General features: G+C 34.6%; 7 protein-coding genes and 1 long non-coding RNA gene across 13 annotated transcripts; 2 read left to right on the forward strand and 6 right to left on the reverse strand.

The window, feature by feature from the left end:
* Nucleotides 1-6,848: 6,848 nt before the first annotated feature.
* Nucleotides 6,849-24,665, reverse strand: LOC124366339 (arrestin domain-containing protein 3-like). The gene is made up of 7 exons (XM_046822822.1): nucleotides 24,429-24,665; nucleotides 22,048-22,197; nucleotides 19,689-19,897; nucleotides 16,501-16,683; nucleotides 12,706-12,894; nucleotides 10,185-10,914; nucleotides 6,849-9,022 (listed from the first exon to the last, which is right to left on the reverse strand). Exons 1-6 carry the CDS (start codon nucleotides 24,541-24,543, stop codon nucleotides 10,198-10,200), a joined length of 1,563 nt encoding a protein of 520 aa, XP_046678778.1. The 5' UTR covers nucleotides 24,544-24,665; the 3' UTR covers nucleotides 6,849-9,022; nucleotides 10,185-10,197.
* Nucleotides 24,666-30,467: 5,802 nt separating this feature from the next.
* LOC124366340 (arrestin domain-containing protein 3-like) lies at nucleotides 30,468-50,938 on the reverse strand. 2 transcript variants are annotated; one of them, XM_046822824.1, is made up of 7 exons: nucleotides 50,697-50,938; nucleotides 46,006-46,161; nucleotides 42,056-42,264; nucleotides 38,136-38,318; nucleotides 37,476-37,664; nucleotides 36,156-36,720; nucleotides 30,468-31,433 (listed from the first exon to the last, which is right to left on the reverse strand). In XM_046822824.1, exons 1-6 carry the CDS (start codon nucleotides 50,809-50,811, stop codon nucleotides 36,169-36,171), a joined length of 1,404 nt encoding a protein of 467 aa, XP_046678780.1. In that variant the 5' UTR covers nucleotides 50,812-50,938; the 3' UTR covers nucleotides 30,468-31,433; nucleotides 36,156-36,168. The 2 variants fall into 2 exon arrangements, with proteins under 2 accessions (XP_046678780.1, XP_046678779.1); XM_046822823.1 differs by lacking the exon at nucleotides 30,468-31,433 and adding an exon at nucleotides 34,988-35,073 and having other exon boundaries at nucleotides 50,697-50,937.
* A 37,665-nt stretch (nucleotides 50,939-88,603) lies between these two features.
* LOC124366341 (arrestin domain-containing protein 2-like) lies at nucleotides 88,604-129,570 on the reverse strand. The gene is made up of 6 exons (XM_046822826.1): nucleotides 129,536-129,570; nucleotides 125,560-125,694; nucleotides 122,854-123,065; nucleotides 119,200-119,373; nucleotides 108,401-108,589; nucleotides 88,604-88,978 (listed from the first exon to the last, which is right to left on the reverse strand). The coding sequence occupies exons 2-6, from the start codon at nucleotides 125,573-125,575 to the stop codon at nucleotides 88,898-88,900; spliced, it is 672 nt and encodes a 223-aa protein (XP_046678782.1). The 5' UTR covers nucleotides 125,576-125,694; nucleotides 129,536-129,570; the 3' UTR covers nucleotides 88,604-88,897.
* Nucleotides 129,571-138,616: 9,046 nt separating this feature from the next.
* LOC124366342 (arrestin domain-containing protein 3-like) lies at nucleotides 138,617-167,423 on the reverse strand. Of its 2 annotated transcripts, XR_006922801.1 has the most exons (8): nucleotides 167,292-167,423; nucleotides 162,455-162,610; nucleotides 159,172-159,380; nucleotides 156,149-156,331; nucleotides 151,667-151,855; nucleotides 148,519-149,281; nucleotides 144,696-144,825; nucleotides 138,617-138,639 (listed from the first exon to the last, which is right to left on the reverse strand). XR_006922801.1 is itself a non-coding variant. In XM_046822827.1 (7 exons), the coding sequence occupies exons 1-6, from the start codon at nucleotides 167,404-167,406 to the stop codon at nucleotides 148,532-148,534; spliced, it is 1,602 nt and encodes a 533-aa protein (XP_046678783.1). In that variant the 5' UTR covers nucleotides 167,407-167,423; the 3' UTR covers nucleotides 143,092-144,825; nucleotides 148,519-148,531. The 2 variants fall into 2 exon arrangements, 1 of the variants encoding a protein (XP_046678783.1); XM_046822827.1 differs by lacking the exon at nucleotides 138,617-138,639 and having other exon boundaries at nucleotides 143,092-144,825.
* Nucleotides 160,375-167,718, forward strand: LOC124366343. The gene is made up of 3 exons (XR_006922802.1): nucleotides 160,375-161,008; nucleotides 165,750-166,101; nucleotides 167,337-167,718. It is a non-coding gene; the product is annotated as an uncharacterized LOC124366343 (long non-coding RNA).
* Nucleotides 167,719-179,318: 11,600 nt separating this feature from the next.
* Nucleotides 179,319-206,476, reverse strand: LOC124366344 (arrestin domain-containing protein 3-like). Its single transcript, XM_046822828.1, has 6 exons — nucleotides 206,233-206,476; nucleotides 200,117-200,275; nucleotides 187,954-188,136; nucleotides 187,440-187,628; nucleotides 186,008-186,491; nucleotides 179,319-183,806 (listed from the first exon to the last, which is right to left on the reverse strand). The coding sequence occupies exons 2-5, from the start codon at nucleotides 200,186-200,188 to the stop codon at nucleotides 186,021-186,023; spliced, it is 915 nt and encodes a 304-aa protein (XP_046678784.1). The 5' UTR covers nucleotides 200,189-200,275; nucleotides 206,233-206,476; the 3' UTR covers nucleotides 179,319-183,806; nucleotides 186,008-186,020.
* Nucleotides 206,477-220,082: 13,606 nt separating this feature from the next.
* Nucleotides 220,083-840,670, reverse strand: LOC124366345 (putative polypeptide N-acetylgalactosaminyltransferase 9). Of its 4 annotated transcripts, none has more exons than XM_046822832.1 (11): nucleotides 840,475-840,670; nucleotides 298,879-299,440; nucleotides 267,559-267,728; nucleotides 253,602-253,766; nucleotides 241,676-241,818; nucleotides 238,264-238,446; nucleotides 234,150-234,335; nucleotides 229,052-229,180; nucleotides 227,405-227,515; nucleotides 220,853-220,981; nucleotides 220,083-220,406 (listed from the first exon to the last, which is right to left on the reverse strand). In XM_046822832.1, exons 2-11 carry the CDS (start codon nucleotides 299,385-299,387, stop codon nucleotides 220,266-220,268), a joined length of 1,866 nt encoding a protein of 621 aa, XP_046678788.1. In that variant the 5' UTR covers nucleotides 299,388-299,440; nucleotides 840,475-840,670; the 3' UTR covers nucleotides 220,083-220,265. The 4 variants fall into 4 exon arrangements, with proteins under 4 accessions (XP_046678788.1, XP_046678787.1, XP_046678785.1 ...); XM_046822831.1 differs by lacking the exons at nucleotides 227,405-227,515; nucleotides 241,676-241,818 and adding exons at nucleotides 226,547-226,651; nucleotides 249,096-249,244; XM_046822829.1 differs by lacking the exon at nucleotides 241,676-241,818 and adding an exon at nucleotides 249,096-249,244.
* On the forward strand, nucleotides 660,901-719,629 carry LOC124366890 (protein SCAF11-like). The gene is made up of 2 exons (XM_046823488.1): nucleotides 660,901-661,113; nucleotides 718,997-719,629. The coding sequence occupies exons 1-2, from the start codon at nucleotides 660,901-660,903 to the stop codon at nucleotides 719,627-719,629; spliced, it is 846 nt and encodes a 281-aa protein (XP_046679444.1).
* Nucleotides 840,671-1,153,433: the final 312,763 nt, after the last annotated feature.

Genomic DNA, 1,153,433 nt, shown 5'->3' on the forward strand with positions numbered 1-1,153,433 from the left:
GTATCTGAGTTTACTTAGACCATTCAGATCATCAATGAAAGGATGACTGAGATTTTTCAACCCTTTGATAAGGAACTTGTGTAAATTTGTTCCAAAGTAGCACAGTTAGCTAAAGAAAATACCAACTTAACAGCAGTGGTGTCTTTGCTCAGGTGCTCATGCAGATGACATTGTGAAGGTTATCGCCAGAGGGAAATGGTCTTTGATGCAATGCAGATGTGTGATAAGATGGGGTCTTGGGGACTTATGCCAAGGATTTTGTATTGGCTTTATGTCGCTATGGTTATACTTGCACTAATGATTGCGGCTGTTGTCTGATGGCCATAAACAGAGGCCAAGATGATGGTAGCTTGTCTGGTTAGCATCCAAAGGATGGCTTGACTTGCTATCACTGGGGCTTTTCCAAGTTCACTGTGTGCAGCTCTAGACTGTTGTCTAAATCTCGCCCCTTGGACATTGTTATTTGGACTATGGCCAGGAGAGCTGACTGTCTTCAGTAGGTGGAGTTTTGGTCGGCCTCAAGCTGCAACAGGAGGTACTGCAGAATTAGCATCCTGATTCAAGGGAATTCTCTGCATATGAGTTCTGACCAGATGCCAAAAATAGTTTTCTTTCAAAACCCCTTTAGGACTGTTATACCTTCTAGGGAAGATTGGTCAAAGGGAAGAAAACCTCTTCCAACAGCGGAGGCAGAATGGTTTACGGATGGGAAGAGACCATGTAGGGGGAGCTGGTGGTCCCTATGGGTCCTTATCCCAGTCTTTCAGGCAGAAGTTACAGCCATTATGGAGTGTGCTCGTGAGAATCATCATCTGTGGTATAAGAGTAAGGTGATTAGCATTTTCAAATAACCCATATTAAGTTAAAAAAAAAAAAAAACACATCACATCAAGTGCATCTACTAAGGTCGGACCCCTCTCCACCACACCGTTACAGCGAACCAGTTCTGATACTTATTGAACAGGCCTTGTATAATAAAAAAAACTTCTTACAGATAAGTTCTTGTATACACATCAGAAACACATGTATTGCTTACATATGTACAGTATATATAGAAAGGAATAAAAAAAGACAAGGAAATAATAAGGCTGGAAAAACAATAATTTATTTTATTGATTTGATTTTGAACACAAAGTATAAAATATAAGTTTTAACTTGAAACAAAAAATAAATTTATTACCATAAATAGAACCATAAATTAGAAAACAAAATATAACTTTTAAGTATCACAAAATATGTAATATCCATATCCTTATCACTGATCTAAATTCCTATGGTACCTACAACCTTTTCAAAATTTCCAAACTCCAATGTATTAAGCATTTTATTGCAATAAATATCTCTATTTCTAAAGAAGTTACATGTAAGTTTAAAGCCATATTTGTTGTAATGCTTCACTACAAATTTAACATTTTCATTATTTATGAAGTTATTAAAATATTTCTTTAAAACAATTAAAAAAGTGTTATTATTTAATTAATCTGTATAGAGTAGCAAAACACAGTTGCTTACCTACTTTAAAAAAAATTACAAACCAAAAACTGGTTTATGGGATACAAGTCAAATTTATTCACGCCATTATTATTTAAAATATATCAAATGAAAACTCCTTAAATCAACAGAAATTACAAAGCAGTAGCAAAAAGGCACTGATCAGTGTTATTAAATTACATAATATATATTAATTTAAACAAACTCTCCAATAATATAGTTTTTATTTTTGTCTCACAAAAATAAAAACTTTATATTATTGGAGAGTTTGTTTAAATTAATATATAATTTCCAATAGAACAAGAGCTTTAAGAATGTTTACATAATATAACCTTAACCTTAAGTTAAAGCAATCAACCTTAGATAAAAATACCTGATTTTTTATAACCATAACCTAATTATTACAATTAATTAAATTACCACCAGAGAGCAGTGGAAAACTGAGCTTGATTAGTAGGTATCTTGTAGAGAATAAAGAATTGTATTTCAACTACGTAAAAAGAGAGAGAGTTTCATATACAGAGATAGGAAGATGTTACATGCATATACCCTGATATATTACATAAGTTCAAAGAGCAAAATGGAAAGAAATCCTTCTGGCAAGAATTGAAATGATCCTATCTGCCTTCCAGTCACATCTACTTCCGTGACCCTGCCGCAGATTGGAAATATGGAGTAAATACGATGGAGAGAGGTAAAATTTATAAACTAATATTAACTATAGGTAAAGACAAAGAATGTGATGAATACAAATGAAGCATAATACAGATAACAGTTCTCATGCTGGTTCTTTTTAAGAACCAAGGGTTGAGCAATTAACCATTCACCAGTTAATTTCATATTGTAACTTTAAAACAATTGTGTAAAGCACAATATTTTAAAAAGTAATACATTTACTCGTGCATTTTTTAGTTCTCAACATTCAACAGTCTTTCAAATACAGCCTTTCATTAAATGTAGCTAAAACTATCCAATTCTCTTCTGAGAAATTCTGACTTAACGATACATTACTAGTACAGCTAATTTTACCGTAAAAATTAACAAATACCATTTCTGCAGGTGGGTTATACACTTTTCCCCCTTTGTATAAGTATACTACTAACTCAACCAGTTTAAGTAATAAAACCTTGAAAACACAAACGCTTATGAGCTAAAACATTAGTCTCCAGAAATCACACAAAGGGGAGACTTAACTCATGGTCATGGAAAGATTTGAATACGTGATGTGTCTGTGTGTTACTAGCTGTTAGTTAAAACGGCAAAGTCTAGAGCTTCTGGACTGAAATGGTGATGGGAAAGGGGCTATAAGTTGTTGAGGGAGAAAGGAGACGCAAACGTACCTAACTCTGTATCTTTCGACATGCAAGCAGACAGTACACGCGGCTTACATTAACGTGATTTATCCACTAAGTATGCTATGTTTTTATCTATGATAATATCTATCAAATTAATAATAAGTAAAGAAAAACAGGTGTATTTCTCTACTACAAAAATATACAGAATAAAATCTATAGTTTTGTTAGTCAAGCATGGTTAATAGAAAACCACAGAGTGTTACACAAAGAAATAAGTGCAGAAATTAGTTTTCAGCCCGCAATTCATACGTCTAAAAACATTTAAACATAAAAATAAACTCTAATTTAGTGACTGATTAAAATAAGAATAAATGAAAAATCTACTTTGTGTTATTATGTCCAGTAACTACAATATTTTATTGACAATGCATAAACATCCAGTATAATATCTATCTTCTTACGAGTAATAAAAAAACAATCTTATTTACAATACACCTTCAAGCACTAATCTATCCACATCAAGATTTTGAATCTTATTACGAGACTTCTTTTCAGAAGTCTGAATATAATCTTCAACAGTGTAAAAGACTGCTGTACTAAGATTATTACAGATTCAAAATATCACAATTTTAACAATAAGATGTAACAAGATTCAATTTAGATTCAAAATACATTAATTGAACACTTTTTAAAAGACACTTCTGTTACAAAGCAATGCTCAGGAATGGTTTCCCTCGCAGACTAGGACACTGCATATCTATCACAGACCTTATAATATTTATATGTACAATTTAATAAGAATATATAAATAAAGTAATTCAGCAGATAGATATTAATCTATTTATTATAACAATCCAAAAACATCATAAATGTGATCCAAAACATTAATATGGCTATAAAAGTTATACATTATTTAACCTTGAATATTTATCAATTATCAATAAATTACCTGAACCATATCAAATAGCCCCCTAAAGGGGAGGAATCCTTAGCAGTGGCAGTGATTTAACTTGTAAAAAGCGGCTTGTTTGTAAAGATCATGCAATGTTTTTCTTATTAGATAATAAAATATATATGTAGTGCTGGTGATGTGTTATACTTATTATTTTTTCAGGATATTATGATGAAAAATGTGCTTGATAGCTAGTTCAGATATATATAATATATAAAAAATGTATAACTTTAATTTAAAAAGTTATAAAAAATGTATAGTACAGTTGAGTGGGGAACCATGGATTAGAAATGTTTTTATTCATAGAATTATGAAAATCCAAAATGGCTAAGACTTCGCAAATTTCATATAGTTTTAGAATATATAGATGGATACTGAAGCTGTAAATGGAAATTTTGAAACATGCACAAAACCTTAAAACGGGTAATCTTCAGTCTAATACTAAAACTTGGATTCATAATAACAACTATTTTACTGCTTACTAATATAACACTACAGATGCCATACAAAACAATAAATACAACAATGAAATAATTGTTTTAGTGCAAAACTGGGAAGCCTACATAACTTTTTCATTATACTTAAGACTTTCAATGTAAAAATATTGGCTACTGTTTTTTGCCATTATTATTGAAAAATTCAAGAGCAAAAAAAAAGTTTGGAAAAACACTGATGTTGTGAACATGTTATACGAGGGTCGTCCGTAAAGTAACCGCCGTTTGGGCGTGGCGCGATAAGTAGTGGGGGTAGCGCCGCCATTCACACATCTGCGTGTGCAGCAGTTCAGTACGCTTCTAGCTGTTGAAGGGAGAGCATCGTGCGATCGCGCGTTCTTTTGTTACGACGTAAAAAAAACATGAGCGCCGTGATAGAAAATCCCGCCAAATGTGAAGTTCGTGGTGTAATAAGATTTCTGTGGTTGAAAAGTTACACAGCAGCTGAAATTCATCGTGAATTGAGTGAGGTGTATGACCCAAACATTATGAGCGAAGGTGTAGTCGTCAATGGGTTCGTTTTTAAAAAATGGAAGAACGAACGTTCACGATGAAGACCAGAGTGGTAGGCCATCTCTCGTCAGTGATGACTTGGTGAAAAGGCATTGGTGCTAAGGGCATCTTGCTCGTTGAATTTATGGTGCGTGGTACGACCATTACAGCTGCAGCTTACTGAGAAACCTTAAAACGGCTACGACGAGCGATTCAAAACAAGCGTCGTCGTGGTCTTCTGACATCTGGTATTGTGTTTGTCCATGACAACGCCCGTCCTCATACAGCTCAAAGAACAACAGAACTTTTGGAAAAGTTCAAATGGGACGTTTTTGACCACCCCCCCCCCCCTACAGCCCGGACTTGGCTCCCAGTGATTTCCATCTTTTCCCGTACATGAAGCGGTGCTTGCATCTCAGAGGTTTGCGAGTGATGAAGAGCTTCAAAACGCTGTGACAGGTTGGCTACGTTCTCAGGCGGCAGATTTTTTTAAAGATGGAATTTCAAAAACTGTTAAAAGATATGATAAGTGCTCGAATTTGTATGGTGAATATGTAAAAAAGTAGAGAAAAGCTGTAGTTTTAACATTTATATAATAAACTTTTTGTATCTCAACTGGTTTACTATTAATTTAAAAACGGAGGTTACTTTGTGGACGACCCTCGTAACAAACTCCATACATGTTGATTGTAATAATTAGATTTAATCTTATTATAGTGTTAAATATATAACATTATATAGTACTATATTAACCCTGCGTTAGTCGCGCCGCCCGGAACATCGTTGCTCGTGCACGGTCTGTGAGACCATGTTTGAATAATCTATAGAAAACACTGGTGGAAGTTGAAAACAGCTTATAAATTATAAAAATCTTTATTTATAATGTATTTTAGAAACCAAATAACTCAATAATTTATGAGTAGTTTAAATGTTCTTATATAAATGTAATTGAAATTGATGTGTACTTCAACTTAAATTACAAAATTAAAATTTCGGGTATCCAGTATAAATAAAAAAGTAAAAAAACATTATAATAGAATTTAATCAATCAAACATAGGTTGAATTAAATGAAGAACCACTTCAGATGGGGAATTGTTAACTTGATATGGCCCTGGAGGCTGTTTGGCCCCATAGATCTCCATATTTAGAGCATAGCAAACTCTAGTGTCAGCCAAGGCAAATATCTTGATACCATATCTGGCTGGCTTCGACTTTATGTATTGTTTGAAGTCACATCTACCTCTAAAATAGCTCTAACATCTCATCAATAGTAGTGTAAGCACCAACCAGTGAGAATTGCACTGTTCGTTGAACTGCTGGAAAACTTCTCTAATGGCAGCTCACTTATGTAGATTGGTACGTACATCTCTTGTCCTGTTATCATCAAATCTCATAGCTGTTAGGAGAAATCTGAACCTCTGAGACATTAAGTTTCTGAAAAATTATACTCCAGTACCGTCCTTAGCATACAAGTCTTCCAGATTTAAATGAGACGATTGCAAGACTCCCTCCATGTACAGGACAGTTTGATTTCTGCAACGTTTGTCGGAAGGAGATCTCCTTCTCTAGAAAATTAACTCTATGATATTCAATACATTGCTTAGTATTAGTCACAATGAGCTCAATCATGGTTTCTGGGAAAACAAATTCCATGATTCCATCAATTTCCATGATGGAGTAGCAGCATTTCGAGCAACTCCTTTCACCCCCTGGTAAGTGTGTACCAATATTTTGACGCGCTGCTCTAACATTTTGCTGCTTGGGATGAGTGTACCAAACTGTAGTATTGTCCTTACCTAGGATTAATGGTCTTCTTGCCTGAGATACAGCAACTGGAGGTAAACCACTTCCTTGGCGTACAGCTGGATCAATAAACTCTCGTTGGTGACGTCGATAAGTTCTATCTTCATTGGATTCATCTCCAGAATGTTCATTATTGGTGTCATGCTCACTTTCTTCTAGCATATCGTCTAAATCCGAGTTAAATTGGTCACAAATAAAGACATTTTCACTTGGAATTTCACGCAGAAGTTGGAGAATTTGTTTTTCTTCTTTCGGATCTATTTTCAAAAATTTAGATACATCAAATATTTTTTTAAATCGCAAACACTTACAGTCACGCACGGTTCATAAGTCCGGGAACACACAAACACGAACAGTCATGCACGGTCTCGAAAACCGGGGTAGCGCGCCGGAATGGCAGACCAGGCTGTAAACAAAACCCCTCCACTGCTTACAAGGTCACACCAAACACTGCTTTTACGCCATGGAGTGGGTTCTAGAACTCTAGACAAAAGCACGTTGCATGTTGCCAACCCCAACAAGAATAGCATAACAAATTCCAGCATAGCGGAATCAAGGACAGTGCATGACCAACACAGGGTTAAACTTAAACTGACAGAAAAAATTATTAGAACAATAATCCAATCACAATAAAATACAAATTCATTTAGTGCTGGATTCTAAATGTTCGTTTTCAAAACATATGAAAGGAAATTATGTTTCATTTTATTGGGGCTGGTCTGAAAAATATGAATATTTTACACTGACAAAATATTAGGTCTAATTAAAAGTAACATAAAAATAGTTCAGAACATTACTAAGTCTACCTGTACATGAGAAAAATAGAAAAAAAATTAATTCTTAAACATAAGTACAATTTAATTATTTTGCACTAACTTGCAGAAATACGAGTATAATGAGTGTTGCTGAATAAAGACTCATACAACATTGTAAAACTGACCAGTAAAATACATTTTAAATACAATATTTTACAAAATTTATCTGTGAAAAAATCACTATCTAAATACAAGCACCACAATAATGTATATATTGTTAATAAAATAGCTTAAGAACATCTTGAACTTTGTGTTGTGAAATAAAAACCCATCCAAATAGTATGGCATTGTAAATGAGGAGATACACTTCCACCTATCATCTTCTCTCGTTAAGTGACTACAGTCTTTTATCACAATTTTCAAGTTATATTGTAAAATTTATTATGACACTGAACAAAAATCAACTTCTATTTAATCCCCAAAACATAGCCAAATCAAATTATTTTTCATTTAGTTTTCTCATAATATACAGATTTTTCAGAAATGTCAATGTTTAATTTCATATAGTATATATTCTATATCAGCACGTAAGAATTAAAGAAATTAAGTGGTGGATACCATATGAAATTCAACATAAAAAATATCTCCATTGTATCATTTGAAATAGGATTCAAGTGACCACATGAATATTTCATAAGTAAATGTCATAAACTAAATATTACATTGTGAGTATTGTCAAATACCAAAGACTAGATTAACTAAGACCCTGTTTATTCGTATACTCTAAAAAAAAAATTCCCGCACCAGTGGTGCATTTAATTTGAAACATATTTTTATATTTCAATTCACGAGTTCTGTTTTAAAGAGTACCAAGAATGGAATAATAATGATAAATGGTTTGGCTAAGAATTTGAGACTTAGAATGTAATCCTCAGAGAAGTACTCTCCAGCTACCAAATGCTGTTTTTATTTCTGATTTATTTTTAATTCTTACAACTACCAAAGGTTTTCTATTGCATTTCTTTGAATCTGTTCAATTTTAAAATCTGAGATCTTTCAGTCAAAGTTAAACTTTGGAGCACAAAAAAATCAAGAGGAGAAATACTGGGTAGGTTTAAGGCCTCTCAGACTTTTGACATTTAGTCAAAACTATTGAACAAGTCACTAACTCTATCTATGTTGTAATATGTTTTGATGCATTGGCGACTTAAAAAAATTAATAACCTTTTTCTATCTCACAGCCAACAAAAGTTTACAGTAATTGATTTTTTTTCCCTTAGAGATAAACTTATGAACATACATAATTCCTTGTGATAGGTTTCATTTTATAAAGATGCTTACCATTGAAAATATAAACACCGGTTTAAACTTTTTGAGAAATATTTCATAGAAGCAGTATGTTAAGTAATCTTACTTCAAGAGTATCTTTCAGAACAGTAATACTTTGGGAGTGTCGATGGCCAAGTGGTCTAAGACGTCAGACTTTCGATCTGAGGTTTTGATAGCGCAGGTTCAAATTCTGTTGGTGACCGTAGCACTTTTTTATCAATTCCATCAACCTGTGTACTGTATCGACTCTCCCCCTTATTCTGTTTGATAAGATCCTCGAAAAAGCCATGAACATGAGGATGGACAGAATAAGGCTTAAAAGGGGATTGTCCTATCCTTGTGTGTGTGTACAGAAATTGACTCATACAAAGACATCTGTGACTTGGAGGCAAAAGTTTGAACATCAAAATCTGGAAAAGAACAAAACATTCAATATCAAACCAAATGAAGCTAGAAGTTAATTTAATTGTTTAAATGGTGTACTTGATTAATATTATGAAATCACAATATACAATTATATGGCAATGTTACTAAGGTTACAAAGCGGTGTTACTAAAAGATGAGTGGTAAAATAACAAAAAGTTCACCTAGGAGTTAATCAAGGTTGTGTGTTGTTACCACTAATTTTCCTTATCCTGCTAGACCAGAGGTTCTCAAAGTCAAGCGAATCACTGACCGCCACCTAAAAATCTAGTCTTCGAGGACCCCTAACCCACATAAAACCCAATTATGCTAATTATTCTTAGTTTTGTCCATACAATTGTATATAAATATATAGTTTTTATTAATTTGATTTAAATTTGAATAACAGATCACTATCGATGGAAGGAAAGCATTTGTTTCTTTAATTTTATAATGTCTGTCTATTTTTTACCACTTACACCAGTCACTGCCGAAAGTGGTTTCAAACATAACATGAGCTCACATGCCATTTTTCACTCGCTTTGTGACAAAGTGGGTAAATCTTTGTCAATGAGTGTAAGTGTTGCTTTTAAAGGCTCATGGAGGAACACGAACCTCTTCAGCATTAAGAAGGTGGAGTTCCATCTTGTCAAAACATCCTGGACTAACTTCTTGAGTACATTACTCGTTTCATTATTCTGTTTTTGGTAGGTCAAGAGCTTTCTGTTGCTCTTGTGTTTCTTTTAAAATATGATATTATTTTCCTGATATTTTCTATTAGTACTGCAATGTTACCATTCTCCTTAAGTCCACTCTTAACAACTAAATTTAGGCTATGTGCAAAACAATCCAAGTGTTTCCAGCTTAAGTTGTCTTTTATAGCCGTTGTCACATTACTGGCATTGTCAGACACTACTAGTATTATTTTTTCTCCGATATTGCAAATATTTGAGACATCTCTCAGTGCATCTGACACATTCACAGAGGTGTGATTTCAAGTTCCTTTGCCCCACCCTGTACAACATTGTTCAGATCAAAATGTTGTATGCTTTCTTTTTGTATGAAATATTGTGTGTTAAGGATGGTCTTTGATGATTAAATGTTTGTGTCTAAGTAATTTTTCAAAACCATAATTTATGAAAACAATATATGCAATATATGAAAACTCACCAGTAATAAATTCTTATTGGGTCCAGCCAGCCTGAGTGGGTGGGGGAGCCGTGGGCATGTCTGGTTTTGGCAAAAGAGGAGTGAGACAATTGGAGGAAGATTCTGCTGAAGGATTTGAGGCGTTTAATGCAGCTTGTGGCAAAGGCATGGAAGGGCTAACGGAAGATTGCAGCAATGGCATTGAAGGATCAGAGGTAGGCTGTGGCATAGGCATTGGGGGATTGAAAGAAGGCATTTGGAGAGGTTCAGATGGGTTCTGTGGTAAGGGCATAGGTTGTGGCATTGGCATAGAAGGATTGAAAGGCGGTTGTGCTGTTGGCATAGAAGGATTGAAAGGCGGTTGTGCTGTTGGCATCGAAGGATTGAAAGGCGGTTGTGCTATTGGCATAGAAGGATTGAAAGGCGGTTGTGCCATCGGCATAGTGGAATTGAATGGTGGTTGTGCTGTTGGCATAGAAGGATTGAAAGGCGGTTGTGCTATTGGCATAGAAGGATTGAAAGGCGGTTGTGCCATCGGCATAGTGGAATTGAATGGTGGTTGTGCTGTCGGCATAGAAGGATTGAAGGGTGGTTGTATCATAGGCATGGTAGGACTGTAGGATTGTTGTAAGGGCACAGAGGAATCTACAGGAGGAAGTGCTCCTCCAGCCTGGTACAGTGGCACGCTACCCAGAAACACAGGCACCTCATCGGTCAGATCGGCATGGCAGCTACCTGTTTCTGCTATCACCTGATAAACCGCACAACACAATTTTTGACTGATAAGAACCAATTCATATTGCACGAACTACATTATTACCAACATTTAAATTTAAATTATTAATATACTGCATCTGCTTTAAAAGTCAATTTTAGGAAGTTGAAAACATCAAGCAGATTACAATCAACTCACTTTACAACTAAATTGTCTGGAACCTGTTTTCCATTGTAGATCCATTCAAAACTTTGTCATAATTTATTATAGTGATGTCTATTATAACAATACGCTAATCTTCAGATCTCTAGAATCTGTAGGCCTATTGAAGCATTCACAATCTATGTATGAGCTTTGGCATCTGGCAGCTCTCTGTCTTTGGAAGATTGTGGTCCCTGAGTGCTTTCAGCCACTAGGAGCTTCTGGTCTTTATAAGGTAAAGGCTTTTGGGAGCTTCTGGCCCCTAGGAGCTTTTGGCTTGCAGAACCTCAAAGCTGCTTGCAACTCCCATCCTCTGAGAGCGTTTGGATTCTTCCATCTTCCTTACCTTTGGAAACTCTCAGCCCTTGAGAAATGTTAGTCTGTACGTGCCTCCAACCTCTGAGAGCCTTTGGAGTCCAAGAACTCCCAGCTCTGACATTTGGAAGTTCCCTGCCCCTGAATGCTCTCAGTTCCCAGACTCTAGTAACTTCTAGTTTATGGCATTTTTGCCCTGGACCTTTGCTTGTTTGGAAGAAAACAATCAAGTGTTAACATTTATTCCATAGAGAACATTCATGCCACTTCTGATTCAAATCCATCAACCCACAAGACATATTAAAATAATTGTTTATAAGACAGTTTTTATTCTAGAGCTCTACCCTCTTGTCTGAGAGGATGTTAAAATAACATCCTGGGTTAATATTTATTAGAAAGAATGTCCATGCTGATTCAGTTAAAATCCATCTAATGTCAAAGTGTCTTTAACTGTTGGGTAAAAATAGCCTTTTAGATCAGGGAACTTCCTACCTAAGATGTTTAGTGTAATTATTTATAGAATGGTCTTAAAACTACTGCTCCATCCATAGACAGCCTTTTCTCACAAAAAGGTGAAAAACTCATTAAAAATTTATCACATAAAACATTTATGCCAATTTTGGTTAAAATACATCTAAACGACACAGATCTGTTGTAGTAGTTTTGTAGAAACTGTTTTTGTCTGGATCTTCCTTGGCTATCCTTTGTTATTCTTTGGTCTCAAAGAATATGGTAACATTGACTAAAATCCATACAACAATGTGTCTAATGTAATAATTGTTTATTCAGTCATTTTCATTGAATAGTATTGTACTTTTTTTTCTATCTGCCTATATTCGTTATGTTCAGGCTTTAACCTTTCCCAATGTGATTTTTTTCACCAGTTTTCCCTCTCAATTTGTATTTATATTAGCATATTTTCAATGAAAACCCAATTTTTAGCAAACTAGTGGTTGTACATTATATTTTTAATTTATTGTATTAAGTTATAACAATATGATACTTATATTCACAAGTTTTGTATTTTAACATGGTATGATATCTTTCAAAATATCCTGCAGGTTGATGCCTAGACATTTTATATTAGGTTTCATAGACCTGCTGCAATACACTAACACCTAGTTTGAGTTGTATTTCCCTCACAATTCGTATATTTGATACAATGTTGGATGACATCATTGAATGGAACAGCAAAAATCACTATGTCAGACGCTGTCGAGGTGTGAGGGTTAAAATATTGACACCCAAGTTGTGTAATTGAGTATCGCTAATTATCTTTCAGCTGAACACTACATACTGAAGAACACTTACCATGAAAACGTAGTCACAAGTGATGATGGAACACCGTTGCAGGTTGAATACAGGCACCACAGGCACTGAGAATTGTTGAGTGAATGTCTTTGAGTCATTGCTGTTGACGCCACCCAGTGAAATTTCAACCAGGTCCTCATAGTCTGTCTTCGTTCTGTACTCAGGCACATTAGCCTTACATTCTATAATCTAAACACATGAAGCAACTGATCAGCACAACAGCCTACAAGGCAATTAATACTTTCAGCTCTAACTGTTAGAAGCAGAGGAGTATTTTAGGGGTGAGTTAGAGTTGTAGATGTATATGAGAAACAACATAGAGCTGAGTCTTGTCCCCTGCAAGACACCATATCAGTTATATATATTTTATATATACAGGGTGATTCGGTTAGTGTTACCCGGCACTTTCTGAGCTGATTGTACTATAAAAAATAAAGAAAAAAGTTCATATAAACATGGGTCCGGAAATGCTTCCTTACTGGGTTATGGCCAATTGAAGATTTCACCAAAAAATTGTGTGCAGAGGTCAAATGATGATTTGCCCGCGTGTTTATGAAGAGATATTTATAGGCGAATGCAACTTTTTCTAACGGATTTTTATATGAGAAATTGAATAAAAGTTCATCTCATAGCTGTATCTCATTTAGTTTTTTTTGTTATAACTACAAAAAAAACAGAAATAAAATAATTTTTGAAAACACTTTTTTAAGGTTTTAACGGACAATTATTTTGTTAAATAGGCATTGAAGACCCACATTTTTACAAAGAAACTTGCAGAAAATTTAATTCTGAATAAAAATTATGTGCCTCACGGCTATTAACAGCGAAGTATTAGTTTCTGGAATTTAATTTTACAACAAACATTCTACCAAGCAAGAAATACGTATTTAGTAAATAAACACCGTAATGTAATGATATAAGGTACACAAATAATTGATTAGCATACAATTTTTAAATACGATTTTAATAGATTTATGCTCAACTAAAAAACAATAATACTATTACTTTTTAGGACTATCCAAATGGTTACATCATGTAACCTACATATCTTTGTCACGTTAGCTTTACAGAAGGTAAATTATGTTTTTTATAAGTTGGTATCACAAATCAGCTGTTCAACAATACACTGCAATTATTTATTGAGGAATCCAAATTATTTGTTACCAATTCTGTACTAGTTTAATGAGAGTGCAATTTAATACAATTAATTTACTACTCGTTTGTTAGTGAAGTGTATTTTAAAGTAACTTACTATCACAATTGCAATGCCTTTGTTATTTACAACGGGAAGAATATGCCGACATGGTATTTGTCTTAGGCGTTTTGTGACGGAAATGCCAACCGCTGCTACTGCAGAATACCGAAGACGATTTCCTAATCGCAGAGTTTCCAAACCCAAAAAAAACGATCAGTGGATCATTTCGTACCCTAAGAGTAACAGGTAAACTTCCTAGTATTAATAATTATCGGGATCGCCCTGCCCAGAATAATGTAGATAATGGAAGAGGCTATAATCATGGCTACTGAACGTAGTCCTGGTGTCAGTACACGGCGTCTTTCTAGGCGATTCGCAGTGTCTCAGTCTGAAGTATGGAGAACTTTGCGCAAAAAAATAGCATGTTCCCTTACCAATAAACAACAAGTTCAAAGTATTCAACCAACAGATCCTCCTCTTCGATTGGAATTTTGCAACTGGTTAATTAGAAACCGTCAACATCATAAAACCATTTTATTCACTGATGAAGCTCAATTTACCCGAGATGGCGTCAACCAACCTTCACAATGAACACATTTGGGCAGAGGGAAATCCACATAAGTACAATCGTGCGCAACTTTCAACACGGATTTAGTGTAAATGTATGGTGTGGACTCATTCATGATTGATTTAATAGGACCATTCATTCTCCGAGGACATCTAAATTCCCGCATGTACCTAGAATTCCTTACAGAACAACTACCACTATTATTAGAAAATGTTCCATTAGCAGCAAGGTGCAATATTATTTTATCAACATGATGGTGCCCCTGCCCCACTTTTCCCATAATGTAACAATGCCACTTAAACGAGCAATTTCCCGGGCGATGGATTGGTCGCGGTGTGGATACCACACACTTGGCCACCAAGATCACCAGATCTAACTCCATTCTAGATTTCTGTATTTATGTGGTTGGATGAAGAACCTGGTGTACCCAGGAAAAAGTAAATACACGTGAAGAGTTAATAAATCGAATTGAAGATGCCCGCCGCACAAATCAAAAACAATCGTGCAGCGTTGCGGAGGATAACTCGATCAATCAGAAAGCGAGCTGCTAAGTGTATTGAAGTACAAGGACTGATTTTTGAACACCTGTTATGAAAGTGGTACGTAGTATTATAAGCTTTAGATGAAAAACAATAATTTATTTAAAAACTTAATTTAAATTGCATCCTAATAAATCTTATGTGTAGGCTACTCTATGTCATTAAAATGCGGTTTTTCCTTTGCTTTGGAATTTCTTGCTTGGTAGAATGATTGTTGTAAAAATTAAATTCCAGAAACTAAATACTTCGCTGTTAATAGCCGTGGGGCACATAATTTTATTCAGAATTAAATTTTCTGCAAGTTTCTTTGTAAAAAATGTGGGTCTTCAATGCCTATGTAAACAAAATAATTGTCCGTTTTTTAAACCTTAAAAAAGTGTTTTCAAAATTATTTTATTTCTGTTTTTGTAGTAATAACAAAAAAACTAAATGAGATACAGCTATGAGAAGAACTTTATTCAATTTCTCATCTAAAAATCCGTTAGAAAAAGTTGCATTCGCCTATAAATATCTCTTCATAAACACGCGGCAAATCATCATTTTGACCTCCTGCACACAATTTTTTGGGTGAAATCTTCAATTGGCCATAACCCAGTAAGGAAGCATTTCCGGACCCGTGTTTATATGAACTTTTTTCTTTATTTTTTATAGTACAATCAGCTCAGAAAGTGCCGGTAACACTAACCGAATTCACCCTGTATATATATATATATATATATATATATATATATATATATATATATATATATCTTCAATCAAAACAGAAAAATGGAACATAAAAATTTTCTATATTTTGTTTAAACAAGACATTTTCAAAAGATATAGGTAAATAGTTAAACATTATAAATAAACGTTATAAATTTAATTTGTAGTTAAATGTGTAATTTTATAAAATAAAACAAATTAAAATTGTAAAGGATAATTTATATCTACAAATATCCATACCTTAAATTTAGACCACCTGGATGTTTAGTTTGTAGTACCCTCTGTTGTGATATTTTTAAATAATTCATTTTAAGTTTATGGGGGTTCTAAACTTTGTTAATACTTTGTAAAGAAAAGCATTCATAGAATTTTTTGTCATGCTCCATTGCATGGGCCGAAATGGGATTGGATTTAATTTTAAGGTTTGTAACGTGTATTTTTGTTCATTCTAATGTGTAATGGAGTTATGGTCCGACCAACGTAGTCTTTCAGACAGTCTTTACATGACAATTGGTAAATGACATTGCTGGATTCAAAAGTCATTTTACCAATTATCGCATAATTTCTTTTTGTTGTGCTACTACAGAAATCTTTTTAATTTATTATTAAATTACACGTTTTTACATTATTAATATATATATATATATATATAATTCATTTGTTTTACTGAACTTTCTGAGCTCTTCAAACTTGAAACACTATAACTTTATACTGTATGTACATTTTTCTAAAAATATCAGTCACACATTGTATGTAAGACTAGATAGCACAAACACTGACTAACCAACCTTCTGTAACTTTATGACAACATTGTCCACATCCACGTCACTCGCGTTGTCCACCTCCAGGATCACAGGGATGTTCTGGCCTGGCACATATCCAGCATGTGGCAAGTTCAGGACCATCGTTAGAGGGCCCGAGCGACACCAAAGGCAGCAGAACGTCTTTTCCACTTCTTGTTTTACTGGCAACTAAAACATATCCAGGGGAGAAATCAATACAATGTACCGACTTTATTAAATTCCAACAATAATGACAGAGGTATTAGGCTCCTTTTTACTGAAAGTAAGAAGTCGAGAGGAACCTAATATTACAATTAGGTTATATTTGAAGACAAGAGATAATTGAATTTAACTCAACAGATCTTGTGAGTTCAGTGCAGGCAGTGGACTTGATGGTGCTACAGGGGTCAAGGATAGAACAGCTTATTCCAATGTCTGCATTGTTGAAACACATATGTTGTCTACCTTTCTTCTGTCTCGTAGTTGTGTCCAACCAATTCCTCTCCTTGTTTCTAAATCCCTCCTTTATTAATTTCCAGTTGATAAATGTTTTTGCTGTGAGGAGTTTTCGTCCTACAACCGTAAGTCTTTAAGATGTCACCTTGCCTTTATTTCTTATTTCATTTCAATCTTTACCTACATGATTTTGTTTTAATAAAGTTGTTAAATTTTAAATTAAAATTAGTAGGCCGTAATGAAATTATCTAGTTAAAAATATATTTATTTAATCCAGATTTAGAGCTTTGTCAGAGTATGTCCAGTAATTTGAGAAGTTTGAAAGCGACAAAACTCATGCCGTGTGTTATCTCCGTGGGTTAGTCTAAGCTGCCATTTTCGATGACATACATCATTATTTGCCCATTTGCTGTCTCTGGATAGCAAAAGGTAAGTTTACTAATAAAGATTAGCCTTTACGTTCTGGGGCAATGCATACGCATTTTCCATGGCAATCAATGTATTAAGAAATATGTTTTTAAAGAAAAAGAATAAAAGTAATTAATATTTTATAAGTTATTATTTTTGGTAAACAAAGCTTGAATGTGGTAAATGAACTGATTTGAGAGAAATAAATTTTAATTTAGGCTTGAAGGACCAGCACCTTTTAGATTGTTGCAGACGTTAAGAATCAACTATATGTTATATAAATTGAATAATTTCACAGCGAGAAAGGATGAATGTTTATTGTAAAATATAGTATCTTGTATCACAATTATCCCAACAAGGATGGGGAAAGGGTCTACAGTAAATTGAGTCTGTCTGGCTCAGCAATCACTTGTAGAAAGTCGGACAGAACAAGAATCTAGAAGCGAAGATGCCGAAATTGTTATTTCTTAAATCCAACAGCCACGGAAGCCGCACCAAAATGATCTTGTTGAGGGGGAACAACATAAGCAGGTACTAATAGTACCACAAGAGAGAGGAAAAACAATTAATTATGGCGATTTAATAGATTAAATTGAATACAATGCATTTTGGCTGAGAGAGGAAGTCGACTGACTGTATTATGTACAGGGCGGAAACAAGTTGGCCAATTCAATGGCACCAACTGCACAGCAAGTAATGCCATTTTCTCTTTATCTTACTTATATACATAAAACTGAGATTTCACTACTTGTACAGTACAGCATTTTATATAAAATTATAACTTAAATACTAAATATTGGGTCTGCATTAGGAAGTAGTCAAGTTAGAAATTTTTGCACTCATGCGAATAGCCGCCATTTTGTAAACTTTTTATTGCGTTAGATTGGCTAAAGATTTCATGCAAGAGCTATGTGCAAATAGAGTCTTTGTACTAAGTTTAGTGTGGATACATCCACTTGCATTTGCGGATGATGTTGCAATTATAGCGAAGAGTAAAGAAGAGCTGAAAGTGCTGGTCGCAAAACTCCTAAACCATACACAAAAAGTTGGTTTAAGGATAAATGAAGAGAAAACCAAAATAATGGAGTGTGGGAGAACAACCCAAATAAACAATGAAAATAATATAGAAATAGAAGGGCACAAATTTGAAAAAGTAAACAACTTCACTTATTTGGGAGTAATGCTGACGAATAATAATGAAGAAGACATGGAAATACAACAAAGGATAAATGCAGCACACAGAAGTTTATCAGCATGCCACAAGCTATTAAGCTCTCGACTACTATCACACAAAACCAAACTCCTTATATATAAAACCATTATAAGACCAGTTCTGTGATATGGCTCAGAAAACTGGGTGTTAAGTAAAAAAACAGAAAAACGTTTGATAGTATTTGAGAACAAATTATTGAGAAAAATCTATGGGCCAACCCTTGAAGATGGAGAGTGGAGGATAAAACATAATGTAGAGTTGAGGCAACTATATATGGACCCAGACATAGTGGCCGAGGTGAGAAGTAAGAGAATGGGATGGGCTGGCCATTTACTAAGGAAGGAGGACAACTCCTTAGTCAAGAACGTCCTTGTAAACAATCCGGAGGGCAGAAGACCACCAGGAAGGCCCAAGTTGAGATGGCGAGACCAGATCAGAAGAGACATAAGAAAACTGGGAAGAAGGGAAGAAGAGGCAATGGATAGAGAGATCTGGAGGCAGTGTGTTGGCGAGGCGAAGTACCACCTTGGGTACCAAGAGCCACGGCAGTAAGTAAGTAAGTACATCCAAAATTATGATTATGTTCACAAGCCTGCTTTACATTATAACCACACGTACATATGTGAACACACACACACACATATATATATTTGGAATATGGTGGTTTTGGATTCTGAGGGCTGTGATCGAAGAAAACGCTCAAAATCTCCAAGAAATTCTATCATGAAGGTGATAGCAATAGGCAGATTTCTATGAAATCTAAAATGATGCATTTGCAATGATTTGTATGAAAATTCACTCATAATGGTATATTGATCCAAATACAAACTTGATTTAGAAGACAGTGAATTTTGCTGACACAAATTGGTATAAGTGGTTAAACAGATGAATATAACAAACCTTAGTTTGTAGTACAGGAATAATTGTCTGTTGAGCATTGAATGTGAGCCATTAATTTTTATTGTACTCATAATTAAAATTAAATACAAACACAATTCCATGTACGCAAATCATTTGAAAAGAGAGAACGACTAATTTTCAAAAGCGTTATTGAAGAGCAAGACTAGGTTATTTCATGACATGCTTGTGAGATTTTAAATAGACTGAATCGCTAGACCTTAGCTTCTGCGATGTTGTTGAGATCAACATTAGTCATTATGCTGAATGTTGTCTCCACCGTGTCATCAATTTCCCAGGGAATATCAACCACACCTTTAACTGAATATTGAATATCGCCATATTCACTCTCAAAAGATGAAGGCAGTACAGGCGGCAAAGTCGTGGTGAACGGATGCTCATACTCTCCTGGCAGAAGCTCCATTTCACCTGGAGAATCAATTTGTTCTAAATTAGATACGTAAATTGAATTTATGGTAGACATGGTATGTAAATAAATACATTGTACCATTTCAGGTGAATTCTTTACCATCATTGTAATGAAATGTTATTTCTAACTAGCTGTTTCCCGTGGCTTCACACGGTTTTTATAAGCTTTGCCCGTATATGAACACTTCTGGTTCAAGTGAATTATATTTCCAACACTAATGTAGAGTTTACCTTGTTGCCACGATCAAGAAAATGTGTCAAAAGTGTATGTTTATAGCCATTGTACACATACATGTACTTTATTATAAAATGGTCTAACGCTCAAGCTTTAAGTTCAAGCAGAAATTTATTTTAAAGACAAATATACATCAAAACTTTGCACCTTCAGTGTTTGGCTGTTTAATACATGTAACTTAATTGTGCACCTGACTACACAATGAGAATACCTCTTCACCTAAATTCATTGTATTTTTTAGTTTTGTTGTCTCTGATGTTGAAATGTGTTTATTTTGAGCTTCAATTGCGGAAGTCTGAAACCACAACTTCTCCTTAATCCGTACACTGCCTGTTTGAAGGCGGGAGTCTTTACTTTATGCTGGAAAATAGCAAGTCTTCTGCTGGTGAACAAAGGGAAGTCCACACATTGGTAGCCGTCATCTTATCTACCTCAAGATGTGGCTGTGTACGCCTGATAAGGTGATGGAAAAGTTGATAAACCCATAGTTAAAAAAATTAGCTACTAGAGATCTCTTTGAAAACTTACTGGTTGTTAACCCTTTTAGTGCTATAGCGTCTACGACGTAGACGCTAGCACTTTTCGACATAAACACAGCGTCTACGACATATTTTTGTATATATTAGTTCAGTTTATGCAAGTTACTGGCTGCAAACGATGACAGTTTATCCAAAAGCCATAGAGTAACGATATTTGTATATTTAATTGCCGACGAACAGCTGTTTTACGTCATTGATGTGAAATAAAAAGGTCAGTTCGGATGTTTATGTTGTGACCGAACTGACGCTGTGCTTTGTTTAATCTGTTTTATCTTATTTTATCCATTAAATTGTGTTATAATCGTGAAATACTACTTCATTAGTATTCCAAATCATTGCATTACTTCATTTTTCATTTGTGTTTTCCGTGTGTATTATATTTTACTAAGTTACATTCTCTAATAAGAACATTGCAAGTTATGATGAGTTACTTCACCTTTTTTTTTATAGTTTTATTACTGAATAAAACAATTATTTAGATAAAAAAAGTGTTAACTGTTTACTGTTTATTTATCTTCAATACAAAAAAACAGTAATAAGATATGACCTCAAATAAGGAAATAGTAAGGAATTTACTAAAACTCTGCATTTATACACTAAAATGCTTAGCACTCTTGGGTATGGCAATGCGCCAGACCCCTTAGCACTAAAAGGGTTAAGACCACTTAACTCTCAGTATCATCACTGATAAGGTTGAAACAATGGCACACATAGGATTAACACATAGGGTCTTTTACATGGCACATCAGCTGGTATTGTTTGTCACGTTAAAACATAAAAATGCGTTCAACTTAGTGAGGCATGTTAACAGTGTTAGAGCAGACTTTTATGGTAACCTGCTATCCTCTCACATTATTCAGAGATAATCAAAAGGCTTGTCAATTGCTGTACGAGACAAACTAGCCTACAAGTACGGACCAGGAGAATAACTTCTAGGGTTGATTTTTGGCTGACCTTTGAAATTGTCTGCTCCACCTGGGTGGTGCTTTTGTTGTGGTGGAGATTGCTGCAAGCACGACTTAAGCTAAACACTGCAAGTGTATCTCCACTCTCCAGGTGGAGATGTTCAGAATGGAAGCCACTGAGTTAGTGTATGCAGTTTCAGTGGCCGTCTGGCAGCCTTGTAGAGAAGGGAATAATGGGCATGTTCATCGCGGTATCTATTAAGAAGTGTTGTACCCACAATGAGATAACTGTTTCTGACCAGTTTTGTATTCCTCGCTGTGTACGCTTTATGTACCAGAATGGGGATCTCAAACTTATATGAAATCAAAACATTCTTTGACCTTTCTTCTTTTGTTTAGTCATTTGACTAAAGTAATCTGTACAGTTTAAATGTTTTGTTTGTTATTGAGTTATTTTACTCTTATACTTACTGTTAGAGCTACCCGTCAGATAGTACTTTGTGGAAAAGTATTCTTCTGTACCACGGAAGGTAACTTGCTTATTTCTTGAATCTGACCCGGAGGCTGATCTAGTCCCTCGGAATGAAACACTGGCTTCTCCAAGAAAATGAATTTTTACACCTGGAATTGAAAAAACCATAATCACTTTAAACAAGTCATTAATAAATAATTAAACCTGCATTAACTGACTTTCAATAAATCAATGGTGGAAAAATTTCAGTGTTATGAATAAAAATACTAAATGACTAGCATAACTATAAACAAAAATCACACACTGTGCACTCCAAATAATCTTTATAATCACTAGGTTAGTTGATTTTAATGGTTGAGTTTTTAATTCCACAAATGCTAGTAACTTTTTCCTCCTCCTAGGGACGATTGGTCGAAGGGAAGGAAACCTCTTCCACCAGTGGAGCTTGAATGGTTTAGAGACAGCTCTAAAGGAAAAAGTGTTACAGGTGCTGGAATTGTGGGGGTGAGACCATGCAGGGAGCTGGTGGTCCCTATGGGTCCTTATCCTACAGTTTTTCAGGCAGAGGTCCCCATTTATGGAATGTGCTCGTGAGAATCTTCATCTGCGTTATAGGAGTAAGACGATCAATATTTTTATGGACAGTCAGGCAGCACTGATGGCGCTGGACTCTTGTGTGTTCAAATCCAAACTTGTCTGGGATTGCTATCAAGTCGTTTCTTCTCTTGCCAGAATCAACAATGTGACTGTTTGTTGGGTTCCTGGTCATAAGGGGATCCCTTGGAATGAGAGCTGATGCCCTGGCCAACCAGGGTTCAGCGTCAATTTTGACAGGCCCTCAACCGTTCTGAGGTATTCCAAGGTGTGAATAATTTGGGGCTGTCTCGAAATGGGTTCGCACTGAACATGAGAGAAGGTGGAGGTTGCATCCGGGCGTGAGAATGATCAGAATGGTACTACAGTTGCCTTCCTACAGAGTGGCATCTGAACTTCTCTCAATAAGTAGATCAATGTCTTCTCGGGTTATAGGTCTGATCACGGGACATGGTCACCTGAGAAAGCATCTTCACAGGAGTTGGTATCCTTCAGGACGATCCACTCTGTAGAATGTGTGATGAGCAGAATAACACTTGCTCTTTGATTGTCATACAATAGCAAGGGAGCTGTATGCCATCTTTGATAGTTTGGACAAGGGTGACGAATTTCCCCAAGAGGACCTAATAGTTTGTTTTTGGCAGTTTGCGGAACTGCTGAAATGACTGGTAGGCCTCATGGTGTGCTTCTGGGGTGCGCAAAAGGCCCTTGAAGGTTAAGTGCAAGGCAGTAGGCCGCCCCATAGAAGAAGAACTGATAGTAATGAAATCCGAGTCACGGTTCACGATCACTGTTAACCAACCAGCTACAGCAATTTCATATCTGATAAATCGTTCAAGTGATGATTGAATCACAGTCACGATCCCTGCTAACCAACCAGTTATGCAGCAATTTCTTACCTGCTTTTTTTTTTTTTTTTTTGTTCAAAACTAATAGCGATGGAATTGCAGACACGATTCACAATCAATGTAAACCAGCCTCTTACTAGATTTCTTTCCTGCTATATCGTTCAATAACTGATAGCAATGAAATCCGAGTCACGGTTCACGATCAGTGTTAACCAACTAGCTACAGCGATGCCTTAACTGTTAAATCATTCAAAACTTATAGCAATTGAATCACAGTTATTATTCACGATCACTGCTAACCAACCAGCTATGCAGAAACTTCTTTCCTGATATATCATTCAGTAACTGATAGCGTTGGAATCCCAATCACAATATATGATCACTGATAACAACCAGCTTACAGCGATTTCTGACCTGTTTCTACAATTTAGTAGCTGTTAGGAATAACTGCAATAAGGTTGCAGATAAGTGAATCGCAACACTAATGTGTAATATAGCCTAATATCGTCATAATGACATTTAATTTTCACAGTGTGAAATAAAATGTTATTTCTGCAATTTAGTCTTTCAGGTCCCCGGTACAAAAATATCTTCTGAAATAGTGGCCTCCAGATAATACCAAAGTACCAAATATTGATACTGAGGTAGTCAAAGTAACCTTTACATTTACATGTATGAATAGTGTCTCGAGTGACATATTTGAATGGCTCCATCATAGGGTCAAGCCTCTGCACCAACTCTAAATATTGAGCCACAACTGTTATGACCTAACCAAATAAGAAATAAAAACAAACATAGGCCTAGGCCTAATGGATGACCTGGATATTACAATTTTGAATTTGATTAATCCTTAACGGGATTAAACGAATGTCACATTAAATCAGATACTTTATAAACATTCTGCCCATGTATTTATCGGCTTATTAAAAAAAACTAACCTCTTATTTTCTTAGGTTTATCCAGATTAAATTTTAATTTTCCAGATACTACAGAACCACCATAGTATATACCACTTGGGTTATCTAATAAAATCTGAAAGTTTTCTATCCCCATTACTTATAGTGTAATGATATTATATATTAGAAAAGTTTTACACTATAATTCTTCGCCGGCAACTGACTTCAATAAAGTTAACAACAACAATGTAGTCTAGTCAACTAGTCAACTGTTGAACAGTGTGCCAGACAGCCAGAGTTAAAGCGAAGGACACAGGGTGGCCAACGTAACTTGGACAAAATTCCCTAGATGAGGAGCTAAAATTTCCCTACATTAAGAACTTACCCTATATAACTGAATTTTAATTAGTAGCCGACAAAAAATTCCTGATTCAGATTATTTTAAAACTACCATTGATTGAAATGGTACTCTGTATAACCTTTCGAAATATGCAATGTTTTGAAATATATCAAGACTACTTTAATTGACAACTTTTATTCAATATTTTTTAAGGTGTCACCGTCTTTGGCAAGTGCAGTTTAAGTGACGGGAATGTTATGATTTGTTGCGATACTTTATATCTTAAAAAATATTATATTCAACTGTTATATAATATAGTAACAATAAAACACATGCACACACAAACTAACATTTATACTGATAATGGTATGATAGGCTCTAGTTATCAAGATACTTATTGTATATATTTATTTTGAATGTCTTGTTGTGGTTAGTTTATACTTTGAAATCATAATAGGTAGTACATTTTAACGCTCTTTTGGATGTAAAAATCCCCTTCTATTAATTGTCTTCAGCTTGTTTCTTACTTTTATTTTCATTACCCATGATGTAGTTTGTTCCATCAACAGCAAACCCAATTAAGTTTCGCTTATATGAAGTAGCATTACTTCGGAAAAAATCTTACTTATATTTATATAGTTCATCCGAGGTTTTACTTTCAACATGAATAAGAGTTAAGAACTCATCTGAAGTTGTGGTTTCAGTTACAGTTATGGCAATTAAACACAGATGTTTTGTACGTCCTATATATGTACTTATATTAGCCAAAAGGGAAAAGTTATAGACTTAATTTCTCTATCAGTGTTCCCCTTATAACTTTTTTTTTACATATAAAGGCCGTTTTAGTCTTGAACCACTTTGCTAGATCGGAATCAAGGCAATCAGCTGTTACAAGTTTGAGTATATATATATATATTCCCATACCTGGCCAAATATTCCCCAGATATTTAAAAAAATTCTATATTTAGGGAGAAATTCCCTAGGTTGGCAAAGCTAGGACATTTTTATGAGAACTTAATAGATTTTAAAATACCAACGTTTTTTAAAAGGTTGATATTTTTAATATGAAACTAGTTTCCTTCTTAATTTTAGTTCGTTTTAAGCCCTTATTGTATATAATAATGAACGTACCGTACGTTTCGAATTGTGATAACAATGCCAGAAAATATGTTTGGTAAAAATAAATTTGACAGGCTGAATTTACGTTTTCCTCAGGTACGCTTATGGCTATCTGTAGAAGTGTTTCATGTGTTTATGGAAAATGCGGTGTTCACGATATTTGCATACATCTACAGGTTATTTGTCTGTAGAAGATCCTTGGCGGAGCCGGATCCCGGCGATACATCTTACCTTCGAAATAGCATTACCTGTTTTGGTAGTATTCCATATATTTGAGTAAAAGAAAAAATAGTTTGTGAGTTTTGGCTAGTTTTTTGATAAAAATTATTGAGAACACACGGTTATCTGTTTAACATTTAAGCTTTCACTACTTTAATTCATCTTTATTAAAACATAATGGCACTATAATGATTTATTATACAGCATTTGTTGTATGTCTCTTAAAAAAAGACATAATAAAATATCGAGTTCTTAGTAGATAATTACAAGCTTAATTGTTTTTTGAAACCCCATTTTGGAACTCGGCTCTGTCAAGAATCTTCTTTAAAAAGATTTGTATTACCCAGGGAATACAAAACGGATATCCCTCCTGGCCTCATTCACTCATACCAGAAATAGAACTTAATTAACTTAACTAACAACAACAATAACAACAACGATTAACAACAACAACAATTAACTTTGTTTTCTAATTAGTGCCTTGAGCGCGGGCGGTTGTCCAACTAACATCACTTTGAGTGAACCTTACGCTTGATCACTACCGTCTAGATAAACACATAGAAATCCACTGAACATGACGTATTATGGTAGTATTCATGACGTCACTGTTGTATGTATTAATAGCATTCTCCAGTTTAAAAGCATGGAGAATTTTGTCTATCTGTGCTGAATACATGTTTGTTTCTTGACAGATTCACAACAGCTGCAGTCTAGTCTGGAGCAATTTCGTCTATCTGCCTCTTTGGTACAAATATGTAGTGTTTTACTAGTATATTCACCAAAGAGAAAGAAAAAAATATATTTTTTTTCTTTGTATTGTCGACAAAGTTTTCCTGTTTCTTCTAGTACTATCGTTACTACCTAAATACATTCTCTTCTTTTTCTAAACCCAAAATGTCTAGTCTAGAAGTATGACTCCTTAAATCTTTTATTTCTTCCTTGGAAAATGTGAGCTCTTCAGCGCCTTAACTACTTCATTCAAGTTCTCTATATCTGAAGCTAGGTAGATCTTTGCTAAAATTTGTAACATCTCGGCCTTCATTGTAACTCGCGTTAACTTTGTTACATTCGTTGCAGAACCATAATGTAATGTGTTTCTCAATTTGATTAAACCCTTTGTTGTAAGTCTCTGCGTACAGATGAACAAATTTGACAACACAATATGAGATTTACCTACTTTTCTAATACATTTTCCACAAGGATATTTAGACATTTTGGCACCATACATTTTAAATCTTGTGGATGTAGGTATATAAATATTAAAAGCATTGTATTATGTATATAACCAAAAGCATTAAGGGGAGTCGGGTGTCCCTATCCTTACAATGTTAAATTGACTGTCTTGATGTACCTTTTTGAAATAAGTACAAATACCATAATTCTAATTTAAAAAAAAAATTAAAGCCTATTCCTTTCTCTATATTTTACATGGATGGTTTACTGTTTAAGTTAATATTGGTATTTTTATGATTTTTTTAAAATTGACTTTTTAATCTTATGTAAATTAGTTTTTTAATTCTCTAGAAAATAAAATAAAATAGTTGAAAAAATATTCTCCATACAAATTAAAAGAGGACAGTGAGCTAAAAAAACATTCAGATATCTCATGTGGTTCCTGAGAAAAGGTACATTAATGTTAACTTCCGAAAACACAAAAAACGCGTAGGGCTAGAAATACTAGGTTCGCAATTAGGTATGCTGCTGGGCCTACGACTAACTCACAAGTAAGAGTTGTTTATACTGTCCTCCACTTCTTCTAGTCTAACTACACATTTCGGTGTACCAATAAACACCCTTTTACGTTTCTTGAATACTTTACCGACTGCTCTAGGCATTTTTGAACTAAAAGAACTGTAAAAATAATTCAATACTTGTTGGTAAGCAAATCACAATATGAAATAAAACAGATACACTTCAGTAAACAAATGTCAAATGAAAACAGCTGGGAATATTACAGGCAAAGGCAACCAAATGATAAATCAAGTAACTATAGCAACTAAGAATACAACTGTACTATAACAAGTGATACTGCTGGGAGTTGAGTGAACATGCGAAACTTGTTGAGCAAGCGCAACTTCAAAAATTTATAACTAAAAATGTAATGGTCATAAATGAATGAAGTTTTCAGTAAAATACACAGTAATAATTCGGGAATATTAAAAAAGAATAATCTGGAAAATGATTTTTTTTATATTTTTAGTCACCTGACACCCCTTAAAAGCCTGCTGGAGTTCTTGTTCAGAAATGAAAAGTATTGCTTCATATTCTTCTCATAATATATTGTATAATCATTTGCCTTGAGAAATAAACAATGCTCAAAATCCTTCCCCACAATTAGCAATCCATGGATTTCAAGTCTCGCGATTGAGCAGGCAAAGGTGCAACACCAATCCTGTCTATCTGTTTTTCAGGAAATTGTTTGTTCAGCATAACACGGACTGCAATAGAATAGTGTGAAGGAGCATCATCTTGTTGTAGCAAAATTCTTTGTTTGACTGGATAGGTGGAACCATTAGCAAAATGGCCACGTGATTGATCAGAAATGTATTGTAGATAAATTATCTATTCAGAGAATATGCATCACTCAAAGCACCAATACCACATACAATGGTTTACTTTACCATTGTTACAAAAATTTGACTCTTAATACCAAAGAACGTATTTGGAAAAAGTAACGATCTTCTCCTCTCATAGGTGTATCCAGGATGTTGGGGGGAGGGGGGTTGTAATCCCCCCATTGATAAACATTCAAGGTATATTTTAACTTGCGTTAAACTGAATTTATACTCGTACTCGAACCATATATCAGTTTTGTCTTGATATAACAGGTGACGTATAGTAAAACACAAGATTCGTGCTTAGTAATTGTTTGAAATGACGAGTCCGTCTGGGACCCCTAGGGGTTAAGAAGAAAAAGAGAATACAGCCCACCCCGTGCTTCGAGGCTAAAGAGACAACGAGTAATGGCAATGAACGCCTATCTATCATCTCTGAATGAATAATTTTTTAATAGTCAACATAGTTCTTATCGCTTCGTTGTTGGGGCTTATTGTGTATTAGTGAATTGTGTTAATAATGAGTACTGATAGTGGTAGTAGTAACAAACAAAAGTACAAAACCTTACATTCACTGATTTAATTATTTAAAAATATTTTATTTCTTAAAATGGATTAAATTTTGTATGCTGTTACTGTTCTATTTCTCCAGTATTGTTTCAACAATAGTTCTTTAAAAAATATACTAAATTAGATGCTTATCAAAACGTGTTTTATAGCTGATCTACATACAAAATAAAATAATGGACTTTCAACTCTTGGAAGGTCAACTTCTGATACAGTATATCGGAAGTTTACAATAACTTATTTCATTTAATTATAATATATTTTAATAAAATGTTCACAAAAACTTTAAACCCACAACCAAAGTGAAAAAATACAGTGCTGTTTAAATAATATCTGGATTGAAGTTCTATTCTCTAAATGTTTTATTTACACATTAGAACATGTTGTTTTACATCAGTCCCACGGATAAAATATAAATAATTCATAATCAAAAATATTATTAGAAAGTAAATGTTAAGCTCATATTAAAATAAACTCGAGAACTTCAGGGAAACAGTAAAAATACTTTTCTAACCATATAACATTTTAACTTTGAAGAATTAAATCATTTAGAACTAAAGTAAAGAATTGAATTCTTATAAATGTGTAAATTCAATGTGTCTAGTCTATTTTTGACTAATTTTAGTTTATATTGCTAAAGTTATGTTCTGAAATTGTTTTTATTCAAAACAAAACCAATGCAATGATAAATTAATAAAGAGGGGGGGAGTGTTAAGATGCTATCTGACGGAAAATATTCTCTGAAACTCTTGGTCGACAACATTAAAAGCCTTAAATAGATCGAAAAAGAGAGTGACATTGTGTTTATTTTACTCAAAGGAAGTCAATGTTTTTCAAACAAATAAAGAAACTGCGGAAATTGTGGAGAGATTAAGATGGAACCCAGATTGAGATGAACATCTTATATTGGTGTCAATAAAATAGTACAGTACAGTAATGAATTTAAGTAATGTCCTGTTGTACAGTATGAACGCTGGTTATTTCGTTATACTGAAATGTATCTTTTTAATTAAATTAGATTACGCCTTGACACAAAAACACATTTGTCATTTTTAAAGAGACATAAAAACATGTTTGTTACTTTTAAAGAGAATTTTGGGACAGATAAGTTTTTAACCCTTGATCTGACAGTAAGCTGTTTTTAATGCGCTAGCCATGTCATAAAATAAATTCTTGCATTGAGAATGGGATATAATAAATACAAGGAAAGAACAAAGCTAGTTTATAAAACATTTTATTGAGATATTTCTGGTCCAAAAATATATAAAGTAACATAAAAATAAAAAATATATGCATTGTATATAATAATATCAATTGTATATAATTATAGTGTATATTATACAAATAAACAAACTTTAAACAAATACAATTATAGCCAAACAATTAAGCTAAAACATTTACTTACTTTATCACAATACCCAACATGTGCAGGCACGAACACACACACTTATATTTGGAAGAGTATATATTTTTAATGTATTACTAAGACTTATAGGAATGCTATAAATTCACAAAAAACACAACTGTTTTATTGGGTTATAATTTATTGATAGTACTTGGAATACAAAAATATTCAATCTAACCATTTATAAAAATAAAATCTTATTATTAATATATTTTCAAAGAATTATTCTAGCCACAACATGGTTTTTATCTTTCTTTTTGGATTTCTTTTCCAAAGATTCAAAATAGGCAGTATTTAGGTGACCCTGACATCAGACGATTTTTCCATGCAGCCTGTCACCAATTCTGTTATCTATTTGGCTGAGATTGCAATTTAACCCATTGTGGGCGAAGGCACATTGTGTCTATCCTACTCAAGTTTGTCTCATTTACATTGGCAATAAAGGTAGATTACGTGGACACAGTATTGACTGAGATTTTTGGTTTTTAAGAAGACAAAAGAGAGAGGAGATAGTGTTGGCTTTGAGCGTGAGATAATATCACGCTCAAGAATGGCACTGATGAAATATAACCACTCTTCAATCATGGAACACATCCACCTGACGATTCTAGACTCCAGCCTCACCATGACGAGGATGAAGCTTGTCCGCTGCAAGCATCAACAGTTGCTGCTGGTTCATGTCCAAATGTAGGAAAATAATTTCAGAAAAGGTCACTGTAATGGACTTGAATATGAGTGGTGCAATCCAAAGATATTGCAGTGATGCAGCTGTCGCCTTTGCACATTACATTTCAGCAGATGTAGACATGAGTACTGGTGCGGCTGTGACGTTCAACAATAGTCTGGAAAACCGAATAAGTCAGAATTTTCTTCAGAATAACAAATTGACCTACAAACGTACCAAAAGTGGAGTATCTGTGTATGGCTTTGTCACAAAAACTAAGACACAATGAGAATCCTTCAACTGACGACTACAACATGTCCTTGAGTGAGATGACCACGGACTTTAATCAAAAGAATTTTAAAGTTAATCTGCTCTCCAATGGGTTGTTTTAGAGATGGAATCTCAACAGAACTATTTGTTAATGATCTGCTAGATTCAAAGATCTACTGAAGCAGCTGTGAATGTGGTGACCTGTGGTGAATTATCAACTGGAACACTTCATTATGAATTGAAGCACTCACAGTTTGTAGATGACTTAAAACATCTGATATCCATGAAGCTACATCAATACAAGAGGTGCTTGGATCAACGGCACACACTCTTTTCCACCTACGTCTAAGACAGTTTTGGAAACATCTGTGGTATCATCGCAATGAGTATATAGAAAACTACAGAATACCAACACCAACAAGACCCCCACTCATCAACACCAGTGTTTTTCACATTTTTCAACACAATCTACAAAGTCAGTAACATTGATAGCTAAATACCCTATCAATATTTTTAAAACCAAAATTTCACAACTGGCATACATGCATTTTTATTCACTGAATTCATTTTTCAATGTAACTAACATAAATTTTTAGCTACTGTAACTATATTTTTTGTAACTATGTTTTAAAATTGTAAACGCATCACCCTTTAGTTATTTCACACTAATATCTAGTATTTATGTGATACACTAAAAGTAGGAATCATATTTTGGAATTAAACAAACTTGATCTAGATTTTCTTTGAGAAAATTAATGACGTCAAGTATGTTTAATGCCATCAGTATGTTAAAGACTATTTTAAACGTTATATCTTAAAATATGTTTATTGTATTTAATAACTCTTGTGTAGTCTCAAGAACGTTCTTAGTCTCCGCTGGCTATATTATCGACTTTGTTAATGACTCTTAAGAGTTCATACGACAAATAAAGATTATTTATTTACTGAACAAAATAAGTGTCAATGAAAAACTACTTTATGTCCAGTAACTACAATATTTTATTGACAATACATACATATACAGTATAATATTTATCTTCTAATGAGAAATAAGTACAATACACTTTTAAGCATTAATCTATTGAAGGCTTTGAAACTCGATACAAGACTTCTTTTCCAGTTTTGAAGGTTGGCATTATTTAGACTCTGACTTTCGGACGATTTTGTTCATGTAGTCTGTCAGTAATTCAATTGATTAGTAATTGAGTGGTATTGTAATTTAAGTCCTATAATGGAGTTTTAGAGTTTAGATAATATAAATTTTTTTACAAAATCTACTACAAGTATAACTCAAAATTGTCTGATGTAAAAGAAGCCTGAATATGAATTTCACACATACACAGTGTAAAAAACTGCTGTACTAAGATTATTACAGGTTGTAAATATCTTAATTTTAAGAATAAGATGTAACAAGATTCCATTAAGATTCAAAATACACTAATTGAACACTTTTTCAAAGACACTTCTGTTACAAAGCAATGCTCAGGAACGGTTTCCCTCGCAGACTAGGACACTGCATATCTATCACAGACCTTATAATATTTATAGGTACAATTGCATAAGAATATATAAATAGTCATTCAGCATATAGATAGTATTCTATTTAATAACAATGTGAAAAATACATCATAAATGCGATATAAAACTTTAATATGGCTATAACATTATTCCTTAGTAGTGGCAGTCATTTGACTCGTAAAAAGTAATTATGAAACTATTACCATCGAAGCAGCTTAGAAAACGACAGTCTTCATTATCAGTTCACTTTGCGTACAGAAAAAATTGTACACTGACAAAATATTAATCAAATTAAAAGTAACATAAATAAATAAAAATGTTACTAGGTTTAGCTCTCTACATGAGAAAAAAGTTAGTGTTATAAACAAGAACTATTTTGCACTAACTTGCAGAAATATAATGAATGTTGTTGAATAAAGAACTTTATACTATAGTAAAATTGACTTCAGTATAATAAATTTAAAATCAATACTATACCAAGTGTATCTGTGAATAAATTACAATCTAAGTACAGGCACCATAACGAAGTACATATTGTTAATATTACATATTATAATATAGCTTAAGAACATTTTGAACTTTGTGTTGTAACGCAACAATCCATCCAAATAATATAGCATTGTATTTACAATGTACCCAGTCATGTTCTCTCACTAAATTTTTAAAGACTGTAATCTCAATTGGCAAGTTGTATTGCAAAATTTACTGTCACTAAAGAAAATCAACTTCTATTTAAACCTCAAAACATAGCCAAATAAAATTATTCTTTTTCTTTTCGGTTTTCTCTGTAATATACAGATTTTTAGAAATGTCCACGATGAATTTCAGGTAGTGCCCAGTATTTCATAACAGCAGGTAAGTATTAAAATAACAAAAGTTCTGGGTACAATACTAAATTCAACATAAAATTCAAAATAAAAAATATCTGCATTGTAACATTTGGAATCGGATTGAAGTCACCACATGAACATTTCATAAGTAAACGTCATAAACTAAATATAATATTGTGAGTATTGTCAAATACCAATGACTAGATTAAATATGGCATTGATTATTCATATAGGATCAAAGATAAATTGCCACACCATTGGTGAGTTCAATTTAAAACAGTGTATTTTTATATTTCAATTCACGACTTATGTTTTGAAATAAACATCAAGACTAGAATAATTATGAGACATTGTTTGGTTTAAAATGTAATCCTCACAGAAGTACCCTTCGGCTATCAAATACTTCACCCAGAGCCATTTTTATATCTCATATTTTTTTACATTTTTACAACTATAAAAGGTTTTCTATTGCATTCACTTGAATCTGTTAAATTTTAAAACCAGAAACCTTATAGTGAAAGTTCAACTTTAGGCAACAAAAAGATAAGAGGAGACATATCGGGTAAGTTAAATGCCTCTCGGACTTTAATTTGATATTTAGTCAAAACTATTGAACAAGTTACTCATACTGTCTATGTTGTAATAAGTTTTGATGCATTTGTTACCTTTTATAACTAATAGTCTTTTTTATATCTCACAGCCAACAAAAATTTACAGTAATTGATTTTTATCCTTAGAAATAAACTTATATGAGAATAATTTGTTCTGACAGGTTTAATTTTATTAAGATGCTTACCTTTGGGAATAAAGCACCAGGCTGTATACTTTTTGAGAAATACATCATGTAAAGTGATCTTATTTCAAGGATGACTTTCATAACAGTAATACTTTGGGAGTGCTCATGGCCGAGTGGTCTAAGGCGTCAGACTTAGGACCTGAGTTCGAGATAACGCAGGTTCAAATGCTGTCAGTGATCGAAGAACAGTGTTTTTCCAGTACCATCGACCTTGTACTGTTCATCGACTCTCCCATTTATACTGTTTTATATGATCCTCGCACAGGCCAGTGGCTCAGGAGGGCAGACAGAAATAAGGCTTAAGAGGAAATCGTCAACTCCTTTTTTATAAAAAAAACATGTTACGGAAATTGAGTCATACAAAGACATCCGTGACTTGGAGACAAAAGTTTGAACATCAAAATCTGAAAAAAGAAAAAACCAATTTAAAGCCAAATAAAACTGGGAGGTAATAAATGGTTTATTACTTACAAAAACATTTTATTCAATAAATACTATGAAATCACACACACACACACACACACACACACACACATATATATATATATATATATATATATATATTAAAATTGGACTAGCTGAATTCCATGGAATGACATGCACCATTATCAAATTCGAAGATGCCTCATAGAAAAGAAGCTTCATGCACAATTTCAATTCAATAGGTTAGTTTATTATCGAGATATTGTGCGAAGAGAGAATGACAGAAATAATTTTTTTCTAGCCCCTTGAGTGAGAAGCTTTGCTAAAGCTCAGCCAACAATATCACATGACATATTTTTAAACACAAATTTTAAATGCAACATTTTTAGGTTGAAATGTTGTATGATTACTTCATGCATAAAGCATTGTAGGTTAACGTTGACTTTTGCTGTTTAACCCTGAAACTGGCAAAGTTGTATTTAAAACACGTTTTTCCTGTCGCGAGTACAGACTATGCGTATTACAATTTGGGTGTTATTGTGGTATAAATGATTTTATAACTCTTAAAAGCTATTATTATGGTCATTATTCAATAATAAATGCCTTATAAAACATGAAATAAACATAAATTAAGTGTTTATATATTTTTAACAGGAAGAACAAAAATGCAACACGTGTTTTGGGTCTGGTACACTTATATAAGAAAATCACTGATCCCGTCAACTTCCACCCAAGCCAACCACCATTAATTTAAGGTGTGCCATCCCACCGGGTTTTACCACAGACCAGTGACTCTTATAAGTGTACATCAGACCGCTAAAATCCGTAACATCAGGCCCGGGAATCGAAGCTGTGACTCTGACGTTAACTCCTGCGTCCGAGATTAGTGCCTTAGACCACACAGCCATCCTGACTTGATGTCTTTCATGTGCAGATAGTTCACGTAGGATACCTGCTGTTGCTGCTTGAATAAACCAGATTCCATACCAGTCCAATGGTTAAAAGCTTGTTTCTAAGTAATTTTTCAAAACCATAATATATGTTGCAATATATGAAAACTCACCAGCCATATGTTGCTATTGGATCCAGCCAGCCTGAGTGGGTGGGGGAGCCGTGGGCATGATTGTTTTTGGCAACAGTGGAGTGAGATAATTGGAGGAAGATTCTGCTGAAGGATTTGAAGCGTCTAATGCAGCTTGTGGCAAAGGCATGGAAGGGTTAAAGGAAGGTTGCAGCAATGGCATTGAAGGATCAGAGGTAGGCTGTTGCATAGGCATTGAGGGATTGAAAGAAGGCATTTGGAAAGTTTCAGATGGGTTCTGTGGTACGGGCATAGGCTGTGGCATCGGCATAGAAGGATTGAAAGGTGGTTGTGCCATCGGCATAGCGGAATTGAATGTGGGTTGTGCTACTGGCATAGCGGAATTGAAAGGCGGTTGTGCTGTTGGCATAGAAGGATTGAAGGGCGGTTGTGTCATAGGCATGGTAGGATTGTAAGATTGTTGTAAGGGCACAGAGGAATCTACAGGAGGAGGTGCTCCTCCAGCCTGGTAGACTGGCACGGTACCCAGAAACACAGGCACCTCATCGGTCAGATCGGAGTGGCAGCTTCCTGTTTCAGCTATCACCTGATAAACCACACAACATTTTTCACTGATAAGAACCACTTCATATTGTACTAATTACTTTATTATCAGTATTTATATTTCAATTATTATTCATAGATAATATACTGTATCTGCTTTAAGTTCCACAAAGTTAAAAACATCAAGTAGATCACAATCACTCACTTAACTAAATTGCCTGGAACCTGTTCAGATCCATGTTATCTTGACTTTAAAACTGCTAATTTTTTTGGTTACTCTGAAAAAATGTATTAATTTTGTTTATATAATTTTTGTAAATTATAACTTTTGGCCATGTTTTATTTTAGTGATTTCCATTATAGCAATACACTGATCTTCATATATCTAGAATCTGTAGGCCAATTGAAGCATTCACCCTTTATGAACTTTGGCTTCTGGCAGTGTCCGGTGCCCGGCAGCTCACTGTCTTTGGGAAATCGCGGTCCCTGAGTGCTCTCAGCCACTAGGAGTTCCTGGACTAACTTAAAGTCCTCCAAAGGTAATGGCTTCTGGGAACTTCTGGTACCTAGGGGCCTTTGGTTTGCAGGAGCACAAAGCGTTTTGCCACTCCCAGCCGGTTGAAAATGAAACACCACTTTTATCATGATTATAATACCAGCCGATATAAGAATAGAACAGCAAAATTGCTACGATGGACATTCTCGAGTTGTGATAGTAAAAATATTGAGAACTAAGACGTGTAACTGAGTACCAGTAATTAAGTTTCAATGAAACGTTACACCTTGAAGAACACTTACCATGAAAACATAGTCACAAGTGATGATGGAACACCGTTGCAGGTTGAATACAGGGACCACAGGAACTGAGAACTGTTGAGTGAATGTCTTTGAGTCTCTGGCATTGACACGACCCAGTGAAAGCTCCACCAGGTTCTCATAGTCTGTCTTCGTTCTGTGCTCAGGCACATTAGCCTTACATTCTAAAATCTAGACATATGAAGCAACTGGTCAGCACAACAACTTACAAGGAAATGAATATTTTCAGCTCTAACTGTTAGAAGCAGAGAAGCCTTTTAGGGGTGAGTTATCATTGTAAATTTAGAATAAATGAGAAATTCTTTATTTATGCAGGCAAAGTTAGGGTCAAATGGCCCTTTCTTTCACTTAACCTGCTTAATATAAACTTAAAATAATTAATTAAATATTACCTTAAGAATAACAATTAAAGAGATAATTACATTCACCCACGTGTACATGAGAAACAACATATAACTGAATCTTGACCCCTGCACGACACCATATCAGTTTCTGATATATATCGAAAATAATTTTTTCTTGCTGAACATTCTGAGCTCTTCAATTTTGAAACACTACAACTCTCATACTAGATGTACATTTTTTAAAGTTCCATCACACAAGGTCTGAAAAACTCTGTAGCACAATTAATGACTAACCAACCTTTTGTAACTTTATGACTATATTTTCCACATCCACGTCACTCGCGTTGTCCACCTCCAGGATCACAGGGATGTTCTGGCCTGGCACATATCCAGCATACGGCAAGTTCAGGACCATCGTCAGAGGGCCCGAGCGACACCAAAGGCAGCAGAACGTCTTTTCCACTTCTTGTTTTACTGGTAACTAAAACATATTCAGGGGAGAAATCAATACAATGTACTGGCTTTATTAAATTCCAACCATAATGGTGGAGGTATTCTGTCTCCTGGTTGTGTCCTTTTAATTTTCTTCCTTCTTCTACACCCTCCCCCCCTTATTAATTTCTAGTAGTGATTTGTTCAGTTGCTAAATTTTTGTTGTAGTGAGGAGTTTCAAATCAAATCAAAATCTTTATTGTCTTTAGGCATATAGCAATCAACATGGTCATCATTTTATGTTACAAATCATAACTTGTCATAGTTAATGTTTATACTACTTAGGTAGGACTAACTAGTGAAAATTGATAAAATAAAACATCATTTTTGTTATACCTAATTCTTGAATTAAAATAATATTGATAAATATCAAATAAAGTCTTAAATTGAATAAATAAACTAAAATAAATAGTCTATAAATAAAATAAATAAATCTTACATATGTAACAAACTTACAAAACATTAATTTCAGAATTTGGCATGTTTAAAAATTCATCCATACTATAGAAGGGATGAGCAGCCTACCATCTATGTAACTTACATTTAAAGAGACTAAAAGATAAATCTTTGGTTGGGAGTGGTAACTTATTATATAGTCTAATACACATTATAGTATGGCTAGATCTAATTTTTTCCAATCTTGTGAAGGGTACATCAAGACATGCCTTGTAGATTTTTCATGGATTTCATTCCTTACATTATATGATAAAATATCTTTATGAATATATAACAATAAATAAAATATATAGAGATTAAAAACAGTTAAAATACCTAAATTAATAAAAAGTGGTTTACAATTAGCCAGGTAGTGAGACTTGGTAATTATTCGAACAGCCTTCTTTTGTATCAAAAAGATATCTTTAAGGTTGCTGGAATTGCCCCAGAAAATCAAACCATAGCTTATTATGGGCTGAAATAGACCATAGTAAACAGTAACAATATAATGTTTAAGGACACAACTCATAAGACGTCTTAATAGATAAATCACACGAGATAGCCTAGTTGATATTTGTTCAATGTGTTTTGCCCATGACAGCTTACAATCAATGTACACACCTAAAAACTTAACACAATTATCAAACTCAATAGCATCTGTAACAGGCCTAAGAATAAACAGAACTGATTTAGTTTTGTCATTATTTAAAAGTAAGTTATTAGCTGAAAACCAATTTGAAGCTAGTTCTAAAGTATTATTGACTTGTAATTATTGTAAATCAATGAAGTTTTTATCAATAGAAAGAAAATTGGTGTCATCAGCATACATTCAAGTTTTAGACTGTTGAATATTAATAGGTAAATCATTTATTGCTATTAAGAACAAAAGAGGGCCCAATATAGACCCCTGTGGAACACCACATCAAAGCTCCCTAGCTGAAAACCACCGGCCATCAAGATAAACAGTTTGAGTCCTCTTAGACAGATAAGATCTAAAAAAATTGTTTTGCAGATCCACTGATGCCATACTGTTCCATCTTTTCAAGCAACAAGCTATGATCAACACAGTCAAAAGCATGGCTTAGGTCAATAAAAGTGGCCCAGGCATATTCTTTGGACTCAAAAGCATTGAGAATCTCCCTTACTACAGTATCAATAGCAGATATTGTTGATCTACCTTGCCTAAAGCCAAACTGTTGATCAGACAAAAATTCATGCAATTCCAAGTACAGGCTTACCTGCTTATAGACAATGTGCTCAATTACTTTACCACAGACTGGAATAAGCGAGATGGAACGGAAACTTGCTGGGCTTGTTGTAGGCCCTTTTTTAAATACCGGTATTACTTTGTAAGTTTTCAGACTATCAGGAAATACACCCTGCTCCAGGCATAAATTAATACTAATGGTAAGTGGTTCTGCAACATGATCCACTATTTCCTTCAAAATATTGCTAGATAGGCCATAGAAATCCTTACTATCTGTTTTTTTCATTTGACTTATAACAGACCTTATTTCAAAAACTGACACTTGATTCCACTTAAAGCTATCTGGGTTTGCAAACATTGGGCACATTTCAGTAGCCAATACTGAGCTAGGCTTTTTTATATTAGACCTTATTTCAGTTATGGAATCAAAATAATTGTTAAAAGTTGTTTTTGTCCCACAACCAAACCTTTGACAACCACCGTAACCATATTTTACCTTTAATTTTTTATTTAATTCAAATCTTTACCTATATGTTTTTTATTTGAGTGACTAGGAAAGTTATGATTTTGATTTTTATAAAAATTCTGTAACCACATAAGGATTTTCTGGAAAAGAAAAATAAGTGTTAAAGATATATTATTAGTTTGTACAACACTAATGGCAAGATGAATAAAGTTAGAATGATACACTCTTAACACTTTCAAATATTTAGGTACTTCATCATCTTGAAACCTTACAAGACAAAAATCTTTATTATCATATGGATTTATTTGTAAAAACAAGGCCTTTATTTAGTTATAATCAACCATGAATATGTCTGTGAACATATTCTCTTACAACGATTCAATGATTGTACACACATACATCTAATAAGGAGTTAATTAATTCAGACAGTCTCTGTGTTGCTTTGAGTAAAAACTGTTTGGCAACTGGGAATATAACAATTCCTTTTCCAAATTTTGAACAGTCACCATCTTGAAACCTCTTTTTAGTGGTTGTGACTAGCTCACACATGTCTAAGCAATTCATAAATACTACTTTAGTACCAAGTTTAGTTTCAATCAGCTAGAAATTATGGCAATTATAGTGTTCACCACTGTTTCTGCAATGCTTCCGTGCCGGAACTCAAAACTTGGTATAGCAAACCTTACAAGATATAAAAAAAACACTCAAGAACAAACATTATTGTACGTACATTACCTAAGATTTATAAAACACACTTTTATTTTCCTCTATGTTTCACAATAACTGAGATATAACTGTCCCTTATCCAAACTTTGATCGGCTGCAATCTTTAAACATTAAGAAATATAAAAAAAGTACAAGAATAAAAGTTATTTAAAAATAATTAATATTCTAGTACTTGGGAAATAGTTGAGAAATTTATGCACAAATATGAATTACCGCCATTTTGAAACTCTCTATTGGAATACAAACTCATCCAAGAAATGTGCAAATACGCCGTCTTTATACTTAGTCTGGATATATACAAAATTATGGCAGGTATAGTGTTCACAAGATTGCATTACATTGTATAAGCCCATACGTACATGCAAACAGATACACACATGTAAATATTTGGTGGTTTTGGGTTCCGGGAGCCATGATCGAAAAATCGCCAAAAATCTCCAGGAAACTCTGTCATGAGGGTAATAGCAATAGGCGGATTTCCATGAAATCTAAAAGCATGCATTTGAAACGATTTGTATGATAATTCACTCACAATGGTATATTCATGCAAATATAAACTTGATTTAGAAGGCAGTGAATTTTGCTGACACAAAGTAGGTTAAGAGGTGAAAAAGATGGATGTAACACAAACCTTAGTTTTTAGTACAGGAATTGTGTATTGAACATTGAACAATGCAAGGTGTGCCATTATTGTACTCACAATAAAACTTAACTTGATGTCACAAAATATTAATTCTTTGCACCCCTTAAAAACAAACAGAAACACTGACATAATTCCATGCAAACAAACAAATCACATTTGGAAAAAATACCAATCCAAACTTTCAAGCGGGATAGGTTATTTAATTTCATGACATGCTTTTGAGAGTTTAAATAGACTGAATCGTTTAACCTTAGCTTCTGCGATGTAGTTGAGATCAACATTGGTCATTATGCTGAACGATTTCTCCACTTTGTCATCAATTTCCCAGGGAATATCAACCTTAGCTTTAATTAAATATCGAATATTGCCGTGTTCACTCTCGAAAGATGAAGGCAGTACAGGCGGCAAAGTTGTGGTGAACGGATGCTCATACTCTCCTGGCAGAATCTCCATTTCACCTGGAGATTACATACGTAAATTGAATTTATGGTAGACATGGTATAATATATACACTGTACCATTTCAGGTGAATTCTTTACCATCATTGTAATGAAATTTTATATCTAATGCTTTACTATTTTGTTATTCGATAGCAAGGAATTTTCATCCTGCAATCAAATATAAAAGGTTGCTTATGCTTTTATAAAAGAGAAACATTTTAAAATGGAGGAAATACCAATACACTATCAGTGCTCAGAATAATGTACTGGAGAGTGGGATTTTACCTATAAGGAACTTTGAAAGCCAACTTAGGCATGACTTTTCTGCATTATGTAAGCCTTCTTCACAAGGTGTATCAGGTTGAGCAACATCAACCCTTATTACCACCAATCTTGTCAAGACAAAATCTTTTTCAGGAAAATTTATTCTGGGAAGATTTGTATGATGACAAATCAGCTATCTACTTTCTGTCCATGACTTTAAATAAAAATAAGCAATCCTTATCCTAGTGTAAGGAGCTATTGATAACATTATATTATGCCTTTTTACATTCAGTGTTGACATATGGACTTAGGCTATGGGGTGGAGCAGGTGTTGCTGAGAGGGTGTTCGTATGGCAAAAGAAGGCTATTAGATTGAATAGTTGGTCCTAAAAATCTAGATTCATGTAGAGCCAGTTTTAAGCAATTAAATACTCTAACATTGCCACCATTGTATATCTATCTATTCTAATCTAGTTTTTCTTAAAGAAAATGAAAGTGCATTTTTGAATAGAGCTGCAATACATATGCATTATACGCCACAAATCTGCCACAAATTAGACTAAGCAAAACAAAATAAAGTAAAAATTTCATGAAATACAGTTTTTTAATAAATTGCCTTTGACCATAAGATCCTTGAGTTTATCCAAATTTAAATTGAATATACTTCAAATATTGGAATAAAACATTTTTTATTCAGTTGAGGAATTGTTAAATCTTTTATTTCCTGCAAACTCATGACTAACTTTAATTTAATTCAGCTTGAACCTGGTAGGAATAATGGACTTGGACTTGGTTTGTATTAAGGGCAATATGATTGAACTAATTGTATACAATTTATTTTTATATTTTATTTATCAATGTTTATATGTCTAAGTGTCTTGATGTGTTTCTATAATTATTGTTGGTTGTAGTTTTTATTCTAAATTAATTAGTTATAAACTTTTTAGCCATTTTTTATCTAAATATTGTATACTTTGGTAGCATTGGTTGTGCCTTAGCAGCTTCTTATGACATGTTATAAATTATGGACGTATTTATGTTACTTATTATGTGTTTTAATTTATTTAGACTTAGTTCATTTTTTAGATAAGTATTTTTGACAATTCCTATTGTATTAAATTGTATTTAATGGCAATAAAAACGGTACTTTGGGATTATACCGACCACACCCAGACATGAATCGTTATTTCACATTTTGCTTCTACTGATTACTACATTAGCGTAGTAGAACAATATTTTCGTCAATATAAAACAGGAATTGTCTTATCGCAAACCCCTCCCCATTCTCAGACAGACGTCAAAGTCGAGCGGTCTAGTAGATAACGTGATTGCAGAGTCTCGCCGCCCGTTCAGCTGGTGCGTCTCTTTGTTGTACTTCCGTGTTTTACCCCTACATTTCTCCAAACACAAAATTCAATAAAAACAAACATTACCAAACAAAAACTAAACTCTTTATTGAAAAAAACACTCAAAAATTGTTTTTATTCTTGATCACACTCCGCCACCCAAAATGCGAGTGCCTCCGGCTTCGAAGCCCGCGCTGATTTCAACGAAAGAAAAACATCCCTCGAGATAATACCTATCAGTAAAATACCAAATTCTAGAGGGGCTGATCAGAAATATAAATTGAATTGTAATGGAAAGGCTTTTATGTACCGTGCAAAAAACTTAAATAACCATGTGATGCCGCGCGGCCTGCTGTAATCGGGATTCTCGAGACAGATAAGATAACAGCGACAACAATAGCTGGAAATGCTTATAATTTTGTAATTAAAAAGTTGTTTTTTCGTTCTATCATGTTTGTTTCTATAAATTTATATTTTTGTGTTCTTCATACTGGTGTGGTCGGTATAATCCAAAAGTACGTATTATTGATAGTTATATTATTATTACTCATATGTGCTATAATAAATTCATTACGTAGTAGAACTGTTTGTTATAGGTTTATATTAGCAAGTCTTTTTAAACTTGCACTAAACTGGACTAATTTGGATTTTTAGCACAATGAATTAAAAGAACTTCAGTGCAGAAAACAATTACTTATGAAGGAAATCCGTCAAAAATCCAGTTTGTGCAAACAGTATTGTGACACGTGTACTTTGTGGCAAAACCCTTCACACAAAAGATCTTGCCATGCAGCGATTTTTATATAATGAAAAAGCAGTGGTGTGAAAAGTAATGTATGACTTCTTCTGAACATATCCACTGAGAATGGACCCACTACCCCAGGAGAGTGGGGAGAACATTCCACTATTCACTCTGGATAAGGCAAAAGTTGTGGTTGGTCATAACAATCAAAATGGTCCTATCAGAAGCAGAGGATGTTGAAGGTCAATTGCTGAAGTCAATTACAACTTCTCCTTAATGCGTACAATGCCTGTTTGAAGGCTGAGTGTACTTCATGCTGGAAAAAACAAGTCTTCTAATGACAAACAAAAGGAAGTCTACACTTTTTTTTGTTCTCTTAGGACAAGCATAGAAAATTGCACCTAGTCCTATAAGGATCTTTGCACTGCTTCAGGAGAGACAGGATATTTTGGAAGGGTAAGGTTGGGAGTAGGGGGCCACCTCCTGTTGAGATTCAAGAGGAAAAGTTCAGGACACTAATCTCAAGTCATGTTCTCTTGGAAAAAGAAGCCCTGCTCTGAACCAGCCTTTCCGGTTAAAGCAGGCAGGGGGTGGCACACCCTTATGTCTAGACTGGCAAGAACCTTTGACTCTTAGGGAACCAACTCCAACAGCCATCTCCCGCAGTAGACCATCCAATTGAATTACCTTTGCGCCACAGAATCTCAACATTTGCAATAGTGATGTGCCGCTCCTGGACATCCATAAGATTGCCCAGATTTAAGTGACACATCAGTTTTTGCTGTACCCGCTGTGGGTTATACTGGAAGGTATAACCCAGCCAGAAGTGAACCCTCCTGGGGAAAAGTCTACACTTTGGTATCAACTAAAACACCTTTAAACGTCCGGCCAGATGATCGAAAAGTAGATAAAGACATGGTTCCAAAAAGTCACAAGCTATGGTGATCTCTCTGAATACCACTTAACTCTCAATGTCATCATTGATAAGATTGAAGCAATAAGCACATATAGGATTTACGCCATATGGTACATCAGCTTGTGTTTGTCACGTTAATGGTACCCTGCTACCTTTTCATATTATTTAGAGATTGGCTTGTCAATTGCTGTACGAGACAAACTAGCCTACAAAGTGCGGACCAAGACAATCACCTCTGGGGTTGAATTTTGGCTAAGATCTTCGAAATAGTCTGCTCCACCTGAGAGGTGGTTTTATTGTCTATTGCTGCAGGTACAATAAAGCTAAAGACTACAAGTGTGTCTACACTCTCCGGGCGGATCCATCCAGAATGGAAACCACTGAATTAGCTCATGCAGTTTCATTGGCTGCTTTGTTTAGTAGAATATGGGCGATGAATTAAAGTAATCTTTATACTTAAAATAGTTTGTTTTTTGATTGACTTTACTTACTGCTAGAACTACCCGTAAGGTAGTACTTTGTAGAAAAATATTCTTCAGAAGCATGGAAGCGAACTTCCTCAGTTTTTGAATCCTCTCCTGGCCTAGAGACCTCTCTAGTGCCCCAGAATGAAACATTGGCTTCACCACGAATTTTAATTTTAACACCTGGAATTCATAAAACCATAATCACTTGTTTGTCGTTAATATGAAAATAAGCCTAAATTAACTAACTTTCAATAACTCAATGATGGATAAAGTTCAGTGTTATGAATAAAAGTTCAAGTAAATAACGATATAACATAACCAAACAGGAATCAGCATAAATTTCAAATAATCTTTATAACCACTAGGTTAGTTGGTTTTTTAAAAAGTACTTTAGTATTATCCGGAGGTCCACTATTTTTTTAAACAGTTTTTCTTGCCGGGGACCTAATAAACTATAGTATTAGAAAAAATAGACTTTGTTGACTTACTGTGAAAATTACATGTCATAACGATCAGTTCTTGTTTATTGCCTCCAGAAAGGAAGCGATATCAACAAGAAAAAGGCCACTCTATACCTACTATTTGTTATTAGACAATACATACGTACACAGACAGATTTAATATAAATATAGAACAGAGTGGCCTAATTCTCGCCGACGTTGATTCCTTTTGTGAGAGAGAAAACAAAAACTGATCATCATAATTACATATGTAATTTTTACAGTGTCAAATAAAGTCTGTTCTTTCTATAATGTAGTTTTTAGGTCCCTGATAATAAAAACTATTCCAAAAACAGTGGCCTCCTAATAATACCAAACTACCGATTGTAATGGTGGCTGCAGTATAATAAGAGGTCAACAGTGAAAAGTAACTAAATGTTAAACTGTTTTGTTTGTTACATTTTCTGGATACACAACATAGATAGTTTTTATATAATGTAATTCGTGTCAACATTTTTGTTTCTTAAGTTTAGATAATCATAAATATGATTGTGGTGATGGCCTTTTATTATACTGCAGCAGTAATAACTGAGTTTTTACTCCACAAATGCTAGTAATGTTTTCCTGAGGCAGCAAGCCAATTTTGGTCTTCTGGTAGAAGTTAAACAATAGCAGATAAAGGTCAAGCTTTAAAGAAAACCACATATGTAATAATTATGACGAATGATCAGTCAGTTTTTTCATCAGCTTTACCTTGATCGGCCACTACTGTTCACCCTAATTTTAATTCTTTGGTAGCTGTAAGATAAAAGGCCGGAGCGGCAAATCACGAATTTGACGTTATCAACGTATTCTGCTCACCCTCCTGAACAAAAAATATATATAGTACTAGGGGGTGCAAATGACAAATAACATGATTTTAGGGGGTATATTCATAAGTGGTTAAGTTTCTAATGTTTTAATGTTCAGTTTGTGTGCTGTGTCTGGATAATCTGTTTACTTGAATATTATCTGCGGCCGGGACTGATAGCAGCCTGATAACGTATCTGTTATCTGAGTTCTCGGGGCAGAGTTAGTGCTTCACAAGATGTCGTGTTCAGTAGGTGAATCAACCATCCACTAGTTCGACCAACCCTAGTGAATTGTGTGTGTCGGAGTGTTTAGTAGGGCACGTAAAGAGTTTACGTTTTAACCGAAACGAAATTATTTCCTTTTTAATTGAACATGGAATTTTTAATAATGAGTGTATTTGTTCGTCGTGCAGTCGTGTGTTGTTTTTAAACCGGGAGACTTTGTTTCGTTGCGATAGGAAAATTAGAAAAATTAGTAAGAAAATAAGTTTTAAATGTTGCAATTTTTAAACATCCACTTTTTTGTTGCTGCTGCTCAGCTATATCCACCAACACACTAATGGTAAGGGTCAATCCATTTCAAATCACCCAGGTCATGTTGCTCAACATTTTTAATTTGCCTAATTTTTTTATTATGAGTTCCCTACGGTAGACAATCACAAAACACTATTTGAAAAAATTTTACAAGCCATTGTTTTTTTCTGGCGGCCATTTTAAAATGGCGGTTTTGCAGATTTTAGTAAAATACGCGGTTAGCGAAAAGTGTTATTTGCCAAGCTATTTTTAAAAGATATCAGAATAATCCGAAAAAACCAGTGTGTTCAGCATAAAATGAACTTCAATTTGACATTATAATAATGTTTCTTTTGTGCAAGAAAGTCAGTCAAACTTGTTCTGCAAAATCTCAGAAGAAAATCATCAATTGTTACTTTTTAAGACCATAAAAGTTTAAGAAGGAAAAGAGACTCACTACTAATATTTTATTTCTTTGTTGAAAACTAATATAACTACCTACTGAAAAAGTTTTAGCCCTGAGAATGCTCTCCTTTTTTCTAGAGCTTTTCAAAAAATGGCCGAAAGCCTAATAATGTCAATTTTCTAGGGTTAATAACTAAAAAGGGACTGAATGAAAATAAATGAAAATTTTACAGAATGTTCTTTATACAAATAGGAATATCTCATAAAAAATTATGACTGAGACTTAACTACATTTAGAGATATACAGCATTGAATTTCAGTTAAACGCGCTAACCCTTTTTCTCGCTTGTGCGGTACCAAGTTAGCAAACAAGGGCTTGTTTAAATCATTATGTTAACCATAAACTTATATTTAATGCTCAAAAAATTATATTCCTTGTTTAAACCTACTTAGGATTTTACAATTAAAAATTATTTAAAACCAGAAAATAATGGTATAAATAAACAATACTCATAACCACAAAATACCACTTGCGCACTTTAGGAAAAATAATTTGCTTAGATCTGTTATACTGTCAAAATGTATATGCATTTCAATTTACGTTCTAAAAATATAATATTATTAAATACATTTTATAAAACACATGATGTAAAAATATATGTTAGTACTGAGGAATATTTTAAAATAGTAATAGTAAAAGGTGAGTGACTTGTCAGCTGAAGAAACAATGTTTGCTAAAATTAAGAATTTCGAAAGAAATTACTAATATTTGCCACTACCACAAAGATAAGTATTTAGACAAATACAAACACATTTATGGGAAAAAAATGTTGTGGGAATAAATGAGAAAACTATGTAATGAATTATCATCTTTATTTAATTCGCTGATGAAAATTGCAGCCAATAAGTAATGAAACCAATGTTTTAAATTCTAAATGCACAGAAGAACAATATTATGTGGATACAGTATGCAAGTGTAGTACAAAAATTGTATCGGTAAGTTAAGTTGAAGAATTATAATTCTTACCTATTGTCCTCACTGTGTAAGATTATGAGTTACTATTTTAAAATATTCCCTCAGGTACTAACATATATTTTTTACATCATGTGTTTTATAAAATGTATTTAATAATATTATATTTTAGAACGTTAAATTGAAATGCATATACATTTTGACAGTATAACAAATCTAAGCAAATTATTTTTCCTAAAGTGCACAAGTGGTATTTTGTTGGTTATGAGTATTGTTTATTTTATACCATTATTTTCTGGTTTTAAATAATTTTTATTGTAAATCCTAAGTAGGTTTAAACAAGGAATATAATTTTTTGAGCATTAAATATAAGTTTATTGTTAACATAATGATTTAAACAAGCCCTTGTTTGCTAACTTGGTACCGCACAAGCGAGAAAAAAAGGGTCTTAGGCGTTCTTTAACTGAAATTCAATGCTGTATATCTCTAAATGTAGTTAAGTCTCAGTCATAATTTTTTTTATGAGATATTCCTATTTGTATAAAGAACAATTCTGTAAAATTTTCATTTATTTTCATTCAGTCCCTTTTTAGTTATTAACCCTAGAAAATTGACATTATTAGGCTTTCGGCCATTTTTGAAAAGCTCTAGAAAAAAAAAAAGGAGAGCATTCTCAGGGCTAAAACTTTTTCAGTAGGTAGTTATATTAGTTTTCAACAAAGAAATAAAATATTAGTAGTGAGTCTCTTTTCCTTCTTAAACTTTTATGGTCTTAAAAAGTAACAATTGATGATTTTCTTCTGAGATTTTGCAGAACAAGTTTGACTGACTTTCTTGCACAAAAGAAACATTATTATAATGTCAAATTGAAGTTCATTTTATGCTGAACACACTGGTTTTTGGATTATTCTGATATCTTTAAAAATAGCTTGGCAATAAAACTTTTCGCAAACCGCGTATTTTACTAACAATCTGCAAAAACCGCCATTTTAAAATGGCCGCCAGGAAAAAACTATGGCTTGTAAAATTTTTTCAAATAGTGTTTTGTGATTGTCTACCCATAGGGAACTGATAATAAAAAAAATTAGGCAAATTAAAAATGTGTTGAGCAACAAATTTTATTTTTATTGGGTGATTTGAAATGGATTGACCCGTAAGTGTTCTCTGTTAATATCCATCTATATATTTATATTTGAGTTTTTCATGATTTATTAAGTTTTTTAACTTTACATAATTGCCTAGTTGCATTACATTTCAATTTATATTTCTGATCAGCCCCTCTAGAATTTTATATTTTACTGATAGGTACTATCTCGAGGGATATTTTTCTTTAATTGACATCAGCGCGGGGCTACTTCCTTCAATAAGAAATTGAAGTTGCTACAATAATTGTAAAGAATTACTGTCACCAATATCTTGTCACAATTAGATATATATATAAAAAAAATGGTAATAGCAGTCGAATGGCCTGAGACTAATGCCTCCAGCCACGAGTATAGACTAGGTCTGTATCGGCTTATTAAAAAAACTAACCTCTTATTTTCTTTGGTTTATCCACATAAAATTTTAATTTTCCAGATATTGTAGAACCAGCACAGTATATACCACTAGGATTATCTAATAAAATCTGAAAATCTTCTATACCCATACTAATACTGTAATAACACGTGTTAGAAAAATGTTACACAGATACAGATCTTCACCAACAGCAGCGACTACCCTTGTAAACAAACAACATACATTACAAGGACGTCACATGGACATTGGACATTCCTTCAATTCAAAACAACTCTTAAATGATACGTTTTTCTTTTAACAGGTTGGTACTTTGATCATGTAGCTACAGTTTCCTTTTATACTTTGGTTGGTGAAATTCCATTATTTTATATAATAATGGACGTACTTTTGGCACTCAGGTAACAATAACAGAAATAACCAAATTCAGTCGCATTTATCTTTCAAGATTAGAAGATCATCCAAACCACCTTGCGGTAAATCTACTTGATAATTCTAAAAAAATTATGGTTGCCTGTAAAGTCGGTTTTACGGGCGAAGATTTTACGTGACAACGTCTTTTTCTCGGTAGAATATTTATTGATATGAATATTATTAAATTGCACAATAGGAACAAGGAATTGAATAAAAATAAGAATTGCACAAATTTTAACTATAGAAATATACCTATTTTGTTTACTAAAACATTGTACATAATTTGAAATTAATTAAAATTTGTTATTGTAAATGGTAAAGTTGAATAAAACATTTACTAAAATTGGAATTTGAAATTCTTGCTAAACACAGTTAAATTCTAACTCCGCGCGTGGTGATTGGTCGGTTTAGTTCGTTTGTTTGGTCGCACTGTTATGACAGGTTAGAGGTTATAATTTGTTATTTTAAATGTTTGACTAGCAATACGCGCTGTTTCTTCTCAATCGACTGAATTACGATTGATTGCAGAGTGATTTAAACTAATAATTTACTTAACACTATCAACATTTGTCAATAGTATGACATAACCTATAAACTCAGTTTCTCAACTTTTGTGTCAATCTAACAATTAATCAATCAATCATAGTTTACGATAATGAAATATCAGTGTACAATTATTTACCTTTATTGTTGTAGTTGTTGTAAATGACGAATCTAAGCACTCCACATTTTCACGAATAAATATAGTTATCTGCTTTATCCCGTGCGGCGGACCCACAGTTATCTGCTTTATCCCGTGCGGATCCCGTGCGGCGGACCCACTGGACGGGCATCGTAACGTTACCGGGCGTTACACTTTTTCATGAGTGACTCCGAGCCGCAACCTAATTTAAGACGTTGTCACGTCAAAATGTGCACAGACTCCACGGAACTGCCGTCCTGGATCTACCTTTTTTTAGATTCTTGAATTAATTATGTAAGTGTTAACAGTGGTTAACATCTAACTCAGTTTTAGTTTTCAATGTTGTTTCTGCATATAATATTTACTTATTGTTCTCCTCAAATTGAACAGATTGTAAATAAATAAAATGCTGTTAAAAAAGATAACAATAACATTAAGGATATAGGATCGGAGTATTTACTAAGTTTAACGTCAAGTGTTTTAGCAAAGATGTGATTGTATCAGCAAATGGTTCCTGTCTTAGCAGTGACCTTCTAGGGAGTAATCTTTACATTTTTAGGGTGATAGTGCCAGAAATTTTATTCACTTTAGCTTGTTCTGTTTATAAATAGCGCACTATTGTCTTGTATTTAGAGTTGTAACCTATTTTAATCTTATACTAATTACTTTAATTTTATAAGTTACATTTAAAGTGTGATCTTGAAGTTAAAATTTACTCAACATAATATTTTTTATTTTTGTGTAATGTATTCAAAAGATTTCGTTCCCTCCTTTCGGTATACCCTATCATAATTCACACTGTACAAGATTCACGAGATGATGAACTGTCAAATAGACATTTATCAGCTTGATTAAATGTTTTTAAATTACAGGTCTGACAGGACAAAATCTTAACAATATCATGTTCTTGACGACTATACATGAAGGTTATACAAACATGTGTATGCCAGTAACATAGGACTTTCTAGTTCAAGGAGAAAAAGTAAAATATAATGACCATAGAAAAAGTTCATACTGCATTATAAACCTTATAATGTGTGCAAAATGGGCCATATTAGTTTGAACAAACTGAGCAGCATTCGTTAATTTACTCACTTCACTATAGCTGTTGTAAAACAGCAGTGTAGTATTGATAAAATTATATAATTTCGTAATTGTTAAAGGAATTGATACTTGCGTAAACGGTTTATCAAGTTTGAGTGTTCAAAAGCCAGATCAAAAGCCAAAAGCCACACATAATTAATTGTTATCACATTCAGATCCGGTTGAAATCACTTGGTTATAATTAAGTGAATTATCTCAGCGACTCAACCCCTCAACTGAATAAAATGCTCAGACACCAAAAGTAGTTTTAAACTAATTGAAATTGGCAATCCAGTTGATTGAGTTTCGAGTCCACCATGGAGCTTATTGATCAGTCTTGCACCCACCTGAGATGATAGATTCTCAGAAGCAGTGAGTATACATAGTTGGACCAAATATATTTCCCTGCTCCTCGTCTCATATATTGATAGATATCACCGCCTTGAACCAAAGCATATTTTGACCTGCAGTGAAATATAAACTCAAAGATATACAGTCAGGGCAGAACTACAAAAACCAAGCTCCGCAAAATAATCTTTGTGCGACTCTCTGAATTTCAGCCTCATTACGATAGCCTTTTTGGACTTTGGAAACTTGTTCCTTAATTTTCTTGGATCAACCATCCCAGTCTTATTCATTGAAGTGCTAATGGAATGTAACTGGCCAAATAGGTTATCTCTTCATTTAGGGTTAAAAAATAATAAATATATCGATACATTTTTACTTAATCTTTAAACAATAAGTGGCTCTTCCTAGAATATCTTGCTGTGTATCAGAAAGTAACTCAAAGGCAAACTACTTTTGTATTACCACTTTATTATTAATATTATTTCTGTAATTCGAGATGTACAAAATTAGTTCAGTTAATTCGTTATTTTTTCGTGGTTGTGCCAACGTGGATAAATTTAACCTTCTACTGCAAAAAGAAAATTATCAAAATGTATGGAAGTGTTGTTCAAAAGATCTAGATTGTGCAAAACAAACTTAACTCGAGTTCACCTTCCTCTTACGTGCAGCATCTGAAATATGATGCGTTATCAGACTTTTGTTGCACTTGATGAGACAATGAGAATACCTTCTTTACCTAGATTGCACTATTTTTTGTGTAGTCTGGGTGTCTCTAATGGCGACGTGGGAGGGGGGATTCATTTTGAACTACAAAACAAAGATCTAGTATTGTGGTGGGTTTTCTTCATCACCGACTATTTTTTGGATCTCTTCAGACGAATATGACTCCAGATTTTAGGAGTCAAGTCTGAAACAGCATCAGATTTCAGATGCATCACGTAAGAGGAAGGTGAACTGGGACAAAACTCAACATTCGCATCGAATCAGCCCTTCTCAATATAGCTGCTTTATGTGTAACCTTTACTCATTTCCCAACGGTCTTCTAAAAACGATAGGAGATGCGGAGTAAATATAAAACAATAGATCCTGGCTTAGAGGGCTATATATTGAACGACTGGTCACTACTAGACTATGAGATAGAGTAGGGTTAGCACCACTAACGAAACGTCATTGACCAAGGTGTCCAATCAAGAGACTGTACAGACTGATAGGAGAAATGACCAAACAAAGTACTCTCTATTGTGGTAGGTGTGGTATTCTTAAACTCAGATTCTTCTGAATTGTGACCACCTGACTTCTATCTCGGAATTAGTTTTTTAATTAATTCAAAGTTGTAGCATGAGTCCCCAAGAAATTTAGGTTCTTAATAAGTTCTGATTATTTGTGTCAAATTCTTTAGCCAAATCAATCAACATCAACAGGGATATCTTGTTTTTGCCCATAGCATCACGCAATTCTTTAGTTAATAAAATAAAACGTCAATTAAGTTTCTATCGTTCCTAAAACAAAATTGGTTTTGATAAATTATATTGTTTGTTATTAAAGATTTGAACAGTTGTTTTTTACCACATTTTATAAAGTTTTTGCAAGTACACTGGATAAAGTAATAGGTTTATACCTCGTGTTTTGGACCCCTTTATTTATAAATTAGAACGATTCGCCTAATTTAAAAACGTTGGAATAAATCTCTTTTAAAATACAACTATCAAAAATTGTAACAACTGTTTTATTACAGTAGGAGATACGAAAGAATTCGTTTGGCTTCAGACAGGCCTGCGCGTCGTTGCCATACAACGTAAACTGCCGCCTGGCATGAAGCGCTGCGCTGTTTGCGGGGAACAAGTTTGGCAACCAAGGTCCAAGGTCACGTACCAAATAGGTTCCCCTTTGTGGTGGTGGGATATGACGGAGCCCGGCCTCTCTCTCTCAAAGTTTAATTTTTATGGAACTGTGTGTCTATGATGCACGAAAACCACTTCAGCAGAGAGACAGTGTTTAAAATTCAAATATCGGAACGTAGTATTATATTGTACCGGAACGAAATCAGACAGAACTGAAATAAGTAGACAAGCCTGTCGGAACGGAACTGGGACTATCTCGCGGAATTAGTTCCGAGCCTGAAACGTTCCGATCGTAACGGTTCCAGTTCCAGAATAGCCTGGCACACCTCTACTATCAAACGTTAATAGGATCAACGTTCTTGAATATATAAGAGTGTATACTATCTGGTCCAATGGTTTTTGCTTGTAATCTTTCTAGAGCTGGTAGCACCTCAGAGTGGCTGTCGTGGTCGGCACACCAGAGAATGGAGTACCTGGCCACACAACTCCTCCCCGTCCAACTTGCATGCCTCTTAAGTATTTTTTTTTCTTTTTTAAGCCTCAGCTTTAAGCTATGCTGGTTTCATTGTACACTGATATTTATTTGCAAAGTACACTATCACTCGTGTCGATGCCGGATTGGACCTCCCCAGGATTTCAACCCATGATCTCTCAGTTAGAGAGCCGAGACTATATCCATTAGTCTACGGAGGACGACTCTTAAGTAATAGGCAAATCTCTCTACACCTCCATCCCATCTACACACATAACAGCTGATCTATTATCAGCAACTCTTAATTTGCTTATAACACCAAAAAAAAATTTGAGAATTTCTTCTCAACTCGTAATTCCACCTTCCAAAAATGGAATATGATTTTTAAATGCAATTTGCATATCTCATTTTATGTTACTATGCATTTTCTTGTATTAACCCTTTTAACCCTGACGTCCTATATATAGGACCGTTGAGTTATTGCCAAAAGTACTGAGGTCCTATATGTAGGACGTCCTTCATCTCTGCTAAAAATACCGACGTCCTTTATATAGGACCTTCACTTTTTATTATTTATTGGTATTTTAATTTTGCTTAAGTCTAACCAATTTTATATCAGCTGTTTGGTAATGAAATTATAAACAAGGAAATATATAATTTGTAAGTCTTTGAAGACTTGTCTTGGTAGCAGACTGCTTTGAAAGTTGCTTTGTCATCTGTCAGCTGGTTACATGACTCACCTTACTGTCCAGCTGGTGAACTAACTTAGATTGCAGTTTAGTTTTGTTTATGATGCGAGTTGGTTATGTAAACTGTAAACATACCAGTAAATATGACTCATGACAATGTTAGTGATACAATTGAACATGTAATCGCTAATTCAGACAACCTAGACCTACCTGCTATTCAAGAAAATGTAAATGATGATAATTTACACCCTGTAAATAATGATGACAATGAATGTGCAAGTGCAAGAATGTGGAAAAACGTCACTTTACCAGAAAGAAAGCGTTTATTACTGTTCTCTTGAACATGGGACTCAGTCCTAAACCCACAATAAAGATGTACTGGTCTACTACAGACTCCCAACATATTTACCGTAAATTATGTAAATAGATATGAACTCTAATTTTTCTAGTTATTTTATGATTTATAAACATACATATTTTATTGCAATAGTCAATTTGTGTTAATTACTATAAAAGTGCATCAAAGACACAGAAACCACTATTGACTTGTAAAATAGACAAATTGTTGATTTTATCACAATTTTGAAAAATTCATCGTTCTTCCAAGTTTTTGAAGGTAGGTGTCTGAATTTTTGTATGTTGACTTAGAAATACATTGTGATGATTATGAATATAATTTTGTCTAATGAAATGTGTTCATGAAAACTAGTTTTTATGCTTCAAAATAAAAAAAATTAAAAAACAAAAAATTGTTTGACATTATTTATTTTTTTAAATATTTTTATTACTTTTAATTTTGCGTTTAAGTATTTTTTTATGTAAAATACTTTTATTTTGTAAGAAAATAAAAAAAGTTATGATCCTATGTTATAAAATAAAGGCGTTATGATTTTTGAAAAAAAATCTACAAAAACGCGAATTTTGACCCAGTATTTTTCGCAGTACCTTACAATATATGTCTAGTATTTTTCGTATGCCCAAAAATTTTTTGCCAGGGTTAAAAGGGTTAAATAATACCACCAAGCATTTTATATTTTTAATATTTACATTGAATAGTATTCATACGCTTGATAGAAGAAATTAGACTGTATCGAAAAACAGGTTGTGTACTTAGACCTAGTAGCCCAGTCAATCTAGGTAAAAAATCATGCAAACCCGGAAATGCGAGGTATAAAGCTGAATTTTGGCACAGATGTTCTTTATGATATCCTTGACCATATACTAAAAGTCCCCTACCGTCCCCTGTGTGCTTCTTCCGGTATAACGAAAATAGGGGGGAGGGGGGGCGAATATTACTTAAACGCTTACTGCTTTAGAACGGTAAGATATACAGAAATATAACAAACTGATTTAGATTCAGTAAAATGTGGCCATTAATAAAGGTCATGTGATAAAATGTGATAACTGTAACCGTTAAGCATTAATAATTAATTTATTTATTGTTTTACTTTCTTTTTAGCTAGAATTGTGTTATAATGCTATATTCTAGTGTTATTTCTTGATGTAACAAAGTTGTAAAAGCTCTATTACATGTTAATAAAGTATACACAACTTATAGACAATCGTGAGTGTTTACTTAATAGCGAAGCCGGACGCCCGCCGCGCCGGCACGGTGCGATGACAGCGGTCGCGGTGCGGCAGAGGCACAGTCATCGCTGACAGGATTCAACGTGAACGGCGTGTCGCGCATGCGTTCTTGAACATGTTTACAACTGCACTGTAGTTGAGGCGGAGTGCCCGTTCTGTTTACACCCAGTGCGTGCGTTTTGTTAATATTTCACGTTTTGTGCGTGCGTGTCTTTTGAAGTGATGTTAGTGTACTATCAATCAAGAGATGATAAAGATTTGGACAAACTACTTTGTTGGCTAAAGTCACATTCGCCTTTCAGTGTTGACATAAATGGAGGTTTAATTTCTTTGTCGACTGGAACAGTTGCTGACGCTAAAATAAACCCGGAGACCGCCACAGAAACAGGTCTTCTTGCAATGACTCAAATGACTGGCCAAACGTTTGGTGATGTAAAACTTAAAAGAAAAAGTAAAGTTACTCCTCTTGCTGCTATTTATGCCACTATCAAAGTAAGAGGTCACGATGTTATAGAAGTGAATCCGAATCAACTGTTTCTTAGAATATCGTGTATTTTAAAATCTCCATCTGACTATGAAGATTACATGGCCTTTGAATTGGCTCCGAGGCCACCTTCTCTCTTTAACGGAGCAGCGATGAGAAAAACAGCTAAGTCAGCACTTTGTGATGTTATAGAAATGAGCACACCTACCCTTCATAGTTGGCCTCAAGACTGTGTTTATGTATTGGACGGAGGACATTTGCTTTATCATGCTGTTTGGCCTAAGCCTGCCACATATGAACAAATTATTTCAGGATATGTTAAATTTATTCGCATCCATTACGGTTCAAGTGTAACCGTAGTTTTTGATGGCTATGAGGGACCAGCGACCACAAAGAACCAAGAGCAAGATAGAAGAGCATGTCGAATTCAATCAAGAACAATACATTTCGACTTAAACATGACAGCATCAGTGACTCAGGCTGAATTTCTTGGTAACGCTGCAAATAAAAGCCGACTTATAAGTGAACTGAAATCACATTTTGATCGAGCTGGCTTTTCAGTTGTACAAGCTGTAGCAGATGCTGACTTTTTTATTGCTTCAACAGCTCTTCAACAGTGTTCTAAAGGTATGAAAACAGCTGTGGTTGGTACAGACACTGATCTTCTAGCACTTCTTGTGCATGGAGTTAAAAGTTCTGATACATTATTCTTCATCAAACCAGAAGGCAGTAAAGGTTCCTACAAAGTTTACCCAGTAGCTGAAATTAGTAGTAACTTAGGCAATATGAAAGACTGTATACTGTTTGCACACGCATTTTCTGGATGCGATACAACATCCGCCACGTTTAGAAAAGGGAAGAAAGTGCCATGGAAAGTGTTGGAAAAAAGTGCGGAACTTCAAAAAATGTCAAACATTTTCAAACATCCAACTGCTGAGCCTGACATGTTAACATCATGTGGAGAACAATACTTTCTTGTTATATACGGAGATACAAAGTGCAAAACATTAAATGAACTAAGGTACTTTATGTTCAATAAACTGATAGCTAGACAGAAGATTACTTCAAGCTTTGATTTGTCTGTTTTACCACCCACTTCAGATGCCGCACGCTTACACACCTTGCGGGTTTACTATCAAGTGCAGAAATGGCTTGGGAAGGATCTGGATCCATGTTCATGGGGTTGGCTTGAAAAAGACGGTGTTCTTGTACCACAATCTATGACTTTGCCACCGGCACCTGATAAACTCTTGAATTTCATTACATGTGATTGCAAGAAAGAGTGTGCCCGATCGTGTGATTGCATAAGGTCAGGATTAGCTTGTTCGGCAATGTGTGCTCATTGTCAAGGCAGAGACTACAACAACACACTGCAGACAATTGATTTAGAGGAAGAGGACGTTGATAGTAACTAAAGGTCAGTTTTAAACAAGATAGTGGATACAACACACTGTTCAATACAATTGCTTTTTGACATACGGTTGTACATTTTAAAATCATTAAAATAAATTAAAACTGGGTATCATATTGAATATAGTTAATATGATTTGTACAAATATTATTTTAAATTAATAATATTTTATGATTGTACTTAAAAATGTAATTGTTAAACCATTAAATTTTACTGTATTCTGTACATTATTTATTTAATACCATGCTAATGTTATACTTTTTAGACCATTGACCACGTTCATTCTACATACTTCAACTGGAGTTTATTCATATACCAGTTTATTTCCCAACTGAAATATACATTTAAGGAAAGAAAATAAAGTGTAGTGTTGACGGAAAACCATTGATAAAATAAAAATATAGGAGAAAAAAACTTCAGTATTAAAACCTTAACAATAAAGAGTAAATCAACATTTTTTTGTTGGTTAACAATTTTTCATGCACTAACTAAAACTGATTAAAAGAAAATCATCATAATATTTTGTAGCTTATATTTTTCTGAATTAAACACAGTTGTTATTTTTCCTCCATCTGCTTTTGTTCTCGAGTAATGTGCGTTTAAGTAAGCCGCGCCCCCCTCCCCCCTTTATTTCGTTAAAACGGGGGACGCACACGGGGGACGGGCGGGGACTTTTAGGATGTGATTTGGTATACCATAACGGACATCTGTGCAAAAAATTAGCTTTATACCTCGCATTTCCGGGTAAAAACCTAGATTGACTGGGCTATAGTTTTAGGAGTCAGCGGAACATATCGATGTATAATATTGTATAACTCACTATAAAAATAAGATATTGCTTCCTCAACGTTACACATATTTCTCAATTGCATCTAATCTAAATCCCTTACATTTGTACATTCTTAGAAAATCCGCTCTTCTGTAATCAGATGATTGAGACTCATTATCTAAGTTATCGCCAATAGAGTTGGAGGGAACTGTCTGTTTTGCAGAACGGTTCCAGACGAGACGGTTATGCAGCGAGAACCGTTCTTCAAGCGGTTCTACAGAACTGTCAGAGAACTATCTGAATTCAACAGGTCTCTTTTCTTCCCAAAGCAGTTCTCTGTTTAGATCTGGTTGTACATTATAGGTTTGGTTGTATGAAACTGTTTTTATGTCTATGAGAACGTTAACTACAACTGTAGGAACCGTCTGCAGCAATAGTTTTTTTTAAGTAATAATACTAAAATAATATGGCAGAGTCTTTTCATCGAGCCATTTCATCTAAAGCTCTAGAGTTTAAATAAAATTAGAATTATGTTTTGAAATAAAAACATATTTAACTCAGTTATATTAATTTTTAACCCTTGATCTGACTTTAAGTGGTTTTTAATGCACTAACCATGTCATAAATAAATTCTTACACAGAGAATGGAATATAATAAATACAAGGAAAGATATAAGGAATATACAAGGAAATGACAACGCTAGCAAATAACATATTTTAAAATAACATTATATTTTAAATATATGTATTGTATATAATAATACGCATATTATAAAGTGAAAGACTTTATAAACATAAAAAATCAACCATACAATAAAGCTAAACAATTATATAATTTTATCATAATCATCCAATATGTATATATGTCAAATATTTATTAATTAATATATAATATAACATAAATTAAATCAAATCATCATCAAATATTTTATCATATTTAAAATATGTATATATATATTTGGTCATCTGTATTTATTATTATTACTTATCCACTGTTTATTTAATTTCGTTTGCACTGTTTTCTTTTATATTTTATACAATTTTTGCACCTGAAGACGGTTTTCACCGAAATATAGTGCCAATGTTTTAAAAACACTTTGTTTTAATTGTAAAGTAATTTACTACAAATAATATATATATATATATATATATATATAATTTCAATAAATATATATATATATATATATATACATATATATATATATATATACATATTTTAAATATTTGATATATACATAAACTGATTTTATACAAAGTAAAGGTGATTATATTTTTATATATCAAATGAAAAACGTTGAAATGACATAATATTACCCTAAGTTAAATGCAATAGAAAGGAATTTTATTTCTTACACAAAGTAATACATCCTTTCCTCTTAGTAACATATCTTTTTCTTTTATTTTACAATCAGATTAAAATAATAACTTAAAAAAATAATAATAATATTATACTAATAACCTAAGTATATGGATTTTTACAACACGCCATTAAGAATTTGGTTATGTCGTGAAATATACTAATATTTTCTCAGTTTTAGTAAAATTACAAACTTTAGGGTACCCTAGTTCTACACAAAACCTTTCTTCAGTATAAATCAAGACAGAAAAACAATTTCAAATATCTAAGAGTAAGAAATTGTTAAACACTGCGGAAAAATATATATTTTTTAAATGTTATAACTTAGATTTACAAGAATACAACAAATTGATAAAAACTTAACTGTCTTGTTGGCCAATGAAAATAGATTTTTACAAATTACCCAAACATTTGTTATAATCGAAGTATAGTAGAGCGTCGATTATCCGAAAGTCGGTCATCCGAAATGTTGGTTAACTGGAACCCACATCCCGCCGAAATTTTATGATTGGTTAGTCACCGGATACTAGATGACACTGTGTGCTATTATGCATGCTTACCACTTGTTCCTTTGCATTGTTGGTATCGGTTATATTGTTTAAAATCATTGAAAAGTTCACATTCATTGATAAATATATTGTATCAATAAAAATTGTGTGATATATTTTTATAGTCACGTTCTATTATAAACGTTATAAACATCGATTACCTGAAAACCCTCCTACACCAATTAATAATCGACGTTCTATATTGTATAAAAAAAAAAATCGCTTGACATATTTTTACAGTCATGTTCTATTATCAAAAAAATTGATTATCCGAAACAATTAAAGCAGGGCCGTTTTTGGATGAACAATACATTTAATTACACAAATTAAAAAACCAATAAATTTACTTACAAAAAACATAAAACATGATAACATTCTACAGAAAAAAAACAAAATAATAATACATATATTAGTATCTAATAGCCGAGAATCTTTTTGATTATAAACATTTGTTGAATACATTTAAACTATTATGCTTAATAAAGTTCACCAACATTAAACAAATTTTATGTGAAGCTGCAGCAGTATAGAGCTTAAGATCCTCATAGTAGTTATTTTGAGCAAAAAGGGAAGATCCTCATAGTAGTTCTTTTGAGCAAAAAGGGTTAACTGTCGGCCCTCAAAATGATGCTACTGATTTAACTCAGCAACTTGTTACTATTATTTCATAATATAACTTTAATCTAATCATTTTGACCACAATAATAATTAGTAAAACAATAAAGCCTTTTAATTTATTTATCAAATGTATGTTTTAGTCATTGGAATTCAAAAGTCTTAAATATATAAATTACTTTATTAAATGTTGGCTAAGACCACCCAATTTTTTTCAGAGAAATCCAGACAGAATAATGCGTTCCTAATGCGGATAGTTTATCATTCTGCCAACGTAAGCAAATACCATTTATACTAGAGAGCCAATATACCCTGACCTTTATAAATATACTATTAACCCCTTTTTTAAGTTATCAGCCTTGTGAACACTAATGTTCATGAAATTAAAACAGTTAAGTCTTAAAATTACCCAATTATACAATCTAACTAATGGCAGATGAGAGATTAGAATAATATATATATATATATAAGTAGATAGTAATATGGGGTTCCTGGCGCACTTTCGGAGCTGACCGAAAAGCAATGTAAAATTACTGTTCAATGTACCATAAGGAAGCTGAGAAATAACACAGCAAATCTCAATGGAAAAATTTAACCGAATCTACAGTCGTTCGTCTCCAAAAGCGATCGGTACATTACTCTGTGGGAATGAAAAATTAACCAAATCTGAGCTTCTACTTTCTTAAGCTGTGCTTTGTAAAATGTTGTCAAATCTGCTACGAATAAAGGATTTATCTTAATAAAATTTAATCAATTTAAAACATTTTTTACTAAAAACATACTTTAATAAAAAAACTTTTCTACTAAATAAACAACATGAACTCACCAAGCTCTCTACAATTTCTAGCATTAAAACAGTGCAACAAAGATGAATTCAGTGAATTGCCGGTTTATTCTCAACAACAGTTGATACCGTCTTTAAATGAAACAGAATTAAAAAGAACTTGTAGAGTCTTTTGCAGAAAGAACGAAAACTGCACACGTGTACACACAAAAAACGAAAAAAAATAAGGGATATATATTTAATATAATTACGAAAGATATTGAAAAGAAAAGTAAAAAATAAACAAACAGAGAGTTTTCATCGTTTTTTTATGAAATTTTTCCCATATTATACGTTCTTTCAAGATAATCAAGACTTAATTGATGAATTTCTTAGGAATTTTTGTAAGTATCATGATTTATCAACACAATTCATTAAAGAGCATTATAGAATTTTTCTTATAGAATATAGCCACATTTTGTGTGAAACAAAAGGTATTACTGTAGATAATATTCCATGTGATTCCTATGAAGAAAGACACCAACTATGGTTATCAAAACAGTACTATGACGTGGGGAGGGACTGCAAGTTTTAGAGTTAAGACTTTATTCTACAAAGTTAATTGTTATAATTTCTTTATCTTTTATAGTCTTCTTTCCAGTAACAATCAAGTGTAATTTTTCATTTTTGTTTAATTCTTTAATCTTTTTCTCATCCAAAACAGTCAAAAATCTGTTCGGTAAGTGTACTTTACAATCTTCCAACTCGGCAATTATTGTAAACCCGAATTTATCTTTCATTTTCTCCAAATTCAAGATTCTATGTTTCTTCCTTTCTTCCAATTCATTTAACTTTCTTTATACTCTTTAAACTTACATTCTCCAATATCATTTAACTCTTTCAAGAACTCCATTTAAATAGAAAAAATTTAAAGACGGAAAAAAATGAAATTCGCTAACCTTCACTCGAGAAGTCGGGGAGAATGTGAGTAAAACCGCATTCTTTTCAAGAGGTTCTTCGTTTAATTTCTCCAAATGTACTATAAAATCATCGAGGATTTCTGGTTTCAAAATCATAAACAAATTCAACATCCAGATAATGAAAAAATACAGGTAATATCTTTTCATAATAAACGTGTGTGTATCGATACCTACAAACCTAATGTATTCTTTGAAAAGGAAAATAATTTTGTCAATGGTTCCAAGAGATAAGTAAAAATTTTTATTCTGTTTTCTAAATTCTTCTGTAACAAATTTTTGTTTGCTTCTTGTCTCCATATTGCAATTTTGTAAGCAGGTTATTCAAATGTGTTAATTTATTTCGAAATTTCTTAGGTTTAGGTCTTTCTAACAAAATTAAATTACAACCTCTACAAACTAAATATCTTTTATCGATAATTTCTCCTCTATTAGAACACTTGTAAACAGTTGGAATTATACTCTTCCATTTTAAACAAAAAGATTTTTTTTATAAATGGAGATTATGGAACTAAGTCTGCCGAGATATAAATTTTTCAGCGCAAATGTTTGTGTTTACATTTCTACAACAGAGATAAATAGAAATAATTTCATTCTATTGTACAACTATTTAGGATATTATGTGTACGATTATAAAGATTATTACGGGAGAAATCGGGATTTTTCAGTGGCGAAAGAGTATATTTTTGAAGTTTTAGAAGGAATGAAAGAGAATAATATGAACATCATCAATTATTGTAAAAGACAAAATGAATGATTGTGTCTTTGGTGTAGTGTTGTTAGTGTGCGTGTTTGCGCTATGGGGGATCACATCACATTCAACTTCTACGGTGTCTATTGTTTAGAGACTTGGCCTGCACTGCTACTGTCCAACCAAGTTAATGGCTAGGCTAGGAGCTGTAATTCGGGTCTTAGACTCTGGAATTTTTTTGTTCCCAAGTCTCATTTTTCTTTGGTAAAACTACTGTGTAGAAGTTGATGGAGAGATACAATTAGGGAATTTGTGTCGGGTGTTTTGTAAGTGTAATGTTTGTATTAATGAATGATGTGAATGATGAATGTAATGAACGAATTAAGGAAGAGAAGGAATGTACGAATTAAGGAAGAGAAGGAATTAAGGAATGAAGTGGAAAGGTGAGGAAGCAAATGGCGCGCCAACCACAGTTGTCATTACTCGGCTTGTTCTATAGTCATTACACTATGGCCACTCGTGTAAAGACTTGTCCCCAAACCACTGAACGACAACCATGTCTTCCTCAATAAAAAAGCGCGCCTGAAGCTCTGGGATTTGAACCCAGAACCTCAGGCTTTGAAGGCAAGCGTCTTACCAACTGAGCTACGGAGAGTCTCGAAAGATATAAGCTATATCTCTGCTATATAAGTTGTTCAATTAGGAGTGCTAGTTTACAAGTTTATTAATAATTTTATATTTCAAAAAACCACCTCAACCGATTTTAATGAAATTTGGTACACATATAGTAAATACTTAACTCTTTCGACTTAACTTATCCATAAGGGTGAAATCATCCCCTATTTCTTAATATTCATAAAAAAAATAAAAAAAATTATCAGAAAAATCTGAAACTTCAAAAACAAGCGAGTTCAACTTAATAAATTTCATGAAAATAACAAAATTTTCAAAAACTACCCCAATCATCCCTTATCTTAAAACTCTTATATCTCGAGAACTATTGGAGCTTTTTTGCTGAAATTTGGTATATAGGATCAGTAAATATTAAAGTATTTTTTAAAATCATAACTTCCGGTTCCAACCCTTAAGATGACCTTGGAATAGTTTTTTTGTTAATATCATCCCCATTTTTTAAGATATTCTTTTGAAATTAAAAATGAATACTTATATCAATGTCTTTAACAATTCTGTAAAGTTTTAAAATTATCCGATGAATAATAGTGAAAATAACGTGATTTTTACTGAATTTCTCTAATATCGTTCTTAATCACATCATAGGCTAAAAATTTCTCAGAGACAACAACAACATAACAAATCGCGTTGTGTAACAGCTTTTTGAAAATCCATATTGATAATTATATCGTTCTTTGAACCAGAAATATTTGTCCAAACTCTTTGTTTGTATCAATGACATAAATAGGTCTATTCGCTAAAAATTCTTTAGGATTGTAATACATTTCCTTATTATTACAGTAAACTTTCTTAAAATCTTGATACATCTGATACATGATTCTGAAAAAGACCTCCGGAAATGTTTAAATTTTGTAATTCATCTGGATAATAAGAAACCGTTCAATTTTACTCTGATATTTTTTACATCCAAACTATCAAACTTTGAAGGATTTCTTTCTTGATTATTCTGTCTATCTGTTTGAAAACCTATAATAACGAACTTGGGATTGAAGATATTTCTATAAATATTTGTGATATCGAACGAATAAGTTGTTCCGGAAATACCTTTTTGTTCAATACATTGCCAATCTAGAAAATTTAAACATAATGTTTTGACTTTTTGTAATTTCATCAATCAACCTTATTTTACTCGTGATTTTATAATCAATCATTGGAACTCTAATAAAAAAATCTGTAATTGTTATTTTTTCCATCAACAGGCATAACATTTCCAGTTGCAGTCTTCAGAATCACATCATCGTCTTCTGCTCTTATAAAACTTAGATAAAATCCTCCTTTATAGATCGGAATAGTAACATTTTCAAAAAATCCTAATCCAAAATGAGATAAATTTCCAGCTGCTTCAAAAAACACCAAATTTAAAATCTGATTCAAAGCCATTAGAAGTTTGAGAAATAACATCACTTTTTGAATACGAAATTAGTTCCTTTAATTGTGCTTAATTGGCCACAGTTTTCGACTTCTTCTATCAATTTATTGTGTTTTCTTACTTCAATCTTAGAAAATAAAAACGGTATAAAATTATCGATTAATCTAACATTATCAGTTCCAAGATATGCTTGACCATCTTGTTTTGTTAAAGTTCCAGAAATATAAAACTGGAAGTTAGACGAGCAAAAGTTATCTCCAAAATCAATATTAAACTCAGTTCTTTTATTCGGTTCATTCAAATGTTGTTTACTAATTGGATAGAAATTTTTAAATTCCGCCCTTTCAATATCACTAGCATATTTTTCTGTAGTCCGCCATTTAATAAGAGAAAATTTAGAAATTTTAAACATCGTGTATCATTTTTTCATCGATCTAATGTACGTTTTTATAAGAAAAGATATAAATTTTAGTAAAATAATTAAAAGATTAGAGTCATTTTTAATGATCTACTTCGTCATATTCAGGATTCTCTTCCTTAAATTTTGCGATCTCGGGTCACATATTTCAATAAAATCTGCACAGGATAGTAACCGCTATCTATAATATTGTTTCCAATCAACTGTATCTTTATTTTCATCCAAAAAACTTTATACTCAAGTGTTGATAGAGACAAAGAACAGACATATGATCTTTTAATTGATATGTATATTTTCTTGAATGAACTCTGATGATAAAGTTTGATATTTAGCAATGTTATACCAATTCAATATTGTTTACGTATATATCTCATCATATCTTCGGATAATTCATATTTTTGAGAAATGTCATCCCAATGTTCTTTTTTCAAATCTCTTTCGTGTTGCTTTATAAAAAGATCGAAAGCACTGTAATGTCCCGCCATCTCTATTTATTAAGAAAAAATTTCAAAATCAAGTTTTTATAAATTGGCTCTTTTTAGCGTTACATTCAGCAACATTTTCCAGATATTCTCTTAACTCCGTTAATGTTTGCATAGTATTTTATATCGTTTGTGGCAGTTTTCTCTTTACATCTCACACAATATATGAGCGCCATTTATATAAGGAAAATTAGTCATCATAGCCGCCTACTCCATTAAATCTGTTATCAATATTTTCAAAGTTTTATTAACATCTTCTTTAAATGTATTAAAGTTTTCTTCTAGTTTATTTACTTTATCGAGATATAAAGAGTATCGATCATCTATACTTTTAAGTAATTCATTATTATGTGTTATTTGCTCATTTAAACGTGTACCAAAATCTTCAAAAAAGGTTTATTTTCTCATTGAAATGTGTATCAAAATCTTCCAGAATTTTGTTAATTACTTCACCAACTAATACATTAACACTATTTTTATATGTATTAAAGTTTTCTTCTAGTTTATTTACTTTATCAAGTAATTCACCAACAATCGTCTACTGATCTTCTATTTCTGGCTTCTAACTTGTCATAGACTTCTGTTGTAAAATCTTTTAACATGCTGTTTATGATTCTCATAATTTTGTTTTAGTTCATTAAACATTTTAATAGGATCTTCTAATTGAATCATTACAACAACATCAAATGGATTAATTCCTTTACTAACACCGCTAATTCTTTTTCCTTTAAAATCTAAGGCATTTTTAACATTCGGATCATGTAAATCAACAATATCGATGTTTTCTGATAATTTTAGAGGTTTTAAAATTTGTTCTTTAACAACAACATCATGTTTGTCAATACCAGGTCGAAAACCGACAATTCTTTTCTTATTAGCCAAACTAACATAATTCTTTTCAACTTTGATCGCTTCAGTAATTTCATCAGCTTTTTCGATATGAGGACATTAAATTGGTAAATAATTTTTTTTACACCATCATCAAATTCTTTTTCCAAAGTTTTTATTTTATCAGCAACTTCATTTGAACTCATGAAAATTTGCAAGTTTGTTATCATATTCTGCTTTAAAATCTTCAATCTCGACAGCAAAACATATCTGAATCTGGAAGGTTTTGTAATACATTTTCTAACTTGTTATCAAAACTCATTTCTCAAACTATCAAAATTCAAACTATTATCTTACATTTTGAATAATTTGTGTTCCAAATACGTCTAAAATATTTTGTGAATCCATATTTATTAAGCAATAATTTGTTAACAAACTTCTTTAAAATCTTTACCAGTACTCAGTTCATTCAAAACAAAAAACACATAAATGACCACAAATTGGGGGATCTTTATAGTCTTGAATCTGAGAATCATTGTAGTAGACGCTTGATTTTTTCAAATATTTAATCAATTCTATAGGTGGTTTGTCCTCAATTCTTCCATACGAATCAAAATAACATGCATTCTTATCATTTTTATAATAACAAATCCAATGCGTTCCACTTCCCATAATCGAGTCTAAATTCACAATTCCACATTCAAATTTCTTAACTTTTTCAGGTAATGTATCTCTCATGAAGATTCCTCTAAAATGTTTAATATTTTTGCAGATTTCTTCCAATTCTCCGAATGTTAAAGGTTTAAATTTTTTTTTCAATGTTTGATTTCACGTAATTCAAAGTTTTTTCATCTAATCCAGATCCTGTAACATCTTCCAACTCTTTATCTAACCAATTTAAAATGTTTCGAACAATAGGAATCACATCCTTTTTAACGATTGGAGCAGCTTTACGAACATAAGGAACAACATTTTTAACAACTGGAATATTTTCTCCAAAATCTAATAAATCTTTCAAAAGTCCACCATTTTTGAGTTCTTTCAACTGATTATAAGAAAATTCTATTCTGGTTCCTTTATTGTTTTCTTATGTTTTTCGAGTTTATTGTATTGTCTATTTGTTAAAAATATCTTATCTTCGCCATTTTTTAGTTGATCTATTTTAAATTGAATACTAACGGGTATTTTCTTCTTAAAAGCGGATTTTATTTTTTCTTTCTGATTTTTGCTGAAGTTTACGTTCACCTCCATTTATATAGTTAAAATTTCAAGTTCTCTTCGATTTCCCATTCCTAGTTTTCTCTTCAAAAACATTGCTCCAGCTGTTGGAAGCGCAACAAATCTTTCACCTAAACTAGCATCTTTTGATAAAAATCTATCCATTGCCTTATCTTGCAAAACTTTATCTGCGATATGTCTGGAATTTGTGTCTCTATGTTTTGCATAAAAAATATCGTGTTCCATAGCAGCTTGATCTAATTTATTTATACCAGGATCTCCTCTTTTTAGTCTTTTTTCGAGTTTTGTGCCAGGCCCCAGATACTGATAAGTTGGTACGTGTAATTCAAAAGGTAAATTGTTGATAAAAATCATTCAAAAGTCCACTACCCTCAATCATAGATGAACTTATTGCCGGCAAAACTCGTTTTAAAATATTTAATTCCATCAGGTTTTTCAATCATTTCATCAAGTTTGTTCGAAATAAAATCTTTAATCGCTTTCTTTTCGTTCAAAAAATTGTTGTTTCCAGCCTTTTCTTGAGCATAAATATAATTAATAATTTTCCATCGAGTTTTGTCCAAATCGTCGATATATCTGTATTCAATCTTATTATCACTGTATTTTCTCACACCTGATCCTTCGATTCTTTTTTCCCAAATTGGTTTAATCAAATTGAGATATTTTTTACCTTTACTTGACTTTGGTTTCTTAGTTGATGGATCATTTATTTTTGTAAATTGAATCAGATTTCCATAAAATTTCAGTATACTTTTTCAAGTCTTCTTCAGAATATAAACCGTCTTTTGGAACATCAGTGCCTGTTAATAATCTCCATAAACCTTGAGTTCCTTCATATGTTTTTTCATTAATAATGATATCATTATGCTCAAAATTCACGGGCAAATTTCCAATCATAAAACTTTTCTTTTTTCTGTCCCAATACAAACCAAATTTATCATCCTTTGCTCTAGGAAGACATTTTTTACCAATTTCACCAATTATTATATCCGTTGTTCCAGGACTTATTGGTTCAACTATGGTAGAGTCTTCAATGATTCGAGGTCTAAATGGTGTTGAAGATGGTAATTTTGGCAATTCAAACTCAGATTCTGGTATCGAAATATCAGCAAATTGTCGTACAACTGGAACCAAATTCATCAAATTTTTGATTATCACTTAAAACATTTTCAATTTTGCCCTCAACATTTTTTATTGCAGATGTTACAGGTTGATTAATTTTTTGAATAAATTCTTGTTCTTTTTCATCAATTCGAATCTGTTCTTTAAATTCTTTGATTAATTTCTTTTCTATTTGATCAAGTTTTTTTGCTTCTTCTGAAGTTACGTTCGCCATTTATTTAGGAAAATTTTGAAACGTAAACGTGGAACGTGGAAACGTGAAACACGAAACGAGAACACGAAACGTGGAACGTAAAACGTGAACACGGAACGTAAAACGTGAACGTGGAACGTGGGAAACGTGAACACGAAACGTGGAAAACGAGGAACACGAAAACGTGAACACGGAACGTAAAAACGTGAACGTGGAACGTGGAAACGTGAAACACGAAACGAGAACACGGAACGTGAAACATGAACGTGAAACATGAACGTGAACGTGGAACGTAAAAACGAGAACACGAAACGTAAACGTGAACGTAAAAACATGAAAACAACTAGATTATCACACGTTTATATTGGAAAATTTATTCAAATATTTACCATTTTTAGGCTTCAAAGTTAGATTAATAGTTAAAAATCCATAGTCTTCTTTCCAAATTTTATCACACAATTCATTAAAGTGGTTAAAACTCATATCAGATCCCACATAATTGTTATAAATCTTTCTCGAATAGTGATTCATCTTGCTTAAAAATACACAACATATTCAGGTTATTTCTTATAACTTGTTTATCAACCTTTGAAAAGCATTGGGAAAGATAGATACAAGATATGTTTTTGTGACGAGACATTACGAAATATTCCTTAATAACGTCTTGATTTTCTAAAATACAATCATCAAAAAACGATTAACGAATTGGGTTTACATTCGCTTAACGGAACTATGTCCTCAGAAGCATTATAAAAATGTGATACCTTTTTGCTTAAGTTTTTCTCAATATTTTCAAATCTTTCTTGTAATTTTTTATAGGCGTCTTGTTCTAAAGATTTACTAAAAACATACAAATTGGAATAAGGAATCAAACCTATTGTAGATAAAATTCAATACATAAAGTTGTTTTTCCACATCCACTTGAACCAACAATTAACAATCTGATTGGTTGATCTTTCTTATTTTTCTTCAAACGTTTGAAGTTTTATCTGATCTTTTTGCTTTAAAAATTTCTCCATTTAAATAGAAGATTTTCATCTTGAAGCAACGCTTGCGAAAATGAAGCTGTTCAAGTTGACTTCAGAAAGCTCTAAATTAGTTTTAAACTTGGGAACATCCTATACACTTAGAGGAAGAATCAATTATTTTTATCGGTTTAAGCGGTTTTATTCTGACAATTTTGTAATAAATATTAGTGAAAGTTCTCCTTATTGTATAGGATTTTAGTGAGAAGAACATAACAAAAATACTATGGTTTAAACAAAGGATATTATTACTTTCGATCAAATAAAAAATTCCCTTAAAAATTATCTGAAAACATTCAAACAATCAGATAAATCTTTAAACTTTGACGAAAACAAGTTTGAAATGCAAAAAAAATTATCTCTCTAATAAAAATTCAAATAAAATCACCAGTAAGAATAATGTTTTCAGCAATTATTGTAGATTTATTAGGGTTTGTTCAAGAAACTATTGAGCCAAATCAGGTATATTTAGGAAATAAAACGCCAAAATTTAGACCGTTCGATGTAATTGAAGTGCACTGCAATCTCGTTGAACCTAGTTTTGAAAATCATACCGAACATTTACACAAGAATCGGAAATTTTGTACACTTTTTTCCCAAATGTTGCTTATGGATCAAAAATCAGTGAAAAAACCAAATGAAATCGATTATATTCCAATTAGAAAAAAATATTAAAAGAATTCAAAAAATCGTTCTAACTATTACAAGACTCTGAGGGAAATTTATTAAAATAATGAGAGTAAAACAACAATATATTTAAGATTGTCGAAAGAATGATGAATCAAGGGGGGAACGAATCGTTCTTACCTTCAAATTTTCAAGAAAACAACTTTTGAATGTATAAATTACAGGAGTCTATCCCATAGACCCCTTAACAATCTTCATCCTGACCCTGTTTTTATCAATGAATCTGGACTTTATACTGAAATAAAAAATTTCTAGTTAAAATTTTATTTTCTATCTAAATGGAGTCAGTTGTAGACCTACTCAATAATCAACTAAAATTCAATAACAAAATATCTTTACGATTGTTGACGAAAACAATGTGATCTGGTTTAAGGCTAAAGACGTAGCAAAAATTCTAGAATATGAAAATACTATGCAAACGATCAGAATAATAAACGTTGACGAAGATGATAAAAACTTCTATTTTAATCTAAATATAAGGGGGGCTATAAAATAGCTTACCTTCAAACTTCCAAAATAACACTGTTTTCGTTAATGAATCTGGACTTTATTCTTTAATTTTGAGATCGCATAAACCAGAAGCGAAATTGTTTTAAAAATTGGGTTACGAAAGAAGTATTACCTTCCATTAGAAAATATTGGTGAAGTACAAACTCAAAAACGAAAAATAAGCAGTTAAAAAGATGAAAATAAAACAGTTACAAATTTTCAGGTCAAATGAAATCCTTGAAAATAGAGAATCAAGAATTGCGAATGGAATTAATGAAGAGAGATATGATATGTAAAAGATTTTTGATAAGAAAAAACACCATGTTTTTGTGTTAATTAAGAAGAATCACATGTGGGAATGGCCTTATTACGTTATCAGAGCTCAGAAAAACGAGAAATACCAAACCGATTAAAACATCTAAAAATAAATTATCCTGAATTAGAGATTTTGTTCATTGATGACGAACCAAATTCTATCAATCTGTATAACCAAATGAAAGAAATCTTTGAATATTTTATACAACGGAAATCATTTTACTACAAATATGGCAGAATCTCGACTGATTTATAGAATATCTAAATTACACGATGAAAATGTTTCTAAATTTTACTAAAAACTCTCGATTTATTATATTTTTGTTTGTAAATGTTTTAGCATAACTAGGTAACCATTGTAAAATCTTTTTTTCATATTCACAAGGCATTTCGTTTTTTATAACTTTCGCTGAAAATTTTTTTAGCACAATCTTTGCAAAAAGCATCTTTTCTATCTTTACTATACTGCCAGTTATTAAATTCAGAAATATTTTTAATTTCTTTACAAAAGTAACACTTTTTTCTCTTCTAAAGTTAATTTGTTCATTTTATCATATAATTCCTTACAATAACAGTCTTTTTTATTCTCTTCTTGACACTTTGTACATTTCTTTTGAGACTCCATTTATATAGAACAAATTATTACACGATGAAAATGTTAAACTCTTGATATTATGATATTTTGTTTGTAAATGTTTTTGATAATTATTTAACCATTTTATAGTTCTTCCACATTCACATTGAGTATCTTCATAATATAATCTATGGTGATTCTTCTTTACACAATCTTTACAATATGAGTCTTTCTTATCTCTACTATAGTGATCACTATTAAACTCTGAAATTTTTTTTAGTTTCTTTACATTTAAGACATTCTTTATCTTCCAAAGTTAATTTTTCTATTTTATCATATAATTCTTTATGATATTCCCTTTCACAATCTTTGCAATTATAATGCATTCCATCTTTCCTATTTTTATCTTTATAAAATTCATTTAAATCTTTAAATTCTTTGCACTTTGTACATTTCTTATTGATGCGCCATTTATATATAGAAAATTTATATTACAGTTTTGGACTTCTTCAATTCATATTCATAAAACTTTCCGGTTATTTCTTCATTATTTAAATCTTTTATACTATAAGTTACAGGATCTGTGTTATTAATTTGATAAATCACAAAGATTTCTCTTGACCAATTGTTCTTATATTTGTTCGAAAATGTTTGTTTTTTACTAACAATTCTTTACATGATCATTGACTTTAAATTTAGTTTTCGTGTGAATTTTCAGGTGGAACATACTTGAAAACGGTCTCTAATAACTCCTTTTCTGCATCCTTATCTACGTCTTTCGGTTTCATTTTGATTGTGCTGTGAACTGTATCGTTATAATTGTTTACGATTTTTTGAAGAATATCGATCCATTTAAAGTTTTTATTAATCTCAAAAATTACTTTCATTCTCTTCATTTTGAGTTCTGTTATATCTCTCTACAATACTTGATTTCTCTTCGTTTTCAGTATGATAAATCTTAATGTTGTATTTTCTCAAAACATCGTTAAATTCTTTATTTTTTAAACTCTAAACCCTTATCTGTATGAAGTAGGTTAGGAGGTTTGTGATTGATCCTTATGGCATCTTTTACTATATCTTCGAAAGCTTTTGAAATATCCTTGCCGTTTTTTCTTTTGATAGCTCTTGACCAAGCATATTTTGAGAAAGTATCAATAACATTTAACATTATACTTAAATCCATCATTTTGATCTGAATAGTTAGACATTATAACTAAATCTGCTGCCCATAAATCGTCAATTCCTAATGTTATAATTTTTCTCTTTTTAAACTTTTTTCGTACTGGTGCATGAATTTCTCGAGCTTCAATCTCTATCTCATCTTTAGTCTTCAATTCTTGCTTAACAGGTTTTGGATTTGGATTCTTTATAAACTTACTCTTGTTTGTCTTACATTTTGAACATTTTGCAGCAATTCTATACAATCCATTTTGAGTTTGAACGATTTTTGAATCTATATTTTTTGTTTTCTTTTTTACACTTGTGACAGTGAATTAAATCATCTTCCATTTACATATCAAAGTTTCCAAGTTTATTTAATTCGTCTAATATATCAGATTTTGCTTCATAGCCATACGGTACTGTATCGATCTTATTTTCTAGGACAATTCTCTTATCATCTTTAGCGTTCAGTGCCAGCTTGTTTTATGGTAACAGTGTACAACTCATGTTTATAACTTTTGATTGACTGTCATCTCCCTAAATTCTTCTTTATCTTCGAACAAACATCTCTTTAAGTTTTCGATATTTATTGTTTTATTTACAACGCTTCTCTTAATTCCTTTACACCTAACTGGGTTTTTTATCTAGATATTTGTACGAGTACATCTTAGACCTTAAAACCACAAAATTCTTCTAAAACTTCGCTATTTAACTCATCTTTGAATTTCCCTATTACCTTCTTATTTTTAGTAGTGAACATTCATGATCTTTTGGATAATCACTTGTATCAAAGTCAATCTATATTTTCTTTAATAATTTTAAAAGGATCTCGTTTCAATTCTAGAAAATAACTGTCTGTATCCATGTAACACAGATTCAAATCTGGATCAAACTTCTTGAATTTGTTGTTGTAATAAAACTCGTACATTAGCAATTTTGAGAGGTCGAGAACTGAAAAATCCTATGTAAATCGGTTTGTTAAATTTAACCTTTTGTTTGTACATGTGACTCGCTATACAGTTGTCGTCAAAGATGTTAAAGCATTTGAAATTTGTTTTCTTAGCTTGTTTCATTGAAAATTCTTCATTTCCAAGCTTAATATCACATCTGTTTCTCACATTTTCCATAGATTTTCCAAACACTGAGTTGTTCATCAGCTTATAAAAGTCCTTTTCAAAGTCGCTTGTAGCTTTGGTTCTCATTGTTTGTGTTAAAATCAATGTATTCTTTCATAAAAAGGCTTCTGATCGAATGCAATAACTCTATTCACATGTTTCAAAATCATACCTTGTTCCAAATAGAACTTCAAATTTTCTCGAATGAACAACGTATTCAGTTTTATCCAGTAGAGTTGTGCAAAGTTTGTTTTTTTAAAATGTTCTGGAGCAAGAGGTAAATCCTTGTGATGTTCGTGTAAATTTGTTGGATATCCAAGATCGACTTCAAGAATATAGCCATAGTTTTCGTCACCAGTGAGTTCCAAAATTGTTTCTTTCCATTCTTCAGTTGTGTAAGTTTTTGGATCCATCCACTTGATATCACTAAACGGCAGTTTTTGCATTAGGCCATACCCATAAAGGTTATTAGCATTCAACGTATAAACAAATAGTTTTCGGGCTTTGTCTTATCGAAATCTTTCAAATATTTGTTATTTGCTTTCACATATCGTTTAATACACTGAGAAATGCCCCCGCGAATGCCTTTTTCAATCATCAAATACATATTATAATCGTTAATTAGCTGAAGCTCAATTTTCGTTAATTTTAACATTGCGTCCATGCTAGACTGGGAGCTGTTAGATAGTGTGCCGGATCGAGTTTATAACAATTAAGGCAAATGTTTCTGAAATTTTCGAATATATCAGCAAGCAATAAAACATCTTGGATATTGTACAAATCAGAGTAATTTCCAAGATTTTTTCTCTTTTAATTTGTTCCAAACGCTCAAGTAGTGTTTGATAATCTTTCTCAGATATGCTCTCATCTGTCAAAAGTGAATAGAAATCTTGAATTCTTAATTCTTCTGTGTAATCAAGTTTTTCAATACTATCGATAAAATTCATAGGGAAATATTCCTTTTCCAGATAGAATTTTTAAAGATTTCTTCTTCGTCATTTGGCTGTCTTTCTATAATTTCATTCAGTCCATCCTGTATATAAAATGATTTGTATGTTTGAAGTCTTCTCTCTTTAGATTTTTAGCTAACTTTTCTATAGACGAGGCCATGAATCTGAACGTGTCTACAAACGAAAACTTGATGAATTTTCTTGGCTTATCACCTTCGAATTCATAGCATATCCAGAATTTACAGAATAATTTTTTCATCGGTGTTTGCAATCAAATCAACATTTCCATAATTGTTTAGCCAATTCTTTTATGTACAAATGAGTATCGTAATTTGACATATTGTGGCAGAAAACGGGAATATTCTGAGGAAATTTCAAATTTAGATTGCAACATGCATGAGCTGCGCCTCGAAAACTTGCCGGTTAAATGACAATGATCTCTCACTTTTATTATAACTCTTATCTTTCCAACTATCAGGAGTAAAAACCATACTGAATTGACCCAACATCATAAGCAGACCATTCACAGATATGACAAACGTTTGAATTTTGATACGAAATTTCTTCTTCTTCTGTCAATTTCATAGGTTTCATGTTCTTAGAATTATATTTTTTCGCTATGTATTTCGATAATTTATTGAGTTCTTCAAACAATTTTGTCGGGACGTTTTTTCAAATCTTCTTCATTTTTGGCACGATAACATATCGGTTTGTACATGCGATTGGTCACATTCGACACTAAATATAGAGTAAAACCATAAGGAATGTGCCTCTGAATCTTGGTTTGTAGTCGATCTTTGTGGATTGTTCTTGCATGTCGGAATTTTTTCTAATATGCTCTCAAAGTCCATATAAATTACGTACGGATGGTTAAATTTCTTTTGATAATTAGTAAATTTAGTTGTTTGACCTGGAAATGGCATAATTGGCTTACAAACTTCATGATTTTTACAAATTTCTAAGTGATCTGTTAAATCTCCAGATTTGTAAAAATGGCCTTAAACATCTTCTACACAAAAATTTTCTTTCTTTATGTTTAGACAACTGCAAAGAAACAAGCTTATTTAAAATCGGTTATCAAAACATAATGAGATTTATCATCTTGTTTAACATACAATAAATCAATGTTTGTTTTCAGCGTCATATTTTTCAGAAATTTTGTAACGGAACAATGTTAATATTTTCATCAAAAACTGTAGACATTGATAGACATTGTTGGATACTTATACTTGGAATTGTAGCTTCGTTTTTCAAATATTTGTATATCTTTCAGAGACATTGGATACTCAAAACCTGAAAATATTTCGTCATTCACAAATTTTTCGTATTTCTTTACACGTTCACAGTCTCTTTCTGGTTTTTCAATAGCACATCTTATTGAGTAAATAAAGCAAAATCATCTCTATTTTTTATATTTATACAAGCTTTTTTATCTTTGATATTCTTTGGTAAATCGATGTATGATCCTGCATTCATCATTTTCGTGTTTTGTTAAGGCTCAAAACTAGTTGTTTACAACTTTTAAATGTCCATCCGGAACCTTTATTTGGATTATTCGTTTGTTCTCGATGTGTTAATTTATTAAATTGCTTAGTAATAAAGTCGTTTACGTCAAGATTTCGTTCTGCTTTGATTAGTAAAATACATTAGACATGTTTTGCGGTTCACCATTCACTAAAGTTCGTTCGTATTCACATTCCAAAGAGAGATAGCCCTTCATATTTTTAACATTTTCTTGAAATTTCTCGATTAAACTTTTAATTTCTGACCGCATAATTGAAAGATATTTGTAAATTGACATGGAACTGTCGTTTCAAGTTTGTTAAAATGTATTGCTTGAAAAGACCGTGTATTGAGGATAAAAACTTCTACATCAATGATATTTTCGGATTTTACTTTAAGAGTTTTATCAATTTCTTCGATCATTTCAGACTTGGTTTTATCGTTAGTACCGATAGCCAACTTTTCAGCTATTGAATGAAGTTTTTCATCATTAAATAGGTCGAGATTTTTCTTTTCAACTTTGAAATTTCTCTTTTTAATTCACGTAATTTCTCAATATTAAACATGTTTTCGTGATCGGCAATTTTATTTTCTCTAGCCCATTGTCTTAAATAATTTAGTTCATTATCGTAAATTTGCTTGTTTTTTTTCGTGACTTTTAGAATTATAATGGCGATCATAGTTTTTTCTTAAAATTTCTATTTTGCAGAACGGACATGATATTTTATCGCGCTCCATTTTAGATAGAAAAATTTATTTAACTAAATGGTGCTTGTAAACCAACGATTGCGCCTCTCACGGCGTGATATCACTACGGATATGACGCAGGCGAAGCGATTATCGTGTGATGGTCGGTCTGTAGTAGCACACCTCGACTGTCATTGAAGATTTTTCCTTTATTCGTAGCAGATTTGACAACATTTTACAAAGCACAGCTTAAGAAAGTAGAAGCAAACAGCTGTAGATTTGGTTAATTTTTCATTCCTCAGAGTAGATAGTAATGTGCCGATCCTGGATCGCTTTTGGAGACGAACGACTGTAGATTCGGTTAATTTTCATTGAGATTTGCTGTGTTATTTCTCAGCTTCCTTTATGGTACATTGAACAGTATTTTACATTGCTTTTCGGTCGGCTCCGAAAGTGCGCCAGGAACCCCATATTACTATCTACTTATATATATATATATATATATATATATATATATATATATATTATAAACTTTATAGATATTTAGGTATTAATTTGATTAATATCACTGCTACAAAGATACTATGCATAAAATATATTATAATTTGGAAGACAAGCAAGGTTAATAATAACAATCAATAGAGTATAAAAGTAAGTACAGAAATTAATGTTTAATCAAAAAAGAAGAATCAATAACAAATTTACTTAATTATACTATGTCTAGTAAACAATTATATATTACATAAATATAATTTATTGATATTACATAAATATATAGTATAACCATTCATAAAAAATTAATCTTATTCTTAACAATTTTCAAACAATTATTCTATCCACAACATGGCTTTTAATCTTTTTTTATAATTTCTTTTGTAAACTTATCAAAATGGCAGTATTTAGGTGACCCTGACATCAGACGATTTTGTGCATGCAGCTGTCAGCAATTCTATTATCTATTTGGCTGAGATTGCAAATTTAACCCACTGTGGGCGAAAGGCACAGCGTGATTGTTATTTATTCTGTGTTCAACAATAACCAAACTTTCTGCTAGAATGCATTGGGATGATCTCAGTTAGGTTTATTGTTTACATAGTACTTCAATAAACATCTGGTTGAATGAGTTTAGATGCACTATCACATTAATTTTATTTGTCTGTCATGTGTTTTGCTCACTTTAAAAGCATCAAATAAACATAGGTCAAATATTTTGGCTTCCTATTTATTAATTTATTTTAGAAATGTGTAAACAACTGATAAAAATACTGAATGTTGAGTTTAGCTCCAGTTCACCTTCCTCTTACGTGCAGCATCTGAAATCTGATGCTGAGTCATGTTCGTCTGAAGGGATCCAAAATTAATCGGTGACAAAGAAGCTCAAACCCCCCCTCCCGCATTTTTTCGACATCAGAGACACCCAGACTATAAAATAAATAATACTGTAGATGCAATCTAGGTGAAGAGGTATTCTAATTGTCTCATCAGGTGCAGAATTGAGTGCACTACGACGACGATCCTAAAGCATGGTGGAGTAACTGATACAATGTGTCGAACTGATACAAGGAGTAACTGATACAATGTGTCGAACTGATACAAATACGTTTTAAAATAGCAAATATTGTAATAAAAAACTGTCACAAGTAAACTGTGTACGTGCTGCGGCTGCAATTAACTGTGGCCGCCTGGTGCCAAGCCCTGACGTTTTTAACTGCCCACATCGATTAAGAGCTACTTATTTGTGATTATACAAAAAAGATATTATAAAAAGTTATTTAAATCTCAAATATCCACAATGTTCTGTTTTATTCCCACCTGTCCTTGCCTCTCCTTTCATGCTTTCATACCGTCAGCAAGTTAAACAATATAAACCGATTAAGTATCTGACAGCATGTTTCCTAACACTTAAACTTCAATAAATCGTGTATCAGAGTACATGGATATAAAAAAATAAAGACAAAACTGATTTCCCCCAAAAGACCAATCTCTTATTCAATATACAACCTACACTCTGACGCCATCGAGATTTACCAACCCTCCAGCAAAGGTATGCAGAGGGCGATAAGTTAAAAATGGTTTCATACAAGTCTTGTGAAACTTAAAAACACTGCTCCTTTTAATATTCTAAGAAATTGTGGGACAGATTTCGGAACCACTGGTTGAAACCTAAATCCTTGAAAGCAATTGTCTGTTTTGATCGCTAACCACACACGTTCAGTATTTTCAGGGGTTCATGTCAATGGCTAACCACATTGTTTATCACTTTCAATCAAATCGCACCCATTTTTAAAAAGGTCGAACCACAACCACAAATTTATCGAAGCTCATTTTTTATCTCATAACAGTAGCTGCTGTAGATAAAAAGTAATTGTCGGATACTTTCTGGACAGTCCTTGTAAATCCAGCCATAATGCTGAAATACTAATATTTAGACTGAAATCAAAACCAACTATAGAATTGTACAATACACTCTATGCTTATTCTGCATAAGAATTCAAAATCGTCTGATGTAACAGAAGCTTAAACATGAACTTCATACACCAACAATAATGTAACAGACTACTGTACTATAAAAATTATTTGTTCTAAAAAATATAAAAAGATTCAATTAGATTCAAAATCGATTTAATTGAACACTTTCTTCAAAGACACTTCCGTTACAAAGCAAGGCTAGGAATAGTTTTCCTTACTGACTAGGAACCGCATGCTATCACAGACCTTCTAATATTTATATATACAATTACAAAAGAGTAAGTAGTTCAGCATAAACATTATCTTATCTATTATAAAAATAGGATATAAAAATACCATGAATGGAAAAAGTTATCTAATCTAATATTGGTTATAACAGATTAACATTATTTAATCTTATAAGGTTAATATATAAAATTATAAAAGCACATAAAATATAATATGTTTAGTGTACACTGACAGGAATCTTAATCAACCCAGTCACAATAAAATTAAATATAAATCTGTTTAGTGAATTTTAAGGGCCAGTTTCTTTATTAAAAGAATAACCTATATATATAGAATATATTAAAACCTTTTACTGCTGACATGCAAATTTGTACATGCTGGTATTTTAGTATTATTTTCTGAACAATGGGTGTTGTTTATACTTTTAGTCAGCTGTGTTCTACTATGTTGTAGTTATGATTGATATTGTGATTCCTGATTTTTTTAATTGTTTTGTTATTTAATTAAAAATAAACACAAAATTTTAAGTTGTATAAACAAGTTTTTTTAACGTATTTCTATCTACAAAGGTAGAAAAATAAATTTGTATACAATTACTTCATTACATAAAAATACAAATTCACCTATTATTCATTACAAATAAAATTCTACAAGACAACTACATTTTACTCAAATTGAGGGTTCATTTTTAGCATGACACCTGGTCTATAACATGGCACTTTACACATCTGGGGCTCAACAGGTTTTTATATGGCAAAAGAAGGCGATTAGATGTATATTGGGAATTGGGGACACTGAATCATGTAGACCGCATTTTATTGATCTGAGTATTCTAACGTTACCCTGTGTGTTCATGTTTCAATCAATTATGTACGTTAAAGACCATTATGCAGAATTTAATTTACGAAGCAGTAAACATGTATATAACACCAGAAATAAAAACCTTATTGATGAAGAATTTGTACGTCTAAGTAAGACGAAAAGTAATTACATACATATTGGCATAAAGCTTTTTAACAAATTACCTCTAAATGTAAAGTCTTTGTCTGTAAATAGTTTTAACCCTTTGGCTGCCATGCTATATTTGTATTTTATGTTTAAAGTCTGTCAGGCAGTTTTAAGTTACCTGTATCTGAAGACTGCCAAGCCAAACTACCATATGGCTACCTGTACTGCCCGGCTTAAAATGAGCATTTCGCATAGGTAAACCAAAAACGATAATAACTTTCTTTTTTAACTAGCTAGGATCATGTTTTTTGTTTTGTTTTGAACGTAATGAAATTTACTATAACTTATATAACTTTTAAAACCACTTCAAATTAATTAAACTATTTAAATAAATAAATTAATTAATTAAATTTAAAAAATGTTCAAAAAAGTTTTTTTTGTATTGCAAAACACCTTATAAATACTATAATGGGAGAAAATAAATGTTTGTTTTATGTTTACAATGTCATTGAGAGTCAATGTTCAAAAAATTACAAAAAAATATTGGAAAATAAAGTTATAATGATTATAACACTGAATCACCGCGGCAACACAAATTTTTTCATAATTTTATCAATGTGGTTCCAAATACTTGCTTGAATTGGTAAACATTACTAGTCTTACACTAAATTCTCTTTTTGATGTTGTTATTGGAAGAAAATTAAACTAATAAATAGGTTTTATAGTTACAAAGAGCCTTTAAAGTTAGAAAATAAATTATAATATTATACTTACAAATGAAGTTGGATACAGAAGATTGAAGAGAAACAATGGCAATAAAAATTGCTTTTTCCGAGTAAAAACACTATGAACTATGAAACTACAAATTATTTTACATGATATTAGGTTATATACAAACACTGCTTGTTCTCTATAAAAGTTTGCATTTATGTGAAGGTAGGCAGTTCATGTGTAAACCTCTCCCGCACCTCACGCATACAGGTCTTGATCTTTTCCTTTTACCATCTGCATTCTTCTTTCCACTGCACTCACAGCACCTTTTCTCTTTTCCTCCCTCAATTCTTTCCACCCCATGTAACTTTTTACTAGGACCACCGCCATCACCATTTTTGTAAGCTGGGGTTTTTTCAGCAAGCCATTCCTCCGCTAAACTTTCAATCACACTAATGTAGTACTTCACTCTAGGCTGAGGTTTGTCTGTGTTAAGTTTGTACAACACATATGAATTTAATATCATCCGTCCAAAAATATTGAAAATCACTTTTTTCCAGTGTTTCTGTGTTCTCCTTTCGTCAAGATAAGTATAAAGCATTTGATCAGTTCCGTCGATCCCTCCCATTCCATGATTATACTCGTATACAATTTTTGGCTTGGTTCGTACAATAATCTTACCACACCTCCTGATCGAATAGGTTACATTTCTTACTTCACTTTTGCTGGATAGTAATACAAACTGTTTTTTGTTTGACGATTTCTCTCTCCAAGCTAATTGGAGAATGGGTCCTTTCCTGACATATACCTTTTTACCAACAGGATATCTGCCAAGTAGTTGTTTTGGATTGCCCTTTCTTTCAAGTCTCACAGTTCTGGTTATCCATGTTAATTTTGAATATAAGAATCTGGCTAACTTTTTTGATGTGAAGAAATTGTCCAGGTATAGATGATAACCCTTATTTAATAAATTAGCCATATCCAAGAGTTTCTTTACTACATAATAGCCTAACCCACAATACTCAAAATCATTTTTGTTCTCATATTTTGAACCCTTGTAGCAGAAGAATTGTGAGCAGTAATTTGTGGATGCATCACATAACACCCACAGTTTTACACCCCATCTGTGGTGTTTTTTTTTAGGAATGTACTGTGTAAGGGCAATTCTTTTTTTCATACCAACTAATGATTCATCCACAGATAATTTTTGAAATGGTATGTAATGCAGACGGAAGACTCTATTGCAGTGGTCAATAAGGGTTTGGAATCTTCCACATGGATTGTAATTTGGTGAGCCAAGGGGTGCTAAAATGTTAGGGTCAACAATGTGGAAAAATTTTAATAAAAGCTGAAACCTATTCCTGGTAAACATTTTTGAAAACCAGGGCTTGTGCTGTGAAGATGACTGATACCAATAGCTTTCAATTGAGGGCTTTTGGTCTATACCCATATTCAGAATTACTGATATGAATCCTTTCATTTCTGCCAGTGTTACATTTGTCCACTTTCTAATTCGTCTTTCTGGTGACAAGTTATTCCCAACAGTGTTTAGAAATGATTGGGCATATATGCAATTGGATCCTTAAGAGCTTTTATATTTTACTGATCCGTACTTTCGAGGGACAATTTTATTTAATTGCCATCAGCTAGGTCTGTGCTGATGGCTCAAGGAAGTCCCTTTCACATGGAAAGCCCAAAATAATTTTTACTTGGAGCGTTTCCTTCATATTGATAACTATCTTAAAGAGAAGAACAAACATATTCTACAATATTTATAGCAAACTTGACCAATTATAACAGCCTCAACATGCTCTGAATGGGTGGTCTGCATTTAATCAGAAAGTACAGAGAATTCACAAAGACATTGACGGACAAAATTCAGTTCTAAAGATAGTGACAAATTTAATAAAATAATGTGTTTACCGTTATGTCATGGTACACTACTAAAGATGGTTTGTCTGAATGCTTTATTAAGATATTAGATTGGTAGTGGCTGAAATAATAGCTTGATGAACAATTTAAGTATCATGGAATAGACTTCCTGGGTAATGAAAATTGCATTTGGCCAGTTATAATTTGTTTTAAGTATACAGCCACACAAGGATCCTTATTATTGTTTGTGCATTTAAAAGGTAAGCCTAGAGTCTTAATGAAAAAACAAACTAATCTAAACTTGACTTTACAAGGTGTTTTACAAGTTATAGCACAGACTGATGAACAACAAAATGATTTCAAGAAGGCCAAGTCGGTCTTTAATAAATTCCTAAGTATATGTAGTTTATTGTGTTTACTGCATTCCTAGTTATCTGGAACTAGAAATGATTCAGATAAATGCGGATTTAATAATCTTTGAAACTGTTGGAACCAAAGAGATGGGTTTGTAGTTTTGAAATTACTTTCCATCACCTTGGTTATGTAAAGGATTAAATTTTTATATTTTTAACTTTGTTAGAAGTACATCTGGGTCAGTGACTTATTGATACTGTTAACACGAGGTTGATTAACATCATTTTTTCAGAACTTTATGAAATTAGACCTTATGGAATATCTATTCCGGCTGACAGAGTGGAAAAATGCCTGTTCTAGACTGCACAATTTTGGTTCCTTTAAAATAATTTTAAGCTTCTTTTTCACTGGAAAGGTTTTTGACTAGACCTTGAAGTCCACTCTTCATGTCTAAGAAAACCAAAGCACAAATATTTTCCACCAACTCCAAGTCGGTGCTAATGTGCGGATGAAAAAAGTGTTACAATTACAAACCATAAAATATAAGTGTAGTTACATGCCATCAAATATTTCTTAAACATTTTTGTAGAAGAGATGTAGTTAGAGGTAGGGTGTGATTTCTTTCTCGTAATATGTTAGCCAAAACACTATCTACCCTACTTTCACAACTTTTATACTATGTAAATTCACTCCATTAATTTCTCCAATTAAGAAACTATATAACATGCTTTTCCAAACAGAGTACAATCTATTAATAAGAATTTCATAATTTGATACTTTCAGATAATTTAATTACAAATAGCTGAGACATCACTGTTAGTAAAATTGCCAGTTTCACTTATGATCTATTTAATATAGTACCACATGATTGAATATTTAAAAGGCAAACTTTAAACACAACATTAAGTAGAAAAAATTGAGTGATTTTTTTAGTTTAAGTTACGGTTGGCCTTTGACATTTTCAATGTGTATTGTTTGTGTCTCAGTAATTTTTGCATACGACAATATATATATATATATATATATATATATATATATATATATATACATTTATTAAATTTGTATAAATGGCAATAGCCTAATTTAATTTAAATTTAAATTAGGCTATTGCCATTTATACAAATTTAATAAATGTAAACAAGTCATTTGACAGGTATTTGGTCTTCCCATCATATGTTAGTTTGGTTATTTAAACGCATATGTGACAGATACGGCCAAATACAATATAATTGAATCGTAAAAAGTGAGGGCTCTGTGGTGTAATGGTAGCACATTCACCCGGCAAGTGAGAGATCCGGGTTCGAGTCCCGGCGGAGCAAGTACTTTTTGCGATTCAATGTTTATTGAAATTAAATTAGGCTATTGCCATTTATACAAATTTAATAAATGTAAACAAGTCATTTGACAGGTATTTGGTCTTCCCATCATATGTTAGTTTGGTTATTTAAACGCATATGTGACAGATACGGCCAAATACAATATAATTGAATCGTAAAAAGTGAGGGCTCTGTGGTGTAATGGTAGCACATTCACCCGGCAAGTGAGAGATCCGGGTTCGAGTCCCGGCGGAGCAAGTACTTTTTGCGATTCAATGTTTATTATATATATATATATATATACATATATATGAAAACTCACCAGTAATAAGTCCTTATTGGGTCCTGCCGCCCTGATTGGGTGGGTGAGTCATGGGCATGATTGGTTTTGGCAACAGAGGAGTGATATAGCTGGAGGAAAATTCTGCTGAAGGATTTGAGGTGGATTGTGCCACATACATTTGAGGATTGAAAGGAGGCATTTGGAAAGGATCAGATGGGTTCTGTGTCATCGCCATCGAGGGATTGAAAGGTTGTTGTGCCATCAGTATAGGATTGAATGATTGTGGTGTTGCCGGCATAACATAATTGTATGGCTGTGGTGCTGTCGGCACAGAAGGATTGAATGGCTGTTGTGTTGTTGGCATGGAAGGATTGAAGGGTGGTTGTGTTATAGGCATAGTGGCTTTTTGAGACTGTTGTAAGGGTTCGGAGGAATCTACAGGAGGTGCTTCTCCATTCTAGAACACTGGCACAGTGCCCAGAAACACAGGCACTTCTTGGGTCACATCTACAAGGCAGCAACCTGTTTCTGCTATCACCTGACACAACCCACATTACAGTTAATAGCTAATATTAAAATTCACAGCTAATAAGAATTGATTGAGATATTTTACTAATTATACACCAGTATAGAAATTTCAATTATTCATATATACTACACAGGGGCTGTTTGAAAAGTAAACTCCATGATTTTGCGAAGTTAAAAAAAAAAACAGTAGATTAACTAAGTGTTCAGAACTTGCTTTCCTCTCCAAAATTTAATAATGGACTTAAACAGTATATCGTACTTGTATACTACTTCGTACTTGTACTCTGAACGAGAGGGGAGTCATCTTGGACTTGATCTTAGCCTCAATGAAGTGTACCTCGGTGAGCCCTGCCGTTGACACAGTATTGCAGCAGGACAGACATCATCCTGCCCTGGAAATTAACTTCGGAATGTTTCTTCCTCTATACAACGGGATCCTAAGCGATTTCAAAAGGACTTAAATAGGTGCAATATGGATAACGTCTTCTCATGGATTCAGGATACTCCCTACCCTGTTCATTGTGATGATGTGGAGACTGCGTTCATGGGCTTTTGCCAACAACTGGGACAAGTCATCGTTGAAAATTCCCCCATAAGATATATTGGAAGTAAAACGTTTCCACGCTGGTTCTCGAAGGAATTGGGTGAGTTTGGTTACCAGGAAGAAGATTGCTCATAAGACTTTTAAATCCACTCTTAGAGATGAGGACTACTGGGCGTTTTTGTGGATTGAGAAGGTCATGCAGTGTTCTCGCTAGGGTGTGTTACGATTCATATATTCAGAGGTTGAATTCGGCAATCCCGGAAAACGTCAAGGCTTTTTGGGCGCATGTGAACTGTCAAAGAAAAAACCTGGGGATACCATCAAGATTGATTTACAATGACGTTAGTACGCAAGATCCTTCAATAATGTGTGACTTTTTTTCCAGATTCTTTGCATCTGTGTACCGGTTGCCAAGAAGTAATCCCTCTACATACCCTCCTCAGTCAAATGCAAGCTTGTCATCGTGCTTTGTTGATTGTACTGATATGGAAAAAAGGCTTGAAGCTCTGGACCCCTACAAGGGTTCTGGCCCTGACTGTATACCACCCAGAGTCATAAAATATTGCTCTAGTGCAATTGCCCCCCACCTCACTATTTTTTTCAATCTTTTGATGAGTAAAGGAGTTTTCCCCCAGAATCTTAAGTCTGGTTATGTTACTCCAATTCACAAATCTGGTGACTTGGGGAATGTTCAAAACTACAGACCTGTAGTTATACAGTCGTGTCTGGCCAAGATATTTGAAAGCATCGTTTTGGATTTCATTTCTTTTTCTTTGAGGAGCTTTATTTGTCCCGAACAGCATGGGTTCTTTGCGGGTCGCTCCACGTCAACTAATTTGGCTGTTTTTTCATAACACTGTAATCCGGTCCTTCTCTAGGGACACTCAGATCGACACAGTCTACCTGGATTTCTCATAAGGCTTTTGATCGCATTAGCCACGTCCACCTGATCAAAAAACTTGAGGCCTTTGGGATCCATGGTGTTTTGCTTGACTGGTTTGAGTCCTACCTTAATAATAGACATCTACAAGTGCGGTTTGGGGGAGCAGTTTCTGAACCGATACCCGTTCTGTCAGAGGCGTACCTCAGGGCTCACTCCTGGGGACCCATTTTGTTCAGCCTGTTTATTAATGATGTGGGCGACAGGCTTTTCAACTAATTTCTTGTTGTTTGCAGATGATGCTAAGGTCTTTGTTGAGATAACTGGTCCTGATGATTGCCGTTTAGATTTGCAAAGTAACTTGGATGGTCTTGGTAGAATGGTGTGTGTTGAATGACATGGACTTGAATCCGGACAAATGTTTTGTGATGACATTTGCACGTTCTCGGTCAGCTCTTGAGTATGGTTATACTATTGGAGAGGTGCCCATCTGAAGCGAGTGGAGAGTGCAAAGGACCTTGGAATAATAATGGTACCTAATCTTGACCCTCGGGGAGCACTTGCAACATATTTCTAAAAAAGCCAACGCTTCCCTTGGATTTTGTCATAAGAGCCTCACGTGATGGTCTTTCTGTTCCCTCATTGAGACATCTCTTCATCTCGCTGGTCAGACCACATCTGGAGTATGCGTCCGTGGTGTGGGCTCCTTTCCAGAAAAACCATTGTGACCTACTGGAAAGAATTCAGATAAGATTTTTGAAGACAGTTGGAGTCCGGCTGGGATTTAACTATAGGGAGGTTCCGGTGACAACGCTAAGGGATGCTCTTGGACTGCCCCTGCAGGAGTCAAGAAGAAGGTATCTGGACCTGATGTTCCTGCACAGACTGCTAAATGGTAGTATCGACTGCCCCGATCTCCTCGGCATGGTAGATCTGCGTGTTCCAGTCGGAGGCACCAGGTCGAGAGACCTCTTTGGAAAGACACATCAGCTAACCAGCTACGGCTACCACAGTATCATCCCTCGTTTACTGAGACATGGGAACTCTGTTTCAGCACGGGCCGACTTCTTTGGCTCTTCACCCACTACCTTCAGGGGAAAACATATTGCACTCGTGATTATTCAGGAAATTTTTATACTTATTCTTTTTCTAGTCTTATCTTCTTTTTGTTCTTAGGCATAGCATTTAAAAATGTATTTAGATCAAATGCTAGTTGGTCCCATTGTAGTTAATAGCATTTATATACCTACATATCAGTATTGTTCTTGGGTTGGTGAAGTCAATTGTTGTTAGAGAGTATTTATTGATTGTTGCTTAGTTTATACTCTTTGGTTGTTACTATTTGTGTATTTAAAATAATTATTTTGTTGGAAATTATTTATATACATCTTGAAGCTATCTAGTAAATATTGTTGTTAACTTATGTTGTTAATTTGTACTTTTGTATGTACTAGTTGCTTGTTTGTACATTTGTGTAAATGGCACTGACCGGTTGATAAATAAATAAATAAATAAATAAATAAATATACTCTGAAGAAGTACAGGGTGTTTATAAATAAATATACCAGTTAATACGTTTTTTAATATGTATTATATAAAACTTAAAATTATAATTAATACATGATATTAAAGAGAAAATCAAATAGTTATACCTACAAGCTAACAAGTGTTCAATGTGAGCTCAATTCGTCACATGGAACATCAAGTCGATAGCCCAGTTCGTCCCAAACTTTGGTCAATGTGTCTAGAGTGATTATTGCAATAGCTGCTTCAATCCTGTTCCTTAAGTCGGGTAGGTCAGCTGGTAGCGGAGGAGGCACATACACACAATCCTTTATGAATCTCCCCAAAGGTAGAAATTACATGATGTCAGGTCGGGCGAACATGGAGGCCATGCGAAACAGGTCTGTCATTGCAGCCAATCCAGCGGTCAGGTACAGGGATGTTCAACTAATCGCGTACTGAATCGTGTGTGGCGGTGCAACAACTTGCTGCCAAATGAAATTCTGTGGTTCATCTTCTTCTATTTGAAGAAATATCCATAGTTCTAGATCAACGTCAACATTATAAATACCAGTTACAGTTCCTTCTCCAAAAAAAGAAAGGCCCATAATCTTTCTGCGTAAATATGGCATACAACAAATTCATTAGGGGAATCTCGCTGCAATTACAGTATCTCGTGAGGGTTTTCTGAGCTCCAGATAAGCACACTGTGAGTGTTCACATGTCCACTGAGGTGAAAAGTTGATTCATCAATAAAAACGACATGATCCTGAATATCTTCATTGTCATGTAACATTTTGTTTGCAAAATTGGCATGTAAACCGTAGGCTTAAGAGCCTGTAACAACTGCAATAAAAAGGACATAGTGGTAAGTGTTTCCACAAAACTTTCCAAACAGCCATTTCTGGAATTGCAAATTCACGACTAGCCTTCTGAACTGATTTTTGTGGGCTACGTGTGAAAGTCTGTCACTCACTCAATACTCTCTTCACTAACCGTTAGTCGTCCTGTACTCTTCTTCTCTTTGCAAAGGCAGCCAGTATCTTTAAACTGTTGATACCATCTATGGATTTTATTATCACTTGGAGGGTAAAAAACCGAACTTTGGATGGAACGGACGTTGCACAGTTACTAACTGTTCAGTTTTTGTAAACTGCAGAACACAAAAAGCCATTTTTGCTACTAGCACTTTCTAATGGCGGAGGAAACATTGCATCCGCATGCGCACAGATGACATCAAATAAAACTGTTGCTCTTTGATTTGATGTATGAATTATAATTTTATAAGTTATATGTAAAAAACCTACAAATTGTTAAAACTGATATTTATTTATAAACATCCGGTACTTTTAATTTTATGTTTCTTATATAACTAGGCCTAACGAACCTTTTAATACACAATTTTGTTTAAAATTTAAATTAATTAATTTTTACAGCAATTTCTATTAAAAAAATCAAATGGAATTTAATGATATGAAGTAATGTTTACAATTTAGTCTTAGTTTGAAAGAACAACTCTGAAACCATTTTTATACACAGTTACCATTTACATTGAAGCACTTATCGTACTGTTAGTATTCTCAACAGCTGTCTTCGTGGTTTAACTCTGCAAGGCACTGAATCACTCTTTTCTGCTATACAAGCACTATTTCCAGATTTGAACTGGTTGTTCCATCCCATATTGCCAAGCCATACCTTAGATGGGATTCAAAAAGTGCAAAATATGTGATTTTGGCTGTTTTTATCCCACTTGTTTGTTTGGTCCGCCTGATAACATATGTTTCTGAGCCGAGTTTTAGTTTTACAAAATTGATCAATATGAGTTCGCCAGATCAGGTTTTCATCTATCACTACACTTGTTGAGCTTTGTTTAGAGTGTTATTAGAGAGGCATTTCATTTCCACTATTTATTGCCTGTTGCTTAAATAGCTGTCAAACCAGGCTAGTGCTGTTCCTGTTACTACGAAAGCATTCAACTTCCCAAGTAAGCTGTCATGATTTAGGCAGTTAAAAGCCTTGCTTAAGTATAAGTATAGGCTAGTCACCATTATAGTCCTCTTCCAGTTAGTCAGTTATATTTTAAATTAGCTGTATTAGTGCTGTAGTAGTTGATCTACACTAAAAAGCCATGTTGGTAATTTGTTAATAAACTGGTTATTTGTTAATAATAGTAACGTTAAGGCAATATTTTCTATTATTTTTGAGAATGTGGGTAGTAGAGATATGGGGTAGTAGCTGCTCGTCTCTGTGGTTAATCTATTTTTAAATTTTGGGTAGACTTTTGACATTTGGGTTTTTAATTATGACAGAAAAATATCTTGTTGAAATGATTTGTTGATTATGGTTGTTAATTGAATGGCTATCTCTCCTTTGCAGGTCTTGGCTAATTTGGCTGAAATTTAATTGATTTCAGCTGATGTTTTTGGTTTGAGGGAATCTTTAGTTTTCCGGACTTCTTCAGATATAGCTGGAATCACAGTGTTTCTAATATTTGTGTTTGTAGGATGTGGAAATTTGAGGCAGAGTTGTTTTGTTGGTTATTTTCATTCAATGTTCTTTCTGTAATTTTTGCAAAAAACCGATTGAAGTTATATGCAATATCTTTTGGTTTTCTCACATATCTACCATTCACCTAAAGTTTCATTTCATTTAGTTTTTCATTTTTTCCTTTATTTCTTGGTTATGACCTGCTTTTGATTTGTTGTCCGTCTGGACAATGATAGTTCCATTCTGATCTTTACGTAGCTTTTTGAGCTTTAGATCATAGTCCTGTTTCTTTCTTGCTGCTTCTGTTCTGTCTTCTTTCAGCCCAAGCGCAAGTACTGTTCATTTGCTCCTACATATATATATTTTCCCTAACAGTTTGCTTTCCTCATCCCAGAATTAGTTTGTCTACGTTTTTTGTTAGAAGTATGGACAAGCAATATCTAGAGAATATTGAAGTATATTGCACAATAAGTCATATGCTGTGTCAACATTATGTGTTGTTTGAATTTCTGTCTAGTCTTCATTGCTTAAGAGTACCTTAAGTTGGCGTGTGGATTGTTCACTACAAACCCTTCTTTTTCTTAGCATGTTGGAATGGAGATGTTTTGGATAATTAAGGGTATCATTTGAGATGTATGATCTGAAAGGCATGTTTGAGCTACATTTAATTTTGCTCCAGATTGGTACACCCAGTCTATTGATGTTTTTCTTGTTGCAGGAAGTTTATGTCTGATAATATAGCAGCATGGTAATAACTCTGTGACATTATTTATATCATTATTTTCTTGCAGGATATCTACAATTATGTCACCCACTATACTATTGGTTTCTCTGTGGTTAGGCCATCATTAATCGTACTTGAAGGACAATTCAATGCAGCATTAGGTTTGCGCTAGGTGGCCGGTAAACTCTTAATACTAGGAGTGGCCGTTTTTCCTTTGTATTTCAAATAGTGGACTCACCAAAATGTTCTGAGTCTGGGCTGCTTGTTATTAATAACCTAATGAAATTTTCCATACCATTTTTAGAAAAATCGGCTAAACCTCCTTTAAATCGTGTTGTCTACCGAAACCACCAACTAAGAAATAATTTGTTTTCCAGTTGTTTCACAGGTTTTCCTGGTTGAGACCATGTTCTGTGACAACGAATACATCAGGGTTTTCATTTAAATAGTGTGTCACTCTTTCCAGTTTGATGGTTAGACAGTTAATTTTTTGGTGCTCAATGGTTATATATTTGCTTTGGGCCCTTTTTTGAGTCACGAAGGAGTTTTTATCCTGCTGTTTATCGTGTTTGTGTGGTTTAAAAAAAGAATCAGGGTGGTGCATGTCGAACTGTATTATGATCTGTTTCCCAGATTCTTGTGGGAATGGTGGAGGTACAAGGTGGTGTAAGTTAAAAAAAAGTTTCCTGCCAGTGGGTTCTCCAGTTGCAGAGTTTTGAAAAGAGATGGGGTCTGCGGTAATGGAAGCTGAGGCAGTGGTATCAGGCGAAAGGGAGGTTACTGGGGTGTTGATGGTTGTGGTAGCTGTGTGGTCTTGGTTCTTGTTATAATTTGGAGGTAAAATTCCATGTATTCTGTAAAAAACTCTTGTAAACTTTGATTTTACGGCTTTGGTTTAGCGTACGTAGGTGGTTCTTTGGTTTGTTCCTTGGATGTGTGGTTTAAGCCTGATTTGGCACACAAAGTGTGTTCAACCAATACTAAAAACAAAGGCATGCTGGAACGCCTAATACAAACAGAACTTAACTTCATAAGGAACTGGTGTCATGGGGAAGGTCTGCGGATCAACCCATCAAAAACAAATATGATTACCTTTACCAGGAAAAGAAAATTCCAGCTAGCACAACCTGTCCTGGAGGGAATCAGCATTAACCAAACAAAGGAAGTGAAGTAACTGGGATTAATCCTGGATGAAAAGCTCACTGGGAACTCCCATATTAGAAACAGGATATCCAAAGTAATAATGGCCCTTGGGGCCTGTAAGAGACTTTTTGGATTTAAATGGGGACTTAAAACCAAAATGATATATTGGATTTACGAAACCATAATAAAACCAATGGTCACATATGCTGCCTTAGTGTGGTGGCCGAAGGTAGAACAAACAACAGCTGCAAAAAGGCTACAGAGTCTTCAAAGGTTAGCTTGCTTAAGCATCACGGGAGCGATGAGCTCCTGCCCAACACTAGCAATCGAAGCGGTCCTGGGTTACACTCCTCTTAGCTAGGAGGTGATGAGAACAGCTGCGATGAGCGCAATGAAGCTTCTAGGAACAAAGGTAGTAAATGCTACCTCCTTAGAAGGCCACATGAAAATATTGGAAAAATTTCCTGAGGCTGAAATGCTAACCAAAGTATCAGATGTTATGGTTAAGAAATACTCCTTTGAAAAACCATATACGGTCTCTATCGGAAGTAGGGAGAAATGGATTAAAAACGAGGCGTACCCTACAAAAGGAGTCTTGAAGTTTTTCACTGATGGTTCACTCCTAGACTCTAGGGCAGGATACGGAATACATGGACCTGGAGTCAACATGGCTGTGGTCCTAGAAAGACATGCCACGGTTTTTCAGGCAGAGGTCATGGCAATAGACTGCGGCGAGTGCCGCTACAGTTTTGAATTTGGCGCGCGTTATCCGTCTGTTGCCGCGAACGCTATAGCCAGCTGCGCCGACCTCTAGCCTTTAGCTCAAACAATAGGAGCCTCCTACCATCCGGAATTCTTCCGGACAGGTTCTGGTAGGATGGTTCCTGCTAGGTTTTCAGGCTGTGACCGGAGGTTGTGCACACAGTGAGTCGTTGTGCAGCTTTCGAGCAGGGTGGACCGGGAGAAGTTAGCGTGGGTGGTCTAGATTTTAGTAGTATTTTGTTAGGGAACCTTTCGGAACTATACCCAAATTATTAGTATTTATTTAGTCATCAAAGCTGGTTAGGTTTTGGAATAGACGGAATCTAGTGGCGGATCCACGGATTATTCCTCTATAAGGTCCCACCTTCCGGTCGCGACGCCACGAGGTCGCAAATATTGGTAGCGCGAGCCGTCCGCCTCGGATTCCCAACACCATTCCTAACCAGCATTAATTTTAATTTCACGCTTTCCGTCCATTTTTTTAAGTTTTCGTATTAACAGTGGTAATTTCTCAAACTATGGCGTAAATCACCCCAGGGCAGCGACCGACGCCACGAGGGAAGCAGCGACCTTCACCAACAGAATCAGATAACTAAATTAGTTCTAGTCATTTAAAATAAGCTTAAAGTGTAAACCGTTATTACTTGAATTAATTTAAATATTTATTTTATTGTTCTCAGTTTAACTTTAATAGAATTTCATAGTTCAACCTTAATAATTTATACCGTACTTTTTTGCCCTTTTTATAAAGTATTTCTTAAATATAAATATGTTCTTAAATATTTCTTAAATAGTATTTTTTTAATAACTAATAACAGTAAAGTCTCATTTAAGCTTTAACTAAGCAGAGTTACGACTTGTTTAACCAAGTTCTATAGTTTTCTTTTATACTAGTAACCTGAAGTACACTTTGTATTAGACTGTAACACCATTTTTTTCACTAATTATAGGTGTTATGCAGTATTTTTCTTTGTTAACGTTTATTGACATAACTGTCCATTTATTTATTACAGCCACAATTCCTTTTTCAAGTTTTTCATAAGGATTAAGTCTTTTAAAATTTATTATCACGGAGTTCGTAATTTCCGTCTGTCTGTCTGTTTCAAACAAGAATTTCTCGTTTCGTTTTAAGACAGTTTTAAAATTTAAATTTGACATTTTTCCTTGTAATTATACTTATAGTTCTAAGCTCGCAATTGTTATAATTATTTTACTTCATATTTTTATCCGAATTAGATCTTCTTATTTTTGGAACTGCAGTAATATTTTTCGACACAAGTTTAGTCAGTTTGCCGTGCAAGCACGTAATTGCGTAAGCAGAGTTCCTCAGATCCGGTTTTTGTATCACTCCGTAGATAACGAAGTCTAATTATTTTAATCTACTTTATAGATTTTACTACTACAGTTAAGTACGAATATCTTATAATTTCCGGTCAATGTTTTAAGGTACTACGTAAGTTATCCTTGTAAGTAAACGGTAATTTGTTTTCGTTTTCACTTAAATAAATTGTAAACCGAATGATTTCTTTAAATTATTTTACGACTTAGCCTTATATACGTTTAGATGTTGGTTATATTAGTTAGTGTTAAACACATAATAATAACTGGTGCTTTTGTTTTGTGTAAATTACAGCTTGCGACGATCATTTGTAACTAACCTTGAGTTACGAATACAGGTAAGGTAGTTGGTGACTTTGTTATTTTTGTTATAGCCAATATTTTACTTTCGGTAGAATCTTAACCTTTGTGTTCTAAATATCACTTCGCTTGGAAATATGTTTAATGTTGGATTCGAGCATTTGTTTCAGGTACTCAAACAGTTGTTACAATAATTATAAGTCTAACAATGCAATTTGAGTATAATAAATTTTTATTTATTTAAAAGAGATAGACAAGCTAATTTACAGTGTAAATATTATAAAAAATTAAACTACTTAAACTTTTTTAACATCAATATAAAACTAATTTATAATTTATTAAAGTAACTACCTGATTTTTTTTTTCCTCCCAGTAGGTGTTGGTTTGCTGTATTTTTCTCAAAGCTAGGTCAGCCCAAGTTGTTTGAAATAATTGTTTTTACTGTTATTGTTTTCAGACTCCTCTAGTCTAATAATTACAAAAGTAAACTTATTGGTACCAGTTTCCCTTGTATAGCTTATTGTGTTCTTATTTTCGCTCTCTTTAAATATGTATAAACCAGACACCATCCCCAAAACTGTAGCGTGGATTAAAGAGTTAAAAGCAACTCAGGCCCGGGATCAATGCTCTCTATTGGGCATCACACCAGCAGGTACACTTGAGGGAATGAGAGTTCAGCTTCGTGCTTATATTAAAGAAAAATATAAATTAGGTGAAATCGACTCAGACGAAAATATTAATGAATCCAAATTAGAAACTACAGCAGCCTCGACTGATGTTACACCAACAGTCACACAACAATCTGAGGTACAGTCCAACATAACATACACACCTTCACAAACAATAATAGATCCGAATATACAAAATTTGATAGTGGCTATGCAACAACTTACACAAACGACAGTTGAACGCACTACAGAAGTAGTGTCTTCACAGATTGCCGAGTTATTCTCAAGCCATAATAGAGATAGTGATGCGACATTTCCTTCTGTTGTTCGCGAAATGATTAGAGCCCTGCCTATGACTTCAGGTTCGTCCCTCCCAGACCTCGTACAATTTGTAATTAAAGCTACAGAAATATTCAACTTGAACCTTGTAAGTGACAAACTATTTATTACAAATACTATTCCGCGGACTGAGGGTAGACTTCGTGGTATATGGTTAAATGCTATCACGTCTAATCTTAGTTGGCTCTCACTGGTCCAGACTATACGTACTTCACTCTTAACTGATAGAACACTGAGGGAAGCTCAGAATCAGTTCTTGTACCGCCAGCAAACTAACTCAGAGTCCTTAGCTGACTATGTACACAGCATTAGTGCCATGTTTACATTTTTAAACCCTACAGTTGATAATGCAGTTGTCTTTACTACTATTATGGCAGGTCTCAATCCCTCCACTAGAGCCTGCTTATCAGGACTTATAACACCACACTGCATTAATGATCTTTTAAAATTGGCCCCCACAGTAGATGACTTACGTCTTACATATTATGACACTCCACAAACCAACGTACCCCCACCTACATCCCTTCATAGTTCCGTACCATATAATCAAAGTTTTCAACAGAACAACAGATTGTTTTACAACCGAAGTATTGGCCACTCCAACCATACTAACGGTCAACACCACTACCAAAATCACCGGTCACATAACTTTAATCAATATAAACCTCAAAATAGTCGTAATGGCGGTCATTCACACTTGGAATCAGGGAATAACCATTCAGGCCAATATAGTACACCAAAAAACAACACAAGTCAGCGTAACTACCAAAACGGTCAGCAGAATAGGCAAGCTAATTATTCTGGTCAGTCCAATTCCAGGCCGAAACATTTAAACTTCCCAGGGAGGCATTTTTAGACAGGGAAATTGTCTCCCCTAAACCGAAGGTGAATCGCCCTGTCCGCTCTTTGGCACCTTCTTTACCCAAAGCAGATCCCCTTACTATCTGGCTATCCATAAAGGAAATCAAACTTGAAGCACTAATTGATACAGGCTCCACATACTCAATAATATCTGGGTCAGTCTTTAAGGATCTACAGAAAGGTAAAGGGTTTTACGTCAACTCACTTAACACCAGAACTCAAGCCATGACAGCGAATGGTACTTACATGAATTTCCAAAAACAGATTAAATTGCATTTTAAAATTTTACACCTTTCCTGGACTTTTCCTTTCTTTGTATCAGATAGCCTACCGGTGGCAGTTGTTTTGGGTTTGGACTTTGTAGATCACAGTAAAATGGTGATCAATGCGGCTCAGCGTAAAATAACTTTTTCCTTTGACACAACCTTAATTATTAATCAATTCCAGGATCAGTCAGCTCAACCCAACATAGAACCTAATCATACAGCACCAACATTAGGAGAAAACTTGAACACAAAACAAAAACACATTTTAAAAAACCTATTGCAGCAGTACCCGGATACCATAACACCATGCCTTGGCAAAACCAACTTAATATCTTATACCATCCGTATAACAACTAATAAGATTGTCCGCTCAAAACCTTTTCATTATGCTCCTCCCAAACTGAAAGAGCTAAACAGCCATATTAAAGACCTGTTGAGTAAGGGTATTATTCGTCCTAGTGACTCTCCATATTCAAGTCCGGCGTTTTTAGTCCCGAAAAAGAATGGTAAAAGTCGCATGGTGGTAGACTACCGTCTCATAAATAAGATGGTTGAGCTGGAGAACACTCCCATGCCAACGGTGGAGTCAGCATTCCAGTATTTAGGGAAGGCTTCTCATTTTTCCCACCTGGACCTTGTAAGTGCTTATAATCAAATACCTCTTGATGAGAATTCAAAAAAATACACGGCTTTTGTCACAAGCACAGGTTGTTACGAGTACAACTATCTGCCCTTCGGCTTAGCATCCGGTGGCATGGTTTTGGCAAATCTACTTGACAAAGTCTTTGGAGATATAAAATTCAAATTCCTTTTTGTTTATTTTGATGACCTAGTTGTCTTCAGTAACAGTTTCAACGAGCATGTACAGCATCTTAAAATAGTTTTAGACAGGCTTAGAGATGCTGGTCTGACTGTTAGTCCTGAAAAAATGGTTGTGGCTTCTCCTAGAATAGAATTCCTGGGTCATATATTTCATAATGGTAAAATCAGTCTTAATCCTGACAGAAGTAAACCTATCGACTCCTACCCAACACCTAAGAATTTAAAACAACTTTCTAGGTTTCTGGGTATGTGCTCATATTACTCGAGATTCATTAAAAGCTTTTCTCAGATTTCGGAACCTTTAAATTCTTTAAAAAGGAAGGGCGTTCCATACTTATGGGGACCTTCTCAGGAGGAGGAATTCAAAACACTTAAAGCAATTTTAGTATCTTCACCTGTTTTGAGGCTACCCGACTTCGAAAAACCCTTCACGTTGCAGACCGATGCCTCTGGCACGGCTGTGGGTGCGGTCTTGTCCCAGGAAACTTTGGATGGCAGCCTAGCACCTGTTGCTTACGCCAGTCGTGCCCTGAACCTCCATGAAAAGAACTACTCAACCTTTGAACTGGAGGCTCTCGCTGTTGTGTTTGCCTTGGAAAAGTTCAGAACTTACTTAGAGCATAGAGAATTTTCTCTTTTTGTGGATAATAGTGCTCTTTCCTGGTTGATGAACCACCCCAGGCAAATTGGAAAAATAGCACGATGGATTGCCTTAATAAACACATTTAAATTTCAAGTCAGTCACATTAAGGGCAAAGAGAACGTTGTTGCAGACTGCCTCTCTCGTTTGTACGAGGAAGACCCCACAACTCCCCAACAACATGACACAAGTTCAACAAACAAACCCAAAAATCCTACCTCAAAATGTTTAGTTCTTTTCTCTCTACCAGAAGCCTTCCAAGACATAAGAGAACATCAAGCCCTAGACCCAGAATTAAAAAATATAATTAAGTCAATTAAGTCTGGACAACACCCTCCAAACTATGAAATAATTGATAATGTCTTAGTCTATAAAACCCCTTCCCAGAGCAGACCGCGTGTTGTTGTTCCCAAAAAAACTACACCACATGCTATTTGCCATGTATCACACGTCCCCAGTTGGAGCACATTTGGGAATCTCCAAAACACTAAATCGGTTTAAAAAGAACATTTTACAGTTCCGATCTTACTACAACAATAACTAACATGGTTAAATCATGCTTGCAGTGCCAGCGCTGTAAGCAAGCCCCAAACACAAAATATGGTTATCTATCGTCTGATCTAGCACAAAGACCTTTTGAAAAGATCATGATTGACTATGTTGGTCCTCTCCCTAGAACAAAACGTGGTCACCAGTGGCTACTAACCATTGTAGACGCGTTTAGCAAATTTTCTGTCATGATCCCAACTAAGAATTCAACAGCTTTAACTACAGTAAATGCCCTTAAACGAGGCCTATTTTCCTACTTTGGGTTTCCCCAGTCTATTGTCTCCGATTCTGGCAGTTGTTTCAAATCTCATCAGTTCAAAAACATGTGCGATGAGCTTGGGATTAAACACATTAGGACTTCTCCTTATTACCCGAAAAGTTCGCACGCTGAACGTGTGAAACAAAAATATCGGAGTTGCCTTGCGAATTTTCCACCACAAAGACAATACTCAGTGGGATGAAAACCTACATTATTTTCAAACCGCCTTTAATTCTTCTAAACACGAGAGCACTGGCACATCACCCTCTGAAATATTTTTGGGATACACTATCCGCACTCCTTTGGAAAATAAATGGAATCTTGACCAACTTCTAGAACCTAATTCTGAACCAAGAAACATGGAACAGAGATGGAGTAAAGCTCTAGACAATCTGATCCGTGCTAAGGATAAAGTATCCAAACAGTATAATAAAGGTCGAGCACAGGTTCCCTTTAGAGTGGGTGATACAGTTATGTATCGACTATTTAACCTGAGTAATGCACCCAAACACATCTCAGCCAAGTTGCAGCCTATGTGGTCTAAACCTTTGGAAATTGAGACCTTTACTTCCCCTGTAACAGTTGCCTTGCGTGACCCAAAAACCAAGAAATTTGTGAGGTCAGCACATGTATCCCATATTAAAAAGTGCATTCTCCCAACTCCACGACAATGATCTGCCACTAGATATTTCCTCTATTCCGAAAAAGCCATTGTGATATTAGGTTTAATTTGAGTTTATTTTCATTCTTCTTTCTTATTACACCTTACAAATAACATTTCCTTTTCTTTTTCTACTCTTCTTTGTGACCCTGCATTGGTGGCTCTGCCTGGCACTGAGGTGGATTTGGCTAAGGAGTTCACCTGCGTGTGCTCTCCTCTTGCTACCTGGTGTTGGGTTTGGCAATTCTGATGTTTGGTCCAAACTGTCTACTATACACTTACACGGGGATGGGTGGTTATGAGATCTGCCGTTTAAATTTTGTTTGTTTGAAGTATTTACAGCTTCCTTGATTTAGCATTTATTTATATATTTTTTCAGTAATCTATAATGGGAGCAGCGACAGTCTCATTGCCTCCTATGCGCAACCCCAAACACACTTCATTAACACATCTTTAACTATCTCTATCCTATTAATTAATTTTTTTTTTTTGTTAAGTTATAACTTAAGGCATTTAGGGATAGAGAATAATTTGTATCGATAAATGCTTTAGAACCGACATTATTTAGCATTTCCCTTATAGTCGACTGTTCAACAAAGTTTTCTCCTATATACAACTAGGCTAAAGCTATAGCGAAGCACTCACGCCAGTTAGTCAAACCTTATTTATTGCTATAAATGTTTATCTCTGTGTAATTTAGTGTTCGTGTATGGTTTTTCGTGATAGATATTACTTTGTATTTTCGAGCATGCGTGTTACAACCTTATAATGGTCAGTTATATGTATATTTATTTGTATGTGTTAGTTATACAGAGTGGTTATCCTATCCACATATTAATGGTTATTACCAATCATTTCCTGGCCTATTAACTCTGAGCCAACAGGAGTTTTTTTTTTCTCTTGAGTTATTGTTTGTTGGCCCATTCCTTCTCGATCTGAACACTCCATTTAGGGAATACTACTCGCCATATGTCACCAAACAATCTTGAAAAACTAATAGGGTAGATAAGTTTAAAGAACTTGTTAGCAGACCAATTCTCCTCTTTCCTTGCCTCTTATGACTGTAGTCACTAGGAGACCTCATCATTTAAATTTGGATTTATTTCTCCAATGGCCATTTCATCTTTTCACCACCTTTCCTGTATTTCAAATATTGAAAGAATATGAACAAAACAATGAATTGTATATGTTCTTCCAGAGAGGTCATGGGGACCTTTCACTCCCTCTCATTCTGCGTCCGGTAGATTGGCTTGTTGGCAGCAGGCTTGTCTCCCGCTGCGGGAGGGGGGGAGGGAAGTAAGGGGAACAGGACTAGGATTATGGCCAGCTACGATGGAAGAAATATTCTATGAGTTACACAAGAATAAAATTTCCTTAACTTCTCCTTTCCTACTTGGCCTATTTTTGGAGGGAAGTCTGAGTCTGATGATGGGGCTGAATGAAGGTCGTGATTCTCAGTCAAACACGGTTTCCAGAATACTGATTCCTTTTACCTAGACTATCTTCTATAATTTAATTAAACTTTTTAAAGAAGCCCAACCTTAACCTTGGAAGAGTTAGAAGTATTTAGCAGGTATGTGACATATTGGTGATAGATAGATCTTAGTTGCTTTCCACTTATGGGTTGAAGTTGTCTGTGGTTGAGGACTGGAGCTGTTCAGCGAGAATGGGCGCGGTTTCTGCACCGCCTTTCTGCATGGTAGTGTTATTTGAATATTTTAGTAAACTCTGCGTTCTAGTTTAAGATTTTTGGCTCAATTTAACTTTAACTGGTTCACTTCCAAATAACTTTCCTCTCACCCTTTCTACCACTCTTAATGGCTAAGCCTTCGAACTCCTCGGAGAAGGAGGGGAGGATGCGGCGAGTGCCGCTACAGTTTTGAATTTGGCGCGCGTTATCCGTCTGTTGCCGCGAACGCTATAGCCAGCTGCGCCGACCTCTAGCCTTTAGCTCAAACAATAGGAGCCTCCTACCATCCGGAATTCTTCCGGACAGGTTCTGGTAGGATGGTTCCTGCTAGGTTTTCAGGCTGTGACCGGAGGTTGTGCACACAGTGAGTCGTTGTGCAGCTTTCGAGCAGGGTGGACCGGGAGAAGTTAGCGTGGGTGGTCTAGATTTTAGTAGTATTTTGTTAGGGAACCTTTCGGAACTATACCCAAATTATTAGTATTTATTTAGTCATCAAAGCTGGTTAGGTTTTGGAATAGACGGAATCTAGTGGCGGATCCACGGATTATTCCTCTATAAGGTCCCACCTTCCGGTCGCGACGCCACGAGGTCGCAAGACTCATGATCCAGAAAGACTCACACAATTGAGGACAAAAGGATTATCATACCTAATACTTTCTGATAGTCAGGCTGCACTGAAGGCACTGGATACCTATTCGTTTGATTCGAAAGCGGTCTGGGAATGCTGGAATGCTCTAGCAGAGCTGGCAACAAATAACAGAGTAACACTCGGTTGGGTACCGGGTCAAGAAGGTATTCATGGGAATGAAAAAGCGGACATCCTCGCCAAAAAGGGAGCAGAATCCACATTGGTGGGGCCTGAGCCAGGTTGTGGGATAGCCTTCTCCAACATTAAAGCTCTGGTCAAAGATTGGGAAAAGGGGACAAGACACAAGAATTAGAGTAGAGCCTCAGGTTTAAGACTATCCAAATTGTTTATCTCTCCTTACGCTAAAGGGTGGACAGCTCTCCTAGACCAGAATAAGGAGGATATAAGACTGATATTAGGAATGTTGACAGACATGGCCCTCTTAGGAAGCACCTTATGAAGGTAGGCCTTAGTCAGAGTAGCAAATGTAGACTCTGTGGAGAAGAGAGGAGGAGTCAGCGGAGCACATTTGGTTGGATTGTCCTACCATCGTAGAGACCCGGAAAAGATACTTGGGAGCATATCTCCTCAGCCCCAAGGACATTAGAGAACAGGAGCCCTTAAATCTGATAGGTTTTTGCAAAAGCCTCGGTCTTTGAGGGCACAAATTAAAGTAAGGGAGGCGCAAAGGTCCTTTTTAGGACTAAGCGCGGGGACAAACTGTCCTCTTCCCTCAGGAAGGAAAAAAAAATACTAATCATACAAAAGAAATGTATTAGGACACTGGCTAGTCTCCAACCTCTTGAAGGCTGTAGAGAGGCATTCAAATCTCTGAAGATTCTCACTGTCATTTCACTTAACACTCAAGAAGTGTAATAATGTATGCTGATGGGGAAAATCTTCCAAGAAACAATCATGTACACCACTACAATACCAGAAATGCTGAATTCTACAACCTTCCAGCACATCCTCTGAAGCTTTATGAGCGGAAACTTTGTACATGGGTGTGAAGCTCTACAACCGCCTACCACCTCACCAGTTGTCCAAAAGAGGAAAGGAATTGAAGACCCGCTCTACATGAATGGCTTATAGAACGCCCATTCTACACGCTAGAAGAGTTTCTGCAAAAATCCTTCACCTAATGTTAATGTATTTATGACGCTATTTACAGTCTCAAAGATTGTAAATAAAGATATTCTCATTCTCATAAATTGGAGTTTGCTGCTATTTTTGAAACTTGGATAGAAACACTGAGAAATTCTTTCTTCTCAATACTTTTGTAAGAGAAATTCATTTTGTTGTAAGATTTTCTGTATTTACTGTTGGTCTGGTCATGGTTCAGTTTTTGTCACAGTTTGGCTGGCTCTCAGGGTCAACTCAAGGCTCAGTTTTTGTGTGGTGGCTCGGAGCTGTATCCCATTCTCTTTGTTTTGAGTTTGGGTACCCATCAGGTAAAACTATATGATATCAGAGTTTCTCAGTCACAACTTCATACAATAGACTTCATAGCTGTGGAAAATGCTTTGATCGTGAACCTACAGTTTTCCCTAACGTTAAGATTGATTTTTTCAACGAGGTCATTGATAACCACAGGTGACCACCACACCACGAGGGTGTGGGGAAGTGGTGTGGTTGATGAGCGGCATTAGTAATTTCAACACAAAATAATTGGCACCATTTATAACTGCAGTATATCTCATAATCTTCTCCATACACAGAACACAATTCAGATGAATTCCCACTGATTGTATTCTCTTTACCAAAAGAAATCTATCCAAACTATGTACTTCACAGTGAGCGGGTGAGTTTGTTGTGGTAGACATTTTGAATGTAGCCTAGAGCACTTAGAATAATGTGACTATCTTCACTATGACACTACCACATGTGTACTGAACAAAGTTACACAGCACCACTAACCCCACACACACCGCTAACCCCACCCATTCGACAATCAGATGCCTCAGCAACTTAACTTTGGAACAACTCTTGTATTAAAATTGAAAAGAAGGAAATTTATTGTGAATTGATTGTCTGATTCAAATTGACCTATATAAAAAGAAAATAAACTAACCACTTTGTTAATAATTCCACAATGTTCTTGGCCTTTCAAAATATTACAAGTTTGTCAATCTTAGCCTGTGAAGTTTTAAACAAACAAACATACAATCAACTTTCCTTTAATATCCTACATCGCAGAATTTTCACGAATGTCAAGATACAAATTTTTCCAATTTTTCCAAGTATTTTGAAACATCTATAACCAAGAAGTGTTAGTTAACATACATTCATGAATTTTCGAATAAAAATAATCATTAAAACATAATAATTTTAAGTTTCGAGAAAACCGTTACACCTTAATGACACTTACCTTGACAATATAATCACAGGTCATAATGGAACACGGGTGCAGGTTGTATACAGGGACCACAGGAACTGAAAGTTGTTGAGTGAATGTCTTTGAGTCTTTGCCGCGGACACCGCCAATTGAGAGTTCCACCAGGTCCACAATGTTTGTCTCCGTTTTACTCTTAGGTACACTAGCCTTCCATTTGATAACCTAAACACACCAAGCACTAAACTGTACAACAGTTAACAAGAAACAGTTCTAATTGTTTAGTAGGAAACTAGTCTTTTAGAGGTGAATATGTATGTGAGAAACAGCACGGAACTGAGTCCTTACCCCTGCAAGATACCACCTCAGTTTGCAATAGACATAAAACAATAATTTGTTTCGTGGAACTTTCTAGGCTTTAAAATCTCGAGACACAACTTTCATAGCATACAGGGTGTTCAGTAAAAGTGTTCCAATAATTTAGGATTTTTTTCTACACATAAAGAAGAGCAAAAGAAAAATTCATATGAAGGTCTATCTGTCTGTATGTGCTTTTTTTATAAAAAAATTATATATTTTGAACCAGTTAAGATAAAGATATAAAACTTGAGAATTATATTAACCCTTTGAAAATGAAATATTAACAAAATGATTTTACCTGTTTCAAAATGACGGATGTTATGGTCAGTATTGAGTTGTTTTAAACCCTTTGGCTGCTAAGAAATTTTTGACATGTTATCCCAAAAGTGCTCAGGTTTTTATCGGATTTTATCGCAAAAGTGCTAAGCCTAAAATGGTGAATTTGTAGAGCTTTACTAAAAAAATCATAAGTTCCTCAAATTTGAACCTATTTCATTCATTTATGTTTTGTTTTGTAGTATAATATATGTAAGAAAATAAAAAATAATACATTTTGAAAAATACAAAACTATGTAAACAAATAAATAAATATTTTTTTCAACTTGGCACAGAAAAACATAATTAAATTTAACTTTTATTTTTTAAAATACATTTTTACCTAAAATCATATGTTATTTTGAGTACATACTGAAATTTTCATGCAAAAAATATAGATTTTTACTTATGTAATGAAAAAAACACAAAAAAACTTACCCTGTGCTATCTAGATCACAGCTGTTCTTGCTGTTAGTGTACTATAAAACAACCAGCAAATACAAGTGTTGTTATTATTTTTAAGGAAAAGTAAACTTATTCAACTGTCATTTACCGCACTCAGTGTGTAAATAACGTAATATTTAGTGCTGAAAAAACAATTCGCAACAACGAAATATCGTTTTATAGCATATTTCGGAACAAAGGCCAACTACGATATATCATTACATAGCATTTTTCGGCACGATTACCAAAAACGACATATCGTTGCATAGCAGCCAAAGGGTTAATGGAATAATTTACACGTCCGCCATTTTAAAACAGGTTAAAAGTATTTTGTTAACATTTTATTTTGAAAGGGTTAATACAATTTTCAAGTTTCATATCGTTATCTTAATTGGTTCAAAATATATAATTTTTGATAAAAAAAAAAACACATACAGACAAAAAGACAGAAGACTAAAGGTTTTGGTACATACCAAATGAGGACTTCCACACAAAAATACTCAAACAAGAACTAAAATCCGCAAAATGTGAAATATTGAACTTAAAAACTACAGTTGAGTTGCTTCAGTCTGATAACAAAAACTTGTTACTTGACGTTGAAAAACAAAGCAAGAACCAATGTTTAACCTGTTTTCCATCTTTGTCAAACAAAAATAAAACCGAAAATGATCTCTCATGGTCAAAAGTAAAAAACCCCAAGCCCATTAAATAAAAATACTACACCTATAAAGCCACCAGCTGTAGTGGTACCCCAAACTGATAAAGGTCAACTTCTAATCTTTGCGTATAGCCATGGAAAAGGGCTCAGTCATCTCATACGGGCAAAGACCTCAGTTAGTGTTTCTGCCTGTGTTCGCCCAGGTGCAAGACTCAATAGAGTTGTTGAGGAGTCAAATTCAATGTGTAAAAACTTTACAAAAAAAGATTGTGTCCTAGTAATTGGTGGAGCAAACAATGTAGAAGTAATGGGTGTAAAGCGTATTTTAGAAGAACTTAAAACTGTCACCAACTTCCTTAGCCACAACAACTTGGTACTGGGTAGTTTGCCCATGAGACATGACAAGCCGAGCTTAGACCTAAAAGTTTCACAAATAAACTTGGAAATAAGAAACCTAGTAAAGAATTCCTCCACTAACGTGCAGCTTTTGCCCCTCGATGATCTTCCACGCCACTATTTCACTGCTCATGGCCTACATTTAAATAAAAAGGGAAAAGTTAGCGTATCTGACATGGTTCACAAATTACTTATAAACATTAAAAATGATTTCTGTTCAACCGCAACCACTTCAAATCCACCTCAAGTAATTGAAAATGAACCAAAATTTAATAATCCACCTCAAGTAATCGAGAATGAACCAAAAATTGATTTAACTCACACAACCACTCCAAACAGTACTCTAAATTCTTTGCTTTCATCAAAACCTTATTTTACCAACAACCAACAAGAAGAAGGTACTATAGTAGTACAAGAAAACCATATGAGTCTTGCCATCGACGAAAACCAAAAAGACAACACAGTAGGCTTTGCCCACTGCATCTCGGCAGATTTTCATTTGGTTGCAGTTGTTTTCAAAAACAAGTTTGGAAAGCCTGAAACATCAAATCTGGTCGACAGTCGGTTCACTCTACAAAAGATTGATGATGGAGCTGTTGTGTACGGACTTGTAACTAAAGCTATATATATATCACAAAAAGCCTACAGCAGCTGACTACATCTCCGCATTTAACCAAATGACCAAAGACTTCAAAGAGAGAGGACTTGAGAGACTTATATGCTCGCCTTTGGGTTGTGTTAGGGACTGCCTGCCTCCTGATCTTTTTATTCACAAGCTTGTTGAATTTCGTTTGACAACCAATGCACAAGTTTTTGTTATCACTCATGGCATAATGAACAACCATATGGGGTGCTGCGAAACGGACTATCACATGAGAAGTTTGTGGGTTGTTTACGCCAGCTAATTTTATCTTCTTTAAGTCAAGAGCTAAAACCTCCACCGTCAACACCTGACCTAAACAGCTGTCTGTCTTTCTCACCAACTTCAACGTCTTTTAATGAGAGGAAAGATGGCCCGACAGATGTTCCTGACATGATGGAGATGAGGTCTTTTCCACCACTGCCTGCATCTGCCGCTGTAAACCTCAGCGGTGACCAGCAAGTTATGGATGTGGAAACTGGTGACAGCTTGAATATGGAGGATGATGCCCTGAATATGCCTCAAGAGTCAAGTGAAAGTGTTGTTGGTTTCAGGAAGTCAGTGCTCAATATTTCAAGTGAGGTTGGTGAATTGAGTGATATTAACCCTTTACTTGGTTCTTCTACACCTGAAGCAGCGATGTCAAGTGTATATCGGAAAAAATTTTTTAAGAAAAGGAATTGAACAAAAACAATGTAGGTTAAAACTTGGTAAATTAGAAAATGTAAAAAATTATTATCTTCCATCAAAATGTACAATACCTACCTACGAGAATTGACCTTTTAGAAATTGCTCTTGTTGAATTGAATCCCGATGTTGTAGCTCTTAGTGAGCACAGTTTGAACGAAAATGAAATTTCTCGGCTAAATGTATGTAATTACTCAGTAAGTTCTTTTTTTTGCCGTTCTAAAACTACACGAGGAGGGGTTATGATGTTAACTAAAAATGGGATCAAAAGTAAAAATATAAGTAAATTTTCAATTGACAAATTAATAACTGAAAAGGAATTTGAATGTTGTGTTTCAGAAAGTACCATTGCAAATGTTGATGTTGTAATTGTTTGCCTATACAGATCTCCAAATAATATAGTCTAATCAATAACTTTTTTGAAAAACTGGACCAACTTCTGAATGTTCTCTGCAATAACTTTAGTAACATTATTATCGCTGGGGACATCAATATAAATACGGTATTTTAAATAATAATCTGACTTTAAAAATTTTTTAGAAATATATTAACTGAACATGGAGTGTATTATGCAGTTAATTTTCCAACTAGATTTAGTAAAGAAACTGCAACATAATTGACAACTTTATAACCAATATTGATAAAAACTATATAAAAGTGGAGGGGATTATCACAGCAGTATCTGATCATGACAGGCAATTGATGGAAGTTGGTAATTTTTATGATACAGATAGCAATAAACATAAGACATATAGAGAATTAACAAGAAAATTTAGCGAAAGTAATATTAAAACTTTCTTAAAACTTTTAGGATCGGAAAGTTGGATAGATGTTTATATGTCTGGTGCCAATGACAAGTTTCGTACTTTCCATTCTATTTTTTTGCATTATTTTAACATTTGTTTCCCTAAAGTATCTAATCTAAGACCTAATTGCATATCCAAAAACAATTGGGTGACAGAAGAGATTAAAAACGAAAGAACAGATTTAATTGAGCAAGAAAAGATATATAGAAAGAACAAACAAAATAATAACTTAAACCAGCTAAAAATTAAAAAAAACGTGATCTTAAACTAAAAATTATTCAAGCTAAAAAAAGATTTTTTGATAACAAAATAAAATGTTTAAGTAACGTTAACAAAACAACCTGGAAGTTAATTAACATGCAAACTGGTAAAAATAAGAATTTAAAAGAAAACATTATGTTGCTTGATAAAGAAAACTGTGGTTGGATCCAGGTAGAGTTTGCAATGTTTTTAATAACTTCTTCATCAATGTTGTGGATCAGCAGATATCCCATGGTGATGAATATAGAAGAAGAAGAAGTAAACTTATTCAACTGTCATTTACCGCACTCTGTGTGTAAATAATGTAATATTTAGCGCTGAAAAAAAAATTCGCAACAACGAAATATTGTTTTATACCATATTTCGGAACAAAGGCCAACTACGATATATCATTACATAGCATTTTTCGGCACAATTACCAAAAACGACATATCGTTGCATAGCAGCCAAAGGGTTAATGGAATAATTTACACGTCCGCCATTTTAAAACAGGTAAAAGTATTTTGTTAATATTTTATTTTGAAAGGGTTAATACAATTTTCAAGTTTCATATCTTTATCTTAACTGGTTCAAAATATATAATTGTTGATAAAAAAAACACATACAGACAAAAAGACAGAAGACTAAAGGTTTTGGTACATACCTTCATAAGAACTTTTTTGCTCATTTTTATGTGTAGAACAAAATTCCAAAGCATTGGAGCACTTTTACTGAACACCCTGTACATACATTTATTTTAAATATCATTCACACTTGGTAGCACAGACAATATGATTCAAGATTCAAGATTCTTTATTTGTCTTTAAACATATATAAATGCAATTGACATCGTCAGAATATTCATATAACTAGCCAATACCAAATCCCTTAATTTCTTGTATACAAAATTGTTCAATAAGCCTATAATAAAATAAATAAATAATTAAAAACTAATGTACAACTACAATAAATAAGTTCATAACATAACAACAATAAATAGAATATATAAGAAGTAATAACAGAGAATAAAACAAATAACAACTTAACAAATTTGTAACGGTGGCGTCAAAATTGAAACAGGACAAATGCTCATCAAAAGGCTTTGTCCAATGAGAAATAATAAATAAACTTTAAAAGAAACAAGAAAGATAGAAAAAGTAGACTAAAATTTTATTTCACTAGTGTCACAGGACAAATACTCGTCAATTGAATAAAAGGCTTTGTCCTTTAACCAACTACTAATAGAAGTTTTAAACTTGACAATACTAACTCTCCATGCGTTATCAGGCAAGTTGTTGAAAAGTTTAATTTCCATGCATAAATGACTTTTCTTAGTTTTTTCCAGCCTAAAATTTACCATATCTAGCTTGCCTTTGTTCCTTGTATTATAATTATGTATATTTTGTCTGAGCTGATATGTTTTCTAAATTTTCTTTACATTTTAATAAACATGAATATATATACATACTTGGCAGAGTCATAATTTGCAATTCTTTGAAAAGGGGCTTGCAAGAAGTTCTGTCAGGTAAACTTTTAATAACTCTTAGCGCCTTTTTTTTGCCATATAAAAGCTTTTTGAGCAGCGCTACTATTTCCCCATAACAAAATTCCATACATTAAAACTGAATTAAAGAAGGCATAATAGGCTGTCATGAGCATATCCATGCTAACACAGAATCTTAATTTTCTAAGTAAGTAGATGACTCTTGCCAATTTTTTACACATCATTTGCACATGTACATCCCAGCTTAGCTTACTATCCAAATATATTCCTAAAAGTTTTACAGGGTTAAAATTTAAATCATCATAATTATTATTATCAAGAGAGAGAAACATATATTCTCTGTTTTATCACGGTTTACAACTAGAGAATTAGATCTGAACCATTTATTTGCATCATCTAGCAGCCTCCTACGATTTATCAATAACTGGTCTATTTTTTAATTGCTACTCACTAGGGTGGTGTCATCACATATAGTACAGAAAAAACATGGTATATTGTGTGCAAAGTCATTCACAGCCACTACAAACAGAAAAGGCCCTAACACTGAACCTTGTGGTACCCCTATTGTAACATTTTTAAGATCCGATTTGTCTCTACCTTGTACTACCATTTGTTTTCTACCATTGAGATATGATGAAAAGAGCTTCAATTCCTCACCTTTTACACCGTAACCTTCCAGTTTTTTTTAAGAGTAATTTATGTGGAATACAATCAAAAGCTTTAGATAAATCTATCAAGGTAGCTGAACAAATCATTTTATTTTCAAAGCCATCTAAAAACATTCGAAACCACTGACTCCACAGCTTGAATTGTATTACGGCTAGGTATAAAACCAAACTGTTCTTTACAAATGTACCCCTTGTTTAACATATAAAAATATAATTGATTCTTAATGCAGTACTCAAATACCTTGCTAAAAATTGGAACCAATGATATAGGACGATAACTAGCAGGATTAGACTTGTCACCCTTCTTATAGATAGGGGTGACTTTAACAACTTTCAAAACTCTTGGAAAAAATACCTTGCTGAAGCATAATATTGTATAAGTATACTAAGGGTTTCAATATAAATAGAATTACTTCCTTTAAGATCTTATTGGAAAATCCATATATGTCTTCACAAGAAGAAGAACTCAACTCTTTTACACATTTTAAGATATCATATTAAAATGTAAGATATCATATTGTAATGTTGCGCCATCTAAAATTACAAGATATGTTATTATGACTAGATATAAGGTACTGATTTAAAAAAATTTTAAAGCTCTGGTCTCATCATTTATGACATTATTATTCAAAAGATAAGCAGCATTGGTAAAATACTCATCAAGTTGTTTTGATTCAATATTATTTGTTTCACCCCCTTTACCATTTTGACAAGTTTCAGCTTTAATAATGTTCCATGCTGCTTTACACTTGTTATTAGACTTTTCAATGTAGTTATTGTTTGCCGCTATTTTTGCCTGCTTTATTTTAAATCTATATGATCTTTTTGCCACCATATAGTCATTCTTAAACCTATTTTTCTCTAAATCACTATTGCATTTCTGAAACCTATCATACAACAACAACAATATCTCTCTTGATTTTTTAAGTTCAGGAGTAAACCATTTGACTTTTTGTTCTCTTTTTAAGGATGTAGACTTAATTTCTCTAACATTACAACAATAATTATAAGTATCTGATACTATTTTTATAAAATAACTAAACGCTTCATCTACATTACTAAAAGAACTTAGCTCTAACCAATCCAATAATTCAAGATGATTTTTAAATACAGCAATTGCACATGGTTTTACATTCCTAATACTACGATACATAACTTCTTTTTCTTTGGTTAACAAGGTTTTATTATTAAATGTAGCAATAACACTAGAATGGTCTGATAGATGAGCTTGAAAGACTTCACAATTAGTTCTATTTGGCAACTCATTAGTTATGATGTTATCTAAGCAGGAATTTTTTTCTTGTGTTTTCTTTATTTAGGCAATACAGATTATATGATCGTAGAAGGTTTAGAAAAGTTTCACTTTTAGTTGTATTCTTTTTTATGTTTATGTTAAAATCCCCTGCTATGATTATTGTCCCAACATATTTATGTACTAAAAATTTAAGAAAAATATCAAAAAGGTAAATGAACATAGCAACATCTGAGTCCGGAGTTCGGTAAATGCTTACAATAACAGTTTGAACACTCTGCAAGTAGATAGCTGATACTTCAAACTCTTTTTCTACACAAAAGTTCTGTACATTAATAATCCTATAATCTAATCCATTTTTCACAAAGATACAACAACCACCTTTGGTGAGTGGTGGTTTTCTACAATAAGTAGCAGCTAAAGTGAACCCAGCCGGAATGTAGAGCAGGCTTTCATCTTGGCATAGCCAATGCTCATTAATACATAAAACATTACAGCTTAACTTATCTAACACTAAGTCTAAAGAAAATAATTTATTCCTATTTGATTGTAAATTAAGGTGAAATATACTTAAGACTTTGTTATTGAAGGCTGCAGCACCAATGGTGAGGGGTCCTCTTGTGTCGACTTGTCGTTTCCTAAATTGATAGTGGAGTCTACTGGTGTTCTGAGGTTAGAAGAAGGCAAGTGCTCGAGTTGAATGGAGCCAATCCCAGCTGCCTCACAAATCTTCTCTGCCAACCATGTCTTTCCCTTTTTTTGGATTCAGATGCATACCATGAAATGTATGTAAATGTCTCTCCGCCTTACTTGCTTCCACCATGGTCACATTATTGTATGCCTCACTTAGTCCTTTGAGCTCTTCGTTTATTTTTTTGGTCGCTAAATTCACACACGACCAGTCAACCAAATCATACCTAGGTAAGTCTACTAAAATTATGCGTTTGTCACTAAACTTGTCAAGTGTGTCTCTTTAATTTTTGCCAGTGCGTCTCCTCCTTCATTTCTAGCAATGTCATTTGTCCCGGACACAATCACTAGTACATCTTCCTTGTTAGTAAGTTCTTCTTTAATATTCCTTTCTTTCAAAACAACTGAAGTTCGACCACCTGGATTTACAAAACCTACTGACATAAATTTCTCATTGTTAACCATTTCCTTCTTGTTATGATTATTTATTTTTGCATTCACATGCCATGACAAGTCTCTTCCATGACTGTCAGCACAAATCAAGATTTTGTTTACTCTTCCATGAGTGTCCAGTCCGTCACAATCCACATGATCACTATCGTCTGATGGCATTATAGCATGATAGTAATTTTTTGAGATACAATTATGTTCCGTATTTGAATTTAAAATAGAAGAACTAATTTTATATTTTCGCTTCCCTTCACGGAGAACTGTTGCATATAGTTCTGTTTCATTTATTGAATCATTATGTCCTCTTTCAATTGAAGGTACCTTTCTAAGAATAGGTTTAGTAGTAGTTAAGGAATTCGGTAGGCTATATCGTTTACTTTTATGGGACTTTCTAGGAAAATTAGAACTAAAACACTCCTCTGGCTGTGTAATAGACTTGCTCCTTAATTCTTTAATTTCCTGTTGAAGTTTAATTATTTCTTCTTCTTTTTGCAAGACAATAAATTCAAGCGAAGTCTTTTGATTTTTTAGATTTTTTATTTCTTCATTTGCCAGAAACAAATCTTTGTTTACAGTTTTCAAGACACAGTTTACATTTTCTAATTGTTCTTTTAATTCAAAATTAACTTCATTAGTTATTATCTCTTCTTGTCCCAAGTCCTCACTTATCGACAAATTTTCATCCAAAGAGTTGGTATTGCTTTCCTCAGAGGACTCATCACAAGAATCTTCATCTAAATTTTTATTCATGCATTTATTACAGGTCCATATTATATTAGTTTTACTCAATTCTTTGAACGCCTTTAGAGTGAGGTTCGTACATTTCAAATGGTACCATTTAAGGCAGTTACTTCTGCACAATACAGCTCTACTATTGTTAGAAACATTTTTACTGCATTTACCACAAGGAGAATTAGTTTTACTTTCTTTTTTACCTTGTTTCGTCATTTTAAAATATATTTCAAAGTTCACTAATTTATGTGGCAGTGAAAATAAAAATATTTACAGATATTCAGGTAGTCCTATATATAAAAATATGTACAGAAATACACCTTGTCCTACAAATAAAAATGTAAAAATTTTACTGTCAAATAAATAGTATTTATTTTGTCAGTTCAATAAAATAAAAATCACTAAGTAATATTAGCTCAATTAAATTTATCAAGCAAAAAGTTTCACTTGAAGTCAGATTTGAACCCAGTACCTCTATGTTGCCAAGCAGAGACTCTTACCACTGAGCTATACTACTTGATGTTTAAGATAGCTTATCAGTGCTAGATAAGGTATTCAATTAACAGGCAAACTTGGTTATACCATGTCACAGCAAACAGGCCATATGACTCAACTTCACTTTCAAAAAATAAAAAAAAACTATTCAAAAAAATAAAAACTATTAGTCTGGAAGGTTGCTTCTTATTATCTCATTTAGAGCCTGTTACTTTAAAAAGATATTAATGTTGTGGAATACATTTAAACTGTCTGCATAATAAACATGTATATAGGTTATAATGTCTATGCAATTTTCTTGATCAAAGCTCAATTTAATACTTTAAAAATCAACTGATACCTATTATTCCAGTACTTTCAGGATAGAGAAGACTCACTTATCCAACATCCAAAAAACGCTTTTGAAAGACTTTACATTAAAAACTTATTTAAATTATAGTTGCAACCAACTTTCCACACAAGCAAACCAGCAGACGACTCCTTCTATGATTAACTAACCTTCTGTAACTTTATGACAACATTGTTCACATCCACGTCACTCGCGTTGTCCACCTCCAGGATCACAGGGATGTTCTGACCTGGCACATATCCAGCTTGTGGCAAGTTCAGGACCATCGTCAGAGGACAACACATGCAGCGGAAAAACTTTTCCACTTGTCGTTTTATTGGCTTCTGAAACATATTCAGGAGAGAAGTCTTATTGAAAAACAACTTAAGAGGCTAGATGTAGATTTTGCAACGAAGATAAGGATCAATGGAATACTATTTCTTATCATTTTTTTAAACAAATTTGTAAAATAATGCAGTTATATTTAGAATATTACTGTTAATAATAAGTAATTAGAGTAGACTATTTATATAATACTCATGAAAATGTTTTTTTTTTTTGGGTAAATTAATAATATATAATTATTACAACAGATACTTGTACACCAGGTTTACTCCGGGAATAATTTGGTCACCCTTAGATAGTACATGTTTAGATAGACAAAATTGGCACACAAACCCTCTGTGTCCAATCTCACAAAACCTTCAAAGGCAACTTTGAGCAGCTTTTTTAGGGATCCAACGTGTTTCATACAAATGATGTAATAGTTCCATTTGGTTGGTTTCTCTTACTCATAAAGAAATAATTTAAACAATCAAGCAGAAAAGCATGCACTTGCAAAGATTAGTATGATAGTTCACTCATCATGTTATAATCATGCAAACAAATACTTAATTTTTTAGTAAGGCAGTGGATTTTGCTAACACATAGCTAATAAATCCACAGGGTTGCTACAGGAGTCCAATAATGAAATTCCCTGACTTTTCCCTGATTTCCAGACCAAATTTTTCATTTTTCCCTGACTTTTTACGATGCAATCCCCAGGGTTTTTGGCAATTAATGGGTGGAAAAAAGCGGTGTTGAGGCTAACAGGGTGGCAAATATAAAAAAGCAAAAAATAAAGTGAACACAGTTTAATACGTACAAAAAGATTGACTTAAATGATCTGATTAAATGATCGCGGCGGCAGTAAGTTTATTTGTGTAAAGGGATTTTATATTTTTCCCTGACCAACGTCGAAATTCCCTGACTTGAGACCGGATTCCCTGACTTTTCCCTGGTTTCCAGTTCTGTTTTTTCCCCTGACTTTTCCCTGACCTGTAGCATCTCTGATCCATTGATTTCCTATAATGCTATGAAATATAATTTTCTTTAACACTTTGAGTGCTGGCCCTAAATAACATGTAACTCTGTAGAATGCTGGGCGTTTTTGGTGGTTTTCAAAAATTTATTTAAAAAAAAAGTATTTGAGGTATAAGAAAAATACTTGCATGCCTAAATTCAGCTTACTTTCGTCTTTCTTTTAACATGAGATTGTTAGTGGTTTTTTCAAAAACTACACATAAAAAATGTTTTTTGAAAAACATATATTTAAAAGGAAAAATTATTTTTTTAGACAGTTTTTTTATCTAACATACTAAACTAAGCATATATACAATTATTTACAATGACCCATTTACAAATATAAACAGTCCTTTGAATAATACAAATCATGTTTTTATGTCTTGTAGTTTTTTGACAAAAAAACTATGCCGACATATTGATGGGTCGGCATCACTTTCGTCGTCAGTACTGTTTTCAGCATCTGTAACATAATAACATACTATGTAAAATATAAATATATTTTCATTTTATTCATATGAATAGAATATTAGTTGAATAAAGTTAATTTATTATAAAACAAATTATAGTTTGATTCACGAAAACAATAACATAACCAAACTTTTAGACTGATGTGTATGTGATAAATAGACTTATTCTTACCTGAAATATGTGTCTCATCTTCTTCCATGAAATCAGGATCAATGTCAGAACCGTCAAAAATACTATCAACACCAATAAAACTATCTTCATCTAATACATCACTGATCGCAACGTTGTTCAAGCTGCGAGAAGCCATGATTGCGACATAGACTGCCGGCCGCAACGAACGTCACGTCTCGGCACGTAATCAAAGCGACTGAAGTTGCTTTGTCACCAAGCTCATTCAATACATCTAACGGTGAATTGTGTTACTAAAAACCCAAAAAAACATTGTAGAGTAGGCAAAACCCGTTTAATACGGACAATGTAATATAATACCAATTGAAATGACAACCACGTAAAACTACGGGATTAGCATTCTTCGGAAGTTTCGCTGTTCCGTAAAATTATGGGATTAGCACTCTAAGTGTTAAAGTTCACAGTTATTATTTATTACAACGAAAAACTCATTATAAGAGGTAAACGTAAAAAGGAAAACAGGAAATTTTAGTTAAAAATTAACATATTTACTGATAAAAATCTAAAAATAATTATTTACCATACTGTTAATCTGATATAAATTCAAATTCATGGAACAATCTAATAAAACTGAAAGATTATAAAAGCTACTATTATAGTATTTTTTTATTTAAGATTTCATAGAGAAGGTCTATTATTTTATCTTATCATCTGGGAAGACAAAGGATATATTTGGTTATGGCTCTATAGGATGCAGAACAGATGAGCAGGTGGATAGGACTAGACAAAGGGCTTATCCCTCCCCCAGCCGTGGAGTAAAGGTCGTCTATACATACTTCCTTGCCAACTGTGATAAGCATGGAGTGTGCACCAGCCATTTTTAAGACCTTTTGTGAGCTAAAAAAACTCTCCAATAGACACAATGTGTAATATTGGATATAATCATGCTAGGAATTTTGGTTAGTCTACAATTCTAATATATTTCATTCTACGGCGAGGGAAGGGTTTAAGGCTCATTTCCCACTGTTGTGTTACCGTACATCGCTTGAATCTAGTGGGTGGCCTATCTCAAAATGTGGGGGGTCAAATCGTTTTGGAAATTTTTACAAATTTTAAAAAAGTATTAGAGGAAAAATCCTCTTTAAAAAGAGATTAAGAAATCATCTAGTTCTGGGATTATTCTACTAGTTGTTTTGTGTTAGTTGCAGGATGGTGAGATGCATTCATTTTTATTTGCTATGACAAGATTATGTTGTGTTTAATGTAATTCTTTCATTTTACGATTTATTGACCATTATAATACATTTATTGTATACAACATGTATTATTGTAACCGGACCTTGGTCATACATGTAATTCATATCAACGACAATAAAAGATGAATGTTTGGGAAATCCTTAAACACTTTCCTTAAAGCTCTGATTCGTCCTCATGTGCCTATTTTTTGTTTGAGTAAATACAAAAAAAAGTAATACAAGGGAGATGATTTCTAGGTAGTCAAGAAGTTAATGAATGAATGCACAATTGGTTGACAACTTTACTAACTCAAAGAAAGATCTTCAAGCTTCCAAAATGATGAAACAAATTGTTCAGCATGCAAGAGGCTATGTTACAATAAGTTATAGATGAGTTGTATGTTGTAAATAAGTACAGTTTACATTTGAATGACTCATATTATACTCACAATGAAACTTGATAGTACAAAGTTTTATGTTGTTACTTTGCACTCTGCCAAAACAAGAAAAATACTCAAGTCCGTGTAAACACCTCACCATTAGAAGAAATAGAAACACTAATTCATATGTTCAGAAAGGTTATTGAAGAGTGATAATAGGTTAATTCATGCCATGCTGCAAGAGTTTAAATAGACTGAATCATTCAACCTTGGCTTCTGCGATGTTGTTGAGATTAACAATAGTCTTAATGCTCAATGTTTTCTCCACTTTTAAATCAACACCCCAGGGGATTTCTACTTTAGCTTTAATGAAATATTGAATTTTGCCATGTTCACTCTTAAAAGACGAAGGCAGTATTGTCGGCAGAGTCGTGGAGAACAGACACACATATTCTCCTGGCAGTAGAGTCTGCATTTCACCTGGAAAACCATCCATTTCAGGCCAATCACTTCATAATACTGGGATGAAATTTTATACTCGTGGTTTACTATTGCTATATTGGATAGTGTGGAATTTTCCATTCTGCAATGGCATAAAAATAGTGGTTTATCAGGGTGCCTAGCAAAGTGGCTTGAAGAAATTCCCTGAATTTTCTATTAAAAAAATTTGTCCATATCCTATTACCGGTAAAAGAATAGTTTTATTTATAAATAATCTGAGTTTCAAAATATGGACACAAATACTGATTAAAATACAAAAATTAGTATAAAAAATGAGTAATAAGCTAATATTTTTTTCAAACAAAGTTACAAAGATTATTTAAAGTTGAAGTAATGATAGGCTTGTATATGCAGTGTATTGTGGTGTTTAGAATTTACAACCCGAGTCCATAAAGTTCCAGGTTAACAAAACTTGTCTCGCACCTTCTGAATACTCAAAAGTAATGAGCAAAATATAAAAATAAGTGACTTTTTTTGACAACCATTACAAACGTAATGTATACAAAGCAACAACTTTACGAAGCAATATTTTACAACATATTTAGCTAATTAAACTGGGAAATATATGTATAGATTGAAGAATATGGCATTTTTATTTATTTAAGAAATTCTCTTTACAACAAAGATCTTACTTTACTGTGTGTGTGTGAGTGAGTTCATACTGCAGCCCAAGCAATGTTTATACTTTAAAAAAAATCGAAAATATTTTGACTGGCAATATCAAGACAAACACAAACTGAAAACAAAATTACTTTTTTCCGATTCAATTATTTTGTATTTGGCTGTATCTGTTACATATGCGTTTAAATAAGCAAACTAACATATGATCGAAAGACCAAATACCTGTCAAACGACTCTTATTTACATTAAATTGTATAAATGGCAATAGCCTTATTTAATTTCAATAAACATTGAGTCACAAAAAGTACTCGCTCCACTGGGAGCTATATATATATATATAGAATTGCAAGCAAAATATTTACAAAACTAGGATAATTTTTTAATTAGGATATTCATCTACGGATATTCATATACTAAGTACAATAAACACATTATAGCGATTGGTAACTTTTATACTGCCGATTAGCTGTCGTTCGGGAATAAACAAAGCAGATACTCGTGACAATCTACTATTGTAAATCTAAAAAATAATAAGTGCAAGCAAGATATTATTTTTTAAAACTCAGACAATTATGTTAATAACACTATTTATTTACAATTTTTCAAGAAAATACAACAACAAAAACGATTTGGTGATCGGTAATTTGTATATTCCCGATAATATTAATGACATGGCGAGTCTCTACAGAATCCTACAATTTACAGTAAAATATGAATGAATTTATAAATATTGATTTTTCTTGAACACTGTGTCCTCATCGACAAGTCATGTTGACTTAGTGAGGTTCTAATGTTGTAATGATACTTACACTTCGTAATGTTCTGTAGATTGATGATGACATCCCTAGTTGTTATCATAATTCCATAAAACTGACATTTTAAACAAAACATTTCAGACATTTCATAACCAGACAATTTTCCCGGTCTATAATGAAATTCCGATTTTCTCCACATTGGTAAAATTCCCTGACTATTCCTGATTTTTCCTGGCGGCCATAGTCACTCTGTATATGTATTTCTCAGGAAACATTTTTAATCAACAGAGAAAATACTAAAACACAAAGAAAGTTCTGAATAGTCCAAAGGTGAGCGGGATTGGTGAAAACTGTTTGCAACTTTATTACAATAATAATAATAATATTTTATTGCCATACAAAATTTTTACATTCATCGACAAAGTCAAAGTACAGCCAGTAGCCAAGTCAAACTTAGTTTACTAATCAAAATGTTAGTGTATATAAACTAATTTACCATAAACTATTATCATAAACTATTACAAAATAAAAAATTACATAAAGTATTTTTGGTTAAAAACCAATACAAGGTACAGGTACATCATGTAATGATTGCCAAAGCTAAACAAATTCTCTTTATTCTTTAAAATCTATTATTTATTACTCTTTAGCTATGTTTCAGTGGATGACTTTTTAAACTTTCACCTATATTAAATATTTGCCAACACTGTGGAGACAAAGAAAAAGGCTAAAGTAACAAATTTCATATGTACAGCTGTATTTTTAATTAACTCTTCCTAAGTTGCTTCTCTAGAGAGGGTGTATTGGCTTGTCTTCTCAATGGACAAAAGAAAGCAAGCTGAACTCAAAAGCTTTTATTGTAACTATTCTTAAATAATTGAAGAATCTTGAAGCATTGCAAAAAGTTAAAATGAACCACTGGTAAATGAATACAAATTTTCCAATATTAATTTTATTATTGCAATAATAAAATGATATTGGAAAATTTGTATTCATTTACCAGTACCTACTTCATTTAATCTGAAATAATTTATATAACGGGAGTTATATGTGTATTTGATACAGATTGTTTTAGACTGTGTTATTATAATACCTACCCAGAAGGTAGTACATTATGGAAAAGTATTCTTCAGAAGCACAGAAGGTAACCACCTCATATTCGTTACTCCTGCATGTTTCATGTCTACCCTTGAACGAAACTTTGGCTTCTCCAAATAAATGAAGTTTTACATCTAAATAAAAAGAAAAAACACACAATCACTTGAGTCAATAATTAATAAGCAATTGATCAATAATTCATAAATAATTATTCCAACCTAATTTATAAAATCAATGGTACAATAAACAAAATCAAATCATCATTCATTCCTAGTTTTTAAATAAATTGTTTTTATCACTAAAAGTAGATTTTGTGTAGAGTTCTTTCTTACAAATGTCACTTTTTTCTGAAGGCCCTTTTTTATTTCCTTCTAGAAGTTTACTAGCTGAAATCTTTTATTTCAAACATAACAGGCCTAAACCTTAAGGCTTAATGTATATATTATAACACTGTTAATTATATATTCTTACTAAAACAAGGTAAAAAAAGGTGGGGGCTTCTAACATTGTATTCGGGGAGCTAATCTAAATAAACCTTTAAAAACTAGATAGATTTTGTAAACAAAATCAGCCAACTGCAATCCCCTTCAAAGTAGCACTAACCAAAATTTTCCAACTTAACCTGACCAAATATAACCCCCCCCCCCCCCAATCCCAAGACCACCCCCTTCCAAAGGTGTGTTAAAAAAGTAACAGGAATTTTGAAGTTTCACGGGTAAGTACAGTCCGATTGTCAAAATTTTTGTTTTAATATGTTGGTACTCATGCTCCTGATGTATAATACAATTTCCAGCTGTATTCATTGTTTACTTTTTCAGTGGCAGCTGCTAGGGTTAGACATGTTTTATGAACTCAGTAATTCTTATCTGTTAAAAAAAATGTATAAAAGAATTAGTATCAAATTTTGTATGAAAAATGAAATAAAGTATATAACAAAAAGTGTTGGAAATGTTAACAAAGGCTTATAGTGAGTTTACTATGAGTGAAACAAAGGTTTACAACTGGTATTCAAAGTTAAAAACATTTCAAAAATGGGCTTGAAGGGGAGCCCTCTGGACACCCCAGCACATCAATAATCAGTGAAAACGTAAAAAATTGAAGGGGCTGGAGCGAGCAAAGGTAGCAAAGTACTGGGGGCCAAGAAATGGAGTTTGAAGAATTTGTTGACTTCAATGATGATGTAGCAGTATGTGGAGGTCTAACGGATGAAGATATCCTAGCTTCTGTTCAACCCTCAAATCTTCAAGAAGATGAAGCAGCTGAAGATGAGGCGGATAAACAAGAGGAGAGTGGTCAACCTGTACTGTCAAGAAAAGACGCAAGAGAAGCTATTGATGTTTTTTCGAGGAGAAAAATTGCTTTGAGTTAGATTCCACTTTGGATATGGCAATCATTCACGTGGGGAAACGATCAAAAATTGATAACTCTTTCAAGACTTGAATGCAATTTTTTATTTTTTGTGAAAATATTGATCTGTTATGTATAATTGTTTTAAATTATATATGTATAAGTGATTTAATACATACATGGATACTGTATTTTGTTAAATTTTTGCCCTCTGTTTTTGACCTAGGTCAACATTGAAAAATATCTTCAGTTATGTAAACACTGATTTGCAATATGGAGGTTGGCCATAATAATCTTCGTTTTGAAGAAGTTATCTCAGAGCGAGGAGAAACCTGTGTATAATACAAATAACGGCAGTATTAAACCTCAATAAAATGCACCTCTTTATTACGGATACCTTGATAAGACGAATGTTTTCTGTAGCCCTGGAAATTAATCTTATCGAGGTTCGACTGTACATAATATAAAGTATATCTGAACAAAAACAATTTATTCTCTCACATTGATTGTACAGATAAATTTCAAATCCGGGTAAATGAATTATCTAGAATTGATAAACAATTGGTGACTGATTTTAAGCAAATGTGCAACATAGTTTCTTCTTTTTTTTAATCTACCTGAGGGCTGCCAATTTGAGGAGATGAAGTGTTTGGATCATAGCGTAATAGTAACTTTGTGATGTGCCTTAAATTGATTGCTAAGTATAATTCTTCTATCAGCTCACGTTTTGTGCTATGGAAATCCAGGTAGTGGGAAGTCTCATATGAATCCATTAATTTGCATCGAACCTATTAAAGTTATAGGAGGAAAGTGGTTTCTAATACTATTGAAAATTTCATGTTGTGTAAATATTATTCAGTAATAGTTGAGTTGGCTCATTGTGCGGTTTGTAAATGAGAAAGGAAAGACATGACAAATTTATAACATTCCTAAAGAATTCTGGGGACACAGGTGAAAACCGTGCAGACACAGTGTAACAGAATCTGGTAAGTTTTAACGGTTCAAATATGCTTAGTAAGTATTCTTGTATGCAAGGCACACTGAAAGTAATCAATCCACTGGGTTTCTACATTTCCTGTATGGCCACTCAGGAAAATTTTGAGTGGTTCTGTAGCAACAGTGTTGTAGTAAATATACAGAATGTTTTATCTTTCACAGAACATGTTTGATTATTTTTCTAGATCAGCACATAAATGAAATTTGTTTACATATTTTTTTTGGGTTAAAAAGTTCAACACTGAAGTGATTAAGTCAGACTCGTTGGAATACTAAAGAGGAAACATTTAGATGTCTAAATTTAACGTAGCTATGGTAGGAAGGGTTGCTTCAATTAGAATGTTGAATTTAGCTACAGCTCATCTTCCTTTTATTGCAGGTCTGGTATCTGATGATGTAGATTTGACTGCTGAAATCTGGGGTCATGTTCGTCTGAGGAGATCAACAGAAAGTTGACGATGAAGAAGCTGAAAACGAACCTTTACATCAATTGTGCACGTGATGAGACTTGACACTTCACCCATTTGTAGGTGTCTCTGATGTCGAAACAATGTAAAGGTTGTAAGGATATTGGGAGAGAAAATCCCTCCTACAGTACCAAAGTCCCTCATATTGCAAACCCCCTCGTACTGCGTGTCCTTAACCCAATATCTTTTGCATTACTTAATGTTGATTGCACTGCAATTTTTGTTATAAATGGCATTACACATTGTCAAGATAATTCTGACTATTTTTTCATCAGGGTTGATATGAAGTGGGTATTGTAAACCAGTACAATAAATATTAGATATCAATTTTTACATAGGTCTACTGCAATTCAACTTTAAAGATAAGATGAAAACCAACTTTTGTTTAACTCTGGATCTGGCAGTTCCAGGCACTATTTTGCTAGTACACCTTCATTCAAACCTATGTAGAATATTTATTATTGAAGTAAACTAAACACTCCGACACACACAATTCACTAGGGTTGGTCAACTAGTGGATAGTTGAATGATTGTAAGCACTCACTCAATCCAATCTACTGAACACGATATCTTACCGACTCTGCCCCCCAGAACTCAGATAACAGATACGTTATCAGGCTGCTATCAGTCCCGACCGCAGATAATATTCAAGTAAACAGATTATCCAGACACAGCACACAAACTGAACATTAAAACATTAGAAACTTAACCACTTATGAATATACCCCCTAAAATCATGTTATTTGTCATTTGCACCCCCTAGTACTTTAGATATTTTTTGTTCAGAAGGGTGTGAGCAGAATACGTTGATAACGTCAAATTCGTGATTTGCCGCTCCAGCCTTTTACTTATAGCTACCATAAATTCAATAGAATGCTGTATTTTTGGCCATTCAAATTACTAGAGCAGAGGGTCCTACAGGCTTCAAAGAACAGATAGGTTAACTATTATGTCCACTGAGATAACCCTAATGTCAGTGATAATTTTATTGCAACATCTGATGAATACCTAAAATTGTCCTTTATATCAGTTATAACTACCTATGTACAGGGTGACCTTGACGTTACCAATTAGAATTCGATTAGCATAATGTATGACTGATTTCAAAGAATATCAAACATAATGTAATAGATAAAACCTGTTACATTTATTTGATGAAACTAACCTCTTATTTTTGTGTGTCTATTCAACCAAAATTGTAAATTTTCCGGATACTACAGAACCGGCATAGAAAACAGCATCTGGGTTATCTAATACAAGCTTAAAAATTTTCTATTCCCATCTCTAATTCTTATAAGAACTTATGTAGCATGAAAACACTCAGAACACAACTAGATAACAGTGACAGTAACACGACAGGAGTGCAACAAACTACACCTACAAGGAAAATACGGCACTTCGATGTACAATGCAACGCAAACTGAATCAAGACGAGAGAGAGATGAATCACGAATCAACTTTTACTACGACACAACCTAAACAGCTGAACACTACAAAAAATATTTTCTTTTATTTATAAGGCATAGTATTGTAATCATAAAACTGTACAGTTTTTGTATTTTCTTATAAAAGTAGTCTTTTATAAAGTGTGGTTACAATAGAGATCTTGTACAGGGTGGAGCGCGGCAATTTGCTTTTTTGCACTGCAGGCTGTGGCGGCACTGTTGGTCGAAGAGAGGGGAGAGTGGGCGTGGCTTATAGTGGCTGACGGGAGATTTGTATTCCTCCGCGTTCCAGTTGCCATCATGCAGTGGACACGAGAGGAGAGGTCGTTTTGTGTTGAAGCGTATTTTTCAAATGCCCACTCGATCACTGCAGTGCAGCGTGCTTTTCGTTTACGATTCGCTGTTCCCCCACGCGGACGTATTCCTGGTCAGCAACCAATTGTAAATTGGGTAACTGCATTCAGAACAGCAGGGAATGTGTCATGTGTACGAAGGGGACCTCAGAGAAGGATTACAACACCGGAAAACATCGATAGAGTTAGAGCAGCAGTACTGCAATCTCCAAAACGCTCTGCTCGGAAGCAATCACTTGCTCTTGGCATTTCAAGACGTTCTCTCCACCGATTCTTAATGATGAACTGAGATTTCACCCGTATAAAGTGTGCGTGGTCCATCAATTGTCAGCACGGGACTATTTGACACGGCATGTACTTCTTGTGAAGACATGCTTGCAACTATACCGCGTGACGCAATTGTGTTCTTTTCTGATGAGGCACATTTTCACCTCAGTGGGTGTGTCAACAAGCAAAACGCTACTAAAGTGAAACAAACCCCACAAGAGTCCTCTGCATTCGGACCGCGTCACTGTGTGGTGCGCCATATCACGAGTAGGCATCATTGGCCCTTTCTTTTTTCAGGATAACCGTCTTGCCATAACTGTGAACTCCGAACGGTACTTGACTATGATACAGGATTTTTTCAGCCGGTTCTTGAGGCAATGCAATTAGAGGATACATGGTTCCATCAGGATGGTGCCACTGCACACACAGCGAGGGTTACCATGAATTTTTTGAGGCAAATGTTTCCTGGACGGCTTATCTCTTTGAGGGGTGATGTGAACTGGCCGGCACGCTCACCAGACTTAGCCCCATGCGATTTTTTCCTTTGGGGTTACCTGAAGTCAAAGGTCTATATCAACCGTCCCAACACCTTGGAAGACCTAAGGAACAATATTGAGGCTGAAATTGGCAGAATACCAGTCGACATGCTTGTTAGAGTTAATGAAAACTTCAGAAAACGTATGCAGCAGTGTGTGGATGCCGAAGGTCGTAATGTATCAACATTTGTCAGATACATTATTTAAAACCATGTAATAATTTAAAAATTCCCTTACTGTTCAATATAATGAAAATAAAAATTAACTTTTTCTAAGGTTCATAATTTTTTTACTTTATTTCCAAATCAGCAAATTACCGCGCTCCACCCTGTACAAGCTACGTAGTATAGCTCTAAAAAATGTCTGCAGCAACGACTTTGTCCAATTAATGTTTAAATTGAACGAATTAAAAGATAATTGATTATTAGTTTTCCTTCTAAATGTAAATGTTAGTTCTCCTTTTTTAATAATGAGAACGTTTATTCTTTCCTTGTTTTGATTAAGACTTGCTAATACATAATACTAGTTGTTATAAACTTGTTAATAATAGTGTGACACTGGGATGAATTTAAAAACTGTATTTTTAAAGCTACACGTAGAGCTTTTCATATATGGTACAGTATGTCCCGGATGTAGGCATCCAAACTTCATGAGGTTGTAAATATAGCCTCGAAAAGTGTGTAATATTACTAACAAGAATTCACCTTTGAACACGGCCTATCTCACGCCGTTTTCCGCATATCTGCCTGTATGTGATTTTTGCAAAAAGCTTAAGTTACTCTCAGAAGTTACTTAAGATGAAGCCATGAAACTTGGTATGAATATTGATGGATCTTGATAGTTTACATATTTCGGAAAAGATTAATTTTTGTATAAAATCCCTTTTTTTTAAGACAATCATTTAAAATTTTTGAAGCTGAATATCTAACAAAAATTATTAAAAAAATGTAAAAGACAAAAATTTAAGGAATTTAATATCTAAAAATTATGACATGAAGAGTTTTTAGATTATACAACTATTAACTGAGAACTTGAAATTTTTATCAAATAAAAATTTGATTGTTATTAATAAGAAATTAAACATTTAAATTAAAAAAAAAAAATTGAAATCCTTCTTTAAAACGCCCTTATAATAGGATAAATAATTGATAAATCACATTTATTAGATGTGTAGGTTTAATGTTGTACAGTACAATCACGAATTATAAGCTGATTGTAATATTGACAGTTTATTGTTGGGAAACAAACGTTTTTATTTTTTACTGGTTAGAGGTCATCACTAAACAAAAACAGAGAGGTTCAGATGTTTTCTAGGCAAAGTTTTGCTGTTTAAGTTGCTATTATTGTATATCTTATTTAATTTCTTAATACACCATAATACCTATTTATACAAATGAAGAGTTATCAGAAGTTCATTTTATTTATGGATTGGCTGATCGAAACTCGCGAGAGGCATTGCGACGACTCTATGCATAAAGATGATTTAACAGAAGAAAACCGTATATAGAAACATTCGCAAGTGTTCATAAGTCTCTGAGGGAGCGTGGAACTTTTACTCAAGTTGAGAAGTTGGCCCGTGCAATTTCAGAGACTACATTAAGAGCTCGACAAATTATATATTAAATGCCGTTGAAGAAGTCCCAAGTAAAAGAGTCAGAAGATTATCACAGGATGAAGGAATATTATGACATTCCTTTTGTTTGGCGTATTGTTAAACTTCAACTGTTATATTCATATCATATTCAAAGAGTCCAAAGTTATCTTAAAACAGACTTCCAGCCTAGAACGAATCTGTGAGAATGGTTTTTGAGAAAATATGTTTTGATTCTACTATATCTGGCAAATGTTTATTGATGATGCAAGATTTTTGAGAGAAGATATTTTTGTTTATTACAATAATCTTTTTTGTGGACTAAACTGAGTGCCATATTTGGACTTACAAAACATGTTACCTGAACTATTAAAAGACATGCCTCCATACAAAAGATTCAGTGTGATTTATTCCGGATGGCGGTCCTGCCAGGTCTCTTGATCTAAACGCACTTGAGTTTTTTGTTTGGGATTACCTACACCTTTGATATACAAAACACCTGTGTAAAATATTTAAATGTTTAGGTGAAGAATAGTGAATGGCTGTAATACGATTATACAGAAATCGGGTATTTGCACGAATAAGAAATTCTATGAGAAATTAACTTGAACAATGTATGGACATGAATGTCAGACACATTGAGCACATGTTGTAGGATCGCCAATATTTTTTAATCTAACTAAATATTACAGCCATTAGTTACACAAGAAAGAGCACTTGGCCACTCTTATCACACATAAACTGTTCCTACTGAACCTTTTTTTTAAATAGATTTTATTTTTTCAAATTTTAAACTGTTTATGAATAACAAAGAAGTTTATATTTGAAAAAAAAATTCTTAGTTAGTAGTTGTCCTATCTTAAAAATCTTTATGCCATAATTAGGATTAAATTCTTCAACATTGTTGTCTCTTTTAATAAAATTTAAGGTTTTTTAAATTTTAGCTATAAACATTTTAAATGACCGCTATTTTAAAAAGAAATTTTCTAAAAAAATGAAACCTTTAAGAAATGTGCAAAATATCAAGACCAACATTCATACCAAGTATTTGATTTTATCTTAAGTAACTTCTGAGATATTACACTTTTTGTAAAAATCACACACAGACAGATGGACGGAAAACGGAGCGAGATAGACCACCCATGTGTTCACATCTGATATTTTTGTTTGTTTTGACCTTTGGAATAACCTCCTGAAGTTTGGTTACATACCCTGTATTCATGAGAAGTGGTGGTGTTTGAGTCTCTACACATTAGCCATCCATCTATTCCATAAGTTATGTAATATAACTTTGGTAACTGGACTAATATATTACTACCCGAGCAGGGATCTATCAGCTATTGCAGAGGTTGAAATATTAAAACGGTCCTTCAATGTTAATATAGCAATAACATATTAGGATCGATTTGGAATATTACTGAGACATACTTTGAGTTGATGCTCGCATTACAAGACACGTATCATTGATGATATCAGAATTTGCTAGAGACAATTCATACCGCGGATTGCAGGCTCATGAATGCCTAAGTTCGAAGATAACTCGTTGGTTTTATCCACGGAATTGAAAATGGGTTTTTGTCAAGATCCTTTCTTATATTGTTTTTATGAAGCTTCATTTTTGACCGTTGCCACTACGGTTGAGTAAAAGACCAAGTCCTTTCCGTATAAACATTGTATTGAATTTAGGGTCGTTGTGAAAACGGCACATCTTTTGAGATGTTCAACTACATTGGCAGAAAGGAACGTTGTTGTTACGATATCTGTTGGACAATCGACTTTTTCATTTAATTAAGTGGGTTATAACAACGACCTTCGAAGAAAAGCTTAAATACAGAGCTGGAATTGTTGTCACAACGATTCATAGAGTAAACCTGTATTATTAGTTATTTTCTCAAAAACTATCGTTGAGCCAACGATTAGTAATGCAAAAGATATGGCACACAGTGCCGTCCTTAGGGTGGAACGAGTGGAGCGGCGGCCACGCAGTGAGGCTTTGCTCTAGTCAAAAAATGAAATAAAATTTTCTAAATAAGTAAAAGTGTTGGTTGTATTAAAATAATATATTAGTAATATACATGCCTAAAATATCTATCTGATTAGTGTCAACTTCACAAAGGCTATCGTGATTGCCTTTACAAGAGAGCGTCAGTTGGAGGGTGTTGGTCCTTTCTTATTGAGAGGCTTTTCCATTGAGTTACAGTCCCAGGTTAAGTACTTGGGCGTAATCCTTGATAGGGTCCTTAACTGGGGACCCCATTTGGAAAGAGTTATTGCCAGAGGGAAATGATCTTTAATGCAATGCTGACATGTGCTAGGTGGGTCTTGGAGACAAGCAGAGGCTTTTTGTATTGGCGGCTTTATGTCTCCGTGATTAGACTTGCACTAATGTTTGGGGCTGTTGTCTGGTGGTCAAAGACGGAGGCCAAGATGATGGTGACTGGTATGGCCAGCATCCAAAGTATGGCTTGCCTTGCTATCACTGGGGCTTTCCCAAGTCTGGGGTGCAGCTCTAGACTGTTGCCTAAACCTTGCCCGCCTGGAAATTCTAATTCGAGCTATGGCCATGAGAAGTGGCTTTTGTCTTCCGCAGGCGGGGCTTTGGTCGGCCTCGGGCTGCAGCAGTGGGCACTGCTGAATTAGCATCTCTGCATGTAATCTTTGATCAGATGCCACAAAGAGTTTCTTTCAACAAAACCCTTCAGGATTGTTATACCTTCTAGGGAAGCTTGGTCGGAGGGAAGGAAACCCCTTCCACCAGCGGAGCTTGATTGGTTTACAGACGGCTCTAAAATGGAAAGTGGCACAGGCACCAGAATTATGGTGGTGAGACCATGTAAGGAGCTGGTGGTCCCTGTAGGTCCTTACCCCACAGCTTTTCAGGCAGAAGTCACAGCCATTATGGAGTGTGCTCGTGAGAATATTCGTTGGTGGTAAATGAGTAAGACGATTTGCATTTTCACATATAGCCAGGCAACATTGAAGACCCTGGACTATTTCGTGTTCAACTCCAAACTTGTCTGGGATTGCTATCAAGTCGGTTCTTCCCATGTCAGGATCAATAATATGACTGTTGGGCTTCTGGTGATGAGGGGATCTCTGGGAACGAAAGAGCTGATGCACTGGGCCAATTTGGACTTGGTGTCCATTATGATGGGACCTCAACCGTTCTGTGGCATTTCTAGGTGTGAATCCTTTGGGGCTGTCTCAAATAGGGGGTGAACCCATAAGAGAAGGTGGAGGTTGCATCCGGTTCTGAGAATGAGCAAAATGGTTCTAAAGACACCTTCCCCTAAGATGACCTCTCAATAAGTAGATTGGTGTTTTCTTGGGTTAGGGGTCTCTTGGGACATGGTCACCCGAGGAAGCATCTTCACAGATTTGGTATCCTTCGGGAGGATCCACTCTATAGAATGTGTGATGAGCAGGAGGAAAACCTACTTTGACTATCCTGCATAGCAAGGGAGCGGTACGCCATCTTTGGTAGTCTAGACAAAGGTAGCGAATTTATCTAGGTCCTAATCGGTTGTTTTTTGGCAGTTTGTAGAACTGCTGAAAACCGTAAACTCATCAGCCTCATGGTGTACTCCTAGGGTGTGCAAAAGGCGCTTATGGCTTAGGTGCATGGTAATAGGCCACCCCATAGAAGAAGAAGCTCTAGTAAACCAGCTTAAGGAAATCAATATTGAAGTACAAATATTAATGTTACTTCACAACATTAACATCAACGTCAACATAAAGTTGACTCTTAAGAGCAAAGAGCATATTTGGAAAAAGTTATGATTTTTTTATCTTCTCTGTACGGATGCTGTTAGATTCTCCATATTTCCATGTGATTAATTCCAGAGTGACCTGCTTTTTCTTCTGGAATAATTTCTTGTGGGTTTTCGTAAAATTCTGGATTAGAGTTCCTAAAAAACTCCTTATTTAAAAATTGCATTATGTTGTGTTTGTTGGTTATTAATTAAAAATCATACTATGTAGTCTATTGAATGAAACTACTGTGTATCTTATTAGTTTTATGTTCGAATTCTACAAAATAAATTATTCATGACTGTATTTTTTTTAGATTTCATTCCCAATACTTCACGAGGCGTAAAAAAAATACCAATTACAAACATTATAACGTTTTGCAGTAAAAATAGGATATGAACACAACAACAAAACATCAATATAAAAATACATAATAAATTTAAAAAATTCAGATCTACATGCAATCAGTCCATACCTATATATGAAATACCAAATAATATGGGCATCTTTTTATATCCATACTGGTAAAACCTCTGGATAGTTTACATGTATACATAATATTTGACTAATTTTTAAAGAGAATTTTTTGACAAATGAGTTTTAAATCTCTATATACGATTTATAACGCAATAAGCATTTAATTAAATAAATTCTTGCACAGAGAAAGAAATAATTGCATAAATCTTATTTACTAAGATAATGCAATGGAATGATATTTTTTCAAATAGTGTCTTTAAACTGAGAAGCTGACATGATACGATCACAGTAGGTAGAAGACAAAGAGTTGAGAGAGAAAGTTACTCCTTGACATGAATATACAAGACAATTACTGCAATAGAAAAAGTGCTATAAGTCCTTGCATACAAAATATATACATGTATCTTGTATAAATGTATATCCTATATATGAAGGGGTAAAGAATAAACGAGAAATAACAAGTAACTAAAGAAATTTTATTAATTTAATTTGGCACCCAAAATGATCAAATACCATTATAATAAAAAATACAAACTTTAAACAAATAACATTATTTATAAGCATACAATAAATTTTTTTTTAAAATGGTATAATTTAACTTATTACAAAATATCCAACATGCATACGAGGGTCACTCTGAAAGTTTGGATATATCAGCAGACAGTGTATACTGTAATAATCTTATCAGCCTTATCTGATTTTCTGAAGGCCTGCCAAATAGTACGTGACAATTTTCATTCATGAGCGAACTTGTGTCGTTTGTTCGGAAATGTCAATTTTGTGGTTATGGAGAGAGCATTTTCGGGCAATGATTTTTACGATTGTAAAATCAGTTTGTTTCAATACGAGTGTGTCGAACATTCAAAAATTGTTTTCTTGGAATGGTTCTAGTTCAATTTTACTGTTTTAGGTAGTATAGTAGGTAATAGGTGTAGTAGGTAATATAGAAAATTGAACAACAGAGAGTCATGTTGAAGTGCCTTCAGGGAGCTCAACTTGCTAACTCTACCCAGCTTGTATATTTTAGAGACTTCATTTTACTGTCGATTTCAGTGTATATTGATGCAGGGCAGTGATATACACAAATACGAGAGAAGACCTCGGGGGCGCTTTCGAGCCCGACAGCATAGAACAGCAGCATTTGAACGCCTCCCTTCTCAAGCTGGGATCAAATTCATTAACAATCTCCCTGAAACACTAAATTAGGAAACAAATCCAAAAATTTAAAACCCAATTAAAACACTACCTGGTGTCTTGTGCTTTTTACTCAGTTGGCGAGTTTATGGAGCACACTTGGGATTGATATTCGCGGCGGTGTTGCAATCCTGGGGGTTGATCCCACGAATTATGAGTTTTGTTTTTTTGTATGTGTATGAATGTGTGCCTGCGTGCAACTGTATGGAAAGTCGAGTGAATGGATTTAGTTTTTAAGATAAATACCGTAAAAAATTGGTATTATTAACTATTGCAATACAATGTAATATATATTGTCAACGCAATAAAATATATTCTATTCTATTCTATAGAAGAGGCTGTAATTCGCTTCAAGGGTATAAATACTCAGGAAGGCTGCATTTCACCATTACTGAAGAGAACATTGATCAGATCTGCAATTCAAAATTGTCCAAAAGGACAGACAATGCATTTAATTAATGATTTAAGCTTCCCTAGGGATTTGATCTGCAGTAATGCAGATCTGCAACATTGCATGACTTTTTAAAAGGTTTCTCCATGGGTACCTCACAATTTTACAAATGAGCAATTTGAGTATAGACTCAAGTACTTATAACAGAATTCAAGGCATACAAAGGCATCCGTGACTTACAGGGCAAAAGTTTGAGCATCAAAATCTGGAAAAGAAAAAAACAATTAAAAGCTAATAAACTTGTTTATATTACTACCTACAAAAATATTAATAATGACTTATTTAATCAATACTATGAAATCACCATACATAACCAAAAATATAACCAAGTTTACAGTAGCAGTGTTGCAAACGAGTAAGATAAGTTAAAAATTAACAAAAAAATTTATTTGGTAGTCAACCAAGGTTCTGTGTTGTTACCACTAATTTTCTAGGTCCTGCTAGACTAAGCCACCTTGCACAAGATTATAAAACTAAAGGGACCAGATGGGTCGCCTGAATGAATGAACCACATGACTCAACTTCATCTGTAATTTTTGATAAATGTACCACAATATTGGTAACCTCACATTTGACAGAATAACCAACTGATCAGAAACCACACAGCCACACAGCTATGGCAGTCATATTGTTCCACATATGGAAATTGGTACGTTCGGATTAAATATTTTAAAGTAAATACAATATTTACAACAAATTCACTTAAGTCTGACAGGACTTGACTCCTGAAGTCTGAAGGGAACCAAAAATAATCGGCAACGGAGAACGAAGAAGCTCAAAATGAAACCCCCTGCATCGTTTCGACATCAGAGACACTCCAACTACAAAAAGTAGTGCAATCTAGGTGAAGAGGTATTCTCATTGTCTCATCAGGTGCACAACTTAGTGCACTACTATGACGATCCCAAAACATGGTGGAGCAACTGATACAATGTGTAGAACTAATAAAAATACATTTTTGAACAGCAATTAATGCAATACAAAATTGCCGCATGGAAACTGTCCGCCGAAAATAACTCTGGCTGCCTAGTGCCAAGCCCCGAGGTTTTTCACTGCCCACATCGGATTAAGAGCTACTTATTTGTGATTATACAAAAAAGATATTCTGAAAAAGTAATTTAAATCTTAAATATCCACAATGTTTTGTTTTATTCCCACTGTCCTTGCCTCTCCTTTCATGCTTTCACACTGTCAGCAACTTAAACAATATAAACAGATTAAGTATTAGACAGCAACCAAATATCTTGTTTCCTGACACTTAAACTTCAATAAATCTTGTATCGGAGTAAATGGATAAAAGAAAATAGAGTCAAAACTGATTTCTTCCACACCCGTTCTGTGTTTTCAGGGGTTTATGTCGATGAAGGCTAACCACATTGTTTATCACTTTCAATCGAATCGCACCCATTTTAAAAAAGGTCGAACCACAACCACAAATTCATGGAAGCTCATTTTTTATCTCATAACAGTAGCTGCTGTAGATAAAAAGTTATCGTTGACTGTCGGATACTTTCTGGACAGTCCTTGTAAATCCAGCCCATACTGATGAGATACAAATATACAGACTGAAATCAAAACTATAGAACTGTACAATACACTCAAACAATGCTTTTTCTGCATTAGAATTCAAAATCATCTGATGTAACAGAAGCTTAAACATGAACTTCATTCATATACCATCAATAACGCAACAGACTACTGTACTAAAATAATTATTCATTCTAAACATTTTTTTAAAACATTCAATTAGATTAAAAATCTATTTATTTGAACACTTTCTTCAAAGACACTTCCGTTACAAAGCAAGCCTAGGCATAGTTTTCCTTACTGACTAGGAACAGCATTGATATCACAGACCTTCTAATATTTATATATACAATTGCAAAAGAGCAAGTAGTTCAGTATAAAACATTATCTTGTCTATTATAAAAGTAGGATATAAAATACCATAAATGCAAAAAGTTATCTAATCTAATATTGGTTATAACAGATTAACATTATTTAATCTTATAAGGTTAATACAGTGGAACCTGGCTAATTCGAACTTCTATAATTCGAAATCTTCTTTAATTCGAATATTTATATTGGTCCCTAGCATTTTCTATATAAGTAATGCAAAAATATCGTGGTTAATTCGAAGTTTATTTTGGATAATTCGAACTTTTTATTCGAACCCGCGAAAAGACGCTGCACTCTTTCTAATAGCAAGGCCATTGGACACAGATCTAGCCACCCTCCCGCCCGGCCGGCCGGCTCGGCCCTATCCTTCCGCGCATATTGTTTTGTAGACGTGACTTTTCCAGCCTATGGACCAGGGGATCATAAAAAATCTAAAACAGTTTTACAGACGTTTATTGGTTGAGTACATACTGACTAAAGATAGCGACGCCGTAAAAATCAAGTTAGACATTCTTCAAGCCTCTCGCTTGGGACAAAGTAATGCCCGAAACGATCAAGCCTCTCGCATGTGCAAGAAAGCTTGGGACAAAGTAACGCCCGAAACGATCAAACATTGCTTTAAAAAAGCTGGTTTTGTAAAAAAGGAGGACGACGGCGTAAAAGCCAACAACATTATAGCGGAAGCGGTACCTTCAGTTGACGGCTGGGAGGACATCATTACTGACCCTGCCATCTGGTTTGAAGATTTTGTCAACGTGGATGAAGATGTTGCAGTATGTGGTGAGATAACAGACGCGGAGATCATCACTTAAGTGCTCAATAATAAAAAAGATGGCGACATGGCATCGGGTGACGAAGACGGCGAGTCATCAGTTGGGGCGGAAATAAACGTTCCGAGTGCGGCCGAAGCAGCGCATCACATCATGGAACTTAGACGTATTTTTGAAAGTAAAAATGACGTGAGTCTATTTTCAATTCATTGAATATGGCAGAATCTTTTGTCACTTCCGAAAGACTTAACTTTATAAAACAAGTGAAGATTTCCGACTTCTTTCGAAAAAATTAAATAATATTATACTTTATAATGTTCCTTATCACCATTCAACTTATTTTCTTTTATTCAAAAACAAATAATGCAATTTTGTATTTTTTTAGGTAATTCATGATTCAATTTTGCACTGTTTTACCATACTTTGCTTGGTAGAAATGCACAGAAAAACATACATTTACAACCATTCATGTTATTTTCAATAAAGGTTTTCAGCAAAGATGTGAAGTGCCATTATTTTAAGCCTTTAATTCTTAACTTTTTTAATTCGAATTTTTGGATAATTCGAATTTTTTTATTGGTCCCTTGAGATTCGAATTATCCAAGTTCCACTGTATATAAAATTATAAAAGCACATAAAATATAATATGTTTAGTGTACACTGACAGGAATCTTAATCAACCCAGTCACAATAAAATTAAATATAAATCTGTTTAGTGAATTTTAAGGGCCAGTTTCTTATATATTAAAACCTTTTACTGCTGACATGCGAATTTGTACATGCTGGTATTTTAGTATTTTTTTCTGAACAATGGGTGTTGTTGTTTATACTTTTAGTCAGCTGTGTTCTACTATGTTGTAGTAATTAATGTTGTGATTCCTGATTTTATTTATGGTTTTGTTATTTAATTAAAAATAAATACAAAATTTTAAGTTGTATTAATAATTTTTTAACGTATTTCTATCTACAAAGGTAGAAAAATAAATTTGTATACAATTACTTCATTACAAAAAAACACAAATTCACCTATTACTCATTACAAATAAAATTATACAAGACAACTACATTTTACTCAAATTGAGGATTTATTTTTAGCATGACACCTGGTCTATAACATGGCACTTTACACATCACAAAAAACGGGTTTGTCAGTAAAAGGGTTTGTACATGGACTCATTTACAGCATTTTAGTTAAATTTACTCCTTGAGTATAATTTAGTAAAAAGCTATTTCAAAACATATGATAGGAAAGCATGCATAATTTATTGGGACTGGTTTGAAGAATATATACAGGGTGAGTTTTTTAAAGTGATCCAATAGCTAACTTTTTAATTACATGACAGCAATTATATGGCGCCTAACTTTAAAATCTTTTATGGAACACCCTGTATTTTATGTTGTTTTTAGATTCTACTCTACAAAATAAGACATTTTTGCTTCTGAAAGTTTTTTTATATCTCTAATGGTTCAGGAGCTACGTGGACTGAAAGTTTTCACCATCAGTTCAAAAAAATCCGAAAACTTCCAGTCCACGTAGCTCCTGAACCATTAGAGATATAGAAAAACTTTCAGAAGCAAAAATGTCTTATTTTGTAGAGTAGAATCTAAAAACAACATAAAATACAGGGTGTTCCATAAAAGATTTTAAAGTTGGGCGCCATATTGGAAAAAATTATGAAAACTTCCAGTCCACGTAGCTCCTGAACCATTAGAGATATGGAAAAACTCTCAAGTACAAAAAGGTTTTATTTTTTAGAGTAGAATCTAAAAACAACATAAAATACAGGGTGTTCCATAAAAGATTTTAAAGTTGGGCGCCATATTGGAAAATGGCGGCCATCTTCAAAAAATTTGAAAGTGTATTCCTGAGTGAAACTTAAAATTGAGCAAGTTCCAAATTTAAAGTGTGGTGCTAAGTCATGTAATTAAAAAGTTAGCTATTGGATCACTTTAAAAAACTCACCCTGTATATATATATATATATATATATATATATATATATATATATATATTACACTGACAAATATTACATGACATTAAAATTAACGTAAAATATTGCTGGGTTTTCTCGTTAAATCACTCATTCAAGTAATCATTCAAGTAAAAAGTAATACTTTGATTAAACACATCAGTTTTATCTATACTGCACTAACTATCAGAAATATCACAAAAACTTTTGATTCAAAATTCACTTACCAAAAATTACTTCAGTATGATAAATTTATTCAACAACATTATTAAAGTAACTGGGGAAATTATAAAAATACAATTTAAATACTGACACCACAATAGTGTGTGTATTGTTGATAAAAATGGCTGAAGAAACATCTTGTACAGTAAATTGAATTGTAAAATACCAATATTTCCAAATAGTATGATTGTTTGTATTCTAATATATTTTCTATCAAATTTCTATCAAAACACTAAACAAAAGGTTGTTGTTTTATATAAAAAGTTAATATTGGTTGCAATTATTTACAAAAGTATATGCTTTCATATAAAAATACAATTTTTACAAAAAGTGACTTTTTTATACTGTTAAATTGAAACAGTACTTACTTATAAAAATACACCTTATATTCCCATTGCAACATTTGGTTTTAAGTTCCTATAAAATTATTCGATTAGTAAAGATGTCATAAACAAAATATGACAATGCGAGTTTTATTGATTACCAAAGACTAGATTAACTATGACACTGATTATAGGCTAATATGTATATGATGAAGAAACAAATTCCCACACCAGTGGTCAGTTCAAATCGAACGGGCATATTTTGATACTGCAATATACGAGTTCTGTTCAAAAAGTATCAGGACTGAAATAATTATGAATGAACGGTTTGACTTAGGTACTCCTGTGATGCCACATAAAATCCAGTGCAGTTTTTATTGCTTAAACCGTGATTTAAATTTGTACAACTGCAGAAAATGTTCTGTTGCATTTAGGTGAATTTCCTCAACACATTGAAACTTGAGAACTTTTAGTGAACGTTCAACTTTTGAGAACAAAAAAGTCGCAAGTAGAAATACTGGGTGAGTTAAATAGTATTTATATTTAAGTTTAGCCAAAAATATTGAACAAGTCATACTATTATTATGACAGCTGGCAGATTCTGCATTAATACATTAATTTTGTTACCTTTTTCAACTAATAGTCTCTCCGTGTCTTATAGTCCACAAAATTGTATAGTATCCATAACTGACTTTTGTTCCACAGAGATAAATTTATAAAGAATAATGTCTTATCAATAAAATAAACTGCCAATATTACATCCGTTTTACTGTGACTTTGCCAAGCCTCTTGTAAGTTTTCATTCATCTAGAGCTCTTGCATACTACTTATAGAATTTTGACTAAAAAATAGTATTAACTTTTCGTAGAGTCCTTACAAGTTTTAGATAATATTAGAACAACATCAAAACAGAAAGAACATGCTGATGTGCACTAAAATAAAACATTTCTGTTAATCGTTAAATCAGAACTAATTAACATAGATTCACAAAATTAGGTAAATAGCTCAGGAAAGAACTAAGTTGAAAGTTGATGCTCACTAGAGATAAAAACACAATCTTTATACTTCTTGAACAAACCTCATAGAATCAGCATTTCAAGTACTCTAACTTATAGGAAATCTTTCATTCCAGTATGCACTTAATTACATATTACAGAAATCAAGGCATCCAAAGGCATCCGTGATTTAAGGAGCAACAGTTTGAGCATCTGAAAAAGAAAAAAATCAATTAAAAGATAATAAATTACCTACAAAAACATTATAAGTATTTTATTTTATCAGTACTGTGAAATCGCTATAAATATAGCAATATACACACTAAGGTAGCAGTGTTGCAAACGATTAAGACAAGTGAGAAAATAAAAAAATAGTTCACTTGTGAGTCAACCAAGGTTCTGTGTTGTCACTACTAATTTTCTAGGTCCTGCTAGACTAAGCCATCATGCACAAGATTATACAAGTTGAGGGACCAGATGGGTCACCTGAATGAATGAACCACACGACTCAACTTCATCTGTAATTTTTGATAAATGTACCACAATATTGGTAAGCTCACATTATTTGACAGAATAACCAACTGATCAGAAACCACACAGCTATGGTGGTTATATTGTTCCACATACAGAAATTGGTACTTTTTGACTAAACAGAGGCTACCTATTCAGAGTATGCTGTGACTGGTAAGGTTAGGCGAATTTACTATGAATATTTTAGAATGTGTTTGTTCTCTCGACTTTAGTTATCAATATTAGGGAAGTTATGGTCGGTGGCATGCGGTGAGGGTCATTTGTATGTGATGATAGCGTGTATACGGTCTGTCAATCATTTATGATTGGGCGTTTGAGAGCTTTTATATTTTACTGATCCGTACTGTTTTGAGGGACAGTTTTATTTAATTGCCATCAGCATTGCTCAAGGAAATCCCTTTCACGTGGAAAGCCCAAAATAATTTTTACTTGGAGCGTTTCCTTCATATTGATCTTAAAGAGAAGAACAAACATATTCTACAATATTTATAGCAAACTTGATCAATTATAACAGCCTCAACGTGCTCTGAATGTGTGGTCTGCATTTAATCAGAAAGTACAGAGAATTCACATAGTTGTCTTAGTGATCATTACTCCTAGTCGAAAAATGAGACACAAACTTTGTGATCTGAGGTGGCCACAATTCATTGAAAGTAACATAATTTAGTTTTGAATGGCAACTGTTTTACATGCAGCAATATCATCTGTAAAATGTATTAAACAAGACATTGACGGAAAAAAATTTAGTCCTAAAAATAGTGACAAATTTAATAAAATAATGTGTTTACCGTTACGTCATGGTACTCTGCTAAAAATGGCTTGTCTGAATGCTTTATTAACCCTTTGCGTGCCATGGCGACGATATATCGTCGCCAAAAACCCTTGTGAAAAGTGCCTTGATAGATCGTAGCCGACTACCTGTGCGAAAAGTGCCAGGCGACGATCCGTCGTCGCCGTCTGTTATCGTAATTTTTAATGCTTTATTTTTCATGAATTCTTTTCACAACCAATATTGTTTTATTTGTTAACTATCATGCAATAGATAAATAATATTTCACATAGTACTTTATATTAGTGAAGATAAAAAAACACAGAATAATAGAAGCAACAACAGCTGGTGGTGATCAGCCGGGGCATCGTTGGCACGTTAACAACTCGCTACATATAGCAGTCTGTTCGGTCACATGGTTGTGTTTACATCGTTTTGAGATTAGGATCTCTAAAATGCTTTGTTAAATTGATATCTTTGTAAGTTTTAGTAGTTATTGTGACTGTTTTTTCATGTGTTATTAATAATAGACATTCAGAAATGGATCGTGATCACTTAACTGTAAGTGAAGTTGACAGACAACTACTGAGTGATTTGTCAGGTAGTGATAACGATTCAAACTTTTCATTGTCCGATATTTTTGATGACACTGATGAAGACCCTACTTACACACCAGTACAAGACACCCAACCGAGATTTGTGAGTCGTAATTCCCTGACCATAGGCTCTCAATGTGACAGTGATACTTTAGTTCAACTTTGTGTGTGTGTGTGTGTGTGTGTGTGTGTGTGTAGTGTACATATTTTTTTGGAAAATATGAAGACTATATATTGGATATTGGACTTTAGAATCAACGGATAAATGTACGTGATGCGCTAATTATTTTTGTTTTAGTGTTGTGTTACCGGTACTGAAAAATTTGTACATAATTTCAAACATTGTTATGTAACTATAGTAATTATATAAAAAAGTCAACCATTATTTTTTTTCACATTAACAATGTTATAAAAAATATTTAAAAAATTGTTCCCATGGTAAAATTGTTTCTTATTAATTTGTAAAAAAAATAAAAACTAAAAAATAAAAATTGCTTCATACATTTTTTTGGTTTTGACATGCCAAAACTAATATTATTTTCTGTTGTTTCGTTTGTTTTGTAACATTTTATTGTAGTACAATTTATTACAAACATTTTGATACCTGTTTCATAAAAATAGTATGAAAAATATATTCTTTTTCCTGAAGCCCGGTAATACTTCTTATTATTCCCTGGCATTTTTCGCATATGACTTGCAATATAGTTGCTAGTGCATTTCCTTTGTACTAAATTTTTTGCCTTGTGGCATTCAAAGGGTTAAGATATTAGATTGGTAGTGGCTGAAATCATAGCTTGATGAACAATTTTGGTATCCTGAATAGCCTACCTGAGTAATGTAAATTGCATATGGGCCGTTCTAATTTGTTTTAATTATACAGCCATACAAGGACCTTTATTATTGACTGTACACTTAAAAGGTATGCCTAGTCTTAAAGAAAAAAAAAACATAAATAATCTAAATTTGACTTTACAAGGTGTTTTATAGGACAGACTGATGAACAACAACGTGATTTTAAGAAGGCCAAGTCAGTCTTTAATAAATTCCTAAGTATATTAAGTTCATTGTGTTTTACTGTATTCCTAGTTTATCTGATTAATTGGAACTAGAAATGATTCATATAAAAGAGGTTTTTTAATAATCTTTGAAACTGTTGGAACCAAAGAGATGGGTTTGTAGTTATGAAATCCCTTTCTATCACCTCGCTTGTGCAAAGAATTACATTTTTATATTTTGTTAGAAGTACACCTGGGTCAGGTGACCCTTTTGACACTATTAATACGAGGCTGACTAACATTAATTTTTTTCAGAACTTTATAAAATTAGACCTTATACCATATATTCTGGGTGACCCAGTGGAAAAATCTAATTCCTAGACTGCACAATTTTCCTTTAAAATAATTTCAAGCCTCTTTTTCAAACTGGAGAGGTTTTTGACTAGACCTTGAGGTCCACTTTTGGACCAAAGCACAAATATTTTCCACCAACTACAAGTCGGTGATAATGTGCAGATGAAAAAAGTGTTACAATTAAACTACATGCCATAAAATATTTCTTTAAATTTGTGTAGAAGAGATGTAGTTATAGGTAGGGTGTGATTTCTTTCTCGTAATATGTTAGCCAAAACACTATGTACCCCACTTTCACAACTTTTATACTATGTAAATTCACTCCATTAATTTCTCCATGTTTCAAACTATATAACATGCTTTTCGTAACAGAATACAATCTATAAATCAGAATTTCATCATTTGATACTTCCAGATAATTTAATTACAAATAGCTGAGACATCAATGTTAATGAAATTGACAGATTCACTTTATGATCTATTTAATATAACACCACATGATTGAACATTTAAAAGACAAACTTTAAACACAAAACTAAACAGAAAAAATGGAATGATTTTTTAAAAATTTAAGTTACGGTTGGCCTTTGATATTTTCAATGTGTATTGTTTGTCTCTCAGTAATTTTTGCAAACCAATATATATATATATGAAAACTCACCAGTAATAAGTCCTTATTGGGTCCTGCCGCCCTGATTGGGTGGGTGAGTCATGGGCATGATTGGTTTTGGCAACAAGGGAGTGAGATAGCTGGAGGAAAATTCTGCTGAAGGATTTGAGGTAGATTGTGCCACATACATTTGAGGATTGAAAGGAGGCATTTGGAAAGGATCAGATGAGTTCTGTGTCATCGGCATCGAGGGATTGAAAGGTTGTTGTGCCATCTGCACAGAAGGGTTGAAAGGTTGTTGTGCCATCGGTGTAGAAGGATTGAATGATTGTGGTGCTGTCGGCATAACATAGTTGTATGGCTGTGGTGCTGTCAGCAAAGAAGGATTGAATGGCTGTTGTGCTGTCGGCATAGAAGGATTGAATGACTGTTGTGCTGTCTGCATAGGATTGAATGGCTGTTGTGCTGTCGGCATAGAAGGATTGAGTGGCTGTTGTGCTGTCGGCATGGAAGGATTGAATGGCTGTTGTGCGTTCGGCATGGAAGGATTGAATGGCTGTGGTGCTGTCGGCACAGAAGGATTGAATGGCTGTTGTGCTGTCGGCATAGAAGGATTGAATGGCTGTTGTGTTGTTGGCATGGAAGGATTGAAGGGTGGTTGTGTCATAGGCATAGTGGCTTTGTGAGACTGTTGTAATGATTCGGAGGAATCTACAGGAGGTGCTTCTCCATTCTTGTACACTGGCACAGTGCCCAGAAACACAGGCACTTCTTGGGTCAGATTAACATGGCAGCTACCTGTTTCTGCTTTCACCTGACACAACCCACATTACAGTTAATAGCTAATATTAAAATTCACAGCTAATAAGAATTGATTGAGATATTTTACTAATTATACACCAGTATATAAATTTCAATTATTCATATATACTATGCAGGGGCTGTTTGAAAAGTAAACTCCATGATTTTGCGAAGTTAAGAAAAAAAAACAGTAAATTAACTAAGTGTTCAGAACTTGTTTTCCTCTCCAAAATTTAATAATGGACTTAAACAGTATATCGTACTTGTATGCTGTGAAGAAGTACAGGGTGTTCATAAATAAATATACCAGTTAGTTAATAAATATACTTTGATCAATGTGTCTGGAGTGATTATTGCAACAGCTGCTTCAATCCTGTTCCTTAAGTCGGGTAAGTCAGCTGGTAGCGGAGTAGGCACATACACAAAATCCTTTATGAATCTCTCCAAAGGTAGAAATCAGAACATGGAGGCCATGCGAAACAGGTCTGTCATTGCAGCCAATCCAGCGGTCAGGTACAGGGATGTTCAACTAATCACCTACTGAATCGTGTATGGCGGTGCAACAACTTGCTGCCAAATGAAATTCTGTGGTTCATCTTCTTCCATTTGAAGAAATATCCATAGTTCTAGATCAACATCAACATTATAAATACCAGTTACAGTTCCTTCTCCAAAAAAGAAAGACCCATAATATTTCTGCGTAAATATGGCACACAACAAATTCATTTAGGGGAATCTCGCTGCAATTATAGTATCTCGTGAGGGTTTTCTGAGCTCCAGATAGGCACAATGTGAGTGTTCACATGTCCACTGAGGTGAAAAGTTGATTCATCAATGAAAGCGACATGATCCTGAAAATCTTCATTGTCATGTAACAACATTTTGTTTGTAAAATTGGCATGTAAACCATAGTCCGTAGGCTTAAGAGCCTGTAACAACTGCAAAAAAAGGACATAGCTGTAAGTTTTTCCACAAAACTTTCCAAACAGCCATTTCTGGAATTGCAAATTCACGACTAGCCTTCTAAACTGATTTCTGTGGGCTACGTGTGAAAGTCTGTCACTCACTCAATACTCTCTTCACTAACCGTTGGTCGTCCTGTACTCTTTGCAAAGCCAGCCAGTATCTTCAAACTGATGATACCATCTATGGATGTTATTATCACTTAGTGGGTCACAACCGAACTTTATACGGAAACGGACTTTGTACAAATCGAAGGAACGTACGTAAGTTACTGAAGGTTCAGTTTTTGCAAACTGCAGAACACAAAAAGTGTTCTGTTTACGAGTCGCCATTTTTGCTACTAGCACTTTCTAACAGATAACGAAGGAAACATTGCATCTGCATGCATACAGATGAGAACAATAATAATAGTTTGCATTACTCTTTGATTTGATGTATGAATTCTAATTTTAAGTTATATATAAGAAGAAACTACAATGTATTAAAACCCTGATATTCATTTATAAGCAACCGGTACTTTGAATTTTGTGTTTCTTATACAACTAACTAACCTTTTAATGCACAATTTCATTTAAATGTAATACATACATTCTACAGCAATTTCTATGAAATAAATCAAATAGAATATAGAGAAATTAATTTATACACACAATTTAGTCTTAGTTTGAAAGAAGATCTCTAAAAACATGTTTCTAAATAGTTACCATTTACATTTAAGCACTTATCGTACCTAGGTATATGCTTTTCTACGCTTATTTACACATAACCGATCGTGGCAATAGGATGTTACCACACTCCATCGATTGTATGTTTTCTTTGCCATTTACATAAGAACTGTCACCTTCTTTATGGCACTGGATAAGAAACTGGATAATATTCTTTAATGTACATTTTCTTATAGAAAAAAACAAAGGTTAAGGAGAAATGTCGTTAAAAATTAACTTCAAGCCAAATTTGTACTGAACAAGTTAAACAGCACCACTTAGATCACACCGCTAACCCCACCCATTCGGCGATCAGATGCCTCAGCAACTCACCTTCGGAACAACCCTTGTATTAAAATTGAGAAGAAGGAAATCTATGGTGAATTGACTGTCTGATACCAATCGGCCTATATCAAAACGAAATTAACTAACCACTTTGTTAATTCCACAATGTTCTTGGCCTTTCAAAATGTTCCAAATTTGTCAACTTTAGGCTGTGAAGTTTGAAATTAAGATACAAACACGCATTCAACTCTCCATTAATTTCCTACATTCTCGCAGAATTTTCACAAATGTCAAATAAAAATGTTTCCAATTTTTTCAAGTATTTTGAAACATCTACAACCAAGAAGTGTTAGTTAACATAAATTCATGAATTTACGAATAAAAATATCATTAAAACATAATAATTTTAAGTTTTGAGAACACAGTTACACCTTAAAGACACTTACCTTGAAAATATAGTCACATGTCATAATGGAACAAGGGTGCAGGCTGTATACAGGGACCACAGGAACTGAAAATTGTTGAGTGAATGTCTTTGAGCCTTTGCCGCGGACACCGCCAATAGAGAGTTCCACCAGGTCCACAATGTCTGTCTTCGTTTTACTCTCAGGTACACTAGCCTTCCATTTGATAACCTAAACACACCAAGCACTAAACTGTACAACAGTTAACAAGAAACAGTTCTATCTGTTTAGTAGGAAACTAGTCTTTTAGGGGTGAATATGTAAATGAGAAACAGCGTGGAGCTGAGTCCTTACCCCTGCAAGACACCATATCAGTTTACAATATACATAAAACTTTTCTAGGCTCTATAATCTCGAGGCACTACCACTTTCATAGCATACAGGGTGTTCAGTAAGGGTAAGAACAGAACAAGTGGGTCGCGGTAGAGGTCACGGGTCGATGTCGACATCCATGTAAAACAAACACGTTGTAGTGAATGGAAGAGAACAGAGCAGGTAAGTCGCGGTGGAGGTTTAGCGCGATGCCATCCAGGAGGTTTACATCGATGCTTTTGAAAATCAAATGAGTTTGTTTTACATGGATGCCTACTGCGCGGTCTTCAAGGATGCTTCGCTGTGATTGGCGCGTTCAAGGCCAAGTTGTCAACCCCCCTCCCCTACACCACACACCCCAACAGCTCGCATGTAGTCTGGCGTCTGTCATCCCGTGCGGTAAGGTACACTTAAATCTTTGTTGCGTTGTTTTGTTCAAATCAAGTATGAAGGAAGAACTCATAGCGATTGTGCATCTCACTCCCGTATTGTGGGACAAGACCCACAGACAACATCATAACTTTCAATTATCAACAAAAAGATTTTCTATAGTAGACTACATTTATAATAGGCTTTTTTATTATTTCATAATTTATATTTATTTAACATTTATTTTTAAAGGATTATTTTGCCGAAATGCGAACATGCCGTGACAATATAGGTGAAATAATTGTAAAAGTGTACAAAACTTTATACTCATTAATAATACCGCGGAACACAGAGTGGGCTTCGCGGCACTCAAAGGGTTAATCTAGAGTTGTTAAATAGCAGTCAACTGTTCTTAAAGAATTAATAATTTTTATTCAATTTACTGTACAGCTGTATTACAAAGGTATTTTTACACACTAAATTGGCCTATCTTTCTAGTGGATTGTTTACGAAATAATTTACAAACTTTCTTCTTATACACTTTGCTTCTTTTGCGGCCGCGTTTCTTGATCTTCCTGCCCTGTTGAGGTTTGATCTTGCTGGAACGGGTGGAAGGTCTTCAACGTCACCACAGAATCCATCCATATCAATAACTAAATTATGTAAAATACAAATTGCTTTAATAATATCATCCGCAGTAGAAGGATTAGTTTCAATACAATCACTCAGGATACGCCACTTAGCAAATAAGATTCCAAAAGCACATTCGACAGTTTTTCTAGCCCTTGATAGTCTTTTGTTAAAAATCTCTTCAGCATCGCCTAGGTTGTTTCTTCCAAAAGGTCTCATGATGTTTTCTTTTAGTGGGTAAGCTTCATCTGCTATGAACACATGTGGAACTTTGATATCGGTAAAGGGAATCTCCGTGTCCTCAGGTATAGGTAATTTATTATTTTCCAATAAACGACCAACATCGGAAGCAGCAAACGTACCCCCATCACTTTGTTTCCCATAACCTCCAACGTCAATACACACGAACTTGTAGTGGTCGTCGGCTACTGCTTGCAAAATAATAGAAAAGAAATGTTTGTAGTTGAAATACATGGAGCCAGAATGAGTGGGACACTTTATTCTGCAATGTTTTCCATCGATTGCACCAATACAGTTTGGAAAGTTCCACACTTCATTGAACCGTTTAGCAATGCGTTGGAAATCTGAAGTAGACGGTGCAGGCATGTGGAGAGGTTGCAGAACCTGCCAGAAACACTTGCAGACATTTTTCACTATAGCAGCTACAGTTGATGCGCCCATTCGAAAGGAAAATGCAAGGGATTTAAAGCTACATCCTGTTGCTAGATACCTGAAACAAAATAAATTCACTTTCAATTTACTATACATACATATAAATAAATTTATGTATAATATAAATGTGTATAAAAAATATATATTTTTTATTCTTTATTTTCAGATAAACAAGTGAGACATGTATGGAAAAACCTTCGCCAGGAATTTGGGAAGCAGCTAAGGAAGACCTTGAAGTCAGGATCAGCTGCTCCAGATGAGCCCTCCTCTCATTGGCCATACTTCGAGTCAATGCTTTTTTTAACTGATCAGTTCATTCCTAGACCATCCAGTGGAAATCTTGCCACTAATTACGATGATAGCAGTGTTATCGTATCAGAAGATGGGGAAGAAGAAGGAAATGGGGATGATATCCAGATTGAACAGTTAGAAACTATAGTTCTAGCTCCAAATCACCCAACAAATGAAGTCTCAGGAAACCTGACTAATGTAGCAGAATCCCGAAATGTATCAAAGACAAAGACTGGATACACCAAACGAGTAACACCTAAAACTGTTATTGGACAACAGCTGTTGGAACTAGAAAAAGAGAAACTGAAAATGAAACAGAATAAAGCAGCCGAAAACCCGAATGATGAGGATATTGGTTTCTTTAATTCTCTGTTACCACACGTAAGAAAACTGTCTCCACGTGACAAATTACGCTTTCGGATGCAAGTTCAAGGGATCCTTTTTGACATGGCCTACCCACATCAACAACCAATGACAGCCTCGAGTACTCCATACATGGCTCTTTCCCCACAACATTCCGCAACGTCAAGTTCAACTTCGTTTTATCCACTTTATGAGAGTGGTCACGAAGACGCCACGACTGGTAACACAGCTGCAGATGGTGGAAGTATTATAAGTTTTAATTAATTTTACTGTATCAAAACTATGTCTCAAACCAATAAACTTGGGTTTATAAATTAGCGTTTCATTATCAACCATAAACTAAAACTCTTTATTGGCCAACCCAAATGTAGCTAAAATATTAATTAAACCTAAAAAACGTGACAATAAAAGCCATAATTACTATATAAACAAATTATATTAAACCTCGTTTGATTTAAAAAATCAATAGATTGAAATAAAAATTCTTTTCTTTTGAAAATTATTGTCAAGAGCTCGTCAAATAAATAAAATCACAAAAGTCTGAATAATAATAATAAATGACTGTATGACTCTGATTTTATAAATTACTGCATTACAATAGTAAATAACTTATAAAATAAGTACCGTAGCCTAGGGGCGTACTTTATATACAAATAATAATTTATTCTCATTTTTACAAACTAGGTATTAATGTTATTGACTCAAATGATCAATGTTAAATTTTGAAATAATATAGTTAACCAAATATTTATAATATCACGTATTAGTTACCTGATTGTTACCACCAACTTTTCTTCTGCTTCAATTGGAGTTCGATGAAAGTTGTGGTGAGAAACAGAGCAAACCAAAAACAGAACGGTTGTTTCCAATAAGTACGAGAATGTCACAGGCGTCATTCTCATATAAGAATGAAATCATTCCGAGTCATTTTTCAGTTCGAGAAAAAGATGATGGTATTCCCCTAGACTGCTTCTTCTCAAATTTATTGGATGCACTGGAAACCGTCTGTTGGGTATATTACCTATCAGCCACCACTTGGTGACAACTGACATTTCATCACTGTCATCACTTGACTCACAAAGCATAACAAAAGCACAATCTAGTCAGTAAAATTTTATCAAACGAATTCACTTGACAGTGGTCGTAGCTTGACTGAGCAGCGTTGGTAACCTCCTTGCTATGTGCTGTCGACATCGACCGCGACTTAACTAGTAGCATCCACCGCGACCTCCACCTCTACCGCGACCCACTTGTTCTGTTCTTACCCTAAAAGTGTTCCAATAATTTAGGAATTTTTTTCTACACATAAAGATGAGCAAAAAAGTTCATATGAAGGTCTATCTGTCTGTATGTGCTTTTTTTTATAAAAAAATTATATATTTTGAACCAGTTAAGATAAAGATATGAAACTTGAGAATTATATTAACCCTTTGAAAATAAAATATTAACAAAATCCTTTTAACTGTTTCAAAATGGTGGATGTTAGTCGGTTTTGAGTTATTTTAATGGAATAATTTACACATCCGCCATTTTAAAATGGGTAAAAGTATTTTGTTAATATTTTATTTTAAAAGGGTTAATACAATTTTCAAGTTTCACATTTTTATCTTAACTGGTTCAAAATATATAATTTTTGATTAAAAAAAACACATACAGACAAAAAGACAGAAGACTAAAGGTTTTGGGACATACCTTCATATTAACTTTTTTTCTCATTTTGATGTGTAGAACAAAATTCCAAAGCATTGGAACACTTTTACTGAACACCCTGTATATACATTTTTAAATCATTCACACTAGGTAGCACAGACAATATGATTAACTAACCTTCTGTAACTTTATGACAACATTGTCTACATCCACGTTACTTGCATTGTCCACCTCCAGGATCACAGGGATGTTCTGGCCTGGCACATATCCAGCTTGTGGCAAGTTCAGGACCATCGTCAGAGGGCCCGAGCGACACCACATGCAGCAGAACGTCTTTTCCACTTGTCGTTTTATTGGCTTCTAAAACATATTCAGGAGAGAAGTCAATAAAACTCAATGTTTTCCACTTCTAAATAAGTTTCTCTTTAATAAATGTTCAGTTTTTTCTTGAACAGTGTATTCATTAAATAAACTATAAGTAAGACATAATAATCACAATTTTTTTTTAACAAAACAATAAAAATTAAGGTAATAAAACGTTTCTATACCTATAGAAAAAGGTAAAATTAATACAACACAAATGGATATGTGCCATACTCAAAGAAATTAGACAACTAGACATAAACCTTGACATGGCCAAGCAACGTGAAGGCTTCATGCCTACATGATAAAGTTGAGGTTGTAATAAGATGTGACCAAATCTGCCAGGCCATGAAGGTTTGAAGATGAGATTAACTTATTGGGCAGAAATTTATTCCCTTTGAGGGTTCACTTCTGGCTGGTTTATACCTTGAAGAAGTGGGAGAGGTCTACCACAACGTGATAGTTGCGTCACAATAACTGATTAAGACAGTCGAGGAAACAGGATTTTTCTTGACATTTGCCATTGTTCAGGGATACAAAAAAATCAGTAACATTACATTTCAAGATCTAGAATCTGATCTCTTCCTCAGGTGAAGAACTAACAAATATAGCTACAATCTAGGTTAAAATAAACAAATCATACAAAAAACAGTCAAAGGTTCATGGATTCTCTGAGTGAACAACAATGCAGTAGTTTGATATTCTCAAAAGAAAAATCAAGACTGCTTGCTGGTGGTATTGTTTATGGACCCAAAATCTCTCTGAAAACAACTTAGGAGACTAGATGTAGATTTTGTAATGAAGTTAAGGATCAGTGGAATACTATTTCTTAACATTTTTTTTTTAAATCTGTAAAATAATGCAGTTATATTTAGAATATTACTGTTAATAATAAGTAATTAGAGTTAGACTATTTATAATACTCATGAAAATGTGTTTGTGGTAAATTAATAATATATAATTATTACAACATATACTTGTACACCAGGTTTACTCCGGGAATAATTTGGTCACCTTAAGATAGTACATGTTTAGATAGACAAAATTGGCACACAAACCCTCTGTGTCCAATCTCACAAAAACTTCAAAGACTGAGCAGCTTTTAAAGGATCTAACGTTTTTTATACAAATGACATAATAACTCCATTTGGTTGGTTTCTCTTACTCACAAAGAAATAATTTAAACAATCAAGCAGAAAAGCATGCACTTGCAAAGATTAGTATGATAGTTCACTCATTATGTTATAATCATGCAAACAAATACTTAATTTTTAGTAAGGCAGTGGATTTTGCTAACACATAGCTAATAAATCCATTGATTTCCTATAATGCTATAAAATATATTTTTCTTTATAAGTACACAGTTATTTTTTATTATAACGAAAAACTCATTATAAGAGGTAAACGCAAAAATACAAAACGGGACATTTTAGTTAAAATTAACATATTTACTGATAAAAATCTAAAAATAATGATTTACCATACTGTTAATCTGATATAAATTCAAATTCATGGAACAATCTAATAAAACAAAAAAATATAAAAGCTACTATTATAGTATTTTCTTATTTAAGATTTCATAGAGAAGGTCTATTATTTTATCTTATCATCTGGGAAGACAAAGGATATATTTGGTTATGGCTCAATAGGATGCAGAACAGATAAGCAGGTGGACAGGACTAGACAAAGGGCTTACCCCTCCCCCAGCCCTGGAGTAAAGGTTGTCTATAAATACTAGGTCGTCTATAAATACTTCCTTGCCAACCATGATAAGCACCTAGGAGCATGCACCAGCCATTTTAAGACCTTTTGTAAACTTAAAAAACTCCAATAGACACAATGTGTAAAATCGGATATAATCATGCTAGGCATTTTGGTTAGTCTACCATTCTAATATATCCGTCTACAGTATGGGAAGGGTTAAGTCTCATTTCCCACTGTTGTGTTACCGTACATTACTTGAATCTAGTGGGTGGCCTGTCTCAAAATTTGGGGGTCAAATTGTTTTTGAATTTTTTACAAATTTTAAAAAGTACTATTAGAGGAAAAATCCTCCTTAAAAAGAGATCAAGAAAGCATGCAGTTCTGAGATTATTCTACTAGTTCGGGATCACTTGGCTTGAGTTTTCCTTTAATTAACATGTTATTTTATGTTAGTTGCAGGATGGTGAGATGCGTTCATTTTCGTTTGTTATGACAAGATTATGTTGTTTTGTGTTTAATGTAATCCTTTCATTTTACGATTTGTTGACCATTATAATACATTTTTTGTATATAACATATTAATGTAATAGGACCTTAGTCATACATGTAATTCATGTCAACGACAATAAAAGATGATTGTTTGGGAAATCCTTAAACACTTTCCTTACAGCCAATTCGTCCTCATGTGCCTTTTTTTTGTTTGAATCCTTAAAAAAAAGTAATACAAGGGAGATGATTTCTAGGTGGTCAAGAAGCTAATGAATGAATGCACAATTGGTTGACAACTTTACTCACTCAAAGAAAGATCTTCAAACTTCCAAAATGATGAAACAAATTGTTCAGCATGCAAGAGGCTATGTTACAATAAGTTATAGATGAGTTGTATGTTGTAAATAAGTACAGTTTACATTTGAGTGACTCATATTATACTCATAATAAAATTTGATAGTACAGAGTTTTACGTTAGTACTTTGCACTCTTCCGAAACAAGAAAAATACTCAAGTCTGTGTAAACACCTCACCATTAGAAGAAATAGAAACACTACTCCATATGTTCAGAAAGGTTATTGAAGAGTGATAATAGGTTAATTCATGCCATGCTGAAAGAGTTTAAATAGACTGAATCGTTCAACCTTAGCTTCTGCGATGTTGTTGAGATCAACATTAGTCTTAATGCTGAATGTTTTCTCCACTTTGAAATCAACACCCCAGGGGATTTCTACTTTAGCTTTAATGAAATATCGAATTTTGCCATGTTCACTCTCAAAAGACGAAGGCAGTATAGTCGGCAGAGTCGTGGTAAATGGATACACATATTCTCCTGGCAGTAGCTGCATTTCACCTGGAAAAGCATCCATTTCAGGCCAATCACTTGGTAATACTGCAATGAAATGTTATACTAGTGGTTTACTATTGCTATATTGAATAGTGTCGAATTTTCCATCCTGCAATGGCATAAAAATAATAATTTATCAGGGTACCTAGCAAAGTAGCTTGAAGAAATTCCCTGAAATTTCTATTAAAAAATTTCTCCATATCCTATTACTGATAAAATCAACAGTAAAAATATAGTTTTATTTCTAAATAATCTGAGTTTAAAAATATGGACACAAATACCATTCAAAATTCAAAAATGAGCATAAAAAATGAGTAATAAACTAATATTTACTTGGACAAACTTACAAGCAGATTATTTAAAGTTATAGTAATGATAGACTTGTATATGCAGTGTGGTGTTTAGAACTTACAACTCAACCCCAGAAAGTTCCAGGTCAATAAAACTTCTGAATATTCAAACGTAATGAGCAAAATATAAAAATAAGTGACTTTTTTTGACAACCATTACAAACGTAAAGTATACAAAGCAACATCTTTACGAAGCAATATTTTACAACATATTTAGCTAATTAAACTGGGAAATACAGTATATATATATATAGATTGAAGAATAATTAATGGCATTTTTATTTATTTAAGAAACCCTCTTTACAACAATAATTTTACCTTACTGTGAGTGTGAGTGAATAGTGTTCATACTGCAGCCCAAGCAATGTTAATTCGTGTAAAAAAAAATCAAGAAAGTTTTGACTGGCAATATCAAGCCAAACACAAATTGAAAACAAAATAATATTGACAAAAATAATAATTTGCTTATTTAGTAATCTATCTACGTTTTTTTATACACAAAGTACGCCAACGTCTTTTTATATATATATATATATATAGAACTGCAAGCAAAATATTTACAAAACTAGAATAATTTTTAATTTAGAGAGTACAATAAACACATTTTAGCGATTGGTAACTCGTATACTGCCGATTAGCTGTCGTCCAGGAATAAACGAAGCAGATACTCGTGACAATCTACAATTGTAAATCTAAAAAATAGTAAGTGCAAGCAAGATATTATTTTTTTAAACTCAGACAATTTGTTAATAACGCTATCTATTTACAATTTTTCAAGAAATACAACAAAAACGTTTCGGTGATCGGTATATTTGTATACTCCCGATAATATTAATCACACAGCGAGTCTCTGCAGAATCCTGCAATTTACAGTAAAATATAAATGAAAATATAAATGTCGATTTTTCTTGAACACTGTGTCCTCATCGAAAAGTCATGTTGACTTGGTGAGGTTCGAATGTTGTAATGATGTAATGTTCTGTAGATTGATGATGACATCACTAGTTGTTATCATAACGCCATAAAACTGACATTTTAAACAAAACATTTCAGAGATAAAGTCATAGTTCGTGACTTTCGTGAGCGGTAGAAACCCTGCAAGAATAACCAGACAATTTTCCCGGTCTATCATAAAATTCCGACTCTCTCCACATTGTTAAAATTCACTGACTATTCCCGAATTTACCAGCTGCCAGAGACACTCTGTTTATGTATTTCTCAGGGAACATTGTTTAATCATCTGAGAAAATACTATACACCAACAAAGTTCTGAATAGTCCAATGGTAAGTACTGTTTGCAACTTTATTACATCATGTAATGATTGTCAAAGCTAAACACACTCTCTTTATTTTTTAGTCTATTATTTATAAATTTTTAGCTTTGTTTCAGCCAAAAACTTTGTTAACTTTCACCTATATTAAATATTTGCCAACGCTGTGGAGACAAAGAAAAAGGCCAAAGTAACAAATTTCAAATATACAGCTGTATTTTTAATTAACTCTTAGAGCATATTTCCTAAGTTGCTTCTCTAGAGAAGGTGTTTTTGCCAACGAATTATAATAATGGAACGTGCTCTGGGCCGGAGAAACCGAGCCGAAATCCTGGGCTGCGTTCCGAGTCTGCAGGCGCTGGAAATGGGCAAGAACTTACTCCGCCCATATGGAAGGTATTATAGTAATGATCTAACATCACTTTAAAACGCCTTCTAGACCTAATACAATTGTTAGATACTACAATTTATTTATTATTACAAATGTTAGTAGCTGCTTTTTAGCGAGGATTTTTATTTTTAGTAAAAAACTGATTTTTGTACAATATCAAATTAACAGAGATTTTTACTGTTATTTTTCTTACAAAGTCGGAAACAAAGATTACAGGCATTAAAATATTTCCCAGATGAAAAAAACAATTTTTTATTGACAGTATTTTATTTCAAAGTAAACTATATAAAATTTACAAACATGACGCACTTAATGTACGTGTTAGTAAATACAATTATTTTGATCAATTTTTGCCTTATTCCTAAAATTGGATTTTTTTATAATGTTAAAAGTTTTCTGTTTTTTCAATGTTATGAGACATTATTAAAAAAAATAGTTTAGTCACAGTTTTAATTAAAAATAACTCATGGTTTCCAGTGAATTGATCATTAGTTAAATGCCCATTGAAAACACTACCAGTAAACTAGTTACAAACTACTCTCAATGTCAATTTAGAAGTGTTGTTGAATTTGTTTGAGATAACTAAAGCAAATAACAATATTTTACAATTTTCAATAAATCATCACTTGATCTACTTAATTTACCCTTAGATTTAAAATAAATAAAAAGTTAATGTGTTCTAAGATCAGGATCATTGGCATAGAGTACAGAACTCGGTGAATTTTTGCCCACTTTAAGCGCCTGCAAATCCATGGATACACCAATAACGCACAGCTGTGTGCGACCGGAAAACACAACATCCATGTGGCTTATGAGCAGTGCGCGTTCCAGTAGTATAGTTCGTTGGTTTTTGCTTGTCTGCTCAATGGACAAAATAAAGCAAGCTGAACTCAAAAGCTTTTATTGTAACTATTCTTAAATAATTGAGGCATTGAAAAAGTTTCCAATTGGAAAATTTGTATTCATTGACCAATGCTTCATTAAATCTTAAATAACTTATATAACAGGAGTAATAAGTATATTTGAAACAGTTTGTTTTAGACTGTGTTATTCTAATATTGTACTCACTGTTAGAGCTACCCAGGAGGTAGTACATTATGGAAAAGTATTCTTCAGAAGCACAAAAGGTAACCACCTCATGTTTCGGATTTTCGCCACTCCTGGATGTTTTATATAAACTCTTGAACGAAACTTTAGCTTCTCCAAGAAAATGAAGTTTTACACCTAAATTAAAAAAATACCATCACTTGAGTCAATAATTAATAAGCAATTTATCAATAATTCATTAATATTTATTCCAACCTAATTTAAGAAATCAATGGTACAATAAATAAAATCTAAGTAAGGCCACGAGTTATGTATATACATTAGGAAACAATAACCAAAATCAAATCCATCATTCATTCCTATTTTGTAAATAAATTGTTTTTATCACTAAAAGCAGATTTTGTGTAGAGTTCTTTGTCTTACAAATATTTTTTTCTGAAGGCCCTTTTTATTTTCTTCTAGAAGTTTACTAGCTGAAATCTTATATTTCACACATAACAGGCCCAAACCTTAAGGCTTAATGTATATATTATAACACTGTTAATTACATATTCTTACTAAAACAAGGTAAAAAAAGGTGGGGGCTTCTAACATTGTACTCGGGGAGCTAATTTAAATAAACCTTTAAAAAACTAGATAGATTTTGTAAACAAAATCAGCCAATTGCAATCCCTTTCAAAGTAGCACTGACAAAAATTTCCAATTAACCTCACCAAATAATACCCCCCCCCCCCCGCAATCCCAAGACCACCCCCCTACAAAGGTGTGTTAAAAAAGTAACAGGAATTTTGAAGTTTCACGGGTTAGTACAGTCCAATTGTCAACATTTTTGTTTTATTATGTTGGTACTCATGCTCCTGATGTATAATACAATTTCCAGCTGTATTCATTGTTTACTTTTTTAGTGGCAGCTGCTAGGGTTAGACATGTTTTATGAACTCAGTAATTCTCATTAGTTAAAAAAATTTATGAAAGAATTTATCAAATGTTGTGTGAAAAATGAAATAAATTATATAACAAAAAGTGTGGAAAATTAAAACAAAGGCCTATAGTGAGTTTGCTACGAGTAAACAAGGGTTTACGACTGGTATTCAAAGTTAAAACATTTCAAAGATGGGTGTGAAAACACTAAATATGACAAACTCTCTGGACACCCAGCACATCAACAACCAGTGAAAATTTTAAAAAATTGAAGATCGAGCTTGATAAATGTTTCGAGGATTGTGAGAAGCGCTGGTACAAGTGCATAATATCTAAAGGGTACAATTAATGTCAACAAGTAAATATTTTTTCAAAAATGAAAATTTCTGTTACCTTAGGAACATACCTCATATATGCTATATAACACAGCTTGTGGAATAATAAATGTCCCAAAAATGGCCAAAACAAGTTGAAACTTGGTATAAAAATAGATTTTGTAAATCTCTTGACTAAGTTTATTGACCAGCTTAGTACATAATTTTGTTCCAATAAGGCGGCTGTTCAAACTTAAGAACTTTTCACAAATCCATTATGTATGGACCCAGGGTGGTCCAAAATGTCAAAGTATAATAAGTAGTAAAAAAAAAAAAAAAAAAAAAAAAAAAACCAGTGACTCAAATGCTTGTCTCTACACAAAATCGCAGCTGATGCAACCCCCATCCCTCTTCAGGGCTGGAGCAAGCAAAGGTAGTAAAGTACTGGGGGCCAAGAAATGGAGTTTGAAGAATTTGTTGACTTCAATGATGATGTAGCAGTATGTGGAGGTCTAATGGATTAAGATATCCTAGCTTCTGTTCAACCCTCAAATCCAGCTGAATCTGTTCAGACGAAGCAGCTGAAGATGAGGCGGATAAACAAGAGGAGAGTGGTCAACCTGAACTATCAACAAAAGACGCAAGAGAAGCTATTGATGTTATTTCGAGGAGAAAAATTGTTTAGATGAAAGTATAGTGAACAATTTTGTTTAATTATATTCCACAAAGTATCGGCGAGTTAGATTCCACTTTGGACCATTCACGTAGGCAAACAATCAAAAATTGATAACTCTTTCAAGTCTTAATTGCAATTTTTAATTTTTTGTGAAATATTGATCTGTTATGTATAATTTTCTAAAACTATATGTATAAGTGATTTAATACATACATGATTTTATTTTGTTAAATTTTTGCCGTCTGTTTTTGACCTAGACCAATATTGAAAAATATCTTCAGTTATGTTAACACTGATTTGTAATATGGAGGTTGGCCATAATAATCTTCGTTTTAAAGAACAAGTTATCTCAGAGCGAGGAGAAACCTGTATAATAAGAATAACGGCAGTATTAAACCTTGATAAAATGCACCTCTTTATTACAGATACCTTGATAAGACGAATGTTTTCTGTAGCCCTGGAAATTAATCTTATCGAGGTTCGACTGTACATAATATAAAGTATATCTGAACAAAAACAATTTATTCTCTCACATTGATTGTACAGATAAATTTCAAATCCGGGTAAATGAATTATCTAGAATTGATAAACAATTGGTGACCGATTTTAAGCAAATGTGCAACATAGTTTCTATTTTTTTTTTTAATCTACCCGAGGGCTGCCAATTTGAGGAGATGAAGTGTTTAGATCATAGCATAATAGTAACTTTGTGATGTGCCTTGAATTGATTGCTAAGTATAATTCTTCTATCAGCTCACGTTTTGTGCTATGGAAGTCCAGGTAGTGGGAAGTCTCATATGAATCCATTAATTTGCATCGAACCTATTAAAGTTATAGAAGGTAAAGTGGTTTCTAATACTATTGAAAATTTCATGTTGTGTAAATATTATTCAGTAATAGTTGAGTTGGCTTATTGTGCAGTTTGTACATGAGAAAGGAAAGACATGACAAATTTATAACATTCCTAAAGAATTCTGGGGACACAGGTGAAAATCGTACAGACACAGTGTAACAGAATCTGGTAAGTTTTAACAGTTCAAATATACTTAGTAAGTATTCTTGTCTGCAAGACACACTGAAAGTAATCAATCCACTGGGTTTCTACATTTCCTGTATGGTCACTCAGGAAATTTGAGTGGTTCTGGAGCAGCAGTATTGAAGTAAATATACAGAATGCTTTATCTTTCACAGAACATGTTTAATTATTTTTCTAGATCACCACATAAATGAATTTTGTTTACATAATTTTTTGGTCAAAAGTTCAACACTGAAGAGATTAAGTCAGACTTGTTGGAATACTAAAGAAGAAACATTTAGATGTATAAATTTAACGTAACTATGGTAGGAAGGGTTGCTTCAGTTAGAATGTTGAATTTAGCTACAGTTCATCTTCCTTTTATTGCAGATCTGGTATCTGATGATGAAGACTTGACTGCTGGAATCTGGGGTCATGTTCGTCTGAAGAGATCAACAGAAAGTTGTCGATGAAGAAGTTGAAAACGAACCTTTACATCAATTGTGCACGTGATGAGACTGGCACTTTACCCATTTATAGGTGTCTCTGACGTCGAAACAATGTAAAGGTTGTAGGGACATTGGGGGAGGAATTCCCTCCTACAGTACCAAAGTCCCTCATATTGCAAACTACCTCGTAATGCGTGTCCTACAATGTCGTACTGCAATTCAACTACAACATAAGGTGAAAACCAACTTTTGTTTAACCCTGGATCTGGCAGTTGAAATTCCTATAATGGCAGGTACTATTTTGCTAGTACACCTTTATTAAAACCTATGTAGAATATTTATTATTGAAGTAAAGTAAAAACTATTAAACTTACATATTTTATTTTTCAGTACAAAACAAGTAATATTTATATGCAGTTGAATTCATTTTTTTAATATAAATTGAGGTTTTTGTTTTCAATTTAAGTGAAAAACTAAAAGTAAAACAAAAAAAAATCCAAAAGTAAAGCTTTATAACCATTCTATGGCAAGATTCTACACCATTTGATGGCAAATTTCACAAGAAAAAGTTTGACAAAGTTTGATACTAACACAACTCTAATAATATTTCGAAAACCAACAAAATACTAATAACTAGTGTTTTGTCTAATATTACAGAAATGTCGCAAAGATGGTTGCGTCGGTCTTACTTCGCAACATACATTAAAAAAAATAGATGTTTATGATGTTTAAAGCAGATGATTTTGTTGAGAAAGAAATTCTGAACGCAGTGATGTAGTCAAACTCATTTCTAAACGAATTTTCTCATGGCAAAAGTATGTAAAAAGTAATAATAAGTAGTAAAAAGTCCTGTTTTTTTCGCATTGTCTCAAAGTGCGCGACCAAACAGGACAAACGAACATTTGTACTGCAACTTTATAATTTTGCTGAATACTTATTACGCATTATTATTCTATAAACTATAAACAAAATTAATCTGTGAAACATCCCAATTAATTTAGTATATTATTTGTCCTACCTAAGTTTTATTTTCTATAGCAAAAGTTTGATTAAATAGATGACTGCAAAATTGACTAGTAACTAGTCGTTCAACATTGGAGAAACATTTTTTAGGGACTAGTCACAAATCCTCTAACAGATAGAGGGTTAACAAAACTTCAAACTAAAACACAATAATAAATTCAATAGAATGCTGTATTTTTGGCCATTTAAATTACTAGTGCAGAGGGTCGTACAGGCTTCAAAGAACAGCTAGGTTAACTATTAATTTCACTGAGATAACCTTAATGTCAGTGATAATTTTATTGCAACATTTGATGAACACCTAAAATTGCCCTTCATACGAGTTATAACTACCTATGTAAAGGGTGACCTCGACGTTACCATTTAGAATTCGATTAGCGTAAAGTATGACATTTCAAAGAATATCAAACTAATGTATTAGGGAAAACCTGTTGCATTAGTCTTATTTGATAAAACTAACCTCTTATTTGTGTTTGTTTATTCAAACGAAATTGTAATTTTCCAGATACTACAGAACCGGCATAGTAAACAGCATTTGGGATATCTAATACAATCTTAAAATTTTCTATTCCCATCTCTAATAAATTCTTATAAGAACTTATGTAGCATGAAAACACTCAGAACACAACTAGATAACAGTGACAGTCGACACGACAGGAGTGCAACAAACTCAACGACAAACTACACCATCTACAAGGAAAATACGGCACTTCGACGTACAATGCAACGCAAAATGAATCAAGACGAGCGAGAGATGAATCACGAATCAACTTTTACTGCGACACAACACTAAACAGCTGAACACTAAAAAAAAAATACTTTGTTTTATTTATAAGGCACAGTATTGTGATCATAAAACTGTAGAGCTTTTGTACTTTCTTACAAAAGTAGTATTTTATAAAGTGTGTTTACAATAGAGATCTTGTACAAGCTACGTGTATAGCTCTAAAAATGTCTGCAGTAATGATTTTGTCTAATTAATGTTTAATTCAGCGAATTAAAAGATAATTGATTATTAGTTTTCCTTCTAAATATAAATGTTAGTTCTCCTTTATTTAATAATGAGAACGTTTATTCTTTCCATGTTTTGATTAACGCTGTGGCTATATGGCCGGCTACCGTCTGTAGATTAGACAGACGGGCAATGGGTGGTGACGTCAACCGTGACGTAACGGAAGGGCGCCAACAACTGTCACCTTTACACCACTGCCTTAGAAATATAAAAAACACAATTTGTAGACTATTTTATTAATTGCATATTATGCGTTGGTAACGTATTGAACGGTAATGTAATAAAAGTGTACGCTTAAATAAATTAAAAAGAAGAAATATATAACTAAAAATTAACCATGTACCAGAATCTACACTTCGTAGTTTATTAAGATATAGTTTTGTTTCTCGCAATTTTACTGGAATGTTTCAATTAATAGTCATTAAGAGAAATCATAATTAATTATAAATAATTTTTGTCATATTAAATATGTATGTCATTTAATAGCATAAAACAACTGGAACATTTGTTTTATGTACTAATAACACTCAAATGGTTATGATTTCATTGTATATTGTATGTAAGTGGTAAGAGGGAAATTAGTCTCTCGTCTTGAGATATTTGAAAATTCTTCCATTTACCGATTAAAAATAGTTTTATTATTAATCACTTATGTATTATCGGACTTTAGCAGGACTGTAAGTTCTTATAGAAGGGATCTTGGTACAGTTTAAAGTATATAGCATACAGTGTACATCACTACATAACTTTTCTATTGTTTTCGGCAAAATACTGTCTGTTATACAAACGTCTGGATGAGTCAAACAGATGTAAAGTAACACTTAAACTGGAACTTGAAATGTTATACATCAATGTATAATTCTCATTCATTGTTATAAAACACAGGGATGTGTCATTACGATAACAGATAGGATTATCTAGAAAAGTTGGCATCTTACACGAAAGAATTTTGAGCTGTTGACTTACCATAAAAAGAAGCCTGAATATGTTCATTAAGATGTGACTGGCCAAAAACGGAAAATTGCGTTAAAGCAATAACAGTCTAGAGAAAGTTATAAGAGTTGTATACGACATCTCAACGAAACAACTGATGGCATCTCACACCCAGCACAACTGTCGTAGATCTAATGCATTTAACGTGGATGATACAGACAGTTCTTTTCATTACCACAATCCCTTCCGCTTTCCCATTACTGTACAATAAATTTCGGGGACTGATGTTTCCTCAAGCTCAAAATTCTTATTTAACCAAAAACGATCATGAAAATTCCTAAAATTGACTCTAAATATGAAACTTGAATTATTAATTATAATTAGGAGAGGCAAACTAAAATAAACCCGTAGAATGCATTATAAGAAAATTATTAAAATGGAATTAACTGAGAACTTACAATATTTATTAACTTTCAAAAAATGAGTAAAAATAAGTAATTCACTTAATAGAGTTGTAAGAGGGATTGGACGTAAGTCACCAATGCGGTATAATGCTGTTACTAAAATGTGACAAATAGGTCTTTGTAAGCATCCAAATTAAATATTTAGTTATAAAGTTTGCATGATAATGTTTACACGGATCAATACTGTGCACTTTATAACCAAAGGATAAGATCACTGTATATTTCTAAAGATTTACAATTTTATACGTAGGCTACTTGTAATTTAATTTTTGTTGGTATTCACACTTATGGAGTTTAATCACAACTATGAAGTTTGGTGCACAATATTGAGTACCTATATTTAGGGTATAGACCTATTTCATGAAATATAGTTCTTCATGAAATGCAAAATTGTTCTCGAATCACTTATTCTTAATTGAATATGGTCCGTATTTTCTTTATTATTGATAAAAGTTTTCAAGTGTTCAAAAGAACTAAACATTCTACAACCCGCCATTTTAATAACAATGCACAGTGCTAGAGCTACTTCAAAACCTTTGGCGTCACAGTCTGTGACGTCATAGTCGTTCCCGTTCTTTGAAACCAAGACCGGTGACCGGGCATATAGCCACTCCGAACAAGAATACACCTTTGAACACGGCCTATCTCACGCCGTTATCCCCATATCTGCCTGTATGTGATTTTTTCAAAAAGCTTAAGTTACTCTCAGAAGTTACTTAAGATGAAGCCATAAAACTTGGTATGAATATTGATGGATCTTGAAAGTTTAAATAATTTCGGAAAAGATTAATTTTTGTATAAAATCCTTTTTTAAAGACAATCATTTAAAAATTTGAAGCTGAATATCTAACAAAAATTATTACAAAACTGTAAAAGAAAATTTTTAAGGAATTTAGTATCTATAATTTATGACATGAAGATTTTTAGATCAGACAACTATTAACTGAGAACTTGAAATTTTTATCGAATACAAATTTGCTTGTTATTAATACGAAATTAAACATTTAAACTAAAAAAGAATTGTAATCCTTCTTTAAAACGCCCTTATAATAGGATAAATAATTGAGAAATCACATTTATTAGTTGTGTAGGTTTAATGTTGTACAATCACTAATTATAAGCTGATTGTAATATTGACGGTTTATTGTTGGGAAACAAACGTTTTTATTTTTTATTGGTTAGAGTTCATTAATAATCAAAAACCGCGAGATTCAGATGTTTTCTAGGCAAAGTTTTGCTGTTTACGTTGCTATTATTGTATATCTTATTTAATTTCTTAATACACCATAATACCTATTTATGCAAATGAAGAGTTAACAGACGTTCATTTTATTTATGGATTGGCTGATGGAAACTCGCGAGAGGCAGTGCGACTCTATGCATAAAGACAATTTAACAGAAGAAACCGTATATAGAAACGTTCGCAAGTGTTCATAGGTCTCTGAGGGACTGGGAAACTTTACGCAAATTGAGAAGTTGACCCGTGCAATTTCAGTGACTATATTAAGAGCTCGACAAAGTATATTAAATGCCGTTGAAGAAGGCCCAAGTAAGTGTCAGAAGGTTGTCACAGGAGGAAGGAATATTGTGAAAATCCTCTTGTTTGGCGTATTGTTAAATTTCAACTGTTATATTGTATCCTTATAATATTCAAAGAGTCCAAAGTTATCTTAAACAGACTTCCAGCCTAGAACGAATCTGTGTGAATGGCTTTTGAGAAAAGATGTTTTGTTTCCATTATGTCTGGCAAATGTTTTGTTTATTGATGATGCAGGATTTTTGAGAGAAGATATTTTTGTTTATTAAAATAATTGCTTTTGAGGACTAAACTGAGTGCCATATTTGGACTTACAAAACGTGCTACCTGAACTATTAAAAGATATGCCTCCATACAAAAGATTCAGTGTGATTTATGCCGGATGGCGGTCCTGCCAGGTCTCTTGATCTAAACGCATTTGAGTTTTTTGTTTGGGGTTACCTTTGGTATAGCAAACACCTGTGGAAAGTATTGAAATGTTTAGGAAAAGACTAGTGAATGGCTGTATTACGATTATACAGAAATCAGGGGTATTTGCACGAATAAGAAATTCTATGAGAAATTAACTTGAACGATGCATAGACATGAATGGTGGACAAATTGAGCACATGCTTTAGGATCGCTGTTATTTTTTTAAATCTAACTAAATGGTATCCTTGTTACAGCTATTAGTTACAAGAAAGAGCACTAGGCCTCCCTTATCACACATAAATTGCTCATACTGTACCTTTTTTTGGAAAAATGATTTTATTTTAAAAATTTTAAATATTTTACTAAGGAAGTTTTATTTGAAACAATTAAATTTTTTAGTTAATAGTTGTCCTACCTTAAAAATCTTTATGCCATAATTTGTACGACTAAATTATTCAACGTTGTTGTCTCTTAGAGGTTTTTACTAAAATGTAAGGTTTTTGAAATATTTAGCTTTAAAAATTTTAAAAGGAATGCTGTACAAAAATGAAACCTTTAAGAATTGTGCAAAATATCAAGAGCAAGATTCATGCCAAGTATCGTGATTTTATCTTAAGTTACTTCTGAGATATTAATCTTTTTTTAGAAATCACATACAGATAGATGGACGAAACACATAGTGAGATAGACAATATGTTCACATCTGACATCTTTTGTTTGTATACCTTTGGAATAACCTCCTGAAGTTTAGCAACATGCATACGGGACACTCTGTATTCATGAGAAGTGGTAGTGTTCGAGTCAAGATCCTTTCCCATATTGTTTACATAAAGCTTTATTTTGGACCGTTGCCACTACGGTTGAGTAAAATACCTAGTTATTTCTGTATAAACTTTTTATTGAATTTAGGGTCGTTGTGAAAACGGCCCATCTTTTGAGATATTCAAAACATTGGCAAAAAGAAAAGTTGTTACGATCTCTGTTGGACAATCGACCCTTTTCATTTAATTATAAGTGGGTGTAACAACGACATTAGAAGAAAAGCTCAAATACAGAACTAGAATTGTTGTCAAGACGATTCATAGAGTAAACCTGTATTATTAGTTATTTTCTCAAAAACTATCGTTGAGCCAACGATTAGTAATATAAAAGACATGGCACACAGTGCCGTCCCTAGGGTGGAACGAGTCGAGCGGCGGCCACGCAGTGAGGCTTTGTTCTAGTCAAAAATGAATACACTTTTCTAAATAAGTAAAAGTGTTGGTTGAATTAAAATAATATATTAGTAATATACACGCCTAAAATATCTATCTGATTAGTGTCAACTCCACAAAGGCTACCGTGATTGCCTTTACAAGAGAGCGTCAGTTGAAGGGTGTTGGTCCATTCTTATTGAGAGGCTTTTCCATTGAGTTAGTCCCAAGTTAAGTACTTGGGCGTAATCCTTGAGAGGGTCCTTAACTGGGGACCACATTTGGAAAGAGTTATCGCCAGAGGGAAATGGTCTTTAGTGCAATGCTGACATGTGCTAGGTGGGTCTTGGAGACAAGCAGAGGTTTTTGTATTGGCGGCTGTATGTCTCCGTGGTTAGACTTGCACTAATGTTTGGGGCTGTTGTCTGGTGGTCAAAGACGTAGGCTTGACTGTTGCCTAAACCTTGCCCGCCTGGAAATTCTAATTCGAGCTATGGCCATGAGGAGTGCCTTTTGTCTTCAGCAGGCGGGACTTTGGTCGGCCTCGGGCTGCAGCAGTGGGCACTGCTAAATTAGCATCTCTGCATGTAATCTTTGATCAGATGCCACAAAGAGTTTCTTTCAACAAACCCTTCAGGATTGTTATACCTTCTAGGGAAGCTTGGTCGGAGGGAAGGAAACCCCTTCCACCAGCGGAGCTTGATTGGTTTCCAGACGGCTCTAAAACGGAAAGTGGCACAGGCACCGGAATTATGGTGGTGTGAGACCATGTAAGGAGCTGGTGGTCCCTGTAGGTCCTTACCCCACAGCTTTTCAGGCAGAAGTCACAGCCATTATGGAGTGTGCTCGTGAGAATATTCGTCGGTGGTAAATGAGTAAGACGATTTGCATTTTCACATATAGCCAGGCAACATTGAAGACCCTGGACTATTTCGTGTTCAACTCCAAACTTGTCTGGGATTGCTATCAAGTCGGTTCTTCCCATGTCAGGCAGGATCAATAATATGACTGTTGGGCTTCTGATGATGAGGGGATCTCTGGGAACGAAAGAGCTGATGCACTGGCCAATTTGGACTTGGTGTCCATTATGATGGGACCTCAACCGTTCTGTGGCATTTCTAGGTGTGAATCCTTTGGGGCTGTCTCAAAAAGGGGGTGAACCCATAAGAGAAGGTGGAGGTTTCATCCGGTTCTGAGAATGAGCAAAATTGTTCTAAAGACGCCTTCCCCTAAGATGACCTTCTCTCAATAAGTAGATTGGTGTTTTCTTGGGTTAGGGGTCTGATCACGGGACATGGTCACCCGAGGAAGCATCTTCACAGATTCCGGAGGATCCACTCTATAGAATGTGTGATGAGCAGGTGGAAAACCTACTCTTGCATAGCAAGGGAGCGGTACACCATCTTTGGTAGTCTAAACAAAGGTACCGGTAGCGAATTAATCTAGGTCCTAATCGGTTGTTTTTTGGCAGTTTGTAGAACTGCTGAAACCGTTAACTGATTAGCCTCATGGTGTACTTCCAGGGTGCGCAAAAGGCACTTATGGGTTAGGTGCATGGCAATAGGCCACCCCATAAAAGAAGCTCTAGTAAACCAGCTAGGAAGTCAATATTGAAGTACAAATATTATACTTTATGTTACTTCACAGTTTTAACATAAAGTTGACTCTTAAGAGCAAAGAGCATATTTGGAAAAAGTCATGATTTTTTAATCTTTTCTGTACGGGTGCTGTTAGATTCTCCATACTTCCATGTGATTAATTCCAGAGTGACTGGCTTTTTCTTCTGAAATAATTTCTAATGGGTTTTCGTAAAATTCTAGATTAGGGTTTCTAAAAACTCCTTATTTAAAAATTGAATTATGTTGTATTTGTTGGTTATTAATTAAAAATCACACTATGTAGTCTATGTAATGAAACTACTGTGTATCTTTTTAGTTTTATCAAAATGATTAAAATAAATAATTACCACATAAGTTATTACGGATACTGTATTAATTATAAGTTTTATGTTCGAATTCTACAAAATAAATTATTCATGACTGTATTTTTTTTAGATTTCATCCCCAATACTTCAAGAGGCATTAAAAAAAAATACCAGTTACAAACATTATAATGTTTTGAAGTAAAAATAGAATATGAACACGACAACAAAACATAAATATAAAAAAATACATAATAAATTAAAAAATTCAGATATACATGCAATCAGTCCATACCTATATATGAAATACCAAATAATGAGCAGTCTTTTTATATCCATACTGGTAAAACCTCTGGATAGTTTACATGTATACATAATATTTTACTCATTTTTAAAGAGAATTTTTTCACAAACAAGTTTTAAATCTCAATTACTACATAATATTTATAAAGCACTAAGCATTTAATTAAATAGATTCTTGTACAAAGAAAGGAATAATTGGATAAATGTAAGTTACTAAGATAATGCAATGGAATGATATTTTTTCAAACAGAGTGTCTTCAAACTGAGAAGCTGACATGATACGATCACAGTAGTTAGAAGACAAAGAGTGGAGAGAGAAAGTTACTCCTTGACATGAATATACAAGACAATTACTGCAATAGAAAAAGTGCTATAAGTCCTTGCATACAAAATATATACATGTATCTTGTATATATGTATATCCTATATATGAAGGGGTAAAGAATAAAGAGAAATAACAAGTAACTAAACAAATTTTATTAATTTAATTTTGTACCCAAAATGATCAAATACCATTATACGTAAATAATAAAAAATACAAACTTTAAACAAATAACATTATAAGCATACAATAAATTTTTAAAAAATGGTATAACTTAACTTATTACAAAATATTCAACATGCATACAGGGTCACTCTGAAAGTTTGGATATATCAGCAGACAGTGTATACTGTAATAATCTTATCAGCCTTAACTGATTTTCCGAGGGCCTGCCAATCAGTGCGTGACAACTTTCATTCATGAGTGAACTTGTGCGGTTTGTTCGGAAATGTCAATTTCGTGGTTATGGAGAGACCATTTACGGGCAATGATTTTTTACGATTGTAAAATCAGTTTGTCTCAGGAGTATGTCGAACATTCAAAAATTGCCTTTGTTTCTGGTTCAATTTTACTGTTATAGGTAGTATAGTAGGTAATATTATAGAAGAGACTGTAATTCGCTTCAAGAGTACAAACACTCAGGAAGGCTGCATTTCACCGTTACTGAAGAAAACATTGATCAGGTCTGCAATATGATCCAAAAGGACAGATAATGCATTTAATTAATGATTTAAGCTTCCCTAGGGATTTTATCTGCAGTAGTGCAGATCTGCAACATTGCATGACTTTTTAAAAAGGTTTCTCAATGGGTACCTCACAATTTTACAAATGAGCAATTTGACATTTGAGCATGTGAGAATCGGCCAGCAGACCTACCAACTGATTAATAATTGTGATCATCAGATTATTTCCAATATTGTTACTGTTGATGATGTGTACACCATTCTATGTCGTTCCAACTGAAGAAGAGTTTTGTATGGGTGTTTGAACACAATGGTCAAGGAACAATGATTGTTTGAAGGTTATTTTTGACGATGGAAGGATTGTGAAGGAAACAGGATTTTTTCGTACATTTGCCATCGTTCAGTGAAACAAGAAATCAGTAACACTATGTTTTGAGATCTGCAATCTGATCTCTTCTTCAGGTAAAGAAGTATTAGGTTAGTTCTTTATCTGAAGAAGAGATCAGATTGCAGATCTCGAAACGTAGTGTTAGTGATTTCTTGTTTCACTGAACAAGGAACAATGATTGTTGAAGAAGGTAATGTACACTGTTTACTTCAGGAGCAATGGACTAGTGAAGGCTATAAGTTGGAGGGACAAAAGACTGACATAGGAAATTGGCACAGTTGCTTGGCAGACTAGAGCATTAGGGTTAATTCTGCACCACAATTCCTATTCTCACACTTCTGGAAAAACTTTGGAGTTTTCGGCCTAAAATGGAACAAAAACGGTTAAGAACCACCCTGATTCAACCAAACTCATTATGTGAGACTACTGATTGTCCTTCAATATGAAAAAAAAAAAAAAAAAAAAAAAAAAAAAAAAAAAAAAAAAAAAAAAACATTTGCGCGGTTCTCACTTGGGAACTGAAATTGATTATGAGATTCGTATATATTTTTACAGAATTCCAAAATGGAGTGGTTAATTGCTTTCAACTTCAAAGAGCATTGATACTGGAGAGGATTACTTTAAACACGCCTAATGATTAGCTAGTCTAGCACAACTCTTCACATATCGCAACACTTTCAGAGTGACCCTCTTACTAATAAAACACTGGTTTATGAATATGTGGTAAAAGTGAATTTATTTTGGTATATCAAATAAAAACCACATAAAAACATTGAAATTACATACCAGTACAGCACCAAAAAGATCTGATCAGTCTTATACAATTACATAATACAACCTTAAATTAAAAGCAACAAATCTTAACTAAAGAGTACCTAAAACATAAAAATAAGTGATTGTTACTGATAAACATAACCTAAATATTACGATTAAATTACCATCAGAGAGCAGCGACAGACTGAGCTTGATTATTAAGTATCTTCTATTTCTGCCAATTTCTTGAAACTGCTTTAAGATATGTTGTTGTTTTTACTCAAAAGTATATATATATATACTTAAAGTAAGTACTAACTAAGTATATAATATATATAGTTTTTACATCATAAAATGAAGAATTTGGGTTTGTTATAAAAACTTTCTGGTAGAAAGAAAGAAATTGCAATATATACTTATTGTCATACAGTTTTGTTACGAAACCGAAACTTTAGTGTTTCTAGCTTCTACAAAGAATGTTTTTCAGTATAAATCAAGATACTCAAAGAATGACAAATATATCTAAGTAAGGAATTAATTATTTCAACATTTCGTAAAAATAATTCTTATCGCTATACTACAATTACCTAAAAATACTACATATTGACAAAATACAACTGATTTATTGACCAATAAAAATAAAGAGTATTACATACTATTCCAACATTTGTTGAAATATAAGTATTACAGAATTATGTTTTAATTGGTGTATTCAATATCCAATTGTACTTTGCACTAAAGAAAATAAACTAGATGATTGATGTGGACGGACGGTGTGTTTCTTCGACACCCCCTGGCTCATGGGATCAATTTGAATTTAAATTTGAGTAAAAATGAAAAGAAAAATGTTTTAAGTTGTTTCCATTTGCCGGTCATTACAAAATGATACATAACTTGACTTTTTGTAACCGAAAAACTTACAGTAGTAATGCTTTAAGAGCTTGCGGCCATCTTGCTTGTAGATCTATAAGAACAATATTAAACCTCAGACATATTTAAAATCTTCTTTTTAGTTATAGAATACCTAGTGGGAAATGTATCATTTTAAGATATAATTAATAACCATCCAAACTTTTTTTAGTTTTTATGATATCCCTAGGGTTATTCAGGAAAATTCTCAATAATTTTTGTACTTCCTTGTTTATATGTTTAAAAGTACATGTTACAAAAAAAAAACTAATAAAATGAGACATCTCCCATAATGTTATAGCCAAAAATTAGGTCGTAACACTGCATGAGGTTCGACACTTGTCTTAAAAGCCGGCTTTTAATAATAGTATTTAATATCAACAAAGTCATTAACATGAAAATTAATATCTTTATTTTCAATAACGAGAAACTGTTCTGAAGCTCTTACTCAAATCTTGAAACTAGGGATTTGGCAATTCAGCGCTTTGACCGTGGCCATGCGCTGAAAAAGCAACTCCTTGAAACCAGGGGATGCTAGTTTATAATATCAAGGGTCTCATGGAATAGGGGCGAATAAGCCCCTTTTTTTCCGATTTGGGGTTTTTTCATATGTTACATTATTATGTAACATACGAAAAATGTTACGAATGTGTTAAATGTTACATCATTACGCATCTTATATTAAGTTTTTATACAAAAATATTTTGCAGTTTATTTTTTATGATCAAAAAACAAAGGGCGTATGAACTACCTTTGCCAAGTGGCGCCATGGAAAAGACGTGTATGTGCATACATACACCTTCTGATTCCCTATAATAGCTTCATGGAAGAAAGACGTATGAACCATTAGGAATTTATACGTCAAAAATAATTTTAAGAAAGTTGCCTGCCTTGTACTTTGAAGCCATAACATAATATAAAAACATTGCAAATTTAGCAATTTCATATTTGTTTTTCCTCTATGAAACAGTTGGCAGTCAGCTGTTGGATTGTCACAGCTGATGCTGAGCAAATCCTGATTACTGTATTATTCTTGTTACAGGTGTTAGTGTTTATAAACTATTTTGTTTAAGCTGGAAAAGTTTCATTTAGTACAATATTAATTAAACAAAATCTGTTAGTACCTAATAAAGAAAATGTTAGGCCTAACGATAATGTATAAGCTCATTCTACTCCAAAGCCCATGAGACAAAAACGGAATAAAAACAAAACTGTTTTTTTTGTTACAGTACAATTTGGAAAAAGGCTTAAACTCCCATATTCCATGAGACCCTCGATATCATTTTGTTGTAAGTAATCATTTTGATTACTACAACTTAGAAAAGCAACAAAGCTTTTCAAATATAAACTTCTGGTGTTCAAGCATATCTAAAAGTATCAAATTTTCTTCAGAGAAATCCTGATAGAATAATGAATCACTAGTGCAGATAGCTTATCACCTAAGGAAGTCCATTCTGTACAGGTGGTCTGTACACCTTGCTCTTTGTAAACATACAACTAACTCCTCTTCTCTAAAGACAAAATACTAATATTTACAAAATTAAAACAATTAAGTTTTGAAATTATCGAGAAGTTTGATCTGACTAATAGTCATGGAGAGAGTTGAATAATATCCATAAACTTAATAAAGAAGGAAAGAAACAACTGTGCTACAAACAAACTCTGCATAAAATCTATACTTTAGTTAGTCAAGCACAGTTTATAAAAATCCATAGAATAAAAAATTATACAAGTACAAAAATTCACTCACAAATTTCTGCTCACAAATTCATACTACTAAGAGAATACAAACGTACAAATTAGCTCTTATTTCTAATAAAATTTTTTTGTAAATTCTCCACTAAAAGAGTCAATGAAAATATTATACTAAGTCTAGTAAACGATAATACATTACATAAACTAAACTTACTCATGGTACATAAATATACAGTAAAACCATTTATATAACAATATAAAAAATCAGTCTTATTCTTGATACTTGTTTAAACATTATTTTGTATACAACAAGGCTTTCAATCTTATTAGGTACATTCTCCTCTAAACTTTTCAAAGTTGGTCGTATTTAGGTGGGTGGCTCTGACATCAGACGATTAAGCTGCCTGTCAATATGTATTCGGTTGGGAATGAAATTTAAGAGCTACTTCTTTGTAACTATACAAAAAAAGTAGTTTTGAAAAAAATAATTTAAACCGAAAATAGCCAGTAGTGTTTTATTCCCACATATCCTTTCCTACCCCTTACATATTTTACACTGCCAACAGCTTAAAGAATATAAACACAATAATTATTTTACAGCAACCGAAAATCTTGTTTCCTAATACTTAAACTTCAATAAATCTTGCATCTGAGTATATGAATGAAAGAAAAGAAAATCAAAAGTGATTTCGTCCAAAAGTCTAATCTATTATGCAGTATACGACTCCCACACCGACTCCATAGAGACTTATTAACCCTCCTGCAAAAGTATGCAGAGGACAATGATTTACTCCAGTCATTGTTCTAGGACCTGCTAGTATAGTCCTCTCTTTTCATCTCCACATGAAAATGGATGGTGGAAAAGGATAAAAATTAAAAGAGAAATGAATGATGGAAAAAAATCGTACCCATTAAAGACCCGTTTTAATTTACTCACTTCCTTCGGTGCCTAGGCTACTTATCATATGGACTACCTGATCCATATAGCTCCAGGCTACTCTAGTGGCCATCTTGTTTCAGCTATTTATATGGCTGTCTCATAGAGCCCTAGTCGTCATTTCTTATTTTTAAAACTGATCATGCAAGAGGAAAAGAATTATCTTGGAAAAAGATAATTTTAATGAAATGAACTCTTAAAAAAGATGCTACTAGCTTCAACATCCTTTTCATGATTACCATAAGAAACTCCTTCCTCTCCTTACCAAAATATCAATAAAACCCACACTTTAATCTTCATGATCTTATCAGAATTTATTGTCAGTTTCAACCAACTACTCCTATGTCACAAATTTCCTAACAAGCATTGCTCAGAGCTGTCATCATCAGATCAAATTTGTATTACATGTGCAACAGTCTCTAATACTAATACATACTATCCTCCTATGCCGACAGCAGCACAAGCTTTCAATGCTTATATGCCGACAGCACAACAGCCCAATACCGTACCACAGACCATGATAAATGAACATATAGACCGGCCTGGAAAGTATCTGATATTTTGATATTACTGAAAGACTAAGATCGCAATTAAACTTTAGTCTCCTTCAGAATTATATTATCTAATGGGCATGATGCACTTGTTCAAACAATCCTTCCCATTTCAAGAAACAAATTTCAGAGTTCACCTTTGGGATAGCCATTACCTTAGTCGCCACATTCACTTTGACCTCTTCAACGGTTTTACATCTGGTTCCTTTGAGCGAGGATTCCAACTTCACAACAGCCAAAAGTTGGGGTCAGTGGTTACAATTTCTTACAAACCTTGTGTTAATTCAAACGCTACTTAATTTTATCATTTGTGAGTAATTTTAGGACGAACTTCGCAACCAGTTGTTTTAACGATTGAACACAATTACAGCAATAATGGTTTTTGGTACCGTATGTTGAAATCTTTCTGCAACTCACGAACTGTTTGGTTTGGTTTTCAGCGATTGTTTGATTTGATCGCTAACGAGACATGTTTAGACTGACAGCAGACTTATTACAGGCATGAGTGACAGCTAATCTCGGTGCAATCAGGATGGCACAGAAATGGTAAATCTCTGAATCTGATAACACTAGTTGCTGCAGATAAAGAGTAATCATTGAATAATTCCCAGAATCCTTGTAAATCCAACCAATGCTGTTGAGATATCAACTTTCGGATTCAATCTGAATTCAAAACTATCCATACAACAGTACAATATGCCAGATGGATGCTTATTCTGCATTAGAATTCAAAATCGTCCGATGTCACAGAAGCCTAAACATGAACTTCATACACCAACAATGTAAAATCTGCTGTAAGATAATTATTTGTTCCTGATAATTAAACATCATAACTGTAAAAATAAAGCGTAACAAGATGCAATTCAGTCTCAAAATCTCTTATTATGAACACTTCTTCAAATACATTTCTGTTACAAAGCAATGCTCAGGAAAAATTTTGCTTACAGAATAGGAACTGTGTTGCTATCACAGATCATGCTATATATTGAGCAAATAAGGTAGAAAGATCAGTATATAAACAATATCTAATCTATTATAAAAAGAGGATATAATATAACGTACCCGTAATGCAAAACCTTATCTAATCTAATATGGCTAACAATCTAACATTATTGAATTGAATAACATCAATATATAAAATTAGTAAGTACATGTTTAGTACAATATTGCGCATAATCAGGTAAGAAGCCTAATCACAACCATAATCCAGTCACAATAACATTAAATATAAACTTGTTTTGTGAACTTTCAGGTACAGTTGTTATACATTTAAAGTGTAAAATGACCCATTTGCAGCATTTTAGTTCTCATATGAGTGAGATTAGGAAAAGGCTATCTCAAAAGTATTAGAAATAATTTTAAATTTATATACACTAAATACCAGATATTATACCAAATTGAAATTGATATAAATAACTCAGAAAGCTGCTAGGGTTTTCTCTTAACAACAAAACACTAAAAAGTAATTATTTTTTGTACACAACAACAATTTTATTTGCATTGCAGTAACTAGTACATATCACAAACGTTTTTTATTACAAATTCACTTACGTTATGGTGAAATTTATTATCAGAAATCTTATTAAATTAACTGAAAGAATTAAGAAATTAAAATTTAAGTAAAACCATCATCACAAACACACATCTTATGTATTGTTAATAAAAATTGCTCAAGAAACATCTTATTCTTATTTTATGCCCTTTTCAGTCTTCATTGCAATACATGGTTATTTAGAAATATGTACTGTAATTTCCAACTACCACATATTTTATATCAACGAATAAGAATTAAAAAAATGAAAGCATTGAGTACAATATAAAATTTAACATAGCTTTAAGAATAAAAAGTACAAGGTGTGTTTTATAAGTAAGTACCATTTTAAAATCTTGCAGCTGCAGTGGTATCCCACGCTTGTACATTGCAAGCCTACATCTGTTGGCAAGTTTGGCAAAAATTTATTATTTTTACTTCTGTTTATGGATATTTAAAATTCCTCTCATTTGAAGGTTAACACTGCAATGACAACAATAGCGTCAAAAGATCATGTTGCAGTCACTATTATATAGGGTAGCAAATTTCTCTGATGATGCTATAAAAAAGGTTATTGTTTGGTATGGTAAGTATGGCAGAAGTAAATGGTTCTGTATGCTGGCTGCAGTTGTGAAGAAGAGAAGACAAGAAGAAGCATGCATATAAAAATAAAGCTGTTACAAAAAGTGACTTGTTTTTGTATATATTAAAATGGTACTAACTTTTAAAACATGCCTCGTATTTCCTTAGCAACTATTGGTTATTTGGATTAAAGTCCCTATAAAATTATTCCACTAGTAAAAGACTTGAATAAGCGTATTTTTACACTGCAATATACGAGTTCTGTTCAAAAAGTATCAGACTGACTATAATTATGAATGAACGGTCTGATTCAAGGCCTTTAAATAGATACCCGTGTTATGCCAAATATTTAACAATGTTTGTGTTGCTCAAACCATGATTTAGCATTTATACAACTACAACATTTTTCTATCGCATTTTGAAACTCAAAACCTTTCAGTCCAAGTTCCACATTGAGGAACAAAATGACACAAGGAGGAATACCTGGTGAGTTAAAGGTGGTTACTGTTTTCTTCAACATAAAAACAGTATGAAGGTTTCGATGTGCATGAAAATAAAATTTTGCTGTTAATTTTGTTAAGGAATAATCAATACAGGTTCATAAAATTAGCCAAGTAATTCGGCTAAATAACTAATTTGAAATATACAGCATTTAATTTTATTATAATGATTACCATTGGAGATTAAAACTATCTGAATACTTTTTGAACAAATCTCGTAGAATCTGCATTTAAAAACTAATCTAACTTAGAGGAGATCTTTCATTGTAGTATAGACTCAAGAACGTATAACAGAATTAAGGCATAAAAAGGCATCCGTGACTTACAGGCAAAAGTTTGAGCACCAAAATCTGGAAAAGAAAAAAAACAATTAAAAGCTAATAAACTTGTTTACATTACTACCTACAAAAATATTAATAATGAATTATTTTATCAATACTATGAAATCACCATACATATTGAAAAATATAACCAAGTTTACACTAGCAGTGTTGCAAACGAGTAAGATAAGTTACAAATTAACAAAAAAAATTCATTTGGGAGTCAACCAAGGTTCTGTGTGTTTACCACTAATTTTCTAGGTCCCGCTAGACTAAGCCACTTTGCACAAGATTATAAAAGTAAAGGGTCCACATGACTCAACTTCATCTGTAACTTTTGATAAATGTACCATAATACTGGTAACCTCACATTTGACAGAATAACCAACTGATCAGAAACCACACAGCCACACAGCTATGGCAGTCATATTGTTCCACATACGGAAATTGGTATGTTCTGATTAACTAAAGTAAACACAATATTTACAATAAATTTGCTTAACCATAACAGCCGCAGTGCTCTGAATGGGTGGCCTCCGTCTAACCAGAAAGTACAGTGAAATTCACCACCGGTATGTGAACCTTATTCCTAATCAATAAATGAGACCCGAAATTATACTTTATTAAGAACTTTGTGATCTGAGATAGCCACAATTCTTTGAAAGTAATAACATTTAGTTCTGACAAGGAAATTTTGTTTTCACGCAGTGATATAATTTATCAAATTCACCACACAAGATACTGGCAGACAAAAGTTCAGCCCTAACAGTAGGTATGGATTTAATACAGCATTTACTAGGTTATATTATGTTACACTGTTAAGAATTATTTGTTCCAATGCTATATTGAGAAATTACTTTTGTAGTGGCTGAAATCCTATCTTAATGGACAATTTTTTGTTTGAAGTTTGTTTTTGACAATGGAAGAGTTGTGAAGAAAACAGGATTTTTCCAGAAATTTGCCATTATTCAATAATGTTTTTGATGCACAATTTCAGTATTCTGGAATAGACTACATGGGGAAATGTAAATTGCATGTGACTCGTTCTAGGATATTTTAAGTATTCAGTCACACAATAACCTTTACTATTTATTGTACACTAAGCCAAGAATTTTATCATAACATAACTGATCTCACATTGGCTGTACAAGGATTTTTTTAGAAAAGTTATAGCACAGACAGAAAAATCATCTTGATTTGACGAAGGCTCTGTCAGGTTCTTAATAAATACCTAACTATTTGTAATCTATTGTGTTTTAATGTACAACCTTTTTTAATTATCTTCCAAACTGTTTGAACCAAGGAAATGGGTCTGTAGTTCTGAAATTTCTTTTCATCACCTTGCAAAGGGTGAATTTTTAATGTTTTAAAGTTTGTTAGAAATACACCCTGAGTTTCGTTATTTAAATTACTTCCAATGTTAGTAATTATAAATGGATAGGTTGGATGTAGTTAGAAGAGAGACTTAGTGAAAACGTTGACAAGAGATAATGTAATTTTGTCACCTATTCTGGGTGACACAGTCGAAAAAATACAAGTTCTAGATTTCAAAATTCTGGTTCCTTTCAAATAATTTCAAGTCACTAGAGAGGTTCTTGACTACACATCAAGTTCCCTCTTCACGTATAAGAAGACCAAAGTTAAATTATTTTGCAGCAACTACAAGTCTGTGACAATGTACGAATTAAAGAAATAAGTGTCACAATTAAACCACATGGCATAAAATGAATGATTTTTCAAAATAATTCTAAACGATATTGTGGAGAAGAGATGTAGTTGGAGGTAGGGTGTGGTTCTTTTCTTGTAATAGTTAACTAATACACTGTAAACCCAACTGTCACAACTTTTATACTATTTAAATTCACTCCATTAATTTCTCCAATTATCAAACTATCTAACATGTGTTTCCAAGCTGATTACAATCTATAAATAAGAATTTCATCATTTGATACTTTCTCATAATTTTACTACAAATAGCTGTGACATCAATGTTAACATAATTGCCATATTCACATAATGATCTATTGAAATCAATTTAATACAATACCACATAACAGAATATTTAAAAGACAAACTTTGAATACGACATTAAGTAGATCAAATTGTTGTGTGATTTCTTTTTGTTTACAAATTGTAGGTTAAGGTTGGCCTTTCATATTTTCAATGTGTATTGTTTGTGTCTAAGCAATTTTTCCAAACCACAATATATAATCTAATATGTGACAACTCACCAGTAACAAGTCCCTAATGGGCCCAGCCACCCTGGTTGCGTGGGCGGGCCTTGATGTCGATTGGTTCTGGCAACAGAGAAGCAGGATAAGTTGAGGTAAATTCTGCTGAAGGATCTGAGGAGTTTAATGGAGCTTGTGGCAAAGGCATGGAAGGATTAGAGGTAGGCTCTGGCGCAGGCATTGGAGGACTGGAAGGATGCCTTTGGAAAGGTTCACATGTGGTCTGTTGTATGGTATTGGGCTGGTTTGCTGTCGGCATATAAGCATTAAAAGCTTGTGCTGCTGTCGGTAAAGGAGGATAGAATGGCTGTTGTGCTGTCGGCATAGAAGAATTGAATGGTGGTTGTGTCATAGGCATCGTAGATATGGGCACAGAGGAATATACAGGAAATGCTTCTCCATCCTTGTACACTGGCACAGTGCCCAGAAACACAGGCACTTCTTCTGTCAGATCAAGATAGCAGACACTCGTTCCTGCTTTCACCTGACAACCCACATTAAAATTCACAGTTAATAAGAACTGACAAGATATTTTACTAATTATATACCAACATACAAATTTCAATTATTCATATAGACTATTCAAGGGCTGCTTGAAAAGTAAACTCTACAAAGTTAAAAAGACCAGTAGATTAACAAAGTGTTTGAAACCTGTTTTATTTCTCCAGTCCATTTAATGAATGACTTAAACTTGCCTCCGACAAAGTACTATTTTGACTTCTGTAAGGCAGAACAAACAGACTTTTTAAAGCACAATTTTGTTTAAATGTAACATAATATGTAAGACCACAATTAAAGAGACATGTATCTGTGCTTACAATTATTTAGTCTTAGTTTTAAATATAGTAATTCAATAAAACATATCTGCATTCAAAGAGTTGCTTTGAAGATCTATCATCATGAACCTTCAGTTTGGACGAGGTCACCACAGGCAACCATCACACCATGTGGTTGTGGGAAGTGGTGTGGTTGGAGATTGGCCACTTAATTTTCCGTCACAAACAGTAGTTTGTTCAACACGAAATAATTGGCACCATTTATAATTGTAGTATAGCTCATATCTTCTCCATTCAAAGAACACAATTCATGATGAATTTCCATTGGTTACATTCTCTTTACCAAAAGAAATCTAATCACACTAATTACTTCAAGGAAGTGGGAGAGTTGCCTGGCGGCCATTTTAAACTCTATTTTAGAGCACTTAGAATGACATGACGATCTTCTCTATGATGCTGCCAAATGGTACTGAATGAATCTATACAGTACCACTTAGATCATCTAATATCCCCACGACCAATCAAAGTATATAAGAATACAGAAAATAAACTAAGTGTTTTTTTTTTTTATATATATATTCTATTAATTTTCAGCAAATAAGAATAATTATTAAAGTTAAGTTTTGAGAACACCGCTACACCTTAAAGACACTTACCTTGAAAACATAGTTACAAGTGATGATAGAACATTGGTGCAGGCTGTATACAGGGACCACAGGAACTGTAAAGGTTTGAGTGAATGTCTTTGAGTCTTTGGCGTTGACATTGGCAAGAGAGAGTTCCACCAGGTCCACTGTGTCTGTCTTTGTTTTACTCTCAGGTACACTAGCCTTCCACGTAATAACCTAAACACACCATACACTAAACTGTACCAAAGTTAACAAGAGGCTGAATATGCTCAGCTGTAACTATTTAGTAGTAGAGTAGTCTTTTAGGGGTGATTTAACATTGTATATTTAAAAGAGAAACAGCACAGAACCGAGTCTTTACCCTTAAGAGACACCACATCAGTTTGCAATATATTATATATAAAGATAATTTGTTTTGTGGATCATTCTGATCGCTTCAATCTGGAGAAACTGCAACGTTCATAATGTATATACATTTTTCTAAGTATCAATCACACAAGGTCTATCAGACTAAGCAACACAAACAATATGACTAACCAACCTGCAGCAACTTAACGACAACATTATCCACATCGACGTTACTCGCGTTGTCCACCTCCAGGATCATAGGTATGTTCTGGCCAGGCACAAACCCAGCATATGGCAAGTTCAGGACCATCGTCAGAGGGCCCGAGCGACACCACATGCAGCAGAACGTCGTTGACACTTCTCGTTTTATTGGTTCCTAAAACACGTTCAGGGAAGAAGTCAATATACAACAATTTCCTTCGTCTGAATCAGCTTCTCTTTTATCAAAATGTTTTAGTTGAATTAATTATTTATTATATATTAAATAACATTGTTACAAAAATGTGATAAAAATAGAGGTAATATAACGTTTCTCCTAAAACATGTTCAGGGAAGAAGTCATTATAACTCAACAATTTCCCACTTCTAAACAGGTTCTCTTTCATAAAAATGTTTTAATTGAATTAACTATCTATGAGATATTAAATAAAATTGTTACAACAATGTGATAAAAATAGAGGTAATATAATGTTTCTATGCCTATAGGAAAAGTTAAGAATAAAGGCTATTGAATGATTAGTAAGTGAGAAATAGGCCCCTTATAAGGTATGTGCCATTCTGAAAGAAATTAAAGATATGACCCAAAGCTAAGCAACTCAAGGCTTCAAGTACGAGATTGAGTTGAGACCTTTAATAAGCTGTGACAAAATCTAAAGGCACTAATGAAATACAATCAGGTGGAGCTGGTATTAATGCCAGGCCATGAAAGGGTCTGGTTCATCTTAGCAGGTCTGACCCTTAGTTTCAGAGAGAGAGAGAGAGAGTTGTGAAAAAGAGGGAGAGGTAACCTACGAATGATTGTTACAGAACGAAGTTTGAAAATCGTCAACATTCGTGATGACATTCCTGGTGAATGTGGACATCGTGGCTTATCGGGAACGACAATGAGCTATTGAATGAAGTTCTTATGAGCCATGTTATTAACAGTCCCTCTATCACCAACAAGAATCACCACTGACTTAGAAAGATCAATAGACATAATTGCAACAAAATTGATGGCAACAGAGATTAACAATGCAGATAAACAAACCACATAGGTAAGATATGCACTATACACCTTGAATTTGACAAAGCTGTAACACCAAGTACAACTTGAAAGTACTCAATACCTGAAATCTAGAAAACTCCAAAATATTGTAGCACGCGAAACTTGGGAACAAACGTACAAAATGCAGACCAGGGTTACACATAATTTAACAAGAAGCACTAAATTCAGTCTGGTAATGGGCAAAAAACATCAAAGGAAACAAACATGCACTCAATAAATCAATTCTGATGGGTACTGAAGCAAATAAAAAAACAAGCCAATGACAAAAAAGAGTTTGATAACTATATTGCAAACGTGAAAAACCAAACCAGAGCAGTCTGGCAAGTAAGAAATAGTAATTATTGCAGCAAAAAAAACTAAACAAAATTACATCAAATCTCTTAATGCAGAAGGCTTGACAATGATAGAAAATAGTTGAACATATTAATATCTTTTTTGCCAATGCTACTGAAAAAGTTACACAATACACAACACACCATGAAAGTAAGTTCAGGTCTCTTGAAGAGAATCTTAAACAACAACTAAAGCAGAGGTAATAAAAACAATATCACCTCTTAAATCAAAACCATCTACTGGAATGGATGAAATATCATCAACAATCCTGCGACACTGCAAAAATGAAGTTATAACCCCCTTGGTTGATGAAATACACAAATCATTCCAACAATGCATTTTTCCTTCCCTACTTACTTAATAACTCATTGGTCTACCTGAAACACAAGAAAAGACCCACTTTCCTAGCCAACAACTACAAACCGATATCACTCATCCACACCCTATCATAGGTTTTTGAAAAAATAGTTGTTACAAGGTTGCGCTCACATCTGCAGAGAGCAATAGTATTCTAACCAGTCGTCAACATGACTTTAGAAAAGGCAAGTCCACCATCACAGCAATAATCGACTTACTGGAAACGATAATTGATTCCTGGACTTTAGTAAAGCTTTTGATAGTCTGAGTCACAATCATTTTCTCAACAAACTAAAAAATATAGGTATACAAGAAACATCTCATCAGTGGTCTCAGAGCTACCTCAGTGGAAGGGCACAGATGACTGAGGTAACTTTAATAAGCAAGACATCTCAAAAAACCACATTCACACAAGTACAAACAACAAAAGGTGTCCCTCAGTGGTCAGTTCTGAACTCCGTTCTGTTTATTGTGTATATAAATAACATTGTCTCTCTGTTAAAGGAAAATTGTGAGGCATTCCTCTATGCCAATGATACAGCCCTCGTTGTTTCCCACAGAAATGTTGAAAAATTAAGAGATAAATGCCTACATTGCTACTAAACAGTACTCAGGAGAATGACCTGGTATTGAATGAAGACAAGACGCAAGAGTTATATTTTAGTCCAAAATGAAGGAATGCTTCTGCACTACCCAACATCTGCATTTCAGGAGATCAAATATCTTGGAATGAGCATAGACATTGATCTCAACTGGAAACCCCATGTAGAGCACTGCCCTTCACATAATCAAACAAATCAGCAACTCAGAAACCTCAAGAACAGCCTCCCAGGTCATAATGCTATGGGTACAAGCCTTACCCTCCTCCTTATGGGGGAAGGGAGAGATAATAATTTCAAGAAGGATGTCCCCGTTTGCTCTGGGAATGACTTGATCACTCTAAGATGGGCACCTGTTAATAGACAAGACTGGCACACATATCCTCACAAAAACTTGAAAGGCAACTTTGAGTAGCTTTCTTAGAACCCAACGCTTATAAATTACTTAATAGCACCATTTGGTTGGTTTGCCTTAATCATAAAGGAATAATTTTTAAAATCATGCAGAAAAGCATGCATTAGCAAAAAAGATTAGAATGGTAGTTCACTCATAACCATCACATGATAGTAGTATATTCATGCACAGACTTTATTTCAAAGGCAGTGGATTTTATGGTCACATAATGGAATAAGTGGTGAAACAGTTAAATATAACAGGCTCTACAGCGTAGGAGCCAAGGGGCAATTTGTTACTCAGAAATCAGAAATCAGGAAATTTATTTTGTCATTTAACACAAGAAACAGTGTAATAGACATCGTCACAGCCTAAGTTATGATTAATACCTTTTCGTATAAAAATACAATGACTAGACTACTTTAAAAACACAACATGTAGCAATAAAACTTTAAGAGACACATAACATATAGACTTAAAAAATAACATCAATGTCAGGCATATTAAAAAATTCTTGTACATGATAAAATGGGTTTTCTTTTAACCAGGCATATAACACTCTTTTAAATCTACTTTATAGGCACAGATCGGGCACTAGAAGGTAATCTATTAAAAAAATTTGATTGCTTATAACTTTATGTGATGCTTGAGTTTTTGCTAACCTAACATATGGTAAATCTAACAGTGCATTAAATCTAGTATGGTAATGATGAAGTTCATTCCTCGTGTAATAGTCCTGCAAGTTATTCTTAAACATTACATAAACAAACAAATATATACAGATTTATCACAGTAAGAATACCTTCTTGAACAAAAAGAGGTTTGCAATGTGCCCTATAAGGAGAGTTTGTTAAAATTCTTAAAGCTTTCTTTGTAGAATTAAGATTCTCTGTACATCACTGCAGTTTCCCCAAAGAATAATACCATAAGAAATTATACTATTAAAAAAAGCATAGTATGCATTAATTACATATTGTTTTGGGACACAAGCTTTCTAATTTGTCTAAGTAAATAAATTACTCTGGAGAGCTTGACAGAAACATTATTTACATGGGCATTCCAAGCTAATTTAGAATCTAAGGTTTATACCTAATTATTTGACACTATCATTAATCTTAAAGCCTAAGTCAGTTTCACGATTACATAAACTAAAAATTATAGATTGAGTCTTAGACTGGTTTAGCATAAGACCGTTAGACTGAAACCAAATGGAACTTTCAGTAATATAATTATCCATTATACCAGATAGCATCTCTAGCTTGTTTCTACAGAAAAAAGTTGAGTCATCGGCAAATACAACAGAATTACAATTAACATTTACAGGCAAATCATTTATATGTACAAGAAACAAAAAAAGGGCCCAAGACCGATCCCTGTGGTACTCCGCAATTTATATCTACTATTTCAGACAGTTTGCTGCCAATACAAAACTCTCTGAGTGCGACTGCTTAAAAAAGACTGAAAAAGATTTAGCTCCACACCACTTATGCCGTAATAATGTAATTTTTTTGAGAAGAGTCTCGTGTGGAACACAGTCAAACGCCTTTGTGAGATCGCACAAGGTTGCTAAAGTGCTACAGTGAGTTTCAAAACCCTCCAATACAGATACCACAAGACCCTCCACTGCATCCACAGTTGACCTACCTTCTCGAAAAACCAAATTGAGGAATTTGAAAAAAAAAAGAGAGTGCAACTCAAAAAAAATCACTCACCTGGTGCTTCATCACTGTTTCTAACATTTTTGAAAAAATTGGCATAACAGAAATCGGTCTGTAGCTACTAGGAGATGACCTTTCACCCTTCTTAAATATAGGGACCACCTTAGAAACTTTTAGAGCTTGAGGAAAAACACCTTTAACCAGACAATCGTTGACACAAGTTGTTAGGGGCTCCACAACACACGGTAACACTTTCTTTAAACAGGCCACCACTGATATCATAGATATCTTTACACTGCTCTTTTTTTATGCTATTAATGAGAGAGATAAGACATTTTTCACTTGACACAAGCTTCCATTTATAGATGACATCAGGCAGAGGGTGGTTTGAGAGAAGATCCAAGGACGCATCAACTGAGGACTCAATCTCATCTTGTATTGCAGCTACAGCATCGATGAAATAGTTGTTGAACTCATCTGGTGATATATCATGCTGAGCAGATGGTGATGAAGTGCCCCTTGCTGCATTCACAACCTTCCAAGCAGCTTTGCATTTATTGGAAGAAGCATTTATATAGCTAGCATTGGCCTCCAGCTTTGCCTTTTTAATCTCCCTTTTATATATATTTTTTGCTTCGGTATATAGTCTCTTTGTTTCATCCCTGAATAGACCATACCTACAAGACCACAAGTAATTCACATGTAAATTGAGTACATCTTCTTTAAGTTTTTGATGAAGCTGTGAAAACCATGTAACATGCTTACGTCTTGATGTTTGTTGAGCCCTCTTCTCTATATAAGTCCTAAAAGGAAAGCATTTATCCATACCTTCCAGGAAATATGAAATAAAAGTATCAAACAGGCAATCATCAGAGGAGTTGGCAAACACAGTATTCCAGTCAATATCAGCAAGAAACTGATTTAAATTCAATAATGTTTCTTTCAGCAAAACAGCGTTTTAAACAGTACGTCGGTTTTTGTACCTTCTGAAAATAGAGGGAGAATTTAGCCTAAAAGTAATGTCCAAGGCACAGTGGTCAGATAATGGAGGTCTTAATACTTTGGTGGAAATGTAGCCCCTACTTATATTTGTTATTGCATTATCTAAGCATGCCAATCCTCGAGTTGGTTCGTTATTTAAATAATGACAGTCAGCTGATCGTAAAACATTCAAAAACTGTAAGGTAAAAATATCAGTGTCATTGACATCAATATTATAATCCCCACAAACAATAATAGGAAGATTGTATTTTAGCAGTGAAAATAGAAGTTTGTCAAAGTTATCTAGGAAAATACTGTGATCTCCATCAGGTGTGCGGTAAACAGAGATTAAAATACATTTTAATGTACTATATAAACACACTACCTGATTTTTCACATCATCTAGAAATCTAACATCAGCCATGTCAGTTATGGTTGAGATAAAAATGGGAGGGTATCAAAATGGTTAACATTATGAAACATTAATTTTTCCTAGCTTGATATACTTAAAACCTACCATCATACACTGATAATTTTTATGTCACCGTCATAAAATTAAAGATAGACTAAAAATAGGTGCATTTAACCCTCCAACTAGCCATATTGTAACTTTTATATTGGCAAGTCCACTTTGGCCAATTTGCAAGGGTTTTTATAAAATGTACATACTATATGCAAAGGTACACTGTCTTATTATATATGTTTTGCCAAGGTATGCAGAATTTCAATATCGGGCTGGAAAAAATATCATCACTCATAACAAAATTACGTTGCTAAAGGTTGCTGAGCAATTTTAGTGAAAAACCACCAATACACAGTTCTTTGGTTGTATACAAAATTATTTTGGAAAAATCTAAAATAACACTAAATGACAAATTATCCGATTTCATAAAAACCGTTGCATGCTTACACAATGGAAAATGGCTCTCAGCTCCTGGCCTACTAGTAATTCGTGTCAATGACAATAAATTGATCGGGAAATTCTAAAATACTCCCATTACAGCTCTGATTCATCCTCATGTGCCTCATATTTTTCGTTTGGGTCTCTAAAAAAAGTAATGGAAGAGAGATGATTTGTAGACAGCTAAGAAGTTAATAAATGCATGCACAATTGGTTCGCAACTAACCTCAAGTTTCTCCAAAGAAAAGATCTTCAAGTTTCCAAAATGAAGAATACAAATTGTTCAGCATGCAAGAGGCTACGTTAAAATAAGATATAGATGAGTTGCATGTTCTTCTACAAGTAATAATTATATTTATATGAATAAGTACTTTTTTACATATGAGTGACTCATATTATACTCACAATGAAACTTGATAGTATAAAGTTTTATCTTAGTACTTTGCACTCTTCCGAAACAAGAAAACTACTAAAGTCCATGTAAACACCTCACCTTTAGAAGAAATAGAAAAACTAATCCATATGTTCAGAAAGTTTATTAAAGAGTAAGAGAATGCTAATTCATGCCATGCTGCAAGACTTTAGACTGAATTGTTAAACCTTAGCTTGTGCGATGCAGTTGAGGTCAAGATTAGCCTTTATGCCGAACTTTTTCTCCACTTTGTCATCAACACCCCAGGGGATTTCTAATTTAGCTTTAATGTAATATCGAATATGGCCGTGTTTACTCTCAAAAGACGAAGGTAGTACAGGAGGCAGAGTCGTGGAGAACGGATATTCATACTCTCCTGGCAGCAGCAGAATTTCACCTGAAGAAGCATCCATTTGCGATTAACCACTTAGTAACACTGTAATAAACTTTAATACCTAGTGATTTACTATTGCTATATTGGAAAGTGTGGAATTTTTCATCCTGCAATGGCATACAAAAAGTTGTTTATGTTTTTATTAGGAAACTTTTATTATCAATGGAGTAAACGGTAATTCACTATCATTGTTTTGAATAGTGAAATAGTGAGTGGGATTTTTATCCTTAAAGTATCCTTTAAAAAATTGAAATTTGTTGTATATAACAGACATTTTGTGTTGAACTGTATTTGAGAAAGAAAAATACATATGTTTACTACATTATTAGATCACGTAATGATTGCCAAAGCCGAACCCATTTTCACTTTATCCTGTAAAATCTATTTTGTATTACTATTTAACTTTGTTTCAACGGAAAACTTTGTAACCTTTCACCTATATTAAACGTTCGACAATGGTGATGATATAAAAATGTACAGTCCCACCAGCAGAAATAAAACAAGTGAACCACATAAAATAAAGTATAATTAAATGATTAGATGAGGTAAATAGTTGGGTTAAATAAATAGAACATTTAATTAATGATCTATAAGCTAAATGTTAACAATCAGGTTTACTTTTATTTACCATTATTAAAATATAACAATTACCTGCTAGCTAAGGAGGTTTATAGAGACAAGTTGTTTTTTTATTTTAACATTTTATATCTAAAGATGTTATTTACAAGCAAATAACATTAATTAACAACTAGTTTGTGCACTAAAGTTGTTTTTAATTTTTGTAATGGAATAAAAAAATATTTGTAGAAAAGGCTTATAGTAGACTCCTTCTGATTCAGCCACCAGATAAGCCAGTTGTCTTCTTTGAAATTATAAACCGCCCGCAGGACAGTTTCCTACTGCAGAAATTACGTTCAACTTGCTTATTACGTTTCGTTTAAAACGTAAACAAATAATCTCAGTTCATTTGCGGATCAATTTTAATTGTTACATGTCTAATATGTTTTGTGTTAAACTGTGTTGTATCTGCAGCAAAAACGTGTTTACAAAAATGAGTAATAAACGTAAACATACAACGGTGAAAATGTAGGATAGACTTTATACTTTACGTCCATACTACTAGAAACAAAACAAATCCTGACTACTAGATCTAATTTAAAAAACCAAAACACAAACTGGTTGATGATGCATTATGGCTGTGGTTTATGCAGGAGCGTAGAAGAGGGACTCCAACAAATAGACCCGTTTTAAAGGAAAAGGCGATTATTCTTTACATAAAACTTGCTGAGAAAGACAAATTTTCAGCTAGTGATAGCTGACATGATGGAAAAAATATTGAGTAGAGTTTTTAGGAATGAATGGGGAGAAGCTCTCAGCAGATAAACAGTCTGCTAGTGAATTTTCAGAAAAACTTAGGCATGTACTTGCTTGTGAAAAACTGAGCCCTGAACAAGTTTACAATATTGACGAGACGAGTTTAAACTACGTACAAACTTTTGTCTTAACAAACCCTTGCTATAGCTCAAGAAACTTTAGCAGTAGGATTTAAGGTAAATAAAGAAAGAATCACTGTCACGTTATGCTGGAATGCAACCGTTTCACACAAGTTGACTCTGTTTCTAACAGGGAAGGCGGGCAAACCCTGAGCATTTAAGAACTTGAATATGTCTTCTCTTCCAGTGTACTACAGAGTTCAAAAGTCTGCCTGGATGGATACATGATTGTTCTAAGAGTGGTTCATGACCGAATTCGTTCCAAGAGTTAAAAAAACACTTGACATTCTTCAAGTTGCTGGTTAAAGCACGTCTGTGCTTGATAATATGTCTACACATCCCATGGAGGACCTTGAATGTGATGGTTACAGTGACATGAAACTTAAGTATATGCTAACCTAATGTCAAAAGTATCTCTCAACCAATGGACCAAGGTATCATTGAACGTTTTGAGAGAAAGTACTGCAGGAAGCTTTTTTCTGAAATCCTGGATAAAATTGATGGTGAAAGCATCTTATTCATACCCTTACGACAATTAACATTAAGGACGTAATTTTTATGGTGGTTGTCTTATTATGAGATACCATTGTCTACATTGTCCTGAAGAAAGGTCTGGCTGAAAGTAGAAGATATTGTAGAGTTGAGCAAAGGATGAAACCAGAGAGCAGGAGAATCAATTCTCCTTGTCTCTGAATCGGACAATAACCAGTCCTCGTTGAATGATCTACTGCTCCCGCCCAATTCTACAGATCTATTTGAGAATGATGATGTGGAATGGGTTTCACACAATGATGATAAACTTGGGAATGAGATACTTAATGATGATGACATAATTGAAGCAGTCACGACTCAAGAAAAAAAATTGGAAGAAGAAGACGAAGTTAGTGAAGAGGGAAACACCGAGGGAATTTTGAGCCAATAAGAAGGAATGGTAGCCCTGGAGTGTGCAACAGCCTATATTGAACAACAGGCCATTGCATCAGCTGGTGACTTAATGTTTATGAAAAAGTGGTGTCATTCCTTTAAAAAAACAGTGGATAAGAAGAAGCAGAAAAAATATGAGATTTCACTGAGCATCACTGAAAACTATCACTCAATAACTTGGGCAAATTTTCTCTTTTGTCTGATGGGGGGACGTAAAAATATCTTTTCTGATTGTATGTCTCTTTGCAGGACACCTCAAGACTGAAATGAACTATAGACTTGAAAATTTGCAAAACCTCAGTGAAGCCTGTTACGCAGCACTGTGGCATACTCCCACCTTATTACTGACAAATCTGATCAACATCCATCATAAATTCATCTGCAACTACTTTATCGATTTTGCTGGCAGTTTGCCTATGTCAGGAACTAACCATTCCTGTTCTGATTCAAAATGTTCAGAGTTTACAAGCTGTTAACATGTTTCACGATCATATTTCACCTCCAATTCTTCACTATCGATACTAAATTTTTCATCAAAATAGAATCATTCATGAAATGATCTATTTCACTACAACAACAGCCAGATGTGTGTTGTATTTAGTGGTATCACCAGCCATGTTTACTGACACTAACAATAAACAACCTGTAACATTATTGAGTAAATCATATTTTATTTGTTATTTGTATCAGTTTAGCCAACTAACAAAACAAAAAACTGTGCAGCTATCTATCTATTAAAGTGAAATATTACGAGGGTAGAAGTGTCCCATCAAAGTATGGCAGGGCTCGTAACAAACATAATTATTTCAGTTGTAGCTGAAGTACATACATTATACTGAAGACAGACCATGGAACTGGTGAGGGATATGCCTGGATCACCAGTTGAAATGTAACTCGTGTTCCCATCTGTTCTCAAATGAAGGTATCACAAGATACTCAGAAAAGTTAGATGCAATATAAAACAAAATCAGGGTACTATTAGGAGTATTGTCATCAATGGAAACTGCAATGCCAGTGGGGTATGACTCAAGCAGCTGGGGGCACCTTTTGTTGGGTGCTGCCAGTCTGGTAAGCCTTGGACTTGTTCTGAATAAATGAGATATGACAACCTACTGGAGGCTAGAATTTGGGTTCCAACTTGATATCGGAAAATTTGGCACAAAGAACCAGAGGCTGGACACGATGGTGGAATGTTAGAATGGCAGTGACTTGTAGCATATTACCTTCCAGTATGATGGAGGTGTATGAATGACAATACAGGACTCTGGTGGTCACAATCCCTGACAGAACGTGGAAAAGCTAAATGAAGAAAATTGGTGAGGTATTTTATTGTGAGTGCCAGCCTTATAATTCCTGTTCCAGAGGGACAAACAAGAGAAGATACAATCAGGATTCAGTTTATAAGATGTTCACATCAAAGATCTCGCCATGAAGAAGCAGTAATGTGGTAAGTAGTGGATATCCTATTCTAAATCCATCCACTTGGGATGGAACAATCGCCCTTGGTGATTGGAAAGAATGTTCCACTGTTCCCTCTGGATGATCTAAAAATTGCAGTTGGATCTCTTAACAATCAAAAGGCACCGGTTCCTTATTGGGTCCCATGACATTCTCCTCAATAGATATAATGCTGTCTGAATACCAGGATTATTTATTTCACACTCAAAGACAGCAAGAGTTGTGCTGCTGAACAAAGAGAAGAACACACCTTGAGAGGAGTAGTATAATGTGCATGCTGGACATAGCTAATAAAGTAATGGAAAAGTTGATAAAGCCTCGAGCTGTTGGAGATGTAACTATTCTGAACTCTATTATGGTTTTCAAAGAGTCCTCTTAACCCAATGCCTTGCCTGATGTTGAAGCAGTGAGATGAACAGAAGGCTCAAGCTACCTGACACGCCCACTTGTGTTATTACAGATATAGAGCTCACTTTTATAAATTCTTTTATCTTCTTAGACTGTTGAAAGAGTATTTGTTGCTTTAGGAGACAAGCCAGTGAAAAAGAACCTCTGGGGCAGCTCAGTGGTCAATTTTGGGCTCAGATCTTTGGAATGCCCAGTAGGATATTATGCTCTTGCAGATGGTGCTTTTTTTATTGGCTATGCGATGATGTTGCACCAGTCATTACTGCAGGCATTGCGAATTTGGCACATTTGAACTGAACATTGTGATAATAGAGCATGGGTCACAGCTGATCATCTTTAAAACTGTGACTTTTAACTTGTCGGAGGATTCAAACTGTACTGATGAGAATGGGGATTAGAGAAGTTGTTTGCTATTAAGAATAGCAAAGTTCTCATGCTGACATTGGACAGTAAGATCACCGAAGCAGAGCAAGAGGAAATTGTTAATGACATCAGCTCAGTCAATTCTCCAGCGTGGAATGAAGATAAGTGTGGTTGAGGCAAAGGTGCATATTTAGAGTTAGCAGTACGGTGTCAATGGGTACTTCAAATTACAGGTTATGAATTTTTTGTTATTTATATGTGTGGAATGAGAATAAGAAATTCACGTTAAATTGAGTCGTTATTCACTCTCTCTTTCTTTTACTGTAACTAACCTTAAGTAATTTATGTAACTAGTGTAATCTATACATTTGAAACAGTTTGTTTTAGACTGTGTTATTGTAATATTGTACTCACTGTTAGAGCTACCCAGGAGGTAGTACATTGCAGAAAAGTATTCTTCAGAAGCACAGAAGGTAACAGCCTCATCTCGTTTCGAAATTTCCTCCGGGCTAGCGGGTTTTAAATTACCCTTGAACGAAACTTTGGCTTCTCCAAGAAAATCAATTTTTACACCTGGAAATCATAAAAACCATGATCAATTAATAGTTAATAAATAGTTCAAGACATCAATGTTAAAAAATCTGGTACAATCAATATACTCAAATCACCATTCATTCCAATATTCCAAATAAATCGTTTTGGTTTACATGTAACTAATATCTTAAAAACAGTTATAGATACAATAAAATTGTGAATAACTAAAAGTTTAGTAAATTTTACAAGTATTCCAGAATACTTTTAAGTAGATTTTGTAAACAAAACAGCCTATTGCAACTATACTCATAAATAAATTTTGTAATGACTTTACAATAGTATTGTTGGTAGCAATGTTACAAACACTTTGAATTTTGAATGTTTTATAATAGTTAATAATATATTATAATAATATTATAAAAGTAATAAAATATAGTTTAGTTTCTTGTAGCAATGGCCTACAGAAGTTTTAATTAATTGTTAATAGATTTGTTGCTTAAACAAAAAAAAATGATGAATTAATTAAAATTAAATTGAAGTTCAATTTGAATGTTGGAATTCATCCACATCATAAAACACATTATTAGTTAAGTGATTTTAATTTAGATTTAAACAATTGAGGATTTTGTTAATTCCAAATGTGTTCCGCAAAACATTAAAAAGACATCTTCCAGAAAAAGAGGGAAGATTTTCATAAAGATTCAGTCTACGTTGATTTGGACTAACAAGTCCATTAAATCTAGTGTTATGTGAATGCACATACCTGCCTGTTGTCTTCGTACATTTATAACAAGAAAACAGAATCATTATTAAAAAAGTACAAAAAAGGAATCTAAACCGAGCCTTCGTAATCAAGTCAGAAGACCAGTTGTAACAGAGTTTTACCCAGAGTTTTTCCAAATCTTCTGGGATCACTGAATGTGACCATGTTGATATGGGGATCAGCAGGTAAACAAAATTCATTGCCATCACACTTAGGCCAGTTCTCAAACTTGATAAATAAATTTGTTATCACAAGCATTTTCAGTATATACTAATTAAAAAAAAAAAAAAAAAAAAAAAAAAAAAAAAAAAAAAAAAAAAAACAGATAAATAATTCAAACCCGACTAAAAACAAATATGCAACCAAATAAAATTATTTGTCCTAAAAGATTTTCAAGATGCTAAAGTTAAAACTAGATGATTTAAGCTAATGAGGTTTTCTTGGGGAGATGATTAAATATTTTTTGATCAAAATAAGGGAAGTTTTTCCAGAAGTTCTGATGAGAAGGCCAATTGCTCTATTTGTCCATCTCATAATATCATCAATATCCACAACTCTTAAGTCATGAATCACAGAATTGTGGCAGAGAACAGTTTCAAAGGTAATAGACAAGTTGCAAAGGTTTGAGGTAACTATGAAATGGTATCACAACACATTTATTGGTGTAGTTTAGTGAACAACAATCTTTAATCTTGTCAAGTTTACATTGAAGTAGATAGTGGTCATCAAATGAATGCCTTGATATAGTCTGAAAAGAGTAAGCAATTTATATTGATACAGTCCACATTTTCACTGGGGAAGACGGAGAAGAGGAATGGTCCAAGGTGAGAACCTTGTGGATGCCATATTTACAAGGAAAGGTCTCAATGTTTCTTCAAGAAATTTGATCTAGCGTTTTGTACTGTCCTTAACACCATAAGCTTTCAACTCCATAAGCGAGAAAATATCAATGACTAATCTTGTTGAAGGCCTTGGATAAATCAATACATAAACAATCCACCTTCTTATCCTTCCAAAGGTGGGGTATATAAATTCTTCAAACAAATATTAATAGACTTTCAAGGCATAAATCCATTCTGTCTGAGTCTTATTCCAACTTGCAATTAAAGCTAATATTGTTGAGTATCAAGGTCTTAAACACCTTTCTTAAGGCAGATATGTAGATATTGCCTTGTAGTTACATTTACACACTTAGGGGATGTTCGATGACATGAATTGGAACCACAAAGCTCGATTTCAACCTATCACGAAAGGTTTCCAGTTCTAGGAGTTGAAAGTACACCATGAAGTAAGAAGCAAGAACTGAGGGAGGTGTCTCAACTGGCCCAGGATTGAGTAAAGCTAGCTTGCATTCAACATTTTTTAAATGACAAATTTATTCAAGTATTAAAATGATATTGGGGAATCTAAGCAGTAGGCAAGGTAAAAGCAGCTGAGAAATGATCGGTAAATATTTTGCAAACATCAACAGCTGAGAACACAGATCCATCATCAAGGTTGAAGGACGTTTCAGATAGAGGATGAGTTGAGTTGTTGGAAGAGGTGACATTGTTCATACTGTTTATAAAATTCCAGAAGGATCTGATGCTTGGAGCTGCATCATAAATGTGAGTTAAGCAGAGTCTACAAAAAGTCTGGGAATGGCTATAATGGTAGAAGCAGAAAATATGGATGTCTTAACTAATAAATATCTATATGAATCTTTGATTGGATATTTAGAGGCAATTATTGGTCATTGGCAGAACATAAATATCAAAAAGTAGCAATGGTGGGATGAGTCAATTCAATACAAATATCTTAGGACAAAAAGCTTATAAATTGCACCCAGTCCTATAACGACCTTTACACTGCTTCCGGAGTTACAGGATATTCTGGACGTGTAAGGTTGGGGGGTAGGGGCCACCTCCCACCAAGTTCCATCAGGAAGAATTTAGGGCACTAATCTTAAGTCATGTCCCCCTGAAAGAAGGGGAGGCCAGCTGTGAACCAGCCTCTCCAATTAAAGCAGGCAGGGGGTGGCATACCCTTAAGTTGAGGCTAGCAAGAACCTCTGACACTTAGGGAACGAACCCCACCAACTCCAACAATCCTCTCCCACAGTAGAGTAGATCTATCGAATTACCCTTGCACCCCAGAATCTCGACATTTGTGGTTAGTGATGTGCCACTCCTGGACATCCAAAAGGTTGCTCCGATTTAAGTGACACATCGGTCTTTGGTGTATCACCCTACGTGGGTCATATTAAATCAATGCAGGGTATAAACGTGACCACCTCAGAATTTGATGGACTTTCTAGATAAAGTTTCAACTACCCATTGAAAGAGTGGGAAAGGAGTTTGGTCTTCATAACTCTCTAGAATGCTGACATTTGTGAGACTGGGTGGTAGTTTGATGCTTCAGACTTAGTGTTTTAAAATTGGGACTAATTTAGAGAGTTTTAGTTGTTGAGGAAATTTAACAGACTGGAAGAACATATAACATATAGAAAAACATAAGAACACTTATAAGAGCAGTTAAAGGGCAGCTTATTTTATGTTTGTAGATATTATAAGCTTGTTGTTTCATCAAGTCTGTTCATTAAAGTCCCAAGCAGGAGTGGTGTTAGGGTAGGGCGTGGTTGGGCGACCACCCAGGGGCACCGGACGAAGAGGGGTGCCATTGCCTTTTTTCGTATGTAATTGAATTGCAGTTAGGGGGCACCGAAGAAATCTCGCCCTGGGGGCTAGTAGTGGTAAAACCGGCACTGGTCCCAAGAACATGATATAGTCTTTTTTTCATGAGCATATGCAAAATTATGCCACTCTGTCTCTACACCAAAATTTTGCTTATGACAGTATTAGTTAAAACTAGTTTTCCTAGTTTTACGTTGTGCAGCACATTCATCTGAGTAATCAAAAATCTTTTTTGGCACTGACTTATAGAATCATTTAGATCCCAGCCTCCTGAAATATTATTCATGAGTATTTTCAAATAAATTGCATTAAAAAATAAATTCTTTATCTACACTTTTGACGACAAAGTATGTTGTGTTGTACATCAAAAGGAAGAACATTTAAAACGGAGTAAAATGACACCACTCTTATCTCTCTAGCTCGATTAGGAGTAAAGTTATAGTGATTTTAAAATATGTTGCTTAGTGTTTTTTTGTGTGGATTTTGAGAAGCTTTACATAGCCATAACTTTGAAAACGTTTGAAATATTTGGGAGGAAATTGGTAATTTTCCTAATCTACATGAGCACTACCTTCATACCAAATTCTGAGGTGGTAAAGTAATTTTATTTGATTTTAATGTGTTGATTTCATTTGCAATGACCCAACACAGCAGATCTTAACCCTTTCTGGGCCAGGCGGCAATATATTGCTGCCATATATCGCATCTGAAAAGTGCCAGGCGGCAAAATATTGCCGTCGGTGATATACGCGTAAAACCCAAGGCGGCAATATATGGTCTCCTTGATATTCGTAGTTTTCTTAAATAAATACGACGTCCAATGATTAAAGTTTTATTGGTACTTTGGGATTATACCGACCACACTAGTATGAAGTACACAAAAATATAAATTTATAGAAACAAACATGATAAAACGAAAAAACAACTGTTTAATTATAAAATTACAAACTTACAAGTGTTTCTAGGTATTGTGATCGGTATTGTTGTCGCTGTTATCTTATCTTTCTCGAGAATCCCGATTACGGCAGGCCGCGCGGCATCACATGATTTGCACGGTACATAATTGCCTTTCCATTACAATTCAATTTATATTTCTGATCAGCCCCTCTAGAATTTGATATTTTACTGATAGGTACTATCTCGAGGGATGTTTTTCTTTCGTCGACATCAGCGTGGGGCTGCCAAAACCCGCGCTGATGGCCGGAGGCACTCGCATTTTGGGTGGCGGAGTGTGATCAAGAATAAAAACAAGTTTTGAGTGTTTGTTCAATAAAGAGTTTAGTAATTTTTGTTTTTGTTGAATTTTTGTGTTTGGAGAAATGTAGGGGTAAAACACGGAAGTAAAACAAAGCGACGAACCAGCTGAACGGGCGGCGAGACTCTGCAATCACGTTATCTACTAGACCGCTCGACTTTGACCTCTGTCTGAGGATGGGGAGGGGTTTGCGATAAGACAATTCCTGTTTTATATTGACGAAATATTGTTCTACGCTAATCTAGTAATCAGTAGAAGCAAAATGTCAAATAACGATTCATGTCTGGGTGTTGTCGGTATAATCCCAAAGTACCGTTTTTTTATTCCCTGGTATATTGGTAGGGTACGATAAGCGGACCTGGTTTTTTATATCGAAATTGGCAAACGATATTAGGTTAATCATAACCATAGATATAATCAATCAATACTGATTAATTATTTTGAACAATTATCTTAAATAATCTACATCAACAGCTGTAAACACTTTCAAATAATACTCGTAATGTAATATTTCAATTATATATAAGTAACAATTGATTATTAAAAACGACAGTCAATTTCAGAAAACTAAACGACATTGCTTTGAAAGATGATATGACACGTTTTTTGTGACTTCAATATGTTCGACTCGTACCGAAAACCCATTAAACTTATGTGAAATTTGTGGGAAAGAAACAATTGTAACTGTGAGAGGAGCAAATATGGTCGTCTTCAGTTTTCCTAATTTTGGTTATAATAATTTGTTTCATCACTGTAAATATTAAATTCATATTTTAATTTAAAACATATGATTGTTATTGAGGACTATAGATACTTTTATATCGATTGATAGTCTAGGATTAGAGATGTGAATATTAGGTATCGATGATTACATTCTTCGATATGAAAAACCGGGCCCGCTTATCGTACCCTACCCAACACAAATTTTAGGGCTTCCTGATGGCAGTGGTTTAGAGAGCCATTAAATATTAGGGTAGAATACGATAAGCGGACCCTGTTTTTTTATATCAAAATTGGCAAACGATATTACTGAATCATAACCATTGATATAACCAATCGTTACTGATTAATTATTTTGAACAATTAACTTAATCTACCCAAATATTATATGGAAGTGGTCAGGTGTCAGTCCAGCATTTTAGAAACTCTCCCTTACCTTATCCTACATAGGATTTAACAAACTACATAAAGAGTGAATTGGATATTATAATATAATTTGATTAGCATAATCTTTGACTGACTTCAAAGAATATCATATAATAAGAAGTACTAAACAATAGCCTTTGTCTTATTCGACTAAACTAACCTCTTATTTTCTTTGCTCGGTTCAAACTAAATTTTAATTTTCCGGATACTACAGAACCGGCATAGTATACACCATTTGGGATATCTAATAAAATCTTAAAATTTTCTAGGTCCATCACTAATTCTGATATAAATTATTATTTACTAGGAAAACACCGCTCCGAAAAGCTCTCGCTAATAACAAACGAATCACGTCTTAACAAGAACAACACAAACGACACGACACGACACGACGACAACTACAAAATGTCGAAGGAGATCAACAATAACACACTAGACAAACAAACGAACGGAAATGACGACACAATGCAACGCAGCACGAATCAGGTTGAGGTGCATAGAGAAAGATATGAACCCTTCTCTGTGCTATGAAGTACATAGAGTATAAACAAAATAAGGTGATGTGTGACTGCTTTTTTATAACAATTCTTATTAACACTCTGTTGTTAACTGCTAGAAACAATAAGTAAATGTGATATATTGTATAACAATGATTATCTATAATCATGTGGTTAAAACTAACATAAAAAGATCATTAAAATGTAAACACTACGAAAAACACATACTATTGAAAGCGGTATCATAAATTTAGAAAGTACGCTCTTTTCAGTATATGTATATGAGTACTGTTGTTCAGCAAGTTCACTGCCAAGTTGTTGTTGTGAGATTGTAGCTTATGAACTGCCTCATTATGAGAGGCTAAGGTGCTGTATCATCAGTACAAGTTGCAGTTGTCGTTTCTATATAGTATATTTACAACAAAAGACCTAATATGCTATCCTGTGATAACTTAACACCTGATGAATTTTCATTTAAATTTGAAATGGCATCATGAAATTTGAGCTGAAAATATTTTTGTAAGAAAGATTTGATAATATTGCAGTAGGTGTGAGGTAAAAATGTTTTGGTTTAAACAACAGTCCCCAATGCCAGACTTGACTCACACCAAGAAATGCAGCAGAAAAAAATATGTTTTGCTATTTTAAGTCGTGTCTTACTGCATTCACCACTCTATCCTCTTGTTCAGTTGTTGAATGCATTATTGTCTAATGATTCGGAATAACATTTGTTCAATTATTATTAACTGTAAACGCCTAAGGAACAGTTTTGAAAAAGCATGGAAAGTACTGGTAAAAGAATAGTAGGTCCAGCTAGATTATAAGGTTTTCATGGTTTCGACATGACTACAATTTGGGCAACCATCCTTTGAGGTGGAAGATATTCAGGTAGTCTTAGAACTGCGTTAAATTGTATTATAAAAGTTACTACTTTTCTTGGTAGCTACATTAGCACTCTTCCTGTTAACAGATCATAACCTGGAGCTTTTTAAGGATTTAATTAATTAATCGTCTTCTCACCTCTGTGGGTTTAAAAGGTCTGGTCGGTATCGCAAGTTCGTTGGGTGAGTTAATAAATTCTTGTATACAAATGGACTAACATCATTATTAGTAGCAACAGGATGATGATTGAAAATATCAGCAAAATAAAAGAAATCTGCTTTTTTGTTTTACTCTTTACCCAAGAACAAAACACATTAATCTGAATATTTATAATCTGATTTATTTTCACAACTCTCTAGAATGCCGACATTTGTGAGACTGGGTGGTAATTTAATGCTTCAGACTGGTCATCATTTTGGTAATTAATTTATAGTTTTAGTTGTTGAGGAAATTTAACAGACTGGAAGAACATATTTATAAGAGCAGTTAAAGGATAGCTTATTTTATGTTTGTAAATATTCGACAACTTTGGTGAGACTTTATTGATTCCTATAGAGACCTTACCTGGATGCATGTCGATCGTTTAGATGATTTCTTGTAGTCACAAGGAGATAAAATATGGGAATGTCAAACTGTTGAAGTGGACACTGTTCTTTATTGAGTTATTGCTTGTAATAACGGAGTCAGTCATGACTATAAAGGCAGTGTTAGAATATTACACTATTTGCTGGGGGTTGTGGCTAATGTTAAGTTTTTTAACCCTTCAAACAGTTTCTTGGTATTATTTCTGTACCTATAATACTTTAAAGGGCTTTAGTTTTGTTTTCTGAATGTACTATCTGGTTGGCCACTGACTAACGTTTGAGTTCTTTCAACTTTGTCGTTATTATTATTTTAAGTAACAGCCTAGTGCTTGTGTTCTGATGGCTCCATTAGAAAATAATGCTCATTAGCATTTAAGATCGCGTGGTCAGAAATTCTAAACTCAAGATCTTGATTAATATTTTATCCTCTTTTTGCTTCGTAGTATCTTTTTAGCTGTGGTATAGTTCTAGTGGGAGGGAGAGGATTCTGGTCAAGAACAAAACAAACCGGGGAGTATGGAATAAACTCAATATAAATAAATTAGATAGGCCCAATTCAAAGTAAAAAAATAAGTGCTGTTTTTCAAAATAGTTGGATTGATGTTATATGTATAATTTTTAAATTTTTGGGCATTAGCGGGGAGAGATTCTATCCCCCTAACCACGATAAGGAGGCCCGTAGTTATGGAACTGCCTCAGTTATATAGACGTATTGGTTGAGAGTTTTCACGGTGCTTTGGAAATATCCGGAGGCCATTCTGTCCCTAACTACTACATGTTATTACGCGGTATAAGTATGTTTAGATTAGGTTATCATAAATATGTTACCAGTAGTACCAAAGTTAAAGTTAAATTTACGAGCGGTGATGTGATCTGAGCTTGAATTTGGATACTGTCTCGAGGGATTTTTTTCGCCATAAGTGCGGGAAGGCGCAACCGAAGCCCGCACTGATGGCCAGGGGCATTTCCGGTCGTTACTTTCCCAACTTTAGATCACGTGCCATATCTGACGTCGGAAAAGTATCTTCAACTATTTATATACTTACGTATATATGAGTATTTACCTACTTATATGAACTAATAACAAATAGTATATGGGAACAGAGTGGCTTCCAGATAATACCCAAGTATCGTTTTCACTTGACTTACCTCGTAACTGTCTTATAGCCTACACAAGTTCTATGCTGAGATTCAGCACTTGTAATGATGTCATTTAACCTGTTGTAGATGCTTTGCAATAAATTGAACTCCTCCCCTTAAGTAAGTTTGCGGATTATATTGTTGTATTGACCAGAAATCTTCAAGTTGAGTTTACAATAAGTGTTGCTTAATTATTTAACCGGATACTCGAACATGAGAAGAAATGCAAAGCAATTCTATCCTGAAATACGAACATGCCTGTAACTGTTGAAAAGCATTAAAGTCTGGATATAAGGACATTCCGAATTTCTTTAAATTTTTTGATTGAATTAATTGTGTTTACTATATATTCCATCTTCACCCATCAAAAACTAAACATAGTATATCCATACTTTAAACTGAAACTGTATATGTATATATATATATATATATATATATATATATATATATATATATATACGTTAAATTGTATAAATGGCAATAGCCTTATTTAATTTCAATAAACATTGAATCACAAAAAGTACTTGCTCCGCCGGGAGTCGAACCCGGATCTCTCACTTGCCGGGTGAATGTGCTACCATTACACCACAGAGCGCTTACTTTTTCTGATTCAATTATTTTGTATTTGGCCGTATCTGTCACATATGCGTTTAAATAAGCAAACTAACATATGATCGGAAGACCAAACACCTGTCAAACGACTTTTATTTACGTTAAATTGTATAAATGGCAATAGCCTTATTTAATTTCAATAAACATTGAATCACAAAAAGTACTTGCTCCGCCGGGAGTCGAACCCGGATCTCTCACTTGCCGGGTGAATGTGCTACCATTACACCACAGAGCGCTTACTTTTTCTGATTCAATTATTTTGTATTTGGCCGTATCTGTCACATATGCGTTTAAATAAGCAAACTAACATATGATCGGAAGACCAAACACCTGTCAAACGACTTTTATTTACTTAAGGCTATTGCCATTTATACAATTTAACGTAAATAAAAGTCGTTTGACAGGTGTTTGGTCTTCCGATCATATGTTAGTTTGCTTATTTAAACGCATATGTGACAGATACGGCCAAATACAAAATAATTGAATCAGAAAAAGTAAGCGCTCTGTGGTGTAATGGTAGCACATTCACACGGCAAGTGAGAGATCCGGGTTCGACTCCCGGCGGAGCAAGTACTTTTTGTGATTCAATGTTTATTGAAATTAAATAAGGCTATTGCCATTTATACAATTTAACGTAAATAAAAGTCGTTTGACAGGTGTTTGGTCTTCCGATCATATGTTAGTTTGCTTATTTAAACGCATATGTGACAGATACGGCCAAATACAAAATAATTGAATCAGAAAAAGTAAGCGCTCTGTGGTGTAATGGTAGCACATTCACCCGGCAAGTGAGAGATCCGGGTTCGACTCCCGGCGGAGCAAGTACTTTTTGTGATTCAATGTTTATTGAAATTAAATAAGGCTATTGCCATTTATACAATTTAACGTAAATAAAAGTCGTTTGACAGGTGTTTGGTCTTCCGATCATATGTTAGTTTGCTTATTTAAACGCATATGTGACAGATACGGCCAAATACAAAATAATTGAATCAGAAAAAGTAAGCGCTCTGTGGTGTAATGGTAGCACATTCACCCGGCAAGTGAGAGATCCGGGTTCGACTCCCGGCGGAGCAAGTACTTTTTGTGATTCAATGTTTATTGAAATTAAATAAGGCTATTGCCATTTATACAATTTAACGTAAATAAAAGTCGTTTGACAGGTGTTTGGTCTTCCGATCATATGTTAGTTTGCTTATTTAAACGCATATGTGACAGATACGGCCAAATACAAAATAATTGAATCAGAAAAAGTAAGCGCTCTGTGGTGTAATGGTAGCACATTCACCCGGCAAGTGAGAGATCCGGGTTCGACTCCCGGCGGAGCAAGTACTTTTTGTGATTCAATGTTTATTGAAATTATATATATATATATAAGGAGCAAACAATCAAACCGTGTTTTCTAAAAAAAAAAAAATATTTTTGGAGATATTGACATATTATTTGAAAACTCTTTGTTGGACTACAATTGGAACTGTAGTTATTTTCAACTAAAACAATATATATAAAGATATAGAAACGTATTTTCTAAGATACTGTTTAATTAATGCAAAGTAAATTGTAATAGTGCTTAAAATATCAATGATCATTTATTAATAGTGCTCTGAATTATTGGTCACTCTAACAGTGAATACTGCAATTTTATAAATTTTTTCTGATATTATATATATATATATATATCAGTTACCTGTGGCTTTGCACATATGCTGAGTTTGCCTTGTTTTCACAATCAAGAATTTTGTATAGAATGAATGGTGTTTTTACTTAAAGAAGAAAAAACTACTTTCGGTATGTTTTTTATAATTATTTTTAATTTCTACATCTGTTTTCTAAAAAATATGCTGTATTACTGTTACAGAATTTATTTATATACAAGTATTTAAAGTCATTAATTTAAAAAAAAAAAATAAAAAATAAGAAAGTTACGAGCAGAAGTGCAGAATATTATATCAGATATCCCGTTCTTCAGTAATCCCTGGGTATGAGAAAACTTTTGGTCTGGTACCCAAAGGGTTCAAGAAGATGGTTTTAATATGTCATTACTAATTCTGTCTACATTCTGATGAAGGACAATTACATGATGTGTACGGTTTTATCAAGTGGTAATCTTCAATGTGTTGGGTTTGATTTTAACTTGTTGTTGTAGCATGAACAATCGTGTGGTTGTTAGATTTTAACCTAACCATGCGTGATCTGATACTATCTTTTTGAATCCAAAGAGGAAGAGGTCAGTTGAACTGAGGAACGTAATGATGGCAGGACAGACATAATATGTTTATGTATATTATAAGTTGTTGGAGTGCCATATCACTCGGAGTAGGGAGTGTAAATTGTTTGGAATTTGCCAATGTTGTATGATATCCTGTTCCATTACACTGTTCAGAAACAACTGAAAAACTATAAAATAAATCCTTAACGTTTTTATATTTTAGGCTTGCAGGACGTTAAATGAATTTGAGATGGAGAGTTTTGAAAAAGGCGACCTGCAGCAAAAATGGTTTATTTTAAATCGTAAAAGCATGAAATTCAAATTTATATTATTTCACTAACAGGTTATTAATGGTTTTTTCTATAATTTACTGCTAGGCATCTCTTAGCTTTAATTCACTCATAAATATGATAATGAGGCTATATAGTTTCCTTAGAAAGCAGTGTTGATGTTTTCTAAGGCACTCTCAATGTATTCTGAAAAAAGTGGCTGAAAACTTGCCTGCATAATTTGGAAATGTTATTTCAATACACTGTTTTGATGAGTTTCTCCTCGGCTAATTACTGTATGAAAATTAAATTTTAAATTCACCGACTTGTGAATGAATACTTTTATAGTCTAAATACAAGTGAATATTTTCTGTTACTGTTTAAGATAAATTTGTTGAAATTATTATGTACCTACTTAATTACTGTTATATATTTCAATAGTGTTTTATATTTATTGATTGTAGTTATTATGCAAATTTTTACGATCTAGGCCAGTAGTTTTATGAAACATATAAAATATTAGTAACTTTTCACTAATAGATTTTAAATTAATCCATTCTGCTCTGTTAGATAATTGATTATAATGAAATAATGCATTTCTGTACATACAGAAAATAAATAAATTGACAGGCAAGACCAGGTAGTCATCAGTAGCCAAGTGACTGTCTTGTGCTCTTTTCTTTCCCTGAGAAAGAGGATTGGTGTATAAATAGTATAAGTTCTCTATGCCTAGTCATGGATTTGAAATTTTTGATGAATCAGTTTACAAGAATATGAAGAACGTAGCCAGGTCAAAATATGTTGGGGGTCAAGATCACTGATATTTTTCTGTAGTGGACAGAAAATAAAGCAAGTGCAGTTAACCGGTCATTCCCCATTTTGTTCCTTAAAAACGTTATTGACCCATTTTTATATTGAGAACGATCTTTCAGCAGTACATTTCAGTAATACTGAATTATTTAAATATTAATCGTTTACTTAAAGTAATTGGAAAAAAATTTAAAAATTGGGGGGGGAGGTTCAGACCCCTTAGACCCCTCATGTCCTTGAAGAATATATGATAATGGAAGACAAAATTCAGATTATAAAAGAACCTGTTTAGATCGTGTCCGCTCGAGACAAAATTATCGTTCTATTTGTATATGTACGGTGGTGGTGGGAATTGTCTTTGATTGTATTACTTACGCAGGAGATAAATCATACAGATGTGGTGTGTTGAGGTACAGAGGATTATTTGATTAGTTCCAAGGTCTGACACTAGGGCTGCGCTAAGTAACTTCCATTGTTACTATTCAAACATTTACTACTTGAGGCTCTCACATCACAGATGGCAGTCCGAGAGCACTCATTGTATCCGAGCTTCGATTTATAGCATTCAATGACATACAGGGTGACCAGACATCCGGCTTTAGGACAAAATGTCCTCTTTTTTAATGTTTTTACTCTTGTCTTCCCGGCTGGATTATGCAAAATGTATTTTGGGGAACGCTTAAATGTCCAAAATAGTAGGATAAGATAAAAAATTCTTCCGATTTTCGAAGTCTCAATGATAGGCCATGAAAGGTTATTGCAGCGCACACATAATGCCATGGCATGTGAACTGCTGTTAGATTCAGTTGTATGTTGAGTGTTGTCTATAGTGTCACTGACTCACTGCTGTTTCTATCCGCTCAGCTGCACCCCTTGATTTTCTGTTTATATATTATTTATATATATATTATATTATGGTTAATTTTGTTATAATACGTTATATACATGTTTCTGTTATAGCGATAATTTCTGATATACATAGTATAGCTTACTAATAATGTAATGAATCAATGCAATGAATTAATTCCAATTATATCAATTTATTGACCACAAAAAATAAAACAGCTCCCTAAGAATTAATATTGTTTTTTATAATCTCTTCACATAGTTTTGGCATTGATTCGATGAGTTTTTTTGCATATATTTTTTATTTCGTCATCATGGAACCATATTTAGATTATAGCAGTAAACGTGGATGTTTTTGCTGTACAATCTTCTTATATATATAAATGCGAATGTTTGTATGTCCGTTTAATAACTCTGGAACCAATGCACCAAACATCAGTGAAATTTTTGTACAGTGATTCTACACGTTCCTGGAAGTAACATAGGCATACATACTAGAGTAAATTTGGTCCAATTTAAATAGTTTATTTAATTAATTTTTTAATTATAAATCGTTGTTGATGTTAGAGTGTTTTATATTGGATCCGACAGACTGCGCTACGACACATAATACAAAGCGAACTGATACTTAACAGCTTGTTAATACTTGCAGCTGAAGTTCATCAAAGAGGCAGAAACATTTGTTTACATTTAAAATTTAGAAAATTGTTATTGTAAAGTGCTTGATCAGTAGTGTAATGCAGGTTGCATAGAAGACGTCATTGCCTAATTGTAAATTCAGATTGCACCAAGTTTGTTGATCAATAATAACAATATATAAAAATACAAATTTTTGTGTGTTTGTCCTTTATAGACTCAGAAGAACTATTGGACCGATCACTATGAAAATTTGCTATATTTATTTGTATTTTTCTATGTAGAAGGTTTATATGCAATGCCCATTGATGTAACTCTCCACCAGGCGGTACTGTAGTATATTACTAATAAAGTTATCAATCAATGCCTGCACATTAAACTGCAATTACGACACAGTTATTTTTTAATTAAATAGCCAAACACTATTTGAAGGCAAAGAAATATACGGGCAAAGCTTAAGAAATGCGTGCGAAGCCGTGGGAAACAGCTAGTACATAAATAATAGGCTCAAATAATACTTTTATCCATAAATATTGTCTTTACTAATATTTCATTTTTCGATTTATACGTCAAAACAAATCCAATTTAATTTTTTTTATTTGCATTATAATGTGCTTAAATGCAGTACTAATTTATAAAGTGTGCTTTTTAATAACGCATAAATAAATTTTTTTTGCAAAGTGTATAAAAATATTAAATTGGTACTGTCCTCTTTGCTTTAATGTCCTCTTTTTAGGAATTTCCATGTGGTCACCCTGTTGACATATCTCTTGTGTAACTAAGACAATCAACTGTCAACAATTATTTTTTAATGATGTATAATCTGTGCTATTATTAAGGATTGGGTAAAGAAAACACTTGCTGTCTGTACATCCCAACACAAACTTGATGTTTTATTTTACATAATATTTGACATCTACATTAAGGCACCGTTTGCTTAGAAGTAACCTCATACAAACAAACACACAACACTGACTCGTCCACAAGAGCTACAAACATGCTGAAGTATCAGGTGGACAGGGTCGTCACATTGTTCACAATTAGTACTAAAATACGAGATAATCCGGGACAATTAGTTCCAAATTATTTTCTTGTTATACCACTGATATATAATAACCACTGGATGGCAAACTCACTGCATTGCTGTTTCTAGGTACCCGTTAAAGTATACAATCGGTTGGAAGAAGAATGGCATGCAGATTAAACGCAACATCGGTGAGAAAACTATCTGCTTTTTCTCGGAAGTGTTAGACTAAACACCTCGGTTGCATTAAACCACATAATAAGTTGAGTATGCCAAATCCCTAGTCTTGGCCATTTAATATAGCAATCCAGTACTCATCATATATCCATGTGTAATTCAGGAGTCGAGTAAACATAACCGACAATAAGAATTAAATACTAACAATTGGAGCACAGGTAACAAATGTGAGTTACTTTTAGTTCCAATAAAAATTTTTAAACAGGTTTTTCTCATTTTTAAAAAAACTATTTACAATCAAATATTAAAATGGAATCTATTAAACGCTATGCGCTAAATTTGGTTGCTGTGTTTGAAATTATAGAAATGTGAAAAATACATATATATTTTCGTAATAAAATAGAAGTACAAACTAATAATAATTAATTGCATATTTTATAGTATAAATGATTGTTTCACATATTTAACAAAGTATATTAAATTTGAATGTCATTTAATTGAACTACCAGTTTTCAAAATGAATCAGGACAATGTGTAAAACACTTTAGAGTACTCATCACGATCCTGAGTGTTCCACCTAATTCACGACGTAAGGAGTTTTATGCTCTTTTGTATTACTTCTATGCCAGTTTTATTTAGTCACACCCCTAACTTTTGGAACTAAGTTTTGTTATAAAAAACACACAATTGATAGTCAATTATAAAATATGCAATTTACTAATTTTTGGAATGCTACTGGGGAAAATGGGAAATTGTTTGCGGGTCTTAGGAAACATAACCTAGACAAATGTCATGACAATTCCTAAAAACTACAAGTTGAGCAACAAAAATAAATAAAACTATGGATACACAATAGAAAAATTATAAATTCAATAAGGATATGTCTTCACAGTCAAGATTAAGTACATGCGCTTAACCCTGCTGTAACCTTACTGTCCATTTATGTGACGCAAAATTTTTGTTTATTAACTCAAAACTCAGGCATACTTTAAATTGTTTATGACACGTATTTACAAAATACAACAGTACATTGAATATGCCAATATGCGACTGAAGGAATAGAATTACTTTTCTTTTCCCAACATGATTGGCAGATATAAGAATTATTTTTTGGGCAAGTACAATTTGTTTGTTTTTTATTATAATTAGTTTTAATAACAAAAAACTGTTTTGAACTTTCTGTGTACGGTTTAACCCTAGATTTGACAGTTGAAAATCCTGTACTGGGAATAAAATATTTTGCTATTATTGTTTAAACATCTGTACAATAGTAATTAAAGGAGTCAAGTATGCATTACAATATATATTATTTTCCGTACATTACAGGGAATGTTTATGTGTGGTTGAAAGTCTTTTTTGAATCGATATTTATTTATTAACACCAAGAGTACTTATTAAAAGTACAAAATCACGATCCTGAGTATTCCAGTTTCACGACGTAAGGAGTTTTATGCTCTTTTGTATTACTTCTATGGGTGTTTTTTTTAGTCACACCCCTAAAACAAAGTAGTAAATTATAAAAAACACACAATTGATAGTCAATTGGAAAATGCAATTTAAATTTTTGGGGCACAAACAATGTTTATTCTATAAGTGATGACAATATTTTCAAAACTAAAAAAGTGAATAATATTAAAACACTAACACTCAGACAAGATGCACTTTTTAATAAAATTCGGAAATAAATATTGGCCCTGTAACAAAAAGAAACATATGTTCGAAACACATGGACTTGTTCAGAAAAGAAATTATAAATTCACAGTGACGTAGGTTTCTCAAACAAATTTCCGCAACAAAATGCGAGTGTATACCCTTACTACAGTATTTACGCATTTTCTTGATTCAGAAGGAAAGTAGTAGAGGCAATTTAGCATTAGTTTCATAGCTGTATTTAATTGTGTCATAGATATTATGCATTAAGTAAACTAATAATGAAATTAAACAGCAAAATACACTGATTGATAATATAAAGTGATAACAATTTAAATGTAGTTTTTTTGCAGCAAAACTGACAAGAAATCAGTCCTAAGTATCACTAGTTACTTGTTGTTTGCTAGTCAAATTAATTTTAAAACAATTTTATTTTATACTAAAACATAATTGTTGAAATAAAAAATATTGTTTTAAAGTTAAAGAATGATTATTTTGAATAACAAAAAAGCTAAACAATAATAAATCAAAATTAACATGACTAAATATAAAATCAAAATAATAGATGATTCTATGAAAACAGCTGATTTCACAGTTGAATGTTTAACAACAACACATGCCAATGATATCTGTTCAAAATATCGGTATTAAAACTGACAGTGAACCGCCCAATTCAGACCAGGTGTGTGAGAAACCAGCCACCAGTTTGCCATTGGGTTAAAAGTATGTTTCCTTATCATATAAATAGAATAGTAATATATTTAATTAAGTTCGTTTAAGTACTTTGACCTAACAAGTCCAGTAAATTTAAAATATAGGCTACGTTATTTCAAAATAACATGAAGGAAAATAAATATATATATTTTCAAAACTAATTCCATACTAGGAAATCTGTAATATGTAGAAAAACACTATAGGGCTAAATTAGACACTCTTTAAATCATCTCGCAGAACCAGTATTGCCTTTGTAGGCCAGTAGCTTATGCTACGACAATTTATGCTTAACCAGTAGTTTTGGTTGAATATTGCTAGAGTATTCGATCAAGTTTATGTCACATCAGAAAACACTTTATCTACATACATACTAAATATTCTCTACGACCATACCATAAGATTTTTCTCAACAAAAATGAGAGTAAAAAGTTAATGCTTGTGGACAGTAAGGTTTGTTCATAGCTGAATATGGTTTAAAAAGAAAACTACACAATGAAAAGGAAATTGATTCATTACTAACATTTATATATTTAAAAATATAAGAAAATGTTTAAAAGTACAACATGCTGATCATGTTCATTGCATTTTTTACTTGTTGTATTGCATGGCCCACTCATTTGTTCTAATAGTTATATTCGATAAAAATAAATAAATAGAAGAAACTAACTAAAATTTTTAAAGGTAGAAAAGATTTTATTACAATAATAAAAAAGAAGGCATTTCTATACGAGTTAATGATATGGTACTTTGTATATAATTCATTAATTTTTAACACTAACTTTTACCAAAACATGGTGATATAATCAGCTGATTGCTTTTACTAATAAATAAGTAACAACTAGCTAACGTTGATAATTTAATTAAAACGTAACTACAACGTTAACACGTTTCAGTTTCACTTGATGGCAAAATGGAAGTAACAAGGATGTACTAATTTCTCTTAACGAAGATTAGCCCACGAGAAGAGCCCGAAGTCAGTATTAATTCTTAATTAACAACATAAATAACAGCGGCTCGTAAAATTAGCAATTTTTAACTGCAAGGTTAACAACACATAATTATTAGAACATGTATTAGTGTATCAAGGACATAAAGAAACATGGGAGCATTTAAAATTTGGAATGTAATTATTTCTTAAGGAATATTTCATTTTTACACAGAAATAAATTCGAACATTGATAAACTAGCAAGGGTATAACAGCTAACAAACCTCTTATTTCTTAGTCAATATCTCTTGACATAACGACAAACTCAGTTTGCTGTTACAGATTCTACTTCACAGTGAACTTCGGGGGATGTGATATGCAGACATTCAAATATTTTGAGAATGAAAGACAGACATCTTAAAGCGGAATTTAACGAATCGAAGCCAATTATAAAAAATCCCATCGTAAAATGTCAACAATAACTAGTTTAAAATACATAACCTAGCTTAAAATTTGTCATTGTGTTATATATATACAGTCTTATTTACTAATAAAACAATAACAATTTACAATTATAAGTCCGTTACGTCAGACTTCACTCAGTCTGCCTGACATGATTCTACACCATTTGAACACGAATGGCACTAATAAATCATTAGTATATGTCAAGGAATGTTCGCTCGTTTCTTGATCCAGACCAATACTAAATACTGAACATAATGTAATTATAATAAATAAATGCATTCCCAAGAGAAATACTGGAAAAAATCAACTAACTTATTAAATAAAATCAGCATAAAACATACAATTACAAACAGTACCTTCTTATATAAAATAATGTCTTTAAACACAAATAAATTTGTGTTTTATTTTGTTCACATGCATTACTGCATAATAATTAATTTCTTAAGAAGGCAATTAAATAAAGTATATATTTGAAACTGATTGCACTTGGTAATTTCAAATTTAATTTACTAATTAACTTACTATAGATTAATACACCTACATTAATTATTGTACAAATAAAAATCCAATAATTTAAACAAATTATATGTTTATTTACCATTACGGCTTTGAAAACAATGGATTTTAAAGAGAATGGGATGACCATTGTCTCATCGCTGATCGGCAAGACGTTTGTTGTCAGGAAACATAGTTCGGTTGGTGGCACTGCGTATAACAGTTAACTGGTGTCGTAGCGAAGTTGGCAACACTGCGTATTACAGTTTGCTGCTGTCATAGTTGTCGAAATGCCAGTGCTGCTGAGGTGACGAGGGGTTGCACTCCTCCATCAGAAGCTTCTGCTTGTTGTCGGCGATCGCCAGACACTTCTTGCTGCTGCCATGCTGAATCAGCTTGGTCTGGAAACATGAGAAACACGGTTCAATAAATGTAGTTTTGGCAGCATTCCCAGTTTCTAGGAAAGTCATGGATAGATAGAGGCATAGAGGTTGTAAATAATCTCCAGCTGATCAAGAGACCTTCTTCCCTGGACATTAAAAAAGTAGTTTTAACGATAATATATATTCTCTACTCTGAACTTTACTATTAGAACTGATGTTGTTTTTTTATACTGAAAACAGGGGCAACAAATATATACAGTACATAATATCCTAAAAAGCATATCATACACAATTAAAGTATAATAAATATTTTAAAATCCACAAGTTTTTAGATTTTAATAAAGAAACATATTTTTTAGACACTGTTCAATTAAAGAAAAGTAAATGTAATAGTGTTTAAAATATTAATGATCATTTATTAATAGTGCCACCAAATACGAAAAAAATTGCAGTAGTTTTCATACCTCTGGTTTGTACTGCCAGAATTGATTGCCCTTCGATCCATGGCAAGGGTACAGAATCACGTCTTGACCTGCATAGTCCAGACACGCTTCATCACGCCGGACCTCGCCCGCCTTGCTCAGCATCCAGTACTGCCAACAATGGAAAAAACTAAATTAAGTGTAACAAAAAAAAATCAATTCACTAATGTAAAACATTGGTCAATCAATCAATCAATCAATTCATTTATTGCCAAAAAACATAACATGCATAGGCATTCGTCAAGAAAATTATAATATCCTAACTTAAAGTATAGACTACTGGACAGATCAAACAACAAGACCAAATCAATATAACAGGAGTGATCTACAATTTATTATCCTCAACGTATTCCCGGGACACTGTAATATTCTCTCGAAATAAGAAATTTTTTTCAGACGATTTTGAAATTCCCTATCGTCCACAACAATTTTCAAGCAGGATGGCAAAGAGTTAAAAAGGCGGATGCAGGAGTAAAGACTTTGTTTTTCAAAAAAAGATGTTTTATGGCAGGGTAGGATTAGGTTGTTTCTTTTTCTTAAGGAGTAATTATGGGCTGGATTAACGTTGACTGAAAAAAGGTGGGGATACTTTTTGTAAAAAGAAAGACACTGAAGGATATAAATGGATGGGGAACGTAAGGATATTATTACTGCGAAAGTAACCTCTACAAGACTGGGGAACGGACTCAACTTGAAAATAATCCGTATAGCTCTTTTCTGGAGACGAAAAACATATTGAGTTTTCTTACCTCTCGTATCCCCATATAGAGACTCCATAGCAAAGGTAAGGATAAAAACAGCCATAGTAAGTAAGCAAAAGAATTTCCTCACTAGCAAAACAGGATAGTCTATACATCAAAAATATGCAGCTGCTTAGTTTTTTCGTGACTTTATCAATGTGACTAAAAAAGTTTAGCTGATCATCCAAAACAATTCCAAGATAATTAACATTCAAAGAAGGACACATTTCTGACTCTCCAATCATAATGTTTTGAGATTCAATCAACGTTTTAGCAGACTTTCTAATTCCAAAATCAAGAAAATTGGTTTTAGATGTATTTACAAACAGAGAGTTTTCACCCAACCACTGCAGCAAATTACTGGCCTGAACAAAGGTTTTGGATTTCAAGCTCGGCTCGATTGCAACCAGAGATGACCAAAGAGGTATCATCAGCAAACAAAAACAACTTGGAAACCTTTCACGCTTCGATGGATGTCATTTTATGAATAGTAAAAATAATAAAGGACCAAGTACGGAGCCTTGGGGAACTCCAGTGCGTACTTCTCGCTCCTCAGAAAATTGTTTTCTTAAAGCACCCTGTATCATCAATAAAAGGAATTTCAACAATCTGTCTACGGTTCAGGAGATAAGAAGCAATCCAATCAAAAGCTTTCCCTCTAATACCCAAAGTTTTCAAGTTTTCTGAGCAACAACCCGTGATCCACAACGTCGAAAGCCTTCGTAAGATCCAAAAATAGGCCAAACACGTGATTCCTGTTATCCAATGAGTTTGATACCTCAGTTAGAAGACTAAAAATTGCATTGACTGTAGACAACCCCTCACGAAAGCCCATATTGATGGTCATGTAAAATTCCATTGACAGACAGGTAGTTGGAAAGTCTGGTCAGCACAAGCCTTTCAAGAACTTTTGAAAACGTAGAAAGGATCGAAATGGGGCGGTAATTGCTAAGTTCATTTGGACTTCCTTTTTTCTTAAAATATAGGTTTTACAATTGAGAGCTTCAAGTGTGATGGGAACTTCCCAGATTCAAATGACGAAGTTCGCAATCTGTGCAAGAGGATCAGCCAATATATCTATACAGCTCAACAAAATCCTGGATGAAACTCCATCAAATCCTGCTGAATTGCTTGTTTTCAAGGACTTTACGACTGAGATGATTTCATTCTTATCAGTTGGGAAGCAAAAAATATAGAGGAACTCATACTTGATGAAGACAATGATCTAGGAGGAACAAAATGAAGAATTACCCTCAGAATCTCTCAAACTCTGGCTTATTTCTGCAAAATGGATGTTGAATTTCTCTGAAATCATCCTAGGATTGTTCATCAGATCGCCATTCTCGTCATTAAGCGTAATATGTGTGAAGGCATTAGCTTTCTTATCAGGAATGAGATCCTTAACCACATTCCAAGCAGCTCGCTGTTTATTCTGAGCCCGCTGATGTAGGTCAATACTTTTTTCGCTTTGGCGGAATGGATGCGATTCCTAAACTCCTTCTTGGTTTGAATAAAAGAAAACTCTCAAAGGATGAGAAGAGTCAAGATGCTTAGACAGCGAGTAGAGAAACAAAAGGCGATTATGAAGTTTTTTTAGATCTTCATCCAAAGGAATCCTCATCTGAGTGCCCCATGTACCGAACTTAGTCTTTTTTGTAGGAAAAACACAATCAATATAAAATGACAAAATTGCAAGAAATGAGTCAAACATTTCATCAACATCAGCGGCTCCATAAAAGCTCATGCCATGATTCACCCTCCAGAAGACTCCTCAAGACCCGAATGCCGTCCGGGGGTGAAGCACCGCTTGAATGTAAATTTTAATAATATTGTGGGTTGAAGGAACAAATGAGGCAATGTCTCCAATTTGCGCATGATGATCGGAAATTCCAGTAATTAGAACCTGAGGTGAAAACATATTCTTTGGAATATTGCTAAATATGTTGTCAATGAGTGAACTGGAACCATTTAAATTCTCGAGGTGAAAGTGTCTATTGTGCTCACCAAGCCGAACGAATTCATCAGATCGATAAAATTTTAGATGACTGACTAATGGTGGAAAAATCTATATTGAAATCACCAGACAAAACAATCCATCTGTCAGATGGATACAGGTTTCCAAGCAATGCTGAATCGATAGAAAAAAATCATTTATTTCAGAAATGCTCTGATTAGGTGGTCTATAGACACATATAAAAATAATACTATTTGCTTCAGACTCAACTCTAACACCACACAACTCACAAACACCCTCAATCGAGAACTCAGACATATCAATTTCATAAAACTTAAAGTAGTTCCTTAACTAAAATACAAACGCCTCCTCTTTTTAAGATAGAACGACAGTACCCCGAAGCAATACAGTAGCCAGGCATGCTGAAAGAGTCTAGGTCCGCTTTATTAAAAAAATGCTCAGAGATACAAAGCAAATCTGGGGAGTTACAGATCAAGTAAAACTTCAATTTTGAGGCATTTTTGCCTTGGCACCCTGCACATTCTGATGGATACATCAGTGAACTTGTGTCATGAGTTCGGAAAGACCAATTTGAGTTATTGAGAAAACAAATCCACTATCGGCATTGCAAATTCATTTTGTTTAGTCCGTATTTGTTTGTCGGCACTGTATCCGACATAAAGTACGGAAAAAAATTGCAGTAGTTTCATACCTCTGGTTTGTACTGCCAGGAATTGAGAGGTTTGGGATCCATGGCAAGGGTACAGAATCACGTCTTGACCTGCATAGTCCAGACACGCTTCATTCCCTCGCAAATGTTAAGCATGGAGTACTGCCAACAATGGAAAAGGCTAAATTACTGAGCTGAGTGTAACAGTTAGTCCACTAATGTCATTGGTCAAATGATTCATTTATATGTGGACAGGTGAAAGTTTATAATACTCGTAAAAGTGTCAATACACTTTGACAGGTATTGTGAAACTACTGATTCAGATTTAAGTTAGTAAAGTATTTCATATGTTTTATATGGTTAAGGATTCATTAACACAATTCCGTTTCTTGACCTGATTATACTTAATATTTAGAAATTTAACAGACTACAACTACATGCTCTAGAGATACAAAAGTACATACACATAGCATAAAAACATTACAACTTTAAGAAAAAAAAAAAAAAAAAAAAACATAAATGATACAGACTAATACATCACATCATGATTCTTGTTGAAGACAAGTTACTTTTTGAGTAAGCAAAATATGACATACATCTAATAGTTATAATTTTTAATTTATATCCAGTAGAACTGACTGGGATACAAATGAAAAACCATAAACTGGCCGACTGGCTACCAAGAGCTATAAACAGTAATGAACACTATCAGCTGTGGTGTAAGGGTGACGGAAGGTTTACAGCTGCACTCGCCAATAAAACACATCTCTAGTCCTAACATCGTAAAGGTCTCCCTTCATGCACAGTAAAAATATCCAGTTCAGAAAGACGCATCCACTTTAGTAGTTGATGGATGCCTGAAACTTTTACGATTTTGTTATCAAAGTACTTCTAAAACATTTTCTTTATCATCAGTTTGGGGTTTTTCTGATAACAGCTAGACAATTATGGTCCCTACTACCCTCTTCGCTACTCCAAATTCAAAGTACAGAAATTACAATTTCTTCAACAAAATCGTAATCAGTTCAAAATCTTCGTTGTAACCCGAATCATAGATATCAAATTGGTTCTAGAAAAAAACAGTTTTGGATTTGGGAGGCATCATGGCACCAAAAGAGCTCCTGTTTTACAGTTTTCAAAGTCTTTTTTGAAGTATGGCTTACTGGGCATTGGTATGTTTTCTGGCCCACTGGACACAGCAATCGAAGTCGTATTACTTCCTTTCAGATTTCCTACATGCCTTTTTTTACCCAGTGATATATTTAGGAAAATCACACTAATTGTACACACTAGGCTAGAATTTCTTATAGTTTCCATAAATAAATATTTAATAAATATTCAATATTTACTATTACTATATAAACATTTAATTGTAGTACTTATTGAACCAAAAATGAAAAACTTGAGAGTGTTCAGTAAAAGTGTTCCAATACTTTGAGATTTTGATCTACACATAAAAATTAGCAAAACAGTTCATATGAAGGTATGTCCTAAAACCTTTAGTTTTTCGTCTATCTGTCTGTCTATGTATATTATAAAAAAATTATATCTTTTGAACCAGTAAAGATAAAGTTATAAAACTTGAGAACTGTATTAAGCTTCGGTAGACCTTTTTAAAAAATACAATATTTACAAACTCCTTTTATCTGTTTTAAAATGGCAGATGTTTATCGGTTTTGAGTTATTTTGATTGAATCATTTAAACGTCTGCCATTTGGAAATGGGTACAACGATTTTGTTAACATTTTATTTTCCAAAAGGTCTACCAAAGGTTAATAAGATTCTCAATTACATAATTTTATCCTTTACTGGTTCAAAAAATATAATCTTTTTGATGATAAACACAAACGTCAGACACATACAGACAGATTGACGGAAAACTAAAGGTTTTAGGACATACCTTCATATGAACTTTTTTGCTAATTTTTATGTGTAGAACAAAATCCCCAAAGTATTGGAACACTTTTACTGTACACCCTGTATAAGAATGATAATAATGTCTACATGAAGATAACAATAATGTTTTGATGAAGCTAACAGGTGTTTGAGATGATTTATTGCGATGCAATACACAAACAAAAATTAAAACACAAAACAGATTGAAAAGCAAAAATATCCTCCACCGTTAATGACAAGTGTTAGCTAGACAACAAAACCAGTCTTTCATTAATTGTAGATCTTGCTAGAGACCACGGTTAGACAAACACTAGATGGCTGTTAGATGGACTGGATGAGTGTTACCTACACCCAAGTAAGCGGTTACTTTGCTGAAGCGATACAGAACAGGATTCGTCCAGTTACAATCCGATTACCTGGTTACCGCCCTGTTTGTGACAAGGCCACAGCCCCACCGGTTTGTGCATGTCCTCCGGTTTACAAGCAGAGTCTATGCACTGACTAGACCAGGGGTTGCCAATCTGAGAAACTCAATAGATCAGAATCTGACAACGAATTTTGTTTCAATTTTAGATCTAGGATCTCGGAGTTTACTTTCAACACCTCCTGCTCCATTCGCTGAAAACAAATAATTACACAGAATTTGTTACATTGGATTTTGGTTGATGCTTTGATCGTTTTCTGTAACAAAATTATTTTACTTCTTTTAGTAGAATAAACAAGATTGGTACTGCTTTTAATTTAAAATAATTCAGGTACTATCCTAACTGAAAAATGTTTTACATGGAACTGAATTTATTGAAATCATAAAAACAGATTTTATTTTGAGAACTGTCCACGGAGGAAACAATGTGCTCGTAAAACTAACAAATTACATTGCATAAACTAGATTTTAAATCTTGGTATTGTGACAAGAGGAAAAAAATATGCAGTAACATCAGTTTATTACGCAACATAAAATATTAATTATAAAATTAATTTGATGGAATTTTCTACAAATATTCCAACTTTATTACTCTTGCTCGCTTTCAATAAAGTATCCGGATTCTCGTGACCACTTCTGGTTAGCGTTGAATCCTTTTTAGGTCCTTAAATACTCAGTTTGTTCTCTAATTCAGTCCATGAAGAAAAAATATATCATTTTACCACGTACAACCAAATGGTAAAATGATTTCTTTTCGTTGCAAACAGTTCTATAAATTAAAAGCAGTCATCTTGAGTAACGTTCAAAATATCAACCAACTCCGAACCAATCAGTTGGTCTGGAGACAAACCTGGTTGCCGCCCATCTTGTGACAAGGGTAGAGTCCAACAGGTTTGTGCAGGTCCGACTTGCGAGCTGGCGAGTCCAAACACGTCTTGCCGCCATAACCTAGGTTTCGCACCTACAACAGTCCTTCAGTTAAGTATAAATTACACTACTTGTGCTGTCGAGCACAGAGACATTGTAACTGGATTATTACAGTTGAATTACAAAATTACAGCGCAGCACTCTTTTGTATATTGGTAACAAAACAACTATCAATTTCAATCTCTGTTAATCTTTTTAACAATTGTCTTCTTCAACTAATTGACTATCTAAAACTAATTTAATATTCTATATAGGTAAAAGATAACATATCGAGTGCAGATTAGTATATTACAAATCTAAAATGGCTTCAATAGTTTTACTAAAATTTTGTGAGAAAAAAATTTAAATTATTTGACTACTGGTTCTGTATAAAGAAAACCATATTTTACTTATTTTTTAATTTTAAGAATATGAATAAATTTCCCAAAAGTGCTGAAATGTGAACGCAAGCCTATCTAAGAAATTGATAAAATGTAAAGTATAAACAAAACTTAAATTAATCCTGAAATAACAATAAACCCTTATTGGGTTTCTAGCCAAATTGAAACAATCAATACAGAATGTAAGTCACATCTAGAACTTTCGCCAGAAGTTCAGCACAGAAGAACGGTTGTGGGATTAAATGAAGAGACGCTTAAAACTGAAATCGTCTTCCGTCGAGTAATTTTTGACAAAGAACTAAAGAGAATCGACATTATCGAGAGGAGAGGACGCAAATGCTGCTAATGGCAGATCTAAGCGGCTTGAGACGTCGACTTTGACATCAGATCTGAGCTCAGACGTCTCAGCTGCTGTTTCTAATTATGTCAGAGATGCTTAACCAAGGCCGACCCTCTTTGTGAGAAGTGATCCGGAAACATCTACAGTGTTGTCTTTCACTTTATATACGGTAACAGAGTAGTAGACCAAACTAAGACAAATTCTATATTCAAGTTTAAATATGAAATTATATAAAATACCGCACCAATATTCTGATATAACAACAAGTATCATTAAATAGTACCAAAGCTTTAGATACAACAGTTATTGTATTTCTCCACTTCTATACAACTAGAACTAGAACATTCTAGATCAGCATTCAGGTTGCCACAGCTTTAATGGTATTTTTATACAAAATTAAATTAAATTTTATTACAGGAAAAGTGTTTTTATACATATATTTATACCACTTTGAATCTTTTATGAAAGAAGAAAACTGTTTTTCAACCAATATATGATTTGCATGATTAAAAGTAATCTGCTAAACTTTGTAATATTCCTATTGGGTTATAAATACAAAAAATTATGTAATGAATAACAATTTACCTGTTTTTTTGTAAATTTTCGATTTCTTTCCAAAATACAACAAATTAAAAATCTTTGGTAAAGTTAAAACTTGTTTCACAAATTTATTAATCTGCATTTCAATTTCAGTCAAAATATTAATTTTTTTTACAAATACGTATGGACAGACATTATCAAATAAACAATATTTTTCAGTAGAGTGATCTAGACATAACATCATGTTGGAATGAATCAGTAAATTACAGTTTACAGTCACAATTGTGCTGTACAACACATCCTCACTCACCTCTCCGGAAGCCACAGCTTCCCCGGGGATAAACAGTTCCGGGTAAATGTTATCCAGATACCATCTGAATGACTTGCACCCCAACTTTCTTCTGAGCTCTTTTCTGGCTGACACATCTCCAAAATCACCCTACACACAATATATTACCATATTATAACTTTAAAAAATATATTCTCTGAGTTTTTTCGATGAAAACAATCGTTTTCATTATACAAAATAATATAAATCAATCCAGTTCTCTCGTTTTATTTTATACGTTAACATCTGATTGATAGTTTTGCGTCATTTTACATCAAACTTACATTGTGTCACGTTGCTGTCTGTGTATTTGTACCCTTTTACACACCATACTCATCGAAATTTATTGTCAGGCTTTGTATTCACTATCATTTACTTTTGACAATAAAGCTTTATCTATAGTACATTAATTAGCATTTTATGTGGTAGTTTCATTGATAAAACATTAATTAAAAAACAAGTTAAAATTGTGAAGCCTGTGGAAAAGTCATACTGATCATCATTGGGCATACTGATTGGTGATTGGTTGACCTGCAACCAATCACGACACAGCTTGCTTGGTATTCAGTACCTTTGTAGGTGGATGTGCATTATTGTTTAACAAGATTGATTGTCACAATGATGCTGAAATGTGGTGTGCAGAAGATGATATCACGACCGCCTGTGTAATTCTAAGAATTAATAATACCTTGATGACATCTACTTGGGTACAGAGTGTCATTGGGTATTTATATACTAATATTTATTTAGATGTAGAAGGCATTTGTTTTAAATGCAGAATCTTCCTTTACTTGTTGTATGACAAAAAATAGCATTTAATTGTTTTTTATAAATGGGTTTTTTATAAATTAAATACTAGGTCCGAAAAATATGTCTACAGTCAAAAAACTGCTTGACCATGGTTAGATTAAGGGTAATTTTTTACTTAACAATGTTCTTAATATTTTATTACACATAAATGCTCTTTGCATACAATTACTGATTAGTGTAAGTTTTTAAGGTGATAAAAATGTATCCCACCTGCTAAATTGAGTGTTAGTATAAGGAGGATGGAGACTTGAAGATTATACCTATATAAAACCAACCAATATTTTGGCACAACTTTAAAAGAGGAGGTGGCATCCCAAATTTAAAATTTTCAATAGCACGTCCCTTTGTGTCCATACATCAATGAAAACAGACAAACAACAAGCATTCTGGTACAACCCAGATTTGTTATTTTAAATATTCATGGTATAAATTGTTGATATAATTCGAGTGAAAAATATTCATTTCTTGAACTGTAAAAATGAAAATACAGGATGAACTTCCATTTAGAATGAATAAAAATCCTATAGACATTATAATTTTTGTTTCAGATTTGTTTAATTTTAATTTTTTGAATGTAGGATTGAGTATACAATTTAGGGTCTCTTTATAAATTGCTGTTTATTATTTCAGTATTTAAACGGTTTAAAAAATATGCGAAATTGCTTTTGTTCACATTGAGCGTACGTATTTTTTGGACAATCTACTAAACAGCTGTTTGAAAACAAACCATCACTATAGATCAAGTTTACAGTGACAAAGCCTCTTGTGTTAGTCGACGTTAAAGTACACATTGAGTGTACATATTTTTGGACAATCTACTAAACAGCTGTTTGGAAAACAAACCGTCACTATAGATCAAGTTTACAGTGACAAAGCCTCTTGTGTTAGTCGACGTTAAAGTACACATTGAACGTTCAAGTCTTAGGAGTGTTAAGCAGTATTATGTTAATGTTAATGCAACAAGACAAGTTCAGCCTGAGGTGCTTGCGGTTCCATTAACATTAACAGCGACTCGAGTCTAAAGTAACCAAGTTTGGCGGCAACTGTTCACTTCAAAGGTTAACTTTGCCCCCCCAGTTTGTTACTTGTGTGTCATTACGTAATATGTTTATAGATCCCTTCTCTAACAAGATTTCCTCCAGTGTTTGTGGTCTGTGTTCTCCAATTAACCTCATACTCTACGAGTTTATGTCAGTAAAGGATGGTGATTCTTTAACATTTATTAGTTGCAACTGTTGTTTATGTTATGCATTTATAATATAAGTTTTTAAAGTCAGTAGATCTCTAGGTCAAAAGTCAATATTTAAAAAAAATGTAAAAGTCAGTACTAAAAACGTAAAATGATAAAATATAATAACTTTACGTTTTAACTTTTTTAATAACAAAAATAAAATTAAAAGCTTAAATGTTTAACTTTTAATTTACATAAAATTAAATTGGACAAATAATATAGCAAACAGATAGCAAGTTCTTGTAAACAAAATTAGATTTCATTTCCTCTATTAATTTATTTCATGAATCAAAAAAGAAGTCACCTTTTTAAAAATACTAAGTTTCCTCCAACCCTTACATTGTTAGAAAAAGAACAATTTTAAATTACTTAAAAATAAACTTAAGTCTAATTAACACTGCACAGGGTAGTATGACTATCACAGTTACATACAGGGTGATTCAAAACTAAACGGCAATCTCTCGAGAGCTTATTCTATAGCTAAAAACAAGTAAAAAAGTTCATATAACCATATGCCCGGAAACGCTTCGTTAGCGAGTTACGCCTAGCGAAAGATTTCGCCCGGATTTCAGAACCCTTGGTGAAGTCAGGCCATATAAAAATGGTAAAGGTAGTTACAAAGATACAAATACGATTGTTTTTTTATGTTTTTATATCTGAAAATTTTATTAAAATTCGTCCCAGAGCTGTAAAATGCAATACTTATCAGAGATATCTTACGTAAAACACAAGAATTGGTGCAAAGAAAATAACACATTTTTGTGTTTAACGTAAGATTACTTCCATAAATGTTAAATAATGGTCATTTATTTCTTAAACAGATTTGTAGAACATTTAATTCTGAAAAGATTCATGTGAATTACTTAGGAAAAAATTAATAATAGGTATTGAAATTTAGCTTTATTTAAAAATAAAACAGACGCACAAAAATGCATATTCTTATCTGCATAAAATATTAACTAATGTTTTAGGTTGTGAGTAACAAACAGCTGATCATTTATTCAACAATTTTTATCGTCATATTTTCTTTGCAAAGGTTTGGCAATATCAGCTGATCAAGTTCATGAAGTAATATTTGAATAACCTTTTATGGAGGTTTTTGTATTGTGGCGTGTGAAGATTGTATTTTGTGAGATCCTGTGATTATTTGGAAATATTTTATACAAGTGTATAAAATATTTTATTAAATATTTATTTTTAAAATATTTTATTAAATATTTTTATAAAAGTGTATGTAATTATCTTAGTAAATAATGGCAGATAATGTAAATGGTATGTATTCGTTTGAGGAGTATACGGACATGATACTGATTTACGGCAAAAGTTAACAAGAATGGTTTAGCTGCAGTTCAGGAATATCGTGATACTTTTCCACATCGAAGAACACCTGATCGCAAAACATTTGAAGCTGTGGAGGGACGACTTAGAGAAACTGGTAGCTTTAAACCGAAGCGAATAGATACTGGACGTCAACGTAGCGCAAGGAACTATAATAATAAACAAGCAATAATAAATGCTGTAGAATTATCACCAACCACAAGCACCAGACGATTATCACGTCAGTTAAATATTTGCCAGTCAAGCGTATGGCGGACACTTCATGAAGCACAGTTGTACCCATTCCATATAACAGACTTATTACCGCAAGATCTTAAATAAACGGAAGATGTTCTGCCGCTGGTTAAGAAGAAGTTGTTTACGACATCAGTATTTTCTTCGGCGTATTCTCGTTACTGATGAATCCTGTTTTACTAGAAATGGAATTGTAAATTTTTCGTAATACCCCATACTTGGGCGTACGACAACCCACATGAAACTGCGACGAGGCATTTTCAACATACATTTTCAGTCAATGTATGGCTTGGTGTTCTGGGTGATAATTTGATTGGTCCATTTTTCCTCCCTAATCGACTTAATGGAGTAGCGTACTTAAATTTTTTAAGAACAAACCTGCCTACCCTCTTGGAAGATATTCCTGTTCAAAACAGAATAAATGCATGGTTTATGCACGACGGAGCACCTCCACATTTTTCTAATGATGTGAAAAACTATTTAAATGATACATACGGTAGACAATGGATTGGTCGAAATGGACCAGTAAAATGGCCACCACGTTCTCCTGACCTCACGCCAGCAGACTTTTTCTTATGGGGTTGGATGAAGTCAATTGTTTATTTCAAAAACGGATTAACACCATAGAGGAGTTACGTAATCGCATTACAGAGGCGGCAGAAACTATCAAGAATGCTCCAAACGTTATGAAACGCGCTAGAAAAGAGTGGATTCGTCGTGCGAAAACGTGCATTGCTAACAACGGAGGACACTTTGAGCAACTATTATAGGTGATTATTACAGTTTTATAAAGGTAAATACATTTTATGTTAATGTTCAGTCTAGAATAAATGATCAGCTGTTACTCACAACCTAAACATTAGTTAATATTTTTATGCAGATAAGAATATGCATTTTTTGTGCGTCTGTTTTATTTTTAAATAAAGCTAAATTTCAATACCTATTATTAATTTTTTTCCTAAGTAATTCACATGAATCTTTTCAGAATTAAATGTTCTACAAATCTGTTTAAGAAAAAAATGACCTTTATTTAACATTTATGGAAGTAATCTTACGTTAAACACAAAAATGTGTTTATTTCTTTGCACCAATTCTTGTGTTTTTACGTAAGATATTTCTGAAAGTATTGCATTTACAGCTCTGGGGACGAATTTTAATAAATTTGTCAGATATAAAAACTTAAAAAAACAATCGTATTTGTATCTTTGTAACTACCTTTACCATTTTATATACGGCCTGACTTCACCAAGGGTTCTGAAATCCGGGCGAAATCTTTCGCTAGGCGTAACTCGCTAACGAAGCGTTTCCGGGCATATGGTTTATATGAACTTTTTTTACTTGTTTTTTTAGCTATAGAATAAGCTCCCGAGAGATTGCCGTTTAGTTTTGAATCACCCTGTATATTGGTAGAAAAAAACATAAAAAAGAATGAATTCAGGATTGATCCTTGTGAAACTCCATACTCACCAGGTCATTGCCAACACGTTGATAGTAATACTTGGCATACTCGTCCATCCACACTTCGGCAAGACGGATAGAGTTGCGTTTGAGCACGTTCACACCAGTACGCCACTTGTACGGTGAGCGCTTGCGGAATATGTGACCAACATGCGAGCATGGGACGATTTCCAGGGTTCCTCCGCACATCCATGTCTGCAAAGTCACCATTTTACTTACAATAAAAAAATGCAAGGTTGACATCGCTTAGAGCTGGTATTCTGCATATCTTGTAGAGTTCTATAAGTGATTCTGAGAGGGAGCCAATTTGTCATTTTATTCATTTTCTGATGGCTAAGTATGACACAAATTATGATAATATACAGTATAAACGATGAATAAATAATATAAAATCACTATAGAATCTATGTTGATGAGGGATATTATTCAAACAATTAAATTCACTGAGATCTCTCTGCTTTCTTTTAGCATAAAACCTCACAAATATAAGTAAAATATATGAAAATCTAAATTATCCTAATTTATACAAGGATTTCAACATTGTCCAAATCAGCAGATACTCTTTGCAGAAATATAAATCTATCCAAGCTGTCTATTAAATACAATTATATGTATTTATTACTTTAAGATGTCAGAGTGAAGAAGTCATGGACAAATTTGAGGTGAATTATGTATAGAATGAGTGAAGTTCCCTCGTATATGTACTATCATATTGTGATACTATAGGTTGATGATCTTTTGAAAGAGTCATTAATTAACTGTTAGATTAAGAAAGGCTTAAAAATTTACATGTTTACTTTGGCTCTGAGCAACTTAGTTAGTAGTCTGATCTAGTTGACTAATTAACTAATAAATAAGTTTAATTAGACTGTTTTTAAATAGTTTTAGAATAATTATTTAATATAATATAAAGCAATAAAACCCTACAAATACCGTTGACGCCTGAAGCGTTAGTCGATTTCTGGTTACCAATACCGTTGACGCCTGAAGCGTTAGTTGGTTTCTGGTTACCAATACCGTTGACGCCTGAAGCGTTAGTTGGTTTCTGGTTACCAATACCGTTGACGCCTGAAGCGTTAGTTGGTTTCTGGTTACCAATACCGTTGACGCCTGAAGCATTAGTCGGTTTCTGGTTACCAATACCATTGACGCCTGAAGCGTTAGTTGGTTTCTGGTTACCAATACCGTTGACACCTGAAGCGTTAGTTGGTTTCTGGTTACCAATACCGTTGACGCCTGAAGCGTTAGTTGGTTTCTGGTTACCAATACCGTTGACGCCTGAAGCGTTAGTTGGTTTCTGGTTACCAATACCGTTGACGCCTGAAGCATTAGTCGGTTTCTGGTTACCAATACCATTGACGCCTTACGCGTTGATGCGCATGCGTTTATGTTTTATGTATTAATTTCACTAGCTGTTGAATAAAACTAGTTTTATATGTTCTATGTAGCTGAAGACACATACTTTGATTTAATACTCTGTGGATTTGAACGTAATTTTCTTGCTGTGTTGTGGACATAAGCGTATTTGTCTTTGTCAATCTCAAGAAATAAACAAAACCAACTAAAAAGTAAGTAATACTTTTTAATAAGCATTGGTAGACTACAGATAAAGCCTTAAAATAAAAAAATGCATTGTGTAGGTGTAAAAAAAGCTATATTTGAACACAGCTAGGGGTACACATTTTAATAATTTTAAGTATACACATTTCCAACAAACAGAATAAAAACGTGTTTCCAATCAAACACTAAATTATATAGAACTATGTATTTTTTTAAGTAGAAAAAATTTGGAATATAAATTAGTAATTGGTTACCATGGAAACACATTTTAGTATTGATTTCAAGGGGCATAACACAACACAATCTTTACTTTTTTTTAGTTTATTTTTGTACTTTTAACAAGTAAAACAGCTCAATATCAGTTATATACTAATTTATTATTATTCAGCATCTGACATTGAAGAAATATATATATATATAACAACATATAGTTATGCAAGTAACATTATTTTTAAACAGATTTATTCCTGACTTTCAAATTCACGCAAATCTAAAACATATTCTGTGAAATTGGGCAGTGTTTGTAAGGTTTAGCAAACAAACTTGAACTCAAATAGATAATAGACAATAAATAGATAGTGAAAATTGTGATAGTGGGTATAGAGTGGACCCCGAAAAACTTTAATAGAGTCCTGCCCCGGGCATCTCATGAAGGGGAAACCTTCCCAAGAAGGTGCGTACTAAGAAAGAAAATATTCATCACAAGTCAACTGGAGCGCAATACTGTTAAGTTCTCAACGAAATTAGAGTTCACTAAATGACTAATTGTAATCAAATTGGCAATCAGCAGAATGAAGCTTCATTTAGCAATTCAATTATCAAACTGGTAATTGATTATTTTGATGGACCACTGAAATTGACAGATGGCCGATCTAGAAATTATTGCGTTTAGTTAAAATCCTAATTCGGCGGCCAGAACATCCTGACAAACTAAACTTCAATTGATGAATAATTATTCCGCACTCATTCGCGCATTTAATGGTTATACCATTATCGCATTGTTTGTAATACTGCATTTGAATAGAGTTACTGTAATTACAATATTTTATAAAGATGATTTATTAACACAATATGATAATGTAAACATTAATTAAACACTTATAAATCGGTAATACATTACAGGACGATATGATAATACAGCCCAAGTGAGTTGGTGAGAAAGTTAATTTAGAATATAGTTATTTATCACTCCAGCTGTGTGGTAAAAACGATGATTAATTTATTAAAAATATTTGTTGCTACAATAGGTGTATAATAATTGGTATACAAATTAGATGTACCGAATGTTTAATAGTAATGTTATTTTCAATCATGTAATTGACAACAAAGTGTGTATAAACCAATCTTAAAAGATTCAAATATAGGTATAGACAGATAAACTTTTGTAATATGGGTAGGGAAAATAGCAACTTATATTATGTGTTATGCTGTTATAATTAGTATACAAAATAATCCATTCACAATTAATTTATAACAAGTATTAGACAAGAGCATATATAGTATTGGTTTTATTGTAGGATGGGGAACTATCTTTATTGTAATAGATGATTAACATTTCAATACAAAAAAATATAACATTTTTAGAAAGAAATTTACTTATACTCTAGTAGCTTACACTAATATTCTTTTTCATAATTACAATACGAGAGTAATTAAGTTTTTTCATAAAATCATTTTTTTATCCAGGAGGGGGCTATGGCCCCCATGGCCACCCCTTTGGATACACCACTGGTATCAGATTCATTCAATGGTACCTCTTACATTTGCAAGCTTTAGCTACAATTGTAGGCACAGCATCAACACTTTTTTTTAGAGATATCTCACTAAAAGTTTTTTTCTATTATTGCTTATTTGGTCTTAATGGTCATGGTCAAATTGTTTAATCAGATTTTGAGGATGGTAAGAGATAACAGTGATTTTTGAAGTAGGATTTCTATATGACGATCTAAACACTCTAAATCACCTTTAGTGAGATTTGTAAATACAGTATAGTAAGGGAGTAATTGTCCCTTAAGAGTCAGCTGTAGTGAAAAGACCTTATGGTTTTCCCCAAAAGAACAATCTTAAATCTCGTTTACTTTTACGTCCTACTTTTTTAAGTACCGGTAGTGTTTTGCAAGATGCCTCATTTAAAATATACAATTACTTATTAACTTTTTTTGTAAAGTGTAAACTTTTTTAATATTTAAACGATGAAATACAAGAAAGTTGAGAAGTTTTTTCTGGATACCCCTTAAAAAAATAGAAAAAAATAAAAACCTTTGGATGCTTAAAATGTGTCATCTTTCATAATTCTACGACTAAAAATAAGATCATAAAATTGCACGAGATGTACTGTTGTCCTTATGGGACTACAACAAAGATGACTGGCTCTTAAAAGAAGGAAAAAAGAATTGTCTTGGTTCGATTTGATTCAAATCTCTACAATCAATCAATATAGAGGGTATTAATATTTTCCCCTCTTAATATCTTGATACCAGTAAAATAAAAAGAGATAAGACACAAAAGGATAATAGTGAGGATAACTTATAAATCCTTAAAGTTGAAGAGGAACACTCCTGACCTTGAACGAGAGCTCGAGGTTCTCCCCACCCCAGATGTCAAAGCCACTATCGTAGGTGCCCAACCTCTCGAAGAACGCCTTGTCGATACTGAAGAGTCCTCCGGCCATGGTTGGACTGAAGACGGGTTCCGCCGGATCCTTGTGTCGCTTCCGTTCTCTCTCCGGAACCGCATGCCAGTTAAACTGTAATAACAGACATGGCGAATGGGTTTTACTCTGCAACACAAAGTTTACAGGCAACTGGAATGCTCTCTACTGGTTGAGTAAGATTGTAATAGAGAATTTCTAAATATGTCTACTTTATGTGTTTCTTTCAAATCAGTGGAACTTAGAAGTAAGTTTTCTATGTAAACCTGGTGATTTTCCTATCTTTGTAATAATCATTGTGTTCAGTCCTATTAATTTTAACCTTACATGTTTGTTTGATTTATCTCAATGATCATATTGTACAGTCCATAAAGCATAACAAGATTAACGAATAAAAATTTGTTTAAAATGATTGTTGATACAATTTTGAATAAGTTTTAATTTTTTACTTAATTTATTTCATACTTTCAAATACATTTTTGTAGTAATAAAGTAGCATTAATTGCATATTTGTGTTGTGACCATCAGTACATCTAGGATCTAACTCAAATTCTAACAACAATGAGTTTTACTGTAAGTTTCTATTGCTGAGGAACAAAATCGCCCAAGGAAGAAGATAAAGAGAACAAAATTAATTAACATGAGAAAAATTAAAACCTAAAAGTGATCTATTCTGACATTAAATATTCAACTAAAATGCCAAAATTCCACTTTTATAAAAAGTTTTACTGGTTAGATAAATTGAAGCATTTAAAATATTTTAAATCATGTACTATTTTGAGACATTTCATAAAGAAAAAACTCACTTCTCAATTCTTTTCTCACAATAAATTTAGTGACTTTCCGCAAAATGTGTTGAAACAGAACTAAAGATCCAGAAAAGCTGGAATGCTGTTTTTGTTCCACTTAGAATCCTATCTGCAAGAAGCACTCAATACAACTCTTGTGCCGGAAAGACACTCTAGCTACATAAACCGAGGCACTCAAGTGCAACATACATCCCTTGTACAGTAAAAGCCCTCTTTGAGTTGACTTAAGTGTTCTATCCCTCAGATGCAGTGTGTTTAACTATTTCTCGAGTGTTTCCATTTACTTTGTATGGGTGGCAGTTGGTGTCTTACCAAAATACGCATTCTGTAGCGGAGACGTGTGTTACACAATAACATTTACATAACCACCAAATTATTGTTAACACAGAGTATACCAGTACTTCAAAAATGAATTGTCTTACTTAATTGACAGCCTACATTAAATTTAAAGTGTAAATAAACACGGATTTGAATCCAAATTTGCCACTAGTTTAAATAAAATCAGTACTGTAAGTACTATATAAAGTCATAGTAAAACAACCATGTTAGTAAGTGTGGTATTATACTTACCTGAGTAGTTGGTTGGTAGGTTGGTGTAGCTGTTTCCAATAAAACTAGGTGACCAGAACAAGTCGTATTTACTTTATTTCCTATTCATAATATAGAAGAAACTTATTCAGTTCATAAACGTTAAAAAGATCTTATTCTTTAAAAATAAAGTATTCATTTTGATCCTTTGGATAGAATAAAACAAGTTTTATGAGCATACCTGTTTTAATGTAAGTAAATCACCTGGTTATTTCTCCATATTTATTTCCATTAGTGAAACTAAAAATTTCTAAAACAAACACTAAGAATTTTGAATAAATTATTAATTATTTGATTGTCCTGCTGTAAAAAAGTTTCTCACAAATTAAGTATTACACTTTGTTCTGGACATTTCGAGGACAGTCATCTATAACATTTTATAACAGTTTGAAACTTAATTAAGTATTTATATTTTTAATCAAGATGATATATGCTTTTAATCCATGACTTATTTTATGATAATTAATTACACTGTGCATATGCATCTTGCAACATTATTGATGTATATTTATAGTAGAGAATATGCTCTCTTCTCTCGCTCTCCTATCAGGCAGAATGGCAATCGGACTTTTATAAGTGTTCAAAATTATACAAGATTCAATTTTAATTTTGAGTTAATTGGAATTGATACCGTTATTCAACTCCAAATAGATGGTCTGATTTTATCGAATAATCCAGTGACTGAAAACCAAGGGCCTGCAATTTATCGTACGCTGGAACGAGTTACGATATCCAATCACAGTGATCGAATGTAGTAATTAATATATATGACAAGTGAACTTTGAATTCGCACTAGTTGACGCCCAACTTATTTCTTTTAATTAACTTAGGTGTGCCAGAGTCTTTTGACCTAGTCGACTTGCTGGCTGTAAGCCAAGTTAGACTGAAATCAGTGGTCAGTTCCGATCAGTCCAAATCGGTCTAAACACTTTGTTTCTACTTGAATGGGTTTCAGGGTTATTCCGCAAGATCCAATTAATTAAAAAGAGGCTTAAAGAAAATTTTAATAGTAGCTCATTCTGTTTTGAAATTTTGACTAATGCAGATTATAATACAGGTAGGTCTTTGAAACAGTACCAAACATTCAAAATAAGTACGGTCATTCAAAAACAGAAGAGCAAAAGTCCGTTATATTAAAGAAAATAAGAGACAAAGAAGGCAAATATCATACTATAAAAAAAATGGTATTCTTTGATAAAGAAGCCAGATTGATTGTTGATTGGTTGAATTTCAGCCAATCCTGATACAGCTCAGCTCCTCCAATCATCAATTAAGCTGATGTATATTACTGGCAGTGCTAGTTTCAATTTGACATCTGTTGACTGAAGGCTGCTTTCTACAATGAGGTCAAAATATTTTAAGATTTTTATCGTGCTAGTGATGTTTCAACACGGTGTGGACTGGAAAACATGTGACATTCATGAGACCAGCTGTGTAAACCTAATAACTGAGTCGTATGTTTTGTTTCCTTTATGTAGAAATGGTTTTAACTTTGAACTGTATTTATTTATTTTTAACAATGAAGGATTTGAAAGGAGAATTAATGCCAGCATTCTCGATTGGTTAGGTATTTACAACAAACCAGGCACAATAAATTTTAAAACTTTAAAACTTTAAATTTTAAATTTTCAAAATAACCTTTAAGAAGTTATTTGAGTTGGTTAGTACCTTTACAATCGTTAATTGCAATTTTATCACAATTATTCTCTTGATGTGATAGAAATTATACATTGTATAATTTTTATTAGTATTCTATTTGTCTCAAGAAAAGATTTGTGAATATTTGTTTACTATAATATATAATATATATTAAAATCTATATTATAATTTTTAACACTCATTAAAGTCAATAGATTAGACTGGTCATATTTTTATTTGACTTTTTAACATCTGGTCACCAAAATTCAGTCGATCTGTCCATGACTCACCTGAAGGTTCCAGGAGAAGCCACCGACCTGTGGGTAACTGCTCCAGGCGATCTCGAACGTGTCGTCGTTGATGTTCTCTATCACCGGACAGACGACATTGGTGGGGTTCTGAGCAATGCGGCCCAGGAGAGGTTCCAGCCAGCCTACGGACACCTCCACTGTCTCAGTATCACTATAACTAACGGAGTTCTGCATGCGCAGCAGCAGGGGTCCAATATGCCTGAGTTCCGTTGCTCAGTTTTCAAAATTTTCAATTTAAGAATTTTTAAATTTGTTCGCTTACTGTGGTGACCCTGTTCTTATTGAAGACGTTCTTAACCGATGCTAATTCACCTTTGAAAAAGTATTTTATTCCTTCTTTACGAAGATTTGTTTTCATAAAAAATACACCTACCATTAGAATTTCTGTTGAGTGAGACTTCTAAACGGTTTCACAAATTGATCTTTATTTTAACAGTAATTAAAATTGAGACTTCCAATTTCGATACATTAAAACATACAGGTAATTTACCAAACATTCAATGTCACACTTAATCGAGTTGCTAAGAACAAGCAAACAAGCTACAATGAGTGGAAGAATTGAGTTAACAGTGAAATAATTATACAAGTTAAAGAAAAACATTGAAAAGGTTGCATTTTTCACTAAGAAAAGAGGACATGTTGAAGGTGTAGTTTTTTAACATTAAGCACTTCAATGCAATACACAGGTTTGTTTAACGTACCAGGTTAAAGCAAAGTACTTATTACGTCAAGAAAAGGCAGTATACAAGAATCAATTTTCAACAATTTCCCCAATATTTGTACAAGAGTTCTAGCTCGATTTCAAGATTCAATATCCGAATTAACCCTCTCCCCCCTCCCCAATAGTTTTTTTTTATAGTTTAGCAAAGAGTTTTCTTTTGATTATAGCTATCACAGAAAAATTACAACTTAAGACAAAAATGTATTTAAATCATCTTTAAAGGAAAGGAGAACACCTACTTTCCTGAAATTTTTGTTATTGTTTTGAACTATGAAATTCTTACTCTGGTGAACACCAATTTCATAAATCTTATAATGTTAGTTACAGTTATCAGATATTATTGCTAAAGTTGTTTAAATTGTGTGTGTTGACTTTGTATAAATGCCAAACAAAAAAGTTAGGACCACTCTACATATATATTTACTTCAAATAAACAGTGTTTAGTATTTTCACAAAATTCACAAAATTACTAACAGTGCATCTAAATTAGATTTTATCATACTAAACAAAATGTATCAGTGCATCTAAATTGGATTTTATCATACTAAACAAAATGTATAAGTTCAGTCCACCCATAAAGATATCCTGTTGATAGAAGACAACTGTTTGTGGTATATTAAATTTTAAAATGTACATACAAATCAATGTGTATGTTGAGAAGTTTAAATACAAAAAAATATGTTATTTTAAATAATATTTATATTTTGAATAAAAAGAAAATATTTTTAACCTTTTCAGTGCCAGACTTTTTGGAACTATTGAGTATTTTTTCAGAGGTGCTATCAAATTAAACTGTGCTATTTTTAGCAATTCATATGAAAAAATATCATAATTTTGCTTTTTTACTGGCTGCATTCGAAAAACTTCTTAAAATAAAAAACCATACAATAAAACGATTTTGTTGATTAAAATTTTTTGGATTATCGTTCGTAAATACCAACAAAATCACACTCAGTAGAAGCAAGCACATTCAAATAATATTATTTCAAATCTACCAATTTTTATCTATTTATTTTCAAAAATAAAAATATTGCATTTTTTAATTAACACCACCCATACTGATTGGTTACTATTGTCACTGCTACTGATTAGTCAGTATGAAACATGTTTAACCAGAGAATGTTAATTTTTTAACGTCCGGTTATCCGAAAGTTGGCACTGAAAGGGTTAAATTAGAGCTAATAACTTGTTGGAATTAATCAGTATTTCAATGATGAAAATTAAATGGTGTATGAAAATTAAGAGATGCTATGACACATCAACACTCAATGATGTATGAAACTATAGGTGTTGAAAATCTCATGTAAACTTCTTTACATTTTACATTAACATGTGTTGAAATTGGTTTTATTTTATTACTGACGTTCTTATTTTGTAACGTTTTAGAATTATTTAACTTTATGAGCGTAAAAAAATAACTGTCTGAGAAATCCATACATCACGACAATCCAATTTTCCTTACGTTCAAAATGACATTGAATAGTCTGAAAAGTTGTAATTTTAATAGCGAAAAGGCAGCATTTCAGCAGTAATGAACTCTCCTGGACTATAGAATAGTGCAAATCAATGGCCACAATCCACAAAGTACCTCTCCCCGTGGAGGTGTGGGGGTGAGAGTGAGAGAGAGAGAGAGAGTGTGAGAGGGGAGGGGGGAATCAGCACAAACGCTGCTGAGATTAATCTGATCAGCGATACACTTTGTCAGGGCTTCTGAAAGCCCTCTGTTTGCTAACACAACAGCCCTTCCCACTGATTTCCCTTCGGTTCCTCCTCCAACGTTTCTGTTGTTTTATATCACACAAGTTCTTTTTCCATTCACTAACCAAACATGATTCCCAAAATCAATCTCCGAGTGCTGAAAATGAAAAGAAGAGGAACCTATACTCGGTAAGTTGTCTAAATTTGTCGGAACAAAATTACATTACTGTAGTTTATTATGTGAACCCAACGTAAAATATTATATGAAAACTGAATCAAGCTACATACGTAGGAAGTTTTTAAAAGCTCCATCAGTCTCTATAGAATTTAGCCCAAACAACCAATTTGAAAACTAAACTTAATAAGTCGCTGGCCAAACAGTGTTATTATAGTTTCGACGATCTACTGCTGTCCTGAAGGGTGGGATCCGTGCTGTCAAACAGTCCTGGGATAGAGTAATAGATTAGTTTCGAAAATTTTAAATAAATACCATATGTGCATTTTTATGAATTCTTAAGTTTTTAAACTCAGAATTTAATATTAAAATCTACAAGTCTTAGTTATTTGCTTAGGTAGTTATCAAGTAAAAAAAAGTTATTTTAAATAAAAACATCAAATCCAACAGTCAACTAGAGTACTTTTTACATTTTTCCAGAGAAGGTTTTCTTTTTAACATACTAAATGATTATTATTGAATTATATATAGTTTCATTCTAGTTTGAATTTCTCAGATAAAATAAGTGATAATGGGACTGTGTAGTAGTTATTGAATTTTAGTTTATCTAAATCCATTTGTTTCGGATCTACTAAGATTATTACTTTGTCTGTTTGAAAGAGAAAAGTTTCATTGTGGTACCATAAAATTGTAATAAGAGTTAAAAATAAACTTTTTGGCATTGATTTGTATTTGTATTTCTTTAATACGTTTATTTTATTGTACACTCAACGTTTTAGTGTTGTAATGTATTGCATAAATGTGTGTTTGTATTATTTTGAATAATACATTATTTTTATACTTGCGTTTATTAAGTTGGAACAGTTAAGATTTTTAAATATAAAGACCCATTAAGTGACACCTCATTTGAAGGTCTTTGATAAAAGAAGGAGAACAATGGAAACTAGAGCTTTCTATCTCAACCCAGTACAAAATGGCAGCTCAATGAAATAAATTAAGCCAAAACAAGAACATCCACATTCACAAGGTAACCTCAACAGACAACCACTTTCCCAACAATAAGGTCACATAGCTGTTCTTATGAATATTGTTATAACTGAAGACTTATTATCGAGTAGTGAAGTTTTACAACTTAAATTATAGTAATGAAACAGCCACACGTGCTTTAAAACACACAGTTGCAAAAAATTTTATTTTTATAATGTACTGTATAATTCTTGGTAAATTGTTTTTACATAAATACAAAAATTCAAACTACAATAATTAAAAATAACACAAAAATTTCCATATTGATCAATATGGAACAAATTGAAAATGCTTTTATTGTTTGGATCGTTGTGTGTTCAGTAATCAATAGACAATATATTTATTTTGTCACAGAGAAAACACAGTGTACTGAACTCTGATGATTGACAGATTAATTCTCAATGAAACAAAACAACCTTTTATTAAAAAAAAACGATTTGCAATTATATTTTATTTATGACTAAAGCGATAAATACTCCACTAAAGGATTATACTACGTCAACTGCAGCACAATTAAAAGCAGTAAAATTATAAAAGCGTTGAAACTGGAACAAGCGCAGTTAACATATTGTTCGTTTACGTAGGATGTACTTAATACATACCGGAACTGGACGAATTGTGAACGCTTCTGGTTCGTGCACTATACTAATTTGACTATATTGTATACTTACGTCGTCGGTAGGTGTTGTTCAGCTTGTAGTAAATTTTCTATGTGCAGAGTTTTGGTGCATGCATAATGAGTTAACATAATTGTGCAATGTGCAGTCAGTGGAAGTCTTTCTATAAGTGGATTTTCTTGAAACTTTACTCAAAGACATTATACTCACTACGAATTCGGAATATTGCAAAGTTTTCAGGTCAATTTCTCCGGTGATACAAAACCGATTTTCTAAGACGATAAAAACTGTCAAAGCCAGTCAGTCATCTGGCGCACAGAAAGCACAAAATGAGTTCAACACTACTGAACGTTGTGCCACAAAAGAAAGGAAACTTTGTAAATTTATGCATTACCTCCTTTGAGAAGCTGCAAACTTGTCACCCGGCAAAAAAGGCCGTACAATGAATTTCAATAGCAGCTTTATGACTGGGGAATTCTGAAGTTCTTCATTGAATTAGGAATTGAACGGCTTAATAAAGGAGCAAAGTTGCAGCATCAGAAATAGATTGGCGAGTCACTCGAAACTTTGCGATACTTCGGAACAAAGTTGGAGCCTCCGAGTGCTTATTTGTGTAGCGTCTTGGCTATCTGTTTCATTAGTCCTCCGGAGAAGAAATGCTAAACAGCTTTGTATTTTGCTTGCGAAAGTGGAATTTATTTGCAACTCTTAGGAACCTTCTGTTGCCGTAAGACAACGTATTTTATTCAAGGTATTTTCAAGCAAGCTTGGGGAATGAATTAGTAAACCTTTCTCGAAATACAAAATCTTTTAGAATAAAATTTGGAGCAAATAATTATCTCTCTTTGATGCAAGAACGTTGTCTAACAATAACAATGTAAAAAATAAAATTTAAATTGTCAATGATTAAGTATTAAAAATATGGCTTTAAAATGATTTATGTCATTTATTACAAGCTAAATACTAAACACTACCTAACAAACCTACTAATAAAATGTAAATAAAATCTCAAATAGTACATTATTATTTTAAAACATGTTATCTGTTTTCCAATCTGTGTACCTATCTGTAAATCAATTAATCCACAATAAATAGCCTAAAACTTTGTATTTTTTCAGATTTCCTACAGATTCACAATTCTTTTCAAGAAATTAAGGTTATGAAAATAAATATATTCCTAACGATGTATGCTAAAAAAAAAAAACACTTTTTTTGTCAAAAGTTTACCTTTCGAAAATGTTAATGCTTTCTCTAAAATAAGTAATTTTAACTTATTTTTTAGGTTACTTATATTAATTGACCTTAATTGATTGTAATTGACCTGACCTAAATTATTGTATATTTGAAAATAAAGAGTAATTAGATTTGATTTGACTATAATAAAACAACAGACAAAATTTGTCTGATTGTTTTCCATTGAGATTTAAGTTCCTTTCCATATAGTATGAATGTAAAAACTCAGCTAATATCGTTTAAGGTTCTTAGACCATTTTCCCCTGACCAAAGAAGGGAAATCTCGGCAAGGTCATCATAGAAATATCAGTTAACCGGATCTGTCCAAGAATATAGTCTGACAGGAAGTAAGCTTGGCCAGCTACTGCCACCTGGTGACCTGAAAGCGAGATACGACTGTCATAAAATTGGAGTCTCATGCAATCCCAACACTTCGTCTCCTCCCCCACATCATGAGGCAAAGTTTTATTTTCTTTTGTCTTTGAAAAAAAAAGAAATATTTTCAACAATTTACTCGAGCGTATTCCTTTTGTTCAACCTATAAAACTATGCAGATATTCACAAAAAAACCAAATTATTTTCAGTAATTTTTTAGCAATCCTTGCTTAGACTTTGAGCTTTCTGATAGACGATAAGATGTTTTAAATAATAATGCATTATTTTAGATTTTATTTACAAATTAGTTAGTACGGTTTCGTTGGGTAGTGTTTAGTATTTAGCTTGTAATAAATTACATAAATGTTGCTAATGATGAGTTTCCATCTCGTTTGTGTAGATATTTGAGAATTTAATTCATTTTTAAAGTACGAGTGCGCCAATGTGAATCAGGATTGGCAGACTAGCTGTACAGCCGTGTGCTCATATTGCATCAAATGTTTGGAAGGCGTTTACCATTGGTACGATCTGGCATCGTTATCACCTGTCAAGTGTTGATAATTTCCTTAATGTTTTAACATGTATTGTAGGTAAGATTCAAAGTCGATTTTGGCTTCACTACAGTAAAAGTGGTGCTAAAATATAGTACGAGATAACTTTTGTAAAAGCAATTATTTTGGTGACATCGACAGTTCTTTATTTACATTTTGTTATTGACGAAGGATCATTTAAAAGGATAACTTACCATCGTTTTATGTTACAAAAATATATAACACAACCTTTTGACGACTAAAATCCACCCTCTTTCTCAGGTGTCCAAATGATTCTAAAACTTGAATTGGAATATACACTAAAAATATCATCATTAACCTTAGAAGTTGTTGACACAAGAGGGAAGAGGGTAGATTATAATAGTCGAAACGTCATGGTTTATATTTTTGTAAGAAATCAAGACAGCAAATCATGATATCAACGTGATATCACAGAACTCGGTAACGAAAAATCTGGGCGTTATTACAGTCCACGCGATACTCTTTCTCGTCAAGTACGAAACCTTCCCAGGAAAACTAAGAAACCCAAATTTGTTATTTTCACCATAGTTGTGGGTGGAAACTAAAACTTTGCTGAACTAAATTATTTTACTAAGTAGTTTCCATTGAACGTTGTTAAGTGACAGAGATTTAAGGTAGAATTTTTAGAAGAAGGAAAACTATTTCACGGCTTCATGGGAAACAGCTAGAACAATGTTGACATTTGTGTGCCCTTCAATATGTGGAGGGATAATATTTTGCTGTTAATGACCCAATCGTAGTTTATTTCATTGACAATTTCTTCTTCCTTACTAATCCGACCGCTATAGACTTTAACTTCAGTATTAAAACTACATTTGCATGAAAAGCGGATTTTGCAGACGTTGCAGGACATAAAGGATACAAAGGTAGTCGTTTTCTAAGTCGGCTTCGGTATGGTCTGCGATAAAAGTGGGCGGTCCACATTCTAAACGACAAGACTTCCAGTGGCCGCGACTTTGATCGGGTGCTTCCAGCAAGATACCTGGAGGTTCCAGTCGAAGCCTCCGACGTTGACGCCCCCGGAGTCTCTCCAGTGGTACTCCAGCGTGGTGTCGTCTATGACGTCGATCACGGGGCAGACGACCGTGGTGGAGTCCTGGGCGATTCGGTCCAACAGAGGTTCTAGCCAGCCTGGGGCACGTTACAGCACACATACAGCAGAGGCGGTGAGTCGGGGAGAGTGGGGGTGAGTGGAGGTGAGTGGGGGTACGGGATTGAGGGTCATGTTGATAATAATACTACAGGACGATACCAAAATCTTTAGTTTTGAACGATTGTAGGAAAGGAATCTTTTAAATATATGGCCAATTTTTGGGGAACCCGATACCACCACCCTCTAAACCATAATTTTGAAATAGTCACTCTTCCCTGTGTGTACTCATTGGAAAGGGTAAACGAGAAACAGTCTTTTGGCAGTTGATAGTTAGTATTGTCTAGTATCTGCGTTTAATGTTTATTTTAGGTCAACAATTCACTGGAAAATAATGAATGAATACAAATCCCATATAAATATTTTGATACAAATAAATATCGCTTTAAGCACTGTTAAAACACAAATATACCACAAAATCCTCATTAATATTGTTATCTCCGTCAGAAATATGAAAATCAAGGTTTCAAGTGTCGAAGGTTCACTTTCTCGATGGTGCTTATGGCGATAAATATTACCCATAGCCTACATAGTTTATTTTTTACAGGTGTTTTTAGGTGTACCTCGTGTTTTAAAATCTTACATAGAAATGTTGACCTCAGATTTTTATGAAATAAATAAGGATAAATACATCTGACCTGTTCAAAAACTTTTACTTTGTGATCCCTTATCTATGAATGATGTCTCACACAGAGGGTTACACATAACTAAAAACCCATTCATTAAAAAATTAACCAAATTTAGTTATTTTGCCTTCTTACAATAACACCCAATCACCTCCCCAAGAAAGTAACCAGAAAAAATTGTGGGAGGGGGTCAAGACAACTCCTATTGACAGAAAGTAACGCCCCAATTTTTTCATTAAAAAGTTCTTGACCCGTTTCTATGTTGAAAACGATCTTTCAGTAGTACATGTCAGTATTATTGTATTATTTAGACAATAATAATAGTTTTACTAAAAAAGTAATTGAAAAGAATTGAAAATTTAGGGGGTCCGGACCTCTTGCACTCCCCGCTGGCTACGTCCTTGCACCTCCCCTGCAGCGTGGTAGGAGCGGTACGGTGGAGGAGGAGGGGAACAGCGAATAGAAGGGATGTGGTTAGTTACAACACAACACAACCAAGGCGGACAGAAAACACAACAAGGTAACTGAACAGGACAAAGCGAACATTGATAAAAGCAACAAATAGAAGGAAAAGAATATATGATACGAGTGGACAAAAGGACAAAACTAAACAATACGTATTGTGGGAAGGACAAAATTACAGAAATGGTAAATACTATATACATGATTACAACAGTACTATGAAAATACGACTAACCAATGAGGGAATAGTACTTAACTAATTTAATCAACTTTATGTAATAACACAACACAAAACACTTTCACTACCATGATCAAATAAAGCAACGAAAAAGAATGATTAAAAATGAACAAAACTACCTTGTTAATAAGAAAATAATAATTTCTGGAGTGCGTAAAATACCCCAACAAGGGACCAATGAGCCACCCTTAGAAGGAAAATGAATAAGAACGTAATTTTTTTGAGAAAAATAAATAGGACTAGTATTTATTAAATATCTCCCACCCCGACCCCATCCCAAGAAACCACTAATAAACGAAATTTTAATTTAATTACGTATCAATATAAAATTTAAAAATGATTTATTACTGTGTATTAAGCGATAAAATATATCGGCCTCGCAAACTTAAAATGAAACAAAACTAATGAATACAATAAATTGTAAAAAATCTTCACATTCACATTTTAAAGTTTTCTATTTTTTTAATACAACGTTTACGGCTGGCTTTTGCATTGAGGTAAAGTCGAGAATGGTTCTCTCAGAATTGTAAAAATGTTCCCGCGAGCACGAGAATCACTCTGGCCGCGCGAGGCGGCCGCGCAGGAGCGCGCGCGAACAGTGAAATGAATTCTTGCACGCGTTCAATTAAGGCGCTCATAAAAATCGGCCAAGGAGAAAATACATCACCGTAATCTAAACCGGCTGAGATTTACGCACCGGCGGGACAGGACGGGCGGCTAGCTGGCAAGCGGGGGTAGAGGTGCCATTCATCATGGCTTCCATCTGGCGGCATCCGCGCAGTTTATAATGTTAATGGCCCGGGTAACCGGAGAATATTGCAATTTTAACACGGGAAATTTTTCATGGCCCGCGTAATCTGGGGTTGGGGTCGCAGCGAGGGAGTCTGGGGTCGAACTGCCACATACTCCCCATAAATTCCCCGCCGCCTCGCCGAGGTCCTGTAATAATAATGCACCTTTTGATCATCTGACACCCCCCACCACCCCTTCGTCTTTATTGTTTCAAGGAGTTGTTGACCGCTTGGGAACGCAATTATTACGAGACTTCCGGAGATACAATTATGCAATCGTGTTCAGCGATTTCTGGATCAATTAAATAGCCCTGTAGGCGCACTGAAATACAATTCAATTAAAAAAAAATCAGAAATCGATTTTTTTTATGTTCAATATGCCAGTTTAGTGGAGCGCTCTAAGCGGGAAGACGCGATCAGGGATAGGCGAATTGCTTTTGTTTCGGTACGCCGAAATCACAAATAGAAATTGCAAACGTTCTGAATCTGCCTAATTTGTTGACCCCTTACAAATATATCGATGCCGTTTAATTAACTAAACGTTTATCTACGCAGGTACTGTTTTGAATTTTTTTATTTCGGTACAAATTAAGCTACAGGTTAGGTGTACAGTTTTCAAGTTAAGGGTATTTTCAACGTTTGATCAAATAAAAACAAGAATTTATATAAAAAAGATAAAATCAATGTGGAAAGCTATATTAGACTACTTTTCTCAGCTACTAGTTAAAAATTAAATACGTTAAAAGCACAAGAAATAAATTGTAAAATTACACTTTGAATGTCTTAAACTTATATGTTATTGTTTGGAACATATTTTAATATATATATTTTTAAAATTTAAAAAAAACATGGAACCAATAGTGTAATATCTTTACTTATAAACTCACTTCAACTGTTTGGATATTATAAATGTTGGATATTATAAATGATCTTTAATATTGACATCTCTTAGATTTTACTTCCACATTATATTAATACATACATGCTGATGTCAAAGTTTGGTTGAAAACCCTTAGTATTCATAAATTCATAATAGTTTTTTGAGATAAAATCTAATAAAATATACAAATAAACACACACACTCACAAATTCATTAGACGTAAGTAGGCTATTTAATATGCTTATTTAGCCAAGAAATGAAGTAACATATGATGTACGAGGAAACAATGTAAAATTTAAAGTTACACAACATTACACTGCACTTTAATTAACTATATAATTTTATTAAAAATGTTATATATTTAAAAAGACCTTATGCCAATTGGCAGTTTCTACGGGGATGCATGACCTTTAGGGTCGGTTTTTATCTTCACTTTAGTCCCATAAGAACAGTATTAAACCTCTAGTACTTTTATACCCTTATTTTAAATCGTAACGTAATGGGAGATGATTCATTTTTTAAATACAATTAATATGAATCCAATCGCTATTTTTTTGTTTTTTTTTTATATTTTACATGCTATTCATATTTTTTAAACTCTAGAATTAAAAAAATTAATAAATTATAAACTTTAGAAGGAAAAAAAAAAAAAAAAAAAAAAAAAAAAAAAAAAACACGTTTGGACACCATTAGTATTTATATATTTTTATTAGTTATTCAGAAAGAAATTTCAAAATGTTGTGTTACTAATTTATAATTCATTTAAATTGTAACGTGACTGCTTTGGCAACTGTATGTTTTAAGATTTTTTAAACTTTAGAACCAAAAAACCAATAAATTGTACACTTTGGAAGAAAAAAGTAAAAAAAAAAAAAAAAAAAAAAAAAAAACACATGTTTGGACACATCAATTTAGCTCATTAATATTCATACATATTTATTGGTTATTCAGAAAGAAATTTCAAAATGTTGTGTTATTAGTGACTGCTTTGGCAACTTTATGTTTTGGGTACCAAAGTTTTCTTATCTGGACTTGTGCTAGTTTTTATATTTTATACACGACTTGTGTCGATGCTTGTGTAAGCTTTCTTATTCTTATTCATCGTTTAAATATTCAAAAACTTTACTTTACAAAACTTCTCTTAACGCTACGATGAAATGTTAGGCCATAACACTGCAAGAGGTTTAACATTGTTCTTATGGAGAAACAATCAAAGTAGTTTGACTACAACCTGCTTCCCTTAAGGACTGCCAATTGAACAAATGATGTAAATCGAGTCGTGGCGGGACATTTAACACTAGGATGAAATGATGCTTGGCTCAGCAGTCAGGTGACACTTACCCTCAGCACACTCGCAGTGGGAGTCCAGGTAGGTAAGTACTGGAGCCGTGGCGTGCTTGGCGCCTATCAGCCGAGCGCGGATCAGCCCTTCTCGCTTGGCAGCGCGCACGATCTTCACCTTGGGGTACATGGCCATGTACTCCTCCAGCTGTCTCTTCAGGTGAGCTGCAACATCGTGTCAGGCTCAGTGACGTAGCCAGGGCAACATCTAGTGGGTTCACATGTGGGGGAGGGGGAGATTGGGAAACATCTTAGAAAAGCCTGGTGGAATTTGAAACATTCTGAGAATATGTTAGGGTCATAAAATTATTGCCTTCGGCTGAATCACCAGTAACAGAGCACAAAAAGAGAATTTTAAAATGGTCATATACTCCTCCAGCTGTCTATTCAGGTAAGCTGCAACATTGTATCAGGCAGCATCTAGTGGGTTCACACGTGGAGGGAGGAGGAGGAATCGGGAACAAAATTAATAATTCTAATTCGTGATGCAAAATGGTGGAATTTGAAGCATTCTGAGTATATGTTAAGGTCATACACTTATTGGTACTGGTCAAAATTGCTATCGCCACAGTCAGGATATGAACGTGCACTATCTCTAACTAAAATCTAAATTCAAATGTGACAATGTGTTTATTCATATGTTCCACGATTCCACTTGCATATGAATATAGAACAAAACCCACTTCATAACAATCTTTGAAATCATCATAACCAACAGAAAAAAATGAAAATCCAATTAGATTTTCCTTGACGGACATTTTAATAACTCTCCCATTTATTAAATGCAATAAGTGCTGCATTTATATCCTAATCTATTCAGCTGACATGCCAATTTGCAAATGTTTTGTAGGTAGGATTTGTTGTCAAATAGATTGCATAAAGAGTACTCTGATGATGGAAAGTTATTTTTTCCAATTTCAGTTATCCATGCGGATTACAAGGGAGGTTCACAATTCCTTCTAACTTTAAACAAAATTTTCAAGGAAGCGAATAGAACACGCAGAAAACAGGATTTTTCCAGACATTTACCATCGTTCAGTGATACAATCAGTAACAATACGTTTCGAGATCTGTAATCTGATCTCTTCTTCAGGTAACAAACTAACCCAACACATAATTACAAACTAGATTAAAATAAACAATTAACATAACGTTCAAATAAACAAACAACAAAATAAACCTTGTTTCTGCCGTGAAGATCGCAATTTGCTATTGGCTTCTGGTCAGTCGTAGGTGGTTGGTCGACGAATGCAGACGTATTGTGACCTGTATTCTGTAGATTAGTTTTAATAATTAGTGTTATGTTTAGTTTTTATTAAGTACGCGTTTTAGAGTTAGTGAAGTTGACACACAACATGACTTTGGCGTGTACAACGCTCTAGTATGATTTGTTTATTTTAATTTAGTTTGTAATTATGTGTCCGGTTCGTTATTTACCCGAATAAGTTATCAGATTGCAGATCTCGAAACGTAGTGTTACTGATTTTTTCGTATCACTGAACGATGGTAAACGTCCCGAAAAATCTTATTTCCTTCACAATCCTACTATCGTCAAAAATCAACCTCAAACAAAGCACGCAGAAAACATGTTCCTGGTAAAACCGTGACCCCGAGACGTCGAGTGCTGTGACACATCCAGTAACACCTTGCCACTCGAGTTAGAGTGACAAAGCGCGACACTCGAGTGGGAGGCGACAATCCCCGCTTACCATACAATGGCGGATTGTTGGTGTCAATTGCTCAATTTGCGGTCAGAGGACAGACAGTTAGTGCGGTCGTGGCGGCAATGACAGGGCCCAGGAGAATTCGGCGGGTATCGACCTCCAGTGGGATCTTCGAGGAAGGAGCGGTGTCTGGGCGGATCTCTATGAGGAGCTCTAGCGTGTACAAGGCGGCCTCGGGAATATGGTTGACGATTTGGCGAAATCCTCTTTGTAAGACACTCCAGAAACGAGTTGATACAAAGACGAATGGTGAATGAATTATTATTATTATTATTATTTTTTTTTGTATTTGTCCTCCCACGAATCATGCGGCCATCACGTAAATGATCCTTAGTCTCCAATTTATATATATATATATATATATATATATATATATATATATATATATATATATATATATATATATATATTGGCTTTGTACATGACCATGGTATAAAATTCCACAGTGCATTCTGACAACATTATAATCTTGTAAATTCCGCTTTGTATTTTGAGAGAAGATAAGCGTATACGCTTTTATTTTGAATTTTGGATTCATAACCATCGTGTAAACTCACACTTTGCATTATGAATATTCATTTCAGTGGCCTTCGGTCGTAACAATTAGGTGAATATAAATAAGCAATACAGCATATTCAGGATTTAGATTTTAAATTACATACGACACGAACGAATATTATGAAGAACATAAATAAAAGAAGGCACTCTATTCATATATTTTATTACTTGTTGTGTGGGTGAGGGGAAGCGGACCCTCGGAAGATGCGACTGTACAGATATGACGCTACAAAACAGGTTGGATAATGTCCTTCGCAATTAGTCTTTGATGTGGCTAACGAAGTAGAGTATAACGATTGAATTGACAGGAACAATTGAGTCTTTAAACGCAGACCCAATAAAAGTCTGCTTCAGTAGCGCCCCAATCGTTAAAAGCGTTACGCAACGAAATTGTTAAATTGACTACTCGCGTTTCCCGCCCGACAATTCCATCTCCAGTTAACAATCGCGTTTGAACCGTGATCATCGAAGTCGACTGTCAATATTATCGAAGTGTCCAGGCGGAGTGCGCTCGCCTGTCAAAGTTCTCGAAGTGTCCAGGCGGAGTGCGCTCGCCTGTCAACGTTCTCGAAGTGTCCAGGCGGAGTGCGCTCGCCTGTCAACGTTCTCAAAGTGTCCAAGCGGAGTGCGCTCGCCTGTCAACGTTCTCGAAGTGTCCAAGCGGAGGGCGACTCGCCTGTCAACGTTCTCGAAGTGTCCAGGCGGAGGGCGACTCGCCTGTCACAGTTCACGAAGTGTCCATGCGGAGTGCGACTCGCCTGTCAACGTTCTCGAAGTGTCCAAGCGGAGGGCGACTCGCCTGTCAACGTTCTCGAAGTGTCCAAGCGGAGGGCGACTCGCCTGTCAACGTTCTCGAAGTGTCCAGGCGGAGCGCGACTCGAATGTCACAGTTCTCGAAGTGTCCAAGCGGAGGGCGACTCGCCTGTCAACGTTCTCGAAGTGTCCAGGCGGAGGGCGACTCGCCTGTCACAGTTCACGAAGTGTCCAGGCGGAGGGCGACTCGCCTGTCAACGTTCTCAAAGTGTCCAAGCGGAGTGCGCTCGCCTGTCAACGTTCTCAAAGTGTCCAAGCGGAGGGCGACTCGCCTGTCAACGTTCTCAAAGTGTCCAAGCGGAGGGCGACTCGCCTGTCAAAGTTCTCGAAGTGTCCAGGCGGAGTGCGCTCGCCTGTCAACGTTCTCGAAGTGTCCAGGCGGAGGGCGACTCGCCTGTCACAGTTCTCGAAGTGTCCAGGCGGAGGGCGACTCGCCTGTCAACGTTCTCGAAGTGTCCAGGCGGAGTGCGCTCGCCTGTCAACGTTCTCGAAGTGTCCAGCGGAGGGCGACTCGCCTGTCAACGTTCTCGAAGTGTCCAGGCGGAGCGCGACTCGCCTGTCAACGTTCTCGAAGTGTCCAAGCGGAGGGCGACTCGCCTGTCAAAGTTCTCGAAGTGTCCAGGCGGAGCGCGACTCGAAGTGTGCGCTCGCCTGTCAACGTTCTCGAAGTGTCCAAGCGGAGCGCGACTCGCCTGTCACAGTTCTCGAAGTGTCCAAGCGGAGTGCGACTCGCCTGTCAACGTTCTCGAAGTGTCCAGGCGGAGTGCGCTCGCCTGTCAACGTTCTCAAAGTGTCCAAGCGGAGGGCGACTCGCCTGTCAACGTTCTCGAAGTGTCCAGGCGGAGGGCGACTTGCCTGTCACAGTTCACGAAGTGTCCAAGCGGAGTGCGCTCGCCTGTCAACGTTCTCGAAGTGTCCAGGCGGAGGGCGACTCGCCTGTCACAGTTCTCGAAGTGTCCAAGCGGAGTGCGACTCGCCTGTCAATGTTCTCGAAGTGTCTAGGCGGAGTGCGCTCGCCTGTCAACGTTCTCGAAGTGTCCAGGCGGAGTGCGCTCGCCTGTCAACGTTCTCAACGTGTCCAAGCGGAGGGCGACTCGCCTGTCAACGTTCTCGAAGTGTCCAGGCGGAGGGCGACTCGCCTGTCACAGTTCACGAAGTGTCCATGCGGAGTGCGACTCGTCTGTCAACGTTCTCGAAGTGTCCATGCGGAGTGCGACTCGCCTGTCAACGTTCTCGAAGTGTCCAGGCGGAGGGCGACTCGCCTGTCACAGTTCACGAAGTGTCCAAGCGGAGTGCGACTCGCCTGTCAACGTTCTCGAAGTGTCCAGGCGGAGGGCGACTCGCCTGTCACAGTTCACGAAGTGTCCAAGCGCAGGGCGACTCGCCTGTCAACGTTCTCGAAGTGTCCAGGCGGAGGGCGACTCGCCTGTCACAGTTCACGAAGTGTCCAAGCGCAGGGCGACTCGCCTGTCAACGTTCTCAAAGTGTCCATGCGGAGTGCGACTCGCCTGTCAACGTTCTCGAAGTGTCCAGGCGGAGGGCGACTCGCCTGTCAACGTTCTCGAAGTGTCCAGGCGGAGGGCGACTCGCCTGTCACAGTTCACGAAGTGTCCAAGCGGAGTGCGACTCGCCTGTCAACGTTCTCGAAGTGTCCAGGCGGAGGGCGACTCGCCTGTCAACGTTCTCAAAGTGTCCAGGCGGAGCGCGACTCGCCGCGAAGGCCGGGCTGCTTTTTCCTTGCTAATTACAACCCTCCATCAAAACGTCATCAGCAACATTTCCACGCCGGAGAAAGAAAGTGTAATTTGGCTTTTTGTGCGCTGCGCCGCTGATAAAAGCAATTTCATCAACACGAGGTGACAAATTTCCTATCAAACTGTCATTGTGTTTCGACCCACCCTCCCGCCGCCGCGCCTGCGGACTTTTGTGCGGTGAAAAATTACCCTCTGTGTTTCCGCTTTTGTTGTCGGAATTGCGGGCTTGAAGGGTTGACTGTTCGCGTAATAAAGTGCGAAGTAGTACGACAGTGTTGGCGTGGGAGTGCGCCCCTGGGCAGACAATGCATTCAGAGGTTTTCACAATAGTCTCTCGGTGTACGACTTCCCATAAAATATACTTGTATCCAACGTTAGTTGCAATAATGAAATTGAAATATACCCTATATATGTATAATATGATCCTTTGGACTACAGAAAAATATTACAAATTCTGAATTGCAGAGAAAAATAATAAATCCGTATAGGGTAACCAAAATTTGAAATTTGAAATGCTACAAACCATTAATCGCCAAAAACCAAAACTAATTAATTATTCATATACAATTCATGTTCCCCTCAATTTCAATAAATTCTTTCATTGAATACAAACATTGTTGTATTCAATGTATCATTCGAGAGATTTGACAAATGTTATTTCACTTATTCTACAAAAATGTATGTTTATTTGCCAGTCTGTCCGCACGATATATTTTGAAAACGAACTTACAGACTTGAAATTTTGCATGCAACGTGTTACGCGACACTAAGTTCCATTAGGAATGGTTGGAGTTTTGATTTTTATTTCTTAAAACTTTATTCCCATTTATTAATTTACTACAAAATTTGTATTGTACGCATTTGTTCTATTAGTTTTTATTTCGTACAATTATTTCAAAGTGGCGGCCGTTTAAGTTTGGAAAGCAATAGTCACACATGAGTTATTAGAAATTGACGATTTTTACACCTCGTAGGCTTTCACGATAGCGGCCGTGCAACAATGCGTAAGTGCACAATAGCAGCGAGGCGATAAATGCCGCTATTTCTGATGGATTCAAACAAAATTAGATGAAGAGATTGTGTTTGCACTCTGCTCGAATGAGTTCGTCAGCCAGTCTCAACCAATAAAACGTTTCCAGGTGGAGACTCTACGCATTTGTGCAAAATGTATTATCTCGACTGCTTGTCAACTTGGGCTCAATGTAAACTTTACACAACTTTCCCTCGTGCTTATTTTCGAACATCTATTAAAAGGTTTCATGATACTGACCGTGTAATGTTTGGGAAATGAATGGTCATATCTCGGTGTTAAGTATCATAGAGCAGAGCTGATAATACTACTAAATGTAAATAATACAATATTTTTCAAAATAATTTATTTTTGGACGAGGCCTTTCAAAACCAAAGATGTTATCATCAGGCGACTCAACAAAAAAATTGAAAGGCCTCGTCCAAAAAATAAATAATTTGGAAAAGTATTGTATTATTTACACTTAGAAGTAGTTTTTTCTAATTGCTCCAAGAATCTTCAGAGTTGAAAAGATTCCGGATTCTGATGACATTTAAAAATTTTACTCTCTTATACTATAATAATGTTACATTCATACTTCTATAATATATATATATACATAAAAAATTTTTTAAATGTCATCAGAATTGTCTTTGAAAGAAACGTCGAAATAAACACTAATAGAACAAATGCGTACAATACAAATTTTGTAGTAAATTAATAAATGGGAATAAAGTTTTAAGAAATTAAAATCAAAACTCCAACCATTCCTAATGGAATTTAGTGTCGCGTAACAAGTTGCATGCAAAATTTAAAGTCTAAAAGTTCGTTTTCAAAATATATCGTGCGGACAGACTGGCAAATAAACATACATTTTATATATATACATACATACATACACATATATATATATATATATATATATATATATATATATATATATATATATATATATATATATATATATCGGACCATAATCAACATAATCAAAGCATTACAATCATATTTATTTGAAATGTTAGTTTTTAGTTGCGTTAGTGGACGCCTGCTTAAAAAAGAAACAAACGATTAGGGCGCCTACATTTTTATAAAACGTGCCATTGCTTACACATGTCGCACGCGATAAATCCCAGTAATGCTAATGCGTCCGGCGAGCTGTTGCTAATGCCGGGTGTCGACGACAGCGCTAAATGAGCGCTCGGGCGTGCGGCAGTCGGAAGAACTAATGGCCACGACATGTAGCGACGTGACTGTTCCTGTCCGTCGCCACGTGCGCCGGGGCCCACTTGTCAGAACTTGTCGGCCAAACATGTGGGCGTCGCGTCGTTTTCGCGCAGTTATTGAGTTTGTCCCAAAGTTTCCGTCGTTCTTCCAAGTTGTTTACTTTGTATTGTATTGTTTGGGAACTGATATATAAATACAATTTCAAATTAAAAATAACCCCACTCTTTGGCTTAGTTTATTATAAAATAAGGACAGTTCATAAAGACAGTTTACGAGTCTACAGCTAATTAAATTGCAATTTTGAAAAACTTACTTTTACTTGAAATCAACACAGAAACTTCGTTTAAGAAAGGCATCGTTATGCGAAGAGTTAAATAATAATTTATTCTTTAGACTTTTTTTAGCTTAAACCACGAATCGTTAGTGCTGACACCTTCTCGCACTTCAACACTATTAAAACTAGCCCTGACAAGTAGTATCTTTTTTAGAAGGAGAAGTTCCTCTATCGATTTAAAAAGAAAAATATATTCTACATTATACAATACCGAAATAACTCTTGGTTCACGGATTGTAATTACGTACCTAACTCAATAGCATTTCAAGTTGAAATGCTACAACGCTTGATGGCGTCACACAATTTGTGTAAATTTGCATTAAAGATACCATCAAGAAAACCACAATATATTTAATGTTTTACTGCTAATTACAATGATAACATAACATCTTATCAGCGCGTGCCATTTCAACGAAATGGACCAACATTTGCCGCAAATTCGTATTTTGTGACAACTCAATTTAAGTTTCATTCATAAAGGAAGGTATATTTGTGAATATCATGTTATGTACAGAGGTTAATTGAAATGGTTTAAAAAAAAACTTAAAATACATTTCTTTCAAGTCACGAAAATATACGATGTGTAGGAAAAACTGACGGTAAAGAACTTTCCCTGGAAACACGTGTTGAAATCCAACTCCACTGAGTCGACATGAATACATGGTAACGATCTGACAAGGCGTTCTCGCTCTCGCCTCGTGAAGACAAATTGGGAGGAGAAGGGCGTTTTGAAAGTCATTAGGCCTAAGTATCTCCGTAAGGGTGGGACGGAACGGGGCAGGGGGGGGTTGTAGGAGGTGTCTTTGGGGATGATTTAAGGGCAATTTGGCCGGCAAAGGAAACAGCTTCCGACAACTCTGGAGCTTTTTACACTGACTAATGTCGAGCTCCATCTGCAATACTTTTACGAGCTTTTGTACAACTAATGTGTTAAAAATGCGAAGCAATTAAACTGCTGCCGATAGACGAATACGGAAAGCTTTGTGTTGGAACAAGTACATTTTGGGATAGGGACAGTTCACAATAAGCCATGCTAAACAATAATAACAAATTGACAATTGATTAAATGAAAATTAAGTTTCATTTTACTTAAATTAGATTTCTCCTCCATTATACTGCTGCACCAACAAAGGATTTTGTGATGCAGGTATTACGATGCGGTTCCAAAAAAGTCTAGATAATATTTAAAGTTGAAAATATAACTAGAAGCTAGAGCCGTATTAACTCTTTTATGTCCAATCAAATATTTAATTACGTAGTTGTAATTACTAGTGGAATAGTTGTTATTTTTGCCATACAATAAAAACCAACAGAGTACAAATATTCGATTTATAATTATTATACGCATAAAATAGCAGTGTACTATAAACTTTAACGTAGACCAAATAAAAGGGTACCGTATGTGTGATTACACTCTCAAATTCAAATAAAACATCTGCCATCTTTTTATGTTACAATGTGTGCTGGTGTGATTCTCGTACTCGCGACCTGAGCTGGAGACTTGCATTCTGTGCAGTGACAATGCTTAGACTGGACTCCTAAACCTAGCAGCATTTGGGTATTTTTGAGTCCTATTCTTTTCACTCTCTTTTTCTGTATGTTATTTATTTTTGTATGTAATATAAACTTCAATACCCCCTCCCCCACCTGACGAAGACAATAGATTCCAATTCTCGAAACGTTGTGTCATACCTTTGGTAACACGTAACGATGGCAATTTTACGGAATCCTGTTATCCTCTCAAACCTTCCATCGCCAATAACAAAATTTAAACAGAGAAATTGTCTACGCCTAACAACGAATTACCAACAAAAAAACAATAGAGTGTTAGAATTAATCAGAATAACGAAGACAGGATTACAGTTTTGGAATGCTAGTACATCGCATGCGACTTGATAATATTTGTGGATTTAACATTGTATTGATTCAGGGAAATGTTAGGCGTTATGTAGACAGTTATTTCAGGAACAGTTAGTGTCGAACTTCGGCTGTATTATAACTATCTCGTGACTGAACTTTTATTGTTTATTGCATTGAATAATATGTCAAGTGTGTTATGTCGCAATTTTCACACACGTTTACAAAACTGACTGATGCACAATTTTTAATATAACCTGACAACATGTTCAGTGGAGTAGTCAGTGGATTCTTAAGGATGTGGCTTTCGGGCGTCCAAATTCATTATATATATTTTTTTTTTGGTTTGACAGGTATTTGGTCTTCCGATCATATGTTTGCTTATTTAAACGCATATGTGATAGATACGGCCAAATACAAAATAATTGAATCGGAAAAAGTAAGCGCTCTGTGGTGTAATGGTAGCACATTCACCCGGCAAGTGAGAGATCCGGGTTCGGGTCCCGGCGTAGCAAGTACATTTTGCGATTCAACATTTATTGAAATTAAGTATGGCCATTGCCATTTATACAAATTTAATGTAAACAAAACTCGTTTGACAGGTATTTGGTATTCCGATAATATGTTAGTTTGGTTATTTAAAAACGCATATGTGACAGATACGGCCAAATACAAAGTAATTGAATCGTAAAAAGTAAGCGCTCTGTGGTGTGATGGTAGCACATTCACCCGGCAAGTGACAGATCCGGGTTTGAGTCCCGGCGGAGCAAGTACTTTTTGTGATTCAATGTTTTTTTAAATTAAATAAGGCTATTGCCAAATGGCAATAAATGGCAATATACAAATGTAAATATCAATATGTATTCTCTTCATGTAGAAATAAAAAACCAAATATTGGTAAACTCTGTTTATGAATTTTCGTATGTCAGCATACTTCTTCAGATAACAAATGTGTATAAATATTTACAAAATTAAATAATGAAACTAACGAAATACAAACAAGAAATGAACTGAAATAGAATAATAAACAGGGGAAAAATACCTCACAGCTGATGTTTCATCACAAATACCAAAGAGTAAAAAATTTTTGAAATTAACGAATGTTCAAACCTAAAGGAAATTTTGACTTTAAAACAAGTTGATGAGCAGTTTCGCTCCTTCTTAAATTAAACCTATTTATATTTTCGTTGGCATTCAATGGAACATTGTTGATGCCTTTTAATTTGTAACAATTTTCAATTTTGTCCTGATTATGTTCTCTGGAATGTACAGCGAGGGGCTTGTCATCTCCATGAACAATACTGTAACGGTGACCTGTCATTCGTATACGAAGAGGGTTAGAGGTTTGGCCAATATATTGTTTATTACAAAAATTACAATTTAGCTGATATATTATATTACTTGAATTACAATCAATTGTTCCTTTAATTGGATACGTTTTATTCGTTATGTTACTACTAAAATTTTGACTAGAGGACATAATTTTGCACGTACCACAACGTGGTTTTTGACAGGGTTTACAACCGTTAAAAATTTTCTCTCGATTTTTGTGTTTAAGATTGGTTTGGACTAGCATATTTTTAAGATTTGGCGGTTTTCTAAAGATGACCCTAGGTGGTTTTGAAAATATATCTTTAGTTTCCGATGATGACTGTAGAATATGGAATGCAGTTTTAATTATAGGGTTTATTTTGTTAAGTCCGGGGTAGAATTTGGTAGTAAATTTAGGTTCATCTAGGGGAAAAGATTTGTTGTAATTGAAATTTTTTGACCTATTAATTTGATTTTTTACAAGTTTGTCGGGATAATTTAAATTTTTGAATGTGTTTGTTAATTTGTTAATATAATTTGTGAAATCAGACTCTTTGCTACATAAATTCTTTGCTCGAATGGCTAAACTTTTTGGAATACTTTTTTTTACATGTGTAGGATGGCAACTAGTATAATTTAAGTAATTCATAGTGTTGGTATCTTTAACGTGAATTTTTGTTTTAAGAAAGCCTTCTTCTAAAAACACATCAACATCTAGGAATGTAATGATTGTGTGGGAATATTTCCAAGTGAAATTTAATGTTGAAAATTTGTTTAGGGAATATAGAAAATCTTTAAGGAGATCTTCACCATGTTACCATATCAAGAAAATATCATCTATGTAACGATACCAGATCAGAGGTAGTTTATTTTGGGTATTTAAGAAATTTTGTTCAAAGAAGCCCATGAAAAGATTTGCATAAGAGGGTGCCATTCGTGTTCCCATGGCTGTACCTTTTATTTGTAAATAGAAATCATCTTTGAATTTAAAACAGTTCATTGTTAGGATAAACTCTATTAGTGTTAAAAGGAAAGAAGTAGAGGGCTTTGAATGTACTGATCTGGTATCAAGGAAATGTTTAGTTGCGTTTATGCCTTCATCATGTGGGATGTTGGTGTATAGTGATGTGACATCAATTGTGGCTAGGATTAAATTATTTGGTAAAGGTTGGGTAATTTTGGAGAGTTTACCAATAAAATCATTAGTATTTTTAACATAAGATGGAAGTAGTTTTACAAAAGGCTGCAGTTGGTCGTCAATGTAACCTGATATTCTTTCAGTCGGGCTTCCATAGCTGACATACGAAAATTCATAAACAGAGTTTACCAATATTTGGTTTTTTATTTCTACATGAAGAAAATACATATTGATATATATATATATATATATATATATATATATATATATATATATATATAGAGGCCTATATATACTCCATCGTTGGTTAAGATGGGGAGTGAAATTGTATCACTTACTTCTTAAATATTACATATTAAAGGTACAGGATGTTAGATAGAATAAGTAGACTAACATTTAGATGAATTTTTAACCTGATTACTTGTTATAAAGGTTTCCACTATTTTATCTCGTACACCGGTTTGTTTAACGAATGGTCCCCTCAATGTGGGAATGTAGTCGTACCAGTAGGCCTACTACACGACAACGCCACACGATACAATGTCATATGGTTGTACTCAGTTTGTTTCAAAATTTATTTATTCTATTCTACAATTTTCTCGTTGCTATCGTGGTTACCCATAAGACCCATGTAGACATTTTCACTAACGCTCAGCCAAATCTGGTGACATGTACACCATTACAAAAATCATTACAAATCCTCAATAGTACTTTATTGTCACAGGAAAATTGTTCTAAATCAGTTATTTATAATTCGATTTAAATAATACTGGAGTCATTAGATTTGTGTTAATATCCACTAAACACTGTTATTCTTGTAGAAAACTGCTGGTTTTTAAAAGTTTAAAGTTTAAAAGATTTTATGGCCACCATATAGAAAATACTTAAGCTAATTTAATGATATTCCATTCAATAACTGGCCTTGTTATCATTAATATTTAAGCCAAATTTCGTATAATGTAGGCTAATGTATTGGTTTTTGAGATATTAATATTTTAATAAAAAACACACACAGACAGACAAATGGGAAACTAAGCATCAGAGACCCATGTTCATATGGTGAAATGTGTTTGTCTTGACCTGAGCAATAACGTGGTATACTTTTGTCTACGAGAGTTACGGGACACCCTGTATAAACGAATTCGGATTGTCAGGAACCAAATGAATTATACAAACAGTAGGTCAAAAATTTGACTACAGACCTTCTTCGAAACTGGTTTTGACTATGGTCTTTGGTTAAAATCAGTATTAACTAGCCAATAATAACTTTGACTGAATTATATTTTTCACTGTAACGCAAGGACGTGGCCAGCGAGGGGGCCAAGGGGTCCGGGTCCCCCCAAATTTTCAATTTTTCATTATTTAAATAATTCAGTATTACTGGTATGTACTGCTGAAAGATCGTTCTAAAAAGGGAGTCAAGAACTTTTTAAGAAACAAAATGCGGTCCACAAAGGTAAAATATCAGTTGTCTGGACCCGCCCCAAAATCTTTTCCTGGCTACGCTCTTGCTCTAACGCATATATTACGTTCAGTGGCGGGTCTAGGGGAGGGGAAATGGGGGTCATGGCTTCCTCCGAGATTTTGCAAAAAATGTGAGTAAATTTATCTCTAAATAGTCTATTTTTTGTTGCATCGAAATGCAAAATGTCTTGTCACACTAAAAATAATGATTGACTAAATCCAATGGTGGCCCCTCTCAAAAATCAGTACCGGGTCCGCCCCTGATTATTTTCACCACAGGATACAGAATATTCTGTAGTGTTATTATCGCACATCAACAAGCAGTACGACGTTCGAGCTGGCATGTCTCGATGATTAGGTTTAATACAATTCAAACCCTCCCGTCTAAGTAACACTGAGCGAGGCTTCAGCGACGATACGGCGGCGTCGACGTCTCGACGCTCGCTCCCGTGACAGGCGTCTCTCGGAATCCCATCTCCGTCGCGTCGCCAATATCTCGCGTGTGTTACATCTGACAACAATCGAGTCTCTTGTGTCGCCGTCACGACAAACACGACTTGCCGTCAACTTAATGAATTTCACTTAACGTTGAAAAATACACTTTTTGTGAAAATTTGTTTTTTTTAATGTGTTAGTAATGTAAATCAATAGTCTTAATAATATACGAGATGATTAAATTATACAAAATGCATGATACGATATGATACGATTTTATAATCAGGTATCGATAAGCTACGACTGCTGGTGACGTGAACAACAATCGATACTTACGCATGTCCGAATAGTCGTCCACGAGTATAACCTCGTGCAGCAGGCGGGGCGGCGAGCGGTCTATGACACTGTGGACGGTGCGCAGTAACACGGACCAAGCCTCGTTGTGGAAGCATATTATCACAGAAGTCGCTGGCAGGTTGTCCGGGTACCGGCCCGGTTTTTTGCACCTGGAATCAAAAATCATAACTCAGCTTGTTGTAAATACATAATACACAAGTCTACATTAAAAGGCTGCGCTTTTCAGAATTCAAGTTTATAAGCCAAGTGTAATGACAATATAAGCGAGTATGTGCAAGTATATTTCTACTGATTTGGAAGTATATCACCAAATGATCTGTCTGGTCCTTTGAATTATTAATAACTGTTATAAGAACAAGTTTACCAGGACTTAAAAGGATTCCAGAGAACATACCTTGTATTAAATAGGTCTCTGTTCAGAACCTTGTAACCACTAACTAATATATACTTGGAAACTTTAAATAGCTTTGTACAATTGTATAGTAGCCTACATTAGACCCTTATATACATATACGTCTTGTAAAAGTGCTAAGCTGGTTAGAATTAGAATTTTTTTTGAGCTCTTCTTCAGGAAAATAACTCACAACACATAAATTCAAATAGGTACAAAGCAAATTGAATTTCAAAAGGGATATAGATAGGTTAGCGGCAAATGCAAAGATTTTTGTTGTTGTTGGGCGAAGATCTTAAAATATCCGGAAATATAACATATTACACAGACAATCTAAGTTCAACATTATATATATCAACATCACAACCGTTTATACATTACAGCTCCTCCACAGCATATGGCCTTAGCTAGAGGTCACGGATTCGAGTTCCGAGGAGGTCATACAGATTTTTGACGCGGGCGTTTGCCCTGCGTCTCTTAAAGGTATGTACAATATAACCACAGGAAAAGGCGGTTATATCCCCATTGTGGTTCTGTCATGGGATGGAATACCCCTCTAAAAATCATCTCAGACAGTGTCACACTCGAAATTTACTACTGTAATAAATAACCACTACAGGGCGTATTTATTATATATATACGTATACAAACTAAAAGAGAGTTTGTTCCGTAGTACGATTTTTTATAAGTAAATCACGCCAAGTAATTCGATCGCAATAAGATATCGCCACTGACGAAATGTAACATAATTATGATAATGTTGTGGTAATAGAATGTAGTTAGTGACGGAGGGGGGGGGGTTCGGAGGATTGTATATATATTGTATTGTATATATGCGAAATGAGGTAATCCAAACAAAACCAACTAGGATTATAGCTAGTCGGTAACTCACATTTAGCTTACAGAACAAGCATTTAAGGATCAACAACGATAAGCAATTTAGATAGGCTATTGATCCTACAAAAAAATCTTTTGAGTCATGAAACATTTAAGATATACAGATTCTGTTAAACATATTTGTTCTGAACTTGGAATTCTGACATTATATATATATATATATATATATATATATATATATGTATGTATATATATATAAAAACAATCTATGTAAAACAATTTTTTGATCCTATACTAAAAACTAATAAACATACATATAATATTCGTTTTACTAAGACATATCGATCAACACAATCTCGAATATTACAAAAAGAAAACATATTAGTTAAAATGTAAAAAGGAAGTAAATGATTATTTAACTAATCTGTCTCTATGTTATTTTGAGAAATATTTCAATACAAAAACCAATTAATTCAGTTTAAAAAGAATTGAAGATAAATTGTTAAAATGTAAGTTTTATGGTTTAAACAAACTAATGTTACTATTTTTTTAATTTATATTTTAAAATTGATATTAGTATTTAGTTTTATTGTAGTGACGCTATTCCTCGTACCTTGTACATAATAAGGTATAAAGTGGTTTGACTATTACTATAGCTATAACTAGGCCTATAACAATTTGGTCAATGTAGCGCGGCTAAATGTTTTTGGGATCCCCATATGGGGGAGAGTTGTAATCCCCAAACCCCCCCCCCCCAATAGCTACGCCACTGGCAGAATATCTTACATAGTTTGAATGCTGTATCAACACGTATGCCAAACCGGGCATGCTGTTACACATTCAACACAGTTTGGCACTTAGCCACAATGTCATGCAGTTGGCATGTGATTATTGAGTCATTGACGGTCTGCTTGTTTACCATTCTCCGCACATGTTATTTACCTGGTTCACAATTGTAAACATTGATCAATTCTTAGAAATGAAATAACATCCACAAACGCACTCCCAAAAGATAGGCTGTAACTTGTTTAAGGTTTAACAATGTTATTATGGAGCTAGGTGGAGATTCGGTCCACAATACTGCCAGTACTACACATCTGCTTGTACAGGTGAACTGAGGGAGGCGGAGTCGAGTCCTGATTGGTTAAAGCTTAACCAACCAACGGCGATCAATACTTCTTTACACTTCTACACGGGTTTTTACAATATGACACTATCTTTTGTAACTAATTGATTTTCCTTCTGAATTATGGTTTCTCTTATTAGTTTTACATAATATTGATTAATTTTACAAGTACTTTTGTTTCGTCAAATTCAATTGGAATTTTCCACTACAATTCAGTTACTGATCTTTTTTACTTCCTAAAATAAGGGTTTAAGTTTACGAAAGTCTTAAACTAAACAAAATTATTCTAATTTCTTAGATTTTTACTCTTGGTTCCAAAATTGTCTGAAATAAACAAATTAGGGGATTTGGCCATTATATAGATTTTAGTGAATAGTGTTTAATTTATCCTTCTCCTACTGAAAATGAACGTTAAAGAACTGAAAAATATGAGTTGCTAAAAGTATCCTTTGTCGAATTTGTAAATTCGCGCAAATACAAATTAAATTATTTAGATCCAAAAAAAAAAAGATTTTCCTGCTGCCACCGCCAATACCACCATGATACCACCACCAATACCACCATGCTATCACCACCAATACCACCATGCTGCCACCGCCAATACCACCATGCTACCACCACCAATACCACCATGCCGCCACCGCCAATACCACCATGCTACCACCACCAATACCACCATGCTACCACCGCCAATACCACCATGCTGCCACCACCAATACCACCATGCTACCACCACCAATACCACCATGCTACCACCACCAATACCACCGGCTATCTAGACGCTACATATACCTGATACATATACTAAGGCCGTTTTGAATTTTCGTTATTACTTCGCCTGCTATAAGCAAACGCCACTTCTCAAGCACATTTGTTTCACCTGTTGTAGACTAATTGAACGTGTCGGCCGTCCTAAGGGCGCCCGAGGGCGACACATGTTGGAGTACGCAATGCACAGTTGAAGTAAACTTAAACACCGCCTTCCTTATGTAATGTCACCAACAAAACACTTGTTGTGTAAATATAAACGCTTGTAGATAGCACTGCTTTCCCGTCCATGCAAGAACATGAAACTTTACGTTAACTGTACACATAGCTGTCGTCGCTCCCCGGGAGTACGCAGAGGCCTAATGTTCAGGTAAATCTATGGAGAATTTACAGAGAAAATATTCCAAAAAATGTCTTGCGAGATTTTTTTGACTACTTATTCTTGCTTCAGTAAAAATCTAGCAAAAAAACTCATCTTTGTACGTTAAGTTTGTGCAATCGTTTTTTGGTTCGAATATTAAAAACGAATTTCTTTCCAACTTGTGTTTTGAATTTGGTTGTTGTAGGTGGTTGGTCGGCGAATGTAGACGTATTGTGACCTGTATTCTGTAGTTCAGTTTTAATGATTAGTGTTGTGTTTTGTTTCTATCAAGTGCATGTTTTAGAGTTATTGAAGTTGACGCACAACATGGTGGTTGTGATTCCTGACTTTCGCGTGTCACAACGCTCTGGTATGATTTATTTATTTGAACCTAGTTTGTAATTATGTGTTAGGTTAGTTATTTACCTAAAGAAGAGATCAGTATGCAGACCTCGAAACGTAGTGTTTCTGATTTTTTTGTATCACTGGAACGATAGCAAATGTCCGGAAAATCTTGTTTCCTTCGCCAAGTCTTAGTTATGCCTTCAAACTTAGGAATGACTCAGGGCATATTTTAATTCATTCCTAAAATTAATATCCCCAAGAAAATTTATTAAAAAGCATAATTGTCTTAAATAATGTGTAATTTAAGAAATGTAAATTCCTTCAATCATCAATGAATATCAAAAACACGTCACACCCAGAAGCTATTGCTCTTGCACGTTCTGCAATGTAAAGTTTTCACAGTTTTAATTTGGGCCTAATTAAAAAATTACCTAATTTTTTTACTTTGAATGGTTGTAATTCCTAATGTAGTGATCAGAATCATGTTTTCTACTTTTTCTGTCTTCAGGAAAGCTATTTTACAAGGCTATAAGTTTAAAACTAAAAAAATCTTCCAACCAGAAATCGGTTGGAAAGATTTTGCCTTTCTCAATAGAGATAGTAAAATAAAAGTAGACAGAAACTTGTAGCGTAAATATGGAATAATAAAAGCGTTGGATATAAGTAGCGCTCCACAGTTTTTAATCCGATCGACAACTTTAGAACCTCCCCCCCCCCCGTTATTGAGCAAGACATTATCCACATCACTTAGCAGCGAAAGGTCGCCACCAAATGTCGAAGCAGGAGAATCGACGATGACGATGTCGTTGTTCAAGGAGGGAATCACTGCGCTTTGTAACCGACCCGAATAGTGAGTGACTTGTTCAATAGAACTTGAACATTCATGAAGATAACTGTAAAATGCCAATTATTGTTTTGTATGACGTTAATTAATGACTTGTTTCTCTAAACGGATTAAATCCTACTAAAATTGTTGGATATAAAATAACAGTTTCTGCGGATTACTGACTATTACCTTATCAATTGAAATGGATTAAGTTTTGGGTTTAAAGAAAAGAAACACTAGGTGTAACGAGTACATAGGTGAAGTAGCTTCCACTAAAAACTTTGGAGAAAATATTTTTTGTAACTTCATTTTTCTGTATTCATGAGATCTCAAATGCGATTCTATCAGCCCGCAGGCGATCAGTCTGGCTGTCAGTATCAAGAATGACAGTGTTACTGACAGCGCACGTCGATCATACTAGGCAATCCGATCACGATCAGTATTTTAATCAATCTAGAAAAAGTTGATGTATTTTTGTATTACACGTGGACCACTATGACACAGCACGCTGCGGTAGATAACTTAGGTTAGGCTATCGTAAATATGGTACTACTGGTACCAATGTAAAAGTTAACTTGTACGAGCGCTCACGTGATCTGAACTCAAATTTGGGTACTGTCTCGAAGGATGTTTTTCATTTTCCGCCAAAAGTGCGGGGTGGCGTCGAAGGCGCCACCGAAGAAGAAGCTGATGGCCCATAAGCATTTCCGTTCGGTACTTTCCCGACCTCAGATCACGTGCCAGATCGCCACAGAAAAAACATCCCTCGAGATAGAACCTGAATTGAAGCTCAGATTATGTGAGTGCTCGTAAATGTTAAATTTAAAATTATAATTATTACAGTTAAAAAAAAAGTAGTAGATATTGATAGACTGTAACAGTGGCCTCCTAAATTAGTACAATAGCAGATTTGAGTGTACGTGTATTACTTACTGTCAATCTGATTGTCAGTCTTTGACCTTCGTCCACCACAGTAAAACCTTAAGGGAGGGGAGGAGGTCTTAGGGAAGGTATTTCATAAAGGTGTATTTCCCTTTTGAAATAAATTAAGTGAAACGACGCGGTTTTTTACTTTTCATAACTTCAGGATATAGTAAAACATTTTTAATTAAATATAATTTGTAATGTTTAGATAAATAATTCAATATTACTAAAAAAGTATGTTCTGATAAATAAAATGTCAACCCCTTTCGTCATATTTCATATAAGTAATTCCAAAGTTTATGTTTGCATACATTTTTGGGCCCGATAGTAACGTGACCGTAATTACTGCTTTACAAGCCCTTACTTGCTAATTGGATCTTTTTTCTATTTTTCGCGTTTACAGGAAAGGTTTACTGCTTTATTTAATTTATACGTATTATTAATAAGATTTATTATATATTCGACTGAAAAATGTGTTCATAAAAGACAAAAAAGAGAATTGCCCAAGGGAACACCTATTTTACCATCCCATTTTAGAGAAATAGATTTACAAAATTATAGGCTAACGTTGTATTTGCTTAAATAAAAAATAAAAAATCAAACACGATTCACCCCTGAATAAAAAAATTAAAGTAATACATTCAAAAAACAAATCTCACTGTTTTTAATGTTTGTGAATTTTCCAAATGTGATTTTCTTTAGTACCTGTCGAACATTGGAAAGCAGAAGGCGGAGAAAGAGGAGCACAAGGAAAGACACGCAAAGCGGACAGGAGTTAATAGTTACTCTCCCACTAACCACACACGTTTATTCGCAAACAGTAGAACGCTGAGTAATTACATCTCCAGAAGCATGCACTAAAGCGTGCAAACGGATTTTTTGTTCTATGGAAACGAGTGACGACAATCCGTTAAGGACGCTCGAGATCAAAAGTGAGCTCTGTCCCGCGACAACCATTTTTGTAAATAATAAACGCTTTTCTCTTTGAACCTTTTGACTCGCGCCGCGCCCGGTTCGCAGCTAGAGGACCGAGCCACTTTCATCCCACTGCGTGACGCAGCTGCTTCTTTCCTACACGGCGCGGCGTTCCTTCCCTTTACTGCGGCCGGAGCGTGATATTAAACCTGCTACAAACGAGTCAGCTCTTTTGATGACGTTCCCGCAGAGTAACGAGGTTTCCACAGTTAAACTGCAACTACTTTGAATTAAGCTAGTGCTAATTTCGGTTAAGTGGCAGCATAAATAAAATAAAATAAAACGACTTAAATCAATAAATATATCAGTTAACCAGGAGTACCTAATTCTTGGAATTAGTTTCATTCTGATTTATTCCACGCCTCCGGTGGAAATCAGTTTCACCCCCCCCCCCCACTTATATTTGAAGAAATTTATATTTGGCGATGGAAGGATTGTGAAGGAAGCAGGATTTTTCCCAGACATTTGCCAAAGTTCAGTGGAACAAAAAATGAGTTACACTACGTTTCGAGATCTGCAATCTGATCTCTTCTTCGGGTAAATTACTGACCTAACACATAATTGCAAACTAGGTTAAAATAAACAAATCGTTGAAAATGAAAACATCAACATGCTGTTATGATTTCAGAATTGATCAGAATTGCAGATCTTGAAACGTAGTGCAACTGATTTTTTTGTTTCACTGAACGATGGCAAATGTCCGGAAAAGTCCTGTTTCCTCCGCCAAGTCTTAGTTACGCCACTGACTTAAAATCATGACATTATCTTTAGTAATTTGAAAATGCCAACCATTCAAACTTTTTAGCTTTGATTATCTTAAGAACCTGCAATTTTGTTCTGAAGAATTACAAGAATAACAGTTTTTAGAGGATTGTATCACAAATATAATAACATAACAAATATTTAAAGCAAATAATAAATAGCTGATTTAGAGCAGATTTACTGTGACAAGACATAGCACATATTGAGGTTCTTAGTGAATAGCCGACAATACAAACACTGAATAAACGTCAGCTTTTTATAAAAATCACATACAGACGGTGGGATGGGAAACTAAGCATCGGAGATCCATGTCCATATTATGGTGAAATATGTTTGTCTTGACCTGAGCAATAACGTGGTATACCTTTGTTCTCAGAGTTACGGAACACTCTGTATATGAGGTTTATAATTTCAGTACAACGCGGTTATCCATTATGATATTAAAGACAATAATAAATTATTCGGCTGCATATTTGATCAAATAATCGAGTTTAACCAATTTTACATGAATCTACAAAATATTTCCAGAGTTATTTAAATTGAAATCCTTTTGTTGAAGTCCAGCCAATTAACACTGTATTGTTTGTGGAGAATCTAATTCACCACTACATCCAAAGACTTCCCTCATATTTTCCTACCTCAAATTCCTCAATTGCTTTTCCTTTGACTCCAACCTCTTAATTTACAAACTAATTACGCATGTGAAAGAAGTTCAATCAAAGTTTTTAAAAGCGAACCTAATGGCCTTTCTTGAAAGCTAATTGTGTTGTTCGCAGAGGAACGTTTTTATACAACCGTAAATGCGAAAATAGAATATCTATAATAACAACAGCATTTTTCCAGTATTATTGGTTGTGGATTGTGTCCACTGTTATAAGTATCCGAACGCGAAGTGTAATGTGTAAAATACCAATGATACAAAGCTATGAAGATGCTTTTTTTGCTATAGCATGAGCAGAACGAATGTATATTACGAGTATTATAAACTTTCCTAGTGAGTCCGACTATTCCTACTGTACTTCTGAGCAGTAAGGTGTCTGATACAGTCAGCGTGTTAAACTACTGTTCATAACTGTTCAGATTTAGTACATGTATTTAATAAACATATCCGAATATGGTTATGCTATATTCGAAACTGTAATTTTTACAACAAAGCAATATTTCTAACCTCAGAGACGCCCGCAATTTATTTTTGCAAGTTTAAAACATTGCATAATACAACAAAATAGCATTAATAAAAAAAATTGACGATACCATACTCGTGGTAATTACTAACTTGTCCGGAGACTTCTAGAAGTCTTTACTTTAGCCTCAAAAAGCTATGTTTAACTTAAAACCATTTCTCCTTTATTTTTGGTCACAGACATATCCGATTTATTTTGTTTATCGTGTAAAGTTTTAGACACTAAATGATTTGAAAGTTAATTAATTTGAACGTTTTAGAGAAAACGTACGTTGGGCTTACAAGAAAAATTAAAAGGCAGTTGGATGCGATTAATCCATCTTAATTTCAAAGGTTTGATTTCTACCTTACTCTGTCCCGGGTGTCTTTTTAAACACATCGGTAAATAAAATAAATAAAAATAATCAAATTGAGGATGACACCTTTTGGCATAGTTTTCTTTTTCATTGTGGAACAAGCACAAACATTGTCACGAAATAAGCCCTTCAGAGGACTCTATATTTCACCTCTTCTGAATACTTACGTGGGGATCATTATTGTCATTGCTCAATCAATGGAGTTAAATCCGAATTCAAATTTTGCGGCGAATTCAAAACATTATGTTACAATTTTTTTTTCAATTTTTAAACACTAAAATATAATTAGTAATAATTGAGGAAAACAATCGATGATTACAATCTGTTGTTATTGAATAAAAAATAATTGATTATGGAGTTAAAAAGCTAAAGGGATGTCTCCAATTTACTCGATTCCTTGCGCTGACACGGCTAACTGAAGTGAATAGTAATTAGTGGTATACTGCTACTGGTGTGTTTATCTTAACACTTCCACAGGAAACAGGATATATTCTATTAGTTCCTCACGTATGCTGCATTCAACCGGATATACCTTCATACCGCATTGGATTGATCGACATAAACAGTTTTCATTGACTCGAGTTTACAATACAAACCTGTAAAGTACTGTACAACGATGAATATACGTAATCAAACCAGATATTACTTTCACCTTAACGTCCAAACGTGTGCGTGTTCAAATTTAAAATTTTGTTTAATGTAGAGCATTTTAAATACTGTTCGAAGAATATTACTGGAGCTTTAATGTGAATTTTGAGTTTAGCCCATGATTATAGATCCTCAGAAGGATCTATAATCAAGGGTTTAGATCCAATTCTCTTCCTAAAGTGCAGTATCTGGAATCTGACGCTGTCACAGACTTGATTACTGGAATCTGGAGTCGTGTTCATCTTAAGAGATAAAAAAGTCGACGACGAAGAAGGTCAGAATGAAGTCTTTACATCATTTCGACATCTTAGACAACCGCAATAGTGTAGTATGTTATGAGTGTAGTATGTTATTAGTGAGTTATGTGTAGACGCGGTTGTTCCACCGTACTTAAGAGATGTGTCAACACATTGCAGTGCACTCAATTATGCACCTGATGAGGAAATGATAATATCTCTTCATCTAGATTACAATATTTTTTGTATTCTGTGTATATCTCATGTCGATCCAAAGAGTCATTTTGAGGTTCCTCGCCGCCGACTTTTTGTTCATCTCTTCAGACGAACATGACTCCAGATTCCAGCAGCCAAGTCTGTGGCAACGTCTGATTCCAGACGGCGCTGCACTAAGAGGAATGTTAACTGGAGCTAAACTCAATGTTCACATTGAACCAACCCTTCCCACCAAAGCTATGTTACGAACATTAAGGAAATACTAATCGGGTTAACTGTGCGTATTTGTTTACTATCCCGCCGTATATTTAACGTTATACAAAACAATTTATCGTGCCTTGTAATAGTGGCAATACTTTGTTCCAATTACATGAAACCCAATTTATATTGTATCAAGTAATGTTTAAGAATGTTACTAATTATTAGGAATAATAATTACGGTAAGTAGAATTCCAGGTCTAAAAAGACACCAGTACTTCAGTTAGTTAGTTTTCAGGCATGATTTACGTTAAAATATCAAAGAATAGTACTTTTTATTCCATTCCCAGCAGCCAGAGGGTTGGATGATGATGCCATTGAGATTGTGTGGAAGGAACGAAGGTCCATTAAAATCACCACTTTTATATGCCAATTGCAATATAAAGAGGCAATTTTAATGGAGATGAGGTTTTAAATAAGTTTTGAAATGCATTATTATCTTAAACGTTATGGAATGTTAGTCGAATCACGTGAAGGTCTTCTTGTGGGTTATCGGCAACGCTTCATTTTCCCGCACAAGGTTTTCCTCTTATATTCCGGCTCGGGTGACTCACGTCATTATGTGTTAAACGTGCCCGATGTTTGATTTAATCGTCATCCATTAGCGTTAGTTAGGCATTGCAACAAAAGGAGCGTTAGTCAGAGTATCTCGTTTGAGGTAGAACCAATCGTCAATTTTACATCATATTTTATCAAATGTACTGAATATGCGTTATTTAATTATTTTACAGTTATTCAACTATCAGCGTAATACATGGATATTTGTGAATGTTGAGTTTAATTCACCTTCCTCTTAGTGCAGCATCTGGAAACTGACGCTGTCACAAATTTGACTCCTGGGATCTGGAGTCATGTTCGTCTGAATCCAAGAAAAGTCGCTAATTAAGAAACTCCTTACATCGTTTCGACATCAGAGGCACCTAGACTACAACACATGTGTAATCTAGATGAATAGGTATTTTCATTACATATGTAGATCTATCTATTGCTTCACTTACATGTGAAACTGTAAACGCCATAAGTTGTGCCAATAAAAGAATATTTCACAGTTATTTCATTATTTCATGGAGTCTATCAGACTTGTAAGGAAGTCTATCTAGACTGGTTTGAGGTAGACGAGTCGAAATAGGTAATAAATACCAAGTCTGAACTGACGGTGTTTATAATTTGTATTTTTAACTAATGTGATAATATATCCATTGTTTCTCTTGCATGTGACTGTCATAAGTTGTACCAATAAAAGAATATTTCACACAGTTATTCAACTATTTCGTAGAGTCTATCAGACTTGTAAGGAAGACAACTAGACTACGGTACTTAATTTATGGTAGACGAGTCGAAATGGTTAATCAATACGTACCGAGTCTGAACTGACGATACCGGGCAGATCCCAACCGATTCAAAAGTTAAACTAAATCGGCTCTTGGTGACCCAGATGTTTTACTTTGTAAACGAGTTTACCCTACGCTGTCTGGCCCTCTAATTAACCGGAATACAACTGAGGACGTTGTCTTTTATAAATAAACGAAACACGGAACCGCTTATCATCCAAGCTTGACGAGATGAAGTTATTCAAACTGACATTGACGATTGTAAATGTATCGTGGATTGTTCTCAAATACATTATTTATAAGAGATGTGTCGGGACTCATGTATCGGTTACTTTCTAACGGTTACGCATTTATCCCAACAGTAACCGTTACTAAAAACTCAAAGTATCAGTTACAGTTACTTAGTCTCTGTTTGACATAACAGTTACAGATACTCCAAGTAATTGAAGCTGTGTAACTTTCACATTTGTAGATGTAACCTATGGTTACTGAGAGAGTACTCTCCAAGTCCCTGCGATAAAAATAACACAAGCTCCCTGCAAGTAAAAAGTAACCTCAAATTAATGGTATTCTGGGACACCAAAATTAATTGTTTTATTTTACTTTTTATTATTACCTATTGCTCTTAATAAACTTGTTTTTATGCGCGAATTCTTTACTTTTATTATTATTTTCGTTCTTTTAAAAACAATGAAATAGTCTGCTTAAATTCATTTTCAAACAATATATTTCTCCATAATATGATAACTGATAAATGATTTGTAACCGTTACTTGAGAGTACCTGTAGCGGATGTAACGGTTACTGCGAAGTATCAATTTAGCATAACTCTAATAATCATTACCGGTAACAGTCTGTCTTAACTTCCAGTATAATCACTTTTTGAATATTTTTGAACTTTTTTATAGTGAATTTTATAGTTTTTGTAACAAATATTAGATAAAAAAATGCTTCTTTTAAATATATTACTTTAGAAAATAACATTTTGTAGTATTGGAGACATGTGCACAGAGCGAGACATAAGCCTTTCTTTGATCGTGTCCAACTCTTTCACATTCACTCATCATTAGCAGCAGCAGCAGCAGCCTTTATAGAGGCTTCTTTACGGTGTCTGAATGGAAATAATATCAATAGAATTAAAAACAACCCGTTCTCCTTCCAGGCGTTGCGTGTAGAAAGTAAACCGGAATGAAATAACTAAACCTTATTCTCTTAAATATTTAAGAAGATTGTAAAATAAATGACGCTATCGTTCACAAACGCGTTATTGATTTTCTAGCCAAATTGTTAATGTTGAATGCGTGTAAATATTTAATTGCCAATTGTTAAGAGCTACGCCTTTGGAATGATCCAAAATTAAGATTGCTTAGTACAATCCAAATTTATTATTAACTAGCAGTTATCCGCGGCTCCGCACGCCATTTCGTAAGTTTTGCACCTGCACGAACACTTCTGATTAGAGTGGATTATATTTCCGATGCCTGTGTTGAGTTTGCCTTCTTCCCAAGAACAATAAAATATCTTGTGTGTAAAAAAGTATACATAATTATTGGAAATTTGACATGTGATACAAAAAAATGTAGTATATCAAATTCAGTGTAAACAATGTCCTAAAGACTACATCGGCTCTACAACAAATAATTTAAGAATAAGAATGACAGGTCACCGTTATGATTTTAAGCATAATGATGAATCAAAACCATTAGTTATTCATAGTAAAATACACAAAGAATCTTTTGAAAATTTATATACAGTAAAACCAATACGATCAATACAAAATTCAAATACATCAAAATTAAGAAATTTAGAACAAGCATGTCAAATTGTCACAAAATCTTAATTCCCCTATGGATTAAATCTTCGATAAATTTGAATCATCTGGACACTCATCACATCTTTACACCCACAGTCTGAACATATGTTTATCATTTCAAGAATATTATGCTTATTAATTTATTTATCTGTTTACATGTATGTTTTTGATTATTTTATGTGTTTCGTTATGTTGTTTTGACCTGAAGAAGCGTAATGCGAAATATAGTTAATCAATATTAATATGTTGGCCTTTTTCTACATATATATATATATATATATATATATATATATATATATATATATAAAGTATAAGTGTATATTTGTATATTTATTGTCATTGTTGTCATTGTAATTTACTCTGATCTAATAATTGTTTGTTCCATAGCTGGTTTTTTAATCTTTTCCGATCAAGAGAATATATATATTACTCAGCTCTGGAAAGCCCACTCTTGTCAAAAGAGAACTAATCTAGGTTTTATAAAAGTCTTTAAGTGTAAAATAAAAGTCAGACTACTTTTGTGTCTGCACTGCTTTGCCCACAATTTAGTAGGCGTTGCACTTGTGTGATCACTGCTGGCACGAGTGAATTATATTGCCGACACCAATGTTGAGTTTCGCCTCGTTGTTACGATCCAGGAAATACGTAAAAAGTGTATATTTGCGGCCATTGTAATTTACTTCACTCTTAGTATTTTTTGTTCCATAGTTGATTTTGCCTTTTAACCCGATCAGGAATATATATATATATATATATATATATATATATATATATATATATATATCACAGATCAGAGAAGCCTACTTCTGTAAATAGAGAACTAAGTCTTATATAACTCTTTAAATTTATAGTAAAATGTTTTTAAATATTTTAGATGGAATTGATACTTTAGTTAAAAAATAGCGAAATTTTATTTAGCATAGTTCTTGTAGAATGCTTTATAGAGTTCCAAATTCTGACCTTCTTATGTTTTAGGACAATCTCTAAGGTAGATGAGTAATTACGTAATTGCGTGAAAAATGTAAGTGTAAAATAAAAGTCAGACTACTTTTGTGTCTGCACTGCTTTGCCCACAATTTAGTAGGCGTTGCACTTGTATGACCACTGTTGGCTCGAGTGAATTATATTGCCGACACCAATGTTGAGTTTCGCCTCGTTGTTACGATCCAGGAAATACGTAAAAAGTGTATATTTGCGGCCATTGTAATTTACTTCACTCTTAGTATTTTTTGTTCCATAGTTGATTTTGCCTTTTACCCGATCAGGAATATATATATCACAGATAAGAGAAGCCTACTTCTGTAAATAGAGAACTAAGCCTTATATAACTCTTTAAATTTATAGTAAAATGTTTTTAAATATTTTAGATGGAATTGATACTTTAGTTTAAAAAATAGCGAAATTTTATTTAGCATAGTTCTTGTAGAATGCTTTGTAGAGTTCCAAATTCTGACCTTCTTATGTTTTAGGACAATCTCTAAGGTAGATGAGTAATTACGTAATTGCGTGAAAAATGTAAGTGTAAAATAAAAGTCAGACTACTTTTGTGTCTGCACTGCTTTGCCCACAATTTAGTAGGCGTTGCACTTGTGTGACCACTGCTGGCTCGAGTGAATTATATTGCCGACACCAATGTTGAGTTTCGCCTCGTTGTTACGATCCAGGAAATACGTAAAAAGTGTATATTTGCGGCCATTGTAATTTACTTCACTCTTAGTATTTTTTGTTCCATAGTTGATTTTGCCTTTTACCCGATCAGGAATATATATATATATATATATATATATATATATATATATATATATATATATATATATATATATATATATATATATATATAAACTCTTATATATAAAATTTTTTAAAATAAATTATTTTAGATGGAATTGATACTTTAGTTAAAAAAAATAGCGAAATTTGATTTAGCATAGTTCTTGTAGAATGCTTTGTAGAGTGCCAAATTTTGACCTTCTTATGTTTTAGGACATTCTCTAAGGTAGATGAGTAATTACGTAATTGCGTGAAAAATGATTGTTATTCCTTAGAGAATGCACTCAATATAAATGTAAAGAAATGGATAGTAAATAATGTTTACACACAACAGTTATATTAACATGCTTTTTTAATTGATATTTCACTATTTTTAATCCACCAGTGGAAACGCAAGAATGCCCATGTAAAATTTCAATAAAATCGGTTGAATCGTTTACCCGTGAAAGCAAAACAAACAAACGCACTTTCGTATTTATAATATTATTAGGATTAACATGTTTCAATTATTGACCAATAAGGAGCTACTCCAGTATCGTGTCTACAATGAGTCCAGGATAAAGACGCTATCAGGATAATGCCCGGACTGTAACAGAGGAGCTAGGCGCCTTATTGCACAAATTAACCTTTGGCGGCGACCTTTCCCGGTGGAGGCCGCGGATCGCACGCCTATGTCTGGCCGATAATGGAACTAATAGACGCCGCCATTACTCGTCCATCAAATGTCCCGGGTGACAAAATGCCGTTACGCAGTCGAAATTGGTGGACCTCAAGGAAAACGAAATTCCCGTAAGGCGTAGCAATGAGTCAGTCATTTTGTACCTCAAGTAGCAAGGATTTTTGACAAGGCGACCTCGACCTCAATTGGAATGTTATTTCGTCTCGGGAAAAGATCGTCAAGATCTGTGAAATTATCTTGAAACATTCGGTACGACTAATTCCTAATATAAATTAAACCACTTTCATGTAAATACAAAACTCATACAGCCTAAACTGATTATTTCGCACACCAAATTGTGATGCCCTCGTCAGAACAAAGACGTTGTAACTCATTTTCGCCAACGTTTATTGTACTCAAATAAAACGTTTCTACGTCAAAGTAACTAATTAAATAATACGCACACAGTTTCCAATATCAATTTATATTCAGTGCGGCGCCAATCGAAGTCAAATATTTCATTCTCAGGCGACTCCACGAAAACATTGACATGTTTTACAAAAAAACGGTAATACTAAAATAACGTGTGATACAAATGAGATGAGAGTGAATCGAATTTTCAATTTTTATTGTCTTTTTTATTGGGAATGTCTTCATTATTTATAAGATTCTCTTGATGTTCGCTTATGTAAAATGTTCTCCCAGCATTTAAGTGCATTGTATTTGAAACTTATTTTGGTAATCGCAAATTTTTATTTACGTCCAGATTCAATGCGGTGCTAGGCAATACGTCTTTCTGCTCTTCCATATTGCATGAATGCAAGATGTCCTTTAAATTGTGTCCCCCCCCAGTATACAATTTATCACAATTTTCCAGTTATTAAGTATCCTGCAACGAGGGTTGACTTGGGATTGTCATGTAGACAGTGCTTATTCTAAGTTATCCTCGGGCATTTATGTTCTGAGGAAACTATCCGAGTATTGCCCGACTCAGGTACTGATGACGGCGTACCGGAGTAATCTACCCACACCTCTCCTATGGATTGACTTTGTGGGGAAGTTGCTCCACTGCAAACTTTTCAAAAGTCTTCATTCCTACCCCCAAAAAGAGCAGTCAGAATCATTGCCAAGCTGTAAAAGAGAGAGTCGAACAGACCAGCGTTTACAAATTTGAGACTGTTGACACTACCCTGCCTCTATATATAGAGACGTGTCTCTTTTTCAAGGCAAACTGCGACAAAAGAAGAGGTAGCGGCATACACTTGTATGTAACAAGCGGTAGGAAGAGCTACCGAACTGGGAAACAGAGCGGTAGCTCATGAACTCACAGTCAACTTGTCAACAATTCGCCAATTTCAGACCAAAGTGCTCTAATGTTCAAAGCATACAATTTGTCTGCAAAAAATGTGTTGATTGCAAAAGCATTCTGCAGCACAGAAGAGTTCTTGGTACATAAATGGGAAACCGCAGAATTGGCAGACTGACCAGATGCTGAAGTGGGACAATTCGAATGAATGAGACTGAGTGAATGTAGAAATTGCACGTTGAATGGGATCTACATGGAAGAATGTATGAAAAATGTTATATACCGCTACCATAAAAAGTTTTTTATAGTTTTTCTGACGATTGCCATAAAATGTTAAATTGTTTTCGCAATAAAATTATTATTATTAATAACCCACCATAAAAAGTTTCTAACTTATAACTATTCACACTTTTTGCTATCATACTTTTTTCTGGTGTTACTACAAAATTATAAGTTTTTAATATAATCTTTAATTATATGTATAGAAATATAATTACACACGAAGAAGTAGAAAGATAAATAATTATGGTGTAGTTTTGTTATTTAGGATAAATTTTGGTTGGTGCGTAGTCAGGCATGAAACTTGGACATCATAGACAGCAGGGCTAATAACTTGTGTTACCATAAGCAAGGGATCAATATAGCAACAACTTCGCTTCCACATTACCGCCCTGTGCAGGGTCAGACCTCTGGTAGACACTGAATATTGATCAGGGCTCATTTGTTACACAGACATTGTGACCTGAGAACGGTGTAACTTATCGAACGTTGAACTGGGATACGGCTAGACACTAAGGGCAACGATTGACAATACGAGACCTTCAAACACGTTCAAGGTAAAATCTAGTTACAATAGACCGCAGATATTGTTATATCCAAACACGTTAAAGGTACAGTCTCGTTACAGTAGACCGCAGATATTGCTATATCCGAACACGTTACAGGTACAGTTTCGTTACAATAGACCGCAGATATTATCATATACAAAAACGTTAAAGATACAATCTCGGTACAATAGACCGCAGATATTGTTATATCCAAACGCGTTAAAAGTTCAATCTCGTTACAATAGACCGCAGATATTATCATATACAAACACGTTAAAGATACAATCTCGGTACAATAGACCGCAGATATTGTTATATCCAAACATGTTCAAGGTACAATCTCGTTATAAAGAACCGCAGATATCGTTAAATCCAAACACGTAAAGGTATAGTCTCGTTCAATATACCGCAGATATTGTTATATCCAAACCCGTTCAAGGTACAATCTCGTTACAATAGACCACAGCTCTAATGATATCCAAAAGAAAAAATACAAGACATCTAAACACGTTCAAAGGTCAAAGCCAAAAGTGGCTGACATGTCCTTACACTGAAGCAAAAACTGATAAACGAGGCTGAATTTTAAAATTACATAGTATTTAACCAACGCCAAAATTATAGAACTGTTTGAGAAAATAAAAAAATTATACCACTTTGTGCCCCATAGACCGTACCCGAAATTCCGTGTAGTCGTAGATGGTCTACATTGGGGAAACTATTCACAAACCCGGGTAGATATTAACTGCCTGGGTTTGTGAATACGCTATGGACAAAAAACTTCAAGTCACAGGACAATCGGTCATTCAGCAAGCACACTGTTATAAAACCAAATATGCAGTAGAATTCAACCAAACTAAAATACTTGCCAAATTCCCGTAGGGTAATTGAAGAATAGTAAGTAAACCAGTATAAATGCTCAAGAAATAAAATAAATTTAACAAAAAAGCGACGTTAGGATGTCAAATAGCCTGTGGTTCAGAGGTACACCAGTGATCGCGATTGGTCACATTTCTGCCGTTTAATGAGCTTCAGCCAATCACGTTACATTCTTCTGCTCTTCCCTCGCCTTTATAAGCGGATATGCATTTGCTCTAAAACTTCATTTTGAGATTATCTCTAATAGTAAAAAAATATCAAAAATTTGTGAGCTTGTCCTGTTGAGGTCATACTGATTGCTGATTGGTTGAAGTCCAGCCAATCATAAAATAGCTCCGCCCCTCCACTCACCCGTATAAGCGGAAGTGCATCTATGGTTTAACCAGTTCTAATATAAAATCTCTTGACTAAAGATATATATTCATTGACAGGCTGAAATATCCCAAGATCACAATTGTAAAGCTAAAAACTTAAAAGATTGTCATGATAATAACGACAGCGTTTAAGACGAATAGTCAGGATAAATGTTATGTGTTTGTATTGAAGTTGTAACTAACAAAAAGTTGAGTTATCTCTTATAAATGATATCATAGAAGGGTACCTGTATGGCCTGAGTGTAACGCGACTTCTTAGTGAGCATTCGATAACATGAATGAAGTTGCATGATTTTACACAATTCGATTGAGAGGTTTCCAAGACCTTGGGTTTTTACGATATTTCTCAATTACTTAGAGAGAATATAAACAAATATACCTCTCATTGTTTCCCTATCTATTTTCCCTATATGTTGATAGGATATTCAGAGAGGTAATGGTAGGGGTAGCTAAATTTATTCCCAGTCAAACCTTTCCCTCACGTTCATGCTTGCAGAATCCTTCCATATTACGGGAGGCGGACTCACTCCAACAGACATCTGCCACAGTTAACCGCAGACCTATCGATCAACCCTCATCTCAAATATCTCGACATCTGCGGTTAATGATGTACCGTTCAGGATCGTCCATTACGTTGTCCGAATGTGTAACACATCAGTCTTTGTTGTGACAAGTGCAAATTCTTCTGACTATTTTTCCAAATTTATTAAGCCTTACTAATAAAATAATTTGTCTTATAAAACTAAGTAAGCAGTCTCAACTTATTCTGTACAATAAACTGTGTATGCAAAAATTTCAGCCACTATAACGGTTTTTATAAAAAAAGTATAAAGTTTTAATTTTAATATTTATTAGTAAGTTTGAAGAAGTTTTGTTAAAATTCTTTTTGTTTTAAGAACCGTCTTTTTATAGTGCAGACTATCTTGATTTTAGTCCCATAATAACAGTGTTAAAACTCACAAAGCTGCGCTTTTACGACCTTTTGGTCGTAGAGAATCATTGGAATGTCTAATTTTATTCAGAAAGAAATCTCAAACTGTTTAGTGGTTTATCCGTTAAATATTAAGAAAGTATAAAAATGACAAGAAAGATTTAAAGAGTTTGAGCGGGTATAATGAGATCTATAAATTAGGCCATCTTCCATGACGTGGCGTAAAAGTGCGTGAGGTTAAATATTGTTTTTAAGGGGAAAACTGAAAGTCGTGTCACTAGAGCCAACTCATATAATTTTGTTACATTTGAAAATACTTAATTTAAATTAACAATATTTTATGTTAAACATTGCAAAATGTACTTCTTATTTAAATTGTACAGTTCAATCCCTTTAAACTCTCGCCTCCGAATATTCTTCCAAATTGACCTCTAAATAGTTATATTATACGACCACGTCACCAGTCCCAGACATTATAAAACTGAACTATGCTGCCAGTCGCAGACATAAAAGACTATGCTACTAGTTCCAGAGATTATAAAATTGAACTACGTTACCAATCTCAGGTATTACAAAACCGAACTATGCTACCAGTTCCAGACATTATAGATCCGAACTATGCTACCAGTACCATACATTATAGAACCGAACTATGCTAACAGTCCCAGACATTATAGAACCGAACTATGCTACCAGTCCCAGACATTATAGAATAAACCTATGCTACCAGTTCCAGACATTATAGAATAAAACTATACTTCCAGTTCCAGATATTATAGCACCAAACCAAATGCTACCAGTCTCATACATTATAGAACCGAACTATGCTACCAGTTCCAGACATTATAGAATAAAACTATACTTCCAGTTCCAGACATTATAGCACCAAACTATGCTACCAGTCCCATATATTATAGAACCGAACTATGCTACCAGTTCCAGACATTATAGAATAAAACTATACTTCCAGTTCCAGATATTATAGCACCAAACTATGCTACCAGTCTCATACATTATAGAACCGAACTATGCTACCAGTTCCAGACATTATAGAACCGAACTATACAACCAGTTCCAGACATTATAGAACCGAACTATACAACCAGTTCCAGACATTATAGAACCGAACTATACAACCAGTTCCAGACATTACAGAACCGAACTATACAACCAGTTCCAGACATTACAGAACCGAACTATACAACCAGTTCCAGACATTATAGAATAAACCTATGCTACCAGTTCCAGACATTATAGAATAAAACTATACTTCCAGTTCCAGATATTATAGCACCAAACTATGCTACCAGTCTCATACATTATAGAACCGAACTATGCTACCAGTCCCAGACATTATAGAATAAACCTATGCTACCAGTTCCAGACATTATAGAATAAAACTATACTTCCAGTTCCAGATATTATAGCACCAAACTATGCTACCAGTCTCATAAATTATAGAACCGAACTATACAACCAGTTCCAGACATTACAGAACCGAACTATACAATCAGTTCCAGACATTATAGAACCGAACTATGCTACCAGTTCCAGGCATTATAGAACCGAACTATACAACCAGTTCCAGATATTACAGAACCGAACTATACAACCAGTTCCAGACATTATAGAACCGAACTATGCTACTAGTTCCAGACATTACAGAACCGAACCATGCTATCAATCCCAGAGATTATATATATATATATATATATATATATATATATATATATATATATCTAATTAATAATATATATATATAAACTAATAAAAAAATAAAAATAAAAGCACATTCACCCGGCAAGTGAGAGATCCGGGTTCGACTCCCGGCGGAGCAAGTACTTTTTGTGATTCAATGTTTATTGAAATTAAATAAGGCTATTGCCATTTATACAATTTAACGTAAATAAAAAGTCGTTTGACAGGTGTTTGGTCTTCCGATCATATGTTAGTTTGCTTATTTAAACGCATGTGTGACAGATACGGCCAAATACAAAATAATTGAATCGGAAAAAGTAAGCGCTCTGTGGTGTAATGGTAGCACATTCACCCGGCAAGTGAGAGATCCGGGTTCGACTCCCGGCGGAGCAAGTACTTTTTGTGATTCAATGTTTATTGAAATTAAATAAGGCTATTGCCATTTATACAATTTAACGTAAATAAAAAGTCGTTTGACAGGTGTTTGGTCTTCCGATCATATGTTAGTTTGCTTATTTAAACGCATGTGTGACAGATACGGCCAAATACAAAATAATTGAATCGGAAAAAGTAAGCGCTCTGTGGTGTAATGGTAGCACATTCACCCGGCAAGTGAGAGATCCGGGTTCGACTCCCGGCGGAGCAAGTACTTTTTGTGATTCAATGTTTATTGAAATTAAATAAGGCTATTGCCATTTATACAATTTAACGTAAATAAAAAGTCGTTTGACAGGTGTTTGGTCTTCCGATCATATGTTAGTTTGCTTATTTAAACGCATGTGTGACAGATACGGCCAAATACAAAATAATTGAATCGGAAAAAGTAAGCGCTCTGTGGTGTAATGGTAGCACATTCACCCGGCAAGTGAGAGATCCGGGTTCGACTCCCGGCGGAGCAAGTACTTTTTGTGATTCAATGTTTATTGAAATTATATATATATATAAGACCCAACATTTCCAACATAATATATCACGTATTTACGTATGTTTACGGCAGTAATAACACCGGACACTCGGTAATTGACAGTCGGTAAAGTATCGCCGCCAGTGAAGGTGCAGCGCGGCGTGGCGCGACCGTTGCTTATTGACGTTGCAATGCGGACCGCGTCAGATTGCAGCTTCCGGTCCAGACACCGGGGCCGAGTGTGTGACGACCGGTCGTTGTGTTGTCGTTGTGTTGTCGTTGGTCACAGTTACAACTGTCATTGTGCGTCATAGATTACTCGTTTATTTGATTTCTTGCTGTTGACAAGGCTAGATCCCGTTACATCTCTGACGTATATCCGTTTCCTTATTACAGCACCTTTGTATCTGCTGTAGAAAGATTACATATAAATGAATTATTAGACTATGAAAACTGGACCAATTGAATATATTTTGCATGCTGAACAGAGAGACCATCATTATGTAGAAGGTCATTGAATTTATAATTTTTTAAGTTTGCTTTTTAAATTAAGTTCATAATTATAATTAACCAACAGGCATAAAAATAAATCAATGAAAAAGAAAGTTTATTTTTTCACTTATAGGATTATTACGCATCTATATTCCTAGGTATCTGTATATTAACCATTGCACGATTCCACAACTGGCTTAATACTTGAATCGGACACCAGATCGATGCTATTTTGCCTCGCCTACACTACAGTATTAGCCAACAGTGACTGTGGCTGGGGCACATGTAGTTTTACACCCACACACACACACACACACACACAACATGAGTGGATAAGGACCGGCCGCATTTCCGCCCTGGTTCCACAATCAAACGCAGTTTTTTGTTATCTGTGGATTTCATCCCGGAGCGGTTATTACATTAAAACGATTACTTATCGCACACACCATAAAAAAGAACAATGATACCAATACACTGATACCGTAATACACTGAAATTGTCACAGGGTATTGACAAGAACGTAGTCAGGAAAATATTTTTTTTTGGAGGGGGGAGGGTTTAGACAACTGATATTTTTCCGTAGTGGACAAAGAGTACGGCCCCATTGTGTTACTTAAACAGTTCTTGACCCGTTTCTTGGTTGAAAATGGTCTTCCACCAGCACATGTCGGTAATACTGAATTATTGAAATAATAATAATCAGTTATTAAAAAAGTAATTGAAATAAAAATCAAAAATTGGCGGGAGAGAGTCCGCTCCCCTTGAATCCCCTCGCTGGCTACGTCCCTGGGATTTGCTTAGTCTTGAGTTTGAGACGTTACCGGTCTCAACCCTCTGTACTCGTGAGTGCGGGGGTGCGTGCCTGGGAGGCGACCGCCTGGCCGCCATCTTTATTTGTTAACAGCCGTTCTGGAACGTGCATTTGGAACTGATAATCCATTGTGCTGTAAAATCGTTCACAGAATATTCAATCCCAACTGTAAAACACCTGGGCAGACGAAAAGTCTGTGACGGGGAGGAAAGCTGAGATCGGAGTAAGTTAAAAGGCTCATGAACTAACAACGAAGGGATAACCAGATTTTGAATATTTACCGTCGTTGTAGTCGCTATCGGAAAGTGTGCAGCTTGTTTTGCAACTAAACACGCGCGCGGCACAATAACGGTAATGAGACGTTATTGATATTGTAACGACAAGAAATGCCAAGCGAGCAGCACTCAACGTGTCAAACCGCTCCAGACTCATACGCGGCGTGAAAGGTTCGACGAGGGAATAATAACAAATTACGGCACACTCGATATTGACCGGCCCGGCGTTCCGTACCTGCCAATTATGTGCCCAATATTTCCAATAAAATGTAATTTCTCCAACAAATTGTGACAGAATGTTTCGCGCGGACCAATTCGGATTCAATTGACTTTATTGCTGTGACCTGTCGCTGCGCACTCACGCCCATTGTAGCGCTCTTGACCGTTCAAGGAGACTGAAGTAAATGGGAACGTCGATAATTACTGGAAACAAATATTGCATATCGACTGAATTGATTCCAACAGGCACCTTTTCAGGTGTACTCCCTCTCTCCCTCCCTCCATCACTCTTTCTCCCTCTCTGGCCGAATAATTAAGTTCTTATGCAAGTGCATATTTCGACTATTCTGATCTAGTTTTGTCCAGGCATTTGGTGATTAATCAATGCAAATTTATAACTTCAAAATGAATATGTTTTAAAACAGAAATCCATTAAACGTATTGTTTTATATTCTCCCTCTCTCACTCTCACTCTCTCTCACTCACTCACTCAATCACTCACTCTCACTCTCTCTCTCTTTCTCTTTCTCTGTTTAAAAAAAACTTAAAAACCCAAAATAGGGCGCTTGCGTTGATTAAAGGATGCATCGCTTTAAGATACCCTTCCTGAAGACAGAAGAGAACAACAAAAATTTTGGGCCAATTCACGAGAAGTCATAGACATTTGAATTAGTCATTTTGAGTCTTTTAATAATCTGGCCCAATGGAGAACGTCCGATGATAAGGATTTCAAATTTTTACAGTAAGTATGTGAAATACGATTAGAGAGATTGGAAATATTTTTATTTTGGAAAACATGGGGTTTTCCCCATTATGTTTAAAATGTTACGGAAAAATATCAATTTTATATAATATGGAATTAAAAATATGTTACTCTCTCTGGGAGAAAGATATATCAAATTTGGAGTTTTTAAATAGTAAAAAACCGCATATATATGGAATCTGTGTTAAATCTAAAAAAAAACAAAGCGCGCCTTTGGATTTTCGGTCTACTTCCTACCGCGCTGCTCGTGGATACCCGGGCAGGAGCGCATTCGCCCATCCCCACCATAGACAGTCCCATACCCGGCCGGCCTTACTCCTCCAGCCAGCCCCTCAACTAGTTCCTCTCTTTCTTCGCTCTGCACTTGATGTCTCCGTTGATGTTGAACTAAAACAATGTTATGCGAATAAGCATTACAAAACGACGGGAAAAGTTATGCAAATAATTCTGTATATCTTATCTAGTATATTTATTATAAATCCTCAAAGACTTTTTGAATACGAGAAGAGACTGCCATCTTGTCAAGCATGGTTTACATAATTGATACATCATGTACAAATAGAACATGGTAAAGACTTTTGAATAAATGATAAACGGAAGAATTGTTAAGTGAAACAGAATTTACAGACCAATTACGTCATTTGACATGTAAAAGAGCTCATTACGTCACTAGGAATGTAATGGAGTCCATTATGGCACTCGGAATGTAATATATTTCATTACGTAACTAGGAATATAATAGAGCTCATTACGTCACTAGAAATGTAATCACGGTCGTTACGCCACTGGTTGAAAAGAATAGAAAGAAAAGTTTAAACCCATCTTCCTGTTAAAACTTTGTACTTGGCCTACCCATTCCTCTAACCAATAATATGGTATATAAAATTAGAACACACAGTTACACCGAATCTGTCTGTAATATGGGTAACTAGTCGGCGTCTTGGGGACATGGTTTATCTCTCATATATGGTTAATAAGAATGAATACATTTCATAAGTAGTTAACTTATTATATTACAACAATTTCAACAAAATCTAATTTCCTTTCATAAACGTAAATCGCCCGTTACGTGATCGGACTGCTGTTGTATCACTGTTACTCGCTAGCAAAGGAAATAAAAAGCGCGGAGCGCAGAGCCTACAGACAATATCCGGCAGGCAATAAATAGTCTGCCCATTGGCCGTTGCAATATTTAATTCAACAAAACACGGGCGGTTCCCCCAGAGGCTAGAATTGCAAAATACATTCGCCCCTCTCAGCCGTCTGTATGCGCGTTCCATATAATACACTGTTTCAGCGGCAAATTACGGATTTAACAATTACAGGAGAATTGTAATTAAAATTACTCTAACGTTCGTATAGGTTGTCCACATTTGTTTTGTTTTTTTTTCAATTTAGTAATTGGCTGAGCTGTAGCTTCTTTCACTCGTGGAGTTGAACATTTTCATCAGTCTGTCCGGAGGACATTTAAAAGACTTTGCATGAAGCTTTATTTATACCAGGCAAAAAGAACCCCCCCCCCCCAACTATTAACGTTCTGAAAAGTTTTTTGACATATGAAAATTGTTTACTCCCCGCCCCAAAATGGGGTAATTATTTTGGAGGGTAAGTCAAAATCTTTAAATGGGAATTCCTAGCAAGTGACACCTCATTTTAAAGGTATTATAAAAAGAAGAAGAATGGCGCAAACTAGAGGCCTCTAATCAACAACCCACGACTAACATTGGATTTATCAGGTTTTGTTTTGTCTGACCGAAGTCCATTGTGAAGTCCTGGGAATACCAACAGTGGTTTTGTCATGTCATCTCTCATCGTTCACCAGTTAGTTTGTGAGACACATTCAGTCCAGTTACTGTGGCAAAGTGGTCTGAATGGGGGGGGGGGAGTAAAACATTCTCATACGTCAAAAAACTCCTCAGTCGGTCATAATAGGCCTAAACATCCCCCAAAGTAAATATTACTCTCTATTCATAAGAATGTTAATAGGGGGGGGGGGACTTTTAAGACACCCGGTGTATGAGGAACACTGAGTTCGATTATGGGGCCTGTCGGTGCATGCGATTTGGCTGAGCGTTAGCGATTATTTTTACACTTGTCTCATGGGTAACCATGATGGAAACGAGAAAATAGCTGAATAAATAAATTCATAAGATAGTCTCGTCTCGACTTATTGATGGGAGAATCGAATACTTAAAAGAATCGAATACGGTGTATTCAAAAACACCCTTATATTCGAATATTTATTGGAATACTTCAATTCGAATATTTTATTTGCGATTATTTCTAACAGATAAGTCTAGTCTTATCTTACTTCCTTACCTCAATCTATTATTTCTTGGTTATATGGAATTGCACATGCCAAAAAGGGGGGGGGGAATTCTTCACCTTTTTGTGCCTCCTACAAACATGTCATAGGCTACCCATGATTTGTTTACCTGCTACTTAAGTCCCGCCTGAAAGATTCTTTCCCATTGCAGGTCTTAACGACAACGATCGTAAAAAGTGATTGAAACCAATAACCTCAATCATATTTTGTTTTTCACAACACAATGAAATAAACATTCATGTTTGTCTTTATTGTTTACAAATATTATTAACTATATTATATCCCCTTAATTCTTCTTTTCAGAGTCCAAATATATATATATATATATATATATATATATATATATATATATATATATATATATATATATAATCATTTAAAACCATCCAATGAATACTTGTATATGAATATAACCTCATAAATATTTTATTTGAATACTATAGGTCCGAATGAACAAATACTGCAGGTTTGAATTCAATTCTTCCAAGAGAAATTGTATTCATTTTAAAAGTATTCGAATTCATGTTGAGGTATTCGAATAATATTCGATTATGTATTCGACTCTCGCATCACTAATTCGACTCGAGTAGAAACGAATAACACTCGAGTAGAGTCTGGCTCGGGTTGACCGAGTAAAACCATTCGAATCCATGTTGAAGTATTCGAATACTGTTCGATTTTGAATTCGGTTCTCGTATCACTCATTCGACTCGAGTAAAAACGAATGTCACTTGAGTCGACTCAAGTTGTCTGGCCCGAGTTGACCGAGTAAAACCATTCGGATCCATGTTGAAGTATTCGAATACTATTCGATTCTGTATTTGATTCTCACATCACTAACTCGACTCGAATAAGTCTGGCCCGAGTAAAAGTATTCGACTCATCATATCACTACTTGGCAATCATACGCAAGGAAATTGAGCACGATATCGGAAGACGAGAATCGAGGTGTATTTAATGGAAAGCAATAGCTCGACAACAGAACACTCGCGTCACCGTTATTGCCGGCCCCAGGAGCTCCGAGTTCGTGTACGTTATTTGAAACAGTCTCCGTCAACTAGAATTGCATGTTTTATTGATGTGTTTCCACGTCACCGCGCCACGCCGTCACCCTCAGTTACTCATTTCCTATGATTTCGACTCTCATTTTTGGATCAAGTCGACAGCTATTGCGATTTACAACTTTCGATAATATGAAATAGTTGTTTCGCTGTAACTGTGTTAGAAACAATACCGAATTGAAAGAAATACATGAAAAAGTCACAATATAAATAACTGTCTTTTCGAGCCCAGATAAAATATGTCTTGCCTAAGCTTGAACTAGCGTCAGATTGAACCAGTGACGTACCTAGAATTTGAGTTTGGGAGAACGGAACCCACCACCTCATATTTCGGAAAAAGATAATATAACATAAAAAAATTAAATTGACTTGAATGCACGAAAAATCTACCAACATTGCGTAATTTATCATGTATGCTATATTTAAAATAGTGACATGAACCACCATATCTCCTCTAATATTATAAGAGAGGCGGTCCTCTCTGCAAAGACGACTAACATTTCAGCTGGAATATGTTCGAAAATGAAAATGGACAATAAACATAACTTTTTTAAACTGAATTGAATTTTATCGATATGATTCTGAAAATTATTTATGTTATATTTATAATATATAGATTCTAACAGAATGACTAAGAGTACTCATGAAAGTGTATCTTTCGACTACTCTGATATTTTTGGTCCAGGCATTTGGTGAAAATAATCACTGCAAATTTATAACATAAATTAATATGTTAAATTTACAACACGAAAAACCATGAAATCCAATAACCTTGTCAGATTTTACTATTTTTCTCAGACAATTGACAGTTCAAACATTCCAGGGTAAATGAAAAGTGGCGACGTTGTAAATGAAGCTGCTATAATCCGAATAATACAAAATTGGGAATTATTCTTTAATCGTTCTGTGTTTCTCCCCCCTCTCCCTAACACCCACCATCCCCCTCCCACCAACCCCCTCTCTCTCTGCTGGCGAATACCTACCCTAATACACGTGCAAACGATTCCTGCACTAATGAAGTGAAATGCAACAATGGGTGACGCAATCAATTTTGGGTTTGGAAAATATTTTCGTTATCATTTTATCACAACCCTATAAGACGACTTCCGTGATACAGAACAGTACACATTTTTTATCACTCTAAGTTGGAGTTATTAGCATTTAAGGTACGAAATTCAGGAATTTTTTTTATTGAGGCCGAAATAAAATCGGCTGCAGATAAGGGTGTGAAATTTGTTCAGTGCGTACAAGAGTTACAGCTTCGTGGATTGACACATCGTTTTCTTCATTTATGAATTAAGGAAATTATGTTTCTTAAATTACACTTAATTTAAGAAAATTTTATGCTTTACAGTATTTTCTTGTCACAATTAAATTTGTTACAAGTAAAAACAAGTCACTACCTGAAGCTATAACTTCTATAAGTACTGTAAAAATTCCAAATTTTTATCAGCCGCTGTTTGTATTTGGGGATGATTTTAGAACTGTTTAAACATTCTTCCTTAAATGCCTGTAACTATACTTAAAGTGATAAAAAAGTCGGGGTTTTTCTACTCTGGGTTATTTTAAAGGGCTATGAATTTAAAATAAAAATAACTCTCCAAATAAAATATCGATTGCACCATCACGTTGCTCAGTCATGTTATGGGAGACGGCTTCTGAATCCGCTTAGGCGTAAGTTTTTCTGTTAAAAAAAAGGAGATTAGGTTTACCTGCGGCCTCAGACGAAGAGAAAGTGTAGAGAATGTTTTCGTCGAGAGGAAATTTTAACTTGGAGCTCCCTTTTTGTCAAATTTATTTTTGTTTTCAATAATATAAGTCTATTTCCTCAATATTCACAAGTATAATACAAGAGAGATTAAAAAACAAAAAAAATATTAAATCTCCTACCTGATACCATAAAGAACTGCCCTGACAGTAATTTTAAATCCATCTTGGGATCTCTTCTTATGAATAGGGAAATTTACAACTTACATGAAGTTTTTAACTGTTGTTCATAGTTTTAACAGTTTGTTGACAGTAGTTTAAGAAATGGTATTTATTTTATGTTATGACTATATTCAAAAAATTTTAATATGTCAATCAGCAATAAACTATTCAGTTCTAATAAATGAGTGGCTTCTTTGTTTGAAGTTTATTTTTGACGATGGAAGGATTGTGAAGGAAACAAGATTTTTTTCGGACATTTGCCGTCGTTCAGTGATACAAAAAAATCAGTAACATTACGTTTCGAGATCTAAATCTGATCTCTTCTTCAGGTAAATAACTAACCTAACACACAATTACAAACTAGGTCATAAGAAACAAATCATATCAGAGCGTTTTGACACGCCTATGTGTCAAGGAATCACGACCAACATGTTCTGTGTCAACTTGACTAACTTTAAAACATGAACTTAATAAAAAAACTAAACACAACACTAATTATTACAACTGAACTACAGAATGTAGCCTAGGTCACAATAGGTCTGCATTCGTCGACCAACCACCTACGACTGTGGCGAAATGAGTGGCGTGTATTTTACAGACATTAAAAGTGAATGATAACTGTTATTTCATGTACGACTACGTGTGTGTGTTTGGACCCCACTAGGATAAATGAAAACGATATTGAACTTAATATTGAAGCATATACAGTGGTAGGGGTACTCACCATTCGTCCCTTGGGTCTGGGAGCTTCCTGTGCAGAGAGATCAAGTCGCTGACGTACTGGTTGAACGCGTTCTTCTGCCAACCCTCGTCCACAAGTTTCTTGACGTCACTGGTCACATTGGCGGGAAGCACGACCGGCTTTCCCATCTCCCCGTAGAGAGGTCCGTCTCCCAAGTGTTCCCTGGGGGGCACCAACACTCCCCCCTCGCCCCCCTCGGGTCCAGCCCCCACACCCACTCCCGACCCGGCCTTCGAGTTCGTCTTGCCCTGGGTGGGCGGGTTACCCACCCTGGCCAGCGCCTGCGGCACTCCCAGCACACCCCGGCGAACCCCGTTCTTCGGGAAGCTCTCCTCGCCCTCCTGGTAGCCGCTGGTCGACCTCTGTTCCGTGAACAGGAGGAAAGCCACTGTCAGCCACGCCGTGCCCAGCAGGAACACCGCCTTCAGCACCAGCGAACGCCGCCTCAGCAGCGACATGTGGAGTCGCGTCAGCATCACTGCGTACCCCATCCGGTCATGTGGAGTCCATTTCCGCTTCCGGGAGGCTACCTCACTGCCGCCATCTGCAACAGGGACACACGACATTAACACTGCACCAATCAACAATCGACTAGCGTTGTATACAACTTAACAATATGGCGTAATAAAAGTCCCCCCCCTTCCCGGCCCGACATGAATATTATCGATTCCGTTACATTCACTTGACGCTCACTAACTTTGCACAAAAGCATTCATGCGGCTGGCCCCGATAAATGGGGCATTTGAACTCTGTGGAGCGGACAAAACATAGAGGTCCGTCATAGTACAGTTGGTAATACTGTGTGCGTGTGTGTACGTGTGTGTTAACGAGCCATTCCACATGTTAGCGTCGATACCCGTCATCAAAAGTGACAGCGACACCAGTGAAGGCTCTATGGACGGACCGAATTACGCCCATTATCCACTATTGAAACAGGGCCTCGGCGAAAAACACATTTCCCGTTATTTACAATAGCCGTTGATGTTTGTTTGTTTGTTTTTGCCAACATTCAATGTTAGCCGATGGCGTGTCAGTGATGTGACGCTGACAGTTTTGATGCGATGACATAATTGAGATTCATTCGTTGTCAGGGATAAATGAAATGACGAGATGTCAATAACTCTCTGACAGCGGCAATGGTCTGTTAATTGTTAACACTCGACTGTAGACAAGACAGGAGTACGCCACACCACGTGTCGCGTAACAGACTACACTGTAGTACAGTGGCAAGCCTTTAGCTCATTTCATCCTCGAGATGTCCTTTGTACAGGAAAAAGTTTTTACATCTCGGCAGACAAAAGAAAATTATGTCTGCGTCAAATCCAAATTCATCAATTCCATGGTTGGACTTGCGTCAAATCCAAATTTCAAATTCATCAATTCCATGGTTGGACTTGCATAATCCAAAGACAACCATCTATACATAAGATACACATAATTGTGTACCTGGTGAGACAATAAGAGACCACTTCACCTATTTATAGGTGTCTCTGATATCGAAACAATGTATAACTTTTTTTTGAGCATTTTCGTCATCGACCTTCTTTGGATCTCTTCAGACGAACATGACTCCAGATTCCAGGAGTCAAGTCTGAAACCAGACGCTGCAAGAAAAGGAAGGTGAACTGGAGCTATACAACTTTCTATCTTATTCTTTTCTACATAGAAAGTAAGTCATGCAAAATTTAAAGTCTACACATGGTGTCTTTCTCTATATATCTTGCCACGATTATATATTCACATATTTCTTAATTGGGTTAGTTATAATAGCGGTGAGCTAGGGAGGGTACTGCAACGCAAGAGAGCGCTGAAATCAAATTTTGTCAACGATTTTTAACATTGGCTTTCACCCATATTATTACTTAACTTTATACACGTGTTATACTAATATGTCACATGTTATAACTAAATCTCACATTATTGTAGTCAGTTAGTTTTATTAATGTACTCACTATGGCATTTTCTCGTTCATCATGGTTACCCATAAGGCCGATGTAAAAATATTCGCTAACGCTTAACCTAATCCCATGGTGTGACATGCGCCATCATCGAATTCAGTGTTGCCTACAGAGAAAGGAAGCTTCATGCAATATTTCAAATCTGTAGATCATTTCGTTTCTGAGATACTGTGTGGACAGACAGACTGGTAGAATGACAAGGACGTTAGCCAACGAGGGGATCCAAGGGGTTCAGACCTCCCAAATTTTATATATTGTTTTCAATTACTTTTTTATTACACGATTATTCAGTATATATAATTCAGTATTACTGACAAGTACTGCTTAACCATCGTTCTCAACAAAGAAACGGGTCAAGAACGTTAAAAGATCAAAATGGGTCCACTGCGGGAAAATATCAGTTGTCTGGACCCCCAAATGTTTTCGTCGCTATGTTCTTGTCGACTGATAGGCTTAGCCAACGCTCAGCCAATAAGTTACCAAATCGAATAACAGGCTGAGAAACGTATATTTTGGCTCTATTGAAGTTACGCAACGCGGATAAAGATGTTTGTCCTCCACACAGAAATGAAGCTTCATGCAAAGTTTCAAATCTACGAGACAGCAGTTCGTTTTTGAAATGTCGTGCGGTTACACAGACAGACAGACAGAGACAGGAGCGAAATGTTTCCAAACCTACGAGTGATAGGCTTCGCTAACGCTCAGCCAATTACTCCTGTTTCTTTCGGCATTACACGCAAAATTCACTACAGCATGAAAGGGATGTCTTAGGCATCCTATCCGCAAGTGGCATAGAGAGTACATCGGAGACATATAATTAGTTGTTATCGGAAGATATATCCAGGCTTTATCTGGATCCTGTTTTGATATATGTAGTCCGGGAGCAAAACGATTTCTATGTGTACCAAATGATGTGGCTCGAATTTCATTCATGAGTTGATATTGCAATGTTTAACACCAGTGAGTTGTGTTCTGAAAAGAGTCTACAGACCTTTCCTAGTGAACATCTATCATCTTCGTGGAACACACACATCCATGTTTCCACATTAATTTAAATATTTGGATAAACGTCATTATACTACTTGAATATCTCTTGGGTGCCTGTGAAACTCTACACTTAGGACACTATACACGGCTCGCCTGAGAGGAAGAGACCCTAGATCGAGTTGTAAGTAACTGAAATGTTTTGATGAGAAACAATAAACCAAAAGAGGTGGAAATGATGTGACAATAAAAAACTAATGGTTTAAAAATGTAGAACAGGGGGTTTTTTTCCTTGGGGCGGCCTACTGCCATGCACTTAAAGAACAGGGTTTAAAATGGCAACAATTAGAAATATGAATAAATATTTTTAGAGGGACCCTAGGGATGGATTTATTTTAATCGACGCCTGCCTGAACACATCAGTGTTTATTTTATCGTAGTATTCATATTTTTACTCCAATATTTTGTGAGACGCACGTAGGAGATAATTGCTTACTTAATATCCATACCAGCTCTCGACAAGTTTAATGGCCGCCATTTTTATCAGAGTGGTCCAAATTAAATTTTTATGCGCCGTTGTTCTCATCTTATCACCTTCATAACGCTAAGCACCTCGACCCCATTGTTCCATTTAAGATTTTCCGTCAGCTTCTCCTGGGACATTTCTCTGACGGTTGTAATAATCTTATGAATTATTGCGCTTTTATTATATTAAAATTTCTTCTGAGGACAACTGTCACGGCAGAATATTAATTTTTCTGTCCTTTTAATTAAAAAAAAAATAATGTTAAATCTTTCCAATTAAATTTCACCTAATTCAATTTGTTTTAGATTTTTAAATAGGTTAGAACGCATTTAATTACCCTTGTTATTTATGCCACAATTATGATTTCATTCAACTTAATACAAATACTTGCAGTAAAGTAAAACAGTTTTAGGGTCTGCGTGTTTAGACATACATTAATACAAGCTATTATTTATAACAAATTAATAAGGTACAATTACCATTATATTATAATACGGTAGTGTTTTCTGTGTGTAAAAAAAAACAAAAACAAAATAATAACACACACACACAATAAAATTACAACAGTGTCGAATGTGATTCTTAGATTCACACGTTTGATTCAATGTGTGTCTTAGATTTTAGCATTTGGCTGTAACCGATTACGAGATGAAGAGGGTTCACGACGATTTAAGAACCCCACGAAAGGTCTAAGGTCTACTACGCACCATGTAACATTGGTAAGAATGGAATGGTTGATGGAAGATCTTAAAAGAAAGGATGAAGCGGGAATGTAACGAGTTCAACACAGACCTGTTTTATTTGTTGTACTGACAAATTCTAAATATCATATTCCACCTGCAAGGAGTTGGAAAGCAAAGTTCACCAACCACTCGAAATTTCCACTTACCCGAATACATTACAAAGCCAAAATGTTGATTAAAAATGCTCACCTACGTACAAGGGGATAAGGGCACGATCACGCCAACCACGTTTTCCTATCTTCGAGAAGGCGGCAGGAAGAGAAAAAGAGAGTTAGGGATACCCATTGGCTAAAAAGGACGGTTTCAGACCAGCAGGCTTTGAACAGTGCCTATGCATACAGAGGACATGTCCATCGGTGTTGCGATCCTGCAGGAAGAGAGCTTTTTAACAAACCTGAACTCATCCAACGATTTCCTTCAGCCTCACTCTGGCTTGTACACTTTTAAAGCTGTTAAACTTTAAAAACAACAGTTTTCGATTTACTGTCATATTCTGTACAGGACCATCCTTATATTATAATATTCTTGGACATCAATTACAGGCCTTGGAACATTTTTAAGTGTGTGTAATAACTAAGCAATATCCATTTCCTTGTCTTATCAGGTATCGCCGCAGATTGGTTTAGAGAACTTCAAAATGGTCACCTTACACTATGCACTATCCCTTACAACACGTAGACTGATATTGGTACATAATAAAAACAAAACATCAGAAAGTGAACCTATAATGTATGAAGAAAATATTCACAAAATAATGACAAGAAGAATAAAAATATTTTTGAATTTTTCGACTACTAGGCTATCCCTTACAACACGTAAAGAGTGATATTGGTACAGAATAAAAACAAAAAATCAGAAAGTGAACCTACAATGTATGAAAATATTTACAAAGAATAACAACAAGAATAAAACTATTGTTTTTGGGGGGAATTTTCGACTACTATTGCGCCCTTACAACACGTAAAAGGTGCTATTGGTGCAGAAGAAAACAAAACATCAGAAAGTGAACGTATTAGAAGAAGGGCTCAGCATTAAAGAGTCGGAACGTTTATAAACAGAGGTTACTTTTCATTAGGGCCGCGTAAAGACGACAAGTGGGAGGTAAATGTCCCTGAAGAGGCCGATGAGCGCCGCCAGAGGTCGCATTAGTGTCAAAGGCTTTCACCGCCTCACCTTTAATTTACCAGTGCAAAGCGGCCTAACAACAAACAACATAAGGGCCCACTCGAGACCCCAGTGACGGTGTCTAATTGATTGGGAAGCTTCCCTCCCTCTTCTAAAGGCTTTGAGGTTAAATAGGTTTGTGAACTAAAGCCATTGGTAAAGTGGCCCAACTCGTAGGCCACAGCCTACTTTATTGTAGGAGGAATTTTCATTGTTCAAAACTGTCTGAATTGCTTGTATTGCAAATAATTTTACAAAGCATCATCACATAAATTATAGGGTACTTTGGTACTATTCCGACGACACTGTGTCTCTATCTACTATTAGGTTATGTAAGTTAGGTAAATACATACGTATGTATTATAAATAGAAAAAGTTAAAGTTTACATTTAAAATCTGAGCTTGAAATTAAGTACTATCTACATAAGGGATTCTCAACTATTTTGAGTCCAAGAATACTTTTTGTGTCTGAAATTTTGACGATCCACTACAGTCAACTTCAATTGCTGGAAGGGCGAGGCGTATTATAAATATAAAAAGTTTAAGTTAACGTTTAAGAGTGCTCATCTCACCTGAGCCTGAAATTAAGTACTGTCTACAGCAGGGGTTCTCAATCTTTTTGAATATATTTCCCCCTTTTTGTGTCTGAAATGTTGACGATCCACGACCTTAAATTTCAATTGGTGGGGGAGAGGCGTTCAACACCACTACATAAATACAGTAGCATGTAAAATACTGTGATTTTATTTTATGGTATAAAATATATTTCAATATTCAATAATATCTAAATTTATTCTTCCCCTAATGAAAAAGTACGATAGTAAACAAAATCAAAATATAACATTAGCGTTAGAAAATATGCGGACGAGCGCGATCTGCGATGACTCGGTCTTCTGTCTGCCTGATCTAACCTGCAGGCTTCTTACTCTTCACGTGTTTATTTTTTTATTTTGAGTTAGTTCAACGTTGTAATAAAAGTTTTTTTGAAGAAGTGTTTCCGTAAGTAACGAGGCAGATCAAACTAAAGAGGAAAGGCAGATCAAACAAAAATTGCAGGAAATACAACGACTCTTATTTGAAGTTTGGGTTCACTTCCCTTGGTGAAGTTACTGGCCGCAGAACAGTGAAATTATCATAAGCTCAAGAATAAACCGTTAATTTTTTTTGACAAAAACTTTTTTCTACGACCCCCAACGACGTCTTTAGCGACCCCCTGGTGTCGCCACCCCTAGGTTTAGACGCCTGATAGAGGGAAGTTTTTCTTTTTCCGCCAGCACTCACAATTTTCAAGGAGTTTTTCTTATCAGGGACCTAGAAAAAGTACATTATCGACAAGAACTGACAATAACCATGATAATTGTGTACATTTAGAATCGGTTCTTGGTTTCTGCCTCCCAAAAGGAAGCGATACCATCGAGAAGGAGACCACTCTGTCTCTATCTACTTTTTGCTATTAGGGTATATAATTAGGTTTAGATTATATTACCATAAATATGTTACTAGTAGTACCATAGTTAAAGATAATCTTCACGAGCGCTGAAATGGTGTGACCTTGAATCTGGGTACTATCTCGAGGGATGTTTTTCTTTTTCTGGCAGAAGTGCGGGACCACTGAAGGTCACACTGGTGACCAAGGGCATTTCACGATCACGTCCCAGATAGTTTTTTCTTGAAACTTCTCTCACATCAGATCACGTTGAATGATCTGAGTTCATGAAAATGCCGATCGGAAATGCCCCTGGCCACCAAGGTGGGGTCCTGCACTTTTGGCAAAAAAGAAAAACAAGAGATATTACCCAAATTCAAGGTCAGATCACGTGAATGATCGTTAAAATGTTGTACTTATAATACTTACGTATGTATTTACATACTTATATAGCCTAGGAAACAAGATTTTTCCGGACATTTGCCATCGTTCAGTGAAACAAGAAAATCAGTAACACTACGTTTCGAGATCTGCTTCTTCAGGTAAATAACTAACCTAACACATAATTACAGACTAGGCTAAAATAAACAAATCATACCAGAGCGTTGTGACACGCCTAAGTCAGGAATCACAACCACCATGTTGTGTGAATTTCACTAACTCTAAAACATGCACTTAATAAAATCCTAAACACAACAGTAATTATTAAAGCGGAACTACAAAATACTGGTCACAATAGGTCTGCATTCGTCGACCAACCACCTACGACTGTAAACGTAGTGTTGCTGAGTCTTTGTTTCACTGAACGATGGCAAATGTGCGGAAAAATCCTGTTTCCTTCACAATCCTTCCATCGTCAAAAATAAACTTGAAACAAAGTGTATAGCCTAATCACAAATAGTAAATAGGGATAGAGTAGTCTACGTGCCGCCGACATTCGTTCCTTTTGGAGGCAGAAAACAATAACCGATCGTCATAGTGAAATGTAGTTTTCACAGTAAGTTAATTAAGTCTTTCTAATAATTTAGTTTTTGGATCTGCGATAGTAAAAACTCTTCCGAAAATATGCCTCTGGATAATACCAAAGTAACAACATCTTAAAACAACTAATTCCCAACTACAAGATCTGGAATTAAAGAACTCACTTGCCAAGTACTCAGTGGATGTCACTTTTAAAACTTTTGATTCGCGTTGATGATGATGTTTCAGCTATAATGTATCATACACTTACACAAACGATACAGTACAGTGTTACAGTCAGAGTGGGTCCCTAGCGGGTACACGATTTACAAAATAGATTTAAAACTGATTGATTAACACGTTTAATAAATTATGAGTAATCTCTACAGTTTGTTATGCAAACACACTCTTGGTTATAAAATACAAACAAAAACAATCGCCTCCGAACACGTGTTAAGTGTTGAATATTGTCTATAAATCGATTGTGTTGAGTGACGAAATGCCCATAGACTTAAATTGTATAACACCTTGTTACTGTTTGGATAGCTTTAAAAAAGTCCCAGTATTTCATAGAGGAATGAATAAGAAAACTTACATCCAGAATGTTTTCCGTAAATAGTAGAATTAATATTTATAAACTGAGATATTTTAATTCGGTCTGCGTCAAACTTGTAGAGCAAATACAATGACGGATTAGTTTTTTTAGACTTTGATTACCGAACAAATATTTGAATATTTAAAATATTTTTAAAAATTATCCAACAAGGCTAATCATATGATTACAAAAGTTTTCAAGCACGAAAATCAGATAAAATGTTGAATATAAGATTATTTATGCCTAGTTGTATGTTGATTTATATCCGCACACGTAAAAGAAACATTGCATACAAAAGTTTTACGTTTTTACACCAACTCCGAAAATCGAATGAAAACGTCTGCACGACTTTAAATGCATGATTGCAATTTTTCAATGCTCGTAAAATTTAATTACATTTTGTATCTAATTAACACGTTTAAATCTAGCGTACGTGTGGAGGTAAGGGTGGATTCAATTCAAATGAAGAGTTTAGCTCCAGTTCACCCTCCACTTAGTGCAGTGTCTGAAGTCTGATGCTTACAAAAACTTGACTCCTGGAATCTGCAGTCATGTCAGTCTGAATAAAAAAAATATTACACTTAATTTTGGAATCTAGGTGTTCCTGATGGCAAAACCATGAATAAGTTTAATTTGAACTCATTTGTCGCCGAAATTCTTTTGGATATCTTCAGCCATGATTTCAGATTCCAGGAGTTAAGTATGTGACAGCGTCAGACTTACGTGAATCACTTGAATATAATGTTTTATTCCCTTTTATTATACCCAAAGAACTTTTCAGTAAAAATTAGATTAATAGATTACAGTAGTTGCATCTCTAATCACGTCATGTTCAATCATCCTGGTAATAGTAAAGTGATACTGGAGTAGGCAACAGTCGTCTTCATCCTAAAATTTTGATAACTCGGCAATCCAAACAAAGCGCAATCACTCCACTGTAAAAGACGGTACACGAGTAGTTCTCCGAAACAGGAAACTTAGCATCGAATATAGTGTCTAGCGAAGTAAATACTGAAATATTAAAACCCTAAAAGACGAAAAATCAAAGTCGACGTCACGCGCAAAATTTGCCCAGTCATTACAGATTTCCCGCCTAACCGTGACGTTGTACGGTGAATGTAATGGCTTGTAACAAGCAATGGTGAGATTCACTGGCCGTGAAAACTGCACCGGTCCTATTAAACGACCTTGTGGTAGTCCATACCCCTACTATCGATGTTACAATCTTAAGAGGCATGCGTGTGAACGGTTAACGTAATGGCTTGTAACAGGCAAGGCTGAGATTCACCGGACATGGAAAATGCACCGGTCCTATTAAACCTTGTGGTAGTCCACACTCCTACTAAAAATGTTACAATCTTGAGAGACATGCGTGTGAACGGAACGACCTTGTGGTAGTCCATACCCCTAATATCGATGTTACAATCTTAAGAGGCATGAGTGTGAACGGTTAACGTAATGGCTTGTAACAGGCAAGGCTGAGATTCACTGGCCATGGAAAATGCACCGGTCCTATTAAACCTTGTGGTAGTCCACACTCCTACTATCAATGTTACAATCTTGAGAGGCATGCGTGTGAACGGAACGACCTTGTGGTAGTCCATACCCCTACTATCGATGTTACAATCTTAAGAGGCATGCGTGTGAACGGTTAACGTAATGGCTTGTGACAGGCAAGGCTGAGATTCACTGGCCATGAAAATTGCACCGGTTATATTAAACGACCTTGTGGTAGTCCACACCCCTACTATCAATGTTACCATCTCATTAGAAAGGCTTGCGAATGATAGGTTAATGCAATTGTGATTGTCAGGTAAATATAGCTTAGTTTCTTTTTGAGATTATCAGTTAACTAACAACCTTCATCTACAATCCATACAATAAATTTTGGTGACCAATCTTACAATTTTGTATGAGGTTCCAACCACGGGGGTTCTGGCAAGATATTATTAACAATTCCAATTCCGACAGCAAATTAAATGTTTTTCCGACGCAAAGATGAAATGAAGCCTTTATAAGAGTTGTTGTGGGTGCCAGATGTTACAAGAAAACCAATTCTAATATGGCCCACAGTATCATCACACAATATTTCCAAAATACCACCTCCTGTATTACATCACTACAGCCTTAATAATACACCGTCAAGTAAACCCCATAGGCCAACCCCTTCAAAAAAAAAGAAAAGAAATTTGGCTTTAATATTGTTTATCTTAATGTACGATAGTTCCTTCAGTTGATATGTAATACTTGTAAAATACATATCTTAAGTACCTTTGTAGCAGAGAAAATTTACGTATTTGGAGAAAATAAAATAAAACAAAACCTTCAACAGAAAAGAAACAAAAAAAAAAAACATTTCATTTTTGTTTGTCACAAATAATATTTTTACTGGTACAACAACTACGTTTGCAACAACAAACACCACATTCCATATACGATTTTATTCAAAATAACGAACAGATTAAAAAAGGGTTTATACTAATTTTACTAATATATTAAGACAAAATAAATGTATGTATGTAAAAAGTGATTTTCCAACAAAACAATTAACTGAAAATTGTACTGTTGGAGTAAAGGATCGCCAGCCTGTAAAAGTTGTAAATTAAAAAACCTACGGTGAATAAATAAACTAATTAATTAACGTGGTGTGCAGTATCAAAGAGAAATGTAAAATGTTCCAACTTCAACTTATCTCCAGCTGTTGTTGCGGGAAAAATATTTAAAAACTGAGTGTACTTATTAAAATGTTTAATCATCTACTCATACGAAAACGCCATCCCTTGATTTTTGAACAGCTGAGAACTAGTAATTTCCTTTGGGTATTTGATAATACCATCTGGAAATATTTTGGATGTTTTCAAAATTAACCCCCTAATTACTTTAAAATTAAAGGAATTGGCGAAACAGCATTAACGATATAGAGAATTGATGAAAAAAATGAACGATATCGAGAAACCATTCATAATCAGACTAAAATAAGTGATGTTTGAATAAAGTTAAAATTATAACTTTACTTCTTGTAACGTGTCTATAGTAGGGTTATCTTCTATAAACCAATTACAACTATTTTTGTTTTAGTATAAGAGCGATCAATTGTGTTCTGAACTAATAACCCTTTATTCTAAGAATGCACAAGTTCCAATGGAATTCAATAATTAAACTCAGTATAAAATTAACTGTAATTCTAATAAAAATATGAAATCAATAATGCAGCAACGCCAAGCTATCTTTCTTTTACTTTGAATTTATTCTCAATTAAATCTTATTTATAACCCATCAAAAGTTCACAAGTCCAGTCTTAAAATTAACAATCAATCAATCATTCAATAATTGTGTCCTTCAAGTTCTCAGTGCTAATTTTTTTTAACACAAACTCAAAATAAAAATCTTCATTAAACTTCAAAATAAAATAATCTTCTTCAAATATAAAATGAAACAAATAATAAAATAATACTTCTTCTCAAAATAAAAATTAAACAAATTAAGATAATATTAATATTTAATATATGAACAAAGACAATGTCCAACCAGTTAAACTCAAAATTGTATCAATTTCAAACTACTTATTTTCTCTAAATTTCCAATTTACAAATTATTGAATTATCCGCTTGGCTTTGAAGGTTAAATTTAGGAACTTGTTAAAATATCTATAGAATCTCAGAACATTAAATGAATTTTCTTTTTTAGTAGGCTATTCCTGATTAAACCAAATTGAACAGGAAAATATCATCAAGTAATTTTCTATTTCAATATTAAATTCTAACTTTCACAGTACCTCACACATCTGCTGAAGACTTCACCAAGTAACCAAAAAGACTATTATAGATTAATTAATTTAAACTTGAGACTTTAAATTTTGAAAAGAAATTTTAATCTTAAACTCAACCTTCTTCCCGAAAAATCAATACGGCAAGAGTAGGCTATCACTTCTACACGTACTTCTCTCTCTGAGCACACAGCAAAGAAATCCCCGAAAAACGTGGTTGAAGCCACCGGAAGGATCTAGAAGTCCCTCCCACCATCTAATCAACCTATCATTGGCCAATCAAAATTGAGCAAACACAATGTCTGAACTGGATGGTACCTATCCAACCCAGACCTGTAACCTATGCTCAATACCTAGATACAAAAGGAAGCTTCTAGCATTCCTCGAACCCGAATTGACAAGAAATTCGGCACTGCTGGAAGGCTCACAATCTTACAATTCACTTATTATATTAATTTACAATTCTCTTAATAAAAATATAAAGATTCCTCTAAATAATTAAATAAATATAGGAAGCATCCTATACTTCTTTAACAGTGTAGACTAAACATGGCCCAGTTGAGAGGTATCAGTTGTTGGGTGCTCCCGGCTTGTGTAAGCGTATCTTTAAAGTGGCCGTCCTCGCTTATGCGTTGACAGATTTCGTTGGAAAAAGTACCGTTGGAATTGGTATAAAAATGACTAAATATTTGGTACCCTATGCATTTTTATAACTATACCGGTTTTTTGTTACTTGACTTTCAAAATTTTAAACATACGCCATTTTGAAACGGATAAAAGGATTTTGTTAATATTTTATTTTCAAAAAAGGTCTACCAAAGGTTGATACAACTCTCAAGTTTCATAACTTTATCTTAACTAGTTCAATATATATATATTTTATAAAAAACACATAAAGACAGATAGACGAAAAAATACAGTTTTTAGGACACGTACCTTCAAATGAACTTTATTGCTCATTTTTATGTGTGGAACTAAATCCCAAAGTATTCGAACACTTTTACTGACCACCCTGTATAGCAACTACTGTCATATTAGAATCTAGTAAAGCGTTTATATCGTCGAATTTCACAAGGGTATACATTAACAAAGTAGTTTGTAGGTGAGCATTTCGTAGAATGTCACCACTTAATTTAGGAATGCCGTATGATGTCCCTGTTGTACTGTGGGAGAATGTGGCAAATCCGTGGATTTTGGGTAATGGTCAAAGTCTTTGGGATTTTGCTGAAATAATGTCATGTTCAAATCACCGGATTTCAAGAAACAGCAGTACGTACAGTTCCGCAACTGCAACACAGGGTACGCAAGTGAGTACGCCACACCACGTGTCGCGTAACAGGTTACGCTAAACTGAATGCAAAATTCCAAATCTACATAGCTCATTTCATTTTCTCGTTGTCCTGGGAACAAGGAGTAAACACACTAACATACAGAAAATAAATGTTTAAATCCTTCCAGTACACCGGAGAGAAGCAGTGGACAAATAAAAGTTCCGTTATGCAAGTGAGGGTACTACAAGGTAAGAATGCGCTGAAGTCATACTGTTGTCACCGACTTTTAAAACAGACTATTGCATCTTCATTTTACTCTATGAAAAAAAGTGCCAGTTGTTAAAATCTCATTTGACTGTACACAGTTTGTTTTAAAATGTCTTTACTCCGCTACTATCTTGTTTGTTTCCATCACGGTTACTCATAAGATCAATGTAAAATTATTAACACTAACGCTCAGACAAATCCCAGGGAGTGACATGCACCATCGTCGAACTAAGTGTTCCTCACATATAAATGAAGCTTCAGGCACAATTTAAAGTCTATGGGTCAGTTAGTTTTCGAAATTTCGTAACGGATAGATAGACAGACAAATGAAATCTTTCCAGCCCCACGAGTGAGAGACTTCGCTAAAGCTCAGCCAATGACTGTTTCCATACATTACCGTACAATTACTGAAAAGATACCCAGCTATGCAGAAGCTAGAATGTGGAATGTCCTGCTCTCAAATCATTTAAGATACACAGCGATTCGAACTGGATTTTGGCCATCCAATCTAATCTTTAGAGGAGTTCTTCGAATTGAGATCTATCTGATTACTGTTAATCTAAACTGTTTCTCTGCTCTATTTTATTAATGTAGAACGTTGTCTTTATTAAAGTGTAATTGTGATTCTTAACTTTTTCACAACTTTTACGTCAAGATCTATGTTTTGCACTTTTTAGATTATTTTACAACGTAATTTTCTGTAACTGCATTGAACTATTGATGATTTTGCAAGTCCAGCTCTAATCAATTACTGTTTCCATACATTACCGTACAATTACTGAAAAGATACCCAGCTATGCAGAAGCTAGAATGTAGAATTGTAGAATGTAGAAGCTAGGATGTAAGAATTACTGCTCTCAAATCAGTTCTTTCCATGTATTAACCGTACAATTACTGAAAAGATACCCAGCTATGCAGAAGCTAGAATGTAGAATTGTAGAATGTAGAAGCTAGGATGTAAGAATTACTGCTCTCAAATCAGTTCTTTCCATGTATTACCGTACAATACTGAAAAGATACCCAGCTATGCAGAAGCTAGAATGTAGAAATTGTAGAATGTAGAAGCTAGGATGTAAGAATTACTGCTCTCAAATCAGTTCTTTCCATGTATTACCGTACAATTACTGAAAAGATACCCAGCTATGCAGAAGCTAGAATGTAGAATTGTAGAATGTAGAAGCTAGGATGTAAGAATTACAGCTCTCAAATCAGTTCTTTCCATGTATTACCGTACAATTACTGAAAAGACACCCAGCTATGCAGAAGCTAGAATGTGGAACGTCCTGCTCTCAAATCATTTAAGATACACAGCGATTCGAACTGGATTTTGGCCATCCAATCTAATCTTTAGAGGAGAGTTCTTCGAATTGAGATCTATCTGATTACTATTAATCTAAACTGTTTCTCTTCTCTATTTTATTACTGTAGAACGTTGTCTTTATTAAAAAATGTAATTGTGATTCTTAACTTTTTCACAACTTTTATGTAAAGATCTATGTTTTATACTTTTTAGATTATTTTACAACGTAATTGTCTGTAACTGCATTGAACTATTGATTGATTTTTGCAAGTCCAGCTCTAATCAATTACTGTTCCATACATTACCGTACAATTACTGAAACGATACCCAGCTATGCAGAAGCTAGAATGTAGAATTGTAGAATGTAGAAGCTAGGATGTAAGAATACTGCTCTCAAATCAGTTCTTTCCATGTATTACCGTACAATTACTGAAAAGACAACCCAGCTATGCAGAAGCTAGAAAGTAGAGAATTGTAGAAATGTAAGAAGCTAGGATGTAAGAATTACTGCTCTCAAATCAGTTCTTTCCATGTATTACCGTACAATTACTGAAAAGATACCCAGCTATGCAGAAGCTAGAATGTAGAGAATTGTAGAATGTAGAAGCTAGGATGTAAGAATTACTGCTCTCAAATCAGTTTCTTTCCATGTATTACCGTACAATTACTGAAAAGATACCCAGCTATGCAGAAGCTAGAATGTAGAATTGTAGAATGTAGAAGCTAGGATGTAAGAATTACAGCTCTCAAATCAGTTCTTTCCATGTATTACCGTACAATTACTGAAAAGACACCCAGCTATGCAGAAGCTAGAATGTGGAACGTCCTGCCTCTCAAATCATTTAAGATACACAGCGATTCGAACTGGATTTTGGCCATCCCAATCTAATCTTTAGAGGAGTTCGAATTGAGATCTATCTGATTACTATTAATCTAAAACTGTTTCTCTTCTCTATTTTATTACTGTAGAACGTTGTCTTTATTTAAAAAATGTAATTGTGAATTCTTAACTTTTTCACAACTTTTATGTAAAGATCTATGTTTTATACTTTTTTTAGATTATTTTACAACGTAATTGTCTGTAACTGCATTGAACTATTGATGATTTTGCAAGTCCAGCTCTAATCAATTACTGTTTCCATACATTACCGTACAATTACTGAAAACGATACCCAGCTATGCAGAAGCTAGAATGTAGAATTGTAGAATGTAGAAGCTAGGATGTAAGAATTACTGCTCTCAAATCAGTTCTTTCCATGTATTACCGTACAATTACTGAAAAGACACCCAGCTATGCAGAAGCTAGAATGTAGAATTGTAGAATGTAGAAGCTAGGATGTAAGAATTACTGCTCTCAAAATAGTTCTTCTCCATGTATTTACCGTACAATTACTGAAAAGATACCCAGCTATGCAGAAGCTATGTAGAATTGTAGAATGTAGAAGCTAGGATGTAAGAATTACAGCTCTCAAATCAGTTCTTTCCATGTATTACCGTACAATTACTGAAAAGATACCCAGCTATGCAGAAGCTAGAATGTAGAATTGTAGAATGTAGAAGCTAGGATGTAAGAATGTACTGCTCTCAAATCAGTTCTTTCCATGATTACCGTACAATTACTGAAAAGACACCCAGCTATGCAGAAGCTAGAATGTGGAATGTCCTGCTTTCAAATCAGTTCAGATTCTAACTGGATTTTGGCCATCCAATCTAATCTTTAGAGGAGTTCTTCGAATTGAGATCTATCTGATTACTGTTAATCTAAACTGTTTCTCTTCTCTATTTTATTAATGTAGAACGTTGTCTTTATTAAAATGTAATTGTGATTCTTGACTCTTTTCACAATTTTTACGCCAAGATCTATATTTGTATTTTTTAGATTGTTTTGAACCGTATCCACCTTTAATTTAATTCATCTATTGATGATAATGCAATTACAGCTCAAAGTTCGCATCCGAACTCTACACTCTGACAGTAGTTTCACAGGCTTAAATCCAGTTCCAATAAGACCAAAGAGCTCGCTGAATCTGCCTCTTGTTTAATTTTGTTTGGTCAAAGAACTCGGAGAGAGATGGGAACAACTTCGCTGTCTAAATGAATAAAGGTTCTGGGGAGGCCCCGCACGGTGAATGGGGCAGATAATACAGCCTGCATTATATTGAAAACTGATCATCTTCAATTTATTCCGAAAGGATTATAACTGGATCAAAAGAAGATGGTGATTCGAGTATCAAAGGAATCGGCTCCATTGATCACTGCGTTCAATTTGGCGTCAGATTGCTGTTTTCAAACAAGCCCAGTATGAAAGAGACATATTCATTATTTGGTAGTGAATGAATGGCGTCATTCATGAGATGTAATATCCGAAGTCGTAATTCGGCCAAGATTAACAAATTTAGGTAAGATAGTAATGACCACGTCCGATACTATACGGAGTGAGTTATTACTATTATTTATGGCATTTATATTTCCAATTCTATAAATCTATATATATATATATATTATAACAAAATCGGGTTAGTTACCCCATTTATAACTAAAAAATGGCTGCACCGATTATAATGATGTATAATTTAGTGAATTCATTCTCGCCTAGAATATCAGAATAACTATTAAAATATCGTAAAAGTTTACGGAAAAAACATTAGGTGAATACAAAAAGAAAAAAAAATTGTATATAATACATTGAAAGAGCATGTTAAATGTTATCAACTGTTGTTCTGTAGAAATATTGTTTTATGACAGCATAACCATATGTTTAATTAATTTGTTTACATTATTGTGTCTTGAAAGCATAGAGTAAGCTTGATAGTACACACTTTCTACAACCACTGACCTCCTCCGTAGACTCATGGTTATAGTCTCGGCTCTAACCGAGAGCTCACGGGTTCAAATCCCGGGGAGGTCCAATCATGTAATTTGACAATGAAAACCAGTGCACTTCGAACCGGTATAGCTCACGCTGTGGCTTAAATGAGATAAAAACAACCATTGTTGAGCACAGAGTAAAAATATCCCGATAAAACAATTAAGTTTTGAGTAAAAGTATTCTTTTAACAGTAAATTTTAGTAAATAATAAGTATGTAATGTTTGGTCAGTACTGTAATGCAGATATCAGAGACAAAGTTACTAACATTTACTATAAATTTAAAGACTGTTATAAAAACCAACTTAGTTGTCTTTTGACAGAAGTAGGCTTCTCAGACCTGTATACATATGTACTATTTCCTTCATCAAAGAACAAGAAAAATCGAATAAGGCACACAAAAAATACTAAAACCATAATAAATTACAATGGTCATAAATATACACGGTTTTATATATTTTCTTGATCATAGCAACAAGGCACAAACAAAATTGGCGTCGGAAATATAAGTAACTAGATGTAGAATTGTTCATACTTACTTACTTGATACTTGATGTCCTCGTCTTTGACTGATAAAACCAGATAGACTGTGTCAATTTTGTTTAAAAACTGTTTGCAATTTGTTCAGAACAATTTTGTCAAGTATTTAAAACTATATACACTATTTACAAAGGTTTATGGTGGCAGGACTAGAACAGTGGGTCATCTTCAAGTTCCTTGAGAGCATAGATAGGCATACACGTGTGACGTCTTAGAAATTGAGTGCGAAACCATTCGTAATCGCTAAAAATAAATGCTTCAGATGCGTGTGTACATTGTGATCAGTTGTTTATAGTCGACAAGGCACCTGAATTATTGAGTTTTCCTTCCAACGTGTTAAAAATTCTTTGTTTGAAGGTTTTTTTTACGATGGAAGGATTGTGAAGGAAACAGGATTTTTCCGGACATTTGCCATCGTTCTGTGAAACAATAAATCAGTAACACTACGTTTCGAGATCTGCAATCTGATCTCTTCTTCAGGCAATAGCTAACCTAATTAGATGAGATTGCAGATTTCGTAACGTAGTGTTACTGATTTATAGTTACTGTGTTAAAAACTGTTTTTATAAAAAAGCTTTTATTGGATTTCTTTTTACCTGTTATACTAATTTCATTACGTACACGCCAAAGGCAATCAAGTTTTAAATGCAATAAATTGGTTAAAATAAAATCACAGTATTCCATCGAGAGTCAGAAAGCCACCTCTGGAACATGTTTAGGTAAAGGTGTCACCGGCGATACGACTATTCAAGTTGTTAATATCCAAAGAGAAGTTGGTCCACAACGTTACGTTCATAGTAATCTCAAAGTGCCTGAGAGATAATTACTGTACTTTGCCTTAATTAAGCCCGTTTAAATATTAACGTTCAGGGTTGTGTAAGTTCATATAACTGTTAACTAAATAACTACAGAGTGTACAGGAAGTTTACGAACTCCCCAGTAATATTTTGGGAATTTGCTCTTCGTATCAAGACAAACAAAAAATGTAATAAAAACACATATCAGGACTTAGTTTACCATCTGTATGTATGAATTTTTTAGCTTTTGCTATTTATTTTAAAAAACGGTAAATATAAAAATGTCAAAAATTGACACAAGTATTTTTCCTGCAGTTTCAAATCAAGAAAAGAAAACAATATTTTATTATCATACCACGTTTCAAGATGGCGGACAGTTGAACTTTTAAAATTTTAATGCTGTACTACCTAATCACATTTAGCAAGTATTTAAAAAGTAATACAACATTATTAATTCAATTACAAACATTTTGACAACTAGACCATAAACACAGCTATGGTGGGAAGGGTTGATTCAATTTGAATGCTGAGTTTAGCTCCAGTTCACCTTCCTCTTAGTGCACTTCAATTGTGCACCTGATGAGACAATACGATTACACTACATTCTGTAGTCTAGGTGTCTCTGACAACAAAACGACGCAGCCACTAACTTTTTTTGAATCCCTTCAGACGAACGTGACTCCAAACTCGAAGAGTCAAATCTGTTAAGAGCGGAAGAAAGGTGAACTGGAACTAAACCCAATATTCACATTGGACCATACACATCGGTCGTTAAATAATGGATGTATAAGCGTTTAACTGTTGTAATGAACAGCCAATGGTGCCACAATCATGTCAACAATGGCAATTAAAATAGTTAAAAGATTACATCTACGTTATCTATTAACAGATTTGTATGTTTTAGGCATCACACTGTTTGTAATTAAATTAGTCGACTTTTATTCTTCCCAGATTCACCATGTTATGAACCTTAAAAATTTCAACCCTGAAATAAAATACTAAATCTCACAGCCACATACAGATAGACGGTAAACTAAGCGTTTCTGATCCATGTCTATGTTACATGTTTTTGCCTCAACCCGAAGAAAGAATGTTTAAAAAACGTCTGTCGGGAATTGCCGGAAGATTCGTAAAAACCCTGTAATATACATGTTTAGAAACATGTAAAAACCCTGTGTTTTACAAATTTAGAAACATGTAAAAACCCTGTATTTTACATGTTTAGAAACATGTGAAAACCCTGTATTTTAAATGTTTAAAATCATGTAAAAACCCTGTATTTTAAATTTTTAGAAACAAACGGAATCGAAGGGAGTAGAAACATAAACATGGAAGAAATGATAAGGCGGTGATGACAGACAGACCCATATTTCATTCCCCCGTCTTCCCCACAAGGGTAGATGTTGACGGATTACCTGACCTTGTCCCTGCGGTTTAGGTGCTAAATTCCATTTACTAAAGTTCGTGAGGGTGAGATGGAAAACCCCAGTCGAGTTACCCTTTAAGGAAAATGAATACCTTGAAGTGTAATCATCGTAATATTAGTGTGCATTCTAGTGTATTTTTAGTTATTTTTAGCGGTGACTAAGTATCCTAGCAACACTTAATTACACGTACTTCCATCTCAGACAATTAACTCTAAAACTCTTAATAAAAACCGTCTATATCTAAAAATACGGTTGAATGGTTGGGTTCCTGATTCATACGTTACTCCACAAACTAAACGGTTCTTACTCATAAAAAATGGACCCCCAAAACAAGCATAGCCTTTGATCTCCTAAATTGTCCCTTACTTTATAAAGGTCTTTTTTGTTTATTAAACAATTAATTTACGTTAAACATAATTCGAGCCCGGCACGAAATTAATAAAAGCGTTGTATTTCGAGGTACAGTAGTTCAGGTTCTTGACAATGTATGTACGTACCTACATTGATTTCTACAAGTTATTTTATTTTATGATTGATTTTAAAGTATTTGAACTCTTGTATACACGAGTATTGTACATTATTGGAAGACAAAATAAATACACTTCTCCTTTTCAGGAACATAGATAGCTAGGAAATATTTTGGGAGGGAGGGGTAAGAAGACTGATATTTCCCCGTAGTGGACAGTAAGCAAGGCAAATACAGTCAACCACTCATTCCCCATTTTGCTCTTTAAAAAGTCCTTGATCCGTTTCAATGATGAAAACGATATTTCAGCAGTACATGCCAGCAGTACTGAATTATTTACATAATAATAATAATAATAATCGTTTGCTAAAAAAGTAATTGAAAAAAACAATTCGAGGGGGGTTCAGACCCCTTGAACCCCCTCGCTAGCTACGTCCTTGTAGGGATACAGAGTCGGAGAGAGCCCCCTCTTTATTATTAAATTAAAGATAACCGACAACTAACGACCCTCGATTACCGGCAGTTGAACAACGATTGTGCTCAACGATAGCCACATCACTTCGAAGCCGCAACGATTATCTCGTTTCGTATCGTGCTGCAGCCAGAAATGGCACGGCCGCCACAATAGAAGTACGCTTGTCGGAATGTAATGGAAGCAAAGCGGTGAGTCAACAGCTGTTAGGAAACCGCCGGTCATCCTGGTGAAAAGAGAAGGTCCTTGAAGAGTCTGACGGTGCGGTGTTGTTAACCTTTACTGGTCGTGTCGCTGGTGATGGGTGGGGACCGATCTTCGGGGACGGTGGGGGGTTTAATGGCTGAAAAGTACCATAGAAAATAAACCTTTAATAAATTAGGAGCGACTTTGTGGACCGAAGAATGTAATCATCGATACCTAATATTCGCATCTCAAATCTTAGACTATCAATCGATAAAAAAGTATCTATAGTCCTCAATAACAATCATGTTTTAAATTAAAACATGAATTTAATATTTACAGTGATGAAACAAATCATTCTAACCAAAATTAGGAAAACTGAAGACGACCATATTTGCTCCTCTCACAGTTACAGTTGTTTCTTTCCCACAAATTTCACATAATGGATTTTTCGGTACGAGTCCAACATGTTGAAGCCACGTAAAACATGTCTTATCATCTTTCAAAGTAATGTCGTGTAGTTTTCTAAAATTGACTGCCAATTTTAATAATCAAATGTTACTTATGTAAAATTGAAATATTACCTTACGTGTATTATTTGAAAGTGTTTACAGCTGTTGATATAGATTATTTAAGTTAATTGTTCAAAATAATTAATCAGTATCGATTGATTATATCGGTGGTTATGATTGAGTAATATCGTTTGCCAATTTCGATATAAAAAACCGGATCCACTTATCGTACCCTAGCCGAACGCCTATCGATACTATTATATTTTTTGCTACTACTTTAATTTTATTTAACCTGTAAACTATACGACTTGTTCACCAAAGAGCGAATTGTAGCTACAGCAGAAGGAAAGGGTAGATACATCAATCAAACTCCAAGAAGCGTGAAATTGTACCTTTAATCCTTCACATGTATCCTTTTCGATAAACCATCTAGCTGTAAGTACGATCGATTGTGTGTATTTGAAGTTCGACGCCATAACGTTATCGTTAATGCTGCTGTAACGTTATCGCTAATATCGTATAAATATACAACTATTCTCGTATTATTGTCTCCTGTGTTTATTGCTAAATAGTGTTGTGTAGCGGTCACAACGGTTATCGCAAGATAACCCGATGAAGCAACGTCGAGCGTGGCTGCTGCTTGGATGGGTGACCGCTGAGCGACCCTGTCCTTGCAAGCAGCCCGCCTGCTCGGCCGTTGGTGGTGGTTCGGAAGTCACCTTTAAGCCGTTGGTCCTCCACCTTGTGTTAGAGCTTAGAGAGGGCTTCTTATCCGTAACGTTGCCTAGTAAAATAAGAGATCTTACTTTACTGTTGTAAGGTTTTATCGACTGGCACACATTTAAATGAATAATACCTTTTTTTATTTCGTAATAATTATCTGGCGACAATCTTTTTTATTTCGACAATTCTAATAACCTTGAATTGCAGTACGTTTTGTGGTATACGGACAAGAAATCTTGAGCGTAACCTATTATATTGATTAAATGTGTGGTTAACTAGGCAATACAAAGTGCATAGCATTATAAAATTACTCGTATAATTCTCCATTGACCCGATTGTCTTTATTGGCTGAGCGCTAGCGAGGCCTATCACTCGTGGGACTGGAAACATTTTATATTTGTACATCTGTCTGTATTCTGTTCTCACAATACCTCGAAAAGGAACTGACCTATATGCTTAAAATTGTGCATGAAGATAATTTTTTTTATCTCTTTTAAGCCTCAGCTTCTGCTATGTAGGCTGCGATGTTCACTGGTTTATTATTATTTTTTTCAAAGTACACAGTTTCGTGTCTATACATGATTGGCCCTCCCCGGGATTTGAACCCGTGATCTCTCAGTTAGAGAGCCGAGACTATAACCATTAGTCTACGGAGGAGGACAAGATACATTTCTACATCGGGAACAATGAGGTCGGTGGTGCATGTCACTCCATAGGATTTGGCTGAGCGACTATATTACTTTGCTCTCATGGGTAACCATGATGGCAACAAAAAATAACAGAATAAACAAATTTGTAAACAAACTCAATACACCCATAAGAGATTCAAACATGAGACATATGAACACATGTAGCCTAACTATCCCAACACATACATCATTTTTAGCGACCTTTATTATACATATAAACACTGATATAAAAACCCAATTTATATATATTCACTAGCAGTTGCCCGCCGTTTCGCACGCAATTTCCTATTGAAAAACAGTACACTATATTCACGTATTCTTTTTCTATCACATTCTAAACATGCCTGAGATAATTGATAGGCGTTCCTTCGTGAGCCTCTTGGGCGCATTATGAATGTATGTACCGTATTTCCTGCCTCTATCTTTCGTGGTTTTTGCTAGGTGTTGATAAGTTATTCAGTACAGTTAATTTAGGTGAACTAATTAGGTTATAAAGCATCAAATTCGCTCTGTTAAAATTAATTTTCTGTCTACGATACTTCCAGTATTATTGTGGAGTTTGCCTTGTACTCAGATGAAGAAAATGTATCAACGAAATCCAATTTCGATCATAAAGCGTCTTCTTTCGGCTCTTTTCATTTACCTTAGATCTAACCAAATTCGATTACCTTATGTGCAAACATTCACGGCTTTGTACAATGTGGTGGATTTTATAACGGCGCGTTTAATATTATTTTAACGTATAACGTCTCCTATGCAATCTGCATTACACTACTGATCAAGCACTTTACAATAAAAATTTTAAATGTAAACAAATGTTTCTGCCTCTTTGATGAACTTCAGCTGAAAGTATTAACAGCTGTTATGTATCAGTTCGCTTTGTATTACGTGTCGTAGCGCAGTCTGTCAGATCCAATATAAAAGACTCCAACATCAACAACAATTTAATTATTTATAATTAAAAATTTAACTAAATAAACTATTTAAATTGGACCAGTCTCGAATCCCCTTCAACACACACACAGAATTTCGTCAAAATCGGTCCGGTCATTTAGAGTTCAGTCACATACAACACAAGAAATTATATATATATATATATATATATATATATAAAGATATGAACAAAACTCTAGATGCATGTATCATGTGGTAAATCTTTGCACAAAATTTACTTCTGCAACAATGAGGTGCGTCATTTTCGTGTCAACTTCCTTTTCGTATGATTGTTGTTCTGCAAACCTGTCCGCAGGGCAACTTGAAAATGAAATGAGCTACAGATTTGAAATTCTGCATTCAACCTGAGCTAAGTCTGTTACGCGACACGTGGTGTAACGTACTCCTAAATTTTTAATTTACGGAGAGGAAAAAATTCTCCCCTTATTTACATTAAATTTGTATGAGGCTTATCTCAGGAATATAATTTAGCAAGTGGGATATGCGCGGTACAGTTTGCGGCAACGAGAATTACGCTGAATCCATTTAATTAATAAACAAAGAGCCTTCCGGCTCAGTCAGCGATAGCAGTAGATTTTGTGACAACATAAATATTATTAATTTATTTCCATGGGTTTTACGAGTACTCAAACAGTGTTCAAGACAACAAGCGTAGAACATTTTTTTATTTTTGTTTAGGTTAATAAATAACCTGTTAAAAATCGGACGGCTATTTTCGTATATTGAAACGAAATGGCGTACCACGCTGATCAAAGAGCTCAGAAGAGTTATTTATAAGATAAATTGTCGTAACAAGGTTAAACTTGTTTGGGTTTTTTTGGTGTAGTTGTTGTTTTCACAAGCCGCTTAATACATATATACTTTTGAACACGGATAGTATTGGACTCTGAGTGTCATTTTCGGTGTAGTTTTGCAGATATTTGCTAGCATAGGACAGTTGCAACAGGCATATTTTGTATACGAAATCTACGTAAGAGAGTTTATTGTAAGTAGAACATTACAAAGAATAATTACGAGGACCGCTTTTCCTAGCTGTTAATTAAAATCGGAAATTTATTAGCGTGGCACTAATTAACAATCCACTAATTCAAACCGGTTACAGCCAAAAAGGTTGTATAGTTTCAAGTGGATTCTGGACCATAATGGTTTCGCTGATTGTTTCATCCCTTCGCCGTTCGAGACTCTCGAGCACCTGTGCAAAATAGGGGTGATTCCTTCATAGCCTACTTGTAGCATCGAACCCACCCCCCCCTGACCACAAGAGACCCGGCTCCACCAGTCCCAGTCCTGGTTATTATTCGCGCGAGTGAACTGTTCTCTCGTACGAATAAACCCATCTCTACAAATGTGCTCTAAATCGATCGACAAAAGCGAAAGTAAAGGGAAAAAGCGAGTTCAGCGTTCCTTTTGACCGTAAAACAACTCTTTGTGCACAAACGGAAACGAAACCCGAGACGCCAATTTGATCCTTCCTTTTACATAATTTGGCATGAATGCCGCTCTGAGTGTAATGCACGGTGAGATATTTTCCAGAGTTCTGGCATTCGCTATTACGTTTCTTCCGTCTAAATAATTCCCAGTGTTACTCATAAAGGGCACAGGAACATTTTAAACGTTAGAAAACTAATGCGTGGGTAGTATCTGGGAATAACAAATTAAAATAAAGACATAAGAGCTTAATTCCTTGTACGGCCTCTCCGCAATAGAAATGTGTGGAACCCACAGTTCGTATATGAGATAAATTATCAACAAACTACAAAACTCCACAATGCTGAAGATATATCTTAATTATCTATTAAAGATTCTCCCGTGGGTTTACCCATATTACAAATTATTAAGAAAATGTTTACCGTAACATTTCCACAACCTTGCATTGGAGAAGATGAGTATGCTTGGAGTCCAGTACTTGACTACTGAATCGGCAACTTCAACTTAATGCCTTTTACGAAGCAGTCAGGAGTACTCCCGTCGTATCTATCAGAGTAATTTTTTTAGTAGAGACCGATCCCCTTTTAAGCCTTATTCTGTCCGTCCTCATGGGCCACTGGCCTGTGCGAGGATCTTATCAAACAGAATAAGGGGGAGAGTCGATACAGTACAAGGTCGATGGTACTGATAAAAAGTGCAACGGTCACAGACAGGGTTCGAACCTGCGCTATCTCTAACTCAGACTCAAAGTCCAACGTCTTAGACCACTCGGCCATCGGCACTCCCATATCATATAGTCATTACTGATTTTTGTGAAACAAGACTTTCCATTCTAAATTGTCACAAGTGTAACTGAAGAAACGTCAAGAAGACCTAAAAACATCAAACCACCCCAAGAACATCAAATGAAATTGAAATCAAAACAGATATATCGACTTTAGCTTATTTCTACCATTTAATATTCTCGAAAACAGAAACATTCTGACTGCTCGAGGAATAGTGTCAATGTCAGTGTTCAGTTGGCTGACAGATATAATATTAAAATTTATCCATGGTAGAAGAACACTGAGAAACATTATGCACTTGTAATTAAACTGGTATAACGGAAAATAACGGACATTGTTGCCTGATATTCTTAAGTAACAAATACGTCTAAGAAGACGTTCCAAATAACGGTGCAGCAACAGGGAAAACATAAAGGAAATAGCATTCAGGAAGTAAATTACAGAGAGATACAACAAACCGTTGAAGTAGAAGTTGCTTTAGCAAGAACACGAGAGACCAAAAGAAATTCCTTTCAAAACGTCTCTTTCGGTAGCTGGAAAACATAATTTTTGAAATTAAGAAATTCCTAGATTTCCACAACATACATAAAGTACATTGCGGGTTACCCTTTAAAAACCATGCGAGGTCATGAAGAATGTATAAACCACTAATAATTCCGCTGACAAGTTAATCAATGTGGGTGGAGCCTGTCATCAATCACCAGCCTAGGCGGCTGACCTCTAAACTTGGCGCGACCTCACGTAACCTAGGCGGCTGACCTCTAAACTTGGCGCGACCTCACGTAACCTAGGCGACTGACCTCTTAACTTGGCGCGACCTCACGTAAACCTAGGCGGCTGACCTCTTAACTTGGCGCGACCTCACGTAACCTAGGCGACTGACCTCTTAAGTGTGCGGTCTCGCGTAAACCTAGGGTCTGATCTCTTAAGTAGGTGCGGGGTTGCGTAAACCTAGGCGGCTGATCTCTTAAGTAGGTGCGGTGTCGCGTAAACCTAGGCGGCTGATCTCTTAAGTAGGTGCGGTGTCGCGTAAATCCTAGGCGGCTGATCTCTTAAGTAGGTGCGGTGTCGCGTAAACCTAGGGTCTGATCTCTTAAGTAGGTGCGGTGTCGCGTAAACCTAGGCGGCTGATCTCTTAAGTAGGTGCGGTGTCGCGTAAACCTAGGCGGCTGATCTCTTAAGTAGGTGCGGTGTCGCGTAAACCTAGGCGGCTGATCTCTTAAGTAGGTGCGGTCTCGCGTAAACCTAGGCGGCTGATCTCTTAAGTAGGTGCGGTGTCGCGTAAACCTAGGCGGGTGACCTCTTAAGTAGGTGCGGTCTCGCGTAAACCTAGGCGGCTGATCTCTTAAGTAGGTGCGGTGTCGCGTAAACCTAGGCGGCTGATCTCTTAAGTAGGTGCGGTGTCGCGTAAACCAAGGCGGCTGATCTCTTAAGTAGGTGCGGTGTCGCGTAAACCTAGGCGGGTGATCTCTTAAGTAGGTGCGGTCTCGCGTAAACCTAGGCGGCTGACGTCTTAAGTAGGTGCGGTCTCGCGTAAACCTAGGCGAGTGATCTCTTAAGTAGGTGCGGTGTCGCGTAAACCTAGGCGGCTGATCTCTTAAGTAGGTGCGCTGTCGCGAAAACCTAGGCGCTGATCTCTTAAGTAAGTGCGGTGTCGCGTAAACCTAGGCGGCTGATCTCTTAAGTAGGTGCGGTCACGCGTAAACCCAGGGTATGATCTCTTAACTCAGCGCGACCTTGGATGAGTTGGGATCAAGTTTAGTAAAACTTTCTGTGATAGCGGATTTTAAAATTGACCAATTAATTCTTTTTGGTGTTACAAATAAGAACTTTTCTTTATATAAAGTTTATTATAGACGATGAATCATGAATTAGAATTACAGAAACGTGCTATCGTTTGATATAACGATTTCATAAACATGACGTTTCGAGTAATGTAATCTAAACCCTTCTTCAGGTGTCATACTTAAAATATAAAGCATTCAAATGTAAACAATTAAACAAAAGACAGAGCATACAGCAAAGTCAATGTAACAACAACAAACTTGTATGAAGACAAACCTACAAATACCTGCATGCTATTGATGTCTTTTTAGTTTACTTTCTTGTATTCTTGTTTCAATGTTTGATACATAACGAAACATTCTAGTTCTCTAAAAAGCCCGTGTATTTTCAGTTTAGTTTATTTTTAGCAGTTGTTTGTAAATCAGTAATTCTTTCTAGCAGTAGTTTTTTGAACCAATGAATTACTAAATGTATACTCATGCAACATTGTGTATTTACTAGAATAACTAATAAAAACACTAAAAAAAACTATACTACTCAGTTACTAAAATAAAGGATACTTGAATACTGAAACTCAATTAGTGATAGTGATTTTGTGTTTAGATTTCTTGTCCTAACATACCAATTTATGTTTTCCCAGTACTCCACCCAAGCACCGATAAGTGGGTATGGTACAACAACTTTGTAGAGCAATTGCGATTGCAATTAGGATAATTGAAACAACGAGATCCTTTGTGATCAATAGATAATTTGATGGGTGTTTGGTTTAGTTTAGGGAACGAGGAAAACAGTGTTTTGGGCAACCACAAGAAGTATTTTTTCCATAAACGCAAACCGACTAAGTGCGTTAAGTGAAGTTGATGGCGTGCAGATACACGTGTCGCGTTAATGCGACAATGATGGGTTGACATGATTTGACAGTCTTTACCTCACACGTCATTTCACGACGCAGTGAACATTTCGGTAACTCCGACTAAGTGCGTTAACTGAAGTTGATGACGTACAGGGACACGTGTCGCGTTAATGGGACAATGACGGGTTAACAAGATTTGACAGTCTACATTTCACACGTCTTTTCACGACGCAGTGAACATTTCGGTAACTCCGACTAAGTGCGTTAAGAGAAGTTGATGGCGTACAGGGACACGTGTCGCGTTAATGGGACAATGACGGGTTGACAAGATTTGACAGTCTACATTTCACACATCATTTCACGACGCAGTGAACATTTCGGCAACTCCGACTAAGTGCGTTAAGAGAAGTTGATGACGTACAGGGACACGTGTCGCGTTAATGCGACAATGACGGGTTGACAAGATTTGACAGTCTACATTTCACACGTCTTTTCACGACGCAGTGAACATTTCGGTAACTCCGACTAAGTGCGTTAAGAGAAGTTGACGGCGTACAGGGACACGTATCGCGTTAATGCGACAATGACGGATTGACATGATTTGACAGCCTACATTTCACACGCCATTTCACGACGCAGTGAACATTTCGGCAACTCCGACTAAGTGCGTTAAGAGAAGTTGATGACGTACAGGGACACGTGTCGCGTTAATGCGACAATGACGGGTTGACAAGATTTGACAGTCTACATTTCACACATCATTTCACGACGCAGTGAACATTTCGGCAACTCCGACTAAGTGCGTTAAGAGAAGTTGATGACGTACAGGGACACGTGTCGCGTTAATGCGACAATGACGGGTTGACAAGATTTGACAGTCTACATTTCACACGTCATTTCACGACGCAGTGAACATTTCGGTAACTCCGACTAAGTGCGTTAAGAGAAGTTGACGGCGTACAGGGACACGTGTCGCGTTAATGCGACAATGACGGGTTGACATGATTTGACAGTCTACATTTCACACGTCATTTCACGACGCAGTGAACATTTCGGTAACTCCGACTAAGTGCGTTAAGAGAAGTTGATGACGTACAGGGACACGTGTCGCGTTAATGCGACAATGACGGGTTGACAAGATTTGACAGTCTACATTTCACACGTCATTTCACGACGCAGTGAACATTTCGGTAACTCCGACTAAGTGCGTTAAGAGAAGTTGATGGCGTACAGGGACACGTGTCGCGTTAATGCGACAATGACGGGTTGACAAGATTTGACAGTCTACATTTCACACATCATTTCACGACGCAGTGAACATTTCGGTAACTCCGACTAAGTGCGTTAAGAGAAGTTGATGACGTACAGGGACACGTGTCGCGTTAATGCGACAATGACGGGTTGACAAGATTTGACAGTCTACATTTCACACGTCATTTCACGACGCAGTGAACATTTCGGTAACTCCGACTAAGTGCGTTAAGAGAAGTTGACGGCGTACAGGGACACGTGTCGCGTTAATGCGACAATGACGGGTTGACAAGATTTGACAGTCTACATTTCACACGTCATTTCACGACGCAGTGAACATTTCGGTAACTCCGACTAAGTGCGTTAAGAGAAGTTGATGACGTACAGGGACACGTGTCGCGTTAATGCGACAATGACGGGTTGACAAGATTTGACAGTCTACATTTCACACATCATTTCACGACGCAGTGAACATTTCGGTAACTCCGACTAAGTGCGTTAAGAGAAGTTGATGACGTACAGGGACACGTGTCGCGTTAATGCGACAATGACGGGTTGACAAGATTTGACAGTCTACATTTCACACGTCATTTCACGACGCAGTGAACATTTCGGTAACTCCGACTAAGTGCGTTAAGAGAAGTTGACGGCGTACAGGGACACGTGTCGCGTTAATGCGACAATGACGGGTTGACAAGATTTGACAGTCTACATTTCACACATCATTTCACGACGCAGTGAACAATTCGGTAACTCCGATTAAGTGCGTTAAGAGAAGTTGACTGCGTACAGGGACACGTGTCGCGTTAATGCGACAATGACGGGTTGACAAGATTTGACAGTCTACATTTCACACATCATTTCACGACGCAGTGAACATTTCGGTAACTCCGACTAAGTGCGGTAAGAGAAGTTGATGACGTACAGGGACACGTGTCGCGTTAATGCGACAATGACGGGTTGACAAGATTTGACAGTCTACATTTCACACGTCATTTCACGACGCAGTGAACATTTCGGTAACTCCGACTAAGTGCGGTAAGAGAAGTTGATGGCGTACAGGGACACGTGTCGCGTTAATGCGACAATGACGGGTTGACAAGATTTGACAGTCTTCCAACAAAGTTTCACCGGCTACGAGTAATCTAATTTCATTCAGTCGCCGCTTGCAAAGTTTCCACAAAGTTTGTTTGGTTGTAGGGCGCCTCTGCTTTCATATTGCTCCACCTCCAGATTTCATACGTAGACGGAAAACTTGCGGAAAAATTGCGTTTCAGAAACTACAGTGTCGCCTTTACTCCGGTAAATTGTACTTTATAGGAACACGATCCAAAACTATAGTCGAGCGAATGTTCCCGAATTATTTACGTGTTTTACCTAAAATATTTGATAATACTGTAGAGATATAGTCTCGGATCAGACAAAATCTTATATTAATTTAAACTTGCAAGCTGGTGTTAGATATCGTGATTCTTAACTCAATACTTGCATACTTACACTATCAACTCACTATATAATATAATGTATAATATTATAATATGCTAAATAAAATATTGCTACGAATCTGTTATTAAGATACAGTTATTAAAGAGAACCCAGCGAACAATGTTCTTGGACAAAACAGAGATAGAGAATAATTTAGCTTTTGTTAAGTACGAACTGGCATTTACTTGATAAGTAGTACTACTCAATATAATTTCCAATTTGGAGGTTTTTCAGCGTTTCTAATCTATGAATTTTAATATATCTACATTGTTACAGTAACAGATAAAAGCACTATTCGACAAGATTCTGACGCTGACGTTGACAGTTACCGGCAAATATTAGACAAAACTTAGCGGAAAATGTGAGTAACAGAAACGAAAGCAATCGAAGAAAGCACTGGGGAAAAGAACAAGACTTGTCGCTTTGCCGGAATGGGCTGACATCAGTTATCAATCATTGTCGTGTGCCTCGCTGCGCTGTATACCGCGCAGTTCCTTGCTCTCTGCACCTGCTCTGCACAAACTCTCCCCGGCGCTGTACCTCGCAGTTCCTTGCTCTCTGCACCTGCTCTGCACAAACTCTCCCCGGCGCTGTACCTCGCAGTTCCTTGATCTCTGCACCTGCTCTGCACAAACTCTCCCCGGCGCTGTACCTCGCAGTTCCTTGATCTCTGCACCTGCTCTGCACAAACTCTCCCCGGCGCTGTACCTCGCAGTTCCTTGATCTCTGCACCTGCTCTGCACAAACTCTCCCCGGCGCTGTACCTCGCAGTTCCTTGATCTCTGCACCTGCTCTGCACAAAATCTCCCCGGCGCTGTACCGCGCAGTTCCTTGCTCTCTGCACCTGCTCTGCACAAACCTTCCGACGCTGTACCACGCAGTTCCTTGCTCTCTGCACAAACTCTCCCCGGCGCTGTACCTCGCAGTTCCTTGATCTCTGCACCTGCTCTGCACAAACTCTCCCTGGCGCTGTACCGCGCAGTTCCTTGCTCTCTGCACCTGCTCTGCACAAACCTTCCGACGCTGTAACGCGTAGTTCCTTGCTCTCTGCACCTGCTCTGCACAAACCTTCCGACGCTGTACCACGCAGTTCCTTGCTCTCTGCACAAACTCTCCCCGGCGCTGTACCTCGCAGTTCCTTGCTCTCTGCACCTGCTCTGCACAAACTCTCCGACGCTATATACCGCGCAGTTCCTTGCTCTCTGTACCTGCTGTGTACAAACCCTTCGAAATTGTTTTCCATGACACAGTTCAACATCATTTAAATAGATTTACGAATTGGCCGGTAACATTAGTGAAATCTCAGAAAAGCCTTGACAATTATGGAATTTCAAGAGAATCCGGCGTGGAGTATGGGTACAGATGAATAGTTTCATAGGTTCCCTGAATTAAAAAAAATTACCATACTAAAAATAATCTGAGAAATGATTAGAAGCAGAACACTAACGCATCACAGTCTCACTAAGCACCGAGTAGTCTTTATTTGACTCTTTACGATCAAGTAGTATATATTTTTTAAACATTGTTACAAGATATACATAAATAGATTAAAAACAACTTTCAAAGCAGGATCATTGATTATCCTAGGGATAGGTAAGGACAGTTGTAATACTCGGTTTTAAAACTGGAGACCAGTTCTGCACTCATGTGAGATACCTTCTTTAAAACTACTTTCAGTGACGGCTCAGTCGTTTAAACACTTTATGTGGATTCCGTAGGCAAATGTCATGTTAGTAAAGGCTGAGTCACCAAGGGCATTTAGACAATCCCGAAATATTGGTAATATTTAAACAAATAATTGCTATGGACAAGTTTTTAAATAGATCATAAATGTTAAAAATTATTGAAATTTGATATATTTGGTTTGTCTCTTTTTCCAAATATTTATAATTATTTTAATATACCTTTTAAAAATTGTCAGATTAAAAACCGCCGGTGATAAAAGAATTCTTCTACTCTGTTGTAAAAGTTTTACTTGTACACGTTGAAATTTAGAAAACACATAATTTTATACACCCAGTTTACTTTGGCTATATTATACCCAATCAGATATTATAATTTATAGCAACAGCCTATAGCAATCTAGTATAAATCAAAATTATGTTAATAAACAAAATAAATAAAATCTTTTGAAATAGAAAATATATTTTTAAACACTATTTATTTAGGTGTACACGCTCTTCGAAGTCGAACAACTCAGTAAGTCGCCACCATTTTTAGCTTTTTTATCTAATTAAATTAATAACAGTCGAAAAAGTCATAAATACATTCAAAATCACCATCTGCTATTAATAATCATACAGTTTTTCTCATAGTTTGTTTTAAAGTTTTGTTCTCAAAGTTTTAAAGTATGTCCCGCAGTTTTATAATATGAAATGTGTAAAAGAATTACATTTTCACTAATACTATGTTTTATTTAATGTTCAATTTAAAAATTATTTATTTCTAGTTCAATGAACACCCAGATACACAATCATATACAGAGTGGATAGGTGAAAAAACTAATTCGTAAATTAAAATAGATCTAATATGTTAAAAAAGGCGCATTTGTGGAGTTTCTTAGACCTTTACATCTCAGTAATCAGAAAAAGGTTCAACTGATTCATAACAGAATTAAAAAGAACTAGCAATGTGGAATCCTTTGTCAGATTTTCTCTAGAGCTAATACATTGGAAGGAAGGTTGGGCCAGTTCAGTTCTAGAACAGCCCGAGAGCTTGTGCTGATGTATGATGTGTACTGACAGGTTATGTGTGTTTGACCAGCACACGCACTGTACTGACCATGTACCTCGGGTCATAGTCTACAGTTCATATACTGTTACTGTCGCAATCTCAACGTGGTGAACTGAATACAATAATATCTGTACATTGGAAGGGAGAGTATTCCAGAGGTTGGGCCAGTTCAGTTGCAGAACAGCCCGAGAGCTTGTGCTGATGTATGATGTGTGTTACTGACAGGTTATGTGTGTTTGACCAGCACACGCACTGTACTGACCACGCACCTCGGGTCATAGTCTACAGTTCCTGTACTGTTACTGTCGCAATCTCAACGTGGTGAACTGAATACAATAATATCTGTACATTGGAAGGGAGAGTATTCCAGAGGTTGGGCCAGTTCAGTTGCAGAACAGCCCGAGAGCTTGTGCTGATGTATGATGTGTGTTACTGACAGGTTATGTGTGTTTGACCAGCACACGCACTGTACTGACCATGTACCTCGGGTCATAGTCTACAGTTCATATACTGTTACTGTCGCAATCTCAACGTGGTGAACTGAATACAATAATATCTGTACATTGGAAGGGAGAGTATTTCAGAGGTTGGGCCAGTTCAGTTGCAGAACAGCCCGAGAGCTTGTGCTGATGTATGATGTGTGTTACTGACAGGTTATGTGTGTTTGACCAGCACACGCACTGTACTGACCATGCACCTTGGGTCATAGTCTACAGTTCCTGTACTGTTACTGTCGCAATCTCAACGTGGTGAACTGAATACAATAATATCTGTACATTGGAAGGGAGAGTATACAGAGATTGGGCCAGTTCAGTTGCAGAACAGCCCGAGAGCTTGTGCTGATGTATGATGTGTGTTACTGACAGGTTATGTGTGTTTGACCAGCACACGCACTGTACTGACCATGTACCTCGGGTCATTAGTCTACAGTTCATATACTGTTACTGTCGCAATCTCAACGTGGTGAACTGAATACAATAATATCTGTACATTGGAAGGGAGAGTATTTCAGAGGTTGGGCCAGTTCAGTTGCAGAACAGCCCGAGAGCTTGTGCTGATGTATGATGTGTGTTACTGACAGGTTATGTGTGTTTGACCAGCACACGCACTGTACTGACCATGCACCTCGGGTCATTGTCTACAGTTCCTGTACTGTTACTGTCGCAATCTCAACGTGGTGAACTGAATACAATAATATCTGTACATTGGAAGGGAGAGTATTTCAGAGGTTGGGCCAGTTCAGTTGCAGAACAGCCCGAGAGCTTGTGCTGATGTATGATGTGTGTTACTGACAGGTTATGTGTGTTTGACCAGCACACGCACTGTACTGACCATGCACCTCGGGTCATAGTCTACAGTTCCTGTACTGTTACTGTCGCAATCTCAACGTGGTGAACTGAATACAATAATATCTGTACATTGGAAGGGAGAGTATACAGAGATTGGGCCAGTTCAGTTGCAGAACAGCCCGAGAGCTTGTGCTGATGTATGATGTGTGTTACTGACAGGTTATGTGTGTTTGACCAGCACACGCACTGTACTGACAATGTACCTCGGGTCATAGTCTACAGTTCCTGTACTGTTACGTCGCAATCTCAACGTGGTGAACTGAATACAATAATATCTGTACATTGGAAGGGAGAGTATATAGAGGTTGGGCCAGATCAGTTGCAGAACAGCCCGAGAGCTTGTGCTGATGTATGATGTGTGTTACTGACAGGTTATATGTGTTTGACCAGCACACGCACTGTACTGACCATGCACCTCGGGTCATTGTCTACAGTTCCTGTACTGTTACTGTCACAATCTCAACGTGGTGAACTGAATACAATAATATCTGTACATTGGAAGGGAGAGTATTTCAGAGGTTGGGCCAGTTCAGTTGCAGAACAGCCCGAGAGCTTGTGCTGATGTATGATGTGTGTTACTGACAGGTTATGTGTGTTTGACCAGCACACGCACTGTACTGACCATGCACCTTGGGTCATGTCTATAGTTCCTGTACCGTTACGTCACAATCTCAACATGGTGAACTGAATACAATAATATCTGTACATTGGAAGAGTATATAGAGGTTGGGCCAGATCAGTTGCAGAACAGCCCGAGAGCTTGTGCTGATTTATGATGTGTGTTACTGACAGGTTATATGTGTTTGACCAGCACACGCACTGTACTGACCATGTACCTTGGGTCATAGTCTATAGTTCCTGTACCGTTACGTCACAATCTCAACATGGTGAACTGAATACAATAATATCTGTACATTGGAAGGGAGAGTATACAGAGGTTGGGCCAGATCAGTTGCAGAACAGCCCGAGAGCTTGTGCTGATGTATGATGTGTGTTACTGACAGGTTATGTGTGTTTGACCAGCACACGCACTGTACTGACCATGCACCTTGGGTCATAGTCTATAGTTCCTGTACCGTTACGTCACAATCTCAACATGGTGAACTGATCTGTACATTGGAAGTCAGAGGTTGGGCATGCTGATGTACGATGTGTGTTACTGACAGGTTATGTGTGTTTGACCAGCACTGTACTGACCATGCACCTTGGGTCATAGTCTATAGTTCCTGTACTGTTACTGTCGCACGTGGTGAACTGAATACAATATCTGTACATTGGAAGAGAGAGTATACAGACAGATCGGTTGCAGAACAGCCCGAGAGCTTGTGCACAGGTTATGTGTGTTTGACCAGCACTGTACTCATGTACCTCGGGTCATAGTCTACAGTTCCTGTACTGTTACTGTCGCAATCTCAACGTGACTAACTTGTATATTATAAGAAACTGAAAAACCTGTTATAATTGGAATATTTTCCTTACAAGTACCTTTTAATAATAATAATAATAAAATATTGACTTTTTACAATTTATTATTGGAAGATTTACAATTTGCACAAGCAAAAAATTGATGGAACCAGTCTCCTACATTACCAACCAACTATATTCTACACCTAGAACAATTAGACACGGTGCCAGAAACTATGACGAATATTTACTATATAACTTTCAATAAACTGTTGATATAGTGAACTCCTTATTATTGTGTTCCAAATGTACGTTAACATTAACAACACTGTAATAATTAATATATGACATATAAATTTTGAAATTATGTATAAATGCTTTATTATGTAATATATATATATATATATATATATATATATATATATATATATATATATATGTATGTGTATATGTATGTATAAAACCCTCTTGTCTTATCTATTAGTTATGTTATAAATATTGCTCGCAAAGTGAGTTTGTCGTACTTTCGCTGACTTAGTCACTCAATCATACTACACATTAGTATATTTGGAAAGCTGTAAATGTTTCTGTAAACATATTTGCCTATCAGTGTATTAATAGCTTTAATCTTTAATTCTTTTCATCATTGCAAATCTAATTTTACTAATTTAGGGTCGATTACAGATGTTTTGAAGTATTCTCTCAGAGATCCACCGCTACCCCTCAACATGAGATTGCCCTTACCACAATACCCAGAGGGTTTCTCTTCCTTTCTACAGGAGGCTTTCTTATCAACTGCTTCCTCTCTCTCTCTTCCAAGAAATAAAAATCTCTAAATCACCAGATCGTGTTTACCACAATGCCAAGAGGACACCTGGACAATCTCTTCCTTTCCACAGCAGGCCTTTTTCATCAACTGCTTCCTCTCTCTCTCTCTCTCTCTCTCTCTCTCTCTCTCTCTCTTCCAAGAAATAAAAATATCTAAATCACCAGATTGTGTTTAGCACAATGCCAAGAGGATAACTGGGCAATTTCTTCCTTTCCACAGGAGAACTCCCTCATCAACCGCTTCCTCCCTCTCTCTTCCAAGACATTAAAATCTCAAAATCACCTGATTCGTTTCACCTCAAGAGAAAAAGTGACTTGGCCTTTTTTGTAGGAAATTTAAGGATATGCTATTTGCACTATGGTGGAATTTAAAAAATGTAATCTTTACTTTAGCTACTTCACATAATTTATTTGTAGTTTTTCCAAAAGGAAAATACTTAGATAAAAAAATCTATAAGTTTCTAAAATCCGAAAATTGGGAACAATTAGCCGAAATGCGTGATTAGACAGCAGAACGATTAGCATGGCACGCTATGGCCGCCGGAGTCAAAGCCACATGATTAACGACCATTGTAAACAAAGCAGTGTTGTTTCTGCTTTATAAGACTCAAACACGTGGCGCTCCACACGTTCTGTATCACGGCTATAATGGATCTGCTGTACTCGCTACAGGGGGCTTATTGTGCTAGGAACGCACTGCGGGGCGTTGGGAGACTCAGAGTATCGCGTCAGGCGCAGCTTCTTTAGCGTCCAGCCTTCTTTCACAGGGAGGGAATATCAACAATAAAATATACCTGGAACAATTATATCTGAGACAAAATTAACTCGTAAACTACCTTTTATTCGTCCAAGATGTTTATGAGATTTGAAAATAAAAGGAGCCCCGCCTGCTGATCAGGTCAGGGTGTATATTTACAAAATATATTATGTCAAGATATGCAATTTAAAACATTTCTCACATAGTAGTTTTTTGGTAATATGCTATTTTTGGCAAGGATATCCTCTAAAAAAACATAATAAATCAAGGTATGTAATTTAACAATGTGCAACAACATTATTTTTTATAACATTTTTACTTTGGACAAGGTTGTTCACTAATAAAAATAATAATACATGGTATGGTTTTTTTTTAATTTTTTCACAGTAGTTTTAAAGTTTTTGTCATATTTATATTTCGAAATGGAGGTCCATTAATAAAAAATAAAAAATAAAGATATGCAACTCAAAACTTTTGTTACCAAAAAGGGGTTTTTTTTTGCTCAATATTTTTAGGATGTCCACTAATAACAATTAATAATACAATATGTCATTTTAAATGTCGTCATATTTTTTGTAAATGAGGGCCACTAACCAAAAAAGTATGTAATGTAAAAATTGTATTACATAATATTTCTACTTATATTTCTAATATTTTTATTTTGGGTAAGGATGTCTACTGATAACAAAATAATAAATCAAGGAATGCAATGAAATCAATTTTTTCACAGCGTAGTTTTTAGGCAAAAATTTGTATTGTGGGCTAGAATTTCCATTAATAAAAATGGTAAATTCAGGTGTTTAAATATAAAATGTTTTCACATAGTAGTGTTTTTTATATTTTACATTCTGGTAATGAAAATGAAATTAATCAAATATAAGTTTTTGAGCCGGTTCAATACCTATATCTCCCCGGCTCATGTGTGTTTTATATAGTGTATGTGTGTGTGGTTTATTGGCTGCAGAGGCCACTGACCATTTGAAGGGTTTGGCCTTTCCGGTAGAGTGGCAAAGACTCCGAGCCGTGGTGTACAAGTTAGGAGTAGCTCCAGTTTAATATATTTTGTTTATTTAGTGTTTGTTAGTTTTGCTGAGCTATTCTCCTTCTGACATGTGCGGCTAAGTTTACGGCCCCTCACTGATGAGTAAGTTTTGCTTTCTTTTAAATTTTAGTGATTATTTTTTATTTTTCAAACTGTGAAGGTTAAGAGCACATGGTTTTCCAAATTGTAGTTTTGCCTTTTATTAAATTTTTAGTACTTCTGGCTGTTAACTAAATTTTTAAATTGGCTTTCCTTGTTTCAAATTATGGCGTTTCTAATTTTTGTATGCAGGTGCACCTGACAAGAATAATTGTTTGAGGTATCTAACTACTGCAGGCACTTTTTATTTTTTTTTAATTTTTTTATTTATAGTATATATACATATATATTTATATTGACTGATAGGCCTATGTGTGTCTTAGTAAATGAACCTGAGTATACTGACCACGGTGTTCTTTTTTTTTACCTAGTTTTGTCTTGATCCGGCATCCCGTTTCGCCACCATGGGGCGCGCGCTTCCCTGTTAGTTTGCTGTGGGTGTGCGAGCGGCGATGTACGGTTTCAATGGTAGCAGAGCGTGGTTAGCTGCTCTCTCAGCTGTCTCTCAGTTCTGGTTTTGTTTGTTGGTGTAGGTTAGTGTTAGGTAGGGGGAGGTTAGAGTACACAAACTTTTTTTCATTAGGAGCTCGCCCTAGCACAGGATACCGGGTGGAATTGGTTTAGTGTCTTGCTTCCTGCAGACTTACCCTTTGCAGGGAGCAAGGGACTCTAAATTGCTTAACCGCTAAATTTATCTAACTGTACTCTACTTCTCCCCTATCAATGTGTTGTTTTGTTATATTTATTGCTTCTGTGTTTGTAGGTTGTGGTTAGTGTATATTTTGCAGGGTATCCTTCTATTAGGTAGCGGGTATTAAGTTCTTCACTTGGACCTCGTCAGTGTAAGCCTTTTGTGAGTTGAGTCCACTTAGGTTACTAAGTAATTGTTGCGTACGCTTTGTTGTTTTATTGTGGTATTTATTTGTCTTAATTGTTTGGTATGGCGTTTTCCCTGGTGCCTGAACATCTACGCAAGCCCGAGTTGGTTTTTTGAGGTCCTGGCGAGAGGACAGAAGCCCGAGGGAGATGTGAGGGCATTAAGAGCTCAATTACGGCTTGTATAGCGTTGAACCGCAGCTGGAATGCAGAGTTCCAAATTAACACAGAATTTGAGTTTTGTAAAACCCGAATGGAGGAATTAGAAGACGATATTAATTTTTGAGTCACTTCCCATGTCCGGGTCAGCAAAGGCTAGATTGGCATCTCAGCTTTTACATTGGCGTGACAGAATAGTTTTTACTTATGTCAGCTCCTAGTTTAAACTCTGATATTAAAAGTTGGGTTTTTTCGGCCAGTAACAAATTAAAAACAAGCCTTAGATGGTTTGAGTGCGCTCGGTGAAAGAGAATGGGGGTACTATTTACCGCTGTCACTCCAACGGAGGTTCCCACTACCATTACTTTTGCTAACCATCCACCGGCTCTTTCTTTCGAGCCTCCCAGAGTTACTATGTCTCCGATGGGTAGTGGCCCTCCTGAAGCGGCTGGTGAGGCATCATCTATAGTTGTGCCTTCCTTTTCTAGCTTTGGCAAACTGTCCCATCCTTTGGGGAGTGTTTTACAACACTTCCCCAGAGTTGATGGGCTTGACACTAATTTACTTATCCATTTCCTTCTGGAAGTTTTTAAGCTAAGAGAATTTCCTGGTATGACAGATGCCATGCTTATGCAGATTTTAGCGCAGTTTTCCTTAAGGCCGCTTTTTGATCGCCTTCTAGACTGCCTTAAGAGAGGTGCCACCTTTGACCAGTTCCACGCCGAGATCTTGGAGTTCTTTGTACCTGCTCGGGTTAGGGAGCGCTTGCGGGTGGAACGCGTTTTACCGTCCTCAGGCACCAGACGAGACGTTGAGCCATTTTGTCGGGGAGATACGGGATGTAGACCGGGTGTTGCGCTTGAGCTTGAGCGAAACGGAGTTGGTGAGCCTTATTTTGGAGGGCATTAAACCTGAAGAACGCTCCCGTTTGATTTTTTGTAGCCGTCCCCGCATCTTTTGCGGATTTGGACCGCCTCTCCATCATCTCTAGAGGGGTTCAGGATGCGGATGATCAAAGGGAGGCCATGTCGAGGCATCTTCCTCACTTGCCTCCGGGGCCGGTCCATGCTCCGGTGCAGTCTGAGCACAGCAGCTGCTCCTTCCCGTAGGCAGCCTCCTACCTGTTATGGCTGCAAGCAAGTGGGACATATTAGACCCGTTTTGTCCACTTAATAAAAAAAACTAGTAAGCTTGCGGACGAGTAAGCCCGACTCGTGCCGTAAAGGTAATTTTGAGGGCAAATATGTACCTGATTTTGATGGTAAAAGGGTAGCTGGTTTAATGCAGAACAGAAAGAAAAAACAGAAAGAAATAGAATTGGGGACAGTTATCATCGTTAGCCGAGAGGGGAGGTTGCTGCTCTGGCTGCGCAGGGAGTAAGGGCTGCCCGCTCAACCTGCCCACAACTGGATGTACTTGTGGGGAATGTGGTGCAGAAGGCCCTGGTTGATTCTGGGTCAGCACGCAGCCTGATTTCTTTGTCGTTTTTTGAAGACCTAAAATCCTCTGGGCTAATACGGCAGGTTGAGCCTAGTTCACTTATCTGCTGACTGCTTCACGCACAACCTTTACCTATTATCTGTAGTGCCCAGATTCACATCAAAATTAATTATTTCTCTTGGGATTGGAGCTTTTTGGTGGCTAAGGACCTGACTTTTCCTTTCATCTTGGGAGCAGATTTTATCGGAAAAACTGGCATGATTTTGGATTTGGCCTCCCAGTCATGTTTTCTTTGCTTTCGCCAGGCGGGTGCTCGTTCCCTTTTCAGATGTCGAGTCTCGTGGGACTGCTGCCTTAGAGATGGAAGATAAGAGCTTGACTCCTCCTGACCAACTAGGACATCTTACGCCGAAAGAGGCTGAGGACATAAGGCAGATTTGTTTCCAGTTTTCCTGAAGTCCTAACTGACAAACTGGGCACGACCAATCTCTTGGAATACGAGATTCGTCTTACAGACACCCGTCCTGTACGTTCCCATCCATATAAGCTTGCTCCGCCCAAGATGGAAATTCTGAGAAATATGATTGATGATTTACTTAAAGAGTGGGGTAATCGAGCCGTCTTGCTCAAATTTTTCCAGTCCAGCGTTTCTAGTGCCGAAACCTAATGGGGAAGTCCAGATTGGTCCTGGATTATCGAAAGCTCAATGCTCAGATAGAAATTGACTCCGTGCCTCTCCCCGATTTGCATTCTGCTTTCGACTGGTTTGGTAAGGCCAAGTATTTCTCCATTTTTGATCTTAATCAGGCATATCATCAGATTCCTCTAAAACACGAGTCTCGACCTCTCACTGCCTTTTGTGTGCCTTGGAATTTGTACCAGTTCACCCGAGTGCCAATGGGCTTGGCTGTGGGGGCCCAGACACTCACCAGACTCCTGGATTCTATCTTTCATGATGTCAAATTTTAAGTTCGTGTTCAACTATCTGGATGACCTGCTTGTGTACAGTGAGAGTTATGAGGAGCACTTGACTCATCTAGAGGAAGTTTCTAACTAGGCTGCGAGAGTCTGGCCTTACCGTCAATCCTGAAAAGGTGAGTTTTGCTCAGCCTGAAATATCGTTTCTGGGTCATCTTGTCTCTTCTCGAGGTGTTTGTATTGATCCAGAGAGAACCCAGGCAATCAGGGAGTTTCCTCCTCCTAAGGATGCCAAGGGGATTGCCCGTTTTGTGGGAATGATAAATTTTTTATCGTCGTTTCATCCCCAATGTTGCTGAAGTGGCGGCCCCTCTGAACTCTCTTAGGAAAAAGGGTGCCAAGTTTGAGTGGGGTGAAGCGCAACAGACTGCTTTTGAGCAGCTGAAAGAGGCAGTGATGCAGCCTCCAGTCTTGGCTATGCCTGATTTCAGTTGTAAGTTCGTCTTGCAAACTGATGCTTCCTCCTTAGCCCGTTGCTGCTGTTTTATCGCAAGAAGTAGATGGTATCCGGCAGCCATAGCTTATGCTTCACGCACGTTAACCCCTTGTGAGAAGAAGAGTTGTTCTGTTTATGAGCTGGAATGTTTGGCTGTCGTGTTTGGAATTAATAAGTTCAGGCGTTTACCTAGAACATAAAGAATTTTTGTTGGAAACCGACAACCAGGCACTTTCTTGGCTCCTTGCCCACCCCCGTCAGCTCGGGAAGATTGGTCGCTGGGTAGTCCAAATTTCTGCCCTTAAGTTCACAGTGCAGCACGTGCGAGGCACCCAAAATATCATAGCGGACACTCTGTCAACGCATGTATCACTTACCCAACGACCACCAGAATTTATCAGAGCCGCCATGTTGTGGCGTGCTCCTAGACTTTCCTCTGGCATTTTCGGACATTGTTCCACACCAACTTAAGGATCCCGAGCTGACTGCTATCATCAATGAGCTTAAAAACGGAGGTGCCCCACCATCCTTATTTTCTGTACCGAGGTGCTCTATGCTGCCGTGACAAGCAGCGGAGAAAACCTAAGTTAGTGCTGCCAAGCTTCCTTGTACCGATGGTCTTTCAGTATTTTCATTCTTCTCCTGTGGGCGGACATCTAGGAATTCATAAGACCATCGCGAAGATTTAGGGATCAGTTCATCTGGAAAGGTATGGACCGGGATATTGCAGCTCGAGTACGTTCTTGTGAAACTGTGCTCACTAAGCAAACCCGCTCAAAATACCAAGTTGGGTCTTTTGTCATCTGAGGTGGCGGAAAAAAAACCTTTGGAGAAGGTTTTTCATTGACTATGTTGGGGCCTCTCCCGCGTAGCAAGTCCGGAAATAAGTTCCTACTTGTTTGTGTGGATGCCTTCTCCAAGTTTGTTTTGGTTGTTCCCATTGCGGAGTGCTACCGCGCAGCTCACGGTGCAAGCACTTCGTAACCATTTTTTTTCAACACTTTGGAATCCCCGCCACCTTAGTTTCCGATAATGGTTCACAGTTTGTCTCCAATATCTTTAAAAGAATGGTGCTTTGGGTACGGAATCCGCCATGTGACTACTTCCCCTTTCTATCCTCAGCCTTCTCACGCCGAACGGTTTAATCGCAATCTTCGATCTGCTCTCATTGCCTTTCATGCGGAAAATCAGACCACCTGGGATCAACAACTACTTGGATCCAATTTGCCTTTAATACGGGCCCAGCATGAAAGTCACAAGGCGGTACCTTTCGAGTTTATTATTTGGCTTTCCGCCAAACAACCCTTTGGCGAACCTTTGGAAAATTAGCGATCTTCTGCCACCTCCTGGTACTCCCAATGTGAAAGCCACTTGGGAGGCAGCCAGGCGGAATCTCATTCGGGCTAGGGAGATAGTAAGGAGGAAGTACAACCGAGGTCGTATTGCCAATCCCTTCCAGGTGGGGGATCTAGTTTACTGCAAGGCTCACCCAGTCAGTTCGGCTGTGGATAAAAGAGCTGCTAAACTTTGCTACAGGTGGACTGGTCCCCACCGCATCTTGAAGTTTCTGACTCCGGTGACTGCCCGACTGGGAGATCCTCAGTCCGGGAAGATTTTCAGGAAGGCGCACATATCCCATCTGAAGCCTTGCCGGAGTCATCCGTGATTTCTCTTTAGTCTGTGCGGGAGGGTTTTAGGTCCAGAGGCCTGATCACCTCTGCTCCTTCTTCCTGATCAAGGTTCCTGTTTTTTCTTCTTTGTACCCACGCAACTCCTGGAGTGATTTCTTGCCTCCAACTGGATTTTCTTGGTTTTCCCTTCTGCAGACTTCAGGGTTTCCGGTTTATAATTCTTCAACCATTGGGGGGAGAGGCATTTCGTTTGGTTCTTCATTTTGAAGAAATTAACAGAGGGGAGTTCCTCCTTTTGGGGGGGGAGTCTGAGCCGGTTCAATACCTATATCTCCCCGGCTCATGTGTGTTTTATATAGTGTATGTGTGTGTGGTTTATTGGCTGCAGAGGCCACTGACCATTTGAAGGCGTTTGGCCTTTCCGGTAGAGTGGCAAAGACTCCGAGCCGTGGTGTACAAGTTAGGAGTAGCTCCAGTTTAATATATTTTGTTTATTTAGTGTTTGTTTGTTAGTTTTTGCTGAGCTATTCTCCTTCTGACATGTGCGGCTAAGTTTACGGCCCCTCACTGATGAGTAAGTTTTGCTTTCTTTTAAATTTTAGTGATTATTTTTTATTTTTCAAACTGTGAAGGTTTAAGAGCACATGGTTTTCCAAATTGTAGTTTTGCCTTTTATTAAATTTTAGTACTTCTGGCTGTTTAACTAAATTTTTAAATTGGCTTTCCTTGTTTCAAATTATGGGCGTTTCTAATTTTTGTATGCAGGTGCACCCTGACAAGAATAATTGTTTGAGGTATCTACTACTGCAGGCACTTTTTATTTTTTTTTAATTTTTTTATTTATAGTATATATACATATATATTTATATTGACTGATAGGCCTATGTGTGTCTTAGTAAATGAACCTGAGTATACTGACCACGGTGTTCTTTTTTTTTACCTAGTTTTGTCTTGATCCGGCATCCCGTTCGCCACCATGGGCGCGCGCTTCCCTGTTGGTTTGCTGTGGGTGTGCGAGCGGCGATGTACGGTTTCAGTTTTATGGACTCAAAATGTGCCTCAAATGTTGACTTTGTATGCAATAGCTATTAGCTGGAAAGACGAAATTAATTTGAATACCGAAAGCTTAAAGAAAATTACGCTAAAGTGCGAACTGTGAGGGGTATAAATATTTAGCAGTTATGAAAAACATTTTTCCAGTCCACATTAAAAGATTTTTATAGTAAAGCTATCCTACTCAGAATGAGATAAATTATTAAATTTGAATTTTTCACAATTAAAAGAAATAATTGACAAATTGAATATTGGAGCAATTGTCTTTCTGTGTGTTAAGAGTCACTGTCACGACTTCGTGATAGATAGGAGGTGTACACAAGTTCATCGAGTGACTGGCGGCCATATTGATTTTAACCTCACCAGAACAACGTTAAATCTCAAACCCTTTTGCGTCCTTATCTTTAATCAAAATATCATGAAATATGTCTCATTAAAAACGTACAACTAATACGCATCTAAACGCTCAATGTTTGAATATCCAATGTTGAAAAGTGTAAAAGTTTAAAGTAAAACTATTTTATGTTTGGGTAAGCGTTAATAACATTTTAAAATGTAGCGGTGTTCTTATATTGTAAAACTCAAGGAAGTTTTAGTCCAGATGGCTCTTAATGGAAAATCCATTAAGTCTCAGGTTTAAGCTGTGTCCCCGACGAAGTTCATGGATTTATTCTTCTGACAACGGCTTTCTGTGTACTCCCCGGGGTTTGTATCCCCCATCTCTCGATCACAGAGCCGATTACTTACACGCTGGGCTGATTAGAAGGACCGTTAAGATTACCACCCAACATGAGCACTACGTTGCTAAAACATTAATGATGTTATAGGTTATGAAACGTTTCGAGAATTGGAACCCATCCTCTTCGTCAGTTTGGGGAGTTTCTAATACATACAAAAATAACGAGCAGAAAGAAGTAAAGAAGGGAAAGAAAATGCTTCAAACATAACCAAAAGCTGCTTGGATACAGTATCCCACTGTAACCTGTGCTGGTGTGATGTGTGATTGTTATCCTCGTACTTGTGATATGTGCTCGGGACTTGTATCCTGTGCAGTGACAACGCCTTTCGGGTATGTTTTAACCCCTTTATTTCCCTTCTTTACTTCTTTCTGTTTGTTATTTTTGTATGTACTAATGCCTCCCTCACCTGACGAAGAGGATAGATTCCGATCCACGAAACGTTGTGTTATGCCTGTAATAACCAATAACGATGGTAAATGTCCGAAATCCTGTTATCCTTTCAATCCTTATATCGTCAATAACAAACTTGAAACAAAGAATAATAGTAATTAATAGTGTTTCCCATCAAACGGACGACGTTACCACACGAGCAGACGGATTTTCGAAGACTACGTAAAAGTAAGTAAAGATCAAGCTAGAAATAGTTAAAGATATGTTAATAGTATAAATACTTAGATAAGTAACACGAAAATAATGCTTTATTCGTATTTCGGGCTTCCATAATTCGGACATCCGTAACCCGAACTTCCATAATTCGGACATCCTTAATCCGAACTTTCGTAATTCGGACATCCGTAATCCGGGCTTCCATAATTCGGACATGCGTAATCCGGACTTCCATAATTCGGACATCCGTAACCCGAACTTCCGTAATTCGAACATCCGTAACCCGGACTTCCGTAATTCGGACATCCGTAATCCGGACTTCCATAATTCGGACATCCGTAATCCGAACTTTAAGTACATTCAGCATGTGACGGCACAAAACACAGAGCGTTTCAGTAAAGGGATGTACCAGATATTGTGTTCCCTTTGTGAAAAATGCTAGCTTTCAGAAAAATACCTCGACTAACAGTGGCCCAAAAAAAACAACAAATGACCAGACGCAACGAATAGCCTTTTACGTCAACCTGTACCTTAGGGTATTATCGTGACTTAAATTGAAATACAATGAAGATTGCTTATAAAGAAACTTTATTAGTTGACCAATAATTGTTACGTGAGTAAACAGACTCTCTGAATTCCAAATTATTCATTACAAACTGTACAATAGCGTCAGCAGATTAAGTATTCACAAAGTACAACAACACGTGAAGATTATGACTCAACTTACAGACAAGTAAATGGCGGTAAAAAGTGCTAAACGCGTTTGATGATTAATTTTGTGTTAACAGTCCAGCGTTATCTGCTAAATGGGAAGTGGTTAAGTAAGTACGACTCCTTACGGTGGACTAAAGGCGCAGTAATGAATTTGGCGAGTGACGTGAATGAGGTGACGAGTTGAGACTTTAGAAAATTAAGTGCGGAGCTTGTCAAGTTGCTCAGCCCCAGTTCTAATTACTCGGGCTGTCAAAGTTGACGAGTGACGCGCCGCCGCCATTGCTTGCGGCGTCGCGGCGCCCTTCTGTGGACAAACTTTTCGGAAGCTCTAACTGCTTCCGCGGTCCATCCCAACATTCGGCAGCAAACTTCGACGCATAAAAACGTGGGGCTGAGTAAACTATGGAGTTCCACAGGGACCAGTCCTTGACCTAGTGTTTTTACCACAAGCAATAAATTACTAAATAATGGGAGTTTTGGCTAGGAATTAAAAAAAATATACGTGTCTAACCTGTTAATATATGATGGTCTGTGACAGTGAAATCTTTTACCCACCTCATGTCCACACCCAAGAGTAATAAAACATGTGTTGCAAGTTAATTATTTTTTTTTTTTATTGAAAACCGATGTTTCATTCCCACTAGCTTATCTGGAAATTTCTAAATAGTCTATTTTTATTTCATATGTTCGGATTCCAGTACTATACAGCCCACTAGCTTTATTAATAATATGACAGAATATTACGTATTTTATTCAGTTTAGACTCACTTTTATGAAAACACTTACAAGACTGTACGATATTTTGCCCAATAAATGTACTTATTAATCACACCAGTTCTTGAGATAAGTCCAGGTTATTAGTGCAATATACATGTCAATGAATACGGGCAATGAATTGTACTTACTGGAATGGTTACACTAAGGATAAAACAGCTGTAATATATTTTTGGTTCATTTATTTTAAAACTGCTATAATTATAGGCATTTATTTATTAACGGTTCTACACCACTTTACATGTAAGCATCCACACAGCCAAGTGATTTGAGAAAACAAAAACCAAAGAAGTGTACAAGATGTTCTCAAGAACATACTCGATTCATATCTACACACAACTTTGTACTCAAGGTATTACGGAACTACCCCATCAAAAAAGAACAAAGTCCTCCTCCGTAGACTAATGGTTATAGTCTCGGCTCTCTAACCGAGAGATCACGGGTTCAAATCCCGGGGAGGTCCAATCATGTATTTCGAAATTTAAAAACCAGTGAACTTCGAAGCCGACATAGCTAAGATGGTAAAGCTTAAAAAAAAAAAAAAAAAAAAAAAAAAAAAACCGTTACCACCAACAACAAATAAATAAGCAAACTGCAACCAATATGATTAATGAAATGTTCAAGATGGCTGCTTACCAACGTATGCTTACATTTTAAAGTTCCTTCTGATTCCTTGAGAACCGTCATTAGATACGTGTTAGATTCGATTTTTTGTCCAGTAAGTCTGTACCAAGTTTTGTAACTGTACATTAAACAGTTTCAAAAATAATTAACTGCCCCGAGACATGTTTTGGACACCTTGTACATTATATAAATTAAAATAAAGTCTCATTTTATTTATGAATGAGATTGAAATAAATAAATAAATGAATTAATAATAGTAATTGTGTTTTATACGCTCTTACATGTGGACGATTTGGCATAGAACATGCCTGTAGTGTAGACTGTAGCGTCACTGTACTTTTCTGAACATTTAATTTGATCTTTTTGGTTGTCACGTGAAGAAGGTATCAGACATCAGACCTTGAAACGTCAAAGTTTAGAAGTTGAATTACAGTTAACAGTGGTAAGTAACATTCTTATCGTCATTTTAAACTATTAAAACGTATTTTAAAAATAGTATAACATTTTTTAAACGTTATAAGTACAAGTTTTCACTGTGTTTAATATTTCTCTACTTTGCCATTAACACCGTAAGCTGCACGGTAGCGGTATTGTGGGGATAAAGATAGTTGTAGCAAGAGGTCCTGCCCCTTTGTGCGCGAGTTGCAGGACAAAGGAGCTAACAATGTGGAGGTGTCCTTTGCCGCCGGAATCTGACCCTTTATGCCCTAACATCAGCCCTGGAATGCCCTCATGCCGCGCTCCAAACGTGCTAACAACGGCTCGCATCTGTGTTAACAATAATTACACTGCCTTAACATCAAAGCTGCGGCAGAACGTCATTACTCTTAATGTACAGGGTGAGGCACAACACAACCGGTATAATTTATTTCAGGAATAGTTTGATGTCATTAAAGTTTAAAAACTGTTCCTACGAGCGGAAGTCCTTCTATGACGTCATTACTACCTTTATTATTTAATTTAATAATAATTTTGCCAATATAAACATAAATGAATACCCGGAAATTGCATTTAAGTTAGGAAATAATGAGAAAATCGAGATAAATTGAAAGGGTTTGAAGTGTGTAATTTACATACAAATGTATTTTTGTGTTTTTACGAAGTAAAAAATTTAAAATTTAAATATATTATTCAACCTTGATTAGGTTAGGTTGGTGAAAAGAGATAAAATGAAAAATTTCTTTATTTATAAAGGCGAAGTTAGGACTAAAAAGTCCTCTCCTCCACTTAACCTCTACACGCAAATAAAGAAAATAAAATCATTCCTAATACAATATCGTAACTGGCATGTAAACTACATTGCGTTTAGTAACTAATTACGATACAACATAAAAATTTACATTTTAAAATTAACAACTGTGAATATTGATTGAACTCTGACAAAACTATGTTTAATACAATAATCTACTAATAGAATTATGAGATCCTTATCAGCTTTCATTCTCCATTCCCTCAGCTTATATACAGTTACCCCAGGTGTGACCACAAGAACCACCAACTGTCACTCCCGCCGAGTCCGCAGCAGAAAGGCGCTTAACTTCAGCCCAAAAGAGATCGCGCTTGTCAATAAATCTGATATTTTCTGGGAGAGCGTTCCCAGAAAGATTTATTATATAAGGCTATCCGATGAATTGGAATTGATAATAAAGATGCACCCTTACGATTTCTCCGTGCACTCATAGCAGACATAAAAACAAAATTTTGGGCCAAAAAACTTGGACAACCATTATGGATTATTGCGTGGAACAGAATAAGTAAATGAAAATCTCTAAGTTAATGGGGGAATAAGGACACTTTGTTCCCAGCGCGTTAACCTAAGGTTATTTTATTTATTGGGCACAACAAATTCCGTTAGTAGGGCCTACCTATCCCTGTAGTACCTTCAACTAGATCCAAGAGAGTCAGCCCAGTGCTGGCGTCGAATTCAGCACCTGGCTGTGAGGTTCCAAACAGAGTTGTTCTCTTAAAATCAAGCCTCCCGCAATCCAAAATAAAGTGTTTAGCAGTTTCCTCCGGCTGATTTATTACATAGACTACACGTAGGATCTTCAGAAATAAGTAGTAGCGAATATGTTTTTTTGTTTTCCTCGTATATCGTATGTGGCAGTTAAAATTTTTAAAATGCTCAACAATATTGCTCAAATATTGTGTCACTCTATGAGTGTAAGTCGGAAATTTATCAACCTGATATAATATTATGTAATAATCCTGTACAAACATTTAAGTTCAAATTTAGACTTAGCCACGTAGAGGGTTCATAATTATACTCTAAAATATATTCCTGTTCATAGAATTACGATGTTTGACAAACTTCTGATTTGAGCATTATATATTTGTCCATGTATGGAGTCTTTCACTCAAGGTTTAGTCTAAAATCACACTTTTAGAATTCATTTATTTGTTATACACATATGACTTTAACATAGTCGAACTTACGCAGATTATTACTTCTGAAGATCTACTGACGCTAGTACAGACCTGAAAAAAAAACAAAATAATTAGTCTTACTTGCCTTTGTTTATACAAAAGTAATATATTTGTTACAACATAATTGTCCCTAAGAGACTTATGCATTTCAGGTGTCCAACGAAAGAAGACAAAATTAGGATGACAATGAGGATAGACACAAAAAACAACAAAATACGCTTTCAAATTATTGCTGTAACTATAATCTGTGTATACTTCAGGCCGTACTGTGATCTTATTTTGATGAGCACAAGTTTCCTAAGCTTTAATTCGGAGATTAGTGCTACGCTCAGACTATAACTGTAACTATAACCTGTGTATACTTATAGCCGTACTGTGCCCTCACTTTGATGAGCGCAAGTTTCATAGTCTTTCCTACGGAGATAGTGCCACGCTTCAGACTATCACTGTAACTATAATCTGTGTATACTTATAGCCGTACTGTGCCCTCACTTTGATGAGCGCAAGTTTCATAGTCTTTCCTACGGAGATAGTGCCACGCTCAGACTATCACTGTAACTATAACCTGTGTATACTTATAGCCGTACTGTGCCCTCACTTTGATGAGCGCAAGTTTCATAGTCTTTCCTACGGAGATAGTGCCACGCTCACACTATCACTGTAACTATAACCTGTGTATACTTATAGCCGTACTGTGCCCTCACTTTGATGAGCGCAAGTTTCATAGTCTTTCCTACGGAGATAGTGCCACGCTCACACTATCACTGTAACTATAACCTGTGTATACTTATAGCCGTACTGTGCCCTCACTTTCATGAGCGCAAGTTTCATAGTCTTTCCTACGGAAATAGTGCCACGCTCACACTATCACTGTAACTATAACCTGTGTATACTTATAGCCGTACTGTGCCCTCACTTTGATGAGCGCAAGTTTCATAGTCTTTCCTACGGAAATAGTGCCACGCTCACACTATCACTGTAACTATAACCTGTGTATACTTATAGCCGTACTGTGCCCCATCATTGATGAGCGCAAGTTTCATAGTCTTTCCTACGGAGATAGTGCCACGCTCAGACTATCACTGTAACTATAATCTGTGTATACTTTAGGCCGTACTGTGCCCTCACTTTGATGAGCACAAGTTTCATAGTCTTTCCTACGGAGATAGTGCCACGCTCAGACTATCACTGTAACTATAATCTGTGTATACTTATAGCCGTATTGTGCCCTTCACTTTGATGAGCGCAAGTTTCATAGTCTTTCCTACGGAGATAGTGCCACGCTCAGACTATCACTGTAACTATAATCTGTGTATACATTCAGGCCGCCGTGTGCCTTCACTTTGATGAGCGCAAGTTTCAGGCTTTCCTACGGAGATAGTGCCACGCTCAGACTATCAGTGTAACTATAACTGTGTATACATTAGGCCGTACACTGTAACTATAATCTGTGTATACTTCAGCCGTACTGTGCCCTCACTTTGATGAGCGCAAGTTTCATCGGAGATAGTGCCACGCTCTGACTATCACTGTAACTATAATCTGTGTATACTTAAGGCCGTACCGTGCCCTCACTTGGATGAGCACAAGTTTCATCGGAGATAGTGCCACGCTCTGACTATCACTGTAACTATAATCTGTGTATACTTAAGGCCGTACCGTGCCCTCACTTGGATGAGCACAAGTTTCATCGGAGATAGTGCCACGCTCACACTATCACTGTAACTATAATCTGTGTATACTTAAGGCCGTACCGTGCCCTCACTTGGATGAGCACAAGTTTCATCGGAGATAGTGCCACGCTCACACTATCACTGTAACTATAATCTGTGTATACTTAAGGCCGTACCGTGCCCTCACTTGGATGAGCACAAGTTTCATCGGAGATAGTGCCACGCTCACACTATCACTGTAACTATAATCTGTGTATACTTAAGGCCGTACCGTGCCCTCACTTGGATGAGCACAAGTTTCATCGGAGATAGTGCCACGCTCACACTATCACTGTAACTATAATCTGTGTATACTTAAGGCCGTACCGTGCCCTCACTTGGATGAGCACAAGTTTCATCGGAGATAGTGCCACGCTCACACTATCACTGTAACTATAATCTGTGTATACTTAAGGCCGTACCGTGCCCTCACTTGGACGAGCACAAGTTTCATCGGAGATAGTGCCACGCTCACACTATCACTGTAACTATAATCTGTGTATACTTAAGGCCGTACCGTGCCCTCACTTGGATGAGCACAAGTTTCATCGGAGATAGTGCCACGCTCTGACTATCACTGTAACTATCACCTGTGTATACTTACTGTCATATTGAGCTCTTCCTTTGGTGAACAGAATTACCAAACGGATGCAAATTAAAACCACGTAAACTTCAAAGAATCCTACACCAGTCCTGTATTCGCTTTATCTCACCCAAAGAGCTCGGGGCTAACAGCTTTGACACGAAAATATAAATAAATGCCGTCGTTTCTGTGGCGATTCCGGCCGGAAAACTGACAAACAATAAATGTTGAGAAGGGTTGGTGAAGTTGATGTGAATTATTTTCACATCGCAGGACACTGCAAAGTGTAAAAGCTTTTATAAAGCTTTCCAGCCTGGTGCCTGTAATATTCCCAGGAGACCAATGGTTGCCAGGCAACTGTTGTAGTGTACTCTAGTTGTTTGTACCGCTCCAGTATTTTAACTGGGTTTCATTTATTTTGAGTGTTTTTATTCTCTACAGCTACGCACCACTGCGCCCCGCCACCGCGGCCTGGGGTTCACTCGTTTGTCAACATGTGTTGTAGGGTAATGTGACAATAAAACGAGGATCGCCAAAAGTCAAATACCAGTGATAAAGATAAGGTTGCAGAGTCTGAGAGGTCTGGTAATTTTATTACTGAACGTTTGTTTCGAACATGTATATCCATCGCTTTGTACATATGTTTCTTTTTATCCAACTATAAGTCTGCACATATTAAATCCACATCTTAACTTGGCGTAAAATATTGATGACATCTATAGAATAGAATAGAATATATTAACTTCCTCAAAATACATAAAACATTTACAAGTGATTCATTTTTACATAGAAAAAAAATTAAAACTAAAACTCAAATGCCTTGTTGCCAGGTTTGTTTTAGGCTACATAAGCCGTACCTACTTAAAATAAATTTAAATTAAATTAAGTGCTAGTTTAATTTGGAGTTTTAAAACAAAATAAAAATATGGTATTAATGTATTTGAGGAAATAATAGGTCCTCTAAGGCTAAGTCTGTTTGGAGGTTCCATCAATGTATTTTGATAAATGGTTTACAAGAATCCAACTTCAGAATTACAAAAACAAAAAATTCAACTTTAGTGCAGTCATTGAAGCGAAAAATACGGTCTTACCTCCGAATTTTTTTACTGTGAACCGATTTGCATGAAATTTTGGAATTAGGCTCATCTTACCCTTAAATTCAAAAGTGAAAATGATCTGAACTCCGCCTATTATTTTTAATGGGTGTAAACAACCCCTTAATGGAAAAATTGACATTGAGCCATTTTATCGCTAGAAAACATGTCTAATGGTAAGTGGTGAAATTGTAAAGTGTTTTCTAACACAATTACTTCATATTAAAATAATTTTCAACCCCTTGAAAATCGTACAACCCTTGCAAACAACCCCTAAATTGAAAAAATCACAAAAAAATACTTTGGTACGACATAAAAAGATGTAAGTATAGTGTAAGTAATATTTTATATTCTCTATAACAATTATCAAATTTTTAACTCCCTTTCAACCCTAAAAAACTACCCCTTGATAAAAAAAATTGTTAAAATTTTTTTTTTATAAAATGAAAAGGATTTAAATATTATTCCACACTCGAAAATTAATATCGTATTCTTAAGCTTTTCTACCCTTAAAACTACCCCTAACTTAAAACCGTAAATATATATGATTATATATTTTAAAATAATTAAATTTAGAGTAAAAAATTGCCATTTATTGAATAAAATATTTACAAATTATATGAAATTCACTCAAATGTGTTTTATATATACATATAAGAACGTTGGTATGTATTCATGCCTACGTTTCCAAAATATATGAGCCATATTATGTATATATATACACATTACAATAGTTTTGGGTCTCTATTATACTGCGTACTTTCACATTGCTCCAAATATTCACACTCCGAAATGTTCAGTTACTAAGTAGTAAAAATATGATAAGTTTTTTAACCATAACTCCTTCAATTTTCATCCTATCAAAATTTCTAAAAAACCATTGTAAAGTTAATTAAGAGAGCTACAACATCCTTTATTGCAATATATATAGTAAAAAACCTTTTTCTCAAACGGTGAAGGGTTAAAGGGCTTAATAGAGGCTGTGATAGCGCTGCCACGCGCTCTTTAAACAATCATATCTCCGTCAATTTTTGTTTAACAGAAAAAACACAAAAAAAACCAAATTGTTTGGCAGAAAAATACCTAAATTTTTCATTTTAACACTTTTATACGTATCTATCGTCATTTTTGAGATATTATGAAAAAAGGTGGTTTTTTTTTTTAATTTGAATTTTTTTTAATCGTGACTTTTTTGAAAAATATGTGTCCTCAAGCAGAAAAACTGATAAAGTTAATTCTAGGCGGAATACGATTAATTTTAATTTTGGTGGAATTGGCACTTATGAAACCCATTGATTTAAAAGAAAAAAAACATTAGATGCTCCTCTTATTTGCAACATAGGTCACTTATTTTACGCGCAAAAGACTTTTAATAGTGCTCATTTTAAAGCTTATTTCAAGCACTACAAAACCATTTTTAATTAGAATGCCTAAAATGCATCTGCTCGCCGCTAGATGGAATTGACCACATCGATTAAATTTCAGACAAAATAAGAAACGGCTTTGATTTTTAATATGTAGCTTAATATTGCACTTAAAATACTTTATAAAAAACCAAATTGTTCATTTTTTTACCTGCTACAATTTTGTTCGATATAAAATTTTCGATAAACGTATATTTTTGGAGATATTTACAAAAAACCGATGAAAAACGTGAAAAAATTGCGAATTTTAAATTGCCAATAACTTGAAAAGTATTGGATTTTTCGAAAAACTTTATAGACGATTTTTTGCTTAAAATTAGGCTTTCTATCGATATCCGAGATTATTTTGAAAAACAAAAAATCACCCCTGAGAAGGGGTGGCAACCACCCCCAGGGTGGTTGCGGAGTACAAATCATTTTCACTTTTGAAGTTAAGGGTAAGATAAACCTAATTCCAAAATTGTATGCAATTCGGTTCACAGTAAAAAAATTCGGAGCAATAATGCTTCAATGACTGCACTACTTCTCGCTCACAAACAATCAAAACAAAACACGCATCTATTTAATATGCTTAAATTGTGCCATATAATGTAAAATAAAAAACTCCTTGTGCAATATACATTCACACTCATATCTATATACATACATACATACACACATACAGTACATACATATATACATATATAACAATAAAATAATGTTAATACAGCTATTGCGAATATTAAAATATAAGAAATAAAACAGTTAATTAACAATACCTTGCTGCAATTTTTGCTACTAAAACTTTAATGTACTCCATCCAGGAATCTCTAGCAGTATTTCAATCTCTGTCATACTAAATAACCAATTTTTAAGCCTTTTTAAGAATATATTTACATTTTTAGAAGTTTTAATATTATCTGGTAATTTAGTATAAATCCTAGGTGCAACAAAATTATAGGATTTTGTAAAAAAGGTTGTACAAGGTTTTGGGACAAAAAATGCATTTCTATTCCTAAGTCTATGCTTGTATGCATTATTATCACGAGGCATGCTACCATTCTTATTATAGTCTCATTACACTGCAAACAAACATATACTGTAATAGAAGCACTTTTAAATGTTCAAAAAGAGGACGTGAAAACTCAGTTTTATTTTTTAAAGGATATTAATCTTATGAAATGTTTTTGCAGAATGTATAATGGCTTAATGTTTGAAACATATATGTCCCTCCCCAAATAAACTATTCCATATTCTAATCTACTTTGGACCAAAGGAAAATATAAAATTCGTAACAATGACTCATTACACATTTCTCGTAAAAAATAAAAGTATTTCAAAATATTGTTTAAATTGTTTTTTCAATATTCAACATCTGTGCAACAAGGCAGTGTTAAGAAAAAATTTCAGCATCGTGTATCCTCATTTCGAAATGGAGACACATAGCTTCGAATTTCGACAAACTTAAAACAAAATGATCAACATTAATTACAAATAATTCTTTGTTGATATAAATTCCTACGTTTAATAATTTTGGATGACAAAAATTGGATTGTAAAGCACATCAGCAATAATTATAGACGATCGATAACGACCTGATAAACAGTGCAGATTTACAACAATGAAGCTCCTATCTGCACTAATTGGCAATTGATATCAATCAAGCCAATATTACTTAATGATAATTCTATCAAGTATCATACAATTTTAAGAGATATCTTTTGTTTATAATAAGTTAACATTTTTTAACCACTCAACAGTATTATTTTTATACCTACAACTATACATTTTTCTGGATTTTTTAGTGTTTTTACAGAGACAGGTTTTTATAGTTAAGTAGGCCTATATACTTTTTATACAAAAAAGGTAAATTTTAGTGCCTTTTGGTATTTTGTATAAATTGTCTAATGAGTCATTTTCACTATACGTGTTCGAGTCATCATCACAAAACGAAACCAATGTACGTCTATTTGTGCGTTAGATCTTTCCATAGTACAATAAACACTAGAAACAACACGTGTTAACTGTATGAAGGGTGCACATGCAAAAACGCGCTAGCTGTCTGCACTGTGCTGCTATCTAGAAGAGAATGTCAGAACTACTTGCGCGACGCGCAGTTGTCATAGTAATGTTTCGTGCGTAATATTACGGCACACAACAAAAAAGGAACAATATATTGGTGCGTAATATTACGTCAGTAGCACACTTTTACGCAATCGATATGAACGTAATATTACGTCAAAAACAGTGTAAGGGTATTGATTGTGAAAATAGCAAATTTTTTTTAGATAAATCGTGTTGAGTTTTATCGTGTTCAGAAAAAAACGCTACATTACAAACACAGGGGCGTTTGAACTAGGTATTACTCAGGATTCCGACGATCACACACACGGTGGTGCATATTTAAACAATATTACCCTTAGAGTCAAATTTGAGAGCCAATGTCTATCAATTAAGGAAAATACATTTTTTAAATTCTACCCCCAATTGGTGTGCCTACTTAAACAGCCGCCATCACGTTGTCGTGCCGTACCTGGCACAACTGGACGTAGGGTATGAATAAATAAATAAGAATGCTTAAATCACACAAAATGTATTTCTCAAGTCATAAATGGCAGTAAGCAACTAAATCATTCAAACCAAAAGCAAGCAAATCGCTAAATGAAACTCAAGATTCTAAAGTTTATAATATACTAATACAGTTTTTCAAACACAAAAACCTTTGAAATGAAAAGAGAAAACATCTTATATTGGGCGCGCTCGACAGTAAGTAGGGTCTGAGAGAAAGACTTGAGCTAATTTAGAAAAAGATTTGAAATGAACTTGGACTTTTAATTTAAAACATAATATGTTTGTGCAACAAGTGAATGACGGCTATTCGTCTACCATCTGGGAGGGTTCACTTACTTGGTCAACGTGTGCTGTTCCATCAGGGACTCGCCAAGGAATGATCTAAAGTTATGTTCTTGGTGGGTTTTGGGGCCCTCCCCACTCATGCTATTTTACTTGATGCTTATTGGTCACTTCGTATCTAAATTGTGCTAAATAGCCATAAATGGTGATCTAAAGAGTTGGATGGCTGGGATTGGTCCGCGGTTTTTAACTGGGTTATTGTTCAACTTTTAGCATTATCTTCTACCCGCTTCCTTGAGGAAAACTACTGAGTTTTTATTTCTCATGGGAACAAAGATTTGCTCTAGTTCACAAATTATTTATAAAGAAATATTACGTTGTTTTAGAAAAGATTTGTCATTATTATTTGGATTTGGAATGAATAATTTTTGATACTGGGCAGCAGCACTACAACATTAAGGGATTTCGTGTAACTGTTTTGGGTAATACACTTGTCTAAGATATATTTATGTATAATTCTACCTCAGGAGCGATTTTCCAAAACTCCTCAATTCAGACTACCTCATGTTAGAATCTATAGCGACAGTAATGCTTAGTAAGTAAGTAGCATAGCATAGATTTTGAACGTAAGGGTGCCATCTGTGACCACCATTACCCTGTTCAATTTTAAATGTGTAAATAAAATAATAGATTAATTTAATTCTTAAATCTGCAATAAAGATTGTCCGGCAGGGATTGAATGAAGTGATGGATCACAGCCAGATTTCTTATTGCAGAGTACATAAAGAAAATATACTTTTTTATATAAATCTTTTATATAATGTATTGGGGGTCTATATACTCCAGCATGTCATATTCCCCAGCTAAAATAGTAAAGTTTACAAGGCCCGATATTTAAGATATCCACGTCACCTAGAGGGTCTTAAAACAGAATTCAATAGGTATGAATTCAATGTACCACTTACAGCGAACCTCAAACCTAGAAATCCAGAAGTCCAAAGACGCATTGAAGTGATAATCCAGACTTGAGACCAAACATGAAGACAATTATGAATATTTGTTATAAAATAACTAACAACGTAACGAGAACAAATCACGAAAAGAGTTTCTGTAACGTACTGTGGAATCAGGATACTTCGAAGAGGATGTACTCCAGAGAGAAAGCCTTGCGCTCAGGCTATGAAAACACTCACCGGGACAACATCATTAGGCAGTGTCCAGAGCAGGACAGCTACCGGAATGTGGTGGAGAGAAAAGTGAAAGAAATTCTGAGAAAGAAGACCACGGGGAATAGGAGGAGGATTAAACCAGTGGGTAGTCCATGGACAAACTAGGACTGAAGAGATACTACTCTACGGTTCAACTAGTGGTTGTGGAATATAGGTGAGAGCTTCTTGGCTGAGCGTTAGCGAAGCGTGTAACTTGAGGGGCTAGAAAGATTTCTTTCCTGTCTGTCTGTGAACCACAATGTACACCTGACGTTTTGCAAGAAAGTTCTACATAGCAAAAGTCGAGTTTGTCGATGGTGCATTTCATGCAATACGATTTGGCTGAGCGTTAATTTTACACTAGTCTCATTCCAAGAAGACAACAGGAAAATCGCACAATAAATAAATTTGTAAATAAACTGAATACATTCATATGGAATTTTAATATGGGACATGCTACTAACGAAATGAGCTATCTATACACCTGAAATTTTGCATGCAACCTCAGCGAAGCTACGAGTAGTTATGCAACATGTGGTGTGACGTACCCCTACCTTGTAGTTAGTGAAATCGTGTTTATGGACATACCATTACTAAAATTGCTTTGAATATAATAAATATGTAAAAATAATAGCAATTGAAAAGTTTAGGTGCTGTTTTGTTAAAATAACGTAACTTAAAATTACTTGTAAGTATTACTATTTTTTCAAGATCATTGTCTTAATAAATTTCTATATTCATATCATGTGAATTTCCTCTTTAATGTTATCATCAGGATGGATACGTGTGGCAGGTGGGACTTCTGTGTCGCCAAACCTTGCACATCTCAAGTGAAATGTAAGGGTACATGCACTATATGCAGTCTTATAGCACGATCTAAATCACAGAGCATGACGCAGGACTCATGTCACTGGAAAAGGTGTTTATATTTTGTGCACTAAGAACATATAGTACAGATCTTATAAAGGTGGAGTATTTTCACAGTAATTTTGAAAAGATGAAATGATTTCGGACATTTCCCACCGTTATGTTACAAAAAAGTACTAAACTACGTTTCAATGAATGAAAAATTCTCCCTTCTTCATGTGTTAAAAGACCTTAAGACATTAAAAAATTGAAATAAGTTGCTATGGACCGCACTTGCTTATTCACCTTCGTTAGTTTGAGGATGTCATGTTTGTGATCTTCCCTCCTGCGCATTGACGTCGGCAGGGTTCATTCGTTCCAGCCTAGGATGCATGCAGTTTGTCAGGTATCACTTGAATATTTTAGCTGTGAGTGACAGTCCATTACCACATTTCTTGGTTTTTAATGTCCTATGGTCTTTTCCACACATGAAGAAGAGGGCAGACTCCAACCCTTGAAACGTAATGATACTATTTTGTATCAAAAAGCGATGGCAATGTCCGAATTCCCATTATCTATTCACACCTTCCCTCGCCAATAACTTTCATTCATTTAATTTAGTTTTCATTTCGTTTTATTTCATTTCCATTTTCATTTAATTTAATTTTTTGCATCATATAGCGATGGCAAATGTCCAAAATCCCATTATCTATTCACACCTTCCCTCGCTAATAACTTTCATTCATTTAATTTCATTTGCAATAACAAACTTTAAGCAAAGAACTAGTATATTTGTAAATAACTCGTCTCCTTCTTCCGAGAACAGATTGAACCAGAGAAAACAGCAAAAGTGACTGGAACATCATATAAATAATTTTGGCGCAGCGAAATGTGTTTCTCTCGGCCAAGATATATCTCGAGTTGGGGTGCGATGACAACAGGAAATGCGCTGAGAGAGTTCTCAGAAAGCACTCAGTGACCGAAAGCTCGATGTCGAGTAATAAATCAGTCCGGTACTTTATCTCACTTCATATCGCTCTCTCGGTGTATTCCTTTTTATGGAATCGGGCTTGTAAATCTTGAACATAAAAATTATATAAAGATAATGTCTTGTTAATGTTAAAAAAACACTCCAATAATATACTTTATTATTTATTTCTGTGAGGCCTTTCGTACTCAATGCCATTATCAGACCCACATGACTGAACAGAAGCGGTTACAATAATAATATAAAGAATAAAAGATATGCCATTAAAATACAAGGAGATAATATTCTATGACAGGACAGTATGTCTATGTATATATATAAAAAATTAAGTTGATATTTAGTTAGATCAAATAACGTAACCGTGAATTTTGAAAAGGTCCAGGTTTTTTATTTACAAGATTATTTTGGTTCTTTATAAAAATTGTTTCATATGCATCGAGGATTTTTTTATTTTGCACTTCTTTACATAATTTTGCATTTGAAAAATAGTGTCCAGTTTGAAGTGCATGTTTTACTATGGCCGACCTTTCTTCTTGTTAGTATTTTAAACATTCTCTGATGTTTATGATGATGTGCTCATTGATTACGAAAGGCCTCACAGAAATAAATAAAAAAGTATATTATTGGAGTGTTTGTTTTAAATTAATAATTAATTCCAATAAGAACAGAGCTTCTAGAATGTATAATGTCTTATATTATAGAAATAAGATCAGAAATTTTAGTCGCCTCACAGATAATTATCGAGTTTAACGTATGCGCATTAATCCTCATTCTTACTTCGGTTTAGATAAAAAAGAATAATTTTGTAATAGCTAGTTTTTTAATTTCAAATATTGTTTTAGGAAACTTAACAAACAGTATTGACTTGCTACAAGTTTTTTTCTCACTGAAATTCACCATATACAGCCTCTCTCGGTGTATTCCTTTTTATATAATCAGGCTTATAAAACTTGAAAATTACAATTATATAAAGATAATGTCTTATATTATAGAAATGAGATCAGAAATTTTGGTCGTCTCATAGATAATTATCATGTTTAACTTAAGCGCATAAATCCTCAAACTTTGGGTTTCTAACTTTGATTTAAAGAAAACACTGGAAGCTGAGTTTTTTAATAATTGAAAATATTGTTTTAGGAAAGTTAACAAACAGTATTGACTTGTAAAAGTTTGTTTCTCATTGAAATTCAGTATATAAACAAAACTACTTTCAGAAACTTGTTCAATATTACTAGATTATTGCACAGTATTTTACGGATACTAAATTGGTATTCTTAAATCGCGTTTTCTGGGATTCTAACAACTAAGTACTTCCGGGGATCACTAGTGAAAATCGTATACATAATTATCACACATATTTCATGAAAAAATGTATATATAAACTATAAAGTAAAATATAAGTAGGTAAGGTTTCAATTCCTACTAAAAGCTAATGTTTTATCCAGTTGTCTGAATTCGTTACTAAAGATGTTTGAAACACGAAGAACCGCAGAAGCTCAGCAGCTGTCCGGCCACATACATGTAAGGGCGAGGGCTGAACTGTGACCCCAATAGTCAGTAGGCCAGAGACGAGCACCGCCACTACCGCCGCACTGCAGGTCTGTAACTGACTTGCCGACCCTTGCCCCTTGCTTCGTCTCTCGTCTCGGTTTTAATGAGTAATTAAAAAAGTACTCCAGTGCATATTTTATCCATCACGTATTATTTTACAGGGATCTTCGTCATAATTATCGATAATGAGTGAAAAGTAGACACAGCACAGAGGACCTTCTCATTTCTCGGAGTGGAACTTTTCTTCCGTATCATACAAGGCCCACGACTAAACCATTATAACACATACGCGGAGTATTCTTTGGCCACATGCCATTGAAGTTGCGTGCAAAATTTCAAATTCAATTGGAGAATTCTGCCAAAATCCTCAGTTACACCGAAGAAAAGTATAAAGTTTGCAGCTCAATTCGTTATCGAAAATAAAAAAAATATTAAAATCTTCCCTGACCTAGGGAGTCAGAACAACACCCATAATAAGACCAAAATTTCCTCTGATATAGTGACATAAAAGAGTAGAAAAAAACCCCAAATAAGAATGAAAGACCTTACCTAATATAAACTGTCCGAAAAAGCTTAAATCAGAATGGAAATATTTCCTAATGTAGAAACATAGAGTCAAAAGAACAGCCAAAATAAAAACTAAAACCATCCCTAAATTAGAAACATAGAGTCAAAACAAAGAGTCTTATAAGAACGAAAATCATCCCTAATAGAAACATAGAGTCAAAACGTGAGCCTACAAAAAAACAAATATTTTCCACAATTTAGAAATATAGAGTCGAAAATGACTCTAATAAGAACTTAAATCTTCCCTAATGTAGAATAATACAGTCAAACATGAGTCTTATAAGAACGAAAATCCTCCTTAATGTAGAGACATACAGTCGAAACAAGAGCCTAATAAGAACGAAAATCTTTCATAATGTAGAGACATACAGTCGAAACAAGAGCCTAATAAGAACGAAAATCTTTCATAATGTAGAGACATACAGTCGAAACAAGAGCCTAATAAGAACGAAAATCTTTCATAATGTAGAAGCATAGAGTCGAAACAAGATTCTAATAAGAACAAAAATCTTCCTTAATGTAGAGACATACAGTCGAAACAAGAGCCTAATAAGAACGAAAATCTTCCTTAATATAGAGACATACAGTCGAAACAAGAGCCTAATAAGAACGAAAATCTTCCTTAATGTAGAGACATACAGTCGAAACAAGAGCCTAATAAGAACGAAAATCTTTCATAATGTAGAGACATACAGTCGAAACAAGAGCCTAATAAGAACGAAAATCTTCCTTAATGTAGAGACATACAGTCGAAACAAGAGCCTAATAAGAACGAAAATCTTTCATAATGTAGAGACATACAGTCGAAACAAGAGCCTAATAAGAACGAAAATCTTCCTTAATGTAGAGACATACAGTCGAAACAAGAGCCTAATAAGAATGAAAATCTTTCATAATGTAGAAGCATAGAGTCGAAACAAGAGCCTAATAAGAACAAAAATCTTCCTTAATGTAGAGACATACAGTCGAAACAAGAGCCTAATAAGAACGAAAATCTTTCATAATGTAGAGACATACAGTCGAAACAAGAGCCTAATAAGAATGAAAATCTTTCATAATGTAGAAACATAGAGTCGAAACAAGAGCCTAATAAGAACGAAAATCTTCCTTAATGTAGAAACATAGAGTCGAAACAAGAGCCTAATAAGAACGAAAATCCTCCTTAATGTAGAGACATACAGTCGAAACAAGAGCCTAATAAGAACGAAAATCTTTCATAATGTAGAAGCATAGAGTCGAAACAAGATTCTAATAAGAACAAAAATCTTCCTTAATGTAGAGACATACAGTCGAAACAAGAGCCTAATAAGAAATGAAAATCTTCCTTAATGTAGAAACATAGAGTCGAAACAAGAGTCTAATAAGAACAAAAATCTTCCGTAATGTAGAAACATAGAGTCGAAACAAGAGCCTAATAAGAATGAAAATCTTTCATAATTTAGAAACATAGAGTCGAAACAAGAGCCTAATAAGAATGAAAATCTTTCATAATTTAGAAACATAGAGTCAAAACAAGAGCCTAATAAGAATGAAAATCTTTCATAATTTAGAAACATAGAGTCACAAACAAGAGCCTAATAAGAATGAAAATCTTTCATAATTTAGAAACATAGAGTCGAAACATGAGTCTAATAAGAACGTGAATCTTCTCTAATGTAGAAACATAGAGTCGAAACAAGAGCCTAATAAGAATGAAAATCTTTCATAATTTAGAAACATAGAGTCGAAACAAGAGCCTAATAAGAATGAAAATCTTTCATAATTTAGAAACATAGAGTCAAAACAAGAGCCTAATAAGAATGAAAATCTTTCATAATTTAGAAACATAGAGTCGAAACATGAGTCTAATAAGAATGAAAATCTTTCATAATTTAGAAACATAGAGTCGAAACAAGAGCCTAATAAGAATGAAAATCTTTCATAATTTAGAAACATAGAGTCGAAACAAGAGCCTAATAAGAATGAAAATCTTTCATAATTTAGAAACATAGAGTCGAAACAAGAGCCTAATAAGAATGAAAATCTTTCATAATTTAGAAACATAGAGTCAAAACAAGAGCCTAATAAGAATGAAAATCTTTCATAATTTAGAAACATAGAGTCGAAACAAGAGCCTAATAAGAATGAAAATCTTTCATAATTTAGAAACATAGAGTCAAAACAAGAGCCTAATAAGAATGAAAATCTTTCATAATTTAGAAACATAGAGTCGAAACATGAGCCTAATAAGAACGTGAAAATCTTCTCTAATTTAGAAACATAGAGTCAAAACAAGAGCCTAATAAGAATGAAAATCATAATTTAGAAACATAGAGTCAGTCGTAACATGAGTCTAATAAGAACGTGAATCTTCTCTAATGTAGAAACGTACAGTCGAAACAAGAGCCTAATAAGAATGAAAATCTTTCATAATTTAGAAACATAGAGTCAAAACAAGAGCCTAATAAGAATGAAAATCTTTCATAATTTAGAAACATAGAGTCAAAACAAGAGCCTAATAAGAATGAAAATCTTTCATAATTTAGAAACATAGAGTCGAAACATGAGTCTAATAAGAACGTGAATCTTCTCTAATGTAGAAACGTACAGTCGTAACATGAGTCTAATAAGAACGAAAATCTTCCCTAATGTAAAAACATATAGCAGGTTCGAAGGTAGGGAACAACAGAGGACATGAGGTGGTGGTGTTCATGGCTGGCGGAGAGAGAATAAGTCTGACATTCCTATTGGTTTTACACAAACCAACATGCATTTATTTAAAGCTGTTACTTGTTAAACAAAACTGATTCTCTTACAGTCTTCATTCAATAAGTATATACACAAGATAGCTATTGCAGATAATTTGTAACAGATTTCGGTTCATTACAAACAAATGTAATGAAACGTATTTTTTACATTGCATGAACTTTTCTTTCAATCGACTCTTCATAACCTTCAAGTAATCTAGGCGAAATGAAAATGTCATAATGCATTATAGTTTCGATGTTGTCCATGACAAACTATAGCACGAAAAAGAAAACCATGTAATAAATAAGATTTTTTAAATGTGTTGTATATTCATCAAGTATAGGGTGTCGCTTATTACACACTTCAATATAATTTTTGTAGAAAATCATAGACGATTCAACAAAGGGAAACGTCGAAATGTATTATGTACAATTACTGCACATTGTATATAAATGTTTTAACAACTTCTTGAAATTGGAACTCTTTATATAATAAAGGGGGTAAATGAAAACTGACCCGGAAACATATTTTTTTTTTAAATTATATCTAGGTATACCAAAACCTACAAAAATATAGATTAGATAAAACCACATACTTCTTAAACATCTGTTATTAAAATACACCCCTAAAATTAAATTAAGGATTTTATAAAACAAAAATCACTGCAGTAATGTATAATATTTTTTGTACATCAGTGGGTCATATTTGTAGATTTCATCACCAATTAACAGTTCTAGATTTAGTTTTTGAAGTGCCCTATTTATTCCACAAATAAAACAAATTTTAATTAACAGTTCAAGTAAAAGCGGTATAGTGTGATTTTTCTTGAGATCAATTTAGTCGTTTATTTCAATTCGTATAAAAAATGGGTCAACTAAATGGTGAATTGATCGGCATAAAAAGATGGAAGTGATCAACTGGAAAATAAGTAGAAGATTAATGCACTGATCATAAATCAAGCGAGGTAACCAGCGCGCCCTGTGACGGAGCAGTGAAGTTTAACTAGTAATTTCCGTAACTCCCGCCATGAGGCGTTTATCACCATCTGATTTATAGAGTGCTCCCGGTCATATGGTTTATTCTCTTAGGAATTTCAACTCGAGACCGTTTCTGGAGTTGTGACGCCGAGGACAAACTATTCTTACTCCGAATTTGGGTATTTGTGAGATTGTGGTTTCCATGTTGGCCTAACCCTATTAGTGACGTTTTTTAACGCTATACCTCGCGTGGCCAGACACCAGTCTTATCAGTAACCTCCTAATTGTGACTATTAGAACCTTTTCCTAATAAATAACATTATTCTTTTCTTTCATACTTCCGCTTTTCAACCCATAACAGAAGGGTTGATCGCTAAAATATATAGACGCAGAGCTCCCTCCCTCCCAACCCCCCCCCTCTCTCTCTCTCCCTCTCTCTCCCCCTCAATGAGTTTCCTTTAGGGGACAATGAGTCATCCACATTGAAACAGTGAGAGGTGTTCACCGTACTACAGGTTTTCGGGTGATGGGTCTGTTGTTACCTGGAGCTGTTATAGGCTACGTAGAGCAACGATTTGGAATGTTTTACAGGTGTTAAGCCATGGTTTAGAAGACAATTTCCCAACGTAGGACCACCTCAGCAGTGTTCACTTCTGGCTGGTTTATACCTTCCAGTTGAACCAACACTGGGTACAGCAAAAACCGATGTGTCACTTAAATCTGGGCAACCTTATGAATGTCCAGGAGCGGTACATCATTAACCGCAAATGTCGAGATTCTGGGGCGCAAGGATAGTTCGATAGGTCTAGTTTACTGCAGGAGATGACTGTTGGAATTGGTGGGGTTCGTTCCCTAAGTGTCAGAGGTTTGTTTTCTAAGAGTCAAAGGTTCTTGCCAGCCTAGACATAAAGGTGTGCCACCCCTGCCTGCTTTGTCTGGAGAGGCTGGTTCAGAACTGGCCTCCCCTTCTTCCTAGGGGACATGACTTTAGATCGTCCTAAACTTTTCCTCATGGACCTAGACAGAAAGCGACGCATATGTCTTTATAGGACTAGGACCATTGCAGTACTGGCACGCTTGCTCACGACGCCACCCCTAATTCAGACAGATAATCGTAAAATTGGGTCCACAAGAAAAGATATTCTTTTAGAACAAAACAGTTTTTATGGAAATACATATTTTGAATTTAAATGTTCAGCAAATAACTGAAGAAAATCTCGTATATTACCAAACAATTCAACAAACATATATGTACGTACGAGTCATTAAATGAATCTAGTAATTTTAAAACAAGTCTACCACTTGATTGTTGATAACAGTTTAATTTCATTAATAACTTTATAGCCAATGTAAACTGAGAGTGTATTTTAGTTTTACACCGGGGTATCAAGTCTTTTATATTTTGTATACTGATTATAATAAGTTATAATATACAACTTTTCGTTATTAAATCGTAACTGAACATCTCAGATTTTCATACGTGTCTGAGCTAAACCCCCTCTAGTGGTGACTTCCGTTATGCAAATCGGCCTGTCTCAACCACGGAGATAAAGTCCCACGAGCTCCCTCTGTACGTGTTAATTTTGCGCATTATAATAGCTTTTATGCCGAAAACTTGTATGCACTTATCAATTGCATACTTATTGTACTTATTGTATCAATTTATACTATAGTAAATTATAATTTTAGTTTTAAATAATTCAAGCTAATAGTGAAGTTGCAAGGTCTTATTAGCCTTTCTGATGAAACAGTTTTTTTATTTTACTAATTAATGTTTTGGCTCTCGTAGTTTGAGCTTGTTTTAGGTGGATTTGTGGTGGTGGTATAGATTCGTGGTGGTGGTATAGATTAGTGGTGGTGGGATAGATTTGTGGCAGCATCCCGTGGTAACCATCTGCAGTTCGTGGAGCCAAGATTTTGATCGTCCAGAAGTTTTAAAAACATTAAAAAATTATTGAAGAAGTTTGCAATGTCAGATAGGAATTGTTCCTGATTGAGATACTAGAATCACACGCTACGGGTTTCTTTATAAACAAGCCATTCGGCGATTCGTCTGAGGCACTGTGTAATTACCATACGTAAGTGCTTTATAACACACGATTATTACCAGCCCTGAAGATTAAGATTATTTATTAGTGTACACCCCCCTTACTGCGATATAGATGGTGGGATGTTGAAACCCAGCACCAATGCAAAATACACCCAAAAACCGCCCACTCGATGAGGCGGAGATTTTTACAATGACTGGTCTTATCTAAGGCGTCAGTCATTTGAACTAAGGGTACAAACACAAGATCGCGACACGGCACGTCACGTCACGGTAAGACACGTCACGGAAACGTCACGGCAAGACACGTCTCGGAAACGTCACTTCACAGAACGTCATGTCACGGAACGTCACGTCACGGAACGTCATGGCGTGTTAATATTCATTACTCAGTAGTAAACATGGCGATGGGCAAGGCGAATCGTACATTTTGTTTAGACAATCCCTTATTTGTTTAAATATAGGTAATTTTTTATCGACGTAGAGAGTGTGGTGTGTGAGAGAAAACTGCAATATGGCGATACTATCCAAATACCGCTACTATATTTTGGATCAGACATATTTAATTCCTTACCTGACTCCCAAAAGAACAATCCCGAAATTTGCTTTTTAACTCCATATCGTGACGCTTTCTTAGAAATGGCGACTTTTGTAATATGTGACAATAATTTTACTATTGTTCACATTCTCAAATATGTTGATAAATGTTTTAAGTGATGTCTATGTCTGAAAGATCGTAATACGGTACTCCAATGAATAAGTCATTTCCGTTCTATCGCCTTTTCCAATTTTGAAACGAAATGAAAACATTTAGAATGCGCTTGTCATTTAGTAAGGCAGAAGGAAAACTGGAGGGGACCTTAAGGACAATTTGGAACCAATACACTCATCAAGCACGGTAAAAACGCGTGTGGACACTCGAACCATGACGTGGCGTGCCACACTATGTGTGTTTGTACCTGTGACACTTGTTAGCTTCAGTTATTTAAAATCCCACCCCTCAGCCAACAGTCGGTTACGAAGCTAAGGGTACAGTCTGTTCGGAGGGTAACAGAGTTCCGGAAGGAAAAGCCCACTTACCATCTTGTTGACTGAAGGAACCGCCCGCAGATATTTCGGAAATAAGGAAAGTTCTGGTGGAACGACGCTAATGTGAGGGGACTCGAGCCTGAGCCGGTACCAGGATATGAGGAGGCACCGCCAGATCGAGGGAGAGAGCTTCCGCACGCGGCACACAATCAATCCGCGACCCTCACGCGACTGTACGGTGCCTGTCCAAGTTGTCACTCCCTGGAGGTGAATCACGAAACTACCTTGGAAGATTTAATTTTTAAGAGGATCTTTTAAAACTTCAAACTGAGACAGTCTCATTCAACTGATGATGCTCTGTCTCACTGTTGTAATACATAAATCTAAGTACACTAAAATAATATGGATCACTGAAAATTATGAGATAGTTTTTATGTTACGTTAAACGCACACAAATAACGCAGGTTCAATGCTATTTTTGAGTGTATTACAACATAGATAATTACCTTAAAAACTACCATTGTAATACGGATTTCACCCCTGACAGCCCAGATTTTAAGGTGAGAGTACCTCATTACTACGGTGTACATACTGTACTCACTAGATTGTCACTATGGCTAAAATTGGGCTGTTACGGGTTACACAATAGTATAATATACTATCTAGTTTAAGCCATTGATATAATAACTAGTTTAAACAATAAATATACAAACTAGTTTAAACAAGTTATATACTAGCTAGTTTAAAAAGTTGATATACTTACTAGCCAGTTTAAACAACTGATAAACTAGCTTGTTTAACACAACTGATAAACTAGCTAGTTTAAACAAATGATATAGAAGGTTTAAACAATAGATATACTAACTGGTTTAAACAATCAATATACCAGCTAGATCGAACAATTGATATATTAACGAGTTTAAACAATTGATAAACGAGCTAGTTTATACAATTGATACATTAGCTAGTTTAATAATAATAAATTAATAAACAAGCTAGTTTAAACAGTTGATATATTTTCTAGCTAGTTTAAACAACTGATACACTAGTTAGATTAAACAATTGATATACCAGCTAGATTGGACAATTCATGTAATAGCTAGTTTTAACCCCTATATTTGTGTAACCATATCTTTTTAGTCTGATTACCACATTAAATACTGAATATACTAATAAGTTATGTGAACGAAATGGCTCTGTAATGTGTTAAAAAGTCATACACTAATTAATTTAAGAATTTTATGAGTTGGGGTAAAACAATTGCTAGACAGTCGTTAGCCTAGACATAAGGGCGTGCCTCCCCTACCTTTGACAGGAGAGGCTGGCACAAAGCTGATATCCCCTTCTTCCAAGATTACATTACTGAAATTAGTGGCTATAATCCTCCCTTAAGTTCCTAGGAACCCGCCCCTACCCCATCCATCCTGAAAATCTTCTTACTCTGGAAGCAGGCGCAATTGTCCTTTTAAGGACCAAGTGCAATGTTTCTCAACATATTGACTTAAAAGGAAATAAAAAACACTCAGAACTTCTCCACTAGATGAGCTTATCGACAAAAATATTTGCACACTGCGAAACCTAACGCTTTACGGCACCAATGTGAGAGATTAACCCGATGAGAGGCTACAGTGACGTCATCGCACCTAAATGTTTATTCTAATCGTGCACATGTGAAATAGTACTTTTGTTACTCGCTATTTCAGAAATAACAAAACACGTTTTACACCACTTTGTACTTGGAGTGGAATGAAAGGATTGTACTCATTGCTGCAGACTCGCGTATCTCGGATACTAATGTTTAAACTATAAAGGAAACTCGTCCGCTTTGGGATGATTTGAGCGCTACATTGTCTTCAGTTTCGTCCTTCTCAATCCGCCAGTGAAGATTATTGTGCTCTGTATGTTTGGCGAGTCGATTCGTTCAGAATAATTACAGCTGAAATATATTAATCCGCTGATATACACAATCTGTGGAGCGCTGGCGGTATTTCAATTAACGAGTTGCGCGAGTGAATAAATACTAAGCTTGATTTACACACTGATGTATCTAAAATTTTGTTAGATTTTCATGAGGGTCCTCGATACTAAAACTGCCCCCCCCCCTTTAGAGCTAGAGCCGCCAATATAGATTTGAATTACGTTTGTATTGTGATTTGGGAGTGCCGATGGCCGAGCGGTCTAAGTCGTTGGACTTTGGGTCTGAGTTAGAGATAACGCAGGTTCAAATCCTGTCTGTGACCATTGCACTTTTTATCAGTACCATCGACCTTGTACTGTATCGACTCTCCCCCTTATTCTGTTTGATAAGATCCTCGCACAGGCCAGTGGCCCATGAGGGCGGACAGAATAAGGCTTAAAAGGAGATCGGCCTCTTCTTTTTATAAAAAAAACGTGGTATTCTTGATAACCATTAAGCTAGCCGTTGGGCAATTAGGAGAACCCAATGATGTACTGTATGTAGTATATAAATTAAATAAATTGAAAAATCGTGAAATTAAAATGTTATTGGTGGTGCGACATGGCGGGGAATGGTGCAAGTAGACCCGTTTGGGTCCAAAAAAATTTTCCTATTTCTCAACGTAAATATTTTTTCCGAACCGCTTCAGTTTTATACGCCATATTATTCACATGCGATAAATGGTAGGAAAATATATTTGACGGCAAGAAATCCACAAGCAGAGAATTCTACTCCGTAGAAAGTTCTACAAATTGGCACATGGGATTCTTCCGGCAAAGAAAAATATTTCACTATTGCAAACATATGTATAAATTTAATTTAATAATTAGGGCTCAAGAATATTAATTGGCATTATAAGATTTCGGACATTTTCCATCGTTATAGGTTACCATCGTTTTGGGTATTTTTGAACCCTTTTATTTCCCTTCTTTACTGTTCGTTATTTTTGTCTGTATTAAATCCTCCCCCACCTGACGAAGAGGATAGATTCCAATCCTCGAAACGTTCTGTGTTACCTTTTATAACCTATAACGATGACAAATGTCCGAAATCCTGTTATCCTTTCAAAATAATTTTGTTTAACATGGCTATGTTTAATGTAGTTTTTCTCTCTACACTATTCTCACTGTAAGAAAATCCTGGGAGGTGTAAAATTCCTAAAATGCAATAATTAAGTACAGTTGACATTTTTGCAACTAACTCATTACTTACATCCCTCGTAAGTGTTACCGAGTTCACCAATGAGTTTCAGCCAAAGAACGAAGGACACAGACGTATCTTGCTCCAGAGGGACGAGGAGCATAGCCATAGTAAAATGAAGGCTAAACATTGTAACATATTACAGCGACAAGCAAACTTTACAAACCAATAAGGTAGACAGAAACAGTAGCGGCGCGGCGTTAATATTGCGGCCCGGGCCGAGCGTGAGTGACGTGTACACTGCGAGCAAACGTTACAGCAAACCTTCAAACGTCATTTGGCTAGAGTCAACGTTTGCATTAAGGTTTACTGCCCTCGGCCCTGTGTGTATTAATTACTGGTCATTTATCTTCGTGATTTAAACGGAATACACGATTCTGGCTGGTGTTTACTCATAAAGTATAGATGTCCGACTTTGAAAGTTAACCACAAAGACACTAGTAGAGCTACAATAATGGGAGTTACATTAACATCATTTTTGTATGTATTAATACCTCCCCACCTGACGAAGAGGATAGATACCAAAACTCGAAACGTTGTGTTATACCTTTTATAACCTATAACGATGGCAAACGTTCGACATCCTATTATCCTTTCAAACCATCTTCAATAATAAACTTTAAATAAAGAATCAAAACTCAGTTTGTTTTTTTTGCGTTTAGACATATAAAGCGCTGTCGTTGTATATAAAAAAAAAACGCTGCTCAATTATTTATCCGCTAAAGATTAAACACTTTAAATAGTGCTTACAAATAAAATGCTCAACATAATGCCTCTAAGAGCTACAACAATGGGAGTTAAATTAAAATGATTTTTGAATGTATTAATACATCCTCCACCTGACGAAGAGGATAGATTCCAATCCACGAAACGTTGTGTTAAACCTTTAATAACCTATAACGGTGCCAAATGTCCAACATCCTGTCAAACCTTCCGATCCTCAATAACAAACTTTAAACAAAGTATAAAATTCAGTTTTGTCTAAAGCGCTGTCGTGGTATATTATCGAAACGCTACTCAATTACATGTCCGTTAAAAATTAAAAATTTTAAATAGTGTTTACAAATCACATACTCAACATAATGTTTTTACGAAGTTAAAAACGTGACCAATGCTGAGTGTAATGAACACGGTTGAGAATAAAAGCTAAGATGGTAATTTAATAACAATTTTTTCAAAATAACTTCTAAAATTATTAACTTAAAACAGTACACTAGTACAATTTTGTACAGAAGTTTTATCTAAATCGGATCACAAGTTTCTAAGTTATGAATATTTAGATACCGTTAGGTTGGAAAGAGCCGAAATTCGGTACTTTTTTTCGTTGTTATCGACATAATAACTTCTGTCAAAACCTAGAAATAAACAAGCTAACTTTTAATTTAACTCCCATTATTGTAGTTCTACTTACTAGATAGTTTGTGGTTAACTTTCAAACTCGGGTATCTATACTTTTTGATCCGCGAGTAGATATAGAACACAATTTTACTTTTTCCAACAGCTTCGTTCGACTCTACCAATCCATTAGTTTGCCTCCAATAGATAAACAACCATCAGGAGCAATGAGGGATAAAAAAAATCAAATTAACTGAAGCGAATCGACAGATATAATGATTTTGTTAAACCGCTTATGGTTTATCAAAACGCATATAAAGCTTTCCACCGTTACAATGCACTCTATGAGCGCGTTTACGCATTCCGTTTTTGGGTGAAGAAGTATTTTGAGAGTGCTACACAAAGAGAAAACACACTTTCAGCCAACTAACTGAATCTGTTACGAGTCTAAGGTTAAAATACAAACTATGAGACACTCGTAGGCTGGGCAGTACACAAATACTAGCGTACATTATATTTTATTAGCCCTTTTTGTTGTATACCATATTCTTATACGGAAACAATGTCAAAAAATATTTTAAAAATCTGTAAGAAAATAATCATTAATTTGGTTTAAATATTTTACATTTAAATTTGCTACTTTCTATAATCTATAATTATCTATACTTCTATACTTGTATGTCGCTATACGTAACTAGATGTATACTAGTCTATTTCTATATTTAACTGGCCCCGTGCCTGTCTAGTTGTATATCTATCTATGTTTGTATACCCGTCTGTTTCTGCACCTATATAGTACTATTTCTGTCTACTTGTATTTCTACCTGTTTATACACTTTTAATACGGTAATGGAAATTGATTAGACTTATGTAATAATGTAATTACAAAAACTATGCTTTTATTGTCTGTACACAGTACATAGTATACAAACCCACATTGAAAAATTATAATATGTAAAAGAGCCATCGTCGATAACGAATGATAAAGTCAGCTCCATTTCACCTTATACGTCTTGCAATGTCTGACACTGTCACAGGCTTGACTTCTGGAATCTAGACTCCCCGTGTATTTAAACAGATCCAGGAATGTCGACTCTTTGAATCGTTACGACATCAAAAGCATGAAGTCCTGTCTACACATAACGTAGCTTTGGTGAGAAGGTTTGATTCAATACGAGTCTTAAGTTTAACTAAAATTCATCTTCCGCTTAGTCAAGGACGTAGGCAGGAAAATATTGAGGGGTGGGCTAAAGAAGAAATGGAGGGCGTCCTCCGGAATCAAAACATTTTTTGAAACTTTTAAATTTAAGAAACCCAGTAGTGAGTTTTACACAAACCTTTTACGTCACTGATTAGGTTGTATTGACGATTGATATTCTTAATTGTTGAGGCTCTGCTTTAATATACTGTGTAGGATTAACAATTGAAAATGATTAAACTTATCTAGTAATGTAATTACGAAAACTATGCTTGTATTGCCCGTAAAACAAAGTACTTAGTATACAAACCCACATTGAAAAATTATAATATGCAAAAAAGCTTTTACAAAAGTAAAATTTTTCTTGACTTCTGACCCATCTTATCTAGTACTTTCTCTGGAGAAACTATATTTTTCCGTAGGGAAGAGAAAGTAAGGCAAGTGCAGTCAACCTGTCATTCCACATTTTGTTCCTTAAAAAGCTCTTGACCTGTTTCAATGTTGAGAATGATCTTTCAGCAGTAACACTAAATTATTTTAATAATAATAATAGTTTGCTAAAAATTGAAGAAAATTCTAAAATTGGGGGGAGGGGTCCGTACCCCTTGGACCCCGTCTCTGGTACGTCCTTGCGCTTAATACAACATCTGACATAATTTTTTATCTTTTCAGATGGATGTTAACTCCAGATTCAAGCAGTCAAGACTGTGGCACCGTCAGATCTCGGTTATGGTGGGGTGGGAAGGTTCAATGCGAATGATCATGCGAGTCGGAAATGGGGCTAAAGTTATCATTAGCATTGTATCAACCCTACCCATCGTACCTATGTTATGTGAAGATAAATATGTTGTATAGAATTAACAGGAAATAAAAATAAAATAAACATAATCCTGATTTAAACGCCTAAAACATCAGTTACTGAATCGAGAACAATGGTGCACTACTCGCTTATTAGGAGTGTAAATAAATGTACAACAATAAAAAACAAACATTTAGCTACATGTCCGGCAACATTCATATTTATCTGGCGTGTCAGCGCCCACTGAACCCTTCCCGACTTTAGCATTCCGCACTTCCCAATGGTCCACTGTCCATACAGAATATAACTACTCATAGAAAACATTACAGCCTTGCGTTAAAGGAAACCTTTAACATGGCGTAACAACTTAAATAAAAATCTGTGAGTAGCCCAATTTTTGCCGCCAATGTCCATCAACTTCTATTTTATTATTCTTCAAACAGATCGACAACGCAACATTCCATAAAAGCACCACAAGTGACTCAGGTAGGTAAATTTTATCAGCCAAACTGTTATAGTTGGCAGACATGATAAAACAGAAATCAGTACGTTTCGTGATCTGCAATCTAACCTCTTCTTCAGGTAAATAACTAACCTAATAGATAACTAAAAACTAGATTTTACCTGAAGAAGATATCAGATTGCAGACCTCGAAACGTAGTGTTACTGATTTCTTGTATCACTGAACGATGGCAAATGTCCGGAAAATCCTGTCTCCTTCACAATTCTTTCAAAATCAAACTTCGATAAAACAGTCTTCATCGGTAATACAGTTCTGTTATTGGATATAATGGGACAATTACCATCTACTTTCACACGAGAGAGGCATGTTTGAACTGTATTAATACATTAAAAATAAATCTTATTTACATTCTTCAATTTGGTTATTTGTATTATTATATAATTTTTGAATAAAAGGACAGTACATGTGTCCCAGCTTTTTTTTACACAGTAGATAAACTACTCGGAACAGACTACTGACAAATGATTAGGAGCAGTGCACAGAAGAGGTGTGACTGACACAACAGCTACTCCCACGCTTCGGAATAAACGTCCCTAAAATGTTGACTGTCCTTTGTAACTACTGTTCTCTGTTCACTCACCCCACCCCCCTCCCACACGTATGTCGTGTATGACAACTACAAACATTTGCTGCTACTCCTTCATTTGCATCACAAATGTCCGTTACCTGAAACATTTTTGTAAGGCTCGATTAATACTTAAAACTGTACGACGAATGTGTTAAATAACTTCACTTCATTATAATACCATGACTTTCGTAATATTTATTAAAAAAAATGACTAGTCGTATGAACGTTGAATTTATGTTCAGTTCAACTTCCTCTTAGGAAACTGATGCTGCCATAGACTTGCTTCGCCGTCCTTAGAGATTGTGTTTAAAACATCTTAGTGCATTCAATTGTGTACCTGATTAGACAATGAGAATAATTCTACACCTTGATTACACTATATCCTTTTGCTTTGTTTTAGATCTCTTCTGACGAACACGGCTCCTGATTCCAGGAGTCAACTCTGTGACAGCGTAAGCATTAAGGTGAACTGGAGCTGAACTCAACATTCATATTGAATTAACCCTTTTCACCACAGCTAAGTCATGTGTACATCATACAGCTTTGATATTTTAACTGATACGGATTTCCAAACTAAAAATACCATTTTGGAGGTTTTTCTGCGGCTCTTACTTAGTTATATTTAATGTAATTCCAAAGAGAACGGCTAAGGAAGTGGCGAGTTTCCAGTGGAAGATGGCTGCTGGAGTGGGTGGACTCCTTTCTCACTCATTTACTAACTGAGACATATGTACACAAATCAAAATCACTCGGGATACCAGGGATAAAGAAGACATGAAAAATGGCATACGATTAAAAAACTATTCGTGAAGGAGTAAAGATCAGTCTGTATATCTCTGCTAAAGGCAATACCAAATATATGCTACTATACTATATGCTAATAGAAACTTGCAAGAAATGTACATTTGCAGACATACACAGCCAGTGGATATGAAGGCATTTGATAAAACTCAAGGTATCACGAAATAGATGATGCAATAACAGGAGATTAGAAGAGGTAATAGGACCGATTTAAAGACAACATAATAAACATGAATTCTGAAGTAATAGAATAAAGCAACAATGTCGAGACCAAGAAAAACAAAAATGTCAAACAATGTAGAAGTTTAGGTAAAACAAAATATTAAGATTGAATGATAATGTTACAACCAAGAAAGAGAACAGTAACACCCCGATATAATTTAAATTGTGAACAGAATTATCACTAAAACGTATGATTTTAATACATTGCACGTATTAAAACAAATATTGTGAGAAAAATAAAACACGATACTCAACTGAGAGCACAAAAGAGATTATTTTATCTTCGTACAAACGTTTGTTGGCGGTGATGGAAAGGCTTTGTCAGTGCAACAAGACTTGCTACTTCACCGGAATAGTCTTGCGACATCTATCAATCATTCTTCATGACCGGCGCGTCATTGTGCTCCTTCTTTGGGGCTTTTACGGCTGTGAAGAGTCGGAAAGAAATTGTTGTAGTTGTAAGACGAAAGATTAAGTGGTTCAATTTAAAAATGTGAATGTCCGTGAGCGCGCGGATGTATCGATGAGATTCGTTAACAAATAACATAAGAAAATTGTTAACGCCAATAAACTGAATTGAATAAAATTTGTGAAAAACAAAATTCTAGATGAACGAGATCATCTTTTGGGAATCCTATCAGCCCGGGCTTCCTTGGTTGACGACGATGTATTTAGTGTTCGATTCCGAGACAGGACGACGCTTTATGGAAGTGTCTAAGCAAATCTTGAGATGCTGCTTAGCTGCAATAGATACTCATTAAGCATATTTTAAATAACCATTGGATACTGATCATACAGAATTACTTTGGTGTGCTTTGATGAAATGCTAGTTGAACTACGATTCAGGATGTCTTCGTCGTTAGACAGCGGCGAGGGATCCTTAGATGCAGGTACATGATAGAAATACGACGATACGTGTCTTATTTTACCAAGCGAAGTTAGGACTAAGAAGCTCTCTCTAACACTTAACCTGAGGACCAACGGCTTAAAGATGATTTCCGAACAACCACAAATGGCTGGGCAGACGGGCTGCTTGCAAGGACAGGATCGCTCAGCGGTCACCCACCCAAGCAGCAGCCACGCTCAACGTTAATTGATCTGGTTATCTTGTGATAAACGCCGGAGCCACTACGCTGCGCCATTGGCAAAGTGTACGTATGCCAGTCTGTTGGACTTAACAGATAAGGAATTTGCAGAGTACCTGCTGGGGACCAGAGCATTTCACAGTTCGAAGAACTGCCTCGAACTTATGGAGACTCCAACAGACCTTTTACCTCAACTTAATGAAAATCTTGTCACCCCGAAATCATTGCATACATCTTTATCGGACCAAATTGTAGGGCTTTAATCCTGGTTATTCAGAGATACATCCACCAAATCTAATTGCCAAAATAAATAAAATGGACAACAGAACGCTGTTTGAAAAAAATTAAATTAAAAGTTGAACTGTAGAATTGGGAGTGCCGGTAAGACATCGGACTTAGGATCTGAGTTAGAGAGGGCAGTTCAAATCCTGTCTTTGACCGTTGAACTTTTTAATCAGTACCATCGACCTCGTTCTTTATCGACTCTCCCCTTATTCTGTTTGATAAGATCTTCACACAGGCCATTTGCTCATGAGGGCGGGCAGAATAGGGCTTAAAGGGCCACTATTTTTATAAATATAAAATAAGGAAATACAACGGTGCAGTAGCCTTCATACTAATACCAATTTCTGGATTTTAATTCGTTATTCCCAATCTCTTTTTCAAATTATTACCCTTCTGTGATTGTGTTAATATTAAAAAATTGTAAAAGTCTAACTAATACATTTGTTATCCGGGTTGGACGTTAAATGCTGATGATTCATTATATTTATTTACTAAGACATACTATTTATTATTTATACTATATATTTATTTTGTACTATTTATTTATGCTAGTTCAGTATTGGTAATGGACCTCACCTGAACTTACCGTTTAGCGCTGTACTCCAGGGTTAAAAATATGTAACATTAATATTAATTACTGTTAAAAACTAAAATGACAAACGGTAAACCTAAAAAATAATACTGTGAGGAAAAATGAGATTAGCAAATGAAATGAATGAGGAGCCACAGAGAGAAACATTAAAAACACAATTAGATGAAATGGCACTGCCAGAACTACATTTCCCTGCCGTATAATTATTCTGTTGGACTCCCAACAAGTAACCGGCAACCGGCCAGAGGTGGAGCTGCAGCTGTATCGTGTAGGTTATGTATGACAGCTGTATCGTGTAGGTTATGTATGACATGCTGTGTGACTGCCCGAGCGACCATCATGAAAGTTGTAGTACATGTCGGACGCAATTAAATTATTCAAACATACACGGGGTGTTGACGTATTCCTCAGGAAAGGGTTGAATATTGATGCTTGGTCACAGTAATGCTTGCAGGTGCTGGTAAGGTACCGGTATAACCTCGTAGAAGAACGAGTAATTGAATATTAGAGATGTAGCCTCGAAAAGGGTTTGATATATAATATACAATAATACACCTTTAAACACTTTTGATAGGTTTTATTTTTGTACAATGTACATTTAGAATTCAATGAATTCAACATCAGGTATTTGTAGGTTAAATTAAACGTACTTAACCTTAAACACTTAACCTACAAGTACCTGATGTTGAATTCACTGAATTCGGAATGTACATTGTACTAAAATAAAATCCATCAAAAGTGTTAAAAGGTGTATTATTGTATAAGTTATTGAAATTGTGTTCGGAAAAATTGCAAAAAAATATTCCGAAGAAACAAACACATCATAAATAGTAATTTTCGTTTCAAAATAGCAGTCGTCTTCCTGGTTTAGTTAATTTTTATGTTTTAAGTGCAATAAATTAAAATGTGCAAGAATTTCTCCCAATAGTGAAAGAAACTGATAACATGCGACAAAAAGCAGATTTATTATGAAACTGAATAAAATTTCAGAACTAATTCTTCCTTATAAGATTATTTTAAAACACTCTCTTTCAAAACCATGTCGTTTAGAGGTTTAACAAACGACATCTTCACAGAGATAACAATTACAGAATTAGACAGGTCAGTTGATCGGTAACAACTGATTTAGAACAAGTTTCCAAGGTTCCTTTTTCGGGTTGAGGATACAAACAGTGAAATAATTCATCCTACAGTTTAGAACCAGTAACAGGAGACTATCCTATGGATAATACGATTTCGGTTATTTGCTATTATTATATGTTGCAAAAAAAGAACACTACGGGTTAGGAGGCGTGTGCATAAACGTCTAAATTTTGCTGGTCTTTGGAACAGAAGAACCTCTTCGAAATCAAACTCAATTGCAAAAAATAGAAAAATAGAACACTACGGTTTTTTTTGTTCTCCAGGAGGCGTGTGCATAAACGCCTAGATTTTGCTGGTCTTTGGAACAGAAGAACCTCTTCGAAATCAAACTCAATTACAAAAAATATAACATTACGGGTTCTTTTGTTCTCCAGGAGGCGTGTGCATAAACGCCTAGATTTTGCTGGTCTTTGGAACAGAAGAACCTCTTCGGAATCAAACTCAATTGCAAAAAATAGAACATTACGGGTTCTTTTGTTCTCCAGGAGGCGTGTGCATAAACGCCTAGATTTTGGTGGTCTTTGGAACAGAAGAACATCTTCGAAATCTAGTTCAATTGATTCTTTGTTACTACAACAGATGGTCACAAACCTACACTTTGGGTCCTAGAAGAGTTCTTTATTCATTTAAAACTCAACCCGATTTTCACAGGAATCGTTCAAACTAAAAAATGTGTTTGTATATTTTTATGTTTGAGGACACCTAAAATATTCTCAAAGACCAAGTCTGAAACTGTAACTTATGAGATAAAATTCTAAAATCAAGTTTTTTTTGTCAAATTTCCCCAATCAGTGACCAATGCGAACCGTATGTATATTTACCACACAAAATGATGAAATGGGCTCACCTTTGAAGAAACATGGTAATTTGTCTAGGTCAATGTCTCCCAAATCCAACCACCCGATTGTGTATTCTTCCGTGGCGCACTGCTAAATAAGGGTCAAACGTATCTATTTATTTATTTGTTTTCTAAATATTATAAATGGAAATCCCAATATTCACACATACAAGAGATTTCAAAACATTAAACCTTTCACATCTTCGACAGAAGTTTAAAGAGTGAATGAAGAAAAGCTTATAAAATGTTAAACCAAAAATTGGGTTCTATTTACGTGTCATAAGTCTCGCTTTTTGTATGATAATGTTGAAAAATTAGCACGAAACGTAACTGTTGATCCTGTATAGAATACATAAAGGTGTGAAAAGCCTGTCACGTGTTATTCAACAACAGGTACGATATTTACGCGGTATGAGGAAGCTATTATTAGCAACACATTTGATCTGGTGAGGTCGCCTCTTATCGCTAACTACCTGTCAGAAAGGAACGATGACAAAGGGCAAAGGGATAAAGGAAGCAAAGACCAGCACTCGAATGGAAGCTCTATCAGCTGGCAGTTACGTTCACTACATTGCTCTCGGGGTCTGCAGCTGCGGCTTTGTACGTCTCTTCATCGCATCATGGCCGCTCTCGGTTTGTGATAACCGACAATTTTTACTTTCTTAAATGTAAATGTGCTCAGCGACCAGAGAAATCGTTATTACCTGAGAAAGTTTCACACACGTCGCTTGAATATGAGAGGAAGCGAAACATAACTGGAAAATAAAAATACTTGCCAGGACTATTCACTAAATAAACGGTTTGAGACCCGGCTGTAAAAAATACCAACAATCTTTCTCCATAAAACAATGTTAAACCTGGATTTAAACGGACATTTACCATCATCGTTCAATTATGCAAAAAAATCTGATTTTACTGATGTGTTACTGACTTTGTGTTGCTGATTTTTTGTATCACTGAACGATGGCAAATGTCCGGAAAAATCCTGTCTCCTTCACAATCCTTCCATCGTCAAAAACAAACTTCAAACATGGAAATATTAAAACTCATAGAGTTTTACAACCTTATTTTTAGTAGCATAACTATGGGAGATGTCTCTTTTTAAAGATATCATAAATAACTACCTAAATGAGTTTTAATTTTTTCTCGGTATTTCAGAAAAATAACTCAAAAGGTTTAGAACTTTACATTTTAAATAACACACAATTAACTGAAAAGCGATTGGACGCGTATTATATTTATTATGTATTCCCTAAACGCTACAAAAAAGGGCGTAAAATTACATGAGGTTTAACAGTGTTCTTATAGTAAAAAAACTCAAAATCATTGTATAACAGTCGACTCAAACATAACATTCACAATTTTTGGGTCCCCTTTTTAGTACTAAAGTGTGGCGTTAATTTTTCAAAACCACATTCCTTAACTGAGGAAGTTTTTTACATAGCGTTAAGATCATCACTATACAGTGTAATGTGAACTAATCGAATGACTAATTGAGGAAGTTGCACACAGCGTTAGGAGCATCACTAATGTATACAGTGTAATGTGAACTAATCGAATGACTAATTGAGGAAGTTGCACACAGCGTTAGGAGCATCACTAATGTATACAGTGTAATGTGAACTAATCGAATGACTAATTGAGGAAGTTGCACACATCGTTAAGAGCGCCACTAATGTATACAGTGTAATGTGAACTAATCGAATGACAAATTGAGGAAGTTGCACAGCGTTAGGAGCATCACTAATGTATACAGTGTAATGTGAACTAATCGAATGACTAATTGAGGAAGTTGCACACATCGTTAAGAGCGCCACTAATGTATACGAACTAATCGAATGACTAATTGAGGAAGTTGCACACATCGTTAAGAGCGCCACTAATGTATACAGTGTAATGTGAACTAATCGAATGACTAATTGAGGAAGTTGCACACATCGTTAAGAGCGCCACTAATGTATACAGTGTAATGTGAACTAATCGAATGACTAATTGAGGAAGTTGCACACATCGTTAAGAGCGCCACTAATGTATACAGTGTAATGTGAACTAATCGAATGACTAATTGAGGAAGTTGCACAGCGTTAGGAGCATCACTAATGTATACAGTGTAATGTGAACTAATCGAATGACTAATTGAGGAAGTTGCACACATCGTTAAGAGCGCCACTAATGTATACAGTGTAATGTGAACTAATCGAATGACTAATTGAGGAAGTTGCACAGCGTTAGGAGCGCCACTAATGTATACAGTGTAATGTGAACTAATCGAATGACTAATTGAGGAAGTTGCACAGCGTTAGGAGCGCCACTAATGTATACAGTGTAATGTGAACTAATCGAATGACTAATTGAGGAAGTTGCACACATCGTTAAGAGCGCCACTAATGTATACAGTGTAATGTGAACTAATCGAATGACTAATTGAGGAAGTTGCACAGCGTTAGGAGCGTCACTAATGTATACAGTGTAATGTGAACTAATCAAATGACTAATTGAGGAAGTTGCACAGCGTTAGGAGCGTCACTAATGTATACAGTGTAATGTGAACTAATCGAATGACTAATTGAGGAAGTTGCACAGCGTTAGGAGCATCACTAATGTATACAGTGTAATGTGAACTAATCGAATGACTAATTGAGGAAGTTGCACACAGCGTTAGGAGCGTCACTAATGTATACAGTGTAATGTGAACTAATCGAATGACTAATATTGAGGAAGTTGCACACAGCATTAAGAGCATCACTAATGTATACAGTGTAATGTGAACTAATCGAATGACTAATTGAGGAAGTTGCACAGCGTTAGGAGCGTCACTAATGTATACAGTGTAATGTGAACTAATCGAATGACTAATATTGAGGAAGTTGCACACAGCATTAAGAGCATCACTAATGTATACAGTGTAATGTGAACTAATCGAATGACTAATTGAGGAAGTTGCACAGCGTTAGGAGCGTCACTAATGTATACAGTGTAATGTGAACTAATCGAATGACTAATATTGAGGAAGTTGCACACAGCATTAAGAGCATCACTAATGTATACAGTGTAATGTGAACTAATCGAATGACTAATATTGAGGAAGTTGCACAGCGTTAGGAGCGTCACTAATGTATACAGTGTAATGTGAACTAATCGAATGACTAATTGAGGAATTTGCACAAAGCGTTAGGAGCATCACTAATGTATACAGTGTAATGTGAACTAATCGATTGACTAATAAAATTGTCCTTGAAAAATCGAACGTTGAGGATTTAGGATTGCGGCCAAAGATATAAGATTATTTATTAACCCCCCACAGATAAGAGTGACTCGTACACGATTTTTGAAGAAAATGAAGTAGGGGAGGGGAGGGCTGTGCAAGGGCCCATTAAAAACTCATCCTATATACTGGAAGTTTGTTTGTAGAAATTCATTACTCAAAATTATTTACTTATTTCTTAAAGATTGTTTTTACTTTTTCTGTTGTCTTTGGTTGGTTATCGTGAAGAGATCTGATCGTGACTTGTATTTTTAATTAAGTTTATACTAATTAGTGAGTGTTAGCTTTACTAAATGCATGTTCCAGAAATAATGTGCAAGTATCTGACACCTACTTTAATTTCCTTTCCAAATATCTGTGCGCTATTCTGTTCCTTTATTGTTTATTGAAAAAAACATTATTAATTTGATAACTATTTTAGGGTTAAAATAATTTCGCTAAATGCTTTATTGCATAATCAAATACACTGATTAATGAATTGAAAAACTAATGAAGACATTATTCTAATACGTTGTACTTAGTAGCTCCCATTCTGAACAATTAACAAATGCATTTTTTTAATTTACAAACTTTACAACAACGGATTATTAAGTTTGATGCTAATTGGTTAAATTGTGCAAAAAAATTTAAGATCGTAATATTAAAAAATAAATGGCATTTCAATGCAACAGTAAAAGGAATATCTAAAGGTTACATTTAAATATTTTGTTACATTATTGAGTGGTCTTTGAAGTCAGAGCAATATTTCGTAACACTCCTTATATACATTGTACGCACAATTGCCGAGAACCACGTGACGTCAGCCCTTCCTCACAGTAAAAGGATGATGGAGGTTTACAGATGTAAAGAACACAAAACACAATCCCTGGACGTTTACGTACAAGGAAGTCGTTTAGATTTATTGCAGGAACGAAAGAACACGAAGGGATGCCGGGTAGGCTGTGGTATTCATGGTTGACATATTCGAGGATAAAGGGCTGACATTCCGGTGACATACCGCCGTCCCTACTTGGGTTTGGGCACACACGAGCTCGCGTGGCTGGACTTCAAACACAAACTGGGAGATCTTCTGTCAGTACAGCCGAAAATATATTAAACTTTACAGTAGAACCGTCATTAACAATTAGTTATTTCTGTTTCTTACAATATTTCTGCAATTAATTTTTCGGATCACTACGATATTTTTCAACATGGTGAGGTCTCCATCAATTAGAGATTTTAATAAATGTAGTTTTTTATATCTTTTTTGAATTTACAAAATTGCGTACAGTGTAATAAATGTCAATGGTACTATAAAATTGTAACTCAATTTTAATTACGATCTGAAAACTAATTTTGTTTATGCCATTATTGTTTCTATGAAAAACGCCTTCCACACTTTTGAGATTGTATCATGAATAGGTCATTGAATTTCTTTATGTTAGATACAGCAATAAATTTGGTGAATTATATGTAATTCATTTGTACATGATATTTGTGCAAGGATGTATATGATTATGATGGAGAGGAAACGTGCTTAGTCCAAGATGAAGGGAAAAAATTGTAATGCATTATATTATTTAATAACTTTAACGAGAGAACTAGGGAGATAATACAATTTCAGTACATTTTGGAGAGAATCAAACTGTATTGTATTGTGGAGAGAATATGGAAAGAATCAAGGTGTATCGTATTTTGGAGAGAATAAGTTTTCAAATAATTTTGGAAGTAATAAAGCTTTAGTTGATTATGGAGAAAATAAAGCTTTATTGCACTGTGGAGAAACTGTCTTTGAATACTTTTGAGAATAAAGCTTAAATTGATTATGGAGAGAACCAAGCATTATTGTATTGTGGTGAGAATAAATCTTTACATGATTTTGGAGGTAGTTAAACTTTAATTCATTATGGAGAGAATCACGCTTTGTTGTATTGTGGAGAGAATAAGTTTTGAAATCATTTTGGAAATAATAAAGTTTTATTGTACTGTGGAGATATGCCTTGGAGTACATTTGGAGATAAAGTTTCAATTAATTATGGAGAGAACCATGCATTATTGTATTGTGGAGAGAATATGGGGAGAATCAAGCTTTATTGTACTGTGCAGAAAATAATAAAGCTTTAGTTGATTGAGTACAGAACCAACATGTAATGTATTATGGTGAGAATAAAACTGTAGTGTATTATGCAAAAATAAAAATAGTTATATACCTCATAGTAGTGTTCGCTACAGATAAATAAAACCTTTACGATTTTAAAACCGTCAAAATAAAATACCACCATTACTTAATTAATAATAAGAAAATCCAAATACATATTGAATTACAACAAAGAAATCAGCGTTCCTCCATATTTAATCACCTAAAATTTATATTGAACTTTACTATCACTTTATGCCACTTTATCTGAGAGGCAATATGGGGTCCACAAATTTTACTCTGACCCAAAAAAAAACCACATTCATAAGCCGTTCGTTTAGAGTAAAGTCGCCCAACATTGGGGACACGTGCAGATGTTTCTTTGTCATAAAACACATCTCTGGCATTTCGCAAAGACAGCAGGAGTTATTACGGCAACTTCTGCTGTGTCATCTGCGGTTCTTTATTGTATTCAAAATCTGTCCAAACTGGAATTCTTTCCCTTTCTTGTACCAGTTCAGTTATTCGGGTACCGATATTGTAGCGGTAAAACTGTGAAAAATCAAAAGGGTATTACCAGTTTGTCTGTAAGTGATTTGATAACGTAAACAAATAAATTTAAAAGAAGGGTCTGAAAAAGGGTTTTCACTCAATGTTATAGACTACAATTTGATTAACACGTATTTATTTGTTTATGTTTTCTTGTCTTCGTTTTGATTGCAGTGTACGCCTTTATTTATGGAAGAAATATACGTAAATCGTTTTATGGAAGACAAACATAAATTATATATTATACAGCGTGTATCAAAATGAATGACCTGATTTTAAAACTCAATATCTATTGCTAAAAATGTACTACAAAAATAATATTTATTGCATAATACTCACAAAATCTTAAAGTTTTAGGTATGTTATTACAAATGTTCTATATGTCCACCAGCAGCAGCACGAACAACATCCAGACGATAGCTAAATTCCTCATAAACCTTACTCAACGTATCTGCGTTCACAGACCTTATTGCGACAGTTATTCTGTTCTTTAGTTCTTCGATGTTATGAGTTAGAGGGGGAACAAACACTTTTTCCTTCACATATCCCTACAAGAAAAAGTCGCATGGGGTCAAGTCTGGTGATCTTGGAGGCCAAGAATGAAGGGTATTGTCTCGAGGTCCCGTTCACCCTATCCAGCGGTTGGGCAGAGTTTTGTTGAGAAGCTGCCGAACATTGTTGTGCCAGTGAGGCGGAGCTGCATCCTGTTGGAAAACGAACCTAAAACTTTTAGATTTTGCAATAAATATTATTTTTGTAGTATATTTTTAGCAATAGATATTGAGTTTTAAAATCAGGTCATTCATTTTGATACATGCTGTATTATACATAGTATATTATAAATTATATATTGCAAGAAAATTCCCGCATTAATTAAGTACTTAAAATTGCAATTATTTTATGTATTTTCCGCTCAATTTTTAAAAATATATATTCACGATACTTTCTTTGTTCCTGAATTTAAATGCGTGAGCGGAAAAATAAGCTCAAGAAATATTCATACTGAAATGACTATGATTTTTCATCGTCACTACTTATCGAATATGATGGAACTCCATTAGAAACATCACGGCTTTGGAGGTTTGGTCATTTCAAGATCAGAATGGGAACCGATGATGCTCAGGGCCGAGCTGCCGAACCTACTAGGCCTTACTGTGTGCCCATAAATAAAGGAGTATACAAGTTAGATTTCTTATGTATTTCATTTATATTGTTTTTTTTCCATCTTAACCTCAACAAATTATTCACTTTATGATATTATTAGAGGAAACTATGCAATTAATTAAATTAATTCTATACTTTTATTACAATAATATCTTAATGAGGGTTTATATGTAATGGTGTAAATGTAATTAAGGGCCATGTGACTTATCTTGTTGCCCTTGTACACGAATGTATAATTTAAAAGTAGCCAATCAATTACTCCATATAAGTACCGAACAGTTGGCATACGATGTAGGATATTACAAAGCTAAGTATGAATTATTAAAGAGCGGTGTAAAGTACCAGTGAGCACGATCGATGGACCACAGAAAGTGGTATACAGAACGAACGAGAAAGTGCGGTGGAGAATACCAGAGTGTACAGTGCAGATTAGCAGAGAGCGCCAGAGAGTACGTTGCAGAGTACCAGAGAGTACGGTGCATCTTAGCAGAGTAACGTGCAGATTAGCATAGAGCACCAGAGAGTACGGCGAAGAGTATCAGAGAGTACGGTGCAGAATATCAGAGAGTACGTTGGAGAGTAACAAAGGGAACAGTGCATAGAACCATAGGGAACAGTGCATAGTACCAGAGAGTACGGTGCATAGTACCAGAGAGTACGGTGCAGCTTAGCAAAGTACGGTGCAGATTAGCATAGAACACCAGAGAATACGGGGAAGAGTATCAGAGAGTACGGTGCAGATTAGCAAAGTACGGTGCAGATTAGCATAGAACACCAGAGAGTACGGGGAAGAGTATCAGAGAGTACGATGCAGATTAGCAGAGAGCGCCAGAGAGTACGGCGAAGAGTATCAGAGAGTACGGTGCAGAATATCAGAGAGTACGTTGGAGAGTAACAAAGGGAACAGTGCATAGAACCAGAGGGAACAGTGCATAGTACCAGAGAATGCGGTGCAGAGTACCAAAGGGAACAGTGCATAGAACCAGAGGGAACAGTGCATAGTACCAGAGGGAACAGTGCATAGTACCAGAGAGTACGGTGCAGAGTACCAAAGGGAACAGTGCATAGAACCAGAGGGAACAGTGCATAGTACCAGAGGGAACAGTGCATAGTACCAGAGAGTACGGTGCAGAGTACCAAAGGGAACAGTGCATAGAACCAGAGGGAACAGTGCATAGTACCAGAGGGAACAGTGCATAGTACCAGAGAGTACGGTGCAGAGTACCAAAGGGAACAGTGCATAGAACCAGAGGGAACAGTGCATAGTACCAGAGAGTACGGTGCAGAGTACCAAAGGGAACAGTGCATAGAACCAGAGGGAACAGTGCATAGAACCAGAGGGAACAGTGCATAGTACCAGAGAGTACGGTGCAGAGTACCAAAGGGAACAGTGCATAGAACCAGAGGGAACAGTGCATAGTACCAGAGGGAACAGTGCATAGTACCAGAGAGTACGGTGCAGCTTAGCAAAGTACGGTGCAGATTAGCATAGAGCACCAGAGAGTACGGCGAAGAGTATCACAGAGTACGGTGCAGAATATTCCAGAGTACGCAGCAGAGTACCAGAAAGAACGGTGCAGAATGCCAGAGAGTACGGCATTTAGTTCCAGAGATTACGGTGCGGATAGAAGGCATATTTATAATGTAAACTTGAAGGCAATCGTAAACATACGTTGCAAAACTGAAAAAATATCTCACTGAATACGGTCCGATTTAAAAATACAAAAATAATTCTAGTCAAGTAACTATTTTATCGTAATTACTACTTGTATATTCGTATTATTTTATAATACATCAAGGATTCTTGCGATTATGTGCGTGTATGGTGATATATGAGAAGACAAATGCAATAAAACAGCAGATTACTCAGCGTTAACCCCTAATCCTGCATACAATGTTTGATAGCAGTTGGTTGTTGCACAACTTTTATCGCCGACTATTATACCAGTTGTTAACATGTTGTTTCCGATTTTAGCTTCAAACATGTTTACACGAAATCCTTATAGGCCTTACATTACTTATACTAGAAAATGTTTCAACTGGAATGCATAATATCTCCATGCCAAGTTTTGATCAAAATCGGGTCATATTATTTTGTCTATATTAAAGCATTTAATAGAATTTATAACGTATACCTAATATATTTTTTGAACCGTAATATGTTTAACGATTTTAGTTTAATTTATTATAAATTTGACCCAAAATGGTAAAAATAATTGAAAATTTTGTCAATATGGTTATATACAAGAATACGATAAACCACAAGTTGTATAAACGCTTCGCCAAGGTTGCGTGCCAAATTTCAACCTACAGGTAATTTCATTCTCGAGATCTCATACGTAATACAGAACAGAAATTTGTACTATCTTCTGGCATACAAAAAATTGCGTCAACCTACAGAGTAATGGGGTTAATGACGCTCAACCAAGTTTCATGGTTGGACATGATAGAACTTAATACTCTCTATGAAGAAATGGAGTTTCATGCAACACTTGAAATCTGCAGATGATTTTATCGAGATATTTTTCCACTTGAATCGTCACAATTTTGTACATTGAGTTAGGTTTCATAGCAGTGTTTGAATAATGGAAGTTCCAGTGAGGTGGGGAGGGTACTGTAACACAAGAGTATGATGGGATCAGATATTGTAACCATCTTTTGGCATTGAGTTGTACTCTATTATTGTTTACTTTTTACTATATGAATAATCTAATGCAGATTGGTTATTACTGTACAACATCGTTTTTTCAAATTCAATGATAATTATCAAGTTTAATGTTTTATTAGGCCCAAAATAATTTTTTATTTTTATACTGCCTAAATACTTACATCAACTTAAAAAAAAAGAAAAATACTGAAATTTTATAAAACAGAAAAACTTGCAAATACAATATGTTATTGGGTGAAGAAAAATGCCACACCTTTGTTCCCTCGTAAGCGATTTTAATAAATGAGGTACCGTTTGTTTAAGAATAAAATTTATGCAATTTTTAGATTCTAGTATACTTTTTATACAGGGAGTAGTTTTTATGCAATTCATCATCTAACATTTTAACAAGCCACCATTTTAAATTTTGCTGACTACAAATTTAATTTTTTTTTTAAATTGACGATCTTGACTACATAAGCATACGATGAAAATTTTAACTTTCTACCTTTAATGGTTGTTTAGAAAAATATTTTAATGTAAAAAACACAAACATACGGACAGACGGAAAACGATGCATTTTAGGACATACAATTTAAAGTTTAAATTTTCATGGATTTTGTCAAATTACAAAGTATGCAACGAGGTTCTATTTTTTTCAATGAATAACTACTAAACCACTTACAAATTTGGTAAGAAAACCAATAACGTGATTGTACTAGCACAAATAATTAAAAAAACAAGCGTGATTAAATAAAGACATACTTTTCCCCGAGAAAGATATTGAAACTTTAAATTCTATGAAACTGAAGTGATGGGGCTTAACACACATGTCACAAATAGCTAAAGTTGCAAATGAAAGAAAAATACTCATGAATGATAACGTAATGAAGCATTTGACGGTCCATTAGGGAATCGTGTGGGTTACATACTTCCAGTGTATACAACTGTATCCGGTGTGAAGTGTACAATTGATGCAGTCTGTTTCAAATAATCAGCATTTTATTACTGCACGTTTAAAAAGCACTCGGTGAAATTCTTAATTGGTTATTATTTACAGTTTAATTTCTATATTTCTGCTGTATATTTTCCTGACAACGTAATTTTACATTGTGCCATGGTTCTAACAAAAGATTGAACATCAAAAGCAGTAAAATAAAATATACTCGTATGGTTGTATTAATGTAGAGTTTAGCTCCAGTCCACATACATCTTAGTCGCTTGTCTCTTGTGTCGTCGCTGGGAGAGCCTACAGTAGGAGTCACGAAAGAGTGCAGTTGGCGGCGACCAATAGAAAGGATAGGCCAGCGCGACGTTGCCACACAACAGGTCCCCTACAGCCAGGCACGGCGCGTTGCGGTTACAGCGAGGAACAAGTTTGGCAACGTCGCCCAGTCCTCATTGGCTGCCCCAAGGTCACGCGCCAAATAGGCTCCTCCCTCAACTGCACTCTCTGGTGATCCCTACTGTAGTGACTCTTCTCCGTCTTCGGGCAGCATCTGAACAACAAACTCAATGGCTTGGATGTCGGCTGGGATCCATCGGTCCCCGAGGCTGTCTAGTAGCTCATGGGTGCACCACAGATAACGACAACCTTGCCGAAGAGCCGGGTGAGGGTGGTCAGGTGCGTAGCGATCTCAGCCAGGATGATTTGGATGCTGCATTGGACGGGGGGGGATTCGTTTACCTTCACCATACCTGATGCTATGCTTTCGGATCGTTTTTAAAACATCGTAGAGCACTCAATTTTGCGTCTGATGAGACAATGAGAATAACTCTTCACCTAGATTATACTATATCCTGTAGGTGTCTCTGTTGTCGAAACGAAGCAAAGAGTTTGTTTTCAACTTCTTCGTCATCGATTTTTGGATCACTTCAGGCGAACATGACTCCCAGGTTCCAGGAGCCAAGTTTGTGACAAGGTAAACTTTTAGATGTTGCATTAAGATGAAGGTGAACTAGAGCTAAACTCTACATTCACATTGGATCAACATTTTCCACCATAAATACTTTATAGTTGTATCAGTTACACAGGGGATACATTATTCATACGGATAAGGTGTGCTGAGGTCCGATGGATTATTTTGGTTAGTTCTGAGGTCCGGCGCTAGGGCAGCGCCACGTACTATATACTACCTCAACTATGTGAGCCTCTCACCCCACAGAGGGCAGTCTGAGTTGTCACTTTTGACGTACCTCAATTTATAGCATTGAGTAAGGTATCTATTATGTAACTAATAGAATCAAAGACTGTACGCGCTATAATTTACACATTTCACACCAAGTGGCCAACATAAAGTAAAGGTGAATAAGGCGAGACTAGAGCTGTTGTAACTTTAATCACTACATTGAAAATTGGAAAAATCCTCAATATTTATAGCTTTTTACTGCGTGAGGCCTTTCAATAGCGAAGCTAACTTCTTCATACACATCTTTTTGTATTGTGTTGATGTGTCTATGGAAAGGCCTCACAAAATAAGTTATAAATATATTGGTTTTTGTGATTTTCAATGTAGTGATAAAATTGATTTAATTTATGAAAACGTAGGCAATTCAAAGGTATTTCTAGGTGATAACCCATATCCTAATAGTCTTTTTTAATGTTGATCATGAAAACATTCAAGAAATTTTAAACATTGAATAAACTAATTCATCGACAGGTATAGGATTTGAAAATACCATCATTCGGTTCGAGTAACAAATCTCACTTTTCTGTAACGTCTTAATCAACATATTTTAGGAGAATAATTGAGGCATTTCGGAAGTTTCATAAACTTATGTATACTTAGAAAAAAACGGGTTTTACATATACAGTCTTAATTAAATCGAACGCACACAACATTACAATAATTTTTACACAAATTAAAGTTTACAATTTAAGTACTAAATACGCAAGTGCATAGACTGTATGGCACATGGAAAAGTCATTATTCTTACATTCCGATCAGGGTTAAATATATATTATTGTCAGGTGTGGTAAAATGAACAACGCATTGAACCTCACATGGACCGACGAGATGTGAATATTAAATAACTTAATTTGCCTTTCTACAGAAAATTCCACGCACACACAATGTCGGAGGTGAGCACAAGATAGATTGCCATTGTGTAGACTTCATAACACAACCGCCTCGCTTCCGTTTCCTTCCCTGCACAGTCATTGTTGTCACCGACTTCTTTGGCACCTCACGCGAGAAATTACTATTAAATCACTCTTGATCAGTATGGCGTGTGAGATCATGACAAATTAAGCATGCGGAAATGCAAAATCGGATATCTACAATTTTTAGGCTAGAGACGAAAAATAAATTATAGTTTTTAAGTTTCGTAGAAAAGATATATTATTTTTATGCATTGTCAGGCTGTAGTCCAGTCTCTAACATCCAAGCTTACGATATAGTCTAGTCTCTATACTCAAGGCTTACGAAGTAGTACAATCTCTACACTCCATGCTTACGATGAAGGAAAACCTCTACACTCCAAGCTTACGATATAGTCTAGTCTATATACTCAAGGCTTACGAAGTAGTCCAATCTCTACACTCCATGCTTACGATATAGTCTAGTCTCTATACTCAAGGCTTACGAAGTAGTCCAATCTCTACACTCCATGCTTACGATGAAGGAAAACCTCTACACTCCAAGCTTACGATATAGTCTAGTCTCTATACTCAAGGCTTACGAAGTAGTCCAATCTCTACACTCCATGCTTACGATACAGTCTAGTCTCTATACTTAAGGCTTACGAAGTAGTCCAATCTCTACACTCATTGCTTACGATGAAGGAAAACCTCTACACTCCAAGCTTACGATATAGTCTAGTCTCTATACTCAAGGCTTACGAAGTAGTCCAATCTCTACACTCCATGCTTACGATGAAGGAAAACCTCTACACTCCAAGCTTACGATATAGTCTAGTCTCTATACTCAAGGCTTACGAAGTAGTCCAATCTCTACACTCCATGCTTACGATGAAGGAAAACCTCTACACTCCAAGCTTACGATATAGTCTAGTCTCTATACTCAAGGCTTACGAAGTAGTCCAATCTCTACACTCCATGCTTACGATACAGTCTAGTCTCTATACTTAAGGCTTACGAAGTAGTCCAATCTCTACACTCATTGCTTACGATGAAGGAAAACCTCTACACTCCAAGCTTACGATATAGTCTAGTCTCTATACTCAAGGCTTACGAAGTAGTCCAATCTCTACACTCCATGCTTACGATGAAGGAAAACCTCTACACTCCAAGCTTACGATATAGTCTAGTCTCTATACTCAAGGCTTACGAAGTAGTCCAATCTCTACACTCCATGCTTACGATACAGTCTAGTCTCTATACTTAAGGCTTACGAAGTAGTCCAATCTCTACACTCATTGCTTACGATGAAGGAAAACCTCTACACTCCAAGCTTACGATATAGTCTAGTCTCTATACTCAAGGCTTACGAAGTAGTCCAATCTCTACACTCCATGCTTACGATGAAGGAAAACCTCTACACTCCAAGCTTACGATATAGTCTAGTCTCTATACTCAAGGCTTACGAAGTAGTCCAATCTCTACACTCCATGCTTACGATGAAGGAAAACCTCTACACTCCAAGCTTACGATATAGTCTAGTCTCTATACTCAAGGCTTACGAAGTAGTCCAATCTCTACACTCCATGCTTACGATACAGTCTAGTCTCTATACTTAAGGCTTACGAAGTAGTCCAATCTCTACACTCATTGCTTACGATGAAGGAAAACCTCTACACTCCAAGCTTACGATATAGTCTAGTCTCTATACTCAAGGCTTACGAAGTAGTCCAATCTCTACACTCCATGCTTACGATGAAGGAAAACCTCTACACTCCAAGCTTACGATATAGTCTAGTCTCTATACTCAAGGCTTACGAAGTAGTCCAATCTCTACACTCCATGCTTACGATGAAGGAAAACCTCTACACTCCTAGCTTACGATATAGTCTAGTCTCTATACTCAAGGCTTACGAAGTAGTCCAATCTCTACACTCCAGACTTACGATGAAGTCAAATCTCTACATTCCAAGCTTATGATGTACTCTAGCCTCAGTACTCAAGGCTTACGATGTAGTCAAGTTTCTGTACTCCACACGTTGAAGTAAATGTTTAAGTAAAGATCAAATCTTATTAAATGTTGCTTATAATAGATTGATAGATTGCACTTCTAACAATTTTGTACTACGCAAAAGTTGCATAAAACATTACATATATTTTAAATCGTTACCTTTACTTAACTATTAATTTAGAATTAGGGCTTTGGAAAAAACGATACAGTGGCCGTGTAAAAATGCAAAAAATGTGACCAAGTTTCAACAAAACCGATATAAAAACAAAATGTTGTGAAGAAGCACCTGATTAGTAAAAATGCTTAGGCCGTCATTTGTTATGATCTATTAAATAACGAAATTATGACTTTTTATTACGTAAATAAACATAAAACTCGCAAGATTTTATGTAAATTTTATGGCAGAAAATAAAAAGGTGCTAAACGTCATGTTTTTTAAGCGGGCAGCTTAGTTTTTATATAAAGCAATGGTGTTCCACAAATTGGTTTTCGTACAATTTGACGGCTGAAATTTTCAAAACAGTTAAAAAAGCATTTGAAACAAAAAGATAGATTATAGTAGAATATACATGCCAAATTGTGATAGTATATAAAACAAACTGACGCTAAACAATGAAGTGTACATTGTTGTTGATCTGGTTGCGACAGCGCTCGCGAGAACTCTAGAGTCCATTTAGACTAGCGATTTTCAAAGTTGGACCTAAAGCTTGCGCAATTTCTTGCCAGTGTAAACGCAACTTATGCCACCGGACTTTGGGTCTTAGTTAGAGAGTATATAGATTCAAATTCTGTTTTGACCTTATCTCTTTTTATCAGTATCATCGATCTTGTACTGTATAGACTCTCCCCCTTATTCTACATGATAAAAATCCTCGCAAAGGCCAGTGCTCTATTAGAACCGGAAGATTAAAGCTTAAAAGAGGATCGGTCTTTCCTTAAGAAAAAGGTTTGAGATGAAAAATATAGAAAAATGTTGCACGCCCAAAAGTTGCAAAAATTAGAAAAGTTGAAAATAACATTTTGGAAATCACAGATGAAACGTAAATTTGAAAGATGATGCACAGTAAGAATAAGATTATATAAGTACTGAGGAATAACAAAGATCAAGCATGAACTTGCCGACAAGGCGACGGTTAAGCATCGATTGAAGCGGTACCTGGCAGGACCGACTTGGTACAGACTATTCTGAGACAACACTGTCTCGGGAAGGCCACCAATATCTTGATTACGATTGAAAACCATTATTGGTTTCACTAAGCAAACTATATAAATTTACATCCATCAAGATAATAATAGGAAAACAAAAGTACCACTATGTTAGTGTGTAGCATACTTACAATTAATTGACAGCCAAAATTACGAACCTGTAACAATAAAGTACCAGTTACAATTTAAGTTATTTCAAATGAAAATTACAAACATCCAATAATTTTAAAATTAAAATTTTAACATAATTTAAAATAATTTGATTTTTAAACTTGTACGCTAAAATTGACTTATAATTCTAAACGATACAGCTTTTTAACAGTTTGTGAGCATATCAAAGTTTACTAGTATAGAATAATTATGTCGTAATCGCATTGAAAAGTTCAAAATGTACACGTGGAATTTTGTTCACGACTATTTTAAATTCTATATGTTGGAGTCTGTTGTACAGTCTGGTGACTTTCTCCAGCAGACAATTTGTTCAAAGATTGAAACCCCACTGCAACAATCACAATTTTTATTGTTAATAATGCTCAAAAAGGTTGTAACTCCAGAAAGTCACGTATAGAGCTGAATAGTATACACGTCCAAAATGATAAAAATTAATGATTTTGTAGGAAACGCAGGTTTTTTTGGGACCAACTCTGCTCGTCACCAAGGAGCACGGCCTCGCGTGTGGGCCTTGTCACACAAAATAAGGAAGACAAGTACTGGATTCTAGCTAAGGCAGAATTTGATACTGTACTATCTAACTCAGATTCGGTCTGACGACTTGGGGTCAGCCCACACAGCAACGTCACCCCACATAGCAACGTCACCCCACGCTCAGTCAGGATGTAACGTTTCCTGTGGCCACGTCTTCCGACCAGGAGCAGGACAGTCCACAGCCTCTACGTTCGAGCGAACTTCCTCACAGCTTGAATTATTTATACACAATTTTTTTTATCTTCCCAACGATTTTTCGATTTAAATTTATAGGTAGGCTGTAGAGAAGAGACTACGATTAGTATCACATCATAATTAAACATTTTGATTTCTCCATTTTACTTTAAAGAATAATTGATATAGGTATCTCGTTTAAAAAATATAATTAATACGTATACATTGTTTTAGTTTTTATTGTAAACTGCGTACTATTACCACCAATTAAAAAAAATTACTGAATTCATCGCTGGAAGTGGGAGTAATTGGTGAATAAATGGATGTAGGTAAGTTTGCAAACTGTATGTTTGAATGAGATTTCTTGTGGTGTGTATAAGAAGAATTTTAGCAAGTAAAAAGTAAAAGTATGAATTTTTCCATGCGTTGTATAATGTTCCAGAAATAAAAATATGATTTGATTTGATTACAATATTTATACGGTTAAGTAAAAGAAAGCTAGAATTTGTTCTGGATAATACGACACATTTAAAAAGCGCTTGGATAATTACTAGGTATATATTGAAATTAAAACATCTACAAAAGTTTAAAGAGGTTGTATTATTATTAGCCACACATTGAAAATAACTTCTACTAAAGTTTAAAGCGGTTGTATTATTATTAGCCACACATTGAAAATAACTTCTACTAAAGTTTAAAGCGGTTGAATTATTATTAGCCACACATTGAAAATAAAACATCCACTAAAGTTTAAAGCGGTTGGATGAATATTAGCTATATCTTGAAAAAACACATCTAGTAAACTTTTTAGCGGTTGGATGGTTATTATCTACATTTTGTAAATAAAACATATACTAAACTTTTATGAATGAAAGTTCTCAGAAGTTTACCACTATTCTAATGACTAAAATCAAGACGGTGGCCATTGCAGCCGGCTCTACTACGTACGATCAATCAATTTTAATCTTACCTATTTATTAGGTTACGTGATAAACATAAGAATTATTATAATTAAAATAATAGCAATTACTAATGTGAATTACAATAAATAAACATAATAACAATAAAAACAATCAAACATCGCCATATTTTATAAAAAAATCTCAATGCACTAAAGGTTTTTTGTTAAAATTTAATGTAGGAGTTTTGAGTAACCGTACTCTTGAATAATCAGTTCCGCAACGGCGATTAAATATTAGTTCAGTGCGTGTCAAAACTCATTCAGTAAAGACATTTTTATCACATAGACGTCGAACTTCGATAAAGGGCGGATTCATTTAGATATATTATCCAGAATCGATAAAATGCTCTAGAATAGGTCTGCACTATTTAAATTCGAGCCCTACATTAGCACGTATAATGTGTAAAGCATCAAAACAGGGCCCTAGAGGAAGTTTAATGTCTCTTTCACTTTTTACGTCAGTCGGTATTCTCGTCCCAACCACTCTGGGGAGTTTCATTTAAATTCTGCTGAAACAAAAATGATGTTCCGTTCTTTTAAATCCAAACCCCAAAGCGTACAAATGCTGGCAAGCTTGGCTGTAAAGTCGTACTTGGAATTGTTAATACAACTCTTTTAATATTAATAATTAATATCAAAACGTTCTGACGTTGACGGCTATTTTGAGGAAAAAAACAAAACAAAAAAAAAAACACACACACACTCAACACTAAACACGTAGCTAAAACGAGTGTTTTTAAGTTTACATTTTTGTTTTTTTTTTCACAGCTCACACACAAGGGGCAATAAAGGCAATAATTTTTTAATTACTGCACGGATTTTTTTCTAAATAATACACAGATTTATGATAAACAAGTTTAGATCAAATTTCACAAAAAAGACAAACAACAATTTTACTAGCACTTCTAGAACTGGCCCGAAATAATTAGTACCTACTGTATGGTTTTTTTTTTTTTGAATACCCATAGTTCGAAAACTAGTTAGTGTATATAAAAAATACACAGCCTATACTGCTTAAATTCGTGTGTTTTCTTCTTTTTCGTGACAAATAAATTAATATTATTTTTTTAAATTATTATAAGTTCACAAAATAATTTGATATCACTTTTTGGGAAAAAATCACTAACAAAGTTTTTTTCTACTAAACCTACAACCCATTTTTTTATAACATTAAAAAATGTTTATTTACACACGAAACAGTATATTGACATAAGTAGCCTACAAGGTTACTGAAGTTGTAAACACTTTAGTGAATCCATGATGTCGTGCTGGTCGGGCATCTGGGCGATCTGGACGGACGAAAATAAACAACGCCAATCGCCAGCTGATGCCTAGCAAACTGATTTTAATACAGCGCGCACGATCTAGTGGAGAATTGCGTAACTAACAACACAACAGACGTCAAATTACGTAGTAGCCATTTAAGACGTAAAAGTAGCATTACGTAATACGACAAAAAGTAAAAACTTCAATTTCGTAAAATTACGTGATCGCCACTCAAAGTTTAAAAAAACCTCCAAAACATGTTAGGTAATCATTATTTTTGGTTATTTGTTGTTTTTAAGACATTGTCAATGTCTGTTTTGACGTTAAAACTATTAAATAATAGTAAATATATGTACTTCATTTTTCATTTTCATTTTAGGCAAAACCTGGAACAAATGGTGCACCAAATTACAATTCCATACCGTAAAATTGTTGTACCTTAAAGTACTTACAAAGACAAATAATTGCGCTTTTTAAACGTGTGTATTTTGGACTTAATAAACAAAGCTCAATCTGTAATTTCAAATAAGAGTTGTGAAAAAACTTCTGGAGTCAAACAAAATTCTTTGTTAAAAGTTTGTTTTTGACGATGGAAGGGTTGTGAAGGAAACATGATTTTTGGCCCCCGGTCAGTCGTAGATGGATGGTTTGCAAATGTAGGCCTGTATTCTGTAGTTTACTTTTAATGAAAAGTGTTGTTTTTTTTCTTTTTTTTAAGTGCATGTTTTAGAGGTAGTGCAGTTGATACACAACATGGCTCTGGTACGATTTGTTTATTTAAACTAAGGTTAGTTATTTACCGGAAGAAGAGGTCAGATTGCAGATCTCGAAACGTAGTGTTACTAATTTATTGTATCACTGAATGTTGGGTAACAAAATTGGTACTACAGAGTAGCACTTATTACTTTTTTCCTCATTCAATTAACAGTTTGCATCTAATCATAGCGAGCGTACAAATACGTTTATTAAATTTAAAGTAAGTTAAGTTTACCACTAATATAGCACCGTTTGTACCACAGTCTAATATTTTGGAATAAAATTAGAATAGATTAGTTTAATATTTCACAGATTAAAAAATAATTGTTTGTCGCACTATTTGAATGTAAAGACCGTTGCGATGTACATCGTGCCCAGGTCTCAACATCTGATGTATCAACAAAGGCAAGGGATTTTCAAAACTGATTGACTGGAAACTGGAAAAAACAGAGTTAATTAACACATTACAGAAGTAGCCGGGCCTATTATACAAAGCCCGATGAGCGATACACATTAGTTGATTGGACGCCTCCGCGTATCGATTTCAAAATATGATCAAAGCCTTTGCGAGCGCAATCAGCAGGCGAGCGGTTAATGCGGTCATAATCCGCGCGGAGCCGCACATTAACCTGTTAACTCCTGCTGCGGGTTACCCGCCTGTCACAGCGACCCGCAGATTGTCACCTGTCAGGTGTCACGTGACTTACACAGGGCTTACGGTTTGCCGTGATTTAATCTGATTTAAGGCTCAGTCATTATTTAATTCGGGTGCACTATTTTTATCATCATGATATGGGCTTATGAAAAGGTTGTTTTATCATTGAAAATGGTTTCCCATCCTCGTTTTCAGTACCGAAAGTAGCCTTTTTAAGGCTACGTTAATCTTCCAGAAAATCAACTGTTGTTTTTTTCTAATTCGTATGCACCAATAAGTATTCATTCACACTAATAAGTATTCATTCAGTCTCAATTTCAAATACTGGTGTAGTCCTCACATTTTCTCAGCTCTTCTTGGGTTTTACAATTAATTATAACACACAAAAGTTGTGGGGAACAAAGTTTTAAACACAACTTGAAGAGGGCTTAAAAATCTGAAATGCATTACCAATGACAGTCAGCAAATGACATTACTAAAAATATAAGTAATTTTCAGCCGATGTCAGTAACAAAGACAGTAAAGGCCACTGCGGCGAAAATGATTTAAATACAAGAGATAAAAAGGACTGTAATAATCACACAAAATTGATTAGTGACAGCGGAAATATGTACGGCACTAACACAATACAATGTCATACCACTCACTGTCAGTGTCTACAGTATGTTACTCGCATTTACGATCTTATTTTTGCAATAAAGCAGTGTCGGGTTCATATGGAGGGCCGCCACTCAGCCACCTAAGGCCCAAGATAAACAGCCTGAAATCTCTGACTGATGCTGACGTCTCGCCAACCTGCGTTATTTGCTGCATTACATATACGAGACTTGCTTCCTGTAACACTCCATCTGTCTCTTGACTCTGTGCTTGTGTGCATACGCATTCATTACTTGTCACTCCTATTATACGTTTCTCGGAAGTAAAGATCCTAATTCTTGTATATGACAATTGGATCTTATTATGTGTTCACAGCTCAATTTCATATATTTGTGTATATTATAAGCGTCATAGGTGGCTTTAAAATGTTTTTCTCATAGGACAAGAACCTTTGAAAATTGCACCTACTCCTAAAAGGACCTTTGCGCTGCTTACGGAGTGACAGGATGTTCTGGATGGGTAAGGTTGGTGGAAGGGGCCTCCTTCTGTCAAGATCCAAGAGGAAATATTTAGGGCATTAGTCTCAGTCATGTCCCTTGGAAGAAGGGGAATGCAGCTCTGAACCAGCCTCTACAGTCAAAGCAGGGAGGAGGTGGCACACCCTTATACCTAGGCTAGCAAGAATCCTCTGACTCTTAAGGAACCCCACCAACTCAAACAGTCATCTCCTGCAGTAGATTAGACCTATCGAACTACTTTTACACCCCAGAACCTCGACATTTGCGGTTAGTGATGGTCATTTTGGATATCCATAAGATTGCCCAGATTTCAGTGACATATCGGTTTTTGCTGTACCCAGTGTGGGTTCAACTGGAAGGTTGTACCAGCCAGACGTGAATCCTCCTGGGGGCTTGGTTTCTTTAAGAACCCGCCATTTATAGTCAGAGAACACCATTAACTTCAAGGTCAATCGCACTCAAGTCAATACGCTTTTGCAAGGCTCAAATCGTTTCTTTTTAACTACGTTGTTCTCGTATTCGTCTATTTCTCATCAAACAAATATGACTTTCACCAGCAGACTCGCCACTGATGGTCTATGTCATGGCATTGGCTTATGAGGACATCACATAGCAAAAGGCTATTTTCAATTTAACTGGAGTGAAGCGCGTAGTAAGTAGTTAGTGGCCACAAAGATCCGGGTTCAAATCACAGTATGAGCAAGGCATTTTCGTATGCTAATAAAAATCACCAATCTTAGTCTGGAATAACATTGTGAACCGTACATGAGTCAGATATTGGTTTAGATCGTCAGAGCCACTAATTACTCTTTTGTTCTACCACCTGCAAGCCTGGCAGTATTTTGGAACATAATTTAAATTTAATTTATCGCAATGTATTAATTAAATTTTTTATAAACTCAGCTGCACTGATGGATCAAAATAGTGCGTTTGTTTATTACTAATAGCCATATTATTTGTAGCAAACGTTGAGTTTATTTTCATTCCGTTTACGTTTGGAGAGATCCAAAAAGAGTCGGCGACGAAGATGTTTGGTACGAACACCTTGTACTGTTTCAATGCCAGAGACACCTAGAATACAAAAGAGCTCTATCTATGTTAATTAGGAGCCATCCAGTGTAATCTAGACGGAGAAGTACTCTCATTGTATGTTCAGGTGCACAATATTTTAGAGTATAAGAGTCTCTCAAGTCGAAACGATGCTACGAGTTCGGGTTGAAAGCCTTTTTTTTATCTCTCCAGACAGACGTGGACTCCAGATTCCAGGAGTCAAGCCTTCAGACAGTGTCAGATTTCAGACATTGCACTAAACGGAAGATAAATTGGAGCTAACTCCAAATTCACATAAAATCCACCGTTCTCACTACGGCTATATTATTTGCTATAGTATTGTACCGTTATTTAGTTGTATTTTATATAATACATATTTTGCAACCCTTGTTACTCGTTACCGTGTAATATAAGTTACGTCAGATGTTCTAAACTATATTCTATTCGGATTAATAATCTAATTAGCACGCCGTGAACTTTGTAGCTGCCGCTCCTGCTGCCGAGCAACACCTCGCGCGCCTTGTCCGTAAGTAAAATTTATATTTTCGTGTTATAAAATAGCCCTTTCATTCGAGACATATAATTTTGAATGTAATATAAAGTAAAGTTTTAAATAGTACAGTAACTTACCTTGGTTGATGTTTTATTAGGAATATTAATATTGATAATGGTGTGGTGATGTCCTTCTGACGAGACCACGTTGTCTTGAATCTTAAGTTAATGGCTAAGATCGTTGTGTTTTTGTTTTAGGTGAGTTCAACCGAGTTTCTGATTTCCACTTCGAGTCTCTTATTTCAACTTCGAGTGCATTTAGACTTCTACTTTACAAATCTTAGCTTTTTCCGAATACAGCTGTCAATGTCGAACATCTAGAAGTGGCGCTTTTATGTTTATTTGCCAAAGTAAACCTCGAACATTGAGTATTCATTGCTACGACCTCAGCGGTATCCAACCCCATGTGTTTCGTCCATTCGTTACAGTAAGGAGGGCTTATAATCAGTCTAATGATTACGGATATAACTAACTAGATGTTTAAAGCCACTGGCTTGTGCGAAGATATTATGGGCAAATTTAAAGGAAGAGTCGGTACAGCAAGTGGACGCCAATGCTGAAGTCAAGGACAGTTTTGATCCTGCGCTACAACTAACCCAGAGTTCTATGTCCTGTATCTTGTAGATCTCCTCCCCTCCCCCTCCCCATATTCTCTCTCTGAATGAGGTCTAGAGGACGCCCTCAAGCCGCCTTCACCAAACAAGATTCCTATCGGAGGACTGATAACGCCGATAACGAAAGGAACGATGGACAACTAACGTGCAGCCCACCGTGTAAGCACGTTTCATTCCTTTTACCGTACCCGATTAGACGACTTATTACAATGTATAATCTGTATAATACGGAAGAGAATTGGAAACCATAAAAGTGTACCAGCGGAACGAGCGCGTAACACACGTTCGATGTTTCTAAGAGAGTAATAAATATTATGTTTACTCTGGGCACTTTACGAGAAGGCTGAATAGTGGGTTATAACTTTTTATTGGATTGCAACATTTCCTCGGGCAGGATCTTCACCTTACACGTTTCGAAGAACGCCTTAAAAATTGTAGGTCAGATTCCGTTATATGCCCCCAACACTTAAACTTTTTTCAATGAACTTAGAACGTTATAAAACGATGTAGTTGAGTGTCAAAACTAACATTATGCCTCCAACGCTAATTTTTCATTTACGGATGATTATAATGAATTACAATTGGTTACTAGCTAAGAAAAAAGGGTACTTACGTATTATATCAACCACATCCCTACATTTCTCCAAAAACAAAAATTCAACAAAAACAAACATAAAAAAAATTAACCCTTTATTGAAAAAACACACAAAACTTGTTTTTATTCTTGATCACACTCCGCCACCCAAAATGGGAGTGCCTCCGGCCGAAGGTGCTGCCGAAGCCCGCGCTGATGTCAACGAAAGAAAAACATCCCTCGAGATAGTACCTATCAGTAAAATATCAAATTCTAGAGGGGCTGATCAGAAATATAAATTGAATTGTAATGGAAAGGCAATTATGTACCGTGTAAAAAACTTAAATAATCATATGATGCCGCGCGGCCTGCCGTAATCGGGATTCTCGAGAAAGATAAGATAACAGCGACAACAATACCGACCGCAATACCTGGAAATGCTTGTTGATTGATGGAATGTTAGTTCTGTTACTCAGCTACATTTTATAACGTTCTAAGTTAATTGAAAAAAGTTTAAGCGTTGGAGGCAAATAACGGAATCTGACCAAATTGTAAATGAGGCAATTAATCACAGTAATATTTTATTAAAATGCGCAAGTTCAGTAGACGGTCATAATGAGATGCAAATCAAAATAGATTCTGGGAGAACTAGAAAAACTTATGGTTGTATAAAAAGGTTTTGAATGAAATATATAAAATGAAACGCAGTTTTGTACGAATGGTTATTATAAATTAATCTAGGATCTTAATTTTGATATAAACAACGAAACAAATTAGACACAGATTATCATACAAAGAAAATGCTTGGAAGGGAAAATGGAAACGAATAAATATGCTGTACTGTTTATGGAACAGAAGTAGAAAAAAAAGTACCGCATGAACAAAATAAGAATACCTTGCACAGTATTTTATGGGCATCCCATTGGCTCCACTTTATTTTATTAACCCCTTTACTACGGGTGTATACTCTGACTAACCTCACGATAAAGCACCTTACACACTCAACTTGTTAACTTCATCCCAAACTTATTCTTCATTACAACTAAACATACGGGAAAACGTTACAGTAATTTATCCGATGGGTGGCAGCATCTATGTAATCAAATTTATTTTTAAGTTTTTCCATGTAACCAACTAGAACGTCGTAATATTTGAGGTATAGAACCAGAAACTATATTATTTGTTTAATAATAAAATTATTGGACAGAATGTCTATTTAAAGTTTGAAATAACAAATGTAAAGGTAGTTATTTTGTGGACCATAACGTAGTATGAATTTAAAAACTTTTACTTTTAAAATCGGTCAAATAGTTTGGTTAGAATAAATTTTTTCTGTCATTTACAGTAATTATTTCGGGCCACCTTTGTGGGAGTTTATTCATTAAACTTAAGATATCGAACTTATCTCCTTCGATTGTTGTTCAATTAAAGTAACCTCTTCACTCTATTTTCTCGAATGTAATGTGCAATTATTCTTTTACTAAGGGTTTAAGTTGGCTCATTACATCACTCACACTTGGTTCCAAGAAATGGTTCAAATCAAATGTTTGCTATATCCAGTGTTGAGTAAACTTATTGTTAACGGGAGTTGTTGATAAAAAAATCTTATTATAAATAAAACATTTGTTACTTTTTTCGTATCTAACATACCAAAACAAAACAGAGGACCATCCATTATCCTCAACAAGCTTAAAAAATATCTGTTTCAGTCACGTTTTGAATAAAAACTACGCCAGTTTTCGTCATATACTGTTTAAATATCTCAAATAATAAAAAGCAAATTTGAAGGTAAAAGTAAATAATTTTCAGTTCCATTGCATACTGTACAATACGGACAATTTAATTTTTTAAATTTAGGATTAATGTTAGAAACCAAATATTATTTAAAATTACTTATTTATTAATAATTTTATAAAATAAAATATAATTCACCCATTGGTTTTTTTCCACTTTTTTGTAATGGTGTATAAACAATTGGTAGTTCCAAACTTCGATATTTTTTTTTTATTTTCAGAAAGATTTAAGTTTGAAAAAAGGTTTTTGCGTACGATACTTTGTTTTTGAATTCGACACAGTTCTGATACATTTACAGGGCAGAATCGTACACTGGCGATGAAGTAGCGGTGCCGATGCAGGCGACGGAGTGGCAATATTTTCCGCACGGTGACCGGCCACACTAGGACGTGACAGCACGTTCACAGCTACCGGGCAGAACGTGACTTGTCGGCGCCAACATTTCAGTAACAGTTACAACAGCGGGAGTGTCAAAAACTGCCGGACTGGACTATCGTGCTGTATCTCAGACACAGTTAGTTGTATGTCCCTGAACCGGGCACATAAAACATCGTAGTGCACTCAATTGTGCAACTAGATTTCACTACATTTTATAGTCAAGGTGTCTCTGATGTCGAAATGATTTCAAAGAGTTCATTTTCAGCTTCTTCGTCACTGAATTTTTTAGGACCTCTACAGACGAACTTGACTCCAGATTCCAGGAGTCAAGTCGAGACATCATTAGATTTCAGACGCTGCACTAAGAGGAAGGTGAACTGGAGCTAAACTAAACATTCGCAGTCAGGATGATGTATCCAATTGGACACATGCTATTTTAAAGGTTATCCAGTAGTGGTATTAGAGAATTTAATTTAAATATAAGATTGATTCAAATATTAGAGTTCAATTCGCGGAGTGCTGAGTATGATTGAAGATGACCGACATTTCTAATATGGACAATCAGACTGAGCTTCTCTTAATATAGACACAGACTGCGCGTGACATAATATAGACAATCAGACTGAGCTTGTCCTTATATAGCCTATTAGGCTGAGCGTATCATAGTATAGAAAATCAGACGGCGTATCTCCTAATATAGACAATCAGACTCCATGTTCCTATACACGTTACTATCAGCTATCACCAACAAATATAAGCAATTACTGTGGAGTATGCAGACCTAATTGTGTACAAGTGCGGGACTGTGTTAATGGGATGTAAGTGGGAGTGGTGGTGGTGGTAGGGGGGAGGGTTGTACACAGCAAAGTGATGCTGAATACTGCATAAGATCACGTCACAGTTCGCGTCACCGGCTCGGCGCGTCGCACATCCCTATACATGTGTACTATCAGCCATCGCCTACGAATATAAGCAATTACTGTGGAGTATGCAGACCTAATTGTGTACAAGTGCGGGACTGTGTTAATGGGATGTAAGTGGGAGTGGTGGTGGAGGTCGGGAGAGGGTTGTACACAGCAAAGTGATGCTGAATACTGCATAAGATCACGTCACAGTTCGCGTCACCAGCTCGGCGAGTCGCACATCCCTATACATGTGTACTATCAGCCATCGCCTACGAATATAAGCAATTACTGTGGAGTATGCAGACCTAATTGTGTACAAGTGCGGGACTATGTTAATGGGATGTAAGTGGGAGTGGTGGTGGTGGTAGGGGGGAGGGTTGTACACAGCAAAGTGATGCTGAATACTGCACAAGATCACGTCACAGTTCGCGTCACCAGCTCGGCGAGTCGCACATCCCTATACATGTGTACTATCAGCCATCGCCTACGAATATAAGCAATTACTGTGGAGTATGCAGACCTAATTGTGTACAAGTGCGGGACTATGTTAATGGGATGTAAGTGGGAGTGGTGGTGGTGGTAGGGGGGAGGGTTGTACACAGCAAAGTGATGCTGAATACTGCACAAGATCACGTCACAGTTCGCGTCACCAGCTCGGCGAGTCGCACATCCCTATACATGTGTACTATCAGCCATCGCCTACGAATATAAGCAATTACTGTGGAGTATGCAGACCTAATTGTGTACAAGTGCGAGACTGTGTTAATGGGGTGTAAGTGGGAGTAGTGGTGGAGGTCGAGGGAGGGTTGTACACAGCAAAGTGATGCTGAATACTGCACAAGATCACGTCACAGTTCGCGTCACCAGCTCGGCGAGTCGCACATCCCTATACATGTGTACTATCAGCCATCACCTACAAATATAAGCAATTACTCTGGAGTATGCAGACCTAATTGTGTACAAGTGCGAGACTGTGTTAATGGGGTGTAAGTGGGAGTAGTGGTGGAGGTCGAGGGAGGGTTGTACACAGCAAAGTGATGCTGAATACTGCACAAGATCACATCACAGTTCGCGTCACCAGCTCGGCGAGTCGCACATCCCTATACATGTGTACTATCAGCCATCACCTACAAATATAAGCAATTACTCTGGAGTATGCAGACCTAATTGTGTACAAGTGCGAGACTGTGTTAATGGGGTGTAAGTGGGAGTAGTGGTGGAGGTCGAGGGAGGGTTGTACACAGCAAAGTGATGCTGAATACTGCACAAGATCACGTCACAGTTCGCGTCACCAGCTCGGCGCGTCGTACATCCCTATACATGTGTACTATCAGCCATCGCCTACGAATATAAGCAATTACTCTGGAGTATGCAGACCTAATTGTGTACAAGTGCGAGACTGTGTTAATGGGGTGTAAGTGGGGGTGGGGGTGGAGGTCGAGGGAGGGTTGTACACAGCAAAGTGATGCTGAATACTGCACAAGATCACGTCACAGTTCGCGTCACCAGCTCGGCGAGTCGCACATCCCTATACATGTGTACTATCAGCCATCACCTACAAATATAAGCAATTACTCTGGAGTATGCAGACCTAATTGTGTACAAGTGCGAGACTGTGTTAATGGGATGTAAGTGGGGGTGGGGGTGGAGGTCGAGGGAGGGTTGTACACAGCAAAGTGATGCTGAATACTGCACAAGATCACGTCACAGTTCGCGTCACCAGCTCGGCGCGTCGTACATCCCTATACATGTGTACTATCAGCCATCGCCTACGAATATAAGCAATTACTCTGGAGTATGCAGACCTAATTGTGTACAAGTGCGAGACTGTGTTAATGGGGTGTAAGTGGGAGTAGTGGTGGAGGTCGAGGGAGGGTTGTACACAGCAAAGTGATGCTGAATACTGCACAAGATCACGTCACAGTTCGCGTCACCAGCTCGGCGCGTCGTACATCCCTATACATGTGTACTATCAGCCATCACCTACAAATATAAGCAATTACTCTGGAGTATGCAGACCTAATTGTGTACAAGTGCGGGACTGTGTTAATGGGATGTAAGTGGGAGTGGTGGTGGAGGTCGGGGGAGGGTTGTACACAGCAAAGTGATGCTGAATACTGCACAAGATCACGTCACAGTTCGCGTCACCAGCTCGGCGCGTCGTACATCCATATACATGTGTACTATCAGCCATCACCTACAAATATAAGCAATTACTCTGGAGTATGAAGACCTAATTGTGTACAAGTGCGGGACTGTGTTAATGGGATGTAAGTGGGAGTGGTGGTGGAGGTCGGGAGAGGGTTGTACACAGCAAAGTGATGCTGAATACTGCACAAGATCACGTCACAGTTCGCGTCACCAGCTCGGCGCGTCGTACATCCCTATACATGTGTACTATCAGCCATCACCTACAAATATAAGCAATTACTCTGGAGTATGCAGACCTAATTGTGTACAAGTGCGGGACTGTGTTAATGGGATGTAAGTGGGAGTGGTGGTGGAGGTCGGGGGAGGGTTGTACACAGCAAAGTGATGCTGAATACTGCACAAGATCACGTCACAGTTCGCGTCACCAGCTCGGCGAGTCGCACATCCCTATACATGTGTACTATCAGCCATCACCTACAAATATAAGCAATTACTCTGGAGTATGCAGACCTAATTGTGTACAAGTGCGGGACTGTGTTAATGGGATGTAAGTGGGAGTGGTGGTGGTGGTAGGGGGAGGGTTGTACACAGCAAAGTGATGCTGAATACTGCACAAGATCACGTCACAGTTCGCGTCACCAGCTCGGCGCGTCGTACATCCCTATACATGTGTACTATCAGCCATCACCTACAAATATAAGCAATTACTCTGGAGTATGCAGACCTAATTGTGTACAAGTGCGGGACTGTGTTAATGGGATGTAAGTGGGAGTGGTGGTGGAGGTCGAGGGAGGGTTGTACACAGCAAAGTGATGCTGAATACTGCACAAGATCACGTCACAGTTCGCGTCACCAGCTCGGCGAGTCGCACATCCCTATACATGTGTACTATCAGCCATCACTTCAAATATAGAACATAAAATATGCTCCATCTCTTCGCTGTTTATTAATATTGATTGCATTGATCAAAAACATTTCACATTGGCATTGTTTACGTTTAGAGAAGGGGAGAAATATATAATACCCTATACCACTGTCAAGGGCGGATCCAATCCTGATTTTCACAGGTGGCTTTCAGGGTTTTGTTGCTTTAGTATTACTAACTATAATAGTTAATTTTGCATTTTGACACAAAAAATAAAATGTATCTAAAGTAAAATTTACTCGTACTCAAAGTAGTTTAAAAAGTTAAGTTGATTGTTAAGGGTAAAAGTAAATGATTGTATATTTTTCACATTAAAACAATGTTGTGTATGTGTAAATCCCCATGATCCCTTCTCCCTGGATTCGCTAATGGTCCCTTTTATGCAGGAGCTTAATCTCAATTGACCTCTTTAACCTTCATTTTATAGATTCATTTTTCCAAAAATATACGGAGAACACTATAAAAATATAAAATACTGTTCTTTATATTTAAATTCAACATTGTGGGTGAACGTGAAATGAATATTTTAGCCTAAGTCGAGCACGTCCGGTCTTAATTTTAATTCTTAACAGTGCCGTTAATTGTTAATTATAATACAATGAAATACAGATATATCTCGTAGTATATAGTTTTTGTTAGGTACTACCATCGGTTTCTATAGAACGCTGTTGAAGCACTGGTGGCATGGAATCAGACTTTCAGAAAGTGAGAGTTAAAAAAAATTAACTTTTCATATCATGGATATATTTTGTGGACAAAAATTTTTTTTATCTCACGACGAAATTATACTTATAACTTACACAATCTTTGCATAGGGGGAATATCTTACAACAAAATTCCCGGAGTTTGTGTTCTAAGCCGAAGTTGCACTGAGTTAATTAAGGCTCGCAGCGCGATGGAGGGGGTGTGAAGAGGGGGAGGGGGTGAAAAGGAAGTGGAATACTGATTGGAATTGATAAACACAATTCTTTGAAACTGTCGGAGTTTTGTGTTTAATCTACTTTTAAACATTGATATATTACATTATGAATACATATTTATAGAAGCTCTGGAACAACTTTTACAAAATGAATGGAAGGGGGATGAATGAATAGAATACAAATAGGATTTGATAAACGGCTCTCTCTATATCAATATGTAGTCTAGAGCTTTGTGTTTAATTTTTATTTATGTAACACATTACTGTACAATCCCGAGTCACAAATAGTATTTTGTACTTAATGTGTACAGTAAAATTGGTGGGATAGTACAGAGAATAGTGTACAGATTGTTGAACCCGTGTCATTGTGAAGTTTCATGTTTAATCTATATTTAGTCCCTTACCTAACAAATCCTTAACCATAAATATTATTTTTTGGGACCAGTTGTACAAGAAGGAGAATATGGAATACAATAGCCATGGAAACCGATGAACGGTTATCTTTATAAAACTTTTTTAATTTAATCTACTTGCAATCCCTGTCTTACTAATCAATTTACAAGTAAGAGTTTCTCACTCAACATTAACAATTCCTCCGCCCAACTGTTCTATAAATAGTTTAAATCTAATATTTTACACTTGTCTTCTAAAGCATACACCAAGAAAAAAACCGACTTTACCCCAATATTATTTACTATATCGCTAGAAGCACACATTTTTTTGAATTTTCCATATTAGAATTTGTATGTTATGTTTTGCATACACATGTTACATTTGATGTCCAGTTTTGCTCCCTGTTAGTGCAGCGTCTGGAATCTGACGCTGTCACAGACTTTGTTCCTACATTTTTGGTTTTTTTATCTCTTTAGACGAACATGACTCCAGATTCCAGGTGTCAAGTTTGTGACAGTGTCAGATTCCAGACGCTGCACGAAGAGAAACATGAACTGGAGTAACTTAAAATTCATATTTAATAAACTTTTCCCACTACAACTACATATTACATCTAACAATAACGATCATAGTGTAAGGTTTGGTGTTAACATCACGATCACCGTGTTAGGTTTGGTGTTCACATCACGATCATCGTGTTAGGTGTGGTGTTCACACGGACTAGAGCCAAATTAATAGCACACCATCAATTAATTTGGACGAACCAATTACTCTTTCCACATTATGTAAAAAGGGATGACGAGGTTAAACACAGCAAACTGCACACGTGACATTCAAAATATAGTAATATGTGAATGCATTTGTATTTATTATATGTAAAATGTATCATACCTTTAATATTTATTGAAGCAGATTAACCTAATCATAAATGACAGACCAAAGGCCCTGTGTCCCACGAAGGCGTTTACACGTTTGAATGCCCATCAGATGAGTAAACATCATCCAAATTATGCGAATGTTTGCGGACACGTTGGAAACATATTTAATAATCTACCTTATAACTTTGATGTCGATATTATTTGCAATAGAAACAAAATTGAGGCTGCCGACAGCAATGCACAAGTCAAACGGCAGTAATAATGACATTTTATTCTGATAGAGATTTGCATAATCATTAATACTGTTCTATAGCGTTCCATCACATAAAGGTTACATGAGCCATTAAGGCCAAATTTTAAAGTGCATTATTGAATATATCTCCAAAATTTATGAAATCATTCATAAATATTGGCTACTCCACATATTATATCACTTTCGAAGTAGCTTTCATTTTAGTAATAGCATCTTCGTTTAAAATCCCTCAATAAGTCTTACAAATTTACCGAATAAATATAACGAAAAATATGCGGAGTCACAGTATAGTTTTAAAAAGTTCATCTAGCATGAACCAATATAAAAAACCCACTCCCGCCTCTTTCTTTTTTGTCGCTTTCTTGTTTCTGCCGTGACGATCGCCAATTACTATTGGCCTCTGGTCAGTTATACTTGGTTGGCCGGTGAGTGCAAACCTATTGTGACCTGTAGTCTGTAGTAAACTTAGTGTTAGTAAGTAATAAGTACAGTTTGGTTTTTATTAAGTACATTTTTTGAATTAGTGTGCAAGGAATAGACACACAACTCGTATATTATTGATCGTGATTTAAGCGTGTCAAACGCTCTGGTATTTTTTGTTTACTTTAACCTAGATTTCAGTCATTCATTAGTGTAGGTATTTACCTGAAGAAGAGATCAAATTGCTGATCTAGAAACGTAGTGTTACTGATTGAATTGTATCACTGAACGATGGCGAATGTCCGGAATAATCCTGTTTCCTTCACAATCCTTCCGTCGTCTTAAACATACTTCAAACAAAGAGTATAACGAAATATTACAATATTTGTTTAATGCAATACTGGTTGCGTTTTAAATGTTCACTTATACTACTGTTTTTACATTTCTTCAGATAAGGAACCATCTCTGATCATTCGTAACTGGGTGATCAACATATTTTTGGTCATTATTTTGAAGACACTTTCGATTTTCAAGTGTAGCAGTGGCTTTCTGGGTAAATTTTTATGTGCAATATTTATAGCATTAAATAATCGACAATCGCATAACAATACCTTGTGTAGATTTATTTAAAAATATTCTACTAAAATTAATATTTATCACAGAACAACGATGCGTATCTAATGAAATATCAGAAGGGGTTGTTTGAATTAGATTCTCTGTATTCCCGTACCAACGTAGGATACGTTCAGATCGTATATAGAATATTTATAAGCTATGGTTCTTAATTCTTATTATTCTCTTGTATCTAGATTATTAATTAAATCGTTTGCAATGAACAGATGTAATGTTTTAGCACACAACAGCGTTAAATAAGTATGAATAAATCGAAGCGGCCTGACCTCTCAATTCAGGAAGATATGTAACGTACGGAATAAATCATTAAAATGGTTTTCATCTGCATCAAAAACAAAGGTAATTAATATGCCTAATCTACCCAAACAGCAAAACATCCTTCAAAATCAAATTTTTATTTTCTAAGGCTGAATAAGTTTCTGAATAATATGTTACTTGAATCATTTATGTATTCCTGCCAATCCTAAGGGCAAACACAAGAAGCACTTCCTGGTACTTTTATTATTTCGATTTCATTCTCAACCTAAACACTCTATAAAACTAATTTCCATTATGAATACAATAAAGGAGATAGATAAAATACCTTGGAGTTATTTTCAATACAAAGTAGATAGGTTAAAACCTTCGAATTTTATACATAAGAAGTAGAAAGGTTATATGCCAAGGAAATTATTTGATATTTGCAACCCTTACCGAAGGCACGATGTATGCCACGTTTAAACTACGATGAAGTGTAGCCATTAGTCTGGCATGTTTGAAGCAAACTGAGGTAAGTTGATACAATGAACAAACACTGACGTACCTCGGCTAAACAACGCTGGCTATCCCATCACCTTTGATGAGTCTATTAAATAGCGCCACGGTCACGAGCATTAGACATTGTGTTGTGTTGTGGTTGGTTTACAACCATTGTTGGACTTTGTAAAGTTGTGAAGTTCTTGTGTAATAAGAGGTTTTCTCTACAGATGAAGTGAAGCCATTAGACTGGCATGTTTGATGCAAACTGAGGTAAGTTCATACAATGAACAAACACTGCCGTACCTCGGCTAAACAACGCTGGCTATCCCATCACCTTTGATGAGTCTATTAAATAGCGCAGTGGTCAGGTCACGAACATTAGACATTGTGTTGTGTTGTCGATACACAACCATGGTTGGTCTTTGGAGTTGTAGGGCTCTTGTTTCAATGGGATTTTGATACACTTTGGAGATAAGTCTATATGTTATAAGTTGCGCACTCTTTCCTTATTTGATCCTTCAGTTTTTTTTTTTTTTTTTTTTTTTTTTTTATAACCTAGGAGGGTTCTCTCCTATTAGTATCTGCAAATCTCAAGTAGGCCTATATTAGTTGATGCACTCAACAAAACCGAATTAAGAGCGCTATGTGGTGACTTGTAAAACATATCAAAGACAATCCAAGTAATAATGGAAAATCGAAGTATACTATCGCATGATAAAGTTAGAAATACTCCCATCAAAGCATCACATAAATTAAGTCTAAATATTCAAATGCACGTTACTTGTTAAAATACATGAATCTCATTGGAATGACTGCTATACACGCCATCTGATGTTTACTTCTAATACTACACATCGGCTATATCTAACGCAGCGCCAGCGATTCTAATACCTGTAAAAGTAGATTCTACTTATACTCTTCGTTTGGGATTTTAAACATGTTCGTTCAGTAGCTGTCAGGAAGGAAACTTGGAGAATATTTATAGTTTAATGAAACCGGCTTAACGGCACGTTAAACAATTTAAGATATGTACCGGAGGAACGATTCCCTGTACGCCAAAATTTAGTATATAACAACTCCTACACACGCCCCCCCCCCCTAGTTTCGAATACACTATTGGAAGGTGAAAGAGATATAAAACAAAGAATTTTTGAACATACAAATGTAGTCGGTTACATAAAATATTAGTACAGTAAATAATTAACGAACAATGGTTAGTATTACAAATACTTTTTACATGTAAAAATAAAGTATAACTTCCATAATCATTACTGTGTTATAGAAGTTTTGGAACATTCTGTTGTATACAAATAATATGCGGGTTTGTCTGTATTATAATTGTTATAATAATTGAGGCGATGAATATTTTTACCTCATTACAGTTTATGTCATGTAAATGTTTAACTGAGATATGTGACTAACAATTTTTTACTTTGAATTGATAAAACACATAAAGAGATAAATATTTCTGCATAATTAAAAAATCATAGGCTTGCATTCTTTCTCAAAACAATGTATCACAAAATTATAATTCAAATACGTTGCCGTAAGGTGCTATGATTAGGTTAACGAAAAATTAAAAACTTCCATAAAAGCACAAAAGATTCATGAATCGACGTTTCTGAAAATGCTCTAATAGGTGGGCCTAATTGAACTAGTGGGCTGGAAAGGTGTCATTTTACAGCTTGTTTGTGATATATAAAACCATCATGGGTCACAATAAAAATCATTTGTTGTATTATACATATAAAGATTTTGATTTAAAATGTTTCCAAGAATTACATCATTTCAAATTTGGAAAAACGTTCCATTAACACTAAGTATTGTTGTAAGTGACATAGTAAATAATTAAAACAGGATGAGGAAGTGTTCTTTGTTTAAAAATTATTTTTTTCAGTCGTTTTTACAAGTATCACGTTTTATGTCAAAAGGTGAATACACAGATTTCAAAATTTGAATTTTTAAATTGACGTATTAAAAAACATTTAATTTATAGTAGAGTATTCAAGATATAAAAATAAATCATTGTGTGTTAAATATACTGGCTAAATGCAAATAAGGGTTAATAATCAGTTCATAGTTAAAAAGTAAAATAAGTTTATATAATACGGTGGGAAGTTTTGATTCAAAATTAATACTCAATTGTAGACTATTTGAGACAATGTGCATACCTTTTCACGTAGATTATACTATATTTTGTAGTGTAAGTGTCTGTGATGTCAAAAAAATGTAAAGAGTTTATTATTAGATTCATCGTCACCAAGTTTTTGGATCTCTTCAAACGAACATGACTCCAGATTCCAGGAGTCAAGTCTGACAGCGTCACATTCCAGACGCTGCACTAAGACGAAGGTGAACTGGAGCTAACCTCAACATTCACAAGTTTACATATGCTCGTTATTTTAATAACAGTTATTTTATATTTAGCACAAAGCAATAACACAATAGGTAGTAAACGATAGCGTACACTTAAGGGGAGGAATTACAAAGGTATATAAGTAACAGATAATGTTGTCCTTGACAGTCTGAAGTGGTAATTATCTATTGCTAATGGCTGTTTACTCACTTTGCACAGTAATAAATGAGCACTACTACATATAATTTCCTTCAACATTTCAACTCCTCTTAAATCACTTCAACTATAAACTTTCCGCACAAAGTGGAAAACTGAAAGTAACTTGTTGCTTTGAGTGTTTGTACAGGAATGTATAAAGAGTAAAGGTTAATTAATTTCTCAACACGAACAAAAATATTATAAAAATTAATCAGCTAAGAGGTATGCACGGAATTTGCATGCGGGCGTGTGGTGTGGGGGGTGGTAGGGGGAGGAGGGAGGGGGTATGTTAATGTTAGCTCCCTCATTACCTAGTGAATAACATTACAAACATTACAATTACAGCGAACAAACACGGGAGAAAGTACAAACGCCACATCAGTGCGTTGGAGTATGTTTGTGTAAAATTATAGCTTTCGGAAAACCTTCTAGTGCCTTCAAAATGCCACAATTGTAATTCATCGCAATTAAAAGTTAAAAATTAGGTCATTTAAATATTTCATGGTCTTACAGTACCAAAGACATTCGTACTTGTAAATCAAAGCAAATACATGAAGAACGGCAGGACTTATATTTAATACTAGAAGTTACCCGGGGCTCCACACGAAATTGTATTTATAAAACAGAGAATCCATGTACCAAATATTCCTTTTAAAGAATACTAGCGGACCCGGAGCGCTTCGCTGCGCATTTCAATAAGTTTCCCGCGGCTTCGCACGCAATTTCCCGTTGAAAACAGTACACTATATTCACTTATTCATTTTCTATCACATTCTAAACATTGCTGAGATAATTGATAGTCGTTCCTTCGTGAGCTTCTTGGGCGCATTATGAAGGTATGTACCACATTCCTGATACTTCTGTCAAAAAAAAACAACTAAGGTTGATTTTATAACATTCTTTATATTTGTAGCCAACGTAAGATAGTAATTATGATATCTGCATTGCTCTTCTGATCAAGCATGAGCATGGTTTATATTAAATAAATATTGCAGTTAAAGGTGAATTTTTACGTCAAATTTGAATTGTATTATCTGGATAGTAAAGTCTATGTTTAACAGTGATTGCAGAAACAGTTTAAACAAAATTTGTCGTTTCTCTTAAGCTTACTCTATGCTTTAAAACTATAAGTGTAGTAATTAAATTATATATAAATATATTTTTTGTCGCATTATATATGTTTACAAAGAACAGCTGATTAAAAATTTGAAAAGACTCTTTCACCTAATAACATATGTTTGCTGCAATGCATTTCTTACGGGTATTTCTGTAACCAGTGGGGCGGAATCCTGAATCGGGAAAGGGATAAAAAGTATCCTATAACCTTCTACAGATCAAGACGAACAAATTAAAAAAAAAATTAGGCGAATCCGTCCAGCCGTTTGTGAGTGATGCTGTTACACACGAACAGTTTCATTTTTATATAATAGATTTCAAGCAATTTTTAGATAAGTGACAATCACTGAAAGATATTCCAATCTCTTGATCCATTTTAGATTAAAGATGGAGCCCTCCAGTCGAGAGTGAAACTGTGTTTTATAAGAACCTCTGAAATTTTTCGAATGTCTCCACAGTATTTTATGATATTTTATTGAATAACACAAACGATTTCAATAACAGTAACACTATTTATGCCAACCTAGAGAAATTCTAAGTCTAAAGAAAGATTAAAGTCAAAGGCCTTAACTTTGAATGTAAGACAATTATAATTAAATGATGGAATTTTACTGTAATTTATTAATATCCCATTGAAAACAAAAACAGATAAAGAAATAATACACACATTCTATCATCTGTTTGAATGTGTGTAAATTATTATACTTACTATTGTTACTTTGACAGGTAATTAAAACACATTTGCCGTATGAGGACGGATGGCAGTCCATTGTTGAGGCACGGGAGAGAAAATATGCCGCATATGATCCCCTCGCCCAGACTCTTCGAGCCGGCGGCTACCATGTCACCGTGGACGCCTTTGTTGTCGGCTCTCTGGGCGCGTGGGACAAAGCCAATTGGGGGACCCTGGCCCGACTAGGTGTCTCCCGGCAATATAGTGTGGCCCTCTCCCGTAAGTGTGTCTCTACTGCCATCCGATGGAGCCGGGACATATACGTGCAGCATGTTACGGGTGTGCGACAATACAGTCCATAAATCGGGGGAGCCGTCCATGGCCCTTAGTTTTAAGTTTAAGTTTAAGTTTTAACTTTAACTTTTAAATCGCATGTTTTTTATTGACACTTGCATGTGACGTAGATTTTAATATTTTAACTGTTTTAACTGTAGATTTAGTATTTTAACTGAGGCCTTTTAAAGTTTATATTGTTATTGTTATTGCTTAATTTATTAATTGTTATCTATTAATTTATTATTATTGTTACTATCGGTAATTTATAACGTTATTTAGTTTGTAAGCAACTTGCATGTTGCATCATATGTCTGTAACTATTTGGAAAATTAAACAATGAATTTGATGGAGATAAAAGAATTGCCGAAAAGATGAAAGGCCCAAAATATCTGCTTATTAAGCTAAAAATTGAGTTTTTAAAAGCAGTGCGGCGTAGTCCGAAGTTATTTTCGAAATAGGAATACGCCTATATGTTAACCAGAGACCATAAGAAAGCCCGAGTAAATTATTAGTACAATTTATACAATCGATCCATTACTTTTCACGTGATTAAGTAACACACATCAACACACAGAGAAACACCATTAGACTTTAAGGTCAACACACGGGGATAGTTGTTGTTATAGATTATCTGTATAGAATTTTAAAGACAATACGTTTACTTATAAGGCGGGAATAATGTCAGTGACTAACCTCAAAGCCCGCCATACTTGACCCCAATTATAAGGAACAACGCACAGGTTAGGGTTGCTGTCAGGGTATCTGTGTGTAACACAAACATTTGTAGAGATGAATAGATGAACACGTTTACTTACAAGGCCGGGATAATGTCAGTGACTAACCTCACAGCCCGCCATACTTGACCCCAATTATAAGGAACACGCACAGGTTAGGGTTGCTGTCAGGGTATCTGTGTGTAACACAAACATTTGTAGAGATGAATAGATGAACACGTTTACTTACAAGGCCGGGATAATGTCAGTGACTAACCTCAAAGCTCGCCATACTTGACCCCAATTATAAGTAACAACACACAGAGGAGGGTTGCTGTCAGGGTATCTGTGTGTAACACAAACATTTGTAGAGATGAATAGATGAACACGTTTACTTACAAGGCCGGGATAATGTCAGTGACTAACCTCAAAGCCCGCCATACTTGACCCCAATTATAAGGAACAACACACAGAGGAGGGTTGCTGTCGGCTTCACTAACTACGATCTGTCGATAAAAGTTCTCAGCTGTGAGGTCAAATTGTATTGGTTATTATTAAATTAAATTCAATAACACAATGAAAATAATTTTTAGGAAATTTGTGTACTTAATACCTTAAATACTATTAAAGAATTGTAGGAAATTTTGCGACTATACAAGAGCTCCGAACGTTTATTAGTTTTGAAAATCCACTTCGCTTTTAAACGATATCGCTGAATATTTGCTCTTGGATATCAAAATCTCCTTTTGGTTAAGAGTTCGCGTTCGTCACTACAGTCTTTTATAATTCTTGTTTATCTGAAAAATAAGTAATTATGCGAACTAGAATGCTTGAATGTGTTTTGAACAATGCTTTAAGAAATGCAAAGCACAAAGTTGATTTATTATAAAGCACTAAATTACATAAAAAAAGTTTAATGATTACTTGAAAATTTGGAAGTGCTGAAAATATGCATAAGAGTATTATTTGTACAATCAAAACGAAGACCGATTTTAACACTGAATAAATCCAATTCTTGTAAACTCTTGACGTCAAAATGTTAATAATTAAAATGGAATAGGTTTTTAAGAGATGCTTAAAATAACTCCGGAGACAAAGTCTGAAATGATAAATACAAATAAGATGAAGTATGCGATTAAAACCGTGTGGAAATCCATAAAATGACGTATTTATAACCGATTACTCAAATTTTACTAAACATAAGAAGAAAACGCATTTAGATGTAATTACTTCAAATTTACTGGTTTTCAAAGCAAGAATGTTTGCTCACACAATTGCATTGGCTTACTATAATAGTAGTTTCACCAGTTTGCCATTGTTGTGACATCACCATCTTGAGTGAAATTCAGTTGACTTTAGATGGAAATAATTTCAATGAGAGAATGCGAGACAGAATGCTGAGAGGTCCAAAATGAAATGGGGATAAAACTATCAGTGAAACGGAATGTTACAGGAATTTGAGACATGTCAGAAGAACACGCATCAGTGAAAAAAGGAAATGTATGAGTGAAGAAAAACCTCTACACATAATGAAAGTGTCACCGTGGTGACGCAGAGTTTGTCGCGATCTGTACAGAAATGTCTCTGACATTGGTTTTTAGAAATTGATAATTTTTAATGGCGAGTATTAAAAGCCAATAAGTTGAAAGCGTTCATTGCAACACTTCGACGTGCGTTTAACTGAACACAATCCAACAGACGTTTTATGAATTATTTCCGTACAAGTGTGTAACAAATACCATGTTTAGTACGTTATTTGTTGGTTCTTAATCAACTATTAAAAAAATAGTGCAATTAACAACATGCGCTTGGAGCAGTGTGTTGTTTGTACATTGATAACCTTGAAGTTTAAGACTACTTAAGTATCATGCATAATTCCTTTACTTTATACGATCCAATATTGTAGTTCAAAATATTCATATTTTAGACACAGTGAGCACTTTTTAACCTTACACTTTTGGGGCTTTACAAATTACGTTCCTGTAAGCATACGTCATACTTCGCTACGTAGAGTACGCCAGTCTGTGTTTTAACCAGAAAGATTAAAGTATCACCATTGAAGTTGCGGTTTAATTTTTATTGTACTAAAACTAATTTATGACAAGACATTTGAAAACTCGGAAAAGCAGCAATTCTAGACGAAAATTACAAAACAAAAGTACTTTCAAACATATCATACAATTATTTGAGGATAATAATAGAAGCCTTAAACATAATAGAGGGAGAAAATAGCTAAAGCGAAGAAGATCACTTTAGACATTAGATTGTCAAGAAGTCAAAAAGTTAGCAACCTCCTTAGCTCTATCACCTCCATCCACCGTGAAAGCAAATGTATATCGTTGGTCTAACCAGGTCCATTTTAAAATCTTTTAATTGAAGAAGGGTTTCCATAGAAACCCAAAATATCTTAAAATTATAATTAATTGTAATTAAAATTAATTAATTACAACCATTTTAATTAATTACTTAATTAAAAATTATAATTAATTGTTAATGTTTTGACGCGTCGTGAAAATTAAAAGACACACAACACAAGTAAACTTAATATGAGTTAATTTTTAACGTTGTCAGCACCATATAGGGCAACAATTATAGCCTACTGTAATTCTCCAGATAGATTTTAGTGACTTGGCAATTTCCTTGGCAACCAAACTACTCCAAAAAATAACCCCACTCTGTCTATCTGAGTATTAAAATACTCGCACTGATACTCGGGCTGTTGAATCTTCAGTAGAACTTAGAAGGTTTACGTTATTTCTATCTAATATCGAGCAACTGTTCTTGCATCGCAGTTAAATCAACATTATAGAGCGTCCTCTGACCTAACCTGACCAAACCTAGTCTAACCTAACCTTCAATCTTCTATTCTAACCTAATCTAACCTAACCTTGTAACTTCTATTCTAAGTAAACTAATATTACGTAACTATAACTCAACCTAACTGAGGAAATTACCGTTTATGTAACATGGGTGCTATCATACATATATCTAATGAAACGGAACGTTTCTCATGTTAAATGTATAATGACCACTATTTAAAGATTTAAAAAAATTAACACCAGCGTTTTTTTTTTTTAATTAAACGAGTTACAATAAAATTGTTGTAATACAAAGTTATGCAATTTTCTAAACAACTATTTTCTCAAAATAATCACATTTTGACAAGTATGTGATTGTTGCTTTTTACACAGTAGACAAAGAGAGATTAACACTGTAAAATCCTGTATTGTAAAATGTTACAAACGTCCGAGTTTCAACTGACTAGTTACAGCACTCAGCTACCTTTCTCAAACAGCTGTATTGTTTGACAATATCAACCGGGCAAGGCGGTGGTTCATTCATATTTCCACCTAGTACAAAAATACTGCACTATATTTTCTAAAAAAAAAAAAAAAACAATAGTACTCCGATATGAAGAAATATAAAGCTGAGCGTTGAGTTTGCGCCATTATTTTTTATACCCTTAAAATTAGGCGTCATTTGCTAGTAGTTCCTATATAAAAATGTTGTCTTACCCTCAAAATACCCCATTTGGGGTGTGGGGGGGGGAGAGTCATACATTTTAATACGTCAAAAATCCTTAGTAGGTCATATAAACAACACCTAAGGTAAATCACTCCTTCTTTTTTTATAAAAATGTTAATGCGGGGGGGGGGAGAATTTTAAGTACCCCTTGCTCTGATTTGAAGTACTATTTTAAGATAGGTCGTGTTGAGGGTTATTGGGAGTGACGGTCGCTGAGCGGTCTAAGGCGCCGGACTTTGGATCTTAGTAAGGGACATCGCAGGTCCAAATCCTGTCTGTGACCTTAGCTTTTTTTATCAGTACCGTCGACCTAACAGCCTCGCAAGGGCCAGTGGCCCATGAGGAATCTGTCTCTACTATAAATAGTAAGAAAAACCTGTGAAGTTATTAAAATAATACCATAAACTGGACGAACATGGAACAAAACCAGGGATAGCGATAAAACCCAAAGCATGATGGGAAAGTTTAGAAAGAACAGATATAAGTTACTGCACAATCCGAATAAAAACAAGGCGAGTAATTTTTGAAACCGCGCTTAACTACATGAAGAGGCATGACCGATACGGTGGTGACGTGTGTTTGCTACAAACACGTAGTCGTCGTCTGACAAACACGAGGCCGATCTGATAACGCGTGAACGCCGCCAAACACGAACACGGCACGTGACCTCTCCAACACGACCGGACAAACACGTCATTCCAGGAGTGATTTAGAGTCCACCTGTTAAACGGGTGGGAGTTAATCTAGTAGTCATTCATGACGTGAACAACGTGCGCCTACATTATGGAGAATGCACACAGAGGGGCAAAGCAGTAAGCAACAAATGAAGAAAGAATTTATTTTCTCGCTCAAGTACGATACAAAGATAAGAGTCTTAATATATTATACATTGAGTATTCTATATTTTTCATAAAATTGAAGAATACAAAATTTAATTAAATTATCACTATTTTTCACATATTCTTACAGATAGAGGAGAAAATTTAGGGCCTCAAAGGCTAAGCCTGACTTGAGGTTCCGTTATATAAACATTAGGTTTAAAAAATATTAGGGCTCACAATGGAAGTTACTGTATACAGTTGATAATTAGTACACTAAAAAGGTGTTATCCATTATATGATAATGCAGTAATGTTTGTCCAATAATACAAATTAACTTAAAATGTGAAGCGCACATCATAAAATTAAAAGAAAAAAATTAATGAAATACTCTGCTTGAACCAAAGATAGTAAATCTTAGTCTAGAACTCAATGACATACTGTTCAAAATCTTCAACTTGTAAAAGCCTATTTTTAAGCATTAAAAAAATTTAGAGGAACATTTTTGATTATTGTAAATTCGAGAGCCTAATAGAATTTTTTTGTAAAGAAAGTATTATTAGGTTTAGGAACAACAGTTTCTTCAACGAATTCTCTAACAACAGTGATAACACTTTTTAGCTTTACGGGATAAAACTTCAAATTGTTGATTAGTTTAAAACAACGACTTTTAATCCTACTAAATCAAGTGCTTTCCCAGAATGTTTTCGAATCTGTAGATTGGAGACGTTTTCAAATTGAACAACAAATTTAAGTAAATTATAAATCATCACCACTGAGATCATTATGACAACGGTTTTGCACTACACTATCTTGTTCTGAATGTGGAATTTAGTGGTAAGGAGTTCAAAAATACAGCAGTAGTCGGACAGGGTTACTTTTACAGGTGTAGAATGGAAGACAAAAGCACCTATAATAACTATATCGCAAGGTTACTGATGATTTTTTTACAAATTCAATTCTTGTGTCTCATTTTACAAAATTCAGGTTATAGCTATTTCTTATAATAGGAAGATCAAAATTCTCACCTGCCATAATTCACACGTAAAAAAAACACATTCTCCCTATCCAAATTGACAACGTGTACAACTTGATACGTTATCACATTAGCCTACTTCACTTGTACCTTCAACAAAATTGTTACAGCAATTCCTTTTTAAAAATGAAGTAAAACTTAAATATTTTAAAAAAAGTTGGTAAGGTTGGCACTGATTTACTTGTACTTAATAAAGCAATGATTGAGAATATGACAACTATAATTGGAGCACAAACCAGGTACAATCATTCGTAGCAATGTTCATCCATTTTTGTCTCATTGAGTCTCGTCAGGTGAACAAAGGCGAAGTCCAATAATGATGGGGTGAATGTGAAAATTGGAGAATCAACTAAATCGATGGCTAAGACAGACAGAATTGAATTATACCGTTGGTCCGACACAATACGTAGCGCACACAATGGCATTGGTTAACTTCTTACTGCCCCCGATCTTCCTATTGAAATACTAGCGGATTGTACCAGCCGCAATGGAATGACCTATACCAAGTCACAATCATTGGAACTCATCGTAAATTGTGAAGGATATTTCATTGATATCATTAGTCCAGTAAATAACGGTAAAAAGGTATAAACTGTGTACTTATCCCATACAGCACCGATTTTCAAAAAAATTTGGATTTAGGTTCTACTTGACCTCTATTTCACTATATATATATATATATATATATATATATATATATATATGAATTGACATTACACTTTTCATAACTCGCTTAGTTATGATGCTAGGAACATTTTTAAAGATAAAGTATTTTAAGGACTTTCTATTGGGTCTGCATATGTTAGAAATACATGTTTTTTAAAAATTTTTATAAGCTATAGTTTTGATCTCTACAGATTTTTTGTAATGCATATTTTTTCTAGTTTTTCCAACGTCTGAAAAAGTGGGGTTTTTTTTTGCCTGAAAACCGACAATTTTACTCGCGAATAACTCGAAAAGTATTGACTTTCATAAAAACTTCATAGAACAAAAGTTCCTTAGAATTAGTCAATTTAACGAGTTCCGTAGGCTACTTACTTTCAATGAAAAATTATTCACCCCGAGAAGGGGGGGGGGCTTTCACCCCAGGGAAAAAGGCAACCACCGGCACACAGTAGCTTTGAAATAAAAGATAAGTGGGACCTAAATCCAAATTTTTATGAAAATCGGTGCTGAATGGGATAAATACACGGAAAATGGTAATTGACTGGACTGTATTTGAAAAGGGGATTTTATTTTTATGCTATAGCATTTTAATCAGCTACAATAAATGCTTTCAGAGGAAACGGTCCAAATCCGATTGCAAAATCTTGTTGACCTTTCCGGAATCGAACTCTAGACCTCTCGATTACAGAGCCATAGCCTTACCCCTATGCTACGGTAAAGGTCAATATACTATATCTCTAAAACAAACGCAAATATCTTCGTTTTTCCAAGAGAAGAAACGTCGCCTGCACCAACAAGTCATTTTGGAGGGAGGGAGTTTGGATGGGGGGGGGGGGTGAGGCGAGGACAGTTAGATGTATCGTTTTAGCGGAGAGTAGAGAGAAACAGCGGACAACTCGAGTTGGAGAACCGATCTGTCAACTGAATGCGGGAAACAACTCTCTCAGGTCCGATCGGTTACTAACAAGTGGTACTTTTATTCCGGGAAACAGACCTTTTTAAGTCCACCTTTTATTCAAACTGATGTTTCCTCTTCTACTCCTCCAAATATTTTTATTCTTTCTAATTGTTTCCATCACTAAACTACATCGTAAAATGAAAATACATATTTTATGCACTCACAGTATACCTTTTCCTAAGAAAATTTTACGAAATAAAACAATTAAACTCCTACTAAATTAGTTAGATCTGCCCAAGTAGAGGGGTTCAGACAGATTAGTATCTATTTATTTAGATCTAACCTATGCAGCTTACATTAGATAGATTAGATCCAACACGCATTAAAAGAATACAGTGTGGGTCGAAGTGTGATTACTACTGGGAAACTATAATAAAATTTCGCTTTTTAACTCTTCCCGACTTATATTGTTAGTGGTGAATGGAATTAGTGGGGGTTTGCTATGGAATTTCAATTTTATTACCATGATACGTTGACACAGCCGAGTAAGTATTTACGCGAATGTAGGACCTGTTTATTGAGTTTAATAATTTAATGAGGGCAACTCATTACCTAAAAGCTTCTGAATCTAACAAAGTGATCTTAAAGAATAGTCCAAAGTCCAATGTGTTTTAATGGATAACAGGTTTTTGGACATTTGCCATCGTTACGTTACAAAATGTTTAACACAACTTTTCGAAGATTGATACCTATCCTATTCGTCAGGCGAGAAGAAAGATTAGTACATAAAAATTAGAACTTGCAGCAATACACTGTCGCTAAAAAAAGAAAGAAGAATACTGACGAAGAGGATAGATATCAATCTTCGGAACGTCGTGTCGTGTTGCTCATTTTGTAAGTACAACGATGGCAAAAGTCCGATATCCTATTGTCCTTTCAAACCTTCCATCGTCAATTATACACTTTAAAGAAAGAAATATAGGGACGGATTTGCACAATTTTACGGAGAGTTCGAACCATAGATTTTTTTGTTTTCACTGCCATACTATACGATGACAGAAGACTTGAACACGTTCACAGCGTTCCATATTAACCGGGTTACAGTACGGATAGCAAGTACGCCCTGGTTTATAACGATGTCCAAGTAGTTTTATTAAAGAACGGCATCATTTCCTGTTATTTAGTTAAGGACACCGCCAGAAAATCCTCAGCCCTTGTGAGTTTTTAAAAGACTGGCCAATTGGGAATTGATTTCGATGTGGTACGAGTAAAAAAAAACATTGATGAAGTTTTGTACACGAGTAAATATTTCCTGGCAATTCAAACGCGACTGATTGATCGATCCACTGTCATAAATTCTACCACGTGACAGTATGGATCGTATAACAGGTTAGAATACAGAAACCACATTGTTCTATTAGCCTGCTGTTCGAATATCACTTCAAACAGCACGATCCTCATTTTCCAAGCCACTAGACTCTGCATAGGATGATTTTTAAAGGTAAGTAAAGAATGAATGAATGAATGAATGAATGAATGTTTATTGTCATATTACATCTTACAAGATCCAGCTATGCTGGTAAGACAGATGACATAGTCAGAAATTTCCCTTTTTTTCGGTCTCCCATCGTTAGTACTAATAGATTTAACAAGATTCTAGCTAAAATGATTTGCTAACAAATAAATAAGCTCTATTCATAAATAACAGTATTAATATTTTCAGCTATGAATAAATTAAACTATAAACTAATTAACAGTATTAAAACCTACGTCAAACATTTATTTTGTAAAGCATTTCTGAGTCAGATAACATTAAAATTGTAGTACACCATAATGTAATAACAATCATTCATTAACCTAATTAACAACAAATAAAACAATAAAATTAGTTAAATAATTAACAAATAAAAACAATAAATTACTAAAACAATTAACAAATAAAACAATAAAATTAGTAAAACAATAAAATTAATAAAACCATGAATAAATCCAAACAATAAAAATTGGTAACAATATAACAATATTCAAATAACAAAATGGAGATCAATTATTGAATTTTGTATTATATTAAATTAAGTTTCTTAGGAGAAAACACTTAATCTTCATAACTAAATTATTATGTTTTTGTCATTTAGAAATTCGGAAATCTTGTAGTAAGCCTTTTTGACAAACATACTTTTTATTCTATCTAAGAATTCAACTTGTGGCATTTGTTTGAAATTGTTAGGCAATTTGTTGTAAAGTTTAATACCCATATAATACAAACTTTTTTCAAATATGGCTGTGGTGTGTACAGGATATATTAACAAATTGGTATTTCTAGTATTGTGTTGATGAATAGTTTTTTCTTTAGAAAACCAGTTCAAATTTTGATGAACTTGACTCAGTACTTCATACATGTACATACAAGGGACAGTAAGAATTTTCAGTTTCTTAAATTTTTCTTTACAAGAACTTTCTTCTGGATGAGAATGTCATTATTCTTATAATCTTTTTTTGGATTTTAACACTTTTTCTGTTATCTCTACTGAGCCCCACAAATGTAATTCCAAACTTCATTATTGAGTAAAAATAGCCATAGTATAGGGTCATCTTTGTTTTTTAAACTTGTGATGTGTGTAACACAGCTCATATTGAAAACAAATAGAATTGAGTTTTTTACATAAGTTTTGTATTTGTTCTGTCCAAGTCATATGCTCATCAAAACAAAACTCCCAACAGTTTTACATTTTTGCAGCTATTTATTTGTTCTTTATCTATTGTGACTGTAAACATTTCTTCTCTTTGCTGTCTGTTTTTGAAGTGAATAAATATTTGTTTTTGTAGTATTCAGAATCATTCCATTAACTTTAAACCACTCTTCTAATTTAACTATAGTTTTGTTCTACTAATAATTTCATTACATGTAAGTTTTTCTCCTTGATTATAGCTGTGGTGTCATCAGCATATAAGACTAATTTCGTGTCTATGTATTGTGGTAGATCATTTGTATACAATGTAAATAGTAATGGTCCTAAAATCGATCCTTGCGGAACTCCTGACACTACATTTTCATATTCTGAATGATACTTTTTATAGTCTGATACTAAAGTTGTTTTTTGTTTTCTTTCTGTAATATATGACTTAAACCAATTTAAAGATGTGCCCTCTACTCCATATAATTCTAATTTCTTCATTAAGATATCATGATCTACACAATCAAATGCCTTTGATAAATCACAGCACACTGCCACTGTAGACTGTGATCCATCCAAAGCACTGTTAAACTTCCTCTGCAAGGTTGGTAAGTGCTGTGTCAGTTGAGTAATTTTTTCTAAAGCCATGTTGACATCCAGTAATCAGACTATTTTTTTCTAGGTATTTGTATAATTGATGGTTTACTACTTTCTCATATAGCTTGGAAAACACTGGTAACAATGAAACTGGACGATAGTTTTTGACTTGAGTTTTCTCACCTTTTTTGTAAATGGGTTTCACTACTGAATATTTAAGCTTGTCTGGAAAAACACCTGTTCCTAACGATTGATTAACCAAATTTGTTATTGGCTTCACAAGATATTCCTTACAGTCTTTAACAATTATTTGAGGGAATTTCGTCCCAGCCAGTAGACCACTTGTTAGGCAACGTTGATATTAATTTATGAATTTCTTTCGCTTGAACAGGTTTAAAACGAAAAGACGTACTGTTAACTTTTTGTAATTTTCCCACTGCTTTTACCGGAGAGCTTTTTATATTCAATTGTTCTACAGTCTTTAAATAAGATTCATTAAAATGATTAACCATCTCACTATGTTCTCTAATTACTTTCCCATATTAACCACTATTTCTCTTACTCCATCATGATTTTTTGTGTTTATACCAATTTCCTGTTTTATAACTTGCCAGGCTGCTTTACCCTTGCAGTTAGATTGTTCTATGTATAAATCATTAGCTCTACGCTTAGCTTCTCTAACAACCTTTTTAAAAATTGTATTATATATTTTATAATGGGTTTTAATTTCTTCATCATTTGAAACTTGTGCTTGTTTGTGGAGTTTTTCTCTTATTTCTACTTGAAATTTGTAACCCTTTTGTTATCCACTTTGCTCTAATCTTCCCTCTAATTTTGACGGATTTAAGTGGAAAAGAACAATTAAACATGAAAAGGAATTCTCTTAAGAAACTATAAAAGTTTTCATTCACTTTTTTGGCATTGCTGAATTCCCATTCAGTATTTTTAAACGTTGATCATAAAGTCATGTCTAGCTTCTTTAGTGTATCTTCTCTGAATAACATATTTATATCCCTACTTCTATTTTTCAAATATGGGCAAAGTTGTTATAATAGCATTGTGGTCAGAGAGGCCAACATTCGTAACTAAAAAATTATCAATCTTAAACCTATTGTTTGTTATTATGTTATCTAGACATGTTCCACTTGCTGGTCTTGTTACCTCAACAATATTTATTTTAAAGCCATTATAATTAAGTATTTCATATAATGTTTGTGGTTCCTTTTTATTTTAATACATTGATGTTGCAATCTGTAGCTATTAAAATATTGACATTTTTTTTATTTCTGAATTTATCCAATAAGCCACCAAGTTTTTCAAGAAAAATATTAAGGGTGCAATTATCCGGAGTACTGTATAAAGATATTATAAATTATTGGGGTTTTTAAATCCAAAAGTTCTATTACGGAGCATTCAAAGTAATAGTTATCATTGTACATTTTTAAATCATTTCGGACCTTAAAGTTTATTCCAGAGTTTTCTCTGACCAAGATTGCCGAACCTCCTCTAGTACAGTTTTCTCTAACATAAAAATCAGCTAATTTGAAAAATTCAATGCTCGACCCATAAAGGTCGAGAGATTCTACGTGGTCCTCAGCCTGACGATACGCAGTAGCCTACTGGTCATGTGGAGTGGAGGGGGAAGTCACGTGATCAGTCTGTGAGCCGGCTCCCCTCCATCGCCGCTTCCCCTCCTTGCCGGCTGCGTTTCCCCTCTCGCGCATCTAGGAGACCACATTGAATCTCTCGGCCTGTACAGCTGATAAACCTTAACTCAATATGCTTAGGTAGTAAAGATATTCCTGACTGAAAATAATAAATACGACAATTAGGTAAATCGCCTTTAAGTCACTGATAACTTAATTAATTTAATAATTTACATAATGTAGGTCATTTCTTTGAATACATTGTCAAACTTTACTAAACTAATTCATACCGTCTCTAAGACAATTATTTCAAATTGTCTGTATTTTAATTGTTTTAAATACGTATAAAATTCATAATTATTACCTGCGAGATACAAAAAGTTTATAATGATTGTAAGGATGTTTCACTTAAGAAATTCTTCAGTTATGTCCTATTTTCTATGAGAACCATGACTAAGAAAATGCAGACCAATTCTATTACACGTCATTATCATTGGAAAAGAATATGAGAATACAAATTTAATAAATTAATTCATACCGTCTTTGAGACAATTATTTAAGATTGTCTGTATTTTAATGTTTTAAATGCGTATAAAATCAATATTAATTTCCTGCGAGGTACAAAGTTTATTATGATTGTAAGAATGGTTCACTCAAGAATTTTTTAGTTATGTCCTATTTTCTATGAGAACCATGACTAAGAAAATGCAAGGACAATTCCATTACACGTCACTATCTTTTGAAAAGAATATGAGAATACAAATTTACTAAATTAATTCATACCGTCTTTGAGACAATTATTAAAAATTGTCTATATTTTAGTGTTTTAAACATGTATAAAATCAATATTAATTTACCTGCGAGGTACAAAGTTTATTATGATTGTAATGGTTCACTCAAGAATTTTTTAGTTATGTCCTATTTTCTATGAGAACCATGACTAAGAAAATGCAAGGCCAATTCCATTACACGTCATTATCATTGTGAAAGAATATGATTTGACCACGTGCCAGTTTACGAATACTGCAGGTATGATGACTGAGTACACTCACGCCAAGTAACTGCTATTTCATATCAGAGCGAAACGAGAAGAGTTGTACAATAAAATTTGACCGACATGACAGACTCGACTCAGTATCCGAGCATTGTTTATGGCGGTAACTGTTCCTAAATGAGATCCCGGTGACAAGTCACGTTCTAGCCGGTAGCAGTGAACGTGTCGTCACGTCTTTAATGGGCCCCGGTCACTGTCCTCGCAAAATATTGGCGGAACGTTCCATGCGCCATTCGCACAACCCTGTCCAGTTGCCCACACCCTTACAGCGTTGACGTGATGGCGATATGATCGAAACGTGAAGTAGTAAAAAAATATTCCAGAATTCAATAATTATAATTAATATTATCCAATTAATTGTATGTATAATATTTATGAATTTAACCAGATAAAGTTGTACCAAACAGAAAACAGGATTTTTCCTAAAATTATTCTGCCACCGTTCAATGATACAAGAAATCAGTAACACTACGTTTCGAGATCTGCAATCTGATCTCTTTCTCAGGTGAATAACTTTCCTACCACACAACTATAATTTAGGTTTAAATACATACAAATCATACCATAGCGCTGTGATACGCTTAGTTTAGGATGAGACACCTGAGGAAGAGATCAGATTGCAGGCCTCGAAACGTAGTGTTACTGATTTTTTATTAGATTGAACGATGGCAAATGTCCGGAAAAATACAGTTTCCTTCACAATCCTTCTAGCGTAAAAAAACTTGAAACACTTTACACACTTCTGCTGTATCTCTTATATTCTTGTTTCCTTTCACGATCACAAGTTATCTTCTTATCACCCATGTATTTAAAATACTTTAAAATAAGAACTGACACATACTCCTATAGGGTTGCATAAGTTTACAATAATAACTGTGTTAATAACTATACAACTTTTAGCTCTGTACCGACATACCGTAAAGAGGTTAGCTTGGCAACAACAGTATAATATAATTTGTAAATAGAATACATAATTAAACATAAACAACGAAACAATACTTAAGAAATAACTGGTAGTAATAAATAAATCTCTAACAGTGTTCAAATGTTTCTTATCAGCAAGATTAAAGATTTGAACAAGCCTTATACGTAGAAATATTTAAAGTTTAAAGCCTAGTTCGAAGTAAATACTTTACACGCTAGCAGTATACAGGGTGTAAATTAAGTCCTGGTATGCCTGGATTTATTCTAAATTAATTGAGATATCGATATAAAATCTTCACCATAACTATTAAAATACTTTTTTGGACTTTTAGGAAGGTAAAAATATTCTCCCCTTTTCACTTACTGTACTTTAAATTTTTAAATTGCAGCTCCTATCTTGTGACATGCCATTTGAAAGGTACAGTAAAAGCCCGCTAATCCGGCATCCAATGGTTCGGCACTTTCATTAATCCGGCACGGTCTTAAAAAAATCGCGCGTAAATGAGATATTTTAACCGCACTGTGAAACGTACAGTTCGCAAGAGCGCTCGGAAAGGTTCGTGCTCAGTCGGAAGGGATCGTATGTGACGCAGCAGCTGTGTGTGAGGGGGTTCAGGGCCACTTGCCGAGTTTCGCCGTTAAGTGGCTTATAGACGGGGAAAGTAGAAACAGCAAGTTACTGGCGGCCAGTACTTGACAATACGTCACTTTTCCACCAATTTCCATTTACACAGGGAAAGTTATTGGCAGCAAGTATATCAGTTGTACTGTCGGCCAGTAGGCCAGTCTATTGTGAAAATGTAGGCCAGTCTTACGTGTTTGTTTTAGCGTCTAGTGTCTGCCTCAGTCTCAGTCACTGTCAGTTCGTACTCGAGTGCAGTCGTGAGTGTTGTGCTCGTTCATATTGTGTTTTTAACTTTCTCAAAGTTGTGCAAAATGTTTTCCAAGCCCAGCTCATCCACCAGCAAAGTTGGAAATAAACGTAAGCATGTCACACTTACCATTGAACAAAAAGCTAGAAATTATAAGACGTGTAGAAAAAGGTGAGAGTTAGAATGAAGCTAATGGAAGAATTCAACATTGGTTCATCAACAATGTATGACATCAAGAAGAATAAAGAAAAGTTACTTAAATTTAAGTCTCAAACTACAAATGTCAAAGACATGCAGTCTCGACAAACTTTAAAAAAAACCTAAACTTGACGACCTTGACGAAATTTTATTCAAATGGTTTAGCGCTAAGCGGTCTGAAGGGAAGCCTGTGACTGGGCCCATGATCATGGAAAAAGCTAAACAGTTCTGTGGAGGAATTAAAAATAGATGAGAAAGAATGTGCCTTTTCTGATGGTTGGCTGCACCGATTTAAAAATCGACACGGAATACGGAAGCTTGATGTAGCTGGAGAGCTCCGATCAGCCGACCAAAATGCGGCTGAAGAATATAAAGCTGAATTTGAAAATCTACTTGAAGACTACGATTTGTCAGCATGCCGGATTTACAACGCTGATGAAACTGGCCTACTTTGGCGTTGTTTGCCTAATTCGACTTTGGCAGCAGGGGATGAGAAATGTGCCAAAGGCTTTAAAAAAAAAACAAAGACCGTTTGACAATTTTGCTCTGTGGCAATGCCTCAGGGGGACCACATGTTGACGCCTTTCGTCATCGGAAAAAGCAAAAAAGCCAAAACCTCTGAAAGGCATTTACCCACCTACCCGTAATATACGATGATCAATCCAATGCGTGGAATGAACTCCGAGTTATTTAGAAATTGGTTTTTTTCCACCACTTCGTCCCATCTGTAAAAGACAATCTGAAAAAACCGTGGCTTACCTGAAGACAGCAAGGTTGTGCTCATCCTAGACAATTGCAGAGCTCACCCTGCAGCGTCCTGAGTTGATATCGGGAAATATTTTTACTGCATACCTCCCGGCAAATCTCTCGTCCTTGATTCAGCCAATGGATCAAGGGGTGATTCAGAACTTTAAATGTTTTTACAGAGCGTCCTTTCTTCAAGGCCTGATAAACTCAGAGTGTATGGTGGTTGATTTTCAGAAAAAATTCAACATAAAAGATGCAATTTTCGGAATCGCCTTGGCATGGAAAAAGGTCAAGCCCACCACTATACAGAAATCTTGGCGAAAACTATGGCCAGCTGCCTACCAAGAAGAGGACATTGCTGTTTCAGTCGACAATGAAGCAATACTGGACTTGGTGGCCTCACAAGTTCCCAAGACGAAATATGGAAAGTGCCACAAGAAGAAATCTTGGAGTGGATACACATTGATTGCGACGAGCCAGTTGAAGAAGAAATTACGGATGAACCGCTCATCAAAAGTGTACTTGGACCTCAGTCAGAGCCTCATCCTGTGGAGTCCGAATCAGATGATGAAGAGGGAGTAGATGATGAGATCCAACACCCGTGCCTATGTGGGAGTGAAGCAAGTGCCACTATCGACACGTTTATACGATTTGCCGAACGCAGCAGCTCCTACAATGCTTCAGAGCTTGTAAAATTTATGTGTTCTGAGAAATGACTTTTTAAAGAAGAAACATGATACAAAAAAAAACAAACAGACATTAGGTCTTTTTTCAAATAAAATACTGTACACAAAAATTATGTTTACCGTAATATTTATTACATAATGTACGCACTAGTTAGCCTACATCTAAGTTAACCTAAGTTTAGAAAATGTTTTTCTAGGCATTAAATGTTCATTTTGTGTTCAAACTAATGTTTTTGTTTAATTTTATTTATCTCCTTAGTAATTCTTTAATTATGTACACGTAAAGAGTGATTTTTTTTTAAAGCTACGCTCTGAAACTTAGACGACGATTTTTTAGCCCGCTATCATCGCTAAAAGTAGAAAAAGTAAAATCAAGCTACTGTACATTATCACTTTGGGACTGAAAACCCAGCCACTATTTTTAAAGAGTGATTGTATTTTGGCTGGGTTTTCAGTTTTTTCTGAGTTAATATCACTTGATTTCACTCCTTTTACTTTAGTGTGATACGATTTTAGCGGCTAAAAACCGAATTTTCCGGCATTTTCATATGACGCTCGGTAAATCCGGAATTTTCAATAATCCGGAAACACTTCGATCCCCGAAAGTGCCGAATTAGCGGGCTTTTACTGTAAATTCAAAAGAAACACAATGACATTATCAAAACGACGATCCTAGCATAATTTATGGGCAAACAAACCCTTACATTTAAGGGTGTAAATTATGTTCTGACATGCTTGGATATATTCCAAACGGATTGATATATCAATGTACAACCTTCACCATAATTATTAGATTACTTTATTTGGATTTTTGGGGGTAAAGATTCCAACCCCCCCCCCTTTGTAAAGGGGGTTAACTTTAAATGTTCAAATTGCAACCTCTATCTTGTGACATGTCATTTGAAAGGCAATTTTAAAAGAAATACAATGACATGAACAAAACATCTCTACGACGATACTAGCACCGGAAGGAAATATTTGTGTTCTTCAAAAAGTCCAAAAAGGTATTTAATAGGTATATTGAAGATTGTACATCGATATCTCAATCCGTTTTAAATATTTACCTGGCATATCAGGACTTAATTTACACCCTGTATACATGTTTAGATAATCTTGCTATGGAGATAAGTATGATCGGTAATATCAATAGAGCATTGAAAACCACCACACATGCTGTATTGTCATGTATTCGATTACCAATACAGTATGTACGCGCTGACAGTACACAGCCGAGGTAAAATGTGTTACCACTCGCCCGCGTGACAGGTGCTCAGCAATACTGATTAATGTGTTAATATGAGAGTAGGTTTACGAGGTAATGTTTCCGCCGGAGCTGTCTACTGAAAGGTAACGCTTTAATAGCCAGCACATCAAAGCATCGTTATCACAAATGACACTTCTATGGGCCGCATTTGATAGAACTAATTACTAAATGACGTTCTAATATCGTTATTAGTTTTTACTCTGAATTGTTTCCGTAGTAGTCGTTTATCCGCGTGTGTTGCATTTATTTCACATACTTTCGATTTGATAACTGCCGTTGTAATACGATTTATACTGCAACAAACATTTTTTGATAATAAAAAAGAGGGTTTTAAATGAATGGTTATATGTGCATGACTAAATAACGATTATGCTTAACCGCTTACAAGTACCAAGATTCTTGTTAGTTCCGTATTTGAACGTACCCGATTGTGGCTAACGGCGTAGTCAAGTGGCTACGGAGGATATCGCTAGATGACCCGTGTCAAGCAACGAAGAGCGTGGCTGCTTCTTGGATGGGTGACCGCTGAGCGATCTTGTCCTTGCAAGAAGACAGCCTACTCCATGGTCCCCTTGGAAGAAGACGACCTACCCCTTTGGTCCCCTTGCAAGAAGACAGCTTACTCCGTGGTCTCCTTTTAAGAAGACGGCCTACCCCGTGGTCCCTTGCCAGAATACGGCTCACCCCCTGGTTCCCTTGCAAGAAGACGTCTTACTCTGTGGTCCCCTTGCAAGAAGACGCCTTATCCCGTAATTCCCCTGCAAGAAGACGGCCTACTCCGTGGTTCCCTTGCAAGAAGACGGCCTACACAGTAATTCCCTTGCAAGAAGACGGCTTACTCCGGGGTTCCCTTGCAAGAAGACAGCTTACACCGTTATTCCCTTGCAAGAAGACGTCTTACCCAGTGATTCCCTTGTAAGAAAACGTCTTACCTCGTGGTTCCCTTGCAAGAAGACGCCTTATCCCGTAATTCCCCTGCAAGAAGACGGCCTACTCCGTGGTTCCCTTGCAAGAAGACGGCCTACACAGTAATTCCCTTTCAAGAAGACGGCTTACTCCGGGGTTCCCTTGCAAGAAGACAGCTTACACCGTTATTTCCCTTGCAAGAAGACGTCTTACCCAGTGATTCCCTTGTAAGAAAACGTCTTACCTCGTGGTTCCCTTGCAAGAAGACGCCTTATCCCGTAATTCCCCTGCAAGAAGACGGCCTACTCCGTGGTTCCCTTGCAAGAAAGACGGCCTACACAGTAATTCCCTTTCAAGAAGACGGCTTACTCCGGGGTTCCCTTGCAAGAAGACAGCTTACACCGTTTTTCCCTTGCAAGAAGACGTCTTACCCAGTGATTCCCTTGTAAGAAAACGTCTTACCTCGTGGTTCCCTTGCACGAAGACGGGTTACTCCGTGGTCCCCTTGCAAGCAGCCTGCATATCCCATGGTAGTACCCATGGAAGCAAAATGTTCACATGTTGTATTACAGAGAGTTCAAAACCCTAACTTCATCAATTAAGACATCCTTGCAGTGTGATATCCGGGAAATCAGGCAAGAGAAATCAAAGTGGTCAAGGCCCCAGACTCATCTATTTATATTGTACAGGGAATGAAGATTATAGAAATTCTAGGAAAATGAAACTAATAAGGCTAGAGCCTTGCATACGTTCAAGGACATCGGGAACACACTATCACAGACTCACAACGATCTCGTCCGTCCAACAGTCTAGGAATCAAGAATATTGGCCCAACCAAAAAGATCTTGAGCCTAGAGGTCTCAGAATTTTATGGAGGATATACAAATTCTAGAGATTCGTATGTCAGGAAATGTAGTAAAATTGTGAGTTAGACGCCGATCCTTCAGAACCTATCAGTACAGAGTTGAATGTTTGTAGAGTACTCAAAACCAATATGCTATGTTGACATACCGTGAGGCAAACAGCAATACGTCACTGGCTAGAATTGGTTAGTTGTTTCTTAAAATCTATCTCCAGGTAATTTTTATGGGAAAAAGAAGTAAACTTATTTTACTTACTCGTTACTACGTGAGATGTCACGGTCACTAACCTGAAAACACAAAGAAATTTTAGTACATAATCTATTATAAATGCTTAAAGCACCCTTTTAATCGATATTTTAAGTCCATGGTCCAGAGCATTTGTATGAATTTTGGCGTAGTATAGGTTTGCACAAACTCTTCGACCCTAGATGCTCGGAAAGTATGTGTAAAACTCAGATCGCTGTTTAATTAAATCTCGATTTTGTTTTTAAAGACGTAGCATTATCTTTAACGAATCTTCAACACTCGGGCATTTGCCAGTGATACAAAACACCAGTAAAACTACCTTTCAAGATCATAAATCAGATATCTCCCTCAGGTGAATAACTAACCAGTGATACAACACACCAGTAACACTACCTTTCAACATCTTAAATCAGATCTCTTCCTCAGGTGAATAACTAACCAGTGATACAACACACCAGTAACACTACCTTTCAACATCTTAAATCAGATCTCTTCCTCAGATGAATAACTAACCAGTGATACAACACACCAGTAACACTACCTTTCAACATCTTAAATCAGATCTCTTCCTCAGATGAATAACTAACCAGTGATACAACACACCAGTAACACTACCTTTCAAGATCTTAAATCAGATCTCTTCCTCAGATGAATAACTAACCAGTGATACAACACACCAGTAACACTACCTTTCAAGTCATAAAAAAATAGTCATAAAAAAATCATCTTAAGGTATCAGATCTCTTTCTCATGTGAATAACTAACCAGTGATACAACACACCAGTAACACTACCTTTCAAGATCTTAAATCAGATCTCTTCCTCAGGTGAATAACTAACCAGTGATACAACACACCAGTAACACTACCTTTCAAGATCTTAAATCAGATCTCTTTCTCAGGTGAATAACTAACCAGTGATACAACACACCAGTAACACTACCTTTCAAGATCTTAATCAGATCTCTTCCTCAGGTGAATAACTAACCAGTGATACAACAAACCAGTAACACTACGTTTCAAGATCTTAAATCAGATCTCTTCCTCAGGTGAATAACTAACCAGTGATACAACACACCAGTAACACTACGTTTCAAGATCTTAAATCAGATATCTCCCTCAGGTGAATAACTAACCAGTGATACAACACACCAGTAACACTACGTTTCAAGATCATAAATCAGATATCTTCCTCAGGTGAATAACTAACCAGTGATACAACACACCAGTAACACTACGTTTCAAGATCTTAAATCAGATCTCTTCCTCAGGTGAATAACTAACCAGTGATACAACACACCAGTAACACAGTAACTACTCATAAGTCAGGAATCACAACAACGATAAGACAATGAGGATACCTCTTCACTTACATTACTAAAACATACACTCAGATCACCATTTATTTAATTACATCTCCATTTTGTTTTTAAAGACACAGCGGTATCTTCGACGAATCTTCAGCACTCTGGAATATCCCTGATACTAAGTCGAATTTTCTCTTCCAAGGCCTTAAACAGCTCACTCTAGTTTTTACACGCTTATAGACAATTACAAATTTAGACGATTCAAAACGGAAATCGTCATTCACAAATCCATAAAAATGCACTAAACCCGCGGTCGCTGACCCTTAACGAATATAATAACACTCTGATAAGGGGTCTCTTATTATAGCAATAAAGCGGGAGGAATATTCTAATGGCGGCTGGAGGTCAGTCAAATGGCATGGCTGTGCTAACGGGGCGTGCAATGGCCGCAAGTCACGAACAGCGACGTGACGTCGGCAACTGCAATTGCTGCAATTTTATATGACACCAATAAAGTTACACGTTCGCAATCGTGGATCTTACCTTGCTGTGAACGTTCTGGTAGAGTTCTTAGAATGTAAGATGGTTTTGGTATTTATATAAAACATTTTTTAAACATACTATTTTTTAGAGTACTATAGAGAATCCCTAAGTCTAGAGGGTGTCGTAGGAATCTAATTAGGCTTATGGGCATGGATTCTTAAACGCTTCCTTTTGATCTAAAGGATCCCACCCAAAAACATCCTACAACTGTGGTGCGCTTTTATTACTGCAACCAAATTAATTATGTAAATAATAAAAGTAACTGGGTATTTGTAAATGGTAAACTAAGTTATTTTTTTCTAATTCTTTGATAGTTTGTTGTTGCCTCTGATTAAATTGGCAGAAGAAAGCGTGAGTCTAAAGGTATTTGTTAATTTCCTCTTTAGAGTAAGGAAAGATAAAATTTTTGATTGCAGTAATTTGTACATGTCTAGGATCTGACCAATTTTTCTCAGTCATTTACTAGAGCTCTTCTGTACGAGAAGGCAACCCCTCTTTTTGTCCTGAGCTATTTCATTTCTAGCAGTAAGGACATCTGTTTACCTCTCTGCCAGTTGAATACTAGAGCATTCAAGTACTTCCTTAGTACCCTTGAGTATAATTCTGGGTATGGCACATGTTTCAATTGTCATGATTTGGAATAACCGTCTTCTTGGGGTCTTCTTAACGACACCGCTCTTATATCCAAACCCAACCATTGAATCCAGGCGTGAACGATCAGAGCAAAACTGTAGCCCCCCTTTTGTAGGAAGGTCTAGAGCTCATAACAATCTATTTGAATTTTAAAGTTTGTTCTTCATCGTAAAAAAAGCAAAATAAATACCTATTAACAAAGAAAAACTATTTTCTCACAAAATATTCCGAATCTGAAAAGGCAGTGTTTAGTGCTAGATTTATAACAAGAGTAAAATATAAGCAAATTTGTTTTTGGTATTTATAGTGAGTTCGTTTTGGAAATTTTACAGTATATTGTTTGTTGTTATACACATCATTGTTAGGCAAAAGTATAGACAGAGGTCCGAATTTGTTTAAAAAATTTTAAATAAAATTTAGTTTTATATTGTTCAGAAATGACATAAATTTCTAAGTTAACAACACCCGAAAACCCGAAAACAGTTTTACAAAAGCAGTTCCTTCCAGAATGGTGATATTTTTATATTTTGCTTGCTGCATACTTACTTTATCTTAAGATGTATCTGGCTATAAGAATTAGTACTAGCACACACTTTTATCTTTATTAAAACAAAACAATTTGTTAACCTCTTTCTCAAATGTTGTCACGCCAGTCATGAACTGTTCATAACCATAAGTGAAGGCTCTTCTACAACCCACATGTAAAGAATCAAAATCATTATTACCATTGCAAGTATAATACAGGATGCTCCAGTGTACAAAGCAAAATATGCATTCAGTTAAAAAAGAAATCTACCTAGTGCTCTTCCCATAATCCTTGTTTGAAAATTCCCACAGGTGATCTGATAGCATTGTATTAACAATTACGTTCCCAAGATACGGCGCGGCGAGACGGGAAGATACAAGACTACATCCTGTACGATATTTTAACAAATCCCAATTTCCTTCTGGTCATCAAAACTAAAATAATATCCCGCTTGAAATTACAGTCAGTTATGCATTAGAGAGACAATACTTCCTGTTTTTTTCCTACACATAGCGCAGCTGTAGTGGGAAAAGTTGATTCATCGTGAATATTTGTTTAGCTTCAGCTCAGCTTCCACTGAGCGTCTGGAATTTCATGCTGTCACAGACTTGACTCCTGGAATCTGGAGTCATGTTTGTCTGAAGAGATAAAAAAGTCGGCGACTAAGAAGCTTATACTTACATCGTTTCAACATAAGAGACACGGAGACTACAACAATTAGTGCAATCCAGGTAAAGAGGTGTTATAGTTGTCTCATAGTTGTTGTGATTCCTGACTTATGCGTAGTTATGCGTTTGGCTAGTTATTCACCTGAGGAAGAGATCTGATTGCAGATCTTGAAACGTTGTTTTACTCATGTTTTGTTTGTATCAGTAAACACTGGAAAATGTCTGGAAACAATCATGTTTCCTTCTTAATTGTTGAAGTTACATTGTTGAATTTAATGCTGAAGGTAAAAGATAACTGGGTAACTCATGGTACAGTTACCATTGAGTAACCTTTTTTCCGAAAGTTTGCTAGTTTAATTAAACATGTATTAATACCGAATTTATACACGGATCTCCTGAAAACAAGGCCCCTTTGTGGAGAGGCAAGTTTATGGAATTGTGAGAAAGGCTTGAATATTGGAGCAGTTGCCAATGGTTCAATACAAATGCGTTCTTTTGTCAATAACTAATCTAACATCATATGTTTTGACACCGGTTTAGTAACATACGTACGCAATGTATAATTAATTATACAATATGTTGCATAATTTAATACAACGTACATAAACACACTGTCAATGACACTATCTGTTAGACACATATGTTATCATTTTACAAAGTTGATTCCGATATTGATATAATTAATTTACAATTGAGATTAGTTACAAATATAAATGTTAAAAACCTCGTCCTAACATAGTTTAAAAAGAGCTCTGAAAAATTGTTCTTTATAGGACATTAATTAAACTCACACACAATACTCCCGTCATTGTAAAAAGCTCCAAAACATTGTGGATTCTCTAATCGCTGTATTTAATTGACGAGGATAAGTTTGGAAGTAAACAAAAATCGAGGCGGAGGAATCCAGGGGCCAAAGAGGTTTCGGGGAATCGATCAGCTGGAGTGTTCCTTTGTTGACCAGCGAGACAGTCAGCATTCTAAATATTATTAATGAAAAGATTCTGCCACGTACCAAAATCATCAATGGCTGTTGGAAGCATACAACTGAATAATGGAAGAGGTACCAGCATAATTCGTTAACCATTAGATAACCAATTCCTGGTGTCACATGATCATAAAAGATTATGTCAAAGAGATTTAGCCGCAGATTCCATGCATAATTATGTTCTTGTTGTTAATGTAAGTTATTGTCAAGTTTTATATCTATTGCTTATGTTGTTATTATTTATATTTAGTTCATTTATAAGTTAAATACGAAGAAAGAAATTTATGAAACAAAGTGATATGGTTTTATGTTTTTGCTGTTATATTGTCGCTACTCTTATTCTTTGTTTTGTTATTTTTTAAAGAACTGAAGTTTTGAAGTTTTTGAAGTTTTGTAATGTAACTAGGGTTATGCCTGTTTTGTAACATTAAAAAAATAAATAAGTGAATTAACACATGTTAAAATATAGAATTAGGCTTCATGCGTAGATAAGTTGTCACAGAAACGATCATATTATAGTTGGTCATATTAAGTACTCAAAAAGAAAAACATCTCTTATATCTAATGTCAATAACAAAAGTAAGTAAACGAAATAATTACTTACTACACTTTATAGAAATTGCTGAAATCTTGCCGCACCAAAATGAACAAAACACAATTCTTAACAAAAATACCGGGTATCTTAAACATCCCCCCCTTCTTATTAACTTTCTTGTGAATAACGATGGAGTAATTTACTTTGGTACTTGGGGAGTTGTTTATATTTAGGAAATTTAGGACCAACTTGGGAATGTTTTGATGTATGAAAATTGTTTACCTCCCTCCCCAAGTGGGGTATTTTGAAAGAAGTCAAAAATTTTAAATACGAACCCCGAGAAAGTGAGACCTCATTTTAAAGGTAATAAAAAAAGAAGATGAATGGCACAAACTAGAGGTCTCTAATGTTACCCTATCACATTTGGTGACCAATAAAGTTTGAATTGGTTTATAAACCCCCATTGCTTGTGAATAATTTTGTAATGTAATTACATGGTAAAAATCTTGAAATATCACCTCAATTTCACTTAGATGAGATGCTCGGAAGGACTTCCATGTACTACTGTACTTTACTAAAATAAAGCCTGGATTCAAAATTGCGTTTTACACCTGAAATTTTAAAAGATGTGAAACGCAGTTTTGAATCCAGGCTTTATTTTTGTCAAGAAGTACATGGTAGTCATTTCTAGCGTCTCATCTAAGTCAAATTGATGTGAGATTTGAAGATTTTTACCATTTATTAATTTCGTTACAAAGTTATTCACAAGCAATAGGGGTTTATAAACCAATTCAAACTTTAATTGGCTACCAAACTTAATACGGTAACATTAGAGCCAGCTTGTGCCAATATTTCTTCTTCTAGAGGTATTAACCTTTAAAGTGTGTTACTTGCCAGGGGTTCTTATTTAAAAATGTTGACTAACCCCCAAAATACCCCACTTGAGGAAGGGAGTCACAAATCTTTGTACATAAAAAAACTCCTCAGTTAGTCATATAAACACCCCCCAAAGTAAATTACTCCATCTTTATTCATAAGAAAGTTAATAGGGGGGGGGGGCTTTTGAGACATCCGGTATGTAATTTTACTAAAGAATTTTTTTTTAAAGGCCTCAAGGAGTGGAAACAAACCTGCCATTGGGGATGCCCAGTTATAACAATGATTAATCGTACTAGAACATAATTCCACCGACCGTGCATCGAAGAAAGTATAAACAATAATTAATTTCACTCTCGTTTTTACAGGCGGCGCTCAATTAACTGGACAAAGATTCATCGGTGACGTAACTGCATAGTTCCGAGTAGCCGGGGGCAATTCGTGACTCGTGACGTGGCCACTATTTCGTGCATAATAAACCCACCGCCCGCTGTAATTAGTTCTGATGCTGTATTTGCTGCCGAATTCCATGCGGGCTGTGGACTAATTGACAGACGTTGTGCAGTCCAACACAAACATGCACAATGGCCTCATTCACCGTGTTTACGATGGACCATTCAGTTAATGAAGCAAATAATTAGTTACATTTTGTCCGGGGCACGAAATTTCCGTTTAAAATATCTGTGTAGTTGCTCTGTGTCAGACGTCGATGTCTTTATAAATGTGACTATACGTGATTCGTAATTATCCGCGATCGTTTAGGGCAGCACTACTCTAACAGGGTGTTCCGATAGAGGCAATTGGGTGAACTGCAAGAAATTATAATTATAATAGAAAGAATAAGTAAGAAAGATCGCGTGCGAATGTTCTATCTCGCTTCATTCAGTGTCCAACACGGTTAATGTGAATAAATCGAAACTGGATAGTTAACTCAAAAGAATATTAACAAATTCAAATATATAAACTTCAGTCTCAAAATGGCAACATTATAAAGTAAAAAAAATCGCAAACTGTTAGTTTGAAAAAGTCATGCAAGAATAGTGTCTTGCTGTAAATTTAAATCCAAACTCAACAGTACTTGTTTAAATTGGTTAAAAACAAAAAAAGTTACGGACATTTTAGTAATTGAGTGTTTATTCTTTATAACGGGTAAAAGGGGTACTCTTATATTATATTATATTATTAGATCCATGTGCTAATTTTTAATTAGTGATTTTTTACGTCATTAACTGTATTTAATCATACAAAATAATTGTATCCACAGAAAAAAAAATTATAATCAACACCGCCTTTTTGACTAGTTCAAGATGTATTCCAAGTTTCAAATTATTCGCATTAACCGTATTTGCGATGTGAGTTAAAAAATAACAACTTACGGATAGACATTACTATACGATGCGAGATAGGGTAAAATTATGCGCATGTGGTATTTCTTGCTTATTTTTATGCCCACTATAATATCTTGAAGTGGTGCCAACCTCTTGCGACACACCCTTTACGTGTAGTCACGGTTTAGGCTTTTAGGCCGGTCTCAAAGTCTTAAAAAATAGAGTAAAGATGCCTTATTTGCCAGGCGAAATTAGGGCTAAAATCCCTCTCTAACACTTAACCTGTGGACCAACGGCTTAAAGATGACTTCAGAACTACCACCAATGGCCGGGCAGGCGGGCTGCTTGCAAGGACAGGATCGCTCAGCGTTCACCCCTCCAAGCAGCAGCCACGCTCGACGTTGCCTTACGATAACCGCTGTACCCACCACACTGCGCCATTGGAAGCAGCAAATAGTTAAATTCAATTAACTGAAAGTTATATTGTCAGTTTGACAATACTGTGAGACAATACAATACTATATATTCTACCCAGTTTCATACGGTGATCGGATCCATGTTGAACAGTAGACCCCTTACTTTCCGAGATCACTGAGCTATAAATTAATGGCTAAGTCTAAAGTTCTAAGGGTCGCTACAATACTTAAGTGCGGAATTTATAATTTTTAAGATGACGAGATTTTACAGTACACGGGAATGAGGACGACAGAAGGATAGGAATAGGGAACAGAATACGTCGGAATAGGATAGGAAGGACAGAATACGTCCTGGTATCCTAATTACAATACGATTGTATTTGGTTTTTCTGCTTAACCCAAGAATGCCTTATTTCATTTCAATTAAAGACTTAGATCATTTCCATTCATTGTAAAAATTATTCATCTCTAATCGCTCGCTTAAACAATGTAAAAACAGAACAAGCTTATCAAAATCCAGGAAAAACTTATTCATTTTTATTTTTGACTAGCTATTACCCACGGCTACGCACGCGATTTTCTACAGAAAAATTGGGACGTAGGAGAGCATATTTCTTTTAAACGTCGTTATTACCCTTCTGAGATAAATGATAGTCACTGACAGATACTCCAAGCTCATGATCTATTTAAGATTTAAATTTTAAAACAGTCTCAATATACACCTGTGAAATAACTGGAATTTTCTCCAATATTCTATGATTTTGTATACAATTGAACTATATTAGACCATCGTGGACAGGAGTCAAAAAGTCGGAATTCATTAGCGCGGAATTCAATGTAATAAATGATGGCGCTCAATGTAATTTTGAAACGAAAATATCTTAGGTACATATTATTACAGTCTAATGATTATGAGCTTCAGATGTTAAGCGAAATTGCGTATGGTTTTTATTTTAAGCTTTGCGCGTGTATCACTTCTGGATTAAATTAGTTATATCTCCGATGCCATGATTGAGCTTGCTTTGTTGTCTCGATCGAGAGAATATGTACACACGGAGTTTTGAGAACCATACTTCTGTCAAAAAAAAAAAACAACTAAGGTTGGTTTTATAACATTCTTTATATTTGTAGCCAACGTAAGATAGTAATTTTGATATCTGCATTGCTCTTCTGATCAAGCATGAGCATGGTTTATATTAGATAAATATTGCAGTTAAAGGTGAATTCTTACGTCAAATTTTAATTATATTATCTGGATAGTAAAGTCTATGTTTAACAGTGATTGCAGAAACAGTTGAAACAAAATTTGCTGTTTCTCTTAAGCTTACTCTATGCTTTCAAACTATAAGTGTAAAGAAATTTAAAATAGTAATTAAATTATATTATAAACATATAAATTTCTTTTGTCGCATTATATATGTTTACAAAGAACAGCTGATTAAATTTGAAAAGGCTCTTTCACTTAATAACATATGTTTGCTGCAATGCATTTCTTACGGGTATTTCTGAACTTTTAGAGACCAGTGGGGCGGAATCCTGAATCGGGAACGGGATAAAATGTATCCTATGTTCTTTTCCCAGTTCTTAGCTACCTTCCTACCAATTTTCAGCCAAATCGGTTCAGCCGTTCTTGACTTATAAATAGTGTAACTAACACGACTTTCTTTTATATATATAGATTGCCTTAATGAGAAGAAAGTTGAACGGGAAATTAATACAGGTTTGTTTTGCGTTACAGATCCAGTACAGCTGACTGAATGCAACAGATGGAAAATTATTACCAAGTAGAACAAAATGTGCGAAACTATGCCAAGGGCTAGGATAAATAAACCTTGTTGACCGGCATTATAGTGCATCTTCTCCTTTCATTAAGGTGGCGCTGGAACACTAATGCCGCATTGATCGCCCCAACAATGAAGGAAGTTCTTTTCTGAAGAGTTTATCACTTAGCCTACTTACGAAGCTCTCTCGGTACCAACGCAACGTTAAAGAAAGTAAGTTACGCTCATTCTTCTCGTAAGCAGCTGAGCGTTATATTGGTTGTATGGCAGTAGTAGGATTTGTTATAGTAGTAATAATTCTGTCCGTAATTTCGTCACACGTCTCGTTTCGAAGATTACGTAATCAAATATTTATTGGTTATACGATATCAATGTCATTCAACAAAAATATAAATGTTTTTAAGATTTAAACACTAAATTATGAAAGACATACACATTTCACCACAATTTCAAAGCAATTTGAATGCGTGTACGACATGTATATAAGGCAAAAAAACTCAGCGACCAAAATTAAAGGAGGAAATAGATAAAAAGTCTAATAGTACAAGTCTACAAAGTCAAACCGTTTCTGTAAAACTTGCCCGATACAAAAAAAATTGAGAATTTCTGATATGTATGTTTTGGAATGAATGAAGGTTGCAATATTAGGTAAGTTTACAGTCAGACTTATTAAATCACTGTAATGAAAAAATAATTGCTTGATATTTTCTTTATTCCCTAGTATATCAATAAATGATGTACAACTTTATATATACCGACGTTTAAATGTCTCTTACAATTCTTTTATATTTCAAAAAATTAAATTATAGGCCATTATTAAAATGATAAAATTTCAACTTAAATACAAACATAACTTATAAGCTGGATACTCGGATTTCGTATTGAGTATCAACCAAGAATTTTTAATTAATTAAATATTGCAACAATATAAACCCAATTAAAATCTAAGCTCACTGAAGAGATCCATTGTAAATAAACAGAAACTGTCCTATAATACATATCCGCTTATAAATAAGGAGTGAAGGGGGAAGTTATATCGTGATTGGCTGAGATTTGACCACTCGCCGACCAATGAGACAAAACAGCGATTGATATGACTTCTTTACCATAGGCTGCCATATTTTTGATAATGCGATGCTTTCTTTTTGTTAAGTTTATTTTCTTATTTGATTATTTCTACGATCTTTCTAATCCTTGAATAAATATAATAAAGAATTCGTAGTATGAGTGGTAAAAACGTTGATTATACTAACGTAAGAACATTAAACAGTTTTTCTGCTACCAATGTAGCATATTAACATCACTAATGGAACTCCTAGTACAGGATGAAGATTGAACAGTACGGGTACTGTAGTAAACAATTCACTCTTAACCATTGTATCGTCTGCAATAATGGAAACACTAAACGTAAATAACCACATTAAAGACAAACTTGCCTGTACAGGAGTACAGGATGAAGAGAAAACAGTACGGGTACTATAGTAAACAATTCACTCTTAACCATTGTAACGTCTGGAACAATGAAAACACTAGAGGTAAATAAATCACATTAAAGACAAACTTGCCTGTACAGGAGTACATGATGAAGAGAAAACAGTACGGGTACTATAGTAAATAATTCACTCTTAACCATTGTAACGTCTGGAACAATGAAAACACTAGAGGTAAATAAATCACATTAAAGACAAACTTGCCTGTACAGGAGTACATGATGAAGAGAAAACAGTACGGGTACTATAGTAAATAATTCACTCTTAACCATTGTAACGTCTGGAACAATGAAAACACTAGAGGTAAATAAATCACATTAAAGACAAACTTGCCTGTACAGGAGTACATGATGAAGAGAAAACAGTACGGGTACTATAGTAAATAATTCACTCTTAACCATTGTAACGTCTGGAACAATGAAAACACTAGAGGTAAATAAATCACATTAAAGACAAACTTGCCTGTACAGGAGTACATGATGAAGAGAAAACAGTACGGGTACTATAGTAAATAATTCACTCTTAACCATTGTAACGTCTGGAACAATGAAAACACTAGAGGTAAATAAATCACATTAAAGACAAACTTGCCTGTACAGGAGTACAGGATGAAGAGAAAACAGTACGGGTACTATAGTAAACAATTCACTCTTAACCATTGTAACGTCTGGAACAATGAAAACACTAGAGGTAAATAAATCACATTAAAGACAAACTTGCCAGTGAGAGCAAATTACAGTGACAAACTTGTCAGCATCAGAATAACATCTCCATCTCCATCTCTTTAAGTGCGAAAGGATCCATTAATCCCTTCAGAATGCGAGCAATTATTGTGAAGGCGGTGGCGCCGCGGCGCGTGTGTTTGCTGCAGAAGATTAGAGACGCTTACTCGCTCGGAAAATCCGACTTCTGTTTGGAGACAGCTGATTAATCCAAGGATAACATTTCACTGTCTCATATTGGGATAGCAATTACTGTACATTTTATTCCTTTTGTCGGATTACGAACTGTGGCTTTTGAGGCCACGCATGACTCATGTGAGTATAATTCCGAATGATGGATGATGAACTATTACTACGAATGAATGAAGGATGAATGATCTTCGCATATATGGTGAATGAAATACATGGATTAGTTAGTGCCAAATGAAGAGAATAAATGAAGGTGACGTATGGCTTACATATGATAGTGACGGATGAAAGATGGATTATTGACTATTAACGGGAATGAATGAATGGTGAATGATAGTGATGTATAAGTTTCAAACTATGGTAATGGCGTGACAAAAATGGATCATTGACTAATAAAGTGATGTAATGAATGGTAATTGCAGTGAACTGCAAACGACGGTGATGGATAAAGAGATGGACTGTTGAATAACTACAATGTATGAATAAACATTGAATGATGGTAAGAGTTATAGACAAACTTGATAGTTGAAAGAGATGGATTATTGTATGAAGATGAATGAATCGTGGCGAATAGAGATACAATTATGGAAAAACGAGAATCAACAATATTGCAGTGTTGTATAGCAAATATGTAAAGTTTAAAATTCTCAAATCTCGTTAGTTTTTCATCAAAAGGCGTAATGAAATTCAAAGAAAGTCTAAATGGTTATTGGTTTCGGAAATTTAATTAATGATATAGAGTAATTGACAACTTTCAACCATTTCATAACGAAAAATATGCAGTGTTGTACTAGCCTTCTGTTCGGCCTTCTATGTGAGCTGTTATATGAAACGTGATAGACAGGACATATTAGAATCGATTATTTCGGATTTAATAACAATTTCACTTCCACGTACAGTCAACAATATAGGACAATAATATGATTTTACAAATTAAATATTTTTGCGTCTTGGTGGCGGTCCGATGATGCTCCACATGTAATCATGAAGAAATAAGAAAAAACATTGTTCTGTAACGGAGATCATACTATCGAAAAATTTGGATAAACCCTTACGAAGTACGACAAATTAGAAGATTTTCTGAAATAATAGGAATATGGGAACCTTGCTAAAAATATAATAAATACCTTTTGTTACAACTGGCAACCATAACTATAAGAGTATGTTTATTATTAAATCTACGATGATATGTTTTTTAATAGTGAATAATAAAATAATACCGCAATAGGAGCTAATAAACACGTCAACTTTTTTATTTATATGGTTACATTGAACGCAAAGCAATAGCAGTAAATGAACACGTGCACACAGAACCGTTAATTTGTTCGCTTATTAGACACTTACATTAAGGAAAAGTAAGACAAAAAAATATAACCTACTCTCCAAAAATACGACAAAAAAAATTTAAAAATTCTCCAAGCTCTTAGTAAAATAGTTGAAAACAATACTACTCTTATAGATTTAAACTCTTAAAGCATTACACATTTTTATGTTTAAAAAACTTTATCTACTTCTCCGCCCGTATATAAGACTTTTAATTTACGAATTCCAAAACCAGATATATAGGGATCGCTTACAATGTGTACGCGTGCCAGCTTTGGTACTCTAGTAGTCTACAATTCGAGATAGGTTGAACATGTTCTTTTCCGCTATTTTCCTATTACACATGCACATCTCATTTATTACATAATTTATATTACGTTTCTAACAATGCGTTATATACGACCTTATTTTACTTTGTTACTGTTTTAGGAATAACTTTCGAGTCGAACAGCACAGAACGGCAGCTTTCGAACACTTACCATCTCAATTATGTCAAAGGCATTTTACTCAACTGATGAGTTCATGATGGGCCGCTGGGATGAAAATTATTGAAATTAACAACCACGAAATCCCCGGTTCTGATACATACAAGAATAGTATTGCATTGTATGTATTTACCTTGACCAACATCATTTATCTGACGTACGTATCTACTTTATATAGTTACGTTGACGCATGCCATGCAATATTGTAATTGTTTCACGCAATAAAGAATATTATTATTATTATTATTTAATACCTATACTGTTTTTGCAAAACAGAACCCTGAGATTTGTCTAAAGTATAAAAAAAATTTATCACATCAGTGAAGTTAGGTTAAGTTCTAATGTGTTATTGATTAAAGACTGCTGTGACTTGCAAACTGTTCAACTTATTTACAAAGTTATTCAGACTGGCAAGCTTGAATATCTCAGGAAAAAGCTTATTTTCAGGTATGAAATAAACACACGCAGTACTCGACAGGACGGCCTACTTCATTTGCCAAGGGTCCGTCTAGAAATCGGTAAGAAAGCTTTTAGATACTTTGGACCGGAAATATACAATACCCCCTTCTGTGAAGAGCCTTAGTTACCGTTCGTTTAAAAAACGTGTCAAAAAGATTTTTATGTAATTTTAATAAGTTTTAAATTTGAATGGTTATTGTTTATCTGTATGATATGACAAGAGTTGTCTTGTAAACCAGAGTCTGTAACTTTTAAGAACGCTTGCTAAATAAAGACGTTATTTTGCTGTTATTTAAAACACCCATCTATTTTTCAAATATCACGTTCACAACTCAGTGGGAAGTGTGAGGTACTCAATAACAGTCAGTCAGTTTACATCACAGGATGCCGTAAAATAATGATAACCGCATGATCACATGTAAGGGTTTAACTCGACGCTCGATGCAGAGTTAATTGTTTACCAGGAGATAGTTAATGTGTTAACATGCTGCTTAGCTGGAGGATTGTTAACGAATCAACTATGCCATTAACCAGATTGTCCCTGGGTGAGCTGTGAGCCGTGATTGTGTCATTCCTCTTCTAAAAGCTAAACACACAATAAAAGTTTGCAATTAGTTTAAAACCCTCGCCGAGACTCTTATTTATAATTAAAATAATAAAGTAACACTTCAGTTAAATAAATTAGACTAGAGGAACTTTGTTTGTAATATAAAAATTTTTTTAAAGTTGCATTAAACTTCACTGTTATATACAGGCCTACATGAAAATGACAAAAACAGAGTGTTAGGTTCCAGGGACGGTTATCTCGAAGAGATTTCCTAACCGATAAACTGTAAGTGTTAACTAAAAAATAAATGTAATGCAGTCAATCCTAAAATACATACATATAATCTATATACATAATTTTTACACAAAAATTAAAATAAAATAGCCCCATAATCAAGAAGTCCTCTCTGAAAACGGTCTAAAGAGTAATCCGGAATTGATTCATGAGACATATACGGTATACGGTATTTCACAATTTACGTATGATCCACCTCAAACGTTATGTACTACCACTTCTCACATTACGTGCTACCAATTCTCACGTTAAGTGCTACCACTTCTCACGTTACTTGCTACCACTTCTCACGTTACGTGCTACCACTTCTCACGTTACGTGCTACCACTTCTCACGTTACGCGCTACCACTTCTCACGTTAAGTGCTACCACTTCTCACGTTACGTGCTACCACTTCTAACGTTACTTGCTACCACTTCTCACGTTACGTGCTAAGTACGACTATATCTCACGTTATCTGCTACCACGTTACGTGCTAAGTGCGACTATATCTCACGTTATCTGCTACCATTTCTCACAATACTAGCTACATTTTTACGTTAAGTGCGACTATATCTCACGTTATCTGCTACCATTTCTCACAATACTAGCTACATTTTTACGTTAAGTGCGACTATATCTCACGTTATCTGCTACCATTTCTCACAATACTAGCTACATTTTTACGTTAAGTGCGACAATATCTCACGTTACCCGCTACCATTTCTCAACTTATGTGCGGCCATTAGTCACGTATTTGCTATCCAAATTTCAATGAGATGCGAACTGATAAATATATATAAATTTAGACCATTTAAATAGTACTCCACAAGAGCATGGAACAACAGTGCCTCTAAAGGCCTGAAGGCAAACATGCAATCTTAATGAAGGGATGGAAAAGGAAAGAGGGGAAAGATTGATCAATGGTACTGATGATAGATCTTTATGAAGAATGGTTTCTCGTTGTAGAGTTGACGTATACTTCAATAACACTTCAAATATAAATTGAATAATATTATATATGACAGCCAAACAATAATGCAGGCAACAAGCGAGGTATTTGGGGGAAATTGAATTAGTTTACTATAATACGTCACTCAGTTATCTCTTACAGTAGTTAAACTTATGTGAAACATACATTTATTAAGGTTTAAAATGGAAATTGGAAAACAGAATGACACGTTACAAGATGTTTTTGGATGAAGTGAATAAAATCAATAATGTTTTTGGCATAGTAGTCGTCAAACGGTTAATAGAATATACGTTACATCTTGTAATATGTTGGGAAGATGTAATTGTTTTGGCATATACTTTCGGTTGGAATATATGTGGAAAGATCAAGTTTTCGTCCTTCGCACATGGCTGCGTCTTAGAAAGCCAAAATATAAATAAATATACCAGCCGTGTTGCACTAAAACTGTATAGTTTATTATAGGAAATTTGTTCTCCTTTGTGAAGGAAACTAACAACCTTCCCAGCCCTAAAACATATACACATAATTTAAAAATTTTGCTTAAAGGAATATATTTACGCGACTATTGAATATGCACTAATTAATTTACTCTAAACTTGTGAAATATAAATTCCAGTTTAAAAGAGAAAATGGCAACCGTTTCGCAAAAAGCCCTCCATAACAGTACCAAGCCAACCTTGGTTTTACAGGATGAAATAAGTGCAAAAATTGAAAGACAGTAAGGGGACTGACTGACATAAGTGACTACTTCTTACAACGGGCTGTGAATAAAACCAAACACAGACTAAATGTATGATAAAATATTTGTTTGAATAATTCTACGAACTACTAATTTATTTATTAATGAATCCAACGTGAAATTGGTCAATTTACTGCATCATTTAATAGCAGTGTATAAAGCTCATGGAGTTCTAATTGAACTTCAGCACGGTTAATATAAATTCCTATTCCAGTTCACAACTAGTTTCGTCCTGACGATGTTTAAAAAAGGATTACAAATAAATTGGTTAGATTTTTCTAGCTAAAAAGCCTGTAATTTAATCCCGGAAGAAAATTAATGTTTCGATTGTAATTATAACCTTTACTCATTTACATTGGGCCTTACCTAATATTCACTTAAAAACAAATTTTAATAGAATTTAGCTGAAGAATCGGCAAAAACATTAAATGACTTCTTAAAATACTTTATTTTAACAATGATAAACGATAAAAATATAAGTACAACCAGATATGGAACAACAAGATTTTTTTCCAGAATTTTTATTCCTTATTTCAGTTAACATAAACCCACAATTTCAATTTTAGAATATAATGGCAATACAAATAGTAATTATTTTTGCCTTTCCATTTTTTTTTTGGTCAATACAATGTACACTACAATCAAATGTTTGTACATTTGTACAAACATAAAGATGTTTTTGAAATGAGAAATAAAAATTAGTCCCGCCCCTAGCGGCTACATAGCGAACAAGCGTGACGTGACGTTACGTGACGCAATACGAAAGTCCCCCCCCGTGCAAAACATACACCCATAACCCGCCAAAAAAAAGTAGTCACTGCATCAAAAAGCACTAAAATGTTCGAAAATTTGTATTTTTATTTCTACTCCGACCCTAAGCATATACCAAAAATCCACAAATACCAAGTTAGAGTATCACTTTTGTCTAGACAACAGGGACAAACAGAGTTTATCAAGGTAACAAGATGGATATGCCGAGGTTAACGGAACATTTTACACACCGACACCTCCGGCCGTGGAAGTTGTTAAGCGAGTGAGATAAGTTTAACAGAGTGCCACAAGATGAATGGTGTAATTCTCGGAAAATTTAAACTGGCTGACCGTAGTTAAGTAAAGCTTTATTTAATACTAGTGAAATATAATCAGGTTCCTTCATTTTATTTTTTTAAATTCCATTTGTAATTATTAGATTCTTCAGTTTCAATACTTAAAATACAGAATTTGCTCTCCTCTAACGCGCTTCGATTAATGACTCCCCTTCACTGGTTACGGTGAAGCACTGACGCATGGGCGATCGCGTGTATGTAAGGGGGACTCAAACCTCCCCCCTCCCCGACATTTTGAAAAATACATTAAAATTGTACCCACAGTTTATTTTACGCTTGAACAAATTTATGAGGTCTTAAAGTTCCAAAATATCCAGTGGGAAGATTCCCGAGCCCCTATTTTTGGACGGTATTTTATACCCCCACCCAGTGAGTCAGCCCCCCTCCCCGAAATAATTTTCTATATACGTCACTGCACTGATCATATGTATAAATAAACTACAAAACCAGTCTGATTGACATGTCTGAGTGGTCGTCTGGTTACAAGCTCAGTCTTTCACTAGTTTTTTTCTCACTTGTGAGTTATTAATTTATAATAGCAGAACATTTAAATTTTACTTTCCCACTCTTGCCTCAATGTCAGTCAGCCAGTATGTGGTCTCCCAAACGTGTCATAACCCGTCTATACTGTAGAATGGTTTTCAATACTTCTGGTTTTAGGAGGAGTTTAAAATTTCTTAGAAAATACAACATTTTTGATGGAACTGAACTCTTGCCTGAGAAAGCAAGCTTTAATAAGCTACCAGTGTATGACCTGTTATAGGATAGCATTTAGCATTCGAAAAAGACTCGTCTCCAAAATGTAGAGGCAAGGTAGAGAGTCAACAGTGTTAGATTTCGAAATGCTCACCGACCCGACTCTCTACGTTAAAATGTTGCAATTATCTTGTTAGCGTTTTTGAAGAATTAAAATTCCGGAAAAAATGTATTTTTGCAAAAACTTCCCACAAAGTTACGTCATGTGGTAGCTGCACGACTCTTTTTTAAAACGGTCGTACCAATGCCGTACCGAAATGCATACTGAACATTCGTGCAGCGTAATGTGATTCACAATGAAACCTAATAACATAAACAACAAATCATGTTTATAGCAGTACATTCAGAACAGAGCAAAACAAATCTTTCAATGGCTACTTCCATCTTCTGATGCATCGAATTAAACCACTTAGAATACGAAAAGGCATCTACACAAACTACAATTTTAGCAATATAATAAAGTAGCGTTTAGACTTCTGCATTTTGATTCTATAAAAAGCTTCTTTTAACATATAAACTTATAAAATGTAAGTGTGTACTTCTGGTATTGAAGGTATGTAAACAAACTTATCAATGGCGCAGTGTAGCGGGTACGACGGTTATAGCAAGGTAACCGGATCAAGCAACGTCGAGCGTAGCTGCTGCTTGGATGGTTGACTGCTGAGCGATACTGTCCTTGCAAGCAGCCCGCCTGTCCGGTCATTGGTGGTGGTTCGGAAGTCACATTTATTAAGCCGTTGGTCCCCAAATTAAGTGAGAGAGGGCTTCTTAGCTCTAACTTCACCTGGTGAAATAAGACATTCATCAACTTTACCTTTAAATCGTCAACTTCCTCAAAAAGGACTTGTTTCTTTAAAGCCCCAAAATATAGAATGAAAAATGACTCACCACAATATGTCGGGGAAGAAGCAAAGAATTCTTGGAAGGAACTTTGGATTTTGCTGATGCTTTTTACCTTTGATTAGTTAGAAGATATGGGTTAAACTATGGGAGTGGAATATTTGCTTGACGTGACAACTACCTTTATGCGTATATTCATTTACCTCAGGTCTATACAACCCTCAAAATGTACGATTCCCTATGATCTGAAAATATCAGTGCAAGACAAGGACATGGAATATTCATCCTCCACTTAGTCTCATATTAGTAAGAGCTTAGAAATACTACAAACTACTACAACTCTTAGAAACAAATCTCTGGATAAAGCTACTCATTATGGATTAACCCGGGTATAGTTATTTCTCAGAAGGAATTTTTCTATCTTTTGAACTCTAACTACTTTGGAATGTACTAAAAGTAATCATCAATAGAAATATTCTACTTCTCAACGACTTGTCATCATATCCTGCGTTAAAAATGTTAAAACGTACAGAAATATAAAATTTACAAGTTTACATATTACGATTGGAATATTAACGACCAACTGCCAACTGATTGGCTCAATGAATACGTTTGATTGACCGAATACAGAGCGATATCAGGTCCAGCATAGAGTTATCGGGCACCCAGACCGGGACACAATGTAAACCCCAATTAAGCTCCGACACAAAGGGCTGCAACTATCAATGTTAGTTACGCGGACACGGTAATATAATCCGATAGTTACACTTTGATCGTATCATTCATCGGAGTATCCGGCCGGTATGACGTCATAGATCCCCCGCCAGTATGACGTCATAGATTCCTACCGGAAAACGCGATCAAATGCTCGCTCACATATTCACACGTAAAAGTCGGCGAGACGGTTTGAGACCATAATTTTGTTTCCTTTTACTTTACAACTTATTATAAGATTGATAATTTCTCATAACTTAGCTATGGTTGATTTAATGTGAATAAGTTCACCTTACTCTTAGTGGAGCATCTGGAATATAACGCTGTCTTTGACAAATGTGCACCTAATTAGACAATGAGAGCACCTCTTCAACTAGACAGTACTATATTTTGTAGTCTAGGTATCTCTGATGTCAAAATTATGTCAACTTTGAGCTTCTTCGTCGTCAACTTTTTTGGATCTCTTCAGATGAACATGGCTCTAGATTCCAGGAACCAAGTTTGTGACAGTATCAGATTCCAGATGCTGCATTAACAGGAGGGTGAACTGGAGCTTAACTCAATATTCACATTGCAAGCTACTTAATCGTTTAGGCATCTATTTAATATAAAAGACATTTGTATTTCTTCCTCAATTTTAATTTATTCTAAAAGCACTTTCGCCGGTTAAGGCATCATCAGTCATTACTTACAGAAAGACATATGTATAAAATAGAAAAAAACTATAACAAATTTTTATAAAATAGTTATAATAAAATTTAAAACTAAGACCACAAAAACGAACAAATTATAAAAGTATTAAGTAGAAAAATATGGTTTGCAGTTCATAATTTTTTAATGGACTTCTTTTACTAATGGTAGAATAATGTCACTGTAATTTACGGAAGGTTGGAAAATAGATTTATCTTTCAAAACCGTCACACGTGAACTTTCAAGTTTGTTTCTTTTACTCTAGGAAGATTCTTTAAAAACTACACTTGATGATTCAAAATTTATACGGTAATTTTCCTTGATAGCATTCTCAACAAATTTAGATTTTCAAATCTAAATTAGTTTGGGCATATTACTAGCTAAACTAATCACGAGGAAACTGAAACAAAATCTGGTATAAAAAAGTCGCAAGTTCGGTATTATAAAACTTTGTACTAAATCGAAACGGAAACAACCTGGTATAAAAAAGTCGCAAGTTCGGTATTATAAAACTTTGTACTAAATCGAAACGGAAACAACTGTTGTCGAGGTGGAGCGTTAATCACATTATATCAGTTACCTCCGGGAAAACAGTGATGACCCCCTCTTCCCATACACTAATGTAAATTAATAGAAAAAGCTTCAGGCAGAAATGCGCGCGCAAGGAAAAATAGTTTAATATGTTTAAAAATGTATAGTTTTAATTAGGTAATACAACTTATTTTTCACCTATTGTGTAATATATTTTTTAGTCACCGGGTTTTATAAGAACATGCGCTAAGGGTAGGGTATACAATGCACATTCTTTTTGGCTGTTTTAATTGTTCGTTTTGTCTCCTTGGCGAACATAGGTGCCTTTAATACATCAGATACGAACGGCCGTATACTGTATTACATAAAAAGACCGACACTCATCGATGTCAACAATCGAATCAGCTCAATCTCCACGCGAATCGATCTTTGAATTCTTGCCTGTAATATAGCAGATACGAATGGCCTTCAATCATATAATAGCAAAATACCGACAATGATTAATGTCAATAACCGAATGGCCTCAATCGCACGTGAATCGATACTTGAATTCGTACCTATAATATAGCAGATATAAATGGGTTTAGACTGTATTGTAGTAAAATACCGACACTTATCGATGTCAACAATCGGATGAGCTTAGTCGCAACTTTAATCGGTACTGGAATTCGTGCCTGCAATATAGCGTACGGATGGTCTTAAACTGTATTGTAAGAAAATAACAATGATTGATATCAACAACCGAATGAGTCACATCGCAACGTCAATCGATACTTCTGAATGCCATCGTAGTACAGAAATATTGTTAAAGTAATATAAAACATCAGTACAATTATTCTGCAGTTCGGGAACAATAACTGTGAATAATGGAACCGAAAACACGCAACATATAATGAATGTCTGTAGCGCAAATGTTTAGTTCGATAATAACGATATACGATTGTTTGGTGAAGTATTTATAATAGGGTTTGTTGGCGAAAGGGTTGAAATATTACCGAACATTTGGCGAACCGACCATAACGGCTTCTGGTAGGTGGTTCTGTCCCCGCAGTGAGTTAATCAAACTCAATCACACACAGATTTAATCATCACAGACCTGTATAACCATCTCACCAGTCCATCACCACAACGTATATACTTACTTGTACATTGAAGTCAGTACATAATGTTGACACACCTTTTGTCAAAGTTCAATACAATATTTCAAATATATTTTGTTTTTCACTGAGTTTATTGGCTGAGCGTTAGCGAAGCCTATCACTTGAGGGGTTGGATAAATTTCATTTCTGTCTATCGGCACGGCATCTCAAAAACACCAAATTTCATTTCCATAGAAGAAACACAGAGTTCGATTATGGTGCACGTCACTCCATGGGATATGGCTGAGCGTTAGTGAGTATTTTTACGTTGATCTTGTGGGTAACCTTGATGGCAACGTAAAAATAGCAAAATAAAAGCTGAATACATCATATGATATTTTATTTCATATTATGATGTGACACTATTACTCATAGAGTAAACAGTGAAAATAACCAAAAGATCGAAAAACAGTTGGTGACGAAGAAGCTCAAATGAACTTTTTGGATCGTTTTGACATCAGAGAAAACCACCGTACAAAATATGTAGTCTAAGATGAAGAGATATTCTCATTGATTAATGAGGTGTTAATTGGGTCCACTACGATGTCATCCCATATCACGGTGAAGCAAATACGTTTGCTACTGAGAACGTGGCTTTGGTGAGAAGGGTTGATTCAGTCCGAACATTGAGCTTAGCTTCGTTCAACTTCCACTTGGTGCAGAGTCTGAAATTATTTTTTGGATCTCTTCTGACGAACATGACTCCAGTTTCCAGGAGTCAAGTCTGTGATAGCGTTAGATTTTCAGACGCTGCACTGAGCATTAGAGCTAAACTCAACATTTTAATTTAATCACTTATGAACTGTTTTCAGTCGGCCTAAAAATCCGCTCATAAACGGTATCGACCCAGCAAAGTGGGCTAAGGTCAAGAATTGCTTATTGGTCACCACAGGGTGGCGCCGGTACGAGGTGTGTTGTCTAGCCCAAGTGTCTACCACACACATTCTTCTGTCATTGTTACGTCAAAAGTCACAGCCTACTTGTGATTGTGCTGGATTGACACGTGAAAATCGGGTGAGTGCGGGTTACCAAGGAGGTGAGAGCGTATGAGCGGTTAACAAGACCTTCTGCTGCACCATCTCCGGCAGCAATTCGGAAGGAATGAGCCATAATAAATATTCATTGGTGAGTAATATTCACTTATGTTACAGTAATATTGACACAGCATAATCTGTAAATAAACGTCTGTTTAGATCACAAAAACTCAACTTATGAAGCAACATGTCAATACCTAGCAATACATAATAACCTCGCTTGACATAAATGTAAATAGCGTAAACTAAAAATAATGAATTTAGTTGTAATTATGTTACTAAGAACCTTTATTCAGGTGTTTATTGACATAATACTTTGAAAGATGCACATTAACGTTTTGTTACCAGTGGCGTAACTAAAGATATAATGAGGGGGTAGAACCCCTCCCTCCCAAAGTAAAGCCCTAGGAAATTTTACAAATAGACATATAAGAATCCAACTTTAATGCCTTTTCAGAGTTAATTCACCTGGTGTGATGTGCGTTTCAATAAGACTCAACCTGCCCCCAAAGCCAAGTACTAGCTACGCCACTGTTACAATGTTGGAGGTAGCGCTGACTGTTTAGCGGTATTACGGCTAGTAGCGTGCCGGCATCGGCAGCCTATACCCCTCAACCCCTCCATCCCTCTAAGTCGCTCACCCCCCCGCCACCACTCTGCACGTACAGATTCTTCACGTTTGAACCCATCTGTGCATATCCATCATATTCATTGCATTATGAGCTCTAAACTGTGAAGTTAAATATTCATATATATATTTATGAATTGATATTTCGAGTATATATATATATATATATATATATATATATATATATATATAAATATATATATAAATATATATATATATAGAGAGAGAGAGAGAGAGAGAGATTTCACATTTTTCTGTTTGTCCTTTATATACTCAGACAGTACTTGAACGATCATTATGAAACTTTGTTTATATATGTATTTTTCCACGTACGAGGTTTATATGCTTTGCCCATTGACGTAACTCACCACCAGGCGGCGCTGGAAAATATAAAACTTATCAAAGCGCCTGCACATTATAAACCGCAATTACGAGAAAGTTACGTACATTAAATAGCCAAACACTATTTGAAGGAGCTAAATTATTTGTATATTTTCTTTAAACATTTTTTTGCTGAACTGAAAGCTTGAGTGCTAGACCACTTTATAATAAAGTACATACAGCCTAAGAGTACAATGGCTATAAGCATACACTTTTCACAGATTTTCTTAATCGTGGCAGCAAGGTGAACTCTACATCGGCGTTGGAAATATAATTCATTTGAACCAGAAGTGCTCATACACGTGCAAGCTTACGAGCAGTGTGTAAAGCCGCGGGAAACAGCTAGTACTTATTAAGAATAACATTAAGCAAACTAATATTTATAAGAGTATATTTATAAAAAATACGTACGATTGTACATTTAACAAGTGTAATACAGGTGCTAGAGAACGATAATTTTATTATTGAGCGATATACATTATTGAGATATGACTTTTTTGTCAGAAGTGAGATCCTTTTCGAGTATATGATCAAGGATTGAAATGTAAAAACCTACCAGTTAATCTTCGGATTCATCCTGACATAATGCGATCAACGAACGAATTGATGAATTAATAGGTACAGTCTAGAAACAAAATTAAATAAATGAACGAATTGGTAGAGTACGAACCCGAACTGTACCATAATGTCAACGTAACTGCAGTGACCCAATATTTAACCTACAGGGTGGAACCCACCGCAAGTATCGGGGTCGCCGTAGCTTACGTGGTAGCCAGCCAGGATTTGTGTGTCTAGTCCTGAACATATTGTAGCCATGACGTCATAGAATGGACTTTAAACTAAACTAGTCGCTTCCATTCAGACGTTCATTGATTCAAGGTGGAAAATAAGCGTTTAAAATGCTGAACCACATTGTTCGTTGTAACACTCAATCTCTACAGATATAAAATAACTGACTGAGCGTTAGCGTAGTTTCGGCTTAACGTCTGTTGACTGAAGTGCCTCACCACAGCGAGTTTGAAATATCTCAAGAATTATGTAACAAATGTTTCGACTTGTGAACCGGGAAACTAGTGTTGCTTACGACACCAGCCGCCTAAGCCTGAGAAGTAAGACATAATTTTGTTCAACATTTTACTGGCGTATGTAATATACAAAATTAGAATATTTGAGATTACACAAATTATACGTATTTTCTAAATCTCCGGGCAAATCGAATTCAAAGTAGAATTAGACTCTGCACGGGTTTGACAAAAGCATATTCTTTTCGTCAGGTGGGGGTGTATTAGTAGTACATACAAAAATAAAGAAAAGAAAAGAAGGAAAAGGGTTCAAACATACCCAAAAGCTGCTTGGAGTCTAGTCTAGGCGTTGTCACTGCAGAGAATGCAAGACACCAAGCAGCTTTTGGGTATGTTTGAACCCTTTTCTTTCCCTTCTTTTCTTCTTTCTGTTCTTTATTTTGTTATGTACTAATACCTCCTCCACCTGACGAAGAGAATAGATTCCAATCCTCGAAACGTTGTTATACCTTTTGTAACCATAACGCTGGCAAATGTCCGAAATCCTGTTATCCTGCCAAACCTTCCATCGTCAATACTTTAAACAAACAAAGGAATATTGCCCGTGATTTGTATTACATTTAGGATGAGAGAGAACTATCCTTGCACTACATTCTACATAAATCACGTTTCTCTTTGACGTCATTACGAAGCTCCAACCACACCATAATGAAAAGAAAAAACTATCTATCAGTGCAATTCAAAAAAGAATTGGAGATTTTTGTAATACACTTGCACACGAGCCACACGTAACGATGGCTCTAATATGAGTAACAGAGGACAGTAACAGCTGCAAACTACTGCTATTACAGGGGACAGATCGTGACAGTTTTCTATAACAGTATCTGTACCGTGTGAAGTAACAGTGACAGAGTCACGTAGCGACGTCGTGTCACTGTTGTTGCGAGCAATGGTGACAACAATACCCGCGACTGCAGCGTACACTATATAGGTGACAGTCAAAACATATTGACGTTAAGGATAAAACGACATTATATGTAATACATGACTACCGTATTTCGGCAGCATATTTATTCTTGGTTTGAAATGTAGGCTATAGTTGAACATGATAACTTTAAAGAACAACTAAATGGTTATGAAACGTTTGCCGTACAAAAATGTCAAAATATTTCTGATGTAAAGATTATGTTGAAACATTCATGGGATGTGTCACATGTAGAAGATATAGGTTAATACTCGCCCAAACGCTTTATAGATATTTTAATGTATATACTTTATGCATATTTAACCGATAAAGTTAAAAAATTCAGATACGGTCATTTGTGAATAACCAATCATCGTATCTAAAAGCGAATGAATGAGTATTAACCCTTTACGTGCCATAAATTCATTTGATACTTCATCCTGACCGAATGTACACTCTCACTAGTATGACTCACCCACTGCCAAGTAAAGAGTTAATTATAATATGTTTAAAATTAACCGAAAATTAACCCCTAAATCTACAACTGATAATGGGGGCGTAATGTTTATTTTCACAGTGCTCTGAAAGGGACTAAAATCAAAATGGCCGCCAATAAAGTGCGCTCCTAGACTATATTATGTTTATTTAAAACTGATTTTGTATACTTTAAAAATAAAACTTTTGGAAGTTGAATATTCAATTTTAGTACGACAGCTAACATAAATATATAATAAAATGAGGCCTTTACTTAGGAAATTCCAATACTCTTTCTGTTCGCCAATGGCGCAGTATAGTGGGTACAGCGGTTATCGCAAGATAACCGAATCAAGCAACGTCGAGCGTGGCTGCTTGGATGGGTGACCGCTAAGCGATCCTGTCCTTGCAAGCAGCCCGCCTGCCCGGCCATTGGTGGTGGTTCGGAAGTCGCCTTTAAGCCGTTGGTCCCCACATTAAGTGTTAGAAAGGGCTTCTTAGCCCTAATTTCGTTTGGTAAAATAAAACACGTTTACTCTACTTTAATTTAAGTTTAGGTTTGTTATATTCAAGTGTTTGTTATATATCAATGCAGAAAAACGAAACCAGTTGTGAACATGTGAATGATAAGAATAAATAAATAAAAAAAAAATATATCGGTTTGGTGTAAGGTTGTTACTATGGGGTAAAGGTATCAAATTTAAATACAAAGTAAAGGGTAATTTTCTAATGTAATTCTTCACGTACTGCAAGTTCACCACGAAGCGAGACGCATGCTGACTGTACAAACTTAAACTCAACCCCGTCTTCCATTTACGTAGACGAGGTGTAATTACCATACGTTGGGTATTTATCCGTCGAAGTTGGTGAATCAAAGATAACAAAGTGTAATATAAGATAATATTATCACAGGATACGTCTAGACGTGAGGGCACCGAGGAGAGAGAGACAGAGAGAGAATGAGTGAGAGAGAGAGAGAGAGAGTAGAGGTCGATATAACCCTCCTTCCCACCCACCCCCTCCCCGTCCACTCTGGAACACAAAACAGCTGTCCGGTAGTTTGTTGCATTGTGTAAAACAGCTGATCCCGAAATATTCCCCGGAGCATGAATATTATTGACTCAGCGCTGCAAAAACATTCGCCCCGGACACAAAATGTCGCTTTACGCTGTTGGGCTCCGACAAAAATACACGGATTATATTATTTCAGTTCTAAATCAGTGTCATCTACTTCGTGGGGGGAAATTTCTTAACTTTGTTATCACCTCAAGTTGGTATCTTAACACAATTACGTTAGATTGGTAAAATGCAGTAAAATTATGAGGGGTATTATTATTACACCCTTTGTTTAACTTAGATTGATTCACTTAAGGCCAAAAATAGATACCTAAACTCATTAAATAAAACTGGTTTTACAAGGTACATTTTTTTTTAATGTCTACATGTTATTACATGTGTAATAAAGAATGCGGTGTTCAAAAATAAAAGAACATATTTCGGAATATAGTTAAATGGGCGAATAAAAACATTACTTTACCACCATGTTATATTTCACTTCCTTTAGCGTCGATCTGTCCGTATTGTTAATTAAAACAATAATAGCAAAGAAATTGCGCCTAATACCTTTCACGTTTATGTGTTAGGAAGCAATTTTCTGCTCAAACAAAAAATTTATAATAAATACGTTCAAAATAGTGATCTTTTTAAATCTTTGAAGCAAAGTGTTATGACCACCGAATAAAAGGAAAAAATAATTGTTGACATAAAACATAGCTTTTTAATACCTTATGTTACAAACGGATGAAAAGTAACGGAATTAACGCTTGATCAATACAAAACAGACTCAGACTTCAGACTTTTCTAAAGCTTTCGATCGTGTACGCCATGAACACATGGTGGCCAAGCTTGAAGCTATTGGACTCAGTGGATGCCTCTTGATGTGGTTGAAGAGCTATCTTCGGGATCGTTCTCTTCGGGTTCGGGTTGCTGGGGATCGCTTTTGGGCCCTGTTCTCTTCTCAATATTTATCAATGACTTGGTCCAGTACACCCAAGGATCAAAAGTTTTACTCTTCGCCGATGATGCTAAATTCTTCAGAACAATAAAAACCCTCAACGATTGCCAAGCTTTACAGAACAGTATTGATCTGTTGATGATGAAGTGGTGTTATGATAATGACATGTCATTAAATATTTCCAAATGCTCTATGATATCTTTCTCCAGGTCTAGCACACCTATCATATTCCCTTACACACTTGAAGATCAATCCCTCTCGCGTTCTCTGATGATAAAAGACCTTGGAGTCATGCTTTCTCCTAATTTAAACCCTCAAGAACATATTAACTATATTTGTAAGAGAGCTAATTCTGCCCTTTACTTCGTCATACGGAACAGCCGCAACATGTTCTCTATTCATGCTCTACGGATCCTTTACATCCATCTGGTGAGACCCTTACTGGAATATTCTTCACCTGTTTGGAGCCCTTACTTGATTGGACAGATTGATGGACTTGAGAACGTTCAAACCCGTTTCGTCCGTTTTGTTGGTGTGCTGCTAGGCTTCGACTACCGCACTGCTGCAATTCATGATCTGCAACTTCAGTTGAACTTGATGCCACTTCACACAAGACGAATAATCAATGGCCTACTGTTCCTGAGGGATTAACTCGATACCCCATTGATGCCCCAGATCTACTTGTCAAGCTGGACTTCCGCGCTTCTCGACACCTGCGCCACACCCATCTTTCGCTAGACGTCAGTATTCAACCCAGTACTTGTTCCACAGCACTTTTCCTCGCCTCCAGCTGCTGGCCAACAGCATGCCGGACGACATTGATCTGTTTTGTACAAGTGAGGAGGCCTTCAAAAAGAAGTTGTTGGACTGGAAGGCACTGCATTGAGTCTGTATTCGGCAATCAAATCTGTATTTATTAGTATACAGTATGTTATATTTATTAGTATATAACATATGGTGCATGTTCATTAGTTTTTTTTCCTAATTCTATTTACTTATCATGATCCTCAATATTTATTATAAATTATTGTTATTTATTTGTTATCATTGTTAAAATTTATTACGAATTCTATAGATTCTATTTTGTTACTCTAATATTGTTAATATTTATTAAAATTATGTAGATTTTATTTACCTTTACTAGTATAGTTATATTTATTGTAAATTATACAGCTTTATTTATTCTTATTGTTGCATAATGTTAGCTGTATTGTTCCCTGCATGCGCTTAAGCACCAATTAGTTTTAAAGTCAAGTTGCATGTTTGGCTTGTCCCTTCTCATACCTTAAATTTTGACGTGACAACGTCTTAAATTAGGTTGCGGCTCGGAGTCACTCATGAAAAAGTGTAACGCCCGGTAACGTTACGATGCCCGTCCAGTGGGTCCGCCGCACGGGATCCGCACGGGATAAAGCAGATAACTATGTTTATTCGTGAAAATGTGGAGTGCTTAGATTCGTCATTTACAACAACTACAACAATAAAGGTAAATAATTGTACACTGATATTTCACTATCGTAAACTATGATTGATTGATTAATTGTTAGATTGACACAAAAGTTTAGAAACTGAGTTTATAGGTTATGTCATACTATTGACAAATGTTGATAGTGTTAAGTAAATTATTAGTTTAAATCACTCTGCAATCAATCGTAATTCAGTCGATTGAGAAGAAACAGCGCGTATTGCTAGTCAAACATTTAAAATAACAAATTATAACCTCTAACCTGTCATAACAGTGCGACCAAACAAACGAACTAAACCGACCAATTACCACGCGCGGAGTTAGAATTTAACTGTGTTTAGCAAGAATTTCAAATTCCAATTTTAGTAAATGTTTTATTCAACTTTACCATTTACAATAACCAATTTTAATTAATTTCAAATTATGTACAATGTTTTAGTAAACAAAATATATTTCTATAGTTAGAATTTGTGCAATTCTTATTTTCATTCAATTCCTTGTCCCTATTGTGCAATTTAATAATATTCATATCAATAAATATTCTACCGAGAAAAAGACGTTATCACGTAAAATCTTCGCTCGTAAAACCGACTTTACAGGCAACCATAATTTTTTGTTTTTTTTTTTTTTTTTTTTAAGTTTTAAGTTCCGTTGCATGTTTGGCTTGGCCCTTTGTGTGTATAAGTATTAGTCATCTTGAGAAACTTTGTAAAACTGTAACACGTTGTAAGGTCTTTTGACCGTTGGAAGTTAAATAAATAAATACAATTCAGTCTAAAGTACAGCACGGTTATTTTTCATTAATTAAGAAGAGACGTGCCTGTTCAGAGAGGAGGCGCATTTGTCCTTGGAGGAGACGCCCAGTTAAAAAAGGATACGCGTTTGTCCATAGAGGAGAGGCATTTGCCCATAGAGGAGACGCCCAGTTAAGAGAGGAGACGCATTTGTCCATAGAGGAGACGCCCAGTTAAGAGAGGAGACGCATTTGTCCATAGAGGAGACGCCCAGTTAAGAGAGGAGACGTACATTTGTCCATAGAGGAGACGCCCAGTTAAGAGAGGAGACGCATTTGTCCATAGGTGAGACGCCCAATTAAGAGAGGAGACGCATTTGTCCATAGAGGAGACGCCCAGTTAAGAGAGGAGACGTACTTGTCCATAGAGGAGACGCCCAATTAAGAGAGAGGAGACGCATTTGTCCATAGAGGAGACGCCCAGTTAAGAGAGGAGACGCATTTGTCCATAGGTGAGACGCCCAATTAAGAGAGGAGACGCATTTGCCCATAGAGGAGACGCCCAGAGTTAAGAGAGGAGACGCATTTGTCCATAGGTGAGACGCCCAGTTAAGAGAGGAGACGCATTTGCCCATAGAGGAGACGCCCAGTTAAGAGAGGAGACGCATTTGTCCATAGGTGAGACGCCCAATTAAGAGAGGAGACGCATTTGCCCATAGAGGAGACGCCCAGTTAAGAGAGGAGACGTACTTGTCCATAGGTGAGACGCCCAATTAAGAGAGGAGACGCATTTGTCCATAGAGGAGACGCCCAGTTAAGAGAGGAGACGTACTTGTCCATAGGTGAGACGCCCAATTAAGAGAGGAGACGTACTTGTCCATAGGTGAGACGCCCAATTAAGAGAGGAGACGCATTTGTCCATAGGTGAGACGCCCAATTAAGAGAGGAGACGTACTTGTCCATAGGTGAGACGCCCAATTAAGAGAGGAGACGTACTTGTCCATAGGTGAGACGCCCAATTAAGAGAGGAGACGCATTTGTCCATAGGCGAGACGCAGCGTAAAAATGCTCTTTGGCATATTCGGCCGTGCTTATAAATATTATAGAATAAATCTTTCTATACAAGTGTTGTATAAATTACGCATTAATGTCGCTACGTAATGTAATTTCCATTGGAACATTATCTCCTCGATTCCGTGAATTGGAATGTTGGTCTGGTATTAGCTTTTATCGCAATATCCCACATGTCACTGATAAAAATACATATGGGAATGTTGAGATTAGATCGCATGGTTCAATCTAAATCCCAACCATATGTTTATTACATCCGCCGTAATTATAAGAAATATATTAATTGCGTTCCTATAATAGCTGAAAAATTAAATTAAAAGAATTATATGGCAATGAATTCCATCACAGGTTAAAAATAAGCATTGTCGGTTATTAGATAGTAAAACAAAGTAATGATAGGAACTTAACCAGTTAAGTGGTGTTGGTATGTAAATGATGTACAAGGACATTTTATGTCAATCTGCAACCATGTGGAATTTTTATTATTTGACACGTTTTGTTCAAAATATGCAAACAACAAATTCTGAACCATCAATTTAGTGACTAACTGAAAACAAGGACGTAGCCAGCGAAAGGGTTCAAGGGGTCCGGATCCCCCCCAAATGTTCATTTTTTTCAATTACTTTTTTAGTAAACGTATATTATTATTTAAATAATTCAGTATTACTGACATGTACTGCTGAAAGAACTTCTCAACAAAGAAACGGGTCCAGAACTTTTTTAGGAACAAAATGGGGCCTTACTTTCCGTCCACTACGGGAAAATATCAGTTGTCTGGACCCCCTCCAACCTTTGTTCTGACTGAAAACAATCAGAACAGACCAAAACATCGTGAATACTTCACGATCATAAAATGAAACACAGTAAAAGTTCATCTAAATTAAAAAGTTTATTATCGTTTCTTCTTAGAAAATCATATAGTTACTTCATAATTATTGTAAAATTTCACTGATTTAAATCAGCACTTTCATAAAAATTGTCATAAAAATGATTAATATCCAGGATAAACACTGGAGGACGTAGAGGCGGTAACACCAAAAGAGAATCGATAAAAACACTCAGTTCCCGATAAGATCAGCGCGTTATGGTTTATAGTTTATACAACGGCTGGCCGTGAACATCGCTGTAATGCCACAATGGCCAGCATCGCTGCGTACTTTTATCTTCTGGCAAAGCGTCAGAGACAGGACCGCAACCAGTTTCGCCCCAGTGACGGATTTATGGGGGGGGGGGGGGTTAGAAGGGTCACAGAGGTGACGATACTTATGAAATACATAATTTTTATGTTTTGTATAGTGTTAAATATTAGAATAAAAAATGAGTACAAATGTGTTTGTAAGATTTAGTTTTCTAATTATCCGCAGTAGGGCCCCTAGTTGTCACCTCTCCCCCCCCCAAATTAATGCTAAATCCACCCCTGTTTTACCTTGGAACTTTCCTGAATCTGCAAATTGTTCCTGTCTTTCAGTACCTTTCAAAATAAAACGAATATAATCGCTCGCAAACAATGCTATATGTTGGACCTACAACAAGGGGTTTGAACAATAATTTAATAAGTTTTATATTAAATGGTTTAACTGTGAATGTACGGTGGTAACTGATCAGTGCATTTTCCTTCTGCAGTAAATATATACAAATCACAAATTGGAGTGGCACGCTTAAATAAATTAGTGACAGAAATATTAGCGAAATAAGATGCATCATTTTACCCTAATAAATAATCACTGGCTACCGAGAGAGCTATATGGCAAGACTGTTTATAGCTAGATTTCCAATACAAAATCCCGCCATAAGCCATTTGTCTGAGCGAAACCCGTCATTTTCATAAATCTCAAGAGCTAATTTAAGTTGTTTTACAATAATCTTTTTTTACATACACAAGTTCTATTTCGATTATAATGCGTGTCCCTCCAAGAGATTTGACTGAGAGTTAATGATTCTTTTTAATCTAGAGAACAAATTGTGCTATGATTTGTTCGATTTTACGTGAAACCATCTTAGCGTAACATCAATAAAAGATAATTAAAAATACTATTTGTTTAATAAAAATACCATGTTTATGTACGAATGATATTAATAATATTTCACAGGTTTAGAGGTTATTGGCCATTCACTAAGCCAACCAATTGTAAACAACGTTGGATTTAGATTTAAGTGTCCTTTCGATCAGTGGATAATGCAGTTTAAACATTTAAAATTGAGTAATCTATTTCTCCCGATTTTTGGAAATATAAATTTACGAAACTTTTCAAACCTTCCCTCAACGATTCTAAACGTATTAATTAATACTACGTTTAAAGAATGAAGCTATTTTGGTTACGGGTTGTAAATATCTGTATTGCATCTATTTGGTTCTGCTAAATATTACCTGGTTAGTTTAAATACAGGGTGTATATTATGTCTGGAAAACACCCAAATATATCCTTTAATAATTTAAATATAAATTTGAAACCTCTTACAATCGTGATAGAGATTGGGCATCTACTTTTTGGAAACAATGTTTTGTTATGTCACACCAAACGGGGGACGTCCTGCCGAGGGTATCGTGAATATTCTTAATGGAAGCCTATACCTTGTGATACATAATTTTAAAGGTAATAGCTTACTGAATTGAATGCCACAAACCGCATCTCAAAAGGAATTATTCTATCAGAAAATAGAGCATTTTTAGTATTGAAAATTTACTGATGTTCAACAATGTAATTTTAACATGGTTCTTGCCACAAAATGTGTTACACTAATTTTTTTGCATTTTTTAAATGTTCAATTAAAATAAAATAAACAATTTATTTTTTAAGCTGGTTTCATTAGTACAAATTTACCAGTTTTTATTACAATGAATAAAACTTATGAGTCACTTTCTCTGATTACTTATGAATCTGTACTGGTGTTTTCCAGTCAGCAGGAAGGTTTTAAAGAGACAAAGGTCACTAGCCTATGAGAAACATTATTGTGTTATTAATCATCTGGTCTACAGGTTTCAGTTTGTTGAGCATGGAGCTTTCACTAGACAGGTCTAAGCTTGGGAATTACAAATGGACAAGGGTCATATCATTCCTGTCGAGTTAATCAGTGTCTCTGAAGCATTGCTGTCAACAAGTTATCTAATTACAGTAGTTCAGTTTTTATTTGGCATTTTAATGGAATTGTCTGAAAGAGAACGAATTACTCTGTTGATGATGCGAGGATATGGCGATCGTCAAAGATCTTATCGGGAAGTTTGTAATTTGTTTAATGACACTTTCCCAGAAAGGAATCCCATAAGTGTTTCAAACAATATCAAAAACTATTGAGCGTTTTGAAATGACAGGGAGTGTACGTAATCGGCCAAAGTCGGGTAGGATACAATCTGCAACAGATGAAGAACACACGCACTAGATGTTTTGCAACATTTATTGAAGACCCCACATACATCGCTCAGAAAAGCTGCACAGCAACATGATATGCACCCTATGTCTGTGAGTAAGATTTTGAAAATTAATAAATACAAACCATTTAAAGTTCATTTAGTCCAACAGTTAAGTGAGGATGATTACGACAGAAGAGTTGAGTTTTTGTGAACTTGTGATGCGCAAATGTGATGACAATAGAGATTTTCTGACCAACATACTATTTTCTGATGAGGCAAATTTTTTCCTAAATGGCAATGTTAACAGGCACAATTGCCGTTACTGGGATAGTGAAAACCCACATTAGATTACTGAGTCCCATTCACAGCAACCACAAAAACTGAACGTATGGTGTGGAATTTTAGGTAACAAAATTGTTGGACCCTTTTTCATCAATGGAAATTTAAATGCCGAACTTTACTACAATATGCTCCAAAATGAAATAATCCCAGCTATTCAAATTGCATCAGGAGAATACTTTGATAATGTATGGTTTCAGCAGGATGGTGCTCCACCCCATTATGGGAGACAGGTAAGAGAGTATTTGGATTTAAGGTTTCCTCATAAATGGATTGGCCGAAGAGGAGAAATCGAATGGCCTCCAAGATCTCCGGATTTGTCACCAATCGATTATTTCCTATGGGGGTCATTTTAAAATCCAATGTTTATAGAAGAAAGCCTCATAATTTGGAAGACCTAAGAAACAGGATTATAGAGGAGATTGCTTTGATAACTGAAGAAATGTTAGGCAACTCTGTCGAATCATTTTACACAAGATTGGCTCATTGTCAAACCGTAGAAGGAACACAGTTCGAACAATTGCTTTGACACCAAATGCAGTTAAAACGTTTGTTGTAAGACTTTTCTAACAGCATACATTATTTTTTATTTGTAATAAGAAATCAATAACATAAGTATTTCCATAATTGTACTGTAATAAAAAACTGGCAAATTTGTGCTAATAGAACCAGCTTAAAATGAAATTTTTGTTTTATTTAATTGAACATTTAAAAAAAAATGCTAAAAAATTAGTGTAACACATTTTGTGGCAAGAAACCATGTTAAAATTACATTGTTGAACATCAGTAAATTTTCAATACTAAAAATGCTCTATTTTCTGATAGAATAATTCCCTTGAGATGCGGTTTGTGGCATTCAATTCAGTAAGCTATTACCTTTAAAATTATGTATCACAAGGTATAGGCTTCCATTAAGAATATTCACGATACCCTCGGCAGGACGTCCCCGTTGGTGTGACATAACAAAACATTGTTCCAAAAAGTAGATGCCCAATCTCTATCACGATTGTAAGAGGTTTCAAATTTATATTTAAATTATTAAAGGATATATTTGGGTGTTTCCAGACATAATATACACCCTGTATATAGTTCAATGAAGTATTTAAAAACGTATCAAACTATTAACAAATGATAAGGGAAACAGAAGAAAAAAAAACTTAAATAATATTACTTACCGATATCTGAGGACACATCGTGAGGAAACTTCCATACCTGAAAAGGTAACCCAAATAAATTAGAATTTTATGTACATCATAGGTAGGACAGGAAGGCGAGTTTCATAGCAGTATAAATATGTTGTAACACGTGAAAAAACAAATAAATAACCTCTAAATCTCTACTACGAATAATAACAAAATTTCACCTTCTGTCACTCATTTCTATATTTAATTATTAATACTATCATACTGGCTATTTTGTGTTTTGTATTTGTAGTAAAGATGGGTATTTTTATTGCATACAATTTTCTGTAAATGGTGGAACCTTTGTTACTTAACTAAGTAAATAAGTGTCAATTTAGTCTGAATATATTATATAAAAAATATTTAGCATACAATGAAAAGTATTTCTACAAAATGTTTTTGTTTTTGCATACAATTCTGTGTAAATGGTATATTGTATAAAACATATTTAGCATACAATGAAAACTATTCCTACAAAATATTTTTGTTTTTTCATGAAATTTTCTGTAAATGGTGTAACCGTTGATACATAAATGAGTGATAAATGTCAATTTATGCCAAAGTACACATATAAAATATATTTACAGTGAAAAAAACAGGGGGTAAAGTGGAAAATATAGGACATTAACCTCACTAAATCAGAGAAAATGTGTGGGGTGGCCTTGTTCGTTTGTTTTTAACACGCAATGTTTGGTTTTTGTTGCGTGTTTATTTACTCGCAAATCACACTCGTAAGGTACGAGAAGAAATTAATTATTATTGTCTGTTTATATGTTTCGTGTGTTATCTGGAAGTAAACTACATTTTAATAATCATAAGTATATTTAAGCTTATAATTATGTTTCTATAGTTTTACTTTTTTCTCACTTACATTTCATTCACAATACAACTAACAACTTGATGGTTACTTACATTTTGTCATACTAGGCAATCTTCTAATTTTTTTATATCTTAATGTCCTGATATTTAAATAAATAATATTTTATGAAAAGTGAGATTTTAAAAATATTTTCTAATAGTTTAAATATAAATTACTCTTGCTTTCCAGGACCTTTACTGCACATACATCGTAACACACAGAAAGACCGATTTCATTCATTGGAAGTATACATCCCTCTCGGCACAATCTACAGGTTGCAGATTATTTTCGAAAACTTACTATTAGTTTTGAGGGTTAACATTGAGGGTAGGTCTTTTTAACTGTTGACATTTTCTTTCAGAAACCTAGAACCTCCAAAGCGTAGTACCTCACATGACTTAATACAAAAACATTGTATGAGTGTAAAATCCCACATATTTAAACCCCTTTAGACGTACGTAAAGTAGGGTTGCAAGATGCAATACAACCCGTTTCTGTAGTTTAGTCATACGACGGTGATCTGTTTACCCAACAACTAATTTACTACAATTCCATCATCTTATCGGTTTAACCTATTATAGACGATCTTAGATGAAAATGTTGTGTGGTCGAAATAAAAAAAGATTCCATTTGTAACAGTAGCGTATGTAGAAAATAGTTTCGGGGGAGGGGAGGGGGAGGGGGAGGGGCTGACACAAGTTTCTGAGTGGTTCAAGAAGTACCCTCCAAAATTAGGGACTTGGAAATCGTCCGCTCGGGAAATTTTTTATCTTTAAGAACTCATGAAGTGTTCTAGCTTAAAAGACACTACCGGGTGCAATTTTCATTTAACAATTTCAAGGGAGGGCTTTTAGCCCCTGAGCCCCCCCCCCATATACGCCCATGACTTGTTCTAAAACAAATTTAGAATATCGAGTTTATGAATACTTTGACATATGTAACAATGTGCTGCAATGCAAATAAAACACCTATAGGGAATTTACATATTTTTTAAACGCTCAATTCCAATATTGAAATGCGTGTTCGTATATGGTTGTGCCTGTACTGACCCTCGCGTGCGGGAACCTAGCTGATGAACGGAACAACGGTTTGCCGGTCGCGCTTTTATCGACATTGGAAACTCCAAAGCTTATGTAAAAGGTATGGCGTATTTTTTCCACCCGAAAAGTAATTAACATTTCATACCTTGCTCTTTTAATGTTTAATAAAGGTCCAATCACTATACGTACTGTACAGTTAAGCACTGAATCTCATAATCTAAGAACAACAGTTTAATTCATTATGTATGTATTTTAAGATTTAATGCAGCGTTGGAGGAGTCCATACATTTTAACAAGACATGAAATCAAGTCAGATTCCAGTCGTAGTCCATAATTTCGGATACTTCGAAACCTTCCTGGAACTGAAATCCTCTGAAAGTCTCAAGTCAGATTCCAGTCGTAGTCTATAATTTTGGATCCTTCGAAACCTTCCTGGAACTGAAATCCTCTGAAAGTCTCAAATCATATTCCAGTCGTAGTCCATAATTTCGGATACTTCGAAACCTTCCTGGAACTGAAATCCTCTGAAAGTCTCAAGTCAGATTCCAGTCGTAGTCTATAATTTTGGATCCTTCGAAACCTTCCTGGAACTGAAATCCTCTGAAAGTCTCAAGTCAGATTCCAGTCGTAGTCTATAATTTTGGATCCTTCGAAACCTTCCTGGAACTGAAATCCTCTGAAAGTCTCAAGTCAGATTCCAGTCGTAGTCCATAATTTTGGTTCCTTCGAAACCTTCCTGGAACTGAAATCCTCTGAAAGTCTCAAGTCAGATTCCAGTCGTAGTCTATAATTTTGGTTCCTTCGAAACCTTCTGGAACTGAAATCCTCTGAAAGTCTCAAGTCAGATTCCAGTCGTAGTCTATAATTTTGGATTCCTTCGAAACCTTCCTGGAACTGAAATCCTCTGAAAGTCTCAAGTCAGATTCCAGTCGTAGTCCTATAATTTTGGTTCCTTCGAAACCTTCTGGAACTGAAATCCTCTGAAAGTCTCAAGTCAGATTCCAGTCGTAGTCTATAATTTTGGTTCCTTCGAAACCTTCCTGGAACTGAAATTCTCTGAAAGTCTCAAGTCAGATTCCAGTCGTAGTCTATAATTTTGGTTCCTTCGAAACCTTCTGGAACTGAAATCCTCTGAAAGTCTCAAGTCAGATTCCAGTCGTAGTCTATAATTTTGGTTCCTTCGAAACCTTCCTGGAACTGAAATCCTCTGAAAGTCTCAAGTCAGATTTCCAGTCGTAGTCCATAATTTTCGGTTACTTCGAAACCTTCCTGGAACTGAAATCCTCTGAAAGTCTCAAGTCAGATTCCAGTCGTAGTCTATAATTTTGGTTCCTTCGAAACCTTCTGGAACTGAAATTCTCTGAAAGTCTCAAGTCAGATTCCAGTCGTAGTCTATAATTTTGGATCCTTCGAAACCTTCCTGGAACTGAAATCCTCTGAAAGTCTCAAATCATATTCCAGTCGTAGTCCATAATTTCGGATACTTCGAAACCTTCCTGGAACTGAAATCCTCTGAAAGTCGTCAGATAGTCTCTGAAAGTCTCAAGTCAGATTCCAGTCGTAGTCTATAATTTTGGTTCCTTCGAAACCTTCCTGGAACTAAAATCATCGGACAGTCTCTTACGACTCTAAGTCACCAAGGTATAATTTTATCAATAATCTGGAAGCCTTTCAACGTCTAGCACTGCCTATGTACAGATCACCCTTCGGTCTATCCTAAAACATGTCTCTGGTGGAAAAAAATCGTCAGGGATATCTATACCTGTTTTAATTAGAACCTTTATGTTATTGGTTTCATTCTATAATGGAGCCACGATATTACTGGAACCATTATATTATTGGCGCCAGTTTTTGGCAACACTTTTCGACCTCTAAAACCTCAAGTCTCTAGTAACTCACCTAGTTGATTTTTCAGACAATTTTATTAAGCCTATAGCCGTGGTTTTAAAATTACCTGCCAACGAAATCAACCGCCTGTGAATGGGGTTTTAAACTTCAGTTTAACAAAAACAAAAAATTAAATTTACTGAAGTTGAATCTATTTGAAAAATGTTATATTCTTCTTCACGCCATAGAAGCTGGTGAAATGAAACAGTACTGTACAGTATGTACTATCCAGTATCGCATTTTAAATTATAATTATTAAATAGGAGACAAAATATGAACAAAGGTCACAATGACCCGGACGTTATAATATGTATGTGTTTATTATTATAAAAGCACCAAAAGGACTGGAATTATATTCTCGAATTGACTCTCTACAGCATCATATCCAGAAATATGACGTATAGGTCAGGATTGCTGAAGTAATCGATCTAAATCAGTTGATTACCAACTTTATTTGAATGTTGAGTTTAGCTCCAGTTCACCTTCCACTTATTGCTAAACTCCTTGAACTGAGCTAAACTCAACATTCACATTAAATCAGCTAATTAAATGGTATGTTATGTGTAGAAATCTCGGTTACTCCATCGTGCTTAGAGATCGTGTCAGAAACATAGTAGTGCACTCAATGTGCACCTGATGAGACAAAAGACTGCCACTGCACCTAGATTGCACTATATTATTGCATTTTGTAGACTAGAGATCTCTGATGTCTAAACGATGTAAAGGTACGTTTTGAGCTTCATTGAGCTTCTTCGTCGCCGACTTTTTTTGGATCTCTTCAGACGAAAACGACTCAGATTCCAGGAGTCAAGTCAAAGACAGCGTCAGATTATCAGACTCTGCACCAAGAGGAAGGGGAACTGGAGTTAAATTTAAAATTCACATTGAATCAACCATTCCTACCTAACCTAGCAGGGATCACTTCCGGTTGGTTTATACCTTCCAGTTGAACTTACCACTGGGCACAGCAAAAACCGATGTGTCACTTAATCTGGAAAACCTTACGGATGTCCAGGAGCGGCACATCACTAACCGCAAATGTCGAGATTCTATTGTTGAAAGGCAATTCGATAGGTCTAGTCTACTGTGGGAGATGACTGATAGAGTTGGTGGGGTTCGTTCCCTAAGTATCATATGTTCTAGCCATCTTCAACAAGGGTGTACCACCCCCTGATTGCTTTGACTGGTGAGGCTGGTCCAGAGTTGGCCTCCCCTTCTTCCAGGGGGACATGACTTTGAGATTAGTGCCTTAATTCTTCATCATGGATCTCGATAGGAGGAGGCCCTTATCCCCTACACTTTCCCATCCTGAATATCCTTTCACTCCGGAAGCAGCGTTAAGGTTCTTATAGGACTAAGTGCAATTTATAAGCTTATTGTCCTAAGAGAAAAAAAAACAGAAATAAATACTTTTTTATGTTAAATAGTAGCTTATTAAATGGACAAGCTTTCGTGAAACATGACAATTGAATCTCACTTAAATTTGCTCAGAATATTGGTTGAAATTTTTTTTTTATTTTAAAAGAAATTTCAATTTTATTACTTTAATTGGTAGTAAGTAATAAGTATTACACAAAATTATGTGAATTGCTTATTATGGTCTTTTTGATTAAAATGTTATGAAGTTTCAGAAAGCACCAATAAAATCATTATTTACAAAGTAAACATTGGGAAAAAATGCTGTTTTTTACATAATTAAATAAATGTTCTGAAAAATGTAAAAAAAAATCCCAACAAACAGGATTTTTTAGATGTAAATTTTTAAATAATAGTTTTTTTCTGCCCCAAGTCTGATATTATTACCAGATTTATTTTTTCACACCAAGAGCCAGTCACCCTGTATTTCCCTCACAGCGTTTTGATTTCGATTAAAATCTTGTAACACCAAATATGATTTACAGCTGTGGATTTCAGCCAATCACGAACTCCCACCCGTCAAATAAACTCCGGTCTGGATCAGTCGTTCCAGACCCTCCCCCTTCATTACACAAGGACTCCACGAGTCAGTAAAGACCTTCCACCGACCAATTAAAATCCATTACCGGCGAAGTGCTTGTCACTCAACTTTTGGAAGTGGCATTACGTGGAAGCGGATTTCACGGTGTAGTCAGAAGGTGGGTGGAGACTTTTCAAGGAAAACTCATTTGAAACATCAGCAGATATTGACAGATCGCGCTCCTACTTTTTCTTTATAGTATTTTAGAGTTCGTTACACTAACTCTGGTAAACTTGAGATCCGTTGATGGCCGAGATTGTTGGAGACTTACTCGACTTTATTGTGCGTTGTGGTCATCCTTCTAGTACAATTCAATATCCTGGAATCAAATCTAGGTCACAGGTTTCTATTGCCCCAGGCATTTTCCAGTAAAGAATATTTTTTTCTTCTCTTAGGAGGTGTCAAATTGCAGTTAGTCCTAAAAGTACCTTTGCGCTGCTTCAGGAGTGACCGGATATTCTGAATGGGTAACATTGGGAGCAAGGGTTTCCTGTCAAGATCCATAAGGAAGGATTTTGGGAATTAATCTCAGTCATGTCCCCTTGGGACCCAGGATGGAAGCCAGCTGGAACCAGATATCCAGCCAGAAAGGGTGAGGCACGTCCTTATGTCATTAAGACTCAGGGAGCCCCACCAACTCCAACAGTTATCTCCCACAGTAGACTAGACTTATGCATCTCTCCTTGTACCTCAATACCTCAAAATTTGCAGTTAGTGATGTGCCACTCCTGAAAATCCATAAAGGTTGCCCATTTTTAAGTACTATATCGATTTTTGCTATGCACAAGAAAGGTTCAATGCAAGGTATCAACCAGCCAGAATGAACCCTCCTGGGGAAGTAAATGACTCGATTACTCATGCCTCGAGATTGTCCGTTCAGTTTATCAAAGTGAATACTGAGTACTTTTATTCTGTGGCTCAGACTGAGCTAGCAAATTCAATTGGGATATCGAGATATAAAAACAGGACCTAGCACCTCCTCATTGACCTGTGAGTTCTTCCTTTTGAGATAGAATGTTAATGAGAATATTGGGTTAGTGAATGCGATTGCTTCAGAATGGTTGCCGTCAGTTGGTTCGACTACCTTTTCTTCAACAATCAGATAGAAGTTTAATAGCGAATTCATGGATAATGGAAGGTTTGAAGGAACATTCCAACTAAATAATAGCGAAACTCTTACTGGCATGGCACGGAAGAAAGTATGCACCCTTAACCAAGTAAGTGCAACTTGTCACTTAAAGTTGGTATCAGCTAACTGACTATCTACTCCCTCAAAAATCCGACGGAGGTGTGTCATCTGTTTAACAATGGAATTGACGTTAATGGGAGCCTTGAAGAGATAGAATTCAACTAAGTGATAGGAAAATACTTACTGGTAAAAAGCACAAACATTAATTGAAAGTCCAGGTGTAGGACGTATGAAGTTCCAATGAAGCCAAAGGTAAAAGTAAGTATTTACAGAAACTACTTAACTGTACGAGGAAATTCCCAGCCACGACAGAGTTCAGTGATCCAGAGCGATCCTTTCCTTGCAAGCAGTCTGCCTGCCGCTCGTTGGTGGTGATTTGGAAGTCACCTTTAAGCCGTTGGTCCCTAGGTTAAGTGTTAGAGAGTTCTTCTTGACCCTAACTTTGCCTAGTAAAATAAAACATCTTTACTTTACTTTATTTTACTTTTAGTTCAAGGAGGCTGAAGACACAGGATTTTTCCATAGAAACCAAACTAACGTATCTACTTGACTGGACTAGTGAAGTCCCAACCGAGGCAGTGTTCGAGGAGGCGAAGTGGGAGGAGTTACAATTGCAGAGAAGTGATGATGAAGCGGCGCGGCGGCGGAAAGAGTCGATAAAAACAATTCAAACCCATCACACTGCGATACGATCTGCTCGTTATGGCCCATACTTCGTGCGATGGCTCGGCCATAAACATATTGCAAGGTTCCCGCTCTTCAACTGGGTACAATGAGAGTTCCACACGTAACGTAGAAGCGTACGTATCTGTGGATCGTTACGCAGCTTTCATTACGTTCCCATTAGATGCACGCCTTTCTCTGTTTTTTTTGTCGATTCCAAACAATTCGGATTGAAGACACATAAACTTATTATTGTGAAAATCTGATGACTGAAATACGATGATTAGCACTGCGGTAAGCGTGCGGCAAGCACCTAGCGCCCTTTGAACCGTGGAGAATTGCATCGTAAAATTTCAATATGTCGTCATTAACGTTGGATACCCAACCTTGGCGCGAGCAAATTGTAATCATTATGTGTAAGTGACTGTTTAGTCGAATTAATGGATCATCTTTGTGTGCGCCGATGGCAAAGAGCTTATTAAAATAGTTGCCGGAGTTGCTATGTTTCAGTTTATAGTTTATACGGATTACTTGCTGCTAATAACGATAAAATATGCCACAATTATTCTTGAATTATGATACTACTGGACACCTAGTACATGGAGAAGGCGTATTCTCTCCTGAAACATTTTCCATGTGTATAATGGTTCAATATTAAACGTGCCCTCTTAAAGACAAATTCACCAAAACTATAAATTGTTTATTTCAATGGATTCTCATAAAGTCAATGCCAGTAATGCAATAATTTAATACAGTATATGAAAAAGGGACTTTACACCATAAAAAAGCTGGTTAACAGTTTTTTAAGCACACTCTCATCGAGACTTAATAATTTTTACAAAAACTGACGTCTATAACCTTAAAAATGGAAAACATAAGAACCGGATGAAATATTTTTTGTAAGTACAATACTTTTATTAAAAACCTATTTAAGTATGAAAATCCGTGAATTAGTTGAGAAATTCAAAAGATAAAAATGTAACACATCAGTTAGAACATGTATTACATAGGTTTAAATATTAAAATAAACAATAAAATTAATATACACTTTTTAGTTTTACAATAAAATGGGAGCGAATTCTAACAAGAATTAATGTAAAAAATATTAACTTGAAAAAAAACCGAAGTGACGTTTATAACAATATACAATTTTTTCTACTACTTTAGACCAAAAATGGTACGATACGTAACAGGAAATGACGGACCAGAGATGGATGTGTGTATCACTAGAGCTTAACAGCTTTTGGTTCATTATTAAACTTGTTGGAAACATAGTAGTGATTACATCCTTTTGCCTTCTGTTTGAAATGCCCGAGACTTTGTATAGTGCTGGGTCAAACTGACAACTCTGATAACATAAACTCAGGTAGTTTACCAGGCACTTCAACATATTGCCTTCCATCTCTTGTTTACCCAAGCTTCAATTATACCACACATATGAAACAGTATTTCATATGTTTTAGCGTGGTAATATTCTAATTTAGGGGATGTTCTGAAGGAGGAGCTATTCTCACTTAAAGCCCTATTCTGCCTTGCCTTCTGGGTCAGGAAGATCTAATCAAAAAGAACAAGAAGGAGAGTCGTTACAATACAAGATCGAAGGTACTGATAAAGATGCTTCAGTTGGCGAATAAGAACAAATTATCAATGTAAGGAACAAGTGTAAAACAGCAAAAACGCAAACTTAGATCATAGTAAAATCGATCTCTCGAAATCAATCGGTTATGGAAGACGACATACACGCCAACATGACAGTACATGACAGTGAATACACACGGATGAGGAATGGGTGAACAGTTTACGGCTCTGATTGCATGTTGCCAATTTGTTTTAACTACTTGGTATGTTCTACCACCTTCTTCTTATTGGAATCAAATGCTTAATTTACGAACAAACACTCCAATAATTAAGAAATTTTATTTTGTGATGCCTTTCGTGTTCAATGAAACTAAAATAAAAGTAAAGTTGTTTTGTTCTTTTTTAAGCCTCAGCTTCAGCTATGTACACTGGTTTATTTTCAAAGAACACACACTGATGCGTGTCTATACATTATTGGCCCTCCCCGGGATTTGAACCCGTGATCTCTCAGTTGGAGAGCCGATACTATAACCATTAGTCTACGGAGGAGGACAAAAAATTAAAGTAATAATACAAACAATTTAGACTTAAATAAAAACACATTCCATTACAAATACAAAGAGATAAAATTTTGAAGACCAGGAAGTATGTCTACTGTATATGTAAAGATTAATATTTAATTAGATTAAAGACAGTAATGGTGAATTTTGGAAAGGTCCAGGCTCATTATTTACTAAGTAATTTTTGTTCTGCGTAAAAATAGTTTCTTAAGCGTCCAGGAATTTTTTGTATTTGATTTCTTTTAATAATTTTACTTTTGAAAAGCAGTGTCCAGTATGAAGTGAAGTAACGGTGAATTTTGGAAAGGTCCAGGCTCATTATTTACTAAATAATTTTTGTTCTGCGTAAAAATTGTTTCGCAAACATCCAGGAATTTTTTTCCAATAATGTTATTGTGAAAAATAGCGTCCTGAAAAACAAGAAAACTTTGAACGTTTCACTTGTTTAGGTCACATAACGTAGGTGTAAAAATATATTAAGCACAAATAATTTTTTACTTATCTACAAAACGGCGAACGTAGAAATGATTTGCAAACCGGGTGAACATTCACTGTCCCACAAACAGCCCAATCGGCCACTTACACTATTTTTAAAATGTTCACAACAACAAGTGGACAGCTCGCGCAGAGTGGCGGAAGTCCAGTTGTTAAGAGAGTGAGATAAGTTTAACAGAGTGCCGCAAGATGGATGGGTGTAATTCCACACACCGTGTTCCGTACAAGTTAAACTGCCTGGCTGTACGTGAGCTACGTGCCACCCTCGCGCGCTTTGCTTCTAGCATTAGCACTACAACAAAACCGTTCCCCTCTTTTTGTACCATTTTGTGATAAACTATTTTACATGTTTTTAGTATAGAACACGATTGGGTTTAATGAATTTGAAATCGTACTTCCTGTATTTAACCTATTTTATTGTTTTCTCAAATTTCAATTTCCTCAACACGAATTTGTAAGTGTGCTCAGCCAAAAAACAGAATTATTACTAGTAGTATTACTTTTACTATATAGACTAAATACAGGGTGACAATTAAGGCTTAGGACGACTTTATAATTTGTAAACGACTGTGTGTCTTTCTGTACATATGTCATAACCATGCATTTTTTATATACGCCAGACCGACTAACTGAAACCTGATACACCGAATTTACCTATTAACCAAATTTATTCTGAACAAAAAAAGAAATTTTTCGTATTTCACTTATATAAATAAATAATGGACGTTACAGTAAAATGTAGTTTAAAACAAATTTGGATGTTGCAAGGCTGTAGATGGAGCTTATATTGGTCACTGTTAAATTACATGAAAAACATAAAACCAATTGGTTTAATGTTTTTCATGTAATTTAAAGTTGGATGTATTTTCAATGTGGTATCATCGACGTACGCCATACTAAACGTTTTCAATAAGAAAAGGACGATTTTGAGTATTATTCCAAATTAGCTAACTTATCGTCTGATCAAATATAGCTTGGTCCCATAACATTCGGCAGAATGAGACACTAATGTGTTTTGAAATTGAAAATGCGTCAATTTGCGTGTTACGGGAAGAACGGGCGTACACCTAATATGTGTTTATCACACTATGACGTGACTGTGTGTCTATGGAAAGAAACAAATTCAATTGGATACACGCCTGAGTGCTCGATTTAGCGAACAGATTACACGGTTCGATACCGCTACAACCGATGGTGGGGGATTCCTGTGAGTAAATCATGTAAGCAGGTTAGACCAACAATCGCGAGTAGTTCTGTAAAGTGGGGGCGGTTCGTCAAATATTTAGCGGAGCTTCAACCCCTCTCCTCCCGCCATCCTCAAACCACCGTAACCACCGCCGCTGTTTCCCTTGTGGAGCACTCTGGAAGCTTACGCAGTATAATACAGCCTACGTTATAATGACGGCAACGAACGTTGAAACAACCAACGACATCGAAACATCGATTTTTATAACCATCGATTATTTTGAAAAATAACTCGAATTAAAAAGTCGATATTTATCTATTAAATACCACCGCTACGAAGAGAAAGAGATGCAAAAGAGAATCTGATGGAGACTTCTTAAATACACAGGGTGTTCAGAAATTAATCTATCAAACGACAAAATTTGTTTTCTTAGGTCAAAACAAGTATTCTCCTATTTTATATAGTTTAACGTCTTTCTTTCTGTTTGCGTTCTTTACGAAAGAAATTGTATATTTAAAGTGAACCAAGTTCAAATTTTGACAAATGTTTAGACAAAAACAGTATTAGAATAATATCACATCAGGTTTATAAATGGTGGTCATACACAATTTAGAAACTATAATAACTCAAAATCGTGAAATTACATGAACAATTTACAATGGTTGTTATGAACAATTTTTATACTAAATTTATTTTGCTGCGACATTAAATTACGAAATAGTGAAGGTTTTACTGAAAATTTAAGTGTGCGTAAAATTTGAAATACCAGGCATATTAAACAATCGCAAAGCATGTGAAACTCCCGATATATTGAACCATGTATAAACTGTGGAACATCCGGTATATTGAACAATTGCATAACATTTGGAACATCCGGTATATTGCACAATCGCATAACATTTGGAACATCCGGTGTATTGAACAATCGCATAATATTTGGAACATCCGGAATATTGAACAATCGCATAAAATTTGGGACATACGGTATATTGAACAATCGCATAAAATTTGGAACATCCGGTATATTGAAAAATATCATAAAATTTGGAACATCCGGTATATTGAACAATCGCATAAAATTTGGAACATCCGCTATATTGAACAATCGCATAAAATTTGGGACATAGCATTCTATAATGCAGGTGAGTTTTTGGCATTCGACTGGGAAAATTTGGAACATCCGGTATATGGGTGCATTGGCGATGGATGAAAATAACTGCAAAATTGTATGTGTGAGTGTGTATTGTTGTATGAATGTTAGAAATTTTGAGCAAAAACCGCCATATTGCCATCACAATGTAAATATTGAACATCGCAATAATAAAAGATTTGATTTGATTTGATTTGAGTGTATTGAACAATCGCATAAAATTTGGAACATCCGGTATATTGAACAATCGCATAAAATTTGGAACATCCAGTGTATTGAACAATCGCATAAATTTTGGATCATCCGCTGTATTGAACAATCACATAACATTTGGAACAACCGACATATTGAACAATCGCATAAAATCTGCAACACTCGATATATTGAACAATGTCTCCACGCTCGTGTCACTCGTTAGTTAAATGAGAATCAAACCAGATGTTTTTTACTACCAAACCTTCCTTAACAATCCACTTGAACAAAAGAACAAAAGCATGGATGGATAAACAAAGAGGGAATACATTTCCCACCCTATCTAAGTCCTAACAGCTGTCCGATAGTTTGTGTGAATAAAACAGCAGATTCTAAAATATGTCCAGGAGCATGATTATTACAGAAATGTGCTGCAAATATACCCTCAATTAGTAAATCACCCCTAGATTATTTAACAAGATGAATACTTTAGAACTGAAAAACAATAAATGTTAGTACACGATATTAGTAGAAAACGAGTTAGCGGAACAGGTATAAAGTAACGTGTATAAGTATTTTACAGACGACGGGATGTACGATGTCCCGCTGTCATGCAGGTGATAAAACACGTGTAGTAATCTTTATCTGATCCAATTACGTTAACTTGCGTGTGCTTTCATTGTGAGTCATCGCCAAAACAATAACTGAACGCAATGAATACTTTAAACTTGGAAAACAATGAGAGTTAATATACTATACTCGTAGAAAACGAGTTAGCGGAACATGTATAAAGTAGCGTGTATAAAGGTTAAGTATATTACAGACGACGGGATGTCCGATGTCCCGCTGTCATGCAGGTGATAAAACACGTGTTATTTTCAGTATCTGATCCAATTACATTACCTTGCGTGTTCTTTGATTATAATTCATCGCCAAAACAATTACGTAACGCAATTTTCTCTCCGGTTCTATTACAAATAACGGGCAATAACGGAATTTTTTCTACTTCCATTATTTTCATTGAAATATTACTATCATTGAATGAGAATGTAATAATAAGGCATACAGTTTATAAATATGTGTCGGCCTCAAACAGATTTTTAGCTTTATGATTGCACCATTTTTTGGGATAAATAAAACTTTGAAAGGAATTCCGAACAAACTTGTAGCTTAATAATTGTACCATTTTTTGGGATAAATAAAACTTTGAAAGGAATTCCGAACAAATTTGTAGCTTTATGATTGCACTATTTTTTGGAAGAAATAAAACGTTGAAAGGCATTCCGAACAAATTTGTAGGTTTATGATTGCACTATTTTTGGGATAAATAAAACTTTGAAAGGCATTCCGAACAAATTTGTACCTTTATGATTGCACTATTTTTTGGGATAAATAAAACTTTGAAAGGAATTCCGAACAAATTTGTAGCTTTATGATTGCACTATTTTTGGGATAAATAAAACTTTGAAAGGCATTCCGAACAAATTTGTAGGTTTATGATTGCACTATTTTTTGGGATAAATAAAAGTTTGAAAGACATTCCGAACAAATTTGTAGCTGATTGCACTATTTTTTGGGATAAATAAAACTTTGAAAGGAATTCCGAACAAATTTGTAGCTTTATGATTGCACCATTTTTTGAGAGAAATAAAACGTTGAAAGGCATTCCGAACAAATTTGTAGGTTTATGATTGCACTATTTTTGGGATAAATAAAACTTTGAAAGACATTCCGAACAAATTTGTAACTTTATGATTGCACCATTTTTTTGGGATAAATAAAAGTTTGAACGGAATTCCGAACAAATTTGTAGCTTTATGATTGTACCATTTTTTGGAAGAAATAAAACTTTGAAAGGCATTCCGAACAAATTTGTACCTTTATGATTGCACTATTTTTTGGGATAAATAAAACTTTGAAAGACATTCCGAACAAATTTGTAACTTTATGATTGCACCATTTTTTTTGGGATAAATAAAAGTTTGAAAGAAATTCCGAACAAATTTGTAGCTTTATGATTGCACCATTTTTTGGGATAAATAAAAGTTTGAGAGGCATTCCGAACAAATTTGTAGCTTTATGATTGCACTATTTTTTGGGATAAATAAAACTTTGAAAGACATTCCGAACAAATTTGTAGCTGATTGCACTATATTTTGGGATAAATAAAACTTTGAAAGGAATTCCGAACAAATTTGTAGCTTTATGATTGCACCATTTTTTGGGATAAATAAAAGTTTGAAAGGAATTCCGAACAAATTTGTAGCTTTATGATTGCACCAATTTTTGGGATAAATAAAAGTTTGAGAGGCATTCCGAACAAATTTGTAGTTTTATGATTGCACTATTTTTGGGATAAATAAAACTTTGAAAGGCATTCCGAACAAATTTGTAGCTTTATGATTGCACTATTTTTTTTTTTTGATAAATAAAACTTTGAAAGGCATTCCGAACAAATTTGTAGTTTTATGATTGCACTATTTTTGGGATAAATAAAAGTTTGAAAGGCATCCCGAACAAATTTGTAGCTTTATGATTGCACCATTTTTTTGGGATAAATAAAAGTTTGAGAGGCATTCCGAACAAATTTGTAGCTTTATGATTGCACTATTTTTTGGATAAATAAAACTTTGAAAGGCATTCCGAACAAATTTGTAGTTTTATGATTGCACTATTTTTGGGATAAATAAAAGTTTGAAAGGCATCCCGAACAAATTTGTAGCTTTATGATTGCACCATTTTTTGGGATAAATAAAAGTTTGAGAGGCATTCCGAACAAATTTGTAGCTTTATGATTGCACTATTTTTGGGATAAATAAAACTTTGAAAGGCATTCCGAACAAATTTGTAGCTTTATGATTGCACTATTTTTTGGGATAAATAAAACTTTGAAAGGCATTCCGAACAAATTTGTAGTTTTATGATTGCACTATTTTTGGGATAAATAAAAGTTTGAAAGGCATTCCGAACAAATTTGTAGCTTTATGATTGCACCATGTTTTGGGATAAATAAAACTTTGAAAGGCATTCCGTCCTTTCAACCTTATCCTTCCATATCCTGCACAGCTTATCCTTCTAGATATGAGCTGAGAACGCAAGAGCCGGCTGTAGTCAAATGAAATTTAGTTTTCCTACATAATATTAAACCTCATGCAGTTTTACGCCTTATTTACAAACATACCGTTATAGGGGACGTCTCATTTTAAAGATATCTTTTATATTCACCAAAACGCTTATTAGTTTTTAAAGTATATACGTTTTGAATACTTAAACTATGAAATACAACAAAGTTTGAGATTTTTTCTGAATAACCTATAAAAATACGAAAGAAAACAAAGTTTTTGGGTTATATATTTAAAACGAGACATACATGTCCCATAATCCTACGACTAAAAATAGGGGCTTAAAATGCATGAGGTTCAACATTTGTTTATATAGGAAACTCAAGGTCATTTTAGTACAGCCGGCTCTTGAGGAGAACTTTGTATGATTTTGAGTGGTGAGGGGTGAGGGTGGGTGAGAGAAACGGAGGAAATGAGTTTACTTTTAGGTGTACAACTTACGTTGCAAAATAAATAAAGGCCAGCTTGGTGCAAGTAGGACGTAAAAACTTTGTTCAATGTCTTAACTACAAGTCTAGTACTCACTGAATGTTGACCTTGGCCTCGTTCACGCGTACACGTACCTGAAAATGAAAATTTAATTTAATATGGAACCAATATAATATGTAATAATAAGGTTAAGACCGTTAAAGACAAACTTACAATGGATCATATACTAAACAAATATATTTTGCTTTGGTAGAGTCAAGTCAAGGTTGCGGTATGGACTTCTTGTTTGGGGCTCGGCACCTCAGTACTTACTAAAAAGAGTTTTCGTTTTACAAAAACGAATTGTCAGTGTTGTGGCTGGCATATCTCGCAGAAGTTTATGCAGAAATGCATTTAAAGAGTACAGCATTTTGACCTTTCCATCTTTGTATATCTACGAGACCATCATCTATGCCAGGTTTCATTGTGCAAGTGTAGTAGATGGAGCCGCTATACATGACCACAACACGCGAGCCCGAGTAGACCTGCGACAAACCCAACATCGCTCGGCTCTGGCGGGTGGACTGCCTCAAATTTCAGACGCTGGATTTTTTTTAAAACTCCCCAGTCACTTAAAAAACATTTAAGAAAAAAAAATGCTTTAAACAACTAAAAGAATACCTTTTAGACGGTTGTTTTTATTCGGTTGATGAGTTTCTATTCTAAACCATAATAGATTAATCTTTTGTATAGGTTTTTTTGTAAACTTCCAAGTCACTTAAAAAACATAAAAAAAACAATTAAAACAACTAAAAACAGTACCTATTAGAGGGTTTTTGTTTATTCGGCTGATGAGTTTCTATTCTAAACTATATTGGATTAATCTTTTATAGTTTTTTTTAAAGTCCCCAGTCACTTAAAAACATAAAATAAATTTTTTTTATAACTAAAAGAATACCTATTAGACGGTTGTTTTTATTCGGTTGATGAGTTTCTATTCTAAACCATAATGGATTTTTGTAAACTTCGCAATCACTTAAAAAACATAAAAAACAATAAACAATTTTTAAAAAAACCCCTAAAAGAGTACCTATTACTAAAGTAGTACAGGGTCGTTTTTATTCGGTTGATGAGTTACTAGCCTAAATTATATGGATTATTCTTTTGTATTGTTTTTATCATTTAATGTAAGTTTAATTTCTTATTATTTTTGACTTTCATATGAATATGGTATTTTTACATTTTAAGTTTCAATAATGTACTATTATTGTTTGTCATACCTGTTTACGACAATAAAAAGATTGAAATTGAAATCATGAATTCGTATATCGTAAACTGAAATTCTTAATAGTTGGAAAATAATTTTTGCTTTGACAAGCTGAAATGGAAGAAAACCATTTTGTTGAAATATAAATATTTTCAGTTGTCCAGTTGAATAGTGGCACGTTCCAGTAAGATCGGTATTTAACAAAATCGGTGACGCACTTCCGGTTAGCGCAAGTTTCCGAGCTCACAATAACACGGAGTGGAGTGGTGTGGAAAGCCGTTCTATAACCTGTAGTGAGGAGAGGCTGAACTTCAACAAACTGCGGTGTTCTTGATTGGCCAAACTTTACTTCTTCAGACTTTCGAGCGCCATTATGTCAGCACTTACGTGGCCTCACAAAAGGCGCTTGCACTTGTTTCTTCCGAGTAATGCAATCTTTTGTAATGCAATAATGACAAGACGCGTTCATTGTGCAATTCAACATAAACGATATTGCAATTTTTAGCAGCGCGCGTTGTATCTATTATGAGAAACAGGGTGGCCAATACAAAAATTACAATTTAACCATTCTGATTATATTTTCAGATTACATTCTATATTCCTAATGGATCTTTAACAACCTTACTAATAATCAGAGTTTAATTATTGACTGAGCGTAAGCGAAGTCTCTCACAATATTCGATCCGAAAAATCTGTGTCCGTTTGTAGTTGAATCCAATAGTTGATGAAAGGAAATGTTGAATTAAGCTCCTACATTTTGCACAATCTCAATTCTTCATTCATGGAAAACATCACTCGATATAGGTGATTGTGGCGTTATATTTATAGCACTTTTTAGTTAAGACGATTTTCCTTCAAAAGTGGGGAATATCCAAATTTGGGGAGAATTATGTCCCTCTTTGGAGGGTTTTAAATAAGAAAATTATTTATCTCTATTTCATAAATAGTATTTTACCCGTATGAAATGAATATTCTTAAGTTAAAACAAAAAACTAATTTTTATTTATTTTTTATAAAACTCTGCCGGCAAGGTTATGTAAGGAACAAAATGTTTCAAACAGTTACCATAAAACTGTTTCCAATAACAATTGAAAATTTGCTATAACTTTAACTATAGAACGTATCAGAGAGAAATTTTATCAATACATTGGAAATTTTAAAACTTTAATATATACAGATATACAGGGTGTAAATGAAGTCCTGATACGCCGGGATGTATTCCAAACGGATTGAATTATCGATGTAAAAATCTTCAACATGCCTATTAAAATACTTTTTTTACTTTCGAAGGATACAAATATTTACCTTCCCACCATTTTTCAATGGAGGGAAAAGGGAGGTCACTTTAAATTTCAAATTGAAATTCCTACCTAGTGACATGTCACTTGAAAGGTAAATTAAAAAGAAATACAATGCCATTAACAAAACATCTCTACGACGTAAGTTTTAGAGACTACAATACGTATGTCTTACATTTCACAGTTTTAGGCAGGAGTATTTAAACAGAAAAATAGTTATGCTTCCATCTACTAAAACCTTATGAAGACATTTAAAATTATTTAATGTTTACAGCTCATCATCTTAAAATTCGAATCCTAGATCTTTGGATGTAGGCACAACATTACGTGAAATAGTTTTAAAACTGTTCCTAAGTGTTATTTAGAGTGCAAACCGTTTAGTCAACTATCCAAAGATAACAGTCCTTTCACAATCGATGTGAGAAACCTAATATGAATTAATATCCATGGTTTTAAATAAACATGAATTACTATTAAAATAGTAATGAAAACAAGTGAACTTATTCGGTATTGGAATGAGAAAACTCACAAAGTGTAAATTTCTATTTGATTATGCTCTATTGATAAACCACTTGAATAGCGAAGAGTGTGACAGTCGTGGCAGTGGTGTTAAATGGGTGTGTCTGTTCCATTACGGCGTCAAAGTGGTTAATGGATGGAAAGGAGATGAAAGGTGTTTGTAGTTGTGAGACAATTCCCACAACAGTCACTCGTGATCTTAACGCTGGAGTTAATTTAGCAGAGAAACGCCAGTAAAAATTACGACTTGACTTTTTCCAGGAAATACGATATTTTTATTAAGTACGCTACACGGTTACAATGGTTATCCTTATACACTAACAGAGAATGATAATTGGCAAATTGTTCAGTTCACAAACGATTACGTATATTTCCTTTCTACCTTCTTTCCTCACTTCAAGTGACACTTTGAGTGTGGGGAATGAACGAAGGAATAGTGAGGGTAGATTCTGTGAAAGGGCAGGTGATCCTTAGAAATTAGGATTAAAATTACAATTATTTAGTTATACTTCGAATACAACATGGCCTTCAAATTGTATTAGAGTTATTGGGGATTAACCACTATAGACCTGTATCATAAAATAATAATTGATCGAAAAACCGTTATATAATAATTCAAATAAAAGCACGTAATCATTTTTATTACAATCAGATGAATATAGTACATGTATTAGAGTAAATCTTTCAAATTTGCTGCTTTTAAAAACTTGTGGCAGGTTTATACCTTCCAGTTGAACCGACAGTGGTTACAGCAAAAACCAATGTGTCACTGAATTGTGAGGCAACCTTATAGATGTCCAGGAGCGGCACATCCCTAACCGCAAATGTCGATATTCTGGGGTGCAAGGGTAATTCGATAAGTCTAGTATACTGCGGGAGATGACTGTTGGAGTTGATAGGGTTCGTTCCCTTAAGAAGCAAAGGTTCTTGCTAGCCTAGACTTAAGGGTGTGCCACCCCCTACTTGATTTGACTGGAGGGGCTGCTTCAGAGCTGGCTTTCCCTTCTTCTGAGAGGACATGACTTAGTTAATGCCCTAAGTTTTCCTCGTGAATCTCGATAGGAAGCGGCTTCTACCTCCAACTTTACCCATACAGAATATCCTGTCATTCTGGAATCAGCACATAGGTCCTTATAGTACTAGGCGCATATTTTTTAGTTTCTTGTCGTAAGAGAAAAAAAATGTTAAAGCCACCTGTGACGTTTATAATATACACAACTATACTCACAACATGAAATTGAGCTGTGAACACATAATAAGATCCAATTGTCATATACAAGAATTAGGATCTTAACTTCCGAGAAACGTATAATAAGCAGTGACAAGTAATGAATGCGTATGTAAACAAGCACAGACTCAAGAGACAGATGGAGTGTTACAGGAAGCAAGTCTCGTATATGTAATGTAGCAAATAACGCAGGTTGAAGAGACGTCAGCATCAGTCAGAGATTTCAGGCTGTTTATCTTGGGCCTTAGCAGCTCTATGGTGGCCCTCACATGAACCCGACGCTACTTTATTGCGAAAATAAGATCGTAAATCAAATCAAAATCATTTATTTCTCATTGAAATTAACATGTATCGAGAATGGTCAATATGTATGCGTCAATATTGATAACGCCGTGTAATGACAGTGCGTGGTATGACATTGTATTGTGTTAGTGCCGTACATATTCCCGAATTCCCTAATCATTAGATAATTGATAACGCCATGTAAGAGCACGCTGATAGATAATGACAGTGCGTGGTATGACATTGTATTGTGTTAGTGCCGTACATATTCCCCAATTCCCTTATCACTAGCTAATTGGTAACGCCATGTAAGAGCACGCTTGTAGATAATGACAATGCGTGGTATGACATTGTATTGTATTAGTGCCGTACATATTCCCGAATTCCCTAATCACTAGCTAATTGGTAACGCCATGTAAGAGCACGCTTGTAAATAATGACAGTGCGTGGTATGACATTGTATTGTATTGGTGCCGTAAATATTCCCGAATTCCCTAATCACTAGCTAATTGGTAACGCCATGTAAGAGCACGCTTGTAGATAATGACAGTGCGTGGTATGACATTGTATTGTATTAGTGCCGTAAATATTCCCGAATTCCCAAATCACTAGCTAATTGATAACGCCATGTAAGAGCACGCTTGTAGATAATGACAGTGCGTGGTATGACATTGTATTGTATTAGTGCCGTAAATATTCCCGAATTCCCTAATCACTAGCTAATTGATAACGCCATGTAAGAGCACGCTTGTAGATAATGACAGTGCGTGGTATAACATTGTATTGTATTAGTGCCGTACATATTCCCGAATTCCCTAATCACTAGCTAATTGGTAACGCCATGTAAGAGCACGCTTGTAGATAATGACAGTGCGTGGTATGACATTGTATTGTATTGGTGCCGTAAATATTCCCGAATTCCCTAATCACTAGCTAATTGATAACGCCATTTAAGAGCGCGCTTGTAGATAATGACAGAGCGTAGTATGACATTGTATTGTATTGGTGCCGTAAATATTCCCGAATTCCCTAATCAGTAGCTAATTGATAACGCCATGTAAGAGCACGCTGGTAGATAATGACAGTGCGTGGTATGACATTGTATTGTATTAGTGCCGTACATATTCCCGAATTCCCTAATCACTAGCTAATTGATAACGCCATGTAAGAGCACGCTGGTAGATAATGACAGTGCGTGGTATGACACTGTATTGTGTTAGTGCCGTACATATTCCCGAATTCCCTAATCACTAGCTAATAATTGGTAACGCCATGTAAGAGCACGCTGCTAGATAATGACAGTGCGTGGTATGACATTGTATTGTATTAGTGCCGTACATGTTCCCGAATTCCCTAATCACTAGCTAATAATTGGTAACGCTATGTAAGAGCACGCTGGTAGATAATGACAGTGCGTGGTATGACATTGTATTGTATTAGCGGCGTACATTGTCCCGCAGTCCCTAATCACTAATTGATGTGCCCGTGTTTGCTTATCACCCCCTCGGGAGGGATCCGAACATGGACCTGGAAGTCTACACCCTTCTGAGACGTTGGGCGGGGATAAGCCTAATTGAATCATTAATCCCATGAGGTTTATCTAACGATTCCTAGTCTTCAGTTGTGAACCAGTGAAGATTTTAAAAACATAATCACCAATGAGTTTAATTAGCCTCTAAGCGCGAAGGTTCTGGGGTGAATAACTTATATATTTTAAATTCCTATTGTTTCCAATTAGAATTTGTTACATGATCAGGGACTTGTACTGTCATGTGGATTATCCTTTACGCATATGTTTTTTATACCTTTTCTATAGTCACTGAATAATACTTTAAAGTTTTCAAACATATTTCGGCCTAAGATACGCGTAAGGTCACAAAGTGCATTTTTAGAGAAAAGAGAACATTTCCCTTAAACCAAACAAATTTTAAAATTATAATTTAGTTGAGTAAATAAATGCTTAAAAATCCTTCACTCAGAAAAAGTTTTCCGGTTTTTGAAGTCAACCAAGGTAACTTTGAACAGGATATTTAAATATGTTAATAAAAGTGACTAAAAATGTGGCTTACGAAGAATTCCGACGTTTATTAAGGTAAACATACACAGAAAAATGCATTCAGGGTAACATTACTTTCTTTTGTAGGTTATGATACATAGGTATTACCAAGGTATTCTTATTCGCAAAAATTGAGCAGGAGGATAATAAATGTGTGATAATGTATTACTATACAGTAAGAAAATGTTAAAGAAGTTTTATTTCACCAGGCAAAGTTACGGCTACGAAGTCATCTCTAACACTTAACCTGGGGACCAACAGCTTAAAGGTGACTTCCGAACCACCACCAATGGCCGGGCAGACGAGCTGCATGCAAGAAAAATATCGCCCAATTCGTAGTACGTAGCCATGAAATTTAACATTGCGTTAACATTTCTGTACATAAGAAATATCCCAACAATAGCAACAAAGTTACAAAAGTATTAAAAACAATAAACAATCTTAAAGCCACGTACAGGGTGGAGATTTTCAACCAATTCAATTCACTAATTTAAAACAATGGAACAATCAGGGTACAATTGGATCACGTGGCACATTTAAGTCACGTGACTCCACTGAACGTCGTGCGCTGTATGTTGTACGTGCCGTGGGTATCGATACCTGTTCCCCTTCGCTGCACTAACTGATCCAATTTTAACGATCAACTAACTCGACATTGTTAATGTGATCGACAAGGAACGAGTGCTGCCGTCTGCCGTTCCAAACTCCCAACACTGAAGTTAGTACCCCGAGGGAGTATTGGAAACCCGCTCCACAGCTTTGGCAGTCGAGTAAAATAATTCGACTTTCTGTCTGTACTAATAAAAAAAATCACTTTCCAAAACGGCTGATTCCAACACTGTGTGCAGTGAGTCAGGTTAACCAACTATACGAGTAGTAGAGTAAAAATTCCCTTCCACACAACCTTACAAAAACAGGTTTTTATTAATTATTTTACGAAAACCACGAGGGAAGTATAATATATATGGTATTTCTTAAATCAGTAACAAATCTACTTCCTTTTGATTAAGGAAACGTGGGTTGTTGCGTTAAAAAGAATTGACTTGAACCCTACACCTACCGCTTGCTGGACTTTAAAAGATTATTCATTGTAATATTTACAAACGTTTAAATATAAGTACTAATAAGAGAACTGTGAAAGTTTACCATTTTTGACAAAAAAAGTTTTTAAGCACAGCGAGCAAACGGCGCAACCAATAATCAACTTGACGACGTTATTTTGTTGGTTCTGTTACTACGCACACCCTTGTTTATTTAATATTGTATCTCTACCAAAACACTATCGAAAACGTGAAGGTTCCAAGAAAAGTTCACATTTCAGCAGTTCGTATGTATCTATGAATATAGCTGCTGTAATTAATTACAATTTATTAGAATCACAATTTCCCACAAACATTTCTTTACTGTTTGTTATTAACCATGTTAATGCTCTTATTACAAATGGATTTTTTTATTAATATGATTGTTGCTTTTATGTTATCTGGTAGAATTTTATCGGTAGCAATATTTTGTCCTTCATTGTCAACACTGGCATTTTCCCTGTTATGGCTATAATTAACTGTTACAATACCAACTGATTATAAAATAAGAATAGCACCTACTAAATAGAGCCATGATACTAAATCTAATTAGTTTCAAGTTTTTAAGTTTTCCAAGAATATAGAAAACACAATGGCAGATTTTAGCACCTATTTCTAGTATAGCTGCTCCCAATTACAAAACATTTCAGCCATACAAGATTTGAAGTGAAAATGTACAAATGGTACATTGTATACAGCTAAAATAATTAAAACATTTCCTTTGACCACAAGACTCAGCTTAAAATTATTCAGCGCATGCCATGCTATTATCATGTATACTATGAAATGTTACTAAAAAGGTTAAAGTTACAAAGCTTTAGTAAAAAATCTGGCACATTAAATTATTAAAAAAACTATATTAAAAAAAAATATTATAATGCTAGATACTTTAAATTTATACACTACATGTAAGTAATATGCGAAAATATTTGGGTACATATAGCCCAAATGTAATTCAGTTAAATAAATAAATAACCTAAAAAACTGTCTATCTTGATATTTCGTAGACATTAAAAAAAGTTATTTATATGAAAGTATGGCGGAAAGAAAAATATTAAAGGTGTCAACGGGAGAAATTAAAAAATATATCCTTAAAAATCGCATATTTGTTTGATAAACGATAATATAAAAATATAAAACGTAATTATGTACATTAAAAACATAATACGTTGATTTACCGTTAATATTTATAACAACAAGCTCCAAGATTTAGTAATAAATAATAGGCTACTAATTTGAGATGTTTTCGATAACTAACTACTCACGAATATTTAATTGACGAAGTTTGATGTAATAAAGAGCAAAGTCCGGCGATGTTATATTTTATAATAAAGCAAGTAAAGTATCAAGCTTGTTAGTTCAGAGACTGATGCGTTTATACTCGTAGTTAATTGAAAGTTTCTACTTTGATCTTCTGAGCATAGACGAGTTGCACTGACGTTTCTACCTGCAGCGATTTACCTACTCATCGTCATTAAAAGAAGTACGTTTGGCTAATTAAATTGTAAATGTTCATCTAGTAAATAGTTTTTTGTATATAATAATAGAAATAATAGGCATTTTTACCTTGCATTGATTGTTATATGTGAGTCGTAAGGGATATTGAATTATTATTACTTTATCATGTTGGGTGAATAAATGGAGCTACCACTGAATTAGAAGTAGGAGTAGGAGTAGAAGTAGAAGTAGAAGTAGAATGTGTTTACTTCCTCAATATTCAATAAATCTGTGGCCTACACGTAATTAATTTTGCATAAAAAAACATTAAAACTAAAACTTGATTGTCTTGTTGCCAGTTGCTATATTAGTTCTACTTAAGAATAAACTTAAATTTAATTGATGAACATTACAGAATGACAGTTTACTTTAATAGTTTTAAAACAAAATAATAAAGATGGTATTGATATTTTTGAGGAAATAATAGGGCCTTTAATGTTGAGCCTGTTTGAAGGTTCCAACATTGTATTATCGCTAAAGATATACAAGAATACAGCTTCAGGTTAACAGTAAAATACAAGTAAAAACATAAACAAAACAAAACACCTTTTTCGTACGCGTAAATTTTGCAATACAATATTAATATAATAACCGCTTGTAATACATGGATACATACATATATAAAATAAATGTATAATGTATAAATGTATATGTATAATATAAATGTAATAATTATTATTAATAAACTAAGGAACAAACAATACTAATAATGAAGTAAATTACAATGGCCATAAATATCTGAGTATGTACACTTCTTGACTATTTTCTTGATCATGAAAACAAGGCAAACTCAACATTGGCGTCGGAAATATAATTCACTCGAACCAGAATTACTCATACACGTGCAAAACCTACAAAAATGCGTGCGAAGCGCCAGGTAACTGCTGGTTCACTAACACAAATATAACATTACACAAAATCAGTCTGCATAAAAACATTACTCGCTCAGAAAACAATGTTAAGAGGTGGCATCTAACTTTATGTTACCATCAAGGAGGGGTCTCTATTTGAAAAACATTCTCGGCTATTTCCCTTAGTAGAAGTGCACTTGACCAAAGACTGAATCTATTCAACTCTTTAAGCCATTTGCGGCCATTTCTACAATCAATGGCATAGAATGATAAGATCCGTCGAAATATACGATTGTACCAAATTAGTAATCTTTATATCAGTATACAAAACACAAATACATTTATGACTCAAGAACGGCTGTACTGATTATAATTATCTCTGATCTCATGAATTCGTTTCCACGCCAAACAGCAGACTAACTGTTAAAATATCTTAGAAGTACACGTAAAAATCATGTAAATAGAAAAGGAAAGAGAATAAATGACAACATCTGTCAAATGTCAGTTGATAGCCAAAGTTACTATCAGATGAATTCGTTTCCACGCCAAACAGCAGACTAACTGTTAAAATATCTTAGAAGTACACGTAAAAATCATGTAAATAGAAAAGGAAAGAGAATAAATGACAACATCTGTCAAATGTCAGTTGATAGCCAAAGTTACTATCAGATGAATTCGTTTCCACGCCAAACAGCAGACTAACTGTTAAAATATCTTAGAAGTACACGTAAAAATCATGTAAATAGAAAAGGAAAGAGAATAAATGACAACATCTGTCAAATGTCAGTTGATAGCCAAAGTTACTATCAGATGAATTCGTTTCCACGCCAAACAGCAGACTAACTGTTAAAATATCTTAGAAGTACACGTAAAAATCATGTAAATAGAAAAGGAAAGAGAATAAATGACAACATCTGTCAAATGTCAGTTGATAGCCAAAGTTACTATCAGATGAATTCGTTTCCACGCCAAACAGCAGACTAACTGTTAAAATATCTTAGAAGTACACGTAAAAATCATGTAAATAGAAAAGGAAAGAGAATAAATGACAACATCTGTCAAATGTCAGTTGATAGCCAAAGTTACTATCAGATGAATTCGTTTCCACGCCAAACAGCAGACTAACTGTTAAAATATCTTAGAAGTACACGTAAAAATCATGTAAATAGAAAAGGAAAGAGAATAAATGACAACATCTGTCAAATGTCAGTTGATAGCCAAAGTTACTATCAGATGAATTCGTTTCCACGCCAAACAGCAGACTAACTGTTAAAATATCTTAGAAGTACACGTAAAAATCATGTAAATAGAAAAGGAAAGAGAATAAATGACAACATCTGTCAAATGTCAGTTGATAGCCAAAGTTACTATCAGATGAATTCGTTTCCACGCCAAACAGCAGACTAACTGTTAAAATATCTTAGAAGTACACGTAAAAATCATGTGCAAGTAGAAAAGGAAAGAGAATAAATGACAACATCTGTCAAATGTCAGTTGATAGCCAAAGTTACTATCAGATGAATTCGTTTCCACGCCAAACAGCAGACTAACTGTTAAAATATCTTAGAAGTACACGTAAAAATCATGTAAATAGAAAAGGAAAGAGAATAAATGACAACATCTGTCAAATGTCAGTTGATAGCCAAAGTTACTATCAGAAGTTTATTAAAGACTTATACAATCCACTTTCGTTGTCTTTTGACAGGAGTATGCTTTTCTCAGATCTGTGTGTTTATATTTTCTTGATCGGGGAAATTAGCGTTGAAAATATTGTTTACTAGCTGTTTCCCGTGGTTTCGCACGCTTTACCCGTGTATAAGCACTTCTGGTTCAAGTGAATTATATTTCCAACGGCGATGTTTACCTAGTTGCCAAGAATATTTGTCAAAAGTGTATGTTTATAGCTATTGAACATGTACATGAACTTCACTATAAAGTGGTCTAACACTCAAGCTTTAAGTTCAACTAGAAATTTATTTTACAGACAAATATACATCAAAACTTAGCGCCTTCAAATAGAGTTTGGCTATGGAATATACGTAAATGTCTCGTAATTGCAGTTTATAATGTGCAGGAGCTTTGATTACTTTTATATGTTGCAGCGTCGTCTGGTGGTGAGTTACCTACATCATATTATAGCATATAAACCTTCTACGTGGAGAAATACATATAAGTAAAAATTTCCATAATGATCGGTCAAATAGTTTCTGAGTCTATACAGGACATACAGACAAACATTTATTTTAGATGTCGTATATATTAGAAACTGAAGTGCTCATAAATGCATAACCTACGTAATTGTGAGCGAAGCCGCGGGTAACTCCTAGTCTTGGGATATAACAAAGTAAAACGATGAAGGTAAGTACAACATAAGCCCTTAAGTGCCCAGGGTTAGAAAGGGCGAACCTGGAGGTGCGCCTGGGGAGCTACGTTAAAGGGAGGCAAAATGTCAAATGCCCACACTCACTGGTTTTCGCACCTTTCATAAATTATTGCTGCGCTTTAAAAGTTTCCATTCAACATCCTTTGAAATTGGCTTGAACAAACAAAGTTAATGAATCTTTCCTATAGTTTTAAATCGTTAAAGATTTAAAAGATCGTTAAATAAGTCAGGACTAAAAATAAACCAGAAGACATTATCATAAAGAAATTTCTAGTGTGGTAACACACCCTGTATGGAATATAATGGTGATCTATGACTTAATAATTCGTATCTGATACTAATACATTCCAATGTATTCCCCACATACGAAAATGACGCGTGAAAGACAATCTCTTTCAAAACAGTAACTGAAGCAAACTTGATAAATAACGACCAGAACTCAGGAAACTTTCTTTAAAGACGCATGAAATAACATAAGCTTGTATACAAAAGATAACTGCATTATTTAGTAGTTCCTGAGGTTTGATTAATTAAGTAGTAAGGGTGGTGCAGGGACCCTCAGTATAACAGAAACCAGTCTCTAGGTAATCTCCGAGAGGGTAACATGCATTTCTGTAGTGTCGTAATAAGTTCCAGCTGTTTCCATGGAAACTGTGAAGGTCAGTGGGGTTGACCCCTGGAGAAGGAGTGCGACACAGATTTTAATGAGCACATGTTAGTTATAATAAGTTGGAAAGAGTCATTAAATAAGTAGTTTCTGAGATATGATTTGCGTAATAAAATAATTAATTTCTACGAAATATGTCACCAACGCTATCTGTAATGATAATAAGAAAATACAGGTGAAATAGCGACATCCAATACCTTAATTCACCAAGTTTAACTAATCTCTTCTAAAAAGTAATTTCTAAGTCGTAACTTTAAAACTTAATAAATTCTTAATTTGAATAATTCCAGTCCTTTATGAATAATTATTATGCTATTATGAGTGTGTAGAGTGATCAATTTAAATCACGTAATATTTTACGATTTTTATATTAAGTATCACCATTTTGAACATTTTTCACTTACTAATAATTAATATATATATTATTTATAGATTTCATTACTTCAGATACTTACATTAGAAGGTAGCAAATTGAAAGGAAAATTCAATAAATCAGAACAAATATTTTGTTACAAATAATTCTTTTTCGATGGAATATTGTAACAGGTATTTGAATGTAAATAAAAGATTAAGGCATCCCGTTGCGTAGAATGTAATTTAATATTAAAAGTAATAACAGGGAGCAGTATTACATTCTGTAAAATATCGAAGCCTTTATTAATGTGATTTTCTTTATTCTTAACATCTATTTATAGAATAAGCGGCTCAAATGTCCTGTAAACGTTAATACCTGACTATAAAAGTTTTTACATATATCAAGCAATGTAAGGTTAACGAAAGGCTAGAAATAAATTACAGGAATAACTAAGGTGTGCACTTAAAAATGGTGTTTAGTAAACAAATTCAGATTTATAACAGTATCTTAAATTTAAAACTATAACACTAAAGCAGGCTAGTACAAGATGTTTTTTGACCCAAAAATGTCAGCTGAAAAGCGATTCCAAAAGGATAATAAATTAGTCATGACATAGTAAATGTTAAAATTTAACTCAACTACGAAAACACAAAGCAGTGGGATTTCTTAAAATATGAATGTGTCAATTCGCAACTAACAGAATTTAATTCAATTGATGAACAAGCCCAGTACAATAACATAAATTTCATTAATTATTAGTATAAAGTAAAATACACTTTTTATTTAACATATCTAAGGTCAAAGAAACAACTATCAAATTTCAAAAATTAATCTTGAATCTCTCTTCTGCTAATACCCTCATACAACACGCAATGATAGATTTATCAGATCGTAATAGATTGCTGATTAAGTAATGTCCTTCCACGCATCCTAACATTTATTGAGGACCTTTCCCAAGTTGAGGCGATACTGAAAAAAAAAAACATTTTGAGTACTCGGGAAGACCGTCTGAGCTATATAGGGTATAAATGACATTAGCTGGGGGAGACGTGTGCATGCAAAACATTTAAATATTCTATTTATATAACGTGGTAACAAAATAAATGGTAAGCAATTATAGTTTAGTTTAATGTCTGAATAAGAAAAATGATGGTAAATTAAAAACTCCTGCAAAGACCTTTTCTTAATAGGTATGTGTTAATTACTATAATATAAACTATGGATGTGACAATAACTATAAACTTTATTAAATGCAAGTGATACTCCTCTTTGTTATATTCTTCATTTCAAATTTTACTTTATGTCAATGGTTATGACAGATTGCAAATATAATTAATTACAAATTAATTCACAGTATTACAAGTTAAAATTTCCTTTCCTAACCAAGAGCTTCATTATTTGCTGTATGCTGGTGCACTGTTAAATTTTTTATTTTTACGTCACCGAATTAAAGAAACCTGTATTAAACACATCTGGGTACTATATTACCCAAGTACGAACCTTAATTATGTCAATTACAGAACTACATATTTAACTGCGCCGTACTTTCGCCACCGTTATTTCGTGATAAAAACCGAGCAAGGGTGACATGTCACCGAAAAATTATTTCGTATCGAGTCTAAAGACGTACATCAAATTTTACAAAAACATAGAAATTTTGCCTGACAGTTTTCTGAAAATATTCTTCATAAACTTTCCATAGTTACAGGCTATTTAAGACGTTGGCAAAAGAACACAGTTCATAAAATGTTATAGCTGGTTTAGCTTTTATCTTGAGTATCGATTCGTTAAACTCTTGTACTCTGAACCACAGCCCTAACCAACCTAGATTACCCAGTGGAAACCTGAAAATACAACTCATGATGCACACTCAGAAATGTTTTGCCTTATTTATTTCGTACCCCATAAATTGCCACATAAAGTGTTAGTCTAGTACTTGGTCCTATAGTAGTACCTATATGGCATACAGTGAACTGTTCTCTAAACGAGTTCAAAAAATCGTATCACCAAAAATACTATTAGTAACATATTTATAGTTTTGGGCCAAAGGTAAAAAAGTTACAGGTCGATAGAAAACTCCATTAGAAAACCTCGACATACCACGTTTACCACATAAATTCTTGGCCTGTCTAATGCCATCTTTTATTAGTGCACGACTTAGCAACACTGCAGAGTTGCCTCCGTCTATTGTACCCAGAAAAATCGGACAATCCACACTGGAGTGACATTCCCTTTTCTGTATTCTAGGTATGTTACTGTACCTACGAAATTAAGATTCCACCTTTCACCCCTCAGGATGAGAGGTAAATTTAGATCAGCACTGGTCTAGTAGTTTTCCCGTACTTGATAGAAAAGACGTAGCCTGGACTTTTACCCGGCATGAGAATACCGTAGAACAGCATCTCCCGACAAAAACCCACCTGGCCTACGAGTACCTGCATTACAGACAATGATTACATAGTATAAAAATAGTTATATACTATGTAATCATTGATTACAGATTATACAGAAGGGTCCGAAGACAAAATTCCTCTATTTCACGCGTCATTCAGGCGCGTTTTTTGTGCACAGAAGCGGCGACATGGTCTAGACCCTGGTTGGGTATTTTGTCGTTCAAGAGGTCTACCACACAAAACACTTAACTCCTGTGCTATCATAAAGGTTTCTTGGAATTTGTTAATATTAAAATATTTCATACTCCTACATGCATATATAGGTTTTTTACTATTACACTTAGGAATGTTTGCAATACTAATAAATTTGACAGTTGTTTGTGCGTTTTATTATCACTTTTTAACATTCTTAAAATTTGTTTCTTATAAGTCTATATCTGCTGTAACAGCTGTAACAAGTATGATTATCCTGCCCCATCATACTACTCATGTGGGTTGTTTAATAACCCTTTTGGAAATACTATACATCTCTTTCAGACAATCTTCACAACTCGAAGAACCAAGTCTAAATACGATAGGTAAATAAAATGCAATATAAATGTGAAATAAAACCCTATTTACAAATTTCTGAGTTTTAAAAGTATATACATACAATACATTTCTGTTGTACTATTTTTAGTATATTATTTGCATACATATACTTCATATATTAAGCATACAAAATACTTCCCATTAATATACTTCTTTATAAGCCGTTTAAGGTAATAATATTTTTCTGCTTCGCACAACTTCTTTTGTGGAGAATAACGCGTTATTTTTACCTCCAAAAATGTGACTATTACAAATTTAAAGAATATTTAAGGCTGTTTTTCATATGTTTTTTTTATTTATTTCATGAAATAACCGTAAAAATGCGGTCCTAGATGGTGATAAACCAAAAAGCTGGCCTAAGTACTAATTTACAAGACATTTTTATCGCGAAGTGCTTTGAAAACGAGACCACGAAGCAATAAACTTAACGTTTGCAATATAAAAGAAGTAACAAAAATTACTTTTCAACGCACAGCTTGATAAATGGCGCGTGCGGGCCAACCACAGTGAGTTATTAAAGTCACGTGACTCACAGAGCGGGAACGTGATTCTCTGTACGGTACGTAGCGCGAGAGCTAATTGGCGGATATAAACGACCTCCTTTGCGACTCCACATCAATTTCGAACTAATTTTTATCTCGGAAACGGAAACGTTCGTGGTTCCAAGGAGACTTCGAGTAACTTTTGCCAAACAATGTTGCGGCCAGACACATCTAAGGTGGGCGTTACATAGTTCGTTATAGTAACTCTAACTATCCACCGAAGTTGCAGTGGTCAGTACTTGTGAATAGTTGCAACTTGTAACAAAGCAGATGAAACTGTAGTTGAGTATCGGGGTATTAACCCCCGAAATTAAAAAGTTATTACGTTCAAAAATTGAATGACAACACACAAATAGCTATCGAGTGTACTCAAGTTACATGCAAGTACTTGCTCCTACAGTCTTGTTTTATTATATCTCCCAAATATTATAATTACAATATGGTTCAATAAATATACAAAATAAAATTTCTTATCGTTATAGATTTTACTATTTACAATCAAATATATTTATTTATGTGTAATCACACATTACAATAACAATAAAGAGCCACATTGGACGAATCCTGTGGGAGGCTCTGATATATATTAAAACCTTGTGCGCTTACTACATAACTATATGGTAGAGAGACAGAAAAAGAAAAGTAGTCAACTACAGCACTGAAAAATATAATAAATTCTGAAATATATATAGAAGTTCATAGTAAGAATGCTATAAAATAGCTGTAACAATATTCAACTCACCAACTCCAGTAATTGACTGGCACCACAGAAATACTTTTCTTCCTATGTTACGTTGAAAGATTTTTTCTATATGAAAATAAACAAAGAAAATCCGAATAAAAATTGGACAATAATTTAATTTCAAATAGGCTATAAAAATAAAATTTGTGAAATGAAAGTTTTACTTTATAGATATTTAAATTTAGTAAGTCAACATTGTCAAAAGGTTTACAGAAAATCAGTGATAGTGAAAACGATCTGTTTTGAGTTATACTTGAAACTTAACAATTTTCGTACGCTTGTTTAATTCTTTGATGGAGTTAGCCTACATTAAGAAGTAATGAGCGGCACATCACTAACAGCAAATTTCGAGATTCTGGGGTGCAAGGGTAGTTCTATAGGTCTAGACTACTGAGGGAGATGACTGTTGAAGTTTGTGGGGTTCATTTCCTAAGTATCAGAGGTTCTTACTAGCCTCAACAAGGGTAGCTACTATGCTACCACATGCCTGCTTTGACTGGGGGGGGGGGGCTGGTTCAGAGCTGGCTTCCCTTCTTCCGAGGGGACATGACTTGAGATTAGTGCCCTAATTCTTCCTCATGTTATCTCGACAGGAGGCGGCCACTACCCCCTAACCTTAACCATCAAGAATAGTCTGTCACTCCGGAAGCAGCGCAAAGGTCCTTATAGGACTAGATGCAATTTCTAAGCTCCTTGTCCTAAGAGAAAAATAGATTTAATTGTAAGAAAACAGTATCTGTTCATTGGCTCTACTGAATTTCAGCGGACACAATAAAATATTTATGATTATTTTTTTAATATTTAAGGAAATCACGTGGGTTGACAATTTATTCACAGATGACATCTGGTGGGCAGGACCCGGGGGTGGTGGGAGGGGGTGGTCTGTGACACCATTAATTACCTCAGCATGGGACAGCCCTGGCCCAGGAAACTGCTTGTGCTAGGCGTCTCGTGGGAGATGATTTATCCCTCTACATGTCAAGTGTGGGTCAGAGGTGTGCCCACAAGTAGGGACAGGAGGTGGAGGTACATTCTGTCATTCAGACATTTCAGGTCACCAACACATGATCTACTAGTCTACTATGTATGAATTTATTCATTCCTCTCCCAAACTCTTCATTAAATAATAATTATTAATTTAAATTTAACATACAGAAACAGCCCAACGTTCCGAGCCATTGCCAATATTAATGCTTCACGAATTTACAGAATGGTACTTGCATACTGTGATGGATTTTATTAAAGTCAATAGTCAAGTACATTTGTATTTATTGCGGAGACAAAAAGTACATTTGTATAGCAAACGTCAAGTATCTAATAATTTTGACAAACATTCCACATCGAACTCTCATTTATACATACATTTTAACACCACTCCGCTCCATTCATCGTCAAATTCGAGAGTAAGTCTTCTGATTGTGCGGTCTCCCAGTTATACGCCATAAACTCGTTCACGCTATAAAAAGCGTTGGACACTAGACAGCATTTCAAACGAGCTTTAAATGCTTTATGCGTAGGCGAATTTTTAAATTCATTTGGCAAGCTGTTGATGAGATGAACTCCTGCCTGTGAGGGCAAACGTTCATGAACTACCGTCCTGTGTCTCCTGGTTCGGTAGTTTTATCTGCCTCTTGTCCCGTACGAGTGAACATCCCGTCCGTTGGTCAAGGTGCTTTTAAGCATACAATATGACGTTGTTTCTAAAATGTAGAGACTTGGCAGAGTCAAAAGTTGCAATCTTTTGAAAACTGGCCTGCACGACTCTCTTAATTTTAATTTTGCAATGATGCGTTAACGCTCGTTTTTGAAGCTTGAATGCTCTTAGTTAAATGGTTCTTCTGAAACCGCCAATAATACATTTCCGCTTATATGTTAAAAAAAGCGGAACTGTCTCATTGATTAAGATTGATTCAAGCTTAAATAACCAAGAACCGCTTACATCTGAACCTGCAAGATAGGAATGGACCAAAGATCAATTTATATTTTTTTTTAATAACGGAAACCAATTACATTATGCGAAAAGATCCCTCCCCCCCCCCAAAAAAAATAAAAAAAACATTATTCTCGTTTCTATTATTTTTACCTCCTTAATTCTTGAAACTACTGAGTATCCCTACTGATGTACCAGTTCATCTTTTCCATGGGCAAATTAAACGAGAAAGTTACCTTTGCCTAGCACTGTACCTAGCAAGCCTGTTAGATCGCAACTCGTTACTGGTTAGTACTATTTATTTCCGATGTTCTTGGAACTACATTCTTGGCAGAATAATGATCTAATTGGAAAAATAATCTTTTCTCTGTTGAACATTTTAGCCAACCATCTGCCTTACAGGAAGGACCATCTATTTCAAATGTCATATAAAGTAAATTTGTAAATTGTAAAGTAAATGTACCTTTGCTGACCTTTCATTTGCCAGATGTGAATGTATATATGTGTATGTATGTGTAGCTGTGGTTATGTTCTTATGACGAGGCCACGTTGAAGTGATTAAAAGTTGTTTCAATAAACGGCTAATCTCGTCACGATTTTGTTTTAGGCGACTTTGAGTTCTCCATTTCTTCGAAGTTCCTCTTCCTACTTCTTCCTTTTTGCGACTACAACTACACGACTCTCACTTCTAAATATAGAGCTATTTCTACAGACTTCGTAGTCGACGTCAACATTTAAGGGACGTCAGTTCTAATGTTTTTTATGATTATGTTTCGTATACAATATTCCAAACAACATTGGGACCACTAGGCCCATCCCCAGGCAACATTTCAGTTCATTCCGATTCTATTTTGGCAGTACGGTGGGAAGATAATATTTTTATATAAGACCTAGAAGTGGTGCTTGTAAGATTTTGTAAATCAGAAGTCCACAAAAGGCTTTGTGGAATCTTGGACGGGAGTTGAATGTCCCTAAGCATACAGTTGACAATTCTTTTAAGAAAAAGTTTAAATTTAATAGTTAAATGCCTCAATTATTTCATCTTTGTTGCCAGATGACAAATTAAAGGGTTATGACTGAGCTGTTGTCATTCTGTATGAAAATGGACTAGATCAACAATTTATAAACAAACTTTTTTTAGTGCTGAGGCTACATTTCACTTGTCTGAAATACACATAGTAACGTTCGTATATTTAACATTTAAAGCATTAAATCTACGACTGAATTAGTTTCCTGTTCGAAGCATGGGAGGAGATCAAAGTTCGCCGGGACATCTATCTACAGGGCGGTTCATGGTGCTCATGTACAGTTACGTAAACTTATTTGAAATACTCTTTAATCTATTTTAATCTCATCATTTAGCTAGACATACGTTTGTAATTAAAGTATAAATGTTTAACATGACTTTGTGGACACACTTTATATCGTGCAGTAAATAGATCCAATAATCCTCAATCGCGGTGGTTAAAACTAAATTAAAGTAAAAGTAAAGATGTCTTATTATACCAGGCGAAGTTAGGGCTAAGAAGCCCTCTCTAAGACTTAACCTGGAAACCAAACTGCTTAAAGGTGACATCCGAACCACCACTAATGGCCGGGCAGGCGGACTGCTTGAAAGGACAGGATCGCTCAGCGGTCATCCATCCAAGCAGCAGCCACGGTCAACGTTGCTTGATCTGGTTATCTTGCGATAACCGTTGTACCCGCTACACAGCGCCAATGGCATTAGTATAAATTAATACTAAACATGAAGAGAACAAATCATTATTTACACAGAATTCAGAAGTTTGCTATATATTTATCTTGAGTTTTATAGTAGACTAAAAGCTAAAACGGCTGGAAATAAGCAGACGCCCTAGATTTGTGTGAACAATTAAGTATTAAGCAAATATGGTGCAAGAACGAAACAATTACTACAAGACTTACAACAAGTATTGGAACAGATAAAGAAATGTGGCTTTAAGATCCCCCCCGCTCTTGTTTCCACCCTTAAACTGTGACAAAACATTTCTCAATTCCTTGAAACACAGACCCAAGTTCAGTGGAAGGGGTGAGTGAGGGGGTGGTTGAGGGAGGGGTGTTACAGAACTGATCCCTGAGGCTCTACGCAATTACGGTACAATCCGTCCGTCATCACATTAGTTGAGTTTATCTTCCCGACAATACCGCCGATAATAACTTTCTGTAAGAAATGACGCAAGAGACTTAAACAATATGGCGGACAACATGCAGAGAAAGAAATTATACCAATATTACTAGGTGACATTAATTTATTCACGGTAAACCTATTACATGCAAAGATTTGCACGACTTGGTAGAAAAAGCTGAATAGAATAATAAATTGTAAAGAAGTTAAAAATAATTATGATTATAGTACCAGAATAATTTCAATTAATAGCATAGTAATAATAATAATAACATATCAACAACGTATTAAAAATAAATAATATATAACAACAATATAATAATAAATAATATAATAACAACGATATAAAATAAATAATTTAAATAGCAATAACAGCAGTAGAGAATTAGAAAATGTTTAACTTAATAATAAATCATTTAATAACAATAAAATAACAACAGTTATAAAATGAAGCAATAACATAACAATACAAAAAAATATCTATAAAAATACACTATTTGTTACAAAATAAATTAATAAATAACAGTATGCTATGTTGCGAAAATGCGTTAAGGAGGGTAACGCTGTTCTAGGCATTCCTGTATTCCTTGGCAAACTGTACTCTCTATTTTATTTATTTAAGAAAAAAAAAATTAAAAAGCGCATGCGTTATTGCAGCCGCCATATAAATGCCTGTTTTAAAGAATATATCAACACCCCAGCTTTAGGACACAAACTGAGCAATTTTTAAATGTGTTTTCAACTCATCTTAATCTGTACTTTAAAGGAGACTTTATAAAAATAATACACGAATGCATTTTTACCCTCCAAATCGAAAAAAGCCCAATAACTGATCCGGTAACTGTAACTGCGTAGTAGTGTCTTAAACAAAAAATAAACTCGAAAAGGAAAATCTTTTGGAGAGCTTTATGTAGTAAAATATAGTATTATTTTATAATAACTCAATATATGTTCCCTGATTCCTATGAAAAATAAAATACAAAGTACTTCCAAATAACAGGAATAGTTACTGAGAACATTTAATTGTTTTTTTTATTAAACGTGTAAATAAAAGATTTCGGCGTTTTTAAGCCTAAAATATCTATATAGAGGTGAAGAACCAAGTTGTACTCGTTGAACGACTGTTTTTTTCCAAATCCAATAAAATATTAGGGTTAACATAGCTTGGCTGTTACTTACATTTTCCAATCACACGGGGTTAAAACATTTTTAAATTCAATTCTTGAAATATTTCTATCTCAACGTGCAGAGCTACCTTAATTCCGCCAATAATACATTTCCGCTTATACAGGTGAGTTAAAACAGGCGGAACTGCTTCGTGACTGAAGTTAACCAACCGAGAACAAAAAGTGTCAGGATATTGAAAGATTACCATAGTGGAACACAGCTCCAAAACCAAAAACATTAAATAAATTGTAATTACTTTCCAATTATAATATGTGAAATCGTACAAAATATAATTAAATCAAACAACAAATAAAATAGCATCAGATTGTAAAAAAAGATTGTATAAAATTGTTTTTATAAATGTTTTTTCCTTTACGTAATTATTTATTATTCTACATTTGTTGACATCTACCTATACTTTAGTTGTTTTTTATTGTTTTTTATGTAAAGTACAATTTATTTAAATCATTTTTCTGAGTTGTTTCCATACTTGAGTAATTATTGTTGTTTGTTAATCTTTATTTTTATTTTGACGTGACAACGTCTTAAATTAGGTTGCGGCTCGGAGTCACTCATGAAAAAGTGTAACGCCCGGTAACGTTACGATGCCCGTCCAGTGGGTCCGCCGCACGGGATCCGCACGGGATAAATCAGATAACTGTGGGTCCGCCGCACGGGATAAAGCAGATAACTATGTTTATTCGTGAAAATGTGGAGTGCTTAGATTCGTCATTTACAACAACTACAACAATAAAGGTAAATAATTGTACACTGATATTTCATTATCGTAAACTATGATTGATTGATTAATTGTTAGATTGACACAAAAGTTGAGAAACTGAGTTTATAGGTTATGTCATACTATTGACAAATGTTGATAGTGTTAAGTAAATTATTAGTTTAAATCACTCTGCAATCAATCGTAATTCAGTCGATTGAGAAGAAACAGCGCGTATTGCTAGTCAAACATTTAAAATAACAAATTATAACCTCTAACCTGTCATAACAGTGCGACCAAACAAACGAACTAAACCGACCAATCACCACGCGCGGAGTTAGAATTTAACTGTGTTTAGCAAGAATTTCAAATTCCAATTTTAGTAAATGTTTTATTCAACTTTACCATTTACAATAACAAATTTTAATTAATTTCAAATTATGTACAATGTTTTAGTAAACAAAATATATTTCTATAGTTAAAATTTGTGCAATTCTTATTTTCATTCAATTCCTTGTTCCTATTGTGCAATTTAATAATATTCATATCAATAAATATTCTACCGAGAAAAAGACGTTGTCACGTAAAATCTTCGCCCGTAAAACCGACTTTACAGGCAACCATAATTTTTTTTGTTATGTTTTGGATATTTATAACTTGTTATATCTTTGGATACTTATTATTTATTATCAAATTTTCGTATACATATTTTGTTACTTTATGTAGATTTTTCATCTGATTGTATTAATTTTATTTTCCGCTGTATTCTACCATCTATGCTTGTCTTTGTAAATTGGCTGCTGCCGTTGGAAATAAATAAATAAATAAATAAAAAGCTGAAAGCTGTTATGTACGTGCCATATTTATGTATGTTCCCTTTTATTGGTCGATCGCTGTATAAGCTTCGGCCAAATCAAATCGTCGATAAAGCTCCGCCCCCTTCAACACACCCGTATAAGCGGATATGCTGTATTGGAAGTTGCGGTTAAACATCTGTAATTTACGATGGCTCTCCTCAGCGAGACATAATAGTTTCATGAATGTAACTAAATGTGTTGACAATGTTTTGGCGATTCAGTGTTTTGAACTTTGTATAGAGTAATAAAATACGATGTCAACAAGATCAACGGATCAGAATGACAATGTTGAAAACGAGGGGATGCATCCCATGGGAAATGTACAATACATTTCAAAATTAAATTTGATCTTAGTCAATCGGACTAGGAATCGGACAGGACTCTAAACTTTAGAGACTACTCCATTAAGTTCCATATAATCTCCAACTTACTCAAGTCAAACTGAGTGATTACAAATATTAAATGGTTTCTAGTGTGCTAAATTGAGTACATGTTTTATTTTCCTCATTCACCGACTGATGTGCTGTGTCCCCTGGATAATAAAACATACATTACTGTGGTAATGAAATAATGAACACGCTTCCATGGATAAGTAATGTAACCGGGGACATCAGAATGTAATTAGGGACGTAACCCGATAAATGAAGCCACACAACGTGAAGCTGCGAGTGGGCACATGTGCTTATCACACGTGCAAGCCTGTTATCACACGCTACTATCTCTGCACGCAACTAGCGTAATGATGACATTTGTTCACACCCCGCACCTACATCGTCTAACGGTGGCTCGAACGTAAGATGTACAATTGCTTAGATGTTTTCTTTGGTTAACAGTTCAAGACCTGATAGATGATCTGTAATGAATAATCACATAATACACTTTATTCGTGAAATCATTAAATATCCACTAAGAAGTAATTAATCGTCAGGCACCCTCATTTAGCGGGGGGGGGGGGGTCAACAAGGGATGGAATAAAAATGTAAAAAGTATGAAACATTTGTTAAATACCTAAATCATAGTTAAATCAGCCTTAGAAAACAGTATATAGACCGAATATTTGGGGGGAAACTGTGACTATTTTTTTTTATTATTGACTGGCGGTGTCGTGTAAAGATGAGAATTAAAATAAATCATTCAGTTATTTTTTTAATGATTATTTTAAAGACGTTCGTAAGACCAGTCTGCAGTCTGGGTCTCCAGCTTCTCACAATTGAAGGATAGGAAAGTTTATGAAATGTACCAAAGAAGTCACTCATAAATCTTTGTCTTTTTCAAGCATCACCAAGAGAGGAGTCCCTGGACCAGGCGCATGAAACCAAAGTGATCTCTCTCTCTCTCCCTCTCCCTCTCTCTCCACCCTAGAGAGAGATTTCAAGGGGAGGGGGATTTCTGGATCCACACTGACGGAATAGTCCACGTTCACGGGAGAACATACATTTGTGTACCCACAACGGAACACATGAAGGGTGAATAAGGGATAGCAAACTAGGTAAAATAAAAAAGATTGGTTAGCAAAGAGGGTGAGATGGGGTAGTTTGCAGAGATGCGAATGTGTGCAGAAGACACACAGGCACAGGAGTAATCTAGAGGTAGGTCGTGTCGATTGTGACAGCGACCATACCAGTAGGAGAGATGTAGTAACCTCTCTGGTCGAAACGACGCCAGCACAGTATGGTTAGACCGTGATAGATTTAAAATTGTTTTTAAGGGACAACAGTTGATCTCTATCGCTCACTCATTTACTAAACTTAATATGTTTAGATTATTGGATAAGAATATTACTATGTGAATACTACGGTGATGTGCCTATTGTTCAGGGTGGAATGCAGATTTAATACTGTTTCTACTATACATATTTTTACAATAATATTATTATTGATTACTTACTACATATCTATAAATGAATATTATTGACGGCTACATACCTGCAAATCAAAATTCATTGGAGTTAATTTTAACACATATAACACAGCTTAAAAAATTATAATAGCCAGTATATATACTTAGAAGACTGAAATAGAATGTTTGATAGAAAAACTTTAATTATGTTACAACTGATTTGGGTATTAAAATACATAGTATAGTATAACATAGCTATGGTGGAAAGGGTTGGTTCAACGTGGATGTTGAGTTTAGCTCCAGATCACCTTCTTCTTAGTGCAGCGTCTGGAATTTGACGCTGTTACAAACTTGACTATATTTTGAAGTCTAGGTCTCTCATATGTAGCAACTTAGTCGCCGACTTTTTTGGGTCTCTCAAACAAACATGACTCCAGATTCTAGGAGTCAAGTCTGTGACAGAGTCAGATTGCAGAAGCTGCACTAAGAGGAACGTGAACTGGAGCTAAAAACCAACATTCACACATACAGTATACTAACAATAATTCAAAAGCCCATTATTTATTGGTATATGATAAAAACATGGTTTTAAATTTATTTATTATCAAAAAATAAATATAACATAATAATAATAATATGGTTATGGTTATATAATATGGTTTATTTATTTATTTTTTTATATTTGTTTGGTTGGTTTATTTATTTATTTATTTTTTTTTAATTTTTGTTTTTTTGTTTTGTTTTGGTTTTATTTATTTATTTGTTTTGGGTTACATTGTGACCTGTTTTAAAATTAATCTCCTTGGATTCTGGATATTTATATCCTGCTAGACACCAATGTTGCTCAAGTACGATATTTCTTTTCGAGGCATTTGGATACTTCATTAGAGGTATGTTGGTACTAGTATACCTTACCTTTGGCTACAGATCCACTAAGGAGATTTAAATTGAAACAATGTTCGCAATTACCATCACTAAAACTCAGTTTTTCATTTTTTATTTATTCGAGGCTGATGTGCCACTTAGCCAAAATTGACAATATAACTTTTACACTCAAACTTAGTTACGGTAAGCGGGTTTTTGAAGTGCGGTAGTATTACACAACCTTCAGTTTTTCGAGACCACTAGGTTGCCTAATTTTATATTTAATAATCACTTCATGATCACTTTTCTTTCTACTATTAGTTGGCAATGATATTTTTTTTAAAGAGAGGCCGGTCAGCTGTTATGCCTTATTCTACCACTCAGTAGGATAAAACAATTTATCTTTAAAAAAAAAATTTCTGTATGTCTACCGCGACACTTTGTGTATACAAGTATTTAACATTTAAAACAAAACAAAAATTTCCTATCTTTAGAATGAACATTTTGCTGCCAGCCTAGTTACTTGTGAGGTGATATATAAAACTTTGCGGATGTTGCAGAGAGAGACAAACGAGTACGATAGACTGTGATGAATTGGCGACAGACGTGACAGGGATGTGGGATTCGGTTTAGCGGAAGACGGACAGAATGAGTCGAAGAAAGCCTTCTTACGGAGTAAAAAGTGGATGGTTGAACCGTAGAATTCTTTATTAGGAGACAGTTGTGTATTTTGTTATTTATTCTTCCACAGTGTATTTCCGTAATACAGAGCGATGTTTAATTTTAAACATATTGTTGTCCCTCCATTGCGAATAGCGCAATTAAATAAAACGACACATTTCAGTTTATAATGAGTTGTAATCCATAACGAAAAAGATCGCAAAACGAAAAAAAAGAACAGTTGTTCTTTGCTAATAGGTTCTTTTTTACGATAAAAGGATTTTCAAGCAACAGGATATTCCGGACTATGATTTTCCATAGTTCAGTGATAAAAATCTAACATCACTACGTTTCGAAATCGCGAAAAAATTTTCAATTTGTTTCTGTCGTGACGATCGCCATTTACTATTGGCCTCTGGTCAGTTTTCAGTGGTTGGTCGGTTAGTGCAGACCTATTGGGACCTGTACTCTTTACTTTGGTTTCAGTAATTAGAATTTTGTTTTTAATACTGCACTATGTAGATATATTGATTAATTTCACTGTTATTTGTTAAATGTTATGTATTATATTTTAATTTATTAGCACAATTTATTTATGTTCGCTCCATACTTGAATAATTATTGTTGTTTGTTAATCTTTATTTTTATTTTTTGTTATGTTTTGGATATTTATAACTTGTTACATCTTTGAATACTAATTATTTATTATCAAATTTTGTATGATACCTATTTTGTTACTTTATGTAGATTTTTCATCTGTTCGTATTAATTTTATTTTCCGCTGTATCAACTATCTATGCTTGTATTTGTAAATTGGCTGCTGCCGTTGGAAAATAAATAAATAAATAAATAAATATTGTGCATGTAGTTGACTCACTAACATCACTACGTTTCGAAATCAAGAAAAAATTTCAATTTGTTTCTGTCGTGACGATCGCCATTTACTATTAGCATTTGGTCAGTTATAAGTGGTTGGTCCGTCATTGCAGACCTATTAAGCCATATATACTATTTATTTCGGTTTCAGTAATTAGAATTTTGTTTTTAATAAGTGCACGATTTAAATATATTGACACACAATTTTCTTTGTTGTTGTTCCTGATTGATATATTGTGTCACAACGGTTTAGTATGATTTGTTTTTTTATCCTAAATTGTACTTATGTGCTAGGTTAATTATTTACCCAAAAAATAGATTAAAATGTAGATTTTGAAAAGTAGCGTTATTGATTTTTCGTATCAGTGAACGACAGAAAATGGCCGATATAAAATACTGTTTCCTTAACAGTTCGTTAAAATACACAAATGATAATAATTATTCCGGAAATTCTTTTGAGTAAAGCAGATTCCACAACAAATGGATCGTAAAGGTGCTTGCCGTATTGACGTACTGCAAGCGACGTTTTGGGTTAGGCTCAGGGCATCAGAAAACGTTTTGTCACCTCTTATAACCTCTGAGAGAGGATTCAGAGGTGAATTTATTGCTTCACAATGGAAGGAAGATTTATTGCCGAGGTAGGCTTCTCTTTTGAATATGCTATAAAGTGGAGCAGGTCTCTGCTTGTCACCAATGTGTATTTCAGTCATTTGAATTTAAAAAATTAAATTAAATTTATTAACAATAAAATAAGTACAAAGTGTAAATTATAAAAAAAATTTGAATTATGATAATTTTTTCAATTGCGTGAAAAAACTTCGAAATGTTCAACTAATTTATAAAATCTCCTGAGTAAACGTAAAAAATTAAAAACATGAAAGTATATACACAAATTTTTCAAGAATACCAATTATTCCCGAGATAGGCACGCCATAGAAGGGTTCGTTCAATTGGAGTTCATCTCCATTTGACCTTCATGTGAAATTAACTAAAATAAGTAGATTTTGTATTCTAGGTATCTCTGATGTCAACACGATATAAAGAATACATTTGAGATCGTATTTTTTATATCTTTTTGGAGGGACGTGGACTCTAGATTCCAGGAGTCAAGACTTTGACAGCGTCAGATTTTGGATGCCTAAACACAACGTCAAACGTAACTAAAGCTGAACTTAACATTCACTACTCAAGGGTTCTTTTGTCACCAACTGTTCGTTTTAATTGATGCACCAAACGGTTCAACTACATTCTAAAATTTTGTTATTAACCTCCCTCGGAATCGAACCCGTGACCTAACAGTGAAAGAGTCGCCGTTTTACCCCTCCCTAGGCGACGGATAATGTCATAAAAATATTACAATTAAACTGTCTTTTGTACACGATGAAAGTTTTGAGGAAAATATTCGTTGTAATTTCGATTTCATTGGGTTTCACCTGTCATTAAAATGATACAGACAGAAAAAAACATATTTAGCCAGAAGTACATGATACAACCAGAAGGAAAGGCTGCAAACCAGAATTAAATGATACAGCAAGAAGTAATAATGTAGAGCCAGAAGTATACTTCATCGATTTTAAATAAACTTGAAAATATGAAGGAAGAGATAACGTTTTCGAGTCGTTTGTTACTAGAAATAAGTCATTTGTCGTCAGGGACTCAATTACTCCCACAGAGGGGGAAAAACCGTTGTGACAAAACGCTTTCTGATGCTGTCAGACACATCAGAGTGGTGTAAGCGGAGGGGGGGGGTGGAAAACTTGTCTGCGGCGTCGATAAATAACAGATTCCCGGAGGGTAAGCAATGTGTTACAGTAACGGAAAGTAGTCCCAGTAGAAGGCCTGGGGCTTCACAGAGACATATGTCCCAATCGACATATCGATGACTCCAAACGTCATTTGGATCCCGATCACGATCGCACGCTGTCCACACCGACATTCACAAAAATGATCCAAATCTCTATACTGTTCCAGTAGAAAAATAACTAACATAATTCATAATTTAAACTGAATAAAAACAGATATTCCCAAAAACCGGCAACCTTCTCCAACTTATTTTCCCCACAGCCACGCCCGTCACAACGCTGGACTAGTGAGAAACATGACCGCCCCTGGGACCCCAGCTGGCGACGTGTGCGTGCCCGGCGCCGGTCTGCTTGATGACCTAAACTCGGGACAAATATCCTTGACCTTGACCCGCTACTAGTTGTTGATTGCTGGCACCAGTGACCTGGAGGGGGCAAGCATCTAGTGTCTACTGCCAACTTTCGAACAAATCGCAGCCGACATCAAGCTCGTCCTAACCGCCCTTCCACTCCGCCACGAACTCGAAACCACCCCATCCACGAAGACACCGTGTTCGTGAATGCCTACATTGAGGAACTGGTAATTCGACACGACATCCTTGTCATAAGCTTTAACGAGCTCGGGTGGAGGCATTTCGCGAGGCACGGTCAGGATCTTTCAATGCGTGGCAAGCGACTACTGGCTAGGATGGTCGTGGAATCTGCCCCTCAGGAGTCGCCGTCTCACTCATCACCGTCCCTACATCTGTTGTTACCCTAGGGGGTCTTCTACTCACCAGCATGTCACATATGTGGTACTGAATGCCCTATAAAGTGTTTTGATAGTGTAGAATGACATTTTGGTATTGTGTCGTTTTTAGTACGACAGGAAAGTTTAAATTACTTTTCTTTACGCAACAAATATGGCGGCCTTTGTACTCTAGCTGAGGATACACTGTTGTTTCTTTGTTTTAGACGGATTTAATGTGGTTATGCTGAGTTTTTAGTTCTTAGTGAACATAAGTGATCAACCTTTTGAATGTTACATTTTAGTGATCGGTACTACCTCTCCAAGAATACACTGTTACTTCGTTGTTTTAGAAAGGTTTAATATGGTTTGCGAAGTTTTTAGTACTTAGTGAACATAAGTGGACAACCTTTTGAATGTTACATTTTAGTGATCGGTACTACCTCTCCAAGAATACACTGTTACTTCGTTGTTTTAGAAAGGTTTAATATGGTTTGCGAAGTTTTTAGTACTTAGTGAACATAAGTGATCAACCTTTTGAATGTTATATTTTAGTGATCGGTACTACCTCTCCAAGAATACACTGTTACTTCGTTGTTTTGGAAAGGTTTAATATGGTTTGCGAAGTTTTTAGTACTTAGTGATCATTAGTGATCAACCCTTTTGAAGTCCATATTCTAGTGATTGTTAGCCAGTTCAACGAGATAAAACATTTTTCTAAATGTACTTGTTGTCTGATGTTTTATTTAAATTTAATTTCAAGCATTTACATTTAAAAAAATAAATATTGTGAAGTGGCTAAAGCAAACAATTACAGAATTTTGTTTGTTGTAGTTGTTGTCACCTCAGTACCAGTTATATTAATAAATATTGTGAAGTGGCTAAAGCAAACAATTACAGAATTTTGTTTGTTGTAGTTGTTGTCACCTCAGTACCAGTTATATTAATAAATATTGTGAAGTGGCTAAAGCAAACAATTACAGAATTTTGTTTGTTGTAGTTGTTGTCACCTCAGTACCAGTTATATTAATAAATATTGTGAAGTGGCTAAAGCAAACAATTACAGAATTTTGTTTGTTGTAGTTGTTGTCACCTCAGTACCAGTTATATTAATAAATATTGTGAAGTGGCTAAAGCAAACAATTACAGAATTTTGTTTGTTGTAGTTGTTGTCACCTCAGTACCAGTTATATTAATAAATATTGTGAAGTGGCTAAAGCAAACAATTACAGAATTTTGTTTGTTGTAGTTGTTGTCACCTCAGTACCAGTTATATTAATAAATATTGTGAAGTGGCTAAAGCAAACAATTACAGAATTTTGTTTGTTGTAGTTGTTGTCACCTCAGTACCAGTTATATTAATAAATATTGTGAAGTGGCTAAAGCAAACAATTACAGAATTTTGTTTGTTGTAGTTGTTGTCACCTCAGTACCAAGTTATATTAATAAATATTGTGAAGTGGCTAAAGCAAACAATTACAGAATTTTGTTTGTTGTAGTTGTTGTCACATCAGTACCAGTTATATTAATAAATATTGTGAAGTGGCTAAAGCAAACAATTACAAGAATTTTTTGTTTGTTGTAGTTGTTGTCACCTCAGTACCAGTTTATTAATAAAATATTGTTGACAGTGGCTAAAGCAAACAATTACAGAATTTTGTTTGTTGTAGTTGTTGTCACCTCAGTACCAGTTATATTAATAAATATTGTGAAGTGGCTAAAGCAAACAATTACAGAATTTTGTTTGTTGTAGTTGTTGTCACCTCAGTACCAGTTATATTAATAAATATTGTGAAGTGGCTAAAGCAAACAATTACAGAATTTTGTTTGTTGTAGTTGTTGTCACCTCAGTACCAGTTATATTAATAAATATTGTGAAGTGGCTAAAGCAAAACAATTACAGAATTTTGTTTGTTGTAGTTGTTGTCACCTCAGTACCCAGTTTTATTAATAAATATTGTGAAGTGGCTAAAGCAAACAATTACAGAATTTTGTTTGTTGTAGTTGTTGTCACCCTCACCTCAGTACCAGTTATATTAATAAATATTGTGAAGTGGCTAAAGCAAACCAATTACAGAATTTTGTTTGTTTGTAGTTGTTGTCACCTCAGTACCAGTTATATTAATAAAATATTGTGGAAGTGGCTAAAGCAAACAATTACAGAATTTTGTTTGTTGTAGTTGTTTGTCACCTCAGTACCAGTTATATTAATAAATATTGTGAAGTGGCTAAAGCAAACAATTACAGAATTTTGTTTGTTGTAGTTGTTGTCACCTCAGTTACCAGTTATATTAATAAATATTGTGAAGTGGCTAAAGCAAACAATTACAGTATTTTGTTTGTTGTAGTTGTTGTCACCTCAGTACCAGTTTTATTAATAAATATTGTGAAGTGGCCAAAAAGCAAACAATTACAGAATTTTGTTTGTTGTAGTTGTTGTCACCTCAGTACCAGTTATATTAATAAATATTGTGAAGTGGCTAAAGCAAACAATTACAGAATTTTGTTTGTTGTAGTTGTTGTCACCTCAGTACCAGTTATATTAATATAATATTGTGAAGTGGCTAAAGCAAACAATTACAGAATTTTGTTTGTTGTAGTTGTTGTCACCTCGAGTACCAGTTATATTAATAAATATTGTGAAGTGGCTAAAGCAGAAACAATTACAGAATTTTGTTTGTTGTAGTTGTTGTCACCTCAGTACCAGTTATATTAATAAATATTGTGAAGTGGCTAAAAGCAAACAATTACAGAATTTTGTTTGTTGTAGTTGTTGTCACCTCTAGTACCAGTTATATTAATAAAATATTGTGAAGTGGCTAATAGCAAACAATTACAGAATTTTGTTTGTTGTAGTTGTTGTCACCTTCAGTACCAGTTATATTAATAAATATTGTGAAGTGGCTAAAGCAAACAATTACAGAATTTTGTTTGTTGTCAGTTGTTGTCACCTCAGTACCAGTTATATTAATAACATATTGTGAAGTGGCTAAAGCAAACAATTACAGAATTTTGTTTGTTGTAGTTGTTGTCACCTCAGTACCAGTTATATTAATAAATATTGTGAAGTGGCTAAAGCAAACAATTACAGAATTTTGTTTGTTGTAGTTGTTGTCACCTCAGTACCAGTTTTATTAATAAATATTTGTTGAAGTGCTAAAGCAAACAATTACAGAATTTTGTTTTTGTTGTAGTTGTTGTCACCTCAGTACCAGTTATATTAATAAATATTGTGAAGTGGCTAAAGCAAAACAATTACAGAATTTTTGTTTGTTGTAGTTGTTGTCACCTCAGTACCCGATTATATTAATAAATATTGTGAAAGTGGCTAAAGCAAACAATTACAGAATTTTGTTTTGTTGTAGTTGTTGTCACCCTCAGTACCAGTTATATTAATAAATATTGTGAAGTGGCTAAAGCAAAACAATTACAGAATTTTGTTTTGTTGTAGTTGTTGTCACCTCAGTACCAGTTTATATTAATAAATATTGTGAAGTGGCTAAAAGCAAACAAATTACAGAATTTTGTTTGTTGTAGTTGTTTGTCCACCTCAGTACCAGTTATATTAATAAATATTGTGAGAGTGGCTAAAGCAAACAATTACAGAATTTGTTTGTTGTAGTTGTTGTCACCTCAGTACCAGTTATATTAATAAATATTGTGAAGTGGCTAAAGCAAACAATTACAGAATTTTGTTTGTTGTAGTTGTTGTCACCTCAGTACCAGTTATTATTAATAAATATTGTGAAGTGGCTAAAGCAAACAATTACAGAATTTTGTTTTGTTGTAGTTGTTGTCACCCTCAGTCCAGTTATATTAATAAATATTTTGTGAAGTGGCTAAAGCAAACAATTACAGAATTTTGTTTGTTGTAGTTGTTGTCACCTCAGTAAACCAGTTATATTAATAAATATTGTGAAGTGGCTAAAGCAAACAATTACAGAATTTTGTTTGTTGTAGTTGTTGTCACCTCAGTACCAGTTATATTAATAAATATTGTGAAGTGGCCTAAAGCAAACAATTACAGAATTTTTGTTTGTTGTAGTTGTTGTCACCCTCAGTACCAGTATATTAATAAATATTGTGAAGTGGCTAAAGCAAACAATGTGTGTGTGTAAACAGAATTTTGTTTGTTGTACTTGTTGTCGCCTCAGTACAGTTATATTAATAAATATTGTGAAGTGGCTAAAGCAAACAATTACAGAATTTTGTTTGTTGTAGTTGTTTGTCACCTCAGTACCAGTTATATTAATAAAATATTGTGAAGTGGCTAAAGCAAAACAATTACAGAATTTTGTTTGTTGTAGTTGTTGTCACCTCAGTACCAGTTATATTAATAAATATTGTGAAGTGGCTAAAGCAAACAATTACAGAATTTTGTTTGTTGTAGTTGTTGTCACCTCAGTACCCAGTTATATTAATAAATATTGTGAAGTGGCAAAAGCAAACAATTACAGAATTTTGTTTGTTGTAGTTGTTGTCACCTCAGTACCAGTTATATTAATAAATATTGTGAAGTGGCATAAAGCAAACAATTACAGAATTTTGTTTGTTGTAGTTTGTTGTCACCTCAGTACCAGTTATATTAATGTAAATATTTGTGAAGTGGCTAAAGCAAACAATTACAGAATTTTGTTTGTTGTAGTTGTTGTCACCTCAGTACCAGTTTATATTAAAAATATTGTGAAGTGGCTAAAGCAACAATTACAGAATTTTGTTTGTTGTAGTTGTTGTCACCTCAGTACCCAGTTTTATAATTATATAATATTGTGAAGTGGCTAAAGCAAACAATTACAGAATTTTGTTTTGTTGTAGTTGTTGTCACCTCAGTACCAGTTATATTAATAAATATGTGTTGAAGTGGCTAAAGCTCAAAACACAATTACAGAATTTTGTTTTTGTTTGTTGTAGTTTTGTTGTCACCTCAACGTATAACCAGATTATATTAATAAATATTGTGAAGTGGCTAAAGCAAACAATTACAGAATTTTGTTTGTTGTAGTTGTTTGTCACCTCAAGTTACCAGTTATATTAATAAATATTGTGAAGTGGCTAAAGCAAACAATTACAGAATTTTCGATTTGTTTGTTGTAGTTGTTGTCACCTCAGTACCAGTTATATTACATAAATATTGTGAAGTGGCTAAAGCAAACAATTACAGAATTTTGTTTGTTGTAGTTGTTGTCACCTCAGTACCAGTTATATTAATAAAATATTGTGAAGTGGCTAAAGCAAACAATTACAGAATTTTGTTTGTTGTAGTTGTTGTCACCTCAGTACCAGTTATATTAATAAATATTGTGAAGTGGCTAAAGCAAACAATTACAGAATTTTTTGTTTGTTGTAGTTGTTGTCACCCTCAGTACCAGTTATATTAATAAATATTGTGAAGTGGCTAAAGCAAACAATTACAGAATTTTGTTTGTTGTAGTTGTTGTCTCCTCATGTCCCAGTCGATATTAATAAATATTGTGAAGTGGCTAAAGCAAACAATTACAGAATTTTGTTTGTTGTAGTTTGTTGTCACCTCAGTACCAGTTATATTAATAAATATTTGTGAAGTGGCTAGATAAGCAAACAATTACAGAAATTTTGTTTGTTGTAGTTGTTGTCACCTCAGTACCAGTTATATTAATTAAATATTGTGAAGTGGCTAAAGCAAACAATTACAGAATTTTGTTTTGTTGTAGTTGTTGTCACCTCAGTACCAGTTATATTAATAAATATTGTGAAGTGGCTAAAGCAAACAATTACAGAATTTTGTTTGTTGTAGTTGTTGTCACCTCAGTACCAGTTATATTAATAAATATTGTGAAGTGGCTAAAGCAAACAATTACAGAATTTTGTTTGTTGTAGTTGTTGTCACCTCAGTACCAGTTATATTAATAAATATTGATTGTCACTAACGCCATAATATTTTGAACCTTGAACACATTCACTGTATAACAAATTGTATAACTGTTAGCAGGCATTATCAATCAAAGCGTTCTATTGCGTGGGTGCGATAACACAAAAGACCACGCAATTCACTTACTTAGGTCCTACCTGGCGGCGCGATGTTTTTGACAAACGCCTGAAACACGAGGGCTGGGACAGTAACGAGGGGACGTGGGTCTACTGCGGCGGTCTTGTTATAATTATGACTGAGCGCGACAGCGGCACCTCGCGTAAATCCCGTTAATAAGTGGGAAGTAGTTTATGACACGTGCGAAATTAAATACCCGCCCCCACAGCAAGGGTGATGAACGGACTCGGGCGGTAACATTCATTGTAAATCTTCTATGGTAGGCGCATTTCATTCTTCGTGAAATACAAATTGATACAATACATTGTCATATTGTATTATGTTATATACGAGAATTGATAGAGCGTTAGCGAATCCTATCACTTGAGGGGCTTGTCTGTCCACACGATAAATTCAAAAATGAACTGACCTTTAGTCTTGCAATTTTGCATGAAGCTCAATAGGCAACACTGAGTTCGATGATGGTGCATGTCACTCCATTGGATTTTTTTACATTTTACAGCGAATATCTTTACATTCTTGTTATGGGTAACAATGAGAGTGCCGATGGCCGAGCGGTCTGAGACGTTGTCCCGTAAGTCTTGAGTTACAGATAGCGCAGATTCGAATCCTGTCTGTGCACTTTTTATCAGTACCATCGGCCTTGTACTGTATCGACACTCCCCCTTATTCTGTTTGATAAGATCCTCGCACAGGCCAGTGGCCCATGAGGACGGACAGAATAAGGCATAAAAGGGGATCGGCTTCTCCTAAAAAGGTGTTAGAACCGAGAAAATAACAGAATAAATAAATTTGTAAACGAACTGAGAACAATCGTATTACATTTCAACTTTTGCTATCTTTATCCGTAGAATTAACAAAAATAAAGATGAAAGTCAATGTTTACAGGTAGGTGACAAGATTTGACTTCAGTGCTCTCCTACGTTGTATTAATCTAGCTCTGTAGAACTTTTATTACTTGAACACTGTTGTGAAACCTAACTCAATAAACAAAAATGTGAATGTCTTTGAGATAACTCGACAAAGGTTTCATCTGCACACTTTAAATTTCGCATGGAACTAAATTTCTGCGAAGGAATTCTACGATAGTGAGTGTCCGACCATGGAGTGTGGCTGCGCGTGGTAGAAATATTTACTCAGAAATCGGGATCCGTTTGAAGGTTGTTTAAATCCGGCATGGTCCACAAAGTCCAATCACACAAGAAACCCTAGTACCTGGGCAAGCGTTTGTTGTTCCGTGAGATCTTCCAACGTCGCACGCGCCATAGCTATATGGTAATTTTCGTAAAGTCAGACTTGAATATGAGATAAAGAAGCTTTTCATACTTTGCCCTTAAGTTCTACAACGACCACCCCGCTAGACTCAAAGAATACAGTCATAATTCATTCAAACAAAGACTTTGTATTGTTTTTGCTAAACGAGTTTCAAATGAGCAACTATATGTTAGTTTATTTATTTAGCCTATAGTGTAGTTAATATTTTTAATCGCATTTTAATTGCTATTTAGTATTAATTTAAGGTCAATGATGGCTTGAGTTGTTTAAAATAAAAAACACATTTTTATTTCTGTATTTAAAATTGTTGAGTTAATAAAAGTCTTTAATGTAACCGTAAAATCGCAATTAATTTAATTCTATATTTTAAATGCATATAAGCAGTGACCTTTAATTTCTTCAATTATTATTTTGAAGTTTAAAGTAGTTTTCAATAATATAACGGCAATAAGTAAAAAATTCGACAAGTTTTGGATTGTTAGATCGACCATCGAGAACTTGCACGTTACGTGCAACAGAAAGAAAGTGTTGCGGGTGAAAAGTTGCAAGTTAGAAGGTGAATGTGAAAACCGAGGAGTAGCGGCTTCTGCGCTAAACAGCGCCTCAGGGAACTGGCAGCGGCAAAGTAGCGGTGACAAAACGTTCCTCGATACTCAGCGGCAAGAACCGAAGTTGGGAACGGAAAGCGGACCGGAGACAAAACAGACCCCTGAGGCACTCCATAATTACTGGCAGGAACCTCGTCATCCCATTACTTGATTGTTCTTGTCTCCCTCGACAAATAACTGTCTCCTCCTTTTGTAACCGTGATGAAGTAACAATTTATTAAATACACCGAGTCAATTTCGTTACACTGAGCGCGACGAAATAGCCGAAATGTTCGGTTTAGTTGGCTGAGCGTCAGCGAAGCAACTTAAGAAGGTCAGATTCCGTTATACTGTATGCCCCCAACGCTTAAATTGTTTTCAATGAACTTAGAACGTTATAAAACGATGTAGTTGAGTAACAGAACTAACATTCCATCAATCAACAAGCATTTCCAGGTATTGCGGTCGGTATTTTTGTCGCTGTTATCTTTCTTTCTTGAGAATCCCGATTACTGCAGGCCGCGCGGTATCACTTGATTATGTAAGTTTTTTGCACGGTACATAATTGCCTTTCCGTTACAATTCAATTTATATTTCTGATTAGCCCCGCTAGAATTTGATATTTTACTGATCTCGAGGGATGTTTTTCTCTCGTTGACATCAGCGCGGGCTTTCGCAGCACCTTCGGAGGGTGGCGGAGTGTAATCAAGAATAAAAACAAGTTTGGTGTGTTTTTTTTTCAATAAAGAGTTTAGTTTTTGTTTGGTAATGTTTGTTTTTGTTGAATTTTTGTGCTTAGAGAAATGTAGGGGTGTGGTCGATATAATACGTAAGTACCCTTTTTCTTAGATAGTAACCAATTGTAATTCATTATAATCATCCGTAAATGAAAAAATTAGCATTGGGGGCATAATGTTAGTTCTGTTACTGAACTACATCGTTTTATAACGTTCTAAGTTCATTGAAAAAAGTTGAAGCGGGCATATAACGGAATCTGACCCTTAAGAATACTTTGCTGTCGTAGTATTAATTAATATTGGTGCTAGTTCATTGTTTCCTAGTATAACTTTTACAGACATTATTTGTAGGTGAATCGTCTTGGAATAGATCGTTGCAATTGTATTTAATTGTAACAAAATCAACCTCAGTTTGGAACACAAAATTATGATAGTTAGTAGTTTGTATCACAATTAGTTTTTAAATTATTTGGTTCCACATATCCAGTGGGTCATTGGAAAGAATTTTGAAAAACACTTTAAAAACTCTAGTATTGCAAGGCTATGATTTTCTGTTTCACCCATCCATCCCGTGTGTAAGTGAATATATCAAACAAGGCAGCACAAAACTTTAAATTGTACCGTTATTTAGTTGCATTTTATTTAATACATATTTTCGTAACCCTGTTACTCGTTACTGGTTAATATAAGTTACATCCGATGTTCTTGGAACTAAATTCTGGGCGGATTAGTAACCTAATTGGCACGCGTATTAATTTTTTCTCTCGTAAACTTGTTACTTGCCGTTCCTGCTGCCGAGTAACATCTCGCCCGCCTTGTCCGCGAGTTCAACATCGTCTCCGATTTAACTTCCGAGTCTCTTATTTCAACTTTGAGTGCTTTCAGCATTCATGTAATAGACTTCTAATTTACTAATCTTCACTTTTTCGACTACAGCTGCAATGTCGAGCCAAGATGCTGACACCACCGCTAGTGAGCCGACATCAACGTGAAGGGAAGTAGATTTTGAAGTTTTAAATAGTTATTACGTTCGTATTCAAAATTCCCATAGAACATTGGAATCATTAGGCCCACCTCCGCGATATCATTTAGTTCATTACCACTCTATTTGGCAGCAACGTGGCAATACATTATTTTTTTAAACATCTAGAAGTGGTGCTTTTATGTTTATTTGCCACAATTAAACCTATAAATAAACTTTGCAAATCAAGTATTAATTACTACGACCTCAGCGCTTTCCAACCCCATCTATTTCGTCCATTAGGTACAAAATCCTTTTCTTGGCCCTACTCAATTTTCCCAGTGGCGTTCTATTTCAATGTTGAAGATTTACCCTCACCCTTCACCACTACCAATTCAAGCATCACAATAAGGTGCATTTACAATTAAAAAGCTCAATTTCCCAGATAGATATTCCTCTTACATTGACGATTCAACTGAATATTTTGGTAGAGTGCAAGGAGAGGAGAGCAGTGCCATCCGCGCAGAGACCGGAGGTAGCGACTGGCGAGGGCATCGATGAAGGCGAACTGTTCACGGTCTGCGGCACAGGAATGTCCCATCTCGCTCACGACCGTCCCCAGGGACGTAGTCAATGCGGAACAAAACAGAACCATTAGTGGGAAACGTTCCGTGGCCACATCGGACTTTTTGAGGAAATTATAATGTGGTTGAAAACAAATTATTAAATATCAATCATTGTAAGAATACAACTGGAGACAGACACATCACATTCAACCAGGGAGGAGGTGTTCGGTATCCTTTTACCAATTGACCTTTCCTTGTAGATAATTTGGAAATGCCTAGGGTTAACATACCGGTACCAGAACAGAAGAACTGTCTCAGAACAATGATTTAATACACTACATCTCCTGCATCGGCCAATCTTTTCCTGGGGGAAGTAGAATCAATGCGGTTCTAATAAAAGAGTTGCTCTTCTAAAATATATCCACTTATAAGCTCTCTTAATACGTAAAAACGCTTTTAAAACATATATAATAATTCACTTTGAGGTATGGTCATTTTGAGGTTTTTGATGGAATTTCATAGTTAGAAACCTTCAAGGTAACATTGCCCCAAGACAGATTGATTTGGATTATTCCGTTAAGAGTTATAGGAGTTTAAAGTAGTAAGTATGAACCTACTTAAAATCAGGCCTATGGGGAAACGGCTAGCGGTACGGTTATACTTAATTTACAGTGTATACGAAACACTACTGAAGGAAATATTTATATATATATATAAAAAAATTAATTTTCTTTAGTTATATTTGATCAAATACATGCTGTTTTTCTTAATCGCAATACATTTCGTCGTGTTCCTTGAACCTGACAACATTACGGAGTCATAAAAAATCAGCTCTTTAGGCAGGGCTGGATTACGAAACGGCTGTGACTATGCAATAATGTTTCTTACTGATCCACGCCCCCTCCCCATTAATTTAAGAGAAAGACCAGGCTTATTAGTAGAAGAGTACGACGAGGCCTATTATTCCGCGAGAGGTGCAGGCTAACCCCAGGTAGTCAGAGTCGGCAGCCGTCTCCCACGACAATTAGCTTCCACTTCCGGCGGAACCGGTCGTCGTTATCTACGATCCTTGGCGTCGCCGCGGCTATTGTCTCCATCATTACGTTACTGTAGGATAAAGCTCAACCGCCTCATTACGCTGGGCATTCATCACACAGCCGGGTGACAGACTTTCCTTTTCGCCTGCAACACCTTTAGCTGCACTGTCCCTGAACCGCCAGACCGTTATCTAAAGTTAATCTAACAATACAACAAATACTTGCACGAGCCGTCCAAATCACTCAGCGACTGCGGCTTACTGCTTCCATACCAGACTCGCTACAATCGCTAACTACTGCTGCGGAGAGCTGCGGACACGTCAGGGGCAATGATCCTATTTGCAATAACGATAGCCAGTGCTCAGCTGTTATCGCTCGGTTACTATCGCTCGGCTACTATCGTTCGCCTACTATCGCTAGGCTACTATCGGTTTACCTACCTTCGTTCAACTATTATCGCTCGATTACTATCGCTCACCTGCTATTGCTCAGCTATTACTGCTCGGATACTATCGATCAGCTATTATCGTTCAACTATTGCTCATCTACTATCGCTCGGCTACTATCGTCGTTTACCTACCATCGTTCAACTATTATCGCTCGGCTACTATCGTTCAGCTATTATCGATCAACTATTGCTCACCTACTATCACTCGACTACTATCGCTCGCCTACTATAGTTCAGCTACTATCGTTTACCTACCATCGTTCAACTATTATCGCTCGGTTACTATCGTTGAGCTACTATTGCTCATCTACTATCGCACAGCTACTATCGCTCGGCTACTATAGTTTACCTACCATCGTTCAACTATTATCGCTCGGTTACTATCGTTCAGCTACTATTGCTCAGTTACTATCGCTCGGTGACTATTGTTTACCTGCTATCGTTCAGCTATTACCGCTCGGCTACTATCGTTCAGCTATTATCGTTCAAATATTGCTCACCTACTATCGCTCAGCTACTATCGCTCAGCTACTATCGCTCGGCTACTATCGTTTACCTACCATCGTTAAACTATTATCGCCCGGTTACTATTGTTCAGCTACTATCGTTTACCTACCTTCGTTCAACTATTATCGCTCGGTTACTATCGCTCACCTACTATTGCTCAGCTATTACTGCTCGGCTACTATCGATCAGCTATTATCGTTCAACTATTGCTCATCTACTATCGCTCGGCTACTATCGTTTACCTACCATCGTTCAACTATTATCGCTCGGCTACTATCGTTCAGCTATTATCGTTCAACTATTGCTCACCTACTATCACTCGACTACTATCGCTCGCCTACTATAGTTCAGCTACTATCGTTTACCTACCATCGTTCAACTATTATCGCTCGGTTACTATCGTTCAGCTACTATTGCTCAGTTACTATCGCTCGGCGACTATTGTTTACCTGCTATCGTTCAGCTATTACCGCTCGGCTACTATCGTTCAGCTATTATCGTTCAACTATTGCTCACCTACTATCGCTTGGCTACTATCGTTCAGCTATTACCGCTCGGTTACTATCGTTCAGTTACTATACCTCAGCTACTATCGCTCGGCTACTATCGTTCAGCTATTATCGTTCAACTATTGCTCACCTACTATTACTCGACTACTATCGCTCGCCTACTATAGTTCAGCTACTATCGTTTACCTACCATCGTTCAACTATTATCGCTCGGTTACTATCGTTCAGCTACTATTGCTCAGTTACTATCGCTCGGCGACTATTGTTTACCTACTATCGTTCAGCTATTACCGCTCGGCTACTATCGTTCAGCTATTATCGTTCAACTATTGCTCACCTACTATCGCTTGGCTACTATCGTTCAGCTATTACCGCTCGGTTACTATCGTTCAGTTACTATACCTCAGCTACTATCGCTCGGCTACTATTGTTTAGCTACTATCGTTCAGCTATTATCGCTCGGTTACTATCGTTATTGTCACTTCGGGGACAATAAACCTTTAACCCATTAAATCTCACGAGCCACACATTTCAACACACGTATTGTGATCAGATGCGGGATATCCATAAACCATATCTTTGGCATCGTTGTGCGGTTAAACTTGAGACAAACTTGTTGTGGAGCCGACGTTTCAAACCACGGACTAAAAACAAACGTTTGTTCAATGAATGAAATCATTGACCGCAACCAAAACAGATTTAATTATTTCACAACCGACCTTCTCTCCAGCTTTTGTTTAATCAAAACAAAGCCAATTCTGAGTTGATTTACAATTGTGATATGTGTGTTTTAATCTCAATAATAAAAAGTGGAAACATCTGTAAATCCAGAATATCTCTTTACACTGCCAAGTTATAAATGCCAAGTAGATGCAACAATTGTAGAGTTCATGGCAACTTTTTAACGACGGGAATATGGCTAACATCGAAGAATTATTTCGTTGATGTATTATCTACAGTTTCACCCTGATCCATTCGGCAAGCGTTTTACTCCCGGAGCCGAGAACCAACTTTCATTATTTTATTACAACACATTATAGATTTTCGTGTAATCCATACAGCTCCGAAATGGATGCTATATTTTTGGTGAAGATCAAAATATCAGGGAATCGAAATGGTTATAACAATAACCATACTTATCTTTCTGACCGTAATTTCTTTTAAAATACACTTACGACCGGCCGTCAGACGTGTACATATGAGTTAAAAAAGCATCAGTTAACTAAATGAAGACTCACTAGCCAAAATTAATTTGGCTAGTGATTGTTACTTTCCTTTTCGTCAGCTGGCGACAATATAACTATTGTCTGGGACTAGAAAAATATCTGAGAAACAAATTAATATCATTTGATATTTGTGACACTTTTGATACTCTATGATTTGGCTCGTCATCAACATCATCATACATCACTAATTTGGACCCTACCTAAACTAACGCGGCTGAGAATAGATTGTATTCGAAAGAAAGGTTATTCTTACTAAAAAATTTCACGAAAAACAAGCCTTTATGTTTATATATTGCACACTGGCTCTTGGCTTTTGTACCGTTACAATAAAAATATAAATGTCGTTGATTCGTCGATTTAGCTAACCTGACCGTTGTCTCTGAAACGACCCTAGCGATATTCACCAAACGTCAAACTTGTCAAATAAAAATATTTAAAAATCGCATTTATTTCCACAACATAATATATAACTGAACATACCAAAGTAATATTTTTATATTGAGGGACAGAAAATTAACCATTCGGATAGCAAATGATGGTATAATAATTTTGAATACTTAACACACACAAAAAAAAACTTAATACCAAATACTAAAAGAAACTTATATTACAAAATAAATAAAAGTAAGCATCGAAATTAAGAGAAATAATAAAAAAAACAAAAACATCATTCATCATTAGATTTAATTTGCTACCTAACTACAGTATAATAAAGAACATTAAAGAGGAAAGAGCCTACATGAGCCTTAATGGCATGTGCGTTTGATCGAGTTGAACTTCTTACGTTTATGATTTTTCTCTTGAGCAATATATGGATTAATTTTATACTATTTGAATTGTACAAAGTAAACTGAAATAGAATAAATGATATACATGATTTAAGAATTCCGATAGTTAGTAATATTGTGGACAATAAAAAGAAGAGTCAAGAGCGAAAAAGATAACAAAAATATGAGAATTACTTTGTGAAAATGGATTTTTAATCTTTAGTTTGGAAGAGCAGAGGGCAGTCAAGTCCAGTCAGTCAATGTCCTTCTGTAGCCAACAGTCAAGAGATACTTGACCCCACAGAAAATGTTACCCTAGCACTATTCATTAGAAAAAAACATCAAAATATTTTAGATTGGTAACAATAAAGCCAGGAAAGAATTAAAATAATTAATCATCGTATTTGCTTCACATAATTTTTCCATTCGCCCTTCCCCAGAAAAATGGGCTGTTTATCCGAAATCTGAAACTTTTAACACCTTGACACTTGTTGTTTTGTAATATCCATTCAGGGCGTTATGTCTTTGTCACTTTTGCCACGAGAGTCTTAAATGGTTCGAACTGTGGTAGGTTGTGGTTAAAAGAGTCAGAATAAGAATGCGTTCAATAGATGAAACTATGAAGTAACGATAGGAAACCCATTTGGTTCTAAATAACAGAAGGTGGGTCTTTTTCGTTTAAGGGCCAGCACAAAAAACCCTAGCTTGCCTATTCAAAACTCAGATTACGCGATGCTTGCCCGCTGCTTGCTCTTTTAGAAAAAAAAATTAACTCGAGCTTGCAAAGTCCAAGCCCAGATCAACTCACCACGGTTTATTGAACAAGAAAAACTAGACAGAACTAACGCGGGTTTCATTACAGGCAAAAGATAAGCGGCGCGTGTTTATAACTGATAAGATAAGACGAGTTTATACTAGAAGTAGTACCTGGACTACTGCCCTACGAACTAATAACACCAAAAAACGATTAAATGCACTGTCAGTCAGGTATAGTATGTTTGTAAGGTGCTGGCCCTTAAACGAAAAAGACCCCAGAAGGTTTACCAATAAAGCGATTATTCTGTTGAAACTGAAAAACTTTTAATAAATCTTAAAGATGTATCGTCTACAAAAGATACTGAATAATAATATTTAGGACACCACCAATCCATAGAACTCTCTACTTTTATTTCAATAAACAGTAGGTCTTCACACTGTATAAGTCCTAAAAGCAGTCGATTGTTTATTAATCCGAAGTTATAAATAAAACAGTTTTAACACTCTGCATAACCATTAATAAGTTTGTAATCTAAAATTGTTCTATAACGTTAAAATAGAACAACATACACAAACCAACACGAATAGAACGTCGAGAGAAAACAATACCGTTTGTGTACAACTGGTTTAAAGAGGTTCTTCTCAGTTTCGCACATAAAATTTCAATCCTCGAAGATTAAAAAAATTAAATCCAAAGGGGAATTGCAAGTATTTAAAATAATTTAGAGCCATTTTTGTAACCAACCTAAAAGACAAGATACAAATTTGAATTTTATAATATATGTGTATATAAATTAGTAAATTAAAATTTGTTATGGCACAAATAAATATTCATTCACATACTGTAAAAACTGTATACCCTTACCTGAGGTCAGTTTTGTTACGTAGATCTCATTCAAATAATAGTAAAAAATTACACTTTAAATTTATCCAAGAATTAGTAACGATAGATATAACGATAGTAAAATTTCTTCTATTCTTCCTCGAACTTGTCTTAATGACCTTTGAATATAAAATTTAAAGAAATATCCTAACCGAAAACACACTTGCGATTCACCAATAATAATCTATCTATAGGCAAGGTTTCTAGCGATGTTAAAACCTCTTAGCAACCTCTCATCCACTCGTTGTTTTGCTTGGTTACCTCACTTTATCTCTCAGTTCAAAAAGTCAAGGCCTCGTCCTCGTTGGTGCTTATAGATACCGAGAATAAACATCCTCAAGGCTACAAAGCCGAATAAAAACGCTAGTTCTAAAAATAATCTTGCATTCAATGGTATCCGCTCGAAGAAATATTGGCGATAATATCTTCACCGATGTCACTTTGAAGTGTTTACTCTTACGAGATGACGCAACGTATAAGTAGCAGTGTTGATCTAACCTCTATGTATAGAGGATATTAAGTCACGGGCTGTTGGCGCAACGCGCTGATTGCGTACTCAAGTTACAGGTCATTGACAAGGTCGAGGTCGTGAGTGTGCTGACTCACCGGCGGCCAGCAGCTCCGGTTTACAATGTGACTCATGTGATAAGACCGCCCGGTCACATTACGACAGAGTGTCAGTCACATTGTCAGATCGGCTTGGCCGCAAGTCGTTGACTCCGGAGGTCGGTACGCGGAAGAGTGGGGCAGTCCTCGGCCTACAGCGCGGTCTTACTGGCGTTAAAGTCTCCTGAACGCCGACGTCAACACTTTACGACTTAATGTCCAATTGTAAGAAACAATGTGTACGGAACCATTTTACTGAAGTCTATTAGCAAACGGAGGTATTAGGACTGCTCTAAGACAAAACAGAGGTGCAATAATAATAAAAAGTCACATTAAAAGAAGGTCATATTAATAAAGTGTCACCTAACGATAGTAACGACATACCCGACTTGATGTGTTCTACAGAGGCTTTTGTCTTGTTTGTGATTAACGGACTAAAAAGCAATCGTATGTCCTAGCCTAGACTATCTGTACGTGAACACAAACATTTTGGGTCCATGGAAGAAAACATCACAGTTGTTATGCTGTAAATAAGATCAGTGTTATCAAAGTTCACGTTTGAATAAGTTTTATCATAGTTTACGTTAGGCAAATATTGAGTTTAGTTCCATTTCACCTTCAGCTTGGAGCAGTCCATCGTCTAAACCTGAAGACTGATATTATCACATACTTGACTCCTAAAATCAGGAGTCCACGTCCGTCTTAAGAGATCCAAAAAATGTCCACATAGTTTCTACATCGGTGACACCTAGGCAATAAGGAGCTAGTGTAGTGTAGATGAAGATGTATTATCAATACTCATCAGCACACTTGAGTGCATTACACGATGTTTTAGATACGATCCGAAATATTCATCTACATTACACTGGATACGTCTTGAATGAATCAGTCAGAGCTCTTTCGTAATGCAGATGTCTCTGATGTCGACCTTTTTGGATCTCTTACAACGGACGTGGACTCATGAGTGAAGACTGTACCAGTGTCAGATTTCAGACGCTGCACCAAGGAAAGTTGAAATGAGCTAGATGGAATATTCCAACTGAATAAACCGTTCCTATCATAGCTACGTTATGTGTAGGTTTAGTTATATTACGAAAATTGATAATATTGTATGTTGTGCAGTTAATAAATACCTATGTAAATAAATTGTTAATAAATAAGCACTAATAAATTATGGATGTATTTGTTTTTGGGTATTGAGCAAGTGCTTTTTGTGATTCAATGTTTATTGAAATTAAATTCTGGTATTGCCATTTATACAAATTTAATTAATGTATATATTATAAGTATTCACGCACGCACGCACGCACATACACGCGCGCGCGCACACACACACACACACACACACACACACACACACACACACACACACACATCATGTGGAGTCATCTGTGGTGGTAAATAAAAATAACCAAAGCACATTAAAAAGTGTAAACTCCGTATGTTATCCAAACAAATAAACTTTTCAAGCACTAAAAAATAAACAGAAAAGAATGTTAGGTACTTTTTGTAAACAGTATTTTACCAGTCTAGTGGCTTAATCGTACTTTACGTAATGCAGTAAGTAGGCAGAAGTGTCATTAAAGTTTTTGTTATGGAATCAAAAAGAGTTTTTACTAAATTAAAATGACGGTATGTAATTGATATCATCCTTGGAACCAATTATCGTTACCTCGCGATGACTGATTCAACATTTATCATGAATGCACAATTTCCAAGAAATTTCACAATCTAATTCACCAGTAGAAATGTGCACCAAATGGCACTGATACTCAGAGGAGTATTACATTCATAGACGGCATTTGGGAGTCAGCAGAACGTGGACGGTATTGTTTGGCTTATCTGTGATTCGGCCCAACTCGGCCGTAACGCAGGTATTGTGGGCGGCAGCCGCTCGGTGCACAATGCCGATTGTGAGCGAGTCCATGCCACAATGCCCGATACTCAATGCCCAATGCCGCGGCCGTGTCATTGATGGTGACTAATGCTGTTCGCTGTTCAGATCAACGGTCCCGCGGCTCTGGGAAAGATCATTTTTCATTGGTAAAAATCAATCACGTCCGACCGACCCACCCTTTGTTCCAAACGAATTGTTCCTTTCCGCAACCGCAATTACATTGTACTAAAAAATACAGAAAAAAGAGAGAAACTCAAAAGCAAATCTATAAACAGTTATTAATTACTTAAGAAAAGTGCGATAACTTTATTGACTTGCAAATTTTTATAAGCAAACATAATAGAATAAATATTAATTAGTAGGTAACAAATTACCTCTTATATTACCAACCGATTTCCGGACCCTGTTGATCTTCATTCATTCGTCTTAAAATCATTCATCATTTTTGTTTAATCTTGCAGAAGACTTATAAATTGCAATTACTCATTAGCGACCCTCCCAAAGAACAGCTACAGTTATGTGGAAAGTACGTTTTTGTCCATATACAGTGAGAGCTAAACGTATGGATACATTCTGTTTAGTTTTTTATGGAAAAATATGGAGGTATGGAACTTGGGACAACTTTCTAGGAAATAGAAGTGAACTTTTTAGTAACTTTCACAACTTTGCCCGTTTCCCAAAAATGGGATTTTGGGTGAAAGGGGGCGGCTCAAATTTTTAAAATGGAAAGACCCATTAGGTGAAAGATCACCTCAATTGAAAGACCTTGATACAAGAAGAACAGTGGAAACTAGAACTTTCAATCTCAACCCAGTACAAAATTACAGATTTTTACATTTTTAATAAGAGCAATTTTATATTTTCACTCTTATATTAAAAAAATGGCTCCATAGGGTGAACAATCACATGAAATATTATATAGCTATGTTAAAAATGTGTATAACTACAATCAGTGTTCGTTAAATATGATTAAATAAGTTACTAAACTGAGGGTCACTTTAACGATATTTTAAGAAACGAAATTTGCTTATTTGTCGACCAGGTAAACTACTGAAAAACTGAGAAAATACTTATTTAACAAATAATGAATTTTTTTATAAATTAGAAATTTGTAAAATTTAGGTTTCGAGCCACAGTATGAAATTTTTAAATTTATCGATGGTCTTGGCTAGGTATAATCAATCTAATGTGACAGAAGAGAATTTTAATTATGACTAAAGATGTTATAAGACGATTAGACATAGAGTTGTACCTACAAAGGATGAAGGCAATAAATTAATTTTCAAACCACCGACTATCGGAGAGTACACCTGGCCCCGGAATAATAAATAAGAAGGAAATTACACGGTAATCCGAGAAGCTATAATGGCTTTTAATTAACACGCGTGTTATAGAGTCCGCGAATAAACTGTGCAAACAAGAGGCACCATATAATTAACAAGATGGCAGCTGTGGGCCGGACCGTGTTGTTTATTCACTCCCCGTTCTTTCTTTTTGGTCTGGACCTACACTAACTAAACCTGCCGGAACATTCGGCCGTAGGGTAATAATTCAACCCTTCACTGTAAAGTAAATACTAATCCATTATGCTTAATTCGAGTTCTTGATTAATGATTTAATCCTTGACTTGGAACCAAAAGACTTTGTAGAGAGATAGCATGAAGTAGAGAAATAATAAAATAAGTCTAGCGAGCGACACATTAAAATTTTAATAAACAAAATATTGACTTAATTTGCTTGAAATTGGTACTTAATTAATACTGAACGCTAAAAGTCAAAATGGCAGGAACAAGACAATTTCGGATGTTAGGGAAAATACCCATTAATTTCACTCGTATTTCTCAATATAAATACAACTCATTTAATAGTTGGTGATAAAGTATTATTTTGCAAAGGAACGTACCGGACTGTTGATGCTGTATTGTTTCTGCAAGAGAATCTCCCAATAGTACCTGTTCATATGTGTCCTCTAAGACCATTCAGAGATAATCCTTTGTACTTTCAGAAATATCTTCACTGAAGAACACTAAATAGGGAAGATCTATTTCTCTAATGGTATCCTGGCTGGAAGGCAATTATCTCAACGTTTGCAGCCCTACTGTTTAGTTTCTGAGAAAAATTTCTTAGCTACTTCGGGCATATTTTATGCCCCCCGCCAATGGCGGAGTGTAGTGCGTACCGCGGTTATCGCGAGATAACCGAATCAAGCAACGTTAAGCGTGGCTGCTGGGATAGGTAAGCGCTGAGCGATCCTGTCCTTGCAAGCAGTACGCCTGCCTGGCCATTGGTGGTTGTCCGGCAGCTGTTAAGCCGTTGATTCCCAGGTTAAGTGTTAGAGAGGACTTCTTAACCTTAACTTCGCATGGTAAAATAAGACATACTTCACTTTACTTAATCGTTTTTACATTTTGGATACGGCGATCAAATTGGAAGTGGATGCAACTAGGTATAACTCAGAATCCATGTACCGAACATAGCAAACGACAGAAAAATTGTCCTCATCTGTTCAAAAAAACTTCAACTTCTTACCATGAAGAACTGGCAAGTACGATGCAGTAGAAGACAAGGAAGCTGGACAGTCAAGTTGATAAAGGACCTACGAGAGTGGTTGGAATTGGGACATGTGAAGACAAATTTATACCTGATTCTCTTTCATACTGACCAAGGATATTTCCGAGTTTATCAATTCGATACGGAGATTCAGATAATGACGACGCCAATTTAAATTGCTTCGCTTGCAGAAGATAACTGAAGAAGAAACAAACTGTAGGTTAGTTCTCACTGAATACTTTTTACTGAAAAATGGTCTCTGAGTAGCAACTTTGTCAGTGTCATATGTTGAGGGGCCGAAAATTATGGGAGCAGAATAAGATAATAGAGTATCAATGTTGCCCATCCATTAGTTGAGGATTTTGAGGACTTTAAAGGAACCCTCTTAAAGTAAACGAAAAGCGGTCAGGCCCATGAGGAAACTATGCCAAGTTTGGTTAGGATTTTGGTGTGTGAACTTTTTAGCAACTGCCATATTCACGATGATTCTTAATGGATCAAAGTAAGAAGCAAGAAACTAGAAATTTTCACCCCATATGTTCTGTCAATATTGAGCTTTTAAAAGTTGACTGATTGTATCATGAATCGTGAACGTTAAGTTTAAGAAACAACTGTTAATCTAGACACAGAATATAACAAATAATTCAGGAATGCACAAAATACACTGAACTGATAATGGTCCTTCACAAACCATCATTACATTTCTCAAACAACTCGCTAACTAAATGATACCAAACTTAATAGAATGTGTTCTAAAATAACATTTAAACATTTAATGTCTCATTTTACGTACAAGCGATGAATTGATGGATGGCCCACAACACAATAAGTGTAGAAACAACATCCTGTTAACTGCTGTTTATTTGTGACGTGCGAAAGAATAATGCGGAAGTTGTGGTACATGTCAATTTGTATTCTTGCAAATCCGGCGGTCTGGATTATGTCCGAAGTTAAAAAAAAACTTCGCGGACAACCAGTTCCCATGAATCACGACCGAGTCATTGACCAGCCGAGAGCACCAGCGGCTACACCTGCGCGCCCCGCCCGCCCACCGGACTAGCAGTCTGCAATAATTAATGGCAGGGTCAGTACACAAGAGCCGGCCCTGCCCAGCCTCTTCATCAAACAGCTATTGGAGCCAAGAATTACTTGTTGTGGTATTGACTCCCACTCACTCTGCTTGCTGCGGCCCCAGGCGCTTGCACTACTCACTAATCATAATAAATAACAGTGAATCATATGCAATGAAAAATGTCTTCATTTAAAACGAGGTAGCACTACTATTTTCTCTTTACTATTTAATCTCAAACAAATACTAAATAAGATTAAAATTTAGTTTAAGTGAATATAAATATAGAATTATATGAAAATGCAAAACGCTTACTTTGAAAACAGCATTAACTTCTTAACAATCATACCATAATACATGAGTAAGGAATTACAAAGTATTATGTACATTAAAAACAACAGCGTTTTCTACAATTAGTCCCTCAATCCCACAACAACGCTCCTTCCTAATAAATAATAATAATCTATGAGTAAGAATTGCGAAGTACTATGTACACTAAAAATCATCGCTCTCTACAATAAGGCCCTCAATCCCACAACAACGCTCCTTCCTAATAAATAATAATAATCTATGAGTAAGAATTGCGAAGTATTATGTACACTAAAAATCATCGCTCTCTACAATAAGGCCCTCAATGCCACAACAACGCTCCTTCCTAATAAATAATAATAATCTATGAGTAAGAATTGCGAAGTACTATGTACACTAAAAATCATCGCTCTCTACAATAAGGCCCTCAATGCCACAACAACGCTCCTTCCTAATAAATAATAATAATCTATGAGTAAGAATTGCGAAGTACTATGTACACTAAACATCATCGCTCTCTACAATAAGGCCCTCAATGCCACAACAACGCTCCTTCCTAATAAATAATAATAATCTATGAGTAAGAATTGCGAAGTACTATGTACACTAAAAATCATCGCTCTCTACAATAAGGCCCTCAATCCCACAACAACGCTCCTTCCTAATAAATAATAATAATCTATGAGTAAGAATTGCGAAGTATTATGTACACTAAAAATCATCGCTCTCTACAATAAGGCCCTCAATGCCACAACAACGCTCCTTCCTAATAAATAATAATAATCTATGAGTAAGAATTGCGAAGTATTATGTACACTAAAACATCATCGCTCTCTACAATAAGGCCCTCAATCCCACAACAACGCTCCTTCCTAATAAATAATAATAATCTATGAGTAAGAATTGCGAAGTATTATGTACACTAAAAATCATCGCTCTCTACAATAAGGCCCTCAATGCCACAACAACGCTTCTTCCTAATAAATAAGCCCCTTAACTCTACAACGGCGCTCCTTCCAATTAGTCCGTCCACAACAAAACAGCGCTCTCTACGCTGATCGTTAATCATTGATCTTCATCGCCACAGTAACGCTCTCTACAATCAATTCTTCATCGCCACAACAACGGTCTCTAGGATCAATTCATCATCGCCACAGTAACGCTACCTACGATCAATCTTCATCGCCACAAAAGCGCTCTCTACAACCAATTCTTCATTGCCAAAACTGCGCTTTCTACAATCAATTCTTCATCGCAACAACAGTGCTCTCTAAAATGAATTCTTAATCACCACAGCAGTGCTCTATATACAATCAAATCTTCATCGCCACAGTAACGTTCTCTACGATAAATTCTTCATCGCCACAGTAACGCTCTCTACAATCAATTCTTCATCGCCACAGTAACGCTCTCTACAATCAATTCTTCATCGGCACAACAGTGCTCTCTACAACCAATTCTTAATCACCACAGCAGTGCTCTATACAATCAAATCTTCATCGCCACAAAAGCGCTCTCAAACAACCAATTCTTCTTTGCCAAAACTGCGCTCTCTACAATCAATTCTTCATCGCAACAACAGTGCTCTCTACAATGAATTCTTAATCACCACAGCAGTGCTCTATACAATCAAATCTTCACTGCCACAAAAGTGCTCTCTACAATCAATTCTTAATCACCACAGCAGTGCTCTCTACAATCAATTCTTAATCACCACAACAGTGCTCTATACAATCAAATCTTCATCGCCACAGTAACGTTCTCTACGATAAATTCTTCATCGCCACAGTAACGCTCTCTACAATCAATTCTTCATCGCCACAGTAACGCTCTCTACAATCAATTCTTCATCGCCACAACAGTGCTCTCTACAACCAATTCTTAATCACCACAGCAGTGCTCTATACAATCAAATCTTCATCGCCAGAAAAGCGCTCTCTACAACCAATTCTTTATTGCCAAAACTGCGCTCTCTACAATCAATTCTGCATCGCAACAACAGTGCTCTCTACAATGAATTCTTAATCACCACAGCAGTGCTCTATACAATCAAATCTTCATTGCCACAAAAGTGCTCTCTACAATCAATTCTTAATCACCACAACAGTGCTCTATACAATCAAATCTTCATCGCCACAGTAACGTTCTCTACGATAAATTCTTCATCGCCACAGTAACGCTCTCTACAATCAATTCTTCATCGCCACAGTAACGCTCTCTACAATCAATTCTTCATCGGCACAACAGTGCTCTCTACAACCAATTCTTAATCACCACAGCAGTGCTCTATACAATCAAATCTTCATCGCCACAAAAGCGCTCTCTACAACCAATTCTTCATTGCCAAAACTGCGCTCTCTACAATCAATTCTTCATCGCAACAACAGTGCTCTCTACAATGAATTCTTAATCACCACAGCAGTGCTCTATACAATCAAATCTTCACTGCCACAAAAGTGCTCTCTACAATCAATTCTTAATCACCACAGCAGTGCTCTATACAACCAATTCTTAATCACCACAACAGTGCTCTCTAAAATCAATTCTTCATCGCCACAAACAGCGCTCTCTACATTAAATTCTTCATCATCACAACAGCACTCCCCCCCTCCCTAACACACTCCCTAGCACTCCCTTTCTTTCGTTAAGTGTAAGAAAGAGCCATGAGGCCCTAACTTTGCCTGTTTAGATAAACAATTTTTTATTTCATTTCACTCTCTTTGATCGATTTTTCATCGCCACAACAGCGCTCTCTACAATCAATTCTTCATCGTCACAACAGCGCTCTGTACAATCAATTCTTCATCGTCACAACAGCGCTCTGTACGATAAATTTTTCGTCATAATAATGAGTACGATCTAAAAAGAGTAGACAAAAACGATAATTAAAGTTCGTCATAGGTACGATTCGCAAACGATCGGATGGTTAATGGTGCAACGGCTGGTGTTTAAACTATAGCAGTGAGAGAAAACCGCAATGACAATACATGCAATGATTACAGTTAATGATCGTTTACGCAATACGGATACAATGGGGAATAAAAATTGATGTTCGACGATAAAAGAGCAACTGCGGTTACCAGAGGTTTTATTTCTCCCACTTAGGAATTGTCATGTAATCATGGGAAAAATAAACGTGGTAAAATCATTTTAATACATGTATATTTATTCCAAAAATGTACACAAACTCATTTAAATTTGGAATGTTTCAGCTTTTATTTTGGATATTTAGCTTAACCTTTGCTTTAGCTGTATAAAAATATTATTATCATTTGTGGATTGAAAGTATTGTGAAAGGACATGTACGAATGATCGTTTCGAATTTTTGTTTTATCCGTTGGCTTAGCGTTAGCGAAGTACTGCTCTAAATGTACACCTGTATGCAGACTAGTTTTAATGATAGGAAGAACTAACGATTTGGGGCATCCTCTCACACGTTGGTGACAGCCCAATAGGGGTTCGTGAATATAAAAACGTATCAAGTTGTATAAGAGTTTCAAGATCTTAATAAGGTAAGGATACTTCAAGAGAAAATTTAATTTAATTAGTTTTATTTTCAGTGGTATCGCATAATTGTTTACAATAACACTGCAAAGAGGTTGATATAAATTGGAACAATAACTATAAAATATAACTCCATTACTTAAGTATACAAGCATTAATACGAGTACAAAAACAACAAAAAACAATAACATTGATAAATAAACCTAATCAAAATTCAATGTAGGACAAACTGTTCGCTAGACTGAAAAACAGCAATCAAAATTACTAAAACGTATAGCGGAAATTAAAATATAAACAGTAAATCAAACATATTTTATAATCAAACTACTCATGTAAGTGGAAAATGTTTGCATGTGTTTTCTTGCGTACGTTTGTATCATCAGTTCTAGTAACATTAATCGTAAACGATATGTTTTTCTATATTGCAGTTCCAACAGATAACTTAAAAATCGACAGTAAAAAATGGCACCCATGAATTTTGGTTTGTAAACCTCAATATTCATCCTACGCAGTTCTAGATAGTTCAAATGCGGTATAAAAATATGTTTTATTGGCTGAGCGTTATCGAAGCTTATCATTTGATGGATGGCAAAATTTATCTTCTGTCTGATCGTACAAATTTTGAGAACGAATTCAGAATAAATGTAGAATTAACATATTGCATGAAACTTAATTTGTATAGCGATGTAGAGTTCGATTACGGCGTTTGTCCATCCGTGGGATTGGGCTCAGCTTTAGAAAAGCCCAACTCCGCAGGATATCTCGAGAACAAATCGAGCTATAGATCTGAAATTTGCATAACTTTGCGATTGTCTATTTGTCTTCTACACGATATTTCAAGAACCGCCGGGGTTAAATTTTACATCGGACTTCTGCGAAGCCTGCTGCTACACCATAGGCAAGGTGTCCTACTCCTATATCATAATTTTGTTCACTTAGATAACTGGAACAGGATACAACTTCACAACGCTTTACACAGAATTTACTGCAACAAACAGTTGTGTAAACGGTTTAATAGTTGAGGTTATTGATACAAAATGTTAGTTCCAGTAACAAGCTTTGTGTTTGGAACCGTTACTATAAATAACTGTTACTGATAGTAACCGTTACTAGTAATAACTGTTAATATGTAACGGTTCTCAAATTATGATGGTGGACCAATCTGTTTACTGCACTCTTTTCTGCTCTTGTTATTCAGTCAAATACAACTTGGAAAATAATGTGATAAGTTTGCATGTATACTTGGATCTCCATTATAACGGTAAACACAACCTTTACACAAAACTCTCGGAATATTTTACACCCTTGTGGAAATTGTAGTTTACATTGGCATAATAAAACAAAATATTATTACTGCCCCCGCAAATGTGACAAAATGTAATAAAACCGGCCACAAATACGGCAATAACTTCGGATAACGGACAAAACATAATAATGAATGTGAAATAAAGTGAATCCCGCAGATTGTGAAACAAGCAAACCACCTCTGCATATTACGGTAAACAGCGACAAACAGATAATCCGCGAGGCAGCAATAACGGTGGTGAAATTTAGCCAACACTATTTAACTAACTCTTAAAATAACATTTATTTATGATGTAACTAACGCGAAATATAACTAGAGATTAGGTTACAGTTTTGAACCAACACAAATGTTTATGGGAGTGTTTCAGTTGTTATAATATACTGATCGAATTTGTACAGTATGTTTGTTGCCTTATCTGGTTTCCACTGATGAACATTTTAATTGTGACACTAGGCGGTTTATTTAAGAAAATGTATTGAAAAAAGTATGAAAGGTTAATAAAAATTACAAATAGAACATGTTTTTATTTTCGAAAATTTTTATACCATTATACCTCGCACTCAGTAACGTACGTTGTTTATTTTTGTGAAGTGTTGCCTTTTTTGTGTTATAAATCTTCTTACTGCTGCTCGTAGATAAGAATTTGACTTAATTTAATTATCTACGAGCGGACAGCCGATTCGCAATATGTAAGAACACAACCTGGATCTTCTTGAAATCAATACAGGAATTTATCCTAAGAAGGAAATAGATGTCAGCTACGATATTTTTGGTGGAAGTCGAAATGGATAAGAAACGATAATAATTTTTTTCCCCAGTTTTATATACTTAAACCCGACCGTCAGACACTGTTTTGTATTTATATCATGTACACAATATCTATATCATGGTCAGACAAGTAGATGAAAAGACTAAAAGGCGTAAGTTTATTGGTCTGTGCATGGTGCGTAGACGCTGATTAAAAATTTGATTTGTGTTTTTAGAAAGAATTATAGTTTTATATTGTTAACCCTTTTTATGACGTCCCATTCCGACCTCCACCAAAACACTGTTGGACATATTGGTCGTTGGTTCGTTAGGATCCAGCCATCCAGCCAATCACGATATAGGTACGCCCCGCCCCTTTATTCCAGTTGTATGAGCGGGAGTGTATTATTGGTAGTTTCGGATTTAAATCTGTTGAATGAAGATGGCTCTTTACAGCAAGGCAGAAATATTTTAAACTAAAGGTTTAATCTTTCGACGTTTTGTGCTAGCACTGATTAAACAAAAATAAATTGACCAAAATAAAACCGAAAGATTTTTAAATACTCGGTAGTGTACTACAGAACAATGGAGAGAACTTGACCATCTTTATTTCCTGTGAAAGTGGTGAGATACCTCAGTGGTTTTGAGTAAATATGGGACGTGAAGTTGTGGTAATATTTCTGAAACCGGAATATTTACTTAATTAATACTTATTTGCTTACATGATTCTTTAATTTCCACAGAAACTGGCCGAACGACGCGCCTTGCAGGTCGATCTGCCTTTGAGGAGCGCCAGAAAAGAATGGGTGGGGTTCATGCACTATAATTAAAATACTGTTCTATATTGTAGAAACAGTTTTTTCATTCAAACAGATTTTAGAACACAATTAATTGTTTACCACAGTTCTTGTCAACATTTACAGGGAGAACTTAAAAAGTTCTATTGTCAGAAAAGTTTGGTTCCTCTAAAATTAACGAGTCTATGGCAAATTAAAAAAAATTGCTTCTATGTTCATATCTTTGGCCAGATTCTTAGATGGAAATTCACAAGTCCTGCCAACGAGAGTAGGTAACAAATGAGCAGAATTCCAAATACTCCTAGTTTCCTCTTATTTGACATTTTTAACAGATCAGTAGAAGGGAAAACGTCGTTCGACCATCCCTCCAGTTCGTAATATCATTGGAATAAGAACAAGAACATATAATTATAGATAATGCCGGATATCTATCTAATTTTAATGTATATTCATTTCTAAATATTTACGATCAACATTGCTGTTGTATATCCAAACCGAATTATATTATTATTTGGAGAGTTCTGAATGAGTTTATATGTGCTTAAATAAATAAGTATGAATAACAAATATTAAAACAAAATAACATGTTTAACCTGTACGATATACTAGTATAGTGTCGTAGCAATAGCAGTTTTTGTTTTGGGAGGGATGTTGTTTAAATACAAGTCCGTAACACAATAATCTTCGCTAAAAATGTTTTGTAGTGTATTAGAAAGCCGGTACAATAAAAATGTCAACTCCACCTAGGGCCTTATCTACCAAAACATTTTACTTTCCTATTTTCAAAGTAAATTTAACATTATTTCACTGTTCTACAATAATAGTGACATTCACATTTTTGCAAACTCACAGGTAATACACATAATCAGGTATACTAGAGGTAATTTGTGTGCTGAAATCCAGTTAATTCGTCCAAACAAGAAGTATTTAATTGCGATCGCGTTCAATCAAAGTTGAATGCAATCGCTTGAGCGGGGGGTTATCTGGGAGTGAAGTGAATGAAATCTTTTACTAGCGATAACATTGAATAGAGTTTCACAATCTCGACACTTCAATCAGCGGATCGGCGCGGGAGGGGGGGGGGCGAGCGGCCCGCTCAGCGACAACTTAATTACAAACGAATTTGAACAGTAAACTTCGGCCCAGAAACAATTTCACTCCATTTTCGGGATAAAAATTAAATCTTGAGCTTTCCTATTCAGCGGTAATTGGCGTCACCGGCATTCCTCCGTGTATCAGGGCAATCAGAGTGTTCAATCAACGTTTCGGTTACGCCACAATATGCTTGTCAACGGTCTATTAGTAGTGACAGTCCAATACAGCACGTACTCTGCAAAAATGTCGTCTTTTTGCACATATATATACAGACACGGAAACGGAGTACGATAAAGAGTAATGAAAGAGACTCAGTGAGAGAAAAGGCGGTTGTGGTTTGGTCTTCAACGTAGCGTAGGGGGGTCACAGGTTCGAGTCCGGGAAAGTCAATGACAAATTGCAAATGATTTGGGACAGTTTGTTCTAAAATATCTGCAGTATTAAAAATTCCAACCACGTAAAAATGCTGATAACAACTTGACCTATCCTTTTCCTCATCTCTGGTGATTAATTCTGTCTAGTAAAGCGCATAAGGTTGCTTTGGAAAACTATAGCCCTGGTGAACGAGAGATGAGGACTAAATATAAAAAATTAAAGGATGTAAAAGCTAAGAAGCCCTCTCTAACACTTAACCAGGAGACCAGCTGCTTAAAGGTGACTTCCAACGGTTGGGCAAACGGGCTGCTTGCAAGGACAAGATCGCTCAGCGGTCGGTTATCCATCTAAGGAGCACCCACGCTCGGCGTTGCTTGGTTCGGTTATCTTGCGATAACCGCTGTACCCATCACACAACGCTAATGGCAGCAAATGTATTAGGAACTCTGCGCCCTGAACCATCACTTTCTGTACAAGATCGCGAGTGTTGAAAACACCATCGTTGTTGGATTCGACCCCGTAGAGTTCCCGACAATTGGCGTGCAGACCAATCAAGGCAGGAACTCCACTAACTACCTGAGAGCAAATAACACAGCTACGTCACAGTATATCAATATATTATCTACAATCAAGTTCGACGCGAATTAAGCGCTGTCGACATTTTGCATAAATCAACGTGACGGTTATCATGCTTTGAGATAATTGTGAAGGCTAACGGCACACGAGTGTTTATTGCTGCGCGTTAGCGAAGAATATCACTCGGGGGTTGACAAAATTTCTGTTACAATGCGACTGTCTGGATGATACATTGAGAACGAATTGACGATAAACTTAATTTAATTTTGCATAAAACTTCTTTTCTACCGGAAAAGATTGAATTTTAGGATAGCGCATGTCCATTCATGCGATTTGGTTCAGCGCTAGCGAAGTCTGTAGACTGGGGTATGTTTAGATTACGAATTAATTGAGTTACAGACGTTTGCGTATCTTCATTTCCACATAGGCGACACCAACTTACTGTTCACAGAATATAGGTTACGTCGTAAGTGATGTGACCTTTAGTGTTGTGACCTCAGTTAATGTCACAGAACAAACCAATCCGGATATTCGTAAAATCAATAGAGTATCAATCGTCACTCAGGTAATCAAACTTTTCATGGGTATTTTCTTAGTTTGAAATAGACAAACAAAATCAAACAACAGTTGTTATTCTTTTATGATTCGTTATATGGTTGTGTTCTCGCAAGATTTCTGTTGCTTAGTTTGACTTTAGAATGTAACCGGAAGGTTTCTTGATTTCATGCATGTTTAATTTTCCGTTACAAGGTTTTGCGTAGCTTAATGATGACAAATTGTAAGCAACCATAATGTTCCACCTAGACCTCCATTGAATAAATGAAATTCAAACGGAGAAATCTCCGGTAAATGTTTAAGGACTAAGATCGTTAGCTCTTAAACGAGTGTTGTTAATTGACAGCACCATGACAAGTGGCAAAATGTAGATTTACAGCTTAATATGGAATCCGAACCACGTGATTCTCGACCAATGACAGTCCGTCCTCACGCCAACCAATATCGTAATAGAGTGAAAAATAAGACTTATTAAGTAAGAATTATTTACAAAACTATGGTGTGATATTTAAAATTAATAGACCGTTACAAAACACTGTTTCTTTGATTTATTAGTCGCCATTATTGGTTCACCCAGCAACCCCCCCCCCCCCCCCACCGCCAAGTTTGGTACCGAGCACTGCCGGATGTATCGAGGTTTAATGGTGCTTGAGTCCACGGTTCGTACAAACATTCAACATGTTTCCCCACCTTTATTTGCATTAGTTTCACAATAACATCACACGTGAGGCAGACCGAATTGATCACCCCTTCACAGAAACGTAGCGTTTGTATTGATAACGTTTGCTAGTTAATTCTTGTTTTATCGTCACCATATTGTAGATAGGGACTTGAGTTTCATACAGTGACAACGCCTGGGTTTATTTACTCCTGTCTGAACTCCAAGAAGCTTTCGTGTGTGTTTTATCTCTTTTTTCTTTCTTTTTTAGCGGCAGTCCATTTCTGCAAGTTCTAACGTTTTGTACTAATTGTATCCTCACCTGACGAAGTGAATAGATTTAAATCCTCGAAACGTTGAAGGCAAATGTACGAAATTCTATTATCCTTTCGCACCCTTTGTTGTCGAACTTTAAACAAAGAGTTCTACGCAAGTTACGAGGAACTTATTATTACAGTAAAATGGTGAATTGATTTTGTTCTTTCATGCTGTACTTTCCTTTTAAAAAGAAGTAGTTCTAACCTCCCAAATTCAAATTCTTGACAGAAAGGTTATAGGTCAATTTTTAAATAAAAGCCAAATTTTGATCCAATTTAACGTACCAAAGCGTATAATGGGCTGCTGTCTGTAGTTCAGTACCTGAAACAAAAAATGAAGGCGTTAGTACTATTTTCAAAGTAGGGTACAAAATCAAACAACCGGAGCAATATACTCTAGTGTCTAATGTCAGTTGGTTTATGAGGTAACGTTTTGTGTAGAACAAAATATCCATTTGTTTCTCTGAGATTTTTAAACATGAAGCGAGAGCCCAACAAGCCATATTTACATAAATATTAATTTTCGCTATGTAAATTGCAAAACAAAGATTGATATCATTTCTGTATTTATAACTGTTTAAAGCCAAATGATGAAAGTATAGATTCATATCGAAAGTTCCGATTTAGAACTTTTTTTAGACAATTAAAAAGTGTACATTGAAGTCCATTAAACCACGTTATAACACTTTATTCATACCTCGTGTGTTACCTTTATCCGATTGAGATAAAATGACGAAATGGGTACTACTTAAAATCTAATTTGTAATTTAAATTAAATAATCAATTTAGCTCGATTTCACCTTCTTCTTAGTGCATTGTCCGGAAAATGACGCTGTCCCAGTTTTGAATCCTGGAATTTGGCGTCATATCCATCTGAAGAGATCCAAAAATATTTTTTGGCGACGAAGTTCAAAATAAACTCTTTGCATTGTTTAGACATCTGAGACATCTACAAATTATAGTGTAATCTATGTAGAGAGATGTTCTTATTGTCTCTTCAGTTGCCAACTGATATTTTTGGAATTTATTTTGGATCTCTTGAGACGAACACTGACTCCAGATTTCAAGGGTCAAATCTGGGACTGTGTCAGATTCCAGACGCTGCACTAAGAGGAAGGTGAACTGGAGCCTTAACTCAACATTCATACTAAATCAACCCTTCCCACCATAGCTACCTTATGTATAGGATATTACTTGTTAAATCCATATAAAACTATTTTTTCAACTTGATAGTCATCTATCACACCAATAAGAGCCAGGCAGTTGAGAGTCATGTTGATCCGTAAATCCATAGAGCAACGACCACGAAGCTTATAGTTTGGGGATTGTTCACGAATGGTCCAAAAGAGTAGAAGACTACCAAACTATCCACTCACGTGCTAACAAATAAAACAGAATTTTGTGGGCAACCGATATTTATCAAAACAAAACAATTAACAGTCCGAAGATGGTGGATATTGTCACCAATAACTCCGGTATGACATGTTAATGACTCTGGTAATATTATCATACCTTTATACTGACGTAATGGAAGAATTAAAAACCCCAATCCAATAATAAAAACTGGATGTCGTGATGAGTCAACAAACTCATGCAAAGAACCGGTATATCGAGATATTATAAGTGTCAACGACCAGATCTCTGACAGCTACTCCTTCAAGCCGCTCTCTCTATAATTGGCGTTGCTAGTTCCTAGTGTAGAATATGCATATTAGTAAAAATTTAATTTGAACTAAAAGTATTTCAGTCTGAATTAACAAATCTATCCTCTTAATGCGTTTGACAGCCATTGTAACAGTATTAAATAAACAAACAAGTAGTGATGATTAAGAAGGCAAGTGTTCGTAAAATTTGAATGCGTCGGGTGTAGCAGGCAGTGGCGGGAAACTGCACGATTGTAGGACTGTAGATCCACGCCTAGTTTGTCGAGGGTGGCTGACGTCACTTTTCTGCAGGGTAGGACAGTTAGTCCACGCCGACACCCGTGGACTAACTGCCCTACTTTTCAAAACTGACCTGGCCGTGTATTAGTTTTTCTACCTGCGCTCATTCTTCATTGTGATCAGTGATGATTCCACTACACTCGCACAGCGTACTGCTAAGGCAGTACATATTAACAACAGTTTACTCAAACCAAAACTCAAGCTATCACATATGAAGTAGATTGCTAGTTTATATTTAAACAACAAATTCCACATGTCACTATATTACTATCTGAGTAATTCGGCATTATCCTAATTAATCACAAACATCTAAAGTAATTAAGTATTAATTATTCCTTCTCTTGGTCCATAGTTAGTATAGGCCCTAATAATGTATCTACGAGTAGACACTTCACGTAGTACAAGTTAATAGAAATGGAAAGTATATTTATTGTTTTATTAACACTTGATAATTAAAACAACCAATATGTTATATCTAATATATCACATTTATAGTCGTTACTTTTATAGGTAACGATACGAAAACAAAATATTTTATTACTTTAAATAGTGGCTCTTGCCTATAAATAAAAAATAAATAATAACGAAACGTATTGCCTAGAGAGACATACTAGCTTACATAATGCCGCTAACGATAGGTTTTAAATGAACAATATTTAGTAGATATAGAGTATAGATCTGGAACACTCGTTCAAGTGCTGCAGAGTGAGTACGACAATCCCCTGTCAACCCCTCGTCAAAAGAAACCCGTGAGTCGGACAGTGGGTCCACGATCCCGGCCTGGGGCCCACTGTCCACCTCTTAAGAAGCAGGTAGGAAATGCTTCCGGCAGTTTTACGACGTGGACCTACAGTCCGTTTACCAAACTGCACTTATTTTATCTTGCCCCAGCCGGCAAATTATAGGGCCAATTCATAGTATTAGCAAATAACGACTGCGGTTAAGGGACCAAGCACGCACGCACCCACCCGCACACTCACGAGCGCACAAGTTTAGGGCCAGCCGTTTCCGTTCCGGGTTATCCAGTAACATCTTAGACTCATGAGCAAGCAATTCTCTCTGACAATTTCCGTGTATTCATACGTTGCTTGGAATCATTTTTGTCCTTATAAAGTGTAATATAATTAGGCGTTTCACAACGCTTTGGTATGTTTTTTTTTTATTTTAACCTAGTTTGTAATTATGTATTAGGTTAGTTATTTACCTGAAGAAGAGATCAGATTGCAGATCTCGAAACGTGGTGTTACTGATTTTTTTGTTTCACTGAACGATGGCAAATGTTCGGAAAAATCCTGTTTTCTTAACAATCCTTCCATCGTCAAAAATAAACTTCAAACACAAAGAGTTTAATAAACTATTTGTAATATTATTATAAAGTGATTAGTGTATACATATTACTATAAACTACTAACTAATTTTGAAGCAAATTACAAATAATATAGTAGTTCGTTTTGAAGGCCTTCGTCGCCGACTTTTATGGACCTCTTCAGTCAGACGCAGACTCCAGATTCCAGGAGTCAGGTCTGTGACAGTGTCAGTTTTCAGACGCTGCACTAACTGGAGTGTAACTTATATACCGACTGTGAGTTCAACTTTTAACCAGCCCTCAAAATGGAAAGGTTGACTAATTCTATACATTTCCAATATTTTTGTAGGCATTCCAATATTTCCTTCCCAGTATCAATTCTTTTTCATTTGTCACCTGTTCATGTTTGATCTAGGGATGCAGAAAATAGCAGAAGCTACGAAAAGAAATTAGTGATATTTTGCAAGAACTAAAAGCGGATGGGACTGCAGTGGGTTTCACAACTCTTAACTATCCGACAAGACTCCACCATTAGAGTGTGAGTGATGATGGTAGATAATCCATACAACTAGTAGCATCTAGTGAGAGGGTCTGATTCCTGTTATGGGCGTAAGACCGTCGCCAAGCAGATGGCGATGGCGAGTTATAATTTGCGTAATGTGCAAAAACACTTCATCCTATGGCTTCAACAGCTCTCATCGCCCACAATTAGGCTTCACCGTTTTTGTTGACGCCTGCAGATCTGCGTTAGTTTCGAGAGTCCAGTCGGCGTCCAATTTTGGCCGAGATGAACACACAAGTAATTTCAAAATGGAGCTTAAGAGAATTTTTTTAACAGTGAGAAAAATGCAAAGCTTGGAACCATTTTGTCACCTTTTCATTTACATTACACTGGACAGCTGCTGGATAAACCAGAGCTCTACTAACGAAGCGAAACCACATCTTAAACCAGACGAAACCAACCACAACGCGTTCCCGAGAGTGCCCTTTCAGCGCCTTAGCCGCTGACTGGCTAGGTTGTTTTTCAACCAATAGATCCCTCCCCCCCCCCCTAAAAAAGTCTGGTGCGTTCAGGGTTACTGAAATCACGGCAAGCTTAAACCATAATTGCCAAGGTACTCTACTGTTGCTGGATATTTTGAGACGGACGTGGATTCTAAATTCCAAGAATCGACTCTGGACAGTCAGATTTCCAACTCGGCAATGAACGCTAAGTTGAATGGAGCTAAGCTCAACTTTCGCATTAAATCAACCCTTTACATCATATCCTGTTATGTGTAAAAGTTATACTTTGCTATCTTTAAGTGTTATTGATAATTTTAACATGACGTTTCGGAAATGTGTACCTACTTTCTTCTTCAGGAGCTCTAAAATATGGTAATACTTAATCAATTATTAATTTGTATATTTTATCATGGATTATACTTCATTTTGTTAACGTATATGACACTTCTAAGTGTAATACCTACATTATTTATTCCCCCTATGTAATTTTTGTAAACGCTTTAATTGCTAAGCTAAACAACTCTGATATTATTTTGTAAAATTTTATATGTTTACGAGTTATCACAAGAACACACTCACCCACTGTGGGACGGGTTTGAAATCGTCCCAATGTAAAATGAAACACAAAACAATAATAGTTCACGAACCACCGTTCCATGTTTCATTCCAATGGACCGCTGTGCAAAAACTGCAGCTCATACAGGCCAATCAAAGCGTTGCAAATGAACCAACACAAATGCAGCCCGGTGATAATCGTGCAGAAAATAAACACAATGATGATAGCGGTTAACAGCTTTGAAACCAACGATACGTGCTGTGCATTTAACCTCGGTAACGGGTATTTCGTTGTCGTTGGTTTTTAAAACGCGTAACATTGATATGCGAGATACATCAGCTGTTTGTATGTTGACTCTGTGTCGAGTTTGATAGTCCTTGACGAGTATGTAAATAGAGATTACTTGTTGTGTACATTCTTTGTTCCCCGCAAATTAAGTTTCTTCCTACGATAAAGATTGGCGTTAAGATTTTAAACTTGACTAGACGATACCCGTGCTCGCTTCATGGACCTATCAATTATGTGAAATAAAATTGTCTTGTATATTATTATCTTGTACATTTACATGACAATCTTGAGTAACCTCAACCGATACATAATTTCCGAGTTAACCAAATAAATTCTAAACATAAAAAGAATTTTGTGAGTTTTAATGGAATGCAGCAAGTAATAAAGCGAGCTATATTTTCAGTGCAGTATCGCGAATCTAAGCCGCACTCCTTACTGGTTGCCTACTGTACTGCCTACTGTACTGGTTGCCATCTTGGTTTTAGCAATGTAAAAACAATATTAAACCTTATGCACTTTTAGTGCCTCATATTTAATCTTAGAATTAAGGGAGATATCTCATTTTAAAGATACAATTAACACTAACTCTAGCGTCTTTTACTTTTTAAATATTTTTATTGGTTACTAAGAAAACAATTGTAACTTGTATGTCATTTATATATTAAACAAATAAACTAATAAATAGCTAATAAAATAGCGTTCTCCCATAAAACTATGATCAATATTAATGACGTAAAGTATTTAAGGTTTAACATTGGTCTTGTGGGGGAAACTGATCGGTTCAATATACCTAGCTCTTAACACACGTTTTCGTTTTAAAAAGTATGATTTTGTAAGCCAATATTTTACCGTCTTGACACTCTAGTATATAAAGGTTGGTAGACATTTTTATTCCTAATCACCATAAAAAGTTGCAACTGAAAAAGTTCGAATTCTAACAATTACATACCATTGATTTGCAACGAAACTACGAGAACGTAAAGTAATAGAAGTATCAGTACATATAACTTTAAACTCAAACTGTTTAATATGCATCGTAAATTAAAGAAAAAAAAAGAGTAACAACTGTTGAAACGCGATAACGTAAATGTAATAGCTGTGAAATACCTCTAACTTATTACAAAAACTATTCATTATCATTTGCTTACATTTATCTTATCAGAATTACATAACTTCTTTTCCCTATGTACAGGATTAATTTTAACTCCTCTGAATAGGTATTTGCATACATTTTAAAATAAAAAAAATCATTTAACGTTTCTCATAATAGCTTTAAAATGTTCCTTCGAAGCTTAATTTTCTTTTAATTGAATAATATTTCATAACATCTTCTGAAGTTTAGTATGAACTGAGCGCACACTGCGCCACTAGGTGTTTGCCGCAGTTTAAGTGTTAAAATAGCAGCTATGTATGTAACTATGACAAATACATTTAATACGGACTATTCTTCATATTTAGTGTTTTAAATTTTATTTTTGTACAGGCTACATCGGACAGAAATTTAAATGTATGCCTTTGAAAAAAAAAAAAAAACATATTAAACTTGGTTAAAATGTAAGATTTTGCGTGGCATGGGAGAAATCCAACACTAGCCTATTTTCTGCCAAAAATGAGTTATGTCAATTTCGAGAAAATTGAGTTGCAAGGAGGGAATATCCTCTCGTAATTGAACGTTGTAGTTGTATAGCTTCCTAGGAACTCTTCTAATAACGTATTTCCCTAATCTCAGGAGAAATCAGACTGAAATGGTGTAATTCTGGAAAATAATGTTGTAACACTTTTTTAAATATACCTTTTAAAATGAACCACTGCTGTCCTCTGGGATAGGGTACGCACATTATGAATTTAACAAATCTATTTCTTAATAGAAGTTCATACTATACAAATTAATATTCCTAAATGATTAAATTAAAAAGAAATAGGTACATTAAATAGAAATTATCAGTAAAGGAAATATGACTGAAGAGAATTTTACTCTGAATAACATAAAATATTGTAACAATATTACCATGAGACAATCTCTCGACGAACAAAAGACGTTGGCCTCTTAATCAGATTCTAATTTTGTTTTATTTCGTTCTTATTATTTAAAACTCCAGTAGCTTCTGGATACGAAAAAATTATGGTTGCCTGTAAAGTCGGTTTTACGGGCGAAGATTTTACGTGACAACGTCTTTTTCTCGGTAGAATATTTATTGATATGAATATTATTAAATTGCACAATAGGAACAAGGAATTGAATAAAAATAAGAATTGCACAAATTTTAACTATAGAAATATATTTTGTTTACTAAAACATTGTACATAATTTGAAATTAATTAAAATTTGTTATTGTAAATGGTAAAGTTGAATAAAACATTTACTAAAATTGGAATTTGAAATTCTTGCTAAACACAGTTAAATTCTAACTCCGCGCGTGGTGATTGGTCGGTTTAGTTCGTTTGTTTGGTCGCACTGTTATGACAGGTTAGAGGTTATAATTTGTTATTTTAAATGTTTGACTAGCAATACGCGCTGTTTCTTCTCAATCGACTGAATTACGATTGATTGCAGAGTGATTTAAACTAATAATTTACTTAACACTATCAACATTTGTCAATAGTATGACATAACCTATAAACTCAGTTTCTCAACTTTTGTGTCAATCTAACAATTAATCAATCAATCATAGTTTACGATAATGAAATATCAGTGTACAATTATTTACCTTTATTGTTGTAGTTGTTGTAAATGACGAATCTAAGCACTCCACATTTTCACGAATAAACATAGTTATCTGCTTTATCCCGTGCGGCGGACCCACAGTTATCTGCTTTTCCCGTGCGGATCCCGTGCGGCGGACCCACTGGACGGGCATCGTAACGTTACCGGGCGTTACACTTTTTCATGAGTGACTCCGAGCCGCAACCTAATTTAAGACGTTGTCACGTCAATAATCGGGCTCAACACAAGTTATGATCTAGAACATATTTTCGTTGTTTTTAGTATCACAATTAATGTCATATCACTTGGTATATTTAAATAGGTTAGCATGAATTCTATAAATTCTACGAAAAGCTACTTATACATACTAAGAGAAATAAAGAAAATACTATACAAAATAACATAGTCAAATAAGGAATATAAACAGATCTGAAAAAAACATTCCATTACAAAACAAAAACTAAACGCGCAGAGGGTTATAATCAACTTTGATAAGGTGGTTTATTTAGGGAAAAATGAAGTATTTAAATACATTGTTATCTGGTGACATAGCTTATCGTAAATTTATTTAAATAAGAAGAACCACTTTCTTGTACAAACACGTTTAACTCGCGGAGTATCAGAGAATCATATTATCTCAAAGGAGATAACGACGATGATAAAACTCAACTGCACTGATTGTCGTAGAATAAATCGGTATACAGGGTGATTCATGAAGTTCTCCCCCCACTTCTACATCACATTTGTACTAGTAAAAAATAATGAAAAAATGTTATATAAAAACATAGGTCCAAAAACGCTTCGTTAGCGAGTTACAGCTAGCGAAAGATTTCGCCTGAATTCCTGGGTAAAGAGTAAAATAAAGCCATACTGAACTTTTGGAAAGGTAATTAAGTAAGAAATATCGTGGATTCTAATGTATTGTTACCTGATAAAGCTAATAAATAGGTTTCAGAACTGTACCTGTAGTAGTTTTTGAGGGATTCAGGGTTATATGCAAAAAAATTGGGGCACGAAACAATGTTTTTTTAAGTTTGATGTACAATAACTTTGTTAAATTGGTAATAAATACATAAAATCAAACAAACATTAATTGTAGAGAATTTAAATTCTGAGAAAATTGATATAATCAAAGTCTAAAATAAAAACAGAAATAAGTACCAAAAAATCGATTTTATTCAGTATAATTACATTACTAGTTTTAAGCAAAATTAATCAGGTTGGGCCAAACCGTACGCACCTTTTTATAATAGATGTTCGAAAATGAGGCCCATCATTATCAATACATTTTGCAGCACGTTTGTGTATTGCTTTTGTTGCGTTTTTCTTAATTTTTCAGGACTTCCCTGTATCTGCACAGCTGAATCCATAATACGGGCAATTAATTCATCACGAGAATTCACTTTTGTCTTGTATACAATGTCTTTCATCCATCCCCAGATGCAATAATCCAATGGAGATAGATCTGGTGATCTTGGTGGCCAAGGGTGAGGCCCTCCACGACCAATCCAGTGTCCAGGAAATTGATGATTTAAGTAAGCAGAAACGGCACGTGAAAAGTGGGGAGGTGCTCCGTCATGCTGGACGTACCAAATTTTGTCTGAGATGTAAAGGAACATTCTCTAACAGCTGCGGCAACTCTTCTTGAAGGAAATGCAAATAGAACTCAGCAATTAGGCGTCCAGGTAATATGAAAGGTCCAATCAGCCGATTGTGCAAAAGGCCACACCAGACATTGACGCTAAATCGGTGTTGAAAGTTCTGTTCCACTACCTCATGTGGATTTTCTTCTGCCCCATGAGTGTTCATTGTGCAAGTTATTGACACCATCCCGAGTGAATTGTGCCTCATCCGTAAACAAAATACGCTTGTAGAGTTGATTATTAATATTCAAAAAGTTTGCAAAACTCCAAGCGAAGCGGACCATCATCCCCTAGCTGTAGATGTTGAACCTTTTGTTTATGAAACGGATAAAATTTGTTTCGATTAAGTGACCTCCACACCGTTGACTGCGAAACTCCTATCCGCCTAGAAGTACGTCGTGTACTTACACCTGGACTGCGATGAAACAGCATTAATAACATATTCATCATCAAGTAGGACAGCTCGTTCATAAATTGGTTTCTAGTACTTGGTAGTGTAGTGATCCTGTTTCCCGAAGAGTACGAAAAGTTCCTGAAATTGTTTTGGTATCTGGGAATCCTCCTATTAGGGTAACGTAGTTCATATTCTTCTACAGCAGCTCTAGCATTACCATTACAGTAACCCAAAATAAAAACCATATCAGCGTATTCCTCTGATGTAAATAAGTAAGGCATTTTTTTCGCTGAATAAACAATCGAATTATAACTCACAGAAAAATTGCATTTAATAAACACGATTCACAAAACCAGATCTCCTGCTGTAGCTTGCAAAACACCACTAATACACAGTTCTAACGTAACAGTACAGAATACCATTGATGATCAGCTGTTATTCGTGCGTTACCAACTTAGAAATTAATAAAACAAAAAAAAACTGCATTTCGATGATTAGTAAAAAATAATGGGAAAATGTTTGCTTCATTTATTTTCGAACATTTGATATAAATTTTTATTAAAAAAAATACAACGTAATAAAACATGATATTTTTATTTACAAACAAATTTATTTAACAGTTAATCTTGTTTTCTCAATTTATCTCATCATTAAGGAACAAAACATTTTGTTTTTGTTTTATTTTAACTAAATACCGTACGGTATTTCTTTACAGCTAGTAATGTATTATACTGAATAAAATCGATTTTTTTGGTACTTATTTCTGTTTTATTTTAGACTTTGATTATATCAATTTTCTCAGAATTAAATTCTCTACAATTAATGTTTGTTGATTTTATGTATTTATTACCAATTTAACAAAGTTATTGTACATCAAACTTAAAAAAAACATTGTTTCGTGCCCCAATTTTTTTGCATTTAACCCTGAATCCCTCAAAAACTACTACAGGTACAGTTCTGAAACCTATTTTATTAGCTTTATCAGGTAAAAATACATAAGAATCCACGATATTTCTTACTTAATTAACCTTTCCAAAAGTTCCAGTATGGCTTTATTTTACTCTTTACCCAGGAATTCAGGCGAAATCTTTCGCTAGCTGTAACTCGCTAACGAAGCGTTTTCGGACCTATGTTTATATAACATTTTTTCATTATTTTTACTAGTACAATGTGATGTAGAAGTGGGGGGAGAACTTCATGAATCACCCTGTATAATGCTGAACTAAGAAATGTATGGAGTAATGCAACTAGATGCAAAAAAGGTGGAAAGACTTTAGTTCACCTACTAAAATTGCTGGTTTTACGTTTATTTAGAAATCCAACAATAGATGCAATAGATGAACATTGAGGTGTCGTGACATTCAGAGATTATTACAAACAGTAGAAATTAAACGATTTGCCACAAGATTTTCACACATGGACTAAAAGGACATTTTAGAACAACCCATGTAGATCTAGCGTCAACACACACATTAAATGCAATCGATTTTGGTGTTGGAAAATATATTTTGTGCTAAAACTCATAGCTCTTAAGAATAACTTCCCTGAATACAAAAAAGGAGACAGTTTTTTCATCACTCCACGTGACAAGTAGTATATTTTGTAATCAGATTTAAATAAAAATAACTGCAGAAAAAATGTGAAATTTTTACAATATGTAGATGAATTAAAGTTTCTGGGAGTCACGTGGTTTTTTATTTATTTATGTCACAAAGATACTATGTTTTTGTACTTAAATATAATTTAAAATGTACATTTTTTCCAAATCCAAATTCAATTGCGCATCTTAATGTGTTGACATGAGGTTTACATGGGCCATCCTACGGTGGCCTTTTCCTAAAAATGTATGATAGTAAAGGAACTAAAACACATTTTTGTGTCTCCCTGCAATACTCCATAAATTTCTTGGATCACCATTAGAAACCGATTCTCTCTCCAAGAGTCATCAAAGTCTATGGTGTTTAATAGAAGAACTCCTATTCTGATTCACACAGTCTTCATCAACTTTGTGATATGTAGTGCTCGTTTGTCGAGTATGGAGGAGATTCATCGAGTGAAACTCGCCAGCACTGATAAAGTCGGAGGCTGATCCCTTTTCAAATGTAAAAAAAAACTGGATTGTACGGCTCGTTATAGCAGAAGAATGCTGGCGAAAAATGAGCCGCATTAACCTGGCATCTTGAATTCCTTGAACTAGCTGAGGTAGTGCATCCATTCTAGGTCGTCAAAGATGACACCACCACGATTTAAAAAAGCTTTATTTGGTAGGTAAGATAGCTTCAGCACATACCTAACGTTGATAATGGTTGTTTCGAGAAACCGTTATCTGCACATCTGACCTGATTTCTTTGTACAAGACCCGGATGTTCTTTAACAGCACACATTCGCCTAGATGACTGGATATCTTCAAAATTCCCTGAATAAAAGTCATTACCATCAGGAGTAATCTCCAGTTTTGCAACCCATACTCTCGATCCTCACCGGTAAACGGACTGTAGGTCTACGTCATAAAACTACCGAAAGCATTTCTAACCTACTTCTTAAGGGGTGGACAGTGGGTCCACGGTCCCGGCCTGGGACCCACTGTCCGACTCACGGGTTTCTTTTGACGAGGGGTTGATAAGGGATCGTCGTACTCACATTGCAGCACTTGAATGGATGTTTCGAGATCTAAACTCTATATCTGCTAAATAGTTTTCAGTACACTACATAAGACAGCTGCAAAAAGAAGGAAACAAAATTATATACATAAAATAAAGTTAGGTTAGTTACGCCATTTCTAACTTAAGAATGTCTGTAACGATTATAGTGGTCTTTGCTTTATTGGATACGTTTTCGCTCCGACTAGGACAACAACGATTAAAATATCGTAAGAATGCACAGAAAAATCAGGTAAAGAGAACAAGACATTTATATAATAGTATAAGAGCCTGTTAACTTTAGTCAATTGTTCTGTGTAAACATTGTTTTATAGTAGCACAATCATAAATTACCTTACATTTAGTCGTGAAAGCATAGAGTAAGCTTGATAATAACAACACTTCTTATTTCAAACTATTTGCGACCACTGTTGAGCACAAGTAAGACAAATATTTAGATAAATAAACTAAAAGTTTTATTAAAAGTCTACTTTTAACTGTACACTTCAGTAAATATTGAATATGCATGATGAGTACTGTATGCAGACATCAAAGGAATGTACTATATAACTTTTATACAGTTATAAAACGCATAGTTTATTTGACTTTTGACAGAAGTAGGCTTCTCAGAAGTTTGTACGTACCTTGTTCGAGAAAACAAAGCAATATTAACTAGGGCTTTTTTATTAACTAAACACCAAATTTTAAAGCTTTTAACGGTTAACGGTTTATTTTAAAGGGGAATAAAACTAATAGGGTTTAAGAATAAATTTAAGAATTTGGAGCGTTCGAGGTCCTTATAACTGCTAGTAATTAAACATGTTATCTGTCGTTCCGGGATCACTATTTGAAATAACGTTAGTTTTTTCGTAGCGAGATATAGCGATGAATAGCAATTGGAAGTTTGAATGAAACTAGACAAATTTTTTAGCAGTTCATCGAATTCCTGTTTGAGTGATATTTACAACGTATCGTTAGCGGCATAAGGTCACTATTATGTAAGTTAGTATGTCTGTGTAGGCAGATGTTTTGTTTACTGTTTGGATTATATGCCAAGAGCCACTATTTAAAGTAATAAAATATTTTTTCTTCGTATCTATTTAACTTAATTTGGTACAACTTTAAAAATGATATATTAGATATGAACTAAATGGTTATTTTAACTATTAACAATGTTAATTAAACAATAAACCATCCATTTCAATAAACGTGTACTACGAGTAACGTGTCTACAGGTATATACAGTATTATACAAACGATGGTCCTATATAAGGAATAAACTAATACAAACTTACTGTAGATGTTTATGATTCATTAGGACAATACCAAATTAATCAGAAAGTAATATAATGCTATACGGAATTCGTTAAGATATAATCCCTATTAGTAATCCACTTCATATGTGATAGCTTGAGTAAACTGTTGTTAATATTTACTGATTTAGCAGTACGCTGTGCGAATGTAGTGGAAGCATCACTGACCAGAATAAAGAATAAGTGCAGGTAGAGAAAAACTAATGCACGGTCAGTTTTGAAAAGTAGGACAGTTAGTCCACAGGTGTCGGTGTGGACTAAACTGTCCTACCCTGCAGAAAAGTGACGTCAGCCACCCTCGTCAAACTAGGCGTGGACCTACAGTCCTACAATCTCTCTCACCAGACCCAGACGTTCATGAACTCTATCAGGGGTGAATTCGGGAACCTTTATACAATCACATGCGTTCCTTAGATCATTGGAGCGAAAATATCTCTACGACACCCTCCGAATCACTGCATCGGGTTCGGAAATTTTTCCACTCCAAAGGGCATTATCCGGAATATCTACTGGGACCACATTTCTACAAATCTACGACCTGTTCCGGAGTTAGGAAGAGTAAAGGAAGAGTAACGATTATATTACAGTCCGGTTGTTACTAATGGCGGCTAAACGTCATTCGTACATGTACAGCGTTTGAATGTCTGTCTGTACTGGTATAAGAAAAGAATGTATATATTTAAATTTAAAGGGTAAGTCTAGGAATAAATAAAAACCACAACTCGTATGGGTTAAAACCAATTGTACAATTCATCCCACTTCTTACATAGTACCGTCCTGTATTTGTGGTGACCTCAAAGGGTTAACCTCACTTATTGATTAAAATTCCTTCGGTGTAAAATTTTCAGAAGAGGCCACGTTTTACGTACGATGTATTTATGTTATTAACACCAAAGAATTGATAAAACACATTAATGAATTGCAACTTAATATCTTTAATTAATTTAACACTTTTTTATTTTTCGCTAGCAAGTTTAGCTATATTTAATTGACTTAATATTGGCAATTGTGAGGACATCAAAAAGGAAGCCGAGGGTGACGATCCCCTAAGCGTGCAGAAGTTTCCCTCTAACGCTTAAAAGTATGATTAATTCGAATATTCATTTTTAGCTCCACTTGTGAAACACTTAATTAATAGTTATTTATTTCTAAACGACAGTTACGTAGCCGAAGGTATTCACTTAAAACCGTTTCTTGGCCAAACCGTATTAAAAGCGGCCAAGCAATCCACTTCAAGGCAAATGAAACCCTTCCTTGCTCGTCGATAAATTCTGCACGGACTCAGCAATATCAGCACTACGGTCCGCGGATTACGACGGCTCTGCAGGAAGACTGCGATTTAATTACAAATAAACTTTTGCAGTAAACTCCGGCCGTTAAATACAAACGGGAGTTTAATTTAGAACCGACTGTTCGGAAAATCGGATTCGATTTTGTCGGGGAAATAATTTGTGTTTATTCAGTTACGGAGAGGAGGCGTGGGCGGGGGGGGGGCGCGGCGTTTCCAGATATGACAAATAAACCGCAGCTCGGACAATGACGTAACTTCAGCAACAATAATTATGACGTCATAATTATAATTTAATGTCAACGTTAAACACCCATTTAAAATCAAGTGACGATTCAAAGCTTATATACAATATACAATATTTTTATATACAATAAAATAGAATGTAAACACCATACAAAATTGGAAACAATACATTGGTCAATATAAAACAATAATTTCCTAACAATAATTAATCAACAAAACTCCTGCTGTTCATAAAACTATCTATAGAAAGTAATAAGGACTAATAAACATAATAAAATAATTACCTATTTTCTACTAAATGTAACGATAAATATACTGTCAACTCACGAACAAACTCATAGCGGGTAAACCAGAACCCACCACGATAAATAAAATAATAAAATAACTAATATGATATTAGAATAATTGCCGACACATTTAAACAAATCAGTAAATAAAAAAAAACAATATATACGAATATATGAGCAATCTATACTATTCTATAATATCTAATAGCTCTGAGCCGGTTCAATACCTATATCTCCCCGGCTCATGTGTGTTTTATATAGTGTATGTGTGTGTGGTTTATTGGCTGCAGAGACCACTGACCATTTGAAGGCGTTTGGCCTTTCCGGAGAGTGGCGAAAAGACTCCGAGCCGTGGTGTACAAGTTAGGAGTAGCTCCAGTTAAAAATTTTGTTTAACTAAGTGTTTTATTTAGTTTTGCTGAGCTGTTCTCCTTCTGACATGTGCGGCTAAGTTTACGGCCCCTCACTGATGAGTAAGTTTTGCTTTCTTTTAAAGTTTAGTGATTATTTTTATTTTTCAAACTGTGAAGGTTAAGAGCACATGGTTTTCCAAATTGTAGTTTTGCTTTTATTAAATTTTAGTACCTCTGGTTGTTAACTAAATTTTTAAATTGGCTTTCAAATTAATTCTCTTACACTTTTATTAGTTTTCACCCTTTCTATTCGGCTTATATTAATTTTCTGTCTCTCAGTGAGGACCAGTCCTAGGCTATATGTTACAGTTCCTTTTTTTCTGCAGCCAATATTGTTTGTAATGTGTCACTTGTTATGTAGTTTTTTGTAAACAAACCCAGAGAGACTGCTGAAGGTTCATTTACTAAATTTTTAAGCCTTTCTGAGAGATGTAACGTTCTTCGGGTCTTTTAGCCCATAACTCCCCCTTATAGCCTACTTGGTTAATTTAAGGCCTTCTGCCATCAAATTTTAAATTTAGATTCCTGTTAATAGGCTGCTACTTTTGGCCATCAGTTTTTTTTCTAATAATTAAATTTTTTTACCAAGAGTAAAACGCTTAAATTTTTGTTCTGTGACAGAGGGGATTTTCATACTAACTTTCTTTGGGGTTGTTGTTTTGAGTTGGGAATTTTATTTTAAGTGCAGAATGCCCTTCCCCTGCTTTTCACCAATTTTGAGCCAATTCTGTCAATAAATGCCTGTTTTAAAAATGTTTGAACCAAATTGTTATGTATGGTAGGCTACTGCGTATACCTCAAATAAATTCCTTTATAACTTATTGTTTTAGTCTTTTAAATCGAATATCTTGTTTATTTATTGTTTTCTAATGTTACCAGCTTCTATATTAAGGTTTATTTTAATTTTTATCAGTAATTGATTGGTCTGTGATATTTTGAAATTTTGGTAATTTAACTTAACTTAAAATTCTTGATAGATAACTTTTGGCAACTTTACTTTTATTAAAATCTATATTGTTTGGCAACTATTTATTAATTATTATTAACTTTAAAAGGGTACTAGGCTGAAACCTGGTTTCAGGGTCCAAGAGATGAATTGTTTCCTCCTGTCATCTCTCCATCATGCGTGGTCGCAGAGAACCTTCGGTTTTGCGCTCTGCTGAAGGAGGGCCACCATGATGGACATTTCTTCTGTGATACCCTGCTTATATTCTTTATTTATTTGTTATTGTTATTGTTGCCATTTATATAGTTTATATTTTGTTATTTAATTTTAAGTTAGTTTTAGATATATTTAGTTATTTCTTGGATTTCATTAGGAGCCCGCCCTTAGCCGAAGGATACCGGGTGAAATTGGCATTTCTTGTTTCAAATTATGGCGTTTCTAATTTTTGTATGCAGGTGCACCTGACAAGGATTGTTTGAGGTATCTACTACTGCAGGCACTTTTTATTTTTTTATTTATAGTATTTATACATATATATTTCTATTGACTGGATAGGCCTATGTTTGTCTTAGTGAATGAACCTGAGTATACTGACCACGGTGTTCTTATTTTACCTAGTTAGTTTTGATCCGGCATCCCGTTCGCCGCCATGGGCGCGCGCTTCCCTGATGTTTGCTGTGGGTGTGCGAGCGGCGATGTAACGGTTTCAGCTCTACTGCATACACAAAACAATTAATTACATTAAACAGGTTCTTTTAATTAATAACGTTATTTTGCTGAAATGCAACTTCAGAGAGCAGCTGTGTATAGCCCGGAGGATGTTTCGAAATAGAAATCGGTCTGTATGTTAATTGGGAAATCTAAGAATGTACACGTACAGTTCAGTACAATCGGTCCAGTAGTTTTTACACGATTGAGTAAAACACACACACAGACAGATAGACATCTATTACAATAGTACAGATAATATAGACATTCAACATTTTAACAGGTGATAGTAAATCTTTGTTTGTTATTCATCTGTAAAAGTTAGTTACACTTTACAAATGACATATTACATACAGAAGCTTTATTATCTGAGTATGTTTTATTGGCATTTTAATCAACTAGAATGAAATGCCATTATTTATTAAATCACAACCGTGTTAACTGAAAACCTAAGGACTTCGACTATATTCTTCCTCTAAACTTAGGATTTCACAACGCTAGCCTAAAATAGATAAGTCGTTAATGAAGTCGTTAGAGCTATTAAATAAAATAACATTGGGTGTTGAAGATGCATTCAAGAAGTTTTAGAGGTACTTATATAAATCAATTTTACTCTTCGACTTCACGACCTAACCTTTAAACCCAAATCTAAAATGTATCAAAAGATTGGAAGATCTTTCTGTGACCATTACATATCTCAGGATTGTATGGAGAGCCATGTAAAAATTAATTTACTTTCAAAATAAAATCAAACACGAATAATAATATGGCACTGTTTAAAACAACATTTCTTGACAAATACATTATGTTATATGACAAGATCTTGACATTTGGTAAAAATGCAAACATCGACAAACTGGACAAGTAGACAACTGAAACAAAAAGAGACTTGCTTGAGAAATAGCGCCTTTTACAGAAGTCTAGCCAATAAAATGCCGGCCGTGCCGGGACATAACGGTCATGTTTTTGTCGGGAAGAACGGACTGCGTTTAGTAGTTCTGATCTCCACCAGAACCTGACACTCCCGACACATCGGCCTTCCGGTGTTCCCAGATGGCAGACGCAGACATAGGAGAGGTCCTTAGTGGGGAAAATACGGTGGTGAGTTACTGCTTACAACGGTAGTGAGTACAATGGGGAATACTGATTACAACGGAGGCCCTTGGTTGTGAATACAGTGGGGAATACTGCTTGCAACAACGGTGGTACTTCGTAGGGAGATACGGTGGTGAGTACTGCTTACAATAGTGGTCCTTCGCGGTGACTTCGGTGGGGAATATTGCTTACAATGGTGGTCATTCGCGGTGACTTCGGTAGGGAATACTGCTTACAACGGTGGTCCTCCATAGGGAGATACGGTGGGGAATACTGCTTACAATAGTGGTCCTTCGCGATGCCTTCGGTAGGGAATACTGCTTACAACGGTGGTCCTCCATAGGGAGATACGGTGGGGAATACTGCTTACAATAGTGGTCCTTCGCGATGCCTTCGGTGGGAAATACTGCTTATAACGATTGTCCTTCTTGGGGAGTTCTGCTTACAAAGATGTTCCATCGTGAGAAGATACGGTGGGGAATACTGCCGTCCTTATCTGAGGTATCCTATAATATGGCGGCCTCAAACTGTTGCAAGCAACAGACCTGCATAACCTTAACTTCCTGTTGATTTTCTCTCTTAAAAAATGTAAACAATAACCACCCTTAAAAGGTTTAATTATTACAAAAACTTTTCAAAACCATCTAATTAATGAGTGAAAGATTTGGTAACTTAATAAGTCATCCTGATAAGGGTGATAAGAGTAAATGGATCCTTCTCTTTCCCCTTCTTAAGCACACACAATAAACAAAAATACATTCCATAATGGTAACACACATAACGTTTGATACTAAACAATATCAGCTCTATTTTCTTATTGCCACCTTGGAGCGAAATAAAGAAAGACCGTAAGTATAATTTATTACATACTGTAAGTGGTTACGTAATTAGTTATGGTACAATGATAAGAAAAACAACGATGTATGGATTTGTAATTACAGTATGAGGCGCAATGTGAGGACTACAGCGAGATCCGACGTCCAGGCCTGGTATCAGCATTGAAGAAACATATTACGGCAATAGGAAAATATATTGACTAGTGTTAGTTGTTAAAGTCGGTGAGACGTCTCTGTTTAGTTTGTATCTGGTAGGCAACAAAGGAATACTGTGACATGCAAGTCATCATTTATTGGTAGTATGAATAATTAGTTACCATTATACGTGTGTAGTGATTGATCATGTATGTTGTTAAATTTATCATTTTGCCAAGGAGAAGTATCTACAGAGTCGGGATTTACCAATTTTTCTAAGCGTTTCGAAAAATCTTGCATAGGTCCAATTATGTGAGTGTACTAAACTTGTGTATAAAGTGTCATTATTAATCCGAAATAGACCAAAAGGCATTCACTCACAAGTTGATACATTTTTTTTTACTTACCACTAAAACCTTTCCTTGTTCAAATTTGTATTTTAGAAGCTGATTTCCTGTTCGGGAAATTCAATTCATCTGTAAAGAGGGATACTGTAGGGCTTAATGTTTAAATGCAAAGGAAACAGGAAAGTTTAATCATACAGAGTGTTGTAAATGTATGGAAACACTGAAATATTCTTTTTAATAGCCAAAATTCAATACTCAAAGTTTCAATACATTTACGTTATTCAATGGTTTTAATACTCAACGTGCTTTATTTCTGACTGGGTGATTCCTAAAACGTTTCTCCTATACACAATGGTGCCCGTTTAAAGGTTCAATATTGCTCTTATTACAACAGCCGCCATGTTGTAATGAAGAAAGATTATGAAGTGCAGCATTATGTTCTTATAATAAAAGTCCTTTAAAGGGATATGAATATTGATTGAGGCTTGCACTTAAGATTTCCATCACGCTACCCACGCGCAGTCTCGTCAACTTAGACGTGTGATGGTTACTGCATAAAGTATATAAGATAACATTGATGATAAATTTTGCAAAGGTTGTAATGTTTATCTGCTACGGTTTAAAAAATATTTAGATTTTTCTAGGCATTTTACAACACGATGTAATGTAACGTCTAGAGTGTATATGGCAACAGTATAGGGGGTGAAAAGGGCAACAGGATTTCAGACATTTGCCATCATTTATCTTACAAAATGTCTGTCGCTAGGTTTCGAAGATGGAAATCCATCCCCTTCGTCAGGTAGAAAGGTAATTAGTACATAAAAAAGAAAGAAGAAAAGGAGAGAAACAAAAGGGATCAAACATACCCGAAAACTGCTTGGAGTCCTAGACAGAAGAAATTGAACCCAAGCGTTGTCACAGCACAGGGAGTACAGTGTCATGAAACTATGGCAAATTTCCGAATTACTTTTATCCTTTCCAACCTTTCATCGGCTATAACCAGCTTTACACAGAGTACAGGAGGTTGCTTTAAAAAGGCCTACGTCTTGCACAACTCATACTGGTATAACTAGGCTCTTATTACTTAATTTGTGCACGCAAAGTTAAAAAGAAGACTCCGACGTTTACACAAATCCTGGAAACTGAGCGGCTGCAAAAAAACGGTAACAAAATTTAGCAACTTACGGCCGAGTTTTCATTAACGGCAAACTTGGGGGAAACGGCGCCTTCTTCACGACTGTCATTAGTTATTGCAAACTTTGTTTACCTCTTGTAATTAAACACTTTGTTTCAAACTTGAACAAACTGTGGCCTCTGCTGTTGCTGCGCGCCTTAATTACCAAAACGTATGCGAGGATTTGTAAATATAAATAATTGTATTCGTTTGGAAATACGTTAAAACGATTTGGAAGTTTGGTTTCGACAAAGTTATATTATTTAAGGTAATTTTTCTACACTGATTAGGTATTCTGTTGAATACACAAGGAAAATCACATTGATTGATATGTAAACTCTAGGAAGTAGGGTTTACGTTTATGGTTGCGATAAATAGACTTTTCGGGTCTTTTTCGTTTAAGGGCCAGCACCTTTACAAACATACTATACCTGACTGACAGTGCATTTAATCGTTTTTCTAGTGTTATTAGTTCGTAGGGCAGTAGTCCAGGTACTACTTCTAGTATAAACTCGTCTTATCTTATCAGTGATAAACGCGCTCCGCTTATCTTTTGCCTGTAATGAAACCTGCGTCAGTTCTGTCTGAGTTTTGTGCGTGTAAGCATGGTGAGTTGATCTGGGCTTGGACTTTGCAAGCTCGAGTTAATTTTTTTCTAAAAGAGCAAACAGCGCAAAGCGCTGCGCAGCGGGCAAACATCGCGTGATCTGAGTTTTGAATAGGCAAGCTAGGGTCTTTTGTGCTGGCCCTTAAACGAAAAAGACCCGACTTTTCTACACTAGTATGAATGCCTACATGTTACGGTTTTATAGGAAACAAAATTAACTTTAGAACTAATTAATTCTATTTTTTTTTCAAAACTAAAACCTCCACAAAATAATAATTTAATAATGTGTAATACCACTAAAATCCGAATGTCTAATTACATGCTGATGCTGAGCTTAGTTCAATTTCACCTTCCGCTTAGTGAAGCATCTGAAATCTGCAACAGGCATGGCTCTTGGAATCTGGAGTCCATGTCCGTCTGGAGAGATCCAAAAAAAATCGGCGACGAAGGCGTTCAAACTAACTCTTTACATAATTTCGACATCATACACATCTGGGCTACTAAGAAGCTCAGTATTGTTGTCCAACAGTTACCCAGTGTTATCTAGATAAAGAGGCATTATCGCTGTCTTATCGTGAGCACAATTGATTGCACTTTGATCGCAAAGAGTTCAAAACAACTCTTTGGATATTTTCGACATGGGAGAATTTAGGTCTGTCCAGTCTACCCATCAGCCACCCAGTGTGGTTTAGATGAAGAGGTGTAGGAGTTGTCTCATCAGATGCACAACTGAGTGTAGTAGGATGTTTTAGACACTATCATGAAACACGGTGGAGCAACACAATTTGACATTTAATTACGTATAAACATTAGACACAAAAAAATTTAGAGTCTAACTGTGAATAAATCTATTTCGCGTAGAAAGTGTCTCTTGTACTAAGTAACACCATGACGTCATTCTTTGTACCGCTTATCGCTACTGTAATCGCCTTTAATTAATGATAAGATTAAATGTATGCATGGAATCAGTTATTGTTGAGATTCAACGAATTACAGTCTGTTAAGCTGATCATTGGCTTTGAATGATTTCCTTGCACTGATATGTAAGCTTTGGATTCCCCGAAATACACGGTAGGTTTGTTTTCCCTGAGTTGAACTTAGAAAGACAAGCTAGTCTGTGTTTTTAATTCTAACTTAGTAGAGGAAAAACGATAGCAGAGCCTTAGAGACGTTATGTTGACCTTTTCTAATCATTACTGTATTCCAAACTCGTTAGGAAAAGTGCATGCAATAATTTGAAAACTTTTCCCATTACATTTAGCGAAACGTAAATTATATTTTACGTTCCACGAATTATATTTTCATCCTGCGAAACACGCATGCACACACACACAACGTGTCAGCAACTTCATTTACTGAAAATATGTATTCATGAAACTTTCTTAACGTATACAAATCACTTCCTTAGCGATAATGATCGACCCTAAGATATTTAAAAGACATTATTTATGTTATTCGTATTTATTAAGAAATAATGGGTTTTGAATAGAATATTATTTATTCTTCTGTGTAAGTCTTAGCTAATTTCCGTAGAGAAAATAACTATCTATGGTGGCCTTACGTATCAAACAAGTTAGCCGAAGTCCGATCTCTGCGGTTTGAGTAATTTGTTGACTACCATTAGTGCGTATATAATTTGTAAGATTTTTTCTGAAAGTTAAGAAAAGTTTGTGTTTATAAAAAATGTATTTAAGAATCGTACCCGCTGTTGGGGGTTCAGTCCGAATTTGCTGATTGCGTCATATTATACACGCGGAGGTTCGGTCCGGATTTGCTGATTGCATCATATTATAAACGCGGAGGTTCAGTTCGGGTTTGCTAGTTGCATCATATTATACACGCGGAGGTTCAGTCCGGATTTACTGATCGCATCACATCATAAACACGGAGGTCAGTCCGGATTTATTAATTGCGTCATATTCTAAACACGAAGATTCAGTCCGGATTTGCTGATTGCATCATATTATAAACGCGGAGGTTCAGTCCGGATTAGGTTATTGCATCATATTACAACCACAAAAGTTCAGTCCGGATTTGCTAATTAATAATATTATAAACACCTGATCCTGTTCAGCAGAACTTTAAGAACCAATCATTTCTGAATTATGTACAGTAACATGTTTACGTTCTCTCTCTAATCATGCCAGCGCTTACGATTTGTGTATCGACGTCATCTTTATTAGTCTCATCACTGTTCCGTCAATCTCTATTGAGTTGTGGCTCTACAATAGATTGACGTACGAGAGAAATCCATTCTGTGTAGTCTGTGTACGTGTTCTTCAATTAGCCCAAATATATAATGTACTATTGCCAAGCTGTTTCCTCTAGCCACAATTCTATGTACTTTCAAAGTTTGCCTTTACAAATATAAATCTAGATAACTTCTTCGGCTGTACCGTTATATTAGGAAGTATTTTGTATTTTCTACATACTTATGATATCTTACACTTAAGTATGTCACACATAACATTTTAATTAATGAGATATTTAACAGTATACCCTAATATTATTAAAAGTACATCTTCCAAAGAAAATGACCATACTTCTCACTAGATAATCCCTTATTTATTACTTGATACATATCATGTGACTGTTCAAATGGTACTTTAGCAGCATGACGTCATAACCGCTCATCTCTATGTGATAACTGATAATTATCAATGGAATGGCTTATAATCACAATTTTAGAAACCTAACTGACTTTATAAAATGTAACAATATACGAATCCCTGCTTTAGTTTTGACTCGTACAATATCGAACAGTATGACTTGTTTTATTACACAATTAAGAATCTACAATTCTGAAATATCGAAAATAACCAGTTTAGGTTAGAATGATGGACGTAAATTGCCCCACATGAAGAGTCAGAGTTGAGTACTTAGGCCATTTATTTATTCTAGATGGTATTAAAATTGAGTCCACTGTTTTTCAAAGCAGTTGACAGATTTTTTTAAGCGGACGGCGATACCATTTTTGGCCACTGAATTTAAACCTTCGCTATCTCTAACTCAGAACCAATTTCTAGTCTTAAGCCACTCGGCCAACGGCTCTTCCAGTACAACCATTTGTCACTTGAAACCCGCAATTCGATTCGAAAACCGTGAACTACAGTTCGAGTGTTTTAACTTTTCACTTGGGGTTAGCAGTTTGGCAACGCAGGGATCTCGCTATCTCCCTGCCTGCCACATATGTTCAGTCTGACAATTACACACAATTAAGCTTTTTCTAAAACCCAAACTTTTTCTTCATTATATCATTTACACTTAATATAAAATGCGGATATTGAACAGGATTTTATCATGATCATGAATATCTAAAAATATATAAGGTCGGACAAGTAATGGCCCTGAAAAATAGTAACAGTTATAAGTAATGTGAGTTATGTAATATTTTATGTTAGCGAAAGAAGTGGCAAGACTTGAGTACTTTTTGGGTAGACTTTAATAAGCGGCCTACAGTCGTTATTCGGTTGTTTTTATCGAATGGTTCGATGTTTATATCCGAAGGGATAATTCGATATTCCAATTTATTTACTTTAGCATATGATTTCACCTTATTAGTTATAACAATTTTAATGTAAACAATAAACAGTAATAGGTAACTAATATTTTGAGACTTTGAAAATGGCGATGGATATGAGGAAAATATGTGAGATATTTTCTCACAAGTGACGATATTTGTTTAAGTTACAAAAGCGGTTACTAATTGATATCGAGCTGGGCAAGTTATAAACACTGTAAGGGTTCTTTGATATCTAAGTCTAGGCCATAGTTGGTTTTGTTGTTTTATAATGTTAGTGTTATATTTACGTTTTTAAAATTGTAATGTACGAGATTCTTCTAATTTAGTGCAACCCTTATTGTTATGATTTTTAAATATCGAAGTTGGATACTATATCGAATTGTTCGATGAGTGTAGGCAGCTTATAGTCTCCTTTTATTTTTATAGGGTATTTATTATTATCAAAATACCTTTGATAAGGTTATTATAAAACACATTGAACGGAAGAGAAAAAAATGAAATTTGGGACTTTCTTAGGACGTGGGCCGATAACAACCCCACACTGAACGGCATTTGTGCCAGATGAGAAGTTAGTGTACCTACTGTACTCAGGCACTGGCTTCTCCTGGACTTCTTTCGTGCTGCTCACAGTAATACTCGTTAAACCGCTGAATTTGATCATTTCCTTGACAACACTTAGATTTCGCCGGATTGAAGCGACAAAAACATATAAAAATGGTGTAAACGTGATGAAGTACGTCTTAAACCTTCTTAGCGAGGGCTTTCAGCGACATTAGAGAGATATGGGCTGTAAAACTGCACTAAAGCCTCATGAAAGATAAATCAACGGCAAAAGTGATCTGTAAAAGAGCCGCATAAACTAGAACAATGGCATGATAAATTTCAACTTCAAAAGTTGGAATTGCCTATTGTTAACTGAGACTATCAGAACGTGATTTTCGCCTAACAATGATGTCATAACTCTAAATAAAGGATTGCAAGTGTTGTAATGACCTTCGGTACCGGTAAAGGTTGTCTCTTCTATGCTAATCTGGAACTACCGCATAACTCTGGATTACTTAACAGTTAGTTTTCACCCTAGTGACCTTAAAACAAAAATAATGATTTTCTGATTAATAAACAATAAGATTTTTTTTAAATGTTATTTCTCTGTACTTAAGTAGGGCGGACCATCTGGTTAGTTTATACCTTCCAGTTGAACCTTCACTGAGTCACTTCAATCTGGGTGATCCTATGGATGTTCAGGAGCGAAACGTTACTAGCCAAGATATTGCGGGTGCAAGGGAAGATCTGTAGGTCTAGTCTACTGCGGGGGATGGCTATTGGAGTTAGTGCCAACCCTACCCGCTTTGACTGAAGAGGCTGGTACAGAGCTGGCTTCTCCTTCTTCCAAGGAGACATGACTTGAGATTAATGCCCAAAATACTATCTTATGGATCTCGACAGACGTGGCTTTACCCCCAACCTTACCCATCCAGAATATTCTGTCACTCCAGAAGCAGCAGAAAGGACTTTAAGGCAGAGAACTGTAGAGCAGTGTCGGACAGTTGTTTGCGAGAACTGGAGAGCAGTGTCGGACAGTTGTTTGCGAGAACTGGAGAGCAGTATCGGACAGTTGTTTGCGAGAACTGGAGAGCAGTGTCGGACAGTTGTTTGCGAGAACTGGAGAGCAGTATCGGACGGGTGTTTGCGAGAACTGGAGAGCAGTATCGGACAGTTGTTTGCGAGAACTGGAGAGCAGTGTCGGACAGTTGTTTGCGAGAACTGGAGAGCAGTGTCGGACAGTTGTTTGCGAGAACTGGAGAGCAGTGTCGGACAGTTGTTTGCGAGAACTGGAGAGCAGTATCGGACAGTTGTTTGCGAGAACTGGAGAGCAGTGTCGGACAGTTGTTTGCGAGAACTGGAGAGCAGTATCGGACAGTTGTTTGCGAGAACTGGAGAGCAGTGTCGGACAGTTGTTTGCGAGAACTGGAGAGCAGTGTCGGACAGTTGTTTGCGAGAACTGGAGAGCAGTATCGGACAGTTGTTTGCGAGAACTGGAGAGCAGTATCGGACAGTTGTTTGCGAGAACTGGTAGAGCAGTGTCGGACAGTTGTTTGCGAGAACTGGAGAGCAGTATCGGACAGTTGTTTGCGAGAACTGGAGAGCAGTGTCGGACAGTTGTTTGCGAGAACTGGAGAGCAGTGTCGGACAGTTGTTTGCGAGAACTGGAGAGCAGTGTCGGACAGTTGTTTGCGAGAACTGGAGAGCAGTGTCGGACAGTTGTTTGCGAGAACTGGAGAGCAGTGTCGGACAGTTGTTTGCGAGAACTGGAGAGCAGTGTCGGACAGTTGTTTGCGAGAACTGGAGAGCAGTATCGGACAGTTGTTTGCGAGAACTGGAGAGCAGTGTCGGACAGTTGTTTGCGAGAACTGGAGAGCAGTATCGGACGGGTGTTTGCAATAGCTGAAGAACAATACGGTAAATTAATTCAATTCTAAACATAGCTGAGATATTACAGCAATCAATTTGTGAACAGATTTTACGTCGACTCCCGCGACAACCAGTGTGATACAGGTGTTGCAAGTACTTGCGACAGTACTCGCGATTAAAATCGGTTGTTCACAAATGCGACATCAGTTGCGCAAGAACACTCGTAACTGTACTCACCAGTGTAAACGTATCTTAAGGCAGACTTTTCGTCTGAGTTAATAGTAGTGCAAGTTCAAAACCTGCAATTTTTATCAATTATCACGACCACTGTAATGATGTTTTCCGACATGGTCTGTTTAATAAGATCCTCGCACAGGCCCAAGGGAACGGGCAGAATAAATATATAAAAAAAAACGGACCAACAACTGCGTAAAAATGAAAAAATCTTGTCATTGTTTTAGGCACGTGTACAGAATGAAAAAACAAAACTTGGCGGACGTTTGCCATCGTATTTTGTATCGCTGAACGATGGAAAAACTCTGAAAACAACAAACTGTACTGTATACAAATAATACGAGTACAAGTTTTCTGAAAAAATGAATTTCAATGGTGGAATGTGAAAAATTTACGAAGACTTCGGTGCATTACACCTTCAAAATTGGTTTAGGTGTATTATCCGTTTTTCCTAGGCTTTAAAAAGCTGTGTAAATCACTTATTTAATCCACTTTAAAGTTTTCTCAAACTTTTTACTCTTAGATCATCGAGTAACGTTACCACCGAGTAATCATATCGAACCAAACCGTCGGTTTTAAAATGGTCAGCTGTCGATTACAACTTTACGTTTCCGACAGTTCATTTTGAATAAGTCTAAAAAATATGTTTAACCCTTTTGGTGCACTCTTAATTCGACCCACAAAACTTGCGCGGCTAACTATTCTTCCTTAGGGAAAATGTCTCCAGCGACTTTAAGAGAAGGTATGTTGTGTCTTTAAACAATGCAAATTACCTCACATCTCTGCGCAAAATTCGTTACGATATATTATAATTACTAATTTTAATAGGGTGGTGACAACAATGTCGGGTTTGTGTGACAGCGCTGATGAACCATCTGCATGATCCACTAGCGGGTACATTAGCAATAAACTGGCGCGAATCACTTAGTCCGCTTCCGCCACTTCAGTAATTAATGGAGCAATAAACCTTCTGTTCATTTACGAGTATTAAATTTATAACGGATGCGCTCCGATTAAATTAGCTCGGGACGCTTTATAAATAATGCGGACATTCCCTGTTTAAGTCCCTCAAGTAAACACGGTCTCTCGCTGATGTGATTACTTTAGTTCAGCCTGTTAGTCAATATTACAATCCTGTAACTTATGATGTACAGGGCGTTCTGCTTCTGGGGGATGTTTAAAGTGGACTTCACTAAGTGAGAAGTTGTGCACTTAATAAGTGATTCCATGAATGTTCTATAACTATGGATCTATGACTCGCTCCTCCCCAGGAGGGTTCACATCTGGCTGGTTTATACCTTCCAGTTGAAACCCACAGTGGGTACAGCAAAACCGAAGTGTCACTTAAATCTGGGCAACCTTATCTGCGGCACATAGTAACCGCAAATGTCAGATTCTGGGGATAAGCCTAGTCTACTGCGGGAGACGACCTTTGGAGTTGGTGCGGTTTGTTCCCTAAGAGTCAAGAGTCAAAGGTTCTTGCCAGCCTTTACATAAAGGTGTGCCGCCCTCTGCCTGCTTAGACTGGAAAGGCTGATTCAGAGCTGTGTTGTCCTTCTTCCTAGGGGACATAATTTGAGATTGGTGCCCTAAATTCTTCCTAATGGATCTCGACAGGAGGCGGCCTCTACCCCCTAACCTTAACCATCAAGAATATTCTGTCACTCCGGAAGCAGCGCAAAGGTCCTTATAGGACTAGATGCAATTTCTAAGCTCCTTGTCCTAAGAGAAAAATAGATTTAATTGTAAGAAAACAGTATCTGTTCATTGGCTCTAATGAATTTCAGCGGACACAATAAAATATTTATGATTATTTTTTAAATATTTAAGGAAATCACGTGGGTTGACAATTTATTCACAGATGACATCTGGTGGGCAGGACTCATATGTACATCATATTTATATTATGATGTACATATATCATAATATAAATAGCAATTTGTACATATATGATAATATAAATATCAATAGTACATATATGATAGTATAAATATAAATTAATACGCATATATATGATAATATAAATAGTGAACTGTTAAAGAGTCGAGCACTTGTTTCAAAATAACGTTGCTATTTATAGACCCCGAGAATGCCTATAAAATTTGACACCTCAGGAGGTCTGTCCGCCGCTTACTTCCAAAATTAATGAAGCCCTAAACGTCGGCTTCAACTGAGAAAATTAAATTTATTACGGTTTCTCCCAGGCCCTAATTAAATCAAGTTGGCCTAAGTAGTAAGTATGGCCACGCGTTTGTTTCAATTTACCTCGTGCAAATATACTTAGCTGATGAGGAAGTTATAATTTTGTATACCTACAGTATATGGTTAGATTACTGTTGTTAAAATACTTGATTATCGTAACTACACATGAGTTAGTAGAGTTGTCCTTTGGGCTTGAAAGGGATTAATCTTGCGTCCACATGAGGATACGTGATGGAAGTTGCTGCGTTAGTACTTCTGTGAGATGACTTATGATAGCGCCACAATACTAACTATTTTCTTTAGTGAAGTAATATATTTAAATCATATTGTAATGTCCTCATTTTCATTATTTAATTCTGAATGATGGTTGTATTTTTATATTGCAGGATTTACTCAGTGTAAAATGTTTAATACTTCCCTGTAATATACACTTTACACTAGCCACAGGAACAGACCACAATGAACTTACTCCGTGTTGCTGCCAACTTAAAATTGTTACCAACCTATCGAAACAAAATATCCCAATTTATGGGGAAACTCACATATGCGCCACGCTGTATTTATAGTTACTGTTTCTAGCGTCACTAGAAGGCGGGCAGGCACATTTCGATTCGCAAAAGATTTTACATCTTCTGTTGTCGATTGTTTTATATGCGATCGTCACGATTTTTCTGTGTTAAAATCACAACAAGCATTGAGAAATGTCAATCTGAACAATGTTCACAGCTCATTAACAGCCTATTTAGTGTCTAATTTTTGGAAAACGTTTCAAGTTTTTACTTGGTAAATATGAAACGAACGTTGTAACTTACCTTAAAAACTAAAGTTGCCATACTGTAAGTCTCCATAAGTACGTTGATTGTTTGCCCCTTACGCAGCATGGCAATAATACTTAACATACCCGCTACAGTTCCTCAGGCCGTCTCTTCAATGGCTAAGGGTAATTCAAAAAGGGCAACCGCTCTCATTTGTGCAAAATCTTCATCTCGGATACTGAAAACTAAAGACTGTTTAAGAAACGTCAAGCATTACACCTACATATTGTCGACACCTCTTTGGGTTTCAAGATGGCAAACGATCAGTCCAGTAAGGGAATACTTCTATTTCCTGTTTAGACACTGACTGAATAAAAAATTCTGAGATTTTTTAATTTGTATGGGCTATTCACCACAAATTGTGTTCTCTTACGACACAGGAGATGGTCTAAGGGACGCGGTGTCATTTTTCCCACTCACGGAATCTGCACCCACAAAAGTGACCCCTTTTAATTTACATGACACCCAACCCAGATGGGTAAACGGATAAACGGATTACCTGACCCCGAGTTCTGGCGGCACCGAATCCTGCATACTGAAGTTGTACGGCTGCTCTGGGAATCCTGGTCGTGATTCTTGTACTCGGCCGATGTACTGAGTACCGACATGACGTCATCACGTGTGACGTCATCGTGCACGACGAGAACACAGAAAAAACTAATTTGAGGATTTTATTGATATCTGGCCGCATTATCGATAACTTTGCCAATGGCCCAGTGTAGCGGGTACGACGGTTATCGCGAGATAACCGAATAAAGCAACGTCGAGCGTGGCTGCTGCTTGGATGAGTGTCCGCTGAGCGATCCTGTCCTTGCAAGCAGGCCGCTTGCCCGGCCATTGGTGGTGGTTCGGAAGTCACCTTTAAGCCGTTAGTCCCAAGATTAAGTGTTAGAGAAGGATTCTTAGTGTAGTGTGTTCAAAGTCTTCAATTTCATAAAAGATTTCAATGTCCAACCGCAATCCGTTATCCTGAACTCCTACAAAATTAGTTCATTTTATCACTGTACCCGGCCAGTTGAGCTATTCTGCAGATGCCATCATGGTAGATTTTATCTGCAGAATGACGTTACAGCACATACCAAGGGCTTTATGGTATGGCTTCTGCGGTGGACGTTTCTACTGATGGCACTGGGAGATCAAGAAAGCTGATTTGACTTCCATGCATATTCTCGTTGTGAATACCATAGTACCTGAGCTTTATGTGGTTAGCCGATGTTCGAAATTCAATGAATGTATTTGTTTAATTTATTCCTTCGCATGTATGTTACTCATGCACTACACCAGTGTTTATGTATCTGGTAGTGTATTTATTTCACATTGGAAGGTTCTTGCTGAAATGTGATCGTGGTTGTTTGCATTTCACTATTAGTTTATGTTGTATGCAATTTTTACTGCTGTAACTCTGCTACTAATTGTTCTGTGCACATTTACAAAATTACTAAATGTTTTTAAATACTGTTTATTTTGTTACTTTTATCATCTGTAATTTTCATGTATTTATGTTACGATACACTTTTAGCTACTTCGGTTATTTTATTTGTTGGCTAGTTAAATAACTATATATTTCTGTATTTAACGTTGAAACATATAAAAAACACAAATAAAAAAGTATAACGAAGAACATTCAATAAATGGTCTGCTATGAAAACAACGCGCCTGCAGACAAGCTATGAAACGGTAGAGTAAAATTTACCGCAGCAATTACATCAGCGAACATTAGCCTCGAGTATCCCGACCTACCTCACAATTACCGCCTACTTACTCGAGGCTGCACAATGGCGTTAAAACTGTAGCGATAAACAAGCAGCCACACGCCTCCTTAATAGCAGCCTGCGTATGGATGACATGCAGATGTCCATGGATACCCGTGGACCGGTGTGGAGGAACAATGCGGTGAGCGAAGAGAGCTCTGTAATTAGCGAGCAATAAACAGAGGTTCTTGTTAGTAAACCGTAACAAGCCTCCTAACCGGCATTGTCAGTCAGTAGGGACTCCTCCTGACGCATCCTTACTTGACAAGTCACCAAAGGTGATTCTGTAGGGCGACCTGAATGTGAATTTTCTGGTAAACGGACTGTAGGTCCACGTCATAAAACTGCCGGAAGCATTTCTTACCTACTTCTTATGGGGTGGACAGTGGGTCCACGGTCCCGGCCTGGGACCCACTGTCCGACTCACGGGTTTCTTTTGACGAGGGGTTGATAAGGGATCGTCGTACTCACACTGCAGCACTTGAATGGATGTTTCGAGATCTAAACTCTATATCTGCTAAATATTTTTCAGTACACTACATAAGACCGCTGCAAAAAGAATGAAACAAAATTATATATATAAAATAAAGTCAGGTTAGTTACGCCATTTCTAACTTAAGAATGGCTGTAACGATTATTGCTTTATTGGATACGTTTTCGCTCCGACTAGGAGAACAACGGTTAAAATATCGTAAGAATGCACAGAAAAATCAGGTAAAGAGAACAAGACATTTATATAATAGTATAAGGGCCTGTTAACTTTAGTAAATTGTTCTGTGTAAACATTGTTTTATAGTAGCACAATCATAAATTACCTTACATTTAGTCGTGAAAGCATAGAGTAAGCTTGATAATAACAACACTTCTTATTTCAAACTTTTTTGCGACCACTGTTTAGCACAAGTATGACAAATATTTAGATAAGAAAACTAAAAGTTTTATTAAAAGTCTACTTTAACTGTACACTTTAGTAAATATTGAGTATGCATGATGAGTACTGTATGCAGACATCAAAGGAATGTACTATATAACTTTTATATAGTTATAAAACGCATAGTTTATTTGACTTTTGACAGAAGTAGGCTTCTCAGAAGTTTGTATGTACCTTGTTCGAGAAAACAAAGCAATATTAACTAGGGCTTTTTATTAACTAAACACCAAATTTTAAAACTTTTAACGGTTAACGGTTAACTTTAAAGGGGAATAAAACTAATAGGGTTTGATTCAATAGGACAATGCCAAATTAATCAGATAGTAATATAATGCTATATGGAATTCGTTAAGATATAATCCCTATTAGTAATCCACTTCATATGTGATAGCTTGGGTAAACTGTTGTTAATATTTACTGCTTCAGCAGTACGCTGTGCGAATGTAGAGGAAGCATCACTGACCAGAATAATGAATAAGTGCAGGTAGAAACACTAATGCACGGCCAGGTCAGTTTTGAAAAGTAGGACAGTTAGTCCACAGGTGTCGGCGTGGACTAACTGTCCTACCCTGCAGAAAAGTGACGTCAGCCACCCTCGTCAAACTAGGCGTGGACCTACAGTCCTACAATCGAATTTTCTGAACCACAGAAGAGCAGATGTTAATTATCCAGAGAAATTTTTGGGTCTCGTTCAAATCATAAGGTAACCCACTTGCATCACTGAGAGTACACCTTCTTAATTGTGGACAAGAATTTCAATCCAGATGTGGGTATAGTTGATACTTCCAATAGTTCTAAGCACAATGGTAAACATATCACCGACTATAAGCTAGTATACTGTGACGTGCGATGCGATAAACCAAAATCCTATGTTGTATGCTAAATTCATGTTGTATCGCAATTTTAAAGACTTTGATTTTGAAAAATTTGTTGCGACTGCCTCCACAGTTTACGACCGATCTATATGTAGAAGCGTCGTGACCAAGCTGAAGATTTTATATAGATATGTAAAAATACTACTTGTGTCTGCTAAGTTTAAAATTGTCCGCTCAACAATTTTTTCCCACTGTGTACTAAGCTCTCCCATCTTTTCGCTTGTTGTCTTATACGGGAAAAAGCAATGGTTCTCACTAGATTGCAAAACAGAGCTCTGAAATTTGTCTACAATTTCAACAAATTTTATTACATCAGTTAATTTAGGTCAAGGGTTAAGGTGTTATCGAATAAAGATTGCTATAACCTGCACTTATCTATAAAGTCCTTCAGACTGGCAATCCTGAATATCTCAGGCAAAAGCTTATTTTCGGGGAAGAAATAAACACTCGCAGTACTTGATGGGACGGCCTACTTCATTTGCCAAGGGTCCGTCTAGAAATTAGCAAGAAATCGTTTAGACACTTTGGACCGGAAATATACAATACTTTACCCCCTACTTTGAAGAGCCCAAGTAGTTCGTTTAAATTCATGTCAAAACTATTTTTATTTAGTTTTAGTTTTAGAATGACGATTATTTGTCTGTAACTTTGAAGAGCGCTTGCTGAATAAAGACGTTATTTATTTACTTGGCTTTATATTTGTAACTCACACTATCTTCTAATTGAGTCAGAAATCGACACATAGATCTTTGTAAAACGTAAGACAAATTGAGGAATTCCTTTTTTTTATCAATTGTAATACAGATATTTATATAAGTGGTAGCGTTTAAAGTCCACATAAAAACATAAATATGTTAAATTGCGACCAAAATAAATGGTTTGAAAAGATCAGAAAACTAAATTCATAACTTGTATCACCACAGGTATAACGATCGACCAAACGACTTATTTTTTGAACGATGATAAAACAGATTTTATAATACGCTACAGTAAAACAAACTACTGTGCAAAACAACAAGAATTTCTAACGGAGATCTCATTAACATTGAAGTAGTGACGTTACTACATCGATGAATAGGTGAATTTCAGCCCCACTGACTTCATAACGATGATCGACTTTGCAGGAATATCAGATTTGTACAACTCGGCCCGATCGCTCCGAACGAGATCGTTAGAGATACGTGGATGGAGTCGTGGAATCTATTCATCAGTGAAGGAAGGATATTACAGCTGAGTAAGCATAACCTTAGCACTGAGCTGGAGAAATGATGTAAGGACACAGCGATGGTAAGGATAATTCTTTGATGATTGGTGAGTGCGGTGGTTTCTTGACCACCACAATAGACTTGGCCTTTGGGAAAATTTTACAAGGAGTAAAAGAAATGGCTAGAGAAATGGTGTAATACATTTTTAAGAAGAGCACATGTGAGAGAGTAAAGTAAGGAATCAACAGTTTGTATGCCTGAGGGGGAGTCCAATTTATCCTCATCTACCTTCCGCCTTTGAATAAATTTCCTGCAAATTTGATTCAAATACAATGCAAATAAAACGATCTCAACTAGTCTTAGTACTGTCTTGGAGAACCAAATAGCGGTTTCTGAGCAACTCTGTCAACTCACCAAAAACTCCCCCACAGACTAAATACTTAATTGGCAGGGTTAGCGAAGACTCGTGGAGCTGTAAAATTTTCATTTCCGTCAGTCCGCAAGATATCTTGAATACGAACTAGACTGTTGCATGAATAATCTGTTACATAATAGCAACATTGAGTTCGATGATGGTGTGTGTCACCTCCATGGGATTTGCCTGAGCTTTAGGAAATATTTTTCATTGGTCTTATAGGTAACCATGATAGAGATAAAGATGCCGATCATATGATATTTGAAAAAGTCATATACTGTATGTGACTATCTGAACATATAAAATATCTTGGTTTAGTGACTTTGTGTGCTGGAAAATTTAAAAAATTTTAATAAGATATCAGATTTATTTAAGAGCACTAGGGCGTTGTAGTATACTCTTTATCTCCCAGGAACTTTTATTATTTAAACTCTGCTAAGCTATGTCGATGAAGATCATCTGCAGGCTTTTTGCATGTTTTAGAATTAACTGTATTTGTAAAAAAAAACATAAATCCAGTTTTATAAAACTCAGCCATCAACATGATTACAGTACGAGAAACAAAAAAAAGTTCCAGTAAACACCTCATCGTCTCAATCTTTTAGAAACTGGACCATGTTATGAAGGAATGAAACTATTTAACAATTTGCCTCCAAGTTTAACTTTAGAAGAGAACTACAGAATTTTTAGAAAACTACTAGAAAAATTGTTTATTGAAGCCTGTCCTTATAACATTTCAGATTTTTTCCCTGATGTAATTGTATAAAACTGTATTTTATTATTTCAACTGTCATTGTACTTTGTCAGAAATCCTGTAAATTTGTCAGTATAAATTTTGTATTAGATAATGAAAATGGCGTGTTATATGTTTTTCAATTGGATTGCGACATTTTATTGTCAACATATGTAACAAATAAATAAATAATAACGTGAAAATAATTCATTAATACATAGACAATAACGTTCTATAATGGTGTATATCCAACCATAGAATTTGCCTAAGCGTCACTGAAACACTTAATAGGCTGATAAAATTTCTGTTTTGTGTGCCGAGAGGATTAAAATTTTTTTTCTTGTATGATGAATGTCTATATGTCTGAACGGAGGATATCTCAAGAATGATACGAGCTTTGAGGTTTGACATTTCACATGCAATATTATCGAAGCCTATTATACGACACTTACGTAGATAAATATAAAGTTTATTTCAATACTTACTGTAAACTATTCATTGGGAAAGATCCTTTATTCAAGGTCTGTCTCTTATACACTCGTACCTACACTTGCTATCCATCGTTATATTGTCTACAACAGAGTAGACAAATAATGCAAAACCAATATTTTATTGTTGTTTTTATTTTGTATTGCAAATGCAACAATAACAATACCAAGAAATTACAACTACTTCTCTAGGGAGTACAAGGAAATATAAAGTAAATGCTAATTAATGGAAATTCAAACTAATGCATTCTGGCAAAATGGACGTAGGTAGCTTCGCCAACGCAATTCACTGTGCCCCAACTAAATAAGAAGTGAGCGTTATAAACATCATCCTGACAAAGTCCCGGCTAAAAAACTCTGAGAGGTTTCATTATTAATGACACTTTACAAGTTGTTGTTTAAGAGTTGCGTTAATGAAAACCTGGCAAACTTTGACGAACTTACTTCCATTATTCATTATCTTCAAAGAGATCTGGAGATGTCAAAGTGTAAGTAGCTTTAAATAGATTTTTAATACTGCTAAGAAAAGAAAAACATTTGTCACATTGTAAAAATTTATTAAATTTAATAAATCAATATTTATACTATAGTATTGTGTTCAACACATAATTATTTGTTTGAAGTTTATTTTTGGCGATGAAAGGATTGTGAAGGAAACAGGATAAAAAAGGGCCGATTCCTGTCGTCCATCCTTTTCATTGCCACCATCTTGTTTCCTGCAGTCACGATCGCCATTTTCTATTGGCCTTTGGTCAGTCGTAGGTGGTTTATCGACGGAAGCAGACGTATTGTGACCTGTATTCTGTACTTTAGTTTAATGATTAGTGTTGTGTATAATTTTTATTAAGTGCATGTTTTAGAGTTAGTGAAGTTGACACACAACATGGTGGTTGTGAATCCTGACTTACGCGTGTCACAACGCTCTGCTATGATTTGTTAATTTAGCCTAGTTTATAATTATGTTAGATTAGTTATTTACCTGAAGAAGAGATAAGATTGCAGATCTCGAAACGTGGTGTTATTGAATTTTTGTTTCACAGAACCATGATGGCAAATGTCCGGAAAAATCCTATTTCCTTCACCACACATAATGTTACTAAAAGACTACATTTAAACTCTTTAAGTATCATTGAACCTTCCGCTCATAAATTATGAACTGTAACAGGCAAATGGTTTGATTAAAAATGATATAAGGACATCCAGAATAGTAATAATACTTTTCGCTGGCAGTCTAAAACTTAATACGTTAGAGGAATTTCAGAAAAAATCGTCTCACAGCTTAGAGACACATGCCCTGATTAGAAGAAATGCCCGGAAATTTTGGCCGATATGCCATTAGCATATAAGATGTCAGTAAAACTATGGGGTACCGTAACAAACTATTTCACCCTCCCCCTCCCTAATCTGGCGATTTGTAGGGGTCAATAACAATATCACGAGCTCCTCCCCCCCCCATTGTGGAAGTCTTAATTACGCTTTAGTGATAAAAAAAGTAGAAGTCGTTACATTTATTCCATCCAACACATTTTCAAAATCATTAATTTACCTTATAACGATATCCATTTTTGGACAGAGTGGTCAGAAATTCATGTTCTTGTAGCCGTTGATTTTGTCATCTGAATCCTAAATGTAAGGTATAATTCAATGGGTATTTTAAAATATTTACCTCCTCCCATCCTCTTCCATGTTGGGAGAAACATCGGGAATTTTGAAACCTACCAAAAACATCCTCAGGTGGTGGTGATTGGCTGAACGTTAAAAAAGCGACCACTCTGCTAAAATTCCTCTTCATTTTGTTTCTGTGCCTGCCTAATATTTAGAAATAAGTTAATACAGACTTAACAATTCGCACCTGTACTTCGACACAGCAATGCTCGGGTTAGATGACAGTGCACGTCTTTGAAAGGGACTTAGTCCATATCTCTCTGGTGGCTGGTGGAGGGGGAGGGTATTTAGAGAACAATTTGACATGTTGACTTATATTATACATGAATCTCCATATCTAAACAGGCAAGATCACGTTCGATTATGGCCAATGCTTATTCATGCCGTAGGGCTGAGTGTTAGCGAAGGTAACATAACTGTGGAAGATAATAGAGAAAGGGTTGAGTTACAGATTTTGAATTTCGTATAGCATTTGAATTGTATAAGGGCAATACTAAGGTCGATGACTGCGTAAGTCCCTTGTCCTTATTATATTTTTACGGGACAAATGGTTTGGCGAAATTATACCTTGTTTCATATACATAAAGGAGATTTGACAATCCCCAACCGTTCAAATATGAAAAAAGTGGAATTTTAGTGCACACTCTGTATATAAAACATAATTTGGTTAATATTGCTTAAAATTTAATTGATACATGGTTAGTTTCAGACTAATACTTACAAGCACGAATTTAAAATGTGAGAGAATTTGTAACTTAAATGTTTAAAATTAGTATTTAAAATGAAATACACATCAAACAATGTAAGGGCCCTTTGTAATGTGGGGACTCCACAGTAATGAACAGTACAAGGGACCCAGTCGATATTAGATAATGCGGAGGAGTAATACCATGAAATACATATCAAACAATGCGAGAGCCCTTTGTAATGTGGGGACTCCACAGTAATAAACAGTGCAAGGGACCCAGTCCGATATAAGATAATGCAGTGGAGAGTAATACCGTGAAATACATATCGGAACAATGCAAGAGCTCTTTGTAGTGTGAGGACTCCACAGTAATGAACAGTGCAAGGGACTCAGTCGATATTAGATAATACGGTGGAGTAATACCGTGAAATACATATCAAACAATGCGAGAGCAATTTGTAGTGTGAGGACACCACAGTAATGAACAGTACAAGGGACCCAGTCGATATTAGATAAATGCAGTGGAGTAATACCGTGAAATACATATCGAACAATGCAAGAGCTCTTTGTAGTGTGAGCACTCCACAGTAATGAACAGTACAAGGGACCCAGTCGATATTAATAATGCGGTGGAGTAAATACCGTGAAATACATATTAAACAATGCGAGAGCCCTTTGTATGTGGGGGACTTCACAGTAATGAACAGTGCACAGGGCCCCAGTCGATATTAGATAATGCAGTGGAGTAAATACCATGAAATTACATATCAAACAATGCACGAGCCCTTTGTAAGTGTGGGGACTCCACAGCAATGAACAGTACAAAGGACCCAGTCGATATTAGATAATACGGTGGAGTAGTACCATGAAATACATATCAAACATGCGAGAGCAATTTGTAGTGTGGAGACTCCACAGTTAATGAACAGTACAAGGGACCCAGTCGATATTAGATAATGCGGAGGAGTAAATACCATGAAATACATATCAAATAATGCGAGAGCCCTTTGTATTGTGGGGACTCCACAGTAATGAACAGTGCAAGGGACCCAGTCGATATAGATAATGCAGTGGAGTAATACCGTGAAATACATATCAAATAATGCGAGAGCCCTTTGTATTGTGGGGACTCCACAGTAATGAACAGTGCAAGGGACCCAGTCGATATTAGATAATGCAGTGGAGTAATACCGTGAAATACATATCGAACAATGCAAGAGCTCTTTGTAGTGTGAGGACTCCACAGTAATGAACAGTACAAGGGACCCAGTCGATAATTAGATAATACGGTGGAGTAATACCGTGAATACATATCATAAAATAATGCGATGAGCCCTTTGTAGAGTGGGGACTCCACAGTAGTGAACAGTAATGAACAGTACAAGGGACCCCAGTCGATATTAGATAATACGGTGGAGTAATACGGTGAATATAAATACATATCAAATAATGCGAGAGCCCTTTGTAGAGTGGGGACTCCACAGTAATGAACAGTACAAGGGACCCAGTCGATATTAGATAATGCGGTGGAGTAATACCATGAAATACATATCAAACAATGCGAGAGCCCTTTGAAGTGAGGCGAATCGGCGCGCCTGGGCGGGAGCGGCTCTCATTTTCACTAATTAACGGAACGCCCGTATTTTGAACGTCAATTACAACCTTCTGGTTATAATTTGTACCCTCGGCGCCGAGAACGTGCGGGGGGTGGAAACAACACGCCAGACTGTTCGCGTGTTCAGGAGACAACAGACTATACCGCTCTCAAAGCTGTTTTGTACTTGGAAATGTTGGAATAAAATACACATTTTCATTATAAATGTTTGTGGTCCTATATTAAATTAATTGTTAATTGCATGCAATGTTAGGATAGGAAAATACTGCTTCATGATTTTTCTGAAATATATTAGTGTCCGATCCTGTAGTGATCTAATAAACTGTAATCTACTGTTAATAAATGTAATAAACTGTTTCTTGTTTTTACATGCATGTATTTGTATAAGTACGGATTTTAACTACATTAAAATTAATTACTCACGTATTTCATTCTTTTGATATGCATTTTAATTAAATATAATTCTGTATCGAAAATATTTTATTTCGTTTTATTTTCTCTGATACGACAATATGTTTAAAGTACCAAAATTACAACATAAATATATTGTCTTTGAATAAAATCGCACGTTATAGGTTTATGTACGAGTATGTGTGTATCGTTTAGCCACTGAATTTATCTAAAACAACTATTAAATGTTTGTAATGTTTGTTACGAACAAATCGTAAATGAGGAACGGAATTTCCTCCAGAATAAAGTGGCGAGAGTCAAGATGCTCCGAGGAAGCCGACCAAACGAACCGCCCCGCTGTTAAAAGATCAACTTGTCTCTTCTGATTGCATTGCGGTGTTTTGAATCGGCCGAGAAAACACGATTTCAAACTCTTGTTCATCATATATTCGCCCGAATTCCTAACTCATTTGAATTTCAAATAAAGTCAAAGCGGATCATTTGTTTTCTTTCCACGGGTGAACGCACTTGGCGGACACTCAAAACGCACAATACGCATTTTAGATGGCTGGCGATTGAATCACAAAAATTGTTGACACAGTGCGGATGTACAGACAGCAATAATTTCCCATACAATCACTGTACGCAGCATAAAGGGTGTCCACGAATTAATCGAACAAACTTAACCGTTTAATTTGTCAGGTCAAAATACGTGACAAATGTATAGTCCTATCTTGCTTAGTTTACCATCTATCTGTCTGTTTGTGTTTTTAGGAAAGAATTATAACCTAAAACATAACAAAAGTTAAAAATTTCAAACTTTACAAAATATTTTGTCTAATTAAGATCTGTTTTTAGCGAGGTTTCAAAAAATATCGTACACAATTTTAAGACTGCAATAATTAAAATACGGAAGGTTTTATCAAAGATTAACAAGGATGTTGAAATATTGGTTACTATTAAATGAAAATTTTGATTTTCTTTTTTCTAATTGCCACAAATAAATTGAACAATGTGCATGGTATAGCAAACGTCAGAAACAAAACAAATTACTGTACACGTGAGTTTGTACCGTCAAACTTTAATAAGACAATGGCAATTGTAAAAATATAAACAGTTCCATTTTAAAAGTCAACAAATAAAAATAATGAGTCAGAGGCAAGCCTAATGCAGCTAATCACGTGACTGGTGATCCACGAACTCATCCACGGAGTAAAAACATTCGAGGATCATGAAGATCCTAAGGTGATCTGTTACACCCTTTTATTAAATTCTTTTTTCATACTTTCCGGAAGTTCCTATAGAAATTTGACACCCATTGTCGAAGTCGTTTTCTACAACGTTGGTCCTACTACATTTTATCCTGTACAAATTTATTCTCCTGGTGCTTTTGACATGCACATCATGGGCTTGTGTGGGTGAGCATTTAAATGTACAGAAAAGGATAGTTTCTGTAATGTACAAGCAGGCTTAACTCCCAGAAAGGATTTTTACAAGACTCAAAGTTATAGTCTGCCCACAATCCTAACAGCTTTTTCCACAAGGCTTATGAAAGAATCTTTTGTACAGGAGCCACACAGGATGATTTACGAAGTTAAGTGAGGATAAATTACGCCAAAAAATGCCACCTATTCCACGGTTTTATAGACAACCATGACAATTGGCATATTTTCTGAAAAAATATCCTTCTTGAAAAGTTGATATAAGAGGACTTTTGAGCATTACTTCGGAGGTTGTTTAGCTCAAAATACTGAATACTTAAATTAAGTATCGTCCGCATACTGTACCACTTTGCCAGTAGTTACTACAGATGTCTAGTTGTTGACATAGAGAAGGAACAACACAGGGCCCAGTATCGATCCCTGTGGGACACCATACCTTAGATGCGTTTGTTTTGACAAGTGGTTTGAAACCTGTACCTGCTGCGTTCTATTGTTTAGATAGGTCTTCAACCGCAAATTATGTATACCACGAACACCGTAGCTGACCCAGCAGGAGTTAGTGGTCCACACACTCGATAACAAGTGTATCTCTTGTTACACTACGCTTGACTCTGTTATCTTGCAATAACCTTCGTACCCTCTTGCAATAACCGTCGTACCCTCTATACTGCGACATTGGCGTTATTTGTTTAAAAAGTTTGTTGAAGACGATGAAAGGATAATAATATTTCAGGTATTTGTTATCGTTATACGTTACAAAATGTATAACACTACGTTTCGAGAATTGAAATCTACTCTCTTCCTCAGGTTAAAAAAATTAAAACATATACTTAAAATCTACGTGCGGAAATGAACTGCCACTCAAAAAATTGTTCGCATGATTCCAGCAAATACGGAATTGACATGTAAGCGTGCTTTGTTTTCGTTTCCTGACCGTTTTTATGTATTTCGTTTTTTTTCTAATTGTTTATTTTGCATTTATTTATGACAGACTGGGGTAATCATTTTGTAAAGTACATGTTTATGTATTAAGGGTTTAACACCTGAGGAAGTGGGTGGATTTTAATCCTCGAAACGTAGTGTTTTACATTTTGTAACACATAAGGACGGCAAATATCTGAAATCCTATTATGCGCATTTTCTATAGATAAGCATAAAATTCATGATCGACCTGTATTGCATTGGTTTTAAAATCGTCACCGATTTTTTTTGTACGGTAGCGCAAATATTGCGTGCCTAACACAGAATATCCGGTCCCGGTGTGTAAAACCAATGAATACAAACCTTATAAGAAGCGCAAAGCCAATGTTAAAAAGCTGCCAATTTTTATTTGAATTTGGCAAGCTTAGCGCGTCCACCGCTAGGCAGCGTGAAGGGCGCTCGTGGCGTGGCGAGCTAGAGTGAGACAGAAGACAGAGCGGGAGCGAATGAGAAGACAGCGCGCGGCCAGTTAGAGGGAGAGAGAGAACAAGCTAGAGCGAGAGGGAAAGAGGGGGAAACAAGCGTTCCTAGCGGCGGACGCGCTAAGCTCGTTTTGGCGGGAAACCAACTTGGCAGACTATTCTCCATAAGCTGTGCGCTTCTTATAAGGTTTGTATTCATTGGTAAAACTGCAACAATAATCAGCTGTATTTAGTCAAGGCAGTGTCAGCTGATTGTAGTTCTATTGTAACAGATGATGATTGTCCGCTGTTACTAATGTAACTCAGTGAATAGTGTTCGAGTATAACAAAGTGGTAAAAGCGTTGTAAAAACTGTGGGGATTTTTCTGTTGATCGGCCAGGCTAAATAATTGCTGCAGAGGCCAGTAGTATCGCTATTACTACATTTGTAAACCAATTAGTTACACCGAGTAAAAATCACTGCGTGTCAATAACTAAATGTTGATTACAGTTAGTTACTGTAATAACTCTGTACTGTGAACCAACACAGAACGTTCCTTTTAGAAGCTTTGTCGTGCTTAGTAAACAGCCCATTATGAGAAACATCAATACAAGCTTGGCTCGACTGGTACGTAATAAAGTACCGGTTAATTATTCGCGTAAATAATTTAATCTATACTATCAGTCTTGAAAGGCCTACCGGCCTAGAGGTATTTTTATTAAATCTCATTTAAGCCTCAGCGTCTGCTATGCCGGCTGTGAAGTGCAATTGTTTTTTATTAAAGTACAAAGTACATGATTGGACCTCCCCGGGATTTGAACCCATGCTCTCTCGGTTAGAGAGCCGAGACTATAACCATTAGTCTACGGAGGAAGACATGCCTAGAGGTAATACTTACTTACACGAAAGGGTACCCAAAAGAAACCGAATTTATTTTTTTTAAAGCACACAAATTTTCTACTCACAATTTTTTTACAAAAAACCTTATCCCCTTCAAGATAACTAAAAATCCATTAAAACTAATAAATTTGTTCCATCGATGTTTCCATTGTTAGTAACAACATTTGTTCTCATCTTTAAAAATGACAAGACAGCTCCTCCCTCGTGCTTTTCTTGACCTCTTTGATGATGTCAAATCGGTACCCTTTCACGCCCCTTTTTAATGTGTGGAAATAGGAAAAGGTCCGCACGGTGCCAGGTGGGGCAGCGGAACTATGTCATTTTTAGCAAAAAACTTTCATTTTCCAAGTTCATTTTGATTGTCATTCCGAAAACTCGATGAACACACTTGGCAGCAACCGTTTTCATTCCCAAATCTTTCGTTATAATTCGCTAACCGAGCTCCAAGATAACCCACTTATCGTACTTCCATTGACCGCTTAGATGTTTTTTGTTCGCGTAAACGATAGTGACCAAATCATTTCTAATGGTAGAATATTGAAATAGTGGTGATTGACAAAGTGCTGATGGCATTGTGAGGAAAAACCCACATATATACAAGAAGTAACTAAATATTTACGGCACAGAATTTATAGCAGCAAATCCATATAATTAAAAACTATAATCATTGTGAAAGATAATATATGGATATTTAGATAATGAATGTGTTTGTATGGTACTAAATAAGTAAGTCTGAAGCGAAACGGTACAGTTACAATAATAATATTTTATTGCATTAGAACAATAAAACATTGCGATGCAAAAGTCAGTTTTGTATTATTAGTCAAAATCTCTTAACTATACACATTCATAGTTACAATACGTATTCAAACAAAACTTTCTAGCCCATTCACGCCAATATTAATACAACATGACACTCAGTGCTCTTACTAACACCTTTTTTTAAATTTTAATCCTCCCAAAACTATTGTAAACATTTTTTAAACAATTTTCAAAACGACGGCATATTATAAGAAGGTTGAAAAAAACTCACGTCTAAAAACAATCTAAAGTTTTTTACTTCTATCTTACGAAACAACTTATTGACATGACGGAATGTTAACTTCAAAAATCCTATGTAATAATGGAACAATGTAAAACAAAACATTATCATTCTATTTTTATCATTCTAAACATTTTCTTCGCGACCTTAAAATAATTATTCACCACTTAAAGACACAAATGTGAGATACGGTGTAGAAACAAGACGATATTGTCTCACTAAAAGCGAAAGTTTTGGTTTACGTAAAACCACAGACTATGCAAAGGTGACATTTTAAATTAGAGGAACGCAGGGGTGGGTATTACTCATTAGCGAGGCGTGGCCCCTTGAAACCCTCTCACACAAGAGTACAGTCTCAGTTAGTTTGTTCGTGTTCGTAAGATAAATCTCGGGGCATACAGTATCCAAGGTTTCGTTGTTTACCGTACTAATGTTGGGTAGAAATCTAAATATTATATTTCACTTATTCACGGTTGATAAACGAGCCAGGGAAACAGAAAAAATGTAGGAAAATAGGAGAGAGGGAAAGAGGAGGCATGCTGTTATTAATATTACGGACTTCATTGATTTTATGCTACACTAGAGAGCTCGTAATTTCATTTCATTTCAAGTAATGTTTTGTTTAAAAACAAGTAATCTTCTGAATTAAAAAACAATATTTACTTAAATCAATTTTTTCTCTAATTTATTTCTAAAGAAAACCCCTTTCACCCTTTTACACCTTATTCTGCCCATCTTTATGATCCACTGGTCTGAGCGAGGATCTTATCAAACAAAAGAAGTCGATAAAGTACAAGATCGGTACTGATAACGAGTGATAAGGCCTCAGGTAGAATTTGAACATGCGCTGTCTGTAACTCAGATCTAAACTCGGACGTCGTAAACCTCTGAGCGCTCCCATTTATATTTATGTGTTTCCCTGAAGTCATAATTTGTATGCAAACTTTGAATGCTATGAAGTCTTAAGGAGTAATAAAAAATTGAACACTTTTTCAGCCTCCAGGAAAGTTGTCTTAAAGAGAAATTGTTCTTAAATTTTAGAAACTTACCCAGTAAAAAGCCGATTCGTTGAGTAACTGTCAACCACTAAAGTTGAGGACCAAAATAGCTAAGAACTCTTCACTTTGAGCCGAACAAATATCCTAAGCAGAAAGACTATGTTGCTTGCTTTAACACGGTTATTCTAAGGCAGTGCGATTCGCTACCCTGATACTTGGCCACTGTGGTTACCACTTAAACCAGGAACACTGCTTAATTGTTAAACTACCGCCGATTCTGGTGTACAACCGAACATGTACAGGAATTTTCGTCTCGCATGCAAAAATATAAAACAATGCGGGTACTATGTTGTCTGTGCATGTTTATGTTGTATGATAATGAACATGCACTAAAGACCTGAAGGTCGTATTTCGCTTATCACGTGTATTGTTCTTAAGAGACATATGTATCCTTATAACGAGTACTGTTCTTAGGAGACAGATGATTGTACTCTCCCTATCACGAGTATTGTTCTTAGGAGCCAGATTATCGTATTTCCCTTGTCACCCGTATTGTTCTTAGGATCCAGATTATCGTATTTCCCTTATCACCCCGTATTGTTCTTAGGAGCCAGATTATCGTATTTCCCTTATCACCCCGTATTGTTCTTAGGAGCCAGATTATCGTATTTCCCTTATCACCCGTATTGTTCTAAGGAGCCATATGATTCGTATGTGGACGAATTAAACATGATACGTCAGTAATATTCCAAAGGAAACCATCCTAAAACCCAGCCCTCATGAAAATACACATACATTTAGTTATAAAAAGGTACGAATTCGATTAGATTTCATTTTAGTCTACAATAAGTGGTTATTAAAATGTATAATTTAATTGTAAAAATGGTACACAGTAAAATGTTTTAGAAAGGAACTGAGAACATAAACAAGGCGTGTGACATTTACCAAAAACACACTGTTCTACATTTTATATAAAACTACTATAAAAGTAAGTACTAGTTTTCAATAAATAGAGCACACAATTTGTGACAGATAGCGATAGGATAATGGGAAACGTAATATATACCATAGCATTTAATATTTGTAACTTGCAACTTCCTAATGATCCCCACAAAGCGTTCGCAGAAGATATAAAGCGTGTTAAACAAACAGTTTTATAGCCAATATACATCCTCTGAGTAAGGCTGGGACTGAAATATTACGGTGGCGACTGATCGCTCCTGTGCCCACATGTACTACCTACAGTGCCACAAGGACAATGATGGTCTACAACTGAGGCGGCCAAGTGTGGTTAATTATGGATTACACGTGTAATATGTTAGATGGAGCACACACCACATCGTTGTTTAGCGGTACCATTGCAATTCATTCATTATTCATGTGCTTCCTGACGAGACATAAGAATTCAAAGTCCGTGTTATAGTTGGTGGTTAAGCATTTCTAATTAAGATACCTTCTGTATTTTTGACTCACAGCTTGCTTTTCAACGGGTATTGGAACATGGTATTTTTATTTGCACCAAAATGATTGGTAGTTTTTTTTACTTTCACACAGTACCTACAAAAGAATACTGTTTTAAAATGTTTCGTTTCAATGCACCTTTCTTTTGAAGACATGCCCTGAAATACTTGAATACACTAAAACTTTGGTCTCTTAATGCGTAGCTCTAAAAATAATCTCCAATTAACTTTTTATGGTTGTTTGCAGTTGTCAACAATAAATTATTATGGGTGAACTTTTGATTTGCTTTGAATAAATCATATAATTTATACCATAGATATTCTAACGAGTTCCTGGCTAGATATTTGATTGGACAAACAATCAATTCCCATCGGTTAAAGAGTGACGTGATACATGTGAGGCTGCAGGGACGAAGAACCTGCAATGGTGGATATCTATCAGGTTGAGGAGGCGAAGAACATGGAACAGTGGACATCCATCAGGTTAAAGAGGCGGAGAACATGGAATAGTAGATATCTATCAGGTTGAGGAGGCGAAGAACATGGAACAGTGGACATCCATCAGGTTAAAGAGGCAGAGAACCTGGAACAGTGGACATCCATCAGGTTGAAGAGGCGAAGAACATGGAACAGTGGACATCCATCAGGTTGAAGAGGTGGAGAACATGGAACAGTGGACATCCATCAGGTTGAAGAGGCAGAGAACATGGAATAGTGGACATCCATCAGGTTGAAGAGGCGAAGAACATGGAACAGTGGACATCCATCAGGTTAAAGAGGCAGAGAACCTGGAATAGTGGACATCCATCAGGTTGAAGAGGCGAAGAACATGGAATATTGGACATCCATCAGGTTGAAGAGGTGGAGAACATGGAAATGGTGGACATCCATCAGGTTGAAGAGGCAGAGAACATGGAATAGTGGACACCCATCAGGTTGAAGAGGCGGAGAATATGGAGAGGCTGAGGAAGCCAGAGACCTAGAAAGGTTCCAGACATCCTTCAACCAAACATCATAGTCCGTTCTCTTGACCTTTAAATATTAGATGGATAGGGTGCCTGATAATTCCAGTAACCTTTAGAATGGCTACAAAAGAAGAGCCGAACTATAAGCAAGACCATCGTTTGTTGTTTTGATAAAAAAGATACATAAGGTGGATCAGTAACATTTTGAGAACAACGGATATTCAAATGAAAGAATACAGTTGGATGTAGTTCTTACAGAAATAAAAACTTGAAGTGGAATTCCAAAAACATAATAAATATAATTTCAGTCACCGTAATATAAAAATGTAATGAGTTTCATTCACCTAAATTTAAAGATGGGTGAATTATCCAAACTTTTCATTCATAACTTCAAAACGAACGCTGTATTACATTGAAAAAAAAGTATCTAGATACCAATTTGTCTACTTTGAAATTTTGAAAAGGCGTACTTTGCGCTCCATTGGTAAAAGAAATAACATACTACTCACAAAATAAAATTTTTCTTTTTTAATTTATAATAAAATAAATATTATAATTACCAAAATATATTCTTTAAAAACCAAAATCCTTTGCAGAATATTTCTGGTGGATCAACGGAGCATAAACAGGGTAACGATAAAATGTATTCCATTGTAAGATTCAACTCTTCTGCGAGACACAATGAATAATCACTGCTCAGGAAGGAAGAGAGGCCTGATTATTGATGACAGTCGGCTGTTGTTAATGAAAGCCGAGGAAAACTTGAGCCATTCATCTCGACCTCATGTATATTCCAAGATTTTTCAATTTTCGCCTTAAAGTATTCCATTCCTCTTGTAAGAAACAACTCCTCTAAGAGTTTACATGATGAACAGTCGCTGCTCTGGAAGAAAAGAGAGGCTGGTTATTGATGACAGTCGGCTGTTGTTAATAAAGTATTCCCTCATAATAAGTGAACTGAAATGAGAAAGTCTTATAGAACTTTAAACCATATTGAATTTATTGACAAAATTCATTGGGTCTAGATCATTTTACCGTTTCATTGTATTGATACGATTACGATGTTAACATAAACAACTTATATTTAATTTACCAAATATAAAAATCAAAATACGAATAACAAAGTTTAAATTCCTTTTTGGTCTGACAAGGAAATTTAAAATTTTAACTCCAGTATTACATTACAGCATCTAAAATAAAAATTCTTTTCTTTAGACAAGAGGTCAATTAGATTTTATACCAATAGTGGGGTAGTTAAATATACTGGCGTATATTTGATGTTTCGACAACAACCAACAAATCAATTTAGACAACTCCAAAAAATATTTGGAGTGATAAGTATCCGAGAAAAATCTGGGAAGAGTTAAGAAAACGCTAAAATGAAATAAATAATTTGTACTGAAATAATTAGATTTTCGATATTTTTTTCGTTTAATACAAACACAATTTCGACTAAAGGTACAATACTTTGTTTATAGAAACAACGTCCAAATATAGCACAAACTTTCTCCAAAAACATTGAGTTGCGTACTGTTTAAATTGAGACAATGCCCTGTCTAAGTAGTTACGTTTCAAATTAAATTCTTACACAACGGAAAAGACTATACTTTTTTAAATATCTCGCACAGCTTTATTTGAAAATCCCTTACAAATATCTTTTAAGCACTTGGAAAAGTGTGAATATTAAATGTATACATTATAGTAAGGGCTTTTAATTAACCCATAGCAATAAGCTAAGCAGAATTGCTAAGTGTTTGATCAAATACAATTTGACTAGGTCATGATTAGAAAAACGCACTTAGATTTATTTGCTTATAAATCCAATTTTCAAGTTTGAATCTCTAAAGAATCAGTCCAACACCTTTTCCATCGTCAAAATTTTAGAACAAATTTGACAAATATGTTTATACAAATAAAGTTGAAGGTTTTTTTTCAAGATTGGAAAATATTATAATGGACTAAATATATATATATATATATATATATATATATATATATATATATATATATATATATATAATTTGTCACTTCTATCAACCATTGTTCTGCTCGAATGTGAACTGCCAATAGCTGTAAGGACGCACATACGAACCTACGCGATGTTGCCAGAAGAACTCTTTTATTAACATTTACATACCTTTACGGACTTAAAAACACAGATCACGTTATCTGAATAAAAATTTCACAACGCAACGTGAAGTACTTAACACTGGCAGTGTAATAAATGACAGACGATATTTTCCACGGCCGTCTATATTGCGGAACGGTAACCCCCAGGAGACAGGTTTCTCTGGTCAGTTCCCTATTATAATACAGATTGGAAACCGGTTGAAAAAACGTGTCGAGACCCTCTTTATGATTTCTTCTGGTGACTCGGACCTCGTTAAGTATTCCGGGCGCGGTAATGTGCACAGGATCATAGGCGTGTGTCGTGTCCCGCACCGGAGTCGCGACTGGGACAATAATTTATTCTAATCCGGCTCCCACTTTATAAGTTCACATAATTGAAGTGTGATATCCGAGTCTTCGTCGATACAAGGTCGAGGACCTTCCGTCCGGCGGTTGGCGAATTATGAGGGCTTTCACCCGAGATTGAGGTGCCCACATTTGCCAAATTAAACCGGCGATAAATCCGAAACCTGTCAGGAATCTGGAGTCGCCCGTCTCGGCCTGGGTATTGGGTAGGGCACAGCGTACGATGTGGCACTCGCACAAGAAGAATTCAAGATAGAAAAACCTTTTTTAAGTTTGTAAATGTCTGATTTTTCGATATAGCCCAAATACTGAAGAAGTGCTCCAGACCAGTGAAGGAAAAGACTACCCTGTGAACACCGGAAGTCTACAAAATCATGTGTGGCTCAATTTATATCGGGGAGACAAAACGATCCACACGAAAAAGTGAATATACTACACATGGACGTCATGATCAAAGTACCAGGGTCGATCTCTTTTGCGATAGCATGGGAACCATTAGGCATGCTGCTCTTCGTCATAACCCCCTCTATCTACTACTTCATTATTGTTGTTGTTTGGAATTGTTTAAGGCTTCGTTATAGTTTTTATTAATATTGTTATTGTTATTATGATTGTCGTTGCTATTATTATTATTGTTGTTGTTATTATTGGTATTACTTTACTATGTTTGTTCTCTCTTATATAAATTCTGTTATGGTATTATAGTTTTTTTTTTTTTTTTTTTTTTGTTTTTTTTTTTGTAGATTGTGCATTGTTGATGTAGTCTTTAAATGTGCATGTTATTCTGCAATTTACATTTCTCACAAGTCATTCTAATGTTAATTATTAAGAATATAGAGTAAAATTGACTAAACGCTGGCTACCAGTGATAAAGTGATAAAGAAGCCGTATTCATCACTGGTCTGTGATTGGTTAACCATCAGCTCCGCCCCTCCAACTCGCCTGTACAGACGACTGCTGATTGTTGGCAGTTTCGGTACACAGCGAATCCGAAATAGCTTCCGAAAGTCATTGTGTAAGCAACGGTCCGATTTAGTGTAAACTGGAGGACTTTAATGTTGTTGATTAATAAAAAATGTTAACACACAGACGTAGTGAGACGTAGACAAAAAGAGTAAGTAATTCCAAAAATGTGTATTTACAATAAAATACCTTTGGGTCAAAAATTTCGTTGGTAAGGTATTTCAATTTCTTTATGTCAGCAGTTAAAAACAATAAAAAGTTATTCTTTTTCGTAGAGAAACGCCTAAAAGCACGCTACTAATAGTGTGTAACACATTACATAATATATTCGCATATATAACTCGACCGAGTCTAGGTTTTAGAATAGATTATGAAAATCAAAAACATTCTCATGTACTTGAAATAAGTGACATGCATGTATCAGCATATTTGACAGAAAACTCCTGTCACTAGATAAGATAAACAAACCAATTTAGCGGACATGTGCATCTACTCGGTTGGTGATAACAGAGTACTTCTCTTATCAAGTGTGCTGATTTCTGTTTAAAACAATTATGTATCACACTGATTTTTTTGCAATACGAATTCCATTTCGATTCGTTGTACACGTAGTATGGTTAGTGCTGTCATTGATGCACCTTATTTTACGATTTGTTTTGTCCTATTGTTTAAATACTCACGGAAACACTACAATTAATTGTTATCATTATTAATATAACTTATAGTATTGGTATTTGTCGTAATACGATTTTTTTACTTGGATGTCCCTTGTGCACGGTTGATAGTTGTGAGTAATTAATGTTGTTGTCTGCTACCATCCATGTAATATATTGAGTAATTTTTCAAAATATTGAATGTAACGTCCTTTGGTTTTCCATTAAATAAATAAAATTAACATTGTATAATGTCTGTGTGATGAATAGTGAAACGATTATAATCTCCAGGAAACATTTCAAATTATTTAGCCACATAAAAATTCAAGTTTTACCAAAATTCATCCAAACCTTCCTTTCTGATTTATATTGATTCTGACACGCAAAATCTGATATTGAGGAAAGCGGGGTTTTATCTACCCTCCAGGTTTTGGAGATATTAAGGTTATTTACAATCCTGTAATAAACACTAAAAACGAATAGTGATTTTAACCTAGAATAAGCAATTCTTTCAAACAATTTTACATAGATTTAAACTTATTTCAATGAGTGAAATCCATAGAGAAAACTAATAATATCCTTTTTTATACATTGTTATATATATACAAAACATTTAAATGCCCACCATTTAGTGCAGTAATGCTTTTTAATCATTTTAATATTTGGCACTGTAAAATTACGAGGTCCTAGCAAACAATAATTTTACTTTGGAAATTGCAGAAGATATAGTTGTAATATGCAAGTACGTATATATGCTTAATGTCACCAAAAATTAAAAATTAAACTTTTAATTTGTTTTTGTTTGCAGTGTTTGTGTTTTAAAGTTGTTTTAATTTGTTGTTGTTTTGTTTTTTTTAAATCCATAAATTTACTCTGTCTAGTCACCGAAACCCAACATTTCCCTTTGCCGAACATATTGCATAGAAACCCATGTCACCTCCTAGGAGGGTACTCATTAAGACAGTGTCCCGAACAAATAGTCTCCGACTTCAGAGTTCAGCTTTAATGCTCTTCAAAGTTGCCTAGCAACATCAAGGCTACCCACAGCATCATTACAAAATGCTTATATCCTACATTGCTAAACTTGGCTGTAAAATATGCGTTTTGCGTTTTCGGATAGCTCTTAAAACATTAGAGCCTAAATTCCAATCGTAATCGTAGAGCCTAAATAGTAAAAGGGACCCATCTGGATTTTTCTTGCAACTTTAACCCAATGGCGGACAAGGTCTAGCAAAGGACGTTAGGGAGACCCTTAGTTAGGCCGGCGATGAAATCCGATGATCGGCCTCAGGTCACTTTAAATTCTGCCCAGGACACAAACGTCCTAGCCGGGGGATTATTGAAAGTTTCTTCTACTGAAAAACAAGACGTTAAGTTGTCCACCGTTAATTTATAAGATTTGGAAATGCAGGCTATAAGTATAAAGAAGAGTACTGCAATTCATGGACAATTATACAATCGCTTAATAGAATGTTTGGTATCTTTGGTATATTCGGCGGGTTTTTTTTCAAGTACAATCCTTAGTTTAATTATAGTAGTGAGCCTGTAGAGGACGTGAACACATCGGCAGCACAAACCTTTAGGATTAGGGAAAATCAAACATAGCATAAAACAGTAATATAACAAAACTGCAATACAATTCGACAAAAAAAATTCTAGAGTAGTCCGCACGAAAATAGTCAGGTGACATTCGATGCGGTGTTGCCATATCGCAGCTGACTACCAGCTGTTCCCGCTATGACGTGGCTACGGTCACGTCAAATCGATTTAGACGTTGTCAGAAAACTATATGAATGTAATCAAATGTACGTATTTTTGTTTATTGTGTTGAGACACATCAGTAATTTGTCCTACGCGTAAAATTGGCAACATTGTTGGGCGCGGGATGTAAAGAGGAATTTGAAACGGAACTGCCACCATCTGATTATTTTGATGCGGACTCTACTAGCCAAGATTGTATATTATTATTGGAAAATAATGAAACAGCTTTGGGAATTGCAAAGAAGTAAATATTGGAATAAAGAAGAAAGAATCAAAATCTAGTAGCCTATGCTACCATAGATCAAGAAGTCATATTAAGTTGTCGACAAGTTGAGCGTCATTCAATAACGAAACAGTTCCGTCTTTTAGCATTCACTGTCATATAAAGACGTGCCTATTGGCGCTGCCAGTTTTTATGTCTCAGCGGGGCCCAATATACCAAATTTTAATTTGTGTGATCCATGTATCGACGCGGTGTAATGTAACACAATAAATTTTGAGTTAGGAAAGCATTTTTTAAGTGGAATTTATTACTCTTTACAGCTTTTTCAGATACGATCCCTGAACACAGAAAAAGGTATCTGGCCACATCTCGTAAATCACAGACATTTAAATTTGGAAGTGTACGAGATTTTTTAAATAAAACCACGGAAGATAAAAATGAGAAATTAAAATAAATTATAGTAGTTAGGAATGAACACGGTCTTTCATTCATTATGCAGTGATGAAATTATATTTTTTAGTTGAATAAAATTTGTTAATGACATGTTTTTACTAAACATTTTCTTCTTAACAGAAATACATTTTTTATTAATCAAAAACATGTCTCTCCATCATGCTATAACTCATGTACATGTATAAATTAATGAATTTTAGCTTTTTTGATACCCCGTTTTTATTTGGACCTGAAAAAACACCTACATTTTCAAATTTAAATGCCTGTACGTGAAGTGATAAAAGAAACTTTCCTCTTTTTATGTGTTCAGGTAGTTTACCTTAAAGAGCTATAAATTGTACCTAATTTTTTCGAACCATTAATCGATTTTACAACCTTAACAGAAAAGCATAGATCACATGCGGGTACGGTACCTAACTAATTAAAAAAAAACAAAAAAAAAACACGTAAATAAGACAAAACTTTAATTTTGTTACTCGAAGAGATTCACATAAAGTACAAGCCACCCTGAACACATTAGTCTTCTCAAGATCCTGTAATGCGAGGTAAGGTATTTGATAACATAGCCTAAGATGATACCCCTTCCCACCTCACAGGCCAACCGTTGGGTTCCTTGTTATCCATACTTCGGTAGTACTAAGTTTTTACATATCGACCGGTAGATAAAGTCTCATTTATAAAATCTAAGACAGTTGAATTAAGCTTCAAAGTATATAATATCCTATATTTGCAAATAAGGTATATTTGACTCCTAAAATGCAACTTTTAAAATATACTTTAACAATTTGTCTGTTTATATATTATTACCAACTGATTACATGCATTATACAAAAATATAAATAATAAAACATAATCAAGTTCAAAAGGTCATAGCACAAAACAAAACAGCTCAATGCAGCAGTGAAAGATGAAACACTAACAAAAATAATATATAACAATATTAAACTGAAGTATGAAACTAATTACTCATAAATAATAAAAATAAACGCAATGAAATTACATAACAATACACATAATAAATTTAATAATAACACAAATATAACCATAAAAATAATATAACAATAGTGATGATAAATATAATATAGATATATAATCAGCAACTGTAACACTATAATAAGGGTAGACTATTTCATAAGCGCTTTAATCTAATTACAACAAAACATTTTTAAAGAATTAATTAAAACAGTGAAAATGCGCTAATTATTAAGAACGTTTTTTTAATACCTTGAGTTTATAACAAACGTAAATATTTTTCTAATTAACAACTATTTATTAAATACAATTTCCATGAGTTATATTTATTCATCATTGTGTGACATTAACAGTCTTTTTAATTAGATTTAATTTAACTTAGCCACTTAAGTTTTACATATCGCATCTAAGGCTAACAATATTATCTCCAAGAAATTCTTATGATACTCAAAAAGTCGTACGATTGTACGTAGAGCTGCCGTAAAGGCTTCGTTACGTATTCAGGGTATGATAGCGGATCCCTGTTGCCCCTTTTTCGCAAAAGGGAGAGCCTTGAATATAAAAGAGAGTGGATACGCGCTCAGGCCTCCACACAATACATTTTACTACCTCCACACTTATGGCACGTACGCCCGAAAGACAACAAGGTTACGTTAGAATTTAGCGGCGTTCGAACGTTTTATCAAGTTTGAGATATGGAGCTGGTCTCGGGGTACAATACAGTCGCACGCAAAGTACTGTCGATTAATGTGTATATTTCAGTTCACATTTCACAAAAAACTTTATTTTCCAAAAATGTTACAAAAAATACAATCTTATGTGCTATACAAAGCACCTGTGGAAGAGATAAACAATTTATTTTTCAATATATTGGCATTATATATTACAGTTGGTAAAGTATATTCGGTTCTTTTTCGTTTAAGGGCCAGCACCTTACAAACATACTATACCTGACTGACAGTGTATTTAATCGTTTTTTTTGGTGGTATTAGTTCGTAGGGGAGTAGTCCAGGTACTATTTCTAGTATAAACTCGTCTTATCTTGTCAGTGATAAACGCGCGCAGTTTATCTTTTACCTGTAATGAAACCTGCGTTAGTTCTGTCTGAGTTTTGTGTATGTAAACAGTCATGGAGTTGATCTGGGCTTGGACTTTGGCAAGCATCGCGTGATCTGAGTTTTGAATAGGCAAGCTAGGGCCTTTTGTGCTGGCCCTTAAACGAAAAAGGCCCGTATATTCAAAGCCTGTTTAGTATCAGTATTTGTATTCAGTATATGTATCAGTATTAGAGATCCATAGTTCATGTTCATTATATGTATACTAATATTTCAAACTTATGTGTGCTGGAGCACATGAAACACTACGGTATATATAAATAAACCAGACCAAACAATAATACTGTCAACCATAACTTGAAACTCGCTCAAAGCCAATAAAATACTGAATTGTTTAATAGGTCTTAGACAATAATTTTTTAGTAACATAGATTTTAGAAATATAATTTCTCTTAAATTAGTTATATTTAGTTATGTTGCATTTAATTTTGTAGGTATCAATGTTTTATCCTTTCAAATGGAAACGGAAATGTTTCTTAACAAGTAAAAGAAACCTAGACTACCTATCATAGCTGTAAAACAGATTTATTTACTTTTATTTTGTAGTGAACTTATAGTTAGTTTCAAAATTTAATAAATGTAATTTTATATTTAATCTAGTACACGTGTCATAATTTAAATAGCCCTACATAGAAAATGATATAAATACGAGAGTTAGGTATATTTATTTATATCGCATTTCATTACGTACGTATCAATGAGTTAGCCTTTCCAATGGAAACGGAAATGTTTCTTAACAAGTGAAAGAAAACTACACTAACAATGAAGTTTCAACAACCCTATCCTAGCTATGAAACAGATTTCTTTACTTTTATTTTATTGTAGACTTATAGTTGATTTTAAAATTTGTAAATATAATTTTATATTTAATCTAGTAGTCATGTCATAATATAGATATCCCTATATAGAAAATGATATAAATACAAGAGTTTGCTATATTTATTTATATCGCATTTAATTTTGTACGTAACAACGTTTTATGGTTTAAAATGGAAACGGAAATGTTTCTTAACAAGTGAAAGAAACTACACTATCGATGAAGTTTTAACAACCTTGTCCTAGCTAGAGAAATAGATTTATTTACTTTTATTTTGTTGGGAACTTTCTTAATTTTAGCATTTAATAAATATAGTTTTAGATTTAATCTAGTAGACATGTCATAATGGCAAATTACATAGAACATTATCCTTTTAATATGCAATACCAGTGTGATCAATAAATGATTCGAATTTCAATTTTGTATCGTATTTTTATGTGAAATTTCCTTTCGAGTACAAGATGGTTGTACCTATGTAACTCATTCTTGTCTATGTTCCAAAGTTTAAGATGAGGCATTTGCAAAGCTTGCTTAAATCCATATCAAAATTGTAACTTAGTAAATATCTTTTGGTTTTCATATTTAACTATAAAAAAAAAACAATTAATTAATATTCAATCAAACGTGGAAAACTAAATGTTGATTACTTTTTACAATTACATACAATATTCAGAATTATTCAAAAATATATATCTTATACAAAGCGAATGTGTACAAAATGTATAGTTTTAGTTACTTCAGCAAATCCATGAAAAGCATTTTGCTTGTGTGTCAATATTTTATAACGTGTATACCAACTAAAATTGTATAGTTTACTATTGTTCTATAATTTTACTTTATTTTGCAGTTGTACAGATCAAGAAATAAGATGCAAATAAGGTCAAATTCATGTAACGTCGTATTTGCAAAAATACTGACGTAACACAGGCTGGATTGGAGTCAATTAAAATTAAGAATAATGCTTGGCTAATTTATAAACCAGTTTACTCCAATGTTAAGATTTTCAGGATCTCTCATTTTAAAGGTGAGAATTACTAGTATAAAAATTGTCCTCGAAATTGTACGTAGTACTTCAAAAATGAATCTAAGAATGCTTAAACTTAAAACATCCAGTTATGAACCTTTCCCAAAGAAATTTCTCGTACATTTACAATAACCTACTATATTACTTGTGTAAAGTGTGTTACTAAAGATGGAAGTTTTGAAAGGCCAATAGGATTTCGGACATTTGCCCGCTTCAGATATCACAAAATATAGAACACGACGTTTCGAGGATTGAATCCACCCTCTTCTGCAGGTGTCCAAAAACTCAAATGCATAAAGCGAAGTCAGTCTTCAACCTTCTTTAGTGCGAGTGACGTGCAGTTTAATGTTCTTTCTTTTGAGCAGTGATGTCGCTTGGGTTCGTTGTAACCAGTCCTGTCTACATGTCCTTGACAAAACATATCAATCAGGTATACTTAATTTTTTGAGTGGCATTTAATCGTCAAGTATTTTTATTTTTAAAGTTTTTTGTGACTGTTTATGTATGTATTACGTATGGGTTTTACACCTGAAGTAGAGTGTAGGTTGCAATAATCGAAACGTTGTTATCTATTTTTTTAACATCATAAGATGGCAAATGCCCCAGATTCTGTTAGCCTTTCAATCTAGCATACCTCATGGGCTAAATTTAAGGGAAACTCCAGCTATATGGGTCCTTAGGGCAAATTATGGGGCAGTGGGAACACACAGAAAATAATTGACAGTCCTCTAGTTCTTGGGTTTAATAAACCCGTGTAAACGGATTAATATCGTTCTAATGGAAAAAACCACTGCAATTACACTTAGTAAAAATGTCAGCTCATCGTTTGAATGTCCTGCACAGAACACGTGAAACCACATAAACCTAAGGGAGCACTAACGAAGAGAATTTTATGACGCATTCGAAAGGAATTCCGCGTGCAGGAAGCAACCCAGTAAAAACTTTAGCTGAGTTGGAATTTACAGCTTAAAATGGTATGTTAGCGTTTAAGAATGACATTAGGGTAGTAATAATAATAAAAAAGCCATCCGTTACAGATAAAAACAGCTACCTTGCGGATTGGTCGTAAGTCTCCACGTAGTCATAAATGATAAAACCTGAGTCAGAACTATTTAAGTTGATTTAACCTGATTTACGACCTAATATTAAAAGTTACCATCTCGACGGAGATCTGATAAACCGTTTTCAGTGTAAACTCCGATTCCTTGAAAACCAGCATTTAATCAATCATACATAAAGAATATTTTTTAAATTTATACTGTACTAAACAATTTCAATCGTCTTTAGACATGATTGATTGTAAATTTTTAGTTAACTTTTGAATTGGCACCTAGATTAACGTAAACCAAAGATCATAGTAAGAAAAATCCTATTCTTTCCAGAATCATAGCAAACTTTATTTCAATTGCCGAAACTATGTAAAAATAAGTTTTTTCCGCATTTATAGTTTCCATTATTTCTCAGGGTTGGCCAAATTAACCTTTACTTCACAAAAATTTCTCCTAATTATGCCAGTATTATTGTGTCACATTTCCTGCATTGCTACAAACAAAATTAGTCATATTTTAAATTCATATTTTTTATAGCGTTTTTCGAATTAGAACCACCATACATACATACATGCGGCGACTTTTACAGCTATTCTGGCCGTTTGTCGCAGTCAATACGCCATTGTCTCTTGCATAGCCATGCATCCTCTTCAATGTTTCTTCTTTGCATGGCTTTCTCTATTCCATCTTTCCACATTAACCTAGGTCTTCCTCTTTTCCTATTCCTTGTTGGTCTCCAATTCCATACTTTCCAAGGGATCCTATCTTCATTCATTCTTCTCATGTGACCATACCATTGTAACTGTTTTCTCTCTATATTGTCCGTAATTGATGATTGAACATTCATTATCTCTCTTATTGTCACGTTTGGAACTCTATCTTCTAATGTCAGTCTACAGCACCTTCTCCAATAACTATTTTCTACTGTCTCTATTCTTTTCTTCAACTTTTTAGTTATTGTCCATACTTCTGCACCATACGTTACTGTACTTTCGATGATTGATTCATAAATCCTTTTCTTTATGTCCTTTCTTATATTAAGATTCCACAGTATAGAATTTAACTGACTAACTATAGATTTTCCTTTTGTGACTTTGTTCATGATATCTTTTTCATCTCTTCCATCACAATGCACATAATGCTGAATTACATATAGCCTTCATTGACCTGAACAAAGCTTATGACAGCATACTACCTATAAAAAGATTATGGGAAGCCTTGGAGAACAGTGAAATAAATATCAAATATATAAATGCTGTGAAAAACATATATGAAGGTAATATGAGTTGCGTTAAGATCAGAGGAAAAATGTCTGATACTTTTTATGTGAATAAAAGGTTTGAGGCAAGGATGTTGTGTGTCACCTACTCTGTTTAAAATTTATTTAAGTGCAGCATTAGAGAGGTGGTGTAGGAAATGTCAACAAATGGGAGTCCTTATGGGAAGAGATCAAATTTTTACCCTTTTATTTGCTGACGATCAGGTTGTTGTTGCTGAAGATGAAGAGGATTTGGAGTACATGCTAAGGAAACTTACAGAGGAGTATGAAGGATGGGGGCTTGAAGTGAACATGGACAAGACGCAATATTTGGTTATCGGGAGAGAAGGAAGAGACCTGAACATAAATGGAAATGTAATAAAGAATGTGGACGAATATAACTATTTAAGGATGTACCATAACAAGTGATGGAAGAACCACCATTACGTGATAAATAATACTTTTTGTTTTCTAAAAAACATTTGGGATGTGCAATTCAAATAATGTACATATTAAAACAAATGTTTGTAAATAAAGTATTCATCTCTCTCATAACGCTCAACTCAATAAACGAACTAGGAGGACAAATATTTATCTACAAGTCAAAGTAGGGACAGCTATAGGCAGTTTATAGTTGGCTTTTTAGCCAATAATTTATAGGTGGAAAGAATATGTTCGGTTAACATTAAACTTATTTACAATATTCTACTAAAATACATCAACTAAATACCTGAAGAACGATGAAATAAATCCTGGTTACCTGAAACAAATAATTTTAGTTAATACATTTTGTAAACGGTATTTTATGTATTACATATGCACACACTACCTTGCATATATATTATTAAATATTAAATTATATACATTATTTTATTATATATATAATATTATTACATTATATTATATATACAATATAATCCGACCTAGGTTATGTGTTGTTAAGTTAAATTATTCTGATTATCAAGTGCTAAAATCACGCCTTGTTTTATTCTGACCTTTGCTCATAAAATAAATATTTAGAGTTTAAATGTCAGCAACAAATTTGTAAAAAAAAACAGTCATTGTATTACAAATATTATGGTATTGCGGAATAGTGATACTATATTTACAGCTTTTAATAAAATAATAATTTATTTATAGTAGTTTTCAATTTTACAATTTAAATTTTAACTGCGTAAGCTAATTTTGATAATTGTGTAAGGAAAGTCTTAATTTTAAAGGACGTATTTTGATCAATAAGGAATCGTAAGAAAATATATAAAATTTATTTCATTTTGTTCAAATTAGAAAAAAAAATTAGATTTAACGGTTCTCCAATACACACTTTTAACTTAGCAACATGTTAGTCTACATTTGCAACATATTGAACTATTAGGCCAACATGTCAATGTTATATATTAGAACTATAACATTATATTCTCAAACGTGTGGATTTAACGTTAAACTAGTTCTACCGTTTTCTATTCTCGTCTACTGTAGAAGAATCATGGGCGTAACCACGAAGAGCAAATGTCATGGGTACAATGCTCTAAAGTAGAACTGTAAAAAGAAAGCCACTCTTTTGTCCGGAGGAATAATCCGCTTCAGCCCACGACCAGAGTTGCTATTAATTGGAATTAACGGGGCTCTCTCTCCACCACAGCCGTGAATCAGACTCCGATGAATGAGTTCATCAGGCCCTGAGCTACGGCAAGATTGCACTTGTATATCTCTTGTTTTTGATTTCAAAAGAGAAAAGGTTTTCAGATGTTTGCTTGCTATCGTTAGTTAAAACAGAACACTGCGTTTCGAGAGTTGGAATCCTTCCTCTTCATCAGGTGTCAAAAGGTAAATATACAGAAAAATATCCAATATGTAGCGATGAGCTCGGGCAAAACAACTTGTACGGTAAAAAAACATTCACTGAGTCCCAGAGTGAGCACAGCATGTAAGAACATGTTACTTCAAAGAATAAACAGACACTACAACACGTCCCCATATATACCACAGAATGAAAGAGACTTTACATAGAAAAGTTGTGCTATATAATTTTTGTAACATATAACGATGGTTAATTGCCGATATCATGTTATAACTTCACAATCATTCATCGTCAACAATAAACTATAAATAAAATTTGTTTGTGAATTTAAAACGCGGTAAATAATAAGGATTGATTATGAAGGACGACATAGAACAGTCCCGGGTAAAAGTGAACGGGTCACGTGACTGACGAAGCCGACTACACGACAACACGTGGAGATGAGATGTACAGTAGCAGGAGCAAGTCAAGTGCGAGGCGCTCGTTAGTAGGAGGCCAGACGCCAGTAGCAGACGGGGTGTCTCCTGTACAGTCACTGGTAAAAGTGAACGGGTCACGTGTGACTGACGAAGCCGACTACACGACAACACGTGGAGATGACATGTAAATTAGCAGGAAAAACTCAAGTGCGAGGCGCTCGTTAGTAGGAGGCCAGACGTCAGTAGCAGACGGGGTGTCTCCTGTACAGTCACTGGTAAAAGTGAACGGGTCACGTGACTGACGAAGCCGACTACACGACAACACGTGGAGATGACATGTAAAAGCAGGAAAAACTCAAGTGCGAGGCGCTCGTTAGTAGGAGGCCAGACGTCAGTAGCAGACGTACAGTCACTGGTAAAAGTGAACGGGTCACGTGACTGACGAAGCCGACTTCACGACAACACGTGGAGATGTGATGTAAAGTAGCAGGAGCAAGTCAAGTGCGAGGCGCTCGTTAGTAGGAGGCCAGACGTCAGTAGCAGACGGGGTGTCTCCTGTACAGTCACTGGTAAAAGTGAACGGGTCACGTGACTGACGAAGCCGACTTCACGACAACACGTGGAGATGAGATGTAAAGTAGCAGGAGCAAGTCAAGTGCGAGGCGCTCGTTAGTAGGAGGCCAGACGCCAGTAGCAGACGGGGTGTCTCCTGTACATTCACTGGTAAAAGTGAACGGTTCACGAGACTGACGAAGCCGACTTCACGACAACACGTGGAGATGAGATGTAAAGTAGCAGGAGCAAGTCAAGTGCGAGGCGCTCGTTAGTAGGAGGCCAGGCGTCAGTAGCAGACGGGGTGTCTCCTGTACATTCACTGGTAAAAGTGAACGGTTCACGTGACTGACGAAGCCGACTTCACGACAACACGTGGAGATGAGATGTAAAGTAGCAGGAGCAAGTCAAGTGCGAGGCGCTCGTTAGTAGGAGGCCAGACGTCAGTAGCAGACGGGGTGTCTCCTGTACAGTCACTGGTAAAAGTGAACGGTTCACGAGACTGACGAAGCCGACTTCACGACAACACGTGGAGATGAGATGTAAAGTAGCAGGAGCAAGTCAAGTGCGAGGCGCTCGTTAGTAGGAGGCCAGACGTCAGTAGCAGACGGGGTGTCTCCTGTACAGTCACTGGTAAAGGTGAACGGGTCACGTGACTGACGAAGCCAACTTCACGACAACACGTGGAGATGAGATGTAAAGTAGCAGGAGCAAGTCAAGTGCGAGGCGCTCGTTAGTAGGAGGCCAGACGTCAGTAGCAGACGGGGTGTCTCCTGTACAGTCACTGGTAAAAGTGAACGGGTCACGTGACTGACGAAGCCGACTACACACCAACACGTGGAGATGAGATGTAAATTAGCAGGAGCAAGTCAAGTGCGAGGCGCTCGTTAGTAGGAGGACAAACGTCAGTAGCAGACGGGGTGTCTCCTGTACAGTCACTGGTAAAAGTGAACGGGTCACGTGACTGACGAAGCCAACTTCACGACAACACGTGGAGATGAGATGTAAAGTAGCAGGAGCAAGTCAAGTGCGAGGCGCTCGTTAGTAGGAGGCCAAACGTCAGTAGCAGACGGGGTTTCTCCTGTACAGTCACTGGTAAAAGTGAACGGGTCACGTGACTGACGAAGCCGACTACACACCAACACGTGGAGATGAGATGTAAATTAGCAGGAGCAAGTCAAGTGCGAGGCGCTCGTTAGTAGGAGGACAAACGTCAGTAGCAGACGGGGTGTCTCCTGTACAGTCACTGGTAAAAAGTGAACGGGTCACGTGACTGACGAAGCCAACTTCACGACAACACGTGGAGATGAGATGTAAAGTAGCAGGAGCAAGTCAAGTGCGAGGCGCTCGTTAGTAGGAGGCCAGACGTCAGTAGCAGACGGGGTGTCTCCTGTACAGTCACTGGTAAAAGTGAACGGGTCACGTGACTGACGAAGCCGACTACACACCAACACGTGGAGATGAGATGTAAATTAGCAGGAGCAAGTCAAGTGCGAGGCGCTCGTTAGTAGGAGGACAAACGTCAGTAGCAGACGGGGTGTCTCCTGTACAGTCACTGGTAAAAGTGAACGGGTCACGTGACTGACGAAGCCGACTACACGACAACACGTGGAGATGAGATGTAAATTAGCAGGAGCAAGTCAAGTGCGAGGCGCTCGTTAGTAGGAGGCCGGGCGCGAGCTGGGTATTTTCTCACCTTTTCATCACCCCAAACCAGACATGAATATTGGATATACATTCACCACTCACAATACGTTCGGGTGGAAAGAGGAGTAGTAGTATAACATATTTTGAAATTTTAACATTACCAAATTGTTAATAACAACCACTTTATCTGTGTAAATAATTATGTATTTCTTTTTTTTTGTGATATCCAACTTGGAAGAGGCAGATTTAACATAAATATCTAGTTTAAAATTATGTCTAGTAAATAAATTTACACTTACTATAAATTTTAAAACCATTTTCATTGACTCCTCGAGAAACATTTTCAACCTTTCGTTTTACGAACTACTACCGGAAAAGAAGCTTAACTGCACTTTGTGCCATTCAATATGCATGACAATGTCCCCATTCTTTGATAGGTTGGAGTGGTCCATTACGGGATGAATCCGGTTTTTATGACCGGCGCCGAACACTCGCAGCTGTGCTGCGCCCGCTTCTGTGCTTTAATGTGCACACGGATACTGTGCTTGTAGGGTAAATATTGGGGCATTACCGGCCAATCGTGTATTGCGGGCTTACTGCTGACGCCGTGGATATTATCGGATTTAATAATCGTGTAACAGTTATAGCCAGATTTGTTCCAGAGATTCGAAAACGACAATTTGTTCAGAGTAATTAAAACGTGTAGAAAACGGGATTTCCGGACATCGCCATCGTTTTGTGATATAAAAAATCAGTAGCATCTACTGTACGGAGCTCATCACTTTTCATAATTTTCCAAAAACATTGCGCATGCTAGACTATCAATAATTTACTTAAGCTCTTGAATACAATAACATTATATATTTAATTTTTAGTTACAATAAATAACTATATTTCTCGGGTCTTCGTTATTGTTTTATTTTATTCTATGATACTATTTTCATTTATTAGTAATTGTAATGTTTGTATTGTTTTAATATATTTGTAGCTTTGTTCAATATTATTAATTGAATTGCTAATTTTGTGGTTATCTATTTACTTCATATGTTTAAACTACATGCATTAAAATTAATGATAAACGCAAATACAGAAAGGTCGGGCGCCTTGTAATAAGTAACATAAATTAGGAACTTTAGTTATAAGGATATACTTAAATAGGCATTAATACATTTCGATAATCCCGAATTACGAGTACTGAGTAATTAATGAACACGATGCGGGCAAGGAGGTGATACTGGAGTAGGCAAGCACTACGAAAGAAGGTTCAGAAAGCAAAACGGCATAATTTTGGAAAGGGTAGTTCAAGTTCAAGGATTTCGCTCGAATGTACCCCGCTCACCCGTCCCCTCGCTATACCGCACTTAAGCTACCTCCAGGACGTTTCGAGATCTGCAATCTGATCTCTTCCTCAGGTGGGTAACTAACCTAACCCAATAACTAATCTAGTGTAAAAACGAATCACACCAGAGCGTTGTGACACACATGAGTCAGGTGTGTCACTAGTTTCTTTTTGTATCACTGACCGATGGCGAATGTTCGAAAAATTCTGTTTCTTTCACAATCCTTCATCGCCAAAAACATTTAAACAAATAATTAGAATGAATACACTACTAACTCAGATTTACGAGTTGGAAATATTTTATGTTCGTTCAATACGTTATGAGTTTTCAATATTCTAGCATTAATTTATTTTTTATAAATATGTAATTCACAAATGAGTAGGCCGGTCCTCATTATGAGTCACAGGACTATGCTCATAACAAACACAATGAGGTCGTAAGAGGAATGAGGTTAGGGAGATCCGACAACCGAGCGGTCTAAGGCGTTGGACTTGTTTAAGTTCAGATAGCGCGGGTTCGAATCCTTTCTCTGTCCTGTACTTTTTATCAGTGCTATTAACCTTGTAATGTACCGACCCTCCTCCTTGTTCTGTTTGACAAGATCCTCGCACAGACCAGTGGTCTACGAGTGCGTACAGAATAAGAATAAAAAGTGGATCGGCCTCTCCTAAGAAAAGTTATTCAATGGTAATTATTCACGGGATATAGCGAAATGGTTCTGCACTCCAAACAGACACAGTTGTATAATAATGCCAGTAACTAACTAAATCAGCGACTAATACCTACCCACACATGAGAACTTAACTAACCTCAATTCTGGGAATGAAACTGTAACCAGAACTGCTTGTACTGCTCCTTGACGTTCATCACAGCTCAAAGGCTTGATGAACGTCAAGGAGCAGTACAAGCACAACACAATATTGAGCAATTTAATATGAAACAGTTTCACACACACGATTAACTAAGTAACTATAACTATAACTAAAAAAATAATAATTGGCTCTTTCACCTAGGTCACATTGAATCAGTGAATCTAGAAAATTCTCAGTTGAAAAAGCAATTTGAAACTAACGCGCGTAGTTGCGTTCCAATTATTTTTCCCAATATGCATGTCAATGTTTTTGCTATAAAAGACGAGGGTTACAAACCATAAAAGTTTAGGTCCAGATTGTTCAACTAGCCGCTTGCAGAGAGTTTAGAATACCCCGATGCCACCTCCAGGCATTCTGCTATATCATTTCCCCTAGTGGTATTCCAAGCCATCAGCCTTAACGTCAGTCTTGAGAATGACAGTCTGGCCGAACAAATAATAATCATAATCTACTATACTTCATTTTATTACAGTATACATTAACACAACGTTTCGAGGATTGGAATCTATGCTCTTCGTCAAACGGGGGAAGTATTAGTAGGCCTACCCAACAACTACTTGAAGTCCAATACAGACTGCACAGAATGTTATGAGTACGACTGTGCTCGGGACTTACATTCTGTGACAACACCTAGACTGGACTCCAAGCAGCTTTCGGGTATGTTTGAACCCTTTTCTTTCCCTTCTTTTCTTCTTTCTGTTCTTTATTTTTGTATGTACTAATACCTCCACCACCTGACGAAGAGACTAGATTCCAATCCTTGAAACGTTGTGTCATACCTTTTGTAACATATAACGATGGCAAATTTCGAAACCCTGTTACCATTTCAAACCTTCCATTGTCAATAACGATCTTTAAACGAATAATATACTTTAATTTCTACATAAGAGACAAAAAAGTCCAACAAAAGTGAAATTAAAGGTTAAGGACAGGCTACCCTGGGAAGTCTGATAGAATTGAGAATAATGTGATTATTTTAAATTAATCCACCACGAGGAAAGGAAAGGATGTGCATAGTTACCCTGCCCCCACAAGGACGAAGGACCAGCCAAGGTCAACGGTCTGGAACAGGACACCAGAGCCCGACTCTTTCCCACTGAGCCTGGTCGGCTACTGGTCGCGCCGGATTAGGCTAATTGGTAGATGTACCTCTGATGGCATTCCAGAATAAAGTGTTTTGATGTAATAAACAGATGAATAATCAATATAGTGGGCGCAAGCCTGTCTTCTGCTGAATAGTTAAATAAATAATGTTGTAAATGACTCTTTTTAGTTCCACGAAGTGGTTTCAGAAGGTTCCCGGACTAGGTGTGCTAATTTTTGTTTTCTTACTTGGGCTATTATTGGCTGTTATCTCTTTAGAGATGATCTCCATTTGAGTTGATACAACGAACAAAGCGTTTTTTCCACGACTGGAAAGCGTAAAAAAACAGCTTCTCCGGAAAGCTGACGAGAATTTCAACACTGTCAAAACGGTAGCCTTTCATATGCATTTTCATTTTTGGGAAGAGAGATAAGTCGCAAGGGGCTAAATCTGGCGAATAGGCAGGATGTGGAACGGTAGCCATGTTGTTTTTGGGCAAAAACTGTGTTGTTTCCATGGAAGCGTGAACTGGAGCATTGTCTTGATGCAGCACAAATCAAGCCTTTTTCGACGCTCATTTCCCCTTAAAACGCCTCAAAACGTCCCAATAAAATGCACTGTAACACCTGGTGGCACGAACTCACGATGAGCAATGCCTTTAATGTCGAAACACCACGAGCATTGTTTTTGTTACACCACTCTCACTGCTCTTAAAGCAGAATACCAAAATGTTTAAACAAAGATACAGTGCGTTCTTTTACTTGCAACTGACATTTCTATATCGACCTCCATGCTAGACTTAGACAATAGGCAGCTGTAGCTCATTTAAACAAAAACAATGGACTCAATACAGTCAGTTGCAATCATTCTGCTATGCATAATAAAATATTTTACTGTAACCTCAAAAGCCCAAATTCATTGAAACTTTTAAGTTATGCTCAATACAGGTCCTAGTTATTTTTAAAAATATTTTAATAGAAAAATCTTACTTTTTAATATAAAAACTTTTTTTATTTATTGACATAGTTCTGACTTCCTTCATAACTCAAATACTATTAGTGCTACACCTATCCAACTATTAAGAGCTACTGAGGACACATATAGCTGCATTTTGAACTCCTATATAGTTAGCTATGAGTTAAAAAGTGTTCATAACATTAAGAAAATTTAAAATAAAGTACAAAGTGTTTTAATTTTTACTCTAAAGATTAATTTATAGTAAAAATATAACGAAAATAGTTCATATTGAACTATAAAATAATATTTTACTTTTTTATACAAAAACGTATTTAATTTAATTAAACAGTTCTGGCTTCATAACTCAATCAAATACACATTATATATTAGTGTTTCACCTATCAAATTTGTACTAGCAACTGAGTTTTACATATGGTGCATTTTGAACTACTATAAAGTCATGAGTTAAAAAGCATAATTAAGAAACAATTAAGAAAATTTAAAATAAAGTACAGTGTGTTTTTCTGTTTTTAATTTTTACTGTAAAGATTAATTTATCATAAATATATAATGAAAATAGTTCATATTGTACTACGAGTATTGAGTACCCTGGCAAAAGAACATAATTATATATTTCACTTAGCGTAAGGGTTTATTAAATTATTTAGAATGCCAGAAAAATTAAAAACTTTTTTATGTTAAAAAAGCAAAATATCATTTTGATTTCTTTCGAAATATTTCTAAAAATAATTAGTACCTGTATTTAGCAAAACTTTAAAGATTCATTCAAGATGGTCTTTATTTGAGATTACAGTAAAATATTTTACTATGCGTAGCAAAATAATAACTGTATCGGCCTCCTAAGCAATTCAACTGTACATCACAGACATGGTTACAAGCTGGTAGTTAGTAGTCATGGTAGTCACCATCTTACAAGCTGGTAGTTAGTAGTCATGGTAGTCACCATCTTACAAGCTGGTAGTTAGTAGTCATGGTAGTCACCATCTTACAAGCTGGTAGTTAGTAGTCATGGTAGTCACCATCTTACAAGCTGGTAGTTAGTAGTCATGGTAGTCACCATCTTACAAGCTGGTAGTTAGTAGTCATGGTAGTCACCATCTTACAAGCTGGTAGTTAGTAGTCATGGTAGTCACCATCTTACAAGCTGGTAGTTAGTAGTCATGGTAGTCACCATCTTACAAGCTGGGTAGTTAGTAGTCATGGTAGTCACCATCTTACAAGCTGGTAGTTAGTAGTCATGGTAGTCACCATCTTACAAGCTGGTAGTTAGTAGTCATGGTAGTCACCATCTTACAAGCTGGTAGTTAGTAGTCATGGTAGTCACCATCTTACAAGCTGGTAGTTAGTAGTCATGGTAGTCACCATCTTACAAGCTGGGTAGTTAGTAGTCATGGTAGTCACCATCTTACAAGCTGGTAGTTAGTAGTCATGGTAGTCACCATCTTACAAGCTGGTAGTTAGTAGTCATGGTAGTCACCATCTTACAAGCTGGGTAGTTAGTAGTCATGGTAGTCACCATCTTACAAGCTGGTAGTTAGTAGTCATGGTAGTCACCATCTTACAAGCTGGTAGTTAGTAAGATGTTACATGCATTTTAAAATAGCCATTAGATTTTAATTCTGTTACTTAGGTTAGAGTTTAGTTAGGTTTTTATTCACATTTTTAATTCCTATTTATTCTTTAGTGCTAGCAAAAAAGGACACTGACGAATCGAGTTGTCCTGAAGAACAGTAAATGTAGTAAGAAACGCTTGTAAATAAAGGCATTTTTAAATTTACACTAGTACTTTATTTATCTCCATAAGAAAATCGAAATGAACGCAGGTAATTTCTACCCGACACACCTCCCCGTTGTGAATGCACGGCGCGCGGACAGTACAGATAAGGCAATCCTGAAATACTGATTCTATTAAACAATACCAGAGAAAGGTTACGCTCAGGGGTGGTTTCATTTCACTAATTAATGGCGGCGCGTATTCCGAGTCGTTAATTAAAGCCTTCGCGGCGTAATTGGTTCACTAACTTTATTGTGATAAAATCACTGCATGCAAGCCTCGAAATGAAAATATGGACGGTCGATAGTTAATATCTGGTTTATTTTTATTATTGATTTATTCACGAACGGCACTTTATGGTTCCATTCGTAACCTGACCGGGCTTGAAAACTGACTACAGGCATTGAGGTCAATAGGGTCAAAAGGTAAAATTCCCCACTGCTTTGAAGGGAACCTTGAAAGTACCTTGACTTTTGTAAAACGATCTTGAGTTTCCCCCCACAAGAACAATGTTAACTTAACAATGTTAGTAAACTTTGACGGCCTTATTTTTAATCGTAGCGCCAAGGAGGATGTCTAAATTAAAAAGTATAATTAATATGCATACAACCAATCTTTGAAAACAAAGAAAAAAAGGTTCTACCTCAAGATTTTTTATGATTTTTTATTTCAAGCTCAAAAGAAATATCGATGAAACTAAAATCCGTTTGGTTACTGCAGAATTTAGGTTTCTTATGATTAAAATATAAGCAAATAATAATTTTTATAAATTACATAAATAATAACTTTATTTACGTAGAACAAATTTATTTACAAAAGTGAGTTATAAAATAGTACGAAAGGTTTGAATTAAAAGACCAATTTCCGCAACAGGATGAACAATTAAGAGTTAGCTCCATATGTCCAAATTTAATTTTTAACCTTTTTAAATAAAAAACTTAAGGATTTATTGGCAGCCTTATATAAATAAAGTTATTTTTTATTAGAAACATTTTTATTTTCTTATGTTAGATACGTAAATCTTGCAACAGGTTAGGATATTATGACCACAGTTCAACAATGTAGTGTTATAATCAGCTGATTGGAGCAGCTAAAATTAAAAACAGCTGATTGGTATAGCTCACAAACAGTGCTGTCACATAGTACAAGTGGAAATGGTTTAGTACTTGATTTTTAAAATCTCCTTTATTTCTCAACCGATTTTCTTAAACTTAGTATCGTTAGAGTTTTAATTAAATTCTCTAATTAAAGTGTAATAATTGAGACTTTTTAGTATACGGAATGTTTAAGATAGTATTACGCTTAAAGTTTTTAGGAAACCGCCATTTTGAAAGTAAAGCTTCTAAAAAATTAATTTTTTTTCTGTAATTAGGCCTTTAGGTTATATATATATATATATATATATATATATATATATATATATATATATATATATACTAAGTGTCACCTCATTACAACAAGCTGTACTGAAATTTAAAATATTTAAGTGAAATATCAAAAAGGTGGATATTTGGAAAGTTATTGAGTTTTAAAAAGGTTTAATATAAAAATTTTGGTTTGTCTTTGGCCCACCTCATTACAACAAGCTGTACTGAAATTTAAAATATTTAAGTGAAATATCAAAAAGGTGGATATTCGGGAAGTTATTGAGTTTTAAAAAGGTTTAATATAAAAATTTTGGTTTGTCTTTGGCGCGGGAATAATACTTGAAAATATTAGTAGAGTTCTGGGACACCCTGTGTATAGATTTTAAGTGAGACAACCCCCCACAATCCTAAAACTAAAAATGTGGTTTTAAAAATGCTTGAGGTATAACATTCCTACAACAAGATGTCCGCCAGAAGAGGTGACGTCACAGAGGCAAAGCAACCACATTCTGATGTTACAGGCTGTTCTCGAATCCTCAAAACCCAAATTGGCGCCCTCCATTAACTCGGTAGAGGCGACGATAAACCCGAACCTGTCGGGAATCGAAAACATTCCACAGCGGAGATTAGGATCCTGTTTAGTTCTGCCACCAAAGTTTGCAAGTCAGTAACCACCAATATACTTCAATATTACAAAATAAAATTACACAAATATCTCATCCATTACAAAGCTTATTTAAATCTGAATAAAATATCTATAGCGCCAGAAATATCATAACATACCTTCACTTGAAAGTTAAAAACAACCTTCCAAAGGTTTTTTACTTCATGACAGTTCTCGAGTTCACGAGCAATAGACCTTTGTTCACTGTACATGCGGTGAGTCACCGATTAGTTATCAGATGCGATACACAATCCGCAATTCAGCCAATACGTCCAATTCATTGAAAAAGAAATTATCTGTGACAGAAAATGACCAATAATACGGATTTGGTAACGAACCCAAGTGGGGTAGCAATGCTGCAGTATAGTCTGGTACAATTAAATATCCGTGACAGCCAAAACCTATTATCACGTATGTGGTACCAAACCCGAGGTGGGGTAGCAATGCAGCAATACAGTCGGTACAACAAACTATCCGTGACAGCCAAAGGCCGTTATCACGGATTTGATAACGAACCCAAGTGGGGTAGCAATGCAGCAGTACATTCGGGAACAACAAATTATCCGTGATAGCCAAAGACAAAATCACAGATTTGGTAACAAACCCGAGCGGGGTAGAAATGTAGCAGTATAGTCGGGTACAACAAATTATCCGTGACAGCCAAAGACAAAATCACAGATTTGGTAACAAACCCGAGTGGGGTAGAAATGCAGCAGTATAGTCGGGTACAACAAATTATCCGTGACAGCCAAAGACAAAATCACAGATTTGGTAACAAACCCGAGTGGGGTAGAAATGCAGCAGTATAGTCGGGTACAACAAATTATCCGTGACAGCCAAAGACCTAAAATCACAGATTTGGTAACAAACCCGAGTGGGGTAGAAATGCAGCAGTATAGTCGGTACAACAAATTATCCGTGACAGCCAAAGGCCATTATCACGGATTTGATAACGAACCCGATTTGGGGTAGCAATGCAGCAGTATAGTCGGGTACAACAAATTATCCGTGACAGCCAAAGACCATTAAATCACGGATTTGGTAACAAACCCGATTTGGGGTAGCAATGCAGCAGTATAGTCGGGTACAACAAATTATCCGTGACAGCCAAAGACCATTATCACGGATTTGGTAACGAACCCGATTTGGGGTAGCAATGCAGCAGTATAGTCTGGTACAACAAATTATCCGTGACAGCCAAAGACCATTATCACGGATTTGGTAACGAACCCGATTTGGGGTAGCAATGCAGCAGTATAGTCGGGTACAACAAATTATTCCGTGACAGCCAAAGACCATTATCACGGATTTGGTAACGAACCCGATTTGGGGTAGCAATGCAGCAGTATAGTCGGGTACAACAAATTATCCGTGACAGCCAAAGACCATTATCACGGATTTGGTAACGAACCCGATTTGGGGTAGCAATGCAGCAGTATAGTCGGGTACAACAAATTATCCGTGACAGCCAAAGACCATTATCACGGATTTGGTAACGAACCCGATTTGGAGTAGCAATGCAGCAGTATAGTCGGGTACAAACAAACTATCCGCGTCAGCCAAAGACCAATATCAGGAATTTGGTAACGAACTCAAGTGGGGTAAACAATCTGAAACTCAACAAATACGATTTTAAATTCATTAATTTGGAAGTCTGTCACCCATGATATCAATACACTCACAGATTATCTTCTCCACCGAAAGGGATATAACACCGCTGTACTGTTCGGCATGTTCCTCATTACTAGGAATACTCACCGAGTCGCCGCCGCTGCATTAATCCATCAATGCGGTTGCACGTGTAGGTAATTCCATTTGTACAATTTAAGCTCCAGCATTGAACACAATTCTGTGTTATATGATATGTATAATCGTCTACTTAATGCGTTGCGGTTCGTTACAATATCGGACGAAGTAATTGTAATTGGTTTGTTACATACTGACCAACCAATTCCTTACACCAAGTAATTACATTATTTTTGCAACATAAAGTTTATATAAACTTTAGCACGATTAATTAATTAACGAAATACAATTTTTTTCCAAATTTTTTTGGAAACGTCGTTGCAGACGCATTTTCACGTCACTGTAAACTATTAACCCAGCGTTATAAACACACAGTGAAAACTACAACAGAGATCCAAAGTACAGGAAAAAATGTAACACACCTTCTATAGCAGCACACTTTTCCGCTAAATATATATTATCTGTTGATTTCCTTTTAATTACAGGTTGAAACAAAGTCCCGACTTATGAAATAGTTAGTCCAAAATATCTAGTGAAAAGGAATATATTTGCAAGAGGTTTCTATGTTGTATTCTGTTATGTACAGGGTAGAAGAGCTCCACTGTCGTAACAGGCTTTGTTGAGGTTGCATGAACAATTACATATCTTAACCTCATTTCGTCCTCTAGATGTCCTTCGGATTGATAAGACAGACAGACAATCATACATGAAAGAGGTTGACACGAAAATTACGCATCATAGAACTCACTCTTGCAGAAATGAGATTCATGCAAAATTTATGAAATCTGACTCGGCATATCTTGCCAGATAATACATTCATAATTTTGTTCAGTTTCATATTAGTGTTTAAACACAATAACAGTGTATACACCAAGTCACTATAACAGGTTGTATGTGTTGGGATAGTGTGTGTTAACATTCCACATACTTTAATCTCTTACTATAAGTGTATCGAGTTTGTTTACAAATTTATTTATTTTCTTTTTGCCTTGTACCATAATCTAACTATGTGTTCCTTAAACACAAATTAAGCTTAATGCACAATTTCAAGTCTAAAGGTCAGTTCGTTTTCGAGATATTCTCCGGATAGACAGATAGACGGAAATTAAATTAAAGTTTTGCATAATCACTAGTCATAGGCTTCGCTAACGCTCAGCCAATTAGTGACTTTGTTACTGAAACTTGAAATATCTTTTGTGTGACTTACCGTGGTATATACACCTTCGAAAATGATTCCAAATCTACAAGAAGGTCATACTCGTAATTAAATGATTAACCAAAACATTCAGTTATTTATATCCTACATTTATGAGTGGAATGAGCATTTTACAAATCAGACAACACGAACTGATTGGGCCATTTTATATTTGAATTTAATTGTTCATATATCTATCACATCAATGTCAATTACCGTAATTGATATGACGCACAATTACTAAAGCTGTACAAAATGACAGAACCATCAAAATTCACGCTCTGGTGGTTAGATATACTTTTTAATTTGTATGACATTTAGTTTAATAGAGTAGTAAATTATTTTTTAAATATATTATTCTAAGTTTCGTTGTTGTTTTATTATTATCAGAAATTATTTCATACACATATGAAATATATTGTTTCTCCATTAAAGAAACGCGTGTTAAAATATTCGACTCAGTCAACATTGTACAGTAAGTAACTTATCACTTTGACACGTCGTTATCTGAAGAATGATTCCACCAAATTGTGTTAACGTGTTCGCAATTTATTAACTTGTTCACTGTTATCACTATCTCAGGGAACGATTGGTGCTCACTTGAAAACAAACACGTCAAGTTAAGATAACAGTATTATTGGTCGAGAATTGAACAGATCTAGTTACGATGCCGATTATGTATTCATTCGACTATTATTAACCTGTCCTCTTTATTCACAGAAAGTCGTGTCATTAAAATTAAAAATTAGTTACGAAGACAAAGTTAAGTTGGAGATTCTTTACTTCAATATTTTTATTTTATTTGTTTACGTATTTTACTGTTGCAATTATAATTTTAATAATGACAAATGAATTGAATTCTCCATCTTTGCAGGGAACAGTACATTGTTATAACTGTAAATTTCGTTTCTTATCCAGGCCAATCCTTACAAAATATTTGCACGACCACTCACTAACTTTAAGGTGTGAAGCCACAAAGTCTAAATTTATTACTCTAATTAAATTAATGTAATAAAATTACTAAAATTTGTCTAGATTACAAAAGTTTAAAACGTCAGTAGAGTGATTTAATTATTAAAATTATTTTCATTCAGTTGGATAAGTTTTTGATTTTGATTGATACTTCGACTGGGCGAGTGATTGTTACAATATTTGTTTTCTTTTTTTACACATTTCATTTATGATGACAAATTTAATTTACTAACTAAAAGTAAGTGTATAGCGAAGAACAATATTGACAGTTTTGAATTTCTTAAATCTAGTAATATATTACTATCCTCGGCAAAGTAAATTGACAGAACAGAACAGTAAGAAATTCAGATTTGGCTGCAACCAAAACCCTTTGTGTCTTAGACAAACAATTCAGTTGGCGGACCCGTGGAAACCCCTCCCCGCGCTCTCAAGAAACCCCGGAGAGAAAGTAAGTTGTTCAAGTCGTTAATAAAATTAGCCAATGATCAAGGCAAACAGTACTTTGTATTCCGGACAAACCGCGTGAGCGCTCCTAGCGGCGGATTACTGAATTAGCAGTTTCTTTGGTCTGAATAAACAAAGTAAGGACTATCCGTCTTATGAATAATTTACACTGAGGAAAAGTTAGTCTTGTGAAATTCTAGATACAGAATTGACGAACAGCGATAAACTATTTATTGCGAAATATTGATGTATAGATATTTACATAAAAATCTTATACGTGAAAAACTTCCAAACTCTTGACAGGTTGGAGGATACCATACAGTAAACAAAATTTATGTATAACCAAGTACAAAAATAAAGAATTTTCAGACACATCTCAACAACAACACTTTTTAGATATAATTCAGATTTGATTTACACACACACGCACGGTAAGCAAATACGAGTAAATCCTCTCGTAAAAGGATTACGTTATTGTTTTGTTTGTGTTATGTTACTGAACAAACGTTATAGCGTACAACAAATCTTCTAAATCAGTAATTTATCTGTTGGAATAATCCCCGCAAACTTGGCACTGGCTGGTTTGTGTATCACTACTAGGCCTGTTGCCTAGACAACATTTTGTGGAATTGATACAGTTCTGTACTCGATAAATCACTTGATTATTCAAAATTGTGCATTTAGAAACGTCTTCTACCTTTTGCTTTTTGGTATCTTCTACGGCACCATTCGTATCAAAAAGTGACCAAAATATGGACTTTTCTAAAACTGGGCAGAATGTTAAAGTTACATAAACTTAAAGGAAAGAACATAATGAACACCACTTTTATAAAAGAAAAACGTACCTTTTGACTCCTTTTGCAAGGAAAGGAATGTAAATAACAATAATAGAATGATTATGATATAAATTAGAAGTTATATAAATTTTCCAAATTTCAAATAATGATATAATGAAATGTCCGAACAAATTTTATGAGTTCATCTACCCTATTTATAGCAAATATGCTTATAAAACGTACAGGTTTATATTGTCAAATAAATAATATATGTATACTCCTGCTCAGGCTTATAGATCTACATATTTTCTCAAGGCATAACTAAGAGATTTATCAAAACCTCAAAATATATACTCTACGTAAGACAAACATAATTATACAAATTGGTAAAAGAAGTTTTATAATTTGAAGCACAGCAAACAATTTAACATTCACAACGTTTGTTTTACACCAATCCCGTCATTCTCATTCATTTTTCTTGAGCAACTCTCTCATTCATAGAAACGGAGATTCTAACTCGTTTCAGTAACTGTTACTGAGTTCATTTCTATAAATTTCAATCCGTCATTTCAAAATCAGAAATGCTTGCAAGTACATTACGAATGTAGCTTCATAAATAACAGTTTACAACTTTGTAAATGAGATATTCGTGTTTTAGTCAGTATAATAACTTACAAGTAACGATTTTTAAGTACACTCCAGAATAGCTTATTGCTACTGGAAAATAAATTAACATTATTATAATTGTAAAACAATATAATTTTTGGAACATTTTAATAGTTTGTGTTACACTAATCAGCTAGTAGACATCTAAAATAGGTTCGCGAGCCAAAATCTTATAAAAGAATAGTGTGTCGAGAGGTTGAAGAGTGAAGCACAGTTCAAAGGATCAGAGTCAAGGGCTAACAAGAACAAATTCGTGCTGGTGGTCTGGGTCAGTTTCGATGAAACGAGTGCAATTTGACTTTATATTATCATGGTAAGAAAATTAAATATGTATAAAATAAAGTAAATTTGCTTGATGCACAATAAACCATGATGGTTGGTCAGCATGCTTCATTCACCCTGACAAATTTACGTTATGGTTTCTCAGTTTCAGATCATCAAATCATATCAGTATCATCAATTGATAAAAACCGTCACTGATGAAGCAAAGTTTAATGGACGGTGACAAACGTAACACGATGGATGCTAATTTACAAATCCGAATATCATCAACTGATGGGACAAAGTTCATGCACGGTGACGAATATACACGACGGTAGCTCAGTTTCAGTTTCACGTATCATCAACTGATAGAAACCGTCGGTGATGGAGCAGTTTCATGCACGGTGACGAATAAACAAGACGGTAGCTCAGTTTCAGTGCCACCTATCATCAATTGATAGAAACCGCCAGTGATGGGATAAAGTTTCATGCACGGTGACGAATATACATGACGGTAGCTCAGCTTCAGTTCCACGCATCGTCAACTTATAGAAACCGTCAGTGATGGGACAAAGTGTTATGCACGGTGACGAATATACACGACGGTAGCTCAGCTTCAGTTCTACGTATCGTCAACTTATAGAAACCGTCAGTGATGGGACAAAGTTCATGCACGGTGACGAATATACACGACGGTAGCTCTCAGCTTCAGTTCCATGTATCGTCAACTTATAGAAACCGTCAGTGATGGGACAAAGTTCATGCACGGTGACGAATATACACGACGGTAGCTCAGTTTCAGTTTCACGTATCGTCAACTGATAGAAACCGTCGGTGATGGAGCAGTTTCATGCACGGTGTCGAATAAACAAGACGGGAGCTCAGTTTCAGTGCCACCTATCATCATTTGATAGAAACCGCCAGTGATGGGATAAAGTTTCATGCACGGTGACGAATATACATGACGGTAGCTCAGCTTCAGTTCCACGCATCGTCAACTTATAGAAACCGTCAGTGATGGGACAAAGTGTTATGCACGGTGACGAATATACACGACGGTAGCTCAGCTTCAGTTCTACGTATCGTCAACTTATAGAAACCGTCAGTGATGGGACAAAGTTCATGCACGGTGACGAATATACACGACGGTAGCTCTCAGCTTCAGTTCCATGTATCGTCAACTTATAGAAACCGTCAGTGATGGGACAAAGTTCATGCACGGTGACGAATATACACGACGGTAGCTCAGCTTCAGTTCCACGTATCGTCAACTTATAGAAACCGTCAGTGATGGGACAAAGTTCATGCACGGTGACGAATATACACGACGGTAGCTCAGTTTCAGTTCCACGTATCATCAACTGATAGAAACCATCAGTGATGGAACAAAGCTTTATGAGCCCCACTCTGTCGTTCGCGTCCATTTTAACGCTTTTACGTGAACACGGGAACGCACTAAAGAAATGCATCGGTCCATTAACGTGATAACCAATTTTACGCTGTTTTAGGCCTCCAGGTATACTAAAGTATCCATTGTCTGCATTGGAGGTTCATTAATATTTTTCAGAACTTGCATACATTCGCTGTATATTTAATTCCAAGAACAGAGTGTACGATTCGAGCCAATAATGTCTTACATTAATAAAGCGACGAAATTCCGCGTTATACAGCAATATATAACCAGGAATTACAAAGGAGTCATTCAGTGAAAAATAATAATACTTTTTCAAACATCAATTCAATAGAGGTTTTCCTCAATACTGCTTTACCAGTTGATTTTTGTACCAACGAACATGACTTTAATCAACCTTCAATTACTCTCTAGTCAACTTCAGCAACTTCAAGTCACTGAGACACTTTTTATGACAATCTTTAATTAGTTAAGCTTTAATTCCACTAAACTCTTGCCCCAACATTAAGGTATGTCGTGTAAATGTTGTGAGCTTCAAACAATTTTTAAAAATTAAAATAAGTAGGATTTCAGTGATAAAACTATAGGAAAAGTTCCTTAACTTGAACAATAAAATAACGTACATAAGCAACGGCTACAAGAAGTTTTATTTTCTGTCACGTGAAAACCTTCATGGTATAACACAAAATTGAAAACCTATTTCATGGTTGATAGTGTTGGTGGATGAAAGGTAATTTCGGTGAACAGTGAACATTGCAGTTCTAATTCTTAGCATCTCATGCCTTAGCCTTATAAAGAGATTTCACTTAAATAAACTATGTAGTTATGTATAAGAAAAGGCCATTGTTGACTAAAATACCAAACGGAAAGTTACTGGCTGGTACAGCTTGAACTTTCCAGTATAGCCTTTCCTAACCATAGCCTCTTAAGATAATAGTAGAATCTGATGGTCTGCTACATAACATGCTTAAACAGACGTAACTCAGAAACTTACCACGGCCGGGAAGTTATCTACTTTCTCACGAATTACAACATCACTGTTTTGACACAAGTGTGGAAAACCAGAATTAAAACTGAAGTGAGGAGATTGTGCCTCATAGGAGGGACACAATTACAACTGTTCTCCTGTGAGACATCAGGGCGGGGCACTGCCCACAACATCACTTTTTCGACACAAGTGTGAAAAACCAGAATTAAAACTGAAGTGAGGAGATCGTGCCTCATAGGAGGGACACAATTACAACTGTTCTCCTGTGAGACATCAGGGCGGGGCACTGCCCACAACATCACTTTTTCGACACAAGTGTGAAAAACCTGAATTAAAACTGAAGTGAGGAGATCGTGCCTCCTAGGAGGGACACAATTACAACTGTTCTCCTGTGAGACATCAGGGCGGGGCACTGCCCACAACATCACTGTTTCGACACAAGTGTGAAAAACCTGAATTAAAACTGAAGTGAGGAGATCGTGCCTCCTAGGAGGGACACAATTACAACTGTTCTCCTGTGAGACATCAGGGCGGGGCACTGCCCACAACATCACTTTTTCGACACAAGTGTGAAAAACTGAATTAAAACTGAAGTGAGGAGATCGTGCCTCATAGGAGGGACACAATTACAACTGTTCTCCTGTGAGACATCAGGGCGGGGCACTGCCCACAACATCACCGTTTTCGACACAAGTGTGAAAAACCTGAATTAAACTGAAGTGAGGAGATCGTGCCTCCTAGGAGGGACACAATTACAACTGTTCTCCTGTGAGACATCAGGGCGGGGCACTGCCCACAACATCACTTTTTCGACACAAGTGTGAAAAACCAGAATTAAAACTGAAGTGAGAGATCGTGCCTCCATAGGAGGGACACAATTTACAACTGTTCTCCTGTGAGACATCAGGGCGGGGGCACTGCCCACAACATCACCTTTTTCGACACAAGTGTGAAAAACCAGAATTAAAACTGAAGTGAGGAGATCGTGCCTCCTAGGAGGGACACAAATTTACAACTGTTCTCCTGTGAGACATCAGGGCGGCGGCACTGCCCACAACATCACTGTTTCGACACAAGTGTGAAAAACCTGAATTAAAACTGAAGTGAGGAGATCGTGCCTCATAGGAGGGACACAATTACAACTGTTCTCCTGTGAGACATCAGGGCGGCCACTGCCCACAACATCACTTTTTCGACACAAGTGTGAAAAACCTGAATTTAAACTGAAGTGAGGAGATCGTGCCTCATAGGCGGGACACAATTACAACTGTTCTCCTGTGAGACATCAGGGCGGGGCACTGCCCACAACATCACCGTTTCGACACAAGTGTGAAAAACTCGAATTAAAACTGAAGTGAGGAGATCGTGCCTCCTAGGTGGGGACACAATTTACAAACTGTTTCTCCTGTGAGACATCAGGGCGGGGCACTGCCCACAACATCACTTTTTCGAACAAGTGTGAAAAACCAGAATAAAACTGAAGTGAGGAGATCGTGCCTCCCATAGGAAGGGACACAATTACAACTGTTCTCCTGTGAGACATCAGGGCGGGGCACTGCCCAACATCACCGTTTCGACACAAGTGTGAAAAACCTGAATTAAAACTGAAGTGAGGAGATCGTGCCTCCTAGGAGGGACACAATTACAACTGTTCTCACTGTGAGACATCAGGGGCGGGGCACTGCCCACAACATCACTGTTTCGACACAAGTGTGAAAAACCTGAATTAAAACTGAAGTGAGGAGATCGTGCCTCATAGGTGGGACACAATTACAACTGTTCTCCTGTGAGACATCAGGGCGGGGCACTGCCCACAACATCACTTTTCGACACAAGTGTGGAAAAACCTGAATTAAAACTGAAGTGAGGAGATCGTGCCTCCTAGGAGGGACACAATTACAACTGTTCTCCTGTGAGACTCAGGGCGGGGCACTGCCCACAACATCACTTTTTCGACACAAGTGTGAAAAAACCAGAATTAAAACTGAAGTGAGGTGAATCGTGCCTCATAGGAGGGACACAATTACAACTGTTCTCCTGTGAGACATCAGGACGGGGGCACTGCCCACAACATCACCGTTTCGACACAAGTGTGAAAAACCTGAATTAAAACTGAAGTGAGGAGATCGTGCCTCCTAGGAGGGACACAATTACAACTGTTCTCCTGTGAGACATCAGGGCGGGGCACTGCCCACTGCCTTGACAGTGTAGATGGATGGGAGTGACACGCAACAGGTAACGCTTTAATTAGAGACCACCCTCGCCTGTTCTGGGGGTGGGGGTGGAAACGGAATAAAAAAACTCCCAGAAAGGTAAAAAATTGCTCATATGGTGAATTCATTGCACATTCCATTCTTTTATTTATCATTTTGCACTGTCATAAGTCTCAACATTCATCCCTGTTGTTACAAACACTGTTGACTTTTAACGCCAGTTATGAATTAATTTGTGATCGTTAAAAACAAAATATTCGGTTATCAATTCTTTTCCAACAAGTTTACAGAAAAAGTCTCTCAACAACGACTTGGAAGGATTGTTCCTGGAAACGGAAAGATTCTCGATTTCGAGCTCATGCACATACTTGTCTTCCTTACGAAATAGAAGGTTCACTACTCAGCACTCAGGAAATGACTCATCACTATATTTTACTCCGGAGCCTGGAAATCCAAGAGGGGCGAATTATGATTATGAAATTTACTGCTCAAGATCGAATATTAAAAATACTGCTTGCTCTTAAAAAGCTCCCTCCGGATAAATTTGAAGGGATAACGACGAAATTTGGCAAAATAAATACCACATCACTACTAATCTTGTGGGGAGCGGAAAATTTGTTGAGACATTCGGTCTTGAAAACTAATGGACTTTGGAAATTCCGGCATGGATGGCAGTCACATTGGTTGCGAAAATTTCCACTCCTCGCAAGATCGCAAGATCAAAATCTAATCAAAACTTTTGAATGGATACGATCACAGACTAACAGGTGCACTTGAAGAATAAACCCAAATTGGTAATTTCGTGAAGCGAATTCTGGTAGCAAACACTGAAATAGATCAGGGTGGCACTATAACCGAAAGGAGGGAGTGAATACGAGCTAAATGTTTGTAAATGTATTTGATTCAAGCCAAACATAAACTGAATCAACAGTACCATCACTGAATCAAGAGTCTTCACGTAAGATACCACCCAATCTGGAATCTCTCTTACCCATTTGTAAATGCGAGACATTTTCAACAGAAATTGTACTTCAATGCGTGTTTTATATGTACAACTGCATCCAAGCAAATGCCATCATTAGACCTGTAACAGTTACAGCAGTACTATGAAATTTATGTGGAGCACAAACCACGTGGACTTCGGTCTTTGTTGCATCTGTAGGCTGCTTAACTCATTTCCAACGCTAAATCAGTTCCTTTTCACACGCAAACGTGATGCGGACATCTTTGTAGGAATTTCTCCCCTCAAAGGAACCGCAATTGCAACACAATCTGGTCTGAAAACAGAACAAATACAAGCTCCAAGAGCACTGCCCGACCATCGATTATCACCACAACCGAATGAAGACACCCGGTGTCGGCGACCCGAACACGGGAAACCCTCTAATGGAGGTTTGACGATGACGAATGTTCTGTTATTGTGACACACTCCCCACGGAACCGGTTTAATTACGGATGAAAACCGGTATAAAGTGGTGGGTGAGCCTATTAGTGACGAAATCGTGACTCACGGGACAGCGTTTCGCAACTTAGTAAACACGAGCTGAATGTAATTTGACAGAAGTGACGTGATATTTACTGGCGATGGAAATATATTTAGTAACACGGTGTGGCAGCGACAGAATTTAATTAACAGAACGTTTTATTTTCTATACCTCCAATGAATTCCCAATAGCGTAGTGTGGTGGGTACAGCGGTTATCGCAAGATAACCGGATAAAGCGACGTCGAGCGTGGCTGCTGCTTGGATGGGTGACTGCTGAGCGGTCCTGTCCTTGCAAGCAGCCCGCCTACCCGGCCATTGGTGGTGGTTAGGAAGTCAGGTTTTTCGTCCCCAGGGTAAGTGTTAAAAAATGTTTAGTTTACTTCACTTTAATAGAAATTAAAGGTTTGTTTTTATCAATAAGCCACTAGGACAAATACAATCTTATTGTTTCAACATTACTAAGAACCACATTCCTGTTCGCCTTTCCCGTCTCTAAGTTTGTTATACACTTGGTTAGTAATTGGTTACGTCACCATGATACGTGAGATAATGAGATCAATGTTCTACACACTAACAGTATCATTCTAAAGTAGGTAAGAGTACATAAGAGGCTTCGCTAAGATTGCATGCAAAATTTCAAATCATACAGTACAAAAATGGGGTCTTTTTCGTTTAAGGGCCAGCACCTTACAAACATACTATACCTGACTGACAGTGCATTTAATCGGTTTTTTTGTGTGTTATTAGTTCGTAGGGCAGAAGTCCAGGTACTACTTCTAGTATAAACTCGTCTTATCTTATCAGTGATAAACGCGCGCCGCTTATATTTTGCCTGTGAGTTATTCTTAGTTTTTCTTGTTCAATAAAGCGTGGTGAGTTGATCTGGGCTTGGACTTTGCAAGCTCGAGTTATTTTTTTTTTCTAAAAGAGCAAGCAGCGCAAAGCGCTACGTAGCGGGCAAGCATCGCGTGATCTGAGTTTTGAATAGGCAAGCTAGGGTCTTTTGTGCTGGCCCTTAAACGAAAAAGACCCCAAAAATGTTTACATCCACCCCGCAGATAAGAGACATATTGTGTTAGCCTACTGAGTGACAGGCTTCAATGACGCTCAGCCAAATTCCACGCTTGGACATGAACCTACATAGAACCCATCCTTGTCTATGTGAAATGAAGCTTCATGCAAATCCAAAGTGCACAGATGCAATTTTCGAGATATATTGCCACATGATCCATTCACATTTTTGTGTTCAATAAGTTTTTATAGCAGTGTTCAATTGCAAGTTCCGGTAAGCAGGCGATGGTACTAAAACGTAGGAGTGCGCTGAAGCCAAATATTGTCAAGAATTTCTAATGCTGACTCCAGTCTATGATATTTTCTTTTTACCGCATGAATAAGAGTGTTTCTTAAAGCTCAGCCAATTAATGAATAAATCATAAAAGGTTAGATATGCTAGATCCGGCTGTATTGTCCTCCATTTCAGCCTTTATCCTATGTTTGCTAAACCACAAAATATGATTTTCAATGAATATTGAACCTCAAAAGGTACTTGCTCCGCCGGGACTCGAACCAAGGTCTCTCACTTGGCGGGCGATATATATATATATATATATATATAGACAGAAAACAAGATAACGAGAAAAATGATAACAAACAAGTAAAATACACTGGAAATGTCGCAGAGTAATGCTTAGTTTGAATCTAAGATGTTGCTTTATTTTTTCTCATCTCAATGACTAGGTTCCAAGAATTAGATCAACTGTGGGGAAGTTTATCTTCTGTCGTCTGTCCTTCTGTTGGCAGAGAGCGAGTGGTCAACCGACAATGATAACGTTTCCGCTCGATTAGATAACACTGCATAATTTGTAACATCAGAGACCGCAGACTGGTATAATTACAGCAGCCTGCATTATGGCATTACTCTGAGCATGGATCAGGCTTTCAATATAATTATGTCCTCGCAAGTCATTGCTACATTTCCGCTGCAAACTCTATAAATACGGTGACAGTAGATTGAGTCCTGGGACTCTGTGATAAGTTGATCTTTCCTGGAATTGATTTTATTGTCCATTCTTGTGGCTCCTTCCAAGTACCTGTTTTATACCCAAATAACCAACAAATCAATACTATCAATAGGTAATTAAACTCGTTTCCATTACGTGGAAAGTATTTTTTTAGCTTTATCTACTGCATATACAGTGTGGGATAGAGTCGGTAGTCATCTTTCTGTTCATCCTTCTACAATATTACAATTCAAGCCCCATATAAAATGGTAGGAATATACTCGACCATCCTACACAGTTTTGATGGCCGGCAGTCAAACAAAATACACTATTATCAATCAGTCACTAATTATATGACACTGAGAATAGGTATTCGGCCTCTGTAGTGCCATCACTTGATTTGTTTACAAACTACTGTGGACAATCTTAAACCTTACTTATTAACATAAAATTAAGCAACCAAAACATAATTATTAGAAAAATTATACACACTTCTTATCAAATACTGATACTTTCGTAGTTTATTTATTTTATTGTAACCCATGAAACCTAAATTTCCCTATACTCTATAAGTACAACATTATCAGTACTCACATATATCAGAGATATTTTATTCAATTATGTCTGTTATTGTTTGGTTTCCTCAGAGTTCATCAGCCATTTTCAGCCATAATTTTAAATGTTTTATTAGATTTACACTTTTTATCAATTGGTAACATATTAAAATACTTTAGGCCTAAAAAACAAAAGATTTAAAAAAAGATTGTTTTAACTTTTGGTCTTATAACTGCTTTGTTTTTTACGTTCCGCGTCATGTACGAATGCTTATATAAATGTTCTGTTCCATTGTTGCCACTTCTTTTGAAAAATAAATGAGTAATACTTTATAAATAAATAAATGTTGGAGTGGTAAAATATTCAGCCTTTGATAACGATAGTTGCGTCATAAAGAGAGGTATTCTCGTGTAGTAGAATTCTAACTTTCCCTTGCATTTACATTTTTTTGTGAAAAATAGAACAACCTTTTTTTCAAATCCATCAACCCATTATTATAATCTTATAAACAGAAAACATATTTTATATTCCCGCTCATTCGATTTAGTTTTTTAAATACATTGTTACAATGTTATTATTCTTTTAAAAAGACCTCCTGATATTATGAGGTCAGAATTATGCAATATCAAAATTTTAAAACAACTAGTTGTTATCATTACAACGTGCGTGAATTGTTTATTGTTTGGTAGTCATTGACCTTTATTTTATTTGTTACCTCACTAGTTGTTTTAATATTATTATTATTTTATGATAATTCTATATTGTGACCCAGCCAGGGCAATTTTGATTTTTAATCTGGCTCACTAAAGAACTTACGATTTATGACTTGTAAAGGGTGATTAAAAATATTTATAGCATACGGTCATATTTTAAGCATACGTGAACGAAAATTTGGGAAATATTTATAGAGAGTGGAATTTACTTTTTGGTTATTCATTAATTTAAGGAGCTGTAGAATAATTTAGTGGGTTCCCACGATGAGAACTTTGGTTTATAATATAACTTTGGAAGATACTACACATTTCGTATTTTATGATTTTTTAGATATTAAACGTAAACATAAATATTTGTTACATTTAATTAATTTTACTAAACCCGTTTTACGATGAGGAAAATTTTTGAATAAAAGTGAAATATTTATAAACCCTTTTAAAATAAAATATTTCAACATTATTTATTAAGAATTGCGAACACCCAGAGGAAACCTCGACACTTAATATTCACAACTTCCATGAGTATTAAATGTTTACAGCGACTATTTATAACGTATCATGTATCATTAGAATAATTGTAACGTTCGTTTTTTTATTTCTTTTTTTTCCGAACTTTGAAGTAAGACTTATAAATCGTTTTATTGTATAAAATTGAATCTTTACATTTTAGTTCCTAGAAAACTAATAAAAATAGTACAACTGGTATTTTGCGTCTAAACGCAATACTTAACAGATGGTACCTTTCTTAATGGTGTATCTGATATATCAGTGGTGCCAACATACTTTCAAGGGACTCTTTGATATGCAACGTAATACACCCAATTGTTAGAATTATTTTCTCATATTTCAATTTTTGTACATTTTTGTTAAAAAAATGGACGGAAATGTAGGCTTTTTCCAGAGTTTGATGTACAACTAAGAATTAGTCATAGAGTAAAAATAAACAGTTTTCTTTTACAGTGTTGCTTTAATAGCAGAATATAATTACTAAACATTTCCCGCACCATCTCTACTATTCAAATGATGCTCATGGCCATCAACAATCACATGTACAGTTAGTTACAACTATCGCCGCGGAGGTCTGTTATATGCTTAATGTCAACCTTTTAATTACAAGATCTCCTTGAACCTCGGCCCGTCATGACGTCCTCTCTTCCTCCTCAGTTGGGTCAGGCCGTAATACCTCACTTTCCATCTCGTCCTCCTTGAAGCCAGTCAGGATCCTCTTCCTTTAACAGCACTACATTCCCTCTTCTCTGTGTAATCACCTCGCCATCTGACAGAGTCGCTGATTTATCCTCAGCCTTACATATTCAATGTTCTTGAGCCTCTGGATATATTTTAATACTTTTATCTTCGTCTTTATGAGTTGGATATTGCCATTGCGAGATTAGTCGTGGCGGAATGTTTAAATTATACAGGGTTCAGTTAATAAAATCCTGTAGATTTTGTGGAAATTTCCAAATTGTATAATACTACAATTTACGACTCTAGGTATAAGAGCATCCACGAGCAGTAGTTTATTAGGAAATAAACACATTTATAATTGATTCGAAACATGTTAATCAAACCAATCGAAAATGGTATTTGACTCATTAAATATTTTTGAAGCTGGAATTTTTGGAACACAAGAAAAATTGTATTAAAATATTGTAAATGTTCTGTATAAATTATGAGGTTGAGTGGTAGACAGGGTTTAATAGCCCTAACTCCGCCTCTTTAATAAAGGCATTTTTCATTCATTCATAATTGGGTCAAATACCTTAAAAATGGGTAGTCTCGCAAGAATCTGCTGATTAATGCTACGAAATAAAATGTTACAATATCATGTATGAAAATCATATATTTGGACCATTTTTGTTAATTGAGTGAACTCTAACAATGAATAGTAATTAATACATTAGTTTTCCAATTGAAGTTATTATTGGCTATTGATGATTGTGAGAAAACCTTTAATGATGTATTTTTATTTTTATTTTATTCTCATTTGAAGATAATTCGTCTTTTACATCGACAATCAAGTATTGATTCATCAGGGCCGAACCAGACGCAAGTGTTGAGGTATTCCTTGTTAAAGATTGGTATTTGCAACATGTATTTTTTATTGCTGTTTCTTCGCAGGAACTATTATTGACTTTTCCGCTTAAATACGCGATATAAATAAACACGATCGAGATTGTTAAATCAAAAGTAAGGTTATTATTTTCAAAGTGATGGACACAGTTTCTTCGAAATTTTAATGCACGATATTACAAGTTTAGCCTATAATAGCGTTACAGTTATTTGATTGAGCTATCTCGTCCGTCGACGCTGTCCCTTTAAAATATATTTGTGGCGGGGCCCGGTCCGGGCCCCCTGAGAGCGCAGGCCCCAGTGAAATTGTCCGAAAAAACCGGTCTGAGTACGGGTTTTCAACTAGTTTTATCCTATCCATCCGTTTTCTAAATAGACGATAGCCGGCGAAGCAGTAATAACATCCACACTGGTGTTCGTTCCATCGAGGTTTTTTTATTTATGGAAGAGCCGGCCATAATGGCAACTATTTTGTTTGTAGCCTCCTAAGAATAATAGATGACTAGGAGTGCCGATGCCGAGTGGTCTAGTGCGTTGGACTTTGGATCTAAGTTGGAGATAGGGCAAGTTAAAATCCTGTCTTTGACCGTTGTACTTTTTATCAGTACCATCGACCCTGTGCTATATTAACTCTCCCCCTTTTTCTGTTTGAGAAGATACAATCTGGGGATTTAGATCGATTAAACAGTTATACTTTCCGAGATCTTTAGATCTGTGTGGCCACATTAATTTTTGAAGGGATTCGCCAATTGTGCAGTTCTCCTCTCCGCTCCGAAAATATCTGCTTAATTAATTATTATAATGTAGTTTGAGTAAGGATTCTAGTAATTCCTGCTCAACTTACTGTAGCACCATCTCGCGAGCTGTCCATTTTAATTTGGTAAATACATTGGACCTAGCGTTTAGAATGACTCCGGACCCACCATTGCTCGCTAGACGAGCGTGCCACATGCAAGGTCAAGGTAGTTACTCAGCCAGTAGCAGCGTCAGGTTCATTCTTGCACGGCTGTTATCTCGAGATAACCGCTACACGCACAGATAAGACCACTGGCAGCACTGATTAGCTATGTTTACACTTGTGCGATTTTGCGTGCGTTTGAGGCATGCTGCACAGCGCATGCGCTAGCGCACGTGACGCATGCGGAGGAAGAATGCTCGTTTTCCGGGAAAACAGTCTTCTTTCTGAATCGCATGCTGCAAAGCAAGCAGTTCCATAATTTTGGATATTCGTGCGTCAAACCGTGCTGCATATATTTATTATTACAGTTGTTATTTGTTAGTTTTGTTTATATATTACAGTGATGTCTTCAGATAAACAAACTGTTGATTTTATAGAAGACTACAGATACTATAGTGTATTGTGGGTGACATAAAGGACAAGTGTTTATACCAATAAAAACAAACGTAATGACGCTTACCGTGCACTAGGTGAGAAGTACAAAATGAGTGAAAAAGGTGTTAAATCCAAAAATTAAAAACCTTCGTTCATATTTTTCAAAAGAACAACAGAAAGTGTCGCAAAGAAAAAGTGGTGCCAGTGCTGATGACGTGTATCAAAGTTCCTGGTTTGCCTACAAGCATTTGTTATTTCTCGGAGACTCAATCATTCCAAGAACGACGAAGGACTCCTTAGAGGATACGATCATCGAAGAAGTTGAAATTGGGGAAGACGATATACACGACAACATAGCAGTAAGTTTATTTCCTTTTTATTTAAATTTCAAATTGAAACAATGTGACAACAATCTTTGTTAGTAATAAAATAAAATATAGAGTACTTTATTGAATTGCACATAATACAGTGGGTGTACATAAAAGTATTTGGTAGTTTTGAAAATTCATATTTTATTCATTTTTTGGATGAATAATAATGTTTAATGATAAAAGATCAGTCATTACAGCCTTGATAACATTAATTTATACAATTCTTTAAAAATTAGATAAAAACAACGTTTTATTACATTATTTAAAATGTGTATCGTGTCTTCTAATTTGAAATAGATCCAATACCAGTTAAGAAATATTCCTTGAATTCTGATCGAACCTGTTTTGCTTTATTCGTCATGTTTCTGGGGGGTCTTTCTAAGCGCTGTTAATCCAGTATCCCCTGCAGTATGCCTCCTCCATGTGCCTGGAATGACCTCTCTTGTATTAACATCTTCACGGTCAAACGTCCCTGGTGGAGTGTAGTTTTTGTGAACAGTCTGGTTGTGAACGCAGGAAATTATGAAGATAAACACATGCAAGGACAATATCTATAACGGTATTCTCAACTTTAACTTCGATGGGTTTTCGAAAAACCCTGAAGACAGAAGCATCACTCCAAATGCGTTCTCTACAACAACCCTTCCTCTGGAATGCCTCCAATTATACATTCGTTGTGGTGAACCACGATGTAAGTCTGTCACATAGGGTTTCATTATGTTTTCCGTTAGTGAAAAAGCATCATCTGCTAATAATACATAAGGCACAGGAAGATTACGACCTTCCAAAGGTTCATCTTGGGGCAATCCCAGTTCCTTGGTTAGAATTTTTCTTGTGAAATGTAGTATTTTTAAAAACACCACCGTCAGAAATACGTCCTTGACAACCAACATCAACGTATATAAATTTATAGTGGGCATCAACTATTGCCAACAAAAACTATACTGTGTGTACCTATTGTAGTTGTAATACTCAGCAACAGTATTTTCCGGACGTTGTATTTGGGACATGTTTGCCATCCAAGGCCCCAATGCAATGTGGATAATTCCAAACTTCATTAAAATCATGGGAAACTAATTTTCCATTCGACCTCGTTCGCAGGGATCTGTAAAAGAAGATCTAAGTAAATTTTCGAACGCTTCATAAAGGTGTAAACAAAAAACTATGTATGTTTTTTTCTTTCAGGATGAAGACCAACCACCAGAAAAAGAAGCACCTGAAACTCAAGATACAGCATCGTCTTTCTTGTCGACAGCAAAAATTTCTCCCAACACCACAGACCTGCAGAGGAATTAAAAGAAAAATAGATGATGATAGGAAAAAAGAAGAGGCTGCCTTCGGATTTCTTGAAGTAGCAGCTAAATCTTATCTGAAAAAGGATGACTGTTCTATATTTGGGGAGATGATAGCAGCCCAGCTAAGGAAGTTGACTCCGCGTAACCAGGCAATTGCCAGAAATAGAATACAAAATTTGATTTTCGATTTTGAAATGCAGGAAATGAATAATTCTTTACAAAAATAACACAGTAGCTCCTCAATATTACAGCCCCTCTGGCCCCTCTTCAGATTCTTCTTATGGTACCCACTACGAACCTACTATTAGTTCTCAACTACAAATTTCCACAGAGAAATCCCAGCATCCAAATAATGTGCTTGGGGAAGTACAACAGTTTTTGTGTTTTTAACCTTGATAATACTGAGAAATAAGTGTTATAGTAGGGTAATAATGTAAATAAAACATTTACCTTGACAAAATCTTGAAGTGCTTCAATTATTGCCTTTAAGAACCCCTGGCATCATCGACGAAATCAATGGCTTAGATACTTTGAACAGGTACATCAAAGATGCAAATGAGTCACCTGTTTGCTAAATATCTCAGACATATCGCTAGTCTGATCTCAGGAGGAACAGCTTCTCTGAAGGTAGTATTTTTCTTCTCTATTTTTTGCTCTGACTAATTCTAAAAGGTTATAAAAGTTTTCTCTACTCATTCTGGTAAAATTTTTGAATAGAAAACTTTCATTCAGTTCCAAATCGTTCAAAATACCGCTATTTCTCCTTTTCAAATAATCACACATCCACATAGACCTAACTTTCCTTTTACGTTTACGCACTTTTTGACAATAATAAACACGCTACACTAATACCAGCTAACACAGTGTCACTGTCCATTTTAACACTAAATAATTATTAAAGACACTGCGTCAAGCATACAAACTAACGCTAAAATGTAAACAGCAATGAAGCATGCGTCAAAAGAATGCTTGGAAACGCATGCGCTTGACGCAAGTCGGAGCAAAAATTGAAAAGAAAGTTGAATCGAAAATCGCACAAGTGTAAACATAGCTATTGTGAGTGGCACACAGAAGTTTGCCTTAGATAAGAATACTTCTTGGTATCCAAAACCTTTCCAAATACCCGTCTTCCAAGTACCTGAATTATACGTCAACAAAGCAAGGTTCAATAATGCTGCAAGATGACCTCCATAGGACATACGGGGCATCAGAGTGCGGAATAAAGACTGTAAGCCCAAACCGGTCAGCGTTGGTCGCAGCAGCGAAACCTGAGTCAGTGCTGAGTCCAGGGTTCGGTGATGGTGACTGACTACCCAGCGTTCCGCCACATCCTGGCGCCGGAAGCTGATCTGTATTGATATCTAGTAACGTTACGTAGCACTCTTGCTGGGTATGTCATCTTGGAGACAGACAGACAACTACAAGTCAGACTACACATTGCTCTGACTAGTCTCGTGATCATGTTTTACATTTCTACCCAATACACACATGTTTAATGAAACTTCAGGGATGTTACAAAAATAGTTTCCGATGCGTAATTGTGCTTTACGAAAGGAGCGAAGCCGCTCCTAGATGCTTTCCGCCGCGTTGTAAACAACGGTTTTTACCATACGGGAAGCAAAACTATCACTTACACGTTTTATTTAATTTATATTACAAAATAACTCAAGTTTACATATGAAAGACAGCTGTGTTTATGCATTAACTTATACTGAAAAAATGAGAATGTTTAAGGTCAGCGCTCTCAGAAAAAAATTTATTTGGGCACCAACAGAGTTTTCAGAAATCTGTTTTGAGGTGACTTACGACAATCACTTTATGGCCCAATTTCAGTATGAAAAACAGCTGATGTTTGTGCACTATGATAAAAACAAAATTTTTATTACGTAAATATGTCCATCCGTACGTGTAAACTAAAGCAACAGTTGCGATGTAACCAATTCAACAACAATTGATTATCGGATGCAATTAATTGGCGGATTCCCAAACACAGTGGTTTTACCTATAAAAGACAAACACACGCACAATTATTCAAATGAAAATGTCCAATAACAATACATATTTAGGGATTTATTTTTATCAAATGGGAAACACTACACCTATATAACAAATTAAATTACCGTTTGATACTGCAACATACTGATATTTAACGTTTGATAAAACACAGTTGAATCTGTAATACAGATTCTGCGAATATGAAAAAATTCTAGTATGCATCGCTTTATTGACAGCATCACCAAGAATATTTTTAACATTTATATTTTCTAGCCTTTGAGATTTTAACAAAAAATCAATCATGATTTTTATTAAAAAACCGTTATTTTGGTAAATGCATGCTTTTGCTTTTTTATAACGATTGCCATTTTTTGTAGAGTGTGGGTTTATTTTAGCTTTAATGTGGAATTAACATTATTACGGTGAACATTCTTGGGAGAAAATAATGGTTCTGTGCAAAGTGGAATTTTGGGTACCATCGTAGACATCCCAGATCTCTCTCTTGTATAGCAAAATCGATAAGCAGTTTTTTAACGAAGAAGATTTTTAAGTTATTTAGCAATATTGAGATAGTAGAAGTATAGACGAAATAGCATGGTAATTGAAAACAAATTTCGTAACTAAGAAGGTTTGGAGAACCACATAATCCAGCCCGAGTACCTCAAGTCCAGAGGTCGCTCAGCCAACTAATAGTTCACGACAGTCTTGCAGAACTTTAGTTATGAGCCCCTGAAGCAACCGAGATGTGACGACCGTTTATACGGTCACATTCCTTGGTAATTCAGAAGTGCTGTCAGCAAGCGGTTAAACTGATAAAAAACTTATCCTGTACTTACACTTTGGCTGATTGCAAATCGCACAAAATACAGATTCCAATCAAACACATTGTATATGTGTTGCTTAGTATTAACGATTTCCTTCATCAGTAACAATAATTTTCATTGTGTCACAGTCCAGATAGCATCTGACTGGTATCGCATTCTGGGTCTGTCTTCAAGGCTGTAATGCCAAGAGAGATTTGTGATGAGTCATTCCGAAGAACCATTCATAACCTTGACTGACACAGATCGTAGTTTCCGGTAAGTGTCTGAACAATTGCTTAAGGGAACCATGGAAATCAATTTACCATAAGGAATTTTGCGCTGCTTATGAAGTAACAGGATAATTAGGAAGCAACCTGTGTAGCTCTCATGTTGCAGCCGTAACAGCCACTTAACACTATCTCCGCCATGCCACCATGGAAGAAGAAAGGCAAGCTCTGTTGCAGCATCTTCCAGTCAAAGCGGGCAGAATAGAGCTTGAAAACCATTTTACTTCCAACCCAAAACTCATCGCCCAGATTAAACTAGAAATACCAAGCAACCGTTAAACTCAATATCTATTGAGTGGTTAATGATGGGCTACTTCTGGGAAAATTAAGTTCGATCACCGATTTTTTGTAGGAATAAATGATTTTATCTAACATGGTTGTTTTGCAATTTTGCTTCCACCTTGGAATAATTTTACTGTCTTTGTTACAGTCTTACAAGGGCAGTGCCTTGATAAACATTCAAGTGTCAAATCCACTCATTAGATGTTGAGTGATGACAAACCTCATTGTGGACATCCCTATTCGGAAGAATGACTGTCGTGACAATTTAAATTGAAAATCAGCGATAATCCTTAAAAATCTTTTAAAACACTTGAAAAAACTCGAAAAATTACAGAAATTGCTGTGACATTAGAGATTAAGAAAAATCTATATAAGATTTTTGTTCCAAATTCGTCACCAATGGACTTTTCGAGTTACCGCCTCATTGCGTAGGTTTCGACCACCACTTCTCTTACACAAGTGATCTGATTCCGCTCGCTTTAATCGAAGTACGGTATGATAAGGATGACTAGTCGAACTGGTAGAGGTTACGATCTTGTAATTCCACCATGGCAAAAGGGGAAGAGCAAACGACTCCAGTTTCCAAACGGTATCAGGCATAACCTTCCCGGGCTAACATTCCCGATTGCACGGTTGACCGCCCTCCCATTGCAAGGCACCCTGCCTGAGCAGCAGATGATTACAGACCCTCAGTCAGAGTCAATATTTACCCGGGAAGTCAGTGAGACTCGTGACGTAACCGGAGTGTAGTGTGTAACACTCGATTATAGGGCGTAATGTCAAGCGTATCCAGGTCAGGAGAGGCGAGGTCGGCCATCTTGATTGTATCATCTGTGACCTCACGGAGGAGGCAATAATAATTATCTTACGGCACACAACTCTCCATTGTAAAGATTAACTATTGCGTCCCGGCCGCCCCTCGATATTCAGCAATACGCAGGTTCTAAACACTGATGTACCGGGGTAAGAATAGTACTTGTGTGCAAATTAACATCATTTGTCTGGTATGATGAAGGAATCTTAAGTAGTAATCGTGAAAGCGAAATCACAGTTTAGCATCTTCGTCCACGAATTAGAAAAAGGTTAACTAATAAAGCAACAACCTGAGTATCATGGTACAAACAATTTAATTTATTCAAGCAAGGTTTCAAACCTGGATATTGACTATTTATTAAGGAAGAAAAACTAGCTCAAAAATAAAAAAAATATTAAAAATATTAACTGTATAGATAAGCACGTCCTCAAGCATCATCAAGATAGAAAGCGAAATCACAGTTTAGCATCTTCGTTCACGAATTAGAAAAAGGTTAACTAATAAACCAGCAACCTGAGTCTCATGGTACAAACAATTTAATTTATTCAAGAAGGATTCAAACCTGGATATTGACTATTTATTAAGGAAGAAAAACTAGCTCAAAAATAAAAAAAATATTAAAAATATTAACTGTATAGATAAGCACGTCCTCAAGCATCATCAAGATAGAAAGCGAAATCACAGTTTAGCATCTTCGTTCACGAATTAGAAAAAGGTTAACTAATAAAGCAGCAACCTGAGTCTCATGGTACAAACAATTTAATTTATTCAAGCAGAAATCAAACCCGGATATTGACTATTATTAAAGAAGCTGAATCAAAACTAGCTAAAAAAATTAGTTATAATTGCTGAGTATATGTAACGCGATAACTAATAAAAGTAGTTACTAACTATGCCTGGGTAGACAGTGTAACAATTTTCAGGACAGTCAGGATTCATGCAAATGGTGCGATAAAGATACATGCAAGTTTTAAGTACAGCAATTGGTGCTCAGTATCGCAAAAACTTCAGACGCGTTGGACTGTTCGGTGACGAACGTAATTGTACATGCTCGCTGCCTACAGAATATTGAACATATGTAACCGTGAAAGGGATCGCAGTATTAATATTCTAGTCGATATTGTAAATTGCTTTAAAGAATGTACATTTTAACGATTGTGACTACATCTCTCCACATTGAGCTACCTCAGTCATCTATGCATCTTTCGACCTAAATCTTTTTTAAATTCCACATTTACTTTCGACTTCATTGAGAATTATTTACGACATAACACCTTAAATGATAGTAAAAAATTTGATGTTCACCTTTGTTTGAAGAAAAATAGAAAACATTTTGTTTGAACATAAAACTATTGTTTTATACTGAAAACGATATGTATAATAAAATTTTCCAAGTTTTACTTTGAGCTGGAAATGAACTTTTAAAGAGTTATTTATTCTGAAAGTAATTTCAGTGAGTGTTGATGACTAGTGGTATTTTTTAAGAAAACCCATTTTAGAAAGGACAATTGCCATTTTAATCAGTTAATATTGTTGTTAATATCGGATCGCATTTCACTCTCTTCAGCCGGCATTATATAACAGAAAACGAATACTCTATCTATTACTTATCAATAGAGTAAATAATACACTTACCAACCAATCTTCTCCTCCCCCTGGCTCATCTCCCTGGTTTTAGTTATTTTAACATTATGTATTTCTATATATTCAGTGTTGCAATTTTGCTGGTGCGGATGTAACGTGGTAATTGTGCTTTTAAGTTCTGTTCAGTGTCAACGCCTGGGTTTTTTATAACTTTATGCTGTTGTCGATTATGCTTTTTTTAGTTGTAGTAAGTAGTCTATCACCGCACGTTTTAGGTTTTACGTACATGTTTACATATTAAGTTTACACTTGAGGAAGGGGGTAGATTTCAACTATTGAAACGTAGTGTTATAAATTTTGTAACACATAACGAAGGAAATTTCCGAAATCCAATTATCCATTCAAACCATCCATCGTCAATTACAAACGTTAAACAGAGGATTATGACGTTTTTTATCATGAACGTGTAGCTTAGGTAAGTACAGTGGTCATTCACGCGTAGAAAAGTGGGTCAATAAGGTATGCACATAGATCTGGTGGTTGCTAGGAATGGGGCGGTTGCTAAATCTATAGGGTAGGGTACGATAAGCGGACCCGGTTTTTTATATCGAAGAATGTAGTCATCGATACCTAATACTCGCATCTCAAATCTTAGACTATCAATAGATATAACAGTACATATAATCCACAGTAACAATCATATGTCTTAAATTAAAATACGAATTTAATATGTACAGCGATCAAAAATATTATTATAACCAAAATTAGGAAAACTGAAGACGACCATATTTGCTCCTCTCACAGTTACAGTTGTTTCTTTCCCACAAATTTCACATTATGGGTTTTTCGGTACGAGTGCAACATGTTGAAGCCATGAAAAACACGTCTTATCATCTTTCAAAGCAATGTCGTGTATTTTTCTAAAATTGGCTACCATTTTTAATAATCAAAACTACTCACGTAAAATTCAAATATAACCCTACGTTTATTATTTTAAATTGTTTACAGCTGTTGATTGTTAATAGTTCAAAATAATTAATCAGTATCGATTGATTACATCGATGATTATGATTAAGTAATATCGATTGCCAATTTCGATATAAAAACCGGGGTGGCCCATAAGTCAGTTGTCAGAAATGAAAATACATAGTTACCAGAAAAGTACAAATACTTTATTTGTACAAAGTACTGTATTATTAATGTAATTATTATTATTTATTTTTAATTATTAATTTAAAGAGTATCTAACCCACAATAGGTGCTCAAAGTGGCTTCCAAGTTGTTCTATACAAACATCGTCTTATAAAATTGCAAGTGACAACTGACTTATGGGCCACCCTGTATATTCCATTACCTGATTTTTTATCATACGCTAAAAAAGTCCGGTTATCAACATAAAACAATATCGAAACACAGTTTAAAGGCTGTTCCGTAAGAACTGAAGACAAGTACACACTCTTGAATGATCTTGAAATGAATTAAATATAAACAAAATTCACTTTCTAAACCTGTACAATAATAACGGACACGTATACAGAAAAAGAATAGAAAGTGTTAATTGGACAATGTACTTGACTAAGCGACCTGGCTGGAAACTCCGGTCAGAGCTCCACTGAAAGGGTCAGCTTGATTAGTCCAGTACATCAGAGTTAGAGACTTTATTGTTTGGTTTCCTCCCAAACGCTCAACCACACGACTCTCCTCCCGCCGCCGACTTTCCATTTATATTGAGTTGACTTTTGCCGGCCCCCGAGTCCTGCAGGACCAATATGAGTGGGACGTTTCCTTTTGATCCTGCCTGAAAACTGTCCAAAAAGGAAATTAATATTGTATCTTTATTGGTGCGTTTTAGGTTACACAAACTTTCTGCATACACAAACCTTTTGGGTGAAGATGTGGCTTAAGGTACAACATGTTCAGCCTTCCTCTCATAACGTAACACTAATGAAAGTTTTCAAAATATTTTTTTAATATATCAAATCACCATTTGTTTTTGTATATCCGGGAACACCTTGCAGTTCGAACACCGGTTTCCAGGAATTGACAATTCCCCCGCTCTAAAAATTAGTCACGGTTGGATCCCTTTAGACAAGGGAATTAGAAATTAGTGACAGTGACCCTAACCTTGCACGGTCGCTGACCGCTAACCGAAGTTCCTGCCTATGATGTGTTGCCGGAACATTCAGGGACTAAACCTGATCCTCGTGGCAGTCCACATATATCCTGTTGGTTCAGTATTGCAGTAATAGAATTGTTTTTCAGAGATATTTGAGACAGTACAGTTCCCGGTACTATATTACATGAAACTCTTAGCCTTGGACTAGGGAATCATACAGGTAATGGAGACAGAGTAATCTTCTATGGTCGGTAATATTTTGAATTCGGAAACTTCAGTGAAAGTTTGATGTTTATTTTTCTATTTTAGCTTATAGTCATGTTGCGGAAAAGAAGGAGGATCGAAGATTATTTACACTTTGCTTAATATACGAAAGAGGCTACATATTAAACGATATCAATCTTATCTTAAAACGATCATTTAATGTTCATAAACATGTTGAAGTTTGTTAATTTACCCTCTTCGGTAAGTCGTGGGGAAAGGTATTGAAGTACAGCCTAAAAATTTGCTATCTAATGACAATATAATGAAACGCAAATGCATTTAAAAAAATTTAAATTTGAAAAGTATTTTTTTACTTCTTTGGCTTGTGGCTCTAGAATGACCACCAACTTTTATAAGCACTGCAATTGTATAGTAATAATTGCATTTAATAAGATAATTTATGAATGAAGAATCTTGTAGCATTGGAAAAAGTCGTAAATTAACAAACATTTTTCCAATATTAATTTTATTCTTGCGAGATCGTTCAGAATAAATGATTCCATCATCATGAATTTTGGAATTTTGAATAAGTCTGGCTTCATTATTAATAAGTTTTTCTTGATTTTTTTAACATACCATGTTTACCAAGCATTTAAGTGTGTTCTCTTAGTAACTTCTTTCAATTATCGTAAATTTTTATTAGAAATATAGTGTGTCCATATTCAATACATTGAATCGTAATAGCAGATTTTTCAATTCTTCCATATTCTATATGTACAAAGACGTGTTCTTTGAATCGTGTCTTGATGATCCTCTTTGTTTGGCCAATGTACAAATATCACAGTTGTTGCATTTAATTTCATAAATTCCTGATTTATTTTTAAATGCGTTTTTGTCTTTGGGATTCCTAATATTTGTGATAATGTGTTGTTTGTTTTGTAAGAGATAGATTTGTTTGTATTTTGTTTCCATAACATAAAAAGATCATTTATGTTATAGAACAGCACAAATTGGTTAAGTTTCATTGACCTCAAACATTGTTCAAACTACAAATAATACATTTTTTTTATATGAGGTATGAAGCCAACACTCATGGTCGTATTGCGTTATTTACTCACTATGGACATTAAATATTCCTGAAAACTCTCTTCCTGATATCTTTCTCTTACTTTTAGCCCTTACTTGCTTCGACGCCACAAATCTTCAGATGTTAAAAAATGTTTTATTCAAAGATCAAAATGAGAAACAGTCTCATGAAATATTCTGATGTGGTCGACCAGGCATCGAACTTGAAGGGTTATAATAACATTTTGTGCTGAGTAGGACAATTCGTCATCAGACTAAAGTAATAGCGTACCATTCCATACAAATTCAAATTGACATTTTTTCACAAAATTTAAACAGTTTACATAGACCACTCTGGCCCAGTATAGGATTCCAGATCGGCTCACCTTTTCAGTTGTGACATGGGAACTCCACCAGCGAAGAAAAGTCAATTAAATCAACTTTTTAGTCAAGCCTTTAGCATCTAAGACTGAGCTCTAAGGTTGTTGACAAATATCACACCTACTTGTGACAGCGTACCTATTTGTGCATGCAAACTCATGAATTTAGTATTTGAAGGACCTCTTCGTGATGTTATCCCGTAGGCATGATGGGGATAAATGAGACCATAATACGTTTGAGGATTTACTTCAAACATGATTGAATAATCCCGTTATCATGAACATTCCACACTCCAAACACTTTAGCATGAATTCTGTCCACGTCATTGTTCCAAGTCTAACCTTAGTCTGAGCGTATTCCAAGGAACTTGACTGAGTCGGTTCTCTTGAGTACAATTTCGATCTTGACTACTCCTATCGCCAAACGATTTCATAGCAAAATTTAGAAATTATCACTGATTTGGATATTTTTTCCATTTGCAATTGTTATTGTTGCTGTCGTTGTTGTAATGTAAAAGTTTTGTTGTAATTGTTCGTTGCACATTCATCGAAATTGGAATATTCAACCGATGGCCTACTCTGAGACGCAACAGCCCATAGAACTATTATCTGAATCGATGGGAAGATCTTACAGATAATGGTTTGCTTTGTAGGCAGTTATTAAGCTATAACCATAACGTGTCGAAACCATTTGAAACTTTCGCAACGTCGCCGATTTGACTTCTGATAAAAGCCGAATCTCATCATGATTTGTGCTGCTTCAGAGTTACTGAGCGCTCATTGATTTGTTTTTCCTTAATGCGTTTCCCATTCCAATTAATCTACACAAAAACGATACAACAAAATAGCAAAATCTGTTATAACCATAGTTTTTTTTATGTAGCACATTTATGAGCCTATATAAAATCTCCTGGAAACGTATTCTAGGTGTTACAATAAGATTTTTGGTTGTGAACGTGAATTTGAAAATCCTTTCTTTTGGAACTTGCATGGTCATAAAATTATCTCACAGTTAAAGTTAATTTTTTTGGCTGCAATCAAAACCAATTGGAACGAAATTTGATACCCACTGGGGTTTATGTGTATACAGTAATAGGTTTTAGCCACTAAGTTCTGCAATTTTCCTCTGAAGAATTCCTAAGAGAATTTGGGTTTAATCAAGGACGAGGATGGAGAATGTTATAGCTGCATAGTTATAAACCTGCTATATACTGATTTATAACATATTTATAACAAAATCCCTTTATTCAGATTAGCCACAAGATATCCGGTTTTCAAGGAAAATTACATTAAGTCCTTAAAAATACTTCCTGTCAGAACACAGAATATATAGTTCACAGAAGTACGATTGTAACTTTAAAAGTACTGTGAATAAATTAAGTGACAAACAAGGAATTTTTTATTTCTTTCGTAAAAAAAAGGTATGATACAAATTTGCACTAATAATGCTTCATTATCGAACCTGAAAAAGAGATCAGATTGCAGATCTCGAAACGTAGTGTTACTTTGTGTCGCTGAACGATGGCAAATGTCCGGAAAATTCTGTTTCCATCAAAATCAAGCGAATTCAATACTAGGATTTGTTTGTTGGGTGGTAATTGTAATTATGGGCGGTGGCGATGCAATACAACTCCCCAGACACATATGTGGTGACTGGCGAGGATAGAAATGAGCGACCATAGTCTCAGTGTCCATAAAAAGGCCGGAGAATGCCGATCACGCGATTCACTTAGCCTAATTAACTCATCGAACTGTTACAAAACCTGCAATGGGCGGTGGCGGTGCGATGCAACTCCCCAGACACATATGTGGTGACTGGCGAGGATAGAAATGAACGACCATAGTCTCAGTGTCTATACAAAGGCCGGAGAATGCCGATCACGCGAGTCAATTAGCCTAATTAACTCATCGAACTGTTACAAAACCTGCAATGGGCGGTGGCGGTGCGATGCAACTCCACAGGCACATATGTGGTGACTGGCGAGGATAGAAATGAACGACCATAGTCTCAGTGTCTATACAAAGGCCGGAGAATGCCGATCACGCGAGTCAATTAGCCTAATTAACTCATCGAACTGTTACAAAACCTGCGATGGGCGGTGGCGGTGCGATGCAACTCCCCAGACACATATGTGGTGACTGGCGAGAATAGAAATGAGCGACCATAGTCTCAGTGTCCATAAAAAGGCCGGAGAATGCCGATCACGCGATTCACTTAGCCTAATTAACTCATCAAACTGTTACAAAACCTGCGATGGGCGGTGGCGGTGCGATGCAACTCCCCAGACACATATGTGGTGACTGGCGAGGATAGAAATGAACGACCATAGTCTCAGTGTCCATACAAAGGCCGGAGAATGCCAATCACGCGAGTCACTTAGCCTAATTAACTCATCGAACTGTTACAAAACCTGCGATGGGCGGTGGCGGTGCGATGCAACTCCCCGAGGGACGCGGCCGCCTCGGAGAAACTCCTTCATTAACTTATCCCGAGGCGAACAATGGAGTTGAGACACTGCACTGGGGGCGGCGGGGGGCGGTTACTAATTGGAAACACAATCTGAGTGGACCTCTAGGACGGGTTCCCCTTGTTACCTCTATTATGTGCTGCGTTGTCGCCGAGACTTTGTCTCCATTCACAGGCTCCGGCAATAACAACCTGAGTCTACTTACGTCCTCTCGCATGACAGATCATCCACATCATGCAAGACGTATCATACACATTTGATCCCGTACGCATCCGCATGTAACCAAACTGGGCACGTAATGATGGTCCAGTACCGCTAATTAGGAAACGGTTTACAAGCCCTGCAGGGCAAATAATCTTAGTTTAACACATATTTAGTGGACCAAGACACTAAAATTTGTTATCAAACAAATGTGTATTCCTTTTTTTAATCACGAATCTCCAGATAGCTCGTTTACATTCGAATTAATTAAAAAGAGCAACTTACTACATAGACTACTACAAACAATTTATGACTTTAAATTACTAATTATTCGTACTCCAAGGTTCTTTATTGCTTGAAGGGATGTTCCCGTTTAGGAAATTTTAAATTATAGAATAAATAAATAAAGTGTTGTATAGTTATAAAATTTTTATTAAATCGAATAGAATAATAATAAATTACAAAAACAATAATAAAAAAATTGGTGGTAATCTTGTTTTTTGAAGATTGAGTGTTGAAAAGACCATCATCTGATACAGATGATTTTCAACATTTCCACGAATGAGTTTATAATAAACTACGGTTAACATAAAAGACTATAGGGCCAACAAAATGTCACATGTATTCTATTTGTAGCTGTATTGTATATAAATACACCGTTTTGTGTACTAATTACTTACAAACATACAGTCGATTTTAAAAGGCTAAACTTCTTTATAATATATAAAAACTGCCTTCGACCTTCTCTAAAATTATTATACAATACGACATACATTTTAAATTATCTACCACTCCTCTTGGAGCGACTCCACGAGGAGGTGATAAAATGTACCGCTAGTCTCTGTCGGTGTAAAGAAGTTCACCATTTTCACACGTTAACGTAGTATGACCTTGCTTATGGTTATACTAAAAATTTGAATAAATCTAATAATAGTTTATGAATTCGTTTAGTACAATTTCCAAGTTTTAATATGTCACTAGAAAACATTTTATTGATGTTACACAAAAAGGTTTTGAAACAATGCACAAAACAAATTTCAAGAAGCAAGAAAAGGTTTTTACAAAAGAATTAAAAAATGTTTTTAGAAAACAAGCTACGCCTTTGTTTACTCGACTGTACAGTAAGACCAAGTCCAAGACCAGATTAGACATTCTGCTTAATCAAAATAATTTATTACAATAAAAATTACACTAATTTTAAAGATTTGTTTAGGTTTTACACTAAAAAACGTTTCCCTTTTTATAACTAACTATTTGTAATTCTATTTTTACATTTTTATAGTTTGTCGTTTTTTACACAGTAAACTTCAAAGGACACCACTAAAGTGTAATAGTCACCGGCGATCGATGGAAAATTCATAAACGTTAAATACGTATTTCTAATTACAAAAAAGATGTATTTCAGCCACACACTACCACAGTGTAATGTTAAAACTGACATGTACAGTCTTTGTTGGCACACTCGGAAAACACACGAGGAACAGCGTCTCCAAATAAAAGCTGATTGATTTATACAATACTTTCGGATCTTGAACCTCCATTCTACCGGTATCTAGGCGAACAACAAAGACAACAATTTTACAGATCGTAATGATCGAGACTGGTTACAATGGGTGTGGATATTTATTTCCACAGATAATGAAACGAAACTTAGACAAAATACTGACAAGTAGACTTGTATATACTTCAACTTGTTTGCTCTGAATTCATCTTTACCGTTTGAACAAAACTTCCTTATGTAAAATATCGAACTGATAAATAATAAACATAAACCACGCAGAAGTTTGCCAAACTTCAAGCAAACTTGCTTATTTAAACTTTTAATTAGAGTAAGATTTAAAGTATAAATAATAATATACAGAGTGTCCCGTAACTCTCTGGACAGAGGTGTACCACGTCATTGCTCAGGCCAAGACAAACATATTTCACCATATGAACATGGGTCTCTGATGCATAGTTTCCCATCTGTATGTCTGTAAGTGTTTTTTTTATTAACAAATTAATATCTCAAAAACCAATAAATTAAATTAAACCAAATTTGCTCAAATGTTCATTATAACAAGGCTAGTTGCTGAAAAATATCTTGAAATTATTTTTTAGTATTTTCAAAATGGCGGTCATAAAATATTTTAAACTTTGAATATCTTAAAAACCAGCAGTTTTTTTGCAAGAACTACAATAATAACAGTTTTTAGAGGGTATTAGCTCAAATATCAACATTTCACAATATTTGAACTAAATTTGGTATAATTGATGGAAAACTAAGCATTGGAGACCCATGTTCATATGGTGAAATATGTTTGTCTTGACCTGAGCAATGACAGAGGTGGTACACCTCTGTCCAGAGAGTTACGGGACATCCTGTATAATTAAAGATTGATATGATTAGCTATAAACGTAATGACGTAATTGAATTTATTTATACAAGATTCTCACGAATAGATTGCTCTACGTGAATGTTGAGTTTGTTCCAGTTCACCTTCTTCTTAGTGCAGCGTCTGAAATCTGATGCTGTCACAGACTTCACTCCTGGAATCTGGCATCATATTTCGTCTGAAGAGATCCAAAAATAAGTCGGCGACGAAAAAGAACAATACGAAAAACTTGTATATTTTAGGCATCAGAGACACTAGACTACAATATTCAGCGTAATCAGGTTACGTGGTATTATCACTGTTTTATCAGGTGGAACATTGAGTGCACTGCGATGTTTAGACGTGATCCCGAAGCGGTGTAGAAAACTCGGTTACAGATAATGAGACAATGAGAATACCTCTTCACCTAGATTACGTTATATTTTGTAACCTAAGTGTCTCTGATGTCAGAGTGACGTCAAATTGTTTGGATCTCTTCAGACGAACATGGCTCCAGATTCCAGGAGTCAAGTCTGTGACACCGTCAGATTCCAGATGCTGCACTAAGAGGAAGGTGAACTGGAGCAAACTCAACACCCACAGAGAATCAACCCTTTAAACCATTGTTGGATTGTGTGAATGAAGCATGTTTTAGTACTTTCACTAATGTTGAGACGTCATTTCAGCAGAAAGATCTCTTAGTTAAAATGTTATTTCACTAAGCAAAATCCTGTTTAAAGGTTCTCATGGAAGCTCGAAAAAATAGGCAAGGAAATTATATTTAAATGAAAAATCAAAGTATCAACACGTATAGCCTTTTATTAATGAGAAAAGTAATTGAAATCTAAATAACTATTTCAATATGTCCAAGTAGGTTAACAGCTTAAGTTTGTGAGACGTGAGCTATTTGTAACGGATAAGAACGGGTATAACACAAATTATATTTAACGTGATCACGAAAATACGTTTAAATGTTTGTGTACGTGTTAAACATTTGACCTATAGTCAAGCATGACTGTTTTGACCCAGTTGTCCATAACTACATTTTAACTGCAATAAATGTAATAGTTATTATGTGATAAATAATGAAATAACATTCCTTACCAATTCAATAATACACCTTTGATCTTTAATAGGATGAAAACTTCAAAAAAAGTAAAACAATGTGCGTTACTTTAGAACCATAGTATATTATGCAATCCAAACAAAACACTCCCATAGGTTTTAATATAAGGAAATTCTTAATATGTCTCATTCAAGAATCCTACTGGACGACACAAGGCGGGTTACAAGCCAGGCCTGTGGGGTGAGCGTAAAGTCCGTTCCACTTGCGTTGGTTCTTGTGTGGGGTTTAACAGTTTGGTGCCGCCCTAGTGTGTGGTACAGTTCCGTCAGTTTTGTGGCTAAAGATTACATCCTAGAACATTGACTTACGTTGATTCTTGTGTGGGGGCAAACAGTTTGGTGCCGCCCTAATGTGTGGTACAGTTCCGTCAGTTGTGTGGCTAAAGATTACATCGTTGAATATTCTCAAACCACAAATGACTAATAACTGTACGGATTGTTTGTTGGCGCGCTTCCAAAAACTGTGTTGACGCGTCGTTTTCACTGTAAGCATCGACTAATTGTTTGGTTTGAATGTTTAATAGTAGAATATATCTCTGATATACTTACACGTATGTATGTACAATCACTTTTAGCTAAGGTACCACTGTTTACTGCAAAAACTCACCTGCAACAAAACAATAAAAGATTAGTTTCAAAGCTAAAGTAATAAAAACAATGTAGTCAATCGACAATATGAAAATGTGTTGATAATTATAAATTATATAGATATTGATATATTAGTGCTGTATAATATTAATAGACACACATTTTGGCATAAAACCATTACAAAATGTAGGTTTCAACATATTAAAATAGAATACAAGTTTTTGTTTCAAGGAAATGGTAGAAAACATACGGACAAAAAATTTTAATTTCCTTGTCAAACTAAGAGTGTACAATGGCTGAAGGGAAGAGAACGTAATGGACAATTTTGAGAGAAAGGAAGAAACATATTTTGTACACAAGAAAGCTCTAGTAATTATATAACGGAAAACCCTATTTCTTACGAACATTCACGCAAAAGATAATATGCATTTTGGATTCCAAACCCACACATAGATTAATCTTCAAAAGATTCAAATAACTTTTAGCATGAAAACCATCCAAATTGTTTAAACTAAAGCCGATGAGTCTATTGCTTGAACATTCTCTTCTTGAATGGAAAAATATGTTCTCAAACTTTTTAACCCAAAAATGTTACCTATTCCGGTTAAATGTATAATAATTTACTAAATATTCTATGTATACTCACGTTTCAAAAATGCATTTATTTGTGTGTACTTTAAGTTTTCTATTAACACTTTTAGTAGTATCAAACAAAATTTTAACGCTGATAAAATGACCCTAAGCAAAGCAAAAAGCATCGTGAACTATGGGTTAATATCAGCAATAGACGTGAGACAACGAAAATAGGCATCTCTTTATCTAGACTACACCAGATAGATGCTGAGTTACCAGACTCAGCTTCTTAGTAGTCTATACTAGAGAGCAGTAGAGAAGACCAGAGTCACATCGAACCAGAGATGTGCTGCGTTGCCACATTGTCCACTAGCTGGACATACACAGAGCTCGACTCAGTGACGTTTCAATCTATAATTTTAGCGCTCCAAAGAATTATTTGTGCTGCTATTAATCACTTGTTAAATAAAAAAAGGAGTCGAAAAAAGAAGTACATTATGGTAAAAAAAAACTCCAACCGTCTTCTTTGCTGCTCTCGAGAGTAGGTATCCCTGACGTCGAAACGATGTAAGGAGTTAGTTTGAACCTATTCATCGTCGTCTTTTTATTGATCTCTTCAGACAGAAGTCAATCAGTACCAGTGTCAGATTTCAGACGCTCCTCTTAAGCGGGAGGTTAGATGATGGTAACTCATGATGGTGAATGAATGGTAACTCCATATTTACATTAAATCAACCCTTTCCACCATAGCTAAGTTAAGTTAAATGTGGTCCTCCTCCGTAGACTAATGTTTATAGTCTCGGCTCTTTAACCGAGAGATCACGGGTTCAAATCCCGGGGAGGTCCAAAAAAATGTAATAATAATAATAAATAAAAACCAGTGCACTTCGAAGACGGCATAGCTGACGTTGAGACTTAAAATATAAAAAAAAGAAAAAAAGTTAAATGTAATTAGCTTACTTAATTAGATGTATTTAAATTGAATAGATTAGTTGGAATTCCAAGCAGGTTTGACCAGTCGGAAGTCCGTTATCTTAGTGATAAGCTTTTAGAGTCCGATAGTAACTATGAATTATTTCAAAGGAATATAACAGTTGGAATTCCAATCCCGTCTGATCCGTTGGAAGTGCGTTATCTTAGCGATAATCTTTTAGAGTCCGATAGTAACTATGAATTATTTCAAAGGAATATAACAGTTGGAATTCCAATCCCGTCTGATCCGTTGGAAGTGCGTTATCTAGCGATAATCTTTTAGAGTCCGATAGTAACTATGAATTATTTCAAAGGAATATAACAGTTGGAATTCCAATCCCGTCTGATCCGTTGGAGTGCGTTATCTTAGCGATAAGCTTTTAGAGTCCGATAGTAACTATGAATTATTTCAAAGGAATATAACAGTTGGAATTCCAATCCCGTCTGACCAGTTGGAAGTCCGTTATCTTAGCGATAAGCTTTTCGAATCCGATAGTAACTATGAATTATCAAACTGTTTCACTGATAACGCCGTAAAGCTGATAGTTAGTAGTCTTTTAACTACGTACAATAATGTATACACATTTTTTAGAGATGCGTACCAAAAAAAGTTCAGGATTAAAGGCAGCCAACGTTTTTCTAAATATTGTATTTTAAATTAAACTCAGAAGAATTTCGACTGTCCAATGTTCAGTTATCCATCCCTGACCCAGAAGATTTTGTAGCCCAAATTTCAATCATCCTTCCTTTGCATAAAGTGCATCTAATTACATTCTTGTCATCAATATTACAAAAGTTATGATAAATGGAAAGCTGATAAAAGTTCGTATTTATAATTATAAATATCAGGCGTGACAAGTGTACTCGTTCAGCATTGCTGCTCTGGGCGGAAATTGCAATCTGGCTCTATCCGGATTTGTTTAATCGGAGTTGTTCAAATCAAACCTGACTGAAGGGGATTTAGCTTAATATATTACTTATATTAAAAAATAAATTATATTCTATAATATTTACGTAACAAACCCTAAGCTAATCCAAGAGTAAAGTATGCAGAGCGTAAAGCCAAGTTATGTGAAACACATAATGTGAATGATACATGAAAGAATTTCAATTTTCTAGAAACTTTCTGCTTATCGAAATATAATAAGGTATGAGTTCAGAGCTAGAAGTAAGATGGAGGGGGGTGATGGGGGGGGAGCGATGCTGGAAATTGAAGCGTCTCCGAACCTCTCTACATAATACATAGGCGGAATACCAGCAGACTGCCTCTACCTCTAGCCTTTGTTTTTGTACATCCTAATATTCGTAGGAGAACCTGTTCGAAATGGTGTCCCTAATTAATGGTAATGCAGTTTACAACCCTCATCATACAAATTATGTGTTAATCTCATTTATCATATCCCACTAAGGTGTAAGGGATTATCTGTCCCCATCACTTTAAGGTTTTGAGTCCCTCACAAAGATCGCTAGTCATTGTCAGAAATATATACCAAGTCAACGTAAATGGACATTTTTCATTTGTGCGGTTGTTTTATAAAACGCTGTTGACTTCCTTTCAAGGTACGTGTACGCTTCACCCCGTGTCGCGTAATACGCTTCGCTGAAGTTGCTTGCAGAATTTCAAATTTACAGCTCATTTTATTTTTCTGATGATTTGCTGACAGATAAATGGGCGATTCAGAAAAAATTAACCCCGGCAGACAAAATAGAAATTGTGTCAGCCTACTGTGTGATAGGATTTAATTACGCTCAGCCAAATCCAGCTGGGTGGACGTGGAACATCATAGAAACCATTCTTGTTAACATAGAAATGAAGTTCCATGCAAAATGTAAAGTCGACGGATGACATATTTCTCGAATTCACATGTTTGTTCATTAAATTGATCTTCACATTAGTGTTTAAAAAGAAAAGTCTACCATAAAATGCAGTATTATGTGTTGGAATGGCTACGTTGCGTGTTTTAATATGTAACATGTTATAATGTCTTATACTTTGTGTACATTCTTTCTTTGCAAATTTACTTATTCAACAATTTTATCGTTTCCATCATTGTTACTTATAAGACCAATGTAAAACTGTTCACTAACGCTCAGCCAAATTCTGTGGCGTAATATGCACCATCATAATACGCAATGTTGCCTATATAGAAACGAATGTTCATGCAAAATTTTAATTGTAGTTCTGACAGACAGAAATGCAATTTTTCATCCCCTAGGGTCATAGACTTCACTAACGCTCAGCCAAATTCTGTGGCGTAATATGCACCATCATCATACTCAGTGTTGCTTATATAGAAACGAATGTTCATGCAAAATTTTAATTGTAGTTCTGACGGACAGAAATCCAATTTGTCCATCCCCTAGGGTCATAGACTTCACTAACGCTCAGCCAAATTCTGTGGCGTAATATGCACCATCATCATACGCAGTGTTGCCTATATAGAAACGAATGTTCATGCAAAATTTTAATTGTAGTTCTGACAGACAGAAATGCAATTTTTTCATCCCCTAGGGTCATAGACTTCACTAACGCTCAGCCAAATTCTGTGGCGTAATATGCACCATCATCATACGCAGTGTTGCCTATATAGAAACGAATGTTCATGCAAAATTTTAATTGTAGTTCTGACGGACAGAAATCCAATTTGTCCATCCCCTAGGGTCATAGACTTCACTAATGCTCAGCCAAATTCTGTGGCGTAATATGCACCATCATCATACGCAGTGTTGCCTATATAGAAACGAATGTTCATGCAAAATTTTAATTGTAGTTCTGACAGACAGAAATGCAATTTGTCCATCCCCTAGGGTCATAGACTTCACTAACGCTCAGCCAAATTCTGTGGCGTAATATGCACCATCATCATACGCAGTGTTGCCTATATAGAAACGAATGTTCATGCAAAATTTTAATTGTAGTTCTGACAGACAGAAATGCAATTTTTTCATCCCCTAGGGTCATAGACTTCACTAACGCTCAGCCAAATTCTGTGGCGTAATATGCACCATCATCATACTCAGTGTTGCTTATATAGAAACGAATGTTCATGCAAAATTTTAATTGTAGTTCTGACGGACAGAAATCCAATTTTTCCATCCCCTAGGGTCATAGACTTCACTAACGCTCAGCCAAATTCTGTGGCGTAATATGCACCATCATCATACGCAGTGTTGCCTATATAGAAACGAATGTTCATGCAAAATTTTAATTGTAGTTCTGACGGACAGAAATCCAATTTGTCCATCCCCTAGGGTCATAGACTTCACTAACGCTCAGCCAAATTCTGTGGCGTAATATGCACCATCATCATACGCAGTGTTGCCTATATAGAAACGAATGTTCATGCAAAATTTTAATTGTAGTTCTGACGGACAGAAATCCAATTTTGTCCATCCCCTAGGGTCATAGACTTCACTAACGCTCAGCCAAATTCTGTGGCGTAATATGCACCATCATCATACGCAGTGTTGCCTATATAGAAACGAATGTTCATGCAAAATTTTAATTGTAGTTCTGACGGACAGAAATCCAATTTGTCCATCCCCTAGGGTCATAGACTTCACTAACGCTCAGCCAAATTCTGTGGCGTAATATGCACCATCATCATACGCAGTGTTGCCTATATAGAAACGAATGTTCATAAATTTTAATTGTAGTTCTGACAGACAGAAATGCAATTTTTCCATCCCCTAGGGTCATAGGCTTCGCTAACGCTCAGCCAATACACAGTCCCAAACCTATAAATGATTACACAACCTATTCGTTACCCGCGGTTTCACTGCACGCACCGTATCAACAAGGCTCAAACAAAATTAAACCCGTACATTTCCCAAGGGACCTGGTGTTTTCCCAATTTCACGCTGCTTGTGTTCGCAAGTTGTTTATCAAAAGTGATCCACATTAATTCATGAGTCAACTTCTATTTTCAGATATATATCACGAATATTCCGGCAGAGTTAGTTATCATTTTGTAAATGTGGGATTACTATCAAGCAGATGAAAAGCAACGATTCCTTCTGACCATCGTGGACTGGTAGATAAGGCAGCGCCACGTTATTGATGTAGTCAAATGAGTGATTGTCTTTGAATCAGCATACACACATACGCAATTACACTAAGCGAGTAACCAAACACACAGCATCACAACCAGTTTCATATTCATTTTTCATTTATTTCATGCTTTCACGCTTCAGCGATCACATCGCAAAGATCCTGCCCTGCTCTATCCGCCAATATCACCGACTTCAGTTTTACTGTCATAGTTAATCAATATTACGTGCATTTGTGTTGCGATTATGTTTATTTTATTGTTTTGATTCAAATGGATTTATCATCCTTTTCGGATGAAGAACTATTATCTTTTTACTGGAATACTGGAAGAAGAGAGAAACAGAAGAAGATACTGGAGCCATGAGATCGACCTGAAAAGTGAAGAATAAAGAGTACCTTAATCTTTTTCTCAATGTCTTGCGTGACGAGAAAAGATTTTTAATGTTTCTTAACAACCCCTCAGTCAATTTTTAAGTTCCTGGATCATCTGTATTTTCAGAAGACAGATGCAAATTAGAAACCCTGCATATTCCCGAATGAGAATGTATAGATGTTCTTATCCCAACAATTAATTATTTTATTCATCACAAGTTTTCCACACCAGCCATCATGCCATCAATCATCAGCGGCTTCTCTCCATTTAAACCCATGATAGAATCTATTGGATCGGTATCCTACCTTAGAAAAATCAATGATTTAACTTCCACGTGGGTTTAAATGAGATGAAATCAATATTACTAGATTGCGATTGACGCTCGTCCCTTCAAAAGATAACCTGAAAGAAATGCTGAGGCGTAATTGTCGGCGAAGTTTAACGACAATATTTTTGCCTGCCACGCATTCCGTCATCTGCTGGTGTCAGTGGTACCTATTTCACGAATCATGGAGGAGGGGTACTTAACAGCTTGGATTCCTTCACTATTCATATTTAGTAGTAAAGAACAATACATAAAAATACACGCAAACTAGATTGAACCAGCGAACACATGAATAGCTTCGTGAGCCGTACGGAAGACTGTCCGGGCAGGACTGCTGCAGGGATCTGCGTGCCCGCTCCCTTTACCCTCGTACCCGAATCGGAATAGAGTCACCACCTTCTTAGTTAGAAATCAACAAAAAATATATATTTAACACACTGTTGTAACCTCCCTTCTACAATATTTTGCGAACCAAATTTCTTTTTTACATATTATAATTTAGAACACTTCATTTGTTAAATTTCAACGCCATTTACTAAGCATTTTGATGGATTTTAATACACTTTAAAGAATGGATGCACTCTGTTAAGTTTTTAATGGATAAAGATGGAGGGATAGATCTCGAGCTGCCATTTTGTACTGAGTTGAGAAAGAAAGGTCTGGTTTCAACCGATCTTCTTCATTTATCACGATCTTTCAAATGAGGTGTCACTTAATGAGTCTTTACATTTAAAAACTTTTAGCCGCTCCCGCAAAATAACATTTTGGGGAAATGGGCAAAGATGTAACAGTGACTAAAAAGTTCACTTCTATTTCCTATAAAGTGTCCCGAGTTCCATCCCTCCATCTTTACCCATAAAAACTAAACAGAGTGTATCCATACTTTTAGCTCACACTGTATAGTGAGTGCTTCACACAACTGTGATCACACAGTCATGATGAGGCATCTAAAAAAATGGATACATGCTCTGTGGAGGATTAAACAATTGTTAATAGCTAGTTAAATGAACTCATCTGAGAAAGTAGTGGAAGGAGGGTTTATTCAAAATTGGAAGAAAATGGTTTGCACTTTCTTCATAACAGATGACTTTTTTCCCTTTCGTTATAGGGTGTTACTAAGACAGATACCGTAATAGATAATATTATTTTTTTGGGGTGCATAAAAATAATAATTTATTATTTTACAAAATATACAATTTTGCCTTATTAAACAGCATACAATACAAAAACTTGAAATAAAAAATAGTATTCATAAATATTTATTCCTCATATTTAGAGGCAATCATCTGGGAAATACCTGTCTGCGTAATCTGTTCCATATTTTCCTACTCTACGTAGACTGTTAATTCAGTAATTTTCATTTACTAAATTGACTGGTGCGTAAATGTTAGAGAGGGCAGCAAAACGCAATATCAAAGCCGATAAACAAGATTTACTGTTTCTCCGCGTCTCTATTAAACGTATCAATCCGTCAGTATAAACCTGTTACAGTATTTAATACCTTTGAATATTCCACTTATAATTGGGAATGTAATACAGACACCTCTCTTTGTGCCAGTAATGGGATCACACGGCTTGTTAATTGAGGAGACTTAAGTTTTAACGCAACTGGTAGGTATTCTTTTCCCCTGAAAGAAGATCTAAGCAATATTTAGCTGACTGGGTGTGGTCAAAATGCCGGTATCAATTTACAATAACGTGACCATGGAAAGGTATGTTCATTTTTTTTCCTGAAAACTACAATTTTTCCATGAAAACAATAGTGAAGAAAAAATTCGTCGGCAACGAAAATCACAGGAGTTACGATTTTTTGAAATCCTCTGAAAACTGTTTTTGACAGTACCTCTGGCAATTTTACTGAAATGATGCTGACTAGTACGTTAATCCTGTCAACGATGCCTGCCCGCTGCGCAGTGTTGCGCACTGCTTGCTCTTTTAGAAAAAAAATTAACTCGAGCTTGCAAAAGTCGAATCCCAGATCACGTGATGCCCCTGATCCTTAACCCTCCAAGTGTTGTTCGACAAAATTTTGTCGGTTATTTTCCATCCTTAACGCAATAATGCCCGAAAGGCATCAATATAATACAATAATATACTTTCCCCCCAGTTTATATGCACCTGTGATAATAATACTTGGCTATAAATGCCCAACCCATGAAAAAAAGTCCATTTTTCATGGTCACGGTATTGTAAATAAATACCAAAATGCCTAACGGACCGTTGCCTGAACACAAATTATGAATGCAAAAATATGCAAAATTATCTCTAAATTAAAAATTGGTCTTTTACAACATTTTAACATCGTTAATAAAAAAAAGAAACACACGGGAGGAAGGAGTAAAAGTAAGGTAAGGAAAATTTTACTCACAGTACCAAACCATTTTTAGTCAAACAATCCCCCCTCCCTCGGGTACAAGCCCATCCCGTACACCTCCTGCAGTTCTGGCCATTATCTTGTTTCGACTACTTAACCCCTTAAGACTTATTCGGTGATTTATCTCATGATTTCTCTGAGTATCTCAGATCACAGGCTGAATAACTGTAAGAACTAAGGGCTCAACAGAAATCAAAGATCGATCTCTAATCAAGTCTACAGTTTTAAAATGTATACCGCCCAAGAGATTGTTCATCTGTTGTTATACATGTTCAAAAACTATACATTTTGAATTTTTCAGGTTGTGAAATGTGTTCTTTTGAAAACTGTCATATTTTTCGAAACATTACGTTTTGACGAAAAGTCCCCATAAAAGGTGACACTCTGCCCATTTCACTTTTGGGGTATTTAATTTGCAAGAAAAATGTACACACACTACTTATGTTTATCTTTTTTATCAACATACTGAAGGCCATAATTATTATATTATATATAGAATAAGTTTCACAGGCGTCATTAGAAAAGTATGGGTAAATATGGCTCAGGATTGCAAAGTAAAAACACAATACAAAACTCCCATTGAAGAATTAATAAGTACGTACTGAGTTAAGGACATGAAGCCTGCCCATTTCAATTTTGTGGTATTTAATTTGCAAGATAAACTTACACACACTACACTTGTTTAACTTTTTTATCAACATACTGAAGGCCATAATTTTTATATTATATGTAGATTAAGTTTCACAGGCGTCATTTAAACATTCAAGAAAAGTATGGGTCAATATGGCTCAGGATTGCAAAGTAAAAACACAATACAAAACTCCCATTGAAGAATTAATAAGTACGTACTGAGTTAAGGACATGAAGCCCTGTGCTACTCCTAATAGTGTCCCTGCTTATATATAATTATAATAATGATATATGAGCAACGGCTTGACTTGTTCGTGGAATTTTTTAAATCTTAAAAAGGATGAAGAGTTGAAATATCTCAGGTCTTTTAAAGTATTATTAGTTTACTGTGTTTTTTTCAACTATGTAGGGCATCACAAAGCATATAATATTGACGTTAAAGTTTGAAAAATTTATACCGTTGAAATATTCATTATGTTTTCTCTTAATTTACATTCGCAGTTCAAAAATTGGGATGAGCAAAATGTGGACTATAGCACACCCTGTTCAGTACACAGAGAGTACACGATATACAGTAGAGCGAGACACACTTTCTTGCCTCCAGCCCGTTGGTTCGTCTCGCTGAAACTAGGCTGCGCTAGTGAAGATCGACGATGTGATAGTAGTTCCAGTATGATGCCGCTAGAGTTCGCTAGTCAAGACGTACCACGCTGCAGTGTATGTTGTCTACTATACCAAGTAATCAATGTTCAATAGTAACGGTTTACGTGCAATAATCTGTTTGTAAAATGCGCGTATTTCAGTCACTTTAATATTTGACTGAGAAATTTCTAGAGGAATATCCAAAAGTAGAGGCAAAGGTGATCCCTCGGGTTTATACATCAAGCAAACATCGCGCCCCGCGTTTCCATCTCCGGCCACTTATATCCTACCCTCCCTCTTCCATTTACTCTCCCATAACATCCCCCCTCCCCACCAACCATCAGTCTCGGGATACAACCGTCATCTCTGAAAACCCACCTTTTGTTGTATCACTCAAGAGTAAATGCTTAACGGTTTGTTATTTCTTGTCTGTGTTTTAGCAGCCACAATGTTTCCAGAGAGAGACTAATCGAATGGTTTGCCAAGCGTTAACACGACTTTGCTAAATGCGAGTCAATAATTGCAGTTTCCTTTAACGCATTTTCTCGTTTAAGTGAACATACCACGAGTATGTGGTACATATTAAGGTTCTGTAAATACTAACATATGAAACGTATAAATACAAATTAGATGCACTTGTTAATACATTTACACATTTTTCCAAATACAACCTTTTTTATAATTGTTGTGACAACATAATATGAGTAATTATTTCTTCACCATAAATCTGATAGGGATTTGGGAATTTAAAAATCATTCATTTTTTCAAGTAAAGCTGTAGAATTTTTTATTTAGTACAACCCTCTATAGCAAGAAAAGATTTTGAGAAAATTTCAAGACTAAATTAGTTTACTACTGTTTTACTAAATCAATATTTGCCATACACTCAAATATTTGTAACGAATTCAACATGTAATTGCCTGTGTATAAATTGCATGATGCCGAAATACCTGTCTCTCATTTAAAAAAATTTATAACAGAGCACTATGCACATTTATCTTTCAAAGTGTTATTTTAGGAAAATCTTAACAAAGGCTTTGCAATTATATCTGCAATCCCTAATTACGTAAATGGTAATAGGCAACGTTAGTGACAAAATATTGGTCACTAGAGGGCTGCTACGGGGGGGAAGTCACTAATTGGGTTCACTATCTGTGAGGAGTTCTGGAGCATGTTGTATCACATCATTATTATCGCAAATGCATATGCATCGCAGTCCCTTATTTCACTGGTATTATATGACAATGTATTGTATCATTAATACGTTTTAATGATATTTAGGTGTTGGCTATGGTAAAATTGTAGAATACCATTCACCATTTTGTAAATCAAACATACAACTATAATAATATACGATGGGATAACGACTGAGTGCTATTTCTCATATAAGGTAGATAATAAAAAATAATTTGTTTAGTTTGATATGAATAACCCCGAACTTCTTAACCTATATATTTAATAAAGCTTCCCTGAACTTCTTAAACAATCTACTTCATAAACCTTCCCCACCTTCTTTACCTATATATTTAATATAGCTTCTCCGAACTTCTTAAACAATCTACTTAATAAAGCTTTCCCGACCTTATTAAACTATCTATTTAATAAAGCTTCTCTGAACATCTTATACTATCTACTAAATAAAAAAGCTTTCTCGATCTTTTTAAACTATCTATTTATTAAAGCTTCTCCGACCTTCTTAAACTATCTATTTAATAAAGCCTTCCCGACCTTATTAAACTATCTATTTAATAAAGCTTCTCTGAACATCTTATACTATCTACTAAATAAAAAAGCTTTCTCGACCTTTTTAAAGTATCTACTTAATAAAGCTTCCCCGACCTTATTAAGCTTTCTATTTATTAAAGCTTCTCTGACCTTCTTAAACTATCTATTAATAAAGCCTCCCAGACCTTCTTAACCAAACTATTTAATAAAGCTTCCCCGACCTTCTTAACCTATCTACTTAACAAAGCTTCTCCGACCTTCTTAAACTGTCTATTTAATAATGCTTCCTCGAACTTATTAAACTATCTATTTATTAAAGCTTCTCCAAACTTCTTAAACTATCTATTTATTAAAGCTTCTCCGACCTTCTTAAACTATCTATTTAATAAAGCCTTCCCGACCTTATTAAACTATCTATTTAATAAAGCTTCTCCGAACATCTTAAACTATCTACTAAATAAAAAAGCTTTCTCGACCTTTTTAAAGTATCTACTTAATAAAGCTTCCCCGACCTTATTAAGCTTTCTATTTATTAAAGCTTCTCTGACCTTCTTAAACTATCTATTAATAAAGCCTCCCAGACCTTCTTAACCAAACTATTTAATAAAGCTTCCCCGACCTTCTTAACCTATCTACTTAACAAAGCTTCTCCGACCTTCTTAAACTGTCTATTTAATAATGCTTCCTCGAACTTATTAAACTATCTATTTATTAAAGCTTCTCCAAACTTCTTAAACTATCTATTTAATAAAGCCTCCCCGACCTTCTTAACCTATCTATTTTATAAAGCTTCCCCGACCTTCTTAACCAATCTATTTAATAAAGCCTTCCCGACCTTATTAAACTATCTATTTAATAAAGCTTCTCCGAACATCTTAAACTATCTACTAAATAAAAAAGCTTTCTCGACCTTTTTAAAGTATCTACTTAATAAAGCTTCCCCGACCTTATTAAGCTTTCTATTTATTAAAGCTTCTCTGACCTTCTTAAATTATCTATTAATAAAGACTCCCAGACCTTCTTAACCAATCTACTTAATAAAGCTTTCCCGACATTATTAAACTATCTATTTAATAAAGCTTCTCCGAACATCTTAAACTATCTACTAAATAAAAAAGCTTTCTCGACCTTTTTAAAGTATCTACTTAATAAAGCTTTCTCGATCTTTTTAAACTATCTATTTATTAAAGCTTCTCCGACCTTCTTAAACTATCTATTTAATAAAGCCTTCCCGACCTTATTAAACTATCTATTTAATAAAGCTTCTCCGAACATCTTAAACTATCTACTAAATAAAAAAGCTTTCTCGACCTTTTTAAAGTATCTACTTAATAAAGCTTCCCCGACCTTATTAAGCTTTCTATTTATTAAAGCTTCTCTGACCTTCTTAAACTATCTATTAATAAAGCCTCCCAGACCTTCTTAACCAAACTATTTAATAAAGCTTCCCCGACCTTCTTAACCTATCTACTTAACAAAGCTTCTCCGACCTTCTTAAACTGTCTATTTAATAATGCTTCCTCGAACTTATTAAACTATCTATTTATTAAAGCTTCTCCAAACTTCTTAAACTATCTATTTAATAAAGCCTCCCCGACCTTCTTAACCTATCTATTTTATAAAGCTTCCCCGACCTTCTTAACCAATCTATTTAATAAAGCCTTCCCGACCTTATTAAACTATCTATTTAATAAAGCTTCTCCGAACATCTTAAACTATCTACTAAATAAAAAAGCTTTCTCGACCTTTTTAAAGTATCTACTTAATAAAGCTTCCCCGACCTTATTAAGCTTTCTATTTATTAAAGCTTCTCTGACCTTCTTAAATTATCTATTAATAAAGCCTCCCAGACCTTCTTAACCAATCTACTTAATAAAGCTTTCCCGACATTATTAAACTATCTATTTAATAAAGCTTCTCCGAACATCTTAAACTATCTACTAAATAAAAAAAGCTTTCTCGACCTTTTTAAAGTATCTACTTAATAAAACTTCCCCGATCTTATTAAGCTATCTATTTATTAAAGCTTCTCCGACCTTCATAAACTATCTATTAATAAAGCCTCCCCGACCTTCTTAACCTATCTATTTAATAAAGCTTCCACGACCTTCTTAACCTATCTACTTCAAAAAGCTTCTCCGACCTTCTTAAACTGTCTATTTAATAATGCTTCCTCGAACTTATTAAACTATCTATTCAATAAAGCTTCCAGTACCAAAATTTAATATCTTACAACATTAGTTTATTTTGGGCAATCCGTGGTTTGAATGGATGGAAACATTACTAATATTTTGCTATATTACTAATTCTATGTTTCGAAACTTGTATATCCTCTCTTCTTCACATCTTGCATCTTACAACATCTTATGTTAAGAAAGGATAATAGGAATTAGTACATTTGCCATCTTTATATTTTACAAAACGAATAACACTACGTTTCGAGGATTGAAATCTACCCTCTTCTTCAGCCGTGAAGAAACCCTAAGACATTAAAAAACTAAATTATTTCACCTTCACTCCTGTGCAGCGACTTAATTAATTAACTTTTTTTATCTTATTTTAGTGCAGTCCATTGCCACATTTTTAGTTTTTTAATGTCTTAGCGTCATTTTGCGCCTAAAGAAGAGGGTACGCTTTAATCTTAGTAACGCAGTGTTATCTGTTTTATAACAAACAACGATGCCAAATGTCCGAAATCCAATTATCTTCTCAAACCTCTCATCGCAAATAAAGAAATGTAAACAAGGCATGAGGTTGATAATGTAATACAATATAAAAAAACACCAAACACGATTTGGTTTTTTTAACTATAAAAATTTAACTACATGAAAAGTAAAAAGAAAAAATAAAAGTGTAAAAACAAATATATACATTGTATTTGGCTGACGTGAAGGATGTAAAAACGCAAAAACGAGACACTATAGTTTCACCAAACTGAGCGCACTGATTCACTTAATGTGTGTTTCTTGATTTTTCTACGCTTCAATTTATGTTGTAAAGCTGAGACACCAGATCACGTGACCAGATACCATTTCTCGAAATATCGTGTTTATCATTTTGAATATAATTATAATGACAAGAAATGTCTGTGCTCAAGTTATACCTTCATTTTAATATGGACACCAACGCTTTGATTGTATTTGTATTTGTAATCACTATAAACACAAACGATTTCAGTTGTACTTTATTGACCATTATTAAAGTGTACTGATGGTACCAACGCTCCTCCTTATTATCATGTATGACTGACATGTTGTAATACTTTCAGTGTATTTACATTGACATATATTGCTAGTTGAGTCATACACGTTGGCATATGACTCCACAGAGTCACGTTTTATATGTCTTGCATAATGTACTGGCCGTGTCTCATACAGTGGATAGGTTACAATTACGTATTCTACTTAATTCTGTGAGATATACCCAGTTTTAAAACACTAAGTAAGATTTTACCATCTCCAAGAGGCCTTAAAACACGTATCGTAGCTATGGTAGGAAGTGTTGATTCAATGTGAATGTTGAGTTTAGTCCACCTTCCACTTAGTGCAGGTGAACGCTGTCAGACTAAACAAATTATCTTTTATTATTGATCCTATATAGGAAAAAGCACTAATTCGTTATGCCATCGTATATTATTATAGTTGTATGTTTGATTTACAAAATGGTGAATGGTATTCTACAATTTTACCATAGCCAACACCTAAATATCATTAAAACGTATTAATGATACAATACATTGTCATATAATACCAGTGAAATAAGGGACTGCGATGCATATGCATTTGCGATAATAATGATGTGATACAACATATTCCAGAACTCCTCACAGATAGTGAACCCAATTAGTGACTTCCCCTCTGTAGCAGCCCTCTAGTGACCAATATTTTGTCACTAACGTTGCCTATTACCATTTACGTAATTGGGGATTGCAAATGTAATTGCAAAGCTTTTGTTAAAATTTTTCTGAAATAACACAAATTAGAAAGATAAATGTGCATAGTGCTCTGTTATAAATTTGTTAAAATGAGAGAGAGGTATTTCGGCATCATGCAATTTATACACAAGCAACTACATGTTGAATTCGTTACAGATATTTGAGAGTATGTTAAATATTGATTTAGTAAATAATTAGTAAACTAATTAAGTCTTGAAATTATCTCTAAATCTGGATGGTTTGCTTACTGCAGAGCGTTGTATCTCTGTCATAGTCTTGACTCATGGAAACTGGAGTCATGTTCGTCTGAAGAAATAAAAACGTCGGCTATGAAATAGCTCAAAACGAACTTCTAGATCAAATTTGAATCACCAATACTGTACAATCACCAATACAATCAGTCACGCACAACCGGTACAATCACCAGTACAATCGAAACCGTTTGTTCGTACTGTAATGAAATTAAAATCTAAGCACAACATTTGCTATTACTATAACTATGTTCGAGATTAAAAAAACATGACACTTCGAGAAATAGTATCTGATCACGTTTTCAGGTGTTTCAGCCGTTAACAGATTCTGTCACTCCACTTGGAAATCTACACCATTGGTAACAAAGCAAACGGGTTGTAAATGCCCTTGACGATAGTTCATATTAAGCTCATATCTACCAGTATTCCAAAGTATCTCCTAAGATATAGTCTACACATCACATACACACCGTTATGTTGATTATTATTTGATATTAAAACAGTGGAGGCGAGAGGGGGAGTCTATAGTATCAATATTTTTTAATACATTGTTATTATTTGATATGTAGATTGCATAAATCGACTTTATTATATTTCGGCATCGTTAGTTACGTAATTGAATAAAATATAGTTAATCAAATAACTAAATAATAAATTGTAGGACAAAATACGTTTAAGATCAAACACAAAACGGCAAGAAGAATTAAAGAAGCAAACAAATTTCTACTAATTATTATGAACCTGTTTTTTTTTATTTTTAGCTTTCGATGTGCAAAATTTTTAGTAGTTATAAATTAACCTCACATAACACTAGATAATTTATTAAAGTCTCAAACTGAGATTAGATGGAGCCTATTGCTTGATACGGATGAAAAGAAAAGAAAAAGAAACATTAATTGTGAAAATTATTTACTATAGTGATTTTGGCAAAAGGTTGCTGTGGTTTAATAGTAGAGAATAGACAATTGATCACAGTTGTGTTTACTTTTTTACTTAATTTACGACGCAATATGTTGTACTCATGAAGAGACAACATCAATGTTAATATAATATAAAATACCAGAAAATAAACGAATAATACTACGTCTATTGATAAATTGGGTATTTTTCGTTTAAGGGCCAGCACAAAAGACCCTAGCTTGCCTATTCAAAACTCAGATCACGCGATGCTTGCCCGCTGCGCAGCGCTTTGCGCTGCTTGCTCTTTTAGAAAAAAATTAACTCAGCTTGCAAAGTCCAAGCCCAGATCAACTCACCACGCTTTATTGGCACACACAAAACTCAGACAGAACTAATGCAGGTTTCATTACAGGCAAAAGATAAGCGGCGCGCGTTTACCACTGATAAGATAAGACGAGTTTATACTAGAAGTAGTACCTGGACTACTGCCCTACGAAGTAATAATACCAAAAAAAACGATTAAATGCACTGTCAGTCAGGTATAGTATGTTTGTAAGGTGCTGGCCCTTAAACGAAAAAGACCCGATAAATTTATATCAGTACAGCTAAGGACGAAAGAGATTTCCAATTCGGTTTTTGTGAATGTGAATTTTAATAGTAATCTATTCTTTTTAAACGCAAAATAACAGCGTTCCTAAACATTATAGAATTCTCTTGTTAGAGGAAGAGCACAGTTATCTTTTAATACATTTTTTAGATATTTTTTAAAAATTTTATACTGTATATTCAATTTATGAACACAAACTGGAGATAGTAAAATATCTAACGCAACATAATTGACTAGTATCGATAAAACAATCAGGATGCCGCTAATAAATATTTTCATAAATAGCGGAGAAGTGTATTGCATAATTTGTCATTACGATTTTTTATATTTTAAAGAACAAAGTACAATGCAATTTAACGCAATTTCCAAAGTGACCATTTTTATTACCGTGCCACGTTTGTTACAAACGTGGCTCACTAAAGCACCAGTAATCTTATAATTGGTTTAGCCCGAGTAACCAAGAACCCGACGTGCCCCCGCCTCTGGATATCTAGGTCCGGCCCTTGTTAGCCGCTAATGCGATAGTCTCAGGACCACGTCTAATATTGGGTTCCGGTGCCTTGACAAACTTATAAACTCTTCACACTCTGACGATGTGCGGACGTGACGCGCGGACGTGACATGGACGTGAACGTGCGATATAGTTGGCTGAGTTAGTTACGTGATAAGAGAGTCTGGCTTCGTCTCTCCTGTCCAATGGCCTACTCCAGATCTTATTTTATTCTTCATTATTGAAGTGACTACTTCTTTTAGCGGAATGTTATTTTCCACGTATTTTCAAAGTAGAACTACAGCTTTATCGAAACGTAATCATACCGTTAAAAATATACGATCTGAACTAACAAAAGTTGGCGTTAATTAAAAATCCGTTAGGAGAGATTAAAAGGGAAATATAAACCACAATAACGTGCAACATTATAAATGATAAGAAAAATAACAAAACGCGTTTCTAATCTAGTAGTGTTTACAATGACTTGTTTCCTAAATGTTCGATCAGCTTACTCCTATCATTATTTATGTAAATGTTGTCCGAAATATCGCATCTTCTGGATCTATCCCTGCTTCTGCAGACTTTCCTTAGTTATGGCATTTTTCGGGTTAGGTCAGTTAAGCTGCAATTTAAAAGCTGTAAAAATTTCCAAATAAATTCATATTCCGCTATTAGTAGCTATGTTGACTTTAACGCACTAAAAAACTTCCAGCGCTTGAGATTAAAATATATGGTAAAATACTGGTTTGAATAACTCTATGAACTACTAATTTATTTATTAACGAATCCAACGTAATTTTATTAACTTGCTTCATCATGTAATATCAGAATTTAAAGCACATCGGATTCTAAATTGAATTTGAGCGCGGTTAATATTAATTCCTATTCCAGTTCATTACTAGTTTCGTTCTGAATATCCAGTGTTTGGGATCATGTTTAAAATGTTGCAGTGCATTAAATAGTACATAGACAATGGATAGAAACGTATCCATTGTCTGTGATAGTACATATGATGAAGTTTCGTTCTGAGTATCCAGTGTTTGGGATCATGTTTAAAATGTTGCAGTGCATTAAATAGTACATATGATGAAGATGGATAGAAACGTATCCATTGTCTGTGATAGTACATATGATGAAGTTTCGTTCTGAGTATCCAGTGTTTGGGATCATGTTTAAAATGTTGCAGTGCATTAAATAGTACATAGTACATATGATGAAGTTTCGTTCTGAGTATCCAGTGTTTGGGATCATGTTTAAAATGTTGCAGTGCATTAAATAGTACATATGATAGAACGTATCCATTGTCTGTGATAGTACATATGATGAAGTTTCGTTCTGAGTATCCAGTGTTTGGGATCATGTTTAAAATGTTGCAGTGCATTAAATAGTACATATGATACGTATCCATTGTCTGTGATAGTGATGATGAAGTTTCGTTCTGAGTATCCAGTGTTTGGGATCATGTTTAAAATGTTGCAGTGCATTTGCAGTGCATTAAATAGTACATATGATGAAGTTTCGTTCTGAGTATCCAGTCTTTGGGATCATGTTTAAAATGTTGCAGTGCATTAAATAGTACATATGATGACACTGTGAGAATACCTCTTCATGTATATAACACTGGATATCAGCTGGGTAAACCAAAGCTATGTGAGTCTGATGTCGAAACGATGCAAATTGTTCGTTTTGCAAGTCCTCATCGACAATTTCTTTTTGATCTCTTCATGTAGACGTGAACTCCGGATTCCAGAAGTCTAATCTGTGACAGAGAGATTTTAAACCCTGAAGTAAGTGAAAGTATCGTCATCTCTGGGTGAGAGAGGTTTTCTTTGTCCAGTTAATGTGTTGGGAAGTGTTGGGTCGATCTTGTGCGTGTGGTGTGCATAGACAAACCGGCTAGTAGAGCAGGATGTTGGGATTTGTGCGTGGCATGGCAAGTAATGTGATGGCTTCCACGATAGCCTAGTGCTACGAGGCAACTTGAAGGTTTATGGGATCCACTATGGCAATACCATGGGAACGGACAGCACCTTGCTGTAATGGGTTGAATTAAAGTAACTGGTTTGGTTTAATATGAGATTAGTATCTGTAGACTGAATTTGGCAAGAAACTGGTTTGGTTTAATATATGTAGACTGAATTTGGCAAGAAACTAGTTTGGATTAATATCTGTAGACTGAATTTGGCAAGAAATTGGTTTGGTTTAATATCTGTAGACAAAATTTGGCAAGAAACTGGTTTGGTTTAATTTCTGTAGACTGAATTTGGCAATAAACTGGTTTGGTTTAATACATGTAGACTAAATTTGGCAAGACATTGGTTTGGTTTAATATCTGTAAACAAAATTAGGCAAGAAACTGGTTTGGTTTAATTTCTGTAGACTGAATTTGGCAATAAACTGGTTTGGTTTAATATATGTAGACAAAATTTGGCAAGAACCTGGTTTGGTTTAATATCTGTAGACTAAATTTGGCTCTCCATAGCGAGGCCGAAATATTTTAAGAATTCAATTATAAGAGTAAATTTTGATACGTCTTGAACTGGAAAACTTAATATTTTATTGAAGATTTCCTTGAGACCTGTGCTTAAAGGACCACTGTGTAAGTCTGGGGTTTATGAAATGTCTTGCAGTTATGGCCCAGAATAAATCGAGAAATGAAACGTTAATATCTACACAAGTTGGTATATATCTAAATGTGTATTCGACCATAGCGAAACACATTTACAAATCCATAAATGGAATGGAATTCGACAAAGAAAGGTATTTTAAATAATAAAAAAAAATTGAATTCAATCATCTTCGCAAGGTGAGAAAACAATTAGAACCGTACATATTAGAACGTGCTGCGATGGTAAAAGAAAGAAAAAGGAGAAATAAACGAAATTAAACATACCCGTAAACTGATTGGATTGCAGACAGGGGTTGGTTCACTATTGTCTGGACACAAGCAGTGTTCGGTTATGATGTATATCTTTTTTTATTTCCTTCATTTCATGCCTTTCTTTTTTTATTTATTCTAGATTTAACACAATTTATAAATGAATTACTATTTAATAAATATACCTGTTGGGTGGGGGATATTACAGTAAAATGTACTTTGGTAGTAAACCTTAAGAGTAAATTTTTACACTTGCTTTTAATAGTAAGTTCATACCTGGCTGGTTTTTAACTTACTGAACCTTCACTCGTTGCAGAAAAAACCGAGTTGTGACTTATCTGGTCAACCTTATAGATGCCCAGGAGCGGTACATCACTAACCGCAAATGTAGAGAGATTAAAGGTGCAAGGGTTAATTCGATAGGTCTAGTCTACTGTTGGAGTTGATAGGGTTCTTCCTTAGAGTCAAAGGTTCTTGCTAGCCTAAACATAAGGGCGTGCCACCCCTATCCGCTTTGACTCGACAGGCTGGTACAGACCTGCCCTCGCCTTCTTCCAAGAAGACAAGAGTGAGATTAGTACCTAAAATCATTCCTCATGGATCTCGACAAGAGGCGGCCTCTAACCCCAACCTGACCCATTCAGAATATCCTGTCCACCCAAAAGCAGCGCAAGGTCCTTTTAGGACTAAGCGCAATTTCTCAGTTTTTTGTCATAAGAGAATCAAAACAAACCTTTAAATCAAGTTACATATATCACAGTTTTATTTATCCCAGTTTTGTGTACAGTCAATCATCTCACTCACAAAGATTCTATTAAATACGACACTTCTTATAATTTGATACGATGATTCCCTAATAACAGGTTTAATCCAGCTAGACTTCTCTCTATGAGACTGCTGATCGGACGTTTTCTATCTCTAAACATCCGTTTGACTTTTGACTTTCCCCTCATGACCTCGCTCTGCGTCCCAACTTTCTTCGCGAATCGACGACGTCTCGTTCGCGGTGCAGAGCCTTTCTCAACGTGAAAGAGGCACCAGTGAAAGTAATCACGTGTGGGAGGTGCTCCCATAATGCAATTGGTGTGCAGCGTCCTCTAATCAGCTGTCACTAATTAACTGATCGGTAGGACACATTGTTAAATTCCCCATTACAATATTTGAGGTTGAATAACATAGTACAAATAGATAATGGTACTTTTCTTGAATGAAATGAACATCCATACAATGCATTCACATTGAGTTTAGAAGCAGTTCAACTAGGAGTGGAATCTAACTCTGTTACAGACATGACTCCTGGAATCTGGAGTCATGTTAGCCTGAAGAGTTCCAAAAAAGGCGGCGATGAAGAAGCTCGAAATTCACTCTTCACATAGTTTCATGGGACATCAGAGACACCCAGACTACAAAATATAGTGTAATCTAGATGACAAGGTAATAGTGTAATCATTCACATTTATCTGACTCTTCCCAACATAGCTAGGTTACGTGTAGAAAACTCGGCTGCTCCACCGTGCTTAGAGATCGTATCTAAAACATGAATTGTTCACCTGATGAGACAATCGGAGTACCTTGTTACCTATATTACACTATACTTTGTAGTCTGGGTGACTGATGTCGAAACGATGTAAAGAATTCATTAAGAGCTTCTTCATCGGCGACTATTTTGGATCTCTTCAGAAGATCATGACTCCAAATTCCAGGAGTCAAATCTGTGACAGCGTCCAGACGCTGCACTAAGACGAATGTGAACTAGAGCTAAACTCACCATTCACTATTATAATAAATTGCGATTTGTGACTTTGACTTACTTAAGAGCGTATTTGAGGAAGGAAAACGAGTAAAACTTGATAGCGAAGAATGCAAGGATGAAGAGATGCAAGCTTGCTGCGAGATAAGATTGAACGTTTCTTATCAGTTGACGATATCAACTATTAGGTTCATGGGGAGAGTGAACCATGGAGATTCCGGCGTTGGCTAATACATTGGCTAACACAGTGTTTCCCAAAAAAGCTCCCTTTAGGTTAGTACTAATTTCCGCAGCGCCAGCCCCCCCCCCCCAACTCATTTCAATTGAACCAATGATTAACAATAAAGTATTGTGATTTTCTAATTCACATAATAATTAATTCATAATTGTCTGTAAAATATTTTACTACATGCCTACTGTCAAGTAACCATCATACAAATTAAATAAACTTTAAGTAGTCGCTGTTTCTTTTCAGCTTCTTCAAATTTATTTCTTTTATGAATCACTGATGTTGCATCAATAAGATGTACAAAATGGAATTTGGCGTTGAATTCCATTGAACACTCTCATGAGAAAAATACCCATGACAAAAAATATACTTGTTATTTTTTCATCAATCCGCAAAATAATTATCAATTTATTCCCGGAAATTTTGAAAACGCTCAACATCAACGATAATAGTTGTTCCAATATCGATCACTCGGCAACGTTCGCAAGCGAAAGAATAATATTCCTGGAGCGATTCAAATATATTTCAATAACACGCAACATAACGAAAGTGGTGGCACCTTATTTGAATTCCATCTCTCCATGAATGATACATCGATACGTTTCAATCTCACCGTGCCTCGGTGCTTATCGAAATATAACAAGACAGGGTTGGAGGGTGTGGCGGGGTGGGGAGGGGAGGTCTTAAATCGACGTTTAACAGTATAAAATATATATTTCCTGCAATACCGTAACAGATCTGATTACTCCAGTCTAACTACATTCTGTTGGAATATTGCTTTCAATTACTGATTTAAATTCCATCTCCGTATTTCAATTCTTGGTACGGGGAAACGATCTTGGTACGTTTTCAAGTAGTTCCAGATAATGTTTCAATTCTCAATTACAAATAATCCAATTAGTGTTTATCGCATGTACGATATAGGAACGGGGCCATAATATTCTGTCACCCGGCATCTCTGATTTACTGAAGCGTTGTATCTGAACGTCGTTATTCTATTTTTGTACAATCCAACGATAAGGAGATTTAGATTTTTTACGTTTTGAATAAAACTATACATTTATTTGTAGTTATATATAAAGTTACATAAATTACTGATAATTGTTGATTAAGCTAAGGTTTATTTAATATATAACTTAAGTAAATGGATTTATTTTTAGTTATGAATGTATATATGTTAGTTTAATTTTGTATGAGGTTAAGTGGTTAAGGATTTTATGAAGAGTCCTAACTTCGCTTCTAATAAAGACATTTTTCATTTAATTTCCAGGCAGACAACCTATATGTACAAACTAATGTACATTCACATTACTGACTACTGACGTATTGTATCTGAACATTGTTATTCTATTTTTCTAAAATCCAAAGATAAAACAGATTTAGATTTTAAAAATTTTGAATAAAACTATACACTTCTGATAGAAAACCTACATGTACAACCTTATGTACATTCCTAACTATAGAAGCGTTGTATCTGAACGTTGTTATTCTATTTTTGTGAAATCCAACAATAAAAGAGATTTAATTTTCTAACGTTTTGAATAAAACTATACATTCCTGATAGATAACCTACATGTACAACCTAGTGTACATTCCTCACTACTAACGCATTGTATCTGAGCGTTGTTATTCTATTTTTGAAAAATCCAATATCTTTTAGATTTACATTTTTAACGTTTTGAATAAAACTATACAATCTTGACAGATAACCTACATGTACAACTTAATGTAAATTCCTAACTATAGAAGCGTTGTATCCGAATATTGTTATTCTATTTTTCTAAAATCCAACGATAAAATAGATTTAGTTTTATAACGTTTTGAATAAAACTATACAATCTTGACAGATAACCTACATGTACAACTTAATGTAAATTCCTAACTATAGAAGCGTTGTATCCGAATATTGTTATTCTATTTTTCTAAAATCCAACGATAAAATAGATTTAGTTTTATAACGTTTTGAATAAAACTATACAATCTTGACAGATAACCTACATGTACAACTTAATGTAAATTCCTAACTATAGAAGCGTTGTATCCGAATATTGTTATTCTATTTTTGAAAAATCCAATATCTTTTAGATTTACATTTTTAACGTTTTGAATAAAACTATACAATCTTGACAGATAACCTACATGTACAACTTAATGTAAATTCCTAACTATAGAAGCGTTGTATCCGAATATTGTTATTCTATTTTTCTAAAATCCAACGATAAAATAGATTTAGTTTTATAACGTTTTGAATAAAACTATACAATCTTGACAGATAACCTACATGTACAACTTAATGTAAATTCCTAACTATAGAAGCGTTGTATCCGAATATTGTTATTCTATTTTTTTGAAAAATCCAACATAAAAGAGATTTAATTTTCTAACGTTTTGAATAAAACTATACAATCTTGATAGATAACCTACATGTACAACTTAATGTACATTCCTAACTACTAGAAGCGCATTGTATCTGAATATTGTTATTCTATTTTTGAAAAATCCAATATCTTTTAGATTTTCCATTTTTAACGTTTTGAATAAAACTATACAATCTTGACAGATAACCTACATGTACAACTTAATGTAAATTCCTAACTATAGAAGCGTTGTATCCGAATATTGTTATTCTATTTTTCTAAAATCCAACGATAAAATAGATTTAGTTTTATAACGTTTTGAATAAAACTATACAATCTTGACAGATAACCTACATGTACAACTTAATGTAAATTCCTAACTATAGAAGCGTTGTATCCGAATATTGTTATTCTATTTTTGAAAAATCCAACGATAAAATAGATTTAGTTTTATAACGTTTTGAATAAAACTATACAATCTTGACAGATAACCTACATGTACAACTTAATGTAAATTCCTAACTATAGAAGCGTTGTATCCGAATATTGTTATTCTATTTTTCTAAAATCCAACGATAAAATAGATTTAGTTTTATAACGTTTTGAATAAAACTATACAATCTTGACAGATAACCTACATGTACAACTTAATGTAAATTCCTAACTATAGAAGCGTTGTATCCGAATATTGTTATTCTATTTTTCTAAAATCCAACGATAAAAGAGATTTAGTTTTATAACGTTTTGAATAAAACTATACAATCTTGACAGATAACCTACATGTACAACTTAATGTAAATTCCTAACTATAGAAGCGTTGTATCCGAATATTGTTATTCTATTTTTCTAAAATCCAACGATAAAATAGATTTAGTTTTATAACGTTTTGAATAAAACTATACAATCTTGACAGATAACCTACATGTACAACTTAATGTAAATTCCTAACTATAGAAGCGTTGTATCCGAATATTGTTATTCTATTTTTCTAAAATCCAACGATAAAAGAGATTTAGTTTTATAACGTTTTGAATAAAACTATACAATCTTGACAGATAACCTACATGTACAACTTAATGTAAATTCCTAACTATAGAAGCGTTGTATCCGAATATTGTTATTCTATTTTTCTAAAATCCAACGATAAAAGAGATTTAGTTTTATAACGTTTTGAATAAAACTATACAATCTTGACAGATAACCTACATGTACAACTTAATGTAAATTCCTAACTATAGAAGCGTTGTATCCGAATATTGTTATTCTATTTTTCTAAAATCCAACGATAAAATAGATTTAGTTTTATAACGTTTTGAATATACAATCTTGACAGATAACCTACATGTTGTAAATCGAATATTGTTATTCTATTTTTCTAAACTCCAACGATAAAAGAGATTTAGTTTTATAACGTTTTGAATAAAACTATACAATCTTGACAGATAACCTACATGTACAACTTAATGTAAATTCCTAACTATAGAAGCGTTGTATCCGAATATTGTTATTCTATTTTTCTAAAATCCAACGATAAAATAGATTTAGTTTTATAACGTTTTGAATAAAACTATACAATCTTGACAGATAACCTACATGTACAACTTAATGTAAATTCCTAACTATAGAAGCGTTGTATCCGAATATTGTTATTCTATTTTTCTAAAATCCAACGATAAAAGAGATTTAGTTTTATAACGTTTTGAATAAAACTATACAATCTTGACAGATAACCTACATGTACAACTTAATGTAAATTCCTAACTATAGAAGCGTTGTATCCGAATATTGTTATTCTATTTTTCTAAAATCCAACGATAAAATAGATTTAGTTTTATAACGTTTTGAATAAAACTATACAATCTTGACAGATAACCTACATGTACAACTTAATGTAAATTCCTAACTATAGAAGCGTTGTATCCGAATATTGTTATTCTATTTTTCTAAAATCCAACGATAAAAGAGATTTAGTTTTATAACGTTTTGAATAAAACTATACAATCTTGACAGATAACCTACATGTACAACTTAATGTAAATTCCTAACTATAGAAGCGTTGTATCCGAATATTGTTATTCTATTTTTCTAAAATCCAACGATAAAATAGATTTAGTTTTATAACGTTTTGAATAAAACTATACAATCTTGACAGATAACCTACATGTACAACTTAATGTAAATTCCTAACTATAGAAGCGTTGTATCCGAATATTGTTATTCTATTTTTCTAAAATCCAACGATAAAATAGATTTAGTTTTATAACGTTTTGAATAAAACTATACAATCTTGACAGATAACCTACATGTACAACTTAATGTAAATTCCTAACTATAGAAGCGTTGTATCCGAATATTGTTATTCTATTTTTCTAAAATCCAACGATAAAAGAGATTTAGTTTTATAACGTTTTGAATAAAACTATACATTTCATTAACAAAGAGCCACTAGGCCTACATACAAAATGTCTCAAAACAATGAATACAATCAGAATTAAAAAATACAAAATACATGTCAGAATACATTGCAAGCAATTTAAACAAAAACCCTTACTATGCTGGTTTACCAATTCAAGAATGCCTCTACACTGCCCTTAGAAAATAAGAAACTTCTAATTAGTGTACAACAAAAAACATTTATTTATGTATTGGGCACAAATGACATCGGAGATAGCCAGCAGGTATGAAGACAACATATTGACAGGACAGGACACGTTGTATTTCCATTATCAGCTGTCTGGGCGGAGTACGTGTCAATACAGAACGTGGCTTATCTGTATTACGTGGCAGTCGCAATATATGAGTTATCTCTCACTTTTTGTTCTTCCAGTGTTATAAGCCTGTTTCTCTCGTATCACGTGGAAATGTTCAATTAGTAAAGTGTAATGTCACATTTGTCGGGTAAAATATATTTATTTATACTTTTCATATAAAATAATTGAGAGGGGATTTGTAATAAAATAAATAAACTTATATTAGTTTACGAGGTAATTAAACCAAAAAATACGTAAAATATAAAGCTACATTCAATTATATACAAATAACCGTACTAAATATTTCCCAATAATATATTTTTATATTTATTAATAAAATATTTATGTTTACAGTGTACAACAGTTGATACCATGATATTCATTATGCTTTGCAATATAAACAAAAGAAACTAATTAAGTATACCTACAATTGTTTTAGTATAATAATATAACTATATAGAATTCAAAACTAAAACATCTAAAAAAACTACTGAATATTTTAATAATATATTTTTAACTATTGTAAGATTTATATTTATGCTAAACACTGTTCCTGTTCAAAAAAAGACATAATACTCATTAAAACAAGACTTCGACCAAGGTTGATTCTCTCTTTGTACTTTTTGGAGTTTAATGTACAACAGTAAACCTTTTCGGGCGAGCACCAAGTCCAATCACGTTTTTGTTACTGAAACTCTTGTATGAGAACAGATCCTACAATATTATAATCACGGGTGAAAAGCTTGAGTTGTAATAATCTAATCGGCATTTTTCCAAGGAATAAATTAATATAAATTACACAGTGTGTTTCGATTTTTATTCGATGGTTGATATTCTCGATCATCGTTATTCCCATAAGAAATCTAGTGGACAGTTTCACTGGATTTCATATTTATATACACTAGCTGAGACCAAAATGTAAAAATATGCACATTATATTAAAACAATATAGCAAATTTGATTTAAATTTAGAATTCTAACGAGCGAATCACATTTTTTTATTATACCATAACGATCATTCAGGGCCAGCATATAGTCTTTCAAAGGCAGCAAATTCAATTGAGTCCGACAAAGGTTTTGCTCAAGAAAAGTTTCACTGACAATTAAAAGATACAGCCTACCTACAGCCATTCTGTTTGTTTGGGGCAAAAACTAATACTTTTAAAAATCTTTTATTTCAACATTTTAAATAGCCGTCATTTTGAAATTTAAACTGCAAATTCAAACAAACCTTTTTATTAGTAGATCTCATCCATAGGCAAACAGTTTATTAATGTTTGATTAAAGTTCCTTGATTAGTTTTAAAATATAATGTTTTAATTAAAAACCAATACAGAAAGACAGATGATAAACGAAAAGAGATAGACTATGGGTTGCTTTCGTAACACCCTGTGTTTGACTCACCCTCATGCACATCTACCGATTAGCCTTTGACTCTTAACAAATATTGGGGATACAAACAACATTTAACAGAGGGTCTTAAGGTTTATTAGAAACAGTTTTACCGAGAAAGTGATTCTTCCCTTTACCAACACTATGATGATTCTGTGCCCCAGCAGAATGATCTACACGTTAGACAGTGTTCCATAGCCATTTTGAAAATAGAAATTTTTGGGCGCGTCTGGAAAGGAGATTGTCCCGAGTAGACGTCGGGTGAAAGGATAAACTGAGTGGACATTGTGCAATGTGAAAGGAAGAGTCTAGAGATTCTGTGAATTACGGGAGAGAGCCACTGCTCCTTCCATCCTATTTTTGCGGAAATTTGGTAGAATTACGGGTAATGTGATCCCAAAGTGGTCTTGCCAATCAAGATGTCTTTTATTTCCAAAACAAATAGTATTGTTGATATTATACATCTATAGTTATGCTTTTCCTACTTCTCACGCACCTTAAGACAAAATTTGAGGGATGGTACAACGTTTTTAGTTCGGAAGTCTAATTTTTAGCCTACACAACCTTTTTTGCAAACGATAAAGGAATTTCCCCAAAAATAACTTGATCATCAGCCGGAATGGATTGTTACGAAAGGCCAATAAAGGGTTAAAAATATTAAACAATAATATTTCTTATTTTTTGACAGACACTATTCACCAACCGAAAAAATGTAAATTAAAGTTAAGTCAGCGTCACTAAACCATCAAGGATATTGTTGAAAATGAAAACTTTCTGTCTCTATTTATATTTGGATGGCAATGATATTTAAGGTGGCTACACTTGTCCAAACTTACACCCAGGAATGTTTCACAACATTTTTAAGGACCTAGTATTGATGACACACCTGAACAAATAAATCTATTTAGATTAAAAACTGAAATTCTTACAAACACTTCTACCATGTTTCCTCTTTCACTTATAAACAGAAATAATTCATGGACCGATTTATTTATTCTCTTGGCCAGGGATAGCAGCAGTGTTCAACAGAACCGGTAAGACTATTTGAAAAAGGTTTTATACATCGAACAAACAAAACGCTCCCTTTCAATTTCCGGATACTAGTATCTCATCTCCGCTCTGTACACCTGTCTTCATCCTGTCTCAGTTTTCTTGAAAATTCAGCACCTCTGGCGCTGGAATTATTTACATATCCTTTTACAGGAGTCCAGTTTAGATTCATCGATTATTCTGAACAAGCAAAAGATTCTCATACTTGTGAAAGCAACGATCTTCGTCCATAATACCATTCAAACTTCCAATTACAGATTGATTGCTTTGGAAAACAGTTTATTTCTGCTAACTATATTACTTAACACACATAGAACTTATCAAATGACTACAGCTTGCATAACTTGAGTGCGTATTAATACAAGTTATATTGTACGATACATACGATTTTACTTTGTTAACTTAGTTTGGATTTGCCATGAAAAGGAGCTTACTTTAGGATTAGATTACTTAGTGATAAAAATATTTGCTAGATACCGCTTTAAGATGGAATACAGTATCTGAAAATTTGAACCGTGTGGATGTAGACGTGCAGTGAAACGTACAGCTGTCTATTATGAAAATAATATAGAAACCAGAAATGAGAATTCCTCCATTCTTTTGTAGGATGTACCCGAAATTACGAAAAATGTACTATATAATCCAGATTGTGAGATATAACAAGGAAATCGTGTCGACTACTGTCGGATTTCCCAGAAAGTACCAATTCCAACAATCAGCATTGATAACGGAACACCTGTGGAGCTCGGCGATAAAAACGGAGATAACAATTCTCCTTATTTTACGTAGTTAAATTAGACTGTGCCATTATAAATGGATGATAAAAAGGGACTTATCTAATGTTATATTTTGACGTTTTTTTTATATTTTTGTATGTGAATATCTTATATCATTGACGACTCTGCAGAAGAGATCAATCATTTGTATCCTTATAATACTTCGCTAATGAAAATTATGAGCATGTACAAGGATTACAAGAGAAGTTACCTTTTTATCACATATTTAAACAATCCAGAGCTGATAAACCTGAATAATAGTAAAAATGGATCATGGACGACGATTTAAATACGTCACAAGCAGGTAGAAAGTGTTTGGAGAAGTATAAAATGGTTATGAAAAGCGGAAACATAATAGAAAATACACAATTGTTTATTTACAAAAGAATTTCTTGAAAATAAAACCCACAATTTCGTTATTTACTTTAAAACTATTTCGTTGAAAGTCTGTTTAATAATTAGTTTAGAATATGAGAAGTTACCTTTTTATCCAATATTGAAACAATCCAGAGCTGATAAACATGAATAATAGCATTAATGGATCACGGGCGACGATTTAAATGCGTTATAATTATGTAGAAACTGTTTAGAGAAGTATAAAATGGTTATAAAAACCGAAAACATAATGGAAAATACACAATTCTTTATTTACGAAAGAAGTTAATGAAAATAAAACCACAATTTCGTTTAAATTACTTACTTTAAAACTATTTGGTTAAAAATTGGTTTAATAATCAGTTTAAAACATGATAAGTTACCTTTTTATTCAATATTTAAATAATCCAGAGCCGAAAAACATGAATAATAGTATAAACGGATCACGGGCGACGATTTAAATGCGTCATAAGTATGTAGAACGTTTTTGGAGAAGTATGAAATGGTTATGAAAAGCGGAAACGTAATGGAAAATACACAATTCTTTATTTACGAAAGAATTTAATGAAAATAAATCCACAATTTCGTTATTTATTTTGGTTGAAAATTGGTTTAATGATTAGTTGAAAATATGAGTAACAAGTGGAGTTCACCATTTTTACTCCACTTGCAGTCAGTCTGTAATAATTGACCTTTACTATAATCGGAGCACTTACTTATTCCCTTTGAGAGGGAGCGATGAAGACACCACACACCACGAGCAGAGCGCAACTACCCACATGTTTGTGGCGAAGGTGGTTTATTAGCGCCCCACGATTAGGACTGGTGTTTTCATTAGTGATACCGCCCACTATACTGATAACGTCAAATTATTCAGAGATAGTTCGAATTGTGACTCAGGAGCGCTGACACGATGGGAGCTGATTCTCATAATATGAGGCGATACCCCGAGTCCTTGCACTCATTTCCCCGCAATATAACGCCGTTACAGGCAACATTGGAATTATCAACAACATAAATTGTATTCAACTCCGAAACTTGATTTCCGGATTATTGAATGTCGGACTACTTGGATAGGAGCGACGCCAAACAGTTCCTTATTACGTAACGTGAATGCAAAATTCCATTGCTTAGTTTCTTCCAGCGTTTGGGCGTCCTTGCCTATTATTTCTGGTAATTCATATATATATATATATATATATATATATATTTTATATATATATATTAATATATATATATATACGCAGTATGAATATCTGTGCAAGACTTTATAAAATAAATTTTAAACGTTTTAGTAACCCCATGAGGGAGAGACTAAAATAAAAGAGCTTAACTGTTTCTAGAGACCCATGGGGTTATATATCGTGTTATAAATTTCATAGTACTCTAATTTTCAGATTCTGAAATATCCGTGGGTAGCGATAGACACTCTGAATAAATTCGTCTGCTGTGACAAGTACCTTATTATTTACGAATTTAATCCTTTTTGTTTCCCACTACTAAAATAAAGAAAGGAATACTAACAACGAAGTTTTGTAGTAAATTCAAACCATTATGATTTGGACTGAATTTGAATTCCTAGAATATTAAGACGAAGGTAGAAAATAATAGAGTTACTGTTTTGAAAACTATAAATGTTTACAACATGTGCTCCAAACGCTATGTTGCTATTAAACTTAATTTTTTACTAATGAAGTTGTCCAGATCTCACTTTTTTATTCGCAAATCGCTCAGGTACTTTGGTTATAACCATACAGTGACCAATTAAATTTTCCAGACCCAGCTACGAAAATCTTTCATCTCGATGAATTAATCCAATATTTAATTTATTAGAATCGGAATTACACTATGATACATTAAAATTAAGAAAAAGGAAGGCAAATCAAAATTAATAATTTTACGCAATCAACTATCTTCAGATATACAATGAAATCGTTTATTTCTTATATAAATATTCTTATTAATGATTAGTTTTACTAACATGTGTGTCTTATTTTGTACTTAAGTACTACGAAGTTCCTTTGTAAAATATGTCTTAAATAATGAATTTCACGGCAGTAAACTACAATACACACCGCTGTATAGTAAGTCATCAAAACACTACCATCCAATTTACAGAAGTGTACAGAGTAAAATAGTCTAACATTTATATGTGGGACTGCAAATAAAACCAGGGGCTTAAGATTCCGAGACCGTGTTGGCGTTTTCAATCGAGTGGTCGATGGAGAAACTGTTGCAATGGCTTTTAAAGCACTTAGACGTCGGGCCTATGTAGAAATTAGCATAGGTTAGATTGCTGGCTTATGTTTACGAGCCTACCTCACTTCCATCCGTATGTGGCCGTGGGTGGGAGGGGGCGATGAGGGGGAGGGGGCTGAGTGCTCCCATGCTTTACTCTCCTCATCAAACTGAAATACTTCGATCCTCATCACGGCAAGTATTTACAACGTAACTTACAAATGGAACTGGGGTCTACGTAGACTACCTCAATACTGTACTTGACGTGGAACCCTTCAAATTACCAACATTAATCTGTATAAAAAGCTTTACGAAATTGGTCATAATGAATTTTAACTACAGATGCGATTGGGGGATTTTTAAGTTCTCTTCAACAAGTAATATATTTCAGTTAAACTAATTTTATTTAAAAAAGACATTATAAATTTATATTATTTTTATTATATTTTCCGTATCATCTACAGTGTGAGGAAAATTTTTCCTAAAATCTTTCCTAACACGATTTCTTCTAAGCTAATGGAAATTAAAAGAACCTTTTTAATCCATTTGAAACATTTTCTCGCCCTCCCCGAGAATCGAACCTGTCACCTCTCGGTTAGAGACCTTTAGCCTCACACCTACACCACAATCGAGGTCAAAGCGTTATTAAATTATAGGAAAAATTCTCATTTTATAGTTCGGAAAGATTAAACAACGGCTACCATTTGAAAAAAATATTATTTATTCGGTTTTCATCGGATCTCAAACCAATGTTGCGGTTTGTGTACATTGTTTTATGACATATTTTAAGTACATAAGTCAAACTGGACGTTCAATAAAGGATAACGCCATTGTCAGCAATGCTTTTTTAGACATACTTCCAGAGCGAATGGACTGTATTTTGCAAATATAGCCAAGTATTAAATCAGTGATGTGGTTAAATCAGTGACGTAATTTTGGTTTTTGTAACGATTTGGCAGCCAGTGAACAGCTAAACTTTCCTAGCCTTGTCACGCCATTGTTAGCAATACTTTTTTACACATACTTCCAGAGTGAATGGACTGTATTTTGCAAATATAGCCAAGTATTAAATCAGTGATGTGGTTAAATCAGTGACGTAATTTTGGTTTTTGTAACGATTTGGCAGCCAGTGAACAGCTAAACTTTCCTAGCCTTGTCACGCCATTGTTAGCAATACTTTTTTACACATACTTCCAGAGTGAATGGACTGTATTTTGCAAATATAGCCAAGTATTAAATCAGTGATGTGGTTAAATCAGTGACGTAATTTTGGTTTTTGTAACGATTTGGCAGCCAGTGAACAGCTAAACTTTCCTAGCCTTGTCACGCCATTGTTAGCAATACTTTTTTACACATACTTCCAGAGTGAATGGACTGTATTTTGCAAATATAGCCAAGTATTAAATCAGTGATGTGGTTAAATCAGTGACGTAATTTTGGTTTTTGTAACGATTTGGCAGCCAGTGAACAGCTAAACTTTCCTAGCCTTGTCACGAAAATCTTCCACTCCATAATGAATCTATATTTACCTTAATTATACAACTTAATTGAACAATATACAAGACATAACAATATGTCTCGGTTCAGGTTTATGACCCACCACATTAGCTTCCCATTCATTTGGATATAACATTACAGTTTAATGTTATCCTTTGGTCTGAATACATGATTCGATAAATTGTATTCATTATGTATTAATTTTGTCCAAACTATATTTATCTTTCTCTGTTAATGATATTTCCCTTAGCTCTTAATCATGTATTCAAAAATGGTTGTTTATTTATTTATGTAAATTTCCATTATTTACGTTCATTTTGTTTGTTTGATGTACTATATTTTTATTTTTTTGTTAGTCGTTTTTGAGAACGGCAAATGCCGAAATATTAAAGGACATTTCTATAAGGAAGTCTACCTAATGTTTATATATACACATTATTTTAACTGGTTCATTATAAAAATTTATAATTACTCAATTAATGTAATAATCATTAATGTAGATGTATTTATGTAAGACTATATGCAAGTAAAGTATGTTTAATAAAATCAAAAAAACGTATTTAATTAAAATTTTCTCCCTCGATTAGCAATGCTAGAGGATTAGATACATACGTATACTACAATGCAATTTATACTTTTATGAAAATAAATGAGTTTTTGAATTTGATTTTTGGATTATTAATCCAAACCGCTCGGGTCACGGCCATTAAATATTTAATCGGACTCACGTACAAGAAATATGATATTTCAACCAGTGCTCATGTAATTGTGGAATTCGTGCAGTGAGGGGGGGGGGGTGGGGGTGCGTGGTGGTCAGAACGGCATGAATGGCTGACATAGTTGTCATAGACCGTGCAGCCAGGGTGGAATGTCTAATTAAACAGTGGACCGGACCTTCGCCTACTCCGGACCACATTTAATTACAGAGATGACAGTTGACCGTACCATTATGTGGACCGGGGCCCGATTTGTGATTTGTGTACCATCTTGTTTTTACACACGTTCACAGAGAAATGTGTACTGTTCACACTTGGAGACATGTTTATCTTATATATAACTTACACTGTCTTTATCTTGAATTTTAAAGTAAAGTAGTGAGTTGTGATAAAACCAGTGGTGGTGTTCTTTTTAATGCACGGATGTTCCTATAATCCCTCCCCCCCATTTTGAGAAACGTCTGCCCACCATCACTTTAGCGGCAAGCGCATTTTGAAATAAATCAAAATGTCGGACCAGAATACCGGAAAATACTGATGGACCGAATTTCTGTTGTGCATATACAGAATTTGACATATACAGTCAAAATCTAACATTTATTTTCAACTCTTTTGCTATTTACTCAATTAATAATAGTCATATGTTGAAATCTTAAATAATTTCATTCAGTTTAATTACAAATTTATTTATTCTCCTTTTTCTCGTTTCCGTCACGGTTACCCATAAGACCAATACAAAAATATTCGCTAATGCTCAGCCAAATCCTGTAGAGTGTGTGACATGCATAATTGAAATCAATGTTGTTAATATATAAATGAAGCTCATGCAAAATTTCAACTCTACAGGTCATTTAATTTCCCAGATATTGTGCGGACAGAAATTCTGAAAATACAGGAAAATATCAAGACCTAATTTGCAGGACCGGTACTGCTGAGTAAGTTGACTAAAAGGATAACTGTAGTATGTGCATGATTTTCGACACCGAGTCGATTTTTTGGTGGGTTCTGAAAATAGACTGGTTGGAGGCTAATCTTATCTCTCTTTACTGGGAACAGGAAGGATAAAAACTCCTTATTGCACTCTCTAGGAGTGACCCAGCATGATCGGCATAGGTCTAGACAAGTCCTAGAATAACTTAACTCCAAAAGTGAATGGGAGGAGTAATTATAATGATTTGTCACCCTAATGATTTTTTTGTGGGTTCTGAAAATAGACTGGTTGGAGGCTAATCTTATCTCTCTTTACTGGGAACAGGAAGGATAAAAACTCCTTCTTGCACTCTATAGGAGTGACCCAGCATGATCGGCATAGGTCAAGACAAGTCCTAGAATAACTTAACTCCAAAAGTGAATGGGAGGAGTAATTATAATGATTTGTCACCCTAGACTCTAAGATTGTTGGACATCGTTGATGCTAACTGAATGTCCACAGCACTGGCCTCTCTCAGGGTACACTTTTGGGCATGCAAGCTTTCAAATATACGTACCTCATTTCATTCTAGAGATGTCCTGCGGAGAGGTGTAAAGTCGGAGAATTGAGAAATGTTTACATCCCCTCCAGCAGGCAAAAGAGAAACTGTGTCAGTCTACTGAGTCATAGCCTTCAATGACGCTCAGCAAATTCCATACTTGAACATGCTCCATCATAGAACACATTCTTGTCTATGTCTACTTGGAAAAGTTTCACGTAAAATTTAGTCAACAGATGAAACTTTCTCGAGATATCTCGCTACGCAATGCATTTCTAGTATTGTTCATTGAATAAGGTTTCAAAGCAATGTCCAAATAGTAAAAGGTCCGCAAGAAATCAAATCTTGTAACTAAGTTTTATATTGACTTTCCGCTCTTTTTCTTCCTATTCAATGAATAATAGTCATTTGTAGAATATTCAAATAATTGAGTTCAGTTTATTTACAAAATTATTTATTCTCATTTTTCTCATTCCCATCATGGTTACCCATTAGACCAACATAAAAATATTGGCTAACCCTCAGCTAAATCCCATACAGTGACATGCACTATCATCGAACTCAATGTTGTTAATATCCAACTGAAGTTCATACACAATTTCAAGTCTACAGGTTAGTTTGTTTTCGAGATATCGTGCGGACAGACACACAGACAGACATAGATAAAAGTTTTCCAGCCCCACAAGTCAGAGGCTTTGCTAAATCAGCATAAATAGAACGAGGTATCCTGCAAGAAATCTTTCCTGGCAAATTTTTCTAAATCTAACATAATGTTCCTGTGCATGAAGTGATGGTGGAGGGGAAGGAGGCTAGGGGACTACCGTGGTGGGGATGAAAAAGCGCGCCCCTGCTCGTGCCTCTACGAGCATCCCGGCGAAAAGGTACTGAAAACACGAAGGCGCGAGTGTCTTTGTAAAATTAATAAAGAACCTTTATAAGTTCTTTCTTCAGATCTGATTGTACAGAATTGATTCAGATTGTACAGATCTTTCTTCCAGGTAGATTGATGTATTTTTAATAAGAAATTAATTCTTTGTTTGAAGTTTGTTTTTGACGTTGGAAGGATTGTGAACCCCCACCCGGCCAGTCGTAGGTGGTTGGTCGACGAATACAGACCTATCGTAACCTATATTCTGCGTTCATTTTTCATAATCATTGTTCTATTTATTTTTTTATTAAGTGCATGTTTTAGAGTTAGCGAAGCTGACATACAATATGGTGGTTGTGATTCCTGACTTACATGTGCCATAATGCTCTGTTATGATTTGTTTATTTTAACCTAGTTTGTAATTATGTTTTAGGCTGGTTATTCACCTGAAGAAGAGATCAGATTGCAGATCTCGAAACGTAGTGTTACTGACCTTTTGTATCACTAAACGATGGCAGATGTTCGGAAAAATCCTGTTTCCTTCATAAAATTTAAATTGTTCCGTAACATTTTATCTATGGTGTAAAATACGTTATTCCCTACATTTACAGACTTACTGTAAACATTTCACACTCTTATCCTCAGCCGTTTTCCATTGGATTTTAAAATGGCCCACAAATTACTACTTCAAAATTTCTTATGAAGTGACCTTAATATTGTTTTCCTTTTTTGTCTTCAGGAAAGGATTGGGTCAGGTTCCGTTATTTCACCCCATGTTTTTAAATCGCTACTATAGCCACGGAATTGATTGTTTTAACTATTTATGATCATAGATGAATACGGAGGTACTAAACTAGATAGACACTGTTTGTTTTCCTTGACGACGTCTTATCTTATCAGCATCAGGCATGCCCAGACTGTTCTTGTTATCGAAATGAGACGAGTGCCTCCGGCCGAAGCCCGCGCTGATGTCAATAAAAGAAAAACATCCCTCGAGATAGTACCTATCAGTAAAATATAAAATTCTAGAGGGGCTGATCAGAAATATAAGTTGAAATGATTAGTTCACCTCAAACAATCAATTCCGTGGCTATAGTAGCGATTTAAAAACATGGGGTGAAATAACGGAACTTGACCAAGGATTGTGGCTATGAACGTTTTCAAATTGTAACCCAACACAAAATTGATTACTACACTTAGATCTTCTAAGTAAGTGACACAGACCGTGTGTCACACTAGGCTTGGTGTTACATACAGTTAGTTAACAGCTGGCAAACTGTAACCGCAGTGACCGCGCGGTTGTGGTGGAGGTCGACCGCGGCGGCTGCGGTACAGCGGTTATTCGCGGGGGGAAGGATGACGATGCTGAGTGACAAGCTCACATGGAAGTGGGGCATGTCGCGGAGATATCGGTATTAACCCACACGTTCCACAGCATGTACTGTGTTTGCTGACAATGCTCAGTACATATCCTACCCCCCAGTGTAATAATATTTGTGTTTATCTTACCGTGATAAAACGGCACCATATACAGGGTGTTCATTTCAAAACTTCAAACTCGTATTAAAAGACCCAAGTATCAAAATTCTGTAAACGGGAGTGTATAGAATTTTGTGTAATTGGGGGAACAAAAGAAATTATTTTAAAAAGGGGGTGCTCACCACCATACCCCCCAAAGCCAAAATTTTCTTGAAGGCTGTAAACCATTTTCCTTGCGAAGCAAAGCGTACAACACGCACCACTGTCACTAAACAAATGAAACTGCATTTCAGAATGTTTGGCGTGTTGAAACATGACTATACATAGCCGCTTACAGGGCCAGTCTCCAACAATACTGTAGATAAGAAAGATAAAAGAATGATAAGACGCTTGCAATCGCAAGTAGGTTGTTTACTTACAAATACTGATAGCGACTTTAGTAATTATGTTAATATTACACAACAAATTTGATTTTGGCAATATCATTGCATTCAGTAAGTAATGGTGTTGGGTTATTAGCAGTAGTACTACAGTTGTTTGTAGACTAATAATTGTTGTGTAAGCAATTACATTATTGGCTGCTGATCCAAACGGCTTGGCCGATTTCAATTTTTTTAAACCAACGATACAACATTTTTATGGGCTTTAATTTGAGATGTCACAAGGTATGAGTTGCCATTTCAAAATTTTGGCTTTGGGTACGGAGGGGAAAATGGGGGTGAGCACCCCATTCTGAAAATATTTCTTCGTTCTCCCAATTAGTACCGTACTACACACTCCCGTTTACAGAATTTTGATACTTGCGCTATAAGTCTTTTAATACGAGTTTGAAGTTTTCAAATGAACACCCTGTATGTAACGATGACGTCATAGTTTCTCAATGTATACATGTATACAGGGTGTCAAAAAATCCCACACGGGCTTTATAATTCCTGAACGATTACAGGTAAAGCGATAAAACTAGGTACATCATTACTGAACCTTTACATCTACTTTTTTAAGTAAATACCATTCTTGTCATGTCAGGGGGATAGCCTGCAAGGAATCAGAAGGAAATCCTACATTAGAGCATGGTCGAGTTGTACATCAAATTAAAGGTCTCTTTAGTAGAGTACGATGGCGCAAAACCGACCTAAAAAGGTTCAGTCTTTAAAAAATTACGCTGGTTTAAAGTTTGAAACATTTACAATGTATAGGTACTATTGTAGGTGGTTTAATTTTCTTGTCTTGGCTCAAGTAGTGAAAGTTAAACTTAGTAAATAAATACTGGACGTAAGAAATAGTTTTTAAGGTAGTTATTGACTCTTCAAAATCCAATGGAAGATGGTCTACAAGGAGTAAGGCAAAAAAATATTAACGTAAGCATAGCGTAATATTTGCATTAATTTAAATTTGCATACTGAAATTTACATCCTGTATAATTTTATTATTCGTTGAGTATAATACTATTCCACCAGCATATTGTTATCTGTGAATAACTTTGTTAACAAATTAACATGAGATTTCTTTACCATTGTGATTTAAAATTCTTTCATAACCAACATATTTTTATTTTTTAAGTATTGAGAATATTTTATGAAAGAAGCGGCGATATCGGAAAAAAAATTTGCATTATCACACTAGAAGAGCCCAAAGAGGATTTATTTTGAACGCCTAAAGCAGATAAAATCGGTTTTTAACATGTTTTTCAGAGTTTGGGCCTAAATCTTACATTTGAAATCAATTGTATAACTAAGAAGAAATCATCTTCAAAAACTAAAATGTTTTATTTAATAAAATATACATTTATTGTATAGCATTAGAAAATAATAAGCACTTGGATAATTTCGTCTTACTTTTGCAAGCCTAAGGAAGTAAAGAAACAACTTTACAAAATTGTTATCATATAATACAGAACTGTTTTCTATTATAATATATATTCTGTATTTATAACTGACCACGACTTTCTGTCGTTAGTAAATTTCCAAAGGTTTGTAAATTTGAAGATGTTTAGTGATCATTTTATTTATAGTCTGTTACCCCTTACGAACATTAGTATGTATTTAGGATGTAGGGTTACTAAGTAGTAGGTGTTGTAGATTGCTACGCTGTATTCACGACCAGGAACCAACTCTGGCAAAACTGGTTCAAGGTAGTTAACCTGGCACGAGCCAGTTGCAAGCTCAACACACTCTACCAAGAAACGTATTTTAAGTGTAAAAGTATTTTTGCATATACAGAAGTAAAGTTCAAAGCTGAACTTAAAAGTGCCACGCTAGTAAACTGAAATTATCGCTTCTAGTAATCTGTTTCGCTTCATTTAACCAAGTTATGAGTGCAATAAAAAGCTGACCACATTCAATAAATACTAGGAACAATGGTACTTGGTACTATAAAGAGCCATATAGAATCGGAAACAAATTGCAGAACAAAATCAAACCGCCAATTAAAGTCGCGTTTTTGTTATTGGTAACAACAGTTTGATAAAGTTTTCCAATATTTTAAATTTTTGCAAAGGGTGAAAAAATATAAGAAATAAAATACAAACAATATATAATAATACATTTTTGTCATTTATTGTGGAAAGCAAAATATAAATTTTGAGTTTGAACGAATGTATAAAATTATCCTTTTACGTATAATATTAACAAAAAAAATATATTATTGGGTTTATGCTGAGTCTTAAAAGTTAAAAATAGCCTAACTCAAGCATACAACTAATAGTCCACCACTTGTGTATGATTTCCTGTAATTTGTGTCTTCCCTCTTTATATTATTCTCTATAAATGTGAAAACCTCTTAGAAATTATTCTTTACTTAGTCTAAAATACCGTCTGAACCTCTCTTCGCCCCTTCTAAATCTGCTATCAAATAGTGGAATTCGCCAAAACACTTTTCTTTTTTATTGATAGGGTGAACCAAAAGTTTCGTTCACTAACTGAATACAGCAGGACTGTATTCTCGTCACCACTGCTGGAACTGTCAGCAGCAATCCATGGTATATCTTTCACAAAATCACTGTTAAACCATGGTACACAAGGGACACGGTATTATTTCAATGTTTCTCTGACGGAGGTCACAACTCAACTGAAAGAAGAGATGCAAACATATTCGACGGTCCATCCGGTGTGCGGTACTACCCTATGAACGTCCAAGACATAAAATCCTTCCAGTGGATGGATCCTTGGTGTGAGGCGGCCTTAAAGTTAAAATTTAACCTTTTCTATTTACAATACGGCGTATGTATTACCTACTTATATACGGCAGTAAACAAGTAGTAGGTAGAGACAGAGTAGCCTCCATATACTACCAAAACACAAAAACAAAATCGAGACTATGTCTGTGTAAAATACATATTTTTCGTTTTATTTCCCTATTTAAGAGTGACATACCGATTCTATCCTCTCAATGGATACGGACATGGTGGAACAGAAATGCCAGAGGCAAACAGAATAGAGAGGCAGTCGGTTCAGTAAAAAGTGCACAGATCAAAGGCGTGTTTTATTCCAAGCTATCTCTAGTCAAAACTCGCGTCTGTTCTTTTTAACTGTCCAGCTACCGACACCGCTCACCCAACCTCATGTCTCTTTATATTATCTATTTCATGTAACATGTTGAACATAGCAAATTGAAAATAGACTTGCGGTAGGAAAACCTCAGTCGAAATCGGTTATATGCTCCCGTGGCTCTTAAACATTATCAATATAGCTATTGCGCCTAAAAACTACAGAAAATAACTTTCAGGACACTATCAGTGAAAAGAACAATTATCTTATCGATCGCTATAAGATGAGATAAGGAACTTTGAACAGTTCAGCCAGGCTTCGAACTCCTGTGTTTTCAATAGAATTTGCAAGTGGAATTATAATATTTAATAGTTCTTTTAGACATTTATGATCAGATCTTGTAATTTTTTTGTTCTGTTACGTGACAGGAATGTCTACTATCTCCAAGGATGTTTTCGTTAGTCGCCATCGGTGCAGTGCATAGGGCAGAGGCATTATTGTTAGATCTATACTACTTAAATTGTAAAGAAACCAGTGTTTATGATTGTTTAGACAAGATCATAAAGTATTTTTAGTTTTTGATCCGACTGACACTGCGAAAGTACCTTCCCGCACCGATGGTGACGAAAGAAAAACATCAAACGAGATTGTATAACAATTCCCTCGACAAAATAACATTCTAGAGGATCGATTACAAATGCATGAAAGTTTATCAATCAACAACACCATTTTAAAACATTTAGGGTCCAAAGGAACACTTTAAGAATTCCTGGTACATAAGTGATTCTGACCAAAATCTATAGTGCAAGAAAGTTTTAAAATTGTGGCCTTAAACATTTTGCTACAACGCACTGCTCTGAAGTTAATTGGTTTTTAAATTACAGGTTCCTTGCAAGGAAGCGACCAACGGCATCGGTTGAAGATGCGGGCGCGTAGGCGGGCAGTTCATTACAATTATGCAAACAATACATAATTTTTTTCTGCACTTGAAATTCCCACCCATCGGGAAGTTCTTTAACCCTGGTCTCAACTTATAAGTACCACACCAATAGTCGACCGGATTGCAGATTACAAGATAGTAAGTGCTTTACTTTGGACACAGTGACAAAAATACTATTTACTCCCCCTCCAAAATGGTGAAGAGGGGGGAGGGGTAGAATTTCCCAGGATGTACATATCTGGGCATATATTCATATACATAAAAGTGTTTTGATCAGTTTTGAAACATCCCATGTACCGAGACCTCGTATTTGTTTTAGAAATTCTTTTTCTGGTTTAAGAAAGCCTCACAACAATATTTTAAGACGACGTTAAAATAATGCTAAGCGAGAAAACAATACAAGGGCCAAAAAGAAGACACAAAATTGTATTCAAGCCCGCCCAAAAGTTGAAGAACTGTTTGAAACCATTGAACGGCAGGATTCCACTGTGTATGCCTGAAGCCTACGAAGTTTCATGTAGCCGTGGCTTACTCTACATTGGAGAGACAAAACGTCCAGATACAGAAAATTAAGTCGTAGCAGAACACAGTTTCAAGATCAACACGCAATAGAGCTTACCGAAACGAAAGTACTTGAAAGACTTCCTTCTTATCATCCAGTTTTAATATATGAAACTAGAAATGATCAAGATTGAAAATAACTTTACCAAACAATATAGCCTAAAATGGTTTGATTTGTCTGAATCTGTAATACGAAATTCATATTGATGATTTAGGCTTCAATCAATCATGAGAAAGCTCCGCCCTTTAGTACAGACGACTACTGTTTATTTGCAGTTTAGTTTCAACATCTGTGGACTGAAAATGGATAGTTTAGATATTTCTAATCGATAATTTGGTACCTTGTGAATGTGGCCGCTTACTATACTTCACCCGTTAATTGTGTAAGCAATGTCTCGACGCGAAGTGAACCGGAAACATTTGATGTTGCTGGTGTTACAGAGCGCACTATATTATCCTGTCTATATTTTACACAGGTATGATCTAACATGTAATCAATCTCCAATGATCGTGCGCCGAGTGCTGCCATTAGTACTGTAAGAAGAGACTCCAAAGTCAAGAGATACAGCATAGTCAGAGAAACTCAACAGTCTGTGAGACTCCACAGTCTGAAAGCCTCTGCAGTCAGAGAAACTCCACAATGAGAGAGAGACTCCACAGTCAGAGAGATACAGCATAGTCAGAGAGACTCCACAATAAGAGATACTCCACTGACTTAGAGACTCCACCGTCAGAGATACTCCACAGTCAGAGATACTCCACAGTAAGAGAGACTCCACAGCCAGAGAGACTCCACAGTCAGAGATAGACTCCACAGTAATAGAAATTCCACTGTGAGAGAGACTCCACAGTCAGAGAAACTCCACAATCAGAAAGAGACCTCAGTCAGAGAGAGACTCAATAGTAGTAGGGACTCCACAGTCTGAGAGTGACTCCACAGTCAGAGAGATACAGCACAGTCAGAGAGACTCCACAATAAGAGAGACTCCACTGATTTAGAGACTCCACCGTCAGAGATACTCCACAGTAAGATAGACTCCACAGCCAGAGAGAGGCTACACAGCCAGTGAGACTCCACAGTCAGAGAGACTCCACGGTCAGAGAGAGACTCCACAGCCAGAGAGACTCTACAGTCAGAGAGAGACTCCACAGTCAGAGAGAGACTCCACAGCCAGAGAGACTCTACAGTCAGAGAGAGACTCCACAGTCAGAGAGAGACTGCACAGCCAGAGAGACTCCACAGCCAGAGAAACTCCACAGTCAGAGAGAGACTCCACAGTCAGAGAGAGACTGCACAGCCAGAGAGAGACTCCACCGTCAGAGATACTCCACAGTAAGATAGACTCCACAGCCAGAGAGACTACACAGAGTGAGACTCCACAGTCAGAGACTCCACGGTCAGAGAGAGACTCACAGAGACTCCACAGTCAGAGAGAGACTCCACAGTCAGAGAGAGAGACTCAGCCAGAGAGACTCTACAGTCAGAGAGAGAGACTCCACAGTCAGAGAGAGACTCCACAGCCAGAGAAACTCCACGGTCAGAGAGAGACTCCACGGTCAGAGAGAGACTCCACAGTCAGAGATACGTCTGGCTGTAGATATTATTATGTGTTGTCAGACATCGATTCGTCTTGCTCTGGTATTGGAGCCATTATCGGCCAGTTTCACTTCTATTAGCCCTAGCGGTGCTGAAGTGCCGTGAATAACAGAACGGCACAATGGACTGGAGCGGCTCGGAGTTCAGTGCATTATGTGATAGTATTGTGACTCGCTTTTCAATTTCCTGCAACCCTCCCCCCCCCTCCACACACCCCGCCGACAATCTGCACCTCCCCATAACATTAACGGGGTTTTGTATTAATGTTGTCACCGTTTCGCGTACATAAATAATGGTAATATTTCAAAACTCACGTGGGAAAAAATATTAACGATCGCTTCTTTCTCACGTATTTTACACCGTCACAGGTAGGTACGAATACACTCGCTAATGCTAATACACGATGGGGTATACATTATTACATTTCGTACCATATGCCCTAGTGTTATTTTACTTTACGATCTACGATAGTCCTTTAAATCGTCCTAACAACTATTGGTCTGAATACTTTCTTCGTTCGTTTGTGTACTAATAAAGGCGTTTGTGTATAAAAATATTTTGTATTTCTGTACAACATTTAAAGTTATTGAGAATTCAAATAACACGTAGGGGCATTGTTATGATTTAAACTATTCTTCATTTATCCAATCCCATCTTTTGTAGTGGATTTTGAGCTACTGAACCATTTAACATAACCCTTTCCCTTTGATTGCTCAAAAAGTATGTCCATCGTGTTTTAAGTACCGTTTCTTTGTTTGCATAGAGATTTCACTAATTCACTCTCAGAGATGAAAATAAAACATTATACTGTCCATAAAAAAAAAAAAAAAAAACAAAAAAAAAATAGATAGAGAGAGAAGTATTATCTCCCTATGTCTCCCCCACTCAGCTAAAGGTGCTATCAAGTAAAGTGGCAACTCTGTTGGTATGGTATGTCATTCATATACTCATTGGAATCTTGGTATAATGCTAGTAAATCATAAATAGTTTATCGGAGTTCTGGTATTAATAACAGTAATTGACAAATACATCCTTAGAATCCTGGTATTAATGATAGTAACAGACATGTACATATCAGAGACTGTGCTGGTTGCCAGATATATCTGGCACAGTACAATAATACAGTGGTGAACCGCTTTGTAGTTACAGAAATCAACTTCAATTTCGTCCTTCAACATTATTTGTCAGAACTTCATAACAGTACTTGCAGTCAAACTACATTATTTGGTTAAAATATCAGACAACTGTTAAAATATTAAGCAACATTTTACTTTCAGTCCCACATCAAGAAATCCAATAATCCATCGTGTTCTAAGTTAATTTTAATTAATTATTGAATAAATTAAATAACCCCATCCCGAAAGTTTAAGCTCTTGGGAAAAACAATTTAAAATTCCAAAACCAAATATTATGATAGTAAAAAAAAGTTTTATTTGTATTACTTTTTACATGTTTCGAAAGAAACTATGGTCGAAAACTCGCCTTGAACTTGTGAAGGTAATTTAATAAAAAGTTCTGGCTTGTACTGCTACTATTTTATTATATAGCGTGATTGTGTGATAAAAACAAAATCGGGAACAACCTTGCACAAAAAAGTAGTTCATATATCTAAACAAATTATTGTTGTTTCTTAAACTGAATTTGATGGATATATATAATTATATAATATAATTCACGCACTCTGAGATTACTTTTGGATATTACTAGCTTAAGACGTAGTTTTGGCATAGTTAGTTTGTAGTTTATATATTAAAAATTCTCCCACTCTGGGATTATTTATGGAAAATATCAAATGTTTTTGGATAATACTAGATTAAGACATAGTTTTGGCATGATTAGATTCATAGTTTACAAATTACAAATTCTCCCAATCTGGGATTAATTATGTAAAACATCAAATGGGGTTCTTGAGAGAATATGTCGGAATTAAGTGGGTGTTGTCTCAACAATCACAAAACTTCATTAAAAAGAGTGTGCTCTGAGGTGATATGTTAGATCCCTATTGAATGTTTCCGGTTTAAAAATGCTCTAAACATTGCTTACACTAACTTATTAAAATATTTGGTCTCGCTGTGGAGAACCGAAATAAATATCAGACCGAAACTGCCAATAATAAGCAGTCGCTTGTACAGGCGAGCGGAGGGGCGGAGCTTCCTCGTGATTGGCTGAAGCTCAACCAACCACCGACCAGTTATGATCAATATGGCCTCCGTATCACACAATTCCACTAATAGAAAATTTCACGCTATCTTCTTTATCAAAGTTATTTTCGTTCTTGATTTTTTTTTGTCTCTATAATTACTTATTACTAAAGTGATTAACTATCCAAGCTTTAAGAGAAAACCCTCACTATTTGGGTGTAGAAGATATTTACTACATCGATTTATACATAATATGAATATTTGTGAATATTTAAACTTTGTAACATAATAAATTTAGTTAATAATTATTGTTTCTATAAGATATAACAATTACTTTGCTTTGCCTTCTTCATGTTTATCAGAATATTATGATACATGTATAAATAAAACGACCCGATATTTTCTCCAAACATATTTTGTGTAATTCAATAACGTATTGTCAATAAATAAACACTTACACAAACTTCAATAATTCAAAGATTTCCTTATTTTTACTAAAATAATAATATGATTTGACTGCAAAGCGTGTAATCATGCAATACATAAACCGATTCTGAATCAAAGCTTGTACCTAGTTGATTAAATTAACCCTTTTATCATCGTCTAATAACAACATCGGTGACTATTCTTATTGATTAAATTAAGTGCATTACCATGTACATTAAATATGTTGATAATGGGACAAGAATGCTCATTGATTAAATTAAGTGCTCCTCGTGGATCAAACAGAATTCCTGAATCAGTGGAACCACGTTCATTTGCGAGTGGAGAGGATAGTTCGGGAACTCCGTCAAATTAACCATTCATGGAACTCCGGTTACATTCTGGTTAACACTGATTCGATTATTAATTCAAACACTACAGTTGGTCCGCGATCGGACAAAATAGAATTACAGCTCGCGGTTTATCACGGTAACGTTTTTTTGGACAACTAGGAGGGAATTTCGGTGAACTGATAAATTTTATCAAAGTAGACACAACAGGTGCTGAATATATTCCACGAATTGTAAAAGGTAAGTGGGATAAAGGATAACTAAATAGTTCTGCAGTATTCTAGATAACCATTTTATCTTATCTGGTTACTTATTTTTGTTATCGGAGTGGAAAATGATAATGCACCGACAGTGATGGGCTTCGAAAACTTGACGTCCAGGCATTTATTTCTCCGTCCTAGGACTGCGCCCCGCATTATTATCAATAATACGCCGGAATGGTCCCTCTTAAAATGTGTGGTTGTCTGTCCGACCTTCTAGCGATAACTTTTAATAGTAAGGTAATAGAGACTTGGAACTTGGTAGATGGATTCTTCTTGTTTCGAGGAAAACTTATGTTAATTTTATTATCAATGCTAAGGCCGGAAATACCCCTCTTACAATGTGTGGTAGTCTGTCCGATCGTCTAACGATAACTCTTTATAGTAGGGTCATAGAGACTTGAAACTTGGTACATGGGCTCCTCTTGGTTCCAGGAAGAACTCTGTTAATTTTAGGGTCAAAAGGTCAAAGGATAATCTGTCCGTCCGTACTCTTTCGTTACGTTCTGTCGTTTTCAACAATAAAAAACGACAAAATATAGTAATAGGAGAAAAAGGATGATAGGTAAAGCTGTAGTGCTCACAAAAAAAGTGGACCAAAGCAATCGGGTGCAGAGTTGTTGGCCTCACATCGCTTTAGGACAAGGCTCTCTACAGATAAGTAAATGTTATATATTTTTTGAATTTGCGAGGAAAAACGTTTCAAACGAATCTACAATGCTGAACTATTTTTATCCCGATGGGTCTTTTTGTAAAAACCAATAAAATAAAAAATATAAATACAGCGAAAGAGAATTGCTGTTGGAAAACGTATGCTTGTAGATATTAAATGTAATTTAATGCAGGAGCCGACAACAAAAACTTCCCTGCGAGAGTTTACCTCTCGGCAAATCCTTTTTGGGCTGAGAGTTAGACAAATGTTCCCTCCTTCCACGTTAAGTGGTGTTCGCGCGCTGTTCGCAACAGGCCATCATCCACTTTTTATTTTATACCTTGCTTGAAAACATGACCATTTCCGAGTAGCGACTCAAACAAAATACTTTAAAATACCGTTAATGTACTTTTCGGTACACATATCAAAATACCACATAAATGCGTAATAGTAAATGCTAACTATTTTAAGTAAGCTTTAGTAAAACAACTGTTTTAGTGATTAAATCATTCGCTAAGGCATTGAACTCTACAACATAACAGATTTGTAAAAACGCACCGAACATAGCATGGCCGAGCGATCTAAGACGTAGGATTTTGGGTCTGAGTTAGAAATAGCTCAGGTTCAAATCCTGTCTGTGACCGTTGCACTTTTTATCAGTACCATCAATCTCGAACTGTATCTCTCCCCCTTATTCTGTTTGATAAGATCCTCGCACGGGCCAGTGGCCCATGAGGACGGACAGAATAAAGCTTTACAGGGCATCGGTCTCTCCTTAAAAAAAAAAAAATAAATAAAAAAAACAAAAAAAAACTAACGCACACCAGCTAGCAGACTAAACAAACTTTCCCCTGGTCTGCGAGGAGAAAGAGAGCTCCATAGTAGTATGTTTGCAGTACAACGGCAGGCTAAACAACATATTGTATGCTACTTTTAGGTCTATAGCACTTTCCTTTTTACGGTACTTATCTTGTTCCTTTATTTGCTTTACCTACTATTGTTGTTATTGTTGAAATCTTTTGTTTGAATTGTTGTACCTTATGGTTCTAGAATTACTGTTATAATGATTTATATCTAGTGTATATATATATATTAAATTAAATATACAAAAATTAAATTGCACACAGTTTCTTCATTCTAAACAAATGAATGCCATTAATTTGTACATTACTACGTTTACTCTCGTTTCATAACGATGTCAAAATAATAAACTGTATTATTTCTATATTTTATGTTGCAATTACACCTTGGTGCCGCCAAGCCCATGTAATGTAATGAATAATAAACAAATACAGTAACATGTAATTAGTGTTCTGTTCCGTCAGTTCATCATTATGTATCGATCTCAATTTTGAATGAACACTCATTAATCCTCCAAATAAACAGAAAATTTTAATTGAGGCCACTATACACAATAGGACGCTGTTGTAAATGATACAGCTATGTAGGGTGAGCTATTGTGGAATGGGGTGATGAGTGGGGGGGGGGGTGGCTGAACAGGAAATTGAAAAGCGAGACAATGTAGTAACGTGATAATATAGGACATTGTCATGTGTGCCGTCTTTCTCGAGCAGCATTTGTCTACTACTGTCTGTATCCTATTACAGTTAGGGTAACGAGGGTAACAAAAATATAAAATCATACAATTGATTGATAATTAGTTAAACATAAACGAATGTACAGGTAATTCAAACATTGACGATAATACATTTTAATGTGGTATCCTGTTGCATAATTTCGGACTACAGTTTTTATTTAGCTTAGTTAGTTCTCAAAATACAAAATTTGAAAAAACTACAGGAAAAAAGTGAATATACCACAATTTATTAACAATAAATCATCATGTGTACACGAACATACATAAATTCGTTTTGAAAGTCTATTAATAAAATAATAAGTGAATGCCATAAGTAAAATTAATATGAAGTTAAGGAAATTAATAAAGCATTCTCTGTGTCTGTCGGTTTTACTTCTTATCGTCTATCAGTTCGTTCGTTTATTCTTCTTATGAATACCTACATCCACCGATACGTATATTTACTTAATGCGTCTCTTTTAAAACCTTATATTGTTTTTTCTTCTATACCACTATGAATTGTATCTATATTTATACATTTTCCCCCAGTTCTAGCAAATCTTTTATAAGTAAAAAACATTTTTAAACATCTTTTTTCCCTAAGGAAATATTTTTGAATTAATGGGACTCATTCACATGCACCTATGTGAGGAAATGTTTCCACAAATATTTAGAGTAGGCTCATACATATAAGTATATTACTTTTCTTTACAATGTTATGTTTTTTTAATTATATTTTTTTAAATTTCCTACGATTTATACATTTTTGTAACATAATGGAAATAAATATGTTTTTTATTTGATTTGATTCTTTAGAGAGTTTCTAGTATTAAGGAAATTTCCATTCCGAAGTACGTTTTTTGAGATCAACTTCTCAGAGATTTCACCTTATACAATTTTATATGGATACAGGGTGTTTATAAATTATTATAGAAAACAATTATTTTATTTGTCATGTTAAAATAAGTAAGAACTAGTTCAGAATTATTAAAAAAAAACTTAATACCAAGTTTTAAAATGGTGGACGCAAAAAACTTTCAAAATGTATAAACTCGAAAACGGAACGTTTTTTGAAAATTGTATGAGAATAGAGAAATATGGGTTTCTCGTTCTTTTAGATGAACATTTAAAATTATATTAAATTTTAGATTGACAATTTATAACCGAGTAGTAAATGTTTTACTGAGCGCCACTCTTTCTTACGATTCACTAAATGAGTTATTAATATTATTTATCCACTGATTATTAACCAATAAACCAGGTGATTGTTGTGTATAAAATAGAGATACTAGCGCATTGTTGTAAATTTTTACACTTACTACAAAATGTTTTGGGTGCATTACATGTGGTTTTGCCAAATTTATCTCTAAATTTTATTTTATTTGCTGACACACGAAGTGTATGGTCCTCAGAGCGACTATGTAAGTAGGTGTTATGTACTCACTTGCATTTAATTTCAAAAGCTGGGGAAAATTTGCAACTCATACTAGAAGAATTTATATGTAAAATTTATCTTAAAAAATCATTTTGATATAGAGTAAAAATTCAGTGCCTTATCTATTTTGTTCATATTCGTTGTAATATATAACAATTATTGCAATTAATATTACCGCATTATAATTTCTATTGGTATTACTAAGTGGCATTCTAAAGATCAAATGACACATTAGGACCTATATAAAAGACAAATCATGAAACAAAATGTCTTTGCTAGGCTCGTCACGGTTATAAAAGATTTGCCACCAACGCTTTACTCTGGAACGAGAAATGCAATGTGGATATTTACATACAAATGGAAAGTCACGCCTTGGGCTAATGTTGCATTTCCACAAACAGAACATGGCGCTTTCATTGCGTTTCGGTTTATAATGATAAAGAAATGAATTTCCGGAATTCACAAAGCGTTTCTTTTAAAACAAACTTTTCTGACATCTAATTACAATTTCCAACAGATGGTGGCACAACAAAGAAATATTGAATGTGTGTTTTAGAAAAGGGATAATAATGAGTGTTTGCGACGCATTGTCACTTCTTTTGTTTTTTTAATGAACAATGAAAAAACAAAGGTATTTTAATTACAAATAATAATTATGAACCGAGTTTACTTTAACGTGATAAGCGTGTATTAATTATTTAATAAACACGTTTCTTTGAACTTAGTTTATAACAAAAACACTCGTACATTCTTATGTAGGTACCTACTTACATTTCTAAATTATTACTCTAACTAATCAAATAGGATGACGCTAACTTCAAATGAGAAGTTTACTGAGCAAATTAATGCTTATTTTGAAGAACTTCCGAAATCGTATATTTTAGACGGCTTAAACAGTTGGAAAAAATGCCTAAAAAGTAGTGTTTCTATCTTTGTCTAAGTACTTATTAATAGACCGTCGTAATAAACAAGGTTTTACCACCTGATCCAAGATCGAAAACTATTTTGAAAATTTTGAAAATCAGTACTCTACTGAATAAATATTAATGCAGAATATATACAATAATCGCCGATTAAGCCAGAGGACCATTATTAATTTGAACCAAAATTTATATTTATATCATACAAAATGGATTTTAATCAAAGATAAATTTGTGTTTCTGAGGGTGAGTGCATTTCTCTACTATTCTCAATAGGACACTATTTGAAACAAACTTACTAGAATCCCCGCCAGACGCTTGGAGATAAACAATTAAAATTAATTGATGTAAAAAACCCCATTTGCAAAGTTTTAACTTCCTTTAAATATCAAAACTAACCCCGCGAGCCATAAATGATATTTTAAGGAGACCTCCTTGAATGAAGTTGTATATATTATTTAATATCATTAATTCATCAATGTTTAAGGACTGTTCAGGGTTATTAAAAATTCAACACTCTGATAATATTGCACTAATCCTATTTTGGATACCGTAAGGTTTATTTGAGTCCTTAAATGAACACTTTAACTGTCCTATCACTTCTCAGGGCCCATAACCTAAAGCTGGACTCTAGATTACTGCATGGGATTGGATTTTCTTGTATACTAGTGGATAGGTTCCTGAGCTAAAGTGGTCTATACATTTCCGGACTTCTATACAATCTGTAGAGTAAGTTACAGTTCGAGGACTTTAGCTGTGCGCGTGACCTAGAGTGTGTGGTGATTGGCGGGAGGGGTGGCGGGGTAGCATTATGCGCTGCGTCCCGAAAAAATTTCCTTTTACTCATGGTTAAAACCCTCCTTTCAGGAATCGTATTGGCCCAAATAACTCATCGCACTCGCCACAATCAGTCTGTTTTGTGACAGTGCTGAGTGTAGCTTGTGCTTCGCTTTTACCGATAATATCTGTTGAGTTAAAGTCAAAAGTCAAAAAGCCTATTCATAGTCAGGCTCTCGCGAAATTGTGAGTAATATTTATACATTTATGAAGGAAGAGGCAGACCATCAAACTGTTAAAATTCCGTTGTCAGAGGCTCGCCAAAGAAACTGCTGCAGCAACTGGAGTGTCAGAGCGAGTTGTGACTAAAATAAACAGTTAACTTAACAAGTTAAGGTTAGTAACATGTGTGAGGCAAGTTTTACTACACCAAACAAAAACCGTCAAACGACGTAGAATAGTTGACAATTTCCATGTTGAAGAACATCGAATACCGACTGCAAAACTTTTGAGGGAGGCGCTAAGGGACAATATATATTTCCAGGGTTGTGAGAAAAGTTTTAGGTGGGTATTAAAGGACCTGGAATTTACTTGGAAATGGACGGCAAACAATAGGAAATTATTAATTGAAAAGCCAGAAATCCGAGAGAAGAGGATAACATACTTGAGAGCGTTGAAAAAATTACAGGGAGCAAGGACGCCCCATAATTTATTTAGACGAATCTTATATACTATCGTCTCACGTATCTAACCAAACTTGGTCAAATGGCTCAAATGAAGGGTTACACGTGCCGATTTCCAAGGGCGAGTGACTAATAATTATCAATGCGGATGGAGAGAAAGGGTTTGTGCCCAATGCTTTTACATGTTGGAAAGCAAGCAACCATAGTGGAGACTACCACGACAATGTGAATGGGGAAATTTTTATGAAGTGGATAAAGGAAAAAGTGTTACCGAATTTAGAACCAAATTCAGTACTAGTATTCAATAACGCGCCCCACCATAACATACAAATTGATTAAAGCTCCTACTTCAAAAAAGTAGGAAGCAAGATATGAAGTTGTGGCTTTCAAAAAACGGAATACCATTCTGCGACGATATCCTTTTTATCCTGAAACTCTACAAACTTGTGCAGCTATATAAACCAAGGCATGTCCGGTACGCCTTGGACGAAACTATTCAACTACAGGGTCATGACATCTTACGACTTCCGCCCTACCACCCAGACCTCAATCCCATTGAGTTAATTTGGGCCGAAGTCAACATCATGTGGTTTTATGAGAAATACATATTTCACTATGTATCAAGCTAAAGCTCTATGCGAAGACAAGATATCAAGTATGGGCGCAGAAGAGTGGTTTAGTAAAGTGCAAGCACTTAGAGAAAATCGAAAGGGACTATGCAGCCACAGAACCCCAGATTGACAATATTATAGAATCCCTTATTATATCAGTTGGTTCGGATATAGACAGCAGTGACAGTGACCCAGAAGAGGAGGACAACTTGAGTGGAATTGAAGAACTCCAATGAAAAAACAATCATTGTAAGTAACATTTGTTATTAGAAAATTATATTCTAGCATTTAAATTAATTAAATATAATTGAAGTGATTGTAAATTAAATAATAAGAAAATACCAAATAATAACAATAATAGGACTTATCCTTGTTTTTTCAGTTGTTATATTGTTGTTTAACGTGTTTTTGAAAATAACGTTATGTGTGAATAATAATCGGCAAATCGAAATTGTGAGTTTAAAGTCGTTAAGAGATTCTTGCGCCTTCATCACAGCGGCTAGCACGTAAACGCAACCCGCCACACAGATAGCGTTCGTTTTTTGAAAGGGTAGTATTAGGGCTGCACGAGCACAGCTAAATTCCTCCAACTGTACGCAAGGGCGAACATATGACAAAACCATCCAAAACTTGGCGTAAACAGTTGTAACGGTCACAATATTGTATATTGTTACGATAATATGGGAGAATGATCCAAATAAAAGGACCAACCTCCGCTAAAAATGGAATATGACCGAAATCTGAAGATCCTTGACATTAAAAAGAAGTATAATAGGTGAATAGCACCGTTGGAGAAAGCGCTCAGTGGGTTAGGTCAGTTTCTTTGATCCAGCCGTCCCACCCCTCCTTCCATGAGCGGTGGGTGGGCACTGTGACCCTTCTACACTTGACTAGTACGTCTGGAACTTGTATGTTCTGGAAGCACCAATAACCCGCAGCAAGTGAGTTGAGCTCCAGAGGATAACTTATGAAGTGACACAATTAGTGGTAATACTCGTGATCGTGACAGATAATAATTATTGACTGTGTTAGTGTTGACTATACTAGTGTGTATCTAGATAGACAAAATAGTTAATAGTGGTATTGTACTAATACAGATTAGTGATTATTTATAAACAATCAGTTTTTAAATATTTAGATTAATAAATATTTAGTGGATTCAATATGAGCAACTCGTTAAGCATTTAAGCAAACTCGTTACAATATTTTACGCTAGTTAAATAATTACGTTTAGAATGTACACAACTTTTCTCTATCCAAATGTCATGCTCGACGGAGTGAAGTGTCAGAAGCAAAACGTGACTGGAAAATTCAACTGTTATAACTTGGTTAAGTGGGAGAAAAAGGCCAATACAAGACGTGGGCCGGGATTGTATTGGATTAGCAGCGACAACAAAGGCTAACCCGCCTCCCTCTTCTACTCTCTGGTATATCGGGGGTACGTGCCCTGGAACAAAGGGCCTTCCCTCTTGCTCAGCGCCTTCAACAAAAGGCACATTTTTTTGTTTCTAACAGGGCCAATTACAAGTATAATTGTTTTTCAAAGGTCAATAATACAGTGGAAATATTACTAGCCGGCTGTAAAAACGATCTCCAGTTTTCCCCTAAGACAATGTTTAACATCGTGCACTTTTACAAGATCTTATTTTTGATCGTATCGATATGGAAGATGTTTAATTTTAATTATATAACTATAACGCATCTGTTTTTGTTTTTTTGCGTATAACTTTTTACAAAGGACAAAAATTTTAAGACATTATTTTTGAAAAACCTGTAAAAATATTTAAAAAAGACTAAAAAAGCGCTTTGATGCGTATTAGTTAAAATGAGATCTTTATTATTCTACGATTAATAAAGATGTTTAACAATGTCCTTACGGAACGAGAATCAAGAGATGGCTTCTAGTACAGAGAGGTTTGTAAAGAACGAATATCATATCAGAAGATTATTAAAAAATATCGTTTCTTCAAATCAAAACAATGTATCTTTTAGATAGATTTAATGAACTACGTGGTAATCTGGACCATGGTTTGACTACATTATTTTGTTTATACCTTGAATGTTTGCCTTTTTGTAATGATATAGAGGTAGCAATTTCATAATATTAAAATCAAATTTGGTGGTGGGTGTTGATTTAATATTCAAAAATATGGGCCATAGTGGTAAACTGTGTTCTTAAGAAAAGGCAAAAGAGGGCTGGAGGAGAAATGAAATGAAAAATGACTTTATTAGAGGCGAACTTAGGACTATAAAGTCCTCTCTACCACTTAACCTCAGTGGGTGATGTTTTTGTAATTTGCAAAATATCGTACAATTGGTAACTTTACGGGGATAAATGGAATATTTTCTTTCATTTTTGAATGATTTATTCAATAACACCCACCATCCGGAGAAAGAGGTCACGATGGGTGTTACGATATGGTCTTAGTAGCACCCATACCAGGTGATTACGATTAAAGTGGCATTTTTTCAGGGTTGATAGAGGATGTGCATAGAAAAACTTCTGCCCATTACATATGGGGTCGCAAATGTTTCGTTTCTGAGAAAATTGAGAATTTGTAAAAGAAACATGTAGGTATTTCTTTGAGATTCGGCCATAATCGTAAAGCTACTGAAACTAAATATGTTTTTGTTCTTGATTACAAATAAATGAACTTCCTACAAATAAGAACGTAAAAAACCATAACTAATCAAAACAAATATTATTAGGCAGCAGAAGTGGAAAAACCACAGCTTTTTCAAAATGTAAGACAGTCGATGTTAGGACTGCATTGTACCAACACAAACATGAGAAATGCTGAACATTTGCTGTGATAATAATTTTTTTTACACTCTTGTTCGCATTATGTGGTTCTTTTATGTATTATTACAAAGGAAATAAGGGTTTGTTTCAGCAGCTTTGCGTTTTTGACTGTGTTACAAAGGGAACAATACGTATTGCCTACAAGGAGGCGTTTCACAAATTCTCAATTTTCTCGGAAAAGAAACATTTGCGACCCCATGTGTATTTGGCAACAAATGTTTGTATTGACATCCTCTATCAACCCTGAAACTTTTATTGAATTCACCCAGTATAATGAAGTAAGTACCTAGTCAGGGAATGCCGATGGACGAGTGGTCTAAGTCGTTGGACTTTGGGTCTGAGTTAGCGCAGGTTCAAATCCTGTCTGTGACCGTTGCGCTTTTAATCAGTACAATCCAACCTCGTACTGTATCGACTCTCCCCTTTATCCTGTTTGATAAGGTCCACGCACAGGCCAGTGGCCAATGAGGACGGACAGAATAAGGCTTAAAAGGGGATAGGCCTCTCCTTTTACAAAAAAGTTACCAAGAAATAGTCAAACTTTATTGCAGCAACAATAAACATCTACAGGGAGCATACTGTTACAATAAATTAAGCTAAATTATTCACCGCCCATTACTCCCACTTCGAACCGCGATCATTCCAATGATTATATGGCAAGCTTCCTCTACCTGACCGCACCTTGATAGGGATTACTGATAAGCCTGTACTTACTAGATTACTCGGAAGATTCACCAACAGTACCTGGAAAAGACCAAACGTGTAAGTAATAAAGAAGATTAAATTTAAGTACAGATGTATTAATAAACACACGTAGTATGACTTGTTCATACTGCAATGTGCAGCAGAGACTCGTCAATAAAATTATCAACCATAAAATATACCCATTTTGAATAGAGAATTGAGATAAATAAAATAGAGACTAAAAAATGTAGGTAGAAACATACAGTATGATACTAACTAAATTACCATACATTTTCTAGTAATTTCTGAATTGCGTTATTTTTAAGGACGAGCAACAATTGTAAAATCTTTCCTAATTACAGCCCCTGGAAGCCACATGCACTTATTTTGTTTTACTTCAATATGGGACATGGAATGAAATCCGTGTTAAATTTTGTACAAATTAAAATAGTTTTATTTTACTACAGTAACTTATTCAACTTTGGTAAATAAAAAAAAACTAACCTTTTCCTACTTAGGGTACAAATTTAGAAAACAGAGCGATTCCACTAACTGCATTCATTCGGTGCCACAATATCACAAAAGTTGTTAAAGGAAAACATTACCTTTATTTTTAATTAGAACAAGAAGATGAGGAAACTCCTAATTGCACTTAGACCTAATAGGACCCTTGTGTTGCTTCCGGAGGGACAGGATATTCAGGATAGGTAAGGAGGCTGGGGGTAGAAGCCGCCACCTGTCCGGGTTCCATGAGGAGGGATAACGTGGACTATCTCAGCCATTCATATGTTAAGGAAAAAAATGTAAATCAGGTTAAATATAATTTTTAACAGAGTAATCATTTGTGTTTTAAAAATAGTTTGCTAAATTAATAACGACTTAACATTGATTTCCAAATTTGAACCGTTAGATTCTTCCCATTGCTTAAGGACTAGGAACCATTTTTAACGAAATATTTACCTTTATATATATAAATCTCGTTTCTCAATTTTTAATTTGTTTATGCTAATCTCCGAAACCACTGAACCGACTCCAATGAAATTTATAGATTTGTACTGTTTGTCCCAACAAGATAGGACAGTTTATGTCGAATAATAAACGTCAATTCTTATATTGCGAATTTTAGGTTTATTGACAGATAAAGGTTTGAATTCAATTCTAGAGTCTGTTTAATGTAATCAACTGTTCTGTGTTAACAGTTTTATGTTAGTACAACTATACGATGATAATTAATTAACCACAGTTTTCAATATAAACATTTATAGTGTTGAAAGCATAGAGAGTAAGCTTGGTAGTAACATCACTTCTTATCGACAGCGCGCTATTTAGCAAAGGGAAGAAAATATCGAGGTCAGAAAATAAAAAATTTCGATAAAAATAAACTTTCAACTGTACATTTTAGAAATTGTTCTGTGGAACTTAATGTCACTAACTGAATTGATTAAGCTGAGGCTATTATGTGATATCCAATTATGTTGTTTTATAAAGTGTGTGTGTGTGTGTATATATATATATATATATATATATATATATATATATATATATATATATATATATATATATATATATATACAGGGTGTCCAAAAAGTCCCGGGTCGGTTAAATATTTTTCAAAATATTTAAAATAGAGCTACAAAACCTTAAAAAAAAGTTACTGGACATAAAAATATATTTTATCACATATTCAGTGATCCGCTACTTTCTTAGGGGGGCGGCCCGCTAGGAATCAGAAGAAAATCTTAAATGTAAGCATAGGTTGATATGCATATCAAATTAAAGGTTTATATTAGTAGAGTACAGAGCCGCAAACCTGACCTCAAACGGATAACCGAGTCAAAAATGACAGCCGTTCAAAGATGGCTAGAGTTTGCAAATTAGGTTAATGTAAAAAATACACTGATGAGCTTTTTGATTTTAACTTTACTAACCCAAAACTTTTGACTATTGAATCAGTCATTCAAATGACCCTCAAACACCTCAAGAAACACCTCATGTCCATTTTTTAATGTTAGTAAAGTTAAAGTCAATATACAATATAAGCATCACTAAATTTTATTAAATTAAATCAGGATATTGCCGCTTATAGCAATTTAATAAATGTTAAAAGTCGTTTGACAGGTATTTGGTCTTCTGACAATATGTTTGCTTATTTAAACACAGATGTGTCAGAATAGGTTAAATACAAAATAATTGAATCGTTAAAGGTTCTGTTGTGTAGTGGTAACATGCTCGCCCGGCAAGACTCGGGTTCGAATCCCGGCGGAGCTGGTACTTTTTATGATTTAACCTTTATTGAAAATTATATACTCATAAATGTTTGAAATTACAAAAACATTTTGTGAAACACAAACCATAATTTTAATGGATTCCAAATCAAGGAAATTAGTTTTATTAAAATAAGTACACATCATGGACAGATTTAATTTGATACACGTTCCAATCATGGACAGATTTAATTTGCTACCCGTTCCAATCATGAACAGATTTAATTTGATACACGTTCCAATCATGGACACATTTAATTTGCTACACGTTCCAATCATGGACAGATTTAATTTGCTACACGTTCCAATCATGGACAGATTTAATTTGATACACGTTCCAATCATGGACAGATTTAATTTGCTACACGTTCCAATCATGGACAGATTTAATTTCATACACGTTCCAATCATGGACACATTTAATTTGATACACGTTCCAATCATGGACAGATTTAATTTGATACACGTTCCAATCATGGACACATTTAATTTGATACACGTTCCAATCATGGACAGATTTAATTTGATACACGTTCCAATCATGGACAGATTTAATTTGATACACGTTCCAATCATGGACACATTTAATTTGATACACGTTCCAATCATGGACACGTTTAATTTGATACACGTTCCAATCATGGACACATTTAATTTGATACACGTTCCAATCATGGACACATTTAATTTGATACACGTTCCAATCATGGACAGATTTAATTTGATACACGTTCCAATCATGGACAGATTTAATTTGATACACGTTCCAATCATGGACAGATTTAATTTGATACACGTTCCAATCATGGACAGATTTAATTTGATACACGTTCCAATCATGGATAGATTTAATTTGATACACGTTCCAATCATGGACAGATTTAATTTGATACACGTTCCAATCATGGACAGATTTAATTTGATACACGTTCCAATCATGGACAGATTTAATTTGATACACGTTCCAATCATGGACAGATTTAATTTGCTACCCGTTCCAATCATGGAAAGATTCAATTTGATACACGTTCCAACCATGGACAGATTTAATTTGATACACGGTCCACTACTATCAGTTGTATCATAAAACTACCCATCCTGTAGATTCGGCAATTCTTATTTCAGTTATAAGGAAAAAGGTTAGAGGAAAAATGTTAAACTTTTCAGTTTCACGCTATTAATAAACGTACAGTTGTTTTTTTTTTCAAATTGTACTGCGAGACGCCGCGTCAGAGAGCGATTGCATTTTTAACGAACACCTCGACAACAACATGAGGTATAGGTGTATAGTTGTTATTGAACGTTTTTAACTTAGAAGGCCAATCTTATGTTGTGTGTGTTGGTAAACCATCTAATTCATTTATTTCTTTGCAGTTTGTTTTTGACGATATAAGGATTGTGAAGGAAACAGGATTTTCCGGACATTTGCATCGTTCACTGATACAAAAAGTCAGTAACACTACGTTTCGAGATCTGCAATCTGATCTCTTCTTCAGGTAAATAACTAACCTAACACATAATTACAAACTAGATTAAAATAAACAAATCGTACCAGAGCGTTGTGACACGCTTAAAGGTTGGGACACACATAACCGCACCGTGCCCGACACGTCAGTCGGCCGTATGCTGGCCGCCATACGGTGAAAGAATTGCAGCGCAGTTTTCACACTGCAAGTCCACACATGTCCGCACCGACACCAGACCGTCGTGGCCGCACCGTGCCCGCACCGTCACCGATATGTTTAGTTTGAATTTTGACGGGCACGGTGCGGTCTACGAGCGGAATCATATGTTGTTTACTGTTGCGTTCTTATTTTTAAAACTATTTAAGTAGTCTACACGTTTTATTTTAGTGAATTATTTAGCGTATTTGCTTACTAACTCTACATCCTGTCTGTGTTCGCGTACAAAATCATATTTATTGATTATTAAAAGTATTACATTTTCTTACCTTAGAGTAAAACTAGTAATGTTTTCTTATTGTGCAAATTTTCTTATTTACAACAAATTTGAAAACCATGTTGTACCAAATTTCAAATTATGAAAAATCTATAAACATTTTTCATTAATTAAAAAATAACAAGCATGTAATTTATTTGCGCGAAAATCTATTTTCTTTGATGTATTGAAGTTACTTGATACATTAATTCCGGTATTTTGTAAGGGTCATATTTAGAATTTTTCTATGACATTTTATTTTTTTGTTCTTTTCACTTCAATAAAGTAAAAGTAAAAATAACAATATTTTATTTACAATAAGAGTTTCAAGCAAGAACCCCCCATGTTAAAAATAAATAATAATAATAACAAATCATTTATTTCCCAATAATAACAACTGAATATTACAAATAAATATTATTGCCAGTGCTTAGTAATAAAATAATACTATGACATAACGTATTTACAATAGCAGTAAATATAACAAATACAACAAAACATGTTTTCTACTTACTTTATTTCTAATTTATGTACTTAGAGTAATAAAATATAAAAAGTAGGTTACATCCTTTTAGATTTTTTCTTTCTTTTTTTAAAAACTAATAATTAGGCCAATAGATTTGCAAAAATAAGGGAAATTTAGGTACCCCATAAGAGGCTGTGCCTGTGTTGGGGATACTATATACAAAAAAGGGTAAAAAATAAAAATAGCGGAATCGAGCAAGAATGAAATGATAAAAATGAGTTATTGTAGCTTATGTAGTAAATAATGTACTCTTTACGTTTCAAAGTTTAAATTTAGTATAACTAGTGTGCTGTATTAAACAAAAAGGATTTATGCATGATTTACAATTCAAATATTAGGCTTTACACATGTAACATTAAATATTATATTATAAATAATTATTTTATAATGCTCTAAACGTGTCTATTTAAATATTATTATAACTTAGCAGACAAGACTAACCGTACACTAATGTATTATCTTAAACACAATACTCAATATCATTTTGACCGATCAAACCATACTATAATTTTTTTTAGAAAATTATATTTATGTTTCTACTATTTTTAACTAAATTCTGGCAATAAATTATTTTCCCTTGGAGCTATAAAAAAAACATTTTGTAAAATCTGTTTTTTGTAAGTTCTCCAGTACAGTATATATTTTACAAATATTTAGTATGTGTTACAAATTATTATAAAAGGGCTTGCAACTCTCTGGCATCACACTATAGCTCTTGGGGTTTAATACAAAAACACACTAAATATATACTGTTTATAGTGTATTTGACCGAAATTCATTGCAATGAAACACAATGAACAAGAATTATAGGGATAAAACAAATATAACCAAGATAATGATATTTACAAATTTTACATACTAGCTGATTGTACAAAGCTTTACTGTAGCATTACAATGTTTCATTCACCACAGCGATTAATAAAAAATAACAACAATTATATTAACAATTTTCTCAAGCAATACTTAATCTTCGAATATTTTTTAAGTATCTGTCACTTCGAATTCAAAAGAAACATGTTCTAGAACAAACAGTGAGATTGTTGCGCTCGGACTGCATACGGACATGTGTGGCCTCACGGGTAACCGAGCCGAGCCCGCACCGGCAATCGGCCGACTCACGTGTCGGGCACGGTGCGGTTATGTGTGTCCCAACCTTAAGTCAGGAATCACAACCACCTTGTTGTGTGTCAACTTCACTAACTCTATAAAACATGCACTTAATAAAAAACTAAACACAACACTAATTACATTCTAGAAGCTCTCTTCTTATTGGAAATTAGTTATTAATTAAAACAAACAATCCAATAACATAGGTTTCTATTTCTGTGACCCACTTTTATTCAGTTATGTGGGTCTGATGATGTGCTCATTGAGTACGAAAGGCCTCACAGAAATGAAAACCTTTATTATTTGAGCGTTTGTTTTAAATTAATAGCAACAATAATTATTGAAACTGAACTGCAACAGTAATGTCACTGATTTTTTGTATCACTGAACGAAGGTAGATGTCCGGATAAATCCTGTTTCCTTCACAATTAATTTATATTAGCAAGAGACAGATTGTCCATCAAATAGTGCTTAATTGAATTTTAATTTAGAATAACATAATCATTTTGAGTAAAAATCAACCTTTTTATACCTAAATGATAAAATTAGATTCACCTGTATGTAAGCAATACATAATTTAATACAATACATAATAATGCATAATTTGTACATAATTTAATCGTACTCGTGTGCTGTACAAAACCCACGTTCACTTTCCCTAGAAGCGGTTCTACACAGCCGCAGTCGCATCTCGCTTTGACCCACTGACCTCATCCTCCTCTTCTCCCTCCCCCCCACCCAATACATCGGGATCCCCAGACCCACACGTTCTTCTACCGGTACACTCCGCGTCCGCCGGTGAGAGAAAGTTAACACAATATCTACTTTTACTGAGATCAATGCCTTACACAGGATGATCCCTATGAGTGACTGGTTGGGGGGGGGGGGGGGTATAAGTAGCCGACAAATTGGTCGAATATCACTATATAACAGTGATATAAGAAAGTATAGTACACTTTCGTTAATCCGGCATGGTCAGGACTAGGCGTACTGGACTATTAGATATGTATCAGAGAAATAATGTAGACAATAATATACAGGGTGTTCAGTAAAAGTGTTCCAATACTTTGGAATTTTGTTTTACACATAAAAATGAGTAAAAAAGTTCATATGAAGATATGTCCAAAAACCATTAGTTTTCCGTCTATCTGTCTGAATGTGTTTTTCATAAAAACATTATATCTTTTGAACCGGTTAAGATAAAGTTATGATGCTTGAGAATTGTATTAACCTTTGCTAGATCTTTTGAAAATAAAATATTAACAAAATCCTTCCCATATTTCAAAATTATTCAATCAAAATAACTGAAAACCTACTAACGTCCGCCATTTTGAAGCGGGTAAAACGATTTTGTTAATTTTTATTTTCAAAAAGGTTTACAAAAGTAAATTACAATTTTTAAGTTTCATAACTTTATCTTAACTGCTTCAAAATGTATAAATATTATTTAAAATAAAAAAACACATACAGATAGATAGAGGGAAAATTAAACGTTTTAAGACACACCTTCATATGAATTTTTTTGCTCATTTTTATGCAAATTCCAAAGTATTGGAAAACTTTTACTGAACACCCTGCATAGTATACATTAAAGTTGCTTTTTGTGTTAGTCTGTTTGTACATCGATATTTTCTAAACTACTCAATGGATTTTGATACGGTTTTCACTGTCGGCTTCGTTATGGACTAGGACAGGTTTCTAGGTATGATACATCAATATTTTATTTTTAGACAGTAGAAAAAATTTGTATAATGCGAAAATTAATATATTTTAGCGTTTCGTTGTTAACAATAACTAAACCTTATGACTTATAACAAAGTAATGTACTACAGAACTGTACATTTCAAAATCGCTTACAAAAAAGGTTCGCGGTGCCATATAGCTATCTACAAAGAATAACCCACAGTAACCATTTTTCTCTTTTAAGTTTACATTTTTATTAGCATTTCCGAAGCGCTTTAGATTTATAAAGTATCCGTATCAATGCATTAAGATATGTAAGATTAGGTCGGATTATTCTTTAAGCAATTATTTCGATCAATATTTTAGTAGATATGTATTATGTTTAAAAGCCCGCGTGTTTTGATTGCGCGACTGAAGACCAAAGAACAGCGCATGTGCTCTGATTGGTCGAGCGAACATCAAACCACACTCCATTGCGTAGTACAATAATGAAATCCAAGATTAACTCAATCTTTAACTAAAGATAAATAAAACCGATTAGTAGAGTCTCTTCCTTAGGACACTTTTAGATAAAAAATTTAGCAGTTATTGTTATTTTATTGTTGTAAAACGGACCGGAAAACATGTTTTTTTTTCAACAATTTAATTCTTGAATACGTATTTTCTTCATCAGGAAACAAAGCAAAATAAACTATACCATAGAACCTACTAATACCGGAGTAAATTACAATGACCATAAATGTGCACATTTTGACACATTTTCTTGATTGCGGCGTTGGTAATCGAAGCCTGTGAAATTGCGTGTGAAACCGCCGGTAACAAAACAACCACACTATATCACGCTTTTATTATTCAAATTTAACATTTAGTTAGTCCTTATTATATGGGGATATATTTTTTTAAAACGATATATTTATAGTGCGTAGTCAACGTATCACAACAATTGGGCGGTACAGGGTCAAGGTCAAGGGCGCGTTCATCGCGGTTTAACACAGCCCCATATTGTACTGCTACTGCCATCCTCTCTAGACACTTGTCTGTCACAGAAGGCAGTGGTGAGACTCGTTTAGTCGTTTAGAGTCGTCCTTGCTGAGCACATCAACTGTGATATTGACCTACCTTTCCTAGATTTAATTTAATTGATAGGAAAACATGAAAGTGCAGCTGGTTATATGAAAGTGCAACTGGTTACACAGGCTGGCGGCCGACGGCCATGGTCAGTCACGTGACTCGAGTCTAATCGATTTCACCCGAAGTCAGCCGAATATGACGCCTAGCCTCTTCTCTACGCCCGCGTAAATACGAACGGATAACAAAAATAGTTGCTTATTAAATGAGTAATGTTTTGCCTTGTTCAGGAAAATGTTATTTTTCAAATAGGTGTGCCGAATTACCAAGTGTGCTGAACAATAAGATGCCGGATTACCAAGCGTGCCGAACAATAAGATGCCGGATTACTAAGTGTGCCGAACAATAAGATACCGGATTACCAAGCGTGCCGAACAATAAGATGCCGGATTACCAAGTGTGTCGAACAATAAGATGCCGGAGTACCAAGCGTGCCAAACAATAAGATGCCGGATTACCAAGCGTGCCGAACAATAAGATGCCGGATTACAAAGCGTGCCGAACAAGATGCCGGATTACCAAGTGTGCCGAACAATAAGATGCCGGATTACCAAGTGTGTCGAACAATAAGATGCCGGAGTACCAAGCGTGCCAAACAATAAGATGCCGGATTACCAAGCGTGCCGAACAATAAGATGCCGGATTACAAAGCGTGCCGAACAAGATGCCGGATTACCAAGTGTGCCGAAAAATAATGTGCCGGATTAATGGAATTTTACTGTAAATTCTGATATTTCACTGACAAGTACTGCTATCTCGAGTGATGTTCTTCGTTCGTTGCAATAGGCACAGGGCAGCACTGAAGATGATGCCGAAATCTGCGCTGATGGAGACACTTGTGTTATAAGACCTTATTGTGCTGTGAAGAAATCAAGTAAAGGCTCTCATTTTATGAATAATTTCCTCTACTCAGATGAGAAAAGCTATTTTCACATCCTTATAATATTATTAATGAGAAAGTAACTTTGTTTCTTTTGCTATCACGCGTAAAACTATTCGATCGATTGTACTGAATTTTACATGAACATTCTTAATGTTTCTGGGATGAATAAAGGGTTATGCCTACTTTTATTTCGAAAATCCCTTCAGACTACGCCCCAGTGGTCTTTAAAGTAGCGTAAAATCTCATATTGCTCTCTAAAGTTGTGAAAATTAATTAATTAAGGAGTCTAATGTAAGCCACTGTTCTGGGTAAACATGGTTTATTATTTTAAATTGTTTATACTTTTAGAAAGTACATCTTCTAAGGAAAAACAATGATTTTTCGCGCAATTCTAGATGTCAGCGAGTAGGTAAGTACTGATCTACCTTAGAAAATTTCCCAAAACATAAGACGGTCATAATTCGAGACCGAAAATTCCCTTTAAGCAGTCGGCAAGAACTTTGATAGATGAAAGTTCGTTATACCTTACTTTTGAACTAATGTACCAATTCTAGCTCTCAATGTTCTAAAATATTAACAGTATTTTCAGTATTTTTTTAATGTATTTTTAACTGTACGCTGTTATCTAATATTAAATGTTATATCTAAAAGGCAACGTTACTATTTAACTCTAACTATAAATATAACTGGGAGGTAGTCAGACCAATAGTTATTCTACCAAGAGATCCTATAGTTCATTCAATATGCCACTATTGGTTTTACAAGGTCACTAGTTACTCTAAGAGGCCTTATTGTTGATTTAATATTCCACTATTGGTTTTACAAGGGCACTCGTCTAACAGCGAGGGTTTATTGTTGATTTAATATTCCACTATTGGTTTTACAAATACACTCGCCTAAGAGAGAGGTCTTATTGTTCATTTAATATTCCACTATTGGTTTTACAGGGGTAATCGTCTATAAATAGTTCCTATCGTTGATTAAATATGGCACAATTGGTTTTAGAAGGGCACTCGTCTAACAGCGAGGGTTTATTGTTGATTTAATATTCCACTATTGGTTTTACAAAGACACTCGCCTAACAGAGGGGTCTTATTGTTGATTAAATATTCCGCTATTGGTTTTACAAGGACACTCGTCTAACAGAGAGGCCTCGATGTTGATTAAATATACCGCTATTGGTTTTACAAGGGCGCTTGTCTAACAGAGAGGTCTTATTATTGATTTAATATTCCACTATTGGTTTTACAAGAACACTCGTCTAACAGACGGGTCTTATTGTTGATTTAATATTCCACTATTGGTTTTACAAGGACACTCGTCTAACAGAGAGGCCCCGATGTTGATTAAATATACCGCTATTGGTTTTACAAGGGCGCTTGTCTAACAGAGGGGTCTTATTATTGATTTAATATTCTACTATTGGTTTTACAAGGACACTCGTCTAACAGACGGGTCTTATTGTTGATTTAATATTCCACTATTGGTTTTACAAGGACACTCGTCTAACAGACAGGTCTTGTTGTTATTTTAATATTCCACTATTGGTTTTACAAGGGAGATCGTCTAACAGAGGGGTCTTATTGTTGATTTAATATTCCATTATTGGTTTTAAAAGGACACTCGTCTAACAGAGAGGCCTTATTGTTGATTTAATATTCCACTATTGGTTTTACAAGGACACTCGTCTAACAGACAGGTCTTGTTGTTATTTTAATATTCCACTATTGGTTTTACAAGGGAGATCGTCTAACAGAGGGGTCTTATTGTTGATTTAATATTCCATTATTGGTTGTACAAGGACACTCGTCTAACAGAGAGGCCTTATTGTTGATTTAACATTACTCTATTGGTTTTACAAGGACACTCGCCTAACAGAGGGGTCTTATTGTTGATTAAATATTCCGCTATTGGTTTTACAAGGACACTCGTCTAACAGAGAGGCCTCGATGTTGATTAAATATACCGCTATTGGTTTTACAAGGGCGCTTGTCTAACAGAGAGGTCTTATTATTGATTTAATATTCCACTATTGGTTTTACAAGAACACTCGTCTAACAGAGAGGCCTTATTGTTGATTTAATATTCCACTATTGGTTTTACAAGGACACTCGTCTAACAGACAGGTCTTGTTGTTATTTTAATATTCCACTATTGGTTTTACAAGGGAGATCGTCTAACAGACGGGTCTTATTGTTGATTTAATATTCCACTATTGGTTTTACAAGGACACTCGTCTAACAGAGAGGCCCCGATGTTGGTTAAATATACCGCTATTGGTTTTACAAGGGCGCTTGTCTAACAGAGGGGTCTTATTATTGATTTAATATTCTACTATTGGTTTTACAAGGACACTCGTCTAACAGACGGGTCTTATTGTTGATTTAATATTCCACTATTGGTTTTACAAGGACACTCGTCTAACAGACAGGTCTTGTTGTTATTTTAATATTCCACTATTGGTTTTACAAGGGAGATCGTCTAACAGAGGGGTCTTATTGTTGATTTAATATTCCATTATTGGTTTTACAAGGACACTCGTCTAACAGAGAGGCCTTATTGTTGATTTAACAATACTCTATTGGTTTTACAAGGACACTTGTGTAACAGAGAGGACTTATTGTTGATTTAATACTCCACTATTGGCACTTTTGAAGTGTGGTGTCGTGATGTGACATGGCATGGCCAGAAGATTGTTCGGGTCACCACCACCAGAGACCTCCCACGCCGTGCCTCACCAGGAGAGGAAGGAAGGCGAGAGATTAAACTGTGGTGGGCTGTCGAGCGTAGAACCGTGCACAGATCTCCGACTTCTGCGTTCATTATTTCACGGCAGTGGTTGGATAATGGGGCTTACGCCAGTGAAAGAATCAGAGGCAAGTACTGAAAGTGTGTGTGCTTAATGGATTGGTCTGCTATTTAAATTAATTACATGTTCCGAGGACAATTGGAAATTTGAGATAACCAATTTAACTTAATTTATTTAAGTAGAGACCGTTCCCCTTGTAAGCCTTATTATGCCCGTTACCATGGTCGCCTAGCCTGTGCGAGGATGTTATGAAACAGAATAAAGGGAAGAGTCGATTTACTGATAGAAAGTGCAACAGTCACAGGCAGGATTTGACCGGCGCTATCTCTAGTACTAGTACAGTCTTAGACCGCTCGCCAGCGATACCCTAAGAGGCCGAATGGGGTTGAAAAATTATTTTTTGGATCACATTACGTACATAGGAATGAAGAAATGTCCAGGTGGATTGTCAATGCTTAAAATTTTTCATTGTTTGCAGTTTTTATCGTTCACAAATTTCGACCATAGATTCCCCAAGAAAAACAATTAAAATTCTTAGAAAATATTGAAAAAAGCGATGTAGATCGCTGTCGCCGAGACAGATATCTGATCTACGTACACGCAATAAAAAATTTGATTAAGAATCTTCATTAGTGATTAGCATTACATCGCTGAATATACATGAATATTGGAATTCAGTAATTTGCTTTGCAAGGTACTCGATAAAATTAAAAGATTGACATTTTCAATTCAAAAATATTTATATCCGGGAAAAAATGACCAGGGCCAACCCGACTCTGATGGGCCCCGTAAAAGATATTCGGCCGGGTCCCATGAGGGCCCAGGCCCCACTAAAATTGTCACAAAAGACAAGTGTGAGTACGGGTCTGAAAATAACAGAAATATGTTTTGCACTATACAGTTCTGATATTACCACGTCCCACTTTTAAAAATATTCAGGCATTCCCATTTTTATAGTAAACCATTTTAATTTAACATATCATAGAATATGTTTAATAATGTCGATACTTTCTTAAAATGTTAGGCATGATTTTGATCAAGGGATTAAACTTTAAGTACTTTTTTTTAATATCAAGGGCCAAAACTGTAATGCATTTTCCAAAACAAAGGAAGGTTCCCACGCAATTCTTATGTTTCTTGCATTCATAGCAGGCATTAACAAAGTGATTACAGTATAATCTTAAAAACTAGATTGCTGCACTAGATCATACTCGGGGTGAAAAAGGTGAAAAAATCGCTAATTTATGCACTAAAATGAAAGTGAAATAAAAACTTGTTAAAATAATAAATAATGTTTATATACCAATATATTTTGGAAATAAAAAGTTGAGGCAACCGACAGAATTGGTTTCCCCCTCCCCTCAAAAAGGCTTTGCAGTTAGCAATACTATTATTAAATCAATGCACGCTACGTTTAACAGCACTTAACTTCCCCCCCCCCCCCCACCACTTCCCCTTCAACAGTCAAGCGGGCCTTAGTTTGGTCGGGACAATCGATGAATCGATTCGGTTGTGGTTTTCTATTGTCGTCAAGCTAAAACCAACCTTATGGACTTGTCATGCTGTAAGCCTCTTCCAACAAAACGTCTCACATCGATTACATACCAATCGCATCTAAAACTCTTAGTATCGAACTCTAAAACTTGAAAAAATAAACATACTAAGCAACTTTTTGGATGATGAAATCTGGTAATGCAATTGCAAGTCATCCTATTGGCCGAAATGTTGCAGTTGTCCTGTTAGATAAACTGTGTATCGAAGTTAAACTTGTCAACTTTAAAGAGGCACAAATTAAATTACAACTTGGCTACGTTTGAGTTGGAAAAGTTTCAACAACTTCATTATTTGCACTGCAGCTTCCTTAGAAATGATAACAGCCACTCTACAAAACTCTTCTTTATTGTCAGTTCACCAAAGGAAATGGTGATGTTTTACACTGTTAACGAGTAGAAACATTCTTTATCTATCCTTTACAGAAAATAATAAATTTAGATTTATTTTTCAACTTTGGTAAATTGATTTTTTTAACAAAACATCAAGTTTAAATGGTACCTTAAAAACAAGCTTCCATACTCAAGAGTCCTGTTTGTCGATTTGTTACGGAAATGTCTGAAAATATAGTTGTACATTTTCTCCATAGACGTGTTTCAACATCTGCATAAATTTCGAGAGCACCCGAATTCATGACAAGCCTATTAAAAGCCAACTGTACTGAAATTGACCATGACTTTTCCCTCATGCAGTTTTACTCCCTTATTATTTATCATGCCATTATGGAAGGTGTCTTAATTTAAAGTCAGCGTCAAAAGTTAAAGAACGTCTTATTTCGTACGGGGCTAAGAAACCCTTTTATAACACACCCTGAGGACCAACGGCCGGGCAGGCGGGCTGCTTGCAAGGACAGGATCGCTCAGCGGTCACCCATCCAAGCAGCAGCCACGTTCGTTGTTGCTTGACTTTATTATCTTGTGATAACCGCCGTAACCGCTACACTGTGCCGTTAGCAACTTTAAAGATTTAATTTAAGGATAACACAGGCCCAAACGCTGTATAGCTTTTCTTATAAAGCGTGTATACTTTTCAAGTATATCAACTGTAGTTCTAAAAAGTTAGTAGATATTTTTGTAATAATCTTAATAATATTACAAGTACCTTCGTTTATTTGTTTTCTTTTCACGTATAAACTACCCAACTAATTATACTGATATGTTATATGGACATTCTTACGGTATGAATATACGCCTAATTTTATTTCGAAAATCCCTCCAGTCTACGCTCCACTGGTCTTTAAAGCAGCGAAAAATCCCATCTTGGTCTATAATGTTGTGTAATATTAATTGAATGAGCTTCTTAAATAATGTAATAAACTGTTATGTGTAAACATTGTTTATTTACACTAACATCGAAGTAAATTAAAAAGACCATAATTACACACTTTCGAACATATTTTCTTGATCGTGGGAAGGGGTGAACTAAACATTGGCGTCAGAAATATAACTCACTCAAATCATGTACTCATAAGGTGCAAAATCTACAAAATTACGTGGCAAGCCGCGGGTAAACTGCTAGTCATGTAATACATAAAACAAAAAAAAGTTTAGATGTGTGATAATTATAATTATGTTTAAAATGAGACATCTCCTATAATCCTACGACTACAAAAAATGCCGTAAAAGTACACGAGGTTTAACATGGATCTTATAGGGCTACATAGGCCTACAACAAAAATGGGCGCCAGGACAGCCTACTTTTAATTTTGATTGAAGAACGTGAATTCACACAAGAAAAATGAGCTGTAGAGGTTGGCAGTTTTGTCAGAGCATTTACTAAAAATTTTGTTTGTTTATAAAAATGTCATGGGTTGAATTTATAATATTTTTTTCGTTTATTACTAAATTACGGTAGCTTAACAGAAAGCAAAGTTGCAGCTTAATTGGTTTTTATAACGAATATAAATGTACATTGTGAGAGAAAGTAAATATTGAACCCTTCCCACGTTCTTCGACTTAAGCAGTTCTAGATTTACTGGATTTGAAACGAGTAACAAATATCCAAGGGCTTTGTGTTAAACTACTTGTGATCCACTGGTCGCAATGTGGAACAGAAAACAAGTACTGTAGGAGTGGAGCTTTAATTGCTTTAGGTTCCGACCACCTGCTCCCACCGTACAGAACTCGAGACATTGTGTCTTCAAAATCTTCGGAAATTTGGGGATCTTTGTATACTAAAACCTACTTTTTGACCTATCCAAACATCCAAATCAACATTGTTGAATGGTAACCCCCGTTGTGTAACATTTTTGGAAACGTGTAGGTATTCTTAAAAATCGATGTCAAATTCGGGTTTTTGTGCTCAATGATGCTTCTTGATCTGAACCCCCCCCCCCCCACAAATAATGACTTTCATTCAAATCCGCCGAAACATGAACAGGGAATGAAGGATGAACCCCTTTCCCCCTGGTATGATAACGCCATTTAGAAATGATTGGGTAATTTGTAAAAACGAAATAAAAACAACCCGAAAGCTCCCACAAACCAAATTTTGGGCGAATCCGCTTATATATAGCAGAAAATCCCATTTCCCGCCATTTAGCGGCAGCCGTCTAGGAACTATAAAAGATAGCGGCTTCCGGTTTGCGCCAAAATGGTTTCTTTATTATTCCCTTTCCAACGATGTATCTTATGAGCCACTTCCCCAAATTCTTTGATCTATTTCAATTGCTCAATTCGTTTAGAATTACAGGGGCGGCCTGAATTTTGGAAATTCCCTCCAACGCTTCAACGCTTGTGGACTGCAAGACAAATGTAATTTTCTGTCTTAATTCACTGAAATATATTTCACAAATAAACAGCTTTGAGTACTGCTCTTTTACTTCAGTTGTTGGACAATTATTCTTACTTGTCGGTAAAATCATCGTCCACTTTTTTCATGTACTTGTGAATATTCTTCATGCAACGTTATTCTTCTTATTTTGGTATGGTAATTTGGAATTTGTTATTAATTGTGTCATTAGTGTTCTGTTTAATTGTGATATATTTTAAAATTTTTCATATTTTTTTAGATGTGTGTGTGTGTGTGTGTGTGTGTGTGTGTCTGTATGTATGTATATAATTCAAAATTTGCATCAAGCTTTATTGTTATATAAGCAACATTGAGTTCACTGCATGGTATCTGGCTGAACGTTAGAAAACACTTTTACATTGGTCTCTTGGGTAACCATGACGGAAACTTTTCATCCCAGATAGTAAAATAAATAAATTTGCAAAATAAGCTGAGTACAATAATATCACATTTTAGCATGTGACATTAACACATGTCACTTAACTATTTGTAAGATGTATTAAGAAGATCTTTTGTAGATATAAGATTTTGGATGAGTTCTTTGGCGGGACATGTCCATCTATGAAATTTGGCTGAGCGTCATTGAAGCCTGTCACTCCTTTTTCTACCTGGAGATGAAAAATTACTTATTTGTACGTCCCCAGGGCATTTCAAAATTAAATAAGCTATACACAGTTTTGCATGCAACCTTAGCGAAGCTAGTTATAGAAAACACAGTCTAGAACAAAATATAGTTTATGATCTAACAGATTATTCATACAATAAAAGTACAAACACATAAGAAACAAGACTTGAATCACGTCTTCGACCTCATTATCGGCGAAGAAGTTTTCACAGGAACATTAGAAGTATTGTTCTTAACGGAACCAGTATTCCTTTAGATGTCAATGATTATCTGGTATAGCATTGACTTGTAAGGTTCTGTACATTTCTTTCATCACTTCCACTATTTTCAGATATAACTACAAAGTTGATAGGATAAGATTATTTCAGTTTTAGAATGTTAAGGCTGACGTACTAAGGTTGAATGAGAGGGCAAGTGTTATTGACTCAGGTGACATTTCATTAAATATTAATTAGGGATCACGGGAATTTTTATATTTACTTACGTTACAAACCACGAAATTAGAAACCGTAATATATGGTACATAATTATGTAATAATTCAAGGTACACATTTATACTGCGTTCATAAGCAAAACCTAATCCAACCCCAAGTGCCGTTTTCATCTAATTGTCTTCTCTTTGTTTATTTCAATGAGAGTCGGTGACAAAAGGACAACATAATCATAACAATTTATTTCAAATTTAATAACACACTCATAACTTTTACCTAAGACATCCAAAAGACAGCCTTACACGTCACGTAGCTATGGTAGGTAGGGTTAATTCAATTTGAATGTTGAATTTAGCTTCAGTTCACCTTCCTTTTAGTGCAGCGTCTGGTATCTGACGCTGTCTCAGACTTGACTCCTGGAATATGGAGGCATGTTCGTCTGAAAAGATCCAAAGAGAGTGGACTACGACGAAGCTCTAAACGGACCTTTACATCGTTTCGACATCAGACACCCAATCTAACATTCAAACGGCCTTAGTTATTCTTTCATCCACTAGATGGCGCCTACACATATTTTAAGGTTGAAACCCTTTCTAGATCTCTTTGATTGAACATATTTTGTTCCACTCCCGTACTTATGTTCTCAACAGAGCTATAGTACCCTTGTACGCCAATACAGTCCTGCATATTTCGGGCCACGATCATATAGGTGACATTTTTTTCCGTAAAGTGTTTTATGTAAATCGATCTTCCAACCCACAGTGCCTCCAAGAAGATAATTATTCCCTCGAGACTACAATATTGTCAGTGACACAGAACATTGTACAGTCCGCTTTTATTGATCTGTAATAATAATATAAAACTATTTTTATTATTATGAGCTAAATCAGCTTTTCCATTGTTATTTGGGTGCATATTTCATATTGTTTTGCCAAATTATCAATAAATTTCGTTCTACTAAATACTCATTTTTACATAAAAAATGTATTAGTTTACAAAACCTTTTTTTCTTACGATAAGAGAGATTTTTTTAAAATAAATACAATCAACAACAATTATCTAGTCACTTCAGTTTTTAAATGTGTTAGCTTCAACTTTGGTAAGAAAAATGTAACTTAATTGATTTCTTAGCAAACTGAGTAAATCCTCTACTTACTTGTTTAAAGTCATAAAAAATACAATTCAAAAATTGAGTGAGCCACAAAAAACCAATACAAGTCCTGCACCCAAACAAAAATACTAAACATTAAACACTAAATACCAAATTAGAACGCGTTTTGAACAGGTAACCAATTATCAATTCTCAATGGACCCGTAGTTGTTCAAGGTTTATGAATAAATTATTAATTAATCCCATCAATACAATGGTTGGGCTTCCCCTCTTATCTTTAAATGGCCATAAAAACAAAACAGAAGTTCAATAATAAACGATTGTACAATAGTTAGTTTATCCGCGGCCACGAAACGACCGGGAAAATATGGGAGTTACAGTTGTCTGGTGATTTATAAAGCTTTGTTTGATGCATTGCCTCCACCCTTTCACTGTTTGTTTGTGCGCACTCCCCCCCTACGCCCCTCCACTTACCCCCACCCCTTTCTACGCGATATGACACGGCCGTTCTAATAGTTTTACAGGGGATTCGTAACTCTAGTCTGATATCATCCCTGGGATTATATTTTGACTATCTACAAACATAAATACTATACTGTATAACGATTCATTTTTAGTATGTTTTTTTTTTTTTACTTAGACTAAATATTCACAGTTCACAAATGTTTTCGGTTACAGCATTTCTTTGTTATCGTTATTTGAATTACTAAAACGCAATTAGTCAAATATTAATTTTACTGATTTTCAAAAATTTTGCTTTGAAATTCAATTTAGACCTACGTCAAAGAACAATAAATGTGTCAAAAATAGTTCCAAAACAGCGTAGTACCTCATGGTCGGATACAACAATAACTACAAAAATGTAATTCTACTATTCACATACAAATTGTTTGAACTTCCTTAAACATTCTCAGTTACTTTTCATCATACCCTAAGAAATATGTAGACAATTATGTTTACCTTTTCTATATCGTTATTATTATTCTTTTAATAACAGCTAAGCTTAGGGTTTTAATAAAACAAATAGATGGTATCCTAAGAGTATGTAAAAATGCAAACATTGTTATTAAATATACGTGTTAGTTATGAATGTTTAAGTAAGACATAAAACAAAAAGACAGATTCTAACTAAACGGATTAAATGTACACCCCGTGCACACCTGTTGCTAAGCAATACGGTTCGGAATCCTCATAAAAAGCCCGCCTCATCCTCCACGTCTCAGTTTTTGCTGGTGTCCGATAACGCGCGAGGTCGTTCGTTGGAGATTTATGTACTGTAAATATTTGCTCGTCGATTTATGCCCCATCTGCTACACAGCTCATTGTCCGGCATATGCCCTACAGTGTAGCGGTGATGGGCAGGCATTAAACAGCCATTCTGAACTACAATAACTGCTAACGAGTAACGAAATAACGTTGCTAGTAAATAACTGGTATTTAACGTCAATATAACAAAACACAAAGTGTATGACGATCCTTCATTGACTGAATATTTTAAAATCAGTTTTGATCATGGAAACATCTTAAACAATAACTCAAAGTTGAAAAACTGACAAACAATGCTAGACAGTAACGATTTAAAACCACTTTATAACCATTGCTTTTTTATTTATTTTACTTATTTACCTGCTCTCCTAACCAATTTAAAGCTTTTGTATAGCGCTTTCTGTAGCATGGCTCCCAGTGACTTTGTTCGTTGCCGGCATTTCTTATCTCTTTTTGATAATAATATTGTGTTATTGCTTGTTATTTGTTTGCTTTTTTCATTTTGTCATTGATTCTTGTGATTGATATTGTTATTTTATGTAGGGATTGTTGATATCATTAGTCATTGTTGTTTTGATCCATGTTATTTCTATTGCTGTTGGTATTACGATTCTCTTGTTGTTTTTTCTGTTATCTGCTTCATGTTTGAAGTTTATTTTTTACGATGGAAGAATTGTGAAGGAAACAAAGATTCTTCCGGACATTTACCATCGTTCAGTGAAACAAAAAGTCAGTAACACTACGTTTCGAGATCTGCAATCTGATCTCTTCTTCAGGTAAATAACTAACCTAAAACATTAATAATAACATATTGTATTAGGTTAGTTATTTACCTGAAGAAGAGATCAGATTGCAGATCTGGAAACGTAGTGTTACTGAGTATTTGGTTCACTGAACTATGGAAAATTTTCGGAAAAATCCTGCTTCATGTATTTGGTTCTTATACTGTCAACTTTTTATATAATTTTATTATTTACTCCCTACGTAGTTAGTTTGTTATTATATATCTATATAAGCCATCTTTATCCTTATTGTGATGTCATACCCTTATTATTTATTACTGTGTTCATACAGATGTTTACTTTTTGTATATTTGTTTATCTTTTAAGTCTGCCATATTATGTACACGTTGTAAATTGGATGGTGTCCGTTGGAAATAAAGAAATAAATAATATACCTACAAAAATTTAACATTTTTAGCACGCCTATTGATTACTGTTGAATTTGAGTGTCTAAGAATTAGTTTTATTATTTTAACTGGATTCAACAACCCTTCCATTAGGACTGAGTGTGCAAGAAGACAATTTCACATACCACTGTCACCGTGGGATATTACATTTAAGATATATTGAAGGTCAATTCATGCAATCGTTACTAATAACAAGATAATTGCCGGCTGCATTGAAGCGACCTTCATTCTTGGTACTGAATTCATTAATCAGTCGGGCGATCTACATAACCGATAACGATATATGGCTGTAGAGTTTAGCTCCGGTTCACCTTCCTCTTGGTGCAGCGTCTGGAATCTGACGCTGTCAGAGACTTGACTCGAAGTGTTCGTCTGAAGAGATCCAAAAAAGAGTCAGCGACCACAATGAATCAACTCTTCCCACCTTGGCTATGTTGTATGTAGATGATGATGATGATGATGATGGTAGAGGTTATTATACAACATACTATGGGAGAATTCGAGTACTGGGTATATTAAAAACAAATCACGATAGTAGGATCAAAGTCAAAATGATGAACGTTGAACATTAGCCCACCTCCCTTTCATTCAAGAAACAACCAATAAAACATGGAGAATATTAAGGATACATTCAGCATATGTTACACCGAAACTGCCAATAATAAACAGCCGCTTGGATATGCGAGTTGAAGGGGATCTTTATCGTGATTGGCTGAAGCCTTACTGAAGCTTATATTGGCTGATACTGAGTTCAACAAAACAAAAGTACTTGCAAAAATTCCCTACTATCATCCAATTGTAATACGTGAAAGTTGAGAAATAATCAAGAACGGAAATAACTTCATCAAAGAAGATAGCTGGGAATTGTATAAAAGCTGCCAAACTGTGATGCAGAAGCAATATTGATCAACGCTGGTTGGTTGGTTCAGCTTCAGCCAATCACGGTGAAGCTCCGCCCCCTATACAGACGACTGTTAGTATTGGCAGTTTCGGTTTTACTGCATTTAGTTATGACACCTGCTACCAAAAAAACTAAGATTTTACTATTTTTTACTCGTGTCATTATAGACACTCTCCTTCTATGTATCTAAAAAATAAATGTTTAACCTTATTTAATTCAGTAACTAAAAATTGACTATTGTAAGAGAGCTTGCTGTAATGGTGTACCTCAAGAATAACTCCTATAACGCCTCGGGTGAGTAGAGTAAAATAAATTATAATGGCTCATTTCGGGAATAATACAAACTATGATTTTTAAGGTAACAGGATATTTCAGGCTGTGCCCCTTTTTTTTAAGAACAGTTTGTGAATGAATAAAAACTACACTTCTTCGTTAATGTTGGTTTTTCATAACATTATATACCGCACAAACAAGATTTTGACCAGTAAAGTAGGCAAAAACGTGATTCCTTAGTATCGCTATTACAGTATTAATTCTGTCTCCTGGCAATAAAAATATTTTATTTATATTTTGAAAATACAACAATTTATCTGAAGTGATTTAGATAGCACGTAAATTTGCGTTAGTGAAATATAGTTTAGAAAATAATAATGGAGGGGGAAATTATACAGTTTTATAAAAGTAGACTACTATTTGAGTGCCTGTTTTGGTTGAACGAATTAGGGAAACAACTTTTAATAGTTTTATACTGGATCAAAAAAGCTTTCCCACTCATAATTTCATAATTTACATTGAGCGAGGTGTTGACTTTTAAAAGTCAAAAGTGTAATTTATTTTCAACACTAAGTGGCCCAGGTGTAATGTAGGCAGTAAACTGAACTCATCTAGGCCACAGCTAATTTATAAACTATGAGGAGAGATCGGCCCCATTAATTATTTAGGGGGAACCTCGAGACTTGAGACCTGGCCCAGTCCTGCATTGAAGACAAGAGTGTGGCGAATAGGGGCCCACTTGGTATCAGCCCACTTTTGAATTATAATATGTTCGAAGTAATCTGTCTCCTAACTGACCCGGGCCATTCAAGTTAGAGCTTACATAAGACTGTGTATATTGATTATGATTTGTCATCTTGATTGCTAAGTATTTGATTTGTTGAATTACTTTTGTAAAAATGGTGGAACCGTTGGAAATAAATAAATAAATAAATTCACCAGAACTCTGCGACGCCCGCAGCTGCTTTCCTAATTAGTCACCTTTTACATTCTCCACTATCTTAAGTACCAATGTTACCCGAATCATAATTTCCTAAATGTTATCGAATGTTTGTTAAGTACATTACAATCATCAAAGATCAACGATACTCATAAAGGGAATGAATTGATACAAAATCAAACAATATAAAGGTAGTATGTTTAAAGCTTGTAGCAATTAAGTTGGTTTTTGTAACGATATGGCAATAAAATTACAATATATATTACAAAAATAATAAATACTAACTATATACATTAACTACTGTACTACAAAGTTATATGCATAATATTTACATAATACAAATAATATTTAACAAACTGTTATAAAAATATTCTTGATTGTACATATGTTTATTTATTTCAGATGAATATGGGCCCAGGGTAGTTTTTATTAGTGTAGTTTGTCCATTCCAGCGAGAGGTTATATTAAACCATGAATATACAAGTAAAAATGTGCTCTAAAACATGTAAATTAAGATAATAGTTCACATTTTCTTTACCATAAGGATATCCTGTTTCCTTCACAATCATTCCATCGTCAAAAATAACCTTCAAACAAAGAAGAGGATATATTAGTTTTCAACCCAGTAATTTCCATATAGGCTGGATCATTAATCAAACATTAGGTGTAAAGTGTTTTGTTATTTGTTAAAAACTAATTTCTCCCAAAGTTAATATAATATATACCGGTATATTATACCCTTGATTATTATCGTTGATCTTATTTTTTCTGTAACTTTTCAAATATTTGATAAAATTTCGGGAACTATGATTTGGGTTAAAAAGTCACTTAAGCTAGTGGGGAATCTATAAGGTGACTAACTAGAAAAACAGCTGCGGGAGTCACAGTTCCGGGAAATGGCACGGGCCAGTTCTAGGTAGTCAGAGGGTCAGGTTACTTCGTACAGGCTATAGCACTATGGAACATCTAAAAGTTCTCGTATAAGCCAAAGCACCCCGTATTTATGCTTATAATTAGTCCCTAAATAAAATGTTTGATGTAAAACATTTTTATATGGTTTATAGACTACGTAGACTTTAAATTAAGACATTTTCTAATGTGTACAAGAGAGTTAAGTATACAACATGCCACAGTGGAATCGATCTTTTGCTTACATTAAAAATAGATGGGCCGTTCATTTTGATTGACGTGAGCAAGAGCGAATTGTAGCGTGGGGGGAGGAGGGTGGATCATGGCGGGGAGTGGGGGGAGAGATAAGTGTCCTTAATCGTTGCGTGCATTGATTTAATAACCGTTTTGCTAAGCAGTAAACTCTACTGAGGGTGGAGAAAATAGAACTTTGCTCCTTTTTTGTATTGCGGTTGTAAACTCAGTCGACCCCAAAATATATTGACTTACTGTTCCTTAGTGTCTCTATTTTTGTTTTGTTTTCTTTTTCTGAGTTATGTTAATTGTAGTATTTTACAAACAGAAGGGAATATAATTTTGCTACACTGTTATTACTTATTACATTACAGTGCAGTCTAAACAACTCGATTCCAATATAAACCATCTTAAAGTATATAACTATATTCTTGCTCTGGAAATGAACTGCAACAATGCATGTTCAAACAAATTATGTAATCTAATTTATCGTCATTAAAAATTCAAAAAGGGGAGTTGTTTATTGTCTCATAAACCAGTCATTTCGCACCACAAACGTAATAAAATTTCACTTAATGCATTTTCCGTTGTAAAACTGCGGTAGGTGAATTAAACTAAGGAAACAACTCTTCGGGAAGACATATGGACATGAAACTTCTTACATCATTATCTGTAGTAGGGGTATTCCCACACTGTTAGGTTTTCAACTCAAAGCGGCTAAAAAACACAGTTGTTATATATTACACGATAATCTAAATATACGTTCATTACTATCTTTGGGATTTGCGGTAGTGAGGGTCTAAGACTTTCCATTAGTTTCTCTTCGATTCGCGATAGTGAAAGGCCTAAGTCTTTCCATCAGTTTCTCTTCGCTTCGCGATAGTGAGGGTCTAAGTCTTTCCATCAGTTTCTCTTCGATTCGCGATAGTGACGCTCTAAGTCTTTCCATCAGTTTTTTATGGATTCGGTGTAGTGAGAGTCCAAGCTTTCCATCAATTTCCTTTGTATTCGGGTTGGTGAGGGACCGTCTTGCCATAGGTTTCTCTTTTATTAGAGGTAGTGACGGGTCTAAGACCTTCCATCAGTTTCTCTCGTATTAATGGTAGTGACGCTCTAAGTCTTTCCATCAGTTCTTTTTTTATGGATTCGTTGTAGTGAGAGTCTAAACTTTCCATCAATTTCCTTTGTATTCGCGTTGGTGAGGGACCGTCTTTCCATAGGTTTCTCTTATATTAGAGGTAGTGAGGATCTAAGACTTTCCATCAGTTTCTCTCTTATTAACGGTAGTAAGGGTATACGTTTTTCCACCAGTTTCTCTTGTAGAAGCCGATCCCCATTTAAGCGTTATTTTGGCTGTCCTCAAGGGCCATTGGCCTGTGCGATGAACCTGGATCTTTACTTAAACTGCACTGAATTAAAAAATAAAATGAAAATAAAGTAAATATATTTCCACAATTTCTTTACGTAATAGTGTTTAAATAACTAGTCTTATCACTAAAACCCTATCCCTTATATAATCACACATATATGTAAGTCGATGATTGATTCTATGTCAAGTAAATTGAACTAAAACCGACAGAAGAATTAGCGAAAGTTGAGAAAAAAGGAGTTACAAGTGGAAAAACTATTCACATTGTGTTAAAGGAAATCCTAATCTTTTCCACAGAAAATAACCATATAGGCCATATAGAAAAACTGCCTAAATTAATTTTGAATTTTTTACATTCAATAGATTTCACTTTATTTTTGTGTGTGTCAAAACTAATACATTACTACTGATTACTAAGACCTGGTACACGGGATGGCAATTGACAACAGAACCGATGGTAAAACACGAGTTGCCCTTAATTACCTTGACATGTACTGGACACAAAATTGTGACAACACTTTGAGCTGCACCACCTGCACATACGATAATAATGTATTACTGTCCCACATGTGAAGTTCATATGTACCCTGATGGGTTTTATTGCCACACTTGTGAACATGTACGGTCTCAATAGCTTCGACTGTACGTGACAACTGTCCTTTGTAACTTTCCTCCATCAAACTCCGTACCGTGCTGAAACCAGAGCCAATATGGGAAACGTTTACTTACCTTATCCTGCCAAACAAATGCAAATTGCGGTCTAGTGTAGGGTACAACACATGGCTGTAGCAATAACTTCACACTTGAATAATAATAAGAACTTGCAGATTAGATGTCTAAAAGTACTTTTTAACGGGAGAAACCAAATTTGTTTTAAGAGGAAATCAATAAACGTATTGACACAAAAAGAAATATAAATTTACAAAAAGAACATTGAGGGTTTTAATAAAAATGAATGTAAAAAAGACAACATTTAGGCCCGGCATAAAATACGTAACTCCGAAGACTCTTACCAAGTATATAAGAGAGGTTGCCTGATTACTGCATTCCTTATTATTTTACATTAATTCCAAGACGAAATTAAAAATATAGATAATTGTAAATATTTTCAAAAGGCAATGCAAGAATGGCTTACAACCCATAACTTTGGTTAGTTTCATTACGCACCAAAATGAAAACTCTTGTTTAATTTTTATAATTTTGTGGTGCTTCGATATTTTTTAACACCACGAAAACCGTATTGTTATCTTCCAAAATCACTTAGACAGTCAAAAACATTTTTCATTTGTATTATTTATTAAATTCATGTTATTTATTGTATTACTTATTGAAGGGACTACTTCTTTTGTACGCTTTGCACAGGGAAAAACTTTAGTTTCGGGTCAGGGAACGTTACACATCAAGCATGTTCGCTCTGTAGCCACTAGGAGCGGGACTATCCCGGCCATTTTGACGTCAAGGCGTTTTTCCGTTCAATGAATACACTGGCGTGTTATCTGGGTTCACAGGTAGTAAATATTTGTTTATTTATTTTTCAGCTAATACTCTTTTAGACCACACATATAATTCAAAACAGAAATTGTTCTTGGGATTGTATTGAATAAATGCATATTCACTGAGGTTGAGGAATTCTTCAGAAATTAAATGCGTAGATTTACTGTCGAAAGCCTACATATTTACCAAGAAATAGTGTAATTAATCATAATACTTGATAGTCATAATACAACTGAAATAAAGTTATTTTGCATATTGGGGTATACAAAACTAATTACATTAAATTTATAATTTTTGATTGATGTTTCTTGAAAAATGCCTATTTTGTGAGATAACAGGGTTGATAAATACTGTCGTTCAGATAACCTCAAATATCCTAAATCGTGTAGTACCAAAAAAATTCTGTTTGTAAGTGTAGTTATTAATTTAGGAATCAAATTTTATATTATAAACGTTTAGAAATAGAAGTCAATGATCATTTTAGTAATAAATATGTATTAAATTAATGGAAAAACACTTTTATTTTAAAGAATTCAGCGTCTCAAATCATATTATTTTAATACATAAGAAATAACTCTTTAATAATATTAGCAAACAGTCTCGCGACTGGTTCACTTTTTTGACATTTCTCTTGTTTGTTTTTTTATCACTAATTTATATTCATTATGAACAATACTTTTCAAACTCAAGTTAAGCATTGTGTCATAGTTTGTAGTTTTGTAACTATTATCGTTCTTGCTTTGTATTGTTATTCAGTTTAGTTTATTATTGTTGTTATCTTTATAGAATCTATTTTGGTATTTATTTTTTGAGTAAACTTAATTGATGTTAAAAATTTATAAAGTATTCGCAAATGTGTTCCTTCTATTTATTAACTGCCACTCATTATTATATTATATATGTTTGCACCCCCAAATGTTGTAATCACTCTTAATAGATTTGAAGTAAAAAATTAATTAAAAAATAAATTAAAAATAAATTTTTTTCTGGAACACTGAGTCCTCACCGATGCGCCCTGTCAACTTGATGAGGCTATAACCTAGTAATACTTTCAATTCAATGAAATGTGCAACTATTCCGGGACATTAACATTATTCGAAACTCTACCGAGAACTCGACCTTGTGCATAACTGTATCGCCTGAGGATATCCACGGGCGGACGATCTAATGGACGTGTAAACACAAACACATCACATTACGCATTACCTAACACATTAGGTAAACACTCATTTTATGGCTCGTTGTGGCCCTGAACTCATAAAATTCATCTCACAGGGTGGTTCAGTTCATCGTATGAGTTTTCTTCTTAGTCTAAAAACAAGCAGACACGTTCTATGTAGCTTCATTTTACTGCTGTATGCTTTTAACTAAAAATGCATATCTCAGAAACACTGCTATAGCTTTTAAGCTTTGAATTTGAAGCATTTCATATTCTATCTGTCTTAAAAAACCCTACTACTACTTTAGAACTTAAAAATAAAAATAAATCTGATATAACGCTAAATTGTTTACTTCCAAATTGCTTTTATAAAATTTCTCAATTTGCTTTTTTAAGGGAGAAGCTGATCTTTTTTGCCTTATTCTGCCCGTCCTCATGGGCCACTGGCCTGTGCGATGATCTTATCAAACAGAATAAGGGGGAGAGTCGATACAGTACAAGGTCGACGGTAGTGATAAAAAGAGCGACGGTCACAGACAGGATCCGAACCTGCGCTATCTCTAACTCACACTCAAAGTCCAGCGTCTTAGACCACTCGGCCCTCGACACTCCCAATATATAGAGATAATAACATGGAATGGAACTAATAGTTTAAATTAACATCTGGTATCATAATTGATATTATAATGTGAAAGCGCCTTTGTTTGTTTGTTTTGTTTTCACGCGTAAACTATTCAACCGATTGTACTGAAATTTTAAATGGAAACTCTTATGGTCACTGGGATGAATATAGGGCTATTCTTGTTTCGAAAATTCCTTAGGGGAACCCAAATGAAAGAACCTGTTAAATGTAATCATTCTGTGTGAACATTGTGTTATGACAGCACGACCATATGTTAATTAATTTAACCACTATTTTCAATTAGTTTACAGTTTTAGGGAGTGAAAACACAACAAAAGAAACAACACTTCTTGGCAACAAGTGAAACCAATTATTTTGGATTTTACCTATTCTGGATGCAGGTCTGCTGAATTGGAAATGTGTATATGTCAGGTATTGAATTTGGTTTTCTTAGGCATTGTGGGAACAAGTGCAGTCACAAAGCAATACACGAGACACTAAATGCACTTTTAATCACAGAAAATCATCAAGGTGACATTGCACCCATTTCTCACTGATGAGTTATACGATACTGATTGGGTATACAAATACTGATATAATTCCTAGACTGGACCGAGGAAATAGTTTGATATTGCGAACATGGATTGGGAAACAAGAACGTGTACTTTACTGTATCATGTATTATTTACATATAGATAATAAGTATCATAATGTAAGTATTAAAATGTGTTAGTATTATTGATGTTGATTTTAGTTTTTAATTTTCAATAACAACACCATGCAATTTAGAAAACTGAATTGTTTTGAATTCAACCTCATTACGAAATTATTAATAGGTCTGATTATTGAGGCAAAATAGGAATCTCCAATTTTTCGTTGGAAATTTAATTAATTTAAACTAGAAGTGGAAAACCTGAAATAAGAATTACTTGCAGTTTTGCTTAACTTCTGGTCCTCTCAATAATGGACACTGAGAAACGGGTACCGATGCATGACATATGACTAATTCCGTTTTAAACCATACGATCCTATCGTATTACACAACGAGCGCTTTCACTAAGGCAACTATGACCTTAGATTTTAGATTTCCTTTAGATTGGTCTAAAATAGTTCAAGTGCTACTGAAATCATGGGAGCTATTCAATCAAATACACGGAGTGTTGCAATTGCGGGCGAAGCCGCGAATATGTGCTAGTAGATTGTAAATATACGTATTATTACTTTATTATGGTTCACAGCCATATAAAAATACATACAAGAACACTAAACTGCAGACCTGTAGTTACAAGAAGTACACCATGTTTCTAAACTGTGTATGGAGTTGTTGAAGTAATATAAAAAATGAAAAGAACACGAAAAAAGTTTGAGTAAAGTTTTAGTTAGGGCAGGCAAATTTTCAACCTAACTGTGTCATAAATAACGTTGTAGTATTGGTATATTGTATAAATATGTTTAATGTAACTGTAAAATACGGTCGCAACATGAGCGTACTATATAAGTGGGGAAGGGGGGGGGGCTCAGGGGACTATACAGAAAAATTGCACTGAGTAATTTGTTTTGAAGCGAGAGTTAGTTTTATGAGAATTTCTAGCTCAATAATTTTCAGTGAGAAGTATTCTGGAAACTATAGAAATACATTTAAAGGGACTTTTACCTGATCATTTATAATTCACTTAAATTGTTTCGATACATAAAAGGTTATCGGCAACAATTTTTAACTTCGTTTGCTATTTAAGTTTGGCTGATTTCGAACATAAATTTAACACAATTGCGTGAAAAATAATAATTTAGACAAAGAATTCAATATTTTCAGGTATAAAATTTTTAGTAACACTTATTCTTATCTCATGAAATTCGAGATTTGATGGACTTTGCAAATATTTTTGTAGAATATTTATGCAAATTACTGGATTTTTTCATTTGGAGTAATTCAACTGGAGTAAATTCATTTTTAATGACAATTACAACTTTGGAATACATATAACACATAACTACGTAAATAATGTAGTATTTGTTGAATCAACATAATTTTCTAATTCACTTCCATTAGCCGATAAGGCAGGCCTATACAGACGGTAAACGGACTGTAGGTCCACGTCATAAAACTGCCGGAAGCATTTCTTACCTACTTCTTAAGGGGTGGACAGTAGGTCCACGGTACCGGCCTAGGACCCACTGTCCGACTCACGGGTTTCTTTTGACGAGGTGTAGATAAGGGATCGTCGTACTCACACTGCAGCACTTGAATGGATGTTTCGAGATCTAAACTCTATATCTGCTAAATAATTTTCAGTACACTACATAAGACAGCTGCAAAAGGAATGAAACGAAAATTATATACATAAAATAAAGTCAGGTTAGTTACGCCATTTCTAACTTAAGAATGTCTGTAACGATTATAGTGTCTACTGGTATATACAGTATTATACAAACGATGGTCCAATATAAGGAATAACTAATACAAACTTACTGTAGATGTTTATGATTCATTAGGACAATGCCAACCAAATTAATCAGATAGTAATATAATGCTATATGGAATTCGTTAAGATATAATTCCTATTAGTAATCCACTTCATATGTGATAGCTTGAGTAAACTGTTGTTAATATTTGCTGCTTTAGCAGTACGCGGTGCGAATGTAGTGGAAGCATCACTGACCAAAATAAAGAATAAGTGCAGGTAGAAAAACTAATGCACGGCCAGGTCAGTTTTGAAAAGTAGGACAGTTAGTCCACAGGTGTCGGCGTGGACTAACTGTCCTACCCTGCAGAAAAGTGACGTCAGCCACCCTCGTCAAACTAGGCGTGGACCTACAGTCCTACAATCTATACAGACAACACTGAACAAACATTGTATGATCACTACAATTTAGGTTTAGGTTAGCACTAATGTATTTGATCAGCCAGCAGGGATCACTTCTGGCTGGTTTATACCTTCCAGTTGAACTCACACTGGGCATAACAAAAATATCGAAGTGTCACTTAAATCTGGGCAACCTTATGGATGTCCAGGAGCGGCACATCACTATCCGCAAATGTGGAGATTCTGGGGTATAAGGGTAATTCTACAAGCCTAGTTTACTGCGGGAGATGGATGACTGTTGGAGTTGGTGGGGGTTTTTCCTTAAGCTTCAAAGGTTCTTGCTAGCCTAGACATAAGGGTATGCTACCCCCTGTCTGATTTAACGGGAGAGGGTGGTTGAGAGCGGGCCTCTCTTTATCACACCTGAAATCTGGAGTCATGTTCGTCTGAAGAGATTCAGAAAGGTTGGCGACGAAGAAGCTCAATACGAGCTCGTTACTTCGATTCGGACACCAGAGACACCAGACTATAAACTGTAGTGTAATCTAGGGGTAGAGTTATTCTCTTTACCTCATCGGTTGCACAATATAACTCCTCTTCCCACCATAGCTACGTTTTGTAAATTTTTACTGTTTCAATTTCAAAATAATAATTATTACCTCAAATCTAAACATATAAAACTTAAATCAGACTCCCAGTTATCAATATTATGAAGAGGTTACAAAATTGAAATGAGGTCAATGTTGAGTCGTTAAACCTTATCCAGTGAAGCACAGAGTATCGTGTTCAAACGAACCTGTTTTCCGCGTCCCTCTCGAAATTATCTTATCTCATGATAACGCTCTCTCCTTATCTAATAGATAAAATCAAGTGCAGGAGAGTAGATACGCAAATATTCACTGCTAAAATTTATACAGCTCTTTATTAGATAAACTATATAAAAATTTCAAAATCACGGTGCAGCTTTTTTTGGTACGATTCCATTTTATCTGATAAATAAAACAAAGTTTGTCCAATTGGAATATCAATAAGATTCTGAACCACATAGGCATCGGTCTGTTTATATTGATTGATTGAAAAAACCAACTTTTTACATGTTTACTCGAGACTTCGTTAAAGACCCCTAGGCAACTTGGACATGCCAGATTTCCACAGGTCAGGATGACAGAGTGTCATTTGGACGTTAGACACGAGACAACAGTGTAAACTTGGCCGCCTCGAATTCCCTGAACGCCTCACCATCCCGATTTTGGACCCAACACTAGCCGCTTGTGACGGTCTGTGTTATCTTTCAGCATTGAAAGTTCACAATTTGTCGATGAAAGAGATAGCCCGTGGGCGAGGGGATGTGAAAGTTTCAATCCTGCCAACGTCAAGTTAATTCCATGAGTACTGGGCGGTCTGCCAGACAGGAGCGGTAATATCCAACTAAACCGCTGGATTCAGGTGGTTCACTTGATTTATGTAACGGAGCAGAACATAGATTGGACTTCAGCCACAGAGTTTAGAGGCAGATCTCGGCCATTAGCACTTAGACTGAATTAACTGAGATTAAGTTCTACAAATGTTATTCTGTCACTTTGGGGGTAGAATAACTGATCACTTCGGTGGGTACACATCACTGCATTCTTGCCGTTCGGAGTTCCAAATCCCAATCCAAGGGTCTTCATAGTCACAATATCGAGCTGGAAATTATTTCTGTTTAAATACTAGTCCAAATTAAATTAGAAGTTAGCACACTTGAAACTTGAAAAAAGCTTCCAGTAGATACAGGATTTCTAGTAGTTTATTATGGAAATACTTACAAATAAGAACCTGGTATCAAAACAATTGTTGTATCCGTGGTATATATAATTAAAAAAAACTCCATATGATAATAGAGTATTATTAGGTTCATTTCATTATCCATTTGTGACTTCATTTCAGTACTCGTGACTTGTGCTCGGGACTTGCATCCTGTGCAGTGACAACGCCTGGACTGGACTCCAAGCAGCTTTTGGGTATCTTTGGACCCTTTCCTTTCCCTTCTTTCTGTTCTCTACTTTTGTATGTACTAATACCTCCCCCACCTGACGAAGAGGATGGATTCCAATCCTCGAAACGTTGTGTTACACCTGTTGTAACATATAACAACGGAAAATGTCCGAAATTCTGTTATCCTTTCATGATCTGTGTGTTTAATTTAAAACACAATGTGTCGTATACGGTATCACGTTCAATGTAATAATTTTGGCACGATTAATTGAATCATTACAACGTAGTTTCAAGATTACGATTTAAAACCAATTTCCTTAACTTCAAGCTTAGCTATTTCAAAATTATGATGTAAAATGTAACTAATACTAAAACTGCAACAAAGGGTTTATTAAAATCAAAAACAGCAAAAATGAAGAAACTGTTTGTTAGTTAGGTTAAATATCTAATGAGAAACTCAATTGTTGTTTATGAAACTTACAGTGCACTGTGTCTACAACTCTTTATCTGTATTAGACTGGAATTGTAACCCCAACTTTTAATACCCAACTTTTCATAATTGTGAAGTTTTAAAATTTATAAGCAAACAGGAACTAGGGAACCTGGACAGTGTTAAAGAATATAAAAATTGCGAGAGTGCAAAGTGCCAGTAATCCAGATGTCTTGCTTGCAAACAGGAAAGACAAGTATTCAAGTAATTTACGAACTACAGAAGCCTCTAGTACAATTACTATTAAAATTTAATAATACCCAGATTTTACTTAAAATTTTAAGTAATATAATTACATTAAATAAGGTTATGTTACACAAAGCATCCAGGAATAAATACATAAAATATACCTCAAACTGTACAAAAACATTGAAGAAAGGTAAATTACAGACCTCAAAAATAATATAATGAAGTAGCTTATGCAATAACTTTATGCAAACAGTGTACATTAAAATTTAAATAAAACCTGTTCAGATCCAAGAGCGAGAAAATGCAAATCTAGCAATACAGGCGTTAGTAGCAATTCGGGTTTATTTGGACGTCCAAATTGTAGTTAGAAAATAAACCAAAAATATAACAGTGCCTTTACGTCTAAAACACAAAGAGTATTTGAAATTTCCAGAGATTATACATACGTGTAAGTCAGGACATAGGGCACTACAAGACATTTATTAGGATTATCATAACTATAATCAATATAAAAGATGTTCGTTACAATCTAAAACCTTTGCTAACCAAAGGTTCAACAAAAACCCAAACAGTTGGAATATTGTGAGTTAAAAAAATATCATCTACTCAAAATATTTGATCTCTATTCGGCTAAGCATTCTTTGTGAACGTAAAAACTCTTTACAATCTGCAAAAAAGGGCTAATGCCTTGTTGGAGTAATATTCGAAACGAAACGTCGTGACAAAAGATGCCATAATAGCAGGAAACCGTTGTGCTTAGCCTATTGTCATAAATGTGATGTTTCTACGCTACAGCAGACAAGTCATCCACAAGAAAAGCATATTAATGCTGCCCAACAGGGCAACATTTAAAAACGTGAACGAATTGGGCTAACCGCTTAAGACAGCACAGAAGTAATACTCCATCTTGGAATAGTCACAACTAAGAAAAATCTGTAACGTTCGAATGGCAGTCGACATAACCTCAAAACTGGGCGATCAAGTCGTTGATTACATCGTAATCGACGGTCACCTAACAAGAGTAGGCAGATATTAAAATAGCGAGCTCGTATCAGGTTATCGATCCGGTAACAGTGTATTGTGTAGTTATGACGGAGTATTATTAAGAGACGTAAAATTAATTTGATATTCGACGCTCACGCGAGCAGTATTCTGTAAGTGGGCTGCAGAAGGGTACCGCAGCGCTACACATTAATGGGGGTTTAGAGCACGCTATTTTATAGAATTCGTTTATTCCGAATACAACATCGGACATGTCTGCGGCCATATTGTTTTCCAGTCTACAATGGTGTGTGCGAGAGAAGGTCAAGAGTTTGAAAGGTACATATTGTTGAAAGCCGTGGCCCTTTTCAATCGCTACATTTAAAGCGATTATGTAAATTTTTACTTAAATAACCCGGCTCACTGCGTTGTTCCTTTTCCCTAAATTTGGCACTGCAACGGTTGTTACCTACTTATACGTTAATTGATTGGTCGATAATTTTTGTTTCGAAGCACCGTAAACAAGTATTCAATTAATTTATAAATGTACACTCAAAACAGTAAGAATATAAAGTTATTCAACTACCGGTTTTTCCAGTAAATTCGATCCTAACGTTTGAATTTTGAATTATACTTCTGTTTTTTTAATTATTTTAATTATAATCACCTGAAGATAAAATCTTTGATTTCAAAAGGACTGGCATAATATACACGTTTACAGTGCATAATTGTGCACTATTATTAGTCACTATTTATACTCCTGTTAAGAAGAAAAAAAATTGTACTCAAAGCTTTGAAATCGTTGGTTTTAACAACAAAATCCATAGAATGAAGTTATTGATTAATAAAATTTGATTATGGACTTTCCATATGCAGAGTTCCTATATATCTATCAGATTCAAATTGTACGGAATATACATTACAACTCATAATATAAATTAAAAATTTCCTTGCCAGAATAATGGTCTACCAGAAAATTATCTACAGCCAAACTATTGGTGGTCTACAACTTATATGTTTCTATGCGAAGTTTTAGATCACACGCCACAAAAGAAAGTTTGGGATCTGAAATTAACCTGAAAACAAAAGTTGGTTATTTTGTTAAAATTTTTAACATAACACTGAGTTACATATTCTGGCAGTTTAATTAACATGTAATAATGTGAACAACACGACAGCGTTGCAAAGTATTCACAGCGCGTAGGCCGACTCTCCCCATGGGGTGCATGATTGTTGAGATGATGTAGCGGCATGATGCACACATGAAAGCGCCAAGTGTATGGTAAGTAGTAGTAAATTAACATGTAGGAAAGTAAAAAACACGACAGCGTTGCAAAGTATTCACAGCGCGTAGGCCGACACTCCCCCCCCATGGGATGCATGATTGTTGAGATGATGTAGCGGCATGATGCACACATGAAAGCGCCAAGTGTATGGTAAGTAGTAGTAAATTAACATGTAGGAAAGTAAAAAACACGACAGCGTTGCAAAGTATTCACAGCGCGTAGGCCGACACTCCCCCCCCATGGGATGCATGATTGTTGAGATGATGTAGCGGCATGATACACACATGAAAGCGCCAAGTGTATGGTAAGTGGTAGTAAATTAACATGTAGGAAAGTGAAAAACACGACAGCGTTGCAAAGTATTCACAGCGCGTAGGCCGACACTCCCCCCCCATGGGATGCATGATTGTTGAGATGATGTAGCGGCATGATACACACATGAAGGCGCCAAGTGTATGGTAAGTGGTAGTAAATTAACATGTAGGAAAGTGAAAAACACGACAGCGTTGCAAAGTATTCATAGCGCGTAGGCAGACTCTCCCCACGGGTTGCATGATTGTTGAGATGATGTAGCGGCATGATACACACATGAAAGCGCCAAGTGTATGGTAAGTGGTAGTAAATTAACATGTAGGAAAGTGAACAACACGACAGCGTTGCAAAGTATTCACAGCGCGTAGGCCGACTCTCCCCCCCCCACAAGATGCATGATTGTTGAGATGATGTAGCGGCATGATACACACATGAAAGCGCCAAGTGTATGGTAAGTGGTAGTTAATTAACATGTAGGAAAGTGAACAACACGACAGCGTTGCAAAGTATTCACAGCGTGTAGGCCGACTCTCACCCCCCCCACGGGATGCATGATTGTTGAGATGATGTAGCGGCATGATACACACATGAAAGCGCCAAGTGTATGGTAAGTGGTAGTAAATTAACATGTAGGAAAGTGAACAACACGACAGCGTTGCAAAGTATTCACAGCGCGTAGGCAGACTCTCCCCACGGGTTGCATGATTGTTGAGATGATGTAGCGGCATGATACACACATGAAAGCGCCAAGTGTATGGTAAGTGGTAGTAAATTAACATGTAGGAAAGTGAACAACACGACAGCGTTTGCAAAGTATTCACAGCGCGTAGGCAGACTCTCCCCCCCCCACGGGTAGCATGATTGTTGAGATGATGTAGCGGCATGATACACACATGAAAGCGCCAAGTGTATGGTAAGTGGTAGTTAATTAACATGTAATAAAGTGAACAACACGACAGCGTTTGCAAAGTATTCACAGCGCGTGTAGGCCGACTCTCCCCCCGGGGCATGATTGTTGAGATGATGTAGCGGCATGATACACACATGAAAGCGCCAAGTGTATGGTAAGTGGTAGTAAATTAACATGTAGGAAAGTGAACAACACGACAGCGTTGCAAAGTATTCACAGCGCGTAGGCCGACTCTCTCCCCACGGGTTGCATGATTGTTGAGATGATGTAGCGGCATGATACACACATGAAAGCGCCAAGTGTATGGTAAGTGGTAGTAAATTAACATGTAGGAAAGTGAACAACACGACAGCGTTGCAAAGTATTCACAGCGCGTAGGCCGACTCTCCCACGGGTTGCATGATTGTTGAGATGATGTAGCGGCATGATACACACATGAAAGCGCCAAGTGTATGGTAAGTGGTAGTAAATTAACATGTAGGAAAGTGAACAACACGACAGCGTTGCAAAGTATTCACAGCGCGTAGGCAGACTCTCCCCACGGGTAGCATGATTGTTGAGATGATGTAGCGGCATGATACACACATGAAAGCGCCAAGTGTATGGTAAGTGGTAGTTAATTAACATGTAGGAAAGTGAACAACACGACAGCGTTGCAAAGTATTCACAGCGTGTAGGCCGACTCTCACCCCCACAAGATGCATGATTGTTGAGATGATGTAGCGGCATGATACACACATGAAAGCGCCAAGTGTATGGTAAGTGGTAGTAAATTAACATGTAGGAAAGTGAACAACACGACAGCGTTGCAAAGTATTCACAGCGCGTAGGCCGACTCTCCCCCCACGGGTTGCATGATTGTTGAGATGATGTAGCGGCATGATACACACATGAAAGCGCCAAGTGTATGGTAAGTGGTAGTTAATTAACATGTAGGAAAGTGAACAACACGACAGCGTTGCAAAGTATTCACAGCGCGTAGGCAGACTCTCCCCCACGGGTTGCATGATTGTTGAGATGATGTAGCGGCATGATACACACATGAAAGCGCCAAGTGTATGGTAAGTGGTAGTAAATTAACATGTAGGAAAGTGAACAACACGACAGCGTTGCAAAGTATTCACAGCGCGTAGGCAGATTCTCCCCACGGGTTGCATGATTGTTGAGATGATGTAGCGGCATGATACACACATGAAAGCGCCAAGTGTATGGTAAGTGGTAGTAAATTAACATGTAGGAAAGTGAACAACACGACAGCGTTGCAAAGTATTCACAGCGCGTAGGCCGACTCTCCCCACGGGTTGCATGATTGTTGAGATGATGTAGCGGCATGATACACACATGAAAGCGCCAAGTGTATGGTAAGTGGTAGTCAATTAACATGCAGGAAAGTGAACAACACGACAGCGTTGCAAAGTATTCACAGAGCGTAGGCCGATTCTCCCCACGGGTTGCATGATTGTTGAGATGATGTAGCGGCATGATACACACATGAAAGCGCCAAGTGTATGGTAAGTGGTAGTAAATTAACATGTAGGAAAGTGAACAACACGACAGCGTTGCAAAGTATTCACAGCGCGTAGGCCGATTCTCCCCACGGGTTGCATGATTGTTGAGATGATGCAGCGGCATGATACACACATGAAAGCGCAAAGTGTATGGTAAGTGGTACCGTAGTTAATTAACATGTAGGAAAGTGAACAACACTACAGCGTTGCAACGTATTCACAGAGCGTAGGCCGACTCTTCCCACGGGTTGCATGACTGTTGAGATGATGTAGCGGCATGATACACACATGAAAGCGCCAAGTGTATGGTAAGTGGTAGTCAATTAACATGCAGGAAAGTGAACAACACGACAGCGTTGCAAAGTATTCACAGAGCATAGGCCGATTCTCCCCACGGGTTGCATGACTGTTGAGATGATGTAGCGGCATGATACACACATGAAAGCGCCAAGTGTATGGTAAGTGGTAGTCAATTAACATGCAGGAAAGTGAACAACACGACAGTGTTGCAAAGTATTCACAGAGCATAGGCCGATTCTCCCCACGGGTTGCATGACTGTTGAGATGATGTAGCGGCATGATACACACATGAAAGCGCCAAGTGTATGGTAAGTGGTAGTAAATTGAGAGGAGAAACACAGCCTGCCTCAATAATAAATGAGTCAGAAGGGCAAAGTGTCTAAGTTAACACAGCCCTTGCCTTACTCGCCGGTGTTGTGCCTGTTATTTAGAACTTTATCTGTCGTTTGTTTAAAATATTAATTTTTACCCAGCGCACAGACTTATTATTATGTGTTCTTCTATACTTTGATTAAATCATTATTTTATAGTCAAATGCATCTTATCAAAAAGTCAAACACCTACATATAAAACTATTGTAGCTCAATAAATCCTGCATCGTAGATCTCATTCTCCTCAAATAGTTACATGCAAAACCTTATATGAAATCTGCCTTTTCATATCTTACCACATGATACATTCACAATTTAATTTATGAAATTGGGTTTCATAACAGAGTTTAAGTAATAAATTCTACACACCAAAGTCATTACAAAATGATGTTGTATGTGTTGGTACACAGTTATGCTACATGTTTCAATATGAAGATCTTATCAGTGTAATAAGTTTGTTTACAAAATTATTATTCATTGCCATCATTATTACTTATAACTATATAAAAACGTTGCTAACGCTCAGCAAAATTTCATGGAGTGGCATGCACCATCGTCAATCTCAGTGTTGCCAATATAGAAAAGAAAATTCATGCAAAATTTCAGGTCAGTTCATATTCGAGATATATGCTGACAGACAGACAGACAAAAATGAACAGTTCATCCTTTCGAGTCATAGGCTTCGCTAACGCTCAGCCCATAAAAAGTCCCCAACTTATGAATGGCTACACATACCATTCGTTACCCACAGACCAATGTTTTTTTTCGATTCACCCTTATCGCAAAACCTCTGTAACAATTATTTACATCTTGAGTCAACATAAATATTACACTTATGTCATAGCGGTATTCAGCCAAAACCAAAGCTGATGACTAGGAAAATTCTACATTTTCCAAAATTGATAAGACGTAACAAAACAGAAGTGTATTACAACAATATAATAATGCAGTTTTGTATGAATAAATATTTTTTATCACAATCCCACATACGGCGGCCTTAAAAAAAGAATGTGCTTTGAGAATAATGAAATTTGCATTTCTGCTACTTAAACACCAATACGTGTTTATGCGTTCCATTGTATATAACTGACCAATTTATGTTTTACAGTGAACATATAATCATTTATTTTCTGCACAACAAAGGTCGGCTAGTTGCGGTGAGTTTAGGTTGTATTGATAGTATATTTTACTAACAAATAACAAAAACCTAATTCTTTGTTTAAAGTTTGTTATTGACGATGAAAGGTTTGAAAGGATAACAGTATTTGGATTTGGACATTTGCCATCGTTAAAGGTATAAAACAGCGTTACGAGGATAGGAATCTATCCTCTTCGTCAGGTCGGGGAGGTATTAATATATACAAAAATAACGAACAGAAAGAAGTGAAGAAGGGAAAGAAAAGGGTTCAAACATACCCAAAAGCTACCTGGAGTCAAGTCCAGGCGTTGTCACTGCACAGGAAGCAAGTCCCAAGCAAACATCACAAGTACAGTGGGATAATAACAAGAATTATTTTGTTCGCTATTTTTGTATGTATTAATACCTACCCCACCTGACGAAGAAGATACATTCCAATCCTCAAAACGTTGTGTTATACCTTTATAACCTATAACGATGGCAAATGTCCGAAATCCGGTTATCCTCGCATAAACCTAATTGCCTTCTTTAAAAAGTTTATTAACTTTAGCACGTTTATAAACTTAATACCCCATTTGCCTTAATGACGGGGTAGTATCGGGAACTCAACAGGGCCTACTTCGAATTGTATCGTCTGTCTGTCTGTCCGTTGTGCGAAAACTCTTACTGATGAGACCGATATCAAATATTTTTTAGAGGACGTCCGTTGTGCGATAACTCTTACTGATGAGACCGATATCAAACGTTTTTTAGAGGACGTCCGTTGTGCGATAACTCTTACTGATGAGACCGATATCAAATATTTTTTAGAGGACGTCCGTTGTGCGATAACTCTTACTGATGAGACCGATATCAAATATTTTTTAGAGGACGTCCGTTGTGCGATAACTCTTACTGATGAGACCGATATCAAATATTTTTTAGAGGACGTCCGTTGTGCGATAACTCTTACTGATGAGACCGATATCAAATATTTTTTAGAGGACGTCCGTTGTGCGATAACTCTTACTGATGAGACCGATATCAAACGTTTTTTAGAGGACGAAATATAATTTCTTAGAAAGGCATTTTAAAATAGTTTGACATTTTAGCTCGCTTTAGAAATTATAATGTGGTAAACACCTCCCTATTCTTGAATGTCAGCTGTGATTATTTGATTACAGTACTGATATAGAGCACAGTAGACGCTTCGTGGAAATGAAAACGTTATTATGTGTGTTTGCTCTTTGATGCAAACGCCAGCTGTATAAATATTACACAAATACGTTTATAAAACAATACACAGTATTGTCGCAACCTTAATTACCTTGTGATATATATATATATATATAAAACATATTTTAACGCATATGTGACAGATACGGCCAAATACAAAATAATTAAATCGGAAAAAGTAAGCGCTCTGTGGTGTAATGGTAGCACATTCACCCGGCAAGTGAGAGATCCGGGTTCGACTCCCGGCGGAGCAAGTACTTTTGCAAATCAATGTTTATTGAAATTATATATATATATATATATATATATATATATATATATATATATATACATACAAATTATAACACGTTCATCCAGTCGTGAAAATAACAAAATAATTCCACTGCCTAATAAATAGATTTGAGAACCGTATCAAAAGTGAAAGCCATTTTTAACTAATTGGACTAAATTGAGATGCCCGTTGTTACAATTTAAAGCATTATTATTCAACATACAGTTTTAATTAACTTAAATATTCCTTTTACTATTAAAAACTGAAAGTGAAATAATTTTTATTATACCGATAGTACTAATATTATATATCTCTAGTTTCACCTTGATTTTTCCTTCATTCAAATGTTTGATATGAAAATAAAAGAATTAATATAACAGATGACAAAGAGGATATCAGTCTCTTATGCACCCGAGTTTGAAACACACAACTTTAAATAACAGATTGATAAAACACAAGACTAAATCTGTTCATCTGTATCCTGGACACGTAAATTGGCCGAGAGGTACAATCTTCAGACTATTCTTGAAAGGCTCGAAATTTTTACAATAACTACATTTTTGGATTGGTGTAAATATGGTAAATGTTTAAAAATCGCACTTGATAGTTGATTTTTTAGGTGAAAAGTACCTACTTAAAACTGTTAAAGATAGCAATATTAAACAAAAGCAAGAAAATACCTAATAAGACAAATTCCTAGGTAACGGAAAATCCCGTTATGTAAGGAACTCCTTATCTTCCTTCCTTAGACTTAAAAGTCTGAGATTTTAACAAAACAAATTATGGAAAAAGTGGTAGAATAACATTATAAAATGTTAATTATTTTATGAAGCTCACAAAAACTTACCTAAACTAATTAACTGACAGCCTCATATACCCGAGTACCTACCGCCCTAGCCGAAGGACTACCGCCCTAACCGGGGACTACCACCTTACCAGAGTTTCTATAGAGATAGTCGAGGACATGATACCATACTCGAGGATCTATATAGAGCTACCCTATGACTTACCACCCTACCAGAGGAACTACTTCCTAGACGAGGATCTACCGCCCTAGACCTACTACCGTAGCCAAAGACCGACCTGACGAAGGCCTATCGCCTTAACAGAAGACCTACCGCCCTAGCAGAGGGTTTACCACACCCTTCCCGAATACTATCGAGCTTTCTGATGACCTACCACCTTGCTCCAGGATCTATCGATCTACCCGAGGACATACTATCCCAAATGAGGACCTACTCTAGGATCTACCACAACCCTAGCTAAGGATTCAATACCCTCTAACCCAAGAGGTATTTTCTCCCTTTAAGATAAATGTGTTTAAGCCTTACCTCACTTATTTAGTCAATATTGCTATATCATTTACAAATTTTCAATGTTGCTGTATGTAACTTATCAGCACTTTCCATTCGAAAGAGGAAGAAACAATTGCGATGTGGGTCTTGTAAAGTAGTACGGAAATTTTCAACGGGCTGGCTTTAGTTTTTTTGACCAGAGACTAAAATCTAATAAGTCTTTGTTCTTAACTCAAAATTTTTACTGTTAAGTAACCATCAATTTCATCCAATTGAAAATACATTACAATGTAACCTTATGTTTTAAAAACTTAATTTTAAGTGTAGCATTTGCATAGTTCCACCGCTGGTATGAACAATTTCGATCACCACAACCAAATTGCATACTTTATACTAACTTTTATCGACCAGACGATCAGAATAAAACGTTGAACTCGGGGAGGGTTTAAATTGTGTACACCAAGTTCAACCGCAAACTGCGATGCACACTGTACTCAGGCAGTTAACTTTGTCTAAAGAGATTACTCGACTGCGATATAGAGGCTGAACCAAGAGGGGAAGTTCACAACTAAACCGTCTTAATGTGATTGTTGAACAGTTTGTTCGCGTTTGAGAACTTTGTCCCCACATCCCGACTGTAGTTTGCCGCCACAAACTCCATCTCTCAGTTACCGACTGAGTCAGACCAGACCGCAGGCCGCAGCATACAGTCCCAGGTGCTTGTCCGCCCACTGGATCTGTCTCTTTTGTCGAAATCTCTTTCAATTACTAGTAAGTTTACGGATACAAAAAATCCAGGTGCCTGTCCGCCCACTGGATTTTCTGGATTTCTGGATCCACTGTTTCTTTTGTCGAAATTTCTTTAAATTACTAGTAAGTTTACGGGAACGAAAAAATCCAGGTGCTTGTCCGCCCACTAGATCTGTCTCTTTTGTCGAAATCTCATTAAATTATTAGTAAGTTTACGGATACGAAAGACCCAGGTGCTTGTCCGCCTACTGGATCCGTCTCTTTTGTCGAAATCTCTTACAATTACTAGTAAGTACAGAGAACGGAATATGACGACGGTTATGTAGCCTTAGACGGTTTCTACGGTTCTGCTGATATTCTCAGAAAGATCTTCACAAGAAATCCTAACTTTTGAGAGGTATATCTGAAAATCAAATGACATTGAAAAACAGCGTATATTTCATTAGCTGAGCGTTAGCGAAGCCTATCATTTATGGCAAAAATCTCTGTTATTTCTATATAGGCAACATTGAGTTTCGTTATGGTGCACGATACTCTACAGAATTTGGCTGAACGTTAGCTAATATTTTTCATCGTGCTTATAGGTAACCACGATGGGAACGAGAAACAGATTCGTAAACAAACTGAGTACAATCATACGACTTTTTGACATGTAGCCTAACTATATATCCGCAAAATATGTCGAGAAAGACTTCACCTGTGGGCTTTAAATTTTGTGTACAGGTTCATTGCTACGTAGATATCAATAAGGTTGATGATGTGTCGATCGTGTGAGTTCGCTGAGCGTCATTAAAGTCCATCACCAGTATGTTGGACAATTTCTCTTTTGTCTGTCTAGGTGTTAGAAGATTTCTTCCTACCTGATCTTCTGTCTGTTTAGGTGCTATAAGTATTCTTCCTACTTGATATTCTTTCTGTTTAGGTGCTATAAGTATTCTTCCTACTTGATATTCTTTCTGTTTAGATGCTATAAGATTTCTTCCTGTCTGATCTTCTGTCTGTTTAGGTGCTATAAGTTTTCTTCCTACTTGATATTCTTTCTGTTTAGGTGCTATAAGATTTCTTCCTGTCTGATCTTCTGTCTGTTTAGGTGCTATAAGATTTCTTCCTGTCTGATCTTCTGTCTGTTTAGGTGCTATAAGTATTCGTCCTACTTGATATTCTTTCTGTTTAGGTGCTATAAGATTTCTTCCTGTCTGATCTTCTGTCTGTTTAGGTGCTATAAGTATTCGTCCTACTTGATATTCTTTCTGTTTAGGTGCTATACGATTTCTTCCTGTCTGATCTTCTGTCTGTTTAGGTGCTATAAGTATTCGTCCTACTTGATATTCTTTCTGTTTAGGTGCTATAAGATTTCTTCCTGTCTGATCTTCTGTCTGTTTAGGTGCTATAAATTTTCTTCCTACTTGATCTTCTTTCTGTTTAGGTGGGTATAATATTTCTTCCTACTTGATCTTCTTTCTGTTTAGGTGCTATAAGTATTCTCCCTACTTGATATTCTTTCTTTTTAGGTGCTATAAGATTTCTTTCTGTCTGATCTTCTGTCTGTTTAGGTGCTATAAGTTTTCTTCCTACTTGATCTTCTTTCTGTTTAGGTGGGTATAATATTTCTTCCTACTTGATCTTCTTTCTGTTTAGGTGCTATAAGATTTCTTCCTCTCTGATCCTCTGCCCACAGGACATCTCAAGAATAAAATAAGCACTTGAAATTTGGCATGCACCTTCAAGGAAAGCTTATACACGACATGTGGTCTGGCGTACTACAACTTGTATTTAGATAATTTATCGCGGGAACGTATTTTAAAGTCTCTAAACCAGGAGTACGTCTCAAACAAGTAAATAATGCTCAAAGTTACTGGCTGTCACAACTTTCCTCGTAATTTTGTCTACTAGTTCTCAGTATGTTATACACTGAATTCTTTAGGTTAGCTTTCTAATCTATGTAATAATGTCGTGTGAATAAACCAAGATTATGCGATATTTTTTGCAAATGCTGACTTTCCAGTAAATTCTTCAATGCTTATAAATTCCTATTACAGCCAAAGTGCATAACCTGTACCAAAATTTCACCTTTATCTATTTTCTCATCCAATATTTCCTTAAAATAAAATGGTTGAACTTGACATTAATAAACAACACTTCGTGTTTTTATATTGTTATCAAACAATTATCTACAAATTGAATCTCACGTCCAAATGGTGTAGTGTCGACAAGAAAACGTGACTGGAAAATCCAACTAAATAACTTGGTTAAGTAGGTAAAAAAGGCCAATACAAAAGAGTCGACCCTCCCACCCTTTCACGTTCTAGTACTATATCGGGGGTACGTGCTCTGGAACAAAGGATCGTCTTCACTTGTTTAGCGCCTTCGACAAAGGGCGTGCTTGCTTTGTTCCATGCGGGGTAATTAGGGTGTGGAGCATTTCTGGTTCAAATATCACTGCTAATTTTAAGGGATCTAAGGAATTTAAGAACAATTAAAAAAGTGGTTTTGTGGATTGAGTTTTGAAAAAAAATTAATATGTTTAATAATCCATCTGTAACTTTGTGCCGTCGTCCTGGATTTTCAAGATGCAGCTCTTATTAATTTAAAAAGTATTCAGATTTTTATCATTTTACACCATTTAATTTCATACTTTTCATGTCAGAGTTGAAATAAGTACTAAGAAATAATATGCGACTAAGAATCATACCCTGAGGAACTCCATATTCAAATTTTATTGGAATAATAACAGCAATTTTTACTTTTTGAATGCTATTAGCTAGGTGGGCTATTTTTATGGTGGCTTATTTTTTATATAAACCTTTTCTGTTATATAATGTAGGTAATATAACAGGAGCTTTCTAGTTATCTAACTTGTTTTTGTCATTTTTTGGACGACTAGACTGTTCATTGATATTCAAAATCCGACATTTTTTCAGAATTAGTTGATATCACGTTGAATCCCCTCTTAAAATTAACACATACATGACTGTTTTGTCGAATAAAGATCTTGAATATATTATGAAACAATATCAATGATTAAAAACATCATTTTTCAGTTGCTGAAGCTCTCTTAATAAAAAAAATAATGTTTTTGATGTCAAAAGTGTAATTTCACTAAACTAACCTATTATAATATTTGTATTTATTCGCCCATATCACACGTTTTAAATAATAGGATCGACAATAATTCACTGTACCAATTCCCAACACAAACAGGACTTTTTTGTAAAATATATAGGAAATTCATTTTAGATACTAGTTATAACTACAAGAATATAACCAAATATTGTTTATAGATGTATTTGACAAACTGGTGGAAAAATGCTGAGCCAGACACAAGCTACCAGGAAATAAGCAACGCAGCAAAAGTTAACAAACAGTTCGTGGATGGGTGATCAATCGACATGACGTGTGTTTGTATCTGCAGACAGGAAACTGTTAGTGTTTACTTTCGCCTGAGCAAACATTCCAGGAAGAATCCACGTTCAAGGGTTCTCTTTATGTCAGCTTATTTAGTTAGAAGAGTCGCGTCAACAAAAATGTTGACACGATGGGTCATGGATAAAAGTCAATTTTATCCAAGGATCATCTAGTGAAGTGACCAGGTGACGTACGGTTTTAATCCATGACTCTGGAGATTGTCGATGTCCAAGTTAGATATTCCTGCTATCTAATCGTTTTGAAATTTACTGGTTACTTAAAGAAAAACAAGGTAATATATGAAATGGAGAGGTAATAGAATAAAATATAGGTAATAAAGAACATACTAGTTGTCTGGAGTCCCGATGGCCGAGAGAGAGAGAGTAAGAGTCAGAATTTGGATCTGAGTCAGGGACATCGAAGGTCCTGAGTCTGAGGAGTATAAAAGTATAAATAATATTTTTTTATTAGCAACATCGACTTTGTACTGTATCGACTCTCCCCATTATTCTGTTTGATGGGTTCCAGTTGACCTCGAATACTGGCTGGCAATAGCGCAGCGTAGTGGGTACGGCGGTTATCGCAAGATATCAAGCAACGTCGAGCGTGGCTGCTGCTTGGATGCGTGACCGCTAAGCGATCCTGTGCCCTTGCAAGCAGTCCACCTGCTAGGCTTAAAGGTGGTTAGAAACTTACCTCTAAGCCGTTGGTCCCCAGATTAAATGTTAGAGAGGGCTTCTTAGCCCTAAATTCGTCTGGTAAATAAGACATTCTTTCACTTTCACTTTAAAAAGGGACGGTCTCTCCTTTAAAAACTCAGCTTGGATGTTTATACCCGCAATCAAAAACTCTTCCAACTAGTAGTTCCACTATCCTAATCCGCGCAACCCTGTATCTCTGGTGGTATTTAATTCTTGAAATTACAGCAATACGATGTTCCGAAGAACCGACCAAAGGATTCCTTTGTCCGTTATAATGTTAGTCCTACACTGATGAGTTTCCTCTCCACGTTATCGCAAAATACTAGGAGATGATGTTACTGCTGAAGATTGGCTCTTATCTGTCACGCCCTGAGGGAAAATCAGGAGAGGAAGCACTCTGTGGGGGGTTTCCGACTCTATCGACCTTTCACCACACAAACAACTGAGACGTTTATAATCTAATCAGTTGTTTTGTGCACTATAGATAGAAATTCTCAAGAGGCTGGAGATTAGATTGCCGTGGACAGAAACGAGTCAAATCTGAAGTGAGAGTGCACCGTGCTTTTAAAGCACGGATTTAAAACTCCACTGTGCTTTTAAAGCATACAATTTAAACTCCACCTTACTTTTAAAGCATGGATTTAAAACATCCAGAACGTATACTATTCATTATGCAAAACAAAACGAGTCAAGTCTGAAGTGAGAGTGCATAGTGCTTTAAAAGCATGGATTTAAAACCCCGCTGTGCTTTTAAAGCGTGGATTTAAAACATCCAGAACGTATACAGTTAATTATACAAAACAAAACCAATTTCTTAAGGAGTTTTGATAACTACGATTTCTAGATTAAGAATAACATAACATTTCTGTTTGTAATTAATTTATCAAAGTTAACAGTAGGCTCCTCTTGGAGAGTTTTATTTTAAAACCTATTATCTATTTTTATACACTTACAATCAGCCACTCAAATCTCAGCAACATACCTGAAAGCAATAAAGTGCTATTAGTAAACGCGATACATATAACATACTAAAAAGCACCAAACAGTAATTAAGGAAATAATACATCTGCAACAAGAATTACAAAGTTTACAAAATTAAACCATATTCTCTGCCCATAAATGTAGAGATATTCCTATGTACCTTGAATTCCAAGGCATTGTGATCCATTACGCAATAGTGAATCCGGCTCAGTAGGTAGATTTTGTGACATCAGAAATATTAATAACTTACTTCTTATGACAAACAATTTATAAAATATCATTAGCATCCCAGAAAACGTTTTTTGTCCTTAAATTACAGAGCTGTGGATAAAACAAATTAAATTTTATACAATTTAAAAAATATATAAAAATGGAAATGGGGTTCATATCCGGTGAAGTAACGTAGCCATTTTCCGTGTTACCGTAAGGGCAATTCCGATAGGCTGATATAGTATACATCAAAGCAAAACTTTCTCCTCAGCAGGACCTGGCCAAACAAACGGTGGCAGACAAATAAAAGCCTAGGAGTAGTTACAGCTCATCATTTACCTTCTGCCGGCAAGGTACCCGGCGTGACTGTTTATTGACCACTCGCCGTGGCCGATTGGAGACCAGACGCTGATCCTTCACTTTCTCCAGCATTCCCATGGCGCTAGTCAACCTCTGACCGCCGCCGCCGAGACATCTTGACACACTTCCCCCCCCCCCCCAAACACATCGCGCCACCCACGACACCAGGTTCGCGAGGTCTGCTCACAGACAGTAAGGTCAGTCGCCGCAGAAGAAAGAACTTAGTTCGAAATAAACTGTAGGAAGCTGAATTATTGTTGGTATGTTATCAGAACATATAGAGTAGTATTAAATCAATTTGAATTTTGAGAGCCAAAAAACCCGAAATTTTCCGATATTTTTTTTATTTTGGCTTATAACTCGTGAAGGGTGGGGTTTTCACGAAAAGTCACTCACACCATTTTTAATGCTAATAAAATATTCTACAATTTACGCCCAACGGCAGCTCTGTGGGTCCATTAGCTTAAAAGCTACTAGACTTCATCAAGTGATTTTGCTTCTTCAAAACCTTTAAATTTTTGAGCCGAATATATAAATAAGTTTTCACAAAGGGTCACCTACACCCTTTTTAATGCTGATATACAATTATAAAATCAATCAAAGTCAATAAATAGCTCTATAACTACTGGACATAAAGTGACTTTTCTTCTCCAAAATCTTGACAATTTCGAGCCGAATATATAAATACGTTTTCACAAAGGCTCACTGACACCCTTTATAATGCTGATAAAATATTCTAAAATCAATCAAAGTCAATAGCTCTAAAGCCACTGGACATAAAGTGATTTTTCTTCTACAAAACCTTGAAACCATATAAAATAAGTTGAAAATGTAATGGTATTTTTTTGCTCTTTAAAGTTAAACTAAAGGATTTACAAGCTGTAAACTTGGTTTAAAACTATTCTAATTCGTTCTTACGACATACCAAAAATTCCTTTTCTTGCAATTTTTTTGGACCTTTACGCACCAGGTGACTGGCTTTAGGACTTTTTTGCGCGGTTGAGAAATGCGTTTCCCTCACTCCTGGAGTCTTGTAAGTATCCCTGACCAAGGAACAGTGCAGAACTATCAGACAAGGAATGTATGGAATTCTCACGTTTATCTTTCCTAGACATTCACATCCGGTTCACGTGTGGCGTATTCCGTTGGCACTAAATTGGTATCAGCTTCGAGTCTGCTTTAGTAGGGTTCGTGGAGCCAATACATTTGTAGCCTCGTCTTGGAGTCAAAATTTCGCAATCTCGCAATTGGTTAATTCTGGTGTAGCTACACCACAGGACGGTCCAGTGAATAGAGCTTACGAACATTATAAAGGAAGATTTTATGGTTGTTAACTATGCTGATCAAAATTAGAACGTTTAATAGAACTAGAATTTAGTCAGCGATTGATCTTAGGCAAAGCATATTCTGTATTATCAATGCGGTGTAATAAATTATTATTATAAGTCCTGAAAGGCTAAAAATATTGTTTAATGTACATCCCTCTGTACTTCGGTATGCAAGTAGTATTAGATTATACTATAGTCTATCTATCTATACTAGATTATATTTACCTATTTTTATATTTTGTATAGCTAATACTACATTACCACAGCGCCCAGTCCCTCTCTTTAAGGTAACGCCCTCTCTTAATGTTTTGGTTGGAAATTGTTTTATGTGAAATTTATTGCTCTTTCTGATAACTTCCCAAATTAAATAAAGTAGTCAAATTTTTTTAATCACGTCAGGTGAAATTATAGGCATTTAAAAAAACGGTTGAAGATACAAATGTGAAATTTTATAATAAGCTATAGTTTAAAGGAATGATATATTTTTTTATTTATAAAAAAACGTTATTACATCACATTAAAAAAAATTATTTTTAGTTAAAAATATATAATTTTCTTAGGTCATAAACAAATGAAAAACATTCATGTAATTACTGTAAAGTATTATATTTTAATCATCATTCATTTTTTGTAATCCGTTAAAAAATTCCTAAATTTTCAATTTTTAAATGCCTATAATTTAATGTGGAGTGATAAAGAAAGTTTTTTACTTTTTGTGTTGAGGGAAGTTATCTGAAAGAGCTTAACATAAAACAATTTACAAACCCAAAATAAACTACAATACTTAAAAAAACATACCACTGATGGGTTGCTTCAGCTATTACCAAATATAGCCAAACGCAACGAAATTCTGGTAGTACTGATTTCGTAAAATGACGTTCACGCAAAGCTCATGAAACCTTTACATAATAGATTAATACTGTCTATTAGAAGTTTTAAATTTTTTCCTCGTTAGATTCTGATCACGATGCTGCAATGAAACATTGTACGTCCACCTAAAAATTATTAAATAAATTAACCGAACGTCACCATATTGTTTCTCCTAGCAAGAAACGTTGAATGGCAGGGATCTACTGGTTTGTTCTGTTACCAGCATCAACGCGCAAGAATTTATAATAAATCTGATATTGAAGCTAAACTTGTCAACTTTAGAGGAGTTTAAATGAAATTACAACTTTGCTCCGCTTGAGTTTAACTACTTTTGACAAGTTTGTTCATAACGCGACCCTCTGATGGCGAGAAGCTGATGTTTTTATTAAGTGAATATTCGTCCATTACGTGGAAAACACTCCTATAGACACTGGTATTTTGTCTTACTGCCGTCATAAACTCTGTTTGGAATTTAATAACTCCGGAGAATTTACACTTAAAAGTTCTATACTTATGGATGAAAACAACTACACGATATTATTCAGATATTTAATTACACGAAGAGGTTAATCGAGTTGCAGTTAGCTCCCGGGATTAGTAGAGACCGAGATCCACTCCGACTGCAACTGGTGTTTGGTACCCGTTCCTTCTCGTGATTTATGTTCAGTAGCTCCAAGATTTATGTCCAAGAGGTCAAACACATGTCGTTAACTGGGCGAGAACACCACGTCATGTCGCTTCGGAAGCTACAGCTATATTCCTGGACTGATATAAGTACCTACTTTATTTCCATACCACGATTATTGTGTATCCGTCTTTGATGCTTTGATCTATTTTTGTAATGTAATTACTTTAATATTTTACAAGTTCAACCGTTTTGTTAGTGAATTATGTAATACAAAAAAATAAAATAATAATAATAAAAAATGTAAATAGCCCCACAGAACAGTCGGGATTAACATAAAAAACATTATCTACATCAGTAATGTGGTCACTGTGAATACCGTGATCGACATAAGTAACAAGATCTACATCAGTAATGTGGTAACCGTGAGTGCCGTGACCAACGTAAGCAACAAGATCTACATCAGTAATGTGGTAACCGTGAGTGCCGTGATCAACGTAAGCAACAAGATCTACATAAGTAATGTGGCACCGTGAGTACCGTGATCAACATAAGCAACAAGATCTACATCAGTAATGTGGCACCGTGAGTACCGAGATTAAAATAAACAACAAGATCTACATCAGTAATGTGGTCACTGTGAGTACCGTGATCAACATAAGCAACTAGATCTACATCAGTAATGTGGTCAAAATAAGCAGCGAGATCTACATCAATAATGTGGTAACCGTGAGTACCGTGATCAACGTAAGCAACAAGATCTACATAAGTAATGTGGCACCGTGAGTACCGTGATCAACATAAGCAACAAGATCTACATCAGTAATGTGGCACCGTGAGTAGCCTACCGTGATCAACATAAACAACAAGATCTACATCAGTAATGTGGTCACCGTGATTACCGTGATCAACGTAAGCAACAAGATCTACATCAGTAATGTGGTCACCGTGAGTACCGAGATTATCATTAACAACAAGATCTACATCAGTAATGTGGTCACCGTGAGTACCGTGATCAACGTAAGCAACAATATGTCTGATACTTCTCCAATTCAAGTATCTACTACTCGAACGGTTCATCAGATGAAAATGTCTAATTTAAGAGTGGAGATAATAAAGATTATATTTATTATGTATACATATTTAGAACACATATTACAGAAGAAGTAAACTTGTTATTGTGAAACTAAGAAATTCTTTTCAGGTTCGACTCTGAACCTCTCAAGATGTAGAATTTGGATATGGACAAGACTAATGGTGTGCATGCTCAGTAACCACGGAGCATCAGACGCATGCGCAGTAACCACGTAGCATCAGGCGCATGCGCAGTAACTACGTAGCATCAGGCGCATGCGCAGTAACCACGTAGCATCTGGCGCATGTGCTAAAAACAAAGATCTGGGTATTGCCTTACACATATCTTAGTTCTCTAAATCCAATAAAAGACCTTTTCTCCTGATTCACCGTGACAGCAAGATCCTGATGGCGCGGTCATATTTCTTAGCGATAACTCCCTCTGGGTGACAAGTCTTGTGTTTGAGGCTACACTGGACAATCCGGTTTCTCTTTTATTAGGAGGAATTACCAGTTAAAGAAGAAAGTTTTAGTTATATCCGTCTGTCCAGCAGGAAATTTGTATAACCAAGACACACACTTAACAATACAACTGTGATGATTTATAATAACAAATATTTTAAAATACTTTCAAGTTCTTAGAGAAAATAAAAACAATTGTATTTCATAAAAACAGGCGTTTCTTGTAAGAATATCACTTCAAAATTACGAAATGGACAGAATTGGATGTTAGTTTCCGAAAAAAAGAAAAGGAAGAAACCAAAATGGTCAAAATGTGTTCTCCGCTTTCAGTGTCAGATCGTCGAACCGTAACGATCAAGCTATGGGGTCTTTTATTACTGGCCATAATCTACTATCAACGTAATAATAATTATACTTAATCGCCTAGAAGTCCAAATACGTATTTTAGGCAAACATAAACTTGTTTTTGTAGTGTGGTGGGGAAAAGCTCTTAAAACAAAGAGCAACTGCTGCATAACATACACAATTACATTAACAGGCCCAATGGCCATTGAATTAGGTCAAAACCAAAACCTTCACGTAGAGTCAGAAATTCCGATATTATATCCGCAAAACTTCTTATCAACACAAATTCCATCCAAAAATTATAAAATTTTAACACCTATACATAGACCCGTGTCATCGTATGAGTCAATACACTCGATTCCAATACATTGCAACCTAATAATTCAACCTCCAAAGCTTTTCAAAACTACTGGACTGTACCTCTATAGTCATAAAATGTTATAAAGTAGTCTCTGAGTTTATATAGCAGTATACTGCAATAAAAACTTCCATCCTTCTACTGACTAACTATTAGTTATCTTATACAGACTAACGTCAAAGGAAAGAACCCCCTGCTCTATATCAGTATGACAAGTACAATATATAAAAACGCGGTGTAGTGTTTTGTCACGTAATAAAATCTTGTCCTGACAAAATAACGCAGGGGATTTATCTGCCGCACATAAAGGGTCAGATGACACTGGGGGGGGGGGGGGGGGCACAAACACAGCCATGAAAAGGGAGGAAGGCAGGCAATAAATAAAATACGCTTTATAAATCACACATGGCTTGAACACACTCTCGATTTCCTCCGTTTGCAGACCCAAAAAACTTACAGTTTGTGTTCGAAAAATTGCTAGGCTCCTATATTTTTGTGTACTTGTGAAAAGCAAAAAGGCCACGCTGCAATGTTAAGGAAATGTAGTAATTGTAACGATGTAATTAGTTAAAACCCCATAAAATTCATTGTAAACGTCAAATTAATGAATCTTACACAACCCATGTTCAGGACATAGTATAGCATTTGCTGGTTCTATTATTAAAGAATTTTCACAGGATTGTAGTTATTTACTGCACAAAACGAGGCCGTTTTAAATTACTTTATGTTTGACTGCTTTAAATGAAATGAAAAATTCTTTATTTTTACAGGCAAAGTTAGGGCCGCATGGCCCTTTCTTACACTTAACCTGCGACAACGTAAAATTTAAAAGATTACATAAATAATATTATCTTAAGAATAAAACTAAAAATAATAATGATAATAAAATAAAGAAACAATTACATTTACACAATATGGTGAAATTAATGTAATATTTTAACATGTTATAATTAAAATTTAACATATTAATAAATTAACTATCTTTATTATTCCTAGAACATATAAAATAAAATTATATTTTTAATATACAGATAAATTAAAGTATTTATTGTTCATGAATCCTAACTTTTATCACACAATCTCACATTCATCCCTCTACCAGTGTCACGCCCACAGCGTCTCAGACCGGAACTGCCTCGGCCAACCGCTCAAGACACATATCTTTCAGTTTCGCCTTCGCCACAAACCGGGAACGGCTATCGATGGAAGTAATTGTTTGGGGAAGGGCATTCCACAACCTACAAGCCATTATTACATGGAGTGCTTCTTACACCTAAATGAGACACAAATTAAAAATATTCAGAAAAATATCTTGGAAAACCACATATCAATATTGAATGAACTAGTTTTAGAATTTTGATGGATCTTTGATCTTTTAATTTTAGAATATTTGACTGGATATAGTACGGTGTGATGTGCTGCTCCCGTCTCACATCGTAAACGTAACGTATACAATAGTTTTGAGTTCTTTGCAACTTCTCACTAAGTACTATGGTCATATCATTGATCACGGAGTTACAGTAATTGAAATAAAGAAACTCTGTTAATAAACGACAATGCTGAGGAAGTTTATTTCGCAAGAAGAGTATTCAACAATAGTCCACCAAACTATACTGTAGAAGATTAATTGAAGTAGACAGTAGTGCAGAAGATTAATTGAAGTAGACAGTAGTGCAGAAGATTAATTGAAGTAGACAGTAGTGCAGAAGATTAACTGAAGTAGGCAGTAGTGCAGAAGATTAACTAAAGTAGACAACAGTCCAAAAGATTAATTGAAGTAGTCAATAGTTCAGATGATTAACTGAAAAATCCAGTAGTCCAGATAATTAACAGAAGTATGCAATAGTCAAGACAATTATCATATTTCACTTTCTAAAATAATAAAATATATATACATGTGGATGTTTTAGGTACATGTACAGGTGGAGTTGTATTAAACCTAAAACCTGCTGCATCCTTTTCAAATCTTGAAAACTGGTTAACAATCAAAAGTACAGTCAACAGTTTTATAAGATCACAGACTAGAGTGTTCTCGAGTTTTATGATCACAAATCGTTAGTAGCCCAGTTTATTTTAGAGTGTTCTCAACAAATCATGTATAATTATCTATTGTTGAATTTACTGCGTAACAATACTGGCAATACATACAAGATAATTCACAGTATTCACGGTATGTTTTGTAGTTTCAACATATAACTAGATAAAAGTAAAACGTCTTTGCCCTGCATTTGTACATCCAATATTTATAAGGTACAGGATTACAAAATGTATACATCTTTCATTGCGTTTATGTATACATCATTTTTCACGTATACACAAATGAAATACTGCATTTGTGAATAAATAATACAGACAAAACAAATTAAAATGACACTCCCACGTTACAATATCAAAAAAGACGTTGTTGAACTTGTTACACTTACATAAAGCGGAGTTGTACATTAATCTAAGCATTCTAAAGTTGGCGCATTCAACTTAGATGTCAAAGGCAGCTTTATTATAAATTCCGTTTCGCTTTACAGACACTATATACGTCAAAACTACTTAATATCGTTTATACTGCAAAAGACTAAAGACATTTTGTAACATCGGATTAAATTCCATATATTTGTTAAAGATAATTATATTTCTATATGTTGATACCATATAGGTATTTACAATAGCGTGACCATGGAAAATGGACTTTTTTTCATGGGTTGGGCATTTATAGCCAAGTATTATTATCACAGGTGCATATAAACTGGGGGGAAAGTATATTATTGTATTATATTGATGCCTTTCGGGCATTATTGCGCAGGGGCATCACGTGATCTGGGATTCGACTTTTGCAAGCTCGAGTTAATTTTTTTTTCTAAAAGAGCAAGCAGTGCGCAGCACTGCGCAGTGGGCAGGCATCGTTGACAGGATTAACATAGTAGTCACTATCATTTCAGTAACTTATCACTTACCTTAACGAATTGCTTGCACGTAAGATAACGAACATCCAACACAAAGGTGTGCCATTACCACTACTGAACTAGGAGGTTAAGAATAGACACGGAGGAACAAAATAGTTCAAAATGGCGTCCCTTCTTTATTTGAGAGAGCCGCGGAGAAATACCAAACTGTCAAATATGGATAGTGTTGCCAGAGGTACTGTCAAAAACAGAGTTTTCAGAGGATTTAAAAAAATCGTAACTACTTTGATTTTCGTTGCCGACGAATTTTTTCTTCACTAGTGTTTTCAGGAAAAATTGTAGTTTTCAGGGGAAAAAAATGAACATACCTTTCCATGGTCACGTTATTGTAAATTGATACCATATATTTTTTTTCTGATATGTATATAACATTATAAATGTGAAAGTTGTTTGGTTTTCACGCGTAAACCATTTCACTGATTGTACTGAAATTTGACATGAACATTTTTACGATTCCAGTGATGAATACAAGCCTATTTTTATTTCGAAAATCCCTCCGGGCTACGCCTCAATTGTCTTTATAATAGCAACCAATCCCACCTTGGTCTCTAAAGTTGTGTAATATAAATTGAATGACCCTGTCAAATGTAATCAACCGTTCTGTGTAAACATTGTTTAGTATTTTCAACCTTAGAAAATGTCCTAAAATACGAGATAGTCAGAATTTGACTCCGAACACTCCCTCTGAACGAGTCGGCAAGAACAATGCTAGATGAAAGTTTGCTAGGCTGTGGTTTTGAACTATGTACCAATTCCAGCTCAAAATGTACTAAAATAATAACAATATTTTTCAGTTTATAAAGAAACGCGTATTGTCATTGTTAGTATAGTTTTAACTGTACATTTTATCAAATACTAAGTATTTGATCTAAAAGACAATATAATAACTTTTACTATACATTTAAAGACTGATATGAAACCCTTCTTAGTTCACTTTTGACAGATCGTGAAACAAGGCAAAATAAAGTAAGAACAAATCATACTAAGAATAAGTTACATTACAAAGGCCATAACGATATACTTTTTGAGGACAATTCTTTATCGTGGCAACAAGGCAAACTCAACGTTGGCGAAGAAAGTGTTTTATAATTCATTCGAATCAGCAGAGGTCACTCACGTGCAAGCCTACTAAATTGCGTGTAAAGCAGCGGGTAACTTCTAGCAGTGGACATACAGGTATAACCGTCGGTTACTATACATTTAAAGACTGTTATGAAACATAAATTAGTTCCTTTTGGACAAAAATAGGTTTTTACAGCTGTGATTGTATTATATTATGTTTCTTGATCGGGAAAGAGGCAATATCAGTGACAGGCTATGTCAAAAAATACTAAAATCGAAGTAAATTACAATGACCATAAAATATACACATTTTAACATATTTTCTTGATCGTGGAAAGGAGGCAAATTCAATATTGGCGTTGGAAATTATAATTCGTTCGAACCAGAAGTGCACATAGAGGTACAGTAACTACGAAATTGCGTGCGAAGCCGCGGGTAACTGCTAGTATTTAAAATGACTATGACACAAAACAGCTGCTCTAACAGTGAAATGTCGTTAAATAACTGGCGGAAACTGAAGATTGAATAATGGTTTTATACGTTCTTTCCGAAAAACGTACATGCACATAAGAAGACTTTAATGTCTGTGTTATATATACCTGTATGTGTGTGTTTGTTTTTTTGTACATTAAATAACTAGTATGTCTAGTGAATTTCCACTCTTTCTATTATTGAAGTTTTTATATAAAAAAATCTAGTGAACACCAATTTTGAACTCTTATTTGACCAGTATCATTATTTTACTAACCCCCCCCCCCACCCATTCGGATTAAGCCGTCTCATTGTTGGTATCTTAGAAAGTATTTTTTTTTAGTCAAAAGTAGAGGCCGATTCCCTTTTAGGCCTTATTCTGTCCGTCCTCATGGGCCACTGGCCTGTGCGAGGATCTTATCAAACAGAATACAGGGAAGAGTCGATACAGTACAAGGTCGATTGTACTGATAAAAAGTGCAACGGTCACAAACAGGATTTGAAGCTGCGCTATCTTTAACTCAGACTCAAGTCCAACGACTTAGACCGCTCGGCTATCGGCACTCCCAATCCTTATAATGAGTCCTTAGCTTTAATAAAATCGTGGAAACTAGACGTCTTAGGCTCGGACAAGCAAATGAAGATCACAAAGGTCTCCGTCAGACTTGGATCTTTTTGAGAGTATTTATAATAAAAGTACTAATTAAGAAGATTGAAGTTCTCATCGCAGTGTCATTCCCTTTTAAGTTTCGCAATTGACTTTTCGAACAAAAGTTAAACTTTTCACAAGTTTCACCCCGTCCTCCTCAGATGTTTAATCGTCTGTCTTAAAGATCAGACGTCCTGTGAATCCAGCCGAAGAAAATCACACTTTTAAAATTCCATTATTTCAGTGTTTGAAGTCCTTGTATAAGTGATCTACTACTTCTTCATTTAAAGTTTGTTATTGACGACGGAAGGTTTGAAAGGATAACAAGATTTCGGACATTTGCCAAGTTAAAGTTATAAAAGGTATTTCACAACGTTTCGAGGATTGGAATCTATCTTCTTTGTCAGGTGAAGGGGGTATTAATACATACATAAATAATGAAGAGAAAGAAGTCATCTTTCCGTTCTTTACTTCTCTTTTTTCGTTTTTTTATGTATTAATACCTCCCCCACCTGACGAGGAGGTTAGATTCCAATCCTCGAAACGTTGTGTTATACCTTTCAAAATCTTAACGATGGCAAATGTCTGAAATCCTGTGATCTACGACTATTGAAGCGGAAATAAAATTATCTCTAAGCTAAAGATTATGTTTCCAGTGAATTTTCGTTTTCCGTCTATGTCCTCTTATTTGGTCATAGGGTGAATTTCTTACCGAGAATGGGAGGGTGGAGGGTCAGCAGATCTTCCATTTTGAAGTAAGTGTGAAACCATATATTAGGTGTGTAAAAGGTGGTCAGCACCATCATGTATCGCCCAATAGCCATAATTGCGAATTAGGGTGAAATTAATATGTAATTGATCCTTATGGCGCAAAAAGTTTTGAGTACCAAATGGTGCACGCAAACAATAAAGGATTTTGCTTTTTGTTGAATTTTTATCACAAAATACAAAACCATACTTTGTGTGTTTGCCTTGCCTTGAGATAAAAATGAGTAATCAAATCGGTACTGTGTGTTGCAATATTTCACAGGTATGTCTTGTAACGGATCCTGATGTTTCCTACAATATTGGTGATAGGAACGAATATGATAGCTAGCTCTGGTTTCCTATTGCACAGGCTCTTTGTGGTGTACCGCTTGGAGGTGTAATATTCCCAGTTTTCTTCACACTTTTTTCTAGGCCAAGCGGAACTAATAACAGCGATTACTAAAGAGTTCAATTTGTGTAGATGAAACCCCCAGTAATATGACAAAATATTTATTATACCACTAACTAAAACCAACTAAAATATTTCAACATTGGAATTCCAGAACAAACATTCCTTGCTTATATTTCCCTTACATTTTGTAAATTTCAAAAATCACAATTCCCATTAATAAATACAGGCTGTGTAATATAATTAAACATAATTATTTTAAAATATTTTTTTCATAGGCCCTATTACAAAAATCTTCCTGTCCGAAAGGGAAGCAAAACATAAGAGCCAGCTGTAATAAAATGATCTTGAGTTTTTCCCAATGAGAACAATATTAAACCTCATGCATTTTACGCCCTTATTTTTATCGCATTGTTTGGGAGGTGTCTCATTTTAAGGATACAATTAATACGTATCTAAATGCTCTTTTATTGTTTTAAGAGTACACTTTGTGAACATGATGAACTACGAATTTTTTTTAATAACCCATTAAAATATCAAAAACTAAAAAGCGTTTGGATGCTTATTAATTATAACTTAAAAATGAGACAAATCCCAAAATTTTACGACTAAAAATAAGGTCATAAAAGTGCATGGGGTTTTACATTGTTCTAATAGCTTTACAATCAAAATGGCTGGCTGTATGCAGGGGATTTCCCCCTCGTCTATGTCCTAAAGAACATGAATGCTAGATCGATTTTTAGTTTCACATAAAGTCTACACACTACACAATAGTCGCGGAATCAGTTTGTTCTATTTACATCCTTTGTCTGTAAAGTGAGAGCTCTAAAATAACACTGCAATCACGTATAAGGGAGTAAAATGGTTTTATGTTTGTCATTAGTCTTCAATGACACTCAAGATGATTACAATACAGTCGGCTCTTGTTAGATGGAAAAATAAACTACTTGTATGTATTTCGTTTTTATTTACAATTTTAGTACAAAGCATTAGCCGAACTACGCGTCTTCCAGAATAATATCATTTTTTATAGTATTGATCCAATTACATTTCTAAACAAAACCCGTTTTATGGCTACAAAACAAAATGTGTTTTGTAATGCTATTCTCAACATCATTTTATTACATGAACGTTGAGTTTAGCTCCAGTTCATCTTCCTCTTGGTGCTGCGTCTGAAGTGTGACGCTGTCATAAACTTGACTCTCCTGGAATCTGGAGTCATGTTCGTATGAAGAGTCTTAATAAGCGACCAAGAAGCTCAAAAAACGAACTCTGCGTCTTTTCGACATCAGAGAAACCATTACTAAAAATATGTTGTAATGTAGGTAAGGCATTCTCATTTAAGGGACCACTTTTAATATCCCTATCTCCGCCATGTGAATATATGTACCGATGACTAAAAAAGCTATTAAAGATACAGGATTGACATTTTGCATGTATTGACATTGACTCTTTACACGCCAAAGAGTTTTGTAAAATAAACTATAATTTTGTATTTATGAGTTTTTATAGCGTTAAAAAAGAAAATTGAACATTTTTTGGTAAGAGATAATTTGGCAAACCCTCTGGTATAAAGTTGTGTTATGGTAGCCTAAAGATGCGTAAAAAATGGCATGTCTGTACTACTAACGGTTACTGAGATAAAAATATACATATACACTAAAATTACAGTTGCGGGTAACAAAGAAAATGGGGGAAAAATAAAAATTAAAAAGTTGTAATGAACAAGTAAGTAAACTATACTGCCTGAAGTTTCTCTATTGCATATTTATTTATTAGTGTCATCTTTTAATGTGTTTTTAAGGGCCCTATAAAGCTTTTCCGTTCTTCATATTCTGAAAGATGAAAAAGAAGTGAAATACGCAGATAAAGGTGCTAGGCTTATGGTTTTTCAATACCTCTGTTGTATAAATGCTTTGAAATGGTCTGAATATGTAGCTTATTTTGATTTTAAATGTGTAATATTATGGTTGCTAAGATAAAGCTTAGGCTTTGTAAATAAAAAATGAACGTGTCCGAAAGTTCACACACATTCATACTTTTATGGCTTTTTTAAATCTAAAAACATGTTTCATTTAGTACATATAGTCAGTCTTGGCAAGTAAAATTATATCGTTTATGATTTTTAATTATGTAAGTTCTTCATATATTATTAATATAAGTTTTGTGGCAGAACGAGGAGATGAATACATTTATTTATTTATTTTATGTTAATTGTGTTAAATGATAATAAACACAAGTTAGTCAAGTTATGATAGTTAAAATGAAGCTGTAACACGAAAAAAGTACAGCTGTCAAACTTTATCATTTATGAGCCGTGGTGTTCAATTCCTCTAAAATAAGGTTGATCGTTTAGCATTATCATTGAAGTAGTACTGTAAAAAGAAATACTAGCATTGGTGTTATTTATATTTTCATTATTAGGATATTTCAGGCTATTTAAAGACTGCAAACACGAAAAAACAAAAAAAAGAGTTTTAAGTGGTCTGCTCCCCTACGATGTTTTAGACATGATGAGATCCTAAAGTACGGTGGAGCATCCCGGCGTAGACCGAATTCCCAGAGTAAGAAGACATTGAGTACGTGCTAGAGTACAGAGAATGAGTCACACTCCTCGATCACGAATGGAACCTAGATTGGCTTTCTCCGACCGGTAAGTCACCGTGTAACCGGTCCAGTCGCGTGTGTACGATAGAGTGTGGTGCGGGGGGCGAGGGGGGAAGTGGGTCAGGATAGTTCAGACCTGTGAGGTGTCGGCTGGGCCGTGGAGAAAGTGATGTGGGGTGAGCAGCTTGTAGTGGGACAACCATAATTATGCAGATTAGCGCTTGGTCTGCAAATGAATACCGGACCTTGTGTCTGTTGTCACCAGAAAAATTAGTCAATTTTTGGTACGAAACGTTCAAAGGCTCGCAATAAACTGACGACGGAGCGATTCGTCTGTTTAGTTAGTCCCATACGTCAATGTTAATTTAAAACGATGCTTATGACGTACCTAGACGAGATGATTTGACGAAACAAAAAGTATTTAGAAGCTTATGTACGTGATCAAAATTTTGATATTATAATCACGCAATTGTGAATAAACTTGAAAAAAAAAACAATCGCAAAATTTCAAACAACAGAAAAATTAATTGGATACTGGATTCAAAAGACAGTGCTTTAACTAATAAAATTATGTAAAAATCGTACGAATTTGGTTAAAAATTTGGACAAGACTATCTTTCGAAATATACATTGGATATGTGGGACGATAGCCTTGGGGTACTGCGCCCTCTTAAATACATATTCTGTAAATAAAAAACCTGTTTTTAATAGAAATTTGTATGGTCCTTCTGGAGCTGGATAACCTGTAAAAAAAAATAAAGAACACTTTTTGACAACTTGCATGGTTTCAATAAATGAGGGCATATGTATTTTAGTTTACGATGTGAACATTGTGAACATGAACAATTTATCCAGGAACCTTTATTAATCTTTAAAATGTTGTCTTTACTTAAAAGATAATAAATTTTTATTTAAGATAATTTCCAGTTGTGCCTTTCAAATGTACGAAATATGACTAGAATTAAATGACTTTATGCTTGAAAAAGAAGATCTTGTACGTATTATTAGATTTTTGTGCCGCAGTATAATAATTTCGAAACTTTTTTAAGTTGGGTCCCCAGTTGAGGCACTGCAGAAGGGGATTTGTTTGTACAATTTCTCAATCTTCAAACACATTTATTATGAGAGGAGAAAACCTTTTTCAATGTGTGACGCATTTTGATAAAACAAGAAGGATGGCAGGGAAAGTATAGGTATTGAAACAGATATACTGACTCCTTTCAATAAAAACGTCGAATTGAATTTACAATTTTAACAATGTTCAAGGGTTACCATTTTGAAAATAATTAACAGAGATAGGTTTCCTCTATGATATATTACTCTGTGGATCATCCCCTTCGATTTTTGAGTTGGCCCCGACTCTCCCATGTAGTGGGGGTAGTTTTGAAATCAATTCAAAAACTTCCTCGGGTAATTTTACTATAAACACTAAAAAAATTCAAATTATCACATTAATACAATGAAAATGAGAGTGTCGCTTTCCCTATATTACCCTAATACTTAATATTATAATCTTTGAAAATGCATAACTCCTAACATTTTAATTGTTTTGAAAAATTTTATTTTGTTGTGTGGGGTTGGATATAACCTGGATGCCAAGAAGTGAAAAAGGTTTGACCTGACGTTGAGCTGCATAAAGGGTCCTCCGTCGAGTTCGTACTACCTTCAGTTTTACGATGAAAAATTACGATTCTTTTAACATAAAGGAGGAAACGCTAGTATTTATATTTCGATAGTGAATTGAAACAAAACAGGACTATTTTAGAAGCTGTTTGATAAGTGGTTCATCGGATATTTTTAACGTAACTATTACGTAATTATTTCCTTTGGATGGCCATTATGGTTAATCTTGTATGACATAAAAAGGTGGGGAAATCATCTGAGGACAGCCAAGTGGCTTTGGGAATACTCAATTGGCTACTTCCTATCACAGTCCAAGGCGACGCCCAGCATGTGATACCACACTTTGTGACTGGTAGAATAGACATGTTCGATTGTTTCTCATCACTTAGTAGGCCTAATTCTTAATGACCAATAATTTGTAATTGGTGACAGTAATATAGCTTTTTTAGAATTCTACGTAAATCCTTCAACTAAAAACGTATCAAAATGATGACTACACTTTCTTACTACAACGGCACAAAAATATCACTGTGATATATTCCTCAGCATGATTTCTAGATAAGCTAAGGACTTAAATATTGTAGGATGCAGTCTGAATAGGAAAAGCGAAAAATGTAAAGCAAATTTAACTCATGCTCTGCTATTAAGTAGATACAACTAAAATCTAAATACCTACACTACTAAAGTATTTTTTTTAAACAACAAAGCTTAAATTGATCTTTTTTGTGCCTAATTATGTCTGAACCAATAGTATTTATAGTAACTATTTCAACATTTTGTAGTATTTAGGAAATACTATTTTATAGTTAAACAAATTCTATTTCAGTAATATTTTAGTACTAAGTACTAGAACTACTCGTGTTCCAGAATGACGAGCCTCTGTTTACCTTAATGAGTTATGTTTTAATATTTGACACTGACACCTGATGAAGAAGACAGATTCTTATTTTCGAAACGTCGCCGTATTTACTGCACTGAAACATTAAACGGTACCAACTGTCCGTAACGCTTATTAGTTTTTAAAATTACGACATGCTATCAAAGAAGAAAGTAACTACTTCAGATGCATTACCTAGAAATAATTAACAAACTGATTAGATTTTGAGGAATGGTTACCTTATCGGCGCACGAGATAAGGTCTTATCTTTCAAGGAAACCTAATTCTGAACGCTTGTAACCATTATCGTTACCTGTGTACAAACCGTTCAACTCAAATACATCACGTAAATATATAACTGTTTAATACAAACATTTTGTTATATTTTAAAACCATGGAATCCAAACAGTTGTACATTTTGAGTGTTATTTGGTACAAGTAGGGATTTCGAAAGATTTGAAGAGATGTCGGCATCAATCAACAAATTGGTTAACCGCCACAGTTGCGCTGCACGCATTTGGATTTGGATTCGCAGTTGGATTCCAGTGATTCGCTCCACGTGCATCATCATTTTAATTACAGCGCGATCAAATATCAACGTGTGGTTGATTGCAAGAACCTTTTATATTTATTGCACAGAATACATCGTGCAGATCGTGGCGATAAAACCATAAGGGAATTTAATCACCTGAAAGAAAAACTGAGTTTGATGAATGTAATTCGTTTGTAAAAAGACTACTTACGTTTTGTAGTTTCTCAGGGAGGTCATTATTTACTTTCTAGTTACAATGACTATTCTTTATTTAAAATTTCTTATTGACGCTGGATGAATTGAAGGATAATCTGATTTCAGGCATTCTATATTACAAAAATATAACAATACGTTTCCGCTTGGGTTCATATTCTTCAGTGCACCAGTCAGGTACTAATAAAACACTATACATTAGGACTTCAGATACCTGAAAAAGAGGTATATTTCAATCCTATAACGTAGTGTCATACTTATTGTAACATACCACGATGGCAATTGCCCAAAATAATATTATAATGATTTAGTCATACTCACACGTAAATACAGTATCTGTAGTATTGAGCTACAATGCAGCAAATAAAATATAAGTGGTATAAAACATCAAAATTTCAAAAGTAAAATAATCCAAATATCAGTTTGAATTGCCTGGGGTTCCTTGGAGAGCTTACACCGAATTCATAAAAAGATCATAATGAACTTTCTTCACGAAATGATGACGTGAAATTCACCAGAGCCCGCCTGGAAGACAACCCTTGTTCGGGGGGGGGGGGGGAGATGACGGGGAGTTAATTACATGACATGAAGTGTCTCTTGTTTTTGCAGGAGCCTTTTTGTGCCACTTCACCGCTCCACCGTCCTGGCACGTCTATCAGATATCCTCCTGGGGGGAGGGTGAGGGAGTGAGGGACGAAGGTAGGAAGGCTAGGAGGGTTGAAGACCGTTCCTTTGTTGTGGTGAATAATGAAACGTCGTCTGTAAATATCAAGGCTTTTATATCTTTGGCACCTGAAAAACTGTACTAATTTAATTTAAATGACAAAATGAATAGATCTGTTTTTGTCACAGAAGCAGGACTGAACACGTTTTTTTTTTTTTTTGGAAAACATCAATTGTTAGTTCTCCCTAACATTGGTTTCCGGTGGATATAGTCTTGTAGGCGAGGTTCTGTAGTTTTTAAGATTGTATTTAGGATAGTTGTAGGGCCAGAATGAAGCTGAATTTAGTCCCTCATGCTTACATCTAAAAAAAAACTTTAGGTTTCATCACCTAAAGTTGACACGAAGGTCAACTTTGGGTAATGAAGAAAATTGGGAAATATCAGGACAAAATATTATAAGGCCAGTAATCTCCGAGGTCAGACTATACTTAAACTGTCTGTATTTCTTTTAGTTAGACAATAGTTCAAGAGCGAGAGCCAATGAGCTTTGTATAAGCTTACAACCTAATTGTTTTTTCAGCCAAGCTGGTTTTAGTGAAGGTCGAAATGGAATGGTATCAAAAGGGTTAAAAATATGAAACGTTCATTTTGTATTAAAATTATATATTTTCTAGCTATGTGTATTTAAGCCGACCACAGACACATAACTATTATTTATATCATAGTTAGTTAACTGCATAAAAGGACAGAAAGTCACCACCTTAAGCGTCTGTAATATGGTTATCTGAATTTTTATTAACGTTTATTTATGTGTCTTAATTGTATCAAAGCAGGAAAATTTTATTCCGAAAAAAATTATTTAACATATTTTTACCCTTTTAACATCCTCCTATTTTGACCTTTACAAAAATCATTGAGACTAAAATACACTTTTTCAAAAAAAAATTCCTTTGTGTGCTCTATACAGTTCAAAGTGGCTTTCGGCTTCTAGACTGTAATATTAAGTTTAAGACACTATCCATAATACGGATATATCCGTAAGGAAGGTTTGAATCACCCAGGATTCTACTCTTGTGGTTAGCATGATTAATATACCGAGGTTATAACACTCGTCACATCAATCCATCATATGGATATATCCGCATTTAAATACATAGGTTCTTTCTGAACGTTTAAAGCACCCAGGATTCTACTCTTGTGGTTAGAATGATTAATATACCGAGGTTATAACACTCGTCACATCAATCCATCATATGGATATATCCGCATTTAAATACATAGGTTCTTTCTGAACGTTTAAATCACCCAGGATTCTACTCTTGTGGTTAGCATGATTAATATACCGAGGTTATAACACTCGTCACATCAATCCATCATATGGATATATCCGCATTTAAATACATAGGTTCTTTCTGAACGTTTAAAGCACCCAGGATTCTACTCTTGTGGTTAGAATGATTAATATACCGAGGTTATAACACTCGTCACATCAATCCATCATATGGATATATCCGCATTTAAATACATAGGTTCTTTCTGAACGTTTAAATCACCCAGGATTCTACTCTTGTGGTTAGCATGATTAATATACCGAGGTTATAACACTCGTCACATCAATCCATCATATGGATATATCCGCATTTAAATACATAGGTTCTTTCTGAACGTTTAAATCACCCAGGATTCTACTCTTGTGGTTAGAATGATTAATATACAGAGGTTTATAACCATAGATTACAATAAGACCAAATAGATGGGCTATGCCTATCTTTGCCAACATTGGGGCAGGTGAAGCCAGGTCCGCCATGTTTTCGTGGGATAGAAACTCAAAAAACTACGCTCCGATTAGTGTAAAAATTCAGTTCTCCCGTTTCAATCAACTCGTGATCTACCCTACTTAGAATAAAGAAAATACTTTTAAACTTTGTATGAGTGAAGTCAATAAGCTATGGATGCCTGTGGTATCATTCAAATGTTCAAGAAAATTTAGTTTTGCAATTTAAATAATTAAATAAAGTTGAGAATTATGTTTACATTTTAAAACTTGACATAAAAAAGTTAGTCGGCTGCTACTTTTGTTTGCCGTTTTTTGGTCAGGCAAGTTTAAAAACGGTGGAAAGTGTTGGTGAATAGTTGAAGTTTTCAGAACATATTTTCTTTTTTAATTAGCTCTTATGGTTTGGCCAGAAAGTTATTGTTTGTGAGACGTTACTTTACGAGTGCCTCGCGACCGCTTGGGCTTGGAGCTCAACGCTCCGTGCGGTCCGTGCTGGGCCATCTGTTTCCTCTTATCATACATTATAGCATATTATAAAAAGTGAGTAGAACACGCTTTATTTGTACTTGTTTACCGTAATTACTTCAAATAAAATCACATAAGTTATGTAATTAATGAAGGAATTCAATCTGAGTCAATACTCTAAACAAGTACAACTAAGAGTTTATTTGCTATTTATTTTTTGAATATATACCTATAATATGAGCTAATTTTGTATATGCGGGTAAATTATTAGATGAGGAAAACATAAATAACTTTAAACCTTATAATCCTTCAGCTCAAAAATATCCCAAAACACAATATCTAAAGTTTATATTTACATATTATAACAAAGTGTATAAAGGTTTAATAAAAATATTTTGTTAAGTCTGTAAATATTTATTATTCAATTAGTAAGGCAATAAGTAAGATTTATAGATTAATAATAATAAAGTATGGAAAATTACTTAAATGTACAATAAAATATAGTTTCAAACTTTACAACTCAGTTAATTGTAACTAATCTGTAATACTCAGTTTGAGAAGAAAGGTGGAAGTTTTAAGTCATATATTATAAATGTTAGTTTATTGACCTTTTTCAATTAAAATTGCGCTAAAAAGAAAGAAAATATAGAAATAGATTTGTTTTTTAGGTGACCAATTTCCAACCATGATGACAAACAAAAGAAAAAGACAAAAACTAAAATACAATTGAAAAACTTGAACAGTTTAAAATTCAATGAACCAACTATTGCCCCATGAACGTTACTGTTTTCAAGAGATAATTTCTAAGTTTGGATTTGTGTATTGATTCATTGAATTTCTTTGAAAAATAGTATAGTCTCAACTTAAAATATTTCTTAGCTATTGCCTTTATAAGAAGTACAAAATGGTCAGTAAGAGGAGTGTATACCAGGTCCACTACAGTGAGCTCGACAAGGGCGAAGTGAAGAGCGGGGGTGCAAGGCGACGCTCCTCAGTAGGGTGACTCACGCGGGCCCGCGCCGCCATATTGTTGAGTATTAGCCGCTCCGCAGTGGCTTCACCTGCGACCACCCGATGTCCTATCTATTGGTCTTATTGTAATCTATGGTTATAACACTCGTCACATCAATCCATTCATATGGATATATCCGCATTTAAATACATAGGTTCTTTCTGAACGTTTAAATCACCCAGGATTCTACTCTTGTGGTTAGAATGATTAATATACCGAGGTTAATAACACTCGTCACATCAATCCATCATATGGATATATCCGCATTTAAATACATAGGTTCTTTCTGAACGTTTTAAATCACCCAGGATTCTACTCTTGTGGTTAGAATGACTAATATACCGAGGTTATAACACTCGTCACATCAATCCATCATATGGATATATCCGCATTTAAATACATAGGTTCTTTCTGAACGATTAAATCACCCAGGATTCTACTCTTGTGGTTAGAATGATTAACATACCGAGGTTATAACACTCGTCACATCAATCCATCATATGGATATATCCGCATTTAAACACATAGGTTCTTTCTGAACGTTTAAATCACCCAGGATACTACTCTTGTGGTTAGAATGATTTATATACAGAGGTTATAACACTCGTCACATCAATCCATCATATGGATATATCGCATTTAAATACATAGTTTCTTTCTGAACGTTTAACTCACCCAGGATTCTACTCTTGTGGTTAGAATGATTAATATACCGAGGTTATAACACTCGTCACATCAATCCATCATATGGATATATCCGCATTTAAATACATAGGTTCTTTCTGAACGTTTAAAATCACCCAGGATTCTACTCTTGTGGTTAGAATGATTTATATACAGAGGTTTATAACTCTCGTCACATCAATCCATCATATGGATATATCCGCATTTAAATACATAGGTTCTTTCTGAACGTTTAAATCACCCAGGATTCTACTCTTGTGGTTAGAATGATTAATATACCGAGGTTATAACACTCGTCACATCAATCCATCATATGGATATATCCGCATTTAAATACATAGGTTCTTTCTGAACGTTTAAATCACCCAGGATTCTACTCTTGTGGTTAGAATGATTTATATACAGAGGTTATAACACTCGTTACATCAATCCATCATATGGATATATCCGCATTTAAATACATAGGTTCTTTCTGAACGTTTAAATCACCCAGGATTCTACTCTTGTGGTTAGAATTATTAATATACCGAGGTTATAACACTCGTCACATCAATCCATCATATGGATATATCCGCATTTAAATACATAGGTTCTTTCTGAACGTTTAAATCACCCAGGATTCTACTCTTGTGGTTAGAATGATTATTTTCCGAGGTTATAACACTCGTCACATCAATCCATCATATGGATATATCCGCATTTAAATACATAGGTTCTTTCTGAACGTTTAAATCACCCAGGATTCTACTCTTGTGGTTAGAATGATTTATATACAGAGGTTATAACACTCGTTACATCAATCCATCATATGGATATATCCGCATTTAAATACATAGGTTCTTTCTGAACGTTTAAATCACCCAGGATTCTACTCTTGTGGTTAGAATTATTAATATACCGAGGTTATAACACTCGTCACATCAATCCATCATATGGATATATCCGCATTTAAATACATAGGTTCTTTCTGAACGTTTAAATCACCCAGGATTCTACTCTTGTGGTTAGAATGATTTATATACAGAGGTTATAACACTCGTCACATCAATCCATCATATGGATATATCCGCATTTAAACACATAGGTTCTTTCTGAACGTTTAAATCACCCAGGATACTACTCTTGTGGTTAGAATGATTTATATACAGAGGTTATAACACTCGTCACATCAATCCATCATATGGATGTATCCGCATTTAAATACATAGGTTCTTTCTGAACGTTTAACTCACCCAGGATTCTACTCTTGTGGTTAGAATCATTAATATACCGAGGTTATAACACTCGTCACATCAATCCATCATATGGATATATCCGCATTTAAATACATAGGTTCTTTCTGAACGTTTAAATCACCCAGGATTCTACTCTTGTGGTTAGAATGATTTATATACAGAGGTTATAACACTCGTTACATCAATCCATCATATGGATATATCCGCATTTAAATACATAGGTTCTTTCTGAACGTTTAAATCACCCAGGATTCTACTCTTGTGGTTAGAATTATTAATATACCGAGGTTATAACACTCGTCACATCAATCCATCATATGGATATATCCGCATTTAAATACATAGGTTCTTTCTGAACGTTTAAATCACCCAGGATTCTACTCTTGTGGTTAGAATGATTTATATACAGAGGTTATAACACTCGTCACATCAATCCATCATATGGATATATCCGCATTTAAACACATAGGTTCTTTCTGAACGTTTAAATCACCCAGGATACTACTCTTGTGGTTAGAATGATTTATATACAGAGGTTATAACACTCGTCACATCAATCCATCATATGGATGTATCCGCATTTAAATACATAGGTTCTTTCTGAACGTTTAACTCACCCAGGATTCTACTCTTGTGGTTAGAATGATTAATATACCGAGGTTATAACACTCGTCACATCAATCCATCATATGGATATATCCGCATTTAAATACATAGGTTCTTTCTGAACGTTTAAATCACCCAGGATTCTACTCTTGCGAGGTCAGAATAACTTATTGTATAAACATTGGTTGGCTAAAGCTTCCTTTCGGAGTTACAAGCCCCAAAGTTGGCCCACAACAATCGTCCCGTCACTCGGTCCATCGCCACTCCACTGAAAAGACCTTTCAACTTCCTTCAGGCTTCAATTTTCTCAATAATGGCCGTCGCGTCGTCGCGAAATGTATTACGTACTGTATATTGTAATTTTGCTAGCCGCTTAAAAATTGGTAGCCTTTTAAGTAGATATTTAGAATGTTTACAAGTTTTCTTTTGAAAGTTACATAATCAAAAGTACAGTTGTGTTGCCACAATATTTATGGAAACCAAAAGGAAAAACATTTTTACGCCACTTTTGTAGCTATAACTTCGAAGGAGGAATTTGCAAACTCTGGTAAGAAAAAGTATTTCTAGCATACGTTCTTACGAAGTTTAACAAGAATTTAGAAACGTCCTCTACAAAGTTTGGGTAATGTCAAATGACGTTTAAGTAATTGTATTCAATATAAAGAAACATTTATATTAATTACTTCATTTAGATAAATATACGTATAATACTTCTATGGTCTAGAAACACCCTATATATTTGAGTTAGGGCTTAGGGTTTCAACTGATAAAATGGTCATCTCTTGAAATTTCCTTTCTAGAAAAGATGAGATTCTCTGACGGATTGTGAATCTCTCGATATGAAATGTGGGTTACAAATTAATGATTACTAGAGCCTAAATCATATAAATTGACTTATATAAATCTGTACTACATTTACAGGTATTTTAAGTTTAAAAATGATAAAAATTAAAAAACAGTTGACTACAATTATCTTTAATTCGTGATAGCTGTTGCGCTGGCGGCCACCTTGATTTCATCTCCAAAATAACAATGCGAAACTACAAAAACACTGATGACTTTATTGTTTTTCGTAAAACTGTTAAAGGTGTTTATTTAAAAAAAAAGATAAATAACCATTCAAGTTCTGCTTTTATTTATTTGTTCTTTTTTGAGGGGATGCCGATCTCCTTTTAAGCCTTATTCTGCTCGTCCTCATGGACCACTGGCCTGTAAGAGAAGCTTATCTTATCAAACAGATGGTACTGATAAAAATGCAAAACAATAATCACAACAGGATTAGAACCTGCGCTATCTCAAACTCAGATACAAAGCCCTCCCAAATCATTCCGATATTATCATTGGTTATTCAGAAAAATCCCAATATATTCGAAAAATATTCCGATACCAGAAACATGCCATAGCGTTTAGATGTGTGCCAATTATTTCTTTCAATTAATACCTCCAGTTGTTCTGTGACAAAATAATATAAATCCGTACTTTTTTAAGTTTAACACTATTATTGTGGGGGGCACAACAAGTAACCTTGAGATTAACTTAGTAATGAAAAGTAAATTTATGCCACAATGTTATTAATTAATTATTCCATAATAAAATGCGTGACTGATTCTTGGAACAATAATTAAAAACAGGAATTCACCTAATACAATCACACAATTTCCAATGTAAATTTACAATTCGTACAGTCATCTGAAGATGAAATCTTTCATTTCAAAGGGTATCGCATAAAATGTGTAGTTGTATTAAATTGTCTTCTTGTAAACTTAAAATGGTTGCTATCGCAAAAAATAATAAGGACCATAGAAGAACAAAAACTTGACTGTTTAAATGGGCTTCCTCACTGATTTAAATAACAGAATCTTAAATAATTCAGAAGTTTGTCAAAGCACATAAATGGCACCATTAGAATAAAAAACTAATCTTCCCAGCTGTTTACCGCGTTGTTAGCAACGAAGTCAACAATTCGGTGCTCTTTAATGGGATGTTTACCCAATTGAGCAAATACTAACAGCTTCTCGGCGGCTACAAACAGCGGCCACTCCTCCCCTGATTGTGCATCAACAGCCGGCTGTTTACTTTACTGTCATCGCTTGGGTTGTTTGAGCGTTGATAACATGTTAATGTAAGTTGAAACGATTCCCCTAATATAACGTCGCTGAGTGGGTAACAACGCTATCTACTTAAACTTTCATTCGACCATATGTGATCTGCTGCAAAAACTGTTTAGTCTATTTCAGGAAAGTTTTAGCGCATAATCTAAAATAAATGGTTTGTATTTCAAACTTCAAAACATAGCGAAACATTTCTGAAGAAATTTAATTGCTATTTTTAGTACTTACAGTTTCCAGAGATACATTAGTTTAATACATTGACTGATTTTACTGCCACAAATTCACAATAAATATTTTTTATACTTTCAAAATACAAAACCAATTTTTTATAACGATAAACAAGTGTACAAAAATACTCTAACAACGTTCTAACAAATACCTTTTATGATTTCGTATTTCATAATGTGAAAGTTATACACGGACATAATCATCACAGTTTTGTTAGCATATTTGATTTTTACTTTCGTCTATGGTCGATTCAAACAGAAAAACATATTTTAGTTTTTATATTAACAAGGTTATACTATTACTATTACCAAATGTTTATGTGTGTATCTTGTATGATTTAATCATACATTAGCTAAGTCTTCGAATTATAAACACAACCCTTTAACTTCTACTAATTCGATGCTACTAATTTTATGGCCATTATTTCACAATAAATACGTTTATATAGTTTCAAAATACAACACAATTTATTTACAAAGATAAAAAAGTATACAAAAATAATCTTAAAAATACTTTAAAAAATGATAATTTTATTAGTATTCCAACAAATATATTTTGTGATATCTCAATGTGAGAGTTATCCATGGGTAAAAACCTGACAATTTGGTTACCATATCTGTTTTTCCCTTTCATTTACGGTTTTTTAAACCGAACAACATGTTTTAGATTTTATATAAAGAAGGTTATACTTTTAATACAACAAACTTTTATGTGTGTATCTTGTATGATATGATCATATTTCAGCTGTTTTCGAATTATAAACACAATTTTTTAACTTTGTATATTATTCTTTAAAATTCTATTTAAATTTATTTAAGATTTAATTTAAAAAAGTAATAAATTGAGTTTTTAAATAACTTATGCATTGACTACTTACATAACGAGTGCATAGAGAGGAGTTCACGGGTTTTTTTAATGAACCACTGTTGAGTATTAAAAGAGCAATATACGAGAATTTTGTAGGGCGTCTTTAAACCAAACTCCACACAAAATGTGTATTATACTTCCTGTAACACATTTCCATAAAGTGGCGAGGCTGTTTGATGGTGTCATTTTCACCAATGTAATCTAAATGTAATACTTGGTTTCCTGCCAAAATAACAGTTAAATATTTTGTTACATAATTGCATAGTTCTCTTATGTGTAAACTATTTAGTGAGAGATTTTACTACACCTAATCAACGTAGTGAGTAGTCTAATGTTTATTGCTTATTTTACTTTTTGTTTTAAATTTTATTTTTGGTTAAATCGATTTTATTTATTTTTTTAGTTCATTTCTCCCTCTCTACTATAGTTTCAAGAAGACTAAATAAATGAATTCCTTTCCATACAACCGACGCAAAACGTACTCCTACTTTTCCAGGAAATAAAAATACCACCCTTATCTATTGTGCAAAAGGGTTCAAAGTCACATAAACTGGCAGCTTGTTGGGAACCAAGAATCGCTCACAAATCTCTGGAGGTCAATTGTGCAAAATTCAAGTTCCTTCATAATTTCAGCAGATCCTGCAATTTGCTAAGTTAAATGGTACAAGACGACAAGACGGCTAAATCCTGCAGGCTCAGGCAGCACGACGCAGATGCGAGCGGTATCACAGTTCCACCCTAATCTTGCCACCCTCTCAATCACACATATCAACCTCTAACTAATTTCCCCATCAGTCACCCTCTGCGCGTCGGTTAGGAAGCGATTTAGCCGATAATCCAGTCAGCCTCAGTGTCTCGTGCTCTTCGCTGAAATATGGAGCACATCCAACATCTTCCGGCACGACTTTGATACAGTGAACATATTAGGAAGATTTCTCCACTATTTAGAGACAAAACATATCTACTGCTTCCTTTAGTAGAACGTAGTAGAAGTTTGACAAGTCCTTTGTAATACCATACTTAAGACAATCCTTTTCACAATAGTATTATAATGTTAACTGATTCAAATTCACTTTCCACTATTAAATACCACTGACGAATAAGGAGTTGTATAATCAAACAAAACAGCAGTATAATTGCCATTCTTGGAATTACCTGACAGTACGCGGCTTACACAAGTAATTGGGGTTAGTTCTCCTTATCTACAACTAGATAAAAACGTGGCTTATCTCTCTCCAGACCGTACTTTATCAATTTAAGCTTATCTACCATACTTCTGCAGCATTTCACAGCGCTCTACTGAACAATGCGCTGGTAACAACAAACACCTGCTTTTTACATAATAACTAGCATAATAGTTTGATAAACATCAGTATTATACTACAGAAATTGCTCAGTAAGCAATCATTTTAATTTTTAATCAATAATTTTTATATTTTACGGGATTATAAACATAGGCATAGTCGTGACGAATGCTCTAATACGTTGAATAAAATTTAAAGCAACAATTATTTATAAATCATAATACTACAACTCACTGCTTAAAATTGACGTAATATGTAAAATATATTTCTTAAAATAACTTAATATTTACATTGAGGCGAGAATGTCTAGAATGTTGTTTGGAACATTAAACTATTCACAATGTATACTGGGCGTAAAGCAACATGTAGGAAAGGGATGGCCGTTGGGTACAGTGGCAAAACATTTCACAAATTCTGAGGAAAACATCTCACATTTTAATAGTCAGGAGCATAACCAGGGGTGTATATCAGGATGGGATCAGGGGGATAAAGCCGACCCAAAATTTTGAAATCCAAATATTAAAATTTTACCCATCACTTTTGAGCCAGAAAACATTTGAGATCTTAAAGGTCAACAGTTTGCACAGGGAAGATTCTCGAGACCCTGTTTGGAAGATATTTTATACCTCCTGAACAACCACCTAAGCCCCCTCCGAAATTATTGTATACCTACACCACTGAACTTATTCTTAGGCTGACGAACGAAACATTAAATATATAATCAAAAATAAAAGTAATTCAACAAACCAAAATCAAAATTCTAAATTTAACAATAGTGGAGTATACAAATTAAATTGCAACGATTGTCAACACCACTATATTCGACAAACCGCCTGATCCTTCAAAATTAGATTTAATGAACATATAAAAAAGCATTGGAGACATCATCAGATTCAAAATATGCTGACCATTTAAATAACACTGGCCATACACACACAAACATCAATCTTAAAATTTTACACACATGCAAAAAGGTCATCTATTGTTAACTTTAGAACATTTTGAAATTTAGAAAAGTGCCGAAATTAATCCTAATGTACTATTAAATGACAAAGCTTTTCTAACAAAAAATGTATAATTTGATAGACTTTCATCAATTGATCACATATAAAAAATTAAATACGAAAAGTTAGCCACCAAGGTAGTTAAATATATATGACAATTTGGTTTCAATTATTTATTTACTTCATTTACCTTAACCTATCAGTACCTGATGATGAATTAGTTGAATTCAAAATGTACATTTTACAAATAAAAATATATAAAAAAGTGTTTATTATTGTATATTCAAAAATTAAATACGATACCATCTATAGACACCTATGTCTAGTTTAATCAAATATTCAAATACTAGAAAAAAAGAGTTTGACTTGTTTGAGACGTTGCAGATGCCATCATCAGGTGTGAATAAACAATTGAAAATAAATATCAGCTGAGTCAAACATAATACAACATTTATATGGTTAAAAATAAAATAAATATTAGTATATGTATATATATATATATATATATATATATAAAAGTTTTGGTCAAAAAAGAATTTAGTTATATTTTAAAGGAATAAGTAAAATAATAGAAAATTTATATTCCAATAAGAAGAGCTCCTCCTCCTTCATTGAAACTAAATACAGTTTATCCGACTATTAAATTTATTTGTGGAATTGAAACTAATTCATCAGTGCCATATTTAGATGTATTAGTGAAAATGAATAATGGCGACATAGTGTATGACATTTACAGAAAACCCACTTGCAACAACAGATACATACCACACGATTCAAACCATCCACCCTCACAAAAAAGGGCTGCTTTCCACACAATGAGTACTTACAACACCTTTAAAACACGATGAGTACATGAAGGAAATAAGAAACATATTACATATTTGCACACAAATATTACCAAACATGCATTTGAAACAAACAACACATTTAAAAACTTTACATTATTAAAAAAAGTCCATAAACAAGAAGAACTCGAGGCTTATGAAACATACATAAAAAAACATAAAGCTAAAATATTAAACAATGATTTTGGACCGATTCAAAATTCACCATGCCTTTAAAATATAACTAAATTCTTTTTGACCAATACTTTTATACATACAATAATATTTATTTTATTTTACTTTTAACCATATAAATTTTGTATTAAGTTTTACTCAGCTGATATTTGTTTTAAATTGCTGATTCACACCTGATGATAGCATCTTCGATGTCGAAAGGCCTCCAGTTAAAATATAAAAATTATTGTAGAATTAATTGTGAGTTTTCTTTAATAAAATAATAAAAAATCCTATTGTAAGTTTGGGTCGGTAAAACGCATTTTTAATGGTTAAAAAATACTGAAGCAAGGACATTAACATACGATTTTTCTATATTTTTAAACATTCCTCCAAGTATTCTTACTATTTGTAAAATATTAGCATCAAAATAAATGTTATATTTACTTACAATTATTTTAAATAGTCTGTTAAAATACGTAAGAAATATGAATTTGCAACTTCAAGGAAATGCGATCACAGCGAGTGAGCCGAAGTTGACCTGTGAAGCGAGCAGGGGTGTTCTCTATACAATACATAATGACATAATTATTACATTTCTCTCAAAGTAATAGGTTTTTTTAGATAACGGGCTCTGGTAAAACGACACGCTGTATTTGTCCAAATTTTTGTAGCATATTCACTACCGTTATTTCGTACAGTTTACTGACATTCATATAGTACATTCAAAATTGTTTCAATAAGTAAAGCGTTTTCACAAATATGCTTTATTTTGCAGAACTGCAAATTAAGACGCTAATCTCAAACAGACAGAGGGTCACGTGGCCCAGTACACAAGGTAGAGGAAGTACAAGGGATATACGCTCTTGCTGTAGTGGGATCAAGTACAACCCCGCACACGTCTTGTATTGACCTTTTCTCTCACTTAACCGAGTTACAACAGTTGAATTTTCCAGTCACGTCCGCTTCTGACAGTGCATTCCGCTGGCTGGGACTTAGATAAGATTGTGCAACATCACAGTTACCACTGCAACATCACAGTCACCAATACTAAATGAGTCATACACCAATGCGTGAACCAAGCATTTATTTACGTTATTCCACTAAAAGCGTGTCAAGCACGATTGCTCACATCTACCATATATTGTATATTATTCAAGGTATACAGGGTGTCCCAAGAGTAATCCGATAAAGTTGTCAGGTGGTTTCCTGAGATAACTAATGAAAATAGTTCATATAAACATATGTCTGGAAACGCTTTGTTAGCGAGGTACGGCTAGAAAAAGATTTCGCCGGATTTTCAAAAAAGAACGGACATACAGCGAAACTAATGTTTTTATGGCGAAAAGATAGTTGTTAATATTATTGAAGTTTGTGTAAAATGAACTGAAAATTTTAATAAAATACTCCTAAGACCACCCATTTCTGAGATATCAGACAAAATATGCAAAATTCGGTCACGAAAAACATGTTTTGTTTGGATTTAAAGTACATTAACTTCATCAAATGGGTAATAAAACACGCAAACTTTATAACCAAAACATAGGTAGTGTAATTATAAGCTTTTTTATTATTTTGGTGGGAGGAAACAAGCTGAAAAATTTGTCGGGTGGTTGTCGTGGGACACCCTGTTTAAAATCTCCATAGTTATTACAGAACAATGCATAGTTTTGTACCCTACTCAAATTTGGCTAATTTTTTAGTTTTTGTATGATAAAAAATTGAGATATTTGGAAATTTTTGTATTAATATTGTCCTTTACTGGTCTTGGAAAAATAATTTTACATTTGCAAAATACAAAATGGTGGTTTAAACAATTACTTTGAGAAATTCAAACTCAATCACCGTAATTAAATTCGATACCGTCGTTCAGAAACCGATGACACACAAGTTGACCAATGTTTCTGTAACACCCTGTATAGTGTATTATCAAGTACCTCATTATTGGCACGTATGTTTAATCCCCAGCTGAGGTAGAAATCAGAGTAAAATAACATACAAAAACGCGTTACAGCCGTGTCTATACTTGCGAGCAAATTTAATAACTGACATAATAAAACTGGCCAGCGTGGATTCCGCGATAAAATAAATTAAACTCAAACTTTAATGTGCAAAGTTTGATGGCCGTGGATTGAACAGTTAATTGAAATCGAGTTGGCAGTCAGTAAAACGCGTTATGACTTGTTTAAACGGAATCGCTCACTCCAAGGTAAAACTTTACAGCCGAAAGCACAGGCTGACTTACGTGCTTTTATATTTAGTTCCATATTGTGGGTTGGCTTTATCGTTGATCGTTACCTATCAGTGCACACCTTCGAAGCAATGAAAATAAATACTTACTGTGAATAAATATTCATATTTGAATTTTCTTACATATAGTAAAAGAACGTAACAAAATAATTACATATTACTGACTAGATGTTACCCACGGCTTCGCAAACAAATCTCAAAATCGAAGCCCTTTCCTTACTTAGTAAAATCACTTATAAAGTAAAATAATGGAACTCTATGATTTTTTTTCAAACGCAAGTAGGCACATATTATTTCAGTGTTCACGGTTAAGAGTAACAGAGTTTGTCAGGGTTTCTAATATTCCGATCGGGCCTTGTTGCCTCGATCAATAAAATATTATTGATATTTAAGACTCGGAATCCTACTTCTATCAAAAAGCGTTTTATTCCAACTCTTGTCGTATACTTTCGGTCTAAGATATTTTCAAAGTGCTATATTTGAGTTTGTCTTGTAGTCCCTAGGAAGAAAATACATAAACATAGGACTGAAAAACTTACTCCGGTCAAAAAGCGTCTGCTTCCGGGCGTTTCAATTCACTTACGTTGCCACAGTTGCGTTTGTCTTATTGCCTCTATCAAGATATTTAGGTCTCGGAAACCTACTCTGGTCAAAAAGCATCGCATTCCGGTTTGATATATTTTTCTGTCATAGTTGAGTTTGCCTTGTCCTGGTCAAGAAAATATACATTACATACATAGGGTTGGTGAGCATATTGCTGTCAAAAAGCATATACTTCCGTTACAAGGGGGAAATCCTTAATATATTTATGCAACTGCAGTCTGGGAATCGTTCCCTGTTTTTTCCTAAGCCACTGTAAAAGTGCCTTATCACAACGCCAAAGAAGCGGTCCAGCCGTTCTCGAGATTAACGCTTAGCAATTCATTTTCATTCATAAAATTCTGTACGTCACCAGTGTTTTCGTCCTCCATATATGTAACTTTTAAATATTTATTTGTAAAAGGTTGACTATAACATGTCATCAATTCGTATCTCATTGTAAAAACTACGGACGATCTTTTCAAAATAGCAACTTTCATCTTAACGCATTTTGATCGAAAATTCACCTATATTTGTGTATATACTCTGTGAACACATATTTCAATAAGGAGTATGCCCACTTTTTATGCCGGAACTAGACCCGTATGCCGCATAAATCACTTGCCAGGTGAGCACGCTCAGTCCATCACACACGTTTAAGGTAAACAAATGAAGAGCCGTATGTGCTGGCGGCCATTTTGATTGTAACTCCTTAAGAACAATGATAAACTTCATGCACTTTTACGATCATATTTAATGAGTTCTAATGAGTCTAATAGAGTTACGGGTGATGGGTTTTTACACATGTTTGTAGGTTATTTTGTACTTCATCATTTCAATATTAAAAAAGTATACACTAAAAAAACAAAAACGGGTTTGGACGCGTATGAATAACTATACATCTTCCATAGCGTTACGATAAAATATTGGCAAAAAACGGATAGGATTAATATTGTTCTTATGGGGTCAAAGTCTAGAGCATTTCGTTACGGCGAGCTCAGAAGACATGTAATCAGAAGACTAAAAACTTTGAGTAGGGTCGAAAACATTTTCGGAGAATAAAGTGACCAAGTAAGTGAAAAATCAGTTCACAATGGATACAAATTAACGCCTGTGACCTCAGCCAGAATAAAGTGTTATTATTATTATGAAATATTAAGAAACTGGTGACAAATTTATTTTTACATCATACCCACGAAAGAAAAAAGCGAGTTCACAAGGAAACTTAATGCCTGGACTCTCCGGAGAAACCCGTGTGCAGATTCAGACCGTACACCCGGCCGAGCCATTGTAACAAGGAGCCGGCCACGACGTTACTCAATGGCAGGATGTTTCCTGATGAAATCTACCGTAATAACAACTCTTGTGGGTTCACACGGAGGCGTTGTCCTGCACGCGGTCTGCCACGGAATGTGCTAACCCCGGCCGCGTCGCCCGCTACCAGAGGCTGGGGGAGCCGCGGCTGTCATAATCACGTCTCCTGACCTTGACGTGCACCTGTGGTAGACGGGAAGAAGCGAGGGCCCAGCACCTATCCTTGAGGAGCACCACAACAGGTTACTTGACATTGTGTGCAGTTTCCTTTTGCAGAATACTTGAATTTTAATGATGTTGATTTAGCGGAAAAAAGCCATTATTGTACGTGAATTTAACATTTTATTATTAAAACAAAATAATCAGTATTGCTACACTACTTTAGAATCAATTTCTTGTAACTACCGTATTCTGAAGAAATCCTTGATCGTATTACAATTTCACATTATCGAAGCATAATTTTACTAAACAAAAAGAGATTTACCAGAATAAAGGTAGATTTTACTCCAAACATGCGGTGTTGTTTTTAACCGATTTAAATTTGCTACCATAATTGTAGGAAGGATGATTATGAAAAGTTGAAACATTTATTTACAGCCCAATATATTGGGATATTAGAATTTTGTCATTTTAAAGTAAGATATTAAAACTGCGGGGTACTGTTTGGCTACGAAAACTACAAACAACCGTGATTATTACAGTCATGGGCGAATAAATAGAGTAGTAGGTCTTCTCCAATTTCCAATTAGGCCCAAGGTGAAGGATTTTATGTAAAAAAACTGTACTGGTAAATCTGTATTGCTATTAGTTTAGAATCGCCGTTAAGTAATTACCGTATTCTGAAGAAACCCTTGATCATATTTCAATTACAAAGTATCGGAGCATAATTTTTTTCAATAAAAAGACATTTGCCAGAATAAAGGTAGATTTTACACCAAAAATGCGGTGTTAATGCGGTGATTCCAATTTGCTACAATCAAATTCAGTGTGCGAAGGATGACTATGAAAATTTGAAACATTCATTCACAACCATATTGGGATATCAGAACTTTTAATAAAAGATTAAAACTGCTTTCGACGCTGCAGGGGTACTGTAAGATACGAAAACTACATAACAATCGTGAGTCGATACCGTATTCTGAAGAAATCCTACATCTTCACAATATCGAAGCATAATTTTCTTCAACAAAAAGACATTTGTCAGAATAAAGGTAGATTTTACACAAAAAATTCGGTGTTATTTTATCGATTCCAATTTGCTACAATTCAAAATATTAATTTACAACCCCAATATATTGGGATATTAAAATGTAGTAATTTTGAATATAAGATATTAAAACTGCTTTTGACACTGCAGTGGTACTCTAATGCTACGAAAGCTACAAACAATCCTGAGTATTACAGCAGAGTTTCAAGTCATGGACGAATAAATAGAGTAGTAGGTCTCCAATTTCCAATTAGGCCCAAGGTAAAGGGACTCGTCCCAGTCGTGAGCAGCAAGATGCAGCACAAAACTAACACTGCAGATACAAGCGTGCAGTGACATCACTCAATAACAATCACTGTCACGCATCACATAGCCTTGGGGCGCAGTCGTGAGGTGTCCGATGTGTGCTAATGAGACCGCGATGACGCCAAACCACAGGGGAAATCCGTCCAGTGATTTTTACCACAGTTCGGAAATAAAGTTGTGGACGAAAAGAAGCGAGGGCCCAGTACCTATCCTTGAGGAATGCTACAGCACGCTACTTCACGTTAAATTAACTATGTTGATTTGGCGCAATTAAGTCATAACTTTATGTGAATGCTACATTAAACTTTTTTGTAAATAAATAAAAACATTTAGAGTTGATCTTATGTAACTAACGTATGCTGAACAAATTTTTATTCATATTTCAATTTTACATTAGCGAAGGATAATTTTCTTCAAAAGAAATTTGCGAGAAAAATAGTAGATTTGATCAATAAGCTCCAGGAAAGTATAAAGAACTCCAACAATCAAAACCAATTCAAAACTCGTATAAAACTCCTATTTTATGTCTAGTGCGTTCTACTCTGTCGATGAGTTCATGATGAGCCGCTGGGATTTATGAGAGGCATGGGATCTGGGATCAGTGAGAGTGTGCTTGAGTGAATATATGGAAGTGTAAATTGTGGTGCGTGTGTGAATGAATTACTATTTACAGAAATAATTTACTGATATTTGCAATGCATTGGCAATTGTAAAAATTCAATAAAATATGATTTGATTTGTCCCCACAAATGCAGTTGTTTTTATTTTATAAATTGGAAAAATATTTTGAAAAAATTATAAAATTTAATTTGGAATTCGAATTTGACGAAAAATTGCTTAATTTAAAGTATTCTGACGACATAATTACAAGATTAGAGATTAAAATAATTCAAATCCTTGGTAATGAACACCCACAAAAATGAAGTTAAAAACAACAAAATTTCGTACAAAAGACGAGAATTAATGTTCCCAACTTTGATTGTGGAGTGATCGTTTTGCGTTTGCAGTCTACACGTTTTGAAAGCCTGAACCGAAACTTGACTGAAACCTTTAGGATCTGACACCTGAAGAAGAGCGCATATATCAGTTCTAAAAACGTTGTGTTTCTGTTATTTATATCTTTTTTACAGCTCAGAGCTCTCCCTTTCGAGCCTGTCCTCGAATAGTAATAAGAAGAAGAATTGAGGCAGAACGAGGTTGATGGTACTGATAAAACGTGCAACGGTCACATACAGGATTCGAACCTGCGCTATCTCCCGGCACTCCCAGGGCCCGGGGAACTATGGGAAATGTCTGTAACAACGTTATCTTTCCAGAGAGTTATTGCCATGTACCTCGACAGAGATATCTTTCGGCCAATATAGACACTCAGCATTTACATCTCACCCTGATGAAAACTGTCAATAACGATATTTGTCAATAATGGAAGTATACATGTAGAGGGGGCAACCGAATATATTCTCTAAGATTTCCACGTAAGTTTTGTGTGTGTTTTTATATACTCGTAGTTTTAAACCATAATGCATAATCACAGGTAAAATTTATTTTTAAAGCATACACATTTGTATACACATAAATATATTTACAAGTTTAAAAAAACTCTATACTCGACGCGATGTTTCAGGAACCTGCATCTTTGCTCTTCTTCCGGTGCCGAATTTAAACACGCATTAAAATTTAAAAATGAAGTCAAATGTAAAAACTCATAATTTTACGAAACAAAACACAAAATTAAAAAGAGATAAAACAAAACACCGAATAAATTAGGCATTACTTACTAAACATTTACTTCAATTTGTATTTCTACTCTTGATGTAGTAAAAATCACAAAAATTAACTGCGTGGCCCTACTAAAACACTGGAATATCGTAAATCAAGATTTCAAAAAATTAATATTTTTTCTTGTTACATAATGATTAAAAACATTTTTACCACAATACAATTATAGCTTTTAGATATTTCGGGTTCACAGTGGAAATTAATTTTAATTGAAAAGGAGTAAGTGTACAAACATGGATTTTTTTTGAACACAATTTTTGTTCAGCTAGTTTATGTGCGTCTCCAAAGCGACAAATATTGGCATGTATATCACTACCATTTATTTTGGTGACATATTTCCCTCTGTGATGACGACCTTTCGTTGCGATTTCTATTCCTATACGACTTTTGCGAAACCATTACCAGATATAAGAAATAATAACACTCACTTTACAAACACTAAAACTCTAAAACCCTTAGAGGATTAAGGAGATGGCTTGCTGACTGACCTTCCCAGTGTTAAAATGGGCAGCACCTTGAAACTTTTCAATAAGCTCATTGAAAACGAGCACGTACAGTTTTCCATTTAAAATTATCTATGGCTCACATGGATTTACAAACAGTGACTAATTTCAAAGAATCACTCTGTGTAATCAACGAGTAACATGTATCACTATTGTAATATGGAAAAAGGAATGTGTGCGATAGAATATGCAGCGCGTTTATTTACAATTCCAACTGTGATTAACATAACAAACATGTACAAGCCCACGCGAGTTACGTAAGAATTTCTTTGATGGTAACTGTACATTGGATTTATCCGGAGGCCACTCTGTACCTTTCTACTATTTCTTATTACGGGATATATTAGGTTATCACAAATATGATTTTTCTTTTTTTTGTTCTCTTAGTACAAGACGCTTAGAAAATTGCACCTAGTCCTATAAGGACCTTTGCTCTATTTCCGGAGTGACAGGATATTGTGGATGGATTAGGTTGTGGGTAGAGGCCGCCTCCTGTCGAGATCCATGAGGAACAATTTAGGGCACTAATCTCAAGTTATGTCCCCTCGGAAGAAGGGAAAGCCAGCTCTGAACCAGCCTCTCCAGGCAAAGCAGGCATGGGGTTGCACACCCTTATGTCTAGGGTAGTAAGAACCTTTAACTCTTAGGGAACGAATCCCATCAACTCCAACAGACATCTCCCGCAGTAGACTAGACCTATCGAATTGCCTTTGCGCCACAGAATTTTCGGCTAATGGTGTGCAGCTCCTGGACATCCATAAGGTTGTCCAGATTTAAGTGACACATAAGTTTTTGCTATGCCCAGTGTGAGTTCAACTGGAAGGTATAAATTAGCCAGAAGTGGATCATAAATATGTTACAAATAGTACCAAAGTTAAATTTAACCCTTTCAAGCGTTCAAGTAATGTTTTTCCTCCTTCGCCAGAAATGTTGGTCGCCGAAGGCGCCACCGAAACCTGCCCTGATGGCCAGAAGCATTTCCGAACGGTACTTTTCCCGACCTCAGATCACGTGCCAGATCGACCAACGTGATCTGAGGTCGGAAAAGTTCGATGATCTGGGATTCTTTTGGCGAAACAAATAATTTGTATTTTTAATTCATGCGTATGTATTTACTTACTTATATCGCATAGAAACAATTAGCGGTTAGAGATAGGGTTATTCGAGTTCCGGATAATACCCAAGTACCTGAATATGTGTCAACTAGTACACGTGGATCGATTAAGCCGACCCTGTCCAATGACGGATCGCTGCCCGGGCGTACCACGCGTAACGGGCGACGGTCTATTTGCATGTCCGGAAGGTCGGCTGGAACCTCTGACAACTTTCTCCCCGGCCGGGTCCGATCCAAAGTCAACAATTTCCCCGATAAAAGCGGAGCTGTTTCAGACGTTTTCTCCGGATAAACCTCGACCGTGTCGTCCTCATCTTATCCGATTACCCGCGATAGGGTTTCTTTCCTGATTGCTGGTTGGTAATCCTGATCCCTGGCGACCTTGCGAAATCGGTTACGTTGTCACCGATCACTTCAGTATCGGGAATGACAGTCTGACTGACCCATCTTCAGTCATAGAAGGGTAAAATGTTGGGTACCAAAATGATAAGTTGAACTTTAGTGTTTGGTAAATGACCAATTGTGGATTTTACGCTAAAGCAGACCAGCGAACAATTAAGTGAAGAAAATAATGATCATGTATGTCATTCCGTTGTTAGTGTTCGTTGACACGTATAGCTTCTAAGTAACTTTAAGACTTTCCATTAAATACTCAAAGACCAGTATATCTGGCAGTATTTTTAAACAACGACAGTATCTTTTAATACCACTAGTAACAAACATACCAATATTAATTTATAGCAAAATTAAATTAATATTGAAAAACGTGTTATAATTAACTTGGAGTATTAAATGAAAATATTTCCAATGCTCAAAGAATCTTCAATGACAGTATCGTTGGTCGTATAAGGTCTTTAAAACATCTAAGCGGAAGATTTCGGAAACTTTTGTACAAAACAGTGACGAAAATATTTTATAACTCTATTTTTAATAGCACATCTCATGTCTGTCATCAAGGAAATACTGGTTTATGTTAAACTTCAGAAGAAATAAGAATCAAAATATTTTTTAATTTTTTTAAATAATAGCACAATTTAACGAAAACAATAAAGCAATGGATAATTTTGGTTTATAAATCACGGATATTTACGTTAAAAAAATTTCGATGTAGATTTCTTGAACAAAGCAGTTGCCATTGCTAATTAAAAATGTACACGTCATTAATAATGATACTTCATTCTTTGTTATGGCCCGTAAAGAAATGAATTTTTACTGCAGTCTGCTACGAGCAAATAACAATTCTATTCAACATCACATAAAGTTTGCCACGCAAGAGAGTACAATTCGTAATTAGTTTCTAGCAATAGAAAATTTATCGACTTTTTTGCGCGATCTTTATGTATTTTATTTATTACCCGTTAGCAGATGTGATTACGACATGCTCTGATATGCAGTTGAGAACAATGTTATCTTTATTCGACTTGAGGTTCGATAGTTAATATAAGATTCAACTGAATTACTATTCGTAGAACTTTAGTGCTTAAAAAAGAAATTTTTGATTGACGTTTTATGAATTGATTGATATATAAAAAATAAAAGTATATATCTTAAAAACGATTTTTTTAAATTATAAAATTTTTATTTTTTATTCTGTTACAGCTGCTTACTTAAGGTTCGTTACTGCAACTTTTAAAACGATCTGAAAATAACATAACTCGTACAATCCTAATAATATTATAAATGCGAATGTGCCTATGTTTGTTTCTTTTGCTTTCACGCATAAACTACTCAACCGAATGTACTGAAATTGTACAAGGACATTCTTACGGTCCCTATGATGAACATAAGGCTTTTTTAATTTTGAAATTCCCTACAGGCTACGCCCCACTGACCTTTAAAGTAGCGAAAAATCCCATCCTGGTCTATACAGTTGTGAAATATTAACTAAAAGGGCATGTCTAATGTAATCAACTGTTCTGTGTAAACATTGGTCATTATTTTCAATTTGATCACGTTTATTGTACATTCTATAAAGAATAACAAATATCTTTAACGCCGTTTTAGATTTCAGCGATTAATTAGTAGCTAAGTACTAATCTGCTTTTGACATAATTTACCAATTCCAGCTCCAAATGTTCTAAAATTTGACAATATTTTTTCAGTTTATAAAGAAACTAACGCGTATTGTCTTCATAATATACTTTTAACTGTACATTTTTATTAAATATTAAGAATTAGATCTAAAAGACAAAGTTACTTTTTAACTTGTAATATAAATTTAACATGTGTTAGAAAACTCATCTTAATCTTTTTAACATAAGTGGGCTCAGATCTGTGTATGCATATATACATTTTAATCGAGAAAAAAGCATAATTAACCATTAAACAAGAAATACTAAGTACAATAGCTATTCATATACACTTTTTAACATATTTTCTTGATCCTGGCAAGAAGGCAAACTCAACATTGGAGTCGGAAAAATAATTCACTCGAACTAGAAGTTCTCATAAACGTGCAAAACACAAGAATTCGCGTACGAAGCCGCATTGAAAGAAGAACTGATAAAATCAAATTAGTTCGTCTATGGTTAAAGACATCAACAAAATAATCGCTAGGACCAGAGATATTCCTCCACTTCTGTGTCAGTAATAATATACCTTAATTACTTTTATTTTTTGTACCATACGATTTCTTAGGAATGCTCGCCTTTGTTGCGTCTGACACTCCCATCGTACGGTTATTGTTTCGCCGGTAATTGTGATACCCTTTAGGCCGGTAATTTCACGTCTTTGTCCTCATGTACGTGGGTGGCTCTGGACCCCGGCCCTTAGCCCTGCAGGCGGGCATTAGCATTTACACAGCGATGTTCTGGCTCATGTGAAAATCTTTGAGAACTTAGCCGAAGGGAGATCCCAAAGATTAGTAAATTTCAAGGAGGATTTGAAAATGATGCGGGTACAAAGTAAGCTCAATAATATCCATAAATTTTTATTTCTCAAATATGTATAGTCTATTTTATTTAAATATTATACGGTAAAAAGTGTTGCTAAAGCGAATTGAATAATATTTTTTATTAAGAAGAGGCCGATTCCCTTTTAAGCCTTATCCGTCCTCCTTCTTTACCTCCAATACTCTTTGTACTCTAATACTCCCCCTTGTCCTCCAGTCCTTCTTATCCTCCAATAATCCTTGTCCTCCAATACTCCTTTTGTCCTTCAATACTCATTTTGTACTCCAATACTCTTTGTCCTTCAATACTCATTTCGTACTCCAATACTCTTTGTCCTACAATACTCCTTATCCTCCCATCCTCCTACAATTTCAACCTCGGACTAAACCACCGGTCCCGGCAAAGCTTACAGAAGTGACATTGAGAAAATCTCCTGTACAGACCATAGAAGGAATATAATAAAGATATATAATGTTTAACGTTGTTTCCTAGGACCCCAAAACGGTCTAACATCAATCAGGTAGTACGACAGATAAAAGTTCGTACATCAGAGTTCAGTATTACAGTATTTCCGGAACTCTGCACCAGACTGTCCCTCAAGTGATGTCGATTATATCACGCTTCCGCTATTTAATTACGAAACGGAGACAAACAGCACAGCAGTCCGGGGCAGAGAACAAACGTTTATAATGCTGGATACGGACAGAGTTTGAATCTAAATTTAATTAATCCCCAGTCGCACATCAGGCAGGCTCGCCATCGCAATCTGGAAACTCTTCCGCGCAACCATTACACTGCTGGCTGGTGCCACAGCTACAACTGTCTGTAGTAACCATTCAACTTTCAGAATGGCTTTATAGCAGGTATAGCAGAGTTAATAAAAAATCCATAGCGGCCCATTCGGTATATTTCGTCGGCTTTTTTCACCTTGAAAAGCCGCAGTTTTATCTTTTAATAGAAAATTGCCGAATTTAATTACTAGATCTGTCATTGACATAAAAACAGGAGCTCATCACTTCAAAATAATTATATCTAAATATTTAAATTCAAATATTGAGTTTGTGACAAAAAATATAACATAATAAATTATCTGATTATACAATGAAAATACTTTTACATCTGGATTACCGGGCAGTTGCTCGGTAAACCAGACGTGCACTCCAGATTCCAGGAGTGAAGTCTGTGACAGTATCAGATTTCAGATGCTGAAACGAAGTCTAAAGTCCAGGAGTGAAGTCTGTGAGTGTAGGATTTAAGACACTGAAACGAACTCCAGATTCCATGAATGAAGTCTGTGACAGTGTCGGATTTCAAACGCTGAAACGAACTCCAGATTCCAGGAGTGAAGTCTGTGACAGTGTCGGATTTCAAACGCTGAAACGAACTCCAGATTCCAGGAGTGAAGTCTGTGACAGTATCAGATTTCAGATGCTGAAACGAAGTCTAAAGTCCAGGAGTGAAGTCTGTGAGTGTAGGATTTAAGACACTGAAACGAACTCCAGATTCCATGAATGAAGTCTGTGACAGTGTAGAATTTCAGACGCTGAAAAGTGAAATGGGGCTACACTTACATGTCGCATTTGATAAACCCTTCCTACGATAGCCATGTCATGTGTAAGTAAATGTGGTTCTTTAAAAAAAATATCGGGATTTCTAAATAGTTTATTTTTGCTCTACATAGTGACATCACTTACAGAAACGTTGTATATGTGTCACCACAACATGAAATTGAACAGTTCATATAGCGAAATTCCCGAGATATATTTATCTACAATTCAAAGAATCGGACGGCATACCGAATTTTGTAATCAAATGGATAACGCTTACGTTCAAGCATATTAACTACAATCTGCTAGGTTTGGTTGTAATCAGTTATGAATTACGAATACAGTGGTTGCATTGCTGCCACATTGCTCCGCCATACATATGTCCGAAATATGTAGGTTACGCACCTGTATGAACGTCTGATTCGTGTCAATTATTTTCCGACGCCAATGTTGAGTTTACCTTTTATTCCGATCAAGAAAATACATATACATATACAGCTCTGAGAAGCCTAATTTCGTCAAAAAATAACTTAGCCGCTTTTATAAGAGTTCTTAAAAATATAGTAAAAGTTAGACTATATTGTATCTTATATCTGCACTGCTAGCAGTTACCCGCCCTTTTGCAGTAATGTTGTAGGCGTTCAAGTTTATGACCACTGCTGGTTCGAGTGAATTATATTCCCGACGCCAATGTTGAGTTTGCCTTGTTGCCTCGATAAAAAAATACGTCAAACATTTTATAATTATGGCCATTGTAATTCACTTCGTTTTGATTTTGTTTTGTTTCCCTGTCAAGTTATGCGGGGACAAAGATGCAATAAGTGACTGGATCTCAAGGTGACTTGTTTTAATATACTTGTTTTTATTGTAATAATTGTTTTATATACACGAGATTCAGATTGACTAAGAAATTTAAACAAAAAATACTATGGAACACAAAAGTTCATATTTTTATATAGAAGAGATACAGAAATTTATACAAAGAAGCTTACGACCAAAGTTTTGACTTTTTTTGGTAACATTAAACAAACTAGTGCATGAATACATGCATGACTCTTGAGTAAGCCGATGATAAATCGACTCTAGACTTTGATCCGAGCTAGAGATTATTTTTACTGTTACTTGGCAAGTTTAAACAAGATCGTCAAAACCCAGACTGATATCGCTTAGAAATAATCCTCCAAGTTTCAAAGTTACGAACCGTAATACAGTACGGAATAACAAAGAACGTAAAAATACTACTCGCAAATTTGTAGCCCGCCATGACATGCTAAGTGATTACTTGCGGAATGGGCAAAGTTAGATTGCAGGAATACTATAAGATTGATGGTCTTGTAATAGAGCTACTTGGTTGCCTTACTACTAGGAAGGTTTAAGGAATAGTCTATTGGAATAGGGTTTCTTGTAATTTTAACACTGATTAACGCATTGACCATTTTACGCAGAAGGCGTCGTAATCACGTTAGGGTTCAGAAGGGATGAAATTAGGCATTGGAAGGTAAATTAAATCAGCCTCCTCATTAGTAAAAAAGACTGTAGCGTAAAGGTCACGAGTTCGATTTTTGTGAAGAAACAACGATTTTTAAGTGGATTAAAACAGTTTTCCCAATATCGTTTACATAATTGAATATACTATTTGCAATAAACGAACCAATCCCTCTCGAAAAGTACTGTCCATATTTCGACATTTACAATTCCTAAACTGACTGACAATGAAGCCTTTAACGAACGCTGATCACATGTCACACTCAATCGCTACTCTACTCGTTTCCGCGATATTAGATCAATGAAGTGGTGTACGTTATGGAAGCCAACCGCATAATCGGTGCATACTCAAGTACTACTCCGTGATAACACTTACACCACGGTTTTATGAACGCAGTCAACTTTCTTTGAGCGGACTATACCTACTGAGATAAACTCCCAGCATAATCGGTGCATACTCAAGTGCTACTCCGTGATAACACTTACACCACGGTTTTATGAACGCAGTTAACTTTCTTTGAGCGGACTATACCTACTGAGATAAACTCCCAGCATAATCGGTGCATACTCAAGTGCTACTCCGTGATAACACTTACACCACGGTTTTATGAACGCAGTCAACTTTCTTTGACCGGACTATACCTACTGAGATAAACTCCCAGCATAATCGGTGCATACTCAAGTGCTACTCCGTGATAACACTTACACCACGGTTTTATGAACGCAGTCAACTTTCTTTGAGCGGACTATACCTACTGAGATAAACTCCCAGCATAATCGGTGCATACTCAAGTGCTACTCCGTGATAACACTTACACCAAGGTTTTATGAACGCAGTCAACTTTCTTTGAGCGGACTATACCTACTGAGATAAACTCCCAGCATAATCGGTGCATACTCAAGTGCTACTCCGTAATAACACTTACACCACGGTTTTATGAACGCAGTCAACTTTCTTTGAGCGGACTATACCTACTGAGATAAACTCCCAGCATAATCGGTGCATACTCAAGTGCTACTCCGTGATAACACTTACACCACGGTTTTATGAACGCAGTCAACTTTCTTTGAGCGGACTATACCTACTGAGATAAACTCCCAGCATAATCGGTGCATACTCAAGTACTACTCTGTGATAACACTTACACCACGGTTTTATGAACGCAGTCAACTTTCTTTGAACAGACTATACCTACTGAAATAAACTCCCAGCATAATCGGTGCATACTCAAGTGCTACTCCGTGATAACACTTACACCACGGTTTTATGAACACAGTCAACTTTCTTTGAGCGGACTATACCGACTGAGATAAACTCCCAGCATAATCGGTGCATACTCAAGTACTACTCTGTGATAACACTTACATCACGGTTTTATGAACGCAGTCAACTTTCTTTGAACAGACTATACCTACCGAGATAAACTCCCAGCATAATCGGTGCATACTCAAGTGCTACTCCGTGATAACACTTACACCACGGTTTTATGAACACAGTCAACTTTCTTTGAGCGGACTATACCGACTGAGATAAACTCCCAGCATAATCGGTGCATACTCAAGTACTACTCTGTGATAACACTTACACCACGGTTTTATGAACGCAGTGAACTTTCTTTGAGCGGACTATACCGACTGAGATAAACTCCCAGCATAATCGGTGCATACTCAAGTACTACTCTGTGATAACACTTACACCACGGTTTTATGATCACAGTCAACTTTCTTTGAGCGGACTATACCGACTGAGATAAACTCCCAGCATAATCGGTGCATACTCAAGTGCTACTCCGTGATAACACTTACACCACGGTTTTATGAACGCAGTCAACTTTCTTTGAGCGGACTATACCGACTGAGATAAACTCCCAGCATAATCGGTGCATACTCAAGTACTACTCTGTGATAACACTTACACCACGGTTTTATGAACGCAGTCAACTTTCTTTGAACAGACTATACCTACTGAGATAAACTCCCAGCATAATCGGTGCATACTCAAGTGCTACTCCGTGATAACACTTACACCACGGTTTTATGAACACAGTCAACTTTCTTTGAGCGGACTATACCGACTGAGATAAACTCCCAGCATAATCGGTGCATACTCAAGTGCTACTCCGTGATAACACTTAACACCACGGTTTTTATGAACGCAGTTAACTTTCTTGAGCGGACTATAGCTACCGAGATAAACTCCCAGCATAATCGGTGCATACTCAAGTACTACTCTGTGATAACACTTACATCACGGTTTTATGAACGCGTCAACTTTCTTTGAACAGACTATACCGACTGAGATAAACTCGCAGCATAATCGGTGCATACTCAAGTACTACTCTGTGATAACACTTACATCACGGTTTTATGAACGCAGTCAACTTTCTTTGAGCGGACTATACCGACTGAGATAAAACTCCCAGCATAATCGGTGCATACTCAAGTGCTACTCCGTGATAACACTTACACCACGGTTTTTATGAACGCAGTCAACTTTCTTTGAGCGGACTATACCTACTGAGATAAACTCCCAGCATAATCGGTGCATACTCAAGTGCTACTCCGTGATAACACTTACACCACGGTTTTATGAACGCAGTCAACTTTCTTTGACCGGACTATACCTACTGAGATAAACTCCCAGCATAATCGGTGCATACTCAAGTGCTACTCCGTGATAACACTTACACCACGGTTTTATGAACGCAGTCAACTTTCTTTGAGCGGACTATACCTACTGAGATAAACTCCCAGCATAATCGGTGCATACTCAAGTGCTACTCCGTGATAACACTTACACCAAGGTTTTATGAACGCAGTCAACTTTCTTTGAGCGGACTATACCTACTGAGATAAACTCACAGCATAATCGGTGCATACTCAAGTGCTACTCCGTAATAACACTTACACCACGGTTTTTATGAACGCAGTCAACTTTCTTTGAGCGGACTATACCTACTGAGATAAACTCCCAGCATAATCGGTTGCATACTCAAGTGCTACTCCGTGATAACACTTACACCACGGTTTTAATGAACGCAGTCAACTTTCTTTGAGCGGACTATACCTACTGAGATAAACTCCCAGCATAATCGGTGCATACTCAAGTACTACTCTGTGATAACACTTACACCACGGTTTTATGAACGCAGTCAACTTTCTTTGAACAGACTATACCTACTGAAATAAACTCCCAGCATAATCGGTGCATACTCAAGTGCTACTCCGTGATAACACTTACACCACGGTTTTATGAACACCGTCAACTTTCTTTGAGCGGACTATACCGACTGAGATAAACTCCCAGCATAATCGGTGCATACTCAAGTACTACTCTGTGATAACACTTACATCACGGTTTTATGAACGCAGTCAACTTTCTTTGAACAGACTATACCTACCGAGATAAACTCCCAGCATAATCGGTGCATACTCAAGTGCTACTCCGTGATAACACTTACACCACAGTTTTATGAACACAGTCAACTTTCTTTGAGCGGACTATACCGACTGAGATAAACTCCCAGCATAATCGGTGCATACTCAAGTACTACTCTGTGATAACACTTACACCACGGTTTTATGAACGCAGTGAACTTTCTTTGAGCGGACTATATCGACTGAGATAAACTCCCAGCATAATCGGTGCATACTCAAGTACTACTCTGTCATAACACTTACACCACGGTTTTATGATCACAGTCAACTTTCTTTGAGCGGACTATACCGACTGAGATAAACTCCCAGCATAATCGGTGCATACTCAAGTGCTACTCCGTGATAACACTTACACCACGGTTTTATGAACGCAGTCATTTTTCTTTGAGCGGACTATACCGACTGAGATAAACTCCCAGCATAATCGGTGCATACTCAAGTAACTACTCTGTGATAACACTTACACCACGGTTTTTATGAACGCAGTCAACTTTCTTTGAACAGACTATACCCTACTGAGATAAACTCCCAGCATAATCGGTGCATACTCAAGTGCTACTCCGTGATAACACTTACACCACGGTTTTATGAACACAGTCAACTTTCTTTGAGCGGACTATACCGACTGAGATAAACTCCCAGCATAATCGGTGCATACTCAAGTACTACTCTGTGATAACACTTACATCACGGTTTTATGAACGCGTCAACTTTCTTTGAACAGACTATACCGACTGAGATAAACTCCCAGCATAATCGGTGCATACTCAAGTACTACTCTGTGATAACACTTACATCACGGTTTTATGAACGCAGTCAACTTTCTTTGAGCGGACTATAACCGACTGAGATAAACTCCCAGCATAATCGGTACATACTCAAGTGCTACTCCGTGATAACACTTACACCACGGTTTTATGAACGCAGTTAACTTTCTTTGAGCAGACTATAGCTACCGAGATAAACTCCCAGCATAATCGGTGCATACCCAAGTACTACTCTGTGATAACACTTACATCACGGTTTTATGAACGCGTCAACTTTCTTTGAACAGACTATACTGACTGAGATAAACTCCCAGCATAATCGGTGCATACTCAAGTAACTACTCTGTGATAACACTTACATCACGGTTTTATGAACGCAGTCAACTTTCTTTGAGCGGACTATACCGACTGAGATAAACTCCCAGCATAATCGGTGCATACTCAAGTACTACTCTGTGATAACACTTACATCACAGTTTTATGAACGCAGTCAACTTTCTTTGAACAGACTATACCTACCGAGATAAACTCCCAGCATAATCGGTGCATACTCAAGTGCTACTCCGTGATAACACTTACACCACGGTTTTATGAACACAGTCAACTGTCTTTGAGCGGACTATACCGACTGAGATAAACTCCCAGCATAATCGGTGCATACTCAAGTACTACTCTGTGATAACACTTACACCACGGTTTTATGAACGCAGTGAACTTTCTTTGAGCGGACTATACCGACTGAGATAAACTCCCAGCATAATCGGTGCATACTCAAGTACTACTCTGTGATAACACTTACACCACGGTTTTATGATCACAGTCAACTTTCTTTGAGCGGACTATACCGACTGAGATAAACTCCCAGCATAATCGGTGCATACTCAAGTGCTACTCCGTGATAACACTTACACCACGGTTTTATGAACGCAGTCAACTTTCTTTGAGCGGACTATACCGACTGAGATAAACTCCCAGCATAATCGGTGCATACTCAAGTACTACTCTGTGATAACACTTACACCACGGTTTTATGAACGCAGTCAACTTTCTTTGAACAAACTATACCTACTGAGATAAACTCCCAGCATAATCGGTGCATACTCAAGTGCTACTCCGTGATAACACTTACACCACGGTTTTATGAACACAGTCAACTTTCTTTGAGCGGACTATACCGACTGAGATAAACTCCCAGCATAATCGGTGCATACTCAAGTGCTACTCCGTGATAACATTTTACACCACGGTTTTTATGAACGCAGTTAACTTTCTTTGAGCAGACTATAGCTACCGAGATAAACTCCCAGCATAATCGGTGCATACTCAAGTACTACTCTGTGATAACACTTACATCACGGTTTTATGAACGCGTCAACTTTCTTTGAAAAGACTATACCTACTGAGATAAACTCCCAGCATAATCGGTGCATACTCAAGTACTACTCTGTGATAACACTTACACCACGGTTTTATGAACGCAGTCAACTTTCTTTGAGCGGACTATACCTACTGAGATAAACTCCCAGCATAATCGGTGCATACTCAAGTACTACTCGTGATAACACTTACACCACGGTTTTATGAACACAGTCAACTTTCTTTGAACGGACTATACCGACTGAGATAAAAACTCCCAGCATAATCGGTGCATACTCAAGTACTACTCTGTGATAACACTTACATCACGGTTTTATGAACGCAGTCAACTTTCTTTGAGCGACTATAGCTACTGAGATAAACTCCCAGCATAATCGGTGCATACTCAAGTACTACTCTGTGATAACACTTACATCACGGTTTTATGAACGCAGTCAACTTTCTTTGAACAGACTATACCTACTGAGATAAACTCCCAGCATAATCGGTGCATACTCAAGTGCTACTCTGTGATAACACTTACACCACGGTTTTATGAACGCAGTCAACTTTCTTTGAGCGGACTATACTACCTGAGATAAACTCCCAGCATAATCGGTGCATACTCAAGTACTACTCTTAGATAACACTTACATCACGAGTTAACTTTCTTTGAGCAGACTATACTACCGAGAACTCCCACATAATACTCACTCGGTGTCTACACACTTACATCACGGTTTTATGAACGCAGTCAAACTTTCTTTGAACAGACTACTATACCTACTGAGATAAACTCCCAGCATAATCGGTGCATACTCAAGTGCTACTCCGTGATAACACTTACACCACGGTTCTATGAACGCAGTTAACTTTCTTTGAGCGGACTATAGCTACTGAGATAAACTCCATGCATAAAAGTGATAACGTCGCGAGGATTTGAAGCACGCTAAAGAATATGCACTTCCTGCTTCGCAGTAATGTAAATTTACATGGGCAAGGCAAATTGAATTCTTCCCTACATCGAGTAATTATGTAATATTTGAAATGGAAGAGATAGACTCACTTTACGCTGATTGATCAAGAGTAGAATTTGGATTGTTAAGCCCGCTTCGCGCACTGGTGAATCTAAAAGGCGTTCACCAGGACGGGAGGCTGTGGTGATACAGCTGTCGCGTCCAGATAAGGAAGCCAGTACCACAGTCCACAGCTGATTAGGGCCATGTCTGCGATAACATTGTTCTCCTTCCGCTGGAGTGGCCTACAAAACTTTCGCTTTCTAACACTAAAACTTCGCAAGTTGGGCCATGCAATTTGTATAGAGATCAAAATTTTTTAACTCAAAAACTACTTTGTACTATCAACTTGAACATAATTTAATTCATTTTAGAACTGAATGTAACAACCCTCTATAGAAATTTTATACGCAGTTTACAACGCTAAATATTTAATTTAATCTAGTTAACTTTTGTTAATACATGAGTTTGTTAAATATTCATAAGAAATGTAGAAAAAAATATGATAAACAACCTTTTAGATAACTATAACCTGAAACAACGTTGTAATGTTAACGTTAGTAACAAAATTTGCATAAATTACAATATTTATGAGTATGGAAGAATTGTACACTTTCCAATATAGCAATATTTTCTTCACTGACTACACGTTCCTACTTTTGTCGATCTTTTAATTGCACTCTTTGCCTCATTATGAGTACAAAGAGTTCCGTCGTCAACGCCAGGATTTCAAAACGGGCTTGTGATAGAACCGAAATTCATTAGAGCATCCATATCCAGTATCTCTAATATTGTAATGAAAAAAATGATATTGCGTATGAACTGTCATTACAGCAGCGATATCCAGTGTCTCCAATATTTTAATGATACACAAATTAACTTGCGTTGGAACTGTCATTAAATCATCGATATCCAATGTCTCCAATATTTTAATGATACACAAATGAGCTTGCGTTTGAACTGTCAATACAGCATTGACACTCAGCGTCTCCAGTATCACTTGATACACTAACCATATTGTAATTTATGGTCACATATTTGAAATTAGCATTATATATCCAATGTCTCCAATATTTTAATGATACACAAATTAACTTGCGTTTGAACTGTCAATACAGCATTGACACTCAGCGTCTCCAGTATCACTTGATACACTAACCATATTGTAATTTATGGTCACATATTTGAAATTAGCATTATATATCCAATGTCTCCAATATTTTAATGATACACAAATTAACTTGCGTTGGAACTGTCATTAAATCATCGATATCCAATGTCTCCAATATTTTAATGATACACAAATGAGCTTGCGTTTGAACTGTCAATACAGCATTGACACTCAGCGTCTCCAGTATCACTTGATACACTAACCATATTGTAATTTATGGTCACATATTTGAAATTAGCATTATATATCCAATGTCTCCAATATTTTAATGATACACAAATTAACTTGCGTTGGAACTGTCATTACATCATCGATATCCAGTGTCTCCAATATTTTAATGATACACAAATGAGCTTGCGTTTGAACTGTCAATACAGCATTGACACTCAGCGTCTCCAGTATCACTTGATACACTAACCATATTGTAATTTATGGTCACATATTTGAAATTAGCATTATATATCCAATGTCTCCAATATTTTAATGATACACAAATTAACTTGCGTTGGAACTGTCATTACATCATCGATATCCAGTGTCTCCAATATTTTAATGATACACAAATGAGCTTGCGTTTGAACTGTCAATACAGCATTGACACTCAGCGTCTCCAGTATCACTTGATACACTAACCATATTGTAATTTATGGTCACATATTTGAAATTAGCATTATATATCCAATGTCTCCAATATTTTAATGATACACAAATTAACTTGCGTTGGAACTGTCATTACATCATCGATATCCAGTGTCTCCAATATTTTAATGATACACAAATTAACTTGCGTTGGAACTGTCATTACATCATCGATATCCAGTGTCTCCAATATTTTAATGATACACAAATTAACTTGCGTTGGAACTGTCATTACATCATCGATATCCAGTGTCTCCAATATTTTAATGATACACAAATTAACTTGCGTTGGAACTGTCATTACATCATCGATATCCAGTGTCTCCAATATTTTAATGATACACAAATGAGCTTGCGTTTGAACTGTCAATACAGCATTGACACTCAGCGTCTCCAGTATCACTTGATACACTAACCATATTGTAATTTATGGTCACATATTTGAAATTAGCATTATATATCCAATGTCTCCAATATTTTAATGATACACAAATTAACTTGCGTTGGAACTGTCATTACATCATCGATATCCAGTGTCTCCAATATTTTAATGATACACAAATGAGCTTGCGTTTGAACTGTCAATACAGCATTGACACTCAGCGTCTCCAGTATCACTTGATACACTAACCATATTGTAATTTATGGTCACATATTTGAAATTAGCATTATATATCCAATGTCTCCAATATTTTAATGATACACAAATTAACTTGCGTTGGAACTGTCATTACATCATCGATATCCAGTGTCTCCAATATTTTAATGATACACAAATGAGCTTGCGTTTGAACTGTCAATACAGCATTGACACTCAGCGTCTCCAGTATCACTTGATACACTAACGATATTGTAATTTATGGTCACATATTTGAAATTAGCATTATCTAACTCCCTTTTAGATATAAAATTAAACATGTGTAACTAAATTCTGCATATATGTAGCCTACTTACAAATCACAAATCCTTATTTTATGTTTTAAAATTGCATTTGTTGTGCAATATAGACGAGTTATTGTATACATAAACTCTCTTCGTTTACGTAGAACGAATAACTTTCCAAACGATTGAATACATAAATTAAAATTACATGTAATTTCCCAAAAACAAGGGTGTAAAATATGTCCATTTAGGCGCATAAATTGATTATGAATTATTTGTAAAAAATTATTATGTATTTTGTTCAACACACTTCTACTTAAAGAGCGTTTCGGTATGTTAAGTTCTATATAGTTTTCAACTTTTATGATGAATACATGATGTGTGTTATAATCAAAAATAAAGAAACAAACTAATCTTTTGAGATGGTGTTCTTAAATTGTGTAAGATTTTTCCGTGACTTAGGATTAGGTTGCGGACGGATTTCTTAATCTCTAAGCAAGAGATGGTGGGTTAAAATTTCGGAGAGGTTTGAAAAAGTTCCATAGCAACGTTTTATACCATACAAACATACTTTGTCTGTAAAAAAATAATAGTGAAAAAGAGAAGGTTGATCTATCTTCCTCCCATAAATATGACTTGGATTTGCCTCCTTACCCAAACTGAAATCCTAACGCCACTGCAATGAAACAACAAAGCTGTACGTCATTCACCCATTACGCTCATCCTTTATTCATAGACCCTTTAATATGTTCTTGGAAATATATCAATAACGGTACCTCCAGTAGTTCGCCAGTATCGTGAACTTTAACAATTCTCATTTCTTTGAATGAATTCATAATTTGGTTCCTTACTCACAATTAACGTTATATTTTAATAACATATTTTTATATACCTGTATGTTTAATATCCGATCCTTCATTTCAAGGCCTATTATATACTTTAATATCAATCCAAAATTCTGTGCAACTTCTCATACTTTAACTAGTTATAAATAACGTAAAAATTAACACCAGCCAGTTACATTAAAATATTAAAATTTTTTTTCTTAAATCAGCAATACCTAATCTTACCTGAATGTTTCATTAAAATTTTAATTCCAAAAAAAGGAAATATTCGTGAAAGTCATCTGATTAACTAATAATGGATACTAACGTTTTATTTCTTCGTTTTTTCCAACTAAGGATTTTGAAGTCTTGTCCTATACATATACATAATCAATTCATTGCATTTAAATAATTATTGAAAGAATTAATTAAAATTTCACGCTAATTGTAATAAGTCAGCGCTGAGATGTTATCATTTGTCAAAACCAGATGCTTGCTTATTAGTAAAATCCAGAATAGAAAAACCTGTTCTATACGTGATATAATATATATTTTTGTATATTTTCAAACAAACTGTTAAGAGTGATAAGTAAAACCAATATAACACAAGTTCATCTCCATATAAATGCATGTAGATTATAGATCCAAACGATCACGATACCTTGAAGAATATATAAGATCAATTATTATATACAATGTATATAATAATTAATAAATTGTATGCAAAAATGGTCTTTTGATAGTATAAATACAAATATCGTGTCAATGATGCTTTAATTGTACGTTTCTATAGTCAATACTCTTATGATTCAATTACGCGTCATCTTTCCCACGGTAATAAAACCTAATCATTATTTATCTAATATGAATTCTACATTACCACGGTTATTACTTCCAGTTTATAATTAAAACAAAAAATAATTATTGATTCTGATTTTGTGTCAATAGTTATTCAAAACATCAAAAACAATATTAACTAGGTTTTCATTTCGAATGAATTTGTGAAAATTTCAGATTGGTTAATACGCGTACGTTAATGACTATAATGGCTACAACACATCGTAGGTTAGTTTATCAATAACAAAGCGTAGACTCAAATTATTTACGTCGCATGTAAATAAATACGGGAGTGGTGTGTTCTTAACACACATTTAAACATACCATAACCATAACTTTTATAGGCCATACATGTTTTGCGGTACAGCTATCAAACAGTCAATTTAATATGATTATTTTCTATAAAGCAAGATCTCCAGGGTGTAAAAAAACTACGGTATAAGTAATATTATTCAAGCAGTTACTTCAAGCTATGCATGACAGATCAACAAACATAATGTGCCATTGTTATCGTATAATAATCAGCATTGTAAAGATGCAAGTACCGTAACTAACTACAGTTTTATCGTAAGTAATGTTATTCAAGCAGTGAAACTTCAGGTACTGCACGAACGATAAACAAATATAACGAGTACCGTATCTACTAAGAAAATAACATTTTATAATTCAACTGTTAATTTTGCAAAAACAGTAAACAATATAATGAAAAAATTTTTTTTTTTTATTACGTTAAAACTTCTAGTCCTGTATTGCAGTAATTATGTTAACTTGAAATGGTTTACCTGACAAACCAGGTACAAAACACGAAGTTCGTGGTCATATGAGGTAGAAACAGGTCAAATCAAAGAAAATCAATCTTAGAGCGAGCAACATAACCTGAAATCCTACCTTATTGGCAGACGAACTGTTCAGTAATCCCCGGTCTGTGTGTGTGACAGCAGCAGTAATCCAGCAACAATACAACAGTACACGCCACAATACAACAACACAGCAAGGACGGTAGTAACGGTATTGAGTAGTGCGTAACGACTGACGCTGCGAATGTTGTCCGGGCACTGACACAGGCAGACTGGACTGAGGTGAGACTTGCGTGATCGCGCTGCCGCCTGCTCGCTCCCCCTCCCCCTCCTTCCCCTCCCTCGCTTCTCCTACCCCTCCGCGCGCTGCGTGCTGCGGGCTGCGGCACAACGTCCCATAACCGCCAAACTCATTCAGCAGATTCCTGGACCTAGGAGAATGTCAGACACAGACACCGCGTTTTGCAATATAACATTCTAAATATGAGCCACGCATGCTTTTGGTATTTTTGCAATTTTGTAATTCGCAATTTTTCTTAAAAACTAATTTGCAATAGTAAAGAAAAAGTAGAAGATAGTGAAGGAAACAGGATTTTCCCGGACATTTGCCATCGTTCAGTAATATAAAAATCAGTAACACTACGTTTCGAGATCTGCAATCTGACCTCTTCTTCAGGTAAATAACTAACCTAACACTGAACGATGGCAAATGTTAGGGAAAAAATCCTGTTTCCTTCACAATCCTTCCATTATAAAAAAAAACTTCAAATAAAAAGCGGAGTTAGAAATTTTACTAAGATAAAGAATTACATAGCATTTTATATAGATTTGTTTCCATAGGATGTAAATGAAGATGATGGTGAATAATACTGTACATCTATCAATGCTGTCGCTAACAAACGTAGGTAACTTTACAAAATTGTTTTTAAAAATTCAGGGGCGTACTCAGAAATTAATTTGGGGGGGGGGCTTAGAGCATATGTATATTGTTGGGAGTAAGAGAATTTCTTAGAATATACATGTCTCTTAACGCAATGATCGTGAAGGATCTGACAGCTCATTATGTATAAAAGGAATTCCAGGGGGTGCATTAATCTTCCATATCCCACCCCTTTAATTCACACCTGAACATTTACAAAAAAGGTTTTTATCAAGAAAAGTTAGTACCGTGTTTAGAATTAATACTTTATATATAGAACATATTGTTTAGTAATAACAATTTTAGAGCAGCTGAGTCATTATTTCAGACGTAAAGTTGGTACTTGTGTAGCAATTGCACATGGCCTCTAGCACCAACTTTGAGGTCTTCGTATTTGTTTACTATCAGCTGGTCTGGGAGATCTACAATAAACAAGTCTGTGATTGTAGCGTTTTGTCTCATAAAACATATTTTGAGACGAGTAGATATCTAATTTAGGAGTCCAAGTGAGTTTTATTTTTATCAGATATTTATGGACTGGTTGTTGCCCAGTGAATACAACAATTCCTTATACAGAAGAGAACACATGGAGTGCCTTCCTGACCGTCACAAATACAGCCACTAGCGAACCTAGCGGAATTTAGACGAACCGTTACTGCGTAATTGCCTGCATTACCATACAGCGTGCCCCCTCTATATCAAGTATATACTCTGCACGTTATTGTCCACATACTCACATAGGCCTACTGAGGTATGGCACTTCTACCGAGTCAGAGGATAAAAGAGTGGAATTGAATTTACTAAAAACAAATATCCTTGAAGCATAGAGCTGGTTATTATAATGTATGTTCCTTTATGAATGTCTCGTCCAAAAATTAGCTTTAACTGTATTCATCTGTACGGTCTTATTTTAAGTTATTTTCACAAGTAACTTTAAATTCCACAATTAACATTACGTTAATGTGTTTACGAAGGCTCTATGCAAACTTGTTATTGTTTACGACACCATTAATATTGTATTATAACATTTAAAAACTATATAAGCACTTTATTTTCTGGCATTAAAAAAAATTTGGATTCGAATTTCTTTATTCTTTGAAGATTTTCATAGGGTTTTGTTATTAATTTTTAAAAAGTTCAACCTACCTTGAAACTTAAAGGTTATAAATATAATACAAAGGTTTCGCATGATTTGTTTACCTTGGTCCAAAGAACGGACCACCAAAAGATCTCTGGAGAGTTCGTGAACACTCTGTATATTACGTGTTATTTATATACATACTACACTCAGTACACGAATATATGCGTTAAAGTAATTTTACATTCGTGCTATAGGTAGTCAAAGAAAGTTAAGCAAAACTCTAAAACAAAACTAGGCATTTGACAAGAAAAGTGTTATTTTTGGCTTTGTTTTTATAAAGTTTTGTATACAAAATGAACCAGCACTTAAACTTATATACAGGGATAGTTGTAATCTTTACTTCAACCATTTCAAGGATAAATTTTCAACGGAAAGTACACCAGTATACAGTGAAATTGAATAGAGAAGACTATAGTCATAACTTCAATCTAGATAAAGCCATTTTAAATTTTAAATAAAAATACCGTCCACTTTTCAAAATACTTTTGCATACTCAGACTCTTCAGTGTCGTGACCCCAAACTCCTGACTTCGTCACGACCTCATCAACTAAAACTTATAGTTATTTTCGAGCCATTAGATTAGGCCTAATAGCTTATAAACTCCGCTAAACGTAATATAATGAGGCAAAAGATCTTTAGGATAACAGTCCACAATATTTAGGTAAATATTCGTCGAAGGTCCCAAGATATCTGACATTTCGGATCTTCCGGGAACTGAACTACAAGAAAGCTCCTGAAAGCCTGTGGACTCCTTTTCGGGTTCAATATAACATCTAGGAGGCCATGACCGATAACTGTTAGTATTTTATAAATGTAGTGCAACTTTAATGACTTATTCAAAATGTGACTTTTTGCTCATCATTCAGTTTTTTTAACGATCGTCCATTTATAAACAGTGCTCATCATTTATTAATTTTAGAAAAATTAGTTTTTATGTTGTTAGTCTATAGGTAAGAGTAATACAAAATTCGTGATTTTTATTGAAAGTGCTATACTTTTCTGTTAACAGCCCTTCTAATGCTAAATGTTTTGCACCCATAGTTTACTTGCAAAATGTTTAAATCTAATTTTTTAATACTTTTTTATTTAACTATCATTTAGAAGAGCTCTTTTCCAAACACTGCTAAGTCCATTTTGTTATAAATTGAGTTGCTATCACTACATTATTAAACATTCACAGCTCTACTATGCATTATAATAATTTTTTCCTAAACCCTCTTAGTCACATTTATTTTAATAAAATAAAAACAGATTTTTTTCCAAAACTTATCTAGGTCCCTCAGAGGTTTTTTCCAAAACCCACCATGTCCAGAAGCATGCGCAATACAGGACAACAGCTGACTGACTCAAGCTATTATGCGGTATAGCAGTAATAAACATAACCTCACTTGTTGATGTTTTAAGCTGCCAGTGTGTTGCATTTATGTTTCCAGTTTTTAAGTATATTCTTTTAAAACTTTAGTATGAGTGATTTTGATTTAGAAGGGCTTATAAGCCCTCAAGTTGTGCTTCCAGGACGAGGTAGAAGTGCTTCCTTGGACTTACCTGTGTTTGGAAAAAAGCCTTCTCAAAAATTGACTTCATTCATTTAAATTTTAAAAAATCAGTGTTTTCAAATATTTAAATAAGTAAGTACTTCTTTTAACTTAATATAGTGCATAGTAATCTGATAAATGAGCGGTTGTTCAAAAAACGGGTTTCCTGAAAAATTACCTTTTTGGACGTAGCAGGTTTTGGAAAAAGTGCTCTAACCTAAAGTTTAATAATAAATTTTATTAACTTTAGAATAATCAGTTTTTACGTTGTTATAGGTAACAGGAATACAACACTTGTGAGTGTTATTGAATCTGCTGTATTTTTTCTGTTGACACCCCTTAGAATGCCCTTGTTTTGCACACATAGTTTACTTGCAAAATATAATTTTTTAATGCGGGTTGATTTAACATTGATTTTCAATATCTCGAAAATCAACGAAGGTAAAGGCTTCCGGTTTGGGAGGAAATTTGTATCCTTTTTGAAATATATTGTAAAGAGTAAAGTACTGGAAAATTTTGAGTTGGGGACACCCCCTCAGAAGGATGATTTTCGAAAATTTTAAATACGCACGTTAAAGTAGTTTATGTTTTAGGAACACTCTGAGTTTCATTTCTGTAACTTTAACGGATACGAAATTAGCATGGGGATAGACTTCATCAGCTCCAGTCTATAGCATGTCTGGATTGTCTGGACGGTCGAACTCTGGTCCTCGCTGTCTGTCTAGGGAAGAGAATGGCTCTGACACAGTTCGCTGTGTTCTCTCGCTTTCCATCAATCCTGCTATCAATTATAATTTTAAATACGCATTACAATAATATTGAGCCACTTAGCAAATCAAGATAGGTGCTTATGGAAGGATAATGGGATTTCGGACATTTGCCATTGTTATATGTTACATTATCTGTTATATTTTGTAACATGTAACGATGGCACATGTCCGAAATCCTATTATCTTTTTCACCAAAGCTAGCTTAGCACAACGACTGTTTTCCTCATTTTAGAGTTCTTAGTGTTTCCTGAAATAGTTCCTACGCAACTTATTTATTCATTATTTCCGCTACTGACTAGCAGACAACGTTTTAGTAAACATCTTCTCTCAAATTCTCTCTTTTAAAATCTCTCAAATTAAAAATAAAAATAATTAAGTTTTTCCCAACAGCAACACAATTAATTGTGGTATTAGTACGCGAACCCAATTATATGGCGGCTTAAAAATAGTTTACAAAGTAACGCCTCATTTTGATAACAGATTTTCTTTATAGATATTTGCTCCAAAATATGTTAAAAGCTGAGTGTTGCAGTGTACAAGCAGCTTGTTAATCAATAGCTTATAATCCAGTCAATGGGGGTAAAAAAAGGTGTAAACTGTCTGTCACAATTATCGCATACAACACGTCAAAATTTGGATTTAGGTTATAATTATACTCTTTTTTAAAGTCTTCCCTGTGCCGAGAGTTGCTTTTTCCCTAAGGGTGAACACCAATTCTTTTCTGGAATGAGCATTTTTCATCGAAAATAAGTGCGGAAATCGATAAATTGACTGATTCCAAGCAAGTTTTGTTCTATGAAGTTTTTTTCTGAAAGTAAATACTTTTCGAGTTATTCGCAAGTAAAATTGTCATTTTTAGGCAACAAATCGCGTTTTCAGACGGTATTCCGCTAATAACCAGAAAAATGTGCAGTTAATTGAAAAATGGTTTTCTGGGAAACTACGGTAATAAAGCGAAACGTTTTCAGACGGTTTTTTGCGACTTAGTTGAACTGTCAATTATATACAGGGTGTCCCACGAGTAACCCGAAAAACTTCTCAGGCGGTTTCCTTTCATCAAAATAATGAAAAAAGTTCATATAAACATATGTCAGAAAACGGTCGTATCGCTTCGCAATCGAGACCCGAGAAGGGGGTGGAATCCACCCCCAGGGGAAAAGCAGCCCCCGTTACAGGGTAGACTTTGAAATAGGGGACAAGCAGAATCAAAATTTTTCGAAAATCTGTGCTGTGTGGTATAAAATACACGGGAAAATCATCATTAACTGGATTATTATGAGCATCGGTCCTATGGTGGTGGACGCATTTACTTAATTTACTTTAATTTACTTAACTATTTATTTCTTAATATTGATACTTCCCCTTCACTTAATATATACATCCTTGCATTTTATTTAATAACACAACAGCAAACATACCGGGTTTGTTGTTTGATGAATCATCCAAATTATTTAGTTTATTCTTTTTATTTAGTACGTTATTGTTTGATGATCCTGAATTTTTAATAAACATACCATCCATCCTTAGTCTAACAAGTTAATATTTTGAATGTTATTTATATTAGTTGTTACAATGCTTCTTGATATTATTTAAACGTTTATCAACGTATAAAGAAAACAACGTTAATGGGTTTTATTCGGCAATAATTATCCTACACACTGGTGCACAGACTTCTCGGGGTTAACATTCTTCTTATATTCTTCGTATAGCATATTATACGAGCATGTTGTTTTCGAGAATAATTCGATTTTCCACCGGTTATTATCTCACTGTGCAATACTTGGAACTCTCCTGTGAGGTATTTTTAGTAGCGAAGGTAGGACGGTTTTGTCGAGCCCAAAACCCACGCCCTACCGCAGGCACGCAGCTTACCACACTCGCTCACAGATAACCACAGTAGGGGGGACAGCGTGGCCGCAGACTGTGGTCCAGGAAGCCGCCCAACTCCGCCCTGCCCCGCCTGACTGCCTCAGGACCAGATCATTATCTGAGGTCGACTAATGACCTTGGATCATCAAAGCCTACCTGACTGTACAGTTTTTACAGCTACCTCGGTGGGGCGGAACTGAGAGGAGATTTAGGGATTTTCCTCGTCAGTCGTAGTTCATGACTAGCCGTTCAGCGTTACTTCTTATAAATGTTGGCTCGATCACTTAAAATGGATTGTACGACTCAAGCATATTTTTGAGTCGTGTTTCTGTAGCCAGCATCGTAATCTGGGTACTGAACCCATATAAACTGTGGTAGAGCCTGGTTTACGAAGTAAAGTACCAAGGAATTCCAGAGAACTCGTCATCCATCTTCCTTTATTTTGCGCGCTCTCTCTCTCCCTCCCTCCCTCCCTCTCGCTCCATCTCACTCCCTCCCTCCCTCTCGCTCCATCTCACTCCCTCTCTCTCCTCCCTCTCTCTCATCTCCCCCTCTCCCCCCCTCTCTCTTCATTTGTAAAAATTTTCATGTAGATATAATTTGTAAGGAAATTAATAATCTCCTCCAATGCAATGGTCAATGATGAAATTCCTTTAAAATTTCAAAATATTGTTTATAACGAAATAAAGCATTTTCTATGTTTTTAAGTTTTCACTCACCAGTGAATAGACATTTACAATTACATTAACATTTTTCTTATTCTGGCCTGAACCGTAAGTGACAATAGATTTGGACAAAGTTACGATAGTTTTACCACACTCTATATTAAGGATGCACGTGTCATAGTGGCAATCCAAACTCTCAAGGATACATCAATATTTGGAAAAAGTCATGAAAAAAAATAGTGACAGAAGGCAACATTTCAAATTGATTTCTACGACCGGAATACTCGACCGTAACTATCTCTCTCACAGAGAAATCCCACTTCTCTCAACCGTCACTCAAGGGTTGACTCGTAACCGAAATATATTCTGGAAGTGAAAGGGGAGGGTTTTAACACACATTGTCACAGAGTTTTCAAGTAGTGCATATTCCAGGCTAAGATCTATTAACCCTGGTATAGTTGATTGAAGAAATCAGTTAACTGTTGAAACAAATCGCTTCATCGGCTTATTTAATCGTAATCTTAGAGTAAGGAAAGCCTTATTGGCTAGTTTAATATTCCAACCTCTTAATTAGTAAAATTAATTATGGGATTTTGGTACCGGCTCTCTGTGAAGGTGAAATCCAGTTCCATCTTGTATTACAATCTTAATAATTGCACTAATCTTTTAATCCCTAATTGGTTGAACAAAAGTGGAAAATGCAAAAAGCCATGAAAAGTCTAATTAAAAAGTCGGAATCCAAAGTTTGACGTTGGTGGCATTTAGACTCTTTTGAATATGCGATGGGTAGACACAACATCCAATTCTAAACAGCACCTGTAGATTCCGCAGTTAATTTATTTTGCCTATTTCAGTTAACGTAGATACCATTAGTGCCTTCAAGGGACCTTAAAGTGTTTGTAATTCCTTCAATAAATCATGAGACAGTTCCCAATTTTACAAAAATTTGCATTCTGAGACAAAAAAGTGATCTTTATCTTACTTGTTCGTAAATATTATTTCACTGTAAGACTGTTTAAGTTCACTCTATTGGTAATTATATCTGATTTTTTTCACTTATCTCAACTTCCTCCAACTGCTGGAACACATCCTGGAGCCAGTAGGATGAAGAATTAGTAAGAAGAATTATGGGATTTGAGTTCCGGCTGTCTATGATGGTGAAGTCCATCGCCCTGTACGTAATGTATGCACTTATATTTTAATCACAAATTTGTGATGATTTGTACGTAATAAAGTGGAAAAATGCAAAAATATAAGAAAAGACTGATTAACAAGTGGGATCCAAAAGTTGACATCGTGGCCTCTAGACTCTTCTGAATATCCAATCCAATCTTTTGGACACAATATCCGTAGTAAATTTATTTTGCATATTTAATTTAACCTAGATACCATTAGTGCCTCCAAGGAATCTTAAAGTTTTTATGATGCCTTTAAGAAATCATGACACGATTCTCAATTCTACAAAAAATTTGCACTCTGAGACAAAAAGTGATCTTTCTTTTACTTGTGCGTAAAGATCATTCCACTTCAGAATTTACTGGTTACGTTACATCTGATTTTAAGGATCACCCATCAAACTTGCCTCCTACTGCTGGAGCACATCCTGGAGCCACTAGGATGCCCGGGGAAGATCTCTCGTTCTCCGGTCGTGCCCGAAGACATGGCGCACAGCCGCAGAAGCCTACGGAGAAAGTACCGCGCTTGCGCTTCCACTTTCACCCCCGCTCGGGAACAAACGGAGGCCGGGAAGATCGGCAGCACGCCGCCGTAATTGACTGGGAAATTATTAATTCGATCACGGAATATTAGCGGAGTCGTGACGACTCTCTGTGGTGACACTTCGTCGTTTCACGCCACCAGATTGCCCAAGCGGGTTGCCACATCAAGGAACTCCTCCGAGTTGATGAGGAAGATTATGTACGCGACCGGTAAAGTAATTCTGCGAATCATCCTGCTCTAATGTGATGTTCTAAGCGTATTTGCTTCTGCGGGAACTTTACCATTTATTAGTTCACTACTTCGTTGTTATGGCAAGTACGGACCGTTTTAAGTGACACAAGTAGTACTTATCAAAGACAAAGTCAGATCCCAAAAGGATGACCGAGCTCTATGAGCTTTCTAATCCCAAAAGGGTCAAAGAAAGTGTAAGATTTGCAAAATGCGGTAATTTGGCAAGATAATGTTATTGTTTACTTTTCACCCTCCACATCCTGTCCTAAGGAGTATGTATTGTGAAGGAAACAGGATTTTCCGGATTTGCCATCGTTAAATGAAACAAGAAATCAGTAATACTACGTTTCGAGATCTGCAATCTAACCTCTTCTTCAGGTAAAGAACTAACCTAATACATAATTACAAACTAGGTAATTCAGTCGTAGGTGGTTAGTAGACGAATGAAGACGTATTGTGACCTGTGTTCCGTAGTTCAGTTTTAATGATTAGTGTTGTGTATAGTTTTTTTTATTAAGTCCATGTTTATAGAGTTTGTGAAGTTGACAAACAACATGGTGGTTGGGATTCCTGACTTAGGCGTGCCACAATGCTTTGGTAAGATTTGTTTATTTTAACCTAGTTTTAAATTATATATTAGGTTAGTTATTTACCTGAAGGAGAGATCAGATTACAGATATCGAAACGTAGTGTTACTGATTTCTTGTTTCACTGAACGATGGTAAATGTCCGGAAAATCCTGTTTCCTTCACAATCCTTCCATCGTCAAAAATAACCTTAAAACAAAGAGTATGTATTGAACCAAATTAAAAAAATAGCACTATCGAATCGAGAGAACATGATAGTTTTTAATTCACCAAAATGTTTAACAGTAAATAGTTTATTTGTATGTTGCTACAAACAGATATTAATTGTTTCATTCTCTCTTTTTATAAAATATATAGGCTGCTGTCGCATTCACATTTATACGAGCTCACAACTATTTTCTGTCATTATATTATAATATATCGATAATTCAAGTATAAAGTCAAATATTTTACAATTTTTTTCCGAAGTAACTGGATGAACGGGGAACTATTGTCGCATTAACCCTACATTATAATAATTAATAGCTGAGCGTTAGCGAAGCTTATCACTACAGGGGCTGTCTGTCTATCCACGTGATATCTAAAAAACGAACTGACCTGTAAGAAGGATATTAGGCTTTCTGATATTTGTCATCGTTGTTTATTACAAAGGAAGTATAAGATTACATTTCGAGTATGGAAATCTACCCTCTTCTTCAGATGGCTTTCAGATTTGAAATGTGTCATTTCTATATAGGCTATATTGAATTTGATAATGGTGTAGGAGGAGGTCACTCCATGGGATTTGGCTGAGCGTTAGTGAACATTTTTACATTGACCTTATGGGTAGTGATGGTGGTGACGGGAAAATTTCTGAATAAAAGAATTGTAAACAGACTTAAATCTTATGACATTTTCAAACGACGTAACCGTATTTTTACATTTCATGCACGTGTTAGGGTTTTTGAGAGTTTGCTGTATTTTTCGTATAAATTGACAATTTAGAAATAGCAAGCCGCACCCCAGAGGAAAAAGATATAATAAGTTTTATTCATAGATATGTTTTTGTCATATACACGTAATAGTTACATGATATATTCATTACGACTTAATCTGTATTCTATTCAAATCAATGACAATTTAATTCATGGTTTTATAAAGTTTTGTACATATCGTTAAAAGTGTTAAACAATGATTAAAACAGTACCGTATGTATGTTGGATTATTTTTACAGCTCTTTTCAAATCACATTAAATTGGATTTGATATTTCTGAAATATATTTTTCTAACTTCTGCTATCTGTAAAAAACGTAAAATATAATATTGGAACGAATTTAAAACATCAATAATTTTTGCCCGCTTTTAGGAAATAGTTGCTCTACTGTGCGGCGCGCTATTGCAATCTTCATTTTTTAAAGTATGAAGTATTTTCATAGTACATAAACAAATTAAAATATAACAGAAAAAGTTTCCACTTTTATTTTAATGTAGCTTCTTTAATAGTATGTTGTTTTACTTCCCTGTATTTCTCCGTGTACGCAAACTAATGGGCTTCTATAGCCTTCGGCAATGTGGACCGCTGACAACGTGGACCACTGACAAAATGGACCACAAAACAGGTAATTTAATTGTGTTTTACTGTGTTCTCCAGTGTCAACAACCTGTATACCTCATATTTAAGTGCAACATGTTTGTGGAATACATTTTTAGTAGAAATAGAGATAAATAAATTCCTAAAATATTTGCTATAATAAAAGATACTTGGTCTACTTCAACAGGCTTTCTGTCAATGTTGTTCATAACAACAAACACAAGAAACCCTGAATGAGTTAATAAGGTTGATTTTACAGTATTATTCCACTACCTTCTGGACGATAAAATTATTAGATCCGGATGTTGCCACTTGTGTAGCTTACACATGTGTGAAAATTTGCAAACAAGTTCAAATATAGATAGGCATATACCATAACAATTCCTCGTTGGTTTCATACTGACATTTGGTATATTAATTTTCATAACGTCAATTCCTAACAAACTTATAAAAAACTACAGTAATTTCTTAGTGGTCCAAAAAATCATAATTATATAGATCATCTGGAAGAGAACAAACATTACACTGGCTGAGAAATGACTGGCTCAAACTGATTACATTCATAACTCCCAAAGGAATCTTTCCACGTTTCCGAGCGAGATTCCAACAGTATTTACGTTTTTACCTCGAGATTTCCGCTATCATTTATTCCTAAGTTAATTATTTTATCAAGAAACCGAGAGGTGGTTATGAATTAAATTCCCTGCTGAATTCTGAAGGTGTTTTTGTTCTTTGTTAATTACCCCAGTAATGACGGTGTGGGGTGCGGGTTGCGGGGTGGTGGGGGGTTGGGGGGTGGGGTTGAACGACAAGGTAAAGATTGTCAGACAATTGAACATTTTTCAACCGGGTCTGATTTCAATTCAGAACCAGGAGTGTTCTTCTAATTTAATTTAATAACATCGCTTTCTTATTGGTCATTTTAAATCGTGCGGTGAAAATGTAATTGTTAATAATTACGTACGCATAGTACTTTTCTCCTTATCACATTATATGTTATATACACAGATTTCTTTTCATAACCCAGAATACTTATGGTTACAATTTGCATATTTAAATTGTTGTTTATTCAAAAATTCAACAATATAACAGGTGAATACAAAAAAATAATGAATTGTTGAATTTATTCACACGTTGTAATAATGCAGGTTAGATTATGTGCATTAAAATAGTTATGGTTAAAATTTGCATATTTAAATGGTTGTTTATTCAAAAATTCAACAATATAACAGGTGAATATAAAACAATAATAAATTGTTGAATTTGTTCACACGTTGTAACATTGGAGGATAGATTATGTTCATTAGGATTGCTCAAAGGGCGTTTCTATCCTAATATGCAGTAAATAATACATTTGGACATGTTTTATTGTACATCAATTCGTAGATTCCTATGAGGAAATGAACTTTTCGTTAGTTAAATTTGTGAAACTTGGTTCCCATTTTAGTAACTTTAAAATATAACCCTACAGAAAATGGAAAAATTAGGAAGTTTTAAGAAACTTACATATCAGTATATTAAAAATCTTGAGGGGGTGTCTCTCAAAAGAGGAGTTCTGTTATATAAATTTCAAATGTTCCTCTTTTCATAAATTATTAAAAATAATCACAAAACAAGATCTTTATTACTATGCTTTTCTAGGTATCCGAGAACGTTGAATATTAAAAGATGCCATGGTTCTTTTTCAAGATAAAACACTAAAGAATTTATTTGATTTATTTATTTATTCAATTGTTTTATACAGTTTGGCCTCGCCAAGTTACATAAAAAACTTTTCGGCGAGGTCCACCGATATTTCCTTACTTCTACTGTTCCACTTCTACTGGTAATAACGTCTTTAATAAGTTGTATCGCTTAAATCAATTCACGAAATTAAAATACTAATGATGATTTATTTGCGGTTTAGGGCAGGCATCATGTTTCTATTTATATTTGGCAAGTGTATGAATACGGTTAGAACTTAATATAACAATAACAATAAAATAATATAACGATTACATAACGAAAACAATATAAATTAAATAACATGGTTTGATATTTGAAAATAATTCTTCTAATAATAATAACAATATATTCTTTTAGGAGTTCAGTGTTATGAAATACGTGCATACATGTCTGATTTTGTTCCTCTTTGTCTGTCTCCAGTTGTGTGCAGTAGTGTCGTCTGGTCGAAACAGTTTCTGCTAATCGTGTGTAGTTAGGTTATGTTTTGTTTTTGAGTTATGTTTGCTGACTGAGTGAAGTAGATTTTGGTCGCTTTTTCGTGGTCAGTGGATAATGTAGTGTGAATAAACAACAGTGTAGCACAGTGAGAGTGAATCTGTGTAATGAAAATAGTTTTGAGTGTTGTGCAGTGTAGTGGAATGTAGGTGCAGGCTAGTGGAGATTGGGCCAGGCTAGGCCTATTCCTAAGACATCTACAAATGGTAAGTTTTGTCTTTATAGTTTATATAGAGGTCTAGTTGCACTTAACCAAATGTAGGCTGACTATTCAAACTAATTTAGATTTGCTAAATTTTCTATTTCACAAAGCAGTTGATTAAGTAGATTGGGTACTAAATATTCTGGTAGCCTGCGCCCATAGTCTGTCCTTGGGGTGTGTATTTTGTACTTAGCCAAATGTCTAGTGTCATGGCTTCTGTCCAGGGTTTCTTTAAATTGTTTTGCTTTCATAATATATCTGTAAAATTTTAAATAAATACAATCCTTTTGGTGTTAGTTGTCCCTTTAAATTATAGCCTAGTGCTGGTCCAATTGATTGTTATTTATATCCAATTCATATCCGTAGAGTGCCCTTAAACATCTATCGATTTTCATATTCTCTTGGCAAATATGCATTAAGCATGTCTTTTGGTTGTTTATTATGAAGCCATTGTCATGAGTCCATTTGTTTAACATGTAAAAATTATTATGTAGTATTTCTTCTGCAATTCTTATATCTAAATTGTTTGCTTTCATAATATATCTGTAAAATTTTAAATATATACAATCCTTTTGATGTTAGTTGTCCCTTTAAACTATAGTGCTGGTCCAATTGATTGTCATTTATGTCCAATTCATATCCGTAGAGTGCCCTTAAACATCTTTTTTGTAAATTTAGTATTCGGTTTAATGACATTTAAATCGAATGTATGATATACAATCGATTTAATCTTTTGGGGGAAATATGAACTATATCTAATAAAATAAATGCCATAATACAACTTTTTAAGATAAAACGATACAGGACACTCATTTTTCGAGAATCGCTATAACCCGAAAAGGAAATGAAAATCAAGATTTGTATTTTTCGTTCTAGGTTATTGGTTATAAATGAGAGATAGCTCTATATTCTATTATTTGCAATTCCGATTGTATTCTACTCATAGCTAACGTTATTCAGAATATCTGAATAGACTTTATGATTTATTTGAATATAATAAATAATTAAACCTTTAAAGCATAATAAATAAATAAATATGGATATCTCTGTTCTTAGCAGAAAAGTTTGATTTTGTATCTCCTTCCAATAATGTATCACGAAGGGAGGTATACCATTAGGAATATTTGGGTTTGGGAACGCCAAGTCCCTTGGGGTAGGGTAAAGGATATACGTTCCTTTAGAGTTTTGAATCCGCCAAAACTCTCGTTAATCCAGATACATTCCCGAAGTTTACTTTTCTTGCGCGCTATCGCTTGGAAATCAATAAATTGGAAGTGTAAAATTTTTATCATTGTAAAACTAAGGAGTTAAAGCATCATTGTACATCAACACAGGTTGGCGTATATAACATTAATGTATGTTATTACTGATTATTCATTATTCATTATCCAATTTGCTAAACCAAATACTTTTTTAAAGTAACTTTTATTATTTTGTTTAAAATTTACGTTTTATAAATTTTAAAATATTAAATATAGTAACAATAAAATTTTAGTTTCAATTTTGTAGGATAAGTCAATTATAAGTGGTTAACTAGAAAATCATATAAACGCAAAATGATGATACAGTTTTCAGGTTATACTTTCTTGGGATCGTTCTTCAAATTTTTGCATAAATAATTGTATACAATATTCTAGAAAAATGTACGACTTACAGTATACCAAAACACCCTCATGTTACACATGTTATTAAAATTTTGTACAAAAGTTCCTTTTTGAATTATTTTTATTGAATTTGTTCACCAGCAACATCCGAATAGCAGCAGTAGAAAGGTTTTTTTAAATATTTATATAAAAATGCAGTTTTTTTGGTTTTATCGTGCTTTTCACTAGATATCGAACAGCTGCGCTTCACCCATACACCTCAGAAACTACGTAAGTCAATATCCCTTTTAGGTAATATTTTGAAAATTCCTTATATCACCCCAAAATTTCTTAGTTGCAAGGTAATATATTTACTTAACTAACAATATTGAAGTATAGTATTTCCTTAAACAGCATTTGTCCATCATAGTACATTAAGGTGGTAATGTTGATTTTGGGCTGGGAGTTTTTATTTTAAATGTGTAGCTTTTTAAAGTAGTACTCTTTTCCTGAAGACGGAAATATTGTATATTTTTATCACTCCGTAAGAAATGATAGAAATTTGAAATTCACGCAATTTTTTTGAATCAGGCCCAAATAAAAACCAATGATGATGGTATATGATGTGAAATGTGTATAGTATGTAATAATAAGCTTTAAGTAGTAACAGGTTTTTAATTTATTGATTACTTATATATTTTTATACTGAAATACAACCTAACTATGTGGCGAGCTTTGAAATAAATTTCCTTGAAGGAATGTATTGTTAAAAAATATTTAATACTTTCAATATTTTCACACTTTGGTATCTTTTTTTAACGAAATATAATGCCAAATGAAATATTTGTATAAATATACGACGATCCTTAAATCTGTAACTCCTGAACGTGCTGTAAACATTTTAAATTTTTATCAGTAGGAATTTTTTTGGGTGATTATAAAATTGTCCAAATTTTCTTTTTTAAATTTCTATAATTCCTTGCAGTGTAATAAAAAAACATTTTTTGCTTTCCCCGTCTTCGGTGGCCCACCTTAAAAAGAAATTTGAATTTTTAATTTAAAAAATGTTCCAACGCAAAATAAATTATATTACCTTAAGAAAAATCACCACAACCAAAACGCCAAAAATTATTTCAGAATGTACAAAGTGAATTCGGCTGAGCACAGAAAAAGCTCGGAATGTTATAAGAAATAAATAAGAAGCGCTGGATATTAAAGAGTGGAGGCTTTCATTAACGAAATTCCATCGACACGACGTGAGTTGAAACACCGTGGCACTAAAGGGACAAAAACTAATGTAATTGTCGGAGGGTTAAAGGAAGTCTCCGCACAGAATGTGAATATAAGATTATATTCCGGCATGAAAGAAGCATCAACATTCCATTTCTATCTTTATATTCGCTTGCTAGGGGAAATATTACTTCCTTTATTTCGCGCAAAGTCCTCTTTTAACCTTTTATATATTCGGCGGCAAAGCATCTCTTTGTGTTAGCAAAGTTTCTTGTGGCGTTTAATGTGATGTTGCTCATTTCTTGCGTAGAACCATAATTGAGTAAAGTACACAAGTACATTACGTAGAAAGAGAACAGTATTTATATTTATAAACACGAGAAAGGTTTGCGTTGAGGACTTCTATAAAACACGTAGAATAAATCATTTATCGCAGCGTATACTAAAATGTCTACTTTTGACGACGTTTTTGAACAGTTCCAATATTAAAGAGAGGACTGAGCCAACAAAAAAGTTTTTTTTTTTTTTAAATTTTTTTCTATTGTTTATAATGTGTACTTTGAGACCATTGTGGTACAGTACCACCATAGCTTGCATATGGTCTTGGAATAATCTAGAGCACTCCAAGCCTGTCCAAGTTAGTGAGTTTTAGCCCTTTTTTCTCCAAAAACTGTATTTTTCTGTATATAAAAAATTTGATGTATGGTGCTTAAATGTTCGTAATTTATAGGTCAATATGTTTGGAAACACTGGTAGCAAAATAAAGACTGTAACTGTCTTATAAATTTCGTTAAAAAAGAACATATGTAAAATATGAGATTTTTATAAACAATTTTGAGAAATTAATGCAATCATTTTGCTATTTCATTGGCTTATTTACTAGGGATCATTTATAAGTCCATAAACTACGAAAAGTATTATTTTTAGGTTAATAGGTGGCATGATTACAGAAATAAATTGATGAGTTTTAGACTCAGTGATCCCAGTAATTTTTGGAAATAATGGATGACTTTAAATACATATATAACTATATTTTGAAAACAACAAATATAACCATATATAAAATCTGCTGTGTAAAAACGTTGATGAATAATTAACCTAACCTTTGGTGTTTTACTTTTTTCATGTTTACTTTTTGGCCAATATTGATCGTAGTCCAAGTATTTATTTTGAAATAAGTACTTAGAATATAAGCTTATACAAATTATTATTTTTATGGATTTGTGGATTGTATACTTTACTAAACTATCATGCATATTATGCTCAATCTTTTGTACGTAGCTGAAAACGGCTTTAAAACAGTGCAATGTTCAAGAAGTACTCATAGTTGAGCGTACATTATACTCGTACGTACTTATAGTTGGTTCATACTAAGTCTCAGAATTCCAATACACAGAGCCAAAACCTATAACTGATCCTTCACCGTTACCGCCTGTAGATTATGGAACTCCTTACCAGTTTCTGTCAAACAAATTAAGAGCCGGGAACGATTTGTGGCGTAGCTGAGACGAATATAACTGGACCCGATGATCGTGGCGGGCGGCGGGGCTACTCTTTGAATCGTGACTGTGTGAATGGAAGAGTGAATGGAATATCGTAAGTGTAAGTTTTAGTTAGTAAGCCTTAATTTGCATTATTAAGATTTATTTTTTAAGAGGTCAAATGTAAGGAAGGACCATATGGTCCTGATTTCGCCTCAATAATGAAGTGTTTCTTCTTTTACATTGAATAATTAGTGTAACAAATATATCCTACTAACAAATTTGTATCAGTAAAATTAAAAGTAAATTGGAAAACAGAACGAAATTTGTTAATCGGCGAGGAGTTCAACAAAAATAAATAATTTTACTAATCATTGGGGAGTCCAGCAATTATGAGACTCAATATACTCACAGTTCACACCCAGTCCGCATCTAACTGCAAAACGACATAAAATGTTTTTGGTCACTATACTGTATATATTATTTCTCAAGAAACATTCCCCTGTAAATTTCACGAATATATATATATATATATATATATATATATATATATAATATATATATATATATATATATATATATATATACCAAGAGCTTAAAGCAATTTGCAATGTATGAGCATACAACCTGGTTTTTTCGTGAAATTTACAGGGGAATGTTTCTTGAGAAATAAATCGATCGTTATCTCTGATAATATTGGTGGAGGTCAAAATGAGATGGTATCAAAATGGTTAAAAAGAAAGGTTTTGATCACTGTTTCTCAGAATACATTTTTATACATTGATACAATTGAAACAAACCGTCAGAATAATTATGTAATAGTCAAAAAAGCAAATAAAAAGACTCAGTCACAATTTTAAGTTTTTGTATGCGATAAGCTGACTCTGATTATACATACATTATTTAAATACATGACGGCTGGAGAAAAGATGACTATCATTTCATATTCCAAATCTTTTCCACAATTTCATATTTTAACTTCTACCAAAACTAACGTGGCTAACGATTAATTAATTTATCACCGGAAATTTCTGTACCGGTTTCAAGAAAAATCACGTTATGAGCTTATACGATTCAAGTTAGCTCTTTGTATATTAGTATATTGTTATAGTAGTAATACTAACAACAACTGAGAATTTATCTATCGTATATTCTAGCAGTTATTGCGTGCAGTCTCATTTTATTGTTTTACATTCATGTTATGGATGAATGGGGTAGAGAAGAAAGGCCCATAACTCTCCTAGTCCTGAGGATATACGATGGCAGAGGTCATGGGAAGTGGGTATCGTATCGTACAGAAGTATCGTCAGAGACGGCGGTAACTCAATGATCGTGATCGGAAACTGAGTCGCCCTCAACAAAGCAATAATGGCCCGGCAGCTTTCTCGCGGCCTACACAATGTTGCGGGCGTGGAAACCCAAATTTGGAAAATAATACTGATTGCAATCGTGAGGTTTTCCATTGTTGACTCATTGTTTCCATTAGTCTAAATGATTCTTACACATCTATTCTGATTTAACATTTACTTAAGTGCCTGGTGGTTAGGTTCAAATGTTACAAATTAAAAAAAAAACTATGACTATGATCTAAAAAAACAAATATATTATATGATAATTTGATAAAAAAACTAGCTTGCCTGAAGGCGGATTTATTAAAATATTCCAGAAATTCCTCTATCGATTTCAAGAAAACCCAAATAGGGTACTGTCAAAAGGTAATTTTTGCATGTAATTTCATATTAGTATTAAATTTTAAAGTCCATAGTTAGAGCGCATAAAGAAATTAGGCAACTATTAATGAGTTATTTTATTTTGAGGTCAGCACTTCTAGCATATGTATAAATTACTTGACAGTCACTACATAGAACTGGCGGCACTGCATGATTGGTTTCTGTATACCGACGGCTATATTGGCACAGCCATATTTGTATTGGACTGTGCAACAAATAGAGCTCATATCGATCAATTTTGAACAGTTTGTTTTGTTTTATAGCTACATGAAATCTAATACAGTTTATTCTTCATAGAGTATTTCGCCACAATACAACAATGTATAGCGACACAATTATTGTTGCTATAAATGTGTTTTACAGTTTGAAATTATATTATAACTGTCTCGTGAAATTATTAGAGTGTATATGTTTAATATTTATCCGCCTTTTATGTTAGCTGAAACGTGTTTGGTTTAACGGTTGGGTTTAATGGTGGTTGGGTTTACACATAACGCCGCTATGGTGTGAAGGGTTGGTTCAATGTGTATGTTGAGTTTAGCTCCAGTTCAGATTTCAGGAGTCAAGTCTGCAACAGCGTCAGAACTCAGATGAGAAGGTGAACTGGAGCTAAACTCAATACTCACATCGAATCAACCCTTCCCACTATAGTTACGTTATGTGTAGAAAACTCGGTTGCTCCACCGTGCTTTGGGATCGTCATCGTAGTGCACTAAATTGTGCACTTGATGAGAAAATGAGAATACCTCTTCACCTGGATTGCACTAATTTTTGTAGTTTAGGTGTCTCTGACGTCGAAACCATGTGGAGGGCTTCGTTTTGAGCTTCTTCGTTCTTCGTCGCCGACTGTTTTTTGATCCCTTCAGACTAACATGACTTCAGATTTCAGGAGTCAAGTCTGCAACAGCGTCAGACTTCGCATTTTTGGGTTTAGCTCCGGTTCACCTTCCTCTTAGTGCAGCGTCTCAGATCTGACGCTGTTGCAGACTTTGCACAGATTCCAGAAGCTGCACTAAGAGGAAGTTGAACTGGAGCTAAACACAACAGTCACATTGAATTAACCCATCCCACCATAGCTACGTTATGTATATTTTGTTTGGGTGAAAAATGGTCCAAAACTTCATAAAAAATTGAACAACTTGATATCAGTCAGATTTGATCCTCAACGAACTAATTCCATACAATACTCAAAGGAGTGTTTGAAAAATCTGACGAAAAGATAGCTTGCATATTGTTCACCAATATTAGTTTTAATTTGTGTTGAATATGCCAGCCATTATAATTCCACATGTAGCTGTAATTGTAGCTCTCTAAAAATATGACATCTGATTTCATTACTTTCTTGAATAATCTGATCAAAGACGAGTATCTGGAAGTGTCACAGACGTGAAGGACTGGCTGGCTCGGACAGCAATCATGGTAAATTACTGAGAGGATGGCTCTCCAATTACTGCAGATTATTTCCTGTACTCATCCAAGGTCCATGGACGATCTTCTCTGGTGACCCTGAATGTTGTTAAAGAGACGCCGGAAATTCGAGCAATTTGCGGCTACAAAAGAGATGGAATGCTGTCTTGAGTAAATCAACAGGAAAATTCTGTTCTTTTAAACTTTTATTTGTGATCTAAATTGAATGTACTGTACACGCCCCTTCCGCTGTTCTTTTACCTTACTAAAAAATGTACTGGAACAAAAGTCGTAATAAATCGCCTAAAAATTGTTGCAATGATGGTTTAGCTGAGATATTTATTAAAAAAGTGGCAAACGCCAAATTTAATTTCTGTAAAAACTTATAAACAATAAGCACTTGTAGTTGAAAACAAAGTAATGCTTCCGTAAATATTGTACATATATTTTTGGGTTCTCTAATGTTGTACAAGTATTTAACGAAATACTTTCCATGCTTGTATTTATATGTATGTATGCTGGTATGAGTATATACCTATGTAGTTATTGTACGTAAATTTACAAAATAATGACTGCATAAGTTTGCTAAAGTTGTAAGACACATAATGTTTTCTTTATTTAAAGTTTTGCTTACGACGTTGGAGGAGAGTTGTGAAGAAAACATGATTATTCCGGATATTTCTCATCATTCAGAGGTACAAGAAATCAGTAACACTAAGTTTCGAGATGTGCAATCTGATCTCTTCCTCAGGTGGATAACTAACTAAACACTTAACAACAATCTAGGTTAAAATAAAGACATCATACCAGAGTAGCGTGATAACCATAAGTCAGGTAATGCACACTAAATCTCTAAATTGAGTTGAAAACTTAGTTATGCGTTAGATATCCACCTGAGGAAGATATAAGATTGCATATCTTGAAACGCAGAGGTGCTATTGATTGCTTGTAATCACTGAACAATGGAAAATCCCTTTTCCTTCTCATAATTTGTATTTTGCGCAATAAATGCATTTTAAACCACAACCAACCCTAAGAATCGTTTCGGTTTGATAAAAAAAGTCAGTAATATCTACTGTATATCCTTGAACCTTCAGTCACGAGCATTTACAGAATACCAATCAAATTAATTCCTCCAGAACCTCTCGGAAGTTCCAGGAAACCCATTCTCGCAAGGAACGGATGCGTTTACGACCAGTAAAATGCGCGAGGACAAATCTTTCGTCTTTGTTTTCGTCGTAAATGTGAACCTCATGTTGGCGAGTTCGGCGCGAATGGTGGGCGAAGCGGGGCGATTTTACAGCCAGTCTGCCCCTGCAGGGTCATCCGACATCAATTTATGACAGGTTTTATGGCATCATGAGCTCGTACTAAACTCTTATATTGACTCTTTTACCACGCACTGCTGCGAAGCTGCCAATATCTATAAAATGATCAAAAACAAGGTCTGTTACATGTACCTGTACCAAAATATATACCATGTTGAGGAAATTGCTATTTATTGGCATCTAAAAACTGTTTAGTACTATCAAAGAGCTATCTACCGGCATTTAAAAGCTATCTAGCTGTGTAAAAGCTTTAATGAACACATCATCAGACCCACATAACTGAAATAAAAGTGGTTAAAGTCTGATGATGTGTTTGTTCATTGAAGACGAAAGGTCTCACAAAAATAACATTTCATAATTATTGGAGTGTTTTTTTATAAATTAGTATTTGATTCCAATAATAAGAAGATGCTAGAATTTATCTACCCGCGTTAAAAAACTATCTACTGGTATCTAAAAACTATCTACCGGTATCTAAACACTATCTACCGGTATCTAAAAACTATATAACGGTATCTAAAATCTATATACCGGCATCTAAAAACTATATACGGGTATCTAAAAACTATCTACCGGTATCTAAACACTATCTACCGGTATCTAAAAACTATATAACGGTATCTAAAATCTATATACCGGCATCTAAAAACTATCTACTGGTATCTAAAAACTATCTACCGGTATCTAAAAACTATATAACGGTATCTAAAATCTATATACCGGCATCTAAAAACTATGTACTGGTATCTAAAAACTATATACCGGTATATAAACACTATATACCGGTATCTAAAAAATATCTACCAGTATCTAAAAACTGTTTACCGGTATAGGAAAAGAATGGTTAAGCAGAGTCTGCTGCTGCCCATACAGTCTCTTGCGATGTTAACATGTCCAGGTTAGCATTATGTGGCGTAATGTAATTTGATATCTAATAATACAAAGATAACACAACCTATATTACCTGCATATAGAGAGACAAACACAAGAAGTATCTTGCTAGAACCTTAAGTGATAGCTCGATTCATTCTCGAGATACCATCCTGAGTTTGCTAACGCTCAGCTAAATCCCTTGACGGGATATGAACCACCATCGAACTCTATCTTACAAATCGATGGTAATACATCGATAGAACAGAGTATCGATGGACCCGATACGTTGTATCGATTGTCTTACCAAGTAATCGAACAAAGTAACCAACCTACATTTGGGGAAACAGGATTTTTCCGGACATTTGCCATCGTTCAGTGATAGAAAATACATTTATATCACTGAACGGTGTCAAATGTCCGGAAAATCCTGTTTCCTTTACAATCCTTCCATCGTCAAAAACAAACTTCAAACACAATTTACTACCGTCTTACTACGTCACATGTTAACGTATCATATAATTGTACTCAGTTAACTGATGGGTTTCAATGGTGTATCAAAAGACCTGATAGATTGTAACGAAAGTCTTATCAGCAAATATCACAAATTAAAATGTCACAGGATTGAGCAAAGCCATTTAAAAATCTATTTATTCTGCTATTTTCTAGTTGCCATAATGGTTATTTATGAGACCATCGTAAAAATGTTGGCTAACGCTCGACCAATTCCCGCTGTGACAACCACTATAATTGATCTAAGTGTTGTCTATATAGAAATGAAGCTTCATGCACAATTTCAAGTCTTCAAGTCTTTTCGAGATTTGTGCAGTCAACCAGACAGACAGACAGACAGAATTCTTTCCAGTCCCTGAAATGTAAGGCTTCCCACAGCCATTAAAAATGTGAATTAATTCATGTGTTTATTTAAAACTACAATAATTTGAGCAACATTAAAGTTTCTTTTCATTTATTTTTTAACCAGTTTGAATTTCTAGCCTTACTTATGTATACTGCGTCAAAATAAGATTGTCTACCAGAATTTATAAGAGAGAAAACATTGCATTTAAACTGAGCATGTGAGAGTGCAGAGAATTTGGTACGATGTTCTCTGGACACAGTCCGTAGTTAATTGCTAATTGGTCCTTTCAAGTTTAATACAGTCCCCATTTCCCAATCAGACATAAAACGCGTTTTGAAACACAAAACCTGCAATTAAATGATGACGACAACTACTAAAATTAAAAAAACTAAGTGAAAGTATCCAGCCACGAATGTGGTTGTTATTTATATGTCATCATATTCAAATTTAACCATTGCCTCTAGGGTTATATGCATGACGCTCTATTTGATCTAGATGTAGCGTATCTATTCTATTAACTCAGACGGATAAAATTAAATACAGCGTTGCTATATTATAATCGACAATTTGCAAACCACTTTAGAAATATTTTATAACCGTCAATTAAATTTTATGACGAACGTACTATTTGATAACGATGTATTGTAGTGCCCTGTTAAACTCATGGCCGTAACGAATCGATCTAACGTAGATAAGACACGTTTCTGTGAAACAACCAAATGACAATGACGTCTGTTCCACGTCATTCGATTGTGGGCGAATAGAAAATAGTACCAATGATCATCAATATCAACGTCATTCAGTTTAATTTAATAAATAACAAGTCTAGACCACAATTTGAAATCTTGGCCAGGTGCAAATATATTTAACAAAAGAGAAGAATGAAAAATTTGGCTCCGTACGGTACGTAAAAATTTCACCAACATAGTACTTAGTGCCTTAATTTTAATATCACATTTTATTTTAAATTACTACTGTAGAAAGCAATTACACCTTACAACACAAACAGAAACATTATTTTACACATCGTAAATCTGTGAGAAAAAGTTCAATCTAACAACTTCAGTATCAGTTTCGTGATTGAATTAAAACAATCTAAAAGCTTTTCTGATAATAATGTGTTTGTTGGTTTTAAAACGGTATCTTACCTTAACAACAAAGTTCCATATGAGAGAAATTGAAGCTCGTAGTCTCAATACAACAACCTTTATGAAGGATGATCAAGAAGGCTCTAGATCAGGTCAAGAGCTCTTCGATATCTTTGTGATTTGTCGAACACTGCCTATGGTGAAATTGCACTCCAGTTGTGATTCTGAAGTAATGTGACTCTCGTACTGCATGGAAAGAGAACTTCAAGTTCTTTGAATGGTTTATATTTAGCTGTGGAATGGATGTGTGAATGTGTATTGGCAATTTATAACTCACTTTTCATTCGTTTTTTCTTCTTACTGCATGGAAAGGGGATTTCAAGTTCTCTCACTGTTTCATTAAAGGCAGCTGAGGAATGGATGTTTGAATATGAATTGGCAAGTTATAATTCAATTTTCATTCATTTTTTCTTACTGCATGGAACGGAGATTTTAAGTTCTCTCACTGGTTCATTAAAGGCAGCTGAGGAATGGATGTACGAATACGTATTGACAATTTATAAATCACTTTTCATTCGTTTTCTCTTCTTGCTGGCATAGAAAGAGAACACGAAAGTTGAGGTTTAGTATAGAATGCGTGTGGATGTTCAATTAAATTAAATAACTTAAAAAATAAACTCTTGACTTGATTTGAATAATCATCTAATATTAATACAGGCAGTACATTTTTGTACATTAGTATCGTTATTTTTTCCCAGCCTAACGAAGAATTTATATCCCAAACCCCGAAACGTTGTGTTAGACCTTTTGTAACATATAACGATGGAAAATGTTTAAAATCCTGTTATCCTTTCAAACTGAGCTTGTTCTCAGTTTTATATATATATATATATATATATATATATATATATATATATCAATTTAGAAACTTCTTGGTTAGTCTTATGTTTTATATTTTCAACCAGCAGAATAATAAAGAGATAATATTTCTTAAAATGTCGTGTTTCCGTTTTTTTATATGTTCTGCATTTAAAGATTGGATTTGTAAGCTCAAAACAAATGTAATGTATTGACAGTTTTTTAAAATCTGTTATTTAGTTTTGGAAATGTGTTATAAACTTACAATTATAACAGCAACAAAAATAAATTTGTCCATGGAACAATAGTTAAAGTTTATATTTTTTTAAATCTTTCAACTTAACGAATATAATGAGCTAAAATAATAATATTTAAATCTGAGTAAATATACATCAGCTTTAAGGCTAAGTAGCCAGTATATGTTTCAAACATATGAATTCGCAATCAAATTCAGAACTATATAAATACGATTGACTTTGTAAATAATACTTCGAAATTTACGTATAAAGGATAAGTTTTAGATATCAAATTCAAGACGAAATAATATATTTAAAACATGTAATACGCTAAAAAAATAATTTCATTGATGCTATACACAATCCGTGTTATAATAGTTTGATTCAGGCGAAATTACAGACAGTCATAAGTGACAATTATGCTGATACAGTCATCAACTTTCGTTTGGTCGATTAGTCAGCACATTTTATAACTGGAAAAGCTATAAAAAGCCTTAATGACGTTCATGTTATCTTTCAGTAAGCAGTGTTTCATAGGCGAACGTCGATAGAGTCGTCACGAAGAATCTCTTTATGAGTCGCCACAAAACGTACTTGAAAGAAAAAAGTTACTAAGACAGATCCTTGAAGGACCCCGATTGAGTGATGAAAGCCCGAACACAGCTCAATCTCTGAACCCGATGAACGGAGTCTGAATACACGAGAGAAACCAGTTTTGCAACCCAAGATGACGATGGCAACACTTTGGTAGGAAATATGTTAAGAGCGAATGTGTGGCAATGTCCTTTACGGCAGCTTTCATTGAAACATCAGCCTGGTGACTTACCCTGACATTTAGCTTATAACGCGATTTCCATTACAAAATCGTAGTAGATTAGTTAAAACATTGAAATTGTTTTAAATAAAAGGGAGTATAAGGACATCAAATATTTGTTATGCAGATCATGTGTCTTGAATCCAGTTTCTGCGTATTAAATATCAAATCACATATATTAAGAAATGGCATGTACTGACAGCATTTTGATTTTAGCCATATAAGAACAATATTAAAGTTCAATCACTTTTATGACCTTTTTTAATCTTATTTTTAATGATCGGCTATACAATCTCATGTTAAGATTTTTAATTAATTACGCCTCTGAGCGTTCTCTTTTCATTTTGTTAATCTTTTTATTAATAATTTATGAAAATGATATTCTCAATATTGTCTCATTTCACAACTTTTTTTAATTTGTTAAATAATACAAAGCATTTGAATTGACGCGTTAAATCTCTGAAAATCATCTGAAACGTCTTTAAAAATGAAACAATGCTCTTATTAATTCTACAAACAAACGTAAGAGCGTAAAAATGTGTATGAATTTTAATATTGTTTTTATTCTGCACAAAATGAAGAGCCATTCTCGCACAACTACAAAAATGAAGTAATGAATGCAGTAAGAGGTTTTTTTTGTTACACACAACCAAAGGTATAGGACGTAATAAACACATTTTAAGGCGTATATGTTTATTTTTTTTTTTTTTTTTGAGAAAAAATGTGACATTTTCTTTGTAGCACAGATCTATGGTAACTAAGTTCGTGACTAAGGTTTGGGTATCAATCTCCCAATTCGGATCCGAGGGATTTACCAGTGATGAGCAGTGCAGAAAAACTCTTAGGATGCCCTACTAACGCCAATTTAATTCTTTACATTTCAAATTAATTCTTTAATTTATTTAATAGGCACCATGTTAGTGTCAGCACCGGTGGATATAGAAATCCTGAATCCAATCCCACCCATAATTGAAACCATTTTTCTGATATCTCAATAGCTTGAGAAAAATTAATTTTTACTGATACACTAAGAATCGCTTAGTATTTTTAAAAACATAAAATGACCGTAGATACATTGTATCAATACTTATTAATACATCACTGTTTATTAATATTCTATAATTATAATGTTTTAAAATGTTGTCTCGTAAAGAAGATAACTCTATTATTAATAATAATTGGCGATCGGTTACGGTAGATTGATGAATGATGATTGTTCTAAAACAGGAATTGGAAGGTTGGCCTTAAAATTTTTATATGTATTGCTAACAGGTCAGTTTTTCATGTCGGTTCGTTGATCATTGTAGACCTATTGGTGTTTGGGTTTGGAGGTAGATGTGCATGGAGATTGAAATCACAACTACGTTGGTTTGATGTGAATCCTGATTTAAGCGTGCCACAAACGCTTTGGGCATGATTTGTTTGATTTTAAACCCAGACTGTAGTTATGGTTTCTTAGGTTACTTTTATACTACCAGAAGAAGAGAATCAGATTGAGTACATTTTAGATACATCATTTACAGTTTACAAAAATCACTGAAACAATGAGATTATATCCGGTTAAAAACCAGTCTGCTACACAAACCTGTATGTTGTCCGATTATCTTGGCTTCCTCGAACTGTCCAATTTCTCCACCCTTAAGTGGATTTCCGTTCGGCCGTCAAGGACTCGATCAATGGATCCTGCTCGGCAGGCGTCACTACTCACGTGGTTATGACTTCCATGGTCCTCCTGCTAGAGTGATGAGGCTGGGGAACAGTGTCTTCATATCCATTGAGTTCTCCTTCAAAAGAAAGTGCCTCAAAAATTCGGAGAAAGAGTATCAGCTGTCCCCTAATATTGCTTCTGCATTAAAATTTAAAAAATCATATTAATGTATATCCTTATGTTATTTGTTATAGATTGTCATACCATTGTATTGGTATTAATTTGTAGTTTATCGTTTTTATTTGTCAATTAATTGGTTTAGTAATAACTTAATTTGTTTTGCTATTAGAATGAAATAAAAATCTAATCCTACCGCAAGATATAAAAAAAAGAACCTTATAGCAAAAGAGTAACTTTTTATAATGTAGTATTAAACAAATATTTATAAGTACAAACAATTTTTATTATGAGATAAAATTTGATTGTTACCAGCCAATATTAGTAATAATTAACACACACCCTATCACTCATAGCCAGTTCTGTGTAAGTAGTCATCAATATTACAAAATATCTAATTACAGATGGTAAATAATGCTAATCTGTGGGGAAGCTATTTCCCATGCTATAAATTACATTGCATTCCTTTGAACAGTCAAGTAATCTTTACACCAAGAGTGGGAGAAGTAGGAAAATAGTAGTGTAAGAAATTACTTCCCCCAATAATTTTATAATACTATCTGTGCTTATCTTTAAATTACGTTCTTAAAAAGAAGTTCTAGATTATTTTTTGCATAATGATGTTAAGTTACGGTAAATTAAAACTATTATCTTATATAGATATTGTGTATTAATCGGAAACTCTTTCATTGTAGTTGTGCATTTTGTGGATTTGAAATACATCCGAATATATGACTCTGCCCGTGGGCTTTTAAAGTTCCAATGTTAATCTTATGATGGCATTTCTGTTTGATTTAAAGACCTGATTACTTTCACTGCTAAGGCAATTGTTCAAATCCCTTAACCATCTTATTATCAGCTTATTTCTTAATGACGAGTTAAAATCATAGATATTTCTACTCTCTCTCTTCATAATTTAAAAAAAGTTAATTTATTACACACTACTCTTTTAAAATAATTTATAATATTCAAGGTGTGTAATACTTCAAACATTGTGTATAATGGTTTAAAAAAAATACTGTAATAAAGTTTAATCTGACACTTTTGCCGAAGCACCAATACACAAGTACAGTTATTACTCAGCACAAGTGGATGTTAACAGCTAACTCCACGCTCAATAACGACGATATACGAGCCTTATACATTCACAATTTTCCAGTTTCTTTCATCCCATCTGATTTCTTAGCGAAATTGAAACGACGGAGCTTTTTCAAAAGTTTACATTTCATCATCGGCAAAAAAGACAGGCAGGCAAAAAAGACGGAGGCAGTGGTATTACGTATTTAGATCCCTAATTTAATTTCAATCTCATTTCTGAAAACGTACGAGACGATGTATTAAAAAATGTATTACCGTAACGGATGGATTTATAAAAAAAAATACATAACAGGATATTATATACATGGTGTCCCAAAAGATTAAACAAAGTAAAGTAAAGATTTTCCAAACATCTTTGAAGAAGGATAACAGGATTTCGGACTTTAGTCATCCTTATATGTTACGAAAGGTATAACACGACGTTTCGAGAATTGGAATCTACTTTATTCGTCAGGTGGGGGAGTTAATATATACAACAAAAAGTAAAACAGAAAAGAAGGGAAAGAAAAGTGTTCAAACATACCCTAAAGCTGCTTGGAGTGCAGTCCAAGCGTTGTCATTGCACAGCATGCAAGTCCCGAGCACAAGTCACGATCACAAGTCACGAGCACAAGTCCCGAGCACAAGTCACGAGCACAATCACACGCCACACCAGCACAGGATAAAGTGGGATACTGACAAGAAAATCAATATCGGCTCTTTATTTGGCATTGTGGCATGTTATCTGAAACAATGGGACAAGAGGCCGTAATAACAAACTTTTAACGAAGAATCCTTGGGGATATTTAATAACGTCTTTGACGGTATTCTTTCCCAAAATGGAGGTTGAGGGCTATACAAAACTTTTTAACGGATTTACCAGACGAGTACTACCCCAAATTAAAAGGCTTAATGATAGAAACCCTACAACACTAAGTCGCCCAGTTTCTGACCTCAATATATAAACAACATGGGTACAATTTCAACAAGGTTAAACATTCTTAATCGGTAGAGTGCTACATTATATGGGATCACTTTAGAATCCTATAATTTTCATCCTCTAATCTTCTTTTATCTGGACCTTTAAAATAAAGTTTCACACGATGGGGTTGCAGTTGAAGATCGCTCACCTCTCTCCCAAAAATGGGCGATTGTTTAAAAACAAAATTCAAACTGACCTTAAAATTGTTACCTTGCTATATTAAATAGAAAAAATATAGCGGCAGTAGAGAACAGCGCGTAGTTAGACAGCAAGCACCAGAAATAAAATGTTTTAGTCTGTTAGAGATTTTAAAAATCATTGTTATTTTTTATTTAATCACTTAACTATCACAATAATACCTCAAGAGACTTATTTTTATAATGTACTATTATACAATAGAATCAATAATTTTTAAAATATTTAACTGCATTGCTGGTACTTGCTGCTGTTTAAAATAAGCATTGCTTTCGGTATCTAATATTTTGTTTCAATTGCAAAAATCAACGTCAACATATTGAGATACACTTTTGAATATTTTTCCAACGTGTGTGCAAACATTCATACAAATTTGATGACGGATGATGTTTACTCATCTGGTGTAAACAATCGTGGGACTCTGGTTACTGTATACTTTTCAAAATTGTTTTATTTGACTCTTCTGCTGGTGCCCAAAATCGATTTAGGAATGTCATCCAGTATAATGTATATTCGAAACAATTTGCGTCATGCTTGGCAATGATAAATTGCCCCACTTAAATGTTTAATCAAGCAATTAAAGAGTGGATAATTACACTGTAATAAAACATGATTTTAACAAAGGCAACTGTACTAAATAATTAATTTGATTATACATTTTATCACTCGCTGAAGACAGGTTCATTGGTACTTAAATCCTAATGGGTAGCTTAATCCTAAAAGAAATGATTTCATTCACCTAAAATTAAATGAAGTTGCAGTTAGTGAAATATTAGATAATAGCAGTTACCCGTGGCTTTGGCGCGATTCCTATTGAATAACAGGTACAGGTATAAATAGCATAATGAACACTCCGGGAAATTAGTGATAACTATAAGATATTACAATCACCTTTTGAATAATTGGAATTTATGTCAATAGAGTGATGTTTTGGGGTCCTAAAGTCGGTGAGTGAAATAGTTTGTAAGGGTACGAATGAAATACACAAGTTCACCTGCATTCTTCAAATATTTGAATGAATAGCTCCAACAATTTCAGCAACACTTGAACTATTTCAGGACAGGGTGGAGAAATACTAAGTCTGTGATATAACTACGATGTAATATGATGTGTAATATACTATGATGTAATGTAATGGAATGCTATGATAATTTTGAATTGGAATATGTTTAAAAGTACACATTATTTTAGTGTTCATTGTTAACATGTTCCAAAATTAAATAAAGTTTCCAACGACTCATATTTCACCTTGTGTGTCAATAAGCATTTCTGATTTGAATCAATTATATTTAATACAACATAGTAGAGTTTTGCTTGTTGCCACAAAAAAATATTTAAATACTTGGTGTTAGAAGCCTACTTTAGTCAAAACATTTCTACGTTTGGTTCTTGTAATCTTCTTCCTGTCTAAGTTATTCTTGGTCCCAGCGATGTATTCTTCTTCTTATTAAGAAAATACATAGTCTAATACTTCCTGAAAAGTCTACTTCAGTAAGAAAGCTCTATTGCTGATAAAGTTTAATCTAATTCTAGTCTAGGGTACTTCCGGTACCGTAGTAGCGTCTGCATTGTTGACCCAATGAATAAAATATATACATACATTGGTCTGAACAGTCTAGCCCGGACAAAAAAGCATATACTTCAATTTATAATAACTTACTTTCTTTTTAAGTTATTACCAGTGCTATTCTACGGTGCATTGTTGCCCTGATCAAGGAATTATAAATACACATAGTTCTGAAAAGTCATCTTCGAAACAAAATAGATTACTTCTGACCATTTTAATCCACTTCCGGTAAACGTTTTCATTGTTGCCCTGATTAAGAAAATGTATACATACGTTAGTATGAAAAGTCTTAAATGTTCAAAAACGGTATACTTCCGGCCATTTTTATTGACTTCCGGTTTAAGGCCATTCTGGTGTTAAATTAGCATTCGCATTGTTGCTATAATCAAAAAAATATATGAATACACAGATCTTGAAACTATACAGTGGAAATGCGTTTACTTCCTGTTGAAGGCATTTCTGGTGCTGTAGTAACGTTTGTCTTGTTCTCCAGATCAAGAAAGTTTATACATACGCTGGTCGGAAATGTATAATTTGCTGAAAAAGTGACTACTTCCGAACATTGTAATCTTCTTCCTGTCTAATGATTACCGGTACCGGGAGACTGTTCAGTGCACAATATAATTGAGTGTCAAACTTTACCTATGTAGTATGGAGTATAATTGAAAATATAGCTTTTCTAGGGATCGCAACCCATTTTAAATCGCTATGGGTGGTTGCTCGTTATCAGGCACGTGTATGCTAAATTTAATCACTATAGGAAATCAAAAAGTTTAGAAAACAAAATATAGTTCCTCTAGGGTATTAACCCTTTTTAAAAACCTATGGGTTATTGATTAAAAAAAATGTTTTTGTTTGAAAGCATATTTAATTTTTCTAGGAAAATAGTTAGTTGGGTAAATATCAAGGTATTCTAGGAGTTGCAACCCTATTTAAATCGTTGTGGGTAGTTAAACTTCAAACAAAAACTGTTATTTCTCTGTTGAGAGCATAAGACAAGTGTGTGTCAAATTTCCGCTGTCTAGGTCATCGATAAGTTGGAAAACAAAACATAGTCCTTTTAAGAGTTGCAACCTCATTCCAACCGCTAAAGATGTTTGATATTTATAAAAATGGTTTCCCTTTGTTAGTTGAGTCATGTACCTTACGTGTGCCAAATTTGAACTAAGTATGATATCGGGTTGCGGGAGAATTAGTAATAAGTGATGCCTTTGCCTTTTGTATATAGAGTTGTTGTCTCCAATATAATTTGATCCCAATAACAGCGATTGTACTGTCACTCAGATTAAGTGATATAGTGATGTAGGTCATGAATACGTAACGGGTACAATGATACACGGTAGCTCTATATTCATGACGTCACGCTCCAGCAACAGTAGGCTCGATTGCTCATCAATGTTAACACTGATCCCCAATAACAGCGTTTGTACTGTCACTCAGATTAAGTGATATAGCGATGTGGGCCATGAATACGTAACGAGCACAATGATACACTGCAGCTCTATATTCATGACGTCACGCTCCATCCAGCCTCGATTGCTCACCAATGTTAACACTGATCCCCAATAACAGCGTTTGTACTGTCACTCAGATTAAGTGATATAGCGATGTGGGCCATGAATACGTAACGAGCACAATGATACACTGCAGCTCTGTATGCATGACGTCACGCTCCAGCCAGTTTCGATAGCTCACCAATGTTAACACTGATCCCCAATAACAGCGTTTGTACTGTCACTCAGATTAAGTGATATAGCGATGTGGGCCATGAATACGTAACGAGCACAATGATACACTGCAGCTCTATATTCATGACGTCACGCTCCATCCAGCCTCGATTGCTCACCAATATTAACACTGATCCCCAATAACAGCGTTTGTACTGTCACTCAGATTAAGTGATATAGCGATGTAGGTCATGAATACGTAACGAGCACAATGATACACTGCAGCTCTATATTCATGACGTCACGCTCCATCCAGCCTCGATTGCTCACCAATGTTAACACCGATCCCCAATAACAGCGTTTGTACTGTCACTCAGATTAAGTGATATAACGATGTGGGCCATGAATACGTAACGAGCACAATGATACACTGCAGCTCTATATTCATGACGTCACGCTCCATCCAGCCTCGATTGCTCACCAATATTAACACTGATCCCCAATAACAGCGTTTGTACTGTCACTCAGATTAAGTGATATAGCGATGTAGGTCATGAATACGTAACGAGCACAATGATACACTGCAGCTCTATATTCATGACGTCACGCTCCATCCAGCCTCGATTGCTCACCAATGTTAACACTGATCCCCAATAACAGCGTTTGTACTGTCACTCAGATTAAGTGATATAGCGATGTGGGCCATGAATACGTAACGAGCACAATGATACACTGCAGCTCTATATTCATGACGTCACGCTCCATCCAGCCTCGATTGCTCACCAATGTTAACACCGATCCCCAATAACAGCGTTTGTACTGTCACTCAGATCAAGTGATATAGCGATGTAGGTCATGAATACGTAACGAGCACAATGATACACTGCAGCTCTATATTCATGACGTCACGCTCCATCCAGCCTCGATTGCTCACCAATGTTAACACTGATCCCCAATAACAGCGTTTGTACTGTCACTCAGATTAAGTGATATAGCGATGTAGGTCATGAATACGTAACTAGCACAATGATACACTGCAGCTCTATATTCATGACGTCACGCTCCATCCAGCCTCGATTGCTCACCAATGTTAACACTGATCCCCAATAACAGCGTTTGTACTGTCACTCAGATTAAGTGATATAGCGATGTAGGTCATGAATACGTAACGAGCACAATGATACACGGCAGCTCTATATTCATGAAGTCACGCTCCATCTAGACTCGACTCCTCACCAATGTTAACACTGATCCCCAATAACAGCGTTTGTACTGTCACTCAGATTAAGTGATATAGCGATGTAGGTCATGAATACGTAACGAGCACAATGATACACGGCAGCTTTATAATCATAACGTCACGCTCCATCCAGGCTCGATTGCTCACCAATGTTAACACTGATCCCCAATAACAGCGTTTGTACTGTCACTCAGATTAAGTGATATAGCGATGTAGGTCATGAATACGTAACGAGCACAATGATACACGGCAGCTTTATAATCATAACGTCACGCTCCAGCCAGCCTCGATTGCTCACCAATGTTAACACTTGCCGCTCATTTTGATTAGTACTTTCCTCTATGAATCTAAGTGATTTGAAGATAATTCCTCATCAGTATATTTACAATATGCACATTTGAATGAAATGTATCTAATTATAAAAGTTACATAGATGCTGTCTGGAACCCTGCGTTCCAGCAACTACGTTTAAGTATTCATTTTAGAAAAAATAAAAGTAGAGTACTCAGCTTAATGGGTGAGTTTGTGAGTAGATAAAAAGATTAATATTGCATTTATTTTTACTCAGTAGACTTGATTATTTTCAAATCAACACATTGATGCAATTTTCTTTGTTGAATAAATATCACAAGTTGCGTCATAATCGGGCTGTTCTCACTGCTACCTCATGTACCTTATCACTGTATACTGTGATATTGTTTGTAATCACCTAACTAAGTTCTCATATTACATTTCCACTGACCCGTAATCGGTGATAACTCCGTTAATATTGTACTAACTCAGTCCTGAAGTTAGTACTGTATATGGCGTACCAACTCGACCTTGTACTGTATCGACTCCCCTTATTTTGATTGATCAGATTCTCGCACAGACCACTGGCTACTGAGGATTAACTTAGTAAGTAATTTAAGTTTAAAATCATTCACTTACGAGAAACAAATAAAATTGAGTCGATAATGAATTCAGACTCTCATACTGAAATATTCTCTTTTTTACTTTGGTCTAAGAATATTTCATTCTCTTCCTCAATCCATTAGAAATCATAATATTTTAAAAATGTATACTTCATTTACAGGATTAATTCACTAGAAGAGTTTTCTATAGTATACAAGAGTTCCTCAAAGAGTTTCCGATGTAATGCATCAGATCCGATCGTTTTCTTAAATTTAGTTACTTAACATAGAATAGTAACTTAGATTTTACTGTTATTTTTCCTCGCTGTTTTCTAAACGTTTTGTGTTATAAATGTAATTATGTAATTTTAATTAAGTTTAATAATGTTAAGTTTTATATTATTAATTGTTCACTTAATTATTGACTGATCTATATTGACATGCACACAAATTCTGATGTTCATCTGCGTAAAGAAAGATTCAATTCTATAAAGAATACCGGCCTCTCCTACAAAAAATCCGAAACTCCACATTTTGTAAAATCTAAAACTAACGATCCAATTTTGTTAAACCGTGAATGTAACGACCAGTGATTGACGTTTTAACATTGTACAGCAGTCGAGCCTGGCTGGAGCGTGACGTCATGCATACAGAGCTGCAGTGTATCATTGTGCTCGTTACGTATTCATGACCCACATCGCTGTATCACTTAGTCAGAACGAAAGGTCAAAACGCTGTTATTGGGGATCAAAATATTTATTTAGACTATGGTTGACTTCATTATCAAGAAATGCGATTAGTGTACAGGAAATGAATGTTTTATGATGATGTAAAAGACTAAAAATAAACTGCAGATAGATGGAGAGTTGATATTTTCAAAAATTACGTTTCTTAATCAGGCCTCAAAAATTCAAATATTTTAAACCATATTACAAGGTAGAAGTATGTTACCCCATGTGTTACTTAAGAGGCTTCTTTGAGGTTACTCATTGCGTTAGGCTACACATGTGTTACAATGCCACATTTTAAATGCTGTACGATTGTAATCTGATTATTTATATATCTATTTAATCTGCTATATTCCCGTTGCCATCATGGTTACAAACGTGATCAATTTAAAAATGTTCACTAATACTTAACCAAACATGTGGAGTAACAAGCAACTGCATTAAACTCTGTTTTTGTGTATATATATATATATATATATATATATATATATATATATATATATATATACATACATATAATAACAAAATATATATATATATAATTGAGTTTGGTGCAGTGTCTAAAAGTATTTGGTATGAGGTACAGGTTGAGGAAGTGTTGATAACAATTGGGACTATAAAAAACGTTTTGTTTCAATTCCTCCTTTGATTTACCAATAAGCAAAAACACAAACCATACCGAACCAAGTTTGGAACATTAGAGGGAGAAGAAATATAATTCATAAGTCTAAAGTGTTATAATAAGTTTTATTTGCTATCACACTGTTTTGTGGTTGGTGCCAGATACCAACAAAAATATAAAATACAATTTAAATTAACAGTTTCTCAAGCCATACAGTGGCCACTGTTCAAAATCTTAATAGGAAAGAGAATGTCAGATATTCGATCTGCTACAGACAACAACAGCCAGAATGACAGGAGAAAAGCAAAGTAAGCATCGCAGCGCTGCTGTTCGCCGCTTCATTGATAGATCCGCGCGGTCTTCTGATGGTCACTACACAACCTGCTCGCTGACCTCTCTCTCACTCTAGCACAACGGTACTCTTCTGGCCAGTAGTCGGCAGCATTCCGTCTCCGTCTCATATATTTACTGACATAGCAGAGCTTGTGATACAGTAGCAAGTCATTGATAGATCCGCGGTCTTCAGATGGTTCCTACACAACCTGCTCGCTGACCTCTCTCTCACTCTAGCACAACGGTACTCTTCTGGCCAGTAGTCGGCAGCATTCTGTCTCTGTTTCATATATCTACTGACATAGCAGAGCTTGTGATACAGTAGCAAGTCATTGATAGATCCGCGGTCTTCAGATGGTCACCACACAACCTGCTCGCTGACCTCTCTCTCACTCTAGCACAACGGTACTCTTCTGGCCAGTAGTCGGCAGCATTCCGTCTCTGTCTCATATATCTACTGACGTAGCAGAGCTTGTGATACAGTAGCATGTCATTGATGGATCCCGCAGTCATCAGATCTGCATAACTTGCCGTATGACCTCTCTCACTCTGTGACATGCTTTGTTAAGGAGTGCTCAGGCTTGCAGATGCATATTTTGATATTGCAGTACATAGCATTTTATTTAGTGTAATTTTTATGTTACTAGTTTACTTCTTAATTGTTATAAAGGTAATAAACCGATCCTTGTCCTCTTCAGTAATTTTGATATTTGTATTTACGTTAACCAACCAAGTTAACATTACTATTTCTCTATACTTCTTTCATTACCCTCTACTTTGTATTAAGGAAATAAATTATATATCATTTGAGGTCCTCTTTTGCAGGATACCTACTTTTTACGACAGGCACGGTTAGGTTAGTTCAAACTTGCACAAAAATATCTTACAGAAATATTCTTGGTAATTCTGGTAATATTGCCAATAGTGATAAGATATATAAGATGAGTAGTGATCAATTCGTCTACTCATCTTATATACATAATCTTGGCCTCTCCAAGCCATATTTGAGAAAACTTCTATAATTATCTTACCTACTCTACTTTGGATGGTTCCTATAAATTACTAAACTATAATTTAAGTAAAAATGAAATATAGGTTAATTATCTAAAACCATTTGTACTAATAGAGGAATTATTCAGAACAATATACCAATAGATGCTGAAAATAATAATAACAAGAAGAAAACAAGAAATCAATAACACTTAACGTATCACTGAATGATGGCAAATGTCCGAAAAAATCCTGTTTCCTTCACAATCCTTCCATTGTCATAAACAAACTTCAAACAAAGAAAAGAAAACAAGAGCATAAATATTTCAGTAGAATTACTTACTACGACACGCTTGTCTTAAATCTTAATATGTGAATACTATATCAAATTTCTTAAAATTAAAATGTTTCGCTAGTCTGATATATTATAGGTTTTGTACTTTATTTTAATCGTACAATGTGTAACGGATCGTTTTAAAATTTTCTAGTAATTTATGATAATTTTAAATAAAATTCCAATTTAAATTTGGGAAAAAATCTAAATGTTACCTGTATGATAATTGGCAACCCACTATATTATTGAACTTGTGGTATTAACATAATGCTAACAAGTATAAACATATTTCAAATAATGCAATATTTTCAATAACATCGAACAGCCCACAACGTATGAATCTAACCAGTGTAATGAATAAAATTTAATTAAATATTATTAATTATTCTGAAACAAATTCCGATGTTATAGGATGCACTGTAAGCTCACCGGTTTCTATTAAACGCCTGGTTAATTAACTCTCCTGGAAACCACAGGAGATTCCTTACTTTTTCAGTAAATCCTGAAGGTGTTTTACATTCTTTGTTAATTAATTAGTCTTGTAACTAAGAAGCTTTGAGGTTTAAGGATAAATAATGGTCTGCAAAGGGAGAGGAGTGTTCCAAATGTAATTAGGTCTTAGAGCTTCCTTTTCCAACGGAAATTCTTGTAATTAATTATGCTTGTTATTTACTATAGAAAGGTTTGCATTGCCTCTCGTTTCTTTCATTATATGTTCAGTAGGAGTCACATTACAACAGAATTTTGAGAGTTATTAATTGTAAAGCATGTTAAGTAAATAAAGAAAAGAATACAAACTATTGTTTATACCAGATTACTAAAAATATACAATTTCTTGAGCATTAAAAATTAATTAAATCAACGAAAACTATGAAAAAACGTTTTAAAATATTTTTAATTTGAGGACGTTTGCATGGATTAAACTAATCAATACTAGGTATTCAAATGTAACTGTACAGATAAGATATTGTTATTTCATAAAAACCCAAAGTTTAAACCGTGTTACTTTGTAATAGTACAGAAGCCCGGAGTGAATTTGCATTGCAACTTGACTTTTATTTTTCGTTGCTGAGTTAGTAGATGTTTTAAAGTAGATATGTCTTACTTTAATCTTCTCGACCCCCTGGAAATTATAAATATATCTTTTTTATATACTAATGAGCTTAGAGCTTTAAAGTGCTATAGATCATCATAGAGTTATGATCGTTAGTTATCATAAAATTTTTTGTTTTTTCTTTTGTATGTATCTATTTCTGAAATCTGGTTTTTATGATATGTTGTATTAATGTAAGTGTGAGTGTGTGCGTGTACAGAAACTCCTGCCGCTTCAACTTGTGTGCGGTTGCCTGGTCGGCCGTGTCCCGCCGCTGCAACCAGCGGATCCATTTTAGCGGATTCGCGCGGTGACGGCCGCGGTCCTGGGCCGGCCCTCTCTTCCCTTCCTTTAAACGTGATCTTCACAGCTCAACTCCTGTCCTCAACACTGTCTCCTTATCACAAACTCTTTAAAGCTGCTCATATTAACGCTTACTGCCTGGACATATAGACGAAATCAGATAAATTTTTTGACCTCAAACATTTGACATTATTAGCGTATCAGAATCATGGCTTAAGCCGAGTGTTTCGTCAAGTGAGGTGGCCCTCTCTGGCTATGTGCTGCTGAGAAATGACAGAATTCTAAAGATTAGTGGCGGTGTTGCAGTTTATGTCAGAGAGGGTGTGAGGTGTAGGCTTTTGTCCGCATCTCCCTTTGAATACTCGGCCAGACTTGAGTTCATGTTCATTGAAATTGGTTTATCTGTATCGGATGTCCTATTGAACGGTGTGTGCTATCGGCCTCCCAGAATAGGTCATCTGATAGACTTTGAAAATGCTCTCTTACACCACTTGCCCGGCTACAGTCGAGTCTTGATCATGGGCAACTTTAACACAAACTTACTAAAAAAGACAGATTATAATACTAGGCAACTGATAACAATGTTCGACTCTACTAACATGACTATACTGCCACTAGGCCCGACACATCACAATGCCGAGTCAGACATCCTTCTTGACCTTCTAGTTGTTTTGATCGATTTTACATCTATACGTAACATTACTGTAAATGGAACTGTACTACCTTATTACGATAAAGTTAAGAACTTAGGACTGACAATAAATTGTACTCTTAGCTGGACTGATGCAGTGACAGAGACTTGTAAGAAAGTTTTTGCATCAATACATTCCCTGAAAAAACTGAAGAGGTTTTTGCCGCTTCACATAAAACTGTTGTTGGTTAAAGTACTCATACTGCCTCATGTTTCTTACTGTAACAGTGTGATGAAAGACATGACTTTGGTTTTGGGTGAAACACTCCAGAGAACCCAACATTATTGTGTGAGATATGCATTTGATCTCAGGAGGGATGAGCATATAAACGCCCTATTATATTACAGTAATTCAAAGATCTTGAAGAGCGGCGGGGCTACTCTTTGAATCGTGACTGAGTGAATGGAAGAGTGAATGGAATACCGTAAGTTTTGGTTAGTAAGCCTTAATTTGCATTATTACGATTAATTTTCTTTAGAGGTTAATTGTAAGGAAGGGCCATATGGTCCTAATTTCACCTCAATAAAGAAGTGTTTCTTCTTTTACGTTGAAAAATTAGTGAATTGGAACAAATATTTCCCACTAACAACTTTGTATCAGTAAAATTAAAAGTAAATTGGAAAATACAGTAGAACGAAATACGATGATCGGTTCAACAAAAATTAGAAATGTGACTAATCATTGGGGAGGCCAGAAATTATGACTATCTATATACTCATAGCTCAAACCCAGCCCGCATCTAACTGCAAAACAAAATAATAATGTTTTTGGTTACGTACTATGTAAATATATATATATATATATTTTTTTTTTATATACACCAGGGGTATAAAGCAATTTGCAATGTATAAGCATAAAACCTGGGTTTTTCGTGAAAAAGACAGGGGAATGTTTCTTGAGAAAGAAATCGATAGTTATCTCTGATAATATTGGTGGAGGTCAAAATGAGACGGTATCAAAAGGGTTAAAAATATGGGTTTTGATAATTTTTTCTCAGAATATATTTTTATGCATTGATACAACTGAAACAAACCGTCAGAATAATTATGTAATAGTAAAAAAAGCAGATAAAGAGGCTCAGTCACAATTTTAAGTTTTTTTATGCGATAAGCTGACTCTGATTATACATACATTATTTACATACATCACGGCTGGAGAAAAGATGACTATCATTTCATATTCCAAATCTATTCCACAATTTCATATTTTAACTTCCACCAAAACTAACGTGGCTAACAATTAATTAATTTATCACCGGAAATTTCTGTACCAGTTTCAAGAAAAATCACGTTATGAGCTTATACAATTCAAGTTAGCTCTTTGTATTTTAGTATTGTTATAGTAGTAATACTAACAAGAACAGAGAATGTTTCAATCGTATATTCTAGTAATTATTGCATGCAATCTAAATTTTTGATTATACATTCATGTTCTGTATGAATGGGGTAGAGAAGAAAGGCCCATAACTCTCCTAGTCCTGAGGATATACGATGGTAGAGGTCATGGGAAGTGGGTATCGTATCGTACAGAAGTATCGTCAGAGACGGCGGTAACTCAATGATCGTGATCGGAAACTGAGTCGCCCTCAACAAAGCAATAATGGCCCGGCAGCTTTCTCGCGGCCTGCACAATGTTGCGGGCGTGGAAACCCAAATTTGGAAAATAATACTGATTGCAATCGTGAGGTTTTCCATTGTTGACTCATTGTTTCCATTAGTCTAAATGATACTTACACATCTATTCGACCAAGTCCAAGCGAGAGTCAATTTGCAAAGTATACACGACCTGGCCTTTCTTGAAATTGATTGATGCTGATCTGTTAGTGAAATAGTCAAAGTTATTCTTGCCCAAAGACAAAACAATGTGTTTTCACTCCATGTTTTAAATTCGGCACTGGTTTTATCTACAACTATTTACCTTACAGTTCTGGAACCTGTTTTACTATTTCATTTATCAGTTCAAAATCCATAAGAAAACGATGAATGCGTCCTTTAATGTACCTTAACAGAATTTCAGGGAGACCTCGTTTCACATTGTAAGCTGAAATCAGGCCAAAATCCTTCCCTAGCCGTTATTCGCTAACAAAGTATTTCTGGACCCATCCTTATATAAACTTTTCATTATTATTTTTACATGTACAGTTAGTTTCCACAGTTTCTTCATATATTCGTGAATCACCCAGTATCATCGTCATCCAACTAGAGGATAGGCTGAAAGTCGTCAGTTCCAGTGTTGTGTATGGTTGGTGGACACTGATTTAACATTTACTTAAGTGCCTGGTGGTTAGTTTCAAATGTTGCAAATTAAAAAAAACTATGACTATGATCTAAAAAAACAAATATATTATATGCAGCTTCTGAGATCTGACGCTGTTGTAGACTTTGCACAGATTCCAGAAGCTGCACTAAGAGGAAGTTGAACTGGAGCTAAACACAACAGTCACATTGAATTAACCTACCCCATCATAGCTACGTTATGTATGTTTTGTTTGGATAAAAAATGGTCCAAAACTTTCGGGATTGCAAATAATAGAATATAGAGCTATCTATCATTTAGAACCAATAACCTACAACAAAAAATTGAACAACTTGATATCAGTCAGATTTGATCCTCTACGAACTAATTCCATACAATACTCAAAGGAGTGTTTGAAAAATCTGACGAAAAGATAGCTTGCATATTGTTCACCCATATTAATTTTAATATGTGTTGAAGATGCCAGCCATTATAATTCCACATGTAGCTGTATTTGTAGCTCTCTAAAAATATTACATCTGATTTCATTACTTTCTTGAATAATCTGACCAAAGACGAGTATCTCCAGTGTGACAGACGCGAAGGACTGGCTGGCTCGGACAGCAATCATGATAAATTACAGAGAGGATGACTCCCCAATTACTGCAGATTATTTCCTGTACTCATCCAAGGTCCATGGACGATCTTCTCTGGTGACCCTGAATGTTGTTAAAGAGACGCCGGAAATTCGAACAATTTGCTGGCTACAAAAGAGGTGGAATGCTGTCTTGAGTAAATCAACAGGATATTTCTGTTCTTTTAAACTTTTATTTGTGATCTTAATTGAATGTACTGTACACGCCCCTTCCATGCAATTATCCTAATCACGTGTAGCAATATTTCAGTAATAAGTTTAGTATGAACTATTTTAGACGCTATGGCATATAACGAGTTCACTCGTTTTTTAAACGTTGTTGTATGTAAAACATTATGCTCCCGCTGTTCTTATACCTTACTAAAAAATGTACTGGAACAAAAGTCGTAATAAATCACCTAAAAATTGTGGCAATGATGCCTTTAGCTGAGATGTAACAGTACATATTTATTTAAAAAGTGGCAAACGCCAAATGTAATTTCTGTAAAAACTTATAAACAATAAGCACTTGCTTTGGTACTGAGGAACGTGATTCCTATGAAATCAATTTAAAATTTGGAATACATGATTAGTTGAATTTCATTCCTTTAATGTCCGTTTAAGGAGATCAATACAAAATGTTTATACATTTCTATAAAACGTGAAAGTCATCATAAAATATTACACAGTATCCAAAAATAGGTTGTTTAAAATAATTTACGGTTTATAAAACAGTAGTTTGAACTTATACAAAGTTATTGAGAGCAAATTAATGCTTCCGTAAATATTGTACATTTATTTTTGGGTTCTCTAATGTTGTACACGTATTTTACGAAATACTTTCCATGCTTATATTTACATGTATGTATGCTGGTATGAGTTATATGTACATATGTAGTTATTGTACGTAAATTTACAAAATAATGTCTGCATAAGTTTGCTAAAGTTGTAAGACACATAATGTTTTATTTGTTTAAAGTTTTGCTTACGACGTTGGAGGAGAGTTGTGAAGGAAACATGATTATTCCGGATATTTTTCATCATTCAGAGATACAAGAAATCAGTAACACTAAGTTTCGAGATGTGCAATCTGATCTCTTCCTCAGGTGGATAACTAACTAAACACTTAACAACAATTTAGGTTAAAATAAAGACATCATACCAGAGTAGCGTGATAACCATAAGTCAGGTAATGCACACTAAATCTCTAAATTGAGTTGAAAACTTAGTTATGCGTTAGATATCCACCTGAGGAAGATATAAGATTGCATATCTTGAAACGCAGAGGTGCTATTGATTGCTTGTAATCACTGAACAATGGAAAATCCCTTTTCCTTCTCATAATTTGTATTTTGCGCAATAAATGCATTTTAAACCACAACCAACCCTAAGAATCGTTTCGGTTTGATAAAAAAAGTCAGTAATATCTACTGTATATCCTTGAACCTTCAGTCACGAGCATTTACAGAATACCAATCAAATTAATTCCTCCAGAACCTCTCGGAAGTTCCAGGAAACCCATTCTCGCAAGGAACGGATGCGTTTACGACCAGTAAAATGCGCGAGGACAAATCTTTCGTCTTTGTTTTCGTCGTAAATGTGAACCTCATGTTGGCGAGTTCGGCGCGAATGGTGGGCGAAGCGGGGCGATTTTACAGCCAGTCTGCCCCTGCAGGGTCATCCGACCATCAATTTATGACAGGTTTTATGGCATCATGAGCTCGTACTAAACTCTTATATTGACTCTTTTACCACGCACTGCTGCGAAGCTGCCAATATCTATAAAATGATCAAAAACAAGGTCTGTTACATGTACCTGTACCAAAATATATACCATGTTGAGGAAATTGCTATTTATTGGCATCTAAAAACTGTTTAGTACTATCAAAGAGCTATCTACCGGCATTTAAAAGCTATCTAGCTGTGTAAAAGCTTTAATGAACACATCATCAGACCCACATAACTGAAATAAAAGTGGTTAAAGTCTGATGATGTGTTTGTTCATTGAAGACGAAAGGTCTCACAAAAATAACATTTCATAATTATTGGAGTGTTTTTTTTATAAATTAGTATTTGATTCCAATAATAAGAAGATGCTAGAATTTATCTACCCGCGTTAAAAAACTATCTACTGGTATCTAAAAACTATCTACCGGTATCTAAACACTATCTACCGGTATCTAAAAACTATATAACGGTATCTAAAATCTATATACCGGCATCTAAAAACTATATACGGGTATCTAAAAACTATCTACCGGTATCTAAACACTATCTACCGGTATCTAAAAACTATATAACGGTATCTAAAATCTATATACCGGCATCTAAAAACTATCTACTGGTATCTAAAAACTATCTACCGGTATCTAAAAACTATATAACGGTATCTAAAATCTATATACCGGCATCTAAAAACTATGTACTGGTATCTAAAAACTATATACCGGTATATAAACACTATATACCGGTATCTAAAAAATATCTACCAGTATCTAAAAACTGTTTACCGGTATAGGAAAAGAATGGTTAAGCAGAGTCTGCTGCTGCCCATACAGTCTCTTGCGATGTTAACATGTCCAGGTTAGCATTATGTGGCGTAATGTAATTTGATATCTAATAATACAAAGATAACACAACCTATATTACCTGCATATAGAGAGACAAACACAAGAAGTATCTTGCTAGAACCTTAAGTGATAGCTCGATTCATTCTCGAGATACCATCCTGAGTTTGCTAACGCTCAGCTAAATCCCTTGACGGGATATGAACCACCATCGAACTCTATCTTACAAATCGATGGTAATACATCGATAGAACAGAGTATCGATGGACCCGATACGTTGTATCGATTGTCTTACCAAGTAATCGAACAAAGTAACCTACATTTGGGGAAACAGGATTTTTCCGGACATTTGCCATCGTTCAGTGATAGAAAATACATTTATATCACTGAACGGTGTCAAATGTCCGGAAAATCCTGTTTCCTTTACAATCCTTCCATCGTCAAAAACAAACTTCAAACACAATTTACTACCGTCTTACTACGTCACATGTTAACGTATCATATAATTGTACTCAGTAAACTGATGGGTTTCAATGGTGTATCAAAAGACCTGATAGATTGTAACGAAAGTCTTATCAGCAAATATTACAAATTAAAATGTCACAAGATTGAGCAAAGCCATTTAAAAATCTATTTATTCTGCTATTTTCTAGTTGCCATAATGGTTATTTATGAGACCATCGTAAAAATGTTGGCTAACGCTCGACCAATTCCCGCTGTGACAACCACTATAATTGATCTAAGTGTTGTCTATATAGAAATGAAGCTTCATGCACAATTTCAAGTCTTCAAGTCTTTTCGAGATTTGTGCAGTCAACCAGACAGACAGACAGACAGAATTCTTTCCAGTCCCTGAAATGTAAGGCTTCCCTCAGCCATTAAAAATGTGAATTAATTCATGTGTTTATTTAAAACTACAATAATTTGAGCAACATTAAGGTTTCTTTTCATTTATTTTTAAACCAGTTTGAATTTCTAGCCTTACTTATGTATACTGCGTCAAAATAAGATTGTCTACCAGAATTTATAAGAGAGAAAGCATTGCATTTAAACTGAGCATGTGAGAGTGCAGAGAATTTGGTACGATGTTCTCTGGACACAGTCCGTAGTTAATTGCTAATTGGTCCTTTCAAGTTTAATACAGTCCCCATTTCCCAATCAGACATAAAACGCGTTTTGAAACACAAAACCTGCAATTAAATGATGACGACAACTACTAAAATTAACAAACTAAGTGAAATGTATCCAGCCACGAATGTGGTTGTTATTTATATGTCATCATATTCAAATTTAACCATTGCCTCTAGGGTTATGTGCATGACGCTCTATTTGATCTAGATGTAGCGTATCTATTCTATTAACTCAGACGGATAAAATTAAATACAGCGTTGCTATATTATAATCGACGATTTGCAAACTACTTCAGAAATATTTTATAACCGTCAATTAAATTTTATGACGAACGTACTATTTGATAACGATGTATTGTAGTGCCCTGTTAAACTCATGGCCGTAACGAATCGATCTAACGTAGATAAGACACGTTTCTGTGAAACAACCAAATGACAATGACGTCTGTTCCACGTCATTCGATTGTGGGCGAATAGAAAATAGTACCAATGATCATCAATATCAACGTCATTCAGTTTAATGTAATAAATAACAAGTCTAGACCACAATTTGAAATCTTGGCCAGGTGCAAATATATTTAACAAAAGAGAAGAATGAAAAATTTGGCTCCGTACGTAAAAATTTCACCAACATAGTACTTAGTGCCTTAATTTTAATATCACATTTTATTTTAAATTACTACTGTAGAAAGCAATTACACCTTACAACACAAACAGAAACATTATTTTACACATCGTAAATCTGTGAGAAAAAGTTCAATCTAACAACTTCAGTATCAGTTTCGTGATTGAATTAAAACAATCTAAAAGCTTTTCTGATAATAATGTGTTTGTTGGTTTTAAAACGGTAGTCTTACCTTAACAACAAAGTTCCGTATGAGAGAAATTGAAGCTCGTAGTCTCAATACAACAACCTTTATGAAGGATGATCAAGAAGGCTCTAGATCAGGTCAAGAGCTCTTCGATATCTTTGTGATTTGTCGAACACTGCCTATGGTGAAATTGCACTCCAGTTGTGATTCTGAAGTAATGTGACTCTCGTACTGCATGGAAAGAGAACTTCAAGTTCTTTGAATGGTTTATATTTAGCTGTGGAATGGATGTGTGAATGTGTATTGGCAATTTATAACTCACTTTTCATTCGTTTTTTCTTCTTACTGCATGGAAAGGGGATTTTAAGTTCTCTCACTGGTTCATTAAAGGCAGCTGAGGAATGGATGTACGAATACGTATTGACAATTTATAAATCACTTTTCATTCGTTTTCTCTTCGTGCTGGCATAGAAAGAGAACACGAACGTTGAGGTTTAGTATAGAATGCGTGTGGATGTTCAATTAAATTAAATAACTTAAAAAATAAACTCTTGACTTGATTTGAATAATCATCTAATATTAATACAGGCAGTACATTTTTGTACATTAGTATCGTTATTTTTTCCAGCCTAACGAAGAATTTATATCCCAAACCCCGAAACGTTGTGTTAGACCTTTTGTAACATATAACGATGGAAAATGTTTAAAATCCTGTTATCCTTTCAAACTGAGCTTGTTCTCAGTTATATATATCAATTTAGAAACTTCTTGGTTAATCTTATGTTTTATATTTTCAACCAGCAGAATAATAAAGCAGATAATATTTCTTAAAATTTCGTGTTTCTGTTTTTTTATATGTTCTGAATTTAAAGATTGCATTCGTAAGCTCAAAACAAATGTATTGAAAGTTTTTTTAATCTGTTTTTTAGTTTTGGAAATGTGTCATATACTTACATTTATAACAACAACAACAACAATTTTCCATGAAACAATATCTAAAGTTTATATTTTTTTAATCTTTAAACTTAACGAATAAAAATTAATATATGAATCTGAGTGAATATACATCAACTTTAGGGCTAAATAGCCAGTATATGTTTCAAACTTATGAATTCGCAATCAAATTTAGATCTATATAAATACGATTGACTTTGTAAATAATACTTCAAAATTTACGAATAAAGGATAAGTTTTCGATATCAATCTCATGACGAAATAATATATTTAAAACATGTAATACGCTAAAAAAATAATCTAATTGATGCTATACACAATCCGTGTTATAATAGTTTAATTCAGGCGAAATTACAGACAGTCATAAGTGACAATTATGCTGATACAGTCATCAACTTTCGTTTGGTCGATTAGTCAGCACATTTTATAACTGGAAAAGCTATAAAAATCCTTAATGACGTTCATGTTATCTTTCAATAAGCAGTGTTTCATAGGCGAACGTCGATAGAGTCGTCACGAAGAATCTCTTTATAAATCTCCACAAAATGTACTTGGAAGAAAAAAGTTACTAAGACAGATCCTTGAGGGACCCCGATTGAGTGATGAAAGCCCGAACACAGCTCAATCTCTGAACTCGATGAACCGAGTCCGAATACACAAGAGAAACCAGTTTTGCAACCCAAGATGACGATGGCAACACTTTGGTAGGAAATATGTTAAGAGCGAATGTGTGGCAACGTCCTTTACGGCAGCTTTCATTGAAACATCAGCCTGGTGACTTACCCTGACATTTAGTTTAAAACCCGATTTCCATTGCAAAATCGTAGTCGATTAGTTAAAACATTGAAATTGTTTTAAATAAAATGGAATGTAAGGACAGCAAATATTTACTATACAGATCATGTGTCTTGAATCCTGTTTCTGACGTTTTCGATACTAAATATCAAATCACGTATATTAAGAAATGCACCATGTTAGTGTCAACACCAGGTGATATAGAAATCCTGAATCCAATCCACCCATAATTGAAACCATTTTGAAATCTCAATAGCTGAGAAAAATTAATTTTTACTGATACTAATAAGATCGCTTAGTATTTTTAAAACATAAAATGACGTAGTTACATTTTATCAATACTTATTAATACATCACAGTTTATTAATACTTAATATAATGTTTTAAAGTTGGCTCGTAAAGAAGATAACTATAATAATAATAATTGGCGATCGGTACGGTAGATGATGATGATGATGTCAAAACAGGAATTGGAGGTTGGCCTTAATATTATATGTATTGCTACAGGTCAGTTTTCAGTGGTTGGTTGATCATTGTAGACCTATTGGTGTTTGGTTTGGAGGTAGTGTGCATGGAGTTGAAACACAACGTGTTTGATGTGATTCCTGATTAATCACCACTGAAAACATACTTTTTTTTAAATACACAATAAAAATAGCTTAACCATTTTTTTTCTAGTGTGTAGTAGGCTAACAAAAAATACAAAAATATAAAACGGCCAAATAGTTGTCACATACAGCCTACAGCGAATAAAAACGGGGGTTTTTCGCGTTTTTCAGACCATATTTAAAATTGATATATCTAAGAAACTATCCAACATATTGCACTACTCATGGTCTAATTTTGAAGATATGGATCTAATCTAAATATTTAGGTAGATTTATCATGGTAGCATTATTCGTTTTAATAAAATAATTTAGTAAATTTTAGCCTTTTTTAAAAAAAAAACATGCATATATATAAAATTATGTTTCTATTCATCATATATACATAAAAATCTAATTCTACCTAAATATTTAGAAAAAGATCTACTTAATACGTGGTAAAAATATGAACTTTCTATCTCAATTAATTCCCAATATATATCGATTTTTGTCTGAAAATTTATGGAAATTCAAACTTTTGGAAAACTGCAATAAAAGTAAACGTAGGTTCAACACTAATATATCACGTATATTTTTTAGTTTATTGTTCTGAAATAAATTTACACAATATATTAGGTCAAAAAGTTGTATTATACATCAATATTAGATCATATTATTATGTCAGTGTTCAGTAAAATACAAATATATATATAAATTGTAAAATAAAACAGAGTTCGGTCGGTGACGTAGGTTGCAGGTTGCACCTCATATCCCTTTGCAATATCGTCCTTATTTCTTCTAGCAACATTTTGTTTTGTATTCTTGACTCTTCCAATATTTCATGGCATAAAAATGAACTAAACTTCACTCAAAACAAACAGCCTGAAACTCAACAGTAGAATGACAGATGACGGAACACAAATTGTTTTGTTTTTATTCTATTACTACTTCTTCTTCTTCTTTAGCATAGAGTAATGAAAATAAAACAGTACAATGATTGATATGCGTATTAAACTAGATTTAAATATCTGGTTTACATATTTATAATGAAATATATAAAAGAAATTATGATTTTTTTAGTAAAAAAATAAGGTATCTAGGAAAAATGTGAAATTTTGGACATTGACGCGCTTGCAAAAAACGTTATTTTTTCATACTTAGGGTTAAAATGTAGGTCTTAGGATACTATGTTTTTGTTCAGTTGGTTCCAAATGACAAAATATGACAAAAAAACTTTTTTTGAAAATTTCATATTTTTTCCTTATTTTCAGTGGTGAATCCCCTTGCGTGCCACAACGCTTTGGCATGATTTGTTTATTTTAACCCAGACTGTAGTTATGTTATTAGGTTACTTTTCTACCTGAAGAAGGAAGAGATCAGATTGAGTAAATTTAGAAACAGTTACAGTTTACAAAAATCACTGAAACAATGGAGAATATCCGGTAAAAACCAGTCTGCTACACAAACCTGTATGTTGCCGATATCTTGTCTTCCTCGACTGTCCATTTCTCCACCTTAAGTGGATTTCCGTTCGCCGTCAAGGACTCGATCAATGGATCTGCTCGGCAGGCGTCACTACTCACGTGGTTATGACTTCCATGGTCCACCTGCTAGAGTGATGAGGCTGGGGAACAGTGTCTTCCATACCATTGATTTCTTCAAAGAAAGTGCCTCAAAAATTCGGAGAAGAGTACAGCTGTCCCCTAATATGCTCCTGCATAAAAATTTAAAATACATTTAATGTATATCCTTATGTTATTGTTATAGATTGTCATCCATTGTATTGTATTAATTTGTAGTTTATCGGTTTTTATTTGTCAATTATTGTTTGTATACTTATTTGTTTTGCTATTAGAATGAAATAAAAATCTAATCCTACCAAGATAAAAAAACAGACCTTAAACAAAGAGTAACTTTTTATAATGTAGTATTAAAAAAATATTTATAAGTACAACAATTTTATTATGATGGATTTGATTGTTCCAGCCAATATTAGAATAATTAACACAACCTATCACTCATAGCCAGTTCAGGTAGTAGTCATCAATATTACAAAATATCTATTACAGATGGTAAATAAGCTAATCTGTGGGGAAGCTATTCCATGCTATAAATTACTTGCATTCCTTTGAACGAGCCAAGTAAACTTTACACCAGAGTGGAGAAGTAGGAAATAGTGTGTAAGAAATTACTTCCCCAATATTATAATACTATCTGTGCTTATTTTAAATTACGTTCTTAAAAGAAGTTCTAGATATTTTTGCATAATGATGTTAGTTACGGTAAATAAAACTATTATCCTATATACATATTTTATATTCATCGGAAACTATTTAATTGTAGTTGTGCATTTTGTAGATTTGAAATACATCCGACTATGTGGCTCTGCCGACTGGCTCTTAATGTTCCTGTGTTAATATAATGAGGGTACGGTTGCTTAGTTTAAACAGCTGATTACTTGCATTGCTAAGGCAATTATTCTCAATCCACCACCCAACAATATTAGCTTATTTCTTTATGACGGTTTACATTCATAGATATTTGAACTCACTCCATTATTTAAAAAAAGGTTAATTTATTTCACACTATTCTTTTATAACGAAACTAATAATATTCAGGAAATGTAATACTCCAAACGTCAATTGTAAAGTTTAATCTGAAACTTTTACCGAAGCACCAATACACAAGTACAGTTATTACTCAGCACAAGTGGATGTTAACAGCTAACTCCACGCTCAATAACGACGATATACGAGCCTTATACATTCAGAATTTTCCAGTTTCTTTCATCCCATCTGATTTCTTAGCGAAATTGAAGCGACGGAGCGTTTTCAAAAGTTTACATTTCATCATCGGCAAAAAAGACGAGGCAGTGGTATTACGTATTTAGATCCCTAATTTAATTTCAATCTCATTTCTGAAAACGTACGAGACGATCTATTAAAACATGTATTACCGTAACGGATGGATTCGTAAACAGATTTACAAAGAGAACATTATATACAGAGTATTCCAAAAGACTTTAAACAAAGTAAAGTAAAGATTTTTAAAACATATTTTAGGATGGTCAACATGGGTTTCAAAATTTGTCATCCTTATATGTTATGAAAGGTATAACACAACGTTTCAAGAATTGGAATCTACCCTCTTCGTCGAGTGGGGGTTTTATAACAAACAACAATAAAGAACATAAAACAGAAAAGAAGAGAAAGAAAAGTGTTCAAACATACCCGAAAGCTGCTTGGACTCCAGTCCAGACGTTGTCACTGCACAGGATGTAAGTCCTAAGCACAAGTCACGAGTACGAGAATTCACGAGCACAATCACAAGTCACTCCAGCACAGGCGAAAGTGGGATACTGACAAGAAAATCAATATCGGCACTTTCTTTGGCATTGCGGCGTGTCATCTGAAACAATGGGACAGGAGGCCGTAATAACAAACTTTTAACGAGGAATCCTTGAGGATATTTAATGACGTGTTTGATGGCATTCTTTCCTAAAATTGAGGTTAAGGACTATTAATAAAATTTTAAACGGATTAACCAGACGAGTACTACCCCAAATTAAAAGGCTTAATGATAGAAACCCTAGTTTCGCCCAGTTTCTGACCTCACTATATAAACAACATGGGTACAATTTCAACAAGGTTAAACATTCTTAATCGGTTTGGTGCTACATTATATGGGGTCACTTTAGAATCCTATAATTTTCATCCTCTAATCTTCTTTTATCTGGACCTTTAAAATAAAGTTTCACACGATGGGGTTGCAGTTGAAGATCGCTTACCTCTCTCCCAAAAATGGGCGATTGTTTAAAAACAAAATTTAAACTGACCTTAAAATTGGTACCTTGCTATATTAAATAGAAAAAATATAGCGGCAGTAGAGAACAGCGCGTAGTTAGACACCAAGCACCAGAAATAAAATGTTTTAGTCTGTTAGAGATTTTAAGAATCATTGTTATTTTTTATTTAATCACTTAACTATCACAATAATACCTCAAGAGACTTATTTTTATAATGTACTATTATACAATAGAATCAATAATTTTTAAAATATTTAACTTCATTGTTGGTACTTGCTGCTGTTTAAAATAAGCATTGCTTTCGGTATCTGCTATTTTGTTTCTATTACAAAAATCAACGTCAACATATTGAGATACACTTTTGAATATTTTTCCAACGTGTGTGCAAACATTCATACAAATTGGATGACGGATGAGGTTTACTCATCTGGTGTAAACAATCGTGGGACTCTGGTTACTGTATACTTTTCAAAATTGTTTTATTTGACTCTTCTGCTGGTGCCCAAAATCGATTTAGGAATGTCATCCAGTATAATATATATTCGAAACAATTTGCATCACGCTTGGCAATGATAAATTGCCCCACTTAAATGTTTAATCACGCAATTAAAGAGTGGATAATTACACTGTAATAAAACATGATTTTAACAAAGGCAACTGTACTAAATAATTAATTTATCATTACCGTGCAGATTATACATTTTATCACTCGCTGAAGACAGGTTCATTGGTACTTAATCCTAATGGGTAGCTTAATCCTAAAAGAAATGATTTCATTCACCGAAAATTAATTTTATTCCAGTTAGTGAAATATTAAATAATAGCAGTTACCCGTGGCTTTAGCGCGATTCCTATTGAAAACAGGTACAGGTATAAATAGCATAATGAACACTCCTGAAATTTAGTGAATACTATAAGATATTACAATCACCTTTTGAATAATTGGGATTTATGTTTATAGAGTGATGTTTTGGGGTCCTAAAGTCGGTGATAGTTTGTATGGATACCAATGAAATACACAAGTTCACCTGCATTCTTCAAATATTTGAATGAATAGCTCCAACAATTTCAGCAACACTTGAACTATTTTAGGACAGAGTGGAGATATACTAAGTCTGTAGTAAACTTAGCAAAGCCATGATGTAATATAATGGACTGGTATGATAATTTTGAATTGGAGGTAGATATGTTTAAAAGTACACATTATTTTAGTGTTCATTGTTAACATGTTCAAAAATTAAACAAAGTTTCCACCGACTCATATTTCACGTTGTGTGTCAAAAAGCATTTTTGAATTGAATCAATTATATTTAATACAACATAGTAGAGTTTTGCTTGTTGCCACAAAAAATATTAAAATACTTGGTCTGAAAAAGCCACTTTAGTAAAGAAATTTCTACTTTAAGTCCTTGTAATCTTTTTTCTGTCTAAGTTATTCCTCGTGCCAACGATGCATTGTTGTTCTTATAAAGGTAATACATAGGCTCTATAAGTCTACTTCACTAAAAAAGTAGATAAAAATTTCTCATTATTTTAATCTACTTCAAGTCTAAGATACACCCGGTAGCGTATAGCGTAAGAAAATATATACATACGTTGGTCTGAAAAGTTTACTCCAATCAAAAAGTATCTACTTCCATTTATAATAATATACTTTTAAAGTTATTACCAGTGCTATTCTAGCGTTGCATTGTTGTCCTGATCAAGGAATCATAAATATACATAGGTCTGAAAAGTCATCTTCGAAACAAAATAGATTACTTCTGATCATTTTAATCCACTTCCGGTAAACGTTTTCATTATTGCCCTGATTAAGAAAATGTATACATACGTTAGTATGAAAAGTCTTCTATGGTCAAAAACGGTCTACTTCCGGCCATTTTTATTGACTTCCGGTCTAAGGTCATTCTGGTGTTAAATTAGCATTCGCATTGTTGCTATAATCAAAAAAATATATGAATACACAGATCTTGAAACTATACAGTGGAAATGCGTTTACTTCCTGTTGAAGGTATTTCTGGTGCTGTAGTAACGTTTGCCTTGTTCTCCAGATCAAGAAAGTATATACATACGCTGGTCGGAAATGTATAATTTGCTGAAAAAGTTACTACTTCCGAACATTGTAATCTTCTTCCTGTCTAATGATTACCGGTACCGGTAGCCTGTTCAGTGCACAATATAATTGTGTGTCAAACTTTACCTATGTAGTATGGAGTATAATTGAAAAATATGGGTTTTCTAGGGATCGCAACCCATTTTAAATCGCTATGGGTGGTTGCTCGTTATCAGGCACGTGTATCCTAAATTTAATCACTATAGGAAATCAAAAAGTTTGAGAAAACAAAATATAGTTCCTCTAGGGTTGTAACCCTTTTTAAAAAACCTATGGGTTATTGATTAAAAAAAATGTTTTTGTTTGAAAGCATATTTAATTTTTCTAGGAAAATAGTTAGTTGGGAAAATATCAACGAATTCTAGGAGTTGCAACCCTATTTAAATCGTTGTGGGTAGTTAAACTTCAAACAAAAACTGTTATTTCTCTGTTGAGAGTATAAGACAAGTGTGAGTCAAATTTCCGTTGTCTAGGTCATCGATAAGTTGGAAAACAAAATATAGTCCCATTAAGGGTGGAAACCTCATTTCAACTTTTATAGATGTTTGATATTTATAAAAATGGTTTCCCTTTGTTAGTTGAGTCATGTAGCATACGTGTGACAAATTCCAACTAAGTATAATATCGGGTTGCGGGAGAATTAGTAATAAGTGAAGCCTTTGCCTCTTGTATATAGAGATTTGTTGCATCTAATATAATTTGATCCCAATAACAGCAATTGTACTTTCACTCATATCAAGTGATATAGCGATGTGGGCCATGAATACGTAACGAGCACAATGATACACGGCAACTCTATATTCATGACGTCACGCTCCATCCAGCCTCGATTGCTCACCAATGTTAACACTGATCCCCAATAACAGCGTTTGTACTGTCACTCAGATTAAGTGATATAGCGATGTGGGCCATGAATACGTAACGAGCACAATGATACACGGCAGCTCTATATTCATGACGTCACGCTCCAGCCAGCCTCGATTGCTCACCAATGTTAACACTGATCCCCAATAACAGCGTTTGTACTGTCACTCAGATTAAGTGATATAGCGATGTGGGCCATGAATACGTAACGAGCACAATGATACACTGCAGCTCTATATTCATGACGTCACGCTCCATCCAGCCTCGATTGCTCACCAATGTTAACACTGATCCCCAATAACAGCGTTTGTACTGTCACTCAGATTAAGTGATATAGCGATGTGGGCCATGAATACGTAACGAGCACAATGATACACTGCAGCTCTATATTCATGACGTCACGCTCCATCCAGCCTCGATTGCTCACCAATGTTAACACTGATCCCCAATAACAGCGTTTGTACTGTCACTCAGATTAAGTGATATAGCGATGTGGGCCATGAATACGTAACGAGCACAATGATACACTGCAGCTCTATATTCATGACGTCACGCTCCATCCAGCCTCGATTGCTCACCAATGTTAACACTGATCCCCAATAACAGCGATTGTACTGTCACTCAGATTAAGTGATATAGCGATGTAGGTCATGAATACGTAACGAGCACAATGATACACTGCAGCTCTATATTCATGACGTCACGCTCCATCCAGCCTCGATTGCTCACCAATGTTAACACTGATCCCCAATAACAGCGATTGTACTGTCACTCAGATTAAGTGATATAGCGATGTAGGCCATGAATACGTAACGAGCACAATGATACACTGCAGCTCTATATTCATGACGTCACGCTCCATCCAGCCTCGATTGCTCACCAATAATAACACTGATCCCCAATAACAGCGATTGTACTGTCACTCAGATCAAGTGATATAGCGATGTGGGCCATGAATACGTAACGAGCACAATGATACACTGCAGCTCTATATTCATGACGTCACGCTCCATCCAGCCTCGATTGCTCACCAATTAATAACACTGATCCCCAATAACAGCGATTGTACTGTCACTCAGATTAAGTGATATAGCGATGTAGGCCATGAATACGTAACGAGCACAATGATACACTGCAGCTCTATATTCATGACGTCACGCTCCATCCAGCCTCGATTGCTCACCAATAATAACACTGATCCCCAATAACAGCGATTGTACTGTCACTCAGATTAAGTGATATAGCGATGTAGGCCATGAATACGTAACGAGCACAATGATACACTGCAGCTCTATATTCATGACGTCACGCTCCATCCAGCCTCGATTGCTCACCAATGTTAACACTGATCCCCAATAACAGCGATTGTACTGTCACTCAGATTAAGTGATATAGCGATGTAGGTCATGAATACGTAACGAGCACAATGATACACTGCAGCTCTATATTCATGACGTCACGCTCCATCCAGCCTCGATTGCTCACCAATGTTAACACTGATCCCCAATAACAGCGATTGTACTGTCACTCAGATTAAGTGATATAGCGATGTAGGCCATGAATACGTAACGAGCACAATGATACACTGCAGCTCTATATTCATGACGTCACGCTCCATCCAGCCTCGATTGCTCACCAATTTTAACACTGATCCCCAATAACAGCGATTGTACTGTCACTCAGATTAAGTGATATAGCGATGTAGGCCATGAATACGTAACGAGCACAATGATACACTGCAGCTCTCTATTCATGACGTCACGCTCCAGCCAGCCTCGATTGCTCACCAATGTTAACACTGATCCCCAATAACAGCGATTGTACTGTCACTCAGATTAAGTGATATAGCGATGTAGGCCATGAATACGTAACGAGCACAATGATACACTGCAGCTCTATATTCATGACGTCACGCTCCATCCAGCCTCGATTGCTCACCAATGTTAACACTGATCCCCAATAACAGCGTTTGTACTGTCACTCAGATCAAGTGATATAGCGATGTAGGTCATGAATACGTAACGAGCACAATGATACACTGCAGCTCTATATTCATGACGTCACGCTCCATCCAGCCTCGATTGCTCACCAATTTTAACACTGATCACCAATAACAGCGATTGTACTGTCACTCAGATTAAGTGATATAGCGATGTAGGCCATGAATACGTAACGAGCACAATGATACACTGCAGCTCTATATTCATGACGTCACGCTCCATCCAGCCTCGATTGCTCACCAATTTTAACACTGATCCCCAATAACAGCGATTGTACTGTCACTCACTCAGATTAAGTGATATAGCGATGTAGGTCATGAATACGTAACGAGCACAATGATACACTGCAGCTCTATATTCATGACGTCACGCTCCATCCAGCCTCGATTGCTCACCAATTTTAACACTGATCACCAATAACAGCGATTGTACTGTCACTCAGATCAAGTGATATAGCGATGTAGGTCATGAATACGTAACGAGCACAATGATACACTGCAGCTCTATATTCATGACGTCACGCTCCATCCAGCCTCGATTGCTCACCAATTTTAACACTGATCACCAATAACAGCGATTGTACTGTCACTCAGATTAAGTGATATAGCGATGTAGGCCATGAATACGTAACGAGCACAATGATACATTGCAGCTCTCTATTCGTGACGTCACGCTCCAGCCAGGCTCGATCTCAATTTTAACACTGATCACCAATAACAGCGATTGTACTGTCACTCAGATTAAGTGATATAGCGATGTAGGCCATGAATACGTAACGAGCACAATGATACACGGCAGCTTTATAATCATAAAGTCACGCTCCAGCCAGCCTCGATTGCTCACCAATGTTAACACTTGCCGCTCATTTTGATTAGTACTTTCCTCTATGAATGTAAGTGACTTGAAGATAATTCCTCATCAGTATATTTACAATATGCACATTTGAATGAAATGTATCTAATTATAAAAGTTACATAGATGGTGTCTGGAACCCTTCGTTCCAGCAACTACGTTTAAGTATTCATTTTAGAAAAAATAAAAGTAGAGTACTCAGCTTAATGGGTGAGTTTGTGAGTAGATAAAAAGATTAATATTGCATTTATTGTTACTCAGTAGTTTTGATTATTCTCAAATCAACACATTGATGCAATTTTCTTTGTTGAATAAATATCACAAGTTGCGTCATAATCGGGCTGTTCTCACTGCTACCTCATGTACCTTATCACTGTATACTGTGATATTGTTTGTAATCACCTAACTAAGTTCTCATACTACATTTCCACTGACCCGTAATCGTTGATAACTCCGTTAATATTGTACTAACTCAGTCCTGAATGGAGTACTATAAATTGAGTACCAACTCGACCTTGTACTGTATCGACTCCCCTTATTTTGATTGATCAGATTCTCGCACTGACCACTGGCTACTGAGGATTAACTTAGTAAGTAATTTAAATTTTAAATCATTCACTTACGAGAAACAAATAAAATTAAGTCGATAATGAATTCACACTCTCATACTGAAATATTCTCTTTTTTACTTTGGTCTAAGGATATTTCATTCTCTTCCTCAATCCATTAGAAATCATAATATTTTAAAAATGTATACTTCATTTACAGGATTAATTCACTAGAAGAGTTTTCTATAGTATACAAGAGTTCCTCAGAGAGTTTCCGATGTAATGCAGCAGATCCAATCGTTTTCTTAAATTTAGTTACTTAACATAGAATAGACTTAGATTTTACTGTTATTTTTTCTCGCTGTTTTCTAAACGTTTTGTTTTATAAGTGTAATGATGTAATTTTAATTAAGTTTAATAATGTTAAGTTTTATATTATTAATTGTTCATTTAATTATTGACTGATCTATATTGACATGCACACAAATTCTTATGTTCACCTGCGTAAAGAAAGATTCAATTCTATAAAGAATACCGGCCTCTCCTACAAAAAATCCGAAACTCCACATTTTGTAAAATCTAAAACTAACGATCCAATTTTGTTAAACCGTGAAGGTAACGATCAGTGATTGACGTTTTAACATTGTACAGCAGTCGAGCCTGGCTGGAGCGTGACGTCATGCATACAGAGCTGCAGTGTATCATTGTGCTCGTTACGTATTCATGGCCCACATCGTTATATCATTTAGTCAGAAGGAAAGGTCGAAACGCTGTTATTAAGGACCAAAATATGTATTTAGCTATGGGTGACTTCATTATCGAGAAATGCGATTAGTGTACAGGAAATGCACATTTTCTTGATGATGTAAAAGACAAAAAATAAACTGCAGCTAAAACTTGATGGATTGAGAGTTAATATTTTCAAAAATAAAGTTTTTTTATCGGGTCTCAAAATTTCAAATATTTTTCATCATAGTACAAGGTAGAAGTATGTTATCCCATGTGTTACTTAAGAGGCTTCTTTGAGGTTATTCATTTCATTAGGCTACACATGTGTTACAATGCCACATGTAGGAGTATGTTACCCCATGTGTTACTTAAGAGGCGTCTTTGAGGTTATTAATTTCATTAGGCTACACATGTGTTACAATGCCACATGTAGAAGTATGTTACCCCATGTGTTACTTAAGAGGCGTCTTTGAGGTTATTCATTTCATTAGGCTACACATGTGTTACAATGCCACATGTAGGAGTATGTTACCCCATGTGTTACTTAAGAGGCTTCTTTGAGGTTATTCATTTCATTAGGCTACACATGTGTTACAATGCCACATGTAGGAGTATGTTACCCCATGTGTTACTTAAGAGGCGTCTTTGAGGTTATTCATTTCATTAGGCTACACATGTGTTACAATGCCACATGTAGGAGTATGTTACCCATGTGTTACTTAAGAGGCTTCTTTGAGGTTATTCATTTCATTAGGCTACACATGTGTTACAATGCCACATGTAGGAGTATGTTACCCCATGTGTTACTTAAGAGGCTTCTTTGAGGTTATTCATTTCATTAGGCTACACGTGTGTTACAATGCCACATGTAGGAAGTATGTTACCCATGTGTTACTTAAGAGGCGTCTTTGAGGTTATTCATTTCATTAGGCTACACATGTGTTACAATGCCACATGTAGGAGTATGTTACCCCATGTGTTACTTAAGAGGCTTCTTTGAGGTTATTCATTTCATTAGGCTACACATGTGTTACAATGCCACATGTAGAAGTATGTTACCCCATGTGTTACTTAAGAGGCGTCTTTGAGGTTATTAATTTCATTAGGCTACACATGTGTTACAATGCCACATGTAGGAGTATGTTACACCATGTGTTACTTAAGAGGCGTCTTTGAGGTTATTCATTTCATTAGGCTACACATGTGTTACAATGACACATGTAGGAGTATGTTACCCCATGTGTTACTTAAGAGGCTTCTTTGAGGTTATTCATTTCATTAGGCTACACATGTGTTACAATGCCACATGTAGGAGTATGTTACCCCATGTGTTACTTAAGAGGCTTCTTTGAGGTTATTCATTTCATTAGGCTACACATGTGTTACAATGCCACATGTAGGAGTATGTTACCCCATGTGTTACTTAAGAGGCTTCTTTGAGGTTATTCATTTCATTAGGCTACACATGTGTTACAATGCCACATGTAGGAGTATGTTACCCCATGTGTTACTTAAGAGGCTTCTTTGAGGTTATTCATTTCATTAGGCTACACATGTGTTACAATGCCACATGTAGGAGTATGTTACCCCATGTGTTACTTAAGAGGCTTCTTTGAGGTTATTCATTTCATTAGGCTACACGTGTGTTACAATGCCACATGTTGGAGTATGTTACCCAATGTGTTACTTAAGAGGCTTCTTTGAGGTTATTCATTTCATTAGGCTACACGTGTGTTACAATGCCACATGTAGAAGTATGTTACCCCATGTGTTACTTAAGAGGCTTCTTTGAGGTTATTCATTTTATTAGGCTACATATGCTTTACAATGGCACATGGTTAAATGCCCTGCGATTGTAATCAGTTCATTTACAAATCTATTTACTCTGCTATATTCCCGTTGACATCAAGATTATACATGTGATCAATTTTAAAATATTCACTAACACTTAGCCGAAAAATATGAAGTACTTACGAGTCAATATAAATGAAGTAAGTTATTATATTGTGCTGGATTCTCGAGAGGCCACTAACAAATTAACTTCTAACATTTATTAATTTTCATTTACTCACCAATATTGAATTGTGAATTTGTTTTGTATGTATTTGAAAATTACATTATTGTAAATCTTACGATTGCCATGTACATAAATCTATTGTAATTCCATTGAGTGAATTTAGATTTCTGCATTGAATGACGGAGCTCATAGTTATAGATATGCAGCAAAAGAATCTTACTATCTTCGAATAATTGAACTCATCATTCTTCAGTATGATTTTATTGACTTCCATCACACACAAAACTTCATATTCATTGAGTGATCATGTTCTAAATTTTAATAAAACAATATTTAACATATGCAAATCGGCACTTTAGAGCTTTAACATTTCTTATTATTATTAATTAAATAATAAGTACCATAATTGTGAAATTATTAATAAGATTTTAAAAATCTAGTTTTTAAATCTTTTAAATTGTACTGTGTACTGTGAATGCCATTAACCATACTCGTAAATTGTCACCACATTCATGAATTCATGTCTAGAGGTTTGTTCTGAGCAAATGGTCAAGTTTTTAGGCCTAATTGTCGATAGGAATCTTAGCTTCTCCTTTCATGTAAATCATGTCGCACGTAAAGTCTGTGCTGGTATTTTTGTTCTTCGTAGACTTTCATCTTTCACTGGCACCGATGTGCTTCTAACTTCATATTTTGCATTAGTTTATCCCTACCTTTCATACGCTGTTGAAATTTGGGGTTTGAAAATTGCAGAACAAACCATGTCTTTCTTTTGCAGAAGAAAGCGGTGAGAGCTATTGCTGGCATCCGTCAATCAGAATCCTGCAAATCACACTTTAAGAACTTCAATCTGCTTACTTTTCCAAGTATATATATTTACCACACATTGGTCTTTTTTAAGCAAAACCAGGGCATTTTCGAGTCACTAATTCCGCAGTCCGGACACTGTCTCAGGAATAGCAACAAATTAAATATTCCCCCCCATGCAACCTCTTTTTTCAAACATCACTGTTTTTATAATGCCGTAATTTTTTATAATTCTCTTCCTGTGGACCTAAAGAATGTAAATGATATAATGGTCTTTAAGAGAACACTCAAGGCTTTTTTAATAGAAAAATGTTTCTACACCATCAGTGAATTTATTGGAAATAAATAGTCTGTATGATGTAAAATTAATTAGTTTTAATAATTGATTAATTATAATATATAAATATTAATAATTGATTAATAATAATTTTATAGATACAAAACTGTACATGTGTTTTTTTTAATATTTATGACGCAATCCAATGCATGTTACATGTCTGATGGAAATAAAGGATATTTGATTTGATTTGATTTGATTTGATTTGAATGTCAGATACCAACAAAAATATAGAATGCAATTTCAATTAAATGTTTCTCAAGTGATACAGTGACTATTATCAAACATTTTAATAAGAAAGGGAATGTTAGATATTCGCAAAGTGACAGGAGAAAGGAAAGTTATCGCTGCAAAGTAAGCAGCGCAGTGCAGCTGTTGGTAACTTCATTGATAGATCCGCGGTCCTCAGGTGGTCACTACACAACCTGCTCGCTGACCTCACTCTCACTCTAGCACAACGGTACTCTTCTGGCCAGTAGTCGGCAGCATTCCGTCTTCCGTCTCATATATCTACTGACGTAGCAGAGCTTGTGATGCAGTAGCAAGTCATTGGTAGATCCCGCGGTCTTCAGATGGTCACCACACAACCTGCTCGCTGACCTCTCTCTCACTCTAGCACAACGTTACTCTTCTGGCCAGTAGTCGGCAGCATTCCGTCTCCGTCTCATATATATACTGACGTAGCAGAGCTTGTGATACAGTAGCAAGTCATTGATAGATCCGCGGTCTTCTGATGGTCACTACACAACCTGCTCGCTGACCTCTCTTACTCTAGCACAACAGTACTCTTCTGGCCAGTAGTCGGCAGCATTCCGTCTTCCGTCTCATATATCTACTGACGTAGCAGAGCTTGTGATACAGTAGCAAGTCATTGGTAGATCCCGCGGTCTTCAGATGGTCACTACACAACCTGCTCGCTGACCTCTCTCTCACTCTAGCACAACGGTACTCTTCTGGCCAGTAATCGGCAGCATTCCGTCTCCATCTTATGTATCTACTGACATAGCATAGCTTGTGATACAGTAGCATGTCATTGATGGATCCAGCTGTCATCAGATCTGCATAACTTGCCGTATGACCTCTCTCACTCTGTGACATGCTTTGTTAAGGAGTGCTCAGGCAAGATGCATATTTTAATATTGCAGTACATAACATTTTATTTAGTGTGATTGTTATGTTACTAGTTTACTTCTTAATTGTTATAAAGGTAATAAACCGATCCTTGTCCTCTTCAGTAATTTTGATGTTTGTATTTACGTTAACTAACCAAGTTAACATTACTATTTCTTGATACTTCTTTCATTACCCTCTACTTTGTATTAAGCAAATAAATTATGTATCATTTGAGGTCCTCTTTTGCAGGATACCTACTTTTTACGACAGGCACGGTTAGGTTAGTTCAAACTTGGACAAAAATATCTTACAGAAATATTCTTGGTAATTCTGGTAATATTGCCAATAGTGATAAGATATATAAGATGAGTAGTGATCAATTCGTCTACTCATCTTATATATATAAAGTTGGCCTCTCCAAGCCATATTTGAGAAAACTTCTATAATTATCTTACCTACTCTACTTTGGATAGTTCCTATAAATTACTAAACTATAATTTAAGTAAAAATGAAATATAGGTTAATTATCTAAAACCATTTGTACTAATAGAGGAATTATTCAGAACAATATACCAATAGATGCTGAAAATAATAATAACAAGAAGAAAACAAGAAATCAATAACACTTAACGTATCACTGAATGATGGCAAATGTCCGAAAAAATCCTGTTTCCTTCACAATCCTTCCATTGTCATAAACAAACTTCAAACAAAGAAAAGAAAACAAGAGCATAAATATTTCAGTAGAATTACTTACTACGACACGCTTGTCTTAAATCTTAATATGTGAATACTATATCAAATTTCTTAAAATTAAAATGTTTCGCTTGTCTGATATATTATAGGTTTTGTACTTTATTTTAATCGTACAACGTGTAACGGATCGTTTTAAAATTTTCTAGTAATTTATGATAATTTTAAATAAAATTCCAATTTAAATTTAGGAAAAAATCTAAATGTTACCTGTATGATAATTGGCAACCCACTATATTATTGAACTTGTGGTATTAACATAATGCTAACAAGTATAAACATATTTCAAATAATGCAATATTTTCAATAACATCGAACAGCCCACAACGTATGAATCTAACCAGTGAAATGAATAAAATTTAATTAAATATTATTAATTATTCTGAAACAAATTCCGATGTTATGAGATGCACTGTAAGCTCACCGGTTTCTATTAAACGCCTGGTTAATTAACTCTCCTGGAAACCACAGGAGATTCCTTACTTTTTCAGTAAATCCTGAAGGTGTTTTACATTCTTTGTTAATTAATTAGTCTTGTAACTAAGAAGCTTTGAGGTTTAAGGATAAATAGTGGTCTGCAAAGGGAGAGGAGTGTTCCAAATGTAATTAGGTCTTAGAGCTTCCTTTTCCAACGGAAATTCCTGTAATTAATTATGCTTGTTATTTACTAGAAAGATTTGGATTGCCTAACGTTGCTTTCATTATATGTTCAGTTTATTCAAGAGTTATTAATTGTAAAGCATGTTAAGTTAAGAAAAGAAAAAAGGCAAACTTTTGTTTGTACAATAATACTAAAAATATACAATTTTTGAGCATTAAAAATTAATTAAACAACGTAAATTATGAAAAAATGTTTTTAAATATTTTTAATTTGAGGAAGTTTGCAGGGTTTAAACTAAAAAATACTAAATTTAAATTTAACTGTACTGATAAGATATTGTTATTTCATAAAAACCCAAGGTTTAAACAGTTTTACTTTATTATAGTACAGAAGCCCGGAGTGAATTTGCATTGCAACTTGACTTTTATTTTTTCGTTGCTGTGTTGGTAGATGTTTTAAAGTAGATACGTCTTACAAGCTTTAAAACTCGGTTAAATCGGTTTGATATCATTAAACTAAAGAAGTATTTAGATTAAAATATCATCTTTTTCAATACAAATAACGGATTTGGATCTGGATGAGTAAAACCTATAACAGGAGCCATATGTAAAACAATGAGAACAAATGATATAGAATATTATTCTTGGGTTAGACCCCATAAGAACAAGTGAAAGTTCTGAAAGTACACCTTCACAGCCCTTTTTCTGTTCGTAGATATATGGAATATCTCATTTAACACATATACTAGTTCATGTGTAAAACTTTTTTATATTTCTTGTTAGAATTATACTTTTTAAGTATTAAAAGGATGAAGTAAAAAAAATAAACCTGTTTTCTGCATACCATGTATAAATAATTAAAATCCCAAAAAGCTCTTGTATGTGTATTAATTATATTTTAAAAATAAACCAACTTCTGTAACTGTACGACGAAAATAAGGGAGTTAAAGTGTATAAAGTTGAATATTTTCGTTACAAAGTAAAATCAAGAATGCCGCCAGTACAGATTCTTTGCGAAAATTGTGCAATTTAAAAGTTCATATATTGTAATATTGGACGAAATTATATTATAGTTGACTAACGGACAGGCCTCAAAATCCAACGCAGAGTTTTTCCTAAAATTATAGAATAAAATATTGCTGGTTAAAAATTGTTTTGTATGGTTATTTTTTTAAATAACCTTGGCTTCGGAAATGAACTCCTATTTGTTGTAATAAAAGAAAGAACTTTAATATTTTGGCTGTGGACTTATAAATGACGATAAAAACGTAAATTAACCAAACCACAAGAAAACACTATGATATGAAATGGATGGCCTTTTCAGTTAGTTAAACACAAGTGATGAATTACCTTTGTCGTATCTGTTTTAAAATTGTAAATATAAAAATTGACGTTTAATCCACAATATGGATTTTATTATAGAGCCAAAAGACCAAGGTATGCCAAAAACTTAAATAGTGTATTCATGTTTAGCCAAAAACATCCTTCATTCAATAAAAGAACAGTTGAAGGGAACTAAAATTAAGGTTTTTGTTATAAAATAAAATTATTGTGTTAACACGTGATAGTTACAATAAACGATATTATGATAAATGTACGTAGGTAGCGTAATAAGATTATTTCATGCTATAAAGCTAATTTTAAACTACGAACTTGACGTCATTTTATCAATGAAAGTATTACTTCTTTGTCACTAAAGAATCTCATTATTCCCCATCTCATCCGTGACTGGGATCTCATTGAAAATGTGTTACAAAAGCACACATCAGCGGTTACGTAACATTCAATCTTGTGTGATTCGGTGGTCCATGTTGTACAATGGCGTGGAGACTTTCCTCTGCATGAACCGGCAATCTGTCCGTCAATGTCTGCGCCCATCACCGTCAAGTGACGGTAGACGGCCTCATCGCTGGCCCACCAGGAAGTATGCTGCTACATCGTCACAGCTATACTCTACTGTCTATTGATATCTGTAGTTTTGGTCAACAATAAAGAACTGAGAATGATCAGTATACTGTATTTGTTTGCATTTAAAAATTGTACCGAATGGACGAACCACGTAGGGTTAGAAATCTCTGAGGTTGCAGTAATAAATACTTGATTTTAAAAGTTTACTTATAAGTTTAATTGTGATGAATAAAACTCCCAAGTACCACTTTAAGATGGTAAAATAAAATAATGCCTTAGGCCTACCACGTTGGTGGCAAAATAGAGGAATAATGAACTAAAATGATATATTAGGGGGTTGGTTCCAATGTTCTTTGGAATTTTGCATACCAACTTAATCATTTCATAAAACATTGAAATTGAATTCACTTAACGTCGATTCCAACACCGCGGCGTCAGCATCTTGGCTCGACATTGCAGCTGTAGTCACAACAAGGAATAGTAAGAATTATAGTTGAAGAAGAATTATTCTTCTCGAAGTTGAATAAGAAGTTGAACAAGAACTTGGTCAAGAAGTTGTTGATCTCAAAGTACTTAGTACTTGGTCTCGTCTAAAACCAAATCACGACAGTATTAGACATTTATCGAGTCAACTTATAATCACGACAACGTGATCTCGTCAGAAGAACCCACTACAACTGTATCTGTATTAATCTAGCAAATATAAAACATCATCATAGGTAAGTTAATTTAATATTTACAAATTTACTTTATATTACATTCAAAATAGATTTCTCGCATGAAAAGGCAAATTTGTAATACCCGCGAGGAGTTGCTCTGCAGCAAGTAGTTGGGTAATACATGACTCAACTAAATAACGGTACAAAATATACAATAAAATACTCTATTTAGCATTGTGATTTTGTCTCTCTCGGTTTCACTCAACTTCAAAATTACTCAACTTTTAGAGTGTTAACTACTGTTTTCACATTTTGGTGTGAACTGTAACAGAACTTATGGAAATAACCAAAGTTTTGTACTTCGTTTGTTGAGTATCGGTTTTAAACTTGTCTAAAAAATAAATGCTTTGTCAATTCAACTACAAGTAGTAGAAAATAACAATGGAAAATGCATTTCACTGCATTTCAATCGATATTAAATTACAAGCCACCACCCAATGACACATTTTTTCCTCCTAACGTTTTTATTAATGATCACATGAACGGTAAAAATTTTAAATGGTCCCTTTACTTTAAAAAAGAGTTAGATACACATTTTAATACAAGGAGCCAAAGTATTTATATCGAAACCTACAGAAGTATTTTTATTTTTTTATATTTTTAGCTAATATATTTTTGGTTGAGCGTTAGCGAAGACTATAACTTGAGGGCTGAAACTATGTAATTTCTGTTTGTGTGTGTCTGTTCACACGACATCTAGAGAACGACATGTTTTATTGATTTGAAATTCTGAGTGCAGCTTCACTTTTGTTTATGTAACATCAAGTTCGATGATGGCGCATGCCACTTCATGGAATTTGGCTGAGCGTTAGCGAAATTAGCACCATAACGAGTAACCGCCATGGCAATAAAGAATTCGCAGAATAAATACATTTGTAAAAAAACTAAGCAAAATCATATAATTTTATAAATGTAACATAGTTATATACTAAAATATGTGGTCTGGCACTCCTTCACTGTAGGACGTAGCTACCAGTGGCATTCGATACTCGATATCTGCGTAGTTCGGATCGTGCTGAATGCAAGTAGTTGAAACAATATACGCCTATACACTACATCTTACGACGCCGTGCCACAAGCTGTCGCTACTTCTTCTACTTCCAAATTCCAAATGTCTTGTAATTTCAGTTGTCTCGGAATCTTAGATTTTTTAAAACATATGAATTTACATATTTTACTGAGAAATAAATTAATAAAATCGACTAAAAAGTATTTATTGTTTTATAGCGTTCGTTTATAAGTTGTAGAGTAACTAATAAATAACGTTATGAGTAATTCAAATCTTTCAATTAAAAATATTCAATCAAACCAGAAGAATGTATACCAAACATAAGAGTTTAGATTGCACCTTGGCAGTCGTGATGGGTTTTTAATTTATGTAATTTGTATTAATTAATTAATTTTTTTTAAGGAGAGACCGATCCCCTTTTAAGCCTTATTCTGTCCGTCTTCATGGGCCACTGGCCTGTGCGAGGATCTTATCAAACAGAATAAGGGGGAGAGTCGATACAGTACAAGGTCAATGGTAACTTGATAAAAAGTGCAATAGTCACAGGATTTGAACCTGCGCTATCTCTAACTCAGACCCAAAGTTCAACGACTTAGACCGCTCGGCCATCGGCACTCCCTTACTATGCCTACAAATAACAGTTGATTCAATTGCGAACGTTAAGTTCAGCTCCTTTTCACCATCCGCTTTGTACAACGTCTGAAATCTGACGCTGTCACAAACTTGACTCCTGGAATCTGGAGTCATGTCCGTTCGAAGAAATCCAACCAGACCGAATAGTAGAGTACCTTGCGAATACTAGTCTACTTAATACTTGCCACGAATTTAGCATTCAAAACGTACTCTCGGCAAGACGATTGATTCTCTCGTGCAGCATTTTTTACTTCTCACAGTTAACCCAGGTTCCAACAAACTTTGGTATTTTTATTTTGCCAATGCCAGATATTAATAATTATTATTATTGGAAATCTTCCACATTTGGTGCGTAGGTGGTCTATAAATTAATAAGTTACAGAAACTGTGTTGCTATACTATACTGATTTATAAAACTGGTCAGAAGTCGAAGAGAATTGATTGACTGGTTATTCATTCGTGTAGGCTGCTTCGTGGGTTGGACAGAACAGTCGGCCGATGTGTGTTATTTAAGTCATCCTTCACTGGGTTCACGGTGGGATGACTCAATCTACCAACACCATGTTAACAAGTACCTCTTCACCAAAGGGATATTGTTAGTGATAAGGAAAAGGACACTTTTATAAATAAACGCATTCCACAAATGTACACAATCATTAATTAAATTTGCCTGACGTTGAACGATTGTGACTTAAATAATTATACTATGAATTAAATATTCAGCACACGAAGTTATGTTGCAATGTCCTGATAAGAACAAAAAAAGGACTGTTCTTAAAAGAACTACAAATGTGATGTCCCGCCTATACCTGTGGGATGTCTTAAGTAATGCGTTGGGATTTCCAAACTCAATAGAAATTTCAAAACCTTTAAATTCAAAATATATTTTGATCAACAACATACATGAACATTGTTTAAAAAAACGTAGTAATTAGAAACTTTAAATGGCTCAGTCTTGAAAACGTATGAGATATAGAAAAATGTGGAAGTATAAACTTAACCATTTGGGTGTATTATTTTAAGTGTTTGCGAGAAACGGTAGTAGCTCATTTTATTTCCTCTTGTACACGCACACGCACACGCACACGCGCACGCGAACGCGTGCGAACGCACGCACGCGCACACACACACACACACACACACACACACACAAGGATTGGTAAGTTAGTGGTGACATAAATTAAATTTTATACAAAAGAGGTATAAATAAGTTTTTAAGGTTTCATTATGGTTTAGGCTTTGAATGAGAGATTTATAACGGGTAAGTGAGAACTACAGACTTTTTATAAATAGTTATTATTTTGAAATTAATCATAGTAGCCCACGTATACACTATTATATGATTTTAAAATACGACCTCTATATTTATTAAAAAAAATCATGAATCTAGTTTATTGTAATGGAAGAAGTATTTTTTACAGCCATTTGCCATCGTTTATGAATGGAAGAAATAAGTAAACCTACGTTTCGGGATCTACAATCTGACGTTATCCTCATGTGGATAAAAAACAAATCATCGCGCTTTTGGCGAGTCACGCTCCAGTATCTTCTAGGACATATAAGATGGGAAGTAGGAACAGATTTTTCTTTGTATCCAATAAACGTTAAAAGCCGGTATTACTGGCAGCCATCTTCATTGTAGCACCATAATAACAATGTTAAACCTTTCACAATTTTACGACCTTATGTCTTAGAATGATAAAACGTTTCTCATCTAATAATCAATACCAATCTATACGCATTTTAGTTGCTTTGATATTTTTATAGGTTGTTCAGAAAAAAATCTCAATCTTTTTCTTATCTGTAATTTGAATATTCAATAACTTAACAATTAAAAATATTATTGGATGCATATTAGTTATACAGGGTGTAAAAAAAGTCCCCGCACGGACTTAATAATTCCCGAACGATTATGTGTAGAGCCAAAAAAACTTAGTACATTGTTTCTGCACCTATACATATACTTTTAGAAGTAACTACTATTTTTTTGTCAAATCGGGGGATGGTCTGTTAGGAGTCAGAAGAAAATCTTAAATAAAAGCACAGGTCAAATAGTACATCAAATTAAAGGTCTATATTAGTAGAGTACAATGCCGCAAATCCGATCTCAAAGGGTTCACTCTGTAAAAAATTACGTTGGTTTAAAGTTCGAAACATTTACAATGTAAGTTCTGTACTGGGTGGTTTAATATTATTGTCTTGGCTGAAGTTGTGAAAGTTAAACATAGTAAATGAATACTGTACTAAAGAAATAGTCTTAAGGTAGTTACTGACTCTTCACAGCCAAAGGAGAATGTGGGGTGGAAATGTAACGTAAGCATAGCTCAAGATGTACATTTTTTTAATTGTTAGACCATCCTCCATTGTATATGAAAAGGTAATACCTACTGTAAAAACTAAGTCCAGTATTCATTTACTAAGTTTAACTTTCACAACATGAGCCAAGACAAGGATATTAAACCAGCTAGACCAGGATCTACATTATAAATGTTCAAAACTTAAACCAGTGTAATTTTTTAAAGAGTGAACCTTTCCAGGTCGAATTTGCGGCATTTTACTCTACTAATATAGATCTTTAATTTGATCTACTACTCGACCTATACTCTCATTTAAGATATTCTTCTGATTCCTTGCGGGTCATCTCCCTGACAAGAACAAAAATGGTAGTTACTTCAAAAAGTAGATTTATAGGTGCAGTGATGTAACAAGTTTTATTGCTTTACCTGTAATCATTCGGGAATTATCAAGCCCGTGCGGGACTTTTTATACCCTGTATTTTTAAATGACACATTTTCCACGATATAAGGGCCTACAAGTTCAAGAGCTTTAACATTGTTACTACGGGCAATTAATATTGTGCGTTTCGCTATAAAAAGGGCGCTGAGAGAGGAAAAATAAGCAAGAGCAAGCATTTTTGTGCTGGAATATATGCAATTAAAGTATTGTAATGCTGACACTGGAGATAAAGTAATCGTCTGGTAATTGCACGAAACGAGGGTCGAGTTCCTAACCTTGACATATACCGTTTCATCGTGCAAGCGCAAGGTGCAATCCCTGAATTATTGATTTGTCGCTTCTACTTCTAATGAAGTCTATTAAAAATTTTGATTATAGGTTATATATTAGTCAAAGAGTAACCAAGCCACCTTCGAGTCTTGTGGTTCGCATATTTAAAAGTCTTGAAGTCCACACCTTGAACTTCTATCCTTGTTGCAGATTTGTTTTGACATTTATTATTTATAAATCGTTTCTCCAGTTTCCCTTTTACTGGTTAGATAAAGCAGCCGGTGCTTTTTTCGATTTACGGTGTGTGCCGAAAATGAGGTCAAGGCCGAAAGAGGACAACGGTGGTAGCTCTTCTCATCAGTCGATTAGTTCCTAATAATAATTATTATGTCAGGTTGTATAAAGTTATATAATCAGGAAAATCTAGGTAATTTAGCAATAACATTGCACTAAGCCGGTACTTAGTTTAAGCCAAGGAAAAACGGTAAGGGATGCAATCGAGTAAATTACTGCTGGGTATAGTACGATAAGCGGGCCCGGTTTTTTATAGATTAGTACAATCATCGATACTTAACATTAATTTATCGAATGCGCGTTTATAAATCATATCTACATATCAACCGGAAGTAGGAAAAACTCATAAATAATAATGAAATGATAACAACATAAAAACATGTATCAGTAGATATACTAAATATGCCTAATTATTTTCTCCTGTATAGCAATGATTAACAGTTTTCTAGAAGTTATTGAAATATTTTCTCTACAAAACCGTACTTCTCTTCTGCACAAATAATCACAGACATGATCTGCAAGCAGGTCGACTGATATGCAACTTTTTATACTTCGTCTCACGGTCCTCTACGAGCTTTCGACTGTTGGTTATTATCTATAAAAAATACGTTTACTATATGAAAAAGTGGTTAGAGTTGATACAAGTTAGTTATTGTTGAAAAATCAATATCGGTTAGTCATACCGAAAGTTATAATTAAGTAATATCGTTTGCCAATATTTATATAAAAAACCGGGTGCGCTTATCGTATCCTACCCTTATAGCTACATATATTTGGCTCGTTTTTATTGTTATTTAATAATTAAATTAAGATTTTAGCATTAATAATTAATTTTAATGTTATATTTAATGTTTAATGTTACCTCTAAGCTGGATATAACTGGCCACTTACAATTAGGATATTTTATAATTTGTTACAATCTTCTATCATATTGTAATGGTGTAGCTCAGCTAGTAAAGCAGGCTGCACGAAAACAGTCCAATAGCAGCCGGTGCGCTTCAATTCCCCTCCCTATACCCCGCGCGCAACACTGTTCCTAGTTTTGGTGTGTATGTAAAATGTCTCATTTGTCTCAATATTTGGTGCGATAAACAACATCTTCCAATTCACCTTCCTCTTGTGCAGTTTCTGGCTGTCACTGACTTGACTCCTGGAATCTGGAGTCACGTTGATCGAGATCCAAGAAAAGTCGGCGAAGGTCATTGTTCCGCCACAGGTGCACAATTGAGTGCACTGCGATGTTTATACACGATCTCTAAGCACGGTGAAGCAACCGGGTTTTCAACATAAGACGTAGCTATGGGGGGAAGAGTTGATTCAAAGTAATCGTTGAGTTTATTGATTTTTAAGATTTCAGATGGTGCGCTAAGAGGAGAGTGAATTGGAGCAAAACTAAACATTCACTTTGAATCAACCTTCCCCACCTAGTTACGTTATATGAAGTAAAAATCATTCCTCTTTCCATAAAAATACAAGTACATTTGATTTTATCCATATATTTTGAACATATATGTAAATAAATGAGACAGTTAATGTTACCATAGCTACGTCATAGCGAGAACACGTGGTCAGCTGCGAGATGGTAGCATAATCGCATCTAATTGGAATGTTTTCGTGCACGTTGTAATTCAGATAGTAAAAACAATAAAATTAACTGACCTGGGTTGTCTCTTAGGAAATTAGATCCTACTGGCATATCAGCAACAGAGTTTCCGTATAATTTTAAGGATAATAAGGTTTCGTATTTTTTCTTTTAAGGAAAGAAGCCACCGAGCGGAGCCTCAGCGGTAAATTTCTATTTGTGGTATTGGCGGCACTGCAAAACACTATAATAATCCATGCTCCCGGTCTTTCAGGTGCGTCTGGCATTCGTTAAGTTTTATTTGTGAAGCCAGCGTCACGACAACCATGAGGAACAAACCACGTGACCGCTTGATGCACAAAAGAGATCCTGGTGGCAACCAGGATGTGACACAACCGTTGTCTTCTCCTCGTAACTCTAAGACTTACACAACATCAACGATCGTCACGTCCCACAATGGCGCACAATATTTACAGCCTCGTCTCATCTCGGCAGAAGAGAAACCGTGACCTTTGAACGACCTTTAGCGTCCTTCCAGGCGACAATGAACAAAACAAATGCTCACCGCTCGTGAGGTCAGAGATTACCGAGATAAAACGGTCATGTAGTAAGAATTGTTTTTTCAACGTGTTAAAAGTAATTTATATTCCAAATAAAGGTTTAAAATAACATACGATCCATAGAGTCTGCGGGAGTGTATTGTTATATAGTTATATGTTTATGATCGAATTCTTGAGTCCTAGAATGATTCTTCTTTAAGGACTTCTTTGATTAACTCTTCCTTTTTGTGACTGCAGCTGCAATGTCGAGCCAAGATGCTGACACCGCGGTGTGTGAGTCGACATGAACGTAAAGGGAAGTGATTTTAAAGTTTTATTAAGTGAATAAGTTAGTAGGCAAAATTTCAAAGAACATTGGAACAACGAGGCTACCCCCCTCATTTTAGTAATATATTACTCTATTTTGGTAGCAACGTGGCAAATCATATGTTTATGTTATTTTTATCTAAAAGTGGTGCTTGTAGGTTTTATTACCTATAATTAAACTTATAAGTAAACTTTGCAATACCGAGTATTTATTACTACGATCTCAGAGATCTCCAACCCCATGTGTTTCGTCCATTTGGTACAAATGATTGGACCAGGCGTATGCCGGGAAATTCGTAAAATATATCTCAGAATGGTAAAAATCATTAAATTTATTTATTAAATTATATGAAATACATTTTATACAGTCATTTTTACAACCATGTGTAGTATAATAATAGTACTTACTCACCCACATTATTTACTCTTTTTCGACATTCCGAGCGCTGGAATTCAAGTCTCCTCATGTTTTCTTACAAAGGTCCTTTTCCCAGGGTGGCTAACAGACAGATTATTATTTAGAAAAGCTGTTATTTAATAATTAATTTAATTCAAGTTAGTGTCATTTCTGCTCAGTCAGAGTCAGAATCAGAGTTTAATGACTTTCTTCAATTTCAAGGCAAGATGAAATCAAGTTATTTTATTCTGTGTTAAAAGTTCGTTAAGACTCCCCTTCTTTGATATAACACGTATCTTATTGCAAGTTTAAAGATTAATAACGAGTTATTTAAAGACTCTGCAATTGTATGAATCAGAATTTTCCTTTTTTTACGTGTTTTTTTATGAAGAAAAAGTTTTAGGCGCCCTTAAGAAAATTAGTTCAGTTTAATGGAATCCATGCTCGCACACATAGATGTGGTGTACCTATGTGAGGAAATAGTTCAATACATATTTAGAGTGCTAATTAATACATGACTATTAAATTACAAAATTATGAATAGTATAAAATTAATGGAATACTGTGCTTCTACGTTACGTCTGTTTGTGTAATGCGGATGGACATCAAGGATTTGATTTTTCTTTACTGATCTTGACCAATTAAAAATAATAATTTAAATTTTCGGGATCTTTTTTGAATCTGATGAAATATTGATCTATTAAACATTATTACCACAGTAGTTTCTTCCTGAATGTTGGTTGTTTGGCTAAACATTCATACCTTCACAGTAGCCTAAGGGCTTTCTCCCTAATCGATACGTCACGGGTTTGATTCCTGGAGATGTCAATAAAAATTTGGAAGTTGGAATTGGACGAATGTTCCTTGGAAAAGTTTGGTGCACTCATTAAAAGAATACAATTGGTGTTGAAAAGTCCCCTTAAGATTGCATAATATGTTAGCACATACCATAATCGGGGTGCGTTGCTTGATAGAGTAGTAGATTATAGCAATCTCAAAACTCTCCATTAGTAAAAGAGTTCTTCTTTATCCAGGACGGTTTGACATGGTAAATAAGAATCAAATCTGCCATTCAGAGATCGAAACTGCTCTTGCCATAACTCATCAACCCTTTCACGCAAAAGAGAATCTGCCGGTGACCTCCTTTCCCTCGCATTGTGAGAAGCTGCTAATTTATTTCCGAGACCAGCAGCGCTAGCGCCGCTCTCCGCCTTCACCAGTAACAGGAGTTTCGAGTCATATTTCACGAACTGTTGCTCAACAGCTACCAGACCCAAGGTAGTCTTCTTGCTCGCTTCGGTCTGCAGTGATTGTGGATCACATCTGATCCTCTGTGAGCATCCCAACCACCATCCGTTCACTCTTGTCAGTCGTCTACAGAGAGGACACAAACTTCTTGTAAGACGAAATTGTCTTATGATATCACCAGTCACTTCAATTTTAAGAAAAGAGTCTTTGGTTTGAAATATCTCTTCCAGCACAGCCAGAACAGAAGATTCATTATGCAGCTATGGATGCAATGTGGTTGAGACATCTCTTTAATGGGTTGTTTGTTATATGTACTATAACTCTTGTAAAACAATTTTGGATATGAGAAGACTATTATTTTATAAATGAATTTGTGTCAATCGAAAGCTTTGACACTTTACACTCAATGTAGCTATGGTGGGAAGTGTCGACTCAGTACGAATGTTGAGTGTAGCTCCAGTTCACCTTCCTCAGCAAAGTCTGGTATCTGACGCTGTCTCATACTTGACTACTGGAATGTGTAGTCACGTTTATCCGAAGAGGTCCAAAAAGAGATCAAAACGAACGCTAAGTTTAAAGTTCGTGTAAGGAACGTCGTAGTGTACTCAATAGTGCAACTGGTAAGACAAATCAGAATACCACTTCACCTATTTATTGGTGTCTCTGATGTAGAAACGATGTAAATGCTTCGTTTTGAGCTTCTTCGTCACCGACTTTCCCTTGATCTCTTCAGACGAGATGACTCCAGATTCCAGGAGTCAGGTCTGAGACAGCGTCAGATACCAGAAGCTGCAATAAAAGACAGGTAAACTGGTGCTAAACTCAAAATTCAATATTATTACGTGTTATTTCGCTATACACTATATTTTTATATATTGTATCCTGGGTGTCTCTGATTTCGAAACGATTTAAATTGTTCGTTTTGAGCTTCTTCGTCGTCGACATCTTTTATCTGTTTAGACGAACATGACTACAGATTCCAGGATTTAATTCTCAGACAGCGTTAGATTCTAGACGCTGCACTAAGAGTTTATAAGAGTTTCCTCTTAGTGCAATTCTATGGAATTAGTGAACTGAGACAATCTCTTACACTGAAGACATACCTTTGGTGAAGTTAAAATCCAAATTAGTGATCTGCCTACTTACAAACAACCGTTTGCTGAAACACGTGTTGCTTAGGTAATAATTTTCGATCTAATAATTAAAAATTGGGATTTCCAAAGTCTTATACCAACCCTTTGGAAAGATGTTTCTTGGTTATAAGAAGCAAAATTCATATAACTATGGTTGGATTTTTATCATTAAGCTTCTCTCTGCTTCGAATTCCTTTAACTTTAATACAAGTATGCCAAATTACACAAAAAATTCAATAGGCATTCATCTTGTATACTTTTTAAATGTTTAAGTTTCCACTATCTTCTAACACTGACATCCCTTATCAGAAAGCAAACACATTAACATAATTAATTTGTAAGTCTCTAAACTTACTCCCAACATAGAGCATCATAAGCTAAGTATAAGCGAAAATATATACGTATTTTCATTACTTTTAATAATTAAACTGAACATCGTATATTCTGAAATAATGTAGGTAATATTTTACTCAAACACGTAATTAAAATGGGCCCTTACTGAAAATTTTAATTAAATGGATTTGGCTTATTAAATACAGTCATATCAGATTAGGTTGGACTTAGGAACAGTATTTATCCATTTTTGCTGCTATTGAATAATTCTCAAAACATTATTTTTGTTCTCTTATGTTAATAGTAAGTATACAAAAAATAAGGAAAAATTATATATTTATTTAAATCTATCAAAGATACGAACAAATATAAACTACTGCCATTTTTAAAACTCCCATTGAATGAGGCTGACCTATGATATGAGTAAGAACTATTCATTCCCATACTGAGTTCGATATGTCAAACTTTGAACGATCACCATCTTGAAACCTAAAGAGACGTTATAAGCTTATAAGGAGAAACATTGTAGGCAATCTGAGGACCCCGAAACCTGTTTAATTTTTTCCCGTCTAACGTTATTTAACTGATCTATAGTTTGACCAATGTAAATATCTTAACGATAGTCATATGAATAGGAAATTCTATAGGGCAGCAAAGAATAGGTAGTAATTGTTATCTTAATTTATTTAAAAAACGTTTCAAAGTATCAATAACAGAATTAAATAACAGTAGGCTATTAAAAGAGTGAACATTTACACTTTATATTGAATAAGGTTGCTCGATTATTTTTAATATTTATATAATACAATACATCGTACCGGTACTACTATAATATTTTGAATAATTTGTTTTTATTTAACGATAGATGATTTATAAAAGTCTGACAGCACAAAATCAGAGAGATTTAATCTCAAGTTGTTTCATAAATTCATAGACGTGAGGAAAATCGCAAACCATACTACTACGCAATGTATGAGCACTTCAAAAAATATCTTTTTTACACCGAAGCAGGTCAATTTAGCACTATATATATAACCCAGAAATGCAATATTTACGTAGATTTGTGCTTGCTTACCCTCTTACAGTAAGTTCTTGACACCTGAGGAAGAGTATAGGTTTTATTTCTCGAAACGTAGTGTTTTATTCTTGTATCATATAACGTCAGCATATGCCCGAAATCCTAGTACCATTTCGTTTTGAAAAAAAAAAAAAATTGTTTTTGGGAGGGGCTCGACGGAGGTATGCCAAACTTTCTGGTAGTCTAACATGGGATATATAGTAACTAACTGATTTCTATAAATATTAAAACAAATAAACGTAAGCAATAAAATTAATCCAATATACCTTTAATGCAGTAAATTGCATGTGTTACAAAACTTGGAAACATGATGTCAATGCATGAGTACTGCGTACGTTTCTGGGTATAGGAAAAACAATACGTATGGATCGGAACTTGTACAAGGCTAATTTAATGAAAACTTTGTGTTTAAAGTAAAATTTTATTAATATCGTGTCTCATAATTCTCCTTCAATTTTCAGCGAAAAATAAACACGAAGTGGATAGGAAGTCACAATTGGGATACGTTGTAATTCGATCAATGATTCAAACAGAGGTAGGATGACCAACCCACTACAAGCTCCACAAATCAGGTTGTCGTTTTGATCCACCTGGAGAAATACAACATCTAAATTAGTACGAAGTAGATCAACTTTCTAATTCCAAACAAGAATACCTAAACTTCAGTACTAAAAGTGTGTTTACAGTTTATTTGAATTTCAATACTCAAAATCTATGTCATAACAGCTGGTCCTTAAAAAAAGTTTAATCTGAGAAAAATCTCCATTCACCGTATTCTTGATGTTTAAATACTTAATATGTAATTTAAAACTCGTTTCGGACGCTTTCGGCTCGCTTTGTCTCATTTAGTGAGAGGACGCGGTCACTTTAGTTTTTCTACACGACTTTTTAAAGCATACCCCTTCACTTCCGCAACTCTCCAGTTGAAGTGAGTGATGGTAAATCTTGTACTCAACATTAGTTACAACTATAGTAACTAATGACATGCAGCAACTAACTGCAGAACTGTGTAGTATAGAAGTCACGACTGATTAACTTTAAATCGCATTAGTGGGTTTTGATGCAGAGTGTGATGATATGTTTATAATTATATATTTAAACGCGCTGACGTAAGGGATGAGCTAACGAGTTACCGACATCTTAACTCAGCAAGTGTCCTGAGTACCGAAACCTAATACCCTCTCGTGCTCCCAGACATCTAAATTTCGACAAATCCTTGTGTATTACGAAACGATATTGCGTTTTATTTATATATTTTAATTTTATTTATTTATTTGCTTCACATATGTTTCAATATACAGAGTGTTCCGTAACTCTCAGGACAAAGGTATTCTACGTTATTGCTAAGGTCAAGACAAACATATTTCACCATATTGAACGGAGGTTGCTTAGTTTTCCATCGGTCTGTGTGTATGTGTTTTTTATATAAAAATAATATCTTAAAAACTAATAAATTACATTAAATCAAGTTTCGCTTAAATGTTTATAAAAAGGCCAGTTACTGAAAAAATAATGAAATTTTCTTTAGTATTTTATAAATGGCGGCCATTAAAATGTTTAAACTTTTAATATCTTAAAAACCTGCATTTTTATCAAGAACTGCAAGAATAATAACAGTTCTTTAAGGGTTTTATCACAAACCTAATGACACAAAAATTACTTAAATCGAATTGTACATAACTGATGCAAATTTACTGTGACAGGACATGGCCCACGTTGAGGTTCTTAGTGAATAGCCAACTATACAAAACTCTATAAACGGCAGCTCTCAATGTGGGCCATGTCTTGTCACAGTACACTTGCTGTAAATCAGTTATTTATTATTCGATTTAAATAATCATGGTGTCATTAGATTTGTGATAAAATCCTCTAAAAACTGTTATTCTTGCAATCCATGAGAAAAATACTAGTTTTTAAGCTATTCAAAGTTTAACAGTTTTTATAACCGCCACTTTGAAAATACTAAAGATAATTTCTTGATATTCTTTTCAGTAACTGACCTTGTTATCATAAACATTTATTAGTCTTTAACATATAAATGTTTTTATTTAAAAAAAGATACACATAGATGAGGAACTAAGCATCCTCATCCACAGCTCCTTTTTTACAGGTTAAGTGTAAGAAAGGGCCATGAGGCCCTAACTTCGCCTGTTTAAATAAAGGAATTTTCATTTCATTTCATTTCATTTAAGCATCGGAGACCCATGTTCATACACAGATGGGAAATTTGTTTGTCTTGACCTAAGCAATAACGTGGTATACCTTTATCCATCGAGTTACGGGACACCCTGTATATGTAAATAAATTAAGTGAACAAGTGAACTGTCAGTCATTGTAAAGATAAATATGAATAATATAGGTATTGCATACAATAACCATAAAATTTAAAACATCTACGAACTAATTAACACAAAGTAAACACATTATCCATCATTTACACATTCGGCCACAGAGTAAAACGTCTTGCTTATGAGGTGGTGTTTGAGGGAAGTCTTATAAGATCTCTCGCTGTCTTCACACTTCAGATGGATCGAAAGGGCTTTGAAAAGTTTCAAGGCGGAGTAATAAGCTCCTTCCTCGTATATTATAGTTTAAGTCGGTGTTTTGGAAACTTGCAAGCCTTCTATGATATAAAAAAATAGTCATACAAAAATATATACTGATGGAAGTTTTAAATTTGTTTTTTATGATTATTTGTGTACAGGAATTTATGAGGTTCGGTTGAAAATTGGTTTTTTAATCGTTATCTGAATCCAAAAAATTGAGTTTGAGTCAACAGAATTTCCCAAATACATCACCCCACACCTCAAGTGTGCATGCGTAGGTGTAATAGACTGTTATGGCAGTATCATTGTTGGCTGACCCTGCATAACTTGACAGCAAAACAGGCGGAGACTAACTTGTCAGCCAAGTATGACAAATGATCCTCCATTCCAGATTTTACCACGCCTAAAATTTCGCCGATGACGCTGTAATCTGCACATTTCACCCGACATCTAGGCTTTGTAGTGTTGAAAAATGTATGAGTTGACATTTGTCGTTATGTAATAAGAGCTTATTCATAGTAAACCAATTTCAATCCCAGGTTTATAAACCGGGAGCGCCTATAAGTCACACTTGAGAGGTATGAGTTGTTTGTTGTTCTTGGCTTGTTCAAGCATACCTTTAAAATGGTCGTGCTTACTTATGCACTGACGGATTTTTATGAAACTAGTACCGTTGGAATTTTAATTAAAGTTTTAAAATACTAGGTGTCTAGTTTATTTTTTATGACTATGCTGTTGTAAAGAAAATACCACAATTATTTTTTGTTACTTTTTCTCTTATCTATTCAATCCTAAGTATTTCTTTCTTACATTAACTAGTTTTATAAATAATATTTGTTTATAAATATATAAAATGGTGGTTAGTGGCAAAACGAGATATGTGTCGACCCGTGTTTATAAGCCATTTTTTGTTTGAAATGTTGAGTTCACCCATAGAAGTTTGTGACACCCATTTGTAAGCACTCTGAATATACGGTGTGAGTTAAAATTATGGATATACTTTGTTTAGTTTTTGATGGATAAAGATGGTGGGATGAAACTCGGGACATCTTTCTAGGAAATAGGAGTGAACTTTTTAGTCACTTTTACCCTAAAACACACCCTAAGTCACATTTCCCTAAAACGGGATTTTGAGAGGGACGGCTCTACAGTTTTAAATGTAAATACGCATTAAGTGACACCTCATTTGAAAGGTCTTGATAATAGAAGAACTCTTCTTAATGGACCGTAACATTTAGAAATTTAGAGCAACACCCTTTGCAAAGATTAATTAGAAATATATAATCTGTTTGGGTTTCCTTGTAACTTTATTTTATAGATTTGGAAACCAAAATCTAAATCCGACTGTTTGTTCAATCATACGCTAACCCACTAATGTAATATTTGGAGCCTATATTAATTTACTTTTAAAGAAATGCGGTTCCTAATGTATTACGACTTCATCGAAATTCATACATGATTTCGGATTAACAACGAAGAGCAATTTTGTACGTTAGCCCTTCTCGTGTTTTATTTGCCTTCATTTATCCTAACGTGTTAACCAATAATTGTCTCTCGCCTTCGTCGGCTTATGCGATGTTTTGTGTTGTACGCTTGATTTTGCGCAGTTAAAAACAAGTATATACTCGTTTTTCCACTTACAACTGAAAAAAAAACGCTTGTTTCAACACAGTTTGATTATAATTGTATTCTTAACCTTGGTTTTAAGATTTTTTACAGTTAAAGAAAGGGTGGATCGATGCCCTGGTATGCTACTTTCTTCATTCAACGGTTGTAAGATGTACCAATGGCTAACGTCCTCAATCCTGTTATCCTTTCATATAGTCCATCGGTAATAGCTAATAATAAATTGTATTATAATATTGTGATTAGATTGATAAGCAAACTTCTGAGTGTATATGAAAGCAAACAATGAATATCTATGTTTTATGGATGACTATTACATAACTATTACACTGGCTTGTAATACACAAACTCGTGATGGAGAAGTTTGTACGTTAATGACTTTCTGCATTCTTTCAATTATAATTATATAAAAACAATTTCAACGTTGGCGTCGACTTGTGGGAAGATCATCACTGTATTATTAATGAAGAGTGTTGGGAACGCTCAACGATGCTCGAATTTCACGTTACATTTGGTGTTCTTTGATGCGTTTAATGTTGTAATCTGGTATAATCTGGAGTTCTCTAATTTTGTCCGACACAGGCCGGTTAATACAACTTCAGTTTGTGAGCCAATTAAACCAATGATGCGTTGTAGAGCGCACAGCATGCTTTGGGCTTAACAATTTCGCTTGAGTAAGCCGGTAGGATGCTGTGCATCATCAAATTTGAATGAAAAAGAAACCTATTTTTACTGATCAGAATATTTGATAACTTTTTCTTCCAGTCGTACTTCTTTGCTACTAACGGCATTGTTATGGAAACAGTAATTGTGCAACTGATGAGACAATGCGAAAGTTTCTGATGTCAAAACGTTTTAGAGATTTCATTTTTGAGCGTTTTCGTGACCGCCTTTTTTAGATCTCTACAGACGAACGTGACTCCAGATTCCAGGAGTCAAGTCTGTGATAGCGTCAGATTCCAGATGCTGCACTAAGAGGAAGGTAAACTGGAGCTATATTCTACATTGACATTGAATCAACCCTTCCAACCATAGCTACGTTTTGTGAGCCTTGTTAATTCTTTATTTTATGTTTGTTAACTAATACGGCAAAACATGGCATGTATGAAAACTTTGGTAGGCTACAGCTCCTAAAGAAGTACTTGAGTAGATAATTATCTTGAATAAAAAAGCTGTCAAATGTTAATTTATAGGTATAAATTAACCTTTTGAAGCCATTAGTTTAGGTAAATTTGCAAGAAAATAAAGTGTCCAATAAGAACTTATACAGTTAGTCGTCATGTTGGAAAATATCAGGAAATGTTCAAATTCTAGGAAAAAAGTTTAATGGTTACTGAAAAGGCCCCAGATTTAAACTTTAAAACTTGAAAATTTAGTAATTTTAGAAATAACGCCAGAGGGCCAATCAGTATTAATTGGAATATGGAATCTGAATTAAAATAATTCTTTGATAATATTTGTTACGTAATCAGAGAAAGCATACCGCACTTTTTATACAACACACATTTACATTAAATTTGCTACCTTTAATTTCTCGTTATTTGAACAAAATTATTAACATTATACCTTAAATTATTTGCCTTCTAAAATTTATTCATTTTTTTGTAAATACTGTACTAAGTGTAAAAATCTAAAAATCATTTTCTTCATTTAAAAATAACGAATGATCGTCGAACTAGTGGTGAAGAACTCTCCAGTTCTCCCTAGAGAACGACTTAAGATTTCTTCAACTCAATCGAACCACAAAACTACTCCCTCACTCAATTAATTCAACCTAAACTACTCAGGATAGTTTTATGTGACCCTTCTATTCTTTAATTTGTCAGGAAAAGCCTATTTTAACAGAATTAACGAATAACGTAATGGGAACTCAAAAAGTGGACTCGTCAGCCGATACTTTATAGAAATAAAATTTATAATTCCATATAAAAATATAAATAAATCTTCTCATAATATAGCTTTGAATAAAATTGGACATACTCGTATTCAATTATAAACGTACGATCAGATAACTAATTTAAAAAGTATAATAAACACAATATCTGTATTGAATCTTTCTTTCAATTTAAAAATTATTTGGCTCACGCATAGTGTTCCCTTAAAATCGTTAATTGCTCTTAAATTATTTCACGAATTTTAAATTTATTCAATGGCAATTAGAAAGAAATATTAACGGATGTATTAAAATTACAGACTTTTGACGATTGATGAATTAAAAATGACTGAGTATAAGAATAAACAATAAACAAATATAAATAATAAACATTAAAAGTGTGTAAACTGAAGGAAACAGGATTTTTCCGGACATTTGCCATCGTTCAGTGAAACAAGAAAACAGTAACACTTACGTTTTCGAGATCTGCAATCTGATCTTCTTCTTCAGGTAAAGAACTAACCTAATACATAATTACAAACTAGGTTAAAATAAACAAATCTTACTAAAGCGTTTGTGGCACGCCTAAGTCAGGAATCACAACGTACATGTTGTTGTCAACTTCACTAACACTAAAGACATGCACTTAATACAAAAACTATACAAAACACAAATCATTAAAACTAAACTACGGAATACAGGTCACAATACGTCTTCACTCGTCTACTAACCACCTACGACTGACCAGAGGGACTAGCCAATGGCAATCGTGACGGCTGGCTAAAACAAGATGGCGGAAATACAAGGGAAGGGGAACAGGAATGGGCCCTTTCGTTATTATTGGTTCATGCGAGATGAACTTCTTAAAACCATATTGTGATTCCGCATTGGTTTATTACAAATATCTGATCCGTTTGATACTTTTGGTTTTCTCTTTAGTTCATTTTTTTAGAATTGGCAACCAAAGCGGCCTAATCTCGACTGATGGTTGACTGATTGGTTTGGTCTGCCAATTTAATGTATGTTGCCTCAATTAATTTTCCTTTTGAAGAAATGTGGTTCCCGATGTATTATGTGGGCTTCATCCCAATTCATATGATGGTCTTCGGACCAACAATGGTGTGCAATTTTTGACTTTTCTGTGAAACCCTTTCTCGTGTTTTCTTTGTGTTCTTTTATCCTTACGTTTAGTGGTCTTTTTGTCTCGCCTATGTATTCCCTATTGCAGCTACATTTTATACTGTAAACACAGTTTTTGGAATCCTATGTGCCAATTTTTTGGTTTTGTTTTTACGAGACTTTGTCTAAGTGTGTTGTGTGTTTTAAACGCGGTTCTAATGTTGTACTTTCTACCTACTCTTCTAATTTTTCTCCGATAATCCCGGCACATAAGGGATTGACATAAACGCAAATTTATCACAATTCTGTTTTTCTGACTCAGGAATGATTCTTCTGGTTCGTTTGCACTTATTAATTACTAATTGAGGGTATCCATTGCTTCTGAGATCCGATTCAATTTTCTTTAAATTCTTCTTTTAGTCCATCTTTATCTGAGCACAAGCTCTTTGCTCTATCAAACAACGAGTAGGCTACTCCTTCTTTGACAGATTTTTGATGGTTGGATTGATAATTTAAATATTTTCCTGTGTGTGTTATCTTTCGAAAAACAGTTGTCTTAAGGACATCCTTATCTCTTAATACACACACATCCAAAAAGGGAAGCTTGTTTTGGACTTCCACTTCCATTGTGAGGCGGATGGAAGGAGAAAATACTATTAATGTGATTCAAAAAATTATTTAATTCAATGTCTCCATGAGAAAAAATAACAAAGGTATCATCCACATACCTCCACCAAATCTTCGGTTTGAACTGAGCTGAAGCCAAAGCTTTTCGCTCGAATTCCTCCATAAAGATATTGGCGAAAAATAGGAGACAGTGGAGAACCCATTGCCATCCCTCATCTTGACGGTAAATTTTACCCTCTAAACTCAAAATAATTGCATTGAGTGCATAGTTCTAACAGTTCCATAATAACTGGCACGGGAAGTTTAGTTCTATCCTTTAATGTTTGGTCTTCTTTGAGACGTGATTTAATAATTCCGAGAGTTTCTGGAACTGGTACATTTGTAAATAGTCTTTCGACATCAAAACTTACCAGTTTTGTCAGTTTTCAGTCAACTTTAGGGATTTTGACTTCTCTACGAAATCCCTGGAATTTTGATGAAAGAGTCAGTTTTTCCTACCAATGGCGTTAAGATGTCCAAGAGGACTTTAGACAATTCCCTGCAAGGTGAATCACGAGAACTAATGATGGGCCGAAGAGGGGATGGTAGGTTTGTGGATTTTGGGAAGGCCATACATATGGGGATTTTTGAGTGGTGAGGAGTTAATTTAGATCTAAATTTATCTGAAAAAAATTCTTTATGTTTTTCTTAAGGTGTTTTGCTACTTTGCGTTCAAATGAATCAGTCGGGTCTTTATTTAAAAACTGTATATTTTGCCAGTATTTAAAGTTTCCGCAATCTTTTTCTTTATACGCTACTGAGTCAAGTACCACAGTAACGTTGCCTTTTGTCGGCAGGTAAAAATAACCTTTAAACAAAGAGTGTAAACTGCCCAGCCCAATTCAAGGAGCTAATTATTGATAAGCAGATTATTGTTATTATTTATTAAAAATGTATTAGTTAATAATTATATGCGATATCAACATTTTCCTTACATTAAAAATAAATAATTACAACCGAGTAAATAATATAAACCTTACATGCACTTAATACATAATATATAATGAAAAATATTAGTAGAAAAATATAACGATATTAGTAATTAATTGTAATACGAGACATATCATTGAAAGCTTGTGTTATAATAAATAAACTATTGTTTTATGCATTTAGGTCTGAGTTATATTGTTTAAGCTTTACATTAGTATAGAATATTAGTTTCTTGCTATAACACTAGTATTCAAATTATGAATTGAGATCACTTTGTGTTATTAAAAAATAATAAAGTAATCAGGCAAACTTGCAGTGATATGACTCGTAACAGTAACCAAGCAAGCAATATGGCTGAGACTGAATTACTAAACAAATGCGGTAAACTAGGAATAAAAAAAAACTTGTAAAAACACTATGAATTCAAGAGTAACATGCAGATAGATATGAAAAATAACAAATGATATACAACATAGAACAAGTTAAGTTAAACTAGTTATAACAAAAAATTACAAATCCAACAGATTAAATCACTTAGTGTCAAATATCATCAAGCATTCCAAAACAATGAGCAATTGGTAAAATTTTCGACTAAGTTACGGTAAGTATAAATGCAGAGTTTTAATAAAAAGGGGTTAATTCGAGGCAGAACAAGTAAAAAGAGGTGTGGAAACTTGGGTGAAAATGTGACTGCAGCAGTTTGGTATGAAACAAACTATGGCCATTTAGTAGGTGGATATAAGAAGAAAACTACAATTACGTAGTTAACTCACTAACTTAATTATTTAGTAATAGCAGTTAAACACAGCTTCGCACGCATTTTTGTAGGTTTTGCACGTGTATGAGCACTTCTGTTTTGATTGAATTACTATTTCCGATGCCAATGTTGAATATCCTCTTGATGCCACGATGTAGAAAATATGTCAAATCTTTTTATATAAATGTCATATGTGTATACACATGCACATACATAGATCTGAGAAGCCTACTTCTGTCAAAACAGAATTCAAATTGGGTTTTTAACAGTCTTTAAATTTATAGCAAATTTTAGATGGAAACTTTGTCTTTAATATATGCATTATAGTACTGACCAAGAACTGCATATTTCATGTTTTTTTAACGTACAGTTATAACTTTATTTGTACTAAAACGTTCAATTATCTTATCTGGACATTTATTACTCCGTGCTCAACAGAGGTTGCAGAAAAGGTTGTAAAAAGAAGTGTTGTTACTTTCAAGCTTCCTGTATGCTTTCAAGACTAGAACTTAAACAGAATGAAAATAGTGGCTAGCTTAATTAAATATATGCTTGTGTTGTCATAACACAATTGATCAGTTAAATACATTTAACAGGTTCTTTCAATTAATAATATTTGTTTGCTGTCAAGCAACTTTAGAGACCAGTAGGCGTAGCCTGGAGGAAATTTCGAGATAATAATAGGCCCATGTGTTAATCAGAGATCCTAAGAATGGCCATCTAAAATCGCTTGATTGAGTAAAACACCCAATTGATTGAGGAGTTAACTTGGTTGGAGTGTGGAGTTGTCACCACGTGAGCAAGCTTTACTTCTTGTGAAGGAAACAGGATTTTTTCCGGACATTTGCCATCGTTCAGTGAAACAAGAAAACAGTAACACTACGTTTCTTGTAATTATGTATTAGGTTAGTTCTTTACCTGAAGAAGAGATCAGATTGCAGATCTCGAAACGTAGTGTTACTGTTTTCTTGTTTCACTGAACGATGGCAAATGTCCGGAAAAATCCTGTTTCCTTCACAATCCTTCCATCGTCAAAAATAACCTTCAAACTTTACTTCTTGCTATACACCTAGATCAGGGGTTGTTTGACCGTCAATTCAGTTTGCACAAAATTAATATTGGGTTTCAATATTTTGAGATACTTAGCCAAATATTGCCCCTCAGGTATGTCATCACTTATCTCCAAGAGTTTGTATTGTCTGCCATCAGTATATCCATTTAAATGGATATTCCTAGAACGTGTTATGAAGTAGGAAAACGCGTGAAAAGCGGCGGATAGCTACTAGTATATTTATAAAGTTATACTTTCGTGAGATATTCCTAATTCTGATGTCATTCTGTTTTATCTAAAACTGAAAAAAATCCTTAATATGAATGCTATTAAAATATTTATACACGTTTAAATTGAAGAAAAGACCCACCAAAATCCTTCACTATTTTAATTCTTCAGATCTAGACGTAATTTATTTACTAAGAAATAAAATTAACTGTGTGGGAATGTGGTCTTTAAAGAAAAAAAGTACTGTATTCTGTTATTGAATTATAAAACTTGTTGTTGGAGGCCATACCGATTAACTTAAAGAATTGAGTTAAACTGATATTTTAATAAGAATTACGGATAGTTTTCCCCTTTTAAAATTCTATGTCATTTTGAGATAAATAAAAACTATTAGGTACACCTATGCAGAACTATTATTTGTTTCTTTTAATATAATTAATTCAGTTTAACCTCATTTTATATAGTATATATATATATATATATATATATATATATATAAAAATGAATGTTTGTATGTTTGTCCTTTATGGAATCGTGAACTATTGGACCGATCATGATGAAAATTTGTACGTATATGTATTTTTCCACGGAGAAGGTTTATAAGCTATGCCCATCCCTTTCCCGATTCAGGATTCCGCCCCACTGGTTACAGAAATACCCATAAGAAATGCATTGCAGCAAACATATGTTAACGTCTTTTCAAATTTTTAATCAGCTGTTCTTTGTAAACATATATTACACTTATAGTTTTAAAGCATAGAGTAAGCTTAAGAGAAACGACAAATTTTGTTTAAACTGTTTTTGCAATCACTGTTAAACATAGACTTTACTATCCAGATAATACAATTCAAATTTGACGTAAAAAATTCACCTTTAACTGCAATATTTATTTAATATAAACCATGCTCATGCTTGATCAGAAGAGTAATGCAGATATCATAATTACTATCTTACGTTGGCTACAAATATAAAGAATGTTATAAAATCAACCTTAGTTGTTTTTTTTGACAGAAGTATGGTTCTCAAAACTCCGTGTGTACATATTCTCTCGATCGAGACAACAAAGCAAGCTCAATCGTGGCATCGGAGATATAACTAATTTAATCTAAAATTTATTATAGTAAAAAAAAAAAATTACTAAGTAATATAAGGACTTCGGTTCTTAAGATTTGCGTGCGAAGCCGTGGGTAATAGCTAGATAGAGGCAGGAATATGGTACATACCTTCATAATACGCCCAAGAGGCTCACGATGGAACGACTATCAATTATCTCAGCAATGTTTAGAATGTGATAGAAAAAGAATAAGTGAATATAGTGTACTGTTTTCAACAAGAAATTGCGTGCGAAGCCGCGGGCAACTTTTGCAAAAAATTATTGAAATGCGCAGCAAAGCGCGCCGGGCCCGCTAGTATATATATATATATATATATATATATATATATATATATATCATACTAAAGCATTATTATATTGTACTTCATGTATTAATGTATTAGAAATTAGAAATAATTAAGTATTGCAATTGAAACTAAATATAAAACTGTTGTACACTAAAGAAAAAGAGATTTATAGAATGAACTAAGAAGCGATTACTGTAGATGCACTCATCCTCTAATCCGAGTCCATCTCCGTCTTTGATCAGCTCTGCGGCCACAGACCGGCGAGATGCGGTCTCCGTCCATTAGTACTGAGGAGAGTCGACCGCAGTTCCAGGCGCTGTGGTTGTACAGTGCGAAGTGAGTCGAGAGGAGCGTAATGGAGGTGTTCCGATGTGCCGTTATTGAAGTACTTTTGCCTTATGTTCTATTACTGTAAAAGCTTCCTCTTAAATTGTAAAGTATCCTCGGATTAGCGTAGATTACGAAAATTATTAATTGTGAAATTATTTATTTAATATTTGTGTTTAAATTAAAACTTCTGTAATGACACTGATATCTTTTTGCACTAAATCATCAAACTCAAACTTGATATTGCCGTTAATAACTTACACTGCATGGCAACTTTTGTTGTTAAGCTTGAGAACCTTGTCACCTGTACCGCAATAACACATTTAACAATAACATATTTTCAGTTATATAACGGTGTATTTGTCAATTTTTCCCACTGCCAACACCAGTGTTAATATTCATGAATGGGTGTTCTCCTAAGTATCAACCACAAGTTTGTGGTCACTCTAAAATGGTTCAGAGAACAAGCCTTAGATGTTGGAGAATTTTTATGGAATGGGCCAATCTGTAGATTTTGAACACCAGCCTGTTTTCAAACAGGGCAAATGTTTAAAAACAAACCGTTTACTGCCTCCTTGTTTGGGAGTAGCCTCTGCCTCTTGTTTCATATCCGTGTATGCCTTGATCTTTTATCAGGAAACATTTACATTAGGGAACATTCATAAAATAAATTTGCGGAATTTAACATCAAAATTTATGATTGGCTGCCATTTTGAAACGGGTAAAGATAATTTGTTCATATTTTTATCTCAAATGGGCATAAAAAAGGCCAACACAACTGCAAAGTTTCATAACTTTATCTTTACTGATATAAAATATATAACTTGTTGGGTAAAAATCACATACAGAGAGAGAGATAGACGGAAAACTTAAAGTTTTAGGACATACCTTCATATGAAGTTTTTTGCTCATTTTCACGTCTAGAACAAAATACCACAACATTGGAACACCTTTAGGAAACACCCTGTATATACAGATAAATGACAAGATTTAATAAATTTAGGTTCATAACTGTTTGGTAACTATAAAACTAAAGATGATATGCTCCTTTTTTCCAACAGCTAGTTTGTAACTCGTCAAACACATTTCAGTATTGATCATTTTGAGAACTGATATGACATTTTTCATAAGAATGGAAATGGTATAATTTGATAGAAATGTTTTGTTAAGAAGATGAAATAAGAAATAAATCCTATTAGTCAATGTAACATAACGAACAACTTTCCTGAAAGTTGCAGGAAAGTATAAATTACTGTAACGAATCATAATGGAGTCTGTAGCAACTATTACTGTAATAAATGCAGTTGAGATTGTGGCAATTGTAATTACTTCTTAGAATCCTGTCGTTTGGTTTAGCTTACAGATGATTTCCTACAAAGAGCTATAAAATGCAATTAAAAAGTTCATTATTTACGTAATGAAGCAGTGAGGTGTACCGTAGTGGTAACAGAAGCTAATGACACTTCACCCAGCTCACACTCCAGCTTGGGTCCCCGCCAGCAGATTGACATTCCACGCTCCCGCCTATAAACTCGGGAATGTCACGGTTTATTGACTTAGCGACAGAATAATCGACTTGATTGATCTTCGCCATTAATATTTATTACGGGCCGGCTTTAAAACCGAAGTCCACTCCCATCTGAGTAGCTGACCTGAGACCCGCCGGTGTGCCTGGAAACTGAATTAGGTGATTTCAGAAATGGAAATTGGTCGATAATAGGCAATAGCAGCAGATAACTTTACTATCCAACGTTTCACGTAAAGTAACAATTAGCCTAACCTAACGTAGCTGCAAGTCACGTTCAGATATGTGGAGTTGTGGTGTTTGTGATTTGAAGGCGTTTCCTGTGCTGGAGCATATGTACATAACACTTGAATATGAAGGAGCACCTCATAAGTAGATATAGTTTTTTTTAAGAATTGATTATTAACCCTTAACAGCCGACTGTAGCGATATAGACACAGTGATTTGTTACTTATCACATAGAATATTCATTTCTCACTTTATTATTTGGACTGATAGGGTTTGAAACACGTTCGATTAGATTTGCCTTTTAACTAATAATTCGTTACAATATAACTACAAGACACAGACTTGTCCTGATTAATGCAGTGTGAATTGCTCAAAAGTTGTTCAAGACGTTGTCGACGGGAACTCACGAAACTCGGTCTCCCTGGGGAACTCTGGGCAATGTATCAAGCCCGATAGCGTAGCTTCTCCCACTCCCAAGAACTCCGAGATTGATGGAGGAAAGCTATTACCGCAAGCAAATGGTACAGTAACCTGATTATTTTTATCGTCGAGGAGTTATGGTCGTGTATATAAGTTTGATTCCAGCGCATGGAAAACCATTTTTATCAATTAAAATACAAATTGAAAATACCCAAAAATTTATACTTTCCTTTTAAAATTTTATTCTTTCTCAGTTCACATCAGCAAAAATATTTCATCACCAATGGTACCTATATTTTTCTGTAGTATCTTAAAATAATCGGCTCCTGTAAACTATCTTGAATTCATAATGGTTTCCGAGTTTTGGAATAAATATCTCTGTTTTAGAAATAATATACAACTAATTTGCTTTTTATGGTAATACAAAATAAACTTAGATATTTTTAAAGTGCAAACAGGATGCGTAAGAATTATATGAACATAAATATACTCCTAAAATTAGTAGATGAAGAACTAATTTCCAAGGCATTATATAGAATTATAGTAAATAAACAAATTTTGTGCAATATTAAACCAATTTAAATATTTGTACATGTAATATACTCAAAATAATTCAATAAAATAAGTAAAAACAAATAAACAAGTATTATGTATAATTTTTAGAAATTTGACCTTGTAATTAATAAGTGAGTAAGAAAAATTTTGTTAGTCTAAAGGCTGGAGGTTATTTATACGTTGAGAGGTAACTGATGAGATTGGAGCATTAGATACTATATATAAAATATGATAAATTTGAGGACTGATAATTAAGCAACCTTCTGCGGCAGCTGAAACTATGACCTTATCTGATATATCAGATCACATTTGGAGCTTTATTCGCAAAACATAAAATATGATACACCTGAGGCTTAAGTTCAACTGTTGGTTGACTGATGATCGGTTGATTCGCTATTTTAGTGTATGGAGCACCAATTGTTTTTCTTTGAAAGAAATTATGTTCCTAATGCATTGTGTCATCATCGCATAGGGTGATCTTCGGAGGAAAAAATATTTTCATTGTGTTTTTGCAAATACTTTTATGTCAGCCCCTTGTTTATCTTCTATGTCTTCATTTATCCTAACGAATTAATTGGTCAGTTATCTGTCGTCTTCCTTGGTACGTGTCACGCGTTCTGTAGTGCGTTTGGTTCTGTGCAGTGAGTTACCGGTATATACTCGTTTTTTCATGCACAAATGAATAAAAAACGATTGTTTCATTACTTATACATTTTTGTATTAGCAGCCTTACGTTTTATGATTTTACAATTAAAGAAGAAGATGGATTCAATCCTTCGAAACGTAAATTTCTTTTTTTTCTCTTAAAACGGTGTTTAGATATACCAATGGCTAACTTCGTAAATCCTGTTATTCTTTCATACAGTCCAAGGCTTTTAGCTAATAAATTAACGTATAATGTTTGTATGTGTTTTTATAATGTGTTACGTATACAGTATTTGGATTATATCGATACACCGATTCTTGAGTGTATGTGCAAGCAAACAATGAATATTAATTATATAGGAATGAGTATTACATAACTATTACACTGAGTAGTAATACAAGCTCTTAATGGAAAAGGTTATATAATAACGAATTACTGCGTTCTTTTTATTACAAAAATACGAAAATCTTATACTGCATTATTAATATAGAGTGTTGGGAACGCCCAACGATGCTCGATTTTCACGTTACATTTGGTGTTCTTTGATGCGTTTAATACCGTAATCTGGAGTTCTGTAATTTTTCCCACACGGGCTGGATAACGATACTCGAGTTTAAGAGCCAATTAAGCCAATGATGCGTTGTAAAGCGTCCAGAATGCTTTGGGCTTAACAATATCGCTTGAATGAGCCGGAATGAATGCTGCGCAACACAAAATGTATTCCGAAGAAACGCATTTCTTTACTGGACAGGTTGCTTGAGTATTCTTTTTGTTCCAGTCGTACTTATTTGCTATTTACACCGTTGTTATGAAGACAGCAACGTTTTGAAGTCTCTGCTCTCCAAACGACGAAAAGGTACATTTTGAGCTTCTTTGTTGTAATTAAAAAAAAAAACTTATCGGACGAACATGACTCCAGATTCCAGGAGTTAGTCTGTGATAGAGTCAAACTCCACACACTGCAAAACAAGGAAGGTGAACTGGAGCTAAACTCAAAATTCACGTTGAATCAACCCTTCCTACCAAACATGAGGGTAACGTGTCACGGGAGGGTGTTATACTGTCTATTTTCTTAGTTTGTTCTATAATACGGCAAAACGAGTATATATGAAACCTTTGGAAGGCTTCTAGCTCCTAAGCCAGATACTTGAAAAGAAAATTATCTTGAATAAAAAAGTTAAAAATATTATTGGGTATCTAAATTTCTAAGATGATTCCAAAAATGTGTTTCGTAAGAATTTACTTGCCATATTGAAATTATTAAAATTAGTATTTTTAACGTTTACTTAAAAAGATCTACTATTTTATGAAAATTTAGTAACTTTTGAAAGAACGCCAGATGAACAGTCAGTAGGATGTCCTGTGGATTCTTCGGTTAGTTTTTGGCCTCTGAAATAAGGTACCCCAACAAAAGGCAGATACATTGCTTAACCAAGTATCCATACTGCATTATCATGAACCATATCTTTGTTTTACTTCAACAATCTTTCTATGTTAAAATCATCAGAGAAAGCATACTACACTCTTTCACGCGGATACATAAAACTTAAAATTTCTCGTTTTTAGTACAAATGTAGTTATTTTATACAAATTTATACAATATTTACTGTTAAGTATTTTCTGAAATCACAAATATTGATTCCATCTTTACATTCTTAGCATTATTATTAATTGTTTTGTATTTTTACGACTAGCATTTTAAAAATTACAAACACATTTTATTTACCACTTGTTTGGTTGAAGAATAGCGAATGACCGTCGAGCTAGTGGTGTTGAACTCTCTAGGAGTCCCTAGAGAATTATACGATATCTTCAATTCAATCGTATTACAAAACTAGTTTAACCTAATTGCCCCGGACAATGTTATGTGGCCCCTCTACTCGTATATTGATCAGAAAATGCCCGATTTAACTCCTTTAACAAATAAAAATCTGGGAACTCAAAGAGTGGACTCATTGACTGATCTTTTATAGACATAAAATTACTTACTCGATATAAAAATAAAAACGTACCGTATCTGGCCAGAAAATCACTTTGACTAAAATTGTAAATCAAACGTACGATCAATTAACTAAATAACAATTTAACTAGACGAAATATTTTTTTGAATTTTTAACTTCACTTTGAGGCTTATTTTTATTATTATTTATTATTTAAATTCATTTTGTAGAAGTTTTAAACAAATAACGAATGTGTTAAACTTAAAGTTTTACAAAATTTGTAAACGATTTGGTATACGAAAATCATAAATATAAATAATACACATTAAGAGTGAAAAATTCTGAACCCAACTAAATAACATTATTATTTATAAATTTGTTAATTGTCATAATTTTGTTAATAAAAATTAGTATAATTATGAATTCATTCATTTTCCACGATATCGTCATTTTCGATACTAATTATAATGCCTACTATAAATATAAAAATATTAATAATGTAATAATAAAAACTGAGATGAGAGCGACTTGGTTTGGTAATACATAAGAGACAATGAAAAAGGCTGACAATAAGAAAATCTAATGATGAATAGACTACACGTCATTTAATATTAAACAAGCTTGCAATGTGACTAAGAGCGAATTGCTCATAAAATTCAGTTAATGGGGGGGGGGGGAATTAACAGGGGATTACGCTATCAATATAAGTGCAAAATATAGCTAAGACATGAAAACAACAAATGATATATGACATGAAGAATGAAATTGTGATAAAATGGTAAAAACGACAAATTTAAAATCCAACACATCAAATAATTTGGTGTCAAACATCTCCCTGCATGCAAAAACAATGATCAGTCAGTGAAATGATAGACTGTCACGGACAGTAGAAATGCAGAGTTAGTAAAAAGGGCTAATTAGAAAAGAACATCTATAATGAGTTGTAGAGAATAGATTCAAAATGTGACAGCAATTAATTTATGTATATTGAAAGGTGTGGCTAGTTTGCAAGCGGATATAAGAAGAAAACTATAATTACTTAGCAACGAAGTAACTAAATTATTTTTAACTAGCAGTCACATGTGGCTTCGACCACAATATTTCGAAGGCTATGTGCAAAGGCTTTACGTGATTGAGTAAAACACGCACATGTAATTGAGCAGTTGTCTTGGAGTGTGGACTGGCACCATTTTAGAAGTTTATTCCTTGTTAAATACCTAGATTGAGGGTTGGCATGAAAGTTTTCTAAAAATGAGTATCTGGTATTTATGTTTTGGGGTATTTAGTCAAATATTGCCCACGCTAGGTATTGATAATGGTTTAATAAGGATTAATTTACTTACACCTTTCCTCAGAAGTGGTTTAAAAGAGGAGCTTGTGCAAAAGATTATTTGTTTAGGGAATTAAATGTCTATAAGAAATCACTATAGAGTGTGGTGATAACATATTATGTGAGAGGAAACCTAAGTTTAAAATGAAGGCCTTAGAATATTTACTTAACTTTAGTTTGTTGTGATGAAAAAAATATAGAGAAATATATTAATATAAAAATGATGCAAATTTTGATTCTGTCAAGTCTACATTTTTTGTAGTATAATTTTGTATGTCTTTGTACTGCAAAAGTACGCCAAATGTCATTACCTAAGTTTTAATTTTAACAGAAGTATTAAATAAATATAAACAAATTTTCGTAATTTCCACGAATCCGACGATTTTTTACAATTTATTTCAGATCAAGCTTTTACAGTAATAGAACATAAGGCAAATGTACTTCAATAACGGCACATCGGAACACCTCCATTACACTCCTCTCGACTCATTTCGCACTGTACAACCACAGCGCCTGGAACTGCGGTAGACTCTCCTCAGTACTAATGGACGGAGACCGCATCTCGCCGGTCTGTGGCCGCAGAGCTGATCAAAGACGGAGATGGACTCGGATTAGAGGATGAGTGCATCTACAGTAATCGCTTCTTAGTTCATTTTATATATCTCTTTTTCTTTAATATACAATAGTATTAGATTTAGTTTAAATTGCAATATATAATTACCTGTTCTAATAACTTAACCGTTAAAATTAATCGGTAGGGCCTTCAATAACAAGTGTTATGAAACAATAACAGAATATAGTATTATTTATAATTTTAAGACTAAATTCCCACTTTTTATTTATATAATTCAAAAATATTTTACAACTGTACGTACACGAAATGTGTCGATTCGTATTAAATCTAGCTAACTATGTGGAATTTGTTTCATAATCTTATAAATTGTCCGTCACCAATAAGTCGTTTATGAAGTAAATACAAGTTGCAATAGTCATTTGTAAAGTATATTGTTTATGATTGAATCTAATTAGATACAAAATATGCTTACTTAAATTTTATACATGTTTTCATAACATGAGTTCGATGAATGGTCAAACTAAAACCCTTTTCTTAAATTATTTTGTTTCCAGACACATGTTTAGGTATTAAACCATCCTCAGTGAGAACAATTATCTTTTATCATTCATCATACTAATATAAAGATAAAGATGTAATGTGGACTTAATAACATATTTTCATAAATATATATGTTAAAAATGTATACAATGATTACAAAGGGAAATATAAAATGCTTTATTTTAAATATGATAAATAAACGGGCGGGCTGTAAAATTGGCTTACAACAATAAACCAGAAAAGAGATGTTTCACATATATACTGCGTCTAATGAAAATTCGTCCAGTCAAACTCAGTTTTTAGTGGAATGAAACGAAAATTGATTGTTGAGAATATTTGTAAAAAGGTTTTAATTTTCACTGCATGAGGAAAGCATGGCTAAATACGATGCTGTATTTCCAATACATAGTTCACTCAAAGCACCTCTGAACTTATAACATGATAATATTAATAATTAATGTTCCAGTTCCGCTTCAATCAGTCGGTGCGGTTCCCACGGGACACGCCGTGGCGCTATCTGGCTTTGATTTATAGTTCCTGGAAAATTCCCTGGCGAGATCAGAGATATCGAATCTGTCTGCTGGAGCGTTCTCCTGTAATATTGGCTTAGATCGCTGAGTTTGAATTGTAATTCCTTGTTACTAAACCAAAGCGTTCGTTCGTATCTTTACCCCAAAACCCGACGAAACTATTCGTGTACCTTTGTTAATGCAAAAGTGGTATTTTATTACTAGCAAAATAGCGCGTATTAATACTTTGAATTTTGTTTTGATGAGGGATAGATTGTAAGAAAACAAGATTTTTCCGCACATTTGCTATCGTTCAATGATACAAGCGCTGCATAAGTAACCTAACACATAATTAACAATCTAGGTTGTAAACAAATCAGACCAGAGCGTTGTGACCCGCAAAAGAAAAAAAAACTACATCAGCCATATTGCGTGTATAATCCATGCAACAATAACTTTAAAAGTGCACTTTATAAAATAATAAACACTGATTATTATAACTCCAGTCCCCTCACTTTTCGGTCGGCATCTTGTTTCTGCTGTGATATTCGACATTTCCTATTGGCTTTCTGCCAGTTGTATGTGGTTGGCCTGTGAGTGAAAACTTATTGTGACTTGTATTTACTGTATCTTGCATACGGAAATTACAAAAATACAGGTTGTAGCAATATTGAGACACGTAAAAATGCATTGGTTCGATATTATTACTTACTGTGAAAGCGTTAAAATCATTATACATTGTAAACTTTAATGTCTAAGCCACTTAGACTGAGGTTGAGTCGGTGACATCTTTGACCACAGGTCCATTAGGCTGGGAACTTCTAAGACCTCACAGCCGTGAAGTAAGTCTTACATTTTAAACTAATACATTGTGTCCTTTAATGTCTGAGCCACTTGAGACTGTGGTTGAGTCGGTGATATCTGCGGTCAAGTCCATTAGGCTGGGAACTTCTAAGACCTCACAGCCGTGAAGTAAGTCTTACATTTAAAACTAATACATTGTGTCCTTTAATGTCTGAGCCACTTGAGACTGTGGTTGAGTCGGTGATATCTGCGGTCAAGTCCATTAGGGTGGGACCTTCTAAGCCCTCAGAGTCGTGAAGTAAGTCTTACATTTAAACCTAATACATTGTGTCCTTTAATGTCTGAGCCACTTGAGACTGTGGTTGAGTCGGTGATATCTGCGGTCAAGTCCATTAGCGTGGGACCTTCTAAGCCCTCAGAGTCGTGAAGTAAGTCTTAAATATTTATCTAATACATTGTGTCCTTTAATCTCTAAGCCACTTTAGACTGTGGATGTGAGATTTTTGATACTGGAACTTGTGAATAGATAAATGTGCTTTAATTTTCGTTAAATAGAATATTTTTTGAGACATTAGTCTTTATGCTGACGAATATTATTTATTGTTTAATATCTTCGGTTGATAAACAAAAACCAAAAAGATGTATTCAGCAATTTTTAAAATAACTATTTCTTCCTGTGATTATCTTATGTGAAAGAATACTTGTTTTATGTTCGAAAAATGTTTAGAATAGTTACTTAAATGAAGCTATTGATTAATTATTTCGGGATGTAGTAAATCTCTTCTTATGTAAAATGGTTTGAAATGTGTAACATTTCATTACATAATACATTGGCTTTCATTAAAATACATCTAATAAATCATACCTAATTAAATTTATTAGTATTTGAACTCTTGCTTAAATATTTATTTTGCATCAATACTGGGGACTGTATTAAAATTTCAAGCCCCCTTTGACCGTACAAACTAATTATATAGAGAAAAAACGTTTACTATGTTAAGGCAATTTAATTCATACATACATTTTGGAATGCAGACCGTCGTGAAAGGTAGATTTCTATTATTTTATCTCGATACTTGTAGGCCTTGAATAGTTGTTCGACATTTTGATCATAGATGATATTGTACTGTGACATTAGTTATTATTAATAACTAAAACACATCGTTAATATCCTCGTTAATAAATGTCCTTTTAACGTTTTCGATGCTTAGATAATTTATACATGTTATGAAAACGATATTTTCATGATCAAGAATCAAGAAATCAAGAAATTTATTTGCAATTAACATTTACAATCTTGGGTCCCAACAAATTAAAGATATAATTTATCGTTGGGTTCCCATCTTTACTATACACAACATCCTAATATAAATGTGTTCTAATTAACAAAAAGAAAAACGTTGAAACGCGCTTTTGGCGTCGGTGCTTTCAGCCATTACCAATGTAATGCACAACTTGACTACAGATAAAGTAATAGCAGAAACATATTGCCTGAATTAAACCATTGTATAATATACATGATCAACATATGCTATATTCACGACCATCTATAACTAATTCTATTGAAATGTATTACAATATGTCAACAATAGTTCAATACAATATATTTTACCTGCAACATACGCACGCACACACACACACACACACACACACACACACACACACACACACACACACACACACACACACACACACACACACACACACACACACACACACACACGCACACACACACACACACACACACACACACACACACACACGCACGCACACACACACACACACACACACACACACACACACACACACACACGCACGCACGCACACACACACACACACACACACACACACGCACACACACACACACACACACACACACACACACACACACACACACACACACACACACACACACACACACACACACACACACACACACACACACGCACACACACACACACACACACACTTTATTCTGTACGAATATAAATCCAACCTCAATGTATAAGATAAAACGCTATTCAAAGGTATATGAACAGCGTATATGTATATACAATATAATCTATTTTCCTAAGCCTAAATGTTCACTAGTCTATTCACACTTTCCATTTCAAGCAGCCAATCAAGTATGTAAGGCTTAGCAATGTAAAATTGTTTAATTTTAGCAGTTCTATAGGGATTTAATTAAATATTTTTGGAATAATGTAACTCAGCGAATTTTTCCTGTATATATTACAAAATCTAATTTTCTAAATGTATAGCACGTTTTTGTGTTTTCTGTTTTATACGAATCAGATAAGTAGTATTTTTAATTTTAAAAGTTGTTTGGAATTTAAGATATTGTATATATATATATAGTAAAAGGCTATCAGGAATTTAAAAATGGCGCTGCAATTGTAGCACGCCCACCATTTGATATGACATGATATGTACATTATATACACGATGATTATATACATGACATGTATATAAATTAATATTGATATGTACGCCAAAATTGTCAACTAATGCAAATATATTTACCCGGATCTGGCGGCAAATCAAGCTCAGTTACTGACAGATATACCATGTTAACATAGCATATGTTAACACGAACATGTTTTAAATCCGATAGAGACATAATCGAGATAAATTGCCAGTAAATATCGGATTGAGGTGGTAGCGGTTGGACCATTAGTCCGGGAGTGTCGCAGCTGACAGTTCCGCGAGATAATCGTATCAGCAACGCATCGTTAGATAACTTTTAACATCGGAGTTTTAATAATAAAATAATAATTACTTCACATAATTGGAAATGTATCTCTGATTGAATTAGTTCATTACTTGATTGCTAGCAGTATTAATGTATCACATCACAACGGATATAATGGCTAACAACGGAAATAATATTGAACATAAAATTAAGCTTTAATGAATTGAAATATTTAGCAGATTATTTACAAGGATTGGATAGAAAACAGCCGGATTATTTATTTACTATGTCGGTGAACACAGCCAACACAGGAAAATATCGTCATAAGCTAATATTTCTTCCTTTGACTACTACCTAGTGGGTAAACATTTCCACACCTATCCTTTTTGCTTCTACCTCCACCCACCCTTAAAGGTAGCTTTTGAAAACTTTTGGTTTACAGCCTAAATATTTGTAAATATGTATTTTACAAGTGCAATCTTTTAACACTGTGATGATTTTATTATTTTTTTTATGATAAATGTACGCAACATTTAGAAATCATTAGGATACAAAATTAATGTTTATTATGAAAGAGTTTTGTACAAAAAAGTCAGTGTAAGATAAGTTTTGGTTTAAAAACCATTTATCTACATAGTGCTATCCAGACAGTATTAACTCATTTCCGCTTTTGTATTTTTATCAACCTTAAATATAAAGCAATATTTTGTGCCACACATAACACTGACAATTTGTCCTTAAGGTTAAATATCAATGTAAAGAGTGACCAGAAAGTCTAAAATTGCCCAAAAATGGTGATCTGAAAGGCATCCCACGAATTTGGATGGAGGGGACATAATACACCGAAAGCAGAATTGTTGATGACACCAAAACGCAAACTATTTGATGTTTCATATATAAAATTAACAAATTGCTAAGTCAACCTTCTGTTGAGGATAGGCCTCTTTTCCCACTTATATTAAAAATGACTATTCAAAGTAAAAATAATTTAGTAAACAAAACAACCAATAAAATTCGTACACACTGTCATGGAGGTCAAGGATAAAAATGGAGATGATTTGGGTTCTTTCAATTTCCCAATCCTGGCCATCAACTTAATGCTCTCTTTATTTAAGATGATGCGCCACATTACCATAGGAACTGCCGAAATTGATTTTCTAGTCAGTGTTGCACCTTCGCTAACCTGAGGCACTCCAGGCACCGTCGTACACGAAGGTGTGATGTTTTGTTTCTTTTTTCGCTCCTGTGCTTGGGATCATTCATTCTCTCCTGCCTGTACTTGTTGCTGTTTGTATATCAGTCAAGAAAACTTTTGAGTAGTATCCTATTGTTGCACCTTTTAATTACTAAGTTTTTATTTATAGGGGTTTAAACATCTAAAGACTATAGTAGATTTTCTTCGAAACGTGGAAGATTTAAACAAATTCTTGAAGGTATTTTAAATTTTAACATTTTGATTGTAATATTTTAAAGCCTGACAAGAGTGAAATTATATTTGTCACTAAAGAATGATAATACACAGACTTCCCTAATGAATGCAGTGCGAATTGCACGAATGTAGTTCAAAGTGTTTTGACGGCAGCTCACGAAAATCGGTCTCCCTGGAGAACTTTAGGACAATGAATCAAGCCCGATAGCGTAGCTTCTCTCACGCCCAAGAACTTTAACGTTGAGGAGGAAATGCTATTTAGACAAACAAATAGTATATTAACCTAATATTTTTATCACCGAAGAGTTATTGTCGCGTTGATTCCCAGCGTGTACTAAACCAGTCGTTCAACAAATTTTGTTTCTTATGGTTTTACGAAATTAGCATAAGATATTTTAAATGTGTATTTGAGTAGCGTAAGAATAAGATAAACATAAATAAGTTATACAAAATAGTAACTGATTAACTAATTTCCACTCCATTATACATAATTATAGTAAATAACAAATGATTGTGTAATATTAAGTTTAATTACAGCTAATTCAAATATTAATATTTTTAATAGACTGTAAATAAAGACAACAAAACAAGTAGAGTATTTTATTTAATTTTAAGATATCCTACCTTGTGTATAATGCGTGAGTGCAAGAAAAGATTTGTCAGTCTAAAGGCAGGAGTTTTTATAAGTTGAGGGGCAACTGATGAGATTGGAGCCTTAGACGCGATACATAAAATATGATACACCTGGGGGCTGAAAATTGAGCAACCTTCTGCAACAGCCGCGCTGAAACCTCGACCTTATCTGATATATCAGGTCAGTCCCAATCTCACCGAGTCCTTCTTTCAGGTAGGCCGCTTTACTGGCGGCCATCTTGGTTTTAGAGCTATAAGAACAGTTTGAACCTTTTGCACTTTTGCTAGTTTATATTTTGCCGTAGAATTGTAGAAGATGCCTCAATCTAAAGATATCTTTATTATGCATCCAATCGCTTTTGAGTTTATTCAATATGATTATAGGTTATTCTGGAAAAATATTTGTTTTACTTCACCCTTTAAATATTAAACAACTATAGGCTTTGCTTGCTCATAACTTAACAAAAATGGCGTAAAAGCGAATGAGTTTTTACATCATTGTCCCCATTACTTCAAAAATTGATAAATATGATATTAAACTAATATTTTAGATTATTAAAATCTAAGATCCCGCTGTATTCATGGACCTCTCATTCTTTTACTGGATTAAATATTTTATTTTAATTTAAAAATTAATAAATAATCACAAACCCGGTCAGTTGCCATATTATATCCTGGCAAGGCTATATTTAATTAAAAATGATGACATTGAACACCTGGTCTCACCAAACAGAATTTTGGTGGGAGAGTATAGGCATCTTTCTCTAACTAATGGAAAACTGAACGCTCGCTCCTCTCTTATTGGGCCGTCTTCTCCTCTGCAGCTGTTTCTTGCGTCTCTCTTTAACGCACATATCAACGTATATAGCGCTCTTTGTCAGCATTTCTTTTCAAATAAAATTATTGAATTTCTAAATCGCGGCAACTGTAAGACTTTTCACGATTAAAAAAGGCAACTATATACCATTGAATTTGCAATAAAAATACCTACATTTTCATATTTCATCTTATGGGAAAAATAATGATGGGAAATTTTCACACCCATTTACCTGTTCACACCTAGTTGCCAGGTATTATTGCCCGAAAAAAGGTAGGCGACGGTGTTGTAGTATATTGTATATGTATTGAACTTTCCATTCGTACTGAATTTAAAATAAAAAAGAATGATGGTCTTCACGTAAAACATTTTAATTAAAAATAGCCTTGTCAGGATATGGTATGGCAACTGACCGGGTTTGTAATTATTTATTAATTAAAAAATAAAATATTTCATCCGGTAAAAGAATGAGAGGTGCATGTATACGGCGGGATCTTGTACTATTATTACTGGTTTCGTAGTGATGATTTTACGTTAAGTTATGAATTGTGTGGGTATCGCAGTAGTCAACCCTACGCTTAAGTATAAACGCCGTAGTTGTACATTCACTCGTATGTTATACGTTTTACCATTACTCAATGTCTGTATAAAGTAGTCAAGATATAGTAGAAAGATACGGTACAGATAAAGCCATACAACCTAGATGCCTAAGTGATACACAAATTAATATTTATTGCCTGATAATAGTCATTACAGCCCAATATGTCATATAAATAAAAAATAGATTACAAAAATATTTAACTAGAAAAAAAAGAAAAAAAGTATAAACACAGATTAAAACACGCCCCTACAATCTTCAATAATACAAAATGCCCAGTCTATATTAATATTTTGTATTCATTAAATATATTTTAACACCCTTCTATACCTACACGTATCGGTGTTGGACATTAGGGAAGGTAATGAAGCATTAAAGATATCAACTGATATGTATACGAACCTAATACAGGCAGAAGGAATTTCTGTGTGGAGTTATTATTGTATTGTTATTTCTCAATGGATAGGGTAGTTCAGTTGGAGTGGAGAATCATGAAAGTTGTTATGAAAAAGGATAAAGGTTTCCATTGTTTAGTTTGAAAGTGAGGTTAAAAAATTGTTGTGACGGAAAGCGTTTCTGCAAGAGTCTCTACCAGGAATGCCACAGATAATCCTTGAGACCTGTCTTCTGCAAATTGATGATCTGGGAATTCATGAGATCAATAAGTCTCCAAATGGTCACCGCGTAATACAGATAGGGACAGATGCAACCATAGTATACAGTGAGTAGAGTTCAACGATTAGCACAGCAGGCCATTCTCCTGAGAATACACAGACCACTGATAGTTGGACGAGCAACTATATCTATATGATAAGAGAAGGCTAGACTATCGGGGATTGGCAATCCCAGAGAGGTGACCTCTGAGCCGTGTGTATATCTCTGCAGACTGAGGGCGTATGTACAGAAAGAGGCACTAAAATTCCTGCAAAATTTTTAACCTCTGCCACCAGTTTATAGAGGTTCTACACCTAGAGTGTAGGTTCAGCAGGTTCCATAGAACATAAAAAACCTGCATTAGCAAAATATGTGACATCAGAGAATACAAGTAAAGTATTTAAGAGATGACAAATAAAAATAGAAGACAGGGCCACGACATGTAAAACACTTCGAGTGCAACCAATAGAAAGAATTTACAAATTAAATGAGTTATTTTACTATTTTATCTGCCGTCAGCAAGTCCTTATCTGTCTATAAGGAGAAATATCTATTTAATAACTTTCATGGTACAAACTGCCTATACTATTTTCTTTTTATATTCGCATGCTACTCTGTAAGACTTTTAAATATATATCAAGGGCGTAAACAGCTTAGTATGGGGAGAGTAAAAAATAGGGTTTGCAAGTAAAGATGTAGCCATCGAGGTTACTTAAACTTATTAAAAAAGATATAACAGTGTTTTCATCAGCACTTTGCCGAAAGAGTGACTAACGAACCGAAGTAACCACCACGAGATGTGATATTCACTAACTCACTTATCGCGAGTTTTGGCTTCATTTGTGGCGTTTGACACGGGTTAAACACATTAATACGGTTTGTAAAGTGAGTTAGCCGTTGCGTAGTAAAATATTAATCAACATATTGAGAATGTTTAATTTAGACCCCGGCTAAAATATTAGGTTTTACCATGTTTGAAATATCACTATTATTCAATAATTATATCTTTTTTAAACAATACGTACACCACATGTCATGACTGATTTAAATATACTTAACTATGTGTTTAGGCGTGAGTTAAATTATCAGTTTTACCATCTTTGACTTGTCGATATTATTAAAAAACAAGATATACTTACAGCAGTACGTTCACAAAACGTCATGACTGATTTAAATATACTTAACTAAGTGTATAGGCGTGAGTTAAATTATCGGTTTTATCATCTTTGACGTGTGAATATTATTAAAAAAACAATATATACTTATAGCAGTACGTTCACAAAACGTCATGACTGATTTAAATATACTTAACTATGTGTATAGGCGTGAGTTAAATTATCAGTTTTACCATCTTTGACTTGTCAATATTATTAAAAAACAATATATACTGACAGCAGTACGTTCACAAAACGTCATGACTAATTTAAATATACTTATCTATGTGTTTAGGCGTGAGTTAAATTATCAGTTTTACCATCTTTGACTTGTCAATATTATTAAAAAACAATATATACTTACAGCAGTACGTTCACAAAACGTCATGACTGATTTAAATATACGTCTTAACTATGTGTATAGGCGTGAGTTAAATTTTCAGTTTTATTATCTTTGACGTGTCAATATAATTATAAATATATATATATATATATATATATATATATAAAATTATAAATAAATAAATAAATAATATATATATAACCATTATATATATATAACCATTATATATATATATATATATATATATATATATATATATAATGGTATTCATATATATTCATTATATTATATATATTCATTATATATAACCATTAACCATATGAACAGCCATGTGTTAAACTATCTGATTTAACGTCTTTTATATGCTTATTTAATTCAAAAATGTGATCTTTTACAACTGTACGTACACGACATGTGTCGACCGATTTAAATCTAGTTAACTATATGCACACTGGATCGTTAAAATGCTATATATTTGTCACTGCATTAGTAAAGCATGGCTAAGGACTATATTTTCAATAAATAGTTCCCTCAACAAGCAGATCTGATACTTATAACATGATAATATTGATAATGAATGTTTAAGTTCCGTTTCCATGAGTCGGTGCGGTCCCACGGGACACGCCGCGCCGTGGCGCTATCTGGCTTTGATTTATAGTTCCTGGAAAATTCCCTGGCGAGATCAGAGATACCGCGTCTATCTGCTGGAGCGTCCTCCTGTAATATTGGCTTAGATCGCTGAGTTTGAATTGTAATTCCTTGTTACTAAACCAAAGCGTTCGTTTGTCTCCTTTCCTCAAAACCCGAGAAAAACATTTTTGTAACTTTGTTAATGCAAAAGCGTAATTTTATTAATAGTGAAATAACACGTAACAATACTGTATATAATATTTATCATTTATTAAATAGTGTATAAAATCTACGATATATAGATACTGAGAGTTAATAATTTAAGCCACGAAGTCAGTTTGTATAGGGTTGGTTGACACTGTTTTAATTTTAATTTTTGTGTTTAACAGTTGATTTTAAGTCTGTTGAGAAAATAAAAGTAAAATTCTTTCCCTGAATCTAAGGGGAAAATCACCTGCATTGCCTGGTTTTTAGTAATTGTTACTTAGCAATCAACTTGTATTTATCATCTTAATACTACCTTAACCTATCTATTTATCAGGAATTGGCATCTTCAAAATCTTTTTATTTAACTCGTGTATTAGCTATTTACTCAACGGACAAAGTTGAATAATTACTTTGTTATATTCAGTAAGTTGTTCCCTTCGACTCATTCCATGTCATACAAGTAGCTAACAGTTGAACACTGATCCATGAACACACCGTATTAGTTTATATATGACGCCATCAATTGAATTAAATTGTTTCTAAAACACTATCAGCAGCTTATAATAATTTCTATGACAGAGGGTCTTATACATTATTAGCACTTAGGAGTTGTGTGTGAAGGACTAGATAGACAGTTGGGTGTTGGGACTAGCCTGGTACCTGCAGTTTTCTGTCCCATCAGTCACCTATTGTCACTGAACGGGTTGTTCATTAGCATCTGACTCACGAGTAATACCCATAACGAAGTAATAATCTTCAACAGTTTCAGTGTATAACAAGTTAGTATAACTTTTCTCTTTATGTTATTTATAATGTCACTCACCATAGGATAAAATTAAAACTAACAAAAGTATGGAATTTAATGAGGGATCACTCGGTGACTCACAGGACGGAAATACGGTGGGTCCTAATCCTCTGGACTTGTGTGTGAGTGTGTGAACCTACATGGACCCAGATGTAATAACTAATTGCTAAAACCTTTCTAAAAACCCAATTCCGAAATATAAAATTAAAAATAAGTTATTTGATAACAATTTTAAAGTCCCAAGTTAATTTAATATTTTTTTATCTGTTGCTGAACCAACCAAATTATATAAAATAGATATACATAGCGAGGGGCCATTGTCGAGACCGTTCTCATCAATGGGCCTTCTAGTCCAATCATGCACGATCTCAAAACAAAAAGTTTTAACATGAACCGTATGTATCTGTGGTTATTCTAAAAGAGGTTCAATAATACTTTGACACCACTTACTAAATTTATTAATGGTTCGTTTGCGTAAGGCGTCTAACTATCTCCATTGAATACTGCAAAAGTGACACAAATTAAAAAATAGACGATCGTTGCTTGTATCTCATGCAAATATAGCTTAATTTTTATTCTTCCTGTATTCGATAAAATGCATAAAAAAAGCTTTCATCGCACAATCACAACAATTTATTGATCATATCGATATTGTATGTCCTAAAAAGTTTGGGTTCAGGGAAAACAAATCAACTATCGATGATATAACAGATATCATTCACATTGTTGTCGATAGCGTGGAAAAGAGAGAACAGGGGCTAACGCATATTTCTCAATCTTTGTAAAGTTTTTGACCATGTACATTATGTGACACTGTTGCACCAGTTGTAGGCATGTGGTTTTCGGGGTTTTCCGTATGATTGGCTCTCATTACCCATAGGAGGTAATGCGTGCAAATATCGAATGAAGTGTCAAGCTTAGAGAAAATTACCCATGGTGTCCCTCAGGGATCAACACTGGGGCCAGTTGTTTTCCTCAATCATGTCAATAGGTCGAATTCTTTAATCCAGATTGGAAAGAAAATGTAATATGCTGAAGACACGACTCTCTGTATTCGATAAAAAAACCAAACACAAGTGAGGATATTCATTGAGCTGAATTCCTGCGTTGAGCATTTTTTCAGAATATATATGAAAAAAACTTTTAAAAATAAAAGGTGACGAAGTTCTGCCTACTGGTGGTGATGGTGGATAAGGTTTTCTTGAAAGAAGCAGAATTTACAAAGTTCCTTGGTATATGGCTGGATCGAGGGTTGACACGGGACTATCATATCGAAATCGTCTGCCCAATGGTTGCTGCCAGGACTTATGTCCTGCGTAAACTTCCTATATGCTTTCTATGGATATATTGAAAACGTCCTGTTTGATACATATATTTATCTTAAGGTATAGCATTATGGGGCAGCTGTTCTATATAAAAATTAGAAAGAGTATTTAGAGCACAATATAGAGATGTGATAATTCTTTTAAATTGAATTCCAGAGAGTTGGGCAAAGATGCCTTCTTAGAGCATAAAGTGTTGACTTTACCCTCTCTATTCTCGAGAACGCCCTGTATTTACGCTTCAAATGCGAATTGGTTCAAGATAGGGACGTCCACTTACGACACTAGAGGCAAGGACAATTTCAGTAATAAAAAACACAGCACGAAAATCATTTCAACACGTGCCGTCTCACATAGGCGTAAGACTAATAAATACGCTCCCTGAGAGTATTAAACCTCTAAATTATCCCAAACACAAATGTCGATTAAAACGATGAGGTTGAGTGGTAGAGAGAGCTTGATAGCCCTAACTCCGCCTCTGTAATAAAGGCATTAAAATTACACTCTTTGAGTCAAAGGCATTCACACCACTGAACGGTTCATGATGGCCGCCAGGAGGAAAATATTTGAATATTATAATTGTTAGTGATATTAAAATCAAACTTTTGATATCGAAAGCGATGCCAAAAGCCTTCTTGTTATCGTTGTAATTAGTATTACACTGTAGTCGTATTTATATTCATAATATAAATGCAATTAAATTATATGATTGTTTGTACAATACAGAATATTATTATTACCATAGATTACGTTAGAGTCTTGCCAGAAACGAGCAGCCTATGTTTTTTTTAACGAAATACTTTCAAAACCGTGAACATTTAATCAGTTTAACTGCTTGAACGATCGAGTAGTTTTAAGTTGAGATAATGTCAGAAAAGGAAATAAAAACGAAAAAAATAAGATTAACGCTTTCAGATGTAAGCAGATCGCCAGAACGAGTCCCTGGAGAAGAATGAACGCTATCAGGATTTGACTTACGGCTGCTGGAATATTCCCGCCAGAATAGTTTATCGTTCCGGATCGGCTGTGATGTCGGCTCGGGGCCTATTATACTCAGCCTGGCCATTTGTGTTTACAGCCGGGGACTTTAGAGGTTTTATACTTACACTTCGATAATTTACCGAAGTGATAGTCAAACATGGATCCATTCCTTACAAATATAGTATAAGTTTATACCACTCAGTTTGTTACATTAGTAATAAGAGGGAATCTTATTCAGAATTTGTTATGAAAATGTAACAGATGAGATTATAAATGACACTTTAAATTATTATTTGTTAATTTTAGAACATCTACAGAAAAAGATCTGATTTTGAAAAACTTCCAGAAGGATTTAATATGGAACGTGGTTTGCCTAATTATTTTGGTATCAAATAATTTCTTACGATTTGGGGTTTTTGCTTTAACAAGAAAGGAAATTTAAATATGGAACGGTCATTACCAGAACGCCCGTATAATACATATAGTTAATGTTTGCTTGATTCATTATTTAGTTTTATTTTCTAAGAAATAAATGGAATTGTGTCCATAGATCGTGCCTTTCAGTAAGAGTCTAGAACTTTGTAATGAAGAAGACGTTTTTTATAATGTTTTATTTATAAAAATAACAATTAGATTGTATTTAATAAAAGTTACTTCTGTTTATGATATAAAAAAAACTTCGTATCATGTTGAATTTACAATATACTTAATTTACTTTACTTTTTATACGCATTTTGTTAATGAAAAACGCTGTAAATTATAATAGTATTTTGTTTATCATTTATAGAATAAGGTACGACGATTTTATTCTGCCAGTACAATCCAAAAATAATACAAACAGCTTTCAATGTTATCAGAAAGACGTGGTAATGAAATCAGTTATTTTTCTGAAGTACTAAACAACAAGGAAATGTAATTATATTATATAAGTACATAATTAGCTTACATGACAGAAAGGGAACATACAAAGTTAAGTAATGATTTGAAATATTTTCATTTAATAATAAATTCTGATGATGGAACGCAAAGTTTAACATCGGAATGTGTTATCTCTAAAGGCTAAGTCACTTGAGACTGTGGTTAGGTCGGCGATATCTGTGGTCAATTCCATTAGTCTGCGAACTTCTAAGTCCTCACAGCTGTGAAGTAAATCTAACATTTTAACCTAATACACCGTGTCCTTTAATGTCTAAGTCACTTGAGAGTGTGGTTGGGTCGGTGATATCTGCGGTCGATTCCATTAGTCTGCGAACTTCTAAGTCCTCACAGCTGTGAAGTAAATCTAACATTTTAACCTAATACACCGTGTCCTTTAATGTCTGAGTCACTTGAGAGTGTGGTTGGGTCGGTGATATCTGCGGTCGATTCAATTAGTCTGCGAACTTCTAAGTCCTCACAGCTGTGAAGTAAATCTAACATTTTAACCTAATACACCGTGTCCTTTAATGTCTGAGTCACTTGAGAGTGTGGTTGGGTCGGTGATATCTGCGGTCGATTCCATTAGTCTGCGAACTTCTAAGTCCTCACAGCTGTGAAGTAAATCTAACATTTTAACCTAATACACCGTGTCCTTTAATGTCTAAGTCACTTGAGAGTGTGGTTGGGTCGGTGATATCTGCGGTCGATTCCATTAGTCTGCGAACTTCTAAGTCTTCACAGCTGTGAAGTAAATCTAACATTTTAACCTAATACACCGTGTCCTTTAATGTCTGAGTCACTTGAGAGTGTGGTTGGGTCGGTGATATCTGCGGTCGATTCCATTAGTCTGCGAACTTCTAAGTCCTCACAGCTGTGAAGTAAATCTAACATTTTAACCTAATACACCGTGTCCTTTAATGTCTAAGTCACTTGAGAGTGTGGTTGGGTCGGTGATATCTGCGGTCGATTCCATTAGTCTGCGAACTTCTAAGTCCTCACAGCTGTGAAGTAAATCTAACATTTTAACCTAATACACCGTGTCCTTTAATGTCTGAGTCACTTGAGAGTGTGGTTGGGTCGGTGATATCTGCGGTCGATTCCATTAGTCTGCGAACTTCTAAGTCCTCACAGCTGTGAAGTAAATCTAACATTTTAACCTAATACACCGTGTCCTTTAATGTCTGAGTCACTTGAGAGTGTGGTTGGGTCGGTGATATCTGCGGTCGATTCCATTAGTCTGCGAACTTCTAAGTCCTCACAGCTGTGAAGTAAATCTAACATTTTAACCTAATACACCGTGTCCTTTAATGTCTAAGTCACTTGAGAGTGTGGTTGGGTCGGTGATATCTGCGGTCAAGTCCATTAGGTTGCAAACTTCTAAGTCCTCATAGCTGTAAAGTAAATCTAACATTTTAACCTAATACTTCGTGTCCTTTAATTTCTGAACCACTTGAGACTGTGGTTAGGTCGGTGATATCTGCGGTCAAGTCCATTAGGCTGCGAAATTCTAAGCCCTCCTAACTGAGGCTGTGGCAGGATGTATAATGTATGACAGTGAAACGTTTATAAGTTATTACTACTTACTATGTATGTGTTGACGCTTTGAATGTCTATCAAATGAACACAGTTCGATCTGTTGTATAGAAACATTGGTTTAAAATATCTTATATTTATAATGATTTATTTATTTAATACTAAATGTTTCACTGTACAGGACTTGAATCAGTCTTTTTATTTCTTTATGTTATTCCTTACCTTTTTGCCATTTTTTGCCAAATAATTATAACTACGGTTGGTCTATGTATTAAATAGAATAGATGAGTGTCCTCCGAATCTAACGGGCTTTAAGTTTTGTTATATAAAATATTTATTAAGAGACACATTAGCCTTTTTACTGCTTGATAGTCTTTATTGTTAAGTAATTGCTAGAAATAGAAAAATGAAATAGCTTTGTTCAGTAATTATTTTAGCAATTTTTTTTTGTATTATAGTTAAACGTTTACAGAAAGATATGTAAAAATGTTGAACTTTAAAAACATATTTACAGACAGATTATTATTGCAGTTATTTAATCACGCTACTTTTAGTCCTTGATTATTTGTAGGAAATTTATGATAACATATGAAATGAGCCATTAATTACTAAAATACTAAACTACACACCGTTAGTAATCTCGCACCGTACATACAGTGCATCGAGACGTCTATGGAAACTACTACTCGTATGTATATTTATAAGTGAAATAGCTCCATTATTACATCCATTATTTCATCCATTTAAAAATTGAAAATCAACAGTAAAAGTTGCAGTAAAAGGATTTTTAATTTTTATATATTTCTTATAAGCACCTTAACTGCCAAAGGTAATGTCTAATAGAATTCATAATGTGCAGTTAATCAATAGGATTCTTTATAAACATATAACTATTTTAAAAGTAGAACTTTAAATATTTTTAATGAAATCACAATAATGTCAGAATAATAAAATTTTTATTTTAGATGTTATTGTTCCTGTAATGTTTTTCATGCTTAGATAATTATATATATTAGCAACATAGTATTTTTATTATTTGTATATGTTAATTAATATTGATGTGTGCCCAATATTTTTAACTAACGCAAATTTATTTGCCCGGATCAAATTAAATCTGGCGACAAATCAAGCTCAGTTACTGACAGATGCACAGATAGCACATGTTAACATGAGCATACATTAAATTTTATAATGAAATGATCGATACAAATCCCTAGTAAATATCGGATTGAGGTGGTAGCGGTTGGACCATTAGTCCGGGAGTGTCGCAGCTGACAGTTCCAAGAGATAATCGCATCAGCAACGCATCGTTAGATAACTTTTAACATCGGAGTTTTAATAATAAAATAATAATTACCTCAGTTGATTGGAAATGTCTCTCTGTCTCATTAAATTAGATCATATAGCGTTGGTAGCTGTCAGTATTAATGTAAGGCATCTAAACCGATATGGCTGCTAATACTGAACATTATGGTAGGCTATACAATTAATTGAAATATTTAGCAGATCACTTAAAAGGATTCAATAGAAAACATTGGCATATTTTATTTACTACATTAATCCACTCAATGTGTTCTATAACACAGACGAAAGAGTAAGAAAATATTATAAAGTTATATTTTCCATAAATTTTATCATGTAGACGTGTCTGGCTAAAAGTTCCCACCCCTATACATTTTGCTCTCCCCTCCACATCCACCTTGTAGTGTTAGAAATATTTCGGTTTACTGCCCACATATTTGTAAATACGCACAAATTATCTCTTAAGTTCCTAATCGTGCCTTGCACTGTCCTATGTATTGTATTACTATCAAATAAGTTTAAATTTAGAATCTGCCTGTAAACCTCCTAATATTACGTCTCTGCATTGCCATAAAAATAGCAATGCCATATAAACTTAGGGATTCTATGAGTTACATAATAAAGTTGTTTTAAAAAAATAATCGAAAACGTTATTTTTTAACGTGAATACAATATAAAACAATGAATCGTAGGCCTACAATTATTAATACTTATTGAGCTATTGAGAAGGTCAAACGTATACTAGAAGATGAACATTAGGTTTTTGTAGATATCTTTCGTAAAAAACGTTTGTTGGTTACGATAAAGAGTTTTTTTGCGTGTTAAAATATACTTTTGTTTCAAGAAAACGTGTTTTTAGGTCCAGATTGAGGTAACGTGAAGATTAAGTTTACATTTTTGGTAGGAATACTACAGTAAACATATACATATTATGTTACTGTGTACATTACATTTTGTTCTTGTGAAATTAAAAACAATAACCATGTTACATATTGTGTATCTGGTCTTGTTAGTATGTAAGATATTTTTCCTTTTAAAAGAATACTTGAAAATGGCTAAGTATAGGATAGAAAGCAGGTGAATACTATAATAAAAGATTATACAGCACATGGTTATATTTAATATTCAGGGGCTCACACATTTTAGGATGGAGCAGTAAAGGCGAGAGCTGATAAGGTGTGATGGTGTTGGATGAAAGCAAGAGTCAGTGTACGATAAGTTTTGGTTTTTAAAACCATTCATCCACACAGTGCTATCCTAACAGTATTAACTCACTTCCGCTTTTGTGTTTTTATCGACCTTAAGTATAAACCAATATTTTGTGCCGCACAGATAACTGATGCTTTCTTCCTAAGAAGGTTGAATATCAATGTACAGGGTGTTCAGAAAAGGGCGCCACAAACGTATGTAGTTGACTGTCCTCCGAGTAGATACATATGGCAGAGAAATGTGTCGTTTAGTCATAATTTTGTCTTATTTATAAAACAATTATTACCTTTAGTATTAGTAAATTATAGATTCTAACTCTTTGCAAATAGATTATGAAAAAAGAAGTATAAAACTAGTATAGCTATAAAACATTTACTAGGTACCCTTATTTTAACACAGCCTTAATAAATTCCAGAGGTACCTACCTTTTACGTACTTTTTTCAACAAAACCCGTTGTCGTATAAGTGAGCATTACCAATTTCAAGGTGCGCTTGTACAAGCCGAGAGCAACAAACATGTCAAAAGGTAATGTCTCTCAAGGGAAAATAATGTTAAAATGGCGGCAAGCGGCTAATTGACATATTTTTCGGCATATGACAACAGGACATTATTTTTGTTTGAGTACTCATAAGTACTATAAGCCACAAAAGTATATGACACTCCTTTTCTGAACACCCTTAATAAATATGGATTGGTTTAAAGGATATCACCAACTTTACCGTGAGCCAACGAGGGTAGTTTCAGTAAATAGACATATGAATAATGTATAAGCTAACTGCACAGCGAAACTAGCTTTTACAGTACAGTTAAAATAAAAGGTCACGAAAGAGACCAGAAGTGCATGTGAATGAATACAGGGTAATTGAGCTGTACCTTTTAGTTTATACTTACAATGACGTCTAACCACGTATTGGTAAAGCTTTTTATAAACGTGAAGTATTAAGGTCTCTCTGAGTATACTTAAGAAATATGGATGGTTCGGACTAGATATTTGGTAAAAAAGACCATAAATTTAGATTAAATATTTTAATTTGAAACTAAACGTATCTCGTTACTAAGATATGGTGACAAAAATGTAATGCATTGTCTACAATATCAATGTAATATCTGCAAAAGAAGGCTTAAAGAACATTTTACCAGAATTTAATTAAATAGTTAATAATCAAACAATGTCTTAGAGTGTTTCCAATTGTTGTATACGTTGATCATGTATATGTATGTGCATGTATATGTTGATTGTATGATAAAACCATCATAACTTTGAACGGTCCTTTTTTAAGTAGCTGAGTTAAACACCCACTTCCGGTATAAGTGAGGTGATATCCGTTACACACATTAGGATCTCGGCCACGGAGCCAAATTTCCGTAAGCTACGTCCAAGCTGTTTCCTGTCAGGGTCAAGGATTCGTGGTATACATTTGTGACCATCGTTTCCTGATAGAAAAACTTCGGAGTCAACATTTTGAGGTTAACAGTGGAGTAAAATTGAAGGGAGATTTTATTAGAATATTTATTTAGGATCTCTGCGTTGATAAAAAGGAAGTGTTGAGGGCTGAACGATTATCTATTGTGTTTAGAGGGTTTGTAATTATAGTCTGTCACCGATTCATCCGAAACATGTGTCAGTTCAATAAATGATTGTCAGATCTGAAGGCTAACGTTTATATACTGATGTACAACCCCCGATACTTAGGCATACAGCTAAGCGGGCATACCAAAGCCTCAGCAGGAGCGATGATTGTTGGACGATGCTTGGTTGCTGTTAAGGGGAGTCCTTGTAGAAAATGAGGTAGGAGCTACTGCTGGCAGACAGAATGTCCCTGTCAAAAACTTCCAGAAAAATGTAGATCATCAATGATAAGAAGGATAGCTTACTCAGAATTTTTAGTAGCGACTGTTATCTTTTATTCGTAGGAATATGAGTTCTGTCCAGAATAGGGTACGCGAAGAACGTCCTGTACAAGTAGCTTTATTCTGGAATGCAAAGTTTTGTAAGTTATAAGGTCGGATTCGAGACATAAGTGAAGAATTTTACGCTGCCACGTTCAAAATAATATTTACATTGTTATGGATTAGGCTGAAGGACAATTAATTCTTAAAACAGCCGCAAGAATTCGGCAAGACGAGTATACCGCTAAAGCATTGATGTTTAATTTTACAATAAACAATCAAAAACAAAAACAAAACAAAAGGACAAAAGGAAAACACAAAAACAAAAAGAAATAAAAAACACAAAAGGAATAATGTCACTTGAATCCATAGCGAAAAATATGTTTGCCATTACTTCAACTAAGAAAAGGTTTTGACAGTAGAGTTTTACAGAATTTTGGTACATTTTAAAATAAATTACGAATACATAAATTTTTAACAAGTTCGAATACAATTAAGATGACGAGTATGTATATTTTTGTATTGGAAAAATTAAACTAATTAATTAAATATTATTTATCTTTAACATATGATGTATACCAGTGGATGAAATAATTTTCAAACTGTATACAGTAAATGTGATGTAAAGATTTATCACTAATATTACACCTCTCAGTTAGTTCGACAGCACAGTTTAACTCGATGACACAATATCGTCTGATGAGGCTTCCGCAGTGCCAGCAGCGTCGCATCAGTTGTTAAACTGATTTATCGGGAGTTTGGTCGTGAGTTGGAACAGCGTGACTTGTTCTCACTCTGGAACTGAGGCACAATTCTCTCCTGACATCCTTTACACTACTGTATTAACATAAACTTTCACATAAATCAATTACAGAACAAATAAAACCCAAATCGAGAAGATTAACTCAATTGAGTGAGTTGGGTCACTAAACTAAAAGGTCAGTATTGACAATGTAAGCCCAACGTAACCCTGTTACTACCGGAACTCTTGTCTGCAGTCGGTCAGTGCCTCTGAGACTAAATATAGACTTCTAACCAAGCGACTACTCTCTGTGTATGTGAGTCTTTGTGTGTTAGCTATAGTTATTAAGTCATTTATCATTTTTATATTCTTACTTAATTAAATCAGATCATGTATGTAAAAGGAGCATTAAAAGTATGAACATTAAGAATCATGGATGAGCGACGGGATTGTAATAGCTGCTATTACCTTTGCCAAGTTTCTTCGTTCCGTGAATATTTAGGACCTGTAGCTCTATACTTTATCCACTTCGGGGGGACGGTTAGTGAATTAGGACGTTTGGCTACGGGAAGGTAACAAAACACAATTCATTTACAATGAAACGTACGTAATTATTTGAATATATACAAGTTTAACTTTAAAACTATTATTTAATGATTGACTTTCCTACAACTTCTTAAAAGTTATAAGAAAAACAGAAAATACCTGACACATTTGTTATACCCAAGTTTATTGCATTGGCTTAACCACCATGTACAGTTAGGTCCACAATATATTTTTGTTTTAGTGATATGTTAAACATAAGCTAACAAATTCGCTTCAAACGCGACTTCTCTAAAGGAGAATTAAATACAATACGTAAATACCTGCTGTATTTTAAATATTTCATACATTGTGGGATATAGCGTTTGCCTCATTTGTTGCCTCATTATTTTTATAAAATGTCCTGGTCGGTGCTTGTGTAGCTATTGAAGGGTGTGAATGTTGAGATTAACTCCAGTTCACCTTCCACTTAGTGCTGTGTCTCAAATTAGACGCTGTCACAGACATAATTGTGCACCTGATGAGATAATAGAAATACTACTTCACTTAGGTTACACTATATTTTTAGAGTATGATTCTGTGATATCGAATCTATATAGAGTTCATTTTAAGCCTCCTCATTGCCGAATATTTTGGCATCTCTTCAGACGGACACAACTCCAGATTTCAGGAGTCAAGTCTGCGACAGTGTCACATTTCAGACGCTGAAGAAAGTACAATGGAGTTGAACTCAACATTCATATTGACTCAAACCTTCCTACAATTACTACGTAAATTTAAGGGTGTTTTAATCCAACTATTCATTTCCTTGCTGGAAAATGAGGGTAATAACATATGAATAACTCTCCTAACTTATCTTGGTCGTGTTATTTTTTTAGGAGAAGCCGATCTCCTTTATACCTAGTTCTGCCCGTCCTTATGGGCCACTGGCCTATGCGAGGATCTTATCAAACAGAATAAGGGGGACAGTCGATACAGTACAAGGTCGATGGTACTGATAAAAAAGTGCAAGGTTCACAGACAGGATTCGAACCTGCATTATCTGTAACTCAGACTCAAAGTCAAACATCTTAGACCGCTCGGCCATCGGCACTCCCAATTATGCTCTTGGCACACAGTCATATTTAACTGTGTTTTAATCAATAATTAAATATTATATTTTATATTTTGATTTATATAATAATATTTTATGTTATGGCACAAAATAAATTATCACAGCAAAATAGAAGTTATTGAGGAAATATAATGGGGACTCAAACATGTTTTATATTGGAAAGTTAGAAAACACGAATAAATATTGCATTCCTCATACACATTATATTCTGTAGCCTTCTATCATACTGTTTGTTATTCATGGATAGTTCACCTGCAGGTTCCTAACAATTTGTACTGGAATACTAAATATATTAACAGTACTGATTATTAGTGTTTTCCTTCAAATTGATAGAGGAATTATCTATATGAAAGAAATCGATCGTCAAACGCGATGGAGGCCATCAAAAGGGTTAAAAATATGAAAATTTAACTTTCAAAAATTAGGTAAAGACACTGAAAATCAGCATGTTTTGTCAATAGTCCGTCTGAGTATAGTTAGCAGACGCTGTTTTAACATTTATTTATGTGTCTGGAAGTTGGTTTTAAGTAGAATAGTAATAAAAATATGATATGATAAAAAAAATCATCGTTTCAATATTTTTAACCCCTTTGGGGTAACCTCCCATACGAGTTGCACTAAAACTGACTCAGTTCACAGTCGATTTCTGTCTTAAAAAATTCGTCTATTGATTTAAACAGAAATGAGACAGTGTTTTTAAACAATTTAAATTGTCTCTTAATTCCAGGAATTTTTTGAAGTTAATTTTTTATATTTTGATATAACATTTTCATGATTATATAGTCAATTTCATAAACTGTTTTATTAATTTTTATTAATATAATTATTTATATTAATATTTTAAAATTTATATAGTTATTTATTATAAATAAATTCCTGGCCAATATTTTCAGCACACGAAAAATTATATATTGGTTTATTCGGTAGAATATTTAAGTTTTACCATGGTTACACTGAATTATTTTAACACTGTAAAGTAATTAAATCAAGTTTCAATTACTGAATTGCAACTTCCTAATGAAAATATTTATTTCACCCTTGCAAGTGCCATATGGCTGTAATGCATTTCCTGTACATGGCTATCACTTTGTAGACAGAGTTTTATACTCTTATTTTATGTACCTCCATAAATACAGGAATCTGTGTAAACCCTTTCTATGGTAAAAGTAATAATTAGCTGATTATGAGTTTTCAAGTGTACTTGATTCCTTGAACAAAGAAAGAAATAAAAATATAGAAAGTAAAATATAACTTATTACAGTCTGCATCCCTTCAGCTTTTGAAATCTTTTACGTAGACCGATTGAATCTTGATTGGAGTATTTAGTGCTTTTAAACAAACAAAATGCTCACCAAAACTTATTTCTTCTAACCTAATAAACTTAATTTCAAATATTTCATTTTAGTTACTAACCACAATTTCTAGTTAGTAGTATAACAGAGTTTTAATTTAATTTAAATAAGAATGAAACAAATAATAAAGGAGCCACACTAGTTACTTATATGTGAATATCTTAGTCACAAGAGAGCAGTTAATTCCGAGCTATCTACATAAACAATTGTAGCCGTGAATACCAACTGAGACAAACAACTGCGGAACAACATGCGACCCTTGCGGCACTCCATTCCTCATTGTAACACCCCGTAATTGAGCACCGATGTATAAATTGGCTACAAAACAGCTGAAAGTCAGTGCCTATAAGCAATGAAATATACTTAACCAATTCTAATAGCTTATAAATTACACCTAGTATTAAATCAAAGATTACAATTTCTCTTTTAATTAAAGAGGGTGTATTTTTGTTAATTATTATTTTTATGGTTCATTATAATAGTATACATAGTGACATATGCATGTTGTGTATATAGTAAAATTCCTATAGACAATTATATTTTTAAATACCAGATTTGCAATAAATGATTAAATCTTTCTTTACTATGGAAATAATTGATCAACTCTTAGAAAAGCTACTAATTATGTAATGCCATAATGTTTAGTTTTTTATAGCCAAAGTATAAAAATAATTTTAATATGGTAAGTTATTCAATACACATAGAAATTAAATGTAACATAGTTTCAAGATTTTATTATAGAATAGGGTTTTTCAATAGCAATATGTATTGGTAAATTTATTCTATTCTAAAAAAATAAAAATCATTATCATTATCGGTTTCTGCTGGTAATATTTTTTAGTCGCTGTTGGTACCGATTATCTTTATATTTTCATTTATTTAAGTAATGATTATTTTTGTATCAATAAGTGTATATATCATGTTTCTATCTGTTTGTATGATAAAAAATATGTTTGTATGTAAGAAAAAATAACTATCCATATTTTTATTCTTTTAAATCATATGATTTCTCGCATTATTATTATTCTCAGTAGAGAATTATTATATTTTAATTATTAAAGTAATGATTATTTTTTATCAATAAGTGTATACATCATGTTTCTATCTGTTTCTTAAAAAAATTGTTCGTAGTTAAGAGAAAGTTATTATTCGTATTACTTTTATTCTTATAAAGATATTAGTTTTCTAACTTGCTCGTATGTTAAAATAATACCAAAATAGTTGACAAAAATATCTCTACAAAGAATAACTATTGCTAAAAGACACACACCTACTGACGGGTTCTAGGCTTGTGGTATTTAGCAACATGTAATTGAGTTATGGAAGACCACATCAGCAGTTCCTCAGCTGCTGAGTCGGGCCTATCAGTCGGGTCGGCGTAGTTCATGTTTTTGTTTAGTGTGCAATCACAAGAGCTTTACAGCAAAAACACATTTTTGTTGCGTTTTAGGAATTTATTAGATAATTTTTATTGTATATTCTATCTTTAAATCCATACCATTTATATTTTTATAATCAACTAGGAAACCCTGACGACCACTTATGAAATAGTTAGTCACTAACGCTAAAGTTTACTCATACATAATAAACTTAAGGTGCAGATAAATATAATTATTTACAGTTTTTATATATTTATATTTGTGAAGTATTTATATAAATTTACATTTCAACGTCTCATTAATTTTAACAAACGTGAACGACTTTTGCATCCTTGTAGTTTACACACAATCTAAAGTTAAACTTGATATATTGAAGTTAGTTTAATTGTTTAAAATAATTACTACGCGCAAATATAAAATTGCTCTATTACTTTAACAAACTGTGCAGGTGTCGCTCCTAATATACAATTAATTTGTAAGCATTTATTCTTTGTACAGGTAGTTGTGAGATTAAAGATACACTTTATTAAAAAACTATTTAGATTATAAAAAATAAAATTAGAAATGTATTTAAATAGGGGTATTGCTTTACTATGTATTTGTTGAGCTACATTAAAAACCAACCTGATATTTGATATATGTTGCCATTTTACATAATTGTTGGTGTAATAGAAACTAGATAATTTTTATTTGTAAGATCGCCACGAAACTTTGGGCGGAAGCAGTAAACGCAAACTGATAAGGCGTGATGGTGCCGGGTGAAAGCGAGAAGGGTAGAAAGAAGATAAGTTTCAGTCATAAAAGGGTTCGATTTCAAAGCCATTCATCTAAAGAAAGCACCGAAGTGGCATTCACTTACTTCACCTCTTTCAACTTCGATCTTCTTAATATTACAAACATAATCGTACTCCGTACAACAAAAGATAGGGCTTACCCTAAGAAGAACAGTAAACAGCTAATAAGTAATTAGTTATTATTAAGCCATGTAATATTTTACACCCAATAACTCGATCATATTTTGTGTAAAGATGTAACATGGATAATTTATAGGGTGATTGTGGAGCGAACTGCAGCTAGGCCACGAAATAGGCCATCGTGTTAGTTGTTGGAGTAGATAAATAGCTGGGAGATATACAGAGTTAAAATAAACTCTTCTTAAATGTTAAAAACCATGACAATTCCATCGAGGTCAGAATGCCTTCGCCCTTGGCTTTGATTGCTGATTGTTAAAACTATATGTAAAATTTATCTTAAGACCATCAATGACTTGTGCCAGGTAAGACTTAGGCTTTCTATTTTATTCGCTTTGTTAAATAACTTGAGTTGTGGCTATTCTATGAATTTTCCAAATGTAATGTAAGATAATAAGCGATATGAAGTGCAAAACTAATATTTGTTTGTCTGACACACTATAGTAACTCTATTTACGTCCCTCTCCCAAAATTTGGAAACCAATTTTCTGTTGTGAAGTTAAACACTATCCTGTCCAATTGATCTCAAGGGAATAAAATCCTACATTTTAATTCAGCGAAATTTAGTCCCGCTACTTTAGGTACAACACAAGAAAAGTCAGTTGAGATTTCGCCTTCTTCCATTTTTGATTATAAAACGACACGTTTTGATTAAGAAAACCCAACATTATTATGGCTGTTGCTGTATATTTAACTTTAACTTTGAAACATTTATATTACATTTGGAATTTTGATTAGTATATTTATATTACAATACTACTAGTAGTAATATTGAACCGCAATGTTGAGCCAAGAAGGTTTAGGACATATCAAATTGATTTGATGGGTGGTGTAGTATAGTTTATATAATTATTATATTACAGTGTTGTATAGAAATATATGTCAAAAGTCTTATACAAAACTGCATCACATATTAATAAATATTTCAAAAACATCAAAAGGAATAACATTAAAATGTCAAATGTGGCAGAGTTAAGCTGTATTGTTTTATGAACTAAAGTAATAAATATGAATGAAATTGTATTAAGTACTCCTATGTAAATATAAGTCATAACCATGAATATAAGATTATAGAGTGTGGGGTCTGTCCTTATTAAATGAAACACCTATGGTCAGGAATCCAGTTTTCCTCCTACCAAATGGCATCAGGTCAACCGCCTTCTCTGTGGTGGTATAACTGTATACTGTATATGGCTGTATCTATTAGATGAGATGTTTGTGCTCTCCCTAACGATTTAAGAAAATCTCATTTGTGAAAATTTTAAGTTGATGAAATTAAGTTCATTTGATGAAATATAGGGTGTTTGAAAAAGACCTACCTATTTTTATGTACAATGTGTTTTACAATCTGTACACATACACTATAATAGTTTGTGGTATTTGATTCATCTACTCTTCAAGTTTGGCCTCCCTGCAGTTGGCAGGTCTGCTTGACCTTGAGACCTTCAGAGCTGTGCAGAGTTATTCTGCTACAATGTGTACTCCGATTTTTTTGAACCACATGACATATCGATCCCACGTTGATGTCTACTAAAATTAAAGAAAACTTGAAGGAATTCCCTTTCAGGATGTACTAATTCAAACATTTTTCATTAATTTTGCCATTGGGATATCTGATGTTTTTGTAAAATTATATTTGATTCTCTTTTGAAAACCTTACCATACGTTTCCCCACAACAAAACGAACGTACGCGAGTAACTTGGCTGTCAATGGAAGTCTGCTGAGCATTCTTCATTAATTCAAAACTAATATAAAAAATTTGATTTTTTGTGACGCCTTTCGTCTAAAGGAAAGCAACATAAAACCCACAAAACTGAAAAGGTTGTAGGTTAACATGTTGAAGTATTGAGACTTTTAGTTTTAAACACTTAGCTTCTATAATAGAGTTACAAACTTCTGCGTCACCCTCTCGTCTTTACTACTTAAAGACTTTTTGTTTTTGGCACTCTCTTTCTATAATATAGTTACAAAGTCTTCGAAATACTTCTAGACTACCGAAAGACTTAGATTTAAGAACTCTTGTACTATAATAGAGTTACAAAGTTCTGCGTCACCCTCTCGTGTTTACTACTTAAAAACTTTTAGTTTTTGGCACTCTCTTTCTATAATATAGTTACAAAGTCTTCGAAATACTTTTTAGACTATCGAAAGACGTAAATTTAGGAACTCTCGTACTATAATAGAGTTACAAAGTTCTGCGTCACCCTCTCGCCTTTACTACTTAAAGACTTTTAGTTTTTGGCACTCTCTTTCTATAATATAGTTACAAAGTCTTCGTCATACTTTACTCTAGACTATCGAAAGACTTAGATTTGGTAACTCTTGTACTATAATAGTGTTACATAGTTCTGTGTCATTCTATACTCTTGACTACTAGAAAACTTTTAGTTTTAGGTTTTGAGCAAGTGAATTAGACAACATTTTGTATTGAACCTTCCATATTAAAAATTATTGTACACTAGTTATTACAATTGGTAGAAAAAAGTATTTATAACAAAATGGTCAGTGCTGAGCGGTATAATATAAAATTGTTATTTGCTGCTTTTTTAAGTTACATTTTATGGAAAAATGTGTCCAGTTTAATTATCAGGGTCTATGTAATTTATTTGATAGTCATATATATATATATATATATATATATATATATATATATATATATATATATATATATATATATGAATGTTTGTCTATACGTTCTTTATAGGCTCAGAAATTATTTGACTGATCATTATGAAAATTAGTATGTGTATGTATTATTCTACGTAGAATGTTTATATACTATGGCCATTGATGTAACTCACCGCCAGGCTGCGCTGCAAAATATAAAGGTTATCAATGCTCCTGCTCATTAAAATTTGCAATTACGAGACAGTTACGTACACTAAATAGCAAAATACTGTTTGAAAGCGCTAAGTTTTGATGTATTTTTGTCTTAAAAAATAAATTTCTGATTGAATAAAAAGCTTGAGTGTTAGAGTACTTTACAATAAATTAAATGTACGTGTACAATGGCTATAAAAATAAACTTTTACAGGTTTTCTCGATCGTGGCAACAAGGTAAACCCTTCATTCTGCATTGGCTTTGGAAATACGATTCACTGCTCATACACGGATAAAGCTTACGAAAAGCGTGCGAAGCCGGACACATCTGGTAATACATAAAATAGCCTACAGCAGTACGTGAACGTGAAAAATTTCCAACCATATATTACTTGAAGAAAGGTTTCAATTTCAATAGTTTTCTAGAAATCAAGGACTGATACATGTAGAGTTGTGATGGTGGGGGGATGTTAACAGCCAGTCACATGTGCTTCTCTTCGTAATAACACTTTACCTCGGGCATCCAATCTGGGAATATCTTGACCTTTAACTGTACTTCGCTACGTTGAGAGCCGTTGTTTGTTGAGAGAAACCCATTATAATTTTTTCAAAATACACACCAACCTTGAGATATATAAAATAATGGATTTTCTTATGAATCGTTCAGATGCACGTATCGCTACATTTAGACAGTATTTTAAAATAAATTTGTAGAAAATTATTGACTGGATCTAATGATCTGTTAATGTGATAGAATTAATAAACTGAATTACCATTATGTTAATATTGTACAGTAAATTTAACTTAATATAGAATAAGATACGAACGTTTCTATAATATATAAAATTAGTTGCAAAGTTAATTATAATTGTACAGAGTGCAAGTTAAACGAGAACCGTATTATTTACCGTTTAACCTGTAAACATGTTATATCATATCAGAAATTTACTAAATATTTTAAATCACAGATGTGTTTAACTCAGCCCTCCATGTCGTAAATGATATGGAACGCAAGGAAAACACAGCAAATACATCTTAAATTTAAACTGTTCTCTCTCTTAGAGTATACTCTAGTAATTTCTTCTTGGTGTTGTGTTTTTGCTAAATTCCAGGCTTTCTGAATGTTAGGGTATATTTTATTTTTATTTTGTATAACCATTGCCCTTTGGTTACCCACTCAGTACTAGGTGGTAGTGTATTGATCTGCGCTTCAAAACTGTAACTTTCACAACACCACTTTTAGCAATGAAAACCATCTAATGAACTACAAGAATTTATAGTACCAAATATATTTGTTTCAAAGTAATTAAGAATACTAAACTGGAAGAAGAGTGCAGAAATTTTAAGACTTAAAGAAAGACTAAGACTATAAATAACGAAATTTTAAGACTATAAATGCCCAAAAAAAAGAAAAAAGCTGTCACAAAACGTTTTTAGTGTAACAAACAGTTTAGATTCTTTTTTAATTGGAAATTGGTTTTAAGGAACATGGTTAAAATTTCTAACGTAAGAACACACATTTTGTTCTATGATCGGAAATGCATTTCACACATCTATTATATGGGATATGCAACAGAGAATGACTACATTTACTCATGTTTGGTTTATATGTGGATATATCCAAGCAACCGTAAGATCTATTATAGTAGTAAAGTCTCTATCTGTATAAATGGTGACCTCTTTCCTCAGTAGATCAGAAATTTCACTCCAAAACTAGCCACTCTTTGAGTACCAAGAGCCAATAAGATCGTCCCGTGGGTTTTTCAGACTAATATGTAAGAAAAGTCATACTCAGTATTACAGATACTTACTTTTTTACCCCCCCCTCACAAAAAAAAAAAAAAAAAAAAAAAAAAATATTATTCAACCCTAAATAAGATCATCAAGCAAGTTAAGTCTTTAGCAATAAAACCTATCAACAGAAACGTTTTAAGCCAAAATAGTAGGTATGGGTTTTAATTTGAAGATCGGGGAAAAAGAAACACAATAAAACATCACTTCATAACATATATGCACAAATCCAACACATGATTCATTCAGATGGTTGGAAAGGTTTTTTTATATTGGTGACTTCGGTATTTTCATCATGGTCCTTCATTAATATGATTAAGTTTCACGTATAACTAACATTGATATAAACCAAAATGGTATTTTACAAAGCAAGTCTGTTTAAATTTAGTGTACTTTGTAAATTTTGTTTTCTATTGTTGGGGATTTAAGACTATAAATAAAGTGTAATAAAACAGGTAAATATAAAGTTTCGGTTGTAAGTATTATTAAAGACATATTTAATAAAGTAAAGATTTTCTTATGAACTTGAATTATATAGTCACGTTATAAAGGTAGAGAAAAGAGGGTAATCTCCACTACGTTGAATACATCGGGTACTAGATTAGTCATGATTTCTTTGTTTAGAATGTGGAATAAATCTCTCATAATAAGGCAAAGTGGTTCATTTAGGGCTGCTCATTTGTCGAATCCTGTTTAAAGCAACTTCAGACTCCTCTTCTGTTCTCAGGTCTCACCCCCCCCCGTCTCTCTCCTCAGATTCTTATTCAGTCATATTCAGTCTTCTTCTTCAGTTCTGTAGTATCAACCAAAGAGAACTGAGAACTCGTATAATGGAAGGAATCGTATGAGATCATTAAAAAAGTTTCGATTTTGATAATTATTAATCATTCAAAGATATTGTGTTAGGAAAAAGTATCTATTAACATCATTATTATGCGTCAGTATTTCTTATGACGTAGTCTACCGGGTAAAACGGATATCGCAAGATAATCGGATCAAGCAACGTTGAGCGTGGCTGTTTCTTGGATAGGTGACCGCTGAGCGATCCTGTCCTTGCAAGCAGTCCGCCTGCCCAGCCATTGGTGATGGTTCGGAAGTCACCTTTAAGCTGTTTGTCCCCAGGTTAAGTGTTAGAGAGAGCTTCTTAACCCTAAATGTTTCCTGTGTAAATAAGGAATCTTTAATTTACTTTTATTATACAATACTATTATGTTTTATAGTACAGATATTTTTTTTTCAATTCATTACAGAAAGCAGGACATCCGACATACACAAATAATACTATTTATACTACAAGGTATAGCAACTTTGATGTTATAAAAATAATGCAGGTCTACAAATGTTTATCGGAAATTCATTCCTACAGAGTTTATATTTACAGATGACGTCAAAATAATAAAAGTCACTGAGATTATTTAAAAGTACTATGTTATATTAAACAGATTTTTGTACAGGTTGGAATTTGCACAGTCAGACACAACTGGGTAAGAAACCAGATCGTGTAAAAACGACAACAGTCTACCTCAATATTGAGAATGGTGGACCTTAAGGTTTGAGTACCATTAAATTATTGTATTTATTGAAATGAGTTTGACAGTATTATAATTATAATTTTGATAAATCCACATTGTGAGGAAGTATTGGTATTTCATAGTAAATATTAATTTACATTTTGTATACTAAGTTTACACTTGTTTTAAATATTTCTCTCTACTACTTCCCACTACTACATTTTACAAAACAAGCATACAATATTTTAAATGTGAATTTCGGTAGTGTAAGAATAAGACAAACATAATAAGTTCCACAAATTAGTATCTGAATAACTAATTTTCGCCCCATTAAATATAAATGTAGGAAAGAAAAAATCTTGCTTAATATTAAGTCTAATTACAGCTAATTAAATACTAATAATTTTAATAGACTAAATAAATACAACAAAACAAGTAGAGTATTTAATTTAATATTAAGAAATCCTACCTTGTATATAATGCAATGTATATAGTGCAAGAAAACCTTTGTCAGTCTAAAGGCAGGAGTTTTTATAAGTTGAGGGGCAACTGATGAGATTGGAGCCTTAGACGCGATACATAAAATATGATACACCTGGGGGCTGAAAATTGAGCAACCTTCTGCAACAGCCGCGCTGAAACCTCAACCTTATCTGATATATCAGGTCAGTCCCAATCTCACCGAGTCCTTCTTTCAGGTAGGCCGCTTTACTGGCGGCCATCTTGGTTTTAGCGCTATAAGAACAGTTTGAACCTTTTGCACTTTTGCTAGTTTATATTTTGCCGTAGAATTGTAAAAGATGCCTCAATCTAAAGATATCTTTATTATGCATCCAATCGCTTTTAAGTTTATTCAATATGATTATAGGTTATTCTGGAAAAATATTTGTTTTACTTCACCCTTTAAATATTAAACAACTATAGGCTTTGCTTGCTCATTACTTAACAAAAATGGCGTAAAAGCGAATGAGTTTTTACATCATTGTCCCCATTACTTCAAAAATAGATAAATATGATGTTAAACTAATATTTTAGATTATTAAAATCTAAGATCCCGCTGTATTCATGGACCTCTCATTCTTTTACTGGATTAAATATTTTATTTTAATTTAAAAATTAATAAATAATCACAAACCCAGTCAGTTGCCATATTATATCCTGGCAAGGCTATATTTAATTAAAAATGATGACATTGAACACCTGGTCTCACCAAACAGAATTTTGGTGGGAGAATATAGGCATCTTTCTCTAACTAATGGACAACTGAACGCTCGCCCCTCTCTTATTGGGCCGTCTTCTCCTCTGCAGCTGTTTCTTGCGTCTCTCTTTAACGCGCATATCAACGTATATAGCGCTATTTGTCAGCATTTCTTTTCAAATAATATTATTCAAATTTTAAATCGCGGCAACTATAAGACTTGTCACGATTAAAAAAAGCAACTATATACCATTGAATTTGCAATAAAAATACCTACATTTTCATATTTCATCTTTTGGGAAAAATAATGATGGGAAATTTTCACACCCATTTACCTGTTCACACCTAGTTGCCAGGTATTATTGCCCGAAAAAAGGTAGGCAACGGTGTTGTAGTATATTGTATATGTATTGAAATTTCCATTCGTACTGAATTTAAAATGAAAAAGAATGATGATCTTCACGTAAAACATTTTAATTAAAAATAGCCTTGCCAGGATATGATATGGCAAATGAGAGGTGCATGTATACGGCGGGATCTTGTACTATTATTACTGGCTTCGTAGTGATGATTTTACGTTGAGTTATGAATTGTGTGGGTATTGCAGTAGTCAACCCTACGCTTAAGTATAAACGCCGTAGTTGTACATTCACTCGTATGTTGTACGTTTTACTATTACTCAATGTCTGTATAAAGTAGTCAAGATATAGTAGAAAGATACGGTACAGATAAAGCCATACGACCCAGATACCTAAGGGATACACGAATTAATATTTATACTATTTATTGCATGATAATAGTCATTACAGCCCAATATGTCATATAAATAAAAAATAGATTACAAAAATAGTTAACTAGAAAAAAAAGAAAAAAAGTATAAACACAGATTAAAACAAGCCTCTACAATCTTCAATAATACAAAATGCACAGTCTATATTAATATTTTGTATTCATTAAATATATTTTTAACACCCTTCTATACCTACACGTATCGGTGTTGGACATTAGGGAAGGTAATGAAGCATTAAAGATATCAACTGATATGTATACGAACCTAATACAGGCAGAAGGAATTTCTGTGTGGAGTTATTATTGTATTGTTATTTCTCAATGGATAGGGTAGTTCAGTTGGAGTGGAGAATCATGAAAGTTGTTATGAAAAAGGATAAAGGTTTCCATTGTTTAGTTTGAAAGTGAGATTAAGAAATTGTTGTGACGGAAAGCGTTTCTGCAAGAGTCTCTACCAGGAATGCCATAGATAATCCTTGAGGCCTGTCTTCTGCAAATTGATGATCTAAGAATTCATGAGATCAATAAGTCTCCAAATGGTCATCGCGTAATACAGATAGTGACAGATGCAACCATGGTATACAGTGAGTAGAGTTCAACGATTAGCACAGCAAGCCATTCTCCTGAGAATACACAGACCACTGCTAGTTGGACGAGCAACTATATCTATATGATAAGAGAAGGCTAGCCTATCGGGGATTGGCAATCCCAGAAAGGTGACTTCTGAGCCGCGGATGTAAGTAACAGAACGAAGCGCTACAATTTCAGTTTTAAACCTGTACCACCATTTTATAGAGTTTCTACAGAGAAAGAATAGGTTCCGGATGTTCCATAGGACATAAAACACCTGCATTAGCAAGCTATGTGACATCAGAGAATACAAATAAGGTATTTAAGGGATGACAAATAAAAATAGAAGACAGGGCTACGACATGTAAAACACTTCGAGTGCAACCAACAGAAAGAATTTACAAATTAAATGAGTTATTTTACTATTTTATCTGCCGTCAGCAAGTCCTTATCTGTCTATAAGGAGAAATATCTATTTAATAACTTTCATGGTACAAACTGCCTATACTATTTTCTTTTTATATTCGCATGCTACTCTGTAAAGCTTTTAAATATAATCAAAGGCGTAAACAGCTGAGTATGGGGAGAGTAAAAAATAAGGTTTGCAAGTAAAGATGTAGACATCGAGGTTACTTAAACTTATTAAAAAAGATATAACAGTGTTTTCATCAGCACTTTGCCGAAAGAGTGACTAACGAACCGAGTTAACCACCACGAGATGTGATATTCACTAACTCATTTATCGCGAGTTTTGGCTTCATTTGTGGCGTTTGACACGGGTTAAATACATTAATACGGTTTGTAAAGTGAGTTAGCCGTTGCGTAGTAAAATATTAATCAACATATTGAGAATGTTTAATTTAGACCCCGGCTAAAATATTAGGTTTTACCATGTTTGAAATATCACTATTATTCAATAATTATATCTTTTTTAAACAATACGTACACCACATGTTTTGACTGATTTAAATATACTTATCTATGTGTTTAGGCGTGAGTTAAATTATCAGTTTTACCATCTTTGACTTGTCGATATTATTAAAAAACAAGATATACTTACAGCAGTACGTTCACAAAACGTCATGACTGATTTTAATATACTTATTTATGTGTTTAGGCGTGAGATAAATTATCAGTTTTACCATCTTTGACTTGTCAATATTATTAAAAAACAATATATACGACAGCAGTACGTTCACAAAACGTCATGACTGATTTAAATATACTTAACTATGTGTATAGGCGTGAGTTAAATTTTCAGTTTTATCATCTTTGACGTGTGAATATTATTAAAAAACAATATATACTTACAGCAGTACGTTCACAAAACGTCATGACTGATTTAAATATACTTATCTATGTGTTTAGGCGTGAGTTAAATTATCAGTTTTACCATCTTTGACTTGTCAATATTATTAAAAAACAATATATACCGACAGCAGTACGTTCACAAAACGTCATGACTCATTTAAATATACTTAACTATGTGTATAGGCGTGAGTTAAATTTTTCAGTTTTATTATCTTTGACGTGTGAATATTATTAAAAAACAATATATACTTACAGCAGTACGTTCACAAAACGTCATGACTTATTTAAATATACTTAACTATGTGTATAGGCGTGAGTTAAATTATCAGTTTTACCATCTTTGACTTGTCAATATTATTAAAAAACAATATATACTGACAGCAGTACGTTCACAAAACGTCATGACTAATTTAAATATACTTATCTATGTGTTTAGGCGTGAGTTAAATTATCAGTTTTACCATCTTTGACTTGTCAATATTATTAAAAAACAACATATACTTACAGCAGTACGTTCACAAAACGTCATGACTGATTTAAATATACTTAACTTTGTGTATAGGCGTGAGTTAAAATTTTCAGTTTTATTATCTTTGACGTGTCAATATAATTATAAATATATATATATATATATATATATAATTATAAATAAATAAAATTTATTTATTTATATTATTTTTATATTATATATATATATATATATATATATATATAATGGTATTCATATATATTCATTATATTATATATATATATTCATTATATTATATATATTCATTATATATAACCATTAACCATATGAACAGCCATGTGTTAAACTATCTGATTTAACGTCTTTTTATATACTTATTTAATTCTAAAAAATGTGATCTTTTACAACTGTACGTACACGACATGTGTCGACCGATTTAAAATCTAGTTAACTATATGCACACTGGATCGTTAAAATGCTATATATTTTGTCACTGCATTTAGTAAATCATGGCTAAGGACTATATTTTCAATAAATAGTTCCCTCAACAAGCAGCTCTGATACTTATAACATGATAATATTGATAATGAATGCTTAAGTTCCGCTTCCATCAGTCGGTGCGGTTCCCATGGGACACGCCGCGCCGTGGCGCTATCTGGCTTTGATTTATAGTTCCTGGAAAATTCCCTGGCGAGATCAGAGATACCGCGTCTATCTGCTGGAGCGTCCTCCTGTAATATTGGCTTAGATCGCTGAGTTTGAATTGTAATTCCTTGTTACTAAACCAAAGCGTTCGTTTGTCCCTTTTCCTCAAAACCCGAGAAAAACATTTTTGTAACTTTGTTAATGCAAAAGTGTCATTTTATTAATAGTGAAATAACACGTAATAATACTGCGTTTGATATTTATCATTTATAACGCATAGTGTATTCAATCTACGATATATAGATACTAAGGTTTAATACTTTAAGCCACGAAGTCAGTTTGTATAGGGTTGGTTGACACTGTTTTAATTTTAATTTTTGTGTTTAACAGTTGATTTTAAGTCTGTTAAGCAAATAAAAGTAAAATTCTTTCCCTGAATATAAAAACATACTTTCCATTTTCTAAATTTCGCCTGCATTGCCTGGTTTTTAGTAATTTTTACTTAGCGATACAAAGCAGTCAACTTGTATTTATCATCTTAATATTACCTTAACCTATATATTTATCAGGAATTGGAATCATAAAGATATTTTTATTTAACTCGTGTATTAGCTATTTACTCAACGGACAAAGTTGAATAATTATTTTGTTATATTCAGTAAGTTGTTTCCTTCGACTCATTCCATGTTATACAAGTAGCTAACAGTTGAACACTGATCCATGAACACACCGTATTAGTTTAAATATGACGCCATCAATTGAATTAAATTGTTTGTAAAACACTATCAGCAGCTTATATAATATAATTTCTATGACAGAGGGTCTTATACACTATTAGCACTTAGGAGTTGTGTCTGAAGGACTAGATAGACAGTTGGGTGTTGGGACTAGCCTGGTACCTGCAGTTTTCTGTCCCATCAGTCACCTATTGTCACTGAACGGGTTGTTCATTAGCATCTGACTCACGAGTAATACCCATAACGAAGTAATAATCTTCAACAGTTTCAGTGTATAACAAGTTAGTATAACTTTTCTCTTTATGTTATTTATAATGTCACTCACCATAGGATAAAATTAAAACTAACAAAAGTATGGAATTTAATGAGGGATCACTCGGTGACTCACAGGACGGAAATACGGTGGGTCCTAATCCTCTGGACTTGTGTGTGAGTGTGTGAACCTACATGGACCCAGATGTAATAACTAATTGCTAAAACCTTTCTAAAAACCCAATTCCGAAATATAAAATTAAAAATAAGTTATTTGATAACAATTTTAAAGTCCCAAGTTAATTTAATATTTTTTTATCTGTTGCTGAACCAACCAAATTATATAAAATAGATATACATAGCGAGGGGCCATTGTCGATACCGTTCTCATCAATGGGTCTTCTAGTCCAATCATGCACGATCTTAAAACAAAAAGTCTTTTAACATGAACCGTATGTATCTGTGGTTATTCTAAAAGAGGTTCAATAATACTTTGACACCACTTACTAAATTTATTAATGGTTTCGTTTGCGAAAGGCGTCTAACTATCTCCATTGAATAGTGCAAAAAGTGACACAAATTAGAAAAAGACGTTATAGTTGCTTGTATCTCATGCAAATATAGCTTAATTTTTATTCTTCCTGTATTCGATAAAATGCATAAAAAAAGCTTTCATCGCACAATCACAACAATTTCTTGATCGTATCGATATTGTATGTCCTGAAAAGTTTGGGTTCAGGGAAAACAAATCAACTATCGATGATATAACAGATATCATTCACGTTGTTGTCGATAGCGTGGAAAAGAGAGAACGTGTGCTACGCATATTTCTCGATCTTTGTAAAGTTTTTGACCATGTACATTATGTGACACTGTTGCACCAGTTGTAGGCATGTGGTTTTCGGGGTTTTCCGTATGATTGGCTCTCATATTATCCATAGGAGGTAATGCGTGCAAATATCGAATGAAGTGTCAAGCTTAGAGAAAATTACCCATGGTGTCCCTCAGGGATCAACACTGGAGCCAGTTGTTTTCCTCAATCATGTCAATAGGTCGAATTCTTTAATCCAGATTGGAAATGAAAATGTAATATGCTGAAGACACGACTCTCTGTATTCGATAAAAAAACCAAACACGATCTTGAAGTGAGGATATTCATTGAGCTGAATTCCTGCGTTGAGCATTTTTTCAGAATATATATGAAAAAAAACTTTTAAAAATAAAAGGTGACGAAGTTCTGCCTACTGGTGGTGATGGTGGATAAGGTTTTCTTGAAAGAAGCAGAATTTACAAAGTTCCTTGGTATATGGCTGGATCGAGGGTTGACACGGGACTATCATATCGAAATCGTCTGCCCAATGGTTGCTGCCAGGACTTATGTCCTGCGTAAACTTCCTATATGTTTTCTATGGATGTATTGAAAACGTCCTGTTTGATACATATGTCATTTATCTTAAGGTTTGGCATTATGAAGCAGCTGTTCTACATAAAAATTAGAAAGAGTATTTAGAGCACAATATAGAGATGTGATAATTCTTTTAAACTGAATTCCAGAGAGTTGGGCAAAGATACCTTCTTAGAGCATAAAGTGTTGACTTTACCCTCTCTATTCTCGAGAACGCCCTGTATTTACGCTTCAAATGCGAATTGGTTCAAGATAGGGACGTCCACTTACGACACTAGAGGCAAGGACAATTTCAGTAATAAAAAACACAGCACGAAAATCATTTCAACACGTGCCGTCTCACATAGGCGTAAGACTAATAAATACGCTCCCTGAGAGTATTAAACCTCTAAATTATCCCAAACACAAATGTCGATTAAAACGATGAGGTTGAGTGGTAGAGAGAGCTTGATAGCCCTAACTCCGCCTCTGTAATAAAGGCATTAAAATTACACTCTTTGAGTCAAAGGCATTTACACCACTGAACAGTACATGATGGCCGCCAGGAGGAAAATATTTGAATATTATTATTGTTAGTGATATTAAAATCAAACTTTTGATATCGAAAGCGATGCCAAAAGCCTTCTTGTTATCGTTGTAATTAGTATTACACTGTAGTCGTATTTATATTCATAATATAAATGCAATTAAATTATGTGATGTTTGTACAATACAGAATATTATTACCATAGATTACGTTATAGTCTTGCCAGAAACGAGCAGCCTATGTTTTTTTTTTAACGAAATACTTTCAAAACCGTGCACATTTAATCAGTTTAACTGCTTGAACGATCGAGTAGTTTTAAGTTGAGATAATGTCAGAAAAGGAAATAAAAACGAAAAAAAATAAGATTAACGCTTTCAGATGTAAGCAGATCGCCAGAACGAGTCCCCGGAGAAGAATGAACGCTATCAGGATTTGACTTACGGCTGCTGGAATATTCCCGCCAGAATAGTTTATCGTCACACCGGATCGGCTGTGATGTCGGCTCGGGGCCTATTATACTCAGCCTGGCCATTTGTGTTTACAGCCGGGGACTTTAGAGGTTTTATACTTACACTTCGATAATTTACCGAAGTGATAGTCAAAATGGATCCATTCCTTACAAATATAGTATAAGTTTATACCACTCAGTTTGTTACATTAGTAATAAGAGGGAATCTTATTCAGAATTTGTTATGAAAATGTAACAGATGAGATTATAAGTGACACTTTAAATTATTATTTGCTAATTTTAGAACATCTACAGAAAAAGATCTGATTTTGAAAAACTACCATAAGAATTTAATATGGAACGTGGTTTGCCTAATTATTTTGGTATCAGGTAATTTCTTACGATTTGGGGTTTTTGAGTTACAAGAAATGAAATTTAAATATGGAACGGTCATTACCAGAACGCCCGTATAATACATATATTTAATGTTTGCTTGATTCATTATTTAGTTTTATTTTCTAAGAAATAAATGGAATTGTGTCCATAGACCGTGCCTTTCAGTAAGAGTCTGGAACTTTGTAATGAAGAAGACGTTTTTTTATAATGTTTTATTTATAAAAATAACAATTAGATTGTATTTAATAAAAGTTACTTCTGTTTATGATATAAAAAAACTTCGAATCATGTTGAATTTACGGTATACTCAATTTACTTGACTTTTTATACGCATTTTGTTAATGAAAAACGCTGTAAATTATAATAGTATTTTGTTTATCATTTATAGAATAAGGTACGACGATTTTATTCTGCCAGTACAATCCAAAAATAATACAAACAGCTTTCAATGTTGTCAGAAAGACGTGGTAATGAAATCAGTTATTTTTCTGAAGTACTAAACAACAAGGGGATGTAATTATATTATATAAGTACATAATTAGCTTACATGACGGAAAGGGAACATACAGAGTAAAGTAATGATTTGAAATATTTTCATTTAATAATAAATTCTGATGATGGAACGCAAAGTTTAACATCGGAATGTGTTATCTGTAAAGGCTAAGTCACTTGAGACTGTGGTTGGGTCGGTGATATCTGCGGTCGATTCCATTAGTCTGCGAACTTCTAAGTCCTCACAGCTGTGAAGTAAATCTAACATTTTAACCTAATACACCCTGTCCTTTAATGTCTAAGTCACTTGAGAGTGTGGTTGGGTCGGTGATATCTGCGGTCGATTCCATTAGTCTGCGAACTTCTAAGTCCTCACAGCTGTGAAGTAAATCTAACATTTTAACCTAATACACCGTGTCCTTTAATGTCTAAGTCACTTGAGAGTGTGGTTGGGTCGGTGATATCTGCGGTCGATTCCATTAGTCTGCGAACTTCTAAGTCCTCACAGCTGTGAAGTAAATCTAACATTTTAACCTAATACACCGTGTCCTTTAATGTCTAAGTCACTTGAGAGTGTGGTTGGGTCGGTGATATCTGCGGTCGATTCCATTAGTCTGCGAACTTCTAAGTCCTCACAGCTGTGAAGTAAATCTAACATTTTAACCTAATACACCGTGTCCTTTAATGTCTGAGTCACTTGAGAGTGTGGTTGGGTCGGTGATATCTGCGGTCGATTCCATTAGTCTGCGAACTTCTAAGTCCTCACAGCTGTGAAGTAAATCTAACATTTTAACCTAATACACCGTGTCCTTTAATGTCTAAGTCACTTGAGAGTGTGGTTGGGTCGGTGATATCTGCGGTCGATTCCATTAGTCTGCGAACTTCTAAGTCCTCACAGCTGTGAAGTAAATCTAACATTTTAACCTAATACACCGTGTCCTTTAATGTCTGAGTCACTTGAGAGTGTGGTTGGGTCGGTGATATCTGCGGTCGATTCCATTAGTCTGCGAACTTCTAAGTCCTCACAGCTGTGAAGTAAATCTAACATTTTAACCTAATACACCGTGTCCTTTAATGTCTGAGTCACTTGAGAGTGTGGTTGGGTCGGTGATATCTGCGGTCGATTCCATTAGTCTGCGAACTTCTAAGTCCTCACAGCTGTGAAGTAAATCTAACATTTTAACCTAATACACCGTGTCCTTTAATGTCTAAGTCACTTGAGAGTGTGGTTGGGTCGGTGATATCTGCGGTCAAGTCCATTAGGTTGCAAACTTCTAAGTCCTCATAGCTGTAAAGTAAATCTAACATTTTAACCTAATACTTCGTGTCCTTTAATTTCTGAACCACTTGAGACTGTGGTTAGGTCGGTGATATCTGCGGTCAAGTCCATTAGGCTGCGAAATTCTAAGCCCTCCTAACTGAGGCTGTGGCAGGATGTTAATGTATGACAGTGAAACGGTTTATAAGTTATTACTACTTACTATGTATGTGTTGACGCTTTGAATGTCTATCAAATGAACACAGTTCGATCTGTTGTATAGAAACATTGGTTTAAATATCTTATATTTATAATGATTTATTTATTTAATACTAAATGTTTCACTGTACAGGACTTGAATCAGTCTTTTTATTTCTTTATGTTATTCCTTACCTTTTTGCCATTTTTTGCCAAATAATTATAACTACGGTTTGTCTATGTATTAAATAGAATAGATGAGTGTCCTCCGAATCTAACGGGCTTTAAGTTTTGTTATATAAAATATATATTAAGAGACACATTAGCCTTTTTACTGCTTGCTAGTCTTTATTGATAAGTAATTGCTAGAAATAGAAAAATGAAATAGCTTTGTTCAGTAATTATTTTAGCAATTGTTTTTTTTTAATTATAGTTAAACGTTTACAGAAAGATATGTAAAAATGTTGAACTTTAAAAACATATTTACAGACAGATTATTATTGCAGTTATTTAATCACGCTACTTTTAGTCCTTGATTATTTGTAGGAAATTTATGATAACATATGAAATGAGCCATTAATTACTAAAATACTAAACTACACACCGTTAGTAATCTCGCACCGTACATACAGTGCATCGAGACGTCTATGGAAACTACTACTCGTATGTATATTTATAAGTGAAATAGCTCCATTATTACATCCATTATTTCATCCATTTAAAAATTGAAAATCAACAGTAAAAGTTGCAGTAAAAGGATTTTTAATTTTTATATATTTCTTATAAGCACCTTAACTGCCAAAGGTAATGTCTAATAGAATTCATAATGTGCAGTTAATCAATAGGATTCTTTATAAACATATAACTATTTTAAAAGTAGAACTTTAAATATTTTTAATGAAATCACAATAATGTCAGAATAATAAAATTTTTATTTTAGATGTTATTGTTCCTGTAATGTTTTTCATGCTTAGATAATTATATATATTAGCAACATAGTATTTTTATTATTTGTATATGTTAATTAATATTGATGTGTGCCCAATATTTTTAACTAACGCAAATTTATTTGCCCGGATCAAATTAAATCTGGCGACAAATCAAGCTCAGTTACTGACAGATCCACCATGTTTATATAGCACATGTTAACATGAGCATACATTAAATTTTATAATGAAATGATCGATACAAATCCCTAGTAAATATCGGATTGAGGTGGTAGCGGTTGGACCATTAGTCCGGGAGTGTCGCAGCTGACAGTTCCAAGAGATAATCGCATCAGCAACGCATGTTTAGATAACTTTTAACATCGGAGGTTTATTAATAAAATAATAATTACCTCAGTTGATTGGAAATGTCTCTCTGTCTCATTAAATTAGATCGTATAGCGTTGGTTGCTGTCAGTATTAATGTAAGACAGCACAACCGATATGGATGCTAATACTGAACATCATGGTAGGCTATACAATTAATTGAAATATTTAGCAGATTAATTAAAAGGATTCAATAGAAAACATTGGCATATTTTATTTAGTACATTACTCCACTCAATGTGTTCTATAACACAGACGAAAGAGTAAGAAAATATTATAAAGCTATATTTTCCATAAATTTTATCATGTAGACGTATTTGGCTAAAAGTTCCCACCCCTATACATTTTGCTCTCCCCTCCCCTCCTCTTTAAGGTAGTGTTCGAAATATTTCGGTTTTCAGCCCACATGTTTGTAAATACGCACAAATTATCTCTAAGTTCCTAATCGTGCCTTGCACTGTCCTACGTATTGTATTACCATCAAATAAGTTTAAATGTAGAATCTGCATGTAAACCTCCTAATATTACGTCTCTGCATTGCCATAAAAGTAGCAATGCCATATAAACTTAGGGATTCTATGAGTTACATAATAAAGTTGTATTTAAAAAATAATCGAAAACGTTATTTTTTAACGTGAATACAATATAAAAGAATGAATCGTAGGCCTACAACTATTAATACTTATTGAGCTATTGAGAAGGTCAAACGTATACTAGAAGATGAACATTAGGTTGATGTAGATATCTTTCGTATAGAACGTTTGTAGGTTATGATAGAGAGTTTTTTGCGTATTCAAATATACTTTTGTTTCAAGAAAACGTGTTTTTAGGTCCAGATTGAGGTAACGTGAAGATTAAGTTTGCATTTTTGGTAGTAATACTACAGTAAACATATACATATTATGTTACTGTGTACATTACATATTGTTCTTGTGAAATTAAAAACAATAACCATGTTACATATTGTGTATCTGGTCTTGTTAGTATGTAAGATATTTTTCCTTTTAAAAGAATACTTGAAAATGGCTAAGTATAGGATAGAAAGCAGGTGAATACTATAATAAAAGATTATACAGCACATGGTTATATTTAATATTCAGGGGCTCACACATTTTAGGATGGAGCAGTAAAGGCGAGAGCTGATAAGGTGTGATGGTGTTGGATGAAAGCAAGAGTCAGTGTACGATAAGTTTTGGTTTTAAAAACCATTCATCCACACAGTGCTATCATAACAGTATTAACTCACTTCCACTTTTGTGTTTTTATCGACCTTAAGTATAAACCAATATTTTTCGCTGCACAGATAACTGATGCTTTCTTCCTAAGAAGGTTGAATATCAATGTACAGGGTGTTCAGAAAAGGGCGCCACAAACGTATGTAGTTGCCAGTCCTCCGAGTAGATACATAAGGCAGAGAAATGTGTCGTTTAGTCATAATTTTGTACTATTTATAAAACAATTATTACCTTTAGTATTAGTAAGTTATAGATTCTAACTCTTTGCAAATAGATTATGAAAAATAGAAGTATAAAACTAGTATAGCTATAAAACATTTACTAGGTACCCTTATTTTAACACAGCCTTAATAAATTCCAGAAGTACCTACCTTTTACGTACTTTTTTCAACAAAACCCGTTGCCGTATAAGTGAGCATTACCAATTTCAAGGTGCGCTTGTACAAGCCGAGAGCAACAAACATGTCAAAAGGTAATGTCTCTCAAGGGAAAATAATGTTAAAATGGCGGCAAGCGGCTAATTGACATGTTTTTCGGCATATGACAACAAGACATTATTTTTGTTTGAGTACTGAATAAGTACTATAAGCCACAAAAGTATATGAAATTATTTTCTGAATACCCTTAATAAGTAGGGTTTGGTTTAAAGGATATCACCAACTTTACCGTGAGCCAACGAGGGTAGTTTCAGTAAATGCGCATATGAATAATGTATAAGCCAACTGCACAGCGAAACTAGCTTTTACAGTACAGTTAAAATAAAAGGTCACGAAAGAGACTAGAAGTGCATGTGAATGAATACAGGGTAATTGAGCTATACCTTTTAGGTTATACTTACAATGACGTCTAACCACGCATTGGTAAAGCTTTTATAAACGTTAAGTATTAAGGTTCCACTGAGTATACTTAAGAAATGTGGATGGTTCGGACTAGACAGTTGGTAAAAAAGATCATAAATTTAGATTAAATATTTTAATTTGAAACTAAACGTATCTCGTTACTAAGATATGGTGACAAAAATGTAATACATTGTCTATAATAATGTAATACCTGCAAAAGTGTTCTTAAAAACATTTTACCAGAATTTAATTAAATAATTAATAATCAAACAATGTCAGAGTATTTCCAATTGTTGTATACGTTGATCATGTATATGTATGTGCATGTATATGTTGATTGTATGATAAAACCATCATAACTTTGAACGGTCCTTTTTTAAGTAGCTGAGTTAAACATCCACTTCCGGTATAAGTGAGGTGATATCCGTTACACACATTAGGATCTCGGCCACGGAGCCAAATTTCCGTAAGCTACGTCCAAGCTGTTTCCTGTCAGGGTCAAGGATTCGTGGTCTACATTCGTGATCATCATTTCCTGATAGAAACGCCTCGGAGTCAACATTTTGAGGGTAACAATGGAACCAAATTGAAGGGAAATTCTATTAGGACATTTATTTACTCGTAGTAGCTCTGCGTTGATATAAAGTAAGTGTTGAAGACTGAAGGACTATGTCTTGTGTTTAAAGGCTTTGTAATTATTGTCTGTCACCGATTCGTCCAAGACGTGTGTCAGTTCAATAAACGATTGTCAGCTCTGAAGGCTAACGTTTATTTACTGGTGTACAGTGTTTAGTTATAAAGCTGAGCGAGTGACGTAGATCTCTACCTAAGCCTCAGCAGGAGCGGTGATTGTTGGAAGATGCGTGTATGCTGTTGAGGGGAGTCCTTGTAGAACAAGAGGTGGGAGCTACCGCTGGCAGACAGGATGTCCCTGTCCAAAATTTCCTGAAAAATGTAGTTCGTCAGTGATGACAAGCATAGCTTGCACTCAGAATTTTTAGTAGCGACTGTCATCTTCTATCCGCAAGAATATGAATTCTGTTCAGAGTAGGGTACGCGAAGAACGTCCTGTGCAAATAACTTTATTTTGGAATGCAAAGTTTTGTAAGTTATAAGGTCGGATTCGAGACATAATTGAAGAATTTTACGCCGCCACGTTCAAAAAATATTCACAGTGTTATGGATTAGGCTGAAGGATAATGAATTTTTAAAACAACCGCAAGAGTTCGGTAAGACGAGTATACCGCTAAAGCATTGGTGTTTTATTTTACAATAAACAATCATCGCAAAAGGAATAATGTCACTTGAATCCATAGCGAAAAATATGTTTGCCATTACTTCAACTAAGAAAAGTTTTTTACAGTAGAGTTTGACAGAACTCTGGTACATTTTCAAATAAATTACGAATACATAAGTTTTTTACAAGTTCGAATATAATTAAGATGACGATTATTTATATTTTTGTATTGGAAAAATTAAACTAATTAATTAAATATTAGGTATCTGGTACATATGATGTATACCAATGGGTGAAATAATTTTCAAACTGCATACAGTAAATTTGATGTTAAGAATAACCATTAATATCACACTGCACAGTTAGTTCGACAGCACAGTTTAACTCGATATCACAATATCTTCTGATGAGGCTCCCGCAGCACCAGCAACGTCGCATCAGTTGTTAACTGATTTATCGGGAGTTTGGTCGTGAGTTGGAACAGCGTGACTTGAGTTCACTCTAGAACTGAGGCACAATTCTCCCCTGAAATCCCTTACCAGTAGCGTAGCCAGAAATTTCGTTCGGGGGGGGGTCCGAAAATTTGGGTCCGAAACCGGGGGATCCAGGGGACGTTTTGTGTGTTATTTGCCAATGAGTTCACTGGTAAAAGGTAAATACCAAAAATATGGAGCTTTAGTAACTACGACTTATATAAAGTGGAAAGATGTAATAGGCAAATTCAACTCTACCAGCAACTCTAGTACCACAAATTCTCTTGTATAGCTACAGAAACTTTACGAAGTTCAATTCTGGCCGAATAGAAGGCACCAAAGTGATGTTGGATTCACTGCATAAGAAAGAAAAAGAACAAAACAGAGCTTCACTCAAGCGTATAATTGACACAACTATATTCTGTGGAGAAAATGAAATACCCCCTCGGGGACATTGGGCCACTGACGACCAAAAACCCTTTAGAAAAGGGGGGCAAATTTCGAGTGTTGCTCGGGTACAGATCATCAAACTAACGGTCGGAAAATGCACCGGAAAAACTTTACTGATTAGAAGTTCGGCTACTTTGGATTTCACTGATTGAGGTATTTATGAATAAGTTATAATGACGTTTTTTAGTATCATTACACTGTAGACGAGTACATAATTATCGGAAAAAAATCAAAAAAATCACTTTCGGTCGGAAATAAAATACACCTGAAAAACTCTAATTATTAGAACTTCAACTACTTCGGACTTAATTTATTGAGGTAAACGTGGCACTTCTGATTGAGTTAGAACGACGATGTTTGTTATCATTAAACTGTACTCAACTACCTATATAATTATCGAGAAACAAAACAATAAAATAACTTTCGGTCGGTAAATACCGAAGAAAAGCTCTCTACAGATTCAAGTTTTGACGATTTTGGATTTCACTGGTTGAGTGGTTGAGGTAAAGTGGTATGTAGGGGCTTTATACATATATACGTCGGAGATATATGTATTAGTCGATGTTGAATTAATACCTAAAATAAACGTCCTAACATAATTATAAGTACCACTTTTACCTCAACCACTCAACCAGTGAAATCCAAAATCGTCAAAGCTTAAATCTGTAGAGAGTTTTTCTTCGGTATTTACCGACCGGAAGTGATTTTTTTTTCGATAATTATATAGGTACATTATACAGTTAAAAAAAAAAAACTCGTCGTCCTAACTCAGTCGAAAACACTACATTTACCTCAATCACTGAAGTCCAAATTAGTTGAAGTTCTAATCATTAGATTTTTTTCAAGTGCACGAGTATTTTCCGACAGAAAGTGATTTTTTATATTTTTTCGATAATTATATACACGTCTACAGTTTAATGACACCTAAAATCAACGTCGTAACTTAATTCTAAGCAGTCATTTTACGTCCTCAAAACGAATTTGAACGTAGTGGTCGCTAATTTAAACTGTTCGCCGTGTTACGGTTCAGGTTATTTTGCGACGTCACGTGACCGCGCCCTATAGAAATAACGTGATTACACTACACTATCCGAAAGGCCGAGCCCAAAAGTATCGTTTGATACTTTATGATTTAAACGAAAGGACAATTATATTTTTAACAACGGTCACTTTAATCAATTAAATCAATCAATTTAATGTTTGTAGACAAGAGTAATTATAACTCTCCTTTTTTCTCCTGCTCCTTGCTTTATTTTTTAAGGTGTCTTAAAATTTCGGGGGAGGTCCGGACCTCCTGGACCCCCTTCCTTCGCTACGCCACTGTCCCTTACGCTACTGTATTCACATAAACCATCACATAAATTAATTACAGACCAAATAAAACCCAAATCGAGAAGATTAACTCAATTGAGTGAGTTGGGTCACTAAACTAAAAGATCAGTATTGACAATGTGAGCCCAACGTAACCCTGTTACTACCGGAACCCTTGTCTGCAGTCGGTCAGTGCCTCTGAGACTAAATATACACTTCTAACTAACCAAGCGACTACTCTCTGTGTATGTGAGTCTTTGTGTGTTAGCTATAGTTATCTATCATTTTTATATTCTTACTTAATTAAATCGGATCATGTCTGTAAAAGTACTATTAAAATTACGAACATTAAGAATAATGGAAATCGAGCGACGGGATTGTAATAGCTGCTATTACCTTTGCCAAGTTTCTTCAAGTTCCGTGGATATTTAGGACCTGTAGCTCTGTACTGTATCCACTTAGGGTGGACGGTTGGTGAATTAGGACGTTTGGCTACGGGACGGTAACAAAACACAATTCCTTTACAATGAAACGTATGTACTTACGTATTTGAATATATACAAGTTTAACTTTAATGCTATCATTTAATGATTTGACTTTCCTACAACTTCTTTAAAGTTATATATATATATATATATATATATATATAAAAACAGGAAATAACTGACACATTTGTTATACCCAACTTTATTGTATTGGAGTAACCAGTACAGTTAGGTCCACAGTATATATTTGTTTTAGTGATATGTTAAACATAAGCTAACAAATTCGCTTCAAACACGTCTTCTCTAAAGAAGAATTAACCTACGGTATTTTAAATATTTCATACATTGTGGTAGATAGCGTTTGCCTCATTTGTCGCCTCATTATTTTTATAAAATGTCCTGGCCAGAGCTTGTGTAGCTATTTAAGGGTGTGAATGTTGAAATTAACTCCAGTTCACCTTCTACTTAATGCTGTGTCTCAAATTAGACGCTGTCACAGACATAATTGTGCACCTGATGAGATGATAGAAATACTACTTCACTTAGGTTACAATATATTTTTTAGAGTTTGCGTCTGTGAAATCGGATCGATTATAGAACTCATTTTAAGCCTCCTCATTGCCGACTGGACATCTCTTCAGACGGACACAACTCCAGATTTCAGGAGTCAAGTCTGCGACAGTGCCACACTTCAGACGCAGCATTAAGAAGAAAGTACACTGGAGTTGAACTCAACATTCATATTGACTCAAACCTTCCTACAATTTGCTACTTTGAATTGAATAGCGTTCTAATCCAACTATTAATTTCCTTGCTGGAAAATGAGGATAATAAAATATGAATAACTCTCTTATCCTCTTTGTTATTCATGGATAGTTCATCTGCAGATCCCTAACAATTTGTACTGGAATACTTAATATAATAGCAGTACTGATTATTAGTGTTTTCCATCAAATTGATAGAGGAATTATCTATATGAAAGAAATCGTCAAACGCGATGGAGGCCATCAAAAGGGTTAAAAATATGAAAATTTAACTTTCAAAAATTAGGTAAAGACACTGAAAATCAGCACGTTTTGTCAATAGTCGGTCTGAGTGTAGTTAGCAGACGCTGTTTTAACATTTATTTATGTGTCTGGAAGTTGGTTTTAAGTAGAATAGTAATAAAAATATGATATGATAAAAAAAATCATCGTTTCAATATTTTTTTAACCCCTTTGGGGTAACCTCCCATACGAGTTGCACTAAAACTGACTCAGTTCACAGTCGATTTCTGTCTTAAAAAATTCGTCTATTGATTTAAACAGAAAAAAGACAGTGTTTTTAAACAATTTAAATTGTCTCTTAATTCCAGGAATTTTTTGAAGTTAATTTTTTATTTTTCGATATAAAATTTTGCATGATTATATAGTCAATTTCATAAACTGTTTTATTAATATAAATGTTTATTAATATTTTAAATTTATATAATTATTTCATATAAATAAATTCCTGGCCAATATTTTCAGCACACGAAAAATTAGATTTTGGTTTATTCCTTAGAAAATTTAAGTTTTACCATGGTTACACCAAATTATTTTAAGATTGCAAAGTAATTAAATAAAGCTTTAAATCATCTCAACATGAAAACATACATTTTACACTTGCAATCCATATACCTGTAGTGTATTTCCTGTACATGGCCATCACTCTGTATACTAAGAGGTTTATAGTCTTATTTTATGTACCTCCATAAATACAGGAATCTGTGTAAACCCTTTCTATGGCAAAAGTAATAATTAGCTGATTATGAGTTTTCAAGTGTACTTGATTCCTTGAACAAAGAAAGAATTAAAAATATAGAAAGTAAAATATAACTTATTACAGTCCGTATCCCTTCAGCTTTTGAAATCTTTTACGTAGACCGATTGAATCTTGATTGGAGTATTTAGTGCTTTTAAACAAACAAAATGCTCACCAAAACTTATTTCTTCTAACCTAATAAACTTAGTTTTAAATATTTCATTTTAGTTGCTAACCACAATTTCTAATTAGTAGTAAAACAGAGTTTTAATTTAATTTAAATAAGAATGAAACAAATAATAAAGGAGCCACACTAGTTACTTATATGTGAATATCTTAGTCACAAGAGAGCAGTTAATTCCGAGCTATCTACATAAACAATTGTAGCCGTGAATACCAACTGAGAGAAACAACTGCGGAACAACATGCGACCCTTGCGGCACTCCATCCCTCATTGTAACACTTCGTAATTGAGCACCGATGTATAAATTGGCTACAAAAAAGCTGAAAGTCAGTGCCTATAAGCAATGAAATATGCTTAACCAATTCTAATAGCTTATAAATTGCACCTAGTATTAAATCAAAGATTACAATTTCTCTTTTAATTAAAGAGGGTGTATTTTTGTTAATTATTATTTTTATGGTTCATTATAATAGTATACATAGTGACATATGCATGTTGTGTATATAGTAAAATTCCTATAGACAATTATATTTTTAAATACCAGATTTGCAATAAATGATTAAATCTTTCTTTACTAAGGAAATAATTGATCAACTCTTAGAAAAGCTACTAATTATGTAATGCCATAATGTTTAGTTTTTTATAGCCAAATTATAAAAATAATTTTAATATGGTAAGTTATTCAATACACATAGAAATTAAATGTAACATAGTTTCAAGATTTTATTATAGAATAGGGTTTTTCAATAGCAATATGTATTGGTAAATTTATTCTATTCTAAAAAAATAAAAATCATTATCATTATCGGTTTCTGCTGGTAATATTTTTTAGTCGCTGTTGGTACCGATTATCTTTATATTTTCATTTATTTAAGTAATGATTATTTTTGTATCAATAAGTGTTTATATCATGTTTCTATCTGTTTGTATGATACAAAATATGTTTGTATGTAAGAAAAAATAACTATCCATATTTTTTTATTCTTTTAAATCATATGATTTCTCGCATTATTATTATTCTCAGTAGAGAATTATTAAATTTTAATTATTAAAGTAATGATTATTTTTTATCAATAAGTGTATACATCATGTTTCTATCTGTTTCTTAAAAAAATTGTTCGTAGTTAAGAGAAAGTTATTATTCGTATTACTTTTATTCTTATAAAGATATTAGTTTTCTAACTTGCTCGTATGTTAAAATAATACCAAAATAGTTGACAAAAATATCTCTACAAAGAATAACTATTGCTAAAAGACACACACCTACTGACGGGTTCTAGGCTTGTGGTATTTAGCAACATGTAATTGAGTTATGGAAGACCACATCAGCATTTCCTCAGCTGCTGAGCCGGGCCTATCAGTCGGGTCGGCGTAGTTCATCTTTTTGTTTAGTGTGCAATCACAAGAGCTTTACAGCAAAAACACATTTTTGTTGCGGTTTAGGAATTTATTAGATAATTTTTATTGTATATTATATCTTTAAATCCATACCATTTATATTTTTATAATCAACTAGGAAACCCTGACGACCACTTATGAAATAGTTAGTCACTAACGCTAAAGATTACTCATACATAATAAACTTAAGGTGCAGATAAATATAATTATTTACAGTTTTTATATATTTATATTTGTGAAGTATTTATATAAATTTACATTTCAACGTCTCATTAATTTTAACAAACGTGAAACGACTTTTGCATCCTTGTAGTTTACACACAATCTAAAGTTAAACTTGATATATTGAAGTTAGTTTAATTGTTTAAAATAATTACTACTCGCAAATATAAAATTGCTCTGTTTCTCTAACAAACTGTGCAAGTGTCGCTCCTAATGTACAATTGATTTGCAAGCATTTATTCTTTGTACAGTTAGTTGTGAGATTAAAGATACACTTTATGAAAAAAACTATTTAGATTATAAAAAATAAAATAAAAAATTTATTTAAATAGGTGTATTGCTTTACTATGTATTTGTTAAGAGTTACATTAAAAACCAACCTGATATATGTTGCCATTTTACATAGTTGTTGGTGTTATAGAAACTAGATGATTTTTATTTGTAAGGTCGCCACGAAACTGTGGGCGGAAGCAGTAAACGCAAACTGATAAGGCATGATGGTGCTGGGTGAAAGCGGGAAGGGTGGAAAGAAGATAAGTTTCAGTCATAAAAGGGTTCGATTTCAAAGCCATTCATCTAAAGAAAGCACCGAAGTGGCATTCACTTACTCACCTCTTTCAACTTCAATCTTCTTAATATTACAAAGATAATCGTACTCCGTACAACAAAAGATAGGGCTTACCTTAAGAAGAACAGTAAATAGCAAATAAGGAACTGTTATTATTAGTTATGCCATGTAATATTTTACACCCAATAACTCGATCATATTTTGTGTAAAGATGTAACTTGATTAATTTATAGGGTAATTGTGGAGCGAACTGCAGCTAGGCCACGAAATAGGCCATCGTGTTAGTTGTTGGGGTAGATAAATAGCTGGGAGATATACAGAGTTAAAATACACTCTTCTTAAATGTTAAAAACCATGACAATTCCATCAAGGTCAGAATGCCTTCGCCCTTGGCTTTGATTGCTGATTGTTAAAACTATATGTAAAATTTATCTTAAGACCATCAATGACTTGTGTCAGGTAAGACTTAGGCTTTCTATTTTATTTGCTTTGTTAAATAACTTGAGTTGTGGCTATTCTATGAATTTGCCAAATGTAATGTAACATTATAAGCGATATGAAGTGCAAAACTAATATTTGTTTGTCTGACACACTATAGTAACTCTATTTACGTCCCTATCCCAAAATTTGGAAACAAATTCTGTTGTGAAGTTAAACACTATCCTGTCCAATTGATTTCAAGGGAATAAAATCCTACATTTTAATTCAGCCAAATTTAGTCCCGTTACTTTAGGTTCAACACAAGAAAAGTCAGTGGAGATTTCAACTTTTTCCATTTTTAATTATAAAGCGACACGTTTTGATTAAGAAAACCCACTATTAATATGGATGTCCTTGTATATTTAAATTTAAATTTGAAAAATTTATATTACATTTGAAATTTTGATTAGTATAATTATATTACAATACTACTAGTAGTAATATTGTACCGCAATGTTGAGCCAAGAAGGTTTAGGACATATCAAATTGGTTTGATGGGTGGTGTATAATAGTTTATATAATTATTATATTACAGTGTTATGTAGAGATATATCTCAAAAGTCTTATACATAACTGCATCACCTACTAAATATTTCAAAAACATCAAAAGGAATAAAATAAAAACGACAAGTGTGGTGGAGTTAAGCTGTATTGTTTTATGAAACAAGGTAATAAATATGAATAAAATTGTATTAAGTACTCCTAGGTAAATATAAGTCATAACCAAGAATATAAGAATATAGAGTGTGGGGTCTGTCCTTATTAAATGAAACACCTATGGTCAGGAATGTAGCTTTCTTCCTACCAAATGGCATCAGGTCAACCGCCTTCTATTTGGTGGTATAACTGTATACTGTATATGGCTGTATCTATTAGATGAGATGTTTGGACTCTCCCTAACGATTTAAGAAAATCTCATCTGTGAAAATTTTAAGTTGATGAAATTAAGTTCATTTGATAAAATATAGGGTGTTTGAAAAAGACCTACCTAGTTTTATGTACAATGTGTTTTACAATCTGTACACATACACTATAATAGTTTTGGTATTTGATTCATCTACTCTTCAAGTTTGGCCTCCCAGTAGGTGGCAGGTCTGCTTCACCTTGAGACCTTCGGAGCTGTGCAGAGTTATTTTGCTACAACGTGTACTCCGATTTTTTTGAACCACATGACATATCGATCCCACGTTGATGTCTACTAAAATTAAAGAAAACTTGAAGGAATTCCCTTTCAGGATGTACTAATTCAAACATTTTTTCATTAATTTGGCCATTGGGATATCTGATGTTTTTGTAAAATTATATTTGATTCTCTTTTGAAAACCTTACCATACGTTTCCCCACAACAAAACGAACGGACGCGAGTAACTTGGCTGTCAATGGAAGTCTGCTGAGCATTCTACATTAATTTAAAACTAATATAAAAAAATAGATTTTTTGTGACGCCTTTCGTCTAAAGGAAAGCAACATAAAAACCACAAAACTGAAAAGGTTGTAGGTTAACATGTTGAAGTATTGAGACTTTTAGTTTTAAACACTTAGCTTCTATAATAGAGTTACAAACTTCTGCGTCACCCTCTCGTCTTTACTACTTCAAGACTTTTAGTTTTTTGGCACTCTCTTTCTATAATATAGTTACAAAGTCTTCGTCATACTTTACTCTAGTCTACCGAAAGACAGATTTGGTAACTCTTGTACTATAATAGTGTTACATAGTTCTGTGTCATTCTATACTCTTGACTACTAGAAAACTTTTTGTTTTAGGTTTTGAGCAAGTGAATTAGACAACATTTTGTATTGAACCTTCCATATTAAAAATTATTGTACACTAGTTATTACAATTAGTAGAAAAAAGTATTTATAACAAAATTGTCAGTGCTGAGCGGTATAATATAAAATTGTTATTTGCTGCTTTTTTAAGTTACATTTTATGGAAAAATGTGTCTGGTTTAATTATCAGGGTCTATGTAATTTATTTGATAGTCATATATATATATATATATATATATATATATATATATATATATATATATATATATGAATGTTTGTCTATACGTTCTTTATAGGCTCAGAAATTATTTTACTGATCATTATGAAAATTAGTATGTGTATGTATTATTCTACGTAGAATGTTTATATACTATGGCCATTGATGTAACTCACCGCCAGGCTGCGCTGCAAAATATAAAGGTTATCAATGCTCCTGCACATTAAAATTTGCAATTACGAGACAGTTACGTACACTAAATAGCAAAATACTGTTTGAAAGCGCTAAGTTTTGATGTATTTTTGTCTTAAAAATAAATTTCTGATTGAATAAAAACCTTGAGTGTTAAAGTACTTTACAATAAATTACATGTACGTGTACAATGGCTATAAAAATAAACTTTTACAGGTTTTCTCGATCGTGGCAACAAGGTAAACCCTTCATTCTGCATTGGCTTTGGAAATACGATTCACTGCTCATACACGGATAAAGCTTACGAAAAGCGTGCGAAGCCGGACACATCGGGTAATACATAAAATAGCCTACAGCAGTACGTGAACGTGAAAAATTTCCAACCTTATATTACTTGAAGAAAGGTTTCAATTTCAATAGTTTTCTAGAAATCAAGGACTGATACATGTAGAGTTGTGATGGTGGGGGGATGTTAACAGCCAGTCACATGTGCTTCTCTTCGTAATAACACTTTACCTCGGGCATCCAATCTGGGAATATCTTGACATTTAACTGTACTTCGCTACGTTGAGAGCCGTTGTTTGTTGAGAGAAACCCATTATAATTTTTTCAAAATACACACCAACCTTGAGATATATAAAATAATGGATTTTCTTATGAATCGTTCAGATGCACGTATCGCTACATTTAGACAGTATTTTAAAATAAATTTGTAGAAAATTATTGACTGGATCTAATGATCTGTTAATGTGATAGAATTAATAAACTGAATTACCATTATGTTAATATTGTACAGTAAATTTAACTTAATATAGAATAAGATACGAACGTTTCTATAATATATAAAATTAGTTGCAAAGTTAATTATAATTGTACAGAGTGCAAGTTAAACGAGAACCGTATTATTTACCGTTTAACCTGTAAACATGTTATATCATATCAGAAATGTACTGAATATTTTAAATCACAGATGTGTTTAACTCAGCCCTCCATGTCGTAAATGATATGGAACGCAAGGAAAACACAGCAAATACATGTTCTTAAATTGAAACTCTTCTCTCTCTTAGAGTATACTCTAGTAATTTCTTCTTGGTGTTGTGTTTTGCTAAATTCCAGGCTTTCTGAATGTTAGGGTATATTTTATTTTTAGTTTGTATAACCATTTCTCTTTGGTTACCCACTCAGTACTAGGTGGTAGTGTATTGATCTGCGCTTCAAAACTGTAACTTTCACAACACCACTTTTAGCAATGAAAACTTTCCAATGAACTTCAAGAATTTTTAGTACCAAATATATTTGATTCAAAGTAATTAAGAATACTAAACTGGAAGAGAGTGCAGAAATTTTAAGACTTAAAGAAAGATTAAGACTATAAATAACGAAATTTTAAGACTATAAATGCCCAAAAAAAATAAAAAGCTGTCATAAAACGTTTTTAGTGTAACAAACAGTTTAGGTTCTTTTTTAATTGGAAATTGGTTTTAAGGAACATGGTTAAAATTTCTAACGTAATAACACACATTTTGTTCTATGATTGGAAATGCATTTCACACATCTATTATATGGGATATGCAACAGAGAATGACTACATTTACTCATTTTTGGTCTATTTATGGATATATCCAAGCAACCGTAAGATCTATTATAGTAGTAAAGTCTCTATCTGTATAAATGGTGACCTCTTTCCTCAGTAGATCAGAAATTTCACTCCAAACTAGCCACTCTTTGAGTACCAAGAGCCAATAAAATCGTCCCGCGGGGTTTTCAGACTAATATGTAAGAAAAGTCATACTCATTATTACAGATACTTACTTTTTTACCCCAAAAATAAAAAATATTATTCAACCCTAAATAAGATCATCAAGCAAGTTAAGTTAAGTCTTTAGCAATAAAACCTATCAACAGAAACGTTTTAAGCCAAAATAGTAGGTATGGGTTTTAATTTGAAGATCGGGGAAAAAGAAACACAATAAAACATCACTTCATAACATATATGCACAAATCCAACACATGATTCATTCAGATGGTTGGAAAGGTTTTTTTTATATTGGTGATTTCGGTATTTTCATCATGGTCCTTCATTAATATGATTAAGTTTCACGTATAACTAACATTGATATAAACCAAAATGGTATTTTACAATGCAAGTCTGTTTAAATTTAGTGTACTTTGTAAATTTTGTTTTCTATTGTTGGGGATTTAAGACTATAAATAAAGTGTAATAAAACAGGTAAAGATAAAGTTTCGGTTGTAAGGTTTATTATGTAGTAATATACTTAACAATATCAAATTAATCCAAACGATGATATACGGTTTTGTTTTCGCCGAAAACATTATCATTTCAAAATACAAGCTGCGAAAGGAATATGTATCAATATTATTTTATCCGTACTCAAACCTTAAGGTCCACCATTCTCAATATTGAGATAGATTGTTGTCGTTATTACACCATCTGGTTTCTTACCCAGTTGTGTCTGACTGTGCAAATTCCAACCTGTACAAAAATCTGTTTAATATAACATAGTACTTTTAAATAATCTCAGTGACTTTTATTATTTTGACGTCATCTGTAAATATAAACTCTGTAGGAATGAATTTCCGATAAACATTTGTAGACCTGCATTATTCTTATAACATCAAAGTTGCTATACCTTGTAGTATAAATAGTATATATATATATATAAATTTGGTCTTCCGATCATGTTAGTTTGCTTATGTAAACACATATGTGACAGATACGGCCAAATACAAAATAATTGAATCAGAAAAAGTAAGCGCTCTGTGGTGTAATGGTAGCACATTCACCCGGCAAGTGAGAGATCCGGGTTCGACTCCCGGCGGAGCAAGTACTTTTTGTGATTCAACGTTTATTAAAATTAAATAAGGCTATTGCCATTTTATACAATTTAATGTATATATATATATATATATATATATATATATATATATATATATAGGTTTTTTATCCTATATATATATAGGATCAAAAAGACTCATTTAATAAAGTAAACATTTTCTTATGAACTTCATTTTTAGTCACGTTATAAAGGTAGAGAAAAGAGGGTAATCTCCACTACGTTGAATACATCGGGTACTAGATTAGTCATGTTTTCTTTGTTTAGAACGTGGAATAAATCTCTCATAATAAGACAAAGTGGTTCATTTAAGGCTGCTCATTTCTCGAATCCTGTTTAAAGCAACTTCAGACTCCTCTTCTGTTCTCAGGTCTCACCCCCCTCTCTGTCACTCTCCTCAGATTCTTATTCAGTCATATTCAGTCTTCATCTTCAGTTCTGTAGTATAAACCAAAGAGAACTGAGAACTCGTATAATGGAAGGAATCGTATGAGATTGAAATTTTGAGAACATTAAAGAATCCTTCAATTCTGATTATTATTAATCATTAAAAGATATTGTATCAGGAAAAGTATCTATTAACATCATTATTATGCGTCAGTATTTCCAATGACGTAGTCTACCGTGTAAAACGGTTATCGCAAGATAATCGGATCAAGCAAACGTCGAGCGTGGCTGTTTCTTGGATGGGTGGCCGCTGAGTGATCCTGTCCTTGCAAGCAGTCCGCCTGCCCAGGCATTGGTGATGGTCCGGAAGTCACCTTTAATCTGTTTGTCCGCAGGTTAAGTGTTAGAGAGAGCTTCTTTACCCTAAATGTTGCCTGTTTAAATGAGGAATCTTTAATTTACTTTTATTATACAATACTATTATGTTTTTATTTTTAATTTATTCAAATTTATTAGAACGTTCCTATAGATATTTTTGTTCAATTTCATTACAGAAAGCAGGACATCCGACATACACAAATAATACTATTTATATTACAACGTATAGCAACTTTGCTGTTATAAGAATAATGCAGGTCTACAAATGTTTTATCGAAAATCATTCATACAGAGTTTATATTTACAGATGACGATAAATTAATAAGATTCACTGAGATTATTTTAAAGTATGTTATACTAAACAGATTTTTGTACAGGTTGGAATTTGCACAGTCAGACACATAAGGGTAAGGAAGCAGATGGTGTAAAAACGACAACAATCTACCTCAATATTGAGAATGGTACACCTTAAGGTTTGAGTACGGATAAAATAATATTGATACACAATCCTTTCGCAGCATGTATTTTTATTTTAAGTGATAATGTTTTCGGCGTAGACGAAGCCCGTAAATCATTGTTTGGTTTAATTTGATTTTGTTAAGTATATTACTTCATAAAACATAAAGCAATACATTGCAAATACTGTTTCAGTAAACATACGTTTTAAAACCATTTTTAATTAATTAATTAATAATAATAATAATAATATAGAACATTGATAAGTTAAAAATGTTTGAAACACAAAATCCTTGGAACGACTATCAAATTCATTCAGAGTTTTTACTGTGCCCTTACATGTAATGCCACTCAAAATACGTGTTACACACATTTAACGTGGTATATAAGATAATAAATACATAATAAAAATCGATTTCTGATGAAGTATTCTGATCGCTTAATTGCGTTTGCTTCAATAAAACATTGGTAAATTATGGACATTAGAGATTCAATTAGTTACCAAAAGTGAAGTTTCAGTCAGAAATGAATATTAGATCGACAGATTACACAAAATTCCAATGACAACTGAAGATTTTTATAAAGAATTAAACATTATTAAATACATAGCCCAAAATAATGGATATAAACCAAGCATGATTGATATATTATTGAAGAACTACAAAAAGAAAGAAAATAAGAAGAAAGAGATATCAAATACATTCAATCAGACTACCTTGGTAAACATTGTCACAAAATTAACAAATCATTTTATAAACAAGGATATCAATTAGCATCTAAAACATCGAACAACCTTGGACTTTTAATCAAAAACAAAAGCAATTCACCAAACCAAAATCAAAACTTAAAATTCAACAATAGTGGAGTATACAAATTAAATTGCAACGATTGTCAATCCCACTATATTGGACAAACCGGCCGATCATTCAAAATTAGATTTAATGAACACATAAAAGCATTGAAAACATCATCAAATTCAAAATATGCAGACCATTTAAATAACACCGGCCATACATACACTAACATCGAAAACAATCTTGAAATTTTACACACAAGCAAAAAAAGTTGCTTATTATCCACTTTAGAACATTTTGAAATTTACAAAAGTGCCAAAATTAATCATAATATATTATTAAATGACAAAGACTTTCTAACAAAAAATTTATTATTCGATAGACTCTTATACAATACACAATGATCTCACATAAAATTAAATACAACAAATTTAGCCACCAAGGTAGTAAAAAACACATGACAAATTGATTTTAATTATTTATTTTATAATTAACTTAACCTCATTCGTACCTGAAGATGGAATCAATGATTCCGAAATGTACATAGTGTAATAAAAATAAAAGTTAAAAAGTGTTAAAAGTTTATTTATATTATGTTAATGAATATTAGACGTGCAATATTGGAATTAGAGTATTCAATTACCTAAGCGACACATGATTTCTACCCTAACAGTCGAGACTAACGTGACATTAATATACAGTGCGTGACGCCCGCAATACATATGCTGCTTATGGAGCCATAGCAGCAAATGGATTAATTTTATTTACATTACACTAATGGTTGAGTCTTTTTTAGCGTAATATAAATATAATTTGCAACATCTTCTCTACTAAAATAATCAAACTATAGGACTCGCTCGCAGGTGTTCATTTTAAAAGTATCTCTCTAGCTAAATCTGAGTATTTATAAAAATTATTCCATTTATAAACCATTAGAAATTACCAAAATGCGGTCATAACAGGTATACGGGAATAGAAAAGAAATCGAAACACCTATCATCGTTACGCAATTTTTAAAAAAAGGATTACACCCAATGCCAATTCTTTTGGTTTTAAAATAACTTTGAACCAGTTTTATCGGTTTTTATTTTATTTTTCAAGAATAATGTTAAACTAAATTAATAAAGCACACACAATCTTCGTGTACGAGTTAAAAAGCGCAAAATTAAAAAAATCCCTGTGTTAAACAGTAGTATGCCTTGTCTTAAACACGCTGTAAAAACTTCTTTCGGACATTTGCTATAAAAGCTGAGAAAAATTATATCAAATTAAAAATATAATACTAAAATCGCGATTGAACAAAGCTGTTCCTTTTCACAATTATTCTAACCCTAGTGTTTTCAAGGTTACTTTTGGCAGTTTCAGATTTCCGTAGTAGCAAGCAGGGTTTTCATTTCGGCAACATAATATGCTTCCCAGGTGACAGTCCTATCTCTTCTACTATTTTGATAAGTATGACATTATTAAATATACAAATTTCCACATTTTAGTACAGATAGGCTCTTGAGTGTTTTCCACAAATCTTCCAAAATCCGAGAATCCGCACATATGCCCAATATTGGCTTTATTTCCAGCATAAATTCCTGGGGCAAATGAAAACGTTGATTACGGTCATTGACAGTTTTTATCCAAGAAACTTTGGTCGTACTTAGAGCAAACTATACGCTACCATATAAAGGTAGAAAAATAACACACCATCATAAAAGGGAGGTTTTATAGATTAAAAAAATGATATTGTAAAAAGATAATGCTTCTTCGGCTGCTCTGAAGTATTTTGGTGGTTACACTAAAACGCTTTTGATAAAAACCTTGGTTGTTACGGCCCATGAGAATCTGATGTGCAGTATTTTTTATATATATATATATATATATATATATATATGTATATATTTATATATAAATATATATATGTATATATAAACATATGAAATCTCGGTTTAATACCTCTAAACATAGTTAAAACTATTCCTTACAGGTATTAAATACTCACTTAAAAAGTGAATCAAGTGGTCTTAGGTTTGTTCTCTAATACTTTTAGGTAGTTATAAACAATCTTAAACTGTGTTTAAACACCTTAAGTTGTTCATTGGAGGGAGAGACGTCCTAGGATTTGTATGTAGATGATCAGCGCGTCCCCAAAGGACAACATTATAAACCTTGGCGTTTTAAGGACTAAGTTTAGTGATGCAATTTACGGTACGACACTCCTGGTGAACGGGGACACGGGTATATTTAGTTTATAACGCAATTTTTATTTAAAATCTATGATCGTAATTTTAGTAAATACTTAAAGGCACTTGTTTAACGTATAACTCATTTTGTTCGCTCACATTTATGGCGCCTGTGGTAAATAAAGTTAAACGTTTGTTTTCTCAAATTAACGTCTTGCATCTGTCCCCGCATTTTACTGCAGCTTTGGTGCTTTGCAATTTTACACACAGATCTTGCTTACCCATTTATTAAAACTTGACTGTTAATCGAACAATTTCCTACAACAATTAAGTACCTAAACATATAGGTAACGCCGTATAATGACTTACATTTTCGCTTTTAATAGCTTAGTAAATTTAGTTTTACAATTGATGGTATACAGGATTTATTCTTATATTTGTAACTTTTAAACCGTGATAAAGAGCTGGTAGTTTTCAATGAAGTACGTAAGATTACAATTATAAATGTCTTAAATAGTCTTATTGATCAATACTCTATGCAGACAAAGGTTTAACACTTTCAGCAGACTGGCGGTAGAACTAGAATACATTTTACGTGATTTAGTTTTTGTTTCGATGAACTATTAAATAAATATCTCTTTGAAGTGGCCAAATAAAAAATACGGAATTCTGTAAAATTCATGTAAAGTTTTTGTTTTCTCTGTCCAAAAACCCTCTCATTAGATTGGTCTAATTATCTTTCACCACCTATCGAATTTTCAAAATCACGTAACCTTCAATTTGACACACTTTATGCACGCAAAGGTCTTCAGGTTACAAAGGCATTTGCCATCTGAGATCACTTGCAACGGCTGGAGTCGACATAATAAAAAATATTTGCAAAACACTCCATTGAATTAACTAAGGATTAAAAAAGACACCATACAAAGTAATCAAGAAGGAATATTACTTTAGCAAAGCTAACAGATCATACCACCGAATAGCTAATCATTTAACCGATTGCTAATATGCCAGATGCCTCAAATTACTGGTTGGGCTACAGCCAATAATCATATAGACTTGCCCTCTCCACTTACTTTAATAAGCGGATCTACATTATTGCCTATGCCAGATTTAAATTAACATCTTTTGGCAGAATATGGCTCCACTACGAGACCAAAATATTATACGATTTTAATTGTATTTATAATATTTTAAAGCTTTGTTTGTGAACTGGAAAATCTAGTCTGTTACGCATTATCGTCCTCGCTTTTTTTAAAGAAAAATATCAAATATAGACGCAAACTTTTCTGAAGATTCTGAGTAAGAGATTTTACAGAACCAGTGATTGACGTATGCTTGTATAAAGGGAGTGGAGGGATGAAGCTGCGTTGTGGTTCAATGAAGCTGAACCATTGATGAATATAGATTTTTAATTACAGGTTTGGAGTACCTGTAATCGTTTTCTCAAGAGAAACGCTAGAACTAATCAAGTCAGAAAACAGCGTCAACAAAGACAGGATGAAGTTATAAAAACCTGGCATCTTCTGATAAATTACTTGTGGTAGTTACTGATTGGTTCAGTTACAATAACTATAAGAATAGAAGCAGTGTTTAAACTAATAGGATGGAATGTATAGAATTTATTAGTGGGTGATATATCATACGTAGACGCCAACATAGGCAGGAAGAATCTGTACAAACACCGATAAATAAAAGTATAATAAGATTTGGGTAATTTGTATCGTTGAATATTACAATAAAGTATAACACTAGTTTTAACGATGGCAAATAGATCGAAAACCTATTATCCTTTCAAATCATCAGTTGTCAATAAGAAACTTTGGTCTAAAAAATTTAAAAATAATTGGAGATTGGAAATTTATTTATTATTGTTGTAATATTCAGTGAATAGTTACTCGTATCTTGTGGAATCATGGTGATTTCCAATCCATCCGTTTTTGTTCCTTCAGCTACTGTAAATATGTAGTTGCAAAATATCTATGGAAACCAAATTCAATACATGACATGTGAAAATTCACCATGTTTCCTTGTTGCCACGATGCTAATAATAAGTTTTGTTACATTTTTTTATGTTTTCACTCAATGGAAACAAATTGAAATTCTGGTTAAATAAATTGAAACACATAGTCGTGCAGTCATAACACAATGTTTTCACAGACTAGTCACATTTAACAAGTTCTTTGAATCAATATTTCATAACTTTAGAGATCAAGATGGGGTTTCTAATTCTAACCGCTTTAGGGACGTATTCCGGAAAAATATTCGTAATAAATTCATCGTAGGGATCCTAAGAATGCCCTTGTAATATTTCAGTACAATCGGTTGAATAGTTTTTATGCGTGACAGCAAAACAAACAAATAAAGGTACTTTTGCATTTATAATATTATTAGGATAATGTTAAGTATACGTACAAACTGTGGTTAATTTGTTGAGAATTTCATGTGATTGTCTTTATAATATGTTGATCATATTTGCAGTAACCTAATTAAACAATGTTACAAAATTAAAATCGATCAATTAGCCAATGTGTAAGGTACTCTAAATTACTTTCCTTTTGAAATTTCGAGGACAAATTTAGAAAAATAGACTACAGGAGTAAAAAGAAGGGACCTGACACTAACATGACTCAGTGAACCATTCGCTCCTGGATTGAAATTTGAGTAACAAGCTAGTGCAGTGAGTCATTATACAATGTTAACGTCCCTGTTATTGAGCAAAAGATTATTGAACTTTGAAACACTATCTTGGAAATTCACGTTTGCTATGCAAAACACAGTACCTATTTTCAGAACCCTGGTGTTTAAGTTCATACATCGACACATCAACTTATACTAAAAACTAAATGTAATGGGTTGTTTAAATTTAACAATTTTATGAATACTGTTGTTTAGAGATGACGAGAGTCATCAATGTGAACTGAAAAATTTTACCATTAACGCCATATTTTTCGTATTATTATCTTGTATTTTTTATTAGAATAAGTTGTAGCCTCTATATTCAATATTAATTTAAAACTGTCCATAAATGATATGAAATGGTTGCTAATTTTATTTAGCTTAACATATTATTTTTTTAAAAGGGCTATGTTTACATTTAGAATATTTTCAATGATGGGCGTGTTTTATTACACGTATTTATAACGTAATACATTAAAAATTACACTGATATATTTAAATGCATTTCTGTATTTAATTTATGATGTAGTTACAATAGTAAAATGTCCATCAAAGTACTATTGTTAATATTAGTTTACATGTAACTGCGAGTCTGTACGTAATTTTCAACGAGGACATTCGTGTGGTTGTACGCAATGTAAAACATTTTATTTTTAACCTCAAAAATATTGGTTTTTTGTTTTTCCATTATGATAGTATGATTATCAATATATAAATTAAATCACATAACGTGATAAAAAGGAAGTTAAAAGTAAGTATTTTTTTACTTAAAAAAGGCTGTAGTCCCTGGTAAAGAGAACTCTAACATAAAACACGAAATTAAAAGGATCACTAGAAAGTACTGGTGTTATCAGCAGATATACACAGTTAGTTTGGCTATCTGGTACACAAAATAAATGTTTGTTTTCTGCGTATACAACATAGATAAACGCTGACCTATGTCCAGCTATTAGCTACACATTGTTCGCAAATATATTACATTACCACTGTTTGTTTGTATTGAACTGATCCTGCAATATGGAAGAAAAATAAAACATGTTATAAGAGCATCTGTCAACTTACTACATAGTAACTAATTTATATGGAATGGTCATATATAATGATGATAAATGAGTGCAATCATATGAAGTATTATCAAGTGAAAAAGTAACAGGTATAGCTTAACTATTTGCAAGATATCTCGAGAAGGTTACCAGTAGTATTTAAATTTTGCACTAAACGTCATTTCTACATATACAAGAATGAGTTGTAGACGATGGGTGTCCAACCCTAAGATTTGGCTGAGCGTCATCGAAGTGCTGGTAATGGCTCCGTTGTCAGTTGCTGGGATGTAAAGAGTTCATGCGAAACTTTCTTTCCTTTGTTAGTATTTTTCATGTAATCTCTGTGAAACCTGATATGTAACAAGTGGTGTAGTGTACTATACTGACTTGTTAGAGGTTTTGTCCAAAACAATTTAAAAAAAACTGTAATTTTAATAGAAGCATGTAAATTTTATAGATTGTGCATGTGAAAAATGTAATAATCTGAAAATATCAAATCAATTGTAAAATAGTTACTATCTACACAATGTCCATAATTACTGTATCGAACGTACAATAAGATCTGCCAGGAGATAAGAAATACATTCATATAATATACTTAACTCTTGCTTACTTAACCATACACATGTGATTTTTGGACTTAATCACAGAATTAATTAGATTATTTAAGATATAAAATGTAAACTTTCCAAAATTGATTGTTCAGCGAAGTTAACTAATTCTAAAATAGGTTCCGAAAATATCATTGCAGTTCGTTGTTTACAATTTGCTCTTGAAGATGGGGTTTGGGCATTAAGCTATAACTTACGTTCTTATTTTGGTAACTGGTTTTATATTCTTGTATTTTTAATTAAAAAAATATCTTTGAATTTGGTTGTATTCAATATATTCATCAAAGATATTTACTTATCTTTTTTCCTTGAACATATGTAGTATTTGGAAACAAAATATAGAGAATGTAATAGATTTTACTGTTGTTAATCCTGCGATTAAGTTACAAATTTACAAACTTTAATACCTTTCATACCCTATAATAGCAGTAATTGTAAAAAAAATATTCTCCTAGTTAAAATTATTACTTTTATTCGAGCTATTGAAATATGTTGCTATTACCAGGTATATTATTCCAGCTCTGTGTAACTCTGGGGGTCGATATGTTGTTTTAATTATGCTCTGTCGTTTTGTTTAGGTAATGTCAGATTCTCTCACATTTCCCAGTTAGTGACATTAGCTTAGGGCAATCAATGATTGCTGCTACCTTCTGTTTAACTTTCACTATTCATTAACAGCGATTATCTTTGATAAGCTGTAATTGTTTTACATGGTTAAATATGTTTAACAAAAATCAAAACTAAACTGGTCGTAAACAGCAGCAGCTTGAATTTACAGCATTTCATCGTATTTTACAATTCTTCTAGTTTTACAACATTTGTAGTTCCAGTTGACTTGCCATGTCGTCTGAACTTATATAACCATATTTAACGGCTGTAAATGATTATGGCAACCCCACCCCCAACCAACAAGTTTCAAACTCTATAATGAAATGCGTTTCACTGTAAAAACTTGATACAGTGGAACTTGGATAATTCGAATCTCAAGGGACCAATAAAAAAATTCGAATTATCCAAAAATTCGAATTAAAAAAGTTAAGAGTTAAATGCTTAAAATAATGACACTTCACATCTTTGCTGAAAACCTTTATTGAAAATAACAGGTGTGGTTGTAAATTTTGGTTTTCTGTGCAATTCTACTAAGCAAAGTATGGTAAAACAGTGCAAAATTGAACCATGAATTATCTAAAAAATAAACAATTACAGTATATGTTTATCAATAAAAGAAAATAAGTTGAATGGTGATAAGGAACATTATACAGTACAATATTATATTTTCGAAAGAAGTCGGAAATCTTTACTTGGTTTCTAAAGTTAAGTCTTTCAAAGATTCTGCCATATTCAAATAATTGAAAATAGACTCATTTACGTCATTTTTTACTTTAAAAAAAACGTTCCATGATGTGATGTGCTGCTCCGGCCGCACTCGGAACGTTTATTTCCGCCCCAACTGATGACTCGCCTTCTTCGTCACCCGATGCCATGTCGCCATCATGTTTATTGTTGAGCACTTCAGCGATGATCTCCGCGTCTGTTATCTCAACACATACTGCAACATCTTCATCCACGTTGACAAAATCTTCAAACGAGATGGCAGGGTCACTAATGACGTCCTCCCAGCCGTCAACTGAAGGTACCGCTTCCGCTATAATGTCATTGGCTTTTTCAGCGTCGTCCTCCTTTTTTACAAAACCAGCTTTTTTAAGGCAATGTTTGATCGTTTCGGGCGCTACTTTGTCCCAAGCTTTCTTGCACATGCGAGAGGCTTGAAGAATATCTAACTTGATTATTAGGGCGTCACAATCTTCAGTCAGTATGTACTCAACCAATAAACGTATGTAAAACAGTTTTAGATTTTTTTATGATCCCCTGGTCCATAGGCTGGACAACCGAAGTCATATTGGCAGGGAAAAAAATCACTTTAACATTTTCCATTACTGCAATCGTGTTGTGCGCAGTACAGTTGTCTATAAACAAGATAACTTTTCGTTTTTCTTTTATGAACTTTTTGTCTAAGTTCAACAACCATTTCACAAAATTTGACTGGTCATCCCAGCTCTTGCGCTGTTCACATACTCCACTGGTTTTGATTTGACGTTTCTTCAAACAACGGGGACTAGCCGACTTGCCAATCATTAGTAAAAGCAGCTTTTCTGATCCATCCATGTTTGCACCAACCAGGAGAGTAATTCTCGTTTTACTCAGTTTTCCTCCGTGGCATTTTTTTTCTTTAAATGCGAGTGTTTTGTCAGGGGTGCATTAAAAACAAAGTCCCGTTTCATCAACATTGAAGATGTCCCTTTCGTCCTGATCCTGAAGCATCTCCTCCAAATCTGTCTTCCATTGGTTGGCTTCTTGTTGATTAACGCTTCCACTTTCACCACAAATGGATTTCAACGAAATTTTGTTGCGATCTTTGAAGCCGTCAAGCCACTCTAAACTAGCCTTAAAATCTTGTTTCCCCAATTCAGTAGCAAATTATTCAGCTTTGTTTCTTACGGGAGGACCACTCACTGGAATCTTGTGATCCCTAGTTTGTTTGAACCACTTTAAAACAAACACAATTGTCCAAATCTGGATTTTCTGGCTCCCTTAAGCTTTTCCGGTCTTTAATGTTCTCACTTTCACTCCCGAGAATTTTTTCTTTATTCTTTAAGTAGTGTGGACAATGTGTTAGGAGGAATTCCAAAGTCCTTGGCAATCCCAGATTTTTTCTTAACTCCCTTCTCTACTTCTTTTGATTGCCGCTATTTTCTGAGCCAAAGACAGTTTTTGTATGTTTGAGGATTACGAGGCGACGACATGGGAGTGGAGTGGGTGGAGGTGGAGTGGTCTTGCAGGCAGCGCAGCTTGTGTCAATCGCGATGAGTCACGTCTACAAAACAATAGGCGCGGAAGCATAGGGCCGAGCCGGCCGGCCGGGCGGGAGTGTGGCTAGATCTGTGTCCAATGCCCTTGAAGCAAGTGCCTTGTGATTAGAAAGAGTGCAGCGTCTTTTTTTTTCGCGAAATCTTTTTCCACATTTAAAATCGCATCGGGTTCGAATAAAAAGTTCGAATTATCCAAAATAAACTTCGAATTAAACCACGATATTTTTGCATTATTTATATAGAAAATGCTAGGAGTCAATATAAATATTCGAATTAAAGAAGATTTTCGAATTATAGAAGTTCGAATTAGCCAGGTTCCACTGTATTCGAATTAAAGAAGATTTTCGAATTATAGAAGTTCGAATTAGCCAGGTTTCCACTGTTTTTACGTGGACGCGGAATTAGCTATTTCCAGTTCGTAAAATCTTTTGTTGTTTCCGAACATTCATAATATCCGCTTGATAGTGTAAAATAAAATAAATAATGGAATATTTGTTATATTTCGCTACAAATATTGTTCATTGTTTCAACTTGTTTGATTCATAAATTTACAATTTGAGAAAGTCAATAATTGTACAGATGTATTTATTTATCATATCGCAGTGTCATCAAAGATAAGTAAATAATTATAAAGTGTTCCACAATAAATTGTAAAATAATGGTAAAATAATAAAATATAACACTATTTATTAAAGTCATCCTTCTGTCGTTACCACGCTGCAGCCTGGATGAAAATTATATATATATTTATGCATGAGTGATGTTTATTTATTTATATGTATGTATATTGTATTGCGTAATTTTTAATGACTTTAACTTTGTATAAGTAATTTTTTGGTAACGCACGAAGCATTAGTTAATTACTGAAGCAAAGTTTCATTAAGATCTATCTTCCATGTAATACGTAGTTAAAAAAGTTATTTATTAAAAAAATCAGACTTACAAATCTTTTTGTAACACTATCCAAAAATAAACCTGAATCTGTTACATTTCTTTCAAAGTAGAGCAACCAAGTTTATAAATAAAATATATTATAGTGTAAAATGATTTAATTTTTATTTTAAATGTGGTTCCGTGGTGCCTCATATTAGTGTTAAAGGTTTTTTGTAAATTTAATTCGTTGTTCAAATGTTCTAAGCGCAAATAATATACTTATTAAAAAATTAAAAATGATAAGAGTAGTCTACACGTTTCCCTTTATCCTTTACAGTTGTCCTTGTTTATAGATTTATATGTACTATGCTGGTAATTTATTTTTTAAATATAAAATCTAAAATGTAACAGTACTACAAATATATCTCAATTACTAAATGAATATACATATTATAATTATCTGTCAAGTTTCGTACGCAATATTTCCTCAATTAAACAACTTATTTTTATTAAGATTTAATTATATTTATTTTTTTAATTCTTGTATACAGTTTACAACTTCACAGCCAATGAAAAAGTCTTAAAGAAATGTATTTGAAAAGATTACTGTACGTTTTATAATTTTTCAACTAATTCCATTTTGTATTAAAAGCAAATGGGTAGAAGAAGAAAAACTTTGTTAGTTTAAAGGTAGGAGTTTATTTATACTTTGAGGGAAACTGATGAGATTGGAGCGATACATAAAATATGATACACCTGGGGGCTGAAAATTGAGCAACCTTCTGCGGCAGCCGCGCTGAAACCTCGACCTTATCTGATATATCAAGTCACTCAGTCTTTTACTGATTAAGGGTCTTAACCGTGCATGTGTGTTTTAAATACAGGGTGAGCCAGACAACCAGCCCACGGTGTATAGCGGCTGAATCGAGAAACTAATCTTGTTCGTTTTAACGAAACCCCAATGTTTCGAACCCTAAGGGTTGGAAAAAAATATTAACCCATAAATAGCACTTTGGGTGGTCAGTAGAGTGGTAACGGTAATGGTTAAGATATTCGAATCTAAATATAGATCGAGCCGCAACTCATTGAAAAGGTCTCTAAATAATGATCATTTTGAAAAAAGCTTTAATTCATTTCGCTTATTGTTTACAGGATGGCTAACTTTCTTTCAGTGTTACCTCGTTATAAAGTTTAGCAAATCTAAATTTTGTAGAAAGTTACAATCAAGTAGTCTTACTAAAAATATGTTACAGTTATCACTTTCCAGCACATTTCCAATTTTTTTTAGTACTTTAATTTGTGTATATTTAAAACTTGTAAAACCTTACACCTATCAAATTTGTATTGAAAGTTTGGCTTTTTATCTTTCTTATTATTTCTTGGTTCACAAATGAAGTGTGTTAATGGAGATGAAAATTTGAAAACTATTTGGTTTAAAACTGCTTTTAAACTTTTTTTTCAACAGTATACGTGTATACAACCAACAATGAGACTTAAGCTTTAATAAAGGTTTACTTTGCTATTCATTAAAGAAATACAATAAACATATAGACTAAAAAATTATAACTTTTAAAATGAAGGATAATTTTAATTTACACTTTCCTGACGAACGGAGGTGGCTACCACGAGAGGTGATATTCGCTAACTCACACTTATCGCGAGAGTTTTGGCTTCATTTGTGGCATTTGACACGGGGCTAAATACATCAGGTGTTTGTACAGTGAGAGGGCCGTTAACTTACTGTATGTTTAATAAATAAATTCATTACAGTTATAAGCCTGGTTTACAAATTGAATTAAGGTTTTTATTGCTAATATTTTGAATTGATTAATAAACTGATATTGAATTCGGCTTTTATAAACGAAAAAAGAGATGTACTGTTCAGATAATTAATATTACTTTCAGTGTGAGTTCAAACCGAATAGAGTTTTGATGTGATACAATATAAAATATTGTAGTGTAAATGAATAGTGTATGTATATACTGACATACATATAAATCATGAAATAAAGTATTTATAAAAGGTTAATAAATTTTTCATTGCATCAGCTGGGCATTGATTAAGGCAATTATTTTATTTCAGGAATTTAACAAGGAAATGTAATACTTACAGTATAATATACTCGGTGATAATGTTCCAGTTCTGTTTCCATCAGTCCAGTACAGTTCCCACGGGGACATGCCGTGCCGCTATCTCGCTTTGATTTACAGTTCCTGTAAAATTCTCTGGAGTGCTCAGAGATATCGCCCCGATCGTCCTGCTGGAGCGTCCGCCGATAATATTGGCTTTCAACCTTTGAATGTAATTCCTTGTTGGCAAATGAAAATGTTAAGATTGAATTTTTTCTCTTAACTCGAATTTCTTGGAATTATTTTAGCACAATAACAAAAAAATTAATAAAAAAACTGGAAAATGTGAATATAAGCATATGGAAAGCCACATCTTTTCCCATGTCTTTGTATATATGTACATATATTAGAGCCTTTAAATGTGATGTGTACAATAAAAAAAGTATTTGTTTGTAAATTACTTTTAATGAGCCTGTTAATTTACGTATCGTACCAAAGTAAATACGTTTTTTTAGATATTGATTAGATAGATATAGATATTTTTTTAATATGTTACCTTTCAGCTAATGTTCATGGGACAGGTAAAATAGATTTTTCTTCAATGCCCATAAAAGTTGTAAAGAAATATAAATAAGAGTGATCCACCTTCAACGTTTGGTTTTAATCTACTGACAATAGTAATAAATCAATTATATTCCATGAATTTTATTATATACATCCATATTAGTTCGCCAATAATATTTTGCTTCCAGTCCACAGCTCTCACTGAATATAATGAAACACCTATACTGAAATTTATTTCAGTACCTACACCTACTCTAAAGAAAATTAAATAATATTCACAAATACTTTTAAATAATTTTCTCTTTCGTTTTCTTCTTCACTACAAAAGTTTCTTTAAATTATTCCGACCAATTTTCAAAGATATAAAATCCAAGTATTCTTCAGAAGATTTTAAATTGCAATAAAAATAACAGCCTTTGCATGCTTGATCAAGTTTTATCATGACTCAACTTTTTATCAAATGTTCAATTTCATTTTCTTTTACGGTTTCACATATTATTTGAAAGGGTGGAGGTGTAACTTGGTTGGATATGGCTCAACTAATCAATGTCTAAACGTGACAAAACAGTGATAGCTTTTACATCGCAGATAGCCCATTAAAAAAATAATTTCGTATTATCTTCTTTTTTACGTTGCTATAGTTCTTGATTAGCGGAACCAGTGGTGTACTCAGGAGTACACAGTCAATTCATGCCCTTCACTGTTTCTCACAATTTTTAAGCCGGATTGAATAGTTTTGATACTGAGTCTCCTTAATATTCTTCCTATGTTATAAAGTCATTTCTTTATGAGAAAGATGTGCCCGTTTTTTGTACGATCTTAAATTTAAATTTAACTTGGATCCAAATGTGCCTAATTCACCCATGTAACTGTCGTAGTCTGGTTTTTAAAGCAATATTGATCTGTGTTGCAAAGTTGCCTTGCTGAAAGTTTTCTTGTAATGTATGTCCATAAACATGGTTTGAAATCTAAACTACTTAATCCTATGTATACAGCTAAAGTTTAAGATTTTCCATACTAGCATAACAACAGAGGAATCTAATAATACATTTTTTTATAAATACTAGCAGTTAATAGCGGCTTCCCATTTTTTGTACGTTAATTTCCGACGCCAATATTTAGTTTTCCTTTTGCTACGTACGCAGCAAGAAAATATGTCACAAAGTGTATATTTTATGGTCATAATAATTTAACTCTGGTCTTAGTATATTTTTCGCCTTAGTTTCATTTTGACCTGGTTCCCCATCTGAGAAAAAATATGTATATACACTGGTCTGTGGAGCCTACTTTTGCCAAAAGAAAATTAAGGTTTTATGACAGTTTTTAAATGTTTATTAAATAAGTATATAATAACTTTGTCTTTGATATCTACATTATAGACCTGACCAAGCACTGCATACTTAAAACATGCTAAAATGTACGATACAAAAAATAGGTTTAATATGTTGCTCCTCTTTGGCTGAATTAAATAAGAAGTTTGGTTACTATTAAGCTTACTCTGTAATTTGAAGGCTATAAATATTAAACATTCGTGATAAAATGATTTTATTAGCATTTAGGATAACCGGTCACAATACCGTATATGACGTAAAATATAGCATAATTGGACCAGTGTAGCTTTATTGCAGTGTAGCAGTGTAATTTTCAAAGTGTAAGGATCACTTTTAAACAGAATATATTTTTTTCTACTTGCAGGCCTTCACGGCTCTGAACACTGTAATATGGCATAATGAAATTAAAAGAAATTAAAACTGAAAAATATAAGATAACGCTTTCAGACATAAGTAGATCAATGGCGCAGTGTAGTGGGTACGGCGGTTTATCGCAAGATAACCAGATCAAGCAACGCCGAGCGTGGCTGCTGCTTGGACAGGTGACCGCTGAGCGATCCTGTCCTTGCAAGCGGCCCGCCTGCCCGGTCATTGGTGGTGGTTCGGAAAGTCACCTTTAAGCCGTTGGTCCCCAGGTTAAGTGTTAGAGAGGGCTTCTTAGCCCTAACTTCGCCTGGTAAAATAAGACATTCTTTACTTTTACTTTTTAGATCGCCAAACGAGTCCCCGGAGGATAGTGAACACTATCAGGATTTGACTTACGGCGGCTGGAATATTCCCGCCAGAATAGTTTATCGTTTACTCGTAGTTTTCTAGTTATTTAGTAGTATAAACATATTTGTGATTAAATAAGCTTTTTGTTTAATTAGAAAATTTTGGGATCCTTTACAGACGTAGAACGTTGGTTTCTAGAAAATGTGTATAGAATAACTATAGTTATATTTTATTGATGTTTATGATAAGTTTAATATATTTAAATATATTTTAAGACTTCCACAGGGAATAAAAATCAATCACTGCTTATTTATGGGTATCAATATCTTTATAACTAGTGGTTTTTTAAATTTCCATATGAAAAATAAAGTAAACAACCTCAAGAATTTTAACAAAAAGATTCCCATTTTATAGATTTTTTTTCTATTTGTTCCGCATTTATCGTTTTTTAGCATTCGGACTAACAACCAGTTTTATTTATTAAAATAACAATTGGATGGTGTGTCATAAATGTACTTACTTTGTTTGTTATATTAAGACAAACCTTGAGTTGTGTAGAATTCATAGTATATGTAAATACCTTTACTTTTTATATAACCGTTTAATAAAGAAAAGCCGCTGTAAATTGTAATAATATTGTGTCCAATATTTATAAAATAAGGTACGACGATTTTATTCTGTTAGTACAATCCTAAAAACAATAAAAACAGCTTTCAATATTATCAGAAAGACGTGTTAATATTGAGTTGTTGTTCTGAAGTGCACATGTATAATTATATCATATTCGTAAATTATCAGCTTACATGGCATCAAGGGCACTTGCCAAATAAAGTAATGATCTGAAATATTTCCATTATTTAATAATAAATTATGATGATAAAACATTAGAAAGTATTTTCTCTAAAGGCTAAGCCACATAAGCCTGTGGTTGAGTCGCTGATATTTGCGCTTTGTCCATTAGGCTGGAAACGTATAAGCTCCCACAGCTGTGAAGTAAGTCTTACATTTAAACCTAATACATTGTGTCCTTAAATGTGTGTCACTTGAGACTATGGTTGAGGTCGGTGATATCTGCGGTCAAGTCCATTAGGCTGGGGACTTATAAGCCCTCCCAGCTGTGAAGTAAGTCTTACATTTAAACCCAATACATTGCGTCCTTTTAATGTCCAAGCAAGCCACTTAAGCCTGTGGTTGAGTCGGTGATATCTGTGGTCTAGTCCATTAGACTGGGGACTTATAATCCCTCCTAACTGAGACTGCAGAAGGATATATGATGTTTGATACTGTAACGTTGATAAATCATTACTACTTATTATGCACGTGTTGATGACGCTTTAAACGTCTATCAAATGAACAAAGCAACATGTATTTTAAATAACTCATGTTTAAAAATGATTTATAGCCTAATTGATTTAAAAAAAATTGCTATTTTTATTTTCGTCGTATAATTAATTGTAATCAGTATTTTAATATTTATTTATGTTTTTCCTTTATTGGTTGCCAAATTATTATTCTACAGTCTACCTACATAGTGAATAGATAAATGTCTTCTGAATTTAATGGGCTTCAATCTTTGTTACGTAAAATATTTATTATGAAACACATTAGCCTTTTACTGCCGGGTAGTCTATACTAGTAAGTAACTGCTGGAGATAGAAAGTGAAATAGGTTTTGCAGTAATAATTTTTATAAATGGTTTTTAATTGTAACTTAATAACTTATGTAAAAGAAAACTGACTTTATATATATATATATATATATATATATATATATAATATATATACATATAAAAGTAGATATGAATATGGCGGTTCTAGCTCACTTTCGGAGCCAACAGTAAATCAAGGGAAAAATACTGTTTAAAGGACAATAAAACGAATCTGTAACTCACGAATGAAAAATTACCGAATCTATAGCTGTTTGCTTCTACTTTCTTGAGCTGTCAAATCAATCTATCGGAAATGTCTGGCTACGACGAAAAATCTTCTATTCTACAAAATTGATAGTAACACAGTCTTTATCTTTAATAGTCTTCTTTCCAGTAACAACCAAGTGTGATTTATCATGTTTATTCAATTCTTTAATCTTTTTTCATCCAAAACAGTCAAAAATCTGTTCGGTAAGTGTACTTTATTAATCTTCCAATTCGGCAATTATTGTAAAACCCGAATTTTATCTTTCATTTTCTCCAGATTCAAAATTTTGTATTTCTTATTTTCTTCTAATTCATTCATCAACTTCTTATATTCTTTGAACTTTAAATCAACACCAACCTCATTTTAATTCCTTTAGTAGCTCCATTTAAATAAGAGAAATTTTTAACTACCGATTTTTTCTAAATTCCCAATTTTATAGTGAATTTTCGAGAAATATCGTTCAAACTTTTTAAGGTACATACAAACTGGTACTAGAGTTTTTTTGAAAAATCCCCCCCCCCCCCACCCCCCCCCCCCCCCACCCCCCCCCCCCCCCACCCCCCCCCCCCCCCACCCCCCCCCCCCCCCACCCCCCCCCCCCCCCACCCCCACTGTAGTTGTCAAACCTGTAATATTTGCTGTCCGTGTCCTTATAGGGCACCTCACTAGCAAGACGGCGAAGAGTCAGAGCATCGGTCCAGAGTATAGCATCACCTATGTTGCTAATCCTGTTACCTTTAGCGTCCATTACATTTTTCTTGGATACAAGCGAAACGTCAGACACAGTCTTGAGGACTGCGCTATCCACATTATTTTTCAAGGTCTGCAAGTTTACAACGTCTAGACCCTGCTGCGCATCGGCCACGTTACATAACTGTTTGCCCTTGATATCGTAGTTGCCGTCGACTGTGAGACTGAATCCTTGTCCAGGCGGACCTCTCTTACCGGCCTCGCCACCTGGGCGACCAAACTTGTCCACGCTCATTTCGAAACTGTACATTACGGGGTTTTGTCTAAACATTTATACCAGAGCTCTGTATCTGGCGTTACCACTACCGCTTATGAGTTTTAGCTCCCTCAGCTCTTCTACGATGTTAATAATCTCGTTTTTATGCCCCGTATTACCGGCCTCTGTGGAGCTTACCAACACTCTTAGCCTCTCACACAATTTATTCGGGTCGTCATAGTACACAGGGTCAGGACGCGACAGGTCCTTGAAACCCTTACCAGTGTGTGTTTTGGGGAATAACTTTGAAATTACGAGCTCATATTTTGTGGAGTTGTTACGGTTTATGTTGTTTTTATAATTGTAACCTCTTTTGTGCGCCTGTGTCCGCTTCATTATATCCCTGTAAGCGTGTAAATCGCTTTCGTCGTACTCTTCCTTGAGTGGTGCACGTTTGAAGAGCAATTCATAAAGACCCTTTGTAGGCGTGTAGTGTACGTCATCTATGACTATACTGCCGTCATTATCGAAAGTTAACGGTTTGTTCCCGACCATTAGTGTACTGTTTTCGTAGCGTGGACCGTATGTGGAATCAATCTTTCTATTGCTAGGAATGTCCTTCATTAGTGCCTTCATGTACTTGACAGTCAACGCGTTCTGGAATGAATCTTTGACCCACTGTGAGGCCTCCAGCTGACCTTCGGCCGTGGAGAGGGCCGTGCTCTCATCGGGTACCGTGTTTTCCAGCACTTTATTGTGTACAGCTGGTACTGTCGGAGAAGACGTTACGGACGGAGAAAACTTGGTTGGTTCGTCTTTTATACCGTCCTCGTCATGCTCTTCTTTTGGTTCCCCTTTAATATCGGGGTCCTTGGTTTGCTTTCGCAGTTCCGAGAGGAGGGGTTTGTACTGTTTTTCCAGACGGACTTCGGAGGACAGGTTTCCTTGTTTGAACTCCTTGTACTTTCGTTTAATAGCCGTTCTTAACTTTGATATCTCGGCCGTTAGCTGTTTCTCGTTCCGCTCCATTTTTATCAATGATGACACCATCTGTCCGTTTAACACTTATATACGCTTCCCTCATTTGCTCAAAAACCTGTGATAAATCAATACCTCTGCACTCATCATATCTTCGAACGAAATGAACCTTCACTCTGTCGTCAAATCTTACCTTCTTGTTTGGCTCCATATTGCACACTGACCGTGTCTGTGTTGAGTTGACACTTTTCAAGGTAGTTCGACTTGTCTGAAGAACATTGCTCTTTTTTTGTTTTTACGAAGGAAGTGAATGATTTCACAAAGTGACGCTTCCGTACCCAGTTTCTTGAAGTATACCGATCTCGGTATCTGTACTCGTCCCCGTGATCTGAACACAAAGGTTCTCTTCCAGCCGTCCCTCCACTGGGGGATCTCGGCCACTGTATACTTGTCGTTCTCCACAGTCTTATCCATAAACCCTTTTAACTGTGCGATGGGGTTTCTCACTGTACCGTGTATGTGAATTAGGTAAGAGTTGAGTAGCCAGAACTCACTCGGATTGGCTCCTGTGAACCGCCTCCACGCCTCAAACTGCTTACGGTCTGTAATGCTATACACTCCGTCCCGCAGACTTATTCCGAATCTGTCGCAATACATGGGCACCGTTGGTAGAGCCGCCTTGAGAAATTCGGATGTAAAGAGGCTCTGACACAGATTGTTTACGCCTGCAAACACTTTGTTCCTCTCGCCTCTCGGCAGCCCGTCAGGGACCGGGCCGTACGCTACACTGTAACACTTTGATGCCAGTACGTGTCTGTAGATTGTAACAGGTTTCCTAATAAGTATAGTTCGCTCCGTGAGAATGATGCAACGTGAGGCGTGTGGGATTTTACAACCGTACTCTAACATTTTATACAGACTTGGGCAAAGTGTATACCACCGTGCGCGTTTCTCAGCGGTACAAGCTTTCCGAATTGATCTGGAAATGGTCTGAATCGGGACAAGAAGTTCTGTGATTCCCGCACAGTACACTTTAACATGTCTTCGTGATACACAACGAGTTCAAATGGTACACCTTTCTCTTGGCTCTTTTTTAAAAATTCTATCCAAATATCGCGGTTATAAAAGCGTTCGCTGGACGAAATCATTAACAGAATTACAGGAGGAATGGTTGCACTGTACTGTCCTTGGCGTTTGTGTCTCCAACACCTTCTATTGAATAGAAAGCCGTGTGGTGGTCGTCTGCTACAGTAATTACAGCAAAATTTTTTCTTGTCTGGGTAGTACCATGTACACAGATTTGAATTGACCTTGTGGAGTCTCTGGTTCGAGAACCCTCTAATGTCGTTATAAGTGTAGATCCTAACCATTATAGATCTTGAACAAAACTGTCGAGACCTACGCGGTACCTTCCATTATCAATGTCATCGTCCTTGCTTATGACTATAAACCCGTGTCTGTCCTTCCAAGCCATACTGCACAACTGCTTGAATTTTTCCAGGTCCATGTCGGTATTTACGTGATCGCTATAGGCGTAACGCAGGTTTATGTCGTCTTGTTTGAACAGTATTATAAAGTTGGCATTGTCCCTGATAAGCTGTTTAGGTATGTGCGTGTACGTTTGCCCGAGATAAAACGTGTCTATGTTCTTGTGTCTGCCCATAGTGAAGTAGTTACGGATGTTATCGTGTTTTTCGCAAGCTATATCGTCAAAAACCATAACTGAGTTCTCTTTGGCCTCGTCCGTCGTAATGACCTGCGAGTTATCATCAAAGGCGAAATATCCAACTTCTTTCGGCATTACCTTTGACAGTAGTTGGTACTTTGGCTGATACAGAGATTTTGAAAATACGTACACATTCTCGAACCGTAATCCGTTCGGATTTACAAGTAGATTGAATAGTACGTTTGTTTTGCCACAGTTCGAGGGGCCTACAATCAGGCTCCTTATAGTGTCGGGTAGGAGCGGACCGTTCTTGTTTTTGCGACCTAATCCGCTACCTATAAACTCGTCCATATTGCAGACTTTAAACATTATACCTTGCTTTACGACCTTCATTTTGGTAATGGAGTTTCCAAGACACCGCGTCACCTTTTATATTTTACTGTGTTTGGGCGAATAATGTCTTTGGAGTTTACCCAGCTATCGTGGGTATGGTCAAAGCCACGCCACCGCACCAAGGCCTTGAGGCCTTTCCGCCTAAGAACTTTATCGACAAGATAGACGTTTCCTGTTGCGGTTCTTATCAGTTCCTGTTCATAGAATCCGCCTTGCAAAATGTTGTCTCGTATATCTTGTAAAATACAGGGTGATTCATGAAGTTCTCCCCCCACTTCTACAGCACATTGTACTAGTAAAAATAATGAAAAAATGTTATATAAACATAGGTCCGAAAACGCTTCGTTAGCGAGTTACAGCTAGCGAAAGATTTCGCCTGAATTCCTGGGTAAAGAGTAAAATAAAGCCATACTGAACTTTTGGAAAGGTTAATTAAGTAAGAAATATCGTGGATTCTTATGTATTTTTACCTGATAACGCTAATAAAATAGGTTTCAGAACTGTACCTGAAGTAGTTTTTGAGGGATTCAGGGTTAAATGGCAAAAAATTGGGGCACGAAACAATGTTTTTTTAAGTTTGATGTACAATAACTTTGTTAAATTGGTAATAAATACATAAAATCAACAAACATTAATTGTAGAGAATTTAAATTCTGAGAAAATTGATATAATCAAAGTCTAAAATAAAACAGAAATAAGTACCAAAAAATCGATTTTATTCAGTATAATACACTACTAGTTTTAAGCAAAATTAATCAGGTTGGGCCAACCGTACGCACCTTTTTATAATAGATGTTCGAAAATGAGGTCATCATTATCAATACATTTTGCAGCACGTTTGTGTATTGCTTTTGTTGCGTTTCTTAATTTTTCAGGACTTCCCTGTATCTGCACAGCCGAATCCATAATACGGGCAATTAATTCATCACGAGAATTCACTTTTGTCTTGTATACAATGTCTTTCATCCATCCCCAGATGCAATAATCCAATGGAGATAGATCTGGTGATCTTGGTGGCCAAGGGTGAGGCCCTCCACGACCAATCCAGTGTCCAGGAAATTGATGATTTAAGTAAGCAGAAACGGCACGTGAAAAGTGGGGAGGTGCTCCGTCATGCTGGAAGTACAAATTTTGTCTGAGATGTAAAGGAACATTCTCTAACAGCTGCAGCAACCTTCTTGAAGGAAATGCAAATAGAACTTAGCATTTAGGCGTCCAGGTAATATGAAAGGTCCAATCAGCCGATTGTGCAAAAGGCCACACCAGACATTGACGCTAAATCGGTGTTGAAAGTTCTGTTTCCACTACCTCATGTGGATTTTCTTCTGCCCCATGGTGTTCATTGTGCAAGTTCTTGACACCATCCCGAGTGAATTGTGCCTCATCCGTAAACAAAATACGCTTGTAGAGTTGATTATTAATATTCAAAAAGTTGCAAAACTCCAAGCGAAGCGGACCATCCTCTAGCTGTAGATATTGAACCTTTTGTTTATGAAACAGATAAAATTTGTTTCGATTAAGTGACCTCCACACTGTTTGACTGCGAAACTCCTATCCGCCTCGAAATATGTCGTGTACTTACACCTGGACTGCGATGAACAGCATTAATAACAATATCATCATCAAGTTGGACAGCTCGTTCATAATTGGTTCTAGTACTTGGTAGTGATCCTGTTTCCCGAAGAGTACGAAAAGTTCCTGAAATTGTTTTGGTGTCTGGAATCCTCCTATTAGGGTAAACATAGTTCATATTCTTCTACAGCAGCTCTAGCATTACCAATACAGTAACCCAAAATAAATACGCTGATAGTATTCCTCTGATGTAAATAAGTAAGGCATTTTTTCGCTGAATAAACAATCGAACTATAACTCACAGAAAAATTGCATTTAATAACACGATTCACAGAACCCTCTCTCTTACAGAACTCTCATACTGTAGCTTGCAAAACACCACTAATACACAGTTCTAACGTAACAGTACAGAATACCATTGTTGATCAGCTGTTATTCGTGCGTTACCAACTTAGAAATTAATAAAAAAAAACTGCATTTCGATGATTAGTAAACAATAATGGGAAAATGTTTGCTTCATTTATTTTTGAACATTTGATGTAAATTTTATTTAAAAAAAAATACAACGTAAAAAAACATGATATTTTTATTTACAAACAAATTTATTTAACAGTTAATCTTGTTTTCTCAATTTATCTCATCATTAAGGAACAAACCATTTTGTTTTATTTTAACTAAATACCGTTACGGTATTTCTTTACAGCTAGTAATGTATTATACTGAATAAAATCGATTTTTTGGTACTTATTTCTGTTTTTATTTTAGACTTTGATTATATCAATTTACTCAGAATTAAATTCTCTACAATTAATGTTTGTTGATTTTTGTGTATTTATTACCAATTTAACAAAGTTATTGTACATCAAACTTAAAAAACATTGTTTTCGTGCCCCAATCTTTTGCATTTAAAAACCCTGAATCCCTCAAAAACTACTTCAGGTACAGTTCTGAAACCTATTTTATTAGCGTTATCAGGTAAAAATACATAAGAATCCACGATATTTCTTACTTAATTAACCTTTCCAAAAGTTCAGTATGGCTTTATTTTACTCTTTACCCAGGAATTCAGGCGAAATCTTTCGCTAGCTGTAACTCGCTAACGAAGCGTTTTCGGAACCTATGTTTATATAACATTTTTTCATTATTTTTACTAGTACAATGTGCTGTAGAAGTGGGGGGAGAACTTCATGAATCACCCTGTATATGTTACAGGTTTTGTAGGTTTTATTGCAAAGATTGTAAACGTCTCGTTTGACCAATTGGGTAAATAACCCTTTTTGAAAACTTTGTGTCTGCTTATCCTAACCCGATCGTTTACATTGTATTTAGGTTTTGTCGGCTTGATGGGTCTACTTTTGTTTATTCGGTCGAGAATCTGTTTTATATGTTTCCGTCTAACGTCTTTTGGTTTCATGCCGGTCGTCCTGTGTACGGTACTGTTGTACTCATTAACTATAATAGGTAGGATGCTTAACCATTCGTAGCTACCGCGTGCCGTAAACATTTTATACATTTTTTCTTTAAGAGTTCTGTTTAGTCGTTCTACAATGGAACTTTTCAAATGTGATTGGGTGGAGTACAGGTTAATGTTGTGTTTCCGTATGAGTTTGTTGACGTGGATGTTGTACCACTCTTTACCTTGGTCCGTTTGTAAGTTTTTCATCTTATGTTTAGCTAGTATGGACCCTAGTGCGGCTGCGACCTCTGCATCGGATTTGTTTTTTATGGGTATGGCGAATGCGAATTTTGTGAAACAGTTGAGCATCGTTAATATACAGGGTGTATATTATGTCTGGAAACACCCAAATATATCCTTTAATAATTTAAATATAAATTTGAAACCTCTTACAATCGTGATAGAGATTGGGCATCTACTTTTTGGAACAATGTTTTGTTATGTCACACCAACGGGGGACGTCCTGCCGAGGGTATCGTGAATATTCTTAATGGAAGCCTATACCTTGTGATACATAATTTTAAAGGTAATAGCTTACTGAATTGAATGCCACAAACCGCATCTCAAGGGAATTATTCTATCAGAAAATAGAGCATTTTTAGTATTGAAAATTTACTGATGTTCAACAATGTAATTTTAACATGGTTCTTGCCACACAAATGTGTTACACTAATTTTTTAGCATTTTTTTAAATGTTCAATTAAATAAAACAAAAATTTCATTTTAAGCTGGTTCTATTAGCACAAATTTGCCAGTTTTTATTACAGTACAATTATGGAAATACTTGTGTTATTGATTTCTTATTACAAATAAAAAATAATGTATGCTGTTAGAAAAAGTCTTACAACAAACGTTTTACCTGCATTTGGTGTCAAAGCAATTGTTCGAACTGTGTTCCTTCTACGGTTTGACAATCCAGCCAATCTTGTGTGTAAAATGATTCGACAGAGTTGCCTAACATTTCTTCAGTTATCAAAGCAATCTCCCTCTATAATCCTGTTTCTTAGGTCTTCCAAATTATGAGGCTTTCTTCTATAAACATTGGATTTTAAATGACCCCATAGGAAATAATCGATTGTGACAAATCCGGAGATCTTGGAGGCCATTCGATTTCTCCTCTTCGGGCCAATCCATTTATGAGGAAACCTTAAATCCAAATACTCTCTACCTGTCTCCCATAATGGGGTGGAGCACCATCCTGCTGAAACCATACATTATCAAAGTATTCTCCTGATGCAATTTGAATAGCTGGGATTATTTCATTTTGGAGCATATTGTAGTAAAGTTCGGCATTTAAAATTTCCATTGATGATAAAGGGTCCAACAATTTTGTTACCTAAAATTTCCACACCATACGTTCAGTTTTTGTGGTTGCTGTGAATGGGAACTCAGTAATCCAATGTGGGTTTTCACTAGCCACTGTAACGGCAATTGTGCCTGTTAACATTGCCATTTAGGAAAAAAGTTGCCCTCATCAGAAAATAGTATGTTGGTCAGAAAATCTCTATTGTCATCACATTTGCGCATCACAAGTTCACAAAACTCAACTCTTCTGTCGTAATCATCCTCACTTAACTGTTGGACTAAATGAACTTTAAATGGTTTGTATTTATTAATTTTCAAAATCTTACTCACAGACATAGGGTGCATATCATGTTTGCTGTGCAGCTTTTCTGAACGATGTATGTGGGTCTTCAATAAATGTTTTGCAAAACATCTAGTGCATGTTCTTCATCTGTTGCAGATTGTATCCTACCCGACTTTGGTCGATTACGTACACTCCCTGTCATTTCAAAACGCACAATAGTTTTTGATATTGTTGAAACACTTATGGGATTCCTTTCTGGGAAAGTGTCATTAAACAAATTACAAAACTTCCCGATAAGATCTTTGACGATCGCCAATATCCTCGCATCATCAACAGAGTAATTCGTTCTCTTTCAGACAATTTCCATTAAAATGCCAAATAAAAACTGAACTACTGTAATTAGATAACTTGTTGACAGCAATGCTTCAGAGACACTGATTAAACTCGACACGAATGATATGACCTTTGTCCATTTGTAATTCCCAAGCTTAGACCTGTCTAGTGAAAGCTCCATGCTCAACAAACTGAAACCTGTAGACCAGATGATTAATAACACAATAATGTTTCTCATAGGCTAGTGACCTTTGTCTCTTTAAACCTTCCTGCTGAACTGGAAAACACCAAGTACAGCCCCCCAGATTCATAAGTAATCAGAGAAAGTGACTCATAAGTTTTATTTCATTGTAATAAAAACTGGTAAATTTGTACTAATGAAACCAGCTTAAAAATAAATTGTTTATTTTATTTTAATTGAACATTTAAAAAATTCTAAAAAATTAGTGTAACACACATTTTGTGGCAAGAACCATGTTAAAATTACATTGTTGAACATCAGTAAATTTTCAATACTAAAAATGCTCTATTTTCTGATAGAATAATTCCTTTGAGATGCGGTTTGTGGCATTCAATTCAGTAAGCTATTACCTTTAAAATTATGTATCACAAGGTATAGGCTTCCATTAAGAATATTCACGATACCCTCGGCAGGACGTCCCCCGTTGGTGTGACATAACAAAACATTGTTCCAAAAAGTAGATGCCCAATCTCTATCACGATTGTAAGAGGTTTCAAATTTATATTTAAATTATTAAAGGATATATTTGGGTGTTTCCAGACATAATATACACCCTGTATACTTGTACCCTTTGTTCGCTCTTGCATGCGGAATCATCTCTACAAGGTCGGCCTGATAGAGATCGTTAAGTCCTTTCAGCGTGACCTTGCGTCTAGGATAATTTCGTCTAGCCGGTTTGTGCAGTTCTCTCGCTATAGCGTCCATATTGGGAAGTGATCCTTAGGTGGTAATACAAGTGTATTTATAAATGTCTAAGTGGTGTGGTTTTTGAAACATCCACGTCAGGCACGCGAGTGTCTGACGCCCAGGTTAAACATTATTGGGTTTGGAAGTCCGTCCAGAAGTGACTGGTTGATACTCCTTGACCCAATAATGCCCCATCCCTTATTCTTAGACATTACACATACATTCACGGTCTCAGGGACTTATGGGGTTTAGCCCACCCCGAAGGACCACATTCGTACCGAACCGTTCGAGGGCCTAGTCTTGTTCATCTCCATGCCCAAGTCCAAACCCCTTACTGAGCTCCCACATTCATACTTACCCATTTGCACAGGGACGGTTTAACAAGACTACATTGTGTAGTCCAAGTGACGCGGTCTACCACCCTACGTCACACGTATCGCACGTGCACATTGGTTGTACCATGTGTATTCAGGTGCTGTTGCAAAGAGAACAAGAAAATACAGTTTGGATCCTACGCACGTTTCCTTTTTGAAGTACCATATCTACCTTCACGTTAGGGTTCTTACCCGAACTGAGATTATACCAGCATTTTATACAGTACATTGCTCCCTGGTTGAAGTGGTATACCGCTGTTATTGTTCGGCAGTTTTCACGATGAATTCCTTCTAGCTTGGATTCTATTTCGTATGTATGGTATTGTCGCAAATGTGAAATTAGCGCTTCCCCCATTTCAAACTGCTCACAGTATTTTGCTCCGCTCAAATTGGCGAGGGGTGGTACTATACCTCTATCGATTACACCGATTGGAGGTACCCTACAATCAAACCGGTAGTCGCAACAACACATACAGCGTACGGTTGTTTTAAACGGGTTGTTACACGATTTACAGATAAATTTAGATCGGATCTGTTCCCATACTCCCTTTTGGGTGTATATACGTCTATCTACGGAAGGGCGAGTGTAAAGGCACCGTAAGTCCCGGAAAACGCCATGAGTAAACGTATTCCTCCAACACTCCTTGCAATACTCTTCACCACTCTGGAGGTAGGACTCGGTGCGTACGGTTATACAATTTGAGGTGTGAACGTTAGTCAAAATGCCGGTAATTTTGCGAGGAAGGGATACAGTGTTCTGGAGCAAATGTTGTTTACTATCAAAGGATTCACAATACTTCACCGCACCTAGGTCCACAAGCGAGGGTATCTGTGCCATGATTTGAGTTAGACTGAAACACTCGCTCCTCCCCGGCGGCATGACCGGTCATGTGATCTCCCCTCCACTTGGACGCTGAGCTCCCGTGCTCTGAAACACAGTTAGTTACAATGTTGACCTCACTTCTAACGATTCTGCAAGTGATTGTAAAATTGTCTAAGCTCCTGGCATGGACAGACCCGCCGCCACAGCAGCCATCGATCTCTGCCTGGGCATGGAGTCGGGCTCACCGTCAGCTGGTGCGGGATGCACGGCGCGAGCGGCGACTTTATTTTGGGAGGTCACGTCGAGGTAACCGCTCGCGCACCCGTCAGGTAGTGGAGTACGACTTCACCGTTTCTGAGTTGTGGAAACCCCTACCTGACCCCTGTGTCATCCCGGCCTGGCTCCCGTGGGACGAGGTCCCTACTCTCCAAGCCCTGGCCGCTCTTCAGGTATGCAGAAGATTCGAGAGTAGAGAGGGGTTGCTTCATCATTTTGAAGAGTCGGGACCTCGTGGCTTGCTACCGATCCTCAAGGGTGTGTGGGACGAGTTAGGTAAGTCTTGCTGTATGTAATGTGTTAGTTTTTATGCTTTTTAAAGCCAAAAGGTAAAGTGTCATAGGGTCCTTCGAGTTTCCTTTTGGGTCCTGTAATTTTAAATAATTTGTGCTCCTCCACGGTAACAATGTTCTTTTCTTTAGTACGTTTTATTCTGTTTTCAACTATCTCCAAGCTTACATTGGTCTCACTCAGCACCATTGCTTTTAATTTGGAAAAGTTTAATGTTTGGCTAGTTTTTAAATTTAGAGTAAGGCCTTTTATTTTACAAACTTCAACTAGTGCGTTTTTATATTTTGTTGACAAGACAAGATAGGCGTAAGTCTTGGGGCCGCCTGAAACAAATTCAAAGATGTGAGAGCCGGGGCCGTAGTCAACCAGTTCATCGGTCATCTCGCCCAAGTAATCCCCTGTGGGGACCTTGTACATACCTTCCCTTTGTACGTAGAGGACACTGTCTGTGTCGTAATAGAGGACCTGGTTCTCCAGAGCTTCCAGATGTTCGTACAGCTTGAGTCTTGCTTGGGAGGTGGTGTAGGCAGCTAGTACGACGTTAACTGTTCTCATGGATTCCCCGACTTCGTCAATATGTTGCCAATTAACAAGGAGTACATTTTCATTTATTTCTTGTAACGTGTTTACTTGGACCCCCGGACTTGTAAGTAATTTGTAAAGGTCGCATGGTTCTCTAACAATTGATGTCTTTGTTTGGTTCTCTCTTTGGCCGAATTTACCCCAGAAAGAATTTAACATTAATTTAGCTAGGGAGCGGAGACCCCCGTTCTTCTCAATTTTGGTCGGGTCCAGGTGAATACCTTCGTGTTCGTGGTAACTATGAATATACTTAGCCTTGTCTTCTTCAGTTAGGCACCAGGAGGAGTAACCTGATGCCTCTTGTTTGATTTTTAAAAATTTGTTTATGAAGTCTGTGAATAGACCCTCTGTCTCGTATCTTGCCACCTCGTACTCCCAGAGCTCGTACATTTCTACAATTTCGTATCCCTTTTCCACAGCCTTGCGTATTTCCTGCATTTTCCATGTCCCTGTCAATGCTCTTTCCTCGATGTTGTGATTACACTCTGTGTTTGACATTTCTAGACCACATGTACGGCATAAAACAAACATTAATTTATTGTTCATGCGTGCTGGAAGGACGGGGTGGTACAAATTTAGAGGAGGCAGGACTTTATACTTGAGGAGGCCTTTGGCCTTCAAGCCTCTTTCTCTACACTCCTTGTCCCCTACACAGATTTTTGGGTGCCCCCGAGGATACATTCCACGTTTACAGACGTACGGGTAGAGTGAGCATACGTCCACGTACTGGATAGTTTCCCCGTCCTCGCACTTGTGATATGATTTTGCATTTCCTGTCCTTCTTCCCCCGAAGAAGGCATCTCTGGGGTTGAGTGGGAGTGTGTTTAGAATGGGGAGAAAATTTAGATAATCCAATTGTTGTTCTTTCTTCAGTTTTTGGAACTGACACTCCCACATTTCAACTACTTCATACCCTGCATTCTCAAGTCGAGAAATTTTTGATTTGGTTCTCTCGAACCTTAAATGCAGAGTATCGGAAGGGTCATCTGTAAGGGGCTCTTCCCTTTTAAAAGGAAAGCATTTAGGACACCCGTGGAAGTAACAGCCCTGAAATTCATAGATTCGTTCTCCGTCAAAACCGTCTACTTTTAGCCCCTCAATTTTGATTTCTCTCCCCCGCCCCGCGTGCTGAATTTGAACACCGCGCTTTTCTTCCTACCAAGACAGCCACTGCAGAGCGATAGACGATTGGTAGTCGACCATGCGGTATCCGTTCTTAGGGATCAGACCGATGGTGTTTGGTTTTAGGAAGTTGCGTCTGAAAGCCAGATTGCATGCGCTTGCAATGGTAACGGCTTCCATGAAGGGGTCAACATTGCACTCTTTCAAGAAAATGTCTCTGAATCTAATGCACGCCTGCGCCAGTATGTCTACATCGGAGATACAGTACTCGACCAACTCTTTTTGAAAATGAAAAACTACATTGTTAGCGACTTGTTCGTTATCATAATTTTCAAAGTCTCTGTGGGTTTTTTCGAACATGGTTTCACGGCTGTAGTACTCCTTGGATGGTATGGGGCCTACATAATTTTGGTTTGCCAATGTGTTGAAGAGGTGAGGGAAGTAGCCCTTCTTCTTCTCCGGGGGGAGGTCAAAGGCTTTGGGTAGTGCAAAGAGGGCCATAGGGAAACAGTTTAGCGAATCGATAAATCGCACATTGTCCAACTCCATAAGTATGACTTTAGTGCCACGCATAATTAGCTCTGGAGTGAATTTGGTTTGGTCGAGAACGTACTTTAGCAAAAACTGGAAATCGAAACCTTGGCCATTATGGGCCATTACACATACGTTTTTGAATTTTTTTCTCTCATCCATTACGTACTCCATAAAATGATTGGTCGGGTCTTGTCTAAAGACCCTGGTGCGGTTGTTGCAATTTTGGAAATTTCCCTTATCAATGCATTTCCAACAAAAGTGCTGCGAAACACAGAGATTGACTTTATGAATTTTTGAATTTTCGGTTAAAATTTCATCTTGGCGGGTCTCAAGATCGAAGAAAACGAACAAGAAGTCTTTAGTTTTGGGTTTATTTTTGTCAACCCGCATGTAGCATTGATGGTTTGGTGGCATATAATCGTTACAAGTTTTGCAAAACTCTTCACCGCACACGTGTTTTGACTTACGATTTTTGAAATATACGAGTTTTTGGCAGTCTTTACATTTCTTTACTGACTTGCAACGCTCACCCTTGTGGGCTGCGAAGCAAATTTGGTTTTTGAATTTGATGTTACAATTTGGACAAACTATTCCTCCATGCTCCTCTTTACATGGTGGAGATACAGTCTGACAAGCAGGGCAGATATTGGAACACCTGTGTTCACCCTTGTGGTCATAAGGTGTATGGCAAGGCTCGCAGAAGTAGGTGCATACAAAAGCCGCAGTGAGAGATGTAATCACGTTGTAGTGTCCATCGTGATAAAGCAGGTTGATTTTGTACTGAGCATCAGAGTTGTTACCATTAAAGTACACAATCCGGCCTTTGTTTCCATAGCTGTAGACTGTAATGTTGTAATTTTTCAGGTGGTCTTGGAATTTTGAAAGTTCGGGGATCCCCGCTCCCAGTTCTGGAATTTGGACACCGGCTTTGGTCATCAGTTTTTGGGCTCTACAAGTTTGTCGCTTACCCTTATCCTGCCTTATTGCTTTAATTTGAGGATCTTTTTTAGCGTAGGCTTCGGCCACAACCAACGCACGCGGTAAACATAGGTTGTCGCTATTATTAATAACTACGATACCCTTACGGGACTTACACTCTTCGTAAAAAGTATTGTACAAGCCAGGTCTCACTCTACCCGTTCCTACCGGAATATTTACTCTAGTGCATTCTACTTGAAATGTATCGCTGGAGGTGAGGGCTTCGGCATTGCTCTGGACGATCCCTCCGAATATGGTCCACAACACGTCACTGTCCAGCTCACTGGCGGGTCGGAATGCTACGTACCCCGGCTCTTTGAATTTTAAATTTAGGGACCTTAGAGTGAAACCGAGTTGGTCTGTGTCTTCGGCATCGGCCTTCATTCGGTCCATGATTTCGGCGAACCCCCGTCTTACCCAGTCGAGTTCCGTAACCCCTTCAGGGACAGAATTAAATTTAAAAGTCACTTTAGTACCACGGACTCGAAACCTTGTAACATAGGTCTCGTCGGTACACACTACATGTACGGGCTCCATCTCTGTATATAACTGTATAAGTATAGTAACTGTATAACTGTAGTAACTGTATAAGTATAGTATAGTATAGTGTTAGGAATGCTTAGTACTACCTAGTTAGTGGGTTAGTCGGTTAGATTTCGATACTATCGACTATTACTTGGATGTGTTGCTGTGGTGTGCTGCAATCTAGCGTGCCTCTACCGCAACTGACTGGAAGGGAATAATTTCGGTCTCTTATAAAGCCCCGGTCACAAGGATCCAGGATATGGCAATGGCCTCGTTGACCCTGGGCGGACGGGTAATCTTGCCAAGCGGAACCGGAGCAGGATGAGGCGTTGGTTGCGAATTTGATTAGCGACTGCGCTTCCCGGACGCGGTGACCCTGGGTGGGCGGCATTTCCAGACAGGCGGCATTCCCAGACAGGCGGCATTCCCAGACGGGAGTGCTGTTGACCTTCGCGGATGTGGTGGGCTCGAGCCGGACGCGACTGCTTTACTGATTACTGTATTTTGTTTCAGGTGGCTACGGGTACAGCTGACGGCTGACTCTTGTAGTGCAGTATACTCTTATAGTACAAAATAAACAAGTTTTTTGCTATGTAAGTATTTGATTTTTCAAAGTTCCCGCCACTTTTTTTGGTTCCCGCCATTTTTTTGGGGTTAGGGATTTTTCCCGCGCGTGAGGGATTTTTCCCGCATTTGAGGGATTTTTCCCGTGGGGAGGGGGCGGGGCTTAGCCGCCATCTTGGATCACGTGACCTGCTCTCGACCAATCAGAACGCGGGGCTATCCTCCGGGTTACTCTACTAACGATGGCAAATAGACTGAAAACTTATTATCCTTTCAAATCATCAGTTGTCAATAAGAAACTTTGGTCTAAAAAGTTTAAAAATAATTAGAGATTGGAAATTTATTTATTATTGTTGTAATATTCAGTGAATATTTATCTTGTTGAATAATGGTGATTTCCAATCCATCCGTTTTTGTTCCTTCAGCTACTGAAAATATGTAGTTGCAAAATATCTATGGAAACCAAATTCAATAAATGACATGTAAAAATTCACCATGTTTCCTTGTTGCCACGATGCTAATAATAAGTTTTGTTACATTTTTTATATTTTCACTCAATGGAAACAAATTGAAATTCTGGTTAAATAAATTGAAACACATAGTCGTGCAGTCATAACACAATGTTTTCACAGACTAGTCACATTTAACAAGTTCTTTGAATCAATATTTCATAACTTTAGAGACCAAGATGGGGTTTCTAACCGCTTTAGGGGCGTATTCCGGAAAAATGTTCGTAATAAATTCATCGTAGGGATCCTAAGAATGCCCTTGTAATATTTCAGTACAATCGGTTGAATAGTTTTTATGCGTGACAGCAAAACAAACAAATAAAGGTACTTTTGCATTTATAATATTATTAGGATAATGTTAAGTATACGTACAAACTGTGGTGAATTGGTGAGAAGTTCATGTGATTGTCTTTATAATATGTTGATCATATTTGCAGTAATTTAATTAAAGAATGTTACAAAATTAAAATCAATCAATTAGCCAATGTGTAAGGTACTCTAAATTACTTTCCTTTGAAATTTCGAGGACAAATTTAGAAAAATAGACTACAGGAGTAAAAAGAAGGGACCTGACACTAACATGACTCAGTGAACCATTCGCTCCTGGATTGAAATTTGGGTAACAAGCTAGTGCAGTGAGTCATTATACAATGCTAACGTCCCTGTTATTGAGCAAAAGGTTATTGAACTTTGAAACACTATCTTGGAAATTCACGTTTGCTATGCAAAACACAGTACCTATTTTCAGAACCCTGGTGTTTAAGTTCATACATCGACACAACAACTTATACTAAAAACTAAATGTAATGGGTTGTTTAAATTTAACAATTTTCTGAATACTGTTGTTTAGAGATGACGAGAGTCATCAATGTGAACTGAAAATTTTACCATTAACGCCATATTTTTCGTATTATTATTTTGTATTTTTTATTAGAATAAGTTGTAGCCTCTATATTCAATATTAATTTAACACTGTTCATAAATTATTTGAAATGGTTGCTAATTTTATTTGGCTTAACATATTATTTTTAAAAAGGGCTATGTTTACATTTAGAATATTTTCAATGATGGGCGTGTTTTATTACACGTATTTATAACGTAATACATTAAAAATTACACTGATATATTTAAATGCATTTCTGTATTTAATTTATGATGTAGTACAATAGTAAAATGTCCATCAAAGTACTATTGTTAATATTAGTTACATTTAACTGCGAGGCTGTACGTAATTTTCAACGAGGATATGACATTCGTGTGGTTGTACACAATGTAAACATTTTATTTTTAACCTCAAAAATATTGGTTTTTTTGTTTTTCCATTATGATAGTATGATTATCAATATATAAATTAAATCACATAACGTGATAAAAAGGAAGTTAAAAGTAAGTATTTTTTTACTTAAAAAAGGCTGTAGTCCCTGGTAAAGAGAACTCTAACATAAAACACGAAATTAAAAGGATCACTAGAAAGTACTGGTGTTATCAGCAGATATACAAAGTTAGTTTGGCTATCTGGTACACAAAATAAATGTTTGTTTTCTGCGTATACAACATAGATAAACGCTGACCTATGTCCAGCCATTAGCTACACATTGTTCGCAAATATATTACATTACCACTGTTTGTTTGTATTGAACTGATCCTGCAATATGGAAGAAAAATAAAACATGTTATAAGAGCATCTGTCAACTTACTATATAGTAACTAATTTATATAGAATGGTCATATATAATGATGATAAATGAGTGCAATCATATGAAGTATTATCAAGTGAAAAAGTAACAGGTATAGCTTAACTAATCTCGAGAAGGTTACCAGTAGTATTTAAATTTTGCACTAAACGTCATTTCTACATAGACAAGAATGAGTTGTAGACGATGGGTGTCCAACCCTAAGATTTGGCTGAGCGTCATCGAAGTGCTGGTAATGGCTCCGTTGTCTGCTGCTGGGATGTAAAGAGTTCATGCGAAACTTTCTTTCCTGTGTTAGTATTTTTCATGTAATCTCTGTGAAACCTGGATATGTAACAAGTGGTGTAGTGTACTATACTGCCTTGTTAGAGGTTTTGTCCAAACAATTTACAAAAACTGTAATTTTAATAGAAGCATGTAAATTTTATAGATTGTGCATCTGAAAAATGTAATAATCTGAAAATATCAAATCAATTGTAAAATAGTTACTATCTACACAATGTCCATAATTACTGTATCGAACGTACAATAAGATCTGCCAGGAGATAAGAAATACATTCATATAATATACTTAACTCTTGCTTACTTAACCATACACATGTGATTTTTGGACTTAATCACAGAATTAATTAGATTATTTAAGATATAAAATGTAAACTTTCCAAAATTGATTGTTCAGCGAAGTTAACTAATTCTAAAATAGGTTCCGAAAATATCATTGCAGTTCGTTGTTTACAATTTGCTCTTGAAGATGGGGTTTGGGCATTAAGCTATAACTTACGTTCTTATTTTGGTAACTGGTTTTATATTCTTGTATTTTTAATTAAAAAAATATCTTTGAATTTGGTTGTATTCAATATATTCATCAAAGATATTTACTTATCTTTATTTTCTTGAACATATGTAGTATTTGGAAACAAAATATAGAGAATGTAATAGATTTTGCTGTTGTTAATCCTGCGATTAAGTTACAAATTTACAAACTTTAATACCTTCATACCCTATAATAGCAGTAATTGTAAAAAAAATATTCTCCTAGTTAAAATTATTACTTTTATTCGAGCTATTGAAATATGTTGCTATTACCAGGTATATTATTCCAGCTCTGTGTAACTGTGGGGGTCGATATGTTGTTTTAATTATGCTCTGTCGTTTTGTTTAGGTAATGTCAGATTCTCTCACATTTCCCAGTTAGTGACATTAGCTTAGGGCAATCAATTATTGCTGCTACCTTCTGTTTAACTTTCACTATTCATTAACAGCGATTATCTTTGATAAGCTGTAATTGTTTTACATGGTTAAATACGTTTAACAAAAATCAAAACTAAACTGGTCGTAAACAGCAGCAGCTTGAATTTACAGCATTCCATCGTATTTTACAGTTCTTCTAGTTTTACAACATTTGTAGTTCCAGTTGACTGGCCGTGTCGTCTGAACTTTATAACCATATTTAACGGCTGTCAATGATTATGGCAACCCCACCCCCAACAAACAAGTTTCAAACTCTATAATGAAATGCGTTTCACCGTAAAACTTGATATTTTATATGGACGCGGAATTAGCTATTTCCAGTTCGTAAAATCTTTTGTTGTTCCGAACATTCATAATATCCGCTTGATAGTGTAAAATAAAATAAATAATGGAATATTTGTTATATTTCGCTACAAATATTGTTCATTGTTTCAACTTGTTTGATTCATAAATTTACAATTTGAGAAAGTCAATAATTGTACAGATGTATTTATTTATCATATCGCAGTGTCATCAAAGATAAGTAAATAATTATGAAGTGTTCCACAATAAATTGTAAAATAATGGTATAAGTAATAAGATAAAAAACTATTTATTAAAGTCATCCTTCTGTCGTTACCACGCTGCAGCCTGGATGAAAATTATATATATATATTTATATTTATGCATGAGTGATGTTTATTTATTTATTTGTATATATATATATATATATATATATATATATATATATATATATATATATATATATTGTGTTGCGTAATTTTAATGACTTAAGTCAGTAAGCATTAGTTAATTACTGAAGCAAAGTTTCATGAAGATCTATCTTACATGTAATACGTAGTTAAAAAAGTTATTTATTAAAAAAATCAGACTTACAAATCTTTTGTAACACTATCCAAAAATAAACCTGAATATATTATGTTACATTTCTTTCAAAGTAGAGCAACCAAGTTTATAAATAAAATATATTATAGTGTAAAATGATTAAATTTTTATTTTAAAAGTGGTTCCGTGGTTCCTCATATTAGTGTTAAAGGTTTTTTGTAACTATAAAAAAAATTATTCGTTGTTCAAATGTTCTAAGCGCAAATATATACTTATTAAAAATTAAAAATGATAAGAGTAGTCTACACGTTTCCTTTTATCCTTTATAGTTGTCCTTGTTTATAGATTTCTATGTACTATGCTGGTAATTTATTTTTTAAATATAAAATCTAAAATGTAACACTACTACAAATATATCTCAATTACTAAATGAATATACATATTTATAATTATCTGTTAAGTTTCGTACGCAATATTTACTTAATTAAACCACTTATTTTTATTAATTTTTAATTATATTTATTTATTTAATTCTTGTATACAGTTTACAACTTCACAGCCAATGAAAAAGTCTTAAAGAAATGTATTTGAAAAGATTACTGTACGTTTTATAATTTTTCAACTAATTCCATTTTGTATTAAAGCAAATGGGCAGAAGAAAAATTTTGTTAGTTTAAAGGTAGGAGTTTATTTATACTTTGAGGGCAACTGATGAGATTGGAGCGATACATAAAATATGATACACCTGGGGGCTGAAAATTGAGCAACCTTCTGCGGCAGCCGCGCTGAAACCTCGACCTTATCTGATATATCAAGTCACTCAGTCTTTTACTGATTTAGGATCTTAACCGTGCATGTGTGTTGTAAATACAGGGTGAGCCAGACAACCAGTCCACGGTGTATAGCGGCTGAATCGAGAAACTTATCTTTGTTCGTTTTAACGAAAACCCTCTATATTTCGAACCCTAAAGGTTGGAAAAAATATTAACCCATAAATAGCACTTTGGGTGGTCAGTAGGGTGATAACGGTAATCGTTGACATATTCGAATCTAAATATAGATCGAGCCGCAGCTCATTGAAAAGGTCTCTAAATAATGATCATTTTGAAAAAAGTTTTAATTCATTTCGCTTCTTGTTTACAGGATGGCTAACTTTCTTTCAGTGTTACCTCGTTATAAAATTTAGCAAATCTAAATTTTGTAGAAAGTTACAATCAAGTAGTCTTACTAAAAATATGTTACAGTTATCACTTTCCAGCACATTTCCAATTTTTTTTAGTACTTTAATTTGTGTATATTTAAAACTTGTAAAACCTTACAGCTATCAAATTTGTATTGAAAGTTTGGCTTTTTATCTTTCTTATTATTTCTTGGTTCACAAATGAAGTGTGTTAATGGAGATGAAAATTTGAAAACTATTTGGTTTGAAACTGCTTTAACTTTTTTTCTTTTTTTCAACAGTATACGTGTATACAACCAACAATGAGACTTAAGCTTTAATAAAGGTTTACTTTGCTATTCATTAAAGAAATACAATAAACATATAGACTAAAAAATTAGAACTTTTAAAATTAAGGATAATTTAATTTACACTTTCCTAACGAACGGAGGTGGCTACCACGAGAGGTGATATTCGCTAACTCACTTATCGCGAGTTTTGGCTTCATTTGTGGCGTTTGACACGGGCTAAATACATCAGAGTTTGTACAGTGAGAGGGCCGTTAACTTACTGTATGTTTAATAAATAAATTCATTACAGTTATAAGCCTGGTTTACAAATTGAATTAAGGTTTTTATTGCTAATATTTTGAATTGATTAATAAACTGATATTGAATTCGGCTTTTATAAACGAAAAAAGAGATCTACTGTTCAGATAATTAATATTACTTTCAGTGTGAGTTCAAACCGAATAGAGTTTTGTTGTGATACAATATAAAATATTGGTAGTGTAAATGAATAGTGTATGTATATACTGACATACATATAAATCATGAAATAAAGTATTTATAAAAGGTTAATAAATCTTTCATTGCATCAGCTGGGCATTGATTAAGGCAATTATTTTATTCAGGAATTTAACAAGGAAATGTAATACTTACAGTATAATATACTCGGTGATAATGTTCCAGTTCTGTTTCCATCAGTCAGTACAGTTCCCACGGGACATGCCGTGCCGCTATCTCGCTTTGATTTACAGTTCCTGTAAACATTCTCTGGAGTGCTCAGAGATATCGCCCCGATGTCTGCTGGAGCGTCCGCCGATAATATTGGCTTTCAACCTTTGAATGTGATTCCTTGTTGGCAAATGAAAATGTTCAGTTGAATTTTTTTCTCTTAACTCGAATTTCTTGGAATTATTTTAGCACAATAAGAAAAAAAATTAATATTGTTGTTCCTTTCACGTAAAAAAAAAAAAAAAAAACTGGAAATGTGAATATAAGCATATGAAAGCCATATCTTTTCCATGTCTTTGTATATATGTACATATTTAGAGCCTTTAAATGTGATGTGTACAATAAAAAAGTATTTGTTTGTAAATTATTTTTAATGAGCCTGTTAATTTACGTATCGTACCAAAGTAAATACGTTTTTTTAGATATTGATTAGATAGATATAGATATTTTTTTAATATGTTACCTTTCAGCTAATGTTCATGGGACAGGTAAAATAGATTTTTCTTCAATGCCCATAAAAGTTGTAAAGAAATATAAATAAGAGTGATCCACCTTCAACGTTTGGTTTTAATCTACTGACAATAGTAATAAATCAATTGTATTCCATGAATTTTATTATATACATCCATATTAGTTCGCCAATAATATTTTGCTTCCAGTCCACAGCTCTCACTGAATATAATGAAACACCTATACTGAAATTTATTTCAGTACCTACACCTACTCTAAAGAAAATTAAATAATATTCACAAATACTTAAAATAATTTTCTCTTTCGTTTTCTTCACTACAAAAGTTTCTTTAATTATTCCGACCAATTTTCAAAGATATAAAATCCAAGTATTCTTCAGAAGATTTTAAATTGCAATAACAATAACAGCCTTTGCATGTTTGATCAAGTTTTATCATGACTCAACTTTTTATCAAATGTTCAATTTCATTTTCTTTTACTGTTTCACATATTATTTGAAAGGGTGGAGGTGTAACTTGGTTGGATATGGCTCAACTAATCAATGTCTAACGTGACAAAACAGTGATAGATTTTACATAACAGATAGCCCATTTAAAAAATAATTTCATGTTATCTTCTTTGTTACGTTCCTCTAATTCTTGATTAGCGGAACCAGTGTGTACTCAGGAGTACACAGTCAATTCATGCCCCTCACTGTTCTCACAATTTTAAGCCGGATTGAATAGTTTTGATACTGAGTCTCCTTAATATTCTTCCTATGTTATAAGTCATTCTTTGTGAGAAAGATGTGCCCGTTTTTGTACGATCTTAAATTTAAATTTAACTTGGATCCAAATGTGCCTAATTCACCCATGTAACTGTCGTAGTCTGGTTTAAAGCAATATTGATCTGTGTTGCAAAGTTGCTTGCTGAAAGTTTTCTTGTAATGCATATCCATAAACATGGTTGAAATCTAAACTACTTAATCTATGTATATAGCTAAAGTTAAGATTTTCATACTAGCAATAAATTTTTTATAAATACTAGCAGTTAATAGCGGATTCCCATGTTTTTGCACGTTAATGTTTTCTGACGCCAATATTTAGTTTCCTTGTTGCTACGATCAAGAAAATATGTCACAAAGTGTATATTTATGGTCATAATAATTTACTCTGGTCTTAGTATATTTTTTCGCCTTAGTTCATTTTGACCTGGTTCCCCATCTGAGAAAAAATATGTATATACACTGGTCTGTGGAGCCTACTTTTGCCAAAAGAAAATTAAGGTTTTATAACAGTTTTTAAATCTTTATAAAATAAGTAGATAATAACTTTGTCTTTGATATCTACATTATAGAGCTGACCAAGCACTGTATACTTAAAACATGCTAAAATGTACGGTATAAAAAATACGTTTAATACCTATATATTTTGTTCCTCTTTGGCTGAAGTAAATAAGAAGTTTTGTTACTATTAAGCTTTACTCTGTAATTTCAAGGCTATAAATATTAAACATTCGTGATCAAATGATTTTATTAGCATTAAGAATAACCAGTCACAATATCGTATATGACGTAAAATATAGCATAATTTAAACTCACATTAGACCAGTGTAGCTTTTAATTTTCAAAGTGTAAGGATCACTTTTAAACAGAATATATTTTTTTCTACCTTGCAGGCCTTCACGGCTCTGAACACTGTAATATGAAATAATGAAATTAAAAGAAATTAAAATAAAAAATATAAGTTTAACGCTTTCAGACGTAAGCAGATCGCCAGAACGCGTCCCCAGAGGAGAATGAACGCTATCAGGATTTGACTTACGGCTGCTGGAATATTCCCGCCAGAATAGTTTATCGTTCCGGATCGGCTGTGATGTCGGCTCGGAGCCTATTATACTCAGCCTGGCCATTTGTGTTTACAGCCGGGGACTTTAGAGTTTTTATACTTACACTTCAATACTTTACAGAAGTGATATTTGAAATGAATCTATTCCTTACAATTAAATATGTCTGTACCACACAGTTTGTTAAATTAGTAATGGGAAGAAATCGTACTCAGAATTGATTATGACAACATAACAGGTTCAATGGATGCACTAAGACCTCAAACATTATAATGGACCTTTTAAATTATTTTCTGCTAATTTTAGAATGTAAACTTTGTAAAATCTAGCAAGGAACGAGAAATGCCTAATTATATTAGTAAGCAATCTAATAATATCTTGCGATTGCTCTAAATAGGTTGTTGGTGTTGTCCAATTAACACGAGATTAAGAGCTAATATGTCCTCCAAACCCTAAAAAATAAGTAATAGACCTTCATAACGTAAATCAGAACGGTACATTAAATGTTTTACACGTAGTAGTTTTCTAGTTATTCGGCAATAAAGACATATTTGTCATTAAATGGGCTTTTTGTTTAATTAGAAAATTTTGTATTGTCTAATTAAACAAAATTTTTTTGTATCTTTTATATTGTCCCTTACAGACGCAGAACGTTGGTTTCTAGAAAATGTGTATAGAATAAATATAGTTATGTTTTTATTGATGTTTACGATAAGTTTAAGATATTTAAATATATTTAAAGACTTTCACAAGTACTAAAATACAATCACTGCAAATTTATGGGTATCAATATCGGTATGGTAGTTTTTTAATTTCCATATGCAAAATAAAGTAAACAACCTCAAGATTCTAACAAAAAGATTCCCATTTTATAGATTTTTTTTCTATTGTTCCGCATTTATCGTTTTTTAGCATTCGGACTAACAACCAGTTTTATTTATTAAAATAACAATTGGATGGTGTGTCATAAATGTACTTACTTTGTTTGTTATATTAACCTCTTCATGCATGACGATGTCATTTGACACCACTAAATAAATAAATATATATAAAATGTAAGATGTACTCCAAACTGTCTCTATCTCATGTAGTTCACTCAAGGGTTCATAGGTACTAGCAAAAGCCACCCTACAGCACATTGGAAGCAATAGTTCATTTTCCATCCATTTTTATTCAGTCCAACATTATTGTTATTAGTGAGAGGTTATTTTGGCAGTTTCATAATTTTTTCCTGATTAATGAGGAATTTTTATCAGTTAAGAAAAATTGTGTTCTGTTTTTAGGTATTTTATACTAACATATTTACTAAATATATTTTTGAAATTGCTAATATAATAAAAATTAGCCACAAATTATTGATGAGTGGCAAATGACGCCACCATGCAATAAGTGAAACTATCCCGATGCCCATTACTGATTGGTATAGTTTCACTTATTTGATTTTTTTTCTTCATAGGTGTAAGAAAACAGGGATACTTCTGTCTTGTATGATAGTGATATTGCCGAATACTTGGAATTACATAGTGAGAATATTATTCCATGTGGGTCAGAGGATGAGGAGTGTAGTTTCTCAGGTGATGAACTATTTGAAGTTGATGTTGCCCAACAGAATATTTCAGAAGGTATTGAAATACCAGAAGATCTTCCTGAAATTTGCACAGATTTTCAAAATTTTCAGTCAATACAGGAAAACCCAAGAAGTTATAACGATCACTCGGCCTCATGCTATATCTGAGTACACCTTCATGGGAGGAGTTGACATGGTGGACAGAATGATAGCACATTACCCTCATGGCATCAAGTCTAAGAAGTGGTACCTTAGAGTATTCTTTCACCTCTTAAATGTGTCCCTAGTGTATGCCTGGTTGTGCTACAGGAAATCGGTTGATGGAAAAAATGGACTTGTCTTTCAAATCATGTGTAGCCAACACCCTCATTGCGAAAGGGTTATGTGACACGAAGAAGAGAGGAAGGCCCTCATCAATGTCTCCTAACAACACTCCAACTCTAAAAAAAAGTAACCAGTAAACATAATTCCGGAACTGAGATACGACAAAGTTGACCACTGGCCATCGAAAGTCGAAAACGCCAGGAAGCAGCGATGCCGTTTTGAACACTGCAAGAAAAAAAAACCAGATTCCAGTGTAAAACATTTGTGATTTACATGTATGTCCACACTGTATGGAAGCTTTCCATAGTAAATAGGATGTTCTTATATGGATATTTCAATAAATAAATTGATTTTAGTTTTGAAATTTAATTTTTTTTTAAATAAACATTTTTTTTTATTTTACAAAATGTGACAATATTTAATGTTAAGAGATTAAATACATTTTATACATTTATAACTTAAACATAGTACTTATTTAATGCACATGTACCAGAAAATATAACAAATTATAAAAAAGGTAACATTCATTTTTTGTTTCCTTATTGCATGGTGGTGTCATATGACGTCAGGTCCGCCATTTTTTAACGAAGACGCAAAAAAATTTGAAAACATTATTTTTGTTATTAAACAAGCCTATTTAACAAGAAAAACAAGTAAACAAATTTTTATTTTCATTATTTAATAATTCATGCATGAAGAGGTTAAGACAAACCTTGAGTTGTGTAGAATTCATAGTATATGTAAATACCTTTACTTTTTATATAAACGTTTAATAAAGAAAAGCCGCTGTAAATTGTAATAATATTGTGTCCAATATTTATAAAATAAGGTACGACGATTTTATTCTGTTAGTACAATCCAAAAACAATAAAAACAGCTTTCAATATTATCAGAAAGACGTGATAATATTGAGTTGTTGTTCTGAAGTGCACATGTATAATTATATCATATTCGTAAATTATCAGCTTACATGGCATCAAGGGCACTTGCCAAATAAAGTAATGATCTGAAATATTTCCATTATTTAATAATAAATTATGATGATAAAACATTAGAAAGTATTTTCTCTAAAGGCTAAGCCACATAAGCCTGTGGTTGAGTCGGTGATATTTGCGCTTTGTCCATTAGGCTGGAAACGTATAAGCTCCCACAGCTGTGAAGTAAGTCTTACATTTAACCTAATACATTGTGTCCTTAAATGTGTGTCACTTGAGACTATGGTTGAGTCGGTGATATCTGCGGTCAAGTCCATTAGGCTGGGGACTTATAAGCCCTCCCAGCTGTGAAGTAAGTCTTACATTTAAACCCAATACATTGCGTCCTTTAATGTCCAAGCCACTTAAGCCTGTGGTTGAGTCGGTGATATCTGTGGTCTAGTCCATTAGGCTGGGGACTTATAAGCCCTCCCAGCTGTGAAGTAAGTCTTACATTTAAACCCAATACATTGCGTCCTTTAATGTCCAAGCCACTTAAGCCTGTGGTTGAGTCGGTGATATCTGTGGTCTAGTCCATTAGACTGGGGACTTATAATCCCTCCTAACTGAGACTGCAGAAGGATATATGATGTTTGATACTGTAACGTTGATAAATCATTACTACTTATTATGCACGTGTTGATGACGCTTTAACGTCTATCAAATGAACAAAGCAACATGTATTTTAAATAACTCATGTTTAAAAATGATTTATAGCCTAATTGATTTAAAAAATTGCTATTTTTATTTTCGTCGTATAATTAATTGTAATCAGTATTTTAATATTTATTTATGTTTTTCCTTTATTGGTTGCCAAATTATTATTCTACAGTCTACCTACATAGTGAATAGATAAATGTCTTCTGAATTTAATGGGCTTCAATCTTTGTTACGTAAAATATTTATTATGAAACACATTAGCCTTTTACTGCCGGGTTGTCTATACTAGTAAGTAACTGCTGGAGATAGAAAGTGAAATAGGTTTTGCAGTAATAATTTTTATAAATGGTTTTTAATTGTAACTTAATAACTTATGTAAAAGAAAACTGACTTTATATATATATATATATATATATATACATATAAAAGTAGATATGAATATGGCGGTTCTAGCTCACTTTCGGAGCCAACAGTAAATCAAGGGAAAAATACTGTTTAAAGGACAATAAACGAATCTGTAACTCACGAATGAAAAATTACCGAATCTATAGCTGTTTGCTTCTACTTTCTTGAGCTGTCAAATCAATCTATCGGAAATGTCTGCTACGACGAAAAATCTTCTATTCTACAAAATTGATAGTAACACAGTCTTTATCTTTAATAGTCTTCTTTCCAGTAACAACCAAGTGTGATTTATCATGTTTATTCAATTCTTTAATCTTTTTTCATCCAAAACAGTCAAAAATCTGTTCGGTAAGTGTACTTTATAATCTTCCAATTCGGCAATTATTGTAAACCCGAATTTATCTTTCATTTTCTCCAGATTCAAAATTTTGTATTTCTTATTTTCTTCTAATTCATTCAACTTCTTATATTCTTTGAACTTTAAATCACCAACCTCATTTAATTCCTTTAGTAGCTCCATTTAAATAAGAGAAATTTTAACTACCGATTTTTTCTAAATTCCAATTTTATAGTGAATTTTCGAGAAATATCGTTCAAATTATCAACTTTTTAAGGTACATACAAACTGGTACTAGAGTTTTTTGAAAAATCCTGAAAAATCTACCGAATTATCTCTAATATTTGCGAAGTTTTAGCTTAAAAGTTGATAATTTGAACGATATTTCTCGAAAATTCACTATAAAATTGGAATTTAGAAAAAATCGGTAGTTAAAATTTTTCTTATATAAATGAAGGGTGAAAAAGTAACATGTCCGTTTTGTAAGAAAGAAATCCTAAAACATAACTATGATCGACATTATAGCTCAAAAATCCATTTAAAAAACAAACAACTTTACGAAAGTGAACTGAATTATTTGAGGAATTGGGCTAAAGAAAATCAAATTGTCGATCATGAAAAGATGTACAATATAGAAAAATTACGAGAATTAAAGAAAAACTTTAAGGAAGATAATAAAAAAGATCTCAATCTATTTAATGATGAAAAAATTCAATCAATCGCTGAAAAATTGTCCATAGAAACAAACGATAAAACTAAGTCTGAAATGATCGAAGAAATTGATAAAACTCTTAACGAAAAACCTGAAAATATCATAGATGTTGAAGTTTTATCCTCTATACACGGTCTTTTCAAGCAATACATTTTAACAAATTTAAACGATAATTCCATGTCAATTTATAAACATCTATCAATTATGAGGCCAGAAATTTAAAGTTTAATAGAAACATTTCAAGAGAATGTTAAAAATATGAAAGGTTATATCTCTTTGGAATGTGAATACGAAAGAACTTTAGTGAACGGTGAAACACAAACGTGTCCAATGTACTTTACTATAAAAGCAGATGAAATCTTTGACGTAAACGACTTTATTACTAAGCAATTTAAATTAACACATCGAGAACAGACAAATCATCCAAATAGAGGTTCTGGATGGACATTTAAAAGTTGTAAACAATTAGTTCTGAGCCTTAATAAACACGAATTTATGAACGCAGGATCATATATCGATTTACCACAAGAGATCAAGGTAAAGAAAGCTTGTGTAAATATCAAAAATAAAGATGATTTCTGTTTTGTTTATTCTATCCGATGTGCTATTGGAAAACCCGAAAAGAATGCTGACAGAGCAAAGCAATACGAGAAACTTGTAAATGACGAGGTATTTTCGGGCTTTGAGTATCCAATGTCTTTAAAAGATATACAATTATTTGAGAAACGCAGCTCCAATTCCAAGTACTAATATCCAAAAATGTCTATAAATATCTATACTTATGACGAAAAACTCAACATTGTTCCGTTACAAATTTCCGAAGTTTATAATGCCGAGTTAGAAATCGATTTATTGTATGTTAAACAAGAAGACAAATCTCATTATGTCTTGATAAGAGATTTAAATAGATTAGTGAGTTCTCAGTTATCTAAACACGAACATAAAAAATTGCTATGTAGAAGATGTTTAAGCCATTTCTACAAATCTGGAGATTTAACAGATCATTTAGAAATTTGCAAGAAACATGAAGTTTGTAAACCAATTATGCCGTTTTCAGGTCAAAAAACAACATTTACTAATTATCAAAAGAAATTTTCTCATCCTTACGTTATTTATATGGATTTTGAAAGCATATTAGAGAAGATTCCAATATGCAAAAACAATCCGCAAAAATCGACTACAACCAAGATTCAGAAGCATATTCCTTACGGTTTTACTCTATATTTAGTATCGAATGTAACCAATCGCATGTATAAACCTATATGTTATCGAGCCAAAAATGAAGAAGATTTGCCAAATGTTCCTACAAAATTGTTTGAAGAGCTCAATAAAATATCAAAATACATAGCTACAAAATATAATTCTAAGAACAAAATACCTTTGAAATTGACCGAAGAAGAAGAATTAGCGTACCAAAATTCTAGTCTTTGTCATATTTGTGAATGTGAGGGTTTTGATAATCAAACAAGAAAAAAAGTACGAGATCATTGTCATTTAACAGGTAAATTTAGAGGTTCAGCTCATTTATCTTGTAACTTGAATCTCAAATTTCCCCAGAACATCCCAGTTTTCTGTCACAATATGTCAAATTACGATACTCATTTGTACATAAAAGAATTGGCAAAACAGTATGGTAATGTTGATTTGATTGCAAACAACGATGAACGATATATAAATTATTCAGTAAATTCAGGATATGGGTATGAGTTTGAAGATGATAAACCAAGAAAGTTCATCAAGTTTTCATTCGTAGATACGTTCAGATTTATGGCATCATCTATTGAAAAATTAGCTAAAAGTCTAAAGAAAGATGATTTCAAGCATACAAATCATTTTATACAGGATGGAAGAATATTGAATGAAATTTTAACAAGACTGCCAAATGATGAAGACGAGATTTTTAAAATTCTATCTGGAAAAGGCATATTTCCTTACGAATTTATCGATAGTATTGAAAAACTTGATTACACAGAACAGCTGAAAATTGAAGATTTCTATTCACTTTTGACAGATGAGGGCATATCTGAGAAAGATTATCAACACTACTTGAGCGTTTGGAACAAATTAAAAGATAAAAATCGTGGAAATTACTCTGATTTGTACAATATCCAAGATGTTTTATTGCTTGCTGATATATTTGAAAATTTCAGAAACATTTGTCTAAATTGTTACAAACTTGATCCAGCTCATTATCTAACTGCTCCAAGTCTCGCATGGGACGCTATGTTAAAATTAACGAAAATAGAATTACAATTGATTAGTGATTATAATATGTATTTAATGATTGAAAAAGGTATTCGTGGAGGAATTTCTCAATGTATTAAACGATATGTTAAAGCAAATAACAAATATTTGAAAGATTTCGATAAGACAAAGCCCGAAAACTATTTACTTTATGTCGATGCAAACAACCTTTATGGTTATGGTCTTATGAAAAATTTACCATATGGTGATATCAAGTGGATGGATCCGAAAACATATACAAAAGAAGAGTGTCAAGAAACAATTTTGGAACTCACTGGCGACGAAGATTATGGCTATATTCTCGAAGTTGATCTAGGATATCCAACAAGTTTACATGAACATCACAAGGATTTACCTCTTGCTCCCGAACATTATAAAAACAAACTTTGCACAACTTTACTGGATAAAACTGAATACGTTGTTCATTCAAGAAATTTGAAATTCAATCTGGAACAAGTTATGATTTTGAAACATGTGAATAGAGTTATTGTATTCGATCAGAAGCCTTTTATGAAAAAGTACATTGATTTTAATACCAATATGAGAACCAAAGCTACAAGTGACTTTGAGAAAGATTTTTACAAGCTGATGAACAACTCAGTTTTTGGAAAATCTATGGAAAATGTTAGAAATAGATGTGATATCAAACTAGGAAATGAAGAATTTTCAATTAAACAGGCCAAGAAAACGAACTTCAAATGCTTTAATATCTTTGACGATAACTGTATAGCGAGTCACATGTACAAACAAAAGGTTAAATTTAACAAACCGATCTACATAATATTTTCAGTTCTTGACCTATCAAAATTGTTAATGTATGAGTTTTATTACGATAAATTAAAGAAGTTTACCCAGATTTGAATCTGTGTTACATGGATACAGACAGTTATTTCCTAGAATTGAAACGAGATCCTTTTAAAATTATTAAAGAAAATATAGATGACTTTGATACGAGCGATTATCCAAAAGATCATGAATGTTTCACTACTAAAAATAAGAAGGTAATAGGGAAATTCAAAGATGAGTTAAATAGCGAAGTTTTAGAAGAATTTTGTGGATTGAGATCGAAAATGTACTCGTACAAATATCTAGACAAAAATCCAGTAAGATGCAAAGGGATTAAGAGAAGCGTTGTAAATAAAACAATAAATATCGAAAACTTGAAGAAATGTTTGTTCGAAGATAAAGAAGAATTTAGGGAGATGACAGTAATCAAAAGCTACAAACATGAGTTGTACACCGTTACTATAAACAAGTTAGCACTGAACGCTAAAGATGATAAGAGAATTTTCCTAGAAAATAAGATCGATACAGTACCGTATGGCTATAAAAATGAAGCAAAATCTGATATATTAGGCGAATTAAATAAACTTGGAAACTTTGATATATAAATGGAAGATGATTTAATTGACTGTCACAAATGTAAAAAGAAAACGAAAAATATAGATTCTAAGATTCTTCAAACTCAAAACGGGTTGTATAGAATTGCAGCAAAATGTTCAAAATGTAAGACAAATAAGACTAAATTTATAAAGAATCCTTATGAAAAACAAGTAAAGAAAGAATTGAAGAATAAAGAAGAGATAGAAACTGAAGCTAGAGAAATTCATGCACCAGTACGAAAAAAGTTACAAAGAGAAAAATTATAACTTTAGGAATTGACGATTTATGGGCAGCAGATTTAGTAATAATGTCTAACTATTCAGATCAAAATGATGGATTTAAGTATATGTTAAATGTTATTGATACTTTCTCAAAATATGCTTGGTCAAGAGCTATCAAAAGAAAAAAACGGCAAGGATGTTTCAAAAGCTTTCGAAGATATAGTAAAAGATGCCATAAGGATCAATCACAAACCTCCAAACCTACTTCATACAGATAAGGGTTTAGAGTTAAAAAATAAAGAATTTAACGATGTTTTGAGGAAATACAACATTAAGATTTATCATACTGAAAACGAAGAGAAATCAAGTATTGTAGAGAGATATAACATAACTCAAAATGAGAGAATGAAAGTAATTTTTGAGATTAATAAAAACTTTAAATGGATCGATATTCTTTAAAAAATCGTAAACAATTATAACGATACAGTTCACAGCACAATCAAAATGAAACCCAAAGACGTAGATAAGGATGCAGAAAAGGAGTTATTAGAGACCGTTTTCAAGTATATTCCACCAGAAATTCACACGAAAACTAAATTTAAAATCAATGATCATGTAAGAATATTGTTAGTAAAAAAACAACATTTTCGAACAAATATAAGAACAATTGGTCAAGAGAAATCTTTGTGATTTATCAAATTAATAACACAGATCCTGTAACTTATAGTATAAAAGATTTAAATAATGAAGAAATAAGTGGAAGTTTTTACGAATATGAATTGAGAAAGTCGAAGCTATAATTTTTTGTATATAAATGGAGGCTCAAAAGAAATGTATAAAGTGTCAAGAATTTAAAGATTTGTCGAAGTTTTCTCAAGATAAAAGAAGCAAAGGTGGATTATACTATTATTGTAAAGTTTGCCGTAGTAAATATGAGAGAGAATTATACGGTAAAATAGAAAAATTAACGTTAGAAGAGAAAAAATGTTGCGTTTGTAAAGAAATTAAGGATATTTCCAAATTTTACGACTGGCATTATAGTAGAGATAAAAAACAAGCATATTGTAAAGATTGTACTATAAGAATTCAACGAGAAAGTCGAAAAAAAGAGACTCATTGCGAATGTGGACGAATTATTCAATGGTTGCCTTATCTTCAAAAACATTTACAGACAAAATATCATAATTCGAGAGTTTAACATTTTCATCGTAAAGTCCTGCTTCATTTATGAAAATAGTGTTTTTGAAAGTTTGAAGGCGGGGGCGAATCACCCCTACCTTCAGAATGTATGTTTTCGAAGCTTTTTTTATATTTTTCTTTAACATGTTCTTTAATTGCTTTCTTCCGTATCTTTATATTCTAACACCTCTGCAACATCTTTCGCCTTAAACCAAAATTCATTATATTCGTCAACAAATGTTAAAATTTCTTTATTATTGAATTTGAGTACATTCACAACTGACTCCAATTTAACAAGCAATTTTTATTTTGAGAATAAAGTCCAGATTCATTAATGAAAATAGTATGTTTTTGAATATTTTCTCGGGGTCTATGGGATAGACTCCTGTAATTTATACATTCAAAAGTTGTTTTATCGTCATTATCGACATTATTTATGATAGCTTGCCTCGTGTTTTCATATTCTAAAATTTCTGCAACATCTTTTGCTTTGAACCAAATTTCGTTATTTTCGTCAACAATCGTAAAAATTTCTGTATTATTGAATTTGAGTTGATTATTTATTAGATCTAGAACTGTCTCCATTTAGATAGTAATTTTTATTTTGAGTGTAAAGTCCAGATTCATTGATAAACGGTGTTTTTTGAAAGTTTGAAGGTAAGAACGATTCGTTATCCCCCTTGATTCATCATTCTTTCGACAATCTTAAATATATTGTTGTTTTACTCTCATTATTTAATAAATTTCCCTCAGAGTCTTGTATAGTTAGAACAATTTTTTGAATTCTTTTAATATTTTTTCTAATTGGAATATAATCGATTTTATTCGGGTTTTCACTGATTTTTGATCCATAAGCAACATTTGGAAAAAAAGTGTACAAAATTTCAGATTCTTTGTGTAAATGTTCGGTATGATTTTCAAAACTAGGTTCAACGAGATTGCAGTGCACTTCAATTACATCAAACGGTCTAAATTTTGGCGTTTTATTTCCTAAATATACCTGATTTGGCTCAATAGTTTCTTGAACAAACCCTAATAAATCTACTATAATTGCTGAAAACATTATTCTTACTGGTGATTTTATTTGAATTTTATGAGAGAGATAATTTTTTTGCATTTCAAACTTGTTTTCGTCAAAGTTTAAAGATTTATCTGATTGTTTGAATGTTTTCAGATATTTTTAAGGGAATTTTTTATTTGATCGAAGGTATAATATCCTTTGTTTAAACCATAATATTTTGTTATGTTCTTCTCACTAAATCCTATACAATAAGGAGAACTTTCACTAATATGTATTACAAAATTTTCAGAATAAAAACCGCTTAAACCGATAAAATAATTTGATTCTTCCTCTAAATGAATAGGATGTTCCAAGTTTAAAACTAATTTAGAGCTTTCTGAAGTCAACTTGAACAGCTTCATTTTCGCTATTTAAATGGAGAAATTTTTAAAGCAAAAAGATCAGATAAAACACCAAACGTTTGAAGAAAATAAGAAAGATCAACCAATCAGATTGTTAATTGTTGGTTCAAGTGGATGTGGAAAAACAACTTTATTATTGAATTTTATCTACAATAGGTTGATTCATTATTCCAATTTGTATGTTTTTAGTAAATCTTTAGAACAAGACGCATACAAAAAATTACAACAAAGATTCAAAAATATTGAGAAGAACTTAAGCAAAGAAATATCACATTTTTATAATGCTTCTGAGGACATAGTTCCGTTAAGCGAATGTAAACCCAATTCGTTAATCGTTTTTGATGATTGTATTTTGAAAAATCAGGACGTTATTAAGGAATATTTCGTAATGTCTCGTCACAAAAACATATCTTGTATCTATCTTTCCCAATGCTTTTCAAAGGTTGATAAACAAGTTATTAGAAATAATTTGAATATGTTGTGTGTTTTTAAGCAAGACGATCACTATTCGAGAAATATTTACAACAATTATGTGGGATCTGATATGAGTTTTAACCACTTTAATGAATTATGTGATAAAATTTGGAAAGAAGACTATGGATTTTTAACTATTAATCTAACTTTGAATCCTAAAAATGGTAAATATCTGAATAAATTTTCTAATATAAATGCTGCTCAGTGGTCTGACAAATCTACTTGATAAAATATTTGTTACAATTATTTTTACATTATCTTTACTTTTTATTTACATTATGAAAACAACTGAAAAACGGTAAATCTGTTCACGTTTTACGTTCCACGTTTTTACGTTCCACGTTCACGTTTTACGTTCCACGTTCACATTTTACGTTCCACGTTCACGTTTTACGTTCCACGTTCACGTTTTACGTTCCACGTTCACGTTTTACGTTCTACGTTCACGTTTCAAAATTTTTCTAATTAAATGGTGAACGTAACTTCTGAAGAAGTGAAAAAACTTGATCAAATCGAAAAGAAATTAATCAAAGAATTTAAAGAACAGATTCGAATTGATGAAAAAGAACAAGAATTTATTCAAAAAATTAATCAACCTGTAACTTCTGCAATTAAAAATGTTGAAGGTAAAATTGAAAACGTTTTAAGTGATAATAAAAATTTGATGAATTTGGTTCCAGTTGTACGACAATTTGCTGATATTTCGATTCCAGAATCTGAAGTAGAAGAGTTTGAATTGCCAAAATTACCATCTTCAACACCTCGAATCATTGAAGAATCTACAATAGTTGAACCAATAAGTCCTAGAACAATGGATATAATAGTTGGTCCAATTGGTAGAAAGTTTCTTCCTAGAGTAAAAGATGATAAATTTGGTTTGTATTGGGATAAAAAAAAGAATAGTTTTATGATTGGAAATTTGCCCGTGAATTTTGAACATAATGATATCATTATTAATGAAAAACATATGAAGGAACTCAAGGTTTATGGAGATTATTAACAGACTATGACGCTCCAAAAGATAATTTATATTCTGAAGAAGATTTGAAAAAGTATACAGAAATTTTATGGGAATCTGACTCAATTTACAAAAATAATGATCCATCTACTAAGAAGCCTAAGTCAAGTAGAGGTAAAAAATATATGAAATTAATTAAACCAATTTGGGAAAAACGAATCGAAGGATCAGGTGTAAGAAAATACAGTGATAATAAGATTGAATACAGATATATCGACGATTTGACAAAACTTGATGGAATTATTAATTATATTTATGCTCAAGAAAAGGCTGGAAATAACAATTTTTTGAATGAAAAGAAAGCGATTAAATATTTTATTTCGAACAAACTTGATGGAATGATTGAAAAACCTGATGGAATTAAATATTTAAAACGAATTTTGCCGGCAATAAGTTCATCTATGATTGAGGGTAGTGGACTTTTGAATGATTTTATCAACAATTTACCTTTTGAATTACACGTACCAACTTATCAGTATCTGGGGCCTGGCACAAAACTCGAAAAAAGACTAAAAAGAGGAGATCCTGGTATAAATAAATTAGATCAAGCTGCTATGGAACACGATATTTTTTATGCAAAACATAGAGACACAAATTCCAGACATATAGCAGATAAAGTTTTGCAAGATAAGGCAATGGATAGATTTTTATCAAAAGATGCTAGTTTAGGTGAAAGATTTGTTGCGCTTCCAACAGCTGGAGCAATGTTTTTGAAGAGAAAACTAGGAATGGGAATCGAAGAGAACTTGAAATTTTAACTATATAAATGGAGGTGAACGTAAATTTCAGCAAAAATCAGAAAGAAAAAATAAAATCCGCTTTTAAGAAAAAAATACCCGTTAGTATTCAATTTAAAATAGATCAACTAAAAAATGGCGAAGATAAGATATTTTTAACAAATAGACAATACAATAAACTCGAAAAACATAAGAAAAACAATAAAGGAACCAGAATAGAATTTTCTTATAATCAGTTGAAAGAACTTAAAAATGGTGGACTTTTGAAAGATTTATTAGATTTTGGAGAAAATATTCCAGTTGTTAAAAATGTTGTTCCTTATGTTCGTAAAGCTGCTCCAATCGTTAAAAAAGATGTGATTCCTATTGTTCGAAACATTTTAAATTGGTTAGATAAAGAGTTGGAAGATGTTACAGGATCTGGATTAGATGAAAAAACTTTGAATTACGTAAAATCAAACATTGAAAAAAAATTTAAACCTTTAACATTCGGGGAATTGGAAGAAATCTGCAAAAATATTAAACATTTTAGAGGAATCTTCATGAGAGATACATTACCTGAAAAAGTTAAAAAATTTGAATGTGGAATTGTGAATTTAGACTCGATTATGGGAAGTGGAACGCATTGGATTTGTTATTATAAAAATGATAAGAATGCATGTTATTTTGATTCGTATGGAAGAATTGAGGACAAACCACCTATAGAATTGATTAAATATTTGAAAAAATCAAGCGTCTACTACAATGATTCTCAGATTCAAGATTATAAAGATCCACCAATTTGTGGTCATTTATGTGTTTTTGTTTTGAATGAGTTGACTGATGGTAAAGATTTTAAAGAAGTTGTCAACAAATTATTACTTAATAAATATGGATTCATGAAATATTTTTGACGTATTTGGAACACAAATTATTCAAAATGTAGATAATAGTTTCAATTTTGATAGTTTGAGAAATGAGTTTGATAACAAGTTAGAACATTTATTACAAAACCTTCCAGATTCAGATATGTTTGCTGTCGAGATTGAAGATTTTAAAGCAGAATATGATAACAAACTTGCAAATTTCATGAGTTCAAATAAAGTTGTTGATAAAATAAAAACATTGAAAAAAGAATTTGAAGATGGTGCAAAAAAAATATTTACCACTTTAATGTCTCATATCGAAAAAGCTGATAAAATTACTGAAGCGATCAAAGTTGAAAAGAATTATGTTAGTTTGGCTAATAAGAAAAGAATTGTCGGTGTTCGACCTGGTATTGACAAACATGATGTTGTTGTTAAAGAACAAATTTTAAAACCTCTAAAATTATCAGAAAACATCGATATTGTTGATTTACATGATCCGAATGTTAAAAAAGCCTTAGATTTTAAAGGAAAAAGACTTAGGGAATTTATCCGTTTGATGTTGTTGTAATGATTCAATTCGAAGATCATATTAAAATGTTTAATGAACTAAAACAAGATTATGAGAATAATAAACAACACGTTAAAGATTTTTCAACAGAAGTCTATGACAAGTTAGAAGTCTATGAAAAACTTGAAGAAAGAAGTAAAAGACCTATAGAAAATTGCGTTGAAATTGATGAAAAAGTTATACAATTTAAAGAGTCTTTTGATAAGTTTAGTTTAGATGCTACGAAAACTTTTGAGAATATTGGTCATAAATTTGTTGAATACAATGATTCTTATGCTGTCAAATTTCAAAAAATAGAAGAAAAATTTAATAAGTACGAGGAAGGTCTTAATATAATTTTAAAAAATATTGATAACAGATTTAAAAGTTTAGGCGGCTAAGATGACTAATTTTCCTTATATAAATGGCGCTCATATACTGCGTGAGATGTAAAGAAAAAACTGCAGCAAATGATATAAAATACTATGCAAAAATCAATGGAGTTAAAAGAATTTCTGAAAAATGTGCTGAATGTAACGCTAAAAAGAGCCAATTTATAAAAACTTGAAATTTTTTCTTAATAAATAGAGATGGCGGGACATTACAGTGCTTTCGATCTTTTTATAATGCAACACGAAAGAGATTTGAAAAAAGAACATTGGGATGATATTTCTCAAAAATATGAATTATCCGAAGATATGATGAGATTATACGTAAACAAATTGAATTGGTATAACATTGCTAAATATCAAAATCTGTCCCCAGAGTTCATTCAAGAAAATATACATTATCAATTAAAAGATCATATGTCTGTTCTTTGTCTCTATCAACACTTGAGTATAAAGTTTTTGGATGAAAATAAAGATACAGTTGATTGGAATAATATTATAGATAGTGGTTACTATCCTGTGCAGATTTTATTGAAATATGTGACCGAGATCGCAAAATTTAAGGAAGAGAATCCTGAATATGACGAAGTAGATAATTAAAAAATGACTAAAATCTATTCTTATCGACTTATACATGATTAAAATTTTCGTAAAAAAATCTTGAAATTTTTTCTATATAAATGGCTGACTACAGAACATATGCTAGTGATATTGAAAGGGCGGAGTTTAAAAATTTCTATCCAATTAGTAAACAACATTTGAATGAACCGAATAAAAGAACTGAGTTTAATATTGATTTTGGACATAATTTTTGCTCGTCTAACTTCCAGTTTTATATTTCTGGAACTTTAACAAAACAAGATGGTCAAGCGTATCTTGGAACAAATGATGTCAGATTGATTGATAATTTCGTGTCGTTTTTATTTTCTAAAATTGAAGTAAGAAAACACAATAAATTGATAGAAGAAATTGAAAATTGTGGTCAATTAAGTATTATTAAAGGAACCATATCCTATTCCAAAAGTGATGTATTTTCAAACAGTTTTGAATCAACTTTTAAATTTGGACAGTTTGAAGCGGTCGGTGGTTTAGCACATTTTGGCTTAGGATTCTTTGAAAATGTAAATTTTCCAATCTATAAAGGTGGATTTTACATTAGTTTTATAAGAGCTGAAGACGATGATGCGATATAAAAACAAAAACTGGAAATGATATGCCAGTTGATGGAAAAATTACAATTACAGATTTTTTCATTAGAGTTCCGATGATTGATTACAAAACTACGAGTAAAATTCGGTTGATTGATGAAATTACAAAAAGTCAAAACATTATGTTTAATTTTCTAGATTGGCAATGTATTGAGCAAAAAGGTATTTCCGGAACAACTTATTCGTTCGATATCACAAATATTTATAGAAATATCTTCAATCCCAAGTTCGTTATCATTGGTTTTCAAACAGATAGACAGAATAATCAAGAAAAAAATCCCAAGAAAAAAGATTTGATAGTTTGAATGTAAAAAATATCAGAGTAAAATTGAATGGTTCTTATTATCCAGATGAATAACAAAATTTAAACATTTCCGGTGGTCTTTTCAGAATCATGTATCAGATGTATCAAGATTTTAAGAAAGTTTACTACAAAAATATGGAAATGTATTACAACCCCAAAGAATTTATAGCAAATAGACCCATTTATGTCATTGATACAACAAAGAGTTTGACAAATATTTCTAGTTCAAAGAACGATATAATTATCAATATGGACTTTCAAAATGCTGTTACAAACGCGATTTGTTATGTGGTTGTGGTTTCTGAGAAATTTTTATCATATGACGTGATTAAGAACGATATTAGAGAAATTCAGTAAAATTTTAGATTTATGGATTTTTCATTCCATTTCAGAGATTTTTTATTAATATTTTAATATATTTACAACAGAATTTCCGTTGATTAGAAGCAGATATGGGATCAATAGATTGATTCGAAGCAGATTTGACTAAGTTTCAGCTCAAGAAAGTAGAAGCAAACAGCTATAGATTCGGTAATTTTTCATTCGTGAGTTACAGATTCGTTTATTGTCCTTTAAACAGTATTTTTCCCTTGATTTACTGTTGGCTCCGAATGTGAGCTAGAACCGCCATATTCATATCTACTTATAAATAAATAAATAAATAAATAAATATAATATATATATATATATATATATATATATATACATATAAAACAATGTTGAAAATTAAGGACACATTTACAGACTGATTGCTATTGTTATCAATTTATAATGCTAAAATTAGGGCTTGGATGTTTCTAATACTTTTTAGGTCACCTATGATATTGAACTGTGACATTAATTACTAAAACACTAAACAACACACCGTTAGTAACTTCGCACCGTACACACAGTGCATCGAGTTGTCTATGCAAAAACTATGTGTGTATAATAAAAGAAACAGCTTCAATAATTATGAACTGTTACTTTCCTATTCCATCCATTTTAAAATTGATATCAGTAGTACAAGTTGCAGGATAAGGATTTTGAATTGTTATGTATTGGTAATAATAAAATTATCTTTACTGAAAAACGTAAGACCTAATAGAATTAATAATGTAAAACAATAAGAGTTTTATTAGAATATTTTAAAAGTAGAACTTATTGTATTTTTCATGAAATTATCATAATGTTAGATATTATCTTTATTTTGCTAAAACTGTTATTTTAGACGTTACTGTTCTTTTAAAGCTTTTGCTGCTTAGCTAATTTATACACACTATCAACATAATATTTTTACCATATGTAAATTAATATTGATATGTGTGCCCACTATTTTCAACTAATGCAAATTTATTTGTGCGCATCAAATTAAATCTGGCGAGAAATCGAGCTCAGTTACTGACAGATACACTATGTTAGCTCGAATATACATTAAATCGGATAATGATATGATCGAGATAAATTCCCAGTAAATATGGGATTGAGGGGGTAGCGGTTGGACCATTAGTCCGGGAGTGTCGCTGCTGACAGTTCCGCGAGATAATCGCATCAGCAACGCATAGTTAGATAAATTTTAACATCGGAGTTTTAATAATAAAGTAATAATTATCTCAGGTGATTTGAAATGTCTCTCTTTCTTATTGAATGAGCACATGGAGCCTTGGTTCGTGTCAGTATTAATGTACGACATCTCAACCGATATATTGGATAATATTGAACATAAAAACCGACTGCCATGGATTGAAATATATAAAAAGATTGGGTAGAAAACAGTGAATAATTTATTTAATATGTCCAGTCATTGTGTTCCTTAAAACAAGCGTTTAAGGGGTAAAAATATTAACCTATTTTTCTTCATCGACTACTAACATGTGGCCATGTTCCCCCCTCTACTCTCCCTTACAAGTAACGTGTGCAAACTTTTGTTTACAGCAACATCCTTGTAAATATGCATTGTACAAGTGTGATATTGTAACATGTATGTCTAATAAAGTCTGAAATCATGTCTTGCGCCGTCCTGTGTATTGTATTGCTATAAAACAATTCTACAATAAAAATCTTTAAAAAACTGTACCTTGCAGTATTGCATCTCACTATCGTAATAAAAATAGCAAAAGCACTTGACAGCTAAGGGATTCAATGAGTTAAATAATAAAATTTTATTTAACAAAATAATCAAAGTCATTATTTTTCAATATGGATAAAACAATTTACTTAAAAAATATAGAAACATCAATGGTGGATTTATTAATGTTTATTGAGTTATTGAGAAGGTCAAATGTATACGTAAAGTTTAAAATGTCGCATGGCATAGAAATCCTTAGCATAAAAAGGTCATTGGTTATGATGCAAGAATTGTCTGCCCATTTGAATAAATAAAATATCTACGTTGAAGTAGCGTGAATGATTAATTTTACATTTTGTTAGGCATATTATTATGCTTTTACTGTATTTAAGTTCCTACATATATTGCTATTGTTTTTTTTGGAATTTACAAGAATAAAACTTTTATCTCATATGACTTGTATCTAGCCTTTTTATTATATGGTATATTTTCCGTGTTAAAAAAATACTTAAAAATGGCCAAGTATCTGTCAGAAAGCAGCTGAATACAATAATACAAACGGTTGTACATAATATTCAGGAGCTCACACATTGTGGGCGGGAGCAGTAAAGACAAGAGCTGATAAGGTGTGATGTTGTTGGATGAAAGCAAGAGTCATTGTGCGATAAGTTTCGGTTTTAAAACCATTCATCCACATAGCTTTATCCAAAGTATTAGGTCACTTCCTCTTTTGTGTTTTTATCAATCTTAAATATAAAGCAGTATTTTGTACCACACAGAAAACTGACGAACTGTTCCTAAGGAGGTTGCACATCAATATACAGGGTGTTCAGAAAAAAGCGTCATAAACTTCTGTAGCTGATATTACTTATAATTTAAAACAAAAAATTTCCTATAAATAAAGGCCGAGAAATGTGTAGTGTAGCAGCTATAATTTGGTATTATTTATAAAACAATTATTACCATTAGAATTAGTATATTATAGTATTCACATACTAACAAGACCAGACACACAATATGTAAAATGTTTATTTGTTTCAACCTAAAGAACAGAACAGATGTAAAACACGCAGTAAACGTCATATCTATATCTATACTGTAGTGAACGTATAATATTATTCCTACCAAAGATGTAAACTTAATTTTCATTTTAATTCAATCTGGATCTAAAAAACTATATTTGAATAGGCAAAACAATGTTCCCAAATGTATTTACAACATCCGAAATGTTCATCTTCTGGTATAAGTTTGACCTTCTCAATGGCTCGATAAGTATTAATAATCCTACAATTCATTGTTTTAATTAGTGTAATGAAAATTCGAGTAAAACCCTTTTTAAAATGTTTTTATACTTTTAAATTTTAGTCACATTGCAAAATATTATTTTTGATTGTTTTGTTAGATAAAATGTTATTATATAACTCATAACTTCGCAGAGTTTCCCAATGGGTTTTCTATTTTTATTAAGATACAAAGACGTAATATTAGGACATTTGCAGACAGATTTTAAATTTAAATAATTGTTTGATAGGAATACAATATACAGGACAGTGCAACGCACGAATTCAGAATTTAATTAGATACATAAATGTTAAAATGTGACACTTGTACAATGCATATTTACAAAGATGTGGCATGTAAATTATAATAAATAATGCATAAATTATCCAAGCAGCAAAAACATTAAAGGAACAACAACATTACAATAAATATTTCTTAATATAAAGGTAATATCCATTCATTATGATAATTTCATAAAAAATATACTAAGTTTTACTTTTTATTTTTTTAATTTTTTATAAAATTTTATAGTTTAACTGCCTATTATGAATTCTATTAGATCTTACCTTTGTCAGTAAAGGTGGTAATAAGAATTATATGATATTTCAAAATCCTCATCCTGCCAATTTTACTGTTCATATCAATTTTTAAACTAGAAAAAGAAAAAAAAATAGAATAAGAAAGCAACTGTTTAGCAACTTATGGAAGCCATTTCACGTATAATACACACATAGTTGTTTGCGTAAACGACTCGATGGACTGTGTGTACGGTGTGAGGATACTAACGGTGTGTTTTTGTGTATGTTTTATGAATTAATGCCACAGTTCACTATAATATATGATCATACATGTCGTGCATATACTCAAGGTCTAAAATAGCGTTGTAAAATATTTGTATTAATAATCAGTCTGTAGCCTACATATATGTTTTTAAAGTTAAACATTTTTACATATATTTTTGTAAACGTTTAACTATATTTGAAACATAAAATCAGTTTCCTTTTCAATACACAAGAAAATAATATATAAGAGAATAATACACAAAGTAAAATTAATTACGGAATAAAACTTTTTCAATTTATATCTCCCACAGATAACCGCTACTGTTAAATAATTTACAGTAAAGACTAGCCGGCAGTTAAAAGGTCAATGAGTCTCATGATAAATATTTTAAGCAACAAACATTGAAGCCCATTAAATTCGGAAGTCATTTATCAATTCACTATGTATACATACTATGCTTATAATAGTTTGGATAAAAAATAAAGGAAAAACATAAATAAATAAAAAAATTGATAAAAGTTATACACTGAAAATACATTTAGTATTTTTTGAGATCAATTATAAATCATTATAAATATGAGTTCTTTGAAATAAATGTTTCTTTGTTCATTTAATAGACATTCAAAGCGTCTACACATACATAGTAAGTAGTAATAAATTAAGTAGTCTGACAGTATCAAACATCATATATCTTGCTACAGTCTCAGTTGGGAAAGCTAAGACGTTTCCAGCCTAATGGACTTGACCACAGATATCACCGACTCAACCACAGTCTGAAGTGACATAGATTAAAAGACACAATATGTAACATTGTTAAAATATTAAACTTCCTTTCTATTAGGGTAAAATATTAAACTTACTTCACAGCTGTGAGAGCTTAGAAGTTTACAGCCTAATGGACTTGACCGCAGATATCTCCAACTCAACCACAGTCTCAAGTGACTTAGACATTAAAAGACACAATGTGTAACATTGTTAAAATATCAAACTTACTTCTCATCTGTGAGAGCTTAGAAGTTTCCAGCCTAATGGACTTGACCACAGATATCACCGACTCAACTACATTCTGAAGTGACATAGATTAAAAGACACAATATGTAACATTGTTAAAATATTAAAACTTCCTTTCTATTAGGGTAAAATATTAAACTTACTTCACAGCTGTGAGAGCTTAGAAGTTTACAGCCTAATGGACTTGACCGCAGATATCTCCAACTCAACCACAGTCTCAAGTGACTTAGACATTAAAAGACACAATGTGTAACAATGTTAAAATATCAAACTTACTTCTCATCTGTGAGAGCTTACAAGTTTCCAGCCTAATGGACTTGACCACAGATATCACCGACTCAACTACATTCTGAAGTGACATAGATTAAAAGACACAATATGTAACATTGTTAAAATATTAAACTTCCTTTCTATTAGGGTAAAATATTAAACTTACTTCACAGCTGTGAGAGCTTAGAAGTTTACAGCCTAATGGACTTGACCACAGATATCACCGACTCAACTACATTCTGAAGTGACATAGATTAAAAGACACAATATGTAACATTGTTAAAATATTAAACTTCCTTTCTATTAGGGTAAAATATTAAACTTACTTCACAGCTGTGAGAGCTTAGAAGTTTACAGCCTAATGGACTTGACCACAGATATCACCGACTCAACTACATTCTGAAGTGACATAGATTAAAAGACACAATATGTAACATTGTTAAAATATTAAACTTCCTTTCTATTAGGGTAAAATATTAAACTTACTTCACAGCTGTGAGAGCTTAGAAGTTTACAGCCTAATGGACTTGACCACAGATATCACCGACTTAACTGCAGTCTCAAGTGACATAGATTAAAAGACACAATATGTAACATTGTTAAAAATATTAAACTTCCTTTCTATTAGGGTAAAATATTAAACTTACTTCACAGCTGTGAGAGCTTAGAAGTTTACAGCCTAATGGACTTGACCACAAATATTACCGACTCAACCGCAGTCTCAAGTGACGTAAACATTAAAAGATACAATGTGTAACGTTGTTAAAATATTAAATTTACTTCACAGCTGTGAGAGCTTATAAGTTTCTACCCTAATGGACTTGTCCACATATAACACCGACGTTCCTATCTACCTTAATATTAGCCTCTATATCGATTGTGGCGTACATTAATACTAACAGCAACCAAGGCTGTATGAACTTATTCAACGAGACTGAGAGACATTTCCAGTCAACTGAGGTAATTATTATGTTATTAATTAAAACTCCGATGTTAAAAGTTATCTAACGATGCGTTGCTGCTGCGACACTCCCGGACTAAAAGTCCAACCGCTACCACCTCAATCCGGTATTTACTGGGAATTCATCTCGATCATTTCATTATCCGATTTAATGTATGTTCGATTTAACATGGTGTATCTGTCATTAACGGAACTTGATTTATCGCCAGATTTAAGTTAATCCCGGTAAATAAGGTTGCCTTAGTTGTAAATATTGACCTAGGCAGGCACTAATATTTATTAATAATAATAATAATAATATCTATGTTTATAAAACATTAAAAAAACAAATAAATAAAAATAAGAATGTATTCTCAAATTTACTATCATTTAATTGAAAAATATACCGAATTATACTTTAAAAATAGTCCATTTTTTGTAATAGTTTGTATTACTTAAGAATACACGATGTATCATGTTACGTCTTACGTTTATCAGTAAAGGAACAATTGATGTTAAAATTGAAATGGATGAAATAGGAGCGCCACTATCCTACAATTATGAAAGCAATTAGTCTTATACTATACACACATTTGTTTGCATTGACGATTCGATATACTCTGTGTACAAAGCAAGGTTAATAACGGTTTGTTTGTTTTCAGTTTTAGTTAATAATAGTAATTAATGCCACAGTTCAATATCATCTGTGATCATAAATGGCATAACTATTCGAGGCCGAAATGTAACGTGATAAAATAATTGCACTACTATTTCTTTTTCAAGTATATGTAATGTCCAAAATCTACGATGGTTTATATTGCCTTAAAATATATTGTGTTGTTCTCAACATAAGTAACTGAACGATCAGAGGATGTCTTCAAATTTTAATACAATCCCTGGTATAAATTTAAATCAACATTTAAGAATAAGCTAGAGATACTAATACAATTTCTAAACATGTAGAATCAAAATAAAATTTTTCATTAAAAGAGTAATTTATATTATGACACGAAAAATATTATTGCTCAAAAAATTACACAACTTATTGTTATTAGTACAAAATCAGTTCTTATAACAAGGATTGGACAACACGATTTTAATACATTAAGTAATAACTAAACATTAGCTCCATTATGCTAAACATTTTGATTTTCTTGGCCAACAACAGTAGTCGACTACATACATGCGTAAACTATAAATATATTTTTAATGTTCCACATTTTTATATCAATTGCTCAGAAAGTTATATTTAACCATAAAGTATAATAACTGAATATCACGTGTTAATTTTTATATATCCATAAGTAAAGAGTTTCCGGCAGTAAATATACCGCAGTCTAAAGAGACTTAGACATTGTATGTCACAATGTATTAGGTTAAAATATTAGACTTACTTCATAGATGTGGGAGCTTATAAGTTTCCAGCCAAATGGAACTTGACCGCAGATATCATCAACTCAAAAACAGTCTCAAGTGGCTTATCCTTTAAAGAAAAACTTTATGATGTTAAACTTTAAGTTTTATCCTCAGGATATAGAAGTAAATGACTATAAATAGATGAAAAGATAAAACTTGTACTAAGTTTTACTAACAGAATATAACCGTACTTATATAACAAACTACACATAATATGTTAAGTTAATTAAATATACAATAAATTCTATGAAATAGTAGTTGAAAAATTAAATTGCAAAATGTACCATTTATTAGTTATATAGATACAACTTCTATTGTTCCAGATATAAAAAAAAACATAAATGTGGAATAATACCTCCCTTTTCCACCAAGAGGGATATATCTTGAGGTCTCAAGTGGCTTATCCTTTAAAGAAAACACTTTATGATGCTTGAGTTTTATCCTCAAGATGTAGAAGTAAATGGCTCTAAATAGATGAAAAGATATATTTAAGATAACTACAGGACTCGGCGATTACCCTTACTATTATATAAGGCAATGATATACATATATTTCCGTTCTGTCCTGTACTTCCACACAATAACTGCTTTCATAACAAAGTATGTCTAATTTGATTGAAAAATATCAGGTGTTATTTTACTGTTTTACTAACAGAATATAACCGTACTTATATGACAAATTACACATAAAATGTAAAGTTAATTAAGTACACCATAAATTCTATGAAATATCAGTTGAAAAATTGAATTGCAAAATGTACCACTTATTAGTTACATAGATACAACTTCTATTGTTCCAGATATAAAAAACGTAAATGTGGGATAATACCTTCCTTTCTACCAAGAATCCTTATATACTTTATCTTGCTTACGGAAATTATAAAAAGTATAAAGCTATAACAATATTCAGACACATATAAATACAGTTATTAAATATTATTACTTGTATAAGTGTAAAATAAATCTGAATAACTAAAAGCCAGCCCTGAATATGCCGATTTATACCTCCTTCAACATCAAATATTATGACGACATCTGAATGAGTAAAGGATAAAAACCTTTAGCTGATTTTTATTTTCAAACTATCGCATTTATTATAATCTCCAAATACTCTTGTATTCCAAAAATTAATGTTAAATTTACATAGTCCAAGAAGATTTTCGACTTTACTTTAACGTTTAATAATGATTTTGAAGTTTTAAACACTTTCTTCGATATCAGTATCAATTCAAAGATTGCTGTATTACTAAACGTCGATGTTAGGTGTAAAAACATTGTTTGTAGTTATGCAAATAGTAATAGTATAAGATATGAGTATTACAGTAGAATGTCTTCTGGCATTGATCCCATCGCTCCCTTTCTGCTTTGACAGTCCCCATCTGAAGGTAACTTATTCCAGATTTCCAAGTTCTAGACGCTTACTGAACTAGAGGCCCGTCTCTGGACAAAATTCAATTATTTATTCGAAAATAAAATGAAATACTGAATCGACCAAAAATTGCCTATATGTATATTATACAAGTACTCTGGCAATGAGAGTTCCTTTTCTGGAAGCAATAGTACAAGATTCAAATGATACGAAAAACAATGTGATTACAAATAACTACTGGCAAATAACTATAAAAACAGCTGTAAAAAACTAAAGCACTGTTTAGATTGTAACGTGTAAAAGCCTATCGCTGATTGCTTGTTGTTTGGACATATTTGCTCATAATCTCGTGTACTTTAACAACGCCAAAACCCCCTTTGCAGCAATTATCAGATAACAAAATAATTAGGCAAAACACGTTCCATATTAAAATGTTTTGGTAGTTTTTCAACGTCTACGTTCTAGAATCAGCAGATAGTAGTTTAAAATGTCACTTATAATCTTTGCATTCTTAAGTGGGTACAGTGAATCTGTTATATTTTCATAACTAATTCTGAATATGATTCTCTCATATTACTAGCGTAACAAACTGAATAGTGTAGACTTCTATTACATTTTTAAGTAATGGATCCAATTACAATACTACATTGGTAAAGTATCGAAGTCGTGTAAGTATAAAACCTCTAAAGTCCCCGGCGTAAACACAAATGGCCAGGCTGAGTATAATAGGCCCCGAGCCGACATCACAGCCGATCCGGAACGATAAACTATTCTGGCGGGAATATTCCAGCAGTCATAAGTGAAATCCTGATAGTTGTTATTCTCTTGCAGGGACTCGGTCACAAAGTTCACAAAGTTTTTATCTTCATAGCCTTGAAAGCCTAGAGTAAGCTTAATAGTACGAATATTCTATTTCAACCTTTTCTGCAACAACTATTAAACAATGAGTAAGAAAATCCAGATTGAAAATAAAACTTTATGATAGTTGAATTTTTTATCGCTAAATATTCCATTAGCTGGAATACATAAAAATACATAACTTGGAGAAACTACTGCCCGCTTCACGGACCAAAAGTTTCTTGGTATGCTGAGTAGTTTGATCAACTTTTCCATTACTCGCTCAAATAATACTGTTGTAGGGGACACACGTTTGGTATATCGAGGGGTACGGGGTGCTAAGTAGGTTCGAGCGAATTCATTGAATTAGCCGTTCCCAAATTACGCCGTTATACTTATATACACTTATTCCTCTCCTATTCACCATTTTAAACTTGTCCTTACTGGTCATTTGTTTTATTCCAGTTAAGAGTATCATTTTAATTGTTTTTAACAATACACACAATCCTGTACATTATGTAATCAGTACTCGTAATTTAGGAATGAACGTAATTTATTGATAATTATTTTAAGTTTAACATATTTGTAGTGCCTATTTAAATATATACCTATCATTTAGATAATTTTATTTATAGTAACAGTTGTTGCCGACTCTTTTGTATTAGTGTTATCAATACTGTTTTAATACATGTAATTTGAAAGTATGAAATAAATTGATAACTATAAAAGTAAAAATACAATCAATAAAACTTAAAATTGTTAAAATAATATTAAAACAATTAATAACATTAACATTACTAACCAATAAAAAAGTCCAATAGATAAAAATACATAAAGAACATTCACCTAAACAACATAGTTAATAATATTATGCAAATTTACAATTGTCCCAATTTAAGACAATTGCCAAATTATAATAGTTTATTTAAATCAAAAATGAAATACTTAATGTTATTTTATTTAAAAGCGTCAGTAAATTATTCATAGTATACCATGCGCAATGTTATTAGAAATTAAAACTGATTGACATGCAGCCCTGACAGACGTAGTGTACAAGGGATACAAAATAATTATTTTTTTATAGTGTGAGATTTATAAAAAGATTCAAATCAAAGTTATACTACTGATTGTGCTCTTTATAATGTATATTGTCGATGTAATTAAGCAATAACAAAATTAATAAAGCACCACATGTTTGAATCCTACTCTCATATTTACCTTTTATGCTACTATCAATGTTGTAACATTAAATGAGAATATCAATCATATATCAAATGTAGGACATTCTCACTAGTAAACAGTAAAAGGTAGGTGGATTTAAGGATGCAATAGAAAATAATAAAATCCTATTGCTAATGTTGAGATCAGCTTCATTACATCTTTCTCTTAGTGCAGCGTTTGGAATCTGTCTCTGTCACAGATTTTCCTACTAGAATCTGGAGTCAAAATAAGTTCGAAATAAACTCTTTACATCGTTTCGACATCAGAGTAAACTGTACTACAAATATAGTGAAATTTAGGTGAAACAAGATATTCTCATTGTTCACCAGGAGCATACTTGTCCTGTGACAGCGTCAGATTTCAGACGCTGCACTAAGAAAAAGATGGAAGGTAAATTCAAGCTAAACTCAACATTCAAATAATTCAACCCTTCCTACGATAGCTATGTTATGAGTATGAAACTTGGTTGCTCCACCGTGTTTAGTGACACTCACTCTGAAACATCATAGTAGACTCAATTGTACCTCTTCACCTAGATTACACTATACCGTGTAGTCTAGTTCTCTTTGATGTAGAAACGAGGTAAGGATGTTAATTTTGGTACTCTCCGTCACCGAGTTTTTTTTATCTCTTCAGATAAACATGACTCCAGATTCCGGGAGTCAAGTTTGTTACAGCGTTAGATTTCATTATGTCGCTGAACTTAACAGTCACCTTTTCGCATAGTTTAAATTCCATATCTTTATTCAATTTAATGATATAGTTAAAAAAAAAAAAAACAACATACATAGATTTAAGTAAGCAAGAGATGATTATACTTTATATGGAATTTATTTCCCCTATGTATCAGACAAATCATATCGTTTGATAGAGTGATTTGACATTGTGTAAATAATAACTAATTGACAATAGATTTTATATGATCAAATTACTATATTTTGTTTACTCTAAGCATGTCAATGTTCATTGCTTTTATTTTTTTCAACAAAATGTGTAGCAAATTAGTAGTACACCATGCTAATTTGCGCAAGTCAAGCTGCACTGAGTTTAAATACACAAGTCTATACTTTAGTTGATTCTTGAGATGTTTGATATCTCACTTTGATGTTGAGCTGTGGACAGTAAACAGACGAACAATAACAGAAAAGAAGTTTTCGCAAGAAAGTTTTAAATCCCACCGGCAGACAACGGAAGACTTAGTGCCAGCACTTCGATGACGCTCAGCCAAATCCTAGGGAAGGACATGCACCGTATAGAACCCATTCTTTTCTATGAAGAAATGAAGTTTAGAGCTAAATAAGGTATTTTCTTTCTCTAAATATTTTACGTATTGTCAGGCTATACGTGTTACTTTGTCATATGATTGTACTCAGTTATTGTCATTAAAACTAAACATTGTCATCTCTATAAACCAACAAAGACACCAAGTTAACAGTTGCTCTTATAACAAGTGTAATGTTCCTTCCATATTGTAGAATCAGATTAATTTAAACAAACAGCGGTAAAGTTAAATATTTGCAAACAATGGCCAATGGCTGCAACTAGGTCAGCGTCTATCTGTGTTATATACAAAGAAAACAAACATTTGTTTTGTATACTAGAGAGTACAGCTAACTGCGTATATGTATTTTATTTTATTTTTTTTTTTTTTTTTATTTGATACATGATCCCATGTGCCTGATACAGCACGTGCTATATCACGCACACGCACGCGGTTATTTATCTGTTGATAAAACCGTACTTTCTAGTGACCCCTTAAAACTCAGGGACATTACAGCCTTTTATAGTGTAATAATACGTACTATATTTCATTTGGTTGTATCACGAACTGAATTATTCGAATTATTTATTATATTGTCAATCAAACTACCACAATGGACAAATAAAACCCAGTGTTTCTGTAATAAAAGATTTATTCTTTGTTTGATGTTTATTTTTGACGATGAAAGGATTGTGAAAAAAACATGATTTTGCAGGACATTTTCCATTGTTCGGTGAACCAGTAACACTACGTTTCGAGATCTGCTATCTGATATCTTCCTCAGGTAAATAACTAACCTAACACATAATTACAAACTAGATTAAAATAAACAATTCATACCAAAACGCTGTGACACGCGTAACTCAGGAAACATAACCACTATGTTGTGTGTTAACTTCACTAACTCTAAAAACATGCACTTAATAAAAAAAATAAACATAACACTTATTATTAAAACTGAACTACAGAATACAGGTCAAAATGGGTTTTGCATTCGCCGACCAACCACCTACGATAGACCAGATTCCCATAGCAAATGGTAATCGGCTTGGCAAAAACAAGATGGAGGGAAAATAGAAAGGAAACAATAGTGGGCCTTTTTATTATGGGTTCATGCTAGATTAACTTCTTAAAACCATACTATGACATTGGCTTTTCTTTTTAGTTCATCTTTCAGAATTGGCAACCAAATTCCTAATCTCAGCTGATGGTTGACTGATTGGTTGGTGTAACAATTTAATGAATCCTTGATTAATTTACTTTTAAAGAAATGAGGAAAGTGCAATCAAACCAGAAGAATCATTCCTGAGTCAGAAAAACAGAATAGTCAAACAACAATATTCTTAGACAAAGTCTCGTAAAAACATAACCAAAACATGTCACGCAGGATTCCAAAAACTGTATTTACAATATACATTTTAGCTGCAATAGACAACACATAGACGAGACAAAAAGACCATTAAACGTAAGGATAAAAGAACACAAAGAAAACACGAGACAGGGTCTAACAGAAAAGTAAAACATTGCACAGCACTGTTGGTCCGAAGACCATCATATGAATTGGGATGAAGTCAAACTAATAAATGGGAAACCTCATTTCCTTAAAATGATTAAAAGTTTAACCAAATTTAGGGGAAAGGAACTTAAAAATAAAGCTTCACTAATATGTGCAGGCAGACAAATATAACTTTTTCATTTCATTCTCTTGTAAGATTACACTTAGTTCGGCAAATCATAGTTTAGTCGCAGTATGCATTATTGAACAAAACAAATACAATGGAAAATAAAATACCTGGCTCAAATAATAGGTAAGTCTAGGAGAGTATTACTCTTAGTTTGAATAATCAGCAATAAAAGCCAACGCCGGATTCGGCTTGGTTTCATTTCGTAAAGTTGAGGTCCAAGACATTCTGACTTTGATGGATTTTTTCATGGTTTTTAAAATCTTAAGCGTTTCTAACCCTGGAATTCTTCAGCTATTCATACGCTATAACAATTCACACGATGACCCATTTCGTAAGCTAGTTACAGTCTGCCTTACAGTGTTCGATTATTCATTATTTATGTATCCACATTACCGAAAACATGATCGAGTTGTCTGCTGTAAAGTAAAGTTTTTTTTGTTTACTGTTAGTCTTGAGGCAGACGCTACCTTTAATAGTACACAGTACGGATATGTTTTTAATATTAAGGCGATCGAGGTTGAAAGAGGTGAATTAATGTGAATGCCACTTCGGTGCTTTCTTTAGATGAATGGCTTTGAAATCGAACCCTTTTATGACTGGAACTTATCTTCTTTCCACCCTTCCCGCTTTCACCCATCACGCCTTATCATTTTGCGTTTACTGCTTCCGCCCACAGTTTCGTCACGTCTTAAAAATAAAAATCATCTAGTTTCTATTACACCAAGAATAATATAAAATGGTAGCATATATAAATTCTCTAAACTTGGTTTTTAATCTAGCGCTAACAAATGCAGGAAATAGCGGTAAATCTAATTCAATAAAACAGAACATGTTTGTTTTGCCATAATCAAAATAGTTTTAAGGAAAAATCCATATTTAATCTCACAACTAAGTGTACAAAGAATAAATCTTCACAAATAAAATAAAAATTAGGAGAAACACCTGGACAGTTTGTGGTAGGGACATTTTAATTTTGCGCTTAGTAATTATTTTACAATCAAATTAACTTCAATATATCAGTTTTAAATTTAGACTATTTAATAAACTATAAGGATGCAAAAGTCGTATATGTTTTTTAAAGTTAATGAGACACTGGCATGTAAATTTATATCAATGCTGCATCAATATAAAACTATACAAACTCTTGTTAATGAAATGTAACTGCACCTGCAGTTTATTAAGACTGAGTAAACTTTACCGTCAGTAACTAAAAATCTCATAAGTGGTTGCACGGATTTCCTATAAAAGTTATAAAAGTGTAAATGCTATAGAATTGAAATGAAATTTACTATAAAAACTATTTAGTAAAATCCTTAACCGCAACACAAACTTATTTTTGCTATAAAGCTCTTGTTATTGCACACTAAACAAAAGCTGAACTACGCCATCCCGACTGATAGGCCCGACTCAGCAGCTGAGGAACTGCTGATGTAGTCTTCCATAACTCAATTACATTTTGCTGAGTGCTACAAGCATAGAACCCATCAGTAAGAGTCTATCTTTCAGGAATAGTTATTCTTCGTAGAAATATTTTAGTCAATTATTTTGGTATTTTTGTAACTTAGGAGTAAGTAAGAGACGTCATATAATTTAAAAGAATAATAATAATTTTTATTTTCCCTTACAAACAAAATATTGTTACGTAAAAGTACGAGAGATCACGTGGTTTAAATGAATAAAATAATAAGAATATTTTTTTGTCTTATACTCAAAAATACTTTAAAAAACAGATAGAAACATGATGTATACACGATCTTATGCAAAAATAGTCATGGCTTAAAGAAATTAAAATATAATAATACTCATCACCAAGAGCAACTATCATTAAAACAAAAAGTGTTACCAGTGAAGCAATATGCAAATTACTGGTAATGATTTTTTATTTTTACAATAGAATAAACCTACAAATACGTACATATTTTTATTTAAAAAAACGTATGGTAGAGTAAAAACTTTAAATGATATCAGGTTCAATTTATATGTATATTGAATAAGTTATTATAGAAACATAGCTTTTATAATTATTCTTTCAAAAACTAAACACTATGTAACTAAACGAGAAGCTTGACTAATAGATGAAAATGTAATTACTTCATAAAGAGAGATTTAAGCATTTATTGCGAATCTGTTAAGTAAAAATATAATTGTTTAAAAGAATGTTACAATGCATGTAATATTCAGATGTTACTGTGAATATTATTGGTATGTACTATTCCAGTGATAATTAACAAAAATCTACAATTTAACTACAAAAGAACTTGTTATCGTTTAATTTAATACTAAGTGAAATTTATAAACCCATACATTTAAAAAATATATATTTAATCGCTTATAGGCACTGACGTGATATTTAAAATGTAGTTAACTTTCAGCTGTTTTGTAGTCTTTAGTAACCTATATATACAGCGGTACTCAATTACGGGGTGTTACAATGAGGGATGGAGTGCCGCAAGGGTCGCATGTTGTTCCGCAGTTGTTTCTCTCAGTTGGTGTTCAAGCCTCCAATTGTTTATGTAGATAGCTCGGAATTAACTGCTCTTCTTGATTTAGGCATTCACATGTAAGTAACTGGTGTGGCTCCTTTGTTATTTATTTCACCTTTATTAAAATTGAGTTACACTACTATTATAAATTGTTCAAATATAACTATATCATGTTTAAAGTGGTATATTATAAAGTGTAAAATTGACTTCGGAAAATTCGGCCAATATTTTCTGCACAGATAAAAAAATATTTTTGTTTTTAGTTAGAAAATTTAAGTTCTACTGTGGTTACACTAAATGTTTTTAAAACTATAAGGTATTAAATAAAACTTTAATTACCGTCTCCACATGAAAATTTGTATTTTACCCTCAAATGTGCCATATGCCTCTAAATGTTTGTCCTGTCCACTCTGTGGATTGAGAGGTTTATATTCTTATTTTAAATACCTGCATAAATACAGTAAACTGTGTAAACCCTTACAATATCAAAAGTAATATTTAGCTGATTATGAGTTTTAAAGTGTTCTTGATTGCTTGAGGAAAGCAAAGAAATAAAAATATCGAAAATAAAATGTGTAATATGAAACTTGCCTCATATAATTTAACCCATTACAGTCCGTACCGCTTCATGTTTTCAAATCTTTTACGTACGCCGATTTATTCTTGATTAGAGTATTTACTGCTTTTATAAGCAAAGAAAATGTTCACCAAATAGTGTTCTTGTAGCGTAATAAACTTGCTTTTAAATTTCTGTTTACTTATTAACTAAACTGTTTAAGGTTACTAGCTTATATTTAAGTCAACAAGAAAGTTTTTGTGGCCTGAGTGATTTCTCAAAAGATATTTTTACAACACTGTTAGTTCTTTATATTAAGTTTGATATTGTCAAGTTAACACAGGTAAACACTCTTAAGCTACTTTGTTTGGCATGCATTTTAAAATAATATCACAATTAAAATTTATGCCTTTAAAATATAATAAAGTTCCAATACTTTAGTGGTATTTATAATAATAATACAAATGTTTTGAATAGTAATTCTTTATTCTATGAAATACATTATGGTTACTCTTAAAGTCCAGGAACTGAGAGAGAATTTACATTGTTTAAACCCTATCTCATTTCTATTTGAATCAATAGAGGAATTTTCTTAGAGAAAGAAATCGACTGTTAACCGAGTTAGTAATGGTGGAACTCACAACGGGAGGTTACCAAAGGGGTTAAAAATATAAAACCGTATTTCTTATCAGACCGTATTTTTATTACCTTGCTATACTACTTATAACCAACTTACATAAATGTTAAAACAGCGTCTGCTAACTAAATACAGACTGACTATTGACCAAACGTGCTGACTTTCAGTGTCTTTACCGAGTTGTCTGGCGACAATAAATATCAGAGCAAGTACAATAAGGGTTGTAAGTATATCAGACTTTTATAAAAAATTTAAGTTTGACATTTTTAACCCTTTCGGTACCCTGCACTTCGACCATCGCGGTTGACAAAAATCTATCGATTTGAAGGAAAGCAGTAATAATCAGCTCTGTTATTATATTAAGTATTCCAGTACAAATTGTTCGGAACCTGCAGTTGAACTAATCCATAAATAACAAACCGTATGGGAGAGAGCTACAGAATAAAATGTGTAGAAGGAATGCATTCCGCTTTACTGTAAACACTTCGGTTTTAGACAATCCAATATAAAACATGTTTGTATTTGTGTCCATATTAAACTGCCTCAATAATCACTACTAAGCTTTGATCAGATAGTTTGAGCCATAATATAAATAATAATATAAAAAGTAAATTAAAATGTTTGATTATTATTTAAGATATAGTTTAATTGTACTACGCGAATCATCAACACGATTAAAACACGTTGCGTGGGAGTTAATCAAGTTGTATTAGCCCACAATAACACATAACATTACAAAAATCACACAGGATTATCACAATATATTTTACAGCAAGGAATTGCGTAGGTAGATTATACGATACCTTTACGTTTAACGCAGCAACTGTGGGCAGGCTTGAATGAATATGGATGTTGAGTTAAATTTCAGTTCATCTCCTTCTTAATGCAGCGCCAGAAGTGTGTCTACTCCTGAAATTTGGAGTTATGTTCGTCTGAAGAAACCCAAAAATATCTGACAATGAAAAGGCTCAAAATGAACTCTATATCGATTCGATATCACAGATGCACACTCTAAAAAATATAGTGTAATCTAGATGAAGTGGTATTTGTATTGTCTCATCAGTTACACATTGTGTCTGTGACAGCGTCAAATTTCAGACGCAGCACTAAGAAGATGAAGAAGATGTTGGAAGATGAACTGGAGTTTAACTCAACATTCACACCCTTAAATAGTTGCACTAACTGCGACATTTATGGCGAATGCGATTTGCCTGTATGTACCAAATAAGTACTTACGTACTGTATTTAATTCTTCTTGAGAGAAGTCGCTTTTGAAGCGAATTTGTTAGCTAATCCACTTTTTGTAGCCTATAAAATATCATTACACAACAAATAAATCTGTTGTGGACCTTACTACTTATACATGGTGGTTACTCCCATGCAATAATTCCGGGTATAACAAATATGTCACTTATTTTTCGTTTTGTTAGTAACTTTTAAGAAGTTGTAATAAAGTCAAATCATTTTCTGATAATGTACAAATATATATATATATATATATATATATATATATATATATATATGACAAGTAGGAATAGCCTAATTTAATTTTAATAAAAACTGAGTCACCAATAATACTCGCTCCGCCGGGACTCGAACCCGGATATCTCACTTGCCTGACGAGTGCGCTACTACTGCTCCAAGGAGCTCTTACTTTTTACGATTGAATTATTTTGTATGTGACCGTTTATTTAAATGATATTTTAAAGTATATATATCTATTTTTTTATACTATAAGTAGATAAATACACAAAAGTTGTCGAGAAGCGGTTACATGAAGGATCCTAAACTTCTGGAGATAGATTCGTGACACTGAGGAGATAGACAAAGTCGGTCATATAACTTGAGGCTAAACTAAGCCCATTACAACTTTACCTTGATAACAGTTCTATACAGCAGTCCTGTTGCCAGGTCGTGGTGGGAGGGGGGCTTAAGAAGAGAATGATAAGACGTTATGTTTATAAACAGGAACTGGAATTACGTCATCTATCTAGCTATACTCGTACTGCGACAAAATTCGTACACTGAATTTGGAACGACGGGGTCCTAAATATTAAACGAGGTCGTGAAACGTTGATTGGAAGGTAGGCAAACGATATTAACACCAAAACACCGTGCCGGTTCGTCGAGGGAGCGGGCAGCCAGCTTTGATTTTAGAACTCCGACCACAGAAACTCTAAGATGTCCTCGCCCTACGGAAGCCAGAAGAGAAGAGAGCAAGAAACCTAATTCCAGATATCTAGAAAACCTGAAAAACTAGAACCAATCAAACAGGCAAAATTCCACAGAAACATCTAGAAAGAGATAAACCATCTGGAAAAACAAAGGACACGACCAGCTGTATGGAAACAGCTCCCGGCCCGTCCAACGGCCAACAAAATAAAGTGGCAAACGCCACAGTACTACTTCATATAACTACTTTTCTACTACTATTCTCATATTGTTTAAGGCACAGTCAGTAATTATAAATAAGATTTCACGTATTTATTTAGTAATATTATTGATGTTAAATTAACTTTAAACTCTTACGATTTACAAAAGTATTTTTTTTTGTGGTCACTAGACGTTAAAATGAAATTACCAGTCCCTTGTATACTCAATATTGTAACTTGCATAAGCAGTTTGGCATTATCTATCATTCTTTACCATGGTCAAATATTTTACCCTTACTACTACAACAGGAATGATACGTTTAATACTGGGGCCAAAATAGAGCTTTTCCTTTTTACTTTAATCATTTATAATTTAAAATGTTCAATGCTACTGCTACCTTCTTAAGTAAAGTACTCTCATGAATACACTTAAAGTATAAAGCAAAGAATACTACAAAGTAGCTTAATTACATTACTTTGTGCAAAATATATAACCTTATATCACATTAATAATCATCAAAATTTCTTCGTAAGTACTTTTTACTGTATTTCAGTTTTCATTACTACTACTATAAACAAATCCCCTAACTATTTTCTAACCAAAAAAAAGGAAACAAACCTAATTGGGACCTACGGAACAGCTACCTTTGTAACATACGTAATTTTAATTATGCTTCATTTTCTTTAATCCAAACTTAATACTATCCATGAAAAATTATTAATAAATTATAAATGAATATAAAATAATACTTATAAAATAAAAAATTAAGTAGGCTTATACCTTGGAAAATCAATCAAAAGTCAATTTCTTTGACTCAATAAAAGCTAGAAATCACTCAAAGGCTGTTTTTGTTCATAAATATCTTCCATATAAACAAAATAAGGATTAGCCAATAATAAGCTTAGCCAATAAATATTAAAAAAAAACATAACTTGCTAAACTATTTAGTTTATTATTTTTCTAGTTAACTATCCTAACAAAAATAATTTTGAAAATAAATTTTCCCTCGCATTATCAAGATAAGTGGATAATGCATGAACGTACAGTTTTATGTACTGTAGACTCTCAACTGCACTCACGTTAAATGTTTTAATTGTCCAAGGTCCAATTTAATTTGAAGGCTAATAAACAACAGGGAAGGTTTTTACCTTTTATAAATTATGCATTCAACAGTTCCTAACAGCTATGCTCACTATGATTGGTTTTCATTTTATACTCTTATGATCAGGTGTTAACACGAATTCCACCGCAATTTATAGGAGGTAGCCACAAAATTTAATCAGTAAACTGTTTACATAATAGACATATGTTAATAAGAAAGCTAAGTTCCTTTATTAATTAAATGTTAGTAGGAACATATATCAGAGAGCGTACAAATTGTGCGTTACAACAAACGGTCGCCTTCTGGATCGACTCCATATGTAACAACAGGTTCTAGCTCGCAAAACCCATTACAGCCGCAGTTAAGTTGCTCTACTCTTAGATTTTTACTGTTTCTCAGAAATAAAACCGAGGCTCGCGCTGTAAAACCACGGTTTAGTGACGCCTGTAAACACAATAACCCCTTCAACTGTAAACTGCTCAGAATGTGAACAGATCTCATCTGTGTGGTTTCTTACAACTTTCTGCGATGCTTTGTTACGTAGATTGTTTGTTGAATAGTGACTGATTTGTCCGTGGTTCTTTTTTAACATGTGTGAGATATTGACTATAAGAATGTTAGTTGGTTTCGTTTTCTAATACATTTTTTAAATATGTGCTTAAACAAAAATGATCCGATGCTAGGTCAAACTTAATGGAAAGAAAATACTGTATCATCGGTAGAAGAAAATTTCCAAAAGTAAATAGAAGCCCGATTGAGGACTATGTTCAACTTACATATGAACTTTTGAAAATGTATTTTTGCACCCTATGATTGCCTCCTTCCTCTCACAACTTCTTAAGAATTACAGTTTGTCTTACCGAAAAGTTCAGCATTGACAATCAGTTTTAATGCCTTATGCATGGTACTACTTCTATAAGTTTTACAGGTATTTTCCACTCTGCTATGTTATTTAAACATATCCTTACCGAAATTTCTAGACAATTCTCAAACGTTTTACAAATACACATTTTTATCTACTCTTACAAAATGTGTAAATACAAAACATTTGAGAACTTAATATTTTTCTACAATATACCCGTGATTACTCCTTTCAGTAGAGCGCAAGGAATCTAACGCTGTCACAGAATTGACTCCCGAGAGTTCGTCTGGAGAGTTACAAAAGTATTGACGACAACGAAGCCCAAAATGAACTCTTTACATTATTTCAGCATCAAAAATACCTCGACTCCAAATTCTGTATAATGTAGGTGAAAAGGTATTCTCATTATATCACCAAATGCACAATTGGGAATCAAGCCTTCCCACGGTAGCTATGATGTGAACTTTTATTTCTTACAGTTTGAAGTTATCAACATGGGACCAAAACAATCTAACGCTGACGTTGAAGGTTTTATGAGATTAAGGTTTTAAGGTTATATTTTACGCTCAACCAATATAATGTATATAATTTAAAAGTTTGTATACTTTTAGTATTGCTGGCACTAAAAGATCAGTACCCTTTTAGATCAAGTTTCTTATGACTTCAACTGGATCTCATTATGAGTACCAAAAGAGACATCAATAGAAAATCGGAACACTTCCTTGATATTCGGAATGCTTCATTGATATTCGGAATACTTCCTTGATATTCGGAACACTTCATTGATATTTGGAACACTTCCTCGATATTCGGAACACTTCCTCGATATTCGGAGCACTTCCTTGATATTCGGAACACTTCATTGATATTCAGAACACTTCCTTGATATTCGGAACACTTCCTCGATATTCGGAGCACTTCCTTGATATTCGGAACACTTCATTAATAGTCGGGAAACTTCCTTGATATTCGGAACACTTCCTTGATATTTGGAACACTTCCTTGATATTCGGAACACTTCCTCGATATTCGGAACACTTCCTTGATATTCTGAACATTTCCTCGAAATTCGGAGCACTTCCTTGATATTCGGAACACTTCATTGATATTCAGAACACATCCTTGATATTCGGAACACTTCATTGATAGTCGGGAAACTTCCTTGATATTCGGAACACTTCCTTCATTGATATTCGGAACACTTCCTTGATATTCGGAACACTTCCTTGATATTCGGAACACTTCCTTGATATTTGGAACACTTCATTGAACATTGATATTCTGAACACATATCCTTGATATTCGGAACACTTCATTGATATTCGAACACTTCATTGATAGTCGGGAAACTTCCTTGATATTCGGAACACTTCATTGATATTCGGAACACTTCCTTGATATTCGGAACACTTCCTCGATATTCGGAGCACTTCCTTGATATTCGGAACACTTCATTGATAGTCGGGAAACTTCCTTGATATTCGGAACACTTCATTGATATTCGGAACACTTCCTTGATATTCGGAACACTTCCTTGATATTTGGAACACTTCCTTGATATTCGGAACACTTCATTGATATTTGGAACACTTCCTTCGATATTCGGAACACTTCATTGATAGTCGGAACACTTCCTTAATATTCGGAACACTTCCTTGATATTCGGAACACTTCATTGATATTCGGAACACTTCATTGATAGTCGGGAAACTTCCTTGATATTCGGAACACTTCGATATTCGGAACACTTCATTGATAGTCGGGAAACTTCCTTGATATTTGGAACACTTCCTTGATATTCGGAACACTTACTTGATATTCGGAACACTTCCTTCATATTAACTCCTTTATATTATATTGAAACGTATATTATATCTCTACAACCTCCGTTTACCTTTCTCGTAGTATGGTTCCCTTATGGTTCCTCTTAGTAGATGGGTAGTGTCTCCATTATAAATCGTAAATTAAAGTTTATTGAAGTAAACTAGTACTGTCTTCCCCAAAAATAATTGAGATTAGAGAAAATATAGATTATATTCCTTTTGTGGCAAGTATCAAGGAAAAAATATTTGTATACTAATAATGCTGTTTAAAACACTTATTCCTTTATTTTGGTTTTATTAGACTACCGCTGTTGTAAAACGAGAAGAGCTGTAAATTATGTTGGAATGCTGTACACTAAAGCTGTTGCTGTTTGCGATCAGTTTGGGATTTGTTTCACACCTGACATGTTTTAACCTTGCTAAACATTAGTTGAATAAATAATTCATGAAATGTAGTTGGTTACAGATATAAATCAAGTTTGACAGTTAATTTTTGCCCTAAGCTCGTCTCATTAACTCTGAAATGTGAGGGAATCTGATGGTTATTCCAAACAAAACCACACAGCATCATTGAAACAACATATTGACCCCCACAGCTACACAGAGTTATGGTAATTAATCTAACAATGGCAAAATATTCCAATAGCTGTGCTGCAGATAATATACTACAAACTCATAATAATCACTAGGGCACACACCTTCCGTGTAATTAGTTTCATCTCGATTCCATCACTATTAAAACATTTTATTGTTTTAGTAGTAAGTAGTATGCTAGTAAAGAGGTATACATACTATATTTGTCCTTTCATATCCTTTAGTTGGATTACTGTAAGTTTGGCTCTGATAGTTCATTATCAGGTCTTACGAAATTATATTGTTCACACGGTCAAAATTTTTACGGTTACAAATAGGGTGAACAAAATACATTGCACATTGCAGATGCTGTATTGGGCGTGTGCAGTAAAAGACGAACATCGTTTGTGTTGCGTTTTATATATGATATGGTATATATTATATCAGACTTATCAAGAGATTTTTTAACATTCGGTTCATTATATAAAGGAAAATGTAGCTTGTTTTAAGTTTTCACCAGTAACCAACCTGTTTAGTTTTGGCCCTCGTCTTAATTTTTACCAGAAAAAAATGTTCTAGGCGTTTCGTTCAATTCCGCAGTAAGGGATAAAGGGTTAACCTTTGAGGTATTCATTTAGTTACATTCAAGTCAAATACATGTGATAGTAAACTAAACTAATTAATCGTAATATTAACGTTGGAACATTAGAATCCTGTAGGAGTTCTAAGGGTTGGGTGTATTTTAAATTTCAAAAATGCACACAGAGTGCAAGAGTTTTTGGATTGATACGTATATGTAAACAGAATAATAGTTATAGATAACTAAAATCACCAATAAAAAAATGACGAAATATCTTTACTTTCATAGATTTATTATATTAATAAAGTGTGATAATCGACTCACGAGTTAGAGGTTAACATAAATGTTTCGTAAAGTATTCCTCCCTAATGAAGTTGTGTAGGCTGCGCGTTTTTACTTATTTCTTTATATACGTATCTTCATAGAAATAAAATAAGAAATTAATGCACACACAGGTTAATGCCTTTTAATGAGAACTCATCGAATTGTTTGTTATGCTCCTTTGCATGAGCCAAGATAGCATTTGATTTAATTGTTAGGTATATATCGCTGCGAGTTTTGTTAATTCTAATGCCTGACTAATGTAGTTTCTTAGACAGTTTTTAGAAAATAATTGTTAAATAACATTGCTGGATTCCTACATCGTTGTACCAAATATGGGATAATTATTTTTGTTGTGCTAATACAGAAATTGTTTGAATTTATTATTAAATTGCACGTTTTGCAGCGAGGCTTACAACAATGTTCACTGCCAAAGAGTTTGTTGAAATTCGGGGTTAGTTCATCAAAGGGTAGTTAAGGTATTACTAAAAAACTTTTTCAAAATTTGAGGCTTAAAAAAAAATTACTCTAGGTGGAGTATGAAATACATTTCTTGACAGATAACTCGGTAGTTAATACAATAAATGACGCAACCTTCGGTCTGCAACCGAATACAAATTACGGTCTTGATTGTACATCAACCAAACTAACGTTCGGTCGGCAATGCCATTGTCTTGATCGTAAAGGGAGATATACCTCACCTGCTTCTGAGCCATCAGCCTGAAACTAGGGTTCTTCAAGTGGTCATTTACATCCAGATAGAGGAAGTACTAAATAACTTCTCTAATAATATAGCAATGTGCATGTATGGATGTCAGTGTGCTATTCTTTCTTACTTTAAGGCTTTTATTTCAGCAAAGTGAAATGCACGTGATCTGACTTTAATTCCACTTTTAATTTTCACCTTTATTTAATTCCACTTCTTACAAAAACAATTACTGAAGCTATTGTTTATGCATGAATTAATTATGAATCCATATAGCCTTGTCATAAAATACTTTAGATTTTATATCTAATATTCAAGCAAGAGTATAAATAATATCAAAGTTCACTGTGAAATTAAAAAAAAAAAAATCATTTGTTCTGATTTTACGATCGATATTGAAAAGGATGCGATACACAGAATATCTTTACCAACATTTAACAACAAACGATCAAAACTCCGAAAGCGACAACCATTACTAATTGATCCGAAAAATTGTGTATTAGATGCTTGTAAATAAAAACTAGAATTTAGATATGATCTATTTTGAAATATGTAAGTTTTGAAGTACACGAAGGTTCATATTTTTTAACCAATGGTTATGATAGACAAATAATTGTTTTTAATAGTTTTAATAGTGCTTGTAATATATTTGTGTCAATAATTTTCACAAAACTTATGTATGTATTCAATTTGATTTTGTGTTTGATATTTTACTTTGCGTTAGTAAATCCAACATGAAGATTATAACATAAGAGATTTCAATAATTCAGTAGAATGTTCTTTTTGTATAAGACATTTTTTACATGACGAAATGTTCGCAATATTATTCAAGAATACAAATAGTATGTATATAACAATATTTTATGTGCACGTGACTTATATTTAGACTATGAATTTAATTTTAACTGACTTTCATAATGTTTGGAATAGGGTCCACATTTTTAAAGGCAAAGGGTTAATCAAGTTGTCCTAATTATTTCTAAAACAGTGGGGTGTTCTAAAGGTTAACATTGATTTCCCAAAATCATTAACAATTTAAACTTGAAAAGTTAAGGTGAATTCATATTTTTATCTGGCAACATTTATGAACAATGATTGAAATATATATATATATATATATATATATATATATATATATATATATATATATATATACTCTTTTATAACATTGCTGACCTCTATGACGCGTATATTTGAATCATCTAGAAAGCAATTGTAAGTAAATAGATTATGACCAGTATTTTTGCAGACTATACTTATAAAACACACACGTACTTGTTACGTATCATGCTACATGCCAATTTAAAACTCTTAATAAACATATATAATTTAGAATACTTTTACATTTTTGACCTCAAATAGGAAATGTGACGTTACGACTTGTATGTGTTGTAAGAGTGACGTTAAAGATGTTTATAAACTAAAATGACTGTCATATTAGACGTAACTGTAGCCAAGGATAGCAGATAAAACCAGTCTGAACAAAAACTGTCGTTTACAGTTAATTTTTATTATATAGATAAAGATTTAACGTATAAGTAAAATACGTAAACAGGGAATGTACAAATTACTACTGTGAACTTGTGTAGAAAGTTGTGATACCTCCCACGCTGTTAGTATAAGTGAGGTCGTAGATTTAGCTAGGAACTGTTTGTAAGGGCGTTCAGAAGATCCTGTTCTTACAATGTTAACATTGTGTATCTTTTATCTGTAAACATGGTAGCTATGACAATGCACTTTTTGTCAGTCGCTTTTCATAGTATCGTCACTACTTAAACTCGGGAATTTTAAAATGTATGAACTAAAAAGTTGTTTTGTTTTTTTTTTGTTATAAAATGTTACTAATTTGTTTGCAACTGACAGAAAAGAGGCAGTTTAAGTTTGTAGGTAGATACTGTGATCAAGTAGTAAAAAATTAAAAGACTCTAATTACTATAATGTCCGATAAAAGGGGCATTTTTTATAAAACTGACTACTTTTGAAAACAAGCTGTATTGAAAATTTTTTTTTATAAAAAAAGAAAAGAGCCTTTTTTATTACATCGCAAATATATACGAGGCATAGACGTTTGTATACACAGCCTGAATGGGATATTATAATCTTTTATTATTTACAAAATTGTCTTACTATAATTAATTAGTTAGCTTTTCAACGTTTCTGTGATTTTTTATTGTAATATATTTAGTGTTACAGAGTTAATTTTGGGTGTCGCCTGCAAATTTTTTGATGGGATAATTCGGGCATTGTTTATTGTCATAGAAGCATTTACTTAGGGTTATTTTTTGGTTAGACGGCTGAAAATAGGTCTTATCAAACAAGTCTGTAAAATAATAATGAATTTACAATCACACTATATATCTAAAACCATGATATTGTGGCAAAGTCTGTGCAAAATAGGAAATGTCATTTTAAGTTTTTTAATACATTTTAAAATTATTTAAGTACGTATTTTATTGAAAGTGAGACGAAATAGTAAATCATACAAAACAAAATCACAAAATGCTATTTTTAATTTTTTAAGTACCGAATGCGCAATTAAGTTCCTTTCTCATGTTCACAATAATTAATTTACTCATAATATAAATCTGTTCACTTTATTAAAATAAAATAGGCCAAATATTGATTAATCACAAAATGAACGAAATAGAGTGAAGCACCAAACTTGTAACAATAACTTTGCTTCCTGTAATATGTGTTTGCTAGTAATGTTTGCCGAGTAAACATCTCTTCACCTCTAGAACTGCACTCCACTTTCCTCTAATGTCCCACTAGAAACTACTGAAACAGTTGTTGTAAGCTCTGAAACAATTGTTGTAAGTCCTGAAACAATTATTGTAAGTCCTGAAACAATTGTTGTTAGCTCTGAAACAATTGTTGTAAGCTCTGAAACAATTGTTGTAAGCTCTGAAACAATTGTTGTAAGCTCTGAAACAATTGTTGTTAGCTCTGAAACAATTGTTGTAAGTCCTGAAACAATTGTTGTAAGCTTTGAAACAATTGTTGTAAGCTCTGAAACAATTGTTGTAAGCTCTGAAACAATTGTTGTAAACTCTGAAACAATTGTTGTAAGCTCTGAAACAATTGTTGTAAGCTCTGAAACAATTATTGTAAGCCCTGAAACAATTGTTGTAAGCTCTGAAACAATTGTTGTAAGCTCTGAAACAATTGTTGTAAGTCCTGAAACAATTGTTGTAAGCTCTGAAACAATTGTTGTAAGCTCTGAAACAATTGTTGTAAGTCCTGAAACAATTGTATTACGTGAGTGACTGTTAGTGCAAAATAATTGAGGCATTCAACTCACCTTCTATTGGGTTCAAGCTACTCTTAAATTTAACGAAAAATAAAACAGATTATCAAAAAATAATAGTATGGGAAATAATTAAAAATATAGGGTAATAATTAAAAAGTCCTGAGTAAAATTATTCTTAAAAAATTTTTTTTCGCTAAAATAATGCCTTATTTTAAGCCCGCAACAAAATACCATTAGTTACTAATTAGAACCAACTTATAGAATATAATCAACAACACTGATTATCCTTTATGACGAAATTCTTAGACTTGATATTTACCTCTTAAAATTACATAATATTATAAAACATTATATTCGTAAAATATTCCAAGTTTTTAACTCAATATTTTACTTTCTTCTTTTCAAAGTTACACTAAATTCAGATTCATCAAGGCGTTGACATGATTATATGAAATTAATGGGTAGAGTTCAATAATAAATCTTTTTGTGCTATATTTTCATAATATTATAGAATGAATAACATACTTAAGTAGAACAATATTAAAAAGTTTTCTCCAAAAAGTGATAACAGGAGAATATTTACTAGCAGAACAGTATTTCTGTGATCTACGACATATTGCACTATATGCGGAACCGCAGAATTAATGTACGTGTATTTGTTTCTATCCCAGCTTCTATATACAAATTATCTTTATAACACTTAACTCTACATCACTGTATATGCTGTACTTAGATAAGTGTTTTGAAATAAAACAGCGTTTATGACACAATCGTACATTTTTGTTTATTACGATGTTTATACCGAATAAGAATGAGGGAGATCTTTTATTTATTCAACATATGCTAATTATTCCTCGTTTATTAACATCGTATTTCTAATAAAAACCGTATAAAAGAGGTTTTGCGTTTCCCATCGTTGTATAGTACCAGAAAACAAATCTACAATCTCCAAATTAAGCCAAGCCAATTTTCTCAATGAAATTTCTGAGAAGTGCTGCAGGTCAAATGCTACAACAGATCCTAAGTTCCTTCAAAGCACGACCTTCTACTCCTTCTAAACCAAAACACAGTGTTTTCTTATTATATTATAACATTTTAAATTTATAAAATCCCTAAACTTAACTTAAGTAGATTAGGCCTACTTGTAATAAATATGATATTAATGAAATCAAGTCGTTCTTATACAAGAAATAATCGTAAATCACTCGTCAGTGTTTATGATTCAGTACTTATTTCATATAAAAATATAGTTTTTGTTTGATAGATAAACGATATAGTATACATTCAAATAAAAAAAAAACACTAAGAAATTAAGTATTTTTTAAATTACCTCGGAGATACTATTTGGTATCACCTTCCAGCACACCAACTGTCACAGTTCGAAATGAAACATACAGACATGAGTGAGTAGGTAGGAAGCTTCGTAACCTACCATCAGAGGTAAGACAACGAAGAGATAGAACACAAGCCAGAACAACACAAATCGGACCTTGCAAGATTTCCTGTTCAATTTGTGAGGTACCAACATAGTATATATGACAAATACTGAAGGAAGTTTTACACTAAGGTATGTACTGAGTAGTGGAATTCAAGTTATCATAAGTAGTACATTACCGTACATAGTACTTACTGACAAAAGACTTTCTAGTACATACATCCTCATAATACAAACATCCTCTCTCTCGCTCTCTCTCTCTCTCTCTCCTTGTAAAGGAAATTGACTTGGTTTAATTTGGAGATTGGCTCTCTGCTTCAACACAATGTGAGGAATGTGGATATATCATATTGAATATGTTATAACTGTGGTTTAAACGCAATAAATATTTTCTTAACCCAATTTATGTTGTATGTAAACATAGATAATAACTACTGTTAGTACTTCCTTATAAATCTAATTTTAATATCTTACTACTGTTGTTGTTATGGTGATACTGTAATATAAACGGCCAGAAGTTTTACAAAGTGTAGTTTCCAGCTCCAACTGTCCTACTCAAGCATGATGTAACTCAAGATATGAAACAAACTCTTAAACCTCGAGTTGACCAATAAAAGGTATTTGTGTTTGAAAGTGTTTCTGAAACATCAGGAATTCAGGCAGAAAAAGTTTGATATCCTAGGATAATAAATTCAACGAAGCGGAGTAAACTCTTCAATTACTCTCTCTCTCTCTCTCTCCCCCTCTCCCCCCCTCTCGCCCCCCTCTCTCTCCCCCCTCTCTCTCCCCCCCCTCTCACCCCCCTCTCTCTATCTCTCTCTCTCATACAGTGTTCCACTTTCTTCTGTGCTGATGTGACGTGATGTTTGTGCTCTTGACTTCTGTGCAGTGAAGGTGCACCGCATAGGTTAAATTTCTCCTGTCTGAACTTCAAGATGTGGGTATACTAGTCAGTTATGATACAATTGAATTTCACATCATAGTTAAGATGTGTCAAATTTTATAGGCTAAAAACGTAAAGTATAAACCTACAAAATAATCTTTCAATTTTGGGGCAAAACTGACGGAGTAAACTTCTCTCCCTCTCACACCCCTTCTCTCTCTCTCTCTCTCTCTCTCTCTCTCCCTCTCTCTCTCCTCTCTCTCTCTCTCTCTCTCTCTCTATATATATATATATATATATTTATTGATATAAGATGTTTGTATATATTACATTGATCGGTGCTGCAAAGGATAAAAGTTTTAAGAGCTCCTGCACATTTCAACTGCTAGTATGAAAATGTTACGTATATTAATAGCCAAATGCTACTTGTAGGTGCCAAGTTAAAGACGCTAAGTCTTTAAAATTCATTTGTGGTTAAAATTAAAATGATGAGTGTTAGACCACTTTATAATAAAGCACATGTACGTGTACAACGGTTAAAACATACACTTCACCACTTCTGACTGATTTCCTTGATCTTGGCAACTAGCAAAACTCTACATCATCGTTGGAAATATAATTCATTTGAACCAGAAGTGCTCATACACGGGTAGAGCTTACGAAAAGCGTGGGAAACCGCGGGAAACAGCTATTACAATATATACAAAAAAAATTATGAGAAGATAAGCGAAGTTTCAAATATAGTTGATTATAAATTAAATATACACTTGCTCGAAATTATGTAATTTTGTATTATGTAATATACTTAAACATTTTAGTAGACTCATTTCATCACATGGGCTAAGGTTTGAACTAGCTTTTACTATATTATAAATTGTTTATTCATTCCTTTTTTCCCAAAAATAATTGATTCGAGAAGTAATATTAAAAACCTGTATTTCCTCGCTAAATTGGTCTCCAGAATTTCACGTTCCATTAAATTCCAAATTGACCATTTCGATCCGTAGATGGTAATATAACTTTTTTATGCATTTGTACAGTTTTAAGATAAGTGTCCACATCTACATACATATAATATTTATATTAATATTGTATTATATATTTATAACATGATGATAATATATCAGTAAGGAATATGTTTAAATAAATCTTTTTCTATCAGCCAGGGGCAAAAGTTAAAGTGAGAATTCTACCAAAACAGGTGAATGAAAGGAACATAGATAGAGTATAACTACAATGATGAAAACATATTACAAATAAACAGGATATAAAGTGGTTAGGCAATTTTCAGTCTCTTTAACTAGTTTCCTGACCGTGACATAACTATTGTGTAAATTTTTTTGGCAGGTTGTTTGTGTCAAGGTAGAACAAATGTAATATAAGAAAGAATTGTCGTTTCATGTTTGTAACCACATCGTAAGGGTTAAAAACATGAAACGATAATTTGTAACGCACTTCCACTTGAACCACTAACAAATATAATGTGACAAGATAATAAATTTCTTTGAATCATTTCTGATTTGTGAAAATCTAATTAGTGTGACTTTATATATTGTGAAGTGTGCCAAGAGAAGTTAATAATGGAAAGGTTTATGAATATAATGCACTAGAAATAAAATAGCATATATTTTGTAATGCAGAACAACTTGTGTACATTGAGAAAACCTTAGATATTTCAAAGCTAATGTTGTCTCGCTGACTAAGCTCTTTGTATGTAACATTCTGTGTAACATTACGTGTTGATGGTGTAATCACAGACTAATGTCCAATCAGTGTTGCCATTCTGTAGGTAGTAAAGTTAAATATCCTTGCTAAAGTTTCCTGCACACATCTCTGTTGTTGATTTTGTTCTATTTTGAGTCTGTTAATATTTATGTATGAAATAAAACGTAATATCCGAAGGAAGTTATGAGGCAAAAATAATTTTGTTAGTATCGGCTTTGAAGTGACTTTTATTAATAATTTCCACAAAGAAGTCATTTAGATGTATTTTAAAATGTTATGTATTGATTATTTTATTGTAATAAAGTATCATAACGACTTAATAGTTGAAAATAGTCACAATAAAATAAATATTAATATCTCCCTGGCAGAGAGGAGTCAACCTGTGTTAGCCTATTGAGTGATAGGCTTCAAAACTCTCAGACAAATTCCGTGGTTGGACATGCACTATCATATAACGAATTTTTTGGAATGCTTAAAGTCTATAGATTAAATCGTTCTTGATATATCTTACTTCATATACATTTAAATCTATATTCATTGAGTTAGGTTTCATAACAGTGTTAAATATTAAAAGTTCCGGTTAGGAAGTACAGGTTACTCCACAGAAAAATTGCGGTGAAATCAAAGCATGTCACTCACTATTAATATTGACTTTAAACTTTATAATTTTTATAAATAGCAATAATCGAATTTAATTTCAATAAACAATGAACAACAAAAAGTACTCACTCTTTCGAGACTCGAACTTGGCTTTTGTGATTAAAAGTTTATTGAAATTATATATTGAATATTCTTGGAATTTCGTGTTTATTGTTTATTAAGTTTAAAAATTATCTGCTACTACTAAAAACTTTATGTTCCAATTTGTAATCCTCTTTAATGTTTATAGCATGTAGTAGAAATTCATAGAAAAATTCAAAATGATTGAACCTGTTAGTTATTTTGTTTACATGTTACATGTGTTCGTCTGTGTGTGAATGCTCGTACATGTATGTGTTTTACCAGTGATAAAAAAGATTTTGGCAACACTTTATGTGTACAATGATACATATAACATATTTAGTACCTGTATATCATTTTGTACTATAACTAGTTAATGTACACATAAGTTAAAAAAAAACAGTTAAATGAAGGATCCTAAACTTTCTTGTAGCTTCTGGAGATAGATACGTGAAACAGAGGAGATAGACAAAGTCGGCCATACAACTTGAGACCAAACTGAGCCCATTACAACTTACCTTGATAACAGTTCTGTACTGAAGTCCTGTTATCAAGGGGGGGGGGTGGTAGAGAAGAGAAGAGAATGATACTAGGTGATGTTGTGAAACAGGAACTGGAATTACGTTATCTGTCAAGTTATACTCGTTCTGCTCCATATACACTGCATTGACTACTCCAATTCTGATATTATTTAAGATACAATTAGTAAGTATAAATGATGTGTAGCACATTAATGTAATGACACAATTGATGATAACATTCATCATTGTAGTTAAAGGGGACCACGTAACCTCTTACTACTTAAAAATAAATATTTTATTTTGTTGCTACTAGACGTTAAAATTAAATCCCCAGTCCAAGGGGATCTGTTTAATACTGCAACTTACATAAAACAGTTTGGCATCATCTATTATATTTTACCATAGTGAAATATATTAACCCTTACCACTACCCTGCTGCAGCTGTGCTGCTACTACTACTACTACTACTACTACTACTACTACTAATACTAATACTAATACTACCACTACTATTACTACTAATACTACTACAGACACGATAAGTTTAATACCGAAGCAAAATGGAGCATTTCCTTTTTACTTTAATAGTATAACTTAATACGTTTAATGGATCTACCACTTTTTAAGTAACTTACCTTTAGGAAGTGACTTAAAGTATAAAACAAAGAATACTAAATATTCAATCGTCTTTTGATTACGTTACTTTTAAAAATATTGAACCCTATGTCATATAATGAAACAACACTTTTTATTATATTTAAGTATTTTTATGTGGAGGGTTGTGGTTATATTTAACAATACAAAGTCCGATTGTGGTTTGACTAAATAAGGCTTGGATGTAAATGAAAATATATTTCAATCTAGGTCTAACGTGGAAGGATTTGATTATTAGGTTCGATTGGCAATACAATACACTTCAATGAACTTGCAAACACACACACCTGAAACCTGAAATTAGGCCTCTACGAGTAAACATTTACATCTAGATATAGAAAGTACTAAATGGCATGTCTAATAATATAGCAATGTGCATGTAAGGTTTTCATTGATATATGATTTCTTTCTTTAAAGTTTTTTTATATAAACACACAGACACGCACATTCGTTGACTCAGCCTCGAAGAAAAATAATATTATATACTAACATGCAATATAAAATATTAATACTAATATCAAAACTAGATGTTTTATGTAATATTACCGCAAGTTTTTAAAAAAGCCCAAGGTTAAATGCGACATCAAAATAAACCAAGTGATAATTCTTGTAAATTAAAGGCAAGAGTTCAACTAATTTTGATTACTTCTGAATTTATTATTGATATATTAAAGTTTCAGAAACATCAAACAAACAAAAATCCAAAAGCGACAACGATTACTCACTGATCTCGAAACTTGTGTATTAGATGCTTGTAAATAAAATTTTAAACTTAGGTCAAATCTATTTTGAACTATATCAATTATGAAAAACATTACGGTTCGGTTTTCCAACAAATTGTTATGAAAGCAAATAAATTATTTGATTATAATGTTTCAATAATATTCACAATAATATGCATCAAGTTGAATATGATTTTGTATTTGATATTTCACTTTGCGTTAGTAAACCCATGTTGTAAATTACATAACATGGGAGATTTAAATATTCTAAGTCTATTAAACAATACAAATAATAATTATACACAAAATATTTGCTGTGCATGGTGACAGTATTGATTACAGTCAAACTATTTTAAATGGATTCAAAGGCTTTTGTGAAAACGTCCTAATTTTAAAAAGTAACGGTGGATCTTATAGAAGTTCACCTACTTATTTCTAAAACGGCGAGACTGTAAATCAAAGTTGAAATAGATTTCCCTAAGGTATTATAGGCTTTGCATTTGAAAAGTTTATGAGACTTTACATTTTTACTGGCAACATGTGTAAGCAATGTTAGGAACTGATAAGCTCTCAAATAACATTGTTTACCTTGGTGACGATTACATTTGTTGAAAAATCTTGAAAGTAATTGTATGTTAATAGTTTATGACCAATTTTGTTTGATAATCTAATTACTCTTCTTAAAGTAACTCTTCAAACTCTAATTAAAGAGGTATGATTTAGAATAGTTACACTATTTAGGCTGGAAATAAGAAAAGCTACTTTATGACGCTTATATATTGTATGGGCGATGTTTGAGACGTTTATAACTGAAAATGACAGCATCATTTGTCTTATATGTAGTCAAGGTTTATACATAAAACAAAATTTCGATAAAAAATAATTATTTAATAAGATATTTTTATTGGCTGGTTAAATAGGTGACATATCCATTAGCATAAGATGTATGGATAACTACTTGCTCATACCTACTTAGATAATGTATGAGAAATATTGATGAAGTTATGTTTCATTTACATTATAAGATACAATGTAGAGCTAATTTTAAAAGTGATATATGTAAACAGAAAATGTAAAATCTCACCACAGTAAACAGTTGTTAAACTTCCCAGGCTGTTAAGATTAGTGGCGTCCTGAAGGAGGTTTGGTACATCTTATTCTTAAACTGTTAACATAATCTAACTTTTCTCACTATCTGTTATAGCCATAAAATAAGGGTATACAATTTTAGCTATGAATACGTAGCTGTAACATGCAGCTATGAGAATGTAGCTATAAGAATGTAGGTCAGACAATGTAGCTATGGCAATGTAGCTATAACAATATAGCTATTGCATGTAGCTATTACAATTTAGCTATGACATATGGCTGCGGCAATGTAGCCTTCACAATGTATCACGTTAACACTATCTACCTTTTCTCAGTAACCATCGTAGTTATGGCAATATACCTATAAAAATGTAGCTATGACATATAGCTATAATAATGTACCTATGACAGTGTACCTATAAGATTGCAGCTAGGTTAATGATATTTTTGTCAGTAGTACTTACTCTCTCGTTAACACTCAAATAAAAGGATTTAAAAATATAAATATTAAATATTTAAAATAAATGTCGATGTTTTATTTATTTGTTTTTAGTTGTAAGGCAATCACTAATTTCACTTAGTAGGCAAATTATGTTTAACTTTGCAAATTACAAGAGAAAGGCCGTGTTAAAATCTGTAGCCAGATCCTGTAATAAAGTTGCGAACATTTAAAGTCATTACAATTTCTAATAAAAGGTACATTTGTTTTAAAATTAACTACGTTTAGAAAATATAGCTGTGATTAACAAAAGCTTTTCGTACATCCAAAATAAATAGTGTGGTTACGCGTGTGTCCTCAGCCTCAATAGAATCTTCAAACTATTAAAACTATTAAAATTATTACAATTAATTAGTCTTTCAACATTTATTTTGTTATATGTTTAGGGCTAAAAAGGTAATTTTTGATAGTCCGATCCAAAATTATATTATTGATGGAATCGTTCGGATGTTTTGTATTGTCATGGAAGGATTTACTTAGCAGTTCTTTGTGCTCAGACCGTTAAGAGATTATAGTTTATAGTCTAGGTCACCATAATTAATTTACCCATAATGTAAATCAGTGAACTTGACTAAAGTGTAAAATAGGCCAAATATTGCTAAATTATAAAATTAACCAAGTAGCATGAAGACACAAATCACGTGATAGTAACTATACTACCCTGTAATGTGTGCTTTCTAGTAACGTGTGCCGAGTAGACATTTCTTTGAACTCCACTCCACTTTCTTTTAATGTCGCACTAGAAACTAATGTTATAAACCTTTGATGAAACAATTATCTCAGTGACTTTTTGCGGGAAATGATTTCTTTATTTTTAAGTTTATCTAGAAACTGATAAATCAAGTATAATACTGAATTCAGGCATTCAAATCAGCTTCTATTAAGTAGACGCTGTTCTGTAGTTTTATCTAAAACAAAAAAAAAAGAAAACTTATTACCAAATCTAATGATACAAGAAAAACAAGTAATTACGAGTATATCAGAGAAAACCTGTTGTTCAAAAATAATTTTGCTCAGCAATAATGCAAATATAAAAAAAAAGTTATACCTTAGATTAAGTCCTAATAAAAAACCGCTAGTTAGACCAGGCTTATGAAATATAATCAATAACACTAATAACCCTTGATGTGCAAGATCTAAGGATTGATATTTAACTCTTACAATTATATAACATTTCACAACTGTATTATGTATTTATTTTTAAGCCAATAATTTACTTGATATTTTAAAAATTATCACTAAATTCACTCTCAGTTTTCACATTATTGTATCAAATTAGTGGGCAAAATCTAATTATAAATAATTTTTCTATATTTTCCTAATGCTATAAAATACTTAAATAAAACAATTTTGCTCTAATAATAATTGACAACAGCACAAATTTACCAGCGGAACAGTATTTATATGAGCCACGACATATACGGTATATGCGGGACTGCAGGCTTAGCGTCCACGTATTTGTACTATATAATAATGTTATACAATATATAATTTATTGTATTATATAATATATTACCTATAGTATAATTATACATGTATACATACAAATCGAGGCATATGTGTAACCACAGCCATTATTTGATTCTGGCCGAACGTCTATGTACAAATTATCTATATAATATTTAACTCGAGATCTCTGCGTTTGGTGTACTTAGATGAGTGTTCTCAAGACAAAGCTTTTATGGTACAATTATACACTTGTTTTTATTACGATTTTTTACCGAGTAAGAACGATAAACATCTTTTATTTATGCGTCATACGTTTATTAATCAAACATTTCTAGTTTATGAGTAATATATTCCTAAAAAAAATCATTAAGGGGGTATGTTTTGACTTTAATGCGTTACATTGTTGTATAAATTAAATCTACAAACCCAATCTCCAAATTAAACTGAGGCAATTTTCTCCGTAAAATCCCTGAGGGCTATTGCTGTTGAAATACAAGTCCTAATTTCCTTTTACCTTGAAAATACGACGTTTTATTCCTTCACTATCAAAACACAGTGTGTTCTCTCTCTCTCTCTCTCTCTCTCTCTCTCTCTCTCTCTCTCTCGCTCTCTCTCCCCCCCCCCTCTCGACAACCCTCTCTCCCCCTCTCTCTCTCCCACCTCTCTCTCTCTATCTCTCTCTCATACAGTTTTCCACTTTCTCCTGTGCTGGTGTGACGTGATGTTTGTGCTCTTGACTTCTGTGCAGTGAAGGTGCACCGCCTAGGTTAAATTTCTCCGGTATGAACTTCAAGATGTGGGTATAGTAGTCAGTTATGATACAATTGAATTTCACATAATAGTTAAGAAGTGTCAAATTTTAAAGGCTAAAAACATAAAGTATAAACCTACAAAACAATCTTTCAATTTTGGGGCAAAACTGACGGAGTAAACTTCTCTCCCTCTCACCCCCCTTCTCTCTCTCTCTCTCTCTCTCTCTCTCTCTCTCTATATATATATATATATATATATATATATATTTATTGATATAAGATTATGTTTGTATATATTACATTGATCGGCGCTGCAAAGGATAAAAGTTTCAAAAGCTCCTGCAAATTTAAAGTGCTATTAAGAAACTGTTACGTATATTAATAGCCAAATGCTACTTGTAGGCGCCAAGTTAAAGGCACTAAGTCTTTAAAATACATTTATGGTTGAAATTAAAGTGTTGAGTGTTAGACCACTTTATAATAAAGCACATGTACGTGTACAATGGTTATAAAATACACTTCTGCACTTATGACAGATTTCCTTATTCTTGGCAACAAAGAAAACTCGACATCATCGTTGGAAATATAATTCACTTGAACCAGAAGTGCTCATACACGGGCAGAGCTTACGAAAGGCGTGGGAAACCGCAGGAAACAGCTATTACAATATATTACAAAAAAAATTATGAGAAGATAAGCGAAGTTTCAAATATAGTTGATTATAAATTAAATATACACTTGCTCGAAATTATGTAATTTTTTATTATGTAATATACTTAAACATATTAGTTGACTCATTTCATCACCTGGGCTAAGGTTTGAACTAGCTTTTACTATATTATAAATTGTTCATTCATACCTTTTTTCCAAAAATTATTGATTCGATAAGTAATATTAAAAACCTGTATTTCCTCGCTAAATTGGTCTCCAAAATTTCACGTTCCATTAAATTCCAAATTGACCATTTCGATCCATAGATGGTAATATAACTTTTTTATGCATTTGTACAGTTTTCAGATAAGTGTCCACATCTACATACATATAATATTTATATTAATATTATATTATATATTTATAATATGATGATAATATATCAGTAAGGAATATGTTTAAATAAATCTTTTTCTATCAACTGGGGGCAAAAGTTAATGTGAGAATTCTACTAAAACAGATGAATGAAAGGAACATAGATAGAGTATAACTACAATAATGAAGACATCTACAAATAAACAGGATATAAAGTGGTTATGCAATTTTCAGTCTCTTTAACTAGTTTCCTGACGGTGACATAACTATTGTGTAATTTTTTTTGGCAGGTTGTTTGTGTCAAGGTAGAACAAATATAATATAAGAAAGAATTGTCGTTTCGTGTTTGTAACCACATCGTAATGGTTAAAAACATGAAACGATAATTTTTAACGCACTTCCACTTGAACCACTAACAAATAACAACAATGTGACAGATAATCAATTTCTTTGAATCATTTCTGATTTGTGAAAATCTAATTAGTGTCACTTTATATGTTGTGAAGTGTGCCAAGAGAATGTAGCAATGGAAAGGTTTATGAATATAATGTACTAGAAATAAAATAGCATATATTTTGTAATGCAGAACAACTTGTGTACATTGAGAAAACCTTAGATATTTCAAAGCTAATGTTGTCTCGCTGACTAAGCTCTTTGTATGTAACATTCTGTGTAACATTACGTGTTGATGGTGTAATCACAGACTAATGTCCAATCAGTGTTGCCATTCTGTAGGTAGTAAAGTTAAATATCCTTGTTAAAGTTTCCTGCACACATCTCTGTTGTTGATTCTGTTCTATTTTGATTCTGTTTATATTTATGTATGAAATAAACGTAATATCCGACGGAAATTATGACACAAAAATAATTTTGTTAGTATCGACTTTGAAGTGATTTTTATGAATAATTTCCACAAAGAAGTCATTTAGATGTATTTTAAAATGTTATGTATTGATTATTTTTGTTGTAAAAAAGTATCATAACGACCTAATAGTTGAAAATAGTCACAATAAAATAAATATTTATATCTCCCTGGCAGAGAGGAGTCAAACTGTGTTAGCCTATTGAGTGATAGGCTTCAAAAACTCTCAGACAAATTCCGTGGTTGGACATGCACTATCATAGAACGAATGTTTTGGAATGTTTAAAGCCTATAGATTAAATCGTTCTTGATATGTCTTACTTCATGATACATTTAAATCTATATTCATTGAGTTAGGTTTCATAACAGTGTTAAATATTAAAAGTTCCGGTTAGGAAGTACAGGTTACTCCACAGAAAAATTGCGGTGAAATCAAAGCATGTCACTCACTATTAATATTGACTTTAAACTTTATAATTTTTATAAATAGCAATAACCGATTTTCTATTATTTTATAGAAGAAAACTCACAATTCTCGAATAGTTTTTATATTTAACACTTGTAAAATAAAAAAATATTGGAGAACTGTGAGTTTTCTTTTATAAAATAATAGAAAATTGATATTTTCAATAAGAAGAGCTCCTCCTCCTTCATAGCAATAACCGAATTTAATTTCAATAAATAATGAAAAAAAAGTACTACTGGCTTTGTCGAGACTCGAATCTGGCTTTTGTGATTCAATATTTATTGAAATTATGTTTTTTTGAAATTAAATGAAATTTTATGAAATTATATGTTGAACAATAATATTGAATATTATTGTTATTAAGTGTTTGTTTATTGTTTATTACGTTTAAAAATTATCTGCTACTACTAAAAACTTTATGTTCCAATTTTTTAATCCTCTTTAATGTTTATAGCATGTACTAGAAATTCGTAGAAAAATTCAAAATAATTGAACCTGGTAGTTATTTTGTTTACATGTTAAATGTGTTCGTCTGTGTGTGTGCCCGCACATGTATGTGTTTTACCAGTGATAAAAAAGATTTTGGCCACACTTTATGTAACAAATTTAGTACCCTTATATAATTTTTTACTATAACTAGTTAATGTACACATAAGTTTTCGATAAAAGAAACAGTTAAATGAAGGATCCTAAACTTTCTTGTAGCTTCTGGAGATAGATTCGTGAAACAGAGGAGATAGACAAAGTCGGTCATACAACTTGAGACCAAACTAAGCCCATTACAACTTACCTTGATAACAGTTCTGTACTGAAGTCCTGTTATTAAGGGGGGGGGGTGGTAGAGAAGAGAAGAGAATGATACTAGGTGATGTTGAGAAACAGGAACTGGAATTACGTTATCTGTCCAGTTATACTCGTTCTACTTCATATACGCTGCATTGGCTACTCCAATTCTGATATTGTTTAAGATACAATCAGTAAGTATAAATGATGCTTAGCACATTAATATAATAACACAATTGATGATAGCATTCATCATTGTAGTTAAATTTATACCAAAGCTCTTACTACTTAAAAATAAATATTTTATTTTGTTGCTACTAGACGTTAAAATTAAATCCCCAATCCAAGGGGATCTGTTTAATACTGCAACTTACATAAAAACAGTTTGGCATTATCTATTATATTTTACCATAGTGAAATATATTACCCTTACCACTACCCTGCTGCAGCTGCTGCTGCTGCTACTACTACTACTACTACTAATACTACCACTACTATTACTACTACTACTACTACAGACACGATAAGTTTAATACCGAAGCAAAATGGAGCATTCCCTTTTTACTTTAATAGTATAATTTAATATGTTTAGTGGATCTACCACTTTTTAAGTAACTTACCTTTAGGAAGTGACTTAAAGTATAAAACAAAGAATACTAAATATTCAATCGTCTTTTGATTACGTTACTTTTAAAAATATTGAACCCTATGTCACATAATGAAACAACACTTTTTATTATATTTAAGTATTTTTATGAGGAGGGTTGTGGTTATATTTAACAATACAAAGTCCGATTGTGGTTTGACTAAATAAGGCTTGGATGTAAATGAAAATATATTTCAATCTAGGTCTAACGTGGAAGGATTTGATTATTAGGTTCGATTGGCAATACAATACACTTCAATGAACTTGCAAACACACACACACCTGAAACCTGAAATTAGGCCTCTACGAGTAAACATTTACATCTAGATATAGAAAGTACTAAATTGCATGTCTAATAATATAGAAATGTGCATGTAAGGTTTTCATTGATATATGATTTCTTTCTTTAAAGTATTTTTATACAAACACACAGACACGCACATTCGTTGACTCAGCCTCGAAGAAAAGTAATATTATATACGAACATGCAATATAAAATATTAATACTAATATAAAAACTAGATGTTTTATGTAATATTATCGCAAGTTTTTAAAAAAAGCCCAAGGTTAACTGCGAAATCAAAATAAACCAAGTGATAATTCTTGTAAATTAAAGGCAAGAGTTCAACTAATTTTGATTACTTCTGAATTTATTATTGATATATTAAAGTTTCAGAAACATCAAACAAACAAAAATCCAAAAGCGACAACGATTAATCACTGATCTCGAAAACTTGTGTATTAGATGCTTGTAAATAAAATTTTAAACTTAGGTCAAATCTATTTTGAAACTATATCAATTATGAAAAACATTACGGTTCCGGTTTTCCAACAAATTGTTATGAAAGCAAATAAATTATTTGATTATAATGTTTCAATAATATTCACAATAATATGCATCAAGCGGAATAGGATTTTGTATTTGATATTTCACTTTGCGTTAGTAAACCCATGTTGTAAATTACATAACATGGGAGATTTAAATATTCTAAGTCTATTAAACAATACAAATAATAATTATACACAAAATATTTGCTGTGCATAGTGACAGTATGGATTACAGTCAAACTATTTTAAATGGATTCAAAGGCTTTTGTGAAAACGTCATAATTTTAAAAAGTAACGGTGGATCTTATTGAAGTTCACCTACTTATTTCTAAAACGGCGAGACTGTAAATCAAAGTTGAAATAGATTTCCCTAAGGTATCCCTAAGGCTTTGCATTTGAAAAGTTTAGTAGACTACATGTTACTGGCAACATGTGTAAGCAATGTTAGGAACTGATATACTCTCAGATAACAATGTTTACCTCAGTGTCGAGTAAATTTGTTGAAAAATCTTGAAAGTAATTGTAAGTTAATAGTTTATGACCAACGTCGTTGGAGAATGTCTTTACTCCTGTTAATTCTTCAGACTCTTATTAAAGAGATACAATTATTATAATAGTTGTACTATTTAGGCCGGAAATAATAAAAGTTACATTACGAAGTTTACGTATTGTAAGGGCGATGTTTAAGATGTTTATAACTGAAAATAACGGCATTATTGGTCTTATATGTAGTCAAGGATTACACATAAAACCAAAATTTGACAAGAAATAATTATTTAACAGGTGATTTTTATTGGCTGGTCGAATATGTGACATATCCATTAACTTAAGACGTATGGATACGTACTTGCTCATGTCTACTTTGATAATTTATGAGATATACTTATACATTTAGGGGATTTTTACATCATAAGATACAATGTAGAGCTAATTTTGAAAGTGAAATACGGAAACAGGCAATTTAAAAAAAAAAAAACTCACCACTGTAAACTTGTGTGAACTGATGTTAAATTTCCCAGGCTGTTAGGATTAATGGTATCCTGAAGGAGGTTTGGTACATTCTTACACTGTTAACACAATCTAACTTTTCCCAATATCTGTTATAGCCGTAAAATATAGGTATACAATTTTAGCTATGAATACGAAGTAGCTTTGACAGTTTTAAACACTCAAATACAAAGGTTTAGAAATATGAAATGTAAATATATAAAATTAAAATTTGGTCGTTTATTTTACTTAGTACATTTTGTTTTAAACTTTCTTTGGAAATTAATTACACGTGGAAGGCCGTGTTTGAAATCTGTAATCAGATATTGTAATAAAGTTGTAAGCATTTAAAGTCTCTAGCCATTACAAATTCTAATAAGAGATACATTTGTAATAAAATTGCCTACGTTCCAAAAAAACTGCTACATTGAAAAATGTTAGTGAAAAACCCCAAAAAGTTTTTTAGTGCATCCGAAATAAATAGTAGGAGGGCTACTCTGTTGTATCCTCAGTCTCAATCGGATCTTCTAACTATTGTATGTAATTTTTGATAGTCTACTCCAAAATTATATTATTGAACGAATCAATACATTGTGTATTGACATGGAAGTATTTACTTAGCAGTTCTTTGTGTTCAGACCGTTAAGACATTATAGTTCACAGACTAGGTCACCATAATTAATTTACCCATAATTTAAATCAGTGCATTTTACTAAAGTGTAAAATAGGCCAAATATTGCTAAATTATAAAATTAACCAAGTAGCATGAAGACACAAACCACGTGATAGTAACTATACTACCCTGCAATGTGTGCTTTCTAGTAACGTGTGCCGAGTAGACATCTCTTTGAATTCCAGTCCAATTTCCTTTAATGTCGCACTAGAAACTGATGTTATAAACCTTTGATGAAACAATTATGTCAGTGACTTTTTGCAGGGAATGATTTGTTCATTTTTAAATTTATCTAGAAACTGATGAATCAAGTACTACTGAGTTTAGGCATTACATTTCGCTTCCATTGAGTAGACACTGTTCTGTAGTTTTATCTAAAACAAAAAAAAGAAAACTTATTACCAAAACTAATGATACAAGAAAAACAAATAGTTATTACGAGTATATCAGAGAAAAACTGTTGTTCAAAAAGAATTTTGCTCAGCAATAATGCAATATCCAAAAAAAGTTATACCTTAGATTAAGTCCTAATAAAAAACCGCTAGTTACTAATTAGCCCATGCTTTTGCAATATAATCAACAACTCTAATAACCCTTGATGTGCAAGGATTGATATTTAACTCTTAAAATTACATACAATTACACATCTAATATATTTATTTTCTTACATTTGTCCAAATGATTTAAGCCAATAATTTACTTGATACTTTAAAAAGTTTCACTAAATTCACTTTCAGCACAGTTTTGACATTATTATAAAAATTAGTGGGGCAAAAACTAATTATAAACAATTTTTTCTATATTTTCTTAATGCTGTAAAATTCTTAAATAATAAAATAATGACGATTGCTGTAATAATTTATAACAGCACAAATTTACCAGCGGAACAGTATTTATATGAGCTACGACATAATACGGTATATGCGGGACCGCAGGCTTAGCGTCCACGTATTTGTACTATATAATATTGTTATACTATATAATATAGCATTTGTTATATTACATATATACTATACCTATAGTATAATTAAACATGTATATGAATATATCGCGGCATATGCGTGACCACAGCCATTATTTGATTCTGGGCCGAACGTCTATGTAGAAATTATCTATATAATATTTAACTCGAGATCTCTGCGTTTGGTGTACTTAGATGAGTGTTCTCAAGACAAAGCTTTTATGGTACAATTATACACTTGTTTTTATTACGATTTTTTACCGAGTAAGAACGATAAACATCTTTTATTTATGCGTCATACGTTTATTAATCAAACATTTCTAGTTTATGAGTAATATATTCCTAAAAAAAATCATTAAGGGGGTATATTTTGACTTTAATGCATTACATTGTTGTATAAATTAAATCTACAAACCCAATCTCCAAATTAAACTGAGGCAATTTTCTCCGTAAAATCCCTGAGGGCTATTGCTGTTGAAATACAAGTCCTAATTTCCTTTTACCTTGAAAACACGACGTTTTATTCCTTCACTATCAAAACACAGTGTGTTCTCTCTCTCTCTCTCTCTCTCTCTCTCTCTCCTCCCCCCCCCTCTCGCCAACCCTCTCTCCCCCTCTCTCTCTCCCACCTCTCTCTCTCTATCTCTTTCTCATACAGTTTTCCACTTTATCCTGTGCTGGTGTGACGTGATGTTTGTGCTCTTGACTTTCTGTGCAGTGAAGGTGCAACGCCTACGTTAAATTTCTCCGGTATGAACTTCAAGATGTGGGTATAGTAGTCAGTGATGATACAATTGAATTTCACATAATAGTTAAGAAGTGTCAAATTTTAAAGGCTAAAAACGTAAAGTATAAACCTACAAAACAATCTTTCAATTTTGGGGCAAAACTGACGGAGTAAACTTCTCTCCCTCTCACCCCCCTTCTCTCTCTCTCTCTCTCTCTCTCTCTCTCTCTCTCTCTCTCTCTCTCTATATATATATATATATATATATATATATATATATTTATTGATATAAGATTATGTTTGTATATATTACATTGATCGGCGCTGCAAAGGATAAAAGTTTCAAAAGCTCCTGCAAATTTAAAGTGCTATTAAGAAACTGTTACGTATATTAATAGCCAAATGCTACTTGTAGGCGCCAAGTTAAAGGCGCTAAGTCTTTAAAATACATTTATGGTTGAAATTAAAGTGTTGAGTGTTAGACCACTTTATAATAAAGCACATGTACGTGTACAATGGTTATAAAATACACTTCTGCACTTATGACAGATTTCCTTATTCTTGGCAACAAAGAAAACTCGACATCATCGTTGGAAATATAATTCACTTGAACCAGAAGTGCTCATACACGGGCAGAGCTTACGAAAGGCGTGGGAAACCGCAGGAAACAGCTATTACAATATATTACAAAAAAAATTATGAGAAGATAAGCGAAGTTTCAAATATAGTTGATTATAAATTAAATATACACTTGCTCGAAATTATGTAATTTTTTATTATGTAATATACTTAAACATATTAGTTGACTCATTTCATCACCTGGGCTAAGGTTTGAACTAGCTTTTACTATATTATAAATTGTTTCATTCATACCTTTTTTCCAAAAATTATTGATTCGATAAGTAATATTAAAAACCTGTATTTCCTCGCTAAATTGGTCTCCAAAATTTCACGTTCCATTAAATTCCAAATTGCCCATTTCGATCCATAGATGGTAATATAACTTTTTTATGCATTTGTACAGTTTTCAGATAAGTGTCCACATCTACATACATATAATATTTATATTAATATTATATTATATATTTATAATATGATGATAATATATCAGTAAGGAATATGTTTAAATAAATCTTTTTCTATCAACTAAGGGCAAAAGTTAATGTGAGAATTCTACTAAAACAGATGAAATGAAAGGAACATAGATAGAGTATAACTACAATGATGAAGACATTTTACAAATAAACAGGATATAAAGTGGTTATGCAATTTTCAGTCTTTTTAACTAGTTTCCTGACGGTGACATAACTATTGTGTAAATATTGTTTGGCAGGTTGTTTGTGTCAAGGTAGAACAAATATAATATAAGAAAGAATTGTCGTTTCGTGTTTGTAACCACATCGTAAGGGTTAAAAACATGAAACGATAATTTGTAACGCACTTCCACTTGAACCACTAACAAATAACAACAATGTGACAGATAATCAATTTCTTTGAATCATTTCTGATTTGTGAAAATCTAATTAGTGTCACTTTATATGTTGTGAAGTGTGCCAAGAGAATGTAGCAATGGAAAGGTTTATGAATATAATGTACTAGAAATAAAATAGCATATATTTTGTAATGCAGAACAACTTGTGTACATTGAGAAAACCTTAGATATTTCAAAGCTAATGTTGTCTCGCTGACTAAGCTCTTTGTATGTAACATTCTGTGTAACATTACGTGTTGATGGTGTAATCACAGACTAATGTCCAATCAGTGTTGCCATTCTGGAGGTAGTAAAGTTAAATATCCTTGCTAAAGTTTCCCTGCACACATCTCTGTTGTTGATTCTGTTCTATTTTGAGTCTGTTAATATTTATGTATGAAATAAAACGTAATATCCGAAGGAAGTTATGAGGCAAAAATAATTTTGTTAGTATCGGCTTTGAAGTGACTTTTATTAATAATTTCCACAAAGAAGACATTTAGATGTATTTTAAAATGTTATGTATTGATTATTTTGTTGTAATAAAGTATCATAACGACTTAATAGTTGAAAATAGTCACAATAAAATAAATATTAATATCTCCCTGGCAGAGAGGAGTCAACCTGTGTTAGCCTATTGAGTGATAGGCTTCAAAAACTCTCAAATTCCGTGGTTGGACATGCACTATCATATAACGAATTTTTTGGAATGCTTAAAGTCTATAGATTAAATCGTTCTTGATATATCTTACTTCATATACATTTAAATCTATATTCATTGAGTTAGGTTTCATAACAGTGTTAAATATTAAAAGTTCCGGTTAGGAAGTACAGGTTACTACACAGAAAAATTGCGGTGAAATCAAAGCATGTCACTCACTATTAATATTGACTTTAAACTTTATAATTTTTTATAAATAGCAATAATCGAATTTAATTTCAATAAACAATGAACAACAAAAAGTACTCACACTTTCGAGACTCGAACTTGGCTTTTGTGATTAAAAGTTTATTGAAATTATATATTGAATATTCTTGTAATTTCGTGTTTATTGTTTATTAAGTTTAAAAATTATCTGCTACTACTAAAAACTTTATGTTCCAATTTGTAATCCTCTTTAATGTTTATAGCATGTAGTAGAAATTCATAGAAAAATTCAAAATAATTGAACCTGTTAGTTATTTTGTTTACATGTTACATGTGTTCGTCTGTGTGTGAATGCTCGTACATGTATGTGTTTTACCAGTGATAAAAAAGATTTTGGCAACACTTTATGTGTACAATGATACATATAACATATTTAGTACCTGTATATCATTTTGTACTATAACTAGTTAATGTACACATAAGTTTTAAAAAAAAAAAAAAACAGTTAAATGAAGGATCCTAAACTTTCTTGTAGCTTCTGGAGATAGATACGTGAAACAGAGGAGATAGACAAAGTCGGCCATACAACTTGAGACCAAACTGAGCCCATTACAACTTACCTTGATAACAGTTCTGTACTGAAGTCCTGTTATCAAGGGGGGGGGGTGGTAGAGAAGAGAAGAGAATGATACTAGGTGATGTTGTGAAACAGGAACTGGAATTACGTTATCTGTCAAGTTATACTCGTTCTGCTCCATATACACTGCATTGACTACTCCAATTCTGATATTATTTAAGATACAATTAGTAAGTATAAATGATGTGTAGCACATTAATGTAATGACACAATTGATGATAACATTCATCATTGTAGTTAAATTATACCAAAGCTCTTACTACTTAAAAATAAATATTTTATTTTGTTGCTACTAGACGTTAAAATTAAATCCCCAGTCCAAGGGGATCTGTTTAATACTGCAACTTACATAAAACAGTTTGGCATCATCTATTATATTTTACCATAGTGAAATATATTACCCTTACCACTACCCTGCTGCAGCTGCTGCTGCTGCTACTACTACTACTACTACTACTACTACTACTACTACTACTACTACTACTACTACTACTAATACTACTACAGACACGATAAGTTTAATACCGAAGCAAAATGGAGCATTCCCTTTTTACTTTAATAGTATAACTTAATACGTTTAATGGATCTACCACTTTTTAATTAACTTACCTTTAGGAAGTGACTTAAAGTATAAAACAAAGAATACTAAATACTCAATCGTCTTTTGATTACGTTACTTTTAAAAATATTGAACCCTATGTCATATAATGAAACAACACTTTTTATTATATTTAAGTATTTTTATGTGGAGGGTTGTGGTTATATTTAACAATACAAAGTCCGATTGTGGTTTGACTAAATAAGGCTTGGATGTAAATGAAAATATATTTCAATCTAGGTCTAACGTGGAAGGATTTGATTATTAGGTTCGATTGGCAATACAATACACTTCAATGAACTTGCAAACACACACACCTGAAACCTGAAATTAGGCCTCTACGAGTAAACATTTACATCTAGATATAGAAAGTACTAAATGGCATGTCTAATAATATAGCAATGTGCATGTAAGGTTTTCATTGATATATGATTTCTTTCTTTAAAGTTTTTTTATATAAACACACAGACACGCACATTCGTTGACTCAGCCTCGAAGAAAAATAATATTATATACTAACATGCAATATAAAATATTAATACTAATATCAAAACTAGACGTTTTATGTAATATTACCGCAAGTTTTTAAAAAAGCCCAAGGTTAAATGCGACATCAAAATAAACCAAGTGATAATTCTTGTAAATTAAAGGCAAGAGTTCAACTAATTTTGATTACTTCTGAATTTATTATTGATATATTAAAGTTTCAGAAACATCAAACAAACAAAAATCCAAAAGCGACAACGATTACTCACTGATCTCGAAACTTGTGTATTAGATGCTTGTAAATAAAATTTTAAACTTAGGTCAAATCTATTTTGAACTATACCAATTATGAAAAACATTACGGTTCGGTTTTCCAACAAATTGTTATGAAAGCAAATAAATTATTTGATTATAATGTTTCAATAATATTCACAATAATATGCATCAAGCGGAATAGGATTTTGTATTTGATATTTCACTTTGCGTTAGTAAACCCATGTTGTAAATTACATAACATGGGAGATTTAAATATTCTAAGTCTATTAAAGAATACAAATAATAATTATACACAAAATATTTGCTGTGCATGGTGACAGTATGGATTACAGTCAAACTATTTTAAATGGATTCAAAGGCTTTTGTGGAAACGTCCTAATTTTAAAAAGGAACAGTGGATCTTATAGAAGTTCACCTACTTATTTCTAAAACGGCGAGACTGTAAATCAAAGTTGAAATAGATTTCCCTAAGGTATTATAGGCTTTGCATTTGAAAAGTTTAGGAGACTTTACATTTTTACTGGCAACATGTGTAAGCAATGTTAGGAACTGATAAGCTCTCAAATAACATTGTTTACCTTGGTGACGATTAAATTTGTTGAAAAATCTTGAAAGTAATTGTATGTTAATAGTTTATGACCAATTTTGTTTGATAATCTAATTACTCTTCTTAAAGTAACTCTTCAAACTCTAATTAAAGAGGTATGATTTAGAATAGTTATACTATTTAGGCTGGAAATAAGAAAAGCTACTTTATGACGCTTATATATTGTATGGGCGATGTTTGAGACGTTTATAACTGAAAATGACAGCATCATTTGTCTTAATATGTAGTCAAGGATTATACATAAAACAAAAATTCGATAAAAAATAATTATTTAATAGGATATTTTTATTGGCTGGTTAAATAGGTGACATATCCATTAGCATAAGATGTATGGATACCTACTTGCTCATACCTACTTAGATAATGTATGAGAAATATTGATACAGTTATGTTTCATTTGCATTATAAGATACAATGTAGAGCTAATTTTAAAAGTGATATATGTAAACAGAAAATGTAAAATCTCACCACAGTAAACAGTTGTTAAACTTCCCAGGCTGTTAAGATTAGTGGCGTCCTGAAGGAGGTTTGGTACATCTTATTCTTAAACTGTTAACATAATCTAACTTTTCTCACTATCTGTTATAGCCATAAAATAAGGGTATACAATTTTAGCTATGAATACGTAGCTGTAACATGCAGCTATGAGAATGTAGCTATAAGAATGTAGGTCAGACAATGTAGCTATGGCAATGTAGCTATAACAATATAGCTATTGCATGTAGCTATTACAATTTAGCTATGACATATGGCTGCGGCAATGTAGCCTTCACAATGTATCACGTTAACACTATCTACCTTTTCTCAGTAACCATCGTAGTTATGGCAATATACCTATAAAAATGTAGCTATGACATATAGCTATAATAATGTACCTATGACAGTGTACCTATAAGATTGTAGCTAGGTTAATGATATTTTTGTCAGTAGTACTTACTCTCTCGTTAACACTCAAATAAAAGGATTTAAAAATATAAATATTAAATATTTAAAATAAATGTCAATGTTTTATTTATTTGTTTTTAGTTGTAAGGCAATCACTAATTTCACTTAGTAGGCAAATTATGTTTAACTTTTGCAAATTACAAGAGAAAGGCCGTGTTAAAATCTGTAGCCAGATCCTGTAATAAAGTTGCGAACATTTAAAGTCATTACAATTTCTAATAAAAGGTACATTTGTTTTAAAATTAACTACGTTTAGAAAATATAGCTGTGATTAACAAAAGCTTTTCGTACATCCAAAATACATAGTGTGGTTACGCGTGTGTCCTCAGCCTCAATAGAATCTTCAAACTATTAAAACTATTAAAATTATTACAATTAATTAGTCTTTCAACATTTATTTTGTTATATGTTTAGGGCTAAAAAGGTAATTTTTGATAGTCCGATCCAAAATTATATTATTGATGGAATCGTTCGGATGTTTTGTATTGTCATGGAAGCATTTACTTAGCAGTTCTTTGTGCTCAGACCGTTAAGAGATTATAGTTTATAGTCTAGGTCACCATAATTAATTTACCCATAATGTAAATCAGTGAACTTGACTAAAGTGTAAAATAGGCCAAATATTGCTAAATTATAAAATTAACCAAGTAGCATGAAGACACAAACCACGTGATAGTAACTATACTACCCTGTAATGTGTGCTTTCTAGTAACGTGTGCCGAGTAGACATCTCTTTGAACTCCACTCCACTTTCTTTTAATGTCGCACTAGAAACTAATGTTATAAACTTTGATGAAACAATTGAATCGTTTATTGCAGAAACCCATAACCAACATTTCTTTCGATTTTGACTTTTTAGGATATTAATAATCTACAAATTGAAATACATTGTTTGGTGCAGAAATCACACAACTGCAACCATCCTAAAGGCTTTAAACTGGGCATCGAATGTTTCGTTTAGTGCAGAAACCCCTCAAGTGACTGCAGTTGTGGGGTTTCTGCAACAAACTCGGGGTAAATTTATGTTTTGTGTTGAGCGTTGTTGGCAGCTGTGTCTTTTCTTGTTGCCATGTGCTCTTCACTTCCTGTCTGTTGTCAGTGGTGTACTGTGTGGTGGTTTGTTTACATACTGTTTATACCGGGCTGATTTCTTGGTTGTTAATGTGTTGTTAAGTATAAGTTGTTGCACTGGTTATAAAGACATGAGTGAAAGTTCAGATAGTGATGGGCCTTCTCAACCAAAGAGGAAAAGAGGTATCACCAATCCAAATACTTACAAAAGGAATGTGATTCGTGAATCCAGGACCAAAGGAAAAGGTTATGTTACTTACAAAGGTAAGGGAATAGAAAGCAAAGTTTGTCCTCAAAATGTTACTTGTAAATGCCCGATTAAATGTCATTCTAAGATTGATCAAGAAGTAGTAACAGATATATGGGACTATTTTTATAGCCTAGAGACCAAAAATTGCCAAGATACATATTTACAATCGCTAATTGAAGCAAGAGCAGTAGGTAGACGTACAAAATCTGCAAAGAATGATGTACCGGTAACAGTTGACAATGAGTTAGATGATGAAGATGAAAATGAACGTAGTGAGACAGTCTATAAAAGAAAACACACACATTTGTGTACTATATAAAAAATAAAGGGTGCTTAGTACCGGTATGCAAAAATGTGTTTTTGAAAGTGCATGGAGTAACAGGTGAACGCATAAGAAGGATTTGTAGCCTTTTACTCCAGAAACAAAAGTCCAAGGGACTTACGGGGAAAAAACCGGAGTGGGAACTCTATACCTGGCACAGTTTTGTAATCTGATTCATCAACATGTCAGTTCTTACGATGTCAAAGTGATCCACTATGGAGGAAAGCCAAAAAAATAATTTGGACGCCAGACTGACTGTTAAGAAAATGTATGAAATGTTTCTTGATAAACATCCAGATCTAACCAATGCAGTTAAGTATAACTTTTACTACACATATTACAAAGAGAAACTTTGACTACAGATTTGGTCGCCCTCAAGTGGATGTTTGTTGCACTTGTGAAAGTCTATCTAGTAAGCTAAGAGACCCTCTTCTGTGTGAAAGTGCCAAACGTACTGCTGTGGCAGAGATGATGGTTCATAAAAACAGGGCTAAGAAGTATTTCAAGAAATTGCAAGATTACAGTAATGACAAAGATGACGAAACTCTGGCAATATGTTTCGACTTCATGCAAAATCTACCTTTGCCGCACATTCCTGTCCAAGAAGTCTTCTATATGCGGCAATTGTGGGTGAACTGCTTTTGTATCCACAACCTAAAGACAAATAAGGCGAAAATTTATGTATACCATGAGGGTGTAGGAAATAAATCACCAGATGAGGTGTGTTCGTTTCTTTTTGACTACATGAAGACTGAAGTCCCTGATACAATAAAGAAATTGGTACTGTTTAGTGATGGTCCTTTCGGACAAAATAAGAATCACACCATGATAAGATTCTTAATGGCTCTGTGTGACAATTCACATTTTAAGACTATTACTTACTACTTCCCATGTGCGAGGGCATTCTTTTTGTCCCTGTGATAGGGACTTTGGCTGTATAAAGCGCCCTAATTACGGGAAAGCTGACCGGATTTATACACCACAGGAGTACATTGAAACTGATACTGAGGGCCAGTAATTCTGGTAGATTCACAGTCCATGAAGTGAAAACCCATGAAATATTAAACTTCAAGAGCTGGTGGCCTGCATACTACAAAAAAGACAGTTTCAGCCTCTAAAGAATCAGCAGGAAGAACCATTCCGAAGAAGGACAAAAAACCATTTAAAATATCCACTTACAGACAGTTCCACTTCTCCTCACATTCACAAGGGAAAGTAGTAGTGAGGAGTTCATGATGGGCTCTTACGTGAGTCCACATTCACCCTCCTGAAATGTAAACCAACCACCGGAGCTACCAACTGCAGTTGCCTACCTCAAGGACAGGTAAGACATTTTTTTAATTCCTACAATTTTATTCGGAACAATTAAATGAAAACAATGTAGTCCGGTAAAATAAGGATGCAACCTCGGAATGAAAGATAATAAGCTAAAAATTTGCTTACGTCTTTATTTTGGATGGTATAATAAACTTACCTCAAAAGTCTCATATAATCACGTGTACGCGTCTTTAGATATTTAAGGTCAAATTTCACGAAAATCACTTTGAAGGTGGTTAGAGAAATTGTAGAACGGAAAAATTCTCTTCAACTTTTGTCTGAAGTAATTTTATGTACGTTCAAACCCTTTATGAGATACAGCGCAAAGAGTAGGGGACCGCTTACATGTATATACGATAATGCGAGGTCAGCCAGTAGAATACAATAAATAAATGAGTTATATTGTTAATTATTCACTTACTATTATTATTACTTTAATACTATTATTATTGTTAGCATTATTATCATTATTGAAGTGAAAACTTCTTTAGGCGCGTTGAGCGTTTTGGTAGAGGGTAAAAAATTCCTCGGTTCGCGTCACCGACATGCTAATGATACTAACCTGCATGAAAAAGTCAGTCTCGCTGTGTGTTTTTAACCGTAGACTTGGCCGCGGACTACTAACCTGCATGAAAAAGTCAGTCTCGCTGTGTTTAAAACTGTCCCGGCGGAGTATGAAAACAGACTGCGAAAATCAGTGACCTTTACGGCTTCCTCTCGCGATTTAAAAGTGAAGCCTATGTCGTACAATTCGGTAAGATGCGTCAAATTAAAGCACTTAATATTGGCAATATATTGGTTACATTTTTAAATATTAAAAAAATTTCGAAATAATTTTGATTATTGTTTACATTTTACATAGCGTTTACAATGACAAGAAAAAAGTAGTAGCTAGGATTTTTTTATTTTTTGGTCAGACAAAATTTGTCAGCGATAAAGTTGTGTGAACATAGATGAATATTTTTTTTGTAATTTATCATTTTTTTTATTGGAAGTTTAGTTTAGCCTGTAGTAGCGTATGAAGTGATGAGTGAACGTTTCTGCCGGAACTGTAGTTGGCGCATTGGCTCACTGATACCGTATTAACTCAATAAATTAGTTTATTGTGCAATAAAAAATACCTTTACGAAAAGAACCAAGTTAATTTAAATAATTTATTAGTTTTAAAAATATTGTGGGATTAATTGTTATTGCAATTATATACTTTATCCGTAGCAATAACTGTATTATTTACAACGGTGTTCAACTCACTGTTGTTCACTCGGTGTTTACTCACTTATAAATGAATAATGAAAACAACGAATATATTTTTAAACATTTTTAATATTTGTACGAATATTTGTATTTAAAATTTAGCATTATTCATTTTAATTATGTTTTTAATATTTAAAACCTCTTCATCATGAAATGAGTATTATTACGGTATAAGATTTATCTTACTAGCGTGGTAAAATAGATTTCTAGTTATTTGATAATATTTTTTCGTGATTTTAAAATTGGACAAAATTAAAAACGCGTTACATTTACAATTACAGATGTACTGCTAATATAAACGTATTGTTAAATTACTCTCAACTTAATAGTTCCGTTTTTCACTTCTATCGGCAGTCCCACGACTGCTACTGTTTTTTATTAAATATTTAATTATTTTTATATAACATACTTATAGATATTAATTATAAATTATTCTCTAAATAATACTTATTTTATTTTTACCAAACATACAATATTAAAAGAAATATTTCAAATGAAGTTTAATTATATATTATTATTTATTGATCCAATAATCAATTTATTAAAATTACAAATATAAAAATATTTGTTTTCATTATTAATGGTTAATATTTTTGTTTTAATTTTCTTCTTGTTCATCGTCTTCTTCTTCTGTCTTCTTCCTCTGGGCTGTTCAATATCGGATTCATTATCATCATTCTCGTTTACTAAATTATCAGAATAGAAAGACTCAAGAATATCAGGTGCATATTCACTTTCTTCATTGAAACCATCTGAAGTTGATGAAGCGTTGAGGCATGATTGTCCATTTCACTCCCCACAAATTAAAAAGTGCATCCTGATTTCCTGCATCCGCAATTAGAACCACAACCTTTCTTGCAATGGAAAATATTGTATTCAGCAGATCTTCTGGTGCTGGTGGTAATAATGTTGTTATTGGTTCCAGGAGTTCATTTTGCAGTACCCAGCAGCCGAATTCCTGGGGTTCTCAATCATTTCCCAAATTTGGGTCTGATAATAGACACGAAAGGATATATGCTGACGAGCTGCTGTACTTGAAGGAAGAAGACTTGATAACTGCACTGGTTTGTTGAGTCTTGTTGATTTGATGAACTGGGTGTATCGAAAAGAGTCTATATCGTCTTCTGATTTCGGAAGCATTATACGTTGCTAAGAAAATAAAAAAAAAAAAATACGTACTCCATTTCCAAAATTAATTCTTGTACAGAGCAGTTTTTTTGTTTAAATAGTTCAGCTGATTGATTTAAATCGTGATGATTTTTCGAACATTGTAATAAACTATATTTTTACCTTTTCTATAAAGCGCAGAATTCATATCACATCCCACTAAATGCGTGTAAAAAAATAATATGTGTTTCTTAGAATGAGGGTATTTTATCAAAAACTTTTCGATGAATACAGTTTGTCTCCACATTACCCTTACCCATTTTTTTTTTTGAAAAAAATTTCTTGTTGATGTGATTGAGCACGTCCTATCAAGATAACTAGCAAATAAATATCTTCGCCTACAATGACAGAAGTTTTTTTTTTTAAGTTCAGACTCTGCAATAGCTGTTTCTACAATGAGAAACATCAGCATCATCTCTGGCTTGATTTGTAGTAATATTAACAGTTTTTTTAATTTGTTGATAAGAATGTCTATAAATATTTTTTTATTAGATGAATTCGATAAAAACTTTTCTTGGCTGATTGGCACATCCATTGTTTCATCAAAGCGGAGTTCGTAAGATTTTGAAACAACAGCAGTTCTTCTTAATTGTTCCATTGCTTTAATGTTCTTAGTGTAGTCTGAGTAACCATCAAATACAACAACGATACTTGACCCATAATGTGTTTGTAAATATTTTGACGTATTTATTCAAAATATCAGAGATAGTATCATCTTTATTCCATACAACGCGATGCAAGAGAAAACCACCATCGATGATATATGTTGTAGTGGTTTCGTCTCGGTATATTAAATAATAAATATTTAATAATAATGAATAATAATGCCTAACAATAGTAATAGTATTAAGTAATAATAATAATAGTAAGTGAATAATTAAACATATATAACTCATTTATTTATTGTATTCTACTGGCTGACCTCGCATTATCGTATATACATGTAAGCGGTCCCTACTCTTTGCGCTGTATCTCAAAAAGGGTTGAAACGTACACAAAATTACTTCAGACAAAAGTTGAAGAGAAATTTTCCGTTCTACAATTTATCTAACCCACCTTCAAAGTCATTTAGCGTAAGGGAAACGAGATATTTGCAAAAAAACTGATTTTCGTGAAAATTTGACCCTTAAAATATCTAAAGACGCGTACCACGTGATTATTTGAGACTTTTGAGGTAAGTTTTATACCATCAAAAATAAAGACGTAAGCAAATTTTTAGCTTATTATCTTTCATTCCGAGGTTGCATCCTTATTTTGCCTTATTTTACTGAGTTAATGAAGTTATTTTTTGTTTTACAATAATAATGAACATAATGTTTATTAGTTAATAAAAATAGTATCAACAGTGTATAAATTTTTTTTATTAATAGCTAGCCAGCCACGACTTATTTTTGCTGAATCAACAAGTTGATTTCTTGGTTACAGGTACCTATCCAAAAGGCAAAGCTCAATGACATCACAAAGTTGACCAACTATACCACAGGGTATGAAGACTTCTACAATGCTTTGTTACAATGGCCAACAACAGATGCCGAAATGATTGAGAGGTCCAATGAAGATGACGAGTAGGTTTAGTCGAAAAAATGTATATATTTTCATGTTTTTTATACTAGTTAATGGAGTTCTATCTTTGAATAAAGTGTCTTAACCATATTTTTGTTTTCCATTGGCCCAAACCTGCCAAATCTGTCAGAAAATTAGGAACCAAATTATAATTTGATTTACAAAAACAGCTTTTTATTGCAGAAACACCATAAGTGAAAAACAATTAAAAAAATTTTTTTTTTAAGTGGCATATCAACCCTGATGATTAAGAATCGACATCCAAGACTTTGAATACCTTGGTAGTTAACAATGAAAACTTACTAAATTGAAATGTTTGTTACTTTTTTAGAAATTAGGTTTTTTTTGATTTCCCTAAAATTCAAGAAATGTTGGTTATGTGGTTTCTGCAATAAACGATCTCAGTGACTTTTTGCGGGAAATGATTTCTTCATTTTTAAGTTTATCTAGAAACTGATAAATCAAGTATAATACTGAATTCAGGCATTCAAATCAGCTTCTATTAAGTAGACGCTGTTCTGTAGTTTTATCTAAAACAAAAAAAAAAGAAAACTTATTACCAAATCTAATGATACAAGAAAAACAAGTAATTACGAGTATATCAGAGAAAAACTGTTGTTCAAAAATAATTTTGCTCAGCAATAATTCAAATATAAAAAAAAAGTTATACCTTAGATTAAGTCCTAATAAAAAACCGCTAGTTAGACCAGGCTTATGAAATATAATCAATAACACTAATAACCCTTGATGTGCAAGATCTAAGGATTGATATTTAACTCTTACAATTATATAACATTTCACAACTGTATTATGTATTTATTTTTAAGCCAATAATTTACTTGATATTTTAAAAATTATCACTAAATTCACTCTCAGTTTTCACATAATTGTATAAATTAGTGGGCAAAATCTAATTATAAATAATTTTTCTATATTTTCCTAATGCTATAAAATACTTAAATAAAACAATTTTGCTCTAATAATAATTGACAACAGCACAAATTTACCAGCGGAACAGTATTTATATGAGCCACGACATATACGGTATATGCGGGACTGCAGGCTTAGCGTCCACGTATTTGTACTATATAATTTTTTTTTTTTTTTTTTTTTTTTTTTTTTTTTTGAGGGAGAGGCAGGAAAAAATGCAATTACGCACACAGGTGGCCAGCCTGTAGTGTGGGACTCCCCTAAAAACGGGTTTACCCACTAAAAAACCTCCTCTACTCTTTAGGATTCTAACCTGGGATTGTTTATCACATTACTTCAGGCTAGGCCTAAATTTGGCTTAAGCCCGTAGGGCTCGCTCCTTATCCAGCCGCTCGGTCAAGGGATCTGGGCCACTTCGCGGTCCAGATCGGGTCTCTTTTCCAGGAGGATGCCCCGGACGAACTGTGACAAACAATCCCAGTTCCCCTCATCCTCCATTATCTTTTCGCAGACCGTATCCACCGAAAAAACCCCGAGTTTTCTTGTGGCCTCCAGGCGGGGCCTTTCCCAACGCGGACAGCGGAAGAAGGTGTGTTCCGCGTCGTCGGGAACGCCCGGGCAGTAGATGCAATCCGGTGAATCGGTCTTGCCCATCCGGTTCAGGTACGACTTGAAATAGCCGTGACCTGTCAGGAACTGCGTGAGGTAGTAATCCACCTCGCCATGCCGCCTTTCGACCCATGGTTGAACCTGCTCGATGAGTCGCGCAGTCCATCCTCCTCGGGTTTCGTGCTCCCAGCTGTGTTGCCACTGCTGGAAGGTTCGGGCACGCTCTTCGGATCTTGCTGCGTCCTTGCCGATCTATAGTACAAACATTATTATATATTTGTACTATATAATAATGTTATACAATATATCATTTATTGTATTATATAATATATTACCTATAGTATAATTATACATGTATACATACAAATCGAGGCATATGTGTAACCACAGCCATTATTTGATTCTGGCCGAACGTCTATGTACAAATTATCTATATAATATTTAACTCGAGATCTCTGCGTTTGGTGTATTTAGATGAGTGTTCTCAAGACAAAGCTTTTATGGTACAATTATACACTTGTTTTTATTACGATTTTTTACCGAGTAAGAACGATAAACATCTTTTATTTATGCGTCATACGTTTATTAATCAAACATTTCTAGTTTATGAGTAATATATTCCTAAAAAAATCATTAAGGGGGTATGTTTTGACTTTAATGCGTTACATTGTTGTATAAATTAAATCTACAAACCCAATCTCCAAATTAAACTGAGGCAATTTTCTCCGTAAAATCCCTGAGGGCTATTGCTGTTGAAATACAAGTCCTAATTTCCTTTTACCTTGAAAACACGACGTTTTATTCCTTCACTATCAAAACACAGTGTGGAATTCAGGAATTCAGGCAGAAAAAGTTTGATATCCTAGGATAATAAATTCAACGAAGCGGAGTAAACTCTTCAATTACTCTCTCTCTCTCTCTCTCTCTCCCCTCTCTCCCCCCTCTCACCCCCCTCTCTCTCCCCCCTCTCTCTCCCCCCCCTCTCACCCCCTCTCACTATCTCTCTCTCTCATACAGTGTTCCACTTTCTTCTGTGCTGATGTAACGTGATGTTTGTGCTCTTGACTTCTGTGCAGTGAAGGTGCACCGCCTAGGTTAAATTTCTCCGGTATGAACTTCAAGATGTGGGTATAGTAGTCAGTTATGATACAATTGAATTTCACATAATAGTTAAGAAGTGTCAAATTTTAAAGGCTAAAAACGTAAAGTATAAACCTACAAAATAATCTTTCAACTTTGGGGCAAAACTGACGGAGTAAACTTCTCTCCCTCTCACCCCTCCTTCTCTCTCTCTCTCTCTCTCTCTCTCTATATATATATATATATATATATATATATATATATATATATATATATATATTTATTGATATAAGATGATGTTTGTATATATAACATTGGTCGGCGCTGCAAAGAATAAAAGTTTTAAAAGCTCCTGCACATTTCAACTGCTATTATGAAACTGTTACGTATATTAATAGCCAAATGCTACTTGTAGGCGCCAAGTTAAAGGCGCTAAGTCTTTTAAAATACATTTATGGTTGAAATTAAAGTGTTGAGTGTTAGACCACTTTATAATAAAGCACATGTACGTGTACAATGGTTATAAAATACACTTCTGCACTTATGACAGATTTCCTTATTCTTGGCAACAAAGAAAACTCGACATCATCGTTGGAAATATAATTCACTTGAACCAGAAGTGCTCATACACGGGCAGAGCTTACGAAAGGCGTGGGAAACCGCAGAAAACAGCTATTACAATATATTACAAAAAGAATTATGAGAAGATAAGCGAAGTTTCAAATATAGTTGATTATAAATTAAATATACACTTGCTCGAAATTATGTAATTTTTTATTATGTAATATACTTAAACATTTTAGTTGACTCATTTCATCACCTGGGCTAAGGTTTGAACTAGCTTTTACTATATTATAAATTGTTCATTCATTCCTTTTTTCCAAAAATTATTGATTCGATAAGTACTATTAAAAACCTGTATTTCCTCGCTAAATTGGTCTCCAGAATTTCACGTTCCATTAAATTCCAAATTGACCATTTCGATCCGTAGATGGTAATATAACTTTTTTATGCATTTGTACAGTTTTAAGATAAGTGTCCACATCTACATACATATAATATTTATATTAATATTGTATTATATATTTATAACATGATGATAATATATCAGTAAGGAATATGTTTAAATAAATCTTTTTCTATCAGCCAGGGGCAAAAGTTAAAGTGAGAATTCTACCAAAACAGATGAATGAAAGGAACATAGATAGAGTATAACTACAATGATGAAGACATTTTACAAATAAACAGGATATAAAGTGGTTATGCAATTTTCAGTCTTTTTAACTAGTTTCCTGACGGTGACATAACTATTGTGTAAATATTTTTTGGCAGGTTGTTTGTGTCAATGTAGAACAAATATAATATAAGAAAGAATTGTCGTTTCATGTTTGTAACCACATCGTAAGGGTTAAAAACATGAAACGATAATTTGTAACGCACTTCCACTTGAACCACTAACAAATATAATGTGACAAGATAATAAATTTCTTTGAATCATTTCTGATTTGTGAAAATCTAATTAGTGTGACTTTATATATTGTGAAGTGTGCCAAGAGAAGTTAATAATGGAAAGGTTTATGAATATAATGCACTAGAAATAAAATAGCATATATTTTGTAATGCAGAACAACTTGTGTACATTGAGAAAACCTTAGATATTTCAAAGCTAATGTTGTCTCGCTGACTAAGCTCTTTGTATGTAACATTCTGTGTAACATTACGTGTTGATGGTGTAATCACAGACTAATGTCCAATCAGTGTTGCCATTCTGTAGGTAGTAAAGTTAAATATCCTTGTTAAAGTTTCCTGCACACATCTCTGTTGTTGATTCTGTTCTATTTTGAGTCTGTTAATATTTATGTATGAAATAAAACGTAATATCCGAAGGAAGTTATGAGGCAAAAATAATTTTGTTAGTATCGGCTTTGAAGTGACTTTTATTAATAATTTCCACAAAGAAGTCATTTAGATGTATTTTAAAATGTTATGTATTGATTATTTTGTTGTAATAAAGTATCATAACGACTTAATAGTTGAAAATAGTCACAATAAAATAAATATTAATATCTCCCTGGCAGAGAGGAGTCAACCTGTGTTAGCCTATTGAGTGATAGGCTTCAAAAACTCTCAAATTCCGTGGTTGGACATGCACTATCATATAACGAATTTTTTTGGAATGCTTAAAGTCTATAGATTAAATCGTTCTTGATATATCTTACTTCATATACATTTAAATCTATATTCATTGAGTTAGGTTTCATAACAGTGTTAAATATTAAAAGTTCCGGTTAGGAAGTACAGGTTACTCCACAGAAAAATTGCGGTGAAATCAAAGCATGTCACTCACTATTAATATTGACTTTAAACTTTATAATTTTTATAAATAGCAATAATCGAATTTAATTTCAATAAACAATGAACAATAAAAAGTACTCACTCTTTCGAGACTCGAACTTGGCTTTTGTGATTAAAAGTTTATTGAAATTATATATTGAATATTCTTGTAATTTCGTGTTTATTGTTTATTAAGTTTAAAAATTATCTGCTACTACTAAAAACTTTATGTTCCAATTTGTAATCCTCTTTAATGTTTATAGCATGTAGTAGAAATTCATAGAAAAATTCAAAATAATTGAACCTGTTAGTTATTTTGTTTACATGTTACATGTGTTCGTCTGTGTGTGAATGCTCGTACATGTATGTGTTTTACCAGTGATAAAAAAGATTTCGGCAACACTTCATGTGTACAATGATACATATAACAAATTTAGTACCTGTATATAATGTTGTACTATAACTAGTTAATGTACACATAAGTTTAAAAAAAAACCAGTTAAATGAAGGATCCTAAACTTTCTTGTAGCTTCTGGAGATAGATACGTGAAACAGAGGAGATAGACAAAGTCGGTCATACAACATGAGACCAAACTAAGCCCATTACAACTTACCTTGATAACATTTCTGTACTGAAGTCCTGTTATCAGGGGGGGGGGTGGTAGAGAAGAGAAGAGAATGATACTAGGTGATGTTGTGAAACAGGAACTAGAATTACGTTATCTGTCAAGTTATACTCGTTCTGCTCCATATACACTGCATTGAATACTCCAATTCCGATATTATTTAAGATACAATTAGTAAGTATAAATGATGTGTAGCACATTAATGTAATGACACAATTGATGATAACATTCATCATTGTAGTTAAATTATACCAAAGCTCTTACTACTTAAAAATAAATATTTTATTTTGTTGCTACTAGACGTTAAAACTTTTTGTAAAATTCCCCAGTTCCATAGGGGATCTGTTTAATACTGCAACTTACATAAAACAGTTTGGCATCATCTATTATATTTTACCATAGTGAAATATATTACCCCTACCACTACCCTGCTGCAGCTGCTGCTGCTGCTACTACTACTACTACTACTACTACAGACACGATAAGTTTAATACCGAAGCAAAATGGAGCATTCCCTTTTTACTTTAATAGTATAATTTAATATGTTTAATGGATCTACCACTTTTTAAGTAACTTACCTTTAGGAAGTGACTTAAAGTATAAAACAAAGAATACTAAATATTCAATCGTCTTTTGATTACGTTACTTTTAAAAATATTGAACCTTATGTCACATAATGAAACAACACTTTTTATTATATTTAAGTATTTTTATGTGGAGGGTTGTGGTTATATTTCACAATACAAAGTCCGATTGTGGTTTGACTAAATAAGGCTTGGATGTAAATGAAAATATATTTCAATCTAGGTCTAACGTGGAAGGATTTGATAAGTAGGTTCGATTGGAAATACAACACAAAACAACACACACACACACACACACACACACACACACACACACACACACACAACTATATATATACATTATAACAACACATATTAGGAACTTGCACATATTATATATATATATATATATATATATATATTATATATATATATATATATATATATATACTCAATACAGTATTATCCATATATATCTCAACCTGAAATTAGGCGTCTGCGAGCAAACTTTTACATCCAGATATAGAAAGTACTAAATGGCATGTCTGATAATAAAGCAATGTGCATGTTTTCATTAGTATATGCTTTCTTTCTTTAAGTTTTTTTTTATACAAACACACTGACACGCACATTCGTGGACTCAGCCTCGAAGAAAAGTAATATTATATATGAACATGCAATACCAATATAAAAACTAGATGTTTTATGTAATATTATCGCAAGTTTATAAAAAAGCCTAAGGTTAACTTCGAAATCAAAATAAACCAAGTCATAATTCTTGTAAATTAAAGGGAAGAGTTCAACTAATTTTGATTACTTCTGAATTTACTATTGATATATTAAGTTTCCGAAACATCAAACAAACAAAACTCCAAAAGCGATAACGATTACTCACTGATCCCGAAACTTGTGTACTAGATGCTTGTAAATAAAAATTAGAACTTATGTATAATCTGCTTTGAACTATAGGCTATCAATTATGAAAAGTATTACGGTTCCGGTTTTATAACAAATTGTAATGAAAGGAAAATAAATCATGTTTCAATAATATTCACAATAATAAGCTGAATATGATTTTGTGTTTGATATTTCACTTTGTGTTAGTAAATCCATCTTGTAAATTATATAACATGGGAGATTTAAATATTCTGAGTCTATTAAACAATACAAATAATAATTAACACAAAATATTTGCTGTGTATGGTGACAGTATGGATTACAGTCAAACTATTTTAAATGGATTCAAAGGCTATTGTGAAAATGTCCTAATTATAAAAGGTAACAGTGGAACTTTTTGAAGTTCATCTAATTTATTTCTAAAACGGCGAGACTGTAAATCAAAGTTGAAATAGATTTCCCTAAGGTATTAAAGGCTTTGCATTTGAAAAGTTTAGGAGACTACATTTTACTGGCAACATGTGTAAGCAATGTTAGGAACTAATATACTCTCAGATAACAATGTTTACCTCAGTGTCGAGTAAATTTGTTGAAAAATCTTGAAAGTAATTGTAAGTTAATAGTTTATGACCAATTTCGTTGGAGAATGTCTTTACTCCTGTTAATTCTTCAGACTCTTATTAAAGAGATACAATTATTATAATAGTTGTACTATTTAGGCCGGAAATAATAAAAGTTACATTACGAAGTTTACGTAATGTAAGGGCGATGTTTAAGATGTTTATAACTGAAAATGACGGCATTATTGGTCTTATATGTAGTCAAGGATTACACATAAAACCAAAATTTGACAAGAAATAATTATTTAACAGGTGAGTTTTATTGGCTGGTTGAATATGTGACATATCCATTAACTTAAGACGTATGGATACGTACTTGCTCATGTCTACTTTGATAATTTATGAGATATACTGATACATTTAGGGGATTTTTACATCATAAGATACAATGTAGAGCTAATTTTGAAAGTGAAATACGGAAACAGGCAATTTAAAAAAAAAAACTCACCACTGTAAACTTGTGTGAACTGATGTTAAATTTCCCAGGCTGTTAGGATTAATGGTATCCTGAAGGAGGTTTGGTACATTCTTACACTGTTAACACAATCTAACTTTTCCCAATATCTGTTATAGCCGTAAAATATAGGTATACAATTTTAGCTATGAATACGAAGCTGTAACATGTAGCTATGAGAATGTAGCTATAAGAATGTAGCTATGATAATCTAGCTATGTCACATGGCTACGGCATTGCAGCCTTCACAATGTATCATGTTAACACTATCTACCTTTTCTCAGTAACCATCGTAGTTAAGGCTATGAGATATAAAAATGGAACTATGACATGTAGCTATAAGAATGTAGCTTTGACAGTTTTAAACACTCAAATACAAAGGTTTAGAAATATTAAATGTAAATATATAAAATTAAAATTTGGTCGTTTATTTTACTTAGTCCATTTTGTTTTAAAATTTCTTTGGAAATTAATTACACGTGGAAGGCCGTGTTTGAAATCTGTAATCAGATATTGTAATAAAGTTGTAAGCATTTAAAGTCTCTAGCCATTACAAATTCTAATAAGAGATACATTTGTAATAAAATTGTCTACGTTCCAAAAAAACTGCTACATTGAAAAATGTTAGTTAAAAACCCCAAAAAGTTTTTTTAGTGCATCCGAAATAAATAGTAGGAGGGCTACTCTGTTGTATCCTCAGCCTCAATCGGATCTTCTAACTATTGTATGTAATTTTTTATAGTCCACTCCAAAATTACATTATTGAACGAATCATTCGGAAATTGTGTATTGACATGGAAGTATTTTTACTTAGCAGTTCTTTGTGTTCAGACCGTTAAGACATTATAGTTCACAGACTAGGTCACCATAATTAATTTACCCATAATTTAAATCAGTGCACTTTACTAAAGTGTAAAATAGGCCAAATATTGCTAAATTATAAAATTAACCAAGTAGCATGAAGACACAAACCACGTGATAGTAACTATACTACCATGCAATGTTTGCTTTCTAGTAACGTGTGCCGAGTAGACATCTCATTGAACTCCAGTCCAATTTCCTTTAATGTCGCACTAGAAACTAATGTTATAAACCTTTGATGAAACAATTATGTCAGTGACTTTTTGCAGGGAATGATTTGTTCATTTTTTAATTTATTTAGAAACTGATGAATCAAGTACTACTGAGTTTAGGCATTACATTTCGCTTCCATTGAGTAGACACTGTTCTGTAGTTTTATCTAAAACAAAAAAAAGAAATCTTATTACCAAAACTAATGATACAAGAAAAACAAATAGTTATTACGAGTATATCAGAGAAAAACTGTTGTTCAAAAAGAATTTTGCTCAGCAATAATGCAATATCCAAAAAAAGTTATACCTTAGATTAAGTCCTAATAAAAAACCGCTAGTTACTAATTAGCCCATGCTTTTGCAATATAATCAACAACTCTAATAACCCTTGGTGTGCAAGGATTGATATTTAACTCTTAAAATTACATACAATTACACATCTAATATATTTATTTTCTTACATTTGTCCAAATGATTTAAGCCAATAATTTACTTGATACTTTAAAAAGTTTCACTAAATTCACTTTCAGCACAGTTTTGACATTATTATAAAAATTAGTGGGCAAAAACTAATTATAAACAATTTTTTCTATATTTTCTTAATGCTGTAAAATTCTTAAATAATAAAATAATGACGATTGCTGTAATAATTTATAACAGCACAAATTTACCAGCGGAACAGTATTTATATGAGCTACGACATAATACGGTATATGCGGGACCGCAGGCTTAGCGTCCACGTATTTGTACTATATAATATTGTTATACTATATAATATAGCATTTGTTATATTATATACTATACCTATAGTATAATTATACATGTATATGAATATATCGCGGCATATGCGTAACCACAGCCATTATTTGATTCTGGCCGAACGTCTATGTACAAATTATCTATATAATATTTAACTCGAGATCTCTGCGTTTGGTGTACTTAGATGAGTGTTCTCAAGACAAAGCTTTTACGGTACAATTATACACTTGTTTTTATTACGATTTTTTACCGAGTAAGAACGATAAACATCTTTTATTTATGCGTCATACGTTTATTAATCAAACATTTCTAGTTTATGAGTAATATATTCCTAAAAAAATCATTAAGGGGGTATATTTTGACTTTAATGCGTTACATTGTTGTATAAATTAAATCTACAAACCCAATCTCCAAATTAAACTGAGGCAATTTTCTCCGTAAAATCCCTGAGGGCTATTGCTGTTGAAATACAAGTCCTAATTTCCTTTTACCTTGAAAACACGACGTTTTATTCCTTCACTATCAAAACACAGTGTGTCCTTACCACAATGTAACAGGTATAATTTATAATATATTTAAAATTAACCAACTTGTTTGTAAAAAGATATTCTAGAAATAAAATTGATTTTATTCGTTAAAATACAAGAAATAATTGTAAAGATCACGTCATTGATAGTATTTATGGTATATATTAAAATATATATTTTGCTCTGATAATAAAATAACATAGGTAGTATATAATATAAGGACACTTTCCTAATATTGTTGACATGTGTTTGGGCACTGCAATATTTTCTTTTCCTCCTGTGAAGTATGGATGATAGTCGCCGTTTTTATAAACAGCTGGGAATGATGGACAACCTGATGAACACGATGGATATTTGTGACAGATACTAGTGAGAAATAATGAATGTATACACTTAGGTATGTACACAAGTAATGAATTATTTTTTTATTTATTCAAGATTAATACATTTTTAAATATGAACAGTACATAGTGAATACTGATCAGTAGATTCCTAATTTACATTTGTCACATAAATTACGACACTTAAGTTTAATAAAGTGTTTAAAGAAAACAGACAAATGAAAGGAACGTGGATAGAGAGAATTTCGATGATGAAGACATATTACAACTAAAGAGATTATAATGTGGTTAGCCGAATTGTCAAGTCAGCAGATTGCTGTGCCACATTCATGTAGTACTCTGGAGTAACATTACTTGCAGCTGACGTACTCAAAGATGAACGTTCAATCAGTGACGTCATTCTGGAGGTAATGAAGCTGAACGTTGCTTTTAGCTGTTGTTGCTTACCTCGCTCTGGTTGTTTGGTGACGTCATGATGTACGTTACCAACTGCAGGCAAATACACTGAAATACCGTATATCATTCATATTTATTCATGCAAAACATGCAAAGTTAAGGCAATTTATAATATTGAATTAAGTAAATAGAGTGTGTATAAAAGCATAATTAATACCAACACGAACTCAATTAAAAACACTACATTTTTTCTCTTAATAGAGGGAAGGTTTTAATGTGGACAGAAAGAAATAAAAATTACTTGAAAATTACACAATAAGTTAATCACACATATAAGAAATTATTCTGAAATAGATAACCTATATGAGTGTATAAGTTTACAACGTAATGTATTTGAAACAATCATGTTTGTTTAGTATAAAAAAATCAAATAGTTATGCTCTCAAAACATATCTGCATCAGACATAGCACACATATTCCATGTATCTTAACAATTTAAGATTAAGTTTAAAAATAAAATTATTACGACTTCATTCCATTTCATGGAATTTATTTTTCTATAACACAATTCTTTGTAACTCTGAATCCTTGATTTATCAGAGACAGTTTTAACCACAATTAACTTTTATTGGTAAACTTCAAGTTAAGAGTTTGTTTAATATCTTGAGTAACAGCATGCTTGAGTAGGACACTTGGAGCTGGAAACTACACTTTGTAAAACTTCTTGCAATTTATATTCCTTTATTACCATAACAAAAAGTTTAATTTGCAAGAAATGAAAAATAGAGTCATAAGTTGGAATATAAGTTATTTTAAACGCTATTGGAATGTGCGTTTACATACGCCAGAAATTGTCTTAAAAATATATTTATCGCTTACAAACCATACAGGTGTCAAAAGATATTGAATATATTGAAGCAGAGAATCAATCTCCAAATCCATTCCCAAAATTAAATAGAGCCAATTTTCTCCACAAGGTCCCTGAGGAGTGCTGCAGGAGAAATATTACAAAGGTCCTGAGATCCTTCTCCTTGAGACCGTGGAATATTGTTTCTTTACCGCCTCTGTGCCATGCATTATCTATTATAACTAATACTTTTCAACAATATCCCCGTAACGAATATTTCAAATAATGAGATACAAACACTGAAGATTTACTTCATTCTACAGCAGTGTGCCAAGAAGCTTTATTTTGCCATGGATCATAACACAAAGAAAAAGATTAGAGTTCACAAGTATAATGTTTAGAGTTGTTTTCTATTTACAGTTTTATTAGTGCTATTCGTTTTTTTAACATAAACAAAATATTCCAGTAACAAAGAGACAAATTGTACAATATGAGCATAAATCCTGGTATTTCTTAAAATCGATAAAGAAAGTTCCTGTAAGAGAGAAATTCAACAAAGCTAGTTTTTGTGGACATTGAAATGTCGAAATTATTTCAAGGGTATAGCAATTGTTAAAATATAAAAATTATTATTTTTAAAGTTATTTTTACTCATATTTTCACATCCAATCGTCAGAGACGTAAACACATTTTAAATCAGCGTTAGGTATACATATGTAGAAGGGGTGGCTTTTAATCTTTTTATTTATTTGTCTGACGGTGATATAAATATTATTTAAATGTTAGCTGCACGTTATTTATGTCCAGTTAGAACAAATATAATATGAGAAACAATTATATTTTCATGTTTTTAACTCCTACGATGCCCTCTTGTTTGAACCTTTAACAAATCTTGCGTGACTGACAATAAATTTCTTTGGATATTTTCTCATTTTTGAAAATCTGATATCCTTGAATAATGTATTAGTCTCATTACTTCATCAATACGACGTTATTTATTGTGAAAGTGTGCCAAAATAATTGAACAATGAAAAATCAATGTTATAGAATTGCTGTGAAAGAAACATAATATATTTTGCAATGCAGAATAATTTGTGAGACTAAGAACATTTTAGACATTTCAAAGCTCATGTTGTCTCGCTGACTAAGCTCTGTGTATGCAACATTCTGTGTAACATTACGTGTTGATGGTGTAATCACAGACTAATGTCCAATCAGTGCTGTCATGCTGGAGGTTGTAAAGCTAAATATCCTCGTTAAAGGTTCCTGCACACTCCTCTGTGGTCGAATGTTATTTTGAGTCTGTTTTTATTTATTTATTAAATTTAACTTAATCTCCGACTGAAATAGCGTGAAAAAATTTTCGTACGTATTGACTTTGGAGAGATTGTTATTAAAAAGTCCCCAAATGAAGATTTTAAGATTACTTCTAAACTTTTTTTATTGATTAATTTTGTTGTACTGCCTTGTCTTTGCGTCCTAGTAATTGAAAAAAGTCTTAAAGTAAAGAACTTTTTATATCTCCCAGGCTGACAGAAGACAAATTGAGTTTGTATGCTACAAAACTCGCAGCCTAAATCCATGGTTTGACATGCAACATTACAGAACGCATTCTATTCTGTGTATAAGAGAAGTCTTATGGAAAGTTTATAGTAGTAAAGATTCAACCTTTCTAGATGTATATTTTTCTTCACATTACATTTCAATCTGTATTCATTGAGCTAGGTTCCATATAAATGTTGAAATAATAAAATGTTTGGTTAGAAAAGACAGGGTATTCCAAAAAACGAGGGCGGTAACATAATAAAATGGTCACCGACTTTTTATATAGACTTTACAATGTGTTATGTTTTTTTTTACTGTATAATAAGCTACATGTGGTAATATACCACACGTTAAAATCTCATATGATAGTACTCAGCTTGTCTAGAAATGTTTTAATTTTGACGTTTTTTTCGTTTCCATCATGGATACCATAAGATGAACGTAAATATGATTAGCAAGTCCCAGACCAATCAGACACACAATCATCAAACATGGTTTTGCCTTTAAAGAAATTCTTGAAAAATTTGGAGTAGGTACATATATTTCAGTTCTTTTTTCATACTGTGAGGACAGACAAGCAAACTAAAATTTAAATTTTCGTGGTCCAAGAAATAAAAATGAAGAATTTATTACCAGCAGATTTATACGCCAATATCACCTTTTACGCCGCGCAAATATCGCGTGAATTTTGTGGCGTCATATACGATGTGAAGCGTTGCTACGCATTTTATACACGTGATGTGAGTCACTTGTTCATGTAATTAATTATTACAACCGGTTAAAATATTTCCATAATATCATCTTAGAATCCGATATTAGGAAGAATTACTTTTGTTTGAATAAACTTATTTTAACTGTCTTTATTTAAATCTTAATATTTACGTATTATTATGTAGGGAATGGCAGCGTAAATTGTACCTTGCAGGTAAATTTATATTCTTCGTTTAAAGTTTTTTATTGACTATGGATGATTTGTAAGGATAAGTGTACTTCCGTCATTTGCTATCCTTATATGGTTGTATAATATAACACTTTGTTTTGAGGACTGGACGCTTTTTCTTTATCAGTTATCAAAATAACCATAAGGTTGAACTTTAAGCATGGACAAAACTAAAAGCAAATAGTAAATATTTTGATAACAACTGAAAATGTTGAAAGTCAAACAGATCTCGAGCGCACACGTCACTGCAAAGAATGTGCTCACTGAATACCATATACTTAGCCATATGTACGAAATGAACAGGCTGTATGTAGCACACCCGTTCTGTTGATAAGTGGAACAGAATAATATAGAAGTTTTAGGTCAAAGTGTGATAGGCTACATTCGTAAAATTAACTACAGCAAAATGTAGCAGGTACATTCGGTGATTACATAGTAGCTTCATACGCCATATGAAGATTGTTATTAATTGTTTTCAATTATGAATAAATTAAAAAATTCTGTTAATAAAAGATACCCGGTTGATAGACTCAACAAAGGCTTAGTGGTATGGATAGGTAAATAAATGAAATACAAACTTATGTGATTACACTCATCACAGTGTTCGACGATACAGCAAGGAAAGGTATGGAAATAACAAAAGTTGAACATGTTTGTAGACGAAGCTCACGAGGTGAGCAAACACCAAACCTGAGAGCAAACATCTGGTGCCACACATAATATTTCATTTCTAAGCGCGCTTCATTTTGATTACTTCCAAAAATAATACTCGTGTTTAATACTGTGTATTTTTTTAAATAATTTTGTGGAAACAAAGTAATCAAGAGGTTATACTGTATTATTGTTCAAAAAAAGGTCTTGTTTTATATAAAATATTGCCTATAAACTGCTGTAACGTTTATTTTATCAAATTTATACTATATAAAATATTATATAATTTAAACGAAACAGCTCATAATAAAAAGTGTATACACTCTCTTTATAGACATTATTAATATTAAGTACAGTTTTGTAGAAACATAACACGGCTACAGTAAACTATAAAATTTCAATATGTTGATTATTGAATAAAATAAAGTAATAATAACTATAAGATAATAATAAGAATAACTCTTTTCAACAATCAATAAGAATCAATATTTGAGAAACATATTTCTTTCCGAAGTAAATTTAATAATTTGTGACAAATATAACTTTATATTTATTATTATAATTTATTGATACTGAATAAAATTTATATTAATATGATATTCAAATCGGTGAGTTATACTAGTGTTGCAGAATTTAACAACATTTTAATACATTACACCACTTGATATTGCAAACAAGTGTACTTTAATTTAATATTCCTTCCATCATTAGCTATCTCGCTCTTCTTTATGTATTAGGATTCTCTTTCAGGACGGATCTTATAACACTTAAAACAAGGACGCTCTCGTGTGTGTGAGTGTATGAAGCCCGAGAAGGACATCAATAATTAGTGTAGAAATCAATACTATTTCCCGTATCACATTTTCCCAAGTTATAGCTAAAGTGTGTTGAGCAACTCTAAAAAGTTGGCAAGATGCATATTTAAAGCAAAGAACGGCCACATCTTAAATCCGCATCTGTCTTTGCAGTAAAATAACTACGACAATCTTTACAGCGCTGCAGGAATCTTTACGATACACAAGTTTCACTCGTTCCGCCTGCGTCATGCAGCTAAAGCTTTTTTATATTTTGCGTTTCCGGTAGGTAATTTTTGACGTGATAAGGAAAAAAATTAAATTACAATAAGTGTGACGAAGAAAAAAACAAGTCCGCGCATATTATCTCACTATTATCACATTAAAAGATGCACGCATACTATATAAACTACAGTATATTAATTTTTTAGTTTTCAATTTCGCTGTTACTTTATTCAATTACAATCATAATAAAAGCTTAACATTTCTCAAAGATTTTTACAGTTTATAGTTATTTTCCTAAATTTACACAATTCTCACAAAATATTTCCTTAAACAAATAAATATTGCAAGAAAAATTAATTGTCAAACGATTAGTTTGATCTTAATTGCATTATCATAGCTACATAACCCAACAAAACTACATCATAAAAGAAAATCTATCCATTCTTAGGGCGATTAAATAATGAATATAACCTAGTTTGCAGTTGACTAACAAAGCACTCATGTTAGAGTAAATAGGTACCCAAGACAATCCTAATTTGAAGATTGATAATCAAAAGCCATTTGCTTGAGTTTGACTTGTTGTTTAATTTGTATTTTTTGTGAATAAATCTCTAGTAAATTTTATGGAATATACTGAAAAATCCAAAACGATTAATGCTATTTTTGTTGCTCATTTTATCTTCATGGGATGAGTTGATAACACAAGGACAACCGCGACTATTTCTTTGTCGCTGTGGGAATTTGGAAACATCTCAGAAAGAGTTACAAATTGTACGTTACAACAAACGGTCTTCTCCTGGATAGCCTCCATACGTAACAACAGGTTTCGGCTTGCAAAACCCTTTACAGCCGCAGTTAAGTTGCTTTACTCTTAGATTTGTATTGTTTCTTAGGCATAAAGTTGAGGGTCACGCTATAAAACAAACGGTTTAGTACGCCTGTAAACTCAATAACATCTTCAACTATATAACTACTCAGAATGTGCACAGTAAAATAAAAAGATCTCTTACGTGTGAGTTTTTTTAAACCTTTGGAGTTATTTTTGTGTTGGAGAATTTTGGCTGCAAAGATAAATAACAGATTCGTCCTTGAGTCTTTCTTTTTAGTATGTTATGTATTGTCTTTAAGAATGTTCGTTTTTTTACAGCTAATTATTATTTTTTAATCTAATATGAGTTGACGTTCTAAATCCTCTTGGAAGCAAAATGTTGTACCATAGTTTGAAGAAAATTAACAAAGCAAGCCTCTATTAAGGGAAGCGTAAGAAACTTCCTAATCAATACACAGATTGAAAACTTTTGAAAACGTATATTTGCACCAGTGATGATTGCATCGTTCATCTTACAATTTCATAAAAACTGCAGTTCTTGTGTATTGCCGCAAGTGTCAGTATTGATTGAAAGTTTAACTATACCCTTGCACGGCACCAGATGCATAAGGTTTTTGGTAAGTTTATAACTTATATTTTTTTCAGAAGCTTTAGGACTATCCTCACTATAATCTTTCATACGATTTTTTTTGGGATCTAAAAATTTATCTACAATGTACAATGGATTATGGAACCTTCTAGGGTTTCATGATCAAAGAATACAAAACTGTTATATTTATGCCAACTACCATGCAGGCTTAAATCATTTGAGAAGTTTTGAAATTTTTGAAAGTTACCGATGTACTTGACAACGGCAATTTACTAAAGTATATTTACTTATATTTTAAAGTTCAATTAAGGGCAAATATAACACTATGAGGAAAAGCAGAATCACTATCAATTTAAATATGGTTCTCTGATAATTATGTTATTAATATTGTCTTTGGAACGTAAAAATTCACCGAAATCTCTCTTTACTCCCTGTTAGGGTTCCTATTGAGAACAGATATGTCTATTCTAAGTCCAAAATCATTGTCCATTGTAGAATAAATAGGAATGTTTACTCCTGGACCTACAAAAATATTTGGTTTTTAAGATAATATAGATTATACTAATTTTGTAGCTAATCTCATGAAAAATATTGCTATATAAATAATGAAGTTTATAACATGACATAAATTATACATTTCTTCTGTCATTTCCACTTTGAAGACAGCAAAAGTCATTCCAATTTTTAAAAAGGACGATCCTTATGTCGCAAGTAACTATCGTCCAATTTCTATTCCTCCGGTCCTTAGCAAAATGTTTGAAAAAGCCTTCCTTCGACGATTAGAAGATTTCTTCAATAGCTGGTTGCCCATAGTGCGCAAGGCAAAATTCAAAACGTTGGTTTTTGAAGAGTTTGTTGTTAGATTGATGCTGTGGAAGTATTGGACACAGTTGTTGATGTCAACAATAGCCTGTTGCTCCAAAACTTCGCTTGACATTGCATTGAAAAAGAGAGTCGTATCATCGGCAAACTGCACCAATTTTCCATGCAGAAGCGATGATTTTATATCGTTCACGTAAAGCAGGAAAAGCACAGGACTGAGGATAGACCCTTGAGGGACTCCATATCTCAAGTCTATTGGTTTGGATGATTTATTTGATATTTGGACAACTTGGGATCTCTGACTTAGAAACGAGCTAAGCCATTTAAGAGGCACGCCTCGAATGCCGTGGGGCTCAAGTTTGTCGAGCAGTGTACCGTGATCTACGCAGTCGAATGCTTTGGACAGGTCTGAAAACACATTCATTGTGTGGTTTCGACATTCAATCCCCTCTACAATCATATTGAAAAGACTCACAACTGTGTCTGTTGTCGATTTGCCCTTTCTGAAACCAAATTGTTCACTTGAGAGCTGATTGTATTTGTCCAAAAAGTGAAACATTCTTATAAGAGAAAGCTTTTCAAAAATTTTGCCTATCACTGGCAAAATTGAGACAGGCCGATAGTTAGTAATTGAAGCTGGGTCGTCTTTCTTAAAAATAGGAATAGCTTTAGCAATTTTCAGGAGAGAGGGAAACACTCCTTTTTGGAGTGAATAATTTACTAATTGGGTTAAGGGTCTCACTAAATGCTGGCAGCATTTTGTTATGAGCCATGGAGACATTATATTGAGGTATTTTTATTTTTTGGCTGGGAGCTGCTGAATAATTCGGTGAAGCTCATCCTCAACGACGGGCGCCAACACCATTGACGATATGGGGCTCTGTCTTCGCAAGGGGCGTACTTGAGGTTCAGATGGCCGAGGACCCCGCCCATCAGCAACGGATGTAAAAAAGTTATTAAACTGATCGGCAATCTCCGTTTCACTTTCCACCAGCCTAGACCCAATTTAATTTTGACTGATTTGTGAGTTTTCGTTTTATTATTAATGATGCCCCAAGTTGTTTTTGAAACGTTTTTGGAAGAGAGAATAGATTTTGAGACATCATATGCTTTTGCAGCTTGGATCACTTTCCTGTATGTTTTTTTGTAATTCTTGAAAAAAGTTTTAAATTGTTCGTTTGAAGTGTTTTTGTAAATTTCGGAAAAAAATTTAGTTTTTCTCTAGAAAATAAAATACCCGCTGTGATCCAGTTGTTTTTGAAAGTTTTTTTCGCAAACATTGATAATTTTTGTAGGGCAGCAAATGTTAATGTGGAAATGTAGAGTGTCGTTAAACAATCTAAACTGCTGCTCTAAAGGTTGAAATGAATTTAGAAAATCCCATCTTTCATCAAAGAGAAGTGTTGAGCTGAGCAATGTTTTCTGGCCTTATGTCTCTTACTGTTTTTTTAACTTTGAGCTCCCTTTTTAGTTGTACCCCACTAATGACGGCTTCTTGGCCATAGTGGTCTGAGACAGCTGTATTCACTACAGACACCGCGAAACTTGAGTAGTTGGTAATGACATTGTCGATAGCATATTGTGTAGTAGCCGTCACTCTCGTCGGAGTTCTGACTAGCTAGACTTGTGGAATAGTGAGTGTTGTCCAATGCGTCAATGTAGAAATCCCCCATCACGATAAATTCCTGAGGTTGATTAGTCAGGCATGTCAATAATTTTTCGAATTTAGAAAAAAAGTGTCTACGTTTCCACTAGGAGACCTATACATTCCGATCACGACTAAATTTGATTGATGCGTTTAAAGTTTGATCCCGACTGCTTCAAAATCTTTTTCGATTGGTTCTTGGATCGGAAAGGGGTTAAACAAGAAATTTTGTTTAAGAAAAATGCTAACGCCTCCTCCTTTGGAGTGAGTTTGACAAAACGCGGAAACCAATTTTTTAATTTGGAATTTTGTACAGTGCGACGTTCTCCATGTTGAAACCGCTTTCGGTTAATACAAGGAGATCGGTTTTCAGATCCTCGCACATTGGATTTGATCCAGTTTGTTTGTTGCAAATTGAGAATTTTGATGAAGCAGTCTTACTTCAGTTTGTTAGTTTTAATTGGGTTTTGTCTGTAAATTTTTTCCGCTGTTTACAAGCGGGGTCCCTAAAAAAACAGAGTTTGATTTTTCATCAACAACAACTGTAGAGCGTTCGTATGTCGGTGAAGATCTCACTGCCTCCGCGTAGCTGTTGTGGGGTAATGTCCAGGGTGTAGCGGGGCTGGGCGGCACACAGGGGACCACGGTTTTTGGCAGCCGGCTCCGGCGACGGCATCGGCAGACATCGCGGCTCCGCGGTGGCGACGCTCGGAGACTGCGTAGTTGATGACGGCGGCTAACCCGAGGATGGAGGTGGTACCTTAGGAGAAGGCCTCGAGGGGAGCTTATGCATCTTGGCGAGGCTTCGCTGTATCAAACCAGCTAGTTTTCTCTTGCCTCTCTGGGACAGATGCATGCCGTGCCTCGTGAACATCTTCCGGTCTAACTGGTTAAAATCCAGGAATCGAGCGTCGTGTCTCACAGCCAACTCCTGGATGTAAGCTTTCACGAGGCCGATATCTTGATTTGTGCCGTCATCTCCGGGCAGGTCGTGGCGATATGGCAGAGTAGAGATGACCAGGCTAGTGTTAGCGGGTCTGGTAGCCATATAATTCTACAGGTGGCGGTATATATTCTACTGTTCACCTGAAGCCAGATCGTTGGTACCCGCTATCAGTACCTCGCAGCGGGTACCGGACACCGGTGGAGTCGAGCTGTAGTCGATGATGTCGCAGAGTCTCCCTCCAGGTTTGCAGACGCCCGTCACCTCGGAGTTAACCATCTCCCCCAACAGTCCGGCGAAGTAGCGTGCATGACTATCCCCCCGAATTACCACCGTATTGAAGCAAATGTCTTGCTTTTTTAACGTTTTTTGCTGTGAGGTATGTTTATTGTTTTGAGCCGGTTCAATACCTATATCTCCCCGGCTCATGTGTGTTTTATATAGTGTATGTGTGTGTGGTTTATTGGCTGCAGAGGCACCACTGACCATTTGAAGGCGTTTTGGCCTTTTCCGGGAGAGTGGCAAAGACTCCGAGCCGTGGTGTACAAGTTAGGAGTAGCTCCAAGTTAAAATTTTTTGTTATTTTTGACTGGATAGGCCTATGCGGTGTCTTAGTAAATGAACCTGAGTATACTGACCACGGTGTTCATTTTTTTTTACCTAGTTTGTTTTGATCCGGCATCCCGTTCGCCACCATGGGCGCGCGCTTCCCTGATGGTTTGCTGTGGGTGTGCGAGCGGCGATGTACGGTTTCAATGGTAGCAGAGCGTGGTTAGCTGCTCTCTCAGCTGTCTCTCAGTTCTGGTTTTGTTTGTTGGTGTAGGTAAGTGTTAGGTAGGGGGAGGTTAGAGTACACAATTTTTTTTTTTCATTAGGAGCTCGCCCTAGCACAGGTTACCGGGTGGAATTTTGGTTTTAAGTGTCTTGCTTCCTGCAGACTTACCCTTTGCAGGGAGCAAGGGACTCTAAATTGCTTAACCGCTTCTAAATTTATCTAACTGTACTCTACTTCTCCCCTATCAATGTGTTGTTTTGTTTTATATTTATTGCTTCTGTGTTTGTAGGTTGTGGTTAGTGTATATTTGCAGGGTATCCTTCCTATTAGGTAGCGGGTATTAAGTTCTTCACTTGGACCTCTGTCAGTGTAAGCCTTTTGTGAGTTGAGTCCAACTTAGGTTACTAAGTAATTGTTGCGTACGCTTGTTGTTTATTGTGGTATTTATTTGTCTTAATTGTTTGGTTATGGCGTTTTCCCCTGGTGCCTGAACATCTACGCAGGCCCGAGTGGTTTTTGAGGTCCTGGCGAGAGGACAGAAGCCCGAGGGAGATCAAATCAAATCAAAATCAAATCATAATTTATTTCCCCAAAAATATTTACATGCTAGCACATTTACTATCAAATCTATATTATCTTGTTACTATAAATATTTAAATGTGTACTTAAAAAACATTAAACATGAAAAATATTACACTCATCAAATTAAAGTGGCCTAGGAAATGAGCCTACATGGCAGAAAGCCTGTGCGTAGGCTTCCGAGTTGCTTCCCTGGAGATTGTGGACGAATTGAATCGGGTGATTAAATTATCATATAACATCACACAAAACACACACTCACAACACACACACACACACACACACACACACGCGCGCGCGCGCGCGCGCGCCAAAAAAACCGTATTTACATATTACGGTATTGAAATTTTATTTATCAGCGTACATACTACCAATAGTTTAAAGGAAGATTTACTGAGATGAAAAACAATTAAGGGAATGGTGTATTTTTTCAAGATCAAAAGGTCAACACGCAGAACAACCTAACCTATTACTAGCAGATTTCTTGCCGCGAAAATGTTATGAAATAAAAAATAAATGTATAAAAATAGGAAAAAACCATAGATGGCATCGGTGCTGTTGAAGTGGCATTAAGAGGAGGGAGGCAGGGTTCAAAAGTCAGGTCCGTCTGTAGTCAGCCGTGATAATTGCCTCGGCCTCTTCTGCGCTGATAGCATACAGCCATTCATTCGAGCGTTTCTTGCATGTATTATATATCGACGGGAGAGTTGAATATTTGGTTGTCAGGAAAGTATTTACAGATATTTCTATACAGAATTTGGGATATATAAAGAGAATTTGTAGATTGAGAAGGATTTACTGATATGCATTGATGAGACACCAATATTCCGTGAGTATCGTGTGTTATGAGAATGCGAAGTTGTAGAGAAAATTGTATAAAAAATGTTTATAAATATGAACGAGGAGTGTTTTAATGAATATTTTTCGAATTGATAGAATGGCCGTTTCTTGATATAAAGTGTCAGTAGGAATCTCCTAGATTTTTGAAACGGCTTTTAATGATTGCCTTCTGAACCACTTGCAGAGGTTGCAAAAGAGTTTTATACGCTCCACCCCAGGCTATTATTCCAAACGAGAACAACGATTGGGGCATAGGCGAAATAAGCAAGTTTAATTTCTTTTTCATTTAAAATTTTCACTTAATTGTTTTAAACGCAAAATATATATTTCCTTGCTCTCCTTTTTTACATATTCAACATGTACAGACCATTTTAAGCGCTTATCAAAGAATACACCCAAATATTTAATAAGGCGATACATTTCAATAGTTTCACAAGAACAAAGTTCATTGTTGTAACTGCCACAATTATGGACCACGAGGTCGCCGAGGGCATAGTCTGTGGTCTCCCGGAGAGAGATGGGCATAAACTTAGTCTTTGATGTATTTAATGAAAAGGATATTTTTGGTCAAACCAATTTTTTTCAAGACCATGAGGTCATGTAGGAGCGTTAGAACGGGCATCAACCCAGTCGCTACCTTTTATTAAAATTAAGCTATCATCTGCAAATAAAACAGGATTTGCCATTTAAGGTTCAATTTAGAGATATTGTTAATATAAATCAAAAACAGAATTGGGCCCAGCGTACTGCCCATGAACCACCCCCCGTAGTCCACCGGAAAGCGCGTCACACTCTCGGGTCCCCACAGACAGACACGGTCTGCAGCCTACTTGTGAGGTAGGTCGAGAACCATGAAAGTGCATTACCCCGAACTCCAGTGGCCTCCAATTTAAGGAGCAACCTATTTCTATCAATGCTATCAAAGGCCTTCCTCAAATCAAGAAATATTAAAATAAATGCGCAGGTTCTTAGATATAGCATCATTGATTTGTCTGTTGACATCAAAAAGAGCATCAGAAATGTTCCTATCCTGTTCTGAACCCATACTGACACTCACACAAGATTTGGGTTGTTAGAAAGATAGGCAACTAATTGTTCTTTAATTATACCTCAAGGAACTTGGAGGAATACACTCAAAAGGCTGATGGGGCGGAAATTATTTTTATCTAAGAAGCTATCTCCTTTATGCAGTGGAATGACCTTAGCGATTTTAAAGAATATCCGGGAAAATACCGGAAGAAATACTTAGATTTATTAAATGCTGAAGGGGCTTAGAGAAGACATAAACATTGTCCTTTAACACGTCAGCCGAGACACCACCTTCACGTCCGGGGGGCGGATCCCCCACGCAGTCCAGTCACGTGCCGTATTACATCAAGTTTCAGTAACAGTGGTTCAATGTGAACACGGTGTTCTGTCTGTAATCCGCATCACTCAAAACTGGGTCCCCACTCGAGTCGATGGCACTAGCCAGACTGTGTCCAACCGCGGAGAAAAAGGAATTAAAATCATTAGCTACTTTTTTACACAAACCGTGAGCTATATACGGAGTATCTGGTAACAGTTTTTTGGAACGGAAAGGAATCTCTCTTCTTAATCTTTACCTGCGAGCTCATTTACGATAGACCCAGAAACATTTTGGGATTGTTTTGATAATGTTCAAGTTTGTTCTGTAATATTGCTTTTTAGATTGTTTAAGAGATTTGCTTAAATGTGTCTTAATGTACGAAAAGATTGATAGAGATCATGATTAAAAGGTTGTTTTTTTAATTTTTACTTACTTTGTCTCTAATGCGAATTAATTTGACCAAATCGGATGTAATCCAAGGTTTTAAATTTTTTTGAGCGTGTGGAATAGTTAATTACAGGTTTTGACGAAGCTTTAATAAGATGAGATATTGTATTTTCAAATTTTTTAGCGCATGTTGTGATATCCTGGCAATACTCAAACAGGTTCCCAGCTCAAGTGAGCGAGATTACGGCCGAGCAGATGCTTATCAGTGTAGTATTGTGTAGTGAATTCGTCAGTAGGGGTTGTCATTGTGAGGCGATGTGGCAGTGGCAGTTGATAGTCAGGCCAGTACTGTAGTGGTCCACTCACGCCAGTCTGGAGCACAGCTGATTGTACATTGTTCATGTCATAGTAACGTAAAAAATATGTGATCCAGACATGACGAGCAGTTATTAGTAACTCTAGTTGGTTTATTCTATACATTGGACAAATCCCGATCCCAGTAAGCGAGTTTAAGTATCTGTCCACATGTTGGAGTATTTTTAAGTAAATCGATGTTAATGTCACCTAGAATTATTCCCATCTTGCTCTTATCTAAGCGATTACAATAATTTTCTAGTGTTCAGATAAAGAAAAAATTCCAAGTCACTGTCAAAGGTACGATATAGGCAAGTATGTAAAAGGTTTTGTTGCAGTAATTAAATTCTAAGTTAATGCCGTAAACGTCCCCAAGTGTTTACTTGTGAGGTAGTAGCTGATAAACGTTTGTTGAAGTAAATGATAACACCGTTCATTTCTGTTTACGTTGTTTGTTCGTCAGTACAATGTCAAAACCCCTCCAAAAACCTCCCCCTCCTCACGCCTCTCTCAACCAACATTCATTCAGAACAACTATGTGTCCAAGTGTTGGAATTTCATTCAGATATACTAAAAGTTCATTAAAATTTTTACAATTAACTCCGGGCAGATGTGAGGGCATTAAGAGCTCAATTACGGGCTTGTATAGCGTTGGACCGCAGCTGGAATGCAGAGTTCCAAATTAACACTGGGGGGGGGGGGGGGTAAAAAATTTGAGTTTTGTAAAACCCGCATGGAGGAATTAGAAGACGATATTAATTTTGAGTCACTTCCCATGTCCGGGGTCAGCAAAGGCTAGATTGGCATCTCAGCTTTTTACATTGGCGTGACAGAATAGTTTTACTTATGTCAGCTCCTAGTTATAGACTCTGATATTAAAAGTTGGGCTTTTTTCGGCCAGTAACAAATTAAAACAAGCCTTAGATGGTTTGAGTGAGGTGCGCTCGGTGAAAGAGAAGGGGGGGTACTATTTACCGCCGTCACTCCAACGGAGGTTCCCACTACCATTACTTTTGCTAACCATCCTCCGGCTCTTTTCTTTCGAGCCTCCCAGAGTTACTATGTCTCCGATGGGTAGTGGCCCTCACTGAAGCGGCTGGTGAGAGGCATCATCTATAGTTGTGCCTTCCTTTTCTAGCGTTTGGCCGAGAGGGAGGTTGCTGCTCTGGCTGCGCAGGGAGTAAGGGCTATGCCCGCTCAACCTGCCCACAACTGGATGTACTTGTGGGAAATGTGGTGCAGAAGGCCCTGGTTGATTCTGGGTCAGCACGCAGCCTGATTTCTGTGTCGTTTTTTGAAGATCTAAAATCCTCTGGGCTAATACGGCAGGTTGAGCCTAGTTCACTTATCTGCTGGACTGCTTCACGCACACCTTTACCTATTATCTGTAGTTGCCAGATTCACATCAAAAATTAATTATTTCTCTTGGGATTGGAGCTTTTGGTGGCTAAGGACCTGACTTTTCCTTTCATCTTGGGAGCAGATTTTATCGGAAAAACTGGCATGATTTTGGATTTGGCCTCCAGCATGTTTTCTTTGCTTTCGCCAGGCGGGGGTGCTCCGTTCCCTTTTCAGATGTCGAGTCTCGTGGGACTGCTGCCTTAGAGATGGAAAGATAAGAGCTTGACTCCTCCTGACCAACTAGGACATCTTACGCCGAAAGAGGGCTGAGGACATAAGGCAGATTTTGTTCCAGTTTTCCTGAAGTCTTAACTGACAAACTGGGCACGACCAATCTCTTGGGAATACGAGATTCGTCTTACAGACACCCGTCCTGTACGTTCCCATCCCATATAAGCTTGCTCCGCCCCAAGATGGAATTTCTGAGAAATATGATTGATGATTTACTTAAGAGTTGGGGGTAATCGAGGCCCGTCTTGCTCAAATTTTTCCAGTCCAGCGTTTCTAGTGCCGAAACCTAATGGGAAGTCCAGATTGGTCCTGGATTATCGAAAGCTCAATGCTCACATAGAAATTGACTCCGTGCCTCTCCCCGATTTGCATTCTGCTCTTTCGACGATGGTTTGGTAAGGCCAAGTATTTCTCCATTTTGATCTTAATCAGGCATATCATCAGATTCCTCTAAAAACACGAGTCTCGACCTCTCACTGCCTTTTGTGTGCCTTGGAATATGTACCAGTTCACCCGACGTGCCAATGGGCCTTGGCTGTGGGGGCCCAGACACTCACCAGGACTCCTGGATTCTATCTTTCATGATGTCAAATTTAAGTTCGTGTTCAACTATCTGGTTGACCTGCTTGTGTACAGTGAGAGATATGAGGAGCACTTGGACTCATCTAGAGGAAAGTTCTAACTAGGCTGCGAGAGTCTGGCCTTACCGTCAATCCTGAAAAGGTGAGTTTTGCTAAGCCTGAAATATCGTTTCATTCTGGGTCATCTTGTCTCTTCTCGAGGTGTTTGTATTGATCTCCAGAGAGAACCCAGGCAATCAGGGAGTTTCCTCCTCCTAAGGATGCCAAGGGGATTGCCCGTTTTGTGGGAATGATAAATTTTTATCGTCGTTTCATCCCCAATGTTGCTGAAGTGGCGGCCCCTCTGAACTCTCTTAGGAAAAAGGGGGGGGGGGTGCCAAGTTTGAGTGGGGTGAAGCGCAACAGACTGCTTTTGAGCAGCTGAAAGAGGCAGTGATGCAGCCTCCAGTCTTGGCTATGCCTGATTTCAGTCGTAAGTTCGTCTTGCAAACTGATGCTTCCTCCTTAGCCGTGGCTGCTGCATGTTTTATCGCAAGAAGTAGATGGTATCCGGCAGCCCATAGCTTATGCTTCACGCACGATAACCCCTTGAGAGAAGAAGAGTTGTTTCTGTTATGAGCTGGGAATGTTTGGCTGTCGTGTTTGGAATTAATAAGTTCAGGCGTTACCTAGAACATAAAGAATTTTTGTTGGAAACCGACAACCAGGCACATTTTCTTCTTGGCTCCTTGCCCACCCCCGTCAGCTCGGGAAGATATGGTCGCTGGGTAGTCCCAAATTTCTGCCCTTAAGTTCACAGTGCAGCACGTGCGAGGCACCCAAAATATCATAGCGGACACTCTGTCACGCATGTATCACTTACCCAACGACCACCAGAATTTATCAGAGCCGCCCTGTTGTGGCGTGCTCCTAGACTTTCCTCTGGCATTTTCGGACATTGTTCCACACCAACTTAAGGATCCCGAGCTGACTGCTATCATCAATGAGCTTAAAAACGGAGGTGCCCACCCTCCTTATTTTCTGTACCGAGGTGCTCTATGCTGCCGTGACAAGCAGCGGAGAAAACCTAAGTAAGTGCTGCCAACTTTCTTGTACCGATGGTCTTTTCAGTTATTTTCATTCTTCTCCTGTGGGCGGACATCTAGGAATTCATAAGACCATCGCGAAGATTAGGGATCAGTTCATCATGGAAAGGTATGGACCGGGAATATTGCAGCTCGAGTACGTTCTTGTGAACTGTGCTCGCTAAGGCAAACCCGCTCAAAATACCAAGTTGGGTCTTTTGTCATCTGAGGTGGCGGAAAAAAAACCTTTGGAGAAGGTTTTCATTGACTATGTTGGGCCTCTCCCGCGTAGCAAGTCCCGGAAATAAGTTCTCCTACTTGTTTGTGTGGATGCCTTCTCCAAGTTTGTTTGGTTGTTCCCATTGCGGAGTGCTACCGCGCAGCTCACGGTGCAAGCACTTCGTAAAACCATTTTTTTTTTCAACACTTTATTTGGAATCCCCGCCACATTAGTTTCCGATAATGGTTCACAGTTTGTCTCCAATATCTTTAAAAGAATGTGCTTTGGGCACGGAATCCGCCCATGTGACTACTTCCCCTTTCTACCTCAACAGCCTTCTCACGCCCGAACGGTTTAATCGCAATCTTCGATCTGCTCTCATTGCCTTCATGCGGAAAAATCAGACCACCTGGGATCAACAACTACCTTGGGATCCAATTTGCCCTTTAATACGGCCCCAGCATTGAAAGTCACAAGGCGGTACCTTTCGAGTTATTGTTTGGCTTTCCGCCAAACAACCCTTTTGGCGAACCTTTGGAAAATTAGCGAATCTTCTGCCACCTCCT

Source organism: Homalodisca vitripennis, chromosome 7 (genome assembly GCF_021130785.1).
Source record: "Homalodisca vitripennis isolate AUS2020 chromosome 7, UT_GWSS_2.1, whole genome shotgun sequence".
NCBI lineage: Eukaryota > Metazoa > Arthropoda > Insecta > Hemiptera > Cicadellidae > Homalodisca > Homalodisca vitripennis.

What these genes read in the sequence shown, in the direction of transcription:
- LOC124366339 (XM_046822822.1), bottom strand. Translation starts at nt 24,543, where the DNA reads ATGGGGATAGAAAACTTTCAGATTTTATTAGATAACCCAAGTGGTATA. An exon ending in TTGTCATAAAGTTACAGAAG is followed by an intron (nt 12,895 to 16,500) that starts GTTGGTTAGTCA and finishes TCATGTGTTTAG; the next exon opens with ATTATAGAATGTAAGGCTAA. An exon ending in CTTGTGACTACGTTTTCATG is followed by an intron (nt 10,915 to 12,705) that starts GTAAGTGTTCTT and finishes GCGGTTTATCAG; the next exon opens with GTGATAGCAGAAACAGGTAG.
- LOC124366341 (XM_046822826.1), bottom strand. An exon ending in ACAACATCGCAGAAGCCAAG is followed by an intron (nt 119,374 to 122,853) that starts GTTGAATGATTC and finishes AATATGTTTCAG; the next exon opens with AAGCCAATAAAACGACAAGT. An exon ending in TTGTCATAAAGTTACAGAAG is followed by an intron (nt 108,590 to 119,199) that starts GTTAGTTAATCA and finishes TGGTGTGTTTAG; the next exon opens with GTTATCAAATGGAAGGCTAG.
- LOC124366345 (XM_046822829.1), bottom strand. Translation starts at nt 299,387, where the DNA reads ATGGGGTACGCAGTGATGCTGACGCGACTCCACATGTCGCTGCTGAGG. An exon ending in AACGTGTTGGCAATGACCTG is followed by an intron (nt 229,181 to 234,149) that starts GTGAGTATGGAG and finishes TATTGTGTGTAG; the next exon opens with GGTGATTTTGGAGATGTGTC. An exon ending in AAGCTGTGGCTTCCGGAGAG is followed by an intron (nt 227,516 to 229,051) that starts GTGAGTGAGGAT and finishes GGACTGTTGTAG; the next exon opens with GTGCGAAACCTAGGTTATGG.
- LOC124366342 (XM_046822827.1), bottom strand. Translation starts at nt 167,406, where the DNA reads ATGGGAATAGAAAATTTTAAGATTGTATTAGATATCCCAAATGCTGTT. An exon ending in TAAACAAACACAAATAAGAG is followed by an intron (nt 162,611 to 167,291) that starts GTTAGTTTTATC and finishes TTTTTAATTTAG; the next exon opens with GTGTAAAACTTCATTTTCTT. An exon ending in TTGTCATAAAGTTACAGAAG is followed by an intron (nt 151,856 to 156,148) that starts GTTAGTTAATCA and finishes TGGTGTGTTTAG; the next exon opens with GTTATCAAATGGAAGGCTAG.
- LOC124366340 (XM_046822824.1), bottom strand. Translation starts at nt 50,811, where the DNA reads ATGGGTATAGAAGATTTTCAGATTTTATTAGATAATCCTAGTGGTATA. An exon ending in TAAACCAAAGAAAATAAGAG is followed by an intron (nt 46,162 to 50,696) that starts GTTAGTTTTTTT and finishes TATGAATTCCAG; the next exon opens with GTGTTAAAATTAAAATTCGT. An exon ending in ACTACATCGCAGAAGCTAAG is followed by an intron (nt 38,319 to 42,055) that starts GTTAAACGATTC and finishes AATATGTTTTAG; the next exon opens with TTACCAGTAAAACAAGAAGT.
- LOC124366344 (XM_046822828.1), bottom strand. Translation starts at nt 200,188, where the DNA reads ATGAGGCTGTTACCTTCTGTGCTTCTGAAGAATACTTTTCTGCAATGT. An exon ending in TTGTCGTTAAGTTGCTGCAG is followed by an intron (nt 187,629 to 187,953) that starts GTTGGTTAGTCA and finishes TGGTGTGTTTAG; the next exon opens with GTTATTACGTGGAAGGCTAG. An exon ending in CTTGTAACTATGTTTTCAAG is followed by an intron (nt 186,492 to 187,439) that starts GTAAGTGTCTTT and finishes GTGGGTTGTCAG; the next exon opens with GTGAAAGCAGGAACGAGTGT.
- LOC124366890 (XM_046823488.1), top strand. Translation starts at nt 660,901, where the DNA reads ATGACTAGTCGAACTGGTAGAGGTTACGATCTTGTAATTCCACCATGG. An exon ending in AGTCAATATTTACCCGGGAA is followed by an intron (nt 661,114 to 718,996) that starts GTCAGTGAGACT and finishes TAGACTCCACAG; the next exon opens with CCAGAGAGAGGCTACACAGC.